The 1153433-nt window shown below is 39.0% G+C and overlaps 5 protein-coding genes, 1 long non-coding RNA gene and 2 pseudogenes across 9 annotated transcripts; 3 read left to right on the top strand and 5 right to left on the bottom strand.

The window, feature by feature from the left end:
- Positions 1-72948: 72948 nt before the first annotated feature.
- EDNRA (endothelin receptor type A) lies at positions 72949-133662 on the top strand. The gene is made up of 8 exons (XM_047856846.1): positions 72949-73080; positions 77042-77528; positions 104700-104827; positions 119494-119692; positions 122793-122945; positions 127115-127248; positions 127675-127783; positions 131217-133662. The coding sequence occupies exons 2-8, from the start codon at positions 77109-77111 to the stop codon at positions 131355-131357; spliced, it is 1284 nt and encodes a 427-aa protein (XP_047712802.1). The 5' UTR covers positions 72949-73080; positions 77042-77108; the 3' UTR covers positions 131358-133662.
- A 74186-nt stretch (positions 133663-207848) lies between these two features.
- LOC125163505 (uncharacterized) lies at positions 207849-211756 on the bottom strand. Its single transcript, XR_007151482.1, has 2 exons — positions 211571-211756; positions 207849-210321 (listed from the first exon to the last, which is right to left on the bottom strand). It is a non-coding gene; the product is annotated as an uncharacterized LOC125163505 (long non-coding RNA).
- A 111-nt stretch (positions 211757-211867) lies between these two features.
- On the top strand, positions 211868-244954 carry TMEM184C (transmembrane protein 184C). Of its 2 annotated transcripts, XR_007151481.1 has the most exons (11): positions 211868-212583; positions 218903-219033; positions 219132-219168; positions 219913-220118; positions 229860-229934; positions 231046-231139; positions 233779-233891; positions 235260-235359; positions 235837-236008; positions 236219-236608; positions 244768-244954. XR_007151481.1 is itself a non-coding variant. In XM_047855355.1 (10 exons), the coding sequence occupies exons 1-10, from the start codon at positions 212365-212367 to the stop codon at positions 236482-236484; spliced, it is 1413 nt and encodes a 470-aa protein (XP_047711311.1). In that variant the 5' UTR covers positions 211869-212364; the 3' UTR covers positions 236485-236983. The 2 variants fall into 2 exon arrangements, 1 of the variants encoding a protein (XP_047711311.1); XM_047855355.1 differs by lacking the exon at positions 244768-244954 and having other exon boundaries at positions 211869-212583; positions 236219-236983.
- PRMT9 (protein arginine methyltransferase 9) lies at positions 238614-282579 on the bottom strand. Of its 3 annotated transcripts, none has more exons than XM_047855352.1 (12): positions 282159-282579; positions 279426-279574; positions 274832-275068; positions 273789-273956; positions 271453-271555; positions 268680-268786; positions 264706-264898; positions 262405-262588; positions 258589-259306; positions 242500-242653; positions 239290-239412; positions 238614-238991 (listed from the first exon to the last, which is right to left on the bottom strand). In XM_047855352.1, exons 1-12 carry the CDS (start codon positions 282345-282347, stop codon positions 238776-238778), a joined length of 2541 nt encoding a protein of 846 aa, XP_047711308.1. In that variant the 5' UTR covers positions 282348-282579; the 3' UTR covers positions 238614-238775. The 3 variants fall into 3 exon arrangements, with proteins under 3 accessions (XP_047711308.1, XP_047711309.1, XP_047711310.1); XM_047855353.1 differs by lacking the exon at positions 282159-282579 and adding an exon at positions 281233-281325; XM_047855354.1 differs by lacking the exons at positions 271453-271555; positions 273789-273956; positions 279426-279574; positions 282159-282579 and having other exon boundaries at positions 274832-274876.
- An 11976-nt stretch (positions 282580-294555) lies between these two features.
- On the bottom strand, positions 294556-294894 carry LOC125164789 (60S ribosomal protein L36a-like; annotated as a pseudogene).
- A 43305-nt stretch (positions 294895-338199) lies between these two features.
- On the top strand, positions 338200-668983 carry ARHGAP10 (Rho GTPase activating protein 10). Its single transcript, XM_047855976.1, has 23 exons — positions 338200-338540; positions 418893-418988; positions 419062-419123; positions 448663-448734; positions 456954-457055; positions 463668-463778; positions 466053-466157; positions 477081-477210; positions 480451-480557; positions 482996-483090; positions 511395-511476; positions 513459-513504; positions 516323-516388; positions 537019-537093; positions 543850-543937; positions 552677-552735; positions 564173-564278; positions 565929-566088; positions 614000-614150; positions 640011-640170; positions 657535-657687; positions 658854-658945; positions 668247-668983. Exons 1-23 carry the CDS (start codon positions 338387-338389, stop codon positions 668333-668335), a joined length of 2361 nt encoding a protein of 786 aa, XP_047711932.1. The 5' UTR covers positions 338200-338386; the 3' UTR covers positions 668336-668983.
- On the bottom strand, positions 594991-595997 carry LOC125163793 (L-lactate dehydrogenase B chain-like; annotated as a pseudogene).
- A 5727-nt stretch (positions 668984-674710) lies between the features above and the next one.
- On the bottom strand, positions 674711-1023366 carry NR3C2 (nuclear receptor subfamily 3 group C member 2). The gene is made up of 9 exons (XM_047857017.1): positions 1023030-1023366; positions 1015838-1017596; positions 852537-852676; positions 777095-777211; positions 745222-745569; positions 743356-743500; positions 717409-717539; positions 711649-711806; positions 674711-677426 (listed from the first exon to the last, which is right to left on the bottom strand). The coding sequence occupies exons 2-9, from the start codon at positions 1017592-1017594 to the stop codon at positions 677271-677273; spliced, it is 2952 nt and encodes a 983-aa protein (XP_047712973.1). The 5' UTR covers positions 1017595-1017596; positions 1023030-1023366; the 3' UTR covers positions 674711-677270.
- Positions 1023367-1153433: the final 130067 nt, after the last annotated feature.

Here is a 1153433-nt window from a genome sequence, read left to right as displayed (position 1 = left end):
ATTTTTCTCTTTAGGAACATCTCCATAGAGCACTAGCTTCAATTAAATTTTAGTTACTTCTGAACCCTTTGCAGTGCAAAGGAAAAACTCCAAACTCTGACCTTACCTGCACTCTTTTCCTTGTAGGACTCCTTAGAGCCTGATCTGAAGATCAATGCCACAGGTAGTCCCAGAAACGGAATGACCACCTCAAAATGGAGAAACAGTGTTAAAGCTTTTTCTTTTCTTTTTTTTCTTCAACTTTGCCAGACCATTCTCAAAAGGACTAAAGCAATTTACAATGCTGGTAGCTCTCTATGATTGTGGCTTTCTCAAGCCTACCAACCCCCATTGTGTTTTGCTATGATTATTGATTTATTATATTTAAATAGGTGTAAAATGGTTCCTAAATAGTGTTTTAGAATCTAGACACTCGATTTTGAGCAAATCCATACTCTCAATTTTGTCACAAGCTTATTAGTTTTCTCTTTATTTTTATTTTCTTGTGAGTATATATACTTTCTTCTCATCTCCATATTGAATTGGCTTTTAATGCTGGTGTGACCCACTTATATACATTTATTTAGCACGTGTATAATTCTTGTATTATTTTAAATTACTTTGTTTTTTCTTGTACATACCAGATATATTTTGAAACAAATTTTATCTATCATTTTGTCACTCTGTTGTTGAGGGTTCAGAGATGTATCAAATTGGGAGCAGTCTGGGCCAGCCTGAGATGAATTGTACTGTATCTGGTTCTTATCTCTGTATGGGCTATTGTGTGGTTTGTCAGGGAAAAAAAAAGCTTGGAATAGGTTAGAAAAAAAGGGAGGACTACATCAGAATCTTCTATCTTATCTACAATAATATCCTTGGGTTTCTTCAATAGTTAGGAATTTATTTTCTCATTATAAATTTCCTATCTGGTTCCAAAAGTTTGTAGAAAAAAGTTTACAGAGGAATACACACAATATGATGATGTCAAAATAGAAGTAGAATTAGGAAATTAGGCCAAGGGAAAATATAAATGGTTGTAGAACATCAAGGTCTCCTAAAGAAGAACACTTAAAGTTTGGATAAGTTTCTGGTGTCCTTTTTGTTTTTTGGTGCTTTACTTCTTGATAAATCTTGACGTTTTTATTGTAATATGTGGTACATTTGTCAGTAATTCAGTTCTTCTCTATACCAACTGCCAGTTGTCCCTGCTATATTTAGTGATTAGCGTGATGCCATTCTTTCTTGTTCTAGTGCTTCTGATCTTTCATTCTCTTCAAATAGTTTATAAATTCTTCTGAAATTTCAGTGTAATTATGTTTTCTTTTTAGTCGAATTACATAGCTTTTTATAACATGGCTTATTTGCTAGAACAGTTTTAGATGTACAAAAATTATGAAAGATAGTACACAATTGCCATATACCCCTATCCAGTTTCTCTTGTTACTAAAACATTACATTAGTGGGGTACATTTGTTATAATTAATGAACCAGTATTGATCCTTCCTTATTAACTAAAATCTGTGCTTATTTTAGATTTCTCAAAAGTTTCCCTAATGTCCCTTTTTCTGTTCCAGGGTGCCATCCAGGATACCAGATTACATCCAGTCATCATGTCTCCTTAGGCTCCTCTTTGACTGTAATAGCTTCTCAGACTTATTTTTGAGGAGTATTGGTCAGGCATGTTACAGAGAATCCCTTACTAGGAACTTAATTATGCCTACCCAAAATTCATATGTTGAAGTCCTAACCCTCAGTGTGACTGTGTTTGGGGATAGGGCCTGTGAGGAATCGATAAAGGTTAAATGAAATCATAAGGGGGAAGTTCTAATCTGTCCTGGGCTGGCACTCCGATACGAACAGGAAGAGACACCAAAGCTCTGTCCCCACTATGTGAAGACACAACAAGAAAGCACCATCTGCAAGCCAGGAAGAGGGTTCTCCCAGAACTTGACCAAGCTGGTGCCCTGATCTCAGACTTCCAGCCTCTAGAACTGTGAGAAAATAAACTTCTCTTGTTTTAGCTTTGCAGTCTAATATCTTGTTTCTTTTATAATTTGATAGTGTTCATATGTTTGAATTTAAAACTATATTTTATTTTCAAAGCTATATGTATTACTTCAAAAAATCTATCAGGTAACATATTTTAGAGAAGTGTATTTTCCAAAGAACATACATTTGAAAATTTGGGGAATTTGGGATTTCACAGTTTTACAATATTCAGGAACATCTGTCAACTTTCTTCTTCTCTTAATAGTCAGTTTATGTTCTTTGTTTCTTGTGCTTATTTGGTTTGTATAAATTTCTAAATTAATCATTTAATTTGATACTACATTTATTAATATAAACTGGGAATGATAATATAAAAATAATTTAAAACATGTCCTCAAATAATCTTTTGCATTCCTGATCTTAACTAATATTTTCTCTCTTTTCTTACCATTTAAAATGAGTTTTTAAATAAATCCTATGAGAAATTTACTCAATTTACTCATTATTTTGAAGAACCAAGTTTTATCTTAAATGTTTATTCATTTTCCATTTTATTCCATCCTCTAGGTTTATTTCAGCATCCCCTTTTGCAAGTACATCCCCTTTTTATAGAAGAACATTTTTTTGAGTTTATTTATCTATTTTGAGAGTGAGAGAGAGCGGGTGAGGGGCAGAGAGAAAAGGAGACAGAGGATCCCAAGCAGGCTCCACACTGACAGCAGCAAGCCCAATGCGGGAATCGAACTCACAAACCATGAGATCATGACCTGAGCTGAAGTTGGAAGCTTCACTGACTGAGCCATCCAGGCACCCCTAGAAGAACATATTTTAAGAATAGCTTATGCCATTCCTATGGGAAGAAAACCAAATAATATCCAATTTGCTTAGCATAGATTGGTCTTTACTCCTGTAAGGGTCGTTAAGTCCATCATAACACATGAAAATGAATTGACCAGGGTGTAGCTAAGACAATTACAAATCAATAAACAATTGCCAGACTAGATATTCTATCACTGACTTACTTATTATTCAAATTCTGAAAAAAAAATCTTTCAAATATACAGAAAAATGCCAAGGTCATGTAAAAGATTTAGAAGGGATGGTTGCATTGATTCTCTGCCTTTTATATAGCCATGCTTTCGAAAGGTTTATAAGAAGAACCAATAACTAGATTGACACTCAGGACTGACTCCTATCAGTCTGTCTACACAACACTACCAGGGCAAGAACTCTCAGATCCTTGCTTCCAGATGTGACTCACCTCACTGAAGCTCAGCCAACCTCTCTTACTTTAAAGAACTTCCTTTCCTCACAGTGCTTTCAAATTCTAATGAGATCTCCAGAAGGCTATTGCAAAATACCTGTGGCCCTTTACACACTTTCATCATTGGCTCGTAAACAACTCTTCTTTTGTCTTCAAACAGTCTACATGAGTTTCAAAGTTTATTTTTTTTTAAGTTTTATTTGACTATACAATTCTAGAGGATTTTGTATTTTTATCTAAAAGCCGGAGTTTTGGCTTTGAAGAATATCTTTTTGTACCTAAAGATATCTTCAGTTTACATTTTTGCTGATCATAGAGCTGACAAGTCTTGTAACAAATAACAAGTTGTCAACCTGACTAATCTTTGTCCTTAAAACATGAGATGAATCCCAGTAGGGTCTGTGAAGCTTCTTAACTTCACCCTCATGCTGCTAACGATGGGAGGTAGAATAAACAATCAAAACGCACAATGTAGTAGGGTACCTGGGTGGTTGTCAGTTAAGCATCTGACTCTTAATTTCAGCTCAGGCCATAATCTCATAGTTTGTGGGTTCCAGCCCCACATTGGGCTCTGTGCTGATGGTGTGCAGCCTGCTTGAGACTGTCGTTTTCTCTCTCTTCCCTTCCCCCACTTGCATGTGCTCTCTTTCTCTCTCAAAAATAAACTAAAAAAAAGAAATATTAAAAAACACACACACAATGTAGCATGTACACATAACAGCATACTGACTGAGTAGCTTCCATTTTTCATCCTCTTTTACTTTGCTGTTTTTGTTTTAAAGTAAAATCCCAGACATTAAGTTACTGCCTCCAAACAATGGGAAAAAAAACAATAACCAGAGTATTGCTTTTAAATAAATATTAGACTGAAAAACATCCAGCTCCAGACTGTCTAGAAGCCCCTGAAGGGCAGAAGCCAAGTCTTGCTCATCTTCGTAATTTCTCTCCTTTGGGACAGTCATAGATGTGGTTCTTCACTATTATTAACAAGTACTGGTTGCCACTACTCCACACAGTGCCTCCATAAAAATTAGAGGAAGAGGCACCTGGGTGGCTCAGTAGGTTGAACTTCCAACTCTTGGTTTCAGCTCAGGTCATGATCTTGTGGTTTGTGAGTTCAAGCCCCATGTCCGGCTCTGTGCTGACAGCACAGAGCCTGCTTGGGATTCTCTCTCTCTCGTTCTCTCCCCCTCCCTCTCTCCCTCTCTCCCTCTAAATAAATAAATTTAAAAAGGTTTAAGAATGCCAACTAATTTCAATTTAGTATTTTATTTAAATAATTACACAACATGCTTTCTTGGTAAATACATTTATTACAGCAATTCTACTATTTATTGTAACTGGGTCTCATTCTATAAAAATGGCCACTTGGTTCAACTATAATTTTTGTGATATTGTAGACCTTAGGCCATGTTTAATAAATTTTCAGTCTGAGAATAAATTCTCCACTGCCACCAACAGACTTAAATATAAACTGAGAACCAGGTAAGTATTGGGTGTGCAGTGAATTAAGGCTGCACGATCATGTCCCATCTGTTACTCCTTACTATGTTCATCAGTCAATTTCAATTATAAATTTGTATGTACTTGTAGTAATTCATTTCTACAGTTTTTCGAAGAATATATGTCATCTAGAACAGAAGTTAGCCAACAATGGCTCACAAGCTGAATCTGACCCACCATCTGTTTTTGTACAGCCCATGAGCTAAGAATGGCTTTTGCATTTTTCAATGATTAGAAAATTGTTAAAAGAATAGCATTGCATGAAACTTGAAAACTTTATAAAACTAAAACTTCAGCATCCGTAAATAAAACTTTACTGGAACACAGCCAAGCTCTTTTACTTATGTGGGGTCTATGGCTGCTTTTGTACTACGATGGTAGAGCTGACAAATTGAATAGAGACCATGTAGCCCACAAAGCCTAAAATATTTATTATCTAACCCTTTTGCAAACCCCTGACCTAGAACTCTAAAAAGGCTGTGATAGTCTTTTTTTTCTTTTTTAGCTTTTAAAAAATTTTAATTCTAGTATAATTATCATGCAGTGTTATATTAGTTTCAGGTGTATAATACAGTGATTCAACAAGTCTATAGATTACTCAGTGCTCATCTGTGATAGTCTTCTAATACTGAAAACATTTAAAAATGATAATCTTATTGTATCATTATTACGTATTAGTAGTAATGGTTATATTATGACATTATTGCTGTATGCTATTATTTTGTATTATTATGATCTATATTTACTGAATTAATATTGCATGTTATTATTCTTTGTAAGTCTATACCATTATTCTATCTATCTACATATTTAGGTATTTCCAATTACATCATCAAGCAGTTTCCCAAAGAGCATCACACGCTGCTTCTCACATAGTTTTTAGTGACACAATGCTATCAGTTGATTCTCCCTCACATATTTCACAAAGGTTTTCAAGTTTTTTTTACATTTACTAAATGGGTTTTAAATACAATTCAATGTTCAGCTGAAGTCAAAAAGTAGCTGGTTAGTTCTGGAAAGAATTAAAATTTAGTGGTGTCAAAAATATTTTTTAACTATATTGTTAGCTACCAGGTTTAAAGAATGCACAGATAAGAGGATTAAAGGCTCTTTTGTGCAATCTGTTTTTTCTATATATACTTTTCATATTATCTGTCCTTAAGACATGAGGCTAATCCCAGAGGGGTCTATGAAGATTCTCAAATTATTTTTGTCTTTAAAATTGTATTTTAAACTGTTTAGTCCATAAGAAATGCACATAATTCTTTAGTTAGTTAACAAAATTCCAAACCAAGAATTGACATTTAGAAATATATGCATCTCTAGAATCCACAAATCTAATAGTAATTTCTCTTTATTCTATTTGGCATACATCAGGGATTTTGTCCAAAATAATTAAGTTGTGTTTTACATTTCTTGTTATCCAAACAATTCTGCTATAATTTTATAATTTTGGCTTTGTATTCCACCCCCTAAGAAGTATGATATGTTGCCAATGTTTGTATTCTGCGCATATGTCTTCTATGGTATTATAAAATTCTGCTATTGTTTCTAAAAAATACAGCAAATCACCATTGTCTTATTAAGTTTCTTGAATAATTCTCAATGCTAGACATAGCCTTGCCAAAACCTGAACCATACATATTAAGAGGTCCATCACAGAATGCCAATATTTTTCTCCTTTCCAAGTAATCTCTGTTTAGTACCAAGAATTATAACATTTTTCTATAAGATTTCAATTTTGAATACTTCCATTACTGTTGACCGGCATTTTCCTTTTTTCATGTTTACTAAGAATATGTAATAAAAGCTCATAGTCATTTCACACTTTCTTTCATTAGTGGATTTTTTTTCTATCCCAAGGCATTTATAATAGAGACAAAAGATAAATTGACTCGAGGTAGAATAACATATTCTAATCACTTTTGGCATTTGCAAGAACCTGCATATACTCATTTCTGAAATATTTTTACCTATTAGTGTCTTTGGGACTGTTATATTTTCTTGCAAGGATTGGATACTTTTCAACAAGAGTGGTATGTCTTTTTGTTTCATATTCAAATTAGATGACCATGAACCTAATCTGCAAATATAATATTCAGTATAATAAGTTCTTTTGTGTTTTTTCCTCTTCAAAGTATTCTTGAAATTCTTCATTTAGAATTGACACTGAAGTGGAATTAACATCTGCTCCATTAATAACATATCTATGGTCCATTTTGCTGAAAATTATGGTTCTGAAATCCTTTTCTTTTTGTTCTGTCAGTCCACCTATTATTTCTCTAGAACATTTATTTAACCAACCCAAATTTCTCTTTAATTTTCTTTTCTGAAAATTTCCCAATTATTCATTATATGATACTAATAAATAATTTAAATTTTCTTTTCAACATCCAAGGGGAAATAGCATCCTTTTTCAAAAATGTGTAACATTTAAAAATATTATAAAACATGTCTCCAGATTTTTAGAGGTTAATTTTTGTAACAACATTTCTATAGTAACAAAAAAAAGCCAATATTATAACATAATTAACAAATTGTTACATGGTAATCTCTAATTGGTATCTATGCAAAACATACTTCGTAGATTATTAATAGAAATTGAATCATTACATAGTAATTTGTGTCATAAGAACTTGTAGATTAATTGGAAATTTAGCAGTACAATTTTGGTCCAGGAAACAAATAGCAGATGGTAAAAACTATAGCATATGATATCCATTAAGCCAGGGTACTAAAACCAATAGTGGATTTAAAAAAAAAAAAAAAAGATTTTCACCAAGATATTCAATAAGAAGCTCCTTGTTTATTTTTTTAAATTTTTGTTTGTTTGGTTGGTTTTTGAGAGACAGAGAGAGAGAGCGCGCAAGCAGGAGAGGGGCAGAGAGAGAGGGGAGACACAGAATCTGAAATAGATTCCAGGCTCTGAGCTGACAGCACAGAGCCCCACACAGGGCTTGAACTCATGAACCACGAGATCATGCCCTGAGCTGAAGTCAGACGCTTAGGCAACTGAGTCACCCAGGCGATTCATGAAGCTCCTTCTTTAAAGGCCCAGGTTATTGGATCAAAAAGTTTTATTGATTAAGCTCATTCCTCTTTTATAAGGTAAAGCATAATTATACATATCTTCTCTGTTATAATATGATACTGTAAGTCCATCTGTTGGAAATTTGACACACTATGCTGGCTTTACTTTTTAACTTTTCAAAAAAAAATTTATGTGTATTTATTTTTGAGAGAGAGAGAAAGACAGAGTGCGAGCAGGGGAGGGGCAGAGAGAGAGGGAGACACAGGCTCCAGGCTCAGAGCTGTCAGCACATGGGCCTTGAACTCAGGAATCAGGAGATCATGAGCTAGACCAAAGTCGGATGCTTAACCGACTTAGCCATCCAGGTGCCCCCAATGCTGACTTTAATAAAGCAAAACTCCTTGCTGTCACAAGCCAGAAAATTGTCATAAAATATGCAGATCATCCATCTTTGGAGTGAACAATTAGGACAAAATAATTTTAAAATTTCAATAGAAGCATGTCTATATGTGAATGGAACCCCATTGCTATGACACCCTGTTGATTAGATTAAACACAATCTAATCAATGTGAACAGCAGCTATCTATAAGAAGAAACCTGGAAATATTCTCCAGTTCCTACTGACCATGTAGATAAATAAATATTTGTTGAATGAGTAGCACCTAGTGCCTAATTTGAACATTCATTTTTGTTTTCTTTCTCATCTCATCTCCATCCTCTTTCCCATTTTTGTTTCTTTTTTTATTGTAAAGTCAACTTTAAATGTTATGACACAGACCTTGGAGCCTCAAACTTCTTCATTAAACTTATATCAGTGCTGAAAGTTGAGATTGTTCTGGGCAACATTAAGCATTTTATGCCTCTCAAGAAGGTAATGAGCCAAGCCCAAGCAAAGAATAACTTAAAAATATGGAAGATTGACTAGTCAGTTGTCTTGGAATATCTTTGTATGATGACATATGGTATCTATACTTGTGGTAATCATAGCATAACATACAAACTTGTTGAGTCACTATGTTTTACACTTGAAACTAATGTGACATTGGGTGCCAACTATACATCACTCTAAAACAAGAAATTAAAAATATGGAAGATTGAGTAAATGCTAATAACTCTATATTTTGCTGGGTTGCCCATATAAACAGTGAGGAATACAACTCTAGGGATCTAAGAAGAGATTGATTTTTAATGTGAGACAATAGTAGGTCACAAAAAAAAAGGTAAAGAGGTAATAATATGTCTCCAAGAGCATAAATTCAACCTTTAAAAGAATGTATTAAGCAAATGCAATATTCAGCAACTGGGCACCCATCCTAGGAGGAGAGATAAGCAATATACAAATGGAGCCTATGTTGCTGGAATATGTGATATACAATGAAATAGACAAGGTGCTATGGGAAAATAAAAGAGAACAAAACCACTTTGACTAGGGAGGATGGTGAAAATTTCATTAATTGATTAACCAAATACTTACAGAGGACCTGCAATGTGCAGGAACTATTTTCAGTGCTAAAGCCAATGAAGCAGCAAAAACAATCACCCTCATGAAGCTTACACTCTACTGAAGGAAGCAGACCACAAGTAAATAAAAACTAAAACATCTTTCAAACAGTGCAAAGTGCTCTGAAGAACAACAGCAGCAAAAGACAGGCATGTGCTAGAAAAGTGCAATTTTAGATAGGATATTCAGGAAGGCCTCCTAGGGAAAGCAAAGTTTTAGTGGAGCCCTGGAGGAGGCAAAGGAATAAGTCATGTGAGTCTTGTGGCTATCATGCAGGTTAAGGTAAATTTATAATTTTTGAGGGTTTTAAAAAAATACACAAAAGGACAAGGCCACCCTGTAGTACATGCCCAGGGCCCTAGGCTTCAAAACATCTGGATTTAATGACATCTGACCTTCTTTCCAGCTCTGAAACTCTCTGTCTTGGAAAAGGGAAGTGCTTGTGCTAGAGTATGAATGGTGAGTTGGAGGAATGACATATTCAAGGCACAGCCTGAAGGCCAGTATGGCTGGGATGGAGGGGAAGTCAAATTGTATGGACAGAGAAAAAACAAGGGACAGATTATATAGGACCTCGTGGACCACTGTGAGGGCTTTCCTCCCAGTGACAAGGGAAACAATTAGAAGTTTTGAGCAGAGGGGCACCTGGGTGGCTCAGTCGATTAAGCGTCCAACTCTTGAAGTTGGTTCAGGTCAGGATCCCACAGTTGTGGGATGGAGCCCACATCAGGCTCTGCCCTGAGTATGAAGCCTGCTTGAAATTCTCTATCTGTCTCTCTATCACTGCTCTTCCCTGCCCCTGCTCATGCTCTCCCCCTCTTTCTCTGTCTCTCTGTAAAATAAAAAATAACTTTTTCAAAGAAGCTTTGAGCAGAGAAGTGACACAGTGTGAGAACAGACTCAGGAGAAGCAAAGATGAAAACTGGAAGACCAGTCAGGCAACTATATCAAAACTCTGGACTGCCGGCGATAGTGGTTCAGACCAGAGTGACAGCAGTAGAGGTCCAAAGGGCTCATATATGAATACTTAAATTTCTCAACAAACATCTTTTGAGTACCTAACAGACGGCAGGTACTGTATCTAACCCAAGGGCTAGATTCAGGATTTGGAACCCCTTGCATGGACCCTCTGGACTTCATTATCAATAATTCCAAGCTCTATTGAAACCAAAACTATCCCTCACTAAAATATCCCTCATTACTATTTCAGGCCATATTGACCTCTTGCATTCAGATTCCAGCCTATCGCAGACTACCTCTTGCTACAAACCACGTATGTGATGACTTGAACTCCCTCCTCTCCATTGTCCATAAAAGGCACAGGTGGAAACTTTCATAACACATTTGGAGGAAAGCACCCAACCAGCCCGGACACCTAATATTAGAGTGTATATGAAGAACAGTGCTGAAATATGAAACTCTAAAGATAGGCTTGGCCTGGGGGTGGGGGTGGTCACTGTTTGACATTTGGGCTTTATCCTTAGGTCAAGACCAATGGACACAGGTCTTTTACTGCATGTTTTTTAACCAGTGCAATAAATTGGATTATGTTCAGCAGATATTCACTCATTTTTCCTAGGATCATACACTTGGTTGTTTATCAGACAAGTTTAACATATAGAACTGCTGTAATCTTTCACAATGAAGGAGGAAGAACCTCATACATCTGAGAAAATTAGCCCCAAGCCTAGAGAGAAAAGTGTTTCCAGATCCTTTTGCATCACTTTTACCTGTGGGATACATTTGTTTTAAATAAATTTTTTGTGATTCTTCCAAAAACCATGTGCACGAATTATCACATCTACCTACAAGATACCAAATTTAGAAGTAATAAAACCAAGTACTAGTCAACTGCATGATCAGTTTTTTAAAAATGTCTTGACTGGGGCACCTGGGTGGCTCAGTTGGTTAAGGGTCCAACTTCAGCTCAGGTCATGATCTTGCACAGTTCATGAGTTTGAACCTGCTTGGGATTCTCTATCTCCCTCTCTCTCTCTTTCCTCTCTCTCTCTCTTCTCTCTCTCTCTCTCTCTCTCTCTCTCTCTCCATCTGCCCCTCCCTCACTTTCACACTTGCACTCTCTCTCTCTTTCTCTCAAAATAAATTAACTTAAAAAAAAGAAAAAAGAAAGAAATGTCCTGACTGATTTGCACTAGATTGGAAAACTCACTGCAGTAAGAAGTTATATATGCCTTAGGCTCCCCATTTAAAATATGAAATTATTTTTTACAGAGTACAGAAGCACAGAGATGCTACCTTAGAAAGAAAAAAGGAGATTAGGAAGGAAAAAGCTATTTTTCCCTACCAAAGACCTCAATATTTTAGACAGTAATGTTAGCAACTAATTAAGTTTACATGGAATAATAATAACAGCGACTCTTTTTCAAGTAGTTTCTATTTATAGGCACAAGCACACACAACCTATTTTAAATTCACAAAACCTTTTGAATAGGTATTATTGCCATTTTACCAGTGTCAAAACAGAGGCTCCTCAGCCAGTGTGAGGAGCTTGTCTGAACTCACACAGATAGCTACCATTCCTTGTCATCTTCCCATATGGAATCCACCAAAACATCTCACGTGGAACGTGGTCATCAGTACACTTTGCTGGACTTCAGAACATTCTCCACCCCCTACATTATAGAGCAATGCTTCACAGAAGAAGTATAGGACGTGGATTTTGCTATGGAGCTTGTCGCTCTAAATATTTGTTGATCAAGTGATTGCAAAGTTAAATGGCACAAGTAAAAGGTTGTTAGGAAAAGATTATTTTTGCCTGTCTCAAAGTCTGAAATACCTCCTTTGACTAACCCTACAGACTCCCTGTCTTTTTCATGAAATGTCAACAAAAAAGAAAAAAAGATGAGTATAAGCTACTTTGAGGAAAATGAAGATGAAACCACACGACACTTGAATAAAGTCACAGGTTGCTCTCTAAGCTTTTTCAGTCAAAGATTCTATATAAAAATGAGGTACTTTGTCTATCCCCCAACCAGCCCTCAGCTTATGCTGATAACTGATTAACATGTAATAGGTTGACCTCAGCTCCTCCTCTGAGCTTTCCTCTATGTGACTAGTGAGAACCTACTTTCTTAGGACATGCCCATGCTCGATCTTTCTTGGGCTCTTGTCCACATTTCACTAGCCTCAAATTTTAATGGCAACTCCATGATGAGAATATGAATCACACATGTTGAAGTTACAGATTCTCCAATATTCTTGAGCAAGCTAGGCCTTATGTTTTATTTGGCCCAGGCAGACTTGGCTAAAGGGCATGCCTAATGTTCAGTGAATCTAAAGAAGAGCCGCCTTCTAGCCTTATAGTTTCCTTGTGGTGATGCATTAAGGTTTAAAATACTTACATTCTTCATTGTTTTTCTTATGCTCTTCAACATAAAGACAAACCCAAAGGTTTTGCCTACCTGATAATAATTTTTAATAATTATTCTTTACATCAATTCAATAAGAGTTCATCAAATTTATTTTTTTCATTGAATAGAACTACCAGCACAGCAGATTTTTCATGCTACAGCTGTTTATGTTGATGCTATAATGACAAAACACAAAGTACTGTATAGATCCAAAATAAAATAAAGCATAGTCTCCAACACCCTATGTGATAAGACCATGCCTTCTTTTGACCTTGCCCCCAGCACTCCTTTACATGATTGTTCTTCCCCAACCACACCATCCTTTCTGTTCCTCAGAGAAATCGAGTTTGTTCCTGTTGGGGGCCTCGCCACCTTGCTGCTCCCTCTGCCTAGAACACTCTGCTCCCAGGTTAGATGTATGGTTTGCTTCTACTTGTCACTCATGACTCAGCTTACGCATCACACTCAGACCTGCTTTCCCAGGTCACGCCCCCACACACAAAACAAGGCAATCACTCTCTCGTTGCAGGTCTGTTTTCTTCATAGCACTATTCACTATCTGAAGTAGCTTGTTCATTTGTTTGTTTAGCTGTTATCTATCTCCCCATCTAATATAAGCAGTCTAAGAGCAAGGTCCTTCTCTGTCTTGCTTACCAATTTACTTCTAGAGAATAGGACATTTGCCTAACAGAGTACTCAATGAATATTTGCTGTATGAATGAATTAACAAATGAACAAATGTATGAATTAATGAATGGTTTCTATGAAAGTTGTAGCAGAGCCACTAACACTAAACATATCCCAGGAGTTATGACAAATCAGCAGTTTCCTACAGTGGAGATGAATAACTTGGAGAACTAGATTCTATCCTTGATACTTATCCTTATGTTTAGCCAAACTCCAAACAATGAAGAAAAGAAAATTCTAGAAGAAACCATGTCTAGGTTTCTCTCCTTGTGCCAAAAGATGATATTCCTAAATAGAAGCCAACAAATAGAGACCCATCACGTAGTAGCTATGTACTTTCTTTCTTCATAAAGGGATTTTTCCATAAGCAAGCAATTCTTAGTTTTCTCAATTTAATGCATTCCAAACACTATTTTTGCAGTCTACTGGGTATAAAATTTCAATGTACATAGTTCATTCTTTGGTTCTGCTTAATCTTAATTTCTGGAAATTTCCATTTGCATGTTCTCTCTCTGCCTCTCTCCCCACTGCCCTCTACCTCTACCCCATCCTTTCCTCTCTTTTCTCTCTCTCTCTCTCTCTCTGACAACATATGCCTAAATTAAAAATAAAAAGAAGGATTTATGGGCCATAATCAAGCATAGGTATATCTTGAGTAATCTCTACAGTCAGAAAAATAAAATAATCGTGTTACATTAAAAAATGTTGGGGGCACCTGGGTGGCGCAGTCGGTTGGGCGTCTGACTTCGGCTCAGGTCACGATCTCGCGGTCTGTGAGTTCGAGCCCCGCGTCGGGCTCTGGGCTGATGGCTCAGAGCCTGGAGCCTGCTTCCGATTCTGTGTCTCCTTCTCTCTCTGCCCCTTCCCCCTTCATGCTCTGTCTCTCTCTGTCTCAAAAATAAATAAACGTTAAAAAAAAAGTTTTAAAAATAAAAAAAAAATGTTGGAAAACTGAACTAGAAAGATGTCTCTTTTGCCTAAAGAAAAGCCACTCATAGTGGCTGCCTGACATTTTTTTTTAATTTATGGAGGCAAAAATATTTCTTTTCTATTTAGTGCTGTATATAGAAATTTAATAATTCAATAATTAAAAGCTGGTTATACTTTTTGTTATCATTCAAACTGTTATTGTCATATATATAGTACATTTTACTGTTTTATGAAGAGAAAAATTTTAATATTTACCATTTATTTAAAATGCCTGTTTACCTAAAAATTCACAAAAATAGCAATATAAAAATTAAAAATTCTCTTTATTTAGAATTTAGAACATTCAAGATTTAATGACCAACATTTAACAAGTAGTAATAAGAGTGATAAAATAAATAAAAGAGAAATAATTTCTACCAATGTAAATGTCTTCACATTTAGGCAATTTTGACAAATTGCCACATGGAAAAAGTTTAGCCGGTACATTGATAAAAAACATATGTGTATATGTATATATATATATATATATATATATATATATATATATGCACTATGGGCAAGGAGTCAAAATTTTAATTACCTAGCATTTCCTCTACGGAATGAATTTCTCCAGCTTTAACATGCTTTATGCCCCATTTATAAGCTAACACTATAACCTGTCCCTAAGCTAATATTCAGATAAAATGAGGCAATTTGATGACTCAAATTCATCTTCCCAAACCCTTAGCCTTTGGCAGGCAAAAACCTAAGTGTGCTAACTAATCTTTTCAACCTAATCTCAAATGCATATAGCTGGGTTTTTGTTGCTTAAAAACTGCATTGCAAAAATGGCATGATGACTTCCCCCTCTCCACAAGAACTTCTGTGCCTATTTTCACTCAAAAAGTGCAACTATCACACAGATATTTTAAGACTAGGTCAGTCATTGTCATATTAGGCTAAGAAATATCAGATGGGGCCTAGTTGTGTGGCACTAATGAGATTCCCATCCCATGTAAGCCCATAATGTGTCTTCTCTTTTATACAGCTGTTTCCCCTTATCCATGGGGGATCTGTTTCCAAGATCCCGAGTGGACAGATGCCTGAAACCATGGATATTGCCAAACCCTATATATACTATGTGTTTTCTTATAATACATACCCATGATAATGTTTAATTAACAAATTAGGCACAGAAGAAATTAACAATAATACTAATAAAATAGAACAATTATAACAATATCCTGTCATAAAAGTTATGTGACTGTGTTTGCTCTCTCAAAATATCTTATTATACTGTACTCATCATTCCTCTTGTAATGATGTGAGAAGATAAAACGAAGTGAGGTGAATGATGTAGGCATTGCAACATAGCATTAGGCCAATATTCACTTCAGAAGGACCTGAGGACACTTGAGAAGGAGGAACATCCGCTTTGGGACATGTTGATCGTGGGTGACTGAAACCAGGGAAAGAGAAACCACAGATAACGGGGAGACTACTATATAGACTGACAGCTGGTATACACCTATCTAGGAATTCACATAAAGTAAGACACTAAAAAGGAAAAACAGAGAGTCAAAACCCTAGTGACTGCTTTTGCCTCTAGTCGAGGAATAATTTCTAAGATACTAACTTCTATTGTTGACTAGCCTTTAAAGATAAAGAACAAAATTTTTTTTCTGAAAGTAGAATAAACTTTCTTGAATAGTTTCAATTGCAATGAGGTTAACAATAATGTGAAGCCTCCTGGCTATCACTTTAACAGAAATGCATTAACCAAACATATTTCAAGTGTACACATTTCAAGTCAGTAACGTTTTGCCAATTAAACTCTTTATTAATGCCAGGACTCAGAGTTTACAACAAGTTTACCTTTCTGACAAGGGAAAGAACATGTAGTAAAAAGAACTGTGGAACTACTATGCTATGAGTAAATGCCCAAGTGAAAAATTTTTACATCATTATTATTTTTTAAGGGAGAGCTTGGGATCTAAAGTTAAAATATGTATAGCTTACAGGGATGATATGCAAAATCTTTTCAATACTTCATGAAAGTTTGTTTTTTGGAATTTAATCCAAGTTCACTTAATTCAGTGCTAAGAAAGAAAACAGTAACTGACAGCCAGTTTTCCTCTCTAACAGGCCAAACTCATGACCAGTCATCACACAAATGCCCATTAATTTAGATCACCACTCATTGTGTTATGAGTTCAGATGGCACACTGGCTTGGAAGGGGTGGATATGAATGTGTTTATGTGTGTGTGTGTTGGGGATTTGCTGTCTTGAATTTAGTCTGACCAAGCAATAGGACGGAAGTCTCTGTACCCCTGGCTGCATTTTTGTGTAAGAAGGACCTCCACTCAACCTAAAGGAATGTGTTTGGCTTCTTGCCACCTCTTTACATGTATGTCCATCTGTGTTTAAGTACAAAATCTATCCTGCCCCTCAGATAAGCCACTCCACTAAATCTTATGGATTTTACTAAATATTAGGATAATTAGGACAATAGGAAGGTACACATCAATGTTACAATCTATATTTCCACTTAAGTTAAGAATTTGGTCATTCGGGTACCTGGGTGGCTCAGTCAGTTGAGCATCTGACTTTGGCTCAGGTCGTGATTTTGGGGTTCATGAGTTCAAGCCCACATCAGGCTCTCTGCTGTCAGCACTGAGCCTGATTCAGATCCTCTGTCCCCCTCTCTCTGTCCCTCCATCACTTACACAGGCTCTGTCTCTCTCTCTCAAAAATAAATATTAAAAAAAAATTTGGTCATTTGACTCTATTGAGTATTTTGATACACACAGTGATGAGCAAACTATTCAGGGTCCTTATGTTCACAGGGCTTATAAAAAAATAATGCTAAAAGAGAAGTCTTATACCTTTTCCTAAATATATTTTCATCACAAGAGTATTTTTTCTTTATATCTTCAAATTCGCTTTTGGTTGAAAATCCAAGGATAGACAGTAGCTATTTGTCAAAAAGAATATGGAAATATCTAAAGCTGTCCAGAGAAGAAATGAACCACCTCAAAGGCAGGGCTTATAAGGTATACAGCCATGTGACTTGGGTTGTCAATCAGTCAGTGTTCAACAATGTAACTGAGTGACTTTTAAGATCCCAGTGAACCCTTTCTGAAATTTTTAAACTACTTTTCTAAATACAGAGTAGGGAAAATTGAAGTAGACAGCATGGAATTATCCCAACTGAAAGAAACAAAGTATTAGCAACTCATCACTGTCTTCTTTCTCTTCACTCTATATTTTTTAATTGGTCACTTTTCCATTCATTAATTCATTTATTTAGACAACAAAATTTTTAGCACTAAGCCGAACCCAAAAATTCTTCAAATGAGCATTATGTCTTATAAAAGGTCCAGGGGCGCCTAGGTGGCTCAGTCAGTTAAGCATCCAACTTTGGCTCAGGTCATGATCCCACGGTTCATGAGTTCAAGCCCCACATTGGGTTCTGTGCTGACAGCTCAGAGCCTGGAGCCTGCTTCTGATTCTTTGTCTCCCCTCTCTCTGCCCCTCCCCTGCTTGCACTCTGTCTCTCTTTCTCTCTCAAAAAATAAATAATAAACATTAAAATTTTTTTAAAGGTCCATTTCTTGGGTTTTAAAATATATCTCCTTAATATACACTGGGAAGAAGTCTATATTTATATCTATTGGCTAATGAGTTTATGAAGTAAGGGATCTACTCGATAGGGGATGGAAAAGTTTCACTGTTATCCTTCAGAGAACAGTCTAACCAAGTTTGGTTTTCCTTTTTTTACTTTATTATTGTAAAATATAATACACATAAAGAAAAATGCATAAAACAAAAACTTAACAAAGCATTATACAACAAACACCCATGTATCCACCACACAGGTCAAAAAATACCATTCCAAATCAATTCCATCACTCACCTAAATAAAATTTTTCCTATTTTTTATGGTAATCATTTTCTTGCTTTTCTTTAAAATCTTACCAACCACTATACATCCCTAAACACCATAAGTTTTGAACTTCATAAAGACAGCAACATACAGTATGCATTCTTTTGTATGTTTTTGGCAGCTTATTGATGGTGTGATTTGTCCATGATGTCCCATTCAGCTATAGTTCTTCCACTTTCTTTAATGAATAGTGTTACAATGTATAAGTACATACTATTTATGTGTCCTTTTTCTATTAACAGGAGCTTGGGATGCTTTCTCTTGTTGGGGCCATAATGAATCCAGCTACCGTGAGCATTCTTGGACATGCAGGACATATGCAGGAGCATATGCCTTTCAATAGAAGTGTAACTGCTATGTCATGGAGATATCTTCAGTTTTAGAAAATATTGCCTATCTATTTTGTAAAATCGTACTAATTACATACCCACCAGCTATGTATGAGAGGTTTTGTTTTGTTGTTTTTCATTTTAAACATTCCATTGGGTTTGTAGTGCTATCTCATTGTGATTTTAACAGGCATTTCCCTGATTATTAATGAGATGAATCACTTTTTTATATGTTTATTCAATATTTGAATTTCTTTTTTTAAATTCTCCTTTCAAATCTTTTTATACTAGGTTGTCTGTATTTTTTGTGATTTGTAGTCTTTTAAAGTATACTGGATACAAGCTTTTTATTGGTTATAGATGTTGCAAATATCTTCACTCATTCTATGGCTTGCCTTTTTCAGTCCCTTGGTGGGTATATACTACATGTAGAACTAAATGTATAACAGCATTAGAACAGGTGGTGGGAGTGTAATGAGAATTGTTTTCAGTATAATAATTAGTAAATTATGATATCAATTTAAAGAGGAAAATGATAGGATAAATGACATATTTTAAGCATTTGAATAGCCTCTAAAAATTAATGAAGAAATATAGCTAAAAAAAAAGAGAAAAGATGTAATAGAAAAACCTTCTCAATTAACCCAAAAGAAAATAAAGAAATAACAAAAGACCAAAGAACAAAGGAAATAGGAAAAAAATTATAATTATACTTGGAGATTTTATTGCCCATTTTTCATAGTTGATTAAAGCAGGAAAAAAACTTGGGCTATAAAAATTTGACCAATATGAGTAAGCTAACATTTATATAGCACTAAACCCAACAACAGAACACATATCCCTTTAAAGTGCACATGACATGTTCACTAAGATATTTCAATAAATTTCAAAGAATTGTTCTGTAACTGCAGTGGAACTGAATTAGAAATCAACAAAAATAAGATACATAGAAAATCCTTAAGTATTTGAAAAGAAGACATAAAATAAGACATGCCTATAATGTAAACAGATATAACCACTGTGGAAAACAGTATAGAGTTAAAAAAAAAACTAAACTAAAAATAGGGGGTGCCTGGGTGGCTCAATTGGTTTAGCATCAAACCCTTGATCTTAGCCCAGGTCTTGATCTCAGGGTCATGAGTTCAAGCCCCACACTGGGCTCTGTGCTGGATGTGAAGCCTACTTAAAAAAAAAAAAAATTAAAAATAGAACTACCATATGCTACAGTAATTTCACTACTATTTTACCCAACTCAAACAAAAACACTAATTTTAAAAGATATATGCAAGCCTATGTTATTACAGCCTTATTTAAAATAGTTAAGATATGGAAGCAACTTACGTGTCCATATATAAATAAATGGACAAAGGAAACAACAAACAAGCAAAGAAAATATAAACAGACTCATAAATACAGAATGAGTATATACAGACTCATAAATACAGAATTCAATATAATTGAATACTTATAGCAATGAAATGTTATGAACTATTAACACCAAAAACTGTATAAATGGATCTCAAAAACACTATAGTGAGTGAAAAAAGCCAGATGCCAAAGAGAACATGATATTGATTCCATTTATAGATTCTATTTCTAGAACAAGTAACTCTATTCTTTGGCAATCAAAATTTAATCTAATTATTTGAATAGGGTAAAGTAAACTCCCTAGGTTGATGGAAATATCCCTGTTTCTTGGTTCAACTATAGTTACACGTTCATATACATTTGTCAAAACTCACTGAACTAAAATCAGTTCATTCTATTATAAGTAAATTATAACTCAATAAAGTAGACTAAATTTTAAAATACATATCATAGAAAGAAATTTTAGTAATAAATTTTAAAATAATGTGAACCAGATAATTATTTTCTTTAATCAAGAACAGCTTATCTCATTTTGCACTTTTTTTTTGAGGCAAAATTTATATAACATAGAATTAACCATCTTAAACTGTCAGTACATTCACAATGTTATACAACCACTAACTCCATCTTCTTCCCCAAAATTACCATCATCCCAAAATAAAACCCTGTACCCATTAAGCAGCTACTCCTATTGTCCCCTCCCCAACCCTTGGTAATCACCAATCTACTTTCTGCTTCTACAGATGAACATATTCTGGATATTTCATATAAGTGGAATAATATAATATATGCAATTTCATGTCTGGATTATTTCACTTACTATAATATTTTCAAAGTTCATCCATAGTGTAGCATAGATCAGTATCTAATTCCTTTGCCAAAAAAAAAAAAAAAGATTTTACTTTCCAGTAATCTCTACACCCAATGTGGGGCTCAAATTCACAACCCCGAGAACAAGAGGTGCCTGCTCTATTGACTGAGCCAGCCAGGAACCCCAGTACCTCATTCCTTTTTATGGCTGAATAATATTCCATTGTGTGTATATAGCATAATTTGTTTACCTAATCATCAATTGATGGACATTTGGATTGTTTCCATCTATTACCTATTGTAAATAATGCTGCTGTGAACATGGTGTACAAGTATTCGAGCAACTGCTTTTGATTCTTTTGGATATAAAACTAGGAGTAGCATTGCTGGGTGATATAGTAATTCTATGTTTAACTTTTTGAGAAAACACCACCTATTAGAAAATAGACAATTTCACCACCTACTTTCCACAGCAGCTGAACCATTTTACATTCCCACCACCAATGTAAGAGACATCCAATTCTCCACCTCCTTGCCAACACTTGCTCTTTTCCATTTTGTTTGTTGTTTTTATGTAGAGCTACCCTAGTGGATGTGGAGTGGTATCTCATTGTGGACTTTCCGTTATTGTTATATAAAGTTTGAATACAGATTCATCAACTAATTTCCTTGCCAAACAATTTTTGTTGCTGTCTTGGTAAGGAGTCCCCCCACCCCAGGTATATGCCACTTTGTATCATTTAACAACAATAATGAAAATGATAATAGCTAATATTTACATAACGCTTATTGCTTATTAGTAATATTATTATTGCTGTTATTATTATTATCATTAATTTAACCCTCATTACTACTCTATGGGGTAGGTATTATTAGCTCCACTTTGCAGATGAGGACACTGGGGCACTAAGTGACTTGTCCAAGGTCTACAACCAGTAAATATTGGAGCCGTAATTCATATCCAGTTAGTCTAACTCCAGAGTTTATTTTTTTCTGTGGTTGCCAGGCTATTCCCCAAAATGCTTGAAGCCCTGTAGGCCTTATAGAAATAAGTCTAGGTAGCATAACTTAATTACAACACGTAAGTTCAAAATTAGGCACCCATGTTATATTTAAAATGCAAATGTGAGATTAACAACAACAAAAGGACTGTTGTTATGGGGTGCCTGGGTGGATCAATCATTGAGTGTCCGACTTTGGCTCAGGTCATGATCTCACAGTTCATGAGTTCGAGCCCTACATTGGGTTCTCTGCTGTCAACAGTGGGGACCCCGCTTTGGATCCTCTGTCCCCATCTCTCTCTGCACCTCCCCTGCTCTGTCTCTCTCAATAATGAAAGGACTGTTGTTATATATGCCCCCTGAATGCACTCTCCACCTACCTCTCAGGTCTACTTTATTGAGTTATAATTTACTTATAATAGAATGAACTGATTTTAGTGCAGTGAGTTTTGACAAATGTATATGAACACTCTCAGGAAGGGTCAAATACCCTCCATCCCAGCTGGCCAGGTAAGGGGAGGACCAAAGGCTGGAGGACCCTAGAGGTAGCTTTCTGCTACCTGTTATGCTAGCCTCTCGGACTAGCCCCTGTAGGGGGCGCCATTCCATCTCACCATCTAGCAAGGATTTGGCTGTGAACTGCCAACCACCAACCACCCCAGGGAGCAGAGGAAAAAATCTGAGCAGAAAAGTAAGAAACTATCATCTTTAGCTTTCCTCTTTGGACCGTCTCCATTTTCCTTCAGGCCTCTGAGCACTGGAAGCAGCAATGAAATTTCGTGTCTCTGTGTAAAGAGAAAAGGGGTCAATTTCTCCTCTACCTCTGCAATTCAAAACTTAGTTCCTAAGCAGCAGCTCCTGATTCAGCTTCCGGCTGATAGAAATTCTTCCATTAACCTCACCTCATATTTTAGGGTTTCGGATGCAAAAGAACACTCTTTCAAATACCTCCCCATCCCCCCCAAAGCACAATCAGTCTTCAAGTGATAAAGAAAACCAGGTTTTTTTAAACAAAATTTTGAAAGAATTCATTAACAGCAAAAATCATGAACCACTGCTAAGAATGTGAGCAAGAATTACCACAAAATGACAAAGAATGACTCAGAAGGTTTTATAATGTTCTTGAATCCCCCAGAGGGTCCAGAGAGCCCTGAAACCTTTGCCTTTCTCATGCTTGTCATTCCTGCCTAGACTGACCAGTGTCGGGTGGTGTTCTTGGTGTGTGGCCCTCCTATCTGAGAGAACAGGCCTGCTGTCATGGCCCACCACTGTCCAGAAAAGAAGAAAACGAACATCTGGTGAGTGCCTACTATGTGCCAGATGCCATACAGAGCACTGTACAGACATGAGTAGTCGCAACAGATGAAGAGAAGGGTCCTGGGGTCAGGCAGACCAGGGTTTGATGTTCCATGTCACCTCTTACCAGCCAAGTGATTTCATCAAGCCACTTAACCGTTCTGCACCTCACCTTTTTATCTGTAAAACCTAATAGCTCATATGTCATAAGACAGTGGGGAGGGCTGCATTAGATAATACTTGTCAAGTGCTTTGCACATAGCCTAGAACAGAGCAATTGCTCGAGCTAGAGTATTAGCTATTAATGGCAGCACTATCATTATTACTGTTACTATTGTTCCATCACCTCACTTTCTCTTCTTAGGCAAAGTCAGAAAAAAAACTCAGAATGGGAAGAACTTCTCAAGCTCTATCAGCTCTAAGTCAGCTCTTTCTAGGTTAATCCTAAGGGAAACTTTAGCCTATAAGCTGTTCCATTCACCTAAAAGTGTCCCCGCCACCAGGAAGCATCTGAGTGCACGCTAGGCTTCAGTGCATTGCTCTTAACTTTAGCAATGCCTGCTCTATAATTGCTCAAACACAAGTCTCTGTAGTTCTTTCTAAATTGCCTTGTGAAAATAGGATTCAACCCCAAATGTAAACCTGTGCCACTTGCTGAAACAGTAAGTGCCATTACAACCAGTGCCGCAGGTCAAGGGTAGACTCACTGCTAAAATAACTGACTGCCTCCTGCTAAGAGATGACATTGCTCCTGCACAGATAAAAATTCATCTCTAAGATTTCTCATCAATGATGGGTCAGTTGAAAACTTTTGCCCATTTTTAGAACAAAATTGGAATTGGCCTTTTATGGTGACTCAAAAGCAGACAGATAGTATCTGCAATTATTTGCTTCTTTGCATTTATGGAATTGCTGCTCCCCCAAAGCAGGTGGCCTGAAGCAAACTATGCCAACTGCTTCCAGAATAATCCATGTTTGTATGTTCACTTCCCCCACACACACTTCAAAAAAAAAAAAATCTAGCAGGAACTAAACAGAAACAGGCACATGTAAAAAACAGGTCTCTGACGCATGCACTCCAGCCCACAGTAATCCAGATTTCTCTCCTCCCTTTCTGCTCAGTTAAATGTACAATTTTTAGCTCTTGTCTTGCTTGACTTTTTGAATACTTTCAGAAGCATTTACACTGTTGTGTAATGGAAACTTTACGGCTTAATGGAAACTGCCTCAACCCAGTTGTGACATCCTCCTCCCCAGCTTCTTTTGGCATCTCCCTGTCTCTGTCCCTTCATGGCTTCATCTTCCCCTGTGCTCCCCACTTACACTGTGGGTATTCCCTGGGATGCCACCTCAATGTCCATCCCCTTGCACTATCATGGCACATATAGCCTGCTACTAGGAGAAAGGGCATCTGAATGATTTCAACAATTCATGTAGAGAACATTCCAAAAACTTCAATCTTACTTTTTAAATAAAATATAAGCTGATATAATTACAAAAGCATTTATAAACCTAGAATAAGGCAACTTAAGATACAGTCTCTAAATCATGCCCTGTTTATAAGAAGAGAGGGAAATAGCCTAGCGAGAAAATTAAATTGCTACAAATTCTCTGAAAGCAATTTAGCAATAATTATCAAAAAGTCTTTACAATGTCAATACACTTTGATGCAACAATTTTATTTCCACATAATAATTAGGAATATGTGCTAATATTCATCTTTAAACTCTTTTTAATGTTTATTTGTTTATTTCGAGAGAGAGAGAGCTGGGGAGGGTCAGAGCAAGAGGGAGAGCGAAAATCCCAAGCAGGCTCCTCACTATCAGCGCAGAGCCCAATGCAAGGCTCAAACTCATGAAATATGAGATCTTGACCTGAGCCAAAATCAAGAGTCAGATGCTTAACCAACTGAGCCATGCAGGTGCCCCTGTGCTAACATTCATCTTAATGGTCAATTGAAAATGCATTTGAAATAGCCAAAAATTGAAAGCAGTCTAAATAATTCAATAAACAAAGGCATATCCATATAATAACATTAAAAAATTTTTAATGTATTATTTCACGAAAAAAGTTTAAAATAACAAACATATGTACATGTAGAAAACAAGAGGGAAATAAATGGAAAGAAGTCATATCCAATAGTAATAATGATTGTTTCTTTGTGTAAGAAATGTGGATGATTTCTACTTTATTGAGCTTTTCTATATTTTCAAAATTCACTAAAATAGCATGAATTACTTTTATAACAAGGGAAAAATAAACTTTTTAGGGAATTTTTTTCAAAAAGAGGTTATATACACAAAGATGATATAATTACCATTCTCCTAGAATACTGACTCTTGTAAGATCCATACGCTGAGACTATTTGAAATACAACATATTTCAGAAGGAGCTTTTTCATTAAATAGACTTTGAATCCTGTTTGAGATCAGTCTAGAGACAAACATCTAAGTGGAGATGTCTCACTTATCACAACTTACTATAGGTAAGAGAACAGCACCTGGATGACTCCAGAATTTGCCAGAAGATAACTTAGCTTTCTCAAACACAGTGAGATACATAGCGCAAATATGGCAGCCTTGCCTTTGGGATTAGAGCAGCATTATTTACCTTTTACCTATGTCACTAACTGGCTGGCTAGCCTGAGGGAAATAACTCAACACTTTTAAACCTCAGGGATTTTTAATTTGTGAAATAAGGACAAATCTTTTTGGGTTTTTTCTTGTGTTTTTTGTTTTTTTGTTTTTTGTTGTTTTTTTTTTTTTTTTTTTGAGAGAGAGAGCACACAAGCAGGGGAGGGACAGAGGGAAAAAAAGAGAGAAGCTTAAGTAGGCTCCGTGACCAGCTCTATCTCACAACCATGAGATCATGACCTGAGCTGAAATCAAGAGTCAAATCTCAATCGACTGAGACACACAGGTGCCCCAAAAGACAACTCATACCTCACACAGTGTGGATGTAGAAATTAGTTGATTCTTATTATTCATGGATTCCATATTTGTGCATTTGCTTACCCACTAAAATTTATTTGTAACCTCAAAATCAATACAGTGTTTTCATGGTCACTCACAAATATGCTAGGAGCAGGGAAAATTTTGCAACATGACCCACACATTTCCAGCAAGGTTGAGTAAGGGCTACTCTGCCTTGTTTCAATTCTCATCAAGGAAACAAGTGTTCTTTTACAGTCTATTTAATGCCATGTTTTTCACATTTCTGTACTCCTTGTTAGTGATTTCACATTTAAAATGGCTACCTAGTATATTACTGGTGCTGTCCAGTGTCCCCAAGTGCAAGAAGGCTGTGATGTGCCTTAGAGGAAAAAAACATGTGTTAGATAAGTTTCATTCAGGCATAAGTCACAGTGCTGTTGGCTGTGAATTCAGTGTTGATGACTCAACTCTGTATGTTGATAAGGTATCTTTAAACAGAAACACACATAAAACAAAATTACATATGATTAGTTGATAAAAATTTTGTGACCAGAGTCTCATAGGAACCTAACCCTGTATTTCCCCTAGGAGCAATGGTTCAGTATTTGCTAATTCACTCTTCATGGCAAGTTTACAGACCATCACTACTGTGAATAATGAGAATAGACTGTATATACAATTCATTCCATGCTTTCCACAAATATTACATTAAGTGCATCATCAGCTAGATTAACACCATGCCTAGAATGAAGAAAAATGGGTAATCAATGTCTATTGAATAAATTTAATGTTGCCTTAAATAGAAACAACAGATGTCATAATACACCTATTTTTAACCAACATCAAGTTACGATTTCTGAAAAGCCTTAAGCATGATGGCTTTACAAACCTCCTTTGCCTGGGCTACAGTTGTTTGCAACAGTAGTTAATCTTAATTTCTCACAGGTCAATTTGCCCTTCAGTAACCAAACATTCTTACAAAGGAGAACATCCAAAACACTTTCAAAATTATGTTTTGGCCTAAAGGTAATTACTGATTCTCTTTATGGAGAGCTTTCTATCCATAAATAAATAAATAAATAAATAAATAAATAAATTTAAATAAATAAATAAATATGAAAAATTAAAAGAAATATAGCTTCTTTCCAGCCTAATCCATTCTCCTGCTGCAATTACAATGTATTTATTCGTGGTGATACACTGATTCTACGACATTCAACATCAGTTGAATCAGAAAAAGTAGCCAGGAACAAAGTTGTTTTTTTAAAAAAGGGGGAAATATCCATAATCTTAATCTAACCATAAGGAATGTCAAAAAATTTTCAAACTGGGGGCGCCTGGGTGGCGCAGTCGGTTAAGCGTCCAACTTCAGCCAGGTCACGATCTCACGGTCCGTGAGTTCGAGCCCCGCGTCGGGCTCTGGGCTGATGGCTCAGAGCCTGGAGCCTGTTTCCGATTCTGTGTCTCCCTCTCTCTCTGCCCCTCCCCCGTTCATGCTCTGTCTCTCTCTGTCCCAAAAAATAAATAAACGTTGAAAAAAAAATTTTTTTTTTTAAAAATTTTCAAACTGAAGAGCCTAAAAATGTGAGAGTCCTACAAAATACCACTACTCTTGAAAAGTTTCAAGGTCACAAAAGACAAGGAAAGGCAGAGAAATTGTCACATATTTGAGGAGCCTAAGGAGAAATGATAACTAAATGTGATGTATGATTCTGAGTTAGACCCTGAAACAGAAAAAGGACACTTTTGGAAAATAAGAAATTATAATAAAGTCTTTAGTTAAGGGGTGCCTGGGTGGCTCAATCAGTTAAGAGTCTGACTTCAGCTCAGGTCATGATCTCATGGTTCGTGGGTTCAAGCTCTGCACTGATAGCTCAGAGCCTGGAGCCTGGTTCAGATTCTGTGTCTCCCTCTCTCTGCCCCTCCCCCTCTCACGCTCTGTCTTTCTCTCTGTCCCAAAAATAAATAAACATTAAAAAAATAGTCTTTAGTTAAAAATATTGTATCAATGTAATTCCTTAGTTTTGCAAATTGTGTCTCAGTTATGTCTGGTGTTAACACTACCGGAAGCTGGGTAAAGACTATGGGAACTCTCTGTGCTAACTTTGCAATTCTTCTCTAAGTCTAAAACTGAATTACAAAAAGTTTTGAACAGAGAGTAGGGGAGAGTAAGAAAGGGAAGAGATGGCTCATCTACATTCAAGGTATGAATACTGAACTGAAGCCAGGTTCGGTGGGAGGGATGGACACACAGCTACTTTGGGTAGCTGGGCAATCCCCATAAGGGCCCATTATTTTTTTTTAAAGAATTGACAGGAAGTAGTTCTTTACTCATACTACATGGGAGGACAATTCTCCCCAGAACCCTTAAATTCCTGTCTCCTGGAGGATTTCTTCTAGGCACCCTGAATACTGAGCACACCTCCCGGGCTGAAATGGTCCACACAGAAGAGTGACTTAGGAAGCCAGAGTTCTGAAAACATAGAGCCTATTTGGGTAACTGTTCTGCATCTGACAACTCAACATAAGGGCTATCTGTGGCATAACGGTGTTTTCCCTGGGCATGAACTTTTGCCTGAGAGACAAGTATCTCCAAATGTCCTTCTGTGAAAGCATAGGCTCTTGAGCCCCAGATCATGTCATAACATGACCATGACAATTCAAGCTCATAATTAGTACCCGCTACAATTTGTGCCCAAGTTGCTTTGAAAGCCTGTTGCTGTTTAAAATTTTTTTCTATAATTACTGGAGATCACAATGGTTATGATCTGAACATAGAGCAAGGATATATTATTCCTTTCCTGAAAATACATCAACACTGGGGTTTCTTACTCTGAAATATTGGGAAATTTATTTTATTTTTCATAAGTTCCTTGAGCCAGCCCTTCCTGACAGCCAGCTGGTGAGTAAGAGGCATTCAGATCCGACTGCAGAGATTTAACCGCCCACTGTGCATCTATATGATTTTAGAACAGTTGTCATAATCATATTCTGCATCTATCCAAAACTAGGAGAGCTCAGAGCTATATGCCAAGGTCCGTCTATCAGATGCAAGAAATTCAAAGTACTGGCTTCAGAGTGTCACGAGTCATACTTCCTCAAACCAAACAAACAAACAAACAAACAAACTCAAGGGTCCTAAATCTTAAGTTCTGCTTAGAAGAAATGCTCTAATTCTGGGACAGACAAGAGGCCTAGATAACCCAGGTATGTTCGCAACAATGATGGTGTAGGGCAGTAGCACAGCAGCAGTAGTAATGATAATGATAGGGAAACGCTAACACTGATCGAGCATTTACTGTATTCCAGGCACTGTGTTACACACTTGATGTGTGCTATCACTTGTAATCCTCCCCACAACCTTCTGAGGTAAATATGATCATTGTCCACCATGTAAACGATAAAAGGAACTAAGACTTCATGAGGTTAAGTAACCTGCCAGAGCTCATAGGACTAGTAAACATAGGAAATTAACAAAATCGCCCTGACCCCAGAGCCTACCAGCTGAACCACACTACCCTGCACTTAGCATTGTGCAACTTGATACATTCCAGGGTTCCTTGTTACCCCAATTTCTGAATCAACATGACCTCTCTGAGGTGCTTTTAGGCAAAGTGAAGTGTTCAGAAACCACTTTAGTCCCTGGTCACTGTCTCTTCATGCCTCCCTAAATATACAGCTTGCTGAAGTCTCTAGTTGTGACTCCTGAAGGAGTCCTCATGGTTTCCAAGGCTTGAATTCACCAGGTAGGCTTATTTACAATGTTTAAATGTGACTGCCTGCTCCCTGGTCCTCAGGGTTAGCACTCCTCTAGGGATAAGAGCTAATAGCCAGGAATAGGCTTGTTTTCTGGTCCTCCCTCTGCCACTAATTACCTCCCTGAACTTTGATAAACCTCTTTATTTCTGTGGTTTTGTGTGTGTGTGTGTGTGTGTGTGTGTGTATTTCATAGAGATATTTCAAACAAAGAAAACTGTTTTATCTGGGCATAAAAATAAATTTAAGTATTTACTAAACCAAACTGACTGAGTAATGAAAAATCCTGAGAGTTGAGATTCACTCTGAGGATCTCAAAATCATCTCACTCAGCTCAACTCTCTACCCTTGCTATCTACATTACAAACACCACCCAGTCTCTTCTCTAATAGACACTTTTATAGCTGTGGGCAGGCTGCCAGTCTGGCCTGGTTTTCTTTTTGGGAAATGTCTCCTACTTTCCACGAGATTCTATTGAGCCCATCCATCTGTTATCCCCTGCAGACACAACACTCAGGCTGACCAATGAGAATAATTTGTCATCCTGATACAAAAACCCAAGAAGCGTTTGTCCAAGTCCTTTCTGAGGGATTGACATGGGTATTTCTTTTGTGCTTTGATTCCGAACTGTAAGAATCCCAGTGTTTGTGGCCACCAGGGACAGGTTGCTAAGGAGAGAGCCTAAGAATAAAACAGAGTAGTGACAAACAATACTGAAAGACAGAGAGAGACAGTGACAGAGATAGCAACAGGGACAGAAAGGTGACGAGATTGTTTGAACTCCTGGATCAAACTATGTCTGAAACCAGACCTACCACTTGAAGCTCCCAGTTAAGTAAACCAAAATATTCCCTTGTATATTTGGTTGTATGGGATTTTTGGTCCCATACAACTTGCAATATACAGTCCTAACCAATACAGTGGACATTAACAATGTCATGGATACCCAAGTCTCCTTCTTAATTCTTTTAATCTATTATTAATTGTTGAGAAAGTGATAAAGTATGAAATAGTACCACTTCTCTTAAAAAAATGAATAAAATTCATGATTTCTCATGTACTATCCATGTGAAATGAAATTGGGAGATATAGAAAAATTGCAATAGTATGTTGGGTTAATTAAAATAATTAAGCCAAAAAGGCCCAGATGTGGTTAGCTTCAGAAATATTGACTAATATTACATATAAATTAAATGTGCGTATTTAAACCCCATGTAATCTCTAAAACTGTGAGTGTGTGTGTGTATGTGTGTGTATACCTATCACTGATTTCCAAATTTATGTCTCTCACTTTGACCTCCCTTGCTGAACACCAGACTCATTTTTCCATTAGCCAACGGGACATCTCCCCCTCTGAGGTCAATATGTATCCAATGTCCAAAAGAGAATCTGGTTCTCTTCAGAGTTTTCCTTTTCAATAAAAAAGAATCTTTTTTTTTAATGTTTATTCATTTTTGACAGAGAGACAGAGAGAGAGAGAGAGCGCACGAGCATGAGTGGGGGAGGGGCAGAGAGAGAGGCAGACACAGAATCTGAAGCAGGCTCCAGGCTCTGAGCTGTCAACACAGAGCCCAACGTGGGGCTCAAACTCACGAACCGTGAGATCATGAACTGAGCTGAAGTCAGACACTTAACCGATTGAGCCACTCAGGTGCCCCAATAAAAAGAATCTTTAATTCCCCAATGGCTAAGGTGCAAATCTTGAAGTTATTCTTGATTCCTTTCCTTCTTTCACCTCACATCTAATCAATAAATTTTGTTGGTTCTGCTTCCGGATGTATCCTGAATCCCCCATCACTTCTATCTCCACCATTATGACCTTGGTCCAACCCATAACACCTCTCAGATGGATAATTACAGCAGCTCTTAACTGAGATTCCTGCTTCCATTCTCAGCTCTGTCTAGCCAATTGTTCGCACAATAAGCAAAGGGACATCTTTTAAAATATAAATTTGATCATGTCACACCTTTCCTCAGAACCCTTCCATGACTTCCCATCACAGTCACAATGAGGCCAAAGTTCTTATCATGACGTTTAAGGCCCAAGATGATCTGGATCCTCACAACCTCTGATGTCATCTTTTATTACTGCCTCTCTCATTCTTTTCCAACTGCACTACCTCTTTGCTATTCCTACAGTAAAGCAAGCATGCACTCACCTCAGGGTCTTTGCACTCCCTATTTCTTCTACCTAGAATGCTGTACCCCTCAGTTATCTGTAGAGCTTACTTTCTTTCTTTATTCACGTCTCTGCTCAAACGTCATCTCATCCAAGAAGCCTTTCCTAGCTGGCCTAAGATCATCATCCCCTCTTACTCTCTAGCACTTACTCTGCTTTATTTTTCTTCATGGGTCTTATGCTATGACATTGTCATCATTTTCGTTTCCCTACTCTTTTATTGACTGATTGCCTTCTTTAGAATATAAGCTCCATGAAAGGCAGGACATTTGTTTTATTTATGGTAACATCTCCAGCATCTTGACTCAGGCAAAACACAAAGTGAGCACATGCTAAATATCTGTTGATTAATGAAAGAAGAAATATTTGTAACATTCAAGACAGGCAAAAAGTTAATATCTCTAATACATGGAGAGATGTTCCAATCAGTAAGAATTTTTTTTTCATTTTCATAGGAAAAAATGGGCAGACTCAGGCCCAGATCTTGGTGTTTAAATACGATCCTCCAGGGGCGCCTGGGTGGCGCAGTCGGTTAAACGTCCGACTTCAGCTCAGGTCACGATCTCGCGGTCCGTGAGTTCGAGCCCCGCGTCGAGCTCTGGGCTGATGGCTCAGAGCCTGGAGCCTGCTTCCGATTCTGTGTCTCCTTCTCTCTCTACCTCTCCCCCCTTCATGCTCTGTCTCTCTCTGTCTCAAAAATAAATAAAAACGTTTAAAATAATAAATAAATAAATAAATAAATAAATAAATAAATAAGATCCTCCAGAAAAAGGAACCAGAGTTCCTTGGGAGAAGTGGCTGTCCAAGACTGGAGCACAAAAAAATACAAGATGAGCCTACATCGTTGTGCAGAACCATAAAAGAGGTACTCAAAAAATAAAAGGATGGGGTCATGTCAAAGAGACACAGGAGAGAAATGGAAGGAGTTCCCAGTAGCCAACCAAGAAGAATTTGAGCAACAAAATTAACATGGTATTAGGTTATAATCCAAAGTATAAAATAAGTATATGTGATTCCATACTGGTGTAAATAATGGTTGAATATGTAAGTAAGTCAATGGAGGGAAAGAGAGAAATCCTCCCTACAAAAAAATCCCCAAATAAAATATATAGATATTCTTCGCTGTTATGGGCTGAATTATGTCCTCCCTCTGTCCCAAATCCATACATTGAAGCCATAACTTGCAACACCTCAGAATATGACTATATTTGGAGATGGGGCCTTTAAAGAGCTAATTAAGTTAAAATGGGGGTGTTAGAGTGGACCCTCATCTCATCTGACTAGTGTCCTTATAAGAAAAGGAAATTAGAACACAGACAAAGACACCAAATGTGCATACACAGGGAAACAGCCATGTTAACACACAGCAAAAAGGCGGCCATCTGCACGCCAAGGAGGGAAGCCTTGGGGGAGACCAGATCTGCCAACACCTCAATCTCAGACCTTAAGCCGTCATAACTGTGAGAAGTAAATCTCTGTAGTTTAAACCACCTACCTGGTCTCTGGTATTTGCTCTGGCAGTCCCAGCAAACTAATACACCTCTCTTTTCAGAGGCAGTGCTTCAGCCCAGCCCCACCTTGAGTGTGGGCTGAACTTAGTGACTTGCTTCCAAAAAATGGAGTATGGAAAGTGAAAAATAATCAATTTACAGAAACCTGGCAAACACCAGCAGAACAAAATGATAAAGGTTAATGGCAGCAGTGCTAAGTCATGTGGACAGCATGTACCCCTCAATAGGTTAGGAAGGGCAAGGCATTCCACCTCTGGTAAACTTCCTCAAATCCTGTCATCGCAGCTGAATTGTGAGAAAACATCAGGCAAATCCAAAGTGAGAGATATTCCACAAATATGTGACTAGTACTCCTCAAAACTATCCAAGGTCAAAAAACAAAGACTGCATGTCCAAAGACATACCTGGGGAGACTAAGGAAACATGAAGATAAAATGCAGTGGGGTACTCTGGATTAAATTCTAGGACAGAAGAAGGATAATAGTGGACAAACTACTGAAATCTAAGTAAAGTCTGAGGTTTAGCTAACAGTTATGTACTAATGTTGATTTCTTGGTTGTGACAATGGTACCACAGTGATGCGAATTGTTATGTAGGATATATAAGACTTTTCTGACTATCTTTGCAATTTTTCTGTAAACGTAAAACAATTCAAAACTAAACATTTATTTTCTTTCAGATGGATCAGGAGAATGAATAGGCAAATCACTAAAAAAATGCATATGGTCAAACTCCATGGAAATTATGGACAAACATAAGCAATCAAAGAAATGTAAATGATAACAATGAGTTATTTTTCACCCATCGGAGTGACAATGATTTTCAAAAGTGATAATACCCAATGTTTCTAAAAAGGTGTGGGAAAATATGTAATTTGCCACTGACATCTAATGTCTTTATCAAGTACATACTTCAATTCATTTCCCAAGGAAATAAGCAGGCAAGTACTGAAAATAATAACTAGCATTTATTGAACATTTACAATGTGTGCAAAATAGTACATATGTATTAGATCATTTGACTCTGATGATAATTCTGTAAGGTAGATAATATTATCATCTATAAGGATGATAAAACTAAATTGTAATTTTTATAACAATTAGAATATTTATTACAGTAAGGGCCTCTTCCAATGAATCATTCCTCTCTGTATCTATGCCCTTGCATAATCCCCTCCACAGTGACTCTGGGTTTGGCCATGTCACTTGTTTTGTCCAATGAGATATAAGCAAGTGTCACAAATAGAGGGTTTCCCTTTCTCTTTCTTCTTTTGAAATCTTGCCACAATGCTAAGAAATCCTAGCCTGCTAAGACTCAAAGTCAGTCAAGAGCCAGCACCAAGCACCAGACAGGGGAAGGTGGCTAAACTGAACAACCCAGCTATGGCTGAGCTCTCAGATGGCTTTAGCCACATGAATGACACCAGATGGGAGAGGGGGAAGACCCACCAAGCTGAGCCCAGCCCAAAAGTTTGGGCTCACAGACTCGTGAACCATAAATGAACCACAAAATGGCTGTTTAAACCACTAGTTTGTTTTACAGCAATAGATAACTAATAGACAACCTTACAAGACTTTTGTTATAGCTAATTTATACATGAGGAATCTAACACTTCGTTAAGTAGTCTGTCTGGTAAGTAGCAGAGCCAGGATTCACAGGGACATAGCTAATAATCTTAAAAGAACATTCTTAAAACTCTGTGTTGCTCCACAGACCATTCATCTTTGTAAAATAACTGAAAAGTATTCAAAAGGGGTTTGTTTCCATAAATTCTGTTATAAATAGATACAATAAGTGATACAATAAACTACTGCTAATGATAGAATAGAATGCAATTATCCTCTCAGCAATATAAACCCATTGTTGATCTGAGAAGATAATCAGAGTTCACTTTTATTGGGTGTTACTACATGTCACACACTGTCCTTAGTGTTTTATGTGCTGTATTTCATTTGCTATTCACAACAGCTCTGTGAATATTGTGAATGGTCCTCATTTATTATTATTCTCAATTATTCCCATTTCCCATTTCCTTACAAATGAGGAAAATGAGTGCAGAGCAATTGAACAACTTGCCCAAGGTCCCTTAGTAGCAAAATGGGGAGTCTGACTTCCAATAGCCGTGTTCCTAACCACAGCATCATGCTGTTTTTCCCGTAATGTATTTTTAGTTGAGAAATATCAGATTATGAAAACAATATGTGTTTCCATTTTGGTAACAAAAAAGAAAGTGTGGGTGGCTGTGTGGCCTCTGTTTATGTAGGCATAGGAAAGAATATGGAGGAACTTCTAAGTGTAGAGTATCAACAGTAGTTACTCCTGACTGGTAGGACTATGAGTGACTTTTCTTCTATATATTTTATGCATTTTCAGATTTTTTTTGCAATAAAAGTTTACAGCTCTGACTATGGGAAATATACAACTCCTTTGAAATGAAAACCTTAGCACTTCAGTATTTAAAAATTATAAAATAGATTTTAAAATTTGCAGAATAAACGTAAAGTCCTATGTGACCATATTAAAAATTACAAATTACTTTGTAGCTATGTATGGTGCTGGGTGTTAACTAGACTCACTGTGATCATTTTGCACTATATACAAATATCTAATCCGTATGTTGTACCCCTGAAACTAATAAAATGTTATGTGTCTATTACACCTCAATTAAAAAACAAAAAAAAAATACAAATTCAAAGTTAATTAAAACAATTCATCAGTTAAAACAATTTTTCTCATCAAATGGGCATCTTTTAAATGTTAATTCTCGCTTGCAAGGGTCTTAGGAGACGCATATTTTCAGCTGCTGCCACTGGAAACATAATTGCCACAACCTCTCTGAAATTTAAGCTAGCAGTATGTATTAAGAAAGAATTAATATCACAAGCGTTGGTGAGGATGTGGAGAAAAAGGAACCCTTGTGCACTGTTGCAAACTAGTACAGCTACTGTGGAAAACAGTATGGAATTTCCTCAAAAAATTAAAAAATAAACTACCTTATAATCCAGTAATAACACTACTGGGTATTTACAAAAAAAAAATACAAAAACACAGATTCAAAGGGATATATGCACCCCGATGTTTACTGCAGCATTATTTACAATAGCCAAACTATGGAAGTAGCCCAAGTGTCCATCGATAGATGAATGGGTAAAGAAGATGTGGTGTATATATATATATATATATATATATATGGCATACATATATAGAGAGAGAGCATATATATATAGTATATACATATAGTTATGGAATATTATGGAATATTATTCATCAATAAAAAAGAATGAAATAATGGGGTTCCTGAGTGCCTCAGTCAGTTAAGCATCCGACTTCGGCTCCGGTCATGATCTCACAGATCGTGAGTTCGAGCTTCACATCGGGCTCTGTGCTGACAGCTCAAAGCCTGGAGCCTGCTATGGATTCTGTGACTCCCTCTCTGTCTGCCCCTCCCCTGCTCATACTCTGTCTCTCTCTATCTCTCAAAAATAAATAAACATTAAAAAAAATTTTTAAAAAGAATGAAATATTGCCATTTGCAACAACATGAATGGAGTTAGAGAGTATAATACTAAACTAAATAAGTCATTTGGAGAAAGACAGATACAGTATGATTTCACTCCTATGTGGAATTTAAGAAACCAAACAAATGAGCAAAGGAAAAAAAAAAAGAGAGAGAGAGAGACAAACCAAGAAACAGACTCTTAACTATAGAAAATAAAGTGATGATTACCAGAGAGGGGGTAGGTGGATGGATGGATGAGATAGGTGATGGGGATTAAAGAATGCATCACTTATCATGATGAAAAAATACAGTAAAATAATAAAATAAAATAAATAAGCAAAAACAAAACAAAATAAAATTGCACAAAATGAAAGAATATTATATGAAATAGTAGCAATCACATCCTATTTATAATTCAACAAATTTAAAAAAACCCAAACTTCAACAATAAGAAAATGGTTCAGTGGGTAATGAAACATCCACATAATAGGAAAGAATATAGACATTAAAAGTCCTGTTTTCATAAAATATTTAATAACATTCATTATCCCCTATTACTTTCTTTCTCCTATTACTTAAAAAGCAGAATATTGGTAAATAGCAATAATATCTATATGCAAGTAAATATGCACGAATGAATGTGTAAATGTGCCCTCCCCAAAAAAACCCTGAAATTAAATACAAAAAAATTTAAAACATTATCTCTGAGTAATGGCATTTTAAGTAACTTTAATTTTCTACTGAATGGTTGTCAAGTGCCTAGGACAAGTCCCTGTTGAAACCAGTTGACACTAAGAGGCATACTAAGTAGCAGTCAAAGTCAGGATCTCTATCCCAGCTCTTGGTCTGGATAGCAACTGCACCTGTAAATCATGGCACACTGAAGGCCATCACAGGGGCAGCGCCAGGAGTTTTGCTGAGTATGATTAGAACCACAGTACAGATGAGGAATGATGTTCCTGCAGTTCTCAAGAGAAGGACCTCACGAAGCTCCAGGTACTTTGGGGGAGTCAGATATACACTGGTTCTTCAGCCAGAACACAGGAGTCTTTTTAAGCTTCTGCAGCATGTAAGTCATTTTGAAATTGAACCTATTAAAGAATAGCAACCACAGTACCTGCCACTAATATGTGTTTATATGAAACATACAAAACATCTGGGTCCAGATCTCCCTCAAATCATAACATCATGCTTTGAATGTGGCTTCAGTAACCAGAATCTTACATTCCAGGTGCTTCTTTCCCCTCCCCCCCCCAACTCCAGGTACTTCTAACCTGCCAAGGCCACCTTCTAGAAGGAGCATGGGAGGCCTCATATTCTTTTGTAGAGAGTCAGGGGTACCTCCAAGTTAAGTATCATTATCTCATCTGTACAAATACATAACCAAGCCAGGATTCAAGCCAGTCAGACTGCAAAGCCTAAGGTAAATTTTAACCAGTGGCCTATGAATGTGAAGAATTCTGTCTTCTCCCCATCTACTCCCTATGGGGGGAAAGCATTGTACCAATATTTGATATAATGTGTACTTCACTGAGTAACAGAATGGATGAATCCATGGGTCTGATGGCAATTCCTAATTTTGATCCAAATTAACTAAATGCTGACTTTTAATCCAAATGATCATTTTTTAATTTACAGCCCCACTTTGTTACTTTGTTACCAAAAAGTAGCTTACAAAGATGCATGAAGTGTAGTAAGATAATATGAATTAAAATTAGGTGAAAAAGAAAAGCGAATACAATGGTAGGGACACAAAAAGGCACTAGCTTCGAGGCTAATACAAAATCACACATCACCACATCCCTCTATGAGCTTGGTATCAGCTCTTTTATAAACTGAAACAGCATTTTAGAGTTGTGCCAAGTAAAACTCTAAGACAGTATGGTTTACTTCCTATTACCTGGTTATGTCCTAAAAAGACAGGACAGCTCTCCTGTATGCTGCTTCACATGACACCCATCATAGTAGCAAAAAAGGTCAGCAGTTTAGAACTGGTTTTAGAACCTGATGAACATGTGATCATGGATTGTGAACTAAAAAACCTTGAGATAACAGCAGTTATCTGACTCTTCTGTCATGCTGGTTGTAATTACCAATGCCCATAGGGGATAAAGATGTAATTTAAAATCAAGGAAATGCTAAATTCACCACCTCCAATGTCTGTCACATGCTGCAATTTTCAGTCCCCCAATTAGTGACAGAACAGAGCTAGGTCCATGGTAGTCACAAGTAGTATACAGCATTCAACATTTATTGTATTTAATGTTATTAATATGACACAACTGATTTGATTGATAATAAACAAGAAACCAATACAGATGTTGATTTCTGCTTTGGAGAGATTTTATCAATGACCTACATCACATAAGGTATCACAAAGCTCAACTACACACTTACTCAGGAACAGTGATTTTTCACTTTAAGGAAGCCCTAATACTCAGACATGCTACCCCCAGCACCAAGAAAGAAAAAAAAAATCAGGCATGTGTGAGCAAGTATAGCATCCTGAAAAATCAAAAACATATACTGAGGGATTCTACTACTTCCAGAACCAGGAATGGAGGCATGTAGGGAGGGTACTCAGAAGAAGTCACATGAGCAATTTTAACAAAATCCTCCCTGCTTTCTCCTCCCTCCATCCATGAATTAAGACTGTATGGTTGGTTTGTATCAGTAATTTTTAAATTTTAAGGAGTCCATGAACTGAGGATCTCTTTAAAATGTAGATTCTAATTCAGTAAGTCTAGGGTGGGGCCCAAGATTTTATACACGTAAGAAGCTCATACATGATGTGAATGCTGCTGGTCTGAAAACCTCAGTTACAAGTAGTACAAGTTTTTATTACATTTTTGTATCACTTATCACTAAGTTGATATATAAAAAGAGATTTGCTTTTACTTGGTACAACATGACTAGACTGAGGGATGTCCTGATAGCTAGTGAAACATTACTTCTGGGTGTGTCTGTGGGGGGCTTTTCCAGAAGTGATTATCATTTCAATCAGTAGGCTGAGTGAAGGGCATCCTCACCACTGCAGGTGGACATCATCTACCCCTTAAGGGCCTAAATAGAACAAAGAAGTGGAGGAAGAACAAATTAACTCTCTCTACATAAGCTCAGATACCCACCTTCTCCTTCCCTCAGACATCAGTTCTCCTGGGCCTCAGGTTTTTAGACTCAGATGGGGACTATACCATTGTCCCCCTGCTCCCCTCCCTGTGCACGTCCCCCCCCTCCCCGCCTCTAATTCTCAGGCCTTTGGATTTGGCCGGAATTACACCACTAGCTTTCCTGATTCTTCAGCTTGCAGAGAGCAGATGAGACTCCTCAATGTCAATAACCAATTAAGCCAATTCCTATAAAAATCTCCTCCTGTTGGGGTGCCTGGGTGGTTCAGTTGGTTAAGCATCCGACTTCCGCCTTGGCCATGATCTCACCATTCCCGAGTTCAAGCCCCATGTCAGGCTCTGAGCTGTCAGCTTCAGATTCTGTGTCTCCCTCTCTCTCTGTCCCTCCCCTGCCCATCCTCTGTCTCTCTCTTAAAAATAAAGAAACTCTAAAAAATTTTTTAAGCAAAAAACAATCTCCTCCTATATATATTTGTATATATCCTACTGGTTCTGTTTTTCTGGAGAACCCTAATGAATACACTTGAGTAAAAACAAACTATAAATTGATATTTGGAGACTCAATTCAATTCATAATGTGTGATATGATAACTTGTAGCCTTGTGTGGCTATTTAAATTTAAATGACTAAATAAAATTTAAATTTTCAATTTGAATTTAAATTCCTCAGCTATATTTGCCACATTTTAAGTGCCCAATAGCAGTATGTGGCTAGTGGCTACCATACGGATGGCATGGAAGAACATTTCCATTATCATAGAAAGTTCTATTGAACAGTGCTGAACTGGAGATGGTTCAGTTGCCAAACAAAAATGTAGAGAATATAAGGTGTACTCCACTTTAAAACAAATCAAAAACTGAAATCTTGAACTGCTCTTGGTAAAACCCCAGCCATCCCTGCTCAAAAAACAAAACAAAACAAAACAAAACAAAACAAAACACAACAAAACAAAAAACACCAAGAATAGGTCAGGACAACATGATACCCATTAATAAAAGCAGCTTACATTCCTTCTTCCCAGCAAAGGGCAGTACAGCTTAACCTCAAATGGAACGTGACATTAAGGGGCTAAAAGGGAAAGACGGTAACAGAGTTGCTGAAGCTAACCAGAACAGACCCCATGCTCTGCATGCTTCATTCCAAAGCCATGTTCATGACCCTTAACTTTTATCAGTCAATCTCTTGACCTGATGGGGAAACTAATACCAGTGAGACAAAAGTGTGGGGGTGTAGAGCACAATTTTTCGCTCAGCTCTATCTGGAATACTCAACTCTGACTATTCAATGAAAGCAACAATAACAAAAATGAAACAAAACAAAACAAGAAAACAAAAGGATGTATTAGTCAGGGATTTAGATAGGCCGATAGATAAATAGAGATTTATTTAAGGAATTGGCTCACATGGTTGTGAGGGCTGGCATGTCTGAATCTGTCATGCAGGCCAGAAGGCTAGAAATGAAGGGAGAGCTGACGTAGCTTTGAGTATGAAGGCAGTCTGGATGAAAATTCCTTCTTCCTTTGGAAGCCTAAGGCCTTTAAGACCTTCAACTGATTTGTTGACGCTCATTTACACTAAGGAAAGCATTCTGCTTTACTCAAAGTCTACTGGTTTAGACATTAGTCTTATCAAAATCATATCTTTAAAAAAATACCTCCATGGCAATATCTAGACTGGTGTTTGACCAAACAACTGGATACCATAGACTAGCCAAATTGACACGGTAACCATCACAAGGGGATAAAGACTGAAATCTTTAGCTCCAGGTCCCTAGTATTTAGGGCCTCCCTACTAGCTTCCTTTCTGGCTACTTTCTCCAAACTCAATAGAATCACCAGTGGAGACTGTAATGTTAGTGATGCTGTAATAAAGGCAAACTTGGCTGTGGTGGCCACTTGCCACCTGTCCCACACCAGTTTGTTGACAATAGCAAAGTCTCCATGAACTTTCAGAATAGGATGCCTGATGTCAACACTGAGGATCGCTCTACAACATGGGTAGCATAAGCATTAGCCTTTCTCCTTTCCCCAAACTGCCCCCTGCCAAAGCCTACGCAAGATACTAAAACTTGGGATTACGTTTTGCAGATTATACGACCACTTGGGAAATCTGGAAAATAAACGAGATGGTTGTCAACTACTTTGAGCATCTCAAAAAACAAGCATGACTGGAGGAGAAAACAATTTTCATTAAAAGAGCCTTTCCAGGCTTCTAAACCCAGCTTGAATTTTTCTGTGGGTTTGGTACGTAGAAGAGAAGGAAATTTGTTTACCTTCTAGGAAAAAAAAAATAATAGTAATTCTTCCAGACCATGGGTTTCATGGTCTATGAGAGATAGAAAGTTTATACTTCCAATAGAAAGTTTGCTCTGCCCTTCACTATACCTGATTTTACATTCATAACTGATGAATATATAGCCTGAAGTGGTGTTATCTGAGCAAGCAGAAATTAAGTTATAAATCCATGGAAATCCTTCCTCCCTTCAATGATATTAGATAATCAGGTAGCAGGTTTCTGGACTGATTTTCTTTATCACTTATTTCACAGTCTAACCATATGAGTCACAAGCACTAATATCCAACTTGCAATCCAACTGCAGCTTTTTGCCTTCACCATGGCATGGTCCTTGGGGCATTTTTTCTAAGCATTCAGAAGTCTCTGAATTGTAAGTCCTGCTTATAATATTATAAGCTACACTCTCTGCATCTGGTTATTGCACAAGCCACCACTAACCTCCATGATTACCAGTTAATCTCAGCTGTTGACGGAAAAAGAGGATCAAAAATGCAGTTATGTAAATCCACAAAAGTATTGGTTTATTTTCAGTCTTGATCCAGACTTCAAAAGATTTCATGGACCAAACCCCACCATAATTGGATTTCATAGGAAGTATAAGAATTGTGTATAATTAAAGTGACTTAGTTTCCAAGAGTCAATGTAAATTCAGGAAATGACACTAGTAAATTCATTCATATGAGAATATGTCCCTTCTACAGTCCCCGCCCCCCACATTTTCACATTCTAGGCTTCTATTCTGCTACCCTCACCTACTATGCCTTGCATCCCACCTTCTCAAATTCATCCCTCCTTTTGAATTAATCCAATCCTTTTGCATTTATAGACTGACCAAAAGTCTATCTGCTAGGTCCCTACCATCAAATCCCCTATCTTCAATAAGCCTTCTCAGAGGTAATCCCTTAGAATTCATCTCTACGCTTCTGTACTTTCAGAATGTGTGGTCTTTACCAGAATTAGAGCCTTTATCACATTTCCGGTTAGGGATACTTGGGTGTCTTTCTCATTAATTGTGACCTCTGACATAAAAAGTTACTGTGTGTCATTTTTCTCCCCCAGCATACCAAATGAAAGTTTAAAATGAAATGGGATGGAATGGGATGGAAAGGGATGGAAGTAGCTCCAAAGAGGGACAGCTTCGCAGACCCAGCTCAGCTGCTGATACAGTTCAGCTGCTAATACAGCTTTTCTGTAGGCCCAGTGATTCTGTGATGCAGCACCATGTCTTTAGCCCACAGGACCCCAAAGGCAGGGGTGAAATGTCCTTAGAGAAATGACATACAGATGTAGAAAAGAACAGGGCATCCAGTTAAGGGGACATGTTAGCAAGTACCAGCTTGTACTCAGTCTCCCAGAGTGGCTTCAAATTTCCCATTATTGAAAGAAGAATCTCCACCACTACATCTGTCCTGGACACATGCAAAGTGGTAAACTAGGACTACCCCCCCCCCCACCAACTATAACAAAAATAAGTTGTGTTTAAAGCTCTTCCATATACATTACCACATTCCATTCATATGTATCCTGTGAAGTAGGCAGGTTAGCTTTATCTCATTTTATAGGTGAAGAAAAGGAATGTCAGAGATTAAATAATTTTCCTAAGGTCCCCTAGACAGCTTATGGCAGAGCTGGAACCGTAACTCAAGTCTTTTTGATTCCTGGTTTAGAAGTGGAGGTGCTGACCACACTCCCAGTGCTATTACGAGTAAGATTTCCAAACACTGACTACCATTTACTATTTCCACGCCGGACATTCTGGGGTTGGGGTGGGAGGGCAGCAAGAGCTCCGCATGTGGGAGCAGAGAAAGCTCAGGCAAGGGATGCAGGAAGTGGGGATAGTGCGACTGTGAGTGTTGGCTTTATTGTGTCAGGGAAATTCAGATTCCCATAGAATCTTTTCCCCTAGCAGCAGAAACTTTGCACTTTTTTTTTTTAATTTTTGTTTTTTAACGTTTATTTTTGAGACAGAGAGAGACAGAGCATGAATGGGGGAGGGTCAGAGAGAGGGAGACACAGAATCTGAAACAGGCTCCAGGCTCTGAGCTGTCAGCACAGAGCCCCACGCGGGGCTTGAACTCACGGACCGCGAGATCATGACCTGAGCTGAAGTCGGCCGGTTAACAGAATGAGCCACCCAGGCGCCCCAGAAACTTTGCACTTTTAAGCCAAACCCTTTAGAGATCATCAGTAATTACAGTTTTCCAAGTCAGGTAAAAGGAAAGGACTCTACACTGGTATAGAGGAAAGAGGGAGCCGCCAGAACCCGCGCAGGAGTCATTGCTCCGGCGAGGGGGGAAAGGTACTGTCCATTTCTCCAGAAGAAAGGAAAAGGCAGAGTCTTTTGAGCTCTCAAAATATGCAGTCTCGAAACAGTTGATCTTGAGAGAAAGTTCAAGTACCTTCTTGACCAAAGTCCAGGATGTTCTGCAACAGGCAGCAGCCACTTTTCGTGGATAAGATTTGCTGACCAGTATGCCTAGTTCTATGTTGTGACATTTTATGGGAATTACCCAAATACTGTGGTTACATGCTAATGATAGGCTGGGGGGGGAAAAGCCGTTCCAAAATGCAAGGTAAAGTTGTTCATAAAAACTTTTTGACTCTTTGGCATCTGGTATGAAAAGGGGAAGGAAAGCACATACATTAAGTCAATGTATAGCACATGGAAATGATACATCTGATAATAAGAGGCAAAATACCTGTTATCTCTACATCAGATTTTTTACAATGCTGAACATAAACTGGAAGAAGAACCCAAGTAATCCTTAAGGTTGAAGGGAAAAGAAAAAACCAACCCAAATGATGGAAAGAAATCAGTGAAAACTGAGAGTGAGGGAAAACCAAAACAAGGTTCTGCGATATGAATATCTGCTCATCATAAAAGGATTTTTATTTTGGGAGCGTCTGGGTAGCTCAGTTGGTTAAGTGTCTGACTCTTGATCTCAGCTTAGGTCTTGATCTCAGGGTCATGAGTTCAAGCCCTGCACTGGGCTCCACACTGGACGTGAAGCCTGCTTAAAACAAAACAAACAAACAAAAAAAAACCCCATGTTTTTTAACGCAGGTTGTAGCAGTAACATTTCATAACTCTATTTTAAAGATTACCCCATTTTGCTTCAGTAGGCTTAAAATATATAAAAAGAGTTTGGCTTTTTAAATATGAAATATTAAAATACATAATTTATTGAGACAGTGGGACTATGAACACTTTTTAAGGTTAGACAATTCTAATATTGTTTGGAATATGTATGTGTGAATATATATGTGTATGTGTGTAATATGTGATATACAAAAATACACATCTATTATATACTTTTATATATTATATATAATATAAAAGAAAATATAAAGAAAATATTCTTTTCTTTAAGATACTGGTAAAGAAAGATCTTAAGTAGTTTTTGAATGAACTTGTTTGGGTTCACTGGGCAAAAGAAAATAATAATTTAGCTAAAGAGACAAACTGATAAGAAGAATAAATGACTAGGTTGCCTATGTGAATTTTCTCCTGGCTGGTCCAAGAAGACAGATACAGAGAAGAATGGAAGTGGTACCTTGTCCTGACTACCTCCCATACCCACCACCCCCAGATGTCAGTCATTAGGAAGTGAAGCGGGAAAGAGCCGAGCCCTTTGATTTGGAAGAAGAGTCTTTGGAAAGCTGTAGGCCACAGCTAATTAAAGAGCCAAACAGAAAAACCACTACCTCCTTTCTGATAAAGAGGAAGAAATTAAAGACCTAGTTACAGGGTTGCTGTATAGAGTATGTGTGCATGTGTGTTTTTTTTTTAATTTTTTTTTCAACGTTTATTTATTTTTTCTGGGACAGAGAGAGACAGAGCATGAACGAGGGAGGGGCAGAGAGAGAGGGAGATACAGAATCGGAAACAGGCTCCAGGCTCCGAGCCATCAGCCCAGAGCCTGACGCAGGGCTCGAACTCACGGACCGCGAGATCGTGACCTGGCTGAAGTCGGACGCTTAACCGACTGCGCCACCCAGGCGCCCCTGTGCATGTGTGTTTTAATGCAAAGTTAAATCAAGTTCTAAATTACTGTCAGACAGGTAGAACCTAGAAACAAATTTTCGACTTTGAAAAAAGTCAAAATGAATTATATTTTATCTGAAGTAATAAATCCACTATTGTTTATTTATTATTACTTCGTGCCTATTTGAAAGAGAGACAAAGAGGGAATTTGATGTAGCTTTTTGTTAAAGTTGGGCATAAACGCTCTTGGAATAGAAATTAAAACCAGAAAAGAATAAAGAAACAAATGCTTAACCACAAAGGATAATACAGTTACTGTGACTGAGCTCCATGCTTGGCCCCAAGATTCTTGGCAGTCAAGACCAAAAGGAAAACACAGTGAGTTATATAATGCCAATGAAAGAAAGCATACAAATGCTTCAAGGGAGAAAACCTTTGTTTCTGGTAATAAATTTTTCAAAAGGCATTCATCACTAGATTAAACAATAATTGATAACAGTTGAGCTCTCATGGAAGGAGCTTGCATTTTTATTTCTTAAAGGTTGCTATTTTCTATCTTGGCATAAATGTATTATTCAATTCTTACCTATGGGAGGTTTATATGTATGCTGGTGATGCTACAATTACATTGTAGTAAAATGTAGAAGAACATGGACAATATGTTAAAGTCTTACTTTCTGTCATTTATTCATAAGCAAACCTTACCATTTTAATCAAAGCCAGATGCCAGTCCATGGTGGCATCCAGGAAAATTGGTTTTTATCCTCAAATCTACTAAAGGGTATAAAGAACTGTATCTTCATAAATAAGTGAGCATTCTTCAAAGAATGGGAGGATGGAATAAGAAATAGAGCCAATGGGATTTTAAAAGAGCTCGGATATTTTACTGTAGTCAGAGCTTTGTGGAGTGCAGTGGATTTCTTTCCATTTTACTTTTTATTTATTCATTTTTTGAGAGAGAGAGAAAGAGAGACAGAGCATGAGTGAGGGAGGGGCAGAAAGAGAGGTTAGAGATAGAATCCCAAGCAGGCTCCATGCTCAGTGCATAGGCTAACTCAGGGCTCGATCTAATAACCATGAGATCATGATCTGAGCCGAAAGCAAGAGTCAGAGGCTTAACCAACTGAGCCACCCAATCACCTCTGTTTCCATTTTAATGTCAGAAGTGGGAGAATGGGTTTATGCTTCTTCCCTGGAATGATGGAGAGAAGTTTCTCTGTAAAAGCATACCACAGGCATCTGAAAAAAAGGCTATAGAAAAGATTAAGAAGTGAAAGATAAAGGATCATGCCAAGAGATAAAACAAGGGAATGCAGATATCAAGGGAAAGGATGTCAAAAGGCACTTATGAAGAGCACGAGAAAGAGATCCAAGTGAATTTTCCAGGAAAAGGTTAATTTTAGAGAGAAACTGCTGACAATCCTGCTTTAAAAGCAGAGCTCAAGAAGTAAAAGGAAAAACAACTTACAGAGACAACAGAAATTCTGGAGATCCAAGGGGTTACTTAGAGTTTAAGGTCTAGGATTCTGGAATATATCACATATAAAGTGTATGTTAGAAAATAACAGAATAATTACATCCACATACAAATTTTAAGCCTTGTAACTATCGCTGCCATAGCAAAAAAAAAAAGTGGAAAGAAAAGAAATAGATACTATAGATAATTCAGTAGGAGAAATAAGAAAGAAAAGAGAGAGACAAGATGAAAAGCAGTGGCACAGAGGGAAAGAGCATGGATGTGGAGGTGGGTTCACATGAACCTGAATCCCTGGTTCTGTGATATGGGATAGGTTACAAAATTTCTCTAAGCCATGGTTTCCTTGTTTGTAAAATGAGAATAACAACAAATTATGAGGAAAAGTAAATGGAACAGTGTGAAAAACACATAGCACAGTGCCTTCCACAAAGATCAACGCATTTATAGTGTTTGAGTGGGTGGTTGAGGGTGGGGACAGACGGTGAGTGATTGATGGATGGAAGGAAGGAAGGAAGGAAGGAAGGAAGGAAGGAAAGAAGGAAAATGAAATCCCTACTTAGACTTCAAAGAAACATAAACAGCCAAATAAGTTAGGGGAGGAAGCCCATACTGTTATATACTATTAGATGTATTAGAGTAGAAATTCCCCTTAGAGATTATGGATTTCAATTTATAGGTAACTAACCTGAAGTCCAAGATCATATTAACTCAAGGTCACACTGCAAGTTTGCAAGAGATCTCTTCTCTGGAAAAAAAATGTATATATATTACTGTTATTTTTTAAAAGAAAATTAATGTCAAACAAGGTTGGCTGATTTATTTATGGACATAAATAGGGGGTGAGCATTAGCCTTGGCTGGCCTGAATTCTCAAAATATATAAACGGAATATTTTACTTACTTTTGGCCTCGTCACTTGAAGACTTTCTCCTAAATTTAATGAATACTGTTTTATATTCTACTTAAATATAAACCTAAAGAATCTACTGAATATTTTATTCATTATAAGACTGCCAAGACTGAGCAAGTAGCTCTTTGGAGTATATAATTACTACCTCTTTGTTACTTTAACCACTGTCTCTGAAGACAATTTAGCCCAGACATGTCAATTAATTCCAGAATCATTAGTTCTTGGCAGCCAGGGCTTCTTGATACCTTTTCTCTTATTCTAGCCAAATTCTAGAAGCTATAATCACAGAGATCCTTTTCAGTGCCCTATAACCTTGTTATTGTTTTAAAATTGTGGCCAGAAAGAGTATTTCTCAAAGGAAAAAAAATGAGGCAAAAATTATGTGTTCCAGCCAATGAAGCTATTGTTGAACATTTATAGAGAGTACAAGAATATGTTTCAGCTCTTCTTTTCATTGTTTCAGAGTCCAAATAACTAAAAACTACTTGGAATGGGATTTTGGGTTATGTTTATTTTTTACATTAGCATATGGCATATCTACTCAAGTGACTTCATCTTAGGAAAATGACAGAGGTACTTGGTTCTATTTTTTAATTAGATTTCTTGACTTCTCACTTGGTTACCACTGTCAATCCAAGTCCAATCTGCAAACACTATGTTTTCAGGCTCTTTTAAATCCTTACAGAGAAGTGTCAGACAGATTTACCTATCCTAAAGAAGTTTAGCATCTAAATAAGGAGATGATACTTAAATAGTTTAAAAGACAATTACCAACAGATAGAAAAACATCATTCTGCCAATTACTAAATGAGTAATGCTGAGTTGAGAGGAAGGATGTAAAATGGTTAAGGAAGACCATCATCATCCACATCATCACCATCATCACCATCACCATAATCATCATCATCATTATATCTAACATGTATAAAGTGTTTATTATATGCCACGGGATAATTTAAGTACTGTATATCCATTAACTCATTTAATCTTTACAATAACCTATGAGACATGTGACAGTATTTTCATCTACAGAGGAGGAAATTAAAGCTCAGAAAGGTTAAGTGATCTATCCAAGATAACACAATTAGTAAGAGTCACAGACCTGAGATTTGAATCCACACATTCTGGCTTCAGAGTATGAACCCAAAGGAGGCCCAAAGAAATAAAATTTAATCTGGATCGTCAGGGATGAATAAAAGCTCACTAAATGCAGTAGGGATTAGTAGGAAAAGGTATGAGCAAAAGCAAAAAGGTGAGAAAAGTCAGTTTGCCCGGAGTAGAGAAATACAAGATTAGAAAGACTGGCCATTGGTAACAACAACAACAAAATTACTGAGACTTTTAAGCAAGAAATGGACATATCAAAATGACACTTTAGGAAGATAAATCTGACAATAATGTGTATGATGGATTCAAATAGCTAGAGGACTAGTTACAGACCTTCATGACAAGTGAGATTTGCAAGGGGGAGGAAGAGATGAATGAGAAACATTACAAAAAGAAGTATCACCTCACAACTGAATTTACCTGAGGGGTCAGAAAAGATGAAGAATCAAAGATAGCTCTGAACCTGGACAAATAGGAATATGATATCACTATTGACAGAAATTAGAGTTGATTTTACAAAGACAACAATGAACTAAATTGATTGTATTTCCCCAAGTTATTGGTTTTCCTACACGAATGATTCTTCACTGTATTACTTCTTTATCTGACAATCCATTTTTGTATTTCCCAAGGCTTACTCCATGATGCTCTTTTCTACTTTCCCAATCTTTCCCCTACAGACAGTGCACCCATTCTTGGGCTTCAATATTCATTTGTAAGTTCACAATTATTTTTTCCATATCTATACTTATTTATTCACAATTATTTATTCCATATCTATATCCAGTTATAACCTATCTCCTGAGTTCAGTATCTACTCTGGTGTGCTAAGGCTTCCACTTGGAGACACATCCATCATCTCATATTAACCTGTTCTCAAGTAAGTGAAGTAATGTTGCCTAAAAAAGCAACCTTTACTGCCAACCTATATGATCAATAGATCTTGATCCTTGCTATAAATTAGATACAATTATGAAGGACTTAAAATCCACACATGACCACTTCATACCCCAGAATCTCCAGCAGAGGGTCATGAACATCCATGTCTGAAAACCTCCACCAGTCATCCTCTTGTGGAGTAAGGTTTGGAAATTACTAACCAATAATGTGATTGATCAGTAGAGGTACCGCTCAACGTCTGGAAAAAAGGAATTGGAACAACTAGAAGTTGGAGTTGGTTATAGAACAGAGTTCAGTTTCTTGCGTGAAACAACCCCAGCAAACCTGTAGAGGTGTTAGGATAGCAAAGATGAGAAATGACTCTTAAGTCAAGACCAGGGGCATTGGACAACAAAGTCATGAGAAATAAAGGAGGCATTGTGGGTTGCACCAGCAGTTCTGTGAATGCAATTCCCTAGACCAACTGCTTCAGCATCACCTGGAAATTTAAAAATGCAAAATCCCTCAACCACACCTAACCTACTGAATCTAAAACAACCGTAGGAGGGACCAGCAATGTGTGTTTTAACAAGTCCTCCAGGTGGTGGCAAAGCACTAGTCAAGAATCTCAGAGAATGGACAGAAGGAGAGGACATGAGTAGAGAAGAGGATATCTGGAGGCCTTAAAATGTTTCCAGCCATCCTATGGAAACCTTATTAATTAACCATGCCCTATACTCCAAGGGAAGTTTCATCTACTACTAAAGGAATGATATTATACAGATAGTATTCTCTGACAGCAATGCAACAAAATTAGAAACCAGCAACAAAGTCTGTAAAATATATATATATATATATATATATATATATATATATATACAGTTAGAAAATAAACACCACACTGCTAAATAATTCATTTAAAAAATAAATAGTATCCTGGAAACTGTGAAATCCTTAGAAGTGGATGTCAAAAAAAATACTACATATAAAACTTACACAATGCCAATAGAGTGAGATTTAAGGGGGCAATTATAACCTTAAATATATACATTAGAAAAGATCAGGATTAAAAATTAATGAATTAGGTTTCCAAACATAGATAAAATATGCCATTTTCTAAATTTACCAAAATTAACTTGAGAAGAAACAGACTTGCAATCACAGTATAAAGGGTTCTTGCAGCTCCTGGGTGGCTCAGTCGGTTAAGTGTCTAACTCTTGGTTTCGACTCAGGTCGTGATCTCCTGATTTCATGGTTTCAAGCCCCACATCGGGCTCTGTGCTAGCGAAACGGAGCCTGCTTGGGATTCTCTCTCCCTCTCTCTCTACCCCTCCCCCACTGTCACTGTCTCTGTCTCTCTCAAATAAAATTAATTTTTTAAAAAATATATTATAAAGGGTTCTCAAATTGAGAACCCCAGACCAGAAATAACATCACTTGGGTGCTTGTTATAAATGCAGATTCTCAATCCCCCATCATACCTACTGAATCAGAAACTCTGGGGGTTGGGCCTAGCAATATATATTTTAACAAATCCTCTCTGTGATTCTGATGCAACTAAAATAACAAAGCCTACTCTACAAAGGAAGCTACTAAAATCATTTCAGTGACTTTTATCACTGAAACACCAGAAAACTTGCTTATAATCATTGTGAAGATGTGAATGGATTTTCATAGGCAAAATTCGTGAAAGTCATGACAATGTAGATTGCCTAAAACATTTGGGAAACAATCGTTCCCACTTTGAAAGCAGGAAGATGGTATAAAAGTCTGGCATGCCCTGTAGCCTGTACAGTTCAGAATGGCACCATAGTCAAGATACCTAATTGGTCCCATGTCCAGCTTTACATTCAGGGGCTGTGCAGAACATCTGAAAAGACAAAGACTTGAGGTTTTTATATACTTTTTGTGCCTGCTTGCTAATAGATGTTGTACATGTATGAGAATTTGCTCTGAAACAAGCTTTCATTGTAACCTGGTGTGAGATGGTGGAGGAATAGCAAATCTGACCTTGTCTGTCTTGTGGCTACCATTATCTACCAAAAAGAATCTAATGGTTCTACATGATCAATTAGTCTGGGCTGGTTCACATTAAGTGGATTTAAATGAGAAGGGGAAAAGAGAAATTGGAGTCAATGAGTATAGATAATCCTTCCAAGTAATTTTATAAATGGGAACAGAAATTTAAGGGTATGACTGGTGTTGTGGGGGTGGGGGGTGAAGTCAAGAAGGATTATTGCATTTGCTCTGAATAGTCAGTAAAGTAATATTCCTATCTTTTCTCCTTTTTTAAAAAAGATTTTTAATGTTTATTTTATTTTTGAGAGAGAGGGGGGAGAGAGAGAGAGAGAATGAGTGGGGAAGGGCAGAGAGAAATTCAACAGAATTTGAAGCAGGCTCCAAGCTCTGAGGTGTCAGCACAGGGTCCAATGAGGGGCTTGAACCCACAAACTGTGAGATCATGACCTGAGAAGAAGTCAGACGCTTAACTGACTGAGCCACCCAGGTGCCCCTCTTTTTTCCTTTTTAAAAACATATTCCCCCAATACATGGAAAGTTTCACCAAGAAAAAAATTGAGAGCTGGTGATGCTCATAAAAACTTTAAGGTATTTTAAGTTAATCCACATTTTTAATCTGTTACAGTCTACATTTGAATTTGCACATGTGTAATCTATTTAGCATCCCAAAGAGTCTGGCATATTAGGAAGTATATTTAGACTAATAAAATCAGTTTTTAAATTTTTAACATTTTAGCCACCAAAAAACAGAAGAGTCATAGGCCTTCCATTCAGTATCTCTTATTCTGTTCCACTTCTGTGGAATGCCATTCCCCTGCAACCATCACAAATAAACTTTCAACAGTATCTGTTCTTTACAGTATTTTATTTCCATAACTTCAGGTCACAGGAAGGTTGGATAAGAGAGACTGTTTGTTAATGAATCCTCTTTCTCTAAAGACTTAATCCTGATCATTAGAATGCTTGATTTTCTTCTGCAATAAATATACCCCAGGTTATTTTCCCTGGTGAATTAGCTGGGCACAGATGAATTCTGAGTTTTCATGGCCTGACTTCAAAATGTTTTCTTTTACAATTCCCTACCTGGCAGAATTCTTAAACTGAAGACTGACACACAGACTGCTAGAGTGGGCATTCTGAATTAAAAAAAAAAAAAAAAAAAAAAGTGAGTCTCTTCAGCTGACACTAGTTACTGTAAGTAAGGAACTAACCAAGGAAAGGTGAATCCTAATTATCTATTCTAGAGTAAAGCTCAGCCAGCCAAAATAAATTAAATACTTAGACCAGGACATTCTAAACATTTCTAACCCACTGTCCAGATGTTTCTATGAAAACCTCTCCAAATTGGTTCCTTTTGGGAAGCATAATTTTAAAACATTGATGAAAACAAACCTCTACTTTTCATCAGATCTAATGAATTGTTCTACTTTATTAAACAAAGAACTTATTATTCTTCATTTGTCTTTTCCTCATACAAAAAGTCCTCATTTTAGTAAAAAAAATAAATGTTTGAATTCAAGTTGTCATCTCTCTAAAGAAGTCAAGAATTCTATTCATTCTTTAAATATAATCCTTGAAGATAGTCATTGGCAAAGTATGAGAATACTTAATGCTAACTTATACTTACCTAACTTTGGTTTCTTAAAAGACCTTCATATTCATTCTCTCGGCACTGTGAGATAGGGATGGGTAGGTGTTACCACTGCCATTTTACATATAAGGAAACTGAGGTTCAGAAATTTAAGGGACTTGCTCAAGCTCCCACAGCTATTAAGTGCTAAAGGCAAAACCCAAATACAAAACTCCAAGCTCCAAACCCAATGGTCCTCTCATGACATTACTTAGGTTCCATTTGAGTATCTAAGCAGAAGACAGTGGACCTACCAATAGCATCCATTTACAAGATGTTATATATCAATCCTTTCTCAGTTGATTTAGTGACTGAATTCCAGACTGGCCTTACTGAATGGACTCCCACAAGCACCACTGAATTTTTACTAAAACAACAACAACAAAAATAAAAACAAAAAACAAAAGAAACAAAACAAAAACAAAACCTTTCAATGTTCAAATAAATGCATGGTTCAAACATATTAAGGAGTCTAAAGATTTAGAAATGTTCAAAAAATATTTCTAGCCAATACTGCATTCATGCCATAATGTTAAACAATAATAAAAAAAAACCTCCAATATTAACTTATCCACAGAGAAGGAAAAAGTATGCTTGTTAGAAAAGAGACTGAGCAAGACTCTAACAAAGTAATAGCAATTGCTATACAGAGCCCATAAAGCTTTCAGTTCAAGGCTAGACTAAGCATACACGTTTACTTTTCATTCTTTCACAAACCTCATTTGAAATAAATATATACATATTTACATATGCTAAATATATATTCTTTATATGTAAATATATAATATAAACATATATTTATATGTTACATGCTAACATATAAATATATAACATAAATATATGTAAAGTATATATATAAATATATAAAGCATATATATAAAGAATACATATATATATATGTGTATATATACATACACACAAAATTAATCCCTAACAACACTGCAAACAAGAAAAAAACATAATCAGTAGACCAGAAATCTTGAGGAAATAAAAAGTAGATGAAGTCAGATGGATAGAAAAGCCAAACCAGAGAAAACTTCAACACACAATAGATGTGGGAAAGATGGCTGTGAGAGATAGACATATTCATCTCTAAGGGCTCCATCAGAGAGAAACTGTCAGCTACGAATCTACAAATGTGGAGGGCAGACTAGAAGATAATAAATTAAGGAAACACCCATAAAACAGCTGAGCCAGCCATGTCCCTCTTCTTGTCTCTCACTGGGGTATTTGCTTCCAGAGGATCTAACTAGGCAGGGTTCCTTGGACAGGGCAAGAAATGGAAGCACAGCAGAGTCTGAGGTCATTCCAGACACTCACAATGAAAACACACACACACACACACACACACACACACACGCACAAGAAAGGGACCACCTTTCACACCCAAACATTCCTTGTACTGGCAATCTTGGGGGTCTCTGCACAACTGCTCCTAGCTAACATACTCTAAAAGAAAGCAGATCTGCTTACACAGAAATTTTAAAATTCTAGATGAAATGCTATGTTTCTAGAAAACATAAATATTCACAGTTCCAAAAAAAGCTGTAAGCCAAAACTGCACAATAGCCATCAGATAAATTAAATACATGGGGCAGGGCAATAAATGTACACCCAAAAGACAATGGACCCAGACTGTTTCATGGGTAAATTTGTCTCAATAAAACCAGTAATCCCTATGTACTTTAAATTGTCCCTAGATATTAAAAAAAAAAAACACCAAAATCTCCCTGCTTCTTCCACAAGGCTGGCACAAACATATACAGAAACAAATGCTACTAGCTGGGTTCTATGGGCCACAACCATCTTGCCAATGATTATGTGTACATAGCATTGTTTAAGTTTATTTATTTTGGGAGAGATAGAGAAAATGAGCAGGGGAAAGGCAGGGAGAGAGAATCTCAAGCAGGCTCCACACTGTCAGCACAGAGCCCAATGTGGGCTCCATCCCATGAACCAGGGAGATCATGACCCAAGACGAAATCAAGAGCTGGCCACTTAACAGACTGAGCCACCAGGGCTCATTTTATATTTATATTTAATGTAGATATTATGAGACCCAACATCCATTCTGTTACCACAGTCTGTGTTTCTTTCTTTATGTGCTTCTCTCTTTATGAGCCTCATCTACTCTACTTAAATTTTTTAACAAATTTGACTCCTTTAGGCATGTGAGTTCACTATTCTGACCACAGACCAGTTTCACTTATGAATGTGAATTTTAAAATTCTTACTAAAATATTACCAAATCAAATCTAGCAAAGGCTAAAAGAGCAAAGCATGTGAGTTAAGGCATGTGAGTTCACTATTCTGACCACAGACCAGTTTCACTCGTGAATGTGAATTTTAAAATTCTTACTAAAAGATTAGCAAATCAAATCTAGCAAAGGGTAAAAGAGCAAAGCATTGTAACTAAATAGAGCTTATACAGGGTTTATCATGAGAAAATTAATTCACAGAATTCACTATATTAGCATATCAAAGAACCATTTGATAGGTGGAAACACACACACACACACACACACACACGCACGCACACACCTGAAAATTTTGTATCCATTCCTGATTCTTTTATAACTCTTAGTAAGCTAAGAACAACAACAACAAAAAAAACTTCCTTAATTTGATAAAGAGAATAAATCTAAAACATAGAGGAAATGACATTCTTAAGGGTAAAAGGTGAGAGAATTAATAAAAAGATAATCACTATTATTAAAAATTATTCTGAGTTCCTAGATAATGTAATAAGACAAGAAACCAAATGAAGCATAAATATCATAATGAAGTAGACAATGTTTTGCATAGTCATAGTTCAAGATAATCAATGTAAATTATTAGAATTGAGTTCTCTGAGATATCAAGATACAAGTACACCAAAATAATGACATTACTATAAATCAACAATAATCCATTAAATGCAATAAAAATTCATATTTATAACAACTAGCATTTTATATGTATATATATTTTAAAATAATCAAACCAGAAAAGTATAAGAAAATTATTATTTTGGAAAATGCTTTTTAAAAATCTAAGTATCAAAATACATTTTTTTTAATATCAGAAGATTCCATTGGTAAAGGTATCAGTTTTTGCCAAGCCAATACCTGCAAATTGAATATGATTCTGACAAAAATCCAAACTATTTTCAATGGAATTTGAAAAGTTGATTCTTGAGTTTATTGTAACAGTAAATGTGCCTAGAAAAATAGCTTAAGAATGAAAAATAATAGGGATGAAAAATTTTCCCTGCCAAATATCAAAACAAACTATAAAGCCATGTTAATTAAAACAAACTATAAAGCCATGTTAATTAAAAATAATAAGGATGAAAATTTTTCCCTGCCAAATATCAAAACAAACTATAAAGCCATGTTAATTAAAACAGAGAATTCATGTTAAAAATATACATACATAGACATATACAAAGTTATAGACACATGTAGACACACACACACACGCACACACACACTCTCCAAAATACATCCAAAATTCACAATAGTGAAGCAAATATATGAAACAAGGAAATAAATGAGTCTTCCTGAGTTGTCCATCCTTAGTGTACCACAATCAGCAAGAGTAACCACTAGAAGCTAAAAATCTATGAAATTGTGCAGTTCACAAACACTTAAAATACACTGTGGCGTATTTATTAAAACCAAGTGCCTTGTAACTGGTAAGTAATTTTACATATAAACCCAATAGTGATAATCTGGTTAAAGATGAGCATTTTAGTTTGTTTTGTTGGTTTTTGAGAGAAAGAGAGAGAGAGAGAAAGAGAGAATGTGGGAGTGGGGCAGAGGGGCAGAAGGAGTGACAGAATCTTTTTAAGTTTGAGAGAGAGCGAGCACACACACACGGGCACATGGGGGAGAGGGGCAGAGAGAGAGGGACAGAGTGAATCCCAAGCAGGTTCTGCATCATCAGCATGGAGCCTGATGCAGGACTTAATGTGACATGGGGCTCAATGTGGAGCTGGAACCCATGAACCATGAGATCATGATCTGAGCCAAAACCAAGAGTCAGATGGTTAACCAACTGAGCCACCCAGGTGCCCCACATTTTAGGTATTTTTCATCCTGGGTCACAGTTGGCTTTATTCTTCAGAAACACAAGTATTATGACCCAATATCAAGGATCAAAGAAAACGCTTACACTATGAACCTGTAGACCAGAATTTCTCATCTGAACTTTTGTAATTTTGGGGTATCTAATACTCAGTTGTGGAGCATTTCCCTGTGTGGCATCTGCTTTCTTTGGGCCTGGAGACTACTCAGTAGTGTGCAGCCTCATCTCAATACTGCTAACACAAAGTTCTGATTGGCCCTCTGTATTGCCCTGGCATTCCTGCATCACACCCTAGTCAACCACTCCCCCAGAGTCTAAGACAAAAGACAATAATTTCATCCCTTCCATTTTTCCCAAACCTCCATCAATTCACCCTCAATCCTCACTTCTGTCAACCACCAAAAGACAAAACTGCAAGCTGCAAAATAAAATATGTGCATTTATTTAGGGTCTTAGAGACAGCAACTGCGAGACACAGATTCCACCAAAATCAAAAGCGGGCTCCAGAGAGACAAAAGAAGTTCAGAGCTTTTAAAGAGGAAAGAGGAAATTTACACAAGTTGTTTCAAACAAAACGTGATTGGTGCTGGTTCAGTTACACTAATCTATACGGGATTGGTTGCTAGGGCTAATGTTAGGCAGAAAGTTCATTTATGTTCATTTTAACACATAACAGATGCTTTGGCTTTCAGCTGAGTTCAGCAAAATTCCTAGAATTTCAGACAAAAGACATGCATAAGCCCCACCTCCTCAATGTCCTCCCAGCTCCATTTTAAATAAACCTCTTAGTGATGCTTACTCCATTATATTCTCTCCATTGTCACTTTTAACTAATGGCTTCAGGTCCTATTTCACTGAGAAAATAGAAGCAATCTGAAAATAGTTTTCTCATCTTTTTGCCACAAGTTCTACCAGCATTCACACATTAGTCTCCCCCTTACCCCTAGGGATTAAGTTCCAAGACCCCCAGTGGCTACCTGAAACCATGGATAGTACCAAACCCTGTATATACTGTTTTTTCCTATACATACAAGCCTACGATAAACTTTAACTTCTAAACTATACGCAGTAAGAGATTAACAATAACTACTAACAAAATAGAACAATTATAAACAGTATCCTGTAATAAAAGTTATGTGAATGTGGTCTCTGTCTCTTTCTCAAAATATTTTATCGAACTGTACTTACGCTTTTTATTCCTGTGATGATGCGAGATGATAAAATGCCTGTTTTATGAGGTGAAGTAAAGTGAAAGACGCAGGGCACTGTGACATAGCATGAGGCTACTATTGAGCTTCTGATGATTCGCCAGAAGGAGGGTCAGCTGCTTTCTGTTGACTGTGGTAACAGAAAATGCTGGAAAGCAAAACCACAGGTAAGGGGGGACTACTGTACCTCTATATTCAATCTTTTTTCCTGTTACAATAGGTAATCTCTCCCCGCTCCTAGCTATATTCATGTAATGATAATTAATACATACATGAATTTTATAGCCTTTGGTCATTCACACTTCCCACAATCCAAAGTATATGTGCTTACATTAAGATCCCATCTTATTCCAGTTGTAGCACTACTCTGAGAATGCTCCATTTTTAAATTCTGATCTTATAGCCTGGTAACAATATTTATCAATACCAATAAAGTGAGGAATCCTGATATCTAATATCTGTCAACAAAGTGTTTGAAGGTCCAATGTCTTTGAAGGATGGAAGCTTTCAAACATCTGGTATTGAGCAAGCACATTCATAACTTTGGAAAAATTGAGGATGTTGAGGAGAGTCAAGATAAAGCTTCTTTTATTTTTTAAGAACATTTCCAGTGAGAAAAAAAAATGTGAAAGCATTTTGTCAGGTATTTTTATTGAGTGCCTACCATGCTTTTTAGAATAGCTCTAAGGTAAGTGGGAGTCTTTAATAAGGTATGTAACATCCAAATTTACCATTTTTCCTTTGGGGAAAATAGGATCTCCTTACAATGATTTACCTTATGATGCAATTTGCAGAGAAACTGGTAAGATGAAATTTGCCTATACCTGCCCTACTTCTTTCACGGGAACACTATGAAGCTTATAAAAATATAGACTCTAAGTGCAATTTGAAAAAATTAAGTGAATTAAATGCAAACTATTATCAAAAAAAAACTGCAGTTCTTATCATGGATATTTAATCCTAAGGTGGGCAGCATGATTACTGTATATGGTCATCCTTTTAGCTTTTAAAATTTCTGGGACCAGGGACTATATTACATCCTTTCCCATTTTAAAGCTTAAATAAGGAAAACTAAACAAAAGGAATATAATTAAACAAGCTTTTAAGTCATCTAGAAGACAGAGACCATGGAAGGCGTTCTAACGCCTGCAGTGATAAGCGAAAGTGGACTCAGCTGGCCAAGTCTGGAAGGAGCTACCCACAAGGTGCATCCGCTATCACAGAAGGATGAGTGGGTGTTTCTGAAAAGGAACTGGGAGCCTACTCTGGTTAGAGTGAGGGGCACACCAGATGGCAGACAGGTGAAACTGGATAGCACTAGCTTGAGAGTGGTCAAATGTATTTGTCTGACTACGTTCAGAGAGCACATAGGCTCATAAACAGGGCCTTGCCCATAACAGATCATAAATACAGACTAGTAGAATTCCATTTACAATGCTAATGGAGAGAGAAGACAGGAGTTTTAGTTTCCTGCAGTTCAGGGTAGACGATCATGAAAATCCTTACATGGTCCTGGGATGTGAGTGTGAATACAAGCTAGCAACACAGTGGTTCTCTGCATTCTAGAACTGGTTCTTAATAAAGACAGAAATGAGGAGATGAAGCAGAGTCTTTTATATGAACTTAAGTTAGTTCCCCACCAGCTATCAAGGATAAAGAAAAGAAATGTTTTGGGGAAACATGGCCACAGACCAGAAATGAAGAAAAGAACATTTCCAAGAATAAAGAAAGTAAGGCCTCAAAGTAAAAGAGCTTAAAATATTATTAAAAACAATGTCTAAAACTTAATATCCTCAAAGCATGATTTCTTTGTAAGTCTCACTTAGACGGAAATTACAAAACTATAGCATGAATGAACTTCACCTGTAGTGACTAATATCAACATAGTATTACTAACATGAGGAATAATGACATACAACCACATCCTTACGACTCACCTACATCAGCATTTCCTAATGTTACTTAACCACAGAATGATTTACGACTTAAAAAATGTTGATGGAGCACCAACATTCTGACAGAAGATACTATGCACACTGGATTAAAAGAGGATGGCAAAAAATAAGTGCTTCAGGAAAACGTCATAATTGAATTCATATGTTTGAGAAGAAAATAAACATTTAGTGAAATCACAAATAAATTTACCAGGAAAATGTTCTTATATTTTAGAGATAATCAAATATTTAGATGTGAATGTTATGATGTCCATAACTTACTTTAAAATACTTCCACAGAGGGGTGCCTGGGTGGCTCAGTCGGTTAAGCGTCCGACTTCGGCTCAGGTCATGATCTCACAGTTCGTGAGTTCGAGCCCCTCGTCGGGCTCTGTGCTGCCAGCTCAGAGCCTAGAGCCTGCTTCAGATTCTGTGTCTCCCCCTCTCTCTGCCCCTTCCCTGCTCATGCTCTGTCTCTCTGTCTCAAAAATAAATAAACATTTATAAATAAATAAATAAATACTTCCACAGAAATATGCACATTTATAAAGCCAACTGTGAACATTTTCTTTAAGTCATGCAAATGCAAAGATCAGTACATGAAGCGGCAAGTTGGAGCAGAGCTGTGGAGCCTGGAGTGTGGTGGTGTGTGCAAAGTGTGTCCACAAAATCCAGGCATTTCAAGCCACAGAGGGCAAGTGTTAAATGTTGTTATGGGCTGAATTATGTTCCCCCTAAAATTCATATGCTGAAATTCTAACCGCCAATACCTCAGAATGTAACTGTATTTGGAAATAGGGTCTTTAGAAAGGTAGTCAAGGCAAGACGAGATCATATGGTGGACCCTCATCCAATATGACCCTATAAGAAGAAAAGATCAGGACACACACATACCCAGTCACACAGAAGAGACCATGTGACACCACAGGAAGGCTGCCATCTGCAAGGCAAGGAGATTCGAAGAAATCAAGCCTGCTGACACCTCGGGCTTCTGGCTTCCAGAACTGTGAACAGTAAGTTTCTGTTGTTTAAGCCACCTGGTTTGTGGTATTTTGTGACGATAGTCCTGGCAAGCAAATACAAATGTCCTCCCAAATGTATTCCAATCAGGAAGCTGTAAACAAAGGTCCTTGAGATGCTGCCTAATCTGTCCATCATCCTTCAGGCAGAGCCACCTCTACGTCTTCCAGGTGAGGGATCAGAAGAGTGTCTGGGGAAATAACCTGATATCCGTGAGAGGTGACTGTTGAAGGCAATACACCCTGAGGATGGAATCTTGGAATCTCAAGTCTAAATTCTTTACAACACCTGTCACCCAGTTTTGGATATCTATTGCAGAAGAGTGGTCTTAAAGCTCTGGCTGACGAATGAAGATGAAAAACTTTGGAAGGCTTTGCTACAGAACATACTGTATTAAACACTACCTCAATTTAGTAAGTAAAAATACATGAAAAGCTGGAAGTCTCCATCGTTTTTCTCTTTAATTCAGAATTGAGATAAGGTAATGAAAAACATCTTGTCAGCATTCTAAAGACATAAATGAGAAATCGGGAAGAGGCTTTGATTCAACCTTTACCTCACATGCAAGCTTCCTGGTCTCTTGTTCACCTCTGTATAAAAAATATAAGTGGAGGGGCGCCTGGGTGGCTCAGTCGGTTAAGCGGCCGACTTCGGATCAGGTCATGATCTCGCGGTCCGTGAGGGCTGTGAGTTCGAGCCCCGTGTCAGGCTCTGTGCTGACAGCTCAGAGCCTGGAGCCTGTTTCAGATTCTGTGTCTCCCTCTCTCTGACCCTCCCCTGTTCATGCTCTGTCTCTCTCTGTCTCAAAAATAAATAAATGTTAAAAAAAATTTAAAAAAATATATAAGTGGAATTGTTTCTCAATAAAATTCCTTTTCCAAATTTAGCAAGAAGTCTTGAAAAAAAGCCCAACGTAGTACATGGTAATTGTAGATGGTGTTGACTCTTCTTCCACATATTACAGAAATAAATTTAGCAGAAAGATTTATACTCACTACTTAGCAATGTTCCTGCATGTCTTTTTGCACTGTTTCTAATTACTAAGTTATTTTGAATGTGTGTAAAGCAGAAGAGTTTGCCTAAAGGCTCAGCTTGACATCCTTAGAACAATATCCCCCTTATTGCCCATCTCCCTGACCCGTTCTCCCTCTTCATTCCCTTTGACCTCTCTTGACCACCCACTCTTTCCTGTAACTCTCTTCTTTCTTTATGTCAGAGACACTGCCCTTCCCTGCTTCTTTCTTTCATGCTTCCCTCTCTGTTTGACAAGCTTCTGGTTATTACTTACCCTAACTGAATGCTTTGTACAAGGCTCATCCTGGTTTCTTTGCCCTTTTCTTTTTCACATTCAGTCTACAAATGAAATGCTTCCAACTCATGGCTACAGTTCCTGATTACTATCCTCATTCAAGCCTGAAGGCCTCATCTAGACCCAGGCCTACAGTTCCATACGTCTTTAGATATCAATGACGTTCACTTGAATGTTTTCAAACTGCTTAAAAACTGAACTCATCTTCTTCCCACTTACATAAACCTCTCTTGCCCCTCAAACCTGGCTTCCTTTTCCTGGTACCCTAATGGATTCACTGTCAATCTTCCTCTCCTGGCCACTTTGTTCACATACTGTGTATGGTTACTTTTTTTTATTTAAAAGCAGAGTCCAGTAATTGTGACAGAGACTGTAGGGTCCACAAAGCCAAAGTATTCAGTAAATAACCCTTTACAGAAAATGTTCTCTGACCCCATATCTAGCAGATAGCTCTATCCTAACCCTTAGCGGATTACTTTAAAGCTATTTACATATCTTTCCCCCTATTAGATTCTAGACTTCTTTAGAATAGGGTCATGTCTTATTCGTTATTGGGTTTTTTAAATCTCTATTCCTAGCGTAGAACCTGGTACACAGTATTTACTCAATAAACATTGGCGAACTGTTTTGAACTCCCAATAGGAAAATTTAGAGTCTTTTTTTTTTTTTTTTACTTTTTCCTGCTTCATCCTCTAGATCCACTCTGCACTCTTTCCCCCCAAACAATTCTTGGTTTCATTAGATTGTTTGCAAAAATAGCTGCAATAGTTCTCTATTTCTATGCCCTTGGTTAGTCTTCTCCAAAACTGGCTCTGGGCTTGACCTTATTTGCTCTGGCCAATGGGATGATAGAAAACATGGTGCAAGAGGACACTGGAAGAATACTTGGTTACTGGGGCTTGCCCCTTCTTCCTGTACTTGGAACCCCAGTACAACCAGATGAATGAGCCAGGCTAGCCTGCTAGATGATGGAAGACACAAGACCCTGTGAATCCCTTACTCCAGCCAAGAGCCAGATATGTGAGTGAAGCCATCAAATCCTACCTGACTGCACATACATGAGAAAACTCTACTGCATGAATGAGCCTAGCCAAGACCAACAAAAGAACCATACAGATGAACCAAAACTGCTGACCTACAACAGCATGAGCTCATAAGCTATTGTGGTTTTAAGCCAATATGTTCTTTGCGAGAAGGGGCTGTTATACAGCATAAGATGGCTGCTATTTTTGTCTCCTTCATTTTAAATATCTCTAGGATGTGTGCCTTACTTAGACTTGACCAAACCACCAAAGCTGTGTCCATCGCCACTTTATTCTCTACCCTCATGCTTTAAACTGAGATGACACACTATAGGAAAGGAAGGAAAAAACTTTCCATCTACCTTTCTAAGTTTTTTGGCAGGTTTAATAATCAAATTAACAATAGACAGATTAACTAGAGAAAAACAATTTGAATTACATACATATGGGGGCCCCACAAAGACAATGAGACTCCAGGACAAACCAGACAATTGAGACATACATGCCATCTTGAGATGAGGAATGGGGTAGGGACCTGGGCTTCAAAGAGGAGAAGGGTGATTAATAAGAGGGTAAGAAAAGCAGATGTTTGGTAATTATGCTTGTCCTGCCATTCAGATAGGTCATTCTGATTTAAAAAGAAGAACAAGAAGAAGGAGAAGAAGAGGAAGAAGAAGAAGAAGAAGAAGAAGAAGAAGAAGAAGAAGAAGAAGAGGAAGAAGGAGGAGGAGGAGGAGGAAGAGGAAGAGGAGGAGGAGGAGGAGAAGAGGAAGAAGAAGAAGAAAGAAAAGAAAAGAAAAAAATTATCTCTCAGTAGTAGCTCTCTTTCTGGGGCAGGCCCCTATCTAAAAATTTTTAGGCAGTTTAATGGAGAGTTCAATGTTTTTCTGGAGTCTGCTGCATTTTAATTGCCTTGAACTCAAAATAGTCTACATGCCAAAGTAGCACATTTTGGGGAGACTTGTTCCAAACCCCTTCAATACTAACCTGTCTTCTTGCTCCTAGTTTCTATTCAGATACATAGATTGTAAGCTCCACAAGAAATGAATTATAGAATCATAAAGCATAAAAAGTCTATAGATGATGTAATCTTGCAATTTCCTCTTACTTATGAGGAAACTGTCTCCTCTATGCATGTCCCACCACTGCATTTTGGAAGCACAGTTTTTGTAGGTTCACACCTGGAGAGGACTTTTCCCTTAGGATGAATTGTATCTCTAGTCTCACCCATATCTGATTTAGATGATATTTAGATGAGACTTTGGACCTTAGACTTTAGAGCTAATGTTGGAATGAGTTAAGACTTCGGGGGCTGTTGGGATAGAATGAATGTATTCTGCATGCATGAAGGACATGAATTTACGGAGTCTAGGGGAAAATTTTTCTAAACTGAATGTTTGTTTCCCCCTTGAATCCAGATATTGAAGTCTTGTGATATTATGATTTATAAGGAATATAACTTGGTCGTTCAAATGACGAAAATATATGTCTCACATATAATTCATCTTTAACCACCTCTGGCTCAGAGCTCCCCAGACCCTTGGAATTTCCTGAGCAATAAAAGCATATTTTGTTATAGTATTTGGTCTCTTGACCTCAGTGCCAAAAAAACACTTCAGATCCAGGAAGGTGAAATGAGTGTCTTGTTATTCATGACAATCGCCTTTCCAACACAATTGGGTTTATGTTAAAGAGGTGAGTTTTGGAAAGCAAATAAGGGTAGGGGCTAGTCACCAGGGGAACCAACCACAAAAAGGGAACTTTCAGTCCATGGCCTGATTTCCTGAGACTGAATCAATTTTCAAAGGCCAATAATGTAATCAATGATGCCTATGTAATGAAGCCTCCATAAAAACAAAAAAGGAGAGGGTTTGGAGAGTTGGGGAGTCAGACAGCTTCCACATTCCACCATGCTGGGCCCCAAACTCCACAAAGATAGAAGTTTATTTGCGCAGGACCTCACCATATCTATCTCCTTATTGGGCTATTGAATAGTAGCCTTTAATGTCCTTTGTCATAAATCAGTAATCTGGTGAATAAATAACTTTCCTGAGTTCTGTAAGCCACTCTAGCAAATTAATCAAACTCAAGCAGGAGGGAAGTTTATAGGCAGTCAGTTAGAATGACAGGCAACAACCTGGGTGATTGTGATTGGTATCTTACGTCTCTTGGTACTGAGCCCTTAACCTGGGAAACCCGATGCTATTTCTGGGAGGATGGTGTCAGAATTGAGTTGAACTGTAGCACATCTAGCTGGTGTTGGAGAACTGCTTGGTGGTGTGGAAAACTGCACCCTCAAACACACCCTCCACACATTAAAATTGTTGATCAGAACCCATTAAGCCTTAACCTCAAATGTGATGGTATTTGAAGATGGGGTCTTGGGAGGTAATTAGGATTAGATAAGGTCACGAGGGTGGTTGGTGCCTTCATGATGGGATTAGTACCCTTATAAAAAGAGATACCAGGGTGTCTCTCTCTCCCTCTTTCTTTACCTCTGCCATGTGAGGACATGGCAAGAAGCCAGGCAGATAGCTCTCACCAGAAACCGAGCCTTCTGGTGCCCTGATCTTGGACTTGCAGCCTCCAAAACTGTGAGAAAACAAATTTTTGTTGTTTAAACCACCCAGTCTGTGGTATTTTACTGTGGCAGCCTGAGCTGATGCAGATAATTAGTCAACATCCACTTGCATCTCTACCAACCCAAATTAATTGTTATTTCTACGTTTAAGAATCACTTGTACCGCCATCAGTTTTCTACAACTCACAGAGCTGTAAAAGAACTTAAAGGTGATGGAAGGCACAGATAACACAAAAAAATGCACTAGATAGGACACCTAGTAATCTTGTCTGCCAATTTCAAAATCTATCGCATTTTGCCCTGACATATCTAAAGAACAAACAATAAGCTAATTGTCCTTACCTCTCCTGTTCTGACGTTATTCCACAAGACACCTGCTGTCACCTCTTTTGATTAAGAGTCTGTATTCAAGCTTTAGGGATATTTAGTTTGTCTTATTACATGTGCAACCCAGAGTTCCTGAGCCCATACCAACCATAAGGAACATTCAAGAGTCAAAGTCACAGTGATGTCCTCACAGCACCCACCTTGGCCTCTAGTCCTCACTGGCAAAATCGGGACCTCTCAGGCCCCTCCTGTGTCATTAAAGGGATCCCTGGGGCAGTGTAGCATAAGCTCAGCTGTGGATGATTGCTCTCACAGCCACCTGAAGATATCAGATCCCCTCTCCAGCATTTACCTTGTAGCTCCCCAGATGCCAGTGATCTCCTTGGCCTTAGTCACAAGTACTATGTCACCTTTCTAAAGTCACCCATGTTAGCATGTGAAGCTGCTTCTTCTGCTATACCGCTCTCCTCATGGACAAACAAGGAAGGAACACATGAAAGTGAAAAGAGCTATCACTTATTGAGCTCCCATGATGTGCCAGACTAGGTACGTTACATCCTTTTTTTTTTTTTTTAACTCATGTCATTTTTGTTTCTGCTTTGGTAGTTAAAAGTAAAGTATATATACCCCAAAAGAATCTACAATATAAGACCATTCTTCTATATGCCAAAGATAATCACACTGAATAAAGTTCATTTCACATCTGATAAAATTAGTAAGTTCTTCACAGCATCTAATATCTAGTCCAAATCTAAATTTTTCCAGGTGTCCAAAAAATGTCCCTTACAGTTGACTTCTCCAAACCAGAAGCCAACCCAGGATAGTGCAGCTGGTTGTCATGCTCCTTTAAGTCTCTTTTAATCTAGAAAAATACCCCTTTTTCATGGGCTGACTTGTTGAAGGGCTAGTTGTCCTGTAAAATGTCACACTTTCTGGATTTGTCCACTTGTTTCCTCACAGCATTTGTTACAATATCTATCTCCTACCTTTCCTGGAAACTGGAAGAGCTAAAGCCATAATTTAAGTTAAACGGTTGTGACCAGATGGAATATGTCGTCAAAAGGAAACTAACATCTGCTTGTCTAAACATTAGTGATGCTAAAACTGAATGATTTTTCAGCCCTCCAACGAGACCACCAGCAGTTTACAAAACACTGGGCTACATTATGCATTGAGTATATTTTGATGAGACAACCTGCAGTCTTGACAACCATGTGCAACATTACTGCAGTGAGAAAACACTTTAGAATCTTCCGCAACCCATTACAAGCTAGCATTTTGGAATACTTCCTTTTACAAGCAAACCATCTATAGTGAATTTCAATTAAAAATGAAACTTAAACTCACCGGGCTTGCTTTTTCTTCTCCAGGCCAGTGATGTTGAGTCTTGACCATGGCACCGCCCAGTGTGAAGACTGCAGTGACAGGCCCAGGTCTCTGATGTGCATCTCCCCGGTTTCTCCCCTCACAACAAGCGTCCCAGCCTTTCTTTAACTTTGTGGTTCTTCTCTGACCCCTTCATGTTTCCTTCCCCCAGGGGGCCCTAAAGGGAACACAACATTTTTAGCAAACACTGTGAGACTCAAATCCTTTATTGCATTTCAACTTTGAGAATCTTAAGAGTTAGCAATTGTGAAATGGATTTGCAAATTTGAATCAAGAAACTTAAATTCGCAAGAACTTTTACCCCAAGGACACATGAAAACTTGGCTCTTAAGTGCCATCTTGAGTACTTCTTGATTTTCAGCAATTATTATTCAGGAAATCAATAATGATAACATGATGCTGAGAAAAGCCAATGTAACTACCATTACAGTAATGCTCCACTTACGAGCAGCTTGAACTACAAGTCAAGTGTGATTAAGAAAGTCTCCTTGAAACCCAGAAGGCCTGCAAATCTGCATCCAACCTACCTTCCAGAGGAAAAAAAGAATCCTTGGAAATCAAATTAAGAAACATAGCCAAATGCATTAATTATATGTTCATTTAAAGTACATAGCAGGAATATAGAAGTGGGTGAGTAGGGGCACCTGGGTGGCTCAGTCGGTTGAGCATCTGATTCTTGATTTTGGCTCAGGTCATGATCTCATGGATACTGAGACCGAGCCCCATGTCAGGCTCTGGGCTGACAGTGCAGAGCCTGCTTGAGATTTTTTTCTCTCTCCCTCTTTCTGCCCCTCTCCTGCTCGTTCTCTCTCTCTCTCTCTCTCTCTCTCTCTCAAAATAATAAACTTTAAAAAAAAAGAAGTGGGGTGAGTATATAATGCCTTGTAAATGGGGCAAGGTATTAGTGAAGTAGTTAATTTAAAGGAGAACAGACTTAAACCCACTGAAGTCATTTTCCCCAAAGTAAAGCAGAGAAGCCAAGAATATAAATCTCCAACAACTAAGGAAAGTTTATGTTGTTCTCACCTAGAATGAGGCAATCCCAATCAGTTACAAAGTTATATCTATGCTGGTGATCCATGTAATACATATTTATTTATATTTGAAGATCTTTCTTAGAAGAAGCAGTAAATTTATTTTATAAACATATAGGGTAGGTATTATACAGAGGAAGATTTCATCTTAATGTCAGGAAGAATTTTTTTGTGTGGCAAAATATACATAATATAAATTTATCATTTTAACCATTTTTGAGTGTAAGGTTGTGGCATTACCTTGTACAACCATCACCACCATCTATCTCCAGAACTTTTTCATCCCAAATGGATGCTCAGAAGCACATTAAACAATACATCCTCATTCCTCCTCCAACCCCCTACCTTCTGGCAACCATCATACTGCTTTCTGTCTCTGGTTTTGACTACTACTCTAAGCACCTCATGTAAGTGGAATCATATAATACCTGTCCTTTTGCATCTGGCATATTTCACTTAGCATGGTGTCTTCAAGTTTCACCTACATTGTAGCATGTATCAGAATTTCATTCCTTTTTAAGGCTAAATAATAGTTCATTGTATATATGTGCACTACATTTTATCCATTTATCCATAAATGGACACCTGGATTATTTCCATCCTTTGGCTATTGTGAGTAATCTTGCTATAAACACGGTGCACACATACCTGTTTGAGTTCCTGTTCTCAATTATGTTGGGTATATACCCAGAAATAGAATTGTTGGATCATACAGTAACTTAATGTTTAATTGTTTGAGGAACTACCATACTGTTTTCTACAGCTACTGCACTATTTTACATTCCCACCTGCAATGTGCAAGGGTTCCAATCTCTAGACATCCTTGTTAACACTTGTCGTTCTCTGCTTTTTGGTAATAGCCATCCTCATGGGTGCAGAAGAGGAATTTTTAATAACTAGTCCTGTGCCACAGTGGGGTGAGCTGTTCCCAGGATGTAGGGGCTGATCGATGTGCTCTACCAAAGACTGGATAGACTAAGATATTCAGTTGTACAAGCTGTGCACTCTCCAAGTGTGTCTGGTCACAGGGTGAGCAGGAGCTAAAATCCAGTACATGTTTCACCTTCCAAGGTGTGAACCCTCATATAGAACTGCCTTTTCTGGGAGGAAGCAATAACATTTTCTTCCCTGAAAATATTGCCCGCTTGCCAAGTCATGTGCTTGAAGGGGCACTTTTTTTCAATGCAAACTAAGGCACTTATTTATAAAAGCTATTGGTTATCCTGGCTGGCTGACTCTCTGTCATAGAAAGCTGTAGACAGAATAGACTAATGCACAGGGTAATACCTAGTCCAGTTGGACTAGATGACTATTAAGGTCCCATTCAATGGTGATATTCCGTGCATCTCTTTGATGGTTTTACAAGTTTCCCCCTAAAAATTCTTTGAAACTCCTTCCATTGACAGATGGAAGCAAAATCCTGTCACCTTGAATCTGGGATCGGTGACTGCTTGATAACAGAATTCTGCAGGAGTGACACTGTACCAGTCTCTAAAGCCCAGACCTTAAGAAACTGGCAGCTTCCACTTCCTGACTCTTAAGACACTCCTTCTTGGAACCCAGCCACCATGCTGTGAGGAAGCCTAAACCACTTTGTAGAGAGACACACATGGAGAAAAACCAACATTCGTCACCAAGTGAGTGAACTGTCCTGGAAGTGGAGCCTCCAGCCCCAACACAGATGAGCTGTCCCAGCCAAGCCCTGCTCAAACTGCAGATTGATGAGTAAAGTAAATGATTGCTGTTGTTTTAAGCCACTACTGTTTTAGGGTGACTTTCTTTAGCTGCAGTAGATAACCAGAACAGTCTGAAAGAGTTACCAGTGCTCCAAACTCACATTTCGACAATATGTCTCACACCAGTAGTGCAACGAAGGACCACAAGGGAGAGCCTTCTCTAAGGAGTCCTCGGTTTTCTCTTGTATGTCACAGGCAATGGCCTTTGTCCTTCATCTCCTCCCCTACTCCTTAACTTAGGATAAAAATCTCCATCATGGAAAGATGCCTGCTTTCTGCAATGTCTGCACCCTCCGTGTTGGGATTTCTTGAGGAATCGTAGGTTTCTCTGAGCCACACACTGGAGCCTTTCACAGACTCTCCCGCCTTGCCTTGAAGTGGTATGCAAGAGACAAGGTAGTAGCAAAACTTGATCCAGTAAACTGCTAAGTTTGGTTCTTGAACGCGATAAGCTTCAGAGGGGGCATACAAACCCAAGCAAAGGGGCGGGGAGCACGGAGGAGACATCCAGCTTGGACCCCGGCTCTAGCCGCAGTCTTTCCCTCACGGATCAAATCTGCCCATGAAGGGGATGGGTTTTTCAGCAAGGCCTTCCACAGTTCTGAGTCTTGTCTGTTGGACTATTCTCCTCCTTCGACTGCCAACCCCCCACTTCAGTACTGGAAGGAAATGGTTAAAAGGCTGTTGCCCTTCAGGGCCTGGGAGGCAGCTGGGAGGGGGCGGCAGCTTTGTGCTTTATAGTGTCTTCCTCCTGGGAGGGCTGGAAGGTTGGGACGTTCTTGCTGTCCCAGAGTGGAGGCGAAGGTCTGGGAGTGTTTCGAGGAGAAGGGGAGGACAGCCGGGAGGCGTGTTCCCCTGGAGTTTTCTTTTTCTTGCGAGCCTTCGCGCGCGCGCGCGCGTACAGTCATCCCTTTAGTCTGGCGATTGCGGACGGGCGGTGGAGAGGCTCCGTCCCACTCGGTGGCCGGAGGCTGGAGACTCGGGAAGACTTCCCCGGAGGAGCCGTGCCCAGGAAGCTTTCCGAAGCGGAGGCAGCTGTGCTTCCCGGGCTGCCGCGGCGTGGGAGCCGGGCACAGCCACCACCCACCCTCGCCGGCTCCGCTTCCTCCCGCCCAGGCGCGGCGCGCGGACCGGGCAGCTGTTTGAGCCCGGCGAGCTCCACGGTCGGTGCAACTCTTTCCTCGGGGACCCGAGCGGGGGTGGGGGTGGGGGCGCTACCTGGGAGGACTGGCGAGCCGGGAGCGTTTTCGCCCGGCGCCCTGCAGCTTGGCGACCCTTCGCACAGGGGCTGGCACCCACCTGCCCGAGGGCGCGTGGCGGGGCGGGCGCGTCTGTGGGAAGGGCGCGCTCCGGAAACGTTTGGGGGTTGGGGGCCCCCAGCCTCCCCAGGCGGGATTAGGATTTTTAGTCAGAGGAAAACCAACGGTTTTCCTTGGTCTCCCTTTTCCCCCAAGCATATAAAAACTTTGTGGAACATCACGCCCTCGTCGCTGGCTCCAAAGCCTACTTGCGAAGTTTGCTTCGCAGCCTTTTCTTACTCGCCTGCTTCTCCTCCTTGCACACCCGGGGTATGCCAAGGGTAGCCAAGGGCACTTGGTGTGAGGGACTGATGTGTTTTGGAAAACCCCCAGTGCAGCTAATTTGGAAACCTGCCTGTAGAGGTCTGGGCGTTGTGTTCTGTGCTCTCCTTTAAAGGGCACTTGTTGCCTTTCACGTGCAGAAAACAAGGGCTGTTTCTAGATAATCAGCCTCTGTTTACACCATCCTAATGGAGTTCCCGGATAGAGTTGGCGGCGGAGGGGGTGGGGTGGGAGGCACATTAAAGTCAGTTGTCTGTAAGGAGAGTTGCTAGTTTCTTACCCAGCAAGCAGAACCCACAGAAGACTAATAAAAAGTTCCTAGTTTGTTTGTTTGTTTTTTCTCTCCTCTAGTAGATATTCGTGGCCTCCTGCCCCCTCTGTGTTAACTAATTGAGAAACATCTTGGCAATCATTTCAGTAAATTACGTGCTCTAAATTTATGCCATTTTGGTAAGGTTGGAATTTCCAAATTACTAATTACAGGTGAACTTTAATCCTGAGAATCCAAGATGTTAAATGCTTGCAGTGTAAACCTAAGGATTCAGTCGTCTTCCTTAATAATAGCTTTAGAACTCCATCAAATTCTTAGCCCCCAAATATGAAGAAGGCTGAATCTATAAACTGTGTTTTTCAGGGTAGACCCTGAGATGCTTCACTAGAGCTAGGTCTGATTGTGACCGAGAGTTCCAAGCACAGCATGACTTGGATCCACGGAAATGTGCTACAGGTTCATCCATGGAGGAACATGCATTTGAGAGGCTTTTTGTTTATTTGCTTTTGCATTTTTCACCCAATGATAATATGGTACCCACATATCTTTGGCAAGTATCCCTTAGCTCTGCAGCTTAATATGTGTCAAGAGCTGATGGAGATGTCATCATAAATGATGTAGCAGTATCATTGTGAGAAGAACAAGAAACGTGGCTTTAATGGTAGCTAGCTCACACTTTGATGAGAACCTATAGCCTTGGCCTCCATAGTTCCTGCCTAATCAGCTGACCAAGCAAACCAGCATGCTGATGCTCAAACACTAGTGGTACCTTTCCTAACTGGCATAATAGCCATGATAGCCAGGTCAGTTCACTAAATATCCTCCTAGTGGACTCTACTGGGCAAAGAGCCACTCCATTTCCAGGAAAGGCCTTCTCTTTCTTATTTTTAAGGAAACATCACTGAAGGGTCCATCCCAACTGGGAAAGTAGGAGGCTGTAGTCATTAAATAGCATAACATACTGAAGGATTTCTTTTCTCTCATATCTATGATCTAAAGAAGAGAATGACAAGGTGCTTTGTTCTTAGAATCTTGGTCTCCACTGTAGAATGTAAGCAGTGGCATTTTGTAGATCTACAGTATTCGGTCAAGTATTCACTCCAAACTGTAAGAAGCAGGAAAAAACTGCAAACTGTTTATAATTAAGCAAAGCAAAGTGAGGCATTATGCCTGTCCTGACATTCTTTGGCCATGAAGACTTCTTCAAGACCCACTTAACTCATGATTAAAATGGGAATATTGCCCCTGCCTACCAGAGTTATAAAGTTCAAGTCAGAAAACAGATGCATACATAATAAATTATTAATATACATACAATGTTATTTTTTCACGTTCCCAGGAAAAACCTCAGGGGAAGGCAAAAGTATATGGTATTTACACCTTGTACTTACTTTAGACCTTCTGCACAACTTGAATAAATCTTATTTCATCGACATATTGAGTAAACCTAAGCTCTACTGATTTCCCAACATAACTGTCAAAATTCCTAAAAGCGGTTAATACCAACTATAAATAGGCCAAGAAAAAGGGCACAATTTTTAAAAAACTACATTATGACCATATATATCATAGACACATGCCACTGCATTAATGAGGTTATGGTCTTCATTTAAAGAATCATTAAAAACTCACAGAGAAGAAAATTTACAAAATATTTAAATGGGAGGAGCCATTTTTAATTTACCTTTGATTACTGTGTTACTACCAACCCCTCATTTCCTCCAACATCTTTTCTGTAAAAAAAAAAAAAAAAATCATTTATTTATTTTGAGAGAGAGAGTGAAGAGGGCAGGGCGGAGAGAGGGAGAGAGAGAATCCCAAGCAGGCTCCATGCTGTCAGCACAGAGCCCGAGGTGGGGCTCCAACTCCCAAACCCACAAGATCATGACCTGAGCTGAAATCAAGAGTCAGACACTTAGCTGAATGAGACACCCAGGTGCCCCTCCAATGTCTTTTAAGGATTAAAGTATCCTTCTGAGCAAGAAGGACCACTTGCTGTCAGCAAGTCACTTAAACAAACAAGAAAACAAAAAACGAAAACAAATGATCTTTTGGAAACAAGTAATCACCCTCCCAAATCTATTGTTTCATGGAAACTCTGGGAGACTGTTGAAACATTTTAGGTGCTAAGAAAGCACAAGAATGAGAGAGATAGTGTGGTCTAGTGGCTAAGAGCTCAGGCTCAGAGTCCAACAAACCTGCCTTAGAATCAACATTGCCACTACCACCTGTGGACCTGAAGTCTCCTTGCCTTTACTGAGCCTCTGGTCCCCTATGTTTCTAGAGGAACTGTGCATCGGCCTCACAGAGGCATGGTGTGCATTAGACAACACCATGCATGTGAAGTGCTCAGCACAGTTGGTGTGACAAATGTAACCACATAGGATGTTTCAAAGAAAGCATGAGACAGATAGCCCTTGGAAAGCCAAATTCTGTGCCTGGCCTGGAAAGCCATTATTACCAGCTTCACTTGCTGGCAAGTATTGGGATAATAATTTCTAAAGAATGGAAGAGAGAGAGAAAAAATTCCTGTCAGAGAGGTGGATTGTACACATTAATCATCAAGATTTTCAATAAAATGAATATTTGGTGTGTATCAATTACATAATTTTTAATCAAAACTAAGATTGTTAAATGTATTGGTGGTATTAACCAGAGTTCTGATTTTAAAAGAGCATTTTATGACACTTTAAATAACTACCTGTGCTACATTTTAACCCCGTGTTCATTATTTACCATGTGTACAGCAGAACACATTTTGGAATATTGAATTGTTAGTTACAGAATTTGCTAATTTTATGCCTTGATATCATGTAAATTTACTCGGCAAATAATGCCTTTTCTCTTCCATTAATAAATAAAATTTTGTATCTCAACTCTTGAAGATTTTTGCAATTCAGATTTTTATCAGCCAGTGTAATGGAGAGAAAAAAGTAACTTTTGATCTACTAAAGGAAAAACCCATATGTCCTCATCTATATTATAATCTAGATATAATCATGGATGGAGATGAGAGAGAGAAAGAGAAGGAAGCAGAGGGGCGTAGAGAGAGACAGAGACAGAGACGGAGATAGAGATAGAGATAGAGATAGAGAATTTGCCATAATGGAGCTTTGATCTTGTCTTTTTTCCCTGCCGTGGGATAACCTTACACAGATCTTATCTAATTACCAAATATATATTACTTTTTACCTGACGCAGTAAATAATCATTGACTACAATTATTGGCAGCTGGATTTTGTAACCAATTATTTTTCCTCCTTTCTTTTCCAGGTGAAAAAAAAAAAGCAAGTGTATAAAGGAAAGGTAGTAAGAGACATTTCCTCAAATTTTCATCACGATGGAAACCTTTTGCCTCAAGGTGTCCTTCTGGGTAGCGCTGGTTGGATGTGTGATCGGTGATAATCCTGAAAGCTACAGCACAAACCTAAGTACTCCAGTGGATGATTTCACCACTTTTCGTGGGACAGAGCTCAGCTTCCTCGTTACCACTCATCGGCCCACTAATTTGGCCCTACCTAGCAATGGCTCAATGCACAGCTATTGCCCACAGCAGACTAAGATTACTTCAGCTTTCAAATACATTAACACTGTGATATCTTGTACTATTTTCATCGTGGGAATGGTGGGGAATGCAACTCTGCTCAGGATCATTTACCAGAACAAGTGTATGAGGAATGGCCCCAACGCGCTGATAGCCAGCCTTGCCCTTGGAGACCTTATCTATGTGGTCATTGATCTCCCTATCAATGTGTTTAAGGTAGGAAGTAACCACAACTATATTTGCAGGTTTGAACATACGTTCTGATTCCACAGTAAGAGAGTTGCTGCAGACCTTTGGAGTTTTAGTCTGTGTTTTTACTGAGAGTGATTTCTGCAGCCTTCAACTTTGGTGGCCTTTAACATTTTTATTATTTGTTAAATGTTACATTTATTTGCTAACTTAATTGTTCACAAAATCGCATTTTGGGGAAGACTATTCAAAGTCACGGTCTTTAATGAAGCAGATTCTCATGCCAGCCCTGAGCTTGCTGAGTGGATGGGCAATCTTGGGAAGAAACTGGATTTTTCTGAGACTCAGTTTTCAGGGTGAGATCTATTGAGCCCAAAAGATACTTAAAATAAGTATTTCTTCAGTTTCTGTAACCTTTTTAATGTGATGCCATTCAGTGGCCAGATAGCCAGGGTACATGTTGAAATGAAGGTACCTGTTTTATTTTGACGATCTGGATTGATGATGGAAGCCAAAGGGTATGCTGGCTTCCCTCAGTTGTCTCGCTGACTTAGAGATAGTGAGGTCCACGTGATCTCAGCTCAGTGTTGACCTTGTTGAACAGTGTCACTAAAGCCATTTAAAATAGGCCTCAGTTTACTGTTGCCTTCTTCATTTCTTCAGTTTACAGAGTTTTTATTCATGGAGTACCCACTGTGTGCCTGCCCCTGAGCTAGGCAATAAGGATCCCAAGACAAATATGACAAAAGTGATGCCTCAGTGGGAGGGGAAGATAACTCACCCACTGTCACTGTGATCATCTTGCTTTAGGGACTGGTTAGTACCAAAACAAAGTAAAGCCCAAAGGAATTAGATGTTTCGTATTTGGTCTAGTGGTTGTGAGGGGAAAATGGCTGCAAGAATTCAAGTGAACTAAAATTCAAGTAAAATTACGTGGTCTATGCCAGATGTTATGGAATGTCTTTATTCTAAACCCAGGAAAAGTACTTTCCTCAGCCTTTCTTTTTTTTTCTTCTATGTCTTATCCATAAAAACAAAACTATTCTGGGCAATAATATTCTGAAATATGACTTTAAGTAGCAAGTTTTGTTTGAAGACATGATAAATTTTAACTAAGAGTCTCTCGGTTTCCAATAAATACACTTAAACTATGGCAAAATTATGCTCGCCTAACAGGAAAAGCGGTCATACAATGAAGTGCTGACAGTAAAGATGAAAACAATGATTACAGTCTCGAACGTTACAAATAAAAAGCATTTCAAAAGTACTCAAGTATATTGTTGGCAAAATTGGAGAAATTAGACAACAAATGATAAAAAAAATTATATGCCATCTCTTTTCACAGAATGGCATGAAAACATATGTTTTCTATTTGAACTTGAAATGGGATTTTAGAACTGAACTATGATGCAAAACTGAAAATGCATAATTAACTTAAAATGTTTAGCACATGCTATAGAACTTAAATTTTTTTAAAGGTTATTAATTTTCTCTTTATGAAATAATGTGTGTGAACACGAGGCTTTCTCATGACATCTTTCTTTAATAATAGATTTAAAGTGTTTATATGACTCTTATTCAAAATTTTACTCTAGTAGTTATGTTGTAGAGTATTAAACATTGATTATTCATACTTATATACTAGTTAACCAACCCATCATGCCTCAGAAGAATAATTAACTATCTCTGAATTAATTATTCCCGTTTGACCATTTGCAAAGAACATTTTTGGAAAACCAATATTTGCGACTGCTGGAAAAGACACTCGCTTATCTCTTTGAGGTGCTACCTGCCAGTCACTAGACTAAACATCATTTCTAGTCCAGACCAACACACGAAGCCAGACCGTCTGGACTATCCCCAGTTGGTGAAAATTCAAATAAAACTTGGTTTTACATTCATATAACAATGGATAATAATTTATACATCCTCATTTGACCAAATGGTTCTTCCTTTTGGGACTCTAGTACTTTATATCCCTTATTGTAGTTCTATACAATGTGGACAGTTTGACAGGCTTTTACATCGCAGGGGTACATTTGTGTAATTACTGTTTTTCTAAAACTCACATAATGAGACATTTAACCAACATTAATTTTAGAAAGTAAACCTTTTGGGTTAAAAATACATACATGCTTTAGTTATTTCAATCTTCTTCCAGAGGAAAAGAAGAAAACATTTAAGCTAAAAAGCCTCCCAGTATTTGGGGGTTATTTCTACCTCATTCTGTCAGTCCTCTTCTCTGACTTGGGAGACGAGAAGATGTAGTTTCCCTGATATCTGCCCAGGAGAGTCCAGAGAAATCCTTCCTAGTGATGTGAGCTCTGGGCCTTCCTGCCTTTGGTCTGCAGCTGCCTCCTGCTGTAAGAGTCTGATGCTTTGAAGTCTCACCTATCAGGCCTGTGGACTCCTCTTGCCATGGCATATGCTGCAAGGCGAAGCAGCAGCTGTCCATCTCCCTTTACCATGGTGTTTAGTGCCAAGTGGCTCTCGATCTGTGAGCATGGAAGAGGGGGTCCCTCCACACCTATTTCCAAAAGTTTCCTAATCAATCTCCCTATCTTCAGGGTTTCTTTTCTCCAGCCTATACTGGTCTTCACTTCTACTTACTGTCATTTTAATAAAAATCACCCAGGAGCTTCCATGTTTAGTAGTCGAGGTCCTCTCCACTCTGACCATACTTTACCTACTTCCTACCAGCTGCCAATGTGCAGGCACAGCTCTTGTCAAAATGCCATCACTGCAGCTAACTAAATAACATTCTCAGAGGGGCACCTGGGTGGCTCAGTCCATTAAGTGTCTGACTTGGTTTCAGCTCAGGTCATGACCTCATGGCTCGTGAGATTGAACACTGTGTTGGGCTCCAGGCTGACAGCGGGGAGCCTGCTTGGGATTCTCTCTTTCGCTCGCTCTCTCTCTCTCTGTCCCTCTCCTACTCATGCTTTCTCTCTCTCTCTCAAAATTAATAAACATTTAAAAAAATAATAACATTCTCAGAGAGGCTAGGTCTAGTCACTGAAGGACTGCTACTGAGGCATTTACAGATCCTAAATTGAAAAATAAATCCAAAGTTACATGTGTTGCATAAATAAGAAATAAGCCAAAAAGTGGAGAGAGTCTCCTCTGGCCCTAGCTTGTACTCTCACACACACAGACACACTACCTGGTGATAAAATCAGACAATCTGAGAATAAAATTCAAAGCAGAAGGCACCAAAGGAAGCAAATAAATGCCAGTTACCTTCTTGGTTTTCAAGCATGCAAGGGCCTTGCAAATGGCAATGTTGGGGAAAAGTTGTTACTAACGTTATCAAAGGATTACTCTAATTCTTAATCATGCAAAAAGCATAATATCACTAATTATAAGAGAAGACTGACCAAAACAGGAGAGAGGAAGGGAAAAGAGTTATCGACCCTTTCAAATACTCATGCTTGTCACCTAAACTGATGATGGATTTTATGTGTGAGGAAATTACATTATCTGATATCCTGAATTTTCAAGAAATGCCCAAATTTAGCCAGTACATTGATCCGTGTATAAATTGTTTACATCCATTACAATGACAAAGCAATTAAAACCTTGTATCTTAGGGATACAAATAACCCCCAACTACTAAATGCCAATATAGGTTAGAACAGCAGAATCTAATAATTGTACTCTTTAATGATTCTTGAGATTATGTTAATGCCATAGAGTGCCATCTATAGGGAGATGGGTTATAATTTTGAATAGAGGGGAACCTCTAAAAGTGATGTTTATGCATGGGTAACCAGCCAAAGCTTGGCATCATGTGCTTTCAGGATAACAGCTCACCCATGTTTGCACACAGATATGCCCATAAAACACTGTAGCTCAGCCCCTTTAGTAGAAACAGGAATGTGGGGAAATATGTGTACGAGGAAGTAGATTGCAAAGGATTAAAATGGTGGCCAAGGGAAGAAGTGGAGTCCAATGCCTTAGCATAGAAATCTCTCACACGAAGAGCTGGGCATTGAAACTAGTGATGTCGTAGATGATACTGTAGGTGAATAGTGTCTCTTTTTAGCATGTAGGGTAAAGCAGGTTTGTGAGAAGAAGCTAACCAGCAAGTGGCAGAATCTAGTAACTGATTGTTGGTTACTAATTTGGACCACTCTAAACATCCACCTCTTATTGAGGACAATGAAAAATAAACAGATATAATTCCGTTTGAAATTATCAGAAATATTTTGCAATGGAAAGTCAAGACTCAATATGTTGCTCTGGCAGAGGATCTGAGCAATGTGGAAACCAGAGACGTTTGCTTGGAGCCAGTTATCTGCATATTCACACAGCCTTTGACATCTTGTGCAACTGGAATCCATTCTGTTGTTGGGGCAGCCATACCAAAGTTGTCTCCTGACACATCAAATCACCAAGGCAACTTTTGCCTAAAAAATAAATCGCCACAACTTATAGATTGTGTGTCTCAAACATAGTAGTCATTCAGTAAGTGCTTTTTGGTATAATTTGATTTGTTCAGCGTCTTTACTGTTAAAATTGACTTCTTATCAGATTTCTCTGAGATCTTCCAGTTTAAATACTGATGGTACTGATGATTATGATGACAATTTGTTAGAGGGAATCTTCATTTATGTACAAGACACAGGAAATTATCTGTGGTCTACGCATCTTATTCCCCCAAATTGATCAAATTATCCACCAGATTATTGCCTATGTGATAATGATGGTGTCTCCCTTTTACTTAGCATCAAGCAAATAAAAACATATCCTTCTTATGTACTCCAGTAATAGTACTATAACCATAAAATTAGGGATAAAAACTATATTCCCTGAATTTTGATAAAGAAAAGTGTGTCCTTTGACCAAGATCTCTGCCCCTTGTTGGTGCATTGCAGCTAAATGTTTCCTATGGGGTAGCTCTGCCTCTGCCTTCCCTCCTGGGCCTCTCTCTGTACACATTCCTTTACCTCCCTTTCCTGGAGCTAACCTGGCCTGTCTGAGAATACCAAGATGGTCTCTCTACCTGGCAGATTTTCCCTTCAGGCCTCCTCTGGCTTATTCTGCTTTATTCTTCAGATCTCAGCTTAAACATCTCCTTGTCTGGCAAGTATCTATAACCCAAACTGGGTTAGTGCCTTTCTCATGCGCTCCCACGACACCCTCTATTAACCCTGAAATAGCATTTAACACACACTCTGTTGTATTTGCCAATTCACTTGCCTGTCTGCCCCACTAGACTTCAAGTTCCTTAAGACAGGCTGCCATAATTCTCATTTATCATTGTATCTCCTGCATCTAGCATTGTATCCAAGTTAAAAAATATTTGATGAATGAGTAAAATAAGAACATGTACTGGTACTTGCTTCTATAAGAGTGTTTTTCCTCCCATGCAATTCAAGATCTAAAAGCTGACTTCCTTTTTGAATTTATTGAATTTCTACTTTTTTCTTGCAAATGAGCAACGTCTCAGGGTCCATAAATCTGAGGGAAATGTGTGCAAAGCAGAGCAGCACATAACAGGGTCATTTTCCCCTTCTGCCTATGTCTGGACCACTGTGTTACCTTCCTCTCTCTGGTACATAGAATCAATTGAGGACTCTTTTTTCAAAGTTTCTGTGCAATATGCATTCTTTGAGCATACTTGGAATTGTGGTTTTGATTGGAATATTAAACCTACACGTGATTTGGGATATCAAAATGAACATTCATATCACTAAAGATTTTATTTGCTCTTCAGAGAACAGGAAATAGGTTGAGTTTGAGTTTCTGGCGTTGCTAGGACACATGCGCATTGCAAAAAATTCATTATGCTAACTAGCTGATTTTAGAATATCTGTACACATAAAATGACAGAGTGATAAATTTATTACCCAATTTACTGTTTGTTATAAGGAAGTTGCTGTCTGGAAAGGCTTCAGAACCCTCTCCAACTCTACCTCCCATTCTGACTTTTCGTTTCCTGTGTCTGGGAACTTCATTGCCTTCTCTCATGCTCATGTTAAGTAATTATTCTCATGTGAGGTTACTCTCTTAACCCTCAGCATTTGGCTCACAGCACAGTTATTCCTATTTCAGGGAGGTGGGGGGATGGAAACCATCCATAACTGCAAGATTGTTCCCATGGCTGAGGAGAGAGAGATGGTTTCAGTCCCGTTCTCATTAGGAAGGTGTGGAGATGTAAAGAAACATCATGGCTGATGATACTCCCCCATCGAACCATTCAGCTCATGGAAGAGGCTGCTGTGTTCTAAATTTAACATAAAATAGTGAGGGCTGGGGAGGGGATGTAAATGTTGCACTGCTTCAAGCGTTTGCAGTACAAGCAGATGTTCGGGCTATTTCATTCTGAAATATTTCTATGGTGTCTTCATCTACAAGTTGCTAGGATATGAGTGTTATTTCTTTATTATCATACAAGGGTATGCAGTTGGTATAAAGAGTGTGCTAACTAAAATGAAAGAGGGTGGGGTATCAACTTCTCTGTGTCTGAAGTTGATTCTAAGACTAGAGTGATTAAGTGTGGACTGTTCTAAGAAATTCTGTCAAAATAAATTTGATATACTGCCAGAAATTCTACAACTGCTTTCTGTAGCTACCATATTCTCCTGGGAGTTCAAATAACTGCTTTCTATAGCTATACTTTTATTTTTAACTATGTCTAGCTTTTCTTGGAAAAACTTTCCTACATTATAAAGTTAATAGTTGAGATTAAATTCGGTAACGGGACTAAACGTTAAGTATCACTCCATATTAATTTTTGGTAGCCTTATTTTTAAATCTGAACATCAAAAATTTTACAAGACCACATGCTCTGAAATGTTTACTTAAACTTGGAAGGTTTGAAGTCCCCGGTGTTCCTGGACTCAGGAAGCAGCGATCCAAGTGTGCCCTCAGGAAGATTTAATCCTATTTTTGGATGTGCAAATTGAGAGGTTACTTTTAGAATTTAAACCTCTGTATGAGGTTTGTTGACATTGTTTGCCATCTCAACTTTTCCAACAACTTACTTAGAAAAGAGCGTCCGTAATGGAAGCTGGTCAAATAATTCTTCTCATAACATGAATCCTAAACATATGAGCCCTATTTTACTCTAGAAGGCAATGGGGATGGCAGTGGATTGGCCATTTGGTTACTCAGTGACATCAGATCTTTCCTCTCTAAATGTTCTTCCTTTATCCATTCAATAGATAGTCACTGAGCTCTTACTATATACCAGTCATTGGGGAAATAGCAGTAAAGAAAAACAGACAATCATCCTTGCCCTCTTGGAGCATACATTCAAGTAGAAGAATACAACAATAAGCAAGTTAAATAAATAAATATCTCACATAGATCACTGATAAGGAGAAAAGTAAAATGGGAAAGAGGAATAGAAAGAAAGGGGGAAAGATACTAATTTTAGAGTGGTGGCTAAAGAATGCCTCCATACAAGATAACAGTTGAATAAAAAATTTCCACGCCACTATCTAAGGTAAGAGCATTCCAGCAGAGGAAATGGCAAAAGCAAAGTCCCTGAGGCAGGAATGTGTCTGGACGGTTAAAGGACCAGCAAAGAGGCCATGGTGGTGAGTGGAAGGGAGACAGTAGTAACATGAGGTCACAGGGATAGGCGGTAGGCTATGTGATGGGGGAAGCAGACAACATAGGGCCTAATAATAGGGTAACCGTATATTTTATCATTTAAACCAGGACACTCTGAGAGTGAAAAGAGACACTGTCATCAATAATTGCGTCTGGACAATAGGCATAAACATGGATTGTCCTAAAAATATCATGTCCTAAACATTGTCACCCTACCTGTGCACCTTTTATAAAGCCCTTAGCCTTTTCCTCTGAGTGAGATAGAAAGCTTTTAGAAGGTCAAGAGAAGATTAGTGACATGATTTGGTTTATATCTTAACAAGAGCATTCGCTCTACTGTGTTGAGAAGCACTTCCTGAATCAATGAAGGAAAAACATGCAATCTTAAAATATGTTATGTATACCAATATGTACTGTGAGAATAGTATTCCCTGAAGCTTAACTAGCATTTGCCCTGTGTCAGGCTAACTTTTTTGATCCTCACAACAAACCCATGGTGCACCACAACTGAGATACAGTTTTTAAGGATTTCCTCAAGGTTATACAACTAGCAGGTGGCAGTGCCGGGATTTGGATCCAGTCTGATCTCGGAGACCATGCTGTAGGACAAGCAGCCATACCACTTCTCTTCCGTATACCTCATAGGGCAAACTTTCCAGTCATCCAGATGCCATCCCTGGTACAGAAATATATTTTCAAAGACCATGTTTAAAGATAAAGTCAGACCCTTTTCTCTCCTCCATTAAATCCAATAACTTCTTCAGTTGCTTATTTAAGACAGAAGGAAAACATCATAAAGGAAAATGTGTATGATACAGAGACTGTTCTTCAGAATAGTATTTATGTTGTAAATCTTGCAGATTGCATTGGCACATCTGGTAAGCAGATTTTTGTATTCTATACTCGTCATGTTGGTGAGGTCAACCGACAGAAAGGAACCAGAAAATAAAATAATAAAACAAAGGTTGAGCTCTTGATGAGCTGATTGTCTAGACATATACATCTGCTTATCTGCTCAGAGGGACACATTTTGCTAAATAGGTGTCTCACCCAGTTATTTCTGGGAGGGCCAGGCAATTTTTCAGTGGACATGAGACAAAAATGAGTGTTTGTGACTAGCCCATAGTTTTATTTGGGGTGGAAACATGAGATTTTATTGCTAAAACTAAATGTTGCATTTCTAGACCTTCCTTCCTAGGTTTACCAGATGCACAGGAATTAAAAGGGGAATGTGGAACACAATGGATGATGTTTGGGAAATATGTCTCAACTGATATTTAAAAAGAAGCCAGAGGGGCGCCTGGGTGGCTCATTCGGTTAAGCGTCCAACTTCAGCTCAGGTCACGATCTCACTGTCCGTGAGTTCAAGCCCTGCATCGGGCTCTGGACTGATGGCTCAGAGCCTGGAGCCTGCTTCCAATTTTGTGCCTCCCTCTTTCTCTGCCCCTCCCCCATTCATGGTGTGTCTCTCTCTGTTAAAAAATAAATAAAACGTTAAAAAAATAAAAAGGAGCCAGAAATCTTCAATTTGAAAAAAAATGTACATATGAAGTATATTATTTTGTGAAGTGGTCCATTGAATCTAAAACTAAGTAAGGAGTTTATTAATATCCCTAGTTATAAAAGCAACAAGTAAAGCAAATAATTACTGGACAAGTTAAAAATGTCCAAAGTCATTGCCTATCAGAGTATGAAAGGAATGGGATGGGCACACATCTCTGCCAAGTACTGAACAATATACTGTGCCCCATCCCACATGAGTTTTCTAGCTGATGAGGCAATTCTGCTAAATGTCTGTACCTGGAAGGAAGGAAGGAAGGAAAGAAGGAAGGGGAAGGGGAGGAAGGAAGGAATAAAGAGAGAGAGAGAACCATCTCTGCTGCGAATTTTTAACTTAGTTTCATAAAATAAAAATGACCTGAACACTCCAAAATTCTCCCTTAAAATAATGTCATTTATGTCATAAATGCTGTTTTTCTGAATATTTCCATTGTTTCCCCAAATTTGATTTTCTTATAGAAAATAAACCTATGAAAATTAGGGGAATGTTACATCATTTAAGAGCCATAATACTGCGTAAACTTTAAAAAGTTTATTGAAGTATAATATACATCCAGAACAATGTACATAAGTATCAACTCTATGAATTTTCACAAAACGAACACATCTGTGTAACCAGGATCAAGAAACAGAACATTACCTGCTCCCAGAAGTCCCTCAGTCATGAATCACCCTAACTCCCAAGGCAACCACTTTCCTGACTTCTAATGGCATGAATTTGCCTATTTTTGTATTTTATATAAATAGAATCATATGATATATATTCTACTCTGTATGGCTTCTTTTGTTCAACATTACATTTGTGAGAGTAACCCACATTGTTGTGTTGTAGCTCATCCATTCTCATTACTCTATAGTACTTCCTTGTCTGAGTATGCCACAATTTATCCACTCTACTCTATGTAGGCATTAAATGGTTTCTAAAATTGAGCTAATATGAATAGTACTTCTATGGAAATTCTCATATGCATCTTTCCGTACATACATATGCTGAAATATATATACACACATACACATATATGACCTACGTAGGTATATATAAAAAGATGTATGTAATATTTGCATATCAAAATATACCTATATATTAAATATATATTTTTATATAAATATTGATTATAAATCTTTAATCTAAATTTTGATCAGTAATTTTGGAGAACTATACCAGGGCATGGTACACTATTAAGAATTAGGCAGCAATGCCTAAACAGGAATTTTTTTCTAATTCTGAATGCTCTAAAGACCTGTGTGGCATATGTGTGAATTGTGTTCATTGTAATTCTTTGGCTTTCAATCTGTTATCTGCCTCCATAATGGATAATCCCCACATCAACTCACATATTTACTAAGTGTCTATAGAAAACACAAATCTAGGATAACCATGACTTTGAGTGGCACACATTCTGTTTGAGAATACAAACATATACAATCAAATTAGCCTAACTGCCAGGGTAATCTTATACTCTGGTGTTTTGTTGAAGTTTTTGAGACCACCAAACATGCACACACATGAAAAGCATTTTAAAAGTGAAACACCTATTTAACATTTTCTTTAAAAATAGAAACACTGCCATTTCTCTTTCTCCCAAAGGAGTATCTGCAGCTGAAACAAAATTAGTCAAATTAATTTCAAGGGATACAGAAATAAGGTTTCAGCATTTTCCATTACTGCTATAATAAATGGTTATTTATTTAAAAATATTCAGGGGTGCCTGATTGGCTCAGTCAGTTAAGTGTCCAACTCTTGATCTCGGCTCAGGTCATGATCTCGCTGTTCGTGGGTTTGAGCCCGTGTTGGGCTCTGTGCTGACAGCATGGAGCCTGCTTGGGATTCTCTCTCCCTTTCTATCTGCTTCTCCCAGTCTCTCTCTCTCAAAATAAATAAAAAACTTAAAAAAAAATAAAATGTCTAAACACACTATGAAACACAAATTAAAAAACAATGATTGCAGGGGCGCCTGGGTGGCGCAGTCGGTTAAGCATCCGACTTCAGCCAGGTCACGATCTCGCGGTCTGCGAGTTCGAGCCCCGCGTCGGGCTCTGGGCTGATGGCTCAGAGCCTGGAGCCTGTTTCCGATTCTGTGTCTCCCTCTCTCTCTGCCCCTCCCCCGTTCATGCTCTGTCTCTCTCTGTCCCAAAAATAAAGAAACTTTAAAAAAAAAAAAACAATGATTGCAGACAGTAAATGTTATGAGAGTTTAAGTTAAATTAATGAAATTTTCCACACAATCTCTCTGAGGTTATTTTTGTTAAATGACATATCTTGGGTGTGCCAGTTGCTAGGTAAAACTTGGAGGTTTAGTTATAATCTGGTTACTACTATTAAAATAAGATTGGTAAGGGAAGGTTGCTATAGAAATTTACCAAGTTGCAGCTTATGAAGACAATAAAATCCCTCATAATGTCATCCACAAGGTTTGCATTGCAGCATCCCTAAAAAGAAATTTTATTTGTCAAAACCACTGACTCAATTTCAAATGCAACTTACAATGGTCTTATAGCGCAAATAATACATACTCCCAGAAGGTATTCAGAAGTGAGTGAAATGTGTGTGAGCACTGGGTTTTGCAATATTATGAATATGCATTTAAACTTAGGTGATTTGTTGAAACTTCTCCTGCTTTTTGTTCCATGGAAATAGCTTCATAGGAATATTTTCATTGGTGTTATAGAGTGACCTTAAAATTGCCTCCATCTCCTGGGCCACCATCAAGGAGGGGAAGTAAATCTGGAAGTACTATACACTAAAAGGGATATTCCAGAGCTTCATGTGCAAGCACTGAGTGCTCACCATTTCTGCTTTCTCCTCATTCTCTGGCCCAGGGGTGGGTCTACGACCAGTGGGCCAAATCCAACCCAACACCTATTTTTGTAAATGAACTTTTATTGGAACACAGCCATACCCATTACTTAAGTAAATCATTTTGACAGACACCATATGGTCTGCAAAGCCTAAAATATTTGCTATCTGGCCATTTACAAAAACAGTTTATCAACCCCTGTGGCATCTCACTAACTACCCTGTTCCTGCCTTTCATCCCTGCCTCTCACTCTCCTCCATTTTGTTCCATAGTAGGTCAAAGCTCAAAACCTTAACTTCAGAAATATTAATATGTCTTCATAACCTTTGATATTTTTAAGTGGCTTATGTCTCCAACTCCCAAAAAAGTAAATGGGCATAATCCCAGGAAATTAAAATTTTTTTAAATGGTTTGTAATTGATCTTAAATAAATTACTTGATCTCTTAAGTCATTATTTTTGTACGAAATAATAATGAGGGACCCTAATCACATGGAGTCCCCTTAGGCACAATGATGCATGGTAGGCTTGCTCCTGAAGTGACTACTAACATCAATTAGAAGAACACCCGGGGTGACTGGGTGGCTTAGTCTGTTGAGCGTCCAACTCTTGATTTCACTTCAGGTCATGATCCCAGGGTCTTGGAATAGAGCCCTGCAGTGAGCTCCATGCTGAGCATAGAACCTGCTTAAGATTCTCTCTCCCTCTTTGCCCCCACTCCTCTGCTCCTGCTCTCTCTCTCTAAAAGATAAATAAATAAATAAACAAAATCATTAAAAAAGAACAGGCAAGGGCTGTTATTGTCTCTTTGTCTCCCCCATTTAGTTATCACACATCAGAACTCTGCCTTATTGAGGGTCTTGGTGACCAGGTATCCATGAAACCTATTGGATAAATCATGCATTTCTCATCAAAACTGAATAAGTTTTAAATTCTTTGTCATGATCTTAGAACTGTTCATTATCTTGTCTTTCAAATAATTAACATCAGCACTAAACCAAGTGACCAGATCTTTCAGCAATCATTCATGTTTCAGTTAGGAAAAAGAAGTAAAGAAGACTTTTGCATTTATTTTAGGGAAATATCATACAAAAAAAAAGAGGTACTCCCTAAAGATTTTAAAGACAAAAACTTTACATAACTTGAAATTATTGGATCAGAAAATCACTGTATATTTATTTGGTATGCCACTTAAGTTACATGGTCATATATAATTTACATACATACTTTAAAATAAATGAATGTTTTTATCTCTGTTCTATAAAATTCAAGGAATTTTTCTTTGATAATGGGTGAAGGGCCATGTCATAGACAAAGGGGAAAGTGGAGAAAGGATAAGAAATACTCTGTGTTCCTTTTTTATACAGTGTGTGTGTGTGTGTGTGTGTGTGTAATTTTGTGGTACAGATATTCTCTGTATATATAGTCCTTTTCTCAATTGTTGGGGAAAAGAAGGTGCTACAGGGGATGGAGGAAAGAAGACAGAGTTGGTCATGGATGCATCCCTGGGACTCAACTCTTAGACACTATGTAATTCATCAGGTAGACAGAAGACAGTTCATATATATTTAGGAAGGGAGGGAGAGAAGCAGGGAGCATAGACTCTCAGAATGTTAGGAGTCAACATCTTTAGTTCTGACTGTGTGACCCAGAACACTGAGCTATTTACAATCTTACAGAGATACTAATTCAAACTGGTCTTGTGTTCAGGTTGATATAATAAAAGCAGCTCTCAGATGATAGACCAGAGTCTATCTCTACTGTGGTTTTGAAATTTTTTACTTATTTGCAGTAACTCTAACTCTCATGAAATGATAAACATTTAAGTTTGTGGAAATGGTCCAGAAGAGAAAACTGGTACAGAATTGAAGACATCTAATAACATGTTATTTCTCTGCCAGGAATTTTGGATAAATGAATGAGTAGAGAAAAGTAAGTGCCTTAGGGCTTAATGTTTATCATTCAATCCCTTTTTAGGTTCCTTGATCCTCAGTGCATCCCCTCATTCAGTTCAAATTATCTCTTCTTTGCTAAAGACATCCATGATCTATGACTAATGGTTAATTTGGAAAATTTCATGTTATGTATATTTTACCACAGGTAAAAACAATTTTAGGGGGACACCTGGGTGGCTCAGTTGGTTAAGCATGCGAATCTTGATTTCAGCCCAGGTCATGATCTCCCAGTTTGTGAGTTCGAGCCCCATGTCAGACTGTGCTGACAGCATGGAGCCTGCTTGGGATTCTCTCTCTCCCTCTCTCTCTCTGCCCCTCCCCTGCTTGTGCTATCTCTCTCAAAATAAATAAAGTTAAAAAAAAAGTAATTTTTTAAAAACTATGAACTTAAATGAAAATGTAAAAGTATAAAATTTTAGGGACAAAAAGAAAGAAAATCTTTGGGATCTAGGACTAGACAAAGCATTCTTAGACTTGATAGCAAAAGCACAATCTATAAAAGAAAGAATTGACAAATAGAACCTCCTCAAAACTTCAAACGATTACTCTACAAAGGACCCTCTTAAGAGGATGAAAAGAAACCTACAGACTAGGAGAAAATATTTGCAATCGCCAAGTCCAATAAAGGCTAGTATCTAGAATACATAGAAAACTCTCAAAAGTCAACAACAAAAAAATCCAGGTAGAAAATGGGGAAAAGATACAAATAGAAATTTTACTGAAGAGGACATATAAATGACCCAATAAACACATGAAAAGATGTTCAATATCATAAGCCATTAGGGCAATGCAAAATGGAAACCACAGTGAGATATCACTACACACCTGTAAGAATGACTAAAATAAACATACATTGCTGGTGAGAATGAAAAATTGTAGAACCACTCTAGCAAAGAGTTTGGATGTTTATTATAAAACTAACCAGGGGCGCCTGGGTGGCTCAGTTGGTTAAGCATCTGACTTCAGCTCAGGTCATGATCTTGCATGTGTTCGAGCCCCGCATTGGGCTCTGTGCTGACAGCTCAGAGCCTGGGGCCTGCTTTGGATTCTGTGTCTCCCTCTCCATTGCCCCTCCCCCACGTTTCTCTCTCTCTCCCTCTCTCTCTCTCTCTCTCTCTCTCTCTTAAAAAAAAATAAAATAAACATTAAAAAATTAAAAAAAGAAAAACTAACCATGCAATTACTGTCAGACTTAGCAGTTGCACTCTTGGGCATTTATTCCAAAGAAATGAAAATTACATTCATGCAAAAACCTGTTCATGCATGTTTATAGTGATTTGTTTGTAATAGCCAGAATCCAGAAACAACTCAGATGTTCTACAGTGGGTGAGTGGTTAAATAAACTATGGTACATCCGTTTCATGCAATACTGCTCAAGATTAAAAAGGAACAAGCTATTGATATTGAGATATATATATATATATATATATATAATAATTTGGATGAACAATTTTGGATGCTGAGTGAAAAAGCCAATCTCAAATGATTATGTATTATATGATTTCTTTTATAAAACATTCTTGAAATGACAGAGTTATACAGATTGAGGACAGATAAATGGTTACCAGGGATTAGGAATGGGAAAGGGAGGGGAGGTGAGTGTGGTTCTAAGAGGACATCATAAAGGATCCTTGTGGTGAAGGACCTGTTCTATATCTTGACTGGTGGATACACAAACCTACACATGTCATAAAATTGCATAGAACTAAATACAAATGAGTAACATTGGAGGGATATGAATAATATTGCTGGATCATATTAATATAAAAAAATGATTGTACCAGTTTACAGTCCCATCAGCATTACATGACAGTTCCAATTTCTCCACATGCTCACCAGCACTTATTATGGGTCTTTTTAATTATAGCCATTCTAATGATGCATGGTGGTCTCTCATTGTGGTTTTAATTTCTGTTTCCCGAATAGACTAAAGATGTTCAGTATTTTTCATTTTCATGTTCTTATCTATTTTTATATCTACTTTGGTGACTGTCTATTTAAACCTCTTATACTTTTTAATTTTTGTTAGTCTTTATATTTTTTAATTGTAGGAGTTTTTTTATATATTCTAGACAGAAGTCCTTCATCAGATACATGATTTGCAAATAGTTTTCTCACTCTGTGGCTTTTCTTTTCATTTTCTTAATGGTATCTTTTGAGGAGCAAAAATTTTTAATTTTGACTAAATACAATTTATCAAACTTTTATGGATCACGTTTCTGGTGTCATATCTATGAAATCTTTGCCTAAGCCAAGGTCACCAAAAAAATTCTCCAGTGTTTTTCTCTAACAGTTTTATAGTATTAGCTTTTGACATTTAGATCTTTGATCACAGTTTTTGTGTAGGATATGAGGTAAGCATCTAAGTTCATTTTTTTTGCACAGGCATATCCAATTGTTCCAACACCATTTTTGAAAACCCTCTAGTCATTGAATTGCCTTGGCACCTTTGTCAAAACTCAGTTGATGATCAATGTTAAGAGTTTATTTCTGGACTTTCTTTTCTGTTCCAATGACTTCTGTGTCTATTGTTTTGCCAGTACCATCCTGTCTTGATTAATTATAGTTTATAGTAAGTTTTTAAACACATATTGTAAGTCCTACTTTGTTCTTTCATTTCAACATTGTTTTAATTTTTCTAGATTCTTTACATTTATATATAAATTTTAAGATAAACTTTATCACTTCCTTCAATTTAGATAGGGATTATATGGACCTTTTAAATGAATTTGGAGAAAATTGCCATCTTCACAATATTGATTCTTCCAATCCATAAACATGTATTTTAGATCTTTGATTTCTCCAATATTTTGTAGCTTTCAGTACATGTCGTACACTTCTTTTGTAAAATTCCTAATTTTGACACTACTTTGAATGAAGTTGTCTCTTAATTTCATTTTTGGATTTTTGGATTTTTTGGAGCTGGAATATTGAAGTGCAACTGGTGTTTGTATATTGCTCTTGTATCTTGTGACCCCGCTGAACCCCTCACCATTACTCTTGCAGCAGCAATTTTTTTTGTTGCTAGTGTGTGATGGTGAAAAATACAATGACTATTAAAACAGTTTGGTGCCACTGTCTCTGTGCTAAGGGAACCAGCAGCTTTCCCCACCATTGCTTTTGTACCAACAAGGCAAAAGGCAGTAATCTTCTAGTGTTCTCTTGATCTTACAAAGGTTCTCAGGGATCCTCAGGAGTTGCAGACAACACTTAAAAGAACCACTGATATAGATGATCTCTAAGTACCTGTCCTAAGTCTGAAATTATAGAACTTTAAAAATCTAAGATAATGTTCTTTACCAAACTTGTCTTAATAACATTTGATTAAATAGAACTACCCTACAACCCAGCAATTGCACTACTAGGTATTTATCCAAAGGATACAGGAGTGCTGATTCAAAGGGGCACATGCACCCCAATGTTTATAGCAGCAGTATTGACAACAGCCAAAGTATGGAAAGAGCCCAAATGTCCATCAACTGATGAATGGATAAAGAAGATGTGGTGCATATATATATATATATATATATATATAATACTCGACAATCAAAAAGAATGAAATCTTGGCATTTGCAACAACATGGATGGAACTGAAGTTCCAGCTAAATAAGTCATTCAGAGAAAGACAAATATCATGTAATTTCACTCACACATGGAATTTCAGATACAAAACAGATGAACATAAGAGAAGGGAAGCAAAAATAAAAACAAGGAGAGGAACAAAACATAAGAGGCTCTTAAATACAGAGAACAAACTGAGGGTTGCTGGCAGGGTGTTGGGTGGGGGAATGGGCTAAATGGGTGATGGGCATTGAGGAGGGCACTTGTTGGGATGAGCACTGGGTGTTAATATGTAAGTGATGAATCACTAAATTCTATTCCTGAAATCATTATTACACTATATGTTAACCAACTTGGATTTAAATTTAAAAAATCATAAGAGAAAAATTTAAAAATAGCATTCGATTAAATGTCTGGTTTTCATGACAGTTAATATTCTTTAGACAAGTGTAAGCATCTTTAAGTAATCAAGTCTAGAAAAGGAATCTTGATGTCACTGTAGGCTAATTACATTAGATTCCAAATTTATATGTTTTCTGTTCTAGGTAGCACTAAAAATAAACAAAATGCTTACACTAGAGATACAGCACATATCAAATATCAAGATTAGAAGCAAAACTAGCTTATAATCTATTGGTCTTGACTAGCACAATCTAATGTTATATCATTTCCAACTAACTATAAGTAAGACAAAATAATAATCAAACTCATTTTCAAAACTTTTTTAAAAGCCCTAATTTTATACTACTATTTATAACAGACCCTTGACTGGAAGCTTAAAATAGCTACTTGCCTACTATTTTTTCCTGCATTTTATATATAGTGAGGGTTATATTTAAAATATGATGCTTATAGCTCACTGACAAGTGTACTGTATATTTTAGCTTTTCCCTAGAGAGTAATAAAGTATTGTTGATTCATTCAAGGTAAATAAATAGTCTCAATGCTTCAATCTGTGGGATTCCACAGGTTTTGACATCCTTAAAACCTGGGTAGGAAAAAAAAAGGCAAAAGGACTAAAACAGTCACTGATGGGAAAAATAAAAGAGAATTTGGAAAAAAATAATTATGTAAAATGAAGGGAAAGATTAAGCTAAGATTAGGGATAAATTGAGTTGATAATAGTTTTGGAGAAACCAGTTATAGATGGAGTTTTGATGTGAAAAAAAAAATCACACAATTTCTGAGCAGGCAGAGAATTTAGAGATAAGAAATGTTGCACCAGAACTAGATTATTCAGCAGAGGAGGGAAGCAAGCCCAAAGATTTCTGACGGGGCTGAAGCTGGAAGTCAGGATTTCCAACTTCCCCTTTAGGATGTTCCATTCTTCTCTCTTCCCATTAAATATGACTTTTACGGTTTTAATACTCTCTATACCACACGTAGCACTTCCCAGAAGACAGCCAAGCTTCTAAAACTTTAATGGCAAATTGTTAAAATGCATGTCATTCGTATGTGAAGTATTATTACATGACTGGTAATTCGGACATCTTAGGTATGTCTTCCTCTTTCACTTTATGTGTCAGCTACTGGAAATCTTGAAGTTTTATTGTCTAATGAATTTCTGTTATTAAATATTTAAAATCACCTGAACCTCTTGTACTGTAACATGTCAGCTTCAGCATCAACTTTTTTCCTCCCAAAGACACAAGAGTACCATTTCTTCATGCTGCATACCGTACATTAGGTGGGCCATTGTTTCTGTCTACACATAGGATAATTTCTTATGACCACATGTCATACTTGACAATGAAGAACTAACTCCAGTTCTTAAGATTTTGAAGAACTCATGAATGACATGAAATCATTAAATAAGCTGCATGCCTTCAAATATGCTATTGGTTTTCCCTTTTTTCTACTTATCACCAATTCTTGATAAGTCTTTTGTAGCTACTCCCTAAATCTGTATGTGGAGATCTCTACCAGTTTGTTTTGTTTTGCTTTGTTCTGCTTTGGTTTTGCCTGCAGCTTTCTTTTAAACAAGTACCGGCATGTACTTGCATAGAGACTGCTGATTAAAAGAAATAATAAAACATTTTCATTAGGTTTTGTGCCTTGTTTTGTGTCCAGGTCAGAGCACTTATGGGCTATAATTAACTATGCTTGCACTTTGTTACAAGAAAATGTAAGTCTCCACTCATAACACATGTGTGAACTCTTTTCTCCAGTCGGGAAAAGCTAGGGATCATTTTTTCCAACATAAATCTTCTCTCTGTTATGAATTAAATCTTAAAGTATTGGCACATATATTTGGCACTAACGTGTGTAATTTTGATATTGAGTCCTTCTAATGCTCCTCCTTTAAAGAATTTTAATTCTTCTCCATCATTCTCCACAATTATCCTTTGGTTTTACCCATGCAAAATGAGTAGAAGTCTCAAGGCCCCTGCTTCTAGACTGGTATCCTTACAGCAAACAGAGTTATTCAAAAGAGACATTTCTTTTCATTCCAACCTCCAGGTAACTGAGGCTGTTGGGGATAGTAAGCCCATGTCTTGGGGGAACCATCTTTCTTCTAAGGAAAAACCTTCGTGACTTTGGAACTCTGGTTTCAAAAAGTATTTTTCCTCTTCCCCGCCCCCACCCTCCTCCACCTGGTTGTTGTTAACAGCTATGTATCTCAGATTCTAAAAAAGTTATGACTTCAGCAAAAACGGAAACACTGAATATTCAACAGTGTAAGATACAGACAGCGAGGAGTAGCAACAATCCCATGTTTCCCATGGAGGTGCAGAATAGTGGGAACAGTCTCTCATGGGAACTAACATTTATGATCTGTGACAGGCCAGGCCCTGTTCTAAGTGCTTTGTGTGGATTAGTTCATTTCATACTCACATGCACCACATGGCATAGATTCTCTTTTCATGTCCAGTTTTTTCTGAGGCCACAGTTAACTTGTCTAAATTACGCCAGGTTCGGGGTCCAGAGCCTGTTTTCTCTGCCATGGTGCCATACCACCGTCTCCTTCTGTTGAGCTCCCACAGAACGTTGCTTACAGCTCCTTTAGGAACTATTATGTCTGTTCATCTTCCAGGTAATAATTTCCCTGAGAATGAGGTCTTTTGAGCTTGTGTCATCTTCCAGCACTCTGCAGCTGGTGACCTGGATGATCCTTCTTCACATTCTCGTGGAAAAACAGGACAAAACGTAGAGACTGATAATGATAGGCTGTGCAAATATCTCACATTTCCAGATACTTACTTCTGCTAATCCCTCTGTATGGATCGTCTCTTCTGTTGCCCACAGAAATCCCCTGACGTAGCTGCCATCACTGTCTTCATTTTCTAGAGGAAGGAACTGAGAAGCAGTGAAGTTAATCAACATGTCAACGTCACACAGGAACATAGCAGAGCCTTAAGTCCAAGGAGAGCTTCAGGGCCCACGCTCTTAACTGCTCTGCCAGGCCACTTGCTTTAATTAGAAGTGCTTCTCCATCCCCCTTGGTCACTGAGGGCACCCAGCACCAGAACTGAGAACATTTATGGAGTTGCTGCTATGCTCTGCATTTGTCATACACTTCAAGTTTGGGGCTGGTCAGGAGGCAAGAGGAGCCTGTCAAAGGAATATGTGTATGGATAGAGCAGAGGCCATGGATTTTACTTCATTTATCTATATGAAAACTCTGCCTCAACCCTGAAGCAATTAAAACATAAAGGAAAAGAAAACTCCATGCTCAGTCATGCAGTGATTTATTTTATTGCATCTGATTTGAGATTTGCAACAGAGAGCATGTTTTCATTAAAGGCCTTTCCTGGGCATTACAGGCATTATAATTAACTCAGTCTGTGCTATTGGAAGATATTCTTGTTTACTACAGATTCAACTATTCAACTTCTACATCCCAGCCCCTCCCCCAGCAAGAAAGAAAACCGTAGGACCTCACGTTTTCAACACTGGTACCTGGTCCATCGTGTTCAATTCCAAGTGACACTACAATAATTCATGTTGAGGAGAGGAGAATATTTAATTTGATATTTTCAGCTACTATAGACTGTGTTCATAAATCCCTCGCTCCTGTCTAGAATGGGTGGAGTGGTGTGAAGGGAGGAAAAGTATCCCTCAGCTGCACCGGATGGGCTGGAAGGAAAATTAGCACACAGAACAATGTGCCACCGGTTTTATTTATCCCATTATTAAGAAGCCATGACAATAACAAAAGTAATGTCCAAATAATAGCATTAAATGGCAGGAGATAACATCAGGAATAGATAAAGAGGGGTAAATTCATTTCTGTTATCCTTGTTTTCATTAAGTTGTGCATAAATGGGACATTTCCATGTATGATTACCAATTATAGCAGTCCAAAGTAACTAATGTTTATGTAGTGCAGATTCAGTTTGAAGAATTCTTTCACACGTATTGTTCTTATTGAGCCTCTGAGATGGTCATCATATCGTTGTTGGAGGAATGCGAACCACCCCATTTAACAAATACAGAAATGAGACTTACAGGGGTTTACCCAAGGTCACACAGGAACAGGTAGATCTCGGACTTGAACCTGAGTCCTCTGAGTTCACAACCTAAGTTGAATTTAGGGGAAAAACAGCCTTTTTCAGTAGCGCCAAGCTGATGAGGTCTGAAACATTAGGCTACAACATGAGGGTCTTGCGTAACAGTCAAGCCACCTGGTACCGAACTGTACTTTTACGTACTGAAGTCTTTAGGGACTACTGGGGTGAAGGGGCAGTGGGATGCTGTCCCTAAACTACTGTGATTTTTTAATTTCATACATTTATGTTATAAACTATTTCTGCTTCTCCCCTATCTGGCTGTCAGCTGTCAGTTTTTGTTGATCACTGTGCTTCTAGAGCAGTGGTTCCCCAAGTTTGGTTGATGGAACAGCACTATCAGCATCACCTAGGAACTCGTGAGCAATGCAAATGCTAGGTATCAACTGTACTTCAATAAAAAAAGAAAAGAAATAAAATAATAAAAAAAAGAAATGTAAATTCTCAGGCCTCATCTCAGACCTACTGAATCAAAAAGCTCTGGGAATAGAGCCCAGCAATCTGGTTTAATGAGCCCTCCAGGTAATTCTGATGCTTTGAAAGCTTGAGAACCACTACACTAAGCAATGATTCTCAAACTTGGCTGTACATTGGAATCACCTGGGAGCTTTAAAAACTACTGAGGCTTGTGTCCCAACCCCAATGATTCTGGCTTATTGGTCTATAATATGGTTTTCAACCTCAGCACTATAGGCATTGCGTGCTGGATAATGATTCACTGGGGAGGCCTATTCTCTACCAGCTAGATGTTAGTAGCCTCTGTCCTCCAACACAATTGTAATTACCAAAAATGTCTCCAGAAATTGCCAAATGTCCTCTGGGGGCCAAATTGCCTCAAGATGAGAAGTACTAGTCTAGGGGCATGGCCCAGGTACTGGGATTCTTAAAAGCTCCCTAAATCATTCTAATGTACAGGCAAGACTGAGAACTATTACTCTGGAGAGTTCCCAGTAGTGAGGAGCTCTGGATGTGCAGTGGACTAAGGAACAATAAAAGCTAAACTTTATAGCATTGAGTATAAAGAAAGAATAAATCAACCTGTAGTGAAGAGTCCAGCAGTTTGCCTGTAAGTAAAGTACATGAGCTCTAGGGCATAAATTTCACGTCAACCAATGGGCTTCTTACATTTTTGCTTACTTTCCGTTTGTTATGTTCCAGAAAACTGACATAAACAGGTACATTGCACATAACTAAAACATCCCAACACAGTAGACATTGCTTTGTACTAAATATAGTGGTGGACAGAGATCCTGCTTTTGGATCTAGTCGTTCTACAAACAGGGTGCTTATGAGCATACCTTGTGGTACAAGTCCTTAGGTAAATCTGGTTTTGACAGGCTAAAAATGCAGCCTGCCAATTTTATATTGACTTTGACATAATCCAAATCAACCACACACATACATACATATACATTCATATTCAATGTATACATTCATTTCTGCCATTTTAGAGGTATTTGAGTTTTCAGGTGATGATCAGGGACTTTAACAACATATATTTCAACTGTAGAAAATCCCCCAGGCTAGAATCAAGGAAAGGATCCTTCAGTAAAATCCATACCCAGCAGATTGCCCTCTGCTCCTTCAGCGATTGTTCTGTGGTGTTCCTCTGTATCCCCTTGAGAATGAGATTAGACCATGGGACGCACATCATGTTCAAGTGTCTGCTCTGTGGCTCTTATCAGGCTGGATAGTCTCATCACAGCCCAGACTGAGAGGTCTCCAAGCACAGAGTTTCTGGCAGCTCCTGTTTAACCTGAAATCTTAAATAGAACAGTATTCTCCCACTTCCTCAAACGACTCATTCACAGGTGTGTGGTTTCTTTCAACGTGAGGAATGGAAATACTACACTGGGATGCTGATAAATAACTTTTAAGTAGAAAGTAAATTACAAGATGGATGTATTTTCAGGGCAAAAGTGGTACTAATTTCAAAATATGGAAATATTGGCTTCAGTTAATGAGTTGGGATTATTAATTCATTCAACACCTACTATGTGCTAGGACCTGTGTGATGTCCTTGGAAGTTATAAATATGAGGGTTACATAATAGCATAGACCATTATATGGCAAAAATAAGCTATGACTGCCCCAAGGTGCCCAGTTAACCCTTGAACCAATCTAACTTGTCTGTTTGTCAGACTAGTTTGGTTTTTCTTTCAACGAAGTGATAGTAGCTTGTTAACATTAATGAAATCAACCAGTTCTTTTGCTCTATAAGATTTATCTTATACAGTTGCCTATCTTTTCCTATCCTAGTCTAAATTCTTTCATGGATATGCTTTTAAAAATCCAAACCTTTTAATTAGACAATAGAACTGCTTACCAAAAAAGTAGGCAAAAAAGATCATAAAAGACTGTTAAAAGGTATTATTTCCATATGTTCCCACTTTTTTTTTAAGGGCATAGGAAGTTTTCTGGAAGAAAACACACTTAACAATTAACAATGGATACCTTTGGGCAGGGATTTTAGGGGCCTTGATTTTAAGAGAGACTTGCTTTTCATTACATGTTTTTATACAGCTTTTTACCATTTTAAATCTTGTGTTTTTAATTTTAAATGCTAGTAAATAACAGAAAGGATGCATTCCCAGCAGTCTTTCAGAAGTTCCGAAATATCTCTTCTAAATAAGAGAAAAATAGGTGAGCTACACTCTATGCCTCTTTGATTCCCTCTTTTTTTTTTCTTTTTTTGTATATGCTTTATTGCTAAAACAGAGTGAGCTGAGACTTGGAATGTAAAATTACCCCCACACTAGTTCCATGAAGAAAGAGATTAATAAGCAGAACCTGTTTGAGACCAGGTAGTTAATGGGGGCCTCTTTGAGGAAGCCACCTTCAATCAGAAAAGGAAGAAGTTGCCACAGGCAGTGGCCTAATTTCCCCTGGCTACATTAGGACAGTTACTTTCCATACATTCTTTCAGAATGAAGTGGATATAGGTTTTAGAAGTCTCCTTGTGATTGTCCGGAAATTTCCTCCAATGATTTCTTTCATTTCCCTTTGTCTTTAATTCCCAAGAAGGATCAAGGTCCACTCCAGGAGAAAAGAAAAGATAACAACATACATAACAAAGCATCTCCTTATGTCAAAGAAAGACAATTCTATGATCTCTTTGGTGCCCACCAATTCTATAGTATCTTTCCCTTCAGTCCTTCCTCTGTATCTACCCCCATCTGGCAAGCATGAAAAAGGAAAAAACTCAAGGGCCAGAAAGAATACATGCTCAGTTGTGTTTTTTTCTGTATCATTTTTCTTAGCACTTGTCATTTATTCCCTCACAGGACCTCAGAGTCTCCCTTGTTAAGCAAGAAACATACTTTTCTCTGATTATTGGATGTGTGAATTGGGAAATCCATCTATGTGGATTTCAGGATCCTCTGTTTCTGAAATGAACCAACTGTAACAGCTAAATTACTCCAGAGCATATCCTATAACAATCCTTACACATTTCATTTACATCTCTGTAATACTTCAGTGGAGAATTACACTTGTAGGACAAAATACTAAACTCTCTATAAAAAGTAGTTTTCAGGTTTTCTTTTCTTTATAGGGGAAGAGTCATCTCAGAAATAGTGTTTTGTGTCTTGCATCAGCATTAACAACCAGCAGTCAGCAATGGTATAATATTTGTTAGCTTCATGAAAACTGTCAGAGTTTAGGGCAATGTTTCTGTGAAGAGCCCATCAATTGTTCTTGGACAAAAAGTTTATGTGGAAACTCTAAGAAGACACCCACCAAGACTGATCAGAATGCAAGGAAAAAGAGATGAGGGACAAAGTTGGATTAAGGACAAGGTCCTTTCAGCAAACTATTCAAAAGAAAAGGAAATGTGTTTTAAGTGTTTAAGAGAGAATTTCTGGAATAAGTCATACAAGGTCTTAGCCATAAAAATAGGATTATAGGGGTGCCTCTGTGGCTCAGTCTGTTGAGTGTCCTACTGTCACTTTCAACTCAGGTCATGATCCCAGGGTCGGGAGATCATGCTCTGTGTCTGGCTCTGTGCTGAGTGTGGAGCCTGCTTGCAATTCTCTCTCTCCCCCTGCCACTCCCCCGCACTCATGCTTGCGTGCATGTGCTCTTGAAGAAGGAGAAGAAGAAGAAGAAGAAGAAGAAGAGGAAGAAGATTTTAGAGTGCCCTATATTACTAAATTCAAAATGAGTATCATGTTAATGGCCACATTGACCATGAAATTAAGCCTTACATAGTCTTTTAGAAATGACAGAACAGAAATTCAAAGCTCAACTCAGAGTTACTAAGGCAATAGGTACTTTGCAAAAAAAAAGAGAAAAAAGCCCCATTTATCAAGTTAGTAGGATAGTGTTTCCTAATGAGTGGAGTAGGTTTCAATTCTGAGTTACTAAGCAAAAATTAGAAGGGAAATCAATACCATTTTTACTCTTGAAAAGACATCAAGTATTCAGCAGGGACTTCCCTTTTAGGTAGCTGAGCTATTATTCAAGCCCATGCTTTGGGTATAATGCCTAATTAGATAAATATCAGCAACTCACAGGGGACTTTATATTATTGCTACTTACCGCAGCCACTAGAGGGTATCCATCCTTTCCTTCCAACAAAGATTTTAAATTGTCAACATAGAAGAATAGATTTGCCTGCAAATGCCACAAACAGATCACAGTAACCACCTTTCGCCATATGATAAAGGGAAGTTTAAGCCTAAATAAAGAAAGGTCACTTGTGACACACTTAGTGAAACAGAATCAGCCCTGTAAGCTAAATTCAAAATGACTTTAGGGTCTTAACCAGCTAACAAGTCAGTGCATCCTAAACCACTTCCTTCTCCCAGGATTCTCCATAACCTCGCATTCAGAGCCTTTGCTGCTTGCCTGGAGATAACATAATCTTCCAGCGCTGCTACTTGAAAACAAGCTTTATTCACGGTTTAATAAAAATAGGTAAGAAATGACTGCCTGCTTCTCATTCAAGCTGTCACCCAAACCCTAACCTTTTGCTACTCTTTGAAAAAGTAGGCAGTATGACTACTTCACATAAGATCAAAGGTTCATCTCTTCTATTATCGTATTTATCATTCTCAACATTTTCCCAGAAAAAAAAATGCTATGGCTTTAAGATTTTTTTTTTTAATGATAATAATACTCTATCGCTGCCATGCTAACTGGAAAGCATAATGAATAATGAAATTTAGAAGTTTGGAAGATCATTAGATATGTAAGTGTCCATGTATTCCATGCCAGCTCTGTCATTTCTTACCGTGGTGTCTCCTTTTTTCAGCTGCTGGCTGGGCGCTGGCCTTTTGATCACAATGACTTTGGCGTATTTCTTTGCAAGCTGTTCCCCTTTTTGCAGAAGTCCTCGGTGGGGATCACCGTCCTCAATCTCTGCGCTCTCAGTGTTGACAGGTAATGTGGTTCTTGCCCTCTACTCTTGTTACATTTAGAAAAACATTTTCTCAAAAAGAAGACAAAAAGCCTTGAGAGTTGGTGGCCAGGACAGTTGTTAATTAAAATATCAATAATTAAAGTGAATTAAAATATCAACAATCTCGGGGCGCCTGGGTGGCGCAGTCAGTTAAGCGTCCGACTTCAGCCAGGTCACGATCTCGCGGTCCGTAACTTCGAGCCCCGCGTCAGGCTCTGGGCTGATGGCTCAGAGCCTGGAGCATGTTTCTGATTCTGTGTCTCCCTCTCTCTCTGCGCCTCGCCCGTTCATGCTCTGTCTCTCTCTGTCCCAAAGAAAATAAATAAACGTTGAAAAAAAAATTTTTTTTTTTTAAAATATCAACAATCTTGCCCTACTGTTGAGAATTGCTTTACACATTTGGTGGTTATTAGCCATCTTTAGTGCAGGGGATTTGTATTTAGAGCATTTTGCCAGTTATAGCTATTTGGTACCCTATGGCAACAAAGGAAAAATGAACATATTAGATGGAAGGAAGTTTGGAAAAGGAGATTTTTGGACATGCAAATCCTATATTTTCAATGGTAGATTTCTCATTAGAAAAAAGAAGATACCATTCGATTATATTTATAATGCTTGATTACTTGAGCTGAGTGGTGAGTACATAATATTGTTTTATTCTTCTTCTGTGTTTCTTTGAATGCCTGAAATGTTTCATAATTTTTTAATGTTATTTTTTAATGTTCATTCATTTTTGAAAGACAGAGAGAGACAGAGCACAAGCAGGGGTGGGGCAGAGAGAGAGGAGACACAGAATCTGAAGCAGGCTCCAGGCTCTGAGCTGTCAGCACAGAGCCTAATGTGGGGCTCGAACCCACGTGAGATCATGACATGAGTTGAAGTCGGACACCTAACCGAATGAGCCACCCAGGTGCCCCTGGAATGTTTCATAATTTTTTTAAAAAGGGCAACAACAGAAGCACCCCTTGATCAGATTCTGAAAAACCCATCAAGTATATCTTTCTGGAATTCTCCTCAAACATGGATGTTAAGACTTCTCTAAAGGAGTACTTATAGATGGTATTTTCCTTACCTTCTAATTTTCATAGCAGGATCTATAAAAAGTGATGTTAGGAACTTTATAATACATTCTATGGAGTCCTTTTATATTGAATATTATCCTATGCAAATGTTCTTTAATGACCTATTTAATTTAGAAGAGGTTTCTATTTTTTCTGTCTCACACTCTGGTAATAATTCTATCAGAGCACCTGAGTCCCATCATTATAGACATAAAAGACTCACTTTCTTAAAGAACATTTAAGTTTTTACAGATATCCTGTTATTTGTCATTTGCAATTAATTTCGGGGACCAAATTGTTATTGATAAAACATAAAAAGTACTCGTTCCATTAGGAGTTGAAAATTATAATGGTATTCTTATTATAAATTTAAGCCTGTAATAACTGTGAAACACAAACCAAAATGTTTAGTAGTGTCATTAAAAATAAATGTATTGCGGGGTGCCTGGGTGGCCCAGTCGGTTAAGCGTCCAACTTCTGCTCAGGTCATGATCTCGCAGTTCATGGGTTCGAGCCCCATGTGGGGCTCTGCGCTGATAGCTCAGAGCCTGGAGCCTGCTTTGGATTCTGTGTCTCCCTCTCTCTCTCTCTCTCTGACCCTCCCCTGCTTGTGCTCTGTCTCTCTAAAATAAATAAATATTAAAAATAAATAAATAAATAAATAAATAAATATAAATGTCTCGCAAAAAAATGTAATGCTGAAATTAAAACACAAACATTCTTTTAGTAGTTTAAAACATAGTGATGTGTTTGACAAAAATGCTGCTACAGCAATGGTAAACACAAAGATCAGAGATCACTTCTCCCTTATTAGGATTCTCAGTAATTTCTAAGAAAACCTAAGGTCTATGTAGTTTTCTTCTGCATCATATCAGACATTAAGGGCTGCAGTATTAAAACATTTACACGGTGCAGGTAGCCACTGTATCACTTCCACCTGACTAAATAATAGACTGTGTTACTTGTGGCCATCTCCTAAAAAGTTGAGTAAGCATTTATAATCTGGATTTTATTCACTAATGAATTCTCACTCTGCTGCTCCAACCCTAGCATTCCACTAACATCATTTTCCTCTTGTATCCAAAGTGTCGTACTATCTAAAAATTAAAGCATTTAAATTGTATATGTGACATGACTAATGTAAGATTTTTCTTGTATTTGTCAAGTTGTATATTTAGAGATATAGCTATATAGTCTTATTACAATATTCAATTAAATTTTTAATTATAATATAACTCTAAAATCCACATGGGGAAAAGATATAAGAAAATAATCATGATAGTTTAAAAAACAATTATGTTTCCTACGTACGTACTCTTCCTATATAATAGTGTTAAATGTTATAAAGCTACAGTATTTAAATAAGTGTGGCACGTGCATATAAATATACTGAGAAATAAATGGGAAAGCCAGAAACAGGTGTTACAGTGTATGAGACATAATACAGGCCGAAATCACTTTTGTAATGGAGAAAGGAAAGATCATCAATAAATAGTGCTATTTAGTCATCTGAGGGAAAAAGCATGTTAAAGTCTTATCTTGTATTGTATGTCAATAATAATATTTATAATAATTACCACTTGTTGAGTACTAGTATGTACTGGGCCCTGCTAAAAATACAGAAATTAGTTTACTTAATCCTTACAACACCACCTTGTGATAGTACTGTAATTATCCTCATTTTATAGGTGAGGAGTCTGAGGTTGAAAGAGGTTAACGAAGGCCATTTGGCTACCAAATGTTGGAGGCAGTAATCAAATATAAGTGGTCTGCCTTTTTACCACTATGCTTCAGCATGTAAAAATTCAAGCCATATAGAAGAAAATAGACTAATATCTTTTTGATCACTGGAAAAGGAGGGCTTTGGAACTTAAAAAAGATGGTATAAATTCTGAATATAATTATTAAAAGGATTTCAGGAGATAAAGTTTGAAAATATGAATATCAAACATTCATAAATTTAAAAAACAAATATAGCAATAAGCTGGGGGAAATATTTGCAGCAAATACTTGTAGCAAAAGCTACAACATGTTAATATTCTTGGTAATTAAAGAGGCCATACAGATAGTCATTAAAATCATAAGACTTCCATATAAAAAGAGCACAAATATAAAAATACCAATGAAGAAGTTTGAATGACTAATTAGCATATTAATAATGTTCATGTAATCAAAGAAATTGTAATTAAGAACATGTTTCTTAATATCTGGTGGGAGTAAAGATTTAAACACCCCTTCAGGGGGGCACCTGGGTGGCTTAGTTGGTTGGGTGTCCAACTTGGACTCAGGTCATGATCTCATGGTTCGTGGGTTTGAGCCCCACGTCGGGCTCTGTGCTGACAGCTTAGAGCCTGGAGCCTGTTTTAGATTTTGTGTCTCCCTCTCTCTCTGTGCCCCTCCCCTGCTCATGCTCTGTCTCTCTCTCTCTCTCAAAAATAAATAAACATTAAAAAAATAAAATAAAATAAACAGCCCTTCAGGAAGATAAAATCCTATATACACTTTTGCCTTCTGACCTGGTAATTACAATTTTTAGGATTGATTCTGAGAAAACATTCCAAACAGAGAATTCATGCACAAAAATTTTCTTTACAATATTATTTACAGCAAAATACAGGAATCTTATTGTTCCATGTTAGGCCAGTGGAAAGGAGGTTATATATAATTGACATGTACAGGTATATGAATATAAAATTCCTTAAAGGAAACATGATAAATATTATTAGTAGTTATATCTAGGGATGGGGGACAGGTTTTTGTAATGTTCTTCTATGAGTAGGAAAAAAATCTGAAAGTTTATTTACTTCTATTACCTATTACCCATTTTCCTTATTTATTCTATGCCATTTTATGCATTTTATTTTTTCTCATTTATGCAGCTCATTCCTATGACTGGTGTTCTATATCAAGACTAATTTTCTATGGGCAGGCAGCTCTAAAACACAAGCACATATAGGCACATAAACATGAACACAGAAGTTTGTATACATGGAGAAACACATGTATATGCCCAGCCCAGAGTCTCTTCCATCCCTATTGTTGACTTTACAAAAACACCATCATATTTGGGAAAAATAGCATTTTATATCAAAATTAAACTTTATCTCAAAGGCTTTAAAAACCAGGATGATAATGAGTGTTAGGAAAGAGGAATTTAGCATCGTAAAAGAAAACTACACCTCTGAGGAAACATCTAACTAAAAGCCAAAGCTAGATAAGATTAGCATATTACAAAAAAGAATGAGAAATAAAATGAAGACAAGGAGAATTCTTGTTTCCTATAAATAATAAAAATTTTTAAGATATCTAAGTATAATCCCCTGATAAGCATTAATAAAAGAAGAAGCCAAAAGAGAGGAAAGAACTAATCATCAGGGAGGTGCAAATCAAAACCACAATGAGCTATCACCTCACACCTGTCAGAATGACTAGTGTCAAAAAGACAAGAAACAATAAGTGTTGGTGAGACTGCAGAGAAAAAGGAACGCTTTTGCACTGTTGGTGGGAATGTAAATTGGTGCAGCCACTCTGGAAAACAAAATTGAAATTCCTCAAAAAACTAAAAATAGAATTACTATATGATCTAGCTATTCCAGTTCTGAGTATTTATCCAAAGAAAATGAAAACACTAATTTGAAAAGATACATGCACCCCTATTTTATTGCAGCACTATTCACAATAGCCAAGATGTGGAAACAATTCAAGTGTCTATCCATGGATGAATGGATAAAGATGTGGTATATATAAACAATGGAATATTAGTCAGCCATAAAAAAGGATGGATCTTGCCATTTGTGACAACATGGTTGGACTTTGAGGGCATTATGCTAAGTGAAAAAAGTGAGACAGAGAAAGACAAATACTTATGATCTCATTTATATATGGAATCTAAAAAACAAAACCAGCAAAACAGAAAAAAATGAGCTTAGAGATACAGAGAACAAGTTGGTGATTGCCAATGGGCAGTAGGGGTGAGGGTGAAATGGGTGCAGAGGGTCCAAATTATTTCATAACTTCCAGTTATAAAAGAAATAAGTCATGGGGATGTGATGTACAGCATGATGACTGTAGTTAATACTGTGATGCATATTTGGACTTTGCTATGGGAGAAAATCTCAAAAGTCCTCATCATACACACACACAATCCTATAACTGTGTGTGGTGATAAATGTTAATTAGACTTATTGTGGTGATCATTTCACAATTTATACAAATATTGCATCATTATGTTGCATACCTGAAACTAGTATAATGTTTTATGTCAATTATACCTCCATAGAAATAAATAAATGTTTCACTGTCATCCTTGTGATTTATTTCCTTGTTACAAAATTTAGAGTCTTTTTCTGAATAGTGTTATGTGGCATGGTTTAGTGGTCCCTTTTATATTTTATGTAAGTCTATGTCATCAGTTTTTTGTTGATGAAAATATTGTAAGGTACTTATCCCCTAGTGACATATTGTATAATAAATTATCCTAGATTGAGAAGCATAATTCATAATTTAGTTCAGCAGGGGCTCAGGCAGGAATGAGGTGATGGACAGACATGATGAATAAGGACTGGCTGCTGTCCCTTAGGAGTCTTCACGCTTGTGAAGATGGCAACCTGGAGACATGAGAGAATGAAATATTTGATGAAGGTATTTAGGCTATGGGATTCCTAAATCACCTAAATCTTCAAAACCCTGCCTTCCTTCCCAAGTTCACATTGTTCTGCCCTCTCTTTCTTCCATGAGGGAATCTCAGGGAACCATTTTGCACAGCTTCGTTCTCCCCAATAGAAACTCTACCTCTGAAGGGGGTGGACCGGGGGGAGAAGGTGTGGGATCACCTCACCTTACCACTTCCTCCCCACTCCCATCTCAGGCATGGAGAAAAATGAAATAAATGTTCCATCACAAATGATCAGTTGTATATCAAATAAAATGTTCTTAGTTAAAAAAAGAAAAAAAATGACATCAGGCATCTATTTCATTAAGACTTGGGCTCAGTTTCAAATCAAGATCATGAACCATTTAAAATTCCACTCCCACAAAAATCTGCCTTAACCTAGGAGATTTTCCTTGGTAATAAATGCTTTGTTCCCTGGGTCCTTTCTTTATTATTTTTACATTTCATTTGGTACTGACTCTAAGTTTTGGGATCTGAATATAGGGAATCTCTTTTGACATTTCTATTTCAAAAGCTTTCACACTAGAGAATGAATCATTCGCACTTAATTCCAGAAGATAAGATACTATTTGCTTTGAGTCTCGATTTGGTTGCATTATATTCTACTAAAAATAAAAAAAAAATTCCTTCTTTAAGAAAATAAAAATAAAACAAGAAGTAAAAAGAGGGAAATTGGAATCTATTACAAAACAATTTACAGTTTGGGAATCCCTGCTTTCCTCTTATGAACTGAATCAAATTTATGGCTCAGGAAGAGTTCCCATTCTTTTCTAAATATATTTTAAATAAAAAATGATGAGAGGAACAACATATTCAAGTTCTGTACAATTTCTTTTTTTTTCTTCTTTGGGAAGACAATATAATAAAGAAAGTATTTCACAAGTTGATTTACAGATTTAATAATCTATAATTTATAGATACAGTAAGAAAGGAAATGTTTTCCCACAACAATGAATAATAAAATGAAAACAACTGGATGAGAAAGATACTTGTAACTGATGTTTATGAACAGAAATTTTAGCCCAAAAATATGTATGCAAGAGAGATATTGGTTAATAAAGGCAACAGCTACTTTCTAGTGGAAGCTTGGTTAAAGAATATGAATATATGGTTATGTAAGAAGAACTATATCAAATGTTATTCAAAAGTTAAGCTTCCAGAAGAATTTCAAATTTTGTGAATTAGAGCAACAATGAGGTGTCATCTTAACTATAATTAGTAAAAATAAATCAATTTATTTTTTTTATTTTTTTTATTTTTTTTTTAATTTACATCCAAATTAGTTAGCGTATGGTGAAACAATGATTCCAGGAGTAGATTCCTGAATGCCCCTTACCCATTTAGCCCATCCCCCATGCCCACAATGCCTCCAGCAACCCTCAGTTTGTTCTCCATATTTATGAGTCTCTTCTGTTTTGTCCCCATCCCTGTTTTTATATTATTTTTGTTTCCCTCTGTACAATTTCTTTTAAAAGAAAATATTTATTTTGAGAGAGACAGCAGGCATGCGAGTAGGGGAGGGGAAGAGAGAGAGAGGGAGAGAGAGAATCCCAACTAGGCTCCACAGAGCCCAACACTGGGCTTTATCCCACAAACTAAGAGATTATGACCTGAGCCAAAAATCAAGAGTCAGATCCTTAACTGACTGAGGTTACCCAGCAGCCCCTGTATGATTTATTACTTTAATCGATTATTCAATGAATACAGAAAACTGAAAGATGAAAGAAAAAAAATCTACCTTTCTCACTATCAGCTTTCAATCTGCAGAGGATAAACAAGGGAGTAAGAAGAAGCCCATAACTTGCCCCAGAAAGGAGGAGCCTTCATGGTTAATATCAACTATGGACCTGTCTCAGCTCTACCTTTTCACTAATTCCTCTTCAAATCTAGCTCTTATTGATTTTTACTTTGCATCCTTAGTCACTTAAGAAAAAGAAAACCAGAATTTCAGAGAAAGACTGAGGAAATTTAGAAACAACTTTGACCCCTCTTCAGATTTATCAGTGAACATTTTTTTTAATGCTAAGGTAGTGTACTCATAACACCAGCCATTACCAACAATTAAAATAGGTGTTTTTGTATGCCATAAGTGACAAATTTCAGATGTTACTTTGAGTTTGTTTGAGGGGAAAAAAGAGGGGGCAGGGAAGGGAAGAGGGATTCAATGCTGTTCTTTGTAAAGTTAACTGTCTTGTTTAAAGTGGAAGATGACAGGGTCAGACCAGTAAAAGGGTCTGGGTACAGATCCAACTTGTAGTTAAAAATTGCCTGTGGAAGGAGATTATAAAAAGATAAAACTCTTTTAACAACTGCTCCAGGAGTGATGTATAATTAGATACCTGGAAAAGTTGCAGAGACCTAGTGATAAGGCAGTTTTGTTTCATAAGCCTCAAACTCAAAAGTCAATGTCAGTTCTTCATCCCAGCATTTTACATAATTGCTCAGTGGTCTCTATGATGTTCCCAAAGGTTTGTCCTAAGTCAAAACATGAAAGTGGTTTTCTGGAAAACCGGTTTTATTTAGACCTTGGACTTGGTTTCTCCTTATTCTTCTGCTGTTCTGATTGTCCTTTGCTGCATGACAATAGGGAAGACATGTAAGAAGAGCCAGAAGAGGGAACCCAGGGACCAGACACAGACAAAGCCAAATGCTGACTATGGAGCATTTGGCTCTATATTTGGGGGTCTGTTCCCCATTGCACATAGTTATTTGTCTTTTATCTTAATTCTATTGATAAGATCAAGTGACTGGATAATTTTGCTAGCTTATTTTTCTTTTTTTGTTTTGTTTTGTTTTTATTTTTGAGAGAGAGAGACAGAGCACCAACAGGGGAGGGGCAGAGAGAGAGAGGGAGACACAGAATCTGAAGCAGGCTCCAGGCTCTGAGCTGTTGGTACAGAGCTTGACATGCGGCTCGAACTCACAGACTGTGAGATCATGACCTGAGCTGAAGTCAGACGTTTAACCTACTAAGCCACCCAAGCAACCCAGCTTATTTTTCTTTGATAACAACCTACCCCAAAACTTAGCAGCTTAAAACAACCACCATCTTATTATTAACCTCACCATATGGTGGGGTAGGAATTTGGGCAATTCTTATGCAACTTGTCACTTTGACTGGGGTCTTCTGGTGGATTTCATCTCGTGGCTCAGCTTGTCTCTCGGGTCCAAGATACGTGACTAGCCCTTTGGCAAGAACAAATGGAAGTCTGAGCCTAACTCCCTCTCATGTAGTCTAGCACCTCTTAACACATTCTCTGAGACAGGCCCAGGGCTTCAGGGTGGAGTCGCTGCTCTGCTCGGGACCCAGGCCTGAAACCCACAAAGCATCCTTCCAGCTCTACTCAGTCGGTCCAAGCAGTCACAGGCCAGCCCAACTGAAAGACTCTGCCGAAGAAGTATGAAAGTACTCACTGCTATCTTTTAATCTACCATGCCTGGTTTCTCTTTAAAATTCTTCCTGCTGAGGAGACTATAGATGCTGGAGAGGATGTGGAGAAACAGGAACCCTCTTGCACTGTTGGTGGGAATGCAAACTGGTGCAGCCACTCTGGAAAGCAGTGTGGAGGTTCCTCAGAAAATTAAAAATAGTCCTACCCTATGACCCAGCAGTAGCACTGCTAGGAATTTACCCAAGGGATACAGGAGTACTGATGCATAGGGGCACTCGTACCCCAATGTTTATAGCAGCACTCTCAACAATAGCCAAATTATGGAAAGAGCCTAAATGTCCATCAACTGATGAATGGATAAAGAAATTGTGGTTTATATACACAATGGAGTACTACATGGCAATGAGAAAGAACGAAATATGGCCCTTAGTAGCAACATGGATGGAGCTGGAGAGTGTTATGCTAAGTGAAATAAGCCATACAGAGAAAGACAGATACCATATGTTTTCACTCTTATGTGGATCCTGAGAAACTTAACAGAAACCCATGGGGGAGGGGAAGGAAAAAAAAAAAGAGGTTAGAGTGGGAGAAAACCAAAGCATAAGAGACTCTTAAAAACTGAGAACAAACTGAGGGTTGATGGGGGGTGGGAGGGAGGGGAGGGGGATGATGGGCATTGAGGAGGGCATCTTTTGGGATGAGCACTGGGTGTTGTATGGAAACCAATTTGACAATAAATTTCATATATTTAAAAAAATAATAAAATTAAATAAATAAAATTAAATTTAAAAAAATTCTTCCTGCTGAAATAAATAAATAAATAAAAATAAAATAAAATTCTTCCTGCTGGTATTTTTGCCTCCAAACCTCTGCATGGAGGTTAGTTTGTCTATCATATAAGATACATAAATCATAAAGAAACATTACAAATGATTGCATTTGCTGTTAATTAACAATGTGCATAGGTAAGGGTAGAAGTGACACTTACTGGAAGTGGCAACATGGAAGGGAAAATAATAAATTCCAATGTAGACAAGTATCGATAGGCACTTGGTAGAAATTACTGAAGTACTGAAAGTACTTCAGTTACCTTTTCCTTCTCTTGATTCAATAATCCCCATCAAGATAATTAATCCAGGAAAATCATTCAAAAAGAGAAAAAAAAACTATATATACAAACATATTTATAAGTGTGTTATTCACAACCTTGAAACACTAGAATTGATGTGAACTTAGGAGAAATATTTAAGTCAACTGTATCAATATCCAGTTATACTGTGTAGCTATAAATTAATAAATGCCATGCTTCTGTAGAAGCATAAGGCCATTTTTTATCATGAAAAGTAGATAAAGCTAAAAATAAAATTGTAATTGATATGGTTATAATATATATTTAGATTATGCTTGTGAGAATAGAAATAGGCAAAGAATAAGAAGAAATAAAAATAGATTTTGTTGAAGTGGTATTTTTTTAATTTGTTTTATTTCATCCTGTTTTAAAGTACACTCAATAATAAATATATTAAAATTTACTTACCATCCCAGGCCATACCTCAAAAATTCAAAAACATGCATTAAATGCCTTTGGCCTTGGAAACATGTAGAAATCTATATATAGACATACACAGTAACAAACATCTTTACATAAATAAAATGCGTAATTTATACTTTTATTTTGGCATATCACATGACAGGGTACAAGGTGATGTCGTGGGAAAAGACTCCCCTGGGTGTTGGCAGACCAGAGCCCTTGTCCGGGCTCTCCACATTCACAGGAGATGAGGCAGACGATATAGTAACACTCCAGCCCTCAGGTTCCCAACTGGCAGAACATGAAGGGGAGAAAGATCACCCCAAGAGTCCCTCATGGTTTTTTAATTATTTGCTTCTAGGATTCTAAAAGTATTAGCTTTTTGTTTGTTGTCTGTCAAGGCTGCCTTAAAAAGTAAGAAAATGCTCAGAATGTAGTGTGCTTTATTGGCTGATAAAGATAAATGCATGGCCAGGAAACAAAGACATTTACTTCGACAGATATTTATTTGGCACCTATTGTTCTAGGTATCGTGACCAACATATAAAATGTCTGCCCTCATGGCGCTTATATTCTAAAGACAAGGGTGGACAGAGACGATAAATAAAATATTTGATTGGTCACATGGTAGTAAGCGCTATGGAGAAAAATCAATCAGCGTGAGCAGGTCAGCGTAAGTCTGTAGGGGATTCTGGCAATTTCAAACAGGATGTTCAGGGAAGGACCCTATGAAAAGCTACACCTGAGTAAAGTAAAGCAGATGAGGAAGCAGCTCTGAGAACACCAGTAGGCATTCCCACTGGGCTGGAAACTGCTGGGGGATTTGAACCGAGGGATGACATGAGGGACTTACATGTTAACAGGCTCACTTTGGCTGCTATGTTTGGGATAGAATGAAGTAGGACAAAATGGATGAAGGGAGACTAGTTAGGAAGCTACTACAATAATCCAGGTGGGATGGTAACAGGAGAGATGGTGAGATGTGGTTGCATTTAGGTGTATCGTGAAGGAAGAGGTCACAGGGTTTGCTAAAGAATTGGATGTGTGATAGCAAAGGGAAAAAGAGGAGTTAAGGCTAACTTCAAATTCTGGGCCTGAGATGGTAAGGACTGAAGAGAGGGCAGGGTGGAGGTCATGAAAGGGACCAGGAGTCTGGTTTGGGTAAGTTCGAATGCCTATTAGATTTCGAGTGGCCATATCAGTTAACCAGTTGGAAAGACAAGTCAGGAGCGAGAGGCGGGGTCCTCAGTTAGACTTATAAATTTGGGAATTAATTATCAGTATATAGAAATTTTAAATGATGCTAAAGCCATGAGACTAGATGGATCACTAAAAGAAAGTGTGTTGATAGAATAGAAAAGAGGACCAAGGACGAAGGAGGAATCCAATGCTAAGAGTGAGAAGTGAGCAGGTTCCAGCCAAGGAGATGAGAAGAAATAGCCAGCCTTATCAGCTGGAGAAAGACCAGGAGAAATGTAGTAGAAGGCGAGAGAAGAAACCATTTCAAAAAGTAGACATCATTTCTGGAATATCAGCTGTTAGTGGTTGAATCTACACTTGCAGATTTTCTATGGCAAGTGACAATGTCATATGTGTCCACTAGCTCCATTGAAGGATGTTTATAATCACACCTAGTTAGGAGAACATATTTATGGATATGTGTGTTGCATCATTATATTCTAAATAGGAATTATGTTTGGAACATCCGGTATTTCTTATCTTTCATACCTTTCCCTACCCCCATCATCACAAATGATTATTTCTAATTAACTCTTACAGTTGTTTTCTCATGTCATGTAAATGTCATCAAAATCAATGTGATTACAAATAAAAAATAGTCTAATTCTCAGTCATGTGGGTTTGCCACACTATACACTAAAAACTACTTCTATTTATTTTAAAATGTTGAATTTACATTGTAGACGTGTAATAATTTGAGGACTCATGGCATATTACAAAATGAAGCTGCTTTGTGAATATACTCATCATAAGAACATGTTGACCACATTTTCCTTCTCAAACCACCTTCTATCTCCAATCCTGCCTAATAAATCTTGCTTCCTTACTCCCTTAGGAGATAAAGCACTTTATTTAAAGCACCTTTCCTGATAGTTGATCTAAGAGAAGGGGAAAAGAAATAGATATAACTCACTGACAGCCTCGGGATATAGACATCCTGTCTCCATTCCTTTTAGCTTTTACTGGACATCAGGCTGCCAGTCTAATAAGGCAACAAAGAAAAGTAAACAGAAATGAAAAGCAAAATAAATAGCAGTCTTTATCCCACTGGAAATAACCATAAATTTAAAAATGCAATCTTGGCTATATCGTAAAAGGATTTTCTTGGTTTGTTTGCATAGCTGTATTTTATTCAATTCTGAGCTAATCTGGACTTTTTTTTAAAGATTCTTATTGTACATCAATCTTATTTATCCTAAAAATCTTTTGCAAAAAATATTTCTTCAGCAAATTGTGCTATATGTGTGCCATATGGCATCGTCGTGCATACCCAAACTATAAGTTCTAATCTACAGTGGAGAACTAGGTAGCATAATTCCTAAGACCTGTGTTTTCACAGATGTACCTTGTAGATGCAATGAGACAGCACAGTAAATATAAGTGATAAGAGTGATTATGGGTAACGTGTAGTTTGCCTTGGCTTTACTGACAAATCTTTGACATTAAGTCATGTGCCCTACAAGCCCATGTGCACCTGTCCCCAATGCCTCGGTCTGTTTTACAGTCTTCTTCTGGCACTATCTAATGAAAGCTATAAAAAGAGAATGTTTACTTTCCATTACAACAGCAAAAAAAATTTTCAAGAATGAAGCCACAAAAATACCATACCATGTCACAGGTCCCATCTTAATAGTAAGCCTAAAAGTAGTTAGCACCAGACCATCACCTCAGGTCAGAAACACAGACTTTCTGAAACCAAACTTTCTTTAGACTTAACATTGAAATGGTATTACTATCACAAAAAATATTAAAGTAGAAAATAAACAATTTCTTAATGCCAGTTTGTTTTTTGATTGACATGATTGTCCAGTAACATTTATGTTCTACATTTTTCTATGAACATTTCTTTTCTATTAGATTGTAAACCCTAAAGATTAGGAACCAAGATGTCTTTAACTCCACTTTATCTATTTTAGCTCAGGACCATAATGGGAGATAGTCATTCTTTGACTACCAGGTATACAGTGAGAGAAGAAAGGAGAAAATGATCAGCTATCTATGGTCATATTCATTTAAGGATATCTAGATCCACTTCATAATAATGTTTCAAGTTTCTTTTTTTAATATATAGAGAGGAGTAAGATGTTACCTTAACAAGTACCAGCAGCTTTCACTACACCTTCCATCATCCAGTTTTTTCCCCCAGCTTAAAAAACATAGGCACGGGGCGCCTGGGTGGTGCAGTCGGTTAAGCGTCCGACTTCAGCCAGGTCATGATCTCGCGGTCCGGGAGTTCGAGCCCCGCGTCAGGCTCTGGGCTAATGGCTCAGAGCCTGGAGCCTGTTTCCGATTCTGTGTCTCCCTCTCTCTCTGCCCCTCCCCCGTTCATGCTCTGTCTCTCTCTGTCCCAAAAATAAATAAACGTTGAAAAAAAAAATCTTTAAAAAAAATAAAATAAAAAACATAGGCACATTTATCTGATGCTGCCCCATTATAAGCCATCACAAGATTTTCCTGAATTCCAAATGAAGACCTCAGACTCAGGCCTGCCAGACACCTGATTCCCAAAGGGGTGGAACTCTTAATGGTTCCACTTACTTTTCAAATCAGGACTCACAGAAGGGTCCTTATTTTTCACATCAGGACTCACAGAAAGTTCCAGGACTCATTGGAAAGTTCCAGTGATTGGTCACTGGCTAAGGGGAGGATCTTTCTAGCATTTATAATTTTTTAAATGAAATAAATTTTAAATTTCCTAACAACTAGGTTCTGCCTCCATTCCCCCCACCCCCACCCTGCTTTTGTTTTTCAGGTACAGAGCAGTTGCCTCCTGGAGTCGTGTCCAGGGAATTGGGATTCCCTTGATCACTGCCATTGAGATCGTCTCCATCTGGATCCTTTCTTTTATCCTGGCTATCCCTGAAGCTATCGGCTTCGTCATGGTGCCCTTTGAATACAGGGGTGAACAGCACAAAACCTGTATGCTCAATGCCACATCAAAATTCATGGAGGTATGGAGAGTTTAAAGGAAATTGGGGAGGAGAGGAGGTCTTTATATATACTTTACCATTGCCAAGACTTGTTGATATTTTTACAATGCCCAGTGTGACTTACTCTGTTAGTTCAGTCCCATAATTACAGCAACTATTTTGTTTTCACTCTTATATTAGAGCACAATTGTAGACACAACTCTAGTTTTACCCCAAACAACTCAGCATCTGAAACAAACTTACTCAGAAAGATAGATGTGGGGGGGGGGGGGGGAGTATATATATACACAGTGCTATTTGTTTTTATAATAAGTAATACAGCACAACAATTTCCATCTGATGGGCATGCTAATATGTATTTTATGTTATTTGGGGAAATGCACATTCCTCACACTTTTTTAAAGATAGATTTACTAACTTAAAGTAGGAAGTCATACTTCATGTACTTATATTAGTACAAATTGTATATGTAATATACAAATAACAAATTTGCAGAACTTTTTAAAAAGTGTTTTAGTTCTTTAACAAATTCAGTTGTTGTTTGATATATCTGACCACATTAATGTTTTTTTGAAAAGTTTAATTACATAACTGAGTGTATTGGGAAACATGTTTAAAATGCATATTTCCTTTGCCAAACTAGTCAAATGTGGACTGGGGAGGAAAAGGAGAACCATTTCTCTTAAATCAGCATAATTTAATGCTTTGATGTAGGTTTCATGCAGCTCAGATTCCACATTTAATCCTTCACAGACATCTCCAGGTATGTTTTCCTAACTTGAAAAATTCACAAAATTAGTGGTTTTACAGTTGACCAGTTTTCCTGCATTGGAAATTCTTCTTTTAAAATTAAAAATACTCATGAAAACTGCCAAACTGGCGATGTTAAAATTAAGGTCTTCTGTTTATCTACTGACCTTTTTATTAAGTCAATGTCCATAGTGAAAAACAAAGTAGCAGCAGGAGGTTATCAGAATTTGGGCAGTGCGAATAAGCAATCTAGCTATTCCCGACAAAAGTGTTAAAGAGAAGAGGCTTAGTATAAGAATGAGCTCACTAATCAATTGAAACTAGACAAAATGAAATGGTCTACTTCACAACAACCGAGTCTCTCTTCTAGAGTGGGCAAGCAAAGACTAGCTAGCTACCTAAGGGGATTACAATGAAAAGTATGAGTTCAAACTGATTGTTTTTTAGATTCCATCCAACTCTGAAGTTTTCAGACTCATTCTCCCCCAGCTTGTGTTCCATTCTTTCCTCCTCAACTCTGCCCTAACCTAGAATGGAGGGAAGTCCCTCCATACCCTGGCTGATGACATTAGTTCAAAAGAAACGTGTGACCCCTTTCTCTACAGGCCTCTGCCATGGAGGGGGCAGGGGACTCCATCGAGACCCCTCAGGGGTCAGCTTCCAGACCTTCTGCAGCTGCTTCTAGGGCATTCACACCCAGGCAGCAATGCATCTGGAAGAAAGAGGTACAAGTGAAGAGAGCGCTTAAAGGAGTGTTTGTGTGCACTTAAACAAAGAGTTCTGATTTTTTTGTTCTTGTGTTTTGTTTTGTTTACTTCAGTACACAAATCTTTCTACAGTGTGATGTGGAGAGGGAAATACTTGTATAAACAGATCTGAATAAACCAAGTCCCTTGGTGTAGTTTGCACTAACCTTAGGATAGAATTCAGGGGTCTGTGAACCTGAATGGAAAAGAAATTACCTATTGATTTTCACTAACTTCTAACTGAAATTTATCATTTCCTTCTATTATGAATGTAGGCAACAAACCACAGTCATATTTAACAGAACCATTTTATTTCCACTAATGGAAGTAATACACATTTTCATAACATAACAGTTGGATAATCTTGAAATATCATTTCTGCTCATCATTATTTCAACTTCTGATGGTTATTAGAGCCACCATTTGATTTCTCATTTAATTTGTTAATAAACACCTAGATCAGAATTTTAATATTTTGATAGCTGTGTTTCAACATAATTGGCTACCACTGTAATCTTATTTTATTTTATGCATATAAAAGTATTATTCTCAGAAAGGATTATAGTCTTCACCAGACTTCCAAAGCATAGAAACAGTTAAGAACCTCTGCCCAGAACTTTTTTTCCTCAGGAACCATTTATAGATTATTTTAATAGACATGTTATAAATGTAGCCTACTGGGCCTCTTTCTATATTCAGCAACTGTCCGGTTTTTCACAGAGCAGCATGATTATTTTTTACTGTGGGAACTGAGATAATACAGGAGGCTGCATTATCCTTCGTAAATAAACAATCTGGAGAAAGAGTATAAGGAAAAGCATTTCTTCCTAAGTCGGTGATTAATTTAGTGGGAGGAAGAACGCAGATATAATTTTCTAATTTCCATTTTGTAGAGTACTAAATTTTCTCCTTTAAAAAGACATAAAACTTAATAATACTAGTATTTACAAATCCTGCCCACAGAGAGATAATGCTAAATATGCCTTCAGATAAGATACTCTGCCTCAATAGTTTCCAGGTGATAAGTATTAAGAGCTCGAGAAAGGGCATGGTTATTGATGGCTCTAACTGGCTGGCTGCAAGGTCACATAGCAAGCATACCAGGCAAAGGGTTAACTCCCAGTAACCAGAGCTACACAGATAAGCCATTCATAACCTTCGCTGTTACCACACAAGATATTCACATTAAGTACACTTTAACCACAAGAGTCAAAAGTAAACTTGGCACTAGCAAAGTTTTGAGGCTCATCAATAAGTAAAGATAAATACATATTCTATCTATCTCAAAATCATGCTTTATGAGCTTTGGGAGGGAACTCTTCTTCTCGAGTAGGGCTCTCCCACTGTGTTATTAAAACCAATTTCAGTTTATAAAAGTATCTTTGTCAGGATTATTTTTAAGTGCAATTTCTTCATGTGCTACTAGAAAGCCAGGATCATTTTTGGATTTTCCATTGGATTTTGGATTTTCCATTGAGTTTTGAGCACCACCCCCAAGCCCTTTACCACAAGTGTGAATGTAGAAACATATCTACAAGCACGAAGATTTTGAAGCTACCAGAGCACTGCCCAGTAAATTTCGATTACAGTGCACCTCCTATTCTCTCCCTTTCTTCACCCTACAGTTTTACCAAGATGTGAAAGACTGGTGGCTCTTCGGGTTCTATTTCTGCATGCCCTTGGTGTGCACTGCAATTTTCTACACCCTCATGACCTGTGAGATGTTAAACAGAAGGAACGGAAGCTTGAGAATTGCCCTCAGTGAACACCTTAAACAGGTAAACCTAATAAGATCATGAAAATTTGGCCAAGACTTATTTGTCCCAGACAACAGAAGGCCTATAAATAAGTGTATTTATTTAGCATATTTACCCTGGTTTGCTAAAAATAAAGTCTTATAACTGTTTTATTTATAGTTATAGTATTAGAAATTTCTTTTTTTTAATTTTTTTAATGTTTTATTTTTATTTTTGAGAGAAAGAGACAGAGACAAAGCACAAGTGGGCAGAGAGCAAGGGAAATACAGAATCCCAAGCATGCTCCAGGCTCCAGGCTCCAGGCTCCAGGCTCCAAGCCATCAGCACAGGGTCCAATGTGGGTCTCAAACTCACAAACCACGGGACCATGACCTGAGCAGAATGAAGTCAGATCCTTAAAAACTGAGCCACCCAGGCGCCCCAGTATTAGGAATTTCTTTTGTGAAATAGAGAGTCTGCCTGTAAAACAGGTGGCCTGGAGGCAGGGCCAAATAGAGAGGAACTATTCATTTAGTTTGCCAAGAGTATATTGAACATGTTTGTTTGTGTGTCTGTGAATTGAACTGGGCTTGGAACTGTGCCAGGACACAAAGAGGCATAGGACTTTCTCCCCTAGCAGGCTTTGCAGTCTTGGTGTAGAAATAAAATACAACATGAAAAAATTAGAAAATAGAATCACCAAATATGGTAAAAGTAGCCTATGCTGTAGAAAGCCAAGGATGATATAAAGACAAAGTCACAAAGATGCTTGTCATGGATGAGGGAGATCGAACTGTTCATAAAGGGTAAATGGGTTTGATGGGGAAGAAGAAGACAGAGGGCATTTCAAGTGGGAGGACAGGAGTCTAGTTAGAACATGGCACAGGCACCACGCATTTGGGGAGTGGAAAAAAGAGATGAACCTCACTAGAAAACCATCCAAGGTAAGACTCAGGATAGGAAATGGGATTGGGTACATAAAAAGAGGTCAGATTTTGGATAGCCCCAAAATTTGTACATGTCAATAGGAGGCTGCTGTTGGTTCCCTCCCTGCCCTCCCCTCCCCTCCCTCACTACCAGGAAGCAAACAGAACATGTACAGCCATGGACTTTAGAGGGCAAACCTTTACACTTATACTTGCTGGCTCTGTGTTGTTGGGCAAATTGCTTAATCTCTCTGAATCTCTGGGTCTTCATAAAATATATGCAATAATATCTGTACCTTTCTGTACAAATACTGATTCAGTTTTAAATTTTAAAAAGTTAAATAGAGGTGCCTGGGGGTCTCAGTCAATTAAGCAGCTGACTCTTGATCTCAGCTCAGGTCTTGATTTCAGAGTTGTGAGTTTAAGCCCCATGTTGGGCTCCACACTGGGCATAGAGCCTACTTTTAAAAAATTAAACAAAATGTATATAATAATACAACAAGAGGATTACCTAATGCATGTACAGTGTCTAATAGAGCCTAACTCATAGTAAGTACCCAGAAAATGTTTGATATATATTAATTCAAAGAGTAAAACTAGGACTACAGGTAAATTCTCTGTCTCAGCAGAGAAGTGGATAAGAACACCCAACCGCACCAAAAGATAATGAATTGTTGAAGAAGCCTGTAAATCTGCTCTCTACAATTACCATACAAAAGCAACATTCTTCATCAGCAACTCTTCTCAACTATTGTACTGATTTTTCTGAGTCTTCAGCTTCTTATCTATAAATTGGGCATAATTGTATATGAATCAATATTATTACAAAAATCAAAGGCATTAGGTGCATACATATACTTTGTAAAATCCTTACATGCCATAAAAATGGTAGCTATATTTTTTATTAAAATTTAACGGAAAATTATATTGAGAAAATTTAGTATGACTTTGTTCAGGCATGAATGTTTCAAGTGCTCCAGATGTGAAATATATCAAGCAATTACTGTGTTTCACTCCTGCAGTGGAGGTAATTAATTAGAATAGATTTATAAAAAACAAAAACAAAAACAAAACCCCATAGTGTTTTTCAATGTCGACTTTTTCATTAGCACCATGATTGAGTGTTTAAGCTGAATGGTACCTGCTCTGAAAATAACTGAATAGGGATTGGTCACAATAATAGGATGCTCCTTCACATTTACATAGCATTTTATAAGTTTCCAAAGAGCATGTCATTTGCTTATTTGATTTCTTCCAAGCACCCCGAAATATAAGCAGGGTAGAGGTCCGCATAAGGGTGGTTAAGCGATTGGCTTATCCAAGTGGAAATTAAAAGCAAAGACTTGGTCCTCCTACAGTAGTCACTGCCTTTGTCACACCCAAAGCTGTAGCAGTTTCCAACAGCAGGAGAGCAAGCCTACAGGAAGGCTTTCCATGGGGTCTGTAGGGAGCTAGCTCTCAGTGAAAGGCCATGCCACCCTTTAACTAGTATCCTATATAGCCCTGGTCTTGCTTTCTGCACGGTTTCCTCGAATTTCTCTGTATTATTCTTTCAACATCTTTTATCAGTTAGGGATTGTGTTTGGATGCTGGTAGCAGAAAACCCAAAATAACATTGAGCAAACCAAGTGGAGGTTCTTCTTTCTCCCACAGGAAAAAAAAAAGTCACTGGTTCAGAAGCCAGGGGTCTGCTGTTTTGCTGACTTTTCCTTTAGTATTGGAAGACAGTAGCTACAACTCTACCCTTATATCAGATTTCCAGGCAGCAAAAAGGGAAAGAATATAGATCATATTAGTGTGTGTGCATCAGAAGGAGTACCCTCCACTTTTAAGTAGCTTTTCCAGAAACCTCTTACAATGATTTCTACTTGATCTCAGTGGTCCGACTGTGTCAGGTGGCCATGCAGATGATTAGCCCAGGCTCACCTGCTGATATAATAAAATCACGGTTCTGACTGATAGTGAGGAAAACAGGAGAATAGATATTGGTTAAGCAAATATCAGACTACCATACAACATATTACCTTTCGAATGATCATCCTCTTTGAGTATGTGCTCAAGGGAGATAACCTTTCCCCCAGTACCCAGTACCCTCCTTTTCTCTTTTTCTGGTCACATTGTCTTCCTGTGTACACTAAAGGAGCCTTTAAAATAATCCCCTATTCCTACAGATTGGAACTCTTGATTTTCTCAACCATTGCTTAGCTTATATGTTCTCTGAAGCCATATCCCAGCTATCCCACCCAATAACTCTGGAAGATTAAAGAACTCCAGTCCTTTGGTCTAGAGCAGCAGTTTGTGACAACTGCCTTGAAATCTTCTTAAATGGCTCTATTAATCATGTGGGTTTATTGTAGGCTTCCCATACTTAATATTATATGCTTTGGGTTGAACCAGCATTACCCTTCCAAATCCTGTTTTCAATCAATTTTATTTTGACATTAACTGATCCCAGTTACAGACGAGTTGCATTTTATGCTCCTAGTTAGGGTTTCAAATGCATGAGTTTTAATGCTGAAGCATAATGCACACAAATGACTGTTGCAGATAATTCCTAACCTATGATTTTTCTGGTCTACACAAACTCGAAAGTATGTAAACCTTCAAAGTGAAGTCAGTCCAGGGTCAACATGTCCCACTTGTTCTAATCATCATTGCTGATAATCCTTTACCCTCATCCCTCTGTTTGCAAACAAGATGTCGTTGGAAGCTATATGTCATTAATAAAAGAATTTTAGAAGCAAAAAACCCCCAGTGCTAGCTTTCTTTAACAGCAAGAAATGGGGGAAACACATTGCTATTGACCTTTTCTCTTTTTCCTACTTACGTTTTCCAAATATCTTCATAGATTTGTTCCTTTATTATGCTAGGTTCAGTCACTTTGACTGCCATGCTGTCATTAATGCTAGCTACCCATTATGGAGGCTTTTAGCTAACCATCTCCCCCATATAGTCACACACACACACACACACACACACAGCCACAGTGTTGGCTCGGCTCCAGCTAGTTCCCATTTCCCTGACATCTAACTTCTATCCTGACCCTAATAACCAGTTTCAGGCCACCATCCTTCCTGGCAGCCACCCAAAAGAATCATTAGCAACTCCTTGATTAGAAAGTTGGACTCTAAATATTGAAGAGATAGAGGCACTGTGAGGTATGCTGTTCTGGCTCTTTTTTAAGTAATTCTTTCTTTGCTATCTACAATTTCCTTTGTATAGTTCTTTCCTCTGGTAGAAAAACACTAAACTTATTGTACTTTTTTTCCCCTCACTTTCCTTTAGCGTCGAGAAGTGGCAAAAACAGTTTTCTGCTTGGTGGTAATTTTTGCTCTTTGCTGGTTCCCTCTTCACTTAAGCCGTATTTTGAAGAAAACCGTGTATGATGAGATGGACAAGAACCGATGTGAATTACTTAGGTATGATCCTGTGTACTCATTAGGAAATTGGAGTTTCCCTAATTTGCACACTTATAATACTTTTTACCAAACCACCTAGTCTATAGCCTCATTAGCCGTGAAAATTAAAACTGCCAAGTTGATTATTTTTCTCGAGCTGACATAGCCCATGACTGATCCCCAAATTTGTGCAAGCCATAGCTTGGCTTGTGGCTCCCCTCCTGAGGCTGTGCATAATGGTTTGAGCTAACCAAGTGGCAGGTATATCTGTAAATGTTCTGCAGAACTGAAACTGCCATTTAAACAAGCACTTTAAAAAAATTCTGACTGCCACCTATAAGAAATGGCTCCTGGGCAAGAAAAATGCTTATTCTAGGGATAAATGCTAGCTAGCAGATTTAAAAACATTGTCTTCTAATTATTCTACACTATTTTCTTTTGTTCTAGTTTCTTGCTGCTCATGGATTACATCGGTATTAACTTGGCAACCATGAATTCATGTATAAACCCAATAGCTCTATACTTTGTGAGCAAGAAATTTAAAAATTGTTTCCAGGTAAGAATGTTTTGCACGTATTTTTTAAGGACAACCAAATGGTTATATTAAGTAGCCAACAAGCATGGCTAATTCTAGTAGAGAAGTTAAAATCATATTCTGTTACCTAGAGAGTCAGATTGTTAGCATAAAGCAATATTGTCCAGATGTTGGCGAGGATGCGGGGAAAGAGAATCTCTTTTGCATTGTTGGGGGGAATGCAAGCTGGTGCAGCCACTTTGGAAAACAGTATGGAGGTTCCTCAAAAAACTAAAAATAGAACTACCCTACGACCCAGCAATTGCACTACTAGGCATTTATCTAAGGGATACAGGTGTGCTGTTTTGTAGGGACACATGCACCCCCATGTTTATAGCAGCACTATCAACAATAGCCAAAGTATGGAAAGAGCCCAAATGTCCATTGATGGATGAATGGATAAAGAAAATGTGAGATATATATACATATATATATATATATATACACTTATATATATATATACACATACATATATATATGTAGATATATAATAGAGTATTACTCGGCAATCAAAAAGAATGAAATCTTGCCATTTGCAACTACGTGGATGGAACTGGAGGGTATTATGCTAAGTGAAATTAGTCAGTCAGAGAAAGACAAAAATCATATGACTTCACTCATATGACGACTTTAAGAGACAAAGCAGATGAACATAAGGGAAGGGAAACAAAAATAATATAAAAACAAGGAGGGGGACAAAACAGAAGAGACTCATAAATATGGAGAACAAACTGAGGGTTGCTGGAGGGGTTGTGGGAGGGGGGATGGGAAGGAATCTACTCCTGAAATCATTGCTTTACTATATGCTGACTAATTTGGATGTAAATTTAAAAAAATAAAAAATAAAGTTAAAAAAATAAAGCAATATTGTCAGAAAAATTGTCAGAAAAGCAAGATCAGTTCAGACAACAAAATATTCAGAGGTATAAAAAAGACTAACTTAATAATATGCTAATTTAGTATGCTGCTTTAAAAAGAAATGCTCAAGGGGCGCCTGGGTGGCTCAGTCGGTTAAGTAGCTGACTTTAGCTCAAGTCATGATCTTGTGGTCTGTGAGTTCCAGCCCCGCGTTGGGCTCTGTGCTGACAGCTCAGAGCCTGGAGCCTACTTCTGATTCTGTATCTCCCTCTTTGTCTGCCCCTCCCCTGCTTGCTCTCTGTCTCTCTCTCTTTCAAAAATAATAAACATTAAAAAAAAATTTATTTTTTTATTTTTTTTTAATTTTTTTTTTCAACGTTTATTTATTTTTGGGACAGAGAGAGACAGAGCATGAATGGGGGAGGGGCAGAGAGAGAGGGAGACACAGAATCAGAAACAGGCTCCAGGCTCTGAGCCATCAGCCCAGAGCCTGACGCGGGGCTCGAACTCACGGACCGCGAGATCGTGACCTGGCTGAAGTCGGACGCTTAACCGACTGTGCCACCCAGGCGCCCCTAAAAAAAAAAAAAAAATTTTTTTTTAAATACACTGTTTTAAAAAGAAATGCTCAAGGGGCCTTTGGGTGGGTCAGTCGGTTAAACATCTCGTTCCTGATTTCAGCTCAGGTCATGATCTCATAGTTCATGGGATCTAGCTCTGAGTCAGAGAGATCCCTGCTTGGGATTCTCTCTCTCCCTCTCTCTCTCTGCCCCTCCCCTGATCTTTCTCAGGTTTGCTCGCTCTCGCTCTCTCTCTCAAATAAGTAAACTTAAAAAAAAAAAATTTTTTTAAAGGAATGCTCAAGGGGTGCTTGGATGGCTCAGTTGGTTGGGCATCCAACTTTGGCTCAGGTCATGATCTCACAGTTTGTGGGTTTGAGCCCCGCATCGGGCTCTGTGCTGACAGCCTACTTCAGATTCTGTGTCTCCCTCTCTCTCTGGCCCTCCCTCACTCATGCTCTGTCTCTGTCTCTATCTCAAAAATAAATAAAACATTAAAAAAAAAAATTTTTTAAAGGAATGCTCAAATGTGAGCTCCAGGCTGCATAGAATACATAAAACCTATTCATGCTTTTCATTATCTTAGACTTTAACCACAGTCTCCAACAAAATATAAATTCTGTTGTTAAAAACAATCTTGCTAAATGCTGTTTAATACTATATTTAATAATAGCCTCTTCAAGGAGAGTAAATGCTTATTGCCCTGGAAATCTGAACTAATGTAATTTCATTCAAAATCAGTTTCCTTATGTTCTTCAAACTTCCTTGCAGCGAAGCTAACCCACGTCCTCCAGAAGCTCCATGCACTTCTTACCAAAGTGTAATTTCTGCAGTTCCTGGAATGATTTAGCATACAGTTAATTCTAACTGGATTTTGTTCTCTTTGGCCAGGATGTTTAACTTCAGTTTATGGCACATATTAGGAAGAGTAGGGTAGAGGTCAAGGCTGCAGGATCTGGAAGCAAACAATCTTGATTTACACCACAGCTTTGTACTTGCTAACTGTCTAACTCAGGTCCAGGTGGTACCCCTCCTGCCTCCTCTGTTTGATTATCTGATTTTATAGATTATCTATCTCATGGGTAGGATTCAGTGGGCTAATATATGTTAAGCACTTGAGACAATAATAAGCTGTCAGTATGAGTTTATTATTATTAGGGGTAGAGAAGAGAGGAAAACCACAATGACTGCCCTCATGTAATTTGCCATCTAGAAGGAGACAAACATATATTTACCAAAGAATCATACAAATAGATGAATCTTGGCATGGAAGTTCTAGCCAACACCTTTTTGAAGTCTACTTGGTAATGTTTACAAGTCATGAAATGCTATAAGCAAGATACTGCCCAAAGAAGGATTGACTAAAATGCTGGTCATGATAATATATAATCTGGAGTTAACATCATTTCGATTAATTTACATACTAATTAGAGGGAAAGGAAAAATCAATGTACAAACTCTCAGAAATTAAACATGTCTTTTGACTGATCTGCAGAAAAAGGTAGCATATGCTGGAGAAATCTAGAGTCCTGGGTTCTAATTCCAGTTCTGCCTATTTCTCCCCTAAACCTCCCTGTCCTCATTAATAAAATGAGGAAAACAGCACCTACCACCTAAGGTCATTATGAACATCAGATGAGGCGCCCCATGCAGGTGGTGCACACTGTGGAAATGCCAGGCCCCTCTGGACTCTTCTCCATCCATGTCTACCCCAAGTCATGGAACATCTCCCTCAGGCCAACACTGCCTTCTCTTCCTCTTTGACTTGGTGAATAAATTAAAACAAGAAACAAAGGATCTATTTTTCCAGCACTAGAATGGACAATTTAACTTCTACCTAGAAATTATAGGCTCCATACTCTAGATTACTGTTCAGGCTCACATTCTGTCCTCAAATTTGTATGGACATTTCCCCCTTGTTGGTAGGAAGCCAATGCCTCTGTGTTCTGCTGGGAATGGGTAGGCTCATGTTATTTAGAATCTGTTCTTTCTCCCAGTCTTGCCTCTGCTGCTGCTGTTACCAGTCCAAAAGTCTGATGACTTCGGTCCCCATGAATGGAACAAGCATACAATGGAAGAACCACGAACAAAACAACCACAACACAGAGAGGAGTAGCCATAAGGACAGTATTAACTAAACAGCTTAAGAAACATTAATCAATATTCCTTCAAAGTCTGTTGAAGAGAAAAAAAATCACGCAGCAACTGTGTTTCCAGAAATCTTTTCTCCAAGTCTTCTCCCATGATGCAACCCCAACCCCAGAAAAATGCTTTCCAAAACATCAGAGGGTGGACTGGCTTATAGTCACAAATTCAATGAATCTTTCTTCTTTAATTTATCTAATTTACATATTCTGCATGTTATATTCAGCACCAAAAAATGTTGGGAGTTAGCAGGGAGAAAGGAGACTGTTCAATTAAACCAGAAGGATATTTGCTACTTTTGCATGAAAATAGAGTCTCCGAGTACTTAACAGCTTCCATGGCAGTTCTGTGGAATGTTCCATGAGAACTGGTCATAATGAAAATTTTGCAATCTTGACAAGGTTTTCTTTTTTTTAATTGGCCAAAGACAGTAAGATGAGCAATTAGGTTAATGTTTTTCATGTCACTTTTTTTATTTTTAAAACATCAATTCTCAAGCTGCAACAAATACAGCCACTTAAAGCACAGACTGATATCCACATGTGGCAGTTTAATAGCTGCTACTCAAAGAATTGTTAAGAACCTATATATATATATATATATATATATATATATATATATATATTTTTTTTTTTTAATGGTGTTTCATTACAGGAGATCTGGAGCATATTTTTATGTTAAATTTTAAAATAATGCTTGAATCAAATAATTCTATTTTTTGCAAACCCAATCTTTTTAAACTGTAGATATTTTGTGTAAAACCAATGTCATGTACCAAAATGTAAATGTACAAATCATTCAACTATACCCAAGACTTTCAGTGGAATGTATTGAAGTCTAAAGCACACTTCATAGAAAAAGATTGAATCTTTTTTGAAGATTTGGAAATTTTCACTGAGACTTTGTTTTTTTGGTCATAGTAACATGTGTGTGTATGTATGTGCATATAGATGTACATATACATATATGTATAATGTATATAGATGTAGACATATCTATATACATTATACATATCACCTCATATTCTCTTGATTTCTCTTAAAATGTTAACTGGCAGTAAGACTTTTTTGGTCATTCCCTTTTCCATATAAGAAACAATTTCAAGGTGGCCAACTGAGTTTATCATGTCAGTGAAATATAATTATCCCCAAATGCCACCATGAACTTACGGTTCTTCACTTCCCTGGGTTTCCAGTATGAATCGAAACACCTCCCCCACCCCTGCTCCTCACATGGTCACCATTTCAAAGGGCCCACAGTGACTTTTGCTGGGCATTTTCCAAGATGTTTACAGACTGTGAGTATGGCAAAAAACCTTTTACTGTGTGTATATAAATATATATAAACAACTGTACATTTCTTTTAGCCAATTTTTCTGTGATTGTCTTTATGGAATATACTTGTGTGTGTGATATATGCATGTGTGTGACAGTATGTATGGACTTAATGAAATCTAATAATAATGCCCTGTAGTTGTACTACAGCACACACTCTGAGTGGGTGGAATCTAGTGGTTGTTCATCATGACAACTGGCCTTAGTTTTAATATATCTGTGTTCACAATCCTTGTGACCATGTTGCCATTACAAATGGAATATGAGAGGCAGCATGAAAGAGGATGCACCATGGGTTGACAATAGGGTTTGTTTAATTAGTTGGTTGGTTGGTTGATTGGTTGGTTTGATAAAACAGTATTTGGGGTTATACTTTTTCCTGTGCTAGAGCAAAAATCATTCAATTTTGAAGTAGTATATTGTCCTGGTTCCTCAACTCAATGTGCTGATGAGACTGACAAGAGGTCTGATGTTTCTATCAGACTTCACCAGATAGATTGCTGATGATAAATTACCTAAGCTGATTTTTGGGGCTATATTTTAGCATAGTCATGTATAAAATGATATCAGGTTCCAGCTTGTGCCATTGCAGGCCTCCTCTATGTGTGAGCAGTCAAATTCCGTTACTATACTGGTGAATCACATACAGTGATATATACCTATAATATAAGCCATAGTTCACATCATTTTGTTTAGACAATTGTCTTCTTTTTAAAGATATTTTGTCTCTTGCATATTAAAAATGCATTTTATAAGTTCAGAGAGTCATAGATTTCTGTATAAAACACAGACTTCAATGTGCATTTTATTTATGGACCAGTAAGTAACCATGATTTACTAACAGGAATAGTTCCAATTTCTACCTTTACCACATCTTTCCAAGTAGATCTGTAGAAATGAGCCAGAAGCCAAGGCCCCTGCATTGGCAGTGGCCCATAAGTATAAAATAAAAGTTTACAGAAGACTTGCACGTGTCTCTTCATTTTTACATAGTTTTACATAGAAAATGTTGATTACGTGATGCCTGTTGCAAACTTCTCCCTAGTAGTAGCCAGGCAAGCAATTTTACTTTCAAACAGGTACTTCCTATTCTCAACCTACTTTGTTGAGAATACTAAACACTTAACTCTTTCATTCATTCCTTCATTCACCTTTCCAGTAAGTTTTAAGCATCTACTATGCACCAGGCATTCTTCTAGGTTTGGGGGACATAGCAGCAAACAAAACAGGCAGAGTCCCTGCTCTCATGGAGCCTGCATTCCAAAGGAGGGAGTTGGACAATAAATAGCGTGTCAGGTGGATATCTGGAGGAAGATACTCATATATACCTACATGCTTATTTAACATCTCCAAATGAATGGCTAACAGACATACTATATCTAAAACTAAGCTCCTGATATCCCTCTAACCTGTGCTGCCATAATATTTCTCTGCTTATGTATTAGGGTTCTCCAGAGAAACAGAACCAATAGGATAGATAGATAGATAATACATAGATGATACATAGATAGATAGGTAATAGATAAGATAGATAGATAGATAGATAGATAGATAGATAATACATAAAAGAGGAAATTTATTATAGGAATTGGCTCCATGTGACTATGGAGGCTACAATATGCCATGATCTACCATCTACAAACTGGAGAACCAGGAAAGCCAGTGATATAATTCAGTTCAAGTCCAAAGGCCTGAAAAAAACAGGGAAGCTAGGGTATAACTCCCAGAGTCCAAGGCCCAGGAACCAGGAGTACCAAAGTCCAAAGGCAAGAGAAGATAGATGTCCCTCATCAAGAAAAGACAGAATTCACCATTCCTCTGCCGTTTTGTTTTTTTCAGGCCTTCTACAGATGGATGACACCTGCTCACACTGGTGATAGCAGATTTATTTGCTTTACTCAAGCTTCTGATTCAAATGTTAAACTCTTCTGGAAATACCCTCACAGGCACACCCAGAAGTAATATCTTACTGGATGTCTCTTAGCCTAGTCGACACATAATGTTAACCATCACAGCTCATTTAAAGACAGCTTCATTCTTTGAGCTGCCAGGATAAAAACCTTGAAGTCATTGCCCATTCTTTCTCTCCTGTCTTATACTAAATGCCTCAATACATCCTGACATCCCTATCTTCAATATATATTCAGAATTTGACTACTTCTCTTTCTCTGCTTCTACTTCCCTTTTCTGAGCCACCAATGTCATTTGCCAGGATAATTACAATAGAATTCTATCATGTTTTTATCATGCCTGCTATCAATGCTTCTATCATTTCCAGCCTTTTAAACACTATACTCTAATTGGAGCCTGTCTCTCGACCCCTATAAATGGTCTAAAGGTATTCACATTTCCAAGATAAGCTGACCAGTATCCCCTGGGGAGTTTTCTAGTAACAACTGAAGTAGGAAAGAGCCCTTTCCTACTGTGGCACACGGGGTAGGACATGACCATGGGAGCTGTGCCACCATGGTTTAGGCATTATGAGGAAAGTCAACGTAGACTGTTACAAAGATGAAAAAGAGCGTATAAGCTCCTGGTTCCAGTTTTCCCTGATGCTTTCCCATGGCTTGAGTAAGCAAACTAATATATTTACTCTTGTGCCTGTGCTAATAAATTGGGTTTTTGTTGCTTACAATCCATACATTCTAAGAACATCTCCTCTAAGTTATCTTGATTTTTTTCTCTTTTCTTGTTTAAATTAAGAGGCTTTATGTTTTTTAGAGTTTAAGGTTTATAGAAAAATTGATTGGAAAGTACAGAGAATTCCCACATGTCCTCTTTCCCTCCTTGCCTGCATGCAACTCTATTATTTCCCTCTTGTGTCAGTGTGGTATACTTGATGATCCAATATTGATACAAGAGTATTAACTAAAGTGCAGAGTTTACATTGGGTTTCACTGTTTTGTACATTCTATGGGTTTTAATAAATGTATAGTGACAGTTTTCCACCATTATAGTATCATTTAGAATAGTTTCACTGCCCTAAAAATACCCTATGCTCTACCTTTTCTTCCCTCCTTCCTTCTCCGTCTTGATTTATCTTTTCACCCAATACAGATAAGGTAAACACCCTCCATTATTACACTGTGTGAGTTGCTGGGAATACAAAACCAGATATATAAACAAATAAATAAATGCACTGACATTCTTAGTGGTGACTCATAGATGCCAGCATAGGAGCCGGTAAAGGCACAAAATAGTCAAGATTCTTTAAACTTCAACTGGTGACATTAGAGAACACAGCGAAAAGGTTTTCCTTTCTACGATTCTTTAATGCAAAAATATGTCACTGCTAGGAGAATGACATAATAAAAAGCAATAGACTATTGTCTTTACATTATGAGCTTTTTTAAGCTGTAAATATATGTCATTTTCCACTCAAAAATAAACCAAATATCTGTGCCTTTAAAATTATTAAGGTAATGAAACAAATGGGAGATTAAGTCCAGGAAATTGCCAAGACAAATATTAACCTTTTGCTAATCTCTTATCCCTATCATTATTTTTAATAGTATTACTAGTCCATAATATAGCATTAAACACTATATAGGTATGGAGTGAGGAAAGTGCACTACCAGTATTCCCCAGCCTCTCCAGGCCTGAAATTCTAATACCATGGTTCCTTTATTTGCACAGCAGTGTATTTATTGACCTTTCTCCATACTTCAAACAGGCAAAGTTAAATCAGGGCCCAAGTCCACCATATGCAGTAGTTTCTGAAATTCCAGTGGGGTCTTCATACTAAAACCCCCCCATGGATTTTTTTTTTTTTAACAATCTTACATTTGGAGAAGTTTCTGTGACACTTTTCCTCTAAGTATTTACAAAGAGAAACCAGTGTCTATATTTGGTCAGCACTGATACTCTGGCTTTTTTGTTTTGAGAGAGGCCACTGTTCTTAGAACCAGGGAATAATCAAGAACCAAAATTAGCACTGTAACTGCAAAGCCAGGCTTTCCCCATGAAGCAAACTAGCATAGTTCACTTTTGATTTGATGAAGCCAGAAGTCCTAATATCTCATGGTTTCCCAAGCTTCTCACATCGATATTATTCAGTAGATGTCTTTGTTTCTTCCTGGGAGGTAATAAATTAGGAACAGCAATGCCAAGCGTAGATATAGTAAGACAAGTCATGGAATCTCCTAAGGGAATAGAATATTCCACAAATTTTTCCTTTTTGGCCCTAAACCACAGTCCTCTTTCCTAATTTATCTACATAGAACTGACCATCTTTCATTTGAATTTGATTCTATGATGATAGATACAATTGTATATTTGGTGCTGTGTGACAGATTTGTCCCAGATGGGGGACAGTAATGCACGCTGCCCAGACTGTGTAGTATCATATGATCAGCCAAATCACAGTCCCCAGGCACCTACAGGGCACAGCCCTGACTCACTCCATTTATGCAAGTTTTTACAGAATAAAAAACCATTTCTCTATGAACGATAGCTCATTATTTATCTTAAAGTGTGACAACTGGGATTAACTGCAGTTAAATTCTTGTTTCTAAAAATATCTTCAAATGAGAAAATCAACTAAAAGTGATCAGGTGAAGGGAACACAATCAGGTGTGCTTTTAGGCTTTTCAGGCATACATCTGTGCATAATGAAATAAAACTGATTTCTTAGTCTAGTCTTTTCTCTATTTTATGAAATCTAATGGGGTTAGGCCTGGAGCACAGTTCTTCATTTGCAGTCAAGACCTTGTTGGGAGGGAAGGATTTCTCTGATGAGTTTAAGCCAAGCAGGGCTGATTCAGAGGGAGCAGGCGGGGGGACGGTGACTTCCCAAAGGAAAACCCATATGGCCTTAGAAAGAGGAAGGGGAACAGCTGCACCGCTTCCTTTTTTCCTGTTTGAGGATATTGTCCATACATCCTGCTACTCCTTATTTCTGCTGCTTTTCACATCTGTAGCTTAGTTAATTCTTTCATTTCTATTACTTTCTTTAAAAAGAATTTATATGCAGGGGGCCTGGGTGGCTCACTCAGTTAAGTGTCTCACTCTTGGTTTCAGCTTAGGTCATGATTTCATGGTTCTCGAGTTCAAGCCCCACATCAGGCTCTATGCTGACAGCACAGAGCCTGCTTGGGATTTTCTCTATCTTTCTCTCTCTGCCCCTCCCCATTCTCTCTCTCTCTCTCTCTCTCTCTCTCAAAATAAATAAACTTAAAAAAAAAAAGAATTTTTGTTCTTCAAATTATAAAAACAATATACAAAATAGATCTATAATATATTTAAAGCCCCTTCAGAACAAAACAATAATTAATGATCCATGTATTTAAGGGGAGAAAGTTTCTATACATGGGATTTTAAATATAATGTAAGATATATAGGTATAGATAGATAGCTATAGCTATAAATATTAGATACAGACAGATAGCCATCTGTATGTATATCTTACATTTAATTTATCCAGTCTTTTGCTACTACAAAGAAGGCTACATTGTACATCTCTGTACTAGTCTTCATGGAGACTTGTGTGATTTCTCTGAGACAATTACAGGTGAGTAGGATTGCTGCTCCATCACAGGGGTTTTGCAAGTTAATACCCTTACATACTGCAGATTGTCCCCACCAGGTCTGAGTGGAGCCATTATTATTACTCGGGGCTCTGAGTGGCCTGCAACTGCTCCACTTTACACTGGCACTGTCACACCGGAGGACCATATACCTTTCGGCAGATATACAGATGCTGTCGGAGACCTCACTAGATCCTCCTGGATCTCTTGCACCAGCTCTGTTCACCCATCCCTAGCATCGTGTTTTTGCTACTATTTGTACCTACAACTTTAAAAGTGGCTTTCCCTTGGACACAGGAGCCTCCTAGTTTTTAAGGAGAAGTGGAAGTGTGTGGGATTTTTAGGTTCACCTACAACTCCCACCTGTGGGCCAACGGCCTCCTGGTGTGGGAGCACAAAAGTGCAGCTCTTGTGTCTCAGGTAGGACAAACACCAAGCACCCCAGGAGACAGGGCTGCAACTTCACCTGAAAGCTCACCTTTCTTAGGGTCTTCCCTTTTCCCAACTTGCTGCTTCTACTCTCTTACTGGTTTCTGCTTCTGGGGCTGTGCCTTAAGAAACCACTTACACCCAAATCCTTGCCTCAAGGACTATTTCTGGAAGAGTCTGCTCAAAGCTAGCACATGTTTTTATTTCACTGCTGAATGTAATTGGCAAATTTTAACATTGAAAATATTAGATTCTTCAGCATACTGCATCAGGGCTCCTATTTGAAGCTACTCTTAATTTCTCTCTCCAGGGCCTCTTAGGATGTATGGGCCTCTACTAATTGGCCATCCAAACTTCCCCACTCTCTACTTTGGTCCCATTGGCTATGAAAGAGCATGGCTTTTCTGTTGGGTGCTAACACCCAACACTCTAGGAGCTCCATTTCAAGCTCTAAGTTTTTCTGTGTATCTAACGGGATACTACTACACTTGCCCTTAGGAGAATATGCCTCTCCCAAGTGTCTGACAGATGAAGGTGTCAGTCATTTATGAAGCTGGAAATCAATAAGAGAGGTAACAAGATTAGTCAGCTGGAGACTGGGAAGTGCAGGGAGCAAGCAGAGACCACTTTTTCTGGGCTTGACAATGAGAGTACCAGAGAACTAGGATGGCAGCTTGAGAAAACAGCAGGGTCAAAGGAAAGGCTTCTGTTTCTTTAAGAGAAAAGCAACCTCAGCATTAAGATGGAAGAATTGAGGCCAGTGAAAGGAAGAGATCATGGATGTGTGAGAAAAAAAAAAGAAGATAATTGATGGATCAAGCTCCCAGAGATGATCTGAGGAGTCAGATATGGCAGGCTTTAAAAGGAAAGATTTGAAACTAAAAACCTTTGGATGTCAACTATATGCAAGTGAAAGAAAAAGGAAGAGAGGGAGAGAGGAAAGGAAAGGAAAGGAAAGGAAAGGAAAGGAAAGGAAAGGAAAGGAAAGGAAAGGAAAGGAAAGATGGAAGGGAGGTTGATTCTTCCTCACTGACTAATCAATAGCATATATTTCTTCAGGCATGTGATTTCCTATATCTTATTTAATTTATCCAGTCCTTTGTTACCACAAACAAGATTACACTGTATATCTTCCTACTCATGAATGTCCTTTGTATATGTTTTAGGCTTACAGACAAGAACAGAGCCTGTTTCTTATAGGTAGAAGAGTATCATTTTTAAATCATACCTTACAGGAACATCCTGGAAAGATACCAAGTGCACCTGTATGAATGAATGCTACACTTTAGTCAGCTCCTAGCTAGAGGGACTCAGAGAAGACTGACCTATAGCTAGACTCAGAATGGCCTCACCCACACTCCAGGCTATCTATAGGTGCCAGTGAAAATCATACCTGTACAATCTTTTCTATAATGAACATGTGATCCTTGCTCTGTAATCAGAGTATGTAAATAAATAGAGAAAAATTATCTTTGATTTTGATAATAGTGTTAAACTTTCTTCAGGTTAACAGCCAATGGGTTCTCCCAGAGAAACAGAACAAATAGAATATACATATATAGTAATATATAAGAGATTTATTACAAGAATTGCCTCATGTGATTATAGAAGCCAAAAAGTCACACAATCTGCTGTCTGCAAACTGGAGAACCAAGAAAACTAATAATGGCATCATCCTATCATCCAGTTCAAGTCCAAAGACCCTAGAATCAGGGGGCCAATTGCATAAGTCCTGGTCTGAGTCTAAAGACCTGAGAACCAGAAGCTCCAATGGTCAAGAGCAGAAGACAAAGGTCTTAGCTCAAGCAGAGAGGACAAATTCACCCTTCCTCCACTTTTTTGTTCTTTCTAAGCCCTTGATGGATTGGGTGATGCTCACCTGCATTGGTGAGAGCAATCTTCTTTACTCAATCAAATGCTAATGTCTTTCAGAGACACTCTCATAGACATACCCAGAAATACATTTTATCAGCTATCTAAGCACCCCTTAGGCCAGAAAAGTGAAAATAAAATTGAAAACTGAAAATAAAATTGAAAAGTGAAAATAAAATTGACACATAAAATCATTCATCAGTTATACAATAAATGCACAAGAAAAAAACAAAATCATTTCATTACATGTTTATGTTTTCTTATAGAAACGATCAGAGAAAATAAATTTCCAATAAGCTGGAGATGTATACTATGTACATAACTGTGCCTTAAAGCCTTCATTTTATAAACATCTCCCAATCACATAGCTGTTCCACATTAAAGAGTCTTTCTCACCATTCCAAATCTATCAGTCAGGGTAGCTGGTGGAGATTAAGCTCTGAAGCAGTCTAACGTGCCTACCTTGCCTTCCCCTGTGTGTCCATAGAGAATCTACAAAATGGTAGACTGTTTTCTAACTCCTCCCCCTTCACTGAGTGCTCCATTTCCAAACTACCCTGGGCCCAAAATTCATCAGGCAGAAGGGAGCCTGAGTTCATTACTTCCTCCACACTGACCCTCTTTCTCAGATTCTACGTCATCTACAGATATTCAGCAATTGTATTGCTAAACCAATTGCACAACCTCTTGGGCTTGGTTAGTAGATACAGTCATCCACTTTTGTCATCAGCCTGGCATCCAGAATCTCTTTCAATGAAAATGGAGAAGGGTCATGGGAACTTAATTTTCTACTGAACCATGAATTGGTTTGGGAAAAATAACGGTATAACTTCTGACCATGCGTGAGATCACACAGCATTCCACCAGGTTGTCCCAGTACTCCAGGGACCACTGTGGTTACACTCAAGTACTCTCATCTAGGAATTATGCTGCATAATGTACAATTTTACAAGCTCTTGCCTCGGTAGATTACACAGCATGCAACAAATAAAAGGTTGTCATTCTGATTTCTGCCTAAATGTTGCCTCCTCAGACCTTTCCTGACCACAAAATGTAAATTACTCAGTCACTCTACCATATCATATCATATCATATCATATCATATCATATCATATCTTATCTTATCTCATCTTATCTTATCTTATCTTATATTATATTATATTACCTTTCCTGACCACAAAATGTAAATTACTCAGTCACTCTACCATATCATATATTATTCGGTTTTAATTCTCTGCATAACACATATCAAACTTAAGTGAGTCTGTAAGTTTGGTAAGTTTGTCTATTATATGCCACCTCTCACTAGATAAAGGACCTGGTCTGTCTTATTTTTTGTAATATCTACAATGCCTGAAATAATTCTGGATGACACATAGTTAGCCCTCAATATGTATATAGTAAATTAATTAAATCAAGGTGATACAATAGAAAAAAATGCCTAGGAAGTTACCTTGAAGCTACTTTTAATATAGGATGGTCAAAGAAAGTCTTTCTGGGAGATGAAACCTATATGACAATCAGATAAGAGTATGAGGTTTTGATTATTACAATGGCCTGAACGTTTTATTGTTGATATGAGACTGTTATTGTGAAAAAAGAGCTTTATAACTATTGAAGAGCAACCCAAAAAAATATGGGATTGGCCCAACAACAGAACAGAAATGGGACTGGTGGGACTGTATGGGACTCTATTTGCTATTGCATATCTCCAGAGTGGGTTCAAAAGAGATAATGAGAAAATTCATTTTCAATGCTTCTCAGAACATTTTTCTTTTCCATAATCCAGAATTTCTTCCCCTAAAGCTCCTTACACAATTAAGGCTTAATCACCCAAAGGGAAGGGATGGCAGAAAACACCTAAAATAAAAGTCCCCAGTGAAAACATGATGACAGAAGATTCTACCAGATTAGGAAAAATATATGCTCCTCTACTGAGCAGAAGGAAAGCTTAAGAAGGAACACTATGAACATCCCACCTGGGTTCTCTTGGATTTCAGTGCTCCCACCCCATATCCCTAAGATTTAGCCAGTTGAAGGGTTGATTGCGGAGACAGAAATCAGGCAGAGAAGAGAGACAAGCCTAAAACTGGTAAATTGTGCCCTTTTTAGAAAAAGGCTTGTACACTACTGTTTCTATTTGGAAAACATGAACAGACTGTCTCACGGAGCACCTGTTGACCTAAACCAACATGTCTTCAGCTACTGAGAAATAAGCATGAACTATTAGACATGGAGAATTTTATTAGCTATCCTCAAGTCTCCCATACTTTCCCATGCAATGTGGAAAAGATATAGACGTTCCTACTTGCTCCCAGAGAAAGCCATGGAAACCAGCCAAGAGTCAAGAGCCAGAGAGCCTACCTTTGGGTTACTATATAGAAAGGTGAGATGACACTAAAGGCCATAGGCTAGACAGGGTAGGCCAGAGAGACAATAGAGGACAAAACTGGACATTTCAGCAGTGGATGCAGTGAAGACAGAAGTCACTCACTGCAGAGGTAAATATGTATCTCAACTGGTGATCAACAGAAAAACAGAATGATATCACCAGGGCAAGGAACCTTTGTCCATAAAGGATAAAGCTCCTTCTTGCACCCAGACACCATCTTGGGCATATGGAGAAGGAAGGGAGACTCTGCAGAGGAGAAAAAACTCTGGTGATGCTTATGAATTTTAAATTGCTTGAATATGGGTATATATAAACCCATAAAAATCAAACTATAATCTAGAATAGGTGAAATTACCTTCTAATAATAAGCTTTAAATGATTGATTTCTACAATCACCAGGAATTTAAGTAGCTCCAAAGTAACATAAGATCAATTATAGAAATACATACTTTAGATTGTTTCAATTTTGACCCTACTGTGTTATATATAGCTCTAGTGTCCACTTCTAATGTTACAGTTTGAGATGCTCAAGCATGTTCTATTCAACTCACAAACCTCCACACTAGGTATCCAAGGATTCCTTTGATCTTATAGTTGCCCTGGCGGCAAATGTAGGGTACAAGTAAGAGTGCAGCTTCCTCTATTTGCCATAGAGTCAAGGAAAGGAGACTTAGCTGGGTATTGTTTTCATACCCACAGTGGCTGTATGACTTACTGCCAGGACACTTGAGGCCAGTAATATGAAATTCCCAGTAAAGACTAGGACATCAATAGCGTGACTTTGAACTTCTCTGGAAGTGACCCTTCTCTCCCAGCATTTGTGTTGACCTCTACACTTCCAGACACACTACTTCTCACATCCTCAGCCTCTCCCAATTAAACCTATGTCTCTCCTCTCCCGTTGTCACTACAAAAAAAAATTCTTTTTTCTCTTTTTTTCCAACACGGTAGTTGTTAAGAGCTAATAAGTAGAACCAAGATTATCCACTAAATTTGGACCCCATAGTATCGGTTCCTTCTCCTCAGGAGCAGAAAGACCTTTCTTCAGATCTCCCACTCATGGAAGGGAAGAGAGAGCTTTATTTTCCATGCAGGAAAACGTTGCCCAAACATTCACTACTACTTTCCTCTTGTTCCCACTAAGTCAAATGACTTCTAAAAATGCCAAAAGAGGGGCGCCTGGGTGGCACAGTCGGTTAAGCGTCCGACTTCAGCCAGGTCACGGTCTCGCGGTCTGTGAGTTCGAGCCCCGCGTCGGGCTCTGGGCTGATGGCTCAGAGCCTGGAGCCTGTTTCCGATTCTGTGTCTCCCTCTCTCTCTGCCCCTCCCCCGTTCATGCTCTGTCTCTCTCTGTCCCAAAAATAAATAAACGTTGAAAAAAAAAATTTAAAAAAAAAATGCCAAAAGAAAAGACAAACCCAACATGAGTTTTGAGGACAGAAGAGATCAATTCAAATGAAAAAAAAAAAGGTAGTTAACCAAAAAAAAACCACAGAAAATATAGGATCCAGTAAAACAGAGGTTCCAACACAGGAGAGAGGCAAGAAACTTCCCAGAATAATAGAGATCAGCAGCAGGCCTAGAGCAAGCAGTCCAAATCAAAGAAGGAGGAGAGAAAGCTTGAGAAAACAGCTTATCTGCAGGGGAATAATGAGATAGAACTAGTAGAGTGTCTAATAGTGTCCAAATTGTAACATTGTTCTAGTGGGAATCACTAGAATCATAGAAAAGGGAAACTGTGTGTGTGTGCGTGTGTGTGTAAAAGAGCAAGAGAAAGAGAAGGAGAGATTGAGAAGACCTCATCTACCCTGAAAAGAAGCCAAAATATAATATGTAAAATTGTTAAATCCACAGAAATGACGGTGTGAGCACATTGTTCAAAGAGGTGAAGTTGAATACCAGTAAAAACAATCTAAAATTTGAAAGCAGTAGCCTCTGGGGGACAGGTATCAAGAGAGGCAAAAGCAAGGGGCTTCCTTTTTTCATTATTAGGTATAGAAGATTAAAGATGGTCACAAATTCTTTGACAGCACTCCCATGGAAGGGTCTATTTCCCCTTTCCATGAGTGAATTTGGGTTGGCCTATAACTGCTTACCAATAATGTACCAGTGGACTTGACACTGTCATTTCCAGTCCTAGTTTTTTAGAGGATTAGAAGCTTCCACTGTGGTCTCATGAATCCCTGAATCAACATGTAAGAAGACCAACTACCTCCCTTGAAAGACCACATGGAGAGGCCTTTAGACTGAATTAAGAGAGAAGTAACCAGCTGATCCCAACTTTTTAGCCACCCCACCAAAACAGCAGATATGTGAATGAAGCTGTCTTGGAACCACCAGACCAGACCAGACACCAGCCAAACACACCCAGTTAATGCTACATGGCACAGAAAAATTAGCCAGCCAAGCCCTGCTTGAATTCCATATCTACAAAATCTTGAGATATAATAAAATTATTATTGGTTTGATCCATTATATATTGAACTAGTTTGTTATACAGCAATAGACAATTGGAAACTAAGTCTTTTAGTCCTCAAGAGTAGTAAGTCTTTAGTACTAATTTTTTAGCATGTATATGTATAATTTTCATAAAAATAAAAAGTAAATTAAAATAGTTTGATCTGAGTAAGGTCAATGGATTATATTGAGGTCAATTTCATGATTGCAAAATTGTACTATAGTTATACAAAATGTTACCCTCGGGCAAAACTGGGTGAAGGGCATAAGGGAGGGGTCTCTCTATATTATTTCTTACAACTGTGTGAGACTCCACAATTATCTAAAAATGAAAACTTAAAAAAATAATTTGAACAGCTGAATGTCTGTATCTTGTCATATTTATATATGTTTAACAAAAAATAGTGGCATACTTTATACATTATCCTACATTTTTCTGTTTAATATATTTTATACCTATATCCACGTCAGCACTTATAGGTCTAGCTTATTAATTTTAATGACTACATTATAGCCCTCTGTATGAATTTGCTCCCATTTACTTAATTACCACCTTACTGATGGATATTTATGTTTTTTTTTTTCCTTTCTGGAGACTATGTACTCTATTAAATCAGAAGAATTCTAAATTCCCTTTGAGTGATAAAAAAACTGGGCAATATGGCAATATCCCTCTAGTATAAACTGAAAGAACTTATTTCTATCATTCTTATGATAATTCCTTTCCTGTCTTCACATCTTCCATAAGCAATTCTAAGCCTACTTCTAAATCCAGGAAGTGTCCACATATCTATACATAGCTAACTCAGCTTCTGGGTAGCAGATTGCAATGCAAACTGCTAGATGTCAGGGGAAAAAAAAAAACAAAAAACATATAACTAAAACTCAAAACTCCAGACTTAAGTCACCCTGTCTGAAGGGGTGTCAAAAAAATGAAACCAGTAAAGAACACTGATATATAAGAGAAAGAACTGCTCTTCAAAACCAAGCCTCAGACCACAATGCTTCCAAAACCCAATATCTCAAAATAACTATTTACTCTGACTAGCATGTTTTATATTAATGATAACATTAAGATCAAAAGAAAAAGTAAAAAGGATGTTCCAGGTAGATATACTGAATTGCTAGCCAAAAATAAGTTATTCTACCATCTAAAAACTCTCTGTGTTTTTAATAAGGTGGATCTGGAGTGCATTCTTCACTCATTTACTAATTCATTCAGACACAACATCTAAGTGTCTGGTAGTGTGTCAGAAGCAGACAAAGGCAGCTATTGGTCCCTGGAAGAGCACATACTCGAGTGCAGGGACAGAGAACCACATAGATAAGTATAAACACTGTGACAGAGGGTAATAAAAATAAGCCACGTGGTAGCACAGGGCTACACAGGAGGACATGCAAGCCTTTATGAAGGAAAATTTTTAAATTGTAAGGTAGGGATAGGGATGTCTGTGGGAGAGAGAGCTCATTCCACGTGGAAAGGAGCATGGACAAAGTCCTAGAAGCAAGCATAAGGTTGAGTGTAGCTTGCAGGTGGGATGGTACAGGGGGTCAGGTGGCTGTACATGCAGTTACATCTTGCCCAAGTATACAATGGAGCATGGAGTTCCATGAGAGATGGCCTGGGTCCAGATCATATAGGGCTGTGTGCCCTTCCGAAGACATTCAAGTTTATCCCTCAAGTAAGGGGGATCTAATGAAGGAGAGCCTTGCTTGGGGTCAACATATGTCCCACTTTGACCAAGACTGTTGCAGTTTATGCTCGTCCCAGTGTAATTATTAGTAGTGCTCACTTTCACATTCAAATGTCCTGGTTAAGATTATAACCCTATTTATTACCATAGTTATGATAGACCTACTTCCAGTGGTACTCAGATCATTGAAAATCTAAGTGAGAAATAGCAGACAATAGAAGGAAAGGAAGAAGAAAAACAAAATCTATTTCCCACCGTGCAGAAAGTCTGATCAATGCTAAATTAAATAGTGGAGAAAGAGTAAGTGCAAAATTTTCATCAAATACATGCAGGAGCAATTTTTATTGTGTTTTTTTTGGGGGGGGGTCTGCTTTGGGAAACCCAGAAACAAGCGTTCTACAACCTTTATTTTTCTTTCTTATACTTCTTTTTGAGGATTTTCTTTCCTCTTGATATGATACTTGTTGATTTATAAAAGGTATACATGAACATGATAATAATTATAAAAGTATAAAAGGAAAAATTAAATTCTATCTTCCCAGGATGCCTGGGTGACTCAGTTGGTTGAGCGTCCAACTCTTGATTTTGGCTCAGGTCATGATCCCCGGGTAGTGGGATCGACCGCTATGCTCAAGGCAGAACCTACTTAACATTCTCTCTCTCCTTCTGCCCCATCCCCCACTCATGTTCTCTCCTCTCTTAAAAAAAATCTATCTTCTCTCCCCAACCTAGGCCTACTATCCCAAATGACACCATATGAACTCATCAGTTTACTAAATAGGATAAACTTAATTGGGCAAAATAAGAGAATAGCTTTTTTCTTCTTCTATTGCCTTCAGACATGTTTGGTCTGCCCCTCTCAGTGTTAGCAAATTACTAAAATAGCCAACAACTGGCCTACAAGCACACCTTTCATATGCAAACCAATCAATCCATAGCACATACCCCAACCACCTCCTTTATCCAATTTAAGGCCATTAGTCCCCTGCCCTACTCATCCCAGGGCCAGGTGCCAAACAACTAGGGACAACCCCTACCCCAGAGCTCTTCAAAATTATTCAGACTAGGAGTGATAGCAGCAATATGGCCAAATAAGACATGTCCATTAATATCTCCCTCACCTCAACAATTTGGCATCTATACACAGTATCTTTGGCTCCCAAAAGTGTCTTTGTGGGATTCAACACCATATGCCAAGGGACCAGGGAGGAGTCTTGCTGCATCCCACACCCACCTTTATGCTATGAGTAACAGGCATACAGACCTTGGTTCCAGCTGTGGACCCTGAAGTGGACCATGAACCAGCTCCAGCCTCTCTTGGTGGTGGTCTGGGAGGCTCTGGAGAACACTGTCTTAGACAATCACTCACAGTTGAGAGATCTTCGTGGAGCCCAGGTTTACAGCAGAGATGTTCCAGTTTGGAGCACTGGAGAAAAAAAATATCAAAGTTTGGATGCACTGGAGAACATAAGAGGAATAGTTTGACTTAATCAGCACTAGCCCTCCCCCAAGGCAGCACAGGTTGGGCCAAGAGAATGATTTTTCTGCATGGGTGGGATAGTAAAATGAGAATGTGTGGGTAAACAGCTGGCTTTCCCAGCTATGCAGGATGCTGCCAATGAGGCCCATTTCTCTTTCTCACTAACCCAAGTTAAATTATGAGCTACATGACTCAGGGGTAGGGAGTGACTAGGAAAGAGGTAGATGGGACTCTTGAGGGCATTAAAGAGAAGCAGATCCTACTACCCATGTCACAGATTATATCAAGAAGCTCACCCACAAATCCCAGGGACCCCTTGCCCTCAGATCTTCCCAAATGGCATCCCCAGTGCTCCATGTACCTTACACACACATGTGCACGCACACACACACACACACACACACACACACACACCACCTGTGGTCAGCTCCCCATGTGTGCTCACAATAGTAATGGGAGTAAGTTTGGGAAGACTCAGATAAAATTAGAAATGAAAGGGGAGACATTACAATTGATACACCAGAAATAGGGGGAATCTTAACAGACTACTATAAACAATTATATACCACCATGTTGGATAATCTACAAAAAAAAATGGATAACTTCCTAGAAACATACAACCTACCAAGACTGAATCACAAAGAACTAGAAAATCTGAACAGACCAATACCAGGTAAGGAGATTGTACCAATAATCAAAAACTCCCCAGCAAATAAAAACTTAAGACCAGATGGTTTCACTGGTGATATTCTACCAAACATTTAAAGAATTTACACCAGTCCTTCTCAAACTCTCCCAAAAAAATTCAAGGGCAGGAAACATTCCCAAACTCGTTTTATGAAGCCAGGAATACCAAAGTCAGATAGGGACAGTACAAGAAAAGAAAACTACAAACCAATATTCCTGATGAATATAGATGCAAAAATTCTCAAGAAAATATTAGCAAACCAAATTCAACATCATATTAAAAGGATCATACAGCATAATCAAGTGGGATGTATTCCTGGGATGCAAGGATGGTTCAAAATATGCAAATCAGTAAATGTTGGTACACCACATGAATAGAATGAGAGAGAAAACTCATGATCATCTCAATGGATGTGGAAAAAGCATTTTCAAAAATTCAACATCCATTTATGATGAAAACTCTTGACAAATTGGGTATAGAGAAAAATTACCTCAATATAATAAAGGCCATATAAGACAAGCCCTCAACTACTGCCATACACAGCAGTGAAAGGTTGAAAGCTTTTCCCCTAAGATCAAGAACAAGACAAGTGTGTCCACTCTCATGACTCCTAATCAATATGGTACTGGAAGTCCTAGCCAGGGCATTTAGGCAAGAAAAAGAAATAAAAGGCATCCAAACCATAAAGGAAGAGGTAAAATTATATCTGTTTGAAGATTATATGATCTTATATATAGAAAATCCTGAAGACTCCACCAAAAAATGTTAGAGCTAATAAACAAATTCAGTAAAGTTGTAGGATACAAAATCAACATATATAAATTAGTTTGTGTTTCTATACACTTACAATTAAATATCTGAAAAAGAAATAGTGAAAACAATCCCATTCATAATACCATCAAAAACAATAAAATACTTAGGAATAAACTTAACCAAGCAGGTGAAAGATCTGTACACTGAAAACTATAAGACTGATGAAGAAATTAATGAAGACACAAATAAATGGAAAAATATATTATATTCATGGATCAGAAGAACTAATATTATTAAAATGTCCATATTCCCCAAAGCCATCTTTAGATTCAATACAATCCCTATCAAAATTTCAATGATATTTTTGATAGAAATAGAACGAAGTATTTTAAAATTTGTGTGGCACCACAAAAGACCCCAAATAACTAAAACAATCCTAAGAAAGAGGAACAAAGCTGGAAGCATCCTCTTTTCTCATTTCAAAGTACATCACAAAGCTATAATAATTAAAACAGTATGGTACTAGTATAAAAATTAACATATAAACCAGTTAAATGGAATAGATCCTCACATATACGGTCAACTATTATTTGGCAAGAAAGCCAAGAATACTCAATGGCAAAAGGATATTCTCTTTAATAAATGATGTTGGGAAAACTGGTTAATCACATGCAAAAAAATGAAATTGAACCTCTATCTTACATCAGTCACAAAAATTAACTTGAAATGGGTTAAAGACTTAAACATAACACCTGAAACCATAAAGCTCCTAGAAAAGAAATTGGGAAAAATTTCCTTGACACTGGTCTTGGCAAAGACTTTTTGGATATGACTGCAAAAGTACAAGCAACAAAAGCACAAATAGAGAAGTGGGACTACATCAAACTAAAAAGCTTATCACAGCAAAAGAAATGATCAACAAAATGAAAAGGCAACCTAAGGAATGGTAAAAACAAATATTTGTAAGCCATATATCTGTTAAGGGGTTATTATCCAAAGTATATAAGGAACTCATACAACTCAATAGCCAAAAAGCAAACACTCCTATAAAAATGGGCAGAGGACCTGAATAGACACTTTTCCAAAGAAGACACACAAATGGCCAACATATACATGAAAAGATGCTTAACATCACTAATCATCAGGGATATAAGATATCCACAATGAGATACCACCTCACACTCATACCTGTTAGAATGGCTAGTATAAAAAAAAAAAGCAAGAGATTAAGGATGTGGAGAAAAGGGAACCCTTGTGCATTGTTGGTGGGAATGTAAACTGGTACAGCCACTATGGAAACCAGTATGGAGGTTCCTCAAAATAGTAAAAATAGAAATACCACATGATCCAGCAATCCCATTTCTGGGTATATACCCAAGGGAAATGAAATCAGGATCTTGAGGAGATATCTGCACTTCCATGTTCATTGAAGCATTATTCACAGTAGCCAAAATATGGAAACAACCTAAGTGTCTATAAACAGATCAATGGATTAAGATGTGGTATACATACACATTGGATTAATATCTAGCCATGAGGAAGAAGGAAATTCTGTCATTCGTGACAATGATGAACCTTGAGGACATTGTGCTAAGTGAAGTAACTCAAAACAGAGAAAGATAAATATTATATGATATAACTCACCTGTACAATCTAAAAACATCAAAATTACAGAAATAGAGAGCAGAATGGTGGTTACTAGGTGCTGAGGGTTGGGGGAAGGGGATGATGTCAGTCAAAGCATACAAACTTCCAGTTATAAGATGAATAAGTTCTGGGGATCTAGTGTTTAGCACGGTAACTGTAGTTAACAATACTGTATTTTATACTTGCAATTTGCTAAGAGAGTAGATGCTCCTACCACAAATAAAAAATGTAATTATGTGAGGTTTTTGAAGTTTTAAATTACCTTATTGTGGTAATCATTTCAAAATATGTAAGTGTATCAAATCATCACATTACACCTTAAACTCACACAATGTTATGTCAAACATATCTTAATAAAGCTGAAAAATAGGGGCACCTGGGTGGCTCAGTGGGTTAAGCATACAACTCTTGTTTTCAGCTCAGGTCACGATCTTGCAGTTTGTGGGTTCGAGCCCTGCATTGGGCTTTGCTCTGACAGCACGGAGCTTGCTTGGGATTCTCTTCCTCTCTCTCTCTCTCTCTCTCTCTCTCTCTCTGTACCTCCCCTGCTCTCTCTCTCTCTCTCTCTCTCTCTCTCTCTCTCTCACTCTCCTGCTCTGCTTCTCTCTTGCATATGCACTCTCTCTCTCTCCATCTCTCTCAAAAATAAATACATAAACATTGAAAAGAGGTTTGAGTGAGAGAGAGGCAAAGCATAAGAGACTCTTAAAAACTGAGAACAAACTGAGGGTTGATGTGGGGTGGGAGGGAGAGGAGGGTGGGTGATGGGTATTGAGGAGGGCACCTTGTGGGATGAGCACTGGGTGTTGTATGGAAAACAATATGACAATATATTTCATATATTGAAAACAAATACATAAACATTGAAAAACTTTTTAAAAAGCTGAAAAATTTAAAAATTATTAAAGGTAGCCAATTCTAAACCTATCATTCCTCACCCTTCCCTTCCCACAGAAACCACAATGAATCTCAGGCCACATTTTACCCCTTCCCTCAGCCTGCTGATGGACACTGTGCTTCTCTGTGTGCCCTGCATGGTGTGGCAGGGTCCCTCTTCTTGGGGGTTGTAAGTACAACAAACTGTCTTTTCAATGTCAATCATCTCCTGCTCTGTTTGCCTTACCATATTTGAATAGTAATAAAACCTACATTCTAAAATAATGCTGCATCAGATTTGTCCTCTTCATACTTTAACCAATATCCCAAACAGATCTCATAGCTATCCTGCCACTTTTATTAGAAAAGTCTTGTTTTTGGATTTTGAAATGTTACTCCAGTTTGAACCAAAATTTTCACCTCTTGTCCATTTTAAAACTTTTTCCCTTCCTCCAGGTCAGGCCTGGTCCAGCTCAGGGCAGCAGTGGAGAGAGGCAGAATGGTCTCACTCCTTCTCTTCCCTTCCTGCTGCTCGATCATCCAGGAGCAGGGGAAGGAATAGGAGGTATTAGAGAAAGGCACAAAGAAATTCTTGTCTAGACCATATTGGTGGCTCTTCTTTGGACAACATTAATTGCCCATATCCTCTGTTGTGGCAGGTGCTCATAGGGAGAATTAATAAACAGAAACCATACACAAAACTATAAATATCTCCAAACTATACTATTTCCTGACTTATTTCACCTTCCAGCTGACATCTTGTCACCATCCCTCCCCAACTCTGCTTTTGGCATTATACCCTGTAGCCTCTTTGTTCTGATGCCTCCCTACCCTGTCAGGCAGTTCCTCTCCATTATGAACTACTGCTTTCTAAGCCTCTATGCAACTGCCCTCCTGTAATTGCTTTACATTGGACTTCTGGTCTCTACCATTCCTGGATTCTGTATCTTCCTCTTAAGTTTTTGTTTTGTTTTGTTTTGTTTTGTTTTTGTTTTTTTAACTGGTGAATATCCTTGGGTAATTGTTTCAGATGGAAGAAAATGTCTTTCTTTTACAAGCACTGGAAATGTCTTTATTTTTCCTTCATACCGGAATAATTTGACTCGTAATAAATGTTAGGTACAAATTCTTTTCCTTCAAAATGTTGACAGTATTGCTTGTATTCAGTACCCATCATTGTGGAAGAGACATCTACTAACAATTAAATGCTTATTCATTTGAGGTAACCTGTTCTTTTTTAATTCTCTCTGGTCACATTTGAGATGTTTCTCCTTTTCCTTAGAATTTTGAGGCTGCATGAAATATTTTAATCTGTTCATTCATTGAACAAATTTTTACTGAAACAAGTGATACAAGAGTTCAAGTGATAAAACTATGAACAAAACAGATTAAAATGTTGTTTTCTCATTTGTTTTTGTTTTGTTTGTTTTCATAGCTGGGGCCTCTGTGAGCCCTGCTGAGTCCATCCAAAAACTAGAGTCTTAAAATTTACAGAAATGGGTTATTATTTTTTTAACTTTATTTAAGATAGAAGAGTTAAAGGAAAAGTTATCTCCTATTTTCCATTCTCTTCTTCTCTTTTTCTTTTCAGCTCTCAATTCTAATGATCTCATTTTATCTTTTAGGCTATCAACTTGATCTTTTTCCCCATCAATTTGGTAATTCAGCTAGTCTATACTTTTTTTTTTTAATTTCACCATTCTTTTTTAAATTTCTGTATATTCTTTCTTGAACTCTGCTGTCTCCTTTTATGGCAGCCTTGTTTTTTCTGATGGGTACAATATTTTCTTAAATATCTCTGTGGATAGTATTTAGAATTTTTAAAATTCTCTTTTGTTCTCTGGATTATGTTTACTCCATAATCAATTATTATTTCAACTTTGATCTTCCATTTCACATTTTTTTGCTTTCCTCTTATGTCTGATGAACTGTTACCTATTCACATTTATCAATAATGGATGATACAGGTTAACACCAGGAACTGAAACAGATTTTCTCTCTATTTGTGTAGGCCCACTTCTCCTGTGGTCTCTCCTTTGAAAACTGACAGTAGAGAGGTGGACAGAGTTGTGTTTCCAGGCAACCAACATGGGTGATTAGCCAAGAACTCTTCCAAATATCAAATTATGACTGTTTAGTGTATTTTACCCCTGAAAACTTTCTCCTCTACCTCTCCTCCCTTTCCCTTCCTCTTCTTCTTCATTTTTTTTAAATTTTTTTTTAACATTTATTTATTATTTTTAAGACAGACAGAGACAGAGCATGAACGGGGGAGGGGCAGAGAGAGAGGGAGACACAGAATCGGAAGCAGGCTCCAGGCTCTGAGCCATCAGCCCAGAGCCTGACGTGGGGCTCGAACTCACGGACCGCGAGATCGTGACCTGAGCCGAAGTCGGACGCTCAACCAACTGAGCCACCCAGGCGCCCCTCTTCTTCATTTTGTTTTGTTTTAGATGTCCAGAGTTATCTTAAATTCTATGCTACTTTTTTCTCAGTAACCTCTCTCCTGGAGCCTCATGCAAGCCTCTTGTTGGATGAAAGCAGTTATTAACTTGGGCCTAAGGGTAAAGCAACTGCTCCCACAGCCCAATTTAGGGCATGGAAAAATAGTACTAGCAAGTAGGACCCAGTATATGATTTGTAGGCCTTGGTGCAAAATGAAAATGCAGGGTCCCTTGTTTAAAAATTACTAAGAATTTCCCGACAATGACAGACCATTAAACCAAGTGGAGGTCACTTCTAAGCATGGGGGCATTATGCCACTATACAGGTTACATGCCTATGAAGATGGCTCTGACTTGCCATTGGGCATTTCTCTAAGTTCTACCAATAAATACCCTTAAACTCCTTGCCATTACCATTGTTTTGTTTTTCTACTGTTCAGCTTTTTCCATCAATTCAACACCTTTTGCTTTCTATTGGTCAGGAATTCCCCAAATCTTCTGGTTTGCTGATGATACTTTTCCTTTCTTTCCAGTGATTTTTTAGTTTTATTCTCTTATAAAGCAGATTTTTTATTTTTTTGGAACTTTGAGAAGAAGAGGAAGTAGATGTCCATTTAAAACAAAACCTGGTTAAAGCGCCTGGGTAGCTCAGTCAGTTGAGCGTCCAACTTCAGCTCAGATCATGATCTTACAGTTCATGAGTCCAGGCCTCACATCGGGCTTTCTGTTCTCAGTGCAGAGTCCAGATCCTCTGTCCCCCTCTCTCTCCATCCCTCCCCTGCTTGCACCCTCTCCCTTAAAAATAAATAAACATTACAAAAAGTAACTACAAGACACTTGTTGGGATGAGCACTGGGTGTTATACATAGGGGATGAATCACTGAAATCTACTCCTGAAAACATTATTGCATTATATGCTAAAATAATGGATGTAAATTAAAAATAATTAATTAATTTAGAAAATAAATACATAAATAAATAAATACAAAAACCAAAACCTGGTTTCTTTTAGTGACAAATAACCATAAATATACGGGTGGTAAACTGATTTTAAAACCATCCAGTTCTCTATAATTTATTAACTTTAATAGTGCCAGAGCTTAAGTATTAACCAGTAGACCCAGAGCTCAAGTTTAGAAATACTAAAATAATACATTTATGGGGGCACTTTTGTACTTATCCTTTAAAAATTTCACATTATTGGGGCACCTGGGTGCCTCAGTCAGTTAAGCTTGGCTCAAGTCATGATCTTCGGCTCAAGTCATGATCTTCGGCTCAAGTCATACTTTGGCTCAAGTCATGATCTCATGATTTGGGGGTTCGAGCCCCACGGGCTCTGTGCTAATAGCTCAGAGCCTGGAACCTGCTTCAGATTCTGTGTCTCCCTCTCTCTCTGCCCCTCCCCTGCCTGCACTCTGTCTCTCTCTCTCTCTCTCTCTCTCTCTCTCAATTAAATAAACATTTTTTAAAAGCTTAAAAAATAAAAAAATAACATTATTTCCTATATGAATTCATTTAAAAAATAACCTTTGATATCACTTTAGTTGTCAGTTTTCAAAGTTGGTGGGAGTTTCCCATTATACAAAGGAACGTCACTTTACCAAAAAAGTCAACTATTTAAAGTCCATTTTTTTCAGCCAAAAGATATGGTTTATATACAGAGAGATGAATGATGCTATAAATCTGATGGGTGGAGAGGAATTTTCTGATTTTAGCTTATTATTTTTTACTTACTATATGCCCATCTTTACAAACTCCACCCCCATCAAAAGACGGAAGGTTTAACTGATACTTCATTACCTGGTAAAGCCCTTGAGTAAGAAGAGACTTTCACTTGCCTCTAAAACCTACTGTAATTTTATTGAAACGGCATCCTAAGACCTCCTTTTACATGAACATAGTTTTTCTGCATATTTTCTTTTGTGTGTCTAAATATTTCTGCTATATACTCCATCAGTTAAGGAGAAGTGCACTTTATTAAAAGTCGCTCATGTCCACCAGTTCATGACTTGTGAAACAAATTTGCTTGTTTTCTTGCAACTTACAGAAATGGAAATTGACCAGAAAAGTGAGACATAATAATATCATATTTTTTCTAGAAACAATACAAGTCGATACACTATTTTCAATAGTGAACAAGAGCCTTAAAGGCAACCCACACATTTTGATCCAACAAATCCAATTCCAGAAATCTACCCCAAAAATAATCTGAGAAGCAAGTTATGTGCTAAAGATGTGAATTTCCAGGGTTTTTTTTTTTCAATAATAGGAAAAAGTAGTAAATCCTAAGAAATGTCTGAGTATGGCATCCGTCTAAAACAGAGCCTGGGACACAGATTCAGGCAGGTAGCTTATTTGAAAGGTGACTCTAGGAAACAGTAAAGGAGATGGAAGATTAAGAGAGAGAAGGGAAAAAAAAGCAACAGATGGTCTGTTTTGAGCTATAGGTAACTGGGGTGTGGTACTGCTGGGGACCCTCTGAAGAACCTGATTTTGTGCATCTCAAAGTTGGAGGACACAGCCCTAAGCCCACAGGGTGTTGTCTCTTGCTCTAATTGTATCTGAGCCTTTAATAGGACATTCCAACATTTTATCAAGCTATTCACTTTCTATACTATATCACTTTCTATACTATATCACTTTCCAAGTGATATGGTATATTGTAGTATTCATGGATCTTGTGGTCATGAGCCCATCCATGGTCATACACCCTTTGCCCCCAAAACAGGTCACTTGGTCCAAGGTAAGGTTACAGAGGATCTATGTCAGTAAGTCAAGTATAGTAGGTCATGAGACACTCATAAGGGCAGAAGCACTGTGGGAAGGGAAAATAAACCCATATTATGCTGTAAAACAAAACAAAACAAAAAAGCGTGGGCTAAACAAAATGAATGATGAGCCTGAGCCTGAACTAAAATAAAGGCCACATAGAGAAGCGCTGAAGCAATGAGGTGCCAAGCATATGAGTAAATAAAGGCTTCTTGGACCTACAAAACCAGACCAGCCCATTGCTGAGCACAGCTAAATGAGTGACTAACCCCATGTGGAGCAAAACATCTAATCCAAGCCTGGCCCAAATTCCTGACCCAGAGGATGGTAAGAAATAATAAACCATTTTTGTTTTGAGCCACTAAGTTTTGGGATGACTTACCAGTTGCAAGAAGCCAGTAGCTTCTGTTTTCATGCTCTTGGAATGCTACCTCTTAGAAGCCAGCTACCATGTAAAGAGTCTGACTACTCTGAGACCATTATGCTAGGAAGAAGCCCAAGCTAATAAGTAGAGGGGCATTATGGAGGAGCTCCAAACTCCCTAGCCAATAGTCCTAGCTCAGTTAGAATCAAGTAATGTAAAAAAGCAAGCAGGCAAGTGAGCAAGAGAATAAAAAGAATCAAGTAATGCAGAAGAACTACCTATGCAATCCACAGAATCATGAAAAATTTTAAAACAAAACAACACAAAAGAAGCATTGTTGTTTTAAACCCTTAAATTTTTGTTATGGTCTGTTACATTGCAGTAGATCATTGAAACATATGGCTACTCCGTTCTTGGGCCTATTGCACAAGCATTGACAGAGGTTGGCTAACATCCCCCAGATGCATTTGTCCATTCTATTGTCAAGTGATTCCTCTGCCATGGATGCTTCCTAGCAGATACTGGAGAGCACAAAGATTTTTTGTGCCCACACTCTTAGTTCTATCTGCCTCACTCTTTTCCCAGATCTTTTACTTCAGTCTTCCAATCTTGTTCTGTTCAGGCCCCTGACCAACAAGCCAAGACATTTGCCAATACTCAGACCATTACTGTCACACAAAAATAACAGAAGTGTACTGCTGAAAGATCTACCCAGTGGGAGGATTTCATCTCATTACTGCCCTATAGGGTATACTCCAAGGAGGGACAATAGTCCCAGAAGCCCATTTTCAGATATCACCAACATATTGAGCCAACCCATCCATGAACCAGGCTGAATGTTTTTCTCCTGTTTTTGGTTGGTCATAGAGAATTCCTCAAGAAGCTATGGGGTGAGCTGAGGGAAAGGTATGGGTGCAAGAGAAGTAGGTAACATGGAAGGCAGGGCTAGTTAGCACTGTAACTTTATGCCCTCTGATTAGTTCCCAGATGTACTATATTATCATATAATACTGCAGCTTTCTTTCCAACATTATGATTTGGGGGCTCCAACTCATGACAAAGTTCCTGATAGGGAGTTTCAATCACATAGTTGTTTGATACCTCCATTGTCAGGCATTCAACTTCTGCTATAGTAGCATTCTAAAAAAAATTTTTTTTAATGTTTATTTCTGAAGGAGAGAGAGAGAGGAAGAGAGACAGAGCATGAGCAGGGGAGGGACAGAGAGAGGGAGACAGAATCTGAGGCAGGCTCCAGGCTCTGAGCTGTCAGCACAGAGACCGATGTGGGGGTCCATCTACAAACCATGAGATCATGACCTCAGCCAAAGTCAGACACTTAACTGACTGAGCCACCCAGGCACGCCTACTATAGTAGCATTCTAGAAGCTTATCCTTTCCTGTCCATCATGGGACTCCTCTGATGGGTAATCTTTGCCCTGGGTTCCTCATTGGCCTAGCAAAGACTTTCTCAGAGACTCTTAATTATTGCAATGTTACTATCACCAACAATAAGGCTTTGTTGTCATCTGGTTGTTAAGTGATTGGTTCCTAATAAACAATTCCAGCCTGAATGTCTACTTTCTAGAACCACCTTTGTACTCCCTGTCTTAGATACAGACTTGAGTGCAAGTCTACTTCGGAAATGATCTCAGGAAACAGAGTAAAGGAATAGGAGAGAGAAAGCAAAGGAGGGAAAGTTAATTAAGGGTAAATTTTTAAGTGGTGGGCAATTAGGGTTCAATCTCTTTGTGGATTCTTGCAGGAATCATGTAAATGCACTTCAGGATTATTCTCCCAAAAAACAGGAAACTGGCATATTTATATGCCAGCTCCCACTCCTTTATTAGTTGAGGGTTGTTCCCAAGGATGTTAATTCTTCTTGCCCTTAATACTTCTATAGAACCTAAGAAATGTCTTAAAAGCACACATTTCTTCATACTCAATCCCCTGGCCTCTCATTCAGGGTTTTTCACTACCAGAACAAGTCTAATAAAGGGGTAGAGGTAAGTGTTCACTTCTAGCAGGCACTTCCAGAAAGGTACCAGAAAAGGCCTTTGTGACTAAACAATGGAGCTCCAACAGCTTGGGGATGCTGGAAATGACCTTCACTCAATGGAAATGAGACCTCATATGCAAGATCCCTTGGGGAGGAAACTGATAGAGCCCATCCAAAGTTTGAACAACCTAGAAGAGATCATAATAGAGGGCTGGGGAGGGACTGCATGGAGGGAATGGTGGGGTATCATGGAGAGGAACAAGGAACTAAGAAGAAATTGTTAAAAGCTCTGTATTTCTTTCCTATGGCTGCTGTAACAAAACACCACAAACTGGGTGGCTTAAAACTACAAACATTTATCTAGATTCCACAAGTCCAAAAATCAAGATGTTGGTAAGGTTGTTTCCTTCTGAAGTCTCTAAAGGAAAAATCGTCCCATGCCTTTCTCCTAGCTTCTGGTGGTTGCCGACATACCTGGCATTCATTGGTTTGTAGATATATCACTTCATTCTCTGCCTCTGTCTTCATATGTTGTCTTCCCTTTGTGTGTCTATATATCTGAGTCCAAATTTCCCTCTGCTTATAAGAACAACAGCTATTGGATTAAGGCCCAATCTAATCCAGCATGGTTTCATTTTTACTTGATTACAACTGCAAAAACATTATTTCCAAATAAGGTAATACTCTGAGGTTCCTGGTGGACATGGATTTGGGGGGGGGGGGGGGGCGGGGAGGAACACTCTTCAAGACAGGGCAGTCTCCGAAGACAAATAACTAACCAAATAGCTCTGTTCTTTTGGCCACATGGATATGTGGCTTCAGGGGCCAAGAGAGTAGAAATTATTACACATTTATCATGTTTTGCATCATTGAACAACTGGACCATCAAAGTCTTCTCCTTGCATGTGCCAGAGCTAAAGTACAGTGGTAACCATGCCAAGAACATTCTCTAGTTCAGTGGCTTCTAAACTCCTTTATCCAAATAATCCTTTGTTCAAATGAAACAGGTGTTAACTAAGTGTGTTCAGATAAATATAACAGATTAAAGCTGTTCTGAAAGAAGTGGAGCTTACAGGACCAGGGTCTCCTGCTCCTGGATCAGATCATGAGGAAAGGAGCTTCACAGAATACTATTGGAAGTCCACTTTTACATTTCTCTGTTTAGTTCAGGAAGCAATTGATAAGTACTGCTAACAGTAAAATAAGTATATAGGGGCTAAGAGAAGAGGTAAAGAGAAGAACAAGGTAGGGGCACATGGCTGACTCTGTTGGTTAAGCGTCCAACTTGGGTTCAGGTCACGATCTCTTGGTTCGTGGGTTTGACCCCCACATTGGGCTCTGGTGCTGACAGCTCAGAGCCTGGAGCCTGCTTCAGATTCTGTGTCTCCCCCTCTCTCTGCCCCTCCCCTGCTCGCTCTCTCTCTCTCTCTCTCTCTCAAAAATAAATAAACATTTAAAAAGAGAGAGAGAGGGAGAAGAACAAGGTAAGTTTAAAAAGGGCTGGAGAAAAATAAATAAATGAATAAAAAGGGCTGGAGAAGAGATAGTTATGCCCACCTGATTTATTTGGTTGCAAAAAGGAGAGGAAAAACACAAAAATAACAATCTATGGCCTCTTGGTAATACCAGAGGAGAGGGGGAAAGAGTAAAGAGAAGAAGAAGAAAGGACGTCCTTCTATAATGATTTAGAGTGGTAGGTAGTATTTTATGGCCCTATGATGGACTAATGGATAAAGCTCTAGAGTTTCCTGGGTCAAGTTTGAGGCAATGAGCTACAAAGTACAGGCAAGTTTATACTGAATGACTTTGAGATCTTCTGTTTCCCAAATAAGTGGATAAACAGAAGACTTTAGTCTCCAGACTCATTAATCTAATACCTTCTGTGAGCACTGAACATACATACAAAGCCAAATAAAAGCATTCAATATAAATAAATCAATAATAATTTATATCTTTTGATCTCTCCAAAGAGAACTGTTTATATGTGGAGAAAAAAATAAATAAATTGACATTTAAAGAAAGAGCCGTCCTTCCTCACAAACACATGGAACATTTTTGTTTTTTGTTTTTTTTGAAGTGAGACACTAAGCCATTTTATGTGTCTTTAGAGTCTTCACCAAAGCGGGGAATTATCTGTCAATAAGCCAAGGCATGTGAGTCAATGGATCAGTTAGCTTTTGCTAAAGTCATGCTCCCAAGAAAGCACTTTGTTGTGTCTTCTTAAATAGTGTAGTGGCTTAACCTATTAATTCTCATGTCTTTAACTGACTCTGATATAGGGGAAAGTGGTAGTTGGGGACAGTTCTGATATCAAAAGGTTGCTAAGCAGTATTACAATTTTGCAAAGAGATCTGAATAAATGACATTTTGTTCAATGAGCACTGTGCCACCAATTCCACCTCTTTGAATACTTCTCAGTGCAACACTCTTCTTGTAGAGGGGCTTGATCAGCTTGGGCTACTACTACGACAAAATACCACAGGCTGGGTGACTAAAACAACAGACAGCTATTTCTCACAGCTCTAGAGGCTGGGAGGTCTGAGATCAAGGTGCTCACAGACTCAGTGTCTGGGTGAGAGTTGCTTCCCAGCTTGCACATGGTCACATTTGCTGTATCCTCACCTGGCAGAGAGAGAGAGAGGAGGCTGTTTTGCTTTTCTTATAAAGACACTCATTTCATCATAGTGGCTCCACCCTCAAGGCCTCATCTAAACCTAAATACCTCCCACAGGCTTCATCTCCAAATACCATCACACGGGGGTTAGGGCTCCAACATATAAATTTGGGGTCACACAAACATTCAAACCATAGCAGGGGCTTTTCATCTTTTTGAGTCATAGACCTCTCTGGAAGTCTAGTGAATAATACTCTTAATGAATTCTTTCAAATGCATAGAATATGTTCCCTGGAAATGAGGTGTCTGGGTGGCTCAGTTGGGTAAGCATCTGACTCTTGGTCTTGGCTTAGGTCATGATCTCAGAGATGGAGCCCCGATTGAGGCCCCGTCAGGCTCCGTGTGGAACCTGCTTAGGATTCTCTCTCTCCCTCTCTCTCTACCCCTCCCCCCATCTTTCTCTCTCTCTCTCTCTCTCTCTCTAAAGAAAAAAAAAAAAATATATATATATATATATATATTGCTGGGAAAAATAGAAAAGCTACAATACACATGCCTGTATGTATGTATGCACCCACATATACACATCATACATATGACAGTAAACAGTACTGGAGATAGAATTACAGTTTAGGTATCAACTCTGCATTCAAAAAAAAAAAAACAAAAAACAAAATAAATAATAAAATAAAATACATAAATTATAAGAATACCCATTACATTAAAATACAGTTGTCACTCCATCCCCCCCCCAAAAAAAATACAGTTATCAGAGTATTTTTTTTATTTTGTGATAGGGCAATATATGTTTTTTGTACTAACACATTAAATAATAAAATCTAGTGGCAGGTCAAACAACTGTCATAATGTCAAAGGGGTGATAAGTATAGATGATATCTTGGGAGATCTTTCAATAACTGTAATATGATGTGAAAATATCTGGGATTTTCTATTGGTGATAAGGCCATAGGTACAGCTAACACTACTATGAGGTGTTGCCTTTATTCATAATTGAAGGAAATGCTAATTATCAGTTGGAAGTGCAAAATAAAAATGCAATTTTTTTCCCATCCGCATACTCAGTCCCCAGATTGAAAACTCCTCTCTTTGATTTCAAAAGTTCTCCTTTCCTCAGTCCTCACAGGGCCTGGATGAAGAAACACACCTTCAGAAACCCCTCCTTTTACAGTTCCCGCTGGCAGCTCTCTGAATGAGGATTGTTCGTTATCTCACCTCCACCACTTTGGCTAGGGCGCTGCGCATCAGAGGCTACCATTCCTGGGGTATGGGGAGGAAGGTTGTAGTTACCATTTCCCAGATGATGCCCTGAACCCAGGATGCAGTAAAAAGAGGGAGAGAAGAGAATGAACATTTACCGAGAACCTACTATGTGCCTGGTACTCTCGTAGGCACTTTATATTCATTATCTTAAGATGCCCTTAGGAAACAGAAAGAAAATGGGTTGGAGTGGATAAATGGGCTGTTGCCAGTTAGCAAATGACTGTCCTTGGTTTTGAATCCAAGTCTGTCTAATTCTAAAGTGCACAATCTTTTTTTAGTACGTCATGTATTGCTGACACTGGGTTGACCTCTTGACCATTCAAAATCAGATTCCTTATCTGGATATAATGATATTGTGGATCATTTGAGAATATGCATACAAGTGTCCTGTAAACTATAAAACACTTAGCACATGTTACTGCTGTTGTAATCGTATGTCACTGTTGTTCTTACTATCATCAGAAATTTCGTATACAATAACTTCTGAAATCACTGAAAATCCTGGGCACCTAAACAATTCCCTTAAAAATGAGCCAAAGTAAGGAAAATTATGTCACAGTATATTCTGTCACAGAGCTATTCTGATTTTTCCTGGTAATTACTTTATTATTTAAGGAAATTGGGTCTTTCCTAGTAAGGAAAATAATTTACAAACTACATCCCACTTACTTAATAAAATATTCAATTTCTAAGAACTTATGTAAAGCAAGAAAAAAGTAATAAAGTTCATAATCTATGATAAGAAAATCTCTTATTCAACACTGAGGTAAGATAAGCTTTATTCAAGGGGTCAAAATTTCTCAATTCTGGGGCAGCAGCTCTGTGAAAATGGATGTGCAATATCTTCTCAAGTGCAAACTCGTTCTTGATTTTTTTCCACAAAGTTTTCATTGTGATGTGTATTCCCTTAAAATAAACTGGCTTGTTTTATAAGTTTTTAATATTATTTTCTCCTGTTTACAAAAATAACCTCTGCTTATTATAGAGGGGATAAAGAGAAGTGCAGATGAAAATTAAAATACCAGAGATAAGCAATGTCAACTTGCTGTGTAAACTTTTCAGCTGATTTTTAAACATTCCAATAAATTCAATACTTTTCTTTTGAACTCTGACTCCTTTTAGCAAGCAGACTCCCTTTTAGGGGATTTAGCAATAGTGACTTTCTATATAAGGGGCAAAACTAACTTCCCTGATAAAAGGAATATGTTCCAACGATCCAACCATACAGCAACAGTTCAAAAAATATAGAAGATCTGGGGCACCTGGGTGGTTCAGTCAGTTAAGGTCCAGCTCTTGATTTTGGCTCAGGTCATGAACTCACTACTCATGGGTTAGGGCCCTGCATTGGGCTCTGCACAAACAGCACAGCGCAGAGCCTGCTTGGGATTCTCTCTCCTCTCTCTCTCTCTGCCCTTCTCTCTCTCTCTCAGAATGAATAAATAAATAAACTTTTAAAATGTATATATAGAACCATGGATCTCTAAAAAGACACTCTTTTTAAAAAAGACACTTAGAAAAGTTACCATCTGAAACTCAAAAGGAGTACAATTATGTCAAAACATATGTGAGGACCTTGGGGAGAGGCAGCAAAGGACAGAGTTGGGTAAGAGAGGAAGGAAGAGGGTCACATGCCCCAGACACATGTCCTATTTCCTGCCCTCCAGATGGCTCTCCCACTTGTAATCGTGTGAGGGAGCTCCTCACCCCCATCCTCACTGTGGGGTAGGGATAAGAAGAGGCAAAGCTATGCCCCAGTCCTTCTGACCTTCCTTCTTCTCACTCTGCAAAGCAAAATTGGTATTCAAGTCTTCATGATCCAGTGAGTTAAATAAAATGTAATTTCTGGGGCCTGCAGAGCCTCATTTTCTCACCAGTTTGCCAATTCTTTTAACCAGGGCTGCCTTTCACTTCGGAAATAGAAATAACGAGGTTCATTTCTGAAAGTGTGGCTGAGGTAATATTGCAGCATAAATATGTTTTAATAAAAGTGTAATCAGGTAAGATGGGAAGCCATTTTCGAATATGTATGAGGGCAGGGTACCCTGGGCAAGAAGAGACTTGAAATGAGGAAATTCATGAAGATACGATGTTTCCCAGAATAAACTTTGTTTATTTTTAGCCAACAGAGAACAAATAAAAGCCAGGCCAAATTATTTTTGTCGTTCAATTGCAAACATAGATGACACTGTGTACATAACTCCAAAGATGTGCCCGTATGCACAATGCTGGTAGCTAACACACAGGGCCTCCCTTACATTCTTTCGTTAAAACCCAAGATCCTGGAGCTGAACGTGATTTTTTAAAAATCATCTAGTCCAACCACCTCATTTTCAGAAGAGGAAAGCAAATTCCAAAAAGTTAAATAAATTGCTAAAGATCGGTTCCCTAGTTAATGATTAGAATGCAGGCCCCCATGGAACTTACTGCAATCTTACTTGTATTTTGCTCATGGTCTCTCTATGCCAAGTTCAACATTAAGAGGCTCACACAAACACTAAATGGGATTGACCTATACAAGGTTGCTGACCTACACCTGTTTTTACTCAAGATATTTTTGTTGCCCACTGTTTCTTTATAACACTATACAATGACATTAAAGAATTAATGACATATACAAAAGATAGAGTAACTATGGTTAATTTTATATGTCAGCTTGACTGGGCCACAGGGTGCCCAGCTATTTGGTTAAACATTATTCTGGGTATTTCAGTGAGAGAGTTTTAGGTGAGATTAACATTTAAATTGACATACTTGAAAGAAGCAGATTATCCTCCTTAGTGTGGGTGGGCCCCATCTAATTAGTTGAAGATCTCAATAAAACGAAATACTAACCTACACCCAAGTAAGAGAAGAATTCCTTCCTGACAGTTCAAACTGAGATATCAATTTTTTTTCCTGCCTTTGAACTCAAACTGAAATATCAGCTTTCCTGTGTCTCCAATATGCTAGCCTTCAGATTAGAACCATACCAATGAATCTGCTGGTTCTTTGGCATATAGACTCACACTAGAACTAAACTATTGGCTTTCCTGAGTCTCTAGCTTGTCAGTTTATCCTGCAAATCTTAGGACTTTCCAGTCTTTATGATCATGTGAGTCAATTTCCAATAATAAATAAATTAATCAATGAATAAATGAATACCTTATTGGTTCTAATCCCCTGAAGAATCCTAATACAGTGACTTTCCTAATGTTCAGATGTTGTGTTTCTCAGGTATCTCAAAATGCACATTCAAGGAAATTTTATGAGCTTTTGCCCAGATGTCAACATAAATCATTTGGTGCCATCACCATAGTTCATATACATTAAAGAACAAAGGAGTAGAATAAACATGAACTCCCAAAAGTCATTGCTAAAATGAATATTGTACTATTCCAGTTGTCTTATGTTGATCATCTGAGAAATATGGAGATTAACTTCCTGGAGTGGTAAAATTTTATTACTAGATCAGAAGTTCTCTGGGAAAATAAGTTAGGCTGGAAGTGATTGGCCAGAAAATGGGAAGAGAAAGGAGTCTGATAAAAAAAAAAGCAATAACTAGCATTTATTTGGTGCCTACTGTACTCCAGACACTTGGCAATCAATTATTCATCCAACAGATATTATTGAGAACTTTTTGTGTGCCAGATATTATTCAGGGTGCTAGGGATACAGCTTTGTAAAAATAGACTTGATTTCCTGCTCTTATGGATCTTACACTTTAGAGAAGGAAGATAGACAAGTAACAAATGTTATGGAGAAAAATTAAGCAGGGAGGAGACAGAGGCAGTACAACTGGAAGGGATCATAATTTTTGGTAGGGTTGTCAGAGAAGACATTACCAAAACCAAGGTAACGTTTGATAATAGAGCTGAATGAAGGAAGTGAGGGAACAAGTCATATGGGGGACATTTTTCAGGCATTGGAATCAGTAAGTGCAAATGGCCTAAAGCAGATGGATGTTTGCGTGTTCAAAGAACAGCAAGAAAATCAGTGGGGCTGGGGCTGAGTTTTTCGCAAGGCAAACGCAGTAGAAGAGAAGGTCGTAAAAATAATGATAGTAATAGTAACATGATAGTAATAGTGTCTAAGTGAGATAACTGGGGCTCAGAGTGGTTTGTAACTTTCCCACAACTTAGCTAGTAGATGATGGAGGCTGGCATAGACCTAGGTATATCCACCTGGGTGAAAAGCTTTGACTCTTTCCACTTTATTACATTGTTTCTCCAGAAAAAGCTTCAATATTCTCCAATTGTTTTGTGTATCCCTAGCATAGTATTTTCAGTAAATATTTGCCTTTTTTTTTTTACTACCCAACATATCACATATCCTTCCTACTTGGAGGGAAATCCCCAATATGTGAATCTTGGCTTGCCATAATGAAACCAAATGTCCAGACAGTTCCTTCTCCCTAGCCCACAGCAGTTGGAGGGAGAGCATGGGGCCTGGGTCAACTTGATGCCTACACCTAGACTTTGAACCTTGAGGGTGTAGTCCAAAAAGGCAGGGTTACACAGCCAGATGGGGTGTCTAGCAATGCTAGACAAGCAGCAGTGTCCAGCAGAGGCAGTGGCAGGAGTAGCACTCTGACCAGAGGTGCCTACAGCAGGACCTTGGTTGTATTGCTTGATTCCTCCCCTTTTCTCAGCCTGGTTTTATCGCTGCTAATGGTGTTGCAAGACAAAAGAGGTGAGGGAACATCTCCCTTAGCTCCAATGATGTATTCTTGTTGGGAAAAACTGTTGCAAGACTTTGAATGGAAAAAAAAAAAGATTATTGAGTGTCCTCTTTAAAATGTTTGTTTCTTTGTTTGTTTATTTTGAGAGAGAGAGAGAGAGAGAGAGAGAGAGCGCATGAGCAGGGAGGGGCAAAAAGAGAGAGGGAGAAGAGAATCCCAAGCAGGTTCTGCACCATCACCACAGAGCTCACGAGTTGTGAGATCATGACCTGAGCCAAAATCAAGGGTCTGACACTTAATTGACTGAACCACCCAGGTGCCCCTTGAGTGTCCTCTTTAATGTACTCTTCCCAGCTATCTCTGCCTTTTATCATTTTTGAGCTATTTTACAACTCAGTAATTTGTAGAAAGCTGGAAATAATACCAAAGATTCTTCTCCATACAAATACAAATCAGTTGTGTCAGAAAGAATGCATTCCCACTTTCTTATATAATTGTGTGGTACTTTGAATTCACCTTTCAACCAGTTATAACTTCTAATCGAGTTCCCCCAGTACTTAATGAGTGAAAATCTATGCCATATCATATTTATTTGTCAATTCATTTCATTATTTTTTATCTGCCGATATGTGTATGGTACCTTAGAGTTTTTCAACCAGTAACATCTTACTGGTGCCCTTAACAATTATTAAGTTACGGGGGCCTGAGTGGTTCAGTCAGTTAAGCATCCAGCTTCAGCTCAGGTCATGATCTAGCTGTTGGTGAGTTCGAGCCCCACGTCAGGCTCTGTGCTGACAGCCCAGAGCCTGGAGCCTGCTTAGGATTCTGTTTCTCCTTCTCTCTCTCTGCCCCTCCCCCTCTAGGCACTCTGTCTCCATCTCTCTCTCAAAAATAAATAAACATTTTAAAAATAAAAAAATAAACCAATAAGTTAAATAAAATCCATGATGCATGTTCATTTTATATTTGTATCAGAGGCAGGATTTTGCCACTTGGAAATATTCTTTAACAATAATGAATAGGAAAATCACATCACTGTCCTGTCTTTGGCTTGGAGCACTCTCTCTCTCTGACCTTCACCAACACAGGCATGCACTTCATGAGACTGGAGACCCAGATGCTGGTCTTAGCTCTCACCTTAACCAGTGAGTTAATTCACACAGCTTCCCTGGACTTCAGGTCCTTCGTCTTTGAGATAAAGAGGATGAATTCAATATTCTTCAAGATCCAACTCAGCTCTGACTTCTTATGATTGACTGTGTTACATGCCCTTAGGTGTTCTCCCCACTATCTTTTGTGAGTTTTTTGTCCTTTTCCCCAGGACCTGCTGTATTTGGTTCCCTTTATTTCACTCTCTGCCACAGCTGGGCCTATTTTCCTTCTCTTAATTTCCCAAGGTTCGATTCCTCGATATTCAGCTTCCTGTCTCCCCACATCCCGATAAACACACACACACACACACACACACACACACGAATACAAACCTCTTTATGGGAACCAAAAGACAATAACAAACTTGTAGTTATTATAGGATTACATGGAAGAAACAAGGAATTTCCACTCTGCTTTGCCATTAATCCCTCCAAAAGAACTACCTCAAAACAAAACAAACAAGCACTTCACTAAGAAATAAACTAGTTGAACAAACAAAGCACTTTGATCTCACTACTCAGTTTCACCCAGGGGTAGATAATAATAGCACAAGTGATGGGCGTTCTTTTCTCTTCTTTGTTTCCCTTGCCAGCATCACACTCAGGCTTCCCCAGCTGGGGCAGGAAATGCACATCCTGAGGATCACACTGTAGCTTACATAGACAACTGCTCAGGTCTGCGCAGCAGAACTCAGAAGTTCCTGACTCTTTGCCTGTGCTTCACACAACAGACCAAGAGTCCTTGAGGTCAGTCATCCTCAGGGAATCTGCTCTTACAAAATGCTTTCATGTGTGTTTTTCTGCCAAGTTCACTTAAAAACTGAAATGGTATCTTTTCTATCTAAAGAAAAGATCCAGGAAGAAAGCCAAATTAGATTCTCCAAAGATTTGTTTCTAACAGCAACTTCTGGCCAGTGTGATGTTATTTCTAAGCTTTCTTATGGCTCATAAAATGTCATGGGGTATTTGCAGGTTGAAGGAATTGTGCCAAACAAAAAGGCAGGAAGAACTTCTAGGCCAAGGAAATCCATGTGCAAAGCATGGGCCCTTCAAAGGACCCCAGTGTTCTGAGCATGGGGAGTAAGTCATTCGATGTGGCTGCAGTAAGGGGGCTGTGGAGGGTCAGGAGGGGGAGGCAGAGATCATTAGGAGAGGGCAAGCCTGCAAAGATAAGGGAGAGCTAGAATACAAGGGCCAAACTGCCACCTGTACTGTCAGGGAGCTCACAAAAGGAAATCTCTGTCAGATCTGCTACCTTGTTAGTTTATAATTCAACAAAACATGGTGACGTGATGTCTGAAACTTCCCCTTTGAGGTACTCATTCAAATCAATAGCATTCCCTAGAGACAAATACAACATTCGACCCTAAACATTTGCTGGAAAGTATGTCTATGGAAAATAGATGTGTAGTTGGAATTTTTGTTTTTCTCTATGCAAACGTGTGATCATCTCTCTCTCCCCACACCTCACCCTCCAGCATCAAGAACAAATGGAGCAATCGTCAGTAGAAGTAAACATGCATAGTTGCAGTAACTCCAAATACTTTATGGTACACTAACAACCCAAGAATTTGGATCTAAGAACATGATTGTTTTCTGTCAAGGAATTTCAAATACATATGCACTTGATTGATTTTTGGTCTCCTGGGAGATAATATGAACAGGTAATGCTTCAGTTGCCATGTTTAATGACTAGCACCAGACTCTCTGCAAGGGCATGCCTCCCATGCCTGGTCAACTTATGATGAGGAGACCTGGAAAGAGGGACTGCCATCTTGATAAACTCACACTGTTGCCTGAATCTAAAATCTCCGTGCTCCAAGGCACAACTAGCTCTGAAGAGACTCAATATAGTAGTTTTGCCTTCAACATGCTCCCATCTCATACCTACCTTCATTCTGTTCCTTCCCCACTGAGGCAACCAGGTATCTCAGTCAGCTCAAGCTGCCATAACAAAATACATAGACTGGATGGCTTAACAGGAACTTAATGTCACAGTCTGGAGGCTGGCAACCACAATCAAGGTGCCAGCGGGGTAAATGCATGGTGAGAGCCCTCTCTCCTTGAGTTGCAGACAGCTGCCATGAGCTACATCTTCACATGGCCTTTCCACTGTGCTCATCAGAGAGAGAAAGAGAAAGAGAAAGAGATCTCCTTCTCCTTTTTATAAAGGCACTAATCTTATCATAAATTCCCCACCCTTACGACTTCATCTAACCTACATGCCTCTCAATGGCCACAACTCCAAATACCATCACACTGGAGGTTAAGGCTTCAACATATGAATCAGGGGACACACAAATATGTAGTGCATTACATTCCACCCCTAGTCCCTCAAAAGTCATGTCCTTTTCGCATGCAAAACACATTCATTCCATCTCAATGGCCCCATAAGTCTTAATTCATTCTAGCATCAGCTCCAAAGTCTAAGGTCCAAAGTCTCATTTAAATATTATATCAGGGCACCTACGTGGCTCAGTCAGGTGAGCATCTGACTTCAGCTCAGATCATGATATCATGGTTCGTGAGTTTGAGCCCGGCATCAGGCTCTATGCTGACAGCTCAGAGCCTGGAGCCAGCTTCAGATTCTGTGTCTTCCTCTCTCTCTGTCCCTCCCCTGCTTCCACTCTGTCTTTCTAAAATAAATAAACATACATACATACATACATACACACATACATACATAAATAAATAAATATCTCAGTTGGGGGCTCCTAGGTGGCTCAATCAGTTAAGCGTCTAACTCTTGATTTCAGCTCAGGTCATGATCTCATGGTTGTGAGATCAAGCCCTGCAATGGGCTCAGTGCTGAGAATGGAGCCTGCTTGGGATTCTATCCCTTCCTCTCCCTCTGCCCTTCCCTCACTTGTACTCTCTCTCTCTCTCTCAAAAAAAAAAAAATCATCTCAATCAGATATGGGTAAAACTTGAGAGTTGATTCATCTTGAGACAAAATTCCTTTCTAGCTGTGAACCCGTGAAACCAGACAAGTGATATGCTTCCTAAGTACAATGGTGGGACAGGCATAAAACAGACACTCCTATTCCAAGAAGAAGAAAGAAGAAAGAAGGAAAGGGTGGTGGGTCCTAAGCAACTCCAAAGCCTAGCAAGGCAAATTCCATCAGATCTTAAGACTTGAGAAATCCTCTTTGTTTTGATGCTCTGCCTTCAGAACTGGGGCAGCAGCCACACTTCCAAGGCTTTGCTAGATAGGAGTTGCACCCCTAATGTACCCCCAATGTTTGGGGTTTGGTGGGGCTCCTAAGGTTCCACAGGGCAGCTGTACTCCTGAGACATGGGTGGGATCTTCCTGGTCCACAAGACCTTACCCTTTGAAACTGAGGAAGAGCCTTACCCTTTGAAACTGAGGAAGAGACAGCCTGTCTCAGGACCACTGGTGAACATGGCAGTCCTCACAATCTCTGGATCTCCTTCTGGGTCATTCCTTTCTTTCTTTGAACAAAAACACACATTCACAGCCAAACAGGCCTATGGTCTTGTCTTCTAGAATCCAAGAAGTCTGGCTGACTTTCTTCATTTTGTCCCAGCTCTGACCCTTCAGTTCAAACTGGCAGTGTTTCTTCTACAATCCCATAACTTTATTGAGTGATAGTGCATTTATGAGCTTGGTGTTCTCTTTAGAACATGTTTTATCATTTTTTGCAATATGGACAAGTGAGAATTATCCAAATTCCCGAGTCTGCTTCCTTTCTATGTAACAATTCCTTCTGCAATTCATCCATCTCTTCTCTCATTTTACTCTTCTTTCCTCTCCCTGTTCTCTCATTCTTCAGTCGTGGGAATCAAGCCACTCCTTCAACACTTCACTTAGAAATCTCCTCAGTTAAATATCTAATTTCATCACTCAACAAGTTCTACCTTCCACAAACACTAGAACACAGTTCAGCCAAATCCTTTGCCACTTGATAACAAAGATCACCTTCCCTCCATATTCTAATAACATGTTCCTCATTTTAGTCTGAGACTTCCCAGAATCACCCCTGATGTCCATATTTCTAGCATGCACCTCAAAACTCTTCCAGCCTCTTCCCATTACCCAGTGTCAAAGTATCTTCCAAGTTTTTAGCTATTTGGAGGCTGAGAAGTTCCAAGATCTACTGTTGGCAAGCTGGAGACCCAAGAGAACCAAACATGTAAGTTCCATTCTGAGTCCAAGTCCAAAGGCTAGAGAAGACTGATGTCCCACCTAAAAAAGAAGCAGAGAAAGAGAATTCTTTCTTACTCAACCTTTTTTTTTTTTTCAACGTTTATTTATTTTTGGGACAGAGAGAGACAGAGCATGAACAGGGGAGGGGCAGAGAGAGAGGGAGACACAGAATCGGAAATAGGCTCCAGGCTCCGAGCCATCAGCCCAGAGCCCGACGCGGGGCTCGAACTCACGGACGGTGAGACCATGACCTGGCTGAAGTCGGACGCTTAACCGACTGCGCCACCCAGGCGCCCCTCTTACTCAACCTTTTTATGCTATTCCGGCCTTTGACAGATTGGATGAGGCTCAGTCAAAAAATGGAGGACAATCTGTTTACTCAGTCTACTGATTCAAATGTTAACCTCATTCATAAACATCCTCACAGACATGCCTGGGTATAATGTTAAACCAAGTATCTGGGCATCTTGGGGCCCAGTCAAGTGGACACATAAAGTTAAGCATCACACCAAGTCAATCCACCTTGACCTGCTTTCTCGTCTTTTCTTCACACGTTTAACTCTAGCTTTACCTGTTTATCACAATATTCTGGTTTTGTCCAATAATCAGAGCCTTTCTAAGATACTGCTTGATTGCCCTAAAAATTACTACTAAGCTATTGATGAGTGCAAATGATGTAACAATTATACTGTCTATTGCATTCAACGTCTCCTTAAGGAAGAAAAAAATTCCTATTGTATTGTGGTAAAATGCATATAGCATAAAATTTACCATTTTAACCATCTTAATATTTTTTTTCATGTTTACTTATTTTTGAGAGAAAGAAAGACAGCATGGGCCGAGGAGGGGCAGAGAGAGAGGGAGACACAGAATCTGAAGCGGGCTCCAGGCTCTAAGCTGTCAATACAGAGCCTGACACGGGCTCCAATTGACAAACCGTGAGATCATGACCTGAGTCTAAGTCAGATGCTTAACTGAGTCACCCAGGCGCCCCACCATTTTAACCATCTTAAAATGTACAATTTAGTGAGATTAAGTACCTTCCCAATGTTGCACAGCCATCACCACTATTTCCAGAACTTTTGCAACACCCCAAAAGTAAACCCCATACCCAATAAGTAAATAGTCACTCCCTACTCCCCAGCCCCCCAGCCCCAGGCAACAACTAATCTGCTCTCTGTCTCTACGCACTTGCCTATTCTTGGGTATTTCATATACATGGAATTATACACCATGTGGCTTTCTGCGGGCTTTCCTTCACTTAGCTAAGGAAGAATGTTAGAAGGTGAAATTGGAAAGTAGAATGTATTTTGTGATATAAACATTTTGAGGTATCTTTAAAAACACATCAACTCTCTATTTAATTATTTTACTAAGGTTTAGGGAACTCATCTGTGACCCATCTCCCCCAGACATTGCCCCAGACATTATGTTATTCTTTCTTTCCATGGAGGTTTGAAGCAGCCAAACACAAGCTAGCATCAGGCCAGTGTGCAGAATGTGAGGACACCTCAGAGGGCTCATTTCACCCCCATCAGAGAGGCCTTCCTTCTCTGCAAGTGACCTGGCAAAACCATGGGAGTCAGAAGGTCATACAGCCCTGGGGGATAAAAGGATGTTTGCCCACTGACACTTGAGGTCTTGATGAAAATAAAAGCAAGCACATCTCTGGCTGCAAAGTAAATTATTCACGGGCTTTATTTAAAAAGAAAGCATTTATAGAAAAAAATGGACGTCACTTGAATTCTAAAAATCATTTCCAAAAAAAGAACATTTTTAATCAAATGTGAGTGAAAGAGACTGCATTCACAGTTCACACAGCACAGCTACTGAACTATCAAAGGATCCCAGGTTTGCTGAGATACTGATTTCTACAATGTGGGTGATTTGAAAGGATACACAGCTTTACTGGGAATGTGCTGTGCAGATGGCCAGCCCAGACTACAAGTCTGCTAAGTTTGATGGGAAACGAGCCGTTTGGCAACCCCCCAGTCTAAAGGGTCTGAGAATGGCATGCCAGAAGGGCCTGGGCCGCAGGAGTTGTTCTAAAACCCTAAGCCCTGGAGGCCCCACTTGCGGGTTTCAGCCTGTGTCACAGATTTTATGTGCTGCGAGCTTTCACAGCTTTATTTGGCCTAACCAACGTACCTAAGCAGCATCTTTACTTTCTCAGCTCTTCCTTTTTACTCATCTCCTATTTTTATTAATAACCAGACACAAAGAGACTACCAATATTTTTAGTGCTGATTTCTACCCTGTTACTACTTATATTTTTGCCAAGATCAAAGTCTAGATTCATCTTCAAATCAGTTCATGTTGTTTTCCTGCTTCTATTTCAAAATATGGACCACATAGTCTTTATAATCTTATTTCATGATGTCTAGCTTAGATTTAATCATATACACAAGCTTCAGTAGCTCACTAAACAATGTGAGGATAAAGGAAGATATAGGCCTAGTCTGAGCATGAAAGCTTTTATATTTTTCTCCTTCTTTTCAGTAGTTTCTGAGGTTTGTAACTGAACAGATTGAACCCTGGTTAAAAGTTCACAATTCCTTTTTAAATAACATCATTTCTTTTTTTATGGGGTCCGTTTGCCCAAAATGATCCCTGTGTTACAACATAGATATTTAGTCGGTTAAGCATCTGACTTCGGCTAAAGTCGTGATCTCGCGGTTCATGGGTTCAAGCCCCTGTGTCAGGCTTTGTGCTGATAGCATGGAGCTAGAGCCTGGTTAGAGTTCAGTGTCTCCCTCTCTCTCTGTCCCTCCTCCAATAATGATCTGTCTCTCTGTCTTTCTCTCTTTCTCTCAAAAATGAATAAACATTTTTTAAAAAGTTAAAAAAAAAATAAATAAATAAAAAGATATGACTACCTAGGCACCTGGGTGGCTCAATTGCTTAAGTGTCTGACTCTTGATTTCAGTTCAGGTCATGATGTTGTGAGTTCGAGTCCTGTATCAGGCTCTGAGCTGATAGTGTGGGGCCTACTTGGGATTCTCTCTCTCTGTCTGTCTGTCTCTCTCTCTCTCTCTCTCTCCTCTCTCTCTCTCTCTCTCTCTGCCCTTCACCCCCCTCCCCCACTCTTAAAATAAATAAATATACTTAAAAATTTTTTTTAATTCAAAAGACATGGCGACAAGGCCAGGTCACTGGATTTTCACAAATATACCTGAATTTATCCACAAAAATAAATATGTGCCCTTCAAATAGGTAGCAACATTCCAAGGATATTGTTATTGTTTAAAATGATTTTAGAACTCCAGTTAGGAACTGCTTTCCTTCACTCACTGAGGGGATTACTTTGAATGTCCCCAATGGTTAAAAAAAAAAAAATCTTTTTCTCATCAGTATAAGTTTCATTTCCAGAAAAAAACAAGTCACTCAATAAGGCAGATGGCAATTGACTGAATAAACTGCTTTAGCCTAAATAAAAAGTGACTAAAATAGAAGACTAGCTTTTTCTTTAATATGATTCCTTACATTATTTTCAACAGTAATTTGTAAAAGGGTTCATCAAACAATAGAATGATAGCAGTATAGTGAAAGAAGTGTCTAGACCTCCAAAGCAACTCCACTGAAAAGGAGGACTTTCAATTGAATATATGGAGGGTTTTATTATTATTCTTTTAATGTTTATTTATTTTAAGAGAGAGAGATTGCAAACCGGGAGGGGCAGACAGAGAGAGACAGAAGATCTGAACCAGGCTCTGCACTGACAGCAGACAGCCCAATGAGGGGTTTGAACTCACAAACAGCAAGATCACGATCATAAGCCAAAGCCGGATGCTTAGCTGACTGAGCCACTCAGGCACCCTGGAGGGTTTTATTTTTAAGAAAAATAGGCTAGCCTTGTTTCATTTTCACAGAAACCCCGTATTATTGGTGACTAGATAAGAGAGTTGGCTGTTTTTCAGCTTACTACAGGATATAATTTAACAATTCAATCTTTGGAGTGAACAAAGTACAAAACCTGAAATACCTTCATTGAACCATGCTTTAGTGATATCTTCCAAACCAAAATGTTCATATGGATATACAATCTGGAAGTCAATAGATACACTCTGTGCAACCAATAAACATATATTGAATGTACATATGAATATTAACAAAATATTAAAAGTTAGTTCTACCCTCTAGAATTTATACTTTTGGTTTCAAAGCCTTGTTTCCAAAGCTAATTTCATTAAGCATGTTTGTTTGTGACTGGGTTGCAAGAACAGCATATACCAGAATGTCAGGCACTGTACAAATCGATTTAAACAAGTTTTGTATTTCACCCACTTAGAGATATTTAATATAAATAAACCTGTGTTTTATTTTTGTATTCTTATTGATGATGAAAGGAAGAGGGAAATTATTGCACACCGGGCACCTATTATACACAAGGATTGAACATGTTACGAATTTAATCCTCTCCACATCTCTGAGCTAAATACTTTTATCCAGATTTATAGATAAAGAAACCAAGTCTTAGGGAATTTAAACAGCAGAACACTGGCACATCACTGGCAAGTGGGAAAAACACACTCAGAATTAGCTGACCATGGTCAGAGAAAGAAGTCAAAGGTCACAGCCATTTCCCCCCACCCCAAAAAAACTGATGTTATCATTCCCCATCATCTTTTTTTCACTAATCTCAATAATTCTTTTGTCATACTTTTCTGCAAACTGAAATAGCGCAATTACCTCCTAATCTGGGAAAATAAAATGTTCTATGAATTTTTATCATGTTATTTATACAAGGAGCCTTTGGAAACCAGTTAAGTGCTTGAACCAGTTAAGTGTTTGGGTGGGACATATAAAAACAAAGCAAGCTAAATAAAGAATTGTTGAAGCAAATGAAGCAAATAAAGCAAAGGAAAAAAAATCATGATCCTTAGTTCAAAAACACTAGCAGCCTTAATCATCTATAGGGGTAATAGGCTAAACATTTAACTTATGAAAAGGATAAAGAGCAGATCCTTCAAATAAAATGTAAAAGGAAATTGAGAATCAACATCAGGACGTTTCATTTGACCTTAGAGACATATTTTACTGGTGACTCTTTTAAGAGTGTTTCTGATTTGTTGTTGTTATTGTCAATGGCCTAGATTTTCTAGCTTATCTCCCAGTTTATTTTGCCTCATATAGTTTGTTCATTTTTGCCTTTTATTTTCTGTTCAACCCCTATTGACTGACAATTTGAAAGGAAAGAAACTAAAATAAAGCACCTGGTTTGAGTAATAAATTTTTGTAATTACCCTGATGGATAACAATCCATTTCCAAAATAAATGTAAGCTCCATAATTTACTAATATTTTGTGAGGGTCTTACCTTATTTCTGCAGGGTTTCATGCTCATTGTCATCTGTCTTTACCATTCATCACCCAAACTAACACTAACTACCAAGCTCCTAGAAGGGGTTAAACCTGAAGTGGCTGATGTTTTGACAGTGATATGTTAAAGGAAGGAAGGAAGGAAGGAAGGAAGGAAGGAAGGAAGGAAGAGAGAGAGAGAGAGAAAGAAAGAAAGAAAGAAAGAAAGAAAGAAAGAAAGAAATTAAGAAAAAGAAAGAAAGAAAGAAAGAAAGAAAGAAAGAAAGAAAGAAAGAAAGAAAGAAAGAAAGAAAGAAAAAAGTTGTCTTATTCAGAAATTTAGACTGGTGAATATTTTATCTGAGTTCTCAAAATCTCAAAATTACTTGCCCAATGCTGGTGTTTTTGGTTTGTTTTCTATAAGCCTCTGTCTGGCTTCACGCTTAAAAGGATATTCAGAAACTTGTGTGCATTGCTCATCTTAAATTGACATCTTACGAAGCTGAGCTGAGTACAGAATTTTCTTTCACTTCAAAGGACATACCACAGGGTACAGAGAAAGAAGGGTTGGGTCCTTCCAGCCAAACATTGCCCTCTGGCACTCACACTCAACTCCCCCGGGATGGAAGAGGGCAAACTCTGGCCCCAGTAGCCCTAGGTAACATTTCCCACAACCCTGACTCATAAATATTGACGTTTGGGAAAAACAAGCGCAGAAAAGAAAAAAGAGCTCTACCTCCCCCCCCAAAAAAAGTTGTTTTCAAGTTGAAATGTTCATATATTTTCTAAAGCTTGATTAATATCAAAGATATTGATATAATTTTTAAAAATACCTCATCTTAACATCTTAAAATATAGTTTCATCCATCAACAACTAAAGAACATAGGAAACAAAATTTTTAACAGCGTTTTAAAATTTATTTTTCCATCAGGAAAATAGTTTATCAAGACTGGGTCGATGCAATTTTTCTAAAAGTAACTATAACAATGTTCTCAGAGAACATCTTTTCTGCTGAATACCAATTTTTAAATCATAGTGAATTTAAAATTCTTTATTTTCAGCAAGATCTTTTTTTTTTCCTTTTAAATATTTGTCTCCACCTCTCTGTGCTTCAAAAAACGGAAATACTATAGTTAACTGAGACCTCTGAGAATTCTTCACAGACCCTAGGCCTGTTTGTTTCCATTGTGGAACTACAGCGCAACCTGGTGGTGTATGTCTGTAAATGGCCAAAATTACAAACCAAAATAGAGAATGCCTAGTGTTTAGCTTTTAGAAAATAAAGTATTGGGGAAAAGAATGTGGAATGGCTCTCTTAAATCATAATTGTGGATAGATGTCCTTATAGTTTCTAAAATAATATACCGTAATAATGGTTACTGATGAGTCATTGACATAAATTGACACAATTTTGTTTTAATTTTTTTTTATGTTTATTTATTTCCGAGACAGAGAGAGACAGAGCATGAGAGGGGGAGGGGCAGAGAGAGAGGGAGACCCAGAATCGGAAGCAGGCTCCAGGCTCCGAGCTGTCAGCACAGAGCCTGACGCGGGGCTCGAACTCACACTGTGAGATCATGACCTGAGCCGAAGTCGGTCACTCAACCGACTGAGCCACCCAGGCGCCCCGACACAATTTTTAACATTCATATTTTTTCACAATAATCTCCCTTTTTATGACTTTTCCAATTTTCTGAACACTGTTTCAAATGCATTTAAGGGGGAAAATATCTTTAATAAGTGGCAAAGTAAACTAATATTTTACCAGCCCTGGGAGGATTCTTTTCTGTTTTGTGCCACAAGTACAATAAGCACCATCAAAAGACCAAAATAGAAAGATGCACTTGTCATAAGATTTTTCCGAGCTGTCAAATTTTAGCTAACAACAAGTTAATTAGGCTCATTTCCATTCTTAAAAAAGAAATGTGTTTTTTATATTTTTCCCCTAAAAGCAAAGACAATTTTATATGCCTTTCTTTAACAGCTAACAACACCATTGATGTAAAACCTTGTAGACAAAATGGTGATTCACAATAACTATAATAGTTTATTATGTGTTCTTGGGACTTTACATCCAATCTCTTATCTAATCCTTTCAACAACTCTATCGAATTAAGATCAGTCTCACCCTCTCACAGAGTATTAACACTAAGGCTTAGGGAGATAAAATAACTTATTCAAGGTCACTCAGCTAATGAGTGACAGAAGGGACTGAACTCTTCAAAGCCCATATTCAGGCTTTGGCACATAGAAGGCCCTCAATAAATGTTGATTGACTCAGTGAATATATGTACCTGTTGCAGGATAGGAAAAGTTAGCCTGGACTAAATCCAGTCTTTTGACTCTCCATCCGGTAATTTTTCCAGTAAAGTTTAGACATACTTCGACTTTTCTCTTGCATCTACATGTAATTATACTCTTCTGAGCCTGCAAAGTGCCTTCTATTTTCCAGAAAAACACAAAGAAGCAATACCAGGCCAGAGTCACCTGAGTCTCACATCTAAGCTGTTTTATTCATGAGGTATTAACAGCATCTTTATAATTTTTGTGCCATAGATCCCTTTGGAAGTCCAGTGAGGCTCCTGGGACCCATCCCAAAATAATCTTAATAAATATATTAAAAGGGAAATCAACTGTTTAAAATAATATTTTCAGGGGCACAGAGGTGGCTCAGTCGGTTGAGCATCTGGCTTCGGCTCAGGTCATGATCTCATGGTTCGTGAGTTCAAGCTCCACCTTAGGCTCTGTTCTGACAGCCTGTCAGCGCAGAGATCAGATCCTCTGTCCCCCTCTCTCTGCCACTTCCCCGCTTGCACTCTCCCAAAAATAAATAAATAGTTTAAAAATTAAAATAAAATGTTTTCAAATATTTTTTAAAAAACTAATTTGTAATATATGTACTCATGAATCCATTCAATAATGAAAATAGCACTAGTGGCAGATTTAATAACTACCTTATTGGGGCGCCTGGGTGGCGCAGTCGGTTAAGCGTCGAACTTCAGCCAGGTCACGATCTCGTGGTCGTGAGTTCGAGCCCCGCGTCAGGCTCTGGGCTGATGGCCCAGAGCCTGGAGCCTGTTTCCGATTCTGTGTCTCCCTCTCTCTCTGCCCCTCCCCCGTTCATGCTCTGTCTCTCTCTGTCCCAAAAATAAATAAACGTTGAAAAAAAAAATTTTAAAAATAATAATAACTACCTTATTGGTATAAATGGTATTTTGAGACATCTGTAACTACTGTAATAAATTAATTATCTTGACTTCTATTGGTAAGAGAGATATTGTTATATTAATAAGATATCTGATAAAGGGCTAATATCCAAAATCTATAGAGAACTTAGCAAACTCAACACCCAAAAAACAAATAGTCCAGTTAACACATGGGCAGAAGACATGAATAGATACTTTTCCAAAGAAGGCATCTAGGTGGCTAACAGGCATATGAAAAGATGCTCAACATCACTCATCATCAGGAAATATGAATCAAAACCATGATGAGATACCACCTCACGTATGTCAGAATGGCTAAATTTAACAACAGGTGTTGGGGAGGATGTGGAGAAAGAGGTACCCTCTTGAACTGTTTGTGGGAATGAAAACTGGTGCAGCCACTCTGGAGAACAGTATGGAGGTTCCTCAAAAAGTTAAAAATAGAACTACCATAGAATCCAGCAGTTGTACTATGAGGTGTTTACCCAAAGGATACAAAAACACAGATTCGAAGGACTACATGAACCCCAATGTTTATAGCAGCATTATCAACTATAGCCAAGCTATGGAGAGAGCCCTAATGTCCATTGACTGATGAATGGATAAAGAAGTTGTAGTATATATATACAATGGAGTATTACTCAGCAATCAAAAAGAATGAAATCTTGACATTTGCAAAGACATGGATGGAGCTAGAGTGTATTATGCTAAGTGAAATAGAGAAAGACAAATGCCATATGATTTCACTAATATGTGGAATTTAAGAAACAAAACAGGGCAACTGGGTGGCTCTGTTGGTTAAGCCTCTGACTCTTGGTTTCAGCTTAGGTCATGATCTCACAATTTTGTGGGTTCCAGCCCAGCATTGGGCTCTGTGCTGACAGTGTGGAACCTCATTGGTATTCTCTCTCTCCCTCTCTCTCTCTCTCTCTGCCCCTCCCCTGCTCACACTGTCTGTCTCTCTCAAAAATAGGTAAACTTAAAGAAAAATAGATGAACATATTGGGGGGGAGGGAAAGAAACCATGAGAGACTCTTTTTAAATTATTTTTAAAAGTTTATTTATTTATTTTTGAGAGAGAACATGTGTGTGTGCACGAGTGGGGGAGGAGCGGGGGGGGGGGAGGGGGAGAGAGAGAGAGAGAGAGAGAGAGAGAGAGAGAAAGAATCCCAAGCAGGCTCCACACTGACAGCAGGGAGTCCTACACAGGATGCAAACTCACAAACCCAGGACTGAATCATGACCTGAGCCAAAATCAGGAGTCAGACTGACAGAGCCACCCAGGTGCCTGAAATCAGTCTAATCTTAAGAGTTACCTGTAGGGGTGCCTCGCCTGGGTGGCTCAGTCAGTTAAGCATCCAACTTCGGCTCAGGTCATGATTCCCCGGTTCATGGGTTCAAGTCCCTGGAACCTGCTTTGGATTGTGGGTCTCCCCCTCTGCCTGCTCCTCCCCCACTCACTCTGTGTGTGTCTCTCTCTCTCTCAAAAATAAATTAAAAAAAAAAAACACTTAAACATTAAAAAAAAGAATTACCTGTAGACAAGTCTTTTCAAAAACTAAATTATAAAACAATTCTTAAATTTGAAAAATTCAGTACATATACTTATCTACATTTATATATATTTTCTTGATTACTATGTGAGATATGTACTTTACTATGGTCTGAGGCAAGTCTCCAAAAATAGGCATGCCTCGGTTCTGGGAAGGTATTAAAACACCCTTGCCTTAATCTTATGACATTAATCAGTAAATAGTTATTGACTGCCGGTAATAATAATTGCATTTGACTTAGCAAATATTTGTTGAACAGCTACTATGTACCACATACTCTTCTGAAAGTGTTAGGAAATTAGTAAAAAAAAAAAATGAATAATTTTGTATCATTTGTGTAGCACTTTATAATCTTCGAAGCAGGTCTATATACATCCTTCATTCAAGCTTAATTACAACACTGAAAGAGAGGTAAGCAAAGTATGGAGACTTATTCATTAATTCTTTATTTCCACAATAAATGCTACTCCAAACACATGGTGGATACTCAATAAATGCAGACACTGTGTGCTCTGTTCTTATTCCTTAAGCCCCTGAATTAGAACACTCAATTAAATTTGAATTTCAGATAAACAACAAGCTATTTAATATAAATTTGTCCCATGCAATATTGTCACATACACTGCATTCATTTAGTGGGGCAACCATAACAAAGTACTACAGACTGGGTGACTTAAACAACAAAAATTTATTTTCTCAGAGTTCTGGAGGCTAGAAGTCCAAGATCAAAGTGTCAGTAAAGTGGGTCTCTTCTGAATCCTCTCCTTGGCTTGCAGATGCCTGTTTTCTGATGGTGTCCTCAAGGGTCTTCCCTCTATACCTGCCTGTATCCTAATCTCCTCTTCTTATAAGACACCAAGCATATTAGATTAGGGGGCCCATCCTAGAAACCTCATTTTCTCTTATTTCCCTGTTTAAAGGCTCTGTCTCCAAACACTGTTGCAATCTGAGGTACTAAGGGTTAGGACTCCAACATACAAATTTTGGGGGGACATAAGTTAGCCCATAACACAGACTAAAACATTCTCAATTATTTATCTGAAATTGAAATTTGACTGGACATCCTGTATTTTTATTTGCTAAACCTGGCAAACCTACCTTGTAATTCTCTGGATTTCTCTGCCTCAGAGCTCTCTCCACTGCCGAAACTCAACCATGGGGAGAAACAGGCCAGAAGTGTAGGGAAGTTAAGCATAGTGTGAGGTGCCAGGAATCACCAGCTTTCTCTCTCTCTCTCTCTCTCTCTCTCTCTCTCTCTCTCTCTCTCTCTCAGAGATAATTCTGAGCTACAAAGTCTCCCAGAGATTCTCAGTAGGTTAGCATCCCAGCTGCCCATTAACACACTGCACTGGCTTCCTTCCCTTCTCTAACTCTCCTTCTCTGAGAAGTAAGGGAGATGATTCATTTTCAGAAACACCAAATAAAAGCTGTGCTGTCTAGTGGTTTACAACGTATTGGAAATGTGTACAAACCCTCACCCCCCCACCCAACACACACACACACACACACACACACACACACACACACACAATGGAGTCCCAAACCCTTAGACACTTCACTTCCTGGTTTTACCCCCTATCACTTTCCCAGGCTTATTTTCCTGGGCTTTGCAATGAGCATGTGCCAAAGAACAAAGAGAGACTGAAAATCTGTCACCTCAAGAAATGTACATTTGTTCCACTCAGACTACTTTTTACCTTACATGGGCATCGACGATATCCCGGAAAGGCTGTAACCTCTGTAGTTACAGCCAATGAGGAATCAGAGGAGGGACTTTCACACGAGGAGATAAACTAACTGCCTCCAGTGTGCCTGTCCATCAGACACCTGCTCTCGCGCTTCACTGCGCTCTGAGTCTCTGAGCCTCTCCTTTGACTGGGTCAGTGGGCTCACTTCTCAAACCTTCCCACTCCCCTTCTTCACTTCCTGGAGTCGTCTCCCAAAGAAATCTTCATATTTACATCTTTGTCTCAGCATCTGCTTCTGAGAGAACTCAACCAAAATGCTTATTGAACTAAATCCTTATTTTCAGATGAGAACTTTGGGGAGGATAGCAGATGTTGATGAGCATGGGGACGGATAATGCTGGGCCTTCTTTCCTTTATTTAGCACTGCCTCAAGTACCAATCATTAAAGTCCTGTCCTGTACCAGGCCCTGGTAGAGTCCCTTTACAGTAGCTTAGTTAATCCTTTCAACTACTCTGCATGGTAGCTACCTATTGTCAAATTGCAAATGGGGAAGTGGATGCTCGGAGAGATTTTCTGAAGTCGCATGGCCATGGCGACTGTCTTTTCCTTTGCTTAAGTGAGTTGAGAATACATACGATCTACATTTGAATAGCTAACTGCAAACACAAGACAGTGGGTGGAAGTGTATGACAGGTAGCTCAGAGAGGAAGTCCTACCGGAGTCCAAAGAGGGATGAGGGTGAACAGCAGGGAAATCTTCACACAGGAGATGGGACCTGGGCTGCGTCTTAACACATAGGTTAGCTTCAGCTGTGAGAGGAAGGGCAGGGAGAGCGTTCTGGGGTGGATGGGCTCAGTGCAGAAGCAGCACTGGGCAGGTGTGCTGTGACTGTAAACACATGGATGGCCTGAGGATATAGGATATAGGGGACAAGGCCTTATTGTAGAGGCCTGGGAATGCCAGGTAAGAAATATGGAGTTCTTCTAAAGGCTGACATGGAGCAAATGAAGGTCGTTAAAAGAAGAAAATTGACATGATCAAAAGAAGATTTTATCATGTCATCTGGGAGTAGCAGGCAGGCTAGCTTGAAACAGAAAGACTATCTAGTAGACCCCTGACAGTTCATGCCTATGATAATAAAGACCTAAATAAGAATAATAAACAGGAAGGTACAGACAGCGCTACAAGGAAGGAATTATCAAATCTGAGTCATGGAAGGGCCAGGGAGAAAAAGAATAACGAAAATTCCTTTACTGCACCAGGGTATAGGGGAAATGGCACCTGAACAAGAAACTGGGAAGTTGGGTATAAGAGGATAAGCAAACCAGCTCACTCAAGGTATGATCATTTCTCTAAAAATTATACTCTAAGATTTTCTGAATGATCTGGAATTTTGACTATGTCCCCAGCTACACAAAAGTAACTCAAACCTATGTGTGAGGCACTTATCTCTTCTCTATCCTCCCTATTCCACCCATGACCTTGCCTAGCACCTAAGACCACAATCAGTCAGTTGTTAACTGTAGAGGACATCTGTTGTTCCTGTTTGCCCAATATCACTCCACCCCCCTCCCCATTCATCTGGTAATGGCATTTGTCTTCCCACTAAAAAAAAAGATATCCTTTTGGTTTATATGCAAGAGAAAGAAAAATAAACTGGCTGTAGCAATCAGGCTTCAATAAGAGAAAGAGCCACTAAAAGACTCATTCCATGCTGTACAGGAGGGCCTCAATGCCACCCCCCCCCCCACACCCCTACCTCACTCCACCTCACCCAACCCCACCCACCCCTAGCCCAGCTACAAAAACAAGCACATAGCCCAGACCTGGCCAATTAGACCACCCTGTACCCGCTCCACAGCACAGGTTCAGGAACAGGCATGTGGCTGGAGCCAAGCCAATCATTAATTATAATTGTTATTAAGAAATAATAAGGAATTAGGGCACCTGGGTGGCTCTGTTAAGTGGTTGACTCTTAATTTCAGTTCAGGTCATGATCTCAGGGTTGTGAGATTGAGCAAGGCATAGAGACTGCTTGTGATTCTTTCTCTGTCTGTCTGCCTCTCTCTCTCTCTCTCTCTCTCTCTCTCTCTCTCTCTCTCCTCCCCTGTGCCCTTTTGCTCTCTCTTGCTGAAAGAAAGAAAGAAAGAAAGAAAGAAAGAAAGAAAGAAAGAAAGAAAGAAAGAAAGAAAGAGGGGCGCCTGGGTGGCGCAGTCGGTTAAGCGTCCGACTTCAGCCAGGTCACGATCTCGCGGTCTGTGAGTTTGAGCCCCGCGTCAGGCTCTGGGCTGATGGCTCAGAGCCTGGAGCCTGTTTCTGATTCTGTGTCTCCCTCTCTCTCTGCCCCTACCCCGTTCATGCTCTGTCTCTCTCTGTCCCAAAAATAAATAAAAAAAAAAACGTTGAAAAAAAAATTTTTTTAAAAAGAAAGAAAGAAAGAGAAAGAAAGAAAAGAAAAGAAAAGAAAATACTTCTTTCTGCTACAATTAAGGTCCATAGTAGGAGTTCAGGGTTAAAAATTAAGGGTTAAAGATCAAAGGATGAGAGGAGGTCTAGGAAAGAGATAAGAGAAGCAGAGTCTCAGCAAAATTGTTTGGACCCCTGGATCCAGCCATATCTGAAGTTAGCTGAACTTCTGAACTTTCCAACTACATCAACAAATTCTCTTTTTTTGCTTTGAGAAAAAGAAATTAGATTTCAATTACTTACTACCAAAAAAAAGTTTGGGGTGCCTGGGTGGCTCAGTCAGTTGAGCCTCCGACTGCGGCTCAGGTCATGATCTCCCGGTTTGTGAGTTCGAGCCCTACGTCAGGCTCTGTGCTGACAGCTCAGAGCCTGGAGCGTGTTTCAGATTCTGTGTCTCCCTCTCTCTGCCCCTTCCCCGTTCATGCTCTGTCTCTCTCTGTCTCTCAAAGATGAATAAACGTTAAAAAAATTTTTTTAATAAAAAAAAGTTTTTATATAGTTAATTTTACTTACTAGCTTTTTACTAAAATGTGTGCTGCCTGTGCCAACAGCCCACATCATCTTAGAGATCATTTTATTGAAGTTTCTTCATTGGCCACCCTAGGTGTGTTATTCTTCCTCTCAACTCTGCCTCCCACACCTAGTTATTTGCATTTACTTTGAAGAACATTTAAAAGTTCTAGCAGCACACCCTCCCACATGTGACCACTAAGAAAGGAGGATCTCCAGAAAAGTTTCCAAAAAGAGGAAAGCAGCAATGGCTCAGCCCAGGTAACAACTGTAGCCCTAGCCAACACCTTGATTTCAGCCCAGCAAATACCTGAGCAGAGAATCCAGCCATCTGAACTATCAAAAGTGTGAGATAATCAACCGGGTTAGTGTAAACCACTAACTTTCTGGTAATTTGTTACCCTGCAATAGAAAACTGACATATGCCAGGCACAACAACTTTTCCTTCACCTTGGAAGAGGTAACTTAAAATGTTCTAAATGACTAGGACCTTAGAAAACTGAAATGGAGACATATGGGCAGATTCCAATGAAGCTGGGTAGCTGGAACACCTATATTCTTTTTTTGTTTTAAGTTTGTTTGTTTGTTTGTTTGTTTGTTTGTTTTTGAGAGAGACAGAGAACATAAGCAGGGGAGAGGCAGAGAGAGAAAGGGAGACACAGAATCCAAAACAGGCTCCAAGCTCTGAGCTGTCAGCACAGAGCCCGATGTGGGGCTTGAACCCAGGAATCACGAGATCATGACCTGAGCTGAAGTCGGACACTTAACCAATTGAGTCACCCAGGTGCCCCAGGAACACCTATATATTCTGTTGAGCCTTCTTTGCCAAGAGAAGCAGTTCTTCCAACTCTGCTTAAAGAGGTTATAGTTTCCCTCTGCCTGAAGAACTTTCCTGGCATACTGCAAAGGAGGTGTCTAGAGGCTGAAGGGGGTTGGAACTTTGAGCTGCAGCCTCAGACACAAAGACAATAGCCTTACAAAAACTGTTTAACCAGCTCCCACAATTGAATAAGGTCAAATCTTTGTTACATGCATGTGTGTGTGTGTGTGTGTGTGTGTGTGTGTGTGTGTGTGTGTGTGTCCTGGTGTTTCTGCTTCTCTGGTTGAATCCATAGTGATGAAGGAGAGGTCATTGTCACTAATTCCATGTTCAAGGTATATTCTCTTTGCCCCAGGTCCTAGTGTCCTCCTAGTTTACCTTCCTCAAAGTGTTATTACCTACATCTCTGGAAGAGGCAAAATCATACCTATATTCCTCAATTTGGCTCAAGAGGTTCAGGACATATCAGGCTATCTTAATAAAATCACCATGACTTATCATCAACCCATTGTTTATATATAAAAAAGAATGATGTGAGAAAACTTATAAGATTTTTGCTTCAAAAACTATAATTTTTTCAAAAGTGTTACCTTGATATTTCTCTTTATTCTGTGGGGGGTTTTTTGTTTAAGGAATGTGAAAAATCTAAAAATATATATATATATATATCCTTTTGGTTTATATGCAAGAGAAAGAAAAATAAACTGGCTGTAGCAATCAGGCTTCAATAAGAGAAACAGAGCCACTAGCATATTATGGGAATAAGAGATTTATTAGAGGAAATAGACCACACACTAATGTGGGAGCAGCTGAGAAAGTGAAGGTCAAAGGACTTGAGAAAGAGTCACTAACTAGTTCTCGAAAAGCACTGGCATGAGTGGGTAAGTTGGAGATTGCAGGGAAATCTGAGAGGCAACTGCACCCAGCTGCTTCAGGGATCGTGAAGGGGGAAGATGTTCCCTCTGTAGAGCTAACAGCCTGCTTTGGGTGAGCAGGTCCAGCAGTTGGAAACCGGACAGTATGGAGGAGAACAAGAATCAGGTGGGACCCAGGGCACCTCTGCGTCTGTCTGTCTCACCAGGATGGCCTACTGAAAATAATGGTCTTTGCTTCTCTTCAAATTTCCAAATCTCTTGGAAGTTCCTCTTTGACCAACTCTCACTGAAAACTGGACACAGATGAGGACTCTGAGAAATGTAATTCCTAGCTTAACAAGAAGGCACAGCATGATCCAGCACACTAGCTAGGAAAAAAGAGGAACTTATTGAACCTAGGGTTCCTCAAAGAACTGAAGACAGGAATGAGATTAGGTCTCAGGAATACTCGAAAACAGGAACTCAAACACCATCACTTCTCTCAGTGTCTTGTCTCCCTTGTGGCATCTCCTTCCCTGCTTCTTTATCTGCTTCTCCACAGACTGACTTGTCCTGCAGGAAACCCGTGCCAACTGCTGACAACTCCTGAGTTTTATTTCTTACTATTTCTTCAAATGTATTAACTGGAGAGACTCTCCTAGCTCTATCTCTTGGTGCCTCATCCAAGACATGCTGGGAAAGGACTCATTGGCCAGTGGACTGGGTCATGTTATAATATCGCTGCTCCTGCTTTACCATGTGGATGGAGAAGGAAGAAGTTTCCAGAGGAAAGTAGAGTATTTTGAGCAAAACAGCTCACAGGTATCCACTGCATGGGGAAGTACTTATAATATAACAGGCTCTATGCTAAGAGGTTTGCACATGTTATCTCATTTAATGCTTATGTCAACCCTCTGAGGTTGCTTTCCTTCTTGTTTCCATCTTACAGATAAGGAAATTGAGGCTCAGAGAGATTATATCTTATGAAAAGTCCTAGAACTCATAAGTTGTAAGATTGGTCTGCACTCCAAATACCACACCAGTGGCTTCCAATGTGTCAAGGAGCCCCAATAGCTTTATTTGAATGTCATTATGTGATGGGCTTTCCCCCAAGACTGCATTTCAACAAAACTTACCATTTGTTTAACGTTCTTAAAAACCACTATGCCATATTGTACTACCTTCCTTTCCCATTTCACAAGTAGCAGAGACACAAAATGAGGACCTACAATACACATCTAAAGAAAAGTTCTGGGGCGCCTGGGTGGCGCAGTCGGTTAAGCGTCCGACTTCAGCCAGGTCACGATCTCACGGTCCGTGAGTTCGAGCCCCGCGTCGGGCTCTGGCCTGATGGCTCAGAGCCTGGAGCCTGTTTCCGATTCTGTGTCTCCCTCTCTCTCTGCCCCTCCCCCGTTCATGCTCTGTCTCTCTCTGTCCCAAAAATAAATAAACGTTGAAAAAAAATTTTTTAATAAAAAAAAAAAAAAGAAAAGTTCTGACTCTTGGTACAGAGTTCTTTTTCCTATTCCACATAGCTTCTGCACTCTTGATCATCCACTGCAGTAAATACAATAAAAGCTACTTTTAATTTCTTGTAGCAAGAGAAAAGCTGTGTTCACTCTCAAGTTCATTTAGTTTAGCATAATCAAAATAAAACCCACACTTGATATAATCACATAAATTGCTACTGACACTACTTCAGACTCAAGAACCTTCTAATGCAGATAAATATCAAAGCAAAATGGAACAATAGCTTGAAAGTTCATTGTTTGTTTTCCTTCCAGAATTTCATTATCAACAATAACTAATAAATATTGAGCATGCTATTATAAAGTACTTACCAGGCATAATAGAAAAAATTGAGCGTGTAAAACACAGCCCTAGCCCTTTTTTAATTTAAATTCCAGTTAGTTAACACAGTGTAATATTAATTTCAGGTGTACAATATAGTGATTCATCACTTCTATACAACAGCTGGTGCTCATCACAACAAGTGCACTCTTTAATCCCATCCCCCCACCTACCTCCCCTCTGGTAACTATTAATTTGTTCTCTATAGTGAAGAGTTTGTTTCTTGGTTTGCCTCTCTCCCCCTCTTTTTTACCTTTTGCCCGTTTGTTTTGTTTCTTAAATTCCACATATGGTATTTGTCCTTCTCTGATTGACTTATTTCACTTAGCATAATACTCTCTAGCTCCATCCATATTGTTGCAAATGGCAAGACTTCATTCAAATGGCTGAGTAATATTCTATTGTGTATGTGTGTGTAGATAGATAGATAGATACACAGATAGATAGATAGACCACATCTTCTTTATCCATTCATCAATTAATAGATACTTGGGCTATTTCCATTTCCATTTCCATAATTTGGCTACTGTAGATAATGCTACTACAAACATCGGGGTGCATGTATCCCTTGAATTAGTACTTTTGTATTCTTTGGGTAAATACCTGGTAGTGTTAATTGTTGAATCATAGGGTAATTCTATTTTTAACTTTTTGAGGAACCTCCACACCGTCTTCCAGAATGGCTGCACCAGTTTGCATTTCTGCCAACAGAGCAAGAGGGTCCTCCTTTTTCCACATCCTCGCCAACACCTGTTGTTTCCTTGGTGTTGTTGATTTTAGCCATTCTGACTGGTGTGAAGTGATACCTCATTGTGGTTTGGATTCATATTTACCTGATGATGAGTGATTTGAGCATCTTTTCATGTGTCTGTTGGCCATCTGTACATTTCCTTTGGAAAAATATCTATTCATGTCTTGCACCCATTGTTTTTTGATTATTCATTTTTAGGGTGTTGAGTTTTATAAATTCTTTATATATTTTGGGTACTAACCCTTTATTAGATATGTCATTTACAAATGTCTTCTCCCATTCTGTAGGTTGCCTTTTAGCTTTGTTGATTGTTTTTCTTCACTGTGCAGAAGCTCTTTATTTTGACGATGTCCCAAAAGTTTATTTTTGTTTTTGCTTCCCTTGCCTCAGGAGACATATCTAGAAAGAAGATGCTACAGTCAATGTCAAAGAGGTTACTGCCAGTGTTCTCCTCTAGCATTTTTGTGGTTTCATTCTCTATCAAAATACCAAGAGCAGTTTTCACAGAACTAGAACAAATCCTAAAATTTGTATGGAACCACAGAAGACCCTGAATAGCCAAAGGAACCTTGAAAAAGAAAATCGAAGCTGGAGGCATCACAATTCCAGACTTCAAGTTGTATTATAAAGCTATAGTGATCAAAACAGTATGGTACTGACACACAGATTAATGGAACAGAATAGAAAACCCAGAAATGAACCCACAATTATATGGTCAATTAATCTTCAAGAAAGCAGGAAAGAATATCCAACGGGAAAAAGACAGTCTCTTCAACATATGGTGTTGGGAAAACTGAACAATAGCATGCAAGAGAATGAAACTGAACGACATTCTTACAGCATGCACAAAAATACATTCAAAATGGATTAAAGATCTAAAAGTCCTAGCCTTTTAAATTTGGTTGAGTGGATAGAACACAAACATGGAATATAATCAACTATTTATGGTAGCCTTCTAACCACTAATGAGTGATACGGAATAGGGAGTAACACTGAAGCCTGGAACAGTCAGAAAAGGTACCTCAGGAGAGATAGGAGTTGAAAGCTTGGACTTTAGCACTTATTCCTACAATTCATTCATTCATTCATTCAATATTTATTGAGTTGAGCATCATGCTTAATACATGTAAGAGTAAATGGGCAATGGTGTTTAGGCTGGAAAGAGGTATGAGAGAATCAGAAGAGACATTATTCCACTATCAATAGTACAATTGAAATGTGTACTCTTCACTCTCTCACCCACCAGGCACTTGTTGAGTATGTCTTGCCTTCTGAGTGCTGTGCTAGATCCCTCTTTAAATGAAGTAAAAGATAGCCCATCACTGTCTACAAAGATACAGAAAACATTTAAATAATAAGATAATTCTTTGTAAGAATAAGTGCCCAAATAGGCCTTGTTGAGGACAACTAGGACTGTAGCACAGAGTAGGCTCAAAGAAATGACACAAGGAAAACAGTATGCACCATTCAGCTACTTACCATTCAGCTACTTGGAAGGGGCACAGCCAGTCACCCCATGGTTGTGCTCCAGGAAAAAGACATGGATCCTCTGCCACCTTGTATATTTATGGAAGTGATGAAAGGGGCAAGAATTATTCAACTTATTTGGGAAATTCAGTCTAGCTAGTACAAGAAACACCGTTTTGTGGAATGTTAATTTGCATATCAGCACCAGTTTCAAAAGAGACCTTGAAATTTATATCCCTCCTTGCTCAGCCAACTTATTGCTAGGCAGGGTTAACGTCCTTATCCAGGTGAGAAATAGTCCATCTTCTCAGCACTGTAGGAAATCAGAGTAAGGTGGGATGGGAAGATAGATCCACAGATAGGACTTGAATAGGTAAGAAGAAAGGGGATTGGGCATGGCATTCTAAGCAAGGGGCTAGCACAGGTGAAGGTGCAGAGACAGAAGGCAGGATGCCATGTTCCCCATAGTAATTCAAGTGCTTAGTTTAGTGGCAATTAATAATAGGTAAATATTTGTTGGCTGACTGAAAGATATTTAGGAAATCTGCAAGCCTAACACATCCCAAACTTAGCCCATAAAATAAGTGGCAAAGTCTTGGGATATATTCAAAGCCACAAGAAAAAAATAGCAACAACTTTACCATATTTACTGGTACATTAATTTAAATTAAAACATATATGTAGATATATTTGTTTCAATTTTCCACATTATATAGGAGCGTATGTGTGTGTGTACATATATATATACATATATACACATACACATATATAAGTAGATTGCAAAGTTTCAATAAATTCTTCAAACAAAACATGAGATTAAAAAAAAGAATGAAATCTTGCAATTTGCAACAACATGGATGGAGCTAGAGAGTATTATGCGAAACAAAATAAGTCATCCAGAGAAAGATAAATACCATACGATTTCACTCATATGTTGAACTTAAGAAACAAAACAAACAAGCAAAGGGAAAGGGAGAGAGAAGAAACCAAGAAACAGACTTAACTAAAGAGAACAGACTGATGGTTACCAGAGGGGAGGTGGATGGTAGGACATGGGTGAAATAGGTGATGGGGATTAAGGAGGGCACTTGTTGTGATGAGCACCAGGTGTTGTATGCAAGTGTTGAATCACTCTATTGTACACCTGAAACTAATACTACACTGCATTAACTAACTGGAATTTAAATAAAAACTTAAAAATATAAAATGAGAGAAACTTCGTCCTTGTGGTAACTTCAGGTACTATCTTAGACCCCTGGGAAACATATGTTAACTCTTCTACACTATTAGGCGTACTGTACGGAAAAGCTGGAGAAGCATGAGTAATGGGTTCCTGTTAAGCAAAAGTAAAAGAAAAATGTGATGAAAATATCAGCAAGAGGTCAGTTGTAAGATTCCTAACCTTTTCTGGAAGAAAGAGTTGTTAGTTAAGACTAAGAACATCTTTTTCTTTAAATCAGAGGTAAACTGGATTATGTAGCCTCCACAGTAATTATTATTATTATATGTATGTATATAATATATACCATTATAATATGCATTATTATATAATTTTACATATAATACAACTAATTTAAATATAAATATATATATAAAATAAATACGTTATTGTATTATATATAATAAATGTTATAAACAGAAATACTAGTTTATATCAACAGGTTTCCACAATAAGAAAATGTCTACCTTTATAAACCATCTTAGGGGATGGAGAGCCTGTGTGGCTCAGTCGGTTAAGCGTCCGACTTCGGCTCAGGTCATGATCTCACCATCTGTGAGTTTGAGCCCCGCATCAGGCTCTGTGCTGATAGCTCAGAGACCGGAGCCTGCTTCAGATTCTGTGTCTCCCTCTCACTCTGACGCTCCCCTATTCATGCTCTGTTTCTCTCTGTCTCAAAAATAAATAAACATTATAAACCATCTTAGGGGAAAAATAAACAAAAACAAAACACTGCTAGATGTAAGAATTTGTAACTGCACACACACACACTCTCCCAAATTTAAAATAATCCAATTAAGAAACCACAGTCCCCTCTTAAAGCTAAAATTTTTTAAGACCATGAATGAAGATGACAAAAGTATAGCTAATGAGATATAAGATAATAGTTCATTATTAGAAATTTTAAGGATTATCTATAAGTAGAAAGAAAACTGGACCACCAAGATTCACCTTGGTATATTTTGCATAAAATTTTACTAGTCTTCAAGTTTCAAAATTTGCTCTCACTGCCTTGCTTCACCTCTTTCAGAAAATATATGTTGCACAATTTGGGGCTCCCTGAGGTTAACTCGTATGGTCAGTTCAGTGTTGCTGTAAACTTCAGATCTGGATATTGTCCCCCATTTGCTCTTTGGAAAGATGCAGGGCACTTACTTCAGGACACCTGTCCTACTGTATTAGCTTATTAAAATTCTGGTGACAGTGTAGCTGAAAAGTCAAATGGAAAAGAATTTGAAAGTCTCAGCATCTTCCCTTCTGCTGATTTTTTAAAATGATTCTTGAGAAGAATGTTCCTATGCAGAATGACCAGGCTATGGCACCTGGAATCCCATCACTGTAAGCCCCTTCATAATCAGTGTAGATGGCCACACAGTGCATGCACCCCATAGTGATGAGAATCAATCATGAAAATGGCTGAAATAATTGGGTCAAATCTACAGCAGGCCAGTTGAGTGGTCACATAAAAATGAGGGCATATTCACAAATCATAACGGATCATACTTTCTGTAGGTAAAATAGGAGTGATGATGGTGAAGTATCAGCCAATTTCCGAAGGACACTAGCAACTAAAATGATGTAAATTATTAATATTTATATAGGTATGGAATAAAAATAAACAACACTGTTTATCATATAAATTTAGGCAGATTTATGTCCCAAACATCTAATTTCCAGCTCATTCTCTCTCATAAAAAAAAAGTTAGCCAGTTATGGAAGCATTGGGGAGGTAGAATATTTTAAGCTGAAGTATTATTTTTAATGTTGTTTCATTATGCTAGGTTGGATTTCTTCCATTTGTCATTCCACATCCATCCTCTGCCCTTCTCTACTGTGTCTGTGCCCTGGGAGGCTAGTTTGTTTGGACTACATCAACAGGCTTCCTTGTCATCTGGCTTCCAGTTTGGCCAATAGAGGGCATGAATGGAAGATCAAAGAAAGGGAGGAAAGTGAGGTTGAGCATTGTTTCAGCTCCCCTTAATGAAGTCATCCCTCCACAGAAGGTCATAACTCTTTTTAGATGGCCTGTTCCACACAGCCTCTCTGTCTTCGGGTTCCAGCAACTACTTCCTCCCTTTTGCCCTGCTACTGAACCACCCCGACTGGTTTCCATACTCCTTGACAATTATTCAAAATAATTGTCTGATGATAACAACAGGTGTGGCAGTTTCCCTCTACCTTTTGCATACTTTCCTTGATAAACCTGAGACAAGACTCATGGAACACACCTTCAGTATTATTTCAGACCTTCTTCAAGGGCATGTTGGCCTCGCCTCAAGGGTATGTGGCTCCAGGTCTAACAGCTGTCTTGGGGATGGAAAGCAAGTAATTCTGTCAGGTTGACTTAAGCCAGGCCTCTCTTCATCAAATGTACAATTTTTTGGTGATACAAATCAAGTATGTCTGGCTATCTAGTTTAATCTTTACTAGGAGACAATTCATTCATAACATTTCTGCTTGCTTTCTATCAGCTTTTGTTCTCAACTACCTTTGCAAGGCTTTCTAAGTCAAACAGCCTTGGAATGTAGAGATAATATCTCCTTTCAGGAAAAGAGCACACTTGTTTCCTGACCAGGATAATAAAGACAAGGTCTCCCTCCAGGGCGAAGGTAGGCAGGTTTGCATGCAGGCCCTTATAAGAGATTGGGGGATTCTAAGTTTGGAGTTCCCCATCTTTGATGCAAACCCACTTCGTTCACAGCATACACTCACACCTTTCCACCTCATTTGTAGGACTTGGAAGGCAAGGGAACCAATGCAGATATGCAACTCACACTGCCTACTGTGCTGTGAGTAGAAAAGTTGTCTCTGTCTCCTTTGTCTCTGACCAAGATACCTCATATCTTCTACTGGCATCTACAAAACTATGGCAGGCTAATCTGTTAGTCTGCAAACAGGGTAAAAACGTTATACCCTTCACAGCTCTTAACAGTCCAAGGACTCCCACTGTAACGGAACTAACTTTAATTCACTCCTTGATGAGTCACAGAAACTATACCAGGTGGAGTTGTCACACAAAGTAAACTTTATCTGCAGCAAAATAACTTTGTGCAATAACTTTGTGGAATAACTTTCAAAGCCATGATTCCTTGAGCAAGGGTGGATGGGTTCCTTTTATTTAGGGTTAGGATGAATATTTACATAGAAGAGCCTATGTCATCATAAGGTGGGCATAGGGTGGCACATGTTCCTTAAGGAAACATGCCTATACATACATATTGTATGTTATGTAAAGGAGGTTTGTGCTCCTCCTTTGATGGAGATTTTGGTCTCATAATGAGGTAAAGGTAACCATTGGTCACTCCATGCTCCATCTGTGCAGGCGTGAGTTAAGGTTAAGTTAAAACTGGTCTGGATGGGGGGCTTCTGGGTGGTTCAGTCGGTTAGGTGTCCAACTTCAGCTCAGGTCATGATCTCATAGTTTGTGAGTCTGAGCCCCTGCTGTCAGCATGGAACTGCTCCGGATCCTCTGTCTGTCTGTCTGTCTGTCTGTCTCTCTCTCTCTCAAAAATGAATAAACATTAAAAAAAAACAAAAACAAAAAAAACTGGTCTAGATGGTCTGGGCCCACTTGGGTAGAACTTTGTGTGGGCAGTTGTTACTGCTTGAGGGTAGTTTCCGGTTCCATCACAAGATGCTATGTGCCTCAGGTCTTTGCCAGAGATAAGCTGGAAAGAAGAGCTTAAGGAAAAATGCAGGACAAAAGTGGTGGGTACAAGCAGGTGAGCAGTAAAAGGCAGGACTTGGGGTCTAGCTGGTGACACCGTCTCAGTAAGCAACCATCCTGAAGCCACGTATTCCTGTATCAGCCCTGCTGCCTTTTATACTAACTGTAATCACTTTTCCTCTGATCATTAAGTACTGCTACTTGGCTTATATCATGTCTGGATCCCCCCTACCCTCAGTGAAATTAGGAAACCTATGTTAAGTGTGCTATTCCTCAGTGGCAGCTACAATTACAGATGATAGCCATGAAAGCATTTTCCAAAGAGGGTGGTATTTATTTTACCAATGTATTTTTCCTGCACCCCTTCTGAGGGAGACAAAGTTAGAGGGTAGGGGACTGAATGGACTGCACATGAAAAATTCACTTTAGCACCCCTAGTCCCAGGGTCCCTAGATTCCTCCCTCTACATTATGCCAAGGGAATTTTTGCACCTTGACTTCATCTAGTGTGGCCCCATTGAGTCCAGGCTTTGGTTCTCTATAATTATTCTAGCTGCTCCAATTAGCAATATTTGTTGAAGGGAACAGAGTGCCAGAGGGTCTTATACCAGCAATGAAATATCACACCCTGAAAATGACACACATGACTTTTGCTTATAAGCTGTTGGCCAGAACCACATGCCTCCTCCTGTAAGGGGGACAGCTAAGTGTAATCTTTCAGGGTGCTGGAGAGAGAGAAGAAAACTGGGTATGTGTCAGCACCACACCAGGTGAGTCAGGGCTGCCACAAGTGATGAAGAGCTACACTATCACAAACTATTTATGCACCCTGACGGACAGCCCACTTGGCTATGCATCCTCTCTCATTTCTCCTGAACCACTACCAGAACCACAGTTCCCGAAATCCTCGACTTGGAGGATTGCAGCAGCTTTGTTTTATGTTAGTTATTTCTTTGCTCCCTCCCAGGAGCCTTTTGCTAGTACAGTTCATTGGTGTCTTCTGGACCTAGTAGAGCCAGGTTGTATAGTTGCTACTTATGTTTTATAATGGAATACTACTGGGCATGCCCAGCATTATGGTTCAGTGATCACATAATAGCTGATTTGTGATGGGTGATTTAGGTTGTCCAGTCACTTAAGAGTCCCAAAGTCAGATGCTCAGTTTCCATCAGGACTCAATAACGAGTTATGAACTGCTTTTCAAAATGAAGAACAGTTATAGCATGAACTTCCTCCAAAACCTTGTCTAATCTGGGGCCTGCCATGGTCTCCAGACCCCATCTCTGCTGCCAGGCACACTTCCACTGCCATTAGATCTGCTAGGCTGTAAGGCCCAACAGGCATGTGAGCTTGCTTAGCGGCCTGGACCTGTTACGGAGCTAGTTCTTGTTCTAGGACTCACTGAAAACTGGCAGCTTATGGGTTATCTGCTGCATGCTGCAGCATGCCCAAATGCGGTATAGGTGGTCACCACAATCCAGAAAGCATCATACACTGTGCCTCTTTCTTTGTGGTGGTTGGGGCAAGGTACTGCCACTTATCTCTCTGTAGAAGGTATCGCCTAATATGCTTCGAATCACTGGACCCCTTGAAACTTCATCAAAGTGGCAAGGCCCTTAGGAGCACCTGGTAGCTGGGACGGTTAAGCATCCAACACTTGATTTTGGCTCATGGTCCATGAGTTTCAGCCCCACTCGTGCTGACAGTGCAGAGCCTGCTTGGGATTCTGTCCCTCTCTCTCCCTGTCTCTCTGCCCCTCCCCTGCTCTCACTCGCTCTCTCAAAATAAATAAATAAACTTTAAAAAGTTGGGGGGCCAAGGCCCTTAACTATCACAGTTTATTGTTCCAGTCAATATACATCTAAAACTACAGCTGCAATTAACATCATAATCTGATTAGGTCTGCAATAATCTATTATTTTTCAAGGCCCTTTAGCCTTTTGCTCTGGTCACATAGAAACATTTTATGCAGATATAATAGGAATCACTATCCCAGCTTCTCTCAAGGTTTTTATGGCAGTGGTAATTTCTACAATCCCTTCAGAAGTATTGCTTACCAACTGGTGTACTGTGTGGGAAGAGTTCCAGAGCCCTCATTCCGAAGGAAAGGGAACCAGAGAATGGCATTTCATTAGTTATCAAGTATATGTGTGTGTGGATTCTCACCATATGTTCTACAACTGTAATAATAAACACCATATATTCTATAATTGTAATAAAACACTAGTGCTCTATAGTTCCAACTAGCTGAATTTGAACCAAGACTTTATCTAAAGCCTGACATCCATAAGCATCTACTTTGGTGGACTTTTGTAGCGTTTTGGGTCCCTGGGGATCAGTGTAAAATTAGCATCAGTATGCAGTAGTTCCCAGAAGTTCTGGATATTTCTCTTTCCTCAGTGCACAGTCCCCTGGGTAAATAGCTACGGGTCACTCTGTGGAAAGCTCTCCACTCGGTGGAGGAAATGTACTGTATACACCTATGGCTGTACTGCAGTGTTCTTTTTCAGAGGCTCTCTTGCCTCCACCTCTGTTGAGGGGCTTCAGATCTACACACTGGCTTAGTTCTGGGCACCTGGTAAGAAGACATGACTCCAAACAGTGATGTCTGATTAGTTTCTCCCCAGCTGAGCTCAGAGTATTCCTTCTATGTAAAGCAGAACCTGGGTAGGCTGCCCAGTTGTTTCAAAACACACTTATTACTATTTTCTGTTGATTCATTGGACTGACCACACTAAACAGATCTTTGCTGGGATCTACCACCTAGCCTCTACTCCTCTGAAATTCCATTTTCCCACTGTAATCAGGAAATGCAATTTTTGTAGCACTTCCCACTGTCTTCTATGGGTTTCAGGACAGAGTCCCACAGAGATGCTCTCTTGTTCCCTTACCCAATGCTTGGTGAAGGAAGTGGCCTCTGGGCTTTCCCAGAGGGCATAGTGGGTTTGGAGAATCAAATCAAGAGGCTGCCACTGCCTCCAGCTTCTTCACAGAACCCCAGAATGCTGCTAGAAGACCACAGCTATGCTGAACACCTCAATTCTGCCTTCTGAGTAACAGAGAATGCATTATTGCAGGAACCTAATCACTACAGAACTTTAGCTCCAAAGGGTTTGAGAAATGTACTGTCTAGCTGGGTGGCTATGTCCCTGATCACAAGTCTTCTCCTATGGCAGAAGGGAAGACCAGGCAGATGTGGGAGGATTACCTCCAGGCTGTCATGCTTCTCTCTCCTCTACTGGTTTCCTCCCATTAGCATTTGAACATGCTCAAGTCGCTGTTGTTTTATTTCATTTTTGGATTAAAAAACAAAACCCTTCCCTCATCTCTATGTCCCCCTGTATTTCCACCTCCTTATTCTATATAGTTCTATATAATGAAAGAATTGTCCTCAAATACTTGGTTATCAGTGGATGTAAGAAAGTCTGAATTCAGCATAGGAAAGGAAGCTCGAGATATCAATCTGCAATGTATGAAACTGACAGCTGTGAAGTGACTAAAAGTTGAAGACGATTCCAGTGTCAGGTCATTTACTAAAAACATCAGGTGTGATAGGAAAATAATGGGTCCCAACGATGTCCATGTCCTAATTCTAGAAACTCTGAATATGTTACTTTGCATGGCAAAAGGGATTTTGCAGATGTAATTAAGGACCTTGAGATTATTTTAAATTATCTGGGTAGTATCAATCTAGTCACATGGTCCTTAAAAGTATAAGATGAAGAAAAAAGTGAGGACTCTTGAAAGGAACTCAACCCACTGTTGCTGGCTTTGAAGGCAGAGGAAGAAGACCATGAACCAAGGATGTGGACATCCTCTAGAAGCTATGGACAGCCCTCGGTTGATGGCCAGCAAGGACAGGAGCTCCAGTCCTACAACTTCAAGGAACTGAATTCAGCCAATGACTTGAATGAGCATGGTAAGATATTTTCCCTAGAGCCTCCAGAAAGGAATGTTACCCTGCCAACTCCTGGGTTTTAGCTCTTTGAGGTCCATGCCCCCAGAACTGTTAAGATAATATACATTTCATCAACTAAATTTGTGGCTGTTTGTTATGGCAACAACAGAAAATAAATCAAACAAGGTATGGGGTGCCTGGGTGGCTCTGTCAGTTAAGCATCTGACTTCAGTTCAGGTCATGAACTCTGTCCTGTCAGCTTAGAGCCTGGAGTCTGCTTCAGATTCTGTGTCTCCCTCTCTCTGTGCCCCTCCCCCACTCATGCTCTGTCTCTCAAAAATAAACATCACAAAAAATTTTTTTTAATAAAAACAATAATAAATCAAACAAGGTACTTTTGCCACACAAGTCTTCCTTCCTGGGGACACTTATAAAACCAGAGTCCCTGAGATTAGGGGGAGTTGAAAAATGTTAGTTCCGGGACAACTGCCTGATTCTTATATCCTGACTGAGAAAAGGTTCTAGGGAGAGTATCAAGCAGGAAGGGAAAAATCAAAACGAGAAAACTGGAAAGCATACATCATAGGATTTGCACAATAGCAACAAAAAAGTCTAGTTCTACCTCTAAATAGTAAAGATGATACATAAATAAGGACACTGGCCCAAGCCTGGTGGGACTCCATTTAGAACTATGGGTACACAGAATATTGATTGGCTCAACAGTGCAGGAGAGGTATAATTCTCACCCCACCCCCATATCCTACCTATGTAAAAGCACATAGACATGTGCTTTACGTGAGTTCACACAAGCGCAATTCACAGCCTGAAATATATGAGAAAAGTAAGAGTTTTACCTTACTCCATAGAGAGCTCTCCTTACATTTGAAGAAGAAAACTATTCCTCCACAATAGATTAAAATCCTCCCATGTATTCTCTTTACCTCATGTAATTTGTCAAAGCCTTCTTTCTATAGGGATCACCATAGTCTAGCATCTTAATGTACAAATGAATGACATATTGATTCTTGTTTAAATCCTAAAAGAATTTCTCAATATAAAAACATTTTCTTTTCCCATATTTTTATAATGCACAGAATATTCTTCCTAACCAGAAACACCTTCTCTCCCAAATCTTTTGAATTATCTAGTCTTGAGTCTGTTACTTAACATTAAGGTTTTTCACATTTCTTTCAGACTGTAACTTGATATTTCAGAAGTGTCACTTAAATCATCCTGAAAAGAAAACATCCATGGAGGTAAGAGAAAAACAACTTTCCTACCAGACAGAGCTACTGGAAAGTTAATCTAGTGAGTAATAATTTATAGAAAAGGTAATTTATTATTTACTGTGCAAGTTGTTGGCACCATTCACAGCACCTTCTTCACTTGAGTGACAAAGGCCAACATATACAACTAAGGATTATCAGGTGGCTTAAGATACTTTATCACCTTCCTTGTGAGAAAACTAAAGAACCCTACAGTAATTAATCCAGTAATTCTAGTAACACACTTTTGAAGATGAGGGCAAATGTTCTATTCACTTAAGTATTTATTTCTGTAGTTTAAACACAGAGCCTTTATAAGGAAAACCCAACATAAAAGTTAATGTACTAAAGGAAGAAACCTGAATCAAGAATGTAAAAATTAAATCTGTAACCAAAGAAAGCCATCAGAAATTATTGTTAGGCAAGCCCTGGAAATGTGGGAAATTGTAATTGGGATAAAATAAGAAACAAGGCCAAGGACAAAGGCAAATCCAAATCAGAAACCCAGGTAGAAGATCCTAGGACTGTAATTCCCAAACTGTGTGCTCAGGGGCATAGGACTCTGGAGTGAACTCACAAGGCACCATGAGATATTTTAAATGTTTCAGAGAAACACAGAGACGTTTGTGAGACATCATATGAATGTCTATGATTAGGTTGTTCGGACTTAATTACCTAATAAATGGAACTCTACAGTATTTCTTAGGCTCAAGACACTATGAAAAAAGTCCAACAATGCTATGAAACAAGAAAGTTTGGGAATCTCTGCCTTAAGGACATACCAGGGTTCAAAAGACATAGCCTGCCTAGAGTAGAACCGGAAAGGTAGATCAGGGGCGCCTGGGTGGCTCAGTCCATTAAGTGTCCGTCTTAGGCTCAGGTCATGTTCTCACGGTCTGTGAATTCAAGCCCCACATCTGGCTCTGTGCTGACAGCTCAGAGCCTGGAGCCTGCTTCAGATTCTGTGTCTTCCTCTCTCTCTGCCCCTCCCCTGTTCGCTCTCCGTCTCTGTCTCTCTCTCAAAAATAAATAAACATTAAAAAAAAAAAAGAAAGAAAAGGAAAGTAGATCAAAAGTAAAAAGGACAGCGCCTCAAGCCTCTGCATGCCTCCTTATACATGGTAGGGCCTTTCACTCTACTGTAGCTTTAAAGAAAGGAACCTTGTACCCTATTACTCTGAATTTACTGCAGCATCCCTTCAAAATCAATGAATCTTGCTTGTAAATCAGTGAATCTTACTCTTAGTAACAAAACCAAAACCGTGATTTTTCATTGTTGGTTGGGGACCAAACAACTAAAGTTCCCCAAATATTTAGTATGAGAAAGTCTACTAAAATTTAAATACTTCTCTAGTGAAGAAATGAATGAACTTTAAGATTCATTCAGCAATAATAGTCCATTATAGAAGTTTTAAAATTTACTCTAAATTAGGGGTTGGCAAACTTTTTCCATAAAAAGTCAGATAGTATTTTTAAATATTCTTTTCTCTTTTCTTTTTCTTTCTTTTACAACTCTAAAAATGTAAGAGCTAACTGAAAGCAGTGGGTATGTTCACATTGTTGTCAACCAATCTCCAGACCTATTACATTTTGCAAAACTGAAATTCTCCATCCACTGAACTGACATAATAATTCTCTATTTCCCCTTGTATACCCGTGTGCATCACAGCACTGGACACCATTAGGGGATAGAAAGTCAAAAGGTCAAAGTACACACACCAATGTTCACAACAGCAATATTCATAACAGGCAAAGGTGGAAACCCAAATGTCCGTTGACAGATGAATGGATAAACAAAATGTAGTCTATATGCCTTAAACATGAAAGAAATTCTGATGCCTGCTACATGAATGGACTTTAAAAATCATTATGCTAAGTGAAATATACCAGATGTAAAAAGGACAAATAGTGTATGAATCCACACTCATGAGTACCTGGAATGAATTCATATAGACAGTAGGATAGTGATTACCAGGAACTGGGGGAAAACGGAAATGCGCAATGTGTTAAACAGATACAAAGTTTCAGTTTGGGATGACGAAAAAATTCTAGATATGGATAGCAGTGACAGTTTCACAATAAGATGAATGTACGTAATGCCCTGAACTGTACACTTAAAATGGTTAAATAGTAAATTTTATGTTATTTTACCACAATAAAAAAATATATAAAAACGTTTCTTAGCTTCATGAGCCATATGGAAATAGACTGGAGACCGTAATTGGGTTGCAGGCCATAGTTTGCTCTGAATCATTAAGACCCACTAAACAAAATGAACAAAATGACATGAAATACTTAGAAGTTTTTTTGAAGTCATTGTAATTCATTTTTATTTCAACATGAACATGTTAAACAGATTTTCACATTTAATGTATTTGTTACACTTAACAAATTATAAGTGTACCCAGTAACTTATAAGTGTAGCCAGTAAATGTTTGAGAGAAGTCTCTTTAAGATGAAGTCAACTGATGCCACATTGGGGCACCTGCGTGGCTCAGTTAAGTGTCCAACTCTTGATTTCAGCTCAGGTCATGATCTCACGGTTAGTGAGATGGAACCCAGAGTTGGGCTCTGGCTGACAGCTTGGAGCCTGCTTGGGATTTTTTCTCTCCTCCTCTCTCTCTGCCTCTCCCCCACTTATGCTTGCTTTTGTTCTCTCTCTCTAAGTAAATAAATAAGCATTGGAAAAAAAAAAAGACGGGATCAAAATGTATATAAGGACATATAGACATACACATAGAAATCAGGTATTACATGTAATATGTACAGCTTTACCTGTTATAGATGTAGGGAGATATAAAGGAGATAGAAATAAATAAATAAATAAACCACGGTGTCTTTAACAAAGCTTAAAATGTAGCCTGAACAACGTGGTAGGTAAAGCTGAAACTTAATGGGCAAAAAATACTCAAAGTTCAGATTTTAAGTTGGATATTATAGCTAGTTCCACTTATATTTTCTTCCCCATTCATTTGGTACATAGTAGACCATTTTCCCTCCCATTTAGGGGAGAAGAGATGGTACATTACAAAATCAAGCATAATGTAAAGACCTGCTCATATCCCTTCCCTACATTTGCAACCTTTAAATCTAACACTCACTTAACTCTTTCATTGGTTAGCATAATCTCAAATTCTGAAGGCAACATACTCCTAAAAAAGAAAACCCTAGACACCTTATGAAGGCTCAAAGTCAGCTCTAGGCAAAAAAAGAAAAAAAAAGAAAAAAAAATCACTCTAAGCAAGAAGCCTTTTTCCAATAGATAGAGTGCACATAAATATGGAGACAAGAGAGTGGGTTTCAGTTATCTACTCACTGGAAAAGATGCGTAACAACCCTACACAGAGAAGTAAAATAATCATTTTTATTATGCTTATGAATTCTTTTTAAGACTTTAACTTTATTGTTTTTTCAGAGCAGTTTCATATTTAAAACAAAATTGAAAGATACAGATAATTCCTATATAATCCCTAGCCCCTCCACACATGCATAGCCTCCCCATTACCAGTATTGTCCACCAGCATTGTACATTTTTTATCAAGGATGAATCTACACTGACACATCAAAATCACCCAAAATCCACAGCTTACCTTAGGGTTCATTCTTGGTGTTACACATTCTATGGATTTGGACAAAAGCATAATGACATACATTCATTAACATTATAGAGTATTTTCATTGCTCTAAAAATCCTCTATACTCTGTTCATTCATCTCTCCCTTGTCCCCGTCTGGGAGCCATTGACTTTTTTTTTTTACTGTCTCTATAGTTTGTCTTTTCCAGAATGTCACATATTTGGAATCACAGTGTGTAGCCTTTTCAGCTTAGTAGTATTCATTTAAGGTTCCTCCATGTCTTTTCATAGCATGGTAACTCAATTCGTTTTAGTGCTAAATAATATTCTGTAGTCTGAATGTACCATTGTGTATTAATCCATTTATTTAATGAAAAACATCTTGGTTGCTTCTAAGTTTTGGCAATTATGCATAAAGGTGCTATAAACATCAATGTGCAGGTTTCTGTGTGGACATAAGGTTTCACCTCCTTTGGGTAAATAGTAAAGAATTCAATTGCTGGATCACATGGTAAGAGTATATTTCATTTTATAAGAAACTTCCAAATTATCTTCCAAAGTGGCTGTACCATTTTGTGTTCCCACTAGCAATGTATGAGAATTCCTTTTGCTTCACATCTTCACTAGCATTTGGTGTTGTCAATTTCTAGATTTAGGCCATTCTAAGAGATGTGTAGTGGTAAGTCATTTTTTTTTTTTCACTTTGCATTTCCCTGATGGCATATGATGTGGCGCATCTTGGCATATACTTATTTTACATCTGTATATCTTCTTTAGTGAGGTCTGTAAAGGTGTTGGCCCATTTTTTAAACGAGCTTTTGTTTTCTTATTGTTGAGTTTTAACAGTTCTTTAAACATTTTTGGATAACAGTCCTTTATCAGATGTATTTTTTTTTTTTTTGCAAATATTTCTCCCAGTCTGTGTCTTGTTTTCCATTCTATTAAAATCGTGGATTCTTCAGGTCAGGAATTAGGACAAGACAGAGCAGGAAAGGCTCACTTTGGTCCACAAGTCTATGTCCTCAGCTGGGAAGGCTGAAAAGGCTGAAGGGTAACTAAATGGCTGAGAGCTGGAATCTGCTTCTCCATTCTCATATCTGGCACCTAGGCTAACTGGAGGGCTGGGCTCAGCTGTGACTGTCAATCAGAGTACATTCAAGGGGTCTCCCTATTGCCCTGGGCTTTTCACAGCACATGGGACTCAGGTAGTCAGACTTCTTACATGATGGCTGAGAGCTGCAAAAGCAAGGGTTTCAACAGACTGCATGGCCTTTTATGACCTAGCCTCTGAAGTGGTGACTTCAGATCATATGGTCACATATGGTGACTTCAGTCACATATGGTGACTATGATCACTTTCTCTATATTCTCTTGTATAAATCAATCATAAGCCCATCCAGATTTAAGAGGAGAAGACACAAAGTATATCTTTTTATGGGAAGGACATCAAAGAAGTCATAGCCATATTTTAAAACCACCAAGGGATATTTGTATAGAGAGATGTGAAGACACATACCAAAAGGTTGACAGCAGTGCCCACCTCCCACATTCCCTCAAAGTGAATTTTATTAACTTATTATTTTAAGTCAGACTAACACAAACATATTCTCCATGGATGGCAAAATTCCATCTACCTATTTTCATGTAATACAGTAACAAACAGAAACTTCATTTCATCTATATAAACTGCATCAAGAATGAATAATGTCTTACTTTGGGGTCTAGTACCATCTGCCAGTTACAACCACTTCTTATCTTCCAAACACCATCAAGCTCAGATCCACCCTCAGGCTTAGACTAAGTCATATCCAGAAAGAATACAGAGAATACATATAGCAGATAAAGTAAGTAGACTAGAATCACACCAGCATTATGATTGCTGAAATTGGTGGCCATTCTCTATCTCAGTAATTGCTAGACTTTAGGATCTCGTGGACCAAGAAAAATTTCAGAAATAAAATAAACCAAATGGGAGCAGATAAAGTTAGAAACAAATATTTCTTCAAAGAAAATTATTTAGAAAATAACTACTCTATAACTGTCACTGGATAAAAGAAATAGAATGAACAATTTCAATATAATGCACAATCATTAAGAGTAAGTTTAACTAAATGAAAAACTCACTATATTTTTTTCTTATTTCTCTGCTGATCTGTAGCAACTTCACCATAGATGAACCCCAGTTCACAAACTGGTGTGCAAAACTACTTGTCCATCTGACATTCTGGTCTCTTCCATCTCTTACTTTATTCTGATAGTTCTACAACTTTAGCTTGCTCCTAGGAAAGACAGGCAAATAAGTAATTAAAACACAACATGAATGCCATAAGGATACAGGGAACAAAATCAAGAAAGTTTTCACAAATTAGGTTGAACAAGGTTTGCCCCTGGGAAAGAATGAGGAAGACTATTAAAGGTGGCAATGACTGTGACTGAAAGCATAGAGACAATCTACGTATGCAGTATATCCAAGGAAGATACATTGTGAATCAAAAAAGTAAGTAGTGGTTATACTTGATTGTAGAGCAAGGGTTACTTTTCTCTTCTATATTCTTCTATTTTCTGAAATTTAACACTGGAATATGCATAAATTTAATGATCAGGAAATACACAATTATTTTGATTTTGTAGATTACCCTTAGGAAGAAGAAACAAAAGGTCTATTTCCCTTTGAGAAAGCAGTTTGTATTAAAAGAGGCCAGGTTGGAAAATGGAGATGTTAAAGACTGGAGTATGGATGCAGAAATGCAGCTCTAGACTTTGGCCAGGGCAGATGACACTGGGGAAGATAACATTCCCTCAATGCCTCTGTTAGAATTCTAGGCTAGGTGTACTCAGACTGAGGCCTTCTTGTCCACAGTCATGAGTCAGAAACTCTCAGGTGGCAGGTGTGTCTGACAAGTCAAATGCTTAGCAGTGCCTTTGGAATCAAGAGACCAAAGTTGGAATTTCAGCTCTACCACTAACTAGCTCAATGAACAAAGGCAAATTACTTAACCACTTGAAACTTTTTTTTTTCATCTGTAACATGGAGAACTGCCTACTTTTGTGGATTTAGATTAACTGATATAATGTAGGTGAAGAATTTAGTACAATGCCTGCCCCTCAGAACATGAGAATTATAATAGAGGACACATTTGTATATCTAATTGAGAAGTTAGATATTTGTTTGCTTTGTTGGTTTTAAAAGGCTTTAAGATCCTATTTGCCATTTGTTGTATAGGTTTAGCTAAAAGCTGTCAGTTGGAACGTCAAAACCTTTTGGAACTTAAATGTATGAGTTTTTCACACGAGTTCTAAATGCGGAAAGGATATTCAGTATTTGCAGTTGCTTCTAAAATTCAGCTACCTTTAGAATTTTCTGCAAAATCCAGAAATAATTAAGTAGCCCTCCCGTAGTTTCTAGCAACTGATAGAAAACTAGGAGGACGCTTTCCATTCTTCTCGTATTCCACCCGCTCCCCTGTCCACTCACAGAGAGAACCGGAAATTTCTATGCAAATAAATGGCTCAGTTATAAGGTCTTACCCAGTCTTTCTTAATGCTGGAATACAGTCAGCAGAAGAACATAGCAGGTGTCCCTCAAGTGTTCCCCATCAATTCTTACAGCTTCCAGAATCCTGTTCACGGGCCTTTGGGGCAACCAGTACCAACTCCAACAATTCCTAACCATCTCCTCTCCTACCAACCTCCTAACCTTGCTACGCCTCTCTACAGCCCCTCCCCCCGAAAATGACCAATCAGAGAGTGTAAAGTGAGGCGGATGGGGCGGGCCCAGTTTGGAGCTGTCGACGAATCAGCAACCTCAGACGGCGGGGGCGGAAACGGAAGCCCTGGGTTGGCTTTGGGTTCCGTTGTGGGGATGTCCCGTGGGAGTGAGTGAGGAAATCCTGGGGCCGGCAGGTTTGAGTCCTCACCTCCAATCTGCCAGCGAAATCGGGCGAAGAGACGCCTGCAGACGCGGGAGGGAGAAAGCTCAACCGCCCAAGAAAAGAGCAAGTGGGCAGGCAGCGGCGGGGCAGAACCGAACTGTATGCAGGGTCTTTAGGGGCCGGTCCTGGTCGGCGCCGCTCACCTCGAGGCCATGGTGCAGGCGGTGCTCTGGGCGATACCCAGGTGAGGGCAGCGGCTCCGCCCGGGTATTCCACCACCGAAAACTGGGTAGATGCGGTGTGGGGAAGAAAGGATGCTGCCCGCACTGCTCCCTGGTAGCACCCTGAGCGGCCGCAGTTGCGGCAGCAGTAGCAGCAGAAAGCACAACGCGGGCCGAGGAGGCGGCTCGAGCTGCTGGTAAAGTCGCCCAACAGCTGTTTCTCTGTAGCATGCGAGTTGACAAAACAACCAAAGAACAGGGCTCCCCATTACAATCTCTGTCGAGCTCTTTTTCCTTGCCATTGGGAGCTGATTTATGCGGAAACATGCCTTGCACTTGTACCTGGAGGAATTGGAGACAGTGGATTCGACCTTTAGCGGTTGTCATCTACCTGGTGTCCATAGTGGTTGCGGTTCCCCTATGCGTGTGGGAATTACAGAAGCTGGAGGTAAGAGGGTGTTTCACCATTGGCCTCTACCCTTTCTTCTACCGTCCTGCTCGTCTAAGGTTGCCCATTTTTACCCTAGATGCCCCAAACTTGATATCCTGAAAATCAGGGCATGTAAATGAGCCCAGTCTTAGTTCATAAACCTGTCTAGTTTCTTGTTCACTGGTTTTCAAAGCGTGCTGCAGGTGGAAGGAGGGCCAAGTCGAGAAAATAGAATATATTAAGATTGCTGCTTAGAAGAGCACTCTTTTGCAAGTATCCCATCAATTCCCTGAAAGTAAGATAATTTTATTGCTGAAATCTGATCTGTTCAGATACTGGACTACCTTGAAAACCATGTATTGAATTTTATTAGCATTTAACTAGCTTCCTGAATTAAAGGGTTCTAGTTGGTTTAACTTTGTTGTTTGTTTTTACTTAGAAATTAGCTCTTAACCAATAAAGATTTTGCAAAAGTCCCTTGTATATTTTTTGATGTCATATTCTTATTATGACATCAGTAAAGTACTACAAACTGGAAAACCCCAAGGCAAATACTCAACTAAGATAGGTACTTTATAAAAATTGTATAATGAATTTTAAATTCTAAGTTAATAAAAACCAGCAAGTACTTTTATTTAGCAACACCTATTTTATAAGAGCAATGGTGAGACAACAGCTAGTTTAGGCTTTTTGTTATGGAAATGTTTTTACATAATTAAACAAAAATGCATTTTAATATGCATTTGTTTCCTGTATGTTCACTAAGTTATATTTTGTTGACTTTCCCATATTGGCATAGCCCATGTAGTTATTTTTAATGTTCATATAATATTCCACTACGTTAAATATTTCCTCTTTGTTAGATATTTAGGTTTCTCATGATTTATCAACCAGAATTCAAGTACAGACATTTTATTACAAATAAGTATTTCTTTGAAGTATTTTTTTGGAGTGTGGTGTAGGAACTACTTTTAAGGCTAATAATATGTGTAGTATCAACCTACTTTAAGACTTCTCTTAGTTGTTGGTTAACTATAGTTTTTAAGTGCCAACTTTTAAGGAAAAATTTAATCTGCAATCTCTACTGCAAACACCCTGAACCAAATTCTCTTCATGTCTTGCCTGAACTATTCTCAATTCACCAGCCAGAGTATCAAATTAAAACAAGTCCTATTCTTCTCAAAGTTTTCCAGTCACTCCGAGTCCAGATTAAAAGCTAATATCCCTCACTCTGGCCATTACAGCCCAACATAATCTGACACTACCCCACCCAATCCCCCTCTGACTTTCTCTTCTCAATTCCTTGCTTCTACCACAGGGACTTTGCTCTAACATGTGGGAGTATGTTATCGCCTTAGGACCTTTACATTAAATGCTCCCCCTTTATGGCATTCTCTTCCCCTAGATGGTATTCTCATTCCTTTATGTCCTTCAGGTCTTTTACTTGAATGTCACCTTGCTACCCTGTTTAAAAATTGCAAGGTTTCCTTCATCCCAGTGATAAATCAGGCTTGTGTTCTATATGGTGAGAGATAGAAATCTAGCACTCACCTTCATGGAACTTAGTGGTAGAGATCAGTACAACCAAAAAAAAAAAAAAAAAAAAAAAGGCTATGGAAAAAACTAAAAAAAGATCTAATAAATGAACCAACAGGCATCTTGAAAAGACCACTACCAGCTATAGAAAAGTGGAAGTGAAGGAAAGTTAGAAAGCTGTTTATGGTAGTTACGAGGTCATGGGTGCCTGAGTTACAATGACTGTGGCCCAAATCAGAATAGCAGAAATAGAGATGAAAAACTGACTTTTAAGTATCCTTGGCAGTGAAGAAACAAAACTGTAAAAATGAGATGTGTAAACTGTTTGCATGTTCAGGGACAGGTTTATATGAAAAACATTTGTCTTTTAAACACTAGAATCAATGCTCACACTGAGAAGTCAGTGGGAACTGAGATTGTAGAAAACAAGAAGTTTGTAAGAGCCCATCCCATGCCCATGGTGGGGCATGTACTCATTTATTGGAATGGCAAGATGACCATATGCCCTCCTTAAATTATTTCTATCTCTTACTTGGCTGAGCATGTGTAATGGAAGGTAAGTAAGTGAAATGCACACATAATGTCACACTACTCACTCTGCAGTCATTTTACCCTGCCTTATGTGCACTTATGCCCCGAGTAGCTACTCTTTCTGTAAGTTCTCCTCTCTTCCCCTCAGGAAGATTGGGCCCACAGAGCACACTCTTATTGCACTCTGAACCAAATGTTTTCAATTGGTTCAGGTTCAGTTAACCCACTCCTGGATGCTTGTCTTTAATGGCTTTTTCTACTTCAAGTTACCTTAGGGGGGAAAAATTGTGCTACTTATCTCCGCCTTGTCTTGTGAACCAAAACAACCCTGCTTATGGCTGATAAGTTTAATAATGTTAAATGATAGCCTCATATCAGTGTGTCTCAAGTGTGAATAATTTAGAAATAAATGTCAATTAAAATAAAGGTAATAATGATTTCTACAAATACCTAATGTTTACTTATTTTATTACTTAAATATGTGGATACCCAAAATAGCTTTAATTTCTTATGCATATAGCTTTTTAGGTACCTCAGAAATTAAAACAGCTATAAAACCAATGATTCAAATTAATGGCATTAATGTGGACAGATGATGGTTTTAAGAAACTACCCCTTGCAATGTAAAAATGGTACTAACTCTATGATGCAAGGTATTTTTTAATTTGGTATCTATACTGAAATGACTCAGTTCTCTAGTCACTTGTTTTATGATCATTTGAAAAGAACTTTCTTTTTTAGAGCACACTGAGGATGCTTGGCCTTTATTAGTCACAAGCACATCATTTTTCTCTTAGGTCTACCACCAAGTTGGCACTAAGGCGATTATAAAAACAAATGTGGGCATTAAAATTACTTGGCAATACTGTTCTTCATTATCACCTTATAATTGAGAAGATCTAGAATATGCTATTATTAGTATTATTACTATTTTAGGTCATCATTAAAATGGATACAGATCTTCCTTGGTTTACAGTGGGATCACATCCTGATAAACCCATCATGTTAAAAATATCATAAGTAAAAATGCATTTAATGCACTTAACCTGCCAAGCATCATAGGGACATAGTCTAGCCTACATTAAACTTGCTCATAACACTTACATTAGCTTATAGAGGCAAAATCCTCTAACAGCATATTTTATAGTAAAGTGTTGAATATCTCATGTAATTGGATACTGTAGTAAAAGTGAAAAACAATAGCTATATGGGTGCAGAAGGGTCTCAACTATGATGTTTAAAAAAAAAATTTTTTTTTAATGTTTTATTTATTTCTGAGACAGAGAGAGACCGAGCATGAGCAGGGGAGGGGCAGAGAGAGAGGGAGACACAGAATCCGAAACAGGCTCCAGGCTCTGAGCCATCAGCACAGAGCCCGACGCGGGGCTCGAACTCACGGACCGTGAGATCATGACCCGAGCCAAAGTCGGACGCTCAACTGACTGAACCACCCAGGCACCCCTCAACTATGATGTTTTAACTTTTGACTTTACAATGGTGTGAAAGCAATGTACATTCAGTAGAGACTGTACTTCAGATTTTGAATTGTGATCTTTTCCTGGATTAGTGCTGTGTAGTATAATGTTCTTCTCATGACGCTGGGCAGGGGCAGCACGCCATAGTTTTCAGTCAACCATGCAACCATGAGGGTAAACATCTGATACATTTAAAGCCATTCTGTACCCATACAGCCATTCTGTTTTTCACTTTCAGTATAGCATTCATTAAATTACATGAGCTATGAGATATCCAACACTTTATTATAAGTAAGCTGTATGTTAGATGATTTTTCCCAACTGTAGACCAATATAAATATTCTGAGTATGTTTAAGGTAGGCTAGACTAAGCTATGATGTTTGGCAGGTTAAGTGCATTAAATGCAGTTTCGGACTTAGGGTATTTTCAACTATGATAGGTTTATCAGAATGTAACCCCATCACAAGTTGAAGCTATATCAGTTGTTTACCCTCATGATTGTGTGGTTGACCTGGAGCTATAGCTCCCTGCCCCTGCCCAGCATCAGAATAGTATCATATCACACAGCGAAAAACTCAGGAAAAAATAAAAATTCAAAGTATAGTCTCCACTTACCGCATATCACTTTTGTACCAATGTAAAGTCAAAAAATTGAACTGTGTAAGTCTGGGACCATCTATACTCAATTTTAAATGAAATTGAACAGGGGTGCCTGGGTGGCTAAGTCGTTTGAGCATCCACCTCTTGATTTCAGCTCAGGTCATGATCCCATGGTTCGTGGGATCTAGTCCTGGGTTCAGCTCTGCACTGACAGTGTGGAGCCTGCTTGGGATTCTCTCTCTCCCCCTCTCTGTGTCCTTCCCCCACTCATGTCTGCTTGTGCACACTCAAAATAAATAAATAAACGTTTAAAAAAATAAATGAAACTGAACCAAGCCAAAATCCCTGAAAAATGATTATAAAGACATTCCTTTTAGGATCTTCTTCTGCATGTACTCACTTTTCACTTAACTATTTTGATTAATATCCAGAGTTTAAGACTTTTTGTATAGTTGACCCTTGAACAGCATGGGTATGAACTGCAGGTCCACATATACACAGTTTTGCCAATAAATACAGTGTAAATGTATTTTTTCTTAAGATTTTTAATAGCATTTTCTCTAGCTTACTTTATTATAAGAATACAGCATATAGTACATGTAACATACAAAATATGTGTTAATGGACTATTTATGTTACCAGTAAGGTCAACATTAGGCTATTAGTGGTTAAGTTTGGGGGAAGTCAAAAATTATATATGGGTTTTTGACATTTGTTCTCTATACTTTTGTTTTCTACTTCTTTAATCTTTGACCCCTGTTGAAAAAAAATCTTGTTCAAAACAGTAAAACTAGAAGTTGTAGACTTCAGCTCTATTTTAATTAGCTGTTCAAATCCCAAAAGTACCAAAATTAAATGCCCACCTTTTTTCCTTTAAAACATTAGCATTAATATACCCCTGCCTTGATGAGTGAATTCACAAGTTAATATAAAATTCATTCTCTAGGGCCCCACGGACAGAACAGAGGTTCAATTTTTTTTTTTTTTTTTTTTTTTTTTTGGGCAGAAAGTAAGTGAATTACTTCAACTCTACCTTAAGATGAGATAATTGAAAGTGTATTTTTAGAAATTGAGTTTTTATAGGATAAAATATTGATCAGATACCTAAAAAAAGAAATTAGAGCTTTTTAAAATGTAGTATCCTGAGTTGATATTGTTATATGTAAGAGGGGTAGCATGTATTAACACTGTTTGCTTGGACAGTGGTTGTGGCAATACTTACCAAATGAGAGAGTTAAAAGACATAATGTATACAAAAAAAAAAAAAAAAAAAAACTTAGCAAAGTATTAGGCAATACTCAGTAACATGTTGTGTAACAGTAAAATTCACAGAAAATGCAGGTAGAATTTTTACTTTCCAAACATAAAAGCAAAGGAATAGACCATAAAAAGATTTTTAGAACTTGTGGAAAATTTTTAAAACTTCTGTACATCCCCAAGCACAATAATCAAATATAGAAGACAAATAACAAGCTAAGGGAAAATGATCTGATGTTAATATTCTTAATGTATACAGCGTTGTTACAAAGGCCTCACAAGGAAAAATACTCAACGCCATAAGGAAAAATCATCCTCCTCCCTCCATAAAAGCACAGATAGACTAGGGTGTTTTTTTGGTTTTGGGGGGTTTTTTGTTTTTTAGGTTTATTCATTTTTGAGAGAGAGAGAGGATCTCAAGCAGGATCCACACTGTCAGCACGGAGCTCGATGTGGGGCTTGAACCCATGAACTGTGATGTCATGACCTGAGCCAAAATCAAGAGTCTGGTGCTTATCCGGCTGAGCACCCAGGCGCCCCTAGGCTGTTTTTTGAAGAAGAAAACAAGCAACTAGTTATTTGGAAAATGTTGGGCCTCATTAGTAATTACATAAATCTAAATTTTAGAAATAAAAAATATTTTATTTAGGTCTTTCATTTTAATATCAGAGGATTTATTTTATTTATTTATTTTTTTCAAAGTTTATTTTATTTTTGGGACAGAGAGAGACAGAGCATGAACGGGGGAGGGGCAGAGAGAGAGGGAGGCACAGAATCGGAAACAGGCTCCAGGCTCTGAGCCATCAGCCCAGAGCCCGACGCGGGGCTCGAACTCCCGGACCGCGAGATCGTGACCTGGCTGAAGTCGGACGCTTAACCGACTGCGCCACCCAGGCGCCCCCAGAGGATTTATTTTAAATATGTTCTTTTATTTTAGGTTGGAATACACACAAAGGCTTGGTTTATTGCTGGAATTTTTTTGCTGTTGACTATACCTATATCACTCTGGGTGATATTACAACATTTAGTGCATTATACACAACCTGAATTACAGAAACCAATAATAAGGTAAACCTTAACATATTGTGATTCTTTTACTGTTGTGTTTGCTTGTTTCATAAATATGATGTAAAAGGTTTTTAATTTATGCTTTGCTTTCCAAATAGGATTCTTTGGATGGTACCCATATACAGTTTAGATAGTGTAAGTATGTTTCATTTTATCTCATTAGTTAAGAACTTGTTTGATGATACAACAATATTTACAGAATGCTTAAGGTAATGAAAGTTTATTATTTGACAATAGGGGTTAGATTAATAAGAAAAGTGAAAAGATTCACTTGTTTTTAATGTTAATAAAAAAGATGAAGTATGACAGTAGAAAAGACGGGTGTTTAAAAAAAAAAAATCTATAGCTGTTTTCTTTGCTGTATCTTTTAAAATTTCCGATTATGTGTTCTTAGTCCTTTAAAGAATGTAATACTTAAAATTACATTACATCCTTTTTATTTACTAAATTTTTATTTGGGGGGGGAACAAAAAAAAACCCTTCCCCAGTGGATTCTGGGGAACAACATGCAGTTGTCACAGATGACTGCTTTAATTTAATTAAATATAAAGGAAATGTCTTTAATTGCATTTTCGGTGATCATCTCAAGAAAAATTGCATGTTATATTAAAGAACCCGATGACAAAATAATTTAGCTTCTTTCTTCATATTCACTATTTACATGAATGTTTTTGTTTACCAGTATCCAATATTGTTTATTGCTTTTAAAAATTCATTTCACAGATTGTCTGGTAGCCCTCATAAATTTTAGAAAGTTAGATGGAAATATGTGACAAGACATCTCAAGTTTAAAAATTAGCATTGTGAATACTATGAATTGGAATGGCAATTCATTTTATCTTAGCTCCAACTATTTTTAACCTCTCTGTTTTTTCATAGTGGATAGCTTTGAAATATCCCAGCATTGCAATATATGTGGATACCTGCAGAGAATGTTATGAAGCTTATGTCATTTACAACTTTATGGGATTCCTTACCAATTATCTAACTAACCGGTATCCAAATCTGGTATTAATTCTTGAAGCCAAAGATCAGCAGAAACATTTCCCTCCTTTGTGTTGTTGTCCACCATGGACTATGGGAGAGTAAGTATGTTTGGTTTTAGTCTTTTTATGTATTTAAACAGAATTTTTAAGCATCAGTCAGTTCTCTGCAAAGTGTGTTAAGTACTATGAGCAGGACAAAAAGTTAAGAAGAGTTCCTACCCTCAAGTAGTTCATAATCAAGTTTAAAGAATAATAAAACACATATTTATAATCCACACATACAAATTACTCTCATACATTATTCATCCTAAATAGCAAACTTAAAACATTGCAGGGGAAAAAAACCTTAGAAATCATTTAATCAACATCCTTTTACAATCGGAACCCAGGATCTACAGAGATTAACTTCCTTGAGATTACATAGATAGTTAATGGCAAAATCAGGTATAAGACCCAAGGAGAAGGTAGTCTCGGTGGGGAAACAGTATATGATATGAGATAGGAGCAACAAATAGTATTTATTCTAGTACTAAATAATGGGTTAATTGGCCTTATTATATATCCATAGAGGACAGTAAAGGAAAATAAAACCTGAAAAATTCAGTTGAAGCGAAGATTGCATTTTTTACGTGAATGAGCCATTTGATATTTTTCAACAAGGAAACATTTGACAATACCATTTTAGAAAGATAAATTTTGCAATTCTATTCAGGATATATTAGAGGGAGGAAGATTCCAGAGATGGGGAAATAAATTAGAAGGTTATTACAGTGGTCCATTTGTGAGATAAGCTGAAAAGGAGGAATGAAATTGAAATAGAAAGGAAAGAGACTGAAACTGAAGGACTGGTAGGAGTTGATCACTGATAATGGAGAATAAGGTGAAAGTTGAAAGTCAAGGTAACTGGAAAGATTTGGAGTTATAGTAATCAATGTCGGTATACAACCTAGGGGTACCTACATTGCCTCCCATGAGATACAGAACCATTTGTACAACATTGGGACTAAATAGGTCTCTAGTTTACACATTTGAAATAACAGGGAGCTACCTAGCTATTTTAAGTAATAAGCTCCTAATGTGTTCATTAACACACCCGATATGTATTGAGCACCTAGTGTGTGCCAGTATATGGATATATCTTAATGCACATAACAGATGTAGAACTTGTGGAACCAACATTTTGGCTCAGAGGTTTGGAATTAAATGAAGACACAAATAATAGAGTTACTTATATCAAGAAATGCTTTGAAGGGAAAAGAACAATAGTGTATGAAAGAGGATAGTAAGGGAGAAGTATTATAATTTGGGGATCAGGGGAGAGATACTGTGCTTAGCAACAAATACAACACAGAGATTTATAGCTAATGAGCAGATTGAGGTGGTCACTGGATGGAAAATTACTAAGAGGAGACATCAAGAGTAGGGGTTCTCTCTCAATAGACATAATCGAATTCTTACTAAGGGCAGGCCAAGCACTTACACATCAAGAATGGGAGATGAGGAGCTTGATTAAATATCAAAGGTAATCAGATACCAAGGGTAGGATGACTTAGCAGTATTTTTTGCTGAGACTGACTTAGATCAAGGCCAAGGCCTGAGAATGATACCTAGTTGAAAAGAGAGCTCAGAGGAGTCCTGTTAAAGTTCATTCAAGGAGAGAGTCGTTGTCAAATGAGAAGCCATTATAGGATGTTAAATAGAGGCCCTGGTATGCCAATTTCATTTTCAAAGATTACTGCTCTTGGTAGAGCAAGTGGGCAAGGATGGAAGAGATCGCAGTGGTCCAGTAAATATGATGATGATAGTTCAGCTTTGATCAGGACTCTCCTCCTAATACTGCAGAACCTAAAATGAGGCTCTAGCTGTATCATCACAATTAGCTAGTTGTCAACTAAAACCCCAAACCTTTTTCAGACCATGCTACTGGCCAAAATTCCCCTGTGTTGTGTTTGTGTAATTGATATGTTCCTAATCACACAGTTAACATTTATTCTTGTTAAATCTCTTCATGTTGGTTTCATTTTTTTTCTGATACCCTTGAATTCTGACAACTGCTTCCTGAATAATGTCAGCAATGCATCCATAGTTCAGGTATTCTTTTCTTTCAGAGGATATTCAGTATTTACCAAGTCATACAGTTTGGAGGTATGGTTTTAGTAATAGTAAAACGTCTGCTGTGTATAACCACATTGTAGGTTACCAGTCTCCCTGTAGTAGATAACTAGTGTTACAAATCTGATCATTAATCAGGCTATTGCTGTTTAGGATAATTCAGTATAATGCATTTGTTATAAAATGTAAATACAATGGCAAGTTTGCAGTTGTTAATTGATAAAAACTAAGTCTGCTTTTTATACTCTGTTTGCTGTAACATAAACAGCACAATGAGTTTTCTTTTAATGAACATTAAATTTTGTGTATATTCATGAGAGGAGGGAAAATAGATTACCTAATTGTTGCAGGGAGTATGGCCAGAGTCGCAAAAGATGAGCCCACAAACAAAATGCAGTTAAGTGAAGGTCCTGACTCCAAAATGAAGCTTCTTTTTATTAGGATAATTGCTAAAGACTACATAAAGTCAGCTAAGCAAGTGTGTTAATCAATCTAATGGTTTAGCTTTTCAAGGTTGAATTTTGAGTTAATTGGTTTCTATAGCACTAGGAAGGGTCAGGTGTGAAGGAGGATCCGGCCCTGGACAATGTTAATGGCTCTAGTGTTCAGCTGTGTAAACGTGTCCTAAGGCCTTGCACCTTCTCCAGCCCTTCCCTTTTGAAGTCTTTTCCTTTGATGCTTCTCCTGCATCTCCCACATCTAATGATTTAGTACACTTATGAAACAAATGTTTTCATGAAATGGTACTAATCCGTATTACATATTCTTTTCCTCTTGTTTAAGATTGCTCTAAGGTATATACCTTGTAGTGGAGTGCTAGGTCTTTAGATTTTGCTCAGCATTGTTAGCAGTAAATTTCCTTTTTTTTTTTTTTTTTTTAAGTATTTATTTTGAGAGAGACTGCGGGAGAGAGACAGAAAGAGAGGGAGAGAGAATCCTAAGCAGGCTCATACTGTGTGCTCAGAGCCTGACTTGGGGCTCGAACTCATGAACCGCAAGATCATGCCTGAGCCAAAATCAAGAGTCCAACGCTTAACCGACTGAGCCACCCAGGTGCCCCAATGGTAAATTGGTTTCTGAAGTGGCAGTACCATATTAGTCTCCCACTGACAGTATAAAACACTTCTAGGGGCTCTGGGTGGCTCAGTAGTTAAGGGTCTGACTTTGGCTCAGGTCATGATCTTGGGGTTTGTGAGTTAGAGCCCTGCGTCAGGCTCTCTGCTGTCAGCACAGAGCCCGCTTTGGGTTCTCTGTCTCCCTCTATCTGCCCTTTCCCCACTTACGTGCTCTCTCTCTCTCTCAGAAATAAACATTTAAAAAAAACTCTTTAAAAACACACTTCTAATTGAACCACATCCTCACCTACATTTGGAATTACCTAGACTTCTTTATGTTTGCATATCAAGAGGGTGTAAAGTGGTATATTGCTGTGGTCTTAATTTGGATTTCCCTGATTAGTAATGAAGTTGAGCAACTTTTCATGTATTTATTAACCATTTATGTTTTCCTTTTCTGAGGAATGCTTGTTTTCTGTTTCTCATTTTTTTAATGGGTTGTCTGTCTTGTGGCTTCATAAGGGATCTTTATATATTTAGATATTAATTCTTTGTTTAGTGTGTATTGAAAATATCTTTTCCAGTTTTGGGCATATTTGTCACCTTTATTAAATCTTCTGATAAATGGAAGTTTTGGATCTTAATATAGTTGAATTTATCTTATAGTCAGTACTTTTTGTGTCTCATTCAAAATATTATCTCTAATTACAGCATTATAAAAACATTGTCCTGTGCTTTTCTTCTAAACATTTCAAAATTTTCCTGTTAAGACATAGAAACACTTAATGTTTTGTGTGTATGTTGTGTGAGGTAGGAATGCAGTTTCATTTTATTCCATTGACTAATTTCCCTAGCATCATTCTCTCCTTTCTACCTCACTTACCTCTCTGGCCATCTCTGTCATGTGTGAAGTTTCCATGTGTATGGGTCTGTTTGTGGCTTTTTGATTTTATTTTTTGGGGTTTGTTTTTGTTTTTGTTTTTTCCTGTTTTATTGGTTAACTTTTCTATCCCTGGACCAATTCCATACATTAAGCACTACAGGTTATTAATAAGCCTTAAAATGAGGGACAAGTGCTCTGACCCTATTATCTTGCTATTTTTGATTCTTTGCTCTTACATATAAAATGTAGAAACAAGTTTGTCAAGTTGCTTGAAAAACCTCTTGGGTTTTTTTTATTGTAATTAATCTTTATTGACATCTTTATGATTTTTTTAGTATTACCTATGAATATGGTCTAGGTTTCTGCATATTTAATAGCTCTTCATTTGTCTTCCAAAAGTACGTTTTTCTCATAGAAGTCTTGTACATCTTTGTTGACTTCATAAATGTATTTTATTGCTATTATAAGTGGAATCTATCTTAAAAATCATTTTAACTGCTTCTAGTGTGTATAAAAGCACATTGGGTTTGCATATTAGCCTTATATCCAAAAATCTTGTTACATTTTCTTAGTCTGTAGACTTTTTAAGTTCCCTGTGAAGATGTCCTCTTCAATTAAAGGATTTCTTTGATTTTCAGTCTTTATACTATAAATTACTCTTCTTACCATGCTGGTATCTCAAGATACTCTTGCATTATTCCTGATCTTGAAGGGAATTCTTATAAAATATAATTGAATTTTATGTTTTTAAAGGTGTTTTATAGGCATTCTTTATCAGATAAAATAAGCTTTTACCCATAGCTTGTTGAATTTTTAATCATGAATAAATGATTAAATTTCATCAAATGCTTATGCTGTATCTATTGAGATGGTTGGTTTTTGCCTTAACCTGTTAATTTAGTGAATTAGATGATAACTTTTCTAATGTTAAAACTTCATTGCATTCTGAGAAGTGATTAAGATGTATTATCTGTTTTTCTACATCATGAGATTTGATTTGCTAATACTTTGTTTAGAATTTTTACATCTATATTCATGAGTAAGTTTAGACTATAAGTTTTTTTTTTTTTTTACACTGTTCCTGTCTGGTTTTCATATCCAAGTTATACTGCCTGAATAGGTATTGCCTTTTACTTGTGTATCACAGGAAGAGACTATATACTATAGCTTGAAAGATTAGACCTGGACTTTGTGGGAGGACAGTTACAGAACTATTTAGGCTTCCTGTTGTTTCTGAAATCATTTTTTAATATAATTTTAGGAATTAGGCAGAATAAACAGTTTTTAAATGTACAGGCATACATTAGTTTATATCTTCTCAATCTCTTCTGGATCTGTTGTTACGATTCCTTTTCCATTTCTGATGTTAAATTTAATATCTTTATTTTTCCTTTGAACAATCTTGCCAAAAGTTTGCCTATATCTACTAATCTTTTCAAGAAGTGACTTTTGGCTCTGTAATATACTGGTTTTCTCTTTGATTAATTTCTGCTCTGTTTTTACTTCCTACTTCCCATTTGTTTTGGTTTACTATCTTTTCCTAATATGTTAGAGTCTTAGCTCACTGATTTACACAGCCTTTCTTCTTTTTTTACTACTGCTTTGAAACTGTACATTTCCCTCCAAGTTTTACATTCACTGAATCCCAGGTTTTGTTGTTTTATTTTTTATTTTTTTTAATTGGCATATAATTGACATACATTATGTTAGTTTCAAGTGTACAACCTAATTATTCGGTATTTCTATATATTGCAAAATGATCACTACAATATATCTAGTTAATATCCATCACCACACAAATCCCAAACTTTATATTTTTATTGTCATCCCATTTAATGTTTTTAAATTCCTATTGGGATTTCTTCTTTACTGTAATTATTCTGGAGTATTTTTAGATTTCCAAACAGGACTTTTTGGGGAGGGTTTTGGATTTCATTTTATTTATTTGCATTGCAGTCAGAGAATAGACTCTCTGATACAGTCTTTGGAATTGGTTAAGATTTGTTTCATGCCCTTTAGTACATGATCAGTTTTTATAAAGGTTCCCTGTGTGCTTGAAGAGAATGTGTATTCTATATTAATGAGTGGCTTTGCTATATATTCATGTCCATTGGGTCAATCTGTTATTCAACTTTTCTATATTTCTGTTGATTTTGACTACTTGTCTGTCATTTACTGAAAGAGATTGTTTAAATTCTGCCACTAATTATTTGTCACTTTCTTCCTGTACTTTGGTCATCTGGTTTATATATTTTGATGCTTTTTCTACTCCAACTAATCTTTTATTATCTTAAAGCTGTTTTATCTGATATTACCAGGTATCCCATCTTTCCTTTGTTTAGTATTTGCCTGGCTTATCTTTTGCTGTCTTTTACTTTCATCCTTTCCATCTCCTTATGTTTTAGATGTATCATTTTTTTTAAGTTTAGTATTTTTTTTAATTCTTTTTTTTAAATGTTTATTTATTTTTGACAGAGAAACAGAGCATGAGTGGGGGAGGGGCAGAGAGAGAGGGGGAGACAGAATCCGAAGCAGGCTCCGGGCTCTGAGCTGTCAGCACAGAGCCCAACCTGGGGCTCAAACTCATAGACCGTGAGATCATGACCTGAGCCGAAGTCGGACGTTTAACCAACTGAGCCACCCAGGCGCCCCAGTATTTTTTTAAATTCTAATCTAATAATAGGCTATTTACATTTTTGTGGTTATTGATATATTCATTAAAATCTTGCCGTCTGTTTATTTCCTCTTCGTCTTACTTTCTTCTTTCATTGATTGCATTTTTTGAGTAAGCCTTTATTGTAAAATAATTTTCAATTTATAGAAAAGTTGCAAAAGACAAGACAGATTTCTAATACGCCCTTTACCCAGCTTCCCCTAATGTTACATAACATCTTATGTAATCGTGGTATATTCGTCAAAACCAAGAAATAACATTGGTATAATACTATTAACTGCAGACTCTTCAGATTTCTCAAGTTTTTCCACTAATGCCCTTTCTCTGTTCCAGGATCCAATTCAAGAATCCACGTTTTAATAAAGATTTTAATAAATAATTTTAAGGTTTTCCAAACATTAAAGGAATACAAACAAATATAAACAAATCTGTTTTATAATACCCACATTTAACAAATACTAATATATTGTAGGTCCATCATTCTTTATTTGTGATTATAAAATATTTTTTAAAACCCTTGAAAACCAAAAGCTTTTTCACAGGTTATATGGTGGCAAAACAGTGTATCATCTTTAACTAATTTTAACGTGACTACTTTTAAGTCTTTTATAGATTTAACTACAAGTGTTAGAAGGTCCTCACTCCTTGTATCTCAGAGCAATTCGGGATCCATTACTTCTTTCTGAAGTATGACCTTTAAAAATTCCTTTAGTGTCAATGTATCAGTGGTAATTTTTCTCAGATGTACTTATCCAAAAGGTTTGCCTTTATTCTTAAAAGACAGTTTTGCTGGATGTATAATTCTGTGTTGACAGGAATTTTCTCCAAGCCTTTTGAAGATTTTATTCTACCTGATTCTGGCTTCCATTGTTACTATTAAGCCTCTCCTGTCAACCTAATTGTTATTCCATTATAGATGACCTAGCTCCAACTGCATTTAAGACCCTGTCTTTGATGTTTTGCAGATTCACTATGAAGTATCTAGGTTGTTGTTTCTGTTTTTAGTCCTCCTTAATTTACAGAGTGCCTCAACCTACAGACTCATATCTTTCATCAGTTCTGAAACGTTCCTAGCAATAACTTCTTGTGATTTTATCTTTACTCTGTCTTAACTATGAATATATGTCAGACTTTCTGATTCTATTCAGTTCTTTGTAACTCTCTTTCACATTTGTTTCTTTGTCTCAGCCTTTGCTACGTTCTAGGCAGTTTCTTCAAATTCATCTTCAGTTCATTTATTCTCTGCAGCTTTCAAAGTTATCTAATTGGCTAATCCATTTGTAAAGAGTATGGGACAGGAAGAACAGCATGTACAGCCAAGGCATTCTCTCAAGAGGTCTTGAAACAAGCCCAAGTGCACTCCCTGGGACCCCTCAGGGAGGCACACTTAGCTGTAAGTGGGAGTGAACCACCTTAGCACAGAGAAGTCTCTCAGCACATAGAACCCCAACAGTTTCTTTATTCAGTCCTGATACAACACCTCAAGACCTATATGCCGAATCTTCTCAGTCTTGATGCAATTCTTAAATTAGGGGATTCATAATACATTACATTGATAATCAGTTCTCCTGATAGTAGTGCTAAATAAAGCATTTGCCCTCAGAGCAACTTGGTTTTTTGTTTTTGTTTTTGTTTCGTTTTTAAGTTTATTTTGAGGGAGAAAGAGAGCACAAGCAGGGAGAAGGCAGAGAGGGAGACTGAGAATCCCAAACAGGCTCTAAGCCCAGTGCAAGGCTTGATCTTGTGAACCAAGATCATGACCTGAGCCCTTTAGCCAAGATCAAGAGTCAGACGCTCAGTGCCTGAGTCACCCAGGCACTCCAGAGCAACTTGGTCTTTTAAGAAGGCTTGCACAACACAGGTAGAGCTGTTTTTGTTTTGTTTTTGTTTTCCCCTTGTAAATTTTCCCCTACATTGAGTAATCTTACATTTATGCAGGATCTTTGTTTTGTCCTTTCATAAATCTAGTTAGTGATACTCTCTGGAATGATATTTAAATTCCAAACTTGAAAGAAAACTGAATTCTAAATGTAAATAAGTAATACTTCTTTTTTTTTTTTTTTTTTTTTTTTTTTTTAGTTTAGTTTTGAGAGAGAGGGTGCAAATGAGAGAGAGGGAGAGAGGGAGAATCCCATACAGGCTCCACACTGAAAGTATGGAGCCTGAAGCAGGGCTCAAGCACCTTAAGCAGGGCTCGAACTCACGAACTGCAAATCATGACCTGAGCTGAAGTTGGATGCTTAAACTGACTGAGTCACCCAGGTGCCCGTAAATAATACTTTCTGAATACGCTTTCACATATACATGCACACAATTCATCCGTTACTGTCTTTCTTCCAGAAACATACAGGGACACGTTTTTGTTCTTTCTGTGCTGCGCTATTCAGGAATTTGAAACTGAACACAGAAAGGGGGATCTTTCAGAAGATGTAGTTGTCAAATAATTTAAAAAACAGCATTTAAACAGTTTGTTTGCTATCATCCACATTCTTCCCCAATTGCCATTTAGAATGACTAAATCAAAAGAATTAAATATAGAGGCACCTGGGTGGCTCAGTCAGTTAAGCGTACAACTCTTGGTTTCGGCTCAGGTCATGATCTTACAGTTTTGTGAGTTCGAGCCACATGTCTGGCTCTGTGCTAGCAACACGAAGCCTGCTTGGGATTCTCTCTTTTCTCTCCCTCTCTCTCTCTCGGTCTCTCTGTACCTTCCCAATTCACACTGTCTCTGTCTCACAATAAATAAACCTAAAAAAAAATTTTTTTAATAAAAGAATTAAATATAAATATGGCATCAAAGGGATTTTAGGGGCGCCTGCGTGGCGCAGTCGGTTAAGCGTCTGACTTCAGCCAGGTCACGATCTCGCGGTCCGTGAGTTCCAGCCCCACGTCAGGCTCTGGGCTGATGGCTCAGAGCCTGGAGCCTGTTTCCGATTCTGTGTCTCCCTCTCTCTGCCCCTCCCCCGTTCATGCTCTGTCTCTCTCTGTCCCAAAAATAAATAAACGTTGAAAAAAAAAATTAAAAAAAAAAAAGATTTTAATATAGGAGGCTTTGGAGAAAATCTGATACTATTTAAATGAGTAGTCGAAATGCTAAGTTTTTTGTTCTTTGGCAGAGTATTGCTGTTTAGGTGCAAACTGGGTGTACTGCAGTATACAGTCGTCAGACCATTTACCACCATTGTTGCTCTGTAAGTACAAAGAACTCATTATTTTTTTTTTCATTCTCATGCTCTTGAGAACAATTGAGTAGACATACCAAGAACATTAATTTACTTGTTTATTTTATATATATATATATATATATATTCTTATAAAAAGCAACGTGTATGAAAACCCTACTTTTAAAAATAAATAAGGTGACCATTTATAGGCAGAGAATCACTATGAATTCTTCTAAATAACATTCTCTAGTTCATTCTGGAAAACATTTTTAAGGTACTTTTTTCCCCAAATATTAATATTCACACAGCTTTACAGAAACATCGATTACATGAAGTTAAAGTATACTACTTTAGGTTCATTATATGGTTTTGTTTTTTATATGGTTAACTTAGACTATGACTACTATATTCCAAGGATGAAATCATAATTTTCTTATTTAAGAATTCTGTCAAGGCTTAGGAGATGAGGTAAGATGGTATATCATTAAGCTATCTGGTAAAACTATTCCCTAAAAATTTAAGAACATCAGATGATTTAAAGTGAGTAGATTGCATATTTTATCTGCTAATCATAACTAATATTGTGCATATTCAGAGAAAGAGGGAAGAAAGGTGAAAGAAGCATTCAGTTCCTTATTCTACCTTTGACCTAGCAATTCTTTAGCAGTATTTACCTTAGAATTAAAACTAATTAACTTGTTTATGATGGCAGGCTTTATTTGTCTGCAGTTTAGAAACTGGGTAATCAATCACATAAGCTAATACTTAGATATGGGTATTCATAAAATTTACCTCCCAAGACAAGTTGTAGGAAAAGTTATACTTGTAGTTATAGACTTGGATTATAAGCCTATAACTATCAAGCTTTTGAAAATTAGGCAACCTAATTTTTTTTAATCTAGTAATTATCCTTTCTAGTTCAGTGCATGTATCTTATTTTGGAATTAAGATGCAGAAATAATCATTTGGTAATGTTACTAAAAAATGTTTAATTTTGAACCACTTCTATGACCAAAATCAAGTGATTATCTACAGGGTCTTTTAAATAAACTGACTTCTAAATTTAAATATTTCTGTCAATGCTATGTTTTAAAATATATATTTGATTTAATCATAGATCTTATTTTTACCATTTTAGAATCTGTGAGCTGCTTGGTATATATGATGAAGGAAACTTTAGCTTTTCAAATGCTTGGACTTACTTGGTTATAATAAACAACATGTCACAATTGGTAAGTAAATATTTTATTTATTTATTTATTTATTTTAATTATTTTAAGTAGACTCTATATCCAGCATGGGGCCCAAACTTAAGATCCTAGGATCAAGGGTCACAAGCTCTACTGACTAAGCCAGCCAGGTATCCCAATAAATATTAACTGTATTAAATTAGTATCTGTGACTCTAAATTTTCTTAAGAAAAGTTTGAGAATGAAGTTTGTTATTTTTTAATCTTGAAATTTGATTTATAGGAAAAAACCTGAAGAAATTTTAACATGTCCTTATACATATATAAAGATATAATATCTTTGGGTTAATTATTTGGTGACTTTTACCTTGACCTGTTGATCATGTTTGTTCATTTGGTTGTGGTAGTCACTACATAGTTGTGTGGATGTGTCATAAATAAAAGCACAATGCTCTCCTTAAAATATACATAACCAGGGCATACTCAATAAGAGAATATATCTAATTGGATTATGACAGTACAAGGTTTGAATAAAAATGGGAGAATAAAATACTCTTATGTATTTGGAATTAAAGGAAAATTGTGAACGCCAAGTTTTAAAAAAAATGTTCTAGAGGGGCACCTGGGTGGCTCAGTCGGTTGAGCCTCTGACTTTGGCGCAGGTCATGATCTCACTTTCCGTGAGTTTGAGCCCCACTTTGGGCTCTGTGCTGACAGCTTGGAGCCTGGAGCCTGCTTCAGATTCTCTGTCTCCCTCTCTCTGTCTCTGTCCCTCCCCTGCTCATGCTCTGTCTCTCTCTCTCTCTCTCTCTCTCTCTCTCAAAAATAAATAGAGGTTTAAAAAAAAAAAAAATTAAAAAAAAATGTTCTAGAAACTGAAATGCTCTAAAAAAATAATTGTCCGATCCTTTCAACTTAAGAACTTGCACTTCATTTAAATCTTTAATGTTTTCAACAAAATAATAGGTAGAATGACATGCACGTGTGTTATTAGATGTTTATAATAAAAATTATATGCCTGTGGGGACATCTGGGTGGCTTGGTCGGTTAAGCATCCAACTTTGGCTCAGGTCAGGTCATGATCTCATGGTGCATGAATTCAAGCTCCACTCTGAGCTCCCCACTCTCAGCATGGAACCCACTTTGGATCCTCTGTCTCCCTCTGTCTCTGCTTCTCCCCACCTCGTGCTTTCTGTCAAAAATAAACATTTAAAAAAAATTATATGCCTGTGTATTTAAAGCTTTCCCTTATGTTCATGTTCTTTAAAACCAGTAATTCCATTACTGGGAATGTAATCCTCAAGAAGTAGTTGTAAGGGGATGCCTGGGTGGCTCAGTCAGTTAAGTATCTGTCTTGGTTTCAGTTCAGGTCATGATCTCATGGTTTGTGGGATAACCCCTCATGGGGCTCTGCAATGACAGCGTGGAGCCTGCTTGAGATTCTCTCTCACCGTTTCTCTCTCTGCCCCCACTCCTGCTCATACATGCTTGCACGTGCTCTCTCTCAAAATAAACATTAAAAAAAAAAAAAATAGTTGTGTTTTTGGTTTGTTGAATATCTTTGTATATACAGACTATTTGTAATAGCAAAAGACTGGAAACCATTCAAAGCCCAGTGATAAGGACAGGTTAAATGTATGATGGTCCTTCCACTGGTCAAAATACTAGGCAGTAATTAAAAATAATCCTTATGAGGGGCCAACCTAGTTGGCTCAGTCGGAGGAACTTGCAACTCTTGATCTCAGGGTTGAGTTGGAGCCCCATGTTGGGTGTAGAGAGTACTTAAAATCTTTTAAAAAGTAATAATAATAATCCTTATGAAATATATGAAAAAGCAAGGTACTTTAAGTGAGGGAAAATCAGGCAACCAAATTTTATTTTCAGTTAGTGATGCCTGTTAAAAACCACCTATATGTAGAATGGAATGGTTGGACAATGGGACTATAGACAACTTTATATTTTACTTTACTGCTTTTATATTTTAAAATATTTCAAAGAAACATTTTCTATGACTGTAATGGGAAAAAATAAACTTTTAGGGAAATGTTTATTGCTATGTACACTATACTACGTTATTACAATTGATTTTTAAAAAATAGTTAATACTGTCTTGAGCGTTTATTTTAAAAAAGTAAATTCAGCCAGATTAACATACTGCCCTCAAGAAAAATTGTTGATTCCTTACTTTCATTTTTCATGGGCAAATTTTATTCAAATAGTACTTATTTACTGTGTTTTATAAATAACATATATATATATATATAATAGAGTAAGGTAGACTAGTCAAACTTAACTTTTACAAAATTAATGATAATTTGTATATAAAAGCAATTAATAAGCAGATCGATATATTTTTATCTTGGCTGAGGGACAGCCTTTTCTTCCTTTCATGACAGTCACTTGGTCATTGTTTTCTTTATGGGTTCCAGTAAGTGAACACTTAAAGCCACTTTCAGAGAAGACATTATGCATCTCTTATTAGAAATTTCATATCATTATTTTCATCCCCAGTAAACTATAAAAGCTTGTTGTTAATCTAAAAATAACAGAATAGAAAACCTAAAAAAAATTGCCTGAACCATGACTGTGTACCAGGTTCTGGTTTATAACTAACTGTATGATTTCTGTTACCATATTTAATTATTCTTATTGAAGAAGTTTAACTGTTAATCTTGTTTCTAGTTTGCCATGTATTGTCTGCTGCTATTTTATAAAGTACTGAAGGAAGAACTGAGTCCAATTCAACCTGTCGGCAAATTTCTTTGTGTAAAGCTGGTGGTTTTTGTTTCCTTTTGGTAAGTGTTGCTTTCTCTTAAATGTTCTTAGTTTCTACAGGGTAATAATACTGTTGACTAGGGAGGATTTTCAAAATGGTCTTAATGTAGAAGATGAATTAAAATGTCTCTGCTTACCTTTTAAAAAGTTCATCCTTTTAGCCCTTCTTGGTTTTTCATAAAGAAGTAATCAGATAGTTAGCATAACATTTACAAGAAAATAATCTGAGACAATCTAAATGTCTCAACACTAGAGGAATCATTAAAATATATCATGGTCCTTTCACATAAGAGAATAGTCTGCAGTTTGGAAGATAAATATAGAATATTTAATACTGTGAGGTATAATGTTCATTAGTAAAATACATTCTTTAAAGCAGAAGACAAAACTGTTCATGGTCCCAATTTAGTGAAAGAGTGGGTGATAGGGGACCTAGAAACAAATATACTAACATACAAATATGAAAAGGGGAAAAAGAATAATCCTTGAACTCCTCTACCACCCAGAAAGAATGATTAACATTGTGGTGCACATAATGTCACATATAAAATTCCACAGAAATGGTTTCATACTATAAAAACTTGTAGAATTCAATGATACATTCAGTATATTGTGTATATAGTTCTTAGTCTATAAAGTGAGGATATAATTTTCTTGTTGTTTGGGTTTGTTTTGTTTTTTGGTTTTGCTAAGTATTCTGTTCTGTGGATGTAACTTTTTAACTAATCTCTTCTATTGACATTTAGTATGTTCCTGATTTTTTCACCATTACAAGCAATATTGAAGTAAAATTCTTATATGCAGAAATATGAAAACTCGTCTTACTATCTTATTAGCTGTCTAAATTTCACCTAGGGTTATATCCATAGATGTGCTTGAAATGTTCAGTGTGACTCCATCTTGGGAGTCTGACACCTTCTGAGTTTGTCTCTAGTTCCAGCACTTCAAACAAGATGGGTTTTAATGTTTTAAAGAATAATCTGGATAATTAAGACAGGTGTAGATAACATTGAAGTATCTGTCCTGTATTTTATTTTAAATGTCTGATATACAAGGTGTTAGGCATTGTCTATGTATAGGAAACATTTGCTTGTACACACTTTCAAAACAAAAAGACATAGAAACCAAATACTGAAGTTACATATATTTAAAAATACATAATGAAAACTCATACAATGAAACTATACTAGAAGAATAAATTTGTAAAGCAAATAAATGTTTTTAATATAGATATATGCTATAATATAATATGCTATGAAGACAGGGTGGTGGTGGTGGTGGTGGTCCACAAGTTGTGAGGGTTAACTTTTTTAAATGGCATATTTGTAAAACAACTGCTCATTTTATGCTTGATATAGATTTGGCGTTTACCTTTTCCTAACATATAGGCAAGCAGTAGTTATTGCTTTGTTGGTTAAAGTTGGCGTTATTTCTGAAAAGCATACATGGGAATGGCAGACTGTAGAAGCTGTGGCTACAGGACTCCAGGTTAGTGCTATCTGTGAATTTAATACAATTTTACTATTTACCCATTTTACATATTATCTCTGAAACCTGACAACAAGCAGGCTGTGGGGCTACTATTCTCACTTCACAAATGAGGAAACGGGGAAGCGTAGGGAAACTAGCCATCATCACTCGTGGTAGAGCCAGGAATAGAACCTAGAATTTGTTTTTCCTTCTTTCTCTGTGCATTTGTCTTTAGTCCTTGGGCAGCGGATTGAGAATGCACTGTACTTTAAGATATACTTGATTGGGGAGTATAAAGGAGGTTTAGATTTTTGCCATTTTGCCTTTTTTTTTTTGAGGTCAGAGACAGTTATTTTGGAAAATGAGTATATGGGGAAAAACAGATGTCAATACTTAAATACTTTTTGAAAAGAAAGATAGTGCTTTTATTTACAAAACTAGATTTAAGCTCAAAGATGGCTGATGTTGTTGTTGTTGTTGTTGTTGTTGTTGTAGGACTTTATCATCTGTATTGAGATGTTCCTTGCTGCTATTGCTCATCACTACACTTTCTCATATAAACCCTATGTCCAAGAAGCAGAAGAGGGCTCATGCTTTGATTCCTTTCTTGCCATGTGGGATGTTTCAGATATTAGGGATGATATTTCTGAGCAAGTAAGGCATGTTGGTAAGTACCAGCCATTTCATTCATCCAAACAGGTTATTGGAGTTCTCATACTAGGGCAATTTTGTAGCTATTTTTAAGAGATGAAAAGACTGTTTAAAGCAGTACCAGTAAAATTGGGGGTGGGGAGGTGGAACTTATTTTTAGCATGGTAAGTTTATAGTGATAAAAAAAACTTTTGGCTAATTTGAAAACCTTTCTATTACTTTAAAGGAAGGACAGTCATGGGACATCCTAGGAAGAAGTTTTTTCCTGAGGACCAAGATCAAAATGAACATACAAGCTTGTTATCGTCATCATCACAAGATGCCATTTCTGTTGCCTCTTCTGTACCACCTTCACCCATGGGTCATTACCAAGGGTTTGGACACACTGTGACTCCCCAGACTACGCCTACTATGGCTAACATACCTGATGAAATGTATAATGACACTACAGGAGAGAAAAATGAACTTTCAGATAAATCTGTGGCCTCCTGAACAAGTGTGCAGAAGCAAACTATGCTCCTTCCTACCATGTTATTTCATCACTTGGTATCCCATTGCTCAGGATTTTGTGCTTGGGACAAGCCATAAATGATGGAAGGTTTTCAACACAAAGAAGGTGAGAAAGCCAGGTACAACTACTGGATTTATATAACTGAGTTTTGTATATCACAAATAATCAGTCTAAATATCCTAGACTTAGACTTGATTTCTTAACATTAGAGTATCACATACTCAAATGGTAGAAAATGACTCTACTAAATGTTCCTGGTGTTACATTGCTTTATCAAGAGGATGGACGTTAAAAAAAAAAAAAAAAAAAATCAATGCTTCTACCACTGCTGCATGAATAGAACGCTCTGGAATTTAGCAGAAAGTATAATTTGGAAATACAAATTAGTGGAACTTAATCATGTGCCATATATGCCTACCTAACAATTATTTCTCTATTTCTCAACTGGATGTCTTTCAATAAATAAGAATTTATCATTTATTTTCTGCAATTTTTTGTCTCTCATTACTTCAACATAAACAATGTTTTTTTCAAAAAGTTCTTGATTAGAGGCACAGCAAAAAAGAAATAAGTGCAAAAAAATTAAAGATTAAAGATTACACACCTACAATGAAGGATACCTATATCTTCTATTCCTTTTAGAAGAAATAGGACCTAATATAAATCTTAAAACAACTACTATCTAAAAATCTTATTTGCAACACTACTAATAGATTAATAAGTTATCCATGATTTTCAGATGAAAAGAATAAACTGGATAGAAGATTGGGAGGATAAATAAGAAACTTATTGGGCATCTGGGTGGCTCAGTCAGTTAGAGCATCCGACTTCCGCTCAGGTCATAATCCCATGGTTCACGGGTTTGAGCCCCACATTGGGCTCTGTGCTGACAGCCCAGAAACTGGAGCCTGCTTCGTGGATTCTGTCTCCCTCTCTCTCTGCCCCTCCCCCATTTGTACTCTGTCTCTCTCTAAAATAAATAAAACATTAAAAAAAAAAATAACAATGGAGTCTACTTTTCCTCAATGCTGTCACAGGTGTCAGCAAATAAAATCTAGGCTGAGTAGTCTTAATTATTCATTAAACCATAGTCAGAAGACATGTAGGTGCTATTTGGGAGACACTTCTTACTTAAGATGGAGTTTCTCAAATTGCTAATCACAACCAACTGGGTTATATACTGCAAATAAAATCTAGAAAGTGCCAGAGTAGTATGTTACAAATAGCAATAAATGTTATTTCTCAAAATCTTTGCTTTATATATTTATGCACACACACATTCACATACATACACTGGTTCACTGTAATTGGAGTCTTTATTCTGTCCACTATTATAAACATTTGTATTGAAAGTAAAGCTGGGTAGTATAATACTAGAGCAACGAGAACAGGCAATGTAGAGAGAAGGTATGTCTTATTTTCTTTGTGGCTTACTTACAAAGAGCACACAGTATTTACAAGGCACATCTTATTAATCTTCCTGTTGCTCCTGTTCCTCTTTAAAAATTGGACCAATTATTATATATTTCTTACTGCACATATGGATCAAAACTTTAAAAAATACTGATTTAGGTTTACCTCATTCCTGAACTTACCAGCTTTTTCATTGTCTTTGCCAAAGTAGACCAGGAAAAAGGCTGCCTCTTTAAAACTTTACTTCATCCTTAACTCTTTAACTCTCATAATTAGATTTAGCTTATAGCTTAAATTCTTACTCAGGTTTGCATTCTCCAAACACAAAACCCAAGGAGTTTCAGAAACATACTAAGTATTTAAAAGAAGCAAGCTTGGAATTTATAGATAACCATAACCCTGTCTTCAATTGAAGCCAACTTTCTGATGTATCCCAATTATAAGTTTAGACTTAAAAAACTCAAGATGCCTAAAAAATTAAAAGTTTTGCTTTGCTTACACAGGACAATGAAGACGGGACTCAAATCCCTTATATTTATAGATTGAGAATGTAGACTAAAGTGTTTAGGAAAATTGAACCCATTGTAAGTACAACCAAGCAATAAAAACAAAGCTTACTTACTTGAAAAATGAATGACAGCCTTTTTGAAAAAAGAAGTCTGCAGCAGTATTTTTATAATAACGCTCCTCTTTAAAATCTTTTAAATATACTTTATTAATCAATTTAAAAAATATTTAACCATTACAAGGAATTAAATCTTTATACCCCCATTTCATGAATACAATTCCACTACTAATTCAGACCAGAACTGCATACTTGCTGCTCTACCTGAACAGTTTTTCATTAGAAAACTACTCTTCATTGTTTTACTGTGATGCTGACATTGCTTTTGTGATGCTGGACACTGAGTACTAATTCTTCTCCCATTTCCACCTGGATGGGATTATCTAATACAACTGCAGCTTGTTTCCAGTGGGAGGCTTCACTTGAAGTATCCAACCTAATCTCGTCATCAAGGTACATATGATACCAAAAGGGAATGGCAGTCACTTGTCCAGATTTACAAATGTGTACCTATGAAAATTAAGAAATTATGAAAATTTCATCAGAGTAAATAGAACAGAGTTGAATAAATAAGACTTGTCTTTTTAGTCAATTTTAGCTCCAAGTTTTATAAAGATTTAATCACCCAAACCAAATATCAACCTATTTTATTCACTAGTATTTACCAAGCTCATTTTTGAATATTGTTTAGAAAAAAAACCTAACATTTAAATCTTCAAAGAAAGTGACTAATACTATTTTGTGTATATAAAGTATTACCTAGCTTAAGAAAATTCTGACTATGACAAGAATAATCATTTTGTATTACCTTTACTTCTCTGTTAGAGGTGTTCAAATATGGAGTCATTAAATCTAGTCTTAAGAGTTCCACTGGCTTGCTTAAAGGTATACAGGGCAATGACGACAGATCCAAAAATACACGTATAGGTACCTAGAAAAAGTACAAATTTTTCACTTTTACTCAATTCTTTCTGTGGCCCAATGACCCTGAAGTGCTTACTTTGTACTTGCATCAGTATGATACAATGCTTTTTACACCTAATATCTCATTTAATTTAATTCCCATATCAACCTTAAGGCATAAGGATTTTCATGATTCCAGTTTTATAAGAAGGATGAACAAACCAAGGCTTAGGCAGGTTACATAATTTGTTATGGTTTCAATTATCTATGAATCCTTTTCTTAGATGAAAGCAGATTAAATTTTTACTTAAGCCAAATAGCTCCAAAAATTTTAAACACAGATGTGCTTATGTGTGAAAGATGAACTAATTAGCAAATAGTACAATATTATTGTACTGTTTGAGAAAATACCAAATAATAGTGGATTTCATTTGTAAAATAAAGTTTAATTCTAGAAAGCAATGTTTCCCAACTTTGGCTGCAAGTTAAAATCACCTAAAGAGCTTTTTAAAAGCCTCAACTGCTCAGGCCATACCTCAGATCAATCTGGAATTGGGAGCCAAGTATCGATAGTTCTGAAAGTTCAGTCAAGGTTGAGAGCCACTGCTATAATGTGTTCCATCAATTTTAGCAGCAATAGAACCTTCCTACCAGTAACTTTAGCCTCTTCAATTTGAAACAGAAAGGAAACTGTTGTTTTAAAAGTGCCCTCTTTCCTTTGAGTAAAATATTAGCAACTGTTCATGGTGAAACAATGGACACAGATATACCAACCTCTTCCTGGGCATCCTGAAGGCATCCAAGCTTCCCTCACCATAAAAACAGCAATTCCATGCCATTTCCAAGACTGATTATGCCCTTTACCCTCATTTGTATCAGTCACCAGAAGAAGCCCTAAATTCCTTTGTTACCTCTCATCACATGCACTCTACTCCTTCATAGCCTGTCCTCACTTCTATTTCTCAACCCAGCCCACTGGCCATCCCTGTCATCTGTGTTAATTCTTCGCACATTTCCCATCTAGAGCTCATTATTTCATGAGTTCTCTAGAGTTCAGTTCTTTCTATATACGCCCAAGGTGATTTCACTCAGACTTAGGGCTTTAAATATCACCTACCACATTTTATCTCTAGCCTGTATCTTTCTCTGAATTCTTATAAATGATCCTGCAAACACATAAATGCAACCTAATTCTCCTGCTATTTTCCCCAAATCAGTAGATGGTAACTATCCTTCCAGGTGCTCTCATTACCCACATCCAATCTATCACACAATGCACCTTCAAGTATGTCTACAGTTGGAACTCTGCACTGTCTCCACACTGCTATGACTCACTCCTAAGTCACTACTACCTCTTACCTGGATTACTGCAATAATGCCTTTGCCTGCTCTCACAAGTGGCTTACTTCTAACCCCTTAACCATTGTAACCCTTTCAAAACAAGATACCTCATGTCACTCCTCCACGTGTTTTCCACCCTTTTCATAGTAAAAGTCTTCCTATGACCAAAAGGGTCTATAAGATCTGGTTCCTAATACTTTTCTGACTGCATCTTTCATCTGACTCACCTCATGGTATCTTCCTGCTGTTTCTGAACACTCCAATCATGCTCTTGCCTCAGGCCATTGCATTTGTTGATCCTTTGACTTATGATTTGCTTCCTTATTTCTTCAGCTCCCTGCTTAACTACCACTTACCCATCAGTCCTTCCCTTAGTCATTACCTATATGAAACAGTATATATCACATACCCCCATTCCCTGTATTTCTTAACCTGCTTTATGTCCATAGCACTTCTAACCATCTATCATACTAATCTTTTTACTTGTTTATTATCTATTTCTTGTTTGCCAATTTGAGTGCTAGCTCCATGAATGCAGGAATTTATCTCTTATTTTCCTAGGCCAGTAAAAAAACAGAAGAGAAGGGATATGAAAAGTATACAGACCATGAATACAAACTATTAAGGAAGGGAGGATATAAGACAGGAAGTACAGTGAAAAAATGGCAAGGTCAAAATTTAATAGATTCTGATGGGACCAAAGAGTTGCTTGCTGATCAAGAGGGAATAAGCTAGAAAGAAAAGAGATGGTGGTATTTTTGAACCACACAAACAATTTAAACTTCTGTCTTCTTTTTTTTTTTAAGTTTATTTATTTTTTTAGTAATCTGTGCACCCAATGTGGGGCCTGAACTCACAACCCCAAGATTATGAGTCACACACTCCTGCAACTGAGATAGCCAGGTGCCCCTAAACTTCTGTCTTCTGATAAGTGTATTCTCCTTATTAAACTTGCAAAAAATCTGAGATTAAACAAACTCTAAAACTTGCTAGCCAGCCCTGAAAAAAGCATTTTCTCAAGAAACTTATATTTGCTAAGTACTGTTCACATGAGATCTAACTGCATCTTCAAGGGTTTACTATGTATAGCCTTCAAATAAAAGTTTTAGATATCACTTCTTTAATTCTGTACCCAAATCCTACTTCCCAAAAATTCTGCTTTGGTTTACACATCAGTATCGCATCAGTAGGTACTTCCTGCCTCTGTCTTCAACCCAAACTTCTTCCCTTAGACATTCTATCCACTCACACAATTTTAATCCGCAAATCTATATTCTGCTAATACCTTTGCCAGCACTAGATCCTGACTCCTTGTTTCCCAAATAGCAACTAAACCCTTTGCCTTGCGCTCCAGTTTCCTAGGCTCCTATATTCTTACCCACAGCAGTCTGACTGTCTAGACACTAGCTGCTTACATCTATCACCTTCCAGCCTGAGGTTTCAATGTAATAAAGGGTTCAAGTTTGGAACACAGGTCTTTTTCTGACTGCTTCTGCTTTAGACAAGAAGCACCCTTTTTCATAAGACTAAACCTAGTACCCTATTTTCACTTAGTGGTTCAGAAGAATATCTATAGACTTTTGTCAATAGGAACAACAGAATTCCTTGGCGATTCTAATCGCTATGTTGATTTTCACTCATAAATTCCTTTGCTCTAGGAAACTGATTACCATCCTGATCCAGCTAAACACAGTGACTGTATTAAACTATGGAGAAAGATAAGGTAGATGGTGGGTAACAGCCACCTGATGGAACTTCTCTTCTAAACACTTACCTGAAACTGATTAATAAAAGATGCTATATTCAATCCAAGAGTGCGTTCTGTTCCTTGAACAGCACTCTCTTCTACCAGTGTCTGTGATTCCACAAGCAACCCAAACATCAACACATATTGAGGAAAGATCTTGCCTCCAGATTGCAGCAAACACCTAGAGAAGGAAAAATGTTTTAAAAATCATCTTGATTCCCTACATTTTATAAATACCATAACTAATTCATAATGAATTGGTAAACTACAGATTGTACCTAATCTAATAGACTGTATGTTATTGGCTGGTTGTTCAGAGTGATAAACCACTGGAAATAATTTCCCAAAAAGTTAAAGTGGCCGCTGATCCATGAAAGAGAAAAACAACCAGTTGGCTTGATGGATGTAAGTCTTTAGATTCAGGAAGAGTAATCAATGGATATTAAAACTAGTGGGTGAAAGTTTTATTTGGAAAAAGATATTTACATCGTCTCCAAGTATCGTCCCCACAAATGGCTTACTAGTTACAAAGGGAAAAACAGCAACTTACTATGGAAAAACCCAGTGAATACAACTTAAGACACACTGACCTAAATTAATATCAACAATCATGGGATAAAGCAATACTATATGCCTCCTAATGTGACAAAACTTCTGTGAGGAAAACTGAGGAAGACTGGGGAGAAAAAAAGGAATATAGGATATTACTGGGATAGGGAAATGTTTAATATAGACTATATGTTAAATAATAGTATCTTTATCAATGTTAAGTTTCCTGAATGTGATTTTATTGTGATATGTAGGGAAAAGCCTTTGTTCTAAGGAGATACACGCTAAATGTTAAACCGTGAAGGTTAAAAGACAAACCAATAGTCTTATGTTCATTGTTACTATTCTTGCAATTTTTCTTAAGTTTGAAATTTTGAAATATTTCAAAATAAAAAGTTGATGGAAAACTTTATGATAAGTAAACAGACTGCTCTTGTAACAGCTCTCCCTAAAGATTAGGTCATTGGAAGCCAAGTCATAACTGGGTCATTTGATGAACATGGAATCAGCAAGGGAAGTTAGAGAGGATTCCTAAGTATAATGCCATTAGACTGAGACAAGTCATGATCCTAAACCAAGACAATCTCTCTTCAGTAAATAAATATAAGTACATCATCATTTACATTGTAGTAAGTCCTACATATTATATAGATCAGCCTAAAAAAGGACTTCACAGTACTTTGCTCATTTTTATTATTGCTTTCCTATCAACTTCTAGTATTTTAGGTAAAGTCTAGTAGAAATTAATCTCTATAATTAATAAAATTACACAGCTCTTAACAAAATTCCTGTCTATGTCTTTACCAAACCAGAAAAAAATGTGTCTTCCTAAAAAACTGGAGAAATCTACCTGTTTTGCTCAAATGGATCAGGTTTATTCCTGATAATTCATGGCACTAATTTTTCTGAAAAAATGATGAAGTTATCTCTAATTGTGATCCATTTAAATAGAGCCAGATATAATCACTCTTAAGATCACAATTTCTCAAATGACAGACCAGCCACAGAGCTTTATGCTCTTGACTAAATTCCCTCCATCCCCAGTAACCACAAGAGGGTACTGTTCTATGAAATTTGCAAGCTGAAAAAGCACATAGGGTTAGAAGTCAACCTTCTAACCATAAAAATCTATGGGGAAAAGGAAGGGAGGGCATTACATCAAATCATTTCAGAAAATTAGACTAAACAAAATATCAAAATTTTATCTTCTGAACCCTAAAAAGTCAGAACAGGCTGACTAGAGTACTAACAACTTTGCTAGAGATAAATACTATACACAAAGGCAGTATATGATAATTATTTTAAAAGACTATGGTCATACTATTTTAATCTAAAATGTTATACAATGGGGCACCCGGGTGGCTCAGTTGGTTAAGCGTCCAACTTCGGCTCAGGTCACGATCTCACAGTTTGTGAGTTCGAGTCTCGCATCGGGCTCTGTGCTGACAGCTCTGAGCCTGGAGCCTACTTCAGATTCTGTGTCTCCCTCTCTCTCTACCTCTCTCTGCCTCCCTCTCTCTGCCTCTCTCTCTCTCTCTCTCTCTCTCTCTCTCTCTCTCTCTTTCTCTCAAAAGTAAATAAACATTAAAAAATTTTTAATATAAATAAATGTCACACAAATCCTTAACTCAATATTACTGTCACTAACAGGAATGCTCCTTAGTTATGTTTAGATAAAAGAGTAATTGCCTTGAAACTCTGCTTAGCTTTACTGACACTGTTTTGTTGTCACTTATACCACTGCAGCTGCCAGACTCCTCGATGGACCCTCTGCAAAGCCAAATAATACTTCTGAACCATCTGTGCCTTCAGCAGTGAGAAAATACGTTCCAACTCAAAAGTCTAACCATAAATGGCAAAAATTCTGAAGAAACTCTTCAGTTTCCTTGTGACCCAACACAAGATGTTTTTAAATGCGTTTTAAATTAAAAAAAAAAAAAGTACCAAGCTTTTAAACTTCTTCCTGTATTTTAATCTAGTATGACTGAGCAAAGTCTAAGAATGAAAATTTTAAAACAATGACTACAAAGAAAGGTAGCTAGAAACTGAATATTTAAGTCTGTGAAATGGCTCATTTTCCCTTGCCTTATTTGGGGGTGCTCAGAGGAGTTCTAGTGAGACAGATGCCCTTATCCCAGATATAACTTCACCCTCTTTCAACAGTCATGAGACCTCCCCTCTGTTAAACACTGACCACACAGGAGGCCTGTGTGAGAAGTATCTGCATACCTCTGTCCCCAGAACCAAGATAAGCCCACCCATTCAGGTAAGGAGATTGAACAATAGCTTGGGCTGAAGGAAAGAAGCACCGGTTCTTCACTGTTACTCAGGAGGTAGGTATTTGGAGGGGAGGAAACACTGGTTAAAACAATAATCATGGGCACTACTAGCATTTAGTGACCAGAGGTGCCAAACATTCTGCAATCCATAGGACAATCCTATATAAGAAAATTAAACCAAAACTGTCCCACCCAAACTTCCAATAGGACACCTGCCCCAACTAAGAAACACCAGGAAAAGGAGTTGGTAGCTTTATATAAGATGTTTCCCACTAATATAACTAATCATTCAGACAGAACACACTGCTCAATTGTTTTTATAACCAAACATGCTTTCTAAAAATCCTTTAGGAGAGAGCAAGATGGCGGCTTAGGAGGACGCTGGGCTCACCGCACGTCCCGCTGATCACTTAGATTCCATCTACACCTGCCTAAATAACCCAGAAAACCGCCAGAGGATTAGCAGAACGGAGTCGCCGGAGCCAAACGCAGACGAGAGGCCCACGGAAGAGGGTAGGAAGGGCGGCAAGGCGGTGCGCGCTCCACGGACTGGCGGGAGGGAGCCGGGGCGGAGGGGCGGCTCGCCGGCCAAGCAGAGCCCCCGAGTCTGGCTGGCAAAAGCGGCGGGGCCTGACGAACTGTGTTCCCACAACAAGCGCGACATAGCGTCTGGGAGGTCATAAGTTAACAGCTCTGCTCGGAAAGCGGGAAGGCTGGAGGACAAAGGGAGGGAGAGCTGCTGAGCCCCCTGACAACAGAGCTGTTTGGTGGGGAACAAAGGCGCTTGCCAGCGCCATCTCCCCCGCCCATCCCCCAGCCGAAATCCCAAAGGGAACCAGTTCCTGCCAGGGAACTTGCTCGCTCCGCGCAAACACCCAACTCTGCGCTTCGGCGGAGCCAAACCTCCGGCAGCGGATCTGACTCCCTCCCGCTGCCACAGGGCCCCTCCTGAAGTGGATCACCTAAGGAGAAGCGATCTAAGCCTGCCCCTCCTGCCCCTGTGCACCTTGCCTACCCACCCCAGCTAATACGCCAGATCCCCAGCATCACAAGCCTGGCAGGGTGCAAGTAGCCCAGACGAGCCACACCACCCCACAGTGAATCCCGCCCCTAGGAGAGGGGAAGAGAAGGCACACACCAGTCTGACTGTGGCCCCAGCAGTGGGCTGGGGGCAGACATCAGGTCTGACTGCGGCCCCGCCCACCAACTCCAGTTATACACCACAGCACAGGGCAAGTGCCCTGCAGGTCCTCACCACGCCAGGGACTATCCAAAATGACCAAGCAGAAGAATTCCCCTCAGAAGAATCTCCAGGAAATAACAACAGCTAATGAGCTGATCAAAAAGGATTTAAATAATATAACAGAAAGTGAATTTAGAATAATAGTCATAAAATTAATCGCTGGGCTTGAAAATAGTATACAGGACAGCAGAGAATCTCTTGCTACAGAGATCAAGGGACTAAGGAACAGTCACGAGGAGCTGAAAAACGCTTTAAACGAAATGCATAACAAAATGGAAACCACCACAGCTCGGCTTGAAGAGGCAGAGGAGAGAATAGGTGAACTAGAAGATAAAGTTATGGAAAAAGAGGAAGCTGAGAAAAAGAGAGATAAAAAAATCCAGGAGTATGAGGGGAAAATTAGAGAACTAAGTGATACACTAAAAAGAAATAATATACGCATAATTGGTATCCCAGAGGAGGAAGAGAGAGGGAAAGGTGCTGAAGGGGTACTTGAAGAAATCATAGCTGAGAACTTCCCTGAACTGGGGAAGGAAAAAGGCATTGAAATCCAAGAGGCACAAAGAACTCCCTTCAGACGTAACTTGAATCGATCTTCTGCACGACATATCATAGTGAAACTGGCAAAATACAAGGATAAAGAGAAAATTCTGAAAGCAGCAAGGGGTAAACGTGCCCTCACATATAAAGGGAGACCTATAAGACTCGTGACTGATCTCTCTTTTGAAACTTGGCAGGCCAGAAAGAATTGGCACGAGGTTTTCAGGGTGCTAGACAGAAAAAATATGCAGCCAAGAATCCTTTATCCAGCAAGTCTGTCATTTAGAATAGAAGGAGAGATAAAGGTCTTCCCAAACAAACAAAAACTGAAGGAATTTGTCACCACTAAACCAGCCCTACAAGAGATCCTAAGGGGGACCCTGTGAGACAAAGTCCCAGAGACATCACTACAAGCATAAAACATACAGACATCACAATGACTCTAAACCCGTATCTTTCTATAATAACACTGAATGTAAATGGATTAAATGCGCCAACCAAAAGACATAGGGTATCAGAATGGATAAAAAAACAAGACCCATCTATTTGCTGTCTACAAGAGACTCACTTTAGACCTGAGGACACCTTTAGATTGAGAGTGAGGGGATGGAGAACTATTTATCATGCGACTGGAAGCCAAAAGAAAGCTGGAGTAGCCATACTTATATCAGACAAACTAGACTTTAAATTAAAGGCTGTAACAAGAGATGAAGAAGGACATTATATAATAGTTACAGGGTCTATCCATCAGGAAGAGCTAACAATTATAAATGTCTAGGCGCCGAATACCGGAGCCCCCAAATATATAAAACAATTACTCATAAACATAAGCAACCTTATTGATAAGAATGTGGTAATTGCAGGGGACTGTAACACCCCACTTACAGAAATGGATAGATCATCTAGACACACGGTCAATAAAGAAACAAGGGCCCTGAATGAGATATTGGATCAGATGGACTTGACAGATATATTTAGAACTCTGCATCCCAAAGCAACAGAATATACTTTCTTCTCGAGTGCACATGGAACATTCTCCAAGATAGATCATATACTGGGCCACAAAACAGCCCTTCATAAGTTTACAAGAATTGAAATTATACCATGCATACTTTCAGACCACAATGCTATGAAGCTTGAAATCAACCACAGAAAAAAGTCTGGAAAACCTCCAAAAGCATGGAGGTTAAAGAACACCCTACTAACGAATGAGTGGGTCAACCAGGCAATTAGAGAAGAAATTTAAAAATATATGGAAACAAACGAAAATGAAAATACAACAATCCAAACGCTTTGGGACGCAGCAAAGGCAGTCCTGAGAGGAAAATACATTGCAATCCAGGCCTATCTCAAGAAACAAGAAAAATCCCAAATACAAAATCTAACAGCACCCCTAAAGGAACTAGAAGCAGAACAGCAAAGGCAGCCTAAACCCAGCAGAAGAAGAGAAATAATAAAGATCAGAGCAGAAATAATATAGAATCTAAAAAAACTGTAGAGCAGATCAACGAAACCAAGAGTTGGTTTTTTGAAAAAATAAACAAAATTGACAAACCTCTAGCCAGGCTTCTCAAAAAGAAAAGGGAGATGACCCAAATAGATAAAATCATGAATGAAAATGGAATTATTACAACCAATCCCTCAGAGATACAAACAATTATCAGGGAATACTATGAAAAACTATATGCCAACAAATTGGACAACCTGGAAGAAATGGACAAATTCCTGAACACCCACACTCTTCCAAAACTCAATCAGGAGGACATAGAAAGCTTGAACAGACCCATAACCAGCGAAGAAATTGAATCGGTTATCAAAAATCTCCCAACAAATAAGAGTCCAAGACCAGATGGCTTCCCAGGGGAGTTCTACCAGACGTTTAAAGCAGAGATAATACCTATCCTTCTCAAGCTATTCCAAGAAATAGAAAGGGAAGGAAAACTTCCAGACTCATTCTATGAAGCCAGTATTACTTTGATTCCTAAACCAGACAGAGACCCAGTAAAAAAAGAGAACTACAGGCCAATATCCCTGATGAATATGGATGCAAAAATTCTCAATAAGATACTAGCAAATCGAATTCAACGGCATATAAAAAGAATTATTCACCATGATCAAGTGGGATTCATTCCTGGGATGCAGGGCTGGTTCAACATTCGCAAATCAATCAACGTGATACATCACATTAACAAAAAAAAAAGAGAAGAACCATATGATCCTGTCAATCGATGCAGAAAAGGCCTTCGACAAAATCCAGCACCCTTTCTTAATAAAAACCCTTGAGAAAGTCGGGATAGAAGGAACATACTTAAAGATCATAAAAGCCATTTATGAAAAGCCCACAGCTAACATCATCCTCAATGGGGAAAAACTGAGAGCTTTTTCCCTGAGATCAGGAACATGACAAGGATGCCCACTCTCACCGCTGCTGTTTAACATAGTGCTGGAAGTTCTAGCATCAGCAATCAGACAACAAAAGGAAATCAAAGGCATCCAAATTGGCAAAGATGAAGTCAAGCTTTCGCTTTTTGCAGATGACATGATATTATACATGGAAAATCCGATAGACTCCACCAAAAGTCTGCTAGAACTGATACAGGAATTCAGCAAAGTTGCAGGATACAAAATCAATGTACAGAAATCAGTTGCATTCTTATACGCTAACAATGAAGCAACAGAAAGACAAATAAAGAAACTGATCCCATTCACAATTGCACCAAGAAGCATAAAATACCTAGGAATAAATCTAACCAAAGATGTAAAGGATCTGTATGCTGAAAACTACAGAAAGCTTATGAAGGAAATTGAAGAAGATTTAAAGAAATGGAAAGACATTCCCTGCTCATGGATTGGAAAAATAAATATTGTCAAAATGTCAATACTACCCAAAGCTATCTACACATTCAATGCAATCCCAATCAAAATTGCACCAGCATTCTTCTCGAAACTAGAACAAGCAATCCTAAAATTCATATGGAACCACAAAAGGCCCCGAATAGCCAAAGGGATTTTGAAGAAGACGACCAAAGCAGGAGGCATCACAATCCCAGACTTTAGCCTCTACTACAAAGCTGTCATCATCAAGACAGCATGGTATTGGCACCAAAACAGACACATAGACCAATGGAATAGAATAGAAACCCCAGAACTAGACCCACAAACGTATGGCCAACTCATCTTTGACAAAGCAGGAAAGAACATCCAATGGAAAAAAGACAGCCTCTTTAACAAATGGTGCTGGGAGAACTGGACAGCAACATGCAGAAGGTTGAAACTAGACCACTTTCTCACACCATTCACAAAAATAAACTCAAAATGGATAAAGGACCTAAATGTGAGACAGGAAACCATCAAAACCTTAGAGGAGAAAGCAGGAAAAGACCTCTCTGACCTCAGCCGTAGCAATCTCTTACTCGACACATCCCCAAAGGCAAGGGAATTAAAAGCAAAAGTGAATTACTGGGACCTTATGAAGATAAAAAGCTTCTGCACAGCCAAGGAAACAACCAACAAAACTAAAAGGCAACCAATGGAATGGGAAAAAATATTCGCAAATGACATATCGGACAAAGGGCTAGTATCCAAAATCTATAAAGAGCTCATCAAACTCCACACCCAAAAAACAAATAACCCAGTGAAGAAATGGGCAGAAAACATGAATAGACACTTCTCTAAAGAAGACATCCGGATGGCCAACAGGCACATGAAAAGATGTTCAGCGTCGCTCCTTATCAGGGAAATACAAATCAAAACCACACTCAGGTATCACCTCACGCCAGTCAGAGTGGCCAAAATGAACAAATCAGGAGACTATAGATGCTGGAGAGGATGTGGAGAAACGGGAACCCTCTTGCACTGTTGGTGGGAATGCAAATTGGTGCAGCCACTCTGGAAAGCAGTGTGGAGGTTCCTCAGAAAATTAAAAATAGACCTACCCTATGACCCAGCAATAGCACTGCTAGGAATGTATCCAAGGGATACAGGAGTACTGATGCATAGGGCCACTTGTACCCCAATGTTCATAGCAGCACTCTCAACAATAGCCAAATTATGGAAAGAGCCTAAATGTCCATCAACTGATGAATGGATAAAGAAATTGTGGTTTATATACACAATGGAATATTACGTGGCAATGAGAAAAAATGAAATATGGCCTTTTGTAGCAACGTGGATGGAACTGGAGAGTGTGATGCTAAGTGAAATAAGCCATACAGAGAAAGACAGATACCATATGGTTTCACTCTTATGTGGATCCTGAGAAACTTAACAGGAACCTATGGGGGAGGGGAAGGAAAAAAAAAAAAAGAGGTTAGAATAGGAGAGAGCCAAAGCATAAGAGACTGTTAAAAACTGAGAACAAACTGAGGGTTGATGGGGGGTGGGAGGGAGGAGAGGGTGGGTGATGGGTATTGAGGAGGGCACCTTTTGGGACGAGCACTGGGTGTTGTATGGAAACCAATTTGTCAATAAATTTCATAAAAAAAAAAAATTTAAAAAAAAAAATCCTTTAAAGGTTACATTTAAATAAAATGTGACTGACTGAACGCTTTTCCACTAAAGATCAGGAACAAGAAAAGGACACCCACTTTCATTACTTCTATTCAATGTAGTCACTGTAAGTCCTAGGTGAAGCAATCAGGCCAGAAGAATAAAGGGCATCAAAGCTGGAAATGAAGAAGTAAAACTATCTCTGTGCATAAACAACATTATCATATATGTAAAAGCCTCTGAAGATTCCACATAAAAATATTACAACTAATTAATTCAGCAAAGTTGCAGGACATAAAACCAACACACACAAATTAGTGGTATTTCTGCAATTAATATGAACAACCCAAAAAGGAAATTTAGGAAACAATTTCACTTTCTATAGCGTCAAAGTAATAAAGTACTTAGGAATAAACTTAACCAAGCAGGTGGAAAAGACTTGTAAACTGAAAACTATAAACATTGCTGGAAGAAATTAAAGAAGACAGAAATAAATCAAAAGACATCCCACATTCATGGACTAGAAGAAAATACTGTTGCTACCCAAAGTGAGCTACCCAAAGTGAGCTATACAGATTTAATGCAGTCCCTTTCAAATCCCAACAGCATTTTTTACCAAAATAGAAAACCCCATCCTGGGGCGCCTAGGTGGCGCAGTCGGTTAAGCGTCCGACTTCAGCCAGGTCACGATCTCGCGGTCAGTGAGTTCGAGCCCCGCGTTGGGCTCTGGGCTGATGGCTCAGAGCCTGGAGCCTGTTTCCGATTCTGTGTCTCCCTCTCTCTCTGCCCCTCCCCCGTTCATGCTGTCTCTCTCTGTCCCAAAAATAAATAAACGTTGAAAAAAAAAAAAAAAGAAAACCCCATCCTAAAATTATATGGAATTTCAAGGGATCCAGAATAGCCAAAACAATCTTGAAAAAGAACAAAGTTGGAAGTTTTATACTTCCTGATTTCAAAACTTACTACAAAGTACAGGGAGAATGACCATATAAATAAAATGGTGGAAAAGGAAGCCTCAGATTCACCTCTTCCCACAAAGACACTTACTTACCCAAAACTGCACAGACTAGGGGCACTTGGGTGGCTCAGTCAGTTAAGCATCTGACTCTTGGATTCAGCTCAGGTCACGATCCTACAACTTCTGAGTTCGAGCCCCACCTTGGGCTCTACATTGGTAGTGTGGAGCCTGCTTGAGATTCTCTGTCTCCCTTTCTCTCTGCCCCTCCCCCACCTGAGCTCTCTGTCTCTCTCAGAAATAAACATGAAAAAAACAAAACAAAAAAAAACCTAAAAAACACACAGACTAAACTGTTTCTGTGAGATACCTAGAAACTAGTTAAGCGGTTCCTGCACTCCAAGCCAGTACACGGCCAGAAAGAATTATATGGAAGGTGATGGGAAAGTGTATCACATTTACTTGCCACAGTCCCCAGCTACAGCACAGTACAATCAAGAGACAACCCCCAATTCCCAGCTTCTTGTTGGGGAGAGAAACAGAATAAATGGAACGTACATCCAACACTATGGGAGTGCTGCCCAAGGAACTGGTTTCTGTCTCACATGAAATCTAAGTGACAAAAAATGGGCGCCAGGCTGGGGCCCTCTGGTAGATTACAAAGGTGATCACTTGGCTTAAAGACCAGAGAGTCTGCAGTTCCACAGACAGTCATCAGGGTGAGCTCTGGTACTATGACTTGCTATAGCACCAAGGGAGCTGCAGTACTTCAGACCGATACTAGGGGAGTTCCTGAGGAGAAACCAGCAAGACTTCAACTAGCTGACACACAAAAGCCCCAAAGAAGCTACATGCCCAGAAAAGGCTTGCGAGGTCTTCAGAATCTCTAGTCAGGCTGAATGGTAAAGGTCCTCCCTGTACAAAGCCTCCCTGTACAAAAACTGAGAGAGATGAGGCGTTCTTCTAAAAGCTCAAGTCCTAACAAAAGTTAACGTGGCATACAAACACGGAAACATGGCCTAATCAAAGGGCATTAAATATCCAGAAATTGACCCTAATGAAACAGATACAAGAATTAAAATTAACTATCATTAGGATGCTCAAATAAATGAAATGCAGAAAATGATGCATAAATAGAGAATATCAACAAAGACATAGAAACTATAAAAAAGAACCAAACAAATTGTGAGCTGAAAAATAACTGAATTGAACATTTTACTAGTGGGATTCAACAGAGACTTGACCAGACATAATGATCAAATTCGAAAACAGACAAATGAGACTACATCAAACTTAAAAAATTCTGCACATCAAAGGCCTAAAGGACACAATCAACAGAGTGAAAAGGCAACCTATGAAATGAGAGAAAATATCAGTAAATCATGTATCTCATAAGGGGTTAACATCCAGGATATATAACAAACTCCTATAACTCAACTACAGCAAAAATCCGATTAAAAAATGGGCAATGGACTTCAATAGGCAGTTCTTGAAAGAAGATATAAAAATGACCAACAACAATATGCAAAAATGCTCAATATCACTAATCACAAGAGAAATGCAAATCAAGCCATAAAACATGAGCCTACACCCATTAGGATGTCTACTATCAAAAGAACAGAAAATAAACAAATGTTGGTAAAGATGTGGAGAAACTGGAATCCTTGTGCACTGCTGACAGAAATGTAAAATGGTACAGCCATTATAAAAAAGATTCTGGAGATTCCTCAAAAAATTAAAAATAGAATTACCATATGACTCAGTTAATTGCACCTCTGGATATATATCAAAAGAACTGAAAGCAGGGGCGCCTGGGTGGTTCAGCTGGTTGAGCATCAGACTCTGGATTTCGGCTCAGGTCATGATCTCATGGTTTGTGAGTTCCAGCCCGGCATCCCTGCTTGGGATTCTCTCTCTCTCTCCCCCTCTCTCTGTCCCTCCCCTACTTGCACTCTTCCTCTCTCTCTCTCAAAGATAAATAAACTTAAAAAAAAAAATCAACTGAAAGCAGAATCTCAGAGATTATTCACAGTAGCTAAAAGGTAGAATAACTCAAGTGTCCATCAATAGATGAATGGCTAATGGCATATTTACATAGTGGAATATTATGCAGTTTAAAAAGAAGGAAATCCTGTTACATGTTACAACGTGGGTGAACCTCAAGGACATTCTGGTGAAATATATCAGTCACATAAGACAAATACCATATGATTCCACATATGAAGTATCTAAAGTACTCAAAATAATACAAAATAGTAATAGAAATTAGAAAGGTGGTTGCCAAGGGCTTGCGGGGTGAGGGGAATTAGTGTTTTATGGTTATAAAGTTTCAGTTTTGCAAGATGAAAAAGTTCTAGAGACCTATTGGTTACAATGTGAAAATACCTTTGTACTACTTAGCTGTATACTTAAAAATGGTTTAGATGCTAAATTGAATGTTTCCCACATAAAAAAAGAATTAGTTACTTAAAAACAAACTTATTATGAAGCTACAGTAATCAAACCAGGATGGTACTGGCATAAAGGGAGACAGGTAGATCAATGAAACAATTCAAGAGCTCAGAAATAAACCTTGACATATACGGTGAGATGATTTTTGCCAAGAGTATCAAGAGCATTCGATGTGGAAAAGACAGTCTTTTCTATTAACAGTGTTTGGAAAACTGGATATCCACACTCATAAGAGTGAAGCTGGGCCCTAACTATATACCATATACAAAAATTAAGTTAAAACGGATCAAAGACCTAAATGTAAGACCTAAAACTATAAACACTCTTAGAGAAAACATGAGAGAATAGTTTTAGGCCACAGAATCTGACAATAATTTCCTGGATATCAAACCAAAAGCACAGGCAACAAATTAAAAAAAAAAAAGTGGACTGTATAAAAATTTAAATTTCTGCACATCAAAAGACACTTTCAGAGCACCTCAGTTAAGCATCTGACTTCAGCTCAGGTCATGATCTTGTGATTTGTGGGTTCCAGCCCCACTTCAGGCTCTGTGCTGACAGCATGGAACCTGGAGTCGCTTCAGATTCTCTGTCTCCCTCTCTCTCTCTGCCCCTCCCTGCCCCTCTCAAAAATAAACATTAAAAAAACAAAAAGATACTTTCAATAAAGTAAAAAGGCAACCAACCCACGGAATTGGAGAAAATATTTGTAAATTATCTGATAAGGAATTAATATCCAAATACATAGAGAATTCCTAAAAATCAAAAAAAAAAAAAGTCTGACTCAAAAATTGGCAAAGAACTTGAAAAGACATTTTTCCAAAGAAGATATAAAGACAGCCAATAAGCACTTATTTTAAAAAGCTCAACAACACTAATTAATAGGGAAATGCAAATCAAAACATTAAGACATCATCTCCCACCCAGTAGGATAGCTACTACAAAAAAAAAAAAAAAAACAAAAACAGAAAATAACAAGTGCTGGTGAGGATTTAAACCCTGTGTACTGCTGATGGGAATATAAAACTGTACATCAACTGTGGAAAGCAGTATAGCAGTTGCTCAAAAAATTAAAACTAGAATTACCATATGATCCAGCAATTCCACTTCTGGGTATATACCCAAAAGAATTTCAAGCAGGGTCTGAAAGATATTTGCATTCTCATGTTCATTATTATTGTTATTCACAATAGCTAAAAGGTGGAAGTAACTCAAGTGTCCATCAATGAATGAATAAGCAAAATGTGATATATACATACAATGCAATATGATTCAGCCTTAAAAAAAAAAAAAAAAGAAGTTCTGACACATGCTACAACATGGATGAACCTGGAGGACATTATTCCAAGTGAAATAAAGACAGTAACAAAAATATAAATATAGTATGGTTCCAGTCATACGAGGTCATAAGAGTAGTCAAACTCATAGAAGCAGAGACTAGAATCATGATTGTTAGCTGCTGGGGAGAGGATGGAATGGGGAGTTATTGTTTAATGTGCATAAGGTTTCAGTTTTACAAGATGAAAAGAGTTATGGGGATAATTGAAGGTGATGATGGTTGCACAACATTATAAAAATATTTAATACCACCAAACTGTACATTTAAAGATAGTTAAGATGGTAAATTTTATGTTATGTGCATTTTACCACAATAAAAAAAAATTTGAAAAAGAATTAAAACTGAAGATAAAATAAACCATTAGGTAAAGTGTCTTTCTAAATAAGTCAAACTTCATTTGTGTTAAAAATTCATAGAGCTGAAATTCCTTCCAAGGTGGCTAATGCAATATCCCTCATTTTACAGATGAGGAAAACTGAGGATGAGAGTCTATATTGTGATTTATAGAAAATTTCACTAGGGGCGCCTGGGTGGCTCAGTCGGTTAAGTGTCCGACTTCAGCTCAGGTCACGATCTCACGGTCCGTGAGTTCGAGCCCTGCGTCGGGCTCTGGGCTGATGGCTCGGAGCCTGGAGCCTGCTTCCGATTCTGTGTCTCCCTCTCTCTCTGCCCCTGCCCCGTTCATGCTCTGTCTCTCTCTGTCTCCAAAATAAATAAAACGTTAAAAAAAAAAAATTAAAAAAAAAAAAAAAAGAAAATTTCACTACTTCAGGAATTCATTAACAAATGTGAGACTAGCTCTGAACCCTTTAAGCACCATGTTCTGGGGCGTCTCGGTGGCTCAGTCGGTTAAACGGCCGACTTTGGCTCAGGTCATGATCTTGCGGTCAGTGAGTTCAAGCCCCGCATCGGGCTCTGTGCTGACAGCTCAGAGCCTGGAGCCTGTTTCAGATTCTGTGTCTCCCTCTCTCTGACCCTCCCCCACTTCATGCTCTGTCTCTCTCTGTCTCAAAAATAAATAAATGTTAAAAAATTTTTAAAAAGTCGGTTAAGCACCACGTTCTAAACTATCGAGTATATCTGCTTAAAATTTTATGTGCATGTATGTATGTATTTGTGTCAAATCTCTGTATCCCCATAATTTGTGATATGTACAAAACTGTTTTGAAGAAAAAAAAAGTGGTGATTTTTATTTGTTACTCCATAAGAAGAGTTTGGTTAACAAAAGAAAATGTATATAGAACCTAAAATATAATTACCCATAGAATCAAACACTTTTTCCTGGTTTTGTCAAATGTTTTTTTTTTTCAATAGATAATCTGCCTTTGCTATTGCAATCTGGTCTGTATTCCCACAGCTTTTGCTATACTACAAAACAACCCATATATATACCACAAAATTCAAAATCTGTTAACATTCATTTTACTCAAATTTGGATCCCCAAATGTTAAATATTGCCATCTTTTCAGATCTGAGCAGCATGACCAAAGGACTTTGAAGCTTAGCCAAATTTGTACTATAAAATGAAGTACTTGTACTATAATAAAGTATTTGTACTATACTTTACTTTAATAAAGTACTGTACTTTAATAAAGTATTTGTACTATAAAATAAAGATTTTAAGACCTAAGAGGACTGGGATTGTTCATAAGAAGCACTCTGCTCAGGGCACCTGGGTGGCTCAGTTGGATGAGCATCTGATTCTTGATACCTGCTCAGGTCATGATCTCACTGTTTGTGAGACTGAGCCCCGAGTCAGGTTCTGTGTTGACAGTGTGAAGCCTGCTCGGGATTCCCTCTCCCTCTTTCTCTGCCTCTCCCCCACTTATGCACACACACACTCTCTCAAAATAAACATTAAAAAAAAATTTTTTTTTAAAGAAGCACCCTGCTCTCCCAACATATCATCAACTGTGTATTATATATCCCTTAAAGATACGTCTTATTAAGATGTGATTTGATTTTTCTTTATTTACCCTGAATGTCTTATCTGTTCTTATAGATCTCTACTTAATTCTCTATATCATACAGAGACAGTCCAATCTCAAAGCAGGCTCTCTTCTTCACACCTACAGAGCAGGGATTCCTTTAGACCAAAAACAACGAGTAATGACATGCACACAAAGAGAAAGGCATAAAGTCACATGTCCTGAAAAGCAATACTTAGAACATACTATGATCATAACTCATCTGTACAGTTATGCCACTGAAGAACTAAACCAATTTATATTAATTTAAGCTCAAAATACAAAAGTTGCATTTTGTGTTTTACCTGGATATTGCAGCTTTTTCCATTATTTCCTGCTGAATGAGCCCAGATGGCTCAATGACATCCAGTATAATTATACTCCACAACTTGTCTGATTTTGGCCTTTGCAACACAGCAGATTCATCTTCCACGTGTCTCAGCCAAAACTCAAGTGTTTCTTTAGGAAAGTGATTGGCTTCAGATATGAGGTCCAGAGTTATACGATGTTGGTCTTTCTCCACAGAACTGTAAGGTTTAACCTGCCCGAGTGTGCCAGCAATTATGGGCAGAATGGAGAAGCCTTCGGAAACATCTAACACATAGAATGGTTCAGGGATGCTCTCTTCTGAATTACTCTGTCCACTTACACAGCTCATCTCGTTATTCTGGCAGTGAGTATCCATGGCCTGACACAGTTTCTCTGGAGTCAATGAAGACAACACTTTTCTCATTGCCATTTTAAAGCTTTCATGATAGAGGTTGTTATTAAGCAAAGCAATTTCTGTGGATTCCAATATACATGTCTGCTCCACAGCATCTGGTTTGCTGGTCTGAAGGTTAGCCAGGGCACTACAGAGTTCAGCTTCACTTCCTAAGGAGAACAAGTCTTTATCCTTGCTAAAATCTTTTCCAACATCCATTTCATGTTCTGAACTGAAAACACTGATATTCTGAATTCTTAAGTAACAATCTTGACAAGACACTTCCATCATCACCTGGTCCCCAGATTTTATCCAGTAGTCTCCATAAAACAGTAAGAAAGAAAGAAAAATTGTAATTAATATATTTATAAGTCTAAGAATCATACAAATACTTCCACCCTCCCCTCATTTTGAAATCACTACAGGAAAGATTACATCTATTGATTTAATAGAATTAAGTGAATTAATTTATTCATGTCCTACAAAAAAAACTAGGAAAAATCCCTACAGCTTTACTTAGTGAAAAACTTAAGTTTGAAGATTCAATTAACTAATGGCATAATAGACTCAAGAGCTCCATTATTGGACCCCAACTGTTAGTTTTATAGTGCCTTTACTGCAATCACTAGGTATCATGTCCCCATATTATGGAGTGGGGAAAGGGGTACAGGAGACTCCCAATCCTCTTCAGTAGTGAAGCGAATAACAAAGATAAATAAAAGTCAGGGATCAATACCAAATCTCACTTTAGCTTAAAGGGGCATTCTTTTCTCTAACAGCAATTTCCAAAAAGAACAAGGCAGCATTCAATAGAACCTTGTCAGTAATATTTCTGTTTATATTTAAACATTCTTTCATGTTTAGGAATTTGATAATATAAGGAAGGACTAAGTCCTACAATAAAGAGTGTATCATGGTCTTATCCATGAACTTTCAAACTTGGTAAAACTTTAAAATGTGCACGTATAATCACAATTTCTTCTTATCAGCATTTAGAGATGGTTGAAAATACAAATTATTCTTTTGTTTACACATTTAAAATGTCCTTTCCCTAAGAAGGATTAAAATTTTTAAAGCCCATCTAAGTTACTATAAGAAAGTTAGAATAAACAAAATAACACATGAAAAGATGTGCAACATCACTAATCATCAGGGAAATGCAAATCAAAACCACAGTGAGATATAACCTCACACCTGTCAGAATGGCTAAAATCAAAAACACAAGAAACAAGTGTTGGCAAAGATGTGCACTGTGGGTGGGAATAGTGTGGAAAATAGCATGGAGGTTCCTCAATAAATTAAAAATGGAATTACCCCTATTGGGTATTTATTCAAAGAACACGAAAACACTAATTCAAAGGGATACACACACCCTTATGTTTATAGCAGCATTATTTACAATAGTCAAGGTATGGAAGCAGCCCAAGAGAACACTGATAGATAAATGGATAAAGAAATGTGGTATAGAAGAGAGGTGGGCTGGGGGATAGGTTAAATAGGTGATGGGGATTAAGGAATACACTTGGTATGATGAGCACCAGGTGATGTATAGAGGTGTTGAATCACTATAGCATACACTTGAAACTATAATTACATTGTATGTTAACTGGAACTTAAATAAAAACTTAGAAAAAAAAAGATGTGATATATACATACAATAGAATATTACTCGGCCATAAAAAGGAATGAAATCTTGCCATTTGCAACAATATGGATGGATCTACAGAGTATAATGCTTAATGAAATAAGTCAGTCAGAGACAGACAAATACCACATGATTTCATTCATACGTGGAATTTAAAAAACAAAATAAACAAACAAAGAAAAAAAAAGAGACAACCCAAAAAACAGACTCTTAACTACAGTGAACAAACTTATGGTTACCAGAGGGGAGGGAGGTGGATGGATGGGTGAAATAGGAGGTGAGAATTAAGAATATATTTATGATGGGGTGCCTGGATGGCTCGGTGCATTGAGCATCTGACTCTTGATCTTAGCTCAGGTCATGAACTCATGGTTTCTAAGATCATGCCCTCCATCAGGCTCTGCACTAACATCGTGGAGCCTGCTTGGGATTCCCTCTCCCTCTCTCTCCTCCCCTCCCCTACTCACATGCATGCACATGCATACATAATCTCTCTCAAAATAAATAAGCATTAAAAAAAAGTATATTTACGATGAGCTTGAATAGAGAATTGCTGAATTATCACATTGATGATCTGAAACTAATGTAACACAATATGTTAATTATACTGGAATTATAGTTTTAAAAATAAAACAAATAAAGAAAAAATGCCACTTACTGAGTGCCAGTTGCTATGATAGGCATTTTACATCCATTATCACTGATAATCCCTACAACAATCCTACCAAGTAGGCAGCAGCATCCCATTTTTATACATCACATAATAACAGCTCTGAGACATAACCAGCAAGGCTAGCCAGAGAGTCAGTAGCAGTGCTAAGACTTGAATCCCAAATCTACCTGACTGACTCCAAAAACACCATACTAGCCACAACACTATACTCATCCCATGACTTAATGGTCTTGCCAAATTAAATCCTTGACTAGGAGACTAAACAGAAATAGAAACTTATTACCTCCCAGTTTAAAACAGGTATAATTTTTCTATGTAATACAACTTACGTGAACTACACTAAAACCCATCAAATTGCTAGCAAAAAATTTTCTACAGAAAAGTATCTTTAACATAGAACTTCTCTAAGGAAGTCCATGAATTTATGAGCCCTCTAAAACTGTAAAATGTTGTTTATATGTGTGTGTGTGCATTTCCATGACTCGTGGCTCCACAAATGCCATCCGATCCTAAAAGCAGGAAGCACTCCTGCACTAGTACTTTTCTACCATGTTCTATAAAAAATGGACTAGCAGGGGCGCCTGGGTGGCGCAGTCAGTTGGGCGTCCGACTTCAGCCAGGTCACGATCTCGCGGTCCCGGAGTTCGAGCCCCACGTCAGGCTCTGGGCTGATGGCTCAGAGCCTGGAGCCTGTTTCCGATTCTGTGTCTCCCTCTCTCTCTGCCCCTCCCCCGTTCATGCTCTGTCTCTCTCTGTCCCCAAAATAAATAAACGTTGAAAAAAAAAATTAAAAAAAAAAAAATGGACTAGCATTCTATTATCTGCTGATAACCAGAGTAATCAGAGCTGAAGAAATGATTTAACGATAGACATTGTTGAATGGTATGCAGCAATTATGTTTTATTCTCTTTCTTAACTATATATATTAACTATTTAAAACTACTTTTTAAAAAAGAAAGTTCTGAAAAACTTAACCAATCTCCCTCAACTGGAAACTTCATATTCAAAGTAAATTTTCTTACACTGATTGAAATGCTTAGAAGATTAAAGCAACAAGACTAAACAAACAAACAAACAAACAAAAATTAGACAAGATATACCTGCAAGGTCATGTACGGGGTAGACAGCCTGTTCCCAACATGTTTCCTCACTAGGACTTGTGGATAAACTGTGTTCATCATCAAGCTGGAGTACAAACCAAACCACGATAGCATCTAGTATGCCTTCTTTAATCACAGGAATACCAATTTTACCAGACTTTTTAGTTGCAAGACTTTTTAATTCCTGACAAAAACGTAAAAGGAATGAAAGCAGTTTATATATGCAATATATACATGCCCTACTATTACATCTCTTTCCATTTCTGTAAGTTCTCAGATCTGCCCAGCATCACTGGGGGAATCAGTATCTTGACACACCTATAGCCATTTCAGGCATACTAAATGAGAAGCTCCAATCTACCACAGTGGAATACCGTGGAACTATTAAAAACAATGAGGCAGAGTGAGTGGGTGGCTCAGTCAGTTGAGCATATGACTTTAGCTCAGGTCATGATCTCACAGTTCGCAAGTTAGAGCTCCGCATAGGGCTCTGTGCTGCCAGCACAAAGTCCGCTTTGGATCCTTGTCCCCTTCTGTCTCTGTCCCTCCCCCGCTGTGCACAAGCATGTGTGCACTTTTTCTCTCCCTCAAAAATAAACATTAAAAATAAAATGAGGCACATACATAATACTGATGTAGAGACAAATCCAGGATATACTGTTGAACGAAGGAAGTGAATGGCAAAGAAATAGGGATTGTTTTTGAAAACATGAGCACATGAGTGTGTGTGTGTGTGTGTGTGTGTGTGTGTGTAGAAAAACAGAAAAGCAAGTCTGAAAAGATATACTTCAAATTGGTGACCAGAGAAAGTAGGACCTAGATTTAAAAAAAGGAAGGGGTGCCTGGGTTGCTCAGTTGGTTAAGTGTCACACTCCTGATTTTGGACGCTCAGCCTGGAGCTCTGAGCTGCTTGGGATTCTCTTTCTCTGTCCCTCCCCCAGCAACATGCATGTGTGTACTCTCTCTCAAAAATAAATAAATAAAGTTTAAAAAATAATAAAATAAATTAAAAAGGAAGACATATACTTTTTCTTCTATTCTTCTGTATTACTTGAAAGTGTTAAAACAAGCAGATTTTACTTGAAATTTAACTGTGGCAAAGAAAAATTAACATAAGAAAATCTCAAAATAAGGACAGCTTTGGGGTATTTAGCAACTATAATCATGTTGATCCCTACTGTACAGTTGTATCAGAAAAGAAATGATCTTGAAGCTCAGTCTCAGTAATCAATGTCAAAGTGTTAATGTAGCTCCAAACCACCTCAAGAAAAATCTAGTAACAACTAATAGGGGATTAAATTATATTAAATGTATTAAATTACAAAGATCTTAGGCTAAAATGACCTTCACAAAGTGTTCTGTGCTCACGCAGGTTTCATCTAATCTGACTTAAAGACCTTCAGAGAAGGACTCGATGTGACCTTTTTTCATTTCCTTAGGCACTTCCTTTGTGTAGCACAGCCTCCCACCACCCACCGATACACACACACAGACACTTAGGGCCATCAACTTGTCCTGGTTTACTCAAGACTGTTCTAGTTTTTTTTTTTTTATTTTTCTTAATGTTTATTTATTTTTGAGAGAGAGACAGAGTGAGACACAGCACGAGCAGGGGAGGGGCAGAGAGAGAGGGAGGCACAGAATCCGAAGCAGGCTCCAGGCTCTGAGCTGTCAGCACAGAGCCCGAAGTGGGGCCCAAACCCAGGGACTGCGAGATCATGACCCAAACCGAAGTCGGACCCTCAACCAACTGAGCCACCCAGGTGCCCCAAGACTGTTCTAGTCTTAAAAATGAAAGTCCCGCGCCTTGGGAATCTCTCATTTTTGGGCAAACTGATATGGGTGCTCGCCCTAATACACATACAATCTAGAGATCTGGATTACTGTTCATTTCAAGGAATACTGTTAACTTAAAACAGCAGTACAACATTGAGAAAAGTCAGAAAGCTCTAGGTTATAACTCTTGCATTCACACCTGCATAATCTGAGGAAAATGAATGTAAACAAAAGTTCTCTCATCTGTACAGCCCAAGGATAACTATATTGCAACACTGTTGTAAAAGCAATCTAAGAACACATGTGAAAGCACCCGGCACATTATACATTCCCAACAAACTTTAGGGATTTTCTTCCTATGTATTTAAAGTAAATAATTTCAGGAGAAAATAATGGTTACCATTTAATCATTTCCCTTACATATAGTAAACAGAATCCCATGCAAACTCATAAAATAAGACTGTTCTATGTAGTACTTTAAGCAATGAAATTTAATGCTCAAAATTGTAACTTTTTTTTTTTTACCTGAAGATTGTTGAAATCTACTGTCATAATTTCAAAGCACTCTGTCAAAGCCAAATATCCCCCAGGAACTCGACTCATCTTTTCAGTTGTATATGGTTCCACTGTCTCTTCAGTATCCACAGAAGAACAAGCTGGACTCTGAAATTTCACATTTGTTGGTAAATAGATCCCAGCAACATCCTTAGTACACACCCTGGTAAGAGGGAAAATGAGAAGTGGAAGGGAGAAAGATGGGGTGGGTTTTTTTGTTTTTTTGTTTTTAGAATTGAGTCGAGAAAAAAAAAACAAAAATGACATAAAAACTGTATTGGCAAAGGTTTCTTAAACACAATACATACACAATCACTAACTATAAAGGAAAACAAATGAAAAATAGATCTACATTACAATTAAGAACTCTGTTCATCAAAAAATACTCAGCTTTAAGAAAGTAAAAAGGCACATTGAGTAGAAGCAATTCATAATACACCTATTCAACAAAGGGCTCGTATCCAAAATATATTGGATATATAATAATATATCCAAAATATATTTTTAAATTTCTACAAATAAAAGAAAAACAAAAACGGGCAAAAGACTTAGTTCACAAAAGAGCATATCTAAATGGCCAAAAAGCATACAAAAAGTTGCTCAATGTCACTAGTCACCAGGGAAATGAAGTTAACATACTACACAACCACCAGAATGGGGAAAAGGGAAATGTCAGTAACAAGTGTTGGTGAAGACACACTAGGATCTACACTAGAAGTCTAATACACTATTGGTAGGGGTTTAAAATTTGTAAGACCACTTTGGAAGACTTTTCTTAGTACCTACTCAAGCTGAACATAGATTCTAGATTCATTCTTAATATAGGAACCTGAAGGTATGTGGCTTTTCTACTTCTGGGAATACAGCCAACAGAAATTCATGTATACAATCCCAAAAAGACTGTCCAAGAATGTTTATAATTGTACTACTTCTAATAATCAAAGAACTGGATATAATGTAAATATCCATCAACAGTAAAATGGGCAAATGTCTTGGTATATTTGTACAGTGGCATACCGTACATCAATGAGAATGAACAAGCTACACACCAGTGGATATGGATACTGAAAAAAGGCCAGGCACAAAAAAACCATTCTATATGACCCCACTTGTACAAAACTCAAAACAAGCAAAATAATCTATGATGTCAGAAGTCAGGATAGTAGCTATGGTGTCAGAAGTCAGGATAGCGGGTTTCTACCTAGGGACTTTGTGGGGTGGTGGTAAGGTTCTGAACCTTGATCTGAGCATTAGTTACACAAGTGCATCAACTTCATGAAAATTCATCACACCATAAATTTATGGTTTATGCACTTGCTATAACAATGTTCTGATGTCGATAAAAGTTTACACTGAAAAGAACACTTCATGAGCATTTAGCAGCACAATTTTATGAAAAAGAAAGACTCCAGAGGAGCCCAGTGGCTCACTTGGTTAAGCATCCAACTCTTGATTTCAGCTCAGGTCAAGGTCGTGAGATTGAGCCCTGCATCAGGCTCTGAGCTGAGCATGGGGCCTGCTTGAGTTTCTCTCTCTCCCTTTCTCCTCTCCCTCTACCCCTCCCCTGCCTGCACAGGCTCACTCTTGCTCTTTCTCTCTCTCTCAAAAAAACAAAAACAAAAACAAAACTCCAATCTTTCTCATCTCAGAGGTATTCATTTATTGGTCTATCTACCCTTACAGGGTTGAGGTTGAATTGTGTACTTCTAGAAAATATTTTATTATACTCTCAAAAGATGAATGAAACTATTAATGATTTTAATAACTCAGAAGTGCTACAGAAACAAAAAGGATATGACAACTTCCTTTTAATTTCTTATAAAATACATGAATATACATTTATCAAAACTCATGATCACATGGTTGATGGGTCCAAGCCCTGCGTCAGGCTGTCAGGCTCTGAGCTTACAGCACAGAGCCGGATTGGATTCTCTCTCCCTCTCTCTCTCTGCTCTCCCCCTGCTCAGGTGTGTGTGTGTGTGCACTCTCTCCCTCTCTTGCACTCCCTCTTTCTCTCCCTCTCTCTCTCAAAATAAATAAATAAACTTAAAAAAAAAAACCATACCACAGGATGCCTGGGTGGCTCAATCAGTTAAGCATCTAACTCGTGATTTTGGCTCAGGTCATGATCTAACGCTCATTTATTCCTGGGGCGGGGGGGGGGGTGGGGGGGGGGTGGGGAGGGGCAGAGAGAGAGGGAAGAGAGAATCCCAAGCTGGCTTGGCATTGTCAGTGCAGAGCCCGATGTGGGGCTTGATCTCACAAACCGTGAGACCATGAGCCAAGCCGAAATCAAGAGCTGGATGCTTAACCAATTGAACCACCCAAGCATCCCAATAAGAAATTGGTTTTAAAAAATCATGCAGCGGGGCGCCTGGGTGGCACAGTCGGTTAAGCGTCCGACTTCAGCCAGGTCACGATCTCGCGGTCCGTGGGTTCGAGCCCCGCGTCGGGCTCTGGGCTGATGGCTCGGAGCCTGGAGCCTGTTTCCGATTCTGTGTCTCCCTCTCTCTCTGCCCCTCCCCCGTTCATGGTCTGTCTCTCTCTGTCCCAAAAATAAATAAACGTTGAAAAAAATTAAAAAAAAAAAAATTATGCAGCATATCTATTAACATGAAGAGGCTCACAAAGAAAAAGCATATATATTTATTGATATTTTTGAAACAAAATTAAATTTATACACACATACACATTTACTTACAGAGCTGACATTCAACCAGGCACACTAATTCAGCCAATCTGCTAATTAAGGCCACTGTTTGGCTGATGCTCTATGCCCTACCAACCACTAAACATTTTTACTTATCACCCTGTAACATGCATAGAGAATAAGGAAGAATATACAATAAAGATGAACAGTAGTTATCTAATGGTGAGGAGTTTAGGATAATTTTTATTTTCTTCTTTTACTCATCACTATTACTTAAAATAATTATATGTTACGTTTACTACTATTAAGTTATAGGAAGGGGGCCTCCTTAAAAAGTCCTAATAAAATAAGGATCAGTATTTTAGCAAGATAAAATATTTTTTAATGCTCAAGAAAAAAATAACCAAGAGGCTTCTATGACTAAAAATATTTAATATCACATTTTCACTTGTGTCATATTTGATAAGTAAATCTTAGAATTTGCAGAGCAGAAACTTCCTAAAATTTCATTCTACATAACCACAAAACATTATCAATAAAGTTATTAAGAAGAAGGAAATAGGAGAAATAAATTAAAATAAATTATTTTCACACTGGAAATTTTTATTTCACTTTCATCTGAAATCAGTCTGAACTTAAATATTTTTCTATATGAATCTATCACACATCAAAAAGATACTAAATTTGGGGTGCATGGGTGGCTCAGCTTGGGATTCTCTCTCTCCCTCTCTTTCTCCGCCCCTCCCCTGTTCACACACTTGCATGCTTTCTCTCTCTCTCCCTCTCTCTAAATATAAACAAACTTAAAAAAAAAGGATACCAAGTTGTATCAAAATTAATTTTCCACTAAAAAATCTAAAGCTGGTTTTAATTCTTTCTTTAAAAGAAAGAAAGGGGAGCTGGTGGCTCAGTGAGTTGAGTGCCTGACTCTTGATTTCAGCTCAGATCATAATCCCAGGGTCATGGGACCAAGCCCTGCGTTAACCCCAACTCGACTCGTGCTCCATCCTGAGAGTGGAGCCTACTTGGAATTCTCTCTTTCTCTCTCTCCCTCTGCCCTTCCCACATTCACACACTCTCTCTCAAATTAAAAAAAAATAATATTTAAAAAAAATTTAAATAAATAAAAGAAAAAGGCAAAAAGGGAATTAAGACTGGAATAAACATCATGAATTTAAAGGTCACAAAACTACAAATTCTCATCCAAATAAATATTCGCTAAATAACCTTTCAAGTACAGTCTACTCCTTAAAATTACTGTTTTCTAATATTTACTACTTAAATAATCACTTACCTATGATGTCTTCTTATTTCTGCACATTCTACTGCCATTCCATATAGAACAGCACTTGCTGGTATAACTTTCCCATACTTTTCACAATTACCATTTTCACCTCTGGTCTAAAAATATAACAATAAAAATTATATTCAGTTATATGTATGCAAAAATATGTGTGCATGATTATGAGAAAGAAAATTAATTTTTAAAAAACCTTAAAAGCAATGGGTAAGGATAAACAAGTTAAGGAACTTTTTCTTTAAAAAGCTTCTTTTGGGGTGCCTAGATGATTCAGTTGGTTGAGCATCCAACTCCTGATTTCGACTCAGGTCATGATCCCAGGGTCTTGGGATTCTCTTAAGACTCTCTCTCTCTCCCTCTGCCCCTCTCCCCCACTTATGCACTCTCTCTCTAAAAAAAAGTAAGTTTCTTTCGTGGGGCACCTGGCTAGCTCAGTCAGTACAGCATGTGAATCTTGGATCTCAAGAGTTGTGAGTTCAAGCCCCATGTTGGGTGCAGAAGATTGCTTAAAAATGAAATCTTTTTAAAGAATGTAATTAAAAGTTTCTTTTGTTAACTAGACTCATGGTGATCATTTCATAATATATACAAGTTTTGAATCATTAATTCTACAACTGAAATTAATGTAATGTTATATGTCAATCACACCTAAATAAAGAAGTTTATGTATGTATATACACATACAGTGTGTGTTTATATATAATGTATGTGTGTATATATATGTACACATACATTGGAATATTAGCCATAAAAAAGAACGAAATCTTGCCATTAGCAACAACATGGATGGCTCTAGAGGATATAATGCTAAGTGAAATAAGTCAGAGAAATACCATATGATTTCACTCATATGTGGAATTTAAAAAACAAAAGAACAAAAAAAGAGACAAAAAAACACTCTTAAATACAAAAAATAAACTGGTGGTTGCCAGAGGATAAATGGGGAGGGGGGGGGATGGGTGAAACAGGTGAAGGAGATTAAGACTACACTTATTATGATGAGTGATGAATAATGTATAGAATTGCTGAATCATTATATTGTACACCTGAAACTAATATAACACTGTATGTATGTTAATTATATTTGAATAAAAACACAGTATTTAAAAAAATCAAAAACAATGAATGGGATCCCATGTTAACACTAAATTTATTTTTTTAAGCTTATTTTACTTTCATTGCTATATGTATGTGTGTGTATACATTAATTTTTTTCATCAGTACAAATAGGAAAAGGAGGGTAGCTAGGAAGTCTGTATACAGCAACAAACTGCTGGGTATGACTAACAGAGAAGCCAAAATCACTAATTTTTTTTTTAAATCATTATTACCTAGTTGAAAAACAACCTCTCTTCTTTTTAAACTTTAATTAGGTATTTTAAATTCAAATCATTTTCTGTAAATAGTAAATTCTTGTTAAAAGCCTTTCATTCACATTACCTATTACAAAAACCAAATCGACAATTTGTGGGCCACATTAGAGGATTTCATTGCAAAACATAAGTTGGCAATTTTAAGAGTTGGTCCTGTCCAATCAATTGGTAGGTAAAACATATACAAAGCCAGTTACCAATATCCCTTTTGATAATTTGCCAAACTCCAATCAGTGAGGGCTGTGAGACTGAAAGCACTTCCCTTTCTCAACCCTACTCAAGAATTCCACAATGCCGGTCCACAATGTAAGCTTAATTACCATGAATTCCTTCCTGGAGTGTTTTTGCCTGAATACCCCATTTGGGTACACAAGCATACGTTATATGATTAAATGTGGTTTTTGCATGGATTTCTTTCCGCCTACAAAGTATACACCTTGACAGGATGTATAGTAAAACCTTGGATTGCATATAAGTTGTTCTGTGAATGTTCCACAAGATGAGCAAACATTTTTAATAAATTTTAACCTGATAAATGAGCAATGTCTTGTAACACAAGTAGTACATGACACCGAACATCACATGATCACAACTAAGCAAATGGTTCTTCTTGCTCTCTCTCTCTGCGGGATTATGGGTGATCGTCTCCCATGCTCAGGTGCTCCGTCTCAGGCCGCAGTGTTTGGCAGAAATCAGTAATTTTTCAGAACGTTGGAAGGTGTCCACAACTGGCACTAGTGTATTTTTTTGTCACTTTATAAAGCACCTATGGATAGTCCTTTGCTTTTCCACACAAGAGTAAGCTTAGGAATGTTTTCCTTCATTCTAGGTCAAGATGCCTACAGATATAGACCCTTTCCTCTGTTGCCTTATTGGCAGTTACATTAAATACAGTATACGACAAGAGTTTATTGATACTGTAGTCAACATCTGTATGAGCATATACAATGGCTCCCATGCAGAAAAAGATTCCACTGAGCCAATAGATAGCAGTGATACCATTACTGACAATGAAAGGCACCCTACACAATAACGCTCCTCTCTCGTCTCCCCCACACCAGCCATGAAGGTTTTCGAAGGTAAGTGCAGGTTATTTTTCTTTATATTTTGTATTTTCTTTATTATTTTGTATTATGCTACAGTAACGTAATCATTTTTGTATGAATATTTTTGTGTTGTGGGACAACTCATCTGGGTTTCCACTATTTCTTATGGGGAAATTCACTTTGATATATAAGTGCTTTGGATTGCAAGTATGTTTCTGGAATGAATTATGCTCACAAACCAAGGTTTTACTGTATGTCATACTGCTTTGCAAATACACGAGGCGTTCGATAAATACCTATTGAAATAATGATTTCTTAATCAAATTTAAGTGTTTTCATGCTGCTTACCTTTGGCTGCAAAAGTAAATGCTCCCATGCATGAATTAAACTCTCCACAATTCCTTCTCCAAATAAACCTGCATCGACAGTTTCTGTTACAACTAGGGACACTCTATAGAATGATTTTTTAAAGATACATGTAAGTAAAATATCATGCTATTTATGTAAAGATTTCAAAGCTGAGAGGAGAAAGGAAGAGTATATTATAGAAACAATCCATATATAAAATTTTCTAATACATTTCATTTTTTATTTTCTACCCACAAATCTTAAGGAACTTGACTCTACTGTTCCTCAGGCTCCTCTGTTCTCCACTGACACCTTCTGGGGGTGGAGAGACGCACAACCTTCCCTTGACCCTGCTACCTCCTCAGGCTCTTCTTTCATTCCCTAAATCCTTAAGAGTGCTTCATAGCCAGTCCCCTCCTTGATGTCAACACTCCATAAAAATATTGTCATAAATAATTCCCTTACTTATCAAGATGATTCTTTCTCAGTTCTCATTTTCCTTAATCTACAAACATGTAATGTATATGAGAAGGCCTCCCTCTCAAAATCCTTCTCTTCCTTCATTACTCATGTTTACCTCTTATATATTCATAGGTCTCTTGTTGCTTCTTTTGCTTCACCTACTACCTGCGAGTTATCACAAAAGAGCCACAGAGCTCTGATCTTTTGACTGTTCTTTCTTTCTAGAAAATTTCACTCAAAGACATACCAAAATAGTTTCTCTCTTCTCTGAACTTCTTTAGCACTTATTCCCAGTATCATTTATTTATATAGCTAGAAGATAAAGAAAAACTTCATGAATATTCCTTATCTTCCTCTTTTGATTGTGGGCACCTTGAGGACTGAAATAACTTTGGTATCCTCTACAGGGCCTAAAGCCAGTATTATACAAGTCCACAAAATTTTCAATGTTTAAAGGCTGCAAACACATAGAATGTTGAAGGTATCCCAATCATCTAGTCCAACATCTTGATGTCTCTAGATTTGCTCAGGGCCAAAATAAATTATAACAGAGTCAGTATTAGAATCCATATCTCCTAATTCAAAGCTGTAGGTCCTTCTACCCCACTATCTGTGAGAGAAATGAAGGTTAAATTAAAGTAACTGATTCATACCATGGACTGAATTGTGGACCACCAAAATTCATATGCTGAAGCCCTAACCCCCAATGTGACTACATTTAAGGATAGGGTCTTTAGGAGGTAATTAAGGTTAAATGAGGTCATAAGGGTGGGGCCCTAATGTGACAGGGCTGGTTTTCTTATAAAAGCGGAAGAGACACAGGCACTCTCTGTGTCTCTTCACATGCACAGAAGGAAAGGAAAGGAATACAGCTGTCTGCAAGCTAGGAAGGGAGCTCTCACCAGAAATCAAATTTGCCAGCACCCTTCATCACGGACTTCTAGCCTCCAGAACTGTGAGAAAATAAAAGTCTGTTGTTTAAGCCACCTAGTCTCTGGTATCTTGTTAGGGCAACAAGCAGACTAAGATAATTCAGGAGACTGCTGATTTCTGCCGCAACAATCTAATAAGACTTCTTTCATGCAAACAAATGTAGAGCCCATTAAAAAGTGAATTATGTATACAAAAATACTATTATACATATCGAAGAAGACTTTTAAAAATCATAGTCCAAATGACAACAGATGATGAAAAAGTCATCTTTCAATATAAGCTGAACTTAAGATAAGAAGACAGACCACCCAAGAGAGGTAGTAAAGCAAGTACTACATAAAGAAAGCTCTGTCTCTAAAATAGTGTTGGACCAGATGATGTATAAATCCATTCTAGCTCTAAAATGCCATCAGCCTTGTGATACAGATCAAAGCAAGATGACATACTAAAAAGCCAAGACTTATGAGACAATATTCAAAGCATCTGAAGAACCCAGGGCAAAATACATGGACAGCTGACACTTCCAAAGCTTTCATTTTAGCCAAGGATAACACAAAATGTGAGAAGTCCATCAAGCTTGATCTACTCACGTATTATTTTTAACTATAACTTTTAAGTAGTTATTGACCATACAGGAAGTATTATCCATTTTCACAAACAGAGTATTGAAATTAACAAAAGTTAAAGGTTAACTTGCTAAAGGTCAAGTTTATCTGTAAAATCGCTTGGCGCAAAATTTTTTCAAGATCTTTAAATATTTTTTATCAAGAATATGACATTATGAAAATTTATCTTATGCTAAATGATCTTATATCGCTATCTTCACAATATAAGGGCTTTAGCATTTTTATTTGGGCTAGAAGCTATAAATGTGAATATCTTAATTTTTAAAAATAAAATAGTGGATTATAAAAACTAAAATTATATATATTATATAGTACCTTTCAGGAATGTGTTTTGGAATCTCTATGTCAAGTGACTTCATATGTAAGAGTTTGATTCCTGCTTCCATCTTGTTTGCTGCTACTACATCACAGGCAAGTTCATACATGGTCTTGGATAACTCACAAGCATATACTGAGTGTGCTCCAGCTTTTTTAGCAAACATGCTGCAAGGAAAAAGGTGCCCCATCAAGAAAAAATAATCCACTATGGTTTTTCAAATTTAATGGAATTATAATGTTAAACATGGGGTTTTTCTTTTATTCTGTAATACAACCATTATTCATTCCACATTAAAAAATGACCCAGGGGTGCCTGGGTGGCTCAGTTGATTGAACATCTGACTTTGACTCAGGTCATGATCTCACAGTCTATGGGTTAGAGCCCCACATCGGGCTCTGTGCTGACAGCTCAGAGCCTGGAGCTGCTTTGGATTCTGTGTCTCCCTCTCTCTCTGGCCCTCCCTTGCTTACACTCTGTCTCTCTGTCTCTCAAAAATAAATAAACATTAAAAAAACAAAATGAACCAATATTCTTATTAAGAAACAAATCATACAGGGGCACCTGACTGGCTCAGTCAATGGAGCACGTGACCCTTGATCTCGGGGTTGCAAGTTTGAGTTCCACCTTGGGTGGAGAGATTACTTAAAAATAAAATCTTTAAAAAAACAAAATAGAAACAAACTATACAATAAATCATGACATTTATGTTTTTAAGAAGATACAACTGGCATGAAAAATATTGATAGGTTTTAACTTAGAGAACTAGATTCAACCAAAATATTAATGCAAAAAGTACTCTAAAAAGGCATTCAAAATTTCAATCATAACCTCAAATTCTCCTTAGTAGTTATGTCCAGTTCTTGATAAATTAAAGTTACAGTAAAAAATACAATAATAGTAGTTGCATGAATAATCATAATATTATTAGAAATAAAGTAAACTCTGTTTCAATTCCACTGTTAAATTTTCCATATTTGGCAAAAGCTTTAATTTACCTTGGTGTATATGTGTATATAATTAAAGCAAAATTACGACAAACCTTAGTATTCCAGTTCCTGCTCCAATGTCCAAAACACTCTTGGACCCCAAACAAACTGCATCCTGGATTGCTGCATTATAAATTGTATTCCGTTTGGTGTCATTAAGCATGATAAAGTGCCAGCGTTCCACCAACCAGTTTGCAACACGATAAAAATTCTCCTTTGCATCATTGAAATCTGGGTTTAGTTTCACTGCTTTATGAAAATACCCAGCTGCTTCATCTCTAAAGCCCATTCTATAGTAAAAAATGACAGAGAAAATATTCAATTATTATGATAGCAATTACTGTGCCTTTATCCATGGCACTCATCTGGCCTAAGAATCCCTCTCCAGTACCCCAATCCTACTCAAACCAAGCACCATCTCCTTTTATAAGGACTGCAATCCTTGATCACTTCTTTCCTCTCTGAACCCTTATTGTATTTATGCATTCTAGGAGACAGACTATAAATTACTATTGTAACTAAAGTATAGTAGAAGCTCTCATAGTCCTCTTCAATTTAACCAACCCACTAAAACACGATTGCTTTCTAAAAACCATTCCCTGTGTAAAACATATCAATGCCTATAGCTAGTAGGCTCCTCGCTGGTGTGCCTGCATACCTTTTCTCTCAGCAACTGAATGAATTATCAAGAGTCGGTTGTGTTTGTGGGGTACCTGGATGGCTCAGGTTAAGTGTCTGACTTCGGCTCAGGTCATGATCTTGCACTCCGTCAGTTCTAGCCCCACGTTGGGCTCTGTGCTGACAGCTCAGAGCCTGGGGGTTGCTTCAGATTCTGTGTCTCCCTCTCTCTCTATCCCTCCCCGCTCCCTTGCGCGCTCTCTCTCTCTCTCTCTCTCTCTCAAAAGCAAATAAACATTAAAAAACAATTTAAAATAAAAGAGTCGGTTGTATTTGCTGTCAGACCAGTTTACACCAGTTGTATTTGTTATTATAATTACATATTTTAATTAAATATTACAGAAACTAAATTATGACTGCAAAAAGAAAGCCACTGTTTCTGAGGACACTTAGTAAATGCTTTGTAAAACATCAGAGGCAAATCACCCAAAAAACTGCTACTGAAGTTTATGTAAGCAAATCATCAATAAAAAGGGAGAAAACTTCCAAACTATCTAGAAAAGTGCTTCTTAAACATTCTGTGGTGAGGAACTCATCTCCCCTTTTCTAAATATCTAATATTTGTAGACCAATACAGTCTCACTGCACGTAATTAGTATGCAACTCACACATCAGATTTCACCCAAACTGGTCCACATTATTTTCAAGAAGTGAGTTTCATGATCACATGCTTGGGATTACAGCAATGTCAAACTGCTATATACATTTCTAAACACTTCCTCTCAATTTCCATACTTATCCATCACTAACTGATAATTTGTGGACCAGCACAAGTGTGTAGTCCACAAGCTGAAGAGAACTGAGCTAGTAAAACCCTTTTACACTCATACTTCTTCAGAAGAACCTTTAAGCATTCTGTCAATTTTAAAGAAACCAAATCAGATTATTAATTCTATGTATGATTTACATAAAAAAAGACATTCTGGAATTTCAAACAGGAAACTGCATGGGCAATGGCCCTATGTCAAATGATACGCACTCATGTTTTAGGTTAAAATAAAAACGTTTAAGATTAGTATCTGCTAGACAGAGCTATCTTAATCTGCAACTGACATTGCACACAGTACAATACAAAATACATTGTATGTAATCACTGCTTGGTGAGAGACAAAACTAGCAATGGGTATTTTAAATTTTTAAATATCAACAATCTATTGAATCAATGCCACACCTGCCCCTAATAATTTCTTGGGGTTTATGCTTCCCTGAAGTTTGATTCTTAATATATCATTGTTTTCTTAAACTGTAATGATAATCTGAAAAATGTATGGTACACTCAAAATATATCTCATACTGATAGACTCAACAATGTGTCAGTATCAACAAACTATGAAACCACCTCTTTTCTTTTAACTAGAAAAAAAAATTACCTTCCCAATTAGGAACTTAAATGTTTTGTTTAAATCTGATGCTACTGGACTAACATAAGGTTGTAAAGTTGAGACATTCCAGACACAAATTTCATTTAATAAACAAAAGGAATAAAGGAAAGGAAGCTATCATTTACTCTGGAAATCTTTTTCTCCCGGAGCAGTGATTCTTTCAGTGGGAAGTGAGTGATCCACCCTTTGATGAGGAAAGTAGGACAAAAGCTAAGAGCTACTGTTGTAGAGAACAAAGATAAACTATATAGCAAAAGCCGCATTCACACTATCACAACTGATGAAATCTCAATGTCTAAATTAGAAATTTGGCATAATTATATCTCCAAAAAGCAAACAAGCATGGTTTTTTGTTTTGTTTTGTTTTGTTTTGTTTTGTTTTGTCTCACGAATTGGTAACTGCTCAGACTAATATCCTGCAACAACAGGTCACCAAGTTAAAATCTGTCAAAAGTGTGTAGAGCTCCAATTTTCTGTTAAATTGAGTTTATCCTTAAAGATAAGTTCTAGGATGTTATGATAATAACATGTGCATTACCTGGAAATAAATTGAATCCCATAAAGTAACTCCTCTTTCATGGACTGAAGAACTAAAAAAACTTTGAAATTAATGGGGCACCTGGGTGGTTCAGTCGGTTAAGCAAGTGACTCTTGGTTTCAGCTCAGGTCATGATCTCACCGTTTATGAGTTCAAGCCCCACCTCAAGCCCTGTGCTGACAGCACAGAGCCTGCTTGGGATTCTCTCTCTCCCTCTGTCTCTGTCCATCCCCCTCCTGACTCTCTGTCTCAAAATAAATTTAAAAAAAATTATAAACTTAAAAAAAACTTTTAAACTAAATTTCATTTAAAGTTGAAAAGTAGTTGGGGCACCTGGGTGACTGACTGAGTGTCCGACTTCGGCTCAGGTCATGATCTCACAGTTCATGAGTTTGAGCCCTGCGTCAGGCTCTGTGCTGACCGCTCAGAGCCTGGAACCTGCTTCAGATTCTGTGTCTCCCTCTCTCTGCCCCTTCCCTGCTCATGCTTTGTCTCTGTCCTTCAAAAATGAATAAACGTTTAAAAAAAATTAAAGGAAAAGTAGTTGCTAATTAATACAGATGGGAGTCTATGTAACAGGATCAGGTTAGCTGTTAGTATGAACAAACAAGCGTCAGTTGACAATCTGCCTTATTTTCCCGGTTATTATCATACTCTACAATTAGAAACTATCAAATATTTATCTCTTAAAGGAGTACTCATTTCACTTCCCAGGCCATGTTAAGACTATTAAACCATACAGCAGCTACCTCTCTGAGACTAACACACTTTGATAAAGGCATTTCTTATGTATAACTTTTCATTGACTAAAACTTAACATGACAAGATGAACAAAGCAGTAATACTAGAGGAAACTGCTGGAACATGTAAAATTATCTTACTATATACAGTAGGAGATTATCATGGCATTTCCTAAATAAGAAGTCTTTTACTTTATACAAAGAAGTGACACCAGATTTATTAAAACAAATCCAATACAAAAATTTTGGGTTTTCATCAGTTTTCCTAATTACACAGTTTCTATGAAGAATAGACAGAAATTCCAATGGCAAGTTTTCAGCAAGATCCAGAAAACAGAATTACAAGTTCCTTGGCAAGGCATCAGAGTGACTTCACTGCCACCCTGCAACCCATGGCTGTGTCCTCTCCAACAAGGTCTGAATCTTAGCCAGGTGGAGGGAACTCTTCCTTGAATATTATATCCTAGCCCTAGGGGCAGTGGCTGTGTAGTATATGATTTAATGTTAAAACTGTTCTGTTAGTAAGTCGGACAGAGAAAGACAGATATCACATGTTTTCAGTCATATGTGGAATTTGAGAAATTTAACAGAAGACCGTGGGGGAAGGAAAGGGGAAAAAACAGTTTCAAACAAAGAGGGAGAAAAACCATAAGAGACTCTTAAATACAGAGAACAAACAGGATTGATGGGGCGGGGGTGGGGGGAAGGAGGCAATGGGTGATGGGCACTGAGGAGGGCACCTGTTGGGATGAGCACTGGGTGTTGTATGTAAGCGATGAATCATGGGAATCTAATCCCGAAACCAAGAGCACACTGTATACACTGTATGTTAGCTAACTTGACAATAAGTTATATTTAAAATAGGAGAAATTTTGATTGCAGATCAATTGCCTTTATATGCTGGAATAAAAACACTTTCATCGACTGAGAAGAATACATCAGAATATTCAATCTGGATCACTTTCGATAATCAAACGTTCCCGAGCATCTTGACTTTTTTCTGTATAATGTTTATTACTTTTCCTTATCTGTGTCATTTCTTATGGGTACATTCACAATTGTTTTCTTATATGAAACAAAAGTTGGTGTAATAAAAAAATGCTCTGTTATTACATGTTATATTTGTGATTCTTATATTCTTCTGAGTTCTCTTTATTTTTTACCAGCCAATCCTTCATTACTCTGATCCCCTGTCACAGTTAATAATTCTTTATATTAAACTTTCCCTTTCAAATTACTGTGTGATTTATCTCTGATCAAGACTGATACAGAATAATTCTTAACAAATAACACTGAAATCACTACAAACCTGAAGAGGTGTTCCCCCATACTATTGCAAATCACTTCATCATCAGGAAACAGTTCCAAAGCCTGCTCATAACAACCAAGTAAGTCTTGTGTTCGATTGAGAGCATCAAGCTCTTCAGCCCATCTGAACAGTGTATACTGAAAAGTTTCCTGTGTAAAAGAGAAAACAGTAATTTAGTCAATAATATAAATGATGGAAGAATATACAACACTGGTTGATGATTCCACAGAGAACAGAATGTAATTACTATTGACTGATCACTTCAAATTTTGTTTAGCTTTAGTAAACAGTTTGCTAGATAAACAAACGCATAAATGAATTTTACCACTTATGTGGCAATAACATGCAGAATTAGACAATTTGAGCACTTTAAACTCTCTCCATTCTTAGCTATCATATCAGATTCTCCACCTACCTCTCTTTTGTGGGCTTCTATGTTTTAGAAGTTGTTTTTGCCTTCTTCTCTTTGTTCATCCATCTCTATCACCTGTTCTACATCTACATCTCCAATCAAGACCCTCTCTTCTGAATCTCAGACACACAGACACGACTTCCTATTAGTCATCTCAACAAGGGACTGCACCCTCAGCCACCTCAAATTCAGCACAACTCAAATATTTCCTGAGCAATCAGTATGCAAAGAACTGGGGCTAAAATACAGCAATGAACAACATAAATCCTATTCCTAGCCTCACAGAAGCCCTGTAGAAAGAAATTTAACATACAGTTCTTTAAAAATTAAAGAACTAGAAATTAGAGAAACTAGAAATTAGAGTACCTAAAAATAGGTTCTCTAAACTGAACCTATTATATTCCGCTCACACAGGATATAAGGTTAAGGTACTACCAAACCTCAAATAACTAAGTCATCTTATAATGCTACCTTAACTTCCAATACAATTAGTTTCAAACCCAGTCAATTCTGTCTCAACATCTTTAACTATGTCACCTCCTCTCCAACCCACTGTTACAACAGTCTGGCCCTTATAATACTTTCTGGACTACAGTAACAGCATTCCCTCTGTCACCCTAGCTCCAATCTCACTTCTCTCCAGCCATTCTCCATACTACAACACAGTGGAAAAAAGGGAAGGCTTTAGTCATTCCAGTTTTATCATGAACACAGTTTACATCATCTTCAGAGATTTATACAGAAGAGTTGAGACTTATAACTGAATCTTGATGGAGTTTACTAAAGAAAAAAGGATATGGAGGAAGACCTAAAGTATCAGGAGAAAAAAGTACGGATGATATGAAATGGGTAAGAGAATTTATAACTTGGTGTGACTGAAGTGTGGGCATAGGGAGTAGAGTGAGTAGTAGGAAATAAGACTAAAGAAATGATTCTTTCGCAAACGCCCACATGAAGGAATATGGACTTTGTTCTACAGGAAACAGAACTAGTTTCTGAACCCTACTGAACACGAGGCATTCAAATACAGGCTTTAGATATACTTTTAATACACATTAAATACCTATTTAAAAAGATACTGTCGGGGCGCCTGGGTGGCGCAGTCGGTTAAGCGTCCGACTTCAGCCAGGTCACGATCTCACGGTCCGTGAGTTTGAGCCCCGCGTCGGGCTCTGGGCTGATGGCTCAGAGCCTGGAGCCTGTTTCCGATTCTGTGTCTCCCTCTCTCTCTGCCCCTCCCCCGTTCATGCTCTGTCTCTCTCTGTCCCAAAAATAAATAAACATTGAAAAAAAAAAAAAAGATACTGTCACTGTTTTAGAAAGGAGGAACCTTAGGAACAAAGAATTAAAGAAACAGCACTTGGGTTGATCAATCATTATTCTACTGCTGCTTACCTATAAGAGCAAACTGTATCTCAACATAGCACTTTCTCCTCCTTAGGACCAGCTGCTCCTGAAATTTACACTAAGTTTATGTTAACTACAACCATCTAGAGGTTACTGACATCTAGTGGATAGATATCAACAATGCGGGTAAACATTCTACATACAATGGCGCAGGACAGCCCTCCACAACAAAGAATCATTCCATCCAAAAAGTCAACAGCGCTGAGGTTGAGAAACGCTAGGTGAAAAAAAGCAAAGTAGCTTGAGGCTGAAAACGGAATACAAAATTTAGTTGAATAATTTTTATAAATTTAGAATCTAAAATAACTTGGAAAAACTTATCTATTACATATAGAACGATCACAATCCAGTAACTGAAGCTTAAATAATGCATCATCAAATGACTACTTTATAGTAGCTTATTCCCAACTTTATTCAATTACAGATACCCACGACATTCCTTCTGCATACAAGTGCAAAGATGCTGAGGCAGGGACATGCTAGAATTAGATATAGGAGGAGGAGATCACCCTCGGCCTCATTTGCAATATGGCCTTTAGAATTCTGAGTAAGGTGGAAGTTTTGAAACAGATAAGTGGCATCGTCTGACTTGTTATGAAATGCTCACCCAGGCTGTGTTGAGACAGGTTGCCGGAGGAAGCCTAGTTATGAGCCTACACCAACAGCCGACAGATGACTGAGGCTTGAACAGGGGTAGTAAAGGAGAAGGTGGTGAGAAATGGTTAAGATTTTGGATACATTTCAAATATGGAGCCGAGAGGATTTTTTTGATGGGCTGGCTGTGGGTGTGAACAAAACACATGTCAAGGATGAATAGTAAATATTAACAGCAACCACCAGCCATTAACCTTAGCCACCCCTCCCAATGGAAAAACACAGGATCTGCCAGCAAGTGAAAGAAGGGACATCCTCACCTTCACGTCGTCTTTCAGCTCCGGCGCCAGGCTGAGTACGAGGAGGTAGTGGGCATAGGCGGTGCCAAAGTCCTGGGCGCTCAGGCAGTGCTCTGCGCTCTGCAAGGACCGCGACACCAGCCGGTCGCGCCCGACTGCCCCGGCGCCACTCCGGGCACCCCGGCGGGGCCTGAGCCGAGAGTTCGGCATGACAGAGTCACCGCCCTGAAACCTAAGCTTGTATAACCAAAGTGAAGATGTTTTACTAAACGGAACGAGAAAACGGTCCCGTTGGCTACACTTCCAAATGACTTAAACAGAGCGCGAAAACCGGTAACGTAAAGTTATGCCTGGGCCCGGGGTGTGCGCGCCCACCTTAGCCAAGCAAAAGCCCCGCCTCCTCCCTGCCAGGCGGGGTCTGCGAGTCAACCCGGCAAACTGCAGACACCAGCCCACGGCGCACGCCCAGCGAGCGTCAGTGCGCTTGACGTGTGCACGCCGCGGTCCGCCCCCCTCCCCGTGGAAAGGGAGGCGCGAGGTGGACGGGGCGCCTGCGCGGAGGGCAACGCTTTTAACGGTCTTGAGGTTCTTGCCTTCCTCTCCCTCGCCTCGCTTCCCCTTGCGCCGAAACCGGCGTTTTCTGTCCCTTCTTCCTGGCCGTCAGAAGTGTGTGTGTATGTGTAGTGTGTGTGTGTGTGTGACTTCGACTGCAAGACCCGACTCTGCAGATGCAGTCAGCGCGAAGCTGCACCCGACCGTGAGGGACATGAGTGGCTGTGAGGAGGTCAGGCGTTTGTGGTGATGTTTAAGATCTTTGGATCGGGATGCCTCAGATCTCAAAATGGCGAGACTGAAAAGAGCCCAAAGTTAACAAACGCACCCTAGATGTAGTGGAGCAAATGCTTTCACAGGCGTTATTTAAAATCATCCTCACAAAACCCCGTGAGGTGGGCTTCTAAATCACAATCTTAAAGGCGGCAAAGGCGACATTCTGAGAAGTTACTTGCCCAGTATCACAAAACTGGGTAGTGGGAAAGGCGTGACTCAAACCCAAGCTCTCTGTTATTTTAAAACGAGTTTAGGATTTATCTCACTGTTCGATGGGTCACCACTGTATACTGGCTATATTAATAACATAGGAAAAAAGGTTCTACCTTCAAGTGTGGCCCCTAAGGGATGGATTCAAAACTTTAAAAGGGGGGGGGGCGTGGAAATTACAGCTGAAAGAAGTCATTTTTGTCCTCATTTTCAAACATCTCAGTAGTGAATATTTTACTTAACAAAAAATAAGACCATTTGCATATCTAACTTTGGGGGGCTCCTACCATTTTCTGCTTTCTCTATTGATCTGATTGTTTGAACCACTCTTCCTCTGAGCACTTACCACTGTAAACCCTAATCAGTTCTTCAAAGTCCAGGTTACTAGATTATAATCTCCTCCTGCAGTCAGAAAGTTCCTCAAAGGCAGCAACTGTTCTTAACCATTTGTGTAAGCTTTACCTCTAGCAGAGTCTAGTTCAGAGTAAGGACTCAAAAAAAATTTTTTAATGTTAATGGAAAGTACATTCCACTACCAGGTTTCACTTGTAGATTTTCCCCATCGTTCACATCCTTTTTTCTCTCCCCTTCTGAATTGCCACTTTTTGTACTAAGCAATTTAAGATTTAACTATATGATTTTTCCTTAACAAGCCTGAAATGCTAGTCCCAATAGGATGTAGTAGAACATGCAAAGGCCACTGAACAATACAAAACAAAAAAGTACATTCTAGTGCAAACTTGGTCCTTTTCTGCCCCTCCAAAAACCTTTCCTTAAGAAACATTATTTGTAAAAAGGCCTAACAAAGCTACATTTCCTACTTTGGACATAAGATTGATATAACCATCAAATGAGATAATGAGATGTGTAAAAGCATTTTATATATAAGATATATTTAGTGCTAGGCATTGTTTACCTTTAGAGTTATTTAAAACTTATCTGGATTATTTTTTATTTTTCTGTTTATCTTTGAAAGAGAGAGCGGGAGCGGGAGAGGGACCGAGAGAGGGAAACACAGAATCTGAAGCAGGCTCCAGACTCCGAGCTGTCAGCACAGAGCCCAACACGGGGCTCGAACCCATGAAACACGAGATCATGACGTGAGCTAAAGTCGGACGCTTAATCGACTGAGCCACCCAGGTGCCCCAAAATTTATCTGGATTATTAATGAAAATTATGTCACAAACACCTTTAAGCACTTGATCGGAAATGGTGCAACTCATATCATTTAAGAGTCTAATGTAATTGGCTGGAATCTCCCTTCAGAAACCAAAGGGAAACCTCCCAAGCTTTCTCTGCAGAGATTTGGGTCAATGGGGAATCACTTAGACTTCATCATTCTAGTAATCTCTGTGAGTCCACCATTCAGCTGAATTAGTTTACTTAACAGGTTATCTGTGGTTCAGGACATGCTTTCCTATTCCACGGGGACAAGGTTTCTTTTGTCCTATTTTACTTGTTTTGTTTTTTTGATCTGTTGGTTTATTGAGATAACCTGCATATCTCAAACATCTAGACCACATGAAGCTTAAGGTGGACAAATGTTACCAATATAGGCTAAGAAATGAAGGGGCTTGGCAGGAAGTGAAGAGAAGGCAGAGAAAAAATGAAAGGAGCCAACTTCTATTGCATCATCACCTACAGTATCAACCTGTGGTCAGTGACCACTCCTAAAAAAGTACAAGGGATGCTACCTGCTGTTTGTAAAATACTTCAGGTACCTTTGTGAGCTACTAAGGTTTACTGAGTTCTGATGTGATTTATCTACATGGAGAAATCAGAAGTTATTTGCATTTCTTTGTAGTTTATACCTTAGACACTATATAGGGTAAGCCATTTGAAAAAAATGAACTCACATAACATGGAAGAAAAATGGAATAAAATATATTTTACTATTTTCTTTTATTACCTCATTCCTAATTAAGACTTAGAATTAGATTTTTCATATTTATTGAAGGTTAATTGTATTGTATTTATAGTAATTCTTTCAGTCCTTTTGAAAAGGCATTATATTCCATTACAAAAAACTCAAAAGTATGTTGCAAAACAATCATAGAATGTAGATTTTACTTCTTGATCCTTAAAGTTTTCTTTAAAAATATTGAAGGTATCGGGGCACCTGGGTGATTCAGTCGGTTGAGCATCTGACTTCGGCTCAGGTCAAGATCTTGTGGTCTGTGAGTTCGAGCCCGGCGTAGGGTTCTGTGCTGACAGCTCAGAGCCAGGAGCCTGCTTCAGATTCTGTGTCTCCCTCTCTCTCTGCCCCTTTTCCGCTCATGCTCTGTCTCTCTCTCTCTATGTCAAAAATAAACGTTTAAAAAATATATTGAAGGTATTGCTCCATTGTTCACAATACCCTTCCTTTCATTCCCATCTCACAACCAAAACTGTAATCTTTAGAATTAGAGAGTCTATTTGATTCCTCCATTTATGTGTTCTAGTTCACCCTTTTTAGGGTTCCAAGAAAAACCCACTGATTAGAAAACTGCTGACTCAGAGGCAGGTTTAATTGTGGTTGTTTTTGACCACGTTCTGGGCAGCTTGTCAACAAACCACACATGCCAAACAAGGAAGCAAAACCAACTGAAAGTCACTCAGTCAACTTTCCAATTTGCAAAAGTTGAAAGTTAACGGGGAAAAGAAGGCTCACAGGAAGTTCATTAAGAAGAGATAAACAGCTTGCCAGGCACAAGTATCTCATGTTTATACTTTCTGTGGAGATTCATATCTTTTTGTGTGATTTAGTTTGTTTTACAATTTTGTAGTTTGGAGCCTTGTTCTGAACTCGCTGTGCATTTTAGAATCATCTGAGGAGCTTTTAAACAATAACAGTGTCTAGGCCTTATACCTAAAGATACTGATTTAATTGGCCTGGTGGGGTCTGGGCATGAATTCTTTTAAAAAGTTCTCTGAGTGAGTCTAAAATATGTGGTAGGGGTGGGGGGTATGGTGCAAGCTTCTATTATATCTGATATACTTAAAGTATTTAAGGTATGCAGTATAAAGGCAATGTAGGGAGTAGAACAATTATTTCTGGCTTCACAAGAATTGTGAAGATTCTCTATTCTTTTGAATGAAGTGATTGCTATATGATAAAGAATAGAATCCTATTGAATTACTTGTTGGAGAAAAAAAATATATAATTGGATCAACAGTGCACTACCTGCCATGGACCACTGAAATTTACATTGATACATTCTCATTGCTAAATGTTACCAGTTTCTTCAATCTTTTTTACTTTACTACAGTTAGGATTTTATAATAGCCCCCTTCTTATGCCCTGTGTGCAAAATACAAAAAACAATGGTGTATTTTGTCAAATGCTTTGTCTGAATCTATTGAGAGGATCATGTAATTCTTGTCCTTTCTTTTATTAATGTGATGCATCACATTGATTGTTTTGTGGATATCGAACCAGCCCTGCATCCCAGGTATAAATCCCACTTGGTCGTGGTGAATAATTCTTGTATTGTTGGATCCATTGACTAGTATCTTGTTGAGGATTTTTACATCCATGTTCATCAGGGAAATTGGTCTGTAGTTCTCCTTTTTAGTGGGGTCTTTGTCTGGTTTTGGAATTAAGGTAATGCTGGCTTCATAGAAAAATTTTGGAAGTTTCCTTCCATTTCTATTTTTTGAAACAGATTCAAAAGAATAGGTGTTAAGTCTTCTTTAAATTTTTTTTAACGTTTATTTATTTTTGAGACAGAGAGAGACAGAGCATGAATGGGGGAGGGTCAGAGAGAGAGGGAGACACAGAATCCGAAACAGGCTCTAGGCTCTGAGCAGTCAGCACAGAGCCCGATGCGGGGCTCAAACTCACGGACCGCAAGATCACGACCTGAGCCGAAGTCGGACGCTTAACCGACTGAGCCATCCAGGCGCCCCTTTTTTTTTTTTAATTTTTTTTTTAACGTTTATTTATTTTTGAGACAGAGAGTAGTCTTTTTAAATGTTTGGTAGAATTCCCTTGGAAAGCCAACTAGCCCTGGACTCTTGTTTTTTGGGAGATTTTTTATTACTAACTCAATTTCTTTGCTGGTTATGGGTCTGCTCAAGTTTTCTATTTCTTCTTGTTTCAGTTTTGGCAGTTTATATGTTTCTAGGAATTTGTCCATTTCTTCCAGATTGCCCAATTTATTGCAGTATAATTGCTCATAATATTCTCTTATTATTGTTTGTATTTCTGTGGTGTTGGTTGTGATCTCTCCTCGTTCATTCTTGATTTTATTTATTTTGGTCCTTTCCTTTTACTTTTTGGTCAAACTGGCTAGGGGTTATCAATTTTATTAATTCTTTCAAAGAACCAGCTTTTCATTGATCTGTTCTGTTGTTTTTAATTTTGATAGCATTGATTTCTGCTCTAATATTTATTATTTCCTGTCTTCTGGTTTTGGGTTTTATTTGCTGTTCTTTTTCCAGCTCTTTAAAGTGTAAGTTTAGGTTGTATATCTGAGACCTTTCTTCCTTATTTAGGAAGCCTGGATTGCTCTATACTTCCCTCTTATGATTGCCTTTGCTGCATCCCAGAGGTTTTGGGCTGTGGTGTTATCATTTTCATTGGCTTCCATGTACTTTTTAATTTCCTCTTTAATTCCTTGGTTAGGCCATTCATTCTTTAGTAGGATGTTCTTTAGTTTCTAAGTATTTGTTGTCTTTCCAATTTTTTTCTTGTGGTTGATTTTGAGTTTCATAGCGTTGTGGTCTGAAAATATGCACAGTATGATGCCAATCTTTTTGTACTTGTTGAGGGCTGATTTGTGTCCCAGTATGTGATCTATTCTGGAGAATGTTCCATGTGCACCCAAGGAGAATGTGTATTCTGCTGCTTTAGGATGAAATGTTCTGAATATATCTGTTAGATTCATCTGGTCCAGTGTGTCATTGTTTCCTTGTTGATTTTTGGTTTAGATGATCTATCTATTGCTGTAAGTGGGGTGTTGAAGCCCCCTACTATCATGGTATTATTATCAATGAGTTCCTGTATGTTTGTGACTAATTGGTTTATATATTTGGGTTCTCCACATTTGGGGCATAGATGTTTAAAATTGTTAGGTCTTCTTGGTGGATAGACCCCTTAATTATGATATAATGCCCTTCTTCATCACTTGTTACAGTCTTTATTTTAAAATCTAGACTGTCTGATATAAGTATGGCTAGTCTGGCTTTCTTTTGGCAACCATTAGCATGATAGATGGTTCTCCATCCCCTTACTTTCAATCTGAAGGTGTCTTTAGGTCTAAAGAGGGTCTCTTGTAAACAGCATATAGATGGATCTTGTTTTCTCATCCATCCTGTTACTCTATGTATTTTGATTGGAGCATTTAGTCCATTGACATTTAGAGTGAGTACTGAAAGATACAAATTTATTGCCATTGTGTTGCCTGCAGAGTTGGAGTCTCTGGTGGTGTTCTCCAGTCCTTTCTAGTCTTTGTTGCTTTGTTACTTTTTTGTTTTGTTTCATCTTTTCTCCCCTCAGAGAGTCCCCCTTAAAATTTCTGGCAGCGCTGGTTTAGTGGTCACAAATTCCTTTAGTTTTTGTTTGGGAAACTTTTCATCTCTCTTTCTATTTTCAATGACAGCCTTGCTGGATAAAGAATTCTTGGCTGCATATTTTTTCTGAATCAGCAAGTTGAATACATCCTGCTACTCCTTTTTGGCCTGCCAAGTTTCTGTGGATAGGTCTGTTGCAAACCTGATCTGTCTTCCCTTGTAGGTTAAGGACTTTTTTTTCCTTTGCTGCTTTCATGATTCTCTCTTTGTCTGTATATTTTGTGAATTTGACTATGATATGCCTCGCTGATGGTCGGTTTTTGTTTAATCTAATGGGAGTCCTCTGTGCTTCCTGGATTTTGATGTCTGTGTCTTTCCCCAGTTATGAAAGTTTTCCACTATGATTTGCTCACATAAACTTTCTACCCCTTTTTCTCTCTCTTCATTTTCTGGGACCCCTATAATTCGGATATTATTCCTTTTTAAAGAGTCACAGAGTTTTCTAATTGTTATATCGTGCTCTTGTGCCTTAGTCTCCCTCTTTTTTTCTGCTTCATTTTTCTACATAAGTTTGTCCTCTGTATCGCTGATTGGCTGCTCTGCTTCATCCATCCTTGCCACTGTGGCATCCATTCAAAATTGCAGCTCAGTTATGGCATTTTAAATTTTGTCCTGCCTAAATTTTACTTCCTTTATATCCACAGAAAGAGATTCTATTTTATTTTCCAACCCCAGCTAGTATTATTATTATCATGATTCTAAATTCTGATTCAGACATCTTGCTTGTATCTCTGTTGATTAGGTCCCTCGCTGTCATTTCTTTCTGTTCTTTCTTTTGGGGTGAATTCCTTTGTATTGTCATTTTGGAGGAAGAAAAATAATAAAATTAAACTTAAAAAGAACAAAAAAAATCAGCTAAAGGATGCTAGATCCTAGGTGTGTTATCATCTGATTGTTGAAAAAAGCTTGATAGAATAGAAGGAAAAGGGAAAGAAAAGAAAAGAAAAGAAAAGGAAAGAAAAACATTTGAAAAATTTTAAAAAATGACTACAATAGGGGTGCCTGGGTGGCTCAGTCGGTTAAGTGACAGACTTTGGCTCAGGTCATGATCTCACAGCTTGTGGGCTTGAGCCCCATTTCGTGCTCTCTGCTGACAATTCAGAGCCTGGAGCCTGCTTTGGATTCTGTGTCTCCCTCTCTCTCTGCCCCTCCCCTGCTTGCACTCTCTCTCAAAAATAAACATTAAAAAAAATTTATTAAATGAATACAATAAAATAGAATAAAATGAAATGAAAGTAAAATAGAATAAAATTTTCAAAAAAGTAAAAAATATCGTTGAAAAAATTCAATAATAATCTTTTTTATTAAAAAGGAAAATAAAAATATTTTTCCCCTCTGTATTCAACAATAAGAAAGGAAAAGAAAAAGAAAACAATTGAATAGATGGACTGACGAATGGAATGGAATATGATTGAAATTACATCCAGTTTCCCCTAGAAGTCAAACTATGAAGCACTTTGTAAACTAAGCAGGCAGAGAGACTTGTGGTGTTCCTCTAGAGCATGGTTGGTCCAGTTGGATGGGGCTTGGTGTAATGACTCCATTCTCCATTAGATGGCCCTGCTTTGTTTACCGGGGCTGTATCTTGTGGCACATGTATGCATGTATGCATATGCATGAGAGAGGTGAAAATGGTGTCACCCAGCTACCCAGTGTCTGGTATCAGAATTCTGTGTTCTTGCCAACCAGCAATCAAGCACCCCTCCTTTGTCTCTGGCTTTCATCCACTCCCCACTTCTACCCTGTTAGTAACCAAGTCGTCAGCCTGCCAGGTGGCACCTCCCTCCTGAGTTTTATCTCAGATGGGGCTATGTTTGCAAACTCCTCACTTTTGAGGCCCTGTGGCTTTAACCTGCTCAGACCCTCTGGAGGAGGGTCTTGCCAAACAATATCCGGGGCTGGCCCACCCCAGGAATATTCATATGACTGCACCACTGAAGATGCCCAGAGACTGGGGCCAGGTGCCAGTCCACCCCAGAAAAGGTTCGTGCAATTGCATAGCAGAAGCCTTTCAGGGATTATGGTAAATTGCAATATACATCTGGTGTCTGGCTTCACCATTTCTTAATGTCCTTGTTCCAACACCAGCAAACATTCTCCGTTTGCTCCGGGCCGTTCTCCGGGGTCCTCTGGGACCTTTGCCTGTGGGGAGGCCACACACAAATGTCCTCTCAGGAGGGAACTGCCTCCCCGTGTGGCCCTCGGACCCCTTGGACCTCACTTTCTGCTCCTGGGGATTCGCCCTTCCCACCAGAGCTCCACCATGTATCGAGCTGCAGAGTTTCAGACTCTGCACTCCCCTGTTCATAGTCTTAATGGTATCCAAACCCTCTTCTTTCTCCCTTGTTAATTCTCTTAGGGTGTTTTCAGTCTTTCTCTTTCTCTCCAGCTGCTTTTGGGGTAGGGGAAAATGCCTTTCCAGTACTCTACCCCCTGTCTCCATCCTCTCTCTAAAAGCAAAAACAGCTCTTTACCCTCTGCAGCTTCTCTCTTTCCCAGTTCACTTCTCCATGCCGTGTACCTGCTGACTTCTGTGGTTCAAGTTATGTGAATTGTTGAGTTGATCCTCAGATCAATTTTCTAGGTGTACAAGACGGTTTGGTGTTGATCTAGCTGTATTTCAGGGATGAGAGACGCAAAAAACTTCCATGCTGCTCTGCCATCTTGGTCCCTCCCCTATATTTCTTTGATTTCTTATGATCTCCCATCTATAACTCTATCTTAGCACTTACCCAATTATATAAGTGAAATGATATGTTTGTCTTTCTGACTAAAAAGTGAGTTCTAGGCCTTAGGAAGTATACCTTTATTCATTCCTTATCTCCAGCATTCAGATAGTGACTAGAACTTAAAAAGCAATTAAATGTGTGGTAAACTAAGCTAAGGGCAATAGTAGGAAGATCAGAGAAAGGATGATTTGGAAGATGTGTAGAGAACAGAATCTAATCAACTTGAAACAGTTGTATGATAGGAGTACCAAAGACATAAGGAAAGGGGAGAATGCCAAAACTTTTTAGCTATAGGGACTTGGATACATGATGGTGCTGGTAACCAGGATAGGCAGTTCAGGCAACAATAACAACAACAACAACAACAACCAGAATTGAAGAAAAAGACATGAGTTTAATGGCTGTATGTGAGATATCAATCAGTATCAAGTGAAGATGTCCAGTGACAAGGTAAGAAACTGTATTTAGAGCTCACAAGCAAGATCTGGTCTAGAATTATATTTGGAGGTTTTAATTCTACTGGTAGGTTGAGTTATGTAAGTGGTTATTATTCTACATGGAAAGTGTGCAGAGGGTAGAAGTGCCCAAATAAAAATGTTGAATGAGAAGAGAACAGCCAAGACTCTGATTGGGAGAATCCTCTGAAATTAATAGTGGAGGAAAATAAAATCCTGGGTAAGATGTATTGTTTTTTAGACAAGCACTATTCGAAGGAATGGTTTATAAATAATACCAGAGTCTTTCCCAAATCCAATTGGGCCAATAGCATATGGAATAGATAAATATAAGGAATATGAATGGCATATTTTTCTCAACATATTGGTATAAACTCCTCTTCAGATTTCTTTTGGTTTGTGAAAATAGGTACTAATGTAGGTCTTTTCTAAAAGCAAAGTGATGGAACACAGACTTTTGGAAAACGGGGAATATTCTTCAGTTTATGCCATTTCAGCTTACACAGCTTTCACAGGAACATTCTGCTTTCAGATAGTAGCGGGAAGCTGTATTATAATTCATCTTTATGAGGAGTTTTTGTAACTTACTGAAAGTGAGAGTTGGAAAGTTGGAATTTATTGGTGTTTCTCCAGGGAAGTCTATTGAATGCATTAAGTAACTTAATGTTTAAGTGATTTAATATTTCACCAGCCAGCATCTCCCCTCTCTTTTTCTGGGAACTGCTTATACTTGTCGACTTTCACTGAGTTATGCTATATAACAAACAACTGGGAGTTGTGGTTTACAAAACAAAGTACCTCCTTGCTTATATTACGTATAGATCATAAGTTGCCTACAGTGTTGCTTCAGGCTTTTAGAAGACTCTGCTGTGCACCATGTCTTGTCTCATCCTGATTCCAGGCTGAAGAAGACCTGCCCATTCTCATGGCAGGGATGGGGGAAAGCTGCTACTAAATCACAATGCCTCTTCTTTTTTTTTTTTTTAAGTTTGTTTGCTTGTTTGTTTGTTTGTTTAATCTCTAGGCCCAAGGTGGGGCTTGAAATCATGACTCTGAGACCAAGAGTCACACACCCTTATGACTGAGCCAGCCAGGCACCCCTAAAATCACAATACTTCTTTTTTTTTTTAATTTTTTTAACGTTTATTTATTTTTAAGAGACAGAGAGACACAGAGCATGAACAGGGGAGGGGCCAAGAGATGGAGAGACACAGAATCTGAAGCAGGCTTCAGGCTCTCAGCTGTCCGCATAGAACCCGACGCAGGGCTCGAACTCACAAACCGTGAGATCATGACCTGAGCCAAAGTTGGACGCTCAACTGACTGAGCCACCCAGATGCCCCAAAATCACAATACTTCTTAAAGCTTCTGCACAAGTGTGTTGTATGTCATGTCCTTTCACTTTATTGGCTAGAAGATATCATATGACTAAGCTCAACCTTGATGGATTGGGGATATATACTCTTAACAAGGAAAGGGACACTTCAAGTCACATATACATATACATGGAAAGGGAGGAGCAAATAAGTTAATAATACAATTGGCCACATTATTCCTCTGTCAGCTTAAACATTGTGGCTTTTGTGGGAAAATGCCCATGTTCCTACATATTCCCAGTTTTTTGGCCACAATTGATTTCGTCAGGGTTGAGCATATAACTAATTCAAATAGAACCCTTCTACTTTCTAACAAGAATTGAGAAAAAAATTTTTAAAAAGAATCTCCAGGGGCGCCTGGGTGGCTTGGTCGGTTAAGCGTCCGACTTCGGCTCAGGTCATGATCTCGCAGTCCGTGAATTCAAGCCCCGCGTTGGGCTCTGTGCTGACAGCTCAGAGCCTGGAGCCTGTTTCAGATTCTGTGTCTCCCTCTCTCTCTGCCCCTCCCCTGTTCATGCTCTGTCTCTGTCTCAAAAATAAATAAACGTTAAAAAAAATTTTTTTTTAAAGAATCTCCAGTAGCCACATTATAAAATGTAGTGCATAGGAGGAGTTGTCAGTGACCATATTCTTCAACAAGTGAAGAAAACCAGGCTGTAGTGGCAGGGAACAGAGTTGACACACAGAATAAAGTTAAACAAGGATGGGGAGAAAGTTATGGCATATCTGCTCTTTCTATGGTTTGGTTGTCCATCCATTCCTTGGATTCTGTAAATTATGACGTTTTTCTTTTTGTCTAAGGTAAAATGGAATTGGTTTTTGTCATTTGTAGTGATATCATGGTTCATGGATGTGTGTAATTTCATTAATCCTAACACAAATACTTTTAGGCAGGTACTGTAATTAACATTTCACAAATGAGGATCAGAGTTAGGGATGGAAGTTCTCTCTGATACCCTGTCTAGAAGAAATATTTTACAAGAACACCCAACTACATTATTCTACACTATGCTCACCAAGCAATTCTTTGTCCTGGTTTCTTCCAAGAGCACTAATATACTGGGAAACTGTGCCCCCTCCCCCCCCACCCCCCAAAAAATGGACTGATGTTGGTTATCTTGCCAGAAATAGTTTGTATTATGAAATAACAAATAGATACTATGATTTATAAATTAAGGGTTTTTTTTTACTGACTTGGGTTGGTGTAAATCATTTCTGAGAATTTGCATTCACTATTTTTTAACATAACCTCAAGATTTTATTGTCTTCATAATGTAACAAAATATGAGGCCTCGAACTGAATCATTTGGCCCTTTCTCTTCTTATCTCCTCCCAGTTCAAAATGTTTGCATCTCTTCATAACCAGCATTCTCTTAGACCTGTAGTTGGGCTCAACACATTCAAGCCTCAGCACAATCTTCTTTGTCGTTTTAGATTTTTTCTGGAAAATCAGCTTAGTCTGCCCACCAAAGCCACTCTGCTTCCTGTCATAATGCTACTTTCCCTGGGCATAAAGAGAATATTTGCTTTTCTTGTACTTTCTTGTAAGGTTGGTCCTTGCCACACTTCTTGCAGAAAGTCCGCAGGTTTTAGGAATGTTCACCATGTTTGTAAGAGCACCATCAGCATAGAAAGTAAGTTAACTATTTAGAATTTAAGAATCTGAAAATTGAAGATCATCTTAGAGGTGAAATTTATCAGGATCTGATCTTGCCTAGAACACCTGTACAGCCTATTTTTGGACAAGTACTTACTGCACAGCCACCATAAACTTGGATTTTTCAAGATGCTGAAAGATAGAAATTCTATGAAGAACTGACTTCTGGACACAAAACTGAACTTTCTGATCAGTTAAAGCTCAAAAAGATCTAAAAGATGTATTAGTCACCCACGTTGTGTTTAGTCCTTGACTAGCTACTATCGGGGTTAAAAATGACCTGAGGTGATATCAGTGAAAATAGCACAGTAGTATACTCCAAATTTCACCCCCCCCCATAAAGGAAATGAAAAATGGGCAAAAATGTCAGAATCAACTTTTTTGTAATTTTGGAAATTAGCGAAAGGCCTGTAGCAACTTGTCAAATACTCAGGAGAAATGGCTGATTTTTATTAAAGAACTATAAAATTTATGGTGTTTTAACCTATGCCAGCCCCATCCCTTGCTCCTCAGATCAGTGGTAGCTGTAAAAATAACAGTCTGCATTCCTGATACCAGAGGGAGCAAAACATACCTCATAAGCAAAGAATTGTAATTCATTGCTGTTCACCCTTGAACAATATAGGCTTGAACTGCATGGGACCACTTACATGCACATTTTTTTTTCAATAAATACAGTACAGTATAAATGTATTCTCATTATGATTTTTTCTTTTTTTAAGTTTTATTTATTTTTTGAGAAAGACAGTGTGAGCAGGAGAGGGGCAGAGTGGTGGTGGGGACAGAGGATCCAAAGGGGGCTCTGCATTGACAGGCTGACAGCAGCAAACCTGATGCAGGTCTTGAACTCAAGAACCGCAGATCATGACCTCAGCTGAAGTCAGACGCTCAACCAACTGAGCCACTCAGGCACCCCTATATTATGATTTTCTTAATTTTTTTTTTACTTACTTTGTTGTAACAATATAGTATATAATACATATACAAAATATGGGTTAATTGACTGTTTATGTTACTGGTAAGGCTTATGGTCACCAGTAGTAGGCTATTAGTAGTTACGTTTTGGGGGAATCAAAAGTTACAACTGGATTCCCAACAGGGGGAGATGGAGGGGTTCACCATCCCTAACCCCCATGTTGTTCAAGGGTCAACTGTATTTGTTCTAAACTGTCTGTTGGCTCCCTCAAATATAGGCTTGTCTTTATTTTGCTTAACTCCAAACTAGCCTCAGGCTAAAGCTCCTTCCCACAGGGCATTTATTGAAAACATTTACAGTATAATGTCTTAGGTTGCTGCTCCTGCTGTGATAGATAATAGCTGGGGTAAATAATAGATTAATCAGAAAGGCTGGGCTATGAGTGTCCTGTAAGCTTACAAAGCTGAAAATCTAAAAGGCTAAATGCATGCTCAGGGAAGTGTGGATGCTCAGGAAAGATTCAAGAAAGCCCTAAACTCACTCCCTCCTGACTTTGAGGTTCTAAGAAAGAAGGAAGTGATGGCTAAGGCAGAGTTGTAAAGTGACTGGTGAATGTTGAATGCATGCCACAACAAATATACATAGGTTCTCTCCAAAGACTGGGATATCTTTTGGTTCCAAGTATTTAAGAAAATCTGTGGCCAATCATTAGGTGACCACTAAGCTACCATAACAGATACTTCAGGGGCTACATACAACAAAGAACAGACTGCAGAATTAGTTCAGAAAAGTCACTAAACAGGTGCCTGGCTAATTCAGTTGATAGGGCATGCAACTCTTGATCTCTGGGTTGTAAGTTTGAGTGTTGGGTGTAGAGATTACTTAAAAATAAAATTTAAAAAAAATTAGAAAAGAAAGTCACTAAACAAAAAATAACAACTACAATAAATGATAATAACAAATCCTAGGGAATGGAGAGTTAATATAATCATTATCACCCAAAGTCTATATTTACATTAAGGTTCATTCCTGGTGTTGTACATTCTATGACTTTTGACACATGTTTAATGACATATATCTTCCATTATAATATCATACAGAATAGTTTCACTGCCCTAAAAAAAAAATTTTTTTTTAAAGTTTTAAGTAATCTCTACACCCAGTGTAGAGCTCCAACTCACAATGCTGAGATCAAGAGTTGCATGCTCCACTGACTGATGCAGCCAGGTGCCCCACCCTAAAAAATTTCTGTGCTCTGCCTGTTCATCCCTTCTTTCCCCTCTGACCTCTGGTAACCACTTGTCTTTTTACTGTCTCCATAGTTTTGCCTTTTCCAGAATGCCATATAGTTGGAATCATAGTATGTAGCCTTTTCAGATTAACTTCTTTCACTTACTCATATATATAAAAGGTTCCTCTATATCTTTTCATGACTTGATAACTCATTTGTCTTTAGAGCTGAACAATATTCTATTTTCTGGATGTACCACAGTTTATCTGTTCACCTAATAAAGGACATCAAGTTTTGACAATTACAAATAAAGCTGATATAAACATCTGAATGCAAATTTTTGTGTGAACATAGGTTTTCAACTCCTTTGGATAAGTACCAAAGAACATGATTGCTAGATTTTATGTTAAGACCATGTTTGGTTTTTAAGCAGCCTCCAGTCTTCTGAAGTGACTGTACCATTTCTCATACCCTGCAGCAATGAATGAAATTCCTGTTGCTCCACATCTTCACCAACATTTGGTATTGTAAGCATTTTGAATTTTGGCTGTTCTAATAAATGTGCAGTGGTATTTCATTGCTGTTTTAATTTGAAATTCCCTTTTGACATATGATGAGCATCTTTTCATATGCTTATTTGACATCTGGTATATCTCTTTTGCTGAGGTGTCTGTTCGTATATCTTTTGCCATTTTTTTTTAATTGGGTCATTGGTTTTCTTATTGTTGAGTTGTAAGAACTCTTTGTATATTTTGGAAAACAGTCCTTTTTCATATATATCTTTTACAAATATTTTCTCCTACTCTGTGGCTTCTTTTCTCATTCTCTTGATAGTGTCTTTCGCATAGTAGAAGTTTTTAAATTTTTGTTTAGCATTTATTCATCTTTGAGAGACAGAGAGAGACAGAGCATGAGCAGAGAAGGGGCAGAGAGAGGCAACACAGAATCGGAAGCAGGCTCCAGGCTCCGAGCTGTCAGCACAGAGCCCAACGCGGGGCTTGAACTCATGAACTGCAAGATCATGACCTGAGCCGAAGTGGGACGCTCAATCGCCTGAGCCACCCAGGCACCCCCTCATAGTAGAAGTTTTTAAATTTAATGAAGTCCAATTTATAAATTCTTTTTTTCATGGATTGTATCTTTGGTGTTCTGTGTAAAAAGTCATCACCATACCCAAGGTCATGTAGATTTTATCCTGTTTTTACTAGGGGTTTTATAGTTTTGCATTTTATACTAAGTCTGTGATCTGTTTTTAGTTAATTTTTGTGAAGGGTATAAAGTCTGTGTTTCGATTTGTATTGTTACATGTGAACATCCAGTTGTTCCAGCACCGTTTGTTGAAAAGTTTATCTTTGCTCCATTTTCTTGCCTTTTGCTCCTTTTTCAAAGATCAGTTGACTGTATTTACTTGGGTCTAATTTGGAGCTCTTTAATCTGTTCCATTGATTTATTTGTTATTTTGCCAATACCACACTTTATAACAAGTCTTTATGTCAGATGATGTCAATCTTCTGACTTTGTTTTTCTCCCTCAGTATTGTATTGGATATTCTAAGTCTTTTAATTAACTCTCCATTTAAACTTTACAATCAATTTGTTGATACCCACAAAATATCTCTCTAGGATTTTTACTGGGATTGCATTGAATCTATACATCAAGTTGTAAAGAACTGACATCTTGATAATATTGAGTCTTCCTAGCCATAAATATGTAATATATTTCCATTTATTAGTTATTAAATTGCATTCACCAGAGATTTATAGTTTTCTTCAAATAGCTCTTGTACATATTTTGTTAAATTTATACCTAATTATTTCATTTTGGGGTGTTAATGCAAATGGTAATGTTTAAAAAAATTTGTTTTTATGTTTATTCATTTTTTGAAAGACAGAGAGAGACAGAGCACAAGCAGGGGTGGGGCAGAGAGAGAGAGGGACACAGAATCCAAAGCAGGCTCCAGGCTCCAAGCTGCCAGCACAGAGCCCGACGTGGGGCTCGAACTCATGAACCGTGAGATCATGACCTGAGCTGAAGTTGGACACTCAACTGACTGAGCCACCCAGGCGCCCTGAAATGGTAATGTTTTTAATGTCAAATTCTACTTGTTCACTGTTAGTATATATTCATTGTTTGTATATTTACATTATATCCTGTAGCTTTGCTACAATTGCTTTTTCATTACAAAAGCTGTTTTTGTCAATTCTTTCAGATTTTCTACATAAGTAATCCTGCCATCTGTGAACAAAGACAGTTTTATTTCTTATTTTTTTATCTGTGTACCTCTTTTTTCCCTTTCTTGTCTTATTGCATTAGCTAAGTCTTTCATTACAAGGTTGAAAGGGAGTAGCGAGAGGGGACATATTTACCTTGTTCCTGATCTTAGCAGGGAAGTTTCTAGTTTCTCACTATTAAGTATGACATTACTTAGGTGTTTTGTGGATTTCTTAATCAAGTCAAAGGTGGGAAATTCCCCCTTTATTCCTAGTTTGGTGAGAGTTTTTATCATGACTGGGTATTAGATTTTATCAGATGCTGCATCTATGATATGATCATGTGAATTTTCTTTTTTAACTTGTAGATGTGATGGGTTACATGAATTGATTTTCAAAGGTTGAATCAGCTTTGCATACCTGGAGTAAACTTCACTTAGTTTTGGCATGTAATTTTTTAACATATTATTGAATTTTATTTGTTAATATTTCATTGAAGATTTTTGCTCTGTGTCATGAGAAATATTAGCCTATAATTTTGTTTTCTTGTGATGTCTTTGGTTTTGGTATTAGGGTACTGCTGACCTCATAGAATGAATTAGGTATTCTCTGGCAGCCACCAGTTTGTTCTCTGTATTTAGGAGTCTGCTTCAATTTCTTTTGTTATTTCTTTTATTCATTTGTTTTGTTTTTAGATTTCCACATGTAAGTGAAACCACATGATATTTGTCTTTCTCTGACTGATATATTTCACTTAGCAAAATACCTTGCCTGTCTCTCTGTGTTGTTGGGAAAGGCAAGATTTCACTCCTTTTTATGGCTGAGTAAAATTCCATTGTACATATATACCACTTCTTCACTCAATCATCTATTGATGGACACTAGGTTACTCCTATATCTTGGCTATTGTAAATAATGCTGCAATAAACATAGGGATGCATATATCTTCTCAAATTAGTGTTTTCATTTCCTTTGGATAATGGAAAAAGCTTTTTATTTTGGTGCAGTCCCAATAGTTTATTTTTGCTTTTATTTCCCTTTCCTGAAGAGACAGATCCAAAAAAATACTGCTAAGGCTGATGTCAAAGAAATTACTACCCATGTTTTCTTCTAAGAGTTGTATGGATCCAGGTCACACCTTTAGGTCTTTAACCCATTTTGAGTTTATCTCTATGTATGACATAAGAAAGTGGTCCAGTTTCATTCTTTTGCATGCAGCTGTCTAGTTTTCCCAGCACTATTTATTGCAGAAACTCTCTTTTCCTCCGTCATATATTCATGCCTCCTTTGTCATAGATTAATTGGCCATATAAGCACGGGTTTATTTCTAGGCTTTCTATTCTGTTCTGTTGATCTATGTGTCTATTTTTGTGGCAGTACCACACTGGGTTTTTTTTGTTTGTTTGTTTCTTTCTTAATAATTTATCTGTTTTAATTTATATCCAAGTTAGTTAGCATATGGTGCAACAATGATTTCAGGAGTAGATTCCTTAATGCCCCTTACCCATTTAGCCCCTCCAGGAACCCTCGGTTTGTTCTCTATATTTAAGAGTCTTTTATGTTTTGTTCCTCTCCCTGTTTTTATATGATCTTTGCTTCCCTTACCTTATGTCCATCTGTTTTGTATCTTAAAGTCTTCATATGAGTGAAATCATATGATATTTGTCTTTCTCCAACTCCTTCGCTTAGCATAATACCACATAGTTGCAAATGGCAAGATTTCATTCTTTTTCATTGCCAAGTAACACTCCATTGTATGTATGTATGTGTATATATATATATATTTATATATATATATATATATATATACACCACACCTTTATCCATTCTTCCATCAATGGACATTTGGGCTCTTTCCATACTTTGGCTACTGTTGATAGTGCTGCTATAAACATGGGGGTGTATGTGCCCCCTTCGAAACACCATACCTGTATCCCTTGGTAGTAGTAGTACTACCACCTAGTAGTGCAATTGTTGGGTTGTAGGGTAGTGCTATTTTTAACTTTTTGAGGAACCTCCATGCTGTTTCCAGAGTGGCTGCACCAGCTTGCATTCCCACAAGCAGTGCAAAAGAGATCCCCTTTCTCCGCATCCTTGCCAACATCTGTTGTTGCCTGAGTTGTTAATGTTAGCCATTCTGACAGTTGTGAGGTGATATCTCATTGTGGTTTTAATTTTTATTTCCCTGATGATGAACGATGTTAAGCATTTTTTCATGTGTCGGTTGGCCATCTGGATGTCTTCTTTGGAGAAGTGTATATTCATGTCTTTTGCCCATTTCTTCACTGGATTCTTTGTTTTTTGGGTATTGAGTTTGATAAGTTCCTTATAGATTTTGGATACTAACCTTTTATCTGCTATGTCATTTGCAAATATCTTCTCCCATTCTGTCAGTTGCCTTTTAGTTTTGCTGATTGTTTCCTTTGCTGTGAAGAAGCTTTTTATCTTGATGAGGTCCCAATAGTTCATTTTTACTTTGGTTTCCCTTGCCTCCAGAGACATTTTGAGTAAGAAGTTGCTGCAGCTGAGGTCAAAGAAGTTTTTGCCTGCTTTCTCCTCGAGGATTTTGATGGCTTCCTGTCTTACATTGAGGTCTTTCATCAATTTTGAGTTTATTTTTGTGTATGGTGTAAGGAAATGGTCCAGGTTCATTTTTCTGCATGTCACTGTCCAGTTTTCCCAGCATCATTTACTGAAGAGACTGTCTTTATTCCATTGTATATTCTTTCCTGCTTTGTCAAAGATTAGCTGGTCATACGTTTGTGGGTCCATTTCTGGGTTCTCTATTCTGTTCCATTGATCTGAGTGTCTGTTTTTGTGCCAAGTACCACACTTTGTGTGTATAGCTTTGTAGTATATCTTGAAATCTAGGTTGTGATACCTCCAGCTTTCCTTCTTCTTTCTCAAAATTGCTTTGGCTATTCAGGGTCTTTTGTTGTTCCATACAAGTTTTAGGATTCTTTTTTCTGGTTCTGTGAAAAATGCTCTTGGTATTTGATTAAGGACTGCATTGAATCTGTAGATTGCTTTTGGTAGTGTGGACATTTTAACAATATTAATTATTCCAATCCATGAACATGGTATATCTTTCCATTTATTTTTGTTGTCTTCAATTTTTTTCATTGTCTTATAGTTTTCAGAGTACAGATTTTTCACCTCTTTGGTTAATTTATTGCTAGGTATTTTATTCATTTTAATGCGATCACAAGTGGATTTTCATTTTTTTCCCTTTTTTTAATTATTAATTTTTATTTTTATTTAAGTAGGCTCTGTGCCCAGTGTGGAGCCCAAAGTGGAGCTTGAACTCATGACCCTGAGATCAAGACCTGAGCTGAGATCAAGAGTCAAATGCTTAACTGACTGAGCCACCCAAGCACCCTTGGAACTATTTTTAAATTTCTTTTTCTGCTACTTTGTTGGTGTACATAAACACAACCAATTTTTAGATATTAATTTTGTGTTCCACAACTGTACTGAATGCATTTATTAATTTTAATAGTATTTTGGTGAAGTCTTTCAGGTTTTCTGTCCCTATAATACAAATGTTATTATGCTTGATATTGTCTCAAAAGCCCCTTAATCTACCCTAATTTTTAAATTCTTTATTCTTGTTGCTCTTCAGTTTGGGTGATTTCCACCACTCTGTTTTCCAGATTGCAGATTCATTTTTCTGCCTTCTCTAATCTGCTGTTGATTTTCTCTAGTGTATTTTTCATTTGAGTTATTGTATTGTTCAGCTCTGATTGTTTCTTTTTAATGTTTTCTATCTCTTTGTTGAAATTCTCACTAAGTTTATCTACTCTTCTCTCAAGTCCAGTTAGCATTTTTATGACAACTTCTTTGAACTCTTTATCAAATAAATTGCTTGTCTCCATTTTATTTTGTTGTTTTTCTGAGCTTTTTTTCTTGTTCTTTCATTTGGAACATATTCCTTCACTCATCATTTTGCCTGATGCTCTGTGTTTTTTCTGTGTATTAGGTCAGCAATACCTCCTGGTCTTAAAAGCAGTGGCCTTCTGTAGAAGGCATCCTGTAGTGTGCAGTGGTTCAATCCCCTAGGTCACCAGAACCCAGCATTCCAGGAGTGTTCCCTATATGAGCTATGTGTAGCCTCTGGTTGTGACTGTGTCATGTCTACTCTGGGTGCATTGGTGGGCAGGGCTGGCCCCTGGCATGATGGACTGAGAGGCCTGGCTACAGCTGCTTCACTTGTGCTGGTAGATAGGGCTGCTTCCCCAACCCAGGGGAGTCAGTGCTTTGGATGGGCATTTGTCCTGGCCAGGGATATTTGCTGGGTATGGCAGGAGAGTAGTTGCATTCCAGGGACACCAGTCCTGACCAAAGCTGTCTGCCATGTATGGCATGGTGGGAGCTGCTTTGGAAGGAAGTCTGCCAAAGTCAGTAGGTTGGAAGGGACTGGACCACAGGGGAACACCAGGGCAAAGGAGAGGTGTTCTCAAGGTAGATGGAGAGTGTCAGCACTGGCTCCCACAAGTGTCTGGCCAGCTAGACTGAAGAAGAGCAATAAAAATAGTTCCTACTAGCACTTCTATTCCTGGAGAAATTTCATACAAATTTCTGCCACTTTACTGCAAACCTAAAAACTAGTCCATACATCTCCTTCATATATAACTCAGGCATTTTTCAAACTTCTGCCTCTGTGCTGGGTCTCAGAGCAAGTGATATGTGTACTCACCCTTTAATAGGAATAGAGTCTTGGGGCACATGGGTGGTTCAGTCAGTTAAAAGTCTGACTCTTGATTTCAGCTCAGGTCATGATCTCACAGTTCATGGGATCAAGTCCCTTATTGGGCTCTGCACTGACAGCAGTGAGCCTGCTTAGGACTCTCTCTCTCTCTCTCTCTCTCTCTCTCTCTCTTTCTCTGTCTCTCTCTCCCTCTCTCCCTCTCCCTCTCTCTCTGCCCCCACTCACATGCATACGTTCACACACTCTTTCTCTCAAAATGAATAAATAAACTTAAAAAAATAGGAATACAGGGGCACCTGGGTGGCTCAGTCGCTTAAGCGTCTGACTCTTCATTTCATCTCAGGTCATAATCTCATGGTTTGTGAGTTTGAGCCCCATGTTGGGCTCTGCACTGACAGTGCAGAGCCTGCTTGGGATTCCCTCTCTCCCTCTCTCTATACCCCCCTCAAAATAAATAAATAAACTTAAAATAAATAGGAATACAGTCTCAGCTTCCTATAGGTCTCCTGGAATTAAGCCCCACTGATTTTCAAAGCCAGATGTCAAAGCCAGGGGGATTATCTTCCTGGTACAGATACCCAGGATGGTGAGGAGCCTGATTTGGGGCTTGATGCCCTGGTCCTCTTGGAGGACCTCTGCGTCTATGATACCCCTCCCATTTGGGGGCTGCTGGATCCTGACCCCATCTCTGCCCCTCCTACCCTTTTTCAATGTGGCTTTTTCATTATATATTTATCTGTAGATGAGCTGTTATACCAGTCTTTTAGGTGGTTTTCAGAGTGAGTTGTGTTATATGTAATTGTAGCTGTGGTGAGTCTGTGAAATGAGGTAAGGTCAGGATCCTCCTATTTTGCCATCTTCCCCATCCTTCCACCTCAGTTCTTGTGGCTTCCTCTAAAAATTGCATTGTAAGCTCATTTAAATGGCTAGAATGAGTGGATAGACATTCAGGAAGGTGATAGGACTTGAACCAGGTCTTAAAGAATAGGTAGTATTTAGGATGTGCTCAGATAAGGGGAACGGTATTTTTCCAGGAGAAGAGACCAGCAAAGCAGAAGCAAAAAGGTGAAAATGGATGCTGGAGAGAATAAAGAAAGCTGTCCCCACAGAAAACTATTTATTGTTGAAGTTGAGTAGCAGTGGCAAATAAAATCAAGAGTGTTAAACAAGTCCAAATCATGGAAAAGTAGAGTATAATACAAGGGAAACTCTCTTGACTCTGAAGGCAATAAAAAAGATAGTGTGTGTATTTACTTTTTAAAAAAAGAATTCACATTTCTGGAATACTGGGAAATTAGTCTGACATCAGTTGCAAGATGAATTTAAAAGAATTCAGGCATGAGATAATTAAAGTTCTAGAAATAGGAGTAAATGAGATTTAAAAGGGTTTTGTTACAAAGATAGAAAGAATATCGGGAAACAAATTGCTGGTAATGAAGAAAAGAACCAAGTAAAAATGAATCATCAGACAATTAAGTAAACAGAGAGGGGCGCCTGGGTGGCTCAGTTGGGTAAGTGTCCGACTTCAGCTCAGGTCATGATCTCACAGTCCATGAGTGTGAGCCCCGCATCGGGCTCTGCTGCCAGCTCAGAGCCTGGAGCCTGCTTCAGATTCTGTGTCTCCCTCTCTCTCTGCCCCTCCCCTGCTCATGCTCTGTCTCTCTCTGTCTCAAAAATAAATAAAAACCTTAAAAAAATAAACTGAGAGAAAAATTGAAATTTAAAAAATGACAACTTATAGAGATGTGACAATATTGAGATAGCTACAGTTAGTAAATCCAATTCCAGTGAAATAGTAGGACTAGAGAAGCACAATCAAGTGATCTTCAGTTTAAAAGTCTTCAGTATTATTGGGGCATCTGATAATGCCCCAATAGTTCAGTCTGTTGAGCATCTGACTTCGGCTCAGGTCATGATCTTATGCCATACATTGGGGCTCACTGCTGTCAATGCAGAGTCCACTTTGGATCCTCTGTCCCTCTCTCTCTCTGCCTCTACCCCACTCATGCTCCCTCAAAAATAAATTTAAAACATTTTAAAAATGTATGTCTTCAGCATTATTGAAGCAATGCATCATTTTTTCCCAAATGAATATATAATGCTGTCAAAGGACTTTTCAATAACCTGGGGACATTCTCCAATGTACTAGACATGCAAAGAAGGAGTAAATATGGACTTTGGGAAAATTTTTACTTCACTTTCCCCTTCTGTAAAATGAGAATAATAAAAGGACTGATATAGTAAGAGCTCAATAGCTATTGATTTGTGGTAGGGATGTTAAAGAACAGAAGTTTATTTTCTGACAGTTCTGGAGGCCAGCAGTCCAAGATCAAGGTTCTAGCTGTTTTAATTTCTGAGGGCTCTCTTCCTCGCTTGCAGGTGGTTACCTCATCACTATGTTTTTACATGGCCTTTCCTCAGTGTGTGCATATGGAGTTTGTTGTGTTAAAATACACATAACATAAAATTTGCTACCTTAATGATCTTTAAGGTTACAGTTCAGTGGTATTAAATACTTTCATAGTGTTGTACAACCATCACCTCAAACTACCCCATAACTCTTTTCACCTTGTAAAAATGAAACTCTATACCCATTATACAATAACTCTCCCCCCAGCTGCTGGAGGCCACCATTCTCCTATCTTCTGCTCTGCTTTTACTCTGCTCTTCTACTGTTTTTATGTGACTGTCTTATTTTACTTAGTGTAATATCTTCCATGTTCATCCATGTTATAGCATGTCAGAATTTCCTTCCTTTTTAAGGCCAAGTATTATTCCACTGTATGTATGTGTATGTGTGTATATATATATATAATTTTGCTTATCCATTCATCTGTCAGTAAACATATGAGTTGCTTCCACATTTTAGCTGTTTTTTTGTTTGTGTTTGTTTTGTTTTGTTTCTTAAAGAGAGAGAGAGAGAGAGCAATTGTTTTGTTTCTCAGAGAGAGACAGAGAGCAAGTGGTAGAGGGAGAGAGAGAGGATCTTAAGCAGGCTCCATGCCCAGTGCAGAGACTGATGCAGGGCTTGATCTCACCACCTTGAGGTCATGACTTGAGCTGAAACCAAGAGTTGGATGCATAACTGACTGAGCCACCCAGGTGCCCCAAGTCACTTGCAATTTAACCTACCACTGTTTTCATACCATCAATGCAAATGTGAACACACTGGGAAAGTCAAATAATGCCTTAGTATTATTAAGAAAATGTTTTTGACCTTTTGGACCCTCTGAGGTATTATTCAGGGATCTGAAGACCACACCTTGAAAACTGATGATCTAGAATGTAAGCTCTATAAAAGCACTGAGTTTCTTTTGTTCACTGTTAGATTTTCAGCACTATTCTATCTAGAAGGGTTCTTGGCACAATAGATGATTAATAAATATTTCCTAAATGTATTAGTAAAGCAAGGACAGAAGGGAGATTAATTCTTTATAGAAAACAATAATAATTTAGAATGTATTTCTTTTTACTGCACGTAGCTAAATAACTAACCAACCCATGCCTCAAAATGGCATGAAAATCTAATTTCATTATTACCATTTCTTTTGCTAAAGATCCCATTGACTTCTAAATTATGAACAAAAAGACTAAAGGACGTAAGTGAAGGAAGAAAGGTGAAATATGCCAGAATCAGAACAAATGCTATTTTTTCATAAAAGCACAGACCTTAAATGCCTTCAGATCATCCAGCCCAATTCCTTCATTTTTGCAAATAAGAAAATTTAGCTGCCAAGAAAGCTCAATGACTAGCCCAAAGTTAGTGACAGCAGTAAAATACAGGATCTTTCACACTTTTTCTTTTAGATAGAAATGATAGGAACAATAATGGGAAGCAAGAGAACTGGTATGTATTTCTTCTATAGAAAAGTGGCTAAGCAAGTCTGAGCCAAATCCTTAAACCACTCCATGGGTACTTTAGGACAGAAGAGGAACTTGATGTTAAGGGATAGGACACCTAAATAATACCTCCTGATAGAGTACCTAGCTCCTCCCCATGATAGCTCAGGCTGGAGACATGCAAAGACTGTATGGGTAGTCAGGCTAGTCCCATGGAGCTGTGAAGAGGAAAAGATTCAGGCTTGAGAAGTAAGCAAGGGGGGCCTGATGCCTAAAAGGAGGGCCTTTGGAGCTGTACTAGATAGTAACATGGATGGGGTCAGGGACTGAAAAAGCCCAACAGAAAATAAGAATGTCTTTGGTATTTTTCAGTTGGGAACTATTGGCATTTTGTATGGAACTGTCCTGAACTTTTCAGGCTGTTTATCATCCCTACCCTCCACCCACCAAATGCCAGTAAATTCCAAATCACTGTGATGACTAAATATGTCCTGCACATTTTCAAGTTCCCACTAGGGGGCTTGTATCACCCCTGACTACCATTTGTCACATGTTCACTAATAAACACTTCCTGATGGATGTAGTGGGATACAGTTTGGAGATAATGTTTCTCTCTTCACAGGCATTTTGGTTCTCCTCTCTCACCACCAGGTCTCCCCCTTCACCCACTGAATCAATACATTCATAGTTTCAAGATGAGGGTAAACATAGCCAGGAACAAACAAGACAACTAAGTTTCTGAATGAGTTGTTTGTTTGTTTTTCATCTTCAAGTAAGTGACTTTTATTTTTCTCTGATACTTTACGGTCAATTTCTTTAAAACTTTAAGATCTCCAGAGAAAATCTGAATGGGATTTTAAAATCAAAGCTAAAACAATAGGCTTTTTATTATAAAGGCAGGTTTCTCAAAAGAGGAAACGTGGGTTTTAAAATTCTAAAACAGTTACAGCTTGGAGAATTCAGGGCAGATTGTTTACACTATAAGCCAAAGAGTTAGGAGGTATGAAGTTGTCCACCAGAAGGACTGGTGGAAGGAGAAGAGAATCTGAGTGCCTGTGACTATAATTTGGATGCTGGTGGATGCCTAAGAAAGGAATTATATCTCCTATTCACTCTTCTGAGTCAGATGACAGGACAGGAAATTTCCTGGAGGAAGAGAGTAAAGACTTCGGAGCAGAGAGGATCTTCATCTCTCTCAAGAAGACCCCTGCTCACCACACATCTGAGGCAGAATGACTGAGATGCTCCTACCCACCCTCCAGGATACTGAGCATCCAAGAGTTGTTTCCTGAGCTCTGCAAGGCAATACAGAGTGGCTGAATGGTGTGACAGAATGGGAGGGGCCTTGTGGTCAAGATGAGGTTAACAGAGATGAATACAGACAGGGGGTAGCAGGGAAAGGAGTTGACAATCAAAGGTTAGACGTAATTGTGCATCCCAGCAGATCCTGGGGCCAGGTGCCTCTGAGGTCAGTACAACATATATATCCCCAGAAGAAGAGAAGGAAAGCGAGAGGGTCAAACCCCTGGATTGACTAGTTGAAATCTATAAATTGAAAAACTTACATAGAAAGTCAAGTTTTGGCTCTTAAGTGAAAAGGGTCCTAGCAACTAAGTGCTGTAATAAAGACATAAAGAACCCAGGAAATTCATCCTCAATACAGTAATGAATATTTACACCCTCTTTGCTTAAGCCTGCTGCTTAAATTTGCGGGAGTTACCTAGATGCCAAATATCAGCTATTTGTCTTGTTCAGGGTTTACTATTTGTGTGGCTTTGATGACTATTTGTTGACAAATGCTCCTTTTACTTCACTGTGATTGGAAATAACACTGAAATAGCCCCTAACTATATAGAGGTTGAAGATCAGTTAATTTTGCTGTTATCAATGGATGAGATATTTCAGCTGGAATCCATTTTTTTCAAAAATATATATTTATTTAGAGGCACCTGGGTGGCTTAGTTGGTTAAGTGTCTGACTCTTGGTTTCGGCTCAGATCACGATCTCACAGTTCGTGGGTTTGAGCCCCATATCAGGCTCCTCGCTGATAGTTCAGAGCCTGCTTGGTATTCTCTCTCTCTCTCCCTTTCTCTCTGTACCTCTCTTGCTTGCACACACACACTCTCTCTCTCAAAAAAAAAAACACCTTAAAATGTTTATTTATTTATTTTGAGAGAGACAGAGAGAGAGAGAACGTGAGTAGGAGAGGGTCAGAAAGAGGGAGAGAGAGAGAATCCCAAGCAGGCTCTGCACTGACAGCAAAAGGCCTCGATCTCACAAACCATGAGATCATGACCTGAGCCAAAACCAAGAGTCAGATGCTTAACCAACTGAGCCACTTAGGCACCCCAGCTGGAACCCATTTTTTAATCAATGGAATATTTACTCTCTATTTTGTATGAACTATAGCTTAAAAATAATTGTCCTCAAAATAGTGTAATTTTGTAATTAATTGTCACTTTAAAACAAAGACTAACGAGACAAAAAAGCATTATATAATGATAAAGGGATCAATCCAACTAGAGTACAATATATAACACTTGTAAATGTCCATGCATCCAACCTTGGAGCACCTAAATACATAAAGCAAATATTAATAAACATTAAGGGAGAAGATGACACTAATACAATAATAGTAGGGGACTTTAAACACTCCACTTACATCAGTGGATAGATCATCCAGGCAGAAAATCAAATAAGGAAACAATATTTTTCTTTAAGTTTATTTATTTATTTAGAGAGAGTGTGTGCATGAGTGGAGTAAGGGCAGAGAAAGAGGGAGAGAGAGAATACCAAGCAGGCCCCATGCTGTCAGCATGGAGCCAGATGCAGGGCTTGATCCCATGAACTGTGAGATCATGACCTGAGCTGAAATTGAGAGTCAAATGCTTAACTAACTGAGCCACCCAGGCACCTCAGGAAACAGTATTTTTGAACAACACTTTAGACCAGATGGACTTGACAGATATACACAGAACATTCCATCCCAAGCCAACAGAATACACATTCTTTTCAAGTGCACATGGAACATTCTCCAGAATAGATCACGTTAGACCACAAAATAAGCCTTAATCAACTTAAGAAGATTGAAACCATATCAAGCATCTTTTTCAACCACAATGGTATGAAACTAGAAATCAGTTACAAGAAAAAAAAACTGGAAAAAAAAACACGCATGTGGAGGCTAAACACCATGCTACTACACAACCAATGGGTCAACACAGAAATGAGAGGAAATAAAAAAAATACATGGAGACAAATGAAAATGCAAACACAACACCCCAAAATCTTTGGGATGCAGCAGAAGCAGGGCTAAGAAGGAAATTTATAGCAATATAGACGTACCTCAAGAAATATGAAAAATCTCAAATAATCTAATGACACAAAGAAATGGAAAGACATTCCATGCTCATGGATTGGTAGAACAAATATTAATAAAATGTCTATACTAACCAAAACAATGTAAACATTTAATTCGATCCCTATGAAAATACTATCAGCATTTTTCACAGAAGTAGAACAAAAAATCCTAAAATTTGAGAACCACTGCTACTGTTGCATTCTCTGACTCCATTTGGCCAATTCCCACCACTACCACCACCATGCCCCAGAGGAGCCCCAGTATGGCTGCCCAGTCAGGTACACTGCCTCACCCTTGTTCACCTGCCCATGCACCCGCTGCCCTCGTTACCACACTGGTCTGCTCTCTGGCCAACCTTGCCTGATGGGGCAGATGGTGTTCATGGCTAATAGGGTGGCTATTGGCTCAGCTGTGGGACACATTGTTGGTAGTACCCCGACTGGAGCTTTCAGTGGGGGAGGCTCGGAGCCCACCCAGCCTGCTGCTCAGCATGCACCCACCCACTCTGTCCCCTAGCCCCTGCAGATGCGGTGCTGGGCTTATGAGATCAAGCAGCTCCTTGACTGCTCCATCAGTCAGAGTACTCTGTCCCTGAATGAGGGCTTGAGCAGACCCTGAAGCAATGCAAATTCAACCATAGTCTAAGCTCCCTCTCTTGAAGATCCATGGGCCAGCCCTGCACTCACCTTTACCCCTTCACCGACAGCCAGACCATGATGTCATATTGTACCCACGTAGCTGGAATTGGGAGTGAGGATGGGGATTTTCACCCCACAGATGACTAGAATCACAAATGTGTAATTAGAAGTGTCTATTTTTTTTAGCCTAAAATTTATATGGAACCACAAAAGACTCCAAATTGCCAAAGCAATTTTGAGAAAGAAAAGCAAGGCTGGAGATACCACAATTCCAGACTTCAAGCTATATTACAAAACTGTAGTAATCAAAACAGTATTGTACTAGCATAAAAATAGACATAGATAAATGGAACAGAACAGAAAACCCAAAAATAAACCCATAATTATAGTGTCAGTTAATCTTTGACAAAGCAGGAAAAAATATGCAATAGGAAGAAGACAGTCTCTTCAACAAGTGGTGTTGGGAAAACCAGTTAGCTACATGCAAAAGAATGAAACTGGACCACTTTCTTACACCATACACAAAATAAATTCAAAATGGATTAAAGACCTAAATGTGAGACCTGAAGCCATAAAAATCCTAGAAGAGAACACAGGCAGTAAGGTCTCTGACATTGGCCATCACAACATTTTTCTGGATATGTCTCCTGAGACAAGGGAAATAAAAGCAAAAATAAACTATTGGGACTATATTAAAAAAAGGCTTCTACACAGCAAAGGAAACAATAAAACTAAAAGGCAACCAATGGAATGGGAGAAGATACTTGCAAATGACATATCTGATAAAGGGTTAGTATTCAAAATATATAAAGAACTCAATAAACTCAGCACCCAAAAAACAAACAATCCAATTTAAAATGGGCAGAAAATATGAACAGACATTTCTCCAGAGAAGACATCCAAATGGCCAACAGACACATGAAAAGATACCCAACATCACTCATCATCAGGGAAATGCAAAGCAAAATTATAATGAAATATCACCTCACACCTCTCAGAATGTCTTACACACACACACACATACACACACACACACACACACAAGAAACAAGTGCTGACAGGGGTGTGTAGATAAAGGAACCTCTTGTACTCTTGGCGGGAATGCAAACTGGTGTAGCCACTTTGGAAAACAGTTTGGAGGTTTCTCAAAAAGTTAAAAATAGAGGTGCCTAGGTGGCTCAGTTGGTTGAGCATCTGGCTCTTGATTTCAGCTCAGCTCATGATCCCAGGGTCCTAGGATTGAGCCCTGCATCAGACTCCATGCTGAGTATGGAGCCTGGTTGGGATTCTCATTCTCTCTCTCTCTCTCTCTCTCTCTCTCTCTTTTTTCTCCCTCTGCCCCTCCCTCTCCTCATTGCCCCACTTGTGTGCTCTCTCTCAAATTACAAAAAAATTTTTAAGTTAAAAATAGAACTACCCTATGATCCAGTAATCGTGCTACTGGATATTTACCCCCCAAATACAAAAACACTTATTCAAAGGAATACACGCACCCCTATGGTTATACCAGCATTATTTACAATAGCCAAATTATGTAAGCATAATATGGGAATATTATTCAGCCACAGAACAGAATGAAATCTTGCCAGCTGCAACAACATGGATGGACCTAGAGAGTATATGCTAAGTGAAATAAGTCAGTCAGAGAAAGACAAATATGGTATGATTAGACTCATATGTGGAATTTAAGAAATGACATAAATGAGCAAATGGAAAAAACAACAAAGAAAGAGAGAACAAGAAACAGACGCTCAACTATTGAGAACAAACTGATGGTTACCAGAGGGGAAATGGGTAGGGGAATGTGTGAAGTAGGTGATAGGGGATTAAGGAGTGCACTAGTTGTGATGAACACTGGGTGATGTATAGAATTGTTGAATCACTATATTGTATACCTATACTGAAACTAATATAACACTGTATGTTAACTATACGGGAATTAAAATTTTAAAAATAAAAAAAATAATCTAAACTTACATTTAAAGGAACTAGAAAGAAAAGAACAAAGCCCAAAGTTAGTAGAAGGAAGAAAATAATAAAGATCAGAGCGGAAATAAATGAAACCGAAACCAAAATCAACAAAATCAAAAACTGGTTCTTTAAAAAGATAAATAAAATTGATAAACCTCTAGCCTGGACTTATCAAGAAAAGAGAGAGAGAGAATCCAAATAAAATCAGAAATAGAAGTAACAACCAACACGACAGAAATATAAAGGATTATAAGAAAATACTATGGAAAATTATATGTCAACAAGTTGGACAACCTAAAAGAAGTGGATAAATTCCTAGAAACATACAATCTTCCAATACCAAATCAGGAAGAAATAGAAAATCTGAACGGAAAAATAACTAGTAACAAAATTGATCAGTAATCAAAAACTCCCAACAAACAAAAATCTAGGACCAAGTGACTTCACATGTGAATTCTACAAACATTTATTTCTTTTTTATTATTAAAAACTTTTTTTGAGAGAGAGAGAGTGAGAGATCAAGCACGAGTGGGGCAGGGGCCGAGAGAAAATGAGAGAGAGAATTTTAAGCAGGTTCCATGCTTAGCATGGAGCCCAACCACTGAGCCCAATCCCTGATCCTGACCACTGAGCCTATTTCGAGGCTTGATCTCAAGACCATGAGATCATGACCTGAACTGAAATCAAGAGTTGGGTCCTCAACCAATTGAGCCACCCAGACACTCCATATTCTATAAACATTTAAAGAAAAGTTAACACCTATTCTCCTCAAACGATTCCAAAACATTGAAGAGGAAGGAAAGCTTCCAAATACATTCTTTTTTTTTTTTTAACATTTATTTTTGAGAGACAGAGTATGAGCAGGCGAGGGGCAGAGAGACAGGGAGACACAGAATTCGAAGTAGGCTCCAGGCTCCAAGCTGTCAGCACAGAGCCTGATGCGGGGCTCGAACCCACAAACTAGGAGATCGTGACCTGAGCTGAAGTCGGACGCTTAACTGACTGAGCCACCCAGGCGCCCATCCAAATACATTCTATGAGGCCAGTATTACCCTGATACCAAAACCAGACAAAGATACTACAAAGAAAGAAAACTACAGGCCAATATAGTGGCCTTGGTGAAAATAGATACAAAAACCCTCAATAAAATATTAGGAAACCCTTTCCAACAATATATTAAAAGGATCATTCACCATGATCAAGTGGGATTTATTTTAGGGATGCAAGAATCGTTCAGTATTCACAAATCAATCAATGTGATACACTACATTAACAAAATGAAGTATAAAATGATATGATCATCTCAATAGATGCAGAAAAAGCATTTGACAAAATTCAACATTTGTTCATGATAAAAACTTTCAACAAAGTGGGTTTAGAAGGAACAAAACTCAACATAATAAAGGCCATATATGACGAACCCACAGCTAACATTATACTCAATGGTAAAAAAAACTGATAGTTTTTCCTCTAAGATCAGGAACAAACAAGGATGTTCACTCTTGCCACTTTTGTTCAACATAGTAATGGAAGTCCTAGCTGCAACAATCGGATAAGAAAAAGAAATGAAAGCCATTTATATTGGTAAGAAGTCAAACTGTCACTATTTGTAGATGATGTGATACACATAGAAAACCCTAAAGACTCCACCTAAAAACTATTAGACTATTAGGACTAATAAATAAAGCAGTAAAGTTACAAGATACAAAATTAATGTACAGAAATTGATTGTGTTTTATACATTAATAAAAAAAAGTAGCAGAAAGATAAATTAAGAAAACAATTCCATTTACAATTGCACCAAAGAATGAACTAATTAGGAATAAACTTAATCAAGGAGGAAAAAGACTTGTAATTTGAAAACTATTTAACATTGATGAAAGAAATTGAAGATGACACAAACAAATGGAAAGACATGCCATGCTCATGGATTGGAATAGTTAATATTCAAATAACAACAGCATTTTTCACAGAACTAGAACAAAAAATCCTAAAATTTGTATGGAACCACAAAAGATCCCAAACAACCAAAGCAATCTTGAGAAAAAAGAATGAAGCTGAAGGTTTCATAGTCTCAGATTTCAAGATATACTACAAAGCTGTAAAACTCAAAACAGTGTGGTACTGGCATAAAAACAGACACACTAATTAATAGAATAGAAAGCCTGGACATAACCCCATGCTTATATGGTCAATTCGTATACGACAAAGGAGGCAAGAATATACAATGGAGGAAAAGACAGTTTCTTCAATAAATAGTGCTTGGAAAACTTGACAGCTACATGCAGAAGAATGAGACTGGACCACTTTTTTTATGCCATACACAGAAATAAACTCAAAGTTGAATAAAAACCTAAATGTGTGACCTGAAGCCATACAACTTCTAGAAGAAAACATAGACAGTAATCTCTTACAGATTAGCCTTAGCAATATTCTTTTATCTATGTCTCCTTAGGCAAGAGAAACAAAAGCAAAAAACCAGAAAATAAAAAGACACTATTGAGACTACACCAAAATAAAAAAGCTTTTGCAGAGTGAAGGAAACTATCGACAAAATGAAAAGGCGACCTGGGGCACCTGGGTGGCTCAGTAGGTTAAGCATCTGACTTTGGCTCAGGTCATGATCTCACAGTTCATGAGTTTGAGCTCTGCATCAGGCTCTCTGCTGTCAGCACAGAGCCTGGTATCATCTGTCACCCGCTCTCTCTGCCCCTCCCCCACTCATATGCTCTCTCTCTCTCTCTCTCTCTCTCTCTCTGTCTCTGTCTCTGTCTCTGAAAATAAATAAACAAACTTAGAAAGAAAGAAAAGGCAACCTACTGAATGAGAGAAGATATTCACAAATGATATCTCCCATAAGGGATTAGTATCTACAATATATAAAAAACTTATACAACTCAACACCAAAACAACAACAACAACAACAACAAAATTAATCTGATTAAAAAATGGGCAGAAGACCTGAATAGACTTTTTCCAAAGTCATACAGATACCCAACAGGTATGTGAAAAGATGCCCAACATCAATAAATCATCAGGTAAATGCAAAGTTAAAACCACAATGAGATATTACAGTACACCTGTCAGAATCAAAAAGTGAAAGAATGAATAAATGAATGAATTAATTAACTGAAAAAAATAACAAGTGTTGGAAGGATATGGAGGCAAGTGAACCCTCATGTAGTGTTTGTGGGAATGTAAATTGATGAAACCATTGTAGAGAACAATGGTTGTTCTCTATTTGAGGTTGCTCAAATATTAAAAATAGAACTCCCATGTGATGCAGTAATTCCACAAATGGGTATTTATCCAAAGAAGTGAAATCAGTAGTTTGAAAAGATACATGCATCCCTATGTTTAATTCAGCATTATTTAGAATAGTCAAGATATGAGAGCAACCCAAGTGTCCATCAATAGTTGAATAGAGAAAGAAGAGGTGGTATATACACAATGGAATATTACTTGGTCTTGAAATCTTGATATTCATAACAACATGGATGGATCTAGAGGGTATGATACTAAGTGAAATAAATCAGTGAAAGACAAACCGTATGATTTCATTATACATGAAATCTAAAAAACAAAACAAATTAACAAGCAAAGCAGAAACAGACCCATAGATACAGAGACAAGTTGGTGATTGCCAGAGGGGAGGAGAGTAGGATAGGCAAAATGGGTGAGGGGGATTAGGAGGTACAGGTTTCCAGTTATGGAATGAATAAGTCATAGGGATAAGAAGTAAAGCATAGGGGATATAGTCAGTGATATTTTAATAGTCTTGTATGGTGACAGATGGTAGCTGCACTCATGGGGAGCATAGTACATAGAGTTGTGGAACCAATATGTTGTACACCTGAAACTTATGTAACATTATGTGTCAACTATACCTCAATTAAAAAAAATAGAATTTGTAAATAAGAAGAAAAATAAATAAAATTAACTGCTACTAAGAAAACAACAAAGGTTCACACCTTAGGATAGTTTTCTTGAAACATTTTCCAAAACATCACAATTCCTAAATTGAGAACCATAGTGTAAATCCAGAGAGAAATTCTACCTCAAATTTGACTAAATATCTAGAAGCAATGATTTTCTCTTTTTTCACACTCGTGTAGGGTTTTTTTAATTTAGATGTCATTAACATTCAGATTAAAAAATTTTTTTTTCAACATTTATTTATTTTGGGGACAGAGAGAGACAGAGCATGAACGGGGGAGGGGCAGAGAGAGAGGGAGACACAGGATCAGAAACAGGCTCCAGGCTCTGAGCCATCAGCCCTGAGCCTGACGCGGGGCTCGAACTCTCGGACCGCGAGATCGTGACCTGGCTGAAGTCGGACGCTTAACTGACTGCGCCACCCAGGCGCCCCAACATTCAGATTTTAAATTTGATAGACATAAGCTATAAAGACAGCCCACCTGTAGAGATGTGACCAAAATGGGATTCTTACTGCACACACTCATTCCAGGTAAACCTAAAGTTGATTTGTTTTGTTTTGCTTTGTTTTGTTTTGTTTTGATACTGGTAAGAAGTTCGTGTTTTACATTAGTAATTTTTGCCTTTCTCTCTCTCTCCAGAACACAAGAGAATTTCAGCTTGTTCTCAAAGAATACCAAAATAGTCTGAAAGAAAGAAAGAAAGAAAGAAAGAAAGAAAGAAAGAAAGAAAGGCTCTTAAGCTCTCCTAAGCACATAATCAGATCTTTCCGTCTCTTATGGGGACTATTGTTTGGTAAATTGTGTTTTATGTTCCAAAAGAGCAAAGTGGCAGTATTCTAGTACACTTACAGTTTTACAACAAAGTCCTATAAAATTTCATGTTCTCATTTTTAAGTATGTGGGCTCTTAAGGGCAGTCTTATGGGTAAGTGATAAAGAAATGTGGTGATTACATACCTGACACCTTTTGTATTTGAATTTGATCATTTGATTCATGAAAAAAACCTCAAGCTTGATTTTCAGGTCATTTTGATAGCCTTGTCTTGATAGCATTTCGTTGCTTGTGAGCTTTGCATTCTGCTTTTTATTTGTTGGTTTTACTGATCAGTGAAATGAGGTGGTAGTTCTAATGGTATCTATGCTTTAGATAAGTAAAAAATAAAGAGAGAAGGCTTTTTAGACTTCTTAATCACATTAATATCCTCTGGTAAAAATGACAGGCCTGAATAGAAGAGACAGTTGTGAATTTAGAATTTTTCTTCTTTTGATTCATTCTGTAAGTTACAAGAAACACATGAAACAAAAAATTCTGAGAACTACCGTTTAAGCTCAACTGTTAAAAACTAAGAAAAATTATGAGTTAAAAACTGGGTGTCAGTCACTGAGTATGCCAAGCAAACTTATTTCTTGCTCTTTTAACTACTTTTTCAAACAGGTTAAAAACTGATAAGAAGCTCTTGGGAAACTCTTATCAGTCATTGCAAAAAATAGGTTAACCCATCCTAATCTGGCAAAGACTTAAAAGGCCTACATTCCTAAAAGCATTAGGGGATTTTTTTTTTTCTACTTGCTAAGTATGCTGTATGAGAATCATTTTTTGTGGCAACAAATTCCGAGTTAAAATATCTTTTTATTCATGTGATATGCTCTATGAGTGCATTCGTAGCCTATAAATGAGATGGTTGCTTAAGCTGACACTGCAAAACATTGCAGGAAGTGTTGATTAGAATTTGCACATTTGTTCTGAGTTTGTGAATTCCAAGCAGGTTTGCTAATGGAGAAGCAGTGCCTTTTTCACAGCTCTTCAGCTCTAGACCATGGCCACCTATGTGTGTTTCCTATATGGTGACTGCTGTTAATATTTTGTGTATATCCTTCCTGCCTTTTCTTCTCTTCATATACATTTTTTTACTTTGCAAAGTTAATCTCATTGTGTACTTGCTATTTTATTACTTTTTTCACTAATGGTGTGTTATTAATTTTTTGAAAAATATATTCAACCTTGTGAGACAATCTATCACCTAGCTATAACATAATTTATTAAACTACTTTCCTATTCATATGTGGAATTTAAGAAACAAAACAGTTGAACATAGGAGGAAAAAGGAGAGAGAGAGGCAAACCATAAAGCAGACTTTTAACTATGGAGAACAACTGAGGGCTGCTGGAGGGGTGGTGTGTGGGAAAGATGGGTTAAGTGGGTGATGGGGATTAAGTGGGGCAGCTGTGAAGAGCACTGGTTGTTGCATGTAAGTGATGAATCACTAACTCCTACACCTGAAACTAATATTACACTGTATGTTAACTAACTGGAATTTGAATAAAAACTTGGGGGAAAAAACCCTACTTTTCTATTGTTAGATACTTAGACTATGTCCTATTCTTACCTATTATACATACTGTTGTAACTAGAATCCTTGAACTTAAATCTTTAGGCACATCCTAATTGTTTCCTACAGATAAATTCCCAAAAATAATATTTTTGGACAAAAAGGCAAATATTTTAAATGATCACCACCCTAAGATAGCCGTTGCCAACAGTTTGATGCATATTTTTACAATCTTTTTAGAATAAAATAATATTTATGGGCTTGAATGTATGTATACATACAGGAAACCTAGTTAGGAGTCTATAAGCAGTAATACAGGAGACAAATCAGAGTAGCTTGCAGCAGGGCTCAGTGTTAGGGGTAGTGAATGGTGGTCAGATTCTGGAGATATATATATATATATATATATATATATATATATATATATATATTTAATTTTTATTTTATTTTTTTAATTTTAGATCCAAGTTAGTTAGCATATAGTGCAACAATGATTTCAGGAGTAGATTCCTTAATGTTCTTTACCCATTTAGCCCATCCCCCCTCCCACAACCCCTCCAGTAACCCTCTGTTTGTTCTTGGATATATATATATATTTTTTAGGAAGACCAATTGGATGTAGAGTATGAGAGAAAGAAATGCGTGCAGACTTATTCCCAAGTTTTGGAGGGCTGAGCATTTGGAAGGATGACATTGACATCAAGTGGCAGAGGAAATTCTGTAGGTGGAGCAGATTGAGGGAGAGGAAAGAACAGGGTTCAGCTAGGAGAGAGTGAGAGTGGGATGTCTATTAGGTATCCAAGTAGAGATGGCCAATAAGCTATTAAATATATGAGTCTAGAGTTCTGCAGTGAGCAGGTGTGGGAAATATAAATTTGGGCATCATTGGCATACAGATATTTGAAGCCAGGAGACTGGGTGAGATTACCAAGGGAGTGAGTACAGACAAAGAGAAGAGTTCGGACCAGGGAGGAGAGCATTCTGATGTGAAAAGCACTTACTATGCACCAGGCACTCTTCTATGTGATTTGCATAGATTATAGGTTGACTCATTTAATCTCCAAAGCAACTCAATGGAGGGGTACTATTATTAACCCCATTTTACAGAGGAGGAATCTGAGGCACAGAAAGCTTAACTCAGTAAATCAATAACTATTTTATGATATTAAATTATGAAATAAGTTATAACTCCCTTTTAAAATAATGCAAACTCATTCTGAAATAAATCATGTAAACTTTTTCTGCATAGGCTTTATCCATCATGTCTCAAAAATCACAGTTATACATTCCAGTTATATTTTAATAAATCAGCATGACTAATCTGTTCAAGGGTGCTTTTCTTTTCAGCTGACAGCATATTCTAGAAGAATCCTGAGGAGACACCGAAAAAGGAAAAAGAGCTTATTTTCAAAAAGGAGATAAGGAGAGCCATTTTTAGAGTTTAATGTTTCTTAAAGGCATTGTGTTTATTTGCTTTCATGAGTCTCTTCCTCAAGAACCATGTATTGTCTAATTATATTTAAGGATGGGAGAAGCAAGTTAATAAAGGGGAATTATCATCACTCCTACCCGTCTCACCCTATACCATATTCAGCATATCTCAACAGGGAGGTTTCTAAGGCTATTCTTCACCTGTAACAGAAATATGCAATACACTGAAAACTATAGAAAGCTTATGAAAGAAATTGAAGAAGACACAAAAAAATGGAAAAAGATTCCATGTTCCTGGATTGGAATAACAAATATTGTTAAAATGTTGATACTACCCAAAGCAATCTACATATTCAATGCAATCCCTATCAAAATAACACCAGCATTCTTCACAGAGCTAGAACAAATAATCCTAAAATTTGTATGGAACCAGAAAAGACCCCGAATAGCGAAAGTGATCTTGAAAAAGAAAACAAAAGCAGGAGGCATCACAATCCCAGACTTCAAGCTATACTACAAAGCTGTAATCATCAAGGCAGTATGGTACTGGCACAAGAACAGACACTCAGATCAATGGAACAGAATAGAGAACCCAGAAATGGACCCACAAACGTTTGGCCAACTAATCTCTGACAAAGCAGGAAAGAATATCCAATGGAATAAAGGCAGTCTCTTCAGCAAGTGGTGCTTGGAAAACTGGACAGCGACATGCAGAAGAATGAACCTGGAGCACTTTCTTACACCATACACAAAAATAAACTCAAAATGGATGAAAGACCTCAATGTAAGACAGGAAGCCATCAAAATCCTCGAGGAGAAAGCAAGCAAAAACCTCTTTGATCTTGGCCGCAGCAACTTCTCACTCAACACGTCTCTGGAGGCAAGGGAAACAAAAGCAAAAATGAACTACTGGAACCTCATCAAAATAAAAAGCTTCTGCACAGCAAAGGAAACAATCAGCAAAACTGAAAGGCAGCCGACAGAATGGGAGAAGATATTTGCAAATGACATAGCAGATAAAGGGTTAGTATCCAAAATCTATAAGGAACTTATCAAACTCAACACCCAAAAAACAAAGAATCCAGTGAAGAAATGGGCAAAAGACATGAATAGACACTTCTCCAAAGAAGACTTCCAGATGGCCAACCAACACATGAAAAAATGCTCCACATCACTCATCATCAGGGAAATACAAATCAAAACCACAATGAGATACCACCTTACACCTGTCAGAATGGCTAACATTAACAATTCAGGCAACAACAGATGTTGACAAGGATGCGGAGAAAGAGGATCTCTTTTGCATTGTTGGTTGGAATGCAAGCTGGTGCAGCCACTCTAGAAAACAGTATGGAGGTTCCTCAAAAAACTAAAAATAGCACTACCCTACGACCCAGCAATTGCTCTACTAGGCATTTATCTAAGGGATACAGGTGTGCTGTTTCGAAGGGACACATGAACCCCCATGTTTATAGCAGCACTATCAACAATAGCCAAAGTATGGAAAGAGCCCAAAGGTCCATCGATGGATGAATGGATAAAGAAGGTGTGGTATATATATACAATGGAGTATTACTCGGCAATCAAAAAGAATGAAATCTTGCCATTTGCAACTACATGGATGGAATTGGAGGGTATTATGCTAAGTGAAATTAGAGAAAGACAAAAATCATATGACTTCACTCATATGAGGACTTGAAGAGACAAAACAGATGAACATAAGGGAAGGGAAAACAAAAATAATACAAAAACAGGGAGAGGGACAAAACAGACTCATAAATATGGAGAACAAACTGAGGGTTACTGGAGGGGTTGGGGTGGGGGGTGGGCTAATTGGGTAAGGGACACTAAGGAATCTACTCCTGAAATCATTGTTGCACTATATACTAACTAATTTGGATGTAAATTTTAAAAACGTAAAAAAACAAGTTAAAAAAAAAGAAATGTGCATAAGACAGGGAAAGACAATAGTCACCATCTGGGTTAATCATTGTAGAAGGCTTCCAGACAAAAATATTTCAAATTGTCCCCTTGGTACTCTGGAGATTTTTACATCTTGGGACAAGTGGCAGATGAATGAACTTGCAGTGTGCTTTTCTACCTTCTCCTCTTCCGTGAGAACAGAGTCACTGTGAAGGGGGAGGTGGGCAGGAGAACTTGCAAAACGGTTTTTTTTCAGATAAATTTTAGGATAAAGGACAACTGGAAGTTGAGGATCTGGAAATAACAATTTTCCTGCCAACAGTGCTCCTTGAAAAGTATTCACAAACTTTTGGGGGTTCCTATAACTCAGGTTGAAGGCTACTTTCTTAAATAATTTGAATAGGGAAGAAAAAAAGGGAGATCTTAAAACACCAAGTAACTACAGAGATATTCCTTTATGAGCCCAAAATATGAAAGGATAGATAGATGTGTACATTTACATAAATACTAGAGAGCAGCATGAACCTTGACTAATAATATCAGGGAAAGCAGAATCCAGAAGGGACTTAGACATGTGAAACATAGTTAAAAAAAAAAAAAAAAAAAAAAGGAAAAAAAAGGGTGGGCGTGGGGGTGGGGGTGGGGAGTGCCCTTTTAAGGTCATGTTCATGGCAAGAACAAAACCGTAAAGACTCTGGGGAAAATGATGTAATGTTTAAAAGATAACAGAGAATGGGGCGCCTGGGTGGCGCAGTCGGTTGAGCGTCCGACTTCAGCCAGGTCACGATCTCGCGGTCCGTGAGTTCGAGCCCCGCGTCGGGCTCTGGGCTGATGGCTCCGAGCCTGGAGCCTGTTTCCGATTCTGTGTCTCCCTCTCTCTCTGCCCCTCCCCCGTTCATGCTCTGTCTCTCTCTGTCCCAAAAATAAATAAATGTTGCAAAAAAATAATAATAATAAAAATAAAAGATAACAGAGAAAGCAGAACTAACCAAAGTCTCTTTTTCTCCATTCTTCTCTCAATAACTACCTTCAAATGAAAAGGGTAAAAGAATAATGGTAGGAGGAAACATAAATTCAAGGAAGGTAAGAAGCAAATTTAGTTCTTTTAATGAACTTTTTTTATGCCCAGATAAATTGTATCCTGAGATATTTAAAGGACTTGTAGTTGTAATCATGTAACCACAGTTAACAATCATAGAAAATAATTTTATAAACATAGTCTGCATAGATTCATTAAGAATCAATGCTGTCAGGGGTGCCTGGGTGGCTCAGTCAGTTGAGTGTCTGACTCTTGGTTTCCGTTGGGTAGTGATCTCACAGTTTCATGGGTTCAAGCCCTGCCTCGGGCTCTGTACTGACAGCGTGGGGCCTGCTTGCGATCCTCTCTCTCCCTTGCTTTCTACCCACCCACCCCCCACTCATGCTCTCTCTGACTCTCTCAAAATAAAGAAGTGTATTTTTAAATTTTAATTTTCAAACTTAAAAAAATTAAAAATGAATCAACACTGTCAAACTAACCTTACATCTAAGAACTTATTATTCAACTTAAGACCTAGTGTTTGTATCTTTTTCATTTAACATTATATTGGAGTATTTCTCTAATATTTGTCACGAAATAGTCTTCTGTACTATAATTTTAGATAGCTAAAATTAGTGCTCAAAGTATGAATATACGCTAAATTGTTTAATCAATCCACCATGGTCAAGTTTAGACAATTTCATATTTTTGGCTTTTAAAAACCATGCTAAGGTTAAGAACATTTTGCATAAAACTTTATAAATCACTATTTTTTTTAATTTTAGGTTGAATTCCCACAAGGAGAATAAATGAATCAATGGCATCACATTTCAAAGAAATTATATATATATATATATATATATATATATATATATATATATCACCAAAACTGCCTCCAGAAGGAAATACCTGTTTATATTCTCAACAACAATATAGGAATGACTAGTTTTCTAACCCTTATAATTACTGGAAGATTTTGGTAGAAAAACTTTATACTTGTGTTTTTTTATTGTGGTAAAATGTATACAACATACAATTCACCATTTTAACCACTTTTTAAAAAGATTTTTTAATGTTTTTAATTTATTTTAGGGGGGTGTGGGAAGGGGCAGAAAGAGAGGGAGAGAGGGATATCCCAAGCAGGCTCTGTGCTGTCAGTGCAGACCCCAACATGGGGCTTGAATCCACAAACCGTGAGATTATGACCTGAGCTGAATCAAGAGTTGGAGGTTTAACTGACTGAACCCCCGAACACCCCTACCATTTTAACCACTTTTAAGTACACAATTCAGGAGCATTAAATATATTAGTAACATGCAACCATCACCACTATTTCCAGAACTTTTCATCATCCCAAACAGATACCAAACCTGTTAAACAAAAACTTAAAAATATATATTAAAATATATTACCAGGGTGCATGGGTGGGCTCAGTCAGTTAAGCTTCTGACTTCAGCTCAGGTCATGATCTGTTTGTGAGTTTGAGCCCTGCATTGGGCTCTGTGCTGACAGCTCAGAGCCTGGAGCTGCTTCGGATTCTGCATCTCTCTCTCCCCTCTCTCTGTCTCTGTCTGCCCCTCCCCTGCTCATATTCTGTCTCTCTCTCTCTCTCTCTCTCTCTCTCAAAAATAAGCGTTAAAAAGTATATTACCATTCTCTTGCTTTATGTTACTAAATCCCATCAGCAATACTCTTCCCCCTTCCTAATATCTTAGAATTCTTCTGTATTAATCAGAATAGGACAGGCTGTACCATGGTAACACATAACCCCCAAATCCTGTGGCTAACAGATTCAGTTCTCACTCAAGTTACATAGTCTACACCGGCCAGTGAGTGTACTTGCTTCTCAGTCTTTCAGAGGCTCAGGCTAAGGGAGACCCAATCATGTCATGGCTTCAGAGTTTGAGGCCTTCAAGGTTACCAAGGCAGGGCAAGGAAGTGCTCTAGAGCCTTGAACCAGCAATCAAATGCTTCAGCCTGAAAATGTCACATGCCACTTGTAAGAACTTTGTTAGAACTGGTAACACGGTGGAGGGGGACACGTACATTCCTTCCTTGTTATCTGAAAGAGAGGAGAACTGGGTATGTGGTCTCTACATCTTCATCTGTACCCTCCCTGATACAAAATTGGCTTCATTTAACTATTTGCATTTTTTTCCTATTAGTGAAGCCCACACGTTAACGTTTTACTTTATGTAATGCCACAAGAAATCCTGGAATAAGTGAAAACAATTCATTTAGAAGAATAGTAATTTGACCTAAGTGACAAGTCACATATCACAGAGTAATATATAAACACTGCTGTGGCTGACGTGTTAAATTGCCATCTTTGGGCCCAGTTTTCTTCATAAATTCTAAATTAAAAAAATGAGTTTGTTTATTTATTTTGAGAGAGAAAGAGAGACAGTATGAATGGGGGAGGGGTAGAGACAGAGGGTGAGAGCGAAAGAGAGCATCTCAAGCAGGCTCTGCACTGTCAGCACAGACCCTGATGCCAGGCTTGAACCCATGAAACTGTGAGATCATGACCTGAGCCAAAACCAAGAGTCAGATGCTTCACACACTGAGCCACCCAGGTGCCCCAACAAATTATAACTTTTGAAGTACATGCTGAACTTTTTAGTAGCACTGGGCCCTCTGGTTTTCATGTGGTTAGGCATGTCATTGTGGACGCACCATGGAGGATGATAAATATTGACCAACACTTGACAAGTTCATTAGCAACTTTTTTAAGAAATGGGAAATCAGTACTTGATTTCTCATTAAACATGCATTCTTTCTTTCAGCTCATTCCTGCCAAAAGTTATCTTTCGTACAAAAAAAAAAAGTTACCAATCAGTAAAGTACTTACATAGTCATACATTTGTACAACACAATAAAGGACAAATGACTGTAGGTGTGGAGTTTGGATTACTCTATGTTCGATAGCAACTCTACTCACCCTCATTTTCTTTTATACCTTACACTCAACCTGTAAGTGTTTATGCTTCATGTTGTCTCCAATAGCCAGACAACTTCACTCATCTTGCAGGTTACTGCATGGGCCATTCTACTGACACATCAAATAGCCAGCAAGAGTAGCAGTGTAAAACCACTTCTCCTATGGCCACTGGAAGGAGTCACTGTCCCCACCTGATCATATTCCTGGGGGGGGGGGGGGTTCATTGTACCCACAGGTGCCCTTTATGTGGTTCTTGAAAGTGTGTTGGTTACACTGCTTCTGGAAAGGTCAGTAAAAGAGAGGTACGTTATCCTTAGTCACCTTTCAGGTTTTCTACTTGTCAAAGTAAGAACTCTGTTCGCTGCTTATGTGTCTCATGTACTACTAGATGAGACCATGGCTGGAGACTAAATACAGGGTAGAGGTCCAGGAATCCATCTTGGCTTAGTTTTGTTTTTTTTTTAATCTTTTCAATGCAATTATTTATAGTAAAACTCCATTTAAAAATGACACATCTGGGGCAGTGGGGTGGTTCGGTAAGTTGAGCATCTGACTCTTGATTTCAGCTCAGGTCATGATCTCACAGTTGTGAGATGGAGTGCCACATGGAACTTTACGTGGAGCCTGCTTGAGATTCTCTCTCTTCCTCTCCCTCTGCCCCTCCCCTGCTCACATGCATTCTCTCTCTCTCTCTCTCTCTCTCTCTCTCTCTCTCTCTCTCCCTTTCTCTCTCTTGCTTTCTCTCAAGAAAAAAAAAGTAAAAAAAAAAAAAAAGACACATTCAGGGGAAAATTGTAAAAGGGAGGGGATTCCAAAGGTGTAAAGCAGGCCAGTTATAGTCAAAGGGGGATATAATAGGGTTCCACAGAGGAACGGAACCAACAGAATATGTACAAAATATGTACAGATGTAGATGAGGAGATTTATTGTAGAAATTGGCTTGTGTGGTTATGGGGACTCAGAAGTCCTCCAGTCTGTCATCTACAAGCTGGTGAATCAGGAAAACTGGTGGTGTGTAATTCAGTCTGAGAACCAGGGTGAGGGCTGTTGGTGTAAGCCCTGGAGTTTGAAGCCCCAAGAATCAGAAGCCCCAGTGGCTGATGTCCAACACCTGAGGGCAGGAAAAGATGGATGTCTCAATTGAAGAAGAGAGACAGGGAATTTGCCCCTCCTTTGCCTTTTTGTTGTAATTGGGCTCTCCATGAATTGGATTGGATGATGCCTGCTCATGTTGGTGAGGGTAGATCTATTCACTCAGTCTACTGAATCAAATACTAATCTCTTCCAACACCCTCATGAACACATCCTGAAATAATGTTTAACCAGCTTTCTGGGCATCCCTTAGCCCAGTCAAGTTGGCACATTAAACCATCAGAGAGGACTTAAGGTCATGTGACTTAGAGCTAAGTGATCAAAGTTGATAACCTAATGGCTTGTTTGTCCAGTGTGTGCCATGGGCTGCTAGATTTTCTCTCAGAACATAAAGGAGGAGGGTGTTACTGTTTTTTGTTTTATCTTCACCAAATAACTAATTCCAAATATGCCCCACAATTTCCATGAAGGTCCACTGCCAATTATCCAGTTCTAGATAGGCCAATCTAGCAGGCACTGGGTCTAGTATTATTTAATCAGTCTAGGTATTAATTAATCTTTGAGTGCAAGGGGAAAAACTCTGATTCTGGCAACTTAAGCAAAAAGGCATTTCATTTGAAGTATGTGGGATGCTAAAGGAAACTTGAAAACCAGCCTTGGAATGAGTAGCTGGGTAGACTGCCAGGCAGCAGGTCTCTTGACAGTCGTGGCTGGAACAGATGAACTTTGTTTTTTCTGTCAGTTTTTTACTATGCTTCAAAGTCCTGGGAAAAAGAGTCTGGTTGGCTGAGTTTAGGGCATGTACCCTGCCCTTGGCAATGGCAGGCTTAAGAGGAAGGATTACCAGGAGCCTCCAGGGATCTCTTTGGATTCCCTAGTATGAGCTAGGCCCATGAATTTTACCAAGACTATGTGCTATGTGGGAAAATAATTACTCAGGTGAAAGTCAGGGTGCTTTTGGCAAGTAAGAATAAAGGCTCAGCATCCAAAGATCCCAGTATCTACCACTACAGCAAAAAAAGTGATCGTATTAAAAAAAAAAAAAAAAGTTTATTTGAGGAACAAAGAGAGAGAGAGAGAGAGACAGAGTGCAAGTGGGGGAAGGGTAAAGAGAGAGGGAGACAGAGAATCCCAAGCAGGCTCTGCACCATCAGCACAGAGCCAGATGTGGGACTTGAACCCACAAACTGTGAGATCATGACCTGAGCCAAAATCAAGAGCTGGGTGCGTTAACCAACTGAGCCACCTAGGCACCCCCAAGAGTGATTTTTTTTTTCAACGTTTATTTATTTTTGGGACAGAGAGAGACAGACCATGAACGGGGGAGGGGCAGAGAGAGAGGGAGACACAGAATCGGAAACAGGCTCCAGGCTCGGAGCCATCAGCCCAGAGCCCGACGCGGGGCTCGAACCCACGGACCGCGAGATCGTGACCTGGCTGAAGTCGGACGCTTAACCGACTGCGCCACCCAGGCGCCCCAAGAGTGATTATTTTAATGGCGTCAAAGTCTGAGTACTTATGAATATGTTGAGTTGGTATGTGCTGATTTATTTTACTATTTTCCAATTGTTAGATTGCTTCCTTTTTTGCCCTTCTTTCCTCCCTGCAATAAATAGCCCTAAGCATATACATTAAAATATATACATATATTTATAAATATATATATATATTTATAAATATATATATATATATATATATATATATATATATATATATATATATATTTAGGGCAAATTATTAGGTCTGGAAATATTGGGTCAAAAGATAACAGTATTTAAAATTTTTCATTTTCTATTTTACTGAAGTGCCAATGAACTCTGAGGGTATGCCTCTAATCATTCTAGATTGGCTTTCCAGTGCCTTCTAGATTGGCCTATCTAGAACTGGATAATTGCCCGTTTGAAGGTCACCCTGTGGAAACCTCTCTCTGGGTCATATCAGGGTCATTTGTGGTGCTGGGAAAAGCATACTGTTTAGAGCTCTCCTCTTTCCTTCTGACATTTTTTATATATATTGTTATCTGGATAAAATGAAGTGCAAGGTCTCTGCTTTGGTCAATTGATTCACATACTACAGAAAAGAGGGCAGCGTTTGCCTTAGGGATCTGTGGGCAGTGGGGAGTGCCTGCTGATATAAGTCAGCATATATAATATGATATACCCAGCCCCCTCTTCTCCATGCAAAGTCTCTCCAAACCTGGGGGCAGGAAAAGGAGTCATTTCACTATGACAGGGCGCTCCACTTGACCCACATCTTCATGAGCCAGGTTCTTCTAACTCCAAACTTGAGAAGAGTCCTAGATTTCTTCAGAGGATTTTCATTCAAATGTGAGAGTGGAAAATCCCGCCTTCTTTCCCTGTCACACCCATTCCCCATTTCCCTACCCCAGTTCACTGGGAATGTCTGCTTCTTAGCCAGGCTGCCAGGCTGGCTGGATTAAGCAGCAATGTGCTTTGTGTTATCATTGTCCCTCTGTCGCTTATTCCCCATGGCTGGAGTACACCAGACTGTAGATGCCTTGAGATTAGGAACTGTCTCACCTTGGCATTCCTTGCAGAAGTTTCCACAGTGCCTTGCTCTTTCCAGGTACTCAATATTTGCTGAATAACATTAGGTAAGTGGAATAGTTCTAGTATTTTCTTGGGGTCCCAATTTCTTCCAAGTTTTGTCTCAAAGTGCTGGAAAAGGTGAGCATCCTCTAAAAACAATCAGGAAAGCCTGGAGGGGTTCTAAACCCATGCTCAATGTTCTGGGGGAAAGAAGCTAAGCCTGGTGCAGATGCAGATGGATGGGCACTCGCTCCCTCTTCAAGGACTGTATCCCTTCCCATAGTGCTTCAGCCACATGGCCTTTTTCAGTTTCTTGAACTAGCTCTTTGACAAAGCTTTCACTGGCATGTTTTTTCCCACTTTAGATCATATCCATGTTACCTGAACCCATTGAACTCCTCATCCTTCAGATCTGGGCTCAGTTGTTAATTCCTCACTAACATCTCAGAAAAGGCCATATTCCTACTACATATAGTATCTTGTACAGTTCTTTCCTAGCACTTATCAGTGATTTCATTTAATATTTATATTTGTAATTATTCAATATATTCTTTGTCTCTGACTGGAGACTGTTAATTCATGAAGGCACAAAGTGTTCACTTGCACAGAAGTGCTTGTTTTGTTCACTACTGTCCTCCTAGTTCTAGGGTCCTCCCTGGTATATAGTGAGTGCTTCGTAAACATTGGAGGCATGAGTAATAGTTTCTCCACAGCACATACATGTACCCACTGCACTCCTGGAAGACACAGAGTGTATTAGAGATTCCCATAGAAACAGAACCAACCAATGGGATGTATAAAAACATATGTTTTTACTGTGGTATAAATAGATGTATTATTTTTATTGTGGTAAATACATATAACATAAAAGCTACCATTTTAGCCATTTTAAGCATACAATTTAGCAGGATTAAGTATAATCACATTGTTGTTCAACCATCACCATTATATTTTATAGATTACTAGTTGACAAACCTGTTGTGTAGCATCCTCAAATCTTGGTGGCTCAACCCACCTTGAGCTCAAAGCGTCTCTATATACACTCCCAAGAAGTCCTATGATCTGGCATTTGCAAGCTGAAGAACCAGAAAGCCAGTGGTGTAAGTCCCAGTCCGAGTCTGAAGGGGAGAGACCCAGGAGCACCAATGTCTGACGGTAGGAGAAGATGGACATCCCAACTCAGAGAGAGAGAGAGGGAGAGAATTCACCTCCCTCTGCCTTTTTCATTCCAGCCCCTGATGGACTAGATGCTGGCCACCTGCGTTGGTCACCCCCAGCACAAAGAGTGGCTCCACTTGGGTGGCCCAAGCTATTTGGCACTACCCCCACCTCTGCCTCAATGACCAGTTGAGGGAAAGCCTCCAGGTTTAACTGAGATAGGGCATGGCAGTCCTCTAAACAGGCTTGATGCTCAGATTGAAGTAGTTGTGATAGGGGGGCATCTTTCCAGTGTAGAAAGTGGCATTGTTTTTAGGTAAATCTGGAAACGGTGAAGCCATTTGATTCTCACAAAGGAAACTTCCAAAGGGCTGAAGTCAATACTCAGCTGGGGCAGAGCTGAGAAAATCACAGACAAATGAGCTGGAGTGGTGATAAATCTACAGAAGCCTTTCCCCGCTCTTCAGGGAGGATTTTAGTGATATGGTCCAATAATTTCTTGTTTATACTATTTTGGCACCTCCCCCCATACTTGTGAGAGAAAACAGCCTAATACAGTTTGGAAGACACCCAAAGATTTATCTTATATTTCCTCTCATTATATCATTTATGTTTCGCCATAGCAATAATTTATGTACCTCACTCATATAGGTGTCAGCCTGCAGCAGAGACTGCTAGTTCCTGCTCAAAATCTATTGTCCTTTTTCTCTTTGTAAGAAAATACAGTTTCTTTCAACACATGTTTTTGGAGTGCCTGGTGGCTCAGTTGGTTAAGCCTCCGTCTTCGGCTCAGGTAAAAACCTCATGGCTTGTGAGTTTGAGCCCCACATCAGGCTCTCTGCTTTCACCACAGAGCTCCCTTTGGATACTCCGTCTCCCTCTCTCTCTGCCCCTACCCCACACCTTCAAAAATAAATAAACATTTTTTAAAAGACCATATTTTTCTCTTGCAGGGAAGTGTGGCCATGTGATTAGGTTCTGGCTAATGATACAAAAAACAAAAATGTCTAAGACCTGCAGGAAGGCTGAAAAACAGTGCTGACTCAGTTTGGGGGGAGGCACTCTTATCCTTTCCCTTCCTTCACAGAGGGAGCTGTAGGAGCCACCTTATATTATGAAGTGAAACGGATTGGAACCCAATGCTTCCCTGGGGACCCTGGAATCACGTTAGGCTATTTACTTCTGGACTTCTTTTACATGAGAGAGAAATAAATTCCTTGTGGTCTAAACTACTGTTATTTTGGATTTTCTGTTATAATGTGTCTGGACTTAATTTTAACTGACTCACCCTGAAACATATCCAAAGAATAGAGTAGAACCCTTATTTGAACTTTATAGGTGGCAACTTTGTTACTCATCAGGGAAAGACAACATGGTATGTAGAGGAACCTACATAAAGGGAAGGTTTCATCTGTATTAACCTCTATTTTATCTAGACTAGAACCTGACCAATTTGCATTGTTTCAAATCCTTATCTAATCCAGGCACTGAGCAAAGCCTAAAAATGCTTACCTGACACACAGAGTTGAATGTCTCCTAGGCACCTAGAGCTTAATGAGTCTGAAGCTGAAATTGATCTTGTCCATCCCAGTCAACACATCAACTTCTTATCCCCTGTTTTCCTTTCAGTGAAATGTTCAGTAAAGTTCATCTCCACCCATCTAACCTATCATGACAGGAGCCTGGGGGTCATCTTTGACACTCTCCTTATTTCTGCACTGTTAATTAGAGGGTGAAGCTATGCCATTTCTTGCCCAGACAACTCCAAAAGCCTTCCCTCTGGACTCCACACAGGAGCTATAGAGAAAACACAAACCAGATCACATTATCATCATGCTGACAACTCTTCAAAGGCTCCCAATAGCATTATGGTACAATCCAAAATCCTCATATGGCCTATGAGGCTCTGTGTGGTGTGGCCCCTGCCTATCCTCCACCACCTGTGTTGGCCTGAGCCAGTATCTCTCAACGACTATGCTTCAGCTGCCTAACCTCTTTTAGTCTCTTGAATGCACAACTCTTTCTCATTCCAGAGGCTAGCAGAGGCTGGTTCTCTGCCTGGACTATTCTGTTCTCAAAGCCCCCTGTTTAATGGTTAACTCCTACTGATTCTTCTGGTCACTGATTAAATGACCAGAAGTCATTGTCTTCCTGACCTTACTCCTGATTTATATCAGGCTCTCAATTAGAATCTCTCACACATCCTTTACTCTAACTGTATGGCACTTTAATTTTAAATTAGATATATATTTGTGTGTGGTTTTGTGTTTTGTTTTGTTGTGTTGTTGCTGTTGTTTGGTACCATGCCAATTTCCCTCTAGAGAACAAAAGCACAGTGAGGATAGACACTGTTTTGTATTCTGCTGTATCACCAACACCTAGTATGGTTCGTAATACATATAGAAACTTCACAGATATTTGTGGGAAGAATGAATTGATTAATGAACAAAATTGGGGCCTAGGAACTCTGGAGCATCTGCTTTTGTGACCACTTTCCTTGAATTCTGTCTTACATGGTTTAATGCTATGATTTTAGGAGGACAGGTTTCCCTGCCCCCCTTCCCCCCCCCCCCCCCCCCATTTTTCACATACTGGTGGAATGTAATCTTCATCTCTGCCTCCTCCTGACCATCAGCATTCTTGCTTTCAGCAGGTGCTTTACAAAAACAAAAATTACTATTAACAAAAATTTTATTAAGTTTTCTCAACCAACTTGCACTTGCAGCATCAATGTCTCCATGCCATGGATGGTAAGCCTGAGATTTAGAGATTTTCCTTTGCCAAGCTGGTACAACTACTAAGTAGGGAGGCTGACTAGGAGCTCCTAAATTTCTTTTTTTTTTAATGTTTATTTTTATTTTTGAGGCGGGGGAGGGGCAGAGAGAGAGGGAGACACAGAATCTGAAGCGAGCTCCAGGCTCTGAGCTGTCAGCACAGAGCCTGACGTGGGGCCTGAACTCACAGACCTCGAGATCATGACCTGAGCCAAAGTCGGATACTTGACTAAGCCACCCAGGTGCCCTGGAGCTCCTAAATTTCTTTAGGAGAAATGGTACCATTGTACCATAAGGGTTTCCCTTACTTGGCCATACTTCTCATTCATTCCACAGTTACTGATCATTTCTACCAGGCCAGGTACAAGGTGTAACTGAATAAAACTAATTAGGGCCTTCCGCTCTTGGTGATCATTGGTAGAGCTATTTAGTATTGAATTAAGATTAAAAAAATTTTTTTTAATGTTTATTTATTCCTGAGGGAGAGAGAGAGTGTGTGAGTGGGAGAGGGGCACAGAGAGAGGGAGACACAGGATCTGAAACAGGCTCAAGGCTCTGAGCTGTCTGCACAGAGCCTGGCGTGGGGCTCGAACCCATGAACCATGAGATCATGACCTGACCCGAAGCCGGACACTTAACCAACTGAGCCATCCAGGCGCCCCCTTTTTTTAAAAAAAATTTTTTTTTAATGTTGAATTAAGATTTATATTCACCTGCTGTTTAAATTGTTTTGGGGAGTGTGTGTATGTGTGTGTATGTGTAAAGACACAAGTAACAGTATTTTCATGATGTTGTATAATTGCTTTAAACAATTGTATAATTGTATAATTGTTTTGCTCCAAAATATCTAAATATCTGGCCACATTGAACCAGAGTTTTTGTGGCTGAAGTAGAAAGTGGTAAGGAAGAAGAGGCACTCCTAGAGCAGCCCCCACCCCACCCTCCTTTTTAAACTTTATAGTTGAGGTATTTCACATACCAAAAAAAATTCACCCATTTAAAGTATACAATTTAATGATTTTTAGTAGAGTTACAGAGTTGTACAATCATTACCAAAATCTAAGTTTAAATTATTTTCATCATCCCCAAAGGAAACCCTTATTCTACCCCCACCCCACCATCCAGCCTCTGGCAATAACTAATCTACTTTCTGTCTCTTATGGATTTCCCTGTTCTGGACATTTCACATGAGTTGAATAATATATGTGGCTTTTTGTGACTGGCTTCTTCCACTTAGCATTATGTTTTGAAGTTTCATTGTGTTGTAGCATGCATCAGTCCTTAATCTTTCTCTATTAATATTCCATTAGTAGATTAATATTCCACTGTATGGATACACACATTGTGTTTATCAACCCATTCATCAGTTGATGGACATTAGCGCTGATTCCACTTTTTGGTTATTATGAACAATGCCACTATGAACAAGTATTTATTTGTGCAAACATGCTTTCATTTCTTTTGGGTACATACCTAGGGAGTGCAATTGCTGGCTCACATGTTAAATTTATGTTTAATGCATTGAGGAGTATCAGCAGCCCCTCTTTATGAGGATAGGTTTAGGGTTTTGCCCAGAGGAATTAAAAAAATATATATTTATTTTTATTTGTTTTGAGAGTGAGAGAGAATGCAAGCCAGGAAGGGGCAGAAAGAGAATCCCAAGCAGGCTCCACAGCTCAAACTCACGAACTGTGAGATCATAACCTGAGCTGAAATCAAGATTCGGATGCTTAAGGGAGCCATCCAGGCACCCCATGGCCTAGAAGATTGAGTGCCTGTCAATTTGTCTTGTTTTGCCAGGTCCTCACTGTTTGTTTACATCCCTTTTATTCTTGCCTCTTTCCCCTTCTATTTGCCTCTTTTATTCTCTTCTCTGAAGAATCCAGCCCCCTGCTGATTTTAGTAGGAACTGAAGCTTTCAATGCCTAAACGTTATTTGTAAAACATTTGGAACTCTCTGGAGGATGGACATTAAAGTAATAATGTTTACCTGTTTTTCTGAGGGTTAGCCCCACGCTGGAGGTGCTATTTTGTAACAAAAGAGCTCACTGAGTAGGAGGCTTATTTAACTTCTTCCTGAGGGTTAGGCTCCTACAACACGCTGTCCAAACAGATTCTTAATTACCTAGAGCTGAGTCTGAAAGTTTTAGAGAATCGCTTTGAAGTTTCTTTGTGGATAGCAACATCTTTAGTAAACCTATATATGTAAACATGTGTTGTGAGCTTGTAAAAAATGTACGCAGAGTTCCTGGTGTGTGCGTGGCACATAATAATTGCTTAATAAATTGTAAGTTGCCATTATAAAAAGTTACTGTAATGAACAATTGATTTCTTTTGGAAATACATTTCAGGAATTTAAAATATCTTAACTTTTTGGGAGACACATCCGAGTTCTGCCAGAGAACACAAAATACTTTTCCATGTGTGCTGACACAAATTCTCATTTGATCGTCACCCCCGCACCTCGTGAAACCTGGCATTTGTTTTCGTCGGTTATTTTTAGAACAATAAAGATCATCTCCACCTACCCAAGCAAATTTAATCTGCTGAATACAACAGAGACAACTTTTCAGTGGTTTAGCCACCCCTCTCCCTCCCTCCAAGTGGTTCAGTGTGGATACGCAGCAGGGTGTAATAGGAGCTCTCGGCCCCCAAACTCTTCCTGCTCATGTAAAGCTTTCAATTAAAGCGGAGATTCAGCACGCATTTTTACTGCAGAGGGGGAACGGGAATAAGGAAAAGCGAGCCCTGCGTGCGAGAAACTTTCACAGCTCAGGGTCGCTCCCAGGATAAGTGAGATCAAGGAGTCCATCGTTTCCCCTAGCAGGCCAGACCTCTGCGTGCAGTCGCTGGCAGAGCGGGGATTATAGACTGCAACTAAGTCTCCCCTTCCTTGCCCAGGTCGAGTTCTCTGCATCCGGGAGCCCGCGGGAAGTCATCCCAAGTAGGGGAGCCGAAAAAAGGGATGGGCACGCGTCCCGGGGGTGGAGGAGAAGCGCGGGACGAAATTCTAGATCGGAGGAGGCTCGGAAGGAAGAGGAGGGGCAACTGCGCGTGGGGAAGAGAAGGAAGAGGCTGCCGGGGAAAAAGGAAGAGAAGGGAAGGGAGGGAGGAAGAAGGAAGGCGGATAAAGAAGGGGCGAGCGGAGGCGGGCGCCCGGGGCGGGGCGGGGCGGCTGGCGCCTCGGGGAGGGTCTGCGGGGCGGGGCGGGGCCGCGGGCGCCGGGGCATCGGCGGGGGCTGCCGGGATTGGGGCGCCGCGGCTCTCGCTCGCTTCGGCCGCCAGGCTCCGCTCCGAGTGACACGTCCGCGCCGCGCTCGCCGCGCGCCTCTCCGGGACTTCCTGGCCGCTGCCCCGAAGCCCGACGCGGATCTCCGCAGGGCGCTGCGGACGGGTGGCGGACCGCAGCAGTCATGGGGCTGCAGCCCCTGGAGTTCAGCGACTGCTACCTCGACAGCCCGTGGTTCAGGGAGAGGATCCGCGCCCACGAAGCGGAGCTGGAGAGGACCAACAAGTTCATAAAGGAGCTCATCAAGGACGGGAAGAACCTCATCGCAGCGACCAAAAGTAAGCGGCGACCTGGGCGCGGGCGAGCTGCGGCGCGGCCGGCAGGAGCCTCTGCGGGAGCGCGAAGGGCAGTCGCGCGCCCCAACTCAGCCGGCGGTGGAGCCGGGAGGCCCCGGGCTCCCTCCTGCCCGGCTCCGCAGGCAGCCGGCGGCGAGTCCCCTTTCCCGCCCCTCGCCCTCGGCAGCGGCCAGAGCCGGGAGCCGTGCGTGGGAGCGCGCCGCCGGCAGCCCGGCACCCCTTGGTGCCTGCGTTCCCTGCCGGCCCGCCCGAGGTCAGGTTGGATTGCACCCTAAAAGCTGCCCGGTCTTTCCTGAAACAGAAACATCAGTTTCACTCGCCTTGTCTCGTGACCTCTCCAGAGGACTTTCTGGGGATTCTTTGAAAACCTGGGCGTTGAATTTTTCAAAAGTCCCTGAAACGACACTCTTACCGTGGTATTTTCTGATCGTTTCGGACGTCTCGTCCCGAGTCCTTCCCTGTGCCAAACCAGAAAGTCCACCTGGCCTTGTGCTGCTTTCCGCACATTCTTGACCTCCTGCGCCGGCGAGGGTTCAAAGATTGCGGCTTGTAAGGGGGAGCAGACAGCTTACCCTTTGGCTGGAACCAGCAGTGCCTGCAAATAGGGAATTTCACCCTGGTCAGGCTTCATGCCAACCTCCCTGGTTCTTCTGTTTTTTTTTTTTTTTTTTTTTTTTTTTTTTTTTTTCTGAACTATGAAATGGCCACTGGAGAAATAGATCTCTGTAGGTATATCTATTATCTGAGGAGATTCTTTCTAGGAGGGAGAAAGGCTAAAATTCATGCTGAAACACCGAGTTGGTGATGCTGTTGGATATGGGGCGGCATTCGCTCCAGTGAGGAGCTGGGTGGCCTGACCACACCTGTAGCCCATAGCCCTTCTGAGGATGCTGCTGAGTGCCCTCTTAAGATAGGCAGGGGACAGGGCAGTATCCAGCTTCCACAAGTCTGTGTTGCTGGAGTCTTTATCTTTTCTCTAGTTTCTCAATTAGGTAATTCCCCGTTTTGGGAATTAGTCACTTGTACACTTGTTTGTAGATATCAACTCTGGGGAAAGATACCCTATATCACCCTCTTCCCTACCCCCCCCCCCCCCCCCCGCCCAATTTTGCATTAAGAAGGATTAAAACCTACTGAACAAACTGTCTCAAGAACCCAGCACAGTGCCTGGAACAGTGAATATTCATTTAACGAATGAGTTGAACTAAGTTTTAATAGGAAGAATTTAGTGAGCCACCCCTGTAATTTTGGGAGCAGGTCAGTCAACTTCTCTGGATGATGTCCAGGGTTCCTTTTGGTTCTCTGACCTTGTTCGTGTTGCAAAATGAGGCTTGGGCATCACTTTGGGATATGTGGGCTTATTTGGATGATTTTTGTCCAGTGCCTTGGATTAGGTATGTGTGTTGGGTGGGAAGTAGGGAGAGTCTGTAAGTATGTAGGAAGGAGGGAGGAGAGGGCAGGGTGTACATGTATGTGTGAATGAACATGAGGGAGAGGACTCCTTTCTGTGGCTTGGGTCAATGGCCAGGGGAGTGTACGTTCTTCTCTCTTACTGGCCTTAGCAGCTCCCTCTGGAGCTAGGAAGATGAGGGGGGAGGCTTTGGTATGGGGAGAGGCAGATGGCAAAGCCAGTTTGGCCACTGGTAGAAAGCTATTTATGTGACTGCATGTTCCCTCTTCTGCCAACAGGACACATGCCTGGTGTCCCAGCAGCAGCTGGGACATCTGGGGGGCCAGCTGTCAGCCTTCCTCCCCAGAATGTAGACTTTCTGTGAACTGGTGTCTTACTCCTTTTGATTCTTGTACTTTACCATAAGAAACATAATTTATAATCGTGATTAAGAGCCCCCAGAAAGTATATTTTTTTCCTCATTGTGTTTGATTAACTTAAATTCTTTTTTTTTTTTTTTTAATGTTTTTTTACTTTTGGGAGAGAGAGACACAGGGCAGGTAGGAGCAGGGGAGGGTCAGAGAGAGGGAGACACAGAATCCGACGAAGCAGGCTCCAGTCTCCAGGCTCCGACCTGTCAGCACAGAGCCCGATGTGGGGCTTGAAATCACGTACCACAAGATCATGACCTGAGCTGAAGTTGGCTACTTAACCAACTGAGCCACCCAGGTGCCCCTGATTAACTTAAATTCTTTCCCAGAAGACAGCAAAAAACCACAGCTTTAGCTCACTTGCTTTAGGCAAGTTAGGAAGACCCTGTGTTTGCCCAGCCCACTCCTTAAATTTTAATTCTAGTTCCCATCAAAGACTACAAGCACCAATAGGACTTAAGTCAGGGCACCTGAGTTTAATTCACCTTTACTGTGAGGGCCTGGCTACATGACAGCCGCTCAGGTCACTTAATTCTTTTGTGTTCAGTTTCTTTTGTCCTACTTCTTAGAGGCATTGGTAAGGTCCTGCAGTGTTTGGAAATTGCATTGTAGGTCAGCTGTTTGCCTAACCAGTTGAGCCTTTCTGTATAACATCTGAGAGCCAAGAAGTGAAGGGAGGACATGAGGTGGAGGGAGTTGCTGCAGAAAGAATAACAATCAACTAGGTCAGACTGATTAAATTTTCGGATGTTTTACACTTTGTTGTGCAAAAATAGCATTTGGTGCATTTTCAGAATTGTGAGTTTAAGTGATTTCTGTTTTTAATTGCCCTGTAAGATGTCTCTTGCATGCACTAGATACTTGTTGGATTTATGTAGTTCTGATGTCTTGATGTTTGAATATTCCATAAATATTTAAAGAAGTTGGAGGTGGCTCTGTGGGACTTGAAGGCTTACTGCTGGGTTCAGTGATGGCGGCAATCAGCAAATATTTAACATCTATGATTCATTAAATATTGGGATTGAGATTCAAAGAGGTAATAAGCCCAAGGCCCTTGTCCTTGAGTTTATCATCCTGTAGTTGAATTCAGTTCAATCTAGGGAATATGTTTGAACACCTGTAGCATTGTGCTAAATTCCATTTTGTTTAAGTTTGTTTTGAGTGAGAGAGGGTGCTCGTGTGTGAGTGGGGGGAGGGGAGTGGCAGGGAGAGGGAACAGAGAGAATCCCAAGTAGGCTCTGTGCTGTCAGTGACTCAGGGCTGGAGCTCACAAACTAAACCTTGAGATCATGACCTGAACCGAGATCAAGAGTCAGACGCTTAACTGACTGAGCCACCCAGGTGCCCCCACATTGTGCTAAATTCTTGAAAAAACAAAGGATACACAGACACACATATTAAAAGGTTAAAAATTCAGTGACAAGCAAGTATTCTAACTTTGCCAGAAACAAGAGTTTGTTGTAGGTCAGAATGAAGACATGTGACTTGGGAGTTTGGGAACTCATTGTTTTAAGTAAGGAATAAAACCTTGTAGAACTTGGTCAGATTGAAAACAGCTGAAAAGAAACTAGACCGCCACAGTGTTTGAGGGCCATGAGGAGACCAGCCTGGAATGGGATAAAGGGAGAGGTCAGTTTCAGATTATGGAGGGTCGTAAAAGTGAGGTCAGGAATGTGGACTTTATCCTGTGGAGAATCACTGAAGGGTGTTCAGCAAAAGGCTGACATAATGGGAAAGAGATGGTTTCGAGACAGAATTTGACATCTGTGTGCAGGGCGGATTTGGACACAGCAGTGGGGGTAGGCGGGAGCTCCAGAGAGAAGTCTGGGATCATTGACTTCTGTGGTACATTTGGAGATCATTCACCCAATTCAATGGAGTCTTTGTTTAAATGGATTTTTTAGTCCTTTTTCTTTTTCACGCCTCTCCTAGAATAACCAGTGTCCTCTCTTAATACAGTCTTTTCTCTTGTAAGCCTTTCACGTGATATCTGTATAGTTTAAGATGCTTATGATTCATACAAATGTATAGCATATTTGCCAGAAATAGAAATGAGCTATATATGCTTTTCTCACAAAGTTTACATTAGACAGTGTTGGGCGAACTTGTTCTGTTTTGGAGGAAAAATATGTATTTTTTAAACAAATAGTCCTTACAGTTATTAAGCACTTACATAGTTACATAAAATGCTGTTTAGTAAGGTTAGATTGTCTAGCTTTCTTGGTGTGTGTTAGTTAAGCTGTAGGGCCCCTCTGAGTGAACCTGCTCTTATCACAGACCTGGAGAAGGGTGCTGATGGCAGCCAGGACTAGAATTTCAGTCTTCCAAGTCTTGGTTTTAGTACTTTTTTTAGGCCTTGATATTTTATTTTTTTATTTTTATTAAAAAAAATTTTTTTTAACCTTTATTTATTTTTGAGACAGAGACAGAGCATGAACGGGGGAGGGGCAGAGAGCGAGGGAGACACAGAATCAGAAGCAGGCTTCAGGCTCTGAGCCATCAGCCCAGAGCCCGACATGGGGCTGAAACTCATGGACTGCGAGATCGTGACCTGAGCTGAAGTCGGGCGCTTAACCGACTGAGCCACCCAGGCGCCCCTAGGCCTTGATATTTTAATATTTGCTTTAATATTTACTTGATTTTTTGTTTTGTTTACTTCAGGACATCAGAGTTTTCTTTCTTTCTTGACATTCATTTTGGAAAGAGCATACGTGTGTGGGCGCCCCTGTGAGTGGGGGAGGGGCAGAGAGTGGGAGACACAGAATCTGCTGAGTTGTCAGCACAGAGCCCTACGTGGAGCTTGAACTCACAGACTGTGAGATCGTGACCAGAGCTGAAGTCGGATGCTTAACCAACTGAACCACCCAGGAGCCCCTTTTTTTACTTTCTTTACATTAATGTTTCAGACAGATAGTTCATGCAATAATTCCTTTCGGGGGAAATTTCCCAAGTTGCTATTGCATTGAAACATATAGAAATTTGGAAGACTTAAAAGAATTTCACATCGTAATCCTGAGCCTCAGTTTCCTTATTTGTAAAACGGGACTGTTGCAGAAAGCCCAGCCTGAGGATTGAGTAAAATGGTGTGAAAGTGTTTTGCAAACGTGCATTTAAGTGTTGGGTAGACTCTATTGTTTGCCTAGCCAACATTACTTTTCTCTCTTTGGCTTGAATTTTGTTCAGGTGTCTCTACCTTTTCCCAGGTGACTCAGGGAAGGATGATTAAGGGCACTGTGGATTAGTCTAACTCAGTGTTTTTCAATCCTAGCTGACCTTTAGAATCACCTGGGCAGTGATAAAAACATGCATTCAGGGTTAAGGGTCCCAGAACTCTTAACTCCGTTATGGTGAACCTATTTTCTGTGCTTGTAACCTGGTTTCAGAATGAGGATGTTTCTCAGTTCTGGTCATGGAGACGTGATAGGAAGTCTGCTTGAGACTGGGAAAAAGATTTCCTTTTGTGTGAGGAGACTCACCAAAAGGGTTCTTTACTCTTCTGTGGTATCTGGTTGTGTGGCCTGGAGCTGCTACCATCTTGGGAGGACTGAGTGGAGCCAAGGTAAAGAGCGTGGAGCAGACAGCTTACTGCATCTGGGTTTTTGATGTCACTGTGGGAGCCACAGACTATTTTATGCCTAAAGCCCAGGTCTGGATATATTGTTAAATGACCTAAGCCAGTTTGAATTGTGTTTTCTGCCACTTCACGTCCCAATATTGATGGAGAAATGTGATTCTAAATTTCATGCTGATCCTGGAATTGAGTGGAATTTAGAGAAGTATAGAAATAAAATGTTATTGAAAACGTTGATAAGTTACAAATATTATTTTTCCCTGAATGTAAAAGAAGATTCAGGTATTTTTTGCCTCAAAGAAATCACCACGGACCCCTGACAAATCAGGGCATCACCTGGGGTAAGTCTTAAACTCTCTCTTGGGGTTTTACTACAGTGGGCTGTTCTCCAGTATGCATGTAGACTTTCTATAAAAATACTGTCCGACTGGAGCTAGGACATGGACCTAGCCAGCCTTTAAAAGCTTCAAGTACCTTATTTGCTGCAGGTGGTCCTTGACTCCATTTAGAATAGTCTCTGTTTAGAGCTCTCCACTAGCCATCTGTGTTCATTTAGAATGTTTTATGGGTCAGTCATCTGGTGTGCTCAGTATCTTACTGACACGTTGCGTTTTCCCTGTCCTCCTATTTATCTGTTGGGGTTCCTTTGACCACATTTTTTTTTTTTTTGCTTATTTTTTTGGAGGGGACCAGGGAGCATTGTTGACTTTTGGAAGAGGAGAAAACAGGCATTTTGTGTTTTAATTTTTAAAATAGCCGATGACACAGTGTAGCATAGAAGATTAAGAGTGTAAGTTGAGGGTACTGGTCTATCTGGGTCCATATCCTACCTCAACCACTCACTGATGGTGGAACCTAGTCAAGTTGTTTGGCTTATTTATTTTTTGAGAGCGCATGTGAGCTGGGGAGAGGGAGATGGAGAGAATCTTAAGTAGGCTCCACACCCAGTATGGAACCTGATGTAGGGCTCAATCCTACAACCATGGGATCATGACCTGATCCAAAACCAAGAGTCAGATGAGCTCAACTGACAGAGCCACCCAGGTGCCCCTAGCTTTTCTCTATCTGTGTTGTCACCCATAAAATGTAGATTATAATGCTATCCCCCGTATAGGCATGCTAGTTGGATTAAATAAGTTAATACATGTAAAGCATTAAGAATAAGCATTCAGATGTGAAATGTTAACACCTATGATGTCATTCTTTAAATTGTAGGCACATGTTTTAATATTCGGGCCTTTTCTTGCCTGAGAAACCTCTGTTCTGGCCCAGTGACTACTGGGTAACCTTTCAGTGCTTATTACCCCTAAGAGTATATTCATTCATGTCCTCATTACCAGTGACCAAGAAGATAGACAAATTTGACAAACTCTGGGAAGGCTTCTAAAGTTTGAATGTAGTGCAGGATATTGAAGTCTTGTAAGTAAGTTGATGAATCGAAGCTAAATGGTATCTTGGGAAAACATTCTCCAGAATTTATTTCTAGTTCACAAACATTTGAAGGTGAAGTAGAAGGTGTCAGTAAGGCTGCAGTAAATCTAGCAAGCCACCTGCAGCTGGGACTCCAGCAGTCAGCAGGAGGCCTCTGTCCAGAGGACTGATGGGGGGGTGGGGGTTGAAGGTGACAGAAAGAGTTGTGTTCAGGTACTGAGATGATAACATCTCATGGAGCCTTCAGATACTTAAAAATTACAGTGATATTTTTAAAGGACATTAATGTTAGTGTTTAACCTGAAGGAAACCTTGACAACTAATGGACAGTGCTTGTATTTGCTAAGGGAAATTCACAATGAGAAATTCCAGATGAGAAAAGGCAGCCAGAGACATCTCTAAGAGGGATGTACTTAAGAGTACATCCTGTCATCTATGAAAGAATCCTCAAATCCCCAAAGAAGCTGTTTTGAGTCTGTGACTCTAATAGCTCTTGACTACCTTACGGTTTTGTTTGTTTTTTGGGTCATAAGAGAGGCAAGAATTATGAAGGATATAAAAATGGTGGGTAGTCTGCAAAGTTACCATAAATCGTACTCTAAGTGATTGCTGACTGTATGTCGCAGTGAATAGGAACAGTGTGAAAGCTTGTTCAAATCACATAATTTGTCAGTGGAGGAGCTGGAATGTGAACCCACTTTTGTCTGACTCTAAAACCCTTAACCACAATCATTAACTGTCTCCATAATGGGGTGTAACTGCGGTCTTGTGTTAGGGGAAGTGATTATGATAAATCTTGGTTATCTGGAATGTGTGTAAACTTCATGATCTAGTTGGGAGACAGTTCTTATTAGCTCAGTACAAGGACCATGACTGAAAGAAAATTTAAGGCCCTGTAGGATGATTATTGTAAATAAAACTGGTTGCTCGTTTGTATAGGAAGTATAGACATTCAGAGATTTGTTGATTTAGGATCAGTTAGCTTCAGATATCTACTTAAAAGAGTATCATTTCCTTCCCCTCAGTCTCTGTCTCTTAATCTCTACTGTGCTCCTCCCCCCCCCACCCCAAGTTCCTTCTTCCTTTGTGTCCCATTCCTTCCTTCCACCCTTTGGTAGAGTACATTTTCATTTTGTTCTCATATTTTGGCATTAGTATTTTTTGCTTTGCCAAAATTATGAAATAATTTAGAAATATAAAAAGATACAGAGAATCTCATAATAACTACAAGTGTGATATTGCATTTTTCCACTACTTGTTTCATTAAGATGCAAGTTTTTGTAAATGTATATGCAGAAGCATATAGGAATAGCTGTGTCCTTAACTCATTGAAAGCACACTGTATAAATCGTCTTTCAAGTAACATGTTCTCTCATTAAGATATAAATGGTTGTAAATGTTAGGGGAGAAGCATATGGGAATAGCTCTGTTCTTAGCTCATTAAAACTATATACCATAGAGGGGCACCTGGGTGGCACAGTGGGTTAAGCGTCCTTTGATTTTGGCTCAGGTCATGATCTTATGGTTTGTGAGTTCGAGCCCCACGTTGGTCTCTGTTTTGACTGTGTGGAGCCTGTTTAGGATTCTCTCTTTCCCTCTCTCCGCCCCTCCCCTGCTTGTGTTCTTGAGTTCTCTGTCTCTCTCTCTCTGGCCCCCTCAAAATAAATAAATGTAAACTATGCTACACACATATATATATTTATATATATTTGCATAAAAGTATATGAACAATGTATATGTAAAGAGCATATATATGTGTGTGTATATATATACGTATATATATATAAAATCTCATAATAAACATTTCTGTATTAGTAGCCTCGCAGGTTGGGAAAAAATTGTTCCTGTCTGCCTCTCCCCAGTAGCAACCTATCCCTTCTCCCCAAGAGGTAGCAACTGTCTCAAACCAGCATTTATTATTCCCAGACACTTTAATATATCTGTACAAATTCCTAAATAATAGCATGTTTTTAGACTTTATATAAGGGTTTTCAAACTATATGTGCAACTCCCCCTCCCCTATCATATTAGTGAGATTTATCCATGTGGATACATGTAGTGGCTCTATTTCATTTAGTTCAACCTCTTTTTCCTACAAGTGGCATTTAAAAAGACTTTGTTAATTGATGTTTTATAGATATTCTATAAAAACATAAGATGTTCTGTGATGTATCATATATTCATCATTTTTTGATTGCTACACAACTTATTAGTGAATTTATGTAGTATGAAATGATAAAGTATTATAATTAATTTTAAAAACTTTAAACCAGTAGCTTTGACAACAATCTGTAAATAATGTTCCCATGAGAAGCACCTGGGTGGCTCAGTTAGTTAAACATCTGACTCTTGATTTCGGCTCAGATCATGATCTCACAGTTCATGAGTTCAAGCCCCACGTCAGGCTCTGCACTGTCAGTGAAGAGCCTTGTTTGGGATTCTCTCCCTGTCTCCCCTCTTCCCACTTGCATACATATGCTGTCTCTCTCAAAATAAATAAATAAAAATTAAAGTAACGTACCCATGAATTTTGCAGTCCCTTAGTGAAAATTTTTTTGATAAATTATCAGCTTAGTGTGGATGATCACAGCAAACCAGTTTAAGTGTCAGTTGCTGGTCTGAATCAAAAACAAACAAAAATTAAAGTCTTTTCATTAAGTTAGACTTCTTGTATTGGTATCAGAAGAAAAAAATGATGTTAATATTCATAAACACAATGTGCATTAAGACATCTGGTACCTTTCAGTCTAGTTAGGTCAGATGAACATGATTTTTAGGCAGGGATTGGTTGGTATTTTGTGACAGGACACAAAGCAAGCAGCAACCACAGCCTGCTGTATTTGATTATCCTCATATAGGAACGTGATTTGTAGACTTGCCAAGGGGATGCTTTTGTAATGAGGAAGGCTTGACATCCTTCTCTTTACACACACACACACACACACACACACACACACACACACAGAAAAATCTCTGATGCTTTACATGTAGGTTTCAAGCTTCACGGGTATCACACCCGTGTTGTTGCCCTGGAAGCCTGCCTCCCTGGTTGAACTAGAATTTCCTCCTTGTGTTTCCTGAGGAAGATGTTAATCCTGTGCTACTTAATATTTCAACGGTGAGTGTGATTTCTCCTTCCTTGTTGACGTGTTCACCCATGGGCACTGTCTGCCCTTGGGTGTCAAGGTATGCATTCCATCATCATCTGGTAGCGAGTCATGGTGAGGTGTGTGGCTGGAGGAAACCAATTTGGCCAGAGTAATGTCACTTCAGGTCTGAACACAGGATATTTAGTACTCTTTAAGAAGGTGAGTGTTTTTATCTCTGACTATAAAGTTGGCTCCACCACTTATCAGCAGTGTAGACTGCTAGACTTTGGGCAAATCACTTAGACCCTCAGTGCCTGACTTTCTGTTTCATTGTTAGTAAAATGGAGATCGTAAGAACTCTGCCTACTGGGTGGTATGATTTAATCCTAATGTTACATTTTAAAGGATCTCAGAACTGTGCCTGGCCTATGGTAGGTGCTATTATCATCCCCATCATCAAAAGAGCACCATTCTGACTTCCTTTGGTTGAACTTGGACACAGTTGTGGCTTACCCAGTACAAATAGTAGAAATGGTCTGTGAACATGTGTTTTTTCCTCTGTCAGGTTAACAATATTTTGAAGTATAGTGCTGAATATAGGCCTCTCATTTATTAAAGAGAAGAAACCATCTGTAATAATGTGTTGAAATCCAGCATATTACTGAAGCTCTTTGCTTGAAAGTGTTGGGGACAAAGCCAAAGAAGTACAAGGGAGTGGAGTGTCATTGACCTGTCATTACTTTTATTTCAGAATCTGGCAGATGGTACTTCTGTCACTGTGACAGATAGTTTTGTTTTTCTTTGTGAAGTGCAGGTCAAAGGAAGCATAGCAAAAATATTGAAGAGCATGGTCTTTGGTGTCAGATTTACTGTGTAACCTTGGGCAATTTGTTTAACTCCTCTGTGCCTTGATTTCCTCTTGTGTAAAATGTGGGTAGTGGTTTTTCTCCCTAAATGTGTCTAGAAGTAGTTAATTATTTCTAAAGTACTTTGAAAACTGATTCATAGTGACCCCTGTATGTGTTTGCTAAGCATAGGAAAAAAAATTAAAAATCTTTTCACAGTTATCACTATAATAACTTCATTCATGACAGCAGGGACAAAGTTATCACTATAATAACTTCATTCATGACAGCAGGCCAAAGTGTCATCCCAAGTCGTTAAACTCCACCTATTGTGGGCAAGTTGCTAGAGGCTTAACAGTGAACAGAGATCTTGCGTATCCACGCAGAAGTCAGAGTTCCGGTGGGGCAGATGGAGGATTAATTAAGCATTGTCATTCATATTGTTGAGTAAGATTGGGATGCTATGGCCATAGTTAAGAGGACTATCTAGGGAGTCAAAGACTTCAAGAAAGTAGTAACTTCTAAGCTGAGGCCACAAGGAAAGCTAGGAGCTTTCCATGCTGAGGGTAGGGAAGAAGGATTCTCCAAGCACAGTTAAATGCATGCCAGAGGCCTGGAGGCTGGAGAGATCTTGTGCTATAGGACTGGAGGGACAGCTCTGGTAGCCAGGGAGAGAGGCCACAGCTCCTGCCCAGTGAGAGCAATGGGGCTGCAGAGCCAACAGGGGCAGGAGTGAGAAGGGCCAGGTGAAGGAGGGTAAGGACTTCAGGCTTCATTTGTAACACAGTAGGGAGTGATGGAAACGTTTTGAGCAGAGGACTTTGGCATCATAGGAATTGCATTTTAGAACAGTTTCTCAGGCAGAGGTTTTGAGAATGCCTTTGAGGAGAGGGAAACTGGAGGTTGGGAGGTCACTCACCTAGGCCAGAGACTCTGGTAGCAGATGAGGCTGATTCTTTAGGAGGGGTCAGGATACAGAGGCTGCAAGTTTTGGTGGGTGATTGGATGTGGGGGTTGAGGAAGGAGGCACCCAGGAGGATTCCTCAGTTCCTGCCCTGGGCAGTTGAGTGCTATTCACTGAGGTAGTCCAGCTAGAGGAACAGGTTTTATGGAGAGAGGATACATTTTTTGGATTGGATATGTTGAAGCTGAGGTGCTTCTCAGCTATCCAGTGGACACATTCAGTACTTTGCTTCCTTTTTTGAGTATGTATTTCAAGAACAAGGAATAAAGCTAGAGGTAAAGATTCTGGAGACACAGCATATAGGTAGGAAATGACACCATGCAACTGGATAGCAAACCTGCTGGGAGAGAGATGTAGATGCAGAAGGCAGCGTGGCTGGGCAAATCCTGGGGAACACAACTGTTAAAGGGTGGGTAGAAGAGCTTGAGGGGGAGATTTGAGAGCAGTAACGATTGTGGGGGGAAGAAGTGGAGAAGGTGGAAAATTTGGCTAGGGTCGCACAAGTCACAGACAAAGTAGGAGAGAGGAGACAAGGTCGCCTTACAAAGAGGACCAGTTCTAGCAATACAGGTGACATTGCATTAAGCCAGTTCATTGGTCAAACAAAACAAGAGACTCTCAACTATAGAGAACTAACTGATAGTTACCAGAGAGGAGGTGAGTATGTGTGTGTGGGGTGGGGGGTGGGGGGGGCTGGGTGGGTGGGGGTGGGTGAAGCAGGTGAAGGGGATTAAAAGTACACTTGTCTTGGAGCGCCTGGGTGGCTCAGTTGGTTGTTTCTGACTTGATCTCTTGGTTAGTGACATTGATCCCTGCATCGGGCTCTGTGCTGGCAGCATGGACTCTCTCTCTCCCTCTCCCCTGTGCGTGGACGCTCGCGCGCGCTCTCTCTCTCTCTCTCTCTCTCTCTCTCTCAAAATAAGAGCATTAAAAAAAAAAAAGTACATTTGTACTAAAGAGCACTGAGTAATCTGTAGAAGTGTTGAATCACTATATTGTACACCTGAAGCTAATATAACACTGCATGTTAGTTTTACTGGGGAAAAAAAAAAGGACGGTGACATTGGTAATAACTGGGAGATTAGCTTATGGCACAGCAGGAATGGGAGCCTGACTGCAGAGGGTATGAGGAAAATAAAGGAGCCTCCCAAAGTATTGGTTAATGAGTGAGATTTGGACATTGCTAATGAAGGTATCCAATGGAGAGGAGGGGATTGAATATTCTGGGAATATTTCAGAGTACCAAGTATTTCTGAATGTAGAAGATGGAATTCCGATTCCAGGTGAAGGGGGGGACACGCCCTTCATCTACTTCACTCCTAGAAGGGGTGGAGAAGATGGGTGCACACTCAGGCACATTTGGAGATTTGTGTCAGGACATTGAGGATGTTATTACCAGTAGATTTATTTTCTCTGTGAGGTGGATGGCAAGATAGTTTTCCATAGTTAATTGTGTTTTAATTTCTTCCCCACCACATTCTTTGGTTAATAAATAATACATGACTTGTAAGACTTTTGTTTCACAGTCTGTTTGAAATGGGGGGAGTGGATGGAATCTGGATGTTAAACTGAGAATAGGTAATTGGAGGTGGGGAGAAAAGGTGGGAATAAGATGTCTGGACAAACAATCACTAGGACATTAAGAAAGTGCCTCTATTCCAGACTTTATTGTGTTGGCACTAAAGTCGAATACTTTATTCAAACAGTCTTCAATCTTTTTTTTTTTAAGAAGTAAATGAAAACACTTTTTTTTTTAAGAAGTAAATGAAAACACTGCTGATTTTTCTGTTTTTATCTCCATGGAATCATGATGGTTCCCATTGGATGTTTACAGAGAAGAAAATGCCTCTGGCAACATCTGAGAAGGGACTTTAGGCCTTTAGATTTCTACCCCTTTGTCCAAGAGAAGAGGAGGAAAAGAGCCTGTGAGAATTTAGAATGTATTAAACTATCAGCGAGCTCAAAAGATCTCTCCTTCCTCTTTCCTGGCTAACTACTTAGGTTCTAACAAGTTTAAGAAACGATCTCGGGAAGAAAGAAATGCTTACGATGACTGTAATTCTTCAGATGCAGGGGTGTGCAGATGGCACCCCTCTTCCCTTTAGCCCTGGCTGCACTGGCTGGAAACCACCCCCCGCCCCCCCTACCTGCCTGGAGATGAAGGGCAGAGGCTTTCAGGCTCTTCAAAGGGAGAGACTAGGAGTTCAGTGGAGAAGTTCCCCACTTGTATCCCTAGAGCTAGAGTTGGTGTCCTCTTTTTGTGGAAAGCACAAGATAGGGTTCAGAATTAATCTGTGCCCTTTTCCTTTCTTGACAGCTCGAATTTTTGACCTAAAACGTGCGTTACATCCTCATTCACTTCCTTCAGTTGCAACTGAGAGAAACCCAATTAAAATTAGTTGAAGCAAAAGGATTTCTTGGCTCCTATGAGCGAAGTCTGAGGAGGGGGGCTTGCTTAGGTACACCTGAATCCGGGGGTTCCCACAGTGACATCATGTCTCTCTTTGCATCTCTAGCATTTCCTTCAGTTGGCTCCACCCTGAGATTGGCACTCTTGCATGGTGATGAGAGCTTAAGCTTGCGTCTTTTTTTTTTTTAATTAAAAAAAATTTTTTTAAATATTTATTTCTGAGAGAGCACAAGTGGAGGAGGGGCAGAGAGACAGAGAATCCAAAGCTTGCTGTCAGCACAGAGCCTGACCCAGGGCTCGGGCTCCTGGACTGCGAGATCATGACCTGAGCTGAAGTCAGACGCTTAACCGACTGAGCCACCCAGGCGCCCCGAGTCTTGCATCTTTCTTATTGCCTGGTAATTGCAGAGAACAGTGACTCCTTTTCCTGAGAGGAGTTGTTCTCAAAGGGATGAATCTACCCCCTTGGAGATATTTTTGGTTGTCATAACTGGGAAGTGCTACCGGCATCTAGTGAGGAGAGGGCAGTGATGCCTTGCTGCTTTACGTCCTGCAAGCGCAGGATAGCCTGCTACAACAAGAAATGATCCAGCTTAAAGTTACTTGTGCTGAGGCTGAGAAACAATGCCTTAGAGGTAGAGAGACCATATATAGTCCCTATCAAGATGCTTTTAAGAGTAGGGGACGCCTGGGTGGCTCAGTCAGTTGAGCATCTGAATTTGGCTCAGATATTGATCTCAGGGTTCATGGGTTCGAGCCCCGCATTGGGCTCTGTGCTGATAGCTCAGAGCCTAGGGCTTGCTTCTGTGTCTCCCTCTTTCTCTGCCCCTCCCCCACTCATGCTCTGTCTCTCAAAAATAAATGTAAAAAAAATTTAAAGATGCTTTTAAGAGTGAAATTATGCCGGACAATAGGGATAAACTGGGATTGTCCCGGGTAAACCTGGACATGTGGTTGTCCACCCTAAAGGCCCTGTCGGTCCCGGCCCAGTCTCTGAGCATGGCAGATGGTATACTTTGGCCAACTGAATGATGTGCCTGCCACCAGGTTGAAGAAGCAGGCATCCAGTGATTATCTTCGTGACCAGGATGCTAAGACTCACAGCAAAGGGATATGTAGAACATAGGAAGAAAAGCAGACATCTAATAAGTAAGAGAACTCACATATTTGAAAGTGACTTTTAGACCTGTTTTGATCTGGACCTAGAGGCTTTATGTGACAAATGAGGACAGTATGACTTACTAGTCAGGTAAGTTTGCCGTGTCTTTTTTCCCATTGCTTGGTTGATTCCTTTTTTTTTTTTTTTTTAAGTTTATTTTTGATTTAGAGCACAAGTTGGGGAGGGGCAGAGAGAGAGAGGGAGGGAGGGAGGGAGACAGGGAGAGAGAGAATCCTAAGTAGGCTCCACTGTCAGAGCCTGATGTAGGGCTCGAACTCATAAATGGGGAGGGAGATCATCACCTGGGGAGATCATCACCTGAGCAAAGTTGGACGCTTAGCTGACTGAGCCACCCAGGTGCCCCTTGGTTAATTCCCTTTAACAAAAATAGAGAAGGTTAGGAGAGATGAGAGGGTGGAAATGAAGGCTGGGGTCTGTGTGACTTGCCTGGGTACAAGGTTAAGGTTGTTGATACAATGTGGTAGTTGGGGTCTGTGCCTTCCAGCGTTTAACGTCAAAGTATGGAGCGACTGACACTTTTTTTTGGTCATTGTGGAAAAGCATAGATCAGCATAGCTAATAATATTTATAATATTTTAATTTGTGATCATCCAAGAAAATATTTTAAAAATTAAATAGTGATTCGGTGGCTTAAATTTCTGACACTGATACAGTGCTTCTCTTTAGTTTTGGAGAAATAAAGTATTGCTAAGGAAAACTGATGTTTGTGGGTGTAATTCATCTTGCACTGTGGCTTGAGCAATTTTACATTCTTTTTTTCCTTTTAAAGGAAGAAGGAAATAGAAGGGGGGGCACCTGAGTAGCTCAGTTGGTTAAGCATCCAACTCTTGATTTCAGCTCAGGTCATTAGCTCAGAGTTCATGCAGTCGAGCTCTGCATCAGGTTCAGCACTGACAGCAAGGAGCCTGCTTGGGATTCTCCCTTTCCCTGCCTCTCTCTCTCTCTCTCTCTCTCTCTCTCTCTCTCTCTCTCTCTCTCTCTGTCTCCCTCTCCCTCTCTGTCTCCCTCTCCCCCCCTCCCCCACTCATACTCTGTGTCTCTCAAAAATAAATAAATAAACTTAAGAAACTTTTTTTGACCAGAAATCAGATTTTTTTCCTTTCCATTCATGTATATTCCCTCAATTTTAAGGTTGAGATAATCCTGTAAGCATGTAGAAAAGTTGTCTACATAAGTTCATTTTCTTCTGAATTGCATGATGGTTTCTGGAAATGGAAATATTTTCCCTGTGTCCATTTTATTGTGAATGCTGGATAGTATCTAGAGCAGAGATGTGAAAGGAGGTAAATGACCTACTTGGACTATTTTCATTGCCAGTCTAGGAGAATTGTGGCGGTTAAATTAAATATGTTGTGAACTCTGAAATCTTTGACAGTTGACTGCTTGTCTTAATTGACATCATCTAACAGGCTCGTATGTCTATGCAAAACTATTGGTGAGCGTCCGACATCCAGAAACCGGATGTATCACTTAACCACAGTTAACAGGTTTTTGTTTGCTGTAAGATGGTTTGGTGCCTGTTGGCAGCATCTGCCAGAGCGTCTGCAGTACTGATTTACCTTGACAATCATGGAACAAAAGGTTTTAAAAAGTGCTGCTTTGTCCAGAGAACAGAGAGGCAGCTTTGTAAAGACCTTCACATTTTGTGACTTTGAAGTTTTCATTCCACAAGCTTTAAAGCTGAACGTGGGGTTGTGAGTAAATGTACTCCCTCAGTTTCACGTATGCAGTGAGAACAAAACAGAAAGGAACTGAGTGGGAGTGGGTTCCATGGTGGAAGCTAGTGGCATCGGTGAGCATTTGTTTGACCTTTGGAAGGTGCTGGAGGGCACCTTTTTGAATGACATGTGTACAAAAACTGAGAATTTATATTAGGAAGAAAAGTTGGAATGGAATGGAATCGATATGTATTCAGCTCTGTGGGCTTCTACTGTGTGTGTGTGTGTGTGTGTGTGTAATCTAATCATATTTTACATGTGACTAAACTATGCTTATTATTTAAGAGGGATCAGTGATGATTCCTTTAAAATGAATAGTCATCTCCCAACCTATTTTTGGCATGTGTATGTGAATATCCATTTTTAGCTGTTGGATTTGTTTAAATGAAGGTGCATATAAAATATCTTCAATTTAAAATAGCAGTGAGTAGATTACTATTGTTTTAAGTTGGAGATAATAGATTTTGTTTTAATTTGCCTCATACTCTACTTATCAGTTGAGCTTTTCGAAAACATTATCTGAGATGTACTAAAACATATTTATAAGTTTCTAAGAATAATAATAATTGTGGTTGTAGTAGCGGATAATAGGTTTTTATTTAATTTTTTAGCACTTACTGAATAACTATATAAGCTTTTCGCATGGGTTAGCATTTACTTGTCACAGTCTTATTTGGTGCTCGTTCTTTAACAAAAAATTTGTTTAATGTTTATTTTGGGGGGGAGGGAGGAAGGGGGAGGGACAGAGGGAGAGAGAGGGAGACACGGACTCTGAAGCAGGCTCCAGGCTCTGAGCTGTCAGCACAGAGCCCAACGCAGGACTTGAACTCACAAGCCGAGCCGTGAGATCATGACCCAAGCGGAAGTTGAAGTCAGAGGCTCAACTGACTGAGCCACCCAGGTGCCTGGTGCTCATTCTTATAGTAAATACCATTTGCAACTGAAGAAGCTGGGTTTACATAGGTTGAGTTCCTTGCCCAAGGGCACTTACCCAGAAAGGTATGTGCCCCTGCCAGTTGCACACGGACTGTGAAGCCTTTAGTTTCTATAAGAGCATACATTATTGCCATTGATAACAGAATTTCACAAGCCTTATTTACAGTATTATCTTGTGGAAAGACATGGGGTGGGGGAGCAGTTACGTTTGCAAAGTGCACTTAGGAAATTAAAAAGTTTTCTATGAAGGTGATAGAACTTCCTTTAAGCTATTAAAAGTCGCAGGAAAGGAAGTCATTTTTAGACGATCTGGAATAGTGGCTACACTATTCTATTTGTTTTACAAGAAATGAAAAAGCTTGTGGTCATTTGCTCTTTAACCAAAGCAGAATTTGAAAAGTAATGTTATGGTTAGTGATCCAAAGGGTGTGTGGGTTTGTTGTGTCCTGACAGCTTGCTAGGGTTGTCATTTTCAGCTTCTCTGTCTTACCATGATAAGCAGAGACCTGCGAGACCTCCAAAGATCTGGAGGATTTATTCCCTTAAAGGGAAAGACATGTTTTGTGAAATGGATGCTTTACTGTTTATGCCAGTAATGCCTCCTTGCTTAAACTTGTTGCTTATTTCATGCCCCAAATTGTATTGCTCTCTTATTTTCTTCACAAGTAATGACCATTTCTTTTCTTTCTGGATGTATTTTCATCCTTTTTGGTGATGGTATTCTGAATGTATTTACCCTGAAATAGATTTTTTCCTGGTTCATCTATGAGGAACTTGCTCTCCAGAAGTTTAAGAATTTTGTCCAGGGGTGCCTGGGTGGCTCAGTTGGTTAAGCATACAGCTTTGGCTCAAATCATGATCTCACAGTTCATGGCTTCTAGCCCCGTGTCAGGCTCTGTGCTGACAGCTCAGAGCCTGGAGCCTGCTTCAGATTCTGTCTCCCTCTCTTTCTGTCCCTCCCCTGCTTGCACTCTGTTTCTCTGTCTCTGTCTCTCTCTCTCAAAAATAAATAAACATTAGAAAAAAAATTAAAAAGAATTTTGTCCAGAGCCATAGACAAAGACATTGTAGTTAATTTAAAAAATACTTTGGGGCTTTTTAATCTTTAATCTAGTGAATTTCAGTTAAAGTCCTGGCCTCCTAACTCTTGCCATGGAGCTGGAAGGAATGCCTGACCACTGTATTCTAAAAATGAGGAAACATATCCCAAGTGGCCTCTAAGATATCTGCTTTGTCCTGTCTGTTGGTTTCTTGACGTTCACTTACAGTGTTGAGTTTACACTGAAGTCATTTTTTTTAACTTTTTTTTTTTTTTTTGAGACAGAGAGAGACAGGGTATGAATGGGGGAGAGTCAGAGAGAGAGGGAGACACAGAATCTGAAACAGGCTCCAGGTTCCAAGCTGTCAGCACAGAGCCCAATGCGGGGCTCAAACTCATGGACCGCAAGATCATGACCTGAGCCAAAGTCGGACGCTTAACCGACTGAGCCACCCAGGTGCCCCTGAAGTCATTTTTGAATTTGTTTATTTGCAGTATTAATGAACAAGTAAATGTGGGAATCATATTTAAAGGGTGATTTTTTTTTTCCCTTTTGAAACCATTTTCATGGTGCTTACATCATAATTGTGTACCTTGAAAACTTAGATGTGAATGAGCGAAAAATTTGAGACTTAACCATTTAATTTACACGAATGAAAGCTTTTCCTCTTGATGCTTCATTAAAATTGAAGTAGGGAAGTTAATGAATTGAATCAAGATGATGTGACATTGTTTTGTGGTTGGGATTTCCATTCATCTGCCGCTACTGGTCTAATAAAAACTGAACGTTCTGGAAGCTTTGCCCCTCACCTTGCTCACATGCTGGATTCCAACACTTTCAGCCCCCTCGAGGGTGGTGGTATCTTCTCTCTATCCTTTGCCAGTACCTAGAATAGTGCCTGGTTCTTAGGTTTTTGGATTAATAACTTGCTGTGAGTAAATGCCTGTCTGGCTCCTGGAATGTTGGAAGTCCTTGAAGTCTGGAGAGGTTACGTGACACCAGTAAAGACACAGATAAGAATGTGAGAATCCAGAGCCTTCCATTCCTGTCCAGTTTCTGAGCCACTGATGTGAGACAGAAAGTGCCTTTTGTAACTTTGTATAGTGTCAGAGCTGGTACAATCTGGTTAGAAAGTTGTTTTGGCTTTCACAGTTGACAAACGTTTGGAGCCTGAAGACTGGCTTATGAGGAGTTAGGGTGCAGTTAGGATAGCATTCAAATTCTCCGGAGGGCCTCAAACTGTCTCCAGATGGAAAGAAAGCTCAGGGTGGTTATTGTCAGAAGTGTGCATTTCTTTTGGTTGACTTTTTATTGTCAGTGTTTGTTTCTACTTAAGCTGAAAGTTGTATACAGTTTTTTCTTGTTATTTTAGTCTGTCTCCATGTAGAGATAGTGTGGGTGAATTTTCACTGTTACATATGTGTGAAGATAGGGTGTTCATGTTTAATTTTTTTCACATAATGAAAAGTAACAGGAAAAAGACAAAAATAGCAATTTTGCTGCACAGTACAACTTGTACATTCTTTTATTAGATTTATAATAGAACTGGGTCCTTAAAAAATATTAAAATCCTTTCAAACTTATACCTTTAAAAAAGTCCCAAGTAGTCCCACGATTATGCGCTCGATTAATCTTTGACAAAGCAGGAAAAAGTATCCAACAGGAAAAGATGGTCTGTTCAACAAATGGTGTTGGGAGAACTGGACAGCAACATGTAAAAAATGAAACTGGACCACTTTCTTACACCATACACGACAACAAATCCAAAATGGATTAAAGACCTAAATGTGAGACCTGAAACCACAAACATTCTAGAAGAGAGCATAGGCAGTAATTTCTCTGACATGGGCTGTAGCAACTTTTTTCTAGGTATGTCCCCTGCCGCAAGGGAAACAAAAGCAAAAATAAACTATTGGGACAACATCAAAATAAAAAGCTTCCACACAGCAAAGGAAACAATCAACAAAACTAACGGGCAGCCTGTGGAATGGGAGAGGCTATTTGCCAATGACACATGTGATAGTTTAGTACCCAAAATACAAAGAACTTCTAAAACTCGATGCCCCAAAACCAAATAATCCAATTAAAAAATGTGCAGAAGAAATGAACACACATTTCTCTAAAGACCTAAGGTAGCCAGTAGACACATGAAACGATGCTTATCACTCCTCACTCCTCGTCAGGGAAAGGCAAATTAAAACAACAATGAGCTATCACTTCACACCTGTCAGAATGGCTAAAATCACCAGTGCAAGCAATAAGTGTTGGCGAGGATGTGGAGAAAAAGGGAACCCTCTTGCACTGTTGGTGGGAATGCAAACTGGTGCAGCCATGCTGGAAGGTAGGGAGGTTCCTCAAAAAGTTAAAAATAGAACTACCCTACCACCCAGCAGTTGCACCACTGGGTATTTACCCAGAGAATACAAAAATAGTCAAAGGGATACATGTGTGCCTATGTTTATAGTAACATTATTTACAATAGCCAAACTATCGAAACAGCCCAAGTGTCCATCGATTGATGAATGGATGAAGAAGGAAGGTGTGTTGTATAGACAATGGAATATTATTTGGCTATAAAAAAGAACGGGGCACCTGGGTGGCTCATTTGGTTAAGCATGTGACTTGTGATTTCAGCTCAGGTCATTATTTCATGGTTCGTGGGTTTAAGCTGCACATTAGGCTCTGTGCTGATGGTGTGGAGCCTGCTTGAGATTCATTCATATTCTCTCTCTCTCTCTCTCTCTGTCTCTCTCTGCCCCTACTCTGCTTGTACTCTCTGTCTCAAACAAAACAAAAAAAAAAAAAAAAAGGGGGACGCCTGGGTGGTTAGTCCGTTAAGTGTCCGACTTCAGCTCAGGTCATGATCTCACAGTCCGTGAGTTCGAGCCCCGCGTCAGGCTCTGTGCTGACAGCTCAGAGCCTGGAGCCTGTTTCAGATTCTGTGTTTCCCTCTCGCTCTGACCCTCTCCCGTTCATGCTCTGTCTCTCCCTGCCTCAAAAATAAATAAACATTAAAAAAAAAACTTAAAAAAATCTTGCCATTTGCAACCACAGATTTGGACCTAGAGATTATAATGCTAAGTGAAATAAATCAGAGAAAGACAAATACCATATGATTTCACTCATGTGTAGAATTTAAGAAACAAAAGAAGGAAAGGGGGGAAAAAAGAGACAAACCAGGAAACAGACTCTTAACTATAGAGAATAAACTGATGGTTACCAGAGAGGAGGTGGGTGGGGGATGGGTTAAATAGATGATGGGGATTAATGAGGGCACTTGTTGTGATGAACACTGGGTGATTAAAATAAGAACTTAAAAAAAATTCCCAGAAAGTACTGATAAAATACAAGCAAACATCTTACTTAAGCAAAACCAAAGCTGTGATATTAGAAGTACTTGTTATTTTAAGCAGAACAGAATGTCATATTTTTCCTTATTAAAATTTTTTGTTACATAACCAGTTCATGTGAAACCTTTGAAACTTACTCTGGATGTTCTGTGTTCATAGCATCACTTCTCATTTAATTTCTCCTAGAAAAATGCAAGGCATCCCATTCCATTTGACTGTAAACAGGAAGGGATCCTAGCTATAGGAATATCAGTGCCACGTTATCAAAAAGTAACAGCTCTTTTTGAAAACATTAACGTTAGGGTTTTCTTTGTCAAGCTGTGGATAAGGTATTTTAAGGAGTAGCTTTACTTTTGGTGTTATAAACACCACAAATAGATACTGCCCTGTTGTTCTTTTCTTATGCTTATATAGGTAGAGATGTTACGTATATGGATGTGTGTGTAGTACATTGTGAGTTAGCTTCTGTGGCTGTTTGCTGTGTATTTTGTCTTTGCTTTATATTGCTGTATTTATCTTGCTTATGTCTTTTTTTTTTTTTTTTTTTAAAGAGTGAGCAAGTGGGGGAGGGGCAGAGCACACGTGTGAGAGAGGGAAAATCCCAAGGACGCTCCTGACTGTCATTGCAGAGCCCCACTTGGGGCTCGATCTTAGGAACTGTGAGATTATGACCTGAGCAGAAATTAAGAGTCTGATGCTTAACTGACTGAACCACCCAGGTGCCCCATGTCCTGCTTGTGTCTTGAGAAGCAATGCATGAGTAACAATTGGTTGCGTGTAACAGAAAAGCCAGTAGACAAACCTTGACTGAGTTGGTATTTTTTTTTTAAGTTTGTTTATTTATTTATTTAGAGAGTGAGAGTGTGTGTATGCAAGCAGAGAGGGGCAGAGGGAGAGGGAGAGAGAGAATCCCAAGCAGGCTCTGCATCGACAGCGGAGGAACAAGATTCAGGGCTCAAACCCGGGAAACTTAAGATCATGACCTGAGCTGAAATCAAGAGTTGGATGCCCAACTGACTGAGCCACCTAGGCACCCCTTGGTGTTTTTTTTCTCACAAAGTAAGTCAATAGTATGTGGTTGCTGGCTGGTTGTCAAGACTGAGGTTTCTACAGATTTCTTGGCCATTTCCTCATGGTTACAGTATGGCCCAGCCATGACACCCCCCTTTCTAGGGGAACAGGAAGAGGAAGAAGTAATAGGAAGCAAAGTGTATATCAGAGGCTTTCCCAGGAACCTCCCATTAGCTTCTACTTATATCCTGTTGGCCTCTGCTTTCATGTGACTTCCCCTCACTGCAAGGGAGTCTGGAAAAGGGTTGTTGAGGAAGGCGAGGGAAGAGAAGATTGGAATCCCTGTTGAATGAGACACTTTCTGGACCAACCAAAAACAGTTTAGGATCTCAGTCGTGTTTCTCTATCAACTTCAATCGATAGGTCTTCACTGAACACTGTTAATGTGAACTCTGTTGTTATTGGTCTTAGTGAATGAGAGAGAGCTACAAAAATATAATGTATTGTCTTATTAGAATTTACACTCTAGTTATGGAAACAAACATGAAACAAAAGGTTCTATGGAATTAAGTGCTGTGTTTTCTCACCAGATTTTAAGAAGAGATGCCTTCATGGATACATGGTATAATTAAAAAGGCTCCATGGAGAAGGTAGCATTGACTTAGGATGGGCTGATGGGAGGGATAGAAATTTTTGGGAAGGGGGAACGTCTTGAATACCCAAGGTTATTTGGAATATAGTGGAAAATTATTAGGGTCTATGGGAAGGATGAATGTGGAAATAACTTCTGCCTTAAAACAGAACTGGGAGTAGTTGTGGTTTGGGAGTAGGAAATACAGAGATGTGCTCTTTAAAGGGGAAAATAATCAGGCACTCCTTTATGGATCAGGGAGAACCTGGGGCCAGGAAAGACTGTGGAGGGCTGTCCTGCTTACTTTCAGAACTGGGACTGTGGTCCAGGTTGGTGGCAGAGCAATTGGAGGGGGAGAGAGCACCAAAGGGAAATGAGTGATGCCAAAGGAAAGTTAGCAGGACTCCGTGGCTTCTAAGATTTGCTGAGAAAGCTAAAGCAAAGATACTGCCTTCAGCTTGGTGCGCTAGGAATAAATTAGAGACCAGAACCAGAAAGTCCACCAGAAGCCCAGAGCAGTCTAATTTGAACAAAAGGTTTTGTGACCCAGCTGGTCTTCACAGTCTAGGTTGTTCTATGTCCACCATTTTGACTTCCTTTTATCCACTTCCATCAGTTCTGTTTGTTCATAGTTTCTGCTTCCTTCAAATTTTGGCTCACTCACAGGCTGCTTCTCTTAAGTGTTCTAGCAGCCTCACTGTCCTCCACTGTACATCTGAGTATTTCCATATTTTTAAGTCAGCATCCTATGATATTGCCCTTGTTTGGGGAGAGGTTGTCTGGCAACAACTCTTGGGAGGTCACTGACCCCCCTGTCAGTTGTCTGCTCTTGGATCTGGTGCCTGTACCTCCAGCCAGTTGTGACCTGGGATACAGAGCAGGTTTGGCCAAGCCTGCCACCTCACCAGCGCCTAGAAGAGGAGGGGTCGGCTGATGGAGGGGCAGGCACGATGTAAGTGCGAAACTAGTACAGATGCCACAGCTTGCTGTGAGTTTTGTAATCCTCTATGAAGGGCAGCTATTTTCCATCTCATTCTATGAAGACTGTGGTGCAGTTACATATGCATGAGCCTTTGGTTAATACATTTTTATTTGGTATATTTTATTGAGATATAATTCACTTTGTTGAATTATAATTCACACACTATTTGATTCATCCATTTGAAGTGTACAATTCAGTGGTTTTTAGTATGTTCACATATATGAAGCCATCTCCACAGTCACCTTTAAAAGAAGCCCTGGACCCCATTGGGCTCCTCTTTTTTGTGGCCAGTAATGTGTAACATGCTTCTACATTTCAGCCCTTTGCTGTGTGAGGCCTTTTTTTTTAATAGGACAATCAAATGGTGAAGGCATATTTTTAAATTTTTTATAATGTTTGTTTATTTTTGGAAGAGAGAGACAGAGTGTGGGAAGGGGAGGGGTGGAGAGAGGGAGACACAGAATCTGAAGTAGGCTCCAGGCTCTGAGCTGTCAGAACAGACCTTGATGCAGGGCTCGAACCCACAAAGCGATCGTTACTTGAGCTGAAGTTGGACACTTAGCCGACTGATGCCTAACCAGCTGAGCCACCCAGGTGCCACAAGGTGAGGCCTTTCTGACCACAGTGTTTCAGTTGGCACTCTTTCCCCATTCTTTCTCCCCCTTGCCTGCCTGTTATACACCAGAGCCCATATCACCTGATATATTTTATATGTGTGTCTGTCTGCTTTTCTCAGAATGTAAGCTTTGTGGCAGTGGTTTTTGCCTGACTTAAAATATCCAGTACATGGTAGGTACTCAGATATTTGCTGAATGGATGAATTATTAATAAATTGATTTGTTAGGCTTCCAGCCGCCAGTGTTGTGGTTTTAGCTGCTTAGATTTTCACAAGAACCAGAAGAGGTAATTGTATCAGGTACCTGTCCAGTTGGCATAGAAACATTACGGATGATGATATGGAGATCCCAAGAGCTTAATACCTTGTCCAGATGCACAAGGTTTCTACTTGGTAGGGCCAGGGGTAGACTTGCAGCTCACTTGAGGCTTGGGCTAGTCCTTCAGCATAAAGGGTTTGTCTGTCACCGAGGTCCATCCCTGGCCTTCTGAGAGACTCAGTCTGTTAGAGAAACCTAGAGGTTCTTTGTTGCTGATTTCAACCATTGCTCATTTTGACCCCTCCCATGTTCACTTGTGCTGAACTCTAATTCATTTGTATTCTCTCTCTCTCTCTCTTCCAGACTGGGTTCATTTTGAGACTCTTGTTTCCCCCAAATTCTCCCCTGGAAGTTCCCTGTTCCATCCCTTTCATGATAAAAAACTTAAAAAGGCAAAGAAACAATGTAAGAAAAAGATCTATTAATTTTTTGACTTAGTCAATTAGTAGTAGATGGGGTGCCTGGGTGGCAATTGTCCAACTCTTGATTTTGGCTCAGGTCATGATCTCACAGTTCATGAGTTTGAGCCCCGAGTCAGGCTCTGACAGCACGGAACCTGCTTGGGATTCTTTCTCTCCCTCTCTCTCTTCCCTTACCTGCTTGCTTGCTCTTTCTTTCTCTAAAAATAAATAAACATTAAAAAAAAACATTTGGTAGTACAAAACTAGTTGAAGAAAAGATTTTGTCATTTGTGATCAGTTTCCCAAGACCCCAGTTAGATGCTGGGCTGTGTTAGTTTCTTTCAGGGGTGATAGGAACACTGTGGCAGGGTGGGCTGGTGGTTGGGGCTCAGGGGTGGGTGATGGGAGCCTCCAGGTGGAAACCATGGATGGAAACAAAAGCCTGGGCGTGAAGAACCTTCGCCTGAGAACTGGAAAGGGTAATTATTTCTGAGAGGCAGTTTATTTGATAAGATTATCATCTTTTTTTTTTTTTTAAGTTTATTATTTTGTTTTTTGAGAGACAGAGCACGGAAGGGGCAGAGAAAGAGAATCCCAAGCAGGCTCCGCACTGCCAGCACAGAACCTGATGCAAGGCTTGAACCCATGAACTGTGAGATTATGACCTGAGCCAAAATCTGATGCTTAACCTGCCGAGCCCCTCAGGTGGCCCAGATTATTGTCTTTACAGTAATCTGGAGTTAAAATAGTTTACAATTGTTGAAGCTTTCTCTAGGGTTTCCCCCTTTGTAGCAATAATTTCTTTACTGGCCACAAGTCTGTCCCATGCGTGTTTTGTATTTGTAGATGGCTTCTTTGGCACTTTTTGGGTGTGTGTGGCAACAGCATTCAATTCAAATCGCATGAATCTGCCACATGACTTAGTGGTTCCTCTCTGATTGAAAACTCGTGTTAGGGTTTGTTTTCCCTCCTCTCCAGAGGAGCAACAGAAGTCTTTCATGAATGGAAGGAAGGCTGTTACTGGGGACCTAGCCATTCCTTCAGGCCTTTGCATTTATCCGCTATAAAATGCAATTGCATGGAATTCTGCAACCAAATAAGAGTGAACAATGTGAATTGGAAGATCTGTCCATCCATGGTATGTGGGCTAGTTTACCTTGCACAGTGCTGGACTCTTAAGGTTTTGTGCTAATTAGTGGTAAGCAACTTCCAAGGTGATTTTAGGACACTTTTGCAGGACAAAAGAAGAAAGAAGACTAAATGAGTTGAATTAAATGAGTAACCACTTGCTTTGGCTGTTCTGAGCAGCAGCAGTATCTTGTGTTCAGTTCTCTGGACTCTGGTTTTTATGCTTATGCCTAGATCAGAAACTGCAGATTGTCTACCATCAGAAACTTCCTCTTTTTGAAATGTAAATGTGATATCAATTAATGTATTCTTATCTCCTAATGGATTACAGTCTTTAGCAATGATATTTTTTCTTTCAGCTTATTGAGGTATAACGGACAAAATTGTAAGATGTTTAAAGTGTACAGTGTGATTTGATACATACGTGTGTTATTACCGCCAGTACTGATCTCCTTTGTAAGGTGAAGCAGACATAGAATGATAACCTGATAGGGTTAGGTGTAGGAAAAGGAACATGAGTGTTGATGAGTTTAGTGAGATAGCCAAACAAATGAAATGCTATGTTTATTTCTTTGTGACCAAGTGGACTGGGGTAGGGTGGATTGTTACTAATCAAAGATTAGTTGTTGGTACTCACCTACTCTCTGCCCTGTTTGCTGGGAATTATGAAGGATAACAACAGATTTTAGTAATTGAGACAGGACATAAACTGTGACAGGACACAAATACAAGGAAAGTAAAACAAGAATGATATAACCAATTAATGATACAATATAAAAAGACCTATAATAAGTATGTGTAAGATTCATTGCAAGGTAGATATTATAGAATAGCGTTTCTCCGTTCTCATTATGCATTAGAATCAAATAGGAATGTTTTAAAAAATGCTGATGCCTTATAAAATGAGTGATTTTATTTGGTTGCTTTGAGATGGAGACTGGGCATTGTTTTTTTTTTTTTTTTAAATGTTTATTTTTGAGAAAGAGAGAGCAAGCCAGCTCGCTCTCATGAGTGAGCAGGGGAGGGGCAGAGAGAGAGGGAGACACAGGATCCGAAGCGGGCTTTGCACTGACAGCAGAGAGCCCAATGTGGGGCTCGAACTCTGGAACCTGAGATCATGACCTGAGCCAAAGTCGGATGCTTAACCAACTGAGCCACCCAGATGGCCTGAGCATTGATATTTTTGAGAGCTCTTGAGGTGATTCTTATGTACAGCTAGGGTAGAGAATAACTGGCATAGAGGTGAATTAAGCCTTACAAAGGGAGTGTCTCCTGAACTTTAGTGGGAATCAGAATCACCTAGGGTGCTTATTAACAGTGTGGTTTCCTGGTCTCCACTCAGATTCTCTCTGGAGTATGAGGCAATGTCTTGGGCCACCCTTTGAGAAACATGATGGTAGGTATAGAATATTGGATAATAAGATCACTTGGCACTGAATAGGGTTGGACAGGTTTCATGTAAAGTGGGACATGAGCAAGTGAATGATGCACAGGATTCAGAAGAGCAATGGGTGGGAAAGTAAAAGGTATACTGGGGCATAGATAGAATTGGTTTTGATGGGGGGAGTAATGGGAGATGAGGTTGCAAGGTAGATGCCTTCTGTGCCACTTTATGGAGCTTACATTTTGCATTTTTAGGCTTGGAAAGATTTGAGTTTGGAGAGTATGGCCTTCGCCAGTCCTGAGCAAGCTAGGTCAGTAAACAACACCCAGAGGATAGGTGTCCTTGGCACTATGGGAAGTGATTGTTGTATTGGAGGTGACTTAGGAAGTATGGTCTCATTTCACATCGGCCTGCTGAAGTAATAAAATGATGACACTTGAACTAAGAAACTCTAAATTTGGAATAAATTAATCCAGCAAATATTTGTTAGGTGCCTTTTATATGACCAATATGCTGAGGACCAATAGGTTATTATTAAAAATTTTTTTAAAAAATGTTTATTTACTTTTGAGAGAGAGAGAGAGAGAATGAATCCAAAGCAGGCTCCAGGCTCTGAACTGTCAGCACTGAGCCCAGTGCAAGGCTCCAACTCATGAATCGTGAGATCATGATCTGAGCCGAAGTTGGATGCTTGGCTGACTGAGCTACCCAGGCGCCCCCATGTTATTTTTAATAACATACTAGAATTTATTGTTGGTAACACATTTATAGAATTTCTGCAAACTCACCAGATCCCAACCCATCAGACTATGGAGGAAAATAGCAACTGTGACTTTCATTTGTTCACAGATTTAAATATCCTGGTCAGGACTTACTGGAAATGTTTTTTTTGTGTTTTTTTAAGTTTATTTATTTATTTTGAGAGAGAGAGTGTGCATACACTCGAGGAGGGGGAGGGGCAGAGAGAGTGAGGAAAAGAGAGAATCTGAAGCAGGCTCTGTGCTGTCAGCACAGAGCTTGACCCTAGGCTCGATCTCACAACTGTGAGATCATGACCTGTGGGCTCATGACCTGAGCCAAAATCAAGAGTTAGAGGCTTAACCAGTTGAGCCACCCAGGCGCCCCTGGAAATGTTTTAATCAGGATAACTTGCAGTGTTTTCAATGATCTTGATTTGACAAATACAGTTGTTTTGGGTTGGAAATACTACCAGAGTAATGCTGGGAGACTGTTCATTGAGAGTTTTAAAAAAATGTATTTTGGGCCACAGAAACCTTTGAATATCTAGTATAGGCAAGCGTTGCCTTTCCGCAAAAATGCACAGATACGTGTAATCTTACTTATAATTTAGGGCTTTTAAATGCTGTGAAGTCAGTTTATAACCTGTGTAGGTATTCACAGACTTCAAGTTAACACTTAGAGTAGACCATGGAATAACTTTGATGTCATGTGCATTTCAGAGGAGTGGAGAAATATAGGTGTTTGTGACATTTTCTGTTCTTTTAATTGTTCACTATAAATCATTGTGACTTGTGAGTAATTTAGCATCTATGTAGCAAATGGTTTTGGAGTGAAGTTTGCATAAGCCACAACCAAAGTATTTGCATATCCTAGTACTATAATTAAGTATGCTTTGGAACAGGTGTGTGTGTGTGTGTGTGTGTGTGTGTGTGTGTGTATGTGTATGTGTATCTCAGTGTGCCACATCCATTTGCACTCCTGACAGACTGCAGAGTATTGGTCTGTTGTTAGGTCTCCTGAAGTAAAACACAAGATAGGATTTAATCTAGCAATCCCCAGTGTGCTTTCTGAGGATTGCTATTTCTGGTAGAAAGAAGCTCCATGAAAAGAGTCTCTGAAGACAAAGTCCTTCTGTAACACATGACATGTTCTATCCTGTCTGGGAGATATACTACACATGTGATTATATTAAAGGAAGTCTGGCAATAAAGAAACCTGTTTAGCTTTGCTTAAACCTATTGATTCTTAACTTTGTTTAATCAGGCTCTCTCTTCTCAAAACACTCTTTAACTTCTCAAAGATAAATATTGTGAAATAGTAATTTAGCTTACTGTTAATCAAAGTTGGCCGCATGAGATATAAGTGAACACTTAATGTGTGTGAGCTGCAGAATTTGCTTTTTTGGAAAACCCATCTGGAATGAATTATGTTAGCACTCTGGGTGAGAATTTAGTCTCCCTGCAGAAGTAGGGTCAGAATTTTGAAAGGCATTCTGAGATGACCGAGCTTTGCCTCGACAGTACCTTTTAAAAATGGCCATATTTACTGCTGTAATGAAAAGGTTATCAAGAATCATGTTGAAAATAAAACAAAACTTTTATAGTTTTCTTCCACTAACAACCTGTGCCTTTTGCTCAATTGAAGTCCTTTCCTCAGTATAACTAGCAAATTTGAAAATAATACTGATAAGGGTAGAGGATCAGGAAATACTGTATTTGAATGATCAAGGGAACGGGTCTTAAATAACAGGGTAGATAAATTAGAGTGCTTTATGTATGAAGGAGCAAAGGTAAAGGATTATATAGACTCATGGAAGATATTATATATGAATATACAAATACACTAGGAAGTAACCTCCCCTCCCATATGGTATAGATCTTAAGGCAAGAAAATTATGGTGTATTTTATGGATTATTCCTTCTTAATAGTTTATAGATTAACTACTTCAGGAAGATTTTCAAATATTTAATTGATTTAGATCACATATGAAATACTAAATAAACATCTGTAATTGGCCAGTACCCTAGCTGCCGAATATTCAGAAATGGTTAGGATATGGCTTCTGCTCTTGAGAGGCTCATAATTTTGGTGTGAGTTGCTTTCTCAACGTAATTTTCCTCTGGGTGGCACTTTTTCTTCTCTGGATCTTCTCTCCTGCAACCCCTCCCTCCCTCCATTATTGCTACCTACTACTGCTAGCCTAATCAGACTGAATGAATCATGGAACTGAGCATGTGAGTACTTATATTGCTTTATTGTATTGTGAAACACTTTCTGATAAGAAATATAAGTGGTTTGAGTGTCTGGAAACATAGTAAGCCTACTGCCAAATAGTCCTGAGGAATCCACTGTTAATGTCAACATGAAGACTTGTTGGTGATTTGCCAATTCATTATTCCTATCACAGTGGTCTCCCTAGTTACAAAAAAGTCCTTGACATTTTGGATTTAGTGAATTTTACTTTTCTCAGGAATAAGAGGCTTTAGCATGGTCTCATAATAAAATTGTCATTCTATGAGTCTTCTCTGCCAAATTTTCCATTTTTTTTCAAAAACATTTTTGCCAACCCAGTAGAAATGGATGATAGAAACTGTAGAGATGGCAAGAGTTTGATGTCAGCTTTTGTTTTTGAAAAATTTGATTTAAATGCTAGTTGCTACTTAAAAATAAAGGGGAAATAAATGATGCAGTGGTGATACCCATATTGCTTTCAGAACTGGATAATTCTTCAGGTAGCACCAACCTGTTCCATAATGAGGCATTTTCTCACCACATATGGTAGACCACATATGGTCTTTAGGGAAGTTAGTAAATATTCTTAAATTTTTTTTTTAAGTTTATTCATTTTTGAGAGACAGAGCGTGAGCAGGGTAGGGGCAGAGAGAGAGAGAGAGAGAGGGAGACATAGAATCCAAAGCAGGCTCCAGGATCTGAGCTGTCAGCACAGAACATGATGCTGGGCTTGAACTCATGAACTGTGAGATCATGACCTGAGCCACCCAGGTGCCCCAAGTTAGTAGATGTTCTTGAAGAAGGAGGAAAAAATGGAAGTTATTCATTGTGGCCCATAATTTTAAAACTTAAGGTAAACCCCTAACTAGAAAGTAAGAGTAAATTTGTAGGCATTTGTAGGCATCTAGGTTCTTATATGTCTCTGTTCTGTATTGTTTTCCTCATAATATGGATATTAAAAATAATTCATGCATCAAAAATTTATTTCAAATAGGATTCACAGTGCTTTTCTTTATTTACATCGTAAATTCCCTATTAGCTAACGTTCTGCTACCTTGGAATTTCCATATATTAAGAGGTTCTTTTTACAGCGATGATTAATACTTAGAATGATTACCCTGAGGATCCACAAAATCCTCTTGAATCACCAAAGATTATATTCAGTATAGCTTTAATGCCACATACTTATTGTGTTTTAATTGTTTGAAAATTGAGAATCTGTGTTTTTTTTTCCCCTCTTGGCTGAATGCCCCATTTCTTGATCATTTCACATAAGAAACTGTGGGATGCTATCGTGCAACCTGATTTCCTTTGCTAGCCTAGTTTAAAAACCAGTGGCTGTAGTTAAGAGATATGTTGTGGAGGTTCAGAGAGGAGCCTGAAGTGACTTCTACTTTCCTAACCATGGCTATGGAGTACAGCCTTGGGCTAAGAATGATTAAAAGACGGGTAATGAAAAGTCATCCTACTGTTCATGCACCTATTCCAGCTAACAACATAGAACCCCAAGGAAAGCAGGGGAAAGAGTATTATGAAGCCGTCCCCTTTGATTGTAGAGATGTAGTGTGTGTTCATGGGTAGCTACTCCCTCCTAACCTTATCGTCACTTCCTTGGGCCAAGTCATTATCAGGTCTCACTTGTGCTACTTCATCAATCATGTAATTGGGGAATTTGCTTCAGTTTTGAACTTAATTCCAGTCCGTTAAATTGCTGATATATAGTATTGTCTGTCATTGCACTCAGGAATTACAGCCCTCATCATGTTATGTTATGGCTATGTCTCTGGATCCTGCATTCCAGGTTAGTCACTTGGTATAAATAGAATGGTCACTATTTATTAGTACTGACTTTGGGCCCGGCTAAGTATTCAACTTGCAAAGAGTAGTTTGTGTTTTGACCTAGATTCAAATTCTAACGATGCCACATACTAGCTATGTGACCTTGATCAAGTTACTTAGCCTCTCTGAGCTTCAATGTCTTTTTCAGTGTAACAGTTATATTAATATGTTGGGGTTGCTGTAGCAAAGTACCCTGGATTGGATGGCCGAAACAACATAAACTTATTTTCTCACAAGTCTGGGGCTATAAGTCCAAGATCAAGGTATCTGCATGATTTCCTCTGACGCCTCTGTTCATGGCTTAGATAGCTGCTTTCTCCCCGAGTCTTCATGTGGTCTTTGGCCTATTTGTCCTAATCTTCTCTTATATGGACACCAGTCACACTGGATTAAGGTCCATCCTAAAGACCTTATTTTAATTGAACTACTTTTTTAAGGATTCTGTCTCTAAATACAATCACATTCTGAGGTACTGGGAGTTAAGACACCAACATGATGAATTTTGGTTGAGACAATTCAGCAATGAACATAATAATAGCTGTGAACATAATATGTGTTGTGGTGAGGATTAAATGAAGTAATATATCCAATGCCTGGCCTGAGTACTAGCTTAGTGCATACTCAGTATTTTAATGTTTATTTATTTTTGAGACAGAGAGAGACAGAGCATGAGCAGGGGAGGGGCAGAGAGAGAGGGAGACACAGAATCCGAAGCAGGCTCTAGGCTCTGAGCCATCAGCACAGAGCCCGATGCGGGGCTCGAACTCACAGACTGTGAGATCGTGACCTGAGCTGAAGTCGGACGCTTAACTGACTGAGCCACCCAGGCGCCCCAGTGCATACTCAGTATTAACCACTCTGTGCTGGGGGTGGATGGAATCTTTGTTTTCTTTGTGTTCTAGCCAAGCATAAAAGTATACTTTGGTGGAATTGTGCTTTGAATATCTAGGTGTGTCTTTCCATAAGCTTCTTACCTCCTTTACCCCCCTTCACGCAACCAAATGATGTGCGTCCAAGGTGCTTGTGTTCTCTTCTGAGAAGTTCTCTCTGCTTCTGCTCCCTGCCCAGCAGGGCATCATCTCCACTTTTCAGTGAAGCAAGGCTTTCCTTCCTCCCAGTTGGCAGGAATGTCAGGCTTCTCCCAAGCACAGCAGTGCACTTTTTTGACTCCCTCTCTCCCTGGATTCTTTCAGTGTTTCCACCTGGCAGTAGTGTGTTTCTGCCATTTGACACTTTTCACACATCACAGTTTATGTTTTTTAGACCTGCTCTTCCCCCTCTCGCCCCTTTACTTAGCAGTACCCCGCTCCCCACCACAACCACATTTCTACACACAGACCAGAGGTGTAAGGCGGGGTGGGACAGAAGAGCGAGGAAGCAATGTGAAAGAAAAACTAAACACAGGCCTGGAATGACTTAATGTTTTTGTTCAGACCGGTGCCATGTGGCCTGTGCCTCATGGTGAGTGAGCGGTAATTCCTCTGAGGACGTTCTCTTGAAGCATGATGTTTGACAAGGCATTAGCCAGCATTTATCATCCAGAGAGTTTCACATAAACACACATCAGTTTAAAATCCTGGGGTATTAATTGGTCACAAAATCATTTCACTTGTGTACTTGTAGGAGAAGATATGTGCTTTCTAAGTGTTTAAAAATCTTTGACGGGCATTTTCATTATTAACTGTAGAGGAGTTTCCCACAGTGTTCTCTCAAGTTGAGAAGAAGGCTTTCTAAATGTCGTTTTCCAACTGGAGCTTGGTTTCCTGAAAACTATTCTTAGTGTGCTGGATGAGTGCAGCTGTTCATATCTTAATATTTCAGTGTGAGTCATTGGGTGGGCGGAACTGATTAGAATTCCAAATGCGATACATACAGGCGGTTAGGTGGAACTCTTTGGGAATTTACTAGGAGAGATTTGTGACAGAAGTCCTACATTCTGGAGTTAAGTGGTAAAAAGAACGCTTTAAGTACTAGGTATCTGAATAAACGTCTTCTGCATTTCTTTTTGGTTTTCTCTTTTGGTTGGTGGAAGGGAGACTTTTCTTTATATTAAGAAACCGTTAATACTTGTTGTCAAGATAGGGTTCTTTGAAAATATTTAAAATAACACACTTCTCTTCCGAAAAGATGCTTGTTTGTTATGGGTCAGTGTGACCTTATTTTCATGATTCATATATCTGTTCGAGACATTATTTTTTTTTTCTTCTAAACACTTTACAAAGCTTTATTGTAGTTCCACTCAGTTTACCACAAATTTGAGTTTTGCTCTATCCCAAACACCACTTGGGAAGGGCAGTTACATTTATTGAGTGGAAAGTAGCTTTTGCGCTGGCTAATATAAACATCCCTTGGAACATTACCCAGTGTAACAAAGGGGGACAACGGAAAGGTTCATATTTTAGGATTCCAGCTGCCCAGTGACAGCTTGGGAAGCAGTGTTATGTTTTAAAGTTTGTGTTAGGAATCAACCCCAATCCATAAGTGGGCTTGAATGTTACATTCTGAGTTATGACATAAAGTGGCATTGTAATGTTTTCTAGGATGTGGTATCCAGGGTTGCCATGATGTCGTAAGTCAAGCTTTAAAAACAATGAACTGTTTTTCACGGGTGAAGCTTAAAACAGTCTTTTAAAAAGCATGTGCTCTCCATAATATAAGCGATAAATCAAAATGGAATGATAGGGAATCCCTTAGAGAGGGAAAGAGGGCTCTTGGCTCTCCACCTCAGGTCTTCAGAATGTGAATCAGCACAAATAAGAAAGTGGACAACTCAGAAACAGAGGCATATTTTAGAGCTCCTAGAAGCCCCTTTAAAGGATTATTTCATTTTCTCAGCTATTTAGCCCTTGATCAGTTCTAGAGCATAGCCTGAACCCTTGATCAGTTCTAGAGCATAGCCTGAGGTATGTTTGGAAGTCATTCATGAAGCAGCACTTCTGGTTAGCCACGCAGTCTTGAGAACCTGATTGCCTGGGTGGGTCACACCGGGTCCTGCCATTCAAGCTATGTGATCCTGGGAAAGTTTCCTGCTTCTCTGAGCCCCAGTTTCCTCAGCTATAAAATGGGTATCATAATAGCATTCATAGAGTTGCTGTGAGAATGAAATGCATTAACATATGTAGGGCACTTGGGGCAGTGCCTGGCACAGGGCTAGCCCTGAATAAGTGTTGACTGCTATTAGCAGTCACATATTATCTTAGCACATATTAAATACCCGTATTTGACCGCGTGCAGACCAGGTGGATACCTAGCAGCATCGGTGTCCACTCCTGACCTAATTTATCCTGGGTTCTCCAGCTAAACTCTGTAATCCCCAGGCTAGGTAACCATGAGCTCTTATTCTTAGTGGAATCTTCATGCGAGAATTAGTTTCTACAGGTATTTGATGTTGCTTGACAGGTTTGCTTTGGTGGTGCACATGACCTGGGCTTGTGTCTGTAGGGTTTAAAAGTATGTCTTTAGGTGAGGGTTAGAAGGGCGATTTCGAGATTAGAGTTTTTTTGTTGTTGTTGTTGTTTTTAATCTTTTTGTCCTCTTAGTGTTCTCGACTCTGTAACGTACTTAGTTTTTCTTTTTAACCTGTAAAGCCTCTTTATTTCCTGTGACTTTATTTTGTGGAATGGTGACCACCCAGGGGTTAGAGGACTTGCTGCCTGTGTGCCATGGGAGATTGTATAACATTCACATAATGCTTTTACCCAGCCGCCTGCATGTGTTTTATTTATTTTTTCCCTGGGCTTCAAGAGGCAGAGATGAGATAAACACTTTGGTGTTTACTGAGTCCCGCGGAATTCCGAGTCGACATAAGCAGTATTTGCCCTGTGACTTCTCCATGCTAAGACTCTGCCATCGCTCTTTCCCCTTTGATGCTGCTTACCTACCCCCCACATCCTCATTTGCAGAGTCCAGGTGTAAAGCTTGCATCCCGCCTCCTGGCCAGTCTGGAGCCCTGTAGAAATAAAGGGGGCTTTAGGTGGGCCCCTGCTATTTGCTGCTTGACTTTTGTCTCAGGTGGAAGGAGATGGCCTCTCTGCAAGGGCAGAGCTATGCAGGTGGGAAGCTGCTGGAAGAAAGCAATGCCTGTTGTCTCAAGGGCTGGCCTGAGAGCCAGTGCTGGTAAAGGCTTTTTCTCAGAGTTGCATCAAAGTCCTGGTCTAAAGCTTATTCTCACATGTGCCAAGTTGGTGTATTGTTATGTGGCCTGGTCGGATGGTGAAGGGTGATTATTGTTGGTGCCCTTGTCTTTTGTCTTTCTTTGGTTCACTCAGAAGGCAGTGGGAATATGGAACGAGCATAGGCTTTGTGGGTCAGGCTGACTTGGGTTTGAATTCTTCTCTTTTACTCACTGTATTATTACAAAAAAGAACTCAAACTGAGCCTAAATTTCCTCCTGTGGAGAACAGGGGTTCTCATTCTTCTTGCTCAGGGTTATGGTGTGAAAAAGCAAAGCACAGCACACCTGGCTGGTCCAGACAGTAGTGATATTGGTTAACACGGATGCAGGGCTTGCTGTGTACCAGGTGTTGTCCTCAGATGTGACAAATACTAGGTTACTTGGTCCTCACTCTGACAGCATTTCTATTTTGCACACTAGGAAACTGAGGCACAGATGGGTTGTTAGTACTGAAGCTCAGATCTGAATCCAGGAACTCAAACGTTGCCTTCTGCAGTTATCCTGGCATGTAACTTTTTGATGATTTCCGAGACTTGATATTACAAAATACAGTAAATATCTTTCTAAATTCTTAGTCTCGACATAGCAGTTTGTTGGCTGGTACATATACTTTCTGTAGACCTACTAGTGGACAACAGATTTACAACCTACTAATGAGAAAAATGTCCTCTTGCAGATGTTAAGTTTTAGTGGTTGTTCTGGTTCAATGTGAAATGTATTTCTCAGACACCACCTGTGGCACCTCCACAGGCAACAAGCTGGCTAGGAGTCGTTACTCTAGAACTTTTGATAAATTTGTGAAAAAGAAAGTCTCCAAACCCTTTTGCTTCCCCCCAACCTTTAAAATTTTTTTTTCTAATGTTTATTTACTTTTGAGAGAGAGAGAGGAAGACAGAGACAGGGTATGAGCGGTCAAGGGGCAGAGAGAGAGAGAGAGAGGGAGACACAGAATCTGAAGCAGGATCCAGGCTCTGAGCTGTCAGCACAGAGCTTGATGTGGGGCTCGAACCCATGAACCGTGAGATCATTACCTGAGTCGAAGTAGAACACTTAACTGACTGAGCCCCCCAGGCACCCCCCTTTTGCATTCTTCATCCAGGTTGATTGGGAGCTCTGCTGCTATTGAGATAAGGTTTGATAGGGAGCAGCTGCCCTGGTCACGGGGTAGCATCAGAAGCTCACGCATCAGGACTCACAGTGGAGCATGGACTGTTCCCTTAGCTGCTGTGAGGTTCAGATGACATAATGTGATTCATTCTGATCCTACTGGGGTTTTGGGGACTTTTCCAGGGCCTGGTAAAAGCTTTAGGGTAGGTTCTCTGCTGTGGAAGAAGAGCATCTATCTACTCTCCTCTTGAGTGGCCTGCAGTCACATTGAGGCTCTAGGGAGTAGATGTTTGCCTATATTTGTTACTGACTAGTCCAGAAAAACTCTGGCTGGGTTTGACCTGGCAGTGGAAAGTACTGTGCATTGCTGATAGCTGTCATGATCAGTTTTCTTCTTTTGGACTTAAGTGTATATTGATGATAAGCTGCTGTAAGATGGATGTGCCAGATTTGAGTTCAAGTACATATCTGTGTCTGTTTACCATTAGGAGATTTCATCTTCTTGCTGTGCCAGTTGAATGAAGGTCTGTGTGGCTGGATAGAATTGTCTGCTTAGGGTGTGTTTTTCCAACTTGGCCTTGTGTTGAACTTAAGGCTTAGAGATGTAACTCTTCTGTCAGACAGGCAGATCTGTGAGTCACGCTGACTGGGCTTCGAGGGTGATTCATGGGTGTGTCCTTTCTGACTGTGTCTTTCCTATACCTCTGGTAGGGACAGTTTGTGTCTCTAAACAGTAATATGAATTGGGGGAGTGCACTCTGCTTTTTATTACCTTGAGTAACATACATGAGGTTATACATTGGGGCCCTTATCATACCATAAATGTTGTGTTTTTAATGACCTCAGTTTCTAAAAACTAGATTTTGTTTCCTATAGATGGGGAGACATCTTGAGAGATTGGAACTCTAAAACTAGAAAGGAGTTTGTAGGTCCAGCCAGTGTGTAGTTACCTTTTATTACAGTATGTGTATGGCATTGGACTAGATAATGTGAGCTTCAAAATAAATCCTGCTTCTTGTCCTCTATGTCCTTTTGGGTTAAAACCATACGTTATTGGATTGTTCCCACTCTCCCAGGAAATCTGCTCATAGGGATATCGCTCACTGAAATATTCTTTTCCTACCTGGCTATAGCTGAGGAATCTTTCTTAACACATGGTTCCTGGCTGCCACTACTTTCTGCTTAAAGTTGGCACATTTTATGAAGTTTGTAATCCCCACCCTGGAAGTTTGAGGTATTGTCATCTCTCTGTTCTGTTGCATTTTAATAAGATTTAAGTGAGTGGTAGGGACAGTAAGTTCTGTTGGCATTTGAAAAGCAAGAATTCATTAGAGTGATCAGTAAAGATTTTATGACGGAAAAAGGACTTGGTCTGTGCTATGAAGAGTGGCCAGGATTTAGATAGATGTCCTTTGACTGCGGGCCAGAAGAGGAAAGTACAAACGTAGTCTGGGAATGGTGAATAAGTCAGTATGGTAGCTTTAGAGGGTTTCTGTGGGGCAGTGGTTTTTACTTTATCCCCTGCTGGGCCCCGTCCCTGAAGTTCTGTTTTAGTAGGTGTACAGTAGGTCCCTATAATTTGCATTTCTAACAAGTTCCCATGAGATGTTGATGCTACTGGTCCAAGACCTGCTCTTGAGAACCACGGCTGTGGGGAACGTGTACAGTGTGCTGGCGGAGTCCTGTTAGAGCAGAGGTGATGGCCGGGGCAGTCCTGCTACCTAGCTGCAGGGATCACCATTGCCACGTGTGCTCTGCTCTGAGGTGGTGCAAGGCAACACTCGTGCTGAGGTCTGGAGTGCCGGCCTAGGAGCTGGCGCTTTATTGTGGGTAGTGAGAAGCCATGGGAGAATTTTATCAGTGTGGTATTATTGGCGTCTCCTTTCACAGTTTGGTAGCAGGGGAAAGGGTTGTGGGGGGAGGATGGGGGGGAAGTGTCCAGACATGGTAAGACAAGCTGGAGGGTAGTGCAGTGTCCAGGGGATGGGTTATTTTAGGAGTGGATTTAGAGAAAGATCTGGAAGGTAAGAAAGGGAAGAATAAAAGGTGACCCAACATTTCCTTCAGCTTGAGAGCTTGGACAGTAGTGCTCACATTGACATAAAGGGGAAATCAGAGCGGTGGCTGCTTTTCGGGCAACTTCTCCGTTTTGTTTTGTTTTGTTTTTCTTATTTATTTATTTTTTAATGTTTATTTTTGGGAGAATGAGTGGGGGAGGGGCAGAGAGAGAGGGGGACACAGAATCTGAAGCAGGCTCCAGGCTCTGAGCTGTCAGCACAGAGCCTGATGTGGGGCTCGAACCCATGAACCGCGAGATCATGTCCTGAACCGAAGTCAGATGCTTAACTGACTGAACCACGCACACGCCCCTTTTCTCAGTTATTTTTAAACTGAGTTTAAATTGTTTATCTTATTTTCTTTTCTGTATCTTTTCTAGATTATCGTCTATCCTGTTTTCAGACTGAAGGGTCTATATAATTTTCCATGCCTTCCAATTATATTTTTCTTTAATGTCTAAGCTTTTGTGGTTCTAAATATGTGATCACCTGTCTCCCAAAATAACTTCCTTTTGTGAAAATCCTGAGGTTTAAATGAAAGAATATTGTTTAAAAATCTGTTAGCCATATCACTGTAATTTTTCCTCTAGACTCTTACATCCTTATAGTCTTGCCTAAGTAAAAGGGAAATGGTGTATTATTGTCAGTCATTTGTGTTTTTAGCAATAAAACGTTAATTGGGTTGTGGTATATCTCTAATTTTTCTGTAAGTTACTAATTTCTAATCATTTGATCACTGTGAACACCCATGAATTGGTTTATATTTCACTTTTCCCCCCCCTCATTTTTCAAAGTAATACATATTCATTATAGAACAGGGATGCCTGGCTAGCTCAGTCAGTAGAGCATGTGACCCATGATCTTGTGGGTTTGAACCCCACAATGGTGTAGAGATAACTTAAAAAAATAAAAAATCGGAACATAAATATATAATAAAAAGTAGGAATCAGTTGTGAGCTACCCATAAATTATATTTTTAACATGTTCACTTATTTCACTCAGTCTTTGCATAGGTGCATGTGTGTTAAGCAGTAGATTTGGGCCTGTCTGGGTCAGAGCTGGGGCCCAGTATGCCAGTGTGTGGAGTTGAGTGACAGATTTTCTCCTCCCCCTCCTCTACCTTTGTATTTGGCTACCCCGCATATTTTGTGTGGGGCCAGGTTACTTGGAGTGACCATAGCTCCCCTGAGAATGAAACAGAATGCTGACACGGGTGAGGAAGGAGTCTGGCAAGCAGGGCTTGAGGTGAAGAGGGCAGCGTTTGTATCTCTGATGAGATGATGGTGTGCTTATCTCAGTTTCTTTTGGATCTGTCCTCCTGAGGCTTCAAGTGCTGGGGAAAACAGACTGAATTAACCATGTTACAGCAGGGACCTTGCAGCTGTGTTGTGGGATTCCCCCGGCCTGATCCACAGAGAGGGACTTGAGAAGGGGAAGTTTCTTGCCGATCATGCACAGAGAGAGAAGGAAACATTTGAGGTTGGTGACCGGTCAGCCTCATCCTGTGGGTGACCCAAGCCATGGAGTGAGACATTGCAGATGACAGTAGATGCAGGTCGTGACAGAACTTAAGGCACAGCTGGGCGAGCAGAGGCCTAAGGGCGTGGTGGTAGAGTGTATTCCTCCGAGATGGGGTCCAGTGATAGTGAAGTGGGCTCAGGAGAAAAGCACCTGGAGCCCAGAGACGCAGAGGCCCAGAGAGCAACCTGACTTTTGTGTAGGTTAGACACTTGCTCCACCTCTCACCTTTAGGAACTCCAGAGAGAGGGAAAAGAGCAAGGGCTCGAGTCTGGTATTTGGCAGTAGGAGCCATTGTTCCTGCAGACTTAGGAATAACTGTTCGCGACCTTATCTAGGACCTGGAAACGATTGGGATATAGGTGTGGTGACCACTGAGCTTGTTGACCAAACTGGACACTGTTAATATTTACATCGGGACTGGGTCTGGCAAGTCAGGATGTGGTATCACTCTAGATACTGGAGATGTTCAGGTTCCATATACATTAAAACAAACAAAATCTGGGAACTGCTTTTATATATTAAGTAGCTCCTTCCCAAGGCTCTAAACTGTTGTCATACTTTTAACTTTTTTGTTCTCCCTTAAAAAAGAAATAAAGCCCCTTTAATATTAGGAGTGTTTTGGTATACTGTTTCACTGAAAATGTTGTTCGTGGATAGTTGTGTTTCATCTGATAAATGTACCACAGTTTCATTAATTGCATAATGTTACTAAAGTAGATTCCTTTCCAGCTACTTAACTACCACTAATGAGAGCAAAACAAATAATTCTTTGTGTATGTCTCAGTACTTTCATAAAAGTCAAATTCTTAGAAATAGAATAACTGGGTCAGATTGTATAGTTCTAGATATGTATTGCTAAATTCTAGGCATTTATTTTAAATCTGAATTTCTAAACTGAAAAACTCTGAGAGGCACCTGGGTGGCTCAGTCTTGATTTTGGCTCAGGTCATGATCTCACAATTCATGGGATCAAGCCCCATGCTGGGCTCTGTGCTGGCAGTCGGAGCCTGCTTGGGATTCTCTCTCTGCCCCTCCCCCACTTGCACCCATGTGCTCTCTCTCTCTCAAAAAAAAAAAAAAAAAAAAAAAAACTCTGATAGTTGAGCTGCTCTGATTTGGAAGTGGTACAAAATAGACAATTTTTTTTTAAAGGCACTAAATAGTTTTGGTCACTTAGCATTTCTGTTGTAACATGGGGATGAGGAAGGTGCAATAAGGTGAAGCAACATTTGAATAAAGAAAACACTTTTATTGCTAATATAACGTGTTTCACATTGCTGTGGAGTGAATGTCTCAAAGAGACTGGATTTACTGAAGTTAACTCTGATGGGTGTGTGCGGTGTGGGCATAGAAATATTTGACCGTGAAAATCCTTAATGTTTTTATTGATAGTTTGCACAATATGGCTGAAAGATCAAGTGTTGGGTGTCTTTAGCTATTTGTAGTTTCCATGAGGAACATGATTCTCTGTGTCTGTGATGACAGTTGGATAACATTATGGAGTGCCTGTGGAGTTTTTCACATGGCTTATATGCATTTTATCACAAGTAGGAAACTAACACATTTTCGGGAGTGGGTTCTTCTAGTATGAGTCAGCTTTGCAGCTGACCAGTCAGCCACTAGTTACAGAATACTACTTTGTGGAGTGGTTGTCAGCAAAAAAAAAAAAAAAAAAAAAAAAAAAAAAAAAAAAAGAAAAAGTCTTCCTTACCTCAGCAAGAATTAGAGCTGAGAAATCAGCTTTGAGAGAACTGTGTGTAGATCAGTAGGTCAGATGAAGTGAAGGTGCTTTGTTGTAAAGCCTGTGTGGTAATTGGCTCAGTCATTGCCAGTGTCTGAATGCAGCATGCCAACCCTATCTACGTCTGCTATGTCTGAGGTGCTGATTACTGGCTGTGTTACAACTTGCCAGACCAGTTTGCAAATAGGAAACGAAGAAACTTCTGGAGGGTTAATGTGTGAGGACTTCCTGGTTAGAGAGCATTCCTAAGTTTCTAGTTCCACCGGCCTTTAAAGATTTAGAAGACCCAGGAACGACTTCCTGGTATTTTAAAGACGATAGGCTACTGCCAGTGCTGAAGTATATGGGTGATTATGTTGTGACAGTCAGGAAAATAAATATAAGCATGACACCCAAATAATAATACCTAAGCTAAGAGGAAGGAATAATCTTGAATATTGACTTGTTTAGCTCCTAGAGCCTTTATGCTTAAGGGTGAAGCATGGGAGGTAATGCGTTTGGAAGTATCACTAAACCTAAAAATAAAATCACAGTGCTGGAGTTCTGCCGTCTGAGATTTCCCAGTTTTCTAATGATGGCCTTTGGTGTTTTGTACCTTTTGCTGTGCGTGTAATCCATTGCTCCATTTTGCTTCTCTCTGGTCTCACGCCCCAGATTTAACATTCACTGATTCAGGTTTCCGGTTGTTTTTGAAAGACAACTTGACAGTGCTAGGCATAAGTGGAAGCAGTGTGGTGACCTTCGGATTAATAGCCTGTTACTTTTAGAATGTTGAGGATTACAGAGGTAGTGCTTTGGATGTCTTAAGCACCTCCTTGTATTCCTTGGACGTCCCTGAAATGATGCATGTGCCTGATATCCAGGAGACACACAACATGCAGTTTATGCTTTCGAAAAAGTCATCCAGGCCATCTCTTTTCCACCTGTAATATGGTCGTATCTGAGGTCTTTATTCTTAAGATGTAATAATGCTAAGCCTGTTGAAGGTAGTTACTAGGAGGACATCAATTTGGTTTTCCCTCTGTCATCATTGGCCATGACTTTGGCCAATTCTTGTGGGTTTTCAGCAATCGTTTCGTTTAATTAAGAAAGGTTGCGCTCTATGAGATTTTAATACAGTGGGTTTAAAAATAACTATAAAGGCTTGGCTCATAGATGACTCTTAAATGAAACTCATTTTGTCAGTCCTTTAGGTATGCAAGCCACTCCCTGTTTTCATACTTTATCAATGAATACATGTTTTTTATATCCCAAGTCAGTAGTGAAAAACTGAACCTGTGAATTCTTTTTACATGGTAAACTTGTTTCTGATTTTAGGAAAATTGAGGTGGGTGTGTTCATGTTTGTGGATAAGAATTTTTCTGAGATGGGTCATTTACAAGCTATTGGTTTCTTTTCTTTACACGTGCAAGGTTGGTTTTTTGGTTAAAGATAGGCAGCAGCAGACACTAGGCTAAGGAGTTGTGAAACTTTTAAACAGGCCTGATCAGTCAGCGGGGAGAGTTTGCAAGCCTCTCTTAAGCAGCTGCATCATATCAAATAACTGATTTGCATCAATGTTACCAGGCAGTGTCATTAAATGTATTTGTTTCCAGGATCAGGCAATACCAGCATTCTAGTTGTGCGACCCCCTGGGTAATGGTCTTGTGGCAATGGGGAGTGTAGGACGGTACTGAGGGATCCCTCCTTATAGAAGATTCAGTTCCTACCGAGGGCAGGGAAAGGTAATGACTCAAAATTTAAAGGAAGGATTAAATAAAAACTTAAAAGTTGATAGGAAGGATTTTCTTCTTCCTCTTTCCCATTAATTCATTCCCTTAAGTGAGATGCTTTCCCATCTGTAGGAGCAAAAGAGGGGAAAAAAAAAATCCATGAAACATTTTGATTTGCAGTGTGGGAGGAGAAAACTTGTCATATTTCAAAGGCTAACAGGATAAAATGGTATCTTAAATTATTGGTAGCTAGAACGCAGAGCGTGTAGACTGGATGACACAGATTAGTTTTTATGTTTGATTTAACTTATTCAATTATTGGTATCTTGCACACATAAGACCTGTTAAAGATATTTGGACTTATGGATAGAGGAAAAGTAGATACAAAAATGAATCTGTGTTCAGTCTGCATTTCCTTATATCCCACTCTTTCATTGCTCAACCATTGTAGTTCTTTTCTGTCTAGTGATCGCTGTCCTCACCAGGGTCATACCTGTGATCCCTTTGGACTCAGTGTAGTGGATGGGTTTTTTTTTTTTTTTTTTTTTTTTTTTTTTTTGTCTTAACCCCTTGGCAGCATTTGATACATTGTAAGCCGCTCCTTTGTTCTTGAAGCACTCCCTTCCCCTTTCTGAAGGGGTCTGGAATGCTAATCCTTATGCTGAGGAAAGTTTGTCTCTCTCTTTTTTAAAAAAATATTTGTTTATGTTTGGGAGAACACACACGGGGGAGGGGCAGAGAGAGAGGGACAGAAGATCTGAAGCAGGCTCTGTGCTGACAAGCTGACAGCAGTGAGCCCGATGCGGGGTTGGAAGTCACAAACTAGGAACTAGGTGATCCTGACCTGATCTGAAGTCAGACTCTCAACTCACTGAGCCATCCAGGTGCCCCAAAAGTTAGTCTCTTATTTACTACTTTTATCTCCCCAGGGAATGACCAAGGTGGAAGCTAGAAGATCAGGGTTGTATTGTACCAATGCAAGGTGCTGTAGACCCTTAAGACAGGAGGGAAACTGGAGGGTTGGGTATGGTTTCCTGGTAGAAGTAGTGATGATTTTTTTTTTTTCTTAAATGGCATTTGAGATGCACTTGGCACAGTGGGGGCTCGATATTTGAATGAATAAAGGTAGGGTTTAAAGAAACAGTGGATGAGGGATAAGTACTTTTAATTTAGGAAGCAGCATGGGCAAGGGGGAGATGGAGCTGGTGAAGGTAAAAATGAATCATTCTCTGGGCTGCAGTGGAATGATGGCAGGGCTCGGGGCCCGAGGACAGCCAGTGTACATTCTTGCCAAGACTTTGGAAGGCTGCGAATAATAGCCGAGGAATTTCGGGTTGTGTTTGTTAGGCAGTGGGTGGACTGGAAGGATTCTGAGCAGGAGAGGCTGTTGGAATTGGGAAGACTGATTCAGCAGCAGTTTGTCGGATGGGATTAGTTTGAGAAAAACCTTACGTTAGCCTCACTTCTGGACTCCTCACAGACATTTTGCCCACCGCCCCCCCTTGCCCCCTGGGGTCGGGGGGGAGGGGAGCAAGCTCTACCATGCTGCTTTTGCACTGCAGTGGCTCAGGCCTTATGACCATTTGTCCTGTTGTCCTTTGGTCACTTTACCTGAGCCACCTTGTCCCATGACCAGTGACCGTTGAATTCCTATCAACTTGCATGCACAGTATATCAAGGTACAGCCTTAACTTTGGTCTCCTGATAACACAGATACCATTATAGTAACCTTAGCAGAAGTCCTGCTACCTGGTGGACGCACAGCAGCGGTGTGGTTAGAGTTCACGTGAAGCCCTGGGTCTGTATGGGTGAGAAGGGCTGTGATGTAGAACAAGAGTGAGGGAGGTTGTGAAACAGGTGCCGTGGGTAGTTGGATCAGGAGTAAGGGCTTAGGGCAAAATCAGGGCCAAGTGTTTGTCTTAAAATCCAGATAATTCTCAGATATGTAAAAAAAAATCATGAGCGTTTGCTTCAGAGTTTATCGGCTCTTGCTCTCTAGGCCTCCTTCCTCCTATATCCATGAATCAAATGCACCCTTGGGCCCCATATTGATACCATAATAGCTTGTTCTTTTTCTTTAAAAGAGTACTTGTGAAGTCGAGTGCAAGTATGAAGGAGAAATTTTGAAAGGGCTTCTGTTTGTCCAAACCTCTGTATGCTTGGGGGTGAGGACCAGGGTGGAGTGGGGGGAATCCTCACCCTGGGCTAGGAAGGGTAGTGCCCTTCACTTCACCTCTGCCAATCTACACATTTGGGAATGTTTCAAGAGTACGATTTGAGCTGCAAGAAGCAGTAGTCTGCATTATCAATAAATGATATCGATGCTAGGTTTTGTTGTTAGAAATGGGGAAAATAGTATTATGAAATTTTGTAGAGAGAGAACTCTGATTCTGAAGGCTTTGGTAGATTCCTGTGACATCAGGAGAGCTAGATAGTTTCGCTTGAGAGGATTTTTGCTTGAGAGCATATTCATGCTTCATTGTTTACAAGCTGAAACCATCTAGAAGGTCACTCATATGGAGTAAAGGTAGGTGCAAGTTAAATGTCAGTAGTATTTATTAAATAACCACGAATGTGATGCTGGTGCCATTAATACATTCAGTTTTTGCAATAGCAAAATTTACTCACCTTTACTCAGCCAATGACTATTCACTGGACTGAGGCCATCAGTGAAAACTGCAAGGTGGTGACTGCTTATTTTGAGAGTAGCCTCCCCTCGTAGCAGCTCCGACTGCCTTTGGGAGGGAGACTGGGAGAGAGGCTCTTTTTGTAAGCATTATTTTGCTTTCTTTTCAATCTTGTGGAAGTCACTTTAACTATACTCTTAAATTCAGCCAGGCATAGTGATGGTCTACGCAGTATTTTGTCAAGTATATTTCTGTGTACGTGGGCTGAGGCCACTGGGTTCAGTATCCACATATTTCAAAAAAAATTTTTTAAAGTTTATTTATTTTGAGAGAGGCAAAGATAACATGAGCAGGGGAGTGGCAGAGAGAAAGGGTGGGGGGGGAAGAGAGAGGGAGGGAGGGAGGGAGAGAGAGAGAGAGAGAGAGAGAGAGAGAGAGAGAGGAAGGAAAGAAGGAAGAAAAGAAAAGAAAAAGCCCAAGCAGTCTCTGCACTGTCAGTGCAGAGCTGGACTTGAAGCTTGAATGCATGAAACTGTGAGATCATGACCTGAGCCGAAACCAAGAGTCAGATGCTTAGCTGACAGAGCCACCAATGCGCCCCCTGTCTCCACATAATTTTAAGTGAGAGGTGCCAAATGCCTAATTAGTGAGATACCGAATTCTGAAACTGAAGAGCCTCTGGTCCCCTGGAGCAGTCTCCTGTTTTAGATAAGGTTGTCAGCTAACTCGAGATCAGCTAGCCTGCTAGTGTCACCCAGCTGTGTCAGACCTCACCCCTTCCTATTTAGAGCATCCCCCAATAAACTGAGGTTTTTCTGTGTAAAACAATGATGGAAGTCATTTAAAATCAGATCATTCCTGTTTGTCAGGGATACAGGACCAAAATGATAGAATGGAAGTCTCATCGCCTCTCTTTGGCAGGGATTGGTGAAGGCTCACAGCAGGTGCTTTCTATTAGCAATGAATGTGTGTTCTTAGCGGGAAGGTTTTTTGTTTTGTTTTTTTATCCTAGTGTCTTAGATTGGGTTGCTGTAACAAAGTATCATAGGCTAGTGGCTTAAGCAACAGACATTTATTTTTCACAGGTCTAGAGGCTACCAAGTCCAAGATCAAGGTGCCAGCAGATTCGTTCCTGGTGTGAATCTTCTTCCTGGTTTGCACACCTTCTTGCCGGGTCCTGAAGTAGTGGGTAGTGGAGGGGGAGAGCTCTGATCTCCCCCTTCTTACAAGGGCACCAATCCCATCATGGGGCCCCACCCTCATGAACTGATCTAAACTTAGTTACCTCCGAAAGGCCCCACCTCCAGACACCATCACACAGGGGATCAGGGCTTCAACATACAAATTTTAAGAGGGACACAGTCCATAATATATGGGATGCTATTTTTTTAACTAGGCTATCTGGTAGAAAGTATGTTTAAAAATTTTTTTTTAATGTTTATTTATTTTTGAGAGAGAAAGAGAGAAAGAGAATGAGAATGAGTAGGGGAGGGGCAGAGGGAGAGGGAGACACAGAATCTGAAGCAGGCTCCAGGCTCAGAGCTGTCAGCACAGAGCCGAATGTGGGGGCTCAAACTCATGAACTGTGAAATCATGACCTAAGCCAAAGTTAGACTCTTAACTGACTGAGCCACCCAGGTGCCCTGAAAATTATGTTTTCAGTTTAGGAGATGATCCAGTGTATCAGTAGTTATTATTCATACTCACAAATATTCAGAGACATGGTTAAATGTATTTAAAATATCCAGAGGTGGCCGGGTTAATAATTTGACTTTTTTCAACTTGCTTGTCCAATTTATTCAGCATATGCTTATTTGAGCACATTTTATGAGTCGGGCCCTGTGCTGTGTGTAGCCCAAAGGGATAATAAGATAAAGCAATTTGTCTTCCTTGAGCCATTCGGTGGCTAACATGAAAATGGTATAGAATTATTTTCCTCCAGTCTTCTTTCAAATACATTTTGTCAGGTTCCACTCTTGTCCTGTTATTTTTCATATGAAATATTATAAAAATACTTAATATGTAAATAATGAATATGTAAATATTCATGGCTTTATTGGATCTTAATATTTGAAGGTAACGTGTCAAAATATTTTTTTTAATATGAGAAATAAGCATCACTGGGAATTGAAGATTCCTATATGCTCCTCCCTGTCCTGTGTCTCTCTTTCCTTTTCTAGAAGTAACTACCAGCCTGGATTTGGGGTATGTCATTACTGTGCACATTTTTATACTTTTATTATGTATGTATGAGTTTATGAGCAATAGACTGTATATAATTTTTAAAGCGTTAAGGAAAAAATAGCAAACTATATGTTTTCCTGTACCCTGAGAGAAAAAAAAAACAAAACAACCAGCCACGTTATTTGAGATTCATTCCCCTTGATAGATAGCTCTGGTTCATTTTTAAAAAAACAGATGTACAGTATATAATATTCCATTGTATGATTATTCTACATTATATTAGTCTGTTCTCTTGTCAGATATTTTTGGAGTGTTTTGAGATTTTCATTACAATCCATAACACTGCTGTGGACATTCAAGTACCTCTCTCCTGCGTGAATGAGAATTTCTCTGGGGACAAAGGTAAATGTGGTATTGTTGGATCATAGGATGTGAGTGTCTTCAGCCCCAAGGCTTATACTAGATAGTGCCACATCGCTCTACACAGTAACCAGTTTGTGATCCCCCTACAATGTATCAGTGATCTCCTTGATCTGCGTTTTCTCTAGTACTTGGTATTATCAAATGTTTGAGCTTTTGCCCATCCATTGGTTGTGAAGTGAAATGCTTCATTTCTCGCTTTAATGCTGTGTTTTCCTGATTGAAGTGAGATTACCTTTTTTACACGTCTGTTGGCCTTTCAGGCTGTTGCTTCTGTGAATTGCCTGTTCATCATGTAGCCCCACCTCTTCACAGGTGGGAGCCATGGGCCTCAGGTGCAGAGAAGTGGAACTGTCATAATCCTGAATTCATGACATGTTCTCATTATTGGGTTTTGCATGAACCTCTTCTTTGTTCATATTTTTAATATAATGTATACAGGAACTCATGAAGGGTCTGAACCACTGCCAACAATTTACATGTACCCGTGCCTCTCCCCACCCTTCTGTCCCTCTGACTCCTCTCCTGTACTTACTGTCCTGGACTTCATCATTCCTTGTCATCTAGTTCTGTATGTGGTCTTCCATCTGGACCTGGCTTTTCTCATTCCCCTGTTCTCAGCCTGGTTTATCCAAGTTGTTGCATTGGCTTTAGTCCATTCATTTTCACTGCCGTGTAACATTTCCCCCATTGTTATTTTTCTGTTGTTGCTACCTTCGGATAGGCATTTTTGGGTTGTTTTCAGTTGTCTAATTATGAACCCTTCTTTTATGAGCATTCGTATATGTGAATCTTGCTGGCCATGATCAAGATGATCTCTTAAGATGCCTCGGTGGCTCAGTCAGTTAAGCGTCTGACTCTTGATTGCGGTTGGTGAGATTGACCCCATGTTGGGTGCTGTGCTGACAGCACACAGCCTGTTTGAGATTCTCTCTCCCTCCCTCTTTGCCCCTCTTCTGCTTGTGCTCTCTCTGTCTCTCTCTCTCTCAAAATTGAATATTAAAAAAGCAATCTCTTGAATATTACATGCTACTGAAAATGTGGGATTAGATATTCTGATGTTTAACTTTGGTAGCTAATGCTGTTTTCCCTCACAGACGGACCATTTATATTCCCATAGGCAGTGGATCAGATTGCTCTAGGGCTTTGGCACAATTTGCACCTCTCTTTGTGTGTATGATTCTCGTTAGTAAAACCGTTGTTGGAATGGTGGAATCGGGCTGTAAGGTTTGGTTTCCTTCTAATATGCCAGCTGGTATGAAAAGGGTGCAAGAGGAGCATATAAGCCTGCCCTGCTCTTGGAGGCCATCAGTGTTTATGAAAAGAACGTGACATTTGCTGGATTGCCAAGTGGGCTTAGGTTAGTTTGCAGCGTCTCTCTTCATGCGTATTTGATTCCTGCTTTTATGTCTGTAATCATTTTAAATTTATAGTCTATCTCCTAGGTCTCTTATTTAAAATTCACAGTGGGTCCAATCTCTGCTCTTCTGTAGTGTCTACTCTCTTTTGTCCATGGTCAGTTTTTTTCCTTGCGTGCTTTTTAGTTTTAGATGGTGAGTTCCTTTTCTTTTGTTTCAAAATGTTTGTGTATTTTGAGAGAGAGAGAGAGAGAGAGCGCAGTAGGAGGTTCAGAGAGAGAGAGAGAAAGAGAGAATCTCAAGCAGGCTCCGTGCTGACAGCAGGAGCTAGATCCCCATGAACTGTGAGATCATGACCTGAGCTGAAATCAAGAGATGGACACTTAACCAGCTGAGCCACCCAGGTGCCCCATGAGCTCCTTTTCAATTAAACTTTATCTGTGGGTATCCTGGGATACTTGGTCAAAGGTGTATTAAAAATGTAGAGTTGAGGGGCGCCTGGGTGGCTCAGTGGGTTGAGCATCTGACTCTTGATTTTGGCTCAGGTCATGATCTCATGGATACTGAGACTGAGCCCCATGTCAGGCTCCACGCTGAGCATGGAGCCTGTTTGAGATTCCCTTTCTCTCCCCTCTGCCTCCCTTCCCTGCTTGTGCTCTTTCTCTCTCTAAAATAAAATCTATATAGAGAGAATAGGGGTTTCAGTTGACAAAATACTTAGCCATATTGGGTAAAATACAGCACACATGCTTTTAAATGCACAGCAGTGATTGTAAAAAGAAAGTATAGAAAGTCTCCAGAGTTCGACAGTGAAGAGAAGACATAATTCCCTAGCAGAGTCCACTAGGAGCTGAGCTCTCAGCAGCATCAGAAACGAGATGCTGGGAGTCTTAACACCAATACAGGGGGTAGAAAATGAAGCCTTGAACAAAAAGTTGGACCTGGGATCTCCCCTTAAATCTAGTTAGCTAGGATCCTCCAATGGCTGCACTTTTGGTGAAGGAGTAGATGAGAAAAAGTCTGCCCACCAGCACAGAAATACAAAGAAAAGTCCATCTCAACCTGGGCTCTGGGTAGAGGATAAAAGTACTCCAGTCTTAAAATTAGAAAGGACAGGTGTTCCCTTACATTTTAGGGTTCAGATGTATACTACCCACATGTTCCAGGAGTCCCCAAGTCAAGAAATGAGCTTAAAAACCACTCCAGAGTTAATGATGTTCCTCTGCTGAGATGCCTTACAGAAACAAATCTGTGCCTTAGTTGTAAGCTTCTTGGAACGTAGGAACATAGGTGATCTTATGCAGCTTTGCGCTTCAGTGTATTTTTGGAATGAATGAATACGTGAACAGTGGAACCACATGGGCATTTTTAAAAGAACATAAAGTTCATCAACAAGGTGAATTTTCAACACATTAAAAAATAAAGCTTACAAGGGATATAATTTTGCAATTAAACTTTACTGCAACTTCAAAATCATTCTGCCATTAGAACATTCTGCAGATCACAGAATGAGCAGACATTCATTGAGCACCTTTGCAGTTCTGTGTGTTGTGAAGGATACAAAGACTACCATATGCTTTGTTCTTAGTACAGGGGAGTGATCAGGCTTAAACACCAACGGTCATGGTGCAAAGTGCAAAATAAATGCTTTAGTAAATTTTCGAAGTAGTTTTGGGATTGCAGAGGTTGGCACTCCTTCATTTCACCTGAGGAATTTATTCATTTGGTGAACATTTTTTTTTCTTAAAGTTTATTTTATTATTTTGAGGGAGGGGAGGGTCAGAGAGAGAGGGGGAAAGAGAATCCCAAGCAGGCTTCGTGCTATCAGTGTAGAGCCCGACATGGGGCTTGAATCATCTGGTGAACATTTAGTAGAGCTTCTCATGTGGTCAGTATTGGGAGGATTATAAGAGAACCTATTTATTGTGTGCTCACCCATGTGTTAGGTGGCAAACATTTTATGTGCAGTTAATCTCTATAACACAATTTTAATTCTTGCATCATCCCTATGAAGAGGATCCTATAATTATCCTCATTCTTAAAACTATTTATTGGAATTTAGTATTTATAGAGAGAAGCATACTTTCGTATGTGTAAAACCGGATGGACTCTCATGAATTGTATACCTGTGTGTGACCAGTACCCAGAGCAAGAACAAACTGAACATTACAGACATTCTGGAAGTCCCCCCATTGCCCCCTTGACTTCCAATAGCAATGTTTCTTTTCCTGTTTCTGTATTTTCTGGAAACAGAATCATATAACTTGTATGCTTCTGCTGTGTGCTATTGTGTATGGCTGTGGACGGCTCATTCCTGTTCTTGTCTAGTATTCTGTTATCCCCATTTTACAGATGAGGAAACTGAGACTGAGAGGTCAGAGTAACCCAAGAGCATTGAACTAGCGATGAACATATTACAATGCCACTAGACATTTTTTCAGAATGTGATTTTTAACGTTCTGGTGTTCTGTCGTGAGTATATAGCACAGTTAATTTAGTCCCCTTCTGATGGTTGTCTGGGTTGTTGACAACATGTCCTCACTTATACTCTACCATAAAAGAAAAGAAAATCAATTTCAATATTTAAAGCATGTTTCTAAGTTTCCAGCTACTTTGCCATTGACTATAATCAGTTCCGTATAAGTATAGCAGGTAATAAGCATGAATTTCCTCTGTGGCTCAGAGAGCAGCTGCCAGTCACGGGTGTCTTTTGTAGTTTTTATGTGGTCGACTTGCCTTTTGGAAGTGTCTTGTAAGAGTGTGCGGTGGCCTTGCTTTATTCCTCTTGACATATTTATGCCTTCTTCTTCCTACTCCCCATTTCCCCTTGAAAACTTCTCACTAGAGTATCTCTGTTCTGTAGTCCAAAAGTACATCCCTTTGCCTGAGGGATAGCTCTCCCTCTGGCCTGCTGATGTGTTATGCAACAAGTTCTCTGTGGGTCAGCCCTTCAAAGGACTTCATGAAATGTTCTCCATGAAACATTCTCTAATGCAGTGATTCACAAAGGGAACTTCTAGAGTGTGAGCCCCTGGAAGGTAGGAGCTGTGTATTCTTCACCATGGTGCCTGGCAGGTAGTGTGTACTAAGTAAATGTGAGGTGATTGATGACCCACTAGAGCCTTAAATGGTTTTCTTTTGATTGACCTTTATGATGTTATGACTGATGCTTTGGGGGAATATGGATTAATTTTTTTAGGCTCTTCAAGCAGAACTAGATTACCTAGTTTGTTTAACCTTTTTTTTTTTTCTTTTCCTGTTCTGATAGCAGAGGAAGAGCGATTTAGGAATGTGACAGAAAATGAGGTTGTGATGATTTTGTTACAGCATGAAGTTTCTTATATTTTCTTCATTCATTGAACACTTGTTGAAACCCTACTGAGTGTCATGCAATAGAGACACAAAGATAAATATAATTCCTGCTTTGAGGAATCCAGTGGGAGAGCCAGACACAGGTGTAAGTATAATGCATTGTGGTAAATATATATATATATATATATATGCTATGAACTATGCTATGACCTAGCTTTTACTTGTTGGTTTGTTTTGAACACAATGGAGCAGCTGAAAGGAAGGTCCTCTTGGAAGATACGACAGGAGCACTGAATCTTTTTTTTAAAAAAATTTTTTTTTTTCAACGTTTTTATTTTTATTTTTGGGACAGAGAGAGACAGAGCATGAGCGGGGGAGGGGCAGAGAGAGAGGGAGACACAGAATCGGAAACAGGCTCCAGGCTCTGAGCCATCATCCCAGAGCCCGACGCGGGGCTCGAACTCCCGGACCGCGAGATCGTGACCTGGCTGAAGTCGGACGCTTAACCGACTGCGCCACCCAGGCGCCCCAGGAGCACTGAATCTTAAGGAAAGTGCACAGATTCCTACTCAGTCTTCCATCCAAATGCTACTCCTCCTTTCTTATTTCTAGAGTGGTAGTGCTGCCCATAGTTATGTTATTCTACCCCTTCTAATGTAAAAACCTCACTGTTGTCTTTTCCAGGACACCACACAGCTCTTCTCTCGGAGTGCTGTCGATTCTAGCTCTGAAATGGCTTCAGAGTATAGTTTCTGCTTCCTCTTCCCTCCCATCCTCACATCGATAACCTGCTTTCTTTGCAAGACCAGGAATGGAAATCATTCATCTTTCTGCTTTAAGCATCTGACCTAGAGCCTGGCACATACTAGATTCAAATCTTTGTTGAACCAAAAGATTGATCTGTAACGGGTCTTCCTTCCTCTAATCCCTTTTATTTTCCTTTGATCCTGTGCTGGGTTTTACCCCGCTGCTTAAAATTCTTCCATGACTCCTCATTACCTCCAAGATGGAAATGCACCTTCTCAGCCCAGGTCCTTACCATTGACCTCAGTCTGCTTTAAGTGCCTCCCATCCCTCCCCCGCCCCATGCTACCACGTGTCAGAGCACATCTGGAGTTCTTTGTCATTCTCATGGCCCCATGTACCCTCCCCTTTGCTGATGTGTCACTTTTGTCTCACGTGTTAAGATCCAGCTCAGCTGTCACCAACCTTGTGAAACCTCCCCTGCTTTTCCTAGGAAGAATTGGTTGCACTGTCTGCTGGGTTCCCTGAAGTCTGTCCAGTTCATCCTCTTGTTGCATTTCTACAATCAATTATGGTAGCTCTTTTCCTCTCTGTTTCTCCCATTATTGTAAATTTTTTTTTCAACGTTTATTTATTTTGGGACAGAGAGAGACAGAGCATGAACGGGGGAGGGGCAGAGAGAGAGGGAGACACAGAATCGGAAACAGGCTCCAGGCTCTGAGCCATCAGCCCAGAGCCTGACGTGGGGCTCGAACTCACGGACCGCGAGATCGTGACCTGGCTGAAGTCGGACGCTTAACCGACTGTGCCACCCAGGCGCCCTGTTTCTCCCATTAGATTGAGGACCTGAAGTTGTGTCTGATTCTTTTTTGTCCTTTGGTCAGGTGCTTGTTACCTGTCAGATGAATAGGTCCTGCCTGTACTGTCCCTTAAAAACACCTGCTGCTATCACATTGCTTTGGTTTTGCTTTGCATGATTTTCATGGACACACACTTTCAGCAGCTTGCTTTATGTATGTATGTATGTATCTGTGTGTGTGTGTATGTATGTATGTATGTATGTATTTATTTATTATGTTTTATGTTTTATATTTGAGAGAGAGAGACAGAGAGTGAGCAGGGAAGGGGCAGAGAGACGGAGACAGAATCTGAAGCAGGCTCCAGGCTCCAAGCTAGTCAGCACAGAGCTTGACGCTGGGGCTCGAACCCATGAGCAGTGAGATCATGACCTGAGCCAAAGTTGGATGCTTAGCCAACTGAGCCAACCAGGCACCGTTTAACAGCTCTCCTTAAGTGTAGTGCATTATTCAAGGGCCAGTGCAAGTAATATCTTGTTTGTGAAATTGTCTTTGATCATGGCAGCTCATAATATTGGCACTTACCTCGAAACCATCTTTGTTTGTTAGCCCTTGCCTGTGGCACTTACACAATACTTGCTGTCATTATTTGTATTGTTATTGTGTATGTATCATCTTTCCCTAGTTAGAGTATAAAGTCTGAAGTTAGAGGTTTCTCACAGACAGTCATGAATCTTCTCTGTTGAAATCTATAATTCCTTATTTAATAGACAGTTGTGCTTTTTTTAAAAAATGTTTTTTATTTTATTTTTTAATTTATTTTTGAGAGAGAGAGAGAGAGTGAGCAGGGGGTGGGGCAGAGAGAGAGGGAGACAGAGGATCTGACCCGATGTGGGGCTTGTACCCATGAACCATGAGATCATGACCTGAGCCCAAATTAAGAGTTAGACGCTTAACTTACTAAGCCACCCAGGTGCCCTTCGACAGTTGTGCTTTAAAGGTAGGTCTGTAGTGACATATTCTTTTAGCTCCCTTTGTTTGAGAATTTCTATTTGCCATTCATTCCTGGATACCCTTTTGCTGGGTATAGAATTTGTTATTGACAGTTCTTTCAGCACTTGAAAAATCTATTTCCTTTAGTCTCCATGGTTTCAGATGAGAAATACACTGTCATTTGAATTGGTGTTCCCCTATAGATAATGTGACAATTTTCTCTGGCTGATTTTAAGATATTTTTGTCTTCGGTTTTCAGAGGGTTAGTTAAGATGTTTTGATATTTTACCACTGACCCTCGTGTTGTCATGGATTTATTTAAATTTATCCTGGTTCAGGAGTTTGCTCAGCTTCTTAAATCTGTATGTTTGTGACCAATTTGGGAAGTTTTCAGCCATTGTTTCCTTGAATACACTTCTGGCCTCACTTCATTTCTCCTGTCCTTCTGGGACTCTGATAATACAAATGTTCAATCTTTTGTTGTTCCATATGTCCCTGAGGCTCTGTTCATTTTTTCAGCGTGTTTGCTGTCTGTTATTCAGATTGAGTGAATTCTCTTCTTTCCTCAAGTTCACTGATTCTGTTCTCTGTCCTTTCCACTCTAGTATTAAGCACATCAAGTGAGTTTTACTTTCTGTTATTGTATTTCTTGGTTATAGAATTTTTGTGAGGTTCTTTTTTTTATAACTTCTATTAATTTGCTGAGAATTGCTATTTTTTCATTTGTTTCAAAAGAATTTATAATTGATTATTGAAGCACTTTTATGACTTTTATGTTTTAAAATCCTTATCAGGTAATTCCAACATTTATCTCTGGGGTTAGCATCAGTTGATTGGCTTTTCTTATTCAAGCTATAGGTTTCCCGGTTCTTGATATGATGGATGATATTTGATTATATCTGTTTTGCCTGGTTATATTAGGATATCCTGGGTCCCATTTTAAATCTTTTATTTTTAGCAGTCAGCATGTTTAGTTTTAGCACACAAGTCCTGGCCTACACTTATGGGCCAGGATTCCAATGGCAGCTAATTTTCAAAGCCTCTGTGGTGGTGTTTTAGTTTGCTTTGTTGATTAGCTGTTACTGGAGCTGCCGTTGCCCCCTGCTTACACTGGCTGTGGATGAAGAAGGAGTTTCCCTAGGCTGGGGCACCGGGTGTCAGGGGAGGAGGGCAGGTAGATGCAGGCTCCTGTGTACTTGGGCTTCCCTGAGTGTGGTAGATTCCCCCCCCCCCCCCAATCTGTGGGGGACAGTCTCCTTGATCCTGTCACTTGTCAAGATGAGATCTTTTTACCGGTGCCCATGGCTTCTCTGAGGTCTTCTGCGCAAGGAAAAGTAGGCCACACGTGTCTGGGTACCTCTCGTTGGGTTGGCTTGTCCTTAGGCGTATGTCTTGGCTCTCATAGTTGCTTATTGTCAGTGGGACTTCAGATAGGTCCCCTTTTGGATGGTGTAGGGCTTGCCAGATGTTTCTAGAGGGACTCTCCTTCCATCTGGGGTAGGAATGAGTCTGCATGCTCTGCCTGCTGCTCTGGGAAATGGTGGGTCCCAATGGTTGCCTTCTTTGTGGCAGGAATGCGAGCTGTCCTCTGTTGTGCTTCTCCTCCAGTCTTGAAGTCACAGACTGGTTTGCTTTTTTCTCACCACCTTTCAGAGTTCTTTGGTTGCCTCTTGCTTTATCTCCAGGGTGAATAGTGCTTAGTGAAAAGGAACAGGGAGAAATGAGTCTATGCTATCTTGTCTCTTGTTACTCATTCTTCAATGTTGGAGTTTTAAAAGCGATTACAAATGTGAGAGAAGGTTAGCATTTATTTTCTATCTTTAGCAAATCATGTCGTTGAGCCTTCTTACTTTATAGGTAAGGTAACTTGAGGCCCAGTCAGGTTAAGTGACTGGTTGAGGGGGTCCCACTGCTATTTAATTGCAGAATTCAGATTAGAACTAGCCTCCTGGTGAGGAATCCAGTATTTGCTCATTGTAGGAAACTAAGGCAGAGAGTTATCTGGAAGATAAAACAAGAGAACTTTGCAAGGCAGTAGAGTTTTGGACTTTATAACATTAGCACACTAAAGAATTAATACCTCAAATGAAACGCCTATCATCAGAGTGTAAGAGTACAAGAATCCAGTTTTAAATTATATTGACTAGGGGCGCCTGGGTGGCTCCGTCGGTTGAGCGGCCGACTTCGGCTCAGGTCATGATCTCGTGGTCCGTGAGTTCAAGCCCCGCGTCGGGCTCTGTGCTGACAGCTCAGAGCCTGGAGCCTGTTTCGGATTCTGTGTCTCCCTCTCTCTGACCCTCCCCTGTTCATGCTCTGTCTCTCTCTCTCAAAAATAAATAAACGTTAAAAAAAAAAAATTAAATTATATTGACTAAGGTTGAATGACATGCTGTATATTTGTCCCCATTTTAATACTATTTTTGATAGTCTAAAATAACATACCTTCTGCTTTTCCTATAAAATATCTAAGTGACCTTATAAAATGTTCCTTCTTGCAAAAAGTTCTATCACTTGTTATCATCATCATTCATAGTCTACTTCAAAGAGAGTAAACAATATAATTAAGATTGGTGGCACTACCCAAACAAATTAATGTCATAACTTAGCCTTCTCTGTGGCTTTTTATCAGATAATCTTTGCGTACTCCACAGACCGTAGATATTTCTCACAGTATTTCCCCAGGAAGCTTTTTCCTGTATCGCAACTGGAGGAATAGAGAAACCCAGATGTTAACTATTCGGTTGTTTGTAATTTTTCTGGAGTCTCCGGGGTTTTACAGAAAAAAGGGTCAGAACTGAACTGATGCCAGAAGTCTTTGAGATCAGAGATGGGAAGTATGTACTTCTTCCCCTGAGACTCCCTGAGGCACAGGGAGAGTGAGGTCCAGTGAGTAGGACTAAACACTGAGTTTGTTTAATGTCATTTGGGTAAGACGACTGAAGGGGTCTAAGGAGGGGGTGTCACTGCCTCCCTTCTTCCCTGGTGTACTAGTTCCTCTCTTTCTGCTGTTGTTTTTTCTTCATCTTCCTTACTTATGTAGTCTTTCTGGAAAGTCAAATCTCTGTACCGAAGAGAGGAGTTTCACATTGGGCATTGGAGAACTTTTCCTGTCACTCATAATAAGACTCCTGTATAGGCAATCTATAACCTGTCTTTTGTATGTACTTGAGCTATGTGCTAAAGGTAAGGTAATATTAGTGCCAGTACAATAATTCACCAACTGTTGATTAGTTTAGAATAAAAAAATGTTAGCATGGGGCAGGACCTTTTTGGACCCCTGCACTGAAGTTGCACCCTCAGCAGGGTGTCCCTACCATATAAGTAGTGGTGATGGCTCATAATTAATTGCCTGCCCGGCGAGGCAGCACATTGTATTAGCAAGTTCTGCTTTACTTGAAACCAAATCTGTTCCTTTTAGCTTCTACCTATACTGGCTTTGGGATGAGTCTCGTGACACCACGCGGGTTGAGTGTAAGAACCGTTTTAGTTAATATCCCTCAATTCAGAAACCGTCCTAAGATTTTGTCTTTTTTTTTTTTAATGTTATTTTTGAGAGAGAGAGACAGAGCATGAGTGGGGGGAGGGGTCAAGAGAGAGGGAGACACAGAATCCAGAGCAGGCTCCAGGCTTTGCACTGTCAGCACAAAGCCTGACATGAGGCTCGAACTCATGAACCGTGAGATCATGACCTATGCCCAAGTTGGATGTTTAACTGACTGAGCCACCCAGTCACCGCCACCCCCAAGATTTTTGTCTTAATTCGTAGGGTTTTTTAGTATCCTCATCATCCTGATAACATTTTTTTAGATGTTCGGTTTTGCCAGTGTCTCTTTAAAATGTAGTGCAAACTAAACACAGTGCCCCAAGTTTTCTTACTCAGCTGGAAATGTTGTTTCTTTTAAAAAAAAAAAAGCCTAAAAAATAAAAACATAAAAGCGAGCTTGTAAAAAAGATAAATATTTTTTATGCTCCATATAATACCATACATGGAAAGGGAACATTTCTGAACTTGAATCTTCATCTACCCCTACCAGTTTTGTTCAGAAGTGTCTCTAACCAGATTACAATAATGCCCCTACCTGTCTTCAATTCACTATACCAGAGCCCCCTATTTCCTCTCTTCTCTGCTATTAAAAAATGCTGGTATAGCTAGCTCATTGTACTGATTTTATCACCCACTAAGTCACATATGGCACCCTGAAAAATGCTGCTCTAGGTACTTTGAAAAATGCTGCTGTAGGTCAGTGCTACTCAAAGTGGGGCCTGTAGACCTGTGCTAGTCTGCAGACTGTTAGTTACAATAGGAGTTGACTTCCTTGAGGCAAGAAGTCTTGCTATAAAGAAAAGTCAGCCAAACTAAATAGGTGTGCTCAGTGACTCGGTTAATTTACATTTTGTCCAAATTCCTTGTTTCTCAGGGACCCTATGACCCACAGTTCAGGAGCTGGCACCTTGAGTAGCATTGCCTGCGGGCACCCCAGACCTTCCTTTGGCACCTACCAGCTCTCAGGCGTGTGGCTCTCAGATTTCCAAGCCTCTGTATATTTGAAACCAGGGAAGGCAGTGCTACACTAATTTGATATGTCAGTTAAATCTTGTAGCCCGTGCCACTTAGTGTGCGAGCAAGTACTTCTGCCAGCAGAATTTAGGAATGAAGAGATCATGAGCTGGGAATCAGGGTGACCTGGGCTTACTTCTGGTTTTGCTGTGTGACCGATTTCACTTCTCTGTTTCCCCACCTCCCCTCTGTGTATAAAATGAATATGTAATAGTTATCTTTGTAGTAGGAGTCTAGGGGTAATTTTTTATATAAAACACTCCACAGAATAGTAGATATTTATTGCTTTTAGGAATAATTCTGAAATGATAAATAAGGTCCTGAAAAAAATAATAGGATGATTGGTTGTATTAGGTAAAAAGTATGATGTGAGACTGTGGTTTAAAATGCACAGAAAGAGAGACAAAGGAACAGAATAACTTGGAGATGCCAGAGTTAGGTTTCTTTTTTTTTTTAAGCTTATTTATTAATTTTGAGACCGAGAGAGTGGGGGAGGGGCAGAGAGAGAGAGAGAGAGGGAGAGAGAGAATCCCAAGCAGGCTTCGTGCTGTCAGCATAGAACCGTGAGATCATGACCTGAATCAAAGTTAAGAGTCTGAAGCTTAAGTGACTGAGCCACCCAGGTGTCCCCAGAATTAGGTTTCTTAAAAAATAAAGTTTAAATAATTGGAAATGTTCAGTTTAATTTTCTTCTAAAATGTTCAGGGATGTAAATATGTGGGTGCTTTTAAAGTGAGTAAATGACAGAAGCAGCTTCTTCAAAATGGAAAAATTTGACTACCTAAGAAGATACAAAAACCAAAATCATAATCCAAAAAGGAGGCCACACAGGTAAGAAAGAAAAACATTTAACATAAAGTTATATATCAAACTTGTTGGAGTAGAGAAAATAAAGACAGTACACTCATGGCACTTTAGACCATAGAAATACTTGTGATGAAGGAAATAAAGATTAAGATTAGAAAGTACAAAGAAAGAACTTTTTGAGAAAAAGTTGGGCTAATGGAATAGTGAACTCCCACGTACCTGTTACCTTCTTCCAGGTATTACGAAGTCATGGTCAAGTGCTGAGGGATGACTTAGGCTCGATTCCAAGATATCTGTCAGTAAGTTTACAACTTACAAGATTTGATCCTTGGATTTCTAGGTGCTAAAATTTATCATAATTATATAAAGTCTGTGCTTTATCAGTTTGCAGAAAATGAAATCCAGTGTTTGCTTTTGGAAGCTTTCCACCTCTGATTCAGCTTTTTCTTTCCTTCTGTGCTAACTGTGCGTGTGATACATTTACTTTCTGTAACACAACTTGGCGAATGAAGGATGTTAGCTGAGCTCTTTCTAAGTGTCCTTTGAATTGGAGCCTGGAAGTTATTAATGGGCCAGAAGTGTTCATAAAGGGCTTTCCCCCTCTTTTCCCTTTACATGTGTGTAGTTTGGGTTGGGGAAGGGTGGATTAATGATGTGTTTAAATTTAGAATGAAAGTAATACAAAACTGGAAAATATGCTTTTTAGGGGCATGTGTATCTTCAGTATATAGCTGAGTATTTCTTTTTTTTTTTTTTAATTTTTTCAACGTTTATTTATTTTTGGGACAGAGAGAGACAGAGCATGAACGGGGGAGGGGCAGAGTGAGAGGGAGACACAGAATCGGAAACAGGCTCCAGGCTCTGAGCCATCAGCCCAGAGCCTGACGTGGGGCTCGAACTCCCGGACCGCGAGATCGTGACCTGGCTGAAGTCGGACGCTTAACCGACTGCGCCACCCAGGCGCCCCTAGCTGAGTATTTCTTATACGTTTTAGTGTTTCCTTTCCAATTATTACTGATTTGGAATACAGACCATTTGAAATCAGGAACTGGATTTCATATACTACAGCTCCATACATCTTCTGTATATACATACATCTGATAACTGGAGCCCAGTTATAAAGGCAGGCAGAGGGGTCCTGCTGGGACTTGATGGGGTTCTGGTAGCTTCTAGTGTAGGTTGTACTTGAGTTTTGGGCATTCCAGGCAGAAGGCAGGGCATGTACACAGACCCCAAGGAAGGAGAGGACTTGGCATTTTTTTTCTCCCAGGACTAGAAGGGAGGCTGATGAAGCTGGAGTTGAGTGAGCTTAGGGGATGAATGAGGCTGGAGGGCTGAGCAGAGACGAAATCACTCAAGGTATTTGAGACCTTTGGTGAGGAGTCTGGGTTTTATCCTAAATACAACAGAATGATATTGAAGCGGTAAGCAGGGGAATAAGGAAATCCAATTTATATTTTTAGTTAGATTTTGCTGCTCTTGTAGGAATTGGGTTGAAGGGGAATGAGTGGAAGCAGAGTGACCAGAGAGGCTGTGTTAACAATGGAGATAGAGAATTGAGCAGATCCATGGGATATTTTGGATGTAGAGTTGGATGTGTAGTGGGTGAAGGGAAAGGGAGGAATCAGGTTGATTTGTTAAAGTACTTCTTGCCCAGTCTCTAGCTTTGCAAACCATTTGGCACTTTTGAGCATTCTCAGTATTGTGTCTTCTCCGATTCTGCACACCCCTTGTACCTCATTTTGGGCTGTCTTTTCTCTGTCTTGTCTTCTTCTGCCCCCCCCCCCTTTCTCCTTTTATGGGTGTCCTCCATGGTTTACTTCTTTATTTTCAGCTCCAGATTTTCTACACTTTTTCCTTCTAACAAGGAAAATTCACTTCAGTTACCTCTCAGCACAGAAGTGATGATTAGAATCTCTGTCCGTGACTTTTATCTTCAGCTGCTTTCAGAATTTCTGTTTAGTTAATCTGCTACTTTGTGAAATACCTAAAATTCAGTTGTTTCTTCACCTCACATTGGCTTCCTCTCTTGACTTCCCCTTTACAAAAAATACGGTTCCGCCATTCTGTCACCCAAACAGGATAACTTAGTAATCTTTTGATTCATTATTTTCCTTTACTACAATTTGTTATATAAAAACCAGTATTATTCCCAAGTTGTTGGTGAAGAAGCTGGAGCTTGGAAGGGTTGTCGCCTGCTCAGGGTCACTAGAAGCTGGTCATGGGGACCCTAGTGTGTGATCCTGTCAGTCTGATACCAGAACCCATCACTGTCATTAACTCTCAATGACTGTGCTAGGAGCTTTGTGATGAGGCTTTTCTGAAGAACAACTAACCTTCCTTCGTAAAAAGTATGTCACATTGGGACCTTAGCTGTTCACAGTAGTCATATTAACCATCTGAGCATTTTCTCTGAAAATATTGCACATATATTATCTTTTTTATCGAGACCTGCCGTGACAGGTTATTCATGTTCTTCCCTCTTTTAGGGGAAGAAGAGAGGAGTGACAGCAGTGACTGCAGGTTTCTTAATTTTCTTCTCCCCTACCAATATATAAAAGGGCTTATTTACCTATATGTTTGCAAATACATACTGAAATTCATTATTAAAAATAGTATGGGCCATCAGGTGAAAAGCCATGTAAAATTTTCTTTCGTTACTAGTGAATTTGAATTTTTTTAAATGTGTGTTTATTAGTGGTTGGATGATGTCAGTTGACAGTGGGGAAAGCCATCTGCTTTGCTCAGTCTACCAACTGAAATGCTAGTATCTTCTGGAAGCAACTCACAGACACCTAGAAATAATAACACAACATGATATTTAGGCATCCTGTGGCCCATTCAAGTTCATACCTAAAATTAGCCATCATAGCCACATTGTCTTACAGCACAGCCTATTCTAATGATCAGATATCATCCATTCTTTTTTTGTTTGTTTTGGCTTTAACTTATTTTTTTTCCTGATTATAAAAGTAATTTATGCTAAATTCATAGAACATAAAAAATAGAACATAAAAAGAATCATTGGTTAAGATTTGGCGAGGGGGTGTTGCTTAACTTTTCAACTGTCTTATGTGCACTTATGTACTTGACTCATGCTTTCAGTGATTTTACAAGTTGACCATGTAGCTTATTTATTTATATAACACCTCTTTCCTCTTTGAATATGGCTAGTTTTCAGGAGGCCCAGACCTGTGTCCATATGCCCCTTATAAGAGGCTTGGATTGTGTTGATTCTGCTGTCTGGGATCCTGGTATATGTTGACCTTGCCCTTGAGGAAGCATGGAACCAAGAAGCAGACCTCATGGACCTCACTGCCCAGGTGGCACTTGTTTTTCTAAGAGCAGCTTTTCCAAGTTTACTCTCTTTCCTTCTTCCTGTTGGCTGTGAGCTCCTCAGCATACCTTTCTTGTCCTTCTTCCTGGGCAACTTTGCTTTCCTAAGGGCTGTCCAAAAAAGCTTTTTTTTTTCCTTTCCCTAGAACCAAAACAATTTTTTTATTTCATTCTGAATAAAAGACGGAACAGATAGAACTCTCGGATATCCTGAAAGCAATGTCATCACTATGGCAAAATTTCACAGAAATCATTGCACAGAGTGTGGAGACCATGCCTGGGCCCAAACCAACTGTGAAGGCTGCCTCTCTGGGGAGGGGCATTAAGGAGATGGTAGCCAGGCACAGGTGGTGGCTGTGCCCCTGTGATAAGCCCTGTTGGGTCCCCAAGGACCAGGCTCAGTGCCTGGCCTTCAGCTGCCACCACATAACTGCAGCCAGGGACTGGGAGGGATCGCCTTCTCAAGGTCCCTCCGTGGGCGAAGCCTTTCCAGCTGTGTGCGCCACATTCCCTGCTTGCAGTGGTATTGGTAGAAATTCCACCGTTGGAGCTGCTTCACCTCCAGCCCATCCTGCAGGACCCTGTCCAGAAGTTCCCGGTCCTTGCTTCCCCCTGGTCACAGAACTCCTCAGTGTTCGTGTCTCTGATGTGGTCAAAGGTTGACTCGTAGATCCCAAAGAGGCCAAAGCCATTTACCTCCCAGGAATGGTGTGGGTCCCCCACCGAGCTCTTGCAGGCATGAGTATAGGGGCAAAGGCCAGCTTGCCCTCCATGCATTGTTTACAGATGCCCACAAAACCTTTTAAGAAAATTCTTGACCTCTCTTCTAACACTTCCACAAAATCAAGAGATTTGGATGATTTACATACATTTTATAAGGACATTGTAAGGAAATTGTGGCCCACCTATGGCCTGTGCAGTTTTCCTTGTGGGAAGGCAGCATATTGTGACCATTTAGATGGAAAGCTGGCTTCGAGGTTCAAATCTTTGCTCCACCATCTAACACAGTGTGGTCCCTTTGTGTATCCTGGTGCTTGTCTCTAAAATACAGAGGAAAAAAGGCTTACCTAATTGGGTAATGAACTAATATACGGAGAGGACTTCCTTGGAGTGACCAGTGCATACATAGTGCTAAATAAGTGTTAGATGGTCATTGCACACATTTAAACCATTTGGAAGCACTGGATGTGAAACCATTTTCTAGTCAAATAGGAGTGTTCCAACTCCCTATGTTGAACATAATTCCTTGTGTTAAAATGGCCCTTCTCATAGACTGAGGCCCTGCCTATTTCAGTCTTCTAGATAGACTAGTTTCTGCCTTTAGGGGCATTTTGTGGAATTTTATGATATAGTCAAGTCTTCAGAAATTATTTTAGCCTTTAAAAGGATGCATTTTACTCGTTGGCTTTGGGCCCAAGTTGTCTCTCTTGGCATTTGCTAACTACTTCACAGTTCCTGTAAGGAAAAATAGCTTTGCTCATAGCCTCTGCTGAGGAGAAAGTTCTCTGAGGACCATGTGACCTCTCTCCTCTCCCCGAGCTGGCTGATTTGGTTAGGGTGGGACACTAGAAGCTCCTTCTTTCATGGCCTTCTGTCGGGGGGGGGGGGGGGGGGGGGGGTGGGGGGGGGGGGAATGAACTGGACCTGTTTGATTCTCTTAAGAATTTTAATTTGGGAAATAAGGGAAAAGCAGTTAAGAGCTCCATCTGAAAGAATGACATAATTGATACAAGGACAGTGAAAGGGCGCCACCAGTCAGTGACATGGCAGCAAACCTTCTGAGTAAGCAGCGGTTCTGACAGCAAGAATTGATACAAAATAAAAGAAAACAGAGCAGTTGAAAGTGAGAGAGAGAAAAAAGTCAACACTCAGAATCCAAGTTGCGTCGATGGCGGTGGTCCAGAGAGAAGATCCCAGGTTGGTCGGGCTATGCCACAAGTTCTCTGTTGTGACACACATTGTTTCCTTTTCTGAGTTCTTTCTGATTGTATTCTCATTATTTGAGTCTTCATTTCTTGTATTCAGAAGGCCCTAGTTTATATAAGTTGTGTAGTGTATATATAGTCTTTCTCATTCTCATTTCTGAAGGATTTCCCTCATTTTGCTCCCAATGCCTCAAAGGTCTTCTCTGTGGTTTACAGTGATATAAATTTAGCGTATGTTTTTGGGCCCTTATTCAGGCCCCACATTCCATGCATGCTGTGTTTTCCTGATGACTTCAACGTGTGTTTTGTTTTGTTTTGTTTTGAGTTTGTCTTCCATTGGACTCCTGTGGAATGTGTAATCTGGACCCCTCAGTTCATATGCCAGATGTGATGTGATGGCGACCTCTCTCCATTAGAGGTCACAGACCTTTTAGGACAACTGTCACATCTTGGTGTGTTATATGGCACGTTGGACTGTGCTGAATGAGTGATAGATGCAAGTCCTGGGGCATTTCTTGTGGCATTTCTTTCAGCTGTTGTGATCCTGGTTTATCTTGGGACACAAAAAAAGAGGTTTTAGCCCCTCCTTAGACTGAGTCTTGTTTTACTTTAAGAAGAACTATTTTGGATGCCTGGGTGGCTCATTTGGGTAAGTGTGACTTCAGCTCAGGTCATGATCTCACAGCTCGTGGGTTCAAGCCCCACATCAGGCTCTGTGCTTACAGCTCAGGGCCTGGAGCCTGCTTCAGATTCTGTCTCCCTCTCTCTCTGCCCCTCCCCACTCATGCTCTATCTCTCTTTGTCTCAAAAAAAATGTTAAAAAAATATTTTAAAGGAAATAAATATTAAAGCATTTGAGAGAAATGAGAGGCACATAGTAACTCTTGGCTTTCTTTGGTTGGCAGCTAAGTTTCTCGTTTTTGCTGTGAAATGGTAATGCTCCAATGGCAAAAGGGCGGGAAAGCTCACATTCATTAGCCAGATGAACACCTGACACCTCAGTCCTTACTAGTATTTACTTTGGGCCTTAAGCATATACTGTGGTTAACACGGTAGCTTGTCTTGACATTATCCCCTGTCTATGGTTTTGTTTTTCTTTTTATCTCCTCTTTCTTAGAACATTTTGGAAACCAGTTTGAATGCCAAGTTACTATATTCAGTACCAGAATGTTTGGATAATATTGCTTTGTCATTGAGCTTACATCCCTGATCTGTAAAAACAATCCTTGCCAGTAGTGTTTTCATGCCTGTATTTTAACCCCAAGGCTACCTTATTTTTCTAAAAAGAGAAAAAAAAAAAAGAATCCTGATGTATTAGTTTGCTAGGGCTGCCGTGACAAACTTCTACAGACTGGGTTGGGTGGCTTACACAACAGGAATTTATTGTCTTACTGCCCTGGAGGCTGGGAGTCCAAAATCGAGGCGTGAGCAGGGTTAGTTCTTTCTGAGGGCTGTGAGGGAAGCCTCTGTTCCAGGCGTTCCTCTCTAGCTTGTAGATGGCCGTTTTCTTCCTTGCCTCGCCACCTCGTCTTCCCTCTGTGTGTGTGTTTGTGTTCGAACTTTGCCCTTCTGTAAGGACACCTGTCATGCTGGATTAGGCCCCCCCTCCCGCCCCCAGTAACCCCACTTTAACTTGATTATACCTGTAAAGACTCAGTAAGTAAGATCACATTCTGAGATCCGGAGGGTTAGGACTGTACTATGTAAACGGGGCGGGGGGTGGGCCACAATTGAACTCCTAACACGGGGCAATGAAAATGCTCTACTGATGTTAAGCACTTACAAAGCAGACTTTCTTCACTTTGAAGCCAAGAAGTTTTGAAGGTGATTGCTATCCTTGGGGATGTTTTTGGACGTGGGCCCCTCAACTCATTAGGTTGAGACCCTGAAATCTTATCAGTTGTTGGCACAGTTTCCAGAAATTCTTTAAAGAAGTACCATCATCTCTTGTTTGGATCGGGAAGTAGCCTCCTAACTTGTTTTCCCTTTTCCCCTCTTGTCCATCTTCCATGTGTTCTTGACACAGCATCCAGAGTGATGCTGTTAAATATTCGATCATGTCCCTGCTCAGACCCCTCCAGAAGCTCCCCCTCTTGCTTGTAATAGATGCTCAGGTACTTTCTGAACTGCTCCCCATAGTCTTTGACCTTCTTGCCTTTTGCTCTGTCTGTCTCCCCCCCCCCCCCCCCCCGCCCCACCTCATTCAGCATCAGCAGTACTAGCCTTTTGCTGTCCTACACCAGGTCTGTTCATGACTGTGCCCTCTGTCTGGAAAGTCTTCTCTGCAGTTATCCATGTGGCTTGCTTCTTGCATCATTCAAGTCTTTGCTTTGATACCATCTTTTCTGTGCCATCTGCTCAGATCTGTTCAAGCTCTCCCCAGATGTTCCCATTTTCCTAACCTTTCTTCAGTTTTCTCCACGGCTCTTACCTGCTTACCAATGTCCTATGTAATTTATGTTTTATTATTTGTCTTCTCTATTCCCCTTCTACTTCCCCCCTCTCACTTTGGCCTGTCACCCACTCTCACTCCAGTTGGTGTGATTTATTTGTTGCAGTATGCTCTGTGTCTAGAACACTGTGCCTGGCAAATGTTTGGGTAAATGAGTAGAATGTGGATGTGTAGAATGAAGAACGGGGACGCTGAGAAAGGAACACTGGAATTCTGGCCACTTGGATTCCTGGAAGTATAGGAATGAGATGAAGGCAGATGGGATGAAGGACAACTTAAAGGAATCAATACATGTAAAGTGGTCAGGAGAGTACCTGACATTATAAGGTATGGTAGGCAGATTAATGGCCCTCCAAAGAGGTCTCTTCCTATTCCTGGAACTTGTGAGTATGTTATTTTACATGGCAAAAGGGACTTTGCAGATGAGATGAAAGGCCTTGTGGTGAGATTATCCTGGGTTAGGATGGTGGTCTTTAAGAGTCCAAGAAGCTGTGTGACAGAAGGAGGTCAGAATGATGTGACTGGGGGATGGTGGCTGTGAGCCAAGGAATTTGGGCACCTCTAGAGCCTCGAGAAGGCAAGGGAACAGTTTTCCCCTCGAGCCTCCAGAAGAAATGCATCCCCGTGAGACCCATTTTGGCCTTCTGACGTCCAGGCCAAAGGTTCCAAAAATCTTCATTATTTATAAGATAATAAATTTGTGGTGTTGTAAGCCACTACATTTATAGTGATTAGTTACAGCAGCAGCAGAAAACTCATACATTTAAGTGTCAAGTAATTGTTCCGTTCTCACTATAAGATTTTCTTTGAACAACCAATTCTGTGGCCCAAGACAGTTTGAAAACTGGTAGGCTGGGTGATCGCTAGCAATCTCTGCTCAGTGACAGGTACTCTCTCTGTACACAGAACCTAGCGCGAGTAGACCCTTTGCACTGCTGAATGTGTGCAGTGCAGTTGAAGCTTGGAAGAAGGTGTAGCGAAGATTGGGGTGGTGGTCTCCAGTGTGGACCTGCCTGTGGGATTCTTTGCAGTGTTCACATCCCTTCCTTTGAAAGTACTCTCTTTGTAATTATTTTGGCTAACAGAATCTGGCTGTCTGTTAATGTGCCGTGTTAAGTGTAAGTGTCTTGAGTCTTACACTCCAAGTTTGTGCATTTTTTTCCTGAGGCACGTGCATCATTGTGGACTCACCTTATTTTCCTCGACTCCATAAATTTGTCAGTTTAGGTCTAGAATATTCTAGTGACTTTAGATGGTGCTTTTCCTATGATTAAGAAGACCTTACTACATAGACACTCCAGTTGGGCTGGAATTGGAGAGTTAGGGCCAGGAATGTCTTAATGTAACAGTTCCAGAGACCAGGGCTGGCCCTTGAGCTGTTGCTGGAACAGCCTGTGATTTGGCCTTCAGGGCTGCATTTTGGACTTGTGAGATGTTTGCATTATTTTAAACAATCTACAAAGAGAGTCGTTTACCTTCTTATTTGACTCCTATAGAGAGGCCATAATGCTTTTTTAGTATGTAGTGCTGCTGCCAGTTTTGTAAATCTGGAAAACAGAAGGAAAATATGAAGCCAGTTTACAGATCTAGAGGAATTTTGTTTCATTTCCAAGTTGAGTTGGGTTAACGTCGGCATTATTTCCTTGGCATGAATCTGGCATGAAAGATATGAAGTTCATAGAGTCTGTACCCTGTTCCTCTCTAAATAAAACACTGAAGAATTTTGGTACGTGTTTTGATGTGCAGAATGGGTGGCAGAGCTTCTCTTGGCAGAGCTTTTGCATATTTGATAAACTAGTTACTTGGGTCTCTACATGCAAAGGAATGTGAACATCTAAGTGCAGTTTGCCTATTTGAAAAAAGGCTTTAGCATCCGATATGGCTTGTGCAGAGTCTTATATTTCAAATTTAATGAGTAAGAAAGGCACATTTGTTTGCTGTTTCATTTTTCTTCTCAAGCCCAGAATTAGAGAACATGCCACATTTCCTTAGGCGTCCCCATTCGTGCTTCGGTTGACAGTGTGGGGAGTTGCTGGAGATAGTGGTTATGACCTTATTACCAGAGCCAGGCTGGGTCAGGTAGAGCAGTCGAACAGAGAGTTTTCCCATTCACTTCCTTCGAAGTGCCTGTATGGGACTCAGAGTTCACGGTCATAACTGAAAACTGGTTAATAGGTGGGCATTCTGCAAAAGATAGTTTTCTCATCTGTATCATCAGCAAGGGTGAGCTTTGGCAATTTGGGCCAGTGTCTGGAGGCTCTCCAAACCTGGATTTAAACTGTGATTGGATCCCTACGTGTGCTACATCTCAAATTCATGAGATCTCAAATGTAACTCCTCATCTCTCACACTGCTCTTAGCCCTGGGAAGAGTTGTATGCCTCTGCTTCTTCCTATTTGTCTGTGGATTGAAGACCTAAAAATTCTAATCTGGGCGACTCTGAGCCCAGGTTCATTTGAAAGAGTGAAAATCACATGAATTCTTTTACATTAGTTGTGCTTTTTTTTTTTTTTTCACACCTTGAAGCTATTTCATTCACAGTAGTGAGGAATTAGTAGACAGGAAAGGATGGGGGCATGGAGCCACATGATTGTGAGTTTTCCATTTAGTTAGAATCTGCATTAGAGCTGTTCAGATAATTGAGTGAGATCTGGACAAGAGAATAATGTTCTGTCTTCTGAAAGTCGGAATGATGTAATGGAAGGGACATTGGTAGAAGATTGAGAGACTAGGGAAGGGATCCTTTGCCTCCAGGACTTATTACTAGCAGTCTAAAGAGGTCTGTGACCTTGATCAAGTCGCTAACCTGTCTCTGAATCTACTTAACCCATATGTAAAATAATGTGACACCAGGGGCACCTGGATGGCTCAGTTGGTTAAGCGTCCAACTCTTGGTTTCAGCTTGGGTCATGATCTTAAGGTTCATGGGTTCGAGCCCTGCATCAGGCTCTGCATTGGCATCTTGGAACCTACTTGGGATTCTCTGTCTTCCTCGCTCTCTGCCCCTTCCCCACTTGCACTTTTGCACGTGCTTTCTCTCTCTCCCACTCTCTCTCTCTCTCTCTCTCTCTCTCTCTCTCTCTCTCTCTCTCAAAAATAAAGTAAACTTAAAAAAAGTGACACCAACACCTACTCTTCAGGCTGATGATAAGGAGTAAATGAAGTAATATTTGTAAGTCAGTTAACAAAGAGTAGGCACTCAGTAAAGGCATTCCCATCCAGTGGGCCCCTCACCATCTTCCCCCAACAGAGGAATGTTGCTAGCTTTTGTAACTTGAAAACTAAAGACTGGTTGAGATTTATGTGCAGTGATACCGGAAAGAGAAAACATTATCCTTTGCATAAAACATCTTTGTGCTTCTTTAAGGGACTGTACTAAATATAGTGAACTATCTCATGATTTCATATTATGTTTGAAAAGGCAGAAGATGTCTATGGAGGTATAAAAACTATATGGGAGAATAAATACATTTAGAATATACTAAATAAACATGATACATTTGTGATTCTTGAATGGAGTTTGGTGTGGTCAAATTCTTAAACAATAAAAATTTTGCCTCATGAATTCTAATAACACCAGAAAAAAGTCAACAGAAAGAAAAATGATTTATTCTAAAATAAAGTATTGGGGCACCTGGGTGGCTTAGTCGGCTGAATGTGTGACTGCAGCTTAGGGCATGATCTTGTGGTTTGTGAGTTTGAGCCCCACATTGTGGTCGCTGCTGTCAGTGAAGAGCCCACTTCATATCCTCTGTCTCCTTGTCTCCCTGCCCCTCCCCTGCTTGCTTGCTTTATCAAAAAAATAAACAAACATTAAAAATATGTATGTATGTATTTAAAATAAAGTTTTAACGTAACTACAATACTTAGCACTTAATGAGAGAAAAGCATGCTTTTTACCCAGGGAGAAATATCATATTGGCTGTGCAAATGAACCCAAATTTAATCTGCTGTTATAAACATTTTAAGCTAAAATGAAATTAGGCATTATGAAATATTAAAAACATTGATTAAGTTTTTTACTTTCTAGAGAGCCTCCTGCCATGACCATATGAAACATGGTCTTCAAAGTATATTTTGACCTAGTGATTTGGATCAAATACCACAGGAAACAGCTCCAGAGGGGAAAAATATAACTTATGCCAGTGTTTGTACATATTATGTAAATAATCTATATAAAATGGATTTAATGTATAAGTAAATATACACATATAAACACACACATATATATATATATATGTATGTATACACATAAATGGAACCAATGTACACGCCCCTGTTGAGAACTGACAAAGCAAACGTTAGTAAAATGGAATAATAAAGTTATTAAAAATGGTAATAAACCCACACACTATTAACATCTGGAAGTAGGCGCATGAGATACAAAAGAAAAATCCTATTGTGGTCCCTGTTTCAGGGATACAGTGACTCACAAGACTGTCAGTTACTGCCTCAGGGACACGACGTGATATTGTACAGTGGGAAAATAGATAATCCTGAGTGAGTTCTGACTATATAAGATAGTTTCAGATAATAAGTGCTACGAGGAGAATAAAGCAGCATTAGAATAGAGAGGGATTAAGCACCACGGGTGACCTTGTTTTGGAGAGGATGGTAGGGAGGATGGCTCCATTAGAGACAGATGGACTGAGCCATCAGGGTTGAGAACCAGCCTGGTGAGGGTGGGGGTAGGGGAAGAGTGTTTCAGGTGAGCGAGTAGCAATTTTAAGGGTGTCAGACTGGAGTGAGTTTGGCATGTGTGACCCAGAGCACGCCAGTGTGGTTAAGCCTTGGAGAATAATTATATGTTTGCCTGGATGACGATGGAAAAAAGTTACTTTGGAATAGACTAAATTGCTAGGTTTTACTCTTTTATGGTTTTAAAGATTTTATTTTTAATTGTGAAATTATGGCAAAAATGAAACAAACGTACATTTTAAATAAGAATGTTAAAGCAAGTATCTGTAGACTCACCCCTAGGTTATGAGCTAAAATCCCTTCAATCCCTTCGTCCCTTTGCATTGGTCTCCTTTGCCTCCAGTGGTAAACATTGTGTGACTTTTGAGGTAATGATTCCCTTGCTTTTCTATAATTTTGTGACCTATATATGCAACCCAGAATATAGTTTAGTGTAGCTTATTTTGAACTTTCTATGAGAGAATCATACTATGTGCATTTTTTCTGTGTGACTTGCTTCTTTCTGTCCAAGTTGTGAGATTCATGTGTGTTGACTTGTGAATTGATAGTTATTTTTACTCTATGGTGTATGAATGTAATATAATTTTCAGTTCTGTTGTTACTTGGTACTTGTTTTTTCCAGTTTTTGCTATTATTATGATCATTCTGTTATGGGTTTTCTAGTATATGTCTACAAGTGCACATGTGTAAGAGTTTTTCTTGGGAATTTACCTAGAAGGACAATTTTGGGGTTGTAGGGTATCATCAAGTTTACTAGAAAATGCCAAAGTACTTAAAGAGTAAGTGTACCAATTTTTACTCTTAGCTAACAGTATGCGAGGATTTGTGTTGCTCCAAACACAGAATTACACCAACACCTGGACTTACCAGACTAATTTTTGCCAGTCTGGTAAATGTATTGAGGTATACATATATACATATATACAAGTGTATTGAGCTTTTCATTTTCATTACCACTAATGAGTCTGAGCACCCTTTTCATGTGGTTATAGGCCATTTAGATTTCCTTCAGTTCCTTTTGTGAAGGGCCTGTTGAAGTGTTTTGTTCAGTTTTTTTTTTTTTAATTAGAATTTCTGCCTTCATTGATTTATAGCTGTTACTTACATCTCCTGGGTGTGTGCTTATCTTCACTTTTTTAATGTCTTAAACATTTTTCAAGTTTAACACAGTCAAATTTTACTAACCTTTCTGTATTAATTATCTGTTGCCTTGTAACAAATCATCCCCAAACGTAGTGGCTTAAACAGCAGCCATTTATTTATTTTAGTCTGGACTCAAGTTCATCTGGATTACCTCCTTCATAAAAGGCAGGAAAGCTTTGCTTCTGCAGGTTGGCTGCCTGACCCATGGGGCAGTAAGTTGGGGGAGGGCGGGGAGGGGTGGGGACACTGGGCCACTAGTCTTTCACCAACTAGCAGGCTAGCTTGGGCTTGTTCACACAGAAGCCAGAGGGTCCTAAGAGAGTCGAGTAGAGGTATACAAAATTTCGTGAGATGGAGGTTCTCAATTGGCACGGTGTTACTTTCACCACATCCTGCTGGCTCTAAGGCCAGCCTACATTCAAGGTGTGGGAGGAGAGACTCTACCTATTGCTGGAGGAGCTGCAGAGTCCACATTGAAAAGAGAGGTGCCTACAGGGACAGGTGGAGAATTGTCACCATGCTTGTAGTCCATCACATTTTACATTATGGTGTGTGCTTTTGTTCCATATGCTAAGGGTAAGAAGTTATAATCTTGTATCATCCTCTAAAGGTGTTGTGGTTTTTACCTTTTGCATTTCGGTCTTTCAGTTTGTTTTTTATTTTAAAGAGAAAAAGGATTTGAGAAAAGCGAACTAAACATGAATTAGATAGAGGAAGAATGACATTTGAAAAGCTGCGATAGCGAGAGATGTTGATAATGAGGGAGGCTATGCATGTGTGGGGGCAGGGTGTCTCTGTACCTTCTGCCCAGTTTTGCTGGGAATCTAAAATTTATCTAAAAAATATAGTCTGTTAAGAAAACTAAGCAAAACCAAACCATGACAGTAGCTGAAAGAGCTGGGGAGCATTGTCAGAAAGTTTGGGAAGTGAGAGAAAGCAGCTTGTCCAGGAGGGTATTGGGGAGCTTTGTACTTAATGATTTGAGGTAAAGAGTTGGTAAAAGAAAAAAAAAATCAGGTAGCATTTTATAATGTAAAAATAAGAATCTTTTGCTTTTATTCCTTGTCTAGTCAATGACTAAAAGAAAATTGCTTCTACTATCTCATTAAAAACAGTCCTCAGTTTTGACATTCTTGGCTTCTCTTTCTTGTCTACATTTATCTTTTGTGTGAGTACTCTGGCCAGCAGTTATAGATTGTGTTTTATTTTTTTCAACTTCTTAATCTGCTTGACATGAAACTTTAACACAGTCTGTCGATATTCACGGTGTGGGAGTCAGGGAACAGCTTCTTAAAAGGTGCTTTAGACCAGTGGCAGGATTGTATCCAGGCCAGGGCATGGCTTTGTGCAAATAGCTCTGGAATAGAATCGAGCCTTTGCTGTTGTAGTAGCTGTGCAACTGTGTAAATTGTTTAACATCTCTGAGCTTTAGCACCCCACTGTAAAATGAAGATAATCTTTATTTTATATAAGAGTATTGAATGAGATATACACAGCATGTGCTATGGCCCATAAAATAAATGTTACCCTATTTTAGAAGTAGAATTTTCCATCATTTTCTTATTTTTTCTATCTTTGTATATACTTCCCTTTATTTAATTTTTTTAATTGGGGAATAACTGGATTAGTATCAACAAAGTGATTCGGTATTTATATACATTATGAAATGGTCACTACAATACACCTAGTTACTAGCTGTCACCATACAAAATGACTACAATGTTATTGACTACATTGCCTGTGCTGTACTTTACACTCCTGTGTCTTACTTATTTCATCATTAGAAGATTGTACTTCTTAATTCCCTTCATCTATTTCATCCTTCTCCCAACCCCCTTCCCTTGGGCTATCATCACTTTATTCTCTGTATCTGTGAGTCTGTTTCTGTTTTGCTTTTTGTTTGGTTTGTTTTTTAGATTCCACATGTAAATGAAATCATATGGTATTTGTCTTCCTTTGTCTGACTTATTTCGTGTTACATAATGCCCTCTAGATTTCTCCATGTTGTCACAAGTGGCAAGATTTCCTTCTTTTTTTATGGCTGGGTAATATTTCATTGTGTATACATACCACATTTTCTTTAAAAAAAATTTTTTTTTTCAACGTTTATTTACTTTTGGGACAGAGAGAGACAGAGCATGAACGGGGGAGGGGCAGAGAGAGAGGGAGACACAGAATCGGAAACAGGCTCCAGGCTCCGAGCCATCAGCCCAGAGCCTGACGCGGGGCTCGAACTCACGGACTGCGAGATCGTGACCTGGCTGAAGTCGGATGCTTAACCGACTGTGCCACCCAGGCGCCCCGATACCACATTTTCTTGATCTGTTCTTCTACCAATGGGCATTTAGGTTGCTTCCGTATCTTGGCTATCGTAAATGATACTGCAATGTAGTTTTCTACTATTTTCTATTAATCTCCAATAAAAAAAGATAAGAATGTGTAGGTCTTTGCAGAATGAATTCTTTCCATCATTTAAGCTTGGCCTTCAGCTACCTCCTGATGCTGTTTTCTATGAAAACTCTTTGATACTTCTGTGCTTCTCTGGCTGGAGTTTGTCAGTCAGTTAAGGGCATCTGGCCGGCTGACTTTGAGCTTTGATATTTTTATATCTGAAACTGTGGCATTCAGCCAGTTCTCCTCCAGCGCTGGGAGATACCATCAGGTGTATGTATTCCTAATCATAGCCTGAACTTTTGAATCGGGCAAGTTCTGACCTGAGTGAGCAGATAAAGAGAAAGAGCTTTGGGGAACAATGTGCAGCAGTTATATCTCTGAGGAAGAAGAGGGTGGGGGAGGGAGTAAACATGTCTCCAGCACCTGTTCCGTGCCAGAGTGTAGAAGGGAAGACAGAAACATCCCAGAGCATGCCAGGTTGAGGGTGATGGGCCCCTTGGCAAAGGAGTTGGGTTGTGCCTCCTCTTGGGTTGGGTGAAGAGCCCGACAGCTCTAGTGACCTTAGGATGAATGCATTTCTTCTAAGCCTGTACTGAAAACAAGGCCCCAGGTAATCATTAAATCTTTCTTCCTAGGTCTTTCAGCAGCCCAGCGGAAGTTTGCACATTCACTCCGAGACTTTAAATTTGAGTTCATTGGTGACGCAGAGACAGATGATGAACGCTGCATAGGTATGTAACAGTGAGGTTTTGGTTTATTCTTCTTTGCTTTGGCTACCAAATAATCGTAACTTTCTCTTTATAGATGCTTCCTTACGTGAATTTTCTAATTTTTTGAAGAATCTGGAAGAACAGAGAGAAATTATGGTGAGTTGCGGGATGTGAATTAGTAAATTGGACTTCAAGCAGAGAAAATCTGGGTCTAGAAGCTGGTTCTGGTAGAAGTTTTGATGCATTTATCTGCGGATGAAGTAACACTTAGCAGTGGAGAGCCCTGGATGAGGTTTCAGGAGCCTGGATTTCTAGTTCCACAGTGGTGCTGACTGTGGTGAGATCTTAGACAAGTTGCTGGACCTCTAGACCAAGGCCCGGTTTCTTTATCCATAAAGTAGTGGGTTGGACTATAGCAGTGCTTTCTAGATTTTTGTTAGCAGTGGAGCACTTTCATTTAAATTGAGTCTCAGGCAGAACATTGATGTACCTAGAAGATCAAGGCAGAAAAGCTTATGTAGAGGCAGAGGGACAGCAGAGCAATGTTAGAGTCTGAATCATATTTTTATAGATTTTTAGGCTGTGTGGAGGGAGAGAATTTGGGCCAGGAAGTCCTTAGAATCCCTCTTTGCCTTGAGGTTCATGATCACAACAGTAAGAATAATAAGTACATTCCATTGGGTGCTCTCCACATGCTTGATGCTATATGCTGAGTGCATTGAGTGGATGATTTTATTTAACAAAATGCTCAGCAATGGATTTTGAGGGTATTGAGTAATAATTTCTCACTTTTCTTAAAAGCTTCTTTCCTAATGTCTGTGATTCATTCATTCAATAAAGATTTATAGGAGAATTGCTCCCAGATTATTATATATTATCTATTCTCACCAGATTTTATAGGTGTTAAAAAAAAATGACAAACTGGCTTTTTTTGTATCCTTGAGAATGAGTCCTACCTAGAATTATGTTAAAGTATAAGTGTACCAGTGGGTTCAGAAGTGCTTATAATAATAATATTGAACATGATAACTAAGATAGCCTTTAGTGTGTGTCTGGTACAGGGATATCAACCCTATGATCAACCTATGATAGAGACTCTTTTATTGTTCCCTATTTTACACTTGAAACTGAGCCATAGTACCTTGCCCAAGATCACATGGTAGCTGAGAGGTAGAGCCAGAACCAGGCACTCTGAATCACCCACCATTTTGGTCAGCTTCCTAGATGTTACTGTAATTAATCTCTTTGGTGGTGGCGGTGGTGGGATTTCTGTCTAGTGTAGTTGCAGTAGGCGAAGAAGTAGTGGGAGGACACTGATTTTGATTTAAAAGTGACAGTGACATATGGCTTCTAAAAACCCCAATATAATTTGCATTGTACCCTATATCCTGAGATGATTTGTTTATATTGTGAATACTGTAGAGGGCATGTGAAGGTACTGTGGTCCTGTTAGGTTTTTCTGGCACAGACTGACATCTTCAGCCATTATTTGTGTGATTCCCGAGTCACTAATTTTTCAGCCATTTAAGAAAGTCTAAATGTGATAGTGGGTAAAAATAATGCTATCACCTTTGTACTACATGTGGGTGTGTGGGTAGTGATGGAAGTGTGTGTACTCAGTTTATGTATTTAATAGTATCAACTTTTTTGTTCCCAGCCCTCTTTGGTATTTAGTTGTATTTCTCCTGGGATCCTGAGCTTTCAGCAAATATACATTTGATCTCTGAGTGTTTCAATTACTGTTTAGAATCTGAGCACACAAAGGAAGACCAAGCAAGCTTCCTCATGGAAGTTGCATTCTAGGAAGGGAAGGTGATAAATAAACATGTACTATAGGTCAGGTAGCGTAAGTCCTACAAAATCAAATAAAGAGGGGCCTCTGGCGGCTCAGTTAAGCATCCGACTTCAGCTCAGGTCATGATCTTGTGGGTTGTGAGTTCGAGCCCTGCTTCAGGCTCTCTGTTGTCATCTTAGGGCCCGCTTGGGATTCTCTCTCTGTCCCTCTCTCTCTGCCCCTCCCCAACTTGTGCGTTCTCGCTCGCTCTCAAAATAAATGAATGAATAAACCTAAAAAAAAAAAACAAAACCCAAAACAAAAAAAATCAAAGTGAAGGAAAGTTAGTAGTCAAAGAGTCAGAGAGTAGGGCAGGGTACTCCTGTATGTAGGGTGGTGAGGAGAGGCCTGTACAGCTGAGAACTATGTGAGGCATCCTGACATTTAGGGGAAGAGTGTTAGGTGGACCCGTGCTGGATTTTATCACCACCAAAATACTGTGTGACTACTTCCTGTCTTGATGTCCTATTTCTGTTTTGTGTTCTTTGAGATGCACTGACTAGGTCAAAAAACTGGAATGTGGTCTTAGCTCCAGGCTGTCAGATGCAGATAGTGTGGTTCTCAGGGCTATTAATAGCTGGCATCTTGGTGTAATCTTCAGCTGTGTTGGGGGTTGATAGGGTCTTTTAGATAGGATGGGGATGATGGGGCTGGGTTTCTGGTATAGGGTAGAAGTAGAAATAGGATGTTGTCTGTATAAGGCTGGAACCTCAGGGAGGAATGGGACAGTATGTTATAACACATGTGTGGGAACAGCGACTCCTGCATAGCAGGAAACTATTCAAAGCCAGAAGGCAGTTTGGTGGCGGGGGGTAGGGAGCAGCTATGACCAACCATAGAATTAAAAGGACACCTTGTGCTTTTTTTTTTTCTTTTTTTTTTTTTTTTTTAAAGCTTTTTAGCTTGGGAAAGTTTGAGCATGTACAAAAAGAGAAAAATATGATTTAAAAAAAATTTTTTTTTAACATTTGTTTATTTTTGAGACAGAGAGAGAGCATGAACAGGGGAGGGTCAGAGAAAGAGGGAGACACAGAATCTGAAACAGGCTCCAGGCTCTGAACCGTCAGCACAGAGCCCGACACGGGGCTCGAACCCACGGACTGCAAGATCATGACTTGAGCCGAAGTCGGACGCTTAACCGACTGAGCCACCCAGGCGCCCCGAGAGAAATATAATTAAACGACATGTACTCAGTATCCAGCTTCAGTAACCTCTTGTTTCTCCTATACTTCTCACTCCCCACTCCCATGCCCCCACAATTTGATAGAAAGCCCATTATATTGTTTCATGCATAAATATTGTACTACAGAGCTCTAAAAGGTTAACTCTCTTCCTGATCCACAGTGTCCTTCACACACCTACAGACAAGCAAATCGTCATTCTTAATATTACAAGGAATTAGGCTATATTCAAAATTTTCTGATACTCATTTAAAGTCTGCCCTCCCCCACAGCAGTTGGGTTGGTTGAATCTGGATCCAATCACATTGCATTTGATAGATAAGTTTCTAAGTCTCTTTTAATCTGTAGGTTTTTCTTCCTTTTTTCCCTTACTAAGAATTTCTGATACTTTTCTATTAGCCTTAAAAGACCTTTAAAATAGTACTACTTCCTGAGTTATCAATGAGTTATAATAACAAAATTAATAATAAAAATGAAAATGTTTGGTATTTAACCCATATTGGTGTTCTTTGGGTCTTTCTGTCTAATCTCCATCATCAGGGGTCTCACTTTTTTGTAACCATGAAAATTGCATGGAATCACAGCTACCTTTTTAAAATTTTTTTTAATTAATTAATTAATTTTTTATATTTTAGTGTTTATTTTTGAGAGAGAGAGAGAGAGCAGGGGAGGGGCAGAGACAGAGGGAGACACAGAATCTGAAGCAGTCTCCAGGCTCTGAGCTGTCAGCACAGACCCCGACGTGGGGCTCAAACCCACAAACCGTGAGATCATGACCTGAGCTGAAGTTGCATGCTCAACGGACTGAGCCACCCAGGCGCCCCTAGCTACCTTTGTTTTAAATAACTTTGAACACTTAGTAAAAAAAACTTTGCCTTACTAGACACTAGCCTTAAACTTTTGAATAAGAAAAGATACCTCCCCTAGGAAGTGCTCAGTATGGCCTTGGAGAATAACTGGTAAAAAATGAATTAAAATATATTCTACTGGGGCACATGGTGGCTCAGTCAGTTAAGCTTCTGACTCTTGATTTCTGCTCAGCTCATAATCTCCCGGTTTGTGAGTTCGAGCCTCAAGTGAGTCTCTGTGCTGACAGCGTGAAGCCTGCTTGGGATTCTCTCTGCCCCTCTCTCTGCCCCTCTCCCACTTGTGTGCGCCCCCCCCCCCTCAAAATAAATAAACTTACAAAAAGTCTATTCTCCTGTGATAACACAAAGTTAGGTGGGGTTTCATGGAGTAGGGAGAGGTTAAGTCTGTGCTTATCAGGAAGGACTTTGTGGAAGAAGTTGTGTTTGAGCTGGAGTTTGTGGAGCAGAGACACAAAGGAGGACCTTTGTGTGGTTTAACAAGTTCATACCTGTCCAACACGTGACATACAGATGAGGAAAGTCTTTAAGTAGCTAAAATAGAAGCCAGTGCATTCTGGGAAATTTTTAAAAACTCTTGTTTCACTTACAATTATTACACATCAGCAGCAAAAAGCTACATATTAAGAAAAAGGAATACAAAATCACAACTCTAACATAGAGGTTGAAATATTCTAAACTTGGTTCTAAGAATTTAACAAAATCTTAGTGGTCGCTTAATCTTTAAAAATAGTTAGTGTTGGGTCACCTTTGTGGCTCAGTTGGTTAAGCATCTGACACTTGGTTCCGGCTCAGGTCATGATCTCACGCTTTGTGAGTTTGAGCCCTGTGTCGGGCTCTGTGCTGACAGCTCAGAGCCTGAAGCCTGCTTCAGATTTTGTGTCTCCCTCTCTCTCTGCCCCTCCCCCCCACTCGTGCTCTGTCTCTCTCTCTCAAAAATAAATATTCAAAAAAAAAACCCAAAAAACCAAAAACAATGAGTGTTTTCTGAAGTCCTAAATTAAATGTTGCACTGTAGTAATTAGATGTTCGTAATTAAGACTGAGTCATTAAAATGTGAAAAAATATTTTGATCTGTGTTTTAGAAGGCAAGGACCAGGGTAAAAAAAACTTTTTAAAAAGCTTTCCATTTTTTAAATAAATGTTAAAATAGGATGTTGGGTTTTAGGAATAAAGTCATCAGACTGGAAGCTCAACAATAAGGAACAAGTTCTTTGTTGGTTGTGAGCCATCAGGAATATGTATACACACATGACTAATCTGTATACCTCAATAGGCTTAGATATAAATAGTTCAACAAATACTGTGTGTGCCCATACGCTGTGCCAAGTGCTATAAAGATAAAGGCATAGTTCCTCCCTTTGCGTAGTTAGCCGTCCATTGGGAGAGATTACACAAAGCATACTTTGTGGTAACAGAGTTATTGGGGAATTCAGGGAAGGTGTAGTAGAGATGTCCTTTCAGGCCTCAGTTGACAGATGAGTAGGGGTTATCCAAGTAAGGAAAGATAGAAGTGAAGCACTAGTTTCTTCCAGGCAGACAGAATTTGGGGAAGAAGGAGGTATCTGTGTTATTTCCCACCAGTGTCTAGCTACATAGCTATTAAAGCCAGTTGTTGGGGAGGGAACTGGAAAGAAGGCTGGTCAGGAAGGCAGAGTGTCTCTCCCCAGCCCCTGCATGAAATTTCTGTGAATGAATCTGTCATGCCCTTTACAAGGCCAATATTGACTTTTTTGGAATAGTGTTTTCAAGTGAGTACTTTTTATTGATCATTTTGCCAGCCTTGACTGTGAAATTGACCAACTCCAGTTGGGAGCTGAGTGCTGTTTGTGGCCAGAATTGCTGAGCTCACTTCTGTGCATGTTCTCTGAGGAAAGTACTGTGTGGTGTTTCACTGCCAGAATTATGGAGATGTTCTCTCTGGCATGGCAGGACATGGCGTACTGATCTGAGGTGGGCAGCTGTCCAAGAATTTAAGGGCTTTTAAAATGGTGCTGCAGCGTTTATGATGTTCTTTTAAAAACCCTTCATATTGGATTTACCTCTCTATATGCTTCTTTTATCATAACTTTTTCTTTTTTTTTTTTTGTCTTTTTCCTGAACACGACTGCTCAGTTTCTCAGGATTTTGGGAAATCAGGGCAGTTGCGTGAGGCCCAGAGGTTGAGGAAAGCTTCAGGGAAGAGGGGATGCCTTGAGAGAGAAGGCAGAGCTTGCCAGATGGTGCACAAAAGGTACCTCCCTCTCATCCAGAGAGGGCTGGGTGCTGACTGGGCTGCCAAACAGTGAAGAGACATCTTGTCCACCAGCTGCATCCTTTCCCTACTTGAGCAAGATGACCCTGTTCTGTTCAGAATTTTACTGTTACTTAATTTGTGTTTAGCATTACTTATGACTTCCTGAAATGTGATGAGTACCTAAGGTATTCAAACCACTGGGAAGATTGTGCCTTTATAAAGTTTCATCTGACTATAAAAATATTTTATATGGGATATCAAACCTATTTTTTTTTTAATTTTTTAATTTTTTTTCAACGTTTATTTATTTTTGGGACAGAGAGAGACAGAGCATGAATGGGGGAGGGGCAGAGAGAGAGGGAGACACAGAATCGGAAACAGGCTCCAGGCTCTGAGCCATCAGCCCAGAGCCTGACGCGGGGCTCGAACTCACGGACCGCGAGATCGTGACCTGGCTGAAGTCGGACGCTTAACCGACTGCGCCACCCAGGCGCCCCTCAAACCTATTTTAATCAATTATTTTAGACTCTGTAGGCTTTTGAGAACTCCTCCCCCTCCCGCTCCCCCTCCTGCTTTTACTCCTCCTCCCCCTGCCCTTCTCCTCCCCCTCCTCCTCTGCCTGTTCCCCCTCCTCCTCCTCCTCCTCCCCCTTTTCCTTCCTCCTCCTCCTCCCCCTCCTCTCCCTCCTCCTCCTGCTACCCCCCTCCTCCTCCTTTTCCTTCCTCCTCCTCCTTTTCCTTCCTCCTCCTCCTTTTCCTTCCTCCTCCTCCCCCTTTTCCTTCCTCCTCCTCCTCCCCCTCCTCTCCCTCCTCCTCCTGCTACCCCCCTCCTCCTCCTTTTCCTTCCTCCTCCTCCTTTTCCTTCCTCCTCCTCCTTTTCCTTCCTCCTCCTCCTTTTCCTTCCTCCTCCCCCTTTTCCTTCCTCCTCCCCCTTTTCCTTCCTCCTCCCCCTTTTCCTTCCTCCTCCTCCTTTTCCTTCCTCCTCCTCCTCCCCCTCCTCTCCCTCCTCCTCCTGCTACCCCCCTCCTCCTCCTTTTCCTTCCTCCTCCTCCTTTTCCTTCCTCCTCCTCCTTTTCCTTCCTCCTCCTCCTCCCCCTCCTCTCCCTCCTCCTCCTGCTACCCCCCTCCTCCTCCTTTTCCTTCCTCCTCCTCCTTTTCCTTCCTCCTCCTCCTTTTCCTTCCTCCTCCTCCTCCCCCTTTTCCTTCCTTCTCCTCCCCCTTTTCCTTCCTCCTCCTCCTCCCCCTTTTCCTTCCTCCTCCCCATGTTTTTCTCCACCATAGATTTCACTTTTGTGAAAACACCAGGATAGGGAACACTTGCTAGGTGATTTGCCATGAGCTTATGCCCCAATAAAGAAGGCACTGGGCTTCTCAGTACCAGAGGCTTTTGTCAATAGCTTAGGTGGTTCCAGGCAAGACACAATGGATGTTTCCTCAGTGCTTGCCAATTTGCATCACTCCTTCTTCATTGGTCTTTCATTGTGTCAAGTATCTTAAGTGATTTCTAGCTCTTTTGGGGTTTTTGATACTGATTTTTGCTCTAAAACTTTGTCTTTTTTTCTTTCAAAAGTATTTCCTGATACTCTTAAAATGACATGTGTTGGTTAAAATGAACTAAATATCTTTTACCTTTTGGGAGAAATTTTCATGCTATTTTTGTCTTAAGTACCAGAGGACGGTGGTTCCCAAAGCTAGGTCTCTGGTCCAGCAGCATCAGCATCACCTGGGACCATGCTAGATATGTTAACTCTTGGACCCCACCCTAAACCTACTGAATCAGAAACTCTGGGGTACAGCCCATCAGTCTGTGTTTAATAACCCCTCCAGGTTATTGTGAAGCATGCTTAAATTGGAACCTCCTGACCTTGGAGCTAGAGATGTCTGAAAGTTGGAAACACTACAAATTGGTTTTTGATGACTTTCTGTTTACCAGGAGGTTAAAATAAAATAGACTTTAAAAACCTCAGCTTTTATATGCCGTTTCCAGAGGATTTTGAACTATATCTAGTGTTTTTTTTTTTTTATTTTTTTTTTAATAGGTTTCTGCTGTTAGGAATTTTAGTGTTCGTGTTTAGCATTACTTTGAGTTCTTGTAATGTGCTGGGCACCTAAGGCATTCCATGCCACTGGAAAGACTGTGCCTTTAGTTTAATCTTACTGTAAATACTATATTTCATATGGTATATCAAACTGATTTTAACCAGTTCTTTTACAGTTAAAGTGACATTTGTGTGTGTGTGTGTGCGTGCGCGCATGCACGCACAGTTCTATTGGAAGGCATATTCAGTTGGGGAAAAAATCCGTCTTGAACTTTTGTGAGAACATTTCTCAGTTTAGTTTAAAAGTTGTCAGTGACCTAACTTTATAAAGAATTTTTCTCCTTGGAACTGACCCTTACAATTTGACAACACTGTTTTGTTCACATAAATCCGTTTTTTACCCTTGTAAACTCATTATTAATTCAATCAGATACAGATGTCATTGTGAAACGTGTTTCCTAGGAATATACTTTTTGAAAGTTGGACTTTTACTCAGAATCCTATAGAGGTTATAGTCAGAACTGACTTGAATAAATCAGAATTCTAAAATGAGTGAGGATGATTTAGGCAAGAGGATTGGGCTCCTTGGTGGACCCCATTACGTGGGAGGCCTTGCTCATGACTCAGTGCCCTTTCTTGGTGACTCATAGTCATCTGTGGTCTCAAAGCCTTGTCATCGTCAGATTCTACTTCCCTATTGAAACTTATGTTTCCTGTATTTCATATCTTGGGCTTTGTTCTTGTCTGCTTCTGAGGAATCCACTTTTCTGATTAAACCCCTTATTACTGACACGAAAGAGCAGAGTAGACAAGGACTCCTCAACCCATCCCCAGCACACATCCATGCACACCAACAACAGACACCAGAATGTGACCAGCCCCCTCATTTCATTGTCTTATCTAGAGGAGTGGTTCCAATAGTGAGAATTAAGCTCAGCTGAGTCTGCAGTTGCATGAGGAAAATGTTTTTGTCAGATCCAGTCATGAAGTACTCAAAGGTATGGCCTTGGCTCCTAAAACAAAGAGCTGAGAGAGAGCTTAGGGAAACTTTTAACCCTTTTATTGACCAAAAAAAAAAAAAAAAAAAAAAAACCAAACAAACTGGAATTCAGTGAAGTAAAGTGATTTGATCCATGTCACTTTAGAACATAAGTTGGTGACAGTGATGAAAAGAGAATCTTTCTCCTATCTTCCTATCTCTTGGTATCCTAGTGACATTATTCTTTGCCTGTAGCTCCTGTAGCTCCAGCCTTCCTTCCACCTTTGAACATGGCGGGGAATGGAAATTTATCCTTATATCTGCTGTCTGCCAGGCAGGAGTCTTGAAGAAATGTGAATTTTATTCTTTCTTTGTTTTCTTTTTCTTTCTTTTTTTTTTTTAAAGTTTATTTGTGGGAGAAACAGCACAAGTGAGGGAAGGGCAGTGAGATAGGAGACAGAATCCATGCAGGCTCTACATCATCAGTGCAGAGCCCAATGTGAGGCTTGAACCCACAAAGCCATGAGATCATGACCTGAGCCGAAACCAAGAGCTGGACTCTTAACCAAGTGAGCCACCCAGGTGCTCCTGTTGTTATTTCTCCTGGCTGTTTGGATAACTGTAGCTCAGCATTTCAATCAATAAACCACTTGGTCCCTTGAGGAAGAAATATGAATCCTGGTAACGGTTAGAAGACCTGCCATTAAGGCCTTCTGGTTAGGTCAAAGGAGTTCCAGCATCAGGAAATACCTAGAAAGTGGATGCTATCATCTTGGAAGAAAATTCTGGGTCCTATAGTGGAGTACCACTTCAAGAAATAAGGCATCCTCCACTATTCTTGATGGCACAATGGGAAAAAGAACAATGTGTGGGCAAAACTAGGTATCAGTGAGTGAGATGAAAAGTGATTCAGGAGAGCTGGACTCTGAAGAAGTTTTAGAAATATCTTAAATATATTTTGTTTTTTGTTTATGTATACACAAGAGGGATACAGGATAAAAATCTGTCAAAGAACTTTTTCAATAAATGTAAAAGTTTAAATCAAGGTTTCCATATTTTTTCCATAAGACCATATAGAAAAGTGGAGTGTCGTCTTCTTAGTGGCATGTTAGATTGAATGAAATACAGAACTTGAATGGTGGTGGGCATTACTAGAGGTCCAGGAGTAAACTAGTGGCCATGGCCATATAGTGGGAAGAACATGGACTTAGGAAGCAGTGGCAGACGGGCACCTCTCAGATCGCCCACTGCAGGGAGTGTAAGGACCATTGGGCCTAGCTGTGGCTATGTGTTCCATTACTGTGTTAGAGTGAAGGCCACACCTCCTACAGTCTGCCCCCAGCCAGGACCGAGACAGCGGGGGTACTAAAGCAGCTCATTGCTGGGGACTCTGGAGTCCTCTGACAGGCAGCCTTGACTCAAGGAGTCCCCGATGGCCTTGCTGAACTTTCCTTCGAACTGCACCTTGCAGCCTTCCTTCCCTCCCTGTCTCCTTCCACTGGGATGAGATCTGCATCACTGTCTCCCTGATTCCCCCCCCCCCCCTTTTTCTCACAGACATTACCCCTAATAAATTTCTGGCACTTCTAATCTTGTGGCAGTGTCTAGTTCTTAGAGGACCTGGTGTAACACAGAAACGGACTGTTTTGAATGAAGATAATATGTACAGGAGACGCAGCATAGGTGTTCATAGTTACCATTGTTGCCATCAGCAGGGAATGTGGAATTCATATAGAAACTCTATTCTTTACATTATCTAAATTTGTATGAGAATCCTACTGCTTCATAAAACAAGTATTTTTGAATGTTGGGAGCTGAGCAGTGTTTGTTTGTTTATTTATTTGAGAGAGAGCGCGTGTGCATGTGAGAGCAAGAACAAGCAGGGGAGGGGCAGAGAGAGGGAAGGAGAATCTAAAGCAAGTTCCACACAAGCACAGAGCCCCGCGTGGGGCTCGAACCCATGAACCATGATATGACCTGAGCCAAAGTTGGACACTCAACTGACTGAGCCACCCAGGTGCCCCAGGAGCTGGGCAGTGTTCTAGCACCCGAGAATGCTAGAGTTAGTGAGGGATTAGGCACTTGTCAGGATGAGGTGCTCAGCTGCTGGCTGCTTAGTGGAGAATGAGAGCCTTTCTGTCTGACACCCTCCTTCTCTCAGCCACTCAAGTAGCCCAGGTACAGAAGGGCTGGAGATCAGTGTCTTTGCCTTTGGCCAAATGTATAGGTGTTCTTTTCTGAACAGATCCCCACCCATCTCTTTCTCTCTATTTCTATCAGGTTTTCTTTTCTTTTTTTAGGTTCAATTATTTACTTTGAGAGACGGAGAGAGTGTGTGTGCCCACAAGCAGGGGAGGGGCAGGGAGAAGGAGAGACAGAATCCAAGCAGGCTCCATGCCATCAGTGCAGAACGTGATGCTAGGCTTGAACCTGTGAACCGTGAAATCATGACCTGAGATCAAGAGTCGGAAGCTTAATTGACTGTACCACCCAGGCACCCCTCTCATGTTTTCTTGATTGAAAATTTATTGCCTGATTCATGAGGTTCCATTTCTAGCTATGCCACTGACTTGTACCATTCGCTTCAGAAATTACAATTTCTCTCATTTAAAGATAAAAAATATAATTTCAAATTCTCTCATGATACTTTTGCAGCTTTCTGTCAGGCTCCTATTTCACTTGCTTTTGTGGCGTCTTATTCCTTCTCACAATGTTCTGCCCAAGTATTTAGTAAAAAAAAAGAAAAAAAAAAGAAAAAAAAGAAGCTAGATCTTTACTGTCCATCATGAACAGAGGGAAAGAAGATAAAGGTTAAATCTCTGCATGTCCTTATTAGGTTAACTCATTCCTAATATACCTAATCTTTGTTTGAAGATTCTTACTTTTTCCAAAGAATAATACAAATCTTTACTGGTTGAATCTACTGGATTTAAATAATTGGAGTAAAATGGCAACCTTTAATGAAAGGCCTTCACAATTGATGCATGCTTCCTTTTTTTTTTTCCCTCTTCAGCTAAACACTAATATATTTGTAGAACATAGACATTAAGGGAAGCTTAAAGTTTTTGTGATTCAGTGGCCTTTTTGTTTGTTTGTTTGTTTGTTTGTTTTTAAAATTTTTTTTTAACGTTTTTATTTATTTTTGGGACAGAGAGAGACAGAGCATGAACGGGGGAGGGGCAGAGAGAGAGGGAGACACAGAATCGGAAACAGGCTCCAGGCTCTGAGCCATCAGCCCAGAGCCCGACGCGGGGCTCGAACTCCCGGACCGCGAGATCGTGACCTGGCTGAAGTCGGACGCTTAACCGACTGCGCCACCCAGGCGCCCCTGTTTGTTTGTTTTTTGAGAGCCAGTTTATGGCCAGATATTCAGGGAATTAAGCCAGGGAGCAGAAATTGTCAGAACTTAGCTCAAATACTCTTGTTTTATTAAGGCTCTGTTCAGAGTTTACAATTGAAAGTTGACAAAAACTCTCATTGGAGGACTTTTTATCCTTGGCCTTTCAGAAGAAAACAAAAGTGTAGTGACTGATCTAGTGAATTTGGAATATATATTTTACAAATTATAATTTCCAGACTGTTAAATTGGACTGCTGTGGTTTAAAAGAATCAGATGTTCAAGGAACCATTTTGTATTAATTGGCTTTTAATTTTCAGGTTTAAACTCTGTAGAATTAATTTATAGCACCTCTCTACCTATGTCTCAGTTAGACCTTTGTATGTGGGTTTATTAAGGTTCTTAACCAGTTCTTAGCTGATAAGTTTGAGGTATCAACACTCTAAAATTTAATTTTGTTTTTACATTAATTTTTTCTACCAGAAGGCTTAGCTTAGCTTAAGCTGTGCTCACAAATAAAATAATATCCAGGGATTTATTTGGAAGTTAAAATTGCTTCTCACGTGGCATTCCCTTCCTTTTTTTTTTTTTTTTTTTTTGCTTGTGTTAAGTAGGTAGAGCGAACAAGCATTATTCCTTCTTTAAAGTTGAGAATATTCAGGTAACAAAAGAGAATTGTTTCTTTTATGGTCCAAAACCAGAAATGGTTGGGTCTGAGCCCAAATGAGAGAATGTTGGCCTCTTATTTGTCACTGTGGCCAGGCTCTTTTAGCACACCAATGAAATGTTTTTGTTTTTTTCTCAGCATCAGAGTCTTCTGACTTATTTCTCTTACAATTTTAGGTATTAAAAAATGGGAGGGCTTTATTGTGCATTTCAGTTTTCCTGTTAGAACTTGAGTCTGAGTTGATGGGAGAAAGCACAGTCCAGAGAAAGACTGGCTAGATGGAGAAAGAGGGAGGTAGCAAAGGATGAGCGTGAATGGGAAATAATCTAATTAATAAAAAATTATTTGGTTTAATCAGGAGAAAAATCTTGTTTGGGAATTGAGATGGATAGTACTGAAAGCATTTTGACACGATTGCGTACAGTTCGGAAATTTTAAAGAAATGTGAATCCTGTGTTAGTCTGTCCTCAGTAGCAAGGTCTGAGTCTTCTGAACAGAAAGGGAATTTATTTAAAGACTGTTCAGTAGCTTGTGGTATCTTCATATGGTTCTGAGAACTGAGAAAGATGCCCAGAGTTGCACTGCAGAGCTGGGTTTGGAGAAGATAGTCACCACCCTTGCCACAGGGTGTAGACAACAGAGCATGCACCAACCATACCGCTGTCCCTGGTGGTGGTTGTAGAACTTCTACTTTTGCAAATGAGTTGCTACTACTCAGCAGAATCTCTGGTCACTAGTTTCGGTAAGCACTGGCTTCCGAATCAAAGTCTGGGCTGGCAGGATCTGATTAGTGGCACTGATTAGTGGCAGGATCTGATTAGTGGCACTCTGGCCGGGTCCCGCTACCTCACTACAAGACGGCTAGGAGAGCAAGTGTCTGTCATTTCCAGCTTCCATAGTGGAAGCTGGGCTGTGCCTCATATGTTAGGAGAATTCTCAAACATAGGAAGGTGTTTCAAGTGGTGCGTATCCCAGAAGGACAGAGATCCACTACATATAATGTTTATGCCTGACTGTATGCAACATCATTTTCCCATGAGAAGATGAAACAAAAATGTTTTTGGATGGCTTGAATGTACATACTTGTAGGTATGCATGTGTATATCTCCTAGATAATCACATGCCTACTTTCATTATTTAGTGGATTAAGTATGTGGCTATATTTTAAAATCAAATGATCAATGTATACTTTGGAAAAATTTCCCGCACTTATTTCATAAAAAAGTTATTCCAAGTCTTGACGACTTTTACATTAGTATGTTTATCACTGACACATTCTGAATCTTTTGGAGGAACTTCCCAGAGTATGTCATGGCCACATCTGTCTGAATTCTTTCTGATACAGCACCTTTGAAAAATCTCTTTCTGCTGCTTTCTTTCAATATTTTATCTCAAGCTACAGATACCCATGTGTAGCACATTTGGATGATATCTTTTACAGATTTTATAAGACAGATGTATTTTCGTGACTTACTATTAACTACTGCCTTGTTGCTTTTGAAGTGATCTTTATAAAAACACCAAACACTTAGAATTTGAGGTTTTCTCCAGAATAACTAAAGCTCTTAAATTTCTTAGCTTCCACTTGTTTTTGTAATCCAGAACTCTTTGTAAACTGCAAGTATCTGAAACTAGGTGTGATGGGGGCTGTTTCAGGCTGAGGACTGTTTCCTCAAACAGTCCTTTGTTGATCAAAATAATGGAAAGCACACTCCTTAAGGAGACTCTGAGAATTCTTATGTAGGGTTAAGTCCCTCTGACAATTTTGGGAAAAATATTTCTTATGTTCACAAATATAAATATAATTATATATTATATATATAGTGTTATATCCTGAGGTTCTGTTTCAAGAAAAAGTAAGAAACATGTCTGTGATGTATCTTTGCTGTTATTCTTGATATTGGAGTTGGAAAGTAGAGTTTTCCATTTAGTCTAATGAAATGGGAAGTGTCTGGAAGGTCATGGGAGAAAATAGTGGAAATTCTCCTTTGCTCTCAGATTATGCATTCCTCTGGGGTCAAGAACACTTGGAATCTAGGCTTAAAATAACAAGGGCCATAGGGAACAGACATAATTCCTTCTGTTTCATTAGACTCAGTCTATCCTTGTTAGTACTAAGTGATCAGAAGGGCGTGGTTTAGTACTTACACTGACATATTCACTGTATTATTTAGATTGAGACTTGAAAAAACTGTTAAAGATCTCATAGAATGTAGTTTTGCCTTTTCACTGAATATGGGTTTCTAACCCCAAGCCCCATTCTGTTTAGAATTAGAACATCAGAACTTAGCCTGCCCTCAAATGGGCAGCCTTAAAACAGCAGCAGAGGTTCTTCCCCAGCCCAAAGTAGAGTCTGATGGTCTGCTGGGTAGCTGTCATTGCCAACAGATTTCTCAGCTACTGCTTGAACTGTGGGGGCAGGCAGAGATATCACCTTACCTTCTGTTTTCCTTTTAGCCATTGACGTTCTCACATCCAGATGTCTAACGAAAGGGATTTCAGACCTGACTAGTTGGAAATATTTTAATCCCCCAGGCTGTTATAAAATAGTCTCATTCTTTTACTTTGAATTGTGAAGTTTTAATGGATTCTGAGATTTGCCATTCAACACTGAAATGTGGCTTGCATTTCTGCTTCTCCCACCTCACATAGAATCCTAGAGCTGGATGAGACCCCAGAGGTCTCCTAGGCCAGCTTTTCCTCCTGCAGGCCTCTATGATAGAGTGTCCATGGGCATTGGTCACCTAGATTGTACTTGTTGATGGGAAAGGAGCTAGAGGTCAGACTTTGCCTGGTCCATGCAGGTCTTACTGAGCTCCCCTTGGGAGCAAACCCCAAATCTGCATTACAGCTTCTTAGACCTGGTTTTGTCGTCTTTAAGCAAATCAGAATGCTTTTTTCCTTCTTTCACTTAGCACCTGTTTAAATGTTTATAGGCAGCTTTCATGTTGCCTCTAAATATTCTCTTCCTCCCCAATTCTATTGAATACCTCTGGTTTTCTTGTTCCTCCTACACTGTTTTAGCATTCTGGGCACATTCTTGCTTTACCCCAGTTAGCAAATGTCTTTTTTAAAATGCAATATCCATACTATTGAGATAGATTCTGATCTCACGGGACACCGTTGAATGATTGGCTTGTTTGGTTTGAACATAGCCGATGTATGAGTTCATTCTTTTCTAGGGCAACTTAGGACTCTTTTGACTCATGCTGAACATTCAGTTAACTCATTTTTAGGGACTGAAGCCCTTATTAAAGCCCACTATAAATTCATATAAATTGAAGGGGCGCCTGGGTGGCGCAGTCGGTTAAGCGTCCGACTTCAGCCAGGTCAAGATCTCGCGGTCCGTGAGTTCGAGCCCCGCATCAGGCTCTGGGCTGATGGCTCGGAGCCTGGAGCCTGTTTCCGATTCTGTGTCTCCCTCTCTCTCTGCCCCTCCCCCGTTCATGCTCTGTCTCTCTCTGTCCCAAAAATAAATAAAAAACGTTGAAAAAAAAATTAAAAAAAAAATTGTTAAGATAGTTTTTTTTTGTTTGTTTGTTTGTTTTTTTAATGCTTGCACAGTTGCTTTTCAACGCTGAAACCCACTGGCTTGCTTATCCCAGGCAAATCTATTACCTCACTTGTAAATCCCTCTTTTCAGCTGGACAGCTACTTGAACTGTGATTCTCTCATGCAATATTCAACCTTTCCTCCCAAATTTTGTTCCCCTGCAAATATAGTAAATGTATATTAAAATATACACGGGGGCGCCTGGGTGGTTCTGTTGGTTAAAAGTTCGACTCCTGATCTCAGCTCAGATCTTGATCTCAGGTTCCTGAATTCAGGCCCTGCATTGGGCTCTGCACTGGGAGTGAAGCCTACTTAAACAGAAAAAAAAAAAAAAAAAGAAGAAAAGAAATATGCAACCAGAGAAGAGTAAGTAGAACATCTTGGGATGTACTCAAGATGATTCTCTCAGGCAGAGTTGAGCCAGCCATGGCCCAAGCCCACCTCACCTCCTGTATTTGTAAATACATTTTTGCTGGAATACAGCTGTGCTCATTCACTTATGTACTGTTTATGACTGCTTTTGGGCTACAATGGAAGAGTTGGGTAGTTGCAACTGAGGCTATATGACTGCAAAGCCTAAAGTATTTACTACCCAGCCTTTTATATAAAAAGTTGGCTGACTCCTGCCCTAAGGTGAAAGCAACTGGTAAAGCAACACATTTTACATTCATGTAGATGCATTCTGTTTCTAAGCAAGACTATCCAAAATCCTTTTCAAGGCTCATTAGTCAAAGCCTTTTCTGATTTCTTATTGTGGCTAGTTCAAGTATTTTATGGGGAATAATATGGTTACATAATCTTATAGGTGGAGTATAAAATCACATTCTCTATTTGCTTTGTCTTTCTCTCTTTAAATTACCTGATTTCTACTGTATTAGTATTTGAAAGCTTTTCTCCATAGTATTACTTTCAGCTGTCTCTTTTAAATTGGGGAACTGTTACCACCAGAAATTTTCTTTAGGGTTTTAGGAGCCATCCTTGATTTGGTATTCATTTGTCTCTGGGGAAGAATCACGTTTTGGCATTAGAACATTTCAGTAACACTTATTTCTAACAAATATTATATAATACTTCTGTGAAATTTTTAAAAGGAACTGAGAGATTCCATGGAGTGTCTAGTCTATTTTGAGAGAAAGAAGGAAACAGTCCTTCTTGCTCACCCACCAGTGCCTCACTGAAACGTTGAGTAGCTCCTCTTGTTTTGTTTATTGAATAGAATGCTTAAGGCTCAGTTCAGAAGGTACATAACCAGATTTTTTTTTTTTTAATTAAAAAAAAAATTTTTTTTTTTCAACGTTTATTTATTTTTGGGACAGAGAGAGACAGAGCATGAACAGGGGAGGGGCAGAGAGAGAGGGAGACAAGAATCGGAAACAGGCTCCAGGCTCTGAGCCATCAGCCCAGAGCCCGACGCGGGGCTCGAACTCACGGACCGCGAGATCGTGACCTGGCCGAAGTCGGACGCTTAACCGACTGCGCCACCCAGGCGCCCCCATAACCAGATTTTAAAAGAAAAAATTGGTAATGGATTTTAAATTAAAGTTTTTTTAATCAAAAAAGTTTTATGAAAGAGTTGGACATAGTCATAAGACAACAACTCCTTTCTTATTCTGGAAATTTGCTTGTTAACTTGCAAACAGTAAGAAATCTCTCATACTGTTTTCCTTGGGAAAAAGAGTTAGACCTTGGGAGTCAGACACATGCTGCATCACATTAATTATCCAAGTGAAGGACACATTTAATGACCTAAAATTACTTGTGTGTAGTCTTTGTGGGCCCCCTTTTGTAAAGGACGGTGTTTACGCCACACGAGGAACTTTTAGGACTTGCATTTTAAAAGGCCTCTCTGTGTCTGTGTTATTAATGCCTGTATCTAGCATTTACTGAACATTTCCTAGATCCTATTCTGATGGCTCCTGGGGCCCATTGGATCTCTTCAGCCTCCTCTGCTGATTTTTAGCTGCATTAGTGACACTGAATTGCTTGCAGGTGTATGCTCTGAAATTGCTGTTTTCCTCTCCCCTTTATCCTTACTCTTTGCCATCACTTCTCGGCCTTTTGGCTAAGATCAAGTGTATCCTTACTCTTTGTCTGGAGAACTCGTATGCCCTATTTCGGGCTCTGCTTTATCCCCTTCCAGAAATCTCTTTTACCCAGTCAGCTCCCTCACTTGTGCAACTTGCCTGTGCTGTGCACACCACATCAATACTATGCTGATATGTTCACATGTCCTGGAAATACTTTTACCTTGGTTAAACCTAACTGCTCACTCACTCCCTGCATTGCTAGAGAAAATCATACAGCAAGGCAGATGGATGTCTTCCCAAACTGCTGCTCAGTTATTTCAAATGGCCTGTAGCCCTGCCTAGTAATGTTCGTGTTTCTCTAGGAAGTGCTCTGCTCACGGTTTGTAATGATATTTTCCTTCATTCTCCTCACTATTCAAACTTTTTCCCATGCTCAACCTCTCTTGTAAGTGATCTTGCCTTGTATTTCATGGAAAAAATAACCATCAGGTAGCAACTCCCCAGCCTCTCTTCATGAGATCTGCACAGTCATTTGTATTGATACAGTACTTGTGTTCTTACTTGTTATTACACGGGAGGGACGGATCCCTCCTCCTGTGACACAGGTCAACACCCATGCATGGGCACCATCTCATCTGCTCCCACCTTAGAAATTTGGAACCATCTTTTCAGGATTCTTCACGTGGGCATTTAGATGTTTTACTATCTTTTGGGTGTCTCCTAGTGTCTTAGATTTAGCATAATTCCTTAGTGCTTGCTCCTAGCTGCTTTTGCCCATAATTTTCCTATTTCAATAAATACTATTTCTGGTATTCAGTTGTTCATGCCAGAAATCTGGGAGTGATCCTGGGAACGCCCACCTTTCCCACATTCAGTCCATCACCAGTCATTTTGATTCTATCTGCAGATATCTCTGAAAACTCTATTTTTGTTATCATGACCTTATTCCAGCCCCCCATCGTCTGTTATATGTACCATTCTAGAAGCCTCTTGGCAGGTTTCTCTCTTTCCATATTTCCTCACTTCTAATCTCTTTTTCTCAGAGAATCCAGAGTAATCTTTAAAAGATCTAAATAATCATTGTGTTAGTGCCTGGCTTAAAAACCTTCTGTGGCTTACATCATACCCAAAATGAAAGAACTCATTCCCTGGGCTCTCAAGGTCCTATATGTTCTGGTCCCTTGCCTTCACTCCTGTCTTTCCATTTACTTTTTTGTTCTTTATGTCCCGGCCACATTGGCCTTTTGCTATTTCCTGTAATATACAAATTTCTCACCTCAAGCCTTTACCTCTGCTGGGTTCAGGCTGAAAACAATTTCCCTTGCTCTCTGCATCCCTAATTCCTTCTCATCTTTCATATATGCACTTAAATGTCATTTCTCCTCCCTGCCTTTTTTTTTTTTTTTGGCATCTTTTAATCTCATTTTTTTTTTCTGAAATTTATTGACAAATTGGTTTCCATACAACACCCAGTGCTCATCCCAAAAGGTGCCCTCCTCAATACCCATCACCCACCCTCTCCTCCCTCCCACCCCCCATCAACCCTCAGTTTGTTCTCAGTTTTTAACAGTCTCTTATGCTTTGGCTCTCTCCCATTCTAACCTCTTTTTTTTTTTTTTTTTCCTTCCCCTCCCCCATGGGTTCCTGTTAAGTTTCTCAGGATCCACATAAGAGTGAAACCATATGGTATCTGTCTTTCTCTGTATGGCTTATTTCACTTAGCATCACACTCTCCAGTTCCATCCACGTTGCTACAAAAGGCCATATTTCATTTTTTCTCATTGCCACGTAATATTCCATTGTGTATATAAACCACAATTTCTTTATCCATTCATAAGTTGATGGACATTTAGGCTCTTTCCATAATTTGGCTATTGTTGAGAGTGCTGCTATGAACATTGGGGTACAAGTGGCCCTATGCATCAGTGCTCCTGTATCCCTTGGATACATTCCTAGCAGTGCTATTGCTGGGTCATAGGGTAGGTCTATTTTTAATTTTCTGAGGAACCTCCACACTGCTTTCCAGAGTGGCTGCACCAATTTGCATTCCCACCAACAGTGCAAGAGGGTTCCCGTTTCTCCACATCCTCTCCAGCATCTATAGTCTCCTGATTTGTTCATTTTGGCCACTCTGACTGGCGTGAGGTGATACCTGAGTGTGGTTTTGATTTGTATTTCCCTGATAAGGAGCGACGCTGAACATCTTTTCATGTGCCTGTTGGCCATCCGGATGTCTTCTTTAGAGAAGTGTCTATTCATGTTTTCTGCCCATTTCTTCACTGGGTTATTTGTTTTTTGGGTGTGGAGTTTGGTGAGCTCTTTATAGATTTTGGATACTAGCCCTTTGTCCGATATGTCATTTGCGAATATCTTTTCCCATTCCGTTGGTTGCCTTTTAGTTTTGTTGGTTGTTTCCTTTGCTGTGCAGAAGCTTTTTATCTTCATAAGGTCCCAGTAATTCACTTTTGCTTTTAATTCCCTTGCCTTTGGGGATGTGTCGAGTAAGAGATTGCTACGGCTGAGGTCAGAGAGGTCTTTTCCTGCTTTCTCCTCTAAGGTTTTGATGGTTTCCTGTCTCACATTTAGGTCCTTTATCCATTTTGAGTTTATTTTTGTGAATGGTGTGAGAAAGTGGTCTAGTTTCAACCTTCTGCATGTTGCTGTCCAGTTCTCCCAGCACCATTTGTTAAAGAGGCTGTCTTTTTTCCATTGGATGTTCTTTCCTGCTTTGTCAAAGATGAGTTGGCCATACGTTTGTGGGTCTAGTTCTGGGGTTTCTATTCTATTCCATTGGTCTATGTGTCTGTTTTGGTGCCAATACCATGCTGTCTTGATGATGACAGCTTTGTAGTAGAGGCTAAAGTCTGGGATTGTGATGCCTCCTGCTTTGGTCTTCTTCTTCAAAATTCCTTTGGCTATTCGGGGCCTTTTGTGGTTCCATATGAATTTTAGGATTGCTTGTTCTAGTTTCGAGAAGAATGCTGGTGCAATTTTGATTGGGATTGCATTGAATGTGTAGATAGCTTTGGGTAGTATTGACATTTTGACAATATTTATTTTTCCAATCCATGAGCAGGGAATGTCTTTCCATTTCTTTAAATCTTCTTCAATTACCTTCATAAGCTTTCTATAGTTTTCAGCATACAGATCCTTTACATCTTTGGTTAGATTTATTCCTAGGTATTTTATGCTTCTTGGTGCAATTGTGAATGGGATCAGTTTCTTTATTTGTCTTTCTGTTGCTTCATTGTTAGCGTATAAGAATGCAGCTGATTTCTGTACATTGATTTTGTATCCTGCAACTTTGCTGAATTCCTGTATCAGTTCTAGCAGACTTTTGGTGGAGTCTATCGGATTTTCCATGTATAATATCATGTCATCTGCAAAAAGCGAAAGCTTGACTTCATCTTTGCCAATTTTGATGCCTTTGATTTCCTTTTGTTGTCTGATTGCTGATGCTAGAACTTCCAGCACTATGTTAAACAGCAGCGGTGAGAGTGGGCATCCTTGTCGTGTTCCTGATCTCAGGGAAAAAGCTTTCAGTTTTTCCCCGTTGAGGATGATGTTAGCTGTGGGCTTTTCATAAATGGCTTTTATGATCTTTAAGTATGTTCCTTCTATCCCGACTTTCTCAAGGGTTTTTATTAAGAAAGGGTGCTGGATTTTGTCAAAGGCCTTTTCTGCATCGATTGACAGGATCATATGGTTCTTCTCTCTTTTTTTGTTAATGTGATGTATCACGTTGATTGATTTGCGAATGTTGAACCAGCCCTGCATCCCAGGAATGAATCCCACTTGATCATGGTGAATAATTCTTTTTATATGCCGTTGAATTCGATTTGCTAGTATCTTATTGAGAATTTTTGCATCCATATTCATCAGGGATATTGGCCTGTAGTTCTCTTTTTTTACTGGGTCTCTGTCTGGTTTAGGAATCAAAGTAATACTGGCTTCATAGAATGAGTCTGGAAGTTTTCCTTCCCTTTCTATTTCTTGGAATAGCTTGAGAAGGATAGGTATTATCTCTGCTTTAAACGTCTGGTAGAATTCCCCTGGGAAGCCATCTGGTCCTGGACTCTTATTTGTTGGGAGATTTTTGATAACCAATTCAATTTCTTCGCTGGTTATGGGTCTGTTCAAGCTTTCTATTTCCTCCTGATTGAGTTTTGGAAGAGTGTGGGTGTTCAGGAATTTGTCCATTTCTTCCAGGTTGTCCAATTTGTTGGCATATAGTTTTTCATAGTATTCCCTGATAATTGTTTGTATCTCTGAGGGATTGGTTGTAATAATTCCATTTTCATTCATGATTTTATCTATTTGGGTCATCTCCCTTTTCTTTTTGAGAAGCCTGGCTAGAGGTTTGTCAATTTTGTTTATTTTTTCAAAAAACCAACTCTTGGTTTCGTTGATCTGCTCTACAGTTTTTTTAGTTTCTATATTGTTTATTTCTGCTCTGATCTTTATTATTTCTCTTCTTCTGCTGGGCTTAGGCTGCCTTTGCTGTTCTGCTTCTAGTTCCTTTAGGTGTGCTGTTAGATTTTGTATTTGGGATTTTTCTTGTTTCTTGAGATAGGCCTGGATTGCAATGTATTTTCCTCTCAGGACTGCCTTTGCTGAGTCCCAAAGCGTTTGGATTGTTGTATTTTCATTTTCGATTGTTTCCATATATTTTTTAATTTCTTCTCTAATTGCCTGGTTGACCCACTCATTCGTTAGTAGGGTGTTCTTTAACCTCCATGCTTTTGGAGGTTTTCCAGACTTTTTTCTGTGGTTGATTTCAAGCTTCATAGCATTGTGGTCTGAAAGTATGCATGGTATAATTTCAATTCTTGTAAACTTACGAAGGGCTGTTTTGTGGCCCAGTATATGATCTATCTTGGAGAATGTTCCATGTGCACTCGAGAAGAAAGTATATTCTGTTGCTTTGGGATGCAGAGTTCTAAATATATCTGTCAAGTCCATCTGATCCAATGTCTCATTCAGGGCCCTTGTTTCTTTATTGACCGTGTGTCTAGATGATCTATCCATTTCTGTAAGTGGGGTGTTAAAGTCCCCTGCAATTACCACATTCTTATCAATAAGGTTGCTTATGTTTATGAGTAATTGTTTTATATATTTGGGGGCTCCGGTATTCAGCGCATAGACATTTATAATTGTTAGCTCTTCCTGATGGATAGACCCTGTAACTATTATATAATGTCCTTCTTCATCTCTTGTTACCGCCTTTAATTTAAAGTCTAGTTTGTCTGATATAAGTATGGCTACTCCAGCTTTCTTTTGGCTTCCAGTCGCATGATAAATAGTTCTCCATCCCCTCACTCTCAATCTAAAGGTGTCCTCAGGTCTAAAATGAGTCTCTTGTAGACAGCAAATCGATGGGTCTTGTTTTTTTATCCATTCTGATACCCTATGTCTTTTGGTTGGCGCATTTAATCCATTTACATTCAGTGTTATTATAGAAAGATACGGGTTTAGAGTCATTGTGATGTCTGTATGTTTTATGCTTGTAGTGATGTCTCTGGGACTTTGTCTCACAGGGTCCCCCTTAGGATCTCTTGTAGGGCTGGTTTAGTGGTGACAAATTCCTTCAGTTTTTGTTTGTTTGGGAAGACCTTTATCTCTCCTTCTATTCTAAATGACAGACTTGCTGGATAAAGGATTCTTGGCTGCATATTTTTTCTGTCTAGCACCCTGAAAATCTCGTGCCAATTCTTTCTGGCCTGCCAAGTTTCAAAAGAGAGATCAGTCACGAGTCTTATCGGTCTCCCTTTATATGTGAGGGCACGTTTACCCCTTGCTGCTTTCAGAATTTTCTCTTTATCCTTGTATTTTGCCAGTTTCACTATGATATGTTGTGCAGAAGATCGATTCAAGTTACGTCTGAAGGGAGTTCTCTGTGCCTCTTGGATTTCAATGCCTTTTTCCTTCCCCAGTTCAGGGAAGTTCTCAGCTATGATTTCTTCAAGTACCCCTTCAGCACCTTTCCCTCTCTGTTCCTCCTCTGGGATACCAATTATGCGTATATTATTTCTTTTTAGTGTATCACTTAGTTCTCTAATTTTCCCCTCATACTCCTGGATTTTTTTATCTCTCTTTTTCTCAGCTTCCTCTTTTTCCATAACTTTATCTTCTAGTTCACCTATTCTCTCCTCTGCCTCTTCAAGCCGAGCTGTGGTGGTTTCCATTTTGTTATGCATTTCGTTTAAAGCGTTTTTCAGCTCCTCGTGACTGTTCCTTAGTCCCTTGATCTCTGTAGCAAGAGATTCTCTGCTGTCCTGTATACTGTTTTCAAGCCCAGCGATTAATTTTATGACTATTATTCTAAATTCACTTTCTGTTATATTATTTAAATCCTTTTTGATCAGCTCATTAGCTGTTGTTATTTCCTGGAGATTCTTCTGAGGGGAGTTCTTCCGCCTGGTCATTTTGGATAGTCCCTGGCATGGTGAGGACCTGCAGGGCACTTCCCCTGTGCTGTGGTGTATAACTGGAGTTGGTGGGCGGGGCCGCAGTCAGACCTGATGTCTGCCCCCAGCCCACCGCTGGGGCCACAGTCAGACTGGTGTGTGCCTTCTCTTCCCCTCTCCTAGGGGCGGGATTCACTGTGGGGTGGTGTGGCTCGTCTGGGCTACTTGCACCCTGCCAGGCTTGTGATGCTGGGGATCTGGCGTATTAGCTGGGGTGGGTAGGCAAGGTGCTCGGGGGCAGGAGGGGCAGGCTTAGATCGCTTCTCCTTAGGTGATCCACTTCAGGAGGGGCCCCGTGGCAGCGGGAGGGAGTCAGATCTGCTGCCAGAGGTTTGGCTCCGCAGAAGCACAGAGTTGGGTGTTTGCGCGGAGCAAGCAAGTTCCCTGGCAGGAACTGGTTCCCTTTGGGATTTCGGCTGGGGGATGGGCGGGGGAGATGGCGCTGGCGAACGCCCTTGTTCCCCACCAAACTGAGCTCTGTTGACACTGGGCTCAGCAACTCTCCCTCCCTTTGTCCTCCAGCCTTCCAGCTTTCCGAGCAGAGCTGTTAACTTATGACCTCCCGGATGCTAAGACGCGCTTGTTGTGGGAACACAGTCCGTCAGGCCCCGCCGCTTTTGCAAGCCCGACTCGGGGGCTCTGCTTGGCCGGCGAGCCGCCCCTCCGCCCCGGCTCCCTCCCGCCAGTCCGTGGAGCGCGCACCGCCTCGCCGCCCTTCCTACCCTCTCCCGTGGGCCTCTCGTCTGCGTTTGGCTCCGGCGACTCCGTTCTGCTAATCCTCTGGCGGTTTTCTGGGTTATTTAGGCAGGTGTAGATGGAATCTAAGTGATCAGCAGGACGTGCGGTGAGCCCAGCGTCCTCCTAAGCCGCCATCTTGCCGCCGGTGTAATCTCATTTTTTAAATTTACATCCAAATTAGTATATAGTACAACAATGATTTCAGGAGTATCTACTCCTTAATGCCCGTTACCAATTTAGCCCCTCCCACAACCCCTCCAGTAACCCTCTGTTCTCCATATTTAAGAGTCTCTTATGTTTTGTCCCCCTCCCTGTTTTTATATTATTTTTGCTTCCCTTCCCTTATGTTGATCTGTTTTGTGTCTTAAAGTCCTCATATGAGTGAAGTCATATGATACTTGTCTTTCTCTGACTAATTTTGCTTAGCATAATACCTTCTAGTTCCATCCATGTAGTTGCAAGTGGCAAGATTTCGTTCTTTTTGATTGCCAAGTAATACTTCATTGTGTGTACTCCATTGTGTGTACATCTTCTTTATCCATTCATCCATCAGTGGACATTTGGGCTCTTTCCATACTTTGGCTGTTGTTGATAGTGCTGCTGTAAACATCGGGGTGCATGTGTCCCTTCCAAACAGCATACCTGTATCCCTTGGATGAATACCTAGTAGTGCAATTGCTGGGTCATAGGGTAGTTCTATTTTTAGTTTTTTGAGGAACCTCCATACTGTTTTCCAGAGTGGCTGCACCAGCTTGCATTCCTACCAACAGTGCAAAAGAGATTCTCTTTCTCCGCATCCTCATCAACATCTGTTGTTGCCTAAGTTGTTAATGTTAGCCATTCTGACAGTTGTAAGGTGGTATCTCATTGTGGTTTTGATTTGTATTTCCCTGATGATGAGTGATGTGGAACATTTTTTCATGTGTCAGTTGGCCATCTGGATGTCTTCTTTGGAGAAGTGTCTATTCATGTCTTTTGCCCATTTCTTCACTGTATTAATTGTTTTTTGGGTGTGGTGTTTGATAAGTTCTTTATAAATTTTGGATACTAACCCTTTATCTGATATGTCATTTGCAAACATCTTCTCCCATTCTGTTGGTTTCCTTTTAGTTTTGCTGTTGTTTCCTTCGCTGTGCAGAACTTTTTATTTTGATGAGGTCCCATTTTTGCTTTTTTTCCCCTTGCCTCTGGAGACGTGTTGAGTAAGAAGTTGCTGCGGCCAAGATCAAAGAGGTTTTTGCCTGCTTTCTCCTCGAGGATTTTGATGGCTTCCTGTCTTACATTTAGCTCTTTCATCCATTTTGAGTTTATTTTTGTGTATGGTATAAGAGAGTGGTCCAGGTTCATTGTTCTGCATGTCACTGTCCAGTTTTCCCAGCACCACTTGCTGAAGAGACTGCCTTTATTCCATTGGATATTCTTTCCTGCTTTGTCAAAGATTAGTTGGCCATACGTTTGTGGGTCCATTTCTGGGTTCTCTATTCTGTTCCATTGATCTGAGTGTCTGTTTTTGTGCCATTAAATGTAATTTTTTGGATGGAGCTCTCTTCGGGTAGTTTTTTCCTTATAAATCCTCTACTAAATTCCTCACCTTAGTTCTTTTCACCATTCGAAGGAATTACTAGAATTTGCAGCTATACGTTTTCTTACATGTTCCTGTATGCATCATGTCTTCCCTGCTAGACAGTAAGTTCCAGGAGGGCAGGGACTGTACTTACTTTGTTCATAGTTGTGTCTCCAGCACCTGGTGCTGAATGCTCAGCAGATACTTGTTTCATGAAATACAGGGTTTATTGGGATGACTGCTTGGAAAGGGGAAGTCCTGTTTGGTACTTCATTGCAATGTTGTACATTGGTTAAGGTTAAGCTTGGACTTACATGATTTTGAATCTCTGCTCCTATCTTCTGTGAACTTGAGCACTTATTAGCCTCTGTGTTCCCAGCACTGTCATGCTGGGCTGAATTCTTTCTTGAGTGGGCCATCCACCCTGGAGAATGTATTTATATATATACTTATATGTAGGTTTATTCGGAAAAGGAGTAGGCTAGGCAGTGACACTGGTGCTAATAGAAATGCGCCTTAAATTATTGTGAGATGTTGTGTGTCAGATGGATCCCTTTAAAAACGTATGGCAGGGGCGCCTGGGTGGCGCAGTCGGTTAAGTGTCCGACTTCAGCCAGGTCACGATCTCGCGGTCCGGGAGTTCGAGCCCCGTGTCAGGCTCTGGGCTGATGGCTCTGAGCCTGGAGCCTGTTTCCGATTCTTTGTCTCCCTCTCTCTCTGCCCCTCCCCCGTTCATGCTCTGTCTCTCTCTGTCCCAAAAATAAATAAACGTTGAAAAAAAAAATTAAACAAAACAAAACAAAAAAAACGTATGGCAGAACTTCTCATATCTGCTGGAGGCATTCCATATTGTTCTGAGTAGTTGGGATTCCTGGCATGTGCTTTGTCTCTGCTCTGTTCTTTAGGACAAAGGACTTTCTGGTTTGCCATTGTTGTAGGTCACATGGTCAACAACATAGGGAGGATAAATTGAATGTAGTATTTTGAAAGTGATCCTTTTCTCCTGACTAGTTGTTGCTCTTCTTTCTTTTAGTTCTCTGTTGCCGCAGCTCCTTGATAGTTAAGTTATAAATTCTCAGAGTGGGAGTGAGTGGAACCTAATTTGTGGCCTGGGGAAGAGAGTTCGAACTCTAGGCATCTCGAGTAGGCATAGTCATTTTTTGAGGATTCCCTATCTTGAGTAGGCATAGTCATTTTTTGAGGATTTCTTTGGGAGAAATCCTTATCTAATGAAATATTGCAAAGGAGCTTTTGGTTAAATTCAGAATCCTTTACTTTTCTAAGTAACTTAGTTTTTCTGATTTAAAGCTTGGATTTCTGGAAGCCTGTGTGTGTGTGTGTGTGTGTGTGTGTGTGTGTGTGTGTGTGTGTGTGTGTAAAAAGAGGCATGAAACTTTCTTGTAAAGTGTTGTGAAGTTTCCTTTTCTATTCTGGATATTTCTGATCTTCCGGAAATACAGGGTGAGAAGACCACTACTCACCTGCATACTCTTCAGTGCATTTTCGTTAGGTAAATATTCCCTGTGATTTTCATTTTCAGCATTGTTTGTTGCATGTTCTTGTCTTCAAAGGAAAAGCCCCAAAGCAGCCAATAGAAGAACGAGTGGTTGGAGTGTGTATATGGCTCCTACCACATTGACCTCCTTCTGTACTGTTTGCCAGCATGCCCAGTATTTACTTTGTTGTGAGCTCCAGGGACTCTGCTTTGCATATACACCTTCAATCCTTATGAGTAATTTTCAGTCAGACTGAGTGTGTAAACTTGTAGCCACAAACTGAGTCCTTACATAATGTAGTCTGATCACTAGTAAAGGAATGTAATTGACTTGTAAATTTCTGAGGAGGGGGAGGGAAAAAAAATCTCCAACAGAAGTGTTCTGTTAATGAATGTGATAGACCCCTTTGTTGTTTAAAGACAACCGGCTTGCTATTTCCCTGAAGAAAGAGCTGTGTTGGGACTGTTGCACATTTCCCTGGCACGTTGCCCCACCTCTTCTTCCCTGAAAATATTTGTGGAGATCCAGTGTGTTAATAAATTTAGAAGTCATTTGATGGTTGCATTGGCAGCGTGACATAAAGTAGTTAAAATATGTTGTTCATTTTATTTCTGGGTGGGGTGGAAGAGGGAAATGAAATACTGACTTTTTTTTTTTTTTTCCTTTTTGGAAACCTAATACGATGTTCTTTTGTTATCATTCTCATTCTCTAGGCATTAAGTGTAACCGAAACCCTGATTAAACCTTTGGAAAAATTCAGAAAAGAGCAACTTGGAGCCGTAAAGGTTTGTGTCTAATTTGAGCACACTTGTATGTGGAAGATGGACGTCCCTCTGCTGCTTCACTGTACTCTTGATTCGCATTTGGCGGCTTGGAAGGAGATGCTGGAGTAAACCATCTGTTGTTTTATGTTGTAAATGTGCTTTTTCCCCTTGGGGGGTATGAAATTGTAAACCAAACAAAAACACCTGGACGGGATAGTAAAACCTCTAGCAATCTTTGGCTACACCTTCCCATATAGAGGTTTGAAAATATCTTTAACCAGACCTAACATGCACTCGGAATAGAAGCATCTTACCTCTGTGGGGAGTACACTGATTTCCTCATACGCCTCAGTTTTATGGAGGAGTGTAGCGTTATGTGAGGGTTTAAGATTAGAAATGCTGCTATGCCATGATGCCATTGAAACTAGGAAGAGAATATTAGGTTTGGGGGACATAATTTCCTTCAATTTAACACAGATTTACTGAGCTTCTCTTAACGTGCCAGTGTTGTTATAGATAGGTGCTGGGGATTCAGAGGTGGGTGAACAACAGCCCGCACTCAAGGATCTGGAAGTTAGCCAGGATTTCTGGGAACAACTTGGTGACTTTACCACAGGAAGCCTGAGATATATTTAGCAACTTCCAATACTAATGAGCTTTGAAATTATCCCAGAGAAATAATTTCCACCAACGTTTCCTGAATTTTGTGCATTCACCTGAGGGACAAAAAGTAACAATCATGTGTTGACTCTTTTTGGCTTGGCCCGGAAGAGAATAACATCACTTTTAGGTAGGGAAGAGAGTTTTTACATTTGGATTCTCCCCCCTCCCCACCAGTGGCTTGGGGTTGTGAAGCTTTTTTTTCTTCATCTTCCTAAGCAAAATATTAAAATGGTTTTGTACAAATAAACTTTGTGGCTTCAATGACTGTAGCTATACAGATGGGCCCAAAGAGTGCCAGCTTTTTAGTTGCTATTTAAAGAATCATTTCTCCTGTGACTTGTTAAAATATTAAATACATTTCCTTTTAGCATACTATTTTACCTTTTTAATGAAGGGCTATGTTTTCAGAGGAGATTAGTCAGGCACCCTCTAAGTCCTTTCCTGGATTGTTTGCTGAGTTCCATGAAGCTGACTGTGTCTTCTGGATTTGCAGCAGGACACTGGAGGTCTCCTTTCACACCTGTGACCTTGGGCAGATAATTGGCTTTATAGTTCCTTATCTGTAAAAAGAGAGATTTGGGGATTTGACTGCTCTACTTTGTATTTTATGATTCTGTTTTCTCTGATCTTGTCTTCTTTAGGCTGTTTTAAAGCTCGAACACCTTGACTGTTTGTTTTCTAACACTTCATTAGCAGGTACTGAATGTAAACAGTGTCCGTTTATTATTAATTGGATGATGGTGGTGGTGAGTGAGGATTATATTATGGAAATGGAAAATGAATATGACTTAATATATTTTCTTTTTTATTTGCCATCCACCCTACTGTTTTTTGTTTGTTTTTAAGTAGGCTCCATGCCCAATGTGGGACTTGACCTCACAGCCCTGATAGACTATGTTCTAGCAACTAAGCCAGCCATGTGCCCCCCTACTGAGTTTTTATAAATTTCTAACCTTGAATTTTCTATTGACTGACTCCTTCTCCCTCTAAAACTTTTCCTGTTTCTGATGTTGTACTTGTTCAGAGTATATATCCAGCAAGCACCTCGCAGAATAGCTTGCCATGTTGAAAGAAGTTATTTTAATAATTTTAGTCTATGCCTTGAGTTGTTTCATGGCCAGATTCCATCCTGAAGTCCCCCCCTTTTTTTATTCCTTCATTGTTCACTGTCTTTAAGTTTGTGAAGGATTTATCGTACGTTCTTGTTCAGTACAGTGTGTGTGTTGGCTGTCATACTATGGATACTATTTGAGGAGGTAAGTCCTTGTGGGTCACAGGGAGAAGGCCTTTTTTACTCAAAGTTTTATATGTTAAAGAATAGAGAATGGTGATGTTCTAGGTTATATAGTGCTATGTAAGCATCTGTCTCTAGACGTTCAGTGTTTAAATCTAGATTGTTCTGTGTTGAAGAGAAAAAGGCTGTGCTTTCTTTATTTACTACCGGCCTCCACTCTTGTCTTCATATATAAAGTATCTGATAAATAACCTATTCCACTGATAATTCTAGAAGAGGGTTTGTATAAAGGTTTGTAATCTGGATCCTTGGTTTTCTACATCTGTACTTCTTGAATATTTCATCATGTTTTGACAAACCTATATTTTTATTCACTCGTTAATTGGGACACTTAAAAATAACTTTATGTAAGTTAAAGGTCTTTTTAAAAAAGCAGTTTTTATGTGGGGATTAAAAAAAAAAAAAAAAAAAAAAGCCTTTAAAAGTTGACCACAGCAGAATGTTTCAGATCTCCTTGTTAGAACGTGGATCTTCTCTTTCTCTTCTCCTTCCCCACCTGGTGTGTCCTACCCTCTGCCTTTCAACTGGAGCTGTTTCCGTTCTGTTCACTCTTAGTTTCTCGGGTTTCCAGAATCTCAGTGATGTGTTTAATTTGTGGTTTTAATATGTCTGAACTGCTAGGTTTTTGCAAGCTGGATTTTTTAAAAGCCCTGAGCTATTCTTTTCTACTGTTGGCCTCCATTTGGATTTGTTCTCCTTCCATCATATCTGTTTGGTTTGGGCTCATTCCTTGGTTCTTGGAGGTTCAGCTGATTTTCTTCCATGCTTGCCAGGTTCTCCTGTCTGTTGGAAAAATTCCATTTCCCGTCGCAGGACACAGGTCCTTCTGTGCTGTGTCACATGAGGTTCCTGTTCAGAGTTCCCTTCACAGCCTCACTCAGCTTTTACTTCCTCTGCAGCTCTTTCCTTTCCCCAGGGGCTTGTCACTTACCCTAGTGTCTGCACAACACTTTATCCAGAGCCATTGCTCATTAAATGTCGAATTAGCCACTTAGTTAAATTAGGAAACTAGTATGGGCACCGAACGACATAGGAGCCTAGTAGGCCATTGTGTAAACTCTGTAAGAAATACCCCAACTTGCTATGACTTACATTGGGAGAATTTAAGATTTCTCTTGTAGAAATTGGAACAATCCAGTAATGAAAATGTGGCCTCATGTAGGTGGCAGCATGCATGCAAATATCAAACAGATGCAACTAAACTATTGATAATCGAGCCAACTCAAATGCTAGTCTGGAAGAGCCAATTACTATTTTATTCACTGGAATAAAAAAATGTAACCAGAAGGGTTGAAAAAGATGTTCACTTCATATATTATAACTTACAGCCTCAGCCTTTCAGAGACCCTTGTGCCAAATTTCGTTTATATTTCTTTCCAAGATTATATCTAATGACTAAATATTTAATAAAAGTTGACTTCCTGAGATTCTGTAAATGACTGCAGTGAGTGAATATGAGTGAAAAGCAAATCTACTTAAATAATTTCTCAAATTATGTTTGACAAAGCAGAAAAAAATGTTGACTTAATTACATTTTTTTCATTTTAGTTATAAAACACTTACCAGCACCTATCATAAGGGAAGAGTCCCAGTATACAACTATGAATTAAAACACTAGTTGGCCTTCAAGACATGGTCAACTCTGGGTGTGGGGGAGATGCAAACAAAACAAAACAAAACCAAAACAAAACACTAAAAAGTGCTATAATTGAGGTAAGCATAGGTGCTCTGGAACATGCCCTATTGTCTCAACTTGGAGTGCCAGGAAAGTCTTTCAGGAAGACCTGCTTCCTTCTTGTTTGAATCCCATTTCTGCCCCTAAGCTAGCTGTGTGGATTCGGGCATTCATGGTCTCCAGCTCCATGATCTTTACAATGAGGCTAATGACCCCTGTCTCAGAAGGTTTTTGTGAGGATTAAATGAACTTGATAGTGTATTTCCCATGCCTCCAGAGGGGCCTGGCCTACATGGTTGCAGTTTATCTTATTATCCCATTTATGGCTTGCTCTGTGTCAACTTGCCAAACAAGAACCACTCAGGTTTTTGTCTACTCTCTGCATGCTGCAAGCTTCAGAGGTGACATGCCAGAGTACCGTGGCTTATGACTCTCCTGGCCAGGTAGTGCGAAGATGATGGATAGGTGACCCTGCACAGTAGCTCAGGGTACCCGTCAACTTTGTCATTTTTGGTGCCACTGCAGCCACAGGCTTCCTTCTCTCATCCTCTGACAGATGTCTCCTGGGTGTGGAGTTAGGTGCTGGATTCTGTGGGGGAGGGAAAGCTGAATTCTCATTTCTTTGGGTAGGCTGCAGGGACTTAGAGAAAGGGGGAGAGTGAGGTTGGATAAGGCAAGTGAGTTGTCAAACAGGGAGAGGTGACATTTGGTGCAGAAGTTAAGGGAGGGTGTGCTGTTTTCACCACCATTGAGTGGTAAGGGGGCGCTTCATGGACGAGATGGCATTTTTATCTGGGCTTGCAGGATGTTGGTAGACCAGGGGAGGGTAAGAACAGAGATTACAGAACTCTTGGGTATCAGGCTTGGACATCAGGATTGCAGTTTAAAAGGTGTTCCTGCCAAGTATATGTGTAATATGAATCTTGTTTCTTGCATGGGTGGTATTCCCCCCCCCCCCCATCTCCTTACTTAAATAAGGGAGGAAGAGTTGGAATCTCTAAGAAAGTATTTAGTTCTCCAGACTAGTCACGCCTTATTATTTTAATGTTTATCGTTGTAAAATAAGCTCTTTCATTTCCTCATCCCAGGAACTTTGTAAAATAACCAAAACATTTTTAAAAAGGTACGTGGTAACTTTAAAAAGTTCCCCCCTTTTTCCAAAGCAAATTCTAATGCTCTAAAGAAATGTGGACAATTCACAATCTCAAGCTCTTGTGAATTCTTTATATATTCCTTATTCATTTTTCCATGGAAATACTAATATGTGATTTTAGCAGAAAATTGCTTAATCTTAAGAGTGTTTTTATGTATTAGGAATATTTACTTCTTTTCTTATATATTAATTGCATCTTCTCCCTGCTTTGTCGTTGGTCTTTTAGCTTGTCTTTTGTGTATTTTTGATATTTAGAAGTTCTCATGGCTTCTTCCATTTCTTTTTTGCTTAAAAAGTATTGTCTGTTGTGAGATCTGATGAAACTGTTCTTTTTTATGGCTTCATTTTTTACTCGTGACTCTTTCAATCCATCTGGAATTAATTTTGATATGAGACATAGTTCTCTATTTCCAAGTAGTTAATTATACCAACACCATTAGTTGAATAATATTTTTTATCCAGTGATTTATGATACAACCTTAAAAAGTATGTTTACTTCTAATATATTTAAAATATTAAGTTTTGTTTCTTAGGTTTCTGAATTCCCTTTACCATTTATACAGCATACACCTTATTTGGTTTCACTGTTTTTTTTTTTTTTAATGTTTATTCAGTTTTGAGAGAGAGAGAGAGAGGGAGAGAGAGAGAGAGAGAGAGAGAGAGAGAGAAAAAATATGAGTGGGGGAGGGGCAGAGAGAGAGGGAGACAGAATCTGAAGCAGGCTCCCGGCTCTGAGCGGTCAGCACAGAGCCCGATGTGGGGCTTGAACTCATGAACCATGAGATCATGACCTGAGCTGAAGTCGGCCGCTTAACCCACTGAGCCACTCAGGTGCCCTGGTTACACTATTTTAAGTAATAACTGTTCTTTACTTTTTTTTGGGGGGGGGGGTTGAGGGGGTCGTGGGGCATGGGCATAGGTTTTGTAACCAATTACAAGCTTTCAGTGAATCATAGTTAACCTGTAAACATAATTTTGTTTGTCTTACTCATGTTAAAATGTAAAAACAGAAACAAAAACGATTGCCACTATTTTATTTTTTTTAATGTTTGTTTGTTTTTGAGACAGAGAGAGAGCATGAGCAGGGGAGGGGCAGAGAGAGAGGGAGACATAGAATCTGAAGCAGGCTCCGTGCTCTGAGCTGTCAGCACAGAGCCCAATGCAAGGCTTGAACTCATCAACTGATGAGATCATGCCCTGAGCCGAAGTCAGATGCTCAGCCGACTGAATCACCCAGGTGCCCGGTAGTCACTATTTAAAACTCGGTTTTTCGGCTGTTCCAGAAAAATCAGATGACGTGGCTTGTATACTAGCCTATACTCCCATGTGTAACACAAAAGCCATATGAACACAAAGAAACAATACTACCCTGTAATGGCATTGAGAACAAATGCAAGAAGAAATAATTTTATTTAGGTCTTAAGATTTAAAAACAAAACACAGCAGCATTTGTATAATGCCATACCACATGTGGACGAACGCATTTCCACTCTCGTTGGTGGGTGGAATGTTCTTTCTTGGCTGAATTCTTTCTGCATAAAGCCTTTGATACCCCCGCTTTCTTTCATTCTCAACTTTACCCACGTGTTAACTTACAAACCCCACTGCTGCTGAGTGTGCTGGGTGTTTTGACTGCTCTTTTTAGCATCACTGCTTCCTTTGTCCTGTTCTGTGATTCTGATGAAATCAAATGCGTAAAAATATTTTCAGTGTTCCTGGTAAGTACGAATCTGCGCTAGGGAGCATTTTTTACTACACGATCCTGCCTTGTGGTAACTGTGTGGTGAATGCAGCGGAATGCCTTCTCTTCCTGTTTTGTTTGAACGTGAGAAACATGCTCAGAGAACGCTGTGAGGCTGGTGCAGTCACAGTCCTAAGTGGCCAGGACGAGAGCTGGTTTTCTCACACCAGATCCAGCATGCATTCCACCCTATCAGCTTGTTAAAATAGTGGAGATTCTGAACCAGTGGCCATATGTTTGTTTTACTTTATTTTTCTGTGAGTCACCAAAATAGTTGATGAAAACTGTAGTAATAAAAAGCAGAAAAGAGAGTAACTGTGTATTCATGCCTTAAACTTTTTTTTTAAATGTAAATGAAACCTAGAGAGCATAAAGAAAAAGTGCTTCTGTGTCAACAAAAGTGTGACTGTTGTCACACTTAGGTGATCCATAGGGTCACAGAATTTTAGGATTGGATCTAAAAATGAGCAAGTACGAAAAAAAAATCCTTGACTTCTTCAGTAAGAAAACTAAAGTTCTGTGTTGTGAATTTTTTTTCAAAGTTGTGTAACTAATTTGTAATTCAACTTGGAATAGAAATGGGAAGAAACATCCGTTCTTGAGACTGTCTTCCCTCCGTGTGGGATGAGCCAGCAGAGGCTCTGTCCTAGGTTCCCACAGTTTTTGTAGTCCCATGTCCTGAAAAAATAATGACAAATGTGAAGAAACAGACTTCTCACGTGCTTTGTTCAGTCTCTTTGCCTAATAAGAAAAAGATCGTATCAGAAAAGATGGGAAATGTTCGTTTTTGCTTTAGAAAATAGAAGTTGGAAAATAGGGAAGAGAATGTTCCTTTCCAGGAGCCCTTGGAGAGTTAGGGAGAGTTTGAAGTTAATGGAAACATTTTGAGGGCATGAGGACATAGTGTGCTCTCGTTGGTGCTCAGAAATGTTTATTAAAAATCCACTTAAATTGGCAGAGGAGATCGTCTGTCTTTTCTGTATTTAACCATTAGGATACTTGTTTTCTCAAAGAGCTTCTATCGACAAAGGAAGCAAATGCTGGTTCTCGGCAGTACCTGAGAGATGTTTGTAATGCTAATCACAGAGTCTCAGTACAAAGGTGTCAGTGTTTACCTTATGCCCTGTAGACTGATCTATTGATACATATTCTGAATAGTGTTACAGAAATCACTGGGAAAGTTTGGGAAAGGAGATGATGTTTCTGATCAGAGGGTCTTATTGTTAAATTCACACTGGACAATTAAAATCTTTCCCAAGATTTTTCCCCCCCAATTGTGATGATGCTTCCTTTTTTTATGTAGACTAAAATTTACTCAGTTTTAAAAGAATCCCATTTCTATGCCAAAATCTGCACAAGTTTGCTGTTTTAACCCTGTGTTCTTTTTTATTATTATTTCTTTTAATGAGGGACAAGTGACATGGTGTTAATTCTAAGCACTTAAGTATGAAGAGTTGAAAACTAATGTGCTTGGTAAAAAGCCCATTAAAGGAAAAAAAGAAAAGATGAGTGACTCTTTAATCCTAACGCTGCTTTGATGATTCGTAAGCAGTGGCATGGGTACAGATAGATTTTTCAGATAGCTTCCTCACACTCGGTGGTACTTTATTTATTTTTAGATACTATTCATATCTTGAGCTTCCTAGTAGATAAACTTTGCGCATACATTTCCCCTCCTGTTTAATCATAGTTGTCTGTGTTTTCTGACTTGTAGGAAGAAAAAAAGAAGTTTGACAAAGAAACAGAAAAGAACTATAGTCTAATTGATAAGCATTTGAATTTATCAGCCAAAAAGAAAGACTCACACTTACAAGAGGTATTGTTTTTATTTTTCTGTTAATTCGTTCCTAAATTCAATGAGCAGTGCATGTCTTTTCCATTTAAAGTGTGCTTTTCTTTTGTGAACTTTTCATCTAGGGATGAAAAAAAAACCGAAGAGGTAATGCCATGAATTAAGGGAAAAAAAAGTTCTTGTGGAACAAGACGCAAAATAATGAATACATCTTACAGTGATTAATTCAGTATAGATTCATAGTATTAACATTTTTGATTCTGAGTATATTTTCACGGCAACAATTTTATCCAGCGTTACTGAAGAATGGGTATATTATTTTGGGGGGAATAGATTCATTAATTGGCTTTCAAGACTGTGAAGAAATGAATTTAATAAGCTCATATACCATTTTGTTTTTATGTGAAGGCAGCATTAATCTTATGTAATGCTGAAGATTCAGGAAGTTCAGCTTCATTGGAAAAAGAGCATCTGCTTTACTTGTGGTAATAGACTCTTTTTTTTTTTTTTTTTTTTTTTTTTGGAGGGAGCCATGTGTAAGGAGAAAGGAATTTATATCTTATCTCTCATTTTGTCTGTCTTTCTCTTTTCTAAATTCCCTGGCACTTGTGTTTTCTCACTCACACACTTGAATGGAAACTCAGTGGTTTGCAATTTGGAACATATGTTTTCATTAAAAATAATGCTGTTTTGCAGCTGTTGGGATCTTGACTCATCCCACAACAGTGTGATTTTTTTTTTCTTGTTTATTTTTAAACACCTAAGGAATCTGGGCATAATATAGCATTATAACATACTTTTACTGAAGTATCATCAAAATGACGCTAATAACATTGGCTCTAGTATAAAGCTGGTTTATATTTAAATGTCAGATATTTAGTTGCACACTATGTGTGTGTGTGGTCATTTTGACATTCCCCACATGTCACATTTATTTTTTCCTCTTTAATAACTTTGACATTTGGATGGCGTTTGGAAGTTTATAAAAGAGAAAGGAGCTTTTATACCATTTAATCCTCACTACAATACTGTAGGTAGGTAGGGCTCCAGTCTCTCCTCGTTCCACATTGTGTAGACAACCATCCAGTTGTTCCATATGCTCCCTCTGCCCATTTTGAAATGACAGCTGTTGTTTTTATAGACTCTTCTAATGCCAGCAGCATTCTACCTGTCTTTTCCCCTTATCTCTCTTTTCAGAGATCCTGAAGGGAATTTCATGCTGTAAGTAAATTTCCGTCTTCACTGGCTAATTAGGTATCTTATTCAAGCCGTTGCTTAGGCAAAATCTTTATGGCCATCCTTGGCCCTTACTCTCTTACCCTACATCCAGTCTGTTGGCATATATTGTCTGTAGCTTCCGGATATTCTCAGAATATGGCCACCTCTACTCCCCCCGCCACCCCCGCACCCCGGGCTCCATCTCACCCTGGCCCATGCGGCTGGCATCTCTCACATGGATTACTGCAAAGCCCTCTTAATTGGTCTCCCTGCTTCCACCAAGATATTTCTACAGTTTATTTTCTATACAGCAAGCAGGGTGAGCCTTGATGTTGCTGGTCCTCCCCAGACCCCCCACTAATAGCTATCTGCGGAGGCCCAGGGCCCACCCTCCTGTCCTCGCACCCACACGGGCTGCTTTGCTCTGGCTGGGTTGGGTCAAGCATCCTCTGCGCTCAGGGCCATTGCTTTTTTGTTGTCCTACTGCCTGGTACGTTTCCAGCCCAGACCTGTATGCCTCACTCCTCCATGTACTCTCTGCTCAGAGTTCACCTTACTAGAGAAGTCCCCCACCGTCTTATTTAAAGTGTCCCCCTTATGCTGTTTTAATTTTTTAATATTCTTACAAACATTTGACATACTAAATATTTGGTTGTTACATGGCTTCTTGCACTATCTTGTAAGCTCCTTGAAGGCAGCGACATTGTTTTATTCAGTAGTCTGTCCTTTACACCTAGAATAGTACTAGTCAGGGAGTAGGCAATAAATACTGAATGAAGAAGGATCAAGTTGCTTGCATAGTGAGCTAGGGCTCCATCCATTTGATCATTTCCAAAGATAATTAGACTCCAGATCAGCAATTTGAAGAGACCCTCAAGATGAATAATTTTAGTTTCATTTAAACTGTACACTCTGCCCTATCTTGCTATTTACTCTTTACAAACATACAAACTCCCACTTGAAACAGCTTTCTATTGCAAACGTGAAGGCCTTTTTTTGGGGGGTTGCTCTTTAAAGGGAAAAAGTTAGATTTGGATTTTCGTTGCTTTTGGCATTGGCTTATGTATTGCTAATCTTTAGTGAACTGAGTTGAGGTGCTCAAGAGGTTTATAAAGTTTGCTGAGAGTGGTACTGAACAAAGGCATAGAAACTTGCATCATTTATTCTTTCTTTTTGTCTCAAATGAAAGTAACAGGTGACGATTGTTGCAAACACCAGGCTGGCTATTTTGGTAATTTTGTTAGGACCATTAGCTGTAGTTCTATGTTTATTGAGCACAATACCTTCTACTTCCATCCCCCTCCCTAAATTCTAATTAATATTTACACTAGAACGAGTATCAGACATTTGAGAAAAATCTATTTCTGTTAATTTTTGAAGTATATTTTTGTTTTTTGAGCGGTAAATTGATTATATTTCAGTATATGTGACTGGAGGAGTAGATCTTGTGAATAACTTTGCAGGAGAATGGTCTGTTCTTGTTACAAATACTTATAGAAGGAATGGCCAGAAATTGGGTGATGGTCAAATTGGAATTGTTAAAAATGTCACTTTTGCTTGATATAGTAAAAAGTACAGTCTGAATGTGTGCTTTCCCACACTGCCCAGCAATAAGCTCGCTACTGACACTATCTACCTGAGACAGCATCAGCCCAGGGGGTTAAGGGCTTAGTCCAGAGCACTGTCCCTTCTTAAGATACCAGTTGCAAATCAAGGTGTTAACCTGTGCTTCTGATCTACTTGCTATAAATTAGATGATCCTATGTCCCCCTCCTTGGGTTTGATTCATTTCCTGAGTGGCTCACAGAACTGAGATAAAACATTTACTTAACTAATTTATCGTAAAGAATAGTATAAAAGATTGAGATCACTAGCTAGATGAAAGGGTACACACGGTGGGGTCTGGAAGGGTTCCAAGCATAGAAACTTCTGTCCCCATGGAACTGGGGTGTATTACTCTCCAGGCAGATGCATGTGCTCACAGACCTTGAAGTTCAAGCGTTTTTACAGAACTTCCTAAGTTCTTTGCCAGAGGTCAGTAGGTGGGACTGAAAGTTCTAGCCCTCTGATCATTTAGTCTTTCTGGTGCTATCTAGAGGCCCCACCCTAAGTCATCTCAGTGGCATAAACTCCGGAGAGGCTCTTTATGTATGGCAAAAGATATTCCCATCTCTCAGGAAATTCCAAAGGTTTTGGAAGCTTTGTGCTTTATTCCACATATAGTGATTGCCTTCCAGACTTGAGTCAGGCTCTAAAGGACTGTGCTGCTCCATATCATTAGGGTGCCCTTGGCATTGTTGTAAATGACAGGTTATGGGCAACCCTGGGGATTTTGGTGATCTAATCACACGGTGCGTGGCATAGTGGTTATGGATAACCAGAATACTAGGGGTGTGTATAGAGGTTGACCATCAATGAATGCCAGGGTGATTGGAATAGTACAGACAACCAGGTGAGAAAATCTGCTGAAATAAAGAGCCTACTTGGCTAAGTCTGATCCTTGTGTAATTTTCTTGAAGGACATTTCCCAGTAACCAAACATGAGGAATCTACCTGGAACTCTTCACATCTTCATTTTATTAAATACGAAACAAAATTGCATCCCTCTCCCCCCTGCCCCCGCCCCAGAGTTGTGTCTGCTAGCTACTGGTGGCTGAACTTTCAAACTCTGGTTATTCGAGGCATAAAAAAGATGATTTTGATGAGTATTAAGTAGAAATTCTCATTTTAGCTTAGTAGCTTAGTAACATAACACTCTTATATAACATTCTACTTGAAAATTCATTTCATGCTAAAAAAATTTTTTTTGCCATGATAGATACTTTTTCCCTCCAAGATGAAAAAGATTGTTGTCACATTTCCATACCATAAAATATACGCACTTAATGATTTTCAAGGGCACAGTTCAGTGGCATTAAATACATTCACATTGTTGTGCGACCACCGCTACCTTCACATCTAGAGCTCTTGTCATCTCTTAATACTGAAACTCTGTGCCCATTGAATAAAATTTCCCCAGCTCCCTACCCCTATCTCCTGACAACCACCCTTCCACTTTCTGTGTTGGTTCTAGGTAGCTTATAAAAGTGGAATCATAGAGTATCTGTCCTTTTCTGACTTGCTTATTCACTTAGCATAATGCTTTCAGGGTTCATCCATGTTGTAGCACATGTCAGAATTTCCTTCCTTTCCGAGGCTGAATAATATTCTACTGTATATGTATATATATCACATTTTGTTTATCCATGTATCTGTCAGTGGATACTTTGCTTGCTGTTGCCTTTTAGCTGTTGAAAATAATGTTGCTATGAACCTGGTTAGATAAATCTTTTCGAGTCCCTGTTTTCAGTTTTTATGAGTATATACCGAGAAATGGAATTGCTAGGTCACGTGATAATTCTGGTTTTAATTTTTTTGGAGAACTGCTATGCTGTTTTCCAGAGTAGCTTCATCATTTTACATTTCCACCAACAGTGCATAGGGTTTCAGTTTCTCCATATCCCCATCAACACTTGTTTTGTTTTAATGTTTTTAATGTTTTATTATTTATTTTTGAGAGAGAGAGATAGAGTGTGTGAGCAGGGGAGGGGCAGAGAGAGGGGGAGCCACAGGATCTGAAGCAGGCTCCAGGCTCTTGAGTTGTCAGCACAGAGCCTGACGCGGGACTCGAACTCATGAACCATGAGATCGTGATCTCAACTGAAGTTGGATGCTTAACTGACTGAGCCACCCAGGTGCCCCTGTTTGTTTGTTTGTTTGTTTGTTTGTTTCTTTCTTTTTTTAATGGTTTTGTTGTTGTTTTCATAGGCGTGAGGTGTTATCTTGCATTTGTATTTCTGTAATGATTAGTGATGTTGAGCATCTTTTCAGGTGCTTCTTGCCATTTATATTTTCTTTGGAGAAATGTCTAGATAAATACCTTTAAAAGTAAAATTGGCCAAATTAAGAAATATATTATGTGATGCCTTGTAAGAATGGTTTCTAGGCTGGCCATTCTTTCCCTGCTCTTCCTCCATGGAACCCTGCTCCTCCCATAGTGCCCTTCTAGTTAGACCAGATAAGCTGGAACTTTTTTTTTTTTTTTTTTTTTTGAACAGTCTCCTGACCATCTGGTGCCTGTTTACTCCCAGAGGATGAGACATTTTGAGGACTTAACAGCCTGACTGCCTACAGATGGGCTTCAAGCTCTGGCCCAACTTTTGAGAACCAGGCTCTTTTCTTTTTTCTTTGATTGAAGTACAGTTGACATACAATTTTACATTAGTTTCAGGCACAACAGAGTTATTTGACAGCTCTATATGTTATGCTGTGTCCACCATAGATGTAGCTACCATCTGCCCCCAAACAGTACTGTTACCGTGCTATTGACTAGGTCTCCTATGCTGTACCTTTCATCCTTGTGACTTACTCATTCCGCAACTGGAAGCCTGTACCTTCTCTCTCCTTCACATGTTTTGCCCATCCTCCTCACCTCTCTCCCCTCCAGCAGCCGTCGTCTCGTTCTCTGTTTTTATGGGTCTATTTCTGCCTTTTTGTTTATTTTGTTTTGCTTTGTTTTTTAGATTCCACGTATACATGAAATCATATGGTATTGTCTTTCTATGTCTGACTTATTTCACTTAGCCTAACAGCGTCTAAGTCCATCCATGTTGTTGTAAGTGAGAAGAGCTCATCTGTTTTTATGGCTGAGCAGTAGTCCATTGTATATATAGCACATCTTCTTTATCCACTCATCTGTTGGTGGACACTTGGCTGCTTTCATATCTTGGCCATTCTAGATAATGCTGCCATAAATATAGGCGCGCTCACGCCTTCTCAAATTAACGCTTTTGTTGGGTTATACCCGGAAGTGGAATTACCAGATCGTATGGTATTTAAGAACCAGGTTCTTGAGATGGTACCATAGCTGCCACTTCCTCACCTGCTGCCTTCACTCATGACTACTGAAGTGACTACAGTTTCCCAGGCCGACTGCATTCTTACAGGATTTGTCAACGGAAATAATGTTTATGTGATTTTGATCATATGTGTATGGTTCAACCTTGGGTGTCCGTTGTGGTTGGGGTGAGTTTTTCGTGAAGAGGCATCCTTCAGTGTTTAATCCTTTGGGGCCAATCTCATCATAAAGAGCAAGCGTTGGCAGACTTTTTCTGCAGAGTCAGATAGTAAACGCTGTATACTTTTGCAAACTCTAAGGTCCCTGTGGCAGCCATAGTATTCAGTTTGGCTGTTCTAGCAGGAAAGTGGCTATAGAAGATCTATAAACCAGTAGCCACGACTGTGTTCCAGGACAACTTTGTGTAGAAAACCAGGCTGCAGGCCATATTTTGCACAGAGCTCATAGCATTGCCAACCTCTGGGCAAGCGTTTCACTCCTTACCGTCTCTGATTTAACCAGCCTCTATTACTTTAACATAGGCAGATATGCAAGTGGAGCAAAACCGGCAGCACTTTTATGAACTGTCCCTTGAGTATGTATGTAAGCTGCAGGAGATCCAAGAAAGAAAGAAGTTTGAGTTTGTGGAACCTGTAAGTATCATAGAAAGTTGTTCTGCTGTTACATTTAATAGATATCCTAGAAGCATTTTTCTTTCTAGATGAAATTTACAGTTCCTGGGGACCAGGATACATACACAGGAAGCAAGACATCGTGAATTGTAAAGGGTGGACCCAGATCGTGATGAGGTCAAGGAACCACCTTCACAGTTCAGTGGTTCTCGGCCTTCTTTGCACAGCAACATATAGTGAATATTATTTCTCAATGACTGCCATCAGGTGCAATTTCTGCCACCCTATTGTAGACCCACCCTTTAAAGAAAACCCTGTGAAAGAAGTGTTAGGATGGGAGAGTGAGCAGTGCTGTCGATGGATAATCTTCACTCTTCTCGAGTTTGTTCTGAAGCAAGTACACCAATCCAAATTTTAGCACTTTAAACAGTTCTTGGTAACAACTTATTATTATTTTTTTCAACGTTTATTTATTTTTGGGACAGAGAGAGACAGAGCATGAACGGGGGAGGGTCAGAGAGAGAGGGAGACACAGAATCGGAAACAGGCTCCAGGCTCTGAGCCATCAGGCCAGAGCCTGACGCGGGGCTTGAACTCACGGACCGTGAGATCGTGACCTGGCTGAAGTCGGATGCCTATCCGACTGCGCCACCCAGGAGCCCCTGTAACAGATTATTTTTTTAATTAAAAAAAAAAAAATTTTTTTTTCCAACGTTTATTTATTTTTGGGACAGAGAGAGACAGAGCATGAACGGGGGAGGGGCAGAGAGAGAGGGAGACACAGAATCGGAAACAGGCTCCAGGCTCTGAGCCATCAGGCCAGAGCCCGATGCGGGGCTCGAACTCACAGACCGTGAGATCGTGACCTGGCTGAAGTCGGACGCTTAACCGACTGCGCCACCCAGGCGCCCCGTAACAAATTATTTTTAATGCAACTGTATGCTCATGGCAGCCGAGGTCAAGAACCAGCATATGGAGCATTTGAAACTATTTTGTGAGTTATTCTGGCAGTTCTTTATACTTATTTCAGAGACATATGATTTGTGTTTGTGCTTATATAGATGTTATATATATGTGACGTATATGAAGATATGCAAAGTAATAATTCATACTGTGGGTTTTAGTGAAAACAAGAAACACTAGAATTCATGATTCTCAAGATTAATTTTAATATAGGTGTTTTTTTTTGCATGTGGTTTTTTAAAAAACAGTTTTACTGAGATAAAATTTACATGCTATACAATTATCCACTGTATGTGATTTTGAGAAACAAAAAATAACCAAGTAATGATTAACTTAAAATTGGCATTCATGGAAGCAATAGTCCAGTTGGAATAATAGATTAACCTAATTTCAACCATTAGGGAACAATTCATCTCCTTAAAGCTTTCTTTTATGTAAAATAATAATGACCTACATTATTTACAGTGCTCTTTGTTCAAGGCATTGTTCTAATACTTCATCGTGCTCATGTGTTTATTCCACACAGGAACTCCAGAAGGAGATATTTTTATTATCCCACTAAGCAAATACGGAAATAGAAGTACAGAAAATTTCATTAATTTCCCCACGGTCTCATAACATAGCCGAAGTTGGGGATTGATCCCTGCTGGCCACTTGACATTAGAGTCCCAGATTGCTAGCCATTATGCTATGTGACATTATAAAGAAAATGAATTTCAGGATTTTCTTAATTCCTATCCCAAATTATGCTTGTACTCACTTTAAATTTACTCCCATGTTTGGGCGGAAGGAGGTGCCCTCTAATCAAGAAGAGCAGGTTGAGAGTTGGTAAGAACTCAGAGCTTATTTATCTCCCTGTCTCTACCTGTCTCTGCCCCAGTCACTGACTGTCCTGGTAGACAAAAGAGACAGGTTGTGCTGCACTAAATGCCATTGGAGAGAGCCTGTAGCTCTTTGATTCTGTGATTTCACTTTTTGTTACAGTTTGTGTTGACCTGCGGTGATAAGGTTTCAATTATAAATGGATATGGAGATTCTCTTCACAAAAAAGAACACATGAGTGCTGTATCATTTCTCCAGTACAGTGCACTATAAAAGCTATCTAATGGCTCTGATATTTAAGGAGAAATCACAAATCTTTCATTTTTTAAAGAGACAGATTAATAAATAATATGCAGTTAGATTTAATTGACTTCTGGTGACTTCTTTTAATTTTATTTCAGTAGAATTGCAATGGGATGGGGGAAACATGTGGCTGTTTTTTATTCTTTATTCTTCCCCCTGAGGTTTTTTTTTTTGTGCTAATGTCATTTTTTCCCCCCTTTGTCTTAGATGCTGTCATTTTTTCAGGGAATGTTCACTTTCTATCATCAGGGCCATGAACTTGCCAAAGACTTCAATCACTACAAAATGGAACTACAGATCAACATTCAGAATGTAAGGAAATGAAAGCTTTCTGGTATAAAGGATGTTTGAGATGTGTATTTTTGATTTGGTATATGAAAAACCTTAAACTAAGACCAGACTGAGCTGTTGGTGCTGAGAAACTGAGGCTACGTTGCCACCTTCTGGTCAGTTCTCAGCATAACAAACTGTTCTTCATGGAGGTGAGGCTCAGGGAATTGTGCCACCTGGCGGTTCTTTTTTTTTTTTTTTTTTTAAATTAATGAATTCGTTTTATGAATTTATTTTTCTTGCCTTTCAGAAAAGTCACTAGGTATGTTTTTTAAATCAGGAGTCACATAAATTATATTTTTCTTTTTCTAGTTTTATTGAGATTTAATTGACACACAGTACTATTATAAGTTTCAATTGTACAGCATATTGGCTTGACATATATTTTTTTTAACGTTTATTTATTTTTGAGACAGAGAGAGACACAGCATGAATGGGGGAGGGGCAGACAGAGAGGGAGACACAGAATTGGAAGCAGGCTCCAGGCTCTGAGCCATCAGCCCAGAGCCCGACGCGGGGCTCGAACTCACGGACCGCGAGATCGTGACCTGAGCTGAAGTCGGACGCTTAACCGACTGAGCCACCCAGGCGCCCCTTGACATTCATATTGAAAGACAATTACCATGAAGAGTTTAGCTAACGTCTGTCACTTCACGTAGTCACAGAAAAATGTTGTTTCATGTGATGAGAACTTAGGATCCACTCTCTTAGTAACTTTTTTTTTTTGGATTTTTTTAAAAAAATTTTTTTTTATTTTTGAGACAGAGCATGAGCAGGGAAGGGGCAGAGAGAGAGGGAGACACAGAATCCGAAGCAGGCTCCAGGCTCTGAGCTGTCAGCACAGAGCCCGATGCGCGGCTCAAACTCACGGACCGCGAGATCATGACCTGGGCTGAAGTCGCACGCTTAACTGACTGAGCCACCCAGGCGCCCCTCTCTTAGTAACTTTTAAGTATGTCCTACAGTAGTGTTAACTGTCACCATATTGCACTTTGTGGGATAGTTGTAAGGATAAGTTTTGTTATGTAACTTTCAGTGTTCCATGTAGGGAACAGACAAAAGAGCATTCCACATTAGATGTAAGGCATTTTAGTTCTAATGATCTCAGTTTCTTCTGTGTATCTTACTTGATTTTTGGTTGCTGGTTCAAGAGGAATTTCTTTCCTGTGTTTATGCATATTCACTAATGTATTGAGTTCACAGTTGCAGTTGGTCCGTATTATTTTCCTGGAAAATGTATGCTTTCAAAGAGGTCTTGGATAAAGAGATTTAGGAGAGCTTTATTAATTTATTAAATTATTACAACATATGTGATTTTGATCAGAAGGTGGTGGGTGTTTTTTCTCTTAACACTTGAGTTGACTTTGGGAAGTGTCCTCATTGGAATGCTATTCAGATTATGTTTGGTATAATTTTAGACCTTGATGAAAAAAAAGCGAGTGAGTTTTGGAATACATGCATATGAGCTCATACTGAAAGACACACGAAAGATGGGACTCTCTGTGCTGTTGTTGCCTGACTTTCACTTTGATATCTTGAGACTGAGGAGGAATGATTTTTGTATAGATTTTGTTTCCAAGTTTTTGTTTTTGCATAGTTCCCTACATTTGGAAATGTAGATAATGAAGTTTCTTTTTCTTTTTTTTTTTTTTTTGTAAATCATGTGTCAATTTGTATTTGTAGATTATTTGGACATTGAGCTGGGTTAAATAACTAAAAGAGTACAACCCTCCTCCCCCCCCCCCCCACTGTCAGTGATTATAATGTAACAGAATTTAAAAATATATCAAAATGCATATGTATAGATACGTTCTAATTTTATTTTTGTGATAAAGCAACATTTTATTTATTTTGAGAGAGAAAAAGAGAGTGTGTGAGCGAGCGAGCAGGGGAGGGGCAGAGAAAGAGGGAGGGAGAGAATCCCAAGCAGGCTGTTAGCACAGAGCCCAATGTGGGGCTTGAACTCATGAACTGTGAGATCATGATGTGAACTGAAACCAAGAGTGATGCTTAACTGACTATGCCACCCAAGTGCCTTGATTAGTTCTGATTTTATTTTAGTTTTTTATTTATTTACTTTGAGAGAGACAGAGAGAATGAGAGAGCATAAGTAGGGGAGGGGCAGAGAGAGGGAGAGAGGAGAGACAGAGAATCCCAAGCAGGCTTGTGCTGTTAGCACAAAGCCGGATGTGGGGCCCGATCGCATGAACCATGAGATCATGACCTGAGCCAAGATCACGAGTCAGACCTTCAACTGACTTACAACCAGTCACCCCTAGTTCTAACTTGAAATTGTCTCTATAGGTAGTAGAAATAGCCTAATGTTGCTATGATTTTTCAGAATACTTTTGCAGACAGCTGAACACAGTGTTGTGAAAAGAACACTACATAGTTAGTGTAGAAGATAAATTATACTCCTGATTTTTTTCTTGTACCAACTGCCTATATAACTTGTGGAAATGTACTTTTTCTGTGTGGACATCATCTGTTAACTGTAGGGCTGGCCTGGGTGAGAACCTTCAGGCAGAACTGGATCCATAATTTGTGGGACCAATGTAAAATGGGAAGGCAGGGCCCTTATTTAAAAATGAATAATTTCAAGTCTGTGACAACAGAGCATTAAACCAAGTGTGTGACCTTCTGAGCACAAGATTCTTTGTGGTTGTGCAGACTACATGCCCATGAAGCTGGCTGTGCCTTAGTGTCTTGGGTGACAGGTGGGATAGACACATTATCATCTCCTGTGGGCTTCACTGAAACTGTCCATGCACAGCTTGCTTGTGGATGGAAGTACTTTTGTAACAAGCCTGTATTGTAAGAGGGATCTAGTTACCTTACATACACCAAAATAATTTCGAGAGATTAAATATTTCAATGTAAATGAGCCAATACTCAGTCATGAAATATTACAAGCAAAACTTAAAAACGAACTATCACTTAAAATGGTTCACAAGGGGACCCTGGGTGGCTCAGTGGGTTAAGCATCTGACTCTTGATCTCTGGTCAGATCATGATCTCACCGTTCCTGAGTTTGAGCCCTGCATCAGGCTCTGTGCTGACAGCTTGGAGCTTGCTTGGAGATTCTCTCTTTTCCTCTCTCTCTCTGCCCCTCCCCTGCATGCTTACTCTCTCTCAAAATAAACAAACATTAAAAAATATTTAAAAAAAGGTTCACAAAATAACCAAGTTAACTTACACACTTGAGAACAGCTTTCCCATAGAGAAGTGGGCAAAGAACAGTTGACTGGAAAATTTTTCTGTATCCTCTGGAATTTAAGGATTGTCATCAGTATTGCCCTGACACTGCTTCTCTAAATATTTATCTCTTTATTTTGTTGTGTTTCTTAGTCTGCTCCTGCAACTCTTTCAAGTAGAGCCTCTTCTTTGTGCCTCACTGGCAATTTTGAGAACACCTGACCAAGGTGTCTTTGCTGTTCATTTTTGCTTTAAGCTAATTCTTTTCCCTTCAGAAATACCTGCACGTTTGAAACACATGGCACTTGTTCTGTGCTACCTGCTGAACATTTTTACTGTATTGCTGTAATTTGCTCATTTCTTGGCCATTTCTCTCATTCCCTCATGATAGCAGCTTTTAGTGTAAAAAAGGGAAAACGCTGGCTATATAAAACTACAAATTACAAAAAGGCACATTATTTTTATGCTCTGTATATTTGTGTATTAAAGGACATATACCCAAATATTAAAACCAAATCATAGTGTCGATTATCTCTGCACTATAATGCCATGGATGATTTTGGTTGGTTTGTAAGTATTTTACTATAGTAAAAAAAATCGCAAAATCATTTTATAATCAGAAAAAAGGTAAATGTTATCTAAAAATGAAAACAAGCTACTTTTCGTCTATCTGATTTCACCTTTTCTATTGTAAAAATGATCATACCTCTTTTATTTTTTATTATTTTGGAAGCAACTTATTCCTCATCCACTTTCCATAATCCAGAGTAATACATGGAAAGGAAAACAGAGCAAGATGGCTTTTAGAAGATAGATTTTCTATTTCTAGAAAAATAGATTTCTATATCTGGAAAAATATAAATTGGATCAAAATTGAAGGGTATTTTAAAAAACTAAATTTAAGCTTTTGTTATCTTTATCCCCAGAAGAATGTAGGGAAAGAGAGACTAGAATAGAATTCTTCCTAGAAGGAAATTTAATGTGAGAAATCTTAGGATTCATGGAGAATCCCCAGAAAATACTAAGAATAGTTAAGAAGATTTTAAGAATATGCCCAAATATTTTTGTTACAGTGTTGTGAGAAAAATAGAGCACTAAAATAATAAACTATGTTTTTTTCAAAAAGAGATTGGAAGTGATTGTGTAAAAAATACAAATGTGGTTATTTGTGAGAAATAGGTTTATAGTCCCTTTTAATTGCTTTTGAACCTTTTCTTTTTGTAGTTTGTGCCCTTCCCTCTTTGTTTTAAAATTTTGTGGATTAGTTTTTGTATTCTGAAAAAAAAATTAAAAATACAGTTTCTCTTCCAATAAGATTTAAAACAATAAATTGTCAGTTTGATAGTGAAGATTTCCTTTTATCCTCTGTTAGATGAGAATAATTGTGACTCTTGGGTGACTTACTTGTAACAGTAGTAGTCGTAGTAGTAATGGCAGCTAAATTAATTTTGTTACCAAGTGCCAGGTATTACCTGTGTGCTTTATTTGGATTATACACATTTAGTCTTTATAAAAGTTATATGATGTAGATTTTTTTTTATTCCTATTTTACAGATGAGGACAATGAGGATAATAACCTCCTGATATCATACCTTAAGGTCAGGGCTGACACTGGAACTTGGGCAGAATCAGTCTAGGGGGTCATGGTGGTTAGTTTCAGCTTCTGTACTCGGATACACATGGGTCACTCATGGTATTTCTGGGGTCAGTAAATAACAGGAGCTGGGCCAACATCTTGATATGGCCATTTGCTTGCCTACACCGTAGCAACTTGTGGGTAACATGGGAGTCCCTTTAATTATAAGAACTCAGATTTAGGCCCCGATGTTGCACCTCAACTCACCCCTACCTCACACCTGTTCTAACCTGTGTTCTCCTCACCCCCATGGAAGGTGTCTTATATGGGATTTAGACTCGATTACCTATTCACTTGGGGTCTGTTGCATAACATTCCTTTTTCTGTCATCTCACATGAGGGGCGATATGAGAATTACAGTGAGGGTGTGTGTATGTGTTTGTGTGTGTGTGTGTGTGTGTGTGTGTGTGTGTGTGTGTGTAGGAACTTACCCCTTTATGTTATGTTCTTTTGCAAAGTTACTAAAGCAGGGCTTCATGGGGCCCACCCTGATGTTTTACAACTACTTCATGAAAGCTTCTTCATAATTTTTATTTTATTTTAAAGAGACAGAGAATATGCAAGTCAGAGAGGGGGGCAGAGGGAAAGAGAGAGAATCTTTTTTTAAAAAATTTATTTACTTGAGAGAGAGAGAGCATGCTGGAGGGGCAGAGAAAGAGGGAGAGAAAATTCCAAGCAGGCTCTTCACTGGTAGTGCAGAGCCTGACTTGGGGCTCAGACTCACGAACCATAAGATCCTGACCTGAGCTGCCTTGCCTTCTTTTCTTCTCTGAGTGAGGTCATGGGGCTAGGATGGGAAAACTTAAAATGGCTATCGGTACTTAGAGTCAGCCTTTGCCTCTGCTTTGAAAGCTTTATTTCTGGGTATAACACTGTGAAAAGCTCCTTCTCCCCTTAATATGGGACTGAACCTGTGCTAATCTTGACTCACTGGTTTTCCAGACATACTCAGATGGGTCTGAATTCCAGCTTAGTCCCCGAATTGTTCTCCCAAATAGGCGATGTAATAAAGTGTTTAATTTAGAAGACTTTAAGACTGGTTTATTTAGAAATTTATTTAGTAAAGCATGCAAGGAAAGGAAATAATACAGTGGTATATTGCTGACAATGGATAGCACTAGCCTAACTTAGAGGTTATTTTGAGGATTAAAACACCCAAAGTAGGGCATCTGGATGGCTCAGTCGGTTAAGTGTCCGACTCTTAGATTAGCTCAGGTCATGATCTTGCAATTGTGAGATTGAGTTCTGCATCTGGCTCCACACTGACAGCGTGGAGCCTGCTTGGCATTCTCTCTTTTCCTCTCTCTCTTGCCCTCCCTCCCTCTTTCTCAAATAATAAATAAACTTAAAGAAAGTAAATAAAACACCAAAAAGTGCTTTCAGTAGTGCCAGTCACAGTGTAAACACTGTCATGGTCACTTACTGTAGAATTTACAGCCTAACGTTATTATTTGATGATATCTTTTAATAGACACCGGAATTTAGAATTGGAGATTACTGGGTTCTAGCCATTCTATTATTTATGTTCAAAGTTTTAAAAAATACAATTTTAACTACCATTCATAATTTACTTAAAATGGTACAATCCTTTCCCTCCCTTCGCAGAGCACAGTCATAAGCATCCGAGGAAGTAGGACTATGAGGGCAGGGAGTACTCCATGGAGAGCCCTGCAGCAGGGAAAGTGGGGGTGATGGTATAGTGGGAGTGGGGAGGGTGTAGAGGCAGCCTGAAAAAGAGGTGGCTGGAGTAGAGATTGGTTGCATTGAGCAAATGTATTAATTGAGCAAATAAGTAAATAGATTGAGAGTAATGGGAACTAGATTTCTCATTATCTGAAAAGAAATATACAAAATTGGGAAGGGATAGGCTAGAAAGAGACTGGAAGTATTGGATTGGAATTAGATTTATCGGTATGAACATGTGGGTTTTTCCAATATAGAGACATATAGAAATCACACGTGTATGTGTGTAAAAACACGTATGTATGTGTACACACACACACACACACACACACACACACACACATCTGTATAGTTTTTCTATCTGCCAAGAAGACCCAGAAGCAGTGACAACCCCTTAGCTGTGAGCACACTGTGTTCAGATTTTGGTTTCTAAATACTACACTCCAGTGAAAGGAATAAGGGCTTCTTTGGGGGATATGACTGATTTTAGGACTGGGACAGAGAAAAGTATAAGATGGACTTAGGACTCCTTTTTGAACCAGAAAGTAGGGGATCACTCAAGAAGACATATCAAAAGGTACAGGGGTCAGGTAGAAGGGGCCTCTGCTGGTCAAATGTAGGAAATTTGGGCATTAATATAATTAATGAGAGTATTGGATACAAGTCATGACATAAATAGGAATATACGTGTGTGCATGTGTGTGTCCTTGTTGGCATCTGTGCATACATGGCATGCACATGTCTATATATGTGTGTATCTATGTACAGGCATACCTTGTTCTATTGTGCTTTGCCTTTTGGAGCTTCACAGATACTGCATTTGTTACAAATTGAAGGTTTGTGCAACCTATGTCCCACAAGTCTACTGGTGCTATTTTTACAATAGCAGTTGCTTACTTGGTGTCTCTGTCTCAGGTTTTGCTAATTCTTGTGATATTTGATACTTTTTCATTATCATTACATTTGTGATGCTGATCTGTGATCAGTGGTCTTTGATGTCACTGTCATAATTGTTTTGGGGTGCCACAGATTGTGCCTGTATATGATAGCGAACTTGAAGAATATTGTGTGTTCTGACTGCTCCACTGACCAACTGTCCTGCACCCCCATCTTTCTCCCTCACTTCAGGCCTCCCTATTCCCCAAGACACAGCAATATTGAGATTGGGTCAGTGAATAACCCTATAATAGCTTCTAAGTGTTCAAGTGAAAGGAAGAATCATACATTAAAGCAAAAGCTAGAAATGTTTAAGTTTAGTGAGGAAGACATGTCAAAAGCCCACAGGGGCTGAAAGCTATGCCTCTTGTGCCAAACAGCCAAGTTGTGAGTGCAAAGGAAGCTTTCTTGAAGAAAATTAAAGGTGCTGCTCCACTGAACACATGAATAATACGAAAGTGAAACAGTCTTGGGGTGCCTGGGTGGCTCAGTTGGTTAAGCATCTGACTGGATCTCAGCTCAGGTCTTGATCTCAGGGTCATGAGTTCAGGCCCTGCTGTCGGCTCTGTGCTGGGTGTGAAGCCTAATTGGGGGAAAAAAAGGTGAAACAGTCTTAATGCTGATACAGAGGAAATTTCAGTGGTTTGGACAGAAGCTCAAACTGGCTACAACATTCCCTTAAGCCAAAGACTAATCTAGAGCAAGGCCCTAACTCTTCAATTCCATGAAGCGTGAGAGAAGTGAAAAAGTTGCAGAAGAAAAGTCAGAAGCTAGCAGAAGTCAATTTGCGAAGTTTATGGGAAGAAGCTGTTTCTATAAGAGAAAAGTGCGGGGCACCTGGGTGGCGCAGTCGGTTAAGCGTCTGACTTCAGCCAGGTCACGATCTCGCGGTCCGTGAGTTCGAGCCCCGCGTCAGGCTCTGGGCTGATGGCTCAGAGCCTGGAGCCTGTTTCCGATTCTTGTCTCCCTCTCTCTCTGCCCCTCCCCCGTTCATGCTCTGTCTCTCTCTGTCCCAAAAATAAATAAAAAACGTTGAACAAAAAATTAAATTATAAAAAAAAAAGAGAAAAGTGCAACATGAAGTAGCAAGTGCTGCTGGAGAAGCTGCAGCAAGCTATCCAGAAGGTCCAGCTGAGATAATTCATGAAGGTGGCCTCATGATACAGCAGATTTTCAATGCAGACGATGCCTGGCTTCAAAGGACAGGCTGGCTCTCTTGTTAGAGGCTAATACAGCTGGTGACTAAGTTGAAGCCAGTGCTCATTGACCATTCTGAAAATCCTAGGGCCCTTAAGAATTAGGCTAATTCTAGTCTTACCTGTGCTCTGTAAACGGAACAACAAAGCCAGATGCAGCACATTTATTTACAGCATAATTTACTGAGTGTTTTAAGCCCTCTGTTGAGATCTAGATGCCATTAAGAACATTTGTGATTCATGGGAAGAGGTCAGAATACCAATATAAGCAGGAGTTTGGAAGAAGCCGGTTTCAACTCTTATGGATGACTTTGAGGGGTTCAGGACTTCAATGGAGGAAGTAACTGTGGATGTGGCAGAAATAGTGAGAGAACTAGAATTAGAAGTAGATACAGCCTGAAGGTGGGATTGAATTGCTTCAGTCTCATGATAAAACTTTAACAGAGGAGTTATTTTTATGTATGAGTAAAGAAAATGGTTTCTTGATATGGCATCTATCCTGGTGAAGCTGCTATGAAGATTTGCTAAAATGACAACAAAGAAGTTAGAATATTCCATAACTTTAGCTGATAAAGCAGCAGCAGGGTTTGAGAGGATTGAGTCCAGTTTTGAAAGAAGCACTGTCGTGGGTGAAATGGTACCAAACAGCACTGCATGCTGCAGGGAGATTTTTCATGAAAGGAAGAGTCATTTGATGTGGCATATATCGTTGTCTTACTTCAAGAAATTGCCACGGTCACCCCAACCTTCAGCAACCACCATCCTCATCAGTCAGCAGGCGTCAACATCAAAGCAAGACCCTCCACCAGCAAAATGATTGACTCACTGAAAGCTCAGAAGATGATTAGCATTTTCTTTTAGCAATAAAGTGTTTTTTATTTAAAATATGTACATTTTAAAGACATAATTCTATTGCACACTTAATAGACTACAGCATAGTGTAAACAGAACTTTTGTATACACCAGGAAACCTAAAAATTCATGTGACTTGCTTTATTGCTATATTCGCTTTATTGCAGTGGCCTGGAACCAAACCCACAATATCTCAGAGGTATTTATGTGTGTAAATATTCTACACACAGATGCACCTTCAGAAAGAAGTGAGCGTTGGGAGTTGTCACTAAGCAAAGTGACAAAGGAGGCAAATAAATAAAATCAGGGTAAGATGAGTATTAAAATGGGGACAAGAAATCCTGGAGGCTTGAGAAACAGGAAGGGAAGAGAGAACTGGCATTAACAAATGAGTTCCACCCTCCCTGCAATCCTGCGTTTTGTTCTAGCACATAAAGTTTATTTTTTTTAACTCTCAGCTTGTTTTTTTAAAATAAGCTTCTGAAGATAAGTTTTCCCCTTTGCAGTCTGCATTTATCAGACTCCTCTTCTCCTAAAGAATGTGTACCATTCTACCATTTTTCTATTCTAGGACCCTCGGTAACCTCTTTCCTTGTAGGGAGGAGAGGGGAGGAATTTCAATAAAAATTTTTTATCTCCGCTTGTCCACAGTTTCACATCAGCAGTTTTTTGGTGTTAATACAATTATTTTAGAGTGTGGATGAAAGAAATGTCCAGAAACTTGGTGGTGCTGACTCATCATGCTTGCCTTGGTAATTTTGTCACTTCACCTTGCATATACGTTTTCAGGGTAGCCGTTTGACAGAGATATTGGCATGCTGAGTCTCCTGGGTTTCAGAAATGTGATTTGTCTCTTCAGATAGCAAAGACATTATTTGTACATGAAATTCCACCCCCCCCCTTCCTTTATCTGAGAAGAAATATCATTTCAACTGCAATTGCCATGACCTGGAGAAGATGACCTCATATTTATTAGTTTGCAGAGCAGAATTAAGTTTTTCAGATTCTGAGTACTTAATACTGCTGGTATAATAACAAAGAGGTTGATTGTGAAAGGAAAGACTTCCAATATATTTTATGACCTATTTTTTTTTAAATCTAAGATTTAATAATATTGTGAGACATGGAGGTAGGAATTCTTACGTTGAATAACAATTATTCTTGGTGTTAGAAAGCTTCGAAAGTAATCCCTACTTGGCTTATTAGACTCCTATTAGCTATTTTACCAGTAATATTTTTCTTTGAATGACAATCTTAAAGAGACACACTGGAAGGGATGGGTATACCTTGAGAAGTTTATAGAAAAATCCTACAAATTTAATTATAGTTATCCAGAGGCTTAAAAATGTACATCCAAAACACATGAAAACTGAAAACATATATATATATGTTTTTTATCTATTTCAGACGCGGAATCGTTTTGAAGGAACAAGGTCAGAAGTGGAAGAACTTATGAACAAAATCAGACAGAATCCCAAGGACCACAAACGAGCAAGTCAGTTCACAGCAGAAGGCTACCTGTATGTACAGGAAAAAAGTAAGAGGACCCCGAGCAATGATGAATGACTGATGAAAAATTATTTTAAAACTCTTACTGTAATTACTCGATTTTTGGAATAATTATTCCTACCACTTCCTCTGCCCCCTCCTGTCCTAGAAGGTATATTTTATATTTGGGGGGAAAGCACATTTCTGCTCTAGGGAGGGGACCCTGAAATGAAGAACTCCAGATGCACCCTGTTTTCTAGCTGCACCCCCAAATTCTGTACCATACTTTGCTAACGCTTGCAAGATGCCGGAACATGGTGTAAGGCTGAAAGCAAGGCGAGGTATTATCTTTTTCCTCCTTTCCCTTCACCCCCGTCCTTCTCACCTACGCATACACATAGGCACATTCATATACATATGCACACCCTCCTCCTCCCACAACTCCTTTTCCATGTTAAAGTCAAGAGGGACATATTCCTCCTATTCTTTCACGTCATTGCTTTCCACACCAATCTGAGATCATTTGTTCTTGCTAAAATTATCAGGGTGATTGCAGATGGCTATACAAAATATTCCTAGGTGGCATCCTAACTTATCTCACTGCATTTTTAGTATTGTTGCTCTCAGTGAATATGCAGTGCATAGAGTGTCCTTATTTTGAAAATTAAGGCACCTAAAAATTCTTTAAAACTTTTGACAGTTTGGTCTTATTTTAACTGTTCAGCTCTTAAACTTTACTTCTTCAACTGTAGAACCCGAGTACTATGTGGTAGAAAGGAGGAGAATGTGAAAAGGTTTCTGTATTTGCTATCTTCCTGCCTCCCCACCCTTGACCGCCGTCAGAGTACTTAACAATTTTCACTGAGCGTGGCTGATTTACAGGACTTTCAAACTGACCACTGTAGTAGGAGGGCATACTTGTGGGCTAGCTATGGGATATCTGTGCTTCAAGTTGAAGCTAATGCATATGTAGTCGGCAGAGTGGTGGTTCTTTTTCTCTCTGTCCTTATGTAATCTGGACCTCCATACTCTTCACGTCTCATGAAGAGGAGTTACATGGCGAGCAGAACTCTATTTTTCTGACACTTCAGCTTTTTAATCTGTTTGTTCAATGAATTTGAAAGGACTAAATTAACATGTAGGGTAGAGACAGAAGGATAGAATTTTTGTATTATATGCCCAAGTGAAAATCACAGGAAACTTTAATTTTTAGATTCATAACTGTTGCCCAGCTTAACTGGCTTTGAGAGGAATTGGGCTGAAACTAGTTGGAAAAACAGAATGAAAACAACAGTGGCAAAATTCTCCTCTTGTTAACTGTGTGCCAGGCACCGTGCTAAGCTTGTTATACACGTCACTTAGTCTACTAAAAAACCCTATGAAGTGTATGGGGCTATTATTGCCCCATTTACCATTGAGAGAATGAAAATACTCTCATTGGTAGTATTGAGAAATAGAGAGGTAAATAATGTTCTTTAGATCATACAATCTTGAATGCTGGTGTTGTCTGTCTGTGTCGTGCTCTCTAGTATATTATCTGGACCATGGACGGTGTGGAAAGCCTATATGCTTGGGTCAGATGGGAGTCAGGAAAGGATGCTGGCTTAATTAGTGGGGAGACCTTGTTATGTGGGGCCAGAGACTCGGATTTGAGGTTAGGCTTTGTCATTTCTTGGGCATTTGGTCTAAGCTTAATTTTTTTTTTTTTTTATTAAAAAGATAATACGCCATCCTCCCTCAACATTTTTTTCTTAGGAATGAAATATCTGTACAATATATTTTGAACCATAGAATAGGATACCAAGCTAGCTATTCCTAACACACACACACACACACACACACACACACACACACACACACACCCCAGTGGTTCCTGAATTCTGGTTTTTGCACTCATGATGGTCTGAGGTGGGATTACTGTGGTCTGGTAACCCCTTTCAACCCTCTACTGTCCCCAAGACAGTGTGGTCAGTTTTTCCTAAAGCTTGGTGGATTCCTTTTGAGTGAGTCCCTTTTTCCCTCCTAAGCTTGTCCTTCTTGATTTTTAGATATAGAAAGTTTACTTGTTTGTAGATGAAATTATGGTGACAAAACAAGTTACTTACTTTTAATTTTTTTAATATAATTTATTGTCATATTGGTTTCCATATAGCACCCAGTGCTCATCCCGACAAGTGCCCTCCTCAGTGCCCATCACCCACTTTCCCCTCTCCCCCACCCCATATCAACCCTCAGTTCTCTGTATTTAAGAGTCTCTTATGGTTTGCTTCCCTCCATCTCTGTAACTTTTCCCCCCTTCCTCTTACTTTTTTAAAGTTTATTTATTTTGACAGAGAGAATGATCGCATGCATGTGAGTGAGCACGAGAGCAAGGGAGGAGCAGAGAGAGAGAGGAAGAGAGAGAATCCCCAGCAGGCTCCGTACTGAGCCTGATGTGGGGCTCAATGAGGTCATGACCTGAGCCAAAATCAAGAGTCAGATGCTTAACTGACTGAGCCACCCAAGAGCCCTGTTACTTGCTTTTTTTTTTTTTTTTTTTTTTTTTTTTTTTTTTTTTAATGTCTTTACTTGGTAAAAGACAAAATTGTCAACCTCTGGGTGACCTAACTTGTGTTATAATTGTACTTTTATTGGCATGTGAAACTCAAGATTGCTAGGTACTCCTTATGTAGACCACTGTCTTCTAAGAGCTCTGATGGTGATAATATCGACTCTACAAGAGGTAAAGAGTGGTTCTGAGAATGTTCTGGTTAGATGTAGATAGCACCTCTCCATTCTTCATTTTTCATTTTAAAGCTTACCTTTACAAAGCGTCATTAGTAAGGGCAGCTACCCACCAGGGTGCTAGAGTGGACTCAGAACTCCTGAGATGCTAGAATCTGTGACTGTATCATATTGAGAGGCCAGAACCGAATCCAGAACTATCACATACATTGAATGGAATCGTTGAAACCCTTGTGAACTCTTAATACCTAGAAATAAACAAAAAGTATAGTTCACAATTAAGACGTTTTTAGGTGTGAGATAATGGTGTGGCAAACTGAGAAGTATGTCTTTGACTCACTGCTCTGTTGCTAAAAAGTATTGCATTTTCTCTCAAATGATCTCTCTCAGGCTTATTTTCCCTACTTTTTTTTTTTTTTAATTGGAATCCACATTGTTGCTGGTTTGTTTACTTGAGCTGTGTTAGTTGCTGCTTATTTTTTTTTTCCTCTATAGTAATGCGTTTGGCACTCTGTGTATCTGCTTATTTATGAGGAAAAAGGTAAAGATCTATTTCTTCTTGAAGGGCCTGCTCCATTCGGTTCCAGTTGGGTCAAACACTACTGCATGTATCGGAAAGCAGCCAAGAAGTTTAACATAATCCCATTTGAGCACAGATCTGGGGGAAAGCTTGTAAGTATTTGATTATGTATTTTTGTATTCCGTGTGACAGGTAGTTTTTTGAGGCTGACATTTTAATGGTGTATATATTAATTAATGGTAAATATACTGTATCTTGTTTTTAGGATTCAGATCTTTGTTTTCTTTTGTTCCTAAATGAAATAGGCCAATAAATAACAGCCCTTGTGGTTTTTGAATTGTATGTGTGGGTTTTTATGGTCAGGACTAGAATCCTTTTATGTCCAGTATTATTAGAGGATGTAGTGAACACCTACGAGAAGCTTTCACGACTCAGTGTTCTGCCAGGTCAGTGTTCACACAGATCGGATGTGCACACATGTTATTCACAGCCTGAAAACATTATACAGTAGGTAATCTATAATGAATCATATTGTTTTCCATTTAGATGTACAAAGTTCTCACTTAGGCAGTTCCCATTTATTTCCCACAGAAATAAGTAGCAAAACAACACGTGATAGCAAGAAAACCTTAGGAGCTTGCTGTGTAAAAATGATGATCATTATTCGGGTTTTAAATAGAAACTGCAACTCATAGCAATAATCTAATAGTCTGGAGACAAAGCTCTTCCACCAGTATTGAATGTAATTGGTAACACGTTAAAAAAAAAGGTGAACTCATTGCTTATCTGGGTGGATGGGTATGATTTTGCTTTGGTGAATACAGAATTAACCCAGGTTCACTTCTATTTACGTATATACTTTGCATCTTCCTGAAAAATGTTTAAAACAGCTTATAATATAAACATAGTTATGTAATAAACATGGAAAATCAGGGCCGTGGAGAAGAGGAGGAAGTCAGGATATCACTCTTTTTTTTAAATTTATTTATTTATTTTTATTTATTTTTGAGAGAGCGAGAGTGCATGCTTGCAAACAAGGGAAGGGCAGAGAGAGAGAGGGAGACAGAGAATCCCAAGACTCCGAAGCAGACTCCGTGTTGTCAGTGCTGAGCCTGACACAGGATTCAGACTTACCAACCATGAGATAATGACCTGAGCCAAAATCAAGAGTCAGATTTAGCTTAACTGACTAAGCTACTCAGGGACTCTGTGAGGATATAATTTTTTTTTTTTTTAAATTTCTTTTATGTTTGTTTATTTTTGAGAGAGCGAAAGAGAGAGAGAGAGAGAGGGAGACAGAGTGTGAGCAGAGGAGGGACAGAGAGAGAGAGAGGGGGAGACACAGAATCTGAAACAGGCTCCAGGCTCTGAGTTGTCAGCACAGAGCCCGATGCTGGGCTCGAACTCATGAACTGTGAGATTATGACCTGACCTGAAGTCGGACGCTTAACCGATTTAGCCACCTAGGTGCCCCCAGGATATCACTCTAAAAAGGCTGATGGGGTTAAGATTGAGCATGAGGGTTGAGTGTTAGTCACGAGTCAGGACTAACTCAAATGCTAAGATATGAGATGCCTTTCTGCTAAACCACCAAATAATAAAAAATACTTTTAGAATATAATGACTGCTAATATTTAAAATATTGGTATATTTGAATGTTTGTTTAGTATTATTTGGAGATTCTTGTATTTTAGAAAATGTCAGAATAGTCTAGAAGTATATACTCAGAGTTCTTTTTTTTAAAATTTTTTTTCAACGTTTTTTATTTATTTTTGGGACAGAGAGAGACAGAGCATGAATGGGGGAGGGTCAGAGAGAGAGGGAGACACAGAATCGGAAACAGGCTCCAGGCTCTGAGCCATCAGCCCAGAGCCCGACGCGGGGCTCGAACTCCCGGACCGCGAGATCGTGACCTGGCTGAAGTCGGACGCTTAACCGACTGCGCCACCCAGGCGCCCCTATACTCAGAGTTCTTAACAGTTTTTACTCAGAACCCATGTTCCTGCATTGCCTCTGTCTCCCTTGGATGGTTTAGTGAGGTAAAATAGTACTGTATTAAAACAAATTAAGATAAATTCAGGGTGATTCACTAAGGAAACAAAACCTACATTGAGTGGTCTAGCTTTTGATGATCACAGTAGCTGATCTAGGGCCCTTTGATACATTATACTTTTTAGGTAGATTCATATGGAATTGAAGTTTTTGTAGGTCAAAAATGGTCACATATTGACTATTTCATACAGTGTAACATAATGCGAATTAAAAACAAATTATTCTTTTAAAAAGTGCAGTAAGAGAATAACAAATATTCTAGCATTTGGAAACCATATTGTTAATCTGCCCTTTAAAATCAGTGCTCATGAGGTCTGGTTTAGTGTTACTGTAATCAGAGAAAGATCTAGAAAACCTTAAGGAAAAGAGGATGATGAAAATTAAGATTATACATAGTGTTTAAACTCGTTTGAAAGAGAACAGGATAAATGGACTTAAAATCTTGAAACTTGTGCCCCCTCCAACCCCAATATAGGATTCTTCAATATGTTTATGTTTATAGTGTATTTTTGAAAATGTTAAAAATGATTATTTTCAGGGGGATGGAGAAGTGTTCTTTTTGAAAGAATGTACCAAGAGGCATACTGACTCCATTGACAGAAGGTTTTGTTTTGATGTGGAAGCTACTGACCGGTAAGTTATTAGAATCATGCCACTTAAGGAAAGAAGCCTATAAAAAATGATTTAAAGAATGGAGGTTAATTGAAACTGAGGTTTCCTGGGGCGCCTGGGTGGCGCAGTCGGTTAAGCGTCCGACTTCAGCCAGGTCACGATCTCGCGGCCCGTGAGTTCGAGCCCCGCGTCAGGCTCTGGGCTGATGGCTCAGAGCCTGGAGCCTGTTTCCGATTCTGTGTCTCCCTCTCTCTCTGCCCCTCCCCCGTTCGTGCTCTGTCTCTCTCTGTCCCGAAAATAAATAAACGTTGAAAAAAAAATTAAAAAAAAAAAAAAAAAAAAAAAAAAAAAGAAACTGAGGTTTCCTTGGCCTGAAAGAATGTTATCTTGTTACATTTCCAGGCTTTGTGTTCATTTTGACTTGTTAGTCTTTGTCCCTGTGTTTAGCTGTGGAGTGATAGCTTGCTCTCGGCTGGAGTTGGAGTTCTTCTAACCAGTAATTAAAAAATTACCTTGGAGCATTTCATCGTTGACCCAGGCCTGATTGGTGGCACTGAAAGAATAATGAATGAAACTGAGGAAGTAGGTGACATAGCTGACAAGAGATAGTGGGCTATTAATACAGAACAATATTCATTTTTGTGTGTGGGAATTTTCAGTGTGTATATTCTGTATGTGATGGAGCGTTGTAGGCAAACTATTCAAAGCTTAGTTATTATTTCCCTTGTCATATGACTTTAAGTTATTATAAAAGAATCTTTGCTAGAGAGGAGGAAGTAAAAAACAGAAAAAAGTTCGTCCGATAACACTACTACTTGTCTGGCATTTACTTCTGTGTCCGATTGTACTAAGGAAAATCCTGGTACTTAGAGAATGTTTCTTTTGTAACGTCTCACAGTATGGTGGTTCCTTGCCAGTCCTGGTTTTGTCAACACTGGTCTTTAGCTAAGGCTGTTTCATAGTTGTATAATAAAAGTTTACAATATGAGACTTCTGTAACAAAGTTCATTTCAGGTCAGATACAAAAGTAATTAATGCTTCCCCTTCCCTTAGAGGATGTGACCAAGTCTATGGGGTTGGTGCAGAGAGGGAAGAGCTATGCTTTACTTTCCAATAAATGGATTGAAGAGCAGGTGTGTAAAAGTGTGCCGTTAAGCACCATGATAAATTTGGTACCACCATGAAGAAGGCAGGTAGTTTAATAAGCGTTTTGCCAAGAGTGGGAAAAAAAATGAAAGAGGATGTCATTGCGGAAGATGTTAAATTTCAAGCCAGCAAGGGCTGGTTCAGATACCTTAAGACATTCAGGCTGTCTAGTATAACTTGAACATATGTGTGTATATGCCCATAGTGGGCATTTACTGAGTCCTAAGTGCCAGACAGTGCTCTCCATTCTTCCATGCTTTATCTCATTTTATCCTCATCACAGCCCTGTCAGGTAGGTATTATCCTTTTCATTTTATGATGGGAATCTGGAGGCATAGAGAGCTTGAGTGATTCTCCCAAGGGCATGTAGTTGGTAAGTGGAGGAGCTGAGATTTTGAGGCATTCTGAGATTTCTGAGAGGCATTCTGCCTCTAGAGCCCCTTCTGCTTCTTAGCCACGATGTTGTAAGTGAGTATTACCATGTAATTGTGACATTCCCTAAATAATTGAAAAAGGTGAATCAGCAGTGCTGTCTACTAGAAAATATGTAAATGTAGTTAATCTGATTTGCTTTGAAAGCAGGATACTCCTAGTACTTTCGTCTATTGTTTTATTCCAGTTCGTATTGTTTTTGCCTAACCCTGTATTTTTTTCTAAGACCTGACCATGCCAAATGCACTTGGTCAACGATGATGCTTACTATGATTGTAAGCACTTCCCACTCTTCCCAGTGATCGATGAGGGATTACTGTGAAGTTACTTTCATTTATAAAGCAAAAGATAATACCTTATAAATAGACTCTGAGAACTGGGGAAGACTTTAGAGGTGATTTGTCCTAGTGGTTTTTAAACTGTTTTATAGGGAACCCCCCTTTTCAAATAAAATTTTATATTTATATGTATATGAAACAAAAAAGTTGCCTTACTAAAGTGGGGCAAGGGGCCTGGATCTGTACTCTTTCAGTTTCCTTCTTCTTGCAGACATCTCTAATTTGCTTCTGCTGACACCCAGAGCTGCTTTCTGTGGCAGGGGTACCGCTAGTCTAGATAGATGGTTGAAGAAAGGCAGACGGAGGATCTGATGTCTAGTTGGTGACTGATGAATTATTTGGAGTCAGCTGGGGTTGACACTCCTATTCCAGGCAGAGTGAATGGCATATCTGAGGGCCTGTAGTCTGAGGGCGTGGCCCATTTGACATCCCCGGAGACACCAATGACACTGGAGCAGCCAGGAAGAGTGGGAGAAGAAGCTTGAGATGGGGGCAAGGGCCTGAGGTATTTTAGCTTAATACATTAAATGGTTTTAAGTAGAGTAGCAGGTGATACATTATACATTATATTTTTCAAGACTCACCCTGGCAGAGTGGAGACTGGTAGATGTGGAAATGGAAGCTAAGGGATCCATTTGAGGGAGATGTTTAGAGCTAAGTTTAGAGACAAATTGGATGTTGGAGTAGGAAGTGATGTAAAGGAAGTAAAGGAAGTGAAGGAAGGGAAGGTTTCTGGCTTAAGCAACTAGGTGGTGCCATTTACTAAGATGGAAAACCAAGGAGGCCCAGGGATGGATGGAGGATGATGAATTCAGCTGTGGTCATATTGAGTTAGATTGTTGTGGGTCATTCAGTAAGAAATCCATTGGCACCTAGGACATTGATCTGAGGATTAATGCAACAGTCTGCATAACTTGAGCCACAGACCTTGGCAGGTACACAGTGCAGAAAGGTGAACTGGGGGAGAGAAAAGCTGCAGAGGGTAGGGAGCTGTTTTTGCAGACAGAGGATAGAGAAAGAGAATGGGGGAGAGAGTGGTGTATAGGATTGTGCAAGAAAAGCACTCCCCCCCCCGCCCCCCCACAGTAGCTGGAGAGAGAGAGAGAAAGAGTGAAAACACTCACAGGGGACTGAATAAGAAGTCTGTTCCCCACAACCATTGGCAAGAAGAAAGCAGAGAGTTTCAGTACCACCAGGATTCTACAAACAGTGGAGTGCAGAGTCTGAAGCTCTGGAGCTCAGTGCCTGGTGGTGCTCTGGTGAGGAAGCAGGGAGAATCCCCAGGAGCAGCCATTGGAGTCTGTGGGGTCCGTGTGCCATAAGGGGAGAGGCAGTTTCCCTGCTTGCAGTGCATTTGGTAGAGACCATAAACCTCCCCACAGGCAAAGGTCCCAGTGGACCCCAGAGAGCAGCCACGTTTGTTGGTATTGGGACTAAGATGCCAGAGTGAGGTGAAACCTGGCACTGACTGTGCTGTGGTTTGCCATAATCTCTGAACCTCTGACACTGCACGATCACAGGAATGTTTTGTGGGGCAAGCCGGCACCCAACCATTGCTCAGTGAGACCCTCCCCTAGAGAGTGAGCACAGGTCCAAGCCCCAGTGGTTTCTGAAGCATGTGGTTTTGAAACACAACCCCATCTGAGATAAAACTCTGGAGGGAGGTGCCGCATAGCAGGCGGATGGCTTGGACGTGGATAGGGTAGAGGGGGAAGTTAGATGGAGGCCTGAGACAAAGGAAGGGTGCCTGATTGTGGGTCAGTGAGAGCGGAGAGTTCCTGTGCCAGAGACTAGGGAGCTGGAGAAACCATTTTCACCTCTCCTGCGCAGGCGCACCACACTGATCCACTCCAGTAAGCTGAGCAGCACCACTTAGTGGAGAATGGATTCGTTACACAAAGTCCCACTGAACTGTTCCCTCCAAGCACATTCTCTAGAAGACCAGCACAAGTTATTCCATTCACTTAGTGTACAGATTATAGAGGGCTTCATAGTTTCAGTTCTAGGGGAAACTGGGTTTCATTCTGTTCACTGGTTCATTTATTTGTTCATTTTCTTTGCATCTGTTTTTGCTTAATTGTTTTTCTTTTTTTCTGTTTCTTCCTCATTCTTGGATACAGAAAGAAAATATTATTTTTACTACTTTACTTTTTAGTTTTTTAAATTCTACTTCATTTTATTCTATTATATAATTATTTCTAATTTTTAAATTTTTTCTTACTTTTTTTTCCCTTTTCTTCTTTTTCTGTATTCTATCAAGCTTCTTTCAACAAGCAGAGCAAAACATGTAGGATCTGTCTTCCTTTATTTGATTTTTGTTTTGTTTTTAATTTAATTTTTTATTATTTTTTTTCCTCCAAAATGACAAATTGAAGGAATTTACACCAAAAGAAAGAATAAGAAGAAATGACAGCCAGGGTCTTAACACAGATATAAGCAAGATATCTGAACTAGAATTTAGAACCACAATAATAAGAATACTAGCTGGGGTTGAAGAAAAGCATAGAGTCCCTTTCTGTGGAGATAGAAGAAATAAAATCTAGTCAGGATGAAATTAAAAATGCTATAATCGGGATGCAATCTTGAATGAATACCACGGTGTCCAGGCTGGGTGAAGCAGAGCAGTGAATCAGCAATTTAGAAGATAAAATTATGGGGAATAATGAAGCAGGAAAAAAAGGGGGAAACAAAGGTAAAAGATCATGATACAAGACTTAGAGAACTCAGTGACTTATTAAAAAGGAATAATATCCAAATCATAGGAATCATAGAAAATTAAGAGAGAGAAAAAGGGGCAGAAGGTTTATGTGAGCAAATTATAGTGGAAAACTTTCCTAATCTGGGGAAGGACACAGACCTCAAAATCCAAGAAACACAGAGAACTCCCATTGGATTCAACAAAAACCGACCATCAACAAGGCATATCATTGTCAAATTCACAAAATACACAGACAAGGAAAGAATTATGAAAGCAGTAAGGGGGGAAAAGAGCCCTTAACCTTTATGGGAAGACAGATCAGGTTTGCAGCAGACCTATCCACAGAAACTTGGCAGGCCAAAAAGGAGTAGCAGGATGTATTTAACGTGCTGATTCAGAAAAAAATATGCAGTCAAGAATTATCCATCAAGGCTGTCATTCAGAATAGAAGGAGACAGAGAATTTCCCAGACAAAAACTGAAGGAGTTTGTGATGACTAAACCAGCCCTGCAAGAAATTTTAAGGGGGCCTTTTGGAGAAAAGACAAAACAAAAAAGAACAAAAGCAACAAAAGCTAGAAAGGACCAGAGAACACCATCAGAAATACCAACTCAACAGGCAACACAATGGTGCTAATTTCATATCTTTCAGTACTTATTCTAAATGTTAATGGACCAAACACTTTAATCAAAAGACATAGGGTATCAGAATGGATAAGAAAACAAGATCCATCTATATGTGCTTACAAGAGACTCATTTTAGACCTGAAGACACCTGCAGATTGAAAGGGGATGGAGAACCATCTATCATGCTAATGATCATCAAAAGAAAGCCCGAGTAGCCATGTTTATATCAGACAAACTAGATTTTATTTTATTTTATTTTTTTTTCATTTTTTTTTCAACGTTTATTTATTTTTGGGACAGAGAGAGACAGAGCATGAACGGGGGAGGGGCAGAGAGAGAGGGAGACACAGAATCGGAAACAGGCTCCAGGCTCTGAGCCATCAGCCCAGAGCCCGACGCGGGGCTCGAACTCCCGGACCGCGAGATCGTGACCTGGCTGAAGTCGGACGCCTAACCGACTGCGCCACCCAGGCGCCCCAAGATTTTAAAATAAAGATTGTAACAAGAGATGAAAAAGGGCATTATATTGTAATTAAGGGGTCTTTCCACCAAGAAGATCTAACAGTTGTAAACATTTATGCCCCAAAGTGGCAGCACACAAATATATAAATCAATCACAAACATAAACTAATACATGATAATACCATAATAGTTGGGGACTTCGATGCCCCATTTATAGCAATAGATCATCTAAACTGAAAATCAACAAGGAAACAATGGCTTTGAATGACACCCTGGATCAGATGGACTTAACAGATATATTCAGAACATTTCATCTTAAAGCAGCAGAATACATGTTCTTCTTGAGTGCACAAGGGATGTTCTCCAGAATAGATCACATACTGAGTCAGAAATGAGCCCTCAACAAATACAAAAAGATCAAGATCCTACCTTGTATATTTTCAGACTATAACACTATGAAACTTGAAATCAACCACAAGAAAAAATTTGGAAAGACCATCAATACTTGGAGATTAAAGAACATCCTATTAAAGAATGAATGGGCTAACCAAGAAATTAAAGAGGAAATTAAAAAGTGCATAGAAGTCAATGAAAATGAAAACACGACAGCCCAAAACCTCGGATATGGCAAAGGTGGTCATAAGAGGGAAGTAATCCAGGCCTTCCTAAAGAAGGAAGAAAGGTCTCAAATACACAACCTAATCTTACATCTAAAAGAGCTGGAAGAAGAACAGCAAATAAAGCCCTAAAGCAGAAGACGGGAAATAATAAAGATTGGAGCAGAGATCAACGACATTGAAATAAAAAAGAACAGATCAATGAAACCAGGAAGTGGTTTGTTGAAAGAATTAACAAAATTGATAACTCCCTAGCCAGATTGCTCAAAAAGAAAAAAGAAATGACCCAAATAAAGAAAATCATGATTGAAAGAGGAGAGATCAAACCAACACTGCAGAAATACAAATAATAATGAGAGAATATTATGAGCAATTATATGCCAACAAATTGGGCAATTTGGAAGAAATGGACAAATTCCTAGAAATGTATAAACTACCAAAACTAGATCATTAAGAACTAGAAAATTTGAACAGATCCATAACCAGTAAAGGAATTGAATCAGTAATCAAAAATGTCCCAACAAACAAGAGTCTGGGGCTGGATGGCTTTCCAGGGGAATTCTGCCAAACATTTAAGGAAGAGTTAATAACTGTTCTTTTGAAGCTGTTCCAAAAAATAGAAATGGAAGGAAAACTTTCACACTCCTTCTACAAGGCCAGCATTACCTTGATTCCAAAACCAGACAAAGACCCCACTAAAAAGGAGAACTATAGACCAATTTCCCTGATGAACCTGGATGCAAAAATTGTCAACAAGATACTAGCCAACCGGATCCAACAATACATTAAAAAATTATACACCACGATCAATTGGGATTTATACGTGGGAGGCAGGGCTGGTTCAATATCTGCAAAGTAATCAGTGTGATATATCACATGAATCAAAGGATAAGAACCACATGATCCTCTCAATAGATGCAGACAAAACATTTGACAAAATACAGCATCCTTTCTTGATAAAAACCCTCAAGACACTAGGGATAGAGGATCATATCTCAAGATCATAAAGGCCATATACGAAAGACTTACTGCTAATATCATCCTCAATGGAGAAAAACTTCAAACTTTCCCTGTAAGGTCAGGAACACAACAAGGATGTCCACTTTCACCACTGTTATTCAACATAGCATTGGAAGTCCTAGCATGAGCAACGAGACAATGCAAAGAAATAAAAGGCATCCAAATCAGCAAGGAGGAAGTCAAACTTTCACCCTTCGCAGATGATGTGATGCTCTATGCGGAAAACCCACAAGACTCCACCAAAAACTGCTAGACCTGATTCATGAATTCAGCAAAGTTGCAGGATATAAATTCATTGTAAAGAAATTGGTCACATTTCTATACACAAATAATAAAACAGCAGAAAGAGAAATCAAGAAATCGATCCCCTTTACAAGTGCACCAAAAACCATAAAATACCTAGGAATAGACCTAACCAAAGAGATGAAAAATCAATATACTGAAGACTATAGAAAGCATGGGGCGCCTGGGTGGCGCAGTTGGTTAAGCGTCCGACTTCAGCCAGGTCACGATCTCGCGGTCCGTGAGTTCGAGCCCCGCGTCGGGCTCTGGGCTGATGGCTCGGAGCCTGGAGCCTGTTTCCGATTCTGTGTCTCCCTCTCTCTCTGCCCCTCCCCCGTTCATGCTCTGTCTCTCTCTGTCCCAAAAAAAATGAATAAAACGTTGAAAAAAAAATTAAAAAAAAAAAAAGAAAGCTTATGGAAGAAATTGAAGGAGACACAAAATAATGGAAAAACATTCCATGCTCATGGATTGAAAGAACAGATATTGTTAGTGACGATACTTCCCAAAGCAATTTACATATTCAGTGCAATCCCTATCAAAATAATACCAGCATTCTTCACAGAGCTAGAACAAACAGTCCTAAAATTTGTGTGGAACCAGAAAAGACCCCGAATAGCCAAAGAAATCCTGAAAAAGAAAACCAAAGCTGGAGGCATTACAATTCCAGACTTCAAGCTGTATTAGAAAGCTGTAAGCATCAATACAGTATGGTACTGGCACAAGAACAGATGCATAGATTAACGGAGCAGAATACAGAACCCAGACATGGACCCACAATCATATGGCCAGCTAATCTTTGACAAAGCAGGAAAGAATATCCAATGGAATAAAGACAGTGTCTTCAGCAAATGGTGCTGGGAAAACTGGACAGCGACATAAGAATGAACCTGGACCACTTTCTTAGACCATACACAAAAATAAAGTAGATGAAAGTCCTGAATGTAAGGCAGGAAGCCATCAAAATCCTAGAGGAGAAAACAGGCAACAACCTTTTTGACCTTGGTCGCAGCAGCTTCTTACTTGACATATCTCCAGAGGCAAGGGAAATAAAAGCAAAAATGAATGATTGGGACCTCATCAACATAAATAACTTCTGCACAGCAAAGAAGACAATCAGCAAAACTAAAAGGCAACCAATGGAATGGGAGAAGATATTTGCAACTGACATATCACATAAAGGGCTAGTATCCAAAATCTATAAAGAACTTATCAAACTCAACACCCAAAAAACAAATAATCCAGTGAAGAAATGGGCAAAAGATATGAATAGGCACTTTTCCAAAGAAGACATCCAGACAGATAACAGATGCATGAAAAGCTGCTCCACATCACTCATCATCAGGGAAATACAAATCAAAACCACAATGAGATAGCACCTCACACCTGTCAGAATGGCTAAAATTAACAATTCAGGCAACAACAGGTGTTGGTAAGGATGCAGAGAAAGAGGAACCCTTTTGCACTGCTGGCGGGAATGCAAACTAGTACAACCACTCTTGGAAAACAGTATGGAGGTTCCTCAAAAAACTAAAAATAGAACTATCTTGTGACCCAGCAATTGCACTCTCCTATATCTACCCAGAGGATACTGAACAGGTATACTGATTTTAAGGGACATATCCACCTCAATGTTTATAGCAGCACCATTGACAAATAGTCGTAGTATGGAAAGAGCCCAAATGTCCATTGACTGATGAATGGATAAAGAAGGTGTGTGTGTGTGTGTGTGTGTATGTGTGTGTGTATGTGTATGTGTATGTGTATGTAAACACACACATAATGGAATACTACTAGGCAACCAACAAGAATGAAATATTGCCATTTGCAAGCAAAATAAGTCAGAGAAAAATATCATGATTTCACTCATGTGGAATAAGAAACAAAACAGATGAACATAGGGGAAGGGAAGCAAAAATAAGATAAAAACACAGAGGGAGACAAACCATAAGAGACTCTTGAATACCAGAGAACAAACTGAGGGTTGTTGGCATGGTGTTCAGTGGGAGATGGTCTAAAAAGGTGAGGGGCATTAAAGAGAACACTTGTTGGGATGAGCACTGGGTGTTCTATGTGAGTGATGAATCACTGAAATTATTATTAGACTGTTAAGTAACTTGGATTTAAATTAAAAGATAAAAAATACAGTGGGAAATTGGGCATAGCACTTGGCAGCTTTAGCAGCATTTGACTTGGTACTTACCTTCTACCTCCTGCAAATCATCTATCCCTTGACCTCCATGACTGAATCATAGTGGTTGCCCCAAATTTCTTGAACCTCTCCATATTCAGCTTTTGGTTATTTTATTTTATTTTTTTTCCATTTCATTTCATGTCATTACTTCTTTAAAATGCTTATTTATTTTGAGAGAGACTGCATTCATGAGTGGGTAAGGGGCAGAGTGAGAGGGAGAGAGATGATATTGAGCAGGCTCCTGACACGGGGCTGGATCCCACGAACCATGAGATCACGACTTGATCTGAAATCGAGACTTGGACTGTTCACTGACTAAGACACTCAGGTGCCCCTTTGTTTTATTTATTTATTTTTATTGTTTAATTTTGAGAGGGTTCAGGCAGGGGAGGGGCAGAGAGAGAGGGACACGGGGGCAGAGAGCTTGATGTGGAGCTTGAACTCATAAACCCCAAGATTGTGACCTGACCCGAAGTCAGACACTCAACCAGTTGAGCCACCCGGGTGTCCCTCAGCTATTACTTTTTAAATGTTATTTCCTGTGGTTGTCTTTTCTTTTTCTGTCCATTCACATGGTTTCATCCTCAAGGTGTATCACTCTATAGACTGTATCTTTCTTTTTTTCTGTGGTGTGAACTGCTTTTAGAATTTCCATTTCCTTACACGGTATATTTCCAATTCTCCTTTCATAATTTTTGGTGATTTCGGTATTGCTTGAGATGATCCTTTTAGTGCTTTGCTTCTTGACTCCTTGAACTCCTCTCCTTCAGTCATCTTCTCCTTTACCCTACCTCAGCCATTCACTGTCACAGTCATTGCTTAGATCTTGTCATTACAAGAACTGGCAACTTCTTGTGGATCTCAACTGCAAGCCTTTCTCTTTCTGACACTACTTTCTAGTGTTTTTTTTTCTGGTAAGTTATCCTTAGATTCTCTCTAATCAGTTGAGCCTGTTGTTTGTCAGTTTCCATACACTCTCACTTCCTTCTTCACCTAGTTTAATTTCACAATCATCATAGTTATCTTTTAAATAAACTCTGTTACTCCTATCTTTGTTAGACTTGCTGGTACAACCCCAACTTTGAAGATTCACCTCTGCCTTCTCTCTTCCTAGAGAGACATATTCAACCATGTTCACTGGGATCACTTCAAATTCATGATCACTAGCCCCACATGGGCTGTTAATTCTAACCACTAATTGTGTGAACGTTTTCTTAGTTCCTTCATTCTCTTGGTTGATGAATATTTCATATTTTCCTCTCTCTAAGCTTCCAACACTGTCTCTTTCCTGATAGTTTTGTGTCTTATTTAGTTGTGAAAGTAGAAGCAATTAGAAGAGATCACCCACTGCCTTTACACTCCTCCATCACCTTGCCCTTCTTCGTCACTGTGTGACCTGTGTTCCTGAGGCCAGTCTCTGTTCAGTTGTTTCTCATCCTGTCTCTCTCTCATCCTGTCTCTGCTATTCCGATACCACTCAAGCAGTCTTCTTTCTTGTTAACATGAAGGTTGCCCTTTCTACTGGATTATTCTCATCAGCAAGCAAAATATTCTTTTTTCAGTCATCTTGAAAAAATGCTCCTGCCATCACCAATGAAAAACCCTTGTTTTGACCAGTCTTCCCTTTTCTCTGCTGCTCATTTCTGTCCTGTCATAAGCAACAAAACTTCTTCAAAAGCTGTTATTTTAAGGTCTCAAATTTCCTTCTTTCTGTTCTCTTTTGAGCCTACTCCAGTCTGGCCTCTGCCTCTCTTCTCCACTGCACTTTTGTTTGTCAAGTCATCATCATCTCCATGTTCTACATCCAATAGTCAGCTCTCCTGTCCTCCCTGTTCTTTGCTGGCAGCAGCCTCTGACATGGCCAGACTCTCCTCCATGACGTACTTGCTTTACTTGTTCCAAAATATCATGCCTGCCTGTTTGTTTTCTATCCCCTCATTGACTTTTCATTTTTTAGACTCCTTTGCCAGTTCTCATTTCCCAGACCTCTTGATATTCAGGTTCTCTCATGTTCATCCTGAAGCCCTTCTCATTTTAACCCTTATGATTTTGTCTGGCTTCATGGTTTTAAATGCCATCCTTATGTTAGTAGCTCCTGAATTTATTATCTCTACCAGGATCTTTTCCCTGAACTCGAGGTTCTTATCTAGCTGAAAACTCAGTATTGTTTTTGGGATGTCTAATAAGCATTTTTAACAGTGCAGAGGTGGGAGATATTATTTTTTTTTAATCTTTCAAGAATTCTTGGGACAAAAAAGATCTCTTTGTCAGATCCAACATTTTATCTAGGTGTATTCAATCTTATGTAAATACCAATAGCATAGAAATATATTTTTTAAAGTAATACTTATTGTAAGTCTTTTTTTTAAAGCTTTTTGGTTAACTTGGAAAATAACTTTGTCTTTGTGTCTCCTTGAGTCTTCAGGATTATGTTTCTTTTGAGTTAAATTATAGACTCCCATTGTCTTTGCTTAGTTCCTCATTTCTAAACAGGGAAACATTTATTCAGGTTTGATGTTACCAATGGATAGTATTTGTGGGGCCCGCGCCCTTAGGTTCCTGCCAACCCCTGTGTCAATGTGTGACTATTAGTCTCCCACTTCTGGAGCAAAATCTGGAGGGTGAGGTAGTGTACTTTGAGGCCTCTACCCTAATTCTGGGGTTTTGAAAAGCTTATTTAGTGAAGAGTTTGCATGAGGTAGGCTCTTCTCTTGTCTATTTCTCCGATTCCTGGCCAAGTAGACTCCTGGGAATTATAAGTAATTTGTTCCTTGTCTGTTAGATTATGAATTCCATGAGGGTAGAAACCCTGTTTTAGGATCACTTGGTATTGCAATACCAAATGCAATGCTTTATGTGTGGTGGGCATTCACCAAATTTGTGTTGAATTAAATGAAATTGAATTGTTGCTTAGAAGTGCCAGAACTGGGATTAGATCCAATCAAGCAGTTGTCAGTTAGCCATCCTTTTCTTCTGTACCACACTGCAGTGCTGTGAGCTCTAACCCATTTTGGAGCAGGTGGGTGTCATAGATGGGTTTCTGATGGAAACCCATTTGTAGGCAATTCCTGTTGGGTACCTACATATAAAATTTCATAGTTTATTGCATATGCCTGATATAAACATATTTTGTCTCCTTTCCTGGTATTGGTTTTTGCTTTTTTTTTTTTTTATTTCTTGGATCAGAAAAGCAGTCAGGTAACATTGTGACAACAGGTAATACTTCATAAACTGCAGACTGGAGCCTGGGCTTGCATTTGATTTATGTAGATACAAATCAAGAGCTTTCATGTAATTGTTGTGTGAGTCTGAATCAGGTTTGATTGCACTGAACAGAAAAAACTCAAGATGGCTTAAATAATGCAGTAGTATTTTTTTCACTCGTTTGGGAAAACAGAGGAGATCAGGGTGGGCATCATGTCTCCTGATGTCAGATCTTGTTCCTTCGTGTGCATGACTTTTTTTCCCAGTCACCTGAGGTCCAGGATGCCTGATCTCACTTATATAGCACTGTCTTTTATCATAGGAACATCTTCCAGAGGTTGAACGTAGCTCTTTTGATCACGTAATGCTAACCTGAATGGAGTTGTATGGTTATACCTTGTTGCAAGGGAGGCTGGGAAATGCTGAAGCAGGGAAATTGTGTCTTTTGTTACCAACATCATGTGCTATTGTAATACTTGGGGAATCTATCACTGACAATGAAGGAGAGAATGGTTGAGGATGGGGGTCCAGGTAGCCATTACCACTTTGATTATCAGTGTAAAATGGATATGTGCTTCATTCTCCTCCTTTCATTTCACCAGTTTACTTTGACTGTTTCAGCTAAGAATATTTAGGAACACATGTGCTGAGAATACCATCCAAAAAGTGAAAAGACAACCCACAGAATGGGAGAAAATACTTCAAATGGTAAATCTGATAAAGGACTTGTATCCAGAAAATATAAATAGCTCTTACCACTCAATAATAAAAGGACAAGTAGCCCAGTTAAAAAATGGGTAAAAGATTTAAATTTGACCTTTTTTTCAAAGAAAATATACAAATGGCTGATAAGCACATGAAAAGATGCTTAATGGCATTAGCCATTAAGGCATAAGCTGCAATGAGATACTTCGCACTCACTAGGATGGCTGTAATTAAGACATGAGATAATAACTAGTATTGGTGAGGATGCAGAGACATTGGGCCGTCATACACTGATGGCAGAAATCTAACAGGGTGTAGCCGCTTTGGGAAGCATTTTGGCAGCTTTTAAAAAAGTTAAGCATTAAGTTATCATGTGACTCAGAAATTCTGCTTCTAGTTATATATGCAAGAGAAATGGAAACGTATGTCTGCATAAAAATCTTGCATGTGAATGCCCATAGCAGCATTATTCATAATAGCTGAAATGTAGAAACAACTCAGATGTCTATCAACTAATGAATGGGTAGATAAAATGTGCTCTATTCATACAACAAAATATGATTTGGTAATAAAAAGGAAGGAAGAACTACCATGTGCTATAATGTGGAATAGCCTTGCAAACAGCATGCTTAGTGAAATAAGTGAGTCACAAGAGACTATATATCATAGGATTATATTTATATAAAACATCCAGGACAGGCAAATCTTTACTGGAGTAAAGTAGATTAGAGGCTGCCTAGGGCAGTGGTTTTCAAGGGAAATGGACACTAACTGCTAATGGGTTTGGAATATTTGGGGGGACGTGATGAAAATGTTCTGAAATTGATTTTGGTGAGGGTCATACAACTCTTTGAATATATTAAAAGCTGTTGAATTATATACTCTAGGTGAATTTTACAGTGTGAATTATATTTCAGTAAAGCTTATTAAAAGGAACACAGCTGCAAATAAAGACCATAAAGAAAGAAAGCCTTCAAAAATGATATAAACATTCCCTACTTCATGCCAGCCACATGTCAAATACCACGGGCTGTGAAGTGATCACGTCACTCATTTTAGGTGGGAGAAGAGGATTTTGTGCAGTTATTTTCTCTATGGCAAGCTGTAGTCTGTCAGAAGAGGCAGCTTTCTTTAAAGGATGAAACACAGTCCCCTTCCTCCTGCCCCAACAGTTTTGTTACATAACATGCTTTGAGCTTCCTTTGCAAGCTCACAACATGCCACACTGTGCTGTGACCCCCACACATTTGCTTGATAAATAATTACCATTGTGTGAGGTTCTCCCACACATCACATTCAGGCACTGCTTCAAGAAAATGCTTCCCATTTTGCTCTCAACCTGACATTTCGGATATTCTGTTTGGTTTGATTTTGCCTAGTTCCCAGTGTATCACTCTTGCAGGATGGCAAGATAACTTCTTACTTTTTATTTTATTTTTTTAATTCATTTTTAACGTTTATTTATTTTTGAGAGAGAGAGAAAGAGACACAGCACGCGAGTAGGGGAGGAGCAGAGAGAGAGGGAGACACAAAATCCGAAGCAGACTCCAGGCTCCAAGCTGTCAGCACAGAGCCTGATGCAGGACTCAAACTCACGGACTGCGAGATCATGACCTGAGCTGAAGTCTGATGCTCAACCGACTGAGCCACCCAGGCGCCCCTGTACTTTTTACTTTTGTAATTCACTCATTTATGTTTTCACGATGGCAGGGGGTGGAGGCAGTGACCTAAGTATCTGGAGCAATATGTGTTTTATAATGCTGCTACACCAAAGAGTTTATTTAGCAGCTATGTGCGTGGCACCTTATTGTTTGTCACTTTAAAAGAGTGAGTTAAGAACATGTTGCTCCGGGGAGCGCCTGGGTGGCTCAGTCGGTTAAGCGTCCGACTTCGGCTCAGGTCACGATCTTGCGGTACGTGAGTTCGAGCCCCGTGTCGGGTTCTGTGCTGACTGCTCAGAACCTGGAGCCTGTTTCAGATTCTGTGTCTCCCTCTCTCTCTGACCCTCCCCCATTCATGCTCTGTCTCTCTCTGTCTCAAAAATAAATAAACGTTAAAAAAAAAAAAAAAAAAAAAAGAACATGTTGCTCCGGAAGCCCATGCAGTTGAGCTGAATAGTAATGTTTCTGTAGTACATTAAGTAATATTTGTAAGTATCTCATAGAGCATGTCACTCAGGCAGCTAAGCAATCATAGACTGTTTGGCACCAAGGATGCGAGAATAAGAAACTAAAAGGCCTGACCTGAAGAGGACTCACAGACCTCAAGAGTGTTTACAAACAAATAACAGTTCAGAGGTCTAAGGTACTTTGGGAGCTGTGAAGCTGTAGGAGTAGGGCTGGCTGTATAAGCTTACTAGAACAATTGATTGTTAAATTGGATCCTGAAGGTTTGGTAACAGTTTGCAAACTCAGAGGAAGGGTTGCCCAAGGCAGAAAGAATCCTAGGAGGTCTTAGAAAACATAATGAGAAAATCCTTTAAGTCCGGTTCTCAACTGAGAAATTGTGCCCAGAGACATTGTGATTGTCACAACTGTGATTGTCACTGCTGACACCTAGTGGATAGAGGCCAGCCCCTGTGCTAAATATGTAGCATGTTCTGTAACAAAGTATCATCTGGTTGAGTATGTTGGGAGTGTCGCTGTTGAGAAGCTCTGCTTTAAAGCCTTTGAAAAGACCACTCCAGCACATTTGTGCCATCGAATGCAATTTTTTTTACATGAATATATTTATGAGATGTATATTTTGTTAAATTTTTTAAATATTTATTTTGAGAGCAAGGGAGCAAGAGAGAGAGAGAGAGAGAGGCAGAGAGGCAGAGGCATAGAGAGAATCCCAAGCAGGCTCCATGCTGTCAGTGCAGAGCCTGAGGTGAGGCTTGATCTCACAAACCACGAGATCATGACCTGAGCCGAAATTAAGAGTCGGATGCTTAACCGGCTGAGCCAGCCAGGCTCTCCTATGAGATTTATATTTCAATGAAAAAAAGTATAACAGCTTAATTGGTTATAGAGCAGGGGATGAAATAAAGCCAGAATGTGAAGGGATCTGTGTGGCTTTATCCTGTCAGTGCTGGTGCATAGTTCAAGAATGCTTAGATTTCAGTGTAGAGAGAATAGAAATGGAATTCATTTTAAAAGAATTTAGGTGGAATTGCTAGAAAATGGATTGCATAGAATTAGAAACAAGTTTTGTATATAGGCCGTGTGTTTTTCACAGAGTGTAAGACTTTGCTCTAGGATTGTAGTTGACAGTGGCATACTGAAAGGCATTTTGTTTTCTTTTTGAGAGAGATGGAGAGAGCGTCAGTGAGCACCCCAAGCAGGGGAGAGGGGCAGAAGGAGAGGGAGGGAGGGAATCCCAAGCAGGCTCCACACTCAGTGTGGAGTTCGACGTGGGGCTCGAACTGGGAGATCATGACCAAAGCCGAGATTAAGAGTCTGATGCTTAACCTGCTGAGCCACCCAAGGCACCCCTGAAAGACATTTTATACGGGTTCTAATATTTAAATGTTTTAAAGTTTATTTATTTATTTTAAGACAAAGAGAGGGAGGGAGGGGGCAGAGAGAGAGAGAACATGAGTGAGGTAGGGGCAGAGAGAGAGGGAGAGAGAATTCCAAGCTGTGTTAGTGAGAGCCCGATGTGGGGCTCAAACTCACGAACCAATCTTTAAATGGACACTAATATGAATTTATTCTTAAAATGCTTGCTGAAGGACATTGGAATGTGAATCATAGAAGAGTTCTTAGCTTTTATGAATAAAGTTATAATGAACAGTTGTATACAAGGGTTTTTGTGGACACATATTTTCATTTCTCTTGGTTAAATACCTTAGAGTGGGATTGCTGGGGTGTGTGTACATATATATTTACGTATATTTGGCTTTTTAGGAAATTGATAGTTTTTCAGAGTAGTTTAATCCTCCTGCCAGCAATATATGAGAGTTCAAGTTACTCTACCCTCTTAGCAACCTTTGATTATGTTATCTTTTTCATTTTAGCTAATTATGGCTAGTGATGTTTAATACTTTTTCATGTGCTTTTTGCCCATTTATATTTCTTCTGTTGTCAACTGTCTATTAAAATCTTTTGCACATTTAAAAACTTATATTGTTGGTCTTTTTGTTATTAGATTGTAGGAATTATTTTAAGCAGTCTGGATACAAATCCTTCATCAGTTATATCAGTTTTGAATATTTTCTCTAACCTGTGGTTTGCGTATTTGTTTTCTTAACAGTGCTTTTTGATTAGAAGAACATCTACTTTTGATCAAGTTGAATTACTATTTATGTTCATGAGAGAGAGTGTGTGTTATGTTTTTTTTTGTTTTTTGTTTTCCCTGCAATATCTTTGTCTTATTTTGATGTCAGGGTTATGGTGGCTTCAAAAAGTGTTAGAAGGTTTTCGTGCTCCTGATATTTGAACATGTCTCTATAATACTGGTATCATTTCTCCCTTAAGTGTTTGAGAGAATTCACCTGTGAAGCCCTCTTGGTCTGGCATTTTCTTTGTGTGAAATTTGAAAATTTTGAATTAAATTTAGTGAGTAAAGAGATACTTAGATTTTCTGTTTTTCCTGTTTTGCTAAATTGTGGTTTTCAAAGATTTATTTTTTCTAAGCTGTTGACTTTGTTAGTATGTATATCTTCATAATATCCTTTTCTTATTACTTCATATTTGTAGGATCTGTACTGATACTTCATTTCTACTTCCTCATATGGGTTTTTTTTTTTGTTTTTGTTTTGTTTTTTGTTTTTTTTTTTTTTGAGAGAGTTGGGGTGGAGGGGCAGAGGGAAAGACAGGGAGTTCTAAGCAGATTTCGTGCTCAGCTGGAGCCTGATGCAGGGCTTGATCCCAGGACCCTGGGATCATGACCCAGGCCAAAATCAAGAGTTGGATATCCAACCGACTGAGCCACCCAGGTACCCCTGGGAATTTTTGTTTCATTGTTTTGCCTAGCTCTTTACCAATTTTGTTAATTTTTTTTTCAGATAACCCATGTTGTCTGTTTTATATTTTATTGGTTTCTGCTTTTATTTTTATACATTTCATTTACTTTGGATTTAATTTGTTTTTCTTTTAATTGCTTCTTAAGATGGAAGTGTTGATTTTTCCATTTTATTTTTGAATGTAGACATTTAATCTATACTTTTCCTTATAGGGACTGGTTTAGTTTGCATCCTACAATTTGTTTTGTATTCTAAAAATTAAAAAAAAATGTTTATGTATTTTTGAGAGAGAGCGCACAAGCAGGGGAGGGGCAGAGAGAGAGGGTGACAGAGGATCTGAACCAGAGAGCCTGACAGTGGAAAGCTTGGTGCTGGGCTTGAATTTAGGAACCATGAGATCATGACCTGAGCTGCAATCTGATGCTTAACTGACTGAGCCACCCAGGTGCCCCTGCATTCTACAGATTTTTATGTGCAGTGTTTTCATTGTAATTCCATTCCAAATATTTAAAATTTTGTGTGTGTGTGTGTGTGTGTGTGTGTGAGAGAGAGAGAGAGAGAGAGAGAGAGAGAGAGATTTGGACAAATTTTAACCTAAGTGCTATTTAGAAATATGTTTTAAAAGTTCCAAATGGTTGGGGTTTTTTTCTGTGTGTATTATTATTGTTTTTCTATTACTTTGTTATTTTCTGTTTTTCTTTAATACTCTTTTGGTCAGAGAACATACTTTATTTTACTAGGAAGTTTACTAAACTTGCTTCACTGTCCAAAATGTGGTCTTATTGAGTAAATGTTCCATGTGCACTTGAGACCAGTGAGTTTTCTGCTGTTGTTGGATGTAGTTTTCTCTAAATGTCAATTAGAGCAAGTTAGTAATAGTGTTGCTCAAATCATCTAAATTGTTTTGATTTTTTACTATTGTTCTGGCAGTTACTAAACTAAGGATGTTAAAATCTCCATGGTTAGAACTTGCCTGTTTCCCTTTAATTTTGCCAATTTTTATTCCATGTATTACATATTTGGGAATTTTGTGTGTGTGCAGATTTATGATTGTTATGTCTTTCTGATGAAATGTCCCTTTTGTCATTATGAAATCTCTGTTTCTAATAATCTTTGTTTTGAAACTTACCTTGTTTGATATTAATGTTGGCACCCTGGCTTTCTTATGCTCAGTGTTTACTTGACATAGGATTTTTAATCTTTTTCCTTTTACCCGTGCTAAACTTTCTTTATAACAAATAGCATATTACTGAGTCCTGAATTAAATCCAGTCTCTTTGTCTTTGCCTTTTAATCAGGGTTTTAAATATTTAATACCAATATATTTGTCCATTTTTTTATTTTCTTCATTTTTTTTTTCCTACAGAACTGAGTTTCTATCTTGTGCCATTTGCCTTAAGTCCCTTAGGCTCATTAATCTGAGCATTTCTTGTGATACAAGTCTGCTGGAAAAGAATTCTTTCATGTTTCCTTTGTCTGAAATGTCTTTATTTTGCCTCCATTTTGATGGATACAGATTTCTAGATTAATAGGTTTTATTTTCCCTAGCACTTCAAAGAAGTCATTTCATTTTCTTCAGTCCTCCTATTTTTAAAATCATGATTAATGGTCCATCTTTCTTACTATCCCCCTATATGTTGTCTTTGTCCTGTGCTGCTTCTAAATTTTTTTTTTTTTTTTTTTTTTTTTTTTGGCAGTGTGCATAGATGTGACTTTCTTTGTTTCATCTTGCTTTGGGTTCTTTGAAGTTCTTGGATATGTGGGATGTTTCATAGCAGGTTTAGAAAATCGAAGTCCTTATTTCTTCAAATATTTATTCTGCCCCATTTTCTCTTTCTTCACTTTCTGTAGTTACAGTTACATTGTCTCTGACCATTTGGAATTTGTTTTGGTTGTACTGGCAGGATTTTGATTTATGGAAGTGATTGAGAGATGACAAGGAGAGACCAATGGCAGTAGAAGACTAATTTTATTAATTATAGTTTCCAAGAGAAGAGGACTTGCCATGCCATATGGGGCCACGTGGGGAATGCCAGGTTTTGGTTAGAAGTCAGGAAGAAGTGAGGGAAAATCCTAGACCAATCTTTACTGGAGTTTCTGCAAAAGAGGCCAGGCAGAGAAGGGGAAGCAATTTAGGATTGGCTACTTTGAATAGTAGTGGTGGGCTCTTTCCTATGGAGATGGTTGTCCCGGGGTGATATAGGGCAGAGGAAACACTGCCTTTGTGAGTGAAAGTCAGATAAAAGAGTTGGTTGCAGACATAGACTCAGGATTGGTTGGTTTGTATCTGAAATGTGTCCTCCTCCTCCTGAATTTTTTATCACTGTTCCTTTATTTTCCATTTCACGCATATCCATTTGTTTTAAATGGTTTTCATTTCTTTTCTGAAATTTCCATCAGTTTATGCATGTTGGCCATCTTTTGTCCTGAATCCTTTAACATGCATATAGTTCATTAGGGTGTTTTTGTTGTTGTTTTTTTGTTTGGTTGTTTGTTTTTCAGTCATTTTAGTTCTCTGCTCTGTATTTCAGCACTATGATTTTGTAGGGTTTCTATCCTGTTGTTGGGGTAGAACTATGTTCTCTTACAACTTTCTTAGTTCTAAAGTAGTAGTTCTCTAATGATTAATGGCTTGAATTAGCTTTTATTAGAGGAAATAATCCTACTTCTGACTGTATCATTGCTTAACTGTTCTATTTGAAACCTTTTTATTATTATTATTATTATTATTATTATTATTATTTTTGGTGGGTAGAAGAAAGAAGTTATTATAGTGTTTACCCTCAGTAAAATCAGGCAACTTGCTTTGGTCATTTCTGGAAACATGTAAGATTCATAGACTTGTACTTAAAAAACTTTTTTCCTCAGCAATCCTTCTGTGAAACTGATTATCACAGCTACCTTTCTATAACTTTAGAGTGTTTTGTTTGGCTTTGCCAGTTTCCCCTTCACATAGTAAAATTTAGTGCATGATTTACAACATGCTGGTCTAGTTTTTTCCCTTTTCCTTTTCAATATTCCTTTTAGTAATACATTAGAATATTCCTGATTGTTGCCATAGTAAGTTTTGATAGCTGCTGCTTATTTTTTTCCTTACTTTCTCTATTTATGATATCACATTAATTGATATCTCATAAATGCCTTGTGAACATTTCTATTTTTATATTTTCTTAATTTACGGACTCATTGATCTATCATGTAGAATATAAGGAAAACACATGCCTTCCACCGCTTTGATAGAACTATAAAAAATGGAGTTGAAAGAGAATACAGGGTCAAATGTAGAATACAGATAATAGCTCTCTAGATTGCTTCTCATGTATGGACCTTGGTAGTGCTTAATAGTGCATAATAGTGCCTATTTTTTTTAATGAGTGAATGAAGAAAAGATGAATTGCTTTAACAAGAACTTTTTTTTAACTTAAGTGAGTGTTTATTTTTTATTATTTTTTTAAGTTTATTTTTTTTGAAAGAGAAAGCACAAGTAGGGGTGGGGCAGAGAGAGAGGGAGACACAGAATCTGAGGCTCCAGGTTCTGAGCTGTCAGCACTGAGTCTGATGCGGGGCTCGAACCCACAAACCATGAGATCATAACCTGAGCTGAAGTTGGACACTTGACTGACTGAGCCACCCAGGTGCCACTTAAGTGTTTCTTTAGAGTTCAGTTTTGTACCTTGTGCTCTACAGACAACAGTTATGGTTTTAAGAAAAGAAAGATAGACTATCGTGGCAAGTTGCTCTCTTTTCCTTTGTCTGTTTTTTCTTCATGGAGCTCCTGCTGTTGACTTTGTATTTGCTAAGAATTAGTTTTGCTTACTGTGCATGATGATAAATTACTCAGAGTTTAGCACAATGTCTAGCACACAGTATGTACTCAGATGTTACTTTGGTTGAAATGAATTATCAGATGAGGAAGAGAATGTTGTCTCCTCTGTGAACCAGTGTAATGCATTGCAGCAATATTGGCTCTAACTACCAAAAATTAGAACTTTGTCCATTCTAGTTCCAGCTCCAACGCAGTCACTGATGTTGTTACCTAATGTTGTCACCTAATGGAGTCACTAATGTTATTGAAGATATAATTGCTCTTTTTATATAATTGTGAATAATCTATCTCACACACTAAAATTTTCTATTCTTGGCTATCCATATATTCACCATGTCGTTCTATGTATCCATTAAATTTCATGAGTAAGCCATGTCTTTGTCTCAAAAACTAAAGAGTTTTTATGGTTTAACAATGAGATGCTGTTAATACTGGAGTTTAAAATGTGTCCAATGCTTCCTAAAGTCTCGTATTTGCCAAATGATTTCCTAGCAATTGATTATTAAAAAAAGAAACTTAAGAAATTAAGAATGTTTAAAACTGTTTTAAAAAATGTATTTATTTATTTTGAGAGAGAGTGCATGCGTGCACTGGGGAGGGCAGAGAGAGAGAATCCCAAGCAAGCTCTGTGCCATCAGTGCAGAGCCCGACTTGGGGCTCCATCTCACAAACTATGAGATCGTGACCTGAGTCTAGATCAAGAGTCAGCTGCTTAACTGAGCCACTGAGTTACCCCTAAAACATGTTGTAGTGCATTGTTTTTTTCCTACACTAATGTTTTAGAAGTGGGGGTGAAGCAAATGGGGGATGAGTGTGAGTCATGTCTGTGATGGGATGGGAACTCGGCTTTATATAATATTAGTGATTGATCCCTGTATATTGTACATATGAAGTCTTCTGAAAATGTGTCCTGTGATGAATTAATTTTCAAAAGGGAAATTGTTTTGAGTTACCATGTTATCATTTGGCAAATGTAAACAGAAATAGAATTCTTTCTTTATAGCTGATATATTTCTGTTTAATCTCTCATCTTTCAATAAGTTTGCTTTTTCTCTGCTGTATTCCATAAAGGGCTAGGTGGCTCAAGTCTGAGTCATTGTTCTTGGAGACAAGGCATATACTTTAGTTTTTATGCCACATTGGATTTTTATCCAGATGTACTGTGGCTGTTTCATCTGAAGCCTGACAATTTTTTTTTCTACTGTGCTATCTATAATTCTAGTTCATAACTCTTTAGACTCTTCATCATTCAACACTTTTTTCTTGTGTTTCAAGTTACCACCAGAACCAGTCATTCTTTCTCTTATCTGTGTCTCTGTTTGCCACTGTATGTGAATATCCAACCATGTCTATGTGGTAAATATTCTTTCTCCTCACATATTAATGGAGAACCTTAGGGGAAAATAAAAAGGAACTAGAAAGTGCAGGAATTTCATCTGGTTCAGTGTCTAATTTTGTGGGTTTAAGTATATTAAGTCCTGATTTGCTTCAATTGTTTTTGGCTTTCATGGATTCCCTTTACTAGTTATTGATGAAACATTGTAATTGACTTGTTCTTTACTCTTGATTCTTGGAGTGGCAGCTTTCTTACTCAGTATTTGTCGCCCATAGCACGTAGAAGCAACCTCCTGCCTGTTTCTGAGTTCATGCATTTTTTTCAATTCATTTGTGCCCTTCGATCTCATCCTCTTAGTTTGTTAACAAGTCTCTGCAGCCAGCTCTTGCCTGTCTTCAGTCCATTTCCATCCAGCATCCACTGTTCACCTGCACCTTTGATCATGTTATTTCCCTACTAAAAACCTGTGACATGTAGGATAAATCAGATCTTTCACACAGCCAAGGAGCCCTTTGTGGCTGGATCCCTTGGCTGCCTCTGCAGGGAAGATGGCTGATGAGGCTGTGTTCTTTCCTTCCTCTGTGCCTTTTCAGCTTAGGGAATACCTCTAGCCCTGGTGCTCTGACAAGGCTCATGTATCCTTAAGGCCTTAGGTTAAATGTTCCTTGCCTAGGGAAGCCTGACTTCCAGGGCTAGGTCAGACCTTTCTCTCTTTTAGTCCCCATAGTAAGAATGTGACATTTCCTCCCGAGACTGGCAGCTGAATTAGCCCACAGACAAGTCTTGACAACAGTTTAACATATTTGAGGTTGAATGCCTTTGTATTTGGGCATGCACCTTCTGATGTCTTTATTGTCACCTCTCTTTCTCCAAGGTAGCTGGCTTTTTGGAGGGCTCTGTACAATTCTATTTTTTGCAGGGCTCTGTACAATTCTAATTAATAGATTATTTGTAATTTTTTTCTTCTTTTTTTTACCTTCTGCTTTCTCTGATAGACAGTAAGCCCTTTGTGGGTGGTATGCCCAGCCCGGTGCCTTGCATATGGTAGGGTATTCAATAAATGTTTGTAAACTCCATGTTTGTCTTCCTGTGATAGAAGTTACCATGTTTTGCCTTGGGTCCCATTTTCTCTGCTAATTTTGCCATTCCAGGACTAGAAAAGCTGTCAGTTTTGTATTATGTATTCGCTACCACATCTTATTTTATGTTTTATACTTTTGTTCATTTAAGTACATAACTAAATGTTTGAATAAATATAATTTTTAGAGAGGTAACTAGATATTTTTTCTTCTTGACAAGAATGGAGCATTCTTGCAGACGTGAGACCCCCATATGTAAATATTGTTTTATCACTTAAAGAATGTAAAGAAAAACATTTGTGCCATCTGAAGTTTTCCCTCACAATTTTAATTAACTCCCTTGAGCCCAGTGTGGGTTACTAAGAATAAGGGCCAAAATCTTCACGTCCCAGTCAAGGAACTTCTTAAAACAGACTGGTTGTCTGGGCATCTTGCCTTGATGCTTGATCCAAAAAGATGCTGTGTGTAGCAGAACGGGAGGAGGTGGGACCTCGGGTCTGTACTGTGCAGTGCCGAGGTGATAGAAAAGTGAGGCCAGTATAAAAAAGTGTGGGGTTGGGGTGCCTGGGTGGCTCAGTCAGTTGAGCATCCGACTTCGGCTCAGGTCATGATCTCATAGTTCGTGAGTTTGAGCCCCATGTTGGGCTCTGTGCTGACAGCTCAGAGCCTGAGCCTGCTTCAGATTGTGTGTCTCCCTCTCTCTCTGCCCCTAACCCACTTGCATTCTGTCTCTGTCTCTCTCAAAAATAAATAAACATTAAAAAAAAATAATAAAAAGTGTGGGGTAGACAATAAAGAGCCATTTTGCTATTTAGGGGTGGGAGTGGGGGATTATTGGTGATTTTTTTTTTTCCCTTTAAATTTCAGTCTGGAGAACATGGTTGTCATCAAGAGCCTATCAATTGTAGCTATAATTACTTTGTAGTGAACCTTAAGCAATGTGGGGAGAAAGCGTAATACCTTTGGGAGTGAGTGTTGGGAGCTCCGCTTGTTCACATTTGTCTCTGTGCTTTTGGAAGACTTTTGACTTTACAGTAATTTATAAAAATTGTAATGATTATTGAATTATAGTTGATTATTACTGCTTGCTTTATTTGAAAAAGATAATCCATTAGTTAAAAATGAGGGGAGATACTGTCACGGGAGTGATAACTTTAAAAAGTGTATTCAGGGGGCACCTGGGTGGCTCAGACAGGTAAATATCTGGCTCTTAATTCCAGCTAAGATCATGATCTCACGATTCGAGAGTTTGAGCCCTCCGTCGGTCCCAGTGCTGACAGTGCTGAGCCTGCTTGGGATTCTCTCTCCCTCTCTCTCTGCCCCTCCCCTGCTCACTCTCTCTCTCAAAAATAGACTTAAAAAAAGTATATTCAGTATCAAAGGGGAATTAAATATTGCAAGTATTAATTACTATACTTTTCGTTTCAACCATTGACTTTCATTTCCAATTTTCTGTGTTTTGCCTTTAATTTCTTTGCCAGAAAAGTTCATTTCTAATACTAATTTCTAATATTTGACCCAAATATTCAACATTTGTTTCATGTTAGAAACCACTCACAGGTTAAGAGGTATTATTAATGACTTTTTTACCTAGTATTCCTTCCCAGTATAAAGAGTTTTCTGGCTCAATCCCTGAGTGTCTGAATTAACTGAACTGAGAAAGATTATGTGGCCCAGAGGACCAACACAGGGCTCAAGAAAATAAGAAGGAAACACAAAACCGTTAGTAGTCTGCCGTCTTGGAAGTAGAATTGGGATGGGGTGAAAAATGATTTTCTGGTTTTACTCTGTCTATTTTATTAAATTGTCATCATCGCTAGCACCACACACCCATTAGGATGGCTACTTTTGAAAAAAAGAGATAACAGGTGTTGGTGAGGATGGAGAAATTGGAAGCCTTGTGCACTCTTGGTGGGAATGCACAACAGTGCAGCCACTGTGGAAAAGATGTGGCAATTCCTCCAAAAATTAAAAATAGAATTACCATTGGCCCCTTGTGAGGCAGAACTGTTTCTCCTTTCTGTACTACAGATGTGTGGGGTTTTCCACACCCAGCAGTTCTCCAGTTCTCTGCAGACCCTGATTGAACTGAATTTTGACACTAACTAAAGTTAGTGAAGACCCTTCAGGTTCAGGATTTACTCCCATAAGACTGCCCCCCCACCACTTCAGATGGCGGCCACAAGTCCAGATTGTCACTTTTGCTTTGGGCTGTAAATTGGGGGTTCCCCTGGTTCTCTCCTTGGGTTTGATAATTTGCTAGAACAGCTCATAGAACTCAGGAAGACAGTTTACCTTTGTCAATTTATTACAAAGGATATTTTAATGGAAATAAATGAACAGCCATATGAAGAGAGATACAGGGGAAGAGGCTTGAAGTGTCCGTGTCCTCTCTGGACATGCTACCCTTCTAGCACCTTCATGTTTATACCAACCTGGAAGTTCTCTCATACCCAGGGTATTTTATGAAGACTTTATTGCATAGGAAATAATTGACTGAATAATTGGCCATTGCTGATTGAACTCAATCTCCAGCCCCTTCCCCCTCCTGGAACGGGTGGGGGTGGGGCTGGAAGTTCCAGTCCCCTAGTCACATGGTTTTCTTGGTAACCAGCTCCATCCCAAGACTGTTCTAGAGCTTGCAGCCCTGTTATCGCATTAGAATATAAACTGACATTTATTTTGGAGATACCAAGGGTATTAGGAGCTTTGTGCCAGGAAGCAGGGTCAGAGACCAAATACATTATTTCCTACTGTGTCATATCCAGTAATTCCACTTCTGGGTATATACCTAAAAGAACTGAAAGCCAGCTCTTGAGATATTTGTACACCTATGTTAATAACGGCATTGTTTAGAACAGAAAAAAGTGGAAGCAACCCAGGTGTCCGTTGACAAATGAATGGATAAGCAACATGTAGTGCATACACAGTGGAATATTATTCACCCTTAGGAAGGAAATTCTCATACATGCTACAACATGGATGAAAATGGAGGATACCATGATAAGTGAAATAAGCAAGTTACAAAAAGAACAATACTATATGATTCCACTTATAAGAGTTACCTAGGAGTAATCAAATTCATCGAGACAGGAAGTAGAGGGAGATTGTCAGGGGCTGAGCAAAAAGGGAACAGGGAGTTGTTGAATGGGTACAGAATTTTAGTTTTACAAGATGAAGAGTTCTGGAGATGGGTTGCCCAATGATGTGAATGTACTTAACATGGCGAACTGTGCAGTTAAGATGATAAACCTTATGTTACGTGTCTTTTATCACAATTAAAAAAAACCCATCTTAATCACTAGAACAAAACATTAGAAAGAGGTAAAGCAGGCTTTGTTGTTGTTGTTTGTTTGTGTTTGTTTGTTTTACCAGCCCCAGGGGTAACCTGATCCATTACTGGTGTCTTTCAGGCCTGGCGTTTCCTTGACTATGCAGGCATTTTCAGAAGAGGAAAGGAAGCAGTGGTTGGAAGCTCTGGGTGGAAAAGAAGCTGTAAGAATAATCAATGGTTGTTTTATGTCAAATCCTTTAGAGTTGACTTGTATTCATTTTTATGTTGTTTTTGTTTCATAGTATTTGAAAAAAGTTTCCTGCTGAAACTGGTATTTGAATTCATCTTGGAAGCATTCAGTATTCTAGTAATTTGGCTTGAGGTAGCAGCAACACATATAAGACAGGTGTATCATTAGTTTTTATTTTTGATTTTTCTTGACTCTGCCTCTCAGATTTGCTTTGCTTGAGGAAGTCATCTAAATTCTCAATTTTTTCTTTCCTGCCTGACAGTTCTTTGGGTGATGAACACAATAAATGCTTGCAATTCATTTTGATCTCAGTGGAGATGGAACAGTAAATATGAGGCAGTGAGGGCAATATTATAAGTGACTGCTGTAGTTATTTTGCTTGATTTAACAATTTGTGGTTTAGACTAATGGTTTATGGTGTGCAATATCAGGTAGCCTTAGTGAATGGGCCTCTGTACGATTGGTTTGAGGATTAAATTAAAGGTAGGTATAGATCCAGAGGCACACACACTCAGCCTGTTAGCTGCTTTAAGTACTGCTTTCATTTCAGTGGACTGGTGGCCTTTGGGAATTGAGAATTTGGCAGATCATGTATTGAATTGGGGAGTTAGTAAGGATAATTATAGAAAACACCATAGAACCCATTAAAATAAACTCTCCTGCAAATATTACGACTCTAAGTAAACTGCCAGTGCAGGTACCAGGTGGGCTTAACTGGAAAGCATTTGTCATTTTAGCAGGGTTTAAAAGGAAGGAGAGTGGCTTGCAAAGGGAAGGAGGGGTCATGTATAGTAAAAGGAGAGGTGTCAGAATTGAGTTGTGAAACTGGCAGAAGATAATGTTATCTTACGGTAGCAGAGAACACACTGGTGGAATATAGGGGCCAGGGAGCTGGGCCCTGGCGTGCGTGGCAGTCTTGATTCAGTGTTGGAAAAATGCACACCCAAAGTATACATGTTAAAAATAGAGGCTATAGAAGAGAATGTATCACGCTTGGGGGGGAAAAGTGGTAATCAGATTTGTGTATTATTTTATTATATTTGACCTACATTTGGCCTCCCTCCTTTTATTTCTGACTAGTCTTCATTTGTCCTTCAAAATTTTAGCTGGGAATCCAGAGTATTTACAGCATTAGTGGTTTTACTGAGAATCCAAAATACATTATACTAATCCTCTCTAGTAAAGGCAATGCAGCAACTAGGACTTCTCTCCCCAGATATTCAAGTGCTTTGGAAAGTGAGTTTGCCCAGGGAAAAGATCACATGACTCAGTCTTTGAGAAATAAGTCTGTTGTCAAAGGCAGTGTAACCTTGAAGACCTAACCTCTCCTTTAGCACAAAGAGGCAAGTAATTAATTTGAGATGCACAGACGAAGGCAAGTCTGCAGAAAGAAAACATTTAGCTATGTATTTATGCGAGGACACCTAAAGTAGCATTTTTTTTTTCCCAGGTGCTGTATATATGACTTGCAAATAATGGGTCAGTGCTGAAGTTCTTAGAGGCAGCCCAGAATTATCACCTAGCTCTTTCAGATGTAGTTATTTAAATTATGAGCAGGAGTCCTCTCATTGTTAAGTAAATACCAGATCTTGGAAATAGTGGTGAGAAAATGAGCTTCATCTTATTGCAGCAGTTTCTTTGTCATTCTGTAACTGTAAGGCTGAGCATTTCAAATTTACATAAACTTCCAGTAAGTTGCTCAAGAATCCTAGCTCCTTCATCTTATTTCTTGCTACCAGGGCATACCTCTCTGCAAGAGACAAAGTAGACTTAGAGGTGCCCCGATTGTTATTTATCTTAGCATTTGAGCAGATAATAAATAGTATATAATTAGCCAATATCAATGTTTTTTTTGTTTTGTTTTGTTTTTTGTTTTGCATGGTCATAGGCATGCCTACTTGAAACCTTTATATTGATATGTTAAAAATATTTTCCCTTTTTCTCTTTTACTAGCTGTTACATAGTTTTAATAGAGCCATCATCCCAAGACCAGAAGGAAGTAAGTGCTGATTCATAAAAAGGACTGTTTGTTGCCTTTCTTCATGAGTTAGTTTTCATTCCTGATGTCAGATTGTTGCTGTGTGCCCTGTATCCTCTCTAAGCTAGATCTCCAAATGTATATATGTATTCTGTTTTACCTACTGCAACCAACCCAGATTTTCCTGGACTGCTGTAATCCTCATTGATTTTTTTCTATCTCTGAGCTTTTTTTTTTTTTTTTTTTAAGTCTTTCTCTATAATTACTTTCTCAACAAAGCCCAAAATGTTTCCGCCACAATTCTCATTGATATTTATTCTTATAGCTATAAATAAACACCTAAGACTTCCAGGTGTACATCATTCAGCTTCCTAAGTTGTAAGTTCCTATGGGTGGGAACTGCTTATCAGGTCCCCTGTTTGCAACCCCCTTACCCCCACCCTTGATATTTTTTATCCTTAAACTCTCTGAGTATGGATTATAGAAGTAATAAATTATTGCACCTTAGAAAATAACAATTGGGGCATCTGGGTGGCTCAGTTATTTAAGCGTCTGACTCATGATTTCGGCTCAGGTTGTTATCTTGTGGTTTGTGAGATCCAGCCCTGTGCCAGGCTCTGCACTGCGCCTGGAGCCTGGTTGGGATTCTCTTTCTTCTCTCTCTGCCCCTCCCCTGCTTGCATGTGTGTTCTCTCTCTCTCTCTCTCTCTCTCTCTCTCTCTCTCTCTCTCTCTCTCTCAATCTCTCAAATAAACAACAAAGAAAATAACATTCACACATATTCAGTTATTTTAGGGCAGTCATCTTCCATGTATCATATGTACTCCAGGAATGTGGGAGCACTGCCTAGTTCTGTAATCTTTATTTTTTCGGAGATAAAAATGTGATCAGAGTTGCTGGTTTCTTCATTAATTTACTTTTGATATCTTTGGCTAAATTAATCAAATGTATACAGTTTGGAAAGTTTATGTTCTTTAACACATGATTTTCAAATTATCATGATGTGTATATATCACTTGAGCCAGTGCTTGAGTAAAAGACCTCTCTAGCCTTCCTGGTATTGGAAGTTGCCAGTTGTAAAGCTATGTGAAGCGCCTTTTTTTTTTTAAATTAAAAAAATTATTTTATTTTTATTTTAGCACGGAGGGAGAGGGGCAGAGAGAGAGGAAGAGAGAGACTCTTAAGCAGGCTCCACATCTAGTGCTGAGCCAGACATAGGGCTTGATCTCACGACCCTGGGATCATGACGTGAGCCAAAATCAAGGGTCGGATGCTCAACTGTTTGCATTGAGGCACCTTCTTAATCTCTACCTGTCCCTCCTACTTCCTTCTCCCTTCCCTTCTGTCTTTCTCCTCTTCCTCTCTCCTCCCCCAACTCCTTTTCTCCTTCTGTCCTTCCTTTCAGTTATTTTTTATAGAGAAATAAAAACCTGCCACTTCTTTTGAAAAATAGTTTTGCTAAGCATTTTATAAAATATGAATTGTAGATCCTTAAACAGTAAACCATTGCCTGATTTTCCTCATTAAAGTTCTCCTCAAACTTAGCATTAAACCTGCACAGTTTATATTTGTGGATTGTTCATGCTGTCCCCCCTGAGAGATAAGTGTTAATATTACTGTTCCCTAGTTCTAAATACAGACTCAAGCATTCACTTTCCCTGATTTCATTTTTGAAACAAGAATCATGTTTTATTAGGATACTCAAATGTGCCAGCCTAATCACAGGCAAGCACTTATATTGGGAAAAAAAATAGGAAATTTTAAAAATCTTTTCTGCTATACGAATCATCTGTTTTAAATTCATTATGAAAATAATAAAGCATTAAACATTAGAGCATGGTATGAAATGTGAAATTCTTCTTCAAGCTCATGGCTTAAATAATAATCCCCCCCCCCCGCCAAATAATACTTTTAAGAAGTGTTTTAAAAAATTTTTCTGGGGGTGCCTGGGTGGCTCAGTTGGTTGAGCGACCGACTTCGGCTCGGGTCATGATCTCACGGTTTGTGAGTTCAAGCCCCGCGTCGGGCTCTGTGCTGATAGAGCCTGGAGCCTGCTTCCGATTCTGTGTCTCCCTCTCTCTCTCTGCCCCTCCCCCACTCATGCTCTGTCTCTGTCTCAGAAATAAACATTAAAAAAAAATTTTTTTTTAAAAATTTTTCTATAGTTCAAGAAAAAAAAAGGTTTCTGTGGGGTGTCTGGGTGGCTCAGTTGGTTAAGTGTCTGACTTCAGCTCAGGTCATAGTCTCGCAGTTTGTGAGTTTGAACCCTGTTTGGGCTCTGTGCTGACAGTTCAAGAGCCTGGAGCCTGCTTCGGATTCTGTGTCTCTTTGCCCTTCTCCCACTTGCCCTCTGTCTCTCTCTCTCTCTCAAGAATAAATAAAAACATTAAAAATAGTAATAATAAAAAAAGAAGTTTGTGTTAATTCTCCCTCCAACTGTCAAGTAATTTACTTCACTCCTCTGTATAACTAAAAAAGAATTCTGAGCTGCTGTTGGAATTTTGGCAAAATGTATCTTACCCATTTTTAGATAGATATCCCTAAAGATTTATAGCACTTTCTTTTCCACTGTTTAAAATAAGTCCTATGTATTAGTATAAAAATTATTTCGTATTATGAATTATAAATTTATAAATTATTGGTAATTGGTGTCCTATTCCAATAAGTGCTTTTCTAAATATATGAAATTCTCATTTACATTATAATACATGGGAATACATGGCCTTTAGCTTTCTTTTAATAGTGAAATAAATTTAAATAATTTTTTTTCTATTTTTGTAAAGAAGAGAAACATCAATAATTCATCGTGCCCTTAATATTTTAACACTATTTCTTTTAGGCGCACAGTTGGATAAGATGGGATTCACAATTCTCAGAAAATGCATCAGTGCAGTTGAAACACGAGGTAACATGATAGAATCATTTTATTCATGAAAAGCTATAGGTATGTAAAATCTAAGAGTATTTGAAGTGCCTGTTGCATGGTTAAGTGTTGTAGAATGGAAGACGTCAATGCAAAATGTGTATGTACTCTGGGGGTCAGAGATTGAGCTGTCCATTTACTATGACAGCATGGGATTTTCCTTTGTGTTTACATTTATATTTCTCCCCAGCACTGAAGTCATTGCTGAAATGAGAACTATTTGAAGAATCAGTAGTGTTGGACAGCTAATCTGAATCCTTTTTTGTTCACCATTAGGGTAGTCTCATCTTCCATTGTCTTGTTGGCCTCTCTCTAAAAAGTCAGCTTTAAAAACCATTTCATATAAAAGGAATCATGCGGTATAGAGTCTTTTGAGTCTGCTTCTTTATGTAGCATAATGCTTTTGAGATTCATCTTGCGGAGTGTATACCTAGTTCATTTCTTTTTACTGCTAGGCAGGATTTCATTACATGGATATACCACAATTTCTTTATTCATTCACATGTTGATAAATATTTGGGTTGTTTCCATTTTATTTAAAAAAAATTTTTTTTTAACGTTTATTTATTAAAAAATTTTTTTTTTCAACGTTTATTTATTTTTGGGACAGAGAGAGACAGAGCATGAACGGGGGAGGGGCAGAGAGAGAGGGAGACGCAGAATCGGAAACAGGCTCCAGGCTCTGAGCCATCAGCCCAGAGCCTGAAGCGGGGCTCGAACTCACGGACCGCGAGATCGTGACCTGGCTGAAGTCGGATGCTTAACCGACTGCGCCACCCAGGCGCCCCAACGTTTATTTATTTTTGAGACAGAGGCAGAGCATGAACGAGGGAGGGTCAGAGAGAGAGGGAGACACAGAATCTGAAACAGGCTCCAGGCTCTGAGCAGTCAGCATAGAGCCCGACGCGGGGCTCGAACTCAGGGACCGCGAGATCGTGACCTGAGCCAAAGTCGGACGCTTAACCGACTGAGCCACCCGGGCGCCCCAGGTTGTTTCCATTTAAATTTAAGGAAAGCTAATCCCTCCCCCACTGAAAGTTTTTTGTTTGTAATCCCTAAAAAACCCCCCAAAAAACCCCCCAAAACCCAACAAAACAGGGTCCCTCTGCTTTGCAGCCATTGCAGCAGACTTGGGAGAAATGAAAGATTAAACATTACAAAACAGGCTGTTTCTGGAGGTGGAGTTTCTCTTTGTTTAGAGACCGAGCGAAGTATGGTTAAATGGATATTTCATTCACTCACATGTATTGAGTATCCCGGTCCCACTTTGGATGACTTTGTGGATGAAGCATTGTGTTCATGCTTTCTGTCAAAACAGGATTTTTGTCATGGAGCCATGTCAGAAATAAAAGTGTCGGATGACAGAGAAGTACCAGTCCTTTTATGATTAGGGGTTTGCGCATCGATAATAAAATCCCTAGTCATAGAAAGCCTTTTCTCATACACTCTCTTATGGTGGCAGTTTGGTCTGTGGCAGATTTTCCTTCATCTGCCCTGAAGTTGAGCTGATAAATTTCTTCATTTTCCTAGTGTTTCACAAATTTCCAAAATTTGGAAAAAATACTGTGATTTTCATATCTCTCACTTCATCATTCATGTTTCTGTTTCTCCTGAGTTCCTGAAGTGAAGCGCCTTAATTTTATCACTTGTGTGTTTATTATTTTGATAAATTATGTTCTTTCCCCAAAGGATATGTTTTATACATACTTGCTTCTGCCTGAACAGATTAAAATCTATCTAGAATGCTTTCTGATTGGTATATGTAGTTTTATGGAATGTTCTATACATTGAATGGAATATATATATATATACATATATATACATGCATACACACACACGAATCTTCATTGAATGTATTTTTATTGGATGTATTTTTATTATAAATATATAATTATTGGATGTTTTTAACAGAAGAATGAGTCTACACAATTTAAGTTAGATTTTTATCATTTAAAAATAAACTAAAAGCATATGTTTTTCTTCTTTTTTTTAATGTTTATTTTTTGAGAGAGAAAGAGAGAGAGACCAAGCACGAGTGGGGTGGGGGCATAGAGAGAGGGAGATACAGAATCTGAAACAGGCTCCAGGCTCTGAGCTGTCAGCACAGAGCCCAATGCAGGGCTCAAACTCCTGAACTGGGAGATCATGACCTGAGCCCAAGTTGGACGCTTAACTGACTGAGCCACCCAAGTGCTCCATGTTTTTCTTTTTCAAATCTTTTGTTCTTAAAGGTTTTCCATTCCTGAATGAAGCCTTTTACTTTTAGTGAAATAATAGACTAATAATAGTGTTCAAAGAATCAGTGGTCAGATTATATTATCAAAAATGATGAGAAACATTGTAGAATCTCTGAGGCTTTTATACTAAATTTGTGAGTTCCTTTAAGGAATATTGTTGTCAATGATTTCCCGCAAATCAGCTAGCATGACTAGTGATTTTTCTTATGCTATAGGCATGATTTGCCATACTTATTTTTTCATCAGGATAAAACTAGTTTATGTCCTGTAACAAGAAACCCACAAGTCTCTGTGTCTGAAAACAATAAGAATTATTTCTCACTCAAGCACTGGTAGGAGGGTTTTGCTCATCACTAACACTTAGGCTTGAAGGTTCCTGGTTGTTTTTGTGAACCAAACAAGTCAAGGGATCCTGGCTGCCTTGTCAGAGGGAAACAATTCTGGAGTGCTTTGGACCTCCAAGCAAAGTGGTCTGGGCTTGAAGCGAGTTAGGTTTGCTAATAACTAATTGGTCACTAGAAGCCTCATGGTCATACTCGACCCCAAAGAGTCTAGGTTCAGCAACCCTACCAGGAGACTGGAAAACACACAGAGAGCTGGAAATCTTTGGGGAATAGCTTTAATGACTGCTGTGTACCTGGTGGATCTACATGCCTAAAGACCAGGGGCTTTTAATGAGATCTGACTGAAGAAGTATTTCGAATCACAGCTTGTAGTGTTTTAAACATGATCATCATTTTCTGAAAACTGCCCATTTCATGTGTGTGGGTTAAAACCATTAGTGTGCCTTTTTCCAAATATGTTTTTCTAAAAACGACTTTTGGCATTTTTATTGTCATCAATCTTATTTGTGACTTCACTGAAATATTTGAAAGCATCAGACAAATGTCTAAAATTTAGTGTCATCTGCAGTATCCTAAGAAAGTTAACATTTTTAGTGTACTAACATATCTTTGACAACATATACACTACATATGGAACTAATATGTATGCGACACTAACATAGGACAGTAATATATGACACAAATAAAATATATGATAACCTATGTTAACACGTACAATATATGTTGACCTATACAGATGCTGACATCTTGACCTGAGTGGGACTATTTAAGCAGTTACTCTACTTTTGAGACGAGAACTAATCCCATTTCTCTACAACATCAGCATCAGTTAACAAATCATACTTGTCACTTTCATCGAGTTGTTTGCTCATGAAGTGAGGGTGTGTGTGGGAGTCAGATCAACTGATCTTTCAACCATTTGCCAAATATTTGTAATTGATATGTACTGGTTCTTAATCAATTCAGGCCAACTGACTACCTCTAGGAAATTATTGCTTATGTACATATACCAAGTTGAATGATTTCCTGAAGCTATTATTCTCAAATATTGCTGCACATTGGAATCATCTGGGATCTTTAAAGACTATAACCTGGCTCTCACCACCACCCACCCACTCCCCCCCTCCCCAAGTCAAGTTTGACTTCCTGGCTGTCGGGTATGAACTGGGAAGTGGGATTTTTTTTTTAATTTAGTTTACTTTTTTATTTTGAGAGAGAAAGAGAGAGAGAGTACATAAGCGAGGGAGGGGCGAGAGAGGAGAAACAGAATCCTAAGCAGGCCCCATGCTATCAGCACAGAGCCCGATGTGGGTTCGAACCCATGAACTGTGAGATCATGACCTGAGCCACGATCAAGAGTTGGATACTCAACCCACTGTGCTACCCAGGCACCCCTGGGAAGTGGGATCTTTTAAAATGTTCCCCAAGTGATTCTACTATGTAGCGAAGTTTGGGAACTACTGTCCTAATGGAAGGGTTGCTTGGTATTGAAGAAATAGTTTGCACAATTGTTATCTTTATGTTTATAGTATCCAGCTATGTGGGGAGCTTTTTTTGTAACTTCTTTTTAAAAATAACCCAACCTAAACCCAAACAAACGAAAGAGAAAAGTTCTGCAGAAAATAGCATAATGTTCTTTTCCTTCCCTTAGTAACAGGTGACTTACCACCATTAAATCCTAGTTCTACCAGTATTAATAAATACTGGTTAGTATTTATTTATTGAGCAGTATTTATTTATTGAGCAATCACAGGGTGTACATAGCTTTGTTCTAGTCCTTTGGGACACATTAAGGTTGTTTACATATAATGCTGGATATGTTAATAGTAAACAGAGATTAGTAATGTAAATATAACAGGTGATAAAATAAGTGTTACAAGTTTGCAAGGATTAAGAGAATTTGAATGCATGTTGATAGAATGAAGTGTACTTGATGTTATATAATTGAGGACTGTGGTTAGAAATAGGCTTCCTTAGGGGCACCTGGGTGGCGCAGTCGGTTAAGCGTCCGACTTCAGCCAGGTCACGATCTCGCGGTCCGTGAGTTCGAGCCCCGCGTCAGGCTCTGGGCTGATGGCTCAGAGCCTGGAGCCGGTTTCCGATTCGGTGTCTCCCTCTCTCTCTGCCCCTCCCCCGTTCATGTTCTGTCTCTCTCTGTCCCAAAAATAAATAAACGTTGAAAAAAAAATTAAAAAAAAAAAAAGAAATAGGCTTCCTTAGATTTAAAGGATAGGAGGGTATATTGTGGAATTTAGAGACATCTTTGCAAAGCTGTGGAGACAGAGTATGACAGAAACAAGCCAAATTTGATTGGAAAGGAAACATGAAAGTGTTGGTGGGAATGCAAACTGGTGCAGCCACTCTGAAAAACAGTATGGAAGTTCCTCAAAATGTTAAAAATAGAGCTTCCCTACGACCTAGCAATGGCCCTGCTAGGTATTTATCCAAAGGATACAAAAATGCTGATTCAAAGGGGCATATACGACCTGATGTTTATAGCAGTGTTGTTAACAATAGCCAAATTATGGAAAGAGCTCAAATGTCCATTGACGCACGGATAAAGGAGATGTGGTTTATATATACAATGAAATATTACCCAGTGATCAAAAAGAATGAAATCTTGCCATTTGCAACAATGTGGATGGAACTAGAATGGATTATGCTCAGCAAAAAAAGTCAGAGAGACAAATGTCATATGATTTCACTCATATGAGTAATTTAAGAAAACAGATGAATATGGGGGGGGGGAGGAAAAATAAGATAAAAAGCGAGAGGGAGGCAAACCATACGAGACTCTTAAATATAGAGAACACTCTGAGGGGTGCTAGAGGGGAGGATGGGGGGGATGGGTTAAATGGGTGATGGGCATTAAAGAGGCACTGGTTGGGATGAGCACTGGGTGTTCTATATAGGTGATGAATCACTAAATTCTACTCCTGAAACCAATACTACACTGTATGTTCACTAACTTAAACAAAAGAAAGGAAGCATGAAGAAATAGCATCAAAGCGGTACTGAGGCATTTGCATTTAATTGTAAAGGAGCTGGGTAAGTGCTAGAGGGTGGTGGATAGCAGAGTAGGAGGCTTAGAAAGATAAATATGAAAATTAGTATTGGCAGCCGTGTGTGGGATGACTTAGTGCACAGGAGCCTCAGAATTCTGTCTAGGCTGGAGGATTCAGTAGACGAGGTAGCTGATTTAGGATGGTCGATTTGGGCAGTGGGGTCAGATAGCATTGATGCATCCAAATAATTTAGCAGATCGTCACATTTAGCAGTTGGTCATACATACAGGATCAGAGTTCTGTAAGGAATTTCACCTTCAGATTTTCGTTTGGAAAGCAAAGGATATCAAGGAAACTTACGGGTCCATGGCAGACATGTTGACATGTGTCAGGATCACCAGGGGGTACTTCTTGAAAATGCAGATTCCTGGGTTCAATCAGTTCTGTTGAATCAGAATCATTGGTAACTGGGCCTCTGCTGTAGACAGTGTGAGTTCCAATAAGAATAGTCCAGTGGAGACAGGAATTTTCTCATCTTTTGGTTTTAGAGGGTAGAAGAAGCCATGATGGTTTCCTGAGAGAGTTTATGAGGGCCCTGGATCATGGATCCATGTAGCTTTTGGGATCATGAGAGTGAGCATAGCAGATGTAGGGTAGACCTGCATCCTAAAAAGAGGGGTTGAGAGAAGAAATAGCAAAATGGCTCATAGTGGCCAAGTCTCTGTGTCGGAAGCCAAGGGTATTTCGGATTTCACATAGTTTGTAGGTGGATCCAAGGCATATTCTGAAGTATTCATGGCACCTGTTGCTCATCATCCTGTGCTTCATCGCCAGTCTCTCTACCTGCTGTTTCAGATGACACCTCGTTTAGTGCCCTAGTGCCTAGTGCCCTGTAGCAGTTTGTTCCTTTGTGGGAAGCACCTGATTATTCTCAAAATAGTTTTATACAACATATCCTCCGTTGTCTGGGCTGAAAACCATGCAGCCACCATGTGTCTGTGGCTCCCTCAGGATGGACAATATGATGGGCTCATTCTTCTCCTTTGCCCCTCCTGGATCTCTGAATCACCATTGACTCATGGCTTCCTTGAGGACTTAGCACATAAGCTGCCTTCTGAAGGATGAGGGAGGAATTGACCAGATGCATGGGTGTAGGGTTTCAGGAAGGATTTTGGCAGAGGAAAAGGTGGGGTTGCAGTGTAGATGTTTGAAAGAACATGATGCACCTGGGCCCTGGAAGTCCTGGCAAGACTGGAGGAAGAGAGCTGCTTTGATTACTCTGCAGAAGCTGCACCTCTCTGTTGGCTGATGGGAGCTGCCAGGCTTACACTCCACAATGGTGCAGTGAAATAGGCACTTTGGAAAGATTCTTAACCCCTTGGGCCCTCAGTTTAAAAGAATGTGACTAGGAAGTTCATTCACACTGCTTACCTACCCCCACGTTTGTGAGGATTAGAGCTAATTTTTTTATATAGTAGAATATTTATTAAATGTATTGTTTCAATTTCCCCTTTCCATCCTTCCCTTGAAGTGCTTTCCTTGTGAGAAGGAATTTCCTCATTTGGCAGGTATATTGTCTGATATTGTTTTTTTTTTTTAATTAACATTTATTTATTTATTTCTGAGAGATAGGGAGAGCACATGCACAAGTGAGAGAGGGAGACAGAGGATATGAAGCAGGCTCTGTGCTGAGCATAGAGCCTGTTATGGGGCTCGAACTCAGGAACTGTGAGATCATGACCTGAGCCAAAATCAAGAGTTGGCCACTTAACCACTTGAGCCACCCATGCTCCCCTCTGATGTTGTTAGTTATATGATATATTTATTTTGTTTCGGGAACTTTATGGTTTTCTTGGAGTGAAGAAAATGTCTTATTTCTGCTTTGCCTTTGCTTGCTTCTTCTTATTTCTCAGTATAGTCTGTGTCTTTCATACATAGAACTCAATAAGCAATTGTGTTTTGCTTGAGTATTCAGAGATTTGACTAAAAGCCACATTATGTGTTCCAGCAATTGGTAAAATTATTGGAAGGATTTCTTCTTCTGTGTGTGGTTAGGATTAGTATTTTCAAGTAACATAGGTAGGATTGGATTTCTGTTCTTTGCAAATTTATGTCGGCATCTCTCTGAATTATAGGTAGTAGTTTAGACATAGATACATCATGTTACCTGTTGAAGAATTTTCTGGTTTCAGAGCTTGAAGAGTAATTCCATGATTTCCTTAAGTAAATTACTCCTGTTCCTATAGAGGGGCCAACTCCCATGACCAGTACACTGAGTTTTTTCTGGAACTGCATGACGTCTGGTTTTGCCGAAGCATGCATTGTAAAATATACAAAAACAAATAAGACTCTAGCTTAAAAACTTCTTCTGGTTGCTATTTTTTAAATAGTCATCGTGATTTGAAACTAAATTTGTATGCCACTTTTGTTTAGGAAGTTTCTCTTTAAAGATCTTCCATATGTGAATAATTTGAATATTCACTTTAATTTCTAGAGAATGGCATTAAAATATCGGTCTAGGCAAGCTGTCAGTTATCCAGTTGAGCACTGTAACAAGCTGTGAATTCATGGGATAGAAGTAGGAAGCCACGTCTAAGACGTGTCAGTCTTTGACTTGTCGTATGTAAAAGTGAGATTCTCTTTCTTTGAAAAGCAAAGTTTTAGGTTTTTGGAAAATCTTTTTGAAGTTGGCTTGAGGAGTTTTCCACTTCTGAAACACCTCTGGAATTGTGTGGGGGTCTCAAGATGGGCCTGGTAGAAGATGATACTGTATAGTTTCAGTAGGAAGGAAGATGCCCAAGATGAACTTGCAGCATATTTTACCATTACTGCCCATTAATCTTAAGTTGCTGAGGGCAAATTACATGCAAAAATGGAGAAAATAAAGAACAGCTGTCCCCAGAAAATTTACAGCAAGTAAACTTGAATTTTTCCCTCACTGTCTCTTTTTTAATCATAATGGGTGTGAGATGGGAGTGGGTGGATAACAAGAGGACAGTTTATGTGGGAGGGAATTAGAGAGTCTTGTGGTGTCTGCAGAAATGCAAATGCAAAACTGAAATCCTAAATTCAGGCGAGTCAGGATTATTCATTTTCTTAATTAGTAATCTTATTTGTTTTAAGAACAAGTAAGCTTCCAAAGCTATTAGTTTCCAAATGAGTGGTTGACGACAGTTAATAGGGAAAAATGGTTAAACTATCCTGCTAGAGAGTAGGCATGCTAGGTTTTGTGTGTTCAGTTCAGATTCTGACGAGGTCCATGGCATTTTTATTGCAAGGCTCTGTCAACACTTTTCGCATAGTGGTGAATAGCATGAGCCCAAAGGTCAGTCTGGATTGGAATCTCTTTCACCACTTACTAGCTCTGCAACCATGGCACGTTAGTTACTTGACGCCCTGTGACCTGATTTTATCATGTGTCTCATGGGATAATGGTGGCAACTCCTTTGCGGGCTTGTGAGGATGAAAAGAGAGTGCTTGGGACCTTGGCACCTATTGAGTGCTCAGTAAATGTGAGTCACTTATTTAGAGATCCATCTGTTAATTGGGGCCAGTCACAATTAAGTAGTTCCGTTATTGATTCAAGGCTCTGGGAGCACTTTTTTTTTTTTAAATAGTAATTTACATAGGGAAATAAATCACTTGAGTTCACTTTAGCAATTTGATGTGGCACTTGCAACATGCAGCAAAAGTAATGCTTTGGAATTTCAGTCTTCTGTTCCTCAGTGTCTTGTGGACACTGGAGCAAGAAAACGGCCAGGAGGTGGTGAAGAAAGGAAAGATGCTCAGGAACAAGACCATGGCTTTTGGATTACGTCAAGCTTCCCCCTCCACATCCCCTCCCTGCCCCCCGCCCCCCCAAAAAAGAGATTGCCTGGAGTTGCCTAGAATTGGTTTAGTTCCTGATGCTGCAGCTGTTCTGAGGTGGAGAGACCGATGGCAGCAGTGAGACTCTTAGACTTTTCCTGATGTTCTGATTTCTGTAGAGAAGGGAAGAAAAAGAGTGGCAAAAAACGACAGCCAACTTTGCCTTGAGTTTGAGTCTCTTTTTCTGTTTTACGTTAAGTAAAATTTTGTGACCACTTAAGCTTGAGCTACATGAGTGAATTTAAAAATAAAATGTACTTTTATTTAGCTGTCTCATCCGTTCCAGCTTATTTAATACTTACGTATTCTTCGACATGCACGTGTTACGTGGGCTTTAGTCAATTCTTTTTAGGTGTTTCCTACAAGAAATATATTGGAGGAAAAAATGGTGGAGATATGGTTGCTTTTTCTTAAAGATTAGTTTCAATCTAGTTTCAAGGCAGTGAAGGCCTCTGATTTCATGCTTTCATGTGAACAAGTTATTTTGTATAGTTTCATGCATGCTAGTAGAAGACCCAAGACTCCTGGATCAGAGATGAAGGACAGTTTATTACTCTCAGTAGTCAGAATATAAATTTTGTGTTGGTCTCTAATTCCTAAGGGTACTGCAGAGAAGGTCAGGTGATACCTGCCCGCACAATGGGTCATATTACAAGAGAAAAACTCTGAGCTTAGGAAACTTGACTCTTATTATGGCTGACAAGTATGCCTGGCTTTTGTTCTAGATGGAGACACTATCTCTATTTTCCAAGGCTGCAAGCAAACCTGTTCTTTGCTCTAGAGTGAGATACTGGAACAGATGGTGTTCACCCGCCCTGGGGTGTTGCTGGCAGAGGGGGTGGATGGCTATGATGTGTTAAGATGCTTTGTGAGCAGTCGAGGCCAGAGTGTGGTAGATTCCAGGCACTGTGCTGCATGTTGCCTCAGTGCTATAGGCAGAGGTGAGACGTTGACAGATTTGAGCAGGGGTATGTTCAGATCTTTTAATGGGAGTTGGGTGGGATGGGGAGATGGCAGGCAAGATGGCTGGTTGGATTTTAGAAATAATCCAGATAAAGCTGATGGAGGTTTAAACTAGGGCACTGATAGTGGAAAGAAGGGATGGATAGGATGAGAGACTTGGCAGAAAAACAGAATCTGATGACATGTTGAATATAGAAGGTAGGGAAAAGGGAAGATAAAAACTGTAAGCTTCCCAACCAAGGTAGTTGAAGACATCTTTAGCCAAGACAGAGAATGCAAGAGGAGCAGTAGGTTTGGGAGGAATATAGGTTGGTTTTTGATATTGTGAATTCAGAGTGCCTGTCCTGTGACATTTCTGTCAGAAATAAAATGAAGGCAACAGAAGAGATGGTGGGCATCATTTTTTAGAGAGGTGAAGTTTTTTTTCTTTTCTCTTTTCTTTGTTTCTCTTTTCTTTTTTTCCTTTTTTTTTTTTTTTTTTTTTTTTGAGAGAGAGCATGAGCTGGTGGGGGGGTGGGGCAGAAAGAGAGGGAGAGAATCTTAAGCAGCTTCTACACCCAGCATGGAGCTTAACACTAGGCTCACTCTCACAAACAATGAGATAGTGACCTGAGCTGAAATCAAGAGTTGGACACTTAACCAACTGAGCCACCCACGCACCCCGAGAGGTCAAGTTTTGAGTGTCAAAAAGTCTTGTCAGGTGGATGGTGAGGGAAGAAAATAATGGGGGACAAAGGGCAGAATATTTGGGGATCTTTGCCTTTAGAGAATATGAGGAAAAAGAATAATTAAGGAGACATAGCACAGTTACAGGGGTCAGAGGAGAACCCAAGACAGTGTGGTGTAAAGGAATCCAGAAGAGGGGTAATTTCAAAGAGGAGGAAGTCATACCTGTGTCACCTGCTCTACAAAGTTCAGGGAGGAGGAGGACCAAAAAAAAAAACAAAAAAAACCATTTAAGGACTGGGAAGCAAGAAGCTGGAGAATAGCCAGGCTGTACAGGTTGTACTTCTCACAAGAACCCTATGAGACAATGATATTTTCCATTTTCCATGAGCATCTGAAGCCAAGAGACATGATTGATTTGTATAAGTCTCAGCTAGAAGATATCAGACTACAACTCAAATCCAAGGCTGAGTTTTTAATGCTGGTGCTCTCAACATCAATGAACATGAGGAGATGGAGACTATAGGCTGATTTCGGAGGATGCTGGAGATGAACAATATAATATAGACAAATACTTAAAGAATAGAGGAAGTGTGAAACTGTAGACAGTAGGAAAGGGAAGCTGGGAGGGAAGACTTAAATGTCATTCTCTGAAGTGCTCCTCCAGACTTGAGATGAAGCCATTCTAAAGTCATACCTTCTTCTTTCCATACTGGCTCCATCATGGACCTTTGAAGGGGCACCATCAGCCCAAGAAAGATTTATCCCCTTTGCTGAGAATCTATATAGAAAACCTAATGTCAGTGTGGAATCTGAATCTGACCGTATTTAAAATCCTAATAACAAATGGACTTTTATATTTTCTGAGTATTTCATGTATTCTAGCTCACACAGTCCCTACAAAACTCAGTAGGTGGTTGAGATCTATCTTGTTTCTGAGGGATCTGTAGCATGGAACGTTAAGGGTAAACCTGCCACAGTTCACACAGCCTATAAAGAGGCAGAGCTGGGATTCAGAACCGGGTCTCCATATTCAACGTCAGAATTCACCCATGGCAGGAGAGTAAGGTGAGAGGAAGAGTTGGTTGACAACTCCACTTAGTGGTAATAGGGGAGCTGAATTCTGCTAGGAGGCCCAGGGACTGTGACACACTCCTTTCCCCAAGGTTTACACTGAGAGGAAAGATTGAAGGGCACATTGAATGAGTGGTAGATCTGTTAGATGTGGGACAGAAAGACATCAGACCTCGAGAGAGTTTGGGGCCCTGAGTGTTATTAATGGAAGAGGAAACTTCCTGGTAGTCAGTAGTTTCTCACTAGCCCTGCTGGAGGCTTCCTGCCCACTGGCTTGGGTGAATTTATATCAGAAATAGCAGCAAGTCTAGGGGTTGTCTGGTCCAAAGCAAAAATGCTTTCCTCTCATGTGGGCTAGCTGCATGGAATGCTGGGAATATACAGTCTATTCTGACCCTAATACCAAGGTAGCAGCTAATAAACCAAAAACCCTTTGTATTTGTGACTTGGAATGAAAGAATGAGTCTTAGAGTCAAGCCTAGATGTGTCTGAAAAGTCCTGGAATGAGAACTTCATCACAAAAATACTGGTTTAGACCTGGAATTGGGTATTTGCCTTGTACTTTGTCCCTACTTTTCACTTATGCTGGGATGGGATGCAGTAATGAAAGTGATGTGACAGGCAGACTCAGTGGGCACAGCTGCCCTCATGTACCAAACTGTTGGAGTTCTGAGCTCTCTGGTTGGTTGGGTGTAGGAAGATCATGTGAATGAAATCATGAGACCTGTCCTCAAAGTGCCTGCTGGTGAGGAAGCTATCCATCGTAATACAGAAGTGGGTTAATCTAAAAAGAACATGTAGAGGCCAACATGAAAGTGGAAGCAAGACTTCATAGGAAGGAAAAGTGCAGAGTAGTTCCTGACACATAGTAACTGTCAATAATATTTTTCTATCTGCCGCCCAAATCATCATCTAGGGGAGAAATTCCAAACGTTATCAGCGAACAGAAATGTCGTATTTTCTGTGAGCCATTCGTATTGAATAAATTTTGACACTCAACATGTGCTTTATTTTATAAATTAGGTTGTAGACTTAGGGCAATTTGTATATGTAGTGTACCTAGCTGTTTTGATACTAATTTTGAACCTTATGCTCAATTAAAGTTTGTAATAGTGCTTGGTATGTGAGGCTCATGCGCTTTACGCACGGTGTGTCCTTTGATTTCCATGACAATCCCATGCCATCATTAACCTCACTTTTCAGGTAATGAAGCTGGGGCAGGGAGAGAATGAGTGACTTGCCAGGTTGTACAACCAGGAGGTGGTAGAGTTGGAAGTTTCCAGGATATGAGTAACCTTAACTTGTAATAATTTATATCTTACAAATTTAACAAAGATGTGTTTACTGAATATGCTTTTTTTTTAAAGTTTATTTATTTATTTTGAGAGAGAGAGAGAGAGAGCGAGCATGCACAAATGGGAGAAGGGGCAGAGAGCTAAAGAGAGAATCCTATGCAGGCTCCACGCCATGAGCACAAAGCCTGATGTGGGGCTTGATCTCATAGACCATGAGATCATGACCTGAGCCAAAATCAAGAGTCAGATGTTTATCTGACTGAGCCCCCAGGCGCCCCTACTTTTTTTTTTTTTTGAAGTGAGGGGACTAAGATCTAGAAATGTTGAAATGTTACTATCATCTGCAGTTAATCTTCTGTTTCAGGGCTTAAAAATTGTTTCTTACCCTGTTTTTTCCTAGTATTTAATACACTTTAAGTATTAAAAATAATACATTCTTTTTCCAAAATTTTAGAATTCTTTAAATACAGTACCTTAATTTATGGTATTGAATGTTACGTCCCTTTGATGGAATAGAGCAAATGATGCTTGGTTCTGTCTGCTTATACTTAAAAATAATTTAACTTAAATGCATGTTTTTGATAGAACCTTAGAATATTATGAATTGTCCAGTATCTTGGAAGGTAGTCTTTGTGTATGAACCTGTTTATTTTTGTGTAACTCAGTGCAGTGGAAAGTGATGATTGTATTTACACAGACATGTAAATAGAATGTTTATTGGGGATTAGTTATAAATATACATAAAGGACACATTATCAAATCTTTGTCATTTACCTATGACCTGAAGCAATATTCATGAGCCTCATCACTTGCTATTTTTGGAGTCACCTTTATAGCATTTCGTTCTTAGCTTTGTTGCTGGGTTATTTTCTCATAAGCTTTTCCTAATCATTTTACGTATAGTGCTTTCTTCCTTTTATTTTCAAGACCCACTCCAGGTTAGTTAATATTTATAATTGTATATAAATGTATTATTATAAAACATTTACAATTATTGATATTTATGCATAAAATTGTGTGTTCATTACATAGCTCAAAGGAGAATTTGTCTTTGCAGTGCTGGTGGGATATATAAACAAATTTGCATTTATGTGTGTGTGTGTGTGTGTGTGTTTATGTGTGTGTGCTGTATCACTGATGACATGTGGCAGACTTTTGATGTAAATCTTGTGAATATGAACCTGACCATTGACGACCTTTCATCCCTGTTGTACACAGACAAAAGTGCAAATAAATGATTCAGTCCTGCCACAAATATTGGTCAATTATCTCATTCCATGCCAAGCACTCTACTGGTTACTAGATGAGAACTGACTGAATGTTAGTTTATGGACCCATAGCATATGGTCACTGATTTCTGTAGAATCATATACCTGGATAATTTTTTAAAATAATTTTGTACGTATTGCCATCAAAAGTCTAAGTTTCATTTTGAGTAGTATTCCTTTATAATGTTATATTTGTCTTTTCTACTTACAAATAACCTTTTCTGTCTCTTTTTATTTTCTTTCTATATCCTTTTACTAATCACTCATCAACTTACGAATGACTTATTCAGTTTATCCATTAATTTATCTGATTCACTGGTTAAATGTATACCATGTGCTGAGGATCATGCAAGATATTAACAGTCCCTGAGTTATCAGGTATGGGTTCTGTTCCCGAAGCCAGAAAGGAAAGATGAGACGTTGTGGCTGGGTTGGTTGCTCTCTCCCAAGTTGCTTTCTTTTAATTTTAATTGTCTTTTAAATTTTATCCTGTCTTCACTGTATTCTACCTCAGTGCTTAAAATATAAGTACACGATAATTTTTATGAAATTAATAGGAATTTAAATGTTACACAATTTCTAGCCTGTTATCGCCTCATTTATTTCCAAATTCTCCTTCCTTCTGTTCTTCATTGACCTTTCCTGTGTGTGTGTGTGTGTGTGTGTGTGTGTGTGTGTGTGTGTGTTGATTACCTGTCTTCTCTCTTCTACCTCCTTTACTCTAAATGCCACTTCCTCTTTTCTTCTTACTCAACAAATTTTTTTGCCAGTTGTGGCCATGTTAGCCTTTGCCCCCACCTCTGTTGTTTAACTGAATTTAGCCACCCTCTTTGGCTTTATTTTCCTTTTGTATCTAATTCTTTTATTGTTCCAGAACATCTTATTTTCTCTTTTGCTTCTCTAGCACACCTACCAGGGCCTCTGAGTGCCCACTGGTGTTAGGTAGTTCTGTGCAGGTGTTTTGTGGAGTGGAATAGACTGGTTCTGGCAGCATCATCTGGGTTCCAAGAGGGAGACTGGGGCAGAGATGATGATGAAAGTTGACTCATTTCCTTTTTTTGACTTTCTCCTCGAGAAAGATGTGGCTGGTACTCAGTGACAGGACTGTGTGAGATTGGAGGAGACAGGCGGTGGGAAGTAAGACACGTTTGATTTCACCTTGTCCACTTTGCCCAGGGACAGCTGTCATCAGCTGCTCATCACTGTAATGGAGAGCACTTACCCTCCTGATCAGAAACAGCCTTATTTATTAAAAGAAAAAAAAAAACAAAAACAAAAATAAAACTTTGGGCCTATAGCACTTTGACCAGATGAAAAATTTTTGTTAAAAGTTAAAAAGTGTTGTAGTAATAACATCAGGGAATATTGCTACCCGAGAAAAATCGTAGTAAGTTGGATATTTTAACTTTGTTTTTAGCTCCTAATTATAATGTCTGTTTTGGCCCAAGGCCAGTCTCTATCTGTAGTTCCAAATTAATTCCAAGACCCTAGCCATGTCTTTTTTGTAGTCAACTATTCCACGTGAGGCACCATGAAAGCTATTAAAAACAAAACTCAAGATTGACCTAGTATCTTTCCATGTCTCTGTGTATTTGGAAAGAGAAGGTAGAACACAGGTCCTCAATTCTTAATCTGAAAATCATGAGGTTGGATGTGTTTTAGAAAGCGTATGGGAAGTAAGGTATACTGCATGTCACATCTCCAGATGTGTGGACATACTTTTAACATAGTTAATTAGGAGTATTCACACTGAGCGGGGGAATATACAAATGTAAATAATCTGATGTCAGGTCAAGCATTCAGACTTTGATTTTGGGAATTGTGAATAAGAGATTGTGGGCTTGTTTTAAAATGTATTCAAGTGTTTGGAGGAGTTAATTATGAGTCATGTTCAGGAAAAGGGAATATCAACTGTAGGCTGGTGTTAGACAAGGTGGGATTTTATCTGGTTTTGAAGGTCTGGATGGGATTCAATTTGCTCACTGTTGAACCTCTGGCAGCTAGAACGGCACCTGGCACATATTTGATGAATAAATATTTGACAGATGAGTAATTTGTGGAGAGAAGGCGGAAGAACATTTCTGTCCGAGGAGATGACCTGGAGGGAGGAGTGAAGGGAGTGAATTTGGCGACTTGTGGGTGATAGTCCGGGGTTTCCTCTGGTTGAGGTGAATACTCCACAGTAAATGTGGGTAGGTGAGGTAGGGCCCATTGTAGATATTTGTGTATTTATGCCTTACCTACTACTTCAACAGAGGAATCTAGACTGGATCTGAGTGATGGCTTACTCTTAAATGGGGATGGCAGAGAATTTAGATAATAGTGTGGTTTGAAAAAGGAAAAGAAAAAGAAAAAATGATGTTCAGAATGAATTATAGTCGTGTGTGCTTCCCTACAGGGGTGTCTTAATAAATATGTGTGTATAAAACTCAAGACTGTGTTGAAGAAGCAGAGATGAGTCTGAATGTGAAGAAATTGTGCACATTGACCTAGTGAATTTGGAAAGTGACAGAGAGGAAATCAAAGAAAATTTCCAAATTCTAATATGTGGTGATTAGAAATAGTGACTTCCTGGGCTGAAAGGGGAAAATGTGGAAGAGAAGCTGGAGAGACTGATAAACTCACTCATATGACTTGGCATAAGGATTGGTTCCTATTCTTCAAATGTATTTATTTGTTGTCTTTTAAATGATATGTGTGTGTTCAGAGATATAAAGTATGTTTCAGTTTTCTTAATTCAGACCTTTTTAAGGATGTTGTAACAAGAAACAAAATCCTATGTGACGTGTGTGTGTGTGTGTGTGTGTGTGTGTGTGTTACATGCTGTTTCTAAGCTGCTTTTATATGAGGTTTATTTAAATTTCATCTTAAAAATGTGGAAACCGTGTTGAGTAGCATCAATTCCCCCTTGCACCTTTCATTATGCATTAGCAATTAACTCAGCTTCTCTCAGGTTGATGAATTTGAACTTGATCAATTATCTGATAGTAATTACCAGCACAGAGTGATGATTATTGCTGAGGTAACATTCTTATTTCATTTCTCTGTGCATTTCAGGCATGTCTCAAAGATGCACGTTTGCTTGACTGCAGAATATGACTTGCTCTTTTGGCTTCTGGCACCGAGGTCAAACTATTTTAGGTTTTTTAAATGCAGTAGTATTGAAAAACAGTCCTCTGATATTTTAAACTCTGGACATGGCCTTCTGGCTTCTAGGAGAAGGAAGGAATGAGACCCAGTCTTTTCTCCCATAGCAGGCTCAAAATCTGATTTTTGTGTTTCTTGACAATTTCCTTTCTTTTTTATCAACTCCTGGCAGGGCTGACCTGAATTTGTTTCCCTCTCTTGGAGTCCATGAGCTTCCCCATCAGGAAGGTGCTTCTCTGCTCCTTTGATTCTTTAGCATTCAAAGCATCTTTAGAACAGATATGTGTAGACTGAAGGGCTAGCCTTTGCTCTTCAGGTTCTTTGAGCTCTGTTGAGATAATTGAGAGACAAGGTGTATGTGTTTGCTTGGATTGCCATAATAAAGTCCCACAAACTGGGTGGCTTATACAACAGAAATGTATTTTCTCAGAATTCTTGGGGCTAGAAATCTGAGGTCCATGTGTCAGTAGGTTGGCGTCTTTGGAGGGCCCCTGTCCTTGGTTTGTGGGTGACTGGCTTCTCTCTGTGTGTGTCCCAACTTCTTTTTTTTAATGTTTATTTATTTTGAGAGAGAGATTTAAAAAATTTTTTCTTATTTATTCTTGAGAGACAGAGAGTCAGACAGAACATGCATGGGGGAAGGGCAGAGAGAGAGGGAGATACAGAATTGGAAGCAGACTCCAGGCTCCCAGCTATCAGCAAAGAGCCTGATGCACGGCTCGATCTCACAGACCACGAGATCATGACCTGAGTTGAAGTTGGACACCTAACCGACTGAGCCACCCAAGCGCCCCAAGGATTGGTTTCTTCTGAGGGCCATGGTTTGTGGGTGACCATCTTCTCCCTGTGTGTCCCGACTTCTTTTTTTTTGTAAGTGTTGATTTATTTTGAGAGAAAGAGAGAGCAAGCAAGCAAGCAAGGGAAGGGGGGAGAGAGAGGGAGAGAGAATCCCAAGCTGGCTCTGTGCTGTTAGTGCAAAGCCAGACATGGGGCTCGAACTCACAAACCACAAGATTATGACCTGAACTGAAATCAACACTTGGGCGCTTAACCGACTGAGCCACCCAGGTGCCCCCCCCCCCCCAACTTCTTATAAGAACATTAAACATACTCCTTTAGGACCTACCCTAATGACATAATTTCAACTTAATTACCTCCTTTAAAGACCTTATTTCCAAAGACGGTCAAATTCTGAGGGTAGTGAGGGTTAGGACTTCAACATATGGATTCTGGGGGGATGCAAAATGTAGCATATACAAGACAAATGGGACATTTGAAAAGCTTAAAAAATTATTAAGGAGAAATAAATGAAAGGCAAAATAGAGAAAAGGAAAATGAAGACTTGCTTTTTCAAGGAGTGATAAGAGCTTTTATGTGTGCCATGCGTTACAATTGATAGTACATGTCTTGGTATCGTCTCAGTGTTTTCCCCCCACCAAACACAAAGTGCAAGGTGCTGTCCTTGATCTCAGATACATCATCGAGACTCAGGTCTCCCATCTTGCCCATGATCTCAGAGCTCAGGAGTGACTGAGTCTTGACTGGAAGCCAGCCCTTTGGACCCTGTCTGGTCTTTTCATCACCCATGTGAGTAGATGAAAAGAAAGTAAGCTCTCCTAGGCAAATTCCGTGGCTTTTTTGGTGTTGTTGTGTTTGGGAAACTTTGGGGATTAGAGGCATCATCTTCTTTTCAGCCAGTTGTGTTCTTGTTACTTTTAACATTGGTTGTGGAGAAAACAAACACATGCAGCAAACTGCAACTCTTTTGAGAAGTCATGATTTTTCAAAGTCGTTATTTTATCATGAAAGCTTTCAAGCATAAAAAGAGTAGAGAGAGTGGTGCAGTGAACTCCCATATTCTTATGGCTCAGGCTCAACACTTAAGATTTTGGTAAAATTGCTTCATCTATCCCTTCTTTGCTCTTAAAGCAAATCTCAGATAGGTTCCTTTCACTCTTTTCAGTATGTACCTTAAAAAAAATAGGGACATTTTCTGACATACTCTTAATGTCACTCAGAGTTTCCCAATTGCCTCAAAAATGCCCTTTTACAGTTGGTTTATTCAAATCAATATGCTGTGTATATTGCCATGTATTCAATATACTAAATTCTGTTTGACAATATATTTTCTTGCCTTTATTTCTCATCTGTGCCCAGAGATACTTTGTTTCCCCAGCTCTGCAGAGAGAGAATGCTGTGATTTGGCTCATTCTGATGTATACTTTGTAGTAATGTTCCTTGGGAGTTTCAGAGCTCCTTGCTGGACAGTGCATGTAACAGCTCTTAACCAAAAACAAAAACAGTTCTGCCTTAGTTTTGAATGGATTTCCACGGCCTTAAAGAATCATCTAAATAATGATTTTCTTTCTGTGTACTAATCAGCACCATGTTATTTTTAAAAGGCTGAACTTTTCAAGAAAAACAACGTGAAAGTTAGAATGCATCTTTACAAAATGCATTGGTACACATGGGTACTACTTAAGGAACTTATTTCATTAACATTGACTCATTACATTTTGTGCACATGGAACACTGTTTTTATGAGATTATTTTCCAACCATAACTCATGAATACCAAGCTGCTAAAACAAGTTGGTAAACACTTGGTTTTGTCAAACGTTTATTTTTATAGTCAACAGGAATGCTGCTAATGTGAGTTAGCAAAGATTCTGAATACAATTGTTTGCTGACAGCTTTTAAAATATGACTTGTCTTATATTTTGCTAACACTTTGTCTCTTCCAATAGGTATAAATGACCAAGGATTGTACAGAGTTGTGGGGGTGAGTTCAAAGGTCCAGAGACTTCTGAGTATGTTGATGGGTATGCCTCTTTTCTAATCATTTTCCATGCATTGTTTGTTTATGTTCATTGACTTTACAACTTAATATTTCATAGTAACATACAGCACACTTGGGTGCCTCGATGAGTTTTCTCCTGAGCAGAGGTAGTTGATGCTGAGAAGTAGATTAGTGTTTGTCTCAGCACAGATTTCCACTCCCTCTTACCTTGTGTTCCATTTCTTAGTAAATGGGGGGAAAAAAGAAAAGAATGCAGCTCATGGGTGAATGTCGTCTTGTGCTTGCTTCTCACAGGAAAGTAGCAGCCAGGCCTCTGTGATTTGCATGGCTTCCAAATTGCCCGTCCAGAGTCTTGACAGTACATTTGGTTGGACAAGACCACTGGGACTCACTCATTTTTATGTTGCTTCCAAAACTGTCACTTGACAGCAAGGATCCGATTCTTGGGGACTCATTGGTATTCACAGTGGCTTGTTCGTAGTTTGCACCAGGCTCTTCTCCAGAACCATGCATGCTCCATCTGTGCTGATAACACAGTGTTCTTTGGCATCACAGACTAGAGGAAGCCAGCAAGTGAATTCATTTCATTACCCCAGACATTGCGTGAATGACAAAGCGCTTTTACATGACACGCCGCTGTCGGTTCGGTGCCACCTGTAAGGTGTCCTGCCTCTCTCCCTGCCCCAAAGCTGGCTGCCTCTTGAGGAGTGATGATAACTCATCAGGCTTGAGGGCCTGTATGTCAAACCAATCTGTCATTTTGACCTTGCTAAATATTAATTAACTTGATATCTCACTTTAATTAATCAGTATTAACAATGCCCTCAGGTATGCTGTAGATGCATTTAAAACCTGTCTGCATCTTAAAGCATTGTGGGACTCGTTTTTAGGAAGCATAAACCAAGATGAATAAAATCAACTGACATGTTACAGATAGGATTGCTTGTTTGGCTGTATTTGAATTAAGGATTTAATAAGCAATAACCTTTTTTTTTTTTAGCTATTAACTGCAGGAAAAATTGCCCATCATCAGTTGGAGAGCTGTCTTAGAATACATTCGCTTTCATGAGCTGTTTTCATTTTCTGCCTCTCTGGTTTAACTTGGGTGTGCAATTTTGGCAGTCAGATTTTCCTTTTTACCATTAGTGGTCTCCAAATTAAATAGACTCAGGTTGCCAGTGGTTCAGTAGCAGCTGGAAGAGTTTAATGGGGCTACAGCATCTGCTTTTAGTTAATTTTAAAATTAGAAACACTTTGCTCATTTCCAAGATGGTGTAATAATGATTAGAATTGGAAGGCTGTTGGTATCAGAAGGGGATATTTTGGCTGAAAGGCACACTTTGGCAGTAAATTGGTCCTAAGGATCCCAGCATTATTTTTATTGTCTTCTTGTTTGTGTTCAAGGGAAGTTCAAACAAGGGTGTCTCTGTGGTCACGGGGAAGTGTTAAGCTGTCTCAAAATTTGTTCTTAATCTCATAAAATCCCTCTTGATCTGCATCCCTGAACTAAGGTGGTAGTTTCCTCTGCTCATGGGAAATGTCTCAAGATAATCCCGTACTGGCAAGGTGTTTTAAAATATCTAAACCCTCAAAAATTCATGACCTGGAAAACTGTTTTCACTTTCCATGAGACTCAGAGCAGAGAAGTCTAGGATACAAGCGCGATACAACCTAATTTCAGTTGCTGACAAAGGAAATTTGTTTTCCCAAGAAGCATTTCTTCAGGAAGTTGAAGAATTGATGAGAGGGATGACACTGACTTGATTATTTCCTTGTAAAGGAGGGTTGGGCACTACCACAATAATTATTTTACAATAATTCCTAGTATGAAATTGAAGATTGTCAATCACAAACTTTGGATTTTTTATTAGGATTAATACTGCTTTCTTGTTACTTTGTTACCAACTCAAACTTTAGGTCTTGACAAAATAGATTTATTCACTGAATCTTAATTTAAAATTCCCTTAAGATACCTTTTTCCTTCTATCCCATTCACTAAGCGTTCAAATAAATAATTTATACCTCTTCCAAAAAAAGGATTTTAAGAGTTCTGTGTAGTTGTGTATACCCTATCCACTGGATATTCTTTCTTTCCATCTTATCTCACCTCCCTATGTTGTTCTAGGGTTCTATATCTTAAAGAGAAAAAAAAAAAAAAACACCAGATGAGTCTGCCAGATTTTTAGCTTTGCTCTTTTAGACCAGTGTCCCCACTCTCCCCGCCCCAGGAGTTCTGATGATTTTGCCCATTTGGTATTAGGCAATTATTTATTCATTTTTTGAGAGAGAGAGAGAGTGCAGGCAGGGAAGGGGCAGAGAGAGGGGGACAGAGGATCTGAAGCGGGTTCTGTGCTGACAGCAACAAACCCGATGTGGAACTCAGGAACCATGAGATCATGATCTGAGGCAAAGTTGGACACTTAATGGACGGAGCCACCCAGGTGCCCCAGTATGAGGCAGTTATTTTTTTAAGTTGCTATTCCTCCAGGTAATGTGTATTTCAAATTTGGATTTTTCAAAGTACAATTTGTTTGTATTGGATTTTTCTTTGTAGAGATGAGAAATAATCCATTTTTTTAATGTCTGAGAAAAAATTCCAAGGCATTTAGTATTTTTGACAAGAACTTCTGTTTACTTGGTTCTTTAGTTCTTGAGAACTAATTATTTACTTGGATGTTTTTCTATTACTGTCATTTTTATATAATATGTGTGTATTGTTTGTTTGAAATGTTTTAAGTATTTACTCTTGTGTAGAAGTTTGTGATGATTTCTAAAGAAAGGATGAATGCTTAGTATCTTCCATGTTTTCTTCACTTGTTGGTGTGTTTTCACTCTTCATATTTAAGATTAAAATAAAGAAAAATCTTTCTTTCCATTCTTCATCTCTCCCCATCTTCTTCTCCCCCACACCCCTGTTTCCTCCACCCCTTTCTTCTCTCCTCTGCCAAGAAGGAGTATGAATGGTAGTTGACCACAGAAAGTCCTCTAAATAGACATGTCATATCTACTCCTCCAGGTCAGGTCAGGTGATGGGAGTTGTTGTCTTAGTTGTCTTCTATCCTGGGAGCCAGAAGGTAGTGCTCAGCTCTCTTTCCCTGGACCACACTTCTTAAGTTTAAAAAAAAAAAAAAAAAAAAAAAAAAATATATATATATATATATATATATATATATGTATGTATATAAAATCACACACACACACATAATATATACATATATATGTATATGTATATATACACACATACATACATACAAAGTCCAACTAAGCAGTTGTCTTCCTCCCCTTTTCAGGTGTTTTTCTTCCCCTTTTGCTCTAACAGAGGGCACACACACATAGACATGTAACTTTGTAAAAGTTTTATGTTTGTTTTTTCCGTAGTAACTTTAGAGCACTTGGGGAGGGAAGGGAGAAATACCGGATGAGGTGTGTTTGGGTGACTCATGGATTTTTAGTAAATGGGGTGAGAATGTAGCAGGTTAATTACAATAGTTATTGGCAGGTTAGAACTCAGATGGGTTAGAGTTGTCAGTGTTCTCCCACTTCACCACTGAAGAATGAAAACATCAGAGCAGGGAGGGGAAATTATAAGAAAATGTGGTGGCAGCTTAAGTGTGTTGGTGAATTTGGAGGTTATTTCTAAATTTAACTTGCAAAATAGGCAGGATTTTATTTTTAGACACAGAACCATAGAAAACAAGAGATACAACTAACTTGGAAGTTTTACTTAAAAAAAAATCACCTTATTTGTTTGTAAGACAGCTTTTTCATATACATTGGGGAAAACAAAGTAAACTAATATAGGTGAAAATTATGATTTTGGATTTATAATGTATATTCTCAAAACTCATTCAATCAGTGTGCTCCTTCAAGTACTTTAATTTAAAGTGGGGCCCAGGTCCATTTTTGGAATATTGCATTTAGGTGCTTTGCATTTAGGTGGGGCTGAAAATTTCCAGTTTCAAAAAAAAAAAAAAATACTGGTTATGTAATTATGAAACATTCACCCAAATAAACAGTTAACTGTTTGTATCTGTGCTTGTTAGTTTTAACTAGTACATAAAGGTGTTGTCTCTTAGTCAATAAGGGAGCAAAATCCCTTCCTTATTTACAGTAGAATGTATATTCTGATTGAACACTCAAATGCGTTTATAAGTTTGAATCCCAAATAAGTTATTAGCAAATTTACCTGGTCCCAGTGCATCCACTGATTCTAAAGAACTGCTAGGTATGATTGAGTTATTTGAAAACAGTAAAAATTTAATAGGGGATTAGTACCATAGACACTATGTAGTCATTAGCCTCTGATGTGACAGCCACTTTTTATTCCATGAATTCAAAGGGTGGCTTACTTTTCCATAGAAAGGCTATGATTCTCGAAATATAGAATGATAATTTGGTAGAAAGATGAAAATAAAAGATTTCCTTTAGAAGCCTCCTGGATTTTAAAATGCTGATTTGCCGGGAGCGAATTGATTGAAAATGTTATCTGACTTGTACGTTAAAATGAGATTTAAATAATTGATTTAATGAGAGAGAGAATATTCAGTTACTGAAGTAATGGGTTGGCAAAGCCTTTAGAACAGAATTATTTAGTCCCAGTTATAAAGGATTGCACCTTTAATCAGGGTGCTTAATTTGATTTCTTGAATGTATCTGTGGCTTGTCTGACAAGCTTGGTAACAAATGAGTTCTGAATTGTAGGAACTGATCAAAATGTAATCAGTGTCAATTGCCATTGTTGTAGTTTATTGCATGTTGCTGTCAGTTGCTGTAATCAAGAACTGTTGAAGTGCTTTAAAAAGTCTCCAGACTTTTGAGTAATTGATTTCATATGTATGATGTTATGGCTGTGAAATAACCATCACTTCCTGTTTTACTTTGTTTCTGGAAAGTTTGAGAATAGCACAGTTTGAGATAGGTGAGTTGTCACCTATCCTTCCTCATGCCCAAGCCTAAAGTTTTTTAAGTGACATGCCTGACTGAATGCAGTGGTCCCGTTCTGACAGGCTTTTCTTTTTAGTGCCTTTAAAGAGGAAATACTAACAAGATGTTTCCTCCCCTATATAGACAAATACAGTGTAAGAGAGGGAAAAAAAAGTCTGAAACAACTAGTTTTCTTGGCTCTTAGTTGAAACATCATTCTGGAGTGAGGGAGAAATCAAGTCTTTTCCTGGAATGTCTGATTTTTTCCTTTGGATGATGGGGTGTAGAAAACGAGGCAAGTTTCTACTGATTATTTAATATCTGTCATCATAACCCATTTACTACACTTCCCTTTGAGTAGGAACCACCACTGAATGCTTATACTTCTAGTGACTCGGTTGTGGTAATTGCCTACTCATTTAAACAAGGTACACATTGCTTATTTGCTTTGCTACTCTTTGTAGTTCTGTGAGAGTGTTTACATGATCGCTGTTTTGTAGATGAAAACCCGGAGTTCAGACCGGTGTGGATGTGACTTGGTTTGAGTGGTGTGGCTGCTTAGGGTGGCCGTGAGGATTTAAGCCCAGGTTTGTGAGAACATGCTGCACTCATTCCTTTCTGGTGCCAAGCCGCCGTTGAGTACAGTATCCCAGCCTTGTAAGGATCAAGGTGCCACCATATACAGAGTGCTGGCCTTTCCCTTTCTGTTTCCCACCCTCCTTTCCTTTTATTTCAACCAAGACTCATTTCTTCCCTTTTATTTTTATTTATTTTTAATTTTTTTAATATTTTATTTTTGAGAGAGAGAGAGAGTGAGTGAGCGAGCAGGGGAGGAGCAGAGAGAGAGAGAGAGAGAGAGCGAGCAGGCTCTAGGCTCCCAGCTGTCAGCACAGAGCCTGACACGAGGTTCAAACTCACGAACCTCAAGATCATGACCTGAACAGAAGTTGGACGCTTAACCGATGAGCCACCCAGGCCCCCCTCATTTCTTCTTTTGTAGAATTTACTGTCTCCTTTCCCCTCCCTTGTTTGTTTGTTTGTTTGTTTGTTTGTTTTGTTAGCCATACATCTTTTTCTGTAGAGTTTATTAGCTATTTGAAAGGGCATCTGGAAGAAACACATCATTAACACCCTTTCGGGACAAAGAAAACTAGTTTTAGTTAGAATGAATGTCAGAAGCGTTGCACAGAGGCTTCCAATAAATATTTCTTAGATGAATGTATAAATTACGATGTTAATGTCAAAGTTGAGTTTAAATTTATGTATTACCATATTGCTATTTTGGTTGATCATGCATTAATCTTTAGAAAGATAATCTGTTGAGTCCAGATCTTAGAAGCGTGGGACCAAACTTCCTGTCCTTTCTTCCCACTGACTTGTCATTTTGCCATTAACAGGGCTGCCTGTTTCCCTTGTCATAACACAGTGTGATAACAGTAATGCCACCTGAAACATGGTAAAATGTATAGATACTGTAGATGCCACATGCCCCAAGCCCTGACTGTGGGGTAGTGTCTTTAATAATAGAATAACTACCACCGTGGCGGTCATCACAGCTGTGTATGCTTTGTAGTTGTGAATATTGAAATGTCTGCTATGCCTAGGTCTTCCCTCCTCCCAGCCCCATCTTATCCTTTACCTTGATCTTCACTATGGGTTTTCCGAAGTTGCTTACAAATGTCTAATAATAGAACATGGCTTATAATAGAAGAAATTTTGTACGTTTTTATAAGGACTCCCAGAATTAATTATTTGTGGTTTGGCCATTTAAAAATGGAAGCTTTGTGAACCAGTCAAGAAGACCTTTGGATGTCCAAGGTTTTAATTATTGTTTTCTTGCCTGCTTGCTCACCAGATGTAAAAACATGCAATGAGGTGGACCTGGAGAATTCTGTAGATTGGGAAGTGAAGACAATAACAAGTGCCCTGAAACAGTATTTGAGGTAAGCTCCTCTCAGTAACAGGAGGGAGGCGTGGGCTCTTGGGTATCTAACATGTGGTAGATGCCAACGCTGCCTGGAGATCTCGATCATTGAGTTCAACCTTACAGAACAGGAGGACATTCATGATGGATCTGTGTCTCTGAAAGTGCCATCAGTAGTAGTTGAATGTCTGTTGTTAGGTAAATTGCAAAACAGAATCGGAAAAGACAAAAGTGTGTGAAGTAGATGTCTATTGTAGATGGGAGTTTTGGGAATTAAATGTTAGGAAGCAATGAGGAAGAAGGCCATTTATCAATTTTTATCGAACCTTTTATTTATGTTTTAGGCTACAATGAAGAATTTTTTTTGGTTTAAATTTAAACCATTGAGTCTAGGGGCACCTGGGTGGCTCAAATGGTCAAGCTTCTGACTTGAATTCGCCTCAGGTCACGATTTCACAGTTCCGTGAGGCTGGGTGCCACATCATTCTCTGCTCTTGCTTTCTCTGTCTCTCTCAAAAATAAATAACCTTAAAAAATGATAAACCGTTGCACCTAGAGGCTTATAATGATAACACATAAATACAAAGCTATTTTTAAAGAAGTTTATTTGAAGTTTTAGGATAAACTTAAGTTTTGCATTTATTACAGAAAATATTTAGGACCAGAGTTAGAATAGGGCTCAGCATCTCTATGGGTGATTACCCTTTTTATAAAGAAGAAAGGAACTTAATGATAGAAACCTTGAGGTTAGATGAAGAACAATACCAAGTGAGTGAAAGAATGAAAAAAAATTATGATCGTAATTCTTTTTTTTATTTTTTAAAGTTTATTTATTTTGAGAGAGACAGAGCGTGAGTGGGGGAGGGGCAGAGAGAGACTCCTAAGCAGGCGCCATGCTGCTGGCACAGAGTCCAATGTGGGGCTCAAACTCAGGAAACTGTGAGATCATGACCTGAGCTGAAACCAAGAGTCAGATGCTTAACTGACTAAGCCACCCAGGTGCCCTACGAATGTAATTATTTTATTTTATTTTATTTTATTTTATTTTATTTTATTTTATTTTATTTTATTTTATTTTATTTTATTTTATTCATTTTATTTTCATTATTTTATTTATTTTTTTTTAGTGTTTATATTTGAGAGAGATAGAGACAGTGTGTGAGCAGGGGAGGGAAAGAGGGAGATACAGAATCCGAAGCAGGCTCCAGGCTCTGAGCTGTCAGCACAGAGCCTGATGCGGGGCTCAAACTGAGGAGCTGTGAGATCATGACCTGAGCTGAAGTCGGTTGCCCAACCGACTGAGCCACCCAGGTGCCCCGACCCACGACTGTAATTCTTATGCTGCGGTTCTGTTGGGGATTTTAATAGCAAATGGCTTTGCTCCCCTAGCATCGTTTCTTTTTAACCAACACGTAGGATCGTGTTTCAGGTAGATAGTATTTGGGTTTGAATGAGCACATAGAATGAAATGTTACTATATAATTTATATGTTGAGTAGTTCATCTATTTGAAAAATTCCAAGTCTGTGCAACCACAGACAGTTAAGTATACTGAATCCGCATGGCTCCATTATCCTGCTTCTGAAGTTACCAACACTCTACCCTTCTTGTTTCTTCAGTCTCCCTACCTGCTACTTTTTTTGGATACTATTTGAAAGATTTTCTAAACCACCCTATTACTTCCCCCCTAAATATTAAAGTATATACTTAGAAAAAGATAAGGACTTAAAAAAAGAGTGTAGAAAGACAAAAAAAAAATAGTTACCATACCCAACAAAATTAATACCATCTAATACTCAGTCCATGTTTGAATTTTCACTGATTTTTTTTTTCCAAAAGGTCTTTTTATATTTACTTAAATTCCGACAGGGTTTGAGTAATGTCAACACATTTCATTTGATTGATGTGTTTTAAATCACTTTTAATCTGCATAGTCTCCTTCCTCTGCACAGCTGTCTTCCTCAGCGTTTTCTTGTTTGTTTGCTTATGAACCTGGGTCATTTTTAAATAGAATTTTCTACATCTTAGGGCAGATTGTGTCATGGTGTCATTTAACATGTTTCTCTAGCCATCATATTTCCTGTAAACTAACAGTTAAATCTATAGGCTTTATTAGATCCAGGTTAGGTTTTTAGAAAAAAAATGATTTATTGCAAGAATACAGTATAGTGGTGGCATATTTTTCCTGTATTATATCAGGAGGCCTGTGTTATCTGGTTGTCCCACTTTTTAATGAAATTAAAATTTATCAGTGGGTTCAGACGTGTATTACCTATTTTTGAGTGTTTTATTTCGACAAGATATTTTTAACCACTGTTTAATTTTTTTCCCTTAAAGTATTAAGTACAGAATTGCACTTAATATCCCTAATTGATAAAGGGATAAAATTAAGGCTAAACCTATGTGCTTATGGCTGTCTTCCTATCTGCCACTGATGGTGACTAACTGGCTTGGATGAGAATTATGGACAAAATTAATCTCCTTAGCTCCCACCTTGGGATTAGAATGTAAGCTTCCTGAGGATAGGCACCGTATGTGTCTTGTTCATTGCAGTGTCCCCAGCATCTAGAGCTGTACCTGTCACTCAAAGACAGTGCTTCCTGACTGGGGAAATTTTGCATCCCCCAGGAGATACTTGGCAATGTCTGGAAATATTCTTGGTAGTCATGATTGCTGGAAAGGGGGTGCTACTGGCATGTAATGGATGGAGGCCAGTGATGGGCTGCTAAACATCCTACAGTGCAGGAGACAACCCACCCTTGCTCCCGTATGTACAAAATAGCAATAGTGCTGAGATTGAGAAAGCATGTAATAGATGGAGAGGGAGAGGGATATAAAAATACGATGAGTTGCATATGTTAACTTGATGTGCAAAGGATGCTGCCGCTCCAGGAGGGAGCTTTAAACCCATTTTACTGTTTGGTAAAATCATGGCTACTAGAGTTAAAGGGATTAACCAAGGTGACTCAGTTATTGGTGTGGAAACTAAGGGGAAAAATCCAGTTCTTTTGTAATAAATTGCATGTTTTTTTCTCCCTGTTCCACACCAGTTCTTTTTTTTTCCTTGTGGGATAAGTAGTTTAATAAACTTAGAGGATCTTTTTATTGAGTACCGTAAGTAAAATTTCTTTTTGGTTCTTGATACTTACTGAAGCTAGTCCCTTATTGCTCTTGGTCTTGTGTTGCTTTTTCTGCCTTTTTCTCTCTTTGCATTGCTTTATCCTTTTGAATTCTGCTTTTAAGCAAACATTGCCTAGAGAACAACATTATGAGATGCTATTATTATATAACTTCACTCCTAACAATATACACAGTCTGCCTGAATGTGATAAAGTGATTATCATAAAATGGCAGATGCCTTGGGAGATTTTGAAACTTAGGTTGCTGTTCTTTCCCCTGTGTTATTTTTAGCAACTAAAAATGCAGTAATTAGGATTTAAGTAATACTTTTTCTGGTGGTGCACCAAATGGGAGAAAACAGTTTGTATTTTGGCTATCTGCTTATGGCCTGAGCATGTGCATTTCTTTCAGTACAAGAGGTAATAACAGTGTGATGGTCAAGAGCATGGTTGGAGCCAGCCTGCGTGGGTTGGAATCCCAGCTTTGTCACTGAAGGCGCCATAGCACAAGTCGAATATAGCTTTTCTCACCACAAAAGCTATTGCTCTTGAATTCTTCTCTACGCAAATAACCCAGCCATCATATTGGATGGGAGGCTGGAGGTGGAAGAAGGGAAATAGCCAAATCCCTCAAACCCTAGGAGAGAGATAAAGATGTGCAGCACATACGTGTATGGCATCTCCCTTTTTCTTGTATTGACTTGAGGCAAAAATTCTTTACTTGTGTGTTTCAGAGGGCTGAATACCAGCTCTCTGATTGAGTACCTATCTTTTCAGACCATAATTTTGATTTTCAGCAATGTGTTCATTACAATGGGTTCCCATTGTGAGGGGACAGATGAGCGATCTTGTGAGGTTTTTAGTAAACTGATTTTACCTAGAGGGAACTTTTAAAGCCTGGAAACTAGAATGGAAGTTTTGGGGAAGAAAATGCCTGCTTAGATAAATATTATGATTTATGTTCTTAGATCCCAAGGGGTGGCAAAGAGAGGTAGCTCAAAACATGTTGGATGGCAAGTTGAGAGATACAGTGACTCAGTATAATACATTTTGTGTGGGGAACGTGTCATTTTTATTACTGCTTCCCAAACTTCAACAATATTTAATACTTACTATTTATGCTGTATTGACTAGCAGACATATGGCAATGGTAGAAGTAGCTCATCGAAGATACCTAGGTACAAGTTCATTTTTATTGGAAAAGCAATGCTGTCCGTGCTTTTCCAAATGTTCTCTCCCCCCCCCCCATTTTCTTCCCAGTACCAGTTAGCTTTCCTTCTGTGCCAAGCTGTCATTTTCCTTCCTTGCCATTTTCTACTTGTCCGTATTTTGAAACAAAAAAACCTAAAGGTTTATTTCTTTTTATTGAGGCTGTGGTATAATTGCTTTTATTTTTCTTCTTTAAATGAGAGCGTAGGAGATGAAGGGGAGGGAGAGGGGAAATAAGAAACAGCTTTTCCTCACTAGGGCTTTAAGTTTTAGTTAATGTGCCTACAGTTGTTATGTGTGTGTGTGCATATGTTTCCTAAGTGGTGTGTAGGGAATATAACCTGTAAATATGTTTTTGCACCTGTTTTATTTGCTTTATAAACCACTTTATTCAAGTGAAGTTGACATATAATAAACAGAACATTTTTATAGTGTACCTTTTGATAAGTTTGACATATGTGTTTATGCCTGTAAAGCAGTCAAGATAATCAGGATAGTGATCCTAACCACTAGCCCCCAAAGTTTCCTCATGCACCTTTGGAATCTATCTCTCCCACCTTTCCCTTTCACTCCCTCATTCCTAGGTTACCACTGCCCTGCTTTCTTTCACTGTACATTATTAATTTGCTTTTTTTATAATTTCATATAAATGGAATAAAAATACATCTTTAAAAAAATCTGGGTTCTTTTATTCAGCATAATTAGAGATTCATTTGTGTTGTGGCAAGTCCAGTAGTTCATTCTTTCTTGTTGCTAGTGTTCCATTGTATGGATACACCACAGATTTTTATGGTTCATTCCCTTGCTGATGAATATTTGGGTTGTTTGTAGCTTCTGGCTATTACAAATAAAGCTACCAAAAACCTTTCTGTATAAATCTTTGAGCAGACTTACATTTCTCTTGGTTCAAGCCTAGGAGTGGAATGTCTATCTAGATTGTATGTTGGATATATGTTTAATAGTTTGGGAAACTGATGAACTGTGTTTTTCCAGAGTGGTTGTATAAGAGTTCCATTTCCTTTACACCCTTGCTAACTCTTGATATGGTCAGTCTTCTTCATTTTAGCCATTGTAATAGCTGTATAGTGGTAGCTCATGTACTTTTTTTTTTAATGTTTGTTTATTTTCAGAGAGAGAGGGAACATGAGTGGGGGAGGGGCAGAGAGAGAATTCCAAGCAGTCTCCGCACTATCAGTGCTGAGCCTGATGCAGAACTCATGTCAGGAACCATGAGATCGTGACCTCAGCCGAAATCAAGAGTCAGATGCTTAACTGACTGAGCCACCCAGGCACCCCTCTCATGTACTTTTGTTTTTCATTTCCATTATGACTGATAATGTCAAGCTTTTCTACGTGTGTATTTGCATTCTCTGTATCTTCTTGGGTGAAGTGTCTGTGTCTTTCATGCAATAAAAAAAAATGGAGTTATTTGTTCATTTGCTCTGTTTTGATAATTTTTTAATGTATTTTGGATACAAGTCCTTTCTCAGATACGTGTTTTGCAAATGTTTCTTCAGTCAGTGGCTTGTCTTTTCATTCTCTTAATAGTGTGTTCCAAAGGGCAGTCAATTTTAATGTGCTGCAGTTTATCAGTTTTTCTTTGTATGAACTGTACTTTTGATGATGTGTCAAGAAATCTTTGCCTAATCCAAAGTCACCAAGGTTTTCTTTTCTATTTTCTTCTAGAAGTTTCATAGTTTTAGGTTTTACACTTAGATTTGTGATTTTTTGAGTTAATTTTTATGTAAGATACGATATATGGATCCAAGTTCACTTTTGAATACGAATGCCCAGTTATTCTAATACCATTTGTGGGAAAAGCGCTCTTTTTTCCCCTGAATTATCTATTTAGATGATCATACAGTTTTTTTTATTTTAGTTTGCTAGTGTGGCAAATTGCATTGATTTTTGTTTTAATATTAAGGCAGTATTGCATTTGTGCCGTAAACCCAACTTGGTCATGATGTATTATCCTTTTATGTATCTGTTGAATTTGAACTTTGCTGATTCTATTTAGAATAGTTGCATCTATATTCATAAGTATTAAGGTTTGTTGCTTTCTTGTAATGTCTGTAATTTTGGTACTAGGGTGAGGACATCAAAGAATGAGTAAGAAAGTATTCCTTCTTACATTTTCTGGAATTTGCATAGAATTTGCATAGGATTGGTATTATTACTTTGGTAGAATTCACCAGTGAAGTCATCTGGGCCTGGGGTTTTCTTATTGGCAAAATTTTTAACTACAAATTCAGTTTCTTCAGTAGATGTGTTACCTGATTCTTCTGGAGTGAGCTTTGGTAGTTTGTGTCTCTCAAGATATTTATTCTTTCATCTAAATTACTGAATTTGTGGGCATAAAATTGTTCATGCTATTCCCTTATTTTCTTTTAAATATCTTTAGAGCCTACAGTGGTTTTACAATTATCTCTACCATTCTATCATTCCTGGCATTAGTAATTTGTGTTTTCTCCTTTATTTCCTAATTACTCTGCCTAGATTTATTATTTTCATTGATTACCTCAAAGAACTGCTTTTGGATTCATGTACGTTTTCTATTTTTCTTGTTATCTTTTTGTTGATTTCTGCTCTGATCTTTATATTTTTTCTGTTCTTTTATTTGGGGTTTAATTTACTCTTTTGTTTTTTTGTTTTGTTTTCTAGCTCTCTAAGATGGAAAGTGAAGTCATTGGTTTAAGATCTTTCTGTTTATATAGGTGTTGAATGATATAAATTTACCCCTAAATACTGCTTTACTAATAACGTCCCTTAAATTCTGATATGTTATATATTCATTTTGCTCAAAATACTTTCTAGTTTGCCTATCTTTTGGGTTTTCCAGATATCTTTCTGTTACTGGTTTTTAATTCATTTTTTTTTCAACGTTTTTTTTTTTTTTTTTTTAATTTATTTTTGGGACAGAGAGAGACAGAGCATGAACGGGGGAGGGGCAGAGAGAGAGGGAGACACAGAATCGGAAACAGGCTCCAGTCTCCGAGCCATCAGCCCAGAGCCTGACGCGGGGCTCGAACTCACGGACCGTGAGATCGTGACCTGGCTGAAGTCGGACGCTTAACCGACTGCGCCACCCAGGCGCCCCAATTCATTTTTTATTGTAATCAGAGAAATAGCTGGCGTAAATTGAACCTTTTAAATTTACTAAGAAAGATTTGTTTAATGGCCTAAAATATGGTTTATCTTGATAAATGTTCCATGTGTGCTGGGAAAGAATGTGTTTACTGCTGCTTTTGGATGGACTAGCACTTAGGTGAAGGACATATCAATTGGATAAAATTGGTTGATAGGATACAGAAGATGTGAATAAAGCTAACTGATTTTTTTTGGTCTACTTGTCTTATCACTTATTAAAACAGAGAGGTATTTAAATCTCTTGCCATAGTTGTGGATTTGTCTGTTTCTCCTAATAGATCAGTTTTTGCTTCATGTATTTGGAAGCTCCTGTTGTTAGATTTGTTAACATTTAGGATTGTTGTCTTGTTAATTGTCCTTTTTATAAGTATGAAAGGAACTCCTTTATCCCTACATTTTTCTTATCTTTTGTCAATGTCTTAAATGTGTGTGTGTGTGTGTGTGTGTGCGTGTGTCTTTGACTTTTTTTTTTCTTGAGCATTTGAAGAGGAATTTCCGGGTTACACAATTTAAACCTTTTAAAGATTTTTAATATCTTGCCAGATTGCCCTCCAGAAAGACTGTGCAGATTGATACTTGTCTTAGTGTTCTTGAAGTGTTTTTATAGAGTGCAGAAATCTGGTCTTCTAAAATTTAAGATAATGTATAAAAGTTGAGTGAACTGTAGCATTCTGTTGACCACAGGATAAAATATACTACCATTTGTGTAATCTGCTTGGTAGAAAATTAAAATTATATGTGTAATTTTCAAGTTGTCATGTATTTTACATCATATCTTTTATTGTTTCATATGCATAAGCCAAAAGTGGATATCATGTTTCTATAGTAGAGATATGTAAGAGAAGAGGTTATGATATTTGTTTAAACTTTTTAACATATTTTGTAATGTCTTCAGTTGATATTCTAGAGATGATTTTCAGAATTTTATGCTTACATTTGGTTGCATTGAATGTTTGTCTCTAAATAAGCTAATATGTGGAAGGAAGTTTTATGTAAAAAATCAGATATTTATAAAGGTACTTTCCAAGATTAAATATGAAATATTATGTGCTTAGATCTGATAGGGATTTGTGGCTGCTTAAGCTTTGGTAGTACCTGATGCAAATAGTGCTTTATAAGGTAATCCATTGGATTTATGTATCTTTTTGATATGTAAAAATGTTTCCTAGGGAAGTTTTACACAGTAAATGATAAATGCATATCATACTTATAACCTTTTATAAAAAATGAGCACAAAGAGTATAGTGACCTGTTTGGTAATTCTGAGCTGTCCTTTTCATACAGGAGTCTGCCAGAGCCTCTTATGACCTATGAGTTACACGGAGATTTCATTGTTCCAGCCAGTAAGTATGATGTAGAGGTGCAGAGACAGTTGGATGGTTGACAGTGTGTTTAAACTAAAATTTCCATGTGAAAAATCTAACTTCATGTTCTTGTAATCTGTGTTAAAAATAGAAATCACTTCAGAAGGTGTTTGGTTTGTTCTTTTAGAGGGTGAAAAAGAGGGACAAGTAATATATCCATTCATTCATTCACATTTATTTATTGCCTACTGTGTGCTAGTCACTGGTAGGTACTGGGTACATGGAACCGTGAAAGGATTTCTGCCCTCAGGAGTCAATTCTCTAGCAAGTATTTGGGCACACGCACCTCCCACTGTCCCATAAAACATATAGTAATGGCATGAACAAAGCGTTATGGGAACCCACAAGTATTTAACTTGCAGAAGGTTGGGGAAGATTAGCAGATTTGGAGAGATTAGCAGGTTGGAAATGGCTTCATATAGAAAGATATTTAGATGGAAATTACAGGCAGAAGGAGTATTATGAGATAATGCCAGAAGCCCACACAGTATCTGATAGAGAGTGAATTATATGTGATAAAATGTTAAATAAAAAAGGCCTATAGTCGGTAGAATTTTAATTTGTGATTAAATTTTTTGTGAGTCATAATCATTTGAAGCTGTCTTGTTTTCTCTCTATTCATACACTTAAGTTTTTGTGTTTGACACGTGGTGTTTAATCATCAAAGTCTTCTGAAATACATTGGTGCTAGGTATTTAATAGTTAAGGAGATGAAGGTTGAGACACGTTAAGTAACTTGCCAGATTATAGGGATCTTTATTTAAAATTCAAAACCCAAGCTCCACTGGCTAAAACCTGCAGTATTGGTTTTCACAGGTGCACCGACAGTAGCTATAATCGTATTTTCATTTCCTCCCCACCCCCCCGCCCCCCTTGGATGTATTCCATAGTTTAATCTGTTGAAAAATTCAGAGTAATCCCTTTGGGTCCTATGTTACTGCTGCCCGAACATTGCTTTAAATGTTATCTTCTTGTGAGGTCTTTGGTCCAGCCAGTGTAAAGGTTCCTAGTGTGTTACAGAAGGAAGCAATGTGTAGGCCCAGCTAGACTGTACATATAAAATAGGCCTTCGGAAAAGGCAAAAATGTGGTTCTACTCACTTTTGTTTTCACGTGGAAGAGGATTTTTTTTTTTTAAGAGAATTTGTATGATCAAGGAAGTGGGGGAAAATTTTCTTGGCAGAAACTCAAGCAAAGACTTAGTTGTTTTGATTTCTTCCCTGTGGCATTTTTGGCAAACTGGGGAAAGAGAAATTAAACTCTAGTTGGAGGACAATTGTTTCATGTTGTTCGCCTTAGAGACTGGAAAAAGCAGAAGAGTGCCAGTTTTAATCTAGACTCCTTTGAGAATTGGAGAAAGATAAAGTGATTATGGAAAAAGGTTTTAAATTACCACAAGTTAGTGTCATTATGATCATCACGCCTTATAATTGAAGCCAGTGTGTTTGAAATTCTAACGTCAATGTTGTTTGCCAGATGAAGTCTTCCTAAGAGGCGAGGACTTAGGAGTGGTAATGAAGTCTATGGTGGTAGGAAATGAGTTTAAGGAGTTTGTCGAGACTGTGCTTGAACAATGTGGTAGAAGAGATTGCATAAATATAAACTGTATCGTCCCCTACTAGACCTGTACCTTGTGTTTTGCCTCCTGACTTTCTGGGGATGCTGTAAGAGAGTCTTGACAATGATTTGAGTAACAGGCCTGTTTCAAAGAAATACTGTAGCTGCTGTAATTATTGGCATGTATTTTCACCCAAGTGGAATTGCAGGTGGAACGGGACCCGTAGTTACCTTATTTAATGAGAAAAAGTACATGTGTTCAATGGGTGTATCCAACATTCCCAGTGTAGACTTTAATTTGTTATTTGAATCTCTGTGAGTGCCCCTCTCTCTATTCACAGTGCCTCATTTAGGAAGGAGTGTGCGAGCAAATTGTCTAATATTCCTCACATCTACTTTCAAGTATTGCATGAAACCGTTGCAGAAGTCAGGTGGCCAAAATTAGTCTCCTCTTCTGAATATTGTTGGAAAATGGGGATTGCGGTCAAGTTATTTTCTGTTGACAACGGCAGAGATTACCTTGATGTACGAAAGTGTCTGTTAGCAGAGCTGACTGCTAAAATTACCAAGCATTGCCAGTCTTTGTTACCGCCTCTCACACCAGCACAGAAACTAATTTTTGATTCCTTCCAGTCATGTGCGGTGGTTTCCATCTGTTCTGTGCTATTGAGATGGTCTCTTCTGCCCTCCCTGCTGAGAATTCTGAAGGTTTCTCCTCGGTCCCTTTATTTTCTCCCTCTCGATTTTTTTTTTTTTTTTTCCTGTAGACTTCTGTTCAGAACCCATGGGTTAATTTCTGGAGTGCATGATACAAATAGAAATTTCATTTGATTTTTGTCACCACAAAAGACAAACAGTTTTTGTTCTTCATTCTTAAAAAAATACTGACTGTTCAGTGTTGGATGCCTTAGGAAATTAATTTTTCTTGTTCTTTTTTCTTTTTTTCTTTTTTAGAGAAAATTGAGAGTTGACTAAACCCTCTCAGCTGAGAGAATTAACTGAAATTGCTGAAAGGAACTAGAGTTTATCGGTCTAGGGAAACCACTCCTTTGTTTCGCTTTTGCTTGTGCACGCAATACTTCACTTCTGACACTTCTGGTCACCAACTGTGTGGGATATTTTCCCCATGCCAACCAGTTCTGTGATATCAGCTGAGCATCCTACGATTCAGTTCAGATTCTGTCTACTTGGAGGTAGTGTCAGATCCCCCAGGGTCAGGGCTCAATCCCACGAGACTGCCCCACTTCAGACACCAGTCACAACTCCTGGGTTTTCCACGGGACTTCTGACTGACTAGAAATCAGAGTTTCACGACCTCCACCTTTGGCATGATAATTTCTTAGAATGGCTCACAGAACTCAGGGAAACACAAACTTATATTTTCTAGCTTATTATATAATGAAAGATATGCTAGAGGATATGATGAAAAGCCAGGTGAAGAGATACATAAGATGAGATACAGAAGTGTCCTGAGTGCAGAGACTTCTGTCCCTGAGAAGTTGGGGTGCTCCACCCTCTGGACATGTACATGTGTTCACCCATTCTGAAGCTCTCCAGACTCTACTGTTTTTATGGAGGCATCATCATGTAGGTATGATGGATTGTGAACTCCACTTCCAGCCTCTTGTCCCTCTCTGGAGAATGGGAGGTGGGGCTGAACATTCTGAGCTTCATGTTATAGCTTGGTCTTTCTGATTACCAGCCCCCATCTAGGAGCCCACCAAAAGTCACCTCATTAGAACAAAAGATGATCATAGCACTCAGGAAATTCCAAGGGACATAGGAGCTCAGTGTCAAATATTCCTATCACTTAAGAAATTACGGGGGTTGTAGGAATTTTGTGGCAGGAACTAGCATCAAAGACTAAATATTAGAAGATTCTCTGAGCACTCGTATTTACAAGGCTTTCAGAAGCTCTATGTCAAGAATCAGAAACAGAGACTAATATATATACTTCTTATCACTTCACAACATCTATCTTGTGAGAAAATGTAATAAGCTTTTAGTATAGAAATTCGTAAGATGAAAACACAGTTTACTTGGTCTGTGCAGGAATGCAAAAGATGTGCCCACCTGGGGAAGGCTGGGGTGTCTACCGGAAGGTGTTAACTCTATGGCATTTCTTACCTCTGAGAAGGTTGCAGTCCATGGTCTATGTGTTAGTCTTCCAGGCTCAGAGTCCTTGCTATATCATATTGATAAAAATTGGACCCATTCTGGATTGGACTCATGTTAAGCTTAGTTTGAGAATGACAGCTGTAGCTTGGATGCCTAATATGACATCACACAAAAATATTTACCCCCGAACAAGAACACTTGTCTTGCTGTGTTCTGTATGTTTTCTTTCTGTAGTCAGATTACTTGGGAAGCATAATCATAATCACAAAGTTCTTAAGTCATTTATGATGAAAAATACAACTATTACGGGATCCAGGACACTGGTATTTGCCTAACTGGAATGTTCTATTCTTGTTGATAAACTTGCATAGGAAGCAGGAAAATCATGTGGTCTTGGTTGGGAAAGACTTGAAACCTGGACATTAAAGGAACTGAATGCCTAATGATATTCAGCTATTTTAGCCTGATATATTCATTTCTCAGTGGATAGGGTCTCCCACAGAAGAACTGGAATACTTGATGTCTGTTGAGTGAGGCACCTGGGGAAGTGTTTGCATATTTACTGCTAATGTTTTCCTAAAATTACAGTACTGTTGACTTATGACATTTAAATATTGAAATAATTTAACATTTATCTGCCTGGGTAGCTTTGATAAGCTCCAGTAAGCTGTGATCCTGTCTTTTTCAGTCTCTTTTGTTGGCACAGCATCCTAAGCACATAGACCTTAAGTGCTGTGGATGCTGATTTCTAGCTCCACAATTGTAAAAAATGCTTTTGCTATTACAGTAAACTAATTTCCTGGCATATGTTAGGAATTTGGTATTATGATTAATTCAGTATTCTAGATTTTTAAAATGGTATGCTTTTCATTATATAGTTTATATAAGTTAAAACATAATGAAATGCACAGAGCATAAACAACTGAAGATAATTTATCTAATTGTATAATTTATCATTTAGAAAGCTTTTCTTGAGTACCTTAGTTATTACTAGGTTGTAGCCACTTGGAAATGAAATGCCTATTTAGTAGAGATTTCTGATTAATGTCAAAATGAAGCAATGTTTTGAGAAAAAAGTAATTTTACTTTAAAAGCCTTACTTCCAAATATTCTTCTTTTTGAAAGAGGAAAAAAAGCATACTTGAAAAAAAGTGTGTGTGATTTCAAATGAGATGGATGTGGGAGGGGCACTCAAAGAAGGAAGTGGAAGGCTGTAACTCTAATTTCAAAACCAATTCTACTATTTTTAGAAATGAAGAACCTTTTCCTGAGAGGGTGGGAAATGATTTCTGTAGCTTGTGTTTCTGAATAAATAGTAAATCCCCAAATACTAAAATTAGATTTTCTTTGGGAAAAAAAGATTATTAATGACGCGATAGACAACATGAGTTAGAAGTAGCTTTTTTAGTGCAAAGTTTTAGAAAATTTTCAGTTTTGAATGTATAAAATTTTTACTGTTGGCGGTTATCCTTTCATTCCTTTGGAATATTTTTACTATTTTTCAGAGTCCCAACTTTAATTTTTTCCCCATTCATTCATTCATTCATTCATTCATTCATAGCTTATTTATTTTGTGAGAGGCAGAGAAAGAGGGAGAGAGAGAATCCCAAGTAGGCTCTGTGCTGTCAGCGCAGAACCCAGTGTGGGGTTTGAACCCATGAACCATGAGATCATGACCTGACTGGCAATCAAGAGTCTGATGCTATGGGGCGCCTGGGTGGTGCAGTCGGTTAAGCGTCCGACTTCAGCCAGGTCACAATCTCGAGGTCCGTGAGTTCGAGCCCCGCGTCGGGCTCTGGGCTGATGGCTCGGAGCCTGGAGCCTGTTTCCGATTCTGTGTCTCCCTCTCTCTCTGCCCCTCCCCTGTTCATGCTCTGTCTCTCTCTGTCCCAAAAATAAATAAAAAACGTTGAAAAAAAAAAAAAAAAAAGAGTCTGATGCTTAACTAACTGAGCTACCCAGGTGCCCCAGGAAAATGTTATTTTCTAAAAATTCATTTCATCTTTCTCCAGCTTTGATTTGATAAGGCATTACCTTGGTTTTAAGTCTAGATAAGAAACTTGATTGTAATTAATCACCTAATTTGTGGGGTTTTTTTTGAAGTATAGTTAGCACACAATGTGATGTGAGTTTCAATTATATAACATAGTAATTCAGCAAGTCTCTTCATTATGCTATATTCATCACAAATGGAGCTACCATCTGTCATCATGCAATGTTATTACAATACCATTGACTGTTTCTCCTATGCTGTGCCTTTCATCCCTGTGACCTATTCATTCCATAACCGGAAGCCTGTACTTCCCACTTCCCTTCACCCGTTTTGCGCATCTCCCACCCCACCCCCTCACCCTCTGGAAACCACCTGTTGGTTCTCTTTGTTTATGAGTCTGTTTCTGCATCTTTTGTTTGTTCGTTTGTTTTTGTTTTTTAGATTATACACTTAAGTGAAATCATATGGTATTTGTTTTACTCTGATTTGTTCACCCCTCTAGGTCCATCCATGTTGTTGCACATGACATGAGCTCATCCTTTTTCAAGACTGAGTGATACTCCTTACCCAAGTCTTTAGATAGTTATACTTTTGTTTTCAGTGAAACTTAGTCTGTATCTAAGAGTTTTTATTATGTAATATGATTTGATTATTTTCTACTTTATCAGGTGCCTTTTCATTTCGTAGCCTTTTGCTTCCTTTGTCTTTAGCAATAACTGTGTCCTGTGCTGTGAAATCTCATTCCTCACTCTAAAATATTACTGTTGGAAGTATAAACTGGCACAGGCTTACCTTTACAATCACTGGAAGCAACTCCTGTGTTCATAGAATTTGATGGTGTTGTGTTCCTTTTAATGACATGGAGAGATGTCCATGGTATTTTAAATGAAATAGGCTGTTTGCACGTTTTGTTACAAAAACAAAATTATGGAAGGTATAAACCTAAAATTTGTCAGCCTAAGTTGGGAAGGATGACATTTATTATGAGTAGCTGAATATAAGTGAACTTTTTGTTGAAACATAATAGAAGTATACATGAATAATAAATATATAGCTTAATGATTTTTTTTTTTTTTTTTTTTTTTTTACCAATTAATGGTAGCCATGTTATCAGCCCTGGATTAAGAAGTAAGACATTTCATAGTTCCAGAAGCTCTTCCTAATACTCACACAGTCACTATGGCATGTAAGCACTCCCCTGACCTTTTTTTTTACTAAAAAATTTTTTTTAATGTTTTTTTATTTTTGAGACAGAGAAAGAGCATGAACGGGGGAGGGTCAGAGAGAGGGAGACACAGAATCTGAAGCAGACTCCAGGCTCCGAGCTGTCAGCACAGAGCCCAATGCAGGGCTCGGGCTCACGGACTGTGAGATCATTACCTGAGCCGAAGTCAGATGCTTAACCGACTGAGCCGCCCAGGCAGCCCAGCCCCTGACTTTTGATACCATAGTTCCATAGGTTAGGATTGCTGCATTTGACTGTGTGTAAATGGGAATCTCTTCTTTTGCATTCAGCTTCTCTTGCTCATCTTGTGACATTTTATCCATGTGGGGTGAATCAACAGTTCATTCACTCTCCTTGTGGTACCGGTTTCCACTGTATGAACATAACCACAATGCATTTATCTGTTCTACAGTTGATGGAGACTTGAGTGGTTTCACTTTGGGGGTTAACAAGAGTGTTAACTGCTATGAGCATTCTAATGTGTGTCTTTCAGTGAAAATTTATGTGCATTTCTCCTGGTTTTGCGTAGAAGTTTTGGGCTGTGGGTTGGAATGTGTGTGTTCAACTTCAGGGGGCATAGCCAAAGAGTTCTCCAAAGCGATTGTGCCATTTCATTGTTCCCATGTAGTTAGAGTATGACAGGTCCAGTTACTTCATATCCTTGCCAGAGCTTAGTATTTTATTCATTTAGAGCCATTCTGGTGGTGAGAAGTTGTAGCTCATTGTGGTTTTATTTTTATTTCCCTGATAAATAATGAGGTTTAGCACTTTTTCATATTTTTATTGGTTTATTGGCTAATGTCTTTCGTGAAATTCCTCCTCCAGTCTTTTGCTTATTTTTCTTTGGGTTGTCTCTTTCTTTTCTGATTGATTGATAGTTCTCCATAGTCTGATTGCAAATCCTTTCTCAACTATATGTATTTCAAATTATTAGTGATTTTTTTTTACTAAGTTCTTTTATCTACATTTTCTGACATTTTAACAGAGCCAATATTTAGTTTTTACAAGAAGCAAAGAGTAAAACCATTATCATTTTGAAGAAGCAAATTCCCTAAATCAGGCAAAGACAAAAACCATATTATCTCACTTACATGAGGAATCTTAGAAAAGACGAAAACAAGCAAATTAATAGATACAGAGAACAGATTGGTGGTTGCTGGGGGCTGGGGAGTGGGCAAAATGGGTTAAAGGAGTTGAAAGGAAACAAACATCAGTTATAAAAGGAACAAACTTCAGTTATAAAATAAATAATGGGGATGAATGTACAGCATGGTGACTACAGTTAATAATACTATACTGCATATTTGAAAGTTGCTAAGAGAGTAAATCTTGAAAGTTCTTATAAAAAGATTTATAACTGTGTGGTAATGGATATTAACTAGATATATTGTGATGATATCTAGGATTATATACAAATATCAAATCATGTTGTATAACTGAAGCTAACGTAATGTTACGTGTCAGTTATATCTCGATAAAAAACAAATTCCTATTTCTTGATCTGCTTTACCTTTCTTCCCCTTTCCCTTCCATTTCTTGATTTTCTGAACGAGTGGTCTGAAATTCTGCTTTCTCTGTCCCCTCCAGCCACCCATGTTTTAGCCTTCTTGTGTTACTAAAGAGGGGATCCCGACTGGCAAACTTAGAGGTGGGTGTCTGGGCTCTCCTCCTGGTCTTTCTGTTCCCTAGTCCCTTGTTAACTATTGATACCACTGGCTACCCAGGCCTTGCACTTTTCTTCTCATTTCAGTTTCTAATGATAGTGAACCGTCTGGTCCTTCCTCTTCTTCTTCCTCCTGTGCTTTGCTTAGCCCCCAGTTGGCATCTCCTGTGCACCCCTCTGGAGATGTCTTCCCAGCAGGGCCCTCTTAGCTTTCTGGAGTGGTTGGGCAGCCTTGGCTGAGTGCTGGAGGCCACTCCCTCTGAAGAACACTGCTACCTTTATCTCTAACACCTCCTACCGTTCCCAGCTCCCAGTTAGATACCAGGCCCTTGAACATCCCTTCCTCCTTCACTCCCAACCATCATCTTTCCCCTCAAACTGGCAACGTCTCCTCTGCTCCTGTCTGTCAGTGGGACTGACCATACTATCACATGACCCAGGTGTGAAACAGTGGTCATCTTTGCCTTCTTCCTTTGATCTGCAGCCAGTCTGAGGCTAGATGCTGTCATTCTGCCTCTTCCATAGTAGCTCTCACTCAGTAAGTAATACAAACAATAGAGATGATGGCGCCTGTTTGTTCGTGTGGAGTTTTGTGCTTTGCAGGTGTTACGTCACTGAATCCTATAATGGCTTTTTGAGATAGTATTGTTAACTTCATTTTGCAGAGGAGGAACTGAGGCCCAGAGAGGTTAGGTACCTTGCTCATGGCCACTTTTTGTCAGGTGGAAGAAGCAATTCTAAATCCTGCTTACAGGCTGTGCTTCTTCGCTCTACTTCCTTCCTTGTAATTCTACTTCCCGTCCCCCTTCCTGCCTCATCGCTTCTTGCTCAGATAGCATTTCCCTCCTAATTTGCTTTTTTTTTACCCCATTCTAATCCATCTTCCAAAAAATGTCAGGTATGTCTTCCCCAAATTTAACTCTGTTCGTCTCTTTTCCCAGCCTTACTCACAGTGACTACTTTAGAACCAACAGGAAGATGGATTCTTCAAATTTGCTTTTATAAACCAAAGTTTGGTGTTGGACTTCTTATAAGGTTGAAGTGCTCTCTGTCAATAGGCTGTGTATTTTCTCATACTGTTTGCAGAATCTGGAATGTGCCCCTTATGCCTCAGTTCTGCTTTTCCTCAAATTCTTCAACGCTCAAGACCCAACTCAAATGTTCTCCCTTCCCTGAAACCCTTCCTCTGCTGCTGCAGTCAATTCTCCGTGAACCTCCAAGCAGTCTGTCACTGTCCTTTCTGCTGCAGTAACTGATCACTGAATTTTTATCAGTCACTTCTTTGACATCCCTGAAAACACCAGTGGAATTCTCTATAATAAGCATTTTATTGATTTGTTTGATAATTTTTGGTTAAGAACACAATAAAGGGAATTTGGGCACATTGCTGATAAAAGCTGTGGATAATCCATTCCAAAGTCTAAGGAATAAAGTGAATGTGTGAGTTCTCTAGGGCTGCTGAATGGCTTACAACAGTCAGTCAATCAATCAATCAGTAAGTAAGTAAGTAAGTAAATAAGATTCATTCATTCACAATTCTAGAGAATAGAAGTCCAAAATCAAGGTGTACGTTGACAGGGCCAGCCTCTAAAGGGTCCAGGGAAGGCTGTTTCCTTGCCTCTTCCAGTGTATGGTGGTTCGCAGCAACCCTTGGCATTTCTTGGTTTGTGGACACATCACTCCAATCTCTGCCTCCATTGTCACATGATATTCTCCCCTTTGGCCATCATATGGCCATCTTCCCTTTGTTGTCTTTGTTTTCTTACGAGGGCACCAGACAGATTAAACCACCACCCTACTCCGAAATGATCTGTCTGATCTGACCTGATGTCATCTGCAATGACCTTATTCCCAAATAAGGTCATTATGTTAAGCATGTCTCTTTATGCTGATGTTTTGGCATCTGGGGCTTTACTGACCCTGGGGAGCCTTCTCTCCTGGGTCTAACCAATTCCTTGAGATAGGAAACTGAGCATGTTTTCCATATGCCAACCAAACCAGAGCCCCTTTTCTCTTCCAAACTCTGTCTTTTGGGCTCTTACACTCCAAGTCAGTATTCTCCTGCCCTAATCAGGGCCAGGTACCAGACATCTGAGCACAGCCCCTGTACCTCAGAGCCTGCTGAAAGAATTCAAGCCAACCAGTCATTCTAACTCTGCCTCACCTATTCCTTCACATGGAAACCACAATAAAGACCCTTGACCACACTTTCCCCTTCTTCCCTCTGCCCCTCTCCTGACCCTGGCACAGCCCGAGGTGGTGTCCTGTGCCTTCTGTTTCTAGGGATGTGTGAGTATAAACTTCTTCCTTCAAGTCAGTTGTTTCTATGTTTGTGTGTCTTACCATACCTGGTTAAAACAAACCCCACGCACATTTTAAAACAGGCATGTTCTGAGCCGCTGGAGGTTAGGGCTTCAGTGTATCTTTTGGAGAGAGAAAATGCAACCGGTAAGTGGGAAGAATCTATCTGCTGATGTTTTACTTGCATTCCATTGTGGGGGCAGTGAGCCAGTGACTGAACTCCTTCAAGTGACGGGCAGACTGGAAGTGTAGCGTGCCAGGATGAGAAGCTGGAGTAGCCCTCTGTTCTCAAACATCACCCCAGGGAGAGGCACTAATTGCGTTTGCATGGAAATTACCTCATAGGAGAGGCTCAGAGACTAAGGAGAATAAGGCAAAAGATAGCTTTCCTCTCTCTCTCTCTCTCTCAAGAAGTGGCAAAATACATTTAAATTCTCTGTTTAAAGATGTAGAACAGATGAACCTTTTGTAATGGTTGATTTTTAGGACTGTATTTGATTCTGAGTAATCTGGGTTTTTTTTTCTTCTTTCTCTTCTTTTTTTTTTTTTTTTTTTTAAAGAAAGTGGAAGCCCAGAATCTCGCGTCAATGCTATCCATTTCTTGGTACACAAACTGCCAGAGAAAAATAAAGAAATGCTGGATATTTTGGTGAAACACTTAACAAAGTAAGCCTCTTTTTCCTTCTAACTTTTTCTGTTTCACTCTGGGTGCTGTGAAGGGTTCTTGGATTTGTAACAGTTGGAAGTGGGGCTGTCTACACAATACCGGGGGCCACGCCTGGAAAGGCAGGCTGGACATTTGACTCACTGTGTATGTCTTGGACAAGACCATTGAAATATGATGCTTTCGTGAAGTCGTATAATTATTTTCTTAACATCACTGCCAGCAACTTGGGGTTTGATTGGAAGTAAAAGAAGAGAATATTATACACTTCCCTGTACACAGATTCTGGAAATGTGATTATAAGTCTGTCAGCAAATTTAGCCTGGTTTCACACCTACCTAACTCTAAATTTGAACATGTCCTTGAAGTTTGTTTAATCCAGTAATAGGTAGTAATTTCATAGGATCCATTCTATTTTTTATTCCTTCTTTAAAAAGCAAGCAAAATCTAATCGCTCAGTGGAAAAATTAGCCCTTTCTTCAAATATAAATGATTCTTAGATCACTATAATTATAGAATTTTAGAGGTAAGTGGAAGCTGAAAAATGCTGTTTTAGAATTTATTTTTTTATTTTATTATTTATTTTTAGTTTACATAAAAAGAAACTGAAGGCCAGGGAATATTATGACCTGCCAAGTGTCCTACTACTGGTATAGCCATTCGTTCATTCAACACGTACTTACTGAATGCCTTTTTTAGGTGCTAATGGATACATAGATGAACAAAGATGGACAAATTCCCAGCTTTCATGAAGTCCCTTCTTTCTAAGAGGAAAAAAATCATCATCAGATTACAAATAAAAATACAAAATAATTTCACATAAGTGGTTAAAAAAAATAGAGCGAGGGGTTAGAGAATATATATTGGGTGTAAGACTACAAAGAGGGTTATCATGGAAGGTATCTGAAGGATGAGACCTTTGAATTGAGGTCTGAATTAAGTGTCAGGGCTTGTGAGAACAGTTGTCCAGGTTGCTCAGTGCACAGTGTATTGGGCCAAAGGGGAGAATGCGGGTGCTCAAGTTCTGGGTGCTTGTGAAGCCAGTTCTTGCAAGAGTGCCATACAGTCTGGTCATTACTGGAAGCCAAGGGTATACATGTCTGGGGAAGGAGAGGATATTCTAAGTAGAGGGCAACAGTAAATGAAGATCTTTGAGGGGCATAAGCCTAGCATAAACATAGATTTGTTAAGAACGCCATTGTGGTTACAGCAGGGTGTCACAAAGAGAGTAATAGGAAGGTAGGCAGGGGCCTCATCATCTAGGGTCTTGTCAGATCCTGTTATTTCAGACATTGAGACATTGAGGACAATGGAGTCTCTTGACTCCTTTTTTTTTTTTATTGTATTGTATTGTATTATTTTTGAGAGAGAGACAGTGCAAGTGGGGGCAGGGCAGAGAGAGAGGGAGACAGAATCTGAAGCAGGCTCCAGGCTCTGAGCTGTCAGCACGGAGCCCGACGTGGGGCTTGAACTCACTGACCGCAAGATCATGACCTGAGCCGAAGTTGGACTCCCAACCGACTGAGCCACCCAGGCACCCCTTCTTGACTCCTTGTTTTTAAGGAAATACAGAGTTGGAGAATAATGTACATTCCTCAGTTATTGCCTCTCTTTTAACTGGAGACCTATCTTTCCCCCCACGTCTATGTTAGTGTTTCACATCACTCCAAGCAGAACTTAATGACTGTGGCAAATTTGGGAGTGGTGTTTGGACCAACTTTGATGAGGCCCCAGGAAGAAACTGTTGCTGCCATCATGGATTTGAAGTTTCAGAACATCGTTGTGGAAATCTTAATCGAAAACCATGAAAAGGTAAATTCTCTGTTGTTTTCTCCTTAAGGAAATTCCTGTTTTTAGCTTTACCACCAGATGAAACTGTCCTCTAAGATCCTCCCTCCCCCATTAAATGATGATATTACTCTGATGATGAGCTTGGTTCTGAGAAGTTCCCACTGAGCTTGTGTCTTCTGATGGCTTTCCATAAATCTGAAGTTTACTTGGTCTTCTGTTGCCTCAGTAGTTTAAGGAAGAAGCATTTAACCCAGATGCAAATGAGTATCTGCAATATAATACTGGAATCTTTAGGTTTTTTGCTGCCTTCAGTCCTATCCTTGGATTTCTCAAATTCTATTTCTGTCACACAGGGAAAATATTTTTGCCAATCTGTGTCAGACTCTCCCTAGAAAAACACACATGAAACTCCCCCTGTCTCCCAAATTGTGCTAACAACTTCAGGGGATTCATATGCATCCTTGATTCTGGGAACCCCAGATTAAGAATCTCTGGTTTAAAATGAATAATCTCTTTGGTGACACATCTGCTCACTTGTTTCTCTGTAATCAGGGGACTATGGGGTTTTTGAAAATACGATAGATTCTTTCAAGAACTTTTATGTAATTTTTCTTCATCCTCATTATAGATGAGGACCTTGCTTCTAATTGTCCTCACTTCTTCTAAGATAGGGAATTTGAAAACTGTTAAAATCCTTGGTTACTCATTTGCTTATTAAAAGTTTGTTTTAATTTGTTGGTTCTTTTCAACTGAGATTGTATTCTGTGCCGAGCATGTATTAGGTGCTAGGATGTGAAGACGAACATTACAGCCCCTGATGGAAAGCAGCTCCCAGTATGTGGGGTACAGGCTGTCTGGGGACCTGTATCTTATAGCACTTATCCGTGTCTAACATGTTATGTAATTTGTTTATTGCCATAGTTACCTGTTTCTCTCTGCCAGGTCCTTGAGGGCAGAGATCTTTTTTTACACTTAGAATAATACCTGGTACATGTTGGATGTTCAGTTAATATTTTTTGGATGAATGAATGAGCTCAATAAATTTTGAAGGGGGCAGAGGAGCGGGAAGGAGACAGAGGTGTTAGGCTCTATGAGCAAAGCACAGCGAGAGCCTTGCTGCATTTGCTGTTTGCTAGAGCAGTTCTAGCTTGTGTGAATACTGGTTCCCACTGAAGAGTTAAGGGTGAAACCTAGTCAGAGATTTTCTTTCCCAGTATAGCATAAGCAGCTTGTTTATGGGTGTAAGACGTTTGGGTTTTTGTTTTGCTTTGTTTTGTTTGTTTGTTTGTTTGTGGTGCCCTAAGCTATCCAGACAGCCTCAAGGAAAGATGGCTACTAATCATTTTTAGAAAAAGAAATAATTAGACCCACAGGCTTTGAAACAATGCTTAGTGGTACAACTATCATTAGGTGAACTCCCAATTAGGGAACTTTCATGCAGTTTATTTGTGAAAATACTGGCTCTGGGTCTTGCTCTCATATAAAAGGATCTCCATTTAATGCTGCAGCTTCCTATTTTCTTCTTTTATTTGAAGCTGAGAAGGTAAGTTCATGATTTTTCTGCTGGGAAGTAGATTGTGCTGCTTCCACCTTGTTAACAGACCTTATAGGAATTTCTAAGTGGCGCTGGTGAGCCAATTATAATGGTTACAGCGGATGAAACTGAACCAACTCTTGGAGAGGAAGCTTCCTAGAGCTAAGTAGAAGGCTTGCAGGTTTCCCCTCTGCCTTTCTGTGGCTACGATAGATAATGCTGCAAATGCACAGCCAGTGTGAATTGAAGCAGTGAGTTTCCTATCAAGAAGGGGGTAGGGGGGCTGTTGAGTTTCAGATTCTTCACTGTGTGCATGGGGTTAGGTTTGGATGTACAGGGTGCTTGGGTTGGGGAGCTGTTAGCTTGGATTAGTTCTTATTTCTGAGAACTTAATTTCCCCGTTTCCTCCTCTTTTCACTCTGATTTCATCCTTGTCCACTTTCACTGCCAGCTCTTTGTCCCACTCAGCTGGACTTCCTCTCAAAGTCCAGGCTCAGCTCTGAGGAAGGATATCTCTACTGAAGAGGGTGGCTGTGCAGAAAAACTTCATATGGACACGTGGACCCACGGGAGCCAGAGGCTTCCTTGGCCACAGACCCATGTTTACCACCCAGAGATCTTGTGTTTGACTTGAACATTGTGAGGGAGGGATATGGTTCCTCTTAGTAAATGCTTGAGAACAAAATAAAAGAGAGAGGGAGGGAGGGTAGAAGGGTTAAAAAGAAGAGTCTTCTGGGGGAGGAAAGAATTATAATAGACAGGGGGGTAGAAAGGAGGGGCAATGAGAGAGAATGAAGAGACTTAAGTAGTGTCTATGAAGGAGAACAGACAGAGGGGAAAGTGACAATAGAAGGAAGGCATTTTCTTTTCCTCACTTATGTTTCCATCCTAGGAATGTGAAAAATGCTGCCTCTGACCAGGAAAGTCACCAAAGCAGAAGAGGAAACTTTCAGCATATAATTAAAGCAAGAAAACACTAGATTAATTTTGGAGTTAGAAAAAGGCCTGAGTTAATCTGCCTTGGAGATCACATTTTATCCTAGCCTCTTTGCTGTTTTCATAAAACCCATATGTACTCTATAGGAAACTTAAATCGACATGTTTTGGCTTCCTTCCCACACAGTACATTAAGATGTTGTTTTAAAAGAAGCATTCACGGGCCAAAAATATCATCAAGGTCTTTCTTCCCGTGCAAACCAGAAAATTGCATTTCCCAGGTGGAAAAGGGTACTGTGAAATTCCCACCGATTTTCAAGTTGGGATGTTGCCTTAGAATTTTTGGGGTTTGCCTAAGTTTCATTCTTGACAGAGTATACTTGTTATGGATGATTGGGCATGTTCGTGGTGGGTGCCTTCTCAGAGTTGGATGTGAGATGTGGGGGAAGTGAGGGCAGTGAGTCCGGCCGGGAAAAGGAAAGGTCTGTCCAACAGTAATGGCGGGGTGCGGTGGAGAATAAGCGCTCTCACAGAGATGCGGAGAAAGTTGCTGAGACTTCAGAGGCGGATTTATGTGTAACTGTGAGGAATCTGGAACGTTTCCTGACTAGGTGGTTTGAATAGGTTTTAGAAGAGAGTTTGAACAGGTGGAGTATGTTTTAAGAGGACATTTCAGGTATGGGGAAATCATGTAATCAGAGAAGCACAGAGAGTAGGTGTGTGTTATGGGAATGCGGCTCCTGTTGGAACATAGGTGAGTGGTATGAAATGAGATTGGAAAGAGGTTTGGACCAGGTGTAGGGAGGCTGGGAATGCCACCATAGGACTTTTGGATTTCACTTTATGGGTACCAGGGCCTCTCCTGGCTTTCAAGTAAACTGCTTCAGGAAACAGGGTTAATCTGCTTAATCTGGCAGCAGGGTTAGCGAGTAGAAAGTAGAGTAATAACAGACCAGGTGAGGGGTCACGCAGCGTGTAGTTGAGGACATGGTTGTGACAGTGGAAGTTCAAGGGTGGTGGGCATCATCTTGTGAGGCACAGTAGACACAATCCAGGGTCTGGATCTGTGGGCCATCTCAGAGGAATGTGTCATAAATCATGGTCAGTAAGTCACACCTGAGGACCCAATGCTGGAAGAATATCGATGTCATTAATAAAAAGAAGAAAAAAAAATTGGGTTTGGGGCAAGAGTTCAGTTTACGGTGTGCTGAATTTTATTCATCTGGATGTGTAACAAACAGTTGGAGATGTGGGGCTCAAACTTGTGAGAGAATTTAGTGGAAGGAAGTATAAAAGGCAAGAGATTGGCATGGCACCCTTTGTGTTATATGCTTTTGGTCTACTACCCGGGGTACTTACCTCCTGTAACTCTAGTGTTGACATGTGTGTATGTGTGTGTATATACACACTTAAAATGGATATATAAAGTAAAAAAATATTTAAAGTATTGCATATATACCTAATAGTATGCCTGTATGTATACACAATTCTTATTACACATACGTCCCTTTATACCATGTAAGAAAACTGAAGGGTGAGAGATTAGCTTGCTTGTGGGCACACAGCTGGTGAGTGGCAATGCTTGGGTTGAGTTAAGGATGGTTTGACCCCAAACCTTTGTTTCTCATCACTAGGAGAAGATTAAGAACAATATCTTTGAGCAAAACACCGAGATTTTTCTATTAGTGATAAAACAGGAACCAGAAGAAACCCAAGCAAGTTCAGTGTTAGGGTTGGCAAGGGGCATTGTCAGTGATGCCGGATGTTGTCCCTGTGGGAGAGTACGACTGTTTACTCCAAGAGTGAAATGTCTGTTGGGAGCAAGAGCCGAAGTTGACTTGTAAGGGTTTAAATGAGTGTGTGTTCAGGAATGGGTGATAGCAAGTAGAGATCTGCACGTGTTTTTTCCTGTAGGACAAGAACAGACAGGAGGAAAAGTCCGAGCAGACAGGACAGGGATGGGAAAGAGTAGGGGGGAGGACTGCTGGCACTTGAATTGTATACAGCTTGCTAATCACTTTTAATTCTAACTTCCTGTTGGCTAATTTCTGGGGTGGGGAGCTCTTTAGAGGAGCTTAGATAGGTGGGTAAAGAACCCTCCTGGGAGTTAACAGTTTGTTGAAATAGAGCTCATTCTGCTCTTTTATACATTTTTAGTGTCATAAAAGAAATTTGTGTTGATAATGCGACATCCTCCTTGTCTCTCCCCACGTCCCTGAGGGCCCTGGAAGATTATGAAGAGCCTTTGAGAATCATCAAAGAAAACATTAATATTGGTGTGGTTTTATTATCTTATTTCATGTTAATACTTAAATTGGCAATTCATGTAAAGTAAGAAATATGTTACTTTCAACCAAATCACTTGACATAATATATAGAATTTTTTTTAAGTTTATTTATTTTGAGAGAGACAGAGACAGCATGAGTTGGGGAGGGGCAGAGAGAGAGGGAGAGAGAATCCTAAGCAGGCTCCACACTGTCAGCACAGAGCCCAATGTGGGGCTTGAGCCCACGAAGACCCGAGATCATGACCTGAGCTGACACCAAGAGTCAGATACTTAACCGACTGAGCCCCCCCAGTGCCCCGATAGTATATAGAACTTTAATCCAGATTATAGGCAGGCCTTGTTTTATTGCCCTTCGCTTTATTACCCTTCACAGATACTGTGTTCTTTACAAATCACAGATACTGTGTTCTTGTGGCAGCCTTGCGTTGACATGTCCATTGGCGTCATTTTACTTTGTGTGTCTGTCACATTTCACATTCTAGTAATTCTCCCCATCTCTCAAGCTTTTTCATCATTATATTTGTTCTGGTGATCTGTGATCGGTGATGACAGTTTGCTGGAAGCTCAGATAATAGTTAGCATTTTTTAGCAGTATTTTTTAATGTAAGTTCATTGTCTTTTTAAACATAATGCTACTGCAGACTTAGTAGACTACAGTACAGTGTAAATACAGCTCTTACGTGCATTGGGAAACCAGAAAATTCATTGGACTCGCTTTATTGCAATATGCACTTCATTGCAGTGGTTTGGAACCAAACCCATAATATCTTTGAGATATGCCTGTATATTTATCTTATTAAGGATTATAATTGGATTTTCAAGGTGATATGCCAAATGTGGTGCCCTGCTTGCTTTTAGCTCTGTGGGATGCTTCAGTTTGCTCTGATTTTCACTGATTCTGTGATGGCCAGTGGGTCATGAAGATTTTGTCTAGTGCTAGCCTTTATATACTACAGTTTCTGTGGACCACAAGGTACTGAGAGATAATCACACTTTATTGGCATAAAACTTTTCCTTGGTGAGGATTCTTAAAAGTTTGTCAAAATAAGCAGTTTAGTCTTTGTTTTTTTTTTTTTTTTTAAAGTTTATTTATTTTTGAGACAGAGACAGAGCATGAACGGGGGAGGAGCAGAGAGAGAGGGAGACACAGAATCGGAAGCAGGCTCCAGGCTCTGGGCCATCAGCCCAGAGCCCGACGCGGGGCTCCAACTCAAGGACTGTGAGATCGTGACCTGAGCTGAAGTCGGACGCTTAACCGACTGAGCCACCCAGGCGCCCCAGCAGTTTAGTCTTTGAAATAGATACTCAGGCAGTCTGTGTCTCCTTTTTCCTGAGAAAATGGAGGCCTTTTGTGATGATCATGGTTTGTGGAAAAGGCTGATGTTTTGTTCCTGCTCTGAGGTTTCAGTAACCTTCCCTGTAATATCTGTTGCAAAATCCTTGGATAGCCAGTGTCCCTCTAGTCACAGAAGAGACAAGGTGAGACGGGCATGTACGTTTTCTCTCAGGTGTGCAGCACACTCAGAATATTAAATTACACGCACACATAAAAAGTATCAAATGGCACATTGCATTACTCTTGTTAACCTTGGGACAAACTTTTGGACCTGCACCATTGTCTTTGCCAAAAGCTAGAAGAATATGTCTCTGCCCCCAGGTTCCATGGTGGAAGGGATGCCCTGTTTAGTCCCAACTTGCAGTTCAGAAGCAGCCACATGTGGACTGGTTTGGGTTTGGGGCAGCCCACTCCTCCACTCCTGTTGCCGCAAAGACAAGGCACATCCTGGCCTTTCTGCAGGTTGGTCTCTGTCTTCCTTGAATATGAAGGAGGCCCGAGTGAGTGGTATGCCAACCATTTTCTTTGAGGTGCAAAGAACCTTTTAGTCTTAAAACATGCCTGTCATTCAGGGGGAGAAACAAATCTCTTTTTAAAAAATTCAGCCTAAAATGCTTCTTGATAAAGCTTTGCTGGCCCAGGGTTGCTAGGCAGCACCAGTTTTCATATGAGAGAAAAATAAATATCTTAAACAACAGCAACAATGATAAAACTCCAAAATTTCTAAAAGCTTTATGGCTGCCTGAGTAGTGATGGTTCAGTACAGAAGTTAAAACCCCATGGCAAGAGGATCTGACAAACTGTAGGGGGTGGGGATGGCTTTTTCCCTTATTCCAGTTTTCTTGAATGTTGGCATCTTTGGCATAGCCGTGGAGACTTCCTTTACTGTTAGATTTTTTTTTTTTCTCAGCAGGGCCTTATATTTCTCTGGAGTGTTTATTTTTTATTTTTATTTTTCTTATTAATATGAAATTTATTGTCAAATTGGTTTCCATACAACACCCAGCGCTCATCCCAGCAGGTGCCCTCCTCAGTGACCATCACCCATCCTCCCCTCTCTCTGGAGTATTTAAAAAGAAGTTTTAGAGCCACAGAAAACGTTCTGTCTGCATTCCTCCTTTCTTGAAGGAGAGTCATAAAATAATAATGACATTATCTTCTCAATTCTCTCTTCATTTTGCTATGGTACAGGAAGTCCCTTCTCTGCACTGTAGTGTGGCTCTGGGGTAGGTAGTATTTTCCCATGGTACTAGCGTGGTTTGATAAGAGAAAATTTGGGAGATACAGTTCTTAAGTTCTGCAGCATTTAGTGTCTGGTGTAGACAAAACACTGGGGCTATCTCAAGAAAATTGAAGAGCTGCAGTATGGAAGGGGAAGTAGATTTATTTTTTGTTATCTAAGAAAGCTTAGTATAAGCGAGCAGAACTTGCTAGGAGGTGAGTTTTTGATTCAGTAGAAGGAAGAACTTCATAATATTTTTGATGATGAGAATGTGTTCATGTTGGAGATGGAGACTGGGGAGTTGGAGAAAGCGAGCAGGCCTAGGAGGTCTGGCCCACTCAGAGATTCTCTGCCAAAGTCTCTGGAGACGCAGAGCTACAAAGACAGGTCCTCAGAGTATAGCTTGGGGCATGGAACTTGGCATTCTATCAGTATTTGTAGAATTAAGAACGATGGGGAATATGATCCTTTTGTTCATCTCTCCTTTAGGAGCAACACCAAGAGTTCTTGGAAGAGAGAATAAGGGGATGGGGTGAGTGAGGAGTGAGGGGGTGGGGGGGTAGTGGGGAATGGGTAGGTGAGTGATGGAGAAGGTGCCGTCAGATGCCTTTTCTTAGGGGACAGGATAGTGTGGGGTGTTTATGGGCTGGACTATTTGCAGGGACATGCCCACTTTTATTTTCTTTTATAAAATAACTTCCCCCCCTCCCAAAAGCTTTCAGGGCTATCTCTGCCACATCTCTCGATATAAAATTGAGATCAGCAATAATAGTCAATATTGACAAAGGGATGACTGTGCACTAGGCACTAGGCTTAGCTCCTTCTCTGACATTTTACTGAAATACTCTGGAGAGTATCACATAATGTAGCATACATAGTGAGCTCTAAAATGAAATTCCTTGTGTTGGCATCTCAGCTCCACTAAGTTATGTGACTTCTCTGTGACCTGGGCACCCTCTTGACTCTCATTGTCAGTTTCCTCCTGTATGAAACAGAAACTGCTGAAGTACCCGTTCACTAGAGTGGTCACAAAGATGAGGTGAGCTGACCCACGTGAGCTCCTCCTCTCCCTGCTGTTCTACAAATAAGGAAGATGAGGCCCAGGGAGGCTCGGTAATTTGCTCAAGGTCATAGTCCCAGAGAGAGTGGCCAAGCTGGAATTTCAACCCAGTTTGTCTCCGAGGCCTATCCCTTAACCCCACACTGTCACTGTCTGCTAATGTATGTATAAATACACATTACACAAATAAATACACACATTTTATATTAAACCGTAATGACATATTTGTATTTTTTAAAAGACTTCACTTTTTTTAAGAGCAGTTTTTTAGTTTACAGAGAGGGAAGTATGGAGATTTCCCATATGCCCCTTGTCTCCCCCTCCACCTCCCCATACAGAGTCTCCCTGGTATCCACATCCCTCCACCTCAGTGGTACATTGATACAGTACCACTGTCTTCGCTGACACATCAGGAGTCTTCACTGACACGTCATTATTGTCCAAAGTCCAGAGCTTCTTTGGGGTTCACTCTTGTGCTATACATCCTATGGGTTTGGCCAAATGTGTTATGACACATACTCATCATTTTAATATTATCAGCATATTTTCATAGTCCTAAAAATCCCACGTTCTACCTGTTCATCTCTTTCCTCAACTGCCCCCCACTTCCCAGGTCCGGCACTCACTGATTTTTTTTTTTAACTGTCTCCATAGTTTTGCTTTTTCCAGAATGTCATGTAGTTGGAATTGTATGTAGCCTTTCAGACTGGTTTCTTTCACTTGGTTATATGCATTTAGGGTTCTTCTATGTCTTTTCATGGTTTGATAGCTTATTTCTTTTTAGTGCTGATTTATCTGAATTTTGAGAGATCCAAGGGGTTTATAGGATCATTGTACCTGGCGGGCATGGACAGGAATGCCGACTGCTCTCAACTGGCCATCTCCCCCCTTCTTCAGGTCACTCTCCATTTGCCACATCACACGTGACAGGCAGCCTGCTTCTGACATGTCGTCTCTTTGGGGTCATCAGGCTGTGCCAGGCCGCTCAGCTCAAGTTTGCCAGAAACTCTAGTGAAGCTCTGTTATCATCTCTCTCCTTGTGTCTATCACCATCAGGATTGTTAATATATGATAATAGAAAGGCTAATATTCACTAAGTTCTCACACTGCGAAGTATTTTATATCATGATCTGATTTAATGCCCTGCTCAACAGCTCTATGAGGTAGATATTATCTTCATCCTCATTTTACAAATGAGGAAACTGGAGCTTAGGGTAAGAATTTGCTTAAGGTCGCACAGCTGGTAAATGGCAGCGCTGGGATTTAAACCCAGGACTGTCTGCCTCTGGAGGTGGGACTGTTAAGGAGGCCTAGACTATACTGCTGCTTTGTCAATTCTAAACAGCTTTAAGTGGAAGGTTTTTGTGTGGTCACTGCCTAATAGGCCGGACAACTGCATTCTGATCCTCAGCAACAGCAGATCTAGAGGATATGAAGATTGAACTAAATCACTAAAAGCAGAATGTTTTAGTGTCCCAAATTTTCAGAAATCCAAAATTACACCAAATAGTGTAAGTGGGAAAATATAAACATGAAGTATTGCTTCAATAATATGTAACATACTGATTTTTCTAAACTTTAATCCAGAGTATTGAGAATAGGCTACATGCTTTTAGCAAAAAACTTTAGAATTGAAAACAATAGATGTTTATATTAATAAAGTATGCATACTGTTGAAGTCTATGCAATGATAATATGGCCACTTGCATCAGATTAGGATACCTTCAGAGGAAAATTTTTTTCCCTTTCTTTTCCTGGAAAGATGTCCTGCTACTTGGTAGACAAGATGGGCTGGGAAAAGGGTATTTTTCTAGACTCTGACCTCCGTCTCTTCCCCTTTTACCTCTCTTGGGTCCTTCTCGTCTGTACTGCCCCACAGTGATTTAGTACATATATGTCCTGGAAGATAGCCCAGCATCTCTGAGAACTGCTCACTGTGGAATTCATCCCTCTCGTAAGACTCAGTGCCACTCTAATCTCGATCTGCTGACAAGAACTGGCTATACACACAAGAGTAGTTCCTCTGGAGTCTGGGCTGAGTCACGGTCTCTCCTCTGGAGATCTGGAATTGGGATGGGGAGAAACCCAGCCTGTTACTGTGAGATTGCCCCTGGGCTTCAGACTGAAGGAACCCCAGTGGTGGGTCAGATGCCCGGTGGAGAAGGCAGAGCGCTGGAAAAGATGGGGAGTCTCATTGGAAGAGGGTGCTTGGATCAGTTGATTAAGTGTCCCACTTCAACTCAGGTCATGATCTCACGGTTCGTGAGTTCAGCCCTGCATCAGGTTCTGTGCTGACAGCTCAGAGCCTGGAGCCTGTTTTGGATTCTCTGTGTCTCTCTCTCTCCCTCTCTCTTCCCCTGCCCCACTTGCACTCTGTCTTTCTCTCAAAGATAAAGATTAAAAACAAAATTAGGAAGGGTGCAGAGGTGAGAAATGGAGAATTGTTGGTTGGCTCTTGATGGCCTCAGGTTACTAATTCAGAGCACTTTTGTTTCAGCTCTTTGTCCTTCCTGCTGATTCCTTTTAATAAATCCCTTTTTACTTATGTCAGTTTGGTCAGTTTGGGTTATAACCAAGTCATCTTTGGACAGTGTGAGAAAATTCACAGTGCAGCATACCTACAATTTATTCATCGACTTTGATTTAACTCAGTTTATATTTTGGTGCCGTCACATAGCTCCAGCATGTTCTTGAGGCTGGCTGCTACTTAGGCCCAGTCCTTATGGAAATGGATCAGGTGCATCTGGTCAGTAGAATTTCAGATGGAAACGGGTATTTCAAGGTCATCCAAATCTGAACCTGTTGCTCTATTCCCGTGGTTTTAACTAGAGCTTCTTTAACTTTCTTCACTTTTCTCAGACCAGTATGTAAACCAGAAGTGTCTTTTATCTAGTTGTTTTCCTAGCTGTTGTTCTCCAACCTGATAGACCCATTTCATCCCCCGTTGCATTCTTACATGTCTCCTGGCTGTTTGGGCCTCTGGTCTGCCATTCAGTCAGTCATTTTAAAGTCTGCTCCTTCATCTGACATACTTTTCCTCTATCTAGAGCAATAGTTTTGAAGCTTTAATACATTAGGACTCAACTGAAAATTTAATGAAAGCTTTGGGTCCTGTTCCCAGCAAATAGTATATTATATATACACAAAAGAAACGTGGGTACAATTTTAGGAATTTCAGGGACTCCCAAGTCAAGAACCTAGAACCATGGGGAAACCAAGAGCTGTCGTATATCCATGAGAAGTTAGGGTCTAGAACCTGTCTTCTGGCTTAGCCTTTCTTGTCTTTTGCTGTTGACTTATTTTCTGTGTTTCTGCTCAGGAACTGGGAGGGAACAGGTGAGGATGTTACTCATCTCAGATTCTTGCTTTATTTCATCAATGATGCTTTATTGTTTGTGCGCCTTCTGTGGGGCCAGCCACCAAAGAAACCCTTTATTGAGATACTTATGGGTGGCACCTGGGTGGCTCCATTGGTTAAGCATCCACCTCTGGCTCAGGTCATGATCTCGTGGTTTGTGAGGTTGAGCCCCGCATAGGACTTTGTGCTGATAGCACAGAGCCTGGAGCCCACTTCAAGTTCTGTGTCTCTCTTTCTCTCTGCCCCTCCCCTGTTCACACTCTGTTGCATGCTCGCTCTCTCTCTCTCTCTCTCTCTCTCTCTCTCTCTCTCTTCCCAAAATAAATAAACATTAAAAAAAATAAAAAAAAATAGTAATGGCTCAATTCGGCTATGGAAAGAAGGAGCCCACACTGAAAGGCATTGTGCTAAAATACTGGACGACAGCCATTTTCCATTATTTTGAGATGTGGTGATGTTCAGATTTCTGCCTGAGTGGGAAGAAGAAGGCAACTGACTTGGGGAAGTCTGATGAAGGCACCTCTGTCCCGGCCAGGTTTTCACACCGCAACCTTGTTGTCTCATTTAAATTCTTCTGAATTGCTCTGATATTAAAACCATTCTGAGACACCACTGCTGCACTAGGTCGGTGATTGACCACGCACTAGTGTTTTAGTCCCTGCATCTTTAGCATGGCAAACACTAATGTCCCACCTAACTAAACGTTTTGAATAATGAATGGTAGCCGGAAAAATGGCTAAATTAAGGGTTGACAGTTTTAGCTCATGCACACTGGGGCATAACAGTTCTATTTCTGCTAGGCTTCCACAAATTCTCAAACTTAAAGTCAGAGTGGATAAAATGTCTATTTGATGAAGCAGGCTACTACATAGTGCCCTCCAAATAGAAGTCTTCCTAGTAAATGTAGTGCCTGCCCTTCCTGGGTGTGCTTAGAGTCCTCAAGACCACCCCCATGTTTGGGGATGTGTTGGAAGGGGGCATGGGACTTAGCATATACTTGTACTCACAGCTAGTTTCTTCATAGCCATGTAGTAAGGACACACAGAGAAGAATTTGACAAACCAGGTGGACTCTGGAGAAGTCCACATGTAGTTTTGCTTATGTTCTCTCCTCTCAGGAGGGGTCACACAGAGCAGACTCTTCTCCGAGCACTGAAAATGCAGCAACACGTGTGATACTTCTGTTTTGGAAAGCCCATTAGAGACCAGTGCCTATTGGGAGGTAGTCACATAGGCATGCTTTGCCCACTGTATACCAGGATTCCAGACTCCCAGAGGGAAATCAGGTGTTCCATATAACCCCCGCATATGCACATTTATGTACAAACAGCTTAGGCATGGTAGGCCATGCTAACTTGTAAGGGACTGTTTTATATCCATTTAAACAACTGTTTACCAGCCTAGTTCCCAGATGCCAACCAAGGGCTGACTTTGCAAGCAGGCCTTTCTAAGGATGGCCATCTTAGGCCTGCTGTGTTTACTCTCTCCTATACACTGGGCCTCTTCTTTTTTTAAAAATGTTTTAAGTGTTTATTTTTGAGAGAGAGAAAGCAAGCAAGCGAGCACGCATGAGCAGGGGAGGGGCAGAGAGAGAGAGAGACACACACACACGGGATCTACAGCAGGCTCCAGGCTCTGAGCTGTCAGCACAGAGCCCAATGCAGGACTCGAACTCACGAACTGCAAGATCATGACCTGAGCCGAAATCAGACGCTCAACCAACTGAGCCACCCAGGCACCCCTCACTGGGCCTCTTCTAACTGCTGGTGTGAAGAGTGTGAGGGCAGGGGTGATGTTCTCTATATTTGGGATTCATAGCCTTTTCTCTTTTTTTGCTTGGGAAGTGTCTTCTCCATTCTGTTGGGGAAGTGTGTGTTGTCAGGCCTATTAGGAAGTACAGGATTAACTTTATTGAGGAGCATGGGAATCGACATGAATGTGGTCAGTGCAGGTCAAGTAAATTTCAAGCCATGCAGCCTTATGTTGCTGGACTAATTTGGCACAGGATGAAAAGTCCCTTAAAAGCTCTCCTTGTGTTAACTTTCTGGTTGGTTGATTTCTCCTTGAGAGTGACCCCAAAGGGCAGGAATCAGTTTTGTCAGCTTTATTTCTGTTCTCACCCTTCAGCTCTACTGAATGCTGTCATTGGAGGCCCCACATTTTCTCAAGGATCAAGGTGCTGCTCTGTCTGTCCTGCCCTCCGTCCTTGGCGTCTGGTCAAAACCCCCTTCCTCAGCTTGGCCTAGGCTTTGTAGTATCTGGTTGACACTGACCCTCCTCAGATCTGCTCCCTCCTCTATTTACCCTTCTGGATTTTTCTCTAAAAAGTGTTTTTTTAATTTTTTTTTTTATTAAAAGGTTAAAAAAAGTTAAATCCTTCAATCAGGATTTGTTAGGTGAGCTTGTCATCCAGCATTAACGCTGTCTTCCTCCTCCTATGAGCTATCCCAAGTCATTATTTCTTTTCATGCAGATATTTGTAGAATTATTCTCTCTCTCTCTCTCTCTCTCTCTCTCTCTGCATGTAATCATTCTACCAGTACCCTCTAATCCATAGTGATTTAGGGGAAGAGTTTGATTTCCTTTTGTGACATAGCTCCTCTCTTGACCAGGTAGTGATGGCTTCTGTCGATCTTTGCGTAGTATTGTGTCTTTCTAGTTACTATAGAGATAAAAGCATCTAGAATTCTAGAGTAAAATCTAGTTACTTAAAGCTCTGTAAACACCTGTGCTAAGTCTTGAATCTGGTTCAAAATAATCTGGGGACTTGGATGAATTAAGCTAGCCATCAGTTAGTGATTGAGGTAGTTAGGTGATGTGCCCCTAGGAGTTTATTAAATTACTTTTTACTTGTGTGTGTGTGTGTGTGTATGTATTTATATATATAGATCTATCTATATCTATCTATATATATCATATTATTCATGATGAAGTTATATGATCTGATTTTTGGTGTTGGCATCATTTCTTTTATGCAGTTATCAATTCATTCAGCAAACATCTGTTAAGCTGCTCTTTCATGCCTTGTACTCTGTGGACAGGCACAAAAGCTTAAGGAAAAAAAAAAGCAGATCTTGCTTTCCGGAAGTTCAGCGTTTAGTAAGAAAGACAACGGTGTACCTAACTGACACAGTGGAAATCCAGTAACCTGGCCTGAAGAGTGTGTGTTTGAGTTTGGACCTATAGGAAACTGGTAGCTTTCTTTGTGCAAAGCCGGGTTAAGACCATTGCTATACTTTGAAGACTAAATGTAGTAGGCATTCCTTTGTGAATCAACCCAGTTGTTTCTTCAGAAGATATTCCATTCACAGCAGTGTGTTGGCCTATAGGAGATCTAGTGGACATAATTATAAAATTCAAATTTCCTTTCCCTGAGCACTTTAGTTAGTCTGCTTAGGGAAGAGGGTCAGCACTAAGGGCTTCTTGAGCACCCGATGTTCCAACCACTGGCCAGCTCTCATTCAGACGAACCGCGGATCAACCCGTCAACCCTGAGAGGGTAGATAGTATTGGTTGTGTGTTTTGTTTTTTCATTTTCTTTTAGATAGTATTGTTTTTTTTCTGCAGTTTACAGACTAATGAAAGAAACGGAAGCTTGGAGAGTTGAAATTAACTTACCCAAGGTCACACAGCTTGCTTTATTCATTTACAGCCTGCCTCGGTCCAAAAAGGATTTCAGGCAGTTAAGCCACACAGTTAGAAAATTCCTTGTGGTCTTTCTACTGTCCCAAGAAAAACAAGACCATATTTTTTTCTTTTTAAGCTTCAATGATTCATAGTGTTTCAGGCAGTATTACTACATGGATAGCTCCAAGTTTGAATTTTACAAAAGTGCTTACGTATGTCTCTGTTGGAATGTGTAGGAGTCAGAAAGGAAATCTCTGTATTCGATTTCATAAAGTCATGAGCTTTATATAGTTGCTTGAGCCACACATGTCAGTGCTTGGTTGTGTGTACAAGAAAGTTCTTATTAATCATTGCACAGCTGGTGTGTTGTTTGCCAGCATTATTACTTATTCTTAATTACCAAAAGTGCACATGGGCTGCAAACTATAGATTGTGCCAAACCAAACCTCTAAAGTGGTCGGACTAATAGGTTTTGGGGAAGATTTATAATCCTTTGTAAATGATAGCCATGCTGTATATATTCATATAAAGAAACAGTGTACATCAGAAACTCACACAAAATCTGGATCATAATCTCGAGTATATGATTCTCAATATCTGCCTCCTGTTCTCTTTAATTTGTTGCTGAATCAACTTGGCTTGTTTTGTATATTGAGAGTAGAGTTTATTTATATTTTATTTAGAAAAGGCTCTGCCTTTTTTAAGGTACTTGTTTTTCTTTCCCTAACTCAGCAATGAGTAGAAGTGGAGACATTTTTTTCTCCAGGAAAGCCTTCAAACCCTTGATTTCTCTCGAATGTCATTTCTGTTGAGATGGAAATGGTGGACATGACCACTAAGAGGATTAGTCATCGTTTTCAAAATTTAATGAAGGAATTAGGTCATTTGTGCTTAATGTGCTAATAAGCTCACAGAGTAAGCTGTAGTTACTGATGGATTGATGTGGAAGGGTCTTCGGAATGATCATTGTTTCCTGTGTGTACTCCTTCTGTTCTACAATTTCTGCAGGGTGGTGTTACCTGCCATGCCCAGGGCCACAAACACCTGCAGCTGAACTTTTTTGGAAGTCTTCTGGGCTTTATCCAAATTCTATGTAGCTTAAAAGAAAACTCTTTCACTTGACTTTATTATTCAGATGAATCCAAACTATTGTAAATGGTTTCTAAGTTTCCATTGTTTCCCATTCTTGGCAGGTTTCCTGCTCATTACTATAGGTTAGTGGTTCCTAACCAGTTTTTATGTTTCATAGGTCTGTGAGAATTTTATGAAAGATAACAATCTCATTGAAAAAATACAAATGCATATGGACCATTTACATACAATTTGAGGGTATACACTAATACTGAATTCTCTAAGAGACCTCAACTGGGAACCCTGCCTTGCTGAAATGAACTTGGATGATACTGAAATAACTTAATAAAAATATGTGGCCCATTTTTACGATGCGGGAGTGCAGGAACTAGCGAAGTTTAGCAACTTACAGGCTTCTGCATGTGATAGTGTGTTACCTTTTACTTATGGCTTTACCAGTAGTATTTATTGTCCACTTATTATCTAAAACAGATATCTCAAACACATGTTTTAAGATATCAAAGACAGAGCTCAAAAATCGTACAATATAAACTAAAAATAGGTTAAAGGAAAAAGACAAAAAAAAAAAAAAACAAACAAACCAAAAAACACTTTGGTATCAGTCAAATTGAGGAAAAGGCCAAGGATCAACAAATGATGTTTTTAAAAATTGGCATGGGCCATATCTGTTTTACTCCTAACTCAACCTTCCACAGACATGATACGGAACAGATGCATATGTAATCCTCAGAATCCCTTTTGGGAGGGAGGTGGAGAAGATGGTTTGGGCAGCTTTGGGTAGGACTTGCAACTTCCACAAAGGTAGAAGTTCCTCCTGACCATCCTAGCCTTCCACCAGAGAAAGGAGAATAGGTGGGGTGTGACTTCCTCTCATAGACACTGCAGGGTCAGTGATCTCTGGCAGTAAACAGAAAATCAGAAAGAAAACCTCAGAATCAAAACTAAATTTTAAAAAAGAGCTTCTATAAGAGAAAAAGATGGGAAGAATGAACCCTGAGAGTAGGGAGGGGAATCCCATTTCCCACCCTGATAACTTGTAACATGAACATCTAGAAGTCATGTCTCTTACCTGGTCCAGCTTCTGTCTAGTAAATGGTGGGAAGTGGTGATAAAGTGGCCAGCTAGGACAGAGACTTCTGGCAGGGGCTGAAGGGCCAGGGGCCTCCCCTGGAGTTTGTATAGCCCAGGCAGAGGGAGTGAACACAGGCACAGGCGTTTTGGCAAAAACAGAGAGATGAAGTGAGAGAGCAGGTTGCTTATAGCCCTGGCTGCGTCTTTGTCCTCCCCATCCTTATTGGTTATGGACTCAGAATGTTGAAGCCCTAACCCCAATGTGACCTTATTTGGGGATGGGGTCTTTAAAAAGGGAACCGAGGTTAAGTGAGGTGATAAGGATGTGTCCCTCATCCAATTGGACTGTTATAAGAAGAAGAAAAGGCACCAGGGATGCACATGCACAGAGGAAAGGCCGTGTGATGACGAGGCAAGAAGGCAGCAATCTGCAAGCCAAAGAGAGAGGCCTCAGGAGCAGCAATCGTTGCTGGCACCTTGGTCTTGGATTCCCAGCCTCCAGAGCTGTGAGAACACACAATTCTGTTGTTGGAGCCGCCCAGTCTGTGGTGTTCTGTTGTGGTAGCCCAAGCCGATGAACACACCATTCTCCAGCGACAGAACACTGGGCAGGCAAAGCTGTAGTGTGTAGAAGAAGAAAACAGACGTCCACAACATGGGAAGAGATTCAAGGACGTGTCACCCGTGGTGTCGTGGTGTGAATAAAGTGTTGACAAAGCTGCCCATTTAAAACACTAGTATGGTTGAAATGAAACAACCAAAAATATCCAGCGTGTAGTCAATGAGCCTATATTGCAGCAAGAGAGGAGAAAATGTGAACTATAGTTGAAAAATCTAAGAACTACTAGTCTAAGGAAGAGAAGAAAGGAACTTACTAAAATTTATCTCTATAGAAGAATTAAATATTTAATGGAATGGGAGTTAAAAAAAATAAAATGATGGAAGAGTTTTAAAGATACTTGCTGAGCTAAGGAAACAGACTGACACATGTACAATGTTTTAAAACGAACAAATTAAAAATACCAAAATAGAATAAAAAATTAAAAAACAAATTACCCTCCTTAATGGAACAGTCACATTCAATGAAAGGAGAGACACAAGTCAAAGAAACAGACATAGAGGGCAAGAATGACCCATCAGAAGTCATCACAGGAGTACAGAATGAATGCAAGGAACAGAAATAATTTTGATGATAAAACAGAACTTTTTTCTGAATCAGAGTGAGACCATAATCTGATCAAAATGTTCGCTGAATTTCAGAAAACATCAATCTGAATAGTAAGTCCTTCAGAATGATCCGTATAGAGACAAACTGATTCAGTTATTAGATTTTAAGGAAAAATAAAAAACACCGGGAGGATACATCTGGTTGCCTCATATTTTCCTACAGCAGCTCAGAAGACAATAAAAGCAGTGTTTATAGGTCTTGAGTATCTATTTTTGGCCACAAAGAAAAATCCCAAATTTCAAAAGGCAGAAATAACACAGACCATCTTTTTTCCCCCCTGATTGGTAATATTCTAAATCTAGAAATTAGAAGCCAAAAAAAAAAAAAAAAAAAAGAGTCCTTGGTCATCTGGAAGTTTAAAGACTTTCATGATTCATGGGTGAAAGTGGAAATAAAAAAGTTGTAGAATGCCTAGAAAAATGTTATGAAAACAAGCTTATCAAAACTTAAAGGATAGTGCAAAAATTATGTTCTAAGGGAAATGTATAGACTTAAATAACTGCATATCCAAGCCAGAAAGAATGAAATAAGTTAAATTTCCACCCACTTACATCCCCAGAAATTTGAAGAAAATATGAAAGTTGAAATTAATTAGGAAAGAAAAAAGTGGTTTTTATAAAACCTCTTGCATTTTTGGTAGATTGGGGAGCATAAAATAAAACAGATTTTCTTGGCTAAGCTAGTCAAGAAAAACAGGGGTGGGAGAGAAGGCTCACATACATAAAAAGAAACAAATGTGAAAATAACCATAGATACACAGTGCACAGAATTTTGAAAATCTTAATAAAATTAGTGTACTAATAAACAGAAAACGTTCAAAGAACTGCCCCCCTGCCCCCCCCCCCCCCCAAAAAAAGCACCAGGCAGAGAGATTTTCACAGGTGAATTTTAAAGTTGGAAGAAACCATTTAATAGGTTAATCAGTTAGTATTTAAACTGGTCCACACTATAGCAGAGGAAAGTTTCAACTTCTTTTTATGATGCTGGTGGGGCACTAATGCCAAAGTCTGTCAGAGATAAAGTTGTAGATCAATTTTACTTATGCATATTGTGCAGAGACCTTAAATAATACATCAAAAGTAACAGCAGTATTTTAACGGGATAATATTTCAGTCTAGGTTGAATTCACCCCTGAAGTACAAGGGTGGTTCAATATTAGGAAACACGTTAATATAATAATATGCCATATTAATAAGTCTAAGGAGAAAATCTTACAGCAGATGCCTAAAAGCTGTAGGCTTTTACATTATTCCTAATGTAATACTTTAGTAAAGCAGAAATTGTGGATGCTTCCTTAAAATGATTTAAAATGTATATTTTAACCCTTAAGTTCATATTCTATTTAATTATTGAAATGCTTAAAAGGTTGATGAAATCATGACATGGCTCACTGTTACTATTGTCCTAGAATTATGATATAAGAAAAGCAAGAAACAAAACAGAGCTAGTTTGAAAACTAGAAGGGGGAGAGTTTGCATTATTTACAGATGCTTGTACACGTGGATAGCCCCAGAGAGCAGATTGAAGAGCTCTTAGGTACACTAAAATGATTCATTGGGATGAAGGATTAAAAGTAATTACCAAATCAATAGCTTCCTTATATACCGCAGGGCATCAGAAAATACAGCGGGAGAACAGGCATGATTATCAGTGTTACCCGAAAAGATGAATTACCTGAACGTAAGCCTAAATCAAGAAAAGATAAATCACTGGCGTGTGAGCCTAAATGAAGAGATGAAGAGCACCTATGTGAAGAAAGTTATAAAGTTCCACCCATGGGACTTTCCCAGATGAGGGAAGTCTCTAGGAGGAGGAAACAAGTGTGTGTGAACTGGAACAGACTTTGTGTGACTGTTCGCGGTGTCCCGCAAGGTGTAGAATGCACCCCTGTCCTGAAGGCCATCTCTCTAGTACAAAGTACTCTGCAGATACTGTCAAAATTTTGCAAAAATGTAGAGCGTGTTTGCTGCCATTGACGTCTACTGTATCTCTCAGTGCAAAAATCAGACAGCCTTGCAGCGCCTGGGTGGCTCAGTTGGTTAAGCGTCCGAGTTCAGCTCAGGTTATGATCTCATGGTTCATGGGTTCAAACCCCACGTGTGGCTCTGTGCTGACAGTGTAGAGCCTGGAGCTTGCTTCAGATTCTGTGTCTCCCTCTCTCTGTCTCTGCCCCTCCTCTCCTTGTGCTCTCTCTCTCTCTTTCTCAAAAATAAATAAATACACAATAAAAAAAAATCACAAACAGCCTTCAGTGGCAGGCGAGAGGGTTAACCCTCTCACACAAATTATGTGATGACTATAAGAAGAAACGTTCAGCAGCTTGTTAAAAAGAATGAAGTAGACTCACAAACATGGACATCTATCTTGGTGGACACATCCTAAGGTGGCCCAGTCATCTAGGCCCTTGGGTGCCTGTGGGACCCATGGCTTGATTCTAACCAGTAGAATCTAAGGTGATGGATGTTTTCCCCATGATTGTTTTGTTACGTAAAACTCCCTGGGACCAGACTGGAAGCAGAGCTTCTCACTGGCCTGGAAGAAGCAAATAGGCATGTTATGAACTGCTTTTGGAGAGGAAACTGTGGGGGCCTCCATCTCATATTCACCAGAAAGTCAGAACGTTCGGTTGTACAGCTGCAAGGAAATGAGTTCTGCTAACAACCCAAATGAGGTCGGAAGCAGATTTATCCCCAGTCCAGCCTCCATAATACAGGCTGGCTGATCCTTTGATTACAACCCTGTGAGCTGAAGACCGGGGCAGAGGACCCAGTGAAGATGTGCCTAGACTCCTGACACACAGAAACTAGGAGATAAACGATGGCTTTCTTATGCCCATCAAGAATCAGAAAACACAGTAATGGTAAACATGTTGATTTTAGGCTTTGGGTTTATGGGAATTTGTTACACAGCAATAGTAAATGAGCACACAAAACTGAATGAGAGCTAAAACACTGGCGTACTGGCTCACTCTGAATTAAATTTAAAAAATCTACTACTACTTACCCAACTTTTCTTTCATACCTTCATATCTTAAACTCTAGTCATCCTGGCCTCCTTGGCATTCCTGGAATACACAAGGTACATTTCTCCCCCAGGGCCTTTGCACTTAATTGTTTCCAGTGTCCGGAACATTGCAGGTCCCGTAAAAAGCATTCAGTTAACAGTTGAATAATTCAAAAAAATTGAGACATGGAACTGTATCTCTATTATGATCCTTTGTGTATTAAAATACGTACCTAGAAATTGTGTGTGTGTATGCACATGCATAGGCATAGGCAACTTTTAAAATTTCCTTAGAAGAAATCAAAGGAACTATTGACAATGATTAATTACCTTGGAAGGGACTCAGTATTTTTCCAGTATTCTGTGTGTCAGTATCCTCATCAACAGTGTTATTAGGATAAGGCTCATTTATAGTTTTCTTCTTTGACTTAAAAAAAGCCAACTATCACATACTTAAATTTACATTACAGAATAAACACTCTAGTTCTCTATCTCAGAGTGTAAAAATATCTGTCAGTTTGACTAATTTTTTGGATGAAACTGGAAATTGCTGAAGAAATCAGGCTTCAGTTTGAAGAAACTTAACAATGAGTCTGATTCTTTTTTGAGTTTGAGCCCCTTACATTCTTTGATGTCTTTCCTTTCTGATGAATGAAGCCCTTGTATGGCTGTCTTGTCCTTAGATGACAAAAACTTGAAGCAGTAGTGAGAGAAATATTTATATATATGATCTGTTGGGCACATTTACTACGAAGTGGTTATATTTTGAAGTCACTTTGGGAACGGTTATTTTGCTCATATCCAGACTATCATCTGCTTGTACATGATATCAGATGAAGAAATGAAATAAATGTGTCTCTTTATGACAGAGTAAATAAAGATGGCCACAAACTCTTCTATACTCCTTCCATAGAGATAAGAGAATCTGTCTCCTTAAATCTTGGTGGACCCTGTGTTGCTTTGGTCATTAGACTGTGACAGGAGTCACTCTTGACTATAGTTTGACGAGCTGACCGCTTCCATTTCCTTCCTCTTGGGATGCTCTTTTTGGGGGAAGGCAGCCGCTGTAGAGAAGTCCAGTTACCCTGAGAGTGCCAAGCTATGAGGAAGCCCATGCTTATCATGTAGGGAGGCTGTGTGGGAGGGAGGAAGAGATATGCACAGCCAGACTTAGTTCTTCCAGTCTTCTCATCCCAGGCATAGGATGTGTGGAAAAACAGCGTGGTCATCCCAGACTGTAGCGGACAAAAGTGAGGAACCCAAATGACAACCAAAACTAGGGTTTCAGACATGTGTCCCCAGTCACTGTCCCAGCCACGCCCATTTGACTGACCTTGGCTTAGGCTGATCATTCCTGCTGTGCCATGCCCAAATACCTGAGCCAGAAAATTGTGAGCGTAATAAAATGGTGGTGGTTTGAGACCAGTAAGTTTTGGAGAGGTCTGTTACATAGCAGTGAATGGAAGGAATATCCCATTATTTCACTGAACATGAATTTTGGTTTAGTGAATTCTGTGTCCCTATTGACTTCCAGAGGGGGGGTGTTTTAGGGTAGAAAAGGAAATATTTTTAAAGGTTATATATTTAATGTTTGTTTGTTTGTTTAGAGGGAGGTGGAGAATCCCAAGCAGGCTCCATGCTCCACACAGAGCCCTATGTGGGGCTTAAACCCATGACCATGAGACTATGACCTAAGCCGAAATCAAGAGTCAGATGCTTAACCTCCTGAGCCACCGGAGTGCCCCTAAAGGTTATATATTTAAAGAGCAACATGTTATCTGCATCTTTTCATACAATAAAAATTCTAAAAATGAAAATACAGAGCACAATCAGGTAATTAGTTCTCATATTATTTTCCCCAGTTTCAGAGCTTTAGCCAGTTGGCTAAGGTTTCTGCCTCCCTGCGCTCCCCCCTGCTCATTCTTCCCCAACACAGACTTTACTTATCCCTGGGACTCTGGCCTCTTTTGGAGCAGTATTCAGTATTACTGCTATAGTACCTATCTAGTTTTTTCGTTCTGTTTTGTTGACATACTTTTGCATACTAGGAAATAGGAAAATAAGGTTAAAATACCTATTGGTGTGCTGTGGTTCTTAGGAAACTTCAAGGGGGCCAATCATCATGCTCTTCAGCAAACATCTCTATCCATGTCCGTGGAACTGTAAGATCACCGTTTCAGGGGTCAAATAAGGATGACGTTATTTGCAATGAGTGTATTTATGAAATGGTAACAGTTCACAAATCTTTGTCACGTATTTATTAATATCTGACACATTCTTCCTTTGGAAAGGGAAAACCAGAATAGAGGGGATGGTAAACCGAGATTACTCCCTAAATAGTCAGGGCCACCCCTTTGTCATGTTAACCATGCATCTTGGGTATAATCAGAACCCACAGTATGCCTGACTTGAAGCAGAAACTAAGGGAGCTCATGTCTCAGCATGGTACACTGTGTATTTATCAGGGGTTGGGGAGAGGTTACTCTGTCCTGCAGGGAAGGGTCACAGGTCAGTTTGACAGAGCTTGTTTCTGTATTGCGGAGTCAGTCACTTGGCTCATATAGCTTGGTGAGTGAGACAGGCTTTGGGGGATGGGCATGTATTTTCTTATTCATAGATTCATGGATCAACTATTCAAGCCCTGCATGTAGTGTCGGAGCCTCTTTTGGAATGCTCCTAGTCTTACCTTGTAAAACTTTGGTGACATGGAACTCATTCTCTCCCAAATTAACTGCCCAAGAGTTGTGTAACTTCACACAGTTCAGAAGGTTTTCCCCCTTATATTCGGTTGACATATGCCTTCTTACATTCTTAACCCATTAGCCCTGGTTTTAATCTCTGGGCCCAGTACAAGGTGAATATCTCTTTCACATGATGGTTTTTTAGAATCGGTTTTTTAGAATTGGCAAGTTGCATGACTTTGCTTTGAATTTCCCACTTTCCTGGTCACATTGTGCTGTGGTTTATACTAAGAAATACATATTTAGTCTTCATCCACAGTTCCTGGCTCCCAGTTCCCAGAACCCTTGGAATTTCCTGAGCCATAAGAGCAATGGGAGCATCTTTGTTATATTTGATATCTTGTCTTCAGTTCCTGAATTGCTTCAGGTGAAATGGATGTCTTGTTATTCATGAAAAGCTTTCTCTACTAGGACTGGATTTATGTAACCAAGGTGCCTTTTGAAAAGTACGTAAGGATAGGGGGCTGGTTGCCAGAGAACCAACAGTGAATAGAGGATTGAAACTTTCAGTCCTACCCCTGATATGGCTGGGAGAAGAGAGGCTGGAGGTCAAATCAGTTGCTGGTGGCTGGTGATTTAATCAGTGGTGCCTATGTAATGAAGTCTTTATAATGAACCCCAAAGCAGAGGGTTTCCAAGTGCTTCCAGTTTGGGGAACCAGAAGGGTTCCCACATTCCATGGTGCTGGATCCTAGACTCTATGAGGACAGAAACTCTCTTCATGTGGCACCTCACCCTATGTGTCTCTTCATCTGGATGTTGATTTATATCCTTTAATATCCTTTGTAATAAACCAGTTATCTAGTGATTAAACCGGTTTACTGAGTTCTATGAACTGCTCTAGCAAATAAATTGAATCCAAGGAGTGGGTCATGAGAACCTCTGATTTATAGAAGCCCATGTAACATTTATATATAGAAGCCCATGTAACAATCTGGTCTTATAGTTGGTATCTGAAGCAGAGGGGGGTGGGGATGAGAGGGTTGAGGGACAGTCTTGTGGGACTAAGCCCTTAACCTGTGGCATCTGATGCCATCTCTGGCTGGATATTGTCAGAATTGAGTTGAGTTGCCCTAATGTGGTCTGGTCAGTAAGGTGTGCAGTTGGGATCAACATCTTCCTCGTTCTAGGTGTAGGATGTGTTAATTCTACTTGAGATGTTCTCAGTTTGCCAGTCATGATGTGTGTGTCCTCACTCTGGCCTTCCTGTACACATTGACTTTACTCACCACTGTGGCTGAGGCATATGTTCTCATACTATACTTGTGTGGCTGCTTTTTATACAGGTTCAAGAACTTCCCAGATAGTTTTTTCTTTGGAATCCTGTATTGCTGATCTGTTTCCAACCTGCTGAAAAATGCCTGGGCATACTTCTTGCACAGGAAATTGTTCAGTATCTCTCCAGTTTTGTGTCCTGTATGAAGACAACAAATACCGAGTTAGAGCTCTGAGGCATAACACTAGAAGTATTTCTCTAGATTTATAGTGGTGGATCTCAACTCCCAGGGGACATTTGGCGATGTGTGGAAACATTTTTGATTGTTAGAACTGAGTGGGGTTGGTATGGGTATCTACCGGGTAGAGGCCAGAGGTACTGCTAACCATGCATAGGATGGTGCCTCCAACAAGAATCAGACCCAAAATGTCAAGGGTGCTGAGGTTGAGAAGTCCTTGTCCAGATTAATGTGGTTATCGGAAACAGTGTCTGGTGAGTATGATATTTTTAATTTTGCTAATCAGACGTACTACATTAGCACATAAGACAGTGATTCTCAAAGGGTCAACCGGGGGTCCCCTGAGGCCCTTTTTGGGGTCTCTGAGGTCAGAGCTCTTTTTATGATGATTGCCGTTTCCACTCATTCTTTTACAGAGTGGAGTGGAGTAGAGTGGAGTTTTCCAGAGGTGACGTGACATCTAATACGGAAACAGATTGAATGCAATAGCAGATATGAGAGTCTAGCTGCCTTTTTTTTACATCTGACATTAAAGAGAGTTTTGGGGCATGTGGGTGGCTCAGTCAGTTAAGCATCTGACTCTTGATTTTGGCTCAGGTCATGATGTCACGGTTTGTGAGTTCACAGTTTGTCTGGCTCTGTGCTGACAGCATGGAGACTGCTTAGGATTCTCTCTCTCCCTCTCTCTCTCTAAATAAAGAAATAAACTTTAAAAAAGAGATTTTCCAAATTGAAAACAATACAATTTCTCTTACTAAATTATTTTCTATTAGAAAAGTTATTTTTTCATAAAACATGTTAATATGTAATTGGCATATTATTTTAATCAACTAATAATGCATGTAAAAATCAAAAGAATTTTTTTAATGTTTAGTTTTGAGAGAGAAAAAATGAGAATGAGTGGGGGAGGGGCAGCGAGAGAGGGAGACAACAGAATCTGAAGTAGGCTCCAGGCTCTGGGCTGTTAGCACAGATTCTGATGTGGAATCCATGAACTGTGAGATCATGACCTGAGCTGAGGTTGGACACTTAACCAACTGGGCCATCCAGGCGCCCCTAAAATTTCTCATAAATTTTATTTTTTATTTCTAATAGTAAGAATGTCAATAGACATAAAAGTTCTTTGGGATCCTAGTAATTTTTGTAGTATAAAGAGATCCTGAGATGATGAATTTTAAGAACTTCTGACTAGGCGACATTTCTTCGTTGTATATGCAAGGATATTATATCGAGTGACAGTTTTAAAGACCTCGTTAGAGGGGCGCCTGGGTGGCGCAGTCGGTTAAGCGTCCGACTTCAGCCAGGTCATGATCTCGCGGTCCGTGAGTTCGAGCCCCGCGTCGGGCTCTGGGCTGATGGCTCAGAGCCTGGAGCCTGTTTCCGATTCTGTGTCTCCCTCTCTCTCTGCCCCTCCCCCGTTCATGCTCTGTCTCTCTCTGTCCCAAAAATAAATAAAAACGTTGAAAAAAAATTTTAAAGACCTCGTTAGAATCTAAATATACAGAGTGTTTATGTTTCCCAACCTGAATAGAAATTAATTGGCAGGTTCCTAGTTAACCTGTGGTAATTTCTAGTTATCCCTTGTCTGCTTCTCCAAGTGATCACCATTCCTTTAGCAGTAAATCTGAGTGCACTTTGGGATCTCCATTTGTCAGAAGGATTTCCTCTGCTTCAGTTCCTTTGCTTCATTCATGGATACTATGTTTTTGTTTTGTTGTGGAGTTAAGATTAAATTTTTGAAAATATCTTTGGCCTTGTGAGAAGGCTTTCCTTTCAGGACCTCAAATGATGGAAGCATACATTACTTTATGTGGAATATTTTGAAGTCTCCTTTCATGAAACCTAAGTCTGGTATTCAGATAAGGGACAGTGCTATTCCTTGGAGAGAATGTGTGGCTCACCTCCTGAACTTTTAAAAATTTTTGAAATTCTATTTCATATGGCTAACCAATTCAAAATGTCATAGATGTCTGCGATTTGGTGTTGGTCATATGGATATGTTTTTTAGATACATTTCCCTTTGCTCTTTCATTCTACCATGAAGGTAGCGGGAGATAAAGACCTGCCCAGATGAAGTGTAGGAGGATATTAGTGATTGAAGGGTGCATTGACTTATGGGAGTGATGGTGTTTGAGATGCTAGACATCATGTGGTCTGGTGCAACCAGACCGCATTTAGCTGAATCAGGAAACAGGCCTATAATGGTGTTGCTTTCCCAAGGTCATGTTATATTTAATAGCAAGGAACATTATCACTTAACTTTATGACCTTGCGGCCCTTTACTAGTAATATGATTGTACACAAGTTATTTAATCTCTTTAGGCATCTCTGTTTCCTCATCTATATCATTGAAATAAAAATAGCAACTTTGTAGGGTTATTGATATTAATTTACATAATAGTCTTTCTTTTGAAAAATTTCAGATCCACAGAAAGGTTGCAACATGATGCAATAAACATTTGTATTTCCTGTCCCCATACAGTGTAATTACATTATTATTATTATTATTATTATTACTGCTGTTGAACCATTTGAGATGAAGTTTGATTTCTTTATGACCCCTTTCATTTCTAAAAACTTCAGTATGTGTCTTCCAAAAACAGGGAAAAATTCAGGAAGTTTGAAACTGACACTATATTGTTATTTAATGTATTGTGACACTAAGGGTGACCCACAGTCCAACACATTGACACTAGCTGGGAATTTGTTAGAAATGAGAATTTGGGGCCCTACTCCAGGCCTGCTGAATCAGAATATGCACTTATTTATTTAATGCTTTATTTATTTAGAAGTACACTATGATAATTAATTTTATTTGCTCAAGGGTTCATATTGCAAGCACCAAACAAAGCATGGGCTTCGATTCTGTGAGCCCAGATTCACATATTTAGGAGGATAAAAGCAAACTGTGATCCCTATATATGGATGAAAAAACTAAAGGCTCACCGTACATGTTGTAGTTTAAAATTTTTAGAATCCAGAAGTCACAGGTCTTTTAGGTCTTTCTGGATGTCCCACAAAGTATCTGCACTTTTCTTGAGCTGAGCAACCTCATCATCCTTCACCTTCTGGTTGATAACACTGGTTAATCCCTGAGTGTTCAGGATGCATGGAAGGCTCAGGAAGACTTCATTCTCAATGCCATGCAGTCCCTTCACCATTGACACTGGATGAATCCTGGATAGATTTTTCAACATGGATTCAATAAGATCAGCCACACTTAGTCCTGCAGCCCAGTTGGTATATCCTTTTAGCTTGATGACTTTGTAGGCACTTTCAGCCACCATTTTATGCACTTCCTTCCAGTTTTCATTGTCATTGGCCATTCCCATTTCTGGCTCCAGTTCCTGGAGAGAAACATCTGCCACATTCACTCCTTCCACACAGCCACACTTGAGTCACCATGTTCTCCCAAAATCCATCCATGGCAGTTGCTGGGATGAGCGCCAAGTTTTTCAGCCATAAAATAGTGAAATCTGGCAGAATCCAGATTACACCCACTTCCAATCACATAGCACTTGGGCAGTCCACTTAACTTCCAGGTAACGTGTAAGGATATTCACTGGGTTGGAGACCACAATTATGATACAATCAGGACTGTACTTGACTATCTGAGGAATAATGAATTTGAAGACATTAACATTCCTCTGCACCAGGTTGAGCTGGCTCTCCCCCTCCTTCTGGCGGACTCCTGCAGTTACCACCACAATCTTAGAATTGGCTGTCACAGAGTAATCTTTATCTGCCACAATTTTAGGTGTCTCAAGAAATCAGCTCCCATGTTGCAGACCCTTCGTTTGTCCTTTGCATTTATCTTCCAAAACATCCAGGGGCAAGTTCACCAGCCAGAGACTGTCCTAGAATGCTGATGACACATGTCATACCAACTTGTCCAACACCCACTTGAGTGATCTTATTGTTTGGGATGGTTGCCTCTTCTTCTGCGACTGGTGCAATCAGTTTTTCCTTATGAATTGCCATTGTGCCCAAAGAGAAATGGCTGTTAAGAGCCATGCGAAGAAGACAGTGTCAGCTGCCCAGAATCTGTATTTAAGAAGACCCCTGATTTCTATGTGTATGAATATTTGAGAAGCACTGGACTGAGCAATCCATATTCATTCTTAATTAGTTGTTACATGATAGCTTTTTTTTTCTTTTTAAGTAATCTCTGGGTCCAACATGGGGCTTGAACTCATGATCCTGAGATCAAAAGTCACATGCTCTACCAACCGAGCCACCTAGGTGCCCCCAGGATACCTTTTGTGGAAATATTTTCATCCATGCAGGATCCAGTCCAGTGTATTGAATTGTGTTTAATAATTGGCATGTCTCCTTAGTTTCCTTTAATTTAGACTATTTCCTCAGTCTCTGTCTTTCATGATACTAGTACTTTTGAAGAGTATAGACCAGTTGTTTTGTTTTGATTTTTAAATTTTAATTCTATATAGTTAACATACAGTGTTCTCTTAGTTTTGGTTGGTGTACAATATAGCGATACAACATTTCTACATATTAGTCAGAATTCATCATGGTAAGTGTATTCTTTAATCCCTGTCACCTGTTTTACTTATCCGCCAACCACGTGCCCTCTGGTAACCATTAGTTAGTTCTGTCTATAGTTCAGAGTCTGTTTTTTGGTTTGTCTCTATTTTGTTGTTGTTGTTGTTGTTGTTGTTGTTGTTGATTTGTTGCTTAAATTCCACATACGAGTGAAATCCTATAGTATTTGTCTTTCTCTGACTTATTTCACTTAGCATTATACCCTCTAGATCCATCCATGTTCTTTTTTATGGCTGAATGATACTCCATTTTGCATTTATATACCACCTCTTTATTCATTCATCTACCAATGGACACTTGGGCTGCTGCTGTAATTTGGCTACTATATATAATGCTGCAGTCAACATAGGGGTGCATAAATTTTTTCAAATTAGTGTTTTTGTATTCTTTGGGCAAATACCCCAGTAATGGGATTACTGGATCATATGGTAGCTCTATTTTTAGCTTTTTTATAAACCTTCTTACTGTTTTCCACAGTGGCTGCACCAGTTTGCATTGCTACTAGAATACATATTTAGAAAAATAATGCTATTGCCAGTGTCAGAGAAATTACTGCCTGTGCTCCCTTCTAGGATTTTTATGTTTTCATGTCTCACATTTAGATCTTTATTTTGAGATTGTTTCTGTGTATGGTATAAGAAAGTGGTCCAGTTTCATTCTTTTGCATGTAATTGTCCAGTTTTCCCAACACTATGTGTTGAAGAGCCTTTTTCCCATTGCATATTGCCTCTTTTGTTGAAGATTAATTGTCTGTATAATCATGTGAGTATTTCTGGGCTCTCTATCTGTTCCATTGATCTATGTGCCTAGGTTTGTGGCAGTACCATAATGTTTTGATCACTACAGCTCTGTAGTATATCTTGATATCTGGGATTGCCACACCTCCAGTTTTGTTCTCCCTTTTCAAGATTGCTTTGGCTATTTGGAGTCTTTTTTGGGTTCCATACAAATTTCAGGATTATTCTAGTTCTGTGAAAAATGCTGTTGATATTTTGATACAGATTGCATTAAATGTGTAAATTGCTTTGGATAATACACTTAAAAAATATTTGTTCTTCCAATCCACAAACATGGATATTTTTTCCATTTGTGTTGTCTTCAATTTCTTTCATCAATGTTTTGTAGTCTTCAGAGTGCAGGTCTTTCACCTCCTTGGTTGGGTTTTATCCTTAAGTATTTTATAATTTTTGGTGTAATTCTAAATGAGATTGTTTTCCTAATTTCTCCTTTTGCTGCTTCATTATTAGTGTATAAAAATGCAGTGGATGGATTTCTGTGTATTGATTTTGTATCCTGTGACTTTACTGAATTCATTTATCAGTTATAGTAGTTTTTTGGTGGAGTCTTTTGGGTTTTCTATATATAGTATATCATTTGCAAGTAGTGAAAATTTTCATCCTTTCTTACTAATTTGGATGCCTGTTACTTCTTTTTGTTGTCTGGTTGGTGTGGCTAGAATTTCCAGTGCTATCTTGAATAAAAATAGTAGGGGTGGACATCTTTGTCTTGTTCCCAGTCTTAGGGGAAAAGCTCTCAGTTTTTCACCATTGAGGATGATGTTAGTGGTGGGTTTTTCATATGTGGCCTTTATTCTGAGATATGTTCCCTCTAAACCAATTTTTTTTGTAAAGGATTTTATCATGAATGGATGTTGTCCTTTGCCAAATGCTTTTTCTGCATTTATGGAAATGATACTATGGTTTTTATCCTTTATCTTGTTGATGTATTATGTGTATTGATTTGTGAATATTGAAGTACACTTGCATCCTAGATATAAATCCCACTTGATCGTGGTGATTGTGTGTGTGTGTGTGTGTGTGTGTGTGTATGTGTGTGAGAATGACTTTTTAAAATGTATTGTTGGATTTGGTTTACTAATATTTTGTTGAGGATTTTTGCATCTGTGTTCATCAGAGATATTGGTCTGTAGTTCTCTTTTTTTGGTAGTATCTTTATCTGGTTTTAGTATCATGGTAATGCTGACCTCATAGAATTTGGAAGATTTCCTCCTTCTATTTTTTGGAATAATTTGAGAACAATAGGCATTAACTTTTATTTAAATGTTTGGCATTCACCTGTGAAGGTATCTGGTTCTGGACTTTTATTTGTTGGAAGTTTTTCTTTCTTTCTTTTTTTTTTTTTTTTTTTTTTAACTGTTTATTTACTTATTTTTGAGAGAATGCTCACAAACAGGGAGGGGCAGAGAGAGAGAGAGAGAATCCACGCAGGCTATGTGCTATCAGTACAGAGCCTGATGTGGGGCTTGAACTCATGAACTGTGAGGTCATGACCTGAGGTAAAATCAAGAGTCAGACCCTTAGCTGACTGAGCCACCCAGGTGCCCCTTGTTGGAAGTTTTTTGATTACTGATTCAGTTTCATTTCTGGTAATTAGTATTCAGTCTGTTCAAATTTTCTTCTTCCTGATTTAGTTTTGGGATGCTATATGTTTCTAGGAATTTGTCCACTCCTTCTAGGTTGTTCAATTTCTTGGCATATAATTTTTCATAATATTCTTTTATAATCCTTTGTATTTCTGAGTGTCAGGTTTTTATTTCTCCTCTTTCATTTCTGATTTTGTTTATTTGAATCCTCTCTCTCTGTTTCTTTTTATGAATCTAGCGAAAGGTTTATCAGTTGTGTTGATCTTTTCAAAGAACCAGCTTCTGGTTTCATTGATCTGTTCTATTTTTTTTTTTTATTTTTATTTTTTTTTTTTTTTTAGTTTTTATTTTGTTTATTTTTGCTCTAGTCTTTATTACTCCCTTCCTACTATTGGTTTGTGGTTTTGTTTGTTATTCTTTTTCTAGTTCCTTTAAGTGTAAGATTAGGTTGTTTGAGATTTTTCTTGCTTCTTGACGTAGGCCTGTATTGCTACAAACCTCCCTCTTTAACAGCTTTTGCTGTATTCCAAAGATGTTGGAGTGTTGTGTTTTCATTTTCATTTGTCTCCACGTATTATTTGATTTCCTCTTTGATTTCTTGGTTGACTTACTCATTGTTGAGTAGCATGTTATTTAACCTCCATGTGTTTTTTTTTTTCTAAATTTTTTCTTGTGGTTTATTTCTAGTTTCATAGCATTGTGATCAGAAAAGATGCACAGTCTAAGTTCAGTCTTTGTGACTTTGTTGAGATTTGTTTTGTGGCCTAATATGTGATCTGATCTGTAGAATGGTCCATGTGCATTTGAAAAGAATGTGTATTCTGCTACTTTAGGACTGAATATTCTGAATATATCTGTTAGATACATGGGGTCCAATGTGTTGTTCAAAGATATTGTTTCCTTGTTGATTTTCTGTCTGGTCTATCTATCCATTCATGTAAATGAGGTGTTAAAGTCCCTACTACTATTGTATTACTATTTATTATTTCCTTTATGTTTGTTATTAGCTGCTTTATAAACTTGGGTGCTCCCATTTTGAGTGCATAAATATTTACAATTGTTACATCTTGTTGGATTGTTCCCTTTATGTTATATAGTGTCCTTTTTTGTCCCTTGTTACAGTATTTGTTTTAAAGGCTCTTTTGTCCAATATAAGTATTGCTATCTCAGCATTCTTTTCCACCTCCATTTGCATGATAAAGGCTTTTCCATCCCTTCACTTTCAATCTGCCTGTGTTGTTAGGTCTGAAATGAGTCTGTTGTAGGCAGTATATAGATGGGTCTTGCTTTTTTGTTTATTCTATCACTCTGTCTTTTGATTAGAACATTTAGTCCATTTACATTCAAAGTAATTATTGATAGGTATTTGTAGCCATTTTGTCACTTGCTCAATGGTTGTTTTTATTGTTCTTCTCTGTTACTTTGTTCTCTCGCACTCTTTCATGGTTTGTTGATTTTCTTTAGTGATATATTTGGATTCCTTTGTCTTTAGTGTTTGCGTATCTATTACTGGTTTTTTATTTGTGGTTTTGATTAGGTTTGCATATAACATCTTGTGCATGTAGCATTCTATATTAAGCATTCTATATTCTATATTAAGCATTCTATCTTGTGCATATAAGCATTCATGGTTGCTTAAGTTTGAACCCATTCTTCACTCTTCTTTCCCCCCCCATGTTTTAGGTATATGGTATCATACTTTACATCCTTTTATTCTGTGAATCCCTTGACTGAATTTTTGTGGATATATTTAATTTTACTGCTTTGTGCATCCCACTTTTCACACTCCTACTTAGGGTGTTTCCTTTCTACTCAAAGAGTCTCCTTGAACATTTCTTTTAGGGCTTGTTTAGTGGTCATAAATTCCTTTAAATTTTTTTGCCTGGGAAACTCTCTATCCTTCTATTCTGAATGATAGCCTTTCTGGATACAGAATTCTTGGTTGCAAGTTTTTTCCTTTTAGCACTTTGAATATATTATGGTACTCCCTTCTGACCTGAAGAGTTCCTGCTGAAAAATCAGCTGATAGCCTTATTGGCTTTCCCTTGTATGTAACTGTTTCTTTTCTCTTGCTGCTTTAAAAATTCTCTCTTTATCAGCACTTTTTGCCATTTTAATTACTGTGTGTCTTGGTGTCAACCTCCTTGGGTTGATTTTGTTGGGGGGCTCTCTGTGCCTCCTGGATCTGGATTTCTGTTTCCTTCACCAGATTTGGGATTTTTCAACTATTATTTCTTCATATAAGTTTTCTGTCCCCCTTTACTTTATTCTCTTTCCAGGGTCCCTATTATATGAATGCTATAAACCTTGATGTTGTCACTGAGTTCCCTTAGTCTATTTTCATTTTTTATTATTATTTTTCCTCTCTCGTATTAGGTGGATTGCTTTCCATCACTCTGTCCTCCAGGTCGCTGATCTGTTCTTCTGCTTCCTCTAGTCTACTATTTATTCCCTATACTGTATTTTTTAATTTCAGTTATTGAGTTCTTCATATCTGATTGGTTGTTTTATGTTTGTCTCTTTGTTGAGGGTTTCACTGAAGTCTTCTACTCTTTTCTCAAGTCCAGTGAGTATCTTTATTGCTATTAATTTAAATTCTCTATTGGATATTTTCCTTAGGTCTCCATTTTCCTTAGGTCTCTTGCTGTGATTTTCCTGTTCTTTCACTTGGAACATATTCCTTTGTGTCCTCATTTTGTCTAATTCTCTGTGTGTATTTAGTCAAGTCAGTTATGTCTACTGTTGTTGAAAGTAATGGCCTATGAATGAGAGGTCCTGTAGTGCCCTGAAATGCAATGTCTGCTATTCACCAGGACCTGGCGCTTCATGAGTGCATCCTATGTGTGTTGTTTGTGATCTACTATTGTGGCTGATTTGCCTTTGTTCAATACAGTCATCCCCTTGTGGACAGGGTTTTGTACCTGTGTTGTTAGTGGGCCAGTCTGAGGCTGCCTTGGGCTTGAGTTGAGTCAGCCCATGCACTTTCCAGAGATACAGTACCACCAAACTACAGGGCACCTTCCCTGAGTTGTCCCCTGTGAAGCTTTTGTTGGTGGATGTATCCTGCAGTTAGATGTAATGTCTGCCCCTAGCCCACTACTCAGGCCACAGTTAGAGTAGTGTATGTAGTAATCTTCCCCTCTCCCTGGTCAGGGGTCGCTTTGGAGTGGTGTTGGCCACTGTCAGGGCTGATTGCCCAGTGCCAGGCTTATATGGCACCACTTTGGATGGGCTCTGGCCCAGGGTTTATTGGAGGGGGCAGGGCTGCAGGATGATATGGGGGCAGGGTGCACAATGGCAGCAAGGTCCACATTGGTGCACAGTGGGAGAAGGCCTGCAGCAGCTTGGGAAAATTCCTGCTGAGGCCAGCCGGGTTGTGGGGGAGTATATCCACAGAAGTGCACTGGGTGGAGGTGCTTTTAGCAAGCTAGGTGGAGAATGTTGGCCCTGTGCTGGTTCCAGCAAGTGTCTGTATACCTGGACTGGGAAGCAGGGAGGGTATGCCAGTAGCTCTTTTGTTCTTGGAGATGTCTCCCAAAGATCTCTTCCCTCTGCAGCACTTGCTCTGAGATTAGTAAATACATTTCTTTCATGTATACGCCTGGTGTTCTTCAAAATGCTGCTTCTATGCTGTATCGCAGCAGGGCTGTTTGTTGTGCTAAGGCTGGGAACTCAGTTTCCTCACCCTCCACCTCCCAGAGCTGAGCCCACCAATTTTTAAAGTTCCAGATGCTAAGCCCCACCAATTGTAAGAACTTGTGAAGCCAGGCCCTTTCAAAGCCAAATGTTACAGGGATTCCTTTTCCCAGTGTGTGTTCCCCATGCCTGTGGTACCTGGTGTGGTGGGGTCTAGTCCTCTAACCTCTCCATGCCCATCATGTCTCTTCCTCTTGTGGACAGTCCTGTGGGTCCATTTGATTCCCGGCCATATCTCTGCCTTTCCTACCCTTTTCAATGTGGCTTCTTCTCTACATTTAGCTGTGAAGTCTGTTCTGCCAGTCTTTGGGTCATTTTCTGGCTTATTTGCTTTCATGTGGGTCTTTTTGAGTTGAGTTGTCTGTGAGATGGGGTGGACTTAGGATCCTACTACTCCACCATCTTCACTGGAAGTCTAGACCAGTTGTTTTATAAAATGATCTTTAATTTTAATCTTTCTTCATGGTTACATTCAGGTTATGTATTTTGGGGAGGTAAATGATCTTGATTATTCTAAGCAAACCAGCTGGGACATTTGAATGGCTACGGGCTGGGATCATCTGGAGGCTTTGTACTTACATCTGGTACCTGGGTTAGGGTGACTCAGAGGCAAGGCTCTTCTGAGACGAGTGAGCAGAATCTCCTACACAAGCTTCTTCACATAGCTTGGGCTTCCTTACACAGCATGGCAGCCTAAGGGAGTGTTCTATCCATGAGGGCAGACATGGTAGGACCTTTTATAATCTAGTATCCACATTCCTCTAGCATCACTAATGCATATGCTGTTGGTTGGCAAGGTCAGGAGCCTGCCCAGATTCAAGGGGAAGAGACATAGATGGAAGAGTGTCCATGAATTTGTGGTTGTATTTTAAAACTGCCAGAAGTGATGACTGCCAGGTTTCTTAATTGTAAAAATAGCTTTTTTTTCCTCTTTGTCATTAATGGTGATCCATTGGGAGATAGCCTGAGAATATTTAAGAATCCTGTTCCACAGTAGACTTTTATCCTTTAGTGATAGTATTCATTGATGACTCCTCTACATTTATGATTTGGAATTTAAATTACATAAAAATCGTAAACATAATACACTCATCTCCGAGTAAATAAACATATAATGATGACAGACAGTGTTGGGTTCTTGAATAATCTTGTGACAAAGATAAGCTTGCATGACCCGATTTGACAAGTACTAAACATTTTATGCGGATATAAGTAACAAGCACTTGATTATTAGAATGTCAACAGAAATACACATGAAGAGGTTCTGTTCTCTGTATGTGGTTCTGTTGCTGTTTTATCCTATTCCTTCTTTCCAATCAAAGGAATGCACTTAAGGCATTTGTGTCAAAACTGGTGGTAAGAGAAGTGAGATCAATTGAGGCAGATCTTCGCCTTTGTACTTCAAACGTAGCTATAATAACTGAGAGTTAGCAAGTTCCAAATGGATGTGTAATTCAGAAATATAAGCATTAACCTTTTGAGCCTCACCTTTGAAGGTGCAAGAACTAGGTAAGGATTATGCTTTTATCGTATTTAAGTCTTATTCAAATGAATTGTGCAGTGCATATTGAAGGAGATGGTGTTTGTAGCCAGCATGTGTGACTTCCACAGAGATTTGAATTGGCAGGTGAAGGTCTAAATATTGAGCTGCTTGGAATATTCCTAAAGTTATACATGGATAATTTCTAAATTGCTAATTAGAAACGTTTAATTAGGAGGTGAAATCTAGCTGTATCCCAGTGTGTTTAGAAATCGAATCTTGCCCAAAACTTATTCCTAACAGATGTCTGTGCCAGAGGTCACCACCTCTCATGTGTAACTATGGACTGAATACTGGCAAGTTATAGGAGACTGTGGTCCATATATTTTTACAATCTTATATTAACTTTTTTAAAATGAGATAAATGTGGAGCGCCTGGGTGGTTCAGTCAGTTGAGCATCTGACTCTTGATTGCTGCTCAGATCACTATCCCAGGGTCGTGGGATTGGCCTTGCATCTGGCTCCACGCTGGGCATGGAGTCTGCCTGGGATTCTTTCTCCCTCCCCCTCCCTCTCCCCCTCCCCCCCCTCCCCCTCCCCCTCTCCCTCTCCCTCCCTCTCTCCCCCATTTGTACGCTCTTTCTCTCTCCAAAATAATAAAATAAAATGAGACAAATGTTACATGGAAAAAAAAACCTCTGAAGAATAGTCATTAAAATTTTAACAGAAATGTTCCTGTGTGTGGGATGATGGATGGTTTTTATCTTCTTTAAAGAGGTTTTTTTCCCTTGAGTTTACCGGAACTTCTACAAGGACTGTAATGTGTTAGTTATCACTTTTGTAACATGAATAAATTATACAATTGACCTTTGCACAATATGAGTTTCAACTGTGCAGTTCCACTTACACATGGTTTTGTTTTTTTTAAGATACAGTATGGTATTTCCCTTATGATTTTCTTAGTAACATTTACTTTAGCTCACTTTATTCTAAGAATACAATGTATAATACATATGACACACAAAATATTTGTTGATCAACTGTTATCAGTAAGACTTCTGGTCAATACTAGGCTATTAGTAGTTAAAGGTTTTGGAAAGTCAAAAGTTCTATGTGGATTTTTGATTGCATGGGAGAAGGGAGATCAGTACCCTGACCCCTACATTATTACCAAACTATTCCTATAAAATTTAAAGCTGTTGATTAACAAAAAAAATTTTTTTGATATTTATTTATTTTTTGAGAGAGAGAGAGAGAGAGAGAGCGCGTGCGCGTGCGCGCGGGGGAGGGGCAGAGAGAGAGGGAGACCCAGAATCCGAAGCAGGCTCCAGGCTCTGAGCTGTCAGCACAGAGCCCCACATGGGTTGTGAAACCCAAAAGCTGTGAGATCATGACCTGAGCCGAAGTCTGTGCTTAACTGACTGAGCCACCCAGGCACCCCTAAAGCTATTGATTTAATGTGAAGGCTGGTAAATATCCCCTGCCGCCCCACCATGCAGCTTCTCATAAAGAATTACCATTGACCACCTTCAAAGCATGGTTTTGCTTAGACATTTTTTTTTTACTTTTTTTTTTTTTTTTGAGAGAGAGCAAGTAAGCAGAGGGAGGGGCAGAGAGAGAGAGAGGGAGAGAGACTCCCAAGCAGGCTCCACACTGTCAGTGCAGAGCCCCACATGGGCCTCAACCTCATGATTGTGAGATTATTACCTGAGCCGAAATCAAGAGTTAGATGTTGGATGCTTAACCCGCTGAGCCACCCAGGTGCCCCTAGGCATTTCATTTTTATGAGCATTAAAATGGAGGAAAAAAAGTGTGTTGCACTATTTCTTAAATATGTAGGCCATACCTGGGGGCACACATACTTGAGGTTTTAGATGATTCTGATAAATACAATCATATACATGCCTTCAGGAGATGTTTTCTTCACTGTGATTAAAATTCACACATTTCCTCTTAGAGAATAAATAGATCCATGGCTTATTCTTTCTTTCTAGGGAAATGGTCATTGTGGCCTACTAAACGAGGAGGGGTCATAGCTTGTATTCCAAAAGAAAAATGTCATTCACCTTGAAATGTTCATAAAATGATGAGTCAGTGAGTTCTGAATATGTTTACTTATATTGGGTATAAAGTTTCACAGGTAACATTCGGGGAGGGTCCTGCTTCTTGTCATGGCTAGAGCTAGTCTTGTGTTGTGGAAGTCTCTCCTTGTGGATCCCCAGGCCTTTGGGGACTGCAAATGGTAGGCTTCTTGTGTTCCGATCCTCTGTACTACTGTCAGGACGAAGTGATTTTTTTTTTTTTAATTTTTGTTTTGTTTTTTTAAAAATTTTTTTTTTCAACATTTTTTATTTATTTTTGGGACAGAGAGAGACAGAGCATGAACGGGGGAGGGGCAGAGAGAGAGGGAGACACAGAATCGGAAACAGGCTCCAGGCTCTGAGCCATCAGCCCAGAGCCTGACGCGGGGCTCGAACTCACGGACCGCAAGATCGTGACCTGGCTGAAGTCGGACGCTTAACCGACTGCGCCACCCAGGCACCCCTTAAATTTTTTTTTTTTCAACGTTTATTTATTTTTGGGACAGAGAGGGGCAGAGAGAGAGGGAGACACAGAATCGGAAACAGGCTCCAGGCTCTGAGCCATCAGCCCAGAGCCTGACGCGGGGCTCGAACTCACGGACCGTGAGATCGTGACCTGGCTGAAGTCAGACGCTTAACCGACTGCGCCACCCAGGCGCCCCCCTTTAATTTTTGTTTTAATGTTTGTTTATTTTTGAGAGGAAGAGAGAGCATAAGTGGGGAGAGGGGCAGAGAGAGAGGGAGACACAAAATCTGAAGCAGGCTCCAAGGCTCTGAGCTGTCAGCACAGAGCCTGACCCGGGGCTTGAACCCACGAACCGTGAGATCACGACCTGAGCTAAAGTCGGACACTTAAGCAACTGAGCCATCCATGCACCCCAGGACCAAGTGATTTCTAAGGGAATGAAAAGTTTTGGGAAGATAAAGGGTGAAAAAGAACAAAAAAAATTGGAAGAAGTTCTACACCGAAATTAGAGGAGGAGTTATTTTTATTCTGGGCTTTTATACTGTAATGTAAACTTTTTGTATGTGAGCAAAAGACAAATTGAAAAAAAAAATTTTAGGTAGGCATTGGGTTTTTATTTAGTTAAGAATATTTGTAGACATTTGGGTTTTGAAAGTCAAAGTTACAGCTGTGTTTGGGAAAATGTATTCTTCTGACTTTAGAAGGTTGTATGCTTGTGTTTCCCAAATGTTTGCAGGTGCAAACTGATACAACTGCACCTGGAGTGTTTTTAAGGGTTTGCAAACCAGAAAACACAGCATTTTATAACTGGGAATGTATGTTCACACCGTGACTGTAAGAGCAATGTAGTTTCAGCTTAATCAGGAGTTTACCTTATGAATTGGTTAGAGAGAAAGCTGTTTAGTGAGCCCGTGAACCTTTACTTAATGCCATTTGCTTACCGATGTATCAGAGTTGTTAATTATTATTATTACCTCTGTCAGTTTTTGTTGAACACTGGAAATACCAGGGCACTGATGTTGCATACACAGTTAATGCCACTGAAAACACCCATGGTTTAGGGTAGGTAGTTCTGGGGTGTGTTTCATTATATACTGTTTGGTAGATAAAAGTTGTCATTTACTAAAATCTTGAAGTAATAAAAACTAAAGTCAATTATGTATTACTCTATGTATGTTTTACAGCACATGGAGTGCTGAAGAAATTAATGCGGTATACGCCGTTAGGAGTTGGGAAGATGTCTGAAAATGTCTCTAGAAATTAAAGCTAAAAGCTTGGAAAGGAAGAAAAACATGAACCCTAGCAGTCTGATAAATTCCAAAAAGTACACTTTTTGCTTTGCTTTATTTTTTTTTGGGGGGGGGGAGGGGTGGGTTATGGCAGGGAGGGAGTTTGTAAAGCAACATTGAAGTTGTTTTTCAAAAAGCTCATGGTAAGTCAGGGCCATAGTGAAAGCCTGAGCCTGTAGGATGAATAGGCTGGGACTGAGAACGTCTCCTGCCTTCCTTTTCCCATCCCATTTTTCCTGGCTGCCCTTCTCAGTGTCTGCTGTGACATAATGGAAGGAGCCTCAGGCTGATGGGTAGCAGGAGGACTCTGAACAAAACCTTGTAGCAGGGTCCATTGTCAGCCTCACAGATCTAAGTGTTGAGGTTTGCATCAGATAATGCATATGAAAGCACTTCGAGGAGTTGCAGCTATTAAGCAAAATCTCCCCTGATGAGGAGGCACATGCATAAAGAATAGTATTTGGAAAGAAAGGTTCAGAGCCAGCCAGATGGGAAATAGCAGTTGGCATTGAGGCCTTGGTCTGGGAATAAAGCTTGAGTTTACCACTAACTAGTGGTATAAATATGAGCAAATCTTTAACCACAGGGGCCTTGGTTTGTTCAACTGTGAGAAAAGGGCTTGGCCTAAGTGATAGGTAGGATACTTTTCGCTCTGAGAGTCTGAGTTTTAATGAACCAGAACAAACATGAAGCCTTAGAATATTTCCAGCGTCTAGACTGAACCTAACTGGTATTTCACTGTCAGTCCCTATTATCGATTCTAGTTAAATTTTCTGTAATAGACCCATATTTAGTCATGGGGTAGAGCTGATTCGAAGACAGACAGCTGGAAAGTTTTCAGAGTTCTTTTGTACTGTTCACACAGTAGCTGAATTCTAAAGTTATGTTACAGATGGAAGGTTCATGCTACCTTGGTGCCAACTTAGAGTCATATAACCTTAAGGTGATGAGTGTTTGTCTAAGCACACTATAGACTCTGGAGCTGAAAGGAATATTTGGCTATTTCGTAGCTAAATATTGTGGAAAGAAGATTGGAAATTTTATTTTTGTCCCTCCTTGTATGTTAAATGTTCACTAAGGGGAGTAGGCATTGGTTTCCAACCATCTTCTGGCTAAATCTCTTTGTGTTTATGGATAGTATAGTTATGTGAGCTAGGCCACCATCAAAGAGGACAGAGTATGAATGGGGCTTAATGTGATTGGGTAACATTGGAGACAGGGCAACACACTGACCAAGACATCCACACTAGAATCAGGAAATCTGGGTTCAAATCTTCGTAGGTCAACCAGTTGGTCATAGGAATATGTCAGGTATATTTCAACTACCCAGTAGTTGCAACTATTATTATTCAAGATGATGGGAGTATGCACACATATTAGTAATCTCCCTATCACAGTAAAGACCAGTGGATTCTCCTGTAGAAACATGTAAAAAAAAATTATCTCATCCCCCTTAATTTCCTTTAACCATATTATTTGTTTACTTAGTTGAATCAAATGCTGAAGGTTTGAGTTGGGTATTAAAGCAAAATTTTCAGAGACCATTTTTATTTCCTGTTATCTACAAAGCATTTCTGGCAGAAGTGGCCCAATCATTTCCATATGTGGCCCCTGGTAGCAGAGCATGAAGGACTCTGGGAGGTATTTATATGTATGGCTGAGTCCCACGGGCATAAATGTGAGTCTTGGTGAGTCTGTTGAGTCTGCAGAATCTGTGACTTAACAGTGGTGCCAGACTTGTGTTTGTGCTAACACTTAGTAGATCTGAATAAGTGCTTATCTACCTGACATATCTATGTGTGGAGTTTTGTGTTTTGTCTTTGTCTTGTCTGGTTTGAGTTTTTCTTTGTTGTAAAATACGTAGGTGCAGTGAAGACACTTTCTACCCTGAAACAAATGTTTTGAGTAGACTTGATCTTTTAGTACTGTTGAAGATGAGTTCATCTGCCCTACAACAAAGGTAATAAGATGCTAGGGAAGTTAGGAGAGTCAAGAGACTTTGGAAAGAGACCTGGGCAGCAAAGGAATTTGCATCCATGCAGTGGTTCTAGAATTGGGAAGTCAGTATTATAGTCGAAGATGACACACATCTTGGCCATAGTAGAACAAGATAAGTAAATTTGTAACTTCTAGAATCAGATGGCCAGGAAACAGGACAAAATTGTAAAGTAAACAGTTTATTGTTTCCTCCTCTCCTAAACTTAAAAAGAATATTAAAAAAAAAGTTATTTCTGGTGTTTCAGAGAGAACCATAAGAACATAGCTTTGTAGGTTAAAAAACAAAAGTAATTGGGAACTTGAGTCTTGTGCATTGGCAAATAAGGTAGATGCATATACAAAGTGATGTGTTCGTGAAACATCTAGGAAATCATGGCACAATGATGGTGAGTCTTACATAGAGAATCTCTTATAAAGATAATCTGAAATTATACAGATAATCTCCAGTTTTACTCTTTTTAAACAGATATAGAACATTATAGTTGGTGATTTTTTCCCCCTAACGATTCTATTTTGTTTGTTTTTTAAACTAGCAGTAGGGGCTCTGGAATCAGAACTGAGAGCAAAGATACCAACTCTGCCATTTTCAAACTGGACATTTGGATTAATTGTTTAATCTTTGAGCTTTTATCATTTGAGTTTATATCACATGTTCATGTGGGGAACAATGCTTCCCTCAAAAGTTGTAAGAATATTAAACAGAAAGAAAGCCTACTACCTAGTACGTGCTTTTAAATGTTAAATGTATTTAATGAAAGAGGAAGTAATTTAAATCTCAGATTTCAGTGCTGAAGTGCAGAAATGAATACACAAAATAATTTTATGATTCTAGCTGACTTGGGAATTTGATAAGGGGCTCTATTTGTTTCTTCCCTTTCACCCCCACTGCTTGATGAGCTTCTTCCATAAAACATTTTAGAATCATGTGTTTAGAATAACTAAACAGTGGATTTGAGGAATATTCAAGACTTTAAAGAATTAGTGCCCTCTCAAAACAGTGGTTGAGCAGAGTAATGAAGGTCTAAATCCATTTTTATTATCACATGTGATCATATTACAAATACCAGTAGCTCCCATTTATTTCTGGTTATGATGTGTCAAGTGCTATACTAAACAGTTTATAAACATTTTCTCATTTAATGTCTGTAATAACATGAGATCTAGGTGTTATGGCCCTTATTACACATGTTTTAAGGAGTAGTCTATACATTCATAGCTGAGAAGACTTACAAGCCAGGATAGTGCCTTCTCAAGTGAGCAAAGGTGCCTTGGTATCACCAAATTCAGATGACAGGATAACTCTGAAATGTTAATACAACGTGGAGTTTGTTGAGGAAGTGGTCGGCATTTAGCATCTTTGAAATATTTTACTCTAATTATGACTTGAGCGGGTCCAAGGAATCGATTGTGTGTGTTCAGTGCCAGTTTTTCTGAGATAATATTTCTGGTGTTTTGATTTTGACTGTGGTCCATCCAATACAAGTATAAAATGCTGTAGAATGTTTGTCTGAGTAGGTATTTCTCAGCCTTGGCTCCAGACAAGAATCACCTGGAAGCTTTAAAGTGCAGGTCAAAGAAAAGCAAATAAACCTGAAGCCCAGTCCCCATTCCCAGATAGAATTTTTCCTGAGTTTCATTCAGATATAATGGATATAAAAATTTTGTATTAGTTTGAGGTGTACAGTATAATGGTTTGATACGTGTATGTATTGTGAAATGATTACCACACAATCAGTTTGCTTAATGCCCGTCACCTCACATACATTTAGCTGGAAGAAGTTTGTACCTTTTGACTGCTTTCATCCATTTGCCCCCTACTCCCATCCCCCTGCCTCTGGCAGCCACCAATCTGTTCTAACCTATTAGTTAGGTTTTTTAAAATTCCTCATGTAAGTTAGATCGTGAAGCATTGGTGTTTCTCTGTCTGATTTCACTTAGCATAATGCCCTCCATGTCCATCATGTTGTCACATGTGGCAAGATTTCCTTGTGTTTTTTTTATGGCTAAATAATATTCTCGCAGATATTCTGATATAAACCATGTCATAAGTATTCTGGAGGCTTGCAGAATTCCATACTTAGCCCTGGGATGTCTCAGATCTTTCCCCTGAGAGCATTGGAGTTGCACTCTCAGGTCCTGCCTTGCTTGGTGGCTTGCAGTATGGCTCTGAACGCTTGAGCCGCTCCCCACAACTCCCCCCTACCCCCCACACTCCTACCCATCTTGTTACCCTGAGGTGTGTGTGGAGGGAACAACAGTCATCGGGGTGGGTCTTAGAGGAAGGTCTGTTCAGAAGATTATCAGCTATGCAGAATCAGTTCTGGGATGTAACTTTCCCATTGTTTATTTAGGCTTTGGGTGTATTGGCTCTGTGTATTGTTTGGTTTCCTATTTCAGTACTGTCCCAGAGGCATTTCCCATATTTGTAAAGATCAAACATAGGTAAGAAGCTATTCCAACAGTTGGCCACACACGGGCTGTTTTCTTTCAATGGAAGTAAGTTTTCCCAACTTCTCTCCTTCACATTGTCATACGCTTCTCAACCTAACTTCTCTCCTGTTCCCACCACTCCACAACCTTCCTTAATTTGAGTAGTGACAGATGGTAATAAATCCAGCTGTGGACAGTAGTTTAGACAGCAGAGGATTTTTTAAGGCAGATAAGTAGTTTGCTATTTGCTGGAGTGCCCTATTGGAACACAGAGTCTGTGGAAATATGGTGTTAGCAGGTTGCCAGTTGGAGCACTAAATTAAATTTTCACTAGCAAATATTTGTCCACAGTAATTTAAATCATTTTGTATCCCATTTACGCATGAGGGGGCAGTATGGTACTATATAAAGCAAATGCTCTGTTGAAATTGTCTATTTTTATTGGTATATAATAGTTTCTAGGTGAGAACTTTTAGACTCTGCGATCGTAACTCTGACATGGTAGTTAGTTGTTAAATGTGATATGCATATGTGATCCCCTCACTCATATACACGGGTCACATGCCTTTTTTATTTAAATGCATAATCATTTCCTTGCAGCAGTGGGGCTTTCCCACAGTGCCTTTTTTATTGTGAGTTTTATATTTATGTTTTGTTTAATGGTAGCAAGCTTTCTTCCTGTTTCCTGCTTTCACTTGGGGAGCATCAGGCCTCTTGGAGGTGCAGTGTCTATTAGGTTGATGTGTCTAAATATTTTATTTTATGACTTCATTGAAGGCTGAAGGGTCTCCAGTGTTGTTGGGGACAGGAAACCTCTGAACTCAGGTCTTGGCAGCTGTGGAAGGTCTATTATAAATTACCTCTGCATGATATGCTTCCCTTTATGGGACAGATTGCTTTTCTCAAAAGAAAAAAAAAATTGTTAAGCAAAGAAGCAGCACATTTTAATTAATGTTATTATTGCTGATATATGAGTGACACTGTAGATTATCAAGGTGCTAATATTCTAGGTTTCATAAATGGAAGGGAAATTATTAAGGGAAGTTGGAAGGCAGTAATTGATAAAATCTATAAAGTATTTTATGAAAAATGTACCTGGGAATCTGAAAGGTAATTTCATAAGCATAAGCTATTTTTAAATGTGTAAAAAATATTTACAGTCATATGTTTCTGTTTATGTAGCTGAAAAAAATTGAGACCAGCATTTGGCATAAACATAACCCTGTATGAAACTAAATGGGATATTTACTTTTAATGTTTTATCCTGGCTACTTTCTTTGTGGGTGAATATCTGTGGTATTGTCTATACCTGGTAAAGTTAATTATACATATTTAGTTTTGGAACGAATTTATTTTGAAATATAATGATTGGACATTGCTTTTACTTAATTTTAACTAGAAATTGTATTTTGAAATCTTCTGTTAAGAAAATAAATGAAAGACTTACGACCTGTACCCACGATTTGAAGGAATGGATTTTTGGCTCCAGCCTGTTTTGGATGAGCTCCAAATCAAATGTTGCTTGATACTGGTTTACTATTGCAACACACAGGTTTCTGTTCATGGGAAACAATTAATGTCCTTTATGCTTCGATGGCAGATTTTTAGGACCCCGCCCGATGCGACATTCCTGGAGCCAGTCTCCCTGTCAACATCACCCCCAAATGCTCCACCAAGGCAATCGAAGAGACAAGGCCAGAGGACGAAGAGACCCGTGGCCGTGTATAATCTTTGTCTGGAGCTGGAAGATGGTAAGATGTTGATTCTATTTTTCTGCTTGACAGCATGTTGAGAGTATGGCATATCATATGTCCTCAGGGAAGGCCATTCTTTTCCTTCCTTTGTGTTTTAATTTCTTTTCACCTTAAGATAATTTTTTGAGATTAACAAGGAGGGTAAAGCCTTCTTGTCAGAGAGAAAATGCGAGTTTCAGGTTTGTGTTTGTTATTTGTTATGCATGTTTCTTTTTTTATTTTTAAAAGACAGCTTAAATTTCTTTTTTTAGGAAACTTGTGTGACCTCCTGTGAGGTTACATAACTCTGAGACAAATGGAAGAGGAACTAAAATTAAAGCAGATCTTTTGAGAGGAGCTGATAGTCTAATGTTAAATACATTTAGATTAAAGGCATAGTTTTCTATTGCACTGAAGCTTAGGGCTTCTGCATCTTATTTGGCCCACGTTTTCTCGCAAGGCTGGCGCCTCATCGTACAGTAGGCGTGGCGAAGTGACCTGCCTTCAGGGGTCAGGCGCAGTGAACTAAGGTGCAGTGGGACTCTGGCAGAAGGAAGTTCTACTGTCCTGTCCTGGCTAACATGTTCCAGTTACTTGTTGTCACGTGGCCACATTGTCTCAGTATCGTCAGATTGCCTAGTTTTTTAAAGAAAGCTTGGAAATTTGAATTTTATGCACTGATCTCTACAAAACAAGACCGTGTGCCACGTAGAAATTACTGACTGCCAATGTGTAATCATGCGGTTATTGGCATGGAGGGGTAAGGTGATTCTAAGAACCTCTAGTTCATTAGGCATGTCTGAAACTGTGACTCTTCGGTTGTGGGAACTTTTGAGGACATTTGCTGAATTCATAATTAATCTTCGTTCTTCTTTTTGTTATAACCTTTTTTTCTTTTTTGTATCTTTCATTTATTATCCTTGCAAGCTAGTGAAGTTATATTGGTTTGGAAGTATGAGGTGATTGTCAGAAGGAGGAAGGGAATGAAGACAGAAACAAATGCAGTACCTTTCATCGTAAGGAGCTATATAGTCAAATGTCCAGGTAGCTAATATGGAAAGATCCATGCAAGCAAGTGACAACTGATTAGGGAGTCTCTGCAGGAAGCCTCAGAATGCTTCCTGTAATAACACGGTGGGGGGGCTAACGTGTGCCGGTATTCTTTCACATCGTTTAAGATGGGCATCATATGATACAACTATTAGTTTTACAATCAGATCCTTATTTTCCAGAGGAAGGGCATGAATCCTTAAAATCAACCTATAATTTCAGAGCTTCCTTTTAAGACCTTAGTTTCAACTTCTGATCCTACCTAACTTTTTTTTGTTCTCTTTTTTTCTCACTCTCACTCTCTCTCAACAGAGTTGCTAATAAGGAGTAAAACTGACTGGTTTGAATTGCACCTTTTCTTGTATCTCACTTGTCCTCTGGTGGAAGTGTTAATAAATAGTGAAGGAGGCAAATGTTGGGAGGTAGGAAGAGAAAAAGAAGTCAAGGAGATGTAGAATAAAATCTGCATTGGCTCACTGGCCCTTGAGCAAAACCAAATTGGCTGTATTTCATAAAGGAAATGACCAAAGAGTGACTCTTTGTCTTAGAATCACATCTACTTTTTTGGTATTTTAAGGAATTGAATCATAATATCCAATCAGTATACATGGTGACTGATCTTTTGACCATTGTGTTGGAAAGTGATTATTAATGGGTAAGAAGTTGCTGAAGTGGTGCTTGGTACATCTTTTATGGGAATGCTCACGATGGCATATAATCATAGCTTTCCTAGATTTTAGGTCATATAATAATTCTTAATTATTTGATTATAAGGGAAAAAAGATTGTGAAATATTCAATTCCTTTAGTCTGTTTTTATGTTCATTATTTATATGGTGTTTTATTCTATGTTTTGTATTTTATAACTTTACATTAATCTGTCTTGATTGTAGCCTTGGAATTTGTTGTTGTTGCAAATTGTCAGAATCAGGAAAGTCCATGATTTTGTCACAGAGTAATTTTATTTTATCTAGAGGTCATAAGATAAAGCAATTAAAAACTATAAGTTATTTCCTCCCCCCCCCCCAATTATTTGTAGGTAAGCTTTAGTGAAACTCAGGTTGTGTGAAAAAGAATTATTTCAGAAAGAACAGAGTAGGGTCTACATATTATATTTTCCAAAAAAGGCAGGGTGGTGGGGATAAATGAAGAGAAGAGCTTCTGAAAGGAAGCATACAGGGGAAGCATACTAAAAAACTGTGTTATTGACTATACTTAGCATATTGAAAAACTCTGCCCCCCCCCCCAAAAATCTGTTGTCCCTAGTACTTAAATGTTTTTTTTTTTCAGTAGCCTGAGTTCTATAATTGTCAACTTGAAGGTTTCAAAAAGTTTAATCTTTTTAATATTTTTTCTTATTGGTGGTAGTAGAGTCAATTTCCTGTGTTTCACTAGGTCTGGTGAAGATATGCATTACAGTCAACTTTGGTGGATTATTCTTCCCAATTTTGTAGCTTAGATGAATGTGATAGAGATTTTTAAATGTAGATGTGTCCTTCTCCCATTGATGCAGTGTAGTATAAATTAATCTTGACTCAATGAAATATAGGACAAATAGTTACTGTTTAAATTTAGGTGGATTATCTGTCAAGATCCAAGGCGCTAGATTAGATGATCGGAGATTTTCTTCAGCCTTATGATTTGGTCACAGATTTGGTATTTGAGTTAAGTGTTTGTAATATGTTATTTCTTCTTCTACATTGAGTAGGGTATGAAACTAAGTGATGTACCAACTAGCCAACCCTGGAAAACAGTCAGAATTGGCTTCAATTTAACATCAGGCAGATCAAAAAGTCATTATTAACAAAGAGTCAGCAAGCCTATTACATGAGCTGAAGCAGGATAGGCCTGGAAGCAGAGAATCCAAGCTGGCGTAAAATGAGAGAGAAACCCTCTGCTGTTAGACATGAATTTTATTATGATATATTCAACCCCACCCCCATCCCAATTGAGAGGTGACCAGTTTAATTAAAGACGCCTAGTGTCTTTACTTTGTTAAAGACTTTAATTGGCTTTGGCACATTTATCCATATTATATACACAGTGCTCGTTATTTTTCTTTGTAATATATGATTAAATGATATTAAACTTATTATTTGCGAAAGACTTTAAAATTCTAGTTAGTTGCTCACGGATCTTTGTTGATGATTAATACGAACTGAAATGGATATACTATCTGGCTAGATTTCTTTAAATAGAGCAGCTATTAAATCTTTACTAAAGTCCTTATCTTTATTTGGTAGAAGCCATATTGTTCATTTTTATATAGCACTTAATAATCTCATGAACTTCAAAGTTGAGAAGTTTGGCTGGGTCTGTTGTGAAATAGAAAAATATGAGGTATGCTGGAAAGTGCTAAAAAGATAACTAAAAATCAGAGGTTTGCTTTCATTCTCAAATGATCTTTCTGTGTTATTTTCTTAGAATTCATAATAAAGTAACTCCAGACAAATTTATAATGTATGTTCATTTTCTCCTGCTCATTCCATATTTATGTCCTTTACTACCTCTTATGTAAAGAGACACCTTTTTTGTTGTTGTAATTCTCCCAAGTACAGGGGAAGTTCATGAGGCTATATGAGATACATTCTTTGTTATTCTCATTCAAGGCCAAAGAAAAATTTTAAAAGAGATTTGGGGAGTGGGAGACAAGATGGTGGTCATCTAAATTTTGACCAAGCTCTTTCTTTATGCTAGTTCTAATTTTAAACAGAATGAGGCATTCATAGGACTAGTTTTTATTTGTATCTTCTTAAGTAGTTAGGTATTCTGTTGCCCATCTTCTTTTGTACATGATCTAGCAGTTTATTTGTTTAGGCAACTTAAAAAATATGATTTATAGCAAGTTGAAAACAGAATCATCTTGCAAGCCAGTTGGCAAGATTTAATATTATTATAGAGTAGGTCTTACTTGGGTATCGTTGGGTTGGCACTCTCACACTTGGATCCCGGATGTGCTAACTGCAGCACATTTTGTTGAACATGTGTTATTGTAGTCCTACAGTGTGACAAGGATGGAGAGCCTTATAAGCATAAAGTGAAAATGTAACTGTTAAAAGGGAGATAGATAAACAACGAAGCATGATCGTTTCCCTTCTGTTCTAAGGAGGAACATACTGTGATACGGATCAGTCTCTAAAATCAGAGTAGCATAAATAAGTTGTATGTAGATGTCCTTTCAGCCGAAATGACACCCAGGTAGATTTTTAAATGATTACCTAACATTTAAATGTCCCATATCAATGAGAGTGATGCTGAGAGCCACCTTTGGTATTTGGAAAGAATCTTGTTGAATAATGAATGAGGCATAAGCAAGAGAATAGAAAGCTAAAAAGGAGGCTCTTGGAAGGTCTTTTGAAATGTAGATTTTTAATCCTAAAGTATGGAATGCCCCTGGCAGTTTGGAGATTTTCTGCCTCTATCATTAATTAGTGATTTTTCTCATACTAGAGACTAAAATCAGAATTCTGTGTATCTGTTGAAGAATTTTTACAAACTCTGCATCATGTTTACACATGGTTTCTATTTCAAGGCGTCGATATTCTACTCTCCTTCTGTCACTGTACAGTAAAAGAATGAGACAGCATGGTAGCAAGTGCCCAGTGCTGGGCTGTTGGCCTTATGGGCCCTGAGGAAGGCAACCCCAGGGCTGCGGTAGGTGGGAAAGGTGTCATGGTTTCCTTGAGCGGAGCCATTTTGGCAGTTGGTTGGGGCATGATTTCAGGTGAGGAAACTAGCTTGAATGAAGGCCTGGCAGCAATGGTGAGTAAGAATAAGGCAGGAGGGTAAAGAAAAGGCCAGCTTGGTCAGACGGGGGCAGGGTTGAAGAGTAGTGACCAGTGAACCCAATGAGATGTTGCCAAACCAGGGGAGGTCAGCCTAAGGAATGATGGTTAGAAGTCTGGTCTGAGGACTTTGTATTCTGATTCTACTCAGATAGCTTACCCTCTCTAAATCTGTCGTATTAACTACAAAATAGTAGTTATAATGTGTGCTACTGAGGATGGTTGAGAAGGTTTAGGTGGTTAATATGCTTAATATAGTGTCTGGTATATAGTAAACAGTCAAATCCTAGCTTCTGCTATTCAATATTATTATTAAAGAGAGAGAAACGTGCCTTATATATAGAATGATAAGAGAAGTTACTGTTTTTCAGCAAGGGAGAGTTGTCACATGGAAAATAATATTAAAGGAAGTTTAATCTGACTTAAATCTGTCTGTAAGAATCAGAAAGGCCATGGTAAAGGCTGGTTAAGTAGTTTAGGTTTAGGTTGGTATGGTGTTGAACCAGCACTAGGAATAGAAGATAAATCTAGGACAGGTGTTAAAGCAAACTGTTGGGACTTCTTAACTGACTCGATGTGGAGAATGAAAGCAGATAATCAAAACGATGTCTTCAGCCACATTTTAATATTTAGACCACCTTTTCATCAAAAGGAAGGAAATACCTCATTTTGTTAGCATCTTCAATACATAGTGCAATATGTAACTGCTTTGGAAAATAGGTTTAATAAAAATAGTGTACAATGTATTAGTGTAAATAGTATATATGGAAAGTCAGTGGAAAGAGGAAAATATTAAATAGTACTAAATGGTATGTCTTCTTAGAGAAAGAATAGTCAGTCTCATAACCGTGAGCAATGGAGAGCTCATTTCTTTTCCCCTATTTACCGCACAGACCTATATCCACATTCACTCGTGCTGGGAAGGTAAAGGTTGCGAGGCAACCACCAAACTAAAAGACGATCATTTCAGTAGAAGTCAAGGGTGGATAGCAGACAGTCATGGCAGCTCTGTACTCTCAAATCTCAGTTCCCAAGAGAGCGTCTTTAGAAATTGCCTTCATGAAAACATGCTTTTATCAGTGAATTGTAACCGTCCTGTCATCCCCACAATGTAAGAAGAACCACAGTAAAACCATTGTTGATGGGAATTTTCAGTGACATTCTACAGCTATTGACATTTTCTTGTAGACATAAGCTGATCAGCTTGACACAGAATTATAACCAACCCTAAGTAACTGGGCACAAACAGATCTTCGGCTCAAGCTTGGCAATCTTCCCTTGATTCTTATCATTTTTTTGGCATGACACTTCATGGGTGGACGCTGGATAATAACTTCCTGAGTGCCAAGGCCCCTTGCCATTTCTTCGGGGCAATGTTATGATTCCCTGACATGGAATTACTGTATTGTGAAGTTAAATCTAAGACCAGGCTTGAATCAGTGACAGTATATGTAGACAGATTATTTCTCAACTCACTGTTACAATGATGAGATCAATGGGATGGAAAAGGCAGCCAGAAATTTCAGGGCTGTAATTGAGTTGTGGCGTACCCATAAATCATGCAAGCTGCCTCCCCTGCATTGGCGTCTCCCCAGAAGCCTCCCAGAAGCTCAGCCCCCCTAATGTCAGCAACAAAGCACACGGCAACTTCTTATATGACTTCCTATATAATCTTAACTATGCTTCTGTGTGGGATGAACATTTCCCCCTTTCTCTGGAGGGAAAAGGCTTATTTAACGCCTTCAAAAAAATACATAGCTGCTTCTGTGGTGAAAATAAGTTCATGGCAGGTAACTAGAATTTATAGAAGAGAGAAAAATTCTTTAAAGCTTGTCTCCCTGTGGTGTGGGTTTTTTCTTCACTTCTAATAGCTTTTATTTTAATTTCTAGTTCTGAATTCAAGCAGCTGTCATTCTCTTTATAGCCCTTTTTGAAACTCCTACAGCGTAGGAGGTAGCTGGGCTGTCTAAGAAACATCTTTTCAAACCAACCAAAGTATTGTTTATCCTGAATGAAATAGAATTTTTAAGGCTGTCAAGAGTGAGTGATTTGAAGCGTTTTCTTTGATAGCCAGGAAGATGAGCAGAAATCTTAAAGAGGGGAAGGTATTATCTCAATGTGGCCAATTCCAGGTAACTTCTCTTACCCAGAAAAAACTCTTTTGAACCATGATAAAAATTACCACTAAGGGAGGGTATTGTCTACAATTAATATAACAAAACAAACCTGTGGCAGCTCATTTTTACTTACTGAATTCTTACCAGCTGTTGACGAAAAAGAATGAGATTGAGTCAATAATGGAGAATACTCCTGTAACTAGTCCCCTCTAGTTGCCCTCTGTGAACTCTGGGTAGCAGCTTTGCAGCTTGGTTCCCTCTGAGGGCTCATTCCGCTTTCCATGGCATTGCTGTGTACCCTCCGAGCAGTATCTGGAAGTTGAATGTTACTCTTGGATGAAAAGAATTCTTCAAACCTATTAAAATGAATTATCAGGCTGACGTTTTGCAGATACTAGTATTCTCTAAAGTCAGCAGCATGGGGTGCCTGGGTGACTCAGTTGGTTGAGCGTCTGACTCTTGATTTTTGCTCAGGTCATGATCCCAGGGTCGTGGGATCGAGCCCCACGTCAGGCTCTGTGCCAAGTGTGGAGTCTGCTTGAGATTGACTCTCTCCCTCTGCCTCTCTCTCTCTCCCCCACTTGCACGTATATTGTCTCCCTCTCTCTCTCTCTCAAAAAAAAATTAAAATCAGCAGCATGATTTTTTGGGCTTCAAATGTGATTATGGTCATGATTTTATTTTTCTCTTTGGGTCAGAATAGAATAATATTAAGTATTTACTCAGTTATTTGACAGGTATATTCTTTTTCTTAAAAATTTTAATAGTTAATGCAATAACAGGATACAGAATTTGGAGGGTTGATAATGGTGATCAGTGATATATACCATACTATATGCCAGACACTGTTTTTAGCAATGTTCGTTAGGTATAGATAATCCTCATAACCATCTGAGAGGTAGTATTATGATCATCCCTATTTTATGGTTCAGGAAACTGAGGCCCAGAGATCAGTAAGTCACCTGTCTCACAGCTGGCCAGTGACAATGCCAGGATTGAACCCAGGCAGTGCAATCCCACAGCCTGGCCCCTTTTCCACGCTGCTAGTGTGCTTAACACAAGTGCTGCAGTGACATCTTCTCTTCCCTGGAGTCCGTAGACATGGCCTGTTTGCCTCTGAGTCTTTCAGAGATGCTCTGCATTTCAAACAGTATGTCAGTTTATTCTTTTTTAATTTTAGGAATGATTCTTAGTTTTTTCATTGTAAGAAAGTACTGGAATCAGAATAATGGTCTTACTGAAGGAGATGCAGGTGAAGAGAGAGCCAGAGATGTGTATGGTTGTAAACCTGGGGCACAACGCACGGTGACAGAAATGGGCCCTCCAAGAGAAAAGGGGGTGCTCATTTTTCTGGGAGGGGGAGAGGGAGGAGCAGTCATTTTATTTCCGTGACATGTTTGTTTTCATGTGGTTTATGCAACCATTTACCAAAATGGACAATTGCCTGCTCTTGTGTTAGCTGTAGTGCAGATCTCTCAGGTACCTGGTGCTTCAGCGGGTTGTTAGAGATGTGTAAAGGGAATGCAATCAGCAATTTGATGCTGCCTGAATATATTGGATTTTGCTGGTATTTTTTTTTCCCCTCTTTGTTCTTCCTTTTATTAAAAAAATTACAACAATAGGTAATAGGTTCCTTGGTTTGAAACCAAAAAAAGTATACAATGATGTAGTGACAAGTGTCCGCTCTACCCTGTCAGCTCGTTCCCCTCACCAGGCTGCACCTGCACAGGGCATCTGCAATCACTGACGCTACTGGCTTAAGCCATATGGAAGTGCCATCTTTGGGTTCCAAAGTTATCTAATATCAGCATTTCAAAAAAATTTTTTTCATTAAGTCAAAAGTACTAAAGCATCAGGAATTTCATGTAGTTCAACCTACAGTTTCTTAAATCATTTCAGAGTTGGGATCCAAATTGGATTGCTGACCACCGTTAGTAGGATCACGCCATGTGAAATTGCTGTTTGTGTGCATCAGAAATGATTGCAGAGCAGTGGTTTCACATGGTTAACCTGTCGTTTCTCACCCATCTTCCAGAATCCGTTATGTATTTAGAAGCAGATATGAATGTATTCTTACCTTCTTCTTCACCCAACAGCCAGTTGTACCGAATTAAAAAAAAATTATAATGTACTCATTGTCGGTTTTCATGTTTCTACAGGGAGCTTTCCTTCCCCCTTTTCACTGCTGTATAGTATTCTATGTGTTCTGTTGTACAGATGTATTCCTAAGAGGGCCCTGTGTTCTATAGCCCAACTCAAGTATATGGTGGAAGCCCCTTACTAACCACACACACTTCCAGCCTTCAGATGATAGTAAAAATGTTTTCCCAGAAATCATACACATGGGGTGGTGCCTGGGTGGCTTAGTTGGTTAGGTGGCTGACTTTGGCTCGGGTCGTGAGCTCATGGTTCATGAGTTCAAGCCCCGCGTTGGGTTCTATGCTGATAGCTCAGAGCTTGGAGCCTGCTCTGGATTCTGTGTCTTCCCTGCTCGTGCGCGCTCGCTCGCTCTCTCTCTCTCTCTCTCTCTCTCTCTCTCTCAAAAATAAACATTAAAAAAATTTATTAAAAAAGATAATACACATGGTATGCTTTCAAGTGAATAAAAGCAAGCTGTAAACAGAAATTTCAGAATAATCTCACTTCTAGAGGAAAAATTGTGTAAGTACATGTATAAGCATAGAAATAAATCTGGAAGCATATTAATCAGTTATGACAGTGGTTATACTTAAAGGATGAGAGTCATGGTTTTCTTCTTTATACATACCTGTAATTCTTTTTCCTATATTACTGGTTACTTGTCATACACACATACATATTACTTGTCATACACAAATATTGTTATACATATTTGTACATATTACTTTCATGCACCATATTGTTATACACACATATGCATATAAACACATGAATATACATATATATCACATAAGTATATACCACATAAATATATAAATATCTATGTGTTGAAGTCACAGAAGTTTCAGCTTAACACTGATGCAAGCTGTGCTCGGTATTTAGTGTGCTAAGTGTAAGTTTAAGATTTGAAGTGGAAAGAACGAAGCAGATTCCCTAGCAAGAAGCGTATGCTGTTGTTCCTATGCCATTGTTCCGGTAAGAGCTGACTTGGACAGACTTCACTGGTGCCACTGTGAGAATGGAGGGCTCTTGCTGCTTAGTGGTTTCCCATTTGATTTAATATCTTTCACCTTCTACTTGGGCTGCTGTCTCAGAGCCACACTGTCCTAGCATCTTGGGGATAGCTATCACTGGAAAGACTTAGGTAGCAAAGAGTTGTATTGACTGGTAGAATTGTTTGTGGTGAAGTTTGGATTTAAAGTAACCTGGATTTAGGGACGCCTCGGTGGCTCAATTCGTTAAGCCACCTACTTCAGCTCAGGTCATGATCTCAACGGTTTGTGAGTTCGAGCCCTGCATCGGGCTCTGTGCTGACAGCTCGGAGCCTGAGCCTGTTTCATATTCTGTGTCTCCCTCTGTCTTTGCCCCTCCCCTACTTGCATCTGTCTCACTCTCTCAAAAAAAAAACATTAAAAAAAATGAAGTAAGCTGGATTTAAATCCGTGTGCTTTCTCTCTTTTATGATCATGGCAAATTCCCCCCCAGGCCTCACAAGTTTGGGGCAGTAAAATTTCACGTGATTTTTTTCTTTTTTTTGCCAAGAATATATGAGTTATGAGTTGTAAACCACCCACTGTTTTGTAAATACTCAAGAATTTGAGCTTATTTGTTGAGGGCTTCATGTATGAAGTAGAGGGCTTCAAATATATTTTCATATACAGTATACTTTGAAATTAAATGTAACTCAGTCTTTTATTTTTGTCAAGCATAATGCCTAGGCATATTGGTTTCTAGTGTCTTAATTTGACCTTTGATGATAATTAACATTCCTTAGGTGAGGCAGCTGGCAGGGGAGGAAGACAGGTAAATAGCCAGGAGTCCAGCAGCCCTCATTGTCTCAGCTGGACTGGAGTTTGTGTTCTGAGCAGTGATGTAAATTTCCTGAGCTGTCAAAGTGTCAGGCTTCCTCAGAAGTTTATGGAAGACAGTTTGATTCAGTATCTGATTACTTTTTGGTTCCTAAGGATAATAGTACATGGTTGTTATATTTTTTGTTTGTTTATGTAGGCAGAAATCTGAGTCTGTAAATAATACCTCAGGACTGTGATGATGTTGTAAAAATGCTCTCTGCTTTACAGAGTAAAGCAATTTGCTTTGACTTCTATTGACATTGCAACTGAACCGGTCTTATTCACTTTATAATTGAATTGCTACAGACTTCCATCGACCTTTGCAAGTGGTAGAGGTGGTTCCTGGAGTTGTAACCTAATGCCTATTAGCTGCTGCTATAACGTTATAATGGGGTCTTATGTTTTACGTCATGTGATATTAACATAGCTGATTCCCTCATGAGCTTCTCCTGGCATACACGTTTGGTGTATCTTAGCTGTGTGGTAGATTTGGGGGGCAATCATCATACTTCATTTTTTAAATCTTTGGGCAACAGAAAATAAAATTTGCTGTATAATTTTATGGCTACTTCATTACATCTTTTTATGCCTTAATGTGATGCATTAATTTAGAGTTCAGGAGTTGCCTTTTCCCTCTTACGTAATCTTTTTGGGAGATGCATATCTGTATATAGTTTTGTTTTGTTTTGCTTTTGGGATTGAGAGTAGGAGGTTATTCTGTTGAGATAACCTTTCCTAGACACAGTTTCAGATAAAGAAATTGTATTACCCAAGTGATTTCTTCTCATTTAGCCACTGACTGTCATTAATCTGCATGTTATTTAGCTTCATTAAGGTTCCCATTATCGTTTGTCTTGTTGGACGAGGGCAAAATGAAATGAGAGGAATTGGGACATCTTGCCCCCTACCCAGCATGACATTGCTTTAACTTGTAGCAGAACTGAGAATTTGGGTAAGTGGGACTTGAGGAACCTTTCCTTCCATTTGGCAGTTATAACCTGTCTCAGTGCACCTCCCACTGCTGAGAAACACAATTAGCTTTCTTTCCTTAATGGGCATTTGGCATGGTTAATTTCTTAGGCCTCCTCCCCCTTTTTCCCTAATGTAAGACTTAGGGCAGATTTTCTGATCAAAGAACCTAAACTTTACCAACAGTAATCATTTACCACTTTCCACTCTATGGATGGTTAAGAAGAATTGCCTTTGAAAGGTAGGGGTGGATTTGCTCTTTTTAAAAAGAATATCCAATTAGCATTTCGAAAAGTTCAATTTTAAAGTCAAACTTTGAGTTTCCTAACCTATCTCTATTATTCTAATTAGTTTAAGAAAGGAGCTGTGTGTGTGTGTGTGTCTATTTTTCCAGTTAAGGAAAGCTAATGTATAAGATAATATGATGTAATTATTCTGGGTATCTTGCCACCCTGATGTCTGCAGATCAATAATTCTGGGAATGCTAGTGCTAAGGACAAGGTGCAAAAACAAAAAAAAAACACTGGATGAAACTGAAAATCCTGCCTTTGGAGCAGTAATGTAAGAGTGAACCACTCTGGAAGTCACACTCCTTACTCAGAGCTGGAACTGTTGGATTTTTCACTCTCTGCAATGATTTCACCCAGTGGTCTGAGAGCAAGTAGACATAATGATGTACTTCTAAGACTTGGATAGAAAATGTGAGGCCGTGGACAACTAGATTGTCTTTGGCTGTCTTTATTAAAAGTAGAATTCTATCCTAGATGGGTCATTATCCTGATCCAGTATGCAATTCTAGGACGTCTTATTTCTCATGAGTCAAGTAGTATAGTTTGAACCTGTGCTTAACACTTTTCAGAGAACAGCTCTGCTTAATGCATGCTAACTCTTCCCCTGCACTGAATCATTAATGAATTCTTTGATTGCTCTTGGCCTTAAAATTCCATTGTTGGTCCCCCTTCCATCTATTATGTTGGTTTTTTTTTTTGTAAAATTTTTTTTTTCAACGTTTATTTATTTTTGGGACAGAGAGAGACAGAGCATGAATGGGGGAGGGGCAGAGAGAGAGGGAGACACAGAATCGGAAACAGGCTCCAGGCTCCGAGCCATCAGCCCAGAGCCCGACGCGGGGCTCGAACTCCCGGACCGAGAGATCGTGACCTGGCTGAAGTCGGATGCTTAACCGACTGCGCCACCCAGGCGCCCCTATTATGTTGGTTTTATGAAAATTGGTGGAAAATGTTTTCCTTCTACTGTTTCATATATCTGAAGCTTCTCACCAGCTCCTGGACTTATTTAGCTTTATTTATACAAGTCACTTCCATATTTTTTGTTCGGCGTTAGGTTTTATTTACAATGCCAAGTCTAACAGCATACTGACCTGAGGGGAGGGAAAACAAATTTAGGCTTATTCTAATTTACACCAGTCAGGGCAGCATTAGAATCTGTTTTTTGACATGGTGAAATATAGCAACTCAGACTATTTTAATGAAGTAGGAATTATGTCAGAAAATACTGGAAATAGATTTGGGAGTACTGTATTTGATACAGGGCATCCCTCTCCTTTTCAGTACACTTCACGTCCTGTGTAACATTAGGAGGAAAGATGTCTGTGGCTCGAAAGGGATTTTATTGATGTCATAATATCTGCCACATGTTGGAAACTAGGGCGGCGTGACTATGTCCCTGCTTCCTTCAAAGGTTGTGTTTTGAACAGGCTTATATAAGTTAGCAAAACAAACAAACGAAACTTCCTAGTGCAGCATTTGTAATTCCCTTCCACTTTCAGCCTTGTCCCAACAGCTTAGTTCCCAAAGCTGTTGTCTGTCTGCGTCTGTGACAGATGTTTATTCTTGAGGATATCTTTTCTCTCTTTGCCACCTGCTCAGCTCTCCTCAGCATCGGTCATAAAGCCTGAATGTTTGGTTCTTAAGTCTTCCTTGGGTATAGTGTCATTAGAGAAGAGACACCAATTGGGAAAAGATGTCAAAATACTCTAAGCAAGACCATACTGGTTATTTATTACTGGGCAGCCCTATTTTAAAAGATAGAAAATAAAGAATGACAAGAAAATGGATCCAGGCCCAAGAGAAGGATATTAACTACAGCAGCTTTGTTCACCCCCTTCTGCTGAAAGAGTCCACCTAATTTTGATTAAAGTCACCCTCAAAAGTGTAATAGATCATGTTTAGTCATGAGTCTTATTTCTCTGTACTGAGGATGAGTTTTTATTTGTCTAGTCACATTTTCTCATTGATTTCCACTGTGACTTTGGAGATTTTTTTTTCCCCCAGAAAGTCTTAATGCCAATAACTAATGACAATAATAGTTAAGAAGACTAGCTTTTTACTTTTTGGTATACCTTGTTTACATTAATTATAATATATAAGTGAGCCTTGTTGAATCAGTGCAGTATAATAAAGAAAATACAACAAATATATTTTGGTAAATTTTAGTTTTATTGAGAGTTTACCTGAACTAAATTTAGTTTGACCGTTTAAACAGTCATGACTGTTGACTATCACTATTTTGGAAAAATGTCTATTTAAAATCGGCATAAAAGTATTGTGAACCTTTTTTGTTTCCCAGTAAACATTTTAGAGCTATAAAGTTCTCATTGATATTATTTTGCCATGTTTCACAAATTTTGATACGAAATATTTTTATTATCATTGAATTCTAAATTTTCCAAAATTTCCATTAGGATTTTCTTTTTTAACCATATTTAGTTTACCCACATATGGAAATTTTAAAATCTGTCCTTTTGTCTATGAAGTTATAAATTGTTTGCAATTTTGATCTGAGAAGACAGTATATATAATATTCAATCTTTGGTATTTAAGACTTTAATCTTCCTTCAAAAATATTCTATGTGTTTTTTTTTATTGAAGTATCTTTGATACACGATGTTACATTAGTTTAGGTATAGAACTTAGTAATTCCACAGGTCTACATATTATGCTGTGTTCATCAGTAGTATTGCTACCATCTGTCCCATTACATCACTATTGTAATACCACTGATTGTATTTCTTATGCTGTGTACCTTTCATCCCCATGACTTACTTATTCCGTAACCAGAAGCCAGAACCTCCTATTCCCCTTCCCCCTTTTTGCCCATCCTCTTACCTCATTCCCCTGGCAACCATCAGTTGTATTTATGGGTCTGTTCCTGCTTTGTTGTTGTTATTCTATGTGTTCTTAAAGAATATGTATCCTCTGCTTACTGTGAAGTGTGTGTGTGTGTGTGTGTGTGTGTGTGTGTGTGTGTGTGTGTGTGTAACAGATCACCTTTGTAATGTTGACTCTGTTTTGTTTTTGTTGTTGGCCTGCCTGATGATCGTAGACTTGAGAGGAGTGTGTTAACGTCTCCAATAACAATTGTTGCTTTTTCTGTTTTTCCTTACAGTTCTACTTGTTGCTTAAGGCTTATATCATTAGGTGCTTATTTTCTTGTTGGATCATCTTGTCCCTTTACCATGTATAAAAAGACTCTGTCTCTCATGTAATTTAAGATCATTGTCGTAATATTTGCCTAGCACATGTTAATGTTTTTTACTTTCAACCTTTTGTTTTAAGCATGTTTTTTTGGTAGTCAACATATTGTTGGATAAAAAAATATATTTGGAAAGTCACTGTCTTTTTCTTTTTTTTAAAGTTTATTTGAGAGAGAGAGAGTGCGTGCGCGCGCACACACACACACACACACACACACACACACACACACGGGAGAGGGGGAGGGACAGAATTGCAAGCAGGCTCTGCACTGTCAGTGGAGGGCCTTGGACTCAAAAACCGCGAGATCCTGACCTGGGCCAAAATCAAGAGTCGTGTGCTTAACCAACTGAGCCACCCAGGTGCCCCTGAAAGTCACTGTCTTTTAACTGTTAATTTTAATCCAGTTCTGTTACTGTATTTACCATTGTGTAAGGATTTCTATTATTTTATAATTTTTATTTAATAAACTTTGATATGCCTTTTCTTTCTTTTTCCTCCAAAACACAGACAAATGTTCTTCTGTTTCCAATATTCTGTTTTTGTTGCTAAGGTGATTGCTCTTATTTTGGGACTTATCTCATTTATCTCTTGGTTTCTTATACTTAATTATATGTGTTGCTCTCTCTACCCCTAATAAGACAAGTAATTTAATGCACTCTCTTCTGCTCTGGGCTACATTCCCCCCACCACGTGGTATTTTCCAGAATTTTTGTTCTAGATCATTTTCATTATGTTTTTAACTTTTCTTTTGTCCTAGAGTTTTAAAAAGTTAACAATAGCATTATCAAGTTTGTTGAACATTTCACATTATTTCTTTGATTTAAACACTTTAATATTTTCTTTAAGAATGTTATCAGTGTAGTTCTTGTGTGGCAAACTTTGGGTGTTTTTATGTATAATAATATGTTTATTGTGGCCTCACATTTGAATGGCTGGCATTTTGAATATATAATTACTTGCTCAAAATTCTTTAATGGTTTAAAAATATTACTTCATGGGGTTCCTGGGTGGCTCAGTTGGTTAAGGGTCCAGCTCTTAGTTTCGGCTGAGGTCATGATCTCATGGTTTGTGGGTGCGAGTCCCATGTCAGGCTCTGTGCTGGCAGCATAGAGCCTGATTGAGACACTCTCTGTCCTTCCCCTGCTCATTCTCTCTCTGTCTCTCTCTCTGTCTCTCTGTCTCTGTCTCCTTCTCTAAATAAATAAATAAACATGAAAAAATATATTACTTCATTATTGTGCAGAGTTGCTGTTGAGAACTCTGATGTCAATCTGGTTTGTTTTTTGTATAATCTGCTCTATCAGGATGCTTTTATGTTTTTTCTTTGTATTTGATACTCTTAAATTTTGCAAAAATATATCTTATGTGAAATGTTTTATTATTTAAGTTTTAATTTTAATTCCAGTTAACATATAGTGTTATATTAGTTTCACGTGTACAATATAGTGATTCAGCACTTCCATACAACACCCTATGCTCATCACCTATTTAATCCATCCCCCAACCCCCTCTCCAACTTCAGTTTGTTTGCTAAGGTTAAGAGTGTTTTCTTGGTTTGTCTCTCTCCCCCTTTTTTATCTCTTTGCTCATTTGTTTTGTTTGTTAAATTCCACACAAAAGTGAAATCATACGGTATTTGTCTTTCCCTGACTTATTTACTTTGCTTAGCATTATATTCTCTAGCTGCGTCCATGTTGTTGGAAATGACAAGATTTTACTCTTTGTTGGGCTAAATAATATTCCATTTTATATATATATATATTCAGATATATATATATATAAATATATATGTAAATATATATATATTCAGATATATATAAATATATATATTCAGATATATATATAAATATATATATTCAGATATATATAAATATATATAGATATATATTCAGATATATATAAATATATATATTCAGATATATAAATATATATTCAGATATATATAAATATATATAAATATATATGTAAATATAAATATATATTTAAATATATATATAAATATACCTATATAAATATATAGGTATCTATAGTTATATCTATAGATATAGATATATGTCTTCTTCATCCATTTCTGAATCAATGAACACTTGGACTGCTTCCATATCTTGGTTATTATAAATAATACTGCTATAAACATAGGAGTGCATGTCTCCCTTTGAATTAGTGTTTTTGTATTCATAGGGTAAATACCCAGTAGTGATTGCTAGATTGTAGGGTAGTTCCATTTTCACTTTTTGTGGAACCTCTATACTGTTTTCCACAGTAGCTACACCAGTTTGCATTCCTACCAACAGTGCAGGAATGTTCCCCTTTTTCCACATTCTTGCCAACACATGTTGTTTTATTGTGTTGTTGATTTTAGCCATTCTTCTGACAGGTGTGAGGTATTTCATCGTGGTTTTGATTTTCATTTTCTTAATGGTAAGTGATGATGAGCATCTTTTCATGTGTCTGTTGGCTATCTGGATGTCTTCTTTGGAGAAATGTTTCATGTTTTCTCATATTTTAATTGGATTATTTGTTTTTTTGGGTATTGAGTTTTATAAATTCTTTATATATTCTATATATATTAGATATATGATTTGCAAATAATCTCCCATTCTGTAGGTTGCCTTTTAGTTTTCTTGATTGTTTCCTTTGCTGTGCATAAGTTTTATATTTTGGTGTACTCCCAATAGTTTATCTTTGCTTTTGTTTCCCTTCCCTCAGGAGACCTATCTAGAAAAAAGTTGCTTTGGCCAATGTCACAGAAGTTATTGCCTGTGGTTTCTTCCAGGATTTTTACGTTTTATGTTTTATGTTTAGGCCTTTAATGAATTTTGAATTTATTTTTGTGTATGATGTAAGAAAGTGGTCCAGTTTCTTTCTTTTGCATGTTATTGTCCAGTTTTCCCTGCACCATTTGCTGAAAAGACTGTCTTTTGCATATTGGCTATTCTTGACTGCTTTGTCAAAGATTAATTGACCGGGGCACCTGGGTGGCTCAGTCAGTTAAGCGTCTGACTTCGGCTCAGGTCATGATCTCTCGGTTCGTGGGTTCAAGCCCACATCAGTTTCTGTGCTGACAGCTCAGAGTCTGGAGCCTGCTTTGGAATCTGTGTCTCTTTCTTCTCTCTGCCCCTTACCTACTCGCGTGCGCACACTCTCTCTTTTTCTCTCTCTCTCTCTCTCTCTCACAAAAATTAATGTTAAAAAAAAAGATTAATTGAATGCATAATTGTGGGTTTATTTCTGGGTTTTCTATATTGTTCCATTGGTCTATGTACCTGTTTCTGTGCCAGTACCATATTGTTTTATTATCACAGCTTTGTAATATAACTTGAAGTCTGGAATAGTGATGCCTCCAGCTTTGCTTTGCTTTTTCAATATTGCTTTAGCTATTTGGGGTCTTTTGTGGTTCCATACAAATTTTAGGATTGTTTTTTTCTAGCTCTGTGAAAAATGCTATTGGTATTTTGATAGGAATTGCATTGAATGTGTAGATCGCTTTTAGACATTTTAACAATATTTGTTCTTCCAATCCATGAGCATTGCATGTCTTTTCATTGTGCAATATTTTCTTTATTCCCCTGTTTGGCACTCTGAATTTTTTGAATTGAGGTCTCTGAAGATCCTTTAATTTTGAGGAGTTAGTGGTTATTTCTTTAAATCTCGATTTATTTCTTCTTTTGCGACCAGGGTAGGGTGTTGGCAATTTCACTTCTTTTCTATATTACAGATCTCTAAATATCTGAATTTTTTTATTTGTTGAGTTTGCTATCTTAGTTTTCTTTGCATTCTAGAAATTGTATAAGTCCATTGTGAATGAGGATTTTGTGTGTGTACTCGTGGCTGTGATGAGTTGGAACCTCCTTCTTTCTGCTCCTTTTTTTCCTACTCCCTTTCTGGCTCTTGCCTCAACCTAAGTGCTTTGGTTCAGAACCAGGTCTTATTATCCCTGCTCATAAATCACATCCTGGAGATGGGAGGGGTAGGCATGTCAAGTCTAGTTTCCCTGCTGAGTGGGGAACTTGGTCATAGATTATTTGTTTCCGTATAGTTTGGAGAACATCTCCTAACCCCCAGTTCCACATGGAGAACCTGGTTCCAGCCCCCTGCCCCATGCCTGGTGTATCGTAGGTGTGTTGTACTTAGGACACCACAGGATTTAAATGTCTGTCTGGTTCTGCTGGTGTCAGTAGGTCCTGGAGTCAGTAATCCTTTGGCTTATGCTCCCACTGACCTCTGAAGCTCTGTTTCCATTCTGTTCCATAGATAGGTTTAACATATTTTTGAATGTAGTTATATCTTTTTATTTAGATATTTTTAAAATGTTGTTTTATCATTTTGGTGGTGGTGGTAGCAGTGTATGTGGGAGGGAGGGGTGGGTTCTACTTAAAATTTCATTGCCTTCCTGCCTGGAAATTTCCTGACTGACCTTCATTGTAGAAGCATTACTGTGGTGTTAAAAGTATAGTTACTTTATTCTCAGTAAATGTTTCTTTGATCCTAGTGATGAACTGTTTGAGACTTAGAAGCACCTGTGACTATCCTGACTGACAGGTGGCATATTTGTGTACCTGTGTAGCTGTGGTGATGGCAGGTAACCCAGAAGCACAACTGTGAGGCTTGCTGGAGTTAAGTTCAAGTTCGGTTAGGATACTGGATCTTTTCTTTCTATGCTTTTTTCTTTCCTCTTTTTGGTCCCCCTTTCCTTTTCTTTCTTATCTGCGAATACATAAACCAGGATGTTTAAGCAAGAAAAACGTGGAATATTCTTGCTACTAGGGAGACAATCCATTTCTGAGGAATAACAAAGTTTCTGTGGTTTCATAATGTATGCAAACATTTTTGGCTAAGTGGAAAACAGCAGGTAAGAGATTCAAAGGGAACTATCCCTGACTTCTTAACAGTTACAAAATCCGTTTGAGAGGAAGACAAAAAAGAAATGAAAGGGAAATGAAATGGAAGGGAAAACTCAAAGCCTTTTTCCCTCCAACAATACAGAAGCAGTTCTAATTAAGTGAAATGGCCAGAGATGAATGGAGAGAATCATTTGTCATCGTCAGAACAAGGAAGTTCAAAGTAAAAGCTTACCCATCTATTAAAATTAAGGAGATGAGCGTCCTCTTATGTTGTTAGATATGGTAGAACTATCAAGTTCTTGTTTCCTCCTCTAGCTCTAATTTTCTGCCAGTCTTTGAAGTTTTAGTTTATCATGAAAGTAAAACCCTTGTTCATGTACTCAGGGTCATTAAAAAAAATCAGACTAATAGTGAAATGCAGTAGCTATCATGAAAGGTATGTCCTCTTACATGCTATTTTGCCCAATTTTAGTGAAAACATATGTCTGTGAGGGAATCCTAAATATTTGCAAAGTAACACTTCTCTGTATTTATCTTAATAATCACAGCAACAGTCATGACCACCACCACCACCACTAATCTTGCTTTAAGGAGAAGCCTGATCATTACGGCTGAGGTTCCTCCAAGGTTCTCTTACTTTTCTGCAGCTTTCCTTTGTCTTCTTCCAATACCATGACTTCAGTTCTACCTCCATGACACTCAGAACACACGCGCGTGCGCGTGCACACACACACATACACACCCCAACAGTAACTGTCGCAGACCTCTTTTCTGAGCTCTGGAGTGTATAACCAACTCTTCTCTGGCTATTTTCACCTGGATTTTTTTATTGACACCTCCAGCCCAGCCCAAGATGTCTGCAACTAGTTTTATGATCTCTCACACCCAAATCCCTCCTTGCTTTTTATTCCCTATTTCAGGTAATAATTCTACCATTCATCTAGTTGCCTAAGTCAAGAACTTGAGAGTCATCTTAGGCTCCTCTCTCACCCTTCACCTTTACTCACAGAGTTCTAGTGACTGTACTACTGAATATCTCTCTTTAATATTTATACTGAGAGAGGGAGAGACAGAGAGCATGTGCATATGCACTTGTGTGTGAGTGGGGGAGGGGTAGAGAGAGGAAGAGAGAGAATCCCAAGCAGGCTCCATGTTGTCAGTGCAGAGCTGACATGGGGCTCAATCGTATGAACCATGAGATCATGACATAAGCTGAAATCAAGGGTTGGAGGCTTAACCGACTGAGCCACCCAAGTGCCCCAGTACTGAATATCTCTTGAGTCCATTCTCGGGATCATGTCACTTCCCTGCTTCATTCCTGCAGTAACTTCCCAATGACTATGGAACAAAGTCAGATACCCTAAGGTTATATATAACACCCCACTTCGTACTCTCATTTTCTGCCTTTGATCTTATTCTCCAGCCAAATCCAGCTACCTGTGGCTCTGGAAACTGCCACATTCTCTCTTGTTTCTATGCTTTCAACCTTGATATTTTCTCTGTTGGGTTCTTTCCATGCAAGTTTGGCAATAATTTCTTCCTTTTCCTGTTGCCTTTCTCCCTCTACCATTGGCAGGTTTGGAAACTTCTTTTTCTGGGTCTCAAAGCTCCTTGATACAATCATAATAGGACCAACACCACCTCCTGTTGTGTTTGTCTTTACCTGACTGTCTTCTGCACTGTACTGTGAGCACCTTTGGTTTAAGGACTAATTCTTCACATTTTATTTTATTTTATTTTATTTTATTTTATTTTATTTTATTTTATTTTATTTTATTTTATTTTATTTTATTTTAATTATTTTTAAAATATAATTTATTGTCAAATTGGCTAACATACAATGTGGAAAGTGTGCTCTTGGATTTTGGGGTAGATTCCTGTGGTTCATTGCTTACCTACAACACCCAGTGCTCATCCTCAATGCCTATCACTCATTTTCCCTTCTTCCTCACCCCCCCCCCCCGCCATTCACCCTCAGTTTGTTCTCTGTATTTGAGACTCTCTTATGGTTTGCCTCCCTCCCTCTCTGCTTGTAACTGTTTTTTCCCCTTCCCTTCCCCCATGGTCTTCTGTTAAGTTTCTCAAGATCCACATATGAGTGAAAACATATGATATCTTTCCTTCTCTGACTGACATATTTCACTCAGCATAATACCCTCCAGTTCCATTCGCGTTGCTACAAATCAGGCATCCCTGATTCTTCACCTTTATAACTAAGCATCTGTGGTGTGCCTTGTATGTAAGTAGAAGCCTAGTAAATGCTTGTTGATTGAATAAAGAGGGTGAAAGATATCTGTGGCTTGAAAGGGGAGAAGATGATAATTGGAAGCTTTGTGCTGATTTTTTTAACAATACTTTGAGGTTTGCAGATTTGGTTTTCTCCTCTTCAATTCCTAGAGGCACTGGCTTTCCGTATTCATAATATTCCACATGACAGTGAGTCCACAGTATTTCCTGAAGATTTCTGGTTTGCCTGGCCCTGCATTATGTTCTCTAAGGATTACCAAGACTGAGGCCTAGTCTCCACCCTCAAAACATGCATAATGGAAATGGGGAATTAAAACCAGGTCGTGGCATTAGTGAATGCCAACTTGGTTGCTGCTGATAGTTGTGAGAGAGGAGAGAAGAGGCAGAAAAGGCAGTTGGCAAGTGCTTTGTGGAGAAGGTGGCAATTAAGCTGGATGCTGTGAAGAAGTCATTTTCTCTTCTAGGTGGTGGTAGTTCTATTTCTGGTGAGTTTCTTATCTCGGAGTCTGTTCATAACACAAGCCCTTCAGCACCATTTCTGCTCACTTACCGGAACAGTCTTGTTACTCACAGGTGATTTGTCTGCCTGTAGGTGCCTGTTAAAGGGTAACACCTAAGGGAACAGGTGTGTGACACTCCAAAGAAATGGAAGGTGAGAAACAATGAGAGTATCCAACCTCAATTCTCAAGTACAAATTAGTTTCATAGGATTCAAAACCTTTATTCCAGAAATCATCGAACGGAGAGTTTTTTTTGTTTTGTTTTGTTTTTGGAATAAGTTTTATTATATTCATACTAGTTAAAAAGTCATAGTTTGATTTGGGGGAACTAAGGCTTCAGAAATGGTTGTAAGTATTTAATGCTTATGTGCCTTTTTCCTCAAATGCAGTGATTCTCCAGTAGATAAGCTCATTCCGGAACAGTGGAGGAGAAAGGAATTCTGTGTGCACAGAAAGTAGGGTGAGGTATCTCTTCATTTGATCAGTTCGTGTAAACATATTCCCTTCTACCAATATTCTTTTCACTTGAGGGTTCAGATTGCTACTGTTTGGCAGGAAGGGAGAAAGAAATTCTCTTAATAGAATGTGATTTAATATGTTGAATGACCGTTGGTGCTGCGTCAGTCTGCTTGGGAAAAGAATTTGAAGCAATGTAGATGAGTTAGTGTATCTGGTTGTAAAAACATTTCAGGCATCTTTTGAAAGTAACACTAGACCCTTGCTTTCCATTTCCCAAAAGTTGCTTCTCATTGAAATGTTTCTCCTTGTAGGAATGAATCAGGGAATAACTGGCCCCAGACTCTCATTTGCTGCTGCTTTTGCTATGTCATGCGGTGCCCTAGAGACAGGGCATGAGGCCCAGAGAGCAGAGGGCCAGGATCCAGCCTCCTGAAGCCAGGAAGCTGCTTGCGCCTGACTCACTGCTGAGGTTATCCTGTTCTGCTTCAGAACTGATCCTATTTTGCTACTTCTAGCCAAGCCTTGAATTGGCAGCTGTCGTACAGGTACATGTTCAGGAGTTCCCAGGGAAGCCGGAGCTCCAGCCCCTTATTCTTGGGCATATTTGCAGAACAGAACTGGATGGATCTGAACTATGCAGACATAGAAAGAGAAGTAGCTTTAGTTTCAAAGTGGACTGTGTCCCAGAATGAAAATAAATCAGAAGGAAATCCTGGTGGTCTATCAGCGGGTTATGGTTTATTTGCCTGAAAACTGGCCCACGTATGTGGGGCTGAGTTACTCCAAGTAGCTAGACACTTTTGTGGTGAAGGGCTGTGGAAAAAGTGACTTCACTGAAAGAGGAATCCTCCAGCCTTCTACGCTCTGCGTTTGTGAATGGGCACTGAGCACGGCTTCACAGGGACACTTAGACCAGGGAGGAGACCTGCCGCCAGAGCTTGCATTCATCTCTTGTTTCAACGCACCTTTCTCGACGACACACTTAGGAAAGAAAAAGCTCAGAAAACTCTCCTCTACCAGAATCTTCTGCCCATGATTATCCTGGAATTCCCTCCTAACTGCCCCCATAAAGAATTCCTTTTTCCAGCCATCACTGCCATCTGTAACTCCTACTTTCCTGAATTCAACTTTTCTAGATCTCCATTTCTAAGATTCTCTCTCTTCGCCTGAGTTGTAAGCTGGGTCAGAGTTAAATAAGAATTATCTCTTACAATCAATTTTTCAAGGTTAGCATCTTGGGATCTAGCTTAATCAGAGGCCAGAATTTCTCTTGTACTTCATTATGAGTAGGATTGAAATCTAAGATGGTTTTCTGAGAGCAAGATCCTTGCTGTTCCTGGCGTTCATGCAGGCTTTCCTTCTAGGACCGTGGCTGGGTTTTGGCCCTCCAGGTTGTGTATCATCTGCTTGATAGTTGTTGATCAACTATTGTGACCCATCATCTATAAAATCAAGGCAAAATCAGTGCCTCTTAGTAGAATATTTCTGCCTCTGCAAGGCAGCCTGGAGCAGTTAATATTTAATGGGGACTGTGAATGTGGCCGACGGGTCCAGGCTCTGATAGGTGCTGTTCAGGTACGTTATGGTAGCTGGGAGTGCCGTGAAAGTAAGAAGACCAGTTGAGGAAAACAGCTGCTCATGTGAGCTCTTTTTCATCTTCTCCATTTTTCCACCCCAGCCTATAATGTGTGCAAACGATACTAAATGTATTTCATAAAATGGTCCTCTGTGAATGAATAAATCATGCAATCCATTTAAAAAATGCTTTTTAGTTTTGGTTTAAAGTCATCCCTGCAGTCACTGCAGAGGCCTGATTCTTATATAACATCCTCCCTAATCTTCACAGGGAGATGGAAGTTTCTCTATGTCTGGGATTTTAATAAATTGAACTATTAAGTTGTAATCTAAGACACCAGCTCAGAAGACAAGGTCCCTTTAGAGTTGTTTAATTTATTACGCACTAAGTGGTGACTAGCAGTGTCTTAAAGAGGCTTCAGGTGACTGGAAAGTGAGAGGTTGGCCACTTTGGGGCTGGTGTACTGCTCTGAATTGTTCCTGAGGTTATCCTTGATTTACATCTGTGTTCCTTAGACATTAGGAAGTCATTGTGGCCATGACTGAGGCTTTCATCTTTCATTGGAACTGATTTTATTGTATTTTCTTGTGGGGGAAACACCCCTCTCTATGTATTATCTATGATTTAGTTTAAGCATTTTTGGTTAAAAGCAAAAACAAACAATTTAAAGACAGGACCCCTGAATAATCTCAGGGTAAATTATAAATATAATTTTGGATTTAATTTGATTGTATAATCAAATGATGCCATATAATTATTAATGGAGTGGTTTTTTTTTTTTTTCAATCTTCTGTGTATTTGTTTGGAAGTTCATGTTATTTATTTTTTTTTTTTTCTCTTCCCTAGGTGACAGTCCTAACCTTCCTAAGGAGGACACTCCTACCAGTAATCTAGATTCACTTTCCTCCCCATCTCCCACGACTGCAGCTATCCACGGGCCTCCTGGACCAGACAAAAACCACCTTCTCACAGATGGGGGCAGCTTTGGGGACTGGGCATCCCCTGTGTAAGTAGCTGTGTGTCTCTTTGGTGCTGAGGGAAGGAGGACTGGGACCTTCATTTTGAAGTTTATGTGCTGCATCGGTACTGAAGTGTTGGGTCTGAGGACCTCTGTTCTCTAATCAGTGGGACCACCTGAGGAAGCAGGACACATGAAAAAGGCCTTTCTTGACAGCATCTCTGAGTTCCCCATGTGGAAAAGTGGATAGGAGCTGTTTCAAATCTGTTTTGAGTTTAATTTGTGGCAGTTTTGGCTTGCACAGAGGAAATTTGTTATTGTCCTGCTCAGATACTCGGGATGTCCTCTCACCAACAGCATAAACTTTTAGACCTAGGATAGTGTGTGCATTGTGATCAATAGACTCTTGAAACTGTCAGTAGAATGATATTTTAGTTGTTTGAATTTTCAAGAGCTTTATGCCAGTGTTCTCTGTTTTCTCCATAACATGCTGCATACTTGACAACTGGTGAATGAAATATCTGATTTTGTCATCTCAGTTTGGCTTAGTGCCAGGTGTGTGCAGATCAGCTCAGGTATATTAGGACAAATATACCAAAACAAACAATACCATGGTCCTGGTTTGACTACATGGTTAGTCTTTCTGCATTGACCAAGCTGTGGAATAAATGCGGATTGGTGGTGGGATGGGACATCAAAAGAGTGTCAAATTACAAACAAATGCTCAGAGAACAAAAACAAAAAAAGAATCCCACTAATAATTACATGCCATTACTTGATTAGTCAATCACATTACATCCAAAAATACATTTTATAATTCAGCCTTGAGAGTATTGGGGCGTCTTGTCTTCAAAGTTAAAAAACATTTTTTTTTTTTTTTTAAATCAAAGTTGCCTAAAATAAGTCAGAGATAATGATGTCATCTGACCCTAGCTAGGCATTCTTGGGACTTTAAATGGAATCGGAAAGTGTTCCTCACATTACTCGGCTTTTTATAGTTACTGCTGGATTCACATGAAATCATTATGAACTTATTAAGTATTAAAAGGCTGGGAGACATTTGGTATGCTAAAATTTTGGGGTGACCTAAAGACTTTGAAAATGTAACTGAAAGTCCAAGTGGAACTCAAAATGTGGAAGCATTCTCCAGATGAAATTTATCCCCCCCCCAAGATTGTAACACATATATATTTAAATGCCAAAGACTGTGTATTGTGGACTTAAATTGCAAAGTACTCGAACATGCTTGTCATTTCTACTATTTTTTTTTTCCAGAATAAAAATACTCTTTTCACTTTAGTGCTCCAAGCACCAGTGAAAGTGGTTACATAGGAACCTAGAATCTAATCCTGGGCACTCTGGGGGTAGAATTTGCATGGGTGCGTGTGGGTGCATGTGCATGTGTTTAAGCAAAAACCAGATTTCTAGTTATTTCTTTCAGTAAGTGTGTATCATAGTGGAGAACAGTTTAGTTAGTCCTACTTCTTCCGGAGTGGTTCTGTGGGAAAGTGACATTATAAGCCATGATATAGCCAATGCTCAATTCATAGCACGTTTATGCCTGAAACATGAAGAGCTTGATATTTTTGGTCATATAAATCAAACGAGGAGTGAATTCCCCAGCTTCCTATTCATACAAATTTTAAAATGTCATGGAAAGCACTCCGACACTGAGAGGCCAAAAAAGCAGGGGAGAAAATAAGTAGCTGAAACAAGTCTGGAAAGATTTGTGTTATAATTTGGACTTCCTCCTACTTCAAGAATTTGGTTCTTTCTGTGTAGTGGATAAAATGTATGTATATTTCTCTTAATTATATAGAGTGTTCCTTGTGTGTCTTTTGAGGGATTTTCTTCTAAGCATATTTCAGTCCAGATTGATCATGAAGCGAGGAATGCATCTCAAGCTTGAGCACACATCAGGATCACCTGGGGGACTTGTGAAGCCCCCACTGCCGGCCCCTTCCCAGAGTGACCCTGAGGTTTGAGGGCCAATCTCTGAGCATGCATTTCTAGCAGAATGCCAGGTGATACAGACAAATGTCCCGCCCTCCCCCTGGTTCCAGGCATGTGTGGTTGTAAACAGCTTCCCTGAGGAGTGCAGTCAGGATAAGTGATACCTCTTCTTCACTTTATTTTCTTTTACGTCGTCTGGGATGGTGTGTTCCTGTCTTCAGGTCCCCCTCTGTGGCTCCCCCATACTTTGATTCTCTTTGCCTGAAATATCTCCCCCCTTCTTTGCTCAAGGCAATCTGACTTATCTTTAGGGTCTAATTTAGTTTCCACTCTAAAGAAGCTTTCTCTAGCTCTGTAGTCTACAGGAAGATTCTAAATATCTTTCTCTGTCTATACTCAATAATGGACATTGGGAAAATACTGCCTTCTAGTATTAGGTAATATTTACCTTTTAGTGTTAGTTGATATTTAAGTGGTATATGTGTATGTGTATGCGTATCTATATACTCACAACGGTGTCTCTGCCTGCCTGCCCATTTATGTATTTTAGTTGGTGCAGGCTATAATAACAAAAATACTGTGAGAGCTTATTTATTTATTTCTGCTTAATGACAGAAATTTATTTCCCACAGTTCTGAAAGTTAGATTTCCAAGATCAAGGTGTCTGCATGGCCGGGTTCTGGTGAGAGCCTGCTTCCAGTTTGTGGAGTGCTTGCTGGCTTTGTGACTCTTCTTATAAGGACACTAATTCCATTCATGAGGATTCTACCCTCAGTACATCACTGAATTCTACTTACTTTCCAAAGACCCCACTTCCTAATAGCATCACATGTGAGGAGGTAGGATTTTAACATATGAATTTTGGAAAGACACAAACATTCGGTCCACAGTACTGTCTTTCCCTCATTCCAAGATAGATTATAAAAATTATTGATGATAGAAATTGAGGTTTATACTCTTCGAAATTTTTAGTGATCTTAACGTAGTTATTAAAGTAAGAAATAGAACATTATGCATTTATAAAAATGGTCTCCTTTTGGAAATCTCCTTTCTTTCTGTATATCACTGAATGTCTGTTAAGTAACTGTGTTTCATTTCTGCTCCATCTTCCTTCTTCCTTGTAGAGATTAACAGCTCTTCCTCCAGGAATTTCACAGAATTAATCTCACCATTTTCTCTTTAGAGCATTTTTCTTTGTTTCCTTACCATTTGTAAATTTGGTTCTCATTGTGTGGTGTTTTTGTTTCTTTTTTTTTTTTTTCCCCAATCCATGATCTCTGCACACAAAGTATACAGTATTGAATAGAATAGGCTCTGAGTAAATACTGATTAAGACTCCTTTTAATGAAACTAAAATTGCTGTGGGGTCATTAAACCTCTACCAAGGGCTTTAAAAAAGGAGGCAATGCCTGGACTGCCTGGTTTTAATCCAGGGTAGTGATTCTATATTACAAAACATACACTTGCCTAATCTCATGTCCTGAAAAATCGACAACTGTATATGGATCACATAGGACCCCGGTAGCTCAGCTGGAAAGAAATGCCATGACCCTAGCCGCTGGAAAGCACATTTGCAGAGGGAAAGCTACAGCAGCAGAGATTCTGATCGGGGCAGTGTGTAAATACAGCAGTAGCCTCTGACAGGTAGAAAACAATACAGCAGAATTGGATTTCTTGGGTTTCTGCTGATGTTTATGACTTGTGGGTATTATTCATTGCAGTCAATCAATCTGGAGCTATTACTTACCTGTACACTCAGTAAGGTGATGGGGTGACTTCATTGCCAGTGAAGAATTGCTAGCTCAGTCTCCTTGGGGGACATTACATCATAGGTCAAGGTATTTCAGATGTTCCGAAGTCATTTTTTTTTTTCCATTAAAGTAGTTTTCTCTAAACAGATTTTCTTCCATTGTAAATGATGGAACAGGTTCTTGACAAGTAATCCTTTTAGGTTCCCTGCCCCAAAAGAAATTCTCTTGTAAGAAATAGCAGCCATTGCTATCTGCTTCCCCCAAGATTTCAAATGAAAAGGAACAAACTCCTTTTGTGCGCGCACTTTCCTACCTTCAAGATGGCGGCGTCATAGAATAGTTTTTTGTAGCTGGGAATGTTGGTATCCCAAGGTATGGTTCATTGTGTGCTCTGGCAGGCCAGGCAGGCAGTAGATCCTTCTGTCCCATCTGATTAGAGGCTTGACTTAGTTTATGCTGAATATTAAGAAAGTCCTAACCCATCTTTCCCAGTTGCTGCCCAGAGCTCCTCTTGTGCAACAGATTCATGCCTACCCAGACTTGATGCTGGTTGCTTGAAATTGTCTGACAGTAGATTCCCACTCTCATTTACAGCCTTGGGCTGCATGTCTTCTGTAGGCTTAGTGTTGCACTCACTGGTAACCATTTGTATTCTTATCAATGAAATCACTTGTTTCGTTTGAGTTGTGCAAATAGAGGTCCCATAGACAACTACTTGGCATTTTAAATTACTTGACTGTTGGTTCCATGATTGCTTTTTGGAAGTTGATGAAAATATTTGGTGGGCGATCTCACAGTACCTTTGAAGTTTGATTTGTGCCTTGGTGGACCATGACAAACCATGAGTGATTTGTCTGAAGTTTGGAAAACTAATCACCTTAAAACAACTTTTAACAGATGTCTGTGAAATTTGGCATACATCTAGAAACTATAAGATCGCGGTCATAGGTAAGCTTTGTCTCCACCTCCTCTTCCTCTCATTTTCTTCCCATTTACTGTGTTTTCCACCCCTTCAGGGAGGGCTACTTCAACCCCATCACTTCTTGATTTTACAGCTCCCAACCCTTCTTGGGCCAGGGGCAGTCAGTTCACCCTAGAAATTGGTATCTCATGTTTTTACCTCTCTTGAAATGATCATTGTTTAAAAAGAAAATAAGGAATTTATCTTTTAAAACTTTTTTTCCCCCACATCTGTTTTTTTTTTTCCCCCTGACTTGACTAAAATGAACACAGAGTACTTTTGTAGCAAAGGGAAGAAAGCTCTGTAAATTTAAAAAGAGATCTGGCGAAGGACAAATCGCCCATCATAGGAATTTCCAGCATTGTTAATGGTTAATGGGGAGATTGTATCCTAATAAGTGCATTGCTTTCCTCTGCTTACCTGTAGGCTGGCCCTGGTTATAGAACATGGTAAGTTACATTGACTGAGATCTCTAGGATAGCTAGTGCCTTCATATGGAAGCGTGTCCTTTTTGGTGCCACGTAGTGTGAGGAGTGAACTGGAAGCCCTCCCACTCCTCCCTCTCCCCTCTCCTTACCAAAGTGACTAGCAAAGTCCCCTGGTGGATTCAGAAAGATTGAAGTCTAAGATAAGATGGCTTAAGTGAAGGCAGAATGGAGCCAAATGAGCAGGGGGAGCATGTGGCCTTGCCTTGAGCCCACAGCAGCCTTTTAAATTATGCTCAGGGGCACCTGGGTGGCTCAGTCGGTTGAGCGTCCAGCTTCGGCTCAGGTCATGATCTCACAGTTTGTGAGTTTGAGCCCCAAGTCGGGCTCTGTGCTGACAGCTCGGAGACTGGAGCCTGCTTTGGATTCTGTGTCTCCCTCTCTCTCTGCCCCTCCCCTCCTTGTGTTCTCTCTCTCTCTCTCTCTCTCTCTCTCTCTCTCTCTCTCTCAAAAATAAACATTTAAAACAATTAAAAAAAAATAAAGGCCCTTTTCTCAGAGGCTTTTACAAAAGAGGTTCCTACACTGAGAGGAAGAGGAGGTCCAAGCTGAGTCCCCTTGGAATAAACACAGTAACCAGGAGTAATAAGACAACTTCAGGCCAACCCCTAAGGCTTGCCCAGGACTACAGAGGCTATTTCCCTGAGCTATTTAGTAAGGAGCTTATGTAACTGATGAACCAGGAAGTCAGGTCAACTTAAACTAAGAATATCAAATTAGGTTCTCAGAGGGAAGGAAAATCCAAACAGACGGCCACCTGGAGCTCCAAGGGGAAGGGGAACTGGGTTTTAGTATATGTGATACCTTGAAACCTCGCAGCAACCCAGAGGGGCAGATGCTGTTATTCCCTTTCAACAGATAATCCTGCTAGGCCTTGATTTGTTTAAATAATTTATATAAAGTCTCCAGGGTTCTAAGAGCAGAATGAGGATATGAAAGCCCATCCTAACTCTAAAATCAATGCTTTACCAGCCTAAACTGTCTTCCAATTTACAGAGAACTCAGGACATCCCTGACTACACTTTGATATTAAGGCACAGGCAACCAATCCATGCACAGAAAATGATAAAGTATAACAACAAAAACCAATGAAACAAATAATAATGAGAGGAATTCATTGTTTTCTCTGAGTGTTAAGCAGGACAAAAGCTATAACAAAATTCAGACACGTGTCTTCATTTTGGAAAGTCAACTTTTCATTATGGGGCTTTAAAGTTAATGTGAGAAATCAACATTATCAACTGAAAATGAAACCTTTGGATTTCAGTACCTATAAGTGACAGCACAAAGGAAGACGTGAATTAGGCCACATGCAAATCCGAGTACACAATACAAATACCAAAAATATTCTAGGAAGACACACGGATACGTATGGAAAGATGTGAGCACGTTAGGCAGTTGGTATGGCATCATTTCTGTACAGACTTGGAGAGAAGATTCAAGGAAATATCTGGGACAAAAATTGTACCCCCAAAAATGAATGTGAGCAGACATTTATGGCTGGCAGTCAAGTATGTGGGTCCTGTGATTAGCTTCAAGACCTTTACTGAAGTTAAAGAGACAACTGGATATCACATTACTCGTTAAAAAATTATGAATGCTGCTCTGTTGCAGACTTTCAGATTTCCAAGCCTCTCAGTTCTGTTGGTGGGAAGGGATGCCCTCCTCCCCAAATCTCGGCCAAAGGTGTGGCATGATGAACATGCAGCAATCAGATTCAAGTGTTTATTCCCCACAGATAATCCTAAACCAAAGCCACCTGACCTAATGTGGGATCAGTGCTCCCTCTTCAAAACAAGGGCACAGCCACTGTTATCTCACTGGGTTTCAGATCCAGGGGAAACCCACACTTCAAACAATGCTCGCATATGCAACGAGGTCATTTCAATCCTTACAGTAGAGTAAGTCTAAGGGCACCATGATCACTGGGGCAGACAGCTCAGGGACAAACTCTACTTCTGTCCCTTATTAGTCTTGTGGCTTGGGGAAATTTTCCTACCTTTGTGTGCTTTGGTTTCACTATCTTTAAAAATGAAGATATATCTACCTGACTGGGTTAATGTAAGGATTAAGATGAAATACCATTTTATAAAGCGGCTAAAACAAAGTCTGGTGGTCCCCAGTAATTAATGCTCCTTTGTCCTCCTGGGAAATGCAAGAGTAAGTATCCAGTCAAGCCTTCTCTACAGCCTCTAACCACCAGCCACTGATGAAAAAAAAGCTTCTACTCCCTCTAAGTCCCCAATCCCCCAAAAGAGAGTCCAGAAAAGAGCCAACTTCTGAGCATAATTAAAAAAATTTTTTGTAGTGTTTTTATTTATTTTTGAAGGAGAGAGAGAGACAGAGCATGAGCGGGGGAGGAGCCCTAACATGGGGCTCAAACTCATGATCTGAGCTGAAGTCAGATACCCAACCGACTGAGGCACCCAGGCGCTCTGTAAAGGGCCTTTGCGTATTGCATGACCAAGGCATGGGGCACCTGCTGGGACCCAGTCATTCTGTAGATTATTTTGAGCACTATGGGTAGCTCTCCCATTACAACACATTACTCATAAAAACAGCTTGTAAGTAACTGAAGGATTTTTCTTAGCAGAGTCATGTTGTACCCCTTTGGAGCTGCGCTTGGTAGCTCCCATTTTATATGTTCAGGCTTCACATTGGGTGGCAGCTGTTTTCCACGTAAGAATTGAGCTGGCAGAAACATTTTTGTCAGTTATCCTGCAGGACCTCAGTGCCGAGACCTCTAATGCCCCATGATTTTCTGAAATGAAGCTTCAGTTCCTTTTCTGTTCAGCTAGCAAGCTAAAGTTCAACCTTCTTACCTGATTCCAGTGATCATCCGGAAGAAAGAAAACTGGGATTCAAGGAACACTATTCGAGCAAAAGAATAGTTAGAGATGTAATTCTAAGACAGTTCTTTTATAGTAAATCCCAAGAAAATGATCGCCCTTGGAGTGACCTTTGTAAGCTGTATGATGACCAGGTGGTGGTGTTCTTTCTCCTTAAGGAGGGAACTCTCCAGAAGCCTTAGTATCCCACAGTGGGGAGGACTGAGTGTTCAGTGTGGCCGTGTCTAACTTCAAAAGGCTTTGTCTTATCTATGCTCCAGTGATTTCCTGTGGTGCTCTTTCTCCTCTCCCTGCCCACACCCCTCCTGCAAAAAACTTTCTACTCAAGGCTGATCAAGCTAATTGCTTTTATGTGCTGGCTTGATGTATTGTTGTCTCCCCCCGTGCATGGGAGGCGATCATGAGCAGTTGGTCAGGAGAGCTGCTACTGCGGGCAAGCCCTGGGCCTTTGCAGAGCGGCTTGTGGTGCATACCTGGGAGCCCCATGCCACACAGCCAGTGGAGATGGAGGGGGCAGGGAGCAGGGGCTTCTCAAGCCTGGGGAGTTTGCCATCATTGTTTTCATCTCCCCTAGCTCTCCACTCCAAAGTGGATTCTCATGTGGCTCATCTAATGCAGGGGTTAGCACACTGTGGCCCACTTCTACCGGTTTTCATACATAAAGTTTTATTGGAACACAGCCACCCAGGCACTTACGTTTTGTCTGTCACTGCTTTTGCACAGCAGTGATGGCAGAGTTGAGAGACGCAACTGTATGGCCTGCAAACACTAAAGTGTTTACTCTCTGGCTCTTTACAGAAAAAGTTTGTTGACTTTTATCTCATCTATAAATAAATCATTTTGGGGAAAAAAAAAACAGAACAACTTTTCTTAAAACCCAGTTTCTGGCACCTGGGTGGCTCAGTTGTTAAGCATCTGACTTTGGCTTAGGTCATGATCTCATGGTTAATGAGTTCGAGTCCCACATCACGTGAGCATGAGCCCCCTCCAGATAAGCCCTGCCTCTGTCTCTCTCAAAAAAAAAAAAAAATAAATAAATAAATAAAATAAAAAGAAAAAAAACACCCCAGTTGTATCAAGTGAGATTAACTGCCTTAAGATGGGCAGTGCAGGTGATTTTTAAATGTAACCCTTACTAATTTTTTCTTGTCACTTAACCAAGCAAAAGGTTTTCTTATGGTTTTTGGATGTCTTCAAAGTGTGATCCTAATTTCAAAAGGTCTTTGGTGTTTGACTGAATCAAGAGTTTATTTAGGGTTCTTTTAATTTTTTACAACCTATTGTTAAAAATAAAAATTTTAGGGGCACCTGGGTGGCTCAGTCGGTTAAGCATCTTACTTCGGCTCAGGTCATGATCTCACAGTTCATGAGTCTGAGCCCTACATTGTGCTTTGTGTTGACAGTGTGGAGCCCGCTTCAGATCCTCTGTCTCCCCCTCTCTGTCTACACCTCTCCTGCTTGTGCCGTCTCTCAAAAATAAATAAATCTTTAAAATAAAATAAAATAAAATAAAAATTTTATTTTGAAATAATTTTAGATTTACAGAAAAGCTACAAAGAGTTCCTCTAGACCCTTCACCCAGCTTCCCTTACTGTTAACATCTTACACAGAGCCGGGGTAGTTTTATTAAGAATAAGAAATTCACATTGGTACAATTCTGTTAACTGTAGACTTTATTTGGATTTCACTAGTTTTTCCACTCATGCCCTTTTCTTCCAGGGTCTGTTCCAGGATACCATATTGCATTCAGCAACTTCTTTTTTTAAATGATGACATCCACTTAATATCTGTGGGTTTTTTCTCTTTGATATAGTTTATACGTTGTCTTCAGGCAAAGAAAATGATTTGTTAGTGAAGATGGAACCCTGAAAAGCACAGGTGAGATCTGCCTGCAAACTACCTGATGCTGGTAATACAGGCTTCACTTCCTGAGTGTTCACTTGCTCCTGGCCCTGTGCAGTACTTCCCACCTAGCATCCCACTCAAGTCTTTTGGCCACTTCACCTGTTAATGATTCCTTTCTTTTCAGTGAAGGAAGCTGAGACCAGGGAGTGTGACACTCATGCAAGCTTTAGTTTTGGGTGACCCTCAGCCAAGGCTAACGGTGCCACCGTGCAGCAGCCTCCAACAGGCATTCTGAAGTCATTCTCTTGCTCCTGGCCACGGCCTCTAGCGAGTGAGAAGTGTCGTCTGTGTTTACAGAAAAAGGAGAAAGCATAAGGAGATTAGCCACAGCTGGCTTTGGAACCCGGGTCCCCCTTTGGAATGGTGGCACTCACTGCACTTGCAGTTGGTGTAATCATGGTCCTTCAGCACACGGTCCTGCCCCCTGAGTAGGTCTGACTCCCCTCCTTCTCCATTCTTCTCCTTGTATTCTGTTCCAGCCACCCAGAAGAATGTGAGGGTGTGAGCTCCATGCAGTCTAGTCAAAACGGAGTTTAGCAGCAACATGACCTCTTTTAAAATTTTTTTTTAAATGAATTTATTTAATTAGAGAAAGAGAGCGCATGCACAGGGGAGAGGGGCAGAGAGAGAGAGAGAGAGAGAGAGAATCTTAATCACACTCCGTGCTCAGCGTGGAGCCTGACATGTGGCTCAGTCCCACTACCCTGGGATCATGAGCTGAGCCAAAATTAAGAGTTGGATGCTCAACCGACTGAGCCACCCAGGTGACCCAACCTTTTTTTTTTTTTTTTTAATGTTTATTTAGTTAGAGTGCTTGAGCAGGGGAAGGGTAGCAGGAGAGAGAGAGAGAGAGAGAGAGAGAGAGAGAGAGAGAGAGAGAGAGAGAGAGACAGAGAATCCCAAGCAGGCTCTAACTTGGGCCCTGATCCCACAAACCATGAGGTCCTGGCCTGAGCTGAAATTAAGAGTTGGACCTCCAACTGACTGAGCCACCCAGGTGCCCAGAGCACCAACATGACCTTGAGTGAATCCCTTTTAGCCTTCTGAGATGGTCTTCTCATACGTCTCATGTGGAATGGAAGCATACCTTGCAGTAAGTGAATCAGCATATGCAGATTGTGCCTAGCAGGAGCCTGGGTGTGGACAGGTGATGACATTGACACTGGCAGCATCAGCTCAGGGCAGACGCCGCCTCGTCCAGAAAGCCTTCCCAGTGCCCACGTGATGGTTCGATGCTTCCTCCTCCGTTCTCCCAAAGGACCCTGGGCAACTCTCTGCATGGCATTCGTCACACTGTGTTATGATTATCAGCTTGTCATTCTCTACTCACTTGACTGGGCACTCATGGAGAGCAGATGTCACAGTCCCCTGGGTGTCCCCAGGGCCTAGCATGGGGCCTGACAGGTAGTTCTCAGACCGTGAATGATGAGTGAACAAGGTCCATGTCCAGCTCTCCTAATGGGCAGTGAAGGCCTCCTTGCCCAGCACTGGATAATGGTGACTCTCTTGTCATAGGCGCTTGCATTTCTCACTGCTGTCCCCCTCAGTATGCTCATTTGGAACCAAAAACATACTGGCTGTGGAATTCTCCCTCTCTGGCACTTAAGGAATAATGATGGCATTTATTTGAACAGAGATTTCCCATAATATACCGATCTACAATATTTCCTTCTGTCTTTATTAACATTTTCAAACACTTTTGCCCAGGACAGCTGTTCTAGACTTATGCTGTACGTTTCCCAGGCTGGAATGAAAGATCATTTCACTAATGTGTTAGCTTCTGCTCAGAGACCTTGCAAATGAGGTTTTAAAATCTTTCATTCTGACACAAACTTCTGATGTGATTCTGACATCATATAATCATAGTCAAATATCTTGGTACTTGGGGGATTTAATCACTTCACACAAGCAATCGTTTCTTGATATGTGTTCTCCCTTTTCTATGGCCTCTGTCACTGCTCCAAGAGCCTGGAATCAGGCACTTGTATCTCCCACGCTGCCCAAAGCCTGACCTGTCTATGTTATGCAAGAAATGTTCATTAGATACAGACGTTCTCTGGTGACTGGTGCAGCTGTTGTCGAATTTTAACAGTTAAGGTCCTGACTCCCCTCCCCCATTTCTGAAATGCTTGTGTTCTGCTGCTGCCAAAAAGTTTTTAATATGCATGGAGCGTAGAGTCTGGTATTGGAAAAGATCGGGTCACAGTTTGAATCAGAAGCGGCACATACTGCTGATTTGTTGCAGTTTATAAATATAAACTGTAAAGTGGATACATACACAGCTACTGTCATAATGTTATGTTTTTGAGGGTTTATTCCTCCTCGCTGTGAAAGCTGCAGGGCCTTTCCCTGCAATACAGACTCCAAAGCAACAATGTGGCTTTTTCTTTCTTTCTTTCTTTCTTTCTTTCTTTCTTTCTTTCTTTCTTTCTTTCTTTCTTCCTTTCTTTCTTTTTTTTTTAATGGAAAGAAGGCTCTCGTCCCTTTCACAGATGCACATTCTACTCTCTGCTATGTCTTCCAGCCCTCCACCCGCCCCACCAGGGCACAGACTTCTCTGTTGCCTTAGGGATAGCCAGATAGACTTTCAGCCTAAGTAGTTTCAGGAATGAGGTTCTGAGTGAGCAGTATGAAACCTTTATGTGTCTTTAGTGAAACACTCTTGTTGCCATTTGTTCCTTTTCTTTGAGAAGGAAACATTCCTCCTCAGAGGAAGGTGGGGATATTGGCTCCTGTGCCCTGAAAACGGAGAGGAGTTTTACTTTTGGAAGAAGGTTCTTTCAGTTTAGTGCATGAAATTGGGAAGATAGCAAACAGACAGATATTAGTACTTCTCTTTAATTTATTTCTGTTTTGGTAAATGTGGTTTCTGAGCTTTTCAGGAAGTTGACTTCGGCCTCCATTTCTGCAAACCACAAGTTGGCTCTCAGGAAATATGTGGCATTTAGGTACTTTTTTGAAATTGGTAGCAGCTCATCATTAAATAAAATTGGTGGTTTGTGATCATGCCAGTCTTACTCATCAAAAATTTGTAAAGGGGCAGCAGGAAAAAGAATATAATTTTTTTTTAATGCTTAACTCAAAATATTTCGTTCTGTTTTAGCAGGTACTAAGCTTTTTATTCTTAGATTACCCATCATTTTTGGTTTAACCCAAAAGACTTTTTTTTTAACTAGGATTCTCCTCTGAACCACAGACTTTAAAAAAAAAAAAAAAAAAAAAAAGGGAGGGGATGAGTGTTTTCTCAACTCTCCCAAGGATGATAATGTCAAGAACTTTAAAGTCTGAAATCGTACTCTGCTTACAAGCTACCAAATTTGTCTGCTATGATTTCATGGATTTTGGCAGAAGACACGGGACTCGTGGTGAAAAGACTACTAATTACAGCAGTAGCAATGCTCACAGTATCAGCTCTTTGACCCTCCGTTAACAAAGGGTGGTGCCCCACGGGTGGAGGATACCTGCATAGAGTGTTCTAAGAGAGGACGGGGGTCAGTTGGTTAAGTGTCTGCCTCTTCATTTTGCCGCAGGTCACGATCTTAGGGTACTGAGATTGAGCCCTGTGTGGCACTCTGTGCTGAGTGTGGAGCCTACTTGGGATTCTCTCTCTTCCCCTGCCCCTTCCCCATGCATTCGTGCTCGCTCGCTCTCTTTCTCTCAAAACGAAAACAAACAAAAACAAAAACAAAAACAAAACAAAAAAACCAAGAGGAACCCAGAGCTTAGGAAACCCAGATCTTTCATGGTAGTTATTAAAGCCTGCCTTTTTCTCTAGGAGGAGACCCAGTCTCTGTCTTCCCAGGCTGTTTGCCCAATAGACATCCTTGTAAAGATAGTCTAGGACAAAGGCAAAAGTGCAGAACAGTCGTAAGAAGTGCAGAACACGAGAAACCCATCAAGAATTGTCTCCTACCACATAGGTAGCTGGAACTATTCTAAATATATAGGAGAGATGTGACTGATATAGATGATGCCCTAGGGCTTAATTCTCTTCTAGGGCTCAGGCTAAGGAAAACGGAGTCCTTTGTCTAGGCGAGGGGGCGTGGGGGCTGCCATTTCCAAAATGCCCAGTGTTTCTGTCAAATGTATAAAGAAGAGGAAGAGAATATCAGAAATTTTATTTAAAAGCTAATATTTTCCTTCATTGCTTTTTGGGAAAATACAAGCAGTATATTTTAACCATTAAATACAGCTGACCCTTGAACAGGTGTGTTTGAACTGTCTGGGTCCACTTAGGTGTGGATTTTTCTCAATAGAGTACAGTGGTGTAACTGTCTTTTCTCTTCATTACAATTTTCTTAAAAACATCTTTCCTCTAGCTTACTTTATTGTAAGGATACAGCATATAATACATGTAACACACAAAATGTGTGAATTAACTGTTATTGGTAAGGTTTCCAAAGGTCAACAGTAGGCAACTAATGAGGGTTAAGTTTTTGGAGAATCAAGAGTTATATGTGGATTTTGGACGGCATGGGGGTCGGTACCCCTAACCATCACATTTTCAAGGGTCAACTGTAGTTAAAGAAAAGTTTTTGATCCCCATTACAAAAACAAAAAAACCCCAAACAAACAAACAAAAAAACCCCACACCAAATTCTGAAAAGTAGGAGGTGATTTAGGTAAAGCAGCTTATGCTGATCATTTCTTGCTTTCAAAAAGATACGGACAGTGTGCTTTTGGGAGACACCTATGAAACATACTGTTATCTGACCTGTGTTGGCTGAAGTGAGAACTCATTTTAGGACTATATTTATTTAATCACTTTATGCCTTATCCTCACTCCTTCTTAGCGGAAGAAGCCTGTGAAAAGTTTCTTGTATCCAGCCAAGCATCTACTCTGTTTGTTTTCCAAACTTTGTTTTACTACATAGGTCTCTTATTTCATAGGACTTCCCATTCTCCAGGTAACTTCTTATGCCTCCTCTCCATAGAGATTGTTTCCAGACTTGGGTTTTGCTGCCTGCTAGGAATATTCCACCTCGCAAAGTTTGTGCCATGTGGGATTCTGAAATCCAGAGGAGAAGTAACTGGGTCAGGCTTCTGAGCTATTGTGGGGAAAACCCAGGAAATTGAATACAGAAATGTAAGTCTGAATGGGAAGTCTGAATGGTTATCTTGGTGGCCTGTTGAGTGCTGGATCACATAGCACATCTATACGTTGAAGGACAACAAAAGGGTCACAGAAAACAAAGAAACAAAACGGTTAATGTTGAGAACTTGACCCTGAGCCAGGATTGCTGATTCTGAGTCTCTGTTTTGGGACAGGATAGAGAAAGCTGAGCAAAGGGATAGGCCCAAACTTTCTGCACCTGCCGTTCCAACGGTTCTTTCACTTTCCAAAAGGAGTGTTTTTCCTTTACCAAAAAAACAAAGCCATGTTAAAAAAAAAAATAATATGTAAAGATTAAGTAGATAATAGCTATAAAATTTATGATCTTTATTTTTTAAGAGCCTTGTAAATATAGTCACATTGTTACTTTATCTTCATCCTGTAGCTGTCCTCCCTCTCAGCAGATGGATGGCCATCATTTAATCACTAGGCTATTTATGACCTGAACGAGTTGATGGGGGTGTGGTAAAACATCTCATCTTCCACCACCACCACCCCAGAAGCACCTTGAATAATTGCTGGGAGATGAAATGGGAATTGTTTGGCTAAGTGTGGTCTTAAATTCTCTGTCAGGCCTTCCCTCATCCTCTCCCTTTTGATTAGTAAGACACCATTTAAGGTTCATTTTCTGATAAAGAATTGAGTGATTTTTTTGCTGCTGGTAGTACAGATCATTTGAGATTTATAGGTTTCTTTGCTTGGTATGAAATAGGTTTTATGACTTCCAAATGAATTGGCTGGATAGGGGGATTGTAAATAAATTGTTCGAAAAATAATGTTTTTTAAATGTGAGCCCCTGTCCCCTTTTCTGGGCAAAGGGTAGGAAACCTTCTAGCATACTAAATACCTATCAGGTCAGTAATGCAATATTTCATGTACTTGATTTATAAAATCCAGTTTTAGTTGTAGAATGTCTGAATTGGTTGTTAAGATGTCCGTGGAAGACTTCATGTGCCCAGCACTCTGCCTGGATCTGTAAGGTCTACCGAAAGAGTTAAAGACCTGATTATAACCCAAAGGCAAGAGAAATATCTGAAACAGTCACAGAACAAGGATGGGCCTTCAGAGAAGATCTGTAATTTAGTCCAAAGGAGAAGCATTTGGGCAGGCAGGTCTGGAGCTGAGCCAGGGAAGGGACAGATCAGGGCTGGCAGAGGGGTTGGGGAGCCTGATTGGTGAGTAGAGACCTGAGGCACAGGGTGGGGGACCATTGGGGGAGCAGACATGGAGGGGGTACATTGGGGAGCACACTAGTTCTTGGGTAGGCGGATGGGGCAGACTGGGTCTCAGGTGGCTGAGGGTGGCTGGCCGAGCCAGCTAAGTGGGAGGAATTAGACTGGGGGCTTAGTCAGGAGACCACAGAGGTGACACAGGCATGAAGCGATGAGAAAGGGAGTCTCCTGACACTGAGGAGGAGGTAGAGAAGAGAATAGCGTGGGAGCTCTTGGAAGTAAAAATGGATAGAACTCGATGTTAGCTGTGCTACAGAAGAAAGAACCATAGGTAATGCTCAGGAATGTGGAAGGATAAGGAAGCTGCTCATGGAAACTGGTTTTAGCTGAAGAGGGTGAATTTGAGGTGAAGAGCATTTGGGTGTAGCAGCCATTGAATACATGTGTGTTGAGAGTGTAATTGAAATGAGAAACTTCCATCGCTGTGCTTTTAAAGTAAGCTTCATATACTAAGTCACAAGCCTCCAGTGTGAGATAATTGAAACATAATTTAATTCCAATCAACCCATATTTATAGAACTCTCTTTTACATTTAGGCCCCTCCATGAGTCTGTTCACTGACCTTTATACGTTAGCTTTTTTTTTTTTTTTTTAATTTGCAAATGAGAGTTAAATGGAAACGTTAAGGTCATCAAAGATTTTTGCTGCTCATGGGTTTCTGTCTCAAATGCTGTCTGTGGTCTGCTCTAGAGGAATCTTGATTCCTGGCTGCAGTTTTTTTCTGAGTTGTTCCATGTACACAACCAGATGAAAAGGCTTTAAACATTAATAGACCATGTCTTGAATTTTTGGAGCTACAGGTAATGAGTTTGACTGTAGATTCTGACACTTTCCTTAAAAGCAGAAAACACGAATATCTCAGAAGTCCAAGCAGCTAGTCTTGGCAGTTGGATTCTGGTGTCCTAATTAGTGAACTGATTTGGTGCTAGGATGGGCAAGACTCGATCTCCACAAACCTGGAGAAGGACTAGGCATCTCTACTTTTGGGTTGTGGCTTTTGGGGCTACAAGACCAGGAAGAATACAATGAGAACTCTGTCTCTTCTGGCCATCAGGAGAGATGAGGAAGCTATCATCTTAGCCAATTAGGAATGCAGTTTCATGTATTTGGTGTTCTATTGCCTTTATTACTATTAATCCTGTTCTTCCAACTTCCACCTGTAGCCCCTGCCAGACGCGATCACCCATGGTCCAGTGGCTTAACACGCAGTCCCCGACCACCCCAAGCTGCAGCCCAGCGATTACACCGCCTTCACCTAAGCCACCGCCTTCCCCCGTTTCTCTTCCCACCACCATAGTGGACAAGCCGCCTGAAAGGTATGGGGTTTGGAAAATGATGTAGAAGACAGGCAGCACGCAGAAAGGGCTTGACCAACCTGAGCAGGTTCTTGGGTTCCTCGCGTGGGGCTTGCTCAGGTTCTCCCAGCCTCCTGGACCTCGTGGACAACATTGGCAACCTTGTCTCTGACTGTGTGTTGGTTCAAGAGCAAGTAGCTTGTTAGGAGAAATTGGCTCTACGTGAGTGCTGCTCGAACCTGCTGTCCTACTCTGTCTTTTTGGTGCCTGTTGTGCATTTATGAAACTGCTTATTTTGGAAGAATTTCTCATCCATGAATATAAAACACACGCTGTTTTTTAAAGGAAAGTAAACTGGGCATTGGGAACAGGAATTAATGTGGCCGTTTAATGGGCCAGTTGTGCAGAAGCCAGAGGTGCTGGCCCAGCAAGCTCTTCTTCCTGGGGGGTAGGCTGAAGTTTTTATCATCAGCGGCTCCCCCCCACTCCAGTGAGGTGGGACGCTTCCTTTGCTGCAGTTTGCATCTGGCTAACAGCATGTTTTCCATCCTCACCTGTGTGCTCTTTCCCCAGAAGGGCACAGAGGGTGTTTTGATGAGTGGTGAGAAGCTGAGCCTGAAATGCCTTTTTCAGGCAGAAGGGAGGGGGTCAAACAGGGGAGACCCAACTCAGACCGACAAGCTCCCTCCAGAGTGACGTGGGAAGCAGACTGTCGTCAGTCTTGCCAGATTGATGTCGGCAGCGCACTGCTGAAGTCACTTGGTGTGTGTGTGCCTCTGCCCTTCACCGCCTGGCCTTCTGTCTCAAGATAGTAGTGCCTCCCCTAATAGGTAAACTAAGGGCTTAGGAATAAACACACCCTGTGGCTCTGACAATGCTGAACGAGAGGGAAGGGCATCCACCAGGCAGAGAGGACAACTAGGTGAAGAGGTTCATCGAAAGCTTCTCAGAGAAGCTCCCCGAAGAAAGATTTGAATTTGAAACCCATCATTTACTTGAAAATCAAGTGCTGGAGTTCCGCCTCCTGTTCACTTCCCTGCTATTTTTTTTTTCTTTTTCTTTTTTGGAAGGAGTTGTCCCACTGGTGCTATATAAATGAGATTTGGGAAGGGAGGGTTGGGGTAAGGTGAGGTTCCCCCTCCCGATTTCTCATATTTTAATTTGTGTCTTGCACGTTCCCTTTTCAGCGTTGTCAACCGGAAGGCTCGAGCAGTATATCCGTGTGAAGCAGAACACAGCTCAGAGTTATCTTTTGAAATAGGAGCAATTTTTGAGGATGGTGAGTGTTAGCGGGAGCTTGGTAGTAGCATGTATTCTGTCCTCCCCAGAATGTCTGTAACCAGCCACGGGTTGTGGGTTTGTCAGGAGCACACATCTATCCCTTGACACTTTGGACAGGAGAGAGCTGGCCCCTTTGGCTGCCAGGAACGGAACTCCGGCGGGGGGCTATGGAGTTCAACTTCTGGTTTCATCTTGTTTATTCTCCAACCCTTTTAACTCTTGCGCATCTTCGTTCAGGACATCTTTTTCCTGATGTAAAGAAGCTAGTGCCACTGGGAGTTCGATACTTCCGATTTGCATCCTTTGTTTGCTTCTCCCAGAGTCCCCTGCCAAGCCTCCTAAGTGCTTCAGGTTCGCCAAGTCTGAGTTACAGAAAAGTATACTCTTGTCGAAAAATTTGGTTTATAGTTTCTCTTAACATTTTAGGCTTTACATGATTTTTTTCATTTGGATAGTGTATGAATCTCTAGATTTGGGTATTGCCTCTGCATATTGAAACAAGGGTATGGATTTTATCCGAGTCTTTAATATTCATACACATGCATGGAGGATCTGTGCCCAGCTTAATATTTCACAGATTTCTCCTATGGTTCATTGTTTATCTCTTTTCCCCCAGTCTCTTGATATCTTCCTTAACAGCCCTGCTCATCATGAAATTCATTGGTTGCTGTGGAAACAGTGATGCGTGGGGGTGGGACTGCCCAAAAGAGTTCTGTGGAGACAGTGAGGGTCTTAGATGCCTGGAATGCAATGGTCGATTAGCCAGAATGTGTGGAATATATGGAATATAGGAATACAACGCCTAGTGGTATATTGTCAGTAATGTAGCATTTGCTCGTGGTGGTTTTTTAGAAAGGAAGTTAACTGCCTCCTGTAGAGGCATATATATGAAGGACATGTACTCTTGAGAGCCAGGGACTCTAGATAGTGTCAGAAAACAAACACCACCACCAAAACCCTACATATGAAAGAATTATACTCTATGGAGAACTTTTGTTCTTGGAGTTGAAGCAAGATCATTCCTCTATCACCATAACATACATACCTGTGATTTTGCCAGGATGGCGTGGTACAATAGCCACCTACTCTAGCCCTGTCACATACTGGCATACCATATGGCATGAGGGAATGCTGAGACAGTAGTGTTGAAACCCACTCATCTGAGAAATGATGGTGAATTTGTCCATCGTGTGATTAGATTTGACTGGGAGCCTCTGAAATCCTTTAGACTGTATCATTTGAGAGATATTTACCTTTGTAGAAGGCATTATCTATTAGGATGCCTTTGGCTGCAAGTAATGGAAACTGACACAAATGGCTAAATTGTCATTAAGATGGATTAGTTCATATAATGATAAGTCCGGAAGGGTTGGTTAATTCACATTCTCAAAGATATCGTCAAGACCACAGTGGATCCATCTCTGCTGAACCGCTTGTGGTCACAGTTTGTGGGCAGGGGCCTCTGGCCAGCATCCCCAGTGGGGATGAGATGGCTGCCACAGCCCAGTCATCGACCCTAATAGAAGGAGGTGGCTCAGTTGAGCATCCAACTTTCAATTAGTCGTGATCTAGGGGTTTGGGATTGGGCCCTGTATTGGGTTCCACACTGAGCATGGAGCCTGCTTGAGATTCTCTCTCCCTCTCCACCCCCCACTCACTCTTGTTCTCTCTACCCCCACCCCGCCCTCAAAAAGAGAAGAAAGAAAGAAAGAAAGAAAGAAAGAAAGAAAGAAAGAAAGAAAGAAACAAAGAAACTTTTCTAGAACTTCTTTCCTAATTTACCTGCTCTGATGTTTCAGTAGCCAGAACAAGGTCATGTGCCCACCTTAAACCCATCACTGGCAAGGACTTAGGGCAGTCTGAACCACACTGGGTGCAGGGACACCTCCTGCGTGCTCACACACACACACACGTATGTATATACACGTATACATGTGTGTACACACATACCAGTATCTCACTGTTGTTAGAAAGAGGACAGTTAGCAGAGATCTATGCATTGCCAACTCTGCAGTTATTTTGCCTGAGAGCAGATTGGCCTTTCTACTTTCTCTGTGCTTTGGGGCAAGTTCTTTGAGTTCTCTGTGTATCAGATTCTCCATCCGAATCTTCGAGGATGTCTACAAGAGTGATGCGGTGTAGGACAGCATTTGGGGCCATGGGTAGGTAGGGCTTTGAGAACAGCACAGACCTCTGTGGAGGACGTTGCCAACCAGGGAGCCACTCTTGGCACACCTCGGTGTGCCGTGGTCGGGCTCCTCTTTGAGCCAAGGCCTGTCTCCCTCACATTCAGTGCTCTGTAGTCCTGGTGTCCAGCCCTGTCTGGACCACTGGCTGGGGCACCCAGGGTGTCTCAGTTGTTCCTCTGTCTCTTCCTGAAGGCCAGCTGCTCCACAGATGGGTCGACACCGTCTCCCTACGCGAGCGTGTGAGCATCTTATTTTATGTGAGCTGCTTGTGTTGCATGTGCCTCCCTGTGACCTTCTGGTAGTGGTACAAATAAGCACAGTGGAATGCATTCAGAGCCTCCACCATCAGACTTGCTGTGTCTTAGGGCTGGTTCTTAAAGGGTACAGAAAATCAAAGGCCCTTATTCTTTTTTATGTGTTTTCACCTTCATCGCTGTGCATGATCTCTTTGCAGAGAATTTATAATTAGTTAAAACTGTGTGCTTGCTCAGAAACTGTCTAAGGAAGCACTTCCTTGACTGGTTTGGGGTCTTCCCTTCTGATGACTGACGACTGACACAAAATAGGACAGATAGGCAACTCATCCAGCCTCAGCTTCTGTGGAACAAGGCTGAGCTCCAGGTGGCCACCATTATAGCACAGCCCACAGGAATGTGGCCGGGAACATACCCTTTCTGCACACCAGCAATACTTAGGCCCCTAAAATGCCCAAGACGCTTTTGCTGTGTCCACTTGTCCACTGGAGTCTTGCAGCTGTCATTAAATGCTCTTGCAGAATAATCCCCTTTTGTCCCTCATATGGGCAACAAAGGAAATTGGTTTACGGCATTCAGTGGCCTTCGGTAAAGACAAAATCCAGGTCAAAATGGCCCCTGAGCCACGTTGTCAGTAGTTATGTGGTTTGTAATATATACAACAGTAAGAAACCCTAAACCAGAGTGTGGAAGAGAAAGGGATCTGTAGTAATTAAGTAGCTTGATAGCTGTTCCTTGCTCTTTGCTCTTACTGTGTGGACCTGGACTTAAGTTATGGGTTTAAACTCTAGGCTAAAGATTGATCTGTATGGTAGACACATGAGTGCTTAACCATTGTTCAGGGGAAATGCCTCCCGTATCCCCCAGGGAAGGCAGTGTTTGCAAAGTCTCAGAGCAGCGTAGATTCCTGTGACTGTCATATGGACCTTCCCTTTTCTTTTGGCCTGGGAACTCCAGAAACACTTTAGCCTTGCTCTCTTTTCAGGTAGGCGGCCCTTCAGCTGGTAGACCCTCCAGGTCAGTGGGAAGTGGCATCCCTCCACAGGCTGCCGGGCAGGACCGGAGGGGCCCCTGGTGGGAGGATTTCCAGGAGCTGGCCATCTCTCAGACGCGCTTCCTAGACTTTGTTCATTTACACTTGGATACGTGATTGATCCGATGCTTTGGAGAGCAGGTGTGGCCCAGGTTGATCTTGTGAAGCTTCTGGTGATTCCTTTTAAAGGTCTCAAATATACAAAGAGTAATCCTTGCAAAACAATTTAGCATTATCTTGGCAGGTTGAATCTGTACAGAACCCACAACCCAACAATTGTACTCCTAGATCTATTCCTAACCTTGAGGAATCTTTACATATTAAGTAAAAAAAGGGAGTGCCAGAAGAGTAGATAATGTGGTTCTGGCTAAGCTTGGAAATAAGCAAAATAAATAGTCTATTATTCAGAGATATGAACAGATGTGATGAAATTGTGTTTTAACCAGAGCCAGGGTAAGAGAATGAGAAATAGAACATTCAAGCTCCTGATCACCTCAGGGTAGGAAGGGGCTTTGGTGAGGGGATGGCATAGGGACAAGCCTAGGACGAGGCCTCTGTATCAGTCACACATCACCTGGGTTCTGGGTATTCACTATATTATGATGATGCTTCAGTGACTTGAATATTTGTCTTACATCTTGTTTTTATAATGCTAAAAAAAATCCCACCATATTCTCTTCTGGAGAAAGCTTCTTACAAATTATTCTTGTCTCTAGCTCTAGCGCCCCTGTTGTTATGGGGTGGTAATTCACGAAGACATGGAAAAACCACAGTGAAATTTCACCTCATATCCATTAGGATGGCTGTTAATCAAAAAAACATCTAAAGTCACAAACAAAAAAACTAACCCTCTGGGGGCACCTGAGTGGCTCAGTCGGTGAAGCGTCTGACTCTTGATTTTAGCTCAGGTCATGATCTCACAGTTCTTGAGTTCGAACCCCACATCAGGCTCTGTGCTGACAGCGTGGAACCTGCTTGGGTGTCTCTCTCTCTCTCTCTCTCTCTCTCTCTCTCTGTCTCTCTCTGTCTCTCTCTGTCTCTCTCTGTCTCTCTCTCTGTCTTGGTCTCTCTCTGTCTCTCTCTCTCTCTCTCTCTTTCCCACTGCCCCTCCCCTGCTTGAGTGCACACTCTCTCCCAAAATAAGTAAACATTAAGAAATCTTTAAAAAAAAAAAACCTCAGAAAGTAACAAGTGTCGGGGACAATATGGAGAAATTGGAACCCTTGTGCATTGCTGGTAGGAATGTAAAATGTTACATGTAGCTGTTGGAAGGCAGTATGGAAAAAAATTAAGTACAGAATTACCATGGAATCCAGCCATTCCACTTCTGGATAGATACAGAGAAGAAGTGAAAGCAGGGACTCAAACAGGTATTTGTACACCCATGTTCACAGCTGCCTTTTCACAATAGCCAAACGGTGGAAACACCCACGTGTTCATTGGGTAAACGGAATGTGGCATATATATGTATAATGGAATATTCATCCATAAGAGGAATGAAAATCTGATACATGCCCCAGCATGGGTGAACCTTAAGGATATTATGTTAAGTGAAATAAGCTTGTCACAAAAGGACAAATAGTGCAGAATTCCACTTATATGAAATCCCTATAATAGGCAAATTCCTAGAGACAGAAAGTAGAATAGAGGCTCCCAGGAGCTCAGGGTGGGGAGTGAGGAGTTAGTGTTTAATGGATACAGAACTTCAGTTTGGGGAGATGTAAAAATTTTGGAAATGGATATGGATAGTGGCGATGGTTATATAACATTGCAAATATTCTTAATTCCCCTGAATTGCACGCTTCAAAATTATTAAAATAGTAAATTTTAAGTGCTACATATTTTACAACAGTTAAAAAAAACCACACGTTAGGGAGCATTGGTATAATTGTCATCACGTACTGATTGGGTTCTTAAGGGTGTGTGACTCGCCCAGGACCACACAGCTCTATGTGGCAGGACAGGGTGTGGCCGAGGCCCTTCCACGGCACCGGGCACATAGTTAGTGCTCTCCATTGCTTGCTGAGTGACTGCCATACTGTATCCCTCTGTGTCCTGGGGGTCTTCAGTGAGCAGCTACCTCTCCACGGCCTCTTGGTTGAGTGCTGGAGCTGCCGACCTGGCCCCGACAGGGAATTGTGGCCGGTGGCAGCCCAACGTCAGGGAATTTGGTGGAACTATCTTTAGTTCACTCCCCCCATTCCATTTCCATGCCTAGTAGCTTTGGGAGCATTTGAGGAAGGTATTTACTACTCTTCAATGCTAGTTGGGGTCCCTGGCCCCATACCCTTCATCTTAGTTGGGGCTTCTGTAACAAATACCACAGACTGGGTGGCTTAAGCAGCAGAAATGTATGTCCCACCATTCTGGAGGCTGGGAATTCTCATCAGCATGGTCGGGTTCTGGTGGGAGCTCTCTTCCTGGTTTCCTCACATGGTTTGTGTGTGTGTGTGTGTGGGCGGGGGGAGTAGTGGTAGGGAGGTTGGAAGGAGAGGAAGTGATCCTCTCCTGTCTTTTCTTACAAGAATACTTCCATCATGGAATGCCACCTTCATGAGCTCAGCTAACACATATCCCTCCCAAAGACCCTACCTCCTAATATCGTCCTGCTGGCAGTTAAGGTTTCAATGCACGAATCCTGGGCAGACACAAGCATGCAGCTCATAACACCTGTCTCGCCCTGTACCCATGGCCTTCTCCCAGCATGAGGCTGACAGGGGCTCCACAGTTGAAGGAGAGCCAAGCTCTTGGACTGAGACAGGCAGGGAGTGTACAGCCCTCAGGGACGGGCACCAGGGGCATGACAAAAACTGAGACCCACACACATTTACTTGCCTGCATTGGACAGGGGCATGGACATGGTGTGTGCCTGGCATCACATCTCATGTAAAGTGTCTCATTTTAATCTCAGCAGCAACTTCAGATCGCTTCTTGTCTTTTAGAAACGAGGAGCATGGAGGTCATGAGAGATGGAGGTAAATCATCCAGGGTCTCCCAGTCATTAGGGAGCCAGAGTTCTAGCCAGCATCTCATTTCTCTTAGATTCACTGCCTCTAGGAGTCAAAATCTTCCCAAAATGAGATTCTTATTTCCAAAACCACCTGTATTAGGGTTCTCCAGAGAAACAGAACACATAGGATGTGAGTGTGTTTGTGAATGAGTGAATCGCTTTTGATAGGTATTGGCTCATGCAGTTGTGGAGATGCAAAATCTGCAGGGTAGGCCAGCAGGCTGGAGACCCAGGGAGTAGTTGCTGTCTGTGTCCAAGGGCAGGGTTCCCTCTTCTTTGAGGGATGTCAGGCTTTGTTCTGTTAAGGCCTTCAACTTCTTGAATGAGGCCCACCCATATTATGCAAGTTAATCTGCTTTACTCAAAGTCTGTTGGTTTCCCTGTTCATTACATTTAAACATCTAGAATAACGTGTGAGTCTCATGGCCTAGCCAGGTTGACACGTGAAACTATCACATTGCCATTGGAGGAAATGGTTTGACCAGTGAAGTACAGCAAGGAGTCTAGGATGGGCATTTTGGGATTTGACGCTCCCAGGAGCGTGGTGAGACCCTCACCGGCCTCATCTGAAACCTCCGAGGCACTTTCCTGTGCCTGGGGAGGCCCAGCTATGGGTGCTCTGCACTCCTCCACCCGTTCCTGCCCTCCTGTCAGCCCTTGCCACTTCCAAGCTCTTGGATACTGTAAGAGGTCCTCTCAGTCCCCTAAGTTGGTGACATTTCTTTCCTACACCTTGGGGAATTAAGAGCTGCAGAGGAAGCAGATGTATGGATGAACCCCCTGGTCTAGTGGTAGGATGGGTACAGGATTCCCGACTTAGCCTGGTTTCCTGTGTGCGGGCCTCCTTCACCCCTAGCTTTATGGGAAATTTCTTTTCTTTCTCTTCTGTTCAGCCCGTGTCTGTTAATACCTACTCCGTGTGAGAGTGGGCGTTGGTGTGTGTGTATCAGAGAAGAAACGATGAGCACATCCAAGGTGTTCTTCCATAAACTATTTGACGGCCTCCTTGTAGTAGTCCTACAGGCCAAGTGCTGTAACCCCATCTTGTAGGTGAGGAGGCTGAGCGGGGCCCTGAGGGTTCAGTAGTTCCCCAGGTGTACCTGGTTAGCACCTGTCAGCCAGGTCCTGTCTGTCCTGAGGCTGGGGCCCCTTTCCATTGAGGTCCCCATGTTGCACAACCCCTGGGGGTCTTTCCCACGGCATCCAGTCCCCTCCCCTGCTGGTGGCTGCTCTGGTAGTATTGCCAGCTTGGGTGGTCTGGAATAAGTGGGAGCCTTTAAAAATGCTGCTCTGAGGCACAGCGTCAGGCCGGAAATCAGTGAGGGAGCAAAGAGGCAAAGGGGGACTTGCTGCCAGGCTGCCTGGAGAGCACGTACCTAGTTCCTTCGCTGTTCATCCTTCAAACAAATCCTCACGTGCTGGGCATGGTGCTCGGGGTGCGGTGTCCCTGTCTCATGTTAGAACCTAGACTAGAAGGGAGATAGTCCATCTCCCTCTCCCTCCCTTCCCCTCCCTCCCTCTGTCTCTCTGACACACACACACACACACACACACACACACAAACACACACAGAACATGTATGGTGTATAACTGGGTACTCTGACCTAGTCTGGAGCACTACGAGTGATCTCAGAGGGACGGACACCCAAGCTGATATCTGAAGGGTGAGGAGGCGTTGTCCAGGCATATATAGGCCGGGAGGAGAGCGTCAGAGCTGAATGAACAGCTATGCGGAGGTCATACTGTGGGCTGCCACACGTTAGTGGCTTATGAACTGCATTTCCTGAGTTGCAGTCAGCATTTCAGAATAATAGAATAAAGAGAGTGCATTGCACATAGTGAGGGAGGTGTTGTTTGATGAAGCTTTTGTGTGTTGTGTACATGTCTGTGTATGCCGGCTTCTGATGCCCAGTAGTTCTTCTTATGGATCGCCATCACAGCTGCATTGCTCAGCCAGCTCCTGGGCTGGTGTGCTGGCCTAGGCCACACCTCCCCTCGCCTCTCCGCACACGGCCAGCTGTGGTCAAGGCCTGAGTGGCGGCTTGCCCACACTCGGGGGTTATTAGATGCGTCTGTATTTTACTTCTAAACCCTGGTGATGCCCTTTGCTGTCCAGCCTGTGGTTATTTTCTACTGTATCCGTCATGGATATTTATGGATACCTGCAGTTTGCTAGGCACCGTGCCCAGGGTATGTTAGGCCTAGGCCCTGCCCTCAGGAGCACCCCATCCAGTGTGGCAGACACACAAGTGCCCAGATGACGCTGTGAGGCCTGATGAGTGCTTGGAATGGTCGAGGGAGTCTCCCCAGAGGAGGGGCATTTCAAGGTCTCTGAAGAGGAAGAATCACCTGGTGAAGAGGTGGGAGAAAGGCATTTCAGGTGGAAGGCATGGCACTGGTGGGGAGAGTGAGGGGAGACTGGAGATTCGGGTGGGCTGGGTGTCTGTGCATCAGACCAGTAGAAGCTTGGGTTTGTTCCTGGACACAGTGGACTTTAAGCGGGGGGACATGATCAGCTCTGTGTTCTAGAGAGTTCGCTGAGCTCCTTTATGCATAGCGGATCAGAATGAGCCAGGCAGGCTGGAAGCTCGGGGACCAGTTAGGAGGCTGCCGCGAGGGGCTGCATGAGGTCTGTAGTGCCCAAGGGGCAGGTCCTATAAATAGCCCTTGTGCAGATTTGTAACCAGACATCCCAGACATGGGCCCCATTCTCTTCTGGTTGATCTTTTAAGACACCCAGCAGTACAGTGAATTCCACAGGGAGCAAGTACTTGGGGACATTTTGGTAAAGAGCAATTTCTCTTCCTTTTCAGTGCAAACCTCGAGGGAACCTGGCTGGCTAGAAGGGACTCTGAATGGCAAGAGGGGGCTGATTCCACAGAATTATGTCAAGCTGCTGTAGTGTCCGGCCTGCGAGGCCCCACATGGACCTTTGGCTCCTGGGAACCTGCCTTCTTCCTCCAGGGCGGGACCCACAGCCCCCTGGACACGGGAACTTCAGACCATGGATTGGCACCTGAGGGGAGGGGAGGGAGACATCCCGCCAGCGGTGGGGGGAGCGGGCGCACCGCACAGAACCGCGTAGATCTGTGGAGTGGGAGAAGAGTAGCAGGATTCGCAGAATGGACTTTTCATTTGTCAAGCCTGGGGACTTTGGACTGTGATTTTTAATTATCCAGTCTTCTGTCTGCCCAGCCTCCCCTGTTGGTGATCATCCCACCAGGCACTTCTCTGCACACGTGCTGCTGAGATGTAAAAGGGAACTGCACTTACTCGTGGTTGTTTGCAGGCTGCGCTCTTGGCTTTGGTTGATGTGGTGTGGAGGGGGCTTGCCGCTGGCAGGCGGGGAATTGGTCCAAACCCACAGGGCAGCAGAAAGACGCTCCTTCCTAGATGGCCACCGCTGGGACCCACATTCACTCTACTTAGAGCACACTGGCGTATTTATAACAGGCTTCTCCTTGGTGCTTCTCACCTGTGTGCTGTTTCCCAAACACCACCTTTTTGCCCCAAGGTCTCTGTAAATGAAATAAAATGTAATTTACTATTTGATTTGTGTCATAATGTGGGGAAGAGATGGTGGAATTCATTCCCTCTGCAACATTTTATGATTTGGCATCCAGTGGATAGAAACTCATTTTCCTCTGACGTTGGCACACGCAGGTAGAATTTATTAACAAGGAGCCTTGCTTATTCATAGCAGGGCGTGTTCCTGAGGGCAACAGACTTCCCTGACGTGTGAAATCCTGGAGGGGCTCCTCCAGCCACCGGAACAGGCCTTTCCCCCATGGCCCATGTGACTCCCGATCAGGAGTGGGGCTGAGGCTGCACCCCACCCCACCCCACCCCCGGCCCCCCGCTGACTAGCTTCACCGTGCAAGTCTGTCCCCACCCTGCCCTGTGTTCCCTCTTCCAGGCCTCAGCACTAGTCTCTCCATCTGCCTGAAGCCCGGCTGCAGGGTGGCTGTCAGGCCTCAGCCACGACCCTACACGTTATGGTGCCCCACCTGTGGGTGGGCCACACTGTGATGCTTCCTCATTCTTTCCAGGCACAGATTCAGCCGAATTCCTCTGTGTCCTCTGTTCTGGAGTCCTGTGGAGTGTGGGACTCATTTTTAGGAGCCTCATCATTCTGAAGCCAGCCCCACCACAGAGCCTGCTGTGGGGGCGTGGCATGTCTCTCTTCCCCACGGGAGGTTCCTCAGCCTGTCAAACTTTTACTCCTAATAATTTGTCACAAGAAAGATGTGTCCGCATCGTCCCCAGATGAATTGATACAAGGCTTGCTGGCTCCCAGGTCTGAATTCACCTACACGGACCATGTAGGGTGTTCAGTTTGGGGTGACGGGTGTACAGGGGAATGGGCCTGTTGAAAAGTATCCATGTTTTACATCAAGACAGTCTCAGTGCAGTGTAATTTACAGTACTGAACTGTCCATTGGGAAAGTCCTGGGACTGCCGAGGAGCCCAGGGCCGCCCGACAGTGGCCAGCCCCGGTGTCCTGTTTTCTGAGTTATCACTTCCTGTGCATGCCCACTGCTAAGGGATGCGGAAGGGAAACTTGGCTTATGAGAAGGAGTTACTGACGTGTCCCACTTTACAAAAGGCCTCTGCGGGAAAATGCAAACGTATGGGCAGTTGGAGTGGGCTCAGTATAGCACTGGGAGTGATTTCCTGGCAGTTTTCCTAATTGGTATATCCCTGTAGGGCATTGACAATAAGACCCACTGCACCAGGACTTGATTTATTTGCTTGCTTGGAGAAGATTTCCATCTTTCACGGTGAGGTGCACCCCCACCCACAGTTATCCGTCAGACTACCAACTCCCAAAGTGTGTTTACCACCACACGCTTGATCAAGGAAACTGCTACAAGGTGTGACTGCCTGTGTGATTTTTGGGTAGATCAAACTGACTCTGTGATTCTTCCTCCTAAAAAGAAAATGATGCCCAGAGGTTTGGGTTGAAATGATCTAATGCAAGTAGGATGCCCGGTATGTAGTACGTGTTCAGTGAATGGGAGCTGCTATTCCTTGTATTGTTCCCACCATGACCGTCACTTGCACCTCTGTTGTCAGGGCCATCTGTGTTCTGTAGGATGCCATTGTGGTGGTCACGAAGCCTCAGAACATGCTGGATCCAAGGGCTCCGACAGCACCAAGCCCTGCAGTCCCCTCCTGTGGCTGTCGAGGGAGGAACGCCAGAGGGGACCTGGGGTGCTTTCCTCTGCAAACAGGACCGGTGTGGCCAGGCTTGCCAAGGTCTTCAGGTAGGGAGCTTCCCTCTGGGTCTGGCCCAGGGTATGCCTAGTAACGGGATCAGGAGGTGTGCTCTTACGTTGGCAGATCATCTTCGTTTCCCCAGAAGAGAAATAGGGTGTATTTGTTTCTCCGTTTCTGCTGCATGGATGTGGCCAATCCCCTGAGCGTCCGCAAGGCTCTGGCTCCTCAGCCCACCTCATCCAGCAGCCGCTCAGAACGGGTCTCCAGCTTGTATTCACTGACAATCACCAAGGGGATTGGGGACGAAAACAGACACTCAGGTGCTGCGTTTCTGCTTGCCATGGGGCTGGCTGTGGGGCTTGCATCGATTTCATCGCCCAGGGCCTGTTCTGCAGACCATATAAGAAGATGCCATGTGAGATCAGAGCTAAAGACCTTGTACTGGTTTTCCCCCTTCCTTTATGTAGCAAAGTGTACCTGCACTTGCAGGTATGGGCAGGGAAAGCAGTGGACTCTGCCAGTGAAGGATGGTTAACTCATTCTTGCCATACAGTGATCGAATGAGCCAGGAGAATTTATCCCGTTTTATGGATGGGAAGATGGAGGCTCTCAAGGACAAAGAGCCTTGCTCAGGTTCAGTCAGCTGACTACATGTTCTTTCTGCTGTGCCATCTTGCCTCTGGGGGCCAATAAGGGACAATGTCTGTTTGGGGTTGATTTGCACTCCCCTCCAAAATGCGTATGTTGAGATCCTAACCCCTAGCACCTCAGAACGTGACCTCATTTGGAAGTAGGATGGTTGCAGGTGTAATTAGTTAAGATGAGGTTAGTAGGGTGGGGCCCTAGTCCAATATGACTGGTGTCCTTATAAAAGGGAAATTTGGACACTGAGACAGACACACATATAGGGAAGACAATGTGAAAAGACACACAGGGAGAAGACCATCGTCCACAAGCCAAGCAAGAGAAGTCTGGAACAGATCCCTCCCTCATGGCCCTCAGAAGGAACCAGCCCTGCCAACACCTCGCTCCTGGACTTGCAGCCGATGGTTTGTGGCACCTTGTTACAGCAGTTCCAGGGACCTAAGACAGTGGCTAAAAACAGTATGAGCTTTGAGTTACAAACAACCAATTTTGAATCCTTTTTTTTTTTTTTTTTTTTTTTTACTATTTTATATTTTGGTGACCTTGGCCAAGTGAACTTGCCTCTTTATGCTTCAGTCCCCTTCTGTGCAATAGAGAACAGCACCAACCTCATTGAGATGTTGTGACAAAAGATAAGTGCCTGAAGGGTGCCTAGCGGGAAAGAATTTGGTAAATGGAGATGGGAGAAGGCAGACAGCAGGGTACCCTGGTGGTGGGAATAGTCTCTGTCCCCCTTCTTGTCTCCTGGCCACTCACTGCTTTCGCCCAGGTACTTTTCCAAAGGCCATTCCTCGGCTTTCTCTCTACATGGTCTGCCCTTTCCTCTCCTTCCCAAGGGCATACTTTGCCTCTGTAATATTGCCCTTGTCTTTGTTCCCTATTCACCTCGGTTCTGGCCCCCTTCTCACCTTCTGACTGTTCTCCCCTCCAGTCTCTCAATGCTGGTCTTGATGATTCCTTTCTCAGCCAGATATTTTCCATGCCTTTTTTTAATCTTCCTGAGCCACGTAACTTTCCTTCCTTCCTCCTATCCAAAGATGTCATTCCAGGAGCATGTCCTCAAACGGCTTTCCTGCTCCAAGCTCTGCAAATGTCTTCCTTGACTGTGCCTGTCAGCACTCTTTTTCCTTGACTGGCCGGGGCAGTAATTTATTGCCACCCTCCTCGGGTAACCTGGCATAGTCTCCTAAAGCTCATGTCTGCAAACAAAAAGTTTCTCAATCTACTGGTTGGAGGAATATCTCCGAGAACTCTTTCCTATCAGAAAAGATCAACTTGATTGGAAAGCAGACTTATGCTTTTTGTCCAGCAAGAGACCTGCACTTTGAACTTGGACAGTAAATGCACAATATTGATTTAGACAGCTCAGTGTCATGTGCTGGTGTCTAAATTTCTTCTTCCATGGAGGATTTCAGCAGCGAGGAAACACTGCAGGAGAAACACGCTCCAACACGGCTCCGTAGTAGCTGTGACCCTTTCTGTAGCTGTGACCATGGATAACTTGGAAACTGCTATCCTGGCAATGTAAATTCTATGAAAAAGTATCAGGGTAATTGCCAGTGTAGATTGATTTAATGATCCCAATTTCACCCCTCTTTGAATCCATGTCCCTTTTTGTGGAGCCCTCCACGGTGACTCTAGACTTGACCTTGTAACCTGTTTTGGCCAATGGCATAGGAGCAAACTTGATGCAATCGGAGGCTTGAAAAGTGTTATACCTTCCCCCTCCTTCCTTAGTAGAGCCTTGCCTTTACCATGAAAATTCACCTAGGCTGGTCCGCTGGAGGATGAGAGGCCACGTGGAGCAGAACTATCCCAGACCAGTCGGACTGCTGCTTAACTGCAGATGCCCCATGAGGCCAGATTCCGCCGAGCCTGGTCCAGGTCGGCAGAACCCTCCCAGCTGATTTGTAAACTCACTAGAAATAACAAACGGTGGTTGATTCAAACCCCGCTACGTTTTGGGGTGGTTTGCAGCTACCCACCTGCTACTCTGCTCCGTGGTTTGCTTTGCTTTGGATATAGTCTTGGTCCATGCTGACCGTTAAGATCATATTCTAATCTTCTCTTATCCAGTGTTGGGAAAGCCACAGTGTTACTTCCAAGAAAACTGCTGCACTGACAATTGGAGGGCTTGAAATTAAAGTGCCAGGGAGACTTGTAATCAAGTCATTTTAGTCTGTGTACACTCACAGTTTATAAAAAGTATGTTAGAGCTGACTTTAACATAGAGGGACAATGTTTTCTATTTGATTGAGGGGCATTCAACACACAGAAGCAAACAAACCCCTAATTATAGATGCATCACTGCGCATAATCTTCACTGCTCTGGTGTGCAGTGGCTGGCTGTCTCAGGGGAAGAGTCTTCGTTCTCAGCTAAGGATTCCTAAATGTGCAGCTGGATTCTTTGGGTCTGAGAACACTTTTAGAAAATCTCAGAAATAGAGTGACACTTGTCCCAAGAATGAGTCCGCTCCATTCAGAAAGGACACCCACTCTAATTAAAAGGGAGCATGCTGGGGTGGTCGTTATTTAAAGTTAGGGGCTCTTGGTGAAAAGCCTTGCTCCCTAGTAGGTCAAATTCTGTTAGCTTTAAGATATAAAATTAACTGGATGTACAGATGTTTTAGAAACAAATTTGTGCTTACAACTCGAAAACTGTTTCTCTCCCGTTCTGTGTTTAATGGCCATGTTGTGTTCCAGAAATCTATCATGTTAGAACAAAGTTGAATTTGTTTAATGCTCAACTAGTCTTCTCTTTCTGGAAGCAAATAGTTTCATCTACCAGTTAAATGACATGTTAAAAATGAAATTATCTGGTGGGAAATATGTTTTATAATTTTAAGATGAGCTGATAATTGTTTGCTGCTCTTCTGTGGTCCATATTATGTGCGTGAAATTAAGGGGAGCAGCCTGTAAGGAGTGTGAGAAACATGGCCAGTGGGGAGCCAAGTCTCTTGGCCCAGGAGGATCTAATGGGAAGGAGCAAAGCAGAACTGCATGGAGGAAGAACTCTGGAGTCAGGTGGGGCATCTGGTCTACTCAGGTCTCAAAGTCTGAAAAATGAATGATCGAGCTTTCCTATGGCTGTGAAGATAAAGGAGGCAATGTACACAGAGTGTTTAGTAGCAGTTATTGTTATCAAACTGTTACAGGTTGTTTTAGTGACCCCAAATATTAGCACTGAGAAATAAGCATCTAATTAGTCCCAAAAGAGTATAATGGACGTGTGGCTAATGGGGGGGGGGGGGGGGCTTTAACACGGGGGGCAGAAATGTTACTCTATCTTGGATGTAGGCAGAAGTGCAAGTTATCAGAGGGACACAAAAATCCATGTGTTCCTACGGACATTCAAATGAAATGTTTCCAAAACAACAGGTGATTAAAGTAAAGGATTTATTGTAATCTGCTTACAGTCCTTTGCAAAGACAGACATATGTTTTTGCATAAAGATATAAATTGCTTCATTTTAAACTAATTTAGTGTTTTTTAATTATATGAAGAAGTTTTGGTGAAATATGAATTGTACCAAACCAAGATTTTTAAGAGCAATATGGTACAAAAATAAGAGCAGACACACAATTTGGACTGGGACAGGCATTCAACAGTGAATTTAGAATATGGCTTTGCTGTTTAATCAAGCAAAGTTACCTGGAGACACATAAAGAGCCAGTAACTTTGTTAATACAAAAAGCTGATGCAGACTGTCTCCATCCCAAACCTGGTTACAGTGAAATTCCAATTTCATAAAACATAAGTCTTGAGCTAAAAGCTGCTCTTGTAAGCCATTTCTTTTCTAGAAACTCCCAGTCTGCATGCTGAGTACTTATCACCTTCCGAGTGTGGCTTTCATATTGCTGTGCATGTAAGTTGACTATATTTAAAGATCTGCCTATAAATTAAATTACTGAAATTGCAAATTATGTAAGAAAAAGTCCTCCCTCTGAATGCAGCTTTCACAGGCTTCCCCTTGCATAAGGCAGGTGTCTTCTGAAAGACAAGGTAATGTTGCCTGCATGGTGAACCCTGGAGAAAAGTGGTGATCCCAATGCTGCCTTCTCCTGGCTTCTCCAGCTACAGCTTTTAGGTTCTGGAAAATAATGTGATTTCACTGAGTACCTGATGATTATCGTCACTTTTAAAAGACTAATTTGGCCTCTGTTCAAAGTAGTTTATTTAGTGCAATCATATTGTTAAGTTTCCCCAAAGATATATAGGTTTGTGATCTGGGGCAAGAGAAAAGCGATAAATTGCATCAGTGCCAAACAGATTAATGAATTAAAAATTTTAGTGCCACTGTCTTGCTTATATGATCTGTATTTTTTTTCCAAAACTGTTTATGTATAAAATTTATTTTTAAAACCTACCTTTTAAAAATCTAAAAACCCTCTAATTGTCGTGCGGTCTCCACGCCACTCTGACCGAACCGTGCCAAAATGCATCCTCCCAGTGCGTCCTGCAATGGCCTATGTGTTCCCATGACCAGTTCCGGGAGTGCAAAACCCCTTTCCAAGACCAGAAGTGAACGTGTCACCTCCGCCGATGTAGAGAGTGCATGGAATTTCTTTCCCAAAGGAGAAAATCCAATTTTCTACAATGGGATGAGACTCAGCTCTCTGGGCCATGGCATTTCCGGTCTCACTCTCCTGGAGCCGATTCTGATTCTGCTTCGTGAGGAAGAAAGGAAAAGAGGCAACTCTCCTAAAGCTGCGGCACTCCCGGACACCCTCTCGCACGTGTGTTGTCAGGTGACCCCTTGGAGGAGCTGCGGGCACCACAGCCTGTCGCTCCCGGACGGAAGCAGGATGGAGCAGAAGCCAGAAACCGTGCTCAAGTCCCAAGAACACCCCAAGCGGGAGACCAGAGACAAAACAAAAGTACAGAAAAGGTAGAAAGGCTTAGAGACAACCAAAGAGGTTTAAGTGTGGTTATTTACAACAGAGACTGTAAAATGGTAAATTAGATATGAAGCTAAAAAAGGCACAGCTTTCCCTTTCTTAAATACACTGTAAACGGTTCATTATGCATGCAGAACATTTCACTTTACAAAAAAAATTTTTACCTTGTTTAGACAAAGATAGTACTTAAATAGTCTCCAGCAAAATAGAATTCTTTCAAAAATACTTTCCCCTTCATCCTATCAACCATTAAAGTTTTTTTTGTTTTTTTTTTTTTGTTTTGTTTTTTGTTTTTTTTTGTATGTGTCTCATTTACAAAAGTTCCTTATACCTTATTTCAGGTCCTTCACAATTGATACATACAGTAATGTACAGCACAGCAAAAGACTGCAAAAAATTATTTGTAAAGCCAACACAATAGATACTAGAAATTGAAACCAAGGCATTTAACATCTTATCCATTCTAATTAAATAAATGGACGCTAAAGGGTGTGTATACCAGTGATGCAGAGGAACGCGGACGAATAAGCCCCCCCGCCACCAAGGGGGCCACTCTTCACCCCACGTGCTCTGTTATTACACAACAGGAATCTGTATATATTTTTTCTTTTTTTGTGTGTTTTTTTAAATAACAAAAGAATATTAATGCCCCATATTGACTATACGTTTTATGTGCAACCAAGGGTAAGCTCTAAAAAGTTCGTTAGTCCTTGAACCCTTTTAAAACAAGCGATACCGGAAACTACATGGCATAGTTAAAACTTCCATCTGTTAAAATATCAAAATCAGAGAGTTATTGACTAGATATGGCTTTTCATCCAGAGGAACAGGAACATGTTTCTAAGCGCTGGGGATTGGACAGGGAAGAATCCTTCAGACCGCTCAGGTCTTGCCAAATCCGTGTCAAACTGCTTTCCCGGCTCCGAACCCTTGACGTGATTTTCAACTTGAGAAACTGCTGAACAAGTATGAATCAACCATCACATGTCAAAACTATGATTCCTTGGGTCCTTCGTGGGTGTAGAATAACATGGGGAAACTTAAGGCAAAGCTCTCCTGGTAAGACGTCTTCCGTCACTTCCTGTGAAAGTAAAGGGGCTTGGCGTTCCCGGACTCCACCTTGGGCAGCTGGTCGCTGATGATCTCCACCAGCATCGCGGGGAACTCGACCTTCAGGGCCTGGGACTCTCGGAAGGTGTAGAAGCAGAATTCCAGCAAGTCATTGACCAGCTGCAACACAGACGGGGAACAGGACAGTGAGGCCTCATCTCCTCCCCACACCCCTCTGTGTCCTAACCCTGCTGTAAGCTCAAGAGACTTGGAGATATCTGACCAGGAAACCGTGGCCGTGAAGCTGCCTAATTTGGCTAAGGCATCTGTTTTGGGGGAGGATGGGGTGCTCATGTCTCCTGTCACCATGCATGTCCTTTTGTGCAGAACTGATCCCAGCTGAGAACTGAGTGTGCAATACTGAATATACCAGTGGGAACAGGGTCAATTACAGAGGTCCTAGTGGTGGGGACACGGAATCACTCTCACCAAGTTCTCGTTCGTAAATGTGTGAATTCGGTGGAGCAGGCATGTACGTGTATCTCTATAAGGTGGTGATGGGCCTTCCCAGGTTATAAGGTGGGCTGGGGTGGAGGGGCAGGTGGTGCCCAGGCCTTTGCTGGCATGAGTCATGCTTCCTCTAGTCCCGGGTGGGCCCTGTCAGTTGGGGCTGTGGCCACATGCTGGCCTTCATCTTGCCACCTTCTTCTCTCCTTTGGCTTCTCACCCTGAGCCGGGGGGCAGGGTTGAGACTTCTCAGTACCCACCGCTAGCTTTATTAAGGTGTCACTGATGCGCTACACTATGTAAGATTAAGGTGCCCAGTGGGCTGATCTGATACTTCTATATTGCAAAATGATTAACGCCTTCATGGTGTCGTATAATTACCATTTTTTGTGTGTGTGGTAAGGAAATTTAAGCTCTATCTACCCAGCAACTTTCAAGTAACAAATACAGTATTAGCTATAATTATCATGCTGTATTTCACATTCCCAGAACTTATTTTGTTAGAACTGAAGTCTGTGCCCTTCGACCACCGTCTCTCCATTTCCCCTTTCCTTACTTACCACCACTCTATTCTCTGTTTCTGTGAGTTTGGGGTTTTTTTTTTTTAGGTTTCATATATAAGTAATGTCATACAGTAGGATGTATAATCTTTCTTTGTGTGACTTCACTTAGCATAATAGCCTCAAGATCCATCCATGTTACTGCGAACAGCAGGACTTCCAACTTTCTCACGGCTGTGTGTTTGTGTATTTCTTCTCCATTCTCAGCTGCTATTTCAGGCTGATTGTGGAGAGCAAACAGCAAGGGCCACCTCCATGCCTACTTGCCTGTCCAGCTATTTTTCCTACTTGGTGACCCAAGGACCTTTTCCATCCTCCAGGACCTGAACCACTCCCAATTCTGTAAGTTAAAAAACCCAATTATCCACGAATGTGATATACCATTATTTCCATACCTCACTGTAGGAAATTTTTGGCCATTTCCCACTGTATTAAAGCAGACAATATTACAGGTCATAAAAGAACTCTGTAGTCTTAATAAAATGATGGTAGTGAAAATACCATCTATAACTTTTCCTCAGGGTTTTTTTTTAAAACTCAATTTACAATCTTAAGAATAGTAAATAACTGTATGGCAAAGGCCTTTAATACAAAAAAAAAAAAATGTCATCAGGAAAAGTATCTGATGCTTCTGTTTGTGCCTGTCTATGCCCTCTGTCTGCAGAGGGACATTACCCTAATGAGGTTCCAAGGACTGTGAGAGCTTTAATAAGTCTCATTCACTCATAGAAGGTTGGGGTCAAATAAACTGGAAAACAGCACAAGCCACTGTCCAGTCTGGGCACGTTCACATCTCTGCGCTTGCTTTGTGAATGCTCTCAGTTTCTATATCTGTAAAATGGGGCATCCACCTCCCAGGGTTGTTTAAGAGGATGGAATGAGTGAACTGCCATAAAGCAAGTACAATATGGATGCCAATTCTCAGTCAAGATGTTGACAGGTACTGCTGGTAAAACCCCTCTGATTCCATCCTCCCAAGTGGTCCCAAACTCTCTAAGCCATAAAACATCCTTTTTCTCTATGGGACACAGTTTGCAAAATCTGCTCTGGGTCATCTTTGTGTAATTTTGTATCCTCGGGTCCCCCCTTCTATAAATTGAGGGGCAGGAGAATTTTGTGTTTTACCTTTCCAGGAGAGAGATTTTTAGAATTGGGATCCCAGATTCTTACTAATTTTTTTAAGGCAGTGGGCTAGTGTCCGTGAAAGCTAAAAGCTGGGTGCCACTCTCCAGGTGTGGTGCCACGAATGAGTTAGTAGTTTCGACTGCAGAGAATGCCTTTCAGTGGGTGACAGCAGAGCTCTGTGCACCAGCTGCCGGTACAAAGAACCAAGTTTAAGTTCATCCTGATCCCTCCCCCCATCCTGCCCTCAAGGTCTCTCTGTGTGGTGCCTGCAGGGCTATAAAGGAGGGTGACTTTTCCTTTTAAAGAATGTTAACCTCCATTTAAAATTGTACCAAAAGGGAGTGCCTGGGTGGCTCAGGTCATGATCTCATGTTTCGTGGGTTCGAGCCCTGCATCGGACTCTGTGCTGACAGCTTGGAGTCTGCTTTGGATTCTGTGTCTCCCTCTCATCTCTGCCCCTCCCCCGTTCATGCTCTGTCTCTCAAAAATAAAGAATTAAAAAAAATTTTTTTAATAAAAAATAAAATTGTACCAAAAAGAATAAAGTACCTAGGGATCAGCTTAACGAAGGAGGTGAAAGACCTGTACTCTGAAAACTATGAAACACTGATGAAAGAAACTGAAGATAACACAAACAAATGGAAAGATATTCTGTGCTCATGGATTGGAAAAATACTGTTCAAATGTCTATACTACCCAAAGCAATCTGCAGAATTAATGCAATCCCTATCAAAATACCAACAGCATTTTTCACGGTACTAGGACAAACTATCCTACAATTTGTATGGAACCACGAAAGACCTCAAGTAGCCAAAGCAGTCTTGAAAAAGAAGAACAAAGCTGGAGGTATCGCAATTCTGGATTTCAAGATACACTACAAAGCTACAGTAATCAAAACAATACAGTACTGGCACAAAAACAGATCATAGCTCAATGGAACAGAGTAAAGGGCCTAGAAATAAACTCATGCTTATATAGTCAATTAACCTGTAACAGGAGACAAGAATATGCAACGAGAAATACAGTCTGTTCAATAAGTGGTGCTGGGGAAACTGGACTACTTTCTTATACCATACACAAAAAATGAACTCAAATGGATTTAAGGACTGAATGTGAGACCTGAAACCATAAAACTCCTAGAAGAAAACATAGGCAGTACTCTTTGACACTAGCCTTCACAACATGGTGGAGAGACGGGCAAAATGAAGAGGGGCGGGAGACACAGGCTTCCAGCTATGGAATGAGTAAGACATGGGGATGAAATGTACAGAATGGAGAATACAGTCATTGGTATCGTCAATACAACGCTGCACGGTGACAGGTGGTAGCTATCCTTGTGGCGAGCACAGCATAACATACAGACTTGTCCAGTCACTACGTTGTACACCCAAAACTAATGTAACATCGTGTGCCAACTATACTTCAATAAAAAAAAAAAAGGGAGACTGCTCACTTTCTAGGCAACATCAACCCCCCCTTAGGCTGGCTCTGCTGCCCTTTTCACTTCTCTGGGGTTGGCCCTAGTTCATGTCCAGAGATGAAGGCTCCCTGTCCCTGGGCCACAGGGCGTTCAGGGAGGTGACTTTTCCATAAGTCATTCTCCATGTGTGTCCATCCAGGTTACGGAGCACCTGCTCTGGGCCGGGCACAGAGAAACCATGACAAACACAACAAAGCCTTGGTCTCAGGGTGTCTATGTTCTGCTCTGCCTGAGAGGAAATGATAAATGCGGTCAGGTGACGGCAGTGCAAGAAGGGACAGAGGAGGTGCCAGTTTTGGAAGGGTGACCCAAGTGCCAAGGGGGTGGTGGCTGATGACCTGAAGGAGGTGGGAGCGGACCTATACAGCCATCAGGGTGGGTGTGGGGTCGCTCAGAGGGTTCAGAGCAGTGCGAAGCTCGTGAAGCGGCACCTGTTAAGTGACCAGCTGACATATGAAACAAGTTACCTGGCAGGGCCAGGGCCACTTAGGGTTTATATTTGTAAACATGCCAAGTCGCGTATGCGATAGGAGATGAGAAGCAGAGTAAATCAGGTCTTGAGCACCAGGCAGCACACACGGGAGCACCTCTGGGACCCTGTTAATGGGGACACACCTACCTTTAACACCTCATGAGCATCACCTAGGAGATGCTGAGGGGAGAGACCAGAGCCCAGGGCTCAGCTGTCATCCCTGACAGGTTGGCTGAGGACAGGTGTCCCTAACCAACCATGCATACTAACCTGGGGCTGGCATTTCACAACCGCCTCTGTTCCACAGACGGAGACAGCAGTTCCTTTCCTGTCATGAGCGGACACCCAGGGCTTCTGTTTACAGTGAACGCCTCAGCCAGCTGCAGAGGGATGAGGGCTTTCCTGGGGCACAGGGGGTAGGCCTGGCAGCCTGGGATTGAGTATCTCGCCCTGTGAACACCTGGGAGTCAGGGGACTCCATCACTCTCTCAGGAAAGGGCTCACCCCTCGCTGCTGAGGCGGCCAAGATGCCCACGGGGCCGGGAGCGCCCAGAAAGTGCTGGCTGCTTCAGGAGTCTGCCTGGCCCACTCCTCCTGAGGCAAAGCTGAAGACCTCTGTAGGCCTCAACCCAGCAGGACCCGGGCCAACAACTAACCGTGGCTGGTGAGGTGAAGCGTTCTTTGGGAGAATCGAAGCCAGGCGCTCCTGGTCGCGGGGCGAGGAGAACATGGGCCAGTCTGATCCAGGTTGCAGGTTCTGCTTGCCAAGTGTTTACTGGCCCACAAAGGCCTCCCACCACCCTCCCCAACCTTGGCCTGCTGCACCCTGTGGGTCAGGGGCTTTTAGGACAGGACCCATGCGTACCCGGCCCTTAACAGGTGTCTGAGGTGGGCTGCTGCAGTACAAGGGCAGCGCACGTACTGGAGTACACAGGGCACAGGAAGGGCGAAGCTGCGCGCGGCCAGAGCGCGAGGAAGCGGGGACTGGGCCCTGGCAGCTAAGCAGGAGTTACATAGCAAACAGCTAGGTGGGCAGGGATGCTGACCAGTCAGAATGAACACAGGTGCATGAGCCAAACTTCTGTGTCACAGCCACGTGTCTAGCAGTCCTGCTGTTCACATGCACAGGTGTCTCCCAAGTGTCATCCTGGTACAACGCACACACAATAGGGCAGGGCCCCCGCCTGAGCCCAGAGCAGCCAGGAAACATGGGTGCAGACAAGCACCACGCACATGCCATCCTCAGACACGATCCGCTGTCCCAGGTACAGAGCTGGTGGGGGAGGCCGTAGTCACACCTGGCAGCTGGCCCTGCGTGGAGGTTGTGTATCACTAAATGAACATAGCTTCCGTCTGAACCTCGAACCACCATTTCCACTATGAAGGCAGAAGCCACCAGGGAAGAGCTCGGTTTGTCACGACCTGCTCCCATTCTGGTGCACCATGTGGGGAGAGCCAGACCGTCTCAAGAGCGGCCTTTAATGTGAGATTACTTCAAGACAACTGTGGACAGCAGTTCCCTTGGATATTCACTTGGTAAGGAATGATTTCTCAAAAGTATCACTCTCTCTCTTTTCCACGAGGTGAGTACTGGCTTCTTCTGCTTGTTTTCTGGGTTCTTTCTTTCCACACCCCTCGCTCCCTGCAGTCACCCCTGGCCCAGGCCTACCTGGAGCCCCAGCCTGAAGGAGCCTTCCTCTCCTCCGAACTCACAGATGCCACCTGCTGTCCTTCTAAGTTGATAATTAGCCATGGAGCCGGGTGGCACAACCTTCTCTTTTTTCTGGTGGATCACATCTCCTATCGATGTAACTTTTCACATTTCCAGGTCCCGAGGAAGCCTGCAAGCTCCCTGAAGGCAGGGACCACCTACCTACTCAGCCCCACGGCATCCCGGAGAGGCCCCCTTCCCATTCCTTCCATGCAGCCCTGGTGAGGGGCTGAGGGCTGCAGGGACCAGAGCTACTGCTGCTGCGGCCTTGCTCCTGTGTTTCTGTGATTTCTTCCAAACTCTGAAGTGCTCAGAGTTAACGAGTATCAACAGTGTTTTCTTAGGGCAACGTGTCGCTGGTTTTAATCAATGAACCAAAACACCAACTGGGCACTTTAAATAGGCATCCTCACTTTAGTGCCACTAAGTAAATAATGCAGGACTCAAGACATAAAGCTAACCTTTTTCATCTTTCTCTCTGAGTCTGATTTCCTTCAACTCATTTATTGCTGGGTTTTAATGTGACTTCATATGTAGGCTATGCCACAGGTGCCAGGAGCCCCAGTCACTGCTCACTGTGATTAGAGGGACAGGCATAGGGAGGGGGGTGGTCACAGCTAGAGAGATAAAAGCTCTATTACCCTGTTGGCCTGTCAGCATGAATGCCCTAACTGCAATGAGAAGAAAGGCCTGATGCCTTGATACTGGTTCCCACCAGCCGTTCCTGGTAAATACCAGGCTAGAGGGAGAGGCAAGAACCCTAATTATAATCAGAAATGAGTCTCACATTATTAGGAATCAGAGAAAAGTCCTGTGCACTGACTTTTCATTCTACACAAAATGTATCTGTGGGGATCACAGAAGTTTAGCTAGATGCCAGGCATAATTTATCCAGCCTGAAGGGCCACAGCTATCAGGGCAGTGGAGGAGCCTGACAAGGTCTCAAGGTAATGGTGGTATTTTACTCACACTGAAGATGAAGCCATTAAGTTCCATCTCATCACCAGGGGCATAGCCACTCCCACCACAAGCAATGGCCTCTCAGCCCTGTTCTAAGGTCATAGAGTCACTAAGTGATGACAGAACACTTGAATGAAAACAGCCTCTCTGAAATAGGGTCCCACATATTTTCAACAGCATGCTCATTTCTCATGAGATATCTGATGACTCCAGAACTTTCCCCCAGTTACGATCAAGCTTTTAGCCTGTAATAAGCACTGGGGTGGGGGTAGGTTAAAAGGTTTATTTTCAAGATCAGAATTGTAGCCAGCTACGTTAATAGGGTCAGAGGCAAAAGATACAGAGCTTCACCTCTAAATGCCGTGACACTCATAGAAATGGCTAGCACCTATTTACTCCAGGTGTTCCTGCAATAGTTCTGTGAATACTGGAAAATGTTGCTCAGTGATTGTATAAGGAGTTTGGCCTTCCCACAACTATATGGTCAAGTCATATTTGACAAAGCAGGAAAGACCATCCAATGAAAAAAGTCTCTTCAACAAATGGTGCTGGCAAAGCTGGATGGCAACATGCAGAAATATGAAACTGGACAACTTTCTTACACCATGCCTAAAAATAAATTCAAAATGGATGAAAGACCTGAATGCGAGATAGGAAAACCATCATAATCCTAGAGGAGAACATAGTCAGCAATCTCTTTGACCTCAGCCACAGCAACTTATTAGACATGTCATCAAAGGCAAGGGAAACAAAAGCAAACATGAACTACTGGGACTTTATCAAGATAAAAAGCTGCAGAGTGAAGGAAACAATCAACAAAACTTAGGCAACCTACAGAATGGGCGAAGATATTTGCAAATGACATATCTGACAGAGGGTTAGTATCCAAAATCTATAAAGGACCTATCAAACACCCCAAAAATAACCCAGTGAAGAAATGGGCAGAAGATATGAATAGACATTTTTCCAAAGAACACATGGCCAACGGACACATGAAAAGATGCTCAACATCACTCATCATCAGGGAAATACAAATCAACCCATGATGAGATACTACCTCATACCTGTCAGAATAGCTAAAATTAACAACACAAGAAACAATAGGTGTTGGCGAGGATGCAGAGAAAGGGGAACCGTCTTGTACTGTTGGTGGGAATGAAAACTGGTATGGCCACTCTGGAGAACAGTATGGAGGTTCCTCAGAAAACTGAAAATAGAACTACCCTATAATTCAGCAATTTCACTCTTAGGTAGTTACCCAAAGGATACAGACATATAGATTTGAAGGGGTACATAACATGCATCCCAGTGTTCTTAGCAGTATCATCAACAATAGCGAAACTATGGAGAGAGCCCAAATGTCTGTCGATTGATAAATGAATAAAAAAGATATGGTGTGTGTGTGTGTGTGTGTGTGTGTAGGAATATTAGCCATCAAAAGGAATGAAATCTTACCATTTCAATGACATGGATGGAGCTATAATGTATTATGCTAAGTGAAATAAGTCCGAGAAAGACAAATACCATATGATTTCACTCATATGTGGAACTTAAGAAACAAAACAGATGAACACATGAGAAGGGGGAAAAAAAGAAGGGAGGGAAACAAATCACAAGAGTCAAGTCTTAATGACAGAACACAAACTGAGGTTTGATGGAGGGAAGGGGGGTGGGAGATGGGCACTGAAAAGGGCACCTGTGATGAGCCCTATATAAAAGTGATGCATCACTGAATTCTCCTGAAACCAATATTGTAGTATATGGTAACTTACTAAAATTTAAATTAAAACAAAAAAAGAGTCTGGCCTTCATTCAAAACCCCACTCTCCACCCAGTGCAAGCAGTGTGGAAGATGCCTGCATGTGCACAGGTGCACATGGCCTGTGGCCATGTAGGGCTGACTGTTTTTCTCTGGTTGGTGATGCCTCGTGAAACCTGATGGTAACATGGTACAAGAGCAACAATAGCACCCCAAATTTAGTAGCATTAGCTTCTATACCCAGAAGACAATATAACCTTTTACAACACAGTTTACACTACCATTTCCTTGTGGATTCCTCTTAGAAATCCAGGCCCCACAGTGCCAATACTCTGCTGAGTGCTCTTGGAGGGCTCACCTACAGGATGCGTTTGGGAGCAGTCCTGAAGGCCTCTTAGATGTGACCGAGAGAAGATTGAGAAGGTATCAGGGAGTGATGTTAGCACCACAGTGACAGAAGGCACCTTTCTGTCCCTCTTTTTCAATGAAGAATGAGTCATCCATCCATGAACAAAAGTGACTTTGTGGGAGCTGCAGGATCTGGCACCATAGGCCAGGGAACTCAGGAGGAGTCTACATACCTGTGCATCCAGTTATGGGCACAGGTGGAACCCGTGCAGCAGTGAGCCTGCCCCAACTCCTCTTGACATAGTCATGAAAAAACCTAGAGAGTGCTGATCTAAGCTGATACCCACGGACAACAGAGAAGGTGCCTAAGCCTAGCTTTTATGAAGGGAGATTCCAGCACGCCAACGGAGCAAAAAACAAGTTTGGACACAGCAGAGATGGTAAAAAGCACTTTACCAACGCTGTCCTCACCCCCACCAAAGCAACATTGCACTGGGCTAAACTATCAGGTGGTAGTGACCTCTCTCACAGAGAAAAAGAAGAGCAGTGAGTAAGTGTCCAGCTACCCACAGTGGTATGGAATGCAGCTGGAGGAACCCATTCCTCTCCAGGAGCACTCAGAGTACCTAGGTGGGATCTCCACGATGGAGGAAAGAAAGATAAGAATATCAAAGGACACTAAAGAGACTCAGGGCCTGCTGCCTGCATACAGCGGGAAGTCCGATCATGAGCTTCTCAGAGTACTACACCTGAGGATCTCCCTACCAGGCCTGTGGGCAACCCTAATGCCCCACGGACTAAATCTATATCTCCCTCCACTCTGCAGGTGGCTCCTTGTACACACTTCTGAGTGTGGTGGCAAGAGCAAGCTCCTTGGGAGTGTGCTTGAAAAACAGGCCAGGGTCTGTGGACTAGGGAGAAACCACAAACTTGAGCTATAGCACCGTCTTCTGCAAAATAAAACAAAGGTTTCCGATAGCCAGCCTGGGGAGTTGTAAGAACCAAAGATGTAAAAGCTTAAGAATTTTGCCACAAGAGGGAGCAAGAAGAGTGGAACAGGTGTACCCATACAAAGGCCAAGAAAACCCTAGATGGCAACAGCACTAATGAGCTGAATACCCAATGTGAAGGCAACAAGCAAAGATTTAAAGAGGTGGCTGTTACTTCAAATGTGAAAGCAGCAATGCAAAACTACAAAGAACATGAAAAATCAAGGAAATGTGTCATCACCAAAAAATTATTCTCAAATAACAGAGCTCAGAGGCATAGGATTTTGGATAAAGAATTCAGTATCAGTATTGAAGAAACTCAATGAGGTACCAAAAAAACTCTAAGGACAGTTGAAATCACACACACACACACACACACACACACACACACACACACACACGCGTGCGTGAGCATGCGCATTCAAGATGAGATATTACCAAAGAGCTATAAATCATAAAAGGAACCAAGCAGAAATTCTGGAGCTGAAGAATTCAATAAATGAAATGACAAATGCAGCAGAGTAGAGCAAATGGAAGACAGAATAAGTGAATTAGAGAAAAGAAATTTTGAAATAACCAAGTTAGAAGAGAACAAAGAAAAAAAAGAAGGAAAAACTGAAGAAAGCCTACATGATCTAATGGGGTTTCATCAAAAGAACATAGAATCAGGATTACACAAAGAAAACAGAGAAGGGGACAGAAAGTTTATTTAAAGAAATAAGAGCTGATAGGATGCTTGGGTAGCTTAGTTGGTTGAACGTCCAACTTTGGCTCAGGTCATGATCTCATAGTGGATGAGTTTGAGCCCCACATCAGCCTCTGTGCTGACAGCTCAGAGCTTGAAGCCTGCTTTGAGTTTTGTGTCTCCCTCTCTCTCTGCCCCTCCCCTGCTCACATTTTGTCTCTCTCTCTCTCAAATATAAACATTAAAAATTTTTTAAATACTATTAAAGAAGTAAGAGCTGAGAAGTTCCTAAACGTGCAAGGGAACTGGACATCCAAGTTTACAGAGCTATAGAAAATCACCCAATTATCTCAATGCAAAAACACCTTCTGCAAGACACATTATAATGAAACTATCAAAAAATTGGAAATACAGAATGCTAAAAGTATCAAGGGGAAAAATACTGTAACCTACAAAGGAACCACCATTAAACTGTCAGCAGATTTCTCAAAAGAAACACTACAGGTCAGGTGAGAGTGGAAGGTCATATTCAAAGAATATGAATTGAAAGAAAAAGAAATTGCCAGCCAACAATGCTATATCTGACAAAGTTATCCTTCAGATATGAAGGAGAAACAGAGACTTTCCTAGACAAACAAAAGCTGAAGGAGTTCCTTCAGCACTAAATCTGCTTTGTAATAAATGCTCAAAGTTCTTCAGGCTGAAATAAACTGACACTAATCAGCAACATGAAAATACATGAAAGTATACACCACACTAGTTAAAAAATCAGCCTTTGCATGGTATATTAACCACTTAACTGCAGTATAAATGTCAAAGGAAAAAAGTATTAAAAATAATTATAGCTACTATAATTTAATAAATATACAACATAAAAAGAGGTAAATGATACCAGAAATATACAAGGGGGAGTAAAGGGCAAAGTGTTTATAGACAATTGAAGTTAAGTTGCTATCAGTTTAAAATGGCCTGTTTTATTTATGAGATGTCTTATGTAAGCCTCATGGTAACCACAAAACAAAAACAAAAACCTAGAGTAGATGCACTAAAGATAGAAAAGGGGGAAGCAGAGCATACCGCCATAGAAAATTATGCATTTACAAAGGCAGTGAAAGGAAACAATGGAAAAACAAAATATCAGAAAACAGTAAGATGGCATTATAAGATCTTACACAGCAACAATTTTAAATGTAAATGGATTGAATTAACCAATCAGAAGGCAGAGTGGCTGGATGAATAAAAAATGACTACAAGAGATTTGCTTCAGCTTTAAGGACATACATAGCTCTGAGTGAAGAGAGAGAAAAAGACATTCCATGCCAGTAAAAAACGAAAGTAAGGTAGCTATACCTACATTAGACAAAACGGACTTTAAGCCAAAATGGTAACAAGAGACAAAGGTCAATATATAATGAGAAAAGGGTCAATTCATCAAGAAGATATAACAATCAGACACACACACACACACAATATTGGAACACCTAACTGTATTAAGCAATAGATCTGAAGGAAGAAACAGACAACAATACAATAATAGTGGGGGACTTCCAATACTCCACTTTCAGTAATAGATCATCTAGACAGAAAACCAACATTTACATTGGGCCTGAACCACACATTAAGCCAAATGGACCTGACAAAGATTTGTGGAACATTCCATCCAACAGAAGAATACACATTCTTCTCACGTGCACGTGGAACATTTTCCAGAATAGACCACATGACAGAACACAAATCAAGTCTTGTGAATTTAAGATGACTGAAATCATACCAAGTCATCCTTTCTGACCAAAGCGGTATGAAACCAGAAATCAAAACAAGAGGAAAGCTGAAATATGTGAAAAGCTACAAATACGTGAAAATTAAATACTCTTGAACAACCAATGGGTCAAAGAAGAAATCAAAAGGAAATAAAATATCTCAAAACAAATGAAAATGGAAACACACTGTTCCAAAACCTATGGGATGCTGCAAAAGCAGTTCTGACAGGGAAGTTTATAGTTATAAATGCATATATTAAGAAACTAAAGGGATCTGAAAAAAACCTAACTTTATATCTCAAGGAACTAGAAAAAGAAGAATTAAGCCCCAAGTTAGCAAATGAAATTAATAACAAAGATTAGAGTGGAAATAAATGAAACAGAGACCAGAAGAATAATAGAAAAAAAAAATCAGTGAAACTAAGAGCCAGTTTTCAAAAAAAAGTAAAATTGAGAAACTCTAGCTACACTAAAAAAAATAGGATTCAAATAAATAAAATCAGAAATGGAAGAGTGACATTTCAAGTGATACTACAGAAATACAAAGGATATGAGAAACTACTATGAACAAATTAAATGCTAGCAAATTGGATAATCTGGAATAAATGATAAATTCTTGGGAACATACAGTCTGCCAAGAGTGAATTGGGAATAAAGAAAAATATGAACAGACTGACAATACATGAGGTGATTTAATTAGTGATTAAAAAGCTCCCAACACAGAAAACTCCAGGACCAAATGTCTTCACGAGTGAATTCTACCAAACATTTGAAGAACTGATGTCAATTCTTCTCAAACTCTTCCCAAATTGAAGAAGGAACACTTCTAAACTCATTTTATGAGAGCAGAATTACCCAGATACCAAAGGCAGATAAGGACACTATAAGAGAATTATAGACTAATGTCCCTGATGAATACAGATACAAAAATTCTCAACAATATAAAAGCAAGCCAAATTCAGCAATGCATTAAAAGGATCACACATCTGGGAACGCAAGCTGGTGCAGCCACTCTGAAAAACAGTATGGAGGTTCCTCAAAAAACTAAAAATATAACTACCCTACGACCCAGCAATTGCACTACTAGGCATTTATCCAAGGGATACAGGTATGCTGTTTTGAAGGGGCACATGCACCCCCATGTTTATAGAAGCACTGTCAACAATAGCCAAAGTATGGAAAGAGCCCAAATGTCCATCGATGGATGAATGGATAAAGAAGAGGTGGCATATATATATAAAATGGAGTATTACTCAGCATCAAATAGAATGAAATCTTGCCATTTGCAACTATGTGGATGGAACTGGTGGGTACTATGCTAAGTGAAATTAGAGAAAGACAAAAATCATATGCCTTCACTCATACAAGGACCTTAAAAGACAAAACAGATGAACATAAGGGAAGGGAAACAAAAATAATATAAAAGCAGGGAGGGGGACAAAACAGAAGAGACTCATAAATATGGAGAGCAAACTGAGGTTTACAGGAGGGGTTGTGGGAGGGGGGATAGGCTAAATGGGTAAGGGGCACTAAGGAATCTACTCTTGAAATCATTGTTGCACTATATGCTAACTAATTTGGATGTAAATTAATAAAAAATAAAACAAGTTAAAGTAAAAAATAAAATAAAAGGATCACACATCATGACCAAGTGGTATTTATTCTAGGAATCCAAGGATGGTTCAACATACATAAATCAATAAATGTGTTACACTACATTAATAGAATGAAATATAAAAATCATGACCATTTAAATAGATGCAGAATAAACATTTGAAAAAATGAAACATATTTTCATGATAAAAGCCCTCAACAAATTGATTCTGTAAGGGACATGCCTTAACATAATAAAAGCCACATATGACAAACCCATAGCTAACATACTCAATTGTGAAAAATTGACAGCTTTTCCCTTATGATGAGGAAAAAGACAAGGGTGTCCTCTTTTATTCAACATAGTAATGGAAGTCCTAACTATATCAATTAGGAAAGACAAAGAAATAAAAGGCATTCAAATCAGAGAGGAAGAAGTAAAATTGTTATTTGCAGATAATATGACCTTATGTATAGAAAACCCTAAAGACTCAACCTCAAACTGAATCAATGAATTCAGTAAATTTGTAGGAGATAAAATCAACGTATAGAAATGAGTTGCATTTCTATAAAATAACAACATTGGAAAAAGAAATAAAACTATTCCATTTGCAATAGCATTCAAGCAATAAAATTATGACTAAATTTAACAAAGGAAATGAAAGACCTGTACAATGAAAATTACAAGAATTTGATAAAAGAAATCGAAGATACACGTGCAAAGATATCCTGTGTTCATAGATCAGAAGACTTGTTATTAAAATGTCCTTACTACTCAAAGACACTTCCAGATTCAACACAACTGCAATTAAAAATTTAATGGCATTTCTCGTAGAAATTTTTCAAAATCCTAAAATTTATACAAAACCATAAAAGACTCTGAATAGCTAAAGCTATCATGAGAAAGAAGAAGAAATCTGGAGGCACTGTACTTCCTGATTTCAAATTATACTACAGAGCTATGCAGTAATTTCAATATGTGGCTATTATAAATATAGCAAATAGAGCAATGGAATAGTGAGACTAGAAATAAACCCCTACATTTATAGTCTACTAATATTTGATAAGGGAGCCAAGGACACTCAATAGGGAAAGGATGGTCTCTATAACAAATGGTATTGAGAAAATTGGATCACTATCTTACACCATACACAAACATGGATTGAAGACTTAAACATACAACCTGATACCATTAAACTCCTAGGAAAAAAAGGGCACCTAGGCGGCTAAATTGGTTAAGTGTCTGACTCTGATTTTGGCACAGGTCATGATCTCACTGTTCCTGAGATCGAGCCCTGCCTCGGGCTCTGTGCTGACAGCACAGAGCCTGCTTGGGATTCTCTCTCTCTTTCTCTCTCTCTCTCTGCTCCTCCCTTGCTTGTGCTTTCTCTCTCTCTCAAATAAATTAATAAACATAAAAAAAAACTCCTAGGAAAAAATATAGGAAAGAAGCTCCCTAACATTGGTCTTGGCAATTTAGAAATGACACCAAAATCACAAATAACAAAAACAGAGTTCAACAGGTGGGACTACATAAAACTGAAAAGTTTCTGCACAGCAAAGGAAACAATAAAAAGAGAGAGAGAAAAGGCAAACTGTTGAATGGGAGAAAAATATTTGCAAAATCATACACCAGAGAAGGGGTTACTATCAAAAATATATAAAGAACTCATCCATCTCAATAACAAAAAAAAACAATCCAATTAAAAATAAAAACTAAAAATGAACAAACAAAAAAACCACATACACAAAAACATGGCAGACGAACTAAACAGATATTTTTCCAAAGAAGGCATCCACATGGTCAACAAGTATGTGAAAAGATGCTCAGCATCACTAAATATCAGGAATGCAAATCAAAACCACAATGAGATAATACCTCTCACACTTGTTAGAATGGTTGTCATCAAGAAGACAAGAGATACCAAGTGTCGGTGAGGATGTGGAGAAAAGGGAACACTTGGTGCACTGTTGGTGGGAATGCAAAGTGGTTCAGCCACTATGGAAAACAGTAGGGAGATGCCTCGTAACATTAAAAACAGAACTACCATGTGTTCCAGCAACCCCACTCTTGGATATATAATCCAAAGGAAAGGAAAACAGGATATGGAAGAGATCTCTGCACTCCCATGTGCACTGCAGCATTATTCACAATAGCCAAGGTATGGAAACAACAATAGATGTATAGATAAAGAAGATGGGGTAAATATAAACATACACACAAAGGGATATTACTATTCAGCCATGAGAAAGAAGGAAATCTTGCCATTGGTAATAGCATGGGTGGCCCATAAGGGCCATTATACTAAGTGAAACAAGGCATATAGGGAAAGACAAATATATATATATATATGTAGAATCTAAAAAAGCTGAACTTGATGGCAACTTAGGAAGATCCTGAATTCATCTCCTCTCATGGACACACCAAATCTGTACCTACATATCCAGGAATTCCTCCTAAGGAAGAACTGAAGGCTGACTGAACAGCTTCTGCACAATAAAGCACTGAGGTGCCACACAGAGAACAGCAGGAGAGAGGGAGACACAGTAATGATGGGAACCCCACCCCTAATGTGGCAACCTACAGCAGGGAAGGGATATCACAGATGTGCCACGTACAGATTCATCTGACCCGAGGCACTGCAAAAAATAAAACAAAACAAACAAAACCATCAGTTTAAAAGGCAAGTAGACTGTAAGTGAAGGAAACCCATGTACTAATCCTGAGTGTCTCCCACATGGTGGGGGAATTGCTGTAACTCTCTCTGGGGTCAATGGTGCCGGCAAGAGCCACTGTTTACACTCTCCATCTTGACAGCACAGACAGGAACAGGGACCCAGTACTCTAGCCAGCCTGCTGCCTCAGCAAGCTCTGAGCCCCTAGCTCACACCAGCTCCAGCCATTCCATCAAGGCTGCCCCAGCATGGCCCCCATCTGCTTTAGCTCCAGCCATCCCACCAGGGCAGCTCTGGCATCCTGCCAGGGTTCCTGCTATGCAAAATGCTCCGGTCCACACCTGCCCCAGCTCAAGCCATCCACCAGGGTGACCCTGGTATGAAGCAGCCTGAGACCCGCTGGTCTGTGGCCACTTCAGCCCCAGGTGTCCAGTGCCAGCCCGGCATGAAGCACCCACTTCAGCTCCAGCCATCCCTCCAGGGTGCCCCCTGTGCAGAACACCCTGGGACCCTCCAGCCTGTGCCAGCTCCAGCTCCAGCCAGCCAACCTCAGCTGCCAGGCATACGGAGTCCACATAGGGGACGTTCTTACATAAGGTCACTCCATCAAGACTGGGAGAGGTAGCGGTTTCACCTAATAAACAGAAAGTCAAACGAAATGAGGAGACGGAGGAATATGCTCTGAACTAAAGAATAAGACACGGGGCACCTGGGTGGCTCAGTCAGTTAAACATCTGACTTCGGCTCAGGTCATGATCTCATGGTTTGGGAGTTCGAGCCCTGTGTTGGGCTCTGTGCTGACAGCTCAGAGCCTGGAGCCTGCTTCAGATCCTGTGTCTCCCTCTCTCTCTGACCCTCCCCTGCTCACACTCTGTCTCTCTCTTTCTCAAATAAAGATTAAAAAAAATAATAAAAAAAAAGAGTAAGACAAAACTTCAGAAAAAGAAGTAAATGAAACAGAGGTAAGCAACTTACCTGGTGAACAGTTCAAAGTAATAGTCATAAAGATGCTCACCGGATTTGAGGAAAGAGAGGATGAGCTTTGCGAGAACGTCAACACAGACAGAAAATGTAAACAACAACAACAATCAGAGTTGAAGAATAATGTAAATGAAAAATACAGTAGGAGGGATCAACAAATTAGAGGATGTGGAAGAGCAGATCAGCATCTGGAAGGCAGGGTGATGGAGAGTTCTCAAGTTGAAGAGGAAAAAAAAATAAAGGTGAGGCTATTTTAAGGGCCCTGTGGGGCAATATCAAGAATACTAACACTTGCATTATAGGGATCCCAGAAGGAAGAAAGAGAAAGGGGCAGCAAATTTATCTGAAGAAATAACAGCTGAGAACTTCCCTAATCTGGAGAAGGAAACAGATACTCAGGTCTAGGAAGCACAGAGAGGCACCAAACAAGATAAACCCAAAGATGTCCACACCGAGATACATAACTAAAATGGCAAAAATTAAAGAAGGAATGTTACATACCAGGGAAACCCCATAAAGGCCATCAGCTAAGCTTTCTCAGCAGAAACTCTGCAGGTCAAAAGGGAGTGGCGCGATACAGTTGAAAGGCTGAAGGGAAAAGACCAAAAATACTCTACCCGAGAAATGACCATTCAGAGACAAAGGAGAGTTTCCCAGACAAACAAAAGTTAAAGGAGTTCTTCACCACCAAACTGATGTTAAAGGGACTTCTTAAAGCAGAAAAGGAAAGGCGGCTAAGTAAAAGAAAATTATGAAAGGCAAAAAAATTTCATTGGTAAAAGCAAACATACAATAAAAGTAGTAGGTCAATCACTTATAAAGCTAGAATGAAGATTAAAAGAAAAAAGTAGTAAATCAATTACATCTAAAAATTCAGTTGAGGAATTCACAAAATAAAAGGATATCAAATATGATTATCTGGTTCATAAAACATGGAGGGGAGGAGTAAAAATTTAGTGCTTAGCAAAAATTTAGTGAACACATTTTAGAATGTGTTCAAACTAAACCAACCATCAACAACATAGACTGCTATATAATTGGGATGTTATATGTGAACCTCATGGTAACCACAAACCTGTAACAGACACACAAAATACACACAAAAATAAAGAGAAAGGAATTTAAGCTGAAAACTAAAGAAAGTCATCAATCATAAGGGAAAAGAGCAAAAGAAGAAAAAAGGAACAGAGAACTACAAATAAAAACACTACCAAAAAAAAAAAAAAGCGCCAAACTCATAAAAACAGAGAATAGAATGGTGGTTTCCAAAGGGTGGGAGAATTGAGGAGGCACTGGAGGGTACAAAATCACATCTAGTAAGCCAGTCCTACAGATCTAATGCATTGGGTTCAAGTGTGTCCCTGAAGCAGGGGACAAGGCTCCATGGGGCTGCTGCTCTCACATGAGATCTGCCTGCAAATTCTAGGTAAGGGGACGCCCTGCAAGGGTGGCTGAAGCCAGGGCTCCAGGCCAGGATGGGCACCTCTAGCTCTGCTTCCAGAGAGGCCTGGCTGCCTGGAGAAGTGAAAGAGGCAGGGTTGTCCTGTGTAGCCTCACAGGGTATAGTTCCAGAGCCTAGGCTGGTGCAGGCTCGGGCATTTTGGGCCAGACCAGGTGCCCAAGAGGAAAAGAGGCCAGCTTCTGGGATGGGAAGTAGAGCTGCTCCACATCTTACGAAAAACCAAGGGCCTTTCTAGAAACTCTGTTATCTCAGGCTACTTTTTAATTTGTCTTCATTATCATTTTTATATTGAATTCAGTAGAGTCACTGCTCTCTGGTCAGTGATGAATATTGTTATCTTCAAAATACGTTGTTTGGATGCTATGCTAAGCAAGATGGGTTCAATTTCCTTCCAATTTTTTTGGACTTAAATTTATTTAATTTCCACCCTGTTTAAGTTTCCTTGTGTTACAAGCCTCATTCTGGATCACAGCTCCGCCTTCTTGTGCATAAGGTCTATTGTACATGTGAGAAACACAAAGAAAAATGACACAATGGAAACAGAGAAAGGAGAGCTTAAAGATAAAGGGATAATTAGAACACTGCTGAACAAAGGGAATCTGAGGAAAGGGCTGTGTTTGAAATGCATTGGCATGTTACCGTATATAGAAGTATGAACTTTTCTTAATTTTGTTTTCAGTATTTCCTAGGATCCTTTTGCCAGTATACACTGTACTAAGCCACGTAAAAATCTAAACCAGCTCGTATTGGTAAGTTACCAACTTTAATATCAGGTTAACTCAAGAGTTAAATCCATTAAAATCCTTACTTCAGTTTCTGAAGGAAAAGGAACACTAAGGAACAAGGGGCAGACCCCCACTGGGCAGGGGCAACCTCTTTTGATCCAACTAAGAACACTTGAGACCAAGGGGTCTCATTCATTCCCTTGTTTCTATTATGCCACCGAATAAATCAGGGGTTAGCCAACTGTAGCCTGCAGGCCAAATCTGGCCTAAGAACTGTTTGCTTTTTTTTTTTATGTGTTTTTTCATTTGGTTTTTCATACTTTTATTTTTATTTTTTTTAATGTTTATTTTTGAGAGAGAGAGAGGTATAGCATGAGTGGGGGAGTGACAGAGAGGGAGACACAGAATCTGAAGCAGGCTGCAGGCTCTGAGCTGTCAACATAGAGCCCGACGGGGGGCTTGATCCCATGAACTGTAAGGTCATGACCTGAGCCGAAGTCGGACGCTTAACCGACTGAGCCACCCAGGCGCCCCTGTTTTTTATACTTTTAAAAGATTGAAGGATAATCAAAAGAAGAGTATTCTATGACATGCAGAAATGATAGAAATAGCAATTTTACTATTTTTACTTGAACACCACCAGGCTTATTCATTTATGGCTGCTCTCTGCTACAATGGCAGAGCCAGGCAGTTGCAGCAAGATTGTGGGGCCCAGAAAGCCTACAGTGTTGACCATCTGGCCCTTTACAGAAAAAGCTTGTGGCCCTGGACTGGAAGGCATGCCAAGGATTCTGTAAGTTGATGGGAGAACAGGTTTGGTGGGTTGTTAAAATACATAAATCAAGTATAAGATGTCTCCTGATTTCAGAAATATTGAAATGTGAAAGAAAAAAAAAAGTGAACCAAGCAATATGGTTGGTAGCTAGAGCTGAGTTTCCAAATGCTCTCCAGATTCTCTGAGCCTTTAGGAAAGGGTTTACAAAGAATCCCTATAACATCATTGTCTAGCTTAAAGGCTCCAGAATTTGTCATTTGAATGGAGAACCACTGTCACCCTTGTCTTCCATTTCTGGCTGTTCTTTCAGGAGTCATTTCCCTTTGAGTCTATAGTCCCTGTAGGTACATACATTTCCATTTGTCATTATTCACGGTAGTTACATTCTGTTATGTCATGCAGAACAGAATTAGCAGATCCTGAACCCTTGTTCCTCAGGAGAATACAGGGTTAGGTTTCCATGAACTGCTGGTCACACTGTCAACAATCAATACACAACCTTGTTTTACGGGTTTCTGTTTAAAGACCTTATTTAATGTATATTGCTGATTCTTTAACGTTGAACTCATGGCCAACAGCACTATAACTCATGCCTGAATGGAGTTTTACTAAACACAATTATTTTCTCCATTAGGCACATCACAGCTTTCTTTCTGCTTGGGAACATGAGACAGTGCATGAGCACTACATTTGGGGATCATTTTAAACATCAAAATCACCAAAACAATGCAAAACCTGTGCCACTAAACAGATCATGAAAAGGACACTTCTTTGCTATAGGAGAGATGAAACAAGAAGGCAGAATATCACCTTGTTTGACCTTAGCTGGGAACGTGCACATTTTTACTACTTGTTGCATGTCTGTGAATGACTGCAAAAGTTCCCTATGGATTTTGGGTTTACAGATACACTTTAACCAGTAGGAAAATTTGTAAATAAAGAATCTGCAATTAATGAGAGTCAACTGTGTGTGAAACCACATACACTTTCCAGGTCCTTTAACCATGACCTTGGTAAACAAAATTGATCAACGGGCATCTTCCGGGTCCCTGCAAGCTCAGTCATTTAAAACGATCCACCCTCATCTAAAACAGCACATGATAATAACATTCCCCCTTTCTATTGCTTCACGATGTCTCTCTCCCTTATGAAATTTCTCCACTATTTCTTTTTGTGTCATGTTGGGCCTTAGCTGTTTAAGGCTCCTTTCCAGTGTATCGACAAGTCTCTTACTTCCCTCAGTTCTCATACCCTGCTTCCTTTAAGCTTTCTGCCTTTCATAACCTCTGCTGCCTCCTTTCAAAGACACATGTGCACCGTGCACCACAGGCTGCAAAGTGCTCTTCATACTCAGCATCTCTTCTAATCAACATGATCTTAGATGGACAATATTATGCCCAGGACAGGCTGCATTATTTGGGGAGCCCCTTGTGCAAAGTTTGCTACAGATTTCAAGATGGTGAGAGCAAAATATTAAGCCAAGAGTGGGACCCTCCTATGTGCAGGACTCTGAAGTGATCCCTAACCTACCAGGGCTAACAGAGCTACCCAGGTACAGGGCTGGCCCTACACTGACGTCTCTCACACATGTTCCCTTCCCTCCTGCACCCCTGCCTTCTGGTCCTGCCTCATTTATGAACCTGGGAAAGGGTACTTAATCACTCCCTGTTTTAATATTTTTTCTCTATAAAACTTTTAAAAATGAGTAAATATTACTTTTATAGAGAAAAGTACAGAGAAAGGAATTTTTATAGAGAAAGGAATTAGGATGAGGTGATTAAGTGTAAATAGTAGTATTTACTCATCCTTGCCTCATGGAGGGAGTAGAAGGATTTAATGACAGGACTTACGAAAGAAAGGCACTAGGTAAACCCCAGGTATTATATAGTTATTTTATATTTTAAGAAGAGGGATTTAGGCTGCATAAGAGGTGGGGATTTATTGACACAGGTGTTAGACAATGAGATAGTTTTCCCAAATCTTCCCTAGATATATTTTAGATTAAGAAAAGATGCCTATGTGTCTGGTTAGATTTCAATGTGATTGTCTATGACCATGGCTTCTAGGACCCTCAGTGGTTCTTTTTACCAGATATCTATATCTATCTATCTATATCTATCTATCTATCTATCTATCTATCTATCTATCTATATCTATATCTATCTATCTATCTATCTATCTATCTATCTATCTATCTATCTATCTACCTATCTAATCTATCTCTTCCCAGAAAGCTCACCCTCTAGCATCATAAGTCTTATAGAATCAGGTAGGAATGGAATGCACTATTCTTTCATATGTCCTCAAACAAGGCAAGATCCTGGTCCCGCCCCCCCCCCCCCAGCATTCTTTCAAAAATGTGAGCAATGGCACATGTTCTATGGCTTTGCAACTTTTAAAATGTTAATTAATGAAACCAAAGGAGTAGTTATTACTGCAAGAAAATACACCTTTCCCCCTTTCTTTAAATAAATTAGGATCAGACACAACTTTTAATTTTTCCAGTTCAGGATTAAAAGACTCAAACTGCTGTCTGTTATCATTATAAGTTCATAGGGGAAAGATTCTGACACCAAAATAAATAAACAACAAAGCCCATGGAATGAGAGAAAATACTCGCAAGTCATGTATCTGATGGAGGATTAATATCCAGAATAAAGAACTTGTAGAACTCAACAACTACAACAACTGATTTAAAAAATGGGCAGAGGAGTTGAGCAGACAATTCTCTGAAGTAGAAATACAAATGACTAATAAACACCTGAAAGATGCTCAACATCACTGATCATTAGAGAAATGCGAATCAAACCACAAGATACCACCTCACACTAATTAGAGTGGCCACTATCCAAACAAACAAACAAACAAACAAACACACAAACACAAAACAAAAGCAAAACAGCAACCAAAGAACAGCAAATAACAAGTGTGGGTAACGATGTAGAAAAACTGGAATCCTTGTGCCCTGTGGGTGGGAATGTAAAAAACTATGAAAACCAGCTTGGTGGTTCCTCAATAAATTAACATAGAATTACCATATGATCTGGCAATTCTACTTCTAGGAATATACCCAAAGAATTGAAAGTAAGGTCCTGAAGAGGTAGCTACACACCCATGTTCACAGCAGCGTTATTTATCATAGCCAAGAGGTAGAGGCAACTCAAGTGTCCACCAACAGATGAACAGATACATAAAACATGGCACATACTTAAAACAAATATTACTCAGCCTTAAAATGGAAGGAAATTTGGACACAACATGGATGGACGTGGAGGATAACCTAAGTGAAATACATCAGTCACAAAAAGACAAATACTGTATGATTCTATACATCTGAGGTACCTAGAGTAGTCGAATTCAGAGATAAAAAGTAGAGGTTGCTAGGGCTGGGGGAGGGGGATGAGGAGTTGTTTAATAGCACAGAGTTTTGGTTTTACAAGCTGAAGAGTTCTGGAGATTGGTTGTATAACAATGTGAGTGTGCCCAGCACTAGTAAATTGTACAGTGAAAAATGGTGGAAGTGGTAACTTCGATGCTTATGTATTTTACCACAATTAAAATAAAAGCAATGACAAAACCCTGTATGGAATTTTTTTACTCATTTCTCTATAACTGAAAGCAACTGCATCTCAGAATGTTGCCTGGCTATAGACCAGCAGTTGGTAAATATTGCCATAGTCTAAACATTAGCCACTGAAAATATTCAATGTTTTAAATCAACCTTTTCCAAAGAGGTAAGGAAGTAACACAGATTTGACATTAAGTCAGTCACAGGAAACCACGGCCAACCATGAAACACCAAAGGAGATCAAGTTCTGTGGCTGCATGTGGAAATTAACTGTCACTGTAACTAAGGTTTCATATGAATGTGATGGGTGAGAAAGGACTCAAGAGCAGTATCACTGGTAAAATCGACTGGAAATGCAAAATCAGCCTTGAAGCACCATGGCTGCCTTCAATGCCCGCCTTCCATCTCTGTCTCTGTCTAGATCCATATACTGTGCAGTATGTCTATGTATATTTAGTGTACAGAATACATGTATATGTATATACTATCTAGTAAAGCTTTCACTAATGCACAATTAACTCCTACATGGCTGGATTGAGGTCTGTAATAGTTTGTTCTGGGGTTACTCACAAAGATAGAGTTTGCAAAGCCATTGTGATTTCTTTGCTGTACTCAAACACAAAAACTGCAGGTTCCTTCATCCACATATACTCATTTACACACATGTTCTCACATGACAGAAAGATTCATACTTCCTATTTGTAACAGCAATTTTTTCTAAGGAGCTTTACTGGAAAATACCTTGAATTTTCTTCTTTTTATATTTTCCCAGTTTGCTTTGTGGATTCTGACTAGTTACTAGAAACTACAGAACATTAACACAAGTTGAATCAATCAGTAGTTTTTCACAATAATCTCCTCGTTGCTATGGCTATTGAAGTTTTCAGACTGTTTGCTGACTGACCTTTCTGCAGCTTCTGACCCCTCATTTGCACAGTGGGAGATACATTGTTTTCTGGTTTGTCCCCTTTGTACCTCTTTTTGCCTCCTTTTTTTTTTTTTTTTTTTTTTTTTTTTTAAGCTCAGCAGCAGCTCCTTTGTAGCCTCTCAGTAAACTTCCTTCTTGGGATCCACTGGCCGTTGCTCCCTCTGGGTTTGGTGCCAGGCTCTGTGTTCTCCACACCAATGCCTGGGCAGTGCCATCTGCCCTCAGACTTCATGACTGCCATGTGCTGCCACCTCCCCAGTCTGTATCAGTACTGTCATGCCTCATCTTCTTCTGTATGGAGCCCAAAGTCTACCTGACATTTCTCCCTGGATATGCTAATAAGGGCACCTCAAATCAGTACACCCAAAACCTGCTTATCATATCCCCTCCCAAAGCTCCTCCTGCTCAGGCCCCTGGTCAGTTCTGGTTCCACCCCATCCAGCCACCTATGTCCAATTCCCAAGGGGCATCTTCTTTTCTCAATCTCCGTGTCCATTCCACCACATGAATATCTCCTCAGTCCCTTTTCCCTAGCTCTGACTCAGTACCCCATCTCTTCCCCGGATCACTGCACCAGCACCCCAACTGGCCCTTTGTTTCTCTTGCCCTCCACTAATAGATTCTCTAGATCAGCACTGTCCAGTAATGGATAGTTGTCAGACTTCCTACGTTGCCCCAAATGGTGGCAACTAACTACATGTGGCCACTGAGCATCTGAAATGTCGCTGGTGCAACTGAGGAACTCAGCTTAAAATTTTACTTAATTTTAATTAACTTCCATGTAAACAGTCGCATGTGACTAATGGTCATTGCACTGCAAAGGGGCAGGTCTAGATTCTCCACAGATGTGCTCAAAATCCCTCAATAGCTCCCTTGAGGTGATTCACAGTTTCTTTCATTGTCTCCATCCTCATTTCTCTCAGTTCTTCCCCGATGCTCTTGGATACAATGAAATTCTCCATGTCTCAAAATCACCATGCTGTCTCTCTCTTGGGATATTAACTCCTTTGGCTACGAGCAGCTTCCTTCCATCTGTCTGGCAAACTCCTACTTTGCCTTTGGGGCTCAGCTCAGCAATCACTTCCCTCACCTCATGCCTTGGGCCTTTTCCACTGTGCCTCTTCCTCTTCCAGATACTCCAACTATGGGCCTTACAGCCCATATTGAGCACCTGTCATGCTGGATTTTAATCCCCAGTTTGATTGTTATACTCCCCATCATACTGCACCCTGAGGTCAAGGACCAAGTCTCCTTTGCTGCTGTTGTATCCTCCGTACCAGTATGGTACCTGGCCTGGTGGAGGCCGCTGTACATGTGCCTATTCTACTGGGACCTCGGGTCCCTGAAGCAGAGCCCCTAAGCAGCACTTCCTTTGCATACCTCTGTGGAGATGATAAACAGGAAGTGTAACTGACAGGGATGTCTCATTCCACAGGGTCTAAAACAACGAGACACCGAAAGATATCTTTTCTTATGCAGTGTCCTGGTTATTGAAATCCTCTTTCCAACAGGTTTAGGAAGACAGTAATTCAGCTATTCTTTTGCCTCTCACAATATGAACTGATCAGAAACCCTAGGGGAGCTTGGAGAGTCACAGTCATGACCACTGACGCTGCCCTTAATTCATGTGTGAACAAAAAAGGAACAGGTAAAGACATCCTTCATATCTGTGGGGAGTTATATCTTCTATCTGGGCTTCATGGCCAATCCTTGAACCGCCCAGACCTTTCTATACCACACCCAAAGTCAAATTCCTATTTATCCACAACATTGAAATACTAGAATATTCTGACCTATCTTTTTCATTTCCCCCCATTCTTATTTTTTTCTTACATCCGTTGGATTTTTTTTCAACTCTACGAACATAAAACATGTTCTAAATGAACATTTAAAATAAGCACTCACTGGCACAACTCACCCAGGACAAAGCATTCTGAATCATGCTATACTCTTTAAATTAAATTTAAATTAAAAATTTGTAAAGGCAAATGACAGTCCTTACATACTATATAGAAGTGCAGAAACAGATGCTGTAAACCATTAATAACTGTTCCACTGGTTTCACCAGCTAGACAAAGAGTAAGATTTGCCATGTCAATTATTCATTTAATTTGAAACCTTTAGTTATGAAGACTTCTTTTTCAAAAGGGGAGGGTCTTTGCATAATTTGTATCCTCCCTCCACTGGTGCACAAGGCTTTGCTCCCTTCTCTGACTCTGGAATAAACAATTCTTCCTTTATTTAGAAACTTTCTTAGTCATGGTCTTGTCAAAGGAGAAGGCAGTGTAACACTGCTAACAATTATATTAAATAAGTTTTGCTCAGTGAAATAGAACTGTGGCTTTGAATTTGAACTCTCTTACACACATACACGTGCACACACCCAGGTGTGCTATTGCCAGTACTGTACAAATAGAGAATCAGGAGCGCCTGAGTGGCTCAGTTGGTTAATTGTCTGACTCTTGATTTCAGCTCTGGTCATGATCTCATGGTTCGTGAGTTCAAGCCCCATGTCAGGCTCTGTGCTGACAGCCAGAAGCCTGCTTGGGATCTTTTTCTCCCCCTCTCTCTGTCCCACCCTGTGATCTTTCTCTCTCAAAATAAATAACCATTAAAAAAAAATAGAGAATCAAATAGTGTCATTTCCTTGTCACCTGAGCAACAGGAAGAGAGGGAAATTTCTCTCCTCGTGCTGCAGCAGCATGGTCAGCCTTTTTTCATTGCTAGCAGTATTCTGGTAACACCTGAGGCAAGGGTTTATGGTTCGCCAGGATCAATCATCCTCATGGTCACCTCACAGCAATCATTCCATCATCAAATACCTTTAATCCTTTTATTGAATCAGAAAGTGGTTCTAACACACCCCAACACGTTTGTAACAATACCAATCTCCCCCAGTAAATGTGTAGCTGATGTGTGCACCAGGACCTGAAGTACCGTGGAAATGCTTTAGGACTGACTTAATTCTATTAACTCACTACCAGATAACTTTTGTGCTTCCTGCCCTATTCTGTGGAATGATCTTTAATGCCTATTTCCCTGCTTGATCTGGCCAACTTTTAGACTGTCATTTCCTTGAAGGTACATGCTATGTCTCAAAGGTTTGGGTGTCTCTGTATTTAAAAGTAAATTAAGGGGAGCCTGGGTGGTTCAGTCAGTTAAGGGACCGACTTCTGCTCAGGTCGTGATCTCATGGTTTGTGGGTTTGAGCCCCGCATTGGGCTCTCTGCTGTCAGCACAGAGTCTGCTTTGGATACTCTGTCTCCCTCTCTCTATGCCCCTCCTCTGCTCTCTCTCAAAAATAAACAAACATAAAAAAAAAAAAGTAACAAGTAAATTAAAACTGCCTGATGGAAGGTTTTTGGTGGTACAGAGACATGCTTCTGAGGAAATTCTAACAAAGTATGGGAAAAGGGGATGCAAAGGGGTGAATGTTTGTTTGGTGCTTGCTATGTGGCAAATGCCTTATGCAGTACCTGTGTTATTGCATTCAGTCCTAAAAATTCCCTATAAGGTGGATACTATTCCTGTTTTATAGCTGAAGAAACTGAGGGTGGAAAATTTAAGTGCCCAAGTTTACTGAGTGAAATGGTGGTGCCGCACCACAGGCCATCCCCAGGGGTTCCATTTCTGTGGTGGGCTCCTATTTTGGTCTCAGAACACTTCCCGAGGAGAAGCTGATTGGGAAGATGTAAACCAGAATCAAATGTGAAAGAAAGCGGGCTGCCCAAATGGTGGACGGAGCCAAACTTGTGGCTGGCATTCTTCAGCGTGCGGTAAGAAATGCTGAAAATAGGTTTGCGTCGATCTCAAAACCACCTATAGTGTAATCATGATGGAAATTACCACTACCACAGCCCGGATGCAAAAGCACCCACTAATTAAATGAGCAATGAGAATCTCAAAATAATTTGCTAATAGTCTCGACTGCTTGCAGCAATATTTCTTCGGTTGGTGACTGTGTCACTGAAACTTAACGCCCTCTTCATGTAGAGCATGAAGTCTCCCCAGTGTGCACGTGTAGCATTTACTGTATCACCAGATGTTCTGCTCCTCACCCCCCATCGTCTCCCCACCTCGCAGAAGGAAAACCTTGGCTCCGAGAGAAAAGCCACTTCAGTTGTTGAGCATTCTCTCTGGAACCACAGAAGGCAATTATTCAACAACATGGCCCTCAGAGTGTTTCCTTTTGTCACAAGAGAACAGCCTCTAAGTGATACGCCAGTGCCTGCCCAGGTTCTTACCTGGATTTAACGATTGTCCGCAGAGACAAAAGCCTCCACACTTAAGTCTGCTCAGCTTACACTGAGGCAGACCCAACATTATGTTTTGGGAACTGCTAAACATGCGTGCCACTTTAATACAGCGCCAGGTTTCACTGCCTTCAAGATGCAACCGCGTGCCTCACGAAAACAACGCATTCCACAAGATGCCAGGGAAGATCCAAACGAGTCTGGAGAGCTGGAGCGCGGTGCAGCTGTTTTTAATGTTCCTCGTTGCTAGTTTTCTGATCTGCAAAGATGCAGACCGGCCTAAAACTGAGCAGCTGCTCTGAGCTTGAAGCTTTCCTTCACCATGACGGTGGTGTGAAAAGTACTAGACAGTGAGTCAAGAGGGCTCAGGTGCACTGGCTACCTATGGACCCTGCAAAATCACTCTCTGGGTCTCTGTCTCTTATGAAATAAAGATTCTCTGAAATCCCCCTCTCCCCCCCCCCACAAGCCTTCCAGGACGCCTGCCTGGCACAGCTAACTCCTGTAACTTTTCAATTAGACTTATTATCAACTCAGAATAAACAGCAGTGAGTCCACATCCACAACTAATGGCACGCTCACCTCATCGGAGCTCCCAAACACAATGCCTGTGTAGTGCCATCTGGGTGCCCTGGGCAGACTACAAGCTCCTGGAGGTCAGGCTTTGGGTTTCTTCCCCTGAGTACGCTGCCTTGCACTTTCAGATATGAAAACATTTGTTGAGTAAGCGGAACATCTTCCCCCATCAAACAAACGGGATTCCTAAGGACAGGTATTCTATTCACACTTGCACCTGCGGTTCCAGAACAGGGTGGGTACTCACTGGCACAGGAAAGAATGCAACTCATGTGCTCTCCAAGGTTCTACTGCCCAGATGGCCAGTTCTGGTGCCTGATTACTTTCTGCTGCATGCATATTGTGCTCCAGCCACCTGCCTAGAATCTAAGCTATCTGAGGGTTGGGTTGGTGTCATGTATTTATTTTGTATCCCCTGTAGCCCTGTCAATATTGCTAGGCACCAGGCCCCTTTTTTTCTAGTATATATGTTGAAATAAAGTTATCACCATAGTATGACCTTGAAACTAATAGAAAAAGTCCTCTAAAAAGTACTATTAATATCATTTAACATTTACTAACAGTTCTACACAAAGATCATAATATAATCCTTGACCTCTATGAATGAACAGAAGTTACCAATAAATTTATCAGAAATGTGCTTCTTTCACATAGAAAATTAGTCACCAGTCTTAGCAGTAGCTAGAGAATGACTATTAATGATCAATTCTCTTTAGAAGAATAAGAAATCTGTATGTTTTACAAATACCACCCAAACATTTACAATGCAAAAATACATCTATTCCTAGCCGCCTGCCCACAGCTGCTTTCTTTGAAACATTCTTTGGGGAAAGATTGATGTTCAGGAGGATTATGATTCATTAAAATTGCTGACCGATTCAAATAGCTGCCAACCTATTTTTTCAGAGAATGTTCCTTTCACTCACCTTGGCACCATTCTGCCAACACACGTGTGCACCATGTGGGAGAAATCCACATGTCCTGAGATCTATGGACATGTGTCCTGAGGGGTGGCATGCTATGCATGCTATTTAAGCAGAACTTTGATTTGATTCATAGGGTTCTTATTTGTGCGAACCTCAGGAACAAATGCTCTTTTTCCACAAGGTGACCAAAACTAGGCTTGAGCACAGAGCCAGTCATTGTGTAGCTCTTTGTTCCCTGGAAGAAAATTCCACAAATGTTGATTCACTAATTTACTCTAATGAAAAAGCTGTAGGCAGTCTCAAGTCTGAGTAAGCGTGAATGTTAGAAAGGTCCCTCTAGACTTACAATGCATTTTTCAATGTTCTGTCTAGAACAGGAATATAAATAGAGCGTTCAAGATGCTTCTGTTGGGCTACTTCTAAGAGCAGACATTTTTGATAATTTAAAACGAGGGTTTCAGAATTAAAATGACAGCAGTGATTCCCCAAAGAAAGTTCTCCTTCCAGCTATGGTGGAATAAGGAAGATTGGATTCACCCTTCCACAAGAAAAAAACAAAAAACAAAAATGCTCTGAGAAATACATTAAAAAAATGGTTTTTAAGACACTCCATATCTGTCAATGAAGGAGAGTGATCTCTAGAAGACAACAGGAGAAAAGCTTTGTGACACTGGCCTGGGCCAAGACTTCTAAAAACAGGATTCATGAAAGAAAGAAACAATCACTTGGACTCTATAAAAAAAAAATGGGAAACTGCTCTTCAAGAGACATTGTTAAGAAAACGAAGATAAGCCACAGACTGGGAGGAAATACTTGCAAGTCATAAATCTGATAAAGGACCCGTATCTAGAACTTTTAAAACTCAACAATCAGAAAGCAATCCAACTTTTAAGAATGAGTGAAACAGCTGAATAGACAACTCACAGAAGATGACATGAAGATGGCAAATAAGCACACGAAAAGATCACTAATCATGAGGGAGATGCAAATTAAAACCACAATGAGATACCACCACGTAGCTATTAGAATGGTTAAAATTAGAAAGACTAGCCATAACTGCCAGCAAGGAAGTGGAGTAGTCTGAACTCACACGTCTTAAGCGGATGTACAACTGGACAAGCACTTTGGAAGACAGTTTGTCAGTCTCATAAAAAACGAAAACACACATACCATATGACCCAGGCATTCTACTACTAGCTAGCTCTTCACCCAAGAAAAAGAAAGCAATGTCCATACAAGACTTGTACACAAATTTCAGTGCAGCTTTCTATGTTACAGTCCCTAATCTGGAAACAACCTAATGTCCATCAACAGGTGACCGGACTAGCAAACTGTGCAATATCTGTATGGTGGGATGAACTAGTGATACGTGCATTAGCATGGATGAATCTCAAAATAATTATGCTAAGTGAAGAAAGGCAGACAAAAAGAAAAAAAAGCACAGTACATACTGCATGAGTCCATGTATGTGAGACTCGGGAATATAGAAGTCCAACTTGCCAGAAAGCAATACAGAAAGCAACTGGGGAGCAGGAGGTGGAAGTAAAGGTTAAAAAAGGGGCACAAGGAAATTTTTCGGGTAATAAATATGTTTGTTATCTTGATGGTGATGACAATTTCATGGGTGTATACTGTGTCACATTTCCCAAAGGCACGCTTTAAGAATGTTCAGTTTAGGGGCTCCTAGGGTGGCTCAGTCAGTTATGCGTCCGACTTTGGCTCAGGTCATGATCTCGCGGTTTGTAAGTCTGAGCCCCACTTTGGGTTCTGTGCTGACAGCTCAGAGCCTGGAGCCTGCTTCAGATTCTGTGTCTGCCTCTCAAAAATAAACATTTAAAAAAATGTTCACTTTACTGCATATCAATTATACCTTGATTAAAAAAAATACTAAAAGGACCCTTTTTCCCTCGGGGAATTTTGCAGAATATCATCATTTATGATATAGCCATTTGGGTCAAGCAGTCACTGAGTTCCGATCTTGTGCCAAGCATGGCACTGAGAAAACCAAGATGGCAGAGGACAGTCGGACACACTGACCACTGGGGTGGACTCTAAGTGTTTCCACAAGGCCACTTTGCTTAAGGCACACAGACTCTGAAAGGCTGTGGATAAGCAAGTTTTAACTTTGGTCGTCAGTCTCCTTACATGCAAATTGCTTCAAAATGTATCAGCTATTATCATACGTTGCAATGATGACACATTACATATCAATCTTGATATTGTACTTGTGCCTGTCCATACGTTTGAACACATATGAGAATTCATCAAGAAGGAACCACAAAAACCCATTCGGAGTCCACTAGAAAGGACTTTCAACAAAACTGACAGAAGAAAGTAAATGTACTACTGGTTCTTGTGCAGATGACCTGCCCTCCAGGCACTATTTTTCTCTGTTCCCCATGTGAGTTGTGTTCTCTAGAGCTGTGTTTGCCATCATTTTCTCGTCCTAAGATTTTCCATTAGGCCATGCTCTTTAGGCCACTGACAATTAGCAAAATTATCACTGAATTCACCTTGTGGGAATGTGACCCATCACATGAAAAGTTGAGAGAAAGCAAAATCAATGTGATATGTATGGAGTCTTTGGTGTAAAACACTGGAAAATGACATTCTTTATCAATCAAACCACAGAGACGCCACATTCCACTGGCATAAACAAAATTTTAAAGGATGACTCATTATTTCAATAGTAGTATTGTTATAATACCAGCCATGGAGCCTGGCAACATTTTTCTGAACAACGGAGAAATATTTGAATTCTTATACAAATCATATGGGCTGAACTTGGGTAATAACTTTTCCAGAAGAAAGTATGAAAACCTCACAAATATCAAAAACTAAATCAGCATGACTGTGTACAACTTTTTTTTTTGAGCCAGAACTAGAGAAAACTGCTCACAAAGTGAAACAAGAAGCATATTTCAAGTGACATAACAAAGCAAGTTATCCAAATCGATATTTTGTAGAAACTGCTAACAAACACCTCGACTACATCTATAATTGATTGATTTAGAAACAAGCTCAGAATTTACTTTCTATATTTACGTAAGACAAGAAAGGTGACTCCTGTGAGGAATGAATATAGGATTCAAAATTTGGCAAAGATTGAGATGATCCCAGTTGGCCCTAGACCACTAATAATGTTTTGGGAAGATTGGGTTATTAGATTAACAGTTGTAGAAGATGGACGCTATTTGTGCAATGTTAAAGCAAACATTTTTATTAACCAAACATTTCCTAAATTGTAAGCAGAAATGTGAAACTTGATCTGACACCTGTAGCAAATCTGAGGGCTTTCCCTGGCCCAGGACACAGAGGTTTTGCCATTATGGTCCATAGTACTCTTACCCTGCTCAGGATGGAAAAGAGCCACACCCTTTACTTTAAATGAGGTTTGTTTCAAAGGTTATCTGAAGGAAATTTCCTTTCTAGTCAGTTCTCACCTCTTGCTGCCTCCCACTGGATAATTTACCTCTATTCTTCCCAAAGCCCTGAGAACTCTTTCTCCCTTCTCCACTGTTTGGTCAACAGTGTGTGTGATTGTTGATCCTTCATTTAACAGGCACCAAGAGGCTCTACTTACATCATGCATGGAGTCCAAAAGCTTGGTCAACTGGTAGAACCTTTGCCAGCTCTGCCCAGAGTTGTTGGGACACTTAGTTACCATCTTCCTCAGTTCTTTGATGTAATTTGTCCTCATTTCTTCAAATGCAGCCTGGCTTTTGAGGCCATCCTTTGGAACTGTGTTTAAGGAATACAGACATGTAAATTCCCAGGATGGGAAAGAGCTCTAACAATGGTGTAGAATATTTTGGGGTTTTTAGGCTCATACTTTTAGATTGATACTGAATCGTAATTAATTGCACTTATAAATAAATATGGCAGTTATCTATTGGTGAATTCTTGTCCACATCCATATATGAAAGAATAGTAACTGCTATTTATTGGATGTATATTAATATACACCTTGCATATATTAACTTGATCTTGACATCAATTTTATGACATAACCATTATTCTCATTTTACAGATGAGGGAATTGAAGACTGGAGGTTTAATCCTGCCCAAGAAACACAATAAATAAATGGCTGAGAAGGAACAGAAACCTAGATCAATTTCCAAAGCCTGCCTCATCACCACAATGCTACACTGCCTTGTACCCTGTCATCAAAGTTTCTTATGAATCCTAACTTGCAAGTACTTCATAGGTAAGAAAATACACTTTGATTTTCCAGGACAACTGGAAGAGCCACCAACAGTCTAAGCCGGGGCTAGAATTAGAAAGCAACATCTCCATATACATATTCAAATATCAAAGACACTTGGGGATACTGGCCATCTACCAAGGGGGAGGCCAGGCATGCTGAGAAGTGCTTTCTATCTTCTTTGTACCAGGATCCTATGAGCAGTTGGGCATGGTCACATGGCCTTCCAGACAACCTGGTGGTGGTGCTGTGCACTGGTTTGCGTGTGCAAAGGAGTAACACAGCGGTGGCTCTGCGTGCAAGGCAGAATCGAAAACTTTTTGGAGAATAAACCACGTTCACCTTATCTGTGATGATGTGGAAAATGAAGCATCACATTTTCTTTTGTGTGGTGGCTGGTGTTTACTTTTATTTGGGATTCAGGGCTTGGAAACATATCAAGTGTTTCTGTGACCTGCTGAAGGGAGATGCTTTGTCCCAGGACACACGTGAAAGCACTTTACAGAGGAAAGGCGCTCCTGTGCCTGGAAGGAGGTGTATGTAGGGCAGAGTGTAAACTAAAGTACTCCCTTTGAAAATCTACTTTTGTGTTTGCTTTCTTTCTACTATAGCCAATAGTGATATGCATGCTTTAACTTTGAAAAATGAAATCACTTAGGACTTTATTTTTAGGAGATGAAGATCTAAAGAAAATTCATCTTGTGAAATTAATGTTCTGAGTTTGAAACTGCTCTTATTTTCACTTCTTAATTATACAGCATGTTTGTTACTTTATCATAACTGGGATAAATAATAATTCACTTGGGTCATCAGCCCTTTAGAACAGCTAAGTACATTTTTGAGTATTATGAGGACCCTGGAAACCTGAAATACTGCTGCTTCCAAATTAAACCCTGGCTGTCCCGTACAAAAATATGGATTATCTTGCAAATTAAATTCACATATTATGTTAACAGTCTTCTCGAGTTTAATTGTTGAGGCTCTGGTTTGTGGTTTATCTAAGTCTATTTTTGTGGGGAAAAAATAAATCCCTAATAGTAATTGCACAAATTCCCGAGACTGCCACAAGAGTGGCTGTGGTTTCAAATATTTGACATTCATGTCAAAAGTTAAATGCCATCCATTATATAACAAATAGTTTGTTTTCTTTAAAAATAAAGCCTTGTTTTAAAAGTATAAAAAATATGAAGGATGGTTATAACAAGGATGTTAATAGTCAAACTTTAGATCTACTTTCTACCAAACTTTTAATGTTAACTTAAAACTTTCTGAAAGACACTGAATGTCTGCAAATACTTTGCAAACAGTGCCCACCCACAGGTTATCATTTATTTTTTTAAGTTATAAAATATTATGGAGTAAACCTTTTGCTTTTCAGTATAAATATTTATGGATAACATCCTATACATTAAAAAACTACCTAAAATTAGAATGGAGTGAATAAATTTCACTACTATATTTCACTACTATTCGGTATATCCACTAAAATCCACCAAGACCTTCATATGGATAGTCCTGTATCGGAAATTCTCAAGATTATAAACAACTTATGTCAAATATTACTTATATATTATCTGTAACTGAAATATATTGTACCAATTTCCCAGCCAGATTTTTTAGGAGTTGAAGCAAACCCACAAATAAGGAGAACTTAAGCAAAACCTCAAATTTTGGAGGTCGGCCCAGATTTTCTGAATTTACTTATTAAATACAGCAGGGCTGCTGGAAATCATCCAAAATCTATGGGCTGGAGAAGAGCAAAGAGACAATTGGGATAGAGGGTCGTCTGTTTTCCTCCATAAGCATTAAGAACACAAGATTCTCTCAATGTCATTGGTAAAGACATTCTTGATACACTGGACATTAGGTGTACAATTTAACATCCTAAATAAGAAGAACAATTTTCACACATTCTGTCATACATTAGCAAAATAAGCTTACTAAAGCCTGCAGCTCTATGATTCATACAATTCTTTACTTATGTTTTCTTGCCTTTTTATTTTGCTTTTCCAGCATCTACAAAACCCAGAATTGAAAGTATTGAGCTAGTTGGAAGCTAATAAATTAATTCGGGTAGCTTCAAAATGGTATCAGAATTGATTAAAGGCTGACTGATTAAATGGTATAAAAGGATAAGACACCAATTAAGATTGAGTAGTCAGGATTTGTAAAGAATTGGTATCATGAGCATTTTTTAGAAAAAAATACTTTATTTAAATTCTATCACCCATTTGATCTATCTATAGCTATATATTTATGTCTATGTCTATATCTACATCTATATCAATCTAAAACATTTTTCAAGCCAGTAATGGTTAATGACCTTGCTTGGAAAGGGGAATAAAATCACGGTCACCGAACTTATAGATTCCAGTTATATTCCAAAAGGATAAATCAGGAACATCAGAAATCTCGAGGAAGGACAGAGCGGGGAGAAAGAGCCTGGTTCTACTGACCCTGCAGAGGAGGGTTGCAAACACAACCCTACAGGAGACTGCCTGAGTGTAATTAGTGAGGAATGGTAAGGCCTGCGGCAAACAGGAGAGAGCATGCCCTGCCCTGGGCGATCAAATTCAATGAAAATAAAACAAGACAAAAGGCCAAAAGCAACCTAAATTCCTGTGCAGGCCAAACAAAACACAGCTGTGAAGTGCTGGTCCCACCTCCCTACCAGGCTGCTGTTTTGCCCCCTTCCTGGGAGCCTGAGTCTGGCCCACTAACGGATCCACTCTTCCTGTCACACTCCTATGCCACCAGCCTGCCTTTGCACCCTTTGCTCCCTGCTCTGGGGGCCAGCACAAACAACACTGGATGTGAAGTCCAAAGCCATGGGTTTGAGTTCTAATTCACAGAGGATGCTGAACAAAAACACTTGTGTGCCTCCTTTTTGTTAACTTTAGAATGGGGCCATCAATCTCAGAGGGTTGTGTGAAGCATTAAACTAGATAACACACGAACACTTCAACAACTGCAAGGTGCTAACCATAGGGAAGCAGACGCTTATCCACAGTCGCTGTGGCATCCCCTCTTCCTGCTCGTCACTACTTGATTCAGGCTAACTCCTCCTCAGATCCAGTCCCTCTTTGCTGGAAATAACATCTCGTCTTACCCCTTCTGTCCTTGGCTAGTGATGCCACTTCCTCCCAAATGACTCTACTCAAAACTGCCCCTTCTCCCATGTCCCTGATTCATGGACCAAGGTGGCGGGGAGTGGTGCTGGGCAGGCACTGGATTCTCTTTTCTGCTTCCAGGTGGTCACTCAACAATCTCTCATCCCTTGAAGTCCATGTCATTCGCCCTGGCATCCAGAACATTTCTGTTTCCCCAGCGGCCACAGCACTTGGCTTAGACATTTCTTCTCCATACTGTCTCCTGCCATCGCTCTCATCTGATGTAAACTTACTCAAGTTCTATCCCCTCAGTTTGAAAATGTCTGTGTCGTTGCCCAAGGAAGAAGTACTCAACATCTTTGCCAAGGCCAATCCTGTCCTGTGTTGTCTCTCTGGCACCTTATGTCATCAACCTCTCTTCTCTCATACTTGGTTCCAGAAGCCTAGAAAAGCTTCCCATCAATCTGCAAGTCCTTGGCCATCTGGCAGCTGCTCGATGTCTAATGGTCAACTCTAGTAGGCTTCTCTCTGAGCTCTCAAGTTTTCTCTTGGGGAAGCTTTGCTCTTAGTCATGCCCCTTTTGGAAACCAGTACTTGGATCCCAGTTTCTCTGCTTCTCTGACAGTCCCATCTCTGTCTTTTTGGTCCTGCCATCTTCCTTTCATGTAAGTCAACTGGATCATTCCTCTTCTTTCTGAGCCCCGGCAACCCCACTCCCCATTTTACTTTAGATGACAATTTTCTATGAGGATAATTCCACATTCATATCTCAATCCCCAAATCTGTCTTCTGAGTTCCAGTCCCCAATTCTCCTTATCTTTTGGCCTATTAGGATACATCTGAAAATTAACCCATTTGAAACAGAACTCAGTTTATAAAACTCCAGCAAATCTTCTCTGAGTCCCAACATAAACATATTCCTCTTAATGGTATGACTGCCGTCTTAGTCATTTCTCCATGCTCAAAACCTGTGTCACTTCTGATCCATATCCTTTTTATTTCCTCTTCTAGTCGGCTGCCAGTTCTGCAGTGTTTCTTGAATCCATTTGCTCCTGTCCATCATACCATCATCATTTAGGTCATTATTTCAACAGCTCACAGCGGGTCTCTGTGCTTCTAAGCTGGCTAAATTTTCTTTGCTTCTCGGCCTCCCCTTAACTTTGCCCTTTAATCTAGTCTAGCGCCAGATACATCTTCATAAAAACACAAAACACAGCTTAAATCACGTCATCCCACTGCTCAAAGCCTGTGATGTTGCACTCCTCCGCCCACCCAATAAGGTCAGGTGGCTTCTACAGGCATTGAATATTCTGGTCCAACCTACACCCCAACCTTATTCCCCACTCCTCTCCAACCAAATATAGCCTGATACCCCTTGAAAAATTAATTAAATTAATACAGAAATAAGATAGAAATTTAGAACTTAATTGGCAAAACAACTTTTCCAAAACTAAGTTCTATTGCCTGGATATGCTTTCCCACATTTCCACAATCCCTCACATCATCCCCTCATTGGAATGCCATCTCAGACCTCATATCCAATTCATTATCCTTGCCAAGTTCTCCAAGATTCAGCTTCACCGTGACTTGCTCCTTGGTCCCCAGAACAAAACATGCTTCTCCCTTTTTTGAGCCATCACGACATTCTTTTATCTTCTATAATGATTGGAGTATCCCTTTCTGCAGTGTATTAAAATTATCTTTGAATCTATCTTCTAGTAAAACTCTCTGAGGGCAGAAACTGCACCTTATTCACTCCTGTAGTTCCTGATCTGCCTAATCCTCCCATGCATATATAACAGACACTTAATATATATTTAGTAGTTAGGTGGATGAAGGAATATGCTCCTTTACCCAAAGCTTCATACTCTCCATGTAACTTAGTTCATTCACTAAAGACCAAAGCCCCTCTCCCACCTCCTCAGAAAATTTTTTATACCTACTACTTGACACTGTAAACAGGCTAATCTCCTAAAGGTAAGATTATTGAATAATATAGAAAAAGGGCCCAAGTGGACATCAGCTTACTTGTGCTTAGCAGCAGCAGCACTTTCATTATGGTGTATTCTTCAAAGGTAAGCTGCAGTCGAACAAACTGAAGGCTGATTTGGTGCATCCCCTGGCAAAGTTCGTACATGGCGGACTGATGCATCTTCTCTCTGCAAAGGAAATGAAGAAAATGTCTGAGAATACAAGGTTCATGATCAAACCCAGACTGGTGGCCCAAGGCAGCTTAATAAGAGATCTGACTCAGAGTTTTCCTTTGGAAAGGCTTCAACATGGAGCAGATACGTATTTGAAAGACAAGTTAGATTTCACACCGATTGGCAAACTGCTTCTAGGCCAACACTGCCATCCCATTTACTAGTACCCTGCAACCATGTATCAGAAGCACTGAAACCAAACTTTTTCGAAGGGTGGCATTATATAATTTTATGTCAAGAGTAAGGATGACTGTGTTGTGTTATATAGCAGAGAGGCCATTGTGATGTGGGGTAAAGCCCACAAACTTCTGTTCCTTTTCAGATACCAAGTGCTTATTAGTGTTTTGATAAACTGTATTAGATGCTGTGAACACAGGACAGTGATGATCAGTCCTGTCCCCACATGGACCATCCTCATGGAGGTCACGAAACGCGACGGTTAACTGTTTGCAGCAGTACATTCCAAAAGGAAACTGGACAAAATTTTTAAATGTGAGAACCCTGAATAGAATCTTTCTGATAAAGGCAAAAAGCAAGATGGGGGTTTGGGGCAATATATGCACATTTTCATGGAAACAACCAATCTTCTCCCTCCACCAAATCCAAATGTTTCCCTAAACATCTACATTATGTAACAACAGAAGTCACCATTGTCCCTTTCCATGAGAAGTAAGCAAAGCATCAGTTCATTTTTAAGATTTTTCTTTCTCAAAGTCATAAATCTTTCGGGAGGGCCTGGGTAACTATTGCTTTATGATGACCAGAACTTAATAACTGAAAAAGAGACTATTAGTGAAAAATGGGAACAGACTTGACAAAGGCCAAAGAAACAGAAAAAAAAAGGTCAATGATGGCTGATAGATTTCCAAGGGTGACTGATGGCAGGTAGGGGTCTGTGGGACAGCAATATTGCGATACAGCTCCCAGGATGCATTCCTGGGTTCCCCTCACTGGCAGAAACCCTTTGATCTCAACTATGAAAGCCACCTGCACAGAACCCAAAATGGAACACAGAACATTTTCTCTCCATTATTATTATATGTCTTTTGTCTCCCAGAAGCTGGAAGATATTCTTAATTAAATAGATGTTTCAAACACACACACACAAATAGCAGGAGCCTAGGCATCCACTATCCAGAACTAACAATGTAAATAAATGCTAATGTTTTTTGTCATATTTACTTCAGATCTTTAAAAATTAAACATGGCGGAGTTACAGCCTGCTCTGTCTTCCTTCTGGCTCCCATTCATCTTCCTTCAAGAAGGGCACTCGTGCACGTTGGGGGATCTACTGTTTCCTTTCAGATGTGCATATTTTACTACCACATGTATGTATCTGTAAAAACAGCATACAGTACCTGATTTTTTTATGTAAATTTGAGATTAGATATACACATTCTTCTGCAACTTATTTTCATTCAATGTTGTAATTCTGAGATGCATCTATTTTAATACAGGTAACTGTAATTTAATTCATTGACACTGGTGCAAGTTTTGTTTGTTTGAATATATCACAATTTACTTATACATCCCACTGCCAATGGCCACTTGGGTTGTTTCCTCTTTATCACTATCACGAATGATGCCCAGGGTATACCTTGTGCATTAATCTAAGATGCACAATGACAGCAGAATTGCTGAGTCACAGATCAGCACACATCTGCTGCTTCCATTCCAACCAGTAAGAGATAAGAATTTCCTTTTATTCCACATCCCTGGCAATACTTTTCATTATCTAATTTAAAATTTGTTGCCAACTGATGGGGGTTGAAAGGATAGTCCCATTGGTGCTTTTACTTGCATTCCCATTAACATCAGTCCGCTGAACATTTTTCAAATGCTTTTTGACCATTTGGGTTTCTTGTTTGGTGATGTGTCTCTCCATATCTTTATCCATGTTACTGTTAAGCCTTTTCCCCTTCTATCACTAAGCAACACTACCTTTATTCTTAGTATTTTTTTTTTGCCTTAAATTTTTTTTTCTGATATTAATTTTGTTTCTTCCTTTCTCCTTTCCTGTCTCTTATTTTCGTCTGCTCTCTCTTTAGAATTTCCCTGGTAGACCCTAATTATATTTCACATGTCTCTTACCAACAGCAACAACAACAACAAAAAAAAGGATTTAAAAAATCTGAGAGTCTGTGTATTTTAACAACTTAGTTTAATCTGTTTTCCTTTATCAAGGTTACTGATGTTTTACGATTTTTTTTTTTCTATCACTCTAACTTTCCTCTTTTCCCTCTTTCTTGCCACTTTCCTTCCTTTTACTGAATTGATCCGGCTTAAAAAAAAAAAAATCCCCCTTTGCAGGGTGCCTGGGTGGCTCAGTTGGTTAAGCGGTTATTCGGATTTCACCTCAGGTCATGATTTCACAGCTCGTGGGTTCAAGCCCTGGACGGGACAGGCTCTGTGCTGACAGCTCGGAGTGTGGGGCCTGCTTCGGATTCTGTGTCTCCCTCTCTCTCTGCCCTCCCCCCCACAACCTTGTGCTCTCGATCAAAAATAAACATTAAAAAAAAAATCCCCCTGTGCTCCAGGAATGGATTCAGAAGGTACACATTTTATTGTTACTCTTTAATTATCATGTTGTGAATTTGTATACTTAAAAATTGAAAGTTAATCCATAGCTTTTCCATGAGAAACACACAAACAAGTAGAATACCTTTGGTCTACTGCTTCTAGTCCTCCATGTTACTGCTCTTTAGAATTTACATTACACCGTTTTTCACATCTCCCCTGAAATCAGCCCATCTCTCTTCACACCCACATGCCCGTCTGTCTCATTTTGATGTGTTTCTTTGGTCCCCATTGTTCCCTGTACTTCATCCTTCTGGGTTCGATTTCTTACATATTAAAGAATATTTTCTCATAATTCTTTCAACAGCGGTCAATCACTGAAAGTTCAAGTCTTTCAGTCTTGATTTGTCTGAAAATGCCTTTATTTTACCTTCATTCTTTAAAAAGTTAGAGGGGCACCTGGGTGGCTCAGTCAGTTAGGCATCCGACTTCAGCTCAGGTCATGATCTCCCAGTTTGTGAGTTTGAGCCCCTTGTGGGGGCTCTGTGCTGATGGCTCAGACCCTGGAGCCTGCTTCGGATTGTGTCTCCCTCTCTCTCTCTGCCCCTCCTCTGCTCACGCTCTGTGTCTGTCTCTCAATAAGAAATAAATGTTAAAAAAAATTAAAAAGTTAGAGATTTTCCAGCTTGATACTTTTGTTCAATACTCTGAAGATAGTATTCCACTGTAGCTGGGCCTTAATAGCAGCTGCTTTGGGTAGATTTCTTGTTAGGCTAGTTGTCATTCTAATGCAGGTAGCCTCCATTTTCTCTCTGGTAACTTACCAAAAACTCCATTTATTTGATGCCTGCAGTTTCATTATGAAGGACCTAAGTCCTGCTCAGGATTCAATATCCTTATTTGATTTGAAGATGTAGGTATTTCTTCAGTTCCAAAATGTCCTTCTAGGTTGTTTCTTCAAGTATCACCCCCTATCCCTTTCCTGTTACTTTTTCTCTTTGGACTCCTATTCGCAGGGCCTTGGATCTTCTCATTATGTCTTCCGTATCAACCTCCCTCTCATAGTTCTATCTTTTTATCTCTCTGGACTGTAACTAGGCGATTTTCTCAGATTCACTTTCTAACTATACATATTTTTTGTGTGTCCGATATGTTTAATGTCTACAGTGTTTTAATGACAACATTTTTCATGTCTAGATGCCTAGAAATAACTACTTAGTTCTTCCTCAAACGTCTGTTATTTTCCATAAGGTACTTCTTACTTTGTGGTTATTATATATTCTTTCCCTAAATTACACCTTTACTTACTACATCCCTGAATACTTTTAACATGTGTGTTTCCTAGTTGCCTTCAGATTTTTTGGTGGTGGTGTTCAATTTTCTGGGATGCTAATATGCATGTCTGAGCACTGTTCTGGCCTGGGTGAATCCTCGGGGCATTGCCTTGTGGAAGAGACTCTGAGGGAAGTTTCAGCATTTATAACTGTTGGGGGTATAAACATTTCACTTGTTTTGGACCAGCTTTTATGCTAATGTCTTAGCTTACATGCTCTTTGCAAGACTTGTGTAGTTTAAATTTAGACTCCACATTTGATGTGATATAGGCTTGTGTTTCTTATGTCTTTCAGCTTCCCTGCCATGTCCCTGGGCTGGCTGGCTGGTGTGTTGAGTTTTACTGTCCTTATTAGTAGACAGTGAAATCTTTGCAGAGCTGTGGCTTTATACAAGAGCCTCCACTTTAGGCCCCAGCCTTGCCAGAGTCTATGTTCTTGTCTCCTGTTCGTGTCCTAATATCCACACCCCTGTCAAAAGCATTCATCTACATCCACTAGTCTGTGCGCCAACTATAGCTTTGGGTCCAAGTTAAACCACTCGGGCTGTGAATTCCCTCTTCTTGCACCTGTTTGTTCCCCCTTTTAAGCTTGCCTATATATCTTTCTTTTTTACTTAAAAATTTTTTTTGAATGTTTCTTCATTTTTGAAAGACAGAGAGAGACAGAGCACAAGCAGGGGTGGGGTGGAGAGAGAGGTGGGGGTGGGGGGGTGGGACACAGAATCCAAAGCAGGCTCCAGGCTCCAGGCTCCGAGCTGTCAGCATGGAGCCCGACGCGGGGCTTGAACTCACGAACTGCGAGATCATGACCTGAGCTGAAGTGAGATGTTCAACTGACTGAGCTACCCAGGCGCCCCTCTAAGACTTTCTTTTTTAAATGCAGAATTTCTATGTGCTTAGAGAAAAAAAAAAAAGGTTCAATTCAGTTATCCCATTATGATGATTATGATTCTTAAAGGCAGGATCCATGTCTGGCTAACCTTTCTGAATATTAAATAGAATATGAGAGCCAAGTGTCAAGTGTCAATCTTTGCTCAATGTATGTTCTATGAATGAATGAGAGAGAGAAGGAAAGAAAAAAGTGAAGACAACCAAATGAAGATTTGCATATGATGATGCTATTAGAGCAAGATGATACTGAAAACTTACACAAGGGAAGATCAAATGTCTAGTAAGATAGATATGGCATTTGTGAAGTTCTTCAAAACTTTCTAAAAAAGAAAGAGGAGAGATTTAGGTTGTACAATGGGGTGGAGTGGATTACAAATCAGGATATCCATGGAATACAGCACAACATGCATTTGACACTATACAAGTTAAAAAGCAGACTCTACGCATTTGATTCCTCAGGCCACCTTGTGTTGGAGACAGCACAGCCATCCTTGGCTTCACCTCAGGAGGGTCAGGAGATGTGCAGCCCATGAGCCCTTCCAGGTGCTGGCTTTGTGAGTCTGCGATGGTTCTGTTTCTGAGACCCAGACTTACTGCATGTCAAACTGGGATACTAATAACAATTTCAACCTTGCAGAAATGTAGGAATCAATTATATGGGAATTCTTTTTTAACCTTTTAAAAATTTTTATAAATTTTTGAGAGAGAAAGAGAGAGAGAGAGCATGAGTGGGGAAGGGCAGAGAGAGGGAGGGAGACACAGAACCCGAAGCAGGCTCCAGGCTGTGAGCTGTCAGCACAGAGCCTGATGCAGGGCTCAAACCCACAAACTGTGAGATCACAACCTGAGCCGAGGTCAGACACTGAACCGACTGAACCACCCTGGTGCCCCTGGAAATTCTTAAATTATAAAGTACTGTACAACTCTTATATTCTTTTGTTTTTTTGGTATAAGAAAACAAAATGCTTTCTGAGAGACCCAAGATCATTTTGCCTAAAACAAACCAAGCAATAATCAAAATTTTAAAATGACTTTATAGGAAAATAATATTGTATTATCATGATTATTTCTACATGTAGGTTGATAATGCAGAAAAACCAGAGAGAGTGCCGATTTTCAGGAAGGTGAAAGGAACGTGCCTGGAGAAGAACATGAGGACTAAACACCTCCGGGTTCAAGTGCTTCTGTTCTCAGATGTGTTGACAAAACATCCATGCACAGATTTAAGGGTAAAGAGAGACCTCAGATTCTACCAGAAGACAGATTAGAAGATCAATGTGTGCACACCGAAAGAAAGCATTTATTTTTATTTTTATTTTTTTGCCCTTTCAGTCTGAACAGCATCTCCTTAACTCCTTCTTGAGGTATTATTATTACCTGAATAACCTCCGTGGTCTTCGTAGCTGTCATGCATGGGCTGCCTACTGTACACCAAGGCTAAACTTATTCTTGCCAATTCTCACGATGCCCTGTGAAGAATGATCCTCATGCTCATGATAAGGAAATGCAGGTACACGATGCAGCCCGGAGCCAACCCCAGGTTTTCCATCTCAAACTCAGGCCGTTTATCTCTCTCCGCACTTGCCAGTGGCCCAACAGTTTTTAGCTGTTTTCTCCAGAGCATCTCTTCACAACTATGAAGAGATATTTGGTACCTCATATGTTTTGTTATTACATACGCTCATTTGTTTACCCTTTGCCCTCCATTATGTGGGAAGATTTTGTGTTTACAAATGCCGCTGCTGTTTCCACTGCATGAAATTGAGTTCTCCAAATGAAGAGTACCAGGTACTCAATATAGCTTGAAATCTCAAGAAAATAGGCCATCTTGAAAACACATTTTACAGCACATCATTTTTGCACAATTAGATTAAATGCACAGAAATGTACATCCACAGAAGCTGAAACAAGGACAATCTTTTTGGCACGATACTGGTATTAATTTTACAATATTACTTCACAGAAGTACTCTTTGCTACGTGCTTTTATTCATTTTATAATCTTACCTCATTTTCAGTAATGTAAAAATACATGAGCAACTTTGGGGAAAAGACAAAATTTGTATAATGCTCCTAAAACATAAAAGTAAATGCAAAAGTCACCCTTGAACACTGAACCAATACAAAGGCAGTAAGAGCTTACTGAAGTCGTCAACATCCTTGTACTAAAGTGAATGTCAGGACTGAATAACTGACAGCCTTCTCCACAGTGGGCACATGTCATCCGTTTATAAACATCTCATTTGCAGAACAGAATGAACTCTATTTTTGGATAAATAAATACAATAACCAAAATGGGCATAGAGACCCTGTTCCGATTCCAAAGACCTTGGGATAAAATCTACAAGAATAATAGTTCTAAAATATTTTTTAAAAAACACTTCAAAAAGATAAAAGAAATATTTCAATAGTTTTGCAAACTTGTAATTTTCTCAAACTAAGAAACCAATTTTATTCAGAGCTATAACTTCATCTGGTTCTCTCTTAGAATGTCCATAAAATCATATGGTCATTTGGAAATAGTTTTAAAATATTAAAATAATCTAATGTCTCCAAACCTGATTAATAACTTGGAACAAAAGTGAATAATTCAAGAGTTAGAAAATATTTTTTTCCTGGCTTTTTGAGAGAATTTGAGGTTGAAAATGGAATTTACTTTCATGATAACAGTGGGAATTAGAAAAAGTCCCATTATAATCAGAGTATTAAAGACATTCACAATTTAAATGATTCATATGCCAGTTCCTGCTTTTAATTTAGTAAATAATCGGAACAACTTTTGTGTCTATAGGACCCATGCCTTCTTGCCATTATTATGTTAACAGTATTGCCTTATTTTACATTATGAGGATAGTCCTTTGAACCTATTGGCCACTGGCCATTAAGGAACACTCTTGTTTTGGTATTCAAGTATCGGTTTACCAAGACACTACTAAAAAAGTATATGAAAAGCTTAGTCATTCAGTTATCTGGAGGTCTATCTGGAGGCAGCTGATTTGGGAAATTATTGACCCAAACTAAATGCAATCCTGGAATCATATTTATCTTCTGTTCTGTTACAGGTAAATATTTGATAAGCCCAAGCTACAAAACATTCCAAACTATGGGCATCTGCAGAATTCAGGAGCTCTAAGTATTAGCCCGAATGTCTCCTGTGACTTCTCATGCTGTGGCTATCTACAGACAGAACACAAGCTAACTTCTACTTAAAGAATCTTTGCAGAAATTCAAAGCAAGGTCTGAAAGAGACATCTGTACACCCGTGTTCACAGCAGCATTATTCATAATACCCAAAATGTGGAAGCAGTCCAAGTGTCCCTAGACAGATGAATGGGTGAACAGAATGTGCTATTTTCAGATAATGGAATATTATTCGGCCTTAAAAAGGAAGGATATTCTGACAGATGCTACAACATGAATGAACCTCGATGATATTCTGTTAGGTAAATAAGCCAGTCACAGAAAGTCAAATACTGTGTGATTCCACTCATATAAGGTATGTGGAGCAGTCAAACTCATAGGAACAGAACGTAGAACGGCTATTCCCAGGGGCTGGAGGAAGGAAGGAATGAGGACTTATTTACCTAATGTGTGAATATACTTAACATTAGTGAACTATAGAGTTACAAAGGGTTATGTTGGTAAATTTTATGAGTATTTTTATCACAATTGAAAATATTTCTATTAGAAACAAAAAGGCTTCTCTGCAGCCCATGATCCTATCTGCTGTACTTTGATTGAGATTAAGAAACTAGGATGTGCATTAATTATGTAGCTTCTCTTAGGGTTCGGGCTTTTCATTCATTCTTCTTCTTTTATAATATATAAAATAATCTCTTTTCTTCTCGGTTTCTGCTACTTGCCTTTCACCTTTTTGTGTCTTGATGGATTTTTAGTCTTACTGTATGTACTTTTACTGCAGGCTGTGCTAAATGTTTTTTAAAAGCAGTAAGAGTAAAAGTTCTTTAATAAACCATAATTTCAGAAAGTCAGTCAGAAACACTTCCTCAAAGGTCTGTCTGTTGTAGTTCTGGTACCCTGAGGGAGAAGGGAAAATACACCTACCTTTATCACTCTTTTCTCTTTACAAGAATTTACATTTAATAAACATAATCCCTTCACATTGGCTGATTTTATAAATGCCAAAGCATAAAAGGTCCCCAGCTCTTTCAACTACAGGAGTCTATGAAAGGTACAGTGACATTTTTTAACTTACAATTCTTTAGCAATATTGCACTAAAGTGTACCCTGGTCACCTAAATACCTTTCAGGGGTGTCAAACATCACTTTATTTAGTAAGGAGCTACAAAAAGAAACTTTTCACGTTAGCCCATGGATTAAGCAACAGGCAACTCTCATCACTTCGAAGGCGCGTGTTCTCCTGGATAATCATCTGTGGTTGATTTTTGTATGTGTGTAGATCCCAAATTACACCAGTGCTAAATAAATATCTGGTAGCCACTGAGAACAGGTAAATCCAATGGATTTCACACACTGTGAGTTGCTCGTAAAATATAGATACCAACAACACCCAGCAAGGCTCATTCAGGGCCAGGCTCCCTAGAGCCTCAAGACTTCACAAGCAAGTTTGCTAACATTGCTCTTACTTCTATAAGTTGCCCCTAGGAATGTGTGTGTGTATTACATTGTAATACTGTCAGTCTTACACAGAGAGTGAAATAATTTCAGTGGTGTGGTGCACGCACAATCACAGCCAATCTGAAAGACCAGACCTTACATCTGATGCTGCAGACCACATTATTATGTCCAAATAAATGTAACATCGTGTTAAGTGGTCAGTGTTAACAGATGGTCCCTGTCTTAGGCTTGTTATTTCCCTAAAAAATAACATGCAGAAACAGGTTCCCCCCCCCACCTTAATTAAAATAAAAATGAACTCAATTTGAAGATCCAAATTATTCCAGTGTATGATATACATTTTTTTTCATAGTCTTACCAGATTTTTCCTTAACCGATGAACAAGATGTATCCATAAAAGGACCATTAGGCTAGCTGCAGTTCTGATGTCTGTTATAGTATTTACGTCCTTTATTTACAGCCAGGGCAGAACTTAGTCACTTTGGTCTAGGAATTGCTGGAGAATGTTGCTTTTCTGGACTAGTGAGCCAGAGAGTGGTATCCCAGTGGTCTTTATGACATTCATCAATTCTCTATTAATTGTACATGGCCAACTCTAGTAAGAGTTAAAAGCTAACTCAGTGTTTTGTTTGTCACCTTAAGTGACGTTCCAGAAGGGATGTGTTTTTCTAGAAGTACCCTTGAACCTAAGCATCACAAATGGCCACTGACTTCAACAGATGTTACACAGATCAAATCATATTTGACAATCTAAAAACTGAGAAAGGGCTTGGCTACATGACCATAATTTGACACTGACAGTCCTAGAAATCATGAAAAAAATTCTTTTCACCCTATATTTTAGGTACAGTTTTTTGTAAAACACTATTTTGTACCTTAGGTTTTAAAATACTTACATAGCACAATTTCTTTTGGTACAAGGACACATATTTGTGGTACAGGAAAGAAAACAGGAAGCTATAACCCACTGTGAAAATTTCCTCTTACCTGCTATATTAAGGTTAAAACACCCAATAGCATGCTTAGAACCTCATGAGCACTTAATAAAATGCAAACCATGTCAAGATTTAACACCTCAATTGCTCGACACATAGAGAGGATACAAAAAACCAATATTCTCTGGTAAAGGATTTTTTTTTTAAATTATCAAAGTCTCATTTTTGTAGGATGTAGACTTTAACACTAAATTTCTGCAGATTTAATGATATGCAGACCACAGATGTTCCAACAGAAGACAGAAAACCTTCAGTGAGCTATTATTGCCTCAAACCGGGACACTTCAGGTATAGACTTAAAGACATGGCTTACTTTCAATAAACGACCACAGTTTCCTCACTTGTGAAAAGGAGCCGTAAAAAGGCTAGATTCCTCCTTGATAACCACTGAATTTCAAGAATGTCAACAAAGTTCATTGCTGAATTCAGGAGTGTGGCTAGACTATTGTGTGGGTAAAGGGTGACAGCAAAGCACTTTTCCTAGTACAATAAAAGATTTGTATTAAATCGCAACTTATGGAGTCATGGTCTTCTTGAAGCCAAAGTCACATTATTCTAGCCACAGACCTGGCCCAGGTTATAAGGAAGGACATTTACTCCGATAAAGCCCAGGTATTCAGTTCGGCTTCCAAGGTAACGGCAGAGTGTGGCTCACACAGAGGTGCCCGCCAGTGCGCGCGTGGTGAGAGTGGGGCTGCGGAAGGCAGAGAGCAACTGTGCTCGCATGACAGGACCGCGGACTCCTCCTTCTACCTGCAAAGTCTTACTGTGCAAGAAGAAAACAGCCGAACCCCCAGAGACTGTTATCACAGACACTACTCAATGCATTAATCAAACTGGGTCCTAGAAAATGTTTTCGGGTGCCATGGTTTTGGAAGAAAGGTTTTTTTGTTTTTGAGTTTGAATCGTTCTAAAAGCTGGTAAGTCGTCTGCCTAAATACTAATAAAAAAAGATGATGTTCAACTCAATTAATTTATTAGACATTAGCCACGTGTCCTTTCTTATTATTCTGAACATCTGTCACAAAGCAGATTTTGTTCAGGACATTATGAACAACTGCATCATTCATGACTGGGTGAAGTGAGTATAACACGACCAGGCCACTATACCCGTAGTGACATCTGTTTCCTCTGTAAAACAGCAACACTGAAACCATACTACACATGTGCATGAAGTGACATGAACACAACGCTTATTCAAAGCACAGCCTAAATGTTTCTCATCTTCTTTACCCGCTTGCAGAAAACTGCTAGTCAAGATAGCTGAGTACAGCTGATGTTCCTAACCTTCCCTTATACTCTGAAATTCTATGAACTTCCGAACATTCTCTAATCAGAACAAAATGGCCATGCAGTCTTTAATGACAAACAAATGACTTTGGGGGGAGTTTTTGGGTTCATCTACCAGAAGCATGGAGGGTAGAGGCCGATGCTTCAAAAGCAGGCAGGACCCCGTTCCCAGCCAGACACTGGGCCTCACAACCTGGAAAGAGACTGTGATTCGAACCCCTCCCTCACTACTGCTCAGCACAAAGGGCTGGGGGTGGGGCCGCGCAGCCAGTTGACAGCAGTGTTTTTCTGCAACAAGTACAAAGGATAGTGGTCAGGAAGGATATAAAATATAATAAAAATCAGAAAAGCAAAGTCACTTCTTCGAGTAGCTTCTGGAACAATTTCAATGATTTTAAGACTAAGACCAAGACCGAGATGGATGGAACGTGAGTGAAAAAGCTTCCCATTTTGGGTTACCACTCCAAAGAAGAGAGCAAGAAAGGTCATACTGAAGTGAAACAGCAACTTTGTTCTTTCTGTTTTTCTTCCCCCTGCAAAGGTGTATGAAAACCGGAACACATCTCGTTTCAGAACTTGAAAGTTGCTCAGAAGGTAGATCTTAAAAATTCTCATCACAAGATGGGGTGCCTGGATGGCTGGCTCAGTTGGTTAAGTGTCTGACTTCAGCTCAGGTCATGATCTCAGGGTTTATGGGTTCAAGCTCTACATCATGCTCGGTCCCTGACAGCTCAGGGCCTGGAGTCTGCTTCACATTCTGTGTCTCCCTCTCTCTCTCTGCCCCACCCCCACTCATGCTCTCTCTCTCAAAAATAAATAAAACATTAAAGAAAATTAAAAAAAATTCTCATCACAAGAAAAAAAACCTTCATTAACTATGGTGACAGATGTTAACTAGACTTACTGTGGTGATCGTTTGCAATATGTGCAAATATCAAATCACGTTGTACACTAAAACTAATACAATGTTACATGTCAATTATGTCTCAACTTAAAAACTAAGCTGACATCGGGATGTAATATTTTTATTTGATAGATGACAGGCAGTGAAGGGCTGGAGAGCCACAGGAGGACGAACACAGAGGAGAAAAAGAGGAAGAGAAAAATTGGAAGAAGCAACGGTCACGCAGAAGTGGAGGGACGAGACAAGACACACAAAAAGCTGTGGAGGGAAGGAGATTTGGGAAATCAGAACTAACGAGATGAAAAGGAGAGTGGGAAAGAGCCCCCTCCCTCCATTCTGAAGTGTGAGTCCGCAGCTCTTCCTGACCTATGAGCAGTTGGAGACCTTCAGCTGTGAACGTCAGAGACTCACCCCCTTTCCTGCTCAGGTACAGTTCCTCACCTGTGGACCGTAAAGCATTGTCTTCACTGTGCCCATCCAAATTCTCACCATCCTTTGGAGGCCGACTCAAGGTTTAAAATTATACAATCCCACTAGGCAGCTTTCTTTGATCACTTCAGCCCAAGAGAATCACCTTCACTTTAAACTCCTGGAGCACCCAGGAACACCCCTCTTAAATAAAACTCGTCACTTGTCATGTGGTCTTCGTCCTGTTGGGCCACTACACATATGTCTAGGTCTTAATTCACAAACCACACCATAAAATATTCCAGAGAATGGAAACTCTGTCCTTACAACAGCCATGGTGGTGCTTTGCATATTGTAGGTATTCTCCATATTTATTAATGACTCATGAAATCCAAGTCTTTGTTAATCATTTTTTTTTAGCTAAACAATTAAGAGATTTAAATTTCACTTTAGGGGAAGTGATCAGGATATTCACTTATATTGTCCTTTTTTAAATTTATTTTAAAAATTCTATTTATTTATTTTGAGAGAGCGAGAGAAGGAGACGGGGGGGGGGGGGCAGTGAGCACAAGGTGGGGAGGGGCAGAGAGAGAGGGAGAGAGAGAATCCCAAGCAAGGCCCTATGCTAACAAGGTGGGGCTTGAACTCACAAACTCTGAGATCATGACCTGAGCTGAAACCAAGAGCTGGATACTTAATTGACTGAGCCACCCAGGTGCCCCTGTTTTAATTTCTAATATGGGTAAATACCAATAGCTATAACTTATATAAACAAAAGCTCTAAAAGCACCAGCTCATCATTCTTCAAATTTTCCCTCTAAACCACTGGACTATTAAGTGCCTTTGTACCATACATAGTATGCATGTAAATGGAGATACTACAGACTGAATGTGTGCCCCCCCCCACTCCCCAAATTCCTATGTTGAAGTCCTAAACCTTACCAAGGTGATGACAGTAGGAGTAAACAGGTTTAGATGAGCACATCCTCCAAGATGTGGTGGGAGGAGAGGAGGACGAGGAGGACAAGGAGGACCAGGAGGAGGAGGGGGAGAAGAAGAAAAAAGCAGCAGCAGAAGCAGCAACAGAGACCCCAGAGCTTTTTCTTTGCACCACATGAGGAGACAGTAAAAAGGCACCATCTGTGGGGCGCCTGGGTGGCTTGGTCAGTTAAGCGTCCGACTTTGGCTCAGGTCATGATCTCACGGTCCGTGAGTTTGAGCCCCGTGTCAGGCTCTGTGCTGATGGCTCAGAGCCTGGAGCCTGTTTCAGATTCTGTATCTCCCTCTCTCTCTGCCCCTCCCCTGTTCATGCTCTGTCTCTCTGTGTCTCAAAAATAAATAAACATTTAAAAAAAAAATTAGAAGGCACCATCTGCAAGCCAGGAAGAAGGCCTTCATAGAACATGACCATACAGGTACCCTGATCTCAGACTTTCAGCTTCCAGAACTGTGAGAAATGAATGCCTGCTGTTTAAGCCACCCAACCTGTGGCATTTTTGTTATAGCAGCCCAAGGTGACTGAGACAGAGAGTGACATTATACCTGTAGCAAAAAGGAAATTAGGAGTTTATATACTAATAATTCCTCTGATTCTATTGAGACAGTGGTCATTTCAAGGTGGGGGAAGCACAGATGATGGACCTTTAAACGATGGTCGCCACATCTGTAAATGTGGACCCTGTCTGGGGCAGTACGCCTACTACAGAAACAAAGATGAGCTTTACTAAGAAGGCTGAAGGTCACCAACTATGGCCGTCTCTTTTTTCTTTTCCTTCCCTACTAGTTTTTTCAGAAAAGTATCAATCCCAGAACCACCCCTCAAAAATTAACCTCTTCAGAGCCCTCCAAGTACACAACTCTATTAATTTGCTTAGGGTTCAGAGGTGGAAGTGAGGGATTAAAACCAAATCATCTGTCATGTACGATACGATAAAAATGGATAATTATGTGGCTCGGTTTTGGTTCTAGAACTGTTTAGAGATGCAAGTTCAGTGAATACTTTGTATATCAAGACACATTCAAGTGTTCTCTTCCTACAACCTAGAGGAGCATGATCAAAGACACCATCTGTGTCTGAGGATGACACAGACGTCCTCTGTCACAGGATGACCTGTGTCAAGGGAGGAAGCCTAGTGCTCTCCTTTGTTTTGTAACTGACTAAGCCATTCCTCACCACCTGCCCCAATCCTGCAATAATAATCACTGCATTGAAATTAAATTTTTTAAAAAATAAATTCACTCTAGTGGTTTTATTTTCTATTGAAAGGAAGAATATTTTTAGCTGGAGAGACCAAAGTCCTTGGGCATGTTGATTGAAATAAAAAGCAACATGCTAGCATTAGCCACACTAACTAAGCCTTTTACAGATAACATGTCATATTAAACTGTTTCTGACTTTTATTCAAAATAAAAAACCGCTCCCTCTAGTTATTCAGATTGAATCTTAGACATGTTTCTTGCATCATTATTACTCTGTGCAGTCTCTGTATGATTCCATATGGCTTCAACAGTGCATTCTCTTTGCAGTTTCTTATGTTTTGTTTTAATTTCATACTAAACTGGAAATTTCCCAGTTTCATTAACTATCAGGAAATTTCTCAGGTACGCTACAAGAAGCAACATGTAAGAAATATTAATATATAACGATGTTCCTAAAGTAAAATTTGAGAGAACCCTACAAAAATGAATCCTTTTCATGAAGTTCACACGCCAAGCCCTAAGAGCACTGCAGAGTAAACCTGTATCAGGGATCTTGCATCTGACGCTTGTGCTAGAAAGAGTACTTATTAACAAACCAAAAATAGCCACCAAGTGCCAATTATGTAAAAAGCATTTTTGCTAGACATTAAGGAAAATTTTTTCAAGTATACTTTCTGTGCTCTAGAAATTTCAGTATATCTGGAGTGAAAATGTATATAAAACACAAAAAGCAGCAAACAACTGATAACAGAAGAAAGTAATATAGATAAAAGGTTTTTAGGGTGCCTGGGTGGCTCAGTCGGCCAAAGACCAACTTTGGCTCAGGTCATGATCTTGTGGTTCACGAGTCTGAGCCCTGCATGGGGCTCTCTACTGTCAGCACAGAGCCTGCTTTGGATCCTCTGTCCTCTTCTCTTTCTCTGCCCTTCCCCTGCTTGTGCACACATGCTCTCTCTCAAAAAAATGAACATTAAAAAAAGAAAAAGAAAAGAAAAGAAAAAAAGGTTTTGGGGGAAAAAAGTCCCTTCTGATTTTGAAGGGAAGAGAAGTCATTAGAGAGGAGGCATCCTTTGGGTTGGGCTTGAGGGAGAGAAACGGAAAATGTTAGCAAAGGCACGGCAGTGGAAAGATAGGACTAAGAGAAGAGAAAGGTTAATTTGGTTCACACAGCATTTATGCAAAGAAGCAGCAGGAAATAATGCTGAAAATAGCATTTTAAAATTAATTAGTTTATCAAGCACTTACTAATGCCAGACAGTATTCTAGGTGCTGGGTATGCAAAGATAAACCAGACAGGCCTTCCCTCCCTGAGTCTATATCATGCAGGCAGGAGACCTACTACAAAGAAAATAAATGTGGTGATATAATGGGGGAGGGACTGACTACAGGAGTCTCTCTAGATCTGGTGGTCGGACTTCTGAATAAGGAATATTTGAGCTAAGACAAGAAGGTGAGAAAGGACCATCCTCCTGCACAGAGCAAATAGCATGTATAAAGGGGGCCTGAGTCAAGAGTGGACTTAGATCCTTCAAAGCACCACCAGGAGGTCAATGTGGCTAATCAAGGGTGCTAGTACATCCTCTGAGAGAATCCAAACTGCACCTTATCATTTTAAATGCCACTTTTTCGGGGCGCCTGGGTGGCGCAGTCGGTTAAGCGTCCGACTTCAGCCAGGTCACGATCTCGCGGTCCGTGAGTTCGAGCCCCGCGTCGGGCTCTGGGCTGATGGCTCAGAGCCTGGAGCCTGTTTCCGATTCTGTGTCTCCCTCTCTCTCTGCCCCTCCCCCGTTCATGCTCTGTCTCTCTCTGTCCCAAAAATAAATAAAAAACGTTGGAAAAAAAAAAATTTAAATGCCACTTTTTCGTGGTTGTTTACAAGGATGATGGTATGCTACCTGAACCATGGGGACACAGCAGGTGGGACTTCTTCATGCTGCCTCCATGTTTTCCACCACCCCACCCACCTACCACTAGAGTGTGAATTCCATTTGTTCCCTGTTGTTCCAGTGCCCAGAACAGTGCTTGGTGTATTGAAGTCGCTCAGGAAATATTTGCTGAATGGACTGAATAAATATCACATATCTCCTTCACCCAAGAGCAGTCCAAAATGAAAGGCAGGGTTTGGGGAAAAAGAAGATGTGTCAAGGAGTGAGTCAGAAAGTCTACCTATGGTGCCAGTCCTTATAGGGCTTTTCAGTGTTCTCATCCTTCTCAGGTGAGGGTGGTTCCCGGCCCCTACGCGCTCACCTTGGGAACTTTCTTTGATGAGCAGGAACTCAGCAGAAGCATCCATAGCGGTTACCCATTTATTTAAGAACTTCTCTCCTCTAAACTCCTTTGCTGGAAATGTCTACAAGTAACTCTTTGCTCCGACTCTACTTCCTATCACTGTGGTAGGTTGATTATGGGGAGGAAAAGCTGTTTTTAAAAGAATCAAAAAAAAAAAAAAGAAGGGAAGAAATACCCCTTGTTTTGAGTTCTGTACCTACCTTTCCTCTGCTCCCATATAGGACTAGATGATTATCTCTCATTTGTAGCTTATAAGATCTCCTCAGGTTTCACTGTACCTTCCCCTAGATTTCCCTCTGCCTAGTCGCCTTCAGGTGGCACAGTGTCTTCCACACCTGAACTTTACGCAAAAGAAAGGTAATTCCATTCTGTCATGTTTCTGAACCTTGTAGACAAGGATTCACCATTTGCTGACTTGTGACATTGTTTTTCTCTATTTAGGAGTGTCAGACTCCTGAGTGAAGAGGGCCAGGTGCAAACAGCAGGGAGTGGTCGGAACCATGGGGGGAAGGGCAGTGCAAGCACCATGGAAAGGGGGAGCTTCAACTCCCGTCCAACACACAAAATGGCCACACCATTCTGCTGCAGACTCTGGCCCTCAAACTGGTAGGATAGGGCCTGGTTTCCACAGGGTCCGAGGGAAAGATAAGGCACACTTTTTCTTCTTTCAAAGTTTATTTCCTCATACTGACCAAATGGAGATTTCCAAATAGAGAAAATCTCAGAAGGCTGCTGGTTTTTCAGACAGGAGGTAGGCGTGCCTGTGTGTGTGTATGTGTGTGTGTGTGTGTGTGTGTGTGTGTGTGTGTGTGTAAGACAGGCACAGAAAGAGAAGGAGACGGAGAGGGAGGAAGGAAGGAGGGGGGAGCAGAAGGAGGAGGAGGGAAGGGAGAGGGAGTGGAAGGAAAAGGGAAAGGGTGGAGGTCAGATACTGGAAACTACGCAGAACAGTGCCCCAGTGAGCACAGGGGAAGTAAGAAATCCTGTCTGAAAGCAGCAGAAAGGGAACAGAGGAGGAAGAGCCACTGGGGAGAGAGGAGGAAAAGCAAATGCAGCCAGTAAAGGGGAAGCTTATCCAGGCTCACCCCACTTCCCTGGCTCCTCTCACCAAAACTCCTGTCCCTCATCCATCACTGGCTCTCAGCTGGAGCAAGGGTCCGCACAGAATCCACCTCGAGTGGCTCAGGAATACTGACCATGATGCCTTGGGAGGTGTGGGTGGGGCATTCCATGTTCTAACTCCATCTGTGCCTGCCTTCATGAAGACACCCCAACAATAATGACACGGCCTTGGAACACACGGCTGGGGTATGAGCCAGGCCTATTAGAGCTTTAGGACCTTAGGTGCAGAGGGTCCTTGAGAGCACTGGGGAGGGCTCCTCACTAAGGACAACTGGACTATGGCAGCACAGTGGTCCCCCCTGGGGATACAGCAGGGACAGGCAGCACTCCATGAAACAGACAATGACTGATAACTGAGTTTGTACTTCCCTCCTGGTGCTGCCATCACACAGCCGGGGTGTGGGAGTGGCGGGGGTTCATCTTCCATCACTAAGGAACTGAGGCTAATGCATCTGTCTGGCACACTCAGGGCACTCACTCGGAGGGGTCCAGAAAGTGGTACCCAGACTTAAACTCTTGCTCCTACCAACAGTCTCTGAACCAAAAATATATACATACATACGTACATACATACATATATATGTACACAAATGGTTCAGAACCACAAAGACAGTCAAAGATCATTCAAAAAACATTTCTTGTTGGGCTACCACTTGAGGGAATGCAAGCATCCTTTTAAATATATTTTTAATTCTAAAATGCTGGCCACGACTTAAAACATAGTGGTAACACTAAATCTGCCTTTCAGAAATTAAAAAAAAAAAATTGGAAGAAATTTCATTACAGGCTTAAATGGGAGTTTTAATATGTGTACTGAATTGATAAGAAATTTGAATACTTGCAGCTATCTGTAGCAATATATGATAAGCTGTTTCAAGGTACAATTGAATAATTAATCATTTAATACATATTTGAAAAGTTTTGCATTTATAATAAGAAAAGTTCTATGCTAATTTAAAGTATTAACTCATATCTTCACCCCAATGTTTAATAAAAAAAATATTGGAAAGAATGTTTTCCTTAATTATTCCTTGCTCCCCACCTTTCTTCCAACTCCAATAAAGCCAGTACACAGCTGAAGATAAGATCTCTGGTAACTTTCAGATCTGTTTCACAGGCGAAGGCAAACACAAAGGATCAACCGTTAAAATTTTGTTCACCATTTTAAACAGCAAAGCCTCTGTTCATGAAAACTGCACCCCCATCATACTTCTTTATCATAAATGTCATCCTCATAATTAGCAATGATAACTTAGAAAGTGTCTTCCAGACTGATTAATAGATTGTTTGGTTCATCTGTTCAATAATTCATTTATTCGGCAAATATTTATAGAGTTCCTCCTTTGCCTTGGACACTAGGCCTATGCCAGGTGCTGGAAATTAAAAACCAATTAAGACAAAGTTTGTGATTTCATTGAGGAGGTACCAGTGAAACAAAGTGGGGATACAGATACCTGAAAAAGAGCTGCCAGTGCAGGTGAGAGGTAGCCTAAAACAGTGAGTGGGAGAGCAAGGTGGGATCACATCACAGCATTCTAGCCTCAGCTGAATGGCGTATATTACTCCCTTACACAAAATGCCAGTTCCTTACTTCACTTGCTGGAAGGGTATGGAGTACAGGAACTGGCTGAGGGAAAGTATAGGGACACGTTCAGCAGACATGAATGTGCAAAGTGTTGGCAGGTGACCAGTGACATGTGCTTCCTATTTTATGGTTCACTTCTCCAGTTCACTCAGATCACATGGCATTTAACGTTAGTAGCCATACTGTCTCTCTTGAAGCCCTCACTTTTCTTGGGATCTGTGATGTGTAGCACTTCCCTGTCTTGCTTCCTTTAACCACTGCGTCTAAAATGAATTCAAAATTTGTATCTTCAGCTGGATCCTCTCTTTAGGCTTCAGATGTCTATAATAACTGTTTATTTGATATCTCTTCTTGAATAATTGGAAGGCAATTCAATCTTATGTTCAAAACTGGCGTCATACACTCCCTACCTCTTCCCCTCCAAAGTCTGGTCCTCTACCTTTGCTCCCGTATCCCAGGGAATGACACCAAATCCTACCTGGCACTGAAGGTGAAGGCCTGGAGGTCATCCCTGACACCCACTACTTCCTCCCTTCCATTCTCTACCTGAATGTGACCACCAGTGATTCCTGTTGATTCTGCCTTTCACATCCTTGCATTTCCCTCTATGTCCCATCCTCACACTGTTCTGAATTGAGTTCCTTCCCGCCACTGGCTTTGCACATGCTGGTCCCTCAGTCTAGGTCAGCTTCCCTCCTCCTGGACTCCCTACACCTGGTTCACACTACTTTAATCAATCCCAGGGAAGGCTTTCCTGACTAGATCAATACCTCCCATTAACTGCCCTTAAAGTACTTTCCCTTTCAATACTTGGAATTGGAATTTGAGGATTCTCAGGTCAATATCTGTCTACCTGATTAGACTGTCTGTTCCACGAGACGAGGACTATATACATGTATTTTCCCTATTTGAGAACCACCACTCAGAACATGGGCGACAGTAAGTATTCCCTGAATGAATGCAGGATGAAGCAGGAGTATGCATTCAGACTTTAGTTGCAGGCCATTCTTTCTAACCCTAGTAGTCTCCCGAAAAAACACAGGTTCTGTGACAGAGTCACTCACCAAGCTCTTTTTGTTGGCGTGATCTGGTCAAAAGGCTGTAGGTCATTTCCGAATGTTTTCTGAGAGGCACTCCTCCCCCTTCTCAACTTTGAAAAACACAGGCCTCCCCTGCTCTTTAGTTGAGAGAAAACTAGAGAACTCTAGGTTGGGGCTGAGGTCAAAGTTTGGAGAACAGGGACAAAATTTTCAGTCTAATAATTATATAATAACATGTAACTGTTTATAACATTGGAAAACAATCTTTGTGTTTCTATTTTGTCTTGATTTTTTTTTTTTTAGAACAAACAAATGCACACAAAGCATATATGGCCTTTTCTATTTGGGGTTTCTTATTTATTTACCAAATGCTTTAATTACATTAATTTAGATTTAAAATATAAGCTGCTTTCCCTAAATCTCATTTGTTAAAAAGGATTCTTACAATTCTGTGCTTTTTTCAGAATCTGTACACTTGGATATGTGTGCACTATTACAAATCAACAGAATACACCATACGCATAGGCAATAAAACAAAGATAAATTGCACTTCATTAAAATTAAAAACTCTAATTTTAAAGGGGTACTATGAAGAGTGAAAAGACAACCCACAGAATGGGAAAAATATACTAATTGTATCTCTGAGAAGAGTTTAATATCCAGAAAACATAAAGGCTTCTACAACTCAAGAACAAAAAGACAAACAACCCAATTAAAAATGACCAAGAGGACTTGAATAGACATTTCTCCAAAGAAGATCTACAAATGGCCAATAAGCTTATGAACCGAGGCCCAACATCATTAGTCATTAGGGAAATGCAAAGCAAAACCACAATGAGATACAACTTCACAACTACTAAGAAATAAGTCAGACAGAGAAAGACAAATGCCGTATGATATCACTTATATGTGTAATCTAAAAAAGGCTCACTTGTAAAAACAGAGAGTACAATAGTGGTTACGGGGGCGGTGAGGGGGAGGGAATAGGAGAGATGCCGTTTTAAGGGTATAAACCCGCAACTAGTAGATAACTAAGTTCTGCAGGTTTAGTGTACAGTATAGTGATTGTATAAAATATTATATTATAATCCTCAATGTTGCAAATGGACTAGATCTTAATTACCCCTACCAAAAGAAAGAAAATAATTATGTGCCTTGATAGAGGTACTAAGATGGCTACAAGGGCAATCATATCACAATATATAAATGTATCAAATCAACAGGTACACCTTACCTTTACTCAATGTTATATGTCAATATATTTCAAAAAAAAAATCCCACCCCAAAACATTTTATACCTAATAGTATGGCTATTAAAAAAAAATAATAACCCAAAAACAGAAAATAAGTGTTAGCAAGGATGTGGTGAAATTGGAACTCTTGTTACATTGCTGGTGGGAATATAAACACTACAACCGCTGTGGAAAACAGTATGGTGTTTCCTCAAAAGGTTTTTTTTTTTTTTACTTTTTAATGTTTATTTATTTATTTTGTGACAGAGAGAGAGCTGGTGGGGGAGGGGCAGAGAAAGAGGAGAGAGATAATCCCAAGCAGGTTCCCCACCATCAGCGTAGAACCCAGTGAGGGATTCTGTCTCACAAACCATGAGATCATGACCTAAGGTGAGATCAAGAGTCAGCCGCCCAACTGACGGAGCCACCTGGGTGCACCTCCTCAAAAGTTTAACATAGAATTACAATATGCTCCAGAGATTCCACTCCTAGGTATATACCCAAAAGAAATGAAAGCAGGGACTCAAACAGATACTTATATACAAATGTTTATAGTAGCAATATTCACAATAGCCAAAGGTATAAACAACCCATGTGTCCATCAACAGATGAATGGATAAATAAAATGTGGTCAATGTTCTCTATTTGGTAAAAATAAATAAGGTAGTTATATTCTATAAAGTTGCAGCAAATACTGAGTGAGTGACTACTGAACTGCTCCTCCTAAGGGTAATAGGTTCTCGAGAGCCACTGGTCACCTTTATCAACCAATTTATATATAATCCTGTTTTATGTGCATTTCTGTTTAAGCACACCTTAATATATATATATATATATATATATATATATATATATATATATATAATTATATATATGCACACATATATACACATATATATACGCACACATATATACACATATATATACATAGGATTCATAACACTGAACTTACAGCCAACAGCACTATAACTCATGCCTGAAAGAAGCTTATCTAAGACCTATATTTTTTTTCCCTAAGGCACATCATAGCCATCTTGCTTTAGGAACACTAGATAGCACTTTAGCACTATGCTTAGAGATCATTTTAAATAATGAAATCACCAAAAAACAGCACAAAAATGCAAAAAAACCCCACATGGTACTAAGTAGACCATGAAAAGGCCACTTGTTCACAGTAAGAGGGCTGAAACAAAAAGGCAGAGAGTCTCAGCTGAAATGTACACACTGGGCAACTCTAATTTATTGCTGCTCTGGGCACATCTACGAAGGACTATGGGAGTGCTCTGAGTATGGACTTTGGGGTTACAAAGAAATGTAGTCAGAAGGTCAGTTCACAAATACAGAATCTACAAACAATGAGGACTGATTCTATATATAATGGAATAATAGTCAGCCATAAAATGAAATTCTGGTACATGCTACAATAAGAGTGACCCCTGCTAACATGAGTCTTAAGGGAAATAAGCTAGACACAAAAGGATACATACTGTATGACCCTACTTACAGGGAACACCTAGAAGAGGCAAATTCATAGGCTAGAGGTTATGAGGTGTTTGGGGGAGGGAAGACTGTGGAGTTACTGTTTAATGGGTTGAAAGTTTCTGTCTGGGATGATGAAAGTCCTGGAGACGGACAGTGGCGATGGTCGCACAACCCTGTGAATGTAATTAACGCCACTGAACTATATACTTAAAAATGATTAAAATGGAAAAATTTTAAGTTATATGTATTTTATGAGAAAAACTTCTAATAGATGTGCTAAATAGGACTGAACGGATCATTTAAAACTCCTGTTAAAGTCAAATGGAGACATGCTGGATGGCCCGAGTAGCAATTCTTGTTTACCCACACTTCCATTTAAAGCAAGGACCTTCTGGGATGCCTGGGTGGCTCAGTTGGTTAAGCCCCTGACTTCGGCTCAGGTCATGATCTCATGGTTTATGAGTTCAAGTCCCATGTCAAGCTCTGTGCTGACAGCTCAGAGCCTGAAGCCTGCTTTGGATTCTGTGTCTCCCCCTCTCTCCACCCCTCCTCACTCACACTCTGTCTCTCTCTCTTTCTCAAAAATAAATAGACAGTAAAAAAAAATTTAAAGCAATGACCTCCCTTAATGTGTTTTTCTTTTAGTTTATAGACCATATTAAAAAAAAAGCCTTGCTATATAATAATATCGGCTGATTAATGAGGAACACAAGTAAATGAAAATGTGCATGTTGGTTGTTTAGCCTTGCTTCACTCTTTTGGTGAAAAATTATGTGCAGTAGAAGTATTCTTTCTGACTAATCACCAAAAGGTGATTCTGGTGATTTGGTGAAAAATTATGTGCAGTAGAAGTATTCTTTCTGACTAATCACCAAAAGGAGGGTCACCTTGGGAACCAACAGTGGATGTTCCCAATTTATACTGGGATGAAATGGTCTTGGTGACATGCCATACTTGAGTGAACTGGACTTCCTAGGTAAACTGCTCTGGTACCATTTAGGTGTCTCGGCACTAAGTGTCCACTATCAATCTTTTGCATTGCTCTTATCACTAACCTATGTCTTATGCACTTCCTTCCTTACCAGAACCCCCTATTTTCCTATCTCTAGACAGAGCCATCTGTTAGAATAGCGATGTGGTTACTATCGTAATTCAAATGTTCCTTTTTATTTTAGGTATAAATTTTAGGTATATAATTGTTGTTCTTGACCCAACAATTACAAAGAAGCACTGCTGGAAACAAACATATGCGAAATGTGCTAACGTGGAATGAGAACGGCGTTGAAATGTAAACGTAACATAGGAAGGAATTCATGGCCAAAGAAATATCTCTTACAGTTCTTTTGATCTTTTAAAATGCGTCATAAAACTAAAAACGTTTCACTACAGAACAACATTTCGGCTTCTTTCATGATTGCAAAGAAGGATAATTATGATTGTCATGAAAACACATTGAGCAGCTGTATACTGTTAACAAAAGAACCACTGTATGAATGCATGTAAAAATTGACACTTCATACATTCACATTTCCTAGAAATTAGATAGTCTTCTCAACTGGAGTAGATACCAAAAGAGACTGTTTTCTATTAATTGTGGCTTTGTACCAGTCAAGTTTTTAGAGCCAACTGGATCATCTTTCTTTTGGGACAATTCCCACATATTATATGAGATCTATATAAACTGATTTATATATACGCAGACATGTACATAATTTTGCAAAAAGTAATTTTTAAATTCTTAAATGATAGATTTTCTACTCTTAAAAATGCTAGTGTCAGTGGATTCTTTCACAAATATACATATGATTTATGTTTAGAAATCATAAAAAAAGCATAACAAATAACTCTGCAGGTTATTTTATGAAGGCTAATTAATAGGTACTTACTCATTAAAGACTAGGTCTGGCGCAAAATAGAGAAATTGGCTGTTTGTATGTTTGTACGATCTCCAGCTCAAGGCAAATGATGATAGACACATCCAAGAATACTGGATTAGGGTAATTTGGTCCTCAAGAGGCAAGTTTTTGAATCCTGAAGAACAGAACAATTAATCACAGAAATACACTTAGCATTTAAGTACATTCCAGGAAGACACTTCTTAAGGCAACCCCAAATAGTCACCTTTCTCTAACAGACTCAGATCAATTCAATAGCCATTTAAGGAGCACCCACCATGGGCATGGCCCTGTTTAACATCTTATTTTAAGTTTATTTATTGAGAGAGAGAGAGAGAGAGAGAGCGCGCACGCATGCATGCATGTGTGTGTGAGAAGGGGAGGGGCAGAGAGAGACAGAATCACAAGTAGGTTCCTCCCTGTCAGTGCAGAGCCCCACTTGGGCTCAATCTCATGAACCGTGAGATCATGACCTGAGCCGAAATCAAGAGTTGGACGCTTCACCTACTGAGCCACCCAGACTCTCCAACATTTCATTTTAAATGCACCCTAAACTTTCAATGAGGGTGAACTGCCAGAACAAACAAAACGAGGGAGTTCAGACAGCTTCACTGTGGGTAATGGTCTAAAACCTTTGGTTAGACTGAAAGAATTTGTGTTAGCTTGTAAAACTTGCTTCATCCTATTCACATTAACATTCAAATAAAGACTATTTTAATAACTGTCAACTCCTACATATCTACAGTTAACTTTTGTGAATTTGCAGTGGTTGAAAAAGTACTATTCCTTGTTTCCCCTTGTCTGGGAGAATACTGGACTTCAACAAAGTATAAAGTAGAGTGTCTTTGGCATCTGTCCTCCTCTCTCTCACAGTCTTCATTTCTGGGCTTACATCAGCCCATCTTTTGTTCCTTTTCTCACCCCCTGTATTCCCAGGGACATCATGGTATTCTTCTGTTTGCAGAGTTTCACCAGGGCATGTTCCTCTTCATAGACCCAATCATCAGAGCTTTCCCCAATCTTTTTTCTTATGCCTCTTGGCTGACCATAGGTAATCCAAGAAATTGCTTATAAATTACATTATTATTATTATTATTATTATTGAGACAGAGAGAGTGCGAGTGGAAAAGAGGGGCAGAGAGAGAGGGAGAGAGAGAATCTTAACCAGGATCCATGCCCAGTGCGGAGTCTGACACAGGGTTTAATGTCATGACCGTGAGATCATGACCTGAGCCAAAATCCAGTCAAATGCTCAACAGAAAGAGCCCCCCAGGTGCCCCAAGAAACTGCTTTGATTAACGAACTGGGACAATGTGATAACAATTCTAAGTGATGTTTCTGTAGATTAAGAAGGACTTTATTAATAAAATTCTATAGCATAAAAAGTGACTACAGTAGGAATTTCAAGGACAATTTAAAGGGTGCTGGAGGCAAGATGATATTTTCAGAAAGAACAGTCTTTCAGGATCTCCTACAACTTACTTGATAGGTCATGGTTTACTGGTCTATGCTCAGATTAGCCCTGGTTATGAGCTCCTAATAATGGGCTCAACTTGCGTTTTCACAAACAGAATGTATTTCACCTTATCGATATTTCGAGGTGGAAATGTCCTATTTCAATCACCAGCATAAGAAACGTAGATTAACAACAGAACCCTTAGCCCTAACAGCTCAGGAGAAATGAGCACATTGACAGATTTTCCCTACACACTTCATTAGTTTGGTAGCGATTACAAAATTTGGTATGAGGACCTGACAGAAAGCTAACTCCAACTGCACTCTTGGGGAGATGGTGAAATGTGTTGCCCTGACTTCTCTTCTTCAGGATGCAGACCTTGAAAGGAGACGCATGCCTACCTGGAAGTACCTTTGCCCACTTCACGACTTGGATCATCTGTTTGCCTGCTAAGCGGTTTAGAGTGGAGAGTAGGTTTTCGGCTGTGTCTGGTTTTGAGCTGTCGTAGCCTGCATACACGATCTCAGGCTCGATGTTTTCAAGGATCGCAACAGGGGTAGGCGTGAGCGCTCGTGAGATTGTGGACAGCTGAGGAACCAGCGCTGAGTTGACCGAGGGCTCTTTTGCAGGAGCTATGTACGTTGTCCCCTCCTCGGGGCTCTGGGGGGGTGGGGGAGGGGGTGGGGGCTGCTGCTGTGACTGCTCCTCGTGAATACCTTTTAACTTGCCCAACTTCTTTGACTTTCGAGCTGTAAAAGAAATTGTAAATAATAAGGGCAAATTTAAATTAGGATTGGGATACCTTACATGAGGTAAGTTACAATTAAACATTGACTTAGTTGACTACTTTTCTTTTAAAGATGTCTTGTCACAGTAACAAATAGAGCCTTCTCAGTGATTTTCTAATATCGGGCACAGTCCTAAATGTTTTATATTAATTAACCAATTTAACGATTTTATGAGTAGGCACCATTAAGTTTCTTATTTTATAATGAGGAAACAGGCCAGAAGGGTTAAGAAATAGGTAGGTCTAAGATCACACAGCAAACACATGATAGAGATGAGCGTTCAGAGGAAGGTAAAATTACTTCATATGCTAATAAGTTACATACGTCTCCATTAAATCTTAGATAAACCAATAACTCCTGCCTATTCTCCACCAGGTTGCCAACAAGTGCTAGAATGGGTCTTATTCTAATGCAGTCTCTGCTCCCTCTAATTAGCTTTGCTGGCCCCTTTACTAGTTCCTGTACTTCTCTACCACTTTACTCTTCCTGTTCTGGTCCATGTGTCATCGCTGGCTTATGCGGTTATTTGGCATAAATTCTGCTAGCCCTAATCCCCAGTTACACTGTGAACCACTGAAACACAAAGACTGGGTGTTCCTCCTCGTTTAGAGCCCCCGTGGCACGCTGGTGAATGGTATACCTGGAGAAAGTGATTTATAGATTTCCACTGAATTAATGGGAGAGCAATCAACCCCAAAGCAAGGCAACAAGATGGAATAAATTAAATATCTAGGTGATTTCAAATTGGAGAGCTAACTACTAAGCTAACTACATGTATAGGAATTAATGCTGCAAAAAACCATGTTTAAGTTACACCAATGCACACATATACAATATTTAAAAATCTGACCCACTCTATATTTTGAATACAAATCAACAATTCACATATCATATAATCTAACTAAAAAATATCATACTACGATATTAGAATCCCACTTCAGATTCTTAGGAGAACTTATTATGTACGAGTGACATTATGTTCTGATTTACCCAGAACAGTCCTGGTTTATGTTGGTTTTCCCGGAATGATTACCAATAATGCCCTGTTTATTCTTACAAGTGCCATATTTTGGACAATAAATATAATGTGGTCATTTTAATTAAAACCAAAGGATCAGTAAGTATTAATTTTAACAGAAACTGCTTTTCTTTCTCATTTTTCTCAAGGGCACTTAAAATAGATGAGAAATGAAAGAATGGGGAGATGTAAGGGAGACTGGAAGGTAGATGGGAGGTTGGGTTTTGGATGGCAGGTGTGTGGGGTCAATGGGTAGACAGATAACTGTTTGTTTGTTTGTTTGTTTTTCGAGACAAAGAGAGACAGGGGAGGGGCAGGGGAGGGGCAGAGAGAGAGGGAGACACAGAATCTGCAGCAGGCTCCAGGCTCTGAGCTGTCAGCACAGAGCCTGACGTGGGACTCGAACTCACAGACCGTGAGATCATGACCTGAGCCGAAGTCGGATGCTTAACCGACTGAGCTACCCAGGTGCCCCTTGATGTATGACTTAAAGGATAAAAAGAAAAGAAAGCTTAGAAATGCCAAATTGAGCTTAGAGCTACAGTAATAACTTATTGGCAATTGTAAGGTTTTCTTTATTTTATTTTTGTTTATTATTTTTGAGAGAGAGACAGAGTGCGAGAGGGGCAGGGGCAGAGAGAGAGAGAGGGAGACACATAATCCAAAGCGGGCTCCAGGCTCCATGCTTTCAACACAGAGCCTGATGCAGGGCTCAAACCCACAAACTGTGAGATCATGACCTGAGCCAAAGTATGATGCTCAATCGACTGAGCCATCCTGTAAGGCACCCCTGTAAGGTTTTCAATTTCACTGAAGAATTTCAAAACTCTACTTAGTTCAAACACGTGAGGGACTTCTAGCATACACGTTTAATGTAGAGTAGAAATATGCCACACTAATTAGCTTGATTTTAGAAATAACCGTTCATGATTACAATCATGGCCATTAATCTTTACCACATTCATCACAGAAACACTTACCAATTTAGATGAACGACAAGCCACTGGCCAACAATAGATCTACCTGCCACACATCTATTAAATACTGGAACTGGGCTTAAAAGATAGAATTCCTATATTTTAAGGAGTTTTAAAATTAGCAAAACTATTTTAAAGCAGTCATTTCGAATCGTTTCATTTCTTTACAGACTACCTCCATCAATAAAATATTTCTGGCAGAAAAAAATCTGATGTTTGGAATTGTTTTAATGAAAAGCAAATGTATCATATTCACATGTGCTAATGGGAAGCTGTCGACAGGTACTGCACAGTAGTGTTAAACTTACGGTATGTAACTAAGATGCTTCTGACAAACAAATGAGTGAGCCACCAACCAAGAAAAAAAATCAGCAAAGTGCCTCATCGATAGCATACCGATTATTTGGGGAATTAGATACTTGGGAACTGCCTGGGTCACATAAACTTTTCTCTAAGCCTCAAGGAGAAATGGAGACGATAAGGCTCCCCTCTCCTATGTCACAGAGGGCTAAATGGATAAGAAAAATAAAAACATGTTGAAAGTTACTGCTGACACCTGAAGTAATATTTCAGTGTTACTTCCATTCTTTCCATAATTCTTCAAATAGTAAAAATATTCCAGTTCATTAAAATGTCCTCCTTCTTTATAAGACTACATCTGATGATAACTGTAATTTGATTGACTAGCAACAGCCAAGGGTTATAGTTTCAAATTTTATTAAAAGTGATATTTGCTTGCAAATTAATTGTAAAAATCATATTTCTTTTTGGCCTTAGGTCTATACTGCTGTGTTTATTCTCATGGCTGACTTAAGGTCAATGCTATAAAATATCATGAACATTTTCTCTAGCACTTATCCACAAGGCTATGGCTTGTAGCATAACCTATTGAAGAGATCATCAACATTATGTTTGGTATTTCAGTTACACTTAACTTTAGCCTATGATTTTGGGAATATATGTGGGACACACTTGGAACTGAGTAATAATCTATATTTATTTAAACAGCTCAAGGTAATAAATATCTTCAGTGTGTAGATTTTGCAGCCATGTGTATCCATCCAATATCTTTTCTAAAAGCACGGGAAGATACATAATTAGTTATACTTATATTACTCGAAGTAGCCTTTCTAAAGTGTTTGGAAAGTTTATGCTGCTCTTCTAATACGTGTTACATTCTAAAATGAAAGTTCCTAAAAGTTGGTAATAGTGTCTTACACATTCCTAAAACATCCTTTCCATTATGCTTATGGGTACTTAATAAATGCTGAATTTATTTCAAATTCACATTTTGAGAAACTTTAATAAATTATTATACTCTATTAATGGAGTTATGCTATATGGTTTCCCTTCTAATCCTTCTTTCTTTATCTAATTTGCATTATTTTTATACTTTAAGATTAGCCACAGCTTCAAATCCAAGTGTATAATTAAGATGTTTGCTAATTACACAGGAAAATCTTTTGCCAAAGATCCTTAATAAGCATGTTTCCATTATCCAAAGCATCAGTGAACATAAATTGGGGGGTCTTAGCACTGCCTACAAACCACCTTACTAAATTAACATGGAGTTAATGGGCATTGGGCTTGGGGACCCATGCTCCCAGGTGGCCACAGCCACACTTCATTTCTTTAGTGCCAGCAACAGCGGTGTGTGTTGGGGGGGGGGGGGAGGGTGCATGGAGGGGTACATTAATGTGAATTTAAACATGTCCCAGTACCACTTGGACCTAAAGGAGTTTCACTCATTCTATGTGGATGTTACAGTAACTAGTATGTGCTTCCTGGCTGCCCTCAGCTGCCAAGTCCTTAATTACCAGCAACATCTGGGCAGCTACTTTTTCCCCGCACTGCTGGAGGACAGAACTCTATAGGCTCTCCACGATTGTTCTCCCCCAACCCCCGGAGCTGTGCAGTGGGGAGGCCCTGCTTCCTATCTTGACCAATATGCAGAACAGCAAGCAGGGCGCATCTGGTGGAACCTTATAAAAAGTGTGAAGAATTCCCATTGAGATCTCACGATTCACAAAGGCCTTGAGACATGGCATGGCAGGTCTTCCTTTGTGGTTTACTCTATGTCCCAAGGTGGACAGGACCTGTAACATAGTTTTTGACAAACTACTGGTGTGGAAGAATGATGGCTGGATAGGAATGATTTCATTTTTGCATCTCACAGTAAGATGGTGGGATGGGACTCTCCCATGGTTCATGTTACTTTCATCGTGATCTTTCTCAAGTATGTTCAATTAGAGATATTTTAGTTCAAGAAATGGTAATTAGGACAGCCTTCCCCCTGCCCCTTCTGGGGTAGAATAAAAGACTAGTATGAGATTTTTTCAATCATGACATTTCACTGGAGAAATTTAAAGTGAGAATTCTGTCATTTTAGAAATGTCTTGAAGTTTTAGGTCTTCGCAGTAAACATTAGAGAGAATAGACTGAGGTTATACAAAAACATGGATTTTCTGTTCATGGGCCAAATATAATTTCCTGGTTTGAAGCCACAGGACAGTAACAGTATCCACCCATTCCTCTCTCTTCTCTCTTGCCACCCTCGCCTTGCTCCCGTTTGCCCTATCCTCCTCATCCTCTTTGTTTGCGTGGCTTCTCTTTGCTTTCCTACTGCCAGAGAAGACATGCTCAGAGAGTTAGGGGGACAACCGAATATTTCTGTGTCATAGAACCAAAGGAAGGAATGTCACCATTCTATAGGTTTAATAGTTTTGCAGCAAAACCTCTCTAACTGGTACTAACAGGAAAAAGAGCACATATTGTTCCCAAGGCAGTATATACTAATGGGAGTGGGGCGACCATCCAGGGGCAATGTGCCTACACTGCTTTAGGAATAAATGATTAGCTTCTCAATGGATAATAAAAAAGTGCATTTCAACTGTTTATAAATACTCCTTGAGTGGTTAAAGAACTTGAAAACAGTGTTTTAAAAAGTATCTCTGAATAGTCTCATGTTAATGTGCAAAATTTAATAAATTAACAGGCATTATCAATGTTATTAGCATAGAACACATGCTAAGACAAACTCAAACCTAACTTCTGACCACATTAAAAGACTTTCCACATTACACAGGCCTGCAGATGATAACTATATGAGGTGATGTATTATGCGAATTAGCTTGTGGTAATAATTATACATGCACATTATATCACAATACCGTGTAGTACACCTTAAATATATATAATCTTTTATTTGTTAATCATCACCTCAATAAACCTGAGGAAAAAAGACATTCTGAATGAGTGGATCTCCATATGTTTAATTTTAATATGTGCACAGGGTATCTATAGACATCTTTGTATCTTTAATAAATGCAATTTTGTGGCTACCGTAGAATATATTTACTCACTACTTAGCAGGTAACCAATATCCACCCACTGTGTAGAGGTATGCTGTTTTTGTGAGCAGTGCAATGTTGAGTAACAAGATCTGAGCCCAGACAAGAGATAACAATCTTGGGGAAGTTCGATCAATACATAAGAAAGTAATTAGGTCTATGAAGCGGGCAATGATAAGTGTGGGGTCGGTGGTACTGACAATATATTTGGAAAGTCAGTGGCAGGGAGAAGTTGTTGTATCTTTCTACGGGAGGTCACAATTTACAATACCCCTCTGCCATTAATTCCCACCATGTCCTGGTTTGCTTCTAGTGTGATTCATGTTATACGGAAGACCCATGTGGACCAGGCCACCTTCCTGTGTTGAGAATCCACCCAGATTTAAGCACAACTGACCTCCCCTCAAAGAGGGGAGTCCCTCAGACCAGAAGCCAAATCTCAGAAGAGAGACTCAGGGGAATCCGAGGCAATCAGAATAGGGGTCCACTAATTGTGCAGAGAGGATAACAAGGTTCTGAAGGCAACCCCCAATGACGTATTCTGACACTTTCCCTGCCAGAGGTACAAAGTCAGAAAGGTGCAAAGTCAGCACCTCCCTACGAGGTACTTCTGGGGGCTAGATAGCCAGACTTATGAAGGTGAAGCAGCATGTCTTCGAGGTCTGGCCAGGTTGAGACTACTTTAAATCAAGCAAGAATCTTACAAGAGGAAACAATGTCAGAGAAATGGCCTCTTGGTGGTAGGTTTGTATTAAAACAAGAGACTGCCATAGGATTGAGTGGCAGGGCTGAGCATAAATCGTAGGTCCAAAGCTCTCTGTGGCATGACTTCTTTTCTTTTTTAAGTTTATTTATTTATTTAGAGAGAGACAGAGACAGTATGAGAATGGGAAGGGCAGACAGACAGGGAGAGAGAGAATCCCAGGCAGGCTCTGCACTGTTAGCACAGAACCTGACATGGGGCTCGAACCCGCAAACTGTGAGATCATGACCTGAGCCGAAACGGACAGTCAGACGCTTAACCATGCCTGTGGCACCCCTGGAGCCCTACTCCCGCAGAACTGTAAGCAGTGGTGGGGCAGGGAAGTAGCCGGCACCTCAAAGCCAGCTGGGGTGGACCGTGGGCTGGTTACATGGAATACCTTCTACCTGCACCTTGCCATTTATGTGCTGATACATACCCCAAGGAAGTCTCAGGGGGAACAACAAAATGACAAATCTTTTACCCACAAAGCCCTGGACAAAAAATGCTTAGTGAAGAGGAAAAAAAAAGTGGGAAAAGACTGGGATCGACTTATTCTACAGTAGAGGGTGAGGAGGGACGTGAGAGACGAAATAGCAATTTCAAAAACTTAACAAGGCACGTGGCAAACCCTGGTGAGGATCTGCTTTCTATCCCCGTTGAAGTTAAGATAAGATATAAAGGGTTTAAAGGGCAGAAGAAGGGATTGAGATTAGATATCAGGAGAATTTCCTTCAAGTGTTCTGGAATGCATTATGGAGAGAGCCTGGAATGAATTACCAACAAGAGCACGTAATATTATTTTCTAAAAACTCTAAAGTAATAGGTAGACAGGCATCCTGCTTGCCTGAGTGCAGTTCTGTCCAAAGGTAGAAAAACGTGATTCAATGAGTTACTGAGATCCAGTGGCCCCACAATGGAAGAAAATCAGACCTCCACTGTACGTTCCGGCCTTTCATTTGTCTGAAAGGAACTTCTCTGGTTCATATTTGTTTGAGAAACAGGAATAAATCCCTTACCCCTATAAATGTGGTAAGAAATAAATTTAGAAGTATTTTTCCAAAATAAGCTCAAAAGACAAATACTGCGATGTCAGAATGCATGCCTGGAAGAAGGTCCAGCACCATGGAAAAAAACACGTCAAGTCCTCTATGCTCTCTTCCACCCTATCCCCCAGCAGTCACACCTTGTTTGTTAGAAACAGTTTCACCACTATAAGCTACAGGACTGTTTGCTTTAGTTCTGTGTTTAAAATGGGCTCTTTGGTTTTCTTCTAATCCTGAGACTATGTAATTTTCTTAGTGGGGAAAAAGCAATAGTAAAGAGCTACCATTGATTGGGGATCTGTATGTTAAGTGCTAGGACACCATCTTTTAAAAATATCTCATTTAATCCTCCTAAGGGCCTTGTGGGGTAGGTACTATTGTCATCCCCATCGTACAGGGCGGTGCAGTGGTTTGCAGGGGGTCACAAGGATGGCACCTGTGACTGTGGCAGAGTCAGCAGGTGGTGGGCTACTGTAATGACATGGAAAAACAGAAGAGAGAAACCCCATTACGCTTGCCGATGACATCAAACCAAGAGGCCAAAGGGGTGTGAAAAAGGGCCAAGCCCTCAAATGACTTAAATTTTTGGCAAGGTTACCATTAGGTTACCTGTACCGAAGAGATTATTAATCTCTTTAACAGGAGGCATATAACAGCCTGTACCAATCCACAAGATATTTTCTCTCCTAATTCCTTGGGCAGAACAGTCAACTTCTGTGGACTCGGGGGCTGCTCCTGCAGCAGGCAACCCAGGCTTTATGCTTTTGCTCTATGTGAAGACACCGTAATCCTGATGGAAGGAGATACCAAGAGGCAGAATTCAAACTGGTCTGTATGAAAAATAGAATTCATGGGGGAAGAACCTGCTACTTCTGATTAAAAATAAAGTTCCTAAGTTCCATTGCACCTGAGAGTTGAGTTCTTTGCACAAATAGATATTTGAAATCAAATGAACATTCTTAAGAAAATACACATTATTTATCTGCTTTGTAAATTCGCATTCTTTAGGAATAACTATGCCATGCTCAAGATTGACACAACTGTATACGCAAAACAAAACACAAATAAGCAAAAAAAAAAAAAAGTAGAGAAAACCTCCATCTAGTTTTATAACAGACTTAAAATAAGAAAAACAGAGCCATGATAGCTGTGGACGCCAAGCAAAAGTTCCCTCCCTCAGTTAAAAAGTTAATTCTTTAACAGCTGCAAGGGTTGCCTTCTTGGCACATGTTCGAGCACAGAATTTATTACACAAAGCATGATCTCATTGGGTATGCAAGGTAAATAGTCTCATTAAGGATGTTTTATGAAGAAACATTACTGTTCTAACAAGGTCAAAGGGTGAATAAGGTATGAGAAAGAGGCAGAAGGCAGTGACCTGGAAACAGACTACAGTGCACAGCTTAATTTACTGTGCCTTCCTGAGCCCCCAGCACGATCCTCCATAGGCTCAGGCCAAAAAGAACTGGTCAGATGCTAGAACACATGCTGGGCAGAAAACCCATAGAAAGGGCCCCATGCACACCTCCTCAAACCAGCAAGTCTGCTAAATAGGATCTACCTTAAGCAGTTGTATGTATGTATTTATAAAAGTTTATCCAATAGATATACTAGGAGGTTATTTACCCTAGGTTAATGGCATTTTTCTTTATAATATTTTCAGCAAAACATTCTGTAAATAAGCTCTCAGAGAACATTTAAAATATAATGCTTTAATATTTGCCTGAGTGTCACATTTAGGCAGGTTTCAATTATTCTGTTTTTCCCTCTTAGCATCTGCTCTCACTTCATTGCAATGGCTTCTTCGTCTTGGACCCTTTAATTGTACCCAGTGACCTTACGGCTTGCAAGTATTCGAGAATTCTAATGCAACGAGGGAAGATGCCTAAATTCAATTTCAGATTTTTTTTATGACTACTATTTGTGTACCTGAGAATTAAAAACTATGGAGTGGAATGGAAAAATATGCAGACTAAGAGAATAGTTTTATCTCCAATACCAGTTTTTTTCAAAATATTTTATCCTTAGCTCAATACTCTTTCTGTAAAAGAATTACTTAGAGCCACATCATTATAGTTTTAATTATCTTTTACGGACTATTACTTAACAGCATATTTTATATAAAATTGTCTCAATTTTAAGCAAATTATAAGTAACACTTTACATTATGTACATGAAAAGTAAACTGACTAGGTTCTAGTCGAGACTACCAATGTTGAGATTATAATTGAATGATTAAAAATTATTAAAACTTAGCAAGAGAAAGAATTGAACTAGATAACAAAACACAGAATAATAATACCATGAATTGATATAGACACGTACTTTTCACAACTGGCATAACACAGAAAACATTCTGTATTTCTGACTACTATTAGTCTAGTGTTTTAACATTTTAAAAATGCAAGACAAAGAAGCCAAGCAGAATTTAAAAATATATATTCATATTAGAAGCTAAGACTAATATAAAAAAAGGATGAGTGTAATAAGTACATGTTAATGAGTTAACAGGATGCCACTCAAGTTGGGGGGGGGGGCAATTAAATAGGCCTGAGGGAAGAGAGAATGTCAATGTTTGTATCTTTTATGCATTTTAAATAAATATTACTCTACATTTTATTCCACTGACATTATCAGAATAAGTCTAAATTAGGAATTAATAGTAGCGCCAATGATGCATGTACTTGAAAAAAAATTATTTTTCTAGGCTGGGATCTCTTCAGGATACAGGCTGAATTGGTCTGGAAACTCCCAGATAAAGCAGAGCCAAACCAAATGGCCTTTTTTGAATAAGTGATTCTCTTACATTTGCTTCTCATGGTTTCATTCCAACTTTTCTCTGCACACAGAGTTAGTACTAAAACATTTTGAGGCGCTCTGATGATGTCTTGTGTTGGCAGGTCTCAGGTCCCTGCTGAGGACGAGGCCTTCTCAGCTGCCTGGTGGTGAGCAGAGCCATGCCAGGGTGGGGGCAGACACACATGCCTGACCTCGCAGCTCTGTTTAGAAGATGAACGGCTATTTTTTCATCTGGTATTCTGCCACAGTGTAAATTCCAGAGCTTTGGTGACTCTCTCAAAACCTAATTCAGCACGGCAGGCTGGACAAAAAGAGTCTTTAAAAGAATATGCTTTCCACTTAAGTTTCAAAAATATTTTCAAATGTATATCACTTAGCTACACTAAAAGCAAAAGGTCCAAGAAAGCATTTAAGAAAGTTGTTAATAAAGATGATGCTAACTCATCAAAAAGAAACTTTTAGGAGAAGTAAACATTAGATCCCTTTTTATATTGAGTGATTCCTTATAATCTATTTTGCCTTCACAGAGGAGAAAGAACAGTAGATTTAGATGAAAACAAGTCAGCCTATCTCTGCCAGAGCTAGAAGATGAGCTGCCCTGAGGAGGTCTTCTGGAGACGATTTAAGTAGTTCCGGAAGGATAATTGGGCCATTCTGGAAGTTTTCCTTTTGTGCTGTAATTCATATTTATGCCACTGTTAGTAATTTTTAAAGTAATGTCACATTTACAATAAGGATATTAAACAAAAACACTTAGGGTTTCTTCTCACAAATTGCCTACCATTTTCCTATCGGTATTCTGCTTATGTTCCAAAGATAGGTTTCCCTTCATTTAAAACATAGTCTGCTAGCATGTTGTGATTTTTAACACTTCTATATGTAACTGGGAAGCATTCATGGTGTCTTTGATGATAAATTTCACTGATGGCTTTGCTGATGTTAGAACAAGTCTCTTCTAGTGTAATGGGGTAGCCCACGGCTGTCACCCCAGAGCAGAGGTCTTTGCTAGGAGTAAGTTCCTCATTGCTGATTTGGGTTAGGGCCAATTTCATGCTAGGATTTTCGAGCAGACAATGTGGTTCTAAGTTACACACCATGTAAAACACAATTTTTAGCGTCCATAATAATTTTTAACTTCCATAACTGAATGGGGATGATACAAGCCTATAACCTTCCCTGCAAAGAATTTGTATTCTTTAATAGCAATTTCTTTGGGCCCAGAGTTAGGATTAGAAATTCTTTTCTTTTCAATTTGAGAGAGAGTGTGTGTGTGAGAGAGCACACACGCAAGGGGGGAGGAATGGGGGGGTGATAGAGAGAAGAGAAGAGAAGAGAAGAGAAGAGAAGAGAAGAGAAGAGAAGAGAAGAGAATATGAATCCTAAGTAGGCTCCACGCTCAGCACAGAGCCCAACACAGGGCTTGACCTCATGACCCTGGGATCATGACATGAGCCGAAATCAAGAGTCAGACACTCAACCAACTGAGCTACCCAGGCAACCCTAGAAATTCTTATATAGATTCAACAGGGGGTGCCTGGGTGGCTCAGTCAGTGGTTAAGCATCCGACTTCAGCTGAGGTCATGATCTCACAGTTTGTCAGTTCGAGCTCCACATCAGGCTCTCTGCTGACAGCTCAGAGCCCGGAGCCTATTTTGGATTCTGTGTCTCCATCTCTCTCTGCTCTCCCCCCACTCATGCTCTGTCTCTCTCTGTCAAAAATACATAAACATTAAAAAAAAAATTTAGATTCAACTATTCTCCCTTTACAGACATGATCACAGAGAATAAAAGATCATGAGATACGCCCAGAATAATGATACACTCTACATTCATTTGTTTGGTTTCTGTATTCTCATTCTCAGAACTTGTCTAAGCATTTTATTGCACAGCAATAAAGGGGGAAAAAAGGGAAGATAAATAAATGAATGCTTTCCTGACATTCGAAAACTGGTTATATGTCTTAACGTGAGGACTACAGTTGCCATTCTCTAACAAAGCTGTTAAGGGAAATAGAGAGTATGTTAGGTTTCACCCCAAGCCCCAGTGAGCTAGGCTAGTCTATCCAGAAAATAACTGCAGCCAGGGGCTCAATGAAGCCTTGGTATGATAACAAAGGCAGGTCAGGTGCCCTCCAAGAAGCAGCAAGCCAAGTACAGTAGGAGAGGGCAGGCAGCCCTGCCACTTCTGACCCTGAGAAAGTCTAATGAGAGATGAAAAAGGGAAAAGCCAAAAATAAGTGTTTTACCTCTTTAACTTCACAGAAGAACAAGACTAGAGACAGGATCCAGGAAAGAGGTACTCTCCATCCCTAATCTTAGGGTCCAATTTGTACTGCTGAGTTTGACACATCAGCATGATTTCCTTTCTGTGGATGCAATCATGGGAAATGATTCTGCCCTTGACCCTGACACATCCTTGGGGAAGGGGTAGGGATGCAGAGAAAAGCTGTGATCTTCTCCTGCCACAGATGGACCCCCGACGATTCAACGTTGGATATCTATATTGTGAGCACTCTAACAGAGTTATAGCCTTCTAGAACAAGAAGGAACATCACAAATCAGCCGGTTTAATCTCATTTTAAGTCAGATGAAATAAAGTTCCAGGAAGATGAATTCACTGAGATTCCAACTGGTAAAGGGAATTTCTACACATGGCCTCATCATTTCAAGTACAGTAGCCTGTTGGTAGGGTCAGCCATAAGGATTTTTACAGAGGAGGGGCTCAGGGAAACCCGTGAAAACACATTTTCTCAGCAAGACATTTACCTGTATTTATTTATTATGAAAAACATTTGATGAATATTATGAGGGAGAAGCTAACGACCTCTCCCCAGGACATTCGATAACTATTTTAATATCTGCCAATAAACACAAAGCCATCCAGATAGAATTCCAGCTTTCTTAAAAATAGCTTCTTTGGGATTATGATGAGAAGTGGTCAAAGTTGGATAACAAAGTTACCCATGACCCTTGGTGGCAAGCTGGTTAGCAGACCAACGATGTTTGCAACTTACAACGATTGTAAGTTGTCTTATCTGTGTGGAAGGACATCTGTGTTGGTAATGACATCCCAGAGGCTATGCTTTGATAAATGATCCAAATAACTGCCACATATCCTTCTAATTATAAATTTCAACAAGACACTGAATAACTGCTGTAGACCTATCGAAGTCCTGTGATTTCAACTCAATTTTTATAATACATGGGATGTCAGTCATGAGCTGAAGCTCCTGAAGGCAGGTATCTGCATAAACATGTAGTTTTCCCAAGTTCCAGGAAGCATTAGGAGAAATAGCTCTTATGTGCCTATAAATGCCCTCCCCTTTTTGCCTCTATGGAACAACTACATGGTAATATTTCATATGCATCAGTTTGGTCAAGGAATCACTTACATGGATTATTTCTAATATTTTCAAGTTTTTAATCTTTTATTTTCAGGGAAGCACTATCAACCAGTGAAAAGACATATAGTATATTACAAAAAAAGTAGAGAAAAGAGACCAGAAATTTTGGAAAGAAACTCTGTAAGATATATTATTCAGCTACTTGGATGACCGATTGTCCATAAATATTTTAGTTTATTTCCCAAAGTGTAAATAACTATTAAAAGATATGCAATTTTTAAAGGCTTAGTAAAAGTAACAATATAGTTAAGGAGTTCAACTAATAAAGGATCCAAAAAAAGTGGAGAGAAGCAGATATTATGAAAACGAGGACTGTCCTACCACTTTCACTGTGGTCTGTGCACGGTCTTCCTTAGAATCACCTGCTTATTTCAAGAAGCAGAATCTTGGCCCACCCCAGATCCACATGTCAGAATATCTACAAGTGGGGGCTGAGAGTCTCCATTTTTTAGAAACTCCCATGTAGATTTTTTCTACATTCTGAAATTGAGAACTACCAACCTAAAGGTTCTGAATGAAATTCCAGGAAGAGGAAACAGAGTATCTGGGAAAAAGTGCTTTAAAAGAAAGGCAAGTAAGAAGGGAAGGAGGGATACACAGAAATTAAAAACAGGGTCTACGTGAAGATTTCTCAATCGTATCACCATTGACATTTGGGGCCACAAAACTATTTGTTGTTGGGTTCTGTCCTATGCAACGTAGAGGCCTATGCAATTTAGCGGGATCTCTGGCCCTCTACTCCCCTAAAGGCCAGTAGCACACTCTCACTCTAAGTTGTGGCAACCAAAAGTATTTCCAGACTTGGCCAAATATCCCTCCAAGGGATATAATTGCTGCTGATTGAGAACCACTGGTCTACGCTACGGAAGTTGATAAAAACAGGAACAGTAAGCTAGAAAGATAATTAAATTCCTAGACTATATAAAAACAAGCAAATGAGAACTGAAGTAAGCAGCATGCTAATTTATGATGCTCCTAAAGTTAGTTTCCTTGATAGCAAAAGTCACAAACTGGAAAGTAAGCTAAGTAAAATTTAAAAAAACAACAACAAAAAAAACCCTTAATTTTCATCATTCAGAATGTGGCATATTTCACAAAAAAATTGTATTTCTGATATCTCAAAAAGAAATCTTAAATTCTGGCAAGATCTGCCTGTTTTCTCCCATGGCAACAAATGTCTGGAGCTGAGAGCTGGCCATGCCCTTTCAGATGAAGCACTGAAGGTTTTCCCCTGCTCTCTACAGATAGGTGAATTCTATACAGAATTCCTTATTTGTGTCACCGGTGTTGTAAAGGATCGGAACCTATCCATACATTTAAAACTTACGTTTAGTTTTCTGGAAATCCAAGCCTTATTACCAGTGCCACACCACAAACATATTTTACGAGCAACATGGGCACAACATACGGTGCACTAGAGAAGTTCCTGCAGCTTAGTGTAATCACAGCATCAGGTTTACAATTTAAAAGGCATGGCCAAGTGCCCTACCACGCCCAAAGGGTGTGTGTACTGACTGACAAGTGCATATCCTGTAGGTTATTACACTCATAAAAAAAAAAAATGAGTAATGACTGACTGACTTCAACATTCTCACATTAAAATTCAAGCTGGGCTTTATACAATAGGCTTCCTTACTAACTATCCATTAAAAGAATATCTGTTCCTGTAATGAAACAAAGCATAATCTTCCTTCAGCTGTGTTGCTGGCACTGCTCCCCATGGTCAACATCCTGCTGACACCACCTGGAGGGAAAAAGGTGCACACCCCTAGGTTTATAGCCTGTTTCTCATCTTCGGAAGTTGCACCTTTTCCCCATCCCATGAATGCTAGCCCTGCGCCCAGCCAAATTAAGTGTGCAATTAAACCTGACTACTGTGTGAAGGAATTTCCAGGTATAACCTGCCCAGAGTTACTTCAATCATGAGTGTGGTTTCATGCTGTTCAGTTAGGTAGGCATACATTTTCCTAATGGGTGGAGGCCTCACAGATACTGTCTGATAACATTCTCCTTCTTCAGCTTGTAGGTTTCTCTATTTCCCAGAAACGGAGCCAGAATACTGTCTTCATGTTTATGGTCATGAACACAGCATTGCTTATTTCTGCTTTACTCAACTGGCCATCCAAACATGGGCTGAGCATTTGTTTCTGTCAATCTTGGTGAAGTTCTTGGGAAGATAGGTCCCTCTCTCACCTGAAATCAGTACATATACCTGACTTTGACCTTGGGTTACAAATGTTCTGGAAACCATGATTCCACTGATGTAGCTCATGATCCCTGGGATTTAGGATCTCACTAAGCCGCTCAACTAAATCTTCATCTTAACCTATTCATCTCAGGTTTCCCTCACTCCTGTGTTTCCTTTCCATTACCTCTTGGCTTTGTCTTTTCAGATTTATTTTGGGGGCTCATTTCTCTAGCCCTTTCACTCCAGGTCAACTCAAACTAGCCTCTCTTGACCTTAAACTTAAACTTCACTAAAAATTACCAGACCAGGGCTAGAATTTCCACCTTAATAGCTACAAGAGCTATCCCAAGATGGCCATTCTCTCATGTTGGGGACAAAAACTGTGGTTAAATAAGCATAATTTGGAAGTTCAAAAATCACATAAAATTCCTCATCAGTAAATGAAGACATACACAAAAACTTTTTTGCAATATGTTATCATTTAAGAAGTTGCCAAATTATACTATATAAGTCAACATTATGATCAAGACTTTTATGTTTTTTTTGGAAACTGCACCTTCTTGGTAAAGGGATGGAAACAACAATATTTATAGAAATTTCTTAAAATATCATCCTTGGAATCTTTGTTATGGGACTGTTTACAAAATGAAGCCTACTGTGCCTTTAATAACTATATAACCAAACTTACAATTTTTTGCTAAAGTCAGCTTAGCTATGTATGTGCAAGGTTTAACTGCATGCTCATTCACTCATTTATTCAGTAAGCATTTATTAAACACTAACCGACTTGTTCCAAGTGCTCTAGATATGAAGACAAAGGGACAACTTTGCTCCTAAGAAATTCTTGACTAGTTGGCATGAAATACCTATAAACAAATAATTGTAATAAAAACTGATAAATGCTACAATAGGGGCTTTGGAAGCACAGAGGAGATACTAATCATCTTCATCTAAGGAAGTAATAAAAAACTCTATACAAGAAGTCTTAATAAAATACATACATATATAATATCTGGAACAGCCTAAAAGGGAGTGAAAGTTCTTTCCAACTGTGTAAAAGATTGATCTGTGAGGGCTGCACTTAATGTCGAGGTGATGCAGTGTTTGAAGCAGGCCTGGGGTGGGTGATGGAGACTAATTAGCATACGGAAGGAATATGTAGGCCATTTAAGAATTGTGTGGACAAAGGCACAACCAGAAAGTTGTGAGCAAGAAATCAGAGTGGCTTCATGGAAAGAAGTGGTGCCAGGGGGTAAGGGGAGAGGGGAATGAGCTGGGTGAGTATGTAGAGGGCCCAAGTCAGGAAGCAATCCAGAAATCCCAAAGCAGCAGTGTGTTTTGATGGGTATAGGTTGTTAATAGTGTGATGGCAAAACAATGGTCCTCCAAAGACATTTACCACCTAATGCCCAGAACACGTGAATGTGTTATCTTATAGGGCAGAAGGGACCCTACAGATTGAAATACATTAAGGTAGGAGAGATGCCTTTAATCTGGTTTTGAAGATGGAAGAGAGTCATGAGCCAAGGAATATGGGCAGACTCTAGAAGCTGAAAAAGGCAAGGAAATGGATTTCCTCCTTGAGCTTCTACAAAGAAACACAGCCTGCTGACATATTATTTTGGCTCAGTGAGACCCATTTTGGATTTCTGACCTCTAGAACTATACGGCAACAAATTTGTGTTGTTTTCAGTTTGTGGTACTTTGTTATAGCACTGGTGGGAAACGTGTACACATAGGAATACAGGTGGTTTTCTTGGCCTTCCTATGTCTACTGCAAATGAGAGGACTTTGCTGTGCCTGACAAAGTGTGCTGTCACTCAAACCACTGAGACTGACTGGCAGGAACTTCTCTGTAGCACAGGACCAGAGGGAGCTGTGGGCGGGAGAAGTCACTGGCGGTGTGGAGGGCACACTGGAGCAGCTGGAAGGACTAGTTACACAGGGTAGAGCCTAGGAGTGGCACAGAACCTTTCAAGGGGCAGGGTAAGCAGGTAGAGGCGAAAGGGGTGTATGTGAGTTGAAAACAAACCAAGCCTTGTGTTCACTGCGTTATGTTCAGTCACGGGATCCTATTTATTTTGAATTTCAAATAACCTAAGGGGAGGCTTCAGATTCTGTTTATTAAAGAAGAAAATGAGTCAAACATTTTGAAAAAAACTGACCTACTGGATACAAAAGCTTGTTGGGAATGGGGCAGTTAGTGAACCTTAAATAAATCAAATACAGCTAAGTCTTTTAAGTTTTATTTTGAATCGGTCTTAGACTCTGGAGTATTTTATTTTTTTTAAATTTTTTTTTTTAACATTTATTTATTTTTGAGACAGAGAGAGACAGAGTATGAACAGGGGAGGGGCAGAGAGAGAGGGAGACACAGAATCGGAAGCAGGCTCCAGGCTCTGAGCCATCAGCCCAGAGCCTGACGCGGGGCTCGAACTCCCGGACCGCGAGATCGTGACCTGGCTGAAGTCGGACGCTTAACCGACTGAGCCACCCAGGCGCCCCTGGAGTATTTTAATAAAATCTCTTATATAATATTTAAAGCCTGATAAGGATTTTTGTTTAATCATGAAACAACTGGAAAGCCAACAATATGTCACCACTAATATTATCTGAAAAGAGTTTAATGATGTGACCAAACCATCTCTACTGGGAAAGAATGGAGAAGTGGGTCAAGATGTCCTTTACTCTGGGGCGCCTGGGTGGCGCAGTCGGTTAAGCGTCCGACTTCAGCCAGGTCACGATCTCGCGGTCCGGGAGTTCGAGCCCCGCGTCGGGCTCTGGGCTGATGGCTCAGAGCCTGGAGCCTGCTTCCGATTCTGTGTCTCCCTCTCTCTCTGCCCCTCCCCCGTCCATGCTCTGTCTCTCTTTGTCCCAAAAATAAATAAACGTTGAAAAAAAAAATTAAAAAAAAAAAAAAAAAGATGTCCTTTACTCTGAAGGACAGTGTGGAGAACAGACCCACTTGAGGTCTTGGACGACACCACATACACAAACATCTGATCCACTGACTACCAGCTTGAGAGGGGACAGCCACAGTGCTGGCATGGGGGCACTCTAAGTGGGGGGGGGGGGGGGGGATATAACCTAGCTCCTTTTCTCTCTCCTCAGTGGGGGCAAATGTCTACACATGTCCAGGGTATGAGGTAGGAGCAAATGAACAAACGTGAGGTGACACCTAAGATGGCATTTCTAAATCTGTTTCTTCTCTCGTAAAAAATCACAAACCTTTCCATGGACTCTCTCACCCCCCAGTTTCCTTCCTGAGATTATTCTCAGCCTTCTCATCTCTTTCCTCACTCTTGGCTCCCCAGAAGAGAGCTGTAGGGTCACTGTTTCAGACTTTTCCTCTCTGACGATAAGAAACCTTCCTTCATCTTTGCATTCTGAACACTCTGTCCCCAAATATTTGTAGCATTTAAATGTAAAATTTAAAAAGTTATTGCTTAGAAAAGCACAAACCAATAAAGTCAGTGGACTAAAAGCTAACATGGACCTTTGAAGGGCTGTTAGAGTTGACAAGGAAAATACAAATATATATTAACTTCAAATATCATTTTTAGGGGACCTCTCCTGATAAAGAAATGTTTTCCAAATGCTGATTAGTGATTTACTTAAAAAGAGAATAGTAGTGCTAAGTAGAAAAAAATAAATAAAACAATGGTGCTTTAAAAAAAAAAAACAACACAATGAGGGTGGGCGACTGGGTGGCTCAGACGATTAAGCCTCCGACTTTGGCTCAGGTCATTATCTCATGGTTTATGGGTTCAAGCCCCACATTGGGCTCTGTGCTGACGCCTCAGAGCCTGGAGCCTGCTTCGGATTTCGTGTCTCCCTCTCTCTCTCTGCCTCTCCTCTGTTCATGTTCTTTCTCTCAAAAATAAACATTAAAAAAAAAAAAAAAAAGAGGAGCGCCGGGGTGGCTCAGTTGGTTAAGGGTCTGACTCTTGACTTCAGCTCAGCTCATAATTTCCCACTTGTGGGTTTGAGCCCCACATTAGGATCTGCACTGACAGGGCTGACAGTACAGAGCCTGCTTGGGACTCTCAACTACTCCTCTCTCTCTGCCCCTTCCCTGAACCACAAGCTCACTCATGTGCATGCTCGCTCTCTCTCAAAAATAAAGAAATAAACATTTAAAAAACAAACAATGAAAGGGCTTTCTTATCCTAAGAAAACTGCTGCCAGTGTTCTAGTAACCCCTAGAACAGCTGTTCTTGGCTCTAGTGTACTGATGTACAATGCATACTATTTTAAAAGTAAAGATGCCCGTGCTCCCTCAGATTTACTGCATGAGGGTCTCTGGGAGTAGGGCACGGGTGAGTGGGTTTAAAACAAAGACTTGACAGATGAACGTGATATACAGTGAGAACCAAGAATGACTGATCGTTTAATTACACAGTCCTCTTGGGCTTCCTGTTGTTCCTTTGCATTATCTTTTGAATTTGGCTTAAAATTTCTAACTTAACTCAATTTATCTAAAAATAGGAGTATATACAGAATGGAAAGGTGTTTTTATTCTATAGGCTTAAGTGTCTGCTTTAAAATTTAAAAAAAAAAGTGAGCTACTTAACATATGCAAATGTTTCTAAGTCATTATCATGAAATGCCAAATAAAGATGAAACTGAGTTTTCACTGGTGAACTAATTTTAGAATTAGCAATGGCTTAGTTTGAGTCTTTCTAGATTAAGAAAACTTTGTGTGGAGAGGTCTTCAAGAATAAAATCATTAAAAATATTATTCACACAAGTTTGTCTCCTGGCTTCTCAGGCCATTGCTGCAGGTGAGTTCTGAAGTTTCTGACGGAAATAGTAACATGCTATGGTGGTTCAAGAACTGAAGGGAGCTGAGAGAGAGCTCCTAGAAAGTGGCTCCCGAAGTTCCAGCCTTTCTTCACACACGTTTCCTAGCATCCGTTACAAGAGTGAAAAGAGACAGAGACATGGCACATGTTCTGAGGAGACCAACCAGAGCTGCTTCAGTTGTCCTAAGACCAGAAATGACTTAGAAATGACTTAGAAACCTCTAAGGTGGCCAGAAATCTTCATAGTGAAGTTCAATTTTTCAGCAAGAATGTGAAGAGCTTATTTTCACAGCTTGAGTTGAGGGAGCAACAGGAAGTGAAGAATTCCGTTTCCTGACAGATGCTATAGTTGGAACTGGGAAGGAGCTATGGTCATTCTGCAGGAGTTCACACTGCACAGCTGCTCCCTTCTAGACAATGTCCCATGCAAGCATTAGCAGATGCCACAGGGCCGTTTGGTGGGATCAGCACGCATGGGAAGCAACTAGGCAAGATGAACCAACCAAATATCAAGGGACACAGTCATGGGAAGTCATCCTGAGGTGCCACCACTTTGATCAATACAGGTCAAGAAGCTATGGGTACCACTCTAAGGCAGAGAGAAAGAACTCCAGGGATTTGGGCCGCTATCAATGGTAAGGATGTTTTTTAAGTACCCTGCTGCAATTTTTAATGCTTATCGGGTCCAAAATAAATCTCTTCATTCTTAAAGATTAGGTCTTTGAAAACAAGGCCAGTGCCTGTCTTCTCATTGCTACATCAGCAACATCATGTGGAACATCTGGAATTTCAGAGGTGTGCAATGGATATTTGCTGAACAAATCAACGAATGGGTTCATCAGAGATGCACTTTTGGAACAGTATGATCCCCTCCTATACAAATTAAATTAATCTTAATATAAAAAAAATAATTAGCTGGTAACTGAGCAACTGCTTATCTTCCTCACTATTTAAACATGTTCCATATTATCATCCTCTCAAAACAAATACTGTACAAACACTGAAGGAGAAACAGAGCACAATTACATTTTGGAGTTTCTGACTTCTTTGACCTAACTCAGCAACTGCCTTTATATTATTGTTGATAGATCTTCTTTTCAAAATAATGAAGCAGCACATTCTGAAGAAACCATTTTTATTAGCTCTGCTAGTTCAGCTTTTAAGAGCCTCCCTGCCAAAATGTAAATGATTATTTTTTCATCAGTAAATAAAGTGCTCGGCAAACGTCTTGACTCATCTTCCATCTTTATTCCCTCAATATATTGCAGAGAACTATTACTTTCCTTTATTAATTGCTGTAGCAAGTATGTATAATTTGATAAATAAATAAAAATATTTTAAAAAATCTGTTAGAATTGGGTTAGCCTTTATTTTATTTTTTTATAATATTCTTACTCTAATACTATTCTTTTTTTTTAATGTTTTTTTTTTAATTTATTTTTGAGACAGAAAGAGACAGAGCATGAGCAAGGGAGGGGCAGAGAGAGGGAGACACAAAATCCGAAGCAGGCTCCAGGCTCTGAGCTGTCAGCACAGAGCCTGACATGGGGCTCAAATCACAGACTGTGAGATCATGACCTGAGCTGAAGTTGGACGCTTAACCGACTGAGCCACCCAGGCACCCCAGAATTGGGTTAGCCTTTAAAGGGTAAGTTATCTGTGCCAGAAAAATCATCATCTTAACAGAAACTAATGATATTAAATATCATACATATTTACTACTGAAGGCTGACAGACTGTTAGCAGGTTAGCTGGATGGTTTTCTGTATGTCCTAGAGGTGAGAACAGAGGACTTTATTGTAATATAAAAAGCTTCCTCTCCCCATCTTCACAATCATAACATTTTACTGTGAAGACGAGAAGAAGATGTTTATTCAGAAAGGCAACAAGCAGAGGATCATTAGTCTCTAGGTTTTCAAATGAAAAAGATTAAATTATATTCCTTAGTGGACATGCCTGTTAATTAAAAGTAAATGAATTCAAGATTTTCACTGTGGGAAATCAGAATTTGAGGTAGACAGTGCAATGAATCCTAGAGAACAGACAGGGACTTTAGCTAGAATGACTGAGCACCCTTTCTAAGTTGACTGAGTATGGTAAACCTATGATGCCTAATTTTAAGTGGTTTCATCTTCTTCCCTAATATTTCCTTAGCCCTCGTTCCCTACCCTTCCCATGATCCTAGAGCTCATCCTTTTTCCAGAGCGTGGCATGTAGGGACAGAGAACTATCTTAGTATAGAGATGTTTTACAAGAAAATGTCTACCTTACGCATTAACTGGTGATTTTTTTTTTAATTAAGATTTGCTTTATTTATGGTGTGTGTGTGTGTGTGTGTGTGTGTGTGTGTGTATGTGTGTGTGTGTATGTGTCTGTGTGTGTGTTTTCTGAAGAGCTATATCAAAAAGCCCTGAACTCCAAAATAAAGCCTTAGTAGTTTTTTCCAAGATCATGAAGTTATTGTTTTCCTTTGCCAATTTGCTTGCTAAAAACAAATGTTTTACTTTTAAATATATGGGTAACTTATAACATGTGAATAAAAATCAGGGTGTTGAAAAAATTACTATGATTTAAGGGATTCTCTACAATTAACAGTTAATTGTAACTGTTTAATGAGTTTACATTGAGTCTATTATACTCTGATTGCTATCTATACTTATAGCTCCTTCCTGAAAAATGGGATCAAAATCTTTCTTGTCAAAGATCATCGAACTTTGCAGCACAGGGATCTATAACCTGCCACACCAGCCTGGGTAAGGTAGGGGCAGCAGAGGCAAAGGCAGCCATGTGTCTATATCCTCTGGAGGATTCCACCCAATCAGAAGCTCCATTCTGATAGTTGACCAACCAATCAGCCCAGACCCTCTCTTGGAAGTTTGACTCCAGGACACTCAGATGACAATGAAGCTAAGGGGTACAGAAGGTAGTGCCTAGAAACAAGTATAATGAAAATAATGAGTAAGCAAAAACACCAACAGAGGGAGGAGAGAGCTTCCTGCTTGAAAAGAAGCCAAAAAAAAGAGGAAAACAAATCTAAGAGAAAACCCTAGAAATTGAAACCTGATGTGTCCCAAGCAACATCCCAGTATTTCCCAATGGCTAATTGTGAAATTATCAATATTCTTATAATAAAACTCTATCATCTGGGGTGCCTGAGTGGCTCAGTTGGTTAAGTGTCCAACTTTGGCTCAGGTCAGGATCTTGCTGTCCGTGGGTTTGAGCTCCACGTTGGGCTCTGTGCTGACAGCTCAGAGCCTGGAGCCGGCTTCAGATTCTGTGTCTCCCTCTCTCTCTCTCTTCTCTCTCAAAAATAAATAAAAATAAAAATAAAAATAAAAATAAACCTCTATCATCTGAAGTAACTTTTCAAAGAGTGCAACAATAGGAAGCACTGCGAACAGAGCAAAAACAAAAGCTCCCCACAGTTTATCAGAGAGTTAGAAAACAATCATGTATTACAAAAAACAGCACTGAGTGTGTGGAATTGGAAGGCTGCTGGAGTCCAGACAAAAGAGGACCGTACATCTGAGGTGGTGCCCAGAAGGAGAGAGGCTGGCTCTGATGCCAGGTCTCTGGAGATCACCAGGGCCAGTGACAAGCTATCCTGGCCCCAAAAGGTCAGAAAGGCTAAGCTCTCCTGCCCATTAAGTAGAAGGGATGACAACCTACCAGGACAGACTGCAAACAAAAAAGTTAAAGGATGCATGGAAGTAACAAGGGGCCTTTGTATACCAAGCAGAACTTCCCAAACATCTCTGGGTCATATATTTTAAAAGATCCAAGAAAAGCAGCCTACCTGGGTAAGCCCACCCAGACATGAGTATGTGCCTACAAATGTGTATGTTCTTAGGAGGGATGAATCTTTGAATCGAATGTTTCTATTGCTAAGATGTCATCTGTCACCAAATAAGACACCAATATAATTAAGAGTTTAAAAAAAAAAACTAATAAAAATTAAATGCACATACTGATCGCAAATTATAATCATAATAGGTAAACTTTGGAAGAAAAAAAAGTCTCAGAAATGAAGAAAAATAGTAAATCTTGAAATTGTGTCTGCTGTGGGACCAATCCTGAACTTTCCTCTTTGAAATTTTGCAAGGTAAAAATACCAGTTGTTTAACTCAAGTCATATTACTAAGAAAATGAATAGGGCGTAACTTATACGTGAAGATTCAAAAACCATACTTTCACTGATTTATAAAAATGTGTTATTTCCCTCTGCACTTTACTGTTCAAAAGTCCCACTGAAATTCTTATTGTCTCCAAGCAAGAGGAATTGGAAAGAAAAAAAAAATCCAAGCAATGGTATTTCTTCATAAAACTCAGTACACTTGGGCTTTCTAAACTTATACAGACTACTGCATATCCTGCCTCAGGAGACCCTTAAAGATATAAAAATTGTTTTCCTTATTGGATTTCAGATATTAAACCTACTCTTCACTGGCGTTGATCCTATAACTTCTCTCACCAGACCCACACCGCGTGTGAGTTTTGCAGGTGACCAAAAGTTGCTGGCAGGTAAAGCCAATTTACCTCAAGTAGAAAAGATCCTTTTTCTTGGAGAATCAGTTATGATTCTGTCACTCTAGGATCTTTGGGTCTTTTGTTTTTCACCCACTTCTCCATTTCAGTTCTCACAGCATTTCACAGCAGGAGACTGATTTACTGATGTCTCTAGTCTCCTTCCCCCTTTTCCTCCTTTCTGTTCAGGAAAAACTCCTTTGGTTATCTGTAGAATTCTTTACTTCGTCTGCTCAGTAGCAGTATTATTCTTATGTTTCCCTTCTTTTTAGTTCAAAATTGTGAACTTTATTTTTAAAGTTTTATTATAAAACGTTCATATTATTAAAAACAAGACACAACCATTTTTGGTACTTGAACATTTCTTCCTCAGTCTCTTGACTCCTCCTCCAAGTCTTTTCCTATATAGCTAGAATCATAGAATAAGTAAAATTTTAATAATTTTGCATGCTAATTTTTCATTATTACTTTTTTTAGAAAGTTTCTATATTGCTCTGAATTTTCATCGCCATAATTTTATTGGCTGATTAATATTGCATTATGTGGATGAATTTTAATTTACAGATTTTCCTCTCTTTGGTTCCATCCTCATCAGTAATATACGAGAGTGTATCTTTGAACACTGCTAGTGTCAGCATCTTGCTTCCCTTCCTTTTTCACTGAGCTGCCTCCTCTCTGTCTCCAGAAAGCAACCATCATGTCTACTGTTGCTACTGCTTCCTGTGTCTGACACCCCTCTCTTCTCACATGACATGATCCATTCCAGGAGGAAGAGGTAGCCCTGCCTGATACGGCCACCCTTTAAAGGAAGGCTCTGGCTAAACCCAGTGAGAGTGATTGCTGGCATTAAGGAAAGCTGCAGATAGGCACTGGAAGTAAATTGGAACCCAGATTAGAAATGCCCTGTGGTTTGTAAAGTCTACATTTCTAAGCTACAGGGAACAAGATTTTAATGTTTTAGAGGCTTCATTAAAGGAAAGTGAAAGGGGACTTAGCCTATTTAATGAGAAATGAAATAAGAGAGGGGTGTGTTCTGGAAAAGAGGGAAGACAATGGAATTAGAATTCTTACGTTGCATTTTTTAAGTCTCTGATGATACGATCTTAGATTCCAAGTTCCTCTTCTGTAAATGGGAGGACTGGAATAGAAAAATCTTGAAGATCTCCTCTATATGCCATGGCCAGAGTGCAGTCAAGTGAAGTGCTCCTCAAAACTTACTCTTGGTCTGAGGGCCACTTGGCTTTAATGATATTTTATGCATTTTAGGAGAAGCTCTCAAAGACATGTATATAGATCATCCTCATCAGAACACTGGCATGTAAAAGTGATTAATTCTTTGGAGAAAGCTATGTAAAGCAGTAAATTCTCATGCATATGGAACCAAGACTTTTTTAGATCTACTGATAGGGGCTAGAGCAAGCATGGCAGGCCCAGCTTGGGGCCAGAAAAGCTGTTATTTTCCTTTCAATTTCTCTGTTGACATTCTCACATCTTCTGCTATATTTTCCTTTGCATGCAGCCTAAAGCGCAGCAGGATTTTAAAGAAAAGGAATGGTACTTGTGGTAGGAAGGAGGGAGTGGATCTAGAGAAAAGGGAAGAGGCACATTTTCTGGCTTTAACTTCCGAGACATAAAAATCGACTTGTTCTTCCTTCCTCCCACTTTCTAAGGTAGATGCTAGTGTGGGGACACAGTTAGGATTATACACTAACCAGATGATAAGCTAGGAAAAAAACTGTTGTCAAGTATTTTGGATTCCTGAAGTCTTCAGAAGGGGAAGGCTAATTTTGTTCCCAGAGTGATGACCACTCACCGACACAAAATGCCGGCCAAATAGTACACTGGGTTGGCAGCTGCCTTATCCCCCAAGAGAGGTAGCGGGGAAGAAGGGTGGATCAAAAGAAACTGCACAGTCCTGCTTCATTAGCACAACGGGTGAGATTGGAACATGGGTAAAAAGGTTTCACTTAACTCACATTTTTAAGATTGCTTCACATTAAAAGGTTAAACTTTACATTATCCTTTTTGAATCTGATAAAATTGCTCACATTTCCTATTGCCCAAATTGAAACTAAAAGCAAGGCTTCAAAATAAATTATAAAAGAAAAAGAAAGATTACAATGTAGGTCACTGCAACTCAACACTTAATAAAAGTTAAGGATTTAATCTCTGAGCCAGAAATGGTTAAGTTATAACTCGAATCTGAAGAAAAGAGTATTTTTCATAAATATTATTTCCTACTCTTCCCATTTTTGACTCACTACTTGCAATGACCTCGAGATTCAAAATATGCTTTCTCTCTAGTAAAATGTTTTACCAAAACTCACAAAACCTATGCCTCATACACAGAAACCAACAACAAACTATGTGAATTCTATATTCGGTACTGTGCCAAACCTCACTTACAGATCATTACAGACACAATTAAAAAAGCAGGGTGCTGCTGCTGCCATTAATAGATAATCTGGGCTATTTTAAAAATGCCAATCTACAGGGGCTCCTGGGTGGCTCAGTCAGTTAAGTGTCTGGCTTTGGCTCAGGTCATGATCTCACAGTTTGTGGGTTCAAGCCCCGCGTCGGGCTCTGTGCTGACAACTCAAGAGCATGAAGCCTGTTTCAGATTCTGTGTCTCCCTCTCTCTCTGCCCCTCCCCACCCCTCACGCTCTGTCTCTCTCAAAAACAAACAAACATTAAAAAAATAATAAAAAAAATAAAAATGCCAATCTACAAATAGTGGACCTATGTCATACAGCAGAGTGACACCGGGTACAGGCTTTGGTGCCAGGGACAGAGATTTGAGTTCTGGCTCTGCCATCCCCTGGCCCTGTGGCCTTAAGCCACTCCTTTAACCTCTCTGTGCCTCCATGAACTCACTTCCAAAATGGACAGATTAAAAGTATGTATCACATATGTTATGTGAGGTTTAAAAAGGATGACACATATAAAGTCTTAGCAAAATGCTGAGAACACAGAAGCCTTCAAAAATGCCAGTTAATCATTCATTCAATTAATTCAATAAATGGTTACTGAACACCTACTTTGTGCCAGGCACTGTTCTAGTTACTGGGGAAAAAGCAATGAACAAAATAGACAAAAATTCTTCCCCTGATGGAATTTACATTCTAGCAGAAAATATCTCACAACTGAATAGTGCTTATAATTATTTATTATTATAGCTAAACCAGTGGGTTTTAATGCCACCCAGGGTACATTTAGTGAAGTCTGGAAACATTTTTGGTTATCACAACTTGGGGAGAAGAGGTTGCTATCAGCATTTGGTAGGTACAGACCAGGGATGCCGATATACCAATGCATAGGATGGTTCCTTATTATGAACTACCTGGCCCAAAATGTCAACAGTGCAGAGGCTGAGAAACCCTGTTTTATTTATTTATTTTTTCAATATATGAAGTTTATTGTCAAATTGGTTTCCATACAACACCCAGTGCTCATCCCAAAAGGTGCCCTCCTCAATACCCATCACCCACCCTCCTCTCCCTCCCACCCCCCATCAACCCTCAGTTTGTTCTCAGTTTTTAAGAGTCTCTTATGCTTTGGCTGTCTCCCACTCTAACCTCTTTTTTTTTTTTCCTTCCCCTCCCCCATGGGGAGAAACCCTGTTTTAAAGGAAACTGGGCTCAGTTCATTCTTAACAATACACTATGAGGTAGGGAATTATAGATATGGTTATTTTGTTATAGTAACTAATAGTACTTATATTTTATAGAATGGGTTATATAATATTTATAGTAATATTTACATAGTAAAGTTTTACAATATTTGTAAATATTTGTAAGTTATATAAAATTTACATATAGACACTTTAAAAGATACTTCAGTTGTGTGTATGTATATTTAGATTCAGATGTTGGATTTTACAAAATTGATTCAGAGTTTATTTTATAACCAATGGCTGTACCCTTGTGCCATCTAGATTTTAAATGATTCATTTCTCCTGATTCTCACTCACACGCTTAAGAAGGTGATCTTTTGTGCCACATTTGCACTGATTCAGATAACAGAAAAAGGGAACAGTGTGGTTACTAGAAACATCAGACCACAAGTCTAGAGATATAAGACCATTTTACTGGCTGTGACATGTCTGGGCAAGTCACTTAGCCTCTCTGGGCACCTGAGGTTCACCATCACCAAAACATGGGGCAATAATATCATTCGGATCATGTGTGAAGGCGCTATGGAAATCACAATGAGCATTACCTCCACCCACTGAACATGCACTGAGTGCTTTCTCTTCTTTGCACACTGACTCATTCAATCTTCATCACAGTCTATGAGGCAGACATGCTGATCACTACAAGTTGAAGATAAGGAAACATGGGCACAGAAAAGGTGGTAGCTCCCTTGAGGTTACACGGTCAAGAAGTAGCTGGATTCCCACCCAGGCATTCTGGCTCCAGAGCCCATCCTCTTAACCAGTAAGAGCCCCTCTGGCTGAGCTACTGTGTCACATATTCAGGCCACAGTCTGACATGAGCAGTCTCAGCTGGCCACAGTCCATACTCCTCTGGATTTCTAAAAGTCTCTCTGCTCTCCATCCTGCCATTTTACTCACCAGTCCTGACTAGCAGCCTATTGGTTCATTTATCAAAGCAAAGAAGGATGAAGTCTCATTTGATTTCTTTTTCAAATTACTTTATTTCTTTTAATTAGGCAACATGTGTACATAACACATGCATGAAACAGAATACAAAATTCAAAGCCATGGAAGAGAATACAATGACAGTAATTCTGCTTCCTATCCTTGTCTCTCAGCTACCCAATCCTTTCTACTGAGACAACATGACCAGTTTCTTGTTTCTTGTATACTATTCCAGAAATGTTCAATACAATATATATTCTTTTTCTGAAACGGATATACCACTAGTAGTAGACAAAACATCTATTTTGCAACCTGATTTTTTTCACTAAACAATATTTTGGAGATCAATCCATATAGAGCTTCCTTTATTCTTATTAATGTCTGAAGAGTATCTGTAATTTATTTAATCAATCTTGACCACATGAATAATGTATTTCTGATGGTCAACAATGTTATAATGACTATTTTATGAATTTATCATGTCTTAATTGCAAAAATATACTTAGGATAAATTCCTAAAAGTGGAGTTATTGAGTCAAATGTTTACCATTTTACTGAAATAGCGAAATTCCTCTCCATAGGGGCTGTATCACCTTATTTCCACCTCAAATGCATAAGATCACCACTGAATTTTACTTTATTTCTATATCATCAAACAATATATCATAAACATGTTTTATTTTTGACATTTGTAAAAAATATCTTAAATTGCGTTTCTCTTATTATGGTTAGACTGAGACTCTTTTCATGTGTTTCAAGTACTGATTGTATTTCTTTTGTCTATAAGTGTTCTGTTCATATTCTTGTTCTGTTCAATCTCATTTTTTATAGGAACTTTATTTTTCTTATGAAATTGTAGGAGCTTTTTATGAAGAAATAAACCCTTTGTCTATAAGTCTCAAGTACTTTTTCCCAGCTTCTTATTTATTATTTTCCTTTGAAGCAGTATTTGATTTGTAAATAGTGTTGATTTCCTCAATTCTTTTCTTTAATAGCTTCTGAGTTTTATACTTAGAAAGGTCTTTTCCACTTGAAGAGTATTAAAGAAATATCCATGTTTTCCTTTCGTACTTCTATGGTTATATTTCCAAGCTTAAAACTTTGAAAGACTACAATTTATTTGGGTGGAGATTATGAGTTTGGATTCAACTTTCTTGTTTCCCAGATTGCTTCCCAGTTGTCACAATAATTTCTGTTGAATAATTTATCCTTTTACCACTGATCTGGAATGCCAAATTTACTATATACAAAAATCTCATGTTAATTTTTTTCTTGACTTTCTGTTGATCTTACAATCAGTAAACAAACAGACCATTTTAATGACTATATCATATGCTTTATTATTTGGTAGAGCTAGTTGCCCTTACTATTTGTCTTTTTCAGAATTTTGTTGCTTGTTGTTTAAGAACTTAGAATCACCAATTGGTAATTTAGTTAGGACTGTGTTACATGTATAAATTAATTCAGGGAAAACTGATACCTTTAGCACACTGGACCTTCCCATTCATGGACACTGTATACTTTTGTGTTTGGTTCAAGTCTTTTACCATCCCCACCACCCATCCTACCCCCCTTTTGGCAGGTTCATGTGATATTTCAACGTTTTTTTTGTTTTTGTTTCTTGTTTAAATACAGGTCTTCCTTTATTACATTTATTCTTAGAGTTAGAAATATATTCATATCTGATTAGTGTTATCACATATAGGGCTTATTTCTAAACAGACATTGTAATAAAAACTGTTAGTTATGGTTTTATATAAAAAGTCATTCATTTTTGTGTTGGTTTTGGTTATGTTCCCAGTTTTTGAAACCTTTGCAAACTCAGGGTTGAAAACTTCACTAGGACTACAGCCACATAACATACTTTTTTTAAACTGCTGCTAAGAAAGAAATACTAAAATGTTTTAGCATGAGTATAGAACTTGTTAAGATTTTTAGAAATCTTTGCTCCATGTTAGCTTCATCTTAAATTTTGGGAGTATACAGAGCTTCCATCTTAACAATTTTTATTTAACTAAAAACACAAGACTTACCTCCTAAATTCATTCCAGCTTGAAGACATTTCTGAAGTCTGCAGGCAGGACAATTCTTTCGTCGAATCTTATCAATGATACAGTCATTTCTTCCAGCACATAAATAGTTGTGTTGCCCTGAATAAAAAAAAAAATTGTTAAAATAAAGACTACTACACTAATATAAAGTACTAATATGTATAATCAGAATATGAAACTTCATCTTTCCTGCCTTGAAATTTCTTTTAAAAAATAGATGAGAAATATGATTTACAGATAATACAGACATAGGAATGCTCACTTTAACCTAACACAGACATAACAGAGTCACTTTAAAATAACATAACATAATAGACTTTACATTACAGATAAGATTAATACTACATTTATTTCCAACTCTCATATACGTACAGCCACGTTCCCTCTCTCTGAAATTTTTGATAGCTACACAAGCCCTTACAGGCAATGGTGCAACTTTCATTCAGATATCACAGCAGCAGCAAAGTGAATTATTTGAAGGCCCTCTTGCAGTTGTTTAAGCTATGCCTGCCCACCATTTACACGTGTGATTTCAGTGGGAAGACTTTTAAATTATACAACTGCAAATGTTTAACTATTTCATACTGTGGACCAAACTGTAACTTCAAACATTTGGATGTGGGAATATGCTTAGCGAGAGGCATCTGCTGGCAAAATGTAAAACTGTAGCCTAGTTCTATTATTCATTTATTAATTTCAAAAATAAGTACCAGGCACTATTAGAAACACTGAGGAGAGGGGTGCCTGGCTGGCTCAGTCAGAAGATCATGCAACTCTTGAGTTTGTGAGTTTGAGTCCCATCTTGGGTGTAGAGATTACTTAAATAAATAAACTTAAAAACAAACAAACAAACACTGAGGATATAGCAATGAGAAAGGCAGTCAGAAGTCCCTGCTATCATTAACTTTCATTCAATTGGGAGGAGAGAGTCAACAGACAAGGTAATTAGGTAAAATACACAAATGTTGGACCGTTAAATGCTAGGGGGACATGAAGAGAAGGGGCAAATAACATGGTGGAGATGTGGGAGGATGTGGGAGGATATTGATATTTTAAAAAGAGTAGGGAAGACCTCACTCAACGATGCTTTAAATAAAAGTCTGAAGGAAATAAAGGCGCTGTGTGGACATCTTGGGGAGAAAATACACTAGGCAGAGGGAAAAGCGAATGAGGGAAGGGTAGGGTTGGGGAGGATACTTGGCATGTTTAAGGTACAGCCAAGTGTGAAAGAGTAGAAAGCATGAGTAGAAAGTAAGAGGTAAGGAAAAAGAGCTAATGGGAGTCAGATCATATGAGGCCATAGTAAAGATCATATTTAAGACTTGGACTTTTTTACTCTGAGTGTAACAGAAAGGTTCGAGCAGAGAAATGACTTGATGTGATTTACACTTAGCAGGATCACTCTGGCTGCTATGCTGACAACTGACTCAACAGATGCAGGGAGATCCGGCGTAGGAGGCTATCAACACAATCCAGGGGAGAGATGATGGTGGTTCTGGTCAGTGTGGTAGCAGTGACAGTGGTGAGAAGTGGTCAGAATCTAGATGCATCTTAGAGGCAGAACTGTTAGCATCTGCTCATAGGCCAGAGAGAAACAGGAGTTAGAGACATTAAGATTCTTGGACTGAACCCTTAGGAAAAATGGAACTGCCATTTAAGGGCATGTGGGTTATGTGAAACTTCCCCAGTTCAGTTTTGGATGTGTTAAGTTTGAGATGCCTGAGAGGGATCTAAGTGGATATGTCAAGTTGGCAGTTAGATGCACAGGTCTGTGTCAGGGAGAGGTCTGGGCTGGAGATGTAGTCAGCTTGTGGTCATTATTTTAAGCCATGAGACTGGATGAGATCATAGAGAGAGTGAGCACAGACTGAAAAGTGAAGAGGTCCGAGGACTGAGTCATGGGTCATTGAAAACATGCAGATAAAGGAAAGAAGGGGTTTCACTGATTACTGTAAAGCAGTGAAAAAGCTCTAAAGTACTCCCTTCAGACTAGGACTCTCCTGCTCCCTTGGTTGAGACTAAGTAAATTACAGTAAATACTCAATAAAAATAGTATGTGTTGCTTAATGTAATTAAAATAATTTAATCTAGAGCACATTCTCGGTAACATTATGGTAAATCTTAGTAATAATAACAATAAACAGTACTAGAATAGGGAAATCTATCAAAGTAAAGAAATGGAAATCTACCATTATAATAATCTAATGGCTTTTTTAAAAAATGAAGACTCTTAGGGAGTGTAAGTAGGTATAGATAATTACACAAAGGCAATCAATACCCATTGGTAAAGACAATACCTGATTCATATAACATTTTGTGATGCCATACATTATTAGGTAACTGGTTACCACTTTTAAAATAAAAGTTTAAGGCCCTATTATAGCACTATTTTATTTAAGCCCTGTAACAACCCTACGGTACAGAAGGAAATTATTATTATTGCTATTTACTCAAAATAAAAAATTCATGCTAGCGCTGGTAAAGTGGCCTCCCCAAATGGTGAAATTGGAAGAATTCAGGAAAGCTGACAGTATCCGTGTGCCTTAAGGCCAGAAGCCTTTTTTAAACATCAACTTGCAATATAATTTACTGGTGGTCCAACAGGATGCTAAAAGTACTCTTTGGAACCAATAAGCAAAGTAACATTGTTTGAATGAGGAGTATTCTACTTTATTAGCCACTATTTTCACTGGAAACCAGCACCATGTAGTTGTGTTGCCTTTTGCATGGTGTGAACTTGAACACAAAACCACAGATTTTATCTGTAACTCCTATTGAACAAACTTTAAAGTCCAAAGAGAAAACTAAATGTAATTTTAATTGTTTTCTTCAATGTTTATTTATTTCTGAGAGAGAGAGAGAGAGAGAGAGAGAGAGAGAGAGAGAGAGAACAAGAGCAACTGGGAGACAGAAGATCTGAAGCAGGTTCTAAGCTGTGAGCACAGAGCCCGATTGAAGGGCTCGAACTCATGAACCGTAAGATCATGACCTGAGCCAAAGTCAGTTGCTTAAATGATTGAGCCATCCAGGTGCCCCCTAATTGGTTTTAATTCAGCAAGTATTCATTGGGAACCCACTATGTGTGGAAGGCTGCCAAAATTTTGCATAAGGAGTTGGGGTAATCTAAGGTTCTTTCCGTTTCTGTGAATGTGCAATAAACTGTGACTAAGTATCTGAGATTGTAGGCATACGAAAATGCATAAGAAATGACCACCACTGACTTACGTACACACTAGAAGACTTTGTTCTTTGGGTGTTCAAAAACAGAAACTTCCAAAAGCTGGGATATTTCTTTTTTTTTAAGTTTACTTATTTATTTTGAGAGAAATAGGGAGAGAGAGAGAAAGAGAGAGAGAAGGCATGCGGGAGGAAGGGGCAGAGAGAATCTCAAGCAGGCTCTGTGCTTAGCTGGGATATTTCTATAAGAATTCAAAAAAAGTGAACACACCTTAAAATACATGTTACATTAATAGCTGCAGGATAATTTCCTTCCTGCAGTAATATTTGAAATTGTGTATTTGGTTTCTACCAACCAGTGTGGTCACTGCCACCAATTCATCTTCCAAAAATAGGATGAGAGCAACGTAAGGGACTGCTGCAGGAATGTCTTAAGGGTTTTCAGATAATTCCCTGCCATTTATATTTTTAGTTGTGCAAACGTTAAAGATTTAAACTGTAGCTACACAAATATGTAATGTGTGTCCCATCCCTGAATCTATATTAAAACATAAAAGTAGTAACAACAACAACAACAACAAAATCCACAATGAAAACAACAGAATGCATCTAGAAGATTTACAAAACTTTTAATCATGTCCTATTTAAACACTGTGTTCTCCTAGTGTTAAGAGTGCTAATCCTCAGCAAGTCATGTCCCAGGCTCTTTCAGGTAAATGGTTTTCTACTATGATGCTAGGATAGGGCAGACAACCAGAGTTCTGGGGACCAGACAGTGGAGGCTTTGGATGATAAGCTAAGGGACTCAAATTTTATTCGGCAGGTTATTGGATATCAATGAAGAATCTTGCTTACAATATGTCAAGTCCAGAGCTGTGTTTTAGAAACATTAATCTGAAGGTGATATACTAGATAGACAGAACGGAAGTAGGAGACACTATTAACAGTCCACTTGAAAGTTCTCAGACATGGCCTCAAAGCAAATTAGTAGCTGTACCTTTGTCAGACTATAAAGGAACAGGAATAATCCTGCAGTTAAGAAAAAAATCAAAGATTTCTCATTGAAATTACATGTCCATTATGGAGAATTCCAGTTCTGGTAGTGGCAGAAGAGCTTGAATCAGATGAACCTCCTACAAATAACACTTATAAACTGTCCACGAAAGGAGAGAAAGAAAGATTTAAAGGCAATGGGGAGCAACCAAAAGCAGGCAGAAACTGGAAGAAAATGGATTCTTGAAAAAAAGAGTATCACCATAAATAATATTCACCTCTGAATGGCTTTTTCCTTGAGAGCCTGTGTTCTACTCAGTGCAGGGTAGATAGAAACTAAGCAAAATCCTCAATCTTAATGGCTTGAGAAGGCAGAGAACAGATTTGGGGACTGCCAGAGCAGCCAGAAGTTGAAGGAAGTCATTCTGGAAAGACGAGTGTCATGGAGGGGTGGGGGGGTAGAGGGAGAGAAAATGTACATATTAACTCTCCTCAAATTTTTGGCTGATCCCTAAACTGAACATGAAACTCCAAAGCGTCAAGGGGTGAAAGAATTTAAAGTTGAAAGGGCTGAGCAGATGATTTCAGCTTCTGCCCACCACAAAAAGTCTGAATCCCACTAAATCAGGACTCACTAAATAACTCAGGCTCTCCATTGAAATACCAGAAGGTCCCTGCCTTAAGAGGAAATACTGTATTCCAGGACTGAGGCATTTACCCTACAGTTAAAGGCACAACCAAAATAGACCTATCCTAAAAAAGTTTTTTTTTTTTCCTTTTGAGAGAGAGAGAAAAGAAGAAGAAGAAAAAAAAAAAAAAACAGCAGGGAGGGGCAGGGAGAGAGCAGGACAGAAGATCTAAAGCAGATTTTGTGCTGACAGCAGAGAGCCCGATGCAGGGCTCAAAGTCAGATGCTCAAATAACTGAGCCACCCAGGCACATCATCCTAAAGAAGTTTAAAGCAAAGGCTCTACAAGTTTAAGGTGATGGGTAATTTAATTGACTACTAGAAGAAAACTCAATACTCTTCAGAGAAATATAACAGGATCTGGATTTTCCAGAAAGTCTAGAATACAATATTTAAAAACAGAAAAATATGAACCAAAGTCAATAGAAAAATTAGTCCATAGAAACAGACCCAGAGGTTAGAATTAACAAATAAGGATTTAAAAACTGATATGTCAGATTGTATAAGAAAATATCATTAACAGGAGTTAAGAATTGTGGACTATCAGAAGAGGTTAGGAAACTATAAAACAAATAAAAACAAATGGATATTCAAGAACTTAAAAATACAGTATATAAAATATTTATTGGTTAAAATTAATAACATATTGGGCATTAAACAAAAATGGATTATTAAAATTAAAATAAATCATCCCAACTAAAGCATAAAGAGAAAAGATTAAAGGATAAATGAACAAGGCACCAATACCTTGTAGGACAGCATTAAGCAATTTAATATGTGTGCAGTTGGAGTCCCAGAGAAAATGGGTCAGAAAACTATATGAAAATTTACAAATCTAGAAAGCTTAGCAAATGCCCCCTTTAAAACATAAATACAAACAAAAGCACTATGGCACAATACAGTTAGGTTGCTGAAAAACAAATATAAAAATAATTATAAGCAGCCAGAGCCAAAACAAATTACATTACATAAAAAGAAACAAGGAAAAGAGTAATACATGATTTTGTATCAAAGCAATTGAGGACACAACATCTCTTTAATGACCATCAACTCAGAATAACCAATGAAAACATTTCTCAAAATGAAGGTGAAATAAAGACATTGTTGTATAAATTAAAGCTAAGGGAGTTTGTTGCTAGTAGGATTACATTATAAGATATGAAAAAAAAAAGTTCTTTTTGCTGAAAGAAAATGATACCAGATAGAAATTGGGATGCATCAAAAAGAAAAACAAGAACTGGAAATTATGGATGATAAAATGTAAAAGAAATTTTCTTTCTAAAAATTCTTTAAAAGTCAAATGATTGTTTAAAGAAAAAATAATAAAAACGTATTATGGGATTTATAAAATATGTATGAGAGAAATACCTGAGAACATAGCACAAATAAGGAGGGATATAAATGAAATTCTACTGCTGTTAAGTTTCTTACATTATCCTTAAAATGGTATACCTGAAATTGATTCAAGGTAGACAATGATAAATTAAGAGTACATCCTGTAATTCCTGGGTAAGCAACATTAACATCACATAAGAACTTATCAGAAATTTAAATTTAAATTCACAGGCCCACTTCAGACTTACTAACTCAGAAACTCTGGAACAGAACCTAGAAATCTGTGTTTTATATAACACTTCAGGTGATTCTAATTCATATTAATGTCTGCAAGACTGCCATGAAGCAGTCACTAGAATAACAACACTAAGAAGTATGGCTCAAAAGATGGCAGAGATATATAATGGCATACTATAAAGTATTTAACCCAAAAAGTAAAGGAAAAACAAAGGAACAAATAACAAAGGGAACAAAAGGGAAACAAACACCAAGATAACAGATATAAATCTAATATAGCAAATAATTACATTAAATGTAAATGGTCTATACACTTTGATTAGAAGTCAAAGATGGTGGACTGGATTAAAAGAAGACTGAGGTATGTGTTAAGATGCATTTTCAATATATAGGCACAGGAAGTTTGAAGGTTAAAAGATGAGAAAATACATGCAATGTAAAATGTTAACATAAGAAAGCTGATGTAGCTATATTAAAATCAAACAAAGTAGACTTTAAGACAAAGAGTATCAACAAAGAAACAAAGTCATTTCATGATGATTAAATGGACAGATAACAATCCTAAATATAAAATGCACCTAAGAGCAGAGTTGCAAAATAAATCAAGCAAAAATTGACATAACTAAAAAAGGAGAAAAGATAAATCCCAAATCACAGTTGGAGATTTAAGAACCCATCTCTCAGTAACAATTTCTCAGAACCACTATCTAGAGAAACAGTAAAAATATAGAAGATTTGAACAATATTATCAAACACCTGACCTGATTAACATTTAGTCACACAATTACACAGAACATGTGTCCTTTTCAAGTGCTCATAGAACATTTGGTGAGATTGAGCATATCCTGAGCTATGAAACAGTGTCAACTTCTAAAAGGATTAAAATCACGCATAGTATGTTTTCAGACCACAAAGGAAGTAAATTAGAAATCAATAACAAAATATCTAAAAAAGCCCCACATATGTGAAAATTAAGCAACACCCATCTAAATAATTTATGGGACAAAAAAAGGGATCAAAATGGAAATTACTGAGTATTTCAAACTGAATGATAATGAAAATTCAACATATCAAAATTTGCTGGATACAGCTATAGTACTTACAAAAGAATTTTTAGCTTTATATCCTTATATTAGAAAAAAATATTTAAAATTGATGATCTAGAATTCTACCTTAAGATGCTAGAATAAAAACTAAACCCAAAGCAAAATAGAATGAATGCAATATAGTAATCAATGGCAAGGACAAGCAATAGAAAAAAAATCAACAAAGACAAAAGTTGGTTTTATTTTAAAGAACTATTTTTCTGGATCTTTAAATCATATCCCGTTTACTTTAAGCTTCTATTTCCCTCCATGTTATGGAAATGTACCTTTTTTTGTAAAGATATTAATGAATTAGTCAAGAGCAGATAGGCTGGATATTCTGTTCCATGTCTTCTCACTTTGGGCCCCATGTCTTCTCACTTTGGGAGGAGTCATCATAGTGAATATTGTGAGTCTTATGCTATAGAGGATGTAGAATATGACTTAGGAAATATAATGCTCCAGCCCAGAAAGGGCAACTCACTATTCATTGCTCAGATTTAGTACAATGATAGCACTCAACCACAAAGGAGGCATGAAATGGAATCCTACCTTGTGCCCAGAAGGCAAAGAGATGGAAACAGATGGGGAACATCACTGAGGACTACCTCCATGAAGGGGAAACCAGAACATAAAATTCAGCCTCTGTATTAGTTCTTCTCTGAAGTGTTAGATTTACATTATTTTTTATGGGACAAATTAACTTTAATAATGTTGAGGGCCCTTTCCATAAATAGCTGAACTTTTCAAAATGTTAATGAGAAGATACTAGTGTGTACTACATTTCCTTTTAGAAGAAAATAAGCATCTATGGACTATTTTAATAAATAACATATTCCAGTGACCACCCCCAAGTCCAAACACCCACAGCCTATTTTATCAATGGTAGTATACTCATATGCACATGTACTCAAGAATTTGTACTGAAAAAAAAAAAAAAAAAAGGAAATGAAATCGATTAAAACTTACATGGGAAGTGCAAATGTCCTACCATTTTCAAATAGATTACTTTTCCTCATAAAAATTTTGAGAACGTTCCACCTGGCTAGTTGGTAGCAAGCACTATAACGGATTCTCCGAAGAAAAGAAGGTACGTTTCCACAACATGGAGGGAAATAGAAGGTTCAAGTAAATGGGACAGGATTTGAAGATTCAGAAAAATAGTTCTTTAAAATAAAACTTTTGTACAAAATTTCTGAGCATCCATCTATGGCATTCTACTAGGCTCTGTGAAGAAATAGCCTACCAGCTAATGGAGAAAGTAGAGATACAGCACAAACAGCATACTACCTGGCCCATCGTTGCTACTGAATAAAAGGATCAATGAACAAATGCAATCATTCTGATAAACTAAGTCATGTACAACATACAGAATGTACACGTTCATATAGTGTGTTATATATGCAGACAAACCCACAGTAATGAATGTTCACAGAAGGCCTTATTGGCTCCTAGGTAATTGGCTTACAAAAGACAGATGCATATAAATCTTTTCTGCCTTATCTCCAGCATCATACCTTTCAGACTCTCCTACACACACACACACACACACACACACACACACACACACACACACACACAGACACACACACACACACACACACACACACACACACACACACACACACACACACACATACACCCCAATTGAGAAAAAGAGCTCTGAGGATTTCCAAGGAAGCAGCAGAGACTTCTGTGAAAGGCAAAACTTAAACCAGGGTCAGAATCCCACAGGGGATGAGTGTGCCTTCTTGGTGTCCTAGGTCCTAAGTAATTCTCCCCCCAGGAGACCCCCTTTATGCGCCACTGAAATTCCTTAGGTTGCCTGTAACTGTAGCCATTACAGAGCCATCTGCATCTGAAAGCATCTTGTTTTAAGAATGAAAATCTGTTCAGTAGGGCTCAAGGAACTTTAGTCACTCATCCATCTGTGTGTACTAGTTCAACGTACCTCCTGCCTGAGGAAGTGGCAGCTTTTTGGAGAAAAGGCAGTAATTCTAGCAAACAGAAAGCTGCCAAGGTTACAGCAAATCTGAAGGGGGTACCAGGAAGTTTAGTTAGTACATATGTAATATAAATTCACGGGTTTACAGAGTAACCAGAAATACAAAAATCAAAGGGAAAATGCCTATGGACTTTAAAAAACAAAGTTTGAGTTCAAAAATTAAAAAAAATCAAAAGTGTCATTTTTCCCCTGTTGTTTTCAACTATGGTATTGCTTTTAACTATAGAATAATTCAGTAAGTGCCTAAAACTTAATGTTATTATTTTAAAAGTTACTGAACTCAAAAAAAATTGTCATGTAAAATTTTCAATTACTTTGAAATCAAAAACCAAGTTTTTGTTGTACTTGGGCTGGTCCCAAATGAGAAAATACAGATTGGGTGACATATGGGTCTTGCCTTAAAGCATCAATAATGCTAGAAAGGAAAGAGTGGAAACATGGAAGGCGGGGCGGGGGAAGGAGACACAGTGGGAAGGGCACAGCTTTGTATCCAGACACACCTGGCTTCCAACCCTACCTCAGTCAATAGGGAACTGTGAGATTCTTGGCCACTTTGCTTAACCTGTTCCGAGCTTCAGTTTCCTGATCCATGATGTGAACACAGTAACACCTGCTTTGTAGGCTGTCAGATGGATTCAATTAATATACACAAAACAAGAAGCACAAAGCCAGGCCGAAGGTAAAAACCAAAAAACCAAAAAACCACAAATGGTGATAGTGATGTTACCCATCATTTTTTTGGTTAGCTTGGTCTTAAATAAATAAATAAATATAGAATTTTGAAAATCCAAAAAACAAACACAGTCAACTCTTAATTAAATACATCAGCAAAGAACTTCCTGTGGGAAGAGAATATCACCACTGAATGAGGAAGACCTGCAGATGAACAGAGACCACTTGAGAAGAGACAAATACCATTCAGCTCTGATCTCATCTTCAAGCCTTGACTTTCTCAACAAACTGGCAAGGATGTGAGAGTGGTGAGCGATATCCTTAGGGTAAACACAGGACAAAATGCTGGGATTCTGGTCTGCAACTCAGCTAAGAATTCTAGACTGGGGCCCAAGACCTTAAGCGTGGTAGAAGATTCTGGAAAGTTACAACCGCCTTGTACTGTTGCCCCTCACCTGCTTTATCTGTTTTCCAGTATCACTCAATATCAAAACTCTTAAAAGTAAGTAGGCACACATTTTAAAGGCAAAACATAGTCCATTCCCTCCTCGAACTTTCTAGAGGGTGGATGAGGCTAGGGAAACTTCATAAGGTAAATCATGTGGGATTCATGTGGTATGGCTTTTTTTTTTTAAGTTTATTTATTTTGAGAGACACAGAGACAGCATGAGTGGGGAAAGGGCAGAGAGAGAGGGAGAGAGAATCCCAAGCAGGCTCCACACTGTCAGCACAGAGCTTGATGTGGAACTCAAACTCACGAAACCATGAGATCGTGACCTGAGCTGAAACCAAGAGTCGGAAGCTTAACCAATGAGCCACCCAGGCGCCCCTGATGTGGTAGGACTTTAAAGAAGGAGGTGATTATACTGGGAAGAGAGAGATGAGGAAGGCTTTATGCAGAAAGCAAGCATCAGAGGTAAGACTTGAAGAATGCTGTGGAGTTGAAACACAGACGGGACAGTCATACAGGCATCCCAGGCAGAGGATGGGGGCAGGGAACTGCAGAGACACAGTTAAATATGCAGGAAGCAACTGGTCTGGTCAATTGAAGCCTAGAAAGACAGGGGTCCAGAGAAGGAACAAGCTGTATCTACACATTTTGGTGACTAGAGGACATCCAGGGATCTGCCAATGCTACGAGGGCTCCTGGGCCCTCTCTTTTGGGTTTCAGACCCACGCATCCACCTAACTCAGAGGACATCCCGACCTGAACGTCTCTGACACTTCAAATCCTCCATATTCACAAACCAAACATAACGCACTTCCTATATTCCCCCACTGTGAAAGCTATAACTAGCTGTTGGAACTAGAAGCTTCAGGGTCACACTTGATTTACATCCCATCCACCTCCCTGCAAATCCTTGCAATCCTAAATATTCAATTGGCCACGAGGGCCTGACGATTCTCTCCCCTGAGTTTCTCCTGAATCCCATCTATGTCCACCAGTACCTTCTCTTCTGATTTCAAAGCTCTCTGGGTTAAATTTCTGAATTACAGAGTTTGAACCGTTGCTTACTGTGTGATCTGAGACAAGTTACGTAACTTTTCTGACCATCAGTTTCCTTCTGTGTTAAATAGGAATTATCAAAGTGCCTATGTCATGAATTATCTGGAAGACGAATACACTACATAAAGTCCTGAGAACAGCCACTAGCATCCAGCAAGGATCCGGTGAATGGTAACTGTTATGATATTATTGCTATTATCATATAGCACTGCATATTACTATTATTATAACTAGTCTATCCTGCCTCTACTATGTCTCCACTTCTAAATCAAATGATTCTTAAACTTTAATTTAAAAGCTGTCTAAAAGAAATTACTCTAACAGATCTCAGTATCTTAGAATATGAAGGGAAGAGTGACTCTGGTTGAAATAACCATAAGCCCCCCTGCCCAACTCCCCCCCCCCCCTGCACCAGAGCTGCTCCCCATTTTGTATCTGTCAGTGATCCAGGAGGCACTCTACTCGCTAGAAAACCAGGGGTCCTCTGAGGACACAGTCACAGCCATGAGCCTCCATCATCCACAGAGCTGTGCAGTGATCCTTTGGAATCACAAATCTGATAATCTCATCCTTTTGACTGAAAGCCTTCTAGGGCCCTTCACTCCTTAAACTTTCAAGTCGAAACTCTTATGTATCTTATTCAAGTGACACTGAGCCACTGGGGAACAAAAAGGGGAGGCAGGGGTAGGCAGAGCTCAAAGATGTACTCAGCAAAACTTACTGCTATTTCAGGAAAAGTAAGCAAAGCTGGGACCAGAGGCATCGGATACCGTAAAACCGGACTGTTATTTTTACTGGTGTTTTAGTTATGGTGTTTTTACTCTCGTTTTATTGCTATTATCGGTATGAAAGACAATGTATCTGGTGGCTTATTTTAACAAAATGGAAAAAATTCAGAAGACTGGTCACTGTATATTTGTATCTCTCTTCGCAGGTACAGGCACACAGGCTGGTCCCAAATTATATACCATCCTTTGCGAAATCCTAAAACTGCAGACAGGTAACACGGTGTGCAGCGAGTATCCCTTGCCTGTCTGATCCTGGCTGAGGTTCAGCCCTAGGCTGTGGCTGCACCTGTGGCACATCTTCCCGAATACCTCTCTGCTTTGACCTTAGGAAGGAGTCCTATTTATGCTTCTGGCTCAACTAATTTCATATTCAGTGGTGTCTGTGGACACACACATCTCCTTCAATTCCCAGCAATGTTCTGCTCCTCTAATTACATGTGAAAACAAATACACTATCTTCTCTTATCCTCTCTTATGGCCTGGGAGCTGGGCCATAAGCATGGCTGATATCAAGTAAAACACTAAAGTTCTCAGGTAAAACTAGATGTGGAAAGAATCAGGTTCTAGAAGCCCTTAGAACATCTTGAACACCTATAAACACCTTTATGAATGTTTGAAAAAGATACACAAAGAAGGAGGTAGGTGAATTCAATCTGATGAGCAGGTATTTCATGTGACGGGATTAAAGTGATTCTAGATCTAACAGAATGTCCCAAGTTCTACATTTTGAGAAACTGACTTATCATGACACTTGAGGAGCATAGCCCTTTACAAACGGGGGACTGGAGAAAGTAAGGACACACTGAACATGACCTCCTCCCCTGCCTCAGCACCCAGATCCCTTTTCACCACCCCCCAAAGATGCTGTGCCTGGCGTTCAGGTTGCGCCTTCCAGAGAGGAACACTCCCGTCCCTCCCCCATTGTTATTTCCTTCCAGGGGGGACTGCTCTATAGACGTCACACTTCCGGCCGTCTCTTTCTCCTTTACTCACTCTGCCTTGGTCAGTAAGTCTGAGAAGAATAAATCTGACTTCTTTGCCTCAGCATCTTCCCCTTGGGGGAGAACTCACTCAGCGTGCAGCCTCCAGCCTTGAGGAAGCATATCCTGATCCAGCGTTTGCCTGTACCTGGCTCTAATTCTGTGTCTCAGGTAGCAGTCCTCCTTTTTTTGCTCTTAAGCCACATCTTTCAACTTATTTATCCCCCCCACCCCCCACCCCCCACCAGCTGATATTTTACCTACCATCAACTATTGCTTTATTTCTTAGTTTGTTCAGAATCCAGGTGGGGAAACATGGTGCTAGTTCACAGGGTTCTTAGAGATGAAGAGAAAATCCAACACCAGAGTCCCTGAGACTAAGATCTCAACAACAGGGATATGATACCACATGAGCTCCCTCTGTGTGAATCCTGTAACAAAGATCCTATCCTACGGCTCTTTCTCCATCTACTTCCATGGAATCTTGCTCCCTGATTCCTGACTCCCCAGACCTGCAACATGTTAAAAGGCAGGGAACCCAGAGCATACGGTCATGTGAGAACCCAAATGTCATGGTGCAAACCTCTTGATGACAGTCAAGTTTAGATCCTTTTCTGTTATTGTTTTTGTTTTCCTATTAAAAACAATCTGTCAGGGCGCCTGGGTGGCGCAGTCGGTTAAGCGTCTGACTTCAGCCAGGTCACGATCTCGCGGTCCGTGAGTTCGAGCCCCGCGTCAGGCTCTGGGCTGATGGCTCAGAGCCTGGAGCCTGTTTCGGATTCTGTGTCTCCCTCTCTCTCTGCCCCTCCCCCGTTCATGCTCTGTCTCTCGCTGTCCCAAAAATAAATAAACGTTGAAAAAAAAACCAAAAAACAAAAAACAAAAAAACAACAACAAAAAAAACAATCTGTCAAAGAGATTTCACCAAAGAATCTTATTTTCCTTTAAAATTTTATTTTCACACTTACCATGTCATGTGAAATGTAGTTTTCTTTTTCACACCTTGAAACTACAAGAGAGTTTAAGAGCGGGCAGTAATAAAATAGTTTAATATTTATCAACATCTGAAAGATTCACTGCTCAATAATTTGTTATATGCCCAAAACCATTAACAAATCTGATGGTTTTGTTGTTGCTGTTATTAAAACCCGAGAACTCTCTGCTTTAGCAAAAAACCAAACTTTCTGAGTCCTCTTTATTTAACTACCCCTGATGGATACTCTAGACTATCCAGACTTTACGTACAATGTGGTTTTCCTTTTTCTGAAAGAAAAAAAAAAAAAAGGCATTCATTTTCAGAAAGGCAATTTCACCAAATCCCTCTTAGAATTAACTTTTTGCTTAAATTTCCTTCTCATTTTTAAAGGTCCATTTGTTATCCTGCTGGAGGATTTTTTTTTTTTTTTCTAAAGCAGTTGACAACTGCCCAGCAACAGCAGCCTGTGTTTGCAGTCACTATTTTGGGCTACATCACATGTCACTTACATAACCTTGTTTAACTGCTCTTGAACTGGTTTGAACAACCTGGGAAACAGATTAGGGCAGTCCCAGCAAATTCCCTCATTGCAGATTCTGATGGGCGATTTCCCATCCCCCGCCTCCCCTGGCCCCCTGTCTTATAATGTTGCACAGTGAATAAGATGGTGTCCGACAGGAACTGGTTATTCATTGTTAGAGCCAGCTAAAACGTTTGATAATTAACTTCCTCTGCTCAGTTTAAACCAGTCCGGTTTGCCCATAATAAACCAATGAACAATGATCCCCTGCTGCTGGCGTTTATGAGTGAGCCTGGATTAACATGCTTTAAAATGCCAGGGGGTTAAAAAAAAAAAACAAAAAAACAAAAAAAAACTCACTTGAGAAGTAAGTATAGGTTGCCTTTGCCACCTTTAAACACAAAGCTTTTGAAGTTATGTTTTGAGGATTCTAAGATTTTAATTTAGAAGTCAGATTGGACTTATTTTTTTCCCTGCGGTGTTTCAAGAGTTCTTCCCATGTGGGTAAGCACAAAATTCCCAGATAAACATTCTTCTTGGTGTGAAAGGTGTTAGTTTTTCATTAAAAAAATATAACTTCTAATTATTGTGACTTACATTTTAGGCACTCTGTATATTTTGGTGAAAGATAATCAAAGAAAATATATGACAAAAGCCAAGTGCAGTAAGTTTTTAACCTTGAGAAACATTTAATGATGTGCAATAAGAGAAGACAAGTACGTTATTGACAAGAAACAGTTTTTTTTTCAGGAGTGACTTATGTCCTACACACATTCAGTAGTAGGAATTTAGCATAGTTGTTACTTCACTATGTAAAAACATCTGTTATCTTGATAAACTTATAAGTTATTCAGGGCACTGGGCAGGGAATTAACATTTGTTGAATTCCTATTATGTGACAGGTGCTTTACCAATCATATAATTTAATCCTTAATTTAAAATCCTATGGGGTGAATCCTGTGAGATTGGTCATGTTTTCTCCATTTTGTCAACGAAGACACACAGGGAGGTTAAATCATGTGGCTCGCTTAGCTGGGGTTTCTACTTGGTGTTCTTGCATTACTCTCTCTATGGCTCCACACATATTAGAAGTATCCGTAAGATATTTGTACCTAGAGGGTAAAATGGGACAGAAAGAGAATCTCTGCACTGAGAAACATTTAGGCTACCAAATAAAGGATAAGTTTTAGGAGACTAAAACATTAACTGTTCTGACACTTGGGAAGGGAAAAGGCATGAGTTTAGGCGAACCTACAACTCTGAGCCTCAAATGATTATTTCATAGCATGGCAAACTTATATAGTACCTAATCAAACACTTCTTCCGGATTCAAATGTACCTGAAAACCCCAGACCTTGAAGCAAACAAATCCACAGTCTTTCAGAACTGAATCCGTGTGCTGGGTTCTTAATGATCAGATTTCATTCACTTTTGCCCAACCAGCAAATTCCCTAAGATCTTAAAAGTAGAAATGAGGCCTGGCAGAGAGAAGGGGTTTTGTTCAGCCACCCTGGCCTCAAACTATTTGTTAAGATTGGAAGGTCTCAACACAGCTCAGTGGGTCCTTATTTGCCATCTGAGGCATAGCCTGGTTTCTAAAGACCGTTATGGCTTGAAACCCAGATGAGAGCTGTCTTCGTAACAGAGAGCAATTGTATCCTAAACTTATATTGACAATCTAAATTTTTGCTAGAAAAGAAATTATGAAACTATTTAATATGAGGTTGTTTTGCTCATACACACACAATTAACTAAACTAATTTGGGTATATAATGATATAATGCATGCACGTGGTAGAGAATTCAAGCAGCATTATGGGTCATATGGTGTAAAGGTTCTCTCTCTCTACACTATCCTCTGGCTACACCCAGCTCCCTTCCCCAGAGGCTACCACTGTTATCAATGTCTTTGTAGCATTCCAAAGGTTTTCTAGGACACATGTTTTTTAAGCACAGTGAATATATCATTTGTTGAGTTAGGCACTATTAACTCAACATGTCTGCTTGTTATTTTACTAATTAACTCAACAAATAATTATTGGGTGGCTATTACATGCCAGTTATTATGATCAGCACAGGGGCCGAGAGATGAATAAGAGAAGATCTCTATCCTTGAGGGACTCATACATGGTCCAGTGTGGGAGACAGAGTGCTTAGCAAATCAAACCCCGGAACAAGAACAGCATGTGGGCAGAGTGCTATAGGAACATGGAACTGGTGACTGTTGTTTCAGAAGTCAGAAAAGGCTTCCTAGAAAAAATTATATTAGGCCAGATTCTTGAGGGATGTTTGTTGGATGGAAAGAAAGAGAAGTTTTCTAATTAGAGGAGAACACCATATTTAAAAAAAAAAATGTTGTCAAAGAGTATCATATATAGGGATGGGTGAGCTTGGCGTGGCTAGAGCACAGGGAATGTATGTGGAGTCAGTACAAAATAAGACTGTAAAGATTTGCCATGCCATGCTGTGGAGTCTCGACAGAGATTTTTAGGCAATGGAGAAGCCAATCCAGGGGGTAGGTCAGTGGAAAATATCCAGAGTATAGTGAAGAGACTGGTTAAGCTCAGAATTTGTATGGCTCCTTAAGAGGGTGATTAGGAGATACAATTTCCAATTAGTCACCCTCCTCTCTGTTACTCCTCAGCCCCAAATGTATTTTTCTATATCTTAGTTGCTTCAACATCCACTCATCATCCAAGTGAGAACAGTTGAAGCCATGCTAAATTATTTATTTCTAGTCCTCCATGCAAATATTCCACACCTTTTATAATTCAAAGTTGTTGACTTCTGCCTCCTGTGTTCCATCGTTGTCTCAAAGAAACAGATAATATGTGTGCTTCAGATAAAAATGGAAGCCTTTGGGTTACCTACTTACCTTGCCAAAGTAGAGGAGTATTTTCTTTTTTAGCATTCTAAATTGGGAAGTCCCCCTTTATCTAATTATTCCCCAAAGAAATGACTCACAATCTTAGGTTGTTTGAGCCAAACTTCTTGTGCTTATGAGAAAGAAGTGGTAAAGGACATAGATCTGCATACACCAGGACTTTGCATAGGATTATTTTACCACTTGGCGTTGAAGATCAGAATCAGATAAAGGAGAGTGGAGGAACTGTGGGAAACTGCCCTGAGAAATAAGACAACCTGTTGGCTGATAATGAGAAGGGCGGGGGGGGGGGGGGGTGAGAGACCGGCTCACAAGTGTGTGGAACAGTCATGAGAATATGAGAATAATAGCATGAGATGGAGATGCAGAGGACTAACGTTTGGTAAGGAACTACTATGCTCTAAGCTACTAGTCTGGGAAAGTTATATTATAATCATATTCAATATTTATAACCTTTTTGATAGGTAATATTATCCTCACATTCTGGACAAGGAAATAAGTTAAGCAGCTGTCCATGGTGCTTCTCATGGCCAGTGGTGATGTCAGGATTTGAATCCAGATCGGACAAAGCCCATGCTTGCTGGGTGAGTCACTCAGAAACAGTCCTGAAATCTTAAGAGGCACAACAGTAGCTCATTCTTGTCTTCTAAGAAAGCTTTGTACTTACACATTTTAACCTTGTACATTTGATCATTTGACTACGTTGAGTGAAATCAAAGAATTTCCCATTTAGAAAACTGCTTAGTTCTTATTTACAGCTGAAACCCAGGATATGAAAAGTTCCTAACCATAGTTCCTAATGTAGTGATGGGCTTTGAGGTCAGACACATGTGGGTTATATCCAGACACTGTCACTTATCAGCTGTGTAATGCTGAGGAAGCCATTTAACCTTACATTTTCTCATCCATGAAGTTAGAGTAACCAAATGTATCTCATGGGGGATTATAAAGAGGAAATGCAATAGTACGTTTAGCACCATGACTGGAACACAACTGGTGTTCCACAAACCTTCTCCTCCAAGGTCATACCCTTGAGATGGGAGATAGGGGAGTAGAGTACTGTTCCTGGAGCAGAATGCCCGGCTCCCACTTTGTTTCACCATGCCCTGTCTGTGAGGGCTGGTTTGTTTTCCTCACGAAGACTTCAGATCTCCACCTATAAAATGGGAAGAGTAACAGTACCTCTCCCTTAGGGCAGCCCTGTCCAGGCCAATGTTGACTTTGAGCAGGAAGGAACTAGTCCCTCTATTCTAAACCTGGGATCTCTGTGTGAAGTCTAATATAATCTCTAATTATATTTGTATTCTGGGTTCACTTTCTGCCAACTGGGCTTATGTCTTCATTCCCCTGTGTCCCACTGTTCTGTTCTGTGGCTTGCATAGCACCCTCAATTCTTATAGAACAAAATTCCCAACACCCTGGCTCCCTCCAAAGTCCAGCTCCAAGACTGAGGTTCTGACGTTTGTTTCTCGAGAGCCCACCTGACTCCTCTTGCACCCAGAGGCTCTCATGATGCCTTGCCCAGACCACAGGGGCTTCTGCACTCTGCCTTCTGGACTGTATTTTCTTTCAGCATTAGTGTCCACACTGGTTTGTCCTGCACTGGTGAGCAGGTCCAGTTTCATACCCCAGGACTTTCTAGTTTGCCCCATTGTTACTTATTCACCAATGATCTATATTCTTTAATTCTTGTCACCATTTCTGTTATACAGAAGAGATAAGACAAAGAAATAAGCATCTAGCTTATTTGCAACTATATGGTGCTTTTTTTCCCTCTCTCAAAAAGCAAGAGCCTGTCATGAGGAATAGAAAAAACAATTGTGTTATTCGATCATTAAGAAAGTATGCAGATTTACAAACTGTTTGCCTAATGATCACTGTAGTCATTTTTAAATCACAGAGACACATTCACTTCAGTGGCCCAAGTCGCTGGAAAATGGCCAGCTGATTTTTAGCTCAGTTGGACAATCTAATTAGGCCTGGGATGCTCGCTCATAGCCCTTAGCAGTCTGGGCCTTTCCCCACTCTTCCAAGTCTGCCATCTCCAAGACTCATCCAGCCACAGGTTTGGGGTGGATACTACTTTTGGCCAAAAGTTGACAGAACATTCCAGCCCTTCCTACCCCCTACTTCACATCTATGATGCTGGTCTCCTGAGTTGGCTCAGAGCTGCCCTGCTGCCTGATGTTCTCTCACTAGACAAGAGCTTCCCATGCCTTAATTTCCCTACTGTACCCCGGGTCCCAAGTCAGCAAGTTCTATGCTGTGTCCTCTTCTCCTCGGAGGGTCTGGGTAGGTCAGCTTCCAGATGGTAACCCTCTTTTGTTAATACGGAATGAAAGTAGGCAGGCAGAGGCCAGATTTGGTGTGACATCTGACTGGCTGAGTTTCTAATATCCTCTCGAGATGCAAGCCCAGTGCACTGGATCAAGGCAATTTGCTTCCCCACTTGCCAGGGTTCCTTATGCATAACCCCTAAGGAGAGAAAAAGACCTGGGATTTGAGGCAGGTTGGGCCTTGGTCTTGGTCCCCCATCGAAGCTGCTTTCCCAGGCACCTGTCTGATATTGCTGGTGCGTCCTTAGCACTCTCTACGCTTTATCACTGTACTCTACCACATGGCTTAAGCTCCATGAACCATGGGCAAAACTCCAACATTCCAACTGTCTACGTGGGTTCTTACTCTTACGCCCTGTCTGTCCATCTGCTACATGATCCCTGAAGCCTCATACCAACCATATGCCTGGACTGCGGCTGGGGAATGCTGTACCCATTTGACTCTTGACTTCATTCCTATTTGTCCTAAGATATGCTGTTGGTACAGTGCCATGTGGTGAGAATGAAGAAATCCGGAGACATAACAAATGCAAAGAAATCATAATGTGGTTTTTAAGCCTTTTCTATCCACAGTGCCAAAAAATGACTACTTTAGTAAGTTAAATAATCTTATATAGAAGTTCCTCAGCAATCTTTGTAAATCCCTAATTTGCTGGTCGTCCTGGTCAAGTGACAGCCTTTCTAAATCCCTCTTCTTCACTTTACAATGTAGACATGGAATTGGATGATCTGCACTGTGACTGTGGCTCTATCTCTGCTTCTATGGTTCTGAAAAGAGCAACGGTTGAGGTTGAAGGAAAGATACAAAGTCATCATTAGATAGAACAAGCAGCAAATAGGGCAATGTAGCCTTACCCTGTGGCCTATGTAAATACACAGTGTAATTGGCAAAGCCAAACTAAGAGCAAAGTGCTAAAGACAGGACAGGGAGCTGTAACCACTGTCCTTATCCCACACAAGAGTCTTAGAATTGCAAATTAGTTAAAAGAATTCAAAAGCAGCCACTATGGCCTTTGATGAGAAAGGCGACTAGTCAAAGATAACAGAACTTATTTTTGAAAATACTTCTAAAGAAAGTACTCCAGGAGATAAAAAGCAAACAAAAATCTTAAGATTGTGTATATATGTGTATAGATATCTATCCATCCATCCATTTTAAATAATTGTAACACTGCTGAAAGTTAGAAAGCCATCACATTACAATCTTGACGCTATGTTAAAAAAAATCTAGAATTTTTCACTTGGTATTCCAAGATTTAAAAAATGCAGAAATGGAAGATCTGCCCTCCTCCCTCATTTTCTGTGCTCACCCCTACAAGTTTTTAGGGAGGCTGCTTGATTTATGTATTTATCTTTATGCTGCAACTATAAAATTGATAAAACACGTTGGCAAAAAGTCTAGAAGTAATATTCTAAGTCAGAGAAAAATCAGAGATGATGATACTTGAGAAGCTGTGGCTTCCCTGGAAGAATATTAAGGAAAGAGTTACACTGTGGTTAACACCTCAGATCAAGTAACGTGGCATAATATGCCTATATGAAGCAGCATGGTGAACAAACAAAATACAGCTTGTAGACCAAAAATAGCCTAGCTTTTCCCAGCTCAGAATTCCATCTGTCAGAATAAGGTGGATGGCATTCATCAGATACCAGCAATGCGAATAGAGCCGGACTGATTTAATCCTCTGGGGGACTTAAGTTTTATTACCCATAAAAATAATCAACCACCAATTAATGGGATTTGTGTAAATTCTTATGTAATGGAGGCTTTGGACATTATCATCAGCCCATTCCTTCTCCCTTTCTAGAGAGAGACTAAGGTCTTGACTAAACCTCACCATTCTCTGCAAACTTAACTGACCTTGGACACATACGTCTTCTCTCTGAAACATCCTCACACATTATTTGAACCTCAGGGATCTAGCTTACATTAGCTGAGAACTGTTATGAGCTGGGCCCCACAGTGCTGCGTTATTTTAATTAAGATTTGTAAGAATACCATACACTATTAAAATTATTCCCATTTCATGTTGTTCTTATTGCCCTGGCAAATTCTCACTGGCAATTACTGCTTTCTTCCCTATGTGAAGGCTGGGTGTTTGTGAGCCAGTTCTTTGTATCTGTATCAGAAAACCTTCAAGGTAGAGAGCCTCATGGTGCAGAGTACATGGTAAGTGTTAAAGATGCATTTATACTATTCCCAGAAGAGTGCAGTCCTCTTCTTTGGCACCAAACTAGTGTCTGGGGCAGGGAGGCTCTGTCTTCTCAGCTGATGCACATGCCCTGTGATAATGGCAGTTTCCTCCCAAACTTCTCAATGCCCTGGCTGGCAGAGCTGTAGGGGTTAACATTTAAAGTCTTGCACTAGAGGAGTCAGTGGTTATTGTGTCACCATATGATAAAACAAATATACACGGGGGGCCAAGAAAATATCTGAAAGTGAATGAGAAGTTCATTTGAATGAAAGGAAATTTTTTTTTAATTTTTTAATCTTTATTTACATTTGAGAGAGAGAGAGAGAGAGGGAGAGAGAGAGAGAGAGAGAGAGCGCGCGCAAGCGCGTGAGCCGGGGAGGGACAGAGAAAGAGACACAGAATACGAAGCAGGCACCAGGCTCTGAGCTGTTGGCACAGAGCCCAATGCAGGGTTGAACTCACGAAATGCGAGACTGTGACCTGAGCTGAAGTCAGATGCTTAAACAACTGAGCCACCCAGGCGCCTGAATGAAAGCAAAATTTAAACAAAAAGTACATTTTGCGATTTTTAGTAGTCTACAACAAGATTTTGAAAAATAGATTCTCATTTAACCAAAGTTTAATCTTAGGATACAAAATGATTCGTGATAAAACAAAAATATTTTCTAATTCTATGGTTTCAGCCTCTGTCCCTTTTATAAACACCTGTGTGACAGGCATTGTGTTTACTGACATACAATGGGGTGTAAGAAAAGTACAAAGTTGTTCACAAAGAACTTCATACATACATACATAGTAAAATGCACTGTGTATAAAAGTGTTACAAGCTTCACACCTATTAAGATGGCTGTTATTAACAAGTGTTGGAGAGGATGTGGAGAAAAGGAAACCCTTATACACTGTTGGTAGAAATGTAAACTGGTACGAGCTACTATGGAAAATAGTTCTTCAAGAAATCAAAAATAAAACTACCATATGATCTAGCAATCCTATTTCTAGATATATATCCAAAAGAATTAAGATCATTGTCTCAAAGAATTACCTATACTTCCACGTTCACTGCAGCATTATTCACAAACTAAGGTACGGAAACAACCTAAGTGTCTGCTGATGGATAAATGCATACAGAAAATGTGATACACACAGTGGAACATTATTCATCCTTAAAAAAAAGCCTGTATGCAACAAAGTGGATGAAACTGTTGGGCATTATGCTAAGTGAAATAAGCCAGAGAGAGAAAGACAAATACTGATTGGTATCACTTATATGTGGGATTAAAAAAAATAATAAAAATTAAAAAAATTTTAAAAAGGTCAAACTCATAGGAACAGAGCAGAATGGTGGTTGCCAGAGGCTAGGAGATGGGAAAATAGGAAGTAACTGATAAAGGGGTACGAAGATGAAAAAGGTCTGAAAATCTAATATATAATATGGTGACCATAACTGATAATACTGTATTGTATAAGTGAAATTTACTCAGAGAGTAGAACTTAAATGTTCTCACAAAAGGAAAAAAAAAATTTTTTTTAAGACAAATACATGAGGTAATGCATTTATTCATTAACTCAATGGCGGGAATTCTTTCACAAGGTGTATGTGTGTCAAATCATCACACACTTTTAAATGTATTATAATTTTATTTGCCAGTTTTACCTCAATAAGTCTGGGGAGAAAAGTGTTATGAGATCACAGAGGAGAAAGAAATTACTGAGGGAAGGAGGGGAGATAGCCAGTGGTGACTGGAGAAGCTTGATGAAGAGGTCACCTTTATATGGACCTCAAAGGAGAAATGCAATTTCCCCAGCTGAGAAAGAAGAGGGAAGGATACTGGTGCTTTCAGACAAGATCATACCTGTCCATCTAGGGCCTCAGCTGCCATGACATGGTCTCACAGCACACTCAGTGCCTTCCACAGAGGACTCCGAACAAATCAGTTGCGTAAGTGTATGGTGAAATTCAATGAAGTCATGGAATTAATTTTAAAATCAGGATAATAAAGATATCAAAAAATATTAGTAAAGACAATCATATTGCTAAAGCCAAGGGAAAAACAGAAATCAACAGACATGATTCTAAAAGTCCAAGAGATGTCCAAGAAAAGGTGAGAAACTGACCCCTAAAACCGATGAAATGCTTTTGTAGGTCTGAAGTTACATGATAACTTACTAAAGAATCTGTTTTCCACTTTAATATTTATAGTATTCTGAACTGAATATGTTTATCTTGTATGAAATTAAAGTTGAGTATTATTATGCAGCACTTTCAAAGGATACGGTCTTTCACATGTACTCAACCTTTAAGTCAATACAATCTAATCGTTTAAGAAGACATTACATCTCAGACAGCCATTCTGCCTAAAAACACTCTAAATTATTTAAATTGAATTCTGATTAAAGTTAAAATAAAATCTTCTTCAATAGGGCATGCAAGGTTCTTAGAACTTTTGCAAATGAGATCTTTGTAATCTGATTCTGTTTCATCCAGGAAAACCATATAATGAATGCGGTATGAAACTGCAGTCACTGTGGCCGCCGGTAGAATACTTTTCACTTACACAGTCCTCTGTGTAAGTTCTTCTTAAACTCTAAAAAGGAAGGGGGAAGCCATACAAATGGCTCTCCTGCAACTCTGAATACTAGGCACTACCTTCAATGATTAGATTGAGGATTTTGTTCCTTCTAGAGGACAATAGTTTTTTTGTTTATTGTAGAAAATTATATAATTTTAGAACTGGAGGAAAATAGTTCCTTCCAACCTAGGGGTTAACCAAGGTCACAGAGATAATAGAGAGATGGGAGACTTTAAATCAGAAGAGCTAGGTTTAAAATCAAACTTATCTAATCACCTGCTGTGTGACCGGGGACAAGTTACTGTACTTAAAAAAAATAATAATAATGTTTATTTATTTATTTTGAGAGAGAGAGAGAGAGAGAAAGCACAAGTGGTGGAGGGGCTGAGAGAGGGAGAAGACAGAGGATCCCAAGCAGACCGCCATGGTGTAGCATACAGCCTGATGCCAGGTTTGAACCCACAAACTGTGAGATCACGACCTGAGCCGAAACTGAGGGTCATATGCTTAACCGACTGAGCCACCCAGGTGCCCCCAAGTTCCTTTACTTCTTATGGGTGAGTTTCTTCACCTGTACATTTGTAAAAATATAATCTGCCTTGCTAGAGTATTGTAAAGGACAGGGGAAAAATATATTTAAGGTGCAAAGTATAGTGCTTAGCAGAATAGGTATGTACCAGCTTAGTTTTTAATATGGATTATAATGTTGAGCCCTGAACCACGCAAGACCTCCTGGTTGTCAGTTCACCATACGGTCTGGGCTGTTTTTATTTGCTCTTCCTTAAACACACACACACACAGAAAACTAAAGAGTAATATAATAACCATGTACCCACTTTCTACAATTTGAGCTGTTTTTCAACCCTAGAAACAAAGTAAGACAAAACAAAAAGATTTCCCAAATCACAGGCTAGCTCAAAATGAATGCACTTGGCTCTGTGACCACTTAGCATTTCGGGTGGGCCACTGAAGGTTGCCTGCGACTAAGGAAGCAGGGAAGACTAGACAGTACTCCTGAAGAACCACCAGAGTCCCATGTAGGAACGGTGGGGCCCGGCACGTTGAGATGAGGCTGGGGCCATGAGATACTGAAATTCGTGAAACAGCAGGAGACTGCAGGCCCTGGCTCAAGGAAAGAGCAGCTGCTACAGCTGCTACCACGGGCGTGCCAAGTGCTGGCATGCGGGAATGCAGGGGCACCGATGCCAGATCCTCCACTGCTTCAAGAGAAGCTGGGCATCCAGATTTTATGTGAAATCTCCCGACTCCTAAATGCTGGCAACGAACTCACAAATTCAAAAAGAAATACTGTATAGGCCGAATGAAACACCTCAGCAAGCTGAATTTCAGTCTGGGGAAATCAGCGGTAAGACCCTTACAAGGACAAGAACACCCAGGTGTGGGGGCTGGGGCTTCACACAGCCGTCAATAACTAGATGGGGCTTGGAACGAGAAGCAAACGAAATGCTGCTGGGCAGGAATCTGGCCTTCTGTATCTGGATTTTCATTTTTATGTCTAAGAATTCACAACAAATCCTGGAAACTGGCATTAGGACAGATAATATAAAACCCGTCCAGGGTATGAGAAGGAAAACAGGGCATCTAGAACAGAGGCATGCCCCTGAATTTCGTCACCCTTATGTCCTTGGGATTCACTGCTATATGCCTCTGGTGTTTCATAGAGCACTGGGAAAAACATTCAAATTGACTCTCAGTTCTCGGGAAAGCCATTCCAGTTCACTAAGCTGCAAATGTTATTAAATGCCCTTGAGGCGTTTATCCACGAACTGCTGTATGCTGGTGGAGACTGTGCTCAGCAAGCTTACAGAAGCTGATCCAGGCCTTCCTCGTGAGGAAGCAAATACTGTAGATAAACAATATGGAGAAAGTGGAGGTCATTTATTAACTCAAATATCAGTAATGCCACACATGACCAAAGATATGCATCTGTAACATCAGGATTAAAATAGCTATTAAATTTGTGCTTCTTTTGACATACCCTGGTAAGTAACACCGGGCATCAAAGACAAGAATACCAAGGCAAGAGGGCTTCCTCATTCTGTACCCTATTTGAGAGAAGGTATGATTACCCTGCCAAGCTTTGAGTACTGCAAGGCTCTATCTAGAGAAGGGGTAGACAAATTTTCTGTAAATGGGCCAAACTGTAAATATTTTAGGCTTTGTGGGACAGACATATAGCTTCTGTTACAAGTCCTCAACTACGCTATTGTAGTGTGAATGCAACAACGCAAGATATGTAAATGAATGAGTATGGCTGTATTCCTATAAAACTTTATTTATGGACATCAAAATGTAAATTTCATGTATTTTTTTATGTATCATAAACTATTATTTTCCTTTTGTTTTTCCATCCATTCTTAGCTCATACAAAAACAGTCAGTGGGCTAAATCTGGCCCCTGATCTAGAGAAATAATCAAGCAAGAGGAAATTATATTTCCTGGTCAATTACCGTAATTCGTTTAACTGGGATAACAACCCTATGAAATATTCTTTTAGTTTCCTTTTTACATATGAGAATGCTGAGGCTTGTCTAAGTGTATACAGACAGGAAGTGAGAAGCTATGATTTGAACCCAAGCACAGACTGTGGGTTCCACGCTGAGGGCCATAAGCACATAGTGGTTCTCAACCCTGGTGGGCATCAGAATCTTACTGGAGAGTTTTCAAAAATACAGATACCCAGATTCACCCCCTGCCCCCAGCTTCCCTAGCATCCCAGTTTACCAGATTGGAATCACTGAACATGAAGAAACCAAGGCATCTGGATGTCAACAAAATATAGTTTCCCACTAGTTCTGGGATATAATGAGGACCTACTATATGCCTAGACCTACTATATGCCTAGGACTATCAGACATTGTCCTCCTAATAAAGAGCGTACATATCTTGAATGTAAACCACCCTATTTGGACCTGTTACTTAGTTCATGTTCATAATCATAGGCAAATTCTTAAAAAGCTTCAAATTACAGATCAGGCTCACAAGAAGCTAAGTCCCAGATGGTGCCCAGAGTCTTATTACCAAAGCCATATTTGCTGAAAACTACTGCCACAGAACTGGGGATGAGCCAAAGTTGAACTAAAACTGTATGCCTAAACCATATCAAGAGCAAAAAGTGGCAAGACAACTAGAAAAGGCAATACAAATCATATAAGAACTTTAAATACATTTAAATAGGATAGGCATAGATAAACCAACCTGATTTGGGGCAAAGCCTTTATGTGCATGACTGCAATGGGTTTCTAGTGGTCAGAATTCTCCCCTATAGCTCTGGGAACTCCTGTAATTAAGCCTCTGCCTCAGAGAATTCACCATAGGAAGCTGCTGTGATCTCCCTTGCTAGATTTAACCCAATGGCAACCTCACAAGAATGTAACCTGCCCAGGGAATGTGCCTCTACCTTAGAACAAAAATAATGGAACACTCCTAGGACATGCACAGGAAAAATCTCTCATGGTCCAGAGAATCCAACCTATATACCTCAGAGATTTTCAACCTGGGGACAGGCGAGGGGCCTGAATTTCCCCTTGTCAGAGGTCAATAGTACAACAGATTATATGGAACTCACTTGAATGACGTGACTGTCCTTACTGAGGTCTTCCTGGGGCAGATTCATTCTCCTACTGTGACTTGACCTTGCAATGGACTTTCTGCCTCCTTCCAACTTTTTTCTTTTTTTTTAATTGTTTAATGTTTATTTATTCACTGCTGGGGGTGGGGGGGGCCATGAGAGAGGGAGACAGAGAATCCAAAGCAATTCCACACTGTCAGTGCAGAGCCCGATGCAGGGCTCAAACTCACAAATGGTGAGATCATGACCTGATCCAAAGTCAGACGCTTAACCGAATGGACCACCCAAGCGCCCCCCCACCCATCTTTTCTTTTCTTTTTTGTTTTTTTCTGAAATTTATTGACAAATTGGTTTCCATACAACACCCAGTGCTCATCCCAAAAGGTGCCCTCCTCAATACCCATCACCCACCCTCTCCTCCCTCCCACCCCCCATCAACCCTCAGTTTGTTCTCAGTTTTTAACAGTCTCTTATGCTTTGGCTCTCTCCCATCTTTTCTTTTTGATGACCCATGCTGATACACTTGCCACTGTCTCTTGACATCAGGCAATCTTTCCTTCCTTTTTATTTAACTTGGCTCTGACACCAAATGTGGGTCCAGGACCGTGTGACCCAGAGTACTCTACAGGTTTTCACTCTTTCACTGGGATTGAGTTGTTGCTGCTTATCAAGTATTCAAGAAGCTTAGAGCTACAAAGAATGAAGACAGATATGGAAAAGAACTGTATATCTAAAGGGGTAGACAGAATGTATATGTAATGAACTGTAGCTCTTGTAATGAATGTCTATTGCCACTGGCAGGAAACTTCAACAATGGCAACCTTTGAATATAAAAGACAATGAAAGCCTCTTAAAACCAGGGCAAATCTACTGCAGCTACATGCCTTTTACTTGCTTAGAGGTTTACTCAATCAGATAAATAGTTTTGTTGTCTTGTTTTAATTTTTTTAAGGAGTACCTTGTAACTTCAGCAAAGCAGTACAAAAGAAAAAGTTACCAACATTTGATCTTAACTTTTTAATACACTTGGAGCCAGTGTCTGGAGTATGTTAAGACTATAAATTTGCTACAAGCTTAAGTACAAAAACAAGGGTAAATATCATAGTTACAATTAATAAGTGTTACCTTAATGAGAAAAAATGAAAATAAGAAAAGATTTCAGCAACAAGAATATATGAATACATTGAAAATATATATAAAAAAATAGACTGGCAAACACAAAATAATACTTTGAGAGTGCGGTCCAAAGAGATCCCCAAGCAAAAAAATGTGTCATAGTTGAATAGTCCATCATACAAATGACTCAGGATTCTGCAGAATCATAGAAAGTGCTATGTTTTAAGGAATCTAAAAGACTACAGGATATAACCACATGCCCTCTCATAGGTTAACAAGAGTTCAGTATTAGTCTCATGGTTTTCTAGCTTTGGTTAATATTTTGGTGTGTTTCCCGTGTCTTATTTTTCAAGTACGCATTCTTTAAAACACAAAAATATATTTTTCTCATCCATTTTAAGTGTATAACTCAGTGATTATTATTTTGCAGACCTGTGTAATTATCACCACAGTCCAGTTCTAGAACATTCCCATCACCCCAGAAAGGTGCATTTATGCTCATGTGCAGACACTTCTCATCTCCTCCACCCTGATCACCAATTAATCTATTTTTGGTCTCTTTCAATTTGCCTTACTGGACACGTCATATAAATGGAATCATAACAGACAATAATTTGCTTTTGGTGTTTTCTACTCAACACAATGCTTCTGAGGTTCACCCACGTTGCAGCATGCACTAGTGGCCAGGCTTTTTTTTGTTTGTTTGTTTGTTTTTTAATTGCTGAAAAGTATTCCATTATGTGGATATACCACATTGTTTATTCCTTCACCAAATGATTGACTTTGGATGCTTTTTACATTGTTGTTATACCAAATAATGTTCATGTGGACATTTGTTTATAAATCTTTGTGTGGGCTTATATTTTCATTTTTCTTGGGTGTAAGATACCTAGGAGCGGAATTTCTTCTAAGTTTGTTTAGTTTTTAAAGAAACTGCCACACTGCTTTTCCAACTAGCTATATCATTTTACATTTCCACTACCAATGTGAGAGGGTTCAAAGTTTTTCCATATCCTGACACCTAATATTATCTGTTTTATATTTTTATTGCAGTCACTCTAATGAGTGTGAAGTGGAATCTCCCTGTGGCTTCAACTTTCATTTCCTTAATGACTAATTGTGCTAAACATGTTTTCATGGAATTATTAGCTATTCATGTATCTTCTCTGGTGTATGTCTATTCAGGTTTTTTGTTCATTTTTACAAGAGTTGTCGGTCATCTTGTTTTTGGGTGCTAGGGGTTCTTTACATATTCTAGACACAAGTGCCCAACTAATGTCTAATTTTGCTTGGAACTCTAAATTAAACTTTCATTTGTTGAGCTAGAGGAGGGGATCTCAAATTGTGATCCAGGGTTTTTAGGACTATTTTAGAGAGTCCAAGAGGTCAAAGCATTGTCATAATTATACCAGAATATTATTTGCCCTTTTCATTCTCATTCTTTCATGAGTATACAATGGAGTTTTCCAGAGACTAGAAGTATTCACAATTATCTAAAAAGGCTCTTAAATACTTTTCCCCTTTTTCAAGTATTTATCTGTGTAAAGCCAGATTTTCGTCAAATACCTCAAACAAAACAACATGAGTCTTCAGCTGTCTTCCATTAAACCATACATTAGGGAGATTTTCAAAAATATACACCAATGACATTCTTTTGTTTTTTTTTTCCAGAAAGCAGTTATTTTTCATAAGAAGTATATAATGTATGTTAACATGTAATGGATTTATTGTTATTCTTAAAGAAGTTAATTTTTTAATGTCTGTTCTAGTTCCTGACACAAAAAAATATCAATAGATATAACTCACATGAACAAAAGGTTTTTGGCATCTTCACTATTCATTTAAAAAAAATTTTTTTTAACGTTTTATTTATTTTTGAGACAGAGAGAGAGAGAGCATGAACGGGGGAGGGGCAGAGAGAGAGGGAGACACAGAATCGGAAGCAGGCTCCAGGCTCCGAGCCATCAGCCCAGAGCCCAACGCGGGGCTCGAACTCATGGACCGCGAGATCATGACCTGAGCTGAAGTCGGCCGCTTAACCGACTGAGCCACCCAGGCGCCCCATCTTCACTATTCATTTAAAAAAAAAAGGCAAAAGTTTGGTTTTTTTTTTTTTTTTTTAAAGAAAAAGAGAGACATAGTGTGAGTGGGGGAAGAGTTGACAGAGAGGGAAACACAGCATCCAAAGCAGGTTCCAGGCTCCGAGCTGTCAGCACAGAGCCCAACACGGGGCTTGAACTCACGACCCATGAGATCATGACCTGAGCCGAAGTCAGATACTTAACCGAGTAAGCCACCCAAGGGCCCCAGATCTTCACTATTCTTAAATGCGTCAAGGAATCCTGCAACCTAACTTGAGAACCACTGAGGTAGAAAAACCATAAGTGACTGATGATTATAGAGGTCACCAGAAAGCATTTTCACATGCCAGAGTCCGGCACACCAAATCTATAATCAAAGGGAGAATTTCCTCATGGAATCCAGCTGAGGGGAAACAAACAAGAAAGTGGCTCAAATATGGAGAGGCTGAGTGCACTCCTGGGCAGACGTGGTGGCAGGGATCTCTGTCCCTCATCTGGACTGGGGTGGAAGGGATAAGGGAGCATGGGGATACAGCACTGGGTTGATGTAAAAGAATACACAGAGTGGACTCTGATTAAATTCCAGGTTTTTAACATCTGCTTCTTTATTTCAGATCCAACAAATGTTTTTAAACGCTCTGAGGCCTTTGCCATCACATGCTGAAGAGTGAAATAGAAACACTAGCAAATAAGAAAATATGTGCAAAGAATATCTGAAGGTGAGACCAAATTTCTGATGAGATTATTGTTGAAACCTATTAAACTCTATGTATTATATGAGTCTAAAACAGATGGCCTCTGGGTCATGATGCTAATGCAATGTTAAACTGATCATCTGCCTCCTGGGTCACTTGTCAGAAGACAGTGGCTGAAGGTTTGAAAGGTAAATTGTAGGTTCTTATTATTATGCAAACCTACCAATAATTTTCTTTGTAATACATGTGCTAAATCTTAAACAACATTTCCAGAGAAGTCGCACTATAAAGTCATATGAAGTAGATGTACAATTCATAGAGTCATCCTTTCTCAATCACTATAATTTATTCTCAGATATCCTGGAGTTTGAAGGGGACTATGTTTAATTACTAGTCATAATATGTCATCAAATACTACAAATGAAAAATGGAAGATAAAAGTTGGAAAAAGAAAGAACTGAGTAAGTTAGGTAAACTTCTTCAAAACAAACTGATTAAAGTTTACTTATTTTCTTCCATTATTCAGATTAGAAATGAAAAAAACCTCTAATAACTAGAAGATTTATTCCAAAGTAAAACATATCTTAATTACATTTTAAAGTCAGTTTGGAAACAATACTATAATCTTAATACTCTAATATGGAATAATTATAATAACATAACAGATTTGTGTGTGTATATATGCAATAAATGAGTTAATATAATCTATAAAGAGCTAAAACTGTGTCTGTCAATCACTCAGCTTACTTGCTTACTTGATTAATAGTTGACTAAGCAGTCAGTAAGGGTTAGCTATTATTATGATTGTAACTAATACAAAAGGAAACTCACTGATACCAAGTAAGACTTTTGTCTGTTTAATCTATGGAACATCATCATTATATTATCTTGAAATTAAAAGAAACATGACTGCAGTTAGGATATACTGTAGGAAGAGTCATAAAACACCATATAAAATGACTAATATTCCATTATTTGCAATTATAAGAGCAAGGGGGCAAAAACAAGTAAAATTCCTCAATGTACTCCTATTTCTTAGGAGGTGGGCGTTAAGTACACAAAACCCTATTGATTTAGTAAATGAGCCAAAGCCCACTTTATCCTACAATGTTCACCTGAAAGAAATGCACCCTGGTTATCCAATGCTACTAAAGAAAAGCTGGTCAAATTCATATTTTTTTCAACAGCCACTCTGCCACTGAACAACCGAAAATTTGCAGTATACTGTATTACAAATGGTAGCATTTAGGACATTAATGAAACATAATAAAAGTGACGTAATTTAAAATACAAGTTATACGTTCTATTTAAGATTCCTTATTTAATTCAGATAATTGTATAGCTCGCCATGTGAAATATTCACTAGGAAGGAGCAGAGAAGGTAGAAATTTTGCCATTTATTTTACTGCAATCCAATAACATAAGTTTTTATTGATCATGTACTGTGTGCCCACCAGCTTTTTAGATACTATGGGAATACGAAGACATTTCAGATAACATTTTATGCCCTTGGGACTTCACGGAATAGATTGAATGTGACAAGATCTAATACATCAATGTGTGGGAGCATAAAGAGAAAGATATCAAGGGTAAAAATGTGTGGTAAAGATAAAATAGGCAATTGGGTAAAAGAAAAGAATGTGAACTAGAATACTTTACAAATACTATAGAGAGAAAGAATATTAAAAAGGGGCTAGAAATTGAATAGCTACAGAAGTGTAAGGTATTCTACTTCCAGCCCCACTTTTCAACCTTATCCATCCACTCGGCCCTACACTGGCATCCCCCCTTCAGCAATATTTTAGAGCTATGCATTAAGCTCCAAATATTCCTTACAGCCTCTTCAGATCTTCACTCATTCTTTGTCCCCAGAGATCCCTACTCCCTGCATCTATAATTCTTAGTATTCACCAAGATTCAGCTTTAAGACCCATAAGGAAGCACTCATTTGGCCCTCATTAAGCACTACCATCTATTGTTAGTGTTGTTTTCACACATATGTTTTAATTCTCTAACTAGACCATAAACTGCTTGAGCACATGGACTGCGTGTTATACAAATCTGTGTATTCTCCACAGCGCCTGGCAGGCTTTCAATAAATATTTGGTAGTTGATTAAGGTAGAATCTGATTTATAAGCAAAGTCAGACTGCTATTGAGCTATGATAAGCTCTTATTAGAGAAAGGCACAAGGAAATAAGTACTGGGGAGATACCAGCTGAGCAATAGTATGGTTAGTTTGGGGATAGGGAAGAGTCTGCCAATTGACAGAAAATCAATATCTGAGTAAACAGGAGAAGAGAAGGCAGAGATACTTTGAAGGAAGAGCTACTAAAGAGGTAGAGACTGATTTTACCTAAAGAACAAAGGCAAGAGATATATCCAAATGACTTTAGGGTTATAAACCTTAGTGCCTAAAATAATAATGGTGTTATCATTAATAATAATGCGGAAGTTGGAAAGAGCTGCCATGTTTGCAGGGGGCTGGAAGTTAAATTTTCATCTTGTTTTGTCTTAGGCATCTGCAAAATCCATGCATACAAAGATCCTATGGGCAAATGAACAGATAGAACATGACTGAGAATTGAAGCTGAGTATGCTGATTTGGCAGTGTTCACAAGCATATGTTGACTGAATACACCAAAGAGATTAAGTCAAAAAAGGAAAAGACCAGAGAGTCAAGAACCTCAAGTTATGTGGGAAGAATATGAAGGAAGAACGAAAAGACAAAAAGAAGTGGGGAGGAAAAGTGAATGAGCAGAGACAACATGGACTGCCTGATCTTGGGAAGAAGTATAGGTTATCTTGCAACACATTTAATTGAGGTGGACAGTCAAGAATTTTATGATTAAGGGGCATACTGAATTTTAGTGAAAGGATTTTATGAAAGACTACACACACACAGACACACACACGCTGGTCAAAATGGAATGTATCAGAATGACATTCAAAGCACAATGATTTTATCTCCTTCACTTCTTCAGCCCTCACAGTAAAGCTCAAAGAAAACAGTGAATAAGTGTTCATGTAAACATGCAAAAACGTTTCCAACTTACAAATAGTGAAGAAGCATTACGTTGTGGATTATACCGACAATGGAAAATGAGACTCTCAGCTCTATAGTGAGTCCTGTATATAGTGAGTCCATTCCATAGCTGGAGATCATTTAGAAGTTTTTTGCATTGATTTCAGTTCTAAACTTCAAGAGATTATGTGACATGTGGGAAAATGTTTGGGACTTGGAGGTGAACAAAATGGGTTAGAATACCAACTTGGCCATTTATTTTAAAACTCTGAAGCTTCTGGAAGTAACAACTTCAATGTCCTTATTTAAAAATGTTAGTGAAAGATACAGTGAGAGGGCCTGACTCAAAGAAAAAAAAAAGTTCATTTTCCTTCTTATTTCAGGGAAACTACCTTCAGAAAAAAACTCCTAGCATTGAGATTCCAGCATCTTGTTTCCATTTTAATCAAGTATTTCCTCTTCCTGCTGAATCAAGACAAAACTGAACACAGAGGGATGTATTACTGGGAATTATGTATTAAAAACTACAACTTTAAAAAGGGTATCATCTAGATAACTGGAACCTTAAATCTTCATTGGGCTGACTAGAGGCCATAAAGACATATATTGCTGACAGAACACCAATTATTTTTGTCTCTCCTAAAGGCCTCCTCTTCTAACTAGAATCTCCTCAGCCAACCCCCACCCCAGCTGACACAAGATTCGAGAGAATCCTATCACAAAATCCAGAAATTTCTGGTAAAGCTTGACACCTTACAGAAACCTTCTGCTGAATGATCAACAAAACTAGAGTCTAAAAAATGCTGTGTGGGGCGTCTGGGTGGCTCAGTCGGTTCAGCAACCAACTCCTAATTTCGGCTCAGGTCATGATCATGTGGTTCAATGCGATTGAGCCCCGCTGTCAGCATGGAGCCTGCTTGGGATTCTTAATCTCTTGGGACTGTCTCAATTGATGTTGAACAAATTGATTGTTCAACATCAATTTTTAAGATTCATTCTCTCTCTCTTTCTCTCTCTCTCTCTCTCTCTCTCTCTCCCTCCCTCTCTCTCTCTGCCTCTCCCCCATTCACACAAGCACTCTCTCAAAATAAATAAACTTATAAAAATTCTGTTTGAGTTTCCAGAAAAGTTTATCTATGTATCAGAAAATACGAATTCGTGTTTGCCAATGCAATTCGTTATGAAACAACAAAATAATGCCTCAATAGATATAAAAATATAAATTCCCTTGTCTCCAGAACTTTGTTTTCAAAAGTTTATATGTAATAATTTTATGAATCCTGTAGCTTAATATTTTCTCTGCTGAAACTGACACAATTATTCACTTAGAAATTATCCATTCCCATCACCTCCTAATGAATTATACAGAATTTGTGAATATTAAAACTTGACTAATTTTGAAATAAATAGAGCCCTTTTGAAAAGAAAATACCAATATCACTTCTATACTGCTAACAGATTTACTCGGTTCCAGAAAAACGACACTAAAAAAACACACCAAAAACATTTTTATTAACAAAACCCAGTCCTCATAGGAAACGGATGCAAGGCATATAACGGCAGAATCGCCCCGATTATACTCCTAATATTTTTACACTCTAACTTAAGCTACTTACACATCTAGCATTCTAACTCTTTCTCACTGGGTCATTTTCTCCCTTTCAAAAAGGACATTTATGAGGCACCTGGCTGGCTCAGTCGGTTGAGCATCCAACTGCAGCTCAGGTCATGATCTTGTGGTTCCTAGGTTCGAGTCCCGCATCGGGCCCTGTGTTAAGCTTACAGCCTGGAATGTGCTTTGGATTCTGTGTCTCCCTTTCTCTCTGTCCCTCCCCCATTTGCACTCTGTCTCAAAAATAAATAAAACATTTAAAAAAGGACATTTATGACTAATAAGTGTCCTAGCTGTATACAGTTTACCAAAGTAAGAGTAGATATTTTCAGATGTCTGCAATCCACAGTATACAATTTATTAATGAAATTTAATTTTTTTAATGTTTATTTTTGAGAGAGACAGAGTGCAAGTAGGGGAGGGGGAGAGAGACAGACAGACAGACAGACAGACAGACATAGAATCTGAAGCAGGTTCCAGGCTCTGAGCTGTGAGCACAGAGCCTAACACACGGCTTGAACCCATGAACCGTGAGATCATAACCTGAGCCTAAGTCAGATGTTTAAATGTTTGAGCCACCCAGGTGCCCTTATTAATGAAATTTTGATAAAATATAAATATGCGTTCCTAAGATATGTCTAATAAAAAATAATATGTTAGAAAAAATAATATAGTGCAAAATTTTGTTAAGGCATCTACCACAGACTATGACTGTGGTTCCAGTTTTACACATGCCATTCTTGCTTATGTTATAAATCCTTCAATTTTCTACTAAGAGTTTATTATTCAATGCCATGCAGTCTGCTCCATTCTGGGCCTTGTGTTCAAATGATATAAAGTTTACTGTAGAATTCATTACATTTGGGTAAATACACACACACATCAAATTCATATGCAGAATATCTCCATCATCCCAAAAAGTACCCCTATGCCCCGTCTTCCAGCCAATTCCCACACACCACTGGGCAATCACTGCTCTGATTTTAATCACCATAGTTTGGTATTTGCCTTTTCTCAAAGTTCATACAAATGGAAGTTCACAGGCAGTGAACTAAGTTCTTTGTTCAACATCAATTTTTAAGATTCACCCATGTTGTATGCATCACTAGTTCATTCTTTTTCACTGACTATCCTGTTATATGAATACAGTTTGTTATTAACACAGATGTTATTAATATTCATGTACACATATTTGTGTGGATATATGTTTTTATATTTTCAGATAAATACCCAGAAGTAGAATTTCTGGGTTGGAGGGTAGGTATGTATTAGATAGGCACAGGGCATATATAACTTTACAGGAAACTGAGAAATTGTTTTTCAAAGTGGTTGTATTATTTTATGCTCCCACCAGATTGTAAGAGTGCCAGCTAACCCACATCCTTGCTGATATTTGGTGATGTCCCTCTTTATCATCAAATTTTGTAGATGCCAACTAGTCTCACTGATTTTTAATTTGCAATTTGTATTGTTCTGACTGCTAACATCTTTTCATGTGCCAACTCAGCAACTTTTGCAGAGTGTGTGTTCAAGACTTTTCACTAACATTTTTAACTTTAATTTTGAAATAATTTCAGAATTAGAAAAAAAAGCTGAAAAAAAGTCCCAAGAGTGCCTGTAAGCCCTTCACTCAGCTTCTCCAAATGGTGGCATCTCACATAACCACAGTACAATTATCACTGGTTTACGCTACAATACTATTAACTCATCCGCAGACCTTATTTATATTTCACCAATTATCCCACAGAGGTCCTTTTCTTTGGGATCCACTCTAGGATTCCACATTCCATTTAGATGTCATGTCCGCTCAGTTTCTTTCCTCCAATTGAAGACAGTCACTCAGTTTTGTTGTTCATGACACTGACACTTTGGAAGAGGACTGGCCAGTTATTCTGTAGCATGTTTCTGATACTGCCTTATGTTTAAATTTATTTTTGGCAAGAAAATCAAAAAAGTAACATTGTACCCTTCTCAGGGCATCACACCAGGTGATGGTGACATTTCTCATTACTAAGTATATTAACTTTAACCACTTAAGGTGATGTCTGCCAGGTTTCTCCACTGTGGTGGCATTAGGTTTTTCTTTGTAATTAATAAATATTTTGGGGAGAGATACTTCGAGACAAGGCAAATATCCTGATTCTTATATTTTCACCCACTAATTTAGTACCCATTAATTATTCTTACTTGTAACAATCATTACTGCAGTGTTGGCCAAGTAGTGGTTTTCTATTTCCCTCATTTCTTCAATATTTATTAAAGGAATTATACTATGAGAAAGAATTATTCCCTTTCCCTCATTTGTATGTTTATTGTGTATGGAATTATGGATGTTTAATTTATGCAAGGGGCTGTAAACCATTACTATCATCCATTTATCTCGTTGTTTAGGCTGTCCCAGATTTGCTACTGGGAGCTCCTTCAGCTTGGTTCTTGCACATGCCCCCATCATTTTTTTTTGAAGACCACCTTTCTGGTGCCATAAGATGTTCCAGGATCATCGTATACATTCCTTGCCCCAGAACTAAACGGAACCATTCTCCAAAGATTGTGACCTTTTTGTTGCAAATTAAGATCTAGATGTTAGATGCCCTTATTGCTACTGGGTGTCACTGTTTCTGGACATTCTCACGAGACAGAACAAGAAAATGTGTATATGCATATGTAAACAGGCATATAAATCTGCTTCCCTATCTACATATATATGTACACCTATTAAAAATCATGAGTTGATATGAGGCCAGGATTACTTTGATTCCAAAACCAAAGACCCCACTAAAAAGGAGGACTACAAACCAATTTCCCTGATGAACACAGATGCAAAAATTCTCAACAAGATACAAGCCAACTGGGTCCAACAATACATTAAAAGAATTATTCACCACGATCAAGTGGGATTTTTACCTGGGATGTAGGGCTGGTTCAATATCCACAAATCAATCAACGTGATACATCATATTAATAAAAGAAAGAATAAGAACCACATGATCCTCTCAATAGATGCAGAGAAAGCATCTGACGAGATACAGCATCCTTTCTTGATAAAAACCCTCAGGAGAGTAGGGATAGAGGATCATACTTCAAGATCATAAAGGCCATATATGAAAGACCCCCTGCTAATATCATCCTCAATGGAGAAAAACTGAAACTTTCCCTCTAAGTTCAGGAACACGACAAGGATGTCCATTCTCACCATTGTTATTCAACATAGAGTTGGAAATCCTAGCTTCAGCAGACAATACAAAGAAGGCATCCAAATAGGAAGGAGGAAGTCAAACATTCACACTTCTGAGACGATATGATACTCTATGTGGAAAACCCAAAACATTCCACCAAAAAAAATGTGAGAACTGATCCATGAATTCAGCAAAGTCACAAGATATAAAATCAATGCACAGAAATCAGTTACATTTTGATACACCAATAATGAAGCAGCAGAAAGAGAAATCAAGGAATTGATCCCATTTACAACTGCACCAAAACCCATAAAATTCATAGGAATAAACCTAACCAAAGAGGTGAAAAATCTATGCACTGAAAAGTACAGAAAGTTTATGAAAGAAATTGTAGAAAACACAAAAAAATGAAAAAATATTCCATGCTCATAGATTGGAAGAATATTGTTAAAATGTTACTACCCAAAGCAATCTACATATTCAATGCAATCTCTACCAAAATAACACCAGCATTCTTCACAGAGCTGGAACAAACAATTCTAAAATTCGTATGGAACCACAAAACCCCCAAAATAGCGAAAGCAATCCTGAGAAACAAAACCAAAGCAGGAGGCATCACAATCCCAGACTTCAAGCTATACTACAAAGCTGTAATCATCCAGACAGTATGGTACTGGCACAAGAACAGACACTCAGATCAATGGAACAGAATAGAGAACCCAGAAATGGACCCACAAACATATGGCCAACTAATCTTTGACAAAGCAGGAAAGAATATCCAGTGGAATAAAGACAGTCTCTTCAGTAAGTGGTGCTGGGAAAACTGGACAGCAACATGCAGAAGAATGAACCTGGACCACTTTCTTACACCATACACAGAAATAAACTCAAAATGGATGAAAGATCTAAACCTAAGACATGAAGCCATCAAAAGCCTAGAGGAGAAAGCAGGCAAAAACGTCTCTGACCTTGGCCTCATCAACTTCTTACTCAACACGTCTCTGGAGGCAAGGGAAACAAAAGCAAAAATGAACTATTGGGACCTCATCAAGATAAAAAGCTTCTGCACAGTGAAGGAAACATTCAGCAAAACTAAAAGGCAACTGATGGAATGGGAGAAGATATTTGCAAATGACATAGCAGATAAAGGGCTAGTATCCAAAATCTATAAAGAACTTATCAACCTCCACACCCAAAAAACACATAATCCAGTGAAGAAATGGGCAAAGGACATGAATAGACACTTCTCCAAAGCAGACATCCAGATGGCTAACAGACACATGAAAAAATGCTCAACATCATTCATCATCAGGGAACTACAAATCAAAACCACAATGAGGGGCGTCTGAGTGGCTCAGTTGGTTGAGTGTCCGACTTCGACTCAGGTCATGATCTCGCAGTTTGTGAGTCTGAGCCCCACTTCGGGCTCTGTGCTGAAAGCTCAGAGCTTGGAGCCTGCTTTGGATTCTTTGTCTCCCTCTCTCTCTGTCGCTTTCCCATTTGCACTCTGTCTCTGTCTCCCAAAAATGAATAAACGTTAAAAAAAAAAACAACAAACAACCAGAATGAGATACCACCTCACACCTTTCAGGATGGCTAAAATTAACAACTCAGGCAACAACAGATGTTGGCGAGGATGCAGAGGAAAAGGAACCCTTTTATGCTGCTGGTGGGAATGCAAACTGGTGCAGCCACTCTGGAAAACAGTATGGAGGTTCCTCAAAAAATTAAAAATAGAACTACCCTACAATCCAGCAATTGCACTACTAGGTATGTATCCAAAGGATATAGGTGTACTATTTCGAAGGGGCACTTGCACCCCAATGTTACAGCAGCACTACAATAGCCAAAGTATGGAAAGAGCCCCAACGTCCATTGACTGATGAATGGATAAAGAAGATGTGGTATGTATGTGTGTGTGTGTGTGTGTGTGTGTGTGTGTGTGTGTGTGTGTGTATATAATGGTATATTACTCGCCAGTCAAAAAGAATGAAATCTTGCCATTTGCAACAATGTGGATGGAACTCGAGTGTATTATGCTAGGTGAAATTAGTCAGAGAAGGACAAATATCATATGACTTCACCCATATGTAGAATTTAAGATACAAAACAGATGAACATAAGGAAAGAGAAGCAAAAATAATATAAAACCAGGGAGGGGGGACAAAACATAAGAGACTCTTAAACACAGAGAACAAACTGAGGGTTGCTGGGGGTCGTTTGGGGTGGGAGGATGGGCTAAGTGGGCAAGGAGATGAGCTTGTTGTTGGGATGAGCACTGGGTGTTATATGTAGGGGATGAATCACTGGATTCTACTCCTGAAATCATTATTGCACTGTATGCTAACTTGGATGTAAATTTTTAAAAAATACCTTAACCTCTACCTGGTTTTAACATGATAAATATTATTAGAGCAAAAGTGATTAACTTTTGTAACTATTATAGGTTACTTTGGTCCTCCATCTACACAGAATTCCTAAATCATCCCTATGTAAGTTTATTACAGTTTTGTTTTTAATCCGGTTTTTTCATTGTCACTTTAATTTCAATATAAGGATACAAATTACTATATGATTTATGTAAAATGTTTTATACTTATATCATTTAAAAGTATGCCTTTTCTCTAGGAGTAATGATAGGATTTGTGGTTATGTGAAAGAGCAGGTCATCTGTTGTGTAGTGGTGAGTTCAGAGTTATTAAAAATTACTTTTTATGAAAAAAAATCATGAGTTGATACTGCTATTTCCAATTCCAACCCAATACCACAGGGTTTATTCCTTATTTGTTACAAATAAGGAATCCGTTTCTGGTTTATCCTTCCTGTACAAATAAACATAAATATGCATATATGTGTATATTAGATCTTGTATTTTCATCTGTCTCAAATTAACAGTAGCATATATAGATAGGTACTTTTGTACTCTGCTTTTTCCACTCAACAAAACGTCATCCATATCAAGTCTGAGGTCTTTGTCATTCTTTCAGAAAGCCGTATTTGTACTCCATTGCAGGACGTACCCACGGTTGATTTAATCACTCTCCACCGTATGGATGCTTAGGTTGTTTCCAATATTCTATAATAACAAATAAAGCTACGATGAATTTCTGCATTTTTTTATTGGGTGACGTGTATTTTTTAAAAGCTGTATCTATTATATGTATTCATTCTAGCTTATTTACATAATGTGTAAGATGTATCACAAATATTTACTTCATTCTGTACTTCTCTCTGCATTTTCTTCACAGTATCTTTTGATGAATGGAGTTTAGAGTTTGATGAAGTTCAAACTTTTGATGAAAAGATAGTAAAGCAGAAAAAGACTTTAAAAACTCTGAAGAGTTCCTGAACTTTGAATACTTATTTTTTGAAAATATGCAAACTATAAATATACAGTTTAGAAAACCTCGTATTCAAGCCTATGCAGTAACAGCTTTGGAGAAACAGACAGTATCTTGTCACTGCAGCCGGACTGCTGGCAAGAGAGAAAGGTCAGGACATTGTCCAAACTTCTGTACCCTGTGGATACATGAGCTGGAGGCATGGGTGAGAAGAGGATAAACGAGCCAGGGTGCATGGATGAGATGAATAATTATGGTGAGAGAAGGAAGGACTAAGAGAAACACCTGGTCCAGACTCCATGAGAAAGACTATTGAGCAAAGAGACCAGGTATAGACTGAGAAGCTATCTCTTAGCTTTGTGCTGAAAGCAGGCCAGAGCAAGTGAGACCAGCGTACATGACCAATTCTGGGCCTGAAAAGGGTCTCGAGAGCCTGACTCTAAAAAAACCAATCCTGTCTGGCTGTGGCTTTCCTGCAGAAAAGGATAAGATAATGGCTGCAGAGTATGGACATCCTCAGCTCATAGATGCATGTCGTGACAGGTCACAGAAAGTCCTATGACACTGAGGTCTTCCAGTTCTAAGACCTGCCACAGTGAATAAAAGAGACACTAAAATGAAATTCACCGGGGTGACCTCTGGCCAAATATGCCAATTTAAAGTCAGAAGTTTAAAGTTTCTTTTTCATGAGCTGCCTAGAATTGAAAAGACCTTGTAGGGGGCCTTATTGTACTTAACCCATTTCCTTCTTCTCCCTTCCCCAAAGAACTGTAAATATACCCCCTCTGCACCTCTTCCCTCTTCAAGAGAACTCACTCCGATTTCGGCCCTAGGGAAATTCTTAATCCTACAGGGTAACACCAACACCCACCCCCCACCCCACATCCCCCCACCAGTCAACAACTGTTCTTAAGTGAGCATGTAACTCCAAGGCCAAAGGTTTGCTGAGGACGTCTGGAAAAACAAACCTCTCTTACTATTATTATTTTTTATAAATGAGAATTCGCTCTTTTCCAGTGCATAAATGAGAAAGCATAACTGCAGTCACTTTTGGAAGCCAGCCTTGGAGTAAAACAGACACTTAGAGGAGAGAACAGAGAGAAGAAAAGAACCTGTATCTTGGTATTTTTATTCTCTTGTATTAGCCAACCCTGACACCTGCCTTCCTTCTGGATTTGCAGTATGTGAGCCAGTATTATTTTGTATTATTGAAGTCCGTTTGCATTAAATTTCTGAAAATTAATCACAGACAAAAGCATCCTAAGTGATAGAATATCCTACCTTTGTCTTAGCTATTTTTTCTCTTACATTTCATTTAAGCTTGCATGTTCAGTTCTAACCACGTAGTAGGATGAAGTAAGAGTAAGCACACTTCAAGTTTCACGTGAATGATGGGAGAATGTAATTACGCTTTTAAGTCTCAATCCTGGATTCAGCAGACCGTGTGGTTTCCCAGTGTCACACTGAAGTTTAGCAACAGCACAGAATGAGAAAAATGTGCTCAGCAAATTTTCAAAATTTAAATATCAGTTACCGAAAATAAGCTCTTGTAATATAAACTCAAAATGAATTCTAAAATGTGAAATTCATAAATGTGCACGGTAGTCACACAACCTAACAAGAAAGATGGATTTTTATTCTTAGTACCATCTAAAGGATGTGTTAGATCCTATTTGTCAAGGTAATTTTCACCCCTTGGTGAGTATTCCAATTCCTATGACAAATTAATCATCTCAAATAGTATCCTGCTAAAAGCATAGTGCTCTAATGTGACAACCGGAGTACCACGTTCTGGAAGACATAATTCTCTACTGCGAGTCAAGAGCTAGATTCTAGGTCCAGATGAACAACTAATGATTTTGCACAACAAACTGAAACTTTTTAAATTCAGCTCTTTTGCTCTAAAAAGGAAAATGTAAGCAAGACTTGCTGCAACCACCAACAAACACTTGTATAATCATTGTAAGGATGAAATAACCTACCTATAAATCACTGAACTAAATGGCCCATACTTACTAACAAGGTTGACCATCACTCACAAGCAACCCACCAAAAACAATTTCTACATGCAAGTTTGGTTTCTGCCATGTTTAGTCAAGAGTCTTAAAGTATCCTGCCTACTGAATACGCTGAACCAATGTGTACAGTGTTTCTACCTTAGATTTTGGGAAGGAGACATAATCACCAATGACTTTTAAAATAAACTAGAAAGATCTGCTCTGTATGAAGATATTTTCACAGGATACTTGGCTAAACCACATCTGCTGTTTTATGATATCATGAAAATATTTACAAGACCTTTGATATGGTTAATAAATCACACTTAAAATTACAACTCCTGGCCCCCAAGATCCTACTCGTATGCTATTTAGGACATTAAGCTCTGTAGAGTTTGCTTGGTTCCTGATGTGAACAATTATACAAAAGATATTTATAATATGATACTGAAGGATATTTCAATGATTTTCTTTTAATGATAATTATATTTAACACTTTTAAGTGGCCATTTTATTACATTTTTTAAAAGAGATCTATCTCTAAAAGATATATATTGAAGAATTTATGGATGCCAGACATGCTTGAAAATAATCTAGTGAAGTAGAAAAAGGGACATACTGATAAATGTTGAACCTGGGTGATGAATACATGAGGGTTCATTATACAATTTCATGCATTTTTAATGTAAAATTCTCCATAATAAAGTTAAAAGAATTTATTTTAAGAGAGAAAGAATTAAAGCAGAATGGTTTAGTTTTCTTTCTTAGTTTAAGGATAAAACGAAACTACTCTGAAACAGGATTTAACTTTTAACTGCTTTACTAAGTATAATTTACATCCATACAATTCACCCACTGTAAGCACACAGCCTATTGACTTTTAGTTGGCTTACACCACTGTATAACCATCAGAACAATGATTTCGATTTTAAGCCAGGAGAATTTTTTTTTTCAGTTAGGAGTATTTTTTATTTTTTGTTGTTGTGAAACAAAGTTCTATTTAAATACTGGTTATCATAACAGCTTAGTTATGCTTTAGAAACATGCCTATTTTTCTCTTTTTGAAATATCAGTAATCCTAAAAAAATACAACAACAGTATTTATCAACAACTAGATTTTGAGACTAAAGCCATCTTTTTTCCTCTATCTTTACTGACATATTTTCTCCTTGCCAAGTTATGAGGAAGAAACACACATTTCCCCCCAACCACTCCCCTTTTCCATAGAACTTCCCTGTTGGCAGACTGCCACAGCACTAGCAGCGGGCAAACACGAGATCTGAATTGGCTCTCCTGTGTTTCCACAGCTAGACCAGGGCAGCCCTGGGGAGGGTTCCCACCCCCTAATCCAGGACCCCTTGGGAAGAGCATAATATAATTTATCTTCCCCACTTCTCAGGAAAAGAAAGAAAACCTGAATGCACTGACACAGGCCTGCACAGCACAGTGCTGTCAGGTAAGCCAATTTTGTTCCTGCTCCACCATCATCTCTATCCGGGTCTTAGAGGCTTGAGGCCGGTTATCATTTAGCTAACAATGGCTCCTGATATTTGTTTCTATACAAATCACTCTATGTTATTTCACTGGCAGCTCTGGGAATTGGCGTTTGTAATTTCATTTTACATTTCCAGTCTCAACTGAAAAAAGAATAATGGATTTTTTCTAACAAAATACTATATAGGCTTTTCATGTGGGTGAAAAGATAATTTAATATTAGGATAATTCATTTTGGACACACCCCATTAATATATACAACTTGCAACTGATAGCCTTTACATAAAAAAAAAAAAAAGCTTAGAAAACTTTTTTTGAAGATTTACAGATACCATAAATAAAATACGCGGCATTTTATAATCAGTCATAATGCTCAAATTTCATTGTTTTGAATATTTAGAAGAAATAAATACTTCTGGGGAAGTGCTGCATATACCTGAAGACTCGCGGTCATAATTAATAATGCATCAAACAGAGTAGCCGCACAGTTTATTATCTAAACACGTGTGGGTGTGAAAGGAGGTGCTGTTAAATACTGTACCAGGAACAGGCATAAGCCAAAACTATCCCAGGCAAATGGGACTAAAAAAACTATCCTATCCCTGGGACAAAACTATCCCTGGGACACATGATCACTTTAGATATAAGCAAGTCAATGCAAAAACATTCAAGATTAACTGGACTTAGCTACAATTCCCAATTCTTTGGGGTCTATAGTGAAGTTTCTACAATAGTTATTCTCAAGCTTCTACCCTTTGGAAAGCTCTAGCCACCAATACGGGAAAAGCTAAAAGGAATCTGTTTTTAAATCTTATCCTTTGACTCTGATATTTTACCTCTGTACCATTAATATCCTTATCTTTGTATTTATAATACATGTCAATGAACTATGGACTTTAATGAACAATATTAAACATAGCAAAACATTAAAACTTATCAAACGACAATTACAACAATCATCCAATTGTAAAAAAAAAAAAAAAAAAAAAAAAGATTTTTTCACCCAACTGTAAAATTTTGAAACCAACATCCAATTCTAGGGAAGACACTTTCATTTCCCAATTAGATAATTTAATTGTTTTGGAAATATATTGCCAAAACCTGCTAGCACTATGAAATACCAATGACAATTTTGAGACTCAGAGTGTACAGAAAAAGAATGAACGTGGCGGTACTCCCCACAACTAGCTATGTCATTTGGATAGTCCTAGAATTTGAATAACATTTCAATTTCTTTTAAGGTCTCCTCACACTAAAAACGTCATAATTAACATTCTCAGCAGCATTTATGTCCATGAACGTTAAAACCCAAATCAAACTAAAAAATTAAAAACAGCTGGAATTTATAAACCAGAAGGATTTTCTCCTCTGGTAAAGAGATTATAATGAAGTGTGGCACAATTTTATGAACTTATTAGTCCAACTAAATGAATTTACATTCTGCAGCACTTCAGTAACTTTGTAAGTCGGAGCACTGCCCAAAAACAAAATGGGAATTTTTTTTCTTGTTGCTTTTTATGCAGAAGTCAGAATGACTTACATTTAAAAATTAAATCACAGACTAAAATACAGGGTATTAAGAAATCAAGTTAAGTATACTAATGCATAAAGTTGATACATGATACAAAGTTGAGTAGTGTGATAGGCTTTTTGTGAAGCTAAAATGGTTACAATGAGTGAATAATAACATGAATTTCTATCTTAAGAAACAAGCAAAATACATGCTCAAACTATTTCTGAGTGAACTTCCAAAACTATTAGCATCATTCATTTAAACACTCTGATATTAAGACGATACCAGCTTAAATATGGATTCTGACAGTTTATTGCATTTATACAAGACAACACAAGGGGAAATTCAGACACATTCTTAGGATACCAAATGGGAAAACCTCAGTAAAATTTTTCTACTAATATTTAGAGCAAACCATCTGAGGATACCATCCAATACATTTCCCTAAGTGATCACTACAATATCTGCTAGTATTATTTTATATTTTTATTTAAAATTACAAACTATATTTGCAAGAGTCTCTATTTTCAGGCATGGCCACTTGGCATGTTCAGTACTTGAATCCAGAAGAGGGAGGAGGTAACATGTAGCCACTTGAGAAGTGCTTTAGCAGGGAAGACTATGCAGTCACAGATGGAAACTCAAATTTATCCTTGATAGCTGTTTCCCAAAGCCAAAACAATGTTTTCCCTCAGCTGAATTTTACCATTGGACTGATCCTGTATGTCAAAAATGACTTTAGTCTCTTAATGTCATCTGTAAGAATGTGAGAAATTTGAACAAATCACTGTGACTAACACCCGTAACAAAAAAAAAGTCATTTTGGCAGACAAAGGAGAGGTCAGAGAAACCAACACAGAAAAGGAACTGAAGTAAGCTATCAAAATTGTGAGAACAATTTTAAAGGAGTAATAGATATAAATTGCATCAAAAGACCTTCATTAAGTGTTGAATTACAGTGAACTGCAGAGACCCAATTCAAAAGATAATAATCTTCCATTCTTCTCCTATAGTTAAAATTTTAAATATTGTATTTTCTGAGATCTGATGCAAGACAGACATTCAACAACTACATATGACTTTGAGGGGACCCTGGCAATCTGGGTTTATGGCTCATTCCTTCCTTCCCCTACAATGTACTACGTACTGTGTTACTTGCAGAAATAAAAGACTAAACAAGGCACGGTCCCTGCTCTTAGCAGTCCAGTGGGAAGACACAAATAAGACGTTTAACAGAGCTTGTGAAGATGTGGGGTGGGGCAAGCTCAGGTGTCACAGGACACATTGGAGTCAAGGAAGCTTTCTGGAAGCAGCCACCTCTAAAATGAGAACTGAAGCCCTGGGAGCAGCCGGCTGGCACCGTTCAGAGACAGGGAGGACAGAAGAGTAATCCAACAGGGAAGTGCATGTGCAAAGGCTGTGTGTGCGAGGGGGCAGCCAGACAGACGCACGGGAGGGACTGACACTTTCCTAAGCTGAGTGCAGCTGCAGAACGGATTCTGATGCATGAGTGGAGAGCGACAGAGCTAGAGAGGTAGGCAGGTTCCAGAGCTCATACATAATGCTGAAGAACCCTGAAAAGGCAAAAAGCCAAGTGGAAGAGGGAATGCTGGGTGGACTCACTTACCCTCTGTCATCTGCTCCCCAGCGCCACCCTCGCCACACAGCGATTCAAAGTGGCGTCTCTGTGACGGTATTAAATGTCACGCATCTTTTGATGAAGGCCAGGCTCACAGGTGGCAAGAGGAGTTTTGTCAACCCGGTTCATGGCATTTGGTACCTGTGGGCCTGATGCAGGGGGTCTTCAGTTCAGCTCTGGGGCTCACCTTGCCCTTTACCTGGCTGCTTATCCTCTGAGGCCATCTGAGTCTGCCCCTGGTCTGGACTACTGAGAGGGAAGGCCCAGTGAAGACGGAATGTGGAGAGTCTTCTGTGCTCTCCAAAGTCCTAGTACGTGCTGAGTACTAGGACAACTACACAGAGGCAAAGGATGGGCAACTGGGTCATTGTCACAAGCACCAGAAGGCACGGTTCTTAACCCCTGCTAGTAAGTCTAGTAGGTCTGGCTGCTTTTTGATAAATTGGGGAGATAAAACACCAGGTAAAAATTGAAGTGTGAGAAGAGACTCTTTCCATTGTTTGGGAGACTGTGGGACCTTTCAAAGTTCTGTGGACACGTTTCCAAGCTTGTTTTATTTTTCTCTGTGGTCGAACTCTAGAAGCTCCAGAGAAGACAGCATACATGGGATCTGGAGCCACCCCTCTCTTCTCTCGTGAGGACACTGTTCAATTAGTACGCAGAGGGCAGTCTGATGGGAAAGCATGGGACGAGGTCCCCTGTGCATAAACGGGCATGTGTGTGAGGAAAGTGGCAGCGAGTAACAGTTAAAAGGCACAGAGATAAATACTTGAAATTTCCTGGTAGCTACATTAAAAAGTAAAAATAAACAAGTGAAATTAATTTTAGTATGGTTTTTTATTTAACCCAATTTCCCCCAAAATGTTATTTATTCAACATAGAGTCAGTATAAAAATTATGAAAGGTATTTTATATTCTTTTTTTTTTATATTAAGTTTTCAAAAGCTGGCATGTATTTTTACATTTACAACACATCTCAATTAGGACTGGCCGCATTTCAAGTGTTCGAAAACCCCATGTGGCTGGTGTCTACCATACTGGACAGTGAAGGTCCAGAATATTTTACTGAAACGTTCCATCTGCCACCAACCATAAGGCCGTCAGAATACACAGACATTTTTCTCATGGCAGAAGTAGCTAGCCTAGAATGAGGGGGAGGCTCTCACTGCCAGGAGATGGTAGTTTCATTGGGCTCCTGCCCAAATGCCCAAGGGCAGTGGAAGAACTGAATAGGGATGGAGGCCGGCTTAGGGGTGGGGTGATTCAGCACAGGTGGGAGACTTAAGTAAGTAAAATCAGCTCCCCAGTTATAGGAACAGAGCTATTGCAGATGTAAGATCTGCTAAGTTCTGTTTTCCAAAATACCTTTTCCATTCATTCCTATTGTTTACAACTAAAGGTCCAGATACAACTTTTTACACATCAATCGCATCTTAAAATGGTTTTTAAAGACTAAAGGCCTGGAAACAGGAGAATGTATGTATCTGGCTCTTTGCCACAGAAAGACACTGGGAAGAAAGTCTTAGGCTTTCCTTACCTCACCTATAAAATGGGAAAAAATTATAGATGCCAAGTGTTGTGCCTGTCAGAGTGGTAATTTGTGATTTCTCTCCCTTCCTTCTGGACTTACTGTTAGGGATAAAATGCTGTACTTCTCTGGAACTGTGATGGGTGAAAACCATTCCATGTCTTGCTTCCAAGTGCCTTTACAAAAATAAAATCCAACCTCCTAACAGGGGTCTTTGAGGTCCTACATGATCTGGTGTCACCTCTGTGCCCTCACTCTACACTAACCTCATTTCATCCTCCTCTTGCCCATTCTTCAGCCACAAGGGCCACTGCCTATTCCTCTATCATTCCAGTCTCTTTCCTGCCCCAGGACCTTTGCACTGTACCCAGGGCACACTGAGGGCTTATTTCCACTTCAAACTTTTAAGTCCCATTTACTTCTCTGGGGAACTTTTTGAGACCACACTAACATAACCTTTCCCCTGCAACCCAGATACTCCATCTCAGAATTCTTCACCATCCCCCCGCCCCCCCTCCCCCGCGGGGCCCTTTACTTTACCTATTTGTTTATTTGTAAATAACCTGTCTTCCCCACTAAACCATTCTATCTATGAGGGCCAAAGTGTTGCTCTGCCCCCAGTGCCTGGAATAGCATCTGGCACCCAGGAGATGCTTGAAATTTTCATGACTACAGAAATAAATGAATGTCATCCAAATACAGATTTTTATCAGTAACTACTAGGACAAATCCTTTCTTGAGGAGTTCCCTTTCATCATAAAAAATATATTTTTATTGACATTAAGTGAAATAAGCCAGTCACAAAAATACAAATACCCAATACACTTACATGAGGTAACCTACAGTAGTCAAATCTACTAGAAAGTAGATCAGAGGCTACCGGGGGCGGGGGATGAGGGGAGAACCTGGAGTCATGGTTTAATGGGTACAGTGCGAGCTGGGGAATGAATAGAGGTAGACTGTGATGACGGCCGCACAACATCGTGAATGCATGTAACGTCTCTGAACCACACACTGAAATGGTTAAGACGGTAAATTTTATGTTGGGTGTATTTTCCCACCATTTTTAAAGAGGGTAACAATGATACCGATACCTATCCAACTAGCATAAAGTAAAGAGTGTGGTACCACCTATTATAGGTGAGGCTAGAAATACACTCCTGGTCAGAATGCAAATTATGGCAATCTTTGGAAAGCAATCTGGCAACACTATTTTTTTGAATATTTTTAAAAACAATGTTCATTTATTTTTGAGAGAGAGAGCATGCACATATGACTGGGGGATGGGCAGAGAAAGAGGGGGACAGAAGATCTGAAGTGGGCCCCATGCCGACAGCAGAGAGCCCGATACGGGTCTTGAATTCACTAACCCAGAGACCATGACCTGAGTGGTAGTTGGACGTTTAACCAACTGAGTCACCCAGGCATCCCTGGAAACACTTCCTAAAATCAAAATCCTCATGTGATTAAGAAATTTTAGTTTGGAGACCTATGAGATGTAATAAATATAAGGACGTATATAGGAAAAATCTTGGAAGCATTCTCCCTCCACATGGCAAGAGCCCATAGCATATATATTTCTGTATTCCTGTGGGCCTTGCATTTACTGGGCAAGTAAAGCAAATATCACAACACCAACTGGCTTTCATATAATCCCTTGCTATGCTCAAAGGACAGATATTTATTCTATCTTCATTCTTTTTTCCTAAAATTTTGCAGAAAATATTTTCTTACATAAGCAGGGGAAAAGACTACTTATTAAAAAGCAGGTTAACTGATGCAATTTTACCATCAAATCAACTATCCCCCAGGATTAGAAGTCTAAAAGTCTGTTACAAAGTAAAGACAACTAATTCTTATGTTTAAGATGCCGAGGTATAGGAGTGAATCACATTAAACCTCAAACATTTAATTTCCCAAAATATACTGCGCATCAAAAATGTATCTACTCAGAGACAAACTTAAGGCACAAAGGAAACACTATTAAAATGATTCTAATAAAAGTAGGAACATTAATTAATTGGTTGCAAGAAGGTTACCATTTTAGGTAGAAGGATTTCTCCAGATTTTTTCCCCCCATTTTAACTAAGATAGGGAGTTTGCTATAAAGGCATTTCTTTAACTCTGGGAAAGATGGTTCCATAATAAACAGGATCTCAAGTATCACTAATAAGCTGATGTATCATGAAAAACAACTCAAAGAAAAGTTAATTTTCCTTCATTTACAGGCCCCAATGGTTCATTTTAAAAAAGGATTTCCAGGATCCCGAGTTTCCTTTCTGAGTTCTGTTTAAGACCAGACCTATATTCCTGGATTTTAAAGGGTTCCATGGCACCTCCTGATACACAGGAGTAAGACAGAAGATAGAAGATATACCATGGGAAGACTCATTTTTATCATCTTCATTTCAACAAATACAGACCTCCATATAGTGGGCCTTGTTTATTTAATGTTTATTTCTGAGAGACAGACAGAGTACGAGCAGGGGAAGGGCAGAGGGAGGGAGACACAGAATCCACAGCAGGCTCCAGGCTCCGAGCTGTCAGCATAGAGCCTGATGTGGAGCTTGAACCCATGGACCACAAGATCATGACCTGAGCCGAAGTTGGATGCTAACTGACTGAGCCACCCAGGCGCCCCCCAGTGGGCCTCCTTTAAATGGGGTACACTTGAAGAACTCTCAACAGTGCTCTTGACTAGCTCCCTGTGGCCTGAATATGTCAAAGAAAATCTAAATGACTTAATCACAGGTCAAAAACATGAAGCCATTGCAATGTCTTACGAGGATGTAGAGCATTTAGAAGTCTTGGGAAGCAAATCATCTTTGATTTGACAATGAGCCAAGTATGACTTTGGTACCAGTTTATTGAAGAAAAGTGTTGAATGATTCCTGCTATAATTTCTGCAACAGAAAAGTTTCCTGTGGTTAGATGGTTTACAACTGGCACTGTGCAAAGGTATTAAGATGGGTAGGTTTGAGAGACAATCCCTTATGTAAGAGAATAAGTTTATATTATAGTAAATTCTGGCTAAAACGTACCAATAGGGTTAGCCGCACATACAGGTGGAACTGGCAATTAACTACAGACAAAACTACCAGCTTGACATATTGAGACATTCATTGACTTCCCGTTGGTTTAAAAGGCTAGTGACACATGGGGCACCTGGGTGGCCCAGTCGGTTGAGGGTCCGACTTCAGCTCAGGTCATGATCTAATGGCTCATGAGTTTGGGCCCTGCGTTGGGCTCTGTTTTGGATTCTGTGTCTCCCTGGAGTCTGTTTTGGATTCTGTGTCTCCCTCCCTCTCTCTCTCTGCCCCTCCTCTGCTCGCACTCTGTCTCTCTCTAAAATAAATAAACATTTTAAAAAATTAAAAAAAAAAAGGCCAGTGACACAACAGCCATCCTCAGTAAACAGGACCCTCTTAATATTAGCTTATATACTTGCTTATAGAGGGTCAGCTATAGGCTTTGGGATAAGAGAGGTAGGCATACCTGGTATTTCCAGGGAAAACCACTAGAAGTTAAAAAAAAAATATTTTTGGACAATGTAAATCAACTGCAGGCTAAAATTTTTAACCAAGGGGCACCCCTCTCCATTTTTCTCCAATATGTCACACTCCAAGCGTTGTATCTAAGCTTTGCCATTTACGAGGCTGTGTGAGCCTGCCTAAGCCACTCAACTCCAAGTGTTTACTGGTATGAAGACATGTGCAAACATAAGCTGTTATTATCACACTTGTACATGAAGATATGGAAGTGAGCTTTGCTGTGTATTTCTTCTTTGGAGCAAGCTCACAGCTTCTTAACCTAAGCTGCAGAGTATTTGGATTTCTGAAGACTTGGTCTTGAAGGGAGAGAAACTGCCTAATATTTTTTTCTTTTCATCAATTACTTCTTTTCCTTTTCTTTCTTCTCAAGTTTTTTAAAAGAATACTTCCATATTAGGACTATGTGGACTAAATTTTAGTAAAATTTTTGTTTCAAGTTAGAACTTAAACGTCTCCTTTTAGAAAAAGTACAATTTAGGACTTTTGATTTATGCCCTTACCTAATATCATGCAGTGAATCTCTTCTACAAAATAGTATTACTGTACTATTATAGCTTTTAATGTCATCCATCACCCTATTTGATAATAAAACAGAGCTATTTTAACAATTGAAAAGTTGCTTGCCCTAGGTCTGCATTTGATTCCAATGGTATTTACTCTCACCAGGATTCAAAGAAGCCTCTTACTGGTTTTGAATACACATTTTATATTTAGTACACGTGGGGAGGGGGTAGAATCTGACATATAAAATTATTGTTCCCCTGACATTTTATATACTATTCCGCCAAGGTAGTACTTGGAGAGCTCTGAATAATCTGTGGTCTATGTCTAGTCTGACAAGTAATAAGAACACTCTGAAAAGCTATCATTTATTTAATGTCTATGACATGCCAGGGAATTGGCATACATCACCTCCAATTGCCAAAATACCACGCTAAACTAGGAATCACCTGGTCTTCATTTTATAGCTAGGAATCAGGGAGAGGCTGATAACTTTCCCCAGGTCCCAAGGCCAGTAGTGCATAATGGTAAAAACAAACAAAAGAGAGCCTAGAGTCAGAAAGACCTGCATGCAATTCCTACCTCTCTCCTTCAGTGTGTGACTATGGACAAATTACTTAATTCTTCTGATTAACCTCATCACAAATAAGAACAGTACTTAATTCGTATAAAAACTGTAGACAAATAAAACCACAGAATCTCCATTTTAGTGCCTAGTTCATAATGGCAGCTAGTAAATGTTAACCGTGATGAATATACTGTGTACAGTAACACTAGAATTTGAACACAAGGCTCCAAAGGTTACTATGCTGACTGTAACATCATACATCTAAACTGAATGTGAAAAATGGGATCTTATCATCTATTTTCAATTATAATTAAAATTAAGAAAAAGCACTTGTAGGGGGCACCTGGGTGGCTCAGGTAAGCTTAGGACATGATCTCACGCGTAGTGAGTTTGAGCCCCATGTCAGGCTCTGTGCTGGCAGCTCAGCCTGGAGCCTGCTTTGGGTTCTGTGTCTCCCTCTTACTCTGCTCCTCCCCAACTCACACTCTGTCTCTCTCTCTCAAAAATAAACATTAAAAACTAATAAAAATAGTTAAAAAAAAAAAGAAAGAAAGAAAAAGCACTTGTTAAAAAAAAAAAACACATACGGGGTGCCTGGGTGGCTCAGTTGGTTAAGTGTCCGATTCTTGGTTTAGGCTCCGGTCATGATCTCATGGCTTCATGGGTTCTAGCCCCACATGAGGCCTGCTCTCTCTCTACCCCTCCCCCACTTGCACTATCTCCATCTCTCTCAAAATAAATAAATAAACTTAAAAAAAAAACATACAAAGACAGAAAGTATAATGGTGGTTGCCAGGGGCTAGGAGAGAGTGGGGAGTTCTTGTTTAATAGGTATAGAATTTCAGTTCTACAAGATGAAAAGAGTTATGGAGATGGATGGTGGTGACTGCAAAACAACATTAAAGTATTTAATACCTCTGAACTTACACTTAAAAATGATAATATGTAAAATGTATATATATATGTAACATATAATGTTACCTCAATAAAAACAAAAACCAACATTAAGCTTTATTAGACTGAATCTGAAAATATAGTCTTAGATGGAAATTTTAAGGAAATTGAATTATGACATATTTTTCATATGACAATAAAAGTATTTTATATGATCTTAAACAAAGTATTTATTCTATGATTTACCTGTGTAATATAAAATAAATCATTGCCTAGAACTGATTTCCAATAGATCCTTTTTATTTTTGTGTGAGAGAGAGAGAGCACGCACAAGTGAGAGGGGCAGAGGGAGTGAGAGAGAGAATCTCAAGCAGGTTCCATGCTCAGCACAGAGCCGGACACAGGGCTCGATTCTGCGACCCGGGATCATGACCTAAGCCGAAATCAAGAGCCAGACACTCAACCAACTGAGCCACCCAGGCGCCCCTTCAAATTTCTTTGTTTTTAAATTTTTTTTTTACATTTATTTATTTTTGAGAAATAGAGTGAGACAAAGCATGAGCAGAGAAGGGGCAGAGAGAGAAGGAGACATAGAATCTGAAGCAGGCTCAGGCTTTGAGCCATCAGCACAGAGCTGGACACGGGGCTCAAACTCACAAACCATGAGATCATGACTTGAGCCAAAGTCGGACGCTCAACCGAGCCACCCAGGAGCCCCATTTTTTTGTTTTGTTTTAATGTTTACTTATTTTTGAGAGCGAGAGAGACAGAGCATGAGTGGGGGGAGGGGCAGAGAGAGAGGGAGACACAGAATCCAAAGCAGGTTCCAGGCTCTGAGCTGTCAGCACAGAGCCTGATGCGGGGCTTGAATCCATGAACCGTAAGATCATGACCTAACGGAGCCACCCAGGCGCCCCCAAATGATTCTTAAATAGATCTTTAATATGAATGAGTGGGTACATGCAATGTGTTCTAGAAACCTGAATATAAGAAAATGGTTGGTTGTCCCCTTGTTAGAAAACATGAAAGAAAGCAGAGGCTCTTTCTGTGATTCTATAGGCAGCAAATTCTATTTTAAAAAAGACTGCTCTTCAGTAGGCAGCATGAATGCATCACAATACACACCTCTCTACATAATGACATTTTCTTTATTATTATTTTTTTTATTTGAGAGAGGGAGAGAGTGTGTGCAAGTGGTGAAGAGAGACAGAAGGAGAAGGAGAGGGAGAAGGAGTGGGAGAGGGAGAGAGAGAATCCCAAGCAGGTTCCATGCTCAGCATGGAGTCCTACCTGGGACTTGATCCCATGACTCTAGGATCAGGACCTGAGCTGAAAACAAGAGTTGGATGCTCAACTGACTGAGCCACCCAGGTGTCCCAATGACATTTCCCTTAGAAGCTGTTTTTCCTAAAAACAAGTCATCTGTAATACATAACAGAATGAGGTCATAATGCAATTACTAAAGGAAAAACTATTTATACATTGAAAAATGTTTCAACTTAAATCTTAAACATATCTCAGTAACTGAAAAAAAAATTTAACACAGGTTTTTTTTTTTAAATCTTTATTGGAAGCACCACAGTCACGACTATCTGAAACAATATTCCTCTTGTAGTCTAGTCAATGATTGAGGTTCTTCAAAAAGTCATAATCAGACATGCTGAACACATTTAAAAATTTTTAAGGAAAAGTTGCAGTAATTTTATATTTAAAACCAGTTAATAATGGTATTTCTCTATTTTCTCTTAAAAACAGGGATTTTTATCAATGCCTATTAATACTCTTACAAAATTACTATTGTTTTTAAAATTATAATATCAAGTCATATTGGATGGTAAAGAAAAAAAAAAGCACAATTACTACTTATGTAATGGTAAGTTATGGTAAATACAAAACAGGAAAGTCTACTCCATTTTTCTACATAGATGAAAACACCCAGGGGTGCCTGCGTGGCTCAGTTGGTCAATTTGTTGATTTCTGCTCAGGTCATGATCTCGCGGTTTGTGACTTCAAGCTCCGCATCGGGCCCTGTGCTAGCAGTGTGGAGCCTGATCGGGATTCTCTCTCCTCTCTTTCTCTGCCTGCCCCTCTCCCACGTGCGTGCGCATGCATGCTCTCTCTCAAAAAAAAAAAAAAAAAATAAATAAACCTAATAAAAAAAGAAAATCCATATTTTATGTTACACTTCTGACATGCCCCCCTCACTACAGTAAAGATAATTTGCTTGATTTTTTAAAATAATTTAAAATTGCTTTAAATGTTTCACTTGTTTTTACAAAAGATGTGTTAATGGCTCAATAGAGGTTAATTTTTGATACTAAAATAATTTCTATTTTGTTCTCATCCTCTCCCTGTGGATCATGACTATAAATTACAACTTACTCTCTTAAATAGCTACCAGTATTTGAAAACTCCAATTTTCTGCTTAGTAAACGGAGTTCAACAGTGAGAATCTTTGTAAAAAAAAGGAAATCTTTACTAGTTCCATTTGAATTTTATACAGTTTGTACAGCTTCACTGGAAAAGACAAAGTTAATTCCTAAGGCTCATCATTATTTTGTCTTTTTTTGAAAGAGAGAGCAAGCACACACAAGTGTGGGGGAGGGGGAAGGGACAGAGGGAGAAAGAGATAATCCCAAGCAGGCTCCATGCTCAGTACGGAGACTGACACATGGGACTCAACCCCAGGACCCTGGGATCACGACCCAAGGTGACATCAAGAGTCAGAGGCTCAACCCACTGGGCCACCCAGGTGCCCCTAGTTTGCTTTATAGGTAATTTTCAAAATCTAGAGGGGAAAAAACCAAAACAGAACAAAACACTGCTTAGAATGATATAAAAGGTGGTGTCTAGGATCCTCATGTCTTTTCATTAATAGGACTGGACTGCAGCACACCCCCAGGGCCTAGTGCATAGTAAGCGCTCGACAGTGTTTGCTGCATTGAATGAAGGTGCCTGGGTTGAGGTCCGACTCTACACTATGCCACAGGTGGGGCATTTTCCTTTCCATTTTCAACGACTGCGTTATCCCTCATTGGCTCTGGCGCTGTTGGGTCCCTGCTTCTGGCCCTGCCCTCTCCTCACCTGCTCTCCAAGCTTTGGACCTTTCTACATTTCAGTGATTTCTGACCTCAGTCACTATTACAACTCTGTCCTGTGAGATGCTGGTTAAATCAATTAGGCAAAGGTCAGCTATTTCAGTATTTGGGAGACATAACATAAATATTTTGAATTTTAACTATCACCAATTAGAGCAACTAAAGCTCTTCAAATAAATCTAAATCCTAATCAGATGTGTCAGAAGCACATTTAATTTTAAAAATTGAGAGGGAAAGTTGTTTGAAGGAATTTTTTTTTATCTAGTATCATTTAATAATGGCATTTTCTATAACTATTTCTCCATCTATTCATCTTTAAAAACAGTAATTTTTTAAAAATATTTCTAATGAATGGCTACCAGTACTCCATTCTTTTTTTTTTTTCTGAATTCAACTCTAGTTCATATGAGATAGTGAAAAACAAAACAATTAGTACTTATGTAATGCTAGCAATATCAAATTGCTGAGCCTGTTTCAACTGGGAAAATGCTATGGTGTAGGCCAGATGAAAAATAATCAACCTAGACTAATTCTCCACTGGTTTTCCAATTAAGTCATTTGTCAAGAGTGGGAGAGTAAGAGAATGCAGTATGTTTTAGAAATCTTGGTATGGTTAATAAAAAAAAAAAAGTAAAAAGTAGCTGGGATCTTGCAAATGGTTAAGATGTTGAAATATCCTTTGTGCTCTGATTCTGTATTCAGGTGGATTACATTTAAATCCTGACCTTAAACACAAAGGTTTCCCCACCACCGCCCTTTGGCATACAATACTCATAACAATATAGATCTGCCTCAACTAGTGACAAAGAGGTCAAAACTCCTAGTCTTGCCTAAAGTAATAGACACTTTAGTTTTTACTGGTTTTTCCTTCAAAGCAAATATTTAACATGTACATAAAGTAGCTACAGTTTACATATTCCGCATTTTATTGTGAACCAAAGTATATTGATTAAATTGCTTCCTAAGTAGGAGAAAATTCTTTTTTAAATGTAATGTTTGTAAAGCGAGCCTTTATTGTTTCTAAAGCAGTTTAAACATACATGTACTCGGTTTCATCTTCCTAACTGAGGGATGGGTACGGCTGATACTTCAAGATTTAATTTCTCTTGTTTATAGAAGAGGAAACAGATGTTCAATTATCTGCTCAAAGTGTCAGAGTGAGTAGCACCATTCTGGACTCAAGTCCACCTTGTCTGACCCCAGGCTAATTCTCTTTCTGCTCTATCGTTCTCCATTAAAAAATGGACTTTAAAACCTATCTTGGTAAGGTTTTATTATACGACCTCTTACCAGAGGACTCACACAGTAAGTGTGCAAATTGTGGGATGACAACAATTAAAAAATCAGTAAGTGATCAGGATGCCTTGGAAGAGGGTGTTGTGAATTTGGGAACTCAAGCCCAGGTTCTTCCTCCTGAATTGGAGAAGAAAATCAAATTTAAGAAGGGATTAGAAGGGAGGAGGAGGAGATATCTCCCTTTTAGTTTTCAAATTATATAGTTTTGATCTACTGAAATAAAAGAATATAAGTTAATGCACCTGACCTATACTACAATGATACATGTAATTTAAAATTTACATTGAACTTCCTAAAAACCTCACCCTGTCTACTCCTCAGCTAATTTGCTAGAAGTGACTCTTCAGTTCTTGCTGACAGTTACAATTCCTTTCTAGATTTATATCCTTTAATCTGTTGTTTTATTCCATTTGCTTTATCTCATGTTTTACCTTTAGAAAAGTAAACAAAACATTTTTGTAATCATGTATTAGGTTGTCAAATGCCAGTGATTTAATGGAGGCTTTAGTCTTCTACCTGTAAAAAGAAAATACATTTCTCACTCTTCCCTTAGGGATTGTTCTTTGCTCTGTGAGGTATAAAAGTTCACTGTTAATTAGCAACACAGCACATACAGGAAGGTGATGCCTTTGTAAATGGAACCTTATAGTCAACAAATTCCAAGAGCTAGCATTTATTGCAGAGCTTCAAATGGGGCCAACCCAAGGGCAAAATGGAAACAATCTACATTGCTCATGAAGAGCTGTGAGCTCCATTCCGGAGCATCAATCTGCTCTTCTCCGGTTGTGGATTTGATCTATGATGTTGGAAGGAGGTGCGTTGAGTGTGAGAGAATGTGTGCATGTGCACAGAGGGCTTTGTGACAATTCCAGGTGGTTCTGAAGTCCTCTTCTTGACATTCGGGGTTTCCCTTGCTCCTTAGCCTGAGGAACAGCAATCACTGGGTGATCAAGGGAGGTGGGGCAGAGCTCTGGAAGTGTGTATGTGCTACACCTGTCCGCTTGTCTCTAGAAAAATCATTATCGGCCCCTCTGTTTCCCACCTACGAAGTCAGCATGGGCAGTGAACAGATACCAAGGAATAAGGTGAAAAGGGAAAAAAATCACTACACTAGATAGGTCTGTCTTTAAAGAGCAAAAACAGGAAAAGTTTTAGGGACTTGAAACACTGGCATCTTTTTATTTGCTACAGAATTTTTCTGCCTTCTCAACCATAAATAGCTTCATGTATTTGTGGCTCCCTATGGGGCCCTAAGCTGTTGATATCATCATTTAGTACCTCTACTATGAGAAGTAACAACAGCACAAGTCCCCCCAATGATCACTACAGCCAGTGAGCCTGCTCCATAGGTGCTGTGGGTCCAACACCTTCGCCAGCTTTTCAACTTCATTGTGTAGCTTCCCACACACTGCACCAAACATCCAGAGCAGCCACTGACATCGACTACCTAAAACTAACGCCGTCTGCCAACATGCTTAATACTTAACTATGCCGTTTGTTTTAAACATTTCAAGAAAATATTTCCAGGTAGAAAGGGAACTTTTTCAGAATTTTGTCTCTGCTTTTCCATTCCTATTTACCTGGACTGCTTTATCCCTTTTGGAGAACTGATTGCCACAGATTCACCAGTTCTCAACTTCACTTATCCAACATGTCTATTTTTTTTTTTTTTTTCAATTCAAGTTAGTTAACATACAGTGTAGTCTTCGCTTCAGGAGTAGAACCCAGTGATTCATCTCTTATATATGATACCCAGTGCTCATCCCAACAAGTGCCTTCTTTAATGTCCATAACCCATTTATCCATAAGATCCATAACCCATTTATGGATGGGACAACCCATCCATCTCCCCACCCACCTCCTCTCCAGCAACTCTCATTTTCTTCTCTGTATTTAAGTCTCTTACAGTTTGTCTCCCTCTCTGCTTTTATCTTATTTTTCCTTCCCTTCCCCTATGTTCATCTGTAGAGTTTCTCAAATTCCACTTGAGTGAAATCATATGATATTTGTATCTCTCTGCCAAACTATTTTGCTTAGCATAATACACTCTAGCTCCATCCACATTGTTGCAAATGGCAAGATTTCATTCTTTTTTATCACTATCACTCATCAGCATGGAAATACAAATCAAAACCACAATGAGACACCACCTCACCCCGGTCAGAATGGCTAAAATTAACAGCACAGGAAACATCAGGTGTTGGTGAGGATGCGGAGGAAGGGGATCTCTTTTGCATTGTTGGTGGGAATGCAAATTGGTGCAGCCACTCTGGAAAACAGCATGGAGGTTCCTTGAAAAATTAAAAAATAGAACTACCCTACAACCCAGCAATTGCACTACTAGCAATTTATCCAAACGATACAAAATTGCTGATTCGAAGAGGCACAGGCACCCCAATGTTCATCGTCTCTGTTCTTAAAGTGTTTCCTTCTCCAGTCTCTGACCTCCTTCCCCAAACTAATCCACCATCGGCTCCTGCCAATTCTTCCCTGTCACCACTCAAATCAGGCCTTTTGCTCGAGGGCACCAATGCTGTCCCAAATTAAGTGGTTTCTACTCTGTCATCCACAATCCCATCTCAGTTGTCATCCATCCTCTAGAGGGCACCTGCCATAAGCCACTGTACCACACCAAGGGACAAAACTGCCCGGGCCACTGCACTGATTTTTTTCCACTGTGAAGAACTTATTAAAAGACTTGATGTATTTAGGAGAAGGGCTGCGATTTCTCATTCCAATTTGAGGGCCTTACGTAATGCGGCCCTTGTGTTTTTGTTCAGTTGCCTGCTCTGGCCAGGCTGTCCCCTGATCTGGGCCTGCGCAAGCAAGCAGGCTCAAGTTCAGGCTCCACCTTCCTGTTCCTCCTCTGCCCACTTCTCCTTAATGCCTAAACGCCTCCTCATACTCCCCATCCTTCCAGGACGCTATTTTGGCATCTGACTGCACTCAATTTAGCAATTTTCATATTTCCAGTGTCAAAGTATCACATCATGTAAGTTGTATGATCCTGATTACACCGTGAGTGCAAGTTCTGTGACAGCAGCTCTGTGTCCTATGGCGTTTGGGTATGGTTCTGAGCCACGAGGCATAAAGAAGACAACAAGACCTGAGGAATTAGTAGCTTTCAGCCTTGTATGAGGAAGGCCATTCTCACAATGATTCTCTGAACCTGATAGGCTACATCTAATTTTTATCACACACAGGAAATGAAACACAGAAAGATAAAATTTTTAAATAAAGCTTTAGATTAATATCAAGATGTTAAAGAGGTACTTCAGGATGGTAATGGTGACTTTTTTTTTTTAAACTATGGAGATCATTCCTTAAGAAAAAAATAGAGACTACCCAATTTCTTTCCCATCAGGGCAACAGAAATTCAAATTAGAGTTTCAACTTGAAATGGCTAGGAGTTAATTATTTAGAGTATAGCGAGATAACTGTTAAATTATAATGTGCTCTTCATAAGTGTTCTGAAGCCAGAGATGTTGCCCTACTTTTTGGTGGGTAAAAATAGTTGGGATCTTTGTAACTCTTGTGAGAGGCAGTATAGTTTATGTGTTAAGTACACAGAGTCAAAATGCCTGGACTTCCTGAGTTCCAATCCCACTTCCTTCAGTCTGAGCGATCTTGGACTACTCGCTCACTTCTCACATGTCTCAGATGGCAGATATCTAACATGAGGGCAGATAATTATCATACTTATTTCATAGGGTTATTATGAGGATTAAAATGAGAATATACAATAAAATTATTAGCATAATGAGCACAAAATAAGTACTCAAATATTTACTATGACTGCTATTAGTTTTAAAAATTCAAGGACCATACCAAAAAGGCTAGTTAAAATATCTTCAGTGTTTTCTTTGTCACAACTGCTTAGAGTTCAGATTTAAAGATACTACCTTTCAAAACTCACCAAACTTTCAGATTTAAGAAGGCTGTCATGAAGAATAAATGGGTAAGGGTGCCTGGGTGGCTCAGTTGGTTGAGTGTCTGACTTCAGCTCAAGTTATTATCTCATGGTCTGTGAGTTCAAATCCCATGTCAGGCTCTGTGCTGACAGCTCAGAGCCTGGAGCCTGATTTGGATTCTGTGTCTCCCTCTCTCTCTGCCTCTCCTCTGCTCGCTCTCTCTCTCTCTCTCTCTCTCTCTCTCTCTCTCAAAAATAAACAAACATTAAAAACAATTAGGAATAAGTGGGATAAAACAATGCCTGGCATCTAGTAACTGCTCAGTAAAAGGTAGCTATATTATAGGAGTAGATGGCATAGAATAAAGCATTTTTTTAAAGCACTGCTCCTTAAAATAAACCAAACCACTCCATTAACAGCAAAAATGAGAGTTACTTTTTAAATTTCAGATTATAATTTGTGTGGAAGGAACAGACACATTAAAACCAATGCTCGTTGGGGTGCCTGGGTGGCTCAGTCAGTTAAGTGCCGGACTTCGGCTCAGGTCACGATCTCACAGCTTGTGACTTGATGAAGCCCTGTGTTGGGCTCTGTTCTGACAGCTCAGAACCTGGAGCCTGCTTTGGATTCTGTGTCTACCACTCTCTCTGCCCCTCCCCCGCTCACACTCTGTATCTCTTTCTCTCAAAAATAAACACTAAAAAAAACTGAAACCAATGTTCGGGAAAATTTTCTTATAAACAGGCAATCCTCTAAACCAGTTTTTAAGAACATCCTGGGTGAGGTGACTCACTGTTGCCTTTGGGTTGCCTACTGTAAAGCCAAGAGCCAAATAAGTGGCCAGTCTCTACAAAGGCCTCAGGGCATATATTCTCTGTATTATCCCCATTCCTGGCTCTATTTTTCCTTTCTTGCTCTTATCTTCCCTTTGTCCTGTTTTTCATCTATTTTAAATTTCATTTTAACTTATATAAAGTTTTCTGTTCCTTTGGATGTTTCTCTCAAACAAGATGGGTGGCAAACAAACACATCAACATTTGAAAATTACTGGGCTTCTAATTTATACTTTACAAATTTGCTATGTAAAGTGCACCTTAACTTAAGTTTTAAGTTACAAGAAGCTCTCCTTGGATAATGTGAATTAACTTTTGGCCCACCTGTCCATGTCTTCACTTGAAATCAGTTTCTAATAAATTCCTTCTCCTTCAGAGAAACAGTGACAGAAATAAGGGTGAATCATATATATATATATATATATATATATATATATATATATATAACACGTATATACATACTTATATTATATTATTATATGATTTAAATAGTTATCAGGAGCGCCTGGGTGGCTCAGTCGATTGGCTGTCCAACTTCAGCTCAGGTCAAGATCTCACAGTTTGTGAGTTCAAGCCCCACATCAGGCTCTGTGCTGACAGCTCGGAGCCTGGAGCCCGCTTCAGATTCTGTCTCCCTCTCTGCCCCTCCCCTCCTCATGCTCTGTCTCTCTCTGTCTCAAAAATAAATAAAAAACATAAACAAACAAACAAACAAATGAATAGTTATCAAGTAGTCAATCAGCAAATGTTGTTTGAGCACCTGCTACATGTTTGGCATCATCTCTGCACTGGTTAACAAATCAAATCCCCTTTACATCCTGTTTAGTTGTGAGCTCTGGACTGAGATTCAATAATAATCAAGGCTTAATGATGAATAAAAAACAAAAACTGGGATTGAAAATTCCACATATGCAAAAATGTCTGATGTCTAGCTAAACTTGGAATAAACAGAGACCAAGTTAACTGGGGCTTTCTGTGTGCAACTTAGAGAGAGAAAAAATTACTCATACATGTATCACACACACACACACACACACACAGACACACACACACACACACACACGATGTCCTACATTCATATTCTGTAAGGTTCTAACCATGGCACAGTCTTTGTCTAAATACCCATTTCTTGGGCAAATGCATCTATTTTCATGGATGATGACTCCAAAATCTTTATTTTCAATCCTACCTTGTTCCCCAACCTTCTGCATCTCATCTCCAACTTTCTGTTAGGCACACCTGAATGTCCTATAGGCATTTCAAACTCAATGTCCTAAATCGAACCTCATTCCAATCTCCTTTATCCTGGCAATGCCCCTTCCCCCCCACTGTTTTTTTTTTTCATGTGCTACATAAATAACTCATTTATTGTGTCTAATCTCCCCACCACCTCTCACTGGAATGTATGCTGCAGCAGGGCAGGGATCTTTGTTCATTTCAGATGTCCCTTCATTCAAGATGTCTAGGTATGCCTCGAATGGTGTCTGGCATTTAGTAGATATCAAATAAATAAACTCCCTCTCCAGTGTTACTAATATCAGCAGCTGAGCCTAGGGAATCATCTTAGATCTTTGCTTCTTTACCTCCAATATAGAACTGCTAATGTTCCTTCCCAGATAGTCTCGTTAACTACCCCTCCCCTCTCAATGCCTAACACTGATGGTCTAGTTCTTTCCCTGGACATCTCTTACCAAAGTGATTTAAAACAGCCACCAGAACTCTTTAAGTAAGCATACCACCCTAAATCCAGATACTAAATGCAAAACTGAGCCTGCCATTCTGCTGAAAACATCCAGAGGTTCTGTTTTGCCCAAGGATAAGTTCAGGCCCTGCCTAACAGTCCAAGACCTGGACCCAATCTGCACACTTAGCTTCACCTTCTACTCACATCTCAATTTTCAAAGTGGTTAACACAAAATTGCTCCTGGTGCCCTGTGCAGACAGACTATCCTTATTCCTCCTCACCATAGCCAATTTTAATCTTTCAAGATTCAGTTTGGGGGTCAATTCTTTAAGAAGCCTTCCCTGACCTTCCAGGTTAGCCTAAATGTCATGGCTTTGCATGTTCCCATAGCAACTAACTCAAGGGCTACAAAAAATCTGGGCAAACATGCAATTAACACTAAAGCCTTATGATTATACAAGGAGGAAGGGAGGGTTCATAAAAACCGTAGATATAATCCACTGAATAGATATTTATTTAAGATCTTAAAATAAGTGAGTAGAAAGAACCAGGTTATCCATTTCCTAACATCTGGTAAAGGAAAGAAATCATCTTTAAAGAGTTTTATGAGAAAACTGTAAGCCAGAACAGTCCTTGGTTTCCTATCTCTGACTCAGCAGTTCTGTAAGTGACAATGGACTTTGATGTTCTTTAGCTCCCTGTACATGGCTCATGGAGACACTGAGGGCTGTATTGTAGCATGAACTGAAGACATCTAATAAATATATGTTATTTCCTTGCATTATCATTTCCTTAATTTTATATTTCAAGTTATAAGGGAATACCTATATTTCAATTATTATATAATGCCACCCTGAATAGTGTGTGTCCACTAAATTCAAGTTCTCTATTTTGGGGTGCAACTGTATTGTGCCCATCCCCACCCCCCTGCACCTCCCACTTGCTCACATTGCAGTGATAGGGCTAATGTGGGTATATGGCACAGTGAGACAAGTTCCTCTGGACCTGTTCAGTTTAATCATTAATTTTATAAAGCAAAGGAAATTAACTATTAACCAACCATCACATTTCCTTAACAACAGTTACCTCAAAGAATAAAGTATAGGGGTACCTGGGTGGCTCAGTTGGTTGAGCGTCCGACTTTGGCTGAGGTCACGATCTCGCAGTCTGTGAGTTCGAGACCCACATCGGGCTCTATGCTGACAGATCCTGGAGCTTGCTTCGGACTCTGTCTCTCTCTCTCTCTCTCTCTCTCTGTCTCTCTCTCTCTGCCCACCACTCATTCTCTTTCAAAAATAAACATTAAAAAAATTTTTTTTCAAAGAATAAACTATAAATTTAAAGATTTTCAAATCTACATGCTGTGAACTACATATGTTAAGACTGAAATACATGTTCAGAGGCTTGGTTACCTTAAAATTCTGCCTATTTGAGGAATCTTTTGATTAATCTGCAATTGTACCTCTTAAAGTTATTTTGTTTCAGGAAATAGATTTGTAAGTCTCTTACTTAAAAGGAAATGTCTAAGTATGGAAACTGACATCACATGATTTGGCTGACCTTACCAAGATATGCACTCTTTAGCCTAACAGGTCTGCTTGCAAAAATATAAATCCAGTTGACTTTACATAATAATGAACTCTGTCCTTTCATAGCCTTGTACCTCTTCAGTGATTTGTGGTAGCTGTGTCTTCCAGACACTGCTTGTACACTGGGTATCCAAAAAGGAAATTAGGTTATAAAATAGTGTAGTGAATGTAGTCGCCTCTGTTCACTGAGGGATCACAAAATAAAATACACATGAGATGAAACTAATGGCAATTTACAGTTGGAAAGAGACAGAGTAAAAACTCAGACTAGAATTACAAGTTGCAGATTAGAAGGTCAAAAGCCTGCACCAACTCTTGCGCTGGTTTCATTGCTAATTTCCTGATTTGCAGGGAAGTCACTTAACCTCAACTGCTCTCATGCCACGTGTAAACATTCATGTGTACATTCAAACATTTATTTGGTGGCTACTCTATATCTATAGTCTTGCTCCGTTCTGGAGATAAGACTGTCTCACCCTAAAGACATCTCACAGAGGAGCTGAAGGTCCAGTAGGTTGGTGGCTCTTAATATTTTCTCTCACTATGCAACTTCCAAAGGCAAGACTGCCTGCATGGGTGACAGAGGGTCAATTATGGGGTAAATATCAACAGTCTAGGCTGAGTTGGAACATGTGCGACAGCCTCTCCAGAAAATTCTGGCAGACCCTCTGCCCACTTCTCCCACATGCCCTCTGAGAACTTTGAAAACTCCTAGGCTAGAACAATCTTACAACCTCCAAGGGAGCTCTATGAAGAAAATAATGTATTACAGGAAAAATAAAAACCTAACGAAGAAAAAACAAAAACCTACAAGTGCCACATTATTGTACCACTTACACAATCTCTCTCTAAAGACATTAACCAGAGAACTGTAGCATTTGATTCTACAGAATAAATCTAATATTTTGATGCCACTTGATGATTTATAAAATCTGCAAAAACATTTTGTTTCCATTTTATTTTTCTTAGCATTAGGTAGGGCAATACTACTTTCCCTATTTAGATATAAAGAAATTATATAGGCAAATTAAATAATGACACGTTATAAAATTTTTTTTTTAGGGGCGCCTGGGTGGCGCAGTCGGTTAAGCGTCCGACTTCAGTCAGGTCACGATCTCGCGGTCCGTGAGTTCGAGCCCCGCGTCGGGCTCTGGGCTGATGGCTCAGAGCCTGGAGCCTGTTTCCGATTCTGTGTCTCCCTCTCTCTCTGCCCCTCCCCCGTTCATGCTCTGTCTCTCTGTCCCAAAAATAAATAAACGTTGAAAAAAAAAATTTAAAAAAAAAATTTTTTTTAATTAAAAAAATTAAATAATGTCTTACTCTCATACCTAGTGAGTGACAGAGCCAGAAATTAAAACTAAATCCTCTGACCCTAAAACCAGTCCAGTTTCCACCAAGGGAGAACCCTACTTAAAAATATAAATATATAAATGTTTATTCTTTTTCCTTTTAAGATAGAAAGGTCTTGACAAACCTTCAAGGCAAATAAGCAATTCAAATTTAAAAACAAAATTATAAACTTCCATTTGTAACGTACAATAATATGGCTCTTAACTGACATTATTGGAAAATAAGCTGTTCTGGATGAGACTTCTAAGTTTTTTTATATTAAATGTTTAAGATAAAAAAAAATAAGCACATATATATGTCCCATTAAACAGAACACAAAGAACATAATTTACACATTTTTTAATGTTTTTTTTTAAGTTTATTTACCTATTTTGAGAAAGTGTGTGGATGGGAGGGAGGGAGGGAGAGGGAGAGAGGGAGAGAGAGAGAGAGAAAGAGAGAAAGAGAATCACAAGCAGGCTCTGCACTGTCAGCGCAGAGCCTGATGTGGGGCTCAATCTCATGAACCATGAGATGACCTGAGCCGAGATCAAGAGTCAGGTGCTTAACCAACTGAGCCACACGGGTGTCCCCATAATTTATACTTTTAACAAATGATTTGCAGTCTCCTTACACCGTTACTACTACACTATTATACCAAGCTTTAGAGTGAAGTGCTCTAGGGCATAAAGCCCTAAACCAGTAAACTCAGAGCTCAGACTGTTCCATCTTTCTTCCTGCCTCCACTCTAGTGGATGCTTCCAGTTCTGCGCTTGGTGTGGTTAGCTCTTTTCAGCTTACCTGACTCCCCTTATCCCAGCTCCCTCTATCTACTGCTTCTTGAATTCTCTGCTTTTATAATCTAAGGAAGAGCTTAAGGTTATCAGGGAAAGCCCGATATCTATCTATCTCTATCTATCTATCTATCTATCTATCTATCTATCTATCTATACACACACACACACGTGTATATATATATATACATACACATGTATTATATATATTTATGTATTATATATATGTATTATATATTTTTATATACACTATAATATAGACCAAATTATGTCTTCTCAATGCTTACATCACACCATTATCACGAAGTAGGCATGAACGAATGACTTATAGGGTAGAGTTTCCATGAGCTTGAAAATTACAGAAAATGAAAGAAGTAGACTGAGAGATTCAGAGTTGTGAGATGTTGGGTTGGGTCTAGGTGTGGAGTCCTGAGACTTTAATCCAGGTCCAAGTTTGATCTAATGATTCTGAATAGATTGATAAACAGGGTCTGATCCCAATTGTCTTCATCTATAAAAGGGGAAGAATAATATATCCATATACCATAATTTTATGAAACTAGTGCTTCCAACTATAAAGTATTATAAAAATAATTTATTTTTAATAAATCAAAAAAGTTCTGATACAGAGTCCAATTTCTCACATATTCTCTCTCATACACACATGATAAAACAGTAAAGAAATACAAATACAAAATAAAAACAAGTAAGTCCTCACTCTGATCAAGTTTATTTTCAAAATTTATGGTCTGGTTTCACTCAGGTGAGCTCTAAAATCAAAATTCCCACTTAGTTCTCTAATTCTCCCCTCATACTCCCGAATTTTCATCTTTTTCTCAGCTTCCTCTTTTTCCATAATTTTATCTTCTAATTCACCTATTCTCTCTTTTGCCTCTTCAATCTGTGCTATGGCTGCCTCCATTTTATTTTGCACCTCATTTATAGCATCTTTTAGCTCCTCGTGACTATTTCTTAGTCCCTTGATCTCTGTAGCAATAGATTCTCTGCTGTCCTCTATACTTTTTTCAACCTAGCAATTAATTTTATGACTATTATTCTAAATTCTTGTTCCGTTATATTGCTTAAGTAGTTTTTGATCAATTTGTTAGCTGTTGCTACTTCCTGGATGGGCAGGTGGGAGGGAGGGGAGGGTGGGTGATGGGTATTGAAGAGGGCACCTGTTGGGATGAGCACTGGGTGTTGTATGGAAACCAATTTGACAATAAATTTCATATTAAAAAAGTAAAGTCAAATCAAATCAGAATTCCCCCCAAAATAGGGACTACGTTGTATTTTTTTTTAATTTTTAATGTTTATTTTATTTTTGAGAGAGAGAGACAGAGTGTCAGCAGGGGAAGAGCAGAGAGAGACAGAGGGAGACAGAATCCAAAGCAGGCTCCAGGCTCTGCGCTGTCAGCACAGAGCCCAATGCAGGGCTTGAACTCAGGAACCGTGAGATCATGACCTGAGCAGAAGTCGGATGCTTAACCGACTGAGCCACCCAGGCGCCCCGGGACTAAACTATATTAATAAAAGTCTTAACAGGTGCTCATCAAGTTTCATTATCTATTATCGATCAAATTTCCAATGGAAGAAAAGGATGTCTAGATATCAAGGTTTTTCCATATTTATTTATACCTCAGTTACAAAAACAATTGTTTCCTCAGCTACTTCCATAGAAACTACTTAAAACAACAAAACTAAGCAAAACCTTTGGGAAAGCCATTTGCTTCAGAAGCAGAGAAGTCCAGGTTCCGAAAACAGCCACAACTTGGGTTCTGATACGAAGGCTGAGCCACAGGCAGGGTACCACAGAGGGTACCATTCCAAATGCCCTCTCTACACTGCTTTATTGTTATATATTGCCTTACTTTGTTCACTAATTAGTGAGCCTAAGAGGGGACTCCTTATATTGGAAGGTACAAAGTGGCATTAGGAAGGTACCAAAGGTAATTTTACCTTATTATCTTCTACTGAGCCAATCATATAGTTAAGGATAGAAAGAGGGGAGTGGTGGGTGAGGAAAGTCTTAAAAAATAAATTGATCTCAGTACTGCACAAATTTATTTTCCAGAAATCAATCTCCTGGTAACAGAATCCATGGTTTCCTACAGGAAATGCTCTTCCCCACTGTTAGCGTAGGTCGTTTAAGTTGGCTGACTCTAGCCAGAACTAGCCTGTCAGATCACTGCATTCCCAGGTCACTATAATTGGTTTGGAGGGGAACATGGGAGCCAAGTGCAGTCTTAGAGGAGATTTAACTGGGAGCTTTTCTAAGAACTGCTGGGAACAGAGAACTTCTTTTTAATGAGGTCCTGGTGGCTATCTCATCACCATGAGAGAACCTGGATGAGAACAGAGCCAGAGCAAAGTCAAGCACTGGAGAGAATGCAATGGAGTTCTAACCACCTGGTTTACAACCATGGCTTGTTTGAAGCCAAGCCTACGCCAGGGCTTTACGGTTACGTGAGCCAATGAATTTCCACTGCTGCTTAAGCCTGTTTGTGTTGATTTTCTGTCACCTGTAACCAAGAACCCATATTCTGAGAAATACAGAACTCCTATTACCAATTCAATGCTGAGTTTCGGGACTATTAAATAATTAATAGTGTAAATAATGTAAAATCATGTAGTATTAATTAAAAAACATGAAACCAATCCTAGAAGCACAGAAATAATGAGTTGGTCAGCTTTTCCATCCGGAACTGAGGACACCAGCTTCCTGTGGTCACCAGCAAAACAAAGATGAAACATTCAAGTGCTTTAAGTCTCTGAAGCAGTAGTTCATCCCCCAGAAAACTGCCCGAGAAATAAACCTACAGGAGTCTTAGTGTTGGGGTCCTCGGTAAAATAAGCATCAATGATGCAATAATGCTGCTACTAAAAGCAAAACTTCTACACTTTAGCCAATCATATAGTCAATATTACTAAAACCATCTAAGTCTGATGGTAATTAATGGCTTACAAGTGAGGACGGAGGAAGGAGAACACTATCTAAAAGACTACCTCTCTTCAGGAAGTACAATTACTTGGACAGAAGCAAAGCTAGCCTAAATATACCTAGAGAATCTCAGTCAAATGTTTAATTTAGTGTACTGGTTTGGAAACCTTCAGTTAGAACAACGGTAGGACTGAAGCAGGGACCTGGAATCTGAAGCAGCTGTTCAATGCAATTATTCTGTATGGAACACAACTTAACTCACAGACACGATCCTGATATTAAAATTTCAATTTGCCACAAACACATATATTTATACAGAAACACAGAAAAGACGTGACACATTCTATGTGTGCCTAGTAAAAATGCTCTTGCACATCATGCAAATTAAGTTTGTGGAGAATTATTTTTCTAAGTCTCACTGAAAAACAAAGACCAATAAAAACAAAAAAGTTCTTTCTGACAGATCTCAATTCCCAATTTCAAATTCTGCCCATTCAACAGCACTCAGTGGAAAATCTCCAGGTGGTTTTTAGAGAAGACATTACTACTATTTATCACTGACAGACTGCCTCAGAAGTATTTTGTATCTATTTCCCGGTAGTGATTTAGAGTTAACTATGCACACAAACTATGCAGCAGGAAAGAAAACGTGTAAAAGGAACACCCACATGAACATTTACCTTCCACTGCTCTTTTGAAGAATACTTTGCAGCTGCCACAGGTTACTACCCCATAATGACATCCTGAAGCCTCATCCCCACACACCAAACATATTTTGGAAGGTCTTGAAGATCCAGTAGAAACACTTCGTAAAGTAGAGCTGGGGAAAGAAATCAAGATTTAAATAAATACGCTACAATAGCAAATTTGATATGCTGTACAGCTTAGCTCAAACTTTGTCAATACTCGCAGTTTCATAAATGAATTCAGTATTTACTGGTCACAGATGTGACCTAGAAAATGAAGGTAATACCCTATCAGTGGAGTAATGCTATCCAGAATTCTATGCAGCAAAGCCTTTTCTCAATGCCAAGAAACAATAATCACATAAATACTCCTCCCGGCCCCGCTATTTTTGAGAAAGTTGACCAAAAAAATTATTTGCATTCTAGGTGGGCAGGGAGGAGGAGAATCTTGAGCTGGGTCATTATGGAAGTATTTTTGGCATCAAAGAGCTATTACAATACTTCTTTACTCTCTTCACCCAGACTCACATTATATATCTCAATTATGCCAGATAAAAAACTCTCCCATTTCCAAAACAATCCACTAATCAAAATGTAAAAATTCTTGTCTTGACTGCCAGCAATTCTACCCCTCCAAGCTTCTGCATTTTTCCGTGTTACCTTATATAGGTATGTTCAAATCACTTCATTTTGCTTACTAAAAGGACACAATCAACACTCAAAAAACAAAAGCCACATGTGGTGAATATCTCAGGTATCTTTCTGGTAAGAAAATGAAGGGCATCAGTTTTTAGGGAAAAATTGAGCCCTTTAAACAAAAATCTGTATGAATACTTAAAAAAATTTTTATTGCTTATTTATTTTTGAAAGAGAGACAGAGTGCGAAGAGGGGAGGGACAGAGAGACAGGGAGACACAGAATCCAAAGCAGGCTCCAGGCTCTGAGCTGTCAGCCCTACGCGGGCTCAAACTCACGAACCGTGAGATCATCACCTGAGTTGAAGTCGGACGGACATTTAACTGACTGAGCCACCCAGGTGCCCCTCTATGAATACTTTTAAAGGGGAATCTTCTCATATATACTGTGATACATTCTATATTACTGTGCTAATTTAAACAAGAATATTTTACATTATAATAAGGCATCGTAGTTCAGTGACAGACGTATTCTGAACAGGCAAAGAAGGTGACATTATTCATTTGTAGTCCACATGTATTTGTTGAATATGTACCCACAGGCCCTGTGCAAGGTACTGAGGAAATAAATACCCAAACCCAGTCTCTGTCCTCCAGTGAGTGAGTGGGGACCTGAACAATTACGGTAAGTGCTATGGTGCGGGGTAGTATGGCGGCACATACTGGGAAGGGTGGGACTCTGCCAGTAGGGAAGCACTTCCCCAAAGGTGACCACTGAACTGAATCTGGAAGCACAACAGGATGAGAGCTGGACAAAGAAAAGGTGCGGGGGAAGCAGAGGTGCAACGGCTCAGGGAAATGCCAGATGGATGTGTTCAGAAGACTCTGAATAGAACTGTTGTATGTCACCACCATCGCCTTGCTGTCACGACGACATCAGTCTCCATGTGAAACAGCAGGAACATGTGGAAAAGACTCAAAGAAAACACATTAGAAGACTAGAATGGTTATGTCACGGTGATGCTTTCTCTGTTTTCCAAATTAGCTAAAACGTGATTAATTCTGTCCTGGTAATTTTTTTTTTTTTTAAGACGTTTTCACTATGCTCTCACGAAAAACAGAAGGAACAAAGTATTCAGCTGCTGGAGCACTGCAGCATGACTGACTTTTTAGAAAATGACTTCTTAAATCAAGGACTGCAACAATGTTCTCCAAAGTTGTTTCTCCTTCCGAGAAAAGTGCTCTTTATTATTTTTATTAGTGCCCTTTGACTTCTTTATGGCATTCAAAACATTCCATTTCAGCACCAGTAACTTCTTCAGCATGTCAGAGAAACTCAACCCATGCTCTGTCCGACCCTCTTACCACTCTTACGCCTCACAGGGAAATATCGCAAGTTCATAAACAATTAGAATGCAACTTACAATCGTCGTTAACTGTGGCTGCTTTTTCACAACTACAAGCGTAGGTAGGACTTGTGTTTCACATTTATGGGAGCCTTGGTCTTGGTCTCCAAACTTAATAATCTCTTAACTTCACTTTTTATAACCCTCCTCCTCTTGTCAAACCCATCCTCTCTGTGATCTTGTCTAGTTTCTTAGCTTTAACGTCATGGATATGCCCAGGGCTTCCAAATATTTATCTCCAGCTCAGACACCTCCTGAAATTTCTGACTCATTTATCCACCTGCCTGACATGCCCACTTGAGTGTCTGAGGTATGCCTCAAACTTAACATGTCTATAACTTCGCTGATCTTCTCCCTGCCCCAAACCTGCTCCTCCTACAGACAGACTTTGTCATCTCGGTTAATGGCAACTGTTACGGGCTGAGCTGTGTCTTCTCCAAAATTCCCACGTTGAAGTCCTAGTCCCTAGAACCTCCAAGTGTGATCTCTTTTGGGAATAGAGTCATAGCAGATACCTTAGTTAAGATGAGAGCATTCTGGAGTAGGGTGGGCCCCTGTTCCAACATGACCCACATCCTTGTTAAAAAGCGGAAATCAGGACACAGACACACACAGAGAATGCCATGTGAAGGTAAAGGCAGTGACACTTTCACGAGCCAGTTAACATCAAAGATTGCCAGAAAACCACCAGAAGCTGGAGACTGGTAAGAAACAGATTCTCCCTGACAGCCTTCAGAAGGAAGCAATCCTGCTCGCACGTTAACCTTGGACTTTGGATCTTCAGGACCGTGAGACAATATCTTTGTTGTTTAAGCCACCCGGTTTGTGGTACTTTGTTACCATGGCCCTGGCAAACTTAAACAGCAAATTGGACTCATCTCTGACTCTTTACTCTCTCCCTCCACACATCCAATCTGCTAAATTCTATTTACTCTGCCTTCAGAATACATCCAGATTCTACTCACTTCACACACCTCCTCTCGTACCACTAGCTTCAGCTGTCAACACCTCTTCCCAGGGATTTGCAAAAGCCTCCTAGGTGATCTTCCTGTTTTTCCTTGCCGCCCCTTCCTTCCTCTGCAGCCAGAATCATCTTTATTCACTCCTTTGCTCAAAACCATCCAGGGGCTTTCCCTCACACTCAAAAGAAAAGTCAGTTATCCATGTTACCGCAGGGCAAAATCTGGCCTCCCAGACTTCTCTAACCTCTCTTGCTTGCCTATACCACTCAGCGACACTGGCCTCCTCAGTGGCCCCCAAAACCACCAGGTGTGCTCCCACCTCAGAACCTTTGCACTTGCTCTCCCCTCTCACCTAGATATCTACAGAGTCCCGCCCACCTCCTTCAAGGCTTCATCCAAATGTCACCTTCTCAGTCTGGTCTCTCTGACTACACTGCTGAAAATGCCTCCTTTCTTAGGACCCTCTATCCCCTTTCTGCTTTATTTTTCCTCTCGGAACAACACATTACCATCTAATATGTTGTCCTCTTTACCTCTGTACTCTGTTTATTGTCTTCCTCAGACACACAAGAAAGTAAACTCAATAGGAGCCAGGATTTTCTTCTGCTATTTACGATCGTGTGCCCAGTTCCTGGACCATTTAGTACCTGGGGCAGACCAGGACCCCAGTCAGCACTTGAATAAATGACTGATATTGAATAACTGGCATTGTTGCAACAGACACCATAAAACCCATCCCATCGTCAATTCTGAAGTCCTCCCACAGTCCTTATATGAAGGAATGAGATTTGTTTTTAACTATCTTGAGAGTGAGATGTATGTAGTGGAACCAAATTAAGAAAAGTTGAAGAGAAAGTCTAGCATAAAAAGGATGCACTGTGAAATTCAAATTAAAACATTTCTTTTTCATTATAAAACTAAAGCAAACACGAACCCTTTTCCCGTCTTGTTCACTGCCATCTTTCAATGACATTAGAGCAAATCTGCCTGTACACGCCTCTCAGCAGCCCTCTGCCTCCTGGGTTTCTGTAACACTGTACTGAGCCTGTTCTCCCTAACACGCCTCCTCTATTTTTCAGGCTCCTTCTCATTTTCTAGATCATCAATGTAGCTTTTCTTCAGAGCTCGACCCTTGGCCATCTTTTTCCTTATTTCTGTACTTTGTCCCTTAATGATCTCATTCACTCTCCCGGCTCAAACAGCTCTCTTGGTGAATGACTTCCCAAATCTTCCCATCCGGCTCCAACCACTCCCCCCATGTCCAACGGCCTGTTTTCACTTCCTTTATAGAACATCTCTGCCTCTGTGTTCCATGCACTTCTGGAAGGGTACTGCCATCTGTGAACCTCCCAGGTTCAAACCCTGGACTCCTTCCTAACTGGCAAATCTAACAGTTACCAGGTCTGCCGTTCGGCCTCACCGGCTACTGTGAACAGGGATTCAGGTCCCTGTCACTTTCTCAGGCATCCTCCCTGTCACCAGCCTCTCCTCCCAATTCCTTCCACACTGGCTGACAGATGACTTTTCCTATTTAAGAGCTTGACTGCATTACTTCCATCGTCCCACCAACACCACCATGAATGATGACCTCGGTAGGACAGCTCAGTCTTCCCCCCTCTCAACCGTCCCCTGCAGGTCCTCTCACATGCCCAGCCTCGTGCGGGCTGCATGACGCTGACATCCCTGTCGGTGCGGACACTGGCACTGACACAACCCTGCTTCCTCACCCCTGTTCACACTCCCTGTAGCACATCCATCCTTTAGGAGCCCTGGTGTTCTCCCAGCAGCAAGCACCGCTCTCCCTCCCCCGATTCACCCCAGCACTGCGCTACCCTCCCCTCCCCCTTTCAGCAGACACCACTTTGGGCCTCACATTAGTGACCTGTGCACTTATCCTAATCCCTGGAGGGCAAAAATCTTGTCCTGTGCATCTCTGCGCACCCTGCTGCCATTAGTGGATGGTTGCTACTATTTACTGAATGAATGAAATCGCACTCTTAATCTCATTACAGTAGAACATAAATTTCCAAAAGGCGATTGTACAGAAGGTAAATTAATGAGGCCAAGGTTATAGGTTCAATTCCCATGCGGTTCATTTAGCTTTGCACAGGGGGAAAAAAAACATCCAGGGACACAGACTTCTCTCAAAAGCTCAGCCAGCTGTCTCACAAACATATGCATTATTAACACAGAAGACAAGCCACAGAGCGTGGATGGGTCAGGGAAATGCCAGTCTCTACTGACACCTTATCGTGTGGTTATCTTTAAAACTGAACTACGGCACGTGTTGGGAAGTTACATATCTAGTTTTAAGCAACATATCGGTACATTTTAGAAGGGGGGTGGGTAGGGAAGGAGAGAAACAGGGAGAGAAGGACAGGGGGGCAGACCTTGAACTCACTTCTTAGACACAGAGTGTTATGAAAATACAAAGTTTACTCAGTGATTCTGTAGATCAAAATTCAACTTTACAGTATAATCTATTTACTAAGCACCTACACAGAATGTGAGGCCCACACTGTAGGGCCAAATATGCAGGGGCAAAGGCGGGGACAGAGGCTCGAGCCGGGGGCCTCAGCTCCAGTTCTAGCTCAGTCATTTCCGAGCGAGAAACCACAGCAAAACCACCTCTCTTTAGATGATAATTCTCATCACGAAAAGGTTAAACAGAAAATCTCGAAGATTATTTTTAAGAAATCCTTTTAAGTTAAAGATGGATACAAAAGATAAATGGGACGGCCTGTCCTGATCAAGTTTTATACAAATCGAATTTCAAGCTCAAATTAAAGACAATGTATTACACACCACAAATAACCACTTTCTGATCTAGATCAAGGATAAAAGCATATGTATGTAAAAACTTATTCTTTCTAGAACAGCTATTCATACAGCATTTAAAACTTTGTTACATCTTCACGATTGTATCTATGCTGATTTTGGTTAAAATTTCTTTATAAATGTACACATTAAACTGGTACTTTACCCCCTAAAGAACATTTTAATATTGACGTAAAAAACTACCCAAAATGATCATTTTTGGTCTTGGTAATCAAAGAAACAATGTTCACATAAAGAAGTTTATAATCAACAAAGGCAGTTCATAGGATTCCATACAAATGTTAAAATATTATAAAAGCAGAAATCTGTGAAGATTATATTTCCATTTGTAAAGACAGTGTCTCTTTTAGGGAAACACAAGTGAGATGCAGCTATTTTTTTGTGCCAAATATAGTAATTCTAATGACCCAGTGAAGAGCCTGAAGAGATTAACCAAAGGTTCAAGGTGCACATTAATTTTGGTGACATTGGGGAGGGGATAAATTAGCCAATCATCAAAAACAACTGAGCTATCTTTTTCCCTGAAATGGTTCGATGTTTAGGAAGAAGCCATAGGAGAAAAAATGATTTTTACTGATCAAAACAAGACTAGGAAACCAGCTCACTGAGAAACTGTAATGGACCAGATTGTTCCAGGAATTACCACATGTAAAACTACCCTTCACTGTCTTTATAACAATTATATAGCAATACAGTGGTGACTGATCCACTATTCAGTGATAGGAAACTCTTCGTATGAAAATACTGTCTCATTTCTTTTTTTTTTTTATTTTTCATTTTTTCAACGTTTATTTATTTTTGGGACAGAGAGAGACAGAGCATGAACGGAGGAGGGGCAGAGAGAGAGGGAGACACAGAATCGGAAATAGGCTCCAGGCTCTGAGCCATCAGCCCAGAGCCCGACACGGGGCTCGAACTCATGGACCGCGAGATCGTGACCTGGCTGAAGTCGGACGCTTAACCGACTGTGCCACCCAGGCGCCCCCTGTCTCATTTCTTAAACTCACTCAGTATGAATTGACAAACCTATCTTTTGTACTGCCACTTAATCAGCTGTATGCTTCTACCATCACCTGCAGCTACTAAAAACATTTTTTCCATGTGTAATCAATTCCAGTATTCAGTCAGCTATCTAGAGCAGGGTGAGAATTTTGAGGAATATGCAAACAATACTTCAGTAAGCATCCTTGTATCTGAACATGCTGGTGCGTTTAAATTATTCATTAATAAGGCGATTCACTGAAGGCCTACTATAGGCACCACTGTGATGAGTAAGAGAAAGTTCCTATTCTTGTGGAGTTTCTACTGTAATAAGAGAGGTAGTAACACAGAAGTAAGCAAATAATTTTAGAAAGTGATAAGTGCTAGAAAGAAAGTAACAGACTGAGATTGGATGGGGTGGTGGAGCATAGGGTTCTTTAGAAAGGTAGCCTGAGAAGACATCTTTGGGGAGACTGAAATGACAAAGTAGCTAGCTTTGTGAAGATGCCAAACAAAGAGACAAGTGCAAAGTCCCTGAGACAGGAATAAACGTGACACCTTCCAGAGACAGAAAGGAGGGCACTGTGGCTCAAATTCAGGCAACAAGGAAGAAGGGAAGATGGGCGATAGGATGTGACGCCCAAAAAGAGGGTGGAAATGGACCACACAGGCCTGGAAGGCTATAGTAAAGAGTCAGGATACTATTCTAAGTGCCATCAACATAACGTGAATATTGACATGTTTTCAGCACGAGGGTAACATGATCTGTTTGACACTTAAACATCTTATTGTGACTGTTGTATAGAGAATGGACCAGAGGATGGGGTGGTGTTGGGATCAGGGAGAACAGCAAAGGAGACTCCTGTAATTATCCAGCTAGGAGAGGACAATGGCTTCTACAGATTAAGCTTTAATTAGTCAAGACTGTGAGAAGTGACTTTTTGTTTTTACATAGATAGCAGTGACAGGATTTGTAGCATAATTGGACAGCAGTGCTGTAAATATATAAGATTGGGATAAAGAGCAGGTTGGCAAGGTAGGGTCTGTTTTGGATCTCACAGTAGGACAGTAGTGGTACGTTATAGTCTACTTTTGTATATAATATAGTAACGATTAAATTAAAAGATAGTCTACTCATAGGAAAGACAGGGAGTGATCCACACCAGTTTTCCTTAACCTTTCTGGGCCAGTTTCCTCATCCTTTAAGTAGTAATAACAAAGCTCCTACCTTATATTACTCCATATATGTAAGCACACTAAGAACACGGACGTACCTTCAGTGTTATTAAAATTCTGGTGATTATTAATCAGTATTACTGTTGGATCTATAATTCTTAACAGTGACTGCCACAGTAGTGAATCTACAGGTAATTTCACTTTTCTATATTATATTTTTCTGTATTGCTTTTAATTTCTATAAGCAGGCATAACATTGGTAAGCAGCAAAAGAAAGGTTTTTAAAAATTATACTATAGGGGTGCCTGGGTGGCTCAGTCGGTTAAGCATTCAACTTTGGCTCAGGTCATGATCTCGTGGTTTGTGAGTTCAAGCCTGGCATTGGGCTCTGTGCTGGACAGCTCAGAGCCTGGAGCCTGCTTTTGATTCTCTATCTCCCTCCCTCTCTGGCCCTCCCCAGCTCACACTGTGTGTTTCTCTCTTTCTCTCTCTCTCTCTCTCTCTCTCTCTCAAAAATAAACACTAAAATTTTTTTTTCAAATATACTATAAAATAGTGGTATTACAATAGCTATGTTGTGTTACTTACTGCAGTTAGTAGTGTTTTGTGTGAATATGGATTTAAGTATTTCTCATGTCTGTAATGTGCAACTTGGAAACAGCCACATTAGATCATTAGGATAAACAATCACTGAGATTCAAATATATATTCTTTTATATAAAGAACACTAAATCTAAGAAACATAAGAATCTGGAAAACACTCAAAAAAATTTCAAGAGTATAAATTAACCCTTACCAACTTGTTTACTAAAATCCTATTTTCACCAACACATAAAATAAGCAAAAAACAAAAAGAAAAACCCTTTTTGTAGACTATTTCCTTTTGTTTTGATAAAAAAATATAATACATATTTTGTATTGTTCTCAACAATATATTTTGTTGTTGAGAAAGCGTGAGAGGGCAAGAGGGGGAGAAGGGCAGAGGAGGAGGAGGAGGAGGAGGAGAAGAAGGAGGAGGAGGAGGAGGAGGAGGATGAGAGAGAGAGAGAGAGAGAGAGAGAGAGAGAGAGAGAGAAAGAATATCTTAAGAAGGCTCCACACTTGGAATGGAGCCCAATATGGAGCTTAATCCCACGACTCTGGGATCATGACCTGAGCCAAAATCAAGAGTGGGATGTTCAACCTACTGAGCCACCCAGGTGCGCCAATAAGCATATATTTTGAATCACAATATTTAACCTGTGCTATCTCATCCTAGTTTTCCTATTATTTAGGGGGAATATTTGGGAGTGAGACTTGTGGTATATTTTCCTTTATGGTCTTATCTTTGTTGATAAATAAATCATTAGTATTTTGGGGGGATAATTCATCACTAAATAGAGTTTATCCTCTTAAGCCACAATTCATAATGCACCATAGATAAAAATTAAAAATTGGTATACCATCTTACAACTTCAGTTGTATGAAAAATTATGAACAAAATTATATACAGAAAATTCAAGGATATACCTGGATTAGGAAATTAAAATTTAAAACACAGCCATGGCTGATTAGTATTTTCCACTTTACTTTTTTATTTGTTTTCATAATAGTTTATACCATTAATAATATTAGAGTGGCTCTGTTTAAAGAGGTATGCATTTTCTACACTCTAAATTTCATTTAAGTGAAAGAAATTTGCCAGTAAAAGACTTAAAATCATAATCAAGAAAGCATAGCTTTAGCACAGCAAAAAAGTATCCTGACACAGACTCAAAGAAAAAAAATATTTTGGATCAAAACAAACTGAGGCCCACACTACGATATGTAGAATTCCATTAAAAAATATATATTTTAAGTAATTTCTACACCCAATGTGGGACTCAAACTCACAACCCTGAGATCAAGAGTCTCATGCTCTTCTGACTGAGCTAGCCAGGTGACCCAAATTTCATTTTAAAAATAAGGATCTATGTTAGGAGGGCATTTGAGTAACTTTTTCTCCTTAACTAGCTAGACAAATTAGCATTTGATCAAAATATGCAACATCTATTTTTTGGAAAATAAGCAAAAATATTTTAATCAAGATTAAAACGTATTTTCTGACAAAACAAAGAAAACAGTCAAATATAATTATAGGCCTTTGTATTATTAATGAATCATTTTAATCAAATGACTTTTACTAAATACAAGTTATGTGACAGTCCTTTTGAGAATACAAAGATAACAAATGGCTTCTACTCTCAAAGTTTAAAATTGAGCAGGGTAGATAAGACCTGGAGATTGGTAAATATTAAAGTCATTACACGGTAAGAATCATCCATGGTTTAAAAATAAATCAAAATTCAAAAGTGAGCTGCACCAAAAAAAAGAAGAAGAAGAAGAAGAAGAAGAAGAAGAAGAAGAAGAAGAAGAAGAAAAGAAAAGTCCAGACAATGGCAAAATGCTCCAGGGTCCAAACACCAGGAATGCATTCTAGAGACAAGTGTGAAAAATAACCCAAACCATGGAGGGTCTCTAATACTAGATTAAGTAGTTAGAGATGATTGTAGGACAAGGAGTTGAAACATCTGGTAGACAACTGAAAATGTGGCATGGAAAATGGAGGTGGGTATAAAAATCTACGTTAAAGGTCGTAATAAAAGTGACCAGTTTACAGTTTTTAATGTGTACAATACAGACAATGAAAACAAGAAGATGCAATAAACTGGAAGAAAAGTAAGGACCACTGCTAGATAGTATAAGCACAAAAAACACATTCAAGGGTGCAACACAACTTAAAAGATAGGTTATTCTTGGGAGAGCAAGGACTCTAGATTTTATTTACGGAACAATGAATGAATTCACCCAGGGAGAAGTTGAAATGAGGAGGAAAGAAAGTCTCAAATGGAAATCTATAGAAAATGAACGTTTTTGGTTAGGCAGGAAAAGACGAACTCACTAATAACCTGAGGCAGGAGGGCAGGGGGTACACAAAGAAGTAGGAAGACAAGATAATGCAGTCTTAGAATCAAAGGGAGGGCAGATTCAATGGGAGGTCAACCGTGTCAAATGCCACCAAGAGAGCAAGACTTAAGGTTGACCACTCGGATGCTGTCATGGTTAACACCACTGACCTTAGTGATGGTCATTTTTATGCATATACAAGATGCGTGTAGGGGCACCTGGGTGGCTCAGTTGGTTAAGCTTTTGACTCCTGGTTTCAGCTCAGGTCATGATCTCACGGTTCATGAGATCGTGCCCTGCATCACGATCTTTTTTTTTCAAAGTTAAAAGCGCATCAAACACGCCTAGCATTTATTATTTTAATCACAAACCTACAGACCCCTTAGTACACCCTCCTTGGGGCTCGACCCCAAGGATCCAAAGCTGACAACCTTGGGTGTATGTGGTAGGAAGGATGGGGATGGGCAGGGAGTGTCTCTTAATAACTCTGAAATGGGGAGGACTCCTCCAAATGGAGAACTGAGTGGAGGCTGGAGGTTGGAGGTGGCCTAGCTTCTGAGTGGAGGGTCAATAAAAAAATCAGACAGCTCGGTGCTGTCAGCACGGAGCCTGTTTGGGATTCTCTCTCTCCCTCCCTCCATCCCCCTTTCTTGCTTCATGCTCTCTCTCAAAATAAATAAACTTATAAAAATAAGATGCACATATAAGCCATACTGAAGTGAAAAGCATTCCACATCTTTCTATTAAGGAGTTTCTGTATTCAGAGAAGTAGCCCTTGTCATAAAACTATACCTGGTAGTATACTATCCTTGAGTATATGTAGAGTCTCTAAAAAGATTTAATGTCAAATTATCTCCAGAAACCTTTATTGAGCATGTATTTCTATGTCAATCAGTGGTTGCTAAGACAATGACCAAATATATGTGCTAAAAAAGATGCCTCCACATTTTATTTTGCCTCTGTGATCCCTGGCATATGTGAGTGTATTTATATACATCATAAGTTAGTTATCCAGAATTCTCTGGAAAGGAATCTTTCCAGAACTTATCACATCATCTGCGGGTCAGTACTTTATAAAGTGTGTTTTAAGGAGATTACTTCTAAATGCTTGTTTGAGCATATAAAGTGGGTTTTAAGAAGATTACTACAAAATGCTTGCTTGAGTGTTTTTAATTACAGTAATTTTGCTTTTGAAACATACTATATATAGTACATATATAGTACTATATATGTAGTATATATATAGTATATATACTATATGTATATGTATATGTATACGTAGTATATATATAGTATATATACTATATATATAGTATATATATTCATATATATACTATATATGAAACATATAGTACATATGACTTACCTTTCCCCCCTGAATGTTAACTACCCTTATGTTAAGATGCAGACTTAGATGCTGATACAGATGGCATGAGACACTGAGCACTAACGGGTACTGAACCTAGGTATGGACCTTGAACCCAAGTTATTTAGAAATTACTGATCAAAGTGTGTTCTGTTTACCACATTTTCAAAAAGTTGATGTAAAACATGCTTCACCACGGACTTTCTGTGCAGTAGAATACAGCTTCTTTCTAGAAATATAATTTATCAAAGCTCCGAACAGCTTTTTCCCAGAGTGGTTTTTCTTACAGTCTAGAAATAATCATTTTCCTTGCCACTGGTATTGCCCTCTGATTCACCAACTCAATTCCACTATCACTGTTACTATGCAAGATTCGTACACAATATTACAGGGCCTTTTTGTATGAACTCACATCCTCCTACCTGTCTTATACTAAGTTTTTTTCATGTAGGATAAAGGGCTATCCTTCATTATTTCATCAGTATACATGTCATAGGTTCAGAGAAGCTCATTCCCAAATCTACAAATTAATGACAATGTCATAGTACTTTCACTGACATGACATCTTGCCATATTTACTTTAAACCTACTCAATATCTGACTTTGAGCAGAGATACCACCCTTAAAAATATTAAAATTAGCATCTTCATGTGACGTTAAAATTCCTGAAGAGTGGTTCTAATTAATGGGATTAGCTAAATTCATTCTTTGACATTTCAGTTTTTCAATAATCAATGAGGTGTCACTTGAAAACTAGAGGTTGAGAAAAAAATGCCCAAGTAATAACCATATTTTCTTAGGGTTAATTCCATTATTTTTAAATATTTTTTTTATGTTTTATTTATTTTTGAGAGCAAGAGAGACAGAGTGCAAGTAAGGGATGGCAGAGAGAGAGGGAGACACAGAATCTGAAAGAGGCTCCAGGCTCTAAGCTGTCAGCACACAGCCCAATGCGGGGCTCGAACTCACAGACTGTGAGTTCATGACCTGAGCCAAAGTCAGACGCTTAAACCAACTGAGCCACCCAGGCATCCCTCCATTATTTTTAAATAACATTAATGCTTTCAGGTCAGCTTAATACTCTGAGATGGTCTTTCAGTAAAAGTGTAAGGAATCAGAAAAAAAAAAATCTTTCCTAATCACACATTAGCTTGTAACAGGTAAAAAAATATGTCCCTTTCCAAAACATGAATAAATTTTTTCTAGTCCTCCAGGGTTTTCTTTATGGAAGCCGACACTATAACCACACACACACACAAAGCAACCCTGTCCTTACTGTGCTGAAGGGCAGCATGACTGGTACCTGGATCCTGGTGGCAGTCATCACCAAAGAGAATGATTTGGTCAACACTGCAAAATGCTACTCAGGGGACAGACCAGCCTCACTGGTAAGCTCTGAAAATAAGGTGTGCACTAACACACACATTGAAGAGGAAACACATACAAACACAAGCAAAAATCTCCTGCAGTGTCATGATTTGCTGCTCTTCAAAGTATTTTTCATTAAGAATTTCCTGGGAAGAAAATAGCAGAGGCTTTAAGTGGGAGCAACTATAGGCACTAGGTCAGCAGGATTAGATGGCGGAGTCTGCAGGGTAATTCAGAGACACCTCTTCTACCTTATTCCTATGCCCTTCGGGGTTGATGTATCAATGCTGTTCTATTCTATCAATAGTTGCCTGTGTTCACCTTTAAGGTCCCCATAGAACTCTCTTTTAAAATTCTCCCACTCAAGCATAATTTGTAAGATTAAGCCATACGAAATAGTTTTTTTCAACGGTTTTTGACCTGAAAAATTGGAAATTTGTTATAGTTCCATGTAACACCTTTCTGGCCTCTGGCTTTAATGATAAAACCAGGGTCTGCCATTGGACAGCAGTTCCAACTCAATAAAATGATCATTTACTATCATGTGGGCAACAGCTAAGTATGGTGGACTTGGGCCTTCAAGGTAACACACGGAAGTACTGAGGTGAAGTTAGATATTGTTTATTCCCACCCCACACTGCTAAGTTCCCTTCTATTACCACATTCTCCATCAGTTTTGGCTAAGACTTACAAATTTCTTGCAATATGCTTTTCTTCATTTTTTTCTCATCAATTTTATTACTTTTACTTTTAAGTGAAAATGCGATGTTAAAAAAAAATAACTTTAATAAACCAAAGTGTACACTCATTTCCTGACTCGGCATGAACAGAACAATGGCAGAATCCTGAGTACTTTCTTTAGGTCTTTGTTTTTCTTAGGGTTTGAAGTTTGGGGCTATTTCCTCTGTCTACAAATATTTGAAACCTAAGGGTGCAGGAAGGTTGTTCATTGGTTAGCTAAGATTCTATGGCCACATGAGTGATAACACACAGCCACTGAATTAGCACTGTTCCATGCAGTCAACACAAGGGTACATACAAATGCTGTATTAATTTACTTCATTAGCTACCATCTTTTCCAGATATCTTTCTTATACCCTATCCTGCACTTAAGGACAAATCAAGAAAAAAAATCCCCCCAATACTCTTCCTCCTTTCTCTACCTTTCTCTTCTCATCCCTGTCCCCACCTTCTGTTGCCCCAACTCCACTCTCCCGCATATTTTGACTTTGAGAAAATGGCTACCACTATAATCAGAGGTGTGGGTATACTTGGTCCTTATTAGAGCAGACGTTAAAATTCGTTAAATATTTAAATTTAAATTAAAAGGGCCATTTAGATACTTGCCAGTAGTTGAGAGTGGAAGAAGGGAGAACTAATCAGGGCTCAGTGTTCTTCCAGCTACTCACTTGAACCTCCTTCCTCATCTTACCTCTGGTGCTATTCTGGTACTAAGGACTAAGGAGAATCACCTCCAAGTAGCTCTCTGAGCCTATAGTTGTGTGCTATGAACAAGTGTTTGTCCCTCTTAGCATTTACCCAATACCATTGCTGAGTACCTAGCACATGCCAGACCCTCTTCTGATACATACCCGCAAACAAAATACACTAAAGTCCCTGACGGTTGGACACCATATTCTAGTGTCAGAATGGAGGTGGTGGGCCCAGCGGTGCAGATAAATCCCTACTGGAAAGTGAGGAAATATTACTATGTAAAATAACCTCTGAAACAATTTTCTATTACTTTCCTCTTAAAAAAATACATCAAGTCTGCTTAAAACAGCCCCTTCCTCAAATCAAGAAAAACTAAAATGACAGCTCTAGATTCAGTTAACTCACTGTGACTTCTATTTCTTATAACTGAGATGTGAATCACAGAGATTCAAGGAGACACTCCCAAGAGTACTGAGTCATAAACAGGATTTGGACCCATACTTGTACCGCTGAGTCCTGGGTGTGTTGTGTGTAAATACCCATGGCATTTATTTACATAAGCATGCCAGTCTTCCTTGCTTTCAGTGAAATACGGTAGTCCCTCAAATGAAAAGGTACTCCTCTTTACTACTGGCTTTAATGCTAGATTTAATTATCTTCCAAGGTTGCAAAAAAAAAATCTGTACTTATTAAAGACAATTGTTAACTTAAACATCAAAATCGCCCTGATGTTCTTAAAAGAAATTATGGAGGTTTCTCTCAAAGGGTTTAAAAGTTAGGCTTTTCCTTTTGGAAAAGATCTGAGAAAAGATGAAAAAGGTTTTTAAAACAAGGCAAAGTGCATAGATATCAAAGCAAATGGGACATTGTTTAGTGGTCAGAAGTAGTTCCAATGGAGTTTGTGGGGGGGAAAAAGGATTTCAGTGTACCTATAAATAGTGATGAAAGATGGTGGAGAAGTTGAGAAAGGGCATTCCTTCTGTTGTAATGGAACAAGGCAAGAAGTGGTGTAGAAGTCACTTAGATCTACTCTGCTTCAAAAATGACTTCCTGCATTATACTGCTGCCAGATGAGAAACAGAAGGACAGTCAACTGATACCAACCTGATAACCTACCACCAAAGATATGAGGGCGACCGGCCTTTTTCTATCTTATATACGGAAATGCCTAAAATAAGATGCACTAAACCTCCTATGTTTAATTTCAGTGTCACAGAACTAAAACTGCTAGATGTCCTGACTTGATTTCAAGGACCCTGCTAGGCCCTGTATTGAAACTGTACTATCAACACCTGCCTGCAATATAAATTTTGAAATCTATACCAATATTCTCTTTCTAGTGTTTGAAACAATGCAAATATGCATATGCTATATGCGCTCTGTGGCAGAGAGAGATTAATATAAAATATTTCCACACATAGGGAACATAAAGCATGTATGTGTACATACATGTATTTCTATCTAGGCAAATTTCACCATGCTTTGAAGAATATGGTCAGCAATATAATTTTTTTTAATACAGTAAAATAATGTTCAGGAATCAGATGGCATGTTGGCCTTTACCCTCATCCCTTAATTTAGTAAGACTTATATAAATTGATCATTTTTAAAGACCCAGAAAAGAAAAGCACCCAGAGGTGCTGCGATCCCAACACACTGAGAGACAGAGAAAGGAGACAACTTACAAGAGCCCACATGTACACCTGAGAAGGAACACAGGGCTGAGACATGAAGCGGTCAGGAAGCCAAAAGAGAAGAATGAGAGGCAGAGAAAGCACACTGGGAAAATGTTGGGCAACCAGCTTGAGCCAGTAAAGGCAGAGATACCCAAAGTTATAAAGGAAAGGTTCCAAGTCAGCAAGCCCTTGGAAACCAGGTAACAGAATTATGACCATCTGGGCAGAAGCACACCATTAAGCTCCAAGGCAAAAGACAGCCTGGGCTGGGTCAAGTTGGGGGGCAGACATAGAGACCAATGTTGGAGACAGATGAATCTGGAAGCTCTTCTCTCCCAGGGAGCCTCCCCAGCTTGCCCAGGGACACTGAAGCCCCACCCTAGACCTTGGGTGTGCTCAGCCCCGACCACTTCACCTGCAGAAAAAAACAGGCCAGCACATTCAATAGGTAATAGAAATCCAGTTCATGGGAAAAAAGTAAAGTTAATGCAGGTGAGAAAGGAAAGGGAGAAAAATAAACCTTTCAAAAAAAAAACCTGAGGTAGCTAGAAGCAGCATCAACTTTCCGAATATGGCAAGTGTTTTAAGGGAACTTCTGTTGAGAACAGATGGTGTTCAAGGAGACAAACGGCAATTTATCAGACTCCTAGAAAGGTGGATACATACAAGCTTAGTCAGAAAAGTTGCCTAAAAATGGCAGGCATTTCCAAGAAGGAAACAGGGAAATAACGGTAGAAATAAATTTGTCATAAAGGCAAAATAATTCTGAGGGATGTATCCAAGTTCACTGTTTACCTTCTGAGCAGAGAGGGCTATTTATTCGTTGAAATAATTAGAGCCATGATAAATAGAAAGGTCATTAGAAAATGGTAAGTGTAAGCAATTAAAGGTAGGGAAAGGACTGGTTAGGACCGAAGAAGGAATTTTCTGCTGGACACTTGCAGGGTAAGAAAATAATTTGTTGAGGTCTAAAATTAAGCCAAAAATTTTTGCTTCCCTTTATTTTCAAAATTGAAGTAAAAAGGGAGTTTGTGAGGCAACGTATTTTTTAATAAAGTAGATAAAGCCTAATTTTTATAATCCATATAAAAACTAAATATAATGGAAATAACTGATATCGCCATATGCAAGTCACACAACTAACAGGAAGAAAATGTGGAGTTCCTAAGAGTCAACAGATACCAAACACAGAACAGATTTTTAATTCAATTCCTGAAATGGGGAAACCTATTTCACCATAGGCTTATTTAAATAAGCACATTAAGTATGATTAATAGAAAATGTGATTGTAATAAAAATAGGATAATCTGTGTTATGAAATGTGGTGATACTACTTGAGTATAACTCAAAACTCTGATCTCTTCCTTAAAACTAGTATTAAAATCATTCTAAAATATTTCAGAATATAGTGAACCTAATGAATATTTTCACCTCACAGCTTTAGAATCCTCACTGTGAACATGTTATGGCAGCCTTAATACGTCTGACCTAAGAATATTTCCTGGATTGGAAGGTGAGGAATGTGTGCACAGGGCAGCGGCACATAGGCGTGAGGTGCTACTTTCCTGATGATTCCCTAGTAACTACTTGAATTCTGCATACAAATTAGTAAGTGCAGGTTCTGATTAATTTAGATATATTTAATAGTTGGGTTTTGGAGTGTTTTTAAAATACAAGTCTGATGTAGTGGGTCTTGCATGCATTTTATAGACCTTGAAGTAGACCCAGAACATAGGAATGAAAAGGCCAAAGACGGGAGAATTTACTCTTATTACTCACAGTTGCACAAAGTTAAAAGACTTTGTGTGAGAGTTAAACAAATAATGTCATGACAGTATTATTGGGGCAGGGATTTCTTCTTCCTAACGGTAAGTAGAGTCTCAACAAGCCTTACCCAAAACTAGATAAAGGACCACGGTCTGGTAACGGTTCCAGTAAGGTGTTTATCAAGTGGAGCTGGATGAAAACAGATGAATATGGGTACCCTTCCTTTCCCACAATTAGTAATAGGCTGTTCCTGAGAAATAAATTTCAATCATTCAAAAGTGTACCGCAATTTCCTATTGTTTGTTCAAGTGAAATTCGGGGTAACACTTACAGAGGCATAAGGGAAGGCAATCGTTTTACTATTTTTCTTTTACACTACTGAAACAATTCACTAAGTTATAATGCCAATCACCAATACCATAACCCAGTGATAAATTTCTCTTTTATATAAATGGTTTCAAGAGTATTGGCAGCTTATATTCTAGTTAAAGTAACTGATTACATTTGTTTGCATATTGTTTCAAGCAAGGTTAAGACTCAACCTACTGTGTGTTCAGTGACTTGATAATACCATTTAATATTATTTGTTTCACTTGATCTTTAGAAGCAAAGATTCAATTTAAGAAAGGAATCAAAATATTCATAAATGGGATCTTCTGTGCTATACGTTAAAAATCAAACATTCTAGGGGAATCAAATATATAGTAGCAACTTGAAGATCAGCATCACCTAATTTTTTGGGGTAAATATTAGCATGAAATCCTACAAAATGCGGTCTTCTAATAAAAGCTTACATGTCAGCTCTAAAAAATTCAAGTCTGTTACTTTGTGGTATTAAGCAAGATAATAAGTACCCAAAGAAGACATTTAAAGACTATTAAAATGATATGAATCATCGCTGTATAGAAAATAATATGCCTTGGAATCCTCATGGCTATGGGTCATCCTCACAGGCATATGAAGTACTACATGACTTTAAATATTATAATAAAGTATCTAAATCTCTAACAAATTAATCTACATCAAAATTATGCGTGTTCTTTTATTTGTGCTGTGAAGTTCAAGTGAATAACAGGAAGTAAAAGTTTTACAAATGGTGCCCGAATTTAAAATAATCCACACCTCCGGAAGGCTGCTCCCATTACCTCTACCCCACCCCAGCACTCATGCCAGAAAGTCTGCTAGCTCTGTGGCAGCAGCTACACTAGTCATCAGCACCTTAAGGCCAACTGCCAAGGCCAAGACTCACGAAGGCAGGAGATGGGCAGGATAGTATAGGCAGATCTACACCTATAGGACCTCAGGAGAGGAAATGCCTACAGTTTTGATCTCTGTATGAATTCCTGGGAGCCAAAGTGTGTTTTCTTCGAAGGAAATGAAAACAGATTCCTAGCATCCAAAGATGTAACTCTGCTACGAATAACATTATTTAGTTAAGAAACTATCTTTCAGGAAACATTTCAGAGGGGTTACAGAATCAAGTTTTAAATACTTATTTTCTAAGTTGAAGACAGCTCGCTTTTAGATTTGCAAAATGATGTGTAAGATTTTTCAGGGGACCGTGGTCTGCTTACAAACAACCTGGGAAGACTAAATATGAACCTATGACTGTAAATACAACAACATATTTTTTAAAGTTTTGTATATGCCTGGTTCTCCCTACCACACCCCAAACCTTTCACCTCCCAAAAAAGCTCAATTTTCCTTATGACTTTGTCAGGAAATACCTCCTTAAGAAACTTATCTGGTAAGAAATGCACTGTGTTTTTAAACTTAAAGTACACGTATACACACATACATAACATGTGTAGATGTCTGTATCTCAGTGATACTTTAAAGTATGTATTCTTTAACCAAAATGAGAACTACTCATTTTTTTCTTTAACATTCTGGCCTTGGAAGTCTATCTTGAATTGTGAACTCAAGAGCTGTCAAAGGGAAAAAAAAAATTCAAGACTGATTTCTTGCCTTGTGAAGCAGCTAAATCACACCCTAATGGGATGGGGAAATTTTTCAGAAATTGTTATTCTAAAACAATATAGTAAGTGATTAAACTAGACAAATTTGGTGGAGAGTAAAATGTTAAATGAGCATTATCTTTAATTCCTTTTCTTTCTGTTATTGGAAGTGCAGGAACTACCAAAAATATGCATTTTATGCAAGATTTACATAAAGGTTTATATATTTTCCTGTGGGAAAATAAATCTAGTTTTCAACAACTGTTCAAAGAAATCTTAAAGCATAATGTCTCCTCACAATTTTTCTGAAGTGCACTTTTGACTAACTACTATCAGTTAACATGATCCTATGTCCTGGGAGAAATAAAAATAACTTGTTCTGCAATTTTTCAGTTTAAAAATACAGTTACCTGTTCACTTAGAAGAGTTAACATGGAAAGAAAGTTACGAATAATACCAGAAAGGATGTCAATTATAGCAAAGAAAACCGTAATGTACTTAGGAATACAGGGATACCTTGTTTTAGTGCACATTGATTTACTGCGCTTTGCAGATACTGCGCTTTTTACAAATTGAAGGTTCAAGACTTCAGTGGAGGAAGTAACTGCAGTGTGGTGGAAATAGCAAGAGAACTAGAAGTGGAGCCTGAAGGTGGGACTGAATTGCTGTGATCTCATGATGAAACTAACAGATGAGTTGCTTCTGATGGATGGGCAAAGCAAATGGTTTTCTTGAGATGAAATCTGCTGTGAAGATTATTGAAATGACAGCAAAGGATTTAGAATATTTCATAAACTGAGTTGATAAAGCAGCAGCAGGGTTTGAGGGGATGGACTCTAATTCTGAAGGACTTCTATGAGTCCTACTATGTCCTACTATGAGGACACCAAACAGCATCACATGCTACTAAGAAATCATTTGTGAAAGGAAGAAGTCAATGAATGTGACAAATTTCACATCTTATTTTGAGAAATTGCTAGAGCCACAACAACCTTCAGCCAGAGCTGACCACCACCCTGATCAGTCAGCATGCATCAACATGGAGGCAAGATCTTCCCCAGCAAAAAGATTATGACTCACTGAAAGCTTAGATGATGTTTGGTGTTTTTTTTAGCAAGAGAGTATTTTTAATTAAGGTAGGTACTTTGTTCTTTTAAGGCATAGTGCTATTGTGCACTTAACAGACTAAAGTATAGTGTAAACATAACTTTTACCTGCAGTGGGAAACCTAATTCATTTGATTAGCTTTATTGCAGTGGTCTGGAAGCAAACCTGCAATGTATCTGGGGTATGCCTCTCACAAGAATGGGAATAAGGCTTTCAGATATACTAGGCCTGCAAGTCTTGTACCTCAAGTCACAGAATGCATCAAGTCATAGAATTAGTTCTATTTTAAAGCATGTATATCATATTTCCTCTGGAAAACTCCTATTAAGGCAAGAGAAACAGATCCATATGTGCATTACTTCCCCTTTTATGCTAACTTTTGATTGTGAAAATGTGTTTGAGAGAAGCAGTGAAGGCAAACTGGGAAAAGCAATGAGCAGAAAGAGAAACTGAGCCCCAGGCTATCTGTGCTCCTCAGGCCAGAGTTGTAGGCAGGGCTAGAGCCATTTCCTTGAGAATTCCACTCAGACTCTGTCCCTCCCTTCATCTCCCATTGATACTTCATTCTTTCTTGTTCCTCAGCTCTCTACAATCAGGCTATCATGGCTGTGACCTCCCCTCTGTGTTTTCTTTCATCCTCTTGTTAACTATAATCCCCAAATGGGAAGAAACAGTCTGTGACACTAGCTGGTTGGCCTCATGAGAAAAAAGTTTGTGAAAGATGAAAGAAGGCATTTTTTATTTTCCTCAATAAAACTAGTGCCTGTGGTTAGATGCAAATGCAGGAATGCCTGTTTGAACTGTGGTAAATTATATTTAATTGAAACAGAAGTTTCAATTCATTGCAACATAATTGAGCACATTCTATGGTTTTATATATTATTGCAATTACTCTGTGTCCTTTTCTAATTAAAAAAATGAACACTTTATGTACACTTATACACTTTTAGTCATTACCAAATTTTTTTATTTACATTTTCTCTTTCACAGTTATGAATTTTCACTTGCAGAACATTCATATACTCAGTATATATTTTAAAGCTTTAAAAATCAGTGTTTTCAGAGATATGTCCTCTACCTTGTGCTAGCTCAATTTAAATCCCAATCTTTGCTCTAGGTTCCATTGTTTCTTATGCCTTATGAAGAGAAGTGTTCATTGGAATCTCCTTTTTTTTTTAAAAATATTCTTTCTACCTCTTGATTCAGTCTAACAAATATTCAGCAAGTATCTATGCTATGTGGGGCATCATGCTAAATGCTTTGGGAAATGTAAAGATGATTCCTGTCCTTCCACAAATATATGTAAAGATAGCCATATATAATATTTATTAATGCTATAATATATATAGAAATAGTATCGTGGAAATAAAATAGGAAGAGATTAATTCATTTTAGAGGCAGTAATACTTAAGATGGGCCTTGACGTACAGGTAAGATTTTAACACCTCAAAGTTTTCATTAACTTTCTGAATATCCCTTTTAGATTATTTGTTTATATATATGGTAGGCTTGGACAACAATTAAAAACAGACAGAACCATTTTCTGTAATAGCAAAATTAAAAGGAACTCTGTTCAAGCTAAATACTGCAGGCAAGCCTACCATATCTTACAATCTAAAAGTATGTAGAGTAGGGATAAAAGTAGAAAAGTCAAGTAGGCTATTCTTTCAACAAACATTCACTAAGCAAAAGTCAGTACAATGCAGAGGGAATGGTGACAAAGTCCTTGCTGGGAAGGAGCAAGGAAACAAGAAAGTCCCAAATTAAACATAGTATATGCACATGTGTGGGTGTAGATACCGGAAGGGACAGTAATGCCAAGAAATTGCCTAAAACTCATTTGGCAGGAGTAGTCTAAACAATTCAAGGGTGGCAATGAGGGAGGGAAGACAAAAGTCAAGGAAAGACAGGGGTAGGTAAAAAGAAAAGAAAGGAAGGGAGACAAGATGGACATAGGTGGAATAGGGCAGTGCAGGAAGAACAGGATTTGCAAGACTGAGAAGAGACACAAAGGGGATGCTCAGGAAGGGCAAGAGTTGAGGGACTGTGCTGACAATAAGAGGAAAAGAAAACAAAGAAATGAGGGAGGAGGTTAGAAGGAAAAGGAAGGAAACAACTAGTTGAGGGGAAAAAACAAACAAGCACGCCCAGCACACTACAAGGAATAATTATTTTAAACGTCCTATGCGCTACGAGTACAAATACCTGGCACTTGAAAGAAGTAGACAGTAAGAATACCTGGGTCGTTTTAAAGATAAGAAGAAGCACGAGGGAAGAAGATAACTTTTAGTAATTAAAACCTGAGTAACTTTGCTTAAGCCTATGGTCAGGTAGGGGCGCCTGGGTGGCTCGGTCAGTTAAGCATCTGACTTCGGCTCAGGTCGAAGTCGCAGTCGCACTCCGTGAGTTCAAGCCCCACATTGGGCTCTGTGCTGACACCTCAGAGCCTGGAACCTGCTTCGGATTCTGTGTCTCTCTCTCTCTGCCCCTCTTTGGCTCTCTCTCTCTCTCTCCCTCCCTCAAAAATAAATCAACATGGAAAAAAAAAAAAAGACTATGGTCAGGTTCAAGCCCCACATTGGGCTCTGTGCTGACACCTCAGAGCCTGGAACCTGCTTCGGATTCTGTGTCTCTCTCTCTCTGCCCCTCTTTGGCTCTCTCTCTCTCTCTCCCTCCCTCAAAAATAAATCAACATGGAAAAAAAAAAAAAAGACTATGGTCAGGTTCAAGCCCCACATTGGGCTCTGTGCTGACACCTCAGAGCCTGGAACCTGCTTCGGATTCTGTGTCTCTCTCTCTCTGCCCCTCTTTGGCTCTCTCTCTCTCTCTCCCTCCCTCAAAAATAAATCAACATGGAAAAAAAAAAAAAGACTATGGTCAGGTAAACCAATTTTAGCCATTACACCCAACTGAAAGGATCAGAAAACTCAGCACCACTGTCACAGTCTTACATCCACAGAAATTATAACATGGCAAAATTGAGGAGTGTATTCAAAAGAGTATCAAATTTTTAAATAAATGATACCAGGCTGATAACATTGAGGGTGTATAAATTGTGTTTCCTTCAGGCCAAGGAGTATTTTTGTGAAGAACCCATTGATAAGAGAAACACAAGAGCACCACTGACCGCAAGAACTCTCAGTGTTTTTCCCATTGTGATTGTGTGACGGATGTTTTAAGAATCTTAAATGACTATCAAGAAATTTAAGTATTAACTACTTCAAATTCAGATATGATTGTTTTTCACTTGAATTGGATTTACAGTTTTATATTCAGTTCCTATCTACCTCTTTCTGTAACTCAATTGGCAATCTGTAACTCAATTGGCAAAAGGCACTTAAATATTTTTTCTCCATTTTTAGAATCCAGCAAGAAAAATGCTAAAAAGTTTGCAATCTATACAAAAAACAACAACTTGTAACTCAATTCTTGGTTAATTCATAACTGCTCCTTAGACAACAAGTAACTTAGTTCATTAATTCATATTTGATTACATCAGTTTCTGGTAAATCATTATTCAAACTTTAGCAGTAGCAACGACAGAAATCCAAAAGGACATGAACCCTCTTGTGTCACGTTCGAGACAACTGAGGATGAAGATAGTTAACAGCCTATCCCTACCCACGGGAGTAATTAGTACTTCCAAGATATTCTCACACCAATTAAATTCACTTTAGGAAATATTTTATTGACCTTCTACCATGTGAGAGAGACGCCTGTGAAGAAGAATGGGACAATGCAGCACTGAAGAGCCAGGGCACTAAAGGAGCAGTGAGGAGGGCTCGTGTGGATAGACCTCTACTAGTATTTATTCTTCTGGGGTACTCTTTGCATACATATGTATCCCCCAGAAGCCTATCAACTCCTTGAGAGTAGAAACTGGCCTTCTAATTTTTAAGTCCCCAGCAAAAGATGTGGCATACATTAATACTCCATACAGATTTGCAGACATAAATGCATGAATAGATGAACCAAAAAACAAATGAAAGTGTCTGAGTTTTCATTGACAGCTCAAGGCAGAACCAAGTCTAGGTACCGATCAGAGATCTTGACTTCTACCTAGGAGAATAACAGAGTTGTTTCGTTTTGCAAGAAATCAGGTAGATGAATAAATACATTCAGGTTGTTTACTATAAGGATTCCCGCTAATCTATCTTGTCAAGAATACTTACTCGTACCGCCTTCTGACCAGCAAGGAAGGTGAAAGGATCCATGACTTCCTATCTTGTGGGCCAAGCTTTATTTTATACTGACATGCAGAGCTCCAATTAGTGCTTTCTGCCATCAGATGGCACACTGGCCCATAGCACTGTTAATCCCAGGCCACTGTCCAAACCTTCTGACCTTCAAGGGCAGGAGGAAGGCAATTAACATGTGCTGAACCCAAAAGCACTGAGGGTCTAGAGACTTTACATGCATTCTCTTATTTAATCCTACAGACAAATCTTCCTGCTATCGGTTACTGTTCTCACTTCATAGATGAGAAACTCAGTCCCAGGAAAAGTGAAATAAAACTACTATCTGGTTACAGAGCAGGTACCTGGCAGAGGGAGATGTGAACTTGGGTTAGTAAGACTCCAAAGCCATTTCTCTTTCCATCTCCCAGGATCATATAACATGGCGTGCATGTCCAGAGCCCTGCTCCCTTGATGTAAGCTGTCGCATCAGAGCGAGAGAGTCCTACTCTAGAACTGTCAGGCTTATACATTATGTCAAAAAATGAACTGAGGATGTCAAAAGAGACCAGAATCCAGAATGTTTTGTGCCCCAAGAAAGAAGTGATTTCCCCCTTTGTTGCAGCCTTTATCATGGAATGATCATATTAAAAAAATGCTCAGGACTGTCTAATCCATAACTTACATTATGGGAAGACACAGAAAAACCAACCCTTCTGAAGAATGAGGGTGAAGTTGTGCAGAGTGTAGTGCAACCAATGAGAGAAACAACAAGCCTGGTTCATGGAAGAGGCAAGAGAGGAAGCATATTTCATCTTTTGAAATTAAAAACCTCCTCCCTCCATGGGCAAATATTACAGTTGGTTTACTGTCTCTCACATGTGGTGACGGGCTGAGTCAAATATACTGTTACCTTAAAAAGTCTGATGGTTTCTTATATAATTTCTATCAATCTATTTAAAATGTAGTCTGTCATAAAATACATTTATCTGTCACAGAATTTGTTTTAGGGGAAAAACATTAACATGTTAGTTTTATTCAAAGAATGATTTTACCATGTGTTCTTAAAAAGATTAAAAACAAAAGGAATTTTATACACCATTTGTTTTATAATTAACAGACAGTCCACTAGGAGGGCTGGAAAACAATGTGTTAAACCAGAATAATTGGAGAAATTTTGCCTCATCTAAAGTGACACTGCAGGCCAAGCCTAGGTGTGCGGCACAAAGAATTCTGTTAATTAAATTTCTGCCAGCAGTTCAAATTCTATAAAAGACCACGATGAACAGAAATGCAGTTTTTGGGGGGTATGCTGAACTGTTAAGATTATATTTTAAAGCCAATTGATAACATTAACAGAGCAAACCAGCAATCACTTTAAAAGACTCAGCTACCATGAATGGTTTTAAGTCCGTCTCTCCTGTCTTCTAGGGTACTTTCAACTGCTCCTGAATGTATAGGTCAGTAAAAATCAGGTTGTACAGAGCTAAGGAAAATAATCTGATTATAGGAATCAACTATTTGGATTCTAGAGCAACAGAAATTCTCTGTGATTCAGTTCTACAAATAATGGCACAGACCTTCACAATGACCATATGGTCACTGAAAAAAGAAAGTTCAGTCAAATCTATTCTTTTATGAAATAAAAGAATAGCCTGAACAGTCATTCTTGGCCCATCCAACAGAATCTGGATGAAGGAGGGACGAATCTCTTTCCTGAATAAATCCAAAAAACCACCACAGACTGTTCAACCCAGATACGGAAATCCTGCAACTGTCAAGTGCAAAGATGTTTTCTCAAGTTGTACACAGCCTTTTCGAGGCATGAGATGGAATACAGGGGTAAAGACATCTATGTGTAATCACAGAAGCTTTTTAAGAAATTCAGCTTATTTAACAGACAGCAACATAAATCCACCACTTGAACTCAGTGACAGCAAAAATCTAACATAACTTCTGTCCATTATTACTTTACAATCATGTACAAAGAGAGTCATGATTCTTCTCTGAATGGGGAAGTCTTTAGGGAGTCAAGTGCACTAAACTCGCCTGCCCGCAACACATTCTTATTCTGCATCTGTATTTCCTGCTTGCTTGTGGCAGAATGCTAATTTCAGCTAATTTAAATGAAAGCCCCACAGAATGTGGCACTCTCATTCTATTTAAACAAAAACTAGCGATAAGGAGCAAGTAAGGGATGGCCCATGAGGCTGCTCAACCCAGCTTTCCATTATTTAACAGAGAATTATTAGCTATGCATGGTAACCATTTTTTTCTCCAATGTTTTTGAATTCTGATCAGAGCCATTACTACTGTTTCTAACTTTGTACCCTCTTTTGCAAGCTTTCACAAGCCCCTTATTAAAGCGCTGGGAAGGCTTCCTATCTGATGCTCTGCCAGGCACTGTCCTTTTGGACACAATGCATTCAGGTTATTAGCCTGATGTGCACCATTCAGCAAGCTGTCTTACAATTTCACTGATCATCATCTAGTAAGACTGAATTGCTGCCTTGCCCATGGCTTTTAGATTTATATAATTAACCAAAATTAGCTTGATGTTTAAAACACAATGCCAGCCTACTCATTTATTTTTGGAAGAACACTTTAGTGAGCACAATGAGTGGGCTGATTTGGAATTGCCAACTTAAACTGTCAAAGTTTTCCTATAAAATTACTATGCTTAAAAAATTCAAATTCTATTAAGGCAAATACCATTACAAGAAAACTATGTGATAAAATAATCAGGTACCATATTATTTTCATTTAGGTTTACTATTATATTCAATTAAGTTCTAATATAAAATATGCCACACAGTTCCTTGGTTGTGTATTATGTTAGTTATACATAGTAACTCCTGGAAAAGTGTATAATGGTTTTAGTTACAAAACCTTACAGAAACATAGCATGCACAAAATGACATGTAATAACTATCATTTAGAAGTTATTAATGTCAAACAAAAAATTTTAAAAAGCCAGCCACACGCTAAACATTACAGTAGATAGCAGAGGATACCTTGGGGGAAAGCTTGAGTTTTTCCCAGCACACTTTTGCTTCCTTATATCAAATTTATCTTTGTAAGTAATCCATGAAAATATATTTAATTACCAACATTTTTCATAAAGGGGATTGAAGAATAGAAAACCAAAATGATTTCCGTAAAATGAAACAGTATAGTCTGTAAATAGCATGTAGAAAAGCTGAAAATTAAAATTCAGCTCTCATGGCTATTTCTAGTTCCACCAAAGCCAGTAATATGTATTTTAGAGTTTGCTGGACCCTGGTTTGAATAATTTTAGGCAAATTCCAACTTGTCTGTAGTTCAGTTTTTTGTTTTTTTTTTTTTTTTATGTAAGAGGATGTCAATAATAACCTACCTCATAAGGATCTATTAGTAAGCACATCAATACCTTACAAATCATCTGACCGGCACAAACCATAACTGATATAAAATAGGTGATTTGTAAATGCTACTTCATTCATTATTCATTCATACTTAAATTTATTCAGCCGATATTAATTGAGCATGTGTAAGTGCCAGGCATTGTCCTAGGCCCTGGCCACGTGGAGCTGTCATTCTAGTAGGAATAATCAGGAAGAGGTTGGCTTGTGCCATAAATGCCAACGAATAGTCCCTCAGCCAACTTGTCCTCACCCCTCCATTCAGCACATAGTTCCTGGGCACCAGCCAGTTGCTCTGGCATACAAAAGGCTGTAAGATTTGAATCCTGCCCAGCTGCTTCACTTTTTTCTCTCTTGTTCACTCTGTCTGCTCCTTTCTTTTCTTTCTACTCTTTCAGGCTCAACCATCTACAATTTAAAACAGTAGCTTCAAATTGTGCCAAACACAGGGGTTTAGCCATAGCCAAGAAGGTGACTGAGAGTAGGGACAGGCGTGGCTCGGGGGGACAGGTCTCTCAGCCTTGCCTAAATTAGAACAGATGTCTCTATTTCATCTGTTTGATGCCTTCTACTTAACATACGAGGCTTCCAGTTGCAAGATGCGGGTGTGAATAACTTTACTGATCAAGGAATGTTGGGGGGGGGGGCAGGGGGGTGGACCAAGTTAAAATATGTCCCATTCTTTAACAAGTTGATGTCAGGAAAAGGAAATGAGAGTTTCTTTCAACTAAAAGAGACTTGTAAGACAGAAAAACCAAGTGGAATATATGGTTCTTGATAGGATCCTGAGTTGAACAAGTCAACTATAAACATGTATTTTTGAGACACCCAAGGAAAATTTAAAAATGATCTGGGTACACAATAATTAATTTTATTATGTATCACTATGATAATATGTTATGCAGCAAAATATACCTTTGTAAGAGAAGAGTACTGAAATATTTAGAGATGAAAAAGCATGATGTGTGTAATTATACTTGAAATGCTTATAGCCACAAAAAAAAAGATGATATAAATATGACAGTTGAGAACTGTGAAACCTCAGTGATGAGGGTGAATTATATGTTTCTCTTGACTTTTGATATGTTGGATATACCTCATTAAAAAAAGTTTTTAAACGCTCAATGCCTATTAGCATTCATTGGCTTTAACATGCCTCAAACTTCGTTCAGCTGCACAAGTTAAAACTATATACAGGTTGTTTGTTTTGTACTTTAAAAGTTATATAATCCTATTATAGCATTTAATAAAACATCAAAATGACTCACCACCATAAAGAAAAGAGATGGCTTACAAATTACACATAATCTTTACTGCATGGTGTTTCTACCCATGTTCTGGTATCTTCCTGTTATACAGATAAACTTCATGGCAAGTATATACTTACAAAGACTCTATAACCAAGTGTGGTGGGACAGCCTCTAAGATGGCCCCCAAATGAGCCCCACTTCCTGGAATTCAACCCTTACCTAATCCTCTCCCCTTTAGCACTAGGCTGGAACTAGAGACTCAATTCACAATGGAATAGAGCAAAAGTGATGAGAGGTCACTTTGGGGACTGGATTGTAGAAGACTGCAACTTCCAGACTCCCTCCCTTCTCTCAGCCTTGAGACTGACTGCTTGCTATGATGCAGTGAGCTGCCATGTTGCAAGCAAGCTGCTCTGACACAGCCCCACATGGCCTCAGAAGAGCAGATAATGGGGAAATGTGGCCACCAGCTCAAAAGCCTGCAAAGCACTGAATCCTGACAACAACCACATGAGTGGGCTTGGACCAACCCCTTCCCTGGTAGAACCTTAAGATGGCTGCAGCCCGTGAGACCCTGTGTTAGTTTGCGAGGGGTGCCATTACAAAATACCACAGACTGGGTGCCTTCAACGATAGAGATTTATTTTCTCATAGTTCTGGAGCTAGAAGTCTGACATCAAGGCATATGCAGGTCTGGTTTTTTTCTAAGGCCCCTTTCCCTGGCTTGCAAATGGCTACCTTACTTTCCTCAGTCCACATACATGTTTGTGTGAAAGTTACCTCTTCTTATAAGGACATCAGTCACATTTCATTAGGACTCACCCTAACTGATTCATTTCAATTTAATTACCTCCACAGAGGCCTTATCTTCAAATGCAGTCACATTCAGAGTTAGGGCTTCAACAGAGGAATATAGAGCAGGATACAATTCAGCCTGTAACAGACTCTAAAGCAAAGGACCTTGCTAAGTTACCACTGGATTCCTGATCTACCAAAAAAAAAAAAAAAAAAAAAAAAGGGAGAGAATAAGTGTTGCTTCAAGCTGCCAAGTTTGGGGTAATTTGTTATGCAGCAACAGATAACTAATATACCAGGTCAAATAGTTATTACCATTCACCATCTTGACCTAGTGAAAAAAAACTTCATGAAAACTTTTTATGTGAATATAATATGCTCAAATTTTTACTCCATATTTTCTTGGTTATGAAGACATATATTCCTGAAATGGTCAATATCATTTTAATGCAAATTAAAGTATTGTTTTAATGCAAATAATTGCTCACGTATGAACCTAGAACATATTCACCTTGTAAACCCCAATTCCTGATTTCAAATCTCTTTGACAGGTTCTAGTGTATCATTACTTCTGGTACTTTTCCTTGCATTTACATCATCAAAGCACAATACTGAAAACCTTGAGGTTTGCCAGTTTCAAGAGAGGAGGATCTCTTCTTTGCTCTATACATGCAAAATATTTTCATTTTTGATTTATAATAACCCATTAGAATGAGCAATACAATGATTTTTTTCATTTCTATATTATTTATTTCCTTTTATTCAACCTTGTATACAAGCCTGCCTTTAGCACTTCTCTACCTGCAAACAGTATCAAGTAAATCAGCATTTTTACTGCAAGGATGGTGCACAAACAACATGGATTTCTAGATTGACTTCTCTTTATTCCATTTTTATTGATGTTTATTCATTTTCAAGATAGAGAGACACACACAGAGCATGAGCAGGGGAGGGGCAGAGAGAGGGAGACACAGAATCCGAAGCAGGCTCCAGGCCCCAAGCTGTCAGCACAGAGCCCAATGCGGGACTTGAACTCACAAACCACAAGATCATGACCCGAGCCAGAGTCGGACACTTAACTGACTGAGCCACCCAGGTGCCCCTCTTTATTCCACCTGTTAATTAAAATGAATGATCATATTATTTATTTATTTTTTTTTTCCAACATTTATTTATTTTGGGGACAGAGAGAGACAGAGCATGAACGGGGGAGAGGCAGAGAGAGAGGGAGACACAGAATCGGAAACAGGCTCCAGGCCCCAAGCTGTCAGCACAGAGCCCGACGCGGGGCTCGAACTCACGGACCGCGAGATCGAGACCTGGCTGAAGCCAGACGCTTAACCGACTGAGCCACCTAGGCGCCCCGAATGATCATATTATTTAAAGACCAAAAAAAAACATGCTCTCCTCTATTTTGGTTTTATTTCCCCCCTTACTAATTTTAAACGTAACTAGATTATGACTTTGAATTTTTTTCTAATAATTGTAAGAAAGATTTACCACTTGAGTCTTTAGAGCAAGAATTTCTATTCTGCTACACAGAAAAACAATATGGACAATATCCTGAGTTCAGCCTTATGACACTATTTTCCAAAAACGTCTCCATGCTTACATTTTAGGAGATGAAATCTATCTTAGAGGACTGCTTTGTACTCTCTTTTTTGGTATGTATTATTTTTATTGATCTTACTTTTGGGATTTGACAAAGCTTTCATATCCTTTCCTGTTACTATCAATATTCCAGCCTGTTACTGAACATTAGTCCATGAAACCCAATTCTTACCTACAAAAATTACCTCTTATTCAGTTCTCACCTGTATTTACATATAGTGAAGTCAGTATACTCACCTTTTTTTCTTTGACCTTTTCACTATTATCAGTGATGTTTACTTTTTCTTTAGTTTCTTAAAATTTTTCAAAACATAGGTTTCCTACTGAGTAAACAGTACAGTAGCATTGTCATTCTTAACCCTGCTTTGTAGTACTTATTCCTAGTAATGTATCTCTTTTCCTTATGTGGAGTAGCCTCTAAGTCCTTCTTATATATACTCTATCACCACTCTCTGGATGTCATTTATAGCATACAAAGGGTAAACTACTTTATGCACATACAATCAGCAGTCATCCTGATATTCACTATAAGAAATTGTTATTCTGGTTCTACATTTACCTCTCATGGTTTCTTCACTGAAATGCTGTCTGGCATAGAGTAATGCCTACTAATATTTACTGCTTTATATAATGATATTTTAAGAGGACAGATAGAAGATACCATGGTAACATTATAAAACCCTTAAGACACATATTTTTAAAAGAGATCTAAAGGAGGAAATTCTAGTATTTTAGACATGTTGCTATATTGACTTATAAAGTTGGAAAGAAAGGAGCTACATAAAAAACATACTAGTTCCCTGCCCAACCACCATTATAGTCCAAAGGAATCCATTCCAGGTTGGTGGTCAGAGTATGAGGTTTCTCTCAGACTGTGGTTTGCATGAGTGTGAAGGACCAAAATATAGAGGATTTTGGTAAGGCCTTTTAAAAAGTCAAACAGCTGGGGCGCCTGGGTGGCTCAGTCGGTTGAGCATCTGACTTCGGCTCAGGTCATGATTTCGCGGTCCGTGAGTTCGAGTCCTGCGTCGGGCTCTGTGCTGACAGCTCAGAGCCTGGAGCCTGTTTCAGATTCTGTGTCTCCCTCTCTCTGACCCTCCCCCGTTCATGCTCTGTCTCTGTCTCAAAAATAAATAAACGTTAAAAAAGTAAAAAAATAAAAAATAAAAAATAAAAAGTCAAACAGCTGAGTTCTTGACTGACCCCCAATACTGTTTTCAAAGGCCTTTGGATTACTCAGGGCTACTGCCACACACTAGGCAACAAAACCAGTCATAATGCTGATATGACAGGTTAAAGTCTATAGAAAAATAGCATTTTATAACCTTTTAGAATGTATCTATTTCATATACTTTAAAAAAAATTTTAATGTTTGTTTATTGTTGAGAGACAGAGACAGAGCATGAGCCGGGGAGGGGCAGAAAGAGAGGAAGTCATAGAATCCGAAGCAGGTTCCAGGCCCTGAGCTGTCAGCACAGAGCCTGATGCGGGGCTTGAACCCACGAACTGCAAGATCATGACCTGAGCCGAAGCTGGACACTTAACTGACCGAGCCACCCAGGCACCCCTATATTCTCTTGTAAATAAGCAATTCAAAGTGTACTCACTGGCTTCTAGACTTCAGGGCTATGATAGGTGAAGGGGACAGAGAGATGATATTGAGTAACAGCTGTACAGAACACTAAAACATATACCTATTTAGAGCTTCTGAAAGAATGCAGGATATGAAACAAGGTTAACTGTTAACTCCATGGCTAAAAACCCTGAAAAATCTCAAAATAAGAACACTTGAATTTATGGCAAGCATTTTTTCTGTTTTTTATTCAACTCAGAATTATAATGTGTAAAAATGTAAACCCTTGTTCAACAAATGCAATACATAATACATATATATAACATCCACTATTCATACGTAATATGGATAATATCAGAAGATTGATCACAGAGGATCAAACCAGATATAAACCCTTCTCAAAAAAAAAAAGTGGAGTTGATTTATAACCACTCATTTAGAAGCTCAAATTCCTTGCTTGGGCACATGCAGGAAAATAATTTTGTTATGGTAGTCCTCAGACCTATCTCTGCATCAGAATTTAAAGGATGAAATGGCATTTCATCTCATCAGATCATGCTGTGAACATTCTGGAAATCCAGAGACAGAGATTGTTTGGGAACCCCCAGACGCTGGTTCTGCTTTACGATGCTGAGGCTGGTAAAGTGTGGGTGTGCAGTTCCCTCCTCCAACTCATTACTAATTGGAAATGCCTTAATGACAATGTATTTTCACCTAAAATGCTGACATTTAAGTTAATTTCTTACAATCAGAACTGATATTGCTCTTCATTCTGAGAAATGTGTGTTCTATCTGAGGGTCTTCTGTGTCTGTTGTCAACTATTCAGAGTCTGGCCTGTATGCGCAACACATTTCCGGGGCAAGGGGAAAAGGAAGACACGTACTGCCTCTAATGGTGTAAGAGGTCAGTCTGGTGATCTACCTGTTAGAGACCATCACTTCAGATTTTTCACTGGTACGAGTGACAAAAGTCCTCCTACCAACACATGACCCTGGCTTGTTGGTTGCCCCTGACCTGGTCTCTGTGTCGGAGCACAACCCTCTCTCCGGGAACAAGGTCCGTAATCCACGCCAGGTCATGAAAGTGGCCTTTAGTTCTCAAAGCCCCTCTTCTCCCAGTACCCTTCCCCCAAACAGGGGATTTGGCTTCTTGGGTGTTCTTCTAGGGACCTTCATACTCTTTCAAAAACTGATCCAGTGAAATTACTGGTGGTGGCAAGCACCAGATCTGCGGGCAAACAGAGCCAGGTTCACATCACAGTGCCTTACTTAGCCACGAGTGATTCTGAATTAAGTATGTGGTACCTTGAGCCACAGTGTCCTCACCTATAAAATGGGGATGGTAGCCGCTTTGTAGTTTTGAGGATTAACAGGGACAAAGGCTTGGCAAAGTACTAGGAACATGGTCAGCACTCAGTATTCACCTTCAATTCCAGGCCGTAAATTTGGAAAAGTCCTGAGTGGCAGTTCCACCTCTTATATTTAATGAGCTCCAAGTAATTTCAGCTACATTATACATAAAACCACTTTGTGTTTTCCATATACAGACAACCTGTGCGTGGCTGCTTCTGACAAAACAGTATTTAAATTGTCTGAAAACATTTTAAGCATATCATCACCCACTCCCTCCCAGAATAGCCCTTTATCCTGTGTTCTATTGTAATTTAGTCCAAGGACCTTAAGTGTTGACAATCCGAATTTTAATCTAGTACTATAGTACCTCTACCTTCATTCCAGCTCAAGAATTCCTTTTAGAGTTCCTCACTGATATAAAAAGTATGCTGCTTTGTAACGCTGTTAATCAAATGACTATGAAATAAGCATTCTCGTATTAAATACTGACAAAACTATGAAACATTTTAAAACTTATTTAAATATATTCATAAAGAAGAAAAAATTAAAAGAGAAAACAGAGGAGGAGGGTCACTAAATTATACCTGATTTTAGACATTTCACAAAATGAAAGTTTCCCCTTAAGATACATTTTAGGATCATCTCTTCTGGAACTCAATTAATATTTAAGATATACAGATATAATAAGAAAAATTTTGAAGAATAATTCTGTGGAAAAGTTAAGAAAACGGAATGTATTGACAATTACATTTCAGTATGAAAGTAAGCATTGTCCCCCCAAAAAGTCCAAAAAGCCACAGCCCTGACTCAGAATCATCACAATAAGGCTCCAGCTGTAGCACCTAATTCCCTTCTATCCCCGTGTTAATTCCCGTATGTCCCCTCTACTCTAGAGACTAAATACACAAACATTTGTGGTCTGTGACCCATTATCTATGTCATCCCCTACACCTAGAATGAATGCCTACTCCCACCATCTTTGTTAATCCTCTAAGGCCACGCCCAAATGTTGGCACCTCCACGCACCAAGAGCAAAGGGCTCTTTCTTATACCCTCACTGTTGGCACTACAGTGAATTCATCTGGCACATGTCTACCCTCTATTAGAACCTAAGCTCAATAAAGACAAGAAATAGTCCTATTGCCTAATTCATCTTCACTTCACCACATCTCCCAGGAGAGGCACGTGCATAAAGCACCAACACCTTTAACGCTGTGCTGCCTTCTCATCTCCATACGACTCACGACACACATAATCTGCAGCCTGATAGGACCTTGAAAAGTTGCATTTTTATTTCAGAATCAACCCATTTCATCCAGAAAAACAGCAAGCACAGAAAACACAGGACAGTTTTGTTCCAAGTTAATACTTTTGCTCAAGTTAATACTTTCCTTGAAACAGAGAGACCCTTAGTATGAGCTGAGAGAGAGGGAAAAAGAGAAGAAGATTGGGTCGTAAGACAGGACTAGGCAGATGTAGGATAAGCTTAGGAAGGTCACAAACTATCTTCTTGGGCTCATATCCATTATCGAAATCAATTATCACAGCACCCACTTACTTAACACCTATTATTATAAAATACTATTTTGAAGGACTACAGTAATATTTTTACTGTCAACTTACTTAACTGTGCTCCAGCATCACTTACAATGTTACCACATTTCTGGGAATTGACCCAAAAAAAGCAGCATTCACAGTTATTCCTTAAGAATGTCTTTTACTCCTATAAAAGATTCTAGATTGGAAAAAACAGAAACAAGTAATATTTTATTTTCTCCCATTATGGTTCAGTAGTAAAATAGACTGCTGTCTAATTAGAATCTTTTATTTGTTTTCTTTCTTCACACCAAAACATTATACCTTTCATAATCACATAATCATTGAAATCAAATGACTTTATTCTTAAGAAAACTGGATTGTTTTTAATGATTCATTGTCTTTATGACTTCAATCTGCTCAGTAATGATGTAACCAATTAAAAAAAGCACATGTGTCTATAACATAAATGGAATAGATGAGAAAGTTTCTAATCCCGTAAACGTAAAGGGGTCTGCATCGGCTGCCCATTTCAATTCATGCATAGAAACAACTGACCAGTGGAAAGAATTTCCTACCGGTGGCTATTATTCTAAATCTAAGCATTAGATCAAGTATACAGAAAATGTAATTTCACATACTGGGAATTTTGTATTTGTATCTACATCAATGTTCTGGTTGTGACACTGTACTATAGTTTTCCAAAATATTATCAAGGGAGGAAATTGGGTAAAGGACACATGGGATCTTTATTAAGTCTTATAACTGCATATGTATCTAAAATTATCACAGTGAAAACTTCAATAAAAAATAATAAGAATATGAAATAAAATTCCAAATACCAAAAACTTAAGTGAATTAAAGGCAATGATTACAGCCAGACTTGCACTTTCTAGTATATAAAGGAGACAGACACTTTTGTTATTTTATAATATAAGACCAGACAACACCTGAATATATTTACCTGGCCATGCACTATTCAATGCATTAGCCGTTAAGTCATAATTAAGATAAACTGTAAATCCTCTGCCCAGTAGCACTAGTCATATTTCAAGTGCTCAATAACCATGTTACTAATGGCCAGCCATACTGAATAGCACAGAATGACCACGTCTATCAACATGGAAAACTCTACTGGACAGCGTTGTTAGGCAATTCCATTAAGAAGTATTCATGAATGGGTAAACAAAATAAATGACTTAGCTAATGAACAAACCAACCTATTAAAAACGTAAGTTTTCTGGGGCGCCTGGGTGGCTCAGTCGGTTGAATGTCCGACTTCGGTGCAGGTCATGATCTCGCGGTTGACGAGTTCAAGCCCCACATCGGGCTCTGTGCTGACAGCTCAGAGCCTGGAGCCTGCTTGGGATTCTGTGTCTCCTTCTCTCTCTGCCCCTCCCCCACTCATGCTCTGTCTCTGTCTCAAAAATAAATAAAAATTTAAAAATATTTAAAAAAACATAAGTTTTCACCTCAAATGTGATGAATGCTCATAATTGCCTAGTTAGCTTTCATTATCTTTTACCTTATCCTTAAACATCATCTATTACCTTAAATTGTTAAATTTCTCAATTCAAACCCATTAACAAAAATACCTGGGCAATTCTAAAAAGAGCCCACATTTTCTTTTTTTTTTTTTTAATTTGTTTTCAACGTTTATTTATTTTTGGGACAGACAGAGACAGAGCATGAATGGGGGAGGGGGCAGAGAGAGAGGGAGACACAGAATCAGAAACAGGCTCCAGGCTCTGAGCCATCAGCCCAGAGCCCGACGCGGGGCTCGAACTCCCAGACCGCGAGATCGTGACCTGGCTGAAGTCGGACGCTTAACCGACTGCGCCACCCAGGCGCCCCAAGAGCCCACATTTTCTAATTAAAATATGTAGGTATAACTTAGAGTAATTCATAACATTCAAACTGACCTTAGAATTCTGAGAAATTTGCCTTGATATTAAAAAGTCACACACTATACACTCACCAGAATGGCTACAATTAAAAACACAGATAACCTAAAACACTGATGAAGGAGTAAAGAAAAAAAACAAACAAACAAAACCCTCAGATACTACGCTGTAAGAAAAATGTCTGGCAGTTTATTTTGAGACTTAACATACATCTCTATGATCCAATAATTCCCCTCTTAGATATTTTCCCAAGGCAGCAGGGGGGGAACCATGTCCACAGAAAATCATGTAGGAGAACATTCATAGAAGCTTTATTCTTAATAGCCAAAAACTGGAAAAGAGCCTCTAAGTGTCTATCAATAGAAGAGACACACTGGTATACTCTGACAATAGCATACAATACAGCAATAAAAAAAAAATACCTGAGAACACTCGAAAACATTATGATAAGTACATGTAAAACATACTACATGATTCCACTTATATGAAGCTCCAGAACATACAAAACTAACCTAAGGTAAAAACAAAATAAAGCAAAACAAAAGCCAGAAGAGTGACTGCCTCTGGGAACCAGCCAGGAAGGAGAGTGGCACGGGTGACGGAATGTGTTCCATCTTGATTGCTATTTTTAGAAGGTATAGTCTTTTTAACTAGAAATAAGGGACTAGAATGAATCAATTGCTAATCTAGCTTCCTCTTTACCAGCAAAGCCATAGCTAATTTAAAAATCACTAACAGCAACTTGAAACACTGACCTATGAATGAATATGCTGATCAAATGACTTCTGTGGAGGTCTTAGAAACGATAGCAGATACTGAAGAGTACTTTCTGCAGAACTCCAACCCCTTGTTGGTCCCTCATCCAACGTTTGCATTCAACAAAGCACAGAAATTCCAGTTATTCTGTTGGCAGAGAAATTACAAATGCCATCGTATATATGCCATGTCTTCCATAAGCTAAGGCTTTCATATTTGGAATTTATCCTTAATGAATAAACAACACGTATTTAGTTTTATGTGCTATTTACCATTTCTTGCAGTTCTTGGGTGATCAATGAAAACAAAAACTTTCTCATTTACAAAATAATGAAAAAAGCGCAAAGCATTTTTTGTGTCACCGGAACACTTTGACATTCTGGTAGATACATGATGAAAAGGGAAGCATGAAGCTGTTCATTTTCCGTCTAAGTAATTTGGATGCTTTTTCTCAGGTTTTGTTCTAGACCAAATATCTTTGGTATCCAGGGCTAACTAAAACACTTTTTCTCTTTCTCCATTCCCCTCAATATAAAACACAAATCTCCTAAAGCCAGTTACGAAAGGCAGCAGCAACAGTGAAAAGGAGCTGGCAGCATGGGGGACGGGGGAGTGGGAGAGACAGGCTTCCAGTTAGGGAAGGAATAAGTATGGGAATAAAATGTACAGCATAGAGAATACAGTCAGTGATACTGTAATAGCCTTGTTTGGAGACAGATGGCAGCTGCACTTGCGGCGAGCACAGCATAATGTATAAACTTGTCAAGTAACTATGTTGTACACCTGAAACTAATTACATATGTGTTAACTATATTCAAAGAATAGTAATAATAATAAAAACCCAAGATGACTGGCAGAGGCTAAGGCTATGGCTTTCCCAGCAGCACTAGAGTCCCATGTGCTGTGCCCCGTGCTGAGCACCTCCCCCCACGGCTACGGCAAGGGGCACAGGGCTGGGCTACGGAACAGCGCAGATGCCACTCGATCCTGTTGTCAAGTATCCCATTCTTTAAAAGAAAAGAAAAATTGCAACTCCCAGAACTCCTCTGAAAATCTCCAAAAGGAAGAAAAGGCTATGATCTGGGGGGAAGTTGGGGACAACCGTCACTGGGGCTGTGCACATCTAGGGCTGCCCTCCGATCGACGGGGCAAAGCAGTGCTTTGTGGATGAATGAACACCCAGGGCCTCGGAGCTGGGGAAAAGTTGGGGCTTGCCTGCAGGTAACTCAATTTGGGGATGTGGGATCGAAGAAATGTTACAACTATTAAAACAGGTGGACATCCTCTCAGGAATATGAATAGTTTATAATAATTCAGAGAATTTACAGATTCAGTATGTGTCCTGGGCTATTCCAGTTGTATTTGTTTTACATATGAAGCCAAGCAAGCAGCTGCTCCCAGAGTTCTCAGAAAGGAAAGACTTGTGGGAGCCTGAAGGCCATGGAAGGGATTCTGAGGACAGACTAATGAAAGGACAAGAGTTGATTCCACTTTAAAGTCAAACAGCCCACAACAGCCCCTGACCACCACTGCACACCGTGCCATGACCTTGTATTTTCTGCGCAGCACGTTACAGTTTAAGGCATGTTTTTGTAAAGTGAACTCTTCTTCTGCAGCCTATCACCTCACCTACATCTTCTTAAAAAGGCAAAACTAACCACCCAAGGAAGCAAGAGGTACAACAGGGGTTTGGATGTGCAGGCTTTTTCTGGATTGAAACAGAATGTTCTTCCTTCTGTTGTGTGTGACTTCCATTCACATACCTCTGAGGGGACTCTTGGTGGTATGCTAGCACTCAGGGAAAGAAGATGGCCTCTTTTGTTGAACAGTTAAGATAGATGCCTGGAGCACTTTAACTTTTTTCTGCCAAAAAAGAAAAGTTGGGGGCACAAGATGCCATGGGTATCCAAAAGCCTAGATCACAAAGAAATGTGTGGGAATGATAAACAACTCCTCTTGTCTCTGCTCTCCCCAACCCTTTAGTCTGAAGATGCTCAAACCTACAAAAAAGCTGAATGATGCATATACACAGTAAACCCTGTACCGAGATTAACCAACTGTTGGCATTTTCCCACATTTGTTTTCTCTCTTTATAGATACATAGATAGGATAGAAATAGTATGATGTTGATTTTACTGTCATTTTGACAGGGCCATGGTGCCCACATACTTGGTCAAACGATATTTCTCTGAGTGTTTTTTGATGGCACTTAAATTGGAGGACTCTAAGTCAATCACCTTCTATAATGTGGATGGGCTTCATCTGGTGAGTTCAAAGCCCAAATATGATCAGAGACTGACCTCCCCTAGGCAAGAGGAAATTCTGATAGCAGACCTCCAGACTTGAATTCTAACATCAGGTCCTCCTGGGGTCTCCAGCCTGGGGACCCATCCTGCTAATTTTAGACTTCGCAATTTCCATAACTGCAAGGACCATTCTTTAAAATAAATCTCTCAATAGACAGATATAAACATAGATATAGATCCATTATATTGGCTCTATTTCTCTGGAAAGCCCTAATATATACAGTTTTCTTTCTACTGAAACATGCAAAAATACATGTAGACATCATACAATCTTACACCATCACTAATATATATCTCCTAAGATTAAGACTATTCCCCTCCATGAACATAATTCTATTATCACACCTGAGAAAACTAGCATTCATTCAATAATAGATAAAATATAGTCAACATAAAAACTGTCAATAAAACATTTAAAAAAATTTTTAAAAATGGGGCACCTGGGTGGCTCAGTCGGTTGAGTGAGCATCCAACTTCAGCTCAGGTCATGATCTCACGGCTTGGGAGTTCGAGCCCTGTATTGGGCTCTGTGCTGACAGCTCGGAGCCTGGAGCCTGCTTCAGATTCTATGTCTCCCTCTCTCTCTGCCTTGCCCCTCCCTTGCTCACAGTCTCTCTCTCTCTATCTCTCAAGAATAAATAAAACATTAAAAAAATTAAAATTCTTGCAGTTATCCCCAAAATGTTTTATACTTTGTTTTGATAAGGATCCAATCAAGGTCTACTTATTGCATTTGGAAAAATCTTCTTTTTTTTTTTTTTTTTTTTTTTTTTTTTAAGAATCAGACTTTTTAAATGGGGTTTTACATTCTAAATTTGTCTTGTTTTCTCATATTTAGACCTACAATAAACGGCTTTGGCAAGAATACTACATAGGTGATACTGTTTTTTATTGTGTCATTATCAGGAGACATCATATCAGAGTATTCCATCGCTGATGATATGCATTAGCAACTTTAAAAAAAAATTTAGTATCAAGTATATATCCCTTGCCTTCTAGCTCAGATTCTGTTATAATTATGCACTGAACACATTTAGGCCGCTTGCATTAACATTCATCCCATACAGAAACACAGGGCCAGACCCCATGCTTAAGGTCTGCAGGTTTTAAAGTAAAAACTTGCCAACTGATGAAATTGGCTTTAATGAAGCAAACAGCAAGGTAATTCACCTCAAATGACTTATTTATACAAATAATCGCTGGATAAGGACCAGGAATGATGTCAGTCTGTCAACCTCCAACTCACTGTATTGAAGACCAAATCCTGGTTACTTCCCTTCTTTAATTTTCTGTATATTCCCCACTTTTTTTGTTTTTGCTTTTGTTGTTATTGTTATTGTTTAGGATAAAGAAAGAAAAGTTAAATAACATGTTTATATTTCCAAATCCATGGGGAAACAAAATTCTGAGATGAAGCCTCCTAAAAAGGAGAATTCTCGAAGTTCTGTTACTCAAGCTAAAACCCAACCATCTCTTTCTTATGATGTTCCTGCTTTTATTGTTGTTTGACAACTTGATTGTCTTAAACTGTGGTACAAGTAAAATGAAATTCTCTAACTTACCTTCCTTTCTACTAATAAATCATACATGGAAAAACCAGAAAATCAGAAGAAATATGGGAAGAATACTAATCAAAGAGGAGACAGAGTGACCGTTAAGTGGAAAAGTCTGGGATAGTGGATTCTTGGTTTTAGTGAATTCAAGAAAACAGAATTTTACTTTGAGCTGTGCACTGAAGATCTGCTGACCCAGGTGGATTTTATCATTTTCTCTGCAGCACTTCCATACGTGTATTTCACTTACAAAGATGTCAATGTGAATTTGAGAAAACCGTGCCAACATAGATTTGGAACCCATGGTGCTCTCTGTGTCTCTCTCCTTCTTCAGCTGACCATTTTACAGAGACAGCGGAGGCAGCACTGAGGGTTCCTACACCTGGAACAGCCTCTTCACTGTTCACTCTTCAACTTTTACAGGAAGGCAAGGAGATATATGCAGTTGCAATTCTTTTTTTTTAAATATTTACTTATTTTTGAGAAAGAGAGAGCGAGCGAGCGCACGTGCGCAAGTGGTGGAGGGGGCAGAGAGAGAGGGAGACACAGAATCTGAAGTAGGTTCCAGGCTTTGAGCTGTCAGCCCAGAGTCCAATGCGGAGCTCGAACTCATGAACTGTGAGACCATGACCTGAGCTGAAGTCGGACGCTCAACTGACTCAGCCTCCCAGGCGTCCCTGCAGTTGCAATTCTTGAGGAAGCGTGTTTATTTTAATATCGAAAGCCATAAAAACATTTCTACAGTCTGGGGAAGGGAGGGGCTTGATATACATTTTTAAAAAGGTAAAATGTCTTAGATAGTAAGAAAGAAAAACTGAGAGAAGAGAGAACACATCTGATAATGATCATACATTTGCAGAGGGATAAAAGAGAGAAGTAGAGTAACTTTCATAAAGCAATTACCTATAAACTGATTACACAAAACAAGAGGTGACCAATTTGTACAAACCTCTTCTACCCCTGTTTTCAGACTTGTGAATTATTATTCATATCTTACTACTCTATTAAACTTCCTTGAAATCTGGGACTCTTGTATTCATTTTCAAATCCATCCCCTACGTCACCTTCTCCAACTGCCCAAGCATATTTTCGAATAAATAATAGCTTATTTCTCTATGTGAGGACAAGTCTCTCATGAATACTCCTTGAACACATCCTAAAGTTTAAATTACTGTTAACTGGATCCACTTTTTTTGCTGCCTTAGTAAATCATAAATGTTTATTTTTATAACACAACTCTAAAATATGACAGAATGCAAAGCAGTAAAGTTTAGATCCCCCTGCGGGAATAAATAAAACTACTTTCAATAATGTTTCTCATTCTTTCAGTTGTGAACTAGGAAGGATATTATTAAATATTTAAGTCCCCCAAATAAGGGAACACATTAATGAAGGAAGTTCCTATTTTCCAGTAAGTTATAACAGATGGTTTCCAAACACATACCAAAGATTTAAATGCATAATTTCACCCTATAAATATGCTGCAAAACATTAAAAATAGATTATAGCACATATGCCTTATGGGGCAAATGAAATGATGAAAGGAATTTTGTAGTGGATAAGCTCATAATTAAGAGATCATACTTGTTTACAACTATGTGTCCCTTTTAATAGAATTAATGGATTAAATGGAACAGCTTTATAAATAACAATTAAGATTATTTCCTTAATTTACATCTTAATATCCCAGCACAGTATAAGAGGAAAGGTTTTTCCCTTTAACATAAATTTTTTTTTGACAGGTTAGGGTTTTGGGATTTAAATTTTTTTCTATTTCTACCTCACAAATAAAAAACCAAGCTATATATAGTTATATACACATATAGTTATCTCACATTACGTTAGGTAAAAAATGCAAAAAAGATAAAACTTGGCAAAGAGAAATGGCAATCATCTTTGAAGGAATTTTCCTATTTATGATTTGTTTTCTCTGTTGAATTCTCTCTTGGAGCCATCAGTTTTGATGATTTCAGATACAGCTTACTAATGCAACTAAAATGTGTTGTGTATCAGAAAGTGAAAACAAAACGGCGAGTTAAGGAATTACTCAGTTATTCTGTATTATATTTCCATCAGACTTTATCAGAGACTCTTCAACATGGTTGCCTCAAGTATTAACTTACAGACTTCCAACAGGATGAAATGAGATTGGAAAGTAACATTTGACAAATGAAGACACTGAGAAAACATGAGATGTGTGCGACACGATGCTACTAAAACGTCCTTCACATCACAATCACCACAAACGTACACCTTGTGCATGCCCTTCCAAATCACAAATCCAAACACGACCGGATCTTTGCTTCGGGAGCTCGTGTTTATATTTACTTAACATGCATACGGATCTAGAGATGGTACCAGCAGTGCTTTGGGGGCGGACGCCCAACTTAGCTGAGAAACACGGGGAACAAGCTTGTTCCCCAAAGGCAGGAATCAAGTGACAAAAGGCGACAACAAATGTGTTTCCTACGTACAGGGGGGCCTACTGAAAGAAAGGAAAATGTTTTCAATAAACTCCCGGATGGGAGAAGAGTGAGGGTAAAGATAAACTCTGCATCATAGAGGAAGAGGGCTTTAGAAACACTTTACAAGAGAAAAAAAAAAAAGTCTAGTATACAAATATGCTATTTTTTTTTCTAGAGAGAAAAAAACAACAACACTGACTCCATTTCCCAGCCAGTTCTCACCAAATTCTCTGTCCTCTTTCACAGCAAAACCATGGAAAGAACTCCCCATGCTCCGTCTCCAGTTTCTTTCCTCCCAGACTCTCATTAAACCAGTCTCTGGACACGGCCAGCCACAGCAGAACCACACTCACCACAGTCAAAAAGGACCTTCACGTTCCAAGGCCAAAAACAATTCTTAGTTCTCACTTATATAACCCGTAGCTTCAGACATACTGGATCATTCTCTCCTTGAAACATGCACTTGACTTGTTTTCCAGACACTGTTTCCCTTCTAACACCCAGGCTATCTTTGCTCAGGCTCCTTAACCGTCTCATCCTTATCTTCCCACTGGGTTGGACAGCTAGCTCTCTGTTCTCTCAGTAACCTCATCCACTTCTGTTCTGCTGACTCCCAAATTTGTATCTCCAACCCAAACCTCTCCCCAGTTTCCTAAATGCGACTGCCCACCCCACAGATCTACTTAAATATGTCACGGTCACGCAGAACACAGCATAGGCAAATAAACATACTTGTCTCCCCAAGTCTCCAGTGGTCTCCCTCATCTTAGTTCATAATAACTCCATTTCTCCAGCTGCTCAGGCACCAGCCTTGGAGTCACCCTCCCTCTCTCCCATGTCTCATACAGGCAAACCCAATTGACTCTACGAGCAGATAAGATGCAGCATTTGGTCATGTCTCATCACCTCCAGCACTACCGCCATGACCCAAGTGACCATCAAATGAATCACTGCAGAGTATCCTCCAACAGGCTTCCATACCTCTGTCCTTGTCCCTTAGAAATCACACATCAGCTAGAGTCAGCCCGTGGCATTTGCAAAGCCTCTACTGACCGCCTTTCCAGAACAGCACAGGTACATGCATGTGCACACAAACACGGCAATTCCTTGTTCCCGCTTCTGCTTTGGTTTTTGGTCACACGTCACCTTTTAACATGTGTTTTATTTTTTAAAGTTTATTCACCCCTTAGCACTGTATTGGAGATAGCCTGTATTGGCTCAGGAAAGCCAGTTCTTAAATCTGTAGGAATTCTGCAAATCGGTCATTAAACTACAGCTATTATTAAAAATTACCTTCTATAACATTACAATTTAATTTTGTTAAAAAGAATAATAAATGCTAGGGGCGCCTGGGTGGCGCAGTCGGTTAAGCGTCCGACTTCAGCCAGGTCACGATCTTGCGGCCGTGAGTTCGAGCCCCGCGTTGGGCTCTGGGCTGATGGCTCAGAGCCTGGAGCCTGTTCCCGGTTCTGTGTCTCCCTCTCTCTCTGTCCCTCCCCCGTTCATGCTCTGTCTCTCTCTGTCCCAAAAATAAATAAAAAACGTTGAAAAAAAATTAAAAAAAAAAAAAGAATAATAAATGCTCAAAAGTTATTGTTTCCTATTTTACTCTGTGTCCTTTAGGTATTTACATTTGTTCTATCAAGAAGGTAACTGTGCCACTTAGCACCTTTTCGCAACTCATTCAATCACATCACATTTGTAGACTGAGATCAGGGTGGTGGCAGTATTCACACTATAAAAAGCAACAACCACTAAAAGCCAGGGCCTTTCCTCCCAGACGGAAAGCCCATTGTTAAACATTTACTGTTACCAGCACAGCACTGATGGTCTGTCTGACTCGACTCTACTGTAGCTGTGCACCTCGTACAGTGCCTAGCATATGGTAGGCACTACAGTATTGAAGGGAAGAGAGAATAAATTTCTCTGAAAGTCACTTGCTGAAGTATAATGAGAAGAAAGAAACTGCAAAAACAATAATGCATTCTCATTTGACAAGTCATATACAGTTTTATATGGTATTCTATTAAATAATGTCACATTAATTCAAATAAATGTCTCATAAAATGATGACTCAATCTGGCTGTAGCTGGCATTTTCCCAAATAATCATACTTTTAAAATAAATATATCCTTGCTTCAGAGTTTCATTTAGTATCGCATTTCAGCAAACTTATAAAAGTTTTTTTTTAAAAAAGCATATGTCTTTAGTTAAAGATCTGTAATGCAATTAAATGTTACAGAATTTTTTTTACTATTGGAATGATTCACCTTTGAACTACTATAAGTTGTAAGCATAGACAATAAATGCATCATTAACCCACAACAAATAAAATTAACACTTTTCAAAGGCAAGAAATAGTAAATGATGCTCTTAATTACTTGTTTAAGTGACCGAGGACTCTCTTTTATTACCAACTGCAAGGAATATGCCATACCAAAGTAAGATAAAACGTGATGGATAATATACCAGAAAAAGGAAACGCTAGCCTTTAGAAAGTCCTTGGGCTGCAGTCCAATAACGTTTATCTTGTGAGCAGTAAGCAGATTTATTAAAATCCATTAAAAAAAAAAACCACCATAAAACATGATCACTTTTTAACATACTTAGTCCTGAAAAACTTCAAATTTGTAACAAGTCCATTTCACTAACTGAAATTTTGATACACAAAATATTTTAAGCCATCCAATGTGTTACACTTGTGAGAAAACTTAGCTGATGAACAACAACACTACAGTTTGGTATGGCTCCTACTAGATTTTGAATTGACGGAAGAACCTTTCAATTTACATTTTGAAATCTAAACCAATTAAACACTGTTATCGTAAATTTAGCAAAATACTAAAATCCTTTTAATGCCAAGGACAAACGTGCAATATACATATTATTTTCCCCATTTTAAAAATGAAAGAAAACTGAGTTTCAGTGACTTACCCAAGCCTCTATGGTTATTAGTCACGTGGGAAAATGGGACCCAGGTTTTGACTCTGAATTCTCTGCTCTCTCCATCATACTAAGCAGGGTTTTCAAATGTTCGTCATATATCAAGTTTTTAAACTTTATTTGCTTTGGCCTTACCTACTGCAGGCTGGCTTTACCTTTCCTGTATGTATTCTGAAAAAATAGCATAGCAACTTTCTCGCTAAGCTCAACAGTAAAAACTAAGATCCCCAAATCCTATGGCAAGGCTTTTTTTGCTAGCACCCACTTGCAGGTTTTCTGAAAATGGCTAATATACCTGTTCCTTACACTTTTGCTAGGAGGAAAGCAGGTAATGGAAGGTTCTTATTTACAGAAGCTGCAAATACTCCAACTTCTTTTTGAAAGAGGTATATTTTATTGTAACAGCAAGTGCATGATACTGCAGTTCCAAACCTGACTAAGGAATCACAAAGTCTAAAGAGAGCTACTAAAAATGGATTCCATTACACGAAACAACAAAAGGACTATATGGGGGAAAAGATCTTCATAAGCAACACAATCACATCATTTGAGGTGGAAATGAAAGGGAAGAGCAAGTGTGACATGAGGGGGTGAAGTATCCACCTTTCCACACTTCACCAGAAATCAACACAATGTCAGATGCAAGTACACTATTTTTAGCACAGCATTAGACTTGGGCATTTTTTTAGTTCTGTGAAAAATATTCTTTCAGATCTATAACCATGTTTCAAATACAAGGCCTTCGTAACATTTAAGAGCTTTACTTGGTCTTAGTCATGGAGAAGGTGCTGCGAGTTTACAATGCACATAGTTTTATAGATGTTTCCTAATTAGTGGTCTGGTTGCTTTAAAATTATATTTTACATTTATTATTTACAGTTTACACAGTCAGAAAACCGAATACCTAAAGGCCTTCATTCAATACAACGTTTAATGAAACACTAGAAAACCACCTGCATGTCCATTATTTTAAACATGATCTTAAGGTTACTAATAATCACTAACAAATAGTTTTATAATTTCCTAAAAAGGATAATTCATTTTAGAAGTATCTTAATGTCCGCATTGGTTCTGAGGTGAAGCCTAATCAAATCCAGAAGATTTCAAGAGAAAAATTAAAATCTAAAGCCTTCAATTACAACTTCTTTGTACAAACAACGGCAAATTCTACACCTATTTCTGATAGCCAAATAAATTACCATAATGTTCTCATAACTAAGAAAACATACATCCAGTAATTACACGGAATCTTTAATTAACATGCTATACAATTTGAGTGTTTTATACAATGAAAATGATGTAAAATCTCTAATATGCAAAATTCTAACACTGAAAACAGTTTTGTAAACATCGTATAGTAAATGACAATTATGTACTTTTAACATTGAAAACTCTTGATTATCTATAATTCAGGCAAATAGAAGTTTTAAATAACCAATGTTTTGACAGTATCAAAGTTGCCATGAGAATTTATTTTTAAAAAGCAGCTTTTGCAGTATGTCATGGGACCAGAATAGTTAGGGCCAGCACTAGATTTCCTCCTACATCATGGCTCACTATCCCGTCACTATGATCTGCCAATTCCTCCCTAAATCTAGCAGGCTCTTCCCAGGTTGGCCGGCCCGGTTCTTAGTTCCTCGCATGGTTCATTCCACTGCAAACCACAACCACTCTTGGGGTTCGAAGCTGTCACCCTGTCTGAACCCACCTGTCAGGCAAAATGATCTGCAGCGCCACCTCAGAGCTACCACATTTAGCTGTTATCCCCGATTCTTCAACACCTAAATGCAATTTGAGCAAGGTAAAAATAAACTCTCCTGGAAAGCTCTGAACCCCTGCCTGTCTATTTGACTAGTCAGGAACATGGCATTACAATGATGCTTTCAGATTGTAACGTCCTGCAATACCTGTTGAAAATTTTTCTTGATGTAGCTTTTAAGGATATTTTGTTTTCATGAGAATTGAAAATTAATGCTGATTGTAATGGAAGTTTTACTACATTTATAAAAAGTCTTATGACCTACACTTTCAAAAATTCTCACTCTTCGACCTTATAAATCCCCTGTCTTAGAATTCATCTTAAAGTGTCAGCATTCAAATGAAGATTTAAGTACAAATATGCACATTACGAGAGTCATATGAGGGGGGAAAAAACCAACACAAACTTGAATGGTCAAAAAAAGAAAATGTAAACAAAGGACACATGATATAGGCTATATGTTTTTTGCAAGCACTAAAAATATTTTCCATACTAAAAATGCTTATGGTATGCTAAATGAAAAAAGCAAAAAAAAAATTTATCTCATTTACATTCAATATATGTGAAGTAGTACACACACACACACACACACAGAGAAAAGATTACAAGGAAATATGTAAAATATTCATAGTGATCGTCTGGTGTGGCTGAGAATATTAATTTACCCAATATGTAGTTATATATAGTTATTATGCATAATAACTTAAGATAAAAATATGTATATATTTATAGTGAGCATATAATATTTTTAATCCCTCTTTTAAGGGGGAAAATGAGATTATTTACCTTCTGAGAAGCCACAACCCATGTAAATGTAGCTTTAACTTGCTATACACAAATTTCTGTAAGGCAGTGACTTAATACAAGTGCCAATTCTTTTTTATTTTTTTTTAATGTTTTATTATTTATGAGAGAAAGAGAGAGACAGAGCACGAGCAGGGGAGGAGCAGAGAGAGAGGGAGACACAGAATCCCAAGCAGGCTCCAGGCTCTGAGCTGTCAGCACAGAGCCCAACCTGGGGCTTGAACTTGTGAACCGTGAGATCATGACCTAAGTCGACGTCAGACGCTCAAACGACTGAGACACCCAGGTACCCCAATACAAATGCCAATTCTTATGGAACATTAAGGGAAAGTATTATCTACAGGCCTACAAACAGGAAGGGATAAAGAAACTGGTATAATTTAACATACAAAGTGTCACTTTGAATTATGAGAAATAATCAATAGGTATTTGTGAAATTTTCTCTTCTCAATTTGTTTCAAGAATGAAATTTTTATAATGAGCCAAAAATTATGCTTAATTATATAGATTACTGATTTATGGCTGTGACTCCAATTTGATACTATGTATTTATACTTCACAGTATTTTAACAAAACATGCCTTCTGGGGTCCAATATATTCCCCTTAAAAATTAAATGTTCACTAGTATTTTTAAAGAGAAATCATAGTCCTATTAATGCCTTAATTTATTGACTTAAGAGACTAGAAATTGAATCTATTTATTTAAAGGAGTCTCATAAAAGATAGTTATTTGAGGGGTGCCTGGGTGATTCAGTTAAGCAAACGACTTCGGCTCAGGTCATGATCAGTTCATGGGTTCCAGCCCCATGTCGGGCTCTGGGCTGACAGCTCAGAACCTGGAGCCTGCGTCAGATTCTGTGTCCCCTCTCTCTCCCTGCCCCTCCCCCACTCACACTCTCTCAAAATGGATAAATATTTTTAAAAAAATTTTAAGATAATTATCTGAGTGGAAGGGTATTTTAAAATTTTCCAGTTAGAGAAATTAAGACATTATCATTTTATCAGTTTATTCACAACTATAGTTACTTAATGAAATATAACTCAACCAGGTTGCTTTGTACCTATTTTGAACAACTGATAAAAAGTATAGAAGCTACATAAAAGAAAATACAACTGACGTGGTTATAATGTAGAGAGAGGGTATGGGGATTTGATGATTGCAAAAAATGATCTCAAAGAAAAAAGGTATTTAGTTCTAATTTTCCTTGTGAGATACATCATGAATCATTTAGGCATTATTTTAAATGTATGTACAAGGAGAGGAGTTATGGTAAAAAAATAAAAAATAAAAACCTAATGGTTCTGTAGGAAAAACAAATAAAAATTACATCTGCCTCACTTTTTCAAAAGTCTTCAATACCAAGATCTTTCTAAACCTTACATAATTTAAAATGTCTGCATGTTTTCATTCCACAAATTACTCACTTCCAAAGTCTACACAGATCTGACAAGAACACACCTAAATCTCAGTGCAAAAAGACAACCATCTGGTGAGACCAGCATCTACCACCGGCCCATTCTCTTCCTGTATCCCCATTACTAACCAAAGAAAATAGCATAGCTCAGAAAAGATCAGCTGTCTTTAACTGGATAAAGAATCATCCTATCTGCCTTAACAACTACTGGGCAAGTCTTCTGCTGTTGTTTAATTGCCACAGTCAGCAAATTAAAGACATGCAAACTATCTGTGACAGAAGCCAAATGTTATTTCAAATATTACATGGGCATGAAAAAGAAAATCAGTATCATCATTGCAGGGCCATGTCCAGGTTATGGAATCATTTGTTTAAGCACAAATTCTCCAAAACAAGCATCACAAGGCCTGCTGCTGTGCCTAAGGACTGAGTATAGGAGCGCTGTGTGCATACATAGGGATGGGGTACCATAATCAACGCAAAATTTCATCATATAAAAATCACTCAGCTCTGCTACCAAATAGCTTTGTGACCCTGAGCAAGATAGCTTGGGTCTTGGTATTTTTATCCATAAAATGACATCTTTCCTATATATTACAGTACACTAAAACTATAGGAGGTAAGCAGACCAAGTAACTAACATTGCAAAGCAGCATCTGTGTATATGTATGGCTTAGCTTCTCTCTCTTTTTTTATCTCCAGTACACTGTCCCTATTGTTAGCCTCTTCTCTAACAGCAGAGATGTCATCACACACAGGTGTGCTACAGATCAATGAGAAAGAGATGACTGCTCTTAGGGCAAGCAGAAAGTCATGAGGTGAAGTACAGTAACTGCATGAAATCTAGGTATTCTCTCGCGACGGCAGATGTGGACTTTTCACACGTGTGATTGTCATCTATCAAGTGTGCTACAGCACGAAAAGGGTAAGATCAAAACAGATCTAAATAAGGGGTAATTTACTCACCAGGGAGAGACAACCCTGACTTTTACTACTGCAGTTAAGTAAGCAAGTGGTAGCAAATGATAAAAGAAAGTTTTCTCCAATAGCTGTGCTAACTAAGCCAAGTACTTCCCCTACCTATAATAATTACAGCAAATGATTATCCTTTAAGATATTCAGAGATGAACCCTTACAGTAGTAGACAGTATCTAAGATCTTGTTTTACTTTGTCTGTACGTAGGAGATACATATATACATACATGTATGAGTTTGGCTTGCATTTATCAAGATTCTGTTTTAGTTTTAGGGTTTAAGATTCAAGATTTTAGTTTTGTTTTATTTTGTTCAGTGAATCATACCACTGTTAACAACTGTTTGGGCAAGTTTGATTCTCAAAAACACACTTTGTTTCTAACTTATAATTCACTCTAGATGTGAACTTCAGCAAGAGGCAAGATCACTGGACCCAGGTTGTTGTAAGAACTACAGATGTTTCCTTTTTTTAATTTATCTTTTTCAGAGTACCTTTATAAACTTCAAGTTTTCTAACATTACTATTCCAAGATGAGTTCTTTAGAACTCCTTAGAGTAAACTCCTTAGCTTACACATAGCTTTAGTTGGTCCAGGAAAAGGTTTTATTATTACCCATTATTTCTATTGTTCCAGTATGCAAGATGTCAATCTTTCAAAGACTTTAGATTCTCAGGGTTGTTTGTTTTTCTTTAGGGCTTGAAGGATTTTGACACCAACTGTCTATGGAACAAATAGATTTAAACCATACATTTAGAACAAGGACTGACAAACGTCAAACTCTGTGAAAATGAAGCTTCACCATTACTAACAATGGTCACCTTTCAAAAACGGAGCCTGCTGTTTGAGAAATCCCACTGTCTAATGCTTACAACTGAGAAATCTCACTGTCTAATGCTTACGACTAAATATAAATATTTTAAATGTTTAAATATTCTAAAAGAACATCTGCTTTGTAAATTAATACATAGGTAAAAATAATTAGAAGAAGTAAAAGCACAGTAATAAAATACCACTAAAAATCATTGTACTCATAAAACAGAACTTAAATGGATCTAAACCACTACTTTAATTACTTCTTTACAGATACACCATCTAAGATAAGTCCATAGTTGAGTAAGAATTATTTTTATCTGATAATTCAGTTCTATATTCTCAGGTCTACATAAGAAGAAGATACATTAATGGGAAGAAATTAAAATTAAACTAGAAAAAGATGTCAGTTGGGTAAGGGCATTAATCTTCAACAATCAGTGTGGTTCAACAGGAATATAAATAAAAATATCTAATTTCCGCAATTCTAAGTCATGATTGATGGTATGATTCTGTACTGATTGATGTAGAGAAAAGCCTACAGTACGTGTTCTTACTGATTAAAAGAAACACCTCAATTTCTGGAAGCCCAAAAAGTACAAGAGAGAGAAAAAGCACATTTTAAAATTGAGGATATGTAGCTAATCTAGTTGAGGATATGTGAATCTGCAAATTGAAGTTCAACCTTGTATAGTTCCAATCTGAAAAAAAAAGAAGAAAGAAAGGTTTAGAAAAGGAGGAAGAAGGAGGAAAAAAGAAGAAGAGGAAAAAAACCTGGAAAACATGCTAATCATGGACATTTTCATGTACCCTTCAAACTCATCACAGTGATCCCTTATAGTACTGTTGGATCTTAGGGGCTATTATTGTGGCAAAAACGTTATCTATAGTCTGTAGCCCCTCCAAACACACTATAATGATGGCTTCTGGAGTTCCTGTTCTTTCCCATAGTCAATAATTAGCTGATAACTTCAGTGTACTAGAGCTCCCAAAGTCCCTTTTCTGACACCCTAATGATGATTTCATCTAAGGGAGTAGAAACAGCAAGGGGACAGGCATGGATACGACTGGACAAGGGGCAGGATGGGTGTGCTCTGTTACAGGAGTCAAAGTATTTGCCTATTAGTCTTATCTCCTTTCTCAGCACAGACATTACTTGCTAGACTTCACTCTTTTCTCTCCATCACCTATACATTTTTCCTCTCACATGCATTGTCTCACCTGCATCCAAAGGAACATGGCTCAGCCAGGCAAAAGAATGTGAACCAACATGTTAATGGCCAAGTGTTTTCCCATTCCCAGCCCCTAAAACCTCTTAGTTCTTGTGGGGGGATTTTGGTCATTGCAGGTTTCCTTTCTTGCCTTAATATTATGCCCCAGCTTGTCCTTTTCCAGAGGCAATGGTGGGCCCCAACAGCTACGGCTATTTATTTCAACACCAGCTTCCTGCCAGAGCTCTCCCACCTGTAGCTGGGGCTCCATTTGTTATAGAAATGACCAGAGTGATAAGGAGAGAGGTGGTGGGGCAAAAGATGGGAGTGTTCTACTTCTCACTGTAGAAGGAGGGGAGAAGTTGAAGGCAGAAGAATCAGCATGGGGAGGAAGATGCTTAAGGAAAAGAGAGGCATCAGTTCTCATGGCACAGAATGCACCTGCTCCCCACCTGAACACTCTACAAATTCTACCTCTTGCAAAGGTGGACACAGAATCCGCTCCCAAGGAAGAAAAGACACAGAGCCAAAAGCCCTGCCTTTTAAGAACATCCTAGCATTTGTCTTTGTCTCCTCTGCCAAAGAAACAGAAATGACAACAACTTTGGACAGTGTAAAGGGAATAGGAGTAGACCCCTCTCACTCCCCAAAAAAGAACAAGTCTTCTCCCCAGTAATAGCAACTAAGCTACCTGTCCTCAGTTTTCAGGAGTTATCCACCCAGCCAATGCAGATTTTTACATTTGTATCCATTAGTTTGAAGAGTAAAGAGGGCATCATTAATACAGAACTGTATTCTAAGTCTCAATTAACAGAAGGAAGAAACTAATAACAGGTTAACAACCACCAATGAACCAGGCACTGTGCTGGCTCAAAGAATTTATCCAAGGCCTCACAGCCAATAAATGGTGGAGCACAAATTATAAACCTGGGTCTTCTGATACCAAAAGAATTGTATTTTCGGGGCGCCTGGGTGGCGCAGTCGGTTAAGCGTCCGACTTCAGCCAGGTCACGATCTCGCGGTCCATGAGTTCGAGCCCCGCGTCAGGCTCTGGGCTGATGGCTCGGAGCCTGGAGCCTGTTTCCGATTCTGTGTCTCCCTCTCTCTCTGCCCCTCCCCCGTTCATGCTCTGTCTCTCTCTGTCCCAAAAATAAATAAACGTTGAAAAAAAAAAAAAAAGAATTGTATTTTCAAATCTGACTTTGACATACAGTCTCAACCAATCTCTAACCACACTTCTGCCAGACTGCTTAATGATATAATTAGTTTTTATGTTCTCCCTTTTCATTCTCTGTATCTGCAGAAATTTAAAACCACTAAAGTTATAAGATATTAGAAAATAAGAGGATGTGATGAAGGCCTATCAGGGTCAAAAATGCAAACACCTTCAGGGGCCTGGAGACCGGGCACATGAATGAGGAAATGAAAAACTGTGCTTAATGAAGGAGCCCCAGCCCTAAGTCCTATCCAACATGCAATCCCAAGGACCTATTAGGATTTCTTTCATCTACACTGCTTAGATTCTATACTTTTTGGTTCCTTCTTCTAAAACTTCATGTCCCTTTCTTCCACAATACCAATTTTACATCACAAGAGATTTTTTGGTAAAAAGACAGTCTTTTAAGTAAAGTAAAAAGGAGAAGGTAGAAAGGCAACTTCTCTTTACTGAATACCTACTATGTACCAGGTAGCACACTAACAGATTTACATACACCAACCTCAAGCAACTCCTGGTAAAATTATAAAAACTTCTCTATATACAAGCAAGGAAGCTGAGGGTGACAAAGTTTAAGTAACTTGCCCAAGGTAGAGAAGACTAGATTTGAATTCTGACCAATTCTAAAGTCAACAATTCAATTAACAAAGAGAATTTTAAAATTAAGTTAAATTTAAATTCAAAATACCTAGTGATTCTTCATGAATTTCCATCTGTTAACTGGAAAATGTTTTATTTAACTCATTTGTCTAACCTGACACCTAAATCACAAATTGACTTAATAGCTTTTCAATCTATGATCACCTCCTACCTTTACATGCTTGGTCACTAATCATCTCTTATTTCTGACTAGCCAGGGAGACCATGAAAATATTTTGGCGTTACGTGGAAAAACTTAATATGCCTCCTAGCATCTACATGTGCTTTTTATCTTCATAAAACTCAACAAATATTAGCTAATTAATCCTAGTGAAAGCCCCATAATATGCATAAGATCGGATTCATTCTCAATGGGCATTTATAAACTAGACAGTTATGGCTTCAAAATTGATGAGGTCCTCAACCCACAAACATTATGAAATACAACCTAGATTCACAACTAGCCCATCTGGAGTCCTGATGAAACAACAGGGTCTCTCTCATCAATTTATCAAACATCAGTGTCTCCTAGAGGTTCCTTTGAGCTATTCCATCGTCTCTGAGCTCACGGTATCCCAGAAAACAACGCCCTTCACGCCTCAAGTAGGTATAACCCAATTTGGATATCAAAGTCTAATTTTTTTATTGAATATAAAATTTTTATATACTGTTAATGATATTTTTATTTCTCTGATTTTGGCAAATAAAGATTTAAGAAAAAGCTACTTGCTTTTTTTTTTTTAACTCCAAGCTTTAGGCATATGTGCACATTCATGCAAAATGCCAACACTTCTTGTCTCCCATGTCACTTTATATTCAAACGTTCACTCATAGTATATAAATGATACACATATATTCTCCAAAATCAGTCAATAGAAAGTAGATCTAAACCTCATCTTTGGCATTCATTAGGTTTCTCCCTAGGTGCAAAAGAAAAAAAAAAAAAAAAAGAAAAAGAAAAGGTCATTCTTCTACTTGCAAAAGGTATATCTAGTAGTCTTTAGAATTTACTTCTTATGACAAAAAAGATGGGTTAAAACTAAAATGACCATGAGAAAAGATTGCCCCAAACATGGAAAGAACCAGCTGATAAAGTCCCCTCAGTGGACTATACATATCAACCTAAGGGGTAGCACAGAGGTGACAGTGTCTTTCAAATAGAAATATCACATTATATAAGGGCCAAGGTAACTCTAATTCAAAAAATAAATACATGACAATTAGAAAACTTTTACACTTTAAAGGTACTTCCACAGTGAAAGTTTTACAATGACATATCTACAAGGTTTCCAAGTAACAACTTAAACCTAAGCTTTTCTTCCACACTTACATAAAATTTCTAGAAACCCTATGAAATACTACCATTTTCATAAATATATAAAGATACACTTTGACTTTAGAAACAAAAGAAGACAAGTAACTTCCCAGTACAAGGGCAGTAGTGGTGCTCCAAAGAGAACAATGTCTATACGTTCTGATATCCCGCATCCAGGTGAACAAAGGGTGTGAGGAAATGAAACATGACATTTTGTGGAGGATATCTGACCTTGTCATGTATAAAATACCATCTTTCCTGACCCTGTCAAATAAAAAACATCATCTTTTATTACTAAATAGTGAGTACAACTGTCAACTCTCACCTTGGGGCTCATTCATTCTTCCTCATCTCCACTTCATGAGGTTGGAGAGCAGGGTAGGAATACTGGCTTTGCATATTACTTGGTAAAGATGAACCTGAAAGCTCAATGGTTTCTAAGACTATCAGAAGAAAATTTAGGAGAATTGTCCAATGAACTCTGGGTTGGAAAGAACTCTCCAAGTTTGTTGCTAAATTAGAAATCATAAAGGCTGATGGCTATTATTACTTTAGAAAAAAAGCACTTATGGGAATGCAAGCTGGTGCAGCCACTCTGGAAAACACTATGGAGGTTCCTCAAAAAACTAAAAATAGAACTACCCTACGACCCAGCAATTGCACTACTAGGCATTTATCCATGGCATACAGGTGTGCTGTTTCGAAGGGACACATGCACCCCCATGTTTATAGCAGCACTATCAACAATAGCCAAAGTATGGAAAGAGCCCAAATGTCCATTGATGGATGAATGGATAAAGAAGATGTGGTATACATATACAATGGAGTATTACTCAGCAATCAAAAAGAATGGAATCTTGCTATATGCAACTACGTGGATGGAACTGGAGGATGTTATGCTAAGTGAAATTAGTCAGAGAAAGACAAATATCATATGACTTCACTCATATGAGGACTTTAAGAGACAACACAGATGAACATAAGGGAAGGGAAACAAAAATAATATAAAACAGGGAGGGGGACAAAACAGAAGAGACTCACAAATACAGAGAACAACTGAGGGTTATTGGAGGGGTTGTGGGAGGGGGGGATAGGCTAAAAGGGTAAGGGGCCCTAAGGAATCTACTCCTGAAATCATTGTTGCACTCTATGCTAACTAATTTGGATGTAAATTTTAAAAATAAAAAATTAAATTAAATTAAAAAATAATAATATTAAGATGACAGTTCCAAGGTTATAGCTGTTTTTACCCTTCATCAAAGTGTACACCTAAAATTTGTGTATTTTTATGGAAATCATACCACAATAATGTTAATTAGTTTCACTTTCAAAATACAAGATAATGGGATGCTATTTTTTTGTGGCACAATCTTACAAATATAAAATCAAATGTTTATTGTGTTGTGTTTTGGAAATGTGAATATATTATTGCATTGGTTTAAATACTATTAAAACTGAAAAAAAATATTAAAAAAAGAAAAAGCACTTAAAAATATTGATAATCTACAAACCTGAAAAAGGTATAAGTGTGACAAATTATGATTACATTCCAAACTTTTTCAAATCGGGTTGAACAAGAAATACAAAATGTTAGAAAAAAATACAAAAAAGAAATGTGGTAGTGATGATTACACGCATTTGTGAATACACACATTTGTGAATATACAATTCAGAAAACCACTGAATTATATAGTTTAAGTAGGGAAATTGTATGGTCTCTGAATTATCTTTCAAACTCTGCAGATGAAAATAAAAAAGAAAAGAAAGAAGAAAGAAAGGAAGTCAGGAAGTCAGGAAGGAAAAAAGGAAGGTCTTAAAAAAAATCTATGTACGTCAATCATGGCAAAAAAAACCCCTGCAAATAAAAATTACCACCTTTTGCCCAAGATTACAATACTTATAATGCCTGTTACCAACGGTAAAGTAAACTGATTCAACCATTTAGGAGGCCATTCAAAAAAATGCTTTAATATTTAAACTATTATAACCTTTGAGGCAGAATTCCACTGGGAGTGTCTTTTTTAATACTTAGGTGATACCTACATGAATATACATACCCATTTATCACCTTTGTAAGAACGTATACAAAAATTTGCTAGCAATGGTTATCTGCAACACGTTTGCTTTTTTGATGTGTATCAAAATACCCTATATGAAAATAGCTGTCAAACTGTCCTTAGTATGATAATATCCATGGTAAAACATCTGAGTCAAAACGTCACATTATCTACAGCAAGGCTAGGGTAAGGCTGCCATCTGACCTGAAAGCCTTTCTTCTCACACTAGGATACTGGTATCCCCAAGGGCACGCAGTACCATGGAATGTTAGATAGCCATGGATATGGTGATACATCTTCATGGAGTATTAATTTTATTCAATTTTGGAGAAAATGTTGGTTCTTTTCCAAAGGATTGTTGGGGGGGGGGGGCTTGTTTGTTTTGTCTTGTTTTTGGTTGCACCAGTACAAATAAAATCGATAGGAACTTAATTTTCCAAACGTACTCATTTTGTGTCTATTTCATCTAAAAAACCTTCAGAATTAAAAAGGAAAAATAAACATTATATGCTGAGAACAGGCCGAAAAATTGGCATTTCTGTACCATCGTTGGATAATTAATAGTAAAAATAACTGCGTTTAAACTGCACACAATGCTGTCTACCCAAAGGACACTTCCAAGTCTAATTTGCAGCTGGACGTTGGAGCCAATGAGGCATGAGCTGAACTATCTCAGGGGACTTTCAGAAAGTCTCCTTAAAATATTCCTAGTGATGGGAGAATGAAAACTTGGGGAGGACCCCTAAATCTCCTGACTTTCTGATGACTATCCAGAACCACCAGTGATAGCTCTAGCCACCTCCTAGGTTCTTTTACATGAGAGGGAAATCTCATTTAAACCATTACTTTCTGTGTGTGGAGCTAAATGTAAACCCAGACGATATAAATAAAATCAGGAGAAGCCAGGCACCATTCATGTGAAGACTGTTTCAAAGTGAAACAGATACATTTTTGTGGCAAGAACAGACTGTGCCCAGGGCCTGGACCCCGCCCCACTGCACCAGTCCTACTCCAGTCCTACTCAGAAGGAACCAGAAAGCTAGAATTTGTGATTTCAGGTCCAGTCCCCTATGAAGCCCACACAGCTAACTTTCTTTGAAACTAACTTACAAAAACTCGATAAAACAAAACAAAACAAAAAACCCCACAATGTTTTGCTTCTGTTTTTGACTGTATGCGTTAAAAACCAAAATAATTTTAAATTTATTTTCAACAGGGAATGTGCCTCGATAATGAGAAAACAGAAATGTGAACTTGAAACAAGGGAAAATACACAAAACAACGAGGTGCATTTGCAACAACCAGAAGTCATGCAATGCCACAACTGACCTGATCACAAAGGTCATGCATACCGTCAGGAAAATTATGAAGAATGCTAGAAAACATTTATGGCTAAAATAAGAGGTTTTGTGATTTAGAGAAAGCAAAAGAGCACATAGAAATTTGCATAAAGCATCCTTCAAGGATTTGTAACAGAATGAGCAAAAATGGGGAACAGTGCACAACAGAAACTTTGGCATTGATGTGACCACAATTTGTTCTAGAAGACAAAGAAAAGGTGCAACCAATCTAAAAGGGGGAAAATGTAACCTTGGGTTATCAGACTATTGTAAAAAATTCTTTTTCACCCAGGCGCCCCAAACATTCTTGAATTGATGTATTAGCTTGCTGAAAATGCCATAACGAAGTACCATGAATTGGTGGCTTCAACAACGTAAGTTTATTGTTTCACAGTCCTGGAGGACAGAAGTGCAAGACCAAGGCTGTCGTCAGGGTTGGCTCCTCTGAGTGCTGAGATACACAGAGGGCTCCAGGTCTCTGGCCTGGCTTCCGCCGGTTTGCGGGCAATCTTTGGCATTCCTCAGCCTCCGCTGCCACCACTCTGATCCACCTCCATTTCCATCTGGCATTCGTTCTGTGAGTACCTGCCTGTGCCCTATTTCCCCCATTTTTAAGGACCCCAGCCCTATTGGGTTGGGGCCCACCCCATTCCAGTATGAATTCATATTTACTAATTATATCTGTGATGACTATTTCCAAATAAGGGCACATTGGAGGTATTGAGGAGTTAAGACTTCAATATATGAACTTTGGCAGAATACAACTCAACCCATTAACAACTGGTGAGAGGTCAGCTTCTCTGAAAGTAAGAGGATGTTAACAATTAATTGTGCCATCTGGTATTGATTTGTATTTGTGTATATATATATAAATATATATATATATATACATACATACATATGTCTGTGAAACGTGTCAATTTACAAATCATATGATCACAAATAACTACTGAGTTAGCTGAGAGCTCTTAGTGGTAATGACTAGAACTACTATTCAGCCTGAACACAACAGCAGCCACTTACTCATCCACTGAATACACTGGCTCCTCTCAAGTATCTCCCTGTGCTCAGTGAGTTTGGTGAAATTGGAAACATTTAAAAGCATTAGCAATGGTCACTCATCATTTTAGAAAACCCTGAAATGAAAAGGAGAATGACTTTGAAAGCCTGCTCTACTCACTACACAGTTGTACTCCCCAGAATGGTCCACTCGGTTTTCAAATTCAGCATTGGCAAGCAATATGGCTATATAGTATCTAAAAAGTCATTAAAACAATTCATAACTAGTAATGATACTTTTGAGAATTCACGTTAAGAAAATCATAAATAGAGAAAAAAGTTTATGCATAAAAATGTTCACCGCAGTGTTATTTATAACACTGGAAAGTAATGAACAACAACTGTATGAGTAATGGAGATGGTCAGCCAACTACAGCATCACCAGGGTAATACTAAGCAGCTAGGACTGAATAACATATGAGGTTACTGATTTTTGTGTCGCTTCCCCTACTCGCTCTCCCAGAGTGAGTAGACAGTGTATGTCCCCGTTGCCTCTGGGGATGGTGTCTCAGAAGGCCAGAGGCAGATATTGCTTACAGACAATCTGACTTCCTCACACCTTCTGGAAGCCTGTGCTCCTAAATGGGATTAGATCAAGTGTTCTTGTCGGTGGGAATGGAAGAGAGAAGCATGCCTTTGACAGCTGTGAGATCCTGGCAGCATCAGGGAGGCCTATCCAAGCCAGGAATAAGGGAGCCCTATGGCAGTGGGTGGCCTGGTAGGAGAAAGGGTTATTTGGTGGGGCTATGCAGAGATCCAGTGGCCACACATTTGCCAGGATTCCCATACTCCACACGACAGTGAAGGTACAGATCCTTCAAACTTTGAAGGATCATAGTGGCTTGCTACCGAGCTATTAGTGGTGATGGCACAAAAACTCCTAACTAGCGGATCTCCATAGTGGTATGTAACCCCCCTATACACACTACAGGATCTTTGCCAGGCCCTGGGAAGAAAAAGCTATAGTTGAGAAACTGAACACCCCTTTCCCTAACCTGTCAGAGCAGCCTCCTAGATTTAGAAGGAGAAAAAAAGTACAAGTCTCTTGCATCCCCTAGTTTGTAGATTAAGAATCATATGTCCTACCTAGCCATTAGAATGGTATGAGAACATTACAATTATGTGAAGAAATTTGTAATGTTGTGGGGAAAAGGCAGAGTACAAAAATATACGAAAGTCTGATGGCATATATATATAGTGTTGTTTTAAAGCATATAAGGAAAAACGCCTGTAAGGAAATACATCAAAATGCCAATAGCTGCTGCGTCCTCTTTTTCAGAGGCCTGGGAAGAGGGAATATTGTTTTTCTTTTTTCTATGATATGGTTATAGTACTGCCAAAATGGAAAAATGATTCAAAACAAACACAAATGACTAAAACATTCTTTCGTTTCAAACCTACATTAAGTCGATTTTGGATTCATGTAGCCTTGTTGACTTTCATGATAAATTTTGTTGGTACAAAAGTTATAGTTTAGTGGTGGGTTTACTGGATTTTAAGCAGGTATACCACAAAGTAGAAACATTAGGAAGAAAAGGTCTTTTTCATTACGTTTATTTGAACTTTCAAATTTACTTAAGAATGTACTTAAGATTTGCTACTTATAACCAGTCAAAACATAATAACATCTGTTTTTATAAAGGACTTAATTTGATCTAGAAACCTTTGGTTTCAGTATTGGGTAAATATATAGGTTTGACAATCTTTTAACAACTGAAAAAAAAATCAATGTTTGAGATGCTCCTTCAGAAAAGTAGAAATATATGGTACACCACCCAAATTAAGCTAACATTTCAGTCAAAGAAAATCAGTATTTTCATTAACATACTTATAACGCAATGATTTCAATATGAAAAATGGGAATTCATTTTCTGTTCTTTGGTTTTTCAGAGAGGGATGTTTCTCCTGTTAATTTTGGGAAACAGCATGGTGGTTAGTGCTTATAAAGATAGAAAACCTGGATTTGTATCTTGGATTTCTCCCCGGCTTTGTGACCAGTTATATATTTTCTACACTTTACATACCTCATTTTTTTCCCCATCTGTAGTACTGGGATAATATAAGAACTGGCCTCACTGAGATACTGTGAGGATTAAATACTATATGTAGAAGTACACAGGTGCAAAATGAGCTCCAAAGAGCACCCAACAATATATGACTCTACTGTGATTATCCTTTCAGAAACAGGACTTGGTCTCAAAAGATTCCCAGGGCACCTGCGTGGTTCAGGAGGTAAAACATCCACCTCTTGATTTCAGCTCAGGTCTTGATACCATGATTTGTGAGATCCAGAGTGGAGCCTGCTTGGCATTCTCTACCTCTCTCTCTAAATAAATAAGCTTAAAAAAAAAAAAAAAAGGAAGGCTTCCCCTCATTAAGGGCAACAGCAAAACTGTAATGTAACTCACAAAAGTCACTTTCCGTTTAGAAATTCCCAGTTGTTTCTTATAGTATTAAAAACTATCTCAGAAGAAAATGCACTCAGTTATAGACTGGTTTCTCTTTACTAGACTACAGTATTTAATATCTAGTTAACTGAGAAAGAAATGCTAAGCAGCAAATTAAGCAGATCCAGTGCTCTGTAAGTTTTAATACATCTGGTCTACCAAAAGTATTAAGTTCAGACAGTGCATGTATAGACAAATATTCAAAGTAGGAGTCCAAGCAGGATATCTAAGAGTTAAATGTAATGTGATTTTTAAAAAAAAGACTATGTTTTTTCCAAAGAGGCAAAATTAAAATGTTTATATTTTTAAACAGTGAGATGAAGGCATCTTATCAGTACCTTTTACTTTGCTTATGGTGAAAAGGCTTTCTGATGATTTACTCGGATTGGTTTATTCATGTAAAAGTCAGGCGTCAAAACTCAAATGTTTATAGAAATTAAGCAGGTAAAATAAAGGAGGAACCAGGGTGGGCATGCTCAGCCTGACATTAAAGGGCAACCAACCCTTCATCTTAGCAGGAAGGAGTAACATGGAACAGTGGCAAATCCAGGGACCTAAAGAGGTGTCCCATCAAAAGAAGGTCGCTGCTCTGGACAAGGCAGAACTCAAATCCAGAAGTGCCAGACATTCTGGTCTCACCACCGCCACCCCCCGAAAAGAATGAGAAAATAACTCCATTTTAAGAGTTAGGAACTAATTTAATTAAAAACAACAACAACAAAAATGTAGGGGCCAAACAAAACACTTCACAGGGCCAAATTTGGCCTGGGTGCCAGTTTGTGACCTATGATGTAAGTGTTCCCAATCACCTAAAACATTTTCCGTAACATCCTTTGGGAATGTTTGAAACAGAAAAAAAATTATACATACATCCATTTTAATACATCTACTTATTTTTTAAGTCAAGAAAAAGTACCTGAAAACTAGGGTAATAACTCACGTATCTGTAATCAAAATACCCCTAAAATGCTGCCCATGCACACGTAGTCCAAAGCCAACCAACCAGCAAAGCAGCTTCTGAACAGAAAACCACTGTTGTCACAAATCCGTGCACTGGATTTACATGGAAATCTCTAGTGCTGCCCCCTCCTAACTTTCTTACTCTTGATTTACATGTTTTACAATGAGTTGGCCAGTGGAGTAGGGCTGCTGTGAAGACAGTCCCATTGATCACAGATTTCAGGGTAAGAATGAGGATAACTGGAAGACTCAGAGGGTGACAGCTCCAAGCAGCCAATGTTACAGCCTGAGATCTTTGTGGAAGGGTCATGTTGCCCAATATGACCCAGGGAGCTCAGAGTATTACAAGGGTCTTTACTAAAAGGACGTGGTGGTTTTTCTATTCAGCACAACAGTTCAAACTAGTACTATAAATAACACACAACACACACACACACACACACACACACACACACACACACACTCTCATGGTCTGGGTTCTTAAGACAAACATACATAATTGATCAGCATTACATTTCAGAAAGATCTCTGTTTAATTCAACAAACATTTATAGGAAATCTATTATGTGCAGGGCTCTGGGCCACTGCAAATACTTGGTAAGAATTATTTTAAGAGCTGATGTTTCTGTGTAGGTGAGTCTACATCTCTGACATGCCTCATAATTCTGAAACTGGTCTGTTTTTTCCATAAGAGGTTAAACACAAGCTATCCAGAAAATCAGATGTGAACATTTAAGAGTTCCTAATGGTAGAGATAAGGGTTTGGTTTTGCTTCAAATCAGAACTGTGACTACAGATAACAAATTACAGAAAAAAAAAATCTGATGTTTAAGGACTTTAGCTATCAGTGAATTGATCAAAAATAAGTTTGCTCCAATAAGCAATCACTCAAATAAAGCTTGGGGGCAGTAACTATGGTCAAAATGTTTGTGTAGATGGACTAGATGTTAATAAAGGGTCTGTTCGCTGATGGCACATTCTCATGAAAATAGGAGGCTTTATCCTCTCCCTCTTAGCTACTAGTGTCTAGGAAGTAAGAAGCAGCAATTAACCTTCAGCTCAATGCACACAAAGAACTGTAGAAATCAGAGATGCCTGGTTTTGTTCTGCTGAACTTCTTGTGAGTTGGCATTTAAGAACTGATGCTATGCATTTTTTCTGTTATTAAGGTGTAGTTATTTATTTCTCTAAAATACATAATTCCTAAGCCTAGAGAAGACATGAGCTACTGAAAATTAGAAGTAAAAAATCTGTAGGTGACTTTTTAAATAAGTTATTTCTAAGTCTTCACTAACTCACTATTACACAGAGTTCTGTTTCATTTTTAAATTTTTGTTGTTTTTACTTTACTCCAAAGAGTTTCAGATTTCAACGTTTATTTATTTTTGGGACAGAGAGAGACAGAGCATGAACGGGGGAGGGGCAGAGAGAGAGAGGGAGACACAGAATCGGAAACAGGCTCCAGGCTCTGAGCCATCAGCCCAGAGCCTGACGCGGGGCTCAAACTCACGGACCGCGAGATCGTGACCTGGCTGAAGTCGGACACTTAACCGACTGCGCCACCCAGGCGCCCCAAAAGAGTTTTAGATTTCAAGTAAATTAAACATTAAGGTGAGGAGAGCATTTCCTCTATCACTTAGAATGAGTCTAAGTTTGGCTTTTAAAAGCCCAAGAACAAGACTACAGTACACACAAAATAAAACTCTTCCCAGAGTCAAGCTTTGTGACATATGCAAGGAGCCATCAAGAGCAAGAAGGAGTGCAGTTCAAATTAAGAAACACTGGAATTGTCAACGGAAAAGAGAAAGCACAGCTGAAAGGGGGAGAAAAGGGAGAGGCTTATAGAGGAAATCTATCATATCATTTCTTTAATGTCATGGCTACCTCGAAGCACCAACTAGCAAGACACTAAACACTGAAAAGCACAGCAGAAAGTTCTCCATTAGAGTGCTCCATACATGCACTGTGACAGGTATCAAATGGCACAAAATAAAACAACTCTGAGAATACACCTGTATTTCACATCTGATGAGGCCCTGGTTTGCTGATCCATAATAAGCCCCTTATGAGCTAAGCTGTGCTTTCACTATAATCCTTTCCCACATATCTGAACCTGCTGTGGGATTTTTTTAAACTGCTATTAGCAGTGACTAAAACTTCTAATCCCCTGCTATGCCTTTATTATTAACACATACAATTATCATGCTGTAGCATTAAAGAACTGTGAAAAACCTTATCTTATTTCTAAATCTCACTATTTCTAAAAGAGTAACAGTAGGATTTTCACAGAAATACTATTTCAGTCATTTTGTCTGTATTTTTACTGTAAATTACTTCAGCTATAAGGTTAATTGGCATCTCTTATAGGCCATGAGAAACTTCAAAGTACCTGGAATGAATCCATTACTAATGCAACTACTTAAGATATAAAGTAATCTTTCTTTAGTTTACTAAAGACAAGGGCAGATTTTCAGCCCATTCCTGGAAAGAAAAATAGAACCCATTTTGGAGATTAATATGGTAGTTGGGCACAGAAAGGAGGTCATTTGACTCCATGGTGATTATTAAATCAAGTATCACAGCTTTTTCCCTAGTCAAACTGAGGCAAGATTACGAAGCAGCCCAAATTCTGCAAGCTGCAAAGCAGAAACATTATGTTCACCACGCCAAAACTTGCAGGGCTCTGAAGCAAAACTCACGGTACTCTACCCCTTACTGCCATGAGTAACTTATCCCCCACCACCTTCCTTTTATGCCTTCAAGTCCTTATTATTTCATCTCAGGGTCAGTTATTTGCCTTTATCAGTCTCTGTGTCACTGAACAAGAACTGCTAAGCCATAAGGAAGTTTGAACCCGTCAGCCCAAATTCAGGGTCTCTGCAGCTCACTGAATCAAGCACCAAGGTGGTAGGGGGGCATCCCCATTTTCTGACCTACCCAAACTCCAGTGTTAGAGAGGTAACAGAAGTGGCTGCCTTGTCCCTGCTGACATCAGCCCTGACTGGCATGCTGTTGGTCCCCTGAATTTTACTGAGTGGATTATTTTTAACCCTCAAGGTTTGGGGTAGAGTTGGATGGTATGAAGCCCAGTTTTCTCCGTGTGTTTGTAGACAAATCCAACCTAAGCTTTTGGAAAATAGGATTAAAACTTCCTATGAAGGAGCAATGAAACTCCCCCAAAGAAGAACTGTAAAGGTATATGAGAACGAACATCAATTAGAGGGCCAAAGTCACTAAGTGACAAACTCACAAACACATACACACACAGTCCAAAAAAAAAAAAGCAAAGGAAAAAGAAAATGTAATAATTAACTCACAGTCTTCTCTTTTTGTGGTTGGGGCATTTTAAATTATGACTTCTCCCTGCAAAGTCAGGAGGCAGCGTGGTACTCGGTTCAGCTACAAAAATTACAAGGCTGGTTGCATTCCTGTTTGCTGGGCCAAGGAGTAAAGTTGTTGACAACTCCTGATATAGCTTTAAATTAACTGAATGACAAGCAAGCCATAAGCTACATCTAGGAAAAGGATGACAGACCCATGTTTTATTGAAAACTTCACAAAGAATAGTTCTAAAACCCTTACTCTTTTTTCTAAGACTGACTTTACTCCAACAAGGCAGAGAAACTTCCATTCCATTTCTCTTCAAGTACCACCAATGGCTACTTGAAGGGTTAGATCTTCACAAATACTAACACCTAGAGTTTCTAAACTTGCTAAAAATACTCAAATGTATTCCTCATATACAGTTTGATTAAAATATTATTTGCATTATCGATGTAATATGCTGCAATAGTGGAATTTTAAGTAACATCAAAGCTAGTAACTCAAGAAATCTAAACAACATACAGGCAACGTGGCTGGGAAAAGCATGAGCTTTAAAGTCAGACACCAGGGTTAGAGATCAAACTTCACTGGGAGCTACACAAATTTAGCAAATTGTTCAATCTCTAATTTATAAAACGGAGCTACCACTGTGTCCCAATGATAGAACATACCTAACGCACATGGAACTGTGCTTGGCACCTCGTCAGCATTCAGTAAGTGCTGGCTGCTCAGAGCAGGAGCTGGACAACAGAACGTGGCCAGCCAGGATTTGAGTCCATCTTGTCTATCTCTAAAATCCCAGTGTTTTCACTGAGCCTCTGGTATTAGTCTGAGGTCCACGCTGCCACTATTGCTCAACACGCTTAATATAATTAAGAGGTTTAGAAATTTTAAAACTAGATGATGAAATCTGAATTCTCTTGAGGAAGAACCAGGACAATACACATGATCAAGATTTGCTTCTCTGCTGGATCTGAATCTGACTCTAAGAATGGAAAGAAGAGTAATTAACCCATTAAACAAGCTGGCTCCTTTTAACATTATTCCAAGGCCATACAGGATTAGCAATTCTTCCAGATTACTTTCCACTGATTAGCAAAGGATTAAAGACAAATTCAAGTTGGTTTTCAGATGCACAAAATTAAAGATTGAGAAAACTTGGTATTTTCAAAGCATGCACCAGTGAAGGATTTCTTTTTAATTTTAATTGTTCTTCCCAAAACTTTTAAACATTCAGTGAAATAATCTCAATTTGCTTCGCTTTGTTCTTTGCTTTCAAATACTGTAAATGGCTGGATTCCAGATAGAGTAGTTATCCTCAAATGCCTTCCTATGAGGCCTGCCAGATTCTGTGGTTCAGAAGTAATTTAAAAGCAGAAATGTGTAACAAATGAGACCTAATGGAAAACACTAGATGCTTTATAGTTAGAAAGATCACTTCTTTTTTTCCAGCAAGAAACAAACAATACATATACACACATGTGCACATGAATGCATATACAGATGCATGTAAACACGACAGAAAATAAACTGACACATGTTTTACTTCTCTTCATTGTAGACACTAATTAGTAAGAGTAAAAAAATATATGTACACTGTTGTTTTTCAAAAGAAAATGAAATTCATGATGCAACTATTAACCAAACTCAACAACAACACTAAATCAAAACAGAGTATCTGGGATAATACAACCTTTACCTTATGGGTTTTTGTTTTTCTTTTTGTTTTGGGGGGGGGTGTAAGTTGGAGAGCACATTCCCTGAGTGTTCACAAACCACTTTTTTACCTAAGACAAATTCTTCCTCCATATAATGAAACAGCTTTTTAATGGCTTGCTCACAAGAAGAAATGCCTATCTAATTAGCGAGATTTCCATCACTAGTATTCAAGCAGAAGCTGGGATGTTCCAAAGGTAATTCACATGCTAGATAAAGGTTAATTAAACCTGGGACTACTGCACTGTGTTCTTCTGGATTTGTTCATTCATTCATCTTTCTTGATATTCATGAAATGCTCACTAAATGCCAGGTACCCTACCTACCTACCGCACACTATATGTACCACAAAGAACAGACCTAGCTCCTGCCTTCCTGGAGCCTAGAGTCCAGTAGGGAAGATGAAATACAAACATTTACAAACATGATGAATGCTGTATGGAAGATTAGGAAAGAAACCTACGCTGGAGGCAGAGAGACATTTTCTACTAAAACCACCTGAGGGAAAAACTGAAGTTAGCTATATAAGCAAAGTGTGTATAAGCAAAGTATGTATAAGCAAAGTGTGAGTGAGAAGTGAAGAAAAGCCAGGATGGCTGAAACGGAGGCAGAGAAGGGTGAAGCCTGCAAAAGAAGGCAAGGAAATGACCTTAATGAACACAATTAGGCGTGTGTGGATTTTATCACATGAGCAATGGAAACTATTAAAAGATCTTAAGCTCTGAAGCAATCCTTAGACTGGCTCAGGAAATGTGGGTAACATTGTTTAATGGAGAGAATGGAGGCAGGAAGATCCGAGGGGAAGCTATTACCATGGTCCAGTTAGGAAATGATGGTGACATGGCCCAAGGAAATGGCATTGATGATGGCTGAGTAAACTGATTCAACGATACCTATCTTGTTACATATGGTAACATTGGATGTGAGGGTGAGCAGTGTCAAAGAAAATGCACAGGATTCTGGCATGGGCAACTTGGTAAATGAAGGTGTCTTCATGGGATGTGAACATTGGAGGCAAAGCAGATTGGGACTCGGAAAGGAAGGTAATATGCTTAGCTTTAAACAGGTTAAGTCTGAGGTGCTTCCTAGATACATGGATAAAGGGTCTAGAGCTCTGAAAAAGTTGAGGGCTAAAGAGGAGGATTTGGTCTTTGTGAGCCAGATCTTTAGGGTCCAATATGGCAGCCATTAGCCACATGTGTCTATGGAGCACCTGGGATGCCACTAGACCAAACTGAAATGTGCTATAAATAAAAAAAAAAATACATCCTAGGTTTAAGAGAAATCTATATGAAATGTAGGATCTCGTTAATAATTTTTATATTGATTATATGTTGAATGGATAAGATTTGTAATGTATCAGTTGAAACAAAATTAAAATGGATTCCTTTTTTAAGTATAGTTGACATACAGTATTATATTAGTTTCAGGTGCACAATATAGTGATTCAACACTTACATACATTATGAAATGATCACCATCTTCTGTTTCTTTTCACCTTTATAATGTGGCTCGACTAAAAAATTTAAAGTTACATGGGAGTTTTGGCATTCTATTTCTATGGGTAGCACTGTTATAGACAGTAACTGAAGTTTAGAAGAGTCAGGGCACCTGGATGGGCTCATTTGTTTAAGCGTCCGGCTTCTGCTCAGGTCATGATCTCGCGGTCCATGAGTTCGAGCCCCACGTCAGGCTCTGTGCTGACAGCTCAGAGCCTGGGGCCTGCTTTGGATTTTGTGTTTCCCGCTGTCTCTGCCCCTACCCTGCTCACACTCCGTCTCTCTCTCTTAAAAATAAATAAGCATTAAAAAAAATTAGAAGAGCAGGGGCGTCTGAGTGGCTCAGTCAGTTAAGTGACCGCCTTTCGGCTCAGGTCATGACCTCACTGTTAGTGAGTTTGAGCCCCAAGTAGGGCTTTGTGCTGCCAGCTCAGAGCTTGGAGCCTGCTCTGGATTCTGTGTGTGTCTCTCTCTCTCTCTGCCCCTCCCCGCTTGTGCTCTGTCTCTCTCTGTTTCTCAAAAATAATACATAAAAACATTAAAAAAAATTTTTTTAATTAGAAGAGTAAGGAAGACCATTAATGAGTCTGGTCTCTGTTGAAGCTGCAGGATTCAACACACGTAGGATGAGTGGGATGAAGAGGAGCTGAGAGAGAACATGAAGTAGATCAAGCTGGATAATGTGGTGCAGTCGAGGGCAAGACCAGCACAGGCTCTCTGGCCAGCAGAGATTGCACAAGAGGGTCAAATTCTGCTGGGTAGTCAAGTCAAACAAGGACTGAAAAGCATATTTCAACTAGAACACAGAAGAATAAATGGGAAATACTACTTTACTAAAAAAAAAAAAAAAAAACATCATTGGGTGCACCTGGGTGGCTCAGTCGGTTAAGTGTCCGACTTCGGCTCAGGTCATGATCTCACGGTCTGTGAGTTTGAGCCCCGCATCGGGCTCTGTGCTGACAGCTCAGAGCCTGGAGCCCGTTTCAGATTCTGTGTCTCCCTTTCTCTCTGCCCCTCCCCTGTTCATGCTCTGTCTCTCTCTGTCTCAAAAATAAATAAACATTAAAAAAAAATTTTTAAAAACCCATAATTGTATTACTATAATTTAATTTTCTTGAGTTTCTGTATATTTTGCCACAAATTTTCAAATTCTTACTGTATTGACTTCCAAATGGCATATTATTTTAAATCAAAGGTTTTCACCTTTTATTAACCTATCCTTGTCACCACCACCCCCAAAATGCTCCTTCAGTATTATGTGAAATCCCTGATGACTGAAAACAAATCAAATAGAAGAAAAAAAACTCTACTGTTTTCAAACTAAAGCTCCTTTTGCCCCATGAGTCACATATTCCCTCTACTAAGTCATCCTTGTTCATCACCATATCATCACTGATAATCTACAAAATTCTTCAAATTCTAAAATTATATGCATCTTTGTTAATATCCGCATTAATTCTTCATTCCATCCTCAATAAAATCAGTGTTCCTGTAAGATATGGTGGCCTCACTAAAAGCACCCATTGTGAAAAAAGCACGTCTGCACATTTTTGTCCAATTTGACTTTCCCAAAGCATTTAATTCAACACATATTTATTGAGAACCTACTGTCTACCCCCAGTGAGCTTCCAATCTGTGGCACAAAAAACAAGTATCATAATAACAAATAACAACCATCATAGCAGCAGTGGTTTATAAGGCTTCCAACTGTCAGTCATTGCACCATCCAGCCCTTTACACCAATTAATTTATATGATACTCACAATCAAGTCAGGTCTATTTTAAATATGAAAAAACTCAAGACTGAGCAGCCACTCCTCCAAGCCACACTCTGCCTAAGTAAATCTAATCACCTGATTAGGCTTTAATTTATATCCCCCCACCCCCCTCCCCAGCTGTATTAAGTCTGAACTTGATGTTACAAGGCTCTGTCCTCCCTGAACAGCACCTATCATGGTGGTAATTCACACTACGTGATTCGTGTCTGAGTCACCTACTTGTTCTAGACATTTCATGACGGCAGGGATTGTATGTTTTTATGTCCTCAGACCTAGAGAAATACCTGGAACATACTCATTAAGTACTAGTTAAATGAATCAAAGTAAACTTTCCAAATCCAAGAAATTTATTCATGTTCAGGCCTGAACTTTTATTTTCACCAAAGAAAAATCTTTTATTCTCATCTGCCTTCTTGTATAGGGCAGAACAAATGTAACTGTAACTTCCCAGGGTCATCATTCTAAACTCTAATTTTTGTACTTTGTTGTAAATGCAGTGATGCCATTGGGGAGCTAATGAGGTTTATAGGGTCGTTTGCCTGGATAACAGATAGCTCCCTAATTGCTGTGCTAAGTGCTTGTATGGGTTTTAATGTCCTACCCTACCACTTCCAATATGTTTGTTCTTATCCCCTAATTTACTGCAAATATACGATAATCCAAGAAACCTGATACTTGTTTACTGACTTTATGAAAAGGGCATGAATTTTAACGCAGAGATTTTGTTATATCTATTTTAAAGACTAGAATGTCTTCTCTGCACTCTCCCTTCAGATTGTTTCAAGCCTTAAGATTAACTTGTTACTCTATCGTTGCTGCATTCATGGCAATAATATCAAGCACAAAGAAAACAACTAGAAAGAGAACGAAATAGCCGAACATACACTAAACTAATTTACCCAATTATTATTTAGAAGTGGAAACAACTTCCAAAAGCCTGGAGGAAATGCTTCCTTACTATTAACCACTATTAACCGGGAACCTGACACAGATAAAACAACGGTTTCGAATGTGTCACTTTTTGGTATAGAAAATTCCACTACATAATCCTTCATATTTCTGGTATTAAAGTGTTCTCCCTCACAAGAGTCCTCTTTGTTGCTCATCATTTTATTTGGCTTTCTCTACATTTTTTTTTCTGGTTTCATTATGTCTCTCTTGTACTATAACTTGGGTCTGAAATATAGCAACTTTCCAGGGACCCCTCATGATTTTGACTGTTGGAAATGTTAAGGTCAGCTAGAAAACCAGCCTAAAATAACAGAAATTGTACTCAGAGAAGGGTGTATGATGAATGTTTATCATCTTCTTTAGTGTAGCCCCACAGGGTTCCTGCAAAAAGGGATCACAAATGCCTACAGAGATGCATCCTGCTCTAGAGCTGAACAAACCTGTTAATGAGAAATGTCTCCCTTCTGTGAAGGCTATGTTAGTTGCTTGGGAAAGGAGTTCATAATGACCACTTTCCTCAGTGTTTACAACACGTTTGATTTTTTGGTCGTCAATGTTAATGTATGACATGCAATATCCTAGTTAATTTCATGGCTTCATTTCCCATTAGACAATTTTCCATTATTTGCTAAATTTCTTTGAGTCCCCAGAAAAGTGTAAAAGAAAGGTTTATAGTGTATATTGTTGGTATCAAATAACACTACAGTATACTGCTCCCAATGTAATGTTATGAGGCTGAGGGAAAGTGTCTGGAGGAGGAAGAACAGATACATAAACATAAAGTTGAGGAAATATGCAAACAAGGGTCCCATTATACAAGTGGGAAAATAAACCAAGAGGCCCCAAATTACAATATAATTTCCTTTCCTGAAAGACAAGTACCTTACTATAAATAAAAACAGGAAACATTTACTTATTGCTTAGAATGTGAGCTGGTATTGTGCTAAATGTGTTCTGTTATATCCTTACTAACTCTATAGGCCAGGGAATTGGACATTATGCCCATTTTATGGATGAGAATACTGAGGCTGAAAGAGATTAAATTGCTCAAGAAATAATTACAAAGTACAGAAGAAGGTCTGTTTGAATCCAAAGTTAGTGCCCTTACAGATGACCATTTTGAAATTATTTGTACCCTGACCTTCCATTGCTGAATATGAGAATTTCTAAGAATTGCAGATGGTGGGAATGAAATCCTATGTTTATATCCATAACATATGAATAAGACTTTTAATTGCTATACATTTGGATAGACCATACACACACACACACACACACACACACACACACACACACACACACACGCTACGTATGCTCTAACTTTTCAAATAACTGGCCCTAATGCATTAAGGGAAGAAGCTCAAAGGTTTAGAAATCTCTCTAAATGGCTATTTTTTAATTCTTAAACTCAATTATCCAAATTATACCCTCATTCAGGCCATGCTATTTTCTCAGACTACTAGATTAGTCTGCTAACTGATCCCCTCAAAAAAAATTTTTTTTTTACATAGCTACCACAGTAAAATATCTAAAACACAAATTTAAAACTGTGTCTCCTCTGCTTAAAAGCCTGTAAGATTCCCATCAACTACAGAAACACTCTAATCTCCTTGGCATGGGATGTAGAGCCCTTAGTGGCTGGTTCCCATCACTCACCTGTCTTAAAAAAGGGTGTGAACTCAAGGGTAAGAAACTAACAAGTTTTTAAAAAAGGGTGTGAACTCAAGGGTGGGAAACTAACAAGTTTTACTCGCTCAATCAATGTTTATGGAGATTAATTAAATTAATAGCCATAAACTTGGTACAAAATATTCTTCTATCCTTATATTCTTTTTTTGTTTTTTATTCCCTTTTTCCATCCTGAAACTATATTGCATACATCTCTGAATGCCAAAGAATCTGGTGTGTAGGTGTTGAATAAAACTATATTGTATACATCTATACAACTATATTGTATACATCTATACAATTATATATATGTATACAAATATACATATGTATATATATATACAACTATATTGTATACATCTATACAACTATATATGCATACAAATATACATATGTGTGTGTGTATATATATAACTATATTGTATACATCTATATTGTACACATATATACAATTATATTGTACATATCTCTCAATGCCAAAGTATCTGGTGTGTAGGTGTTCAATAAAAAAACAACTATAAAATCCTTACCAGTCTCCTGTTTTTATGTTTCAATGTCCTCAGGTAACACTTAAAAGGTGTTGCATAAGAAATCCAAATCTGTTTTAACATCCATTTCATGTTCTAGGCTAACTTGTCTTTTCTAATATGTAAATTTCCTTCTTTCTTCTCGCTCCTCAGGAACATCTAGTACCTCACCCTAACACCCTACCCTCTACCTTTCTCAGTGGCACACTGGCAAGAGCCCTGCAGGGCCCTTTGACCCCACTGCTAAGGACAACCCTGGGGAGGCTTTCAACCACCTGAGGGCAGGGACAGACCCTTGGTCACTGTGTATCCCAGCATCTTCCCAAGGCAGTTGCCAGGTGATCAGCAAGTGCTTGTTGAGTAAATGAGGGAATAAAAGAGCAAATAAATTGACTCACAGTGAGTGAGTCTAGGTCTCCTCAGTCATGAAAGACTAATAAATGTTTTAGCTAAAAATGTTGTCATTAGATCTTGCAGGTAGTATTACTACGTCATAGGAGACATTCTCAAAATTCAGTCCCCATTCGTTTTTTTATATATATATCACTGACAAATAACATTATATTAGTTTTCAGTATATGCCACAATGATTTGATTATACAATCAAATATTGTATATATAACCAAATATTATATTGCAAAATGATTACCAGAATAAGTTTAGTTACACTTACCACCTCACACAGTTACAATTTTTTTCTGGTCATGAAAACTTTTGAGATCTACCCTCTTAGCAACTTTCAAATTTATAATACAGTACTGTTAACTATAGTGATCATGTTGTACATTGCATCCCCAGGACTTAATCTTATAAGTGGACACTCGTCCCTTCTGACTGCCTTCACCCATTCTGCCCACTGTCCACCTTCACCTCTCCCACTCTCACCTCTAGTAATCACCCAGGTGTGGTCTGTATCTACGTCAGTCTCCATTCTCTTTTTAAAGCCTTGGTTGATCAAGTACCTAAGTTCAGGACACCGAAATGGTGGATAATTTGTGGTTGAAGAAGAAACGAATTTTGGAATTCCAATGGAATTATAGGTGACTCAATCTTTCTGACTTGCTAAAGGAAGGAGGGGGTGATAAATCAGATCTGCTTCTTTGGAAGCTTCCTTAAGCCATGAGATGGCTTTTACAACATTAGTTCTGGAAGAACAGTGTCCTACTCATTTTCCAGCAAAGAAACACTTGAAAATATTGTTCTGGATTTCTCTTTCAGTTTTTGGAAGTCATTTTGAGAAAAAGTAATTTGTGGAGTGATACTTATGGGATGTTACTTTATACTTTATTTTTGAGGTCACTCAAGAGTATTTGTTTTCTCTTTTCTGTGTTAATTGAAATAATAAATCTTAACCCTACATAGAACTATGACAATATCTATCCTTGCTCATCTAGCCAAAATGCTGCTTGGCATCTTTGAGATTCTATTCAGCCAGGGGTGCAAACCACAGAGTGACTCATTGCAGGCGGCTGCTTGCATGGAAATGAAAGGCCCTTCTTCCTAATATCAAACTGTGGATTTTCTCCTATTGGCATCAGCAGGTCATTAGAAAAGGATGAGAAATTCTGGTCATTGATCTCTATTAATCTTTGTCCTAACATCAATCAGCAACAAGCTTCTTCCACAATGAAACCCAGTAAAAGCTAACTATAGAGTCTTCATGTTTCTAAGATGGTATCTTACTGTTTGGGAAATGCTAAACAACCGGGTTACTCGGATTTTTTTTAAGTACAGATATGTAAGTAGTGTGAATGCTAAACTACAAAGAAAACTCCTGAAGAATAAAGATTCTTATATAACACGGTATAAAAATGTAGGGCAGCTCACAAGTTACTTAGCACATTTTCTGAAATAATGTAAAATAAAAGTCAAACACTGAATGAATAAACATTAATGGGAACTCAAGTGATAATAAAGCAGGTCTTAATATTTTAAAAAATTCTTCAAAACTGTGTACATAGACTACACATAGAAAAAAAATTAAGTACTCACGTTATGGCAAGGTATCAGTTTTTACAAAACTAGAAAGATCTTCTACTTTTGCCTAAATAATTGTAGATTCATTCTCAACATGCCCCTAAGATATGATTGATCCAGATAACATATTTTAAATTTATCTATGTCCTGCTTTATTCTAAAAAATGTAAGGAAGCTTATATTAAAAACACCAGTTACATTAATTCCAAAACCCTGATAAATATACAACTGAAGCACCAATATATTTTCATTAATACACATTCATTTTAATTTTTGAATTACAGAAATCCAAGAGCCACAGCTAAACCTATAGTTCGTCAAAACTACAATACAAAACAACTTGTCTAATAATAGAGAACTGCTTACATCCACAAACACAAAAATTATATATAAATTGTCTATATATATGCATAAATATTCATTATATATAACAACATGGGAAAGTTTTCATGAGATATGTTAATGCAAGTAGTTGCAAAAAAGACAATTTGCACGAAATTATACCACTTTTATTTTAAAAAAATATATGGATACCCAGGCAAAGAAGAGTGGAAGTAAATCCTGGAATTTCAAGTTTTCTACAATGAATGTGTTTTAAAAAGTACAAAATTACACTTTCTAGAAAAATGTTTAATTGTCCTATGATTATCTTCCTATATGAAAAAAGCCATCACTGCTACTCAACACAACAGAGTTCCTGTTAGAGGAGTAGAGGATATATTCTCACTCTTATTACTGACTTCATACGTTGTATCAAGATTTTCTGTTTTACAAATAATCCAGTGAAGAAATGGGCAGAAGACATGAATAGACACTTTTCCAAAGATGACATCCAGATGGCTAACAGACACATGAAAAGATGCTCAACATCACATCATCAGGGAAATACAAATCAAAGCCACACTGAGGTATCACCTCACATCGGTCAAAATGGCTAAAATGAATAAATCAGGAAACTACAGATGCTGGAGAGGATGTGGAGAAACGGGAACCCTCTTGCACTGCTGGTGGGAATTCAAACTGATGCAGCCGCTCTGGAAAAACAGTGTGGAGGTTCCTCAAAAAATTAAAATAGATCTACCCTATGACCCAACAATAGCACTGCTAGGAATTTACCCAAGGGATACAGGAGTGCTGATGCATAGGGGCATTTGTACCCCAATGTTTACAGCAGCACTTTCAACAATAGCCAAATTGTGGAAAGAGCCTAAATGTCCATCAACTGATGAATGGATAAAGAAGATGTGGTTTATATGTACAATGGAACACTACTTGGCAATAAGAAAGAATGAAATCCTGCCATTTGCAGCAACGTGGATGGAACTGGAGGGTATTATGCTGAGTGAAATAAGTCAGTTAGAGAAAGACAGATATCATATGTTTTCACTCATATGTGGATCTTGAGAAACTTAACAGAAGACCATGGTGGAAGGGAAGAGGGAAAAAAAGGTTACAGACAGGGAGGGAGGCAAACCATAAGAGACTCTTAAATACAAAGAACAAACTGAGGGTGGATGAGGTGTAGGGGAGAGGGGAAAAGGGGTAAGGGACATTGAGGAGGGCACCTGTTGGGATGAGCACTGGGTATTGTATATAAGTTAATCTGACAATAAATTATATTAAAAAATAAAAATAAATTTATATGATGGAAAAAAAAGATTTTATTACTTTATAGAACAAAGTTTCACCCTAGGTAGACTCATGTACTGTAATTAAGGAACCATAGCCTAGTGATGTTTCACTGCATATGAAATGGATTCTACCTAATGGGAATTTTCATTCACCATCCCTTACAAATAGTATTACACAGTGTAAACATGATTACAGAAATTGTAAATCCTAAGTTATTTATCTGGACATGTAAAAATTATTTTAAACCTACACAACTCACCCCAATGAAGAAAAATAACTGAAAAAAGGAAAAAGTGAAATGCATTTTCTGAAGAAGTGTATTAGAAAATAAATATGTTGCTCTGAAGGATAAATAGTTATAAAGGCATTTTTTTCAAGCCTGTGCAAGGTATCTTAAAATAAAAGATCCTATTACAAAACAATGATATAATGCTAATAATTATGATAAAAGACAGATTTTTTTATATGTTACTGGTACATAGAGTATCTCCAAAAGAACACAGTTCATGAAGTTATTTTTATGAAAAATATTAAAAAATCTGTACTAGTTATGAATAACATAGATTCATCTTATAACCAGGAAAAACATAAAATGAGAACAAATCATAATACTCCAAATTAACAATGGAAATTAAGAAACGATTTGATTTTTTTTTACCAAGTTTATGCTATTGTTCTTAAAAATTAATGCCTCTATCACATAATACCACTAAATTATTTCCATGAAGAGAACAATAAAATAACAGTTTTTAATGGAATTGAGCAAAATTAAACAACCACCTATTTAAATAATCAAAAGTTTTGGGGCTCCTGGGTGGCTCAGATGGTTGAACGTCAGATTCTTGATTTGGGTTCGGGTCGTGATCCCAGGGTCATGGAATCAAGCCCTGTGTCAGATTCCCTGCTGAGCATGGAGCCTGCTTAATATATTGTCTCTGTCTCTGTCTGTCTCTCTCTCTCTCCGCCCCCTCCCCTGCTCGTTCTCTAAAAATAATAAAAAAATAACTTTTTTTTAAGTTTAAAATGAATTGTTCTTATTGTCAGAAATTGCCTAGATGCAAATGTTCTACACATAGTAAGGATTCCTCTTGCTGCCCCACTCCATTCACAATTTATCAGTAGGATACCTATACCAAACTTCTCAAGGTGAGGTTCATACATCTCTTGGGGTAAGTTAGGTGTGCCAGCAATCAGAAATCCCAAGAAAACTATAGCATGTCACCGTAGGTTTTTAACTTTATGAGTGGAATGCTTCAAAGAAAAGTATCTTAGACAAAAGCACCAGCATGCTTAGAGCCCTGCATTCACCATAATGTTTCTCTCTCCTGGTCTCTGCATATTCCATCTTTTCCTCTGAACGCCCTACTCTATTCCCACTCCAGTTATTTTCCAGATTAATGACTAATAACTTCAATGTTGGTGTAACAGTCAGAAGAAAACTATCCTTAACATCCTACGTGGCATCTCCTCTGGGGTAGTACTTCTAAGGCACCCTAGAACAGGACGGCCCACACATCTGCCACCAGGCAGCATCATAGGTGTTTCCCCTACCAGAGGAAGGGCAGGGATGCTCCCTCAGTATTGTGAACACATTACTATTAAACAACAAATATACAACCTGATCTAAAGCTTGGAGGTCCACCATGATCACTGGAAGATACTGTAGGCTACCTGCTAAAAAAGCTCAGCACAAGGTTAAGGCTAACATTTTGGATAAAAACGTATCTTATCTGAAGAGGAAAGGTAAAGTTGAGGTTTTGGAGATCAAATTTTGGTCCTGCTACCTGACCCTGGCCAAATTACTTAAACTTTCTGTATGTCCTTGCTTTAAAATGGAGCAGGGCTAAATCCCACCACATTGGATCAGAGTGTGCATAAAATGAGCCATGTGCATAACATTCTTAGCAATGGGACCCAACAAGCACCTAGCATTTCCTGAGTGCCGCTATCTTGAAAGTCAAGATCTTGAAAGTGAAAATTTCATAATGTTCATGTGTATACTTCGGATATACAGAATAAAATGATCATCATTCAGCAGAATGAAAACGGACCTACTGAAAACATTTTATATGTTATACTTATTAAACCAAAGCTATTGTTGCTGTAATAATGAAAGTATGCTCTCTGTATATTTGAGAAATTTTCATTTATAGTACTTAAAATACCAATGATAACTAAAATACTAATGAAAACTTAAATCTATTGTAAATGTACAGTTTCATTAAAATGAGTATACCTGTGTGTGTGTGTGTATATATATATACATACATACATATATATACATATACACGCACACGATATAACTTTGAAGAAAGTCATACAAATATGTACAAATGGTAAATTCTTATTTAAAGACAGACATCTGTGGGGAACCTGGGTGGCTCAGTTAAGCATCCAACTTCAGCTCAGGTCATGATCTCATGGTTCATGAGTTTGAGCCCCATGGCAAGCTCTGTGCTGACAGCTCAGAACCTGGAACCTGCTTTGGATTCTGTGTCTCCCTCTCTCTCTCCTCCTCCCCCACTAGCATGCTGCCCACCTCTCTCTCTCAGAAATAAACATTAAACAAAATTTAAAAAAAGGAAAACATTTGTGAAATAGACATTCAGAATAAAAAGGAATTATTTTTCATACTTTCCCCCATAAAGGCTATATATCTAAGCTGTAGCTTATTGAGCCACAATTTTCTACATGTGAATTATTGGGAGATTAATATAAAGCTATCCACTATAACTTGGAATTTGCTACCGGGAAACTTAAGACACATGTATTACTAAATAAAAAAAAAGACCACTTCTTAAAGCAACCTTATGAATATGACACATAGCCCAAGAACAGACTCATTTACAAAAACACTGTCACAGGAGCATATCTATATGTATGTAAAAATAAAGTCTTGCTACCAAAATAAAAATTGCACTTCCCTACAGGTCTCTGGTTGTAACTTTATAACTCTGGTCAAGTCTTTTTTTTTTTTTTTTTTTTTTTTACGTTACAGTTGACAATGTTATATTAGTTTCAGGTGGACAAGAGTGATTCAACAATACTATCCATTACTCAATGCTCACCAAGTGTAATCACCATCTGTCACCATACAAAGTTATTACAATATTATTGACTATACTCCCTATGCTGTACTTTTCATCTCTGTGACTTATTGACTTCATAACTAGAAGTTTGTACCTCTGAATCCCTCTATTTAACCCACCCTTTTCCAACCTCCCCTCTGGAAACCATCAGCTTGTTCTCTATTTATGAGTTTGTTTCTGTTTGTTCATTTGTTTTTTAGATTCACGTTTAAGTGAAATCATATGGTATTTGTCCTGTTCTGTCTTATTTCACTTAACAAAATATCCTCTGTGTCCACCTGGGTTGTTGCAAATGGCACGATCTCATTCTTTTTTTTTACAGCTAAGCAATATTTCATTCTATATACGTACCACAATTTCTGTATTCATTCATCTATCAATGGGCATTTGGGTTGCTTCCATATCTTGGCTATTGTAAATAATGCTGCAAATAAACACAAGGGTGCATATATCTTTGCAAATTGGTGTTTTTAGTTTCTTTAATACCCAGCAGTGGAATTACTGGATTATATGATATTTGTATTTTCAGGTTTTTGAGGAACCTCCATACTGTTTTCCATAGTGGCTATCCTAGTTTAAAATTCCCACCAACAGTGAATGAAGGTTCCTTTTTCTCCACATCTTTGCCAACACTTGATTTTTGTCTTTTTGATACTAGCCATTTTGGCTGGCTGCATTTCCTCAATTAATGATGCTGAGCATCTTTTCATGTTTCTATTGACCATCTGTATATCTTCTTTGAAAAAATGCAAATTCAATAAAGTTGTAGGATACAAAATTAATAGACAGCAATATGTTGCACTTCCATATGCTAATAATGAAGTAGGAGACACAGAAGTTAACAAAACAATTCCATCTGCAATTGCATCAAAAAGAATAAAATACCTAGGAATAAATTTCACCCAGGAGGTGAAAGACTCATACTCTAGAAGCTATACAACACTGATGAAGTAAACTCAAGATGACACAAACAACTGGAAAGATATTCCATGTCTATGAACTGAAAAAATTAATATTGCTAAAATGTCCATACTACCCAAAGCAATCTACAGATTGAATGCAATAATTTTCAAAATATCAAGAGTATTTTTCATAGAACCAGAAAAAATAATCCTAAAATTTGTATGGAATCCGAGATGACCCTGAATAGCCAAAGCACTACTGAGAAAGAAGAACAAAGCTGGAGGTATCACAGTCCCAGGTTTCAATACATATACTACAAAGTTCTATTAATCAAAACAGGCACACAGATCAATGAAACAGAACAGAGAGCCCAGAAGTAAACCTACATATGGTCAATCTATGACAACAGTGGCAAGAACATACAACGGGGAAAAGACAAGTCTTTTCAGTAAATAGTGCTGGTAAAATTGGACAGATACATGTGAAAGAAAGAAATGGGACCACTTTGTTACACCATACACAAAAATAAACTCAAAATGGATTAAAGATCCAAATGGATCTCTTGGACATTGGTCTTAGCAACATTTTTCTGGATATATCTCCTCATACCAGAAAAACAAAAGCAAAAATAGATCATCGAAACTACATCAAACTAAAAAGCTTTTGCACGGCGAAACAAACCATCAACAAAATGAAACAGCAACCTGCTGAATGGAAGAAGACATGTGCAAATGACATATCTGATGAAATTAATATCCAAAACATATTATAAAGAACTCATACAACTCAACACCAAAGGAACAAATAATCTGGCCAAATCTTCACTCGTAAATCTTTAAAATTAGGATGCATTCATTTCTGTATTGAAAGTGTCAATATAAATACAAGACAAGTTCATTCATCTATGGAAACAAGATCTATGCTTATAAATGCCAAAAACATCATCATCCTCTGGAGAGGACTGGATCTAAGGTACATTTCCCCACGTAAATTCATGTACTTTTAAATGACTAGAGTGTGAGTCTTTTTACATGGTAGCTACAATATGGAAGTCTCTCCCAAATCATAACTTTATCAAGCTAAAACAAATATGATATACACACATATTGCTCCAAATATAAAACATTTCTGTGATACCTACAGATTTTAAATTTCTTCCCAGAAGAATCTGGGGAAATGTTAACATGACAAGCTTTTATGTTAAATACAAAGGAATCTCCATGAAAGGCTCATTATTTATGTAACATTAACGATTTCTAGTGATTTCTGCTAAATTGTACCATATTATATTCCTTTTTCTCTGTTTATCGATCCCCATTGTATCTTCTTTCCACTTATCATTAAAAAAAATTTAACAGAAGCATAAGCCACTTTAGTTCCTGACATACTAAAATCAAAAGTATAGGCTTACAAAGATGAGGAACAAGTCAAAAAAGGGATAAACACACTGAGATCAGAAACGTTTACTTCTCACTTTATAGAGTATTGTTATAAAAGAAAACCACAAATATCTTTAAATTATGAAAATGCACTGAAAGTGTCCTCTTTCAAAAGGGCTATATTTACTCAACTATGTGTTCCAAATACAAGGTAAACCCCTTATTAAAATGCCATGCCTCAGTTCTTTGTTTGCTAAATTTAAATTATATGAAACTGCTTAATCACTGCGGTTCTAAAAGTAGTAGGTCTTAGAATCTCAAGGGGAGAAAAAAAAGATTCCATTTTCAAGACACTCATAGCTGTGCTTGTAGTGACCCATTAGAGTACTTGGCTAGTACGTTGATATTTAATTGGTAATTTACTTAAATTGCAATAATAGCATACCAATAACAGTATTTCCATAAGACAAGTTTGACCTTGAAAAAGGGAAAGTATCTACAATACCACAAATATGATAACATAAAATAAGCTAGCCCACAATTCACAAAAACAACAAAGTACAAAACACATTCCAAAATACTACATATATAATTCACTGCTAGGTCATAAAAGAGATCTGTTTTTCAAGCATCATTTCTTTGAATCATCATGCCAGAACCGAACTGTTTAAAGGAAGAATACATGTGCTGGAATTGATAAATAAAACTGCTTTTGCTAATCTTTAATTTTGGCCCAACTTCCTTATACAGTTCTGTCTCTTTATTAATTTTTCTTTTCTGGACCATTCAACTTGGATATCATACAAAAAGATCACAAGCCAGTTTTGACCAAATGTGTTTAGTTTCTCTGCCCTGCCTTCACTATAGCTATTAAAAAGTTAGAGAGGGAGAGAGCCAAAACATAAGCGACTCTTAAAAACTGAGAATAAACTGAGGGTTGATGGGGGTGGGGGTAGGATGATGGGGGGTGGGAGGGAGGGGAGGGTGGGTGATGAGTTGAGGAGGGCACCTGTTGGGATTAGCACTGGGTGTTGTATGGAAACCAATCTGACAATAAATTTCATATTAAAAAAAAAAAAGAATACTTTGAACACCTTATAACCTAGATAAAATTTTTAGACTTTACTGGACCTCATGGTTATAATAGGCTCCCAACAGAAGTTACTTCTTCATACCCACTTGGGTTATACACAAGGATCTCCCCAAAACAAAGGGATTCTAGCTACCTTTGGTTTTACCACTCACAACTGGCAGATGTAGAAATATATGAAACTTGGAAGAGAAACAAAACAGTACCAATAAATTTACCTTTTGCCAAAAATAAATGAGTCACCACTGTATCTTGCACTACTGTTTAAGAATAAGAGTTTAGCTTAAAAATGGGGGTGGGGGGAGGAAGAGAGGGGAAGAAGGAAGGAAAGAAGAAGGAAAAAGGGAGAGGAGGAGAGAGAAGGCATGGTGGTAATGGTGGAAATTTAAGAGTTAGCTCCCAGTTTTTCCCCATACTTTTGGTGTCCTAACTCCCTCTGAGAAACAGCTATGTACCCACTTCTCTTCCATATGTACACATATAACAAATTTTAGGTATGATTTCAAGCAGCCCGTAAAAGCTCCCAAATTAAGGCTTTAAAACTTTTAAAATGGCAGTATCATGTACGGGAGGGAGCTGTATATCTTTACACACAAACAACTGATTCAATCATCCTGTGTGATTGATTATGTGGGCTGGAGACAGGTGAGTGTTGGGAATGAGAGAATAAGGCAGGTAGGTATGAATGGGGAACTGATATACAGTGGTATGGCAAGGTCTGTGGATGTGCTCTGTTTACTTCTAAGCAGGAAGCAAAGGTAGCAAACTAAAGTGGAAGAGGTTCTTGGTGACAGTAGCTAGAAAGAAATGGAATTTTCAAGGCAGCATGTTCAAACACAAAAATATAGAAGAGATATCATAAGTCATTTAATAAAATCTTGGGATTACAAAGGCGTATTTTCATCTCCCCTTGCTTCGCACTTCATTATTATTTTGCTTATTTAGCATTAAGCACTATAGGGAAAAACTTTATAAAAATACAAATTATATAATTAACACAATTTATAAACACATACACCTAAGCATGCTGTATAAATGTTTTCTCCACTTAATAGTGTGTCCTTTCTCCTTTAAACAAAACCAAACTGAAAGTGAATCATACTAATGTAGGCCTAGATCCATACACTATGTAACTGCACTTAAGTATGCTTATTAATTTCTTCTCTATGCTGTAAGTATTAAAGGGTCTTACAATGAAGCTAAGGACTCACAGAAAAGGCAACATACTCAGCCAAAAGCATTACAAAACTTGTATTATATTTAGAATTACATTTTCAATAACAAACCCACTCTTCCCTTAAAAAAAAAAAAAAACTTATAAGCATCTGACATATTAACTAAAGATTAATAATCCCTATTTGGATTTAGGATGTGTTTGGGTTATAAACAAAATCATGCTATTGAGTTGCTGCTAGAAACATGATTTCTCAGATTCTGGAATATTCCAAATCACATAGTAATTGACTAGGTTTATAAAAAAAAAATGTTTAAAAACTCTTTAAGTGCTATGTACCAGGCATTTTAATAGGAGATTTCATGTAAGTTTTCACCTTAATTATATAATGCTGAAATCTTTTATAATACAATATTAAATATGGATTGGCAAGAAATAGTAATGTTCAATTATATTTTTGACTCATGAAGTCTGGGGCTCCAAGTCTGGAGTGTATGACTCCAGCCATAATTTATACATCAATGGATCAATTTATACATGAGAATTCTCAGTAACAAAATTAAAGTGTTAAACCTCTAATCACTTTGAATAAAAATCTCTAAACTATGATATTCTTTTTTCTCTTAAATGTAATATAATTTGCATCCTTCTAATGACAGTAATTATTGCAAACACCAGTTATTATACAGAACTTTGCAGGTAGCTGCACCTACTGATGGCATAAGCCAAAGAATGAGAGAACCACATGGAAACCTGCCCCAGCCCTAGTCTTGCAAGCCAATGCCCCGAGAGGCTTCTGAAGTTGTCCTTTTTCGTCCTCCTCAAATATGATGTAATTAATGGAAAATTATGGGCTCTGGTTTTAATCTTAGCTCCGACGCTTTATCATCTGAATCTTGGACACGTTAAATCTCTTTGGCCCACCACGTCTTCAGCTGTTCATTTTGCATTAACACCACCTACAAAAGTCTACTGTAGAGGTAGAATGAACACCCGCTACCTTCAGGGCCTTTCCTTGTCCTTCCATTCCTATAAGGCATGACTTACCTTTAATTGTTACTGAGGTATAGGTGACCAGAATTTTCAGAGAGAGACATAACCACAAAACTAGATTAATATTTAAAATATAGATTTCCTGGATAGTTCAGGATACACGGCACACCCTAAGATTGCAAGCTGTCTGCACTATTTCCTTTTATGAGAAGTTTCTTGGAGTCTTTATCTCCACACTGGTCTTTCTATTATTTCCATCCCTCTATAGAATAGCATATAGCCATTCCTGCTTTCACCTGCTCAGGAGTTACAGAGTACCAGGCACTGTGCTCTGAGACTAAAGCAGGGAAGAAATGGGCATAGCTCCCATTGCAATCAAATTTACGATCCAGATGCTTGAGGAAGAAAGAGCCATTTCACACAAAAAATTACCCACACAAATAATTACCAGTTGTGATAACTGCTGTGGGGCACAAGAGAGTGAGTCCTACCACAGGAAAACCAGATTTGGCAGAGAGATGGGTAGAAAGTGAGGGAGGCTGGACAGGGTGTCTGAGGAATACCCATTTAGGCACAGCACTGAAGGCTCGCACACTGTTTCTGTTCGCTCTATTTTTCTACCTTTCTTTCTGTGGCTTTCCATTTTCTCCATTCTCTCTCCCTCCCTCCCTCCCCAAAGATGCCCAGATGTTGAATCCAAAGATCTAGCTCTGAGGTCTCATCTGTAAAGGTGACAGAGTTACAGCATCTTCCTGGGCCCAGTCTGTAAGATGGGGAGGACATGTGCCCCAGGTGCCTCATTCTTGTGAATCAGGACTGTATGTGAAGTAACAGATGTCAAAACTCTTGATTACAGGATTCCCTAACAGTGCAAACTTATTTTTCTCACTACATTTTTCTTTTCTCTTATAATTTCTGTTTTCTTACATTCAGTGATCTCCTTAATGCTGCTAGTGTTCTCTGAAAAGAATGGACAGATACCCCAAGCCAACCTTCTGTTTCCTTCTTGTCAGAATGCAACATGTCTTCCTACCATTTTTCAGTCACTCATTCGCTGAACAGACCTTCAAACTGTGTGTGTTATGTATCCAAGTCACGGGCATTAGGGGATAGCATTTTAAAAATGAAAACAGGGCACTACTCCTAACAGCAAAAGTTGGCTTTTCATATATCTCTACACCCAGTCTCACCTATAATTTCAAAAGGGTAAAAATACTCTCTTGTCCAAACTGCAGTCAATCTCAAGCATCAATGAAAAGAAAATCAATGATGCATTAAAGATAAAACCTCTAAAAAGAAAGATCACATTTCAAAATTAATGCCTAATTCATTTTATTCAGTAATTATATTTTAACTCAATCATATGGCTTTACAATTAGTCTTGAATATGAATCCAAGTTTTAAAGCTTCTGAGTAACGTGACCACTTAATAAACTGACACCAACTCCAACTGACTCATCTATTAAATTGTATAATATTGATGAGCTCCATAAGGCTGTCATAAAAAGAGAACGTTCATAAAACATCAAATACAATGCTCAATATCTTTGTTCTTCCATCTCTTATTTATTTACTTCTTGATTAATTATACTAGGTACAGGAACTGAGCCACGCTGCTACACTTTGGTTTTTGCTGCAGAAGAAACATGTGTTCTTCTCTCGTGCTTTGCCTGACATACTGCTTTGGGGAGCACCGAAGCCCATCAGTTTGGATTAGAGGACTGGAGAATACAGAAATCAATTTTAAAAGAAATATTTAGGGGAAAGTAATCCTCTTTTCTTCCACAACTGGTAATGTTTTGGAGCTACAATGAAATTGGCATGTTCCTGTAGCAATTCATCGTAAAGTGTAATGACATTGAGCCACACTGAAACTGGAGAACGAAAGCACAATTTACATTAACTCTAGATGCCTCGCTTATACTCTTAACGATTACTCATACATGCCCTGTTCTGAGAAAAGCAAAAATTCATATAATAAACATCTTCTGTATGCATAACGCTAAAATTTTTTAATACTATTTCTTTTGTTTTATCTTTACAATTAATTTCCCAAGTCAATGGGTATCGTCATCGTACGGCACACATGTGCCACTACCCAAGGTAGTGGCACCCAAGGTCACACACAGTGAGGTAACAGTAAAACCAGCAGCACAGTACCCACCTTTAATGTTCCCTTGTCCAGGGACCCCATTTTCTGGATACCTTTGGCAGTCTAGTGAAGTCTACAGACCCCTTCTTAGAATGTTGTTTAAAAGTGTTACTAGACTATGAAGAAAATCATCAGATTGACAGTTATCAAAATATTTAAAATGTGATATAATAATGTACTGCTTTATTAACGTATTAAATAACAAGCTCTAGCTGTGAGTCTAATAAATGCTGTAATTTTAAAGTAGTGATGAGCTTCAATATTTTGAGATATCTGTAACAACTATAATGTAAGATGAAAATATATGATTTCTATCAGTGGCAAAGTCACAGGCTGCCAATACTACTAGAGTTTATTGCCTACATTCATAAATAAGGGAGAGGCCAAATTTCAGTTAGATACTAGTGAAAATAAAAGAGTAATTTTCTCCACATGAAGGCTCACAAACTCCGGGGAATTTTGGCCACTGACCCAAGTGGGTCCCCTGAAAACTCTCACAACAAAGCTCACCAATATATAAAATAGCCACAGAAATCTTACAGTGTTTCGATTAATGACAAAAAATTATCCTTACTATCAATGTCAAAATCTAAACATGAAACCTTCCCCCCTCCCAAAAAAAAAGTCAGAAAATTGTTTCAAAAATTCAAAACTATTATTTCCTAACCTCCACCAACATTAATATTCCAAATCTTAATATAAATCTCTAAAATGATTTCAGGAAATATGGAATTCTTAAAAACTCGATCTGCTGAAAACATAGATGTTGGATAAACTTACTTTGGCTTCCAAATCAAAAGAAACAACAACACAGTATATGTAACCACACATAAGAATATGAAAAAATCGGGGCGCCTGGGTGGCTCAGTCGGTTAAGCATCCGACTTCAGCTCAGGTCATGATCTCGTGGTCCATGGGTTCAAGCCCCACATCGGGCTCTGTGCTGACAGCTCAGAGCCTGGAGCCCGCTTCAGATGCTGTGTCTCCCTCTCTCTCTGCCTCTCCCCTGCTTGCACGCGCGCTCTCTCTCTCTCTCTCTCTCTCTCTCTGTCTCAAAAATAAATAAATGTTAAAAAAAAAAATTAAAAAAAAAAAGAATGTTAAAAAATCATGGGTAGGGAACACTTGTTTCCATGCCCTTTTCCAAGCCCCTCCCTGCCTCCCAGGGCACTCTCCCCCCACTGTTTGTGTGCCCTTCCCCCACAATTTAGTGCACTTGTTGCTTGCTCCCTGACTTCAGTGATATCATACACAATTCTACCTAACAGGAAAGTACCCCCTGGAGGGAGACCTCATAGTAGCCCCAAGTAAGGAGCACGGTTTCTAAACCCTAAATAAGGAAACACGTTTGACAAGTTTATCTGTGGAAACAATTAGACAAAATACTTGATATCAGAAGGTTCCTGGAAAATCCGTAAGATGCAACATAATAATGCACATATAGGCAAGTTCTTTCTCTCTCTAGAGATAAGGTTGACCTTCCTATACCATAATTGGCACACATGCCTACTCTACACACTGCACAATAAAGGAGATTTAGGAAGACTTTTGCCAATTATGTGACCAAAGTGCTCAGGAATTTCTGAAGTAATTTCAGCTGCTGTTTTAGATGCTTGTTTTTTTTAAAAAACACAGCAATATTCTAGAAGATATACTAGAGAAAAAGTTACTGGCCCTCAACTTCAGTTATAAATTTCAAGACACAGGGACTAATTTAGAAAAATCTAAATTGATAAACTTATACCAAATCAGTATCTCTATTCTTCCTTATCAGTTCACAAGCCTTCTCCCATAAGAAGTGAAATAAGTCTCTATCAAATCATCAAAAATTTCTGATTTCTCCTTCCTCCTACATAAACTCTGAGTGATTACATTCCATTCTGAGTATCGAAAGCTAAAAATTACAAAAAAGAAAAAAATCTCTACTAGAAAAGAATTTTCTAGAATGGCAAATCATCAAACAGTGAAAGATGACCTATTAGCTATGTTTGAATTTTATGAACAATAGCTACATGTACAACTACACTGGCAATGTGATTTCAATCATGCCAACCTACAAGAAAAATAATTCATTCTTAGGTTTTATGTATGGGGATTTATTTTCTATGGGGATATGCTAACACTTTGCAATCTCTTCTTAAGTTAAAAAACAGCCCTTAAAAAGTTCAGAATGAATTATATTATACTCTATGAAACCAGTCTTGAATTTTGTCATCTCAAAGGTTACTCATTTTAAAGAGAATTCACTTAAAAATGCAAAAAGGTTCCAGTAACTCTACATTTGAAAGTCAGTATTCAAAAAATATATATAATAAAATGGAATTTTCATAGGATTGTGTGCTTTCACTACATCTGAAACACTGCTGAAAAATTAAGAGGTGATCTTAAGGAATGAATTTGTTTGAGCTGATACAGCAATCCAATATTATACATAAATTTTCAATACAGACAGACCACAGTGGTATCGTGGATTTGGTTCCAGACAGTCATAACAAGCAAATATCAGAATAAAGTGAGTCAAATTAATTTTTTGGTTTCCCAGGACATATAATAGTTATGTATATACTCTGGTCTATGAAATATACAACAGCATTAAATCTAAAAGAAAATAAAACTAAGGCACACGCTTTAAAAATATTTTATTGTGGGGGGCGCCTGGGTGGCTCGGTCGGTTAAGCGTCCGACTTCGGCTCAGGTCATGATCTCACAGATCGTGGGTTCGAGCCCCCTGCGTCGGGCTCTGCGCTGACAGCTCAGAGCCTGGAACCTGCTTCGGATTCTGTGTCTCCTTCTCTCTCTGTTCCTCCCCTGCTCGCGCTCTGTCTCTCTCTCTCTCAAAAATAAATAAAGATTAAAAACAAAATTTAAAAAATAGTTTATTGCTGGTGCCTGGGTGGCTCAGTCAGTTAAGTGTGCAGCTCTTGGTTTCGGCTCAGGTATCTCACAGTTCACAGATCAAGCCCTATGTCAAGCCCTGCTGACAATGTGAAGCCTTCTTGGGATTCTCTCTCTCCCTGTCTCTGTCCCTCCCGAATGTGTCTCTGTTCCCCACCCCTCACCCTCAAATTAAATAAATAAATACGTTATTGCTAAAAAAACACTCCTAACCATATCTGAACTCTCAGCAAGTCATAATCTTTGTGCTAGTGGAAGGTCTTGCCTCCATGCTGATGGCTGCTGACTGATCAGCGTGGTGGCTACTGAGGGTTGGGAGCGGCTGTGGCAATTTCTTAAAATAAGACAACAGTGCAGTCTACCACATCCATGGACTCTTCCTTTCACAAACCATTTCTCAGGAGCATTCAGTGCTATCTGACAGCATTTTACCCACAGCAGAACTTCTTTCAAAATTAGAATCCATCCTCTCAAACCCTGCTGATGCTTTATCAACTGAGTTTATGGAATATTCTAAATCCTGTATTGTCATTTCAATAATCTTCACAGCAGTAGATTCCATCTCAAAAAAAAAAAACATTTTCCTTGCTCATCCATCAGAAGCAACTCCTCATCTGTTAGTTTCATCATGAGATCACAGCAATTCAGTCCCACCTTCAGGCTTCACTTCTAGTTCTAGTTCTCTTGCTATTTCTACCAGACCTGCAGTGACTTCCTCCGCTGAATTCCTGAATCCCTCTCAAAGTCACCCACAAGGGTTGGAATCAAGTTCTTCCAAACTCCTGTCAGGGTTGGTATCCAACCTCTTCCCATGAATCATGAATATTCGTAATGGCATCTAGAATGGTGAATTATTTTCCAGAAAATTTTTAATTTATGTTGCCCAGATCCATCAGAGGAATCACTACCTATGCCAGCTATAGCCTTACAAAATCTATTTCTTAAATAAGACTTGAAAGTCAAAATTACTCCTTGATCCATGGGCTGAAGAATGGATACTGTGTTAGCAGGCATGAAAACAACATCAAGGCTCTTGGGTGACCGCGGGTACACTGTCAATAAGCAGTCAATATTTTGAAATAATTTTTTTTTTCTGAGCATAGGTCTCAACAGTGGGCTTAAAATATTCAGTAAACCAGGTTGGAAACAGATGTGCCGTAATCTAGGCTTTTTTGTTATATTTATAGAGCATAAGCAGAATAGATTTAGCATAATTCTAAGGGTCCTAGGATTTTTGGAATGGTAGATGAGCACTGGCTTTCACTGGAAGTCATCAGCTGCATTAGCTCTTAATAAGAGAGTCAGCCTGTTCTTTGAAGCCTGAAAGCCAGCACTGACTTCTCCTCTGTAAAGTCTGAGATGGCATCTTCTTCCAGTATAATGCTGTTTTATCTACATTGAAAATCTGCTGTTTAGTGTAGCCACCTTCACTAATGATCTTAGTTAGATCTTCTGGATAACTGGATGCTTCACCTTGCACTTTTCTGTTACAAAGATGGCTTCTCTCCTTAAATTTCATGAATCAACCTCTTTAGTATTTGTCAGTTTCCTCACCTGTGTGAGCCTTCACGGTATTAAGAGTTAGGACCTTGCTCTGGATCAGGCTTTGGCTTAAGAGAATGTTGTGGCTGGTTTGATCTTCTGTCCAAACCACTCAAACTTGCTCCTTATCAGCAATGAGCCTGTTTCACTTTTTTATCATCTGTGTGTTCACTGGAGTCGCACTTTTCATCTTTTCAAGAACTTTTCTTTTGCACTCACAACTTGACTGTTTGGCACAAGAGCCCTAGCTTTCAGCCTATGCTGACCTTGACATGTCTTTCTCATCTAAAGCTTCATCTTTTCTAGCTTTTGATTTAAAGTGAGGGATGTACAACCTTTCCTTTGAACACTTGAACACTTACAGGCCACTGTAAGGTTTATTCACTGGCCTAATTTCAATATTGTTGTGTCTCAAGGAATAGGGAGGCCCAAGGAGATGGAGAGAGATGGGGGAATGGTCAGTCAGTAGAGAAGTCAGAACAAAAACAACATTTATCAGTTAAGTTCACTGTCTTATATGGGTACAGTTTACACCCCAATACAATAGTAATATCAGAGATCATGGATTTGTCACCATAACAAACGAAATCATGAAAAACTCTGAAATATTGTCAGAATTGCCAAAATGTGACACAGAAAGATGAAATGAGCAAATGTTGTTGGGAAAATGGTGTCAGTAGACTGGTTCAATGTAGGGTTGCCACAAACCTTCAATTTGTAAAAGCAAAACAAAACAAACAGTAAACCCCTTTAAACTCATCTGTGAAGCACAATAAAGTGAAGGTCAATAAAAATAAGGTATGCCTATACAGTTTAATTGTCCTCTTGGCCTATATCATGTTACATAAATACTATAACATTAAATCAACAGTGTCATCATTTAAGTGGAAGGTATAAAACATTAAAAAGTTTAAAGATACTCTCAAATAAACTGAAAAAATATCTATTAAAATTCAGCTTGGGTTTAATATGAAAAATGTTAACGTACCAAAAGAATTCTAGCTAAGCAATCATGTAAAAACATAGATATTAGCCTAAAATTTAACACAAGCTGCTGGATTGAATGATGAGACCATCAACTTGAGTTCTTCAGTTCATTAGCTTAACCACAATCCAAACCTAATATCCATAAAGTCACAAAGGCAAATGTAATGTACCTCCTAAGTTTAGAGAACTACACAAATTTTTCATTATTCACATCATGAAGGATTTATGTTCAGCATTACTTTAGAGACAGCGAAGAAAAAACTAGAACAATCCTTGAGAAAGAACTTTTGAAAAAGCACTAAAAACCTATTTCTCTTAGGTTCCATACCAACATATTGAAAAACAGAAATGTATCCTTAGAAAACAAAAACAAAAAACTGCAAATTACTCAGTATGCTTCCACCGAGAGATACACCATAGCAACACTCAATCTTCCTCCACAGACCTGCCCTCCTGCTACATTTCCTCTACCATCTATCTAGATGCCCAAACCAGGTCCTGGGCATCATCCTGAATATCCCCTCCTCCCCAAACCCTCACTCACCAATCACTCACCTTTGATTCCACCTCAGTGTCTCACAGATCGGGAGCCTGATGCCCTGGCTGGGGTAGTGGGCCCACCTCTCCCCATACAACACTAGTCACCTGTCTTCCTCTCCTTCACTTCCTCAGACACCACTGCACCTGCTCAGACTCTTGCAGGGTCTCTGAGCCTTGTATTTCCTGTTTCACCTACAAGTTACTTCCTGTGGGAGGAGGAAGATCTCTAAAAATAGGTACTCGCTTCTTTGGTTGGATGTGTTCTAATAAGAAGAAAGTGTTTCAAAGGAATTAGTACATAGTCAAAGAAGAGAATCAAGAGAAGGGGACAGAATTCTGAGCTGTGCAGTGGTGCTTTAAATGTCAGGATTGATATTTAGCTCCCACCAAACCCCTCACTTCTGGTCTCTGCTACTGTTGTTATTGTATCATCATCACTATTCATAATAATAAAAAACCAACAGTGGTATTCTATTATTAATAAAATGAAAGGATACTTTAACATCACAATTATGTCTTTAATCCTTCCCTGGTTCTAGTTACACTGAGCACAAGAAAAGTCCTCTACATTCTATCAGTACATAATGGTTCAGCTTTCTAAATGCGGGTGAGAGAGGAAGCAGCAGAAAGGGATCTGAACACTGGATCAGTATATAAACCAGCACTGGAAAGGAGAGAGTAAAAGAAAAGCTAGGACAATATAAAAGGCACAAAGGGATATTTAGGAGATGTCCACAGAGACATCCCAGAAAGCGGGGCTCAATTCATAAGAAATCTCAATTCCTAAGTCTCTGCTCCACTTTACCCAGCATGATTTCCCAAACGGTGCAGCCCTGTGGAGACCGAGCTTGTTTATATCATACTGGGGATATTTTCCTGGGTACTCACTAACTTTCCTTTTTGGCCTTTTCTAAACTTGTTGCCTTCAGTTCTTTTCTGGTTCTACCCCTCTACAGCTTTTTGCCATTAACTACATTCTGTAAAAATGCAGTCTGCACTTCAGAATTCTTTGCAAGCAGCAGGGTGGGTCACACTTGGCAATTACCTGTTAGCAAAGGAAAAAATCATTTCCCTTAATAGAGTTTATGCAAAGATGATCCAGAATGGATTATTAAGGCAAGCATCTAAATTGTGATTCTATACATGGCATGGCATTAGTGATTTTATGTGGTTCTGAAGCATTTGCTATCAACGGATAAAAAGTTTAAGATGCCCATAACATGAATTAAAAATATATTAGAATACAATTTCACAGTGACATATATAAGCCACCTTCCAAAGCTTATTTGTACTTCCCCCACACATTTTAGGACTACAGCATTTGTCCATAGAAATTTAAATGCCCCAAATAGCAGCATTAGCAGAAACATACTTCACTTGAAATATGAATAATTTGAGTTGGATTAAAAAAATGAACTGACAGAACTTAGCTGATAACAGATCTGAAAACTGACATTTAAATACTTCCTTAGCACTTTGCATATAATCATCATGTTCACCATTTCTCTTAAACCCTTCACAGTTTTTCTAAATTTTAAAGCACAAGCTTCTGTTTCTGTATGGCAAATGGATTGTGCCCACTCTAATGTAATTATATAAATCTTTACCCAGTGATACCGATCTACTTCCTTGGAGGGATCTTAATTAATTAAGAGAACAAGACAAAACAATAATTTTGTAAAAGGAAAAGCAGTAGAGATGAGCTACATTGCAAAAAGTAGCAAGACTTGCCTCTGAGCTCATGGTTAGCTATCCTGGCTGTCTCAGTCTCTCCATACGTGGCAGAGAACCACACAAAATCGGACACAATTAATGGGCACTAAGGAGTTAGAACCAAACACTTCCTTTTTAGAAGCAGCAACTTTCTAAATCAGTAACAACATGCTTTCTTGTATAACAAGATGATGCAGCCAGCTTCCCTACTGGGAGGCACGTGCTTTGATGTATTTTTCTAGCAGTGATGATGGATAGAAGATTTGTCCCATGGGAATAGATGGCCGGTGACAGGTGCAAGACAACTGGCCAGTGTCAGCCATGCAATCTGACCAGCAAACAAAGCAGAATTCCTGCTTCTTCTGGAAGGAAACCTTCACCTTGGGCCCCACAAACCCCATGACTGACCTGGTCAGATAGGCTAAGGCAAAAAAGCCAACATAAGACTTCGAGGGCAATTTTTCCTGTCTACTGAATACCTATTTTCCTATGGATCAACATTTGGAAGAACCTCATTGCAAACCAATTAAAATAATTCAACAGTACACAACAACAATGACAACAATAAACACTTTACTAAGCAATGAAAACATTGCTAGTCAATTTATTTTGCTAAAGTCTTTCTTGTAAATGTAATCGTGAAAGTGGTATGGTTAGAAGAATCATATAATTAGTCTTAACTTTTTTTTTCAATACTGTATTTGTGTGTCACTATGTCTGCACATGAAAGAAACGGATGTTTATTATTTTGGGTAAAATCATACGGGATGCTGTCAAAATCAAGAGATTTAGATAGGAGTTTCCCTACCCATGCAATTTATATGAAATTTTGAAACGTGAATGGAAGGGTATGCAGAAATTTAGATATGCAGAAAAAACAAAGCACCCTCTCAGTCTGGTGTCAAGAATCAGTCTTAACAGTAAGCATTTTATTTAGAGAATAAGTTATGAATCTTAAGTTCCCTTCATTACTTTTAATTCTTATAATCATGCGGTAAGACAGGATAGCTGGTAAAAATGTCTCTGGACCTGTCTGCAAAGGGAACTAGATAAATGCCCAAGGACCCCTTGGCTTGATGGCTTTACAATTTTATAATTCTATAAATATTCAGAGACAGCAGAGACTCCCAGAGACACTACTACACCACAAAATTAAACAGGTATACCCCACCTTATAGAAAGTAAAAAATTGTACACCTTTACAATAACCTTGTGTGTAAGCAGTCCCTTTAAATATAGACTCCAATTTATCAGAGGAGAAAAAAATGAAGGAAAAGACATTCAAAAGCACCACGAACTTATTAGGAGGGATACCTAACAAATTTACTAAACACTTCCCTTAAAATTTCACTAAAATGAAAACATTATCAGTACTCACTAACCTGATATAGGTACTGTGATAGAGATTATGCAAAAGGAGGAACTAAAGATTAGATATGTTAAATGAGGTCATTGCCTACAATCAAAAGCTAGTGAGTAACAGCACCCAAATGATACAAGATTAAAAGAACAAGGTGGAGAAACTCAACTCTCCAATTTTTTCCCATGGAAATGATTTATTCATTCCGCAAACATCTGTGACTACCCTACACCAACTACTGCTGGCCCCCTAGAAAGAAAAGAAATAACATAGGATGAATATTGCTCCTATACAAAAAGCTCATGGTCATAATGTTAGTACAACAGATCTAAAAGTAAAAGTAAAATGCACCTGTATGTTTTAGCAATTAAAGAGTATTTAAGTTCAGATGCATTAAAATATAACATTAAATACCACACTCCACCTTAAAAAGTGTGTTGTGGGTAAAGAAACCAAAGCAAAAAGCCATCTCACTTCCTGACAATCTCCTACTGAAGTAATGACAATGGCAGAAACAGAATTCTAAATCCAATACCATCATCTCTTATTTTAAAAACATGCTATATTCCCTCCCACCGATATTGTGCTACTAATATGTTCTTCAAACAAAAGCTACTATTGACCACTACTTCTCAGTGATTCTATTCATACCCCTGGAGGTGATGTAACGGATAATCTCAGCATACCCAAAAGATGAACAGATGCCAAATACCAAAGAAGCTTTCTTAACATGGAAGAAAATATGTGACTCAAGGTTTGAGAAACACATTTCCTACTGGCAACCAGATATACAATGTGCCTATAAGCAGTCTTATTCACTGTAGCTTATTTTAAATAATCTAGCATGAAATAGTATCTCAAATGGTTTGTTGCCAAATGAAAGGTACATGAAAAGAAAAAGTCAATAGCTTCTTTATTTTTCCAAGTTATTAACACTTAAAAGTCAAATATTTGCTGCATCGATTTCGGAGAAAAGTTATTCAGTCATAGCATGATTTTAAGGGATAATAACCAAGATTAAATATGCCAATCCTAGGGTACCTGGGGGGCTCAGTCAGTTAAGCATCCAACTCTTTGATTTCAGCTCAGGTCACAATCTCACAGTTCATCGGATTGAACTTCCACATCAGGCTCTGTGCTGACAGCGTGGAACCTACTTGGGATTCTTTCTCTCCCTCTCTCTTTGCCTCTCTCTCTCTCTCTCTCAAAATAAATAAATAAACTTTTTAAAAAATATGCCAATCCTTCCACTGATTTCTGAGTATGCTTCAGACAAGTTAATCTCTTTAAAGAACCTTTGCTCTTAAATTGTCCAAAAACTCAAAACTCAGGAGTATAATACTTTTCTACTACTAAAGGAATTTATATGCCACTTGTAATTGAAAGATTTTTCAGCATTATCTATCTATTTGTTATATGATCTGGAAAAAGTATCTGAAGAAGGTAGAGAGGTCTTTGATAAGGAATTAGGATAAACTAGCACTCAATGCAAGTTTCCAATATATAATGGGGTTAAACGTTATTTCTTACTACATAGAGCAATGTTATACTTTGATTTCCTCTTAGAGTTACTTCTGTTTTTTCTTTCCTAGGGAAACCAGGTTCCATCCATGCATCAAATCCTCCAACCTCAATGGCTCTCTTCTTCCTGATTGGAAGTTCCTCCTGGCTCTTCCTTCTTCTCCTACTGGTAACATCCTACCCACCTTTCAAGCCCAGCTCAAATCCACCTTCTCAGATACACCTTCTCTTACAAAACATTACCAGCTGAAATCCATTGTTACATCTATATTATTACACTCCCATTCACTGTTTTACAACTAACCTTCCACATTATGCCTTCCATTCCTGTTACCCAGGTGTGTGCATGTGCCCCCTGAGCACCATATCTTAGATATCCAACAAAAGGTTTGCCAACTTGAACCGAATGATGAGTTTTTAAAATGTTAAAACTTAAATTAAGGATATTCACACACACAACCTAGTTTAAAACTCAGTTAATACGCAGATCTGTGAAACGGTCTTAAATTATCCTTTTAGAGACAAGGAAACTCAGAATCAGGGAATTTTAATGCATGATCCCAGGGACCAAAACTTTTGGGTAATGGAACCAGGACTGAAACCCACAGCCTGGGCTCAAAGGCCTGCAGCATGGTGCTTGGCAGCGGCCTCTCAAGGTACGAAATGGAATTCCACCCCCCAGAAGGTTTTATCTGCACTGGAACTCTTCAAAACTACCAAATGCCCTAATCCATATGCCATTTTTTACTCACAATCACCCAGTGAATGACATCAAATGACAGCAGCCTATATAATAAATAGAAGGAAAAGGAATGACTGGGTACTAAGGAGGTAAAAATTTCTTCGAATTATACAACACTGCAAAATTACACATCTACATTCAATAAACGTAAATGAGCTATTCCCTATGTTAGCATATTGTGTTCTCACTTATTCATTAATTTCTAGTCTACAAAAAAAGCAAAATAACCATAGAATTTTGTCTGGACTCTTTATGTTGAAGGGAACCTCTAAGATCATCCCGTTCTACTCACTACTTTATAGATGAGGAAACTGGGCCCAGAGTGAGTAGATAGGCTCTAGGTCATATAATCATGAAATGAAGGCAAAGATGAGAACCTGGCCTCCTGAGGCTCAGCCTAACTGCTTTCCCACTGTACTGGCAGAACTCTATACGTATTTCTAGAGAAGCACTAGAAGTAGGAACATACGAAAAGAACCTCAAGATACTTAGCCTTAGTTTAACAACCTAAATTTTATGAAGAAACTGAGGCCAAAGTAGCCAATATCATTTTGCCCAACTTTTAAAATTATTTTCAATCAGTTCAGTGAAAATCCCCCCTCAAAATATTAAAAATATATTAGGATATAAAGAAAACTCATCACAGTAACTGACAGAGCATCTCTGTAGAAGCAGGATCCTTTCCTCCTTCTTAGATTCTCCACATATCCTAAAAAGACTGTCATAAAACCTATCTGATGATAAACATAATCTCCTCTCCCTTAACCATGTCTGAAAACAAGACAAATATCCCCTAATTACATCCTAGCGAAGTTGTCTTTTTATAAGAAACAGAGATTAATGAACCAAAAGAAAAAGTATGTTGACATGTGTCTATTGTATAAAATAATTTTAATGTCACTGAAGTAGGGAAGAATGGTATATTCAATCGTCGCTTGATTTTTTGATAAATAATCACAATATACGTTTCATTTCTACTCAGGTCTAGAAGTTTCTACGTGTAAGATTAATCAATAGAACTGCAAAAATTAAAACTTTTCACAAGATTTTTCTATCAAGAAAGTATCTACTTCTTCCTGGCATCTCTATTTTAATATCATGAGCAAATAATCCTTCCACAAATATAACATTTCCAAGCCTTTTCTTACATTTAAAAGAAAAAGTTTCAAAAGGGACACACCCTGTAGTTGAAAGGCAGAACCACACACCCTTCATTTCCCTCTACCTCTTTTCAATTCAGCAGCAGCCACACAAATTCCAACACAAGGGGAAAGCAACTTGGTAACGTCAGAAGTAGAGCAGGCACATTAAAACTAGAATCTAAAACCAAAAAGATTCTAGGACAACAGGAAGTAAAACCATGATAACAAAGAAAAGTAGGAAAACACCAACACGGAATTAATTTTTAAAGTCAACACAGTGTTAAGTGTTCTGAATTCAACTCAGTTCACACTGCTCTCTACTCAAGTTCTTTTCATTACCATGAGAGGACATTGTCCTTTTAAAATTTAAGAGTAATAAAAGTACTTCTGCTTATTTCAGCAGAAACGTACCCAAGACAAGGAGGAAGGCAGAAAAAAAAAATGGACTGTTTGGGCACTTTTTCCCTCGACCACAACAACTGTTTTTCTATCTACGATAGAGGAAACTCTTCAGTATGGAAGGAGAAGGCAAATAAAAGGAAGAACTGTAATTCTTGAGCCTGTGCCAGTTTACAGTATTTAAAAAAAAGAATCTGCGCCACAGCTTGGCGGTCGGCCATATTTACAGTAAGCTATCAGAGTTTTGCCCAACAGGAAGAACAAAGGACTCAGTGTAGTGCTGCTGGTTTTGTGTGCTTCAAACATTGTACAGAGTAGGAATGCAGGTCCACGTGCAACAGACCCTTTGCTTTCTGTAGCTCTGTCTCTCCTCAAGGACTCTCAAACCATGGTCAGAGTCTACAAAAGGGCGAGAGACAGCTTACTGCCCTAAGAGTTTTAGCTTAAACTTTAAACAACCATTTCTTTTACTTTTAAAAATACAACCTATTAATTCAGCTTGAACTTTTAAAGTCAAAAGCTTTAAAAGCACGTGATGTTTAACAATATAGGTAATTCTATCTTCCAAGAATAGCTAACCCTGAAAAAGAGCCCCGGGTACAATTTTCTTAGTGAGATTTAATATATATTTCTTCCATTATACGATTAGAAATTTTTAGCAAATAAGTGGAGTGAATAACACCAAGGAAAATGATGTTAGGGACTCAATTACTATTTTAATATAGTGCATTCCTAGTTTATCTCCAGATAAAAATAAAAATTTAAAGGTACAATTTTATGACTGCAGTATTAAAATCAGCAAAAACTCTTTTCCCTCAAAGTTATATTTCTTTTGAAACTTTGCCCAAATATATTGTAAATTCAAATTTAATTGTGTTGAAATTTACATATTTGCTAAGGTCAAACTTTTTTTTTTTTTTAATCCTAAACCGACACAAAGGACAACACATCTCTGATTCAACTTTTAGTTTTCTCACTGACATTTCGTTCTACTGGGGTTTCCTAAGGAATATGTAAGTATTCTCAACTATTGTGAAGCTCTTCTCAAAGGTGGGGGGACAACAAAGGTAGTTTCATCTAAACATAGATGCTGTCCAGAAAACAAGAAAAGCAGCTGGCTCTGGGTCAGAAGGAACACCAGCAGCTAGAAAGAATTTATGAGGAGAAAAGGTGTATTGAACGAGCAGATGAACACGGGAGAAGCAAAGCAAGAGACAGGTGGTAATGATGTTGAGAGAAAAGTTAGTGCCCTAAAACTAATTATTACAATAGCTAGACGCTGGACACTTGTGAAGAGTCTGTAAACTGTGGCAGCCTGGAAGAGGCTTCTCGTCAGAGTCCGAGCAGCTAAGCAGAAGAATCCCAGAGACAATGTCAGACACTTCTACAGAAGTGTAGTTTACCGAGATTTTATTTTTTGTTGTCTCCATTGTTTTGTTTCTTCCCTGTGGGGAAAAAATGAAGGAGAGAACTTCTCTGGGATATAGGCTATAGAGCCTCCTGGTGCCCAGGAGACAGCAGGAGAGAGGAGTGGGTGCATGGTGCAAATAGAGACCAGGCAGGCAAGGCATTGCGTGGCAGCTGAGTGTCACTTCATATGGTTACAGGACCCGGGTGGTAAGACACACCAGCTATATGGGGGAAAGTGTAGATGGACAACCAGAGGAACTCCTCAAATGTCCTACTGTGTGTGCAATTGCTGGGTCCTTCCCATTGGCCATGGAGGTGGCTGGAGGAACAATAATGAGTATGAGCTAGAAAGATACAATTTCCCTCCAATCTGGTTGCTTGGGAGCTCTTTAGAAAGAAGAAAAAGCAATCGAAAAACAAAAAGAAAATACTCATGCCTATCAGAACAGCAAAAACTTTTAACTCACTGATAACAGGGTTGCTAAGAGTGAGAAACAAGGAGGACTCTCAGACACTGTGGGTAGGACTACAAATTGTAGAACTTGGCAACAACTAGGAGGAAAAATAAAGATATTCATACACCATGCCCTGTCAATTTCATTTACAGGAATATACTCAGAAAAACCTTTGTGCCATTGTATGTTTGCACAAGGAAACACAAAAAACATTCAATGCGCTAAGGTTTGAAATGAAAAATTACAAAGAATTCTCATCAAAAAGAAATTATGCTCATTATACTACAATATGATGTGGCAATGAAAATAAATTCACTGAATCACCCTGTACAAGCAAAAGATCAAAAAAAAAAAAAAAGATAAAGTAAGCTACAAAAGAATTCCCAGTATATTACATGAAAATTAAAAGCTGGAAAACAATACAAAAGAGATTAAGCAACTAATAAATGAAAAATACAGGATGAAGAATCTTTATCTCAATTTAATCATGTGTCTAAATTTAACTCTCTAGAAAATCTAGATAACTCAGAGTATGCATGTCATTTTAAAATAATTCTTACTTAAAAATTCAATTTAAGGATGTAAGCCAAGTATCCTTTATAACAGAAGTTCTCAAACAGACGTGGTTAGGAATTCATCAATGAATCTAGGCAGAGATCGACCTCCTCCCCACCTCCGTGTGAGGAAGAGAGGAAAAGATTCAGACCCTGGTGTGCACATGAGCAGAGCAGAACACACAGCCTAACAGCAACACGTGCAGTGAGCCCACCCTCCCTGCCAGAGTCGCACAGCTGACAAGCAAGGCTGTCTCCGCATTGAGAAATGAGATCTTGGAGAAGCACCAAGAAGGCGCCAGGAGAGCTGCTAAGTGGGATTTTCAAAGGGGTCTAAGACACCATCACTTTATAAAAACTACTTAAGCTTCTACTCAGAAACAAGTGTTGATAAGAGATAACAGGCCAATTTAAAATAAAATAAAAATGTTATAGTATTCTCCCATGTTATTTACTAAATTAGGAACTTTGATTTTCTAATGATGCCAATGATAAAAAGAAAGACGAGACGCAGCAAAAGGTTCAAAGAATACTTTGGAAATCTACTTCAACAACCTTAAGGATATTAAGAAGCAGGATAACCTTCAACCTGGCCTCTGTCCTTGTTCTGCCTCATAGATGCTCTCTTATTAAGTCCATATTTCAGCATGAAAATACTTTAATACCAACCAATACTCTATTTTCACCTAATTTGGAAAACTAAAATTGAGAATTACATGAAAAAGTTCACAAAAATAGATTTAAATGACTTTTTATGTTATTCAAAAAGGCATACAGGAAACTTAGGCTATCTTTGAGAAAATATAATGATTTAGGGGCGCCTGGCTGGCTCAGTTGGTTAAGCCTCTGACTCTCGGGTTTCCATTCAGCTCACGATCTCACTGTTTCAGGCCCCAAGTCAGGCTCTGCAATGACAGTGCGGAGTCTGCTTTGGGATTCTCTCTCTGCCTCTCTCTCTGCCCTTCCCCTGCTCATGCTGTCACTCTCAAAATAAATAAACTTAAAAAAAATTTTTTTAATGTAATGATTTAGGGCAAATATAGTACCAACAGCACTACACATGCACGCAGTCTTTTTTCCCGTTTTTTTCATTGAAATATAATTCATATGCCATATAGTGCATGTTTTTAAAATATGCAACTCAGTGATTTTTTAATACATTCACCAAGTTGTGCAACCATCACTTCTAATTCCAAAATATTTTACCACTGTATCCATTAGCAGTCATGCCCCATTTCTGCCTGTCTCCAGCCCCAACAACCATTAATCTATGCTCTATGTCTATAAATTTGCCTATACTGGACACTTCAAATAAATGGTATCAGATAGTATGGGGCCTTTTGTGGCTGGCCTCTCTCATTTGGCATAATGTTTTTAAAGTTTCATATATGTTGCAGCATGTATTAGCTCATTTTCTGGTTCAATAATACTCCACTGTAGAGCTATACCACATTTTGATTATCCATTTATCAGCTGATGAACATTTGACTTTTTGGCTATTATAAAAGAATGCTTCTGTGAACATTCATGTACAAGTTGTTGTGTGAACGTATATTTTCACTTCTCTTGGAGCTTCTGGGTCATATGGTAATTCTACGTTCAACTGTTTGATAAATTGCCAGACTATTTTCCAAGAAAGTTGCACCATTTTACATTCCTACCAGCAATGCATAAGTGTTCCAATTTCACCACATCCTCACCTACACTTGGTATTGTCTGTCTGTCTGATTATAGCCATCTTGGTAGGCATAAGTGACATCCCCCTGTGATCTTGATTTACATTTCCCTAATTCCTAATGATGTTGAGCATCTTTTCAGCACACAGATTTTCACAATAAGAATTTTCCATATAGTTTAGACTGATCTAACAAATGCTGTAACAGTAACAATGAATAATTTTTCAATTCACATATATTTTTTTACATTACACCTAAGTAGACTTACGTACAATCAGTGAATATTCTGTGAATAAGAAAACTACTAAAAGATAATCAAAAAGTCAATCTTAAAAAATTACATACAGTGATACAAGGTTTTATACATTTATATAAGTATAATAATACACTGTCCTTTAGCAAAAATGGTTGATCAAAGGATCGTTAGGGTAAGAATAAAGTCTGTAAAAAGCAGTTCAATATCTTACAGCAAAGTAGCAAATGGTGGCAGGCGAATGAGCCTAGTTGTTTAAATGCCATTTATTATTTTTCTAGAAAAATGTACTGATTCTAAATAATCACTACAACATTTCATCACTTGTAAAAGTTTCTAAATTGCTTTAAAGTTTACTTCTGTGACCTTTCTATTTGCTAGACCAAATATTAAATTATATTCAGAAACATTTCATTATTAAGTACTAGAAAATATACTCTGTCATATGACAAACTATATTACTGCCCACACTTGTGACATTTAAGACCTCTGTACAATAAAAGTATGGAACCTGATGTTTAAAACATGGAAAATTGAAACAAAATGCTTCTATTTTTAGAAACCTAAAACAAGGAACCAAAAACTCAAAGTACTGCTGATAGCAACTGTTAACTCACTTAGGTTACGATCACTTTTTAACTCATTTGGGAGATGCCCACATTATCATTTAGTAAATGACACCATGATTTTTTTCCACTGAAAGAACCAACCCCAGTGAGCTGTGAACATTCTGTGTGTGTTTTAAATGTTCTGGTCTGACCACTCCCCCACCCACCCCCCACCCCCATATGATACTTCCAGCCTCTATACATTTGTCTGTGTAAGTCTCGTTGTCTGGAATTTTCCTTTGCCCGGTGTTCTTTTCGTCACCACTGCAATCTATCCAGATCCAACAGAGGCTCCATCTTGGATATAGAGACGTCCCGACTGCTCCTTCCACTGAGCAGTTACACCAAGTATCGGTGAGGGCAATTATATTCACAGGTAGGTAAAAGAAGCTGGATTCTGAAGGATTGACAATGACTCCCAGTTTCTAGTTTGGCTGACCGTGTAGACAGTCACAACCTGTTCCACATAAACCTTTATGAAGGTATGAGTCACGTCAAAGGCGACCGTCACCAAATTACAAGGCACGAAAGTAGTTGCAATCCTCTCTAGGATCTCTAGATGAGTTAGTTATTACCTATTCTACCTCCTCCCGACCAACTCTGACCTAGGTGCTAAGGATAAAAATAAGAAGATGGCCCATGAACTTAATAAATATCTAATATTATCAAGCACTTATTTTGTAATAGTTGCTCCACTTCCACGTGACTACTTTCATTTATTTTTTAATCTTTTTAAGTTTACTTATTTTTGAGAGAGAGAGAACAAGAGCACAATCCCAAGCGGGCTCTATGCTGATAAGCACAAAGCCCAATGCGAGGCTCAGACCCACGAACTATGAGATCATGACCTGAGCTGATACCAAGAGCTGTACGCTTAACCAACTGAGCCATCCAGGTGCCCCCACACTACTACTTTTAATCTTCACAAAAGACCCTGCCATTGTACTCACTGCAGAGAGCAAACAAACTCAGAAGTTAAATGGTCTGTCCCAGCTCACAAACCAACCAGTACTCAGGCCAAGATCAAAAGACAGATCTGTCCGACCCCAAAGCCACCCACTTCAATGCCTCAAGCAGCTCAACCACTGAAAAGCATATGGAAGGTATAAAATAAATATTATGCAGATGCAATCATTATGCATTTATAGCGTGTAAACGTAATGTCTACAGTTTCCATGATATTATACATTAAATAAGCTTGCCTGGATATTTTATTCTAATTTGTAACATCGTCTCTTTTTAAAATACGCTATGAATGGCAGTCATCAATTTAGTAGAGTTTTTACAACATAACCTGTTTATAGGTAACTAACTTCCTACTGCCAACCAAGAGATCTACTATGGAAAAAAACCATAAAAGTCACTCTAAGTATTATTAAAAGCAGGACACAAGTAAGATCTTATAAATAAAGGAGGAATGCACGTAAAGCAGTGAAATAATATTACCCCTTCTCTCCAACAAAAAACCCCTGCTCCGTACTCATATTCTTAAAAAAACGTAAATGGTTAATGTTGCAATTTACTCAGAGACAGTATTTCAAATCCAGTTTATAACCACAAGTTCGTTTATCCAAAGTGTAAATAAGGCAACCTATAAATTAGACAATAAGTAAACATACTCAGAATATTCTCAAAAATAAGCTATTACAAAAGTTAGAATATTCACAGCCTGAAAATTATATACTAACTTGTAGGTAGAATGAAATATCGTCATGCTGCATGTTTCATTATATTGTATAAAAAGTGGCTATAATAATATGAACTGAGGCAGTAATTCTGAATCATTTTCTAGCATTTTCCTTTCTGAGCTGAGAAAAAAATAAGCCTTAGGCAATGAGGATGGAGATAAATCTACTGTAGTAAGAGGCATTTTAACTTTATTTAAATCAAGACAACTTAGTTATAATTTTCTTATAGTCCAGCTTGTAGTAGCCTAGAAATTCCAATAGATCTTTATTTCTTTTAGAATCATTTCATACTTTTGCCTTTGGTTAACAATTATGGGTTTTCTATATTTTGAATGTATCTGAAATTAAACACGACAGCTTTGCCACAATTTTATGAAGTTGTATAAATGTTAAACAACAGCTGTTTGACTAGGGATTTACCATACCAAAATGTAAACTAACATCACCAGTGCAAAGGGCCTGAGTTTACAACTTTAATGCAATAAGCCAAGGACAGTTTGACTTCACAGAGTCTATAAATAAGCACCTTTAAAGCTGAATGACAGCAATAAGGAACTACATGCTTAGTAAAATGATAGGGATTTTTGTTTTTTTTTATGAACCAAGATTCACCGGCAATTTCTGGAAAGAAAAAAAATTTATGTAGATTACACTTGGTATGTATTATTCCACCATATTCAAAACAGAAATTAAATGATCATGTATGATAAATAATTCATGTTTTCTATTACCAAAAATATTAAAAATGTAAAAACAAATATCTTCTACATGTAACAGAAGCTAAAACTTTTTACAACATAAGAATACTTGGTAGTAATTCTAGATCTTATTCTTATGCATATGTTTCACATATAGTATAAATCTTTATATTTATTTAAAAGCACACTGGATTTGCTTTGTAAGAAAGTACCGTGAGAATTTTAATACTAATGTATTTTTTCTAGATGTTACTGACACACACACACACACACACAAAATACATACCATATGGTCCAATCAACTGAATAAGTTTTTTTAATTAAAATTTTATACACAGAACCTACTAATATTATGCACATCAACACCATGTGGTTTTGAACTTATCACTCAAGTCCAAAATTCAGCACACACTCTAAACAAACAAGAAACTATATTTATACTTAATTTAATTCCCCAATCAAATACAGAGGATTTTCTTATTCTCTTTGGTGAAAACTATAGTTTTTTTCCTATGCTTTTATCAATTTTGTAGCCATGATGTTCTATTATCTGTTCTTCCTAAGATACAACATAAATGGAGAACTGCAAATCAATTGAATAAAATATTTAATTGCATTTTACGGTTTCTTTGAAATCAGTTGTCAAAACACCAGTAACTAGGCATACTGGTAACCAATCTGCAATTACGGGTCTTATAATAACTACAAAGGAACACTAAATAGTGTCAAAGGCCATCAGGGCAAAATCTGTCCAACTCTATTCATGGAGGCATCATCTCCCTGGACACCATTTTCTGAGGAGAGAAAGGAGATCCTAGATCTTGCCATGCTCATTTTATCAAAATGGAGGCACATTCCTGTGGTGTTCATGGGCCTTGAGAGGTTAGTAGACATTCAAGCAGGAATAGCACACGGATTCAGGGGCCTGCATCAGACCCCAGAGATCCTCCTATGGGCCAGCAACACTGAGATTGCCAAAGGCAGGATCTGAGAAATAAGCTACCACCTAAACGGAGGAACAAATTCCCAGGAAAACAGACTTATCACATCACTATTATATAATAGGAAGAAACTCTATGCATCATGCGGCTTGTGCTAAAATGCTTAGTGATCTCATTCTTACCATAACAAATTATCTGCCAGAAAAGACCTTCAAGGTCAACCCTGGCAACAATTAAAAAATAATGAAAAGCATTCATCCCTAAGGCAGAGTTAGAATGTTTTAGTTTGAAGCAAGGTGCTGTATATTTTATTAGCTATAACTTGTTTAATTATTCATTGCAACTCTTCTTATATTCCATACAGAAACCTCAGGTTGCTCAGATTTCTATCTGAAATCCCCCTTTTTCCCCCTTATTCAAGGGCAAATGCCTTAAGAACCCAAATTTCTATCCACTATTTCCAACTGAACACAGAGCTATACTTGCTTAGAATAAAATGCTAAATTAAAGCCAGAAAGATACAGAGGGAAAGAGAGAGAAGGGACAGAGAGAAAAAGAAAAGACAGGGAGACAGAAACACTGTTTCATCATGATCCTTTCTGCACCTCGGCTGCGCATGCACCCCACCTCCGTCCCGCCTGCGTTCTGCCCTCGCCCTGTGGCGTTCTCAGTGTCCAGGACCCTCTGCAGCCTGAAAGGCTGGCTGAAGCATTGCTAGGGCACCTTCTAAAAACACTTCTGCGTGGCTGCCCATCAGTGATGCCACTGCTTCCTGTGCTGTTTTCGGGCACCTGCCACCCCTACGGAGAGAGCTACTGTCATCGGCTGATGGTCTGTGTCAGATAGGCTGGACTGCCACAGGTGCTCTCCGTTGGAGGAGCCGGGGGCTGGTCTGCGCTGAATGCCCACGCAAATGAAGGAATGTTGTTGGTGTTTGCAAGCCGGAAACCGCCCTGATGCACATCTGAGAAGCAGTTTCCCTCATTCACATGAAATTGAGGAATTCCCTCCTCTCTCTCTCTCCAGCCCTGAACAGCAGTCAAAAAAAAAAAAAAAAAAAAAAAATCCTACTTCAGCATCAAAATGAACAGGGCCATTCGCATGTGTGGTCACAGGTCCAAGCCAAGCTACAGCTGAGTCTCAAAGGGGTGACATGCCTGAAAAACAGCCTATCCTAGCTTTCCATATGAACGAAAGCCCTAGCAAGTAACCTGATGGCAATTTTTCATAAAAATGACCACCAATACTATATACGCTTAATCAACTTCACATGTGGGGATGCAGAGGAGGGCTAGATTTGGGGTCAAACTGAGGAAACTGAGCAAAAGACCCAGATAATCAAAACGTCTTTTACCTCAGAGGGATCACAGTGACTCATTCAATTCCCTAATTTTAGAGAAGAAAGGAGGAAGCCCTCATGCCAAGAAGAATGCAGTGATTTGTTGAGCATAACAAAGTCAGACATCAGCAGATTCAGGGCCAGACCCTGTGGTCTCCAAACACTGGGTCTGTAGCATTTCTACAGCACTACTGACTGCTTTAACTTGAGAACTACCTACAGTCAATTTTAAAGAGAAGGACTGTAGAAGGCTACCTTCTTTTTACTCTATTATTCCTTAGGCAAAATTCCTAAATCAAGGATTTTAAAAAAACAACAAAAAACCAAAAAAAGCAGTTCTCTTCTATCTGCCATTTTCCTGGGCTTTGTCTTGGGTCTCTGCCATAGAAATCTACACACAGGGTTGCTGGATCCTTCTACCTACCTACTCCAGTTTACCCCCCTTTATTCTTAGGGACACTACCCCTGCTTTGTACACAGCAGCAGTTCCCAGCTAACAAACTATATACCCCAATCTCTGGTTCAGCTATGGATGGCAAAGAGACTTAGCTCTGGCCAAGGAGATATAAGCAGAAGGCACCATTTGGAGCTCCCAGTTTTTTTAAGGGATACTTGACTGGTTTGTGCCTTGTGCTCTTTGCCTTTCACCTTCTTTGTTCCTCGGAGGATTGTGGAGGTCCAGCAACGACACTGTCATCATGAGGCAGCAAGCATGAAGATGAAAACTGGACAACAAAAAGGAGGGCTGAACAGAAAGTCAGAAGCTCCTCAGATCTCATGATGTTGTGAAGCTACCTATCTGGCTCAGGCTGCCTCCCTCTAGATGACAGAAAAGAAGACTCGTTTGATTAAGCCACCGTGGCTTTAATTTTCTGTTATGTGCAGCTGAAATGATTGCTGATTCATGTATCAGGTATCACTGGATGTCACCATGAACAAGAAAATCACAATTGTATATTTTTAATTGTATTCTTCACGTTTTTAATGGTAGTGTGTTTAGATCAACCATTGCCTGAATGCTAATATTTTTTTTGGACGAACGGGGCAACATTGCTGGGATGAGAGATCACTCTTAGAAGAGGTATTGGTACGTCCCACTGTCAAAAATATCCTCACCTGATGTATAAAGCATTAAAAATGGTTGTATCCCAGGAAGAGTTGACGTAAATTGTGGTAAGATCTAAGAATTTAACAGTGACAACAACATGTCCTGCATGAACTCCTCCTACTGAGAAAGATGTGTTTTTATTCTAAACGGCTAATATCTCAATGTCTTAATTCCAAAACTTAGAGCAAGCAGTGTTTTACAGGTGGTGCAAAGAACATATAGGTATCTGGTTCCCCATTTCCTATCAAATACTTGGCAGCCGGAAAAAGTGTATGCGCACACTACTGAAAACCTGGCCACCTACCCTGCATTTCTGATAAGTTGCTTTAGTTTCTATGTCCAGAGTCATTCCCGAGACCACCCGAGAATTCTGGACTGCTACTACGTCTGCCTCTGCCACACACACTCATTTTTATTCTTCTCTCACTTGCAAATTCTAATAAGCTGAAATGAGAAAATGGCTGCAGAAAACAATTTATATGCTACAGTAGTTTTCTTTACTTTTTCTCTAAATATTAGGCAAGTAAATTAAAAGTCCAATATACCTGGACAAAGTATTGTGAGGCTGCAATGACCTCTTCTAAATTTTAAATTGTAAAAATTTTGCTCTAAAAAAAAGTATACTTATGTCATATCACAACTTCATATAAAAATCTATCAGCCACCAATACCAATTTCAACATATAAAACCAGACAGAAAATGACAAAATGCTTAGATATAAGTAGGAAAACACGGTCACTTATTTGGAACTAAACAAACCCATTTCTTGAAAATGCTTACTATTCAGTCACTGTCTTGCCCCAATACTAACAAAGGAGTAACAAGTAGAAGAACTAGTAGGGAATGGCTGGGGCCTGAAAGGTACTCTTTAGTCACGGGGCTGTAGGAAAGCCAGGCCAGAAAGAGAGGAGTTTCTCTGACTCCCCCCAATCCCCCCCACCCGCCCCCCCACCGTTCAGCCAAGCTTAGTCAGGGGACTTCGGTGGCACACATCCATGGCAAGCAGGCTGGAAAGGAACATGTTCACTCATAGACACTGGCTCTGCAGGCCTCCCTATAGCATGCTGGCTCTACAAGAGAAAACTCTGCCTGGCTACTGCATCATAATTAAGTTGCACTACATGTCAGTATTTTAAAGACATATGTTGTACCTCAATTGATTCAACATTCAATTTCAAGGTCTTTCATCTAAGGTTTCCACTTTCATTTGCCAAAGCATTATACACAGCTCTTCCTAAGACTTGAAAAAGGCCCATCTCAGCCACACCTCCAGGTCTTTGAAGCATTTCAGCTTGTACTCAACAGCAATGAGGGGCCTGGCCACATCTTGCAGAAAGAGCAAAGCTGAAGACTTAACAAAAAAAAAAAAAAAAGGCTCACTGCAAAGAGAATTTGGTCTATCTGTATTATGAAGAGGATAGCAGGTGCTCTGCCATGATCCTATAGTGCACAGATAAAAGGTGGTTTTCAGCTGCAGGATTTAACAGAGAAGTTTCCAATGTAAATGTACTATTTACTAACTTGGTAAATGTGCCTGTCCTTTTTATAGTATATTTTAAAAATACATAGCTTTGTAGCTTTAGAAGTCTTCTTGTCCTTTGCTCTTGTCTTTCTTTCCTTATTTAGATCTTAGTATTACTTTTGTGAATTACAAAAACTAAACTGTACAAAAAAAAATACTTTCCATGGACTGATCTAGATGTATCTTGCATCTTTGATACATTTCATAATGACTGAGAGAATCCACTCTCACATGTATGTTATTTCATTTAAATATACAGAAAGCATTCTGTTGGTTATTAATTATAAAACATGAAGGACAAAAATACTAAAAGGATAAAGGATATTGCTCAGGCAAAAAACCTGGATTCGCAAACTACTACTTTATTAAAAATGAATTAAGAAATTTAAATTGTAAAGAATATAATAACGTTATTGAAAAACTTTCATCTATACATCTTATGTTACAGGGAAACGCAAGTAAAAATGATGAGCTACGACTACACACGTATTAGCATGGCCAAACTCCAGAACACTGACAATGCTACATGCTGGAGAGGATGGGGAGCAACGGGAACTCTCACTTACTGCTGGTGGAAATGCAAAATGATGCAGCCATCATGGAGGCCAGCTTGACAGTTCCTTACAAAACTAAACACACTCCTAGCATACAATCGTGCTCTTTGGTATTTATTCAAAAGAACTTAGAACGTGTATCTGCCCAAAAGTGTGCACACAGATGTTTACAGCAGCTTTATTCATAATTGCCAAAACTTGGAAGTGACCAAGATGTCCTTCAGTATATGAACAGATAAAGTGTAATGCGTTCAGACAACAGATTATCATTCTGTGCTAGAAAGAAAAAGGGCTATCATCAAGCCATGAAAAGACACGGAGGAACCTTAAATGAATAATAAGGAAAAAAAGACAATCTTGAAATGGCTATATCCTCTATAATTCCAACTATATGATACTCTGGACAAAGCAAAACTATGGAGACACTGAAAGATCAGCGGTTGCCAGGGGTTGGTATGAGCAGGGAAGGGATGAACAGGCAAAGCACAGAAAATCAGGGGCCAGTGAAAATGCTCTGAATGATACTATAATGACAGATACATCTCATTCTACACTTGTCCAAACTCATACGATGTACAACACCAGAAGTGAGTGATAATGACGTGTCAATGTAGGTTCATCCCTGATAGCAAACCTACCATTCTGGTGAATGATCCTGATAATGGGTGAGATTATGCATGTATAAGCTAGCGGGTATATAGGAAATCTCTGTACCTCCCCTTTAATGTTGCTGTGAACCTAAAACTACTCTGAAAACAAAGTCTTTAAAAAATTCACTTGTAACACTATGCCTCAATTTTTAATATCATTGCCTTTTACATATACAAATTTAAGAATATATAATGCAATAGGTATTGTTTGTAGGTAAATAGGAAAGTGGTAAAAGAACACATGTACTAGAGAGGGGCACACAAGAATGGTCATATCTGGGTAAGGATATATAATTAGGAAATATAATTAGGGAACCCTTCAATTACACATTCCTTTAAAAAAATGGAAGGGGGAAAGGTCTGCAGTCAATATGCAAAATGCTGACAACTAAATCAGAAATAAATGCCTGACTGTTTATTAGTGTGTTCAATTATTTTCTAGTCGTTTCTGCATGAAAAAAAAAATCTTGGAATTATAACATTCCCAGAAGAAAATATGACCAAATGGGATGTAGGGTTAGGTAAGAAGTGTCAGGCTGCAGTAAGAACTGGAGAGAGTGGCAGGAAGCATATGCAGAAGGGTCAAAGAGTCGCGCCAAATCACCTGAAAAGAGGACAAGGTAGGACTGTCTGGGGAGACAGTACACTAAAGGCACTGTGTGAATGGAAACAATGGATGCTGTTTACTTGGTGATGTGTGACCCCAGAATTCAGTACTGTATATATCAGCTTACTAAGAACCAAAGAGAAAAGATGCTTGATTTGCTAGCATAAAACAAAACCTTAAACACAGAGGAAACCACTGAAATAGTGTTAAGAACAACAATCTTCAACTGGGATTTTGACAGCACACATGCAAAAATGGTTATAAAATACGTGCTTACCTATAAAAGTAAAAAATTATGCCTGCTCATAATATGACTTTTAAGAGTGAAGTCAGGAATTTATTTTATCTGGTACACCACAGTAATTTGCTGTAAAGCTTTATGAAACAGCTAAAATAATGTTACAGCCAGGAACCAATTGTTGCTAAAATGCATTCAGTTAAAATGGAAAATATAGGGAAATAAAACACTGTAATTGTCTCTCAACCCACATTATATATTATGTTGCTAAATTATATACTATTATATTCTCTACATTTTAATATGCTTTCCCATAGAGGAATTGATAACATAAGGAAATGATTCTCTGCTTTTATTTCTGAAGACCTAAAAAATATATCACACATATTTATAAACCAAACAGGGCCTCAGCCTCTTATTAGATCCCAAGGCTTATAAAATCTTTTTCACAAAACCACAACATGCAACAATGCATGAAAACCTAACACAAATGGTTTTCTGTTCTACTTCTTACTTTATTCACAACTGGGGAGTTACATATTTAAAGTGAACTATAATATGCAAGAAAAAAATCAAGATTTTCTTAATTTTAGAAAATCTTTTAATAGTATATTGTATAATTCATAAAAATATTGTCTTTGGCCTTGACAATATTTTTTTTTAAACTTGTCCATCCACTGAATAGTTGGTGCAAGTAACGAAGAGATTTCTCCCCAAAGGGATGAAAGAATTCCATAGCCCTGATCCAAATTTAGCAGGATGCTGACAAACCATATAGTGGAAAGGAATACTACTTAAACAAAGGCCAAATGTCTCCTTTACTAGAGACCATGTGAGACTTTTTTAAATGCCATAAACTATCACAATTAATAAAATAGTAGAAAAACTTTGGCGAAGAAGCTTAGGTACCTCAAGAAAGTGAATAATTTTCCAAATAAGATGCATTTACCAAATATGAACAGAGAGACTTGAATCAAAAGAGACAGACCTTGGTGGACGTTTTAAAGGAACCACTTCCTGGGGTGCCTGGGTTGTTCAGTCAGTTAAGCATCTGGACTCTTGGTTCCAGCGTGGGTCACGATCTCATGGTTTCGGGAGTTCAAGCCCCACATCAGGTTCCATGCTGACAGTGGAGAGACTGCTTAAGATTCTCTGTCTCCTTCTCTCTCTGCCCCCTCCCCAACTCACGATCTTTCTCTTTCACAATAAATAAAACTTAAAAAAAAAAACTTTAATGAAACCACTCCCTAATTCCTTCCAGGTTATCAGTTCAGATTTTCTATGAATACCTGAAAGCATGAAACAGGAAAGACAATAATGTGCTCACCCCCCTTTTAAAGTTCAGACTTCACTGAATTCACTCTGGGAAACTACTGTGCTTCTGAAATGTTTGCCAAAAGCAAGATTCAACCCATGTATTTCTTGCTGACTTCCAGAGTAGCCAGCAGGAACCCTCTCTTAGGAGACTTATGACAACGATCACCCCCTGACCTTCTCCTCACTGAGGGCATGTGTGTCTGACTGGTGTTGCCAGGATCTAGTGTAGCACTTGCTTATGACTCTGTGAATCTGTACCCTACAGAGCGAGAAGACTGGACTAACAAAACTGAGAAGGCAGGTCAAGGAAAACAAAGGCTGACCACAAAACATGGTGGTGGTGTTTTGTTGTTTTTTTTTTTTTAAAGCAATCTCAAATAAGCACTGACCATATCTAAAAAATTATGTAATTTTATTATTGTAAAATAAAAGTACTTTACTAAAATAAAATAATATAAAAGCTGCTGCTTTCTGAGACACAGAAGGAAGACACGTTTTGTGTGCTTCTAAGTCCCTTTAATAAATTAAGGCTTTACCTTAATTTCAAGGTAAATGGTACTAGCTCCACAGAATTTTCTATAGGTAATCAACTGTTAATGTTCACGATTCTCCCCCATCTTTATAAAGACATCTCTCAATAGGTACAGATTCAAGTGCTAGTAAAAGGATCACTACCAAAATTTATTGCTGCTATTGGAGTTTCCTATAAGTAGAAGATCCCTCAAGCTGTAATAAATGATATTTTTTTTAATATGAAGAAGGTAGAGTTTCAGGAGACAAAATTAAATTTTCCAGCAATTCATAAATTAATTTCCCTATCTTATTTCATCACCTATTCTTTTCACAGAGAACTTGTGAGGAAAAATTAAATAAGTGTGAAAGCATGTAACATTTGTTAAGTAGAGAAAATAGGTATATTCAAAGCATAGCCATTTTTCGATTATTCAGTATCATTCAAATATGTGAGAGCCTTATCTTGGGTCAGTGGTTCTTAATGATGGGTGTGGAGAGAAGCACCTGTGAAGCTATGGGCCGCTGCATATACCCAGGCTCTGCCTCCCAGTGGATCGTGTTCCATAGGTCTTAGGTAGTGCCCTGGAACTGGCAGCTTTAAAAGCTTCACAGGTGGTTCTGGGGTACCTGGGTGGCAGTTAAGCATCCGACTCTGGCTTGGGTCCTGATCTCATGGTTCATGAGTTGGAGCACAGAGCCTGTTTCTGTCTGCCTCTCTCTCTGCCCCTCCCTGACTGGTTCTCTCTCTCAAAATAAATAAACTTAAACAACAAGCTTCACAGCTGGTTCTGACACACAGTGCTGGTTGATGATGAGCTGTCACAGGTTCAAAGGCCCTGGGAGCTGGATAGATAATCTGAACTAGGGAAAGGGCAGTGGTGGGGACTATGACAAACCAGAAAAGACACCCCCTATCTGAAGAGGCAGTCTACTTAGCTCCAGCCCCTTGGGGACTTGTGGATGCAAGCCTCGTATTCCAGGGCTTCCATTTTGTTAAAGAGAAGAAATTCAGGTTCAGTTTAACGTAAAATCTCTTGGGTCCTAAATGTTTAAACACACCGATGATCACACTGAGGCCTTGGCAGTCAGTTTGTAATCCTTGGTTTGTAAGATCAACACTGTTGAATAATTTTTGCTTCTCAACGGGAATACTCAGAAGGGTATATAATACTGGGGTGGCAGTTTGAAAAAGCATGGCTACGGTATTTTGCGGCTCTTTCCAGAAGCAGTGGGGTCTATTTACCTGCCCCATGAGTCTGGCTGGCGACTTATTTCGAGCAAGACAGAAGTGACACTGTCTAGTGTTCCAGAGCCAGGGCCTCAAGGGGCCTTGCAGCTTTCCATCCTCTCGGAACATCCCCGCTGCCACATAAGCATGCGTGAGGCTGGCCACTGAGTAATGAAAGACTACATGGAGCGGAGGGCCCACCTGCTACATAGCACCGAGGCCCCAGTGCGTGAATGAAGAGATCATCTCTCCAGCCCCAGTCGGCCAGGCTATCACATGACCACAGCTGCCTGAGTGGACCCAGCTCAACCCACCCAAAATGCAGAATCATGTCCAAAGAGTTACTGCTTTAGCCACTAAGCTTGGGGAGGCTGATTAAGCAGAAATGGAAAACTGCTACAGGCACCTTACTGAAGGTAGACTGCAACCGCCATAAAAATAAAGACTCGAAACAGGTGGCGTCAGTTTTGGGAGTGAATGGTAGGCAGGAGCAGGGAAAATTACGAAACAATGATTAAAGACTGGAGAAACGGCAGCCTGTGGTGGTGAAGTAACTGATAGCATTTTGCCTCCGATAACTTGAAAGACAAAGAATGTGCCTAATGAACTCATTGAGGCGGCTAAGAAGACCCCAGAAGGAAGACCGAAAATATAACTTAGTTTCCTTAAACCGCTTATGATAAAGGCACAGAAAAAGAAGAAGAGCTAAAAAAGAAATTGTTCAGTTTGCAAGCGGAATGTGGCAGGGGGAGGGGCAACGGGGAGAAATAGAGAGTCCAGGATTTGGTGAGTTAGAAATAAACCTGTCTCTCATGCTCCAAGTTTTCAAAGTTATAGATAACCAACATGACTGTGTGTGTGGGAGGGAAGGAGAGGTAATACTTGAGAAAAACGGAATATATACTTACACAGACATGCACATGTGTGAACAGACATGTTTTTCTATCAGTTATTTAAAATATTGTTTTTTGTCAAAATAAATATAAATATACTATGTATAGATTCTAAGTTGGCATTACTTTTTAAGACACAATGTAAGAGACTTCAAAGATATTTGATTCTTGGGACTAGTGGTTAGGGATACATCCCTAAATCGTCTGGGACAGGCATTTATTTCCTTCTACCACTTTAGGAGTACCTTGGTGGAAAAAGTGAAGCTTCAGGGAGATGAGCCTCCCACCCCCGCCCAGGTAAGCCTCACTTCACATGGTTTAGAAACCTGGCATCCATGAGAAGTCCCAACAAGATGAGGAGCGTGACAAGCTGCTGTGGAATTACAACTGTGCCACAAGGGTGATCCTGACTCTCACACATCCACTTCTCAAAAGACTAAAGCAAATGGCAGGAAAATTGAAGAACACAGACCTCTGTAATTAGAACAGATGACCTGGAATCCATGTGCTGAGAGTGCTCCTGTACAGGTAGAGGCAGTTGGGCTGTTACCTGGAGCATACTTGCTCTCAACGTACATAATACTAAACCACACTCGATTAAATTTTCCTGACTCATGACAAAGGGCATAAGGTATTGAGGATGAGCTCGACAAGCTAGATAAGATTATAGCCCCAAAGCAGGAAGCAGCGACAGCAGTCTGAGATCATTTATTCTGATGGCAAAGTACACTAAAAATATCAGTTGGTATGAAGGGCATCATATTTTGCCATAATGGTTTCATTCATTCAACTGAAATAACTGACCATGTGCCTATGGGCCTTGTTATGTGCCAGAGATTAAGAATCTTAATCTGGCCCTCAGTGCAGTTACAAGCGGGTAGAAATGGTAGTCATACTAGGCTAGGGATATGGAATACTACTACGCTTATGTAAGTAACCAAGCTCCGAAGGAGCTTAAAATAAACCATAGTTTGATCATTCATCAAGGAAAGGTTTTTGCTCAGAACAATCTATTTAAGACAGGAAAACGGGCAATTTATTTTAGACAGACTTCTATTCCAAATGTCTAAAACAAAACAGTCTTGAATTTTAAGCAAACTCTCAGCTCTGGAATGATCCCAACGCCAAAGTTGTACTGAACATATCATATGCAATATTTCATGATACCTCCTATAAATATAAAGCAGAACATAAAATAAATTACATATATAAACAGAGACTAAAAATTCATATGTTAGTACTTATGAGTAATAAAACTTGAAATAGTTATGTTTTCCCTGGGGCAAAGTTTCTTCATTTTATCCATTAAAAGTTCAAGGCAATTTGAGAAAAATTTATATCCAACCATTCTGTATACATCTAAATTACCCTCAATGTTGTATATAACTGAAGCACTTCTAACAAAGACTAGAAAAATAACTGAAGCCTAAGTTGAATTTTTTAATTGCAAAAGAAATTATTTTTCTTCCAGTTAACAGAATACGTTAGTTTCATTAAACTATAAAAAAGAAGCACAACTTTCATACCATGAATTTGATATTCTTTCAACCTAAATGATAAAATAGGGACAAAAATGTTTAAGTCCCTGGAAACAGGTTCCCATAAAACTGCCTTCTTGGAAAACAACTGCAGGCACTGAAGAATATTTTTAATTCATTTAGAAATCATACAATAGCTCATCTGAATGTATTCCATGAAGTAAAATATACTCTCGATTAGCTGAAAACTTAATATACTCTAATAAACTTTGAATAATTTTAAAGCAATTTCTGATCTTTTCATTAACTTTCCAAACTTTTCCTTACAACATTACATTACAAAAAAGAACATGGTTCTCTCCAACCCCTACTTCTGTTTATAAAGGACAATTCAATATACAGAAGTTGATGTTGTGCTCATTTCTTTTCTGTCAGACATTAAAGAGCATTTCTTTTGGAAGAATTTGAAGGTTTTAAGCATCAAGTGTAAACTACCATTTACAAATATTCTCTGGAAGTTCCAATATCAAAATGTGCCACATAAAACCCCACTGAGATTTACAGTTTGAACAGCTACTTCGGCATTTGACTTCATCGATCACATCCCATGTTGCAAAGCTGCTGCTATCCTTGCACATCCCTCCAGGGTCCTATGGTGGGAAATTCCAGTGAGGACCTGTCTCCTCCTTTTCCCTCACCCTGACTGGCTGCCTAACTACCAGACTGGGCTCTGCACCCCTGAAGGGCAGGCAGCCTCACTCCTGACCCTGAACCCTTGGGCTTTCATCATGATCCCATTTCAGGTAGCCTCAGGTAGTAAAAACAGGAAAGCTTTTGGAGCTGTAATCCTGGGCTCTAAATCCTGGCTTACAGCCCAAGAATTATACAGCCTGGACCAGTTAGATAACCACCGTATAACAGATACATAGCGACCAATCTTAGATAGCTATTAAAATGGACCGTCACATTTTTAACTACATTATGCAATCGGAGACAAGAACCTAAGGTTAAGTATTCCAAATTCACAGATGAGAAAAACAGACTCAAAAAATTAAATAATTTTCCCATAGCCCACACAGTTAACTAGGAATCAAATTCCTGATTCATTCATTCAGGATATTGAGTGAATGTTCCATACGGAATGGCCACAGATCTGTAAACGTAACAGATAATCTCTTCCCTCATGGCATTTACATTCTATTAAGGAGACAAGAACTTAATAAATTGACAACAATTACCTGTCACCTAGAGAAATACAATGGTGGGTGAGTATGGGAGAATAACTCTGTGTGCGTCTGTGTGTGTGCACGCGCATACATGGACGTGCATATGTGTGTGTATGTGCATGTGATGACAGGACGCCAAGGAGTTCAGAGTGTGTCTGGGGAAGGCCTTTCCCAGCTAACCCAGAGGTTAACTATTCAGCCACCACATGAGAGAAGGCATTTCCATAGAGGAAGAACATTCTAGCAAAAAAGAACAAATGTATACACTTAGGGTGGCACAGACAAGGCTCTGTAAACCACCTCCTGGTCATCTCTCCAGGCTTATTTTCTTGCCAAACTGCCCAGCTCAACCTCTATGCTCTGTCATCCATTCAGAACCACTTTCCATCCTTAAAACTGCCTGCCTACTCTTGCCCCGGGCCTTTGTGTAAACGTCTTGGTATGTCTACTTATACTCAGAAAACATACAAGATTATTCTGCTTTTATATTACAGTGCACATTTTCCGTACTTGTATGAGCTTCACGATTATGCAAAAATGGCAAGATAATATTCCACTAAATGTTATTCCATAACTTACCATCTTATTATTCACTTATTTTTCTAATACCTAACCTAGCATTTTCCAAGTATGGAAGTATCCAGGCTGTAGGTTCCAAAATGGGACACTGGTGCAGGTTTTTAATCTTAGCCCAGTGGAGTGGTCAGTACTATATGTATAGTAATAAGCCTCGTGAACAGTAGACAGACACAAAAATTACCTTTTGGGCTTTGAATTCTTAACAATAAACTGCCAGACTAAATTACATTTCAGTAACTATTCTGAACTAGGAATAATGGGAGATAGGAGGAAGAGGAACTAATCATGATGAAGCTCTTAATAACAAAGGCATCTAATATTTAATAAAGGAACATCATCAGAAACCATACCTGCATTGTAGCAAAGGATATATGAATATGAAATATCTGGCCAAGATATTGTCATTCTTAAATCAATAAGCTGTTATTTAAGTGAATTTCAGGTTTTGTAGAGATATAAAATTCACATATCTGAGAGAGAAGCACCACAAAGATGGATGTAAAGACCCCAGACAGAATGGACTGCTCTTTAGTAAGACTTGCTAAATTTGCAGTTAGAAAACATCTTTGACATTTGTATCGTTTTTTGTGTACAGAAACAATACAAAAATCACTCTTGAAGTCCTTGAGGTCAACCAGCTATAACTTTTCAATATCCCTAGTACCTATGTGGCAAATGATACACATTCAGTAAGTATTTATTTTATGAAAAAATAAATCGCTCAAATCTATTTCTTTAAAAATTTTAAGTTTTTTTTTTTTGTACATGCCTTATTTATTTTTGAGAAAGACAGACAGAGCATGAGCAGGGGAGGGGCAGAGAGAGAGGGAGACACAGAATCTGAAGCAGGCTCCAGGCTCCGAGCAGTCAGCACAGAGCCCGACGTGGAGCTCGAATTCACAAACCACGAGATCATGACCTAAGCTGGTCAGACGCTTAACCAACTGAGCCACCCAGGCACCCCAAAAGTTTTAAGTTTTAAGATTAAAATGTATACATGCCATGGAAAACAAAATATGCTTAAAAGGCTTTTCTGACTGACATGGAAATAAGTCCAAATTTTATTATTAAATTTTAAATGGCAAGTTGCAGACAGACAATGAGTAATTTTTTAAAAAACTGAAAAACCCCTGAAAGGATATACACCAAATAGTGGCTCCTTTGGCTTTGATGGTGGGTTTTTTGGTTTTGTGTTGTTATTTTTGTTGGTGGTAGTGGTAATCAATAGAGAACTTTTTGGTCTATATAATTCTGTATTATCCCATATATACATATGTATTTGTATGTATATACATATATACCACATATAAAGATACACACATACTTTTAAAACATGTACTCTGTAAAAGAGAAATTAAATGAATTTTAAAAATACCTGAGTAATCTAAATGAAAATAAATTAGTTCACAAAACCAAAAGCACAAAAATAAAAAGTGTTTAGTATGAAATCCTCACATTTCCCTTCTCATAGAACTATAAAGCTTCAATTGTATGTTTCAATAAATTACTATTTGAGTACCCAATCATATATGGGATGCTGAAAAAGAAAAAGAGTTCTCTCTATTCCACCAGTCCTTAATTTTTACACTTTGCTACCGTCTTTCCATTTATTGGGCAACAATATCTTTACTCCAGGGGAACCCCACCCCCGGCTTCCAAAGGAAATCTTCCATTAGAAAATGGTCAAGTGTTGGGGTGCCTGGGTGGCTCCGTCAGTTAAGTGTCCAAATTCCACTCAGATCATGATCTCACCACTTGTGAGTTCAAGTCCTGCGTCGGGCTCTGTGCCCACAGCTCAGGGCCTGGAGCCTGCTTCATATTCTGTGTCTCCCTCTCCCCCGCTGGCGCTCACTCGCTCTCAAAAATAAATACACGTTAAATTTTTTTTTTTTTTAAGTAGTCAAGTGTTGAAGCCCAAAGGAAAACAGAAATTTAGGGAGATGTTCTATTTTCTAATGATTGAAAGGAAAATATCGACTTCTAGCAGATTTCAATGCTTGCCCTCTCCATGTAAGGTTACCCAATCTTATTTTAGAATATGCTTTCCAAATTACTCTTGTGCTTGAGAAAATATATTTTTATACAGAGCCAGATACTGATTGAAAAATAAGGCCATGAAATTAAGACAAACTTTTCACTGCACTAGATTTGATCATAGTAATTTGCAAATTTAAGTGTTCTAAATAATACAGAGTGGAAAATAGGTACCAGTATAGAAGCCCAAGATTTCTACCAATTATGAGCACTTTTTATACTTCCTCTGATAGCTAGTTTCTTTATGTTTTAAATGAAGGTATATTTTCTGAAATCTTTTCAAATGCCAAAAACTTCATGTTCTGTTTTATATACTTCTATCTTAAATGTACCTGAGGAACTGTTTATCTACTGAGAGGAGGCCAGTGATAATTTGTTAACTATATGAAGTTTCACATTCCACTACAAGCTTTACATATCTGTCTACTCTTCTGGTAAGTATTATCCCCATTTCTTGTATGGGAATCCAAGAGTGAAAACAGTTGTATCTTTTGTTCAGGCTCAGAGAGCTGGGTCAAATTTTAAACTCAAATATTTTGGATTTCACAAATCTGTGCTGATGCTTTCCACTTGGAACTACTTTGCAAATTATACATTCAGATCTAATTTATCTCCATTTCATTTTATACATCAGGCTTAAAGGCAGGTACACCTGCACAGACTAGCTGAAAACTCTAGTTTATAAAAATTTACATTTCAAGGTAGAAATTATTCACGGATTATTTACATTAGATAATATTTTTCTTTAGAATAAGATTCATTTAAAATTAAAGTTCTTCTGGGGCACCTGGGTGGCTTAGTCAGTTAAGCATCAGATTCTTGATGCTGGCTCAGGTTGAGATCTCACAGTTCAGTTTGTGGGACTCTACAATGACAGTGTGGAGGGAGCCTGCTTGGAATTCTCTCTCTCCCTCGCTCTCTGCCCCTCCCCCCACTTGCACGTTCTTTCTCAAAATAAACTTTAAAAAAATAAAAAAGTAAAATTAAAGTTATTCTGAGTAAGCCTTAAATGTGACATATGAAACTTAAGTTCACAAAAGAGGAATAAGAACACATTTATTAAATGAAGTATATTAATATTTAATAGTCGAATTTTTGGTTTTGGCCAAAGACCATTTCAAGGCTCCCAGTGCCTTGTTTTGTTTCTGTTTGTCTGTCTGTATGGTGATGGGGAGACAAGCTTCTGCACACAAAAATGCAAACAGAAATTATTTCAGGTCTCCTGCTATAAGCATAAGTATCATGCTAGTATAATGTTCTGTTAATTTCAGGGAATCGTTTTTGAACACTTATGATCTACCATCTCATCTAGAAATTCAAATTCAAACTAATATACATAGATCTTGATGAATTTTTTGGAAGGAAAATGATAAAATGATTTTAAAACATAATATCAAAGCATAAGAAAACATAATAAAAAAGGAGAAAATGTACTTAGGGGCATACTTTCAGTAATGATGAAAGTCTATGTGATGTTTTTCATTTACATTCACAATTTATTTGTGATATTTGCTTCTCAGAATGTTACCTGAAGGAAAATATTATAATCAAATTTAACTGACTTAAAATAACCAGAAATAAAAGCATATATTTAGTAGAATTTCCTAAGCTTATAAACTATAATGCATGTGAGGAATTAAACAGTTCCAAATTCATGTACTGGAGTTTTTAGCTAGTTATTTCAGCATACAAGGTCAGTGGACTGATAAATTTTCAAACATTCAAATATACAGAAATTTTTTAGGGGCACCTAGGTGGCTAAGTAAGTTAAGCGTCTCACTTCAGCTCAGGTCATGATCTCATGGTTCAGTTCGTGGGTTCAAGCCCTGCATCGGGCTCTGTGCTGACAGCTCAGAGCCTGGAGCCTGCTTCAGATTCTGTCTCCCTCTCTTTCTGCCCCTCCCCGACTCATGCTGTCTCTCTCTCTCTCCCTCAGAAATAAACATTTAAAAAAATTTTTTTAAAGATAGTAATGTTTTAGAAATGTTTTCTGCTCCTATAATATTCGAAACCCAAAATGGACTCATTTTGCTTAAAGAAAACTTAGTAGATAGAAATGACAAGTCATGGCAATGACAATTTGACATGCAATATGCCTCTGTACAGAAAGATACACTATTCTCTCCAAAAGTCTGTATGAATTGCATTATATATAGCCATCATCTTTCTGCAATTCTCAAGAGTAAAAATACCTTGCAAATCTTTCACCAATACACATGTGCAGCACACACACCACACATACACACCCCTTTCTCATATATTCACAAACTGGGACTAGGAAAGGGGGAATAGGTGCAAGATAATAGTGCCCATCAACCTCCAGAACCACATCAATTCTTTTTACAGATACATTCATAGCAGAGGTGCAAAGACTTCATTCACTTCTCCCAGGCAAAGGATTATACTTCTGGGAGTTACTAAATGTAACAAAATTCCATCACTACAAAATGCTGATCAGTTCCTGAACTAGTCTGAACTGGGGTTTAGCTACAACAAGAGGAATCAGCCTCTTTCTAGCAAAGTTTGAATGCTCTGTATTGAGAAAAATTGAGAGAGCTTTGGATTTATAAAGCACTTCACAGATGCGTGGTCTCTACTGGAAAGTTAGAGGTCTCTAAAGGCAAGTTCCTGCTTCATACTCAAAGGGCAGGCAGCAGGGCACCTGTATGTGCACCTGCAGACATAACAGTTGTCCAACAGAAGCCCAGTACCTCCAGCAGCTCTCGCTGGCCTTGACACTATTTGCCAACTCCCAGGCTTTCCAACTTTCAAATAATAATCTCTATAAGAATAGTAAGAGAGAGGGGCGCCTGGGTGGCGCAGTTGGTTAAGCGTCCGACTTCAGCCAGGTCACGATCTCGCGGTCCGTGAGTTCGAGCCCCGCGTCGGGCTCTGGGCTGATGGCTCAGAGCCTGGAGCCTGTTTCCGATTCTGTGTCTCCCTCTCTCTCTGCCCCTCCCCCGTTCATGCTCTGTCTCTCTCTGTCCCAAAAATAAATAAACGTTGAAAAAAAAAATTAAAAAAAAAAAAAAAAAAAAAGAATAGTAAGAGAGATCCAGCACTATCCTAATGGGACATGCATTCTAGAAGGGAGGTATAGTTCAATAGGTTATAGAAAATTATAAAACAGTAGCAGTAGTAATAATTGCAATATTAATAATGTACATATTTGGTAAAGAACTATGAAAAGCCATATGAATACACAGAAGGAAAATTTAAGGTCACAAAGTTTGGAATGCCTTCTTCACGGAGAAACGTTTAAGCTGAGCCCTGCAGTACTAACAGGCAGGACAGACTCATGAGGCAAGGCAGTTGTGGTGGTTGGGAGGTATGCAAAGAGAACTGCCCTGGAGATAGAAAACTGCCCACAGAAAAGAGTACATACTGTTGGAAAACTTGGAAGAAATTCAGCACATAAGAACTGGGTTGAACTAAGGATCCTGACTGATAAGCTCCTAAATATTGACATTTAGGATTTTTCAAATACTAAACTTAACGAATGTTAAACTAAGACCATTCGTTATGATACAAAATAACTTAAAATTTTTTTTGATTTCTTAAACTTCAGGATATGTGATCTATAAAACACAAAATAGGTATATATCTCAGTGTTGGAATCTGACAGTTGACAGTCCCAGGAAGATACGAATTTAAGTTGCAGGTTTTAGTCTAAGAAAACGTAATACCAAGCAGTTAAAAAAAAAAAAACAAAACATGTATCTTAATTAACTAATGGCAACCATTTGCATAGAGCTAACACTTACATAAGTGCCAAGCACTGTGGTAAGGACTCTGTGTGCGTATTATTTGGTCCTCACAAATTCCCAGTGAATTAAATAGATTACCACAACTGGAGAAAACTGAGGCTTATAGAAATTAAGAACTTTCCCAAGGGCATAATACTAGCAATTATCCAGAATCAGAATACAAATGTAAGTCGATACGATTTCAATTCCCACCAGTACACCATACCAACAGTCATAGGTGTCTGTTAGGAAGATGGTACCTAGAACACAAGACAAATACACCTACAAACAACAACAAAAACCCCATTACGTGTAGAATCCACTTGATTATATTTTCTTCAACTAAACAAAGTCTTAAAATCAGAGGCTGTGGCCATAAACTGCATGGTCCTAAAAATATATCTCTTTTCACATCATTTCCCATATTAAAATTATTTTATCATTATGTCTCCCAAACATATAATTAGTTTTGATTGAATGGTTTACTTTTGTGAAATTGTATTGATCCATTCATTAAACAGCTTATTCTTCAAAGAAAACAGTGTTAACGTCCGCATATATTACTACTGATAGACAGGATCTCACTAGACTTTCCAAGTACGCCAATACATTTTTTTTCACAGTGCTAGAATATGATTTGCAAGCATATGCACATAATGAATCTAAATGAATGTAAATCACTCAAATCTATCAAGTGGTCCCACTTCGTTAGAATACATTCTTCTAAAAAAAATTAGTTCGCCATTCCATTTTTACATTAGTTAGCAGTTCTTTTAACTATTTTAGAATTTACTGGATTATAAAATGTTACACTCATTTTTATAAAAATTCAAGTATCCTTGCCCCATCACTATTTGCTAGTGGAATAGTGTTCAATCTAGAATGTTAGCACAAATATTAGAGTCTTTTCTTCTAGGTAATTTATATTAGCAAATGGATGTAAAGAGAATTCCAACAACCTGGTGACAGGCCCTCAGGAACACCTTCCTGGAAATTAAAACGGAACAATTTTTATATTAAAAAAACAAAAAAAACAAAACCTTGACAATCCTCCCTCCCACTGCCCTCCTTCTGCTATTGTGTGGTAGCAGGAGGAAACCCGACATGTGGCCAAATTAATATCCTTAAAAAAATTAAAAGGTTCCTTTATTACCTGTCACATATGAACTAGCAGGGACCCAACACCTGCAAGTAACTGTTTTTTATTTTGTTTTTTAAGTTTTAATCTGAACGTGGAAAAGGTGGGGGACAGGGAGTGGCAGGGTACAGATGGGCCAAACCAGGCCTTAATGAATTAGAGTAAATAATCAAAATCATTAATTCTACTAATCACTGCCAGTTATCAGGTAGTTATAAGGACATAAGTTGGATTTCCATCCTCCACTTCAGAGGTAGTTTCTGAAAACCCAGAGAATTTATTTGTAGGACTTTTAGAAAAGTTTTGTCTTGCCTTTCCCACTAAGGCTTATACTCCAGGAAGGCAGAGATCATACCTTATTTCTTCATCTTCCACAGCATCAAACTCAGTAATTACAGACAGTTGAAATAACCAAATCACCCACAAAAACTTTACAATTCAAAAGAGAGTATTTTTTTTTTTAATTCTTTTTAACATTTATTATTGAGAGACAGAGCATGATCATGGGAGGGGCAGAGAGAGGAGGAGACACAGAATACGAAGCAGGCTCCAGGCTCTGAGCTGTCAGCACAGAACCCAATGTGGGGCTTGAGCTTCCACGAGATCATGACCTGAGTTGAAGTCGGATGCTTAACCGACAGAGCCACCCAGGAACCCCAAGAGAGTCTTTTTTTTTAAATGTTATGCGGTATGTTTACTTATAAAATGTAGCTGCTTAATTTAATTTTCTGTTTATAAAAACAACAGACTGACTACAGGAAACAGAATAAAAGCGTTAAGAAAAATGAAATAACTCATAATATCACCATCCAGAGAAATAATGTATTTCATCTATGAATCTATTTCATCTATAACTATGCCTGAGAACGTATATTTTTGCATATATGGATATATGAAAAGATCGTGCTGAATATGTTGTTTTATACCATTTTTAATTCAATATTTTCCTAGGTCTTCAAAGTTATTAGAAAATATTTAAATATTTATAGTTAGAAAGCCCCATATAATAGGAATATAGCAAACTTTGTTTCATAATTCACCTCTTAGTTGTCATTTTAAACCTAGGTCCTATTAACTCTGTGATGAATCTTTGTAAATATCCACATTCCTCATTATTCTCTCAGGACAGTTTCCTGGAAGTAGAGAAACTGGACCAAAGGGCAAAGGAATAAAGCTACTAACATCCTGCCAAACTGTCCTCCAGAAAACGCCCTTCATCCCTCTCCCATGCTCTTGTTAGAAGCATACATGTATCTCTTATTTAAAAAAAAAAAAAAAAACCCGTAACTTTTTTAAAGTTTATTTATTTATTCTTGAGAGAAAGAGAGAAAGTGTGAGTGGGGGAGAGGCAAGCGCCACACTGGCAGCGTGGAGCCCAAGGTGGGGCTCAAACCCACGAACCATGAGATCATGACCTGAGCTGAAGTCTGACGCTCAGCGCCACTGAGCCACCTGGGTGACCCCAAAAAACAGAACTTATTTTTAAAATTTGTCAATATAGAAAGCAAGCAATAAATATTATTATCTTAATTTCTATTTCTTTGATATTAAGTAAGGTAAAACATCTTATTCCAGGACTATCCTTTTCTCTTCTTTCTCTACAAAAATCCTTCCTATGTGTCCTTATCATGAACCATGAACTATTCAGAACCTGATTTCAGAAACCCATGAGTTTCTGCCTTCAGGAAGAGCTATACACTCCCAAGTATTTAGCCACTAGACTTGGGCCATATCTTTGTTGCCACAATTTTGTTTTTGTCAAAACTTTTAAACCTAGACTTCATCATTTCTTTTTCTTTTTTTTTTTTTTTTAATTTTTTTAACGTTTTATTTATTTTTGAGACAGAGAGAAACAGAGCATGAATGGGGGAGGGGCAGAGAGAGAGGGAGGCACAGAATCGGAAGCAGGCTCCAGGCTCTGAGCCATCAGCCCAGAGCCCGACGCGGGGCTCGAACTCGCGGACCGGGAGATCGTGACCTGGCTGAAGTCGGACGCTTAACCGACTGAGCCACCCAGGCGCCCCGACTTCATCATTTCTTGATGGAACTTTTCTATAGTTATAATATGTATATTCTAAATTTTATTTTTATTTTCCACAGACTTACCTACAAAATTATCCTTAATTAAGTCAAGAAGTCACTTTCTAGGTTAGTATTTTGTGACTTGAGAACATTATATAATAACATACTGAAAATTGGAAACATATTACTAAAATTGAAATATAACCACATTTATATTTAAATGTTATGTAAAAATGTGATTTTACATGATGTTTATTTGATTTTTTAAATTTTATTTGATTACATGATTTTATTTAACTACCTAGGTGGTCCTCTTAACTATCATGTCTTACATAAGTTCACGGTAAAACATCCCAAGGAAAGTAATCTACTTAGTCCTAAATGCTGCTTTTTTTAAATTGAGGTATAATTGATATACAACCTCATATTTGTTTCAGGTGTACAACATAACAATTCGATATTTGTATACACTGTGAAATGATTATCACATAAGTCTAGTTAATATCCATCACCTTACACAGTTACAAAATGTTTCCTGTGATGAGAACTTTTAAGATCTGTTCTCTTAACAACTTTCAAATATGCAATACAGTATTATGAACTACAGTCACCATGCTGTACATTCCATCCCATGACTTATTTTTTTTAACTGGATGTTTGTCCCTTTTGACCCCCTTGTACCCATTTCTCCCACCCCACATCCCCTAAATTCTGTTTTTACCAGTGCTTTTCCTCAGGACTTTAGGTAAAACATACTTTGCCTTTACTAAAAGTTCCCCTGTACATAATGGAGGGTTTAAGAATGCCCCTATCATCACAAGAGAATGAGGTTATGAGTCCAAATGACATGTGTCTCTAAAGTCCTTTAAATTATCCTATATTTAAAAAAAAAAAAAAAACCTCTACATAAGTTCCTAAAACTACCATTATATATAATGCTTTCTAAAAAAAACAACAACAAAAACCATTAAGTAAAAGTCACATCAATACTTAGGTACTTTTATTTTTTATTTTTAATTTTTTATTTATTTTGAAAGAGATAGAGAAAATACAAGCAGGGGAGAAACTGAGAGAGAGAGAGAGAGAGAGAGAGAATGAATATCCCAAGTAGGCTGAGCAAAGCCTGATGCGGGGCTCGAACTCACGAACTGTGAGATCATAACCTGAGCTGAAATCATGAGCTGGATGCTCAACCAACTGAGCCACCCAGGCACCCCAAAATATAGGTACTTCTAAAGGGCTATCTCATTTTTAATGTAAAAGAAAACCATCTTTTTAATGTTGATTTATTTTGAGACAGAGTACAAGTGGGGGAGGGTCAGAGAGAGGAGGGACAGTGAGAATCCCAAGCAGACTCCGTGTGTCAGCACAGAGCTCAGTGTGGGTCTCGTACTCACAAACCCGGGAGATCATGACCTGAGACAAAATCAAGATCAGATGCTTAACCGACTGAACCGCCCAGGCATCCTGAAGAAAACTCTTTAAATGACAACCTATATTCATTCATTTCTCAATCGATAGACTGTCATTCAACAATACATCTGAAATTTTAGAAAGTATGCTAATAATCATATATGTATGAATTTCCTGTTATTATGAAATACTAAGTAGTAACTAAATCGCTTTCTGAACTAAGCTCATCTCAGACCAGCTGCTACTTCTTGCCCATACTATTCCAAATCAGGTCACCTGTACTTCCAATAAATGAAACAGTGCTTAAATTATCTATTAAAAAAGTTTTAAATAAAAGTCTACTCTCAAAATGAGGAATGGACACAGAAGGCTCCAAGAAACCAGACCAACCTCCAAAAGATAACAAATGAGCTTGTCTCAAATCCTCAGTTCATAGCATATTCCCCTTTAATTGAGCAATAACAGGAGTTTATGGGTTTTAAATTTATACACTTAATTCAGGGACCTGTTAACACCACACTTTAGTTTAATTGCAGAAGTGTAAATCAAAGTATAAGATACAGAAATAAAATTAAAATACAAGTTAGTGTCTGGTGATGTACCTACACGAGACCTTTCACTACATTTCAAAGAACCAGGGTGTCTCAAATTATTTTTCTTACCTGTTGAGTCTTCTTGAACATCTTAGACTGTGAGGAGAAAAAAGTAACTCCAAGCACTGAGTACTCGTAGACTGGCCATTCAGACTTCTTTACCTATAATACCTGAGGTTGTACTTCTATTATTTATATGCCCACAGAGCACAGTACAGGCACACAGTATTTCACCAAGAGGAGTGACAAGGGATGCTTTATAGATGGCAGAATTCACAGACATACAGAACATGCATAGCTACCAAGGACACAAACCAAACCCAAGCATACAAAGAAGCCTCAGATATTCCAACTCTCAAGTTGGTGTCACCTTATCCAATTTGGGGGTCCTAACACAACAGTTTCTTGCTACTTCCCAACGACATATTTTTAGTTCTGGCAAGAAGAGCTACTTTTGGCTGCTTGCATCAGGCTTCTTGTCGTTTCAATGGCTCAAACAAAGGATTAAAGAAACGATTTAGTTCTAGGTTCCAAAATATTTTTGTTTGGAAGTACAGTAATTACCAGCAAATCCCCCTGGCTTGTGGCCATTTGTTGTCGTGGTGGTTATTTGAGTGAAAAAAAAAATCATATACAGAAAACTGGAAGCAACTTTGGTTGATGTCTTTGTTCCATATTTTTATACTTCCATCATGCACGCATATAAACAATAAATGGACATATTCTATGTGCTTTTAAATTTGTATACGAATGGCATCACACGATATATATTGTTATACAACCTGCTTTTTCTCTTTCCTTCTTTTCCTCCTAACTCAACAGAGTGCTACTGAGGCCCATTCTCACACATTCCGGACCGTGTGGTCCTACTGTACGTTGCCTTCAGACACCGTCACATCACAAGACACTTACATAGGGTACCATCTGCATACACATCCAGGACAAGCTCTAACATTAACTACTAGACAAGCAAACTTAGTCTTCAGTGTCGCTAAAATAAATACTCTCTTTTCCCTCAACTTACCTCCTCTGCAGGTACATAGCAAGATGAAGAAACCCCACGACTCCTCTTCTTCTACTCAAGAATATAAAAATCCTCTCATGCCGAGACACAAAGTCATACCATTATGAAACCACTGCTAATTTTAATTAAGACAGCAGTACTGGTAAGAAAAGGGTTTTCAGAGTCTGTCAGAGCTAGGTTGTAAGCCCAGTTCAGCATTCGCTAAGTGCACGATCTAGCTACTCAGCCACTTCAAAGCATCCGTTTCCCTATAAGCAAAGCAAGAGCTAGCACACCTGTCTCCTAGCCAGTTGCCACAAAGGCTAACGCTTGGAAAGCACAGGGCAGCTAAGACTGGCGCATGGGCAGTGATGAGGCCATGGTTGACCACGGCTGCAAACGGCTGCTGGTAATATCCAAAAGGCTTTCTTCTCCACGGGGGGGGGGGGGGGGGGGGGGGGGGGGGGGCGGCGGCAGTGATGCCTTGCTTACTGCTAAGAAAGCGATGAATCCTTTACATTTAATGACTTATTTTCTAGGGACTGACATTCCTAAAAGTACAGTTTAAATTAGTTAAATTTCAAAAGACTGAAATTGTGTTAGAATACGTAAGTGAAATAAAAAAAGATCAAGCTGGAATTCGAACTACTTTCTTGGCTAAGTAGTCACAGTTACGGGATTCAGATTTAGCCTTTCAATGATAAAATGCAGGCAGCGTCTATTGGTAATTTAAATTGAAGAAAGAAGCAGAAGCAAGAGAAGTAGAGAAAGGGTAAAAAATGTTCCTTCCTTTCTTAGGAAGAAAAAATAGGGTTTGTCTGAGAGCCTTATAATGGCAACACCAACTGTGGCTTCAAAAACTCAACTGCCAGCACTTTCCAGTCTCATGAACATTCTTTTTCTTACTTACAGTTTCTAAAAATGTGTAATTTTTATCTTTGAATCTGTGATGAAGCCATCTCTGACCCAGACCACACCACATGAATATCCACCCCCTATCCAGGGATCATCCCCAAAGGGCCATTGAGTGCTTCTGTCACACCTCAGGTGGCAAATGCTGTTGAGAGTACAGAGTACAAATTTGTGTCATTTGAGCTTTTTCCATCTGGGTAGCCTTATATTTATTTCCAAAGGCACTTAAGATAACAATCTAAATCTACACTGAATAACTGCGATCATCAAAATGAGAAGTTTCCTCTCTTTCATCTTCTTACACCAGCATAGGATTTTCACAAATATTTGAATTTCAAAACCAAATAACAAATAAACAACCCTGACTTCTGTGTTTTATCTTGTGTTTATTGAACACTTCTAAATAGCTACATAGCAGTCACTCTTGGTTAAGTCAGTGTGTAACAGTTTTCGGTTCTTAGCTCCACCAATATCATAGGGAGTTATTCCTATTGATGTGAAGATCAGCTCTGAGGAGAGCAGTGGCAATGCTTCACTTCCTAGGGTAACCTCATTTCTGAACACTAAATTCTTTTATCAACTACTACATGAAAAGTGTTCAGACTTAAAGAATAACAAATTCTATAGAAGTATAGATCAAAAAATATCTTCATGAATATAAGGTAGGAAAGGATTTCTTTAAGAAAGCATCTAATGTAAGAAAAACTGAGGGGCAGGGCACATGGGTGGCTCAGTCAGTTGAACAGTCGACTTCGGCTTAGGTCATTATCTCACAGCTCGAAGGCTCATGAGTTTGAGCCCAGCATCAGGCTCTGTGCTGACTGCTCAGAACCTGGAGCTGGCTTTGGATTCTGTGTCTCCCCTTCTCTGTCCCTCCCCTGCTCGCACTCTGTCTCTCTCTCTCTCTCTCTCAAAAATAAATAAACATTTAAACATTAAAAAAAGAAAAAGAAAAAAGAAAAACTGAGGCACATCTGGGTGGCTCAGTCAGTTAAGCATCCGACCGTTGAGTTTGGCTCAGGTCATGATCTCACAGTTCATGAGATCAAGTCCCATGTTGGGCTCTGCACTGACAGAGTGGACTCTGCTTGGGATTCTCTTTCTCCCTCTTGCTCTGCCCCTGCCCCTCCTCTGCTCACAGTTTCTAAAAATAAATAAATGAACATTAAAAAAAATTAAAACTTTACATCAAAAAATTTGAATTATTAAAAAAATACCATAACAAAGTTAAAGAACAGGCCACAGATTGGGAGAATATATTTTCAACTCACATAACCAAAGATTTAATGTATGGATTGTTTTTATAAATCAATAAATAGAACACAAGCCAAAAGAAATCTGGGTAAACGGGATATCAATAGCAATTTACAGAAGAGGAAACCCAGTCTCATAAACCTATAAAATAAGTCCAACTTCACTAGTAATGAGGAGATTCACATTTGAACCACAAATGAGGCACTATTTCCTACTCATAATACAAAGTGTCAGCAAGGACCTGAGGAAACCAGGAATTCACACATGCTGTTGACAATGTAAATCAGTACAAACACATTGCCAAGCACCACGCAAAACTTGTAAAATTTAAAATATATACATCGTCCCTTACCCAGAAATTCTAATTATATATCCTAGAGAAATCTCTGCTCATGTGTATAAGGAGACATTTATAAAATTGGTCTTTGCAGCACTATTTTTATTAGTAATAAAATTGGAAACAACCTCAATGTCCACCAGTAGGGAACCAGATAAGTAACAAAATTCTATAAAGCACTTAAAGTGGAATGAACTAGATCTAAATGCATCACACATAGAACTCAAAAATTGCTCAATGTTTTACAAGGCTAAGATTCCATTTCTGTAAAATTGTTAAATATGTGCATATACATATACATGTGTAGGATAAAAACATGGGCAGAAGATACACAGGACATTCTTGACTTTGCCTCTGCACAGACAGTAAGGGAAAGGCAGAGAAGGGATTCAAATGGGACTTGAAATTCATCTGTAGTATTTTGTGTCAAGTTTAAATAAAGATCTGAAATAAATGAGAAATTAACATGTGTTAACTCTGGGTGGCAAAATATGAATATTATTTTTGCCTTTGGCAGTTTGATTTTAAAAACAATAAAAAAAGGACAAATAAGGCATTGAGTGAAAATTCCTAATCCCTGTCTAGACGATTTAGCCTCTGTTTGGTTCGACTGATTCAGCTTCCTGGAAAATAATGGTAATCTACCTTGACTGCCATATACCTTCAGTAATTCTATTCTGAATTTCATGCCACTTTCAAAAAACACAGCCAATAACATTATTACCAATAGGTCAAACTTAATTACATTAAGTTCTTTTGGAAGATAATTTGTCATATATACTGATGCTAAACATGATAACTTCTGGAAAAAAATACATTAATTTGTCCTTAATTTGTTTAATGAAAAACTTATTTTTTCCTATAAAGAAATATTACTTAGGAATAACAACAGAATAACTATAAATATAAATCTAGACAAGGCACAATTTCCACAGTCATCATATGCTCAATGAATATAAATATCTGGTCAGCATACCAATTCCAAACCATAACATTATTAACAATGTTAGGCACTTTTTTAATAGTAAGAATTTCATATTACACATAAAACCCAATCTTTAAACATCTGGCAACAGATTAGCCCAGATATATAATATTATATATTTAAAAAAATATAATAAAATCTATTAGGCTTGCAAGGTTTCCAACGATCCACCCAATATCAAATAATACAATTCTTCCTGTTTTTTCACATTTAAAACTTCTCTTCATATCATTAAGGTAAAGGACCCTTATGTGAGAACAGTACAACTTTAAAAATAAGTTAAAGAAAAATCAAAAGGTTGTCCATCTAATCTAAGTACCTCAAAGAACCACTGTTACACAATCATAGGAATTGAAAGGGTCAGATTTTAGGCCTGATAAAACAGAGACCCCATGGTGGAACAAGAGGAAAGAGAGATCATTAAGGTAGAGGAGAAGTAAATATGAGGATAATGGATTTTTTTATGCACTATTTTTATTCTGCCCAAATATCTCTTAAGTTCCTGTATTAGCTTAGGAAATAAACCAAATTATGAAAACTTTGCTTTATTCATCATGCGTGCTTATTCAGATAATTATAAACATAACAATTTAACTCTCAGATAGTTTTAATACACGTTGCAACAAATGGCCCTACAACTTCAAAGAATCTAGAAGCAGGCAGAACCTCCCAAGAGGCAAAGCAAATATTCTGAGAGGCAGGTGCAGGCCTACACAGTCCTCCCTCGACACCCACCAGGTCTTCCAGACTGGTCTAGAAAGCAAGACAAACATAACCTTCAAGCACAGATTCTAAATGCACAACAGCCCAGAATTCTTTACTTCTCTCTGAAAATGGTAGTGCCACCTGGAGGCAAAGATGATCTTGTTCTTATAGGAGAGATTTACTCCACTCTCAAATGAAATCATTACTGGTGCTCTTTTAATAATTTATTGTAGTAGTCATAATACAGTCTCACTGTAAAAACTTTGGTAAATACAAGAAAGAAAAATTAACAGAGCAGTAATCCTATTATTTGGGGATAACCACTATTGATTTTTAGGCAATTTCCATTCCATTAAGAACAAAATATATACATTCATTTATTTCCACTGAGAATAAAATACACACACATAAATGTGCAAAAATTCTGTAGATGCAGTTGCATATATAATGTTAAGTGAAAAAATTAGATTTTAATGACTCCCCATGTTATTAATTTTCTCTATAGAAATCACTGCATATATTACACAATATTATTAAAAATAAATTTATCAATCCATTGAAAAAAAGGTATTTATTTTTTTAAGTTTCCAAATAAATATATTTTGAGAGAGAGAGAAAGAACCAGGAGGGGCAGAGAGAGACAGAGACAGACAGAATCCCAAGCAGACACCACACAGTCAGCGCAGAGCCCAATGCAAGGCTCTAAGAAACTGTGCGATCGTGACCTGAACCGAAATCAAGTCAGACACCTAACCAACTGAGCCACCCAGGCACCCTGATAAAACATCTATTTAAAATTTTATAAGTTATGCTAAAATGAACATCATTATACAGCAATCTCTGAGCACATGTATAATAATTGCCTTATGATACAGTCCTAGAAACTGGACCTTATGAGGTACAGACAATGATAATAATAATAACAACAATAAAGCAAATACACATACGTAGGGTTACTATAGGTCCAGGACTTTTCTAAGCAGTTTACATATACTAACTCAATGAGCCCTTAGAACAGTTGGTAAATTCTATTATTGTTCTCCATTTTACAATGGGGACAACTGAGGCATAGAGGTTAAGTAACTTGCCCAAGGTTACTCAGCCAGTAAGTGGTAAACAAAGCTCAGATCCATTTAGCTGTAGAGTTCATGCTTAAGAACTATATCATACTATTTCTGGTGTTTTATGCTGTCAAATTACTTGTCTCTCTTTATTTAAACTCCCCACTTTCCAAAGCACCATCCATCCATCCATCAATTGTTCCCCTCTCTGAAAATCTGATAGATGAAAAATGCTATCTGTTGCTTACATTTGTCTCCATTTACTAGCATGACTCAACATGCTTTTCTATGAGCTTTTCTATGAGCTGCCTGTTCATGTTCTTTGCCTGTGTTTTTCCCCACCCCCACTGGAAGTCTTCATGATCTTCTTAACGATTTGTATTAGCTCTTAATATAGTTAACCTAATCACAACTTCCCATCTTTGTCTTAATTTTACCTGGCATATAGGCATCTAGAATTTTTACACAATCAGAAGTTTTAGTTTATGTGTATGTACTTTCTTCCTCCCCTCTAATCTTAGAAAGCACTTCTCTCTCCTGGGGTCAGAGATGCATTCAACTAAATGTTTTCCTTGACCAAGGTTCTCTTTAAATCATCTGGAAATTATCTGGTGTATGGTGTTGGCATTAAATCTTAAGCATAGTGGAAGTGTAAAGATTTGCTACTATAGGTGGTTTTACATAATATGTTTTTTATCCTTATGTAGATTTCAGATTAGACAGCAACATATGCTGACTTATTACAACAGAATTACTCAATATGAGGAAAAGCCATAATTTAAGACACTTCTATTCTGGTTACAGCCACATCAAAAACATCTCAAACATGAAAATCATTCTTACCTTTAAAAACCCACAGAGTAAAAGCTGTCACAGGCCTTCCCTGAACAATAATTCTAGCCCAATGTTCAATATAAAAAGTCAGATTTTTCATAGCTCACCTGAATCCCTAACAGGCCTTCTTCTTGTTTTATTCTGTTGTCCAAAGGAAAAAGCAACTATATATTTAGTATCATTGGCTTACCAGTTCTTACATATTTTTTTAGTGTTCAGTATTTACTTTTGAGAGATACAGAGAGAGAGAACGCAAAAAAGGGCAAGGGCAAAGAGGTGGGTGGGGGGAGAGACTCTGAAGGGGGCTCTGTGCTTACTGCAGAGAGCCAGATGTGGGGTTCGAATTCATGAACCGTGACATCACGACCTGAGCCAGTTAGGCATTTAACCAACTGAGCCACCCAGGAGCCCCAAAGGTTTTTATATTTGAATAGCATTATTACACAGTGATTTTAATTGTGTGGAGGAGGAGGAAGGGTCTGGCCATTTTTACTGACGTCTCAGGGTACCCTCTAAATCAGAGTACTATATAATAGGGCATGATCAATTGTGAGTAATTTGTTAATAATGATGATACTGATGTTCGTAAATTACTTTCAAAACAGAACCACAAAACAAGTTCACAATTCTTCCCATAGTAAAGCCACTTACTTGTTTGCATTCTCATGTTTTCACAAGCAGGAGAAGAACTGGAAATTAAAGCCATTACTGTATATTACCATGCGGCTTATATTCCTAAGCAACAGCCCATAATAAGCAATTCTTAGTGAATAATATTTTTATGCCGAGTATTGATTTTTTATGAATACCACAAAAACAAAAAGCTCATGGTGCTATTTGCTTTACTGCCCACACACACATACCCACACAAGGCTTCTAAATCAAATCTGCCACTGAGTTTGTGATATATGTGAATATTAATCTTCATTTGTATTGCTCTAAAAAAGAGTTGAGAATCCCTAGTCTAAACTATCTTCATAATCATCTCTATTTTTGGAATTCAGAAAAGAATGAGTTCTCAATTAAGGATCTCATGAGGGCACAAAGAATTGGAAGGATTTCCTCTCTCTAAAATAATGTTAGTTTTGTGGTTGAATTTATTAAATCTACATTGCTAATTCTTTTCACAATGGAATCTCTTAGGTCATACTTTCTTATGAGCAATTATTTACCCATGTAGTTCCTATTTGTTTCTATTCCTCTATTTCAATTCTAATTGAAACTGATAATAAAAATCAACAAGAATAAAAACTAATATTTTATTTTCACTGAGCTGTCACTATATGCCAGCACTTTACATGGACTAGCCCAAATAAATTTCCCAATAGCCATAGGGTAAGGACTATTATTGTCACTGTTTTAAGATATGGAAACTCATTGATAGAGAGGTTAGGTAACTTGCCTAAAAATATACAAGAAGCAAGTAGAAGTGCATTCCCAACGTTGGCCTTCCTATCTACCACTCTTCTCCTATACATTCATTTGTTACATTTTCTCCAATGTACCAAGACCATGCGGGCTTCTGATTATACCCTTCCCAAAAGATGCTACCTGTACCTACAATATCTACAATATTGATCTTTATCTTTTCAACTTATCAGATACCAACTAATCAGATCAACTAATAACGCTGGCCAGTTTATATGGGCCACTCAGTACTCCGTATTTCATGGGATTCTTTTTTTTTTTTTTTAATTTTTATTTATTTTTGGAGAGACAGAGAATGAGCAGGGGAGGGGCAGCAAGAGAGGGAGACACAGCACCTGAAGCAGGCTCCAGGCTCCGAGCTGTCAGCACAGAGCCTGACGCAGGGTTCGAACCCACGAACCGTGAGATCATGACCTGAGTCGAAGTCAGATACTTAACCAACTGAGCCACCCAGGTGCCCCTTTCACAGGATTCTTTTTCCCAAATAGCCATCTTGCATAAGTATTTACCATGTTTTAGGAGATGTTGTGACTGAACATATAACCTAGCACTACTAGCAAACAAACAATTCAAACCGCATTTTCTTTTTTTTTTTTTAAATTTTTTTTTCAACGTTTATTTATTTTTGGGACAGAGAGAGACAGAGCATGAATGGGGAGGGGCAGAGAGAGAGGGAGACACAGAATCGGAAACAGGCTCCAGGCTCTGAGCCATCAGCCCAGAGCCTGACGCGGGGCTCGAACTCACGGACCACGAGATCGTGACCTGGCTGAAGTCGGACGCTTAACCGACTGCGCCACCCAGGCGCCCCTCAAACCGCATTTTCAACTATAAATGTTCTCTTGGTAGTGGATCACTACGGTTCTCTTTCTGTTATACAATTATATTTTAACAACGACCAAGAGAAATAGTTCTTAACCTGAAGCAGGGAGTTCATAAAATGGTGCATGAATCTTCTGAAGCCATATGCAAAATGTTGTTAAGTATACACATATTTGTGCTGGTGAGTAGGTAGAAGTTCATTTCCTTAGTAATCCTCCCACACTAAGAAAATATCATTTGCACCAGGAACTGAAGAGGCTCTCAATCAACAGACCAAAGAAAATAATAATATAAGATGGACACTTCTTAGGTGCTCTTAGGTAGACCATCTCTGGATGGTCTAGGGCCATATTTATTAATGGGGTCAATTTAATAAGCCTTTGGTGTTACATTAAAGCTGATTTTCCATATGTATCAAAGAATGGGACTGAATCTGCAGTGTACTGCTCTTGGCACACATTCTGGTTACTACTAAATTTTATCATCATTAAAGTATCTATAAATGTACTCCACAAAAGAGACTATCAGATCTCTCTAAAAAAAGTCACCGTGGCCTTTCCAATCATCAATTTTCTGTCCTCCACAAGTTCTCAATACAAGTAGATAGTCTACTTCAATAATAGTAAAGTCTTATTAACCATAATACACAGAGAGTCAAGCATTGTAGTTAATGCTTCTAATTAAATACAGGGTAACTAATAACTGACTATATGATCAGTTTTGAAATTACTGACACACAGTACCGTTTTTGTTTGCCTGAACACTAGAGAACTATCTTCCTGTGTTCTTAGCCCACTGTGCTGGGCACGGCCAAGCACCCACCCCCGCAATGCATATGTGCACACAAGAGCTATCTCTGCTCCAAGCTTGTGGTGAGACCCAAGCCAGGCCAGTCAAAATCCATCAAGAAAAGGGCTGATCCTTTCACCGGGATCAAAAAACTAATGAAAATGCAAGCCCAGAGTGAGGCCGACCATACCTTCGAAAAACAAAGTTGAATGAAAAGAGAAAAACTGCAATCGATGGAGAAATAAGGAAACTCATGACACCACCATGTGAAACCTGGGATCTAGCCAAGCCTGAGGTTTGCCCCTTGAACTTCTCCCATTTTGTGAGCCAAGAGATTCCGTTTTCTTGAAGCTAGTCAGAGATGGTTTCCTGTGCTGTTTACAAACCAAGATTTCTCATTAATTACATGAAACTCACTTATGGGCATTATATAATTTCATTAGTGAAATTAATATTTAATTCCGAAGTATTCCCTCCCCGTGTGCTCAAAATATTGTTTGCTACCTCCAAAACAAACAAACAAACTTGCCACGATCTACTTTGTAATTGGATCTTGGATGTATCTTGACGGGGTGTCCTAAAGGATGAGGAATTTCTCATTTTTGCTCTGACCACACACCTAGGATCATGCTTTGACAGAATCAAGTGCTTAATAAATGCTTCTTGAATGAAAATCAGTATTGAACACAGTTCATATGGGATGCTGTACTTAGTAGTCCAGAAGATCAAAGCTAAGGATGACATGGTCCCTGCTTTAGTCTCTGCTCGGAGGGGCTCACATAGTGGACTTTCAGTACACCTCCGTATCTCTGGATGCCAAATTTCATCAACGCAAGGTACTCCCATTTTTGTCAAGATTAAGTGCTACTTTATTTGTGATAAAATGTACGTATGCAGAATTTACTCTCTTAACCATGTTTAAGTATATAGTTCAGTGGCATTAAGTGCATTCACAGTATTGTGCAGCCATCACCACCATCCCTCTCCAGAACTTTTTCGGATTAAGTGCCTTTAACGTGCATTGTTGTTTGTTACAGATTCCAGGGAGTTCAATAAAGAGAATTGATATTAGTTATTTATAGGTGGCAGTGCATTCCTCTTTGAAAAATCTCCATGTCTTCTGTCTTGTAATCATCTCTCTTCCCTCTCTTGGGCTAAGGACCAGGGAAGAGCACCCCCTTTTAAAGCCAAGCAACTGAAGTATCAACACTAAAAACAGCATGACAAGCAAACTTTCAGCATTCTTCACTGATTAAAAGCCCTGAATAACTCAGGTTATCATGCTTAGTATCCATTACACGTGTGGAGGAGACAGACTGTATAGACTCTGACATATTCACAAAAATTTAGCCATTTTTCCCATTAAAACAACATTAATTGTTTTATGTCTATTCTCCTTAAAACCCTCATGATACCAGATTTGATGATTCCTGCTGTAGTAAAAGTTGGAAAGAATTAAAAAGTTTTAAAAAGCATATTGCATCAGTGTTATGACATGAGTCATATGTTGAGGCCATGTTCACAGTTAATATATATATATATATTTTTTTTTTACTTCTACTCTCAGGTACTGGCAACAAATTCATCCTCTAACAAATGCACAGTTGACACAATTATACTCATCATAAAAATCTTTGGCTTTTTTTGGGGCGCCTGGGTGGCGCAGTCGGTTAGGCGTCCGACTTCAGCCAGGTCACGATCTCGCGGTCCGTGAGTTTGAGCCCCGCGTCGGGTTCTGGGCTGATGGCTCAGAGCCTGGAGCCTGTTTCCGATTCTGTGTCTCCCTCTCTCTCTGCCCCTCCCCTGTTCATGCTCTGTCTCTCTCTGTCCCAAAAATAAATAAACGTTGAAAAAAAAATTAAAAAAAAAAAAATCTTTGGCTTTTTAAGTGAACATTAGCTCAAAAATAAGGGGTACCTGCTAATGGACACCTAAGACCCTCCCATGAAGCCATTCCAGATTCATATAAATAGGGGTGCTTGGGTGGCTCAGTTGGTTCAATGTCCAACTCTTGATTTCAGCTCAGGTCATGATCCCAGGGTTGTGAGATCGACCCCCATGTGAGGCTCTGCTCTGAGAATGGAGCCTGCTTGAGATTCATTCTCTCTCTCGTTCTCGCTCTCGCTCTCATTCTCACTCTTGCTCTCTCTCTCCCTCCCCCCGCCCCCCTCAGCCCACCTCCCCTGCTTGGGCTCTCTCTCTTTCTCTCTCCCTAAAAAGTGAAAAAAATAAAAATAAAAATGTTAAAAAGTTATATAAATATAAGAGCTCTCGGGTCTAGGTTTTCACTACGAAAGGTTACCATGCTTATAACCTCTCCTTCCCTTACTCTACCCATCTGTCAGTTTCTTCAGTTTGCTAAAAAACAGTATTTAGGACAGGGGAAAAGTGCTGTTTGCACCTGAATCATAGCAACCAAGTCCAAAATACAGGGTATATGTCAACAAAATTATCATATTTCTACCACATACAGAAAACTCAAATGCTTCCAGGAGTCTCAAAGGAATACCTCACATGCACATTTACCTCAGCTGGGTCTGAAAATGATGGAGAAACCAAGAAAAAAATACTTTGCATTCGATGAACATATATTATTCTGCCATCATACAGTAGTTCCAAGAACAAAAGCTGCTCTGAACAGAATCTGCACTTCAAAAATACAGCTAAGAATCCAAATTGGAGCAAATTGGAGATCTGCTCCCATGAAATCTCTCCACTCCCAAACTTTGTCCTTGGAATCTCTTCTCAAACTTATCAGAAAAACATTTATTAAGTAAATACAAACTGTAACATGTGATGGAGGAAAACAACCATGTGCCCAGTTTCGGAAAGAGCCCTGCTAATTCAAACAGCAGTTACTTGGGGACACAATAAACGGGCCTCCGAACAAGCTAGGATTCTGCTCATTTACAGACCTGTGTGCACCTCTGAAATCCATAATACTTCTGATGCATTTATATCATCTTTTACCAGCTTGTTTTCCAACTTTGCCAAACCTGTTCAGCTCTTCCTGTTCCATTTCCCAGGGGTATTTTTTTTTTCCTCCACAGTCTAATAAAAAAGTATTCTATTTTGGTATCGAAATGATCAGGTTTTATCTTCATCCACATAAAATTATTTCACTTCTTTTCTCTTAGAGTCATAATTATGTTTAAATGTCTTCCTTATTACTATTTTTGTTCCTTATACCCCGTGGCAATCTACGTCTTGTGGGGTTTAGCACATATGGCTTAGTGGTATAGTGGAAAAGAAAAGGCTTTGGGTCAGATGATCTGGCATTCAATTATTTCTTCCTTCACACTCGAACTTCTATCCCCAGCCCACCATCCCAACCACTCAGCACTTATCCCCTAGTTTTGAATTATCAATACAATAGCCTTTCAACTGTTCCTATTGTTTCATTCACTATTTCTTATCTCCCTCATCAGATTTCCCTATCTACCCTTTTATGTCATTTCCAGGTTAAAAGAATGTTTAATAATGCTATGTTAAAAGTGCCCAACACTTCTTTTTGGCACTCTCGGATTTTCTATAATCTAGTTTTCCCTAAATACAATTAAAGCAACCCAAGGGGGCTTCGTCCTCTGTCCACACACCTGACCTGTGTTGATGCTTATCCTCTAATACATCCATACTCCTCACCAAACATCACCAATCTTCAATTGTTGCCTGAAATCTCATCCCCTTTATGAAGCTTTTCTTGGCTATTCCAGCCCACAGAGAACTCTTTCCTTTCTAATCTTTGGTAACAGTTCTCACCTGCATCATTCAATGGAACACATGATTACAGAACTACTACCCAGCCCCCTCGCGCACAAAAAAAAAAAAAAAAAAAAAAAGCTGTATATACTCATGTGAGTCATTTCCACAGCTAGAAAGGAATACAGTGAAGACCACATTAAGAACACAGTAGGTACTAAATAATCCGAAAATTGTCCATTATTTTTCCCACTGTTAATCCAGAAATTTAAATAGCTAATTTTATCTTCATTCTAGGTCTTCTGTCAAAACGTTTACATTAATATCCACTGATAACAGAACTCAAAAAGAAGAAAGAAATCCAATAAAAATGGACAAAAGGGTTAACAGGTATGAGAAGAAGGCATATGGATGGCAAGGAAGCACATGGGGAAAAAAAATGTTCAGTTTCATTTAGGCATTAGAGAAATGCCAATTTAAATGACAATGAGTTTTCATTACACGCCTATCATAATGTCTGTAATTAAAAAGACTGACTCTCTCAAGTGCTGGCAAGGATGTAATGGTACCAGATCTCACACAGTGTTGGTGGGAATGTAAAAATGGTACAATCACTTCAGAAAACAGCTTGACAGTCTCTTAAAAATTAAACCTACACCTACCATATGATCTAGCCATTCTACATGTACGCATTTACTGAAGAAAAATAAAGCCTATGTCCATACAGGGAGCTGTATGTGAATATTTACAGCAGCTTTGTTTGTAACAGCAAAACCTGGAAACAACCCAAATGTCAATCAGCAGGTGAGTGGATGAACAAACTGTGTGGTACAGCCATATATGGAATACTACTCAGCACTAAAAGGAAACTAATAATACGGGCAACAACATGGATGAATGTCAAAGGCATTATGCTAAATAAAAGAAGCCAGAATCAAAAGGCTATAAAAAGTGTAATTCCATTTATAAGACAATCTACAAAAAAATAGATCTACAATGATGGGGAACATATAAATGGTCACTACGGTTTGGTAGTGAAGAGGAGTGAAGGGACAACACAAAAGAATTTTAGTGGAAGATAGAACTATTTTTCTCTTGAATGCATGGTGGTTATGTGACTACTCACTTGGCCAAACTTCTCCCAAAACAATGAATTTTACCGTTTGTAAATTAAAAATAAATGACCTCGTAAGTAAAGACTAAGAATATGTCACCATATAGCCTGTAATACATCACCAACTACCTTATTATGCTGAGATTAGATAAAACAAGGACAGTACCTATTGATTATTTTTGTGAAAATCCTTAAAAATATGTTCATGGGTCACGCCAACTTTTCGCTAACAACACAATTCTGTTATTTGACAATAATTGTAGGAGTCTTACACAATCACCAACACTTACCCAGTCATTCCAGATACATGTCTGCCCCTAAGTCCCTCTGCTAAGCAACTCATTCATTCATTCATTCATTCATAATTTACTGGACATCAACAACGTACCTGGCACTGTCTTAGGTATGACAAATACACTGGCAAACAGGACAGATAAGGTTCCTGCTCTCAGGAAGTTTACATTCTAATTGGAGGAAGTAAACAAAGATAACTTCTGATAGGTATGTGCTATGAAGACAACAAAAGTTTGTGACGTGTTGTTAGAAGGTGGGGGGGTGGAGTCACCACTTTAAATAGGTTGTCACCGAAGACCTCCTTGAGAGGGTGACACTTAAGCTAATTCCAAGTGACAAGAAGGAACAGGCAACCAAAATCTGGAGGCAGAGCCTCAGCGGGGAGAACAGTAAGCATGCAGGCCCCACAGGGTAGGGGGCTCGGTTAGTTTGAGTCACAGAAAGGTCAGTGTGCAAAATAAGCAGGGAAAAAACAGATATTAAATAAAACAGAGCTCTGATATTTCAGTGCTTTTCAGACCCTCGATTATTTTACCTTATGCTACTTGCAATGAGAGGCAGCCAGAGGGCTTTATATTGGCCACATAATTTGATTTACGTTTTTAAAACTTCCATCTTTCTTAGGACATTCAGTTTTCTTCTCTATCTCAAGCATTTGTTTCTTCATTTACCTTAGTTATGTGGCCTTAGGCAAATCACGAATACCATCTGAGCCTCAGTTTCCCTATCTTAAAAACAGTGATGCTGGCTGCCCGCAACTGCTTACATATACTGGTTCGATATGGCAGTTAAATACCTGACCCTGCAGCTAACCGTAGTCTCCCTTTTATTCTCAGCTTCCCCAGACACTGCCCTCGTCATTCTCTGCCCTCCTCCTCACATTTTCCATCTCAATCGCAGCACAGTCTCCTCCACCACCCTCGTCATTATCTCACCTGTCCAACAAAATCCTTACTCTGATCCTGCTGCTCCTTTGTGCTACCACCTGTTCTCTCACCCTTTCTCTTTACCACTGAACAGATGCCTCCCAAGGGTAAATCCTGTGCCCACCTCCCCTAAGTTTCTCCTCTTCCTAACTTATTCCTTAACCGATCACGGTCTAATTCCCATTCCTACCCCTCTACAGAAGTCCTTCTTGAAAAATCACCAGCACCAACTACTCAGTCTAATTTCTAGTCTTCCTCACCCCCATCACCAGGTTTTGAACCACCACCTCCTACTGAAGGAAAGAATGACGTAATAGACAAAAGGGCAGGATCTACTCCCAGCTCTGCTACCAACTGCTTTGTATGATATTGGAAAAGGCATGTAATCTCTCTGGACCTTAGTTCCAGGCCTGGATTTACAGATAGCCTTAGAGCCCTTCTAATTTGGAAAGTCTAAGACTACATGATTCTTCCCTTTGGCATCCATGACTCGGCACTATCTTAATTCTCCAAACAACTCTGTCTCCTTTATTAGGATGTGTTGCTCATCTCCTAAATGGGGTTCTGTTCCTCCAAATGCCTCTCACAATGCACTGTAAGCCATACCTGAGTCATACATACATTCTCTCCCTGGGCAGTAGCACCCACATTGACACCCTCAACTGCCACTTCTATGAAGAGGCCTCCCACATCTCCAGACCAACATTTCCACCTATAGGGAGGACTCTTACTGTCAGAGGTAGTATGGAACTTAAAACTCATGGAACCAAGATAAATCATCACTTCTTCTCCAACCTATTCCTTCTTGACCTCTCCATTTCCCTTAATTGCTTACCATTATCCATGACAATCAAACTCACAACTTGAGTTTTCGCTGATTTTCCACATACTTTACCCTCCATTTCTACCTAAGTATCTAGTCCTCTCCTTTCTCTTAATAATTCAGTCCTAAAACCATTAGGCAAGACATAGCAAAGTAAAAATCCACAGTAGGGGGTAGGGTGTGAACAGGTCTCTTGGCCCACTGTAGGGCACCAAGCCCAAGGGTGGCTCTGATGCCCAATGCGGGGGGGGGGGGGGGGGGGGGGGGGGAAGGGCGGGGGCGGAGGGAAAGCATGCATGTGTCTATGCGTTCACATGGTCTAGTGCAGAGCAGCGCCCAAGCAGGGAGAGGATGGCCCAGCAGGGGGAGTCAGTGCTGGAGTGGGCTAAGGAGGGCATCTGTTGGGGGGAGTGTGGCCCTGTGACCCAGAATACCGAGTTAGATCCCAAAGGCAGACAGGAAAGTATCTGCGGGGATGGGGCAGTCCTTGGAGAAATAGCTGACTCCAGGACTGGGGCAGAAAAAGCACAAGATGGGCCTAAAGCAAGTAACTTAATGTTAATTTCTTGATTTTGATGGTTATATTGCGGTTATGTGAGAGAATGTCCTTCTTTTTAGTTCATAATGGACTTTTTTTTTTGGTAGGTTTGTGATTATTTCAAAATAAAAACCTTATACAAACTCCTACAAGGGCTTTTTCTGTAATGTCTCACATCTGTCTCTTTTTTTCCATTACCCTGGACATCCTTGCTCCAGAGAACCAAGTTCCCATTCCCCTGCACTGCTGCAAAAATTTCTTAACAAGGCTCCACCCCACAGCCATTGCCTAATTAAGGTTTTTCCAAAGTGCACTTCAGCTCATGCCACTTCCCTGCTCCAACATTTCAATAGTTCCTCATTACCTACCAAATTAAGTACAAATTTCTTAGTGTGACTTTCAAGTTCCATTCCCTTCTAGTTCCAAAGAACTAATCTGTTACAGCCTTTCTTCTCCTCATTCGCTATTGTCACAATCAGCCATACATCTTGACACATTCAGTGTTTTCTGCCAATCTCCAAGTTTAGCTCACGTAACTCCCTCCATCAGGAAATGACCACTCCTACCCTCTGCCAATTTTTCAAGACTAAGGATAAATATCCACTCTGACCACCACCACCCCACTCCTCATTTTCCAAAACTTGCCTAGATAATCTTATACTGTCAGAATACCCAAAGTTGACTTTGCCCATTGTAAATCTTATTTCACTCTGTTTTAGATTATAATTTTTATTTGTAAGTCTCAACAACTCCTAATATATAAGGTAAGGATACATAACAATGAAGATATCATTAATTAAGTCACAGCCATGGTTACATATTCAGATCGCCAGTTATTAGCTCACTCTCCCTCCCTAGTGAATTAACTTTTTAGGTATTCAAATTACTTTTTGTTTGTCCTTTTTCCTTCCTTATGCTACAGTTTTCTATTTCTTGCATAAATACAAGTGATTTCTACCTCTTTTCTACATAGATAGTTTGGCCTTGGCCTTACCACTGACAATAATAAATCCAGAGGTTTCCAGGCATCCATTAAGTAACAGGTGCTTATATGTAATTATGTTTTAACTTCATCATTACCTCTAAAACTCTTAAAACTGAAAACAAAGCCTATACTTGACAAGTTTAAAACTAGAAATTCTAGGGGGAGCCTGGGTGGTGCAGTCGGTTAAGCGTCCGACTTCAGCCAGGTCACGATCTCGCAGTCCGTGAGTTCGAGCCCCGCGTCAGGCTCTGGGCTGATGGCTCAGAGCCTGGAGCCTGTTTCCGATTCTGTGTCTCCCTCTCTCTCTGCCCCTCCCCCGTTCATGCTCTGTCTCTTTCTGTCCCAAAAATAAATAAAAAATGTTGAAAAAAAAATTTTTTTTTAAAACTAGAAATTCTAAAATTTAAGATAAAGACCAACACATTTAACACAATTCTTTTTCCTGGGTCTTCACTAACAAACTTTGGAATGCAGTCCACAAAAATATACAATTTAATGACTATATTTAAGTTCCATATAAAAGCTAATATTTTTCTCTTGATTTGAATTTAGCAAATGAAAGAAAATGATACACTATGTAGCAGGAGAGCTGAAATTTTATCAGTAGATGAGTAGTATTAAACTAAAGCAACAGTTGAAAGCCTGGAAAAAAAATATATTATTTTGGAGAAAAAAATTAATGCCATCAAAGCATTAGGGGAAGTGAAGTGTTACTCCTAAATTACTTGTGATCAACATAACATCTGGTACCACTCTAAACATTACAAGTATAGAAAAGGTCACACACATCCAGAATTTTACTCCTGCAAAAGGTATCAAATCCATAAATGCTACATCCCCTGGTCTTAGTTCTAGCACACCACTGCTGGATATGCAAACAGCCTGAATAGTCTGAAGTTGAATAATTTGAGTTTATTTAACTGAAAGCAGGGCTTTTATCTCTACTTTTAAAGTATGAAGTAAACAGTTCTAAGTATATTAAGTATATCTAATACTTTAGATAATAAAAGGTAGACATACTGACATATAAACCTAGGACACTTATGTAGTTAAAAGCAAAATTTATCAAACTGTACATAGCGATTTGTTCGTTAAAAACCACTAAGGGTTTTCTTCTTTTTTTTTTTTTTCAATAAAATTATCACTACTCTTACCAAAAATACCATAAATGAATGAAAGTGGATGAATCATCAGGAGAAGCAAGTCTCATTGTGAAATCATTTCTAAAAATATTATTTAGAATACTAACCGGGAGAAATTCTAGGTACACCAGCAATTTCAAAATCAAAATATTGTAAGACAAATAATAAGAAAAAGAAAGTTCCAGGTTTTCACTTCCAAATGACCTAAGTAATTCTTAATGGATTTATTTATTATAGGAAGTATGAATACTCAATCACTCCAATTCCACCTCCCCTCCAAAACAAAACAAAACAAAACAAAAAAACAACCCATCAGTCTTTCATACTCTGCATTACATAGACATATTTAGATCTCACTGGTTTACTCAGAAAGTCTGCTAAGGGACAGGTAACTATTCTAACAAACTCCTTGAATTCTATACCTTTTGGTGTACTACAGAAGGTAAGTTTTTAAAAACTCTAGGCACAACTGAAAAAAAAAAATAACCGTAGGTTATTTACTAAATTGTTTCACTCTATCATGGAAAAAAAAATGCAGCATAGAATAAGATAAACACCTGATCATTCATCTTGAAACCTACCAGAATATGCCCTTTGAAACAGTGAACTTTACATTCAAAGGTCTAAGTCAATGTTAGCGCATGTTATGATGCTATCAGGGTGACTATGACCATCACCATAAACATCAATGTTCTGTCAACAGAAAAACCCTGTCTTCAAAAGAAATGGTGAAATTAAAAGAAAAATAAATTCATAGTGAGTATCAAATTTTACAAAAGATTTGATTTTAAAAAACCTCTGCTTTTCAAACTGAAATAAGTCACTGCTTCTTGTTTTTAAATGGTAAATGGTGGGGCACCTGGGTGGCTCAGTCAGATAAGCATCTGACTTTGGATCCAATTTGGCTCTGCTCAGGTCACAATCTCACTGTTCATGGGTTCAAGCCCCATGTCAGGCTCTGTGCTGACAGCTCGGAGCCTGGAGCCTGCTTTGGATTCTGTGTCTCCCTCTCTCTCTGCCCCTCCCTACTCATGCTCTGTCTCTCTCTCTCAAAAATAAACAAACATTAAAAAATAGTAATAACAAATGGCAAAATTACAATAATATTTTTCTATCCAGGACACCCTGGAAACCACAGATCTGGACCTGCCATTAAAATATACTCCAAACCAGATTAGCAAATATGTTAAAGGATACTCTTGATTTTTCACAAACAGAACTCCAAGGAAACTGCACAGCCACTCCATGGTTTTGCTGGCAGACCCTCAGGAGAGCACCGAGTTCAACACAACCACTTTAAATGAAGAAACTGAGGCCAAGAGAAGCTGTGACTCACCATGGTCACAGTTTTGTTTGTGTCCTAGATGACAGGGAAACTCCAATCGACATGACACAACTAGGTCCAGTGTCCATCCTCAAAGCTTTACATTCAGCTTGTGTCATAATTTACTTTACACTGTGGTGCTCAGGCAATCCACTCGCTGGAAATGATTAACAGACAGATGGCTTTCGTCACCGCTCTTACAGGATGCCCACAGAGAGGAGGACAACACACACTTCACAGCCATTACTCACTTCTATCAGCTTGAAAAATTAACTAGAGGAGAATCATTTTTCTTATTTGAATAGGGCACTCCTTCCTCAGCATCATATTCAGGAAGGCTAACATAAATAAAGTAATAACGTCTTTTTTCATTCACTGCCAAAGGGTGTAGAGAATAGAAGAGACCAGCAATTCTCAACTTTGGGGTCTTAGGACACCTTTCCACTCTAAAAATGTATGGAGGATTCCAAAAAGCTTTTGTTTAGGTCAGCTAGATCTAATGGTATTTACCATATTAGAATTTAAAACTAATGCTCATTTTAAATCATTTAAAAATAAGAAGCCATTACATGTTCACATAAGCATATGTCTATGAAAAAAATAACTATGTTTCCCCAAAAACTTGAGTGAGGAGAGGCACCATTTTACATCTTTGCAAGTCTATTGTCTCCCTTAATAGAAGACAGCTGGATTTTCATATCTACTTGTGCATTCAATGTGTGGCGACAGGTTTTGGTTCAGGAGTATGAAGAAAATCTGGCTTCATACGGATATGTTGTTGGAAAAAGGAGGAGCATTTTAACGATCATTGGAGATAAATGCAGATGTGATTCTTTGACACTACCTTGAAAACTGCAAATGAGTAGTTTCTTAAAGGTTAGTTACAATGTAGAATCTGAAACCCTATTAGTAAATTTTTCATACACTAGCACTGGTCTATCTTCCATTTTGAATGGATCTTTTACCGATGCATGATCTTTCACTTCACAACCCTCCTTGAAAGGGTCTCAGGAATCCCAAACAACACTTTGACACTACTAGAAAACAGTTTCCAGTTCAATCTAAAGACAATGGTTATTACCAAACCTCGGAACAGTCACACACCGCCTTGATCCTCCACAACCTGGAATTCTTTAATCTATTCCACATCCCCCAGAACAGGGTATCATCATCCCACATTAAGGTATAGACAAAAAGGCTCGATTTTGATCCAAAAGACACAAAATAAGAGACCAGAGATGAAGCATAGATGAGGTTAAATATTATAACACGTAGACTGCAATCTAGAAAAAAAATCTAAATATCTTCTGATCCTTGAGCCTTTATTCTGAGAATGATCAAAACAGCAGGTTTCAATAATATTCACCAGAAAAGGCTGTAAAGAACCAGCAGGCTATAAGTGGCTTCAAATGACAATAAAGCTTTGTTATTAAAAGTTTGGGGGAAACTTCTACAAACTAGCAACCACACTAACATGCATGTAAACAAAATGAATCCCCTCTGATGATGCTAACACATACGTGAAGAATTTTGGAATCCTCCTGAAGAGACAATGAACAACACCTCCAGTGCCCACAAACACAGAGCAGGCTCAAGGTCCCTGATTCACATTAACATGTTTAAGGCTATGGGTCACTAGAACATCGGGAGGGGCTTCAGGAGTGTAAAAACTACGATTAAAGTAGTAGAAAGAGGATGCAGAACAAAACAGCAGAGAACTGATGATGATTTTATCTACTATATCTCTACTATTGCTACCCAGAATATCATTACCTAAAGCAACTGCCTTCAAAACTAATAAAGCATAAATAGAAATGTAGTGGCAGGGGTGCCTGGGTGGCTCAGTCGGTGAAGCGTCTTTAATTTCAGCTCAGGTCATCATCTCCTGGTTGTGAGATGGAGCCCCTAGTGGGACTCCGTGATGATCATGGAACCTGCTTGGGATTCTCTCTCCCCCTCTCTCTCTGCCCCTCTCCCTGCTCATGCTGGCTTGTGCAGGTGTACACTCTCTCTCTCTCTCAAAATAAATAAACATTGAAAAAAAAAAAGAAACGTAATGGCAAAGGTATGGTGCCTAACCATAAAAAATAATAATAATCAGAGTAGGATTCAATCATAAGAATTAACAAATATTTCTTTCAATTATGTATAAAATATTTCTTCAAAATATTTTGTGTAATTTCATATAATGAAGAAAACAAAAAACTAAAAGAAATGAAAACTAAAAATTGTGCAACCTAATCAAATGTTAGCAGGAATAGCTAAAATGTATATAATACCTATTGCATGCCAGATGATAGGCAAAGTGCTTCTCATAAATTCACTCAATTATCCTAACTACCTTTGAGATGGGTACTACTGAATTCTTTTTCTTTCCTTTTTTCTTCCCCCCCCCCCCGGGAGGAGAAAACCAAAGCTCAGGGGTGAAGGGATTTGGGCAGTGACACAAAGCAATTAAGTGGCACAGCTGAGATTTCGACCATGGCAGCATGCCCTCCACTACCAGGCTACACTCCCTCATACTAACTCACTAAAAACATCACTCACGAAAATATCAACATCGTGTGCAAAATTTCCTTCTCTGAAAGTAAAACAAAGCACTAGCAGTAGACCACATGCTGAGTTTGTTTCTGATGAAAGCCATGCTGTCTTAGGCTACGTTGCATTAGTGTTTAGAATTTAAGAGACAGGCAGGATCCCAGTATGACAGTTCGTGCTATGGACAATTGTTATAACGTATCCTTTAAATGGAATGTTTGCTTCCATAAAGGCCAGAGGAGCAAGGTGTGCATCAATGACAAGGAAAGGAGTGCACCAATTAAAGTTTTAGCTTTTGGCTCATAAGGAAGGCAGAACGGAAGAAGAAAGATACAGAAATACATGTAAGCCCTCTGTTGCTAATGGGATGAACGTATCTCCCATAACATAAGTTTTTAGGGAAAATATCTGTGTATTCCTAAATGCCAAAGGAATGAACTACATCTAGGAAATCTATTTTTTATATGTTCAATAAAGGGATCATTTATCACAACCATGTAATAAAAACAGTACTGAAGCCAAGTTCAATACAAGTATTCACTATATAACTTAGAACCACCCTTTACAGTCATACCAAAAACCTCATTTTTTTCTAAACATACACAATATGCCATCTGCAAAAAGGAAAGTCAAGAGATATTTTACAGTAAGTAATGCATGTCCTCTTGCAGATCATAAAAGCTGTAAATCTACCAATTCAAAACTGCTGTGACATATTTTACTTCCAATATGAGTAAGAAAACAAGACTGTCCACTTAGTAATTTTAGATGTGCTGAGTCTTTAAAAGCCCTCACAGTTAAGGAAATGATTTATTTGTATTGAAAACCATAACTTACATACAATTAACCTACCTAGAAAAGGACCAAGAGGGTGCAGAGCTTGTGGGTAACAGATTTGGGGTTCAATTTCATATTTCACAACCAATGAAGAGATGAAATAAAAAAAAAAAGCTAAGGAAAAAGACTAAAACCACAAAGAAATGAATTTAAAACAATTCTAGTGAACTGGTATACAGCTAAAGAAACAGTCTAGCGCTAGTCTGCTAAAGTAAATACAGTAGCAGGCAGTACAAAACAAGTCTTTCCCAAACACCTACAATAGGCAATGTAGAAGCGGGGGAGGGGACACCCATATAGGCTCCCTCCTTGAAGATCAACACCAGTATTTCCTAAAAGATTTTAAGAGGTTTTTTTTTTTCCTCTATTTCAAAAAAGCAGTAACATTATACTAGCAAGGAAAGAGGGGAGCACTCAATGACCATCCTGAAAGCAAACATAAAACAGTAAACTGAAATGTGTTTAAAATTACCAACTGCAAATACTTTTTCAACATTTTATAAAGCCATGATTTTCAAAAAAGGAGGAAAAGCCAACTTACCTGGATACGTTTTCTGGAATGTATTCTAGAACTGGATACCCATCACTTCTTCTAGACGACAGGTCACCATGTGACTTCCATGACTCCACTAAAGTATTAACAGGAGGAAAGGAACTCATATGTTGGAAAGATTGGTCTCTAGCTGTTCGTGATAAAGATATTGTACCTTGAGCACCAATCCTGTAGTGAAAGGACTGTCCACCTGAATTCACACCAACAATAGCGGATGAAGGGATGCTGGCCTCTGGGTAATAGCTCCCATCATCTGGTTCCTGTTTAATCCCCATTGGGAATCCACTGCCTTCACAGTTACCATCAAAGCCGGGCACAGGTGGTCCTAAAATTCCTGATAGAGAATAATAGTCTTTATCATCCATAAAGGAAAAATATGAACCATCCATAAATGGAAATGGGTTCACTGTTGGATTCCCTTTAAAAGCGGTGCCTGAACACGAATGCTTGGTTGATTCTTGTTTTATTGGTACCGAGAAAGGGGAGTCAGAATTTATTTTGCTATTTCCTCCTAGGCATGAGCTGCTAAAAGCCCCGTCTGGCTCCGGTTTTATGTACTGTACAATGTTAAGCTGGCCAGTCACACCATTGGAGATGGCACTGTCTACTTCCTCACTCTTAGGAAAGGGGACCTCGTGAGCACCTTTCTCGTGGGTGTCTGGACTAGGAACCACATCCCGGGCTGCACTGGATCCAGCAGGGGTGCCAGAGGCAGTGTAGCTGAAGGCATTGTTTACAGGGCTACAGATAGATCCCACAGTACTAGCAGTTGGACTGGAAAGCGTGGATCTGTTGTTTGTGTTGGAAGGGCTGGAAACAGAGCACCTTGAGTTGTTGACGTTTGCAGGGCTAGACACAGAGGATCGCAGAGTGACGTTAGTAGGACTAGAGACCGGAGATTTTACACTGCAATGACTCGGAGGGCTGGATATTGGGGATTTCATGCTACTTAATGGACTTGATAGAGGAGAGCCCACATTACTGGCGTGTGCCGGGCTGTGCGACCTGGAGCCTCGGTTTTCAACATTAGGGGAGCATGTCAACGGAGTCCCCTGGGTGATAGGGCTGTGCACTGTGAAGCTGCCAAAGCTGGCAGACGTGGAGGACACAGAGCTGATTCCTGCAGGGCTGCAAGCTGAAGAGGCCATGCTCAGGGGGCTGCAAACGGATGGACTCTTCTCATGACACACGATAGGGCTTTTAACGATGGCACGCATGACCCCACCATTCACAGAGCTCCCAGAGTCAGACAGGAAGGATCTCAAGGGCCTGTTCACACCACCTAGGGTGGAAGGATGATGGCCATTTTCTTTATAAAATTTCACCAGCTGTTCAACATTTTGATAAATCTTCGCTGGACTCATGCTTCCTTGTTGGTTCTGCTGATCATAGGTGTAGTCAGCATCTCTTACGGAATCCATGTATAAACCCATGGACTCAGCTACAGTTGCAGCAAGTTCCTTGGACTCCAGCTCAGTTTTAATATCAGATGTTAAAATCCCCGACCGATTATTGTCTTGCTGAAGGCAAGGGAGTAGTTCGTGTTTTTCTTTGCTGCTTCCTTGAGTACTGTTGTTTGGAATAGCACCGGAAACACAGCTTACGTTGACAATCTCCATGTAGTTATTCTCATCGGTCCTCTCTGTAGGTCCCAGGGAAGAATGTTCCACAGCCTGAGAAACTTGACCCCACCGTCTTTCCATATCTAGACCTTCAGGGAGACTGTGGTAGCCTTTGGTCTCCATAGCTAACAAATAAATTTATATTAAAAAATCGAATTAGAGTCATTTATAGCCATATCACCCTAGAAGACATTCTAAAGTTGCATTTATTAAACTATAAATACATATTCTACTTACTATAAACAGTACTTCTAGTTATATTAAAATTATTACCTTTTTGGGGTGCTATAACAGAGTACTGACTATAACTTGTCCAGAGGCCAGAATATGAGCAGCAAGCATACAAAATTATTTTGCAAGTAAAAGTAACATATTTGCTATAATACATGTTTTAGAATTTGCAAAGAACGTTCACAAACGTCAACTCACGTAATATTCAGAGTAATCCTGGGGACTGATGAGGCAGACAAGGAGGAAACTGAGAGCTCAGTCATATGGGTTATTTGCCCAAAGTCAAAGACATAATAAGTGATGAATATGGGTTTAAAACTAAATCTTCTGACTCCAAAACGTTTGGAGTCTTGCAGCATATGGAAGCTGCTTTCCAGATCTACATGGTTTTATTAAAAACCATATGGAAATGCAATCAATGTTACCATTTCTCAATATAAAATTAAAGTTATCAAGTGAATTATCGCAGGAAAAATAATATAAGATTTTTTTAAAAAAATAATATTTTCTTAAAATGTGTTAGTGATGAAGATAATCCCGTATCAGTTCTGAAAAGAAAAGATTCATATATCCTGATTAACTAAGATGGTCCATAGTTCAGACAGGCAGTATGAGAAGCTGGGAATGTCACCACCAGATTCTCTGTATTTCAATACTGACAGGGACTTCAACATGCATCCTTACTTAGTGGTACCTCTGCTATAAAGACTTCTAGCAAAGACAGTTTTATTTTCAAGAGCAAATGGAGGAAGTCTGAGTCCTGACAATTTATGTGTTCATTCATTCAACAAATATTTACCAAGTGCGTGCTACATCCTAGGCCTATAAAGACTCACTGAATCTATAGTGATAAACAAAACAGGTGCAGTCCTCATCCTCAGGGAGCCCAAAGGCTGTTTTTTTTTCTTCTTAGATATACAATCATATTCACTGACTCTCTATATAAATTTATTTCATAGACAAAATCATTATAATAGGCTATATTTACATAATTCTATGCATTATATAACTCAATGGAACATTATAAGCCTCTTATTTACCCTAATAACCCTATAAGGTCAGTAAAACTATTATCCAAATGATACATTGGGGAAACCGAGGCTCTGGCCACACAGCTATACGGCAGGGCTGAAATGTAATCCCAGGTCTCTCTACAGCAAGGTATCTCGACCTCGGCACTACCGACATTTGGGGCCTGATAATTCTCTGTGTGAAGGTCTGTCCTTCTGCACTGTAAGATGTTTAGCAGTATCTCTGACACCTACGCACTAGACTCCAGTAGCACTCCCCATCCCCAGCTGTGACGACCAAAAATGTCTCCACATTGCCAAATGCCCCTTGGCCATTGCGGGGGGGGTGGGGGGGGGGGGAGGTGGCAATATTCACTCCTCGCTTTGAGACCCACCACTCTCAATGAACATATTTTAAAGAAAATTAACTCATTCTCAGTACAAATTTCATTTGTACATTTTAACATACAAAACTGCTGAAGTCATTATGTATACATTTTTCAAATCCTTTCAGGTCTGTAAACAATCCATGACCCAAATAAAAGTCCAGTGCAGTTTCTGCAGATCTGTACACCAACATTACTTTAGGCCCTCTCATCCTTCCCTGCCCCACCCCCACCCCCTTGGCCAGGCACTACCTCCATCCTCCCTAGCTTCTCCTGAAAAAGAGACCAGGAAGTCCTCAGGCCACAGAACTTATGTTAATTAACAGAGAAAAATAACAGAATGGCTCTACTAAATAAATTGGCAATAGACATCACAAAGCTGTATTATGACATTTAATGCCTAAATTGTCTGAGTACCATAAATACCTCTTACTTCTTTGTATTCTACACTTGATTTGAAGAGGCAAAAACTATCAATTTCACCACTGCATCCTAAGCAGATACCTAGTACAAATAAAAAATCTTTCATTATAATATAATCGATACTCAATTTGTGATGATTAAACTCCGGTATGTAGCCTACTTTTTAAAGAAGATTCTATAAGTTCTTAATCACAAGTCAATCACAAAACAGGGGAAAATGACAAATTACAATAGTTGTTTATCTGGTAACTCCAGCCAAAAAATTTAGTATGGATGAAAGACAAGTTGAAAAAAAACCAGACTTAAGTTGAAAACTACAAGTATTCTGTGTTTCTACCTCCACCTAAGAATATTCTGTCCACCCCATACCAAACTTGAATGGATGCATATCTAAGGTATAGATGTTTTAGGTCCAAATACATTAAACACCACAAGAAACATGTCTATTCATGTTCAAAACTGAACATCTTGGGGTGCCTGGGTGGCTCAGCTGGTTAAGCATCCGAATTCGACTCAGGTCATGATCTCATGGTTCAGGAATTTGAATCCCATATAGGGCTCTGTACTGATAGTGAGGAGCCTGCTTGGGATTCCCTCTCTCTCTCTGCCCCTCTCCCACTAGCTCATGTGCACTCTCTCTCCCAAAATAAATACATAAAAATAAACTTAAAAAAAAAAAAACTGAACATCTTCTGTGTATCACACCCCTTTCCTGGAACACTGTCCCTAAATCCACATTCTTGTCTTGGTGAACTGCACCACCCTATACCCTAGTGACTGCAGGTTACCCTTGCCTAGGCACCTTTGCCAAAGGCCTCCAAAAGCTCCAGCCTCCCCACCTTCCACCTAGCTGCATTATTCATCTGCACCCCCACACCGCCCCCCACTCCAAGCAACAGGCCTATCTACCCTGAGTCTGAAAGGAGAATCCCCAGCTCCAGATCCCTCTCCAAAATCCATCCTCCAAACGTTTTTTTGGAAAGGGTGATCACTTACTGCTTTTTTGAAGTTTCACACTGTAAATCTGCCTGCTAAACTCCTGAGAAGTTTTCCAGTACAGAAACCTGTTTCCTTTCGATTCCAATGTCCTCTAAATAATTTGGCCACTGCCCCCTTTTTTCACAACACCTACTAATATTCTAAGGGATGTCTTTCATCATACTGCCTTAAAGCAGGAGCCAAATCTAAGACTTGTGAGGCTGTATGAAGATTTGAAGAGAATCAACATGGGAGATAGCAGGCAAGTACAATCTTAAGGCACTCTACAAGGAAGCACCTTATCAGCTAACATACAGCTGATCACAACTTTCCAAGTCCTGTTTGGCTAGCCTTGAACCCTTAATAATAACATAAAACAGCCTGCATTTCACCACGTTATTGACAGGGCTATCGTTAAAGAATTTGCAAAAGGCTTTACTGAAATCTAAATTAGTTCTATTTAAGGTACCGTATTCATCTACCAACTTAATGCACTTCTCAACAAAGGAAATAAAGATTGGCAACAGTAAGGCACAAGACTAGAGGATATTAGCATCTGCATGGCTTCTATTGCAAACATTTTTCAAGATCAGAGTTTTTTTAAAATTTAGGATTATTAAAATATTTTATACTGAGTTCCCCCTATTATTTTAATCAGTCTTCTCTGTATAAAAAAAAAAAAAATAGATTTCCTATGTTGTCCAAGAAACCTAGGTTGTCTTTCTGGAATTGACACAATAACCATGGCTTGATCAGAATTTCAGTTAACCTGAACGTACTAGTAAATAATGATAATTTTAGTTGATGAATATGAGCCTCATAGAACTTAATAACCAGAGGGTAAAGGAAAAGTTTTTGTTACTGAAGTATAAGATGAAGCAGACACTGGTATACACATCTAGCTTATGTAGAATCAGACTTGTCTCCCTTACATCGGAAACTATAACAGAGGCGCTCTTGGGACAAAGACAAGAACCAGAAAGATCCTTTAATTTTCATGCAAATGACCTCCCCCCAAAACATAAAGGAAATTTCACAAAAGAAAAAGCACTGATAGAAGTTCTACCTTAAGCTACGCATATGCTCTTAAACACTATTTCTGCAAAGGAAAAATCTGACTTTAAAATTTTATGTTTTACAGTCTGTGTTAAATTGTTCTTTTCCATAAGGAAATAGCTTTTTTCAGGAATATTAACAAAGATTCTTGCCAATTTATATTTTATCTGAAAACTTTCACTTTTAATATCCCCCCCAACCTAGTCCCACTTAAAACATATCATTTTCTATAGTTATTTCACTATAATATGGCACCTTAAAGACAGAATCTTAAAGTCACAATTTTCACTGGTTGTATCGTTGTAAAAGTTTGCCATTCTTAACTACTTTTATGTCACCCCCACTACGGAACTATTATGATGTTCCCCTCCTTTATAGAGGAGGTAAATGATAGAAACCTGCCCAAGGTCACCTAAGAGTGCTGGAGAACCAGTTAGAACTGAGCACACCTGATTTCTATTCACTCACCTAATTCACTCAGCCACCTGATCTTTCTAAAATCCCCAAGCCACACTATTTCTCCCTTAAAGGAAAAAGCTCTCCTTTAGATTATTTTTTTTAAACTTCTATCCTCAGGCATTTCAGCGACAGTGTGCCCTGAACTCAAACATAAAATTAAAACTTCACAGAACTTCACAGATGGGGAACGCTGTTATCATTACTATGTAAATACCATCAATAACAGCACCTGGAGAAATGGCAATACAAATGTTAAGAAGCAAATTAGTGTATTAGGAATTCGGCGGTTTCCAAAACTTGTCTGCTATCAAACAAAAGTTTTCCTAACTTCTAGGTTATAATAAATAGTTAAAACTGATGGTACCCTAGATCATTATGATTCACACCTGGTCTTTTAAAATTCAGTAGGAAAAGCCATGCACCTAAATTCAGTAGTAGGGTACGGATGACATCAAAAGAAGCTTCATCCCTTCTCCCCTGCCTTTACAATTGCAACTGATGCCACAGAAAGCATTTGCCTCTCCCAAGAGTTTTATAATACTAGGGGACAGTAAATGCACGAATTTCCAGAGCCCCCTTCAAACAGGCTCCATCAGGATTCTGTATCTCCTTCAACTGCCCTTATCCGCTACACCTCCAGCTAAGATCTGGGTGCTTCCGCAATTGATAGAGGAAAGAAATATTATTCAAACGTCCTTTAAAAATTGTAAAAGGAAAACGATCCGAAATTCACCCTTGGGGAAAGGGAAGGGTGGTAGACCTCCCACTGCCAAAGGCAGTTGAAAGCTGCTCGTTAGAGGGCATTTATCCAAAGTGGCCAAACTTTCCCAAAATAGTCCTCTGGCGGCCAAAGGGGGGAAAAAGTGGAAAACCAAAACAAAACAACAAGCACACAGCACCATACTGACTGTGCCTCCGGATTACGCAGCCACTTCTCCCTGCAAAGTGCACGCTCCCGTGCGGCGGCCGCAAGCCGAGTCCGGCAAGCGGCGCCCCGCGGCGCACCCCTACACACCTGCCTCGGCCGGGGTCCTTCTCTCGGCGTCTACCTGTTGCAGCGCTCGCCAACGCCACGACACCCCTGCTGCGGAGCCCCCCTAAATCCAACCACATCCAGGCCAGCGAGTGCCGCTCTCCCTGCAGCGAGAGAGCCCGAGGCAGCAACGCTCTTGCACCCAGGTGACTGCACGGGCTTCCTCCGAGCAGCCTGAAGTTGGCTTGCGTCTCCCCGGCCCAATGACACCCCGGGCGCGGAGAGGCGGAGAGGAGGGGGCAGGGCCAGGGCCAGGGCCAGGGCGGGCGAAGTGGGAAGGGAAAGAGGGAGAGAGGGCGGGCGAAAGCCCGGAGGGGGAGTGGGCCAGCTCCAGGGCCGGGGTGGTCACATGTCCAGATAAAGTTCAGGTTGCTATCCCGCCCCCCTGAGCCCTTCCCATTGGCCCGGAGGGAAGCAAGGCTCCACGCTGCACAGGTCAGGCGGGCTTCTCATTGGACAATCGTGGCTGTCAGTCACCAGGAGGGCGACATGACTGATACAAAGTTGCTGCGACACAGCCTAGACTCGGCAGCTCCCTTAAAGCCGCAGCCACGGCGGGTGCTTGGGGTGCCGGGCAGCAGCTACGACACTGGGTACTGGGCACCATCCACGCTCTGACCCCAGCCCCTCTCGCTCCACTGCCCCAAACTTGCTCGCTCCCACCTGACTCTCCTCCTGGCCGACCTCAGGCTATCTGGAAAGACGTGAAAAGTGTGGTGACGCGGAAGAAGTCGGTTTTCCCGAGATCCAGTCAAGGTGTTGTTCCCTCATGCTCTCCACCTGCAGCGCCAGGTGAGCGGCAGTCCTGGCCCAGGCACCGCCCACAGCGTCCACGCGCAGGGGAGGACTCCTAGTGGGCTTTACCCGACCCCCGAGGTTTCTCTCCCCGCCCCTTTTCTCGGTCTTGCGAGTTACCTCTCAGCGGAGCAGCCGCAGCGTCGCTGCCAGCGAGCAAAAGGATCACGTTCCCACTCGATTTGAATTTCCTTGTTTTAACCGTGAGGGAAAAGTGAGTGATTTCAGTGCAGCCAAAGCCCTTTAAACGCAGCCTCTCTCCCACCCCCACCCACCAAAAAAAAAAAAAAAAAAAAGTGCCAGGGTCAAAAGCTGCTGGTCTCCTTTATGATTTTGTTGGTGCATTTATTAGTTTAGTATTGGATTTTTCCACTAGCTCAATTTGAAAGAAAGCTTACCATCAAGGGTATTCACTTCTTTATAATGGGTGGGAGGGGTTGCACATAATTGGGAGAAACATACATGAGGGGTATGGAATCAAACAGTTTTCTAAGGATCGAGTGTCTGCAAGAAGAAATTTCGGTTTCCCTCCAACCACCCCCACCTTGACTCTCCTCTCGCCCACCCGAACGCTTTAGTTACTAAGCAAAAGGATGGGCTTCTTAACTTTGATTCCTAAGGACTTTGAAGCTCCGCGTCTGACTCTCGGTTTTAGGCTCCCGGCTGGCCGGGAGTCAGCACCAGTGACGTACACACCTAAATCTGGTCCCCCGGCCCTCGGCGACCCGCAGCCCGGTGGCGGCAGCTGTGCAGCCTCCAGCCTCACCCTTGTCTTGCACCCGCCAAAGTCGGAGGGTGGGGGAGGTTCACCCTGGCTGTGCCCAAAGGCCCCTCCTCTCTTTACAATAATTAAGCTTCGGGATTCCAGACCCCGAACGCTGGAAGACTCGAACTCTCCGCCGCTGCAGGTAGGGAAATCCCTGGCGGCGGGGACGACTCGGTGCTCAGCAGTCCCCTGCGCAGAGCGGCCGAGAGGCCCCCGGGACCCCGCAGCCGGGAGTCCCCGCCAAGTGTCCCAACTTTCCCGCGGGGCCCGCCGTCACGCGCACTCTCCCGACCAAGCGAGCAGTCTGGCATCGATCGCACCCGGGCCGAGCGCGGGCGGCGAGCAGGAACGAAGGGAGTCCCGGACCAAGCGCCGGGGCAAGCGAGGAGGCGGCGGCGCAGCCCGCGTTGACAAATTATTCATTATTAAAGCAATGGACGTGTGTCTTTTACTAAGTTTTTACCTCCCTTACGGAGGGCCGGTCTTGCCCTGGATCTCAGCTTCTTGTAAAATCTAGGTTAGAACCGTGCAGGGTCAGCCGCCGCGATCCCTTGCCCGCCGCCCAGCACCCCTGCCCGGAGGCGGCCCGGCGGGCACCTGGTCTCCTGCCTGCAGCCCGCCTCGGTTCGCCCACCCGCGCCCTCCACGCGGACCCTGCCTTTCCCAGAGCCGCCTCTGAGCTCCCCGGGCCCCCTCCCGCCGCTGTCAGCGCAAAGTGACTGTCGCTGCACTCACCTTTTCTAGGACATGGTGGGGAAGCTGGGGCGCGGGGCGGGGGGGGTGGGGGTGAGGACAGCGAGACTCCCGCCGCCGCCGCTGCCGCCGCCACCAGCAAGTCCAATATTAGCAGATCGGCGGTAAGGATGGAGAAGAAGATAATCCCGGCAGTCGCCCTACTGACGGTGGGTAGAGCAATAGACCAGTAGTGTTGTTACCCCGCAGGAGGAGGCGAGGCGGCGGCGCCAAATCGCGCAGAAGGGGACGCGGGCGCCTGCCCGCCCCCAGCAGCGGCGGCCCGGCCTCCAGCCGGCCCCTCTCCCGGGGCTGTTGGTCTCCCAGGCGTTGACGGCGGCGGCCCTGGAAGCCGGGAAGTACAGCGGGATGATTCCGCGCCTGTGCCCCGCAGCGCAGCTCTCCGCGCCCCCTCTTCGGGCCTGGGGTGGCCGGTGACAGCTCCGGCGGCGGAGCGAGTGTGTCTGTGTGTATGTGAGGGGGCGGCCGCAGGGGGAGCCCGCGGCGCCGCGGCCCCCTCCCCGGGTCACACCCTCAGCGGCGGGAGGAGGCTGCAAAGCGTCCAGCCACCGGCTGGTGGGAAATCGGGATGGGGGCGCCAGTGGCTGGCTGCCCTCTCACCCTGGCCCCTGGCCGCAGGGAGGCCGAGGGAAAACGGTACCCCCCCCAGGCACGTAACCCTCCCTCCACCACTTCCCACGATCCCCCAAAGTCTGGGCCTGAGCTCCCGCCCTGGCCTCAGGTGCAGTCCCCACCCGCGGGGGGCGGCGCGGGCTGGGGACCACGCGCGGGGGGCGGGAGTGAAAAGTTTCTTTTCCTGCTCCCTCGCCGCCCACCCAGTGAAGCTGCTCCTCTCCCCCTCTCCAGGGCTCGCGGCGCCTTTGCCCCACCCCCACCGTGGGGGGGGGGGGGAGGGACGCCGGGTAAGGACCCGGTGTCTGCGCGTGGGGGCGTGTGGGGAGAGTGGTGAGGAGCGGCGGCCGTGACCGGTCCCCTAGCTCTGACAGCGGCTGACACACGGCCGTCTGTGGCTTCGCGGAGCGAGCTGAGTAAGGGGCCCAGCGCCAGGACCCCTCCCCCTCCGCTCGCAGAGCGCTGCGCGCCCCCGCGCCGCCCCGCGCGCCCCCGAGCCCTCGCGCCAGCCGGGGCAGACACCTACGCAGACGCGAAAGTGAAAGGGGGGAGAAGCAGCGGGGTAGGCTGACGCAGGGCAGGGGGCAGAGAATGAAGCTGTGGCCCGGGGTCCCGGGATTCTCCCACTCCCTCTGCCCTGAGAGCAGTCTGCCGCCTCCAGGCTTCGCAGCCTGCCCAAAGTCCCACATCCGTCACTCTCTGCCACACAGATCCCCCCCCCCCCCAATCAGGGGATACGTGTGCGCTTGTGTGTGTTTGTGTGTGTGCGTGTTCACGTGCATTCACGTGTGTGAGATACACGTTCAGTCACAGACTCTCCCACTGCACCGTTACACTTACCTTTGGTGGAAAATTTGGGGGGGGGGGATGGGGGTGCATTGTGACTGTCACTACCACTTAGAGGCTTCCTTGCTTCTTGTCCTTTAGGATTTAAATCCCGCGAACTGACCCTGCACACCCCCTTCCCGGTTTAACACTCTTCCTAAAGGATCTCTTGACCACCACCCTACCCGCCCGCCCCCACCCCCGCCCTTTTCTGGGTTCTTTCCCTTTTTCTTTCCTAAATAGCTGTGAAAGTTGCTAATCTCTTCCCACACAAAACCGTGTTAAACACGGAGCTGCCCTGTTAAAACAATCACTGCCTTTCTTCAAACACATTCCCACTGTCCGAAAATCGAGCTTCCCTCTGCGTCCGTCACCCACGCAGTGTTGGCACTGCTCAGTTGTTAGCTAGTTGAAGGTGGCATTTTGGCCTCTAATAAAACCTTTTTTGCCTCAGTTTCCTTATTTATAGGGAATGTGAAGTTCTTAAGGTGTTATGTTTTAAGTGAAATCAAGATAATAATAACATATTTTCAAAATTGACATTAATAATTACTTAGAAGTGTCCTGACTGCAAAACCTGAATCTTGAAATGCATCAAAAATAAGATGGATTGACATTGATGGATTGGTAAAATGCACAGAAGGATGGATAGATATGTGATGAAGAATGTATATACTCTAGTACAATATTAATGGTAGAGTTTAGTTGTTGGGTATACAGGTGTTCGCTGTAAAATTCTTTCTGCTCTTCTGCATGTTTGAAATTTTACATAATGAAATATTAGAGAAAACTCTTATTTAAGGTAACCTATGTAATATAAATTCTGTTTACAAAATTAGCAAATTAGCTATTGATTTTTCCTTTCTCTTTTAAAAAAAATGATTTACCATAAACATTCTTTACCTAGATACTCCACCATGATTTTAATCAATAATTTCCATTACAGACAACTTGTCAGAGATCAGACTATGGTGTAAAGAAGGTTATTATAAGTGCCACATTTTAGAAATTTAGAAGATTTCTTCCTGTGTTTTTTCTTGACCGTTCTCAAAATGTTATCTTCTCTGCCTTAAAACCATTTGGTATTATAAAACTAAGATTGAGTTTTTAAGCATATATAAATATTCTTTTGAAACTTTTCCACACCAAAATAGCTGGGGGGTGGGGGGGGAGCATATGCCCATATATAGCAGTTTTTTTATCTTCTGGGAGGGATGTTAGGGGATCTTGCAATTATTGACAGGCAAATCTCTGGGGATATCTGAGTATTTACATACTTGCCCAAACATTTGAACAATTAGGTTTTCTTCATGTTTTTATTTTGTTGTGCTGTCTGTAAGACAAGAGGTGGTCCTGTGCCACCCTGTAAGGAGAACAGCTCCAGGATAAGATCTTGGCTCTGTCATCTGAAGAGAAGGTGAGGCTTGTTTTGCTTGGAATCACCCCACGATGATGCCTCTGAGAGACTCCACCAAAGATGGGGATGCAGGGTGTTCTGGTTGTTTGGAATATTCTTTATGCCAATATTCATTAATAAAGAGTCCTATCACCTTAAAAAAGTGTATGCCTAGAAATGCCCTTACTTGCTTGTTTTTAAAGCTGTCTCAAGAAAGTTTGTTCTTTTCATCCTTTAAGATAAGCATATTTTCTCTTTGCAAAAGGATGAAAATGTGTTTTTTTTAAATAACAATTAAGAAAGGAAAAGCACAGAAAAGAAACTTAACTTCAGATAGAGACAATTTACCAGTGCCATACAGTCTTAAATCTTAAAGCAGCAGCAATAGTTGTGACCCTTTTGATAATACATCACCTAGGTCCACAGTCACTGTACCTTAGGACACCTCCCTCCCTCATCCCATTAGTGTCACATTCCCTGAGGTTTGCCACCATAAAATGCAAGACTCAGCATTTGCAATTTACATGTGTGACATCACATCCTCTATTATATAACTTCAGATACAAAGCCTAATATCATCTAAGTTTGTGTTGGAAAAATTCTCCCTTGCTCTTTATTTTAGCTTTAGAAGAGCCACCCATTAGTTCCCTGATCCTAGTCCTATTTCTTCAAACAGCTGACTGTTTGGGGGAAGAAAAAAGGCATAGAGTAGTTTTAGCCATGAAATCATTACCCACCCACCCCCAAAATTGTTTTGAATATATTTTGAAATGTATTAAATACCTCCCTTTATGTCTTAACTTACAAGAAAGTAAAGACTATTAGGTATCATTTAATTTAATTGTATTCAATAATTTTTAGAAGTTAAAGGCTAAGTATTTGGCCATAGTTAAAGTCATTAATAAGCCTAGCCATGCTGGCATTTTTTTCTTTCTAAAAAGCTAGGCTCCCCACCTCCCCTGCTGTCTCTTACCAGCTGTTGGAAAGAGTTGAGAAAGACAGAGAGAATCAGCAAGAAAGGAGGGGGGTGTTGGAGAGAAAAGACAAATAGGGGAATAATATAAGATAGAGCTTTTTCCTTGTTTATTGCAAAACACACATGTTACAGTTTATAAACATTGCAAGCAAATAAGAAATTGTGGACCAGAAGATAAATAGAAAACATATCAGTGTTTTTGTTAATATCCAAAATAGACCAAGCTCAATTTTCTAGACTACTTGGAATATTTTTATTAGCTTTGGTTATTCATCCATTTCTGTATTTGTTTACCTAACTATTTATTCATCTATCTACCTTAATTTCATTTGTAGTCGTTTTAAATAAAAATATAAAAACCTAATACATTTCTATGGCCAGATTTTGAGATGACAGAGCACCCAACAGCACATGCATCACAATTAGTATGCCATATTATTAGAAGCAAATCAGATTTCACTGTGCCTACACTGATGTTCTAAATTTAGAAATAATGTACAGTAGTTGAAAAGGGGGAGAGGAACTTAGAGCAGTATATTTTAATAAAAATAAAGATTTTTTTTTCTGTCCTCTTTTTCTTGCTTTAGTACAGGAAATTCGTCACCTTTAAATAACTGTGCTAACCTTACATAAATAAATTCATGGTTTGTTTGCACATTAGGACTATACCAATGCTGTTTCTCTGATATTACATGCAATAACAACCACAGAAAAGTGAAACAATCCAGTGGGTCAGGTGTGAGAAACAGAAGAGTCTCTGTTGAACTTGATGAAAACTCATTTAGAATTTCTCATTAGGACTTCACAGGAGCAGTTAGCTTTTCAGTAGTTGGCACCATATTTTTAGCAGCATTTTAACAGCTGTCAGTAACAACTAAGACAACATTTTGATCAACACCATTTTTTTTTATTCTAACAAAGATGATTACAAAGAAGCAAAATCTTTTAGGATTTCAATGTTTAGCTATGAAAAATCACAATAAAGAAGATTTTTTTTGCGATATAAAATGTTAATAGTACCTCAAGGGCAGGTAATAAGGTATCCATACAAAATGAGGCCAAGTAGATTTTTAAATTTTAATTTTCTGATGCCTAGGTACACATAATAAAGATTATTTTATTCTTAAAAGGTATGTTCGATGTCAGAAATAGAAACGTCAGAATAAGAATGTGCAGTGTATCTTGTCATATATTTGCAAGTAGGTCAAGAATAGCCATGTGGGCACCCAAAATGAATAAAATCTTTCCTCAACATTAAAGTTTATAAAGGGAGGTTATCATATGTCAGATATATGACACTGGAAATAGCAGACAGAAAAATGTAAGAAGCTTCATGGCGGATGTCATCTTTCTTCCTAAAGATAGAGGTAAATTTGCTATGGGTAATGCATTACAAAGCAAACCAAAACTAAATCTCTGCAAGTGTCAAATTTTCCTTTCACCCATAGTCTCCCCAAGTGATTTCTGTTCCAAGGCAAGTAGGGGTAATAGTATATTATTAAAGCAGCCTACTGAATCATCTTATTTAGAGGTCATCTACTCATTTTGAGGACCTAATCCAAGTTTTGAGTTTGTCCCAACTAACGCAGCTGAGTATTTCCCACTTCATCTAGCTGGCACAGTGAGGGAATTAATGCATTCTTATGTCGAATGATATTTTTATATTACTGCATTTGTTTTTCTAATCCTTTTGGGGACACTTATCTATTAGCTCTTTCTACATGAAGCATTTTTAACTGCTTGGTAGGACTTTTTTTCCAACAGATATATGCAACTTTAGTAAAAACTGAGATATCCTTTAGTAAAAACTTTAGATATCCTTTCCTCTTTCCCAGCACCAACCCCTGCCAGATGCAAATCTTTTGGTGTTAACAGTTTTTCACAGATCATTATATGGTTTTCTTGGTGCATAAATTTTGGACATTAAATATCCATGTGTAAAAATGAAACATCTATAAACCCTTTCTATATGGAAGGTATATGCCACATAAATTATTAATATTTAAACCACAATCTATTTTGAAGTGCTTAGTGCTAATTATAGCTAGACTTTAATATTTTATCAAAACAAGTAGACATGTTTCCATTTCAACTAGTTCATTACTTTAAAAAAAAAAAAGTTTTGTAATGGCCTTTGCCATGAATGTAATAAAACCATGTCCTCTAAGTAGAAGTTAAGTAGACTTATTTAAAAATTTTTTTTAAATGTTTATTTATTTTTGAGAGAGAGACAGAGTACAAGTGGGGAAGGGGCAGAGAGAGAGGGAGACACAGAATCAGAAGCAAGCTCCAGGCTCTGAGCTGTCAACACAGGGCCAAATGTGGGGCTCAAACTCACAAACAAGGACCTGAACTTAAGTCAGATGCCCAGTCCAACCGACTGAGCCCCCCAGGGGCCCCAAAGTCAAGTAGACTTATAATGCCTCTATACAATGACAGTAGAGATTGCTTTCTTGTGTAAAGGACCAAATAAGCACCTAGAGTCTTGAGACTTTTCTAATATTTATCAATGTAACTTTTTTTGTTTTGCTTTTTACTTGAGAGAGAGAGACAGAGAGAGAGAGAGAGAGAGAGAGAGAGAGAGAGAGCATGAGTGGGGAAGAGGGGGAAGAGGGAGGAAGAGCTCCACACACAGCACAGAGTTTGACTCCGAGCTTGATCCTATGACCCTGGGATCATGACCTGAGCTGAAATCAAGAGTCAGGCACTCAACCAACTGAGCCACCCAGGCACCCCATGAATGTAATATTTAATGTATTGTTTGAGGTAATACAAAAGCACATGTTTTTATAATAATTGTATGCCACAAAAAAGAAAAATCTCCAGGAAAATTAGTATAATTACATCATTTCAACATATATCACTCCCCTATTCATTTATAAATTATTGCTTTTATTTTCAATTTGAGTATCACATGAACTAAAGTTTTGTTTGAAAATACAATTAATTTTTAAATTATCTTTATTTGTAAATATATATATTATTATAATTCAATAAAAACTTCCAAGGAACATAATACAGTATCATTTATGCATATCTTTTTATTCACTATAAGTTATTTCCATCGCCCCATGTGATTACAATACTAAAACACAACTACTGGTACATTAACAAACCATGGACCCGATAGCTAAATCAAGATTATTAATCACAGCAAGTGTATTCACTGGGAAATTCAAACAAACAATAACTTCTGCAGATATTTCAAAAAGTCCAAGGTACAAGAGCCGAAGTTCAATCTTCTTGAATGAAAAATCCAAGCAAAAATAATCTGTCTAGAACTATACTTCACTACCCCTTCTCATAGAACCAGCAAATCAAGCATTACTGTAGAGTCAGCTTACATGGCTTAGAATTCTGGCTTCATCACCTACTAAACTTATGACCCAGTGCAAATTACTTAATCTTTCTAAATTTAGTTTTCCTTATTTGTAAAATGAGATTATTGATACCATAACAGGATACGTACTTAACATAGTACTTGGATCCAGTAAGTGCTCTCAAAAATGCTAAATATCTATCTCTGGAGGTTTGTCATAGAAAAATCAAGATTGATTCTCTGGAGAATTAAAGATTTTGCTTCCAATCAAAGGATTTTCAAGGACCCTTGAGAATCAGAGCTTCACCTGAGATCTTCAAGCATATGACTTCTGAGACTTCTCTTTTCTAAAACAGAGATTCTCAAATTTTAGCATGCATCAGAATTACCTGGAGAGCTTGTTAAAAGAGACTACTAGGCTCCACCCCCCAGAGTTTCTCGTTTAGTAGGTATGGGGTGGGGCCTAATAATTTGCATTTCTAACAAGTTCCCCCCTTGAGGCTACTGCTGCTAATCAGGAAGATACTCTTTGAGAACCACTGCCCTAGGGGACAGTGAATGAAACAATTGGTTCCGGGCTGCTCCCTTTGCTGGCAGCTGCTACTGGGAGTGTAGGGGGTGGGGATGAGAAACAGGAAGTAGGGGACAGAAGAAAGGAAGTGTCAGGTAGTGATAAAAAAAAAAAGAGTAGGGGTAAGGGGTGGCCTTCATAATCACATAATTATCGGAATAACAAGACTGACTAGCTGCTGTTGAGGACTTTCTCTTTAAATACACAGCCCTTGAACTGTATGTTGATTTTTCTAGACCTCTGGATTCCTCCTCTGAATCATTATTTGGGAAGTACTTTATCACTTTCAGACTCTTGAAGTACCTATTAGTTTATTATTGTATTATCTTAAGGCACTAACTTTGCTTTATTTTGGGAGAGCTGAGAATTGATAGCCCAATTCTTTTAATTGCACACAGTTCATTGTAGTCAAGTCCAGATCACTTTTCCCTCTCAATTCTGAGTGTGACATGAAGATGGGTTCATTTCTCTTGAGTTAGATTTTAACTGAGTTCTTTTTTCAGTTTTCATTCTATCATAAGGGAATATTAGATCAATTGGATGTGATCAAGTTTTGACAAAGTCATAATGGTTCATTCCTAGTTTTTAACCAAATATGGTATCAGGAAATTTCTAATGTTTTCCTCAGGAACTCAGGCCTACTGTTTATACCTATAATAATGTTATCACTTTATTAAGAAATGATATTGTCATTGTAGGATTTTCTGTCCTCAAGAAGCTGAAAAATAAAATCCAATCAAGATAGACGAAACTCCTGAGGTGCCTGGGTGGCTCAGTCGGTTGAGTGTCCAACCCTTGGTTTCAGCTCAGGTCATGAGTTTGTTCAAGCCCCACATGGGGCTGGGCACTGACAGTGCAAGCCTGCTTGGGTTTGTCTCTCTCTCTCTCCCTCTCTCTCTGCCCGTCTTGAACACACACTCTCTTTCTCTTTCAAAAATAAATAAACTTAAAAAAAAAAAAAAGATAGATGAAATTCCTATATTTATAGAGATGCACCTAAAGAACAAGCAAGTAAAGCCAACAGAAATAAAATAATGCTACATTCCTAGCATTACTTAAATCAAACTTGACCTGGAATGAGCAAGATAAAAAGGGCAAAGTAGAATATGTATCTGGGAGGAAACTTGGTGTTATAGTTAGCAATGGACCTCAATTGGAGCATTACGTCATTCATGGGTTGTGGAAACAATTCAGAAAGAAAACCTAATGTCAGTAGCAGTTTTTAAAAGTAAGATATACATGAAAAAATTAAAATGATTGGATTTCCTTAATCTAGTAGATAGTGACATCATACAAAACGATTCATAACAAGTTAGGTAACCCATTGAGTTCATTTTATTTTTTGCCACTGTAAAAATCACTTAGAGTTTTTGACTGCTTTTTAATGTTGCTATATTAATATTTAATTATAATTTTATAAAGTATAACATATTTTATACATTTATAAATGTTTCATGAAATATTTCAAGCATACCAAAAAAATAATCACAGCCTACAGACTTTAAGTAGTCACCAACCACCTTTATATCATGAGGTGGGAACAATTTGTCATATTTGCTGCAGAAGTATAAAAACCTGCATGGGAGTGATACATTCCTATTTCTTGATAGGTGTTACTGTTGGAGAGGGAAGGAGCCAAAAAGTATAGAGGGTAGGCTTTCATCACCTGGGAGTTTCACTCCCACTGTTATATACCTTCGGTATTGCACTCTTGGCCCAAGAGTTTAAGAGGGAATTAGTTCTTAATATATGCAAACAACACTCCAAGTGGGGCTGTTGGATAATCCCAGCTCATGGTTTCAGTTGAGGGAAGGGATTTAAAAGTCAAACTATTCTCTCTGAGATCCTCAAGAATGAAGATGACTTCAGGGCAATGAGAACTGCCCACCTCAGAGACTACTGATCCTTGGAACAGAGCAATTCAAGTTCAGTTCATTTCAATGGTACTACTTCTTGGGTCACTTTTTAATCATCTTTTTTCTTAGCCCAATTGATTCCAATCACCTTTTTTTCAATGAAATGCAAGACTCACATAATCCATTGCATGTTGATTTAACTCATTACCAGAACTATTCTGATTGGTTTGCCTATGCTGTATGAATTGCTAAATATTTTGACTCTAATCCTAGAGAAAAGTGTTCAGTCCAAATTGGGCAGGTATCTTAGCTTGTTTGGGCTTCTATAACAAAATGCTACAGACTGTATAGTTTATAAACAGCAGAAATTTATATCTCACAGTTCTGGAGGATGGAAATCCAAGATCAGGGTGCCAAAATGGTCACATGAGAACCCTCTTCTGGATCGCAGGCTTCTTGTTGTATCCTCACGTGGTGGAAGACGTCAGAGAGCTCCTCGGGGACTCTTTTATAAGGGCACTAATCCCATTCACGAGGACTCTGCCCTTATAACCTAATCATTTCCCAAAGGTCCACTTCCTAATATCATCACTTTGGGGATTAGGGTTTCAACCTATGAATTCTAGGGAGACACAAACATTCAGACCAAACCAACAAGGCTTAGGAATTCAGTGAGTTTAACCACAATTTAGCTCATTTTATTTGGTAATATGTTGCCCTTCAAGCTAGTTCTTAAGTACTTATGTATTATGTATTCTTAAGTACTAGTTCTTAGAACTTAAGTTCTTAAGTACTAATGTATTAGGTACAAATGAAGCTCCCATAAATGGGTGGCTCAGATAGGAAAGAAGTTTAATTCTATATCACATAAGGTCAAGAAAAATGAACCTTGTCCAGGGTAGATAGGTGGTTTTGCTACAAGAGGTCTTCAGGAACCTCTTTATGGGGGCAAATTTTACCACCCCAAAATATGCCTCTTTGACATATTGATTATTTTTTTTGACATATTGGTTATTTTAAGCTGGTTATTTTTAAGAAACTGTGGACATAAGAGAATCTCTGAAAACCAATTAGAAGTTACCTTTTTGTAGAAGTCATTTACATGTGTAAGAGAAATGTCCGTTTGTGAAAGTGTCTCCTTGACTATTCCAGGATAACTCTAATTCTCTAGAAACTGTTATCAGTGGAGAAGGCATGGATTTAAATCCATGTAACATTACCCTTCTTTACTGTGCTTTTCCTGGTAACCTTCCATAACTGACTCTCCACATCTTTTGTCTTTTGCTGGAGCTATTTACAATGATAGCTTTGGCCATTTCAGAGACTTAATTTTCCCAGGTCTTTCCCATATATACATTTTATTGAACTTTGGTTGGTATTTCTCCTGTTAATCTGTCTCATGCCAATTTAATTCTTAGAGTAGCCAGGAGAAATTTGAAAGACAAAGAAAAATATTTTCTCCCCAATAGCCCCAATTCTGTAGAGTGTTGTCCTCATCTATATGGTGGAAACTATGTCACCAGCATCGTATCCACAGTTTTCTATTAAAAACCAAAATTTTTGACCAGGTAATTTGTACACATCGCTTCTGCTTACATCTCACTAGCTAGAGCAATTTTCAAGAAAGATTGACTGGCCATACCCCTGCCAAAACTATAGTTCTACTACTAAAAGGAAGAGGGGGAGAATAAGTACAGGGGACAATTAACAGCCTTTGTCATGTGATGATCAACTCCACTGAGCAGAGAAGAAAGTGAGACAGGCTTAAACTGTGGCAGAAAGATCTAAAGTTATAGCTGATGCTATAAGAAATGATGTGTGGAAGGGTGGGCAAGGTCAGGGGCCAGGATGTAGATACTGGGATCAGGATTTATACTCTCAAAATCAAAGGGGCCATCTTTTGCAATACACCTAGATTGTGGAATCAGTGGTAACCAAAGATTCTAGTTAAGATGAGCTAACCTTTCATCAAGCCACGTGGTAAATTTATAGAACATGCTAGATTCAATTAATGATTTTTTTAAACTGAGAAGAAACATATCCAATACAAACCAATCTCAAAAAAAAAAATCGTTGCAATATAATGAGAATTTTAGCTATTCGAGATATATCAGTAGAGTTTGAAATGCAAGTAATACTATTCCATAGAAAGCCAAAAGAGCTTAGATTTTAACCTGCACATGACACAGAAATAGAGAGCTAGTATGTGGCCCCCAGTGTTTATATTAGCACACACAGGGGGAATGTGCAGGAGACTACAATCTCCTTTAGCATGCTGCCAGAGCACCACAGCACAAGGTTAAGAGCAGGCCTGATGTTCAGTGGGTTAGTACCAGGACAATTCCTTGCTTACAGCCTGTGGCCCTACTGATTGGCTGATACCCATGCCTGATTGGTAATGCTGCCATACATGTCATTAAATATTAACAACATTATTCTTGCTTTTAAAGACTATTCAAAATTTCCTTGAGAGATGATCAAACTACAATGGCCCAGGAAAAAGGTTCTTAAGAAAAAAGGAAGAGTTTCTTCTCCAATCTGCAAAAACTCTTCATATAGGATAGATAAAATAGAGAAAAAAAAGAGACAACACCCAGGTTGATCTGTCAATCCATCTTTGAGTTAGTAATGTAGAAGTTCTGCAGAAAGCATACATTTTGCTAGTTTTGATTCATATGCTATTCAGAATTTACTGACCTTTCTGGAATTTTGATGAAGCATTCTAGATTCCCCATACATTCCAGATGCCATGTATCTACTTACAGAATGTGAAATGTTGAGACAGATTACAGAGGAAGTTGTGGACTTCCTACTCTGGAGGAATTTAGAAGTAGCATTTCCTCTGATCTAAAATGGCAAAGGCAGGGGTCTGTAAGCAGGGTGATGGATAAGCTATCCATCAGTTTGTTTAGCCTTTTAAATAATTACTTTGCAAAGAGGAAATGAGATCAGGAAGAAAGAAAGGCCCAATATAGCCTGATGAATCAGTGGGTGATAAAGTACATTGGAACTTTGACATCCAGCCTTTTACATTTTCTTTTGAAAAGTTGCCTCTATGTCATAAACCAAGTATCACTTAGAAGAGGAAATCCAGCAGGGTTTGTCTTTTAGAGTGGCAATAAAGTATAAAGGTTAAAAGCATAGACTCTGGAGCCAGATTTAGCTTGGGTTTAGATCCTAGCTTTGCCTGAGTAGCTGTGTGACTCTGGGCCTCAGTTTCGTCACCTATAAAATGAGATACTACAACTTACCTCATAAGGTTGTTATGGGTATTAACAACCTATAAAATGGATTATATGTAGTAAACAATTAACAATAACTATGATATTTTTCATACCATTAATCCTAAACCATTTGTTCCTACCCATTACTCTACCCATATTCTTTCCTGCTGTCCGTTAACTTGACATCTGATCTTATTGGATCTCTTCTCCCTTTTTGTATTTTCCTTACTGGTTTATTTGATATTCATGGCTGTCTGCCTGGCTTCTTCTCATATCTCAAGCCTCCTGTCACAAAACATGCAACTCTCCTGGCACAGTTCCGCTCCTCCTATAGTAACCTAGTGTTCCATGGCATAGACTTGACCTTGACTTTCACATAATATTTATAGAGTCTTTATGTTATTTGAAGAAGTAAATTTCTTTAAATAGTGTAGAAGACACAATTCTATGGGTTCTCCAAATTTGATCTCTTCCACTCATTCTCTCTTTTTTTATTTTCTGAGCACACGGAGAGGCTACAGATCTCAGCTTCCCTTGCATTTCGGTTGGGTCCCTATGACTGGTTTGCATCATGTTACATTAGTGGAAGTGATGTGCTCCACTGGTCATAAGACCCCTTCACTGATTGTCTAAACTGTCACTTCCCTTACCATGAATGCCTGGGAGGTCTCAAGTTTAGGATGGCATTATCATAGCATGGAAGGAGATTGGATCCCTGAGACACTCCTTGGAGCAAAGTTACTATGGAGAGTTGCCTGAACTGCGTTGTACTGGAATGTGAGTGACCAATTTTTATTGTATGCCTTCCATGAAATTTGGGTGCATTGCCCTGATCAATTTAGATAGGACAGAATATAAGCCAACAGGGAGTAATATAATAAAGTTTGAATGTATTTATACTAGGATGTTTCCCTATATTGATTATTTAGGCAGCAGAATATTGTGGAGAAACGGATATAGATTATAGAATCCCCAGAACCAAATCTGAATTTTATCTCAAACAGTTGTAACTTTGACTTTAATATGTCCTTTCTCTGGAATCAAAGTGATATTTTCTTTCTAATAGTGTTATTGGGTAAGTCAACTAAAACCTATTAGGTAACTATCTTCCAACTCTGTATCCTTTCCAATATTCTAATATTTCCAATCCAGTATTTAATTTCTGAAATTCTCCATTCTAAACTGTTTTTCATAAATTGTACTTCATAGCAGCACTGAACTAAAATCTTGACAATAAAAGGTAGTAATTTGGTCTGGAGAAAGTATCTGTATCCTTAATTTGTTCCCAAATAAAAGAAAATCATTACAAAATTTTATGTGTTGAAAATAGTACTTAGTAGAGAACAATTTCCCCTTTATTTAGTGCATTATTCAGAAAGTTCCCAACTTAGAAAGCCTATGCCATGCACCACAGCACAATTTGGAAAATATTGTATTTAATTAAAATGGGAATTTCTGAAATGATTACTATAGAATTTATCTTTTCAAGCCTCACATAAAATGTTTGACCCATGCAATATTTATGAGTTAATTTTCCTTTTCCCCATCTCATCTTAACAATCAGAAGAATAGCCTCCATTTCAAATTGCTGAGTGTGGGCCATTGGCAGAATATGCACCAGCAAAGACAGAGATAAGTGGTGACCACCTATTTTTCAACCTCACTGTTTACACACACAAAAAGCCATTTGCACACACAGTATAAACACAGACTTCAAAGGCACACCTGCGAGAGCTGCCTTGTTACTTGTTTAATATTTAAACAAATTGTTTAGAATTTATGACATATACTTTCTGGCTTTTTAAATTAAGAAACAAGCCAGCCCAAAACTCATTAAATTAAATGACAAAGACGACAACATTTTACATTAGGCATGCAAGACAAGAGAGTTAACAATTCAATAGGTATTAGTAGAAGTTTGCAGACCTTGATCCTACATTGCACAGTAACATCTTTAAAAGATCAATACTGCAACAAACTAAGCTTTCTGTGGCATAGCTTCCCTTTTATAACGTTAGTAAAATTCCTTTCAATGAGCAGATAGATGTGCCTGAAAATCGATAAGAGTAGCTGTGTGCTCTCTCCATCTTCTTTGCATTTCTGATCTTCGTTCACCATCTTTTCTTTTCTCTTCTCTTTTTTTTTCCCACCATCCCAACTCTAATTTCCCTCAAGGCTCCATCCCAAGACCTCTGCTTCCCTGTCACCTCTCCTCTAATGTGGAGTTGCACTTTACAGAGCGTTTTGTTCTTAAGTCAGTGAGTAAGGTGAAAAATCATACCAAGTCAGAAATACCCTAGGGAAAAAAAATCCCTTAAAGTATAATTTACATGGCCATTTTTGTGCATGTTTGAGGCTGATATAGCATCCAACTCAGCCAGTTTTTCCTCCAGCATTGGAACAGATTGCTGTTTTCTCAGCTAAACACCTGATGAAGTAGTTGGCTTGCATTTAGGGGCCATGTTGTACAAAAAAAAAAAAAAACGTATCTTAAAACACTTGAATCACACTCAGCATGGTAAGATGCTCATTCTATGAGAGCAATTCAGGAACTGAGACCAACTGAGGGAACATCAGATTCGCATCTCCCATCCTGCGCTCCTCAGGGCATATGCTCTAGTGGAACGTGGAACAGAATCACCCACACTATTTACATTTTTCTCTTTCTCTCTTTCTCTTTCTGGCAGAGTAAGTAGAGTTGAGTATGGATAAGAACTTTATTCTCTATGGATTAAGGAAAGATTCTATTGAAAACCACACATTTTTCTAAGAAGGGCAGCTTGTGTTAAAGGAAATTTCAGGGTCTCTGTTGCTCCTGTGTCTGTATCAGTCCCCTTCAGTTTAATGGAGGGAACCACCTCATAGGTTACGGACTTCAGATGGGAAGACATGGAGTCTGAGAGTATGGATGCTGGAGAGAACAGACTTACTGTATGTCATGTTTTCTCAACCTTGGCTCTATTGACATTTTGGATTGAATAATTCTTTGTTGTTGGGGGTTGTCCTGCGAACTAGGATGTTTCGCAGCATCTTCAGTCTCAGCTCACTAGGTGCCAGTAGTAAACGTGCCCCCAAGCTTTGAAAATCAAAAATGTCTCCAGACATTGCCACATCACCCCAAAGGAGCAAATCACCCTTGGGTGAAAAACTTACTGGAAAGAGTTTGAAAATCTTGGGGATAAATTCTGAATGGAAGAAGTAAAATTGAACTTTGGGGTGGAGTAGAAGGAGCTTTCGAGATAGTGCAAGGTTGAGCACAATATGAGGTAAGGTGGCCTCTGAAAAATTCTTAGTCATAGGACAGTTGAAGGCTTTTAAAAGACAGATATGTCTAAAATCCCATTTGGAGCCGTTTTTTGTTATATGAACTCCCTTCCATTTCCCAAACCTTCAATAAAATCTATTGTAAGCAACAACACCATGTGAGAGCAGTTAGTTTGTGGGTACCAAAGAAGGGAATGAATTCCCTAGCTGGGCTGACACAGTATAGAATGGGACAGCTCATGTGGAAAGGTCACTTAATTAAGGAAATGGCACCTTGGAACCAAGGTAAACATTCACAACATGGATTGTGCAAAAATCTTTGGATTTCCAAAAGGAATGTATTGTAGGTTTGAACAACTTACCTGTATCCTCCAGGGCAAGGACTTTCCAGTGGCACCATTAATTAGTGGTACTCTAAGTTTTACAGTGTCTGGGCTCCACAGGCCACGTGGAGGCACCACTAACTCTGGCAAGGGTTAGTATTGAAAACAGACTCGTCTCCACGTCTCTCAGCATGTTACGATTGGAATCTAGGGCCTCCTGAAAGGGAGCCGATCACTTCTCATGGTGTGAATGGTCTTTAATACGTAACACAAATCTGCCCAGGACACTTTTAATTCTTCAGCTCCATCACCCTCAAAATCTGTCACTTTTGCTTTTCCCTCTCAGCTGCTTCTTTATCACCCTGTCACAGTGTCCCATACATTTTTCTACAAAAATTTTTAGATGTATTTTTTTTGGTCACTTTTCCCAAGGCTACCTTGTGTTGATTGAATACAGATTTGGAAGGGTCTACTTCTCTTAACCCACTCCCCTTTTAGGATCAGGTCCATCCTGTCAGATATAAACTGTTTACTCAACATATTCTGTTCTTTATTACTCCCATTCTATTCTAGTCTCAAGCTGTTCCTCTCTATAGAAAGTCTTTCATTGCCATATCTTCCTGTCTTAATTTGATCTATTCTATTTGAAAATACTGATTCAATAATACCATTTCTGATAGTAAGATAAACTCTGAACTCATAGAGTTTTATCCATTTTTTTTAGTGGGATTTACCATTTTCTATCCGCTGTGAGAGCTATTTGCGTACATGGTATTTTTACTTTTAGACTAAGAGCTCCTTGAAAACAGGAACTATGTCTTAACATAATAATTGGTTCGTAACAGCTGTTAAGCAGTTGATTTTAATTTTATTTCTATTTTTCCCGAAAAGAATTTAAGATGCCTTAGAAGGACACAAAATATTGGCTGATGTCTTAAATTAGAAGAAAATGAGAAAAAAAAGCAAAGAGAGATGTGATAGCAATTTAAAAATAGTAGGTTATCAGTAAATGCTTGCAGAAAAATAAGTCAATTTTCTTTACATAAGCATTGTCAATGGGTGCAATCATAGACACAAACTGTATTTGTTTCCTCACTCACAACTCTCACAATGATGACAACCATGCTTCATACCCCCTCTTTAACTCCCTATTTTTTCTCTTTCCCAAATCTGGCCATGCTTTATTATGCGACCCATTAGAAACTACCATCTTCTTCCACAACCTTACCTTCCCGACTGCAATGCTGGTTCTAGGCACGGGGACTTGCTTTAAGCCAAGCCAAACAGAATACTTCTTTTGGATTTTGCAGCTGGAGCAAGAGGTAAGAGTCTTTTCTCCATGGATGGTAAACCAGGAATCTGCTGAATCACCATACTCACTGGGTAGAGAAAACTGATTTTCAGGAGAAGAGATTGAAGCCAACCTACAGAAAGAAGCAGAGATCAGAAACAAAGAGAGAATTCTGATGGCATTTGTACCCTTCATTCTTATTTCCGAGGACCCACCCCCCCCCCCAACCCCTGCCCCAAAGCTTCACTCGTCCCCTGCCTTTCAAGGCATTTTGTTAGAGCTTCTTTTGATTTTTGTTGGATTAAGTCCAAGCCCTTGAGCCTGACAATACAGCATTTCCAGCACCCAGTCAGCCTTATCTTGCTTCTAAATTCACAGTTGAGAGCTGCCATCTCCCAGATGCCAGGCTCATTCTTTGCTCTGTGGTTTTCTTACAGTTATTTCCTTACCTTGAATGACCTCTTGCCTCCTCTCTCTGCAATACTAATTCTAGCCTTTCTTCAAGGTCCAATTCAAGATCTGTCTCCTCCATTAAAACACTTCTTGATTGATCTTTTCCTTCTCTGAACTACTGTAGCCCTTATTTCCCCAGTTTTTACGATGCTGTCTAAAATACACTTATTTTTCTGCCTTAGATTGTTCTCTTATATATTTTCTGTGTAAGGTAATGTTTCGGTTTGTTTATTACTCCCAAACTTAACTACTTTTAAGAAATGGTATCTCCCCCTTTGTTTGTTGGCACTTTAATTTGTTTGGGTATGAGAGTTTGGGGTGAGGATTGAGGGAACACTGCACTGGTCTACATAAAAAAAGAAGAGGAGACTGTGAGGCTCTTGCAAGCATTTCAGAAAAGGAGAAATGGAGAGCAGAGGGTGAGACTGGGAGGGAAGGGAGAGTAAAGCAGTGAAGCAGGAGAAAGTTGTACATAGCCCAATAGGATCATTTCCCATGATCCTCAATTGCCCAGGAAACTAAAATAAACTCATTAAATGCTTGGAGAGCATGCATATTTTATGGAAATTGGTGAAAGGATAGACTTTTGGGTGTAGGCTGTCAAGGAAGAAAACAGAAGCGACCCACATGGATGCAGGTGCTGTAGACAGTGACCCTGAAAGATATGAGCCCCTAGGGATTTGCAGAAAGTATGAAAAGAGTTTTGAAATTCAATCAGGTGTGGATTTGGGGGTTCAAGCCAAAGGGCAAAAGGTTACATCTGGGGCAAACATCTGGGTTATAAGCGTTTATTAGTTTAGTAGTAGACACATTAGCCTTGCCTTCCCATGTTGATTGTAGGTTCCATGATGTAGACCATCCTGTCTTCTGTCTCAGAGCCTCTCATGCTGTGTCAAGCCCATGGTAGTAGTTTCCATCTTTTGTCTCTTCACTTTCCAATGCTTCCTCTATATCAATGTTAGGCTAATAAATCTTATAAGTTTCCTTTTATTGTATCAGTTCCCTGATGTATGAAAAAGGAGGAGGAAGAGAAGGAAGAGGAAAGGAGGAAAAGAGTCTGTAATTGGTCTCAGCAGCCGTGTTAAACTCCATTGCTGGAGTCACAAAGGTCACAGTCCTTTGTTTTCTGACCTCATCCAATTTATCCAAACTCTCTTCCTTTTGTCAGACATAATCTCTTTTCCAGGAATGCTGAGTTCCTCTCTGTCTACCCACAAGGCATGGAGAGTCTCATCTCAATGCCTTTTTAATGCAGTTGTCCTCACCTAAAAAACTCCCAGTCTCAGGGTACCTGGGTGGATCAGTTGTTTAAACATCTGACTCTTGATCTCAGTTCAGGTCTTGATCTCAAGGTCATGAGTTCAAACCCGCTGTTGGGCTCCACACTGGGCATGAAGCCTACATTAAAACAAAAACACAAGAACAAACCAAAACTCCCAGTCTCCTTTCTACCTATCAAATCCTACTGGTCCTCAAATTCTGGTACAAGACACGGTTTCTCCAGAAAACCTATTGTGTCTCTCAACCAATCTCCAAGTATCTTTCTGCTCAGAACTTTAATTGCATTTATAGTTTGGACCATGCCACATAGCACTGATTATTGCTTTTGTGATTTAATGGTGGTTAATCTTCTCATAAGCACCTTGAGGACTGAAAGAGTGATTTACATTTTTTATACAATGGGTGCTCAGTACTATTAAGTGATTAAGAAGTCTCTTCCCTAAGTAGATTCACAAAGAGCAGGGGATTTATTTGGTTTTCTCTTCTTTTCCCAATGCCAGAACATTGCCTGGAAAATAGTGGGTACTCAATGAATATTTGTTTAATGAATGAATGAATGAATGAATGAATAACTATTGGTCTGCCAACCTTTATGACTCCCAGGAGGGAACACCAGTCTTTTTACTTTGTCTTCTCCGGCACATGTTTAAGGCCTTGACATAACTCTCTTCACCCTTATAACTGTACTTCCTTTGTTGGATTTCTCAGCCTTTCAAATAATTTCAAATGGTGCTATGTAGCTCCTTCATATGACATCAGTCATTCTTAAAGTGCTGCACTTATTTTGAGTCACATTTGTGCCAAATTTTTTTATTAAAAAAAATTTTTTTTTCAACGTTTTTATTTATTTTTGGGACAGAGAGAGACAGAGCATGAACGGGGGAGGGGCAGAGAGAGAGGGAGACACAGAATTGGAAACAGGCTCCAGGCTCTGAGCCATCAGCCCAGAGCCTGACGCGGGGCTCGAACTCACGGACCGCGAGATCGTGACCTGGCTGAAGCCGGAAGCTTAACCGACTGCGCCACCCAGGCGCCCCTCATTTGTGCCAAATTTAAACTGTTTATTCTGAAAGAGAAAACAGGAGAGCAATGCATATGTGTAGCCTGCCCCTTTACTTCCATGCTCCCTTGGATGCATCACAATATTGAGAAAGTGGGACTTGTATATGGTAAAAAAGAATCTCTTTAGAGATATACCATTTTCATAAATGGAAATATTTAATATTGTAAAGATACCAATTATCTCCAAGTTAACATATACAAATATGATGCAATTCCAATTAAATGCCAACAGAGAATTTCATTTGGTGAAAGTTAGCAGGTAGATTCTAAAACTCACTTGGGATAAAAAATTGAGAATGGCCAAGGTAGTTTTAAAGAAGACTTTCCAGATACCAAGAGTCATTGTAAGGCCATAGTAATTAAATCTGGATGATGTTAGTGTAGAAACAGACAAATAGACTCATAAATAGGGCAGAGGGTCCAACACACATGTGCACACATGCACATACATATACACAGAAGTGGCATTACAAATTAGGGATATTGGGGCACCTGGGTGGCTCAGGTCATGATCTTGTAGTTTGTGAGTTTGAGCCCAGCATTGGGCTGACTCTGTCAGTGTAGAGCCTGCTTTGGATCCTCTGCTCCTCCCCCACTTGTGGGCACGTGCACATGCTCTTTCTCTCTCTCTCTCAAAAATAAATAAAAACATTATAAAGAATTAGGGATATTAGTTTGGACAAAATAATCTTGGGACAATTGATTGACCATATGAAAAAGAATTATATCTTTATATCATATACAAATATAAAATAAATTCCAGTTGGGTTAATAGCTTAAATGTGGAAAGCAAAAACCATAAATGCCTTCAAGAAAAATCCAGAATATTTTAAGACCTGGGGAAGGAAAATTTTTGTATATAACACAAAATGCATAGGCATAAAGGAAAAAACGATAAAGAAATTTTACTACATTAAAATTTGAGGCTTATTTATTTTAAAAAAAAGACATCATTAAAAAAGTTAAAAGGCAAGTTACAGACTTGGAAAAAATATTTCAAACCATATATCTGATAAAGAATGGTATCATGCATATTTAAAGCTCAGTTTTAAAAAATCAAGAATCTAACTGAAAAAAAATGGGCAAGGAGTTGAATAGAAAATTCCCAGAAAAAAATAATGGCCATTTATTCAGGGAAATACAACATTTAGTAAAATTGAGAGTGTAAATACCCTATTTTATTATAATTCTTATTTTAGTTATATATATACATATATATGTATATATGGTATACATGTATTTTTAAAGTATATGTGAATAAGCAGATATTTGCAAAGAATCTCAGCAAAATTCTCATATTGAAAAAATGGGAAAAACCCAAATTCTTCTTAATAGGGGAATAGATAAATTGTGGCATTTTCCAAAAATCAGTTCAAATAAATGAATTAGAGCTGCATGAATCAACATGAATAAACCTCAGAAACATAATTTAAAGGAAAAAGGCGCATTGTAGAATATGTATAACACAACAGTATGTAAAATAAAGCTTAAAACATACAAAACAATATTTCATGTTATTCAAAAACATATGGTGTATAGTACAGAGGACTGGGGTCCCTGTAAAGCAGGTCCTGAGATAGAGATTACCAAGCAGAAGTTTCTTTTGGGAGTGCTTTTGGGCATAATCTTACCTAAAGGAGGTGAAGGAAGCAGGACTGGGCAGAAGAGTTCGAGCCATGGTACAGTCTTTTTTTTTTTTTTAATTCTTTTTTAATGTTTATATATTTTTGAGAGAGAGGGAGTGGGGGTGGGGGGGAGGAGCAGAGAAAGGAAGACAGAATCTGAAGCAGCCTCCAGGCTCTGCGTTGTAAGCACAGAGCCTGATGCAGGGCTCGAACCCATAAACCGTGAGATCATGACCTGAGCTGAAGTCACTTAACTGACTTAGCCACCCAGATGCCCCCAAGCCATGATCCAGTCTTAACAATGGCCTCAGTCAATCCCTCTGAAAACCTGTGAAACTAAGATTGCCCCTCAGAATTGTCATGAGTTGGATGAGGGCCCTGGCCTTTACATGCCTGCAGTCCCACTGGATATGGGAAGGTGCATGGTCTTGGAGGAGGCAGTTCTCCTCAGACTCTGTGTAGTCATTAGGAACATTCACACAGATATTCTGACTCTCTTCTCCAGGACAGATAGTAACATTATATTTCCCTGTGTCCTTTGAGTTAGGTATGGCCATGTTACATGCTTTGGCCAAGTAGAACGGAAGCAGAAGTTGTATGGGTCACTTCTAGCTAGAAACTTTTAATAGTCCACAGGTGATCCTCCACCTTCTGTTCCCATTGTCATGGTGATCTGTGACATTGTAGATCTGTGGAGGCTCTTCCACCTGCATGTATGAGTGAAGACAATGTGGAGCAGTGCTCTCAGCCATCCTGTGATCAACATCAGGCCTGAACAAAAAGTAAACACTGTCTGTTTTAAATCACTAACTTATTGGGTTGGTTTTTTGTTTGTTTGTTTGTTTGTTGGTCACTGTAGTGTAATAAAGTAGGTTTCCCAACTCATACCACCTCTTGATTCCATATGTCTTGATTGCAAATTTTTGCCGTCTTTGATCTCTTCTTCTTACCATATATACTTAATTAATAGTCTTTTTGTCTTGTTTCCTAGATCAGGGTTTCACAAAATATGTTGTGCAAAAAACTATCATATGAGTTGCCCTCTAAAATCATGGTTTTTATGGTCAAGTAGGTAGGAAACCTCATACTTTATCACTTTTTCAGGGATTTATAATTGCCCATTAGTATATTAAATTTCCAGAGCAGTTTTTTTTTTCAGAAAGAAACCTGTTTTAACTAATTTTAATCTTCCATTTCACAAATTCATTTGACTATGGAGTCCTAAAAATAACATCTATTAACATCTGACAGAAGAACACGTTTTTGGAAACTATGCCCTAAGCAATCTTCCTCTTTCCATTCCAAATTAAACACATCCAGCAGGTCTACTTGGAAGTGAAGAGAATGGCACTGGGGATTTTTTATGATGGGTTCGAGAACTAAAAGCCTTTTTAGAAATGTACAATTTCAATAGAAGTGACTTGTAAAAAAAAAGCAAACATTAAATTAGCAGGAAGATCAATCAACACACACATAGGATATACAGTCTAGAAAACACATAGATGTATTAGATATGCAGTCCTTAATCACCTAGGGATGGTAATATGTTTGCAAACATAATATGTAAGCACATAGAAAGCAAAACAATAAAAGTATATAATCGCTGTCAAATGAGTGAAGACAGAACCTTGAGGATATCTAAGATCACATAATGAGAGCCAGCACGCTGTCTACATTCCATGTATTAGATCTGAGAATCAAAGATTCACTGAATCATAGACCACTCACTCTTTGATAGTATTCTGAATCTCTTACCTGTGGTATGATGTATGAGAACTTAAATCTTAGGCACAAGTAGGGTGATTAACATTTCTGTATATTTCCATCATGGCATCAGAAAACAAAAGAATACTAGCCAGTTTCCCAGTAGGGCAAAGTCAAAAAATGTCTGCTTGTCTACTTTCTCAATGTAGCAAATTATAGCACTGCTTGTTGGCTGACAAAAATGGCGTGCTCAGAATGACGAGGTAGATAGAGCAGATGGCTGCCTGCACCTCTATAATTTTTTTCCCTTACAGAATTTAGAATTAAGGAATTACGTCTTTTGAATGAAAATTCCATATTTTAATAAATTAAATGGTCGACAGCCTGGAATGGATGGAGCAGAATGTTATATAATTTCTAAACTCCTCCTCTTCCTTTTTATGTATTTTGAATGAAGAGGAAACTATTTTAGCCAACAGGAAGAAAAGACAAAACTTTAGAAGAAATACAAAACTACCAAACTCTTGCTTTTGCCTACACACGTAAGAGTCTGAAATAGGAATAAAATTCACAGTGTAATGTATTAGAGACTCAGAATCCAGATATTTTGGGAGTAGATGGCTCAGCAAAAACACAAATTACTTTTAGACCCAATCTATTATTTATTATTTCAATTTATAAAAAATGCACCCAATGCATCTTTGGGATGAAGAGTTCAAAGTCATTGTGATTGTTTAGTTGGCTTATCTCTGGCATATAGAAATCTGCATATTTTATGTCGACTTGAAGTTGTATTCTATATGAAGTGTGATGCCATCAAAACAAAAAGCTAGTTTTCAAGAATAAAATTCACAATGTTATCATAAACATATTAATTACTTTTAGGTTACATATCAAATAATATCCTGTCAATAAGAAGTTGTAATTAAATTGTGAGAGCTGACTGCTGAGATTTGGAGTGGGGCATTATTTTTATCACTATAGTTAATCATTCCTATTACCTTGAAGCCAGAATAAAAAGTCCTCCACAGAATTAAAAATGTGAACCTCATTATTTGTAAATTGAAGTAATTAGTTTCTTTAGTTGGATTATCAGTGCTTACACTAAGTCACCATTTCTAATACCTTCATTCCCCAGCCCCCCAACAATGCTTCTCCCAGCCTCCCAACTTCCAGAGGTTTCTGGTCCACTTACTAGAGCCAGGTTTCCAATTTGAAAAAGAGACAGTGGTTATGCTGAGCTCAAAAGTTTCCCTTATTGCTACAGTTTGAGATTAGTGACAATTTTTAGAAGGTTCTAATTTTGATTTTGAGACTCTTCTTTCTAAAATAAAATTGTAATTGAAATTGAAAAATATTGAAAAATATTACTTTGAAATTAATTTCTTATTTTTTTCTTAAAATATACTGCATGCAAGAAGATAAGAAAAATTAAATTGTCTTTTAAAAGTTGAATTGTAGATACCCCCATACATTAAATATTCAATTCTCAAGTACGGGTTTTGTTTTCTACTTGATTTTTCAGTGTCTCTTGTGTAATATTACATATCTGATGTGTATGTGCGACTACTTTCAAAAGAATAGTGCAACTATTTTCAAAGTAAAAAGAATCAAAGTTTAGCTATGTAATAAATATAGTTTACTGCTTTCTTTATTATGGGTAAAAGACTGTAATACATTTGTAAATTCATAAATAAGCAGCTGGTTTGGCAAACTTCTTATATTAAATAAGATGGCATTTAATTATTAAGACAACTAGGCGATGAATGCCATGCTAATTAAAGACCCAGCGAAACAGCTACTCTCCATTCCTGATTTATAATCAAAAAAGTAAAAAAAAAGGTCACCATATCTTCTGACATGTGCATATATCTAGGAAAGAAATCTGGCTATTAAGTATAGCGTCATTAGATATAAATCCTAACTTGAAAAAATAAGCGTATAAAACAACGAACCAAACAAACCGAAAAACTTCATAGCCTGAGATTTCAAAAATGACAAGGCTATAAGACAAACTACCTAGAAAAATTACAGTTCACAATTTTGTGTGAAAAGTGAAAGCAATGCATCATTTTCAAGCAGCGGGTAAATAGACATTTGTGTTGTTGCATCACAAGCTCAACATCTCTGTAAGGCATAAATACGGTACAGAAATAGATTCTTAAAAATTGAGTTCAAGTTTTATCTTGCTCATCATATGAATGTGAATGAAAATAAGTCAAAAGCTTAATCTGAACAAACTACTTGTCATTGGCGCTGTTAATGAAACACTGGTTTCAAACAGCGTTTAGGGTATAAAACACAGAATGAAGAATCAGAGATCCCATTTTCTGGTACAATGAAGTGTTTTTGAAGCTAGTTTAATTCTTTCAACTTCCAGTTAGTTGATAAGATGATTGGACCATCTTATAGGAGGAGGCTGAGTGAGTCCCTCTGAGGCGGTCTACCTAGAAGTTTCTAGAGACAAACTCATAACACATTAAATATTTTGACTGTTTTCTCTGCACTGCCTTCAGAACAGCACAAAACAAACCAACTACCCAAAGTCTGAGAAAACAGGAAATTCACATTTTCTCTAAGATTTCTTTTTTTTTTTTTAATTTTTTTTTCAATGTTTATTTTATTTTTGGGACAGAGAGAGACAGAGCATGAACGGGGGAGGGGCAGAGAGAGAGGGAGACACAGAATCGGAAACAGGCTCCAGGCTCTGAGCCATCAGCCCAGAGCCTGACGTGGGGCTCGAACTCCCAGACCGCGAGATCGTGACCTAGCTGAAGTCGGACGCTTAACCGACTGCGCCACCCAGGCGCCCCTAAGATTTCTTTTTTTTAAATTTATTCATTTTTCAGAGACAGAGACAGAGTGCGAGTGAGGAAGGAGCAGAGAGAGAGGGAGACACAGAATCCACAGCAGGCTGTAGGCTCTGAGCTGTCAGCACAGAGCCCCATGCAGGACTTGAACTCATGAACTGTGACATCATGACTTGAGTTGAAGTCAGACACTTAACCAACTGAGCCACCGAGGCGCCCCTCTCTAAGATTTCAACTCTGTGTTTATAAAATAGATTTAATAGGAGTGAAGAATTTACTTAGTTTGGTTCACCTGGTTGATTATGGTAACCCTAGAGTGGTAAGATTAATTAACTAGTCAAGCGCTTTTTGTCAGTGAAGCCAAGCATTCTGCTGGGTACTTACAGTCGTCTACTGGTGTCATTTTCATACCCACCCTGTATCCATGCTCTTAGCCATGTGATTTCACAGATCGGTTCCTTAAGAGACAGAGTCCCTATCCTCGCTCTTTTGGAACTTCTTCCTCCATCAGGTAAACAAGCCCTGGCTATCTAGCCAGGGGATGAAAGATCACTGGGACCAGAATAAAGTCAGTGCAGTTGTCCTAACAGAGGCCCCAGACACGTGAGGGAACCCAGCCAAGATCAAGACCTGACCTGACGCTTCAGATCTAACTTGAAGTTGATCTACAGCCAATTGAGGACATGAAGAAGCCCAGCTGAGCTCAGCCTAAATTTCCTGGAGCTAAATAAATAGGTAGCTGATAAAAATATACTGTAAATTGATAATACCCTATTGTCCTCAATTAGTGATGTGCCACCTAAGAACTGAATCAATAAATTCAGAGCCTAAAGACATAAACAGGGGCGCCTGGGTGGCGCAGTCGGTTAGGCATCCGACTTCAGCCAGGTCACGATCTCGCGGTCCGTGAGTTCGAGCCCCGCGTCAGGCTCTGGGCTGATGGCTCAGAGCCTGGAGCCTGTTTCCGATTCTGTGTCTCCCTCTCTCTGCCCCTCCCCCATTCATGCTCTGTCTCTCTCTGTCCCAAAAATAAATAAACGTTGAAAAAAAAAATTAAAAAAAAATACATAAACACATTTAGCCACATCTCTCTATAGACTGTCATTTTTACTTTTTAATTAATTAATTAATTAATTAATATAACATTTTTGAAGTTATTTATTTATTTTGAGAGAGAGACAAAGCACCAGCAGGGAGGGGCAGAGAGAGGGAGACAGAGGGAACCCCAAGCAGGCTCCACACTGCCAGCGTGGAGCCAGATGTGGGGCTCAAACTCACGAACCATGAGATCATGACCTGAGCCAAAGGCGGTCACATAACTGACTAAGCCACCCAGGGACCCCTGGACTGTCATTTTTAAAGTATCTGTTGACATTTTATTTTGCAGGGCAATACACAAATTAGATTGATAGTCACTGCCTTTTGGTACTTAAAAAAAATGTTTACCATACAAAATACATTTATGTTCTTTACGTTGTATACAAGTATCCAAAAACAAGTGTATTCATGCTTGCTTGGTTGGCATATTTCATATACTAAATAATTTAACATCAAAAAACCGAAAAGAGATGAACCTAAGAAGCCCCACATACCTACTAAAAAACAAACAGTAAAGTCAGTATATGTGTAGTCGGCCATGTATATGTACATGATATTATAAAAGCTCATCAATGCTCCCTTGTTTCTGGGCATTTTCAGAGCAGTCAAGGACCATTCTATCAGAGGTCCCTTTTCTCCAACCAAACCTTTTATATTATTATAACCTTATTTAGGCCATTATAGATCAATCCCCAAATTCATCATGAGCCACAGAGTAGATAAATGATAGAATTTTAAAGTTAGAAGGAACTTCAGAGGTTACTGAATGTGTTGGTGAAAAAAAACAACATTATATGCAGAACCCGATTTTATTCCTACTTGTGTCACATGTTACCTTTTTTAGCTGAGAGTTTTGATCTAATAGTAAAATGAGAGCTTTGGTATATAAGACTTCCACGCAGGGGAGGGCAATTAAAAACAATTCCTCTTTACATTCTACAAGATAGCCAAGAAATGCTGAATTGCACGGAACTACGGAGAGGCTTTTCAAGAGGTCAAGTGAGGAAAGAGAGAGAGGAGATGTCACTAGACATTTGGGGAAGTTTGTTTTCTATGGTATGTGAGTTTCTCCCCACCAAGACTTTTAAAGTTGTAATATTGGACAGGTAGGGGAGTGGGGGACACAGCCTGAGGAATATAGCTAAGTGCACCTGGAGGCTCCAACACAGGCTGGAAGTGAGAAAAGAAGCTGCCCCCAAAAGCCCAGTCATACTTGGGTTACATAAGATTCCTTGCATGTCTAAAAATCTCTGGCTGTGAAGGCTGCCTGTGCAGCATTTATACTAAATAACAGTCCTCTGTATTCTAAATTCCCTAACTCAGAATTTTTGATGAGCCATTTGGGACCTGGCTGATGTATATCTCTATGCTATATATAAAGAAAGGGTTTGTCAAGGAAATAAATGGTACAAATAAGATCATAAAAATGACACTCAAAATGCTTGAAAGAGCAATTTTCAAACATCCTAAATACTTTAGGAACATGATTTAATCAATGGTCCTCAATAAATACATTAAAATTATGACCAATGACCTAAAAGGCTGTATGTATATGTTTTCTCTAATTTTGCAGAAAGGTAATCGGAAGACATTACCTTTTCGATGCATGAATTTTAACAAGATTTACGGAAATTGGCTAATAATATGGCAGGCTGATTAGATGAATTAGTAAATTAACCCAAGCTGTTACTGTACATATGTAAGTCCTCTGAGATGGGAATTTTTAATTGATTCCTCATGGGTGCTTGTTAAAGTGGCAAGATAGCTGCCTGACTGTTCATGTATATTAAAAAAAAGAAAAAAAAGCATTCCGTTAACTAGTGGGAATTGACTTCATAAAGACATCACAACCAGTGAATGTCAAAGTTGCAGTTGAAACTCAAGGCTGGTTGGTTTTATTTGCTCTCCTCCTGTCCATCTCCCAACTTCTCACATCCCCAGTGCCATCGATCAGTAGTAGGCAGTCAGTCCCCTCTTGCCAAATGTCCTTGCTCATGTTCTAATCTCCTCCTCCTCATTTTTTTTCCCTCGTCTTTTGCCTCTGTCCTCTTCTGTTTCTTCGTGCATCATCCCAGTGTTTTATATTCTCATTTCCCCTATAAAACACTGGTTTAATGTACTGAAGTGGAGTGGATAGGGAATGAGATTTTATCTGCGTTGGGTGCAAATCCTGATTACTCTATTTAGTAACTGTGCAGCCTTGGGAAAGTTACTCAACAACAGTCCTGTTTCCTCATCTGTAATTTGAAGGAAATAATATCTGCCTTGCATGACTGCTGTGGAAATTCAAGATGGTATAGATAAAGCTCTCAGCACTTAGCACATAATTAATAACTAAATTATTTTCTTTTCCTGTTTCTTTCTCCTGAAACTCAGACTTCTTGTGACACTGCTTTCCCCACAATACTCTAGGTGTTGCTCCTATATTTTGGCTTCTGGAAGAGGACTCTGCATTATCCTGGCTCCCTGCAACTTCCGGCAAAATTTCATGTAGTTTTCAGTTAACAATCTCTCCTCCTTTGAAGGACATTCTGGCTCTTGGTATCTCTTACTTCCCAACAAGAATGTGTATAATTTCTTTTTATTTCATCCTCCTAAGAATGCTGGGTGATGGGGGGGCCAATATTATGTTGATGAAATATCCATGTTCTTGTTCTTGTTACCTCTGGGTCATTTTTTTCTTAATCGTCAGGGACTTTGGAACTTAGCTCACCATTTCTCTCTTTACTCCAGCAGCTGCTGTCATCTTAAGTGACTTTATGATATAGACCGATGAGCCATCCCACAGCCTGCCCTCACAATTGACATTTACCTCCATTCTACTTTAGTAATCCCATTTACAGAAGCACACTTTGGACCTTTTACTCATTTGGGAACTGCTCCTTGAAAATTAGAATTTTGAAACAACTCTCTCTGCCCACACCTTTGTATTCTTTCTCTTCTCAAACTCTTTCCCACAAAACCTGTTTAGTCTTATTGCCCACGGCTACTGCTTCTCCAATCCTTCCTAGTCTCTCAGTTTGTGAACATCCTCCCTCCTCATCTCCCACATGACCCCTCTGAATTCCAAGTGTGTGCTCATTCATACGTTCCTTCGTTCCCTATTTCTCGAGTGCCTTCTATGTGTCAGGCACCGTGGTGGGAATCCTGACAGGTCATTACCTCAGCCCCAAAGCAGCTCAGGGTGGACTTAGTCCTTTTCTTCACATACTCACCAACACTTTTGGATTCTTCATCTCTTTTTCTTTCCTTTGTTTCCACTGGGAAAAATGTTGGTTTTGGTTATTTTCTCTGTCCTGAAACTTTCTGGATCTAATCACTGCTAGAGAACATCCTAGGGCCTTTTGATCCCTTGCTTCACCTGGGTCTTCAGTGCAAATCTAATTTCTCACACATTCCAGACAGAGCCCTCTTTCTCTGCAGCCATAATTCCAAAACTTGACTCTCTTCTCAGGCTTTTACCTGCTCTCTCATTGAATGATCCAGTCTGGCTTCACAAGGAAAATAAAGGCTGTCAGTTATGAAATACCTCAATATTTTTCATCATTCATCCACACTTAATCCTCCTTCTCCTTGTTCTTCTTCTTTTTCTTCTTCTTCTTCTTCTTCTTCTTCTTCTTCTTCTTCTTCTTCTTCTAGGGCAAGGGCAAGATCAAGCAAGACAAGACATATTTTGCCCAGCTAGCTTCTCCACACGTACTTTGGTCCCATCTCCTCTGACTTCTACTTGATTCCTTAAATTATGTGCTCTTTCACTCTTCCACTTCTCTGCCTCCAACAGAGTCTTACCTTTAGCATAACAAAGACCCTAAACAAACTTTCTCTGAACTCTGTCTACCACTTAAGCTTCCATCACATAATTCCATTTAACATCAGCAACCTTGAGAAAGATATCTTCACTCACTGCCTTCAATCACGAACCTCGCCTTCACCCCAATGCAATGTGGCATCTACTCCCAAAACTAACAAAATCACTTCAATACTTAATTGCAAATCCCTGGTGACCTTTCAGTCCCCTTGTTAGTGGAAATGGTTTACCATCTCTTGTGTTTAGTCATACCCAGTCTACATCTGGCCAGAACTTGATAAGGATCTCTGACAAAAATTCTGGACTTTTTGCCATTTTGCAGTCTTACTCCTCTACCTCCCTAGTTGTGCATTTACTTGATGTTTGACCTCTTGCTCCCTCTCTGATTTATAGCCACCATTTATCACTTGACTCTGATGACAGATTGGCATTCTTTGGAAAATCTTTGGAACATGCCCATGGTGTCTGATGTAATTCCAAGATCTATAATCCTATTCTATGACTAGATATCATAGTCATGGTTTCCCTGCTGGGTTTGGTCTGAACTCCTCTATGTGGGTGGGACTCTTAAAGCCTGTCCTTGCCTGGTTTTCATGATACTCTTCTCTCCTGATGCTTTTTATACTCCTCTAACCATTCTTTCAAGTATCCTGTGAAATCTCTTCTTCCTTCGCTTCTCACTCTATACACTTTTCTTGGCAGATTTCATCCACTCCCATGGCTTAACCATCATCTCTATGTTGCCAACTCCCAAATTTATAATTCCAATTTTGAATTTTTTTTCTGAGTTCTATATTTGTAATGCAAACTGCACACTGGATAGTTCCTCTAATTTGGACTCCAAATTCAACATATTTAAAAACAAATTCATCATCTTTTTCTTCTAACCTTCTCTTGTGTTCCCTACCTCAGTTAATGTTACTTTAACTTCTTATTCCTAACAGCTACTTGAACATTATGCTTTAGGAATGCCTCCTCTAAATGCTCTCATATCTGTTTTTTAGCAATTTCTTCTGATGCAGTCTAGATTAGACCTTGCATCATTTCTTACCTACACTTTTCCAGTAGTCTGGTAACTTGTTTTCCCTTGTCATATTTGCTTCCTCTTCCAAGCGGTTTCTCATACTGCATCAGAGTTTACCTTCTAAGGGAGGGCTTTGTTTATGTCACTCCACAACTTTAAAACTTTTTAATGTACCTGGAGCTACATCAGACAACTTGCTGTTCCTGCAACTTAACCCACGATTTTCACATCTGAAGCTCTGTGTATGCTTCTTCCTCTATCCAAGGTGAATTTGCTTTTTTCTTCCAATTGAAACCTTACTTCACTGTCTATCTCTGATACAATGACTTCTGAAAGGCCTTTCCTAAAACTTTCCAATGCATTCCCATAGCATTTATTTTTCTCCTCCAAATGGTGACTCAGCGACCCAGGCTCCTTTTATTTTGTGGCTCTGCCATCTCCTGGGACTCAGAGAATTCCACTGGTTCCACTGCATCTGGTTGGAAGATGAGGGAGATAAATGGAAGATCGCACATGGGAGGGATCTATGGCATATGACACTGTGGCTGACAACCTAGTGGCCAGAACTCAGTCACATGGGTGCTGCTAACTGTAATGGTGGCTGAAAACAGTAGTCTTGCTCTGCCCAGAAGGAAAAGGGATATGGTTTCGTGAACAACTAATGAATGTCTTCCACACTGGCACATGGGATGTATAGTATGTATGTTTGTAATGTGAGAGTGAATTAACTTAGAGAATGACCATTAGCTGAGCCCAGTGTATACTGATATTCCTGCCTTCCAGATTTCTTATCGGCTTTCAACATGGTAATTCAAGAAAAATAAACATGATTATCATATGATCATACAACAAATTTTACTATTGGTCAGGAATTTGATTTTATTGCTTAACCAAATATTTTCATTAATGCTATCTTTCATGTATAAGACTTACTGACATTATAATTTTCAGAGACAGACCACTATCCAAAGAACACTAAAAGTGTAATGAAAATCATTGAATCTGTATTCCTCATAATGATTCACAAATCACTGAAGATTACTTTGCAGTGTCGCCATGCTTCAAGACCATTAATTTCAGAATCCATCCATTTAACTGTTTGGGAATGGCAGACCTTGTGCAAAATGTGATCCAACTGTGTGTAGTAGAAAGAGCACTGGGGAATTCAAGTTCTGACTGCACTGCTTCCTGGCTGAATATGACTGATAAGACAATTTAGCCTAAATTTCTTCACCTTTAAAATGAAGGGCTTTTAATGGAAGAACTCTCATGCCTCTTAGAATTTTAACACTCACTTCTAGGATTTGTTTGAAAGTGCTAGTTAATAGTGGATAGAACGGCAGTCAATGGAGAGTTTACTATATCTAAGTGAGTTAAGTTAAATAAAGTTGTGTGTAGTATCGGAAGTTGGTTAGTGATCTTTAAAAGCCAGGGGAAAGTACTATCTAAAATTATGTAAAGTCTTCTTTATTGCTATATTTACAATCGGATTGAAGCACTGCAATTATTGGGTCCATTTGCAAAGGCTGTTCCCCTTTCCAGCGCTCATGCGTTAGCACATCCCTGTCTCGCCGCTAAGTGGTTTACCATTGAGAGTAGCTGGTAGTTTTTGTTATCTTAATAGCATCATCTCTCAAGATGCTGTTATTGTAGCAGAAATAACTATTTGCTTATTGACAAAGAGTACTTTGGAATGGCTCACAAAGGGTTTATTTAGGTACCGTGTAAGATTAGCGCCCAGGAAACGTGTATTAGTTCTCAGTGTGGTGTCAACAGCTCTACCTATACCACAGCTTAAAAGTTTTCCTACCATCCTGTCTAGTATTAGTAAATGTAACCTGCTTTAAGTTTGCTTTTTTTTTTTTTTTTTGGCCCCAGGTAACACTCATGAAATTGTAAAAGAAGTTTCCAGATCTCACACTGTTTCAGAAATTAATGCCTCTGAGGTTAATAGTGTAGATCAAGTTAGCACAATGTCTCTCTAGAGGTCCTGAAAATATAGTAGGGCTTAAAATTTACACCTGTGACCCAGAACCTAATCTGCCACTCAGGAGATGTGCCAAGTTGGTCAAATCTCTTAAGCCTACTGCTCATTATTTATGAAGTGGGATCAATGCATTCCTGTATTTATTGGGCATCTACTATGTGCTAGGGATTGTTTTAGGACTGGGGAAATAGTAGCAAACCAAATTAATTACCATCCACATGGAGCTTATGTTCAAGTACAGAAAGACAAACAAAAACCACATTTTGTCAGATGTGAAAAGTGGGGAGTGAGGTACTATTTTGTTTGGGTAGTGAAGGAAGGGTTCTGAACAGGTGACACTTATGTGAAACTTGAAAGAAGTGAGGCTGAAAGCCATGTGTATATCAGGGCAAAGTGCATTTCAGGAAGAAGGGGGAGATATGTAAAAAGCCTGAGAAAAAGAATCTGGTTTTTCACCTTCATTATAAAATTGCTGTGGGGATCAAATGAAATAAAATACATGACTTGTATATTGTTAAGTATTTTGTTAATTTTCACTGCTGTTGTAGTTAGTATTTTCGCATAGAGCTTCTTTTTGCAAAATGAACTATTTTGTTTTAAAAGAGAAATTCATAAAGACATGTAGTGAATACCATAATCTTGAGGCTCACTGGTGAAAATGCACTTCATTTCTATCTTCAAAGAATTTAGAAACTACTAGATGAAATCTGTAGGAAAAAACCAGAATGTAAGAAAAAATAATGCAAGACAAGTGCCAGGCTTATGAAGCAATCTAGCAAACAGTCTCTGAGATTCAAAAGTTCAGATTCTTTGGGGTGGCTGGATGGCTCAGTTGGTTAAGCATCCGACTTCAGCTCAGGTCATGGTCTCACTGTTTGTGGGTTTGAATCCGGTGTCAGGCTCTGTGCTGACAGCTCAGAGCCTGGAGCCTGCTACAGATTCTGTGTCTCCGTCTCTCTCTGCCCTCTCCGCCCCTCCCCTGCTCGTGCTCTCTCTCTCTCTCTCAAAAATAAATAAAACATTACAAAAAATTAAAAAAAGAGAGAATTCAGATTCTTATGACATAAGAGATGGGTTCTTCTATTCAGGAACACTTTTCTCTAAATCAGGTTACCCTCTGTCTCTTTCCTGCTCTCCCTCTCTCTCTTTTTTTTTATTTCTATCTTTTCTTGTTTTTTTCTTGCCTTTTTCACACAGACTTTGAGGTGGCTTACAAGAAGAACACAAGCAATAAATAGTGGTTAAGAAGGAGGAACTTAAAACATTCACATGAATACAGCTAAGAACACATTTCTTAATGTTAAATTCAAACACTGTTAGATATTTTCATGACAAGTTAAGCAGCAGAGAAATATTATAATTTCTGCAGATAAACAGAGTAAAAGAAAGATGGCTCCTTGGTTCTGCTCCTCTGATATTGGAGAACAGTTGCCTTGAGCACGGAAGTACTCTTGACAAATATTTGTATTTGTTTCTATATACACATGGAACAAATATTCAAAAATTTTTGTAAAGTGAGGCAGGGTACAGACAAACCTGTAAACAACTAACTTTGAAAACTGAATTGAAACAATGTTCATAAAGGTGCACAATGAGAGAGAAATTCCATTAAGGAGTTGTTTAGCATTATTTGAAATACCCATTCCCAGAGTAAGTCACAATGTTTAGTCCTACATGTTTATAGATATAGTCATTATTTATTTTAAGTATCATTGAAAAATTTAAAATATATTCCTCCACCTAAACACTAACCCTTACCATGATCTCAAAATAAGAACTTTTTTGTAATGAGTTGCAGGCAATAGGTTCTACAGTCTTTCATTTATGCATTTATTTAGTCATCTTAAGTTCCAGATGTGTCATGCTTTTTAAGCATCTGCTGTATAGCTTTGGGGTCATTGCTTCATAGTGCTTGAGAAAAGAAGCAGGTTCTGGAGATGTAGAACACTAAGGTTTTAGTTACTTTAGTTGGCAAAGAGAAAAGGATTTCTTTCTGAGTTCTCCCAGATTGCTTTTCTCAAGTTTAGGCCAAGTGCTGCTCCCCGTCCCCCCAACCCACCAAATCCTTCCCAGGAGACTCATGATTGTTAAAGTTGAATGTATTAAGCCACACCTGGAGTGTTTGCTACAAATCTAGAGATCTCAATTCAGCATGTCTGGGGTGCAGCCCGGAATCTGTATTTTCCATAAGGACCCAGGTGCTTCTGATGCAGATGGTTTGTGGACCACACTGTGAGAAACACTGTTTAGACAAATTTACTCAAAGGTAAAGAAGTCTTTAAAGAAGCTGAATGTTGTAATGAGAGAAAAATGGTTGATACATGGTTCTGCTTGAGCAAGAGACTGGGAGTCCTGTGAAATTGGTGGGATAAATTATTTCAACAGGTAATTTTAAAAAAACATTTTATTTCATTTTTTTCCCCATCATGATGAGTGTACTCTTTAATGCCTATCACCTATTTCACCCATCCTTCCACCCATCATCCCTCTGGTAACCATCAGTTTGTTCTCTATAGTTAAGAGTCTTTTCCTGGTCTATCTATCTATCTATCTATCATCTATCTATCTCTCTATGTATCATCTATTTATCTTTGCTCATTTGTTTTGTTTTTTAAACTCCATATATGAGTGATATCATATGGTATTTGTCTTCCTCTGACTGGCTTATTTCACTTAGCATTAAACTCTATAGATCTGTCCATGTTGTTGCAAATGACAAGATTTCACTCTTTTTTATGGCTGAGTAATATTCCATTGTATATACACACCACATTTTCTTTATCCATTTATCTACTATGGACACTTGGGCTGCTTCCATAATTTGGCTTTTGTAAATAATGCTGTAATAAACATGGGGGGGGGATACATGTATCCCTTTGAATTAGTGTTTTTGTATTTTTTGGGTAAATACATAGTGGTGTGATTACTGGATTGCCAGGTAGTTATGTTTTTAACTTTTTGAGGAGTTACTGTTTTTCCCAGTGGCTGAACCAGTTTGCATGCCCATCAACAGTACCAGAAGATTTTTCTCCACATGGTCATCAACACTTGTTTCTTGTGTTTTTGATTTTAGCTATTTTAACAGGTGTGAAGTGATATCTCATTGTGGTTTTGATTTGCATTTCTCTGATGATGAGTGATGTTGAGCATCTTTTCATGTGTATGTTGGCCATCTGTATGTTTTCTTTGGGGAAATGTCTGTTCATATCTTCTGCCCATTTTAAACTTAGATTATTTGTTTTGTTTTGTTTTGTTTTGTTTTTGGTGTTGAGTTATATAAGTACTTTATATATTTTAGATACTAACCCTTTATGGATATGTCATTTGCAAATATCTTCTTCCAATCCATAGGTTGCCTTTTGTTTTGTTGACTGTTTCCTTCTCTGTGCAGAAGCTTTTTATTTTGATGTAGTCCCAATAGTTTATTTTTGCTTTTATTTACCTTGTCTCAGGCGACATATTAAGAAAAATGTTGCAACCGCCAACATAAGAGAACTTACTGCCTATATTCTCTTCTAGGATTTTTATGGTTTCGGGTCTCACATTTAGGTGCTTAATCCATTTTGAATTTATTTTTGTGTTTGGTGAAAGAAAGTGGTCCAGTTTCATTCTGTTGCATGTAGCTGTCTAGTTTTCCCAATACCATTTGTTGAAGAGATGGTCATTTCCTCTAAGGTCAGGAATAAGACAAGGATGTCTACTCTCACCACTTTTACTCAACATAGTACTGGAAGTCCTAGTCATAGCAATTAGCCGACATAAAGAAATAAAAGGCATCTAGATTGTTAAAGAAGATGTAAAACTCCCACTATTTGCAGATGACGTGATACTATATATAGAAAACCCTAAGACTCCACCAGAAAACTACAAGAATTGATAAATGCATTCAGTAAAGTCTCAGGATACAAAACCAATGTACAGAAATTCATTGCATTCCTATACACTAATAATGAAGTGCAGAAAGTGAAATTAAGAAAACAATCCCATTTATAATTGCACCAAAACCAATAAAGCATCTACAAAGAAACTTAACCAAAGAGGTGAAAGACCTGTAGTTTGAAAACTACAAAACACTGATGAAAGAAATTCAAGATGATGCAAAGAAATGGAAAGACATTCCATGTTCATGGGTTGGAAGAACAAATATTGTTAAAAATGTTTATACTACCTAAAGCAATCTACAGATTTAATGCAATTCCTATCAAATACTAATAGCATTTTTCACAGAACTAGGACAAACAATCCTAAAATTATTATGGAACCACAAAAGACATCGAACCAAAGCAATTTTGAAAAATAAAAACAAAACTGGAGGTATCACAATTTCAGATTATAAGTTACATTACAAAGTGGTAGTAATTAAAACAGCATATGGTACTGGCATACAAAATAGACATAAAGATCAATGGAATAACAACAGAAAACCCAGAATTTAACTCACAATTATGTGGTCAATTAATCTTTGACAAAGGAAGAATAACTATACAATGGGAAAAAGACAGTCAATTTAACAGATAATTTTTATAAAAACTTAATAAAGAATTATGAATTGACGTGGTTAGAAGGAGCTATGGTGGGTATCAGGAAAAAAGGACATTGATTGATCAGAATTACAAGAGCCTTGAAGGCAAGGGTAATGATTTTTCTGATGAAGATATGGGGCCCAGAGGAGGGACAATTACTTAAGAGTTGTTCCAGTTACTATAGTTATATAACAACTATCCCAAAACTTAGTGGGTTTTTTGGTTTGTTTTTTGTTTTTGTTTTTTTCCCCAAAAGTTAGTTTTTAAAAACAGCACCCATTTGTGTCTATGGATTAGGAATTTGGATAGGGCACATGGATACTAGCTTGTCCCTGTTCCACAATGCCTGGGAGTTCAACTGTCAAGACTCAAGCAACTCAGTGGATGGGTCTGGAATCATTGGCTGGGTCCTTCACTCATGTGTGGAGGTTGAATTGCACCACTTTTAGGGCTAGAACTGCTACCTGAAATTCCCAGACATGGCCTTTCCATGTAGTTAGGCTTACTTGCAATGTGGTGAACTCAGGGTATGTGAACTTCTTACATGGTGGCTCAAGCTCCAAGTATGAATGCTCCAATAAATAGGGTGGAAGTTGCATCATCATAAGACTATGACCCAGCCTCAGAAGTCACACAGTGTCACTTCTGCCATATTCTATTGGTTGAAGCAAAGCCCACCTTGACTCAAAGAGAAGAGAATTAAACATTTCCTCATGAGATAGTGGCAAAGACATGTAGTAAAAGAGTGCATGGTATGAGGAGTATTGATGTACCATCTGTGGAAAACAAAATCTGTCAGGATCTAGGTAGTGGCATGGCTGGAAGAGTGGGAACAAAATGGATACATCAGTAGTAGTAAGCTTATTCAGTGCAATACTATACAGTAATAAAAATCAATGAACCATAGCTATACACATTAACATGGATGAAGCTTAGAAATACTGTGTGTTATTAAAAGTGCAAGTTGCAGAATACTTAGAAGTATGCTACCATTTTTTTAAAGTTTAAAATAGTTAAAAATGAACAAGACATTTTTATTGTTTAAGTTTATCTACATATGTGATATGACCCTAAAGAAAAAACAAGCCAATGACAAAAAGGAAAACTTTAGGATAGTGGGGACTTCTGAGGGTTCTAGATGGCAAGATAAAGGGATGAAGCAGAATATACAGGAAGTTTCTAGGTTCTAATATTGTTCCACTTTTGAGGTAGGGGATGGGTTCATGGGTGCTTGTCCCACCCTTTATTAATTTAGTGTTAATTTGTCCATGTTGACTGGGAGGTTAATTTATTTGTTCTTTCAACAAACATGTATTGAGAGCCTAGAAAGTGCCTGACATGTGTTAAGCCATAAGAATAGAATAAGATAGTCATGTATGGTTCCCACCTTTTCAGAAGGTGTTTGTGGTGAAGAAATACATAGTGGAGGAAGAAAGTAAACAGAAAATGACATACAGTGAAATAAATCATCTCACAGGAGGACAGCAGCTATGAGAGGCACATAAGTCAGGAAAGATCTCTGTATGGAAAGAAACATCTAAATGGAGACTGGAAAGATGAACAGACAGAAGCAAGAGCATATCAAAGCAAGGGTTTGGTGGTGAGAGGGACCTAACATGTTTGTGGTATTGAATGAACATTAAAGATGAAGCAGGAAATAGCCAGATATGAGTTTGGATGGTTAAATAGGGCCTATATCATGAAAGGCCTTGTAAACCATTTGCCTTTATAAGGGTTCTTGGTTGCAAGGGTCTGGAGCATAACTTGACCAACTTAAAGGAGATGATTTTTATCACAAATATGCTGCACCATCTATAGAGCCCAAAGATAAGGGTGGGACCAGTTTACCGGGACATCTGAGACCAGAAACTCGAATGCACTCAAGGCATCAGCACTCTCTTGATTTAGTTCATCTTTGTGTATCTACATTCTCTCTGCTGACACTTCTGAATCTAAGGGTCACATAACAACAACAACAACAACAAAAACCAGGTTCACTGACTTCCTTAGTCCCAAAGTCTTAAAACCCAGAGGAAGAGACCGAGAAACTATGGCTACAGTAACAATGCAACTCTCACGGTGGCCATATAGACAAATGGGAACAATTACTTGAGAAAGGATTCTCCAGTGTCCTTAAATCTGTATGTTAAAAACTGGTAATTTTCCTAAATGTAATAGAGTTTTAGTAGGATGGCAATGTAACCTGATTTGCATATTGGAGAGATGAATTTGTCCAGAGTTTGGAGAATTGCTTTGGGTGGTGGTGATAAGGTCAAAGAGAGAAAAATGAGTTGTAGCTTGCTGCAGGTGGGAAAGAATGTGGTGTGGGTAGTGGCAGTGGGACGCTGAACCCATGTGGTGAATTTCTGTTTACTTTATACCACACTTGAGTGTTTCAAACTGTGTCATTAGAGCACTCTTCCAAAAAGTGTAGCACCCGAAGAGGGGTGGTAAATGTTTTCATGGCCAATAAAATAACCTTCTGTAGGAGGGGAGTAAGTTCTTTTTTTCTATGTGATTCCTACAGAATAAGTATGATTCACTGAAGCTCACTGTTTTGAGCTTCCTTAATGTCTGCATCTGCCCCTTTTGTTTTATTCTCATTGCCACTATCAGGGGATAGATCCAGGCTAGGAAACCCCATTTTAGAAAAAAACATCAAACATTACAAATACAAAATTAGACATGGAAGTTAATTTGTGTTTAGACTGGTGAAAGGAATCATCACTTATAAATACGACAGGCATTACTAAATCCATAAAAATAACAGGAAGTTTTTATTAATTCACTGCTTCACATACCTCACCACAATTTTTTTTCCTGGTATATATATTTTTTGGCTGTGTATTTGTTGATCACCTCTTTATAAGTTAAGGATTGTGTAATATTTAAACAAATTAAAAAAAATTTTTTTTCAACGTTTTTATTTTTTTGGGGACAGAGAGAGACAGAGCATGAACGGGGGAGGGGCAGAGAGAGAGGGAGACACAGAATCGGAAACAGGCTCCAGGCTCTGAGCCATCAGCCCAGAGCCTGACACGGGGCTCGAACTCACGGACCGCGAGATCGTGACCTGGCTGAAGTTGGACGCTTAACCGACTGTGCCACCCAGGCGCCCCTAAACAAAAATTTTTAATGTTTATTTATTTTTGAAGGAGAGAGAGACAGAGTGTGAGTGGGGGAGGAGCAGACACACACACACACACACACACACACACACACACAGAATCTGAAGCAGGCTTCAGGTTCTGAGCTGTCACCACAGAGCCCGATGCGGGGCCTGAACTCACAAACCGTGAGATCATGACCTGAGCGGAAGTTGGATGCTTAACTGACTGAGCCACCCAGGCGCCTCGTAATATTTTTTTTATAGAGACTAAAAGACAATTCAGTCTTTCTCCAGCTTGGTGGATTAAAATTTTAAAAATTACTAATAGTTTAGAAACATTTCTTTCAGCATCACAGATGATTACTGGGGATGTCATGTCAATAGTTCTCAGTTGTAGCCTCCAACTAATGAAAAAACCTATTAATTTTTTTTCTCATAAATCAATTGCTTTAAACTTTTTGTGAAGTGGGGCTAGAAGCACATATGTGTTTTATAAAGCTAAGTGTTCTGAAAACTTTTATTTTATACGATTTCATTTTAAAAAGAAAGTGTGGTGTTTAAAATTATAATATAGCTAAACAGTTATAATGCATATGCTGCATTGTTGAATACATTCCAAAGAGGAGAGGACATCTATTCTGATTAGTTATCAATAAGAACCAAATCTTCCATGGGGTGTCTGGGTGGCTTAGTCAGTTAAGCTCTCTGGCTCGTCTGGCTCTCAAGTTCAGCTCAGGTCCTGATGTCAGGGTTTGTGGGTTTGAGCCCCGCCTCAGACCCTCTGCTGACAGTTTGAAGCCTGCTCTGAATCCTCTCTCTTCCTCTTTCTCTGCTTCTCTCCCACTCACATGCTCTTTCTCTCTCTTTCAAAATAAATAAATAAACTTAAAAAAAAAAACCTTAACAAAAAAAGAACCAAATCTTCCACTTCTAACTTTATATATCAGATGGTTGGTAGAATTTTCCACAGACTTGGCTTCCAACTCCACATATTTCAAAATGCATTTCTCCTTTACCACCCACACCTTTGGGGCCTAAGGTTCTGAGGACATATCATGTTGTAATACAAATTGTGTCCCTGCACCTTCATGTCCAGACTCCAGGTAAGGTGGCACTGGGGCATAGGAGTATTTCTGAAGCCACTTCTGTGCAGGAAAAGACAGTAGTAACCTGACTATACAGGGCAGTGAGTGAAAACCATTTAATATACTAAACCCAAGGTAAATCTTTCTCCAACACAAATTGCTCTTAGTCCAATTCCTATAATGTCCATGGCCTCTCCAGAGAACAACAGAAGGAAAGTGATATGGAAGGAAAATAGAGGTGTGCCATAGACTGAAAGTTTGTATCCCTTCCCAATTCACATGTTGGAGTCCTAAACTTTAATAGGATGGTGTTAGGAGGTAGGGCCTTTGGGAGGTGATGAGGGTTAGGCTAGGTCATGAACATAGTGCCCTCAGGATGAAGTCCTTATAAGTGTCCTTGTAAGAAGAGGAAGGGAGCTCTCTCTCGTCCCCCATGAGGACAGAGGAAAGGCTATATGACCACATAACACCTCACGGGGCTATCTACAAACCAGGAAGAGGGCTGTCATCAGAATTCAGCCAAGCTGGCACCCTGATTTCATACTTCCAGCCTCCAAAACTATGAGAAAAAAAAAAGTTTGTTATTTAAGTCACCCAGTCTGTGGTATTTTGTTATGGCAGCCCAAGGTGACTAAGAGAAGGTGGAAAGAGAGAGTGGTCTTAACCAATCAATATCTCATTTTTGCAAAGTTCACCAAACCACTTGACTATGTGAAGGTATTTCTGAGGCCTTATAGGAGGCTCATGCAAGTGTGACGCCAAAAAATTAAGTTTCATTAGCTTCAGGTAAATTCATCTTTGGCCACAACCCTAATTCTAGCCTTCAATACTTAGTGCTCGAATCATTGTATTAACCTTCTAATGAATTTCTCTGGATCGAGCCTCCTCTCTCAACCAGGTTGGATAACTACTGCAATAGTCTTTCCCCAATACCTTCTCTGCTTAATGCCATCAGACACCTATGGAATAAAGTCTAAATCCCTTAGTCGGATATTGAGGTCTCTACAAACTGGCTGTCGTTTTTGTTTACAAATTGTTATCCTGTGGTTCCCCCATGCTCCACACACAAAAGCAATTACTGGGGGTCTATTTAGCCATAGGCATTTTCCCAAATGTTAGTATTTTAAATTCCTATAACAAATGCTCATGATTTACAAACAAAAGAATAGAGCTCAGAGACAACAGCTGGAGTTGGAAGGTAGATCTGTCTGACTCAGTTCCTTTGCTCTTACTACCATACTATGTGCCTTTAGCTCAGTTCTTGACTCTGTGAATTTGGATATGGTTAAATCTCCATTTTCATCCCATCGTCTCAGGAAAGTCTTTCCAATTTACTTCCTCAAGTATGGCCCTTCCCTACTTTGAAATGCTACAGTATTTGGAATCTGTATTATTCATTGGGCATATACTCTACACTGCCTTGCATTTTTAACTTAATTTACCCTATGTGCCCCAACTATAACTTGTTTGTAAGCCCTTTGGCGGAAGAGAGAATGGTTGATGCTTTTGTGTATCCCTTGCAACACATAGCAAGGCTTCCTACACCAACTAATAGATCATTCTAGAATAAGTATATTTGTTCATCAGTGGGAACCACAAAATTAAGGTCAAAGGAGGGAAAACCCAGCCAACCACTGCTCACTATTTCTCCACCCCATTATTAGATTATTAGGGCAAGGACAGTTGCCACTGGGGCTTGGTTTTAAACTCTTCTCAGAAGTATAGCTGCTGACTGACAAGACCTCAGAGAATATTAAAACAGCACAAGCACCAGTTGGCAATAGCTGACACAGCGATGCTATTCCCCAAAGCACTAAGCTTAGAGGTGACTGACACACCCATCAGCTTTCACAATAATGACAGAAGATAAAAGAGCTCCATTCCCTGGGGACTCAGGACGCTTTAACAGGAGAAAAAGTTGACATTTCCCAAATCATCCTGACACGTGTCTAGTGCTCTCTGGTAAAGTTATATTTACCTTTCTATCATATTTATTGTTGGTCTTTGTGTTTCATAACGAGTATGACATTCGGTTTTTAAGTTTTAGTTGCTATTTTCAACTTTTGGTCATAGAACATTTAAAATATATACAAAGGTAGAGAGAAGGATGTGATGGACCCCCATGTAATCATCCCAAAGCTCCTAAAATCAATAGTCCATGGCCAACCTTGTTTCATTTGTCCTTCAACTTGGGATTTTTTTTGAAGCAAATTCAGGGATCATATTATTTCATCCTTTACTCTTTTTAAAATATGACAAAGTAAGTCTTGATGAAAGAAGCTCAACCTGGAAAAACTTAATGAGAACTCTTTTAACATGACGAATTTTTAAAATCATGACATTTGATTTATTAAATTTTACAAAAACTACTCATGTGAAATATCTCTTTATTATAAAAACTGTGACTATAGAAATCCTGAGTGATAGCAAAAAAGAGTAAAAATTAATCATTGGGGCACTTGGGTGGCTCAGCTGGTTAAACGTCCAACTTTGGCTCAGGTCATGATCTCTCGGTTTGTGGGTTTGAGCCCTGTGTTGGGCTCTGTGCTGTCAGCTCAGAGCCTGGAGCCTGTTTTGGATTCTGTCTCCCTCTCTCTCTGTCCCCTCTCCTGCTTGTGCTCTGTCTCTCTCTCTCAAAAATAAATAAACATCAAAAAAAAAAATAATAATCTTGTTCATCTTATTCAAATATTGAGAGTTAGCTAGTAGGAATAAGTAAAATAGCCAACTAATACAAATGTTGATCTGGTGTTTTAGCTGGAAAACATTTTCTTTTTTTTTTAATTTTAATTTTTACTTATTTTTAAATATAATTTATTGTCACATTGGTTTCCTTACAACACCCAGTGCTCATCCCAAGTGCCCTCCTCAATGCCCATCACCCACTTTCCCCTCTCCCCCGCCCCCCATCAACCTTCACTTCTCTGTATTTAAGAGTCTCTTATGGTTTGCCTCCCTCCCTCTCTGTTTGTCCCTCCCCCCCACCCTCCACCCATGGTCTTCTGTTAAGTTGCTCAAGATCCACATATGCGTGAAACATATGGTATCTGTGTTTCTCTGACTGACTTATTTCACTCAGCATAATACCCTCCAGTTCCATCTATGTTGTTGCAAATGGCATGATTTCATTCTTTCTCATTGCCAAGTAGTATTCCATTGTATATATAAACCACATCTTCTTTATCCATTCATCGGTTGATGGACATTTAGGCTCTTTCCATAATTTGGCTATTGTTGAGAGTGCTGCTATAAACATTGGGGTACAAGTGCCCCTATGCATCAGCACTCCTGTATCCCTTGGATAAATTCCTAGCAGTGCTGTTGCTGGGTCATAGGGTAGATCTATTTTTAATTTTTTGAGGAACTTCCTCACTGTTTTTCCAGAGCGGCTGCACCAGTTTGCATTCCTACCAGCAGTGCAAGAGGATTCCCGTTTCTCCACATCCTCGCCAGCATCTGTAGTTTCCTGAGTTGTTCATTTTAGCCACTCTGACTGGTGTCAGGTGATATCTGAGTGTGGTTTTGATTTGTATTTCCCTGATGATGAGTGATGCTGAGCATCTTTTCATGTGCCTGTTGGCCATCCAGATGTCTTCTTTAGAGAAGTGTCTATTCATGTCTTCTGCCTATTTCTTCACTGGATTATTTGTTTTTCAGGTGTGGAGTTTGGTGCGTTCTTTATAGATTTTAGATACCAGCCCTTCATCCGATATGTCATTTGCAAATATCTCTTCCCATTCTGTCGGTTGCCTTTTAGTTTTGCTGATTGTGCTGGAAAACATTTTCAACCCTGTTTACCTAATTCATACATTTCTATTCTGCCAATCCAATTCTTTAGCAATACATAAGTAGTATCTGTTTGATTCCAGAATGGCCATTAGATTATTGAGACTTCCCTAAGTGAGGAGTTTCGCAGCTCTTTGGATCTAATTAGAACAACAGAGTAATATTTAATGGGGAAGAATGTGTTGGTGGCAAAAGTCACACCTCTTCCCTCTTCAACTCTCTCTTGATGTCATTTTTCCTCCTGCAATGAAAGACACTGAAAGCTCATTTTGATAATCCTAACAAACTTAGAAGACAGGACAGGCGAAGAAAGTAAAACACAAGATAATTTAAAAGACATTTAAAGAGCCTATAATGAAACTCATTCAACTTCTTTCTCTTTTTAGTTTCTGATGTCTCTCATTGTCTCTTAAGATTCATAATCTCCTCCTGGTTGCTATGATGAGACACATGTGGATCTTTTCATTTTCCTGGATTGTGCAGACTTCAGCTGTCATCTTAACTGAATAAGCCAACCTACAAGACAGCTCAGTTCAGGCCTTTTGTTATTTTTGTTTTTTGTAATCGTAAGAAAAAAAACGACTGATGTAAAGAGAGGAATGCATTTCTAAACCCCACTCAGGGGAGAGTTTCTGTAGAAGGGCAAATGATGAGGGAATTAGAAATGCTGGTCCAGAAGAAGATGTAGAGGTTTTCTCTGAATCTGAGAAGAAGTGCAAGTGGGTGGTTTGGAGGCTCAATGAGTATAGTAGTAGAAATCTCTGCGCTGTTCTCTCCCTCTCATGCCATCCTCGGGAGGCAGGGCCCAGGTGTCAGGCTCTCAGTGACTGCAAAGCCCCACATTGCATCTCAGCTCTGGAGCCACCATGTGCTTTGGACAATAAGCAGGGACAATGGCAAGTGTGGGCTGAAAAACAGTGGGTTTCTCAGCCACGTAAGACTTTTGGGATCTACACTGAACCTGGACAGGGGTGGGGGTAGTGGTGATAGTGCCCAACTAGTAACCAAAATCAATTTTCCTATAGCCTGTTGATTAGATTATTTAGAAACATTATTTAGAAAAATGACAAACGTGGCATTTCTGAGATGTGAGATGCGAAGTCAAATTCATGAGAGCTGCATTTTGTGTTTTGCCTAATTTACTTTCTCAGAGGACTTGAAAGAATCCTCTGAAATATTAAGGGAACTTTCTTTTAATGGGATTTATGATTTTGAAGTTTTGTTTTTTTTCATATGTTATGGACTGGACTGTGTCCTGTTCCTCCACCTACTCCCTAAATTCCTATGTTGAAGCTCAATCCCCCCGCAACATTTGTATGTTGAAGCCTAACCCCCACCCCCAATGTACTTGGAGACAGAGACTTTAGAGAGAAAATTAAAATTAAATGAGGTCATAAGGGTGGAGCCCTATTTCAATATGACTGATGTCCTTATGAGAAGAGGGAAAGACACCAGTAGTGTACACACAGAGAAAAGGCCTTGTGAGGACACAGCATGAAGGCGGCTATCTATGAGCCAAGAAGAGAGACTTCAGGATGTCTAGCCTCCAGAACTATGAAACAATACATTTCTGTTGTTACACAACTCACCTTGTGGCATTTTTTTCTAGCAGCCCTGGCCAACTAACGTACCATGTTTAATACTTTCATATATAGGTCCTTATTCTCCGAGAAAATCTAGTGAGATTGTATCCTAATAGAAATCCTACTGTTGGGTGGAACTGGTTTACACTCTACTGGGCAAAATGATTCACTTTCTGAAAAGAGTGTTGCGAGGGGCCACAGAACATACTGGATGCCACTGACCAAACATACAGACAATGAATGCCTCCCTAACAGTGACTACTAAAAACAAGGCGCGTTTGCAAGGGAGATGCGACCACATTAAGTCTCACGGGAAATGCTTTCCCCAGATACCGTGGTAATGCTAGAATCACATTAACCTTTGTTAGTATGAAATTGCTGAATATATGTAGTTAGCCAGGGGATAATATTAACTTACAAAAGTTACTTTCTTTCTCCCATATTTGCCTATACACTGCTATTATAATTCTGCTTAACATCTTTAAAGATTGAGAGTCAATCTGTTAATGATTTTATAAGCCTCTAAAATTGCTAGTTAAATTTCATGTGCACTGAAAAAACAGAGAGAGAGAGAGAGAGAGAATAGGAAAAATACAAAGATAAATACCTATTGCTAAACTATATGTTTCTAGAAGTCAAGGTTATAGCATTGTAACCTTAAGATCCTCAAACACACTATTTTACACACAGTTGGCATTTATGATTGGCTTAGTGTATGCAGAGAAAAGCATGCAATTAATATGACTAGAGAAAAAAGATTAAATTTTGCATGTGACATGTGAAATTAGTTTCATCACTTTACAATTATAGACTGTATATGAATGACAATATGTGAGTAGCCTTTAGCTAGGCCAATATACTTGCGCAAATGTAGGTATTCCTGAACTTGTAGGTATTTCCAAATATCTATGGTATTAAACAATGTTAAGAACAGAAAAATAGATGGTCTTAATTGGTCACTTTTTAATTGGTTGGCTCCCCGCTCCCCACCAGCTCTATTGAGGTATAACTGACCAATAAAATCGTAAGATATTGAAAGAGTACAACGTGAAGATTTGATACACACATACACTGTGAAACGATTTCCACAAATGAGTTAATGAACACATCCTTCACCTCACATATTTACTTTCCTTTTGGTTTGCTTTTTGGAGAAATATTTGATATAAGAAAAGCTTTCCTTATTTAAGAGCAAATACTAGCAAAGGTTAGTAGTGTCTAAGTTTCCTAAATACATCAACCTAGTAATATGATAATTTGATATACAATTTGTCATACCTTAGTATATATCATTATATTAGTATCATATATCATGAATTAAAACAAAAAGAAAACCATTGTTTCTATATCTCAGATAAACACAGGATTCTCCCAGGAATCAGTGAGAATTGAACCAAATTGCCTGATTCTATGTCTGCAAAATAAAATGTTGGGTAAAGTTCCCTTCGTTAATCTATTACTTCTTCTCTCTGACACATACCATAAGAATATCCTGTGTGTTATGGTACAATCAGAACACAGGAGGGGGAGAGAAGGACCTGGGTGACTGGGGGATGTGGGAGTCACCTTTTTGTGCGGCTACATACACAAGCCCAGTGTATCCACGTTGGCTAGGTGTTAGCTGTGTCCTCTGTAGGCTCTGCAGCCTAATCATAACAACGGCAGTAACATCAGAAAGCACTTGTTTAGTGTAGACAAAACATATAATCTTGTGCTAGGTGGTTTCATTTGTTATGTTTAATCCTACCAAAAACTCATGGCAAAAACAAAGTCTAACTTGGTTTCTGCTTGTGGGGGAAGTCTCACAATGGTATAAGAAATGCTGGAAAAGAGTGGCCACAGTGCCAAAGCCGTGAAGCACTTTAACCAGTACTTAAAGAGGCTTTCTTGAGGTGGTCACTTTGGAACTGGACCTTAAATGATGGCTCTAGGTTTGTCAGGAGAAGGAGGTGCTGGGCACTCAGGACAGAAAGAACCAACTTTGAAAAGCATTGAGGCATGGTATGGCATGACACATTCAGGGAATACTCCAAACAAACCTCATAGTTTACTAGAGCCCCAGTACATTTCTTTTTTTCTCTGAAAAGAGAAAACAAAAGCAAGCAAATGTCCAGTGACATAGTGGTTACTTTTTATTGAGCTTTTTCTGTCAGCTGTTTGACTTGTTATTATCTTTGTAAAGGCATTGAATAGACATTCTACTTTTTAGAAATGTTGGTGGGTATAACTTTCATGTTCTAGCCTAGAAAATCTCAATTAAGATTTTTATAAATCTGGAGACTTTATTCAAAAGGCTATCATATTTTATATTTTACTTTTATATTAAATGTTATTTTTTAAATGTTTATTTTACTTACTTTGAGAGAGAAACAGAGAGAGAGAGCATGAGTGGGAGAGGGGCAGAGAGAAAGGGAGAGAAAGAATCCTGAGCAGGTTCTGTGCTGCCAGACAGAGCATGATGCAGGGCTCAATCCCACGAATCGTGAGATTATGACCTGAGCCGAAATCAACAGTCGATGCTTAGCTGACTGAGCCATCTAGGTGCCCCTGTATTTTATATTTTAAAAGTAAATATTTGTACTTAAAAATAAACTAAATTAGAGATATTTATATATTTATATAAAGCTAATTTATTTTAATTTTGTAATTTGCACAAGCTCTAAAGGATAGTAAACTTTGGTCCCCAATCAACTTTCTCATTTTTAAGACAACACATAAAATGAGATAATAATTTGAGTTTGGATGAGGAAAGGAAAACTTTGCCATAGTTATATCCATGAATCACTGGTTTTCTTTTCTAAATTTCACAGATAGCAGCATCTAGCTTTAAACTGTTAGATAATATTAGGACTCCCTAAATAATGAATTGCATTTAAAAGAGAATGTGATATATGACTCATAAATGAAACCAATGATTTTATTATTGTCCATTAGAAAAAAAAATCCACCTTTCTCTTAACTTTCAATGTGAAGAAGACAAGTTTGAAAATTTTTATGTGAAGCCATAACATCCCAAACAAAGATGTAGGCTGGCAAAGGACTAGAGAGAGAAGTAGTGGAGAGGTTTGGTTTCTTCTGCATGCAGTGTGAGCATACTTATTTGTCTTAGATTGAAGTGGTACATTTGCACTTTGCAATATCTGTTTTTTTGTTTTTGTTTTTGTTTTTGTTTTTTTGGGAAGAACTGGTTTTGGGGGCACATATCCCTTTAAGGGATTGCAGTGTTACTTAATGGCATGGATGAGGTTTTGCCCACAGGATGTTGTATTTTTGAATCTTTATCCCTTGCCCCTTGATGTCTTTCTCATCCCTGGAAGACTGCCTGGGAAGAAGGGCATTGTAGGAACAACGACATATACTTCCACTGTTCTGTTTCATGAAGAGGGTCAAGGTCAGTTTCTGGCTATAAAATGTAGAAGCTGACCTCTAAACTAAGAGGAAGTCTTGGCTTTATAATTTATCCAGGAACTCTAATCTTAATATTTCAAAGATGTACATGCTTGATAAACTTTTAAACATCAACTAGGTCAATGAGTATATTCTGTGGTAACTGCTTTGCATAGTTCTACAATGCAACATACTTTAGAATTTACTGAATCATTGGAAAGAAAAGATTAGAGCCATTTAAGTATAATTTCATATTGCATCTCGAAATCAAAACTCATTTTAGTCAGCAGTAGAAGACGAACTTGGCACGTATGTTCTAGTTTACTTAATAAAGTCTTAAAAATGTAGCACGACTATTAGTTTAAATAAACTTTTACATAAATATGGTAATCTAGGAATGCTCAAAAGATCAGTGTTTAGTTTTCTTGGCTCAATCAGTGTCTGCCTCTGCAATTTATTTGCTGCCTCAGTTGTATAAGCTGGAGAATGTATAAATCATGCTGTGGCGTTTTTTTCTGGGGGAAACCAAGTCATTTCCAGACTCACAACATGACTTGAATGATACACATTCTATGGTTTCAAGCTACAAAGCACTTTCTCTGTTATATGTAGCCACATGGTTCATTTAGTGAAGAGCTTCCTAAACACTTTTGGTCATGACACAACAAAAATTGTCTTAGTCGTATGGCAAACTAGAATAAATGGAAGTGGGTGCTCCCAGTGATGGGTCCTGGGGCTCCAGCCTCCCTTGTCTCTGCCCCACAGACCTAAGAGATAAAAATATTAGCATCTTGGGAGACTTACAATCTATTCATAGGCACACGGGTTGAGCTACTTTCATAGCTCATCTAAGAACTCCAAATACTCATCTTCTACAGTCAATTATCACATTTTAGAGTTGAATGGGACTTAAGAAAATTATAGGGTGATCATTCAATGCACAGATAAGACAAACAAGGAAGAAAGTGATAGCATGATAGAGTGAAGGCAGAAGGGATTTTCTTTTATTTATTTATTTTTAATATAGTTTATTGTCAAGTTAGCTAACATACAGTGTATACAGTGTGCTCTTGGTTTTGGGGGGTAGATTCCCATGAAGAAGGGATTTTAAAAAGAGAAGTAGGTCTGTGCCTTGGGGCTACTGTTTAGTATATTTGTAATCTGAGGCATGCTACTAAGCCACTCAGAGTCTCCCTGTCTTCATCTGCAAAGCAAGGATAATTATAATTACCTTGCTATAATATTTTAAGATTAGAAATAATGTATGTGAATTACATACCTAATATGGTATGCGACACATAATTAATTGCTCGTTTGCTAAGTGACTTTCCTAGTTTATAGAGTAAGATATAGAAATGGAATTTAAATTCTATACCCAACTTCCAGCTCAGTGCATTGTTTACACATTGTGGTGTCCCAGATATTTCAAAATATTTTTATCCCTTATGTTGACTGGACGTGTGCCCCCCAAATTCATATGTTGAAATTCTAACCCCTAGTGTGATGGTGTTAGGAGGTGGGGCCTTTAGGAAGCAGTTAAATTTAGGTAAGTTCACAAGGGTAGAGCCCGCATGGTAGGATAAGTGTCCTTACAAGAAGAGGAAGAGATCAGAGCTCTCTCTCTTCCCCATGTGACGATGCAACAAGAAAAGTAGCCAACTGCAAACCAGAAAGAGGAGCCTCACCAGACACCGAATCTGCTGGCACCTTGATCTTGGACTTCCCAGCCCTCAGAACTGTGAGAAATAAACGTTTGCTATTTAAACCACACAGTTTATGACATTTTGGTCTAGCACACTGAGCTGACTAAGACACTTTACTTCTGCGTACTTGAGTTCACTCATGTTGTATCTCATCAGTTTAGTGGTTCTCAACCCCCACTTTATTCTAGCAAGTAAACCTGGGGGAGAAGAGATATTTTGGTAATAATCCTAAAAGCAACCAATATTTGGGGAGCACTTACAGTTTTCAGAATGTTTTTAAAGATTTGGGGTTTCTGAATAATCTTAGGGAGCTGCAGCAGTCCATGTCTTCCCCACCCTCACATAGAGATGAGGCAGCCTCAGTCAAAGATGCTAAGTGTGGCCAAGGCCTATGCCTCCGTATGAAAGGATACAAACAGATTCTGTCCCGAATACTTGTGGTTCCACTGCTCAGCGTGTTTCACTGCTGGATTTTACAGTGGACTATAGACAAATATGCTGATGGTTCAGACCCCTAACCATACACAATGGATCAGAACACAGTGATTAGAGGGGCGCCTGGGTGGCTCAGTCAGTTAAGCGTCCGACTTCAGCTCAGGTCATGACCTGGCTGTTTGTGAGCCCGAGCCCTGCGTCAGGGTCTGTGCTGACAGCTCAGAGCCTGGAACCTCCTTCAGATTCTGTGTTTCCCTCTCTCTCTGCCCCTCCCCTGCTCACGCTCTGTCTTTTCCTGTCTCTCAATAATAAAAAAAATAAACATTAAAAAACTTAAAAAAAAAAAAGAACATAGTGATTAGAGAGGCAGGAATAAAACACACAGTGATGGTGGAGAAGACAGTTCCGATGGAGGAAGCAGACACAGGAGGAGACCACAGTGCTGGAAGCTAAGAAGTGGATGAGCCTAAGGCTTCTCCAGATGTTTTCAAGCCATTAGGATAATTTCAATTTGCTAAAAAATAGCATGATTTGAGGCCTCTGTAAAGTGGCATGATGCCACCTAACAGTATCATGCCTTGCCTTAGCACAGACTGTTTTTCTGGTATTTTGATACGGTAAGGGAGTATTGTACCAAGCATTATTTTACTCTTAATTAAACTTTAAAAAGTTCAAGTGATACGTCAAAAAATTTTGAAATAATCTGGTTGAACCAATATTCATGACAATCTAAACTGGTATATGCTGACAGTCATTTGGAGAACTGATTCATCATGCATGGTTTCTAAGTTTATTTATCTGGTTTCAAAGACAGAGGAGCTATAAAAATATAAGAAATTAAGATTAATATTAAGAGATTATGGTAATTTATCCACATATATTAAGCTTTGTGGGGCCTAAGAAAAGATATGCTGAATTGTGCCAAAATATATGTACAATTAAAAATAGAGGGGGGCGCCTGGGTGGCTCAGTCGGTTAAGCGGCCGACCTCAGCTCAGGTCATGATCTCGCGGTCCGTGAGTTCGAGCCCCACGTCGGGCTCTGTGCCGACAGCTCAGAGCCTGGAGCCTGTTTCAGATTCTGTGTCTCCCTCTCTCTGACCCTCCCCCATTCATGCTCTGTGTCTCTCTGTCTCAAAAATAAATAAACGTTAAAAAAAAAATAGAGGACAGATCCAGTGAAATCTGCCCTCAAATCCGTTAGCAGGAATTAGTACAGACTCCCGTTTCTCTGAAGAGCATTAATTTTTGACTCTTCAGCAAACCGCTTGTTCTTTCTAGACTAATTTTTCTCATTTATGAGAGGTTGCACTAGCCTGTGGCTAAGCTTTTCATTTTAAACTTATTTTAATAGATGGTCTAAGTATTAAATGGTAAAAATAATTTCAATTTATTGAACATATAACAAATATCAGATATTCTGCTGGACCCTGTGTGTGTGTGTGTGTGTGCGTGTGTGTGTGTGTGTGTGTGTGTGTGTGTGTGCAACATCTGTAATCTATACTACAACCAGGAAAAGTGAGCATTGTAAATCTCATTTTATAGAAGGGGAAATTGAGGCTCAGTTCATTTGGCGATTAGCCTAGATTAGAATCCAGTCTTGCCTACCTATAAAGCCTACACTCCTTCTTCATCATACACATTCTGAAGGTGTAGAGATATGTTTGATATTCAAGAGGCCAGTTTGAATATACAGTATAGTTCATGCATTTATTCTACAAATATTTATTGAACTTTTATTATGTTCCAGACACTGTGATAAGAGATGAGTCTACATTGATGAACACAGCCAACAAGGGGTCCCTACCAATGAGGACTTTCACTGTCTTGTGGAGGAGTTTATTAGTTTACTATTCTAGCAAGGAGAAAAACAATGGCTGTTATTGAGAGGTGCTATGTTAAGTCTCCAAGTGCTTTGAGAAAAATAATAATTATGAAAAAAATTTGATTCTTGAATTTTGTCTCTGAAGGTAGCAGAGATATTTCTATTTTAAATTAATTAATTAATTTTTGTTTGTTTCAAGTTTTTATTTAAATTTCATTTAGTTAACATACAGTGTAAGATTAGTTACACTAATCTTGTGATTTTTCACTTACATGTAACACTCAGTGCTCATCACAACCAGTGCCCTCCTTAATACCCATCCCCCATTTAACCCATCCCACTTTCCACCTCCCCTCTAGCAACCCTCAGTTTGTTCTTTATAATTAAGAGTCTGTTTTGTGGTTTGCCTCTGTTTTTGCCCCTCCTCCATGTTTATCTGTTTCATTTCTTAAATTCCACATATGAGTGAAACCATATGGTATTTGTCTTTCTCTGACTTATTTTGCTTAGCATTACACACTCTAGCTCCATCCACATCATTGCAAATGGCAAGATTTCATTCTTTTTTATGGCTGAGTGTTATTCCATTGTATGTATGTATGTGTCCACACCTTCTTTATCCATTCATAAGTCCATGGACATTTGGGCTGTTTCCATAATTTTGGCTATTGCTGATAATGCTGCTATAAATATGCAGGTGCATGTATCCCTTTGAATCAGTACTTTTGGGTAAATACCTAGTGGTGCTCAACCTTTTCGAAAAATAGTGATAAAGTCATCCTTCTATAGGTAAATGTATACACTGAATTCCTCTGAAGACTCACCGTAGGTAGTTTCCCTAACTCTGCTTCTCAAGATATGGGGTCTCTGACTACATCTAGAATTAAAAATAATTAAGAATATTTCTATTTTTACAAAGAAGCCATTAAAAAATACAGATAGCATGAAAGGCAAAGGTACAGTATTTCTAGAAACTGACTTTTTTTTGCTTAACATTTCCATCATTAATATCAATTAACAAAGAATTAAACATCATCTCTGAGTGTTTATTTACTTTGGGAAAAATGAAATAATTAACAATAACATTTATATATCTAGTTAGTTAAAACCTATGGCCCCTCCCCAATGTGTTTTATTTCATTTCAGAATGTAACAGATTCCACTATGCATTGTCTTAGGTATGGACTAATTAGATTTATGGGATTTAATCTATTCTTGATTTCATCTTTCTGTCAACCTCTCTGCCTTACTCCTGCTAAATTTGGTTGCGTGTTGAATCTAATACTTGCTGCACTTTCTCCCCATTCATTACTAACCCCAACCTGACTGATGCACCTGTTCCTATTATAAATGAATCTCAAAGTGAAAGATAATCACATTCAATTTCCACTCTTCCTGAAAGTAAAAATCTCTCAGTAAAGTGGAGAACTTCATTGTGGAATTTTCGGTTTCCTTTAAATGAGGTTTAGTGTAACCAGACTTGCCCAGATGTGCCTGAGAAAGAATGTCAAAAGGAAAAGATCAAAATAAAGGCACTAATGAAGCCAAGAATAGTTGCCTATTGTTCTTGACTCTTAGATCCTTTTTTAAAAATGAAATGCTTGACTGACAAGGATTCAAATGCTTGCCTTTCTTGACAAAGGCTAACTCAATGTGTTGACATAATTGTGCAAAAGTGCCTTACCAAAGTGCCAAATAAAACAGGACATAAGCTCCAATAGATGTTGCATTCACAAATACAATTAAATACTTAAGATTTTGCAGATAATGAAAATTATTCCTAAGAGATTTGGAAGTTCAAATGACCCAAGAGAAATCTTGCCTTCACTTCTCTTGATATTTTCATGTTTTAACTGTCTTTTGGACATTATCTATTGTGGTATTATCAACATTTTCATTATTGACTCAACGCATAATGACATTTTTTCCCTCTAATACCCTGTTTTCCTTATAGCCTGAGGCCTGTAGGAATGGAAGGAAGCCTCACATTCAGACTTTGCTAAAGGGAAAGGTCATTTAAATAAAACTTTCAATAGCCCAAGTTCCTGACTTGCAGGTTGGAGGTTATTTTGCGAACTTTCTCCAAGTATATGAAGTAACTTCAGAGTGTAGAGACTATTGTCACTATATTAAAATAGATGACTCATGCTGTGCGTATTTCCAGGATGGAGAGTTAGCTCCTCCTGCATTTCTTCCCATGTAGCCAGAGCAGACAGGGTTCTCCTCTCAGTCCTCCCTGACTTCAAAGGAAATATTACATTCCTGTTTCCTCCTCATGTTAGAATAGGGGTGGAATTAGAGAATTTAGACAAAGTCTTTCCTTTCTAGAAATATCTATATGTAAGTAACACATATAGAAATTTATCTAGAGTCCATGCACAGAAACATATAACAAACTTTTATGGAGAAATTTATCTAGAAATATATATATATATATATATATATATATATATATATATGAATTTTGAAAAAAATATGGGAGTACTCCAATTTAGTTTACATTCTAGAGGAAAGAACGCTGGATTCTGAGTTAGAAAACCTGCACACTTACTAGTCATGGGTCCTTAAGCACCACATGAAATATCTCTAAACCCAGGTTAGTTTACTCATGGTACACTAATGGCAATAACTCCTGTCCTACTTCTTAGGTTATTGTGAGCATGAAATAAAGTAATATATATGAAAGTGATTTAAAACCTGTAAAGCCCTATCCAACCGTAGAGTATTATTATTGTATGACACCTTTTACTTGCCTGTGATTGTCACCAGCCTAACTTATGTGCCTTAAGAACCTCATCCACAAAATTTATCTTGGAAGCCCAAGGAAAATGGTTTGATCTACACAAATATTTGTTTTGTCTATAACATTTACAGCTAAAGGAGAAAAAAAAACCCTGCATTTGTGTGAACAATTATGCAGAGAAGCATGTTTACAAATGAAGTAGAGGTAGAGGTTAGCATTATGCCTTAGTCAAGGGAGTGATTACACATTTCAGGGTGAAAAGTGTAGGGTGTAGGAGATGCCTGTTCAGTTGTGCAAAGACAGCTGTGTATTTAATCTTGGTAGCCCAGCCAACTGGTATCAGCTCTATTATCACTCATCACCTGCTCCTACCTCTGCTGTTGTGTGAAAAACAGTGAGACTCTTGGCATGCACCTATCACAAACTTTAGTTTGGATCTTTTCCTATCAATATATTGGCAGTCTGAAATGACCTCAACTGAACTGAAAACTAAGGCGGAGTAATTTACCTTAGCTGATTTGGGTCCATCTCCTAAACGTGAGGATTAGTACCCATTTTCGTGCCTGTGTTGGCACATGTCATACTTGATTCACTAGTGAACATACAGAGGCTGCATCCCCTCAGATAACCAGTGATCTTGCAGTGTGTTCAGCTTTGCTCTGAGGCATTCACTTAGCTAGCTTTCTTTCGTTCTTTGGCCAAAGACACCCAGCTGTGTTTTTGGCACTTCTGCATTTCTATCATTAATTTGTGCAAGTGTGTTTAGCTGCAGGCTACACTCTCACCCATGATGTTTCCCAGAGATACCAAGACCCCTCACAGAGAGGTGAGTTTCATGCTCTTCTTCAAGGCCAGTTCAGAACGATCAAGTGCCACTATGCCTCTTTGTTTCTCCTAGGCAAACATGGGTGCTGATTGGCGCTATGTTCACATATGGGTATGAGTTTGCTAAAATTCTGCCCTTCTGGAGGTTGTATTTTCTCAACCATGACTTCTGAGTCTTACACTGTGTATATGTTTAGGGCTTGGAGTAGAGAAGAATTGTTGGTATTTTTATAGTTCTGAACTACTTCCTCCAAAATCCAATTGCATATTAATATTAGTCAGTCCCTATGGATCCTAGCTAGTGGCATTCTTTTTTCTAAATATTTTGATATTTTTTTTGAAAGGAGAGAGCTAAACATTTCTGCAATAGGTAAGCGTGCAGAGATCACTAGAATAAATTTGTGACATTTTCCTGCCAAACAAGTACCAAGATGTGGCATATTAAAAGTTTAATCAGATTGAATGAAGTCACTTTAAAATTAGCAGAACAGCAGCAAGTAATAAAATTATGGTAGCATTTTGGGACATGTTCTTATATTCATATATTCACAAGTCCACCTTTCACTTGCTGAAATGGTAAATGGTTACTATATCTGTGATATGTTAATCATATTTCTGTTTGCTAGAATCACAAATTCAGATCCAATTATGCTTGGTTAAGTCTAACATCTTTCAGAGAAATAATTGATATTTTCAAAAATTCCCAGGTCAGAAATTTTACATAGCTTTTAAAAAATGAATCTTTCTCTATTTCATCTGTGATTAAAATGCAGCGGAAATTTTTGGAAAGGTTACATTCCACCTTAATGTTCATGGGTAGAAATTCTGGAATGCTGCTACATTTTTTAAGAAGTATTTCTTACAAACATGTTTAGCATGTGTATGTATACAAAATATGTTTACAAAATATTCATAGCTGTGAAAAAACTACCTTTATGCAATATTTGCCTTCTTGAAAATTTGCATGTCCATATTTCTAGAAATGCAGTATTTTTCTATGGATTTAATAGCAATTTCAGAACTATGTTTCACACAGACTTATCCTTCAAATATACAATTACTTTTTCGGGATAAAAAGATAAATCTCTTTTCTTTTTTATGTATTTTCCTTCCAAAAGTCTGTAGTGAGTATGAATTGCTTGTTATGAGAAAATGTATTTGTTTAAAAATTTTAAGCAATACCCAACACAAGATGAGCTAAACTAGTGTTATCTTTTTACAATGAATTAATATCCAGTCGTTAAAAACTCATAACAGAATACGATGACGTGAAAAAATAAATAATATATTACATGAAAAAGTCTGTTACAAAGTAGTAAAAATTAAATGTTTGAAAGAACACTGTGTGTGTACACATGGATAGAGAAAAATCCACAATGGAATATTAACTATAGTTGTATATCACTGGTAAGACTATGAATGTTTTGTTCTTTTTAAAATGTTCTAGATTTTTCAGATTACTCTGAGAGTTGTGTATCATTTTATAAGCAAGAAATACATATATTTAAAAATAATAGAGTATACAGTGCTTAGATATATCTTTTAAAATGCTATTAGTAGGCATGAAAATGAGAGAGATCTAGACCCAGGGACCAGAGCAATGAAATTCACAGAAGTGTAACAGGACATTACATTTGGTGAATGACAAGTAGATCTACAGAGCTGAAGAGATACACAGGACCAGATTATATAAGAGCTCATGAACTAAGCTAAGAAATTTAGACTGTGGATGAAGGGTGACCATACAAACTCGTTTACCTGAAAGAGTACCATTTTAGTCCTATTGTAACAACATAATTAGTACTAACATCCCCTATTATCAAAATTGTTTGGGTTTAGATGATAAATTATGGGGCTATCCTATATAGATACTAGGAAACCACTGAATCTTATCACTAGGAAGTTAACGTAGCCAGATTTACATTTTGGAAAGAGATCCTTGGCTGCACTGTGCAATAATGAATTTCGGTGGGGAGCAGGGAGTGCAAGGATGTGTGCAGGGAGATTAATTAAGAGACTATTGCACAGCTTATGGCAACTAAGTCAACAGCAATAGGGTTAGTATAGAGGAGGCAGGAAGGAAATTTATATGGAAGAGGAGGTTTAAACATTCATATAAGAGAAATTTTAGATATTTTAAGGTAGAGGTGGGTTTCTCTTGATATCACTTGTAGAAAGTTCTAAACCAGGATTGTCCAATAGTGCTTTCTTTATTGATGAAAATGTTTTGGATCTGAACATCTGAAAATGTGCTGTCTAATGTGATAACTTAAAATTGGGTTTTAAATTACATTAAATTTTACTTAATTTAAATTTGAATTTGAGTAGCTCCGTGCATCAGGGCTTCTGTACCAGACAGAGTAGCTCTAGATTTTTGTCTGTCAGCTATGACAGAGAGAGATCTGGCCTACAGATTAGCTTTGTGAGGGATCAGTTAGGTGCTGGATGAGTAAATGCAATTGACCAGCGTAACTTATATACTGAGAAGAGAGGAGGGTATCATATTTAAGAGATTAGCAGAGAAAGAGGAGTCTGCAAAGATTAAGGATTAGTCAGAGGGTTGGGGGAGACCCAAGAGAGGGAGTTGGTTTTGTAGTCAAAGAAAGGAGAGAATAATAGTGATCAAAGGTCTTATGCTGTAAAGACATTCAAGTAAAGTGGACATATTTTGGAAGGATTGAGGCTAGGAGACTATACAAGTAGGGAAACATTTAGGGGGCAGTAGAAGAGTCTAGGTCTCAAAGAGTTGAACTGAATCTGGATTAGAATAGTGCTGCTGAAACTCCACTCTCAAAGGGAGTGATAAGGGAGAGAGCTCAGAAAGCAAAGCAGTGGAATTTGAGGACTAACTCAATGTTCTGGGAGTCATGGGGGTGGGATTTAGAGTTGACTAAGAGGAGACAATGTTGGTGAAAAAGACAACAGTGAGAATGAAGTTATTTATATAGCTTCTATAGAGGTTGAAACACAAAAACTCACTATGCCCTGATTCTTAAGGAATTGTACAGCAGATTCTTGATGCAGCTACTTTCATAAGCAATGATGGCTTGTGCCAACCAGGAAGGAAACCTGTTCATAAGTGCAAGGAACTTCTTTTTTTTTTTTCTTCTTTGATGATATCAGGCAAGAACCTGGAGGTTTGTTTACCATTTCAGCAGGGCAACTGCAGCAAAGGCCCACAGATGAAAGAAGGGTGGAATCCAACAAAGGAAGACAGAATCAAAACATCCTCTCAATAAAAAGAATGATTATTGAAGAAAAACTCAAAGTTTATTTTAGGAACATTAAGATGGGAAAGATGCAAATAATTGTGTTCATCTGTAAGCTGCTTTTGGGGAGGCAATGTGATGCGGTGGAATAAACAATTGAACTAGTAATTCATCTAGTAGCCTTAGGTTCTAGTGCTAGCTCCATTGTTAATTAACTATAGGACCTTGGCATGTATGACATTTAACTCTTCTGGGTAACAGCTACTCATAAAAGTAGATTAGTGTTCAAGTTTATGTTTTTCAACTTTAAAATCCTATTAATGTAAAGGCCAAGGTAAAATTAGTGTAAAGGTCAAGGATCCATGAAACTGCTAAATTTTGTTGACCTGCGTCACAAAATTTCACTCACTGTTTCGGTGGAGACATTTGAAACGGCTTTAATGGCTGTGTTGGCCATCCACATATGAGACAACAATACTAAAACAGGTAATACAGAGACTAACCCAGTTTTGCAAAGTTAAATAATGATAAAATACATAAGGAGTTATTTTCAAATTACAAAAAAAACCACAAAAAACAAAAAATAAATAATGAGGTTGTGTCTAGGCTGAGAACCTGTATGTCAAGTTTCAGTTCAAAGAAACTGTTGGAGGCTTCTTAATGGTGCCTGGAGGGGTAGACAGTGTGGTGGGTTAGAGAATGCAATACATTTAATCTTTGGTTTTAATACCTATTCAATGCAAAAAAAAAAAAAAAAGAAAAGAAAAAGGAATGAAACAGGAAGAAAGGAATGGAAGAAAGAAAGAAAGAAAAAGAAAGAAAAGAGAAAGCAAGCAAGCAAGTAGGTGAGCGAGCAACAGGGATGGAAGGCAGGGGGGAGAAAGAGAAAATGATAATGTGTTGTTTATTGTTGCAAGAAAAGGTTGGTGTGGTAGAACATAACTAGATTCAATCCTTAATCATCCAGTAACTGTGTAGCCTTGGACAAGGAATTACCCATCTTTGGGTCCCCATTTCCTCATCAGTAAAATAAGGGATTTTGGCCAGGACATTTAAAAATTTCCTTCTAATTCTACAGTGTTACAACATTGACAGTATAACTCACATGGCCCAGGACTGTTAGTTTGTGTTGTTCAGGAAAGAGCAAAGCATAGCGTTAGGGAAAAGTTTTCTATTCAATACTTCACTTTAATGCATATATTCATTTTTAGGAAACCATGATTTCAGCAGACTGAGGTGAGAAAATGAGAAGTGATCTTACCAGTTCATGAGCCCTACTATTCTAGCTGGGATGGAGGGGTGCCTAGAATCACCAAACCTGCCTAGGGGGTAGAGTCCTGAGGATTCCCCTCTTCTATTCTCTCTGCTACCCCTTCCAACATCAGTCCTAGGAAGATGTGCTCATCTCTACCACCTCTGTTCTAGAGAAGAAATGTGGGGGAGAGCTAAAAAATACCGTAGGAGACTGGACCTGTTGAAATGCATGTATTTTTGCAACTCATAGGTGTTTAACAAAGATTTGTTATAAATTGCTAGCCTTTCTACACTTAATTTTTTTTAACGTTTATTTATTTTTGAGAGAGAGAGAGAGAGCAGGGGAGGGGCAGAGAGAGAGGGAGACAAGAAACCGAAGCAGTCTCCAGGCTCTGTCAGCACAGAGCCTGATGTGAGCCTCGAACTCACAAACCCTGAGATCATGACCTGAGCTGAAGTTGGAGGCTTAACTGACTGAGCTACCCAGGCACCCCAGCCTCTCTATGCTTATATGCAGTATGATCACTCCTTTGAGGCACTGAGGTTACTCTGTAAGAACATGAGAAATATCTTTTTTGAAGAGATGGCTTGCCCTGGTTTTTATGTGCCAAGCTCCTTCCTTGTACCAAAACTAAAAAAGATTTTCTTTAGAAAATCTTGTTTCCAAGAGACAAGAATTTTTTTTCCCCCTGAAAGTAAGGGTCTTCTTTTAAAAATCTTTATTTTTGGAGTAGGGTTGGGCAATACTCTCGCTATCAGAATCTTTAGACTTATCAAAGTGCTAGCTGAGGTTCTGGAATTAGGAGGGTCCTACATGTTTACAATTTCCAGAAATCACTTAAGTTTGGACTGTCCTTAAGAACAGGGTGAGGGTAACAGAGTTCACTCTGCCTAGATTCCCAGGGTGCATATTACTTCTCTGTTTCATGTAAACAGCTAAAATGACAGAGTGTGATGACTCCTCTCAGGATTGTTGTATTTTTTTTCTTTTATTATAGAGAGTGCTAGGGGCGCCTGGGTGGCGCAGTCGGTTAAGCGTCCGACTTCAGCCAGGTCACGATCTCGCACTCCGTGAGTTCAAGCCCCGCGTCAGGCTCTGGGCTGATGGCTCAGAGCCTGGAGCCTGTTTCCGATTCTGTGTCTCCCTCTTTCTCTGCCCCTCCCCCGTTCATGCTCTGTCTCTCTCTGTCCCAAAAAAAAAAAAATAAATAAATGTTGGGGAGAGTGCTAAAACACTTTAAGTGATACAAAGCGACAGAAGAAGAGCAGTGCTTTTTAAAAGATATTAAAGTTTGTGAGACTTTAAATATCAGGTTTCTGGAAAAAAGGGTTGTTATTTTGGTTGAAATATTCTTGACCTTTGGGTATTAGACCTGGCTCACTTGTAACTGCTTTTTGTCCTTTTTGCATCTCAACTGGTGAGGCTGTGGTATAGAACTCCCCCTCCCCCTCCTCCTTTTTTTTTTTTTTTTTTGCACAGAAACATTTAAAAATCTTTGACTACTAGGCATCATAGCTATTCAGTATGGGCGTTTCTTAGAAACCAGTGTAACAATGCATTATCTATATTTACTAATACAACTTTCTCAAATGTCATTCAAAAGCAAATGACCTTAGTCCTCATTCTCTAAGACCACTATTCATATTGGGCTTGGCTAACCAATGCTTCTCTCTTGAAATTCTCCTTCTTTGACAAGTCCAACATCACCACTCTGGTTCTTCCCCTTACTTTTCACCTTTCCAAATTAAGTTTTGTTGCTAAGTTTCTTTCCACTTTACTTCCTCTTCAAACTTGGCACTTTCCTCTCTCTACATTTTTCTGGAATATGAGCTTTGTCTTTTTAAAAAAAAATTTAATGTTTATTTATTTTTGAGAGAGAGAGAGAGAGAGAGAGAGAGAGAGAGAGAGATACAGAGCATGAGTGGGGAAAGCACAGAGAGAGGGAGACACAGAATCCAAGCAGGCTCCAGGCTCTGAGCTGTCAGCCCACAGCCCAATGCACAGAGCACAATTCGAACCCACCTACTGTGAGATCGTGACCAGAGCCTGAGTTGGATGCTTAACTGACTGAGCCACCCAGGCGTCCCATGGAATATGAGCTCTTTCTTATGGCTTTTACTACTATTTCTAGTTTCTTAACTCAAAATCTGAATCTCTTGCTTTGATATGGTATCAGAGTTACATTCTTGAGTCTCCAGGTGCTTCTTACGTGTTTATAACTTGTGTAATTAGTGCTAGGTGAGGTGAGAGTTAATTGTGTTTCCAGTGAGTGAATTACATTGAAAAGTTACTAATAGCTTTTATTTATGGAGGCAGATATTCACTATGGAGCAGATCTTTGCTTTCTTAAGTTACACAAATACAGGGCTAATTTAATCTTGGGGTGGCTCTGAATGATAGTGACATTACCTATTTCAGAGATGTCTAGTGTTATGTTTAAGAAGATAAAAAATTCTCTTGCATCAATATAGATACTATAGATAAAATGTCATGACAATAAATTTGAAAAATCAGAAAAAATAAGCACCTTTAAAATTATAACTTATTAAAACTGATGCAAGAAAACAGGTGAATAATTCTACTTAGGAAATAGAATCCCTTTTTTTTTTTTTCAACGTTTATTTATTTTTGGGACAGAGAGAGACAGAGCATGAACGGGGGAGGGGCAGAGAGAGAGGGAGACACAGAATCGGAAACAGGCTCCAGGCTCTGAGCCATCAGCCCAGAGCCTGACACGGGGCTCGAACTCCCGGACCGCGAGATCGTGACCTGGCTGAAGTCAGACGCTCAACCAACTGCGCCACCCAGGCGCCCCTAGAATCCCTTTTTAAACATCTTCTCATAGGGGCACCTGGGTGGCTTAGTTGGTTGAGTTTCCGACTTCGGCTCAGGTCATGATCTCACGGTCTGTGAGTTCGAGCCCCATGTTGGGCTCTGTGCTGACAGCTCAGAGCCTGGAGCCTGCTTCAGATTCTGTGTCTCCCTCTTTCTCTGACCCTCCTCCTTCATGCTCTGTCTCTCTCTGTCTCAAAAATAAATAAACATTAAAAAAGTAAAATTTAAACATCTTCTCATAAAGAAAAAAATAAATTTTAAACATCTTCTCACAAAGAAGTATCCAGGCCCACTAATGTTCCAGATATTTAAGGAAAAAATATTACCAATAGCAAATTATCAGTTGATTACAAAAAGAAGATCAACAGGTCAACGTCACTCATAAACATAAAAGCAAAATTCCCAAACACAATATTTGCAAAAAGAATCCCACAATATGTTAACAGGATGATATTTCACCAGTGTTGCAGATGTGGCCTAGGGGAGGGTCAAGGTTACCTTCCGGTATACTCATTTGTTGCCTGAGGGCTTTCTCTGGAACACAGGCATGGAGGCCACAGATACCAGAGGATTAACACTTTCCAGAAATGGTTCTCAACAAATGATTGATTGATGGGGAGGGGTTGGGTTATAAATATTCCGGTTCCCTCTTAGGTGGGATAGCTCTGAGACATGTGCCTATACCATTTCCCAGAGTTTCTTGGTAGACTTAAGCTCTGGTCACCTACCATGGCCACTGGCTTGATAATTCACCCTTTGTTGACTTCCTTTTCTTCCCTGCCTCACTTCTCCATTCCCTTATCAGAGTTTTCTTCAACTCCTCAATAAACTATGTGCAAGCAAATCTTTGTCTCTGGGCCAGCTATGGGTGGGGAACCCAAGCTAAGACAATAACCAAGTTGGATTATTCCAAGAAGGGAAAATAATGTTAACATTCAAACATCAGTCAATTTAATCCATCACATTTACAGAATAAATGGGATTTATATAAAACCATAGGATTATATCAATAGATGCAGTAAAAGTATTTTTCTAAAAATCAATACTTGTTTATGGTGAAAATTCCTAACATAAAAGGGAATTCCTCAAACTGAAAAATAGTTGGTACAGAAAAAGGAATTCCGCAATCTGAAAATAGTACATACAGAAAAATCCTACAGGGAGCATAATACATAGTCATGAAATATTTAAATTTCTTTCCTTAAGATAGGAGACAGATATTTGCTGTCACTACTCCTATTCAACCTTGCACCAGGGGTGCTAGACAATGAAAGAAGGACAGAAAAAATCATATGCTTTGGAAAGAAAGAAACAAACTCTCATTCATAGACAAAATAATAAATGGTATAGAAATTCAAAAGAATGTGCACATAAACTGGAATTAATAAGTGAATTTAGTGAAGTAACTGGATATAATAGGGTTAATATAAAAATAAATTTTATTTCTATATACTAGCAACAAATAAATAGAAAATTAATTTCAAGAGTGCCTGGCTGGCTCAGCCTGTAGAGCATATGGCTTTTGATCTCCGGGTCATAAGTTTGAGCCCCACTTTGGGGGCAGAGATTGCTTAAATAAATAAACTTTAAAAAAAGACAAAGAAAATTTAAAACATGATACCATGGACAATAACATCAAAAGCAACAAATACCCGGTAATAAATCTAACAAAAGATGGAAACAAATCTCCATATAAAACTATAAAACATCACTGAGATGGCATAAAGAGCTCAATAAATGGAGAGATTTTCTTTTACGTTCATTAATTGGAAGACTCAATATTGTAAAGATGTAATGTCTTCCCCAATTTGTCTGTAGATATAACGCAAGTACAATGAGTTTGGAAAAAGGTGCAGAGCGTGATGGAGTGCAGTATGGAATTGATGCTAGCAAGGGGCAAAGCCAGCCAGCCTTCAGAGGCTGCAGTATCACTGTCCTACCTCCTAGGGTCCCCTGCAAAATTCAGAACGACAGCAACTTGCCCTGGGAAGTGGTGCAATAATGCAGTTTGGAGACTGTTGAGTGCAAGGCCATCAAGCTTGATTCCCTGGCCATTGCCTAGATTCCGTGATGTAAAATTTATCCTTTGGTACATTTCTTATTCTGCTTAAAATAGTGCAGGTGGGTTCTGTTGTTTGCAGCTACAAACCTTAACAGAAACAAAAGTGGTGGAAGCAGAATATGCCTCTTGAGTCAGTACTTGTCTAGAAGGAGAAAGAAAGAAAGAAAGAAAGAAGAAAGAAAAATACATATTAGTAAAAATGCTAAGTTCAGAACAAGTTAGAAAACTGAGGAGAAAAGCAAGTGGCAAAAGGATATAAAGAAAACATGATAAATTTAATATAACAGTGTAATATGCAAAAGGTGTTAATGCATATTTGACAGGGGAATACATTCCCTGCGGCACTCTTCTCCTTTCTCTCACTTCTTTGTGCCTTGGGAGGCTGACTTCTGTCCTCTGCATCATTGGGCTCCCTGCTTTCTGGATATCTGTTGGAAGCATCATGAAGCAGGAGTGTGAGAACAGAGAAGTCCATTCTATTTTGGCTCCCTCCATGCAAGGTCTCATGGATGGAAGCCTACCTTGACCAAAGGGCTAGGTCCTAGTAAGACAGCCTCATTCTCCCCACATCCTTTCTTTGATAATTTTTCTTAGCTGTTGAAATGTAGGGATAGGAATGGAACTCCAAAGCTACTAGTCCCAGAGTACTACTTATCCATCCAGTTTACCTGCAATATATCACACCTCTCCAAAGAGTCTCTTTATAAAGTCTCTACCATTTACCCATTTGAGTGTGCCATCAGTTTTCCGTTGGTATCCTGACTAATAAAGTAATATATATTATTTGGGGTACATGTCTTACAAAACTATAAAGACCTGCAGGGAAAAGATAAACACAGTATTATAAAAAGTGGCTAATCCCAGGGGACAGGAAGACAGCGAGAGTAATTACATTGGAGGATGGTGAACAGGAGACAGAGATAGTAACTATATGTGTAATATATATCATATAAAGACTTATTCATAAGCTGGGTCATGGGATTGTGAATGTTACCTATAGCACTCTATTATTTTTATGTTCAAGTTCATAATTTTTCACTCTCTTAATGATATCTTTCAATGAATAAAAATCTTAATTTTAATATAATTTAATTTATCAGACTTTTATGGTTAGGGCTTTTTACATCCTATTTAAGAAATCTTAGCAAAGATGGCAACACAGGAAATGCTGACCTCTGTCCCCCAACAAAGAAAAACAATTATATTGACTATCCATAAACAAAAACTCATAGAAACAGAGTAGAATGATGATTATCAGGGGTGCCTGGGTGACTCACTGTTGGTTAAGCGTCAACTCTTGATTTCAGCTCAGGTCATGATCTCATGGTTCATGAGATGGAGCTCTGCGTTAGGCTCTGTGCTGATGGCACAAAGCCTGCTTGGGATTCTCTTTCTTTCTCTCTCTCTCCCTCTCTCTCTGCCCCTCGTTTGCTCATTCTCTCTTTCTTTCTCTCTCTCAAAATAAATAAATAAACTTAAAAAAGATGATGATTACCAGAGGCTTGGGGGCAGGAGTGGAAATGGGAAGTTGTTGGTCAAAAGGTACAAACATCTAGTTTTGAGATGAATAAGTGCTGGGGATGTGATGTATAGCCTGGTGGTCATAGTTAGGAATACTGTATTATATACTTCAAAGTTACAAAGAGTAATTTTTCAATATTGTTACCACAAAAAAGAAACAGCAATTACTTGAAGTGATACAGGTGTCAGCTAACGCTACAGTGGTAATCATATTGCAAAATGTAAGTGCACCAAAAAAACACCTTAAACTTAAAATGATGTTATATGCCAATTATATGTCAATAAACCTGGGGGTGGGGTGGGATCTTAACCTATTTAGAATATCTTAGTCATTAAAATGTGCTCCATGATATTTTCTAGAAGCTTTATCAGGTTACCTTTCTCATTTAGGTCTACAACCTATTTGGAACTTATTTTTTGCATGGTGTTAATGTTTTCTATGGTTAATGTATTGTGGCATTTTTACAGATAATATTGTAGCTTAGGATTTTTGCCTTTATGTTCTTGAGTGAAATTAGCCTATCAATCCTTTCATTTGTAATGGCCTTGTAATTGGCTATTGGTAATATTTCTCCCTTAAATATCTGGAACATTCACTGGACCTGGCTATTTCTTTCTAGGGAGGTCTTACATTGGAGATTCCTTTTCTTGAATATAACTATTCATAATTCTTTTTCTTGCATCAATAATAAGTAGGTTAAGATAAATGTTCACTTCTTTTCCATTTGGATATCCAATCCATCTTGCACTATATGTTAAAAGGCTTTTCTTCCCATTTCTGCCACTCTCGCTGCACCAGAAGCACCTTTAATATAAATTTTTATATATTTGTAGTAGGTTTTTTTTTAATGTTTTATTATTTATTTTTGAGAAAGAGAGCATGAGTGGGAGAGGAGCAGAGAGAGAGGGGAACAGAGGATCTGAAGCAGATCCTCTTCCACCGACAGCAGAGAGCCCGACACAGGGCTAGAACTCATGAGCTGTGAGATCATGACCTGAGCTAAAATCTGATGCTTAGCCAACTGAGCCATGCAGACACCCCTATTTGTGATAAGTTTTGAACTCTGTATTCTATTCGCCATCTTGCATCTATCCTGCCATCAATATCTCACTATTTTAATTACTATGGCTTTATAGTGAGTCTTGATACCTCATGTAGCTCTCGCATACTTCTTTTCAGAATATCCTGGCTATTCTTGACCCTTTATATTTCCACATAAATAGAAACTCACCCTGTCAGAATTTCCAGGGCAAGCAAAAACTTTTTTTTTTTAACTTTTTGATTGAAATTACATTGTACTTGCGTTATATCTACAGATAAATTGGGGAAGAGATTACATCTTTACAATATTGAGTCTTCCAATGAATTATGTTCATTTTCATGTTCTTTCTCCTTCTAGACAAGTACTGACTCAAGAGGCATATTCTACTTTCACCACTTTAGTCTCTGTTAAGGTTTGTAGCTGCAAACAACAGAACCCACCTGCACTATTTTAAGCAGAATAAGAAATGTACCAAAGGATAAATTTTACATCAGGGAATCTAGGCAATGGCCAGGGAATCAAGCTTGATGGTCTTGTACTCACAGTCTCCAAACTGCATCATTGCACCACTTCCCGGGGCAAGTTGCTGTAGTTCTGAATTTTGCAGGGGACCCTAGGAGGTAGGACAGTGATACTGCAGCCTCTGAAGGCTGGCTGGCTTTGCCCCTTGCTAGCATCAATTCCATACTGCACTCCATCACGCTCTGCACCTTTTTCCAAACTCATGTCTTATATGAGGTGCACTGGAGAGGCCCAGGTCACGAGCCCATACCCTAGATCTGAGTGAAGTTGGAAAAGCAATTTTCTAGCTTCTCCTTGGGGGAGGTAAAGAGTCTCCAATATAAGGGGTGTGTTCAAAAGTTCCTGGACAGCCATGGAAGTGTAACAAAATGTCCTCCCATCCTCTGTCACCTGTCATATTCATGCTAATTCTTGCCTCAGTGCCTCATATTATTGTATGCCAACAAAAGGCCCCACACCCTGGGTGCAGCTGTATAAATGTGGTTCCTCTTCTGAGAGTACTTGCTCTGCATGAAGCACCTAAACTACTCAGTACCTCCTTGTTTCTAAATTCCTTTAGTGCTCATTAGTGGTACCATTCAATGAGCCATTGATTTTGCCTTTTTTTTTTAATTTTTTTTTCAACGTTTATTTTTATTTTTGGGACAGAGAGAGACAGAGCATGAACGGGGGAGGGGCAGAGAGAGAGGGAGACACAGAATCGGAAACAGGCTCCAGGCTCTGAGCCATCAGCCCAGAGCCCGACGCGGGGCTCGAACTCACGGACCGCGAGATTGTGACCTGGCTGAAGTCGGACGCTTAACCGACTGCGCCACCCAGGTGCCCCTGATTTTGCCTTTTTAATGATGTTTGTGATTTTGCTAAAATAGTATGAAATTCCACTTTATCGATGGCCATGTGTTTAATTATTTGGGTTTCTCTCTTCATTAAAATTTTAGAGATCCTTGGGAGAGGATAATAATCTTTTCCTTTTCATAGGAACTAGTATATTGCTATGAATATGAGAAGTGTAAAATAAATGCTTGTCTTTTGATTGTGTTCTATGGTTTGAGTCTTGAGGGACAGAGATCATGATCAACTCTTTTTTAAAAAAATATATTCACGTACATTCTACTGTCCAAATCATGACACAAGCAATTCACACAATTTCTATTCCTAGTTATCCATTAGTATACTTGTTAGTTGTTAACACATTTTTGAGTTTTCTTTCCCTCCCACTCCAACTTTGTCTTAGCCTAAATAGAGGGCAAAGCTGTAAAATAATATGGCATTTATAAAAAGTCCAATGGGAGATGAAACTTGGGTAATAAGATGTTTAACCTTTTTGAATCCAAATTTAGGAATATAACCAACAAGTCCTTTTTGGGGGGAGGATTTTTGCTGAGTTAGAAACATGAAGTTGGGTATAAGTAGGCTTTGTCAAAGAACTTTTATAGTAGGAATATGTCAGTAGCTCTTTTGGGGATTCCTAAAATATAGTCTGGGGAATAAATAACCAACTGGCCAACAAACTTCTAAGATGCTTGAGCCCATAGGGCATAGAAAGAAGGTAAATGAATGCTAGACTCATGTTTGTGTTTACTACTCACTTGTTATGTGTCACCAACTGATGTGGGTGTGCTGGTAAATATTAGTGTCTGAAAAACATGGAGGGAAGGTGAGGGAGCATGTCAAGCCTGGTACAAGCCTCCATGACAAGTCCATGTCAAGAACCCATACTTGCACTCCTAGAATACAGTTGAGGTGCTCAGGAAAAATGCTAATAAACTATATGGAAATCTTGGCAGAATACATATAGGACCACAGACTTAGCATCTAAATCTGGGAAGAACAGTCATATCCCAGCTTAAAGAGAGAAAACAAAGTAGCCAGTTATTTGTTTTGATTAATAAGGGATAGATATCTAAAAGCCATCATGATTTTTGTTACCTAGGCAGCATGGAGATCCATGAGATCCAGGATGCAGGTGTGGAAAGTGGAATCAACCAGAAGTCCAGTGTTCTCACATATGTGGAATTTAAGAAACAAACCAGATGAACACAGGGGAAGGGAAGTAAAAGTAAAGTAAGATAAAAACAGAGAGGGAGGCAAACCATAAGAGACTCTTAAATACAGAGAACAAACTGAGGGTTGATGGAAGGGGCGTGGGCAGAAGATGGACTAAAATGGGTGATGGGCATTAAGGAGGGCACTTGTTGGGATGAGTGCTGGGTGTGATAGATGAATGATGAATCACTAAATTCTACTCCTGAAACCATTATTACACATTGTTATCTAACTGGAATTTAAATGAAAAAACAAAAAAACAAAAAAAGAAGTCTAGTGTTCTCCAAGGTTTACTGTCAGGTAAGGTGTGTGTGTATGTGTGTGTGTGTGTGTGCGTGTGTACATATACATATGTGAATATACATATATATTCAGACTCTAGCATAAAATGAGGCTTTCTGACCTGTCTTATCAACATATATTAAGCACTTATTAGCTGTAAAAGAGTTGTCTAAGTGATTTAAAGAAGAGAGGCTATCTTTCCACAGTGGGAAGAGCAATATACATTACTGTGATTAAAACTCCATTGTGGATGGGGGAGAAACTATGAACTTTCCCCCTGAGATCGGGAATATGACAGGGATGTCCACTCTCACCACTGTTGTTTAACATAGTGTTGGAAGTCCTAGCATCAGCAATCAGACAACAAAATGAAATAAAAGGCATCAAAACTGGCAAAGAAGAAATCAAATGTTCACTTTTTGCAGATGACATGATACGCTACATAGAAAACCCGAAAGACTCCATCCAAAGACTGATAGGACTGATCCATGAATTCAGCAAAGTTGCAGGGTACACAATCAATGTACAGAAATTTTGTACACCAATAATGAAGCAACAGAAAGAGAATTAAAGAAACTGATCCCACTTACAATTGCACCAAGAACCATAAAATACCTAGGAATAAACCTAACCAAAGATGTAAAAGATCTGAACGCTGAAAATTATAGAGAGCTTATGAAGGCAATTGAAGAAGACACAAAGAAATGGAAAAACATTCCATGCTCGTGGATTGGAAGAATAATTATTGTTAAAATGTCAATACTACCTAAAGCAATCTACACATTCAATGCAACCCCAATCAAAATTGTACCAGCATTCTTCTCAAAGCTAGAACAAACAATCCTAAAATTTTTAAGGAACCACAAAAGATCCCAAATAGCCAAAGTAATATTGAAGGAGACAACCAAAGTGGGACGCATCACAATCCTAGACTTTAGCCTCTACTACAAAGCTGTAATCAGCAAGACAGTATGGTACTGGCACAAAAACCAACACATAGACCAATGGAATAGAATAGAGAACCAAGAATTGGACCCACAAATGTATGGCCAACTAATTGTTGACAAGGCAGGAAAGACTTTCCAATGGAAAAAAGACAGTCTCTTTAGCAAATGATGCTGGGAGAACTGGACAGCAACATGCAGAAGAATGAAACTAGACCACTTTCTTACACCACACACAAAAATAAACTCAAAATGGATGAAAGACCTAAATGTGAGACAGGTAACCATCAACACCCTAGAGGAGAAAGCAGGCAACAACCTCTTTGACCTCAGCTGCATCAATATATTGCTCAACACATCTCCAAAGGCAAGGGAACTAAAAGCAAAAATGAACTATTGGGACCTCATCAAGATAAAGATTTTCTGCACTGCAAAAGAAACAATCAACAAAACTAAAAAGCAACTGACAGAATGGGAAAAGATATTTGCAAATGATGTATCAGGTAAAGGGCTAGTATCCAAAATCTATAAAGAACTCACCAAACTCCACATCCCAAAAACAAATAATCCACTGAAGAAATAGGCAGAAGACATGAATAGACACTTTTCCAAAGAAGACATCCAGATGGCCAACAGACACATGAAACGATGCTCACCATCAGGGAAATACAAATCAAAGCCACACTGAGATTCGACCTCACATTGGTCAGAATGGCTAAACTGAACAAATCAGGAAACTATAGATGCTGGTGAGGATGTGGAGAAACAGGAAGCCTCTTGCACTGTTGGTGGGAATGCAAACTGGTGCAGCCACTCTGGAAAACAGTGTGGAGGTTCCTCAAAAAATTAAAAATAGAACTGCCCTACAACCCAGCAACAGCACTGCTAGGAATTTATCCAAGGGATACAGGAGTGCTGATTCATAGAGGCACATGCACCCCAATGTTTATAGCAGCACTTTCAACAATAGCCAAATTATGGAAAGAGCCCAAATTTCCATCAACCGATGAATGGATGAAGAAGATGCGATTTATATATACAATGGAATACAACTTGGCAATGAAAAAGAATGAAATCATGCCATTTGCAGCAACGTGTATGGAACTGGAAGATATTATGCTGAGTGAAATAAGTCAGTCAGAGAAAGACAGATATCATATGTTTTCACTCATATGTGGATCTTGAGAAACTTAACTGAAGACCATGGAGGAAGGGAAGGGGAAAAAATGGTTATAAACAGAGAGGGAGGGAGGCAAACCACAAGAGATTCTTAAATACAGAGAACAAACTGAGGGTGGATGGGGGCCTGGGGGAGAGGGCAAAATGGGTGATGGGCATTGAGGAGAACACTTGTTGGGATGACCACTGGGTGTTGTATGTTATCCAATTTGACAATAAATTATATTTAAAAAAAAAAAAGCTCCACTGTGGAAGTGACTGTTCTCTGCTGTATTCTCATCACTCAGAACAGCACAGTGCTCCAATAAATAAGCACTAAGTAAACGAATAAATTATTTCTTGAATAGGTTCATCAGTTCCTCTGATGTGAGTGATGTTTACCTTAAAGTAGGCAAGTCAGACAGTGAAGACCTAAACTTAGTTAGTGTATGTAATTCTTACAGAAGCAGGAGGCTTTGAGACTGGGCAGGTGTGAAGAATATATGACAATAGGAGACTCTCATAGATGCTGTTTGCCAAGCTGGAGGATGGCAAGCAAAAACAGAGTGAGCGGAAGAAAAACTGTAAAGATCCCACGAAGTAAAACTTCATATGACTCAGTGTAATTCCGGAATTCCAAGTGATAACAGGCAGAACATCTTTACTTGCATCAGTTAGAAGTATAGCTATATATGAATAATGGCAATGGGCAGAGTATGATTTTAATTTGTAGAGTCACGAATAGCTCTGGGCTCTGCAAATAAGGCTACAGCTGCCAACTACAGAACAGCCTTTATGTGTGTATAGTGTGGAAAGAACAGTTGGTCAGGCAAAGGTTTTTTCAGCCACACCTGTTCACGCAGATAGCAATCGCCAGCACTGGTATCTCTGCATGTAAAGATAAATATATATTTTATATATCTATGTCTATAACTATATACATACCTTGCAAACTAAGTGGAAGTTAGGTTGGTTGATTTTGCTCTTTTAGAATACAATCCATCATAGACCCTGGGTAGAAACTGGTAAATCTAACATCATGTAGAGGGATCTCTTCATTGAGATGATTCTTTCAGAGTCATTTATTGTGGGCTCACTTATGAGTACAATACCAGAAGAACCTTGTTATGAATGACTCATTAATTATATCAAGTCTGTTATATCATGGGTCAAATCACACCTCCTGAAGTAAAACATCCACATGTAATAAAGCCCGAAACAACACAATTGGCCTATTAACCATTCACTCACTCACTTAACAAACACATATCCAGTACCTCCTAAACTGGAAGGATTATAGGTCATATAAAGATGAATAATTCATAAACTTTGTCCATAATATCCTAAGAAAACTAGTTTGATTTTGTGAGATTGGTACTTTAAAAGAATTCTTACAAGGTTCTGTGGCAATATTAATATCTATTATGTGATATGTTCATCCTAAATTTTTTGGGAAAGGTCCACGACATCCTTCTCAAAATAGTTTTTAGAATATCTATTGCCTTAAAAAAATTTTTTTTAATGTTCATTTATTTCTGAGAGAAAGAGTGTGAGTGGGGGAGTGGCAGAGAGAGAGAGAGAAAGACAGAATCCGAAGCAGGCTCCAGGCTCTGAGCTCTCAGCACAGAGCCCAACACAGGGCTTAAAGCCATGAACAGTGAGATCATGACCTAAATCGAAGTTGGACTCTTACCTGACTGAGCCACCCAGGTGCCCTTCTATTGCCTTTTAAACAAAAATAAAGTAAAAAGTCAGTAATATGCATCAATGTGCTATTTGGATGAAAAACCTGATTATGTGTCTTCATTACAATTATGAAGTTTAAAATCGTTTAGCTATAGGTTAAAAACTTGTTAGAGCTGCTTGTCCCTTAACTCAAACTTAATCCAGGCTATTAACTATTTAACTAAAATTTAAGATACTTAATTGTCATGATTTAGAATATGTCTATGCATTCTACAATGTGCATAAGTGGAATATGTTTTTCTGGTTAAAGTCATAGAGGAGGTAATGTTTGCCCAATGTGAGATTCTCTTCCTTTACCATAGATTAAAATTTACAAATTATTTAAAATAAGTTAAATGATGTCTTATTCATCTCTAGTAGATGGTAATGTCAGTTATCTGTTGCTGCCTAACAAACCATCCCCAAACTTTGTGACTTAAAATAATAATCACTTTATTTGCTCACATTTTTCTAGGTAGGCTGGGAGGTTCTTTGATTCTGAGCCAGCTTTGTTAATCTCTACAGTAAATGGGCAGTTTATCTGAAGCTAAATGATCTGGGATCATTTAACTTTCATGTCTGTTAGCTGGAAGATTGGTTAGACTAGAGCCTTTCAGCTGGGATGGCTCATTTTTGTCCACAGGGTCTCTCATCTTCCAGTAGGCTAACCTGGGCTTCTTCACATGGTGGTGGAAAATTTCCCTGATGCAAGAGAGAGCAAGTCCCAAGGAACAAGTCCTTTTCAAGTCTTTGCCCACATTCATGTTTGCTGATGGCTTTTTGACCAAACCAAGTAAAAAACCCCAAGCCACAAACAGCCCAGGATTCAAGGAGTGGAGTAAAGATTCTCCCCCTTGTTGGGAGGAACAAACAAGTCACGTTGTGTAGGGGTGTTCTTATAGGAATGGGGGGAATTTTTAGTGACTTATTTGTAATCTACTGTGCAGTGTTCTACAATAAGTTTTACTCTTCTCTGTGAATTAATGCCAATGAGCATAACATTGTGTAGATGTTAGATTATTTGTAGATTGATTCAGGTTCTTATCTAGGAGGTGTTTTTTGTTTGTTTTGTTTTGTTTTGTTTATTGTTTTGAGAGAGAGAAAGAGAGTAGAAGATCACCTATGCATGAGAAAGGGAGGGGCAGAGGGAGAGAGAGGATCCCAAGCAGGGCTCGAACTCAAGAACCCTGAGATTATGACCTGAACTAAGATCGAGTCAGATATTTAACTGGCTGAGCTACCCAGGCACCCCTATGAGGTGTTTTTAAAAAGTAACATTTACTTATAATTAGAGATTAAGAAACATACTTCATTAAGAAAAAAATATAAACATTTAAAAATTATTTGAGTAGAATAATCAGGGCAAGTTGGTTAGGATAAAGAAAAGCTGAACCCTGCCTTAGCTCTAAGGTAAAGCCTTTTCAGCCCCACTAAGTAGAACATAATTTTTAGTTGGTATAATGTGTATAGGTCTCTGTTGTTCTTTCTTTGCTTATTCTCTTTGCTCTACTCTAAATGATCTCTACTTTCATCTACACACCATCACCTATATTATAATAATTCCCAATCTATATCTTCAACTTTGACCTGTCCTTTGAGTAACAGAGGTGTTTAATTAATTGACTCCTTGATTATCTTTAGAGGGCTTTCCCCAGGGGTATTCCAAACTCAACGTGTCCAAATCTGATTTCATTGTCATCTGTCCAAACATTTTTCTCCTACTGCAGTCTCTAACTTAGTGAATGGCAATGTCAAAATTTATTCCATGTCCAAACTAGAGAGTGGAGAATTAGCTGAGGCTCTTCCTTCCCTCCCATCATTGCCTCCTTTTCATCTATCACCAGGTAAGTGGGTTTTGCCCCTTTGATATTGCTGGATTTCAGTTCCTTTGGTTCCACTGCATCTGTCCCAATCAGAGTCCTCAGCTCATCTCTCTGCTTTCAACTTTTTTGCAAATGCCTCCAATCCATTGAATTGCTAGAGAATTCAAACAAGGTAGGGATGTAAATTTAATGTAAACAATTATGTTTTCAAAACCCAATATCTATAGAAACTGTTTTAAAATGTGAATTTCATCATGTCATTCCAAAGCTTCCATCAAAAAAAAATCCCCATAACTTTCAGGATATGATCCACTTCCTTATCTTGGCTTACTAATCTCTCCAGGATCTGACCCCTGTGCTCCATCAGAGGAAACTGCGGAGTTGCTTTATAACATCTCTCACTTCTTTGTCCAAACGGATCCCCCGTCTTTATTATCCTTCCTGATCCCTTTCCTTCTCCACCTGATTAACTCTTGCTCATTCTTTAAGAACTCAAAGGCTGTCTTCCTTGGGAAGTATTCATAAGTTAACCCCAGGCTTAGGTGGGTGGTTCATTGCTTTCCCTTATGTGGTACATACTATCATAAGTCACATCTCATAGTTTTTAACTGGTAATTTACTTGGATCATCTTGAGATTGAATGAATTGGTTAAATGAATGAGTCAATTAATGAAGGATGTGAGGAGAGTATAATTAGATTAGAGTTGTCCACCTGCCCTGGCTATATTTCCACCCCACACACATGGTAGAACTATTTATTATTCAGAAGTAAATTATGTAAGCCTGGGTGTTGGAAGGAATGCACATGGAGTTTAAGTCAAGATTGAGCTGAGTGTAAGAATGAAGGTCAGTTTGAGAATGGGAACAGCTCTGGTTCTGAAATTTTGAGGCCATTTATCAGTTATTTTATAATTGAAAAAGGAGCTCTGTTAGGCATTTGTCTCATCACAATTGAGGGGATTTATTTTCTTTATTATTGGTGGCTAACTCTTAATGTCTGGTGGGATTCTTTCTAAACTCTAATCCTCTTCTAGCCTGATACCACTGAGTATTTTCCTAGAAAATTTAAACTAATTTTAATATTTTCCTAAGTGAGGTAAATTAGGAATGTAAATTTAATGTAAATAATTATGTTTTTCAAAACACAATTTAAATCATTTTGGGATATCTGCTGTTTTTGATTATTCAGGTCAATGCTTCTAGCATCTAACCATGGGTAATAGAGTTGTAGATGATTAGTAAATTGAACCTGATTCTCTGCATTTATAAGCAGCTGGGTGGTAGCAATAGACTTTCCTGCACTCTCATTTTTGAATATTATGCTTTGAAAGAGAGATTATCTTCTATAAATGGAGTTCTTTTCATTTGCATCTTTATAATACATCAAGAGTAGTGTTAAGAAGACATTTCTATCATCAATGTATGTATATGTATAAAAGTGGTCTTATATTACTTTAAGAATATCCACTCAGTGAAAAGAAGAGTTATATCATTAACTTTTTGTTACACTGTCTTTCTTCCCTAAATACAACAGATTCCTAGTCAACATCCTCATTCTTCCCAGCAGCCCATTTCTCAACTATTCACCTTGAACTACTGACTGCTCCATTTTTTCCTTTATGTTGAGGAAATTATTTTTCCTTCTGTGTTATAAGAAAAGAAAGCTATTAGAACAAACACTTTTAACTTCCTGACATGAGATTGATTACTTGTTAGGAACTATATTCTTTCTTGTCTTCTTTTTCCTCTCACAAAGTAGGAGGAGTCCATTCTCTAAAGCCTAACCTGGAAACTTTGTCTAGAATCTGTTTTTCTCCAGACCTCAGTGTCTCCCCATTAAAATTTGAACATACTCAAGACTGTCCCATCTTGTAACCTCACATGCCAGTCCACTTTTTGCATTAACTCTCTATTTTGCTTTTGAGCCAAGTTTCTTGAAAGGGTTGTATATATTCATTTACTTTGTCCTGACTTACTTTTTATTTAGTCTACAACTCATTTCGTTACGAATTCTGACCCATCTCTCTACTTAAACTTGTCAAGGCCTTGTCAAAGTTTTACCAATATCCTTGGTCTCTAAAGCCAATGGACATTCTGAAGTTTTTATTTTATTGTCTTGAACGTTTAATACTGCTAACCATCCCTGTCAACAGAATAAGATTATCCAACAAATAGACTAAGCACATGCTTGCGGCTCTTGCAAATTAAGGAAAAATCGAAGAAAATTAGCTTTGTTGAATTTACCTAAATTCTTCCATTGGAAGTTTATAAAGAAACTATTTTAATTTAAACATATGTGTTGGTTTCATGCCTTAAATGTTTATTTATTTATTTTTATTTTGAGAGAGAGAGAAAGAGAGAGAGAGAATCCCAAGCAGGTCCATGCTGTCAGTGCAGAGCCTGACGTGGGGCCTGATCTCACAAACCATGAGATCATGACTTGAGCTGATATCAAGAATTGGACACTTAACCCACTGGTGCCCCAGCAGGGACTTTAAATGTTGGTGTTCTTTGGGGTTTTCTTTTTCTTTTGACCTGTCTTCTTTTCTCACTATAACCTCACTCACTGGATGAGCCTATCCACATCTCAGCTTCAGTTTATCTTTCTGGAATAGGATGATGCCTCCTGAAAGCACATCTTTGTGTTAGACCTCTTTCCTGAGTTGTTAGTATACTAATTATCTATTGGAAGTCACTGCTCAGATACGTATCTGGGAGATGACTTAAGTTCAGTGTGCTCTCAAATGATCTCAGTGTGTTTCTCCCCAACTCTCTCCTTTCTCCTCAGTGCTCATTTTGGTGAATGGCACTACAGTCCAAACCAGAAAGCTGGGATTCTGACATAAGCCCTCCCAGTCCTTCATGGTTACAACCAATCAATCAGCAAATCCTAGGATTCTCCTGCCTATTATGCCTTGATTATGCTTACTTTTCTCCACAGCCACTAACACACCATTTCAGGCCACCATCATTTCTCTTCCTAATTACTATGATAATCTTCTAATTGATATCCCTCCAGTCTAGTTTCCAATTAGAACCAAAGTGATTTTTTTTTTTTAAACAACATCATACTGTTTCTCTCCTATTTAAAGTCATTACTTTTAAGATGACTTAAAAATCCTTCATGGGTATATCCAGACAATGGAACATCATTTAACACTCAAAAGAAATGTGCTAACAAGGCATGAAAAGATATGGAAGAAACTTTCACTTTCAGCATATTACTAAGTGAAAGAAGACAATCTGAAAAGGCTACATACTGTATGGTTCCAACGGTATGACATTCTGAAAAAGGTGAAACTATGGAGACAGTAAAAAGATAGGTGGTTGCCAGGGGTTAAGGGGGAGGGGAGAATAAATAGGTAGAGTGCAGAGGATTTTTAGGGTAGTGAAACTACCCTGTATGTTACTATAATGGTGTGTGCATGTGATTATACATGTGTTAAAACCCATATGATGTACAACACCAGGAGTGAAACTTAAGGTAAACTATGGGATGTTGATAGTGGCAGAGGCTGTGGTATGTAAAGACAGGGGCATATGGGGACTTTCTGTACTTTGTGCTCAATTTTGTTGTGAATCCAAAATTGCTTTCAAAAATAAAATCTATTAAAAAAATCCAACCCTCCATGGTGTAACTTCTCTATCCCTCTTTAAAATAATCTCTTCTCCATTCTGCCCTTGCCGTATTTTTTTTGTTTTTATATGGAACTTCTTTGTTTCTTTGCATTAGCCTTATTCTTGTTGATCTCTGAATTTTTGCCCATTTCTTCTTACTTTTCGTCTTTGCTTGCTGTCTGCTTGTCATCTTTGATCATTTATCATACTACATTGTTACCATGGTTTCATTTTTCTGTCTTCTTTGGCCAGATTCTACATTCTGAGTCCATCTCGCTCACTGTAGTATCTTTAGTGTGGGGCATACAAAACACTGAATAAATGAAAGGGTGGCATAAGGTTTGGAACAATTTTCTTCCATTCTTATCTAGACCTACCCTGGTTTTGTTTTCAACTGCTCTAAGCTCTTGGTAAGAAAGTACTCTAAAAAAAATTACCAGCCTACATTGCCAGATTTAATAAAGACAACAAAAAATACAGGACACTCAGATAAATTTGACTTTCAAGCAGACAATGGATCATATTTTACTATAAGTATGTCCCCAGGTATGTAATATTTTTATAATATTTGATTTAATATTTATATAATATTTGGGGTCATTTATATTAAGAATCTATTCATTGTCTGGAATTCAAATTTAACTGAGCTTCCTGTATTTTATCTGGCAACACTACTCAGGCCCCAAGAACTGTTTCCTGGTTACTGGAATCATTTGTTTAAACACAGATAATAGAATTGGGTAACTGCCTCCATTTTGAGCCTTCTACAGTAAATTTCTGCTGAGGATTCCCCTTTTCTTTTGCAAATTTTCATTATTCAGTACTTGCAGCAGAGCATTTCCTTCTCTACCCATGGAGAAAGTTTTTGCCATTTACTAGGAGGAAAAAGTTTTGCCTTTGAGCTATTGTCTTTTGAAATGGTGTTATTCACATATAATTCATACACCATACAATTCACCCACTTACAGTAACGGTATACAGTTCAAAGTGCATGGTTCAGTATATGCAGAATTGTGCAACTGTCATCACAACCTAACTTCAGAACATTTTCATCACTGCAAAAAGGAAGCTGGTACCTATAAGCAGTCACGCCCATTTGTCACCTACCCTCAACCCTAGGTAACCACTAATCTGCTTTCTTTCTCTATGGATTTGGACATTCCATTTAAATGGGATCATGTACTACATGGCCTTTTGTGACTGGCTTCTTGCCCTTAGCAAAATATTTTTAGGGTTCACCCATGTTGTAGCATGTATCATACTTCATTCCTTTTTTCCTTGCTAAAAATTATGGCACTGTGTAGGTACTCCATATTATATTTGTACATTCACCATTGATGGACATGTGGATTGTTTCCACTGACTTTTGTAAAGGTAACATTCTAAAATAGATTTTTGTCAATTTTATGTTTACTGTCTATGGTCAAGCTTTAGAGAAAAGCAAAGAATATACCCTGCTTGTTTTAGTAGTTATAGGATTTTATTTTGCTTTTGAAATTTCTTTGGATTCATTGATCTATCCTTGTTTTTTATCTAAATCGTTTCTTTCACATGGGAATTGTTTAATATAAAGGTATGTTGGATGTTGTGATAAGCAATTTAGATTTTGTCAGGTGGCACAAAATCTGTGGTACAACAGGTCTGTCCAGTGTGGTATTTTCTGTGACTACAGATAATATCTTAGACCAGAGCATCTGGACTTGATTATAGTCTTTGGCACAGATGTGTGAAATTGTGGTGTGAGGCTGGAATTTTTATGTTATATGTTTTTACATAATATATTCTCATCTGATCTGTGGATGACTACACCCAAGATGGAAAATCAAAATATAAAACCAAAACATATCAAGGTAATAAGGATGTTTGAGTCTTAACAGACACAGAAATGTCATTTTAAAAACAAGTAATTTCTTAGAGAATGTGAATACATGAGAGTCAACACTGACCTTTCTACTATACAAGAATATTAATTATGCCATGGGGGGGGTGTCACAAGGCTATGTTTACATTAACCCCAAATAATGGAAGATTTGTAAAATTAAATATCAACCTGCTGTGCTTATGTTGTCAATGCATGACTTCCTTTCTTCCTTCCTTCCCCTCTTCCCGCCTTCCTTCCTTTCTTCCTTCTGTCCTCCCTTCCTTCCCCTCTCCTCCCTTCCTTCCCTTCCCTTTCCTTCCTTCCTTCCTTCCTTCCTTCCTTCCTTCCTTCCTTCTATGATTTCCCTTAAGTCACCTGAGTAGAATAAACAGTTGGAAATTGCTTAAAAGAACCACAATACTTTGGGCATTTAAAAATAAATATTGATGGTTTGGGCACCTGGGTGGCTCAGTCGGTTGAACGAACGACTTTGACTCAGGTCATGATCTTGCGGTTCTTGAGTTTGAGCCTGGGTTGGGCTCTGTGCTGACAGCTCGGAGGAGCCTGAAGCCTGCTTTGGATTCTGTGTCCCCTTCTCTCTCCGCTCCACCCCTGCTTGTGCTTTGTCTCTCTCTGTCTTTCAAAAATGAATAAACATTAAAAAAAAAATAAATATTGATGAATCCGAGGTACTGATTTTCAAACTCAGGTTTTGTGATGACCTAGGTAATATAGAATTATTTCAAGGGGTGTGAACAAATTTCAGAATAAGATGAATACAAATTAACTTTAGTTTTTACAAGTACCTATCTTAATTGTTGTTTAAAAATAAGATGTGAAACAAAAACTGCTAAGATGTCAACTCTTTATAAAGCTTGAATGGTGTCTTAATCTATTGGAGATTGTGCATTAAGCAGTCTGAAGCACACTCCTTTTTACACATGTACATATTCAAAGCTGTCTTTTTAAATATTCCTAAAGTTGATACTCAGAGACTAAAATCCAAGAAATAAAATAGATCACTCTGGTCCACTAAACTGCATATTTGCTATTTGACTTTCATTCAGGACTTAATGAGTGTTCATTGTCTGGAATTTTATATGTGATCCGGAATCTAAGATTCCATCAATTTTCCATCAAGAAAGAAGAAAGATACTAATGAATTTCAATGAATTGGAAGCAATATCCCAACTTCAGAGATGTAAAAGTGAGGAAAAATATACATTGTAGAATTAATGAAAAGTACTAGCACTATTGAAAGTATACAAATATACTCAAAAGGCATACTGCACACTAAAGTATATAAAGCATTGGTCAATTTCATTCAGTTATAAATTAACTAAGCACTTTAAATATGCTTAGTTCTGGGCTAAATCCTGGTCCATAACTGGGCTAGAACCATTTAATTATCTAGAAATTTCTATTTGTTTGTAATCTTCTATGTGTACCACATTATACCAGTTGGAATGGGTGGAGTAGGTAGCTGTCCATGAAATGTGGGTTAAAGTTCTCTGGGAAGGTCTTTATCCCTACTACTTTTTTCTGATGCCAGAAAATTTCCTGTAAGCATTTTCTTCCTTTGGTCTTATGTCCTTTGAACATGTGGATATTTCTGGAAGGATATATTGAGTATTTTAATTATTAACTGCCCGGTGTGGAATCATTGGTTACATTTTCCCAATGAGATAGCAACTAGGGCTTTCCTTTCCTTTTTTTTTTTTTCTTTTTACAGCACACTATCATAACTGATGAGGAATCAGAGACCTCATGTAACTTGTCCAGGACTGCACAGCATGTAGGTGATTTAACTGGACTTTCAACTGTGCTGTTTACTGGGTCAGACTGTCTTTCATGTACACCTCAAATACACAGAAGGGAAATCTCCAATCTGGCTGACCTTTTGAAAGATAAGAGCATAAAGACAGAAGTGGAGAACTGGAGGTGTTGCCTGAAAGGATCACCCCTAAGTGGGGACTGAACAGGGGGTTGGCTTGGGCAGTGAGAAGGCAAAGGTTTCTGAAGGGGAAAACGGAAAGGTTCTAGAAGTGGACTGGTTGCTTCCCAGTTCCCCCCGTGCATGCATCAGAATTACTGATTCTTAGAATGGAGCTCATCTATCTTTCACATTTGCTAGGTTTACTTCAATTCAACATTTTACTGCAGTTCCTCAGGAAGACTAGGACTCACTCAGAAACTCTGGTAAAATTTTTATCTTGACTCTATTGTTGCATTTTTAACTCATATTCAATGCAAATTTTCTGACCAGTATTTAAGACATTGGATGTTCCTTTCCTCCATTTTTTTCTATGACTGTGATGGGAAGGCAGATGAGAAACTGCCTTAAATATTAGTGTACAGATGTTTGAACATACCCACACTTGTATCTGTATGCAAATCTTTTTAAAAAAATTTAGTGTTTATTTATTTTTGAGAGAGAGAGAGAAAGAAAGAGAGAGAGAGAGAGAGAGAGAGAGAGGGAGAGAGGGAGGCAGAGTGCAAGCAAGGGAGGGCAGAAAGAGAGGCAGACACAGAATCCAAAGCAGGCTCCAGGCTCTGAGCTGTCAGCACAGAGCCCGATGTGGACCTGGAACCACAAACTGCGAGATCATAACCGGAGAAGAAGTCAGATGCTTAACTGGCTGAGCCACCCAGGTGCCTCTGTATGCGAATCTTAAAGGCAGTTTATAACACTCATGGAAGGATAAGAGATTTTAGTATCATTTTTTCTTAACAAGTATAATATTGTCTCTTTGTCCTTTAATAACACTGAAAAATAAGCCAGAGATTTGATATGAACCCAAGGATGTCATGTACTCTTACTTGTGCAGTAGGTGCTTGACATGCATACATGAAACCACTGCAAACCCTCAAGTTTAACCATCAGGCTGAACTCACCAGAGTTCCTGGTTGGAAGCCGTAAGCAGAAATAACAGGGCTGTGTTGAATTTATTAATTCATTCCACAAATATTTATAGAGCTCCCACTATATATCACTGTCTATACACTTTGCTGGGAGGTAGATATACAGCAGTGCACTAATCAGACAAATCTGCCCTGAATCTAGTGGAGGAAGGGATGCATACAGTGAGAACAATTATGTGCTTAAGGTCATGAACAGATACAGTAATTTTCACACTCGCTATTCATTCTGCTTCAAAAACTTCTCACCCCGACGTTCACTAATTTCTATTTACCCTTTATGTCTCCATTTAGATGACTCTTCCTCTGACCCACAAATTCGACGTATCTGCCCTTCTCATCCACTCTCATGAAACTTTGCATTTTCACTCCTATGTTATTGCTTTCCTTGTAGTTTTTCTCTAGTAGATTATAAACACTGAGACAATAAGACCCATGAACTCTTTGGTCCTATTTATACTTTCAGCAACCTGCACTGTGTTTGGCATGGGATGGGAACTACTGTTGACTCAGTGAATAAATGATCTAATGAAATGTCTTCTCACACATCAGTCACTTACAAAGTATAATTCAAATCCATATTTCTTCTTGTTACAGATTAGTTGATAGTTATTTAGGAAGAACCTGCCAAGGATGTGAGATCCCAGCTTACCAACTGTCTAATGCATTGAGTTTCTGGTCAATGTGTCAATGTTGTACAGTGGCTGATAAGATTTTAAGATGTTCTTGTCTGGGATGTAGGGAGTGTGTGTATATGTGTGTGTGTTTGAAGAGGTTAACTTTGATTTGCCACATCTTGGTATGTGAATCTCAAAGTATACTTCATATCTCAGCCCCTGCAAATACGCAGTATAAGAGCGCCAAGGAATGACACCACACAAAAGCAGTGATATGGCAAGATAACAGTTGTAGGGATAGCAACATACACTTTTTTAGTCTTACTGCGTGCCAGGCGATGTTATAAGCACTTTATCCATACGTACTCATTTAAATATACCCACAACTCTCTGAGGAAATGGAGGCTGGGTGGGGGGGAGGGTTAAATAATTTGATGACAGAGTGTGTAAATAGTGGAAAGGAATGTGAACTCCAAAGCTTAGCTCTAAAGTTCATGTTCTTCTACATTGTACTCCTACTGTTTGGAAAAAAAAAAAAATAAAAACCCACAAAAAACAAAAACAAAAACAAAACAAAAAACCTCTAGTGATCTGAAAAAAAAAAGCAACAACAAAAAACCAAAATAAAAGAATAAAACAGCTCAAGAAGTACCACTTGAATTGGACCTAAACATTCTCTCGATGTATTCAAAACTAATATATTAGAAGCTATCACCGTGCCTATTTTTTTTTTTTTTTTTTTGCCAAGGGAATTAATTGCTTATTAGACAGATGGAAGGGTTCAGTGGAGGGGGAAAGCGCTAAAGTATGTAGCCTGTGTGAGAGAAAGGGCAAGCGTGGCGCGCCGTGATATTCCAAAAATACTTGCAAAAATATGTCAGAAAGATAGCAGGCAGGTGACTAGCACCCCAAAGTCCACATGACTGGGGCCAACATGGGGAACGAAGAGAAGGCAGTGAAAAGAGAGATGACAGGTGAACAAAAACCTTTTATCTTTTAAAAGAAGTCTTGTGCAATGAAACAGAAGAGATGAGTCACAGTGCTGTAATTAGATAGGTAGAACATTGTAAATCACAGATTATTGGTAGAGTAGAAAATTTTAATGACTTAACCAATTAATATCAAATAATATTTTTAAGAAAAATAATTTTTGATAACCACCCTTTTGATGAGTAAGGATTTTGATTTAGGGTAAGGATAAAATATACTACTGAGAACTTCTATAAGAGAATATAGATATTTCTTCTGCTACTGAACGATACACATTTTTCTGAGAAACCTCATGTTTGGCAAAATCATCTCTGAAAAATAACAAAGTCTTAATGGAAAAATAGAATTGGGGCAGGTCATTCCAAACCTGTACAACTTACAACCTGTGCATAACAAAAAATAACAATACTAATTACAAACTCTATTTCAGTTAAAAAGATATGCAATACTCTTTTAAAAAGAGCACTATAGTACATTTTAGATTTCACCCTTGGGGCATAAAAGGTGAATGAATCTGGGTGGAGGTGAATGTAAGGGAGGGCCAAAGCATCTGAATTATGGAAATAAGGAAAGAGAGTTAAGCTGCAGGTTGAAGAACAATTTCAGGCTTTGCAAAAAGGACGATAAAGACCTCCCACCAAGTGCTTCCAAGACAGTGCTTGTTTCACTGGGCATAGTACTGATTCTGTTTGCAGCCTGCTGCAGTTAGCTGTGTTATTGTATTGTGTTCAACTGCTGTTACTCAGTGACACAAAATGTTGAGGGGCTGAGAAAGTTCATGTATGAAACAAGATGACTTTTGTGTACAAGCTGTGACATTATAGAGAATCTATGAATTGTAACTTTCTTTCCTTCCATCCACCCATCCATCTATCATCCATCCATTCATAAGTCTATCATCTGTCTGTCGGTCTGTCAACCTACCTAGTTACCCACTTACCTATCTACATATCTACACAGCATGAGAGACTGATGATGTTCTTAACATGAGTCTTTCCCTCTCAGTGCCCAGAAAACTGTGATCCCTCCTGTCACTGTAGCACCTTAGAACTCCCATTTGGATCTTTTATTGCTTGAAGCTGTTTCTCATACCTGTGACTCTTTGCCTCTATTATTTACTTTGGAGCTCAGAAACCATGTTGGTATTTTTTGATTCAAATAAGTTCAAAATTGATATTCTTGATTCAAAAATTTTTAAATCTCTAATACCTCTGATTACAATAGAATTAGTCACAAAAACCCTCAAAGTTCCCTAAGAATATGGAAAATCTGAAATACATATTTATCTTATGAAATTAAAGTAAACACAGCATTTTCTCTTTTCTATTGAACTAAATTGCTGTTAATGCTTTTCCAGTTCTATTTTTATACCGAATGACTAGGTTATATGAATTTTTATTGCATGCTGCTTCTTTTGCATTGGTAAAAAAATCATTTTGAGTGAAGAATTACTTCTCTCAATATAGTTTAATTATTTCTGAGGAGTTGGCAGATGAAAAAAATGACAGGAATATTATTGCTTGTGTTTAGCTTTTAGCATATTTAATATGTGTAGCTAAGATAATTAGAATGAAAAGAATGCTCTTTTTATTTAATGAATTAATGGAAGGGCATCCAGAAGTTGCACTGCAAAAGTTCAGCTGAAGCTGGTTAAACCTTCTTCCATAAATCAACTGAGTTGGTTCAGTAATTTCATAGCCAATAAGATAATAATGTCTTTCTTTGCCTTACTTTTATCTTCTGCATTCAAGTTACATGCACACACTCGTTTGATATACAACTTCACTTTTAAGTTTATATGAAAGATGCAACATAATTTTATTCTAAATATGAACTTGACAATATGGATTCAAATTTGATTCACTGATGTGCAACCTTGCGTGTGATATCCGAAACCAGAAATTGTCAAATGGTATATCAAAAAGGTAAATTAGCATTTTCTCAGTGCAACCTGACATGACAGATGGGTAGGAGGAGCGCTGTTATCTCTGAGAAGAGACTAAATATATTATAATTTGGATGTATACACAGACTGGATAAAGTTTTTCATAAAAGAATTTTCAATGCAAAAATCTATTTTCCACACTCATAATAGTTAGTTAAGCCCCCTCCATCACTCACTTCTTTCTATGCTTCTATGAATTGCCTTGCAAAGCATCCATGCATAAAAATTACTTCATAGGATTTATGTTTATTGAGCACATACTAATTCCAACACACAATGCTAGACTCTGTAGAGTGCATTGGTAGGTCATTGCCATGAAAATAATATTAGTAATAGTAATAATAAGAATATTCATACTGATAACTGCTAACAGTGATTGAACATTTATTGTGTGTGTCAGGAACCATGCTAAGTTCTTTACATGTATTCTGACTTTTGTACACAGATATGTACACCAGACAGTCACCTAACAATAAACGACATGTGAGTGATGTGAGTGATATTTGTTTTTCAAGATCAGAAGAGGCCTAACACCTGAAGAGTCACATGGAGAAGGTGGATGAGCTAGGAGCAGAAATGAGCCAGAATTGGGTAGACAGCATGAGGAGATAAGGCATTTGGGGGCAAAGAGATGGGGAGAAGCTCTGTGGGAAAAAACTTAGCGGTGGGAAACTGCAGTCTGCAGGAACAGAATTTATATTAGGAAGGAAGTTATGGTGGCTAAAGGGGGAGGACTAATGTCAAGAATAAGGTTCTTGAGTGCAAAGCTGAGGGGTTTAGATTCAATACTGTGTAGGTCATGGGGACCCACTGAAGTTTTTGGATAAGGGGAGTGATTTAAAAGCAATAAACTGGGAAGATGTATATGGTAACAGGACAAGTTGTGTCGAAGTGAGGAAAGGTGGAGTTGGAGCTAAATGAGGAGGCTGTGGTTTGTTAGAAACTGATGCAAAGTGAGGATGATAGGAAGCTGTACTTGTCAGCTATCAGAGGTGAAGAAAGAGGAATCGAAGAGGAGCCATTTTCTTGGTCTAGATGACTGTCAGGATGAGGACCTATTTATGGGAGGCAGGTGATGAGTCAAATTCTAGAGCTGGCATAGCACTGAGATGTCTGGGCACAGGACTGCAGAACATGGTCTGAAATTTATGAGAAGGGCTCAGTTTTGGGAGTCATCAGCTTGGAGCTGAGAGCTAGGCTAGAGATAAGGGCAACTTAAGTTCTGCAGAGACAGAGAGTAAGAAGGGCGGGAGAATAAGGAGAAAACCGAACAGTGGAGGCGGACTAAAACCCAGACAGAACAAGAGAAAGAATGGTCTGGAAGGGAGGACCAAAACAAAGAGCACGCGCTATGGGAAGGAGGGGCAGAAGAGAAGACCAGGAAGGAAGATGTCTTTGATACTATGTGATGTTGCAAGAGCACATAGAGAAAAGGGGCTGCATGCAGATCAGTGTATTGTCCTTACAAAGTCACTCGACACCTGAGAGTACAGCTTTAGGAAACAGGTAGATTAAGACCTTAATTTAGACTACATTTTTACTGATCACAATAAGTTACTTGATGCCATCAGTTGCCTACATTCTGCTCGTTTCTAGGTAGGCTAGGTTGTCTAGAAAAAATATCACGTACGTCTTCAGGCTTTCAACAATGATAGGCACCATAGATAAAGAAGCAGGGCAGGGCACTGTTGGGGATTCATTGTATTCCCAGATTAGAGAAACAATAATGTGAGAGGCTTAGAGTTATTTAATCATCTGCTTAAAACTATTCTTCCTAAGGGAGACAGAGAGTAAGTGAAGTCTGCTCTCAAACCATATATTCAGTTTTTGAGGAAAGTCTTCCTGTCCAAGAGGCCTTTAGCTTTTGTTTGTGTTCTTGAAATGCTTTAAAAGGAAATATGGCTTGTTTATGACTCTTGGGATGTAGATAGATCTAAAAACATGAAAGTTTTTCTATATACTTATAATTACACTCAATGGTAATTGAAAATTACACTTGAAATTCAAGTGCCAGCATTACCCAAAAAAATCATATTCTGTCAACCCCAGCCAAAAAACACACACAAAAACAAGAAAACAAAAGAAAAAAACCAACAAAAAATAATTCTCCTAGGAGACAGAAGTTAATTTTTGTGATAACTGGTGAGGAAACTATAGGCCTGTTCAATACAGTATTCCCAAGTGGCCAAGTGAGACTATTAAATTAAAATTAATTAAAATTAAATAAAGTTGCAAGTTCCATGCCTCAGTCTTACCAGCCACAGCCACATTTTAAATGCTCAATAGCCAATGCAGATGAAAACCTCTCCATCATCTCAGCAAGTTCTGTTAGACAGCACTGGTATAGGCTATAAAACCATCTAAAGCACAGCCTGGTGTCATAACCAGATGTGGAGTGCCATATATAGATAATAATTTCATTTTAAAGAATACAACAATATTTCAAGACGGCATTTGTGTTTGTTAAATCTTGTTACAATGGGACTTATTTGCTACATAGCCTTGGGATAAATTTTCTTTTGTAATAGTGTTGCCCATAGCTATGAGCTGTTTTCCAAATAACTACGAATGGGGGTGAGAGGTAAAGGAAACAGCAGCAGAAGATGTGTGGAGAACCTCAAAGCATTAATTTCTTGGGATGGGGCAGCCGTTTCTACCTGAGTTCTTTCCACTGTTCTGCTCTGCATGGATAGTGAAAGCTTCCTGTGAGCGCTGATGCTAAGTTAGTATCCATAGGAGCCCATTTACAGAGTAGCTCAATGATGTGATGGTGTCATGAATATGGAGAAGCAAGACATGGGAGGGGAAGAAGGCGGGACTGGAGATGGGAGAACAGGGCCCCCCCCTTCACTGTTGAACAGAGATTTTTCTGTTGGGTAGCAGAGGCTGTAGGGGCCCAGAGGGGAACAGAACTGTGACTGGAAGCCACAGGCAGCATCTGTAAATTCTGTACTCCACAGCTGGGTGAGATTGCAGAGTGAGATAACATGGATACAGGTATTTAGCAAGTTGCACATCATAGCTTAAATATCACTTGTGGAAGAGGACATGATAAGGAAAGGAATGGACATTTTGTTAAGTCATTGCATCAATTTAAAAATGCAGCTTTCTGGTGATAAGCTTGTGTGTCAGTCTGGGTTCTCTGGAAAGCAGAAGTAGAAGTGGGGCAGTGGGAGAGACAGTTGATTTGATAGGTGATCTCAGAAATCTGGAGAGAGGGAGTAAGAAGTATGAGATGGGGAGGAGGAAGACAATATGAGGGTACATTATTATGGACAGCTGCTGCGGGCAAGGGGTCTCTATTCTGCTGGAAGCTCCACAGTTCTTCTGAAGGACAAGAAATTGCTATCAGCTGTTTGCCAAGGGTTATTTCAGGGGTCTGAACTCCTTACATTCCAGGCTGTACTTCAGGCTGGCCCAGCAGTATTCCCAGGATCTGGGGCAGAATGCAGAAAGATCCGAGGCACTTTCCTGAGATGGGATGCTGTCAGTGCATCTTGAGTCTGAGACACATAAATCTGTCCATCCCATCTGTGGTTGAAATCAGAGGGGCCTAGGAGATGAGATGCCAAGCACCAGAGGTATCTTCTAGTTTACTTAGAATAATCATTATGTACCACTGTGCTATGACAAAGCATATGCTTTTTCTTATCTAGCCATACAGTTCCCCATGAAGTGGATCTTATGCGCCTGCATCTCATAGAAGAAGATATGGAGGTTAGAGAGGTTAAGTAACTTGCTCAAGAAACAATATATCAAAAGACTAAGGTCACAAATGGCTGACACAGGATTCTTACCCTGGCCTTTGTGGCCCATGCACCTAGTTCTACTATTCTTCATGCTTCCTTAATGGCTCTAAATTTGGCCTTCCATCTTGCTATTTTTTGGAATATCTCTCCTCACATCCCCCCACTCCCCAATTGCTCTTTATAGTGTAGTGTTTCTGCAAGTTTTGGCAAATACATACATCCCTGTGGACAATGATCACCACCATAGTCGCTATATAAAATCTATCACCCTCAAAATTCCCCCATGGCCCTTTGCAGTAAGCCTCTCTTCCCTCTTTCCAGCTTCTGGCAACCACTGAATTCTTTTGTTTCCCTATCATTCTGACTTTGCAAGAATGCCATATAAATGGAATCATACCATTTATAGCCTTTTAAGTCTGGCTTCTTTTGCTTAACATAATGCATTTGAGAATCAAATTGTGGTATCAGTAGTTCATTCCTGTCTATAACTGAGTAGGATTCCATTGTATGGCTGCACCATTGTTTATCCATTCTCTAGCTAAGGGACATTTGGGTTGTTTCCAGTGTTTGTGGTGATTACAGGGAAGCTGCTATAAGCATTTGCATAGAGCTATTTGTATGAACAAAGGTTTTCATTTCACTTGGGTAAATACCTAGGAGTCAGATTACTGACTCTTATTATAAGTGTATGTTTAACTTTTTAAGAAATTGCCAAGCTGTTTTAGATACTGACTTTACGACGTTGCGTTCCCACCGTTATTTCCTCCATGTTCTCACCAGAACTTGATACTAAAAAAATACTTTTTAGCCATCCTAATAGGTATTTAGTTTATCATTGTAGCTTTAATGCATTTCCCTAGTCATAAATGATGCTGAACATCTTTTCATGTATTTACTTGAATCTGTATATCTTCCTTGGTGAGATATCTGTTTAAATCTTTTGCCCATTTGTTTTATTGGGTTATTTGCTTTCTTATTATTGAAATTTGAGATGTCTTTTTATATTAGGCATATACAGATTTTTGGTTTTGTAATAATTTTTTTAATGTTTATTTATTTTTGAGAGAGACTGAGCACGAACAGGGGAGGGACAGAGAGAGAGAGGGAGACATGGAATCTGAAGCAGGCCCCGGGCTCTGAGCTGTCAGCACAGAGCCTGAAGTGGGGCTCGAACTCACGAACCATGAGATCATGACCTGAACCTAAGCTGGATGCTCAACAAACTGAGCCACCCAGGTGCCACAGTTTTTTTTTTTTTTTTTCAAATCAGATATGTGTATTATGAACATATCCTTTCAGGACATGGCCAAGCTTTTCATTCTCTTAAAGTGGTTCTTAATTTTATGGAGTCCAATTTGTCATTTTTCTTTTATGGTTTGTGCTTTTGGTGTCATGCCTAAAAATCTTTGACTAACCCCAGGTCACAAAGATTTTCTTCTAAAACGTTTATGATTTTAGGTTTTACTGGAAGATATATGATCCATTTTGAGTTAATTTTTGTATGAAGTGCAAGGTGTACATCAAGATAACTAAAAAGAAAATGGATAGCTAATTGTTCCAGCCCATTTGTTGAAAATATCCTTTCACCATTGGATGGCTTTTACGCCTTTTTCAAAAATCAATTGACCATATACGTGTGGGTCTGTTTCTGTACTTTCTACCGTGTTCCATTGATCTACATGCTTATTGTTTCTCCAGTACATTGTCTTAATTACTATAGTTTTATAAAAAATCTGGAAATAATGTACTGTTATCCTTTCAACTCTGTTCTTCTGTAAAAAAAATTGTTATTGTTATGTTTCCATATACATTTTAGAATCAGCTTAAGGATTTCCAAAGAACAATCTTGCTGGACTTTAACTAGAATTCTGTTGACTCTATAGCATATTTTGGGGGAAGACTGACATTGTAACAACATTCCCCTTGTTTTATCACTTGTAGTCATCACACAGAGGGACTGAATATGAGCAGTGTAATGAAAGGAAGACATGTTTTTAAAGTGTGCCAGCATAGTTAGAAAATTGCAAACACTTGTTTCCCAGGTTTGCATATAAGTATCAACCAAAGTAATACAACCTTGTGTTGTTGCCTAGGAGGAGGAAATAGTGTCTGTTGGTGTGGAGAAAACAATGATATTTGAGTTTTGCTGTTGCTCCCTCAAACTTTGCTAGTTTCCCCTATGTGATCAAATATCTGTACCTGCCAAATATAAATTCTATATCATTTGTAAGTCTTTATGGAATACAGTAAGTTGTTAAAAAAGTCATTACTTCTTAAAATATGTTTCCAAAGTGAAATACTCCCTACTGCTAAAATCAAAAATTGGGATACTTACGGAAAAAATGTAGTTTATTATTATTTTTTAAAATGTAGGACAGGTAGAGGTGCCTGGGTGACTCAGTCGGTTAAGTGTGGGACTCTTAGTTTTGGCTCAGGTCATGATCTCATGGTTCATGAGTTCGAACCCTGTGCTGGGCTCTATGCTGTCAGAGTGGAGCCTGCTTGAGATTCTCTCTTTCCTTCTCTCTCTCCCCTCTCCCCAACTCATCCTGTCTTTCTCTCAAATAAATAAATAAACGTAAAAAAATGTAGAACAGGCAAATAGATGATCTTTAGTGCAGGTCTCTGGCATGGAATATTTCAGAATTTCTTGACTCTGCATGTTTTTCAGTGGTAACTCTAATTGTTGGGATTTTCTAAATGTCTGTGGGTAGTTTTTAGTTGATAACTGAAGAAAGCATAAATGTTTCTGATAAAGAAGAAGAGGTGTCTTCAACTTAGATTCTGTCACCTTTACCTCTGGGTGCCAGGCCTCCTTTCTGTTGTTCATGCCCCAAATTCAACTTTCAAAATGTTACTACTTGCCAGCTCTGTGTTTTAACCTTTCCCCAGCCTATTGCTGGCTCCTTGGCAAGATGTCAGCCCTGTCCAGGCAGGACGTCAGACCAGTCCGGATTCAACTAGCTTGATCGAAGAAACAAGCCAGTGCAAACAGCAAGATCCTCATTAATCTTAATTAACAGTTCCAGAGTTGCACAACAAGGTCATTTTCCCTAAATGAATTATTAGAGATAATATAAGAAGTAGACTTCTCTGAGCAGTATTTTTCAACCCCAGGAGTTGGCAAAAACTGTCCCAGAGAATCTCTTTCTGAGTCAGTTCACTCTCAAAAAGTCGAGGTTGAATACTCCCTGAGAACATTGAAGTCATGGTCTATACCATTTTCAGGGAAAGCTATACAGTGTTATTTCCTCACCTGGAAAAAAAATAATTAGAAAACTCAAAACAGACTAGAAAGCCATACTTCCTTATAAATTGAGACTATCCATTGTCTTCCAGAGAACTCTAAAACAATCTTCTCTAGCTGTCCACTTGCTTATCCATTTTATTGACTCTTTTGCTTATTAAAAATTAATCGGGCACATTTTTCATAAATTAGGGCCTGTTTTTTTTCATTTACTTTGTCTTTCACTTACTCGCATGTGATTCTCTTATTCTCTCCCAAAGCAACCAATATTGTTTCTATGAAAAGACTTGACTTTATGATGAAATGTGCAGAGAATGGTATTTTTCTATGCATTTGAGAGCCTACCTTTATTTAGATACTATCTAAAAATCCAAATAAAATCATTGGTTAAAAAATGCAAAAATTTACTTGGACACATAAATACAAATGTCAGAGTAGATTGACAGTTTTTCAAACTTCTTGATAAACTCTCAAAGTATCTGTAAATAAATATAAATACGCATGAACACTGTTGGCTTCTCTGGCTGTCTTATACCTTAGTGAAGAGATAAAAGCACTTAGCTTCAAAGTTTAAGAAACTCTGTTAGATTCAGAGTTACTGTAACAATTCTTGTGAAAAATCAAAACACTGCCAAAAGCAGCTGAAGCCGCTGACCTGGCAGCCTGAATCTGAAAGAGGCCTGCACTAAAAGCTAAAGGGGTTGAACTAAACATATGGTATCGGATTACTATTAATCTGGAGAAACAGACCATCAGCAAATTGAAAAAAGAATCTCTTATTACAGTGATTTGTCAAGGCTTTGAGTTTTCATCCTCGTTCTTCCTTTCTGATTTATCTTCTGGTATCTGCCTTATTGTCATGTAGGGGTAATGGTTTTCATAGTGAATAGATTTCCCTTGCAAATGCTTATACACATGTTCTCACCAATGAATTGTCAATTTCAAACTGACATTGACCTATATGCACATATATATGTGTGTGTGTGTGTGTGTGTGTGTGTATCTATATTGGTAGATGCTATTATAGCTATATACTTAGATAGTTTATATATAAAATATGTATATATTTTAATGCATTAAATATTGAAGATATTATATATAAAACCAGGAAGTATTTAAAAAAATAAATTCATGTTTAACTTACTAAATAATTTTCTTAAGGTGATGTAATAGTTTATGCAAACTATAAGAAGATGGTGTCTAGGCTTAGATACAGTTTGGTGATAATGGCTGTTTCATTGTGCAAATTGCTTTACCAATCAATGTATGAGAACAAGTTGATTGTTTTGTCTTTGGCCTTCCAACCTCGCAGGATGCAACTGTTTAAATAAGTTTTTGAGGTATGCAGATAGGTGAAGATATAAGGAGAAAATAACAGTTTCTTACCCCGATTTTGGTATAGGATGTCTGAAAGAGTAGAAAAGAGGTGACATTTTATTAAGAACAAAATAACCTGATGGTTAATGACATTCAAAAAAAAAAGTGAAGCCAAACCAGCAAATAAATTGGTCTCAACATATTCAAAGATCAATTCAATCAAAGTGAGTTCAATTAGTGACTCTATATAAATAGTTTTACTTACATGTGGTATATTACAACCTGATAATACGTGTGCATTCACTAAACTATCAAAGTACCAATATTTACATATCATAGACCTTGTCATATAATGTTGAAACACACTGTTTTTAGCATGCATCCTCCACCAGTCCCTCAAGAGCAGGAAAAGTCTGCTTCCCTCCAGCATGCTGCCAGTGATTAGTTCAGTGTTCAGCAAATTATAGGAAGATCCTGCAGGAGTGAATGGTGAGCAAGGTGATAGGTAGAAGAAACAGTGAATTGTTGGAAGTGACTGAGATAGGACATGTTTCGGATACCAGAAGCTGCTACCTTTAAGAGATTTGGTGATGCCAAAGCCTGCTTTTCTGGGAGGGCATCCATACAAATGCTGAAATGAAGGTCTTTGCCATAATTGTCTATGGCTCTAGTTCCCCTCCCCACCCCCCATTCCTCTAGACTTCCGAATCTCTGAACATATTACACAAATTTACTTTAAATGTAATTTCCCCTTTATTTTTTAATTTATTCTGCCTTAAACTATGGTCTTTAAAAATGTAAAAGCTTTAAGCAGGGACCCATATAAATTCTATCAGTCTTGTATTTGATTATAAGCTGCTACTAAGTGAGAATGGATTCTTCTCTGTAGGATGAATAATTAGAAAAACCATAAGACTTATGAAAAATCATTGAATCTTATAGAGAGAGAGAGAATATGAAATATGGATATTGGGGCATTATGGAAAGAGAAAACAATCTAACAATCTATGTTCTGGAAACATTGCATGTATATGGGAAACCTAATTGTTTAATGAATAGATAAAACAGAATCAGTAGAAGCAAAACGATGAAAGTTGAATTGATGAAATAAAAAATGAATTAAATATATTCACCCATAATTCAGAGATTAAGGAGGAGAAAAATGAGACATAGATGACCCATCAAAAGGTTAACCTATATAAAATAGAATTCTATAAATAGAAAAATAGCAAGAATGAATCAAGAGCAGTGATCAAAGGAAAAATGAAAACTCCATCATGGCAAAAAGGATGACCTCATCCTCAAAAGATAGAATCTATTGAAGTAAATTATAGGTCACCTTTATGAAAACAGAACCAAAAAACTGCACATATTCTGGTGCAATCCTTAAAAATCCCAGTGAAGTTATCAATGTATGAGAGCAACAGAATGGTACTCTTTGGTATGTATGAATTAAAAATATGCTATCCTGACAACATAAATACATAATTTGAAAATCTGAGTTATAACAATGTAAATAGTATCAAAGTTTCCTTGACAAAGGAAATAGTGGTTACAAAAAGCAACTAGTCTAAATTATTGGTAAAAATGATTAGACTTATAATTTAGTCTAACGTACCACATGGATTACAAAATTTGGGTTTCATTGCATAATGTATTAAAGGGATAAAAATGCAGAAAAAATGAAATTAAAATCTAGAAATTGGAGAATATTCATAAGCAAGGCACAAAACATTTTTTTCTCTGTCAGTGGCAGTTAACAAATGATTATTTTGATCTAACTCTTATGGTTACTTTAATATCATCTTATAACTGTCTTTGAAAAGTTGAAGGTAATTACCTCAGGGATAAGTATAGATATTTTTCTTTGTAAGTCAAATATGTAAACAGCAACAAAAACAAACACCCAATCCCCCCCAACGAAACTTCTACGTAGGGAAAATAAATAGAGGAAAATCAGCAGGAAAATATTTTTAGAAGAATAAAAAGAAAATACATATTGGTAGAGGTACGACCAAGGACTAATTAAACCAATAAATGTATATTAGTTAATATATTACAAGGCTATGATAATAAAACAAGTATGGTATATGAATAAAAACAGACACATATATCAGTGGAACAGAATAGAGGGCCCATAAATAAGCCCCTGTATATATGGTCAATGAACGTGCAACAAAGGAACCAAGAATGTACAATGGGGAAAGGACAGTCTCTTTGATAAATGATGTTGGGAAAACTGGACAGCTACATGCAAAAGAATGAAACTAGACCACTATTTTACAACATACACAAAAATTAACTCAAAATGGATTATAGACTTGAACATAGGACCTGGAAAATAAAATTCCTAGAAGAAAATATAGACTGTAAGCCTTTTAACATCAATCATGACATAAGCTTTTTTGGGCTTGACACCAAAAGAATGTCAAGAAAAGCAAAACTAAACAAGGGGCTCTATCAATCTAAAAGCATTCTGCACAGCAAAGGAAACTATCAATAAAATAAAAAGACAACCTACCTAATGGTAGAAAATTTTTGCAAATTATATATCTGATAAGAGGTTAATATCCAAAAATATATCTGTTATAAATATATATATAAATATATAAATATAATATCCAAAATATATCTGTTAGAAATATATAAATTTTGCATAATTCTATGACAGAAAAATACTGTAAATAAGATATCTGTTAGTAGAAAAATGGTTAGGGAAATTGATTTTGCCACATATTAAAATGTTATACTTGAGATTATGTATAATAATATTTTTGAAGAATATTGTTTGACGCAGGAAAAAGAAAAATAATATTTATTACTATTATAAAGGAAAATTATTACACAAGATTCAATAAGTAGTATGGTTCTCTTTTTTGGTTTAAAAAATAGAAGTGTATAGAAAAATGTCTAAAACTAAATATGGTAATTATTAATACTGTTGATGTCTAGGTGGTATCATGAGTGATTTTTCATGTTCTCTTTTGTATGTTTTCTAATTTTTCATTAAGTATATATTACTTAAATTAAAAAAAATATTTAGAAAAGAAAGAACATGGAGAGTATTGGCAAACAGGTGTGCAGAATGGAATCCTTTGAAAAGTACCTTTTCTGAAGTATTCTTTAGGTTTTTGTCATTAAATAATACCTATAAACAAATGGACTACTCTATTGTCTTCCTTCCCTAAGACTTGTAAAAAACACTGAGTATGACTGAAAAATTGGAGCATCAGCCAAATAACCACAAGTTTTCCCTATCATATTAAGAAATATTAGAATTTATATAGGACTCTGGATATTGGACAATATTTCCACAATTACCACCTGATTTAACTTTCACAACAATCCCTGAACAAAGTGATACTGTTATCCCCCAATCTACAGGTGAGAAAAGAGACTCATAAGATATAAGTTATTTGCCCAAGGACACACAGATAAAGTCCTGGACTCTTTCCAGCATTCCACCTGCACTGTTTATGCAGGTATTTGAAAGTGCCCCTGACACTTCCTCACACGGCACTTTCCTTAGTACCTCCTTCTCTGAAGTTTTTATTCAGATTCAGTTTTTCTTGTTTATTAGGATATACAAGTATTGCTATTGTGTAGACATACCTAACAAATATGGAGAAACATTTTATTCCTAGGCGTGATATATCATAAAAATTAGTGATACAAACTTTCTTGGTTACCAAGAAAAATTCATATTCCTTTTGTTTTAATTTTCATTTGGGTACCAATTTCGAGGCACATACAATCGACCTACAGTTGTAAACTTACACCTATTATTTTTTAAAAGACACTTTCTTTTTTAACAGCAGATTTAGATTCACAGCAAAATGGAAGGGTAGGGACTACACCTGTTTTATTGATGTCTCTCTACATGCCCCTAGTCACATCCGATGGTGTGCAATTTTGTGACTGAATCTAATGCTACATTTATTAGGGAGTTTGGTCTACATATAAAACTCAGCCAAGCATTAATGGAAGAGCCACTGGGTATTGAAAGTGAGTATATTCAGCATTTTATCTGGGCTAGAAGTCAATCAGAATGCAATCATTCATTAAGGCTCCTGCAAGCAACGGCCACTGTGCTGTGCCAACATTCATCAAGTTAAGGGCCAGGAAATGTGAGTGCCAGGACAGATCTCACAGAGATAGCACAAAAGTCAGCCCGTCTCAATTACAACACAGCAATGGCTGCCTTCCTCTGAACTACACTCTCGGAAGGGAATCCGGGAGGCAGTTCAGTCCTTTTTCCTTGGGCTCCTTCCCAGCAGGGATACCCTAGAAGATTATAAACAAACTAGGATCCTTATTTTCATGTTCTTGATTTTCACAAGAACGGTTGAATACAGTGCCTATGTCTTGCTGACTCAGGAAATGAAAGAAGCAAGAGTTAAGAGGAGCAGTGGATATTTGGTGTCATGTTGAGGGAGGATATTGAAGTGGGGACACTGACCAGTTTTAGGAAGACAGTTAAAATCTTAGCTCTACCTCTTGCTGACCATGCATCCCTTGGCTAGTTGTGTAATTTTTCTGAATTTCAGTGTTCTTATCTGTAAGCTATCGGATCCATAGGGTTGTTGTAATAAATACATAAACTAATGTAAATAAAGTACCTGGAAAGGTGCTACAGTACCTGGTAGCTATTATAATGAAGGCAAAATGTCACCAAGATTAGAAAATTCTCTCTTGTGAAATTTGGATGTAGATAGCTTTGTTTTTAAGAGTCAGATAAAGAGTTAAAGTTTGGAGGCAAATGGTAGACATCAGGGACTTAAAAAAGTCCTAAGAATTCCTTGGAGAATTTTCAACTCCTGTGGGTCTCATTATGAAATAAGATCGATGTATGCTTCTCACATAAGCCTGAAAAGATGTTTGAAGTTCACCTGTCAGCAGGGAGACATCCAGGATAATTACTGAAAACAAATGGAGCTTTTATATGTCCAAGATGTTTTGACAGTAGAGGAAATGACTAGAAGTGGGTTTGACTTTTGGTAGCACTCACTCATCTTCATGGTTTCTGTGGGCCTCTGTGAGTGTGTATGTGTTATAAGGAGGTTGAATTATAAAAACCCAATTGTTTATTTAATGTTCTCCAGAATCACATGTAAATATGATGTAGTATCTATAACATTTATGAAATTTATTTATGAAAATAAGATAATATAAATATAATAAGGATGTAAATGCTACCATCAACATGGTAATATACTTTGTATCTATGTGTGTGTTGTGATTTACCATGTATCTGTGAATGGCGGGTGCCTCATCCCTGTACAGTCATGTAGGAAGGAGAATTCTGTTTGAACTCATGGTCAGTTTCTACTACTGTGTGTGAGGAAAGCCCAGGGTACAATTCACAACCAGAGTTTCCTATTTCACTAAGAAGCCTATGGCATGCAAGCCTGTAATTCTGGTATGCATGACTCCATGGATGAGGAATTGGAGTCCTGCTTCAAGGGTTGGGCTCGATGTTACTGTACAGCACATGGCCACGGTGTTGCTGGGCAACGGGTTTGTTTTCCTGCTGCTGGGATTCCCACTTCTGCTTTCAGAGACGCATGCTACATAGTTTATCTGTGTGGTGTGTTCTAATTCTGTTTAAGGAGGGTGGCTGCCAGCAATCCAGGCTTGGCAAGGGGGGACGTTGGTTATATAACATCTGTCTCTTTTGTTATAAGGTTAAGGAATAATATGGATCTTCCATTATACAGATGAGCTTTAAGTGTCACACTCTGGCAGGCCACCACCTGTTCAGAAATCTCCAACCACTGGCCCCTGTCCCACTCTTCTGCTGGTGTACTATGTTTTAATTTCTGAAGAGTCCGTGTAAAAGTAGCTGAGAGCGGATAAAGGAATGACGTATGTGCCAGCAAGGATGGTGCTTACGGGAACTGTATTTCAACCCAGTCTGACAGAAGAAGTTGCTCACTGCTCCGACATGGATGGGACAACATTCTTTAGGACCCTGGTCATCTTAGCCAAAAGTACACCAATCTCGAACTACTTTGATATGCTGTCCTGTGGGGAAGTGGAAATGTTTCTCCCGGATGGGACCAGCACTTGTTGCAATTGGAGAAAAAAGTAATTAGAACTTTATGCCAGCTAAGAAAAGCAGTGTGGCAGAAACATACAATTTTAAAATTGCCTCCTTCTGCTGCTTTGCAAATGCTAGGAATGTTTCCTTCTACCCTCAGATTTCTACACTTGTATGGCAACACAGCAGGAGATGCCTTTCTACTTCGTTTGCTTTCTCAACTTCTACTCTTCCCCAACATTCTTTTCAGTGTTTTAAAATTTTCTTAATGGATAAATTCCAGTGTGCTAGGAGTAATACAATTTTGACTTGATTTTATGGATTAGAAATGAAGAAGATAACAAATTTAAAATTATTGAGGACAACCAGATTCCAATAAAATGAAATAATGTAAATAATTTTGAAATAATGTAAAAAATAATGTAAAGAGTTTTCCTGTGCCCCCTAACATGTTGAATCTGCTAGGGTGGTGTGCTGAAAATTGCTTCACAACCGGCTCGGGGGGGGGGATAGGTGGAGTCTTGATTTGCAGTGCTTGCTGATTTCTATGGCATACATGCTCTCACCATAGCTGATTTCAAGCTGCCAACCCAATTTCACTGGACACAGAGCTGGGAAGAGATGAGCCCAATTGGATCTCTGCACAAGCTGGCTCGAATACACCATGGCTGCTAGGTGTTAACAGGAATTTTGGAAAGGAAGCATTCATAGTTTTTTTATTTTTATTTTTTTTTTATTTTTTTTTATTTTATTTATTTATTTATTTATTTATTTATTTTTTAATTTTATTATTTTTTTTATTTTTTTTTATTTTTATTTATTTTTTTTTTATTAAATTTATTGACAAATTGGTTTCCATACAACACCCAGTGCTCATCCCAAAAGGTGCCCTCCTCAATACCCATCACCCACCCTCTCCTCCCTCCCACCCCCCATCAACCCTCAGTTTGTTCTCAGTTTTTAAGTCTCTTATGCTTTGGCTCTCTCCCATTCTAACCTCTTTTTTTTTTTTTTTTCCTTCCCCTCCCCCATGGGTTCCTGTGAAGTTTCTCAGGATCCACATAAGAGTGAAACCATATGGTATCTGTCTTTCTCTGTATGGCTTATTTCACTTAGCATCACACTCTCCAGTTCCATCCACGTTGCTACGAAAGGCCATATTTCATTTTTTCTCATTGCCACGTAATATTCCATTGTGTATATAAACCACAATTTCTTTATCCATTCATCAGTTGATGGACATTTAGGCTCTTTCCATAATTTGGCTATTGTTGAGAGTGCTGCTATGAACATTGGGGTACACGTGGCCCTATGCATCAGTGCTCCTGTATCCCTTGGATAAATTCCTAGCAGTGCTATTGCTGGGTCATAGGGTAGGTCTATTTTTAATTTTCTGAGGAACCTCCACACTGCTTTCCAGAGCGGCTGCACCAATTTGCATTCCCACCAACAGTGCAAGAGGGTTCCCGTTTCTCCACATCCTCTCCAGCATCTATAGCCTCCGGATTTGTTCATTTTGGCCACTCTGACTGGCGTGAGGTGATACCTGAGTGTGGTTTTGATTTGTATTTCCCTGATAAGGAGCGACGCTGAACATCTTTTCATGTGCCTGTTGGCCATCCGGATGTCTTCTTTAGAGAAGTGTCTATTCATGTTTTCTGCCCATTTCTTCACTGGGTTATTTGTTTTTCGGGTGTGGAGTTTGGTGAGCTCTTTATAGATTTTGGATACTAGCCCTTTGTCCGATATGTCATTTGCGAATATCTTTTCCCATTCCGTTGGTTGCCTTTTAGTTTTGTTGGTTGTTTCCTTGGCTGTGCAGAAGCTTTTTATCTTCATAAGGTCCCAGTAATTCACTTTTGCTTTTAATTCCCTTGCCTTTGGGGATGTGTCGAGTAAGAGATTGCTACGGCTGAGGTCAGAGAGGTCTTTTCCTGCTTTCTCCTCTAAGGTTTTGATGGTTTCCTGTCTCACATTTAGGTCCTTTATCCATTTTGAGTTTATTTTTGTGAATGGTGTGAGAAAGTGGTCTAGTTTCAACCTTCTGCATGTTGCTGTCCAGTTCTCCCAGCACCATTTGTTAAAGAGGCTGTCTTTTTTCCATTGGATGTTCTTTCCTGCTTTGTCAAAGATGAGTTGGCCATACGTTTGTGGGTCTAGTTCTGGGGTTTCTATTCTATTCCATTGGTCTATGTGTCTGTTTTGGTGCCAATACCATGCTGTCTTGATGATGACAGCTTTGTAGTAGAGGCTAAAGTCTGGGATTGTGATGCCTCCTGCTTTGGTCTTCTTCTTCAAAATTCCTTTGGCTATTCGGGGCCTTTTGTGGTTCCATATGAATTTTAGGATTGCTTGTTCTAGTTTCGAGAAGAATGCTGGTGCAATTTTGATTGGGATTGCATTGAATGTGTAGATAGCTTTGGGTAGTATTGACATTTTGACAATATTTATTTTTCCAATCCATGAGCAGGGAATGTCTTTCCATTTCTTTAAATCTTCTTCAATTTCCTTCATAAGCTTTCTATAATTATCAGCATACAGATCCTTTACATCTTTGGTTAGATTTATTCCTAGGTATTTTATGCTTCTTGGTGCAATTGTGAATGGGATCAGTTTCTTTATTTGTCTTTCTGTTGCTTCATTGTTAGTGTATAAGAATGCAACTGATTTCTGTACATTGATTTTGTATCCTGCAACTTTGCTGAATTCCTGTATCAGTTCTAGCAGACTTTTGGTGGAGTCTATCGGATTTTCCATGTATAATATCATGTCATCTGCAAAAAGCGAAAGCTTGACTTCATCTTTGCCAATTTTGATGCCTTTGATTTCCTTTTGTTGTCTGATTGCTGATGCTAGAACTTCCAGCACTATGTTAAACAGCAGCGGTGAGAGTGGGCATCCTTGTCGTGTTCCTGATCTCAGGGAAAAAGCTCTCAGTTTTTCCCCGTTGAGGATGATGTTAGCTGTGGGCTTTTCATAAATGGCTTTTATGATCTTTAAGTATGTTCCTTCTATCCCGACTTTCTCAAGGGTTTTTATTAAGAAAGGGTGCTGGATTTTGTCGAAGGCCTTTTCTGCATCGATTGACAGGATCATATGGTTCTTCTCTTTTTTTTTGTTAATGTGATGTATCACGTTGATTGATTTGCGAATGTTGAACCAGCCCTGCATCCCAGGAATGAATCCCACTTGATCATGGTGAATAATTCTTTTTATATGCCGTTGAATTCGATTTGCTAGTATCTTATTGAGAATTTTTGCATCCATATTCATCAGGGATATTGGCCTGTAGTTCTCTTTTTTTACTGGGTCTCTGTCTGGTTTAGGAATCAAAGTAATACTGGCTTCATAGAATGAGTCTGGAAGTTTTCCTTCCCTTTCTATTTCTTGGAATAGCTTGAGAAGGATAGGTATTATCTCTGCTTTAAACGTCTGGTAGAACTCCCCTGGGAAGCCATCTGGTCCTGGACTCTTATTTGTTGGGAGATTTTTGATAACCGATTCAATTTCTTCGCTGGTTATGGGTCTGTTCAAGCTTTCTATTTCCTCCTGATTGAGTTTTGGAAGAGTGTGGTTGTTCAGGAATTTGTCCATTTCTTCCAGGTTGTCCAGTTTGTTGGCATATAATTTTTCATAGTATTCCCTGATAATTGTTTGTATCTCTGAGGGATTGGTTGTAATAATTCCATTTTCATTCATGATTTTATCTATTTGGGTCATCTCCCTTTTCTTTTTGAGAAGCCTGGCTAGAGGTTTGTCAATTTTGTTTATTTTTTCAAAAAACCAACTCTTGGTTTCGTTGATCTGCTCTACAGTTTTTTTAGTTTCTATATTGTTTATTTCTGCCCTGATCTTTATTATTTCTCTTCTTCTGCTGGGCTTAGGCTGCCTTTGCTGTTCTGCTTCTAGTTCCTTTAGGTGTGCTGTTAGATTTTGTATTTGGGATTTTTCTTGTTTCTTGAGATAGGCCTGGATTGCAATGTATTTTCCTCTCAGGACTGCCTTTGCTGCGTCCCAAAGCGTTTGGATTGTTGTATTTTCATTTTCATTTGTTTCCATATATTTTTTAATTTCTTCTCTAATTGCCTGGTTGACCCACTCATTCGTTAGTAGGGTGTTCTTTAACCTCCATGCTTTTGGAGGTTTTCCAGACTTTTTTCTGTGGTTGATTTCAAGCTTCATAGCATTGTGGTCTGAAAGTAAGCATGGTATAATTTCAATTCTTGTAAACTTATGAAGGGCTGTTTTGTGACCCAGTATATGATCTATCTTGGAGAATGTTCCATGTGCACTCGAGAAGAAAGTATATTCTGTTGCTTTGGGATGCAGAGTTCTAAATATATCTGTCAAGTCCATCTGATCCAATGTCTCATTCAGGGCCCTTGTTTCTTTATTGACCGTGTGTCTAGATGATCTATCCATTTCTGTAAGTGGTGTATTAAAGTCCCCTGCAATTACCACATTCTTATCAATAAGGTTGCTTATGTTTATGAGTAATTGTTTTATATATTTGGGGGCTCCGGTATTCGGTGCATAGACATTTATAATTGTTAGCTCTTCCTGATGGATAGACCCTGTAACTATTATATAATGTCCTTCCTCATCTCTTGTTACAGCCTTTAATTTAAAGTCTAGTTTGTCTGATATAAGTATGGCTACTCCAGCTTTCTTTTGGCTTCCAGTCGCATGATAAATAGTTCTCCATCCCCTCACTCTCAATCTAAAGGTGTCCTCAGGTCTAAAATGAGTCTCTTGTAGACAGCAAATAGATGGGTCTTGTTTTTTTATCCATTCTGATACCCTATGTCTTTTGGTTGGCGCATTTAATCCATTTACATTCAGTGTTATTATAGAAAGATACGGGTTTAGAGTCATTGTGATGTCTGTATGTTTTATGCTTGTAGTGATGTCTCTGGGACTTTGTCTCACAGGGTCCCCCTTAGGATCTCTTGTAGGGCTGGTTTAGTGGTGACAAATTCCTTCAGTTTTTGTTTGTTTGGGAAGACCTTTATCTCTCCTTCTATTCTAAATGACAGACTTGCTGGATAAAGGATTCTCGGCTGCATATTTTTTCTGTCTAGCACCCTGAAAATCTCGTGCCAATTCTTTCTGGCCTGCCAAGTTTCAAAAGAGAGATCAGTCACGAGTCTTATAGGTCTCCCTTTATATGTGAGGGCACGTTTACCCCTTGCTGCTTTCAGAATTTTCTCTTTATCCTTGTATTTTGCCAGTTTCACTATGATATGTCGTGCAGAAGATCGATTCAAGTTACGTCTGAAGGGAGTTCTCTGTGCCTCTTGGATTTCAATGCCTTTTTCCTTCCCCAGTTCAGGGAAGTTCTCAGCTATGATTTCTTCAAGTACCCCTTCAGCACCTTTCCCTCTCTCTTCCTCCTCTGGGATACCAATTATGCGTATATTATTTCTTTTTAGTGTATCATTTAATTCTCTAATTTTCCCCTCATACTCCTGGATTTTTTTATCTCTCTTTTTCTCAGCTTCCTCTTTTTCCATAACTTTATCTTCTAGTTCACCTATTCTCTCCTCTGCCTTTTCAAGCCGAGCTGTGGTGGTTTCCATTTTGTTATGCATTTCGTTTAAAGCGTTTTTCAGCTCCTCGTGACTGTTCCTTAGTCCCTTGATCTCTGTAGCAAGAGATTCTCTGCTGTCCTGTATACTGTTTTCAAGCCCAGCGATTAATTTTATGACTATTATTCTAAATTCACTTTCTGTTATATTATTTAAATCCTTTTTGATCAGCCATAGTTTTTTTAAAAAAATGGGAAATACTGGGTAAATACTTAGAGAATTAAGGTTAGGTTAAACATGTGAGAACTCTTGTAGCATTTAGAATACTAATTTATATTTTGTAATTCTAAGATATCCTTTATACATTTTTTGACTATTGAGCATTTTACTTGAAATACCTATTAACCTAAGGTAGGATACTAGTATTCTAGGAAAGACAATTAAAAAAATGCATAAGTTAAAGTTAATTTTTTTAATCTTCTAAATCTTATAATTCTTTTAAGCTATTAAAGTGATATTCAGCTCAAATTAATAAATCCCTGATAGAAATTTAAAGAAATTAAAGTATCTCTTTAATTCCACTTCCCTGCATTAGTCAATGCTAAGGGTTTGATGTATGCCCTTTCATATTCTTAGCATATCAACATATAAAACTTGTAACTACCTATATAATAGAAGTTCCCCCCCCGACCCCTTTACTTTTTAAAAATTATTTAAAGTTTATTTATTTTGAGAGAGAGGGAGGGAGGTGGAGAGAGAGAGAGAGAGAGAGAGAGAGAACACAAGCAAGAGAGGAGCAGAGAGAGAGAAAGAAAGGGAGAGAGAGAGAGACCCCCACTGCCAGTGAGGAGCCTGATGCGGGGTTTGAACTCACGAACTGCAAGCTCATGACCTGAGCCAAAGTCAGAAGCTTAACTGGCTGAGTCACCTAGGTGCTACCCATCCTTGAGTTTCTAAAAAACACTTTACTCTGCAATTAAAAAAAAAAAAAAAACTTTTAACCTTCTTATTGTAAAATAAAATGTAGAATCAGCAAACTGCACAGAACAAATGTAGAGCTCAATGAAATGATTCTCAAACTTTACATGCATCTGAACACCTGGACAGACTGTCCAGACACAGATTTCTTGTCCTATCTCAAGAGTTTCTGATTCAATAGGCCTGGACAAGGTCTGCGAATGTGCATTTCTAACAAGTTCCCAGGTGATACTGATGCTGTGTATCTGGGACAAAACTTGGAGAACCTCAGGCTTAGTGAGTTATTTATAAGATGAATATCTAATAAACACAAGGCAGGAGAGAAAATAGAACTCTGCTGCCACCGACAAGACCCACCGTGTACCCCCTTCTAACAAGAGTTCTTCTCAGCCTTCCAAGGTAACCACTATCCTGACTCTCAATCACTTTCTTGTGTGGCTTTGTGTTTTATTTTCTCATGAACATATTTTTTATTAAACAAATTAGGATCATTCTGGACACACTGTTTGTACATGCCACAACATAGTGTGTTTCCATGTCAGTAAAATACTCATCTATATTATATTTAAAATTAATAAACTTATTTTTTAGAGGAGTTTTAGATTCATATCAAAACTGAGTGGAAAGTTCAAGAAAGTTGTCATGTAACCCCTGCCCTTCTCACCCCCACAAACTCACTGTTGACATCCTGCACCATAGTGATATATTCCATTAGTTATACCTGAAGTCCATAGTTTACATTTGGGCTCCTTCTGTGTGGGTGTTATATATTCTTTGGGTTTGGACAAATGTATAATGATATGTGTCTATCATTATAGTATCACAAAGAATACTTTCCCTGCCCTAAAAGTCCTCTGTGCTCTGCCTATTCATCCCTCTCTGCCCCTTTACTCCTGGCAACCACCCATCTTTCTACTATCTCTGTAGTTCTGCCTTTTCCAGAATATCATATTGTTGGAATCATACAGTATATTGCCTTTTCAGATTGGCTTCTTTCACTTAGCAACATGTTAAAAATGTGACATTCCTCATGTCTTTTCCTGATAACTCATTTCTTTTTAGTGCAGAATAATATTCTATTATCTGGATGTACTGCAGTTTATATACTCATTCACCTACTGATGGACATCTTGGTTGCTTCTAGGTTTTGGCAATTATGAATTAAGTTGCCACAAACATCTGTGTGCAGGTTTTTGTGTGAGCATAAGTTTTTAATTCATTTGGTAACTACCACGGAGAACAATGTCTGCATTGTGTTTGCCAAGAAACGTTCAATTTTGTAAGACATTTGTCTTCCAAAGTGGTTGTACCATTATGCATTTCAGCAATGAACAAGAGTTCCCATTGCCCTACATTCTGACCAGCATTGGTGTTTTTAGTGTTTTGGATTTTGGTTATTCTAATAGGTGTGTAATGGGACTGCATGTTTTAATTTGTAATTCTTTAATGACATAGAAAGTTGAACATTTTTTTAATGTTTATTTTTATTTTTCAGAGAGAGACAGAGAGAGAGAGAGAGAGGGAGGGAGAGAACAAACAAGCAGGGGGAGGGCAGAGAGAGAGAGGGAGACACAAGATCAGAAGCAGGCTCCAGGCTCTGAGCTGTCAACACAGAGCCCATTGCAGGGCTCGAAACTAGGAACCAAGAGATCGTGACCTGAGCCGAAGTTGGACACTTAACAAACTGAGCCACTCAGGTGCCCCTGAACATTTGTATATTCTTATTTGACATCTACATATCTTCTTTGGTGAAGTGTTTTGTCCATTTTTAAATTGGATTGTTCATTTTCTTATTGTTGAATTGGAACAGTTCTCTGTATATTTGAGATAACAGTCCTTTGCCTGATGTCTTTTGCAAATATTTTCTCCTAGTTTGTGTCTTGTATCCTCATTCTCTTAACATTTTTTACAGAGCAGAAGTATTAAATTTTAATCGAGTCCAACTTATCAATTATTTCTTTCATATCGTGCTTTTGTTGTATCTGAAAAGCGTCTCTATACCCAAGGCTATCTAGTTTTTTTCCTATATTATTTTCTAAGAGTTCTATAGTTTTGTCTTTTACATTTAGGTCTATAATGAGTTAATATTTGTGAAGGGTGTAAGGCCTATGTTTAGATTTTTCTTTTCTTTTCTTTTTCTTTTTGAATGAGAATGTCCACTCACTTCAGCAACATTTGTTGAAAAGACTATCTTTGCTTGATTGTATTGTCTTTGTTTCTTTTTCAAAGACCGCTTGATTATATTTATAGGTCTATTTCTAGGATTTCTATCTTGTTCCATTGATCGATTTGTCTATTTTTTGAACAATTCCATAGTTCAATCCAAAGCACCTTTACCTATTCCTTCTCCAGTGCTCTTCCTTTCTTTATGTAGATCCAAGTTTCTGACATTTCAATTTTTTTCTCCTGGAAGAAATTCTTTTTAATTAAAAAAAATATTTTTTTTCATTATTGGTTGATTGATTTTTAATTAAATCCAAGTTAGTTAACATATAGTGTAATACTGGTTTCAAGAGTAGAATTTAGTGATTCATCACTTAACATAGAACACCCAGTGCTCATCCCAACAAGTGCCTTTGTTAATGCCCATCACCCATTTAGACCATTACCCCCACTTACCTCCCCTCCAGCAACCCTCAGTTTGTTCTTTGTCTTTAAATGTCTCTTATGATTTACCTCCCTCTCTGTTTTTATCTTATTTTTCTTTCCCTTCCCCTATGTTCACCTGTTTAGTTTCTTAAATTCCACCTATGAGTGAAATCATATGATATTTGTCTTTTTCTGACTGACTTATTTTGCTTAGCATAATACATTCTGGTTCTATCCACATTGTTGCAAATGGCAAGATTTCATTCTTTTTGATCACTGAGTAATATTCCATTGTATATATACACCACATCTTTAAAAATTTTTTTTAATGTTTATTTATTTTTGAGAGAGACAAAGACAGAGTGTGAGTGGGGGAGGGCAGAAAGAGGGAGACACAGAATCTGAAGCAGGCTCCAGGCTCTGAGCTGCCAGCACAGAGCCTGATATGGGGCTCGAACTCATGAATCATGAGATCATGACCTGAGCCAAAGTCAGACGTTCAACAACTGAGCCACCCAGGCGCCCGTATACCACATCTCTACCCATTCATTAGTCGATGGACATTTGAGCTCTTATCATAATTTTGCTATTATTGATAGCATGCTAAGACATTGGGGTGCATGTGCCCCATCAAATCAGCATTTTGTATCCTTTGGACAAATTCCTAGTGGTGCAATTGCTGTGTTGTTGGTAGCTCTATTTTTAATTTTTTGAGGAACGTCCATACTGTTCTTCAGAGTGGCTGTGCCAGTTTGCATTTCTACCAACAGTGTGAAAGGGTTTCCTTTTCTCCACATCATCACCAACATCTGTTGCTTTCTAAGTTGTTAACTTTGGCCATTCTGACAGGTGTAAGGTGATATCTCATTGTGATTTTGATTTGTTATTTCCTTGATGATGAATGATGTTGAGTATCTTTTCGTGTGTCTGTTAGCAGTCTGGATATCTTCTTTGAAAAAGTGTCTGTTCATGTCTTTTGCCCATTTCTTCACTGGATTATTTGTTTTTTGGGTGTTGAGTTTGGGAAGTTCTTTATAGATTTTGTATAATAACCCTTTATCCAATATGTCATTTGCAAATATCTTCTCCCATTCCGTTGGTTGCCTTTAGTTTTATTAAATGTTTCCTTTACAGTGAAGAAGGTTTTTATCTTGATGAGATTCCAATAGTTCACTTTTGCTTTTGTTTCCTTTGCCTTTGGAGACATGTCTAATGAGTTACTGTGATCTAGGTCAAAGAGGTTGTTGCCTGTTTTCTCCTCTAGGGTTTTGATAGTTTCTTGTCTTACATTTAGGTCTTTCATCCATTTTGAGTTTGTTTTTGTGTATGGTGTAAGAAAGTGGCCAAGGTTCATTCTTCTGCATGTTGCTGTCCAGTTTTCCCAATACCATTTGCTGAAGAGACTGGTTTTTTTTCCATTGGCTGTTCTTCCCTGCTTTGTTGAAGATTAGTTGGCCATACAGTTGTGGTCCATTTCTGGGCTCTTTATTGTGTTCCATTGATCTATGTGTCTGTTTTTGTGCCAGTACCATATTGTCTTGATGATTATAGCTTTTTAATACAGCTTGAAGTCCGGAATTATAATGCCTCTAGTTTTGGTTTTAGTTTTCAACATTACTTTTGTTATTTAGGGTATTTTCTGGTTCCATACAAATTTTAGAATTTTTTATTCTAGCTCTGTCGAGAATGCTGGTGTTATTTTGATAGAGATTGCATTAAATGTGTAAGTTGCTTTGGGTAGTATTGACATTTTTCGATACTTGTTCTTACAATTCATGAGCATGAAGTGTTTTTCCCATTTCTTTGTGTCTTCTTCCATTTATTTCACAAGATTTCTATAGTTTTCAGTGTATAGCTCTTTTACCTTTTTGGTTAGGTTTATTCCTAGGTATTTTATGACTTTTGGTAAATGGGATCAGTTCCTTGATTTTTCTTTCTGCTGCTTCATTATTGATGTATAGAAATGCAACTGATTTCTGTATGTTGATTTCATATCCTGTGACTTTGCTGAATTCATGTGTCAGTTCTAGCAGTTTTTTTGGTGGAGTCTTTTGGGTTTTCCCCATAGAATATCATGTCATCTGCGAAGAGTGAAAGTTTGACTTCTTCCTTGCTGATTTGGATCCCTTTTAGTTCTTTAAGTTGTCTGATTGCTGAGGCTAGGACTTCCAGTACTCTGTTGAAAAACCGTGGTGACAGTGGACATCCCTATTGTGTTGCTGACCTTATCTTTTTAACATTTTTTTGCAAGGCATATCTACTGGCAACAAATTCTTGCAATTTAAATGTTACAGGGTACAGAATTCTAGGTTGGTGTTTTTTTTTTTCTTCTCTTAACACTGAATATTTCAATTTTTTTTTCTTGTATGATTTCTGAGAAGAAATCAGGTGCAACTCTCACCTTTGGTCCTCTGTGAGAGAGGTGCTTTTTTTCTCTGACTTCCTTCAATTTTTTTTCTTGATCATTGATTTTCTGTAGTTTGAATGTGATATGCGTAGGTATACTTTTTGTTTGTTTGTTTGTTTTGCTTTGTTTTCATTTTATCCTTCTTAGTATCTCCCAACTTCCTGGAAATGTGGTTTAGTGTCAGATTCATTTGGAGAAATTCTCAATCATTACTGTCTTAAGTATTGTTTCTGTTCTTAGCTTCTTTTCTTCTGGTATCCCCATTTTGCACTTGTTACACATTTTATAGTTGTCCCACAGTTCTTGGATATTCAGTAGTCTTTTTTCAGCTTCTTTTCTCTTTGCTTTTCAGTTTTTGAAGTTTGTACTATCATAGCTTCAAGCTCAGAGACTCTTTCCTTAGTCCTATCCAGTCCTACTAATAGGCCCACTAAAGGCATTCTTCATTTATGTTACAATGTTTTTTAACTCTAGCATTTCTTTTAGGGCTTTTTTGTAGGATTTCCATCTCTCTGCTTATATTATCTGTTTGTTATTGTATGTTGTCTACTTTTCCCATTAAAGCCCTTAGCATATTTTAGTCATAGTTAAAAACAATTAAGGGTATGAAAATCTCAACATTCCTGCCATATCTGACTCTGGCTCTGATACTTATTCAGTCTCTTAAACTGTGCTTCTTGCTTTTTAATATCACTTGTAATTTTTTGTTGTTGTTGTTGAAAATGGATGTGATGTTCTGAGTAAAAAGAAATATGACAAATAGGCCTTTAATAATGTAGTCATAAGTTATGGGGGGAAGGAAAACATTCTATAGTCTTGTGATTAGGCCTCAGTCTTTTGGTGAGCAGGCCTCTGGAATGTGAACTTCACCAGTGTTCTTCAGTTGTTTTTCTCCTCTTAGGTGGGACAGGATGGCCAAAGGAAGCCGGAGTTGGGTATTTCCCTTCTCCCAGGTTGGTTAGGTTCTAATTAAACTCTAGCAGATTACACTTTAGTAAAATAGTTTTGTCTGAGGGCAGGTTATTAAAAAAGAACAGAATGCTCTGGCATACTGCAAGATGGTTACCTTTCCCCTCGTCATAATGGAAGCACAGAGGGGATTTTTCTCTGATATTTACTGTGAGGACCTTGTAGAACTCTTAGAGATGAAACTCATAAAAGTGTGAAGGCTGCCTTGTGACTGGGTCCCTTGGAGTTTTTAACTTTCAGACTTATCCACACTGAGCCTCCAGTAACTTGTCATTTACAGTCTAAATGTTTGTGCCCCAGCACTAGTTTCTCTGGACATTTCTGCTCATGGGTTTCTGCTCTAGTAAGTTGTGATTCCCAGTATATGCCTATCTGTCGCTCAATTTTGGAGGCAACAGTTCTGTGACCTCACTTCTCTGATGGATATAAGAAGAATTGTTTAATTTCCAGTTGGTTCAAGTTTTTACTTGTTGTTATGATGGAGTGGTGACTTCTAAGCTTCTTACATGTTGGACTGGAATCTGGGAATGTGCTTTATGTTTTTATTACCCAACTGTGAATCCCTACACATAATTATTAATTAATTAGTTAATTTTTAAGTAGGATTCATACCCAATGTGGAGCCCAATGCAGAGCTTGAACTCATGACACTGAGATCAAGACATGAGCTGAGATCAAGAGTCAGACACTTAACTGACTGAGCCACCAGGTGCCCCTCCCTATACATTATTGACCAAGCTTGCTTCTCCCAGTGTCCCAATTTGATATGTCTTAAGTCTGTAAAAATTTTCTGTTAAAGAATCCTGGTCATTTGACCTGTAGAGTTTTCATAACCTGGATCTTGTTGATTTTATAGTATTTGTCCAATTTAACACAGTCATTTGTCTTTTATATTTCTTCAAATAAAAGCTGGATCAAGAGGCTTACTCAGACTCACATCCAAGAACTTTGGCAAATGCAGAAGTGGTTTGAATTCTTCAGCATGAAGTACATGAAGTCTGGCTTTTTCTCTATTTTTTTTTTTAACGTTTACTTATTTTTGAGAGACAGAGCATGAGTGAGGGAGGGGTAGAGAGAGAAGACAGAATCTGAAGCAGGTTCCAGGCTCTGAGCTGCCAGCACAGAGCCTGACTTGGGGCTTGAACTCCTGAACTGGAAGATCATCACCTGAGCCAAAGTTGGACACTTAACCGACTGAGCCACCCAGGTACTCCACAGCTTTTCCTTTATTTCTAAATCAGTTTTATTGTTATGTAATTTATATACAATAAAATTCACCAATTTTAAATGTGATATTTGATGAGTTTGATAGATAATGTGTATCCAAGAAACTATAACAATGATGATACTGAGCACTTCCATCACCTCAAAAAGTTCTCTATACCTCCTGTACCCATCCACCATCTCCTGAAAACCACTGATCGTTTTATCCTATCATTTTGCCTTTTCTATAACTTTAAATAAATGAACTCATACACTATGTAGTCTTTTGTATTTGTCTTATCTCACATTACATAATGCTTTTTACTTTTAAAAGAAGGATATCCACCACACAATTTAATTTTATTTACTTCTTAGAGAGAGAGACAGAGAGTGAGCAAGCAGGGAAGAGACAGAGAGAGAGAGAGGGAGGGAGAATCCCAAGTAGGCTCTGCACTGTCAGTGCAGAGCCCAATATGGGGCTCGAACTCACAAACCATGAAATCATGACCTGAGACGAGGTCAGACACTCAATGACTGAGCCACCCTGGCCATGTGTTTTAAGAAGGAAAAAATATGGATTCTGAGAAAATGATGGCAATAGCACAGCTTTTGGATATTTCTGAATTCTTATGTGAAAACAACCCAAGTAAGTAACTAGAAAGCAAAAACAAAATATTTACAACAAAATCAATAATAAGTGAATCCCAAAATACAGATACAGACAAACCACCAACAACTACAAGATCTAAATGTTATTGACATTTGTATGAGAGAAAGCAGAGAGGAGCCAGATTACACCTTAATGATCTAAGAACAGTATAACACAGAATAGTCAAACTAAACTCTGTGAGGCCAGTTTAAGAACAGTAGCTACATCCAGAAAGCGTTTTGCAATCTTAGTATATAAGTGTGAAGAGCCATGGTTGGGGCTAGAGAGTTTAGAGCTGGCTGGCCCCTGGCTGTGAACTCTTGAAATTGAATTAGCAGGGCTCCTTTATAGGACAGTGCCACAAACAGGAAAAATGGAGGGAACAAAATGAAAACTGATACCACTGGGAAAAGAGGGACAAAGAAAAGAGAAGAGGCCAAAGAAAAAATGAACAAAGTGAATGAAGCCAGGAAATCTTAGAAAGCATTATGTCATATTTTTAACACTATACGAAAGCAGAAAAGGAAATTTTGTGAAAACAGAAAGCCAAATAAGCCAGGCTCCTCATAAAAGTTCAGAAGAACTGAAATTATTAATATTATGGTGAGCAATATAAATTACTGAAATCAAATCCCATTCAAAAATACTGCATTAAAAAAAAATAAGGGGTTCCTAGGTGGCTCAGTGGGTTAGGGGTCCAACTCTTGATTTAAGCTAAGGTCATGATCTCAAGGTTCATGGGATCGAGCCCCATGACAGACTATGCACAGACAATGGAGAGCCTGCTTGGGATTCTCTCTCTCCCTCTCTCTCTGCCCCTCCTTTGCTCTCTCTCTGTCTCAAAATAAATAAATAAGCTTAAAAAAAAGAATAATAACCAGAATGACATCTCCATAGCCAATAAAGACTTGCTAGAAAGACACATTCAAAAGACAGCAAAAAATATTAAAGTACTATTTCAAAACAAACTAAACAACATTAAGAAAATGTATAAAATATGAAAAACAAGTATAATTCAATATTAGAATCCAAAACTGAGATGACAAATTTCACAAATTAGAAAAAAGATATAAAACCATTTTAGAACTAAAAACTAACCTGGAAAGAAATAGGAATTAATTAACACAAGAAAAATTATCTTTAAATATAAATGATGAGAAAGAGGAAATACTTTTTTAAATCTAAAGGAAATAAGAAAGATTTCAGATAGTAACACATTTAAAGATAGGCAAAAAAAAAATCCAATATATGGATAAGAGGAGTCCTAACAAGGAAAAGCAACATAACTAAAAGTTTATAAAACTTACCTAAAATAATAATAAAAAAAATTTTTGTAACTATATATTGAAATAATGTGTACTCAAGAATATAGACTCAGAGCAACAAACCAAGACATTCTAGTGAAATTGTTATGCTTATAATAGACAACTTATAACCTTTGGTGTTCAAGAGAAGAAAGCACATGACTTTATAAAAAGTATAAAAGTATATTATTATCAGAATTTTGTCATTCTATCTTTATGCCAGAAGAAAATAAAGTAATATATTTAATGTAGTCAGGGAAGTAATATGTGAACCATGTAATTTCTATCCAGTGAAAGGGATCTTTAAAATTAAAAAGCACTAGCTATTATCAATAACCAATAATTCAGAGACTATTGTTGCCATGAGAACTTCTTAAGAAATCTGCTAGAAAGATGACTCAAAGCAACCATAATGACCAAAGGGACATTTACATAAAGACTAATGTAAGAAACAAATATATGAATACATATAGAACTAATTCTAAATAAACATCTCACATGTAGATGTATTATAACTATAAAGAGATAAAGAGTAAGACAGCATATAAAATTTTTTAAAATATTTCCAGTAACCATAATTAGTGGTAGTAGTATTAGTATTTTTATAAAATTCATACGTTTAGAGTAAAACAAATAATAATGGGATGTTTTAATTATAGTATTTCCTATGACTCTACAGGATTTTCAGAATGTAAGAAAAAATATATAGCAGTATAATACAGACCAGATTAAGTAAAAACCATGTTGTATTGAATCTTAATCAAAAATATCATTAAAAACATATGAGGTATTTTTTAACTGTGTGTGTGTCCTAAATGTCTACGGAAAAGGTCTAGAAACAATCCAGCAACAAAGAGCATCAATGGGGACCCAGATTGTAGCCTTGAAATGCTATTTCCCAGTAAAAGCTTGGAGGGGTGGTGCTTCCTGAAACTTAACTGATTCTGGTCAAAAAGGAGATGAACAAAACGAGCATGTAGTATATACATGTACCAGATAGCATAGAACTATTAAAAACAGGATTATTATATATTTATAAGAGCCAGCTTAAAGAAGAGTCCACTATCCAAAGATAGAAATTTTGAATTTCAGTAAGAGTTAGAATTGCAGTGTATTAAAACTCAGTGCATATGTTTAAAAACATGATTTCATAATGACATTTTCCTTTTCTTGTCTTCATTAGCTGGGATTTACAGTATAATGTCGAAAAGGTGTGGTGAGAGGGGTCATCCTTGCCTTTTACCTGATTTTAGTGAGAGAGCTTCAAGTTGCTCACAATTAGCTCTAGGTTTTTTTTGTTTGTTTGTTTTTGTTTGTTTGTTTTTTTTGCAGATACTCCTCATCAAGTTGAGGGAGTTCTCTATTCCTAGTTTGCTGAGAGTTCTTATCATGAATGAGTGTTCAATTCTGTCAAACGCTTTTTCTGCATCTATTGATATGACCTTGTGATTTTTCTTCTTTATTGGTATGATGGATTTCATTAATTAATTTTCAAATATTGATTCAGGCTTGTGTCCCTGGGATAAATTCTACTTGGTCATAGTATATCATTCTCTTTATATCTTATTGGATTCAATTTGCTACTGTTTTGTTGAGGATTTTTGCATGTATGTTCATGAGAGACATTAGTTTATAGGTTTTTTTTTCTTCTATTGTCCTTGGTTTTAGAATTTGGGTAATGCTGTACTCAGAAAATGTTAGAAAGTGTTCCTCTGTTTCACTATTTTGGAAGAGATTAGAGAGAATTGGTATAATTTCTTTCCTAAATGTATGGTAGAATTCACCAGTGAACCCATTTCGACCTGTGCTTTTTGTTTTGGAAAGTTATTAGTATATTCTGAGGATGACTAGAATTCAATTCATTTTGAAAACGGTAAATAAAAAGACAGAACCAAGCATTTATCCTGTCATTCCAATGGGTAATTAAATAGTATATGTGGGAGTTGACTCTTTGGTAAATAATATATATTAAACAAATAAAATTATAAATGAAAATGAAATAGTATCATTATTAAGAATATCATCATTATGAGAACAAATACTTTAGGTAATGGCAAACTAATTTCCCAACAGATCAAAAAACAACTATGGGGAATCTGGCTGGCTCAGTGGGTTGAACATCCAACTTTTGATTTCTGCTCAGGCCATGATCCCAGGGTCGTGGGATCAAGTTCCACATCAAACTCTACACTGTGTGTGGAGCCTCCTAAGGATTCTCTCTCTTCCTCTGCTCTTCTCCCCCACTCATGAGCTATTCTCTCTCTCTGTCTCTCAAATAAAAAATAACTATAATACAAGTACATAATTCAAAAATGAAAAAAGCAGGTTGCTTGAAAGCACTGCTGAGTGAACAAAAACTGACAGATTCTGGTAGGGAGACAACGCTCAAAGGAGAAGAGCTGTAAGTACTGGATTTCCCCTTGCATGAATTTATCTGGGAGCCAGACACGTTCAGCACAATTTCTTAAAAAAATATTTTAATGCTTGTTCAGTTTTGAGAGACAGAGAGAGACAGAGTGTGAGTGGCGGAGGGGTAGAGAGAGAGGGAGACACAGAATCCAAAGCAGTTTCCAGGTTCCAAGCTGTCAGCACAGAACCTGATGTGGGATTCAAACCCAAGGACTCTAAGATCATGACCTGAGCCAGTCGGACACCCAACTGATTGAGCCACCCAGGCGCCCTACATTTAGCACAGTTTTATTTGTAATAGCCCAAAACAAGAAAAACCCTAAAATGTCCATCAACTGGTAAACAGATTAACAAATCTGTTAATTTACCAGATTTATAAATCTGGTAAATCCACACAATAGAATAATACTGTGTAATAATAAAGGAACAAACTACTGATCCACACAGAAGCAGAGGTAAATCTCAAAAGCATTATACAGGGGCACCTGGGTGGCTCAGTCCATTAAGCGTCCAACTCTTGATTTTTTTTGGTAGACTCTACATTCTCCCATTTAACTATTTCTGTGCCAACATATTCTATTAAGATTATGGTAACTTTATAGTAATGCATTGTGTTTAGTAGGACAAGCATCCCTTTACCATTTTATTTTTAATTTTTAGTTACTATCAGTTTTTCATAATTGCTTTTGTATATGAAATTAAAAATATAATTTTTATATTACAAAAATTCCTTATTTTAATTTATTTGGAAATGCATTAAATTTATATATTAGTTTGAGGGATAACTGACATTTGTATGATATTGTCTCTGTATATAGGAATATGCTACGTATCCAAAGTTATTCAGGTCTCAATTTTGTGAATGTGTGTATGTATAAAGAAACATAGATTGTATGATTTTTCTTTTATGTCCTTGGAATATTTTAAATAGTTGTCTGTGCACTTGGTCACAAAAACTATTTTCCCTTTAAAATGTAGACACTTTCAAAGCATGTTCTCTGAATATAATCAAATAAAGAAAGAAAGTAATAATAAATAGTTTTCCAGGATAGTTTCCATACACTTCTTTGAAAGTATAAACTGGTTTAACAACTTTGAAAACTATTTAAAAGATTAAAGCTCAACACTGAATATACACATACCCAACAATTTGACAACTAAGTCTAAGCCCTATGGACAATGTGTACCAAAACACGAATGTACGTAGTATTACTATTTATAATAGTTCCAAACTAGAAATAGCCCAAATATCCTTCAATAGTAGACTTCATAAATAAATTTTGGTATCTCCAAACAATAAAATACTATATAGTAATGAGAAGAACAAAGAATTGTTACAAAGAATTGTTGCAAAGAAAATCACTGATGACTTTCATAACGATAATATTAAAAAGAGGAACCAGCTAAGAAAGAGTATAGACAGTATAATATCATTTATATAAAGTTCAAAAATAGGCAAAACTAATTTATGGAAGTTGGGATAGTGGTGCCCTTAGGGGAAATAATGAATGGGAAGGAATAAAATGGCCAGTGCAGTATTGATGATGCTCTCTGTTGATCACTTTGTGAAAAGTTATTAAGCTTTATGCTTATGATTTATGAACTCTTTTATGCCTGTGTTACACTCTGGCAACAAATACACTTAAGAATGTGTTCAGGATATATTCTTGTTAATTTTACTTATTTTCTACACAAGCAAGCAAAAAGCCACTCCCAATCACATAACCAAATAAACACATACATCAATTTCAGTACACAAATAAATATTTTTCTTCAGATGGAACATATGGTTTTTGTTGTTCATCAATTATTTTTTTTACCTAATTTTTTTTTTACCAAAAGAGGTTTTGACAAATGACTCTGGAAGAATTATAATGTTGAGGAAAGATGACTATTAATGCAGAGGAAGAAAGTATTGTTACTGCCTGCTTCTTTTACAGCTATCAGGCTGACCCAATGCCATGTAAGCAGTATCCATAAAAGCAGAATTTCGAAAGACCTTGCATTGTTTAAGGTTTCAGACCTGGAGTTCTTCTCTAATCCATTTCAAATCTTGCTTCCCAATTTCCTGCAAATCTGAGTGGCTTCTGACACCATGATTCTTCTCACATTCAGGAATCTACACATCTCTTGTATCCCTTCTCTTTTCTGACCATGACTATCCCCTCCTAACCATGCTGCAATGGTCATCCTGTGTAAATCCGCCTCTCAACATCCTATTCTTGGCTTAGCCTCTCTCACCCTCTTCCAGTGTCCTTAGATTATTCTTGGCCCTGAAAAAGGGTTCTAGACCAAGGGTTCAGGGTTTTTGAAACATCATTTAAAACTCCAGACTTACATAGAAAAAGTTACAAAAAAGTAGTAGAAATAATTCCTCTATAGTCTTCTTTCAGATTCTCCAAATTAACATTTTGCCACTTTTGCTTTATCATTTGCTCTCATTTCCACTCTTTCTATATTGTCATTATTCAAGGTATGTTTGTTCTGTACAGTCACAACAAACACTGAATTAGCAAATACTGAGCTCCTGGGGGAAATGTAGGATTAGATTCCCATGAGCCTCTGCCCACAACATTTCCCTCAACTGATCAATACAAAATCTTGTTTAATGTGTGTTTCTGTTTAAGACACTTAAAAAAATTTTTTTAAATGTTTATTTATTTTTGAAGGAGAGAGAGACAGAGAGTGAGCAGGGAGGGGCAGAGAGAGAGGGAGACACAGAATCCAAAATGGGCTCCAGGCTCTGAGCTGCCAGCAAAGAGCCCGAAGGGGGGCTTGAACTCATGAACCGCGAGATCATGACCTGAGCTGAAGTCAGAGGCTTAACTGACTGATCCACCCAGGTGCCCCTAAGACACTTTTAAAAACTTCTGCTGTTGATTCATTAACATTGGACTAACAGACGACATCACTATAATCCATGCCTGAATGGAGCTTATCTAAGAACATCTTTTCTCCATGAGGCACATTACAGCCTTCTTACAGTTAGGAACACTAGACAGCACCTCAGCAGTATGTTTGGGGCCATTTTAAACAGTAAAATCACCAACAGAAACCAAAAATGCAAAAAGCACATGGCACTAAATTAACTGTGAAAAGGACACTTATTTACAGTATGAGAGTTGAAGATGGCAGAACATCGCTTGTTTGACACCAACTGGGAAGTGTGCACAGAGTGACTCAGATATTTCAACACACTGCGTATGTCCATGAATGATTGCAAAAGTGCCACAAGTATTATTTTGTGGATGCAAATAAACTTTGGTAATTAAATAAATTTGCAAATATGGAACCCATGAATAATTAGATTTGACTATATGTAGGCATACATGTATGTGTGTGTGTACACACACACACACACACACACACACGCATTACTGAGACATTTGAAAGTCAGTTGCACATGTAATACTTTTTTAGTCCTAAATATCTTAGTGTGTATTTTCTAAAAACAAGAACATTATCTTATATAACTTTATTACAATGGTCACAACCTTGATAAAGTACTATTTATAAATTTGATAAAGTACTATTACAGCTACAGATTTAATTTATATTTCATCAATGCCCTTTGTATTTCAGGATGCAATCCAGAATCATATGTTGCATTTAATTGTCATGACTCTTTAATTTCCTTTAATTTAGTCTTTACTTGCTTTTCATTGATGCTGTCTTTTTAGTGGTGTTAGAACATGGAAGCAACAGAGAAAATTGTAAACGATATAAATGAAGGCAGGAGATGAGAGAATATTTTTTATTAAGCATTGTTGGATTCTCATGATGGTAATACAGAGGA

Source organism: Prionailurus viverrinus, chromosome B1 (genome assembly GCF_022837055.1).
Source record: "Prionailurus viverrinus isolate Anna chromosome B1, UM_Priviv_1.0, whole genome shotgun sequence".
NCBI lineage: Eukaryota > Metazoa > Chordata > Mammalia > Carnivora > Felidae > Prionailurus > Prionailurus viverrinus.
The sequence above is the reverse complement of the archived record's forward strand: the minus strand, read 5'-3'. Positions and strand labels throughout refer to the sequence as shown.

Coding starts and splice junctions, on each gene's coding strand:
- EDNRA (XM_047856846.1), top strand. CDS start 77,109: ATGGAAACCTTTTGCCTCAAGGTGTCCTTCTGGGTAGCGCTGGTTGGA. Junction 77,529..104,699: donor TCCCTATCAATGTGTTTAAG/GTAGGAAGTAAC, acceptor TCCTTTTTTCAG/CTGCTGGCTGGGCGCTGGCC. Junction 104,828..119,493: donor TGCGCTCTCAGTGTTGACAG/GTAATGTGGTTC, acceptor TTTGTTTTTCAG/GTACAGAGCAGTTGCCTCCT.
- TMEM184C (XM_047855355.1), top strand. CDS start 212,365: ATGCGAGTTGACAAAACAACCAAAGAACAGGGCTCCCCATTACAATCT. Junction 229,935..231,045: donor TTTACCACCATTGTTGCTCT/GTAAGTACAAAG, acceptor TTACCATTTTAG/AATCTGTGAGCTGCTTGGTA. Junction 231,140..233,778: donor TAAACAACATGTCACAATTG/GTAAGTAAATAT, acceptor TCTTGTTTCTAG/TTTGCCATGTATTGTCTGCT.
- PRMT9 (XM_047855352.1), bottom strand. CDS start 282,347: ATGCCGAACTCTCGGCTCAGGCCCCGCCGGGGTGCCCGGAGTGGCGCC. Junction 279,575..282,158: donor AGCTGAAAGACGACGTGAAG/GTGAGGATGTCC, acceptor TCTTTTACACAG/GAAACTTTTCAGTATACACT. Junction 264,899..268,679: donor GAAATAAGAAGACATCATAG/GTAAGTGATTAT, acceptor CCCTCTTACCAG/GGTGTGTACTAAGGATGTTG.
- ARHGAP10 (XM_047855976.1), top strand. CDS start 338,387: ATGGGGCTGCAGCCCCTGGAGTTCAGCGACTGCTACCTCGACAGCCCG. Junction 418,989..419,061: donor AGATGATGAACGCTGCATAG/GTATGTAACAGT, acceptor TTCTCTTTATAG/ATGCTTCCTTACGTGAATTT. Junction 419,124..448,662: donor AAGAACAGAGAGAAATTATG/GTGAGTTGCGGG, acceptor CTCATTCTCTAG/GCATTAAGTGTAACCGAAAC.
- NR3C2 (XM_047857017.1), bottom strand. CDS start 1,017,594: ATGGAGACCAAAGGCTACCACAGTCTCCCTGAAGGTCTAGATATGGAA. Junction 745,570..777,094: donor AGCTGGAATGAATTTAGGAG/GTAAGTCTTGTG, acceptor TTTCTTTTACAG/CTCGAAAGTCAAAGAAGTTG. Junction 717,540..743,355: donor CCAGACCTAGTCTTTAATGA/GTAAGTACCTAT, acceptor TTTCCTTTGCAG/AGAGAAGATGCATCAGTCCG.